Source organism: Stenella coeruleoalba, assembly GCF_951394435.1.
Source record: "Stenella coeruleoalba genome assembly, chromosome: 3".
Taxonomy (NCBI): Eukaryota; Metazoa; Chordata; class Mammalia; order Artiodactyla; family Delphinidae; genus Stenella; species Stenella coeruleoalba.
Genome location: NC_137148.1, coordinates 145,031,302 through 145,962,638, shown reverse-complemented (window position 1 = coordinate 145,962,638; position 931,337 = coordinate 145,031,302). Strand labels below are relative to the sequence as shown.

Here is a 931,337-nt window from a genome sequence, read left to right as displayed (position 1 = left end):
TCAGGATGTCAGGGCTGGGGCAGCACTGCCAGGGCACAGGGCGCTCTGAGGGGACGGAGGAGGAGGGTGAAGCTGAGCAGCGTGGGGAGGGAGAAGCTGGAGCTTTCCCAGGCTTTGCTGACTGTCTTTCTTACATGGCAGTGGTAATGTAGCAATTAATACTCGAGTCAGAAGGGAGGGGACTGCTACGCAAAAACACTCCACTCCACAGCCTCCCGGTTCACTCTCCCGCTCTTTCCTTCCTGGTTAATCTAATAGATCAATTTTCTGTGCCGTGCCTTGATCGGGATCTGGGAGGACTTCCCTCCAGAGTAGGAGACCACTGCTTTGCGCTCAGTGCAAAGTTTGCAGGTAGCTTCTGAGCGGCCTGGTTTGCATCACGGAGAAGTTGGGCTGAGTGGGGAGCCCTGGGGGAGCTGGCTTGTGCAGCTCTCTGGCACCAGCAGCAGAGGCTGTCTGCCTCCGTTTATTTGGAAAGTCAATGACTCTGCTGCTTCCCGGCTCCAGGTGCCCCGCCCTCCACCCCAACACACACCCACTCAAAGTCGGGGGCTCAACTCCAGCTCCCACCCCTACAGAGCAGCTAAGAGTCTGTGCTCTCTCATCAGGATAGCAGAGGAGTGCAATTAGGGCTTTTCTTGATGAAGAAAGTACTCCTCGGAGATGCCATAAAGGAATGACCGAAATTCAAACAATCTGACTACAGTACAATACTCTTAGAAGTAAAACTGCATGGTAGTATGCAAATATGAACCCCAACTATTGCTTAATAAAAAGTCTGGCTGCTGTTCAGTAGCATAGACCATGTGGGTTGCCTGGAACGTCAGGGGGACATCTCATCCCACCCTCTACACAGGGCCGTGAACCTCCCCCATGACATCCCCACTTTACTTTCCCTGGTGATTTAAAGGGTCCCCATGGGCCATCACCATGGGTACCACCCACCAATGCACCGTGGTTCCATTTGAACAGCAGATATGAAATCCACCTGGCATTGAACTAAGCCATGCCCTGGGAATGTCTTTCTTTTTCTCTCCATCGGCTTGTCTATTATCTGTTTCTCTGGGATGTTTGAGAGCACTAGATTGCTTAAGAGCCAGAGAAGGGACACCACCTGCTGATAAAATGCCACATATGCCAGAACTCATGCTTCGTGTCTAGTTTCTTCCCCATCTTCTGCGAGTCATGTGGAAATGAATCTTGAAACGAACCTCAGCCCTCAGGTCACCAACAAATTTCAATTCCACGAACAGACCCCGGAGACAGCCCACTAGCACAGAGCCTTTCTCCAAGCCCTAAAGTGGCCTGCGCTCCCTGACTCACCGGCATGGTATGAGTCACAACACATACAACAGAAAGGAGCCCCGGAGGAAAATACCCCATTGCGTTTGATGTCTTAAGGTTTGAAACCGCCATGTTATTCACTCTTTGTCTTAAGGTATTGAAGGTCCCAGTTAAAATGCATGTGGTATCTGGGAATATTAATGGCTCTTGTTCTTTTGTACACTTGCTCATATATCCAGTACTTCCTGAGCTCACAGTCTGTAGAAAAGGGCTGAGCAGCCTGGGTGCAGGAAGCACTGAGGGCCCCGGATGTAGAAAATGCTGAGCCGAGCACACTAGATAGACACGGTCGGTGCCCTCCTGGAGCTAACGGTGGCGTGGACTCATCATCAGATGTGAAGCCCTTGTCAAGAATCGTTTATCCAATGAACTTTGCTCACTTTGGAGAATCTTAGTGGGATGGAGACGCAGGGCAGGTAGAGGTGGAGAGGAAAGAGGAAAGAACTGGGGTGTGAAACATCACTGGGTAGGCAAGCAGTCGGCCAAGGGCAGCACTACCTGGGCACCAGGGAGGAGGAGAAAGATTAGAGAAAGATTAAAAGAGCATGTGGTACCCACCTGACCATTTTGCCAAGGAGAGTACTGCCCTCTGAATGGAGAATTCACTTCGTAGGACATGGAACTCTCAGCTACACCCAGTTGCTTCTCTCTTCCATCCCACACAAGGGAAGGACACTGAAAATTGAGAAGCCAAAAAAACAAAGGCTGTGACTTTAGTGACGTTAGCTGACCCTGAACTTGGTCTTTCAGCTGGAAACCTGGCCAGGAACATTGCTGGTGGAGGTACTTCTGGAAGGCTGTTAGCAGCGTCTGTTTGGGAATGATGAGAGATGTCCGGAGGGGATTCGTATTTGGGCTCCAGCTCAGGAATCTGGAATCCCAACATTTGAACACACAGGGGTAACGAAACAACGGCACCTACTGTTGGAAGGATCAGGCCAATCTTATAAGCAAGTATCTCATAACTCCTCCAAGCAAGACAGATAATGGTTAAGACCATGGATCTTTGCACCTGGTATTTAATCACTCGTTCATTCTACACCCATATATGTTGAAAACACTGTTACCATGACCTCTGCTCCAGCCATTGAATATACAGTGATGGACAAAACAGAAAAAGTCCTGTGCTTGTCAGGGTCACGTTCACATGGTGGAAGGACAGACGCAGTCAACCAATATGTGCATATATCGATTGTGCTTTGAAGAAAAAGAAAGGTAAGTGGATAAGAGTGACAGGAGCTCCTATTTTATAGGGTCATCGAGGAAGTCTTCTCTCTATTAAAATGACACTTAAGCAGAGATTCCAAACCAGCCATACAGCTCCCTGAGGTAATAACTGTTAGGGCTGAGGAACAGCAAGTACAAAAGCCAACGACAGACCCGAGATCCTAAGGTCTGCAATTTAGCAATTGTTGGAGCAAGCCAAAGAGCCTCAGTTTTTTCATCTGTAAAATGGGAAGAACAATTCTTCCCTCCTAAAGTTTGGGGGAGATTTAAATGAAACCAATGTGATTAATTTAGCTTCTGGCATAGTAAACCACTTTGTCAGGGGCAAAGGTCATTCCTGCTGCTCCTACTACTGCCACTGTTGTTGTTAGTGCCACCACTCCCGCCCCGTCCCCTAAAAGAATTCATGCTGTGTAGGTGAAGCTTCATGGTCACTGGAAATCGTGGAGCCAGGCTCCAAGGTTTAATCTCCCCTAGTAGTAACCCAAACACTAAGCATTTCAGATCCTCCTCTGAACACAGCAAGGCAACAAGTATCTGAACCCTCAATCTTAAATAAATGACTCAGGCCCAGAGAGGGTCGACAGCATCCAAAATATCACACAGCAAACCCCCCAGGAATGTGAGCAAGGTGTTTAGTGTGCCAAGAAAATTCCCAGCGAAGGAAGGCTGGTTATGCGTATATTACATTCATGATAGGAGAGTATAGGAGAGGATCCTTCTCTGCTCAAGAAACACGGTATTCTGAAAACCAAGAACAGAAGAGGCCACACGGTATTCAGGTGGCTCCAGGGAAATTAAACCGTCAGCAGGCTTATAATTAGTCAGCCTCCTTGTACCGGTGTGCGTTAGCCAAAGGAACTTGGGAAGACAGTTATCTCTCCACTTGAAACTGTTTATGGGAATCTTCACAAACTAGTTCCAGGGGGAAGGAGGAGAGGCAGATGGGGGCTCCAGAGGGCGTCTGGGCCCAGGAAAGTGCACTGACCTCTCCGAGGGCAAGGCTAAGACAGGACAAACATGCTATTCCTTAGAGGGTGGAGAGGCTGTCCTCACAGTGATAACGATGACAGCAGGATTCATTGAACGCCTTCTACGTGCAGGTGACTGCTTTAAATACTCACTTTGCCCAGATCTAATCCTTATAACTCTGTGAGGCAGGTACTATTATGTTACCGACTCTACAGGTGAGGAAAGACTCAGAGAGAGAAAGTAACTTGTTGATGGTCACACAGCCATCTTGAGTCAAGATCATTTGACATTTGACTCAAAAATTCACGGAAACTTATTTAGTATCTCATCAGGGTTCAAAATTAAAGCCACTGGCAGTGTGAGAGAGATGCGTTTTGCCTCGCTATTAAAAGCAAAAAGCAGCTGTCCCTTAAAATCATAAACTCCCCATCCCTAAAACATCGTGGAGAGAGAATGGAGACATTCATCCTGGAGGGAATTCCCTCCACGGCCATAGCTGTGGGGGTGGGAGGGAGGTGGAGAGTAGGCACAGATTCAGTCACAGAGCAGCCAGGAGACACAAGCCACACCAGCTATTTTAACAGAGAGAATTTCATATAAGGACGTGTTAAGCAGGTATTGGAGGACCGGAAAGGCAAAGGGGGACAGTGAGGCCTCACAGAGGTGGTAACTGCGGGAAGCAGCTGCCTGCTCTAGTGCTGGGGCTGGGGGTAGGGGTGACGACATAAAGAACTGGGACCCTCAGGACCTAGAAGCCTGGAGGAGGGACCCTGTGACAGTGAGACTCAGACCTTTGAGGAAGGGGTGCTGGCTGGCTGGTGCTAGCATCTCTGAGGCAGAGCTATGAGGTTGATTCTGGAAGTTCAAAAAAGTATATATCAGAAACCGGAAGCTGCCGTCACTGCTAGGGTAAAGCCCTGTGGCCGTGGGGACACGGGCAGGAGCAGGAAGCTGCTTGGAAGGGACAAGGCCCCCTCTCCAGCCTGCAGCTTCCCTCTCCGCCATGGCACAGTCTGTCTTGGCACTGCTGGCAAAGCAGAGAGGTGGCTGGCAGAGTCCCAGCCCAGCATCACGGAGCAGGGCAGGGAAAGGAGCCCTTGAAGCTGAGGGTCAGCAACTTAATAACCGGCACAGTCTAGGCGTCTTCCCTTCTAAAATTCTAGAATCCCACTATATGCCAGGCACTGGGGATGCACCAGCCAAAAAGACAAAATCCCTTCCCTTGAGGAAATTGCATTTTCCAGGTAGAGTGGGGGAGGGGTGCTCAGACCGTAAACAAACACATTTATAAGGTAGAGAATTTCAGAGCATGAAAATACTCTGAAGCCAATAGTGACCAGTGTCTGTTTTTCTGATCAGAAGGACTGAGTCGTCTCAGAGCTCACTAAACAGCTCATAATAGAACCACCACCAAGAGGAAAAGGGCAGATTCCATGGGGGTCGGGATCATTATAATCACCAGGACTTGTTACTCTGTGCTGGGGGTTGTATTTGGATTATCTGGGTTTTGTCACAAACTCATGAGCTTGGTATTATGAGTTAATGTTACCTATTTTACAGATGGGGAAGTGGAGGCTCTCAGGCAGACTTGGTGATTCACTCCAGGGGAGGAAGTGGAGTCAATGCGACTGGTGACTGATCAGAGGAAAGTCTCAGGGATGGGAGGGAGTCAAAAGCCACCAGCGTTCCTAGAAACAGAAACAGGAAGGATACGAAGAGGATCAGGTCTGGGGAGTGAAATGGTTACAGATTCCATTTGTCTTAGGGAGAGAAAAGTCTAGCTCGTTGATGGAAATGAAAGTAAGGAACTCAGGAGAGAGTGTAGGAGCTAGAATTCTCATAAATAAATGATTTTTTGTTTCTGCTTAGGAGAAAATAAATGCGGCATCCCAGCAGGCCCCAAATATTAGCATTTAAATACAGGCTTACACAGGTGGGTAAAAAAGGCAATTTCCTCAGAATTAAATCAGTTTTTGTTTTCCTTTTCCTCTGAGTCTCAGAAAAATCCGTTCTGTGCAAGTGTGGTCCTCAGAGAGGGATTCACCTTGCTCTAGGCCTCCATGTTCCCAGTGGGGCTCCGTGTCCTTCCCCATTATCATTATGAGAAATGATGCCGAAGAGCTGATGGAGATTCATGAGTGCTGTTGGCTGGCGTTGCTCAGGCCCATTTGTGTTGAGGGCGGGGCACCTCGTGTTGGGGTCTTGCTGCCCTTTGCCCTCAGCTGTGTCAGCACGTCTGCAGGGCCTGGCTCGGAGCTGGAGGAACCACGGTTTTGCTATGCAACTGGCGAGAAGGGGGATGGTGCAGCTGCAGAGACTTCCAGGGAAAAGATGGGGAGAGACCAAGGGGGTCCTTGAAACCTCCCCTTCTCCGTCTGGTGGCCCCAGATGCTACCCCACTGCTACCCATCGACACGTCCGGCCCAGTGCTGCCTTCTCCTGACCCCCACCCTTGCGTACTATGCTCAGAACTGGACTCGGACCCCCTGTGTTATGTAAGCGTGGAAAGAGAAGAGCCAGCTTCAGCTGGATACCAAAGGCCACAGGTGTGGTCTGGCTGCCCCAGGCTGACCAACAGGGAGTCCTATAAGTCAGGCTCCCTGTGTCTCACCACCGCGTCCCGGAGGCCCTGAAAGCAGGACACAGCTTCACAAAATACACATTTTAGGGCTGGGGTCCCAATGCCTAGATACAAGTGATTCTGGATTCTTCTTTAATTCTTACGTTCCCATCAGAATATACCTGTCCTGTTTCTGCGTCTGCAGCGCCCTGCTCTTTGCAAATAGCCCAGATGGCTTTTCCCATATTCTTTAGCTCAGCAAACCACATCATAGCCTCCCAGGATACCCAGGTCACAAAACTGGGGGTCATTCTTGATTTCTCCCTCATCCTCTTTCCCCTCGGTATTAGTTTGCTGTGGCCTGCTGTAACAAATTACCTCCTACTGGGTGGCTTAAAACAACAGAAATTTAGTCATTCACTAAAGTTTAGTTCTGGAGCCCAGAAGCTGGATATCAAGGTGTTGGTAGTGTTGGTTCCTTCTGGAGGCTGAGGGGGGAATCCGCTCCCTGCCTCTCTCCTAGCTTCCAGTGATTGCCGACAGTCCTGGGCATTCCTTGGCTTGTAGATACATCCCTCTCAACTTGCTTTGATCTTCACGTGGACTTCTTCCTGTGTGTCTGCTTTCTCTTTTTATAAGGACAATAGTCATTGGACAATGGTCCCAATCCAGTATGACCTCAACTTAATTTAACTAATTGCAACTGCAAAGACCCTCTTTCCAAATAAGGTCACATTCTGAGGTTCCTGGTGGACATCCATTCTGGGGGAAAACTACCCAAGTTTCCCGTCTTTCCATGCCATCATTAGTTCCATCCAAGCTATCCCCCCGTTCTCGGCACTTCTGCTTCCTTAGTACCTCTCTGATTGGCCCATTTCTCACAGTGAACCTGCTTAGTCAGCGCCTCATTTACATTCCATCAATGACTTCCCATTGCCTTTAAAATCACACCCACGCTGCTTGGCAGTGCTTTCAAGGCCCTTGTGATCCCACCACTGTTTATCTCTCCAACTTCATCTCACCTAGGATACACAATTGTATTCATTCGCATATAAATGTGGACCCCTTTGTGTGTCTGTTGGTTTAATGACAGCCTCTCTCCCTGCACGTAAGCTGCCCAGAGAACAGGGAGAGTGTGTCTCTTTTGTTCACATTTCTATCTCAGGCCTGACACGTACTCCATGCTCCCTCAGATCCCAGCACAGTGCTGGGCACGGAGAGCGTCTTGAGAACTTTGATGCCTGGACAAAGGATTCTGACCCTGGAGTGATGCTGAGACAAGGAGGAAGGTAGACTAAGGAGCTGAGCCACTTGACCAGGGACACAGGGAAAGGTACTCCTCATCACCCCACCCTCATCTCCCACTTCGGTGGCCCTGAGCCACCTGGCCAGAGGAGACCACAGCCCTGGGGCCCATGGAGACATGGCTGCTGTGGCTGAGACTGCAGTGGGGGCAGGGGCTGATCTCTGTCACCTCCAGTTCACAGTCCTGTCTTTCTCCTGCCCTGAACCCTCCAGCAGCCTCCCTGCAAGGCTCTGGGTTAAGGTCCCGGCAGCCTCTGCCTCGCTCACTCCCTTCCAGCCTCGCGGGCCCCCTGGCTGTTCCTCACACAGGCCAAGCATGTTCTGGACTCAGAGCCTTTGCGCTGCGCTTCTTCGGCCTGGAACGCTATTCACACAAAGTTGTTCTCACCTTACTCAGGTTTTTGCTCACATGTCACCTCCGCAGAGTGGTCCCTCCAACAACTCCATCGGGAAAGCGCCCCTCTGACCGCCGATTCCCTTACCCAGCGGGGGCAGGTGTGTGTGCGTGTACCTTTCTTCAGGGCACTTGGCCTTCCCTGACTCTATTTTATATACGTGTCTGCCTGATATCTGTCCCCCGAGTCTACAAGCTCCCAGACAGTGGGACCAGGTCTGTTTTCTCTCCATCCCCAGTGCCAAGGGCGGCCCAAGGAAGAATGCCCACCTCCCCACTGTTCATGGAGACAAGCTGGCTTCCTCCAGCCACCAAGCTCTTTTGAATAAATTCACCAAAACAGACTTGAAATTTTGCTCTGGTTGGGATCTTGCCTGGTTTAGAGCACCATGGATAACGTGGGTTTTGGAGCCCATGAGACTTCAACTTAAGTTGCCACCGTAACCACTCATTAGGTGTGTGTCCATAAGCCAGGTATTCCAGCTTCCTAAGCCTCTATTTCCTTATCTTTAAAATGGGGATAAGACCTCCCAACTGTCAGAATTGATTCTGGTGTTAAACGGGCAGGATGACCAACCGTTCTGGTTTCCCCAGGACCAAGGAGCTTCTGGGGAAGCAGCTACTTTCAGTTGCTAAAATCACAACAGTCCTGGGTCACTCTAGGGGCCCCTGCACAGATAGAGAGGCGGCCTCTCCCACAACAAAGACAATGAGAGTGGAGAGCCTGCGTTTTTAACCCAAATTCTACACTGCCTTCAGATTTTGGGTCACTTGCATTTTATATTTTACTACATATATTGTCACAAATGACCCAAATCCCTTGGGCACCAAGGCGGGTGTCAGAAATAATAAAGAGGTAATTCGTCATGGGTGGCCAGTCCCCTCTGCTTCTATGGTTGTCTCCCTTTTTCTGTACCAGTCACAGTCCTGTTTCCCCAGATCCGGTCATGGAGAATAGAGGGACTGACCCTGACATTCACAGCCAGGCCAGACTGACTAGTCCCTTCTACCTTTAAGGCCACCCACCAAGAAAGCCGGGAGAATGGTCACATGACCAAGGCCAAACCACAGGCAGCTCCGGGTCTAAGTCAGAACAATCCTTCTAGAAATCCATCTAGAGGCAGTGATGGAGGGAACTTGGAGAGGAGGCACTTACCGGTTAAATAAAAGTTCCTTTAAATAGGCATCCTCATATTGGTAATTACATCAGCCCCCAGGGGGGCCGGCAGAGTCCTGGGTGGCTAGTGGGCAGGAGGGAGACCCTGGGGCATTTGCATCGGTGCAGTGCTGAGTAGGGGCTATTTCCCAAACTCTGGTGTAATGCTCACTGCAGATCCGAGAAAACCCGCCCTTGTCACTGTGCCCAGAGCCTCAAATAGTGAAACCAACTCAACTCTTAGAGGAATTCAAGCTCAGTGCCAAGCTGGCGTGTTCCCAGAAGGGCAGGAGGCAATGGCATACCAAAGGGGATGTGAAAGCTTTTTGGGTAGTTTGTGTTGTTTTTCTCCACCTAGTCCGTAAGCTTGCTCATGCTAGGGAGGGAGATGCTCACCCCTTGAATATACACTCCTCCCGCCCCAGGTTATCTTTCCACTGCAGAATGTCAATACCTTTTACCTTGGCATTGCCCTCGAATTCCAGTGAGCAAAGGAGAGGCGGACGAACCTTGTCATTTGTCTAAGCCTTGTTTCCTTGTCTGTGACGTGGTTGTAACATAGCTTCCAGGTTGGGTATATCGAGGTGAGGGGTAAATAAAATCATACCTGAGAAGTTCATTTCTAAGTTGAGAATTGATACGTGTTAAATGGTATACTGGTTAGGAGGCAGGGCCATGTGATGGTTAAAAGCCCAGTTCCTACACCTCCGAGCTATGTCACCTCTAGACCAATGAAACCTCTTAAGCCTCGGTTCTTCCATTCCTCACTCTGTAAAATGAGGGTAGTTACATCATATGATTACCGTACTCAATGAAAAATGTGTGTAAGGACGTGGCACATAATAAGCGCTCAAATAAGGGCAGCTATTATCATTTGCAGTTGCTGCTGTTGTTATTGTTATGATGTTGACCACTATACAGGTGAAGAGACCCGCGGCTGCCTCTCCAGGTGTGCTGACCCCACATGGAATTATCTGGAGTCTGCAATGACTGTGCGTCTCTCCTCCTTACTCACAAGCTTCAGTCACATCTCCTGTCTCTGTCTCTGGCCACGAGTCTGAGAGCTGGGTGTCCTTGGGCTTCAGAGGTTCCAGAGCAGTAGGACAAAGGACCAGACACAATGGGCCTGCAGGCGTTTCCAGGGCCCTTTTGCTTCTGTGGCTTCAGCTTCGGTTGGAAAGAGTATGGGTCCTGCCTTCCTTAATATGTGAGTGAACTAGGTCAGCTCAGGACAAATCTTTATTAAGACTCTGCCGTGTAGAGGAGACAATGCTTGAGTTTGATTCTCTGACTTGAGGGGCTAAGACCCCCTCCAAAATAACTATGGGGCAGAACTCTGTGCAGCCTTGGAGCTCCTCTCTGCGACGTCCTCACGCTCTGCCCCTGCAGTAGTATCCCATCAGCCCTCATTCTTTCCTATCTCTTACCCACATGAATGGGGAGTCCAGAGACAAAGTGTAGTGGAGAGAAATAAGTTATTATCCCCTCAACTGACACCTAAGCTCCTCTCAGGGAAGGGATTGCCTTTGTAGATACAGGTGTGGGTCCTTGAAGAAAGAAAGACCTAAACTTCTCTGTGGTAGGAATTTGGGATGGGAGAGAGCTGAAGAGGGCTTAGGAAAGTGGAGATGGAGGCTGGCCTCCAGGTATTGGGAATAACCAAGGGATGTTTAGGGAGATGTCGAAACTCACCTTTAAGTTGTCTGTGTGGCTGTGAGGTAAGCTCCGTCTGTCTCCCCAGACTTCCCGTGACGTTGGCTACATACAAAGGATTTGTCAAATTTTTAAAGTGAAAATTAGGAGAAGGGATTGAATTACAAATTCAGATAGATTTGATGCGGAATAGAATCAGGGTACCTATGAAACCAAGCAGGTCCCTAAGCTGGCCTAATTCAGTGTTAGCAGGTGCTCAGAAGTCCAGGTGACTGGGAATACCCTGACCTCCGTACACCTCTCCCCACATCTACATAATAGCAGAGAGACTGAGAGCAGAAGGGGCCCACTACATGGTCGTGGTGGGGGGACATCCAAGAAAAGCCATTGGAATCCTAAAGGATAAGGCATCTCAGCTGATTTCCCGGTTTCAAACATAATAGAAATACTAACAGTGGCTTGTACATTATACTTTCCAAAGTGCTTTCCCATATTTTGTCCCTTTTAACCTCAGCCTTTTGTTTCAGTTTTCAGACAAGGAGACTGCAGCCCTGAGAGGTCACGAGACTCATTCGAAGTGACACTGCCCACGGTCTGTTCTCCACTGCTGTTGGGACATCTGCTGACTCAGCAGAGCCCAGGCATCTGGTTGCAAGAGTTTGCTAATCATTAGGATGTTAAGTGACTCCAAAAATACTATGGGGTGGCTTCCAGGAGGAAAAGCTGAGCACGGAAATGGGGCTCAGGGCCAATCTCTGTCATGGCCCACCCCCAGTCGGAAGGGAGCAGCGGGGTGAGCAGGAAGGGGCCAGGGGCAAGCCCAGCCCAACGGGCCCAGCAGGGAAAGCAGTGCTTGTTTGGTGTGGCAAAGAGTATGGTGTGGAGGCTGAGGGAGCTACATGGGGCCAGAACTCAGGGATCTGTGTGTGCACAGCTGGGGGAAGTTTAGGTGCAGAGGCTGAGGGAGCTACATGGGGCCAGAACCCAGGGATCTGTGTGTGCACAGCTGGGGGAAGTTTAGGTACAGAGGCAAGGACCTCAGAAGAGCGAGCTTTCCTGACAGCTCTGCTGGGGAGTTGTTGCCGTTCTTGGCAGCCACAGGAGGGGCTATTTTTGACCAGGACTCTCTCAACCCCACCATCTTCTTGACAGGGAGGAAGTCCTACAGAGAGGCTGCTCTGCGCCTAGAACGCAGGTCCCCCACTGTCTCACTAGAGGGAGCCCAAGTTCCTACTCCCTGATCTGCAGCCCACATGGCTAGGGGTGACCACCCTTCTGATCCTGAGAAGATGTAGGTCAGGGGACTTGGGGGAGGAGCAGGTATCCTTCCTAGTGATGGGGAGATCTCAATGCGCTTTGGACACGTTTTCAGGAATCACAAGCAGCAAAGGCTAGATCTGACTGTAAAATGAGTACTGTTTCTACTTACAGTTTTTGAGACCCTCCAACACTCACTCTGAACCTGGTGGTCTGTATTCTACCCTCAACCTGCTTCCCCATCCCAGGATCAGAGCTCTTCTCAGCAAGTCCCACTCTGTTCCAAGTACAGAGTCCCAGGACCCAGACGCAGCGACAGGAGATGGGAGAGGCTTGGCCGTGTGCTTGACAATGATCATAAGACCCATCGCCTATGAAGAAGGCAGTACGAGTGGTGGGCAGACATCTGGGCTCTGGAGTCAGACAATTTAGAGTTAGTCTCCAAATCTCCCTCAAACAGACGTGATTGCCAAGGGACCAGAAGCCTTGTCTTTCTTGTTTTCCACAAAATCCCCAATGCCTTGCATAGAGCCTGGCACACACAGAGCCATCAATATTTTATGAATAAACCAGCGGCTCCAACCTTACTGCTTCTTTAACCTAGCACCACTTACTTCATCTCTTTGAGTCTCAGTTCCCTCCTCTGTAAAATGGGACAAAAACCTACTTACCAGGTGGTGAGGATTTGATGAGAAAATCCAGCTATGGCACTCAGCACTGTGCTTAGAGTGTAGTAAGCCTCCAGCAACAGCAGTCAATTCGCAGTTCGCAGGTGCCCGGCACTTTGTGAGGTACCGTGTGTTCATGCACACATGTTTGTGTGTGCGCATGCATGGGCGTACATGTGCATTGGTGTGCATGTGTCCCATGTAATCGTAAGTTATCCTCCCAGGAAGATGGTTCTGTTATTGTCTTATTTTTACAGTTGAGGAAGGTGAAGTACAGAGAGGTGCTGCAACACGTCCAAAGTTGTCCTGCTGGTAAGTGATGGTGGAACGAGATTCTGAAGCCCAGGCATCTTTGTTCCCACGCTCAGAAATTGCTTGCTTGGAGTCCTTCTGGATCTGACTCTGCAAACGACAATGTACTGGCTTGGGTCACTCTGTGCAGAGGACAAGGCAAGCCTTCAGCCAGCCTTTTCTGCGTCTGACACTTCCAAAGTTGGTGACCCCAGGCATCCAAGAGGTGAGGAGCTGAGTTGCCCAAGGATGCAATGACGGATCGCCAGGTGTCAGACACTGGGCCCAGCCTTGCATCTTGCTGCCATGTGGAAACAGGATGGGCTCAAGGAGTTTATAGCCCACCGTGGGGGGCTTTCGGCCTTCAGCATCTGTGAGCATCTCCCGGGCCACTAGCCACGTGCAGATGTCAGTGCCCACACCCCAGGCGGCAGAGGCTGATTCTGTAGGTCTGAGGTGAGACTTTGGGGCCTGAATCTCTGACAAACACCCTGGATAATTCTATGCAAGTGTTCTTTCTACTTTTGGAAATTATGAAAGAAAAAGAAAGATCTGTCAAATAGGTATGTGCCCTACAGTTATCTGTTAACCAGGAAGGAAGGGGAGAGCAGGCTCTGTTTCAGCTTTGCAAGAAAGGGGGATGTCAAAGAGATGTCACTTTATGGGTAAGTCACCCACCAGCTCCCCCTCCCCCGTTGCCCCCCAAGCACCATCCCCGTGGCTACTCTCCAAAGAAGCGCTGAGTCGGCTCCCAGGCAGCCGCCCATCTGAGCTCCCTGTGTCGTGCTCCTACACCTCCCTTCGCTTCCACTGGAAAAAAGAAAATTGCCAAGTAATTGCTCTTCGACAGCCCCTGCTGGTCTCGGTCCTTTCCTTCTTGCTGAGATTATAATTAGGGAATCAGTAAATTTAAACAGAAAATCCATGAGCTGCACAGAGCCTTCATCTTTCAAACGCCATTTTACGTACCCTGCAAGTGGCACTCGTACCCGGTATGGACAGCGGTGGCAGGACGAGGCCCTGAGTCAGGTGGGGATGGGAAGCCCGGGAGCACAGCCCCTCGGCTCTCAGCACAGGTACAGGGGCAGCAGCGTGAATGAGCATTTGCTGTGCCCTGGAGGCTGGGCCAGGTGCTTTCTAAGCCTTGCTTTATTACATCTACCCTTGGAGGTAGCACTAGTTTTATTCCCATTATGTAGATGAGGAAACTAAGGCTCAGAGAGACAGTGACTTGCTCAAGGTCACACAGCTAGGAAGAGACTCTTAAGATGGACTTGAAGCCCCACATGTCTGATCTCTCAACCTATGTGTTTTATCCTGAAATTTGACTGCTCTCAATGGACTGGGGGCCTAAACCCCAGGTCAGAGTAAGTTTCAGGTTGTGTGGTCCTCCTTTTTCCCCTTCTAAAGTCTGGGGGCAGCCACAGCCCGGCCTACGCCCCGAGGGTCTATAGGTCTAACAGAGGCTCTTGGTGGGGCTGAGAGAGAGGAAGAGAATTCTGCCCTTCCTGTGAGCTGTGGCTTTTCTCTGTACTGATAACACCGCCTCCCTACCCTGGGTCCTCGAAATAACTTGTCTGGGCAGGAAAACCCTTAGCATCACCTCTACTTCCATTCTTCTGATGAGGAATCAGAGGCCTCAGAGAGAGAAAATGATTTTGCCCAGGGTGCCTCTGCCAGCTATTGGCTGATGGATTTGGGACGAGGTGCTTCCCGACGCCCTCCAAGGCTGGGCTGCTTCTCCAGGGTTCTGCAGCTCTGCAGGGCTGGACTCCAGCTGCAGGGAATGGGTCTGTCCAAACAGAAAGCCAAACCATTGGTAGGTGGAGAATGAAAGGAAGCTCATGTATCTTGTTCGCCTATGATATGTTGGCTGTGAAACGGAAGGGTGTTGGAGCCACCCTGTCAGCGGGAACTTTTGGTTTTGCCTTTCTCAGTGTCATGTAAAAAGTGAGAATGTTGGGCTTCCCTGGTGGCGCAGTGGTTGAGAGTCCGCCTGCCGATGCAGGGGACACGGGTTCGTGCCCCGGTCCGGGAGGATCCCACATGCCGCGGAGCGGGTAGGCCCGTGAGCCATGGCCGCTGAGTCTGCACGTCCGGAGCCTGTGCTCCGCAACGGGAGAGGCCACAGCAGTGAGAGGCCCGCGTACAGCAAAAAAAAAAAAAAAAAAGTGAGAATGTTTGTGGTCCATACCTGGTGGAGGTGATGTGAGGACGACTTGGGATCACGAATGTATGACACACACCTACAGTGTGGTGTTCAGTATGTGTTGGTTAAGAGCCAAGACCATTACTTGTTTCCTTGTTTAATAGTGTACTAATATTATTAATAATTCTTATAATAACACTGTGGGATATTAATACCTCCATTTTCCAGATGGGAAAACCAAGGCTCGCAGAGATTAGGGAATTTGGTTCAAACACAATAGCTAGTAAGTGGCAGGTCCTGGGTTCCAGCTGGGATATGTATGATCCTGGGCCTGCACTCCCTGCTTTAACACGTCAGCTACAGCTTGAGGGGGAGAGGTGTTAGTAGGACAGGGATATCTAATGGGATGGAAGACATGAGACACCCCAGACAGATCAACCCATGACCTGCCTCTTCAGGACAAGCTTCAGTGCCTGGTCTACCGTACTTTTCAACCACCCTGCACCACAGAAAAATGCAGAAGGTACAAGTTGCCCTGTAGGCCAGGAACAAAGGCTTGGGAACCTTGCCACTTAACTGGTCCTGGTTCTTATGGAACTTCCCCTGGTCGCCAGTCACCTGCTGCAGGGGTTCTTTCATTTAGTAGTAAATAAGGGGAAAAATCCCTTTTAAACCCTTTCCCCTCTGTTCAAATCTTATTTGTGATTTTTAAACATATTCAAGACTGCCACACCTCTTTCTTTCTCTTTACCCTTTGGACTTTTTGTCTCTCCCCTCTCTGGTCTCTCTTTGTCTCTCTGGCTCTCTCTGTGTCTTGCTCTGTCTCCCTCTTTCCCTCTGTGCTTCTGTCTCTGTCTCTTGGCTTGGGAACACGGAGAAAGTTAACCATGATTCCAAGGGGGAACCTTAGCCTCCCTCCTTTCCGACACCCCCCCTCCACAAGGCCCTCTGTTCAGAGCTCAGTGGCCGCTTGGGCGCACAGCACCAGCTCAGCACCTTGGTGAGGACATCACTTTTAAGTCTCACTGTAATTTTCCCCGGCCTCAGAAACTCCCAGCTAAGCCTCTCTCCTCAGGTTGCTAAATGTAAATAAACAAGTCCCTAGATGGGAAGGGCAGGATCGTAAATTGGCTGTGTTTCTGCAAAGCAAAACTTCTTAACCAGAATGTGGCACGCTCTTCATCTTGCTGCCTGGAGGGGGCAAAGAGATGACAGAGGACAGAGGACCTCGAGAGTAGGAGGAAAAGAGAAACAACAAGCAGAAGCCAGGGGAGAAAGAGAAAGGGTGATTGAGGGGGAGGAGAAGATATGGAAAGGCCCATGGGAGTCACACCCACCTCTCTCATACCATAGGTGATGAGTTTAAAATGAGGTTTTCCATTTCACTGCCAGATAAACTGAGGCTGCTGGAAGCTCAATGTCGATGCTAAGAGAGGGCAGAGTTTCCTCCACAATTAACAATGGTGCAGCAAGGGCAGAGAGAGAGAGAGGGAGTTTCTGAGCTCCCTAAACCCCAGGAACTAGAAAACCACATTCTGCATTGTTTTTCTTCCCACTGGCGGAACTGAACTGGCCTCCAAGTCCAAGCCCACTGTTCTGCTGATCTAGCTCTGTCTGGCAAATGCATTTGGGGCTTCTGCAGTTTTCCTGAGAAACAGCACATTTCCTAGGGAGTAAACACCATCCTTGACTCTTGTTCTCTTCAGTTTTGGGGGCCAACCCTTGAACATCACCTGGACCCCGCTTTGCTAAAGAGGAAACGTCGTGCAGTGATGTCGTAACCTTAGCAGGAGACAGACGCCAGACAGGATTTAAATGGGGGCAAGGGTGTTGATTAAGGCCTCGGGAGAAGCCGCACGCTTTTTTTCCAGCCTCACCATGGAAGGGATGGAGGCGAACCCAGGGTGAAAGAGGCTTCAGCCTGCATGCACACACCCACACTCCTGGCACAGTCCACAGCGCTGATGCTCGAAGCAGTAACATCAGCCTCTTTGTAGCACCTAGGCCAGCCGAAGGCCCGGAAGCAAGTCAGGCTTTCAGCCTTTCCACCCAAGGAAAAAAAGCCACATTTTTGCTAATGCTCACCTCCTCTGGCCTTGGACCTGGCGCTGGGGTGGGGAGAGAAGAGAGCAATGTTGCCCTGCCCTCTGCTGGGATAAGCACCGCAAAACAGCACTTAATCCAGGGACTGAGGAGCTTAACCCGTTTCCTGGGTTTCAGGTTATCTGAGTGGAAACCCTCTTTAGCTCCACATCTTGAGAGTGGAAGGATCTTTCTGAGACCACAGCCTGGATGGCAGAGCAGAGGCCATTGTGGATTCTTGGCACTGAACTTGGAGAAGCCAGTGACCTGGACTCTGGACTCAGTGACCCGAAGTGTACCTACACCAGGACACATGATGTGAAACACTTTCTTTGCTGAAGAAGCTTTGCTAAGAATACATTTTTCATGTTCCCCTTTCTTCTAAAAGTCAGACACATAGGCATTTACCTCATTTGGGTTCAGTGAAGTGTCTTCTGTTTACTGAATTTCTCTTCTTCCTGTGGTTTGGCTGGGCAGGGTGCCGTCTTGCATCAACTTGCTGTCTGGGATTGGTACCCTCCCACCTGCCCACGCTGGGCGTCAGTGGCCAACAGAAGCCCTCTGTGTCCTGAGACAGGCACAGGCCCCTCTGGTCAGCAAATGGCCCCATAGCAGCCTTCCAGTGACCTGGGCTCAAAGGGCTTCAGGCAGGGCTGGCCCCTGGGGCAGCGCCGGCAATCGGAGCTAAGGCTGCTTTCGAAGCCCACTGGCTTTGCTTGGTTTGTCTCTCTCCTCTCTGTCCCTTTCAAGGGTGGTGGGCAGCCTGCAGGTGGATCACAAAGACAGGGATGCATCATTTCCACCTGAGAAAGGAAAAGAAACAGAAGATGCCTGGTATGAGTCTTCCTGAAGACTCATCTTGACCATCCCCAGGGAGCCGTCGGGACAACTCTCATGGATTCAGGGAGAATCTTGTCCCCCCAAGTAGGGCCCTTCCTCTCCTGCCACCATGATGCGTTTTGGGGGCGGACCACCACCCTGTTTCTTTGCTTAGTCTGAGCTGATTTGAGGAAAAGGAGAACATTGTGTGAGCAATGGACCTGACCACCCTTCCTCATGGACCCACCAAGGTGGAGGGAGAGGGGAGAGGGACTTTTCCTTTATTCCCTCCGCAAAGGCAGCAGCTCCTGGAGGAAAGTTTGAAAGCCTCAGTAACCAGCTGCACATAAGTGTGTGTACACACACACACACGTACATACACACTCCCTATCATCATGTGACCCTGGGCAGCCTCTGCTGAGGAGCCCACAGTTCATATTAGCCCTCCTTTCCTGCACCCTCTCCCTAGCATCCACACACCACGTTGCACCAATCCCTGCAGACATCAGTCCTTTACCAGGAACGAGGGCATCCTTGACCCTTGAGATGGCTGAGAAAAGAAACAGTGCTCTTCCCCAGCCACGGTACAGACATGGGAATTTCCTTCAAGGCCAGGACCACATCTCCTTCTCAGCAACCCCTCGTGGCCCCAAGAGCGAGAGGGAAGTCTTATGCCCCCAAAGAAAACGGAATTGCCTGTGACTCATACCCGGCCCTGCTGGTTGAGAAATCTACTTCCTGCGGTTGAGGGTAGGGGAGTGGTGTGGAACTGGGGCAAGGGGAGGGGTGTGCGTGCGTGTGTGTGTGTGTATGTGTTCCACATTGGCCCCCCTAGTGAAATGCGGCGACTTGCTAAGCTTTCCTGAGACCAGGGCTTTCAGAAAACCAGTTCCCAAAACACCGAACCCTAGATGATCCGGTGTGGCCCACAGTCTGTTTGGACATTGTTTTAAAGAGCAAGACAAAAAGAACTAAATGAGAGAGAAAAATAATTCGGCCACATGTATTGCTGCTCCCACAATAATCTGAATGATCTGCTCCCACGCGACGTGGGGAAAGGGGAGGGTATTGTACAAGCCAAGCTCACGGAGGCCCTCGGAGGCTTGGTCTAGTGCCAGCGCCCGCCGGCTTCCCAGCTCTTGTCCTCGATTTCTAAGCCTTGGAGTGATGCCCCCTTGCCTTCTGAAGACTCTGCTGCTTCTTTTGATTTGCAGCTCTGCCTCTGGAGGGATTGTCATGCTGGATCTTGAGGGAAGGGGAAGTGAAGCCGTTTCGAGTTTTCTTTTCCTTTTTTTTTTCTATTGTGGCAAAAGGGAAATATCAACTTGGATATAAACGAAATGGGGAACTGAGACTCACCACATGGTTTTTGGTGTTTTCTCGGTTTGATAGAACAGGAGCAAAGAAGAAAGGTGCTTTCTGACGGTACAGTTTAACTTCTAGGCAACGGGGTCATTATTTGTTTAAAGAAAGGAAGAGCAAATAATGTTTGTCTAAACCTATTATTTTACTAAACGGTCTTATTTACTCTTTCCCCCAAACCCAATGACTTGTGTCCCCATGTCACGGTGGGGAAACTGAGCCTGAGAGGTGAAGAGGCCTGTCCAAGGTCATTCATGTAGAGATGAATGCTCAAGAAAGGATCCAAAATCTTTTAAAAAAATTTTTTATTGACGTATAGTCGATTTACAATGTTGTGTTAGTTTCAGGTATACAACAAAATGATTCAGTTATACATATATATATATATATATATTCTTTTTCAGATTCTTTTTCCATATAGGTTATTACGAGATGCTGAGTATAGTTCCCTGTGCTATACAGCAGGTTGAAAGGATCCAAATCCTGCTCTGTTGCCAAACTTCCTGGGTTTTCCCAGTTCTTGCCCTGTCCCTGGCCCTTCCCGCCACCCTAGTCTATGACCTCGCTCTTCACCCAGGAGTCCTGAGGGATTGCAAGGACATCAGCCCTGGACCAGGAGGTAAGGGCTAGCCCCGGGCTGTTTCCAGTCAAGGGTGATAACTGTCCTTTCTGAGATGGGACCTGGGGCATCTCAGTTTGTCCAACAGCAGCGTGCCTGGCGTTCAGGACAAAGGTTGTCTTACCTGACACCAACCAGGTGGTCAGAAGAGGGTCCAGGTAAAGGTGGCGCTGAGGGCTCAAGGCAGAGACACACCAGAGACAAACTACATTTGAAACAGTGCACATGCATCGTGTTTATGTGTTCACTCACTCCTTCACCCAGTCAACAATTACATATGCCTCCGACTCACTTCCAATGAAGTCCAGACTCCTTTCCATGGCCTGCAAGACGCTGCATGGTCTTGTCCCTGCAGACTTCTCCACCCTCACGTCCCGGCCCTCTCCCTGTTTACTCTTCCTACCCTTTCCTGATCGTCGAACATGCTCAAGTCGTTCACATCAGGACTTTCTATTCCTCTTTGCCTGGCTGTTCACACAAATGTCACCTTCTCGTAAAGGGACTTGACCATTTCTTCTAAAGTAGCACCCTCAGTGACGTGATTTTGGTTAATTTATAGTACTCTTCTCACTCACCCATCTTGCTTATTTGTTTCTTCCATCTGGCTGTTCCTGGTTATATCTTTTTATAATAAACTGATGATCTCGTAAGTGAAATGTTTCTGTGAGCCACTCTAGCAAGTTAATAGAACCTAAGGAGAGGGCTGTGGATATCTCTGATCCACAGCCGGTAGGTCAGAAGCACAGGGGACAACCTGGACTTGAGATTGGCCTCTGAAGCGGGGGGCAGGGGGCAGTCTTGTGAGACTGAGCCCTTAACTTATGGGATCTGATGCTAACTTCAGGAATATAGCATCAGAATTTGAATTGGGTTATAGGACACCTTGATGATGCCCTGAGCATTGCTTCGTGGTGTGGGAAAACCTCCTCACCACACACACACACACACACACACACACACACATTGGAACTGGGTCCAGAACCCTTAGTACTCAAGAATTATTTCTTGAAAAAAGGAACAAAAGGAGAGCACAGTGAAAAGTAAGCCTGGCAAGGCTGCCCAGAGTTGGGAAATGCTAGGCGAAGGCATTTAGACTTTAGCCAGAGGAAAATAGGGAGTCATAGCAGGGTGGATGAGATGTGTGTTTCTGATGGTCACCCTGCCGCGGCACCGGAAATGTGTTGGGGAAAGTCCAGGCTGAAGCTTCAGGACTCTGAACCTGATTTTGTGGTCACGATTTTCTTTTTCTTTTCTTTTTCTTAAAGAGTTCCTCCCTGTCCAATTGTAGAAGCAAGTATAGAGCCTCCTCTAAAAATACAAGGTGGGGAAAGAATATGAGTTCCATTTGGGGCATGTTGAGCTTGAGGCAAATGAAGAAACCCCAGATGGAGATGTTCTGCAAGGAGAGTAGTGTGGTGGTTACGGCATGGGTCAGCGTTCAAATCCTGACTTCAGGCTGTGTGAACTTGGGCAAATGGGATGACAATCATAGTACCACCCTCCTAGGCTTGTTGTAAAGATCAGATGAGACAATGTATGGAAAGTCCTTAAACGGTGCCCAGCGTGTAGTAGGTCCTCAAAACAAGTTACATGTCAGCCCTTTGTATTGTGTGGGGAAGTGCAGATCTGGGCGTCACCAGAATGATGGAGACCTTGAGAGGAGTGGGGTCATGCAGGAAGCGTGTGTTAAGGCATGATAAGAAGGTCAAGGACAGAGCTCTAATACCTATCAGGGTGACCAGAGAAAGAGGAACCAGCAAGAGAGGCTGACAAGGATCAGACAAAGTGGTGGTGGGAGGAGAGCGAGTCCTAGAAGCCAGGGGAGGCGAGAATGCCCAGCAGGCACTGGATCCTGAGGGTCCCCTGCTGCTGACAGTACAGGCTGCTATTGTGGGCCTTGGGGAAGCCAACAGTGAGATGGGCAGAGGCTTCGGTGCAGAGCTAGGCACTGGGGAATGAACGTGTGTGCAGACGGCAAGTGTAGACCGTGTCCTCCTGAGAACCCTGGCTATGAGAAAAAGAGGGGAACGGAGACAGAGGGAAAAGACTTTTTGTGGTTGTTTGCTTTGCTTCTGGAGGACTCAGTTCGTTGTTTAAAAGATGAAATTCACAGGCTTGGGGGGGCTGTGAAGAGAGTTGGTAGAGAAGATATGAAGATTTGGAAGAGAGATAAATTAATGGATGGAAGATATGACTGTCTTGGAAGAATTAGAAAGGGGAGGATGGCGGACAGAGGGAGGAGTCAACTCGAAATAGCTCTCTGAGTCTGGAAGGAAGGGGCGAGTGTGGGAAGGTTATAAATACGTTTGTAGGTAGGAGGACAGGAAGTGGGGGAGTTAGGCCTGGTAGCCTCAGTTTTTTGTCTGTGAAGTAGGATACTAGGTCATCTGCGGAAATATGTAAATATGTAGCATCTCTCCAACTGTGGGGCATTCAGGAGAAATTGTGATTGAGAATCTTAAAATCTCAAGAGGGGGTCCAGGGTTGGGGAAACCGAAGTTGATGGGAAAGTTATTAATATCCTTATAAATGACTTTACATTGAGTAATATAAAGCAAGGAACATCGCACACCAAGTGAGGACGAGACCTCAGAGGCAACTTGCACATCTTTATTAGGGCCATGCGGTTCATTTTGATTTATAATCTTTTGTTTGCTTGCTAGGTGCTTGAAGCATTTCAGGATTTTCCTACCCTGCAGTTTAAACAAAATGCTCACACATTCATTGTTTAAATAATTTTTAAAATTATGAATAATTTCAAACACACAACAAAGTCGGAAGAATTGTACAGTGCACACCAATATTATCCACCACCTCGGTTCTACCATGAGCATTTTACTAAGCTAGTTTATTTAAACAAACTTTGAATTGTTTTAGATTTAGAGAAAGACTGTGAAGATAGTGCAGAGGTCCCTTGTACTCAGTATCCTCTGCTTATTAACATCATGCATTAGTATAGTACATTTGTCATAATTAATGACCTAATTTTTTTTCCCTTTGGCCACTCCACGAGGCTGAGGGATATTAGCTCCCCACCAGGGATTGAACCCAGGCCCTCGGCAGTGAAAGCAAGGAGTCCTAACCATTGGACCTCCAGGGAATTCCCATTAAAGAGCTAATATTGATGTATATTATTAGCTGAAGTCCACACAGTTTTCAGGTTTCCTTACTTTTCTGCCTAATGTCCTTTTTCTGTTCTAGGCTCCCATTCAGGACACCACATTACATCTTACTGTCCTCTCTCCTTAAGTTCCTCATGGCTGTGATGATTTCTTAGACTCCCCCTGTTTTTGATCACCTTGACAGTTTGAGGAATAATGATCTGGTACTTTGTGGAGTGTCCCTCAATCGGGAATTATCTGACGATTTTCTTTCTTTTTTTAAAAAAAAATAATTTATTTTTCCAGCTTTATTGAGATATAATTGACATATAAGAGTGTATTAAGTTTAAGGTGCACAATGTGATGATCTGATACACTTATACATAGAAGAGAGCAGGGTGAGTTGTAGGAAAATTATAAAAGTTCATATCCTTGACCAGCAAGTCTACATCTAACAACTTATCCTAGACATAATCATGGATAAAAGAAGGCTCATTTCTGAGTTGTGTACAGTAGTGAAATTTGGAACCCACCGAAATATCCAACCGTAGGGCGTTTTTGAAATAAATTCGAGTACCTGCATACTACAGGGTGCCCTATAGCCGTCTAAAAAGCTGCTCCAGAATGACATTCAGCCACATGGAAAACTGTTCACAATACGTTGCATATATTTAAAAAAAAGAGGTTGTGAAGAATTGTAGGAAGAATGTGATCCTATTTTGACAGTGCAAAAGGAAAAAAATTTTTTAAATTTCCTTTTTAAAAAGGAAACAGTAAATTTGAAGTGTTTACTTTTTATTATTCTTGTTTCTTACTTATATTTTATTAAAGTTTCCATAATGCCTATTTTTCCTTTGTAGGAAGAAAAAAATCAAAACTTTGTTCAAACAGTATAAAATATGAGGGTAGCAGACAACTTGAAGGGATTTGGGGGCTGCAAGGGCGTGACGCCATTTTCCCCATCCCCACCCCCACCCCCTCTGGGTATCTTCCAGATCTCTGCCGTCTGACCAGCTCAGCACCCTAGACAGCGCCGGGGAGTCACTGCATTCTTTTTTAACATCTTTATTGGAGTATAATTGCTTTACAATCGTGTGTTAGTTTCTGCTTTATAACAAAGTGAATCAGCTATATGTATACATATATCCCCATATCCCCTCACTCTTGCGTCTCCCTCCCACCCTCCCTATCCCACCCCTCTAGGTGGTCACAAAGCACCGAGCTGATCTCCCTGTGTTATGCGGCTGCTTCCCACTAGCTATCTATTTTACATTTGGTAGTGTACATATGTCCATGCCACTCTCTCGCTTTGTCCCAGCTTACCCTTCCCCCTCCCCGTATCCTCTAGTCTATTCTCTAGTAGGTCTGTGTCTTTATTCCCGTCTTAACCCTAGGTTCTTCATGACCTTTTTTTTTTTTTAGATTCCATATATATGTTGGATGAGTGGATAAAGAAGATGTGGCACATATATACAATGGAATATTACTCAGCCATAGAAAGAAACGAAATTGAGATATTTGTAGTGAGGTGGATGGACCTAGAGTCTGTCATACAGAGTGAAGTAAGTCAGAAAGAGAAAAACAAATACCGTATGCTAACACATATGTATGGAATCTAAGGAGTCACTGCATTCTAAACAGGGGTGTCTCGGAGTCTTCCTGGAGATACAAAAATCCCCATATGCCCTTTCAGTTATGTCACAGAAAGTCTCAGCTCCCTGCTTGTGATCAGAGGGTGCTCTCGACTTATGTGCTTCTGACCTTCCAACCCTGGCTGAGCCTACACATCCCCCAGTTGTACTTTTTAAGAGAAACCAAAGAGGAAGCTGAAGTGGCACTACCGTCTGGAAGGATTCCCACATCCTGGACAGTTAGAAACGGAAACAATCGCATGCTCTGGTTTCCCAGGGTCCGGACAGCAGGGCTGCAGCAGCCTCAGACTCGGGCCAGTTGGGCCTCATAAGGCTCACCTGTGCCAAGAACCCTGTCACTCCTAGAGATATTGTGTGGACCTGCCCTCAAGGAGACCCCCTTCCAGTGGGAGAGATGAGGGGTCGGGTGGCCACTCCTGGGTGGGGCTACATGAGGGGTAGGTGCGGCACCCGCTGGAAGCACGGCAGAGGGACCCTGACCCACATTTGGAGGCTCGGGGAAGTTTTCCCAAGGAGGTGATGCTCAGTATCGATAGGGAAGGGAATTAGGGAGCGGGTCCTTTACACATGCTCCTAGAAGGGACAGGATAATGTTCTCGATCTGCATCGAGTCATCTGAAGTGATTCTGCAGTCACTTTCTGGGTAAGTGGGGTCTGGGGGCTCTGAGTCTAATCATGGGGCTCTAGACCCCTTGTCAGGTGACCAGACAAGAGCTAAGAAGAGCCAGGAGGGGTGATAAGCATGGGGGTGTTGGGGGAGGGCGCCTGGCATCAGGTCTGACCAAGTCTCCGGTAAAGGGGTCTGGACCGAGAGGGCAGGGAGCCAGCGGCTCAAGGAGCCGCGGAGGGCGAGGGATATGCAGCTTGCAGAAAGGCCACCAGGGGGAGCTCGAGGTAGCTGTTGCCGCTGCAGCTTCTTCCCTTGTGATGGTGGCTTTAAGGTTCCTCAGCCTTTGGTGTCAGGAGGAGAAAAACCCATTAGGGGACCCAGCCGGGCATGAAGAGGAGAGAGGGACCAGGACAGAGGAAGAGATGCTTGACATTAAACCTAACAGGGGAAATGGTATACACCACTTAATCAACACGGCTGGAGGTGAAGAACAAAGAGGCCCCTACACGGTTAGTGGTTAAATAGAGACACACCACCCCATGAATTTCCCCAAGGTCAGCCATGCACCCCCCACAACCTCCTGACACCTTGCCTCAATCCGTGGCCCCCTCCCGAGGTGGACCACGGCCTTCTGGTAAAGTGTCTCCTTCCTGCTGTCTTTGGCATCCATCAGCATGAAGGAACCTCCCCCAACCACCAAACGGAGAAGCCCCTGTCCTGTGTTTGTTCTCTCACACGGGCTTGTTTCAATGTGTCCATGGCCAATACATCTATTGAACGTGACCTCTGGGTTCATTGTTTACTTCTTGTTCATTGTTTTCTCTCCCACTGGTTCTTCCAGGGCTGGACCTTGTCTTGTTGATCATCATAACCTGATGCTTAGAACAGGGCCTGGCACATAGCATGGCTTGATAAAAAATTGCTGAATGAGTGAAAGGCGATTGCGTCTCAGGGAAGAAAACAAGCTCCAGATTCAGACACAGACAGACCCGAGGACTGAGCCCAACTCCACCACTTACCCACGGGGTAACGTTTGAGTCTTCATTTGTAAGATGGACTATGCAAGGATTGTGGATTTGCAAAGTGCCTAATATAGAATAAGGGTTCTAAAGTGTAACTTTTAATATTATGATAAATAATAAAACAGAGAATTTTGCTGTTTTACCAGAGGTGGGATAGAACAAGAGTTCAGAATTGCCATCAGACGAGCTGGAGAATTACCTCCCTCCTGCATGGGTCAGGAAGGGGAAGCGGGAAGGGGCATGATGGAGTGACCAGCTCTGAGGACCTCTCTGCCATCACACAGAGGGAAGGGAAGAGAAGGCTGAGCTGTCGGGACTCTGCCCGTGAGGGCAAATTGAATGAGGTTTCTCGGGGCGATCCCTGGGCTCGTTGTACCAGAGCAAACGGCAAGACCTCCGTTTTTGCTCAGCAGCTGTAGGTCTGGGGGGAGGATATGCTCAGCTCAGCTCAGCACCTCCACCCCCTGCCATGGGGCAGTGTCTCTGCATCTTCCTGGGCAGACTGCCCTGGCAGGGAAACCAGATTGGGCATCATGGCTTCCTGTTTCGTCTCTTTCATGTGATGCAGATGACGATCTGGGTATTGCAGTAGGATCAGGCTTGCAGAAAAAGTGAAAGTTCAGAAGAATATATTCCGGAAAATATTGAGAAAGGGAGTCAAGACACAGCTGGTTCAAGAGAAAAGTGACAACTAAACATGGAGAGAAAAATGTTTATTGAGAGCTCCAAGAATAAAGGAAAAACTTACATGAGGTGGTGGGGGAGCAGGGACAGGACAGGACCAGGGTTGGGAGGCCTGGGTTCCAGTATCAGCTCTGCCCTCGACTGCTCTGTGGACTTAGGCCAGTGACTTTCCCTCTCTGGGCTTCAGTTTTCTCAGTTATCACCTACACTCCTCCTTCTCTCTATAATTCATACACCGGTTCAGTCAGTCAATGATATTTCTCAAGCACTTAGTTTGTGCTGGGTACTGCTTAGGTGCTGGGGATTGAGTAATGAGCAAAGCTGATAAAAATCCCCACCGTCGTGTTTTCTTTCCATAGTGAACAAAACCAAGAAAATATGCTGTAGCTTAGATCGGGATAAGTGGGAAGGAGTAAAAGGGGTGGGGGAAAGGGGACAAGAAGGCTCTTCTGAGTCAAGACCTGAGGAGGTGAGGGAGCGAGCCAGGAGAACGTCAGGGCAAAGGTTCAGACAGAGGGGACAGCGGTGTGAAGGGCTGGTCTGAATATGAAACCTTCTCATCTTCACTCTTTTCCGTGCCACCAGCTGCCTGCCTCTACTCCTGCCCCCTTGGCCCTCCCTCCATACATGGCTAGGGTGACTTTTTAAAATAAAAGTCAGATCCCATCCCTTCCCTGCTCCAAACCCACCGGGTGCCCCTACCACTCTCAGAACAAGCGCCAAAGTTCTCCCCATGGTCCTTCGGTATCTCCTGAGCCCTGCTCTCTCTCCTCTCTCGCTGGCTCACTCCTTCCCAGCTTCTCTGCCATGATGCTGTTTCTGGACCACACCAAGCAAGTTGCAGCCTCACAGTCTTCATCCACAGCCTCTACCTGGGTGTCCTTCCTGGTTACCCAAGTCTGTCTTCCTGACTTCACGCAGATGTCACCTCCTCAGGAGGACCTCCTTGACTGACCTGTCCAAGCAAGTGCCCCGCATCTTCTGTCCCCTGTCTCTGCTTTATTTGTCTTCATAATATTTATCACTCCCTCTCATCATTTTATATATTTATAATAATAGCTATAATGGATCAGATGTTTACTATGTGCTGAACAGTGTTTTAAACAGCCAACAAATAATTCATATTCCCCCAAACTCCTTGAGAATGGTGTTATTACTAACTACATTTTATAGATCAATAGCCTGAGATTCAGAGAGGTTAAGACATTTGTTCACGGTCTCCCAACTGGTGAGTGTCAGAGAAGATTCAGTCCCTGGAGCTTCCATTACTGATGACAATACTCTAGACTAGCACTGCAAAAGAGCTTGGCAATGATGGAAAATGCTCTGTGTCCAAAATGGTAGCCACTGGCCACAGGTGACTATTGAGTGCTTGAAATGCATGTAGCTGAGGAACTGAAAATTTAATTTTATTTCGTTTCATGTTAATTACTTTTAATTTAAACAGCCAGATGTGGCTAGCGGCTACCATATTGGAGAGTAGAACCCTAGAGTCTCTTATTTGTTCCTTGTTAATGTTTATCTCCCACATACGCAGGGAATTTCTCTGTGCCTCAGTTTCCTTATCTTATAGTGAGGGAAATAGTTTATAGGGCTGTTGTGAGGAGGAAATAAACATATATATATATATATATATGCACTGAGCAAATATATATATATATATATATATATATATATATATATATATATGGCTTAGAACATAGCCTGGCACAAAGTAAATACTCAGTGCTTGTTAATTACCATCATCATCACCATCTTGCCATTGCTATTTTCATTATAAGGCCCCATAAGACTAAAGACTTTGTTCTCTGGTGAATCCCCATTACCTAGAACATTTTGGCATGTAGTAGGTGCTCAATAAATATTTCTTGGATGAATAAATAAGTGAATTGTATTGAATGTGGGACTTGGATAAGCATCAACTGTCCCAAACTCAAACTCTTTTGGGGGCTTGGCAGGGAATGTGAATGAGTGAAGGGTGATGGTATAAGATAAAGGGGGAGGATTGGGGGCTACAGCAGACTGAAGAGAACATGTCCCAGGTAAAAGTATTCAAAGTCCTTTTCTGGGAGTGGGGCAGTGGGGAGAAGCACTGTGGTCCAAGCAGATTACCCACATAGCTAAAAGACACCCATGGGCGGCCACTTTGGGGGACTTCATTGCTCTAGAATTACCAGTCTCTGGTTCCATTTTCCAGAGGTTCAACTTTAGACATTCCACAGCCCTGATAGGTGTCCTCTGAGTGTAAAGCATCACAGGACCCAGAGCTTAGAAAACCAGTGCCATAGATGCTGCTGCTGCTGAATGAACACACGGTCATTCATGCTGCCACTCAGTGCAGATCCTTCCGGGGAAATGGAATGGTGCCTCCGAAATTACATGCACACACACACACAAAGAATAAAATGTGACTGGCTTGAGACACAGGAACATTACTCTGGGAAGTCGTAGCCACGTTGACAGCAGTGACAGGGAAAGGGCCCCTCACAATGCCCTGTGTCTAGAAGGAAGTCTTTTCTTAGACAGGAGTCGTGTTCTGAAGACAGAGACTGTAGTCAGACTTTGTGAGCTCACCCTGGTCCATTCATTTGTTTTCTTAAAGAGATCAGTAGGCCAAGTGACCCACACCATTGAAACTGTTATTTCTTGCTCTCTTCCCAGCCACGTACAGGTGTATTTACGTAAGGCACGGCGCACATGGTGTGAATGTCACGACGGCCGGGACTTCGCAGACATAAGCTCACTTCCGTTTGCTTTCCGCCAATGCCCCGGGTAGTGATATGAGTCTGCCCTAAGAATCAGCATCCCTAGTGTGAGTCACAGCTGTGTGACCTGGGGCACCTCTGGGCAATGATTAGGCCAGTGAGTTATTCCAATGAATTCTATGTCATTCAGTGATTCTAAATCAGAAGTGGCTCGCAGGAACAGATGCCAGGTGTGATTTGCTGGGCCCACATGTTTTGTTTTTTTTTTTAAGTTAGTTGATGTATTCGTTTTCTACTGCCGCGATAACAAATTACCACAAATGTAGTGACTCAAAACAACATAAATTCATTATCTTACAGTCTTGAGGTTGAAAGTCTGACATAGGTCTCACTGGGCTAAACTTTGGGGTTTTGTTCCTTCTTGAAGGGTCTAGGAGAGAATTCTTTTCCTCACCTTTCCCTGTAGCTAGAGGTCACTCACATTCCTTGGTTTGTGGTTACCTCCTCCATTTTCAAAACGAGTAGTGTCTCATCTCTCTGTGTCTTTCTCCTATAATCACATGTCCCACTGAATCTTTCCTCTTCTGCCTCCCTCTTCCACTTGTAAGGATCCCTGTGGGCCCACCCAAGTTTTCAGGGTAATCTCACTGTCTTAAGGGTAGTTGATTATATTCTGCCTAGCACAGTAGATTACATTTCCCTTTTCTTTTTGTAACATGTTTCTAGATTTTCTTAATCAAGGATCTGGCAACACTGGGCCCCATTCTTACACCAGCAGGCTCTCCTTACAATACAGCAAGCAATGGGCTTGGACTGAGCTGCTCCTTGTTTGCCCTAGTCCCCACCCCTCCTTATTATCTTCCTGACTAATGCCCAGATTAAGTTTCCATTTGTCATTGAATTGGGTTATCATTTCTCCTACCAAGCTTACTTCTCTCACCTGCATTTCCCCCTGGCCTCATCGGCCTTTGAGCTTGCAGCATCTTTTCTTAATTCTTAGGAAATCTCAACTCTACCACTCTTGCTATCTGTCTACATCAGAAGAATCACATAGTAGTGTATGTAATGGACCCTACCCACATATGACACAGGAAAGGGGAGCTCAGTGTTGTATGCAGCCCAGGAACCCACAGAAATATAGAGCTAACTGCTGGTCTCTGGGGAAGGACGAATGAATCATATATGTTCACTACAGTGAATAATGCCAGCAAGAACCACCATCTATGGTGTGCCAGGGGCTGTAGTCATTGCCTGAAATTTTATTTCATTGAATCCTCACAACCACTTAATGAGGTCAATGCTATTATTTAGCTTTTCCCATCCCCCTCTGGAAATTGTGGCACAGAGAAGTTAAGTAAGTTGGCCAAGGTCACACAGCTGGTGTATAACAAAGCTGGAATTCAAACATGTTATTCTGACTCCAGAGTCTGAATCTCAATTCCGATAGATTCTGCCTTTAGAGAGAGAGAGAGTTAATGGATTTTTTTGTTGTACTATGGTCTGAATGTTTGTGTCCCCCCAAAGTTGATGTATTCAATTCCTAACCCCCAGTGTTATGGTATTAGGAGGTGGGGCCTTTAGGAGAGGCTTAGATCATGGGATGGAGCCCTTGTGAATGAGATTAGTGCCCTGATAAAGGAGACTTCAGAAAGCTCCCTCGCCCCTTCTACCACATGAGGACACAGTGAGAAGGTGCTGGCTATGAGCCGGGAAGGTTCTGTTCACCAGAACACAACCATGCTGACGCCTTGATCTTGGACTTCCAGCCTCCAGAAGTGTGAGAGAAAATTTCTGTTGCTTTAAGCCACTCAGTCTGCAGTGTTTTGTTTTAGCAGCCTGAACTAAGACAGAGTACAAGCAACAGAGCCCAACCTTGTGCTACCTGAGCAACAGAGTACAGGGGAACTTACATTATTCAAAAGGATGGTTTAAGAACAAGACTTGAACGCGAAGATGCCAGACAACTCCAGGGGTCTCCGCAGCAGAGCGATGCAGACTTCTTCAGGGTCCCAGGATGAAATGAATGAGGGCCGGTCATTTCCCTCCCTTACTTTACTCTTCTCCTTGGCCACCCCCCTCTCCCATCCCCACACAGCCTGAGACAGCCAAGCCTGTCACCCCAAGTAAATGTCTCCTTACCTGCAGGGTACAGTCAGGGGATTCGATGAGCCTGCACCACACATTCACATTCTTAGCATTCACATTACTAAGCCTGTTTTTTTTTTAATTAGAGAAAAATGTAGGCAAACCAAGCATCGTTATTTTAGAAGAACTCAAAGACAGAATACCCTTTCTTTCATCGTTTAATAAATATGGTTGGTACAAACTGTTCTAGGTAAATATTGGTTATTCACCTAGTAAAGTTTCCATCTATGGAAACGACATCTCTCAGTGGAAACAGTCTTAGCATCAGACAGGTTTGGTTTCAAATCCCTCCAGTTATCTGTGAGGCCTTGGACAAACATTTGTTCTTTCTCTGCAATCTGTAAAATGGGTGTATATGCCCCTATCTCCCTTTCACAAAGAGCAGTCATAAGGATCACATGATATTATACATATAAGATTCTAGCATTTCTTTTCTCCAAACACTTGAGGTCTCACAGAAGGGCTAGATAGACACACTACCAGTTTTCTAGATGCATCCTCTTTTCCCCAAACCCCTAACCCCCTCTTTCTAAGGGATCCGTCCTCTGTTCCAGGAACATGCTCACAGGAAAGCTCTGACACTCACCCCCAGGAAGGTGTCAAGGACTGAAGAGGCCAAACAAGGTGACTCTCCCAGGGCAGAGTATTGGAAGATGCACTCTGTCTGCGTCAAAAATCTGGAAGGTCATATATAAACTGGTGGTCAGGGCCCTGATATTGTTAAGACAGGTAATGCAGCCAACATCAGGGGCTCCAGAAGTAGTGTGGCAGCCACAAGCACCAGGGCCACAGTTGAGGCAGGAATGTCCAGACTCAAAGTCAACAGCTAAGTGACTTGCCAAGACTGAGGGAAAAGTGGTGAAAGCAGAACAGATGGAAACCCACCTGGCCCTGAGTTGGCATTCCTGCTCCATACTGACTCGCCATGGGAACGTGGGCAAGTGAATTCTGGTCTCTCAGCTTCTATAAAATTGCCATCTACTTACTCATACGTGTCTTGTGAGGGTGAAATGCGCTGAGAGCTATAATGGATTTGAGCCATGCTGGGCTGCTGGCCTTGTTGGTCGCAAATTTTCTCTTCCTCTTAGGGGCAGGTATGGGCTTCCTGGGCCCACAGCTCTCCCTGGGAGAGTGCAGCCAGAGTAGGCCACGGTCACCTTTGCTGGGCTATGGGTAAAATTGCTTTTGCCTTTCTGGCACCCACTCTGCCCACTCCCCCACTGCCTTTCTCCAGCTTGCCCAAGGAAGAGGGGGAGGGGGGAGGGGGAGGGGAAGGGGGAGGGGGATGGGAGGGGAGGGGGAGGGGGAGGGGGCAAGGTTTTTTCTCCTCTATCAAGCAGAGAAGCTTGTCTTCCCCCCTCTGGTCCCCTGCCCACAACCCACTCACCCTTGCGGGCACCTGGGGAGTGTCTCTTCACAGCAGAGCTATCTGGGGATAGGCTGCCCGAGTGAAAAATAGGGCAGACAAGGAAGAGAGGCTTGACAGGAAGTCCAAATAAGCAGTTCCTCCCACCCACCTTCGAACTTCTGACGCACCTCAGCCCAAACGGCAGAGAAAGAGACACACAGAGAGAGGATGAAAAAATTATATATATATTTTTGAAACGAATGAAGTTGTCAGGTCTGAGGAAGTGGAAAATATTGCTCTTCGTTGTCTCACATGCAGCAGCTGGTTCATGCTTTCCTCCTGCATATCCCAGGCTGCGTGTGTGTGGGGTTGGGGACCGTGTCCAGACTGGAGTGGCTCTCAGGACACAGAGTGCAGTGAGGTCTGGAGAAAGGTTGCCCGGGGTCTTGCCTGAGCCCCTCCCCCTGTCCCTCCCCCCCTCCCCCAGCCTCCCGACCCCTGCACATCTGGGATGGCTGTGTGGCAGACCAGTCCCTCCTGACACACGCACTCCCAGGCAGGGTCCCCAAATTCTGTCTTAGTGTATGGCTGCCAGGTGCATGGAGCTGTCCCCGCTCAGCCCAACGGTCAGGGCCCCTTCCTGGCTCTCCTGGCTGGACCCTCCTGTGTGGGTGGAGCCCTTGGTCACCCAGAAGGATTCCACACAGATGGGGCTTCTACTGCCAGCCTCTGAGAGCGGAGGGGAAAATAGTTCCCTTCCTGCGAAGGTGACAGCTGCAGCTCTGGTCCCCACTATAGACAAACCCACAGAGGCCCTACGGGAAGTTCCAGTAGAGATTCATCTCGGCCTCAGGTGATATAAATTTGGTGGAGGTGAGACTGGAGTGAACCCACATGAGGACATTCTCTCCATGGTTTGCGGTGTCCCTAGATGCCACCTTCTCTGAGCCACATGCCACCACCTTTGTCTCTCTCCCCCAGACAACACCCTCTGTCCAAATCACATCCAAATAAGCACATCCTCCTTTCCACCTTCTAGCTTTGTAGGTACCTCTCCTAAGAAGGTCAACACATTCTCTCCTCCAAAGTACCTACTTGCCATTCTCTCCTGGTCTCTAAGTGACAACTCCTTCCCATTCCCCCAGAGGCTGCCACCCACAAGACTCTTCTAATAAATTGCATATTTTTCTCACCTCTACGATTAGCTGTGAAGAAGAGCAGTTATCTCCTCATCTAATTCTTCTGCGGGTTAGCAGGGAAAAGAGAGAGCTTCAAGTCTGGACGGTATAGGGTGTGGCAGGGGGGATATTGGGGGATCCTCCCCCCAGCTCTGGGGTGCAGTGTGCTGTTCCCATATCCATTCTTTGTCTCTAAGATCTAAAAATCTGACATGTTACTCCCTGCAAGATTTGCTCTCTTATCCACAGGCTCTGTGGGATCACATTTAAGATTCTCTACGCCATGAGCCCCTGTCCCCGTGTACTGATACGACATTGTTCTTACTGTGCACAGACTGCCCCCTTCCTAACCTGCAGACAGAGATTACAAAGCCTGAGAAGACCTCCACTAAACCTTTTAATTTGCTTCTTCATGAGTCCTTGGTTTCCCCACCTGCCTGGGGGAGACAGAGATGGGAGAGGGTATCTGCCCCCGAGGCCATGGCTCTGCATCACTGTGCCTTACCCGCTCCCCACTCTCCGCTCTGCTTCGTGCTTGAAGCCAAGACCGATGCTCTCTGGAGGATCGTTGTGAGTTGGCCCCAGCCTTCCTCGCCATGGCATACCCTCTGCTGTGGGCCGTTCCCCGAGGCTGCTCTCATGACCGCCCATTTTACAGGTGTGGAGACTGAGGCTGGACCAAGTGAGCCAGCCTGTCGAGGGTCACTCTGGTGTCCTGAGCCTCTCTTGGGGGTCAATTAGCCCTGCCCCTGGAATTTCTGGAACCCTCTAGCTGGAGACTGGAGACGTGAAACTCGTGAGTGTTGGGAAATTACCGAGGACTGGGGAAACGTAAAGGTTCCAAGCTGAAGCGAGCCCCTTCCCCTTGTGCCACCTGGTCTCCCGGCTCAGCTGCCCTTTCTGGGGAAGGGGCCCACGACCCTGTGGGGAGGGTGCACGCATCAAAGTCCTGCCCTGCGGAAAGTGCTGCATCCTCTTCTTAACTGCTCCTAGTTGCCAGACTCCCCTGCTCTTTGTGGAAGACAGACTGATAGAGAGGAAATTACACAGGCTGGAGACAGAGCTGGTTTTGAACCCCTGCTCCGCCTTGTGCAATTTACATAACATCTCAGAGCCCCGAGGTGGCAGAGAGGTGAAGGACAGGGGCTCTAGACTCAGAGTTCCAGACAAGACCTGGCCGCACGACCTAGTTGCTGGGTGCAAGGGGGGCAAGGAGCTTCACCTCTCTGAGCCTCAGTTTTCTCTTCTGAAAAGTAGGAGAGATAATAGTGCCAACAATGAGATGTCAATTAGTGGAGAGTCCTTAGCCCACCCCTTGGCACACGTGAAGGATTCCACACATTGATTCGTGGTGATTCTTAGAGCCATCATCACTGTCATCCAGGTTTCTTAACCGCTGTGTCTCTCTTCCAAATGGGCTCTACAAATTGTCCATCGTGGCCACATTTATTGGATGATTCTTCCAAAAGAGCCTCATGTTTAGCTATACCTTCATTCCAACTTCTGCTTTTCTATAGATTTGCATTCTTTTTTTTATAGCAGTGTTTATTGTGTATGAAATTTGGAGTGCGTTTTATTAATTAATTTATTATTTTTGCTGTGTTAATTTATTATTTTTGCTGTGTTGGGTCTTCGTTTCTGTGCGAGGGCTTTCTCTAGTTGTGGTGAGCAGGGACCACCCTTCATCGCGGTGCGCGGACCTCTCACTATCGTGGCCTCTCTTGTCGCGGAGCACAGGCTCCAGACGCGCAGGCTCAGTAGTTGTGGCTCACGGGCCTAGTTGCTCCGCGGCATGTGGGATCCTCCCAGACCAGGGCTCGAACCCGTGTCCCCTGCATCGGCAGGCAGATTCTCAACTACTGCGCCACCAGGGAAGCCCCTAGATTTGCATTCTTGTGAGTGTGGGTGAACATCATTGAAAGAAATTGCTTCTCCTTCTAAGGATGATCTTGAATGTTCCTTTCCACAGGTGTGGTATGGTTTTTTGCTCATGAAGTAGAACCCAACACACACACACACACACACACCATATATCACACAGAGGTTCAGAATGCCCTCCCTTGGCTACATCTTCCAAGGTCCTGCTTAAATCCCAGCTAATTCCATGATATTTTCTTTGATTGCCCTAGTTGGAGGCGAATCCTCTCTCTTCCTGTCCTTTCAAATGGTTTTTTATCATTTGCTTCTCTCCTGGGAATTTGAAAAGTGAAGTGACCTCTCCCACCAGCGGCGGAGTTTTGAACAGCAGGCCGTGCTTTCTAGAGCACAGTCCGTCGCTGAGAGCTCTTAGGTACCAGCCCTGTGAGGAGTGCTCGGCCTAGGCTGCCTCAGCCGATGCCCCTGGCACCCTCTGAGGTGAGGATGACATCAGCTCAGGTTCATGAACCACTTCCATAAAGGCGCTTGGCCTGGGACAACGTGCAGATCTCATTTACACAACGACCTTGCGAGGCTGGTACATTACAGTGAGGGTCCTTAGGTTGTGCGTAAGATGGAAACTGCACGGCCAAAGCTATCCTTGAAGAAGCTTCAGGAAGGCATCACCTCAGGGGCCAACCTAACATCACTCGGTAAGTGCAACAGAGCTCTGTTCTTTCTTTAAGCGTCGGGACAGACGGTCATCTGTGTGTGCCTATGCCTGCAGCACTAAATGAGTGGTGAACTTGTGTTTGGAGGCTGTGAAGTTGTACAAATAGGTTTGCTTTTGACACTGGACTCACCCCCAGTCAAGGAGATGCTCAGATATAGGAAGCGCACAGGGTCTAAGAAACCAACTGAGAGAACCCAGATTCCCATCTCCTGTCTCCAGGGATATGCTCTTTAGATAGAATATGTGGAGGCATAAATAGTAAGTAGCATATACGGTGGGAACGATAGTGACTAGAATAGACGGCAGCATCGATAGCAATCGGTATTTTTTTCTTTTAACTTTTTCCCCTTAAGTTTGTCTAGTTAAATGCATCTAAGTTTTATGTACATATGAAGCAATCCTTCTGTTCCTGTATTTCAGATATGAAACTGAGTTTCCTAGAGTTTCAGCCCTTGCCTGAGGTTGCCCAGCATGGAAAGAGTCATAGCAGAAATTAAGCCCGGCCCTGCCCAGTGGATCCGCTTTCTCAGTCCTGGGTGCCCAGCTCACTGGCTCACAGAGTTTGTAATAACTATAAGCAAGCAGCGAAAGAAGCTCAAGTTTATCCATTTGAGAGAAACTGAGGGGTGGTTGGAAAGCATTAAAAGGTCACGCTCCTTCCCCTTCACTGATGTGGGAGCTTGTCTATATTTTAGGTCAACCGTCAAATTAGATTTTCATCTGCAAAGACCCAGCCAAGAAGGAATGTGGTTTAGACATATGGTTGCCAGGGATTTTAATGGAAACATACTTGGACTCCCACTGGAGTCTAAGTTCTCTTCATCGCCCCTCCCACTGGGCTGGGGTAGATGGGGCCAGTGGGGAATTACCAGCCTGTAGCTCTCTCTGCCTCTCAAGCCCCCAGAGCTGGGCTTCCTTGTTTACTTATTTAGAGCCCAGTAGAGGAAGTGGTAAAGGAAACTTGCTGAGTCGTTTTCTGAGAAGAGACCATATATGTTCTCAGAGGAAGCCGTTGCTTTCTGGGATCTGGCTATAGCAGAAAGGACATCGGCTCCAGCAGAGCTTTTCCAGAGGGTACCTGGGAGTTGGAAGAGCCAAAGACGCCTCCACACTCTGGATTTGGGGTTCTCTGTCCATGGGTGCAACACCCATGCTCAGTTTGTGAGCTTCATCCCAGGAGAGCAACCATGGCACTCAGGAACGTGCCCTTTCGCTCTGAGGTCCTGGCCTGGGACCCTGACACCCTTGCAGACTATTTCAAGAAGGTGAGCCTTGATGTTTTGGGGGTGGTAGGGCTGGGCAGAGGCTTGAAGATGGAGTCTGGGCAGAACATGAGAGGCGTGAAAGATAGCAGTGGAACTTCCAACTCCATGCAACCTCGCCAGTTGAGTGAGCACCACTGAGTACCCCGGCAATGCATTTTGGGGAGATGGGAGGCCCTCAGAGGGACAAATATCTACTGTGTGCCAGGGCTCGAGTTTGTGCTCTTCAGGCACAGTCCCATCTAACCCTCTCCAAGACTGCTGTCCTCCCAGCTCAGCTGCAACATAAGCTCAAGGAGGCTAACTGGTCCAAAGCCCCAGGGACTGCATGTGACAGAGGTGGGATTCTAGTCACACCTGTCTGGTTTCAAAGTCCTTGCTCTGAGACTCAGAACTGCTGTAACAACTAGTGAGATCAAGGCTACTTGTTAGGGGAGATATGGAGTCCTGGGGTAGGAGAGAAGAAAGGAAAGGTTGGAGGCTGTGATGAATGATGCTGGAGATGGCGTCAGGGCAAGTCATTGCTCATGACCTTGAAAGAGGGCTGTTGAAACCTTTACCTGGACAGAGTGTCACTGGAGCTTTATGAGGGTCTTATGAGGCAGGCTAGGAAACTGACATGAGCCTCAGACTATAGCTGGGGAAACTGAGGCCCCTGAAGAGGAGAAGGTTGGCCAGGAAGGGTCAGGGGCCAAGCTGTGGCAGAGCTGAGTGTTGCTGTCCTGGCTCCCAGCCTTGGAGGTGCTCAAGGATCCCTGTGTTTGGTCATCTGCTGGTGGGACCACAGGTCACATGTCTGCTTGGGCAGATCCCAAGTCACGTGACTCAGGGACCCTCTATCCCTGTCCGAGGGATACGATGTCTCGTGAGGGACAATTGAGCTTCTAACACTCCCACCTCTGGAGGCTGGCATCAGATTCACTTGTTACTCCAGATTATCACAAGCATAAGATTTTAGGTCAAGACCTTAGAGGTTGTCTAAGTCAACTTCTTGTTTTTCCTGGGGTGGAGTAGGCTCCCAGGGACACATCGTCTAATTTGGGGTCCATATGGTACCAAGGTATTTCCTGTCACAACTGTTCTTCCCTAAGAAAAATGTGAAAATGTTGAATTGGGTGTGGCACGATAGAGGCACAGCCCACAGATCTTGTTACTTTCTGCTTTTTGTGCATCTCCTTTCTGTTATTTTTCCCTTATGAAAAGGTCATAATAAACTTAGTTTTCAGCACGGTGGGTGCAAAGATCACTGAGGTAACTGACTTTTGAAAGAGTTTTCTAAATACTTTTCTTAAATGTAGACCAAATAAATTAGGGCCACAAGTGAAATTTGCTAAGATGCTATAAAGCGGCATATTACCTCAATAAAGAAAGGAGAAAAGAATTGAGAATTAACAAGGCATACCTGAGGATGGGCTGAGAGGCACAGATAGGCCCCATCTCCAATGTGGGAAGGAGAATTACACAGATAGTACAGCAGCTGCAGAATCCAAAGGTAAAGTTCCCCTTCGTAGAGAGAGCTGGACTATAGGTCAGGGATGATTCGGGACAACTGCCTGAGTTGGAGGAAGGGAGAATGTTCTTCTTGGAGAGTCCAGACCCCAGGTCAAGTCCACAGAATCTGGACAGCTTTCCCCTCCCAGCATGAAGGGACTGAAGGCAGGAACGAGGAGACTGAGGGGCACCTGTGATCCAGGAACCCACAGACCCGGGTAGACATCCGTCAAGCGTGAACATCTCAATTCCCCCAGAGGGAAAACGCAGAGGACTGACCGCGGAGTCATTTGGGGACGGATCTTGGCCAGCAAAAGTCCTGTTAGCAGGTGTCATTTCTAATGAAGCACTGGGGCCAGGTCCTCCTTGGAGACACTTCCCCGGCCAGCTCTGGAGTCAGACACACCTTGGTTTGAATCCTGGCTCTGCCACCTGCTAGCTTGGTGACCCTCCTTTTTTTTACTTCACCTCTGTGCCTCGGCTTTCTTGTCAGTAAACCAGAGATAGTAACAGTGACTAACCTCATGGGATTGTTGGGAGAAATAAAGGAAATACGTGTGTGAGGTCTCCAGCAGAGACAGGGGGCCAATTCATGTTCAGTCTTCCCTTTCTCCTGCTCTATTCGCTGGGCCCTAGCTGGGGACTCCATGCAGAGCAGTGGGCCTTTGTGTCTTACTGTCTCAAATACGTGCAGCTCATCCTCTGTCTGGAACGTAAGACCCTGAGGACTGAGGTCATGTTTTCTATTTCTTTAACTCCTCCAATTCCTTTTGACTTGGCAGGAAGGCATCCCTGGGCCATGCAGTGGAGAAGACTCTGGCTCAGAGCCATAAATTCTAATCCTAGCTGTGTCCCCAACTCACTGTGTGACCTTAGGCCAGTCCCTTCCCCTCTCTGGGCCTCAGTGGTCCCATCTGCAACACCAGGTACCTGCTCTAGACCAGCACCAACCAAAGCTGGGCACTCATAAGAATCGTCTAAGCGTATGCTAAAAGAACAGAGTCTCACCCTCCGGCCAAGACATTACTGGCTCAGAATCAAACTCCCAGGCAGGCCCCAGTCTGCAGGACTGTCTGTCTGTCTAGAGTCCAAGTCAGCACTCTGCAAAATCAGAGATTCAGCTGATGATGAGGACAGTTAAAATGATGAATTAAAGGCAGTCGAAAATTCCAAGAACCATGTCACCGCACGGCTTATGCATAAAAGGGGTGTTTGGGGCCCTGCAGAGACTGCTTGCTTTCTATATGACTGCTAAATCGCCTTTTCCGAGCTTTCTAATATTCATCCTACCCTGTCAGGCCATGAGGTTACAACAGTTGCTCTCACTCTTTAGTTTTGTTGGCCATAAGAAAAGGTCATGATTTGAAGTTTGCCCCCAAAGAAGGCTGCCACAGACCGTGAGACCCATACTTGAGAGGAGAAGCTAGAATTCTCAAGGACAAATATTTTACCTTAAATACTCTATCTAGAAACATCAAATTTAGAGATATTTCAAATAGAAATGCTTATGTTGTTGAGGGTGAGGTGAAACAGACACCTGCTTCAATTGTCAACTGATGTGACTCTAGGAAAGCAACCAGGCCCTAAAAATGATCATTCCTGTTGATTCTATAATTCTATTTTGAGAATCTAACTTCAACTACATAACATAGAAGAAAAAGCTGTATGTTAAAGAATATCCCTGATGTTTTTTGATCTGGTATGTTAAGCTGCACTTAAATCTGTTCACTTACTGTATGTAAGTTTTACTGTTATTAACTAAAAGGAGAACATTCCTTGCTCTGAAGCCCGGTTGTCACCTCTATCACCTGCCCACCCATGGAACTTTATACGAGTTACTTGACTCTTTGTGCCTTTGACTCTCCATCTGAAAAACATAAGGCTTAAATGACTTAAAATTGGTTTAAATACTTAGAATAGTGCCTGCCATATAGCAAGTGTTCAGTAATTGCTAGAAGTTTCTATTATCATTATTGGAACAGCAGTTTGGGAAACAACTTAAATGTTCAGCAATAGGGAGCAAACTCAAATAATGTTCAAAATCAGTTTGTAATAACATGAAGCAGTGCCTATATGTTTCAGGAGGAAAAGTCAAGATAACCAGATTGAATACGAATGATAACCTCGATTATGTTTAGAAAGATGCTTAGGAAAAACCACTGAAGGAAAGACATCGCCGTTTTCACCGAGGTTGTCTTTGGGTAGCGAGATGACAGATGCTATTTATTTTCTTCTTTCAGCTCTTTTCTGCTTGCTAGAGGAGCGTATGGCCATCCCTTTGAAGCTCTGAAGGCGCTCTCTCTGTACCCCAACCCTTAGGGGTTGGCCCCAAGGCCTTAGACAGGCAATTTCTCCATTTCAGGGAGTCCCAAGGGGTTAGTTAGTGAAAGCAGGGCTGAGGTAGGGATGGGGCCCCTCTGTTAGACAGGGGAGGGGAGTGGGGGACCTGGCTAGCCACAAGTACCACAAATTGCTAAGCTTCTAGGGCAGGCAAGGGATGGGAACCAATGGCACGAACTGCCCGCACTGACAGCACCTCCCCTCCTCTTTTTCAGCTGAACTACAGGGACTGTGAAAAGGCTGTGAAGAAATATCACATCGACGGGCTGCGGTTTTTGGTGAGCGCTGGCTAGTCTGACCCATTGAGAGCAAAGCTGTCCTGTACTTTAATCAATGGCTGCAGGGCCAACTGGGCTACCCTGTCCCTGGGGATGCCCAGGGGCAATGCCTGTCTTCAGGATCGCCACACAGCCCGTGGCCTTCTTCAGTTTTGTATGAACGTCTCTCTCATCACCTCTCAGGATCCTTCCTATTTAGGATACCTCCCAGATTTTTCACCCATACCAAGGTACATTCTAAAGTCAAGGTATAAGGAGGAATCCAATTATAGTTAACACACACACGCCTCTTGAAAATCTATTCAAATACCACTCATACTTTGAGAAGGCCAAGGGGGCAAATGATCGTATGGGAGAATAGAAGATTCTCTTTCTCTATTTCTCACTCTGGGGTACATAGTCACTGCCTAGAATAAAGGGTAGAATCACCCTCCTTATTTCAATATGTCCCTCTTTCTCTACTAAATTCACATAGTTGGTTTTGTGCCCATTAAACACACACGGGGTATGGCTTTCTCCACTCCATTATATTGCAAAAAGCTTCAAGCGTAAGACTAAGATGCAGCTGTTATTGAGGACTAAGCCATTACATAGAAAGGGATGCAGCTCTAATTGGTGGAGTTAGAGGCACTGGGTAGTGGCTGGGGCGGTGGTCTGAGCATTTCCCCTAAAATGACCTCTTTGCCAATGGGTAAGAGAGACCCTGGCTGCACCCATCTATCCCTTCTGGTCATGTTCCTTCATCATTTAAAAAAGAAGTAGGAAAAAGACTTCAAAGGTCTCATGGGGTAGATGTTCCCAAATTGGATTTGGAGTCGGGGGGCAAGTTAAGCTGTGTTTCCTTGTAAGACCTAGTCAGCAGCAGTGAGGGAACTGAACCATGAGACTTCAGGGTTGGAAGGGGCCAGAGAGGGCGCATGTTCTAGTTTTCCACCCAGCACACCCATCCATTTCCTGTATTGCATCTCTGCCACCAAGAACTTCTTGAATTCCTTCAGTGATAGTGAGCTCACTACCACCCATAGTCACGTGTTCCTTTCTGGTCAGTTCTTAAGTCTCGTGCCTAGACCAAACCTGTGCCCCTTTTGGTCTGAGTTTTGTTTTCATGTGCCACGTAAGACATGTTTATTCACTGTCCCAGCTAAACCATTCAGTCATTCACTTGACAAGCATGTTCCTGAACTCCTTTTACATACCAGACCATGCCGTGTGCTGGGAATATAGAGATGATTAAGATGTGTTTTCTGCCTTCCAGAAGCTTGTTTTATAGCAGGAAGTTATCTTCAGGAAGGCTCCAACCACCTCAGGTGCCATTGAAGAAACATGTACAGAGGTGTGATGTGACTTATTCTAAGTCACACACCTAGTAATTGGACTAAAGCACACATTTAATTTAATCTAACCATGCATAAGTTTTTAACAATGCTATTTCTTTATACTGAGCTTTGGGCCAATAGAGTTCTGGTAGTTTTATTGTCTTCTTTTTGCAAATTACTGCTCAATCTGAGTATTTCCTTCTGATGCCTTTAGCACTGAGAACAGAGACTTCTCAGGGCTGAGTCGAAAGAGAGTAAGACATCTTTCTTGAGGATGGTCCCAGTTGTGGTCCTGATGCCCTGGGTCACCTTGAATAAGCACTTGCCCTCTTGAGCTTCTCCTTGCTCCCTCCTCTGTTAACAGAGCACATTGGACTGGGTGGTAGCAGGTGACAGTCCCTCCCAGCTCTGGGAGTCCCCCCAGTGCTCCCCTTGTGAGCTTCAGGCCTGTTAGGACAGGAGCTTTGCCTCCTCTGCCCCAATATCTGGGACCTGTCAGGCCCTCAGAGAATATGCTGCATGCTCTAATCACTGTGCAAACAGGAAGAAGTGGAAAGAGGGGCTCGAGGAGCCAGGAGAGTGGGCAGCAGAACCCAGACCTGATCCGGCAGCTTCTGCTGAGACCACTCTCCGCCCGAGGTGCTCTGGGTACAACTTGGGCTCTGATCTGAGCTGTAATATCTCATCTATATGAGATGTTAGACTTCAGGTTGTATGTCACCCTTTCCAGCTTTATAATATCCAGGACCATTCTGCTATTCGAAGCAGAAGTGGAAGACCCCAGTCTGTATCCCTCTATCCCTCCCTTCCTCTTTCTTTCTTTGATACCCTCCTTCCCTCCCTCCCCTCCTCCCTCCCTCCCCCCTTCCTTCCTTCCTTCCTTCGTTCCTTCCTCCTTTCTTCAGTGTAGGATCTAGCAGGCCCTTTGAATCTGTTTTGCTGCCATTTCATTTTCCATTGAGAAGTCTGGTGAGGGAATAGGGGTGCTGCACTTCCAGAAGCTTGAAGAAGAGGAGGCCATGTGCTTGGAAGCTGTGTCAGTTAGAAAGGTGTGCGGCTGCATGAAACAGAAACTGAACCACAGTGGCTTAACCAAATAGGGGCCTATCTTTCTCAAGTGATAAGAAATATAGAGTTACGCACTCGAGGCTGGTGAGCCGCTAAAGGAAGTCATCAAGAACTCAGGCCCCACCCGGCCAATGGAAACCGTTGGCGGCTTCTGTCCTAATGGTTACAAGATGGCTACTCCATCTCCAGGCATCACATCTGCATTCCAGGCAGGAGGAACGGGGGAAGGGCAAAGAATAAAAAATGCAGAAGTGCATGGGGAATGCATTCCCCCTTATTTTCAGGGAGACTTTCCCAAAAGCTTTATCCAGTTAGACTTCAGGTTATATCTCACTGGCTGCAATGGAGTCCCGTGACCTTGGCCATATGCAAGGGAGTCTAGGGTGTTAAATATTTTGAACTGGGCACATTTACTGCCCTGAACAAAATCCGGGTCTCATCAGTAAGGGAGAAAGAGAGTGGATATTGGGTAGGCAAGCAGCAGCCCCTGCCACATTGCCTCTCCAGGTGGGGTCCAATTCTCAGCTTTCCTTTCTCCCGTGTCTCTCTTGAGGACACACTCAGCGTATAAGTGTACTCCTGCGAAGCCACAAGTCTAACTCCAAGTCATTGTACAAGTAACCCAGAGTTTCCAGACTTTGCTAAAGGCCTTTCTCTTTCCTAATATCCTCTGCCTCTATGTCTCCAGCCATGCTCACATGCTCACCTTCTCCTTCACATGCTTCCTGAAATCCCCTCAGCTTATGTCCTTGACTCAGCAGAACAGAAACTGCCCAGTTCTCAGCATTCATCCCTCTGGCAACTCCCAGGAAGCCCTCCACTCATCATGCCACACTCTGAACAAGAGTCTTGGTATCCTCCCTGAGGAGGTGGCTCTGGAGGGAGGGGATGCCATAGCTCAGTGATGCAAAAATAAATAAAAGAAGTTAAGAATTTTGACCAAAAACCTGATTGTCTCAGGACTCTTGTCAAACTTCCTCCCCAGCCCTGCCGCAGGGTCAGACACTGCTCCTAAGAAGTGGAGCAGATGAGGCCATAAGCACATTGCTAAGATGCCCCAGCCCCTGTGCTTAAAAGGAAGCTTGCCCAGCTCATCTCAGAAGGCAGCCAACAAGCTGCCAGGCAGCTCCCAGCCCAGAGCGGAAGTAGAAGCAAAGACACTAACATCCAGGAGCCAGCCAGACCCCAGCTGCTCCCTCCCCCCGGACAGAAATTACTCACCTAACCTCCATTTATCACTCACAAAAGGTATGTCAGGCACTGAGCCAAGCACAGGACATACGTCATCTCATTCAATCCTCACAACCCCTGAAACGGAGCTATTAATATTATTACGCTTCCCATTATACAGATAAGGAAACTGAGGCTTAGAGAGACTAAGCGTCTGTCTCAAGTCAGACAGCTGCTAAGTGAAGGAACCAAGATTCCAAACCAGCCTGTCTGACTCCAGAGCTCCCACTCTAACCACTGGGATTCTGACCTCAATTAGAACGTTAAGGAGGCCCCTTCCTTGCCTCGGCATTGGTTCTATGGAGAGCGTGCCCACCCTCTTTTCTTCCTCCTCCCTTTCAGGTGCCTTCTTCTCTCACCACCTGCCCCCAGCACAGGTCACTGGGACCCTCAAAGGGCTTGGACATGATAAAAGTGAAGCTTGCAGGAAGAAAATAGACATTGGATGCCATAGAGCAGGGTCCCAGTGCCACCTCCATCACCTACAACCTGGAATCCCCTTACATCCCCGGGCCACAGCTTTCTCACTAAAATGGGAACGATGCTGGTAGTTTCTACATCACAGAGTTGATGTGAGGATTAATCAAGATGCTGTAAGGAGAGGCCCAAAGTCAGTTCTTCACAAATACGCGTTTCTTTCTCCTTTCCCCTCTTGGTTCCCTCTGGACAGCCTCTTTATTGCATCCTTACATCTAGAGAATTCTACTAATAACCCTGGTGAAAGAGGCAGTTGGGGTGTGATGATGTTATAAGGGCACAGATGCCTTCGCCAGGCTGGCTTCTCATAGCTGCTCCATACGGCTGCTGAGAGGGGCCCTGGAGTCTAAGAAAGATGTCATGACATGGCCAAGTTCAGCCCACAAAACAAGTCCTGTGCGGTCCCACAGATTTGGCTCTCATAGTATTTGCTGTTTGCTTCAGTTAAAATTATTTGTCAATATTTAGAACTCAGGACATTTCATATAAGATCCAGGTTTCGGGATTCCCTTTGAAAAAGATCTGGCAACACTAGGCCCACAGGCTTTTATGCACCATCTAGAAGCTGCCCGCTTTGGATGGGTGAGTGGGGTGTACTCTGCAGTTTGCTGCAGTCCCCACTGTTCCCTATTGTTTCATACCATACTCTACTCACCAGGCCCAGAACCCTTTCCTGTGGGTTGTAACCTACTGCTGTCTTCATTTCAGAACCTGGCAGAGAATGACATCCAGAAATTCCCTAAGCTCCGGGTGCCGTAAGTACACCCCCTCATTCCTTGGGTAGAATGGGGAGTAGTCCAGGGGGAGCTGAGTCAGTTATCTATCACTGTTGGTTTGAAATAAGAAAGTGAGGAGGAAGGGTGAAGGCAAGGACAGGGTTTAGTGAAGAGAAGTTACAAGATGACTTGAGAAAAAGAAATAACAGATCTAGCCCAGCTGGTGTATTGGCTGCTCTTGCCAAAGATAAGCCTGACTCTGGACCACGTTTTCATTTCCTCTCTTCCCAGTGGGGTGGGTTGGCCTTTGAAAATAGTACTAGAATCAAAGATCTGAGATTTCCTCATAGTGTCATCACCAACTCAGTCATTGCTTTAGTTTTCTGGACCTCAGTAAAATGAGAGAGTTGGATCCGATGAAGGATGGCAATGAACTTCCTTTTGTCTGTCGGTACTGACTGTTTGGAATGGCTGTCCCAGACATCGTGCTGAGAAGAATTCTGAGGAAAGGGGGGCCATTTCTTGGGTGTGACATGGGCGCTGAAATGGGAAGTTGCAGTGTGTCTATTGTACCATGGGTTTTCTGTCCCTCAAGTAGGAGCCCTACACGCAAATGCTTATAGAAGCCAGACAGCTAATAGAAATGGGTGAAATGGGTCAGGTTGAAAAGTACAAAGCCTTATCATTTTCCACCTTTGAATAAAGCATGGATATGGAGAACTATTTCTCCACTGTAAGAAAAATAATAGCACGATTATGATGATAAAAGGGGTAATCAGCACAAAGCCTCATTGTTGGTGAACAACAGGGAGTGGTGGAGACTGTGGCAAATTGGAATCATAGTCTCCATCCAAAGGGAGCCGCAGCTACTCAACTCCAGTCAACGTGGACCCAGTGATGCCCAGTCTTCGAACTTAACACAAGTAGCAAGAAATATCCGTTTTATGCAATGTATCTCAATTTTTAAATGTTGCTCAAATATCTTCAAATGTTGTAAATGCCAAAGTGAACATATCTCTGGGTTACATTTAGTCTGGGGGCCACCAGTTTGAGATCTGTACTCTAGACATCCTCTGAGGTCCTTTCTCTCGCTCTAAAAGTCTCAGAGCTCACAATGATAAAAGGGAAGTAGGTCAATGAAGTAGGAGGTTGAAAAGTCCCATATGTAGGTAGACTGCCAGGGAGCTCAAATAAGGAACATATGACTCTCCAGTTTCCCTCATCGGGAAGGGTGAAGAAAAAGAAAGGGGAAAAAAAGGAAAAAAAAAAAGAAAAAGAAAAAGAAAGGAATAAGGATTTGCCTTTGGTGCCGCCTATCTCCAGGGGCAACTATTGTTGAAGAACCCTTGTTCTTCTTTAGAGTTTTTTCTAGACACAAATGGCTATTTAAATCTAAATTAAATTAAAAATTCAGTTCCTCAGAGGCACTAGCCACATTTCAAGGGCTCAAAAGCCAGATAGAGTGGAGACTACTCTATTGGAGAGTACAGATATAGCACATTTCTATAACTACAGAAATGTGATGCTCTAGAAAAAGACCATAGTTCCATGTAAAGGAGAGACCTTAACATACAGGAGTGAGAATTAGTGGCTGGTGGGCCAGAGTCAGCCTGCAGACATGTTAAGTTTGGTCCACACAGAGTTTTAAAATCAAGATATGGCATTAGGAAAGACTTTGGGGAAGAAGGGAACTTAACTTGGATCTTGAAATGCATTAGGAGTGATCCGATGAAAAATGGGTAAAGGACATTCTAGAAATGGGGACTATATTGCGAAGGCATGGCACCAGCGCCTTTACTGGAACTGCAAGTAGGTCAGAGCAGCTGTGGCGTATACATGGGGAAGTAAAAAGTAAAGAGGCCACGGTGACGGGTCACAATTCTGAAGGATGCTTTGAGCCGTTCTAAGGAGTCTGAGCGTTGGTGAGGTGAGGTCACCAGGGAGAACACTAGGTCAGGCCTGCATCTTGACTCTTCCGGGGGCATGTAAAGATGATGCAGAGGAGGGCTCAGCTGGAGGCATGGAACCCAGTTAGGAGAGGACGGCTATGATCCCACTATGAGATGGGAGCTTCTCCTAGGCTGTGGCTATGAAGATGCTGGAAGGAGGGGATTTCATCAGAGCAGTAGAAGAAAAGCGATGAGGCAGGCACTTTTAACTGGGAAGATCCTTTGTAACCTTAAGGCTGAGCTCAGCTGACATCTGTATGTTTGAGAGTCAGGAGGAGGAGGTGGCGTGAGAAGCAACTGCTAGTTAATGCAGAAGAATGATTCTAAACCCTCACATGGGTGAGGTAGAGGTGTGGGATACTTCTTCAGTTATTTGAAAACTTAAACAACTTGGCCTGCAGTAAAATCTCACTCTGAGGTCCTTGAATGTGTGCCCCAGACAAGCTATGGGGCCTGCCCATGGAACACGAAGGGCGAACGTGGGGAGTGATGGGGAAGGCATCTGGGGAAGGTCTGGGCTGCCCTGATTAGGTGAATCTGAGAGTGACCGTCCCTGGCATAAGTGTATAATAAATACCAATTCCATCCCTACTTCTGTGAGCTCTGTGCCCGGGATGAGTCCTAGACCACCCTCAGCTTCCAATTCTATAAAATGAAGGAATGGGTTACATGAACTGCATGGGCTCATTCTTTTAAAGGATATTATTTAAGATCTGAACAGGCAGACAGGAGATCTTAGTGAGTAAAATGCAGGCTCTGAGGTCAGACAACTTGAGACTAAATTCTTCCATTCACTAGCTGTGAGTCTGTGGACAAGTTATCTGAGTTCCCTGAGCCTCAGCTTCCTCATCTGTAAAATGGGGACAATAATAGAACATATCTCCAAGGGCCAGTGGGAAAGTTAGAGGAAATAATGGGGAAATAATCAAATGTACTGAAGATGTGTTAGCTATTCTAACCATTTTATGCAAAATCCCAATGAGCACAATTTCAGATGTTTACTCATTATTTTATCCTGCTAACTGGGGAGGATGAAAGAATAGAAAGGCATGGGCTTTGGAGCAAGGGAGATCCGGGTTCTAAGGTGGGCTCTGCTTCCTACCAGCTGTGGGACTCAGGCAAGCTGCTTCAACGCACTGAGCCTCAGTTTCCTCATCGATAGATGAGAAAGAAGGAACTCTCAGGGAACGGTGTATATGAAGGAGACAGCCCACATATAAGCTGCCTGGCGCCGTCCTTGATGAGTAGAGGTAATCAGTGCTTATTTGTTCCATTCCCTTGTACACAGGTTCGTTTGCCCTGGATCATTACCCTAAAGGGTCATAGAAAAGAAATTGTGTTTAGGTACAGCAGACCAAAACAAGATGACACTCCTCTGCATACCTCAATTTCCTTCCCTGATGCTTAAAAAGTCAGTACTAAATAGATTTTGTAAGCAGGCAGATTCTGGCCAGGAAGCATTCTCTGTCTGAAGATATAGTCGCTCTCTCAGGACATAGTTTTTCCCACAGACATCAAGGAAAATGTAATGGAGGAGGGTTTTAAAATAAAACAATGTTAACCTCCTTTTAGAGGACCTAGCCTAACACCAATGGTATAGCTGAGCGTGCTCTGGTTAAATCGATAGAACACGTGATAAAATCTGTTGATGACCATTTGGAGTTTTTTGTTTTAATGCTATAAGTTTTATATTTAAAATAATATAGTGTAACTTAAAAAATAAGGAGGTGGCAGCACATAGGCATCGGATGATTCTGTTTATAACATTAATGCACACTGTACCCATTTACCGATAGTGAAGTTAGGCTGGGAAAAGCTAAGATCCCATCAGAGAGGTAATGCAGGCATGCCTGTTCATTTATCTGTCTTCTGATAAGGCTGTCGGTCTCCTAACCTCAGAGACAGCCTCCTGTCTCATCTACTCAGTGCCTACCTAAGATAGAAAGACAGCAGATGATGGGGGAGGAAGGATGCAGGAGGGCCCCAGGGCTGAACATGACATTCTTGTGCCCATGAAAGAACGTGCCCAGCCCCCCGCAGGATGGAGACAGGGACAAGGTCCCTCTCTCACACGCGCCTCCCCGCTCCCATTCACTGGCTAATCCCCGTCCAGCTGCCCAGTCCTCCCCGCATGAAAAGTGCGTCCTCTCCACCGACTGCCCCTCATCTTCCCCGGTGCGAACCCAGGACACTTGACTTCTGGCTCAGCTCCATGTAAAAACCATCATGGGACCTTTGACAAACACTTCCCCAGCGCCTTGCTTTCCTTGTTGGTAAAAGTGGGGATAATTCTTCTTGGCTACTACCCAGACGACTGTGAAGTACATGTAAAATAAAACTTGTAAAACTGTCAGGCGGAGGACATGCCTGAGAAGTGGGGAGACCCTGCTGTGCCCTTAAATTCTTGTTTCCCCCTCACGTGCCTGGTTCTACACGGAGGCCTGAGTCCTGAGACCCATGTCCTGGCGTCTCCCTGGCTTCTCAGGTGACAGGACAGAACTTTGGAAGGTTTGGTTCTTGGTTCAAGGAGGCTGACTTTTCTTTTTTAACATCTTTATTGGAGTATAATGCTTTACAATGGTGTGTTAGCTTCTGCTTTATAATAAAGTGAATCAGCTATACGTATACATATATCCCCATATCCCCTCCCTCTAGGGTCTCCCTCCACCCTCCCTATCCCACCCCTCTAGGTGGTCACAAAGCCCCGAGCTGATCTCCCTGTGCTATGCGGCTGCTTCCCACTAGCTATCTATTTTACGTTTGGTAGTGTATATATTACATGCCACTCTCTCACTTTGGCTGACTTTTTAAAGGAGGAGTTTTGTTCCTTTAAAGAAGGGTGACACGCAGAGCGAGTGCAAGTTTAGGACAGAGAATGTGGGCTGGGAGGCGGGCCAGGGGTCACAGAGGTGGTGTCAGAGGACAGAGAGGCTTTGAGGAGCCGGAGAGGGCAGCGTGGAGCAAATGCAGACTTCTGCCCAATTCTGGGCATGGGAGAGACTAGCGTGCCCCTGAAACAGAGTCAGGGGAGCAACTCCCCGCCTCCCCCCCGAGCTCCCAGCCTCGTGGGAGACAGGGGAAGCTCATCTAAAGCTCAGGCTATGCAAGTTTTGGTAAGAAATACATTTAAGTTGTGTGCTGGTACATGTGACAACACAGGCAACAAGAATAGAGTGTTCACGAAATAATATCGACTCTTACTGTGTGCTGTGGGCTCTGATAGCTTCTATCTGCTCTGTTTCCTTCCTCTCTCCCTCCTTCCTCCCTGACTTCCTTTCTGCCTGCCTGTCTTTCTTTCATAGCTTCCTTCTTCTGTGTGATCAGCAAAGTTGACTTCAAGACGCACTTCAAGACCCTCTACCCACAGCTGCTGAAGTATAGGGACCATTGAAAGGGAGCCCCAGGTCTCCTGGGAGAATCCTGCAGGGACCACGTCAAGATCCCGTATTCTGCTCCTGCTGCCCTACCTCGTTCGCCCTCCTCTTCCTCCATCTCCTTTTCCTTGTCCTCTTCCTCCATTTTTTTGTTTTTAAAAAACAATTTCAGGGGCTTCCCTGGTGGCGCAGTGGTTGAGAGTCCGCCTGCCGATGCAGGGGACACGGGTTCGTGCCCTGGTCCGGGAAGATCCCACATGCCGCGGAGCGGCTGGGCCCGTGAGCCATGGCCGCTGAGCCTGAGCGTTCGGAGCCTCTGCTCCGCAACGAGAGAGGCCACAACAATGAGAGGCCCGTGTACCGCAAAACAAAACAAAACAAACAAAAAAAAAACACAAAAAAAAACAATTCCAAGAATACCAGAATGACAGGAGTGATTTCACAACCTTTGCAGACGGTAGGAATCACCCATGTTACCAGGGTGCTTGTGTTACTGCCACACCCCACCCGCACCCCGAGGCATCTCTCCTGGAGGCTCCGATGGGTTATGTCACCAGTGGGCTCAGTGACTGTAACATGTAATCTCTATGGTCAGGCCGATCACGGATTCTCTAAGTAGGGCCAACCCTCTTGTTTTGCTGATGAAGAGGAATCCAGGCCAAGGGGTTGGGGGCGGGCAAATGCCTTGCCTGAGGTCACACTGCCCTTGGGCAGGGTGCTGCAGTCAGACTCAACAAGGACCCACGGTCCCACCCTCCGTACCTTCTAACATCACCAGAAGAGGCCTTCAACTGAGAAGTCAAAGACCGGCCCCCATCACACAGCAAGCTAAGGGATGCAACAGGGCTGCAACCCAGGTCATGGCAGGATTCTGTCTCCTGCCATGGCCTGACTTCCTGTGGAAAATTTCGCTCCACTTCTGGGGCTACAACAGATGAAGGAGAGAGAACTGTGTCTACCAGCTGCCCAGCCCCCTCTGCCTTTCCCCCTGGTGCTGAGTATGGCCTGGGGTTTGTGGGGAAGAGGGGGAATGAGTCACCTCTGACCACTCACTGTCACTCGGTCCTCTGGGGAGGTGGGAGTCGGGGACAACCTTGAAGGTTTGCACACAGAGGTGGCAACAACCTGCTGCTCTGTCCACCAGCACCGCTACCCTCTGCACTCACCCCCAGCAGTGGTCCCAGCTGGCTGGGAAGGTTGCCCCGAGGCCCCCCAAAGCAGGAGGCCCTGGGCGCCCATGTTTGCTGCAGGCTGGGCTGCCAGCCCCTCTCTGGCTCTGCTTGCTCTCAGCTCTATGCTGCTCCTCTGTGTGTTCTGTGGTTTGACATTTCCTTCCTTCACCAGTTAGGAGCCCAGCAGCTTCCAGCCTGGCTGCTGAAGATACCAGTAAGCAGAGGAGCTGCAGAGAGCAGGAGGTCTTTTCAGGATCAAAGCAGCTGTGCAAGCCCTTCAGGGTCTCCCCCTCCCCCCTCCCCCACCCCCTCCACCCCCACCCCGCTACATTCTGCAGGGATGTGCTGCCCAGCATCCCCCAGTTCAGGTCTTGCTGAAAAGTCACCTCCTCCCAGAGACTTGCTCATTTTCGATTGCAACCGCACCCCACCTATGCACTCCTTCCCCCCTCACCCAGCTCGCACCTCTGCTGCATGCGTGTACACACAGCTCTCATCTAGAATTTCACTTCCTTAAATGTTCGTTGTTTATTGTCTGTCTCTCTCCACTAGCAAGTAAGCTCCTGGAGGGCAGGGATCTCTGTTCTGTTCACTGAGGCACCCTGAGCCCCAGCAGAGCTCCTGGCACTTAGAAGCCCTTGAGTGCGCGCTGTTGAATGAAGGTGTGACTGAATGGGGATGAGTGCTGCGGCCATCACAGACGCCCCTGGCCAGGGTGTGGGACACCGCACGTCAGAGGAGGGAGGAGAGGGACTCCCACCAGCTTCTCAAAACCATCGCTTAAAGGAAACAGAAGAACCAGGAATAAGCATTCTGGAGGTGTGATCAGGAGGCCACTGGGAAGCCCCATCCCCAAGCATCTCCCAGTGAAGCGTGAAATCCCAACGAGGACATTATGATGGAGGATTAAACACTGCCCTCCCTCCTTCTCTGTCCTCTAAAGTTCCCAGTGGATTTATTAACAATTCATTTACCCTGTCACTCTAATGAGTTGGAGGGTTCCGAGCAGCAGGTCCCGGGGAGCAAGGAGAAGTGGGGGGACTGGGGGCCTGGGGGATGATGGGGGAAGCAAGAAGTGGTAGATGCCAAGACTACTTCTGCTAACTGAGCAATTTTGTCTTAGGCCAAGCTTGTTACCTTGAGGTGGTCACTTCAGCAGAAGCAGTGTAGACCCCGGGCCATTTCCAGAGGGGCTGCAGGCTCGTTCACTCCCAGGGGGCTTCTGGCATCAGGGGCATGGACAGGGGATGTGGTGTGTTGAAAGTGTGCTGCTCTGGAAACCAGGGAGCCTGGCTTCCGGGGCTGGTGCGTGTGGTGGGGAGAGGGTGGCCTTCATCACTAACCCGCGGTGCAGGCCGGTCCCTTCCCCCGTCTGGGTCTCTGTGGTGCCGTCTGTAAAATGATGTTGGACTAGATCACCTCTGAGGCTCCTCCAGCTGCCTCAGATCTCTAGGGGACATGAGCCTGTTTACTGATGAGGGCGCCCTTGGTCACAGCAATGGTGCGAAGGGAGGCTGGAGCTGACTGCTAGGGCGTGCCAGAGGTGCCGTCCCACTCACAAAGGCCCTTCCTGTCCTGGGGTTTGGGGATTTGCTAGTTTACAACATCCAAGGAATAAGAGGGTCCTGGCCAAGGGTGGCCTCCGGGCGTGGGTGATTCAGGGAGTCTCCCACTCTGCAGGCTGGGCCTAGATCGGAAACACTTCACCAAGTGTTTATAAGAATCCATGTCAGGGCTTCCCTGGTGGCGCAGCGGTTGAGGGTTCGCCTGCCAATGCCGGGGACACGGGTTCGTGTCGCGGTCCGGGAGGATCCCGCATGCCGCGGAGCGGCTGGGCTCGTGAGCCGTGGCTGCTGAGTCTGCGCGTCCGGAGCCTGTGCTCCGCAATGGGAGAGGCCACAACGGTGAGAGGCCCGCGTACCGCAAAAAAAAACAAACAAACAAAGAAAAGAATCCATGTCATGAACATTTTTTTTTCCAAAATCTTCAGTTAGTTAAAAACTGACTGAGTTTCATGAGATTCCAATTCTCTCACATCCCTGGATATTTCCTGAATGTTTATAGTAATTTGGTTAATATTAAACTTTTGCCGTTCTAAGATTGCTAAAGAAAGATGGAAAGATGTTATTTCTTAGTTCTTGCTTGGGTTTAAGAGAGTTTTTTTTTAAAAATAACTTTAAATCATTTCACAGAACTTCAATCCCATTTTGAAGGAAAAGAAATTGTTGTTGACAGAGCTTGAGAAATTAGGATTAAGCTGCCAGTAACCTTGCTGTCAGGCAGTGGAGCAAGCAATAAAATAATGACATGTGAGCCTTATCGTGGACAAGGTCAGTCCCAGACCTCCCCACCAGAATCCGTTACAAGAGCATTTCATTTATTGATTTATTTGTGTGCTTGTATAAAAGTAAAAATGGGTCTCTTTCATTCTAAATGTGACTTAGAAATTACATAATTTTGGTCTGTTGACACTGTCCTTGACTTAATTAGTTAAGAAGAGCTATAAAAAAAAAAAAAAAAAAAAAGAATGCATGTCACCAAGAAGGAGTCAGGGAGCGGAGAATGGAAGGAGATTTCAGACCCAAGAAGCGCACGGGAGCTCTTGTCAAGAGTTATGCAGCAAGCAGCTGATTCCTCCCGGTCTCAGAGATGGTTTGAAGATTCTTAGAGGTTAGATATCACTACAGGGATGCCAAACCCAGAGTCAGGGGACCTCAGCCCCGGGGAATGCTAACGCAATAAAATACGCAGTGGTCATGTCCAGATCATAAGGCTGCAGGATTTCAGAGGAAGAGGAGCCAGGCGTGAGCTGACCAGCTAGACCGAGGCCCCAGCAGAGAGCTTCCTGAGCAGGGACTGGTAGGGGGATGGAGGTGACAAGCTCTTCAGGAAGCGAGGAGCAGAGGCCCCACGGGGAGGGGCCTGGCTGGAGGCCAAAGGAACAGAGGCTGGCCAATACTGGCCCAGGTTCCTGAGGTCACACAGATCAGGGAACTTCAGGGCTCCGTGGGAGGAAGTTTGGGCCAGCGGGGAGATGATTGTTTTGTCACCTCCCCTGTCCCTTTATCTTGCAGGATTCTCAGTAAGTTGAGTCAAGAAATCAACAAGAATGAAGAGAGAAGGAGCATTTTCACACGCAAGTGAGTGGGGCAGCTGAGGTCCTGGTGTCACTTTAATGAAATGCAAGGCATTTTCAAACCCAAGTCTAACTTTAAATGGGAGTCACGGGACTGGTTTGGCCCCCATTTCTGATCCGCAGTGATCCTTCAGTCCAGGGGTCCCCCCCCCCACCTCTGCCCTGCATCCTGCCCTGTGTCTGGGACATCAGGGGAACTTCCCCTAGAGAGTCAGACAGTCACAAGCTCCCAGTTGTGCCACCAGCATGGCTTTGGTGGTTTCCAGAATTTTCGGGTAGTCTGGCCCTGGTTTCAGAGCAACAGGGACCGCGGTCCTGGGTGGTGAGACATACCCTCCCCCGGGGGCTCCCCTTGCAGGGCTGGACTGAGGAAAGAGGGAGATCTCCCGAAGTCAGTAGGGCCATTAATGCAATGTGTTTGTCTTTACAGACCCCAAGTCCAGCGGTTTCCTGAGGAAACAGGTAAAGGTCTCAGGGGTGAGAGCAATGGCTTTAGGAGGTGACAGGTGCTTTGGTTCTTCTGTCTGCTGGTCCAGATTGAGGGGAGGAGAGATGTCACTATGCCGGGACACCTGGCTATGGCCCCTTCTCAGCTGGGACCCTCTGCAGAGACACAGTGAGGGACTCTGTGGGGTGCATGGAATGACCCGGGCCAGGCTTTGAACTGAGCACCTAAGCAGAGCCAGCCCTCCTGCTTCTGAGTCTTTAAGGCAATTATTCAGTTGTTAAATTGCACATCCTGTTAAAATGCAGATTCCTGGGTCCCACTCAGTCCTGCTGAATCAGAAGCTCTAGGGATAGGGCCCAGGGTATCTGCATATTTTAAAGCACTCTCAAGTGACTTTTATGCATGTGAAAGGTTAAGAACCACTGCCTCTGTCTGGCAGAATGAGCCCCTCAAGTAGAAATTCTAGAGCTGATACAGAATTGTTAACCCCCAGGTATGTAGCATGAAGGCCTGGCATGGGGCAGTGGTGGGGAAGGATCCCGGAGTGGGGAGCGGCTCTGACGTTCCTTCTTGCGGCTTCTTTTGGTACCGATGCTGGTGTTATCCTCTTCCACAGAAAGCCATGAAGAAGACAACGGAGGCTGGTCATCCTTTGTGAGTATGGGGTGGGCCGTTCTTCCACCTTACAGCTGTTTCCAGAGTGCCTTTGTCATAAGGAACCAGCATGATGCTGAAAGGAGCAAGGCCCTGATAGAGCCACCCAGGGGTCAGATGATGTGCTCTGTGAAGGCCAGAGCCTTCTAGTAACTTTCTGGCTTTGCGATCCACGGGGTCTCTGGCCTCATCTACTCCCCTCTGCCCTTGTAGCACGAGAGCAGCTGTAGACGACACCTGAATCAATGGGCTTGGTTTTGTGCCACCAGCCCTTCACTTGACAAACAACAGACAGCGGGCTGGACTCGGCCATGGGCTGTGGGGTGCTGACCACGCCGTTATCCACCGTGCACACCTCCATAGCAGGGCCCTCCCCCAAACCCCTCCTCCACATGGTCTACGCTAAAGTAGATTTAAAGTAGCCTTTCTCATAGGCTTACGTGCCCACCGGTGACCCAGAGGGAAAAGGAGTTCAGAATTAACTCTCAGCCCTGGAAAGACCTCAGGGATGGGCTGATCCAACTGGGTTTTATATTTGAGGGGTCATGATGACGCCTTTGAGAGTCGGATGAATTCTGCACACCTTGTCCCCAGGAAACTGCATATGTAGTCACCACGCTTGAAACCAGAGACTCAGGCTAAGAACTCCATTACGGCTCGTAGCCCAGTCTGCTCATTTTACAGATGAAGCAGCTGAGCCCGCTGGAGAACGTGACTTATGTCACACGTCTAGTTAGAGGCAGGCTGAGGACCCGGGTCGCCCACCCTCCGTCCAGGGGTCTTTCTGGTAAGCGGCTGCCTCTAGTGCCTTTAGGAAGCAGTCACTAAACCTCCCTTGTCCTGATGGGATTCTGGTAAAAGAAAGCATTGAATTTGGAAAAAAAAAAAAAAATAGTGCTAGCTTAAGTCTGTGCTTTCTACGTGAGAACAAAGGAATATGACAGGTTAATTTTGTTCCAAAGGGAAAATAGACCAGTTTCCCCCCAAATGTTTACATTTTTAGGCAGAAGCTGCATCTTTGCTGCTGCTTGCCATGCAGTCCCTCCCGTGAGCTCAGCCTGAGGCTAGCCACCTCCATCTTCTCTGTAAACAGGGAGTCTCCACTAGCCACTGGCTACAACATTTCGGGTTCCATGAAGTGCCCAGCATTGCACAGGGCACTGGGGGTGGGGGGTGGAGATGAAGAGCCCAATTCTATGAGCATTTTCTAGCTTAGATAACACATACACAGGGCAGAATATGATTAGGAACAAAAACACACATAGAAATATTCAAGTCAAATCACTGGGAGAAAATAATTTTTCTAGAAGCAGAGAGGAAAAGTCTATTGTTGAGAAGGGCTTATGGGGTAAAGGCCTAGTGGAAAGTCAGGAGCCACAGGGCTGGGATGTGCAGGCTGAGAGATTGCAGGGAGCCCCTGTAGGTCTAGGGGGCAGTCGGCATGGGCTGCAGAGGCGCTGAGGCCGTGGTTCTGAAGTCCCTCCCATGCATCAGGGGTTCCATCCTCTGTTCTCAAGTTATAGGAACACTGATGGCAGGACGAAGTCTGTTTTGGAGTTCGGGAAGGTACTCAACCTCGTCTTCCAATATTAGAAATATACATATTCTGCAAGTCAAAACATCAACACATGCATCTTTCACTTGAGCACCTTAGACAGGCTTCCTTAAGCCACCTAGTAAGGTTGTCAGGATTTCTAGGCTCTCAGTGTGCACCTCTCCTCGTCAAGTTGCAACCTCCTGTCGCTTCTTTCCACGCTGCCCTCGACTTTAGAGAAATGCCCTGGGCTCATTTACGACCCGCTTTACCTTGACCTGAGAGTGATAAGCTAGTCATTGCTTGGCAGTTGATGGTGCCACTCCTGCCTGGGAAATCATTACTGTAACTGTCCACTTTCATGGGTTGCTTCAAAGGCAATCACCCAGCCCCTAGGGCTTAATTTCCCTGAGACCCACAGAGAAGCCTATGTAAAACACGACAAGTCATTTAAAATTTAGGAAGAGTCTCTTCCAAGACAGCAGCTTCACACTCAGTGCCAGATGTCACGAATAATAAGCTGTTGTTTTTATACGCTCAGCTCTCAGCAGAGGGACTAGCCCAGCCCTGACTATCCCCTCTCAGGCACAACTTAACCTGCCTTCTAGTGAACAGGCTTTGGTTATCTGGTTTCCCCATTAGGGAAGAAAGTTTCGAGCACAGGCACCCTAAGAACAGAACTGACAATTAACTAGGGGCATCACAAACACTCCTGATGTTTAGTCTTCCTCTTGGCAATGTCTAGAGTAAAAAACGTGTTTACTCAAAACAGCGGGCTCTCCCATCCCTCTGTTCCTGTATTCTCCAAAAGCAGTTTGTTCTGCTTTTCTCTGTTATGCAAAAAAAAAAAAATGTAGAGAACAATGCACTTGCCTAGCGGTCTGAAGACCTTGACGGGGGTCCCACGTCTGCATCTTGCTGGTCCTGGGATTTTGTACTCCCTGAGCTCAGTATTCCTCATGTGTAGTGGGAGGGCCATGCTAGTGCTGACTGCCCCCAAGTGAGGACCCCTGTGAGGCTTGGCAGAGAGAGAGTAGATGCGGGCACGCCTACTGCCAAGGGACCTCTACACACCGCGTTGTCCCCATCACCGTGTTGGCAGGATGAAGATGACTATGAAAGTCCCGATGATGATCAGTATGGGGAGGATGACGGTGACTATGAGTCCCCCAATGAAGAGGAAGAGGCCCTCGTGGAAGATGACGCCGATTATGAGCCGCCACCCTCCAACAACGAGGAGGCTCTGCAGAACTCCATCCTGCCTGCCAAGCCTTTCTCCAACCCCGGCTCCATATACATAGGTAACGGCCCTGGCAGCCCAGCCCCCAGCCCCCACTGATGTATGGGAGGCCAACGCCCATGGAGCAGAAAGCTTGGCATGCTGATGCCTGCTAACCTGCTGTGTGGCTTTGGGCGAGTGACTCCACCTCTCTGGGCCTCAGTTTCCTCATCTTTGAAATAGGACGATAACAATACAGACCACATAGGTTCGCTGTGAGGATCAATAATATTTATGATTTGCGGACAAATATTTATGATTGCAGACAAATCATTGCTGATGGTGGATGATACTGATCTGCCAGTGAAGGGTATATGGAAGTAATAGCTTATTTTGAGTGTTACTTTGGTACTCAAGAGGACTTTCCTGTTCCTCCCCACCTTTGACCAATTCATGATTAGGGGGCACCACTACACACAGACTGTCAGAATAAATACAACAATATTGAATGTGGTTTGGCCATAACTTTAAAATCTTTAAACAGTATTCAAGATTTTCATTGTCTATCTGCTCCTGTCAGCCCTTTTCTCCCTCATTCATTTATTCATTCATCCATTCAACAAAAATTATTGGTCTTCTATTATGAGCCAGGCATCATTCTAAATGCTGAAATTTAAAATCATCCGGAAAGAAGACACAGCCCTTGCCTCACAGGGCTTACACTCTAGCAGTGGTGGTAACAGCAAGTAGGCACATACACACTCGCATATCAAGGAGTGAGCTAGAAAGTTGATGATCCGTATCACAAAAATTAATACCACTAATCCTTTAGGCTGTATAACACGTGGCAATTTTAAAGCCCTTTCACGCTTTGTCGGCATTTCATTTTGTGTTTTGAAGCACCCTGCGTGATACAGGCAACAATTATCAAGCCTGTTTCATATGTAGACCCTGAGAAGAAACAGGTAACTAAGTCGTTGAGTGCCTCATACATGCCAGTTATGAGCATACAGAATGAACGAGACGGTAGACAGGCCTCACCCTAAAGAATTCATAGTCCAGGCAACATCAAACAAATGAGTCGCAAAATGACTTAATTAAACCATGATATATACTCAGGAAGACAAGCGCAGGAGATGAGGCTGGGACATATGCCTGATCTGGACTTGCTTCCCTGAGGATATGATATTTAATCTGAAACTTAAAGGGTGAACAGGAGTTGGCTAAGTGAGCATAGATGTGGGAAGGAAAGAGCATTCTAAGCAGTAGAAATGGCCGTGCAAAAGCCCTGAGGCTGAAAGGAGCATGACAGGTCAGAGGAGCTGACAGATGGGTAGAGTGGGTGCATTGGTATGAGATTAGACCAGGCTTGCTGGGTTCTGAGCCCCATTCTCTGTGGAAGAGTGTTGCCTCCCCAGGACTGGGGCTAGGGTGAGGCAAAATAGGCACCCAGGGCACAACATGTAAGAATGCTGTCACTTCCTCACAGTTCTGGCCTGCTCTTTCCCTGGCAAAGGGATGGAACACTGCCAGCCTATCCATCTGGCCCGGGGATACTTCTGTGATGACCAGAAGAATGTGAGGTTTCGTTAAGAGTCTGTGGTTTGGTTACAGGAGTCGGTGACTGGCTCCTCCCTTTAAGAAAGGAGGAAGTGGGAGGGGGGAGGACAACCCAGAGCATTTGTGAGGGGAAGGAAGGGGACCTAGAACAGGATCTTCAAGAGCCATGACGGTGGACTTCACCTTGCCCAGGCAGCTGGGTGTGCCTGAGTGTATGTGTGTCTGCGTGTGCATGTGTGTACATATGCATGTGTGCATTTGTGTGTCTGTACACGTTTACTTCTTTACAATTTTGTCTGAAAACACTCCCTCATGGTACTGGCTGAGTTAATGACTAAGAGGCCTTTTTTCATGCTTTCATCAACAAAACCTCTGATGAATACCTGTTCCCCAGAGGTAAGGTGAGTGTTGCTCCGAAGTATAAGAGTAAGACAAACTGGACAGGTACAGAGAAGGCAAAGGGCCAAGGACTCCCCACCCTGTACGACCCAGGTGTGGACACATCCCTGCCATGCTGGCTGGGGCTGGCCTTGGTGCTGGGGGGAGTCCGTGGGATCCAGCGATATGGAGATGCCCCCAGCCGGCGCTGGATGGGTTCCTGGAGAGCCCTGGGTGTGGCCCACACTTGCCTAGAGGTAGCATTTCTCCTTTCATTTTAATGTCTTTGCATTTCCACAGACCGGCCCCATTCCGGGAAAGTGCAGCAGCCGCCCGTGCCCCCGCAGAGGCCGATGGCCGCCATCTGTCCTTTGCCCTCCGGCAGCCGGGCTCACTCGGTAGGCTCCGTACTTTGTTATGCCACTTTGTGTCCACTCGATGATTTCCTCTGCAGAGAGAAAAAACTATAGACATCTTTATCCAATTCTAGCCAGTAAGAAAAAGTTATATGTAGGCCGGGAAAATGCATTCCCAAGTACTCACAGTGGGCTTTTTGGAGGATGAAATACTAGTGATTTTTATACACATCATAAGGCTTTTATCATCGGTATTTTCTCTTTACCATAAACAATATAAGCTATTTGTATAATAAAAAGTCGCCTTCTGGTATTCATTGTGCTATTTTTTCTGACTTTTGAAATAAGTGAAAAATAAACTAACGGCACCTACTAGTATTTGGGTCCCCAGCCTTCCCTCCTGCAAGAAGACTTGCGCCACCTGCTGGCCAACATTTGAAATTCCACGGACAAAAGGTTTGAGACCCAAACGTGCAATGCCATGAACCCAGGGAGAGAGAGGCAGCAAACTCCCTTTCCTCTTTCTTCAAGCTTACAGTCTCAGATCCCGTGGTTCTACTTAACTAACAGGCACACCTCGTTTTATTGCATTTTGCTTTATTGCGTTTCACAGATATTGCATTTATTTTTTACAAATTGAAGATTTGCGGCAACTCTGCCGTGTCAGATGATGGTTAGCATTTTTTAGCAATATTTTAAAAGTAAGATATGCACATTGTTTTATTAGACATAATGCTATCGCACACTTAATAGACTTCAGGATAGTGTAGATGTAACTTTTATATTCAGTGGGCAATAAAAAAATTTGTGTGACTAGTGTTAACGAAAATTCAATTAACAATCGAACTAAGAAGAAAAAAAGAGAATTTTATTTGAGCCAAACTGAGGATTATAACCTGGGAGACAGACTCTCAGAAGCTCTGAGAACTGCTCCACCGGTCAGGAGCTAGAGATTCCGTTTCATATATTTTTGAGACAAAGAATCATATATCATATGGACAGGTTAGTATTAAACACAAAGTTCATCAGGGATGTTTTGGTCAGGGGTGTACCTACAGAGTGAGCCTTTAGGTCAGTGTGACTCCCTGACAGGATGAGAAAGAAATACTAACCTTCAAAGTCACAATGGTGATTTCAGAAGAAAGGTACCATTTTTCTCAAAGTTTGTTCATATCCTCCTGCCTTGAGGAGGTCTGGTTAATGTATAATACAAATGCACATTACACATTAGGAAAGGCCCATCACCAACGGAGGCATATTATATGTGTTTCAGTTCTGACTTAGTTTGATTGCCCTGTCGTAGAGAAATTTATGATTTTTCCTCATCACTAGGCTTCTTTTGATTTTTGCTTTATGGCGGCGGTCTGGAACCGAACCCGCGATATCTCCGAGGTAGGCTTGTATCCAGAGAGGCCCGGAGAAGTTCAGGATCAGAAGTCAATAGTTGCAAATGTGCTCTCTTCACAAAGGACCAGAGCGCTTTGACAGCTGTGATGAATGCCGAGTGTCAGGGCTAGGAGGAGGGAGAGGACATATTTTCCCCAAAGTTCACAATCCAGATCACACCACAGTTGGGACGCCTCATCTAAGAACAGATGGCTTCCTCCTGCTTTTGCAGTTTTATTACAGAGGGGGCTCATGGAGCTGAATTTATCTACACATGCATTTTGCCCTTGAAATCTGTAGCGCTTCACCTCACTCTTGGGATGCAGAATTCATTCATTCAATCTACAGACATTTATTGAGCCGCAGTGCCCAGCAGTGTTCTAGCTGCTGGGAATAGAGTGTGAACAAGACAAATAAGATCCTTGCTTTCATAAAATTTTTATTTGGGTTAGGGGTAGATGGATGATAAACAAGTATAGAGATGTATAAACAAGGTAATTTGAGTAGTAACGTGTGGTTAGGGAGACAGAAGACCAGGGAACATGGTGGTAGGTGGAGAGGTGACATTGACCTGGACAGGATGAGCCAGTTGTGGCGAGAGCTGGGAAAACAACATCCCAGGCAGAGGAAAACACAAGTACAGAGATGCCAAAGAGTGCATAAGCCTGAGATTTTGCAGGAACCGCAGGAAGATACTTATGGTGAGAGTCCGGTGGGCACTGGAGAGAGCAGCGTACAAAGGTGTTGGACGGGTGGAGAGGGGGCAGCTCAGGCAGAGCTTTGCAGGCCGTGGTGAGTTTTAGTTTTGTTCCTAATGTGATAGGAGCAACTAAAAAGCTTGACAGGGGAGTGACATGCAGAAAACACTCTCACAGTGTGTGGAACAGGGAGCTCAGTTCAGGTGAGAAATGGACAGGTATGCGTGTGAGCGGAACATGGGGATGGAGAAAAGTGAACAGCTTCACACCTATTTAGGGCGATAAAGCCCTCAGGGCTTGCTGATGGGTTGGAAATGCTTCCTAATACATGGATTTCTTTTAAAGCAGCCACCTCCGCCACCCCAGCCCAACCACGAAGAGCCTAGCAGAAGTAGAAACCACAAAACAGCAAAGCGTAAGTACAGGGGCTGCCCTCTCTTGCCCACCAGTCCACCCACACCCCTGCCCCAGCCAACTGCTCTCTTCTTTGAACTGACTTCAGTGTTTCCCTTTCAGTCCCTGCCCCTTCCATAGACAGAAGCACGAAACCACCCCTAGATCGTTCCTTAGCTCCGTTTGACAGAGAGCCCTTCGCAATAGGTTGGTATCTTTTATATTTGCTGCATAGTAACAGTGGCCAACATTTATAGAGTGCTTACTGCATGCTTTTCACAGGGACCATCTCGTTTAACTATCCCCACAATCCTATGAAGTGGGGGCTATTAGAATCATCCTCATTGTACAGATGAGGAAACTGAGGCATGAAGAGGTAACTTACCAAGTTTACTCAGCTACCAAGTGATGCGGGGGGGAAACCCAGAGTCAGAGAAGCCTGATGCGGAGCTCCTGTCCTTAGCCCTGTGCTGGGCCTGCTTCTCCATGGGTGCCATCTGTGTACACACATCCATCCCATGTCCTCCTGAAGGAGGATGGGGAGGCACCTGGGCTAAGAGGCAAGAGGCCTGGGACAGCTGTTGTTGGCTGCCTTGGCTGCTAACTTAGCAGCTCACTGACCACAGGGATGTTGCTTTCTCAGAGCTGTCTCCTTATTTGTAAGGTGGGTGCTCTGTAATGAGAAAATACTTTATAAAACTCTAAGGTGCTATTCCAATGTCAGAGTTGTCTTTTGTTGTATGGGTGGTTGACCAAACTGTAGGTATACTACAGTTCTTTCCTCCAGAATTGGCCCAGAGTATTCTTGGATTGCAGTTCCCTCTACATAAAGCTATTTTAATCCAATTCTAAACCTTAGCTACAATTTATTGAGCACCTACGATGGGTCAAGTGCTTTACTTACCACAAATAAGTTACAGTTGTCTCTCAGTATCCATAGGGGGGAATCCCTGGATCCAGGATCCCTGTGGATATCAGAATCCAGGGATACTCAAGTCTCTTATATAAAATGGTGTAGTATTTGCATATAACTTATGTACATCCTCCCGTGGACTTTAGATCATCTCTAGAGTACTTATAATACCTAATACAATATAAATGCTAAGTAAATAGCTGTAAATGCAACATAAATACATGTACATAGTTGCCAGTGCATGGCACATTCAAGTGTTGCTTTTTTAGAACTTTCTGGAATTATTTTTCCAAATATTGTTGATCTGAGGTTGGTTGATTCATGGGTGTGGAACCCATGGATATGGAGAGTTACCTCTACATTATCTCTAGTCCTCACCCAAGCCCAACAAAGAGGGAGTATTCTCATCCTCACTTTGCAGATGATAAAGCTGAGATTCAGAGAGGTTGAGTAAATTTCTCAAATTTGCATAATTAGGGAATTGCAGGATTTGAACCCAAGTGTTTCTGACTTCACAGTGGGTGCCCTTTTCCACCACATAATGCTGAGTTGGATTAAAGACACCTTTTCCTGACAGTACCAGCTCTACCCTTGAATTACTCCCTTATCCGTGATGTTTTGGGAGAATTAACCTCTTACAATGCTGAGACTCTTATCGGGAGACTCCTAACATGCCCAGGGAATATGCATAAATCAGCAGATGTTTTTAAAAGAAAACCTATTCATTATAATGATACAATTTATATCATGATATCTAATGATATAAATTTAAGTTTTCTGGGTACCCCTCTGAAGTAGGGTTTCCACCTCAAACCAAAATTTTATAAATAAGGAACATTTTTTATACCCCCCAACTCTCTCCCACTAGTCAGTGAGCTCTTCAACAGTGGAACAAGAGTCTTAGGGCCTATCATGGACCAGGGATGTATTCAGTCTTTAAGGAATAAATCATGTTGCGAAAATGCAACTCCAGAAGGATGTATCACTATTCACCCTAGGGTGTTAACTGAGCTGGGGTTGGAGGGAGTGGAAGAAAGAGAAGCTGTCTAACAATTGTCAGCACCCATGGGTCATTGCCTGGCCCTGCATATAAATTGTCACCTGATCCTTAGAGCAAATCTATGCAGTTTTAAACTATAATTCTTATAGCAAACCTATAATTCCCATTTTACAGGTGAGGAAATTGAAACTCAAAGACTTTAACTTGCTCAACATCATACAGGATTTGCTTCTAAACCTGGTTGAATCCAATTAATTAATGCTTTTATTACATTGAAGGCATAGGGCGTATCTACTCAAGGGAACTTCAGACAGAATAAAAAAAATACATTGCTTTGAATAACTTTGCAACGCAGAGTTCTCAGGTATGTCTAGTATTTCTTCAGGGAGCCTGCATGTCATCTGTTCCAAGAGAAAAGGAAAAGGAAAAAAGGAAGGAAGGGGAGAGGGGGAGAGAGAGAGAAAGAGAGAGAGGGGAAGAGAGAGGGAGAGGGAGAGAGGGGGAGACAAAGAGAGAGAGAGAGAGGAAAAGAAAAGAAAAGAAAAGAAAAGGAAGGGAAAGGAAGGAAGAAAGAAAGAAAAACAAAAACCAAAACAAAATGATTTGCAGCCCACCAGGAGAATCTCCTGAAACCCTGTACCCCAAGTTAAAAAATTTTCCAGAAACTAAGTGTAATACCTTACATAATGGCAAATGTACCAGAGGACTGAAGGAAAATTAACCCCTCCATGGCAAATGGGTTTATTTCAGATATGAAAATAAACTTCGGCTGTACAAAGAAGTTCTGGACAGATGAAAGAGACATAAAATCTCAAGAGAGCATTAGTCCTTTTCATCATCAGTTATATTAAAAAAAAATGGAAAGCAGCACAGAACCCACAATACTGTTTGTACGTACACAACACTGTGTGACCCTTGGGCAAAGTCATTTAATTTGTCTGAGCCTCTAAAATTAGGTGCTCTGTAAGGGACACCTCCAGGTCTAAAGTCTATGATTCCTCAACGCTAAAACCCAAGCAGCCCTCCAAGGGGCTTGGATTCAGGTTCATCAAACAATGTTTTAATGCTTAGCTTTTAAACTCAAGGCTTACCTGCTGTTTGTCACTTACAGGAAAGAAACCAGCGATTTCTGACAAGGTAAGCTTTCTCCTTGTTTTGTTTCGTTTGTTTTCATTTTTGTTCTGTTTTGTACCTTGTCTTTATCCTGTGGAAAGTGCTGAGGACACTCACACATCTTCCTTTCTGCCTTGTAGCTCTCCGCCCCAGCGGGAAGGTGAGTGGTTCTGGGCACCTGCGTGAGGGTACGTGGCACGTGTTGTAAGACTCTGGTTTGTTTCCCACACATCCTTTCTCTCAACTCTGCAGGCCTCTCGGGGAGCATTTACCCAAGATACAAAAGCCCCCGTTGCCACCAGCCATGGAAAGGCATGACAGAAGCAGCCCCCTGCCAGGGAAGAAGCCACCTGTGCCAAAGTAATTGTCTTCTGTTGCTTGAGCTTGTCGTGCAGCGGGAGTGATGTGAACTCCTGCCTCGTAGAAATAGCTCTGCGTAGGGACCCAAGGCCATGGTGCTCCCGGGTGGGAGTGGGCTCATTTTGCTGCTGGGGCTTGAGGAGTGTTCAGGCTTCTCAGGTTGGATGTAGAGTGCCTGGGTCACTTGGAAGGACGTGGCAATCTAGCACAGAGAGACGTAGAGAGATGCTTCCTTAGGAGCACAAGAATGACTGCCATTTGTGGAGAACTTCTCAACCAGTCAGATTTTTGGTTGCATTTTCCTTCCATCACAAGGTGTAGGAACTATACCTACCATTCTGTATTTCCATATAGGCAGCGGGGAGGAAATCACTGTGGGAAGTGTTAGGTCACTGTTAGTGTCTTCCTCACTGCTCAACCACGTTTTATGGTGACAGAATACCAAAGTCAGTTCTAATATTTCTAACTTTACAGTCTTTTGGGGCCTATTTCGCCAATGGCACAAACATATCTGGGGTCGGGCCCAACTCTGCTCCTTACTAAAGACAAAAGCAAAGCTTCCGTTGACCTCACCTGTGCAATCAGGATTCATAACTATGGCCCTTGCTTGGCCAGTGTGAGGACTAAATCAGGGCCAGGCTCAGGGTGCATCAATAAAACCTCAGTAACTGAGTTAATATTTTAATGGACTCTTCTAAAAAATCAAAATGAATGTCAAAAATATCATAATGAACAAAATATCAAAGTTTCAAAGAAACACAGGATGCGATGACGTGAGGCATCCGACAGGAGGCGTCCAACAAATCGTCCTCCTCGTGTCCCTCTCTCTAAGGAGAACATGAAGCGGGCCCAGGCAGCTGTGCCCACCACAGCTCTCAGGCCGCTGTCATCAAATCTGTTTGACCAGCTGGTGCATCAGGGAAAAATCCCGAAGCAGCAGCATTTCCCAATTATCTTCACTTCACACGAAGGGTGAGCCCCACGATGGCTGTTTTAAAATATCGGCAAAGGAGAATGTCTCCTAAAATGTTTTTATTTGCTTGGAGAAACATCTACTCAGTGAAATTTAATAGCTACTAAGAGTTAGTTTGTTGATTAAACATTTTTTTCTTTAATGTAATGATTGACAGCAGTAGCTACACAGAATAAAGGTTGTCTAGCTCAGCTCACAGTGATGACAGAACATTGAGTCACCGAACCTCCCCCTCCCTTGCTTCCCTGCTGGGGATTTTGCTTCCCATTTTACCACGGCTCACGGCTTTGATTTCTCGTTATTAGATTAAGTGAAACTATCTGTATTCTTTGAAAGTCTTTATACTCAGTTCTTTTCCTTTGCCCTGATTCATTTCAGGCATGGATGGGGATCAGACAGAAGAGAGAATGTAAGTACTCAATGTCACGTGGTGAATGCTTGGCACAGGGAAACCGGTATAGGCTCTGAGGAGGTCGAGGCTACCTCTGCTCTGCCTTCATTGCAATCCAGCACTGGGAGCCAGGCCTGCACACAGTAGGCTCCTGAATACCGCTGCCTGGTGGGGCCTCCATCTTCCCCTCCTGCCCACCGTGCTGCATTGCTTAACTCCTATCCCTCTGAAGGTTCCTAGGGAGGATGCGTTAGTCTCAGCCCTATTACCAGGTGGTAATTAGCAAGATGAAGGGGCAGTAGGTAGAAGGGAGAATAAAGGGAGAGTCTGGGCCTCACAACGAAGTTTCCTAGGCCTCTGTTTTCCCCTTTAATACCTCCATGGCCTAAGAAAGAGGGGAAAGAGCATTTATTGAGTGCCTACTATGTACATGTTACCAACCTAACTACTTTTGACAAGCTGTTTGCCTGGGACTTGCCCAGTTTTAGCAATGAAAGTCTCAGGTGCCAGGAACCCCATCACTTTCAGGCAAACAAGGACCAGGACAGTTGGTCATCCCAGCTTTACATATGCTTTGCATTTAATGTCCCTGTGAGAAGTCACTGTTTCTCTTTCACTAAGAGGAAATGGAAGCTTAGAGGAGTAAGATACTCACTGTAAGTTGCACAGCTAGTCAATAGCCAGGATCGAAATCCAGGTCTGTCTGAGTTCCTCGATACTGTAAGCTGTCTGAAGGCCATCACACCCCTGCCATGTTCAAGGGCTCAGCCCACAGGTGCCTGGTGTTTCATAGCTCTGTGCTGGATGCTGTGCGAAGATATGATGGAGACAGGCAAACCCACGGACCACATGCTAAGGAGCATATGATCACAGAACGAGCTACAGAGGCGAAGGGAAGAAAGTGATATACGGGGGTTGGAGACAAGGGTGACTTTTAGAGATGTGGCCATTGAATGATGGGAAGGACACAGGATAGACACCCCAAGAGAAAGCTCAGTGCGTTCCAGCCTCAGGAATATCCTCAGCAAAGGCAGGTGAGTGGCGATGCCCGTGGAGCCTGTGGGGACGGTGAGGACAGCAGTCTGGCTGCAGAGCCATAGGGACAAAGGGGAGATAAGGTTGAAAATGAGGGAAACGTCACATTCCTGAGGTTCCCTGTCTCTGGAAGGACTGACACCTGTTGTCATGAGAATCCAGAAGTCTTATGTTTTGGACCAGAGGAGACACGGTTGCAGAAGTGTCAAAGACCAATTTCATTCTGGGGATTCCCTGAGTCCATGTGTATTTATCTACACAGCCCTTTGCTGGGACTCCTTCCCAATTGGCCAACTGGGATGAGGGATTCTGGCTCTGATCCTTCTTGCCTCATCTCAGTGGTAGGACTAGGGACAGCAAACTTTACTGAGCACTCCACATATACCAGGCACAAGTAGTAACTAATTTGATCCTCACAACAACCCTTGACGAAGGTGCTCTTTCACCACCACTGTTGCTAGCCTAGCAAAACAAGTTCAAGTTGGCAATTTTGGTCTACTAGTCAATGGCAAAATCATTCTTGCCTCTCTGAACATCGTTTCCTATCTGAGGAGTAGAGCAAAGAGCCCCTCCCTTATCTATATCAGAAGGTTGTCCTAAAGATGAATGTGCTGAACCGAGCGTACACACCTGGGAAGCTATTTACGAATCAGTAAGGTTGCATTGCTTTTAAGAGGAGCGGCCATTGCAGAAGAAGGTTAAGCTGTGGGTCAGGCAGATTAGGTCTGAATCAATTTCTGTAACTCTTGGCGAGTTAGGAATCCCTCTTGGGTAGCATGTTTCCATTTGTAAAATGAGAATGTTAAATTCTTGAAGGGTTGCTTGAAGAACTGGATGAAGTATTGTATATGAGTCTTTGGGGCACATAGTAGATATCATCATTATTAGTGTATCTCTGGGTCCTTTTAGACACCTCAGAAGCTATTTTATGTTAACTATATAAAGAGTGTCTCAGATGGGAGTGTCTTTAAATGATCGTTTGTATTAAGAAATCATAAATTATTTAGCAAGTTTTACTGTTCTCCACAGTATCTTTATTATGGAGACACACAACTGCTAAAGAAAGAAAACAGAGACATTTCTATGATTGAGAAATACCGAAATATAGTTACTCTTTGAGAAATTGTGTTTTGATGATAGATTAATGTCTTTTTTTTTCTTCCCCTTACCAGGATGAAGATGATGGTATGTTCAGAAAGGCTTTCTTACAACTTATAACCCGTTCCTTCATTTTTCTGCTCAGGCATTCAGATGGAATTATTTAGTACAGAAACTCTATAGTATCCAGTATAATTGTAAAATTAGTATTAAGTAGATGTATGTCAGTTGGTATACTGCATAGTTATAATAAAATGGAGTTAATCAGCTGGGTTACCAAAGAGAACTGTTAAGTTCATGCATAACAGGGCAGATTACTAGTACAGCAAAACTGAAAATTGCATGTACAGTTTGATAGAAAACATTCTAGTATTTATGCTCTCTAACACATGTGGCTAAAGGATCACTAACTGCAGATGAATGACATAGCATAAAATTTGGCTTTTGTACAACAAAACTTGTGAATCTTTTCTGAAATTCATATGGTTTCCAACTGACAATTTTCTGCCAAGTTAACTTTTCAAAAATGAAAAAGAACATAAAATAAATGTGTGTTATGGAGAATGATATAGAATGGCAGCATTTGAAACTGCATTCTAAGGCAATAAATCATCTAGAAAAACCTTGGGGGGTGGGCTTCTGACCTACCACTTCCTAATGACATTTGATCTTTTGGATTTTTGTATCTCCCTTTAGACTAGCTATTTCTAACTGGGGAGCAGTGCTGGGATGTTCCTGTGACACTTGGATCCTGACAATCTGCTTTCTTTTTTCTTTTCCCCCGAAGTACATCAGAGATCTCTGCCCCAGCCAGCACTGCTCCCCATGAGCTCCAACACCTTCCCTTCAAGATCTACTAAGCCATCGCCCAAGCACTCCGTCCCATCAGCTCACCTGCCCGGAGCCTTCTCAGAAAGGTTTGTGCTGACGTCATTCAGTTCTAACCTAGCATTACCTCTGGGGCCACTGATACTGAGCGAATGTCAGGTGGGTTGAGAAAGAAAGAAATGAGCCGCTGGTCATAGGGTCAGAACATCTTGGGTCTTAAGAAACAAAACAAAGCTGAGCATAAAGAATTGCATATGTTAACTCACTGCTGACCTCTGAGTCTCTGTGCTTGGGGGTCAGAGGGACACAGAATTGACTGCCCTGTCATGGCCCCAGACAGAATGGACTCTTTGGTGGGAAATAGGGAATGTTTTCACTCTGTGAGCTAAAACAAAGAAACAAACACTCAAGAAACCCAATTAATTTAATTAGTTGGAGTTCACCCTGCACCTTGGATGGGAAGACTGAGAAAACACACCTTGTACCTAGCAGGTGGGGAGAGTTCACTGCACAGGCTCTGTCCCCAGCAGGTCTGTTTTCTCAGTAGCAAGAGTGTTTCTCAGGGTCCATGATTAGGCAGGCTGTCAGAGGCAGAGGCACGGACAGGAGGAAGACTCAGGTCGTGTCTCATAAATAAGCCGTCGGGCTGCCTTGTAGTGCCCCCGAGGGTCCATCCACCAGCACTTTGGGCTCATCTTCTCCTTCACTACCCAAAGGGAGAGGCTCAGTCCCCACCCTAATGATGGGAGAAAACTCACCCACCAGCAAGACCCCTCCACCCCTGCCAGATATCTGGAAGGATTCTCAATTTTTTTCGTTTTCCCTGGGTGCCTCTTGCTCTGATTTTCTGCTGCTTCCTCTCATTCTTCCAGCTGTTTTCCTTCTTCTGCCATGTCTGCCATTTTCTCATGCCACCTCATCCCACCTGGGGCCCCAGCCCTACCCTTCATTCTTACAAAATAACACTCACACGAGATTTCTGAGCAGAGCAGACTTTTACAGAAGGTTTGGGCTAAAGGCTAGGGAAATTGCCGCTCAGCGTGGAGCAGACAGCATTTCGGGGCTTCCCTCAGGCCCTCGTCAGCACCACCCCAGCCCCCAGAGATGCTGCTTCTGTCAGCTGCAGCACCACCGAGCCCTCTCTGTGTTTCTCACCTCCCTACCCTCTCCTTATAAACCCCTAGGCCCTGGGGATGCACCATTTCCAAACAACATGCCCATTTAATATATTTTCCTAACTGAAAGAGAAGTCCTCTCCCCAGAGGACTTCTGTCATGCTGCAAACTCAAAGTCCTCAAACTGCAGCTGACTTTTTAAAGTAGCTTTTAAAGCCCTTTACACAGTTCTTTTGTTGCTTTTGCTTTTTGGCTTGAGAAGCTTGTTAGACCTTGAGATGGTCCATCTTGGGACAGCTGTGAAGTATGTCCAACAAGTTCCTTCTCTCTGCCCTGCTTCCGTGGTTTCAGGGAGGGAGTGGGAAGTAATAGCAAAAGAAGCAGCATTTCCCCAGTCCAGGCTCCCCCTCTGGCCCCTTAAACCTAACCCAACTTAAAATCCATTCTTTTTCTGTCTCCACAGCAACAGTGGTTTTTCGCAGAGTGCCTCCCTGCCGCCATACTTCTCTCAAGGTTTGTACTCCGGGCTCTAGCGGTCTACTCCTGCCAATATGCCATCATGACTGGACGGCCAACCTGTCCCAAAGCCTTTTGGCAACGGTTTTGTTGTTTCCTAAAAGTATCTGACTTCCTCATTCAGCCCTTAACTCAGTTTCTGCAGTGTGCCAGAGGCTGTTGGAGTGATAGGATACTACACAGAACACCACAGACACACGTGCACACACACACACATACACACACACACACACACACACACACACACTTCCTCAGGAAGGCAGCCTTGGCATTCATCTTCCCACACAGAGCTTTTCCTCCCTGCTGTTTTTATATGGTGCTTAGGACAGTGCTGGCTTTCTCTGTAGTTTTGGTTTCTATAATGAATCTAACCTGGAGTTGCTAGCTGAGGAACAACTTTAAAATACAGTTTAAGAGACCCCAGGCCCCAAGATTCTGATACAGTAAGTCTGGGTGAGGACCTGCATTTTCAGTAATACCTCCTCTGGGTGTCCATGATAAGTATTTGCTGAGAGTGTCCTCAGACTTTAAAATGCATACAGATCACCTGGGAGTTGTGTTAAAATGCAGATTCTAGTTCAGTGGGTCTTGGATGGGACCCGAGGTTCTGCATTTCTAGTGAGTTCCTGTGCGATGCTGGTATTGCTGGTCCATGGACCGCTCTGAGTAGAAGCAAAGACCTAAAAGGTAGGACTAGACTGTGTGTATTTTTTATCCTTAAAGACTTGCAAGTAACTAGCACATGGTAGGCACTTTAAAAATATTTGTTGAATGACTGACAAATGACTATGGAAAGTCACCCAACTCTAGTAAACAGATTTTTTTCTCATGCTAGGAAACTCACCTCGTGTTACCAGATTTTCTGATTTTTTTTCAAGAAAAACTGGAAATATGGCTTTTAATGTGAAATTACCCAATTTTTAAAGGTTGACCTAAGACTTTTAAAAGTCCTGTGAGGAAAAAACAAAACACTCTTCTTTTTTTTGGCACTCATGGTACACATACAGAAACACCAGTACCGTATGTGTTATAAATAGAAAACTACTTTAGTAAGTTTAAATGATAACTCAAGGGTAGAACCTTTTTCAGGAGCACATCTATTACGTTCAGTTGGGTACATCATCCCATGTATGTGTGAGACCCTACTGCTGACACCAATGAAATCCACTACGTTTTCAATGTTTCCTAAGCATTTGAGGATATAGTGTCCATATTCACTATATGGCTTCCACAGTTCCTCCACACACACCCCTCAATTTTCCAGTGTCCACAACTCATTATTTTGTGAACCTACGTTGTGTTCCTTGCCTGGCCCCTGCAGGCATCTGAGACACTTCACTTATAGCAGTATCTCACAAAGTGAATTCCAAAGACTTCTATGAGTTGGTGATGGGCATTATTAATATAAACAGTTGGTTAATTTTTTTGGAATAGAGTCATCCCTCTAATAAGGGAGGGGGATTGGTTTCAGGACCCCACAGATAACGAAATCCAAGGATGTTCAAGTCCTTTTGTAAAATGGTGTAGCACCATCAGACCTTCACGTCCACAGGCTCCACATCCACAGATTCAACCAACCCACTGGCTGAAACAATCTGCAGTTGGTTGAATTCACAGATGTGGAACCTGTGGATGCAGAGGGCTTACTTTACTACCTTAATCAAAATTGAACCCTTTTCTCCTAAGAGTACCAGGACACCTGGTCCTCAGTCTAATCCTCCACTGGCTGTCCCAAGGTCAGGAAGGTAAAGGATGTGCTGTATATTGTCCAAAACCCTTGAGGATCTAGATGTTAAGGGTGGTGGGTGACTGCAATGATAAGTAGTATACTGTCTGTCATGAATAATGACTTTGTAGTGCTAGCCTGCAGATGCAGAAGCAGAAAGAGAAGAATTCGACTCTAAAACAGCCATGCACTGTAAGCCTTGATTACACTACTTTCCCATATAGCTAGATTTCATTCATTCAACAAACATTATAAAAGTGCCTGCCGTGTTGGACTGCAAAGGTGGGCATGGGGAAGGTCTGGAGCCTTAAGAAGGAAGATCAGCAGCTCAGGCTAGCCTGATCTGCTTCTTTAGAAACAGGGAACCTCATCTCAAGTAATCCAGGTGACATGGCTGGGAAGACTCTGGTTCTTCCCAAGTAACTCTCCTCTCTCAGTGGCCCAGGGGCAGGCAGTTTGCCCCTCGTGGTGTATTGTAGATGGAGTAACAGCCCTGGTGCAGAACCACCTGGAGTGCTCGTTAAATGCATATTCCTGAGCCTGAGTGATACTGGGTCCCCCTGGAATTCTCATTTATGCACAGTAAAGTTCAAGCCCTGGCGCTGCCACTAAGAGCACATGCTTTATTTAGACTCGCTGAGCCTTTGTTTCTTGATATTCAAAAAAGAAGATAATACCCACCTTGCAGGGTTGCTGTGAGAATGAACGGTAGCATACACAGGTGCCTTACTCAGGGCCTGGACAGAGTAGTGCTGAATAAATGTCTGTTGAATGAACAAATGAAAGATGCATGCATTATTAAGAGAACATTCAACTCACAGAATTTCCCAGGCTTTAACAGCCGTTCTGGTACACAGGAGACAGCCTTGGCAATTATAAATCAACCAAATCAAACCTTTCCTGAAACACATCCTCTTGGAAAGTTTCAGGGAACTGTCAACAAGAAAAAAAGGTGTTAGAAAAGGCGAAGCACAAGTGCTGGGTAATTTATAGAACCCAATACAGACTTCCTGATTGATCAGATAGTTGGCGGGGCTTTCTATGGAAGTTGAACCTTTCTACCTCTGTAGAAAATTGGGTAAAGAACAGCAGATAGTAAACTCTGCCTCTAAAAGCTAAAACTATTCTGAAGGTAACTTCACCTCATCTTGGGTGACAAATTTCTTTTTGTGAAAACAATGAGAACATAATTATTTTATCACCACATTGTCATCCCATGGGTGGTATATATGTAACGTGCACAATGAAGCAATCACTCAAATGTGTGGTAGTGTCTCAGAATTTCACTGGCCTGGCTACAGAACAGCCCTGTGGTTTTGAACAAGTGACATTTTTTTTTTTTTGCATTATGCAGGATCCCAACCAGGGATTGAACCCGTGCCCCCTGCATTGGGAGCACGGAGTCTTAACCACTGGACTGCCAGGGAAGTCCTGAAAATTATAGTTGAAGCTGTGGTTTCTTGAAACGTTAACTGCTGGGAATAACTGCAAGGGCATTTTGGCGGGGGCGGGGGGTGGGGAAATGTGTTATGACAAGTGAAAAATTGCTTAAAGTAAATGAACTTTCAGAATGCTCTACTTTTGAAGGCCCTAGCAACAGGCCACCTCCCAGAGGTGAAGGCAGGAGCTTTCCCTCGCCAGCCCCGACCAAACCTCAGCTGCCATTGCCTTCGGAAGGAGAGGTAAGATAAAGCATATGTTCCTATTTTCTTTCCACCCCAGGAAATGAATCATCAGAAACTCCCGTTGAATACTCTCTTGTTCTTTTATCTCCTATTAGTCTTAATTTTTTTAGCGAAAAAAATCAAGAGGAGGACTCAGATGAAAAATAATATGTTCTTTTTCCCTTGGTGTTCCTCTTCCAATGGCAAATGTGTGTTTTGCATTAAACAGTGAGAAAAATAATCCTGTTTTTCATCTGTTTCTTGGTTTATGACATTGCATAAGTCACTTAACTGCTCGTTAGCCTAGTTTTTTTCATTAAATATATTATTATACTACACTGAAGAAATTATTACATTTATATCGTTCCTGATTAGAGGCTTCATTATATATGAAATGCTTATTCACTGCTACCTTTGCAACTAGTGTCATGAAAAAAAGCAGTTCACACAAAATATCTTCTGTTTATCCTCACCTGAATGATTCTATATTCAAATTAAAATAAATGCTTCAAACTTCATGGAACTGAGGTGGTGATTTACGGTAATGATTACTTGGAGGCCTTTCTTTTCACTTACATATGTAACTGCAAAATTTATACCGTTTTTAAAAATTTACATTTTCAGAATTCATTAAATGAAGACTGGTACGTTTCGTATATTACCCGAATAGAGGCAGAAGCGGCTCTTAGAAAGATAAACCAGGTACTGTGCTAAAGTTTATTTTTTAAGTAGTTATAAATATTAATGGAAGAAAAGAAATGGAACTGACTTTTACCGAGTACCAATTATGGGCTAGGAATTCTGCTGGGTGCCATTCATGCTGTTATACCAAGGGGGCCAATTAGTGCCAGCTTTCCACCTACCCGTGTCCTACCAGACTCTTAGGACCCTGGGAAAAAAATCTAAATTAAGGTAGTCATTTGGCTGGCAGAATCTTAGGAGATTTTATTAACTAAAATGGTCCATCTTTTCACAGGAATCACACAGCATCAAAAGGAGACTCTCTTTCCCCCAAATTTCCAATGTCTTATCGGTTCCATCTTCCTCTTGATACACAGTTGCCATCCACATCAATGTGAAGGGACCCGTATTGAGAGAGACAACAGCAATTTTTTGTCCTTTCCCCTAGAAATTTCTAGCTGTCATTTAATATGAAAGATCTTAAACCAGATTTCCTGTCTTCCAGTGCTGAACATTAACCTTAAATCTATATATCAGAGACAGGAAAGCACAGATCCTTCCTCTTTCACACCTTTCACATCTCGGGACTGCAACAGTAGTTCTCAAGCTTGGCTGCACATTGAAATCACCTGGGGAGCCTTAAAAAATTCTGATTCTGGTCTCACTTGGAGAGATTCTGATTTAATTAGTCAGGGGTGCTGTGTGGGCTCTGGAAGTCTCCAAAACTTGAAATTCTAAAGTGAAGCCAGGGCTATGAATCGCTGGTCCACACGTATATTTGTTCAACAGAGATGTTCCCACTAGAATTTACTCAATCAACCTGGAATAAAAAGAACAAAGGAAAGCCATTATTGCAGATGGATGACTATTTAGAACCATCCTGATTCAATATACAGAGGAGGGAGTAATTTAAATGAGTCCTTCCTAATTCATTTTATTTTAATATTAGGTCTTCATAGTATTAATATTATGTAGATAATTTATGGAATGAAATTTTAAAGTATAGGACAAATCACAATACTATTTTGGTAAATATCAGAAGAAAAAGGGAGATAAGAACACAGATGGTCCACACTGGATTTTGTTCAGGTGTTTGATGATGAAACACTGTTCCTGGATACCATGAGGTTTTAAAATGGGTAAATTTCTTAGGAATTTGGGTGTTTTCTGACTTTGACCGTGGAAAGAAAGAGTTAGGGAAATAGCTCTCAGCAGTAGGAAGATATATCTTTAGTTAACCAATGAAGTCCTTATTTCGCTGGCCCTTTATCCACTCAACCATCTGTCATTTGTTTTATTACTGAAAAAGAGATTCCTTTTTCATCAAGAGACTTCAAAGAGGTCTCTTTGAAATTTGGAAATTTCTCTAATATAATCTCTGCTGCCTCTTTCTTGACAACCAAGAAATCCATGCCACATGGGACTGCAGCTGTTTGGGGAACTAAATGTTCACTGAATTGTCAACTGGTAGGTTCCCAGATCCCTAGAGGCTTGTCTACTGCTCTCACGGGCAACAGGAGTATTGACTTTTGCTGCTCCCATAATAACAAGAATTTATCCTTTTAGGATGGCACTTTCCTGGTTAGAGACAGCTCTAGAAAAACAATAACCAATCCATACGTCCTCATGGTGTTGTACAAAGAGAAAGTTTACAACATCCAGATCCGTTATCAGGAGGAAAGCCAAGTTTACTTGTTGGGAACTGGACTCCGAGGGAAAGAGGTAAGGACTTCTAGTTGTAAAATTTCCCCCAGTTCTCTATTTATGCCTCTCTGCATACCTACCTACATGGAACCTTGCTGTAGCATTCTTTTGGGGTCCATACTGCCTGGCAACTTTAGAGTTAAGTCACATTGGTGAAGCCCTTCATTTACTGGAAGGAAATAAAATGGTAACAGTATCTACCTCTGCTACTTATATCTTCTATTCCAAATAGTCTAAAATCACATGTGTAACTTAAAAAATATATGTATGTTGGCATTTAAATTTTTAAAAATCCAGTTAGATGGCCAAAGGCAAGTCCCTTCTGTGACACAGAGGTGAATTAAGTCACCCCTGTGACTTAATAATTTTAACATAAGATTACAGTGTATTTATAGGGCTGTGTCTTAAATGGACATCTGGAAAAATGACTTGGGTCACTGCTTACGAAAAATGGAAGTAAGGCCAATGAAGGTGGCCAGATTGCCAAAGACATTTTCCTCTATTTTTCCAAGGTTTATGCTAGTCACTTTTGGGGTAGTTATCACAACTGGTGTGAAGGAAACCTTTCCCGGCTGCTTTTTGCAAAGGAAACTATAGCTAAACTGAATGTCCCAAACATGTTCTTTAAGTTCAAATTTCCAGGAGGAGGATCAGCTGAATCAAACATTTCCAGAATGAGAAACAACATACCCATAACTTCCACTTCACTCCAAATATTTTTAAGTTATGGTAATGTAAACCAGTAGAAAAAAAAAAACCCACATGATTTTGGTCACATGTTTGAATCACTGGTTCAGCATGGGTAGAGCTGCATAGGTCCTATAAAAGCACAGATGTCTGCCCTCCAGGACTTCTATTGGTCTAGTGTGGAAACACACAAATACAAACCACTCATTGCAGTTGCCCTGGAGGGAGGCACCTAGCAGAGTAGTCTTGGAGGAAGTGCATAACTCTGTCTGGGGTACCAAGTGACCTCTGACCCATATCTAGATGGATGGATGGGGGTTTCCCAGTCTGACCATCAGGGATAGGGTGATCCAGGTAATGAATGCAAAGACTTGCTACAGAGCAAGTGAGTGTGAAGGTGGCAGTGGGGACACGGCAGAGATCACGAAGGAACTATCATGCATCTTCAGACACCGGCAATGCTGTCTGACTTCCTGATTCCTTATACCTCCTAACGTTGTTCGTGATTTAGAGTAAAGTAGGGATACATAAACCAAAACCAAACCACAGATAGAATGATCCTAAGGTAAGGCTATCATAATTAGACTCTCCCTGTCTCCCTGTCTCCCTCTCTCTATCTCTATAATATGTATAATTTCCTATATGAGGTTAAAAATATATATACCTAAATACATATTTGTCTTTTATCCAAGGTTTGCTAGATATTGGTGAGGAATTATTTTTTTCAATGTTCTATAGCAGAAATCATTAAAATATTTGCCAAATTTTACATGTTTTTTTCCCATAATCCTCATACTTCAAGAGGTAGGATATTATGCAGATAAAAAAAACTGAGAGTGAAATTCACACTACCTATTCCAAAGTTGATTTATCTCCCTATTTTGAATCTTTCAGGACTTTCTGTCTGTGTCAGATATTATCGACTACTTCAGGAAAATGCCACTTCTGCTCATTGATGGGAAGAACCGAGGTTCCAGATACCAGTGCACATTAACGTATTCTGCAGGTTATCCCTAGCAAGTTAGCCAAGCAAATGAACCTTCCTCCTGCCTCTGTCCCAGCCTGGGAAGATCAATCAATCTTGGTGAACCGTCAAACACTCAGGGATAATTTGAACCCCTCAACACGAACACAAAGGTTTCGTCCTTTCCCTTAAGAAAGTGTTTGAAATGAAGACTGTCAAAGATCCCATAATTTATTCTTCTTCAATATTTGCAAAGTGCATGAGTAATAATGTTCACACTTGAAGTCTAGTAGTGCACTGTAATAATTCATTTTAAAAAGATGTGTATTTGAACACCCATTTCCACGTACAGTGGTTTACATACCTACAGAAACAATTTGGGGTAAGTTTCGGTAATAGTTTTTGGTAACACGTAAAACTGATTTTTTAAATAGCCAATCCTTTGCCATTCAAAGCAATCATCAGTTTTATATGTATAATTTGAAAATTACTAAAATTTAATTTCTCAAGAGCAATAATTTAAGAGGCTTCAAAAGTGTTTCATACTTATTTGGTGTTTTTGCTGGGGGGATTTTTGTATACTTTTTTAATGAAAAAGATAAATGCGGTTGGGATAACTTCCTGGAATTAAAATTAATTTACCTTTTGCTTCACTTTTCGGTTCCTAAAACAACTTTGTTGACTTTATTTCATTCACACTATTATTTTTCTCTTTTAAAGCAAATTTAAGCGACAAATACCAAAAGAAAACATTTTAAATTTAGAGATGAGGCTTTGGTGTCATATACACCCGGATTTAATTTCATCACAACCGACACCCACACCCTACCTCCTCCACCCCTACCCAACTCCAAAAGCATCATCAAGTGATGTAGATTTTTACCAAAGTCTTCCTGGGAAGATGAAAAAGCAATGTATATATACACGGAAAAATTTGATCAGACTTTCCAATTATATACTTTTTTTCTATTTTTATCCCCCTGACAACTGTCATAAAGCCCTCTCTTCACCCTTCCCCAAAAGGCTTTATAAATTCTTCAAAACAATTCACTTCTTTCCTTCAACCTACATATCTCATTTAACAAAAAGTAGTAGGCATTTCACAAAATGAAAACTTCGCATTTAGTTAAGTTTTCCCCTTTGAGGCCTTCGTTGTTATTCCAAAACTTTTTAAAAAAATAATTAATTTATTTACTTATTTTTGGCTGTGTTGGGTCTAAGTTGCTGCGCGCGGGCTTCCTCTAGTTGCGGTGAGTGGGGGCTTCTCTTTGTTGCGGTGTGCGGGCTTCTCATTGCAGTGGCTTCGCTTGTTGTGAAGCATGGGCTCTAGGCATGCGGGCTTCAGTAGTTGTGTCACACAGGCTTCAGTAGTTGTGGCACGCGGGCTCAGTAGTTGTGGCCTGCAGGCTCTAGAGCACAGGCTCAGTAGTTATGGTGCACTGGCTTAGTTGCTCCGCGGCATGTGGGATCTTCCCGGACCAGGGCTTGAACCCGTGTCCTCTGCGTTGGCAGGTGGATTCTTAACCACTGCACCACCAGGGAAGTCCCCAAAACTTTTATTAACAAAAATATTTGGCTTCTCTGTTTAACCTAGGAGTTTTCTGAGTCACAAAGAATATCTTGCATCTTCACTTTCATGAGCTAATAGAAAGACCACTGGCACGATTTGCTAAGATAATGAGCATGTGGAGACTTTTAATCAATGATGATAAAAAGGATGCTTCACAAAACTTCATCCTTAGAAACTGGAAATTCTCAAATTAGGGTCCAGAACTCAGGAATTCTAGAGCTGAAAATCTTGCATTCATTTACCTGTTTATTCAATAGGATATTCAACAAGCGTTTATGTCATGCCTATTCTGTGCACTGAGCTAGGTGCTGGGTAACGAGGATAGAAAACGCTACAAGTTCTGCTGACCTTGTGTCTTGCTTCATGGTATTCTATACTTTATGTTCAAAATTATCTAAAATGAAGGACGTGGTAGAATTCAAAGCAACTATATAGTAGTGAATTATGTTTACAAGGTAAACGCTTATTATTTTAAGTTTTCGTTGGTGGAAAGGGACAGAAATTAGGAAGTTTTAGAATAAAGGTATCCTAAAACTAAAGCCTATTCCACTTCAGTGACTGAAATGAGTGGTATCTGATGTTTTTATGACTAGCATTCTTTCTCCCCTTCTTCAGGCCATGGCAACTCTGTTCTTTTGGTGGGGTCTCTCCTTTGCTACAGACCCTGGCATATGATACGAGCCTCACCAAACGCAGTTGCTCAGGACCCATCTTAATCAAAGCTGGGCCAATCAGGATCTTTCTCTGGAATGTTAAACACTGAGACAGAGAAGATCTCTTTCCTCTGGGATCCCCAAAAGATACTGCTGTACACCTGGAGTTGTCTACCATACCTCTACCCCCTTCTACCTGGCATATGGAGGAAATCAGCTTTTAATAGGAGAGGATGAGGCCAAGTACAGAAACAGAACCAGGATAGAGACATCTGATGAATTAGTGGAGGCCCTGAAATCTATCCCAACCATGGACTTCCAAGTCACATGACCCAATAAATGCTTCAGCTAGCTTGAGTTGCTTTTGGCACTTGCTACCAGGAGAGATCTGATTAATATAAAGTCATACCATACATTTAGAATTTAGTAACTCTCTTTCAACCTAAGCCAAATTCAGGCATAGCGTAAAGGATAAGCAGTGCCTCGTGGCCAATTTCCTATGTCATACTCTTGCCATTAATGAAATAAATTAGCCATTCCTTGAAACATTAAAACAAGAAAATAACAGTCTTCAAGAGCATGAAATGATTCTTTACAACTCAACATATTTTTATTTTGTTTTTTATTATATTAAATATATTAGTAAACTCAATTCTCCTAGGTATGTGTTAATTCAACAATAAAAAGTTATAAATTCACAACAAATAAATAAAATATCAGATTAAAAAACTGTTAGAAGCAAGAGATACATCTGACATTTTAGACTCTTCAAAGAGGGGGTTGTTTCTTTGTTTCCTTTAAATCATCCGTCTTCACAGGATGACTAAAACATAGGGTAAGGTCACAAAGCAGTAACTGGGAGAGCTCTGTGTAAAACAAAATAATAGAAGACATTATATTGTAGCACATATGTCATAGGCAACTATTATTACTTTAAGGAGCTTTTTCCTAATTCTTAATTTAGCTTTCTTTTAAGTGATTATTGCTCAAACCGCAATTTAGATGTGCCCAATTTTGACTTAGAGTCAAATTTATATACTACAAAATAAGCATGATATAGAAACTTACTAGAAGGGCTCTTTAGCTCAAATTGTCAGTTATCTTAACTAAACTGCAATTTGATTTATGCAAATTTATGTATTTTTAAAATTACTATTTTTATCTTTTATACATGCACATAGTATAAAGAATCAAATAAGGCATGTTGCAAAAGATAGCAGCTCCTATTCTCCCAGAGGCAACCACTTTTAACTTTTTTGGAGCCCATTTTGTTTTTGTTGCTTTTGTGGTTCTCTTCTGTGTTTTTTTGTTTGTTTGTTTTGGGAGGGGCGGTATTTAACCTCCATATCTCTAAATGGCATGCATATTTCTTTTTCAATTTTAGGTATTATCTATTTGCTTCTGATCACAGAAGATTAAGATATAGCTCTTTTCACTTAAACCCATTCCCCCACTGTACTTGAGGGACAATTTTTCTTAGCGCAATATTTAATGTTTAAATTTTTCTTGATTATATAATCTTTACAGCTGAGTCTTACATGTTTCCCTTCCTGCAAGCTACCACTTAACCACAGTTAATAATTGTTTCCTTTTTTCATTGCTTTTTTTTTTCATTGCTTAATTATCAAATTTCTGCAGCTGGGTAAATCTCCTCTCAGTATAGTCAAGTGCCTTGACTATTCTATTGTTGAAAGCCTCTCCTCTCCTAGAGCTGTCTGATCAGCTCTAGTCTGGACTGACAGCTCTCTAGGACTGCTGTACAGCTCACATCTTGGGAACTCCCTTCACCATTATCCTAGGGTCTCCTTTCACCCCTCCCTTATGTGGAATATCTTTTTTCCAGAATCTCAGGTCTCTCGTTTTTTGGTCTACTCCTTTGTTTGGTGGAATGCAACCTAGGTAACTTCCTGAGGTGGGGAAATTTATGTCTGAAAATTTCTCTCTCTACACCAGTGCTTAATTGACTGGCTACAGAAATCTAGGTTGGACATCATGTTTCTTCAGATTTCCAAAGGCACTGCTGCATTTTCTTTTAGCTTCCAGTGTTTCTATGGAGAAATTTCATACAATTCTAATTCTTAATCATTGTTTCTCTTTAGAAGATTTAAGAATCTTTTTTTCTTCCAGTGTTCTGAAATTTTGTACTATTGTTTTTTTAGTATGGGTCTATTCTCAATCTACTGTGATGGGCTCTTTCACTGTAAAAAATCATATCCTTCAGCTCTGGAAATTTTTCTCGGATTATTTCTTTAATGACTCCTCCCCATCCATTGTCTATGTTCTTTCTTTCTAGAACTCCTATTTATTGGATGTTGGACTTCCTTGTCTGTGTTTTTGCTCTACACTCGAATTTTCTTCATTTTATCTTTAAACCCTTCTCCAGAGTTTATTTCTATGCCACACTTTTAACTTTGTTCTCTAAATATTTTTTATAGTATCCTGTTCCTTTTTCATGAACATAGCATCTTCTCCTACTTCTCTGTGGATATTAATGATAGTTTCCTGGAGTTTAATCTGTTTCTTCCCCATTGATTGAATCTATTTACTGGTTTTGTCTCTGCTTTTCCTTCCATTAGATGCTTTCCTCAAATATCTGTTTTCCATACTTGTCTGCTCGTATTTAAGACTATGGTACTAAAAAGACAATTGGAAGTTCTTTGCCCATGGTGGTCTATATTGTGGGGTGAACTGGTTGGGTGTTTTGTTGGAGGAACCTCTGCTATCAGTATCTTTAGGTCTTTTCTCTTAGGCTGGTCTGATTCCTGAAAGAAAAATCTGCTTGAGGGTATAAATCTGGCTGCCAATGTCTTGTAGCCAAGTGGGTTTCCCCACTGTGGGTCTTGTAACTCAATATGTAAACTTTGTCTTAAGACCCTTGTTTTTAGTACTACTCTTTCCCTCAACTTGTAGGACTTTAAATTTAAATCTCAGGTCTACCAGTGACTAGTTGTGTAACTCTGGGAAAGTTAGTTAAACTCTCTATATCTGTTTCTGTATCTGTAAATGCCAATGGTATTATTTCCTACCTCATAAGGTTGCTATGACGATTGAGTCCATTTATGTAGAGCTCTTGGAAGAGTATCTGGATTATGGTACATGCTATAAGTGTTAGCTATTGATATTATTACTTTTGGGAGAAAGTGGGGATAACAGTGTTCGTTTAATCTTCCCTGTTTACCAGAAGTCTACCTTCCTAGTCTAGCTCTACAAGTCTTGTATCTTCACGGCCTGCCCTACCCCACTTTTCAGAAACACATTGATCATATTTATTTTATTTTACTTCACGAAAGAATAATTCCCAAACCAGAACAGTTAGATAATAAAGTTTGAGAAGAATCTAAAGCTTCTGTAATTGTTTTACATGAGTGCAAGCATCCGGAACCAATTATTCATTTAATCAATGTTTTTCAAGAGCCTATTATATAAAGGCACTGTGTTAAGTGCTAGGAATACCCTTAAGGAGCTTACAGATGAGCAGGGATAAGAAAAGTAAGTAGACATTCAATTACGATACAGTGTGATAGGTAATATGAAAAGGTAGAAGAGATGATATACTGGCTTAAAAAAAAGTTTTCCACTGTAAGCAACCTTGACTAATAAGTAGTTAACCTGGTGCGGTGGAGGTAGGGGTGCAACAGTAGGCATCGCAGGAGGAGGTGTTAAGGCACAGGCACAAAAAAGAGCAAACGTGTAGATATGCAGATAGTTCAATGTGACTGGAACACAGAACGTGCAGGGAATAAAGAATGAGGTAACAGACTGGAGAGGTAGGCAGGGCCTGATCTCAAGGTCTTACAGTCCCTTCTAGGAGGTCTGGACTTTATCCTGAGGACAATGGTGAGCCAACGAGCATTTTCAGCAGATTTACATTTTAGAAACCTAATCCTTGCCGTAGTGTTTAGATTGGTTTTGAGAGATGATGAATTAAGCAGAGCTAACCCGATTCCTTTATATCAGACTCCTCACAGCCTCTCTTAATATGTACTGTGAATTTGTGAGAGAATTATATAGCATAAAGCCCTTCCCAAACTTATCTGATCATCAGTTGATGGACTCCGTTTTTATTGCACAGCATCTACTAACATCTTCCGAGACAGCAGTGTTCCCAGATCAAAGTCTGGGAAATGCTTGGGAGAACACATAGGAAAAGCATAACAGGCACTCACTATTCGGTGCCTAAGTAACAGCCACTCCCCTCTTCTTCCTGGGGGCACAACTTGATTGCACTCGAGGTGATTCTTTCCCCAGCACCAGCAGTAAGTCCTGACTGGTCCAAATTGGTCTGTTCCCCTTGGTGGTGGCTGCTGTAGGATACACATGTGGCACAAATCTGGCCAATGAAAGGAAAGGGGAAATGCGCCGGAGGGATCTGGAGAAAGGCTTATATAAGAGACACAGGCAGGGCTTCCCTGGTGGCGCAGTGGTTGAGAGTCCACCTGCCGATGCAGGGGACACGGGTTCGTGCCCCGGTCCGGGAGGATTCCACATGCCGCGGAGCGGCTGGGCCCGTGAGCTATGGCCGCTGGGCCTGCGCGTCCAGAGCCTGTGCTCCACAACGGGAGAGGCCACAACAGGGAGAGGCCCGCGTACCGCAAAAAAAAAAAAAAAAAAGAGACACAGGCAGAGACAGTGTCTGTATACGGTCATGTCTGCAGGTAATGACCATGAGAAGTGACAAAGAGAGTGAACATAACAGAGCAGAAATATGGAAAGAACCTAGTACCTGATGAAGTCTTTAAAACTCTGAGTTAGCTTTAGGGCTGCCCAACCTTGGAATCTTATTATCTTCCATATTGTATAAGCCATGTTAAATTGGTATTTTGTTACTTGTAGGAAGGTCTCATAACTGACACAGAGACTGTCTTCAAATACCAAAGGTTTTCATAAGAATAACCACTACATATTCAGTGGTTTTCATGGTTAGAAATAGGACCAATGGATGAAAGAAATAGGGAAAAAGATTTCAGCTAGTCCATGAAGAGGAATTGTCTAAGATGGAATAGATTGACTGGTGATATAGAGAGTTTCCCAACATAGGAAATGTTTGGTCAAGAATAGGTGAAATATTCAATCACGGAAATTTTACATGCCTGGGATAAAATTACAGAATATGTCTCTAAGGTGAGTGACTAAACATCATAACCTATAAGATCTAATCCTACTAGAACCATTAATTCACACAATCAAGCAAACTTACAAGTTTTGACTTGGAGGGAACTTTAGGGGCTTAGTAATGATTAAGGGATTCAGGGATGAAAATGCAAGTCTGCTAACGTCCAGGTCAATGCTCAAACATAATGCATCTTCAGAGATCTAGTTCATATTACAGTGTAAGCATTTCTTAAGAAATAGAAAAATCCTAATTAGTTGGCAAAATTCAGTTTTGCCCCAGCAGAAGCACAAGTTGACTCTACTATTTATTTTGTAACAATGACATGCAAACATTTAAATTCATGTTTAATTTAATCCATACTTACCTTTCATTTTCTTCAACTCCAAAGAAATTGTGTTAATATTTTTAATTATGGCTTCCACATTTAGCTTATGGTTGGTAACATTATTGTCAGACATCTGATTTTAAAAGAGAAACAAAAACAATGTATAAATCAGGAGTATTTGTGTATACTTTAAAAATACTTAAATTTTCAGCATTTCTGAAAGGAAAAATCTGTTATTTCAGAACTAAAATATTTGTGAAATTATAGTCTCTTTAGAGAGACTATAATGGCTAGAATTCTAACATACGAAGGAATCAACTTGATATTTTTCCAACTGAAAACACCTGTAACTGGAATTCTTAGGATGAGGTGTCTTCTTTAATCAAACCATATCCACAAGATGGGGTCCTTACAATGGAAATGCAGATGTCGCCGTTTCAGAAAGCCTCAGCACTTATAAACTACCTTACAATTTAGCAATCTCATATAAGATCTTCTCTAATTTTTATGTAAGTCAGCACCTTTTTCTAGCTTATGCTTGAATGACAGGGTCTGTACATGGTTTCTTTAAGTACATAGTAAAGCTTAAAATAAGATTTGATTATAATTCCTTGACTACAAAGATGGCAACATGGCCACTTCTATTTTAGCTTTGGGATTTAGGGCAACACACATTTTAATTTAGCTGAAATGTGTAAATCAACGTGTTACTATGTTATATATAAAGTACATATATTTAGCCAATTGTGTCAGATATAAATATAGAGAGATGTTTCTAGGTGATTCACTAGAAACTAACCTTAGCCATTCAAATATCTCGAAATAACTTGAATAAACCACAATTCGTGCACACAGCTCCAGAAGGTGGGCAGTTACGCGTGAGGCTGCTTGTCCAAAAACTGAAAACAAACTAACCTTGAAATCAATTCCTTGCCTCTGCCTTTTCCTGAGTCTGGGGTATTTATCCTATTTCACTCACTTCAGAGCCACTGTAAAGGAAATACATTTTTTTCATCTCCAGACAATGAAAAACTACACTTCGCGTCCACCTACAAGCCCCTAGGCACTGAAAATGGAATGGCAGCTATCTTACTTGGGTACGGCAAAGCCAAAGACCCAGGTTTGAGGAGAAAGGAAAGACGATAAAAAAAATAAAGGAGGTAGGGTGGGGATTAAAGAACCTTAAAGATATGAAGGTAAAAATAAAATACAAGTAAAAACCAAGAGGTAAGTAGAAACTAAATGGATGGAGAAATGCCCAAGAAAGTTGACCCTCTCCACTCTGGGGTCAGGTTATTCAGGGCCCTCAGGTGCCCGTAGGTGGGGTGGGGTCAGAGGCCAGAGTGGCAAGGGGACCCTAGTGGACCAGAGAGAGGCCAGAGCTGGTCAAGCCTTCCCCAGGGAGTTCGGTCAGGATATCACTCAGAGAAAGGAGAGGCTGGTCAAACAGTGCTTCCCCAGGAGGTGGGAAGTGGAGTCCAGGCTCGGGGGGCTAAGGGAATAGGGGGTCGGAGGCCACGATACCACACTGAAGGCAGGAACGCAGCTTAGGCACTAACCTGGGGCCAGAGGCCAGGAGGCCAGGCCCTCCCCCTGAGGAGCGATTATTATCCCTTAAGTTTGCCTTCTAAAGGCCAAGTCCTCCTCCTCGGCGTGACACGCGTAAAGAGCCTCACGCCTTAGGGGGCCACCGGCTGGGGCCTGAAGATGGAGCCAGAGGCAACCTCGAAGTTTCCGCAGTCCTCGGGCTCCCAAACCTGTTCAGGACAACGCGAAACGTGCTCAGCAGCCTTGACCACCAGCCCTCCCTGGAGCCGCCCTGACAACCGCTCCTTCTCGACCCAACAGATGACGATGCCTTTGAGGAAACCGGGCTCTTAGCCACGGGCTAGGAGGCCTGGCGACCCGCCCCGCTTGGCGGCTGAAGATGGAACCTGAGGCAGCCTGGACATGTCAACGGTCTTCACCTCCAGCCCACACACCAAAACTGGATTAAGATTATCTAAAATCTGGTAACCCTGGGCAGCCCACAACACTGACCCCGTCGGTACCCACCGCGTCAGCCGTCACCAAAGTTCTAGCTGCTAAGTGGGGAGATCCGGCAGTGGAAATGAGACCGGGCTTCCTGATTGGCCAGTTTCTCCGCCTGGTGCATCCTGGGAGTTGTAGTCCCCGGCTAGGCACCTGCAGAGAAGGTTCTGGATGCCAAGCAGGATGTGACTAGCACTACTGCATGGGCAGAGAGGGAGGGTTGAAAGGCATTTTGCCGCCTATGTGCCAGGCACCTGGCTAGGTGCTTTGCAGCCCTTGTTTGTGTTTAATTTTCACAGCATAGGATTGTGGTTAAGGTCAGACTCTGGACTGAAACTGCTTGGGCTTGAATTCTACTCCGTTGCTGGTTTAGCTGTAGATGTCCTCAGCTATCTTACGAGGGTAATAATAGCTGCTTTCTGTCTTCTTTTGAAGGTTAAGTGAGATAATGCATCACATTGGGCTTGGTAGATGATGTGCCCCATAAATGTTAGCTATTATCATTCCTATAAATCTGTACAGATGAGCTGAGAGGTGTACACTGGTCTCTTGCCAAGTAGAGAAGTTGGGATTCAAGCCATCTCTGCTGGATTCCAAGAGGAATCGCTGTCACGACACCCTCGGGAATTGCCTTAGACTTGATGCACTCCAGCATCAGGTTCTATACAAGTCTGCCTTCACTAAGTCTCCCTTATAACACTCATCAGCCTCTTCAAGCAGTCCCTTCCCAACAACCTTCAACACATAGTCTGTTTTTATTTTATATCCAATTATCTTCAGTTTAACACTAGAGTTTGTCTGATGCAGAGTTAGATAAATGAACAGCGGCACAGAAGGACTGAACCTCAGTCCTAAGGATAGCTAGCTATGTGATCTTGGAAAAGAGTAACTTCTTTTCTCTGAATCTCATTTTACTCATCCGTTTCCTTATGAGAGAGACGGGCCTGATCAGTGTTTTCTAAAGTTTGCTCATTATGGGGCCACTGTTATGATTGGTTGCCCTTGCTGTGTACCACCTACATTATTACCTTAATGCTTGAAATTTACTTCCCTTTAACATTTAAATCTACTTAAAATTTTTTATATCATCAATGTGAATGAAATAAAATTTAAGCAGAAGGGAATGGGAAAAATAAATACAATGAAAATAAAACATTTAAAATCATTTAGATATTTCTTGCTTCTCAATGGCTGCAATCCTGAAGCCTGAAATTCTTTGTTAAAATGGGTTATTAAGTATTAGAGAAATGTTAAAGATAGTCTAGTACAAACTGAGACTTTCTTCTTGATGTAGTCAGAAGAATTGAAAGAGTTGGATGGGGAATAACTCTAACAGTGTGACTAAACATTGTTTAATGCCTCTGTACCATATAAAACATCACTCATATTCTTAGTGAGATATATCCCACACGTTGGTGAACGTAGGATTAGCTGCTGTCCAATACACCATCCCTGTGTAAGATTTCTTTATGCTTGTGGAATCTAAAAAAAGAAAGCAAACAAATGTATAAAACAAAACAGAGACTCACAGAAACAGAGAACAAATTAGTGGTTACCGGGGGGAAAGGGGAGGAGGGGTGGTGTAAGATAGGGGTAGGGGATTAAGAGATACAAACTACTATGCATAAAGTAAATAAGCAACAAGAATACGGCACAGAGAAATATAGCCATTACTTTGTAATAACTTAAGTTATTAATTGGAGTACAATCTATAACAAATCTGAATCACTACGTTGTATACCTGAAACTAATATAATATTGTAAATCAACTATACTTCAATTTAAAAAAAAGACTTCTTCATACTCAACGGGCTTCAAAACTCACCTCAATCCTGGAAAGAGTCTTCCAGAATTAACCCTACCCAACTCTGCAATTTCCAACTAGTCTCTCTGCCAATGCTTCCTTCACTCACTATTTTAACTGTAGACACTTGCTAGCGTCAGAGTCTTGCATTTTCTTTTTTCTGATTTGTGTACTGAGCGTTTTTTAATCTATTTCTCCAAGTGCTGAGTAGGGGGGGACAAAAAGAGGCACAGAAGTCCAGGGAATCAACATTCTTTCAGCATTCACTATATTATACATTAAGTTAGAAGTGTTCATCTTCTGACAACTCTCTGAGGTAGCTGTTATCACCCTCGTTGTATGGAAAGTGAAGCTTGAGCTCAGAGAGCTTAGTGCCTGCTCAGGGGCCACAAGAACCAGATTCAGTTCCAAGCACAGACCCTGTCTGTGAGACTCCAGAACCTTCTGTGCTTTTCATTGTACCAAGTTGTCTGCCAGTCCAGGACACCATCTTTTGAAACATGATGGAAACAAGTACACCGTGGCTTTGAAATGATTTGAGCTTCACAGACTATTGAATTGGAACACACACACACTAATATACAAAGGAGCATATAAATATGTGACCAACATAGGGTGAGCAACATTTATTCTCTGAATTAAGGATATCAATAACAAAACAAAAATAACTGCCACTACTGTTTTATATGAGCAGAGATAATTTAACATCAAAAAGGAAGGAAGAAAGAAAGGAAGGAAGACAGAAAAAGAAGGAAGATCATAATAATTTTGGAATAGGACTACCTTAACAAAAATCTTACTGGATGTGTCTCTTTGCCTCTCCTTCACTGATGCAGACTAGTGAAAACTTCACCTCAGATCTGCATGATTCTGGATGTGTGTTTGGAAACTCCCCATAGATAACAGCACGAGAAAAGAAGGTGTTTAAGAGAAGTAGGGTGAAAAAGGTAGGTGGGCTAAGATAGCATTGAGGCTGAGAATTCTGAAAATCAAGTGACGATGGGGGCTGGGGCTGAGTAGGATGTGGTGTCTCTGGGGCCCCATTGTCCCCAAAACACTGAATCCATTCATCCGCAGGGTCCAGCAAGTGTTTGCAGGACCTGCTTCAGCTCAAATACCTGTGGACTAAGATTCTGTTCACAGGATTTTTGATTAAATCTAAAGACCTTCTACCCATCCATAGTTCTGATCACTTCTTATGAGTATGTTCAAACTACTGTACTTGGGAAAAAGTCATTAATGAGCCTTTAAAGAAAAAGAATTAACTTTGTGTTTCTTCTAAATTAATGTTATAAGAAGGAAAAAGAAATCTGAAGTCAGAAAAAGATAGATTGTAATAATGTATTTTCCTCCATAAAAATGTCTTAGAACAATGATGACTACTTATTGTAGTGCTTTCCCTCCTCAAGTTACTATAGATTCCGTCTTTTTTACCCTAAGAACATAAAACTTTAAAAGCATGATTTGCTAATTAAGGCTTGAGACTGTTATAGATGAGGCCCTAAAAAAATCTATCTTCCTACCAAATGTAAAATAGACAGCTAGTGGGAAGCAGCTGCATAGCACAGGGAGATCAGCTCGGTGCTTTGTGACCACCTAGAGGGGTGGGATAGGGAGGGTGGGAGGGAGACACAAGGGGGAAGAGATATGGGAACATATGTATATGTATAGCTGATTCACTTTGTCATAAAGCAGAAACTAACACACCATTGTAAAGCAATTATACTCCAATAAAGATGTTTAAAAAAAATCTATCTTCCTTAATAAGTTTGCAAATACAACACTTTACTGAAACCCAACACTGGTTGCTATTGTTGATTCTAATGTTAATCAAATAAAGGAGATTAAAAAGCTGGTAAATTCTCCCATAAAGAAAAACGCTGTTAGAGAACAACAAGGTGATTAAGCATTTTATGGAGCTGAGTGTGAGTGCCTCAGTTAGTTTTATTACAAATTCTTGACATAAAGTCTTCATTTCCAGGAAAACAAATTGAGTAAATTATCTCACATCTTCCCCTTGTTCTCAGAGTTCCCATTCCCATCCTCCCACAGCTCATCGTAAATTACAAGTGCTGGTCTCTGTGCCTAGGGCTGGCTTCCTGCTGGAGCATCAACTCCCTTCTGAATATTGCTTTGTGCAACTCCTGTGTACACAGATTTGGGAGGTAATGAGCATGTGCTTGGGTGATTCCCTGAGGAGCATGACCTGTGTCCTCGCTCATTAGAACAGCCAATGGATTGGGAGATTGGGATTGACATATATACACTAATATTATAAAATAGATAACTAATAAGAACCTGCGGTATAAAAAATAAATAAAATAAAATTCAAAAATTAAAAAAAAAAGAAAAGAAAAGAACAGCCAATGCTTTCGCCATAGCCAATCACATAAAGGAAGGAAGACAGTGCATGGCTTCTGGTCTGAAGTGGAAGTTGGATTAGCTGCCTTCTGTCTTCCATAGCAGCTGAGATTACATTTTGGACCGAGTCATTTTCTTTTTCTCTGAAACACTTCTGAACTTTAGAAAGAGGTTATTAACAGAAATCCACATGGATCACTGCATTAACTAAAATATTTCGATTTCTAATTAAGAAATTACTTTATGTAAAAATCCTGCCATTTGTGACAGCAGGAATGGACCTTGAGGATATTATGCTAAGTGAAATCAGCATAATTCACCTTTCAGACAGAGAAAGATGAATACCGTATGTTATCACTTATATGTGGAACCTAAAAACACTGAACTCACAGAAACAGAATGTAGAATGGTGGTTACCAGAGGCTGAGTGGTGGGGAAAATGGGAAAATTTGGTCAAGCGGTACACATTTTAAGTTATAAGATGAATAAGTTCCAAGGATGTAATGTACAGCATGGCACTCCAGTTAACAACACTGTATTGTATACTTGAAAGTTGCTAAGAGAGTAGAGCTTTACTGTTCTCCTCATCACAGCAACAACATGGTAATTGTGTGAACTGAAGGGTGGGTGAACTAACCTTATTGTGGTAAACATTTCACAATATATCCATGTATCAAATCATCACACTGTACACTTTAAACTTATGTTATATGTCAGTTACATCTCAATAAAGCTGGGCAAAAGATAAAGTTCTGTGCCAACATTTCCCTCTGAAATAGGAAGCTACCCAAATAGAGTTGCCAATAAAATATGGAACATCCAGTTAAATCTGAATTGCAAGTAAGTGACAGATAATTTTGTTACTATAAATATGTCCTTACCATAAATGTCCTGTTACTATAAATATTGTATGGCACATAATTATATTAAAAATTTGTTTATCTAAGAATCAAATTTAACTGGGAATTCTGTACTTTTATTTGCTAAATCTGGCAATCCTATGCCCCAAACTCTACAACCATGAAAAGAAAAGCAGTCTGAAGGCTTGTAGATTCAGTAGGTATGGAAGCCAAGAAAATATTGAGGTTTTCCAACTTGATGTCTAAAATAATAAAATGCAGACACTTACTGTGCCAGAATTTGTCTCCCTCCTTCCTTCAACATTCTTGTAACCCAAGAAAGAAGACGCGTCTTTGAGAAAGCAGATGGACAAAAGCCGACAGTATTCAACGTGGTGCTGTTTTTGACAGTTGCTTGCTATGCCTGTTTGCCTGAAAACTCTTTGCACTTGGCTTTTCAGAAAATGCCTTCATCCAGCAAGGCATATTCATGACACAAGTTGGATTTATTTTCAGAGATCCATCAATCAGGGAAAACCTTCTCTGTCCCTAAGTAAAATGTGTTTCTAATTCTATCATGTCAGCCCTCCATCTCCCAACAATACTTCCCATGTTTATTAAAGACATAGATCCTGATCAGGTGTTTCTCCCTCTGGGCGTTGCCCCCAATGCCCACACCTCACTCTCATCAGCCAGCCATGTAATGAAAAATGAGTGCCTTTATGAAAAAAAAAAAGTATTATGTTCATGAGGTCAATTACAATAGACTCTAAGTGTGCACTCACTTTTTTTAAATGAAAAAAATGTATATGTGCATGAAAACAAGTTTGGAAGAATAAACACCAAAATGTTAATGATTATCCCTGTGCAGTGAGATTTATGGGTGATTTCACTTTTTTGCATTTATTTATTTAGCCTAGCTGTAACTTTAGTCCCAACCCATCTTCTCTATGGTTTAAACTCTCCAGGGCATCTCTCACCATGTTAAAATATCAGTCACTTTGAGGCAGAGCTTCTCAGACTTTACAGTGTAGAAAAACTACTTAGGGAGCTAATGAAAATGCAGATTCCAAGGCTCTCCCCAATGACTCTGATTTAGTGAATCTAAGCTGGGGCTCCCTAAATCTGCATTTTAAATCCCTCCTCTTCCCTTCTAACCTAGGGGAACTATGGACCATATTTTGAGGAATATTGACTTATGGCTTCATTGAGTATTTTCTACATAAATTAAATGTGTGACCATAGTTGAAATTTATTTTGGCTACTGATGCCAGAATTCAGTCATTTTTGAAAATTTTATGTGTATATATGTATATAAAATATATATAAATGTATATAAAATAACACACACACACACACACACACACACACACACACACACACACACACACACACACACACATTGGGCTGGCCAAAAAGTTCGTTCGGGTTTTTCCGTAAGATCTTATATGTATACATGTATGTATGTAATTTTCAGGCATATATCAGGTCCACTTCATTTCTAATTAAGTGTTTGGGGCAGACGCTCCCCCCCTCCCCGGGAATAGCAGCAAACAGAGACTCACAAGGTCTGCTTGATTCTGGGAGGGGGGAGGAAGGAGATGGATATTCCAGCTTCAGGTGCTTCCTAATTCAGGTCTTTATTTCCTCTATTTCCTAGCCTTTTGGTTTGTCTGCTTCCAGTTTCACTTGCCAACATAATGTAAATTCCAGTGCTAAGGTCTGAGATTTTACATGATTTTCTTTAATATTTACATTTTAATACGTAACTTTCTGTGCTAAAAAAACTCCCCACTGCTAGCCCTGCTGCCATTCCTCTGGTCTTGGAAACCATCCCCCGCCCCCACCCCTCTACCCCGGCCTGTGCTGCTTGCTATAGCATCCCTACTGGCTTCCCACTGCTGCTTTTGCCCGCATGATCTGCTCGCTCTGCACACTACAGGTGGATGTGCTTTATAAAAGGTAAATTAGATCATGGCATCTCCTGCTCCAAATCCTCCAGCGGTTTCCTACAGTCCACTTTGGAAGAAGCACAGAGCTCCTGACCCTGGTCTATAAGGCCTTACGAGCTCCGGTTTCTGTTTGTCTCGCACATCTTTCAGTCCTAGAACATGCTGACAACTGTTTCGCAGTTGTTTCCTCCTGACCCTCCCAAACTGGTTTCTTTTTATGCTTTAGGGTTCAGAGAGGCCATCCTCTAATATCACCCCATCCTCTCTCTCAGGCCCTTATTTGTTTCCATATAACACTTGATTTAAATTGTACTTTTTAAATTTATGTTTCTCTTTACTTTTCAGTTTCGTTTGGGTTAGTCTCTTTCACTATGACTACATATATTTTATAAGGGCAAGAAACTCTCCCTGTGCTCACCCTTGTCTACTCATTGCCTATGATTGTCCTCTGTGCCTAGCACGATTCCTGGAACATAGTTAGTGCTCAATAAATCTTGGTCCAGTGACTGAATGAAGGGGTTGGCCTGCTACAGTAGCATCCTGTAGAGTCAGAGAAACCAGGGTGTGCGTCAGCGTCCGTCACTCTGTTGGGCCGTCAGCGAAGTTCTGACAGTGGAAGTCATACCTTCGTGGCTTCCAAAGCCCTCTGATGGAGGGACAGTTCCCATGGTGGCCAAGGAGAAAGTGGATGAACCACAGAATCCGAACACTGAATATTCTTAGTTATTTTCTGCTGTCTGATTCATCCTGGCGCACAGACCAAACATCCAAGAGAGCAATGAAAAGCACACTCATGGCTGTCCTAGAAGGCAACAGCACGCCTGAGAGCTTCAGAGCAGCCTCGTGTGGTGTGGGAAGGATTATGAAACTCTGATAAAAGAACCCTCTTGGCTGCGGACCATCATTTGAATAAAAATCAAATGACTTAGGATCTGTCCAAAATGAAGGATGTTTTAATACTTTGTGTGTAAAAACACTGATATTTTGCTTCTTTTTTATTAAACAGATTTTATTATTTTTCAGAATCTTGTCAGCATAATCATTTTATGGGTGGATGAAATATTCAGCCCTGCTGAGGCAGGAGTTCTTTCATAGCAATTACCTTGTGGCACTTTCGCTGTAATGAGGTTTTCACCGAAGGTTTTTCCCCGGGTCTGTGTAATAAATGAAATATGACCAGAATTTAAATTTGTCAATTACAAGCAAGCACAGTGCATAAACACACAACAGAGCCATGAATTCCAAATCGCAGGCTGTTGCTGGGGGGCAGATGCTCTGAAAATTAAAATGGAAATAAAACTACTGACTGGCAAAGTGAAAAGTGGCCCCCATAGAAAGCAAATCTCCCCTAACACTCATGCATGATTCTACCCAACAGGGCGAGCTCTTGATTACAAATTCTTTACCGTGAAACTGACAAATCAAGCAGCGAGTAGTGAATTTGTGTTCGAATAATTTACATTGGCCTCTGATCTCTTGCCCTATGTCTTCCTATGTTTCTTGAGGCTAGATCAAAAGGATTTTGGACACGGTGGGCCAGAGCCCACAGCAGTGTGCAGCCTGATGGTGGTGTTCTGTCTGAGTGGTTCAAGGAGAGACAGACTTGGGGACAGGGTCTGCTGTCTCCCAGCAGCTGCTATTTTCACTGACCTGACTTCAATAATTGCTCCTGTGGGGCCCTCTGCCGACCATCTCTTGTACAGGGAGAAATTCTAGGTGTCTGCAACTGTTGAGGACTCTTGACACATCGTTTATTTCATTAAATGAGCCACAAAACAAGAGCAACTTTTTTTGAACTGCGTGTATAAGAAGCCCTAGGCAAGGGAAAAGAAACACATTTTTGTAAACTTATAGGAGTACTGTGCATGCGTTCATGTGACAATTCTTTCTTGAGTATCTCTTGTGTGTCAGTCACCAAGTTTTAGGCATATAAGGGTGAGCCCAAACTGACAGGTCTCTTGCTGGTCTGCTGGTGGACATGGATAGCTCGTGGTCTGGAGGAAGAAACAGACTGGAATCCACAAACAGCTCGATTTAATTAGGGACATGCCATGTGTTGGGGGCAGCTTTCAGGAAGAGTGTCCCTGAGGTAGGGACATTCAGGCTGAGATGAGAAGGAGAGAAGGACATTCCAGGCTGAGGAAACAGCCTGTTCATGGGCCCTGCATCAGAAGACAGCTTAGTGCATGAGAGGGCTTGAAAGAATGTCCAGCAAGGCTAGAGAGCAGGGAGCAAGGAGATGCCTAGGGCAAGAAGAGATGGGAGAAGGGGCAGAGGCCAGACCATGGAGGTTGTGTGGAGGAATGCAGTCGCTCCTGAAACCCATGGGAAGCTACTAAGGGCTCTTAGACAGGTAAAGACTGGGAATGGTGGTGGTTGATAAGATCATATTTGTGGTTTGGAAAGATGGCCCTGGCTTCATGATGGAGAACAGATTGAAAGAGGGAAAGAATAGGCTCAGGAAGTCCAGTTAAGAGTCTAGTTGATAGTCCGTGTGAAAGTTGGCAATACCTTGTTTAAAATGGTGTGCAGAGAGATGGAAATGAAATCAGAGAGTGTTTAGGGGATAGAATTAACATGGACTTGGTGATGAGTGATACACGGTGCTGGAAGGTCAGGAGCATTAAGCGTGGCCTGCATTATCTCCTTATTGTTAGAGCCTTGCAAAATAGCATTGTCCCCATTGTACACCTGAGGACAAAAATGGGCTCAGAGCGGTTTAGTCTTGGGCTAGAGATCATTCAGCTGGGAAGTGGCAGGGCCATATGACTACTACTCCCCTGCAGTGTCTCTGAGATCCCATGGGGATATTTACCCAGGAATTCATCTCTCCCATGTACTCTCAATGTATCCCCTACTTCTTGAGAACACCCTAAAATGCTTACTGTATTTGTTTCCTTGTCTGTCTTTCCTGCTAGCTTGTTGAGGCCTGGGCCTTATTTGTCCCTGTATTGTCAGTAATTAGTCCAGTGCCTGGCTCAGAGTGGGGACCAGGAGGGTTTGTTGAGTGAATAAGAAACTTTCACCAGTCTCTCATGGAAGGGAGCCAGTTGGAGGTCACTGTGTGTTTTAAAACAACATTCTCACTGATCTAATTCTCTCTTGCATCAGGACCACAGTTTGGGGTTTTTTGCTGGGAGACTCGAAAAGGACTTTCAAGAAGGATCTAGAAGTTTCTAGTAGTCTAGTGTGGTTAAAAAAGCATAGGCTTTGGAATCGTGTGTCTTTGAATTTAAACCTTAGCTCCTCAGTTTATAAGCTGCACATCCTAGAGTTACTTATCCTTTCTGAGTATTCATGTCCTCATATGTAAAACGAGGATAATTTAAGTATTTACTTAATTGGGCTGTTATGAAGATTGCATCTGAACATCTTTACAAAGGGCTTGGCACATTAGTTTATAATTCCCTGTTTTTGTAGAAAACAAGGGGCAAGGTTTCATGGCTAGCCAAGAAGGCAGATGGGGCTGGGAATGTCTCTCCATTTGGCCTCGAAATTCCTGTCGCTTACACACTCCTCTTCCTGTGGTTTATTCTGGAATAAGGAAAGAGGAAGCTGGCTCTCTGGGAGTCCCTGACAAGCTGACAGATGTCCCCTAAGGCAGCTTTCAACAGAGAGCTCTTTTTTATTATTATTATTATTCTTTGTGATTTACAGTGTGTGCCTACAAGCCTCTGGGCATGATCATGGGGTAGGAATGGAATTAATAAATCGTATCTGGTTCCTGCTTAATTCACGGCTCTGACAAAATTAAAAATGGAGACAAGTAGGAGAACCTAAGCAAACAGTGTCCCATAGCCTGGATTCTGGGGCACAGGAGGCTGCGGGAAGAATGTTGCCTAGCCAGAACTGCAGCTGGAGCCAGACAGATATCCAGATGCAACAGAGGAGCCTGAGGACGTGCCAGAAAGCAACAAGTCTTTCCAATTGAAACCTTTTGATTTAAGGAACCCAGGACTCTGGGATCATATAGGCATGGGTTCAAATCCTGGCCATGTGGCTTTTTTCTGTTAGCTGAGCAAATGGCTAAAGTCACACAGCTGGTTATTTGCAGAACCAGATTAAGATGTAAATCTGAATCCAAACCTGTGGTTTTTATATACTGTGGGAGAGGAAAAATAGTTTTCTCTCTACCCTTCTAAGTTCTTGGCTACAACTCCCTGTAATAAAAGACAGATTTTATTACAAGAGAAAAACAAACAGAAGTTTATTAAAAAACAAAATTCAATGGAGTAAATTTTAAAGATCTTACTGGCTTTATGCAACAATTCATGAATCAGGCAGCACCCAAGCCAGCAGAGAGAAAGGCGCTCTGAGTAGCTGTACAAAATGAAAGACTTTTATAGGCAGAAGGGAGCAGGAACAAGAACTTTATACTAGGCAAAGAAGTGGGTTGGTTACTGCAAGGTTACTTTCCTTTAGGGGTTGGCAGGGGTCTATCGGGCAGATGACCTCACTAGTGCCGATCAGGTGATTCCTGATCGACTGGTTTCAGATTCCTTTTCTGGGAGAGCCGAAACTGTAATTTCACTAAGTCAAGCCTCAGCTTTATGGGCTCAGGGCTTAGCATAAGCAACTCCATTTTAAGCCTGTTGTCTTGCTTTTAACAACATGTGTTCCTTTTGTATACATGGGAGATACCCAGAGAAACTGAGTAACTCCCTGAGATGGTCCAAGCCTCCACCTTAAATACCATCTTCCACTAAAGACAAAAGAAAGATGGGGAGAGGAAGAGAGGCTGGTTATGAGAAGTTCCCAGGAAAGACACAGCAAACAGGGGTAAGGTTTGCTATACAGACTTAAGTCAGTGTCTTCTCCATTGACCAGAGTTTCTTCTGATTTAGAGTTATCCTCCTCTTCCTGGTACAGGGTCGGAGATGCCTACAAATAGATATGTCCTTTATAAATGTAAATGTCCCTTACACAAGGGTAACTTCTACTCTGTTTAAGAGCTTCTCTTGTGTCTGCAGTTTCTCAAAAATAATCAGCTCAAAATAATCCTTATGCCAAAAAGGCATATTTTGGGGTGGCATATTCTGCAACCCTTCACAATCATGTTATATTGTTTATGAACATAGTATAGCATATTATTGTTGCTTAAATATTTACTGCATAACTATGAGTTCCTTAAAATAAATGCCTGGTATACATAAGGAGCTCAATAAGTGCATGCTGAAAGTTTTGCTGTCTTAGATTTTTCTCCCCTGAAATTCCCTGCCCCCTCAATACCCCACTCTCACCTCACAAACAATTACATCAGTCCCTGGAAAAAGCATCTTAGAGAAAAACATCTCAAGATCTTCACAAATTGCCTAATTCACAATATAAAAATAAATATCTGCACAGTATGTCTTTCAAATCTCATTTCCCTCCAATCATGACATTCCTGGGTAAATTCTCATGTCACACATTGACCACTGACTTTTTTCCCCCATTACTTGATGGCCACTTTTCGCAATGAAATACGGTTTTTATCTTAGGAGAATTGCCTCATATGTGCTGCAAAGTCAAGGGGTGATGAATGTGATGAAGGGGGAGCTGAGCTCCCTTACTCCATCCCCAGGACAGCAGGATTCGAATTCTCCCCTCAGCAAAATGTCAACCTGTCACTCACTTACCCCTGGGGTGCTTGCCCAGAGTCAAAGCCAGGGAACCCCAGGCCAAGGGTCAGTAGTATTGTAAAGTCCCTGTGGGCCATTCCTCCCCCAAGTCCAGGCTCAACCCTCTTTCGGTCCACGGACACCCACCCCCATTTTGATCCTGAGCTTTCTAATATTTCCAGGCTTATATCTTATCATAGTCAATATATTATTTTTAATGTAAAATTTTCCTAGTTACAAAACCAAAACCATTGTGGAAGACTCAGAAAAGTGCCCCAAAAGTAAAACAAAAAATCACCTGTAATCTCTCCACATAAGGACTATAACTGCTAATATTTTTGCACAAAACCTACCAATCTTTTCCCCCACTTATTCTGCTTTGGAAAAAGAATTTGCCTTCAAATGTCCTTATGTTTAAGAGGGGAAAAAGTCCTTATGTTATCCCTTCCAGAAAGAACCCAAGTTATTCTTATCATGTAAACTCTTTCAAATAAACAGTCTGTCAAAACTGCCCCTAAGTCATCTGTTGCTATAGCAACGCTTGGCCCTAAAGTGCAGTTAACAACCCTCCTGACTCCAGCCTCCAAACAGAAGCCGCCATTATCTCCCTCAGAGCCCTTCAGAGGCGCTCACTTTGCCAAACTATACATTTAAATTAGCAGCTCCCTTCTTAGTGGCTACAATTTCTTTTGCTTCATACCATGCCACACCAGGGGTCTGAGAAAGCAGTTAGGGCAATAAATGGAGATGCGGAGGGTTGGCAGCAGCTCCCCTTTGGTTGGTGGCCTTCTGGGGATCTGAGGCAAATGCAGATTCTTTTCTTCTGGTGCCATCTTTGCTGGGCACATCTACTGTCGTCTTGGATGCTCGTCACCCAGGGCAAAGCAAGGTAGATTTCAGCATATGGCTTCAATCCAATTATAGCGAAAATTCTGACGGTACCATATTTAACCAAACCCATGTAACTTTTTTGAACTAAAAGTACTGAGGAAAATCTCACACACGACATTCTGGAAAGCTCTTGGTAATGTTATGTACAGCTGCAGAATATTACAGCTGAAGGGACGAGGGTTGGTGATGAGGGAAGATATTCGAAGTGCAGAATATACATTATTTCATTTGATTCTGACAACAACCCTATAAAGGCAGGCAGTATCTTTTCTTTCCTGTTTTAAAGATGAGGATGCAGAGGCTTAGAAAGATTAAATGACTTGCCCAAGGTCCCTGACCAGAAAGTGGTAGAGCCGGATTCAAACCCAATCTACCTCAGAGGCTGTTGTCTCGGTGCTTATGACATGTTGCCTTGAAGGACAGGAATAGACATGCATGGAGCTCCTATTCTTTGCACAAAATGCTAGAGGTTTTACATACAGTGTTTAAACGTCGTGATTGGCCTGGGTGGACACTGTCATCCCCATTTGCCAGGTAGCGAAGCTGAGGCCCAGAGATATGGTGTGTCCAAGGTCGCCCAGCTAGTAGTATAGAGGGACTTGAACTCACGCTGCTGGGCTTCAAAGCCTGTGCTTCTTCCTCTGTACAGCCTTGCCTGGTATCTAGAAGTCATTAAGCCTACTGCCCTCTGTATACAAATGAGGAACCTGAGGCCTGGGAATACTAAGTGGCTAGCCCAAGGTCATCGCTCAAGGTCCAGAGACCACCTCCCTCCAGGCTGACAAGAGTTCCTTGGCTGACCTGGTATGCAAATAGTCCCTTTTCAATGGCCAAATCGCAGGGTGTCTGCAAAGCCACTGCACTTGAAGAGTGTGGTTTACTGTGGGATTACAGGGGGGTCTTGAGCCATTGCTGCTCTGTGCTTGGCCATCTCTTCTCCCTAATCTGCCATCAAGCCTCACATCCAGGGAAATCCATCTTAGAAGTGAAGCATCAGAGTGTTTCCACCGAATGATATTTCTTTTTTTTTTTTAAGTCTGTATTGAATTTGTTACAATATTGTTTCTCTTTTATGTTTTTTGGCCAAGAGGCATGTGGGATCTTAGCTCCTAGCTCCTCGACCAGGGATCGAATCAGCACCCTCTGCACTGAAAGGCGAAGTCTTAACCACTGGACTGCAGGGAAGTCCCCTCAAATGATATTTCTTTCTTTCTTTTTTTTTTCTTTAACATTTTTATTGGAGTATAATTGCTGTACAATGGTATGTTAGTTTCTGCTGTATAACAAAGTGAATCAGCTATATGTATACATATATCCCCATATCCCCTCACTCTTGCGTCTCCCTCCCACCCTCCTTATCCCACCCCTCTAGGTGGTCACAAAGCACCAAGCTGATCTCCCTGTGCTATGCGGCTGCTTCCCACTAGCTATCTATTTTACATTTGGTAGTGTATATATGTCCATGCCACTCTCACTTCGTCCCAGCTTACCCTTCCCCCTCCCCGTGTCCTCAAGTCCATTCTCTATGTCTGCGTCTTTATTCCTGTCCTGCCTCTAGGTTCTTCAGAACCAATTTTTTAGATTCCATATATATGTGTTAGCATAAAGTATTTGTTTTTCTCTTTCTGACTTACTTCACTCTGTATGACAGACTCTAGGTCCATCCACCTCACTATAAATAACTCAATTTTGTTTCTTTTTATGGCTGAGTAATATTCCATTGTATATATGTGCCACATCTTCTTTATCCATTCATCTGTCAATGGACACTTAGGTTGCTTCCTTGTCCTGGCGCTTGTAAATAGTGCTGCAATGAACATTGTGGTATATGCCTCTTTTTGAATGATGGTTTTCTCAGGGTATATGCCCAGTAGTGGGATTGCTGGGTCATATGGTAGCTCTATTTTTAGTTTTTTAAGGAACCTACATACCGTTCTCCATAGTGGCTGTATCAATTTACATTCCCACCAACAGTGCAAGAGGGTTCCCTTTTCTCCACACCCTCTCCAGCATTTATTGTTTGTAGATTTTTTGATGATGGCCATTCTGACCGGTGTGAGGTGATACCTCATTGTACTTGTGATTTGCATTTCTCTAATGATTAGTGATGTTGAGCATCCTCTCATGTGTTTGTTGGCAATCTGTATATCTTCTCTGGAGAAATGTCTGTTTAGGTCTTCTGCCCATTTTTGGATTGGGTTGTTTGTTTTTTTTTGATATTGAGCTGCATGAGCTGCTTGTAAATTTTGGAGATTAATCGTTTGTCAATTGCTTCATCAAATGATATTTCTGATGTTAGGTCCTATTTATTACTTCTGCTCCCTGTGTGCTGGGTCATTGAAGGTGGTGGTGTCACTTCTGCTTCCAAAGGTCACAACTGCTGTCGATCATCCTCTCAAATGGCCTCTGGTTCCAGGTTCTGGTAACTGCCTTCTCCCCTTGCCCCTTCAGGCTATGGATAGAAATGGTGCCGTTTCTAGCCGTGGTGCTACCGCCCCATAGCTTTCTTCTTTATCCAATCTTTCCCACACCTTTGTAAACTGTCTCTTTAAAAACTCTCTCCAGTCACCCAGTTTGAATGTTTCCCGCTGGGACCCTGAATGATTCACTGCCCCAGTTATTCTCTGACTCATCACCCAGTTTATTTCCTTCCCCAAACTTACCACAGTCAGTAATTGTTTTATTTATTATGAATTTGCTTTGTTAATGCCTTTCTGCCTTCTACAATGGCAGCTTCAAGAAGAACAAGTCTTTGTTGATTTATTATGAAACATGTTCTCCTAATGTCAGGATGGCCATCTTCTCAGCCCAGTTGTCAGTTCTGTAGGAAGTTTGCAGAGAGACCTCTGGAATGATTGGTTGCAATTGAGTGTAATGTTGACGGCCACCTCAATTGAAAAGTTCCCTCTGAGACTCTGTTTTTAGGGTGAGAGCAGAGGCGGCATTTCACAGCTCTGTCTGACCTTGATGGCTCTTTGCTTCTTTGGATTTCCCTGGATGATTCCCACTGCCACGATGCTGTCTGTGAAGAGCATTATTATCACCGTGCTGAGGTCAAATTCATCTCAACCCACAGGTGGATTCCACTTGCTATGTGCACTGAATAGGGCTGTGGTGCTGTGGCCTGTACCCGCTAGAAAGGGAAACCCACCTGTGCAAAACATGACCTGCCTTCAGCCGCTGTCCTCGGACGTTCAATGTCTGGGTGAGAACTGTTTGAGGAATCACGTGAAAAGAAATGAAAACCTCACCCATGAGTCCATCCAGATAATTTCTCAAAGGCCATTCAGGAAGAGCCATGGGACCTCCATTTATTTGGTGCCAGAAGGAGGGCCCCCACCTCAGACACAGACGGACCAGCACTCCCAGCATCAGGGGTCCCAGGGAATCCCCCAGCTGCCTTCCAAAGATAGTCTCACCTCCACTTCACTGGCCAAAGCTTGCAGTCTCTCATCAGCATGAGAGACAGGCCTCATTGAGTTTGAAAGTTCAGCCTCTGGAGTCTGGTAACTTGGTTCAAATTCTGGGTTCTCCACTTACTAGCTCTGGGTCTCTGAGCAACTCACTTAACTTCCCTGAACTTAGTTTTTGCATCTGTATAACGGGAATACCGTCCACCTTCCGGATCTACACACGGGAATCCGCAGGTGCGGAGGGCAGATTGTGCTACACATTTTCATATAAGGGACTTGAACATCTTTGGATTTTCGGTATCTGCAGGGGGTCCTGGAACCAGTCCTCCCGGGATACCAAGGGATGACTGGACTCAAACCTACTTCCTAGGGTCATGGTGAAGATTGAATGAGATAATACAGGTAAGGCACTGAGCACATGTTCAGTGAAGGGTCACTCTAGCAATTTTAAGGAGATATCAGATTTTCCATCTGAAAGGTCTTCTAGGTAATGTTTAAACAACCAGTTTTGCAGCCCTTACACCCCTTCTGTATCATCTTTCCTTTGCATTTCAGTGTTTCCCTAAAGCAGTCATTTAGGTTGTTTTGTATTTCTACTCCAACCAAACATTTTAAAAGATAGTTTATCATTGCTTTTGAATACCCCCACCAACCCCAGTGACCCAGCAAAGGAAAATGTGTTAAGATATGGAATATTTCCCCAACAGCCCTCCCAGTCCTGCCCTGGGGCCCTTGAACCACCCATCCTACCCACCAGGTCCCTTGTCTCCCACTTGACAAGCATGGCAGTGTGACTGAGCCCAGAGGCGTGTGAACCGTGGGAAGAAGTGCACGTTCTGGGCTGGAATCCTACATCTGCCATTTACTAAGTTGTGTGAATGTCGGGACCCTATGGAATTGCTCTGAGCTTCACTATGTTTGTGAATATAGTGTGAAAAACATTTGTACCCAGGGCTTGGAAATGGAAGCGATTTCTATTACACTTAGAATTTTCTTTTCTTTTTTTCTTTTTCGGAATGATTAAATGAATAATTCTAATACCCGAGATTGAGTCAAATAGTTACTATGAAGTATAGGCCACCCCTACTGGTTAAAGATCTTCAGTGATTGCATTTCTAAGCATTCTAATCAAATTATAAATGGTTGCCTTTGACTTAAGTATTGACCCAATCAGGTGCTTTGTTTTTCTTTCTTACTTTTGTGTGTGTGTGTGTGTGTGGAGGGAGAATGCTGAGGTTGGCGATCAGGTGCGCAAACCATGATGATTCATGCACATAGAACTGCCCATGGCTGCTTTACACCGCTCAAAAGAGAGCAATGACCCTGCCAGCAGCTTTTGCTATTTAGGGTCTGCTCAGTGCGGTTCTAACTGCTCATCTCTTCACCAAAGCTAAGGAAGCCTCCCAGACCTGAGCCTCCTTGCCAACCTAGCCTCTCACCCCTTCGGCCCACCTACCCCATACTCTGCCGTTCCCCAAACACGTCAGGTTGCTCTCCATGGCTCTGCCTCTGCCCTCAAGGCCCTCCTCTCGTAGTTTTCTCATTCTCCCCTGGCTGAATGTTACTTATCCTTCCAGAAACAGATACAATGGCTCCCTGAGGCTCTAAGCAGTGCTTCACATGGGAAGCATCCGCAACAGGTGCCAGTTTGCAAACTGTAACTGGTCCACAGTGAGACAAGTAGAAAAACAGCAATTTGACAGAGCCGTTTTAGGTCCATCAAATCTGGTAATCATAAGTTTATGCCATTATTTTGTGTATGTTTGCTTTTTTAATTTTCATTTTTATTGTATTTTACAAAAGTGTTGGTATATGAGAGACCAGAGAAACAAAAACAGAACTTTTGTTTCCTGCAGCTAGTTTGAGAAGCCCTACTCCAGACATACGTGCCCAACCCTTAACCTGGCTTGATTTCCTGTGATCCTCGCCCCCTCCCCAGCCTCACCTTCCTTCCCATCTCTCCTTTTCACAAACTCCGTGCTCCTAGCTGCTCCCTGCCTTGAATCTTCCCATGTGCTCTCCCTTCTGCCTGGCAGCTCTTACATCCTCTCTCTCTATGTAGCCTCTGCTCATGGCCTTCTGGGGCAGCTCAAATGTGAATTCCTCATCCAGGCTTCCCAACACACCTCAGTCTCACTTAGGGCACCCCTTGTACTTCTGTGACACCTGTTATTTCTCTTGCTTCCTAGCACCTGATCCCAACTGGAGAGTTTGCTGGGAGTTGCATTGTTTAATGCTAGACCTCCCTTATCCCCTGATATCGCATCCCTATGAAGGCAGATAACATCATACTAGCTTGTCCATCATCTCCCTGGTTTCCGTAAAATGTCTGGCACAACTAGGTGCTCAGTAAACATTTTCTGGCTCTTTGGATGACTGAGGAAATGAATGTTCAATGGAACTCAAAGATCACCAACTGTTTTAGTGAATTATCTGCCTGCCCTTGGGCAGAGTTGTTCATTTCACCTTCCTGACCCCTTCTTATGCCTTAATAAACTTTTTTTTTTTTTAAAAAAACAGCATTTCTTTGAATATATACTCACAAGAAGTAGGGCTTTGGCATCAGGGAGAAATGAGTTTAAATCCTAGCTCCTCCACCAACCAGCTGTACAGACATAGTCAAGTCATTTGAACTCCCTGAGACTCAGTTTTTCTCATCTGTAAAATGGATATATAAACACTTACTTCACAGGATTGTTGGAAGAGTTGATGAGATAGTGCAATTAAAAACATTGAGTGGAGTGGCACAGAGTGGATGCCCAATCAATATTAGTTCTTTTCTCCTCTTGTTCCCCCTCCTTACTCTGTCGTTACTTCATGAAGGCACAGGCAGTGCCTTATTCCTTGTGGTACTAAATAGATGCTAAATACAAATGCATGGAGTGAATAAATGAATAAATAGTTACTAAATTATTCTTATTAAATTGTTAAATAAAAAATAATTATACCAAGTGATCAATGTTTTCAGCTTCTAATCTGCAAAGTGGGAATAATAACCTTTATTGTTGAGATGATTAAACAAAATAATGCATGTAAGGGCTTCCCTGGTGGCGTAGTGGTTGGGAGTCCACCTGCTGATGTAGGGGACACGGGTTCGTGCCCCGGTCCGGGAAGATCCCACATGCCGCGGAGCAGCTGGGCCTGTGAGCCATGGCCGCTGAGCCTGCGTGTCCAGAGCCTGTGCTCTGCAATGGGAGAGGCCACAACAGTGAGAGGCCCGCGTACCGCAAAAAAAAAAAAAAAAAATGCATGTAAGTGCTTAACACATAATAAGTGTTCAATAATTGGTCATTGCTGTTATTATAATTAATAATAATAATAATAGATCAGATGGTATCCCCAAATCCTCAGCCCGAGTTCATTTGAAATAAAGCAGATAAGCAAACAAATAAAGGCAGTGGACAGTGGTCTGGCTGGACTCCTTTCCAGAAATGTCGTGGTGGAGGTATAAATAAAATCCTCCTCCCGCTCGGAGCACAGCTCAGGTCATAAGCTCTACCCGGAGTGACAGCAGGGGCTGCTGTTTCCTTAACAAAGAATCTGCCAACTGAACTTCAGCTTCGATACAGAGCTTGAGAACTGAGTTTAGTTGGAAGCTTGAGGAGCGGTAAGTTCCTTGTGGCAGGAATCGCGTAGGTTCTGAACAGAAATCCGTTGCCCGATACTCCCAAATCCAGGGCCCTGAATGTCAGCCTCTTTTTATCTTTGGCTGGCTTGGGGACTGCAGGCTAGTCACATGCCCTCTCCTCCAACACCAGCTTAAAGGGAGGCATCCATGCGTATGGATGAAAGAGGAAGAGAAGCAGAGCACCAGACCACACTGGGGGTGGGTGGAGAGAGGGAGCAGTACTGAGGCTGCTGAGGGCTGCCCTTTTCGAATTCTCACTTGCACTAAGGCCCCACATGAGCTCTCAGCAGTCTTTTAGAGCACGCAGGTATTCCTCAGGGTGACTTTCTCTTTCAGGTGGGAGTGGTTTCCTGGTTGCAGCAAGGCTTAGCCTTGGTCTCGTCCCCATGATCACTAACAACTTAGAGGAAGATGTAGACGGCTCGTGTGTCAGATCCAATGATGCAATCATCTGGTCATCCCATATGATCTCACGCCACGTCACTTCCTCCAGAAGCCTTCCCTGGCCCTCTTGTCTGGTCTAAGTGCCACCCTATGAGCTGAGCACCGCCATTCTTCTCTACAGTCACACTCAGCCCATTGAGTTGTCATCAGCTATTTACATGCATGTTTCCTCCTTTGCCAGAGATTCTCAAGGGTAGAGACAGGTCACTCATTTCTGTGCCCTCAGCAAAGAGCTTGACTCAGAACAGGTGCTCAGGGAATATATGATGAGTGAATGAATGAATGAATGAATGGAAACAAGGCTCAGGAAAATAGCTAATAGGCTGAATAATAAATAAGGACCTAAGAAAAGATGATACACAGCAGGAGGAGTTGCTGAAAGAAACAAGACAAAATTTATTCAGATTAACTGTAAAGTTCTGCTCCCGGTCTTAAGACATCAACTGTGCAAGGGTAGGATGGGCCAGTGCTGGCTTGACAGAGCCCATGTGTGTATCTGGGAGGGAATGGAGGGGCAGAGGCAGACCCAGTGTGAAGAGGAGAGGTGTTAAGAGACAAGAAGTGAAATCTTAGAATTAACAGTACAGTGTGCAGAGCTTGGAAGATGACAGCCTTTTCCACCATATCTTCTGGTTTGACCTCATCTGGAGTCCAGGGATGTGAAAGAGAGAGTTACCTTTCTGGAGAGGGTGTAGGATGAGGCAAGAGAGGTGCCCAGGGTGCAACGTATAAAGAAGTCCTCACTCCCAGGTTCGTGCAAGTGCAGGATGGGCACATGAGAGCTGGGGCTTCTTCAACATTGCAACTTGGGCGTCTCTCTTCTTCTCGCTGGTCCTGACCCTGGGGGTCATCGAGAAAGCTCTGAGAAGTGAAAATGGTTGAATGTGCGAGGGATGTTTACCCGGGAGAAGAGAAAACTCCATGGGGATCTGATCACAACAATTAGTTCGTTAATTAAACAAGTATTTGTTGGATACCCACTTTGTAATACAAAGCACCGTGCTAGACATTGGAGAAGGGTCTTCGATTCAAAAATGAGCAGGATAGAGCTTCCCTGGTGGCACAGTGGTTAAGAATCCGCCTGCCAATGCAGGGGACACGGGTTAGAGCCCTGGTCCAGGAAGATCCCACATGTCGCGGAGCAACCAAGCCCATGCACCACAACTGCTGAGCCTGTGCTCTAGAGTCTGTGAGCCACAACTACTGAGCCTGCGTGCCACAACTACTGAAGCCCACGTGCCTATAGCCCGTGCTCCGCAACAAGAGAAGCCACCGCAATAAGAAACCCACGCATTGCAATGAAGAGTAGCCCTCACTTGCTGCAACTAGAGAAAGCCCGCAGACAGCAACGAAGACCCAACGCAGCCAAAAAATATATAATAATAATAATAATAATAAATATATCCCTGCCAGAAGGGAGTGGTAGGATGTATTTAAAGTGATGAAAGGGAAAAACCTACAACCAAGATTACAGAAAGTAGGCATAGAGGGAACTTACCTCAACATAATAAAGGCCACATATGACAAACCCACAGCCAACATTGTTCTCAATGGTGAAAAACTGAAACCATTTCCACTAAGATCAGGAACAAGACAAGGTTACCTACTCTCACCACTATTACTCAACATAGTTTTGGAAGTTTTAGGCACAGCAATCAGAGACGAAAAAGGAATAAAAGGAATCCAAATCAGAAAAGAAGTAAAATTGTCACTGTTTGCATATGACATGATACTTTACATAGAGAACCCTAAAGATGCTACCAGAAAACTACTAGAGCTAATCAATGAATTTGGTAAAGTAGCAGGATGCAAAGTTAATGCAGAGAAATCTCTTGCATCCCTATACACTAATGATGAAAAATCTGAAAGAGAAATTAAGGAAACACTCCCATTTACCACTGCAACAAAAAGAATAAAATACCTAGGAATAAACCTACCTAAGGAGACTAAAGACCCGTATGCAGAAAACTATAAGACACTGATGAAAGAAATTAAAGATGATACAAACAGATGGACAGATATACCATGTTCTCGGATTGGAAGAATCAGCATTGTGAAAATGACTGTACTACCCAAAGCAATCTAAAGATTCAGTGCAATCCCTATCAAACTACCAATGACATTTTTCACAGAACTAGAACAAAAAAATTCACAATTTGTATGGAAACACAAAAGACCCCGAATAGCCAAAGCAATCTTGAGAAAGAAAAATGGAGCTGGAGGAATCAGGCTCCCAGACTTCAGACTAGACTACAAAGCTACAGTAATCAAGACAGTATGGTACTGGCATTAAAAACAGAAATATAGATCAATGGAACAGGATGGAAAGTCCAGAGATAAACCCACATACATATGGTCACCTTATCTTTGCTAAAGGGGGCAAGAATGTACAATGGAGAAAAGAGAGCCTCTTCAATAAGTGATGCTGGGAAAACTGGACAGCTACATGAAAAAGAATGAAATTAGAACAGTCCCTAACAACATACAGCAAAATAAACTCAAAATGGATTAAAGACCTAAATGTAAGGCCAGACACTATCAAACTCTTAGAGGAAAACATAGACAGAACACTCTAGGACATAAATCATAGCAAGATCCTTTTTGACTCACCTCCTAGAGAAATGGAAATAAAAACAAAAATAAACAGATGGGACCTAATGAAACTTAAAAGCTTTTGCACAGCAAAAGAAACCATAAACAAGATGAAAAGACAACCCTCAGAATGGGAGAAAATATTCTCAAATGAAGTAACTGACAAAGGATTAATCTCCAAAATAGACAAGTAGCTCATGTAGCTCAATATCAAAAACACAAGCAACCCAATCCAAAAATGGACAGAAGATCTAAATAGACATTTCTCCAAAGAAGACATACAGATTGACAACAAACACATGAAAGGATGCTCAACATCACTAATCATTAGAGAAATGCAAATCAAAACTACAATGAGGTATCAACTCACACCTGTCAGAATGGCCATCATCAAAAAATCTACAAACACTATGCTAAGTGAAAGAAGTCAGTTACAAAGGTCACATATGGTATGATTCATTTATATGAAATATCCAGAACAGGTAAATTCACAGAGATAGACAAGACAGATGCAGGATGGTAGTTACCAGAGGAAGTAGGGAGTGGGGAATGGGGAGCAAATGCTTCAGGGGTATGGGGCTTCCATTTGGGGTGATGAAAATGTTTTGAAACTAGATAGAGATGGTGGTTGCACTACATTGTGAATATACTAAATGCCACTGAACTGTTCACTTTAAAATGGTTGGTTTTCTGTTATATGAATTTCACCTCAGTTAAGACAACTAAAATCACCCCAATACTATTTACACACCTACAAAATGAACAAGAACTGCTTCAATATCATCAAATATCTAGTCAGTATTCACATTTCCCTGATTTTTAAAAAACAGATTGCTAAAATTGGGATCCAAATACGATTCATACATTCCAAATGGTTGATATATTTTTAAGTCTCCTTTAATCTACAGATTCCTCACTCTCCCTTTCTTTCTCTTTCTATTCAATACCTATCTTCTTCCATTTTTTGGGGGGTTATTTGTCTTGTAGTTTCTCAGTTTGCTGACTATAGCGTGGTATTGAACATATTCCTTTGTCCCATGCACTTTTTGTAATCAGACAATTAGACCTAGAAGCGTGATAAGGTTCTATGTTTTTATTCTTTGAAGGGACAAGATTATGTCACAGCACATGATATGTGGTTGTCTCTCTTTGGTGACGTGAGCAACCATGGATGGTCATTGACTAGATCCATTAATCTATTAGGAGTGTACAAAATGGTGATATTCTACCATTCTCTTGGAGTTTATTATCTGGAATCTTCCTAGATAAAGAGACATCTTTTATTAAACTATTTGATTATGCAGAGGAACAGTTCCTCTAGGAAGGCAGGATAAATTCTTGATTTTCTCCCCTTTTTAAAATCAGTTTTGAAAATAAAAAAGTTGGCTCTCTAGAATCTTCCCAAAGTGGTCATTTGCCCAGTATCATTTACAAACTCACCTTTGAGCATAGTTGATATTTCTCAATCCTTTGCCATTATAGCCTTTACTGATGTTCCAGTTGTCCCAGTTTTTGGCCAGTGGGAGCGTCTTCAAACTGGCTCCTGAGTCCTATTGTCACAGCCCTGGTGGTCTTTGACGGCTCCCTGGCTGACAAGATGTCTTATCTTGTACATTTCCTCCTAGACCTGGAATCAGTCCTTATCATTTTTCCCACAAAGCCCTGGTTCTTTTTAATAGTTAGTGGTATTTAGAAGCTACAATCTGGAAGGGTCCCTTTTAAAAACATAACCCTAATGCCACTATCATACCTAGAAATTTAACCATTATTCCTTAAAATGTGAATCCCATTTAAAATAATACCCCTCATGTGACATTTTCGAGGCACTTAACTTTCACATTCTATTCTCATAATCCAACCTTCACATTTTATTGTGCGATGCAATAAATACTACCAATATATGCCGGTCACCATGCCAGGGGCTTCGCATAGCTTACTCACTTACTACTTGCTTAATACACACCACGAGGTAAGGAACATTATCTTCATTACATAGACAGGAAAACTGAGGCCTAGAAACACAAAATCACTTGCTTATGAATAGAAGCTCATACAGAATAATGGAAGTCATGTGATTCTGGGCCGTGAGCTCTTTACTCTGCAATACAGAAGGAATGGGACATGCGTGGAGGGCAGATAAGATGTGCAAATATGTTCTGAGATGTTTAAAGTGCCCTTTAAATGTACACTTGTTGCTGGTTATTATGAGTAGTGCTATCTTATTCTATACTTGAACAACCCCTCGTAAAATAAATTACCTTTGACTTGGATGTAACTGGTCTTTTTTTAAAGTTTTTCTTTTAATTGGAAATAAAATTTTACCTCCTAGCTTAGAGAAAATCTGTGTTTATTTTTGCCTCCTTTATAGAGGACTTGAAAGTCAAGGATCTTAGTGGAATCAATTTTAGGGATTCGCCAGAGAGGGTTGCACACTGTGTATCAAGTTCTCATTGATTTCTCCCCCATAGGAATTGCCAACTCTACAGGCAGAACAAAAAGGATTTTCTTCCTGACTCCTTCCTGCCCTCCTGAGCAGATACCTTTGAAACAAAAATGCAGAAATAAGTACAGACATCCAAGGCTCTGAGGTTACAATCTATAATTTTCTCTCTTGTTTGAATTGACCACAAAGTACTGACATTTATTTAACAAACACGTAGTATGAGACCCTGTTCAAATCCCTTTACAAATACCTACTCATTTAATCCTCTTATGAAACCCTCTGAGATAGATATTCTGATTAGCCTAATTTTACAGATGAAGAAACTGAGGCACGGAGGTAAAGTAATTTTTGCCCCAGATGGTGCAGTTAGTGAGCTGTGGGGCTGGGGTCTGATGTCTGCGTGCCTAACCACAGTGCATTGCTGCCTCTCCAGCCTCAGTCTCTCCAGCTGCAACGTTCATGCTCATAGGACTAAAGTCTCTGGAGCTGGTAGCCCAGTTTTTATCGGTAAATGTACCTGAAAAAATGTACTTTCAGGACCCAAGAATTATCTTGCCTGACTCAAGGTTGCAGACCAGACTTAGCAAAACACATCTGTCTTGGTTGTGGACACCAGAGACTGGGAATTTGAAATGATGTGCTTTCTTTTTCCCTAATCAGGTTTGAGTTTGACAAAGGAAACAGAAATCTTGTGTGCAGAGGTAGATCCTGCTTGAGGCAAGACCCCCCGATGCTGCGGTACATCCAACATCTGGAGGAAGAGTCAGTTACACTTCTGGGTGTTTATCCAGGTTTCCATGGTAGCAGCCAGCTGAATGTCTATGTCTGCTTCTTTTACTTCTAATATGGCTTTAATAATAATCATGATAATAATTATAATAACATAACAAATCTCAATCCTAATGGCCTACACTTACCCAGTGTTTGCCAGGGTCAGGGAGAGTGATGACAAGTTCCATGGGTGTAACATTTGATGCTCATAATAGAACTATGAGGCAGATGCAGTGCTGACGTGCATTTTACAGATGAGGAAACAGACCTAGAGACATTAGATAACTCATTTAAAGGCACAGAGTGTTGCAGATCTGGGACCCCAAAGCAGGTCTGCTTGACCAGGACCTGAGTTAGTTTTCCAAACTACTTCTTGCATTATAGAATCATGGCCTTAACTCAAAACCCTCATCAACACACATGGAAATTCAGGTTAAGATTAAAGTTCTCCTTCCTTTATTTACTCATGGACCAAATATTTCCTGAGTCATTACTCTGTATTAAGCTATGGCCAATAAATTGGGGGAACAAAACATAGCCCCTGTTTCACGGGACTATAAAGAGCCTATATAGGGAGAGAGATGGGCCTTTACAAGATTAATAGGGAACAAAAAAAAGTTAATACCTTGGTGCCTGGAGACCCCAAAGGAGGGGCACCTACTCTAGTCTAGAATTCAGGGAAGGCTTCCTGGAGGAAGTGATATCTAGGCTGTGACAAAAAGAACAAACCAGAATTTTGTAGGAAAAGTTGGAGTTAGGACAAGGGGCATTCTGGACATAGGAGAGAGCATTTGCCCAAAGGTGAGAAAAATCAGACACTTTCAGGGAAGTGGAAGAAACTTAGTATGATCTGAACAGGGAATGAAGGAGGGGCAGTAAGACATGAAACTGGAAAGTAAAGGACTGATTTTTCAGGAACTTGTATGCTCTGTAAGAGTTAATACTTGATTCCTGGGTTGGTGGAGAGCCTTCCAAAGGGGAATTCTCTTGAGCTATCAGCCAACAGAAGTCAGCCTTTCCCAACTCACTCATGAAGAGCTGTGGTCTGACTGTGGGACCAGCCATTTGACAAGGAGACCACCCTGGGAAAGTCAGAATGCCTGGTGATGGTAATGACAGCACTTGGTGAGTTGCCAGTGATTTCTAAATCCCCTGTGGTTGCTCAGAAGCCAGCTGATGTCCTATGGCAGGGAACCATTCATGATACCTTACTAAAGATGCTTCTCCAGAAAACGAAGATTACTGTCCCAGCGCATAAGAGTAGTGCCTGGGACACTGAGTAGAGATTAGGAAATCAGCTGTGCATCTTGGGGAGAATGCAAGCTCCTGTATTAATTGGTATCTAGTTTCTTCTGCTGTGAAAGCAAACTGTTCCCTTGTTTGGAAGATTGCGCTTTTAAAGGTGTCTCAGTTCAAACCTCAGCTTTGTTGCTTATTTGCTGAGGGGCTTGAGGCCAGTTACAACACTCTCTGTGCCTAGGTTTCTGGGTCTCCAAAATGAGGAGAGTAAGAGTGCCTACGTTTTATGGCGTTTGGGACTATTAAGTTGATTAGGTGAGACAACACAGAGAAAGTCCTTATCACCATCCCTGGCATGTAACACTCAACAAATGATGGTGCGTATTAACATTTCCAGCTCCATCTCCTTAAGATCTGAATGACACATAACTCAAAGATAAGTGCATTTTAAAATTAGACATGTAAAGCTGAAGGAATGAATTGGTAATGGTGGCATTTCAGACAGAGCGGAAGAATTAGGATACTGAAAAGGGTCGAAAATCCTTGGAGGAGGACTCAGGAAAAAACCACAAGCTCATTTTGACATCTGGCAATTCTTTCTCTCTCTTTTCAACTTTTTATTTGGAAATAATTTCAAACTTACAGAAAAGTAAATAAACCTATTAGATTCATCTACTGTTAACATTTTGCCTCATTTGCTTTTTCTCTCTACATGCATGTGTGCACACACACACACACATGCGTGTACTCACATACACAATTTTTTTTTCTGAACCGTATAAACAAGTTGCATATATCATGGCCTTTCACCTCTGAATACTGTACTGTATGTTTACTAAGGATGAAGATATTCTCTTACATAATTATAGCAGAGTCACCAACATCATAAATTCAATATCGAATTTTTATCTAATCTACCATCCACATTCCAGTTTTGTCAGTTGACCACAAAATAACACTTTCCCCTCAGTACAGTTACCAGTGTAGAATCAGACTTTGCATTTGGTTGTCATATCTCTTTGGCCTCTTTTAATATGGAACATTTCTATCTTTTCCTCGCTTGAGTCTCTTTAGTCTCTCTTTCTGAAAAAAAAAAGGGGAGAGGGTGTCAATCAGAGATACCTGGGTTTGAATCCTGGCTTTTCACTTAGGAGCTGAGTGACCTGGGCAAGATACTCCAGCTCCCTGAGTCTCAATCTTGTCATCTGCCAGATGGAAATAGGAATCACATATGGTGAGATTTCAGTGAAATCATCTGTGAGCCTAGGCATCTAACAAGGAGCCTGGAACCTAGTATGATGGATCAATACATTGGATTAATGATCAATATGTTGGATTAATGCAATTAATGTAATCAGTAACCCATTAGAAATTAATGTAATATAGGGTAATTTTTTCTGGCTCTGCCACTTCCTCGCTATGTGACCTTCAAGAAGTTGTTTTGCCTCTCAGAGAACTCAGTATCCCGGGCTATAAAATTGCATCTTTTAATACCTTCCGCCTGGGAATGAAGGAGACAACACAGGTGAAGTATCCAGCTCAAGGCTGGTGCTCAAGGTGCTCAGTTAGTGCCAGTAGCTTCCCCCTTTGCGAATGCCAGCTAGCCTCTATCAGCAATGAAAACTTATGCCTCCATTTTCCCTTATGATTTCATGCAGAATCCTGAATAAGGCAGGTGTGGAAATTAACTCCAGGCCCTTACAGCAGGTGCCATCCTGTGAGAAGCTCTGAATTCCCCAAATGTTTACTGTTTAAAGGAGAAACTGCATGGAATTCCCTGGCTGTCCGGTGGTTAGGACTCGGCGCTTTCACTGCCTTGGCCCGGGTTCAATCCCTGGTCCAGGAACTGAAATTCCGCAAGCATGGCCGAGATGGAAGGAAGGAAGGAAGAAAGAAAGAAGGGAGGAAGAAAGGAAGGAAGGAAGAAAGGGAGGAAGGGAAGAAGGAAGGAAGGGAAGAAAGAAAGAAAGAAACTGGAGACCTCACCTCCCCAGGGAGGTTTTCGCTGAGTGTGTTTTGGAACACACTACTCTGTTGGTCAAACAAGCTTCTGCTGTGGGTGTGTGGCTGCAGTGGGGGTTTGGGGCCGTGGTGCTCGCAGAGGGATGTGATTCGTTGTGGACCGAAATTAGAGTCTGGGGATTGTGACCTTCCTGTCATCATGGACACTCTGACGGGTGATTGCCCCAAACAGAGTTCCCCAGGGCTGCTCGGGATGCCCAGGTCTTCCTAGGGCGGCCCCTTCCCATCAGTCAGGTCCCAGTCAGTGTTAGCTCCTCAGGGAAGCCTTCTCTGACCTCTGCATCTAATGTTACCCCCCAAACTCCCCAGTATCACACCCCCTGTTTTATTGTCTTCTTACACTTAGCACCATCTGATAGCTGGTCTGGTTTATCTGTTTCCCCGATTCTTATCCGTTTCCCTGACTAGGATATAAGTCCCAGATACTGGAGAATGTGTCTGTGCTCCTCTCCACCAAATCCCCAGCCCATGACATGGTGTCACCAATTTCATGGTCACCAATATTTGTTGCCCGAATAAGTGAGTCCTCTCTATTCTCACCTCCCTGTGATGGGGTCCAGTGAAAGCAGATTGACAGAACTCACCATTCTTTGGGTTCTGTCTTGACTTTGGGGCACATAGTGGAAGGTCACCAGGGGATCTGTGATGGATGGGTCAGGACTGAGTTAGGAGGGTCGTGGCATTTAACCCCTGGGAGATCAGCTTGCTCTCTGGGGTGGGGTTTCCTCCCTTCCTTTTTGAACTGGAGTTGGTTGTTTTGACCCATCCAACCCACCCTGGATGCAGAAACCCTGGGGATGGTCAAGAGTGCTTTACTGAACTGTCTTCTCAAACATGGCGACCTTCCTTGTCCAAATGAGCTGCAAGTAAAAAAATAGGAATCGTAGGTTGCAAAATGAGGTTACTGATTTGATTACCCATGAAACTCACCCAACATGTAGGACTGATAAGGAGCGTGGTGGGCTGGGGAAGGTATAATCACTACACCTTCAAACTCTCATTTTATATCCCCCAGGATTTGGAATCAGGGCTTGGGGTCCGAATCCCAGTCAAGCTCCATAACATTTGCATGACTTGGGAAAATGCTTTTCCTCTCTGGAGCCTCACTTTGCTCATCCATGTGTTGGAACCATAATGCCTACCTCACCTGGGAGGATTGAATGACGTACCCTTGTTGGGGCACCCAGCACAGGCTGAGGCTTTCGTAATGGGTGGTCAGGCAGGTTAGGGTAAAGTTCAGGATCATGGCCTCTGGAGTCAAACAGACCTGAATGTGTGTCTCAATTCTCTGTCTTGCAAGCTGGGTGACCGTGGATAATGCACTTTACTTCTCTCAAGCCTCTGTTTTCTCATCTATAAAGTGGCTCTAATGATACCCGCATATTTCTAGCGCTATTGGGTGAAACAGCTAGAATATATATATTTTTGCATAAAATGTCTTTCAGTTAATTATTACTGTTTAAAGCTTTATAAATTTACACCCTTCCCTCTCAGACAGAAATGAAACCATCACTGTGACCAGGTCTCACAGGACACCCAAATCCCTAACTAAAATAACAGATTTATTTTTTAACCAAATCCATGAAAAAAATTGGTCTCATTAGAGGTCAGTAACCTGTGCAACAAAAGCGTTGATGGAAGGATCTCTAGCTTTTGGGAATGTGGGGATTCAGCTCGTAGGGATGCAGCCCAGAGAAAAGATGGAAAAAGACTGCCTCTGTCTGCTCTCCTGTATTTCCTCTTTACTGCCTCCCTTGGCTCGAAGCATGAACCCCGTTCACTTGGCCTCTCTCACATCCCCCTTCAGTTTCTCAGGAAGCCAAGTTAGCAACACTTCAGACACTTCATCCTGAGATGCGCTCATCGAGTATGACCGGCCCCAGAGGCCCTCTCCCGCCAAATAAATCTGCGCTGCTTGGTTTGTGTGTGGACAAGGCAGGTGCCCTGTGGTTCAAAGAGGCTGGAAGTGACCTTCTCTAACTCGACTCCACGGGTTTGTTTGCAAGAACACAGACACACGAGCGGCCACTGACAATATGTGTTCCAACATCATATATGGGGCATATTTTGCTCAGAAACATGCCCTGTTAGTTGTTGAAACCTTTTTCGCATTCCCTGAAACAAATGACACTACAGTGTATTTTCTTTTGGGGGGCTGTAAATAAAAGTCTTTTGTGTTGACAATGATAATATTATATTATACGATCTATTTGCATTTCTCTATTCTGCGGATTTTATTGCTTGGTATAAATCCCCAGGCGGAGGCACATTAAGCTTCACTTGGGGAGACACAGCGCATTTTATCAAAGGGCTGGACAGCTATGTGCATGAGATGTCATGTGCGGGGACGGGTGTTTGCCCAGATGTGCGGGAGATATACATAGGGCGCGAGAAACGCATACGTGTGTGCAGGATTTGGTGTGTGACACGAAGCCTGGAAGGATTTTCTTTGGATCCACAGTCAAAATGGATTTCCAAGACAGTGATGGTCTGAGCACACGCCTCTCTCTTGTGCTACGTATGGCCCCATCCCTCCAGCCAGGTCCTCAGGAAAATGATCGCGCCTGCTTCCGGTCAGTGCTCTTTGGCCCACGTGGTGGGCAGAAAACTGAAATGAGGACAGAGAAGCATCTCAGAGACTCACAGAGGAGTTGAGTCACTCACCACCTTCCTGCAGGTCTTCTGAATCTTCTGAGCGTAGGAGCGTCTTCTCCCAACAGGCAAGTCGGTAGTTGCTGAGCTAAACCACAACACAAGCTTGAGCCAGGGTTAATGTCAACCATCGACCGTCCGCTGAGCACAGACCGTGTGCCACGCATTGTGCTAAGCATGCTCTCATTTAATCCTTACAACAATCCGATGTGAGGTAGGTGTTATTATTATCCCCATTTTACAGATGGGGAAACAGGTTCCAAGTTCCACAGCTGGTAACTTGCAGAGTAGAAATTCAACCCCTGAGCAGTCTGGCTCCAGCTGTCGTTATTCACGGCAGGAGAAAATATGCTAAGTATACCTTAAGAAACCATCAACCGTCACTCCAATGCCAGGCATTAAAGACATAAAGAAAAAAAGAATGGGTAGTGGTTTTCATGGGATAGTGATGGTTGTCTGGTATAAGTTAATTTCCATATTGTTTTTCTACTTCAAGCGAGGTATCTTCTTTTCTAGTGAAGTTTTCCAGGTGTAGGAAGTGGGAACAGATTGGGCAGGCTTATCTAAGAGTCTTTGGCTCTGTTAAAGGGTTTGGTTGAAACTTCACCTGAAATCCCTTGGAGAAGAGCAGAGAGTCCTTCTCCAGCTCCATGTAGAAGAACACCTGAAACACGGTGGTTTTGGGGTCACTAGACGGGTTAGGTCTTCTAAATACCCAACTTTTAATGGAAAAGTTCTGGGGCTTGGCTTATTAAAGTCATAAAGTGCTTATTTAATTGTTTCAAGCCCATTTATCCTTTTTTTGAGTCTAAGGAAGATTCACTCAATCAGAAGGAGTAGATGGAAGGGGATTAATAAATGATTTCTTTTTTGTTCTTCCCCTTCTAACTTGGCCTGGGATTCATTTGAATTGCTATTTTCAAACTGAACTTCTAAGTATGTAGTTTGTGAGTGAAATGGCCCCCTTTGTTTTCAAGGTAATTGAATCCCATTTTTTCACTTACCTTTTCCTTCTAGAAATATCAAAATGGTTTCACAACTTAGCTTCAGTGGGTGATTTGATAAGGTGGGAACTTCAGTATCCTGAAAGAGACTGGTCTGGCGATGACATTCAGAACAGGGCAGTCAGGCTTGTCCTCTGCGGCCGAGCCAACCCCGCCAGCCGGCCTGGAGAGCATTTTGATTTCACTGTGTTTGCACTTGAAACACCAAAGGAATATCCACACCGCAGCCTTGGGCCAGGGCTGGGGGATAGGAGAGCGAAAATTCCGGCCAGAATTTTGTCATCCGTGGAGCAGCTGAGGGGCAATATTACTCAGAGGCAAAGCCTGGAACCATGTGCTAAAGGCCTAGATCAGTGTCTTGGAAAGTGTTGGGCAGTTGAGTCGTTCTTAGGTGGCACCTGGATAGGACTGAGTCACATTGTGACATGACGATTATCTTTCCAACTCTCTTTCAAGCCTTCTGATTATCTCAAGGTCAAAGTCTCAGTTTCATGCTCATGTCTTTGACATTTTTCTCATCTTTCTTTTTTAGATAAAAACCAGGCCTGAGTCTTGGACTTTTAGAAGGTAATGGTTTCTGCTTTGGATTCAATAACATTGTTTCATTTTTCATTGTTGTATTTTTATGAGAACTTTTGCTGGATAGCAGTTTCTCTGGTAGTACATAAAGTTTTGTTTTAAAACAAATGAGTTTGTTTTTCACTGTTAAGTACGTGATCGTGCGTACGGATGCGGTAAAAGTCACCTGTATGGCGTACGAACCCTAAAGTTTGGGAAACACTGGTTTAAGTGGCCCGATAGGAAATAAAAGGAGGTTGGTTTCTCCCAAACGCATAGATGTTTGCCATTTACTGGAAGGCTGTGTTCTAACCAGGGGAGGGCACAGGCGTTGAGACCAGATCTGATTTCTGGTCTTCCCTCTACCCCCACTAGCCGTGAGCCTTAGCCTCTGAGAGCTTTGGTTTTCTCACCTGTAGAGTGGGTATCATGAGAATTGGAGAACAGTGAGTGAGCTTTATTTCCTAAGACAAGGTGGGCAATGTGGGGGATATTCCCCCAAGAGTTGCGGACCCCTGGGCTGAGCCTCAGGAATTGCAGTCCCCCTACACTCGGGATAGTTTTGTTCTGTTTTCATGTTGCCTGGGCTCTGAGTTTGTGGCTGGCCGGGAGGGAAGGTGGGAAGGTAGTTTATATCCCCTGCAGCGTGGTGAAGAAATGTGCTCCTGAGGCCAGAAATTCAAGCAAACCCATCTGGTCGAGACAGCTCAGGAGCACAAAGGTCAAAGTTTTGTGCACAGGCAGGCTTTCCCCTTCTCAGGCTGCAAATCTTTGGCAATCAGAGGCAGGCTCTGAATGAAGCTTAATTAAAATTCACTCTTAATTAGGGCCATTACTTAACATCAAGTCTACGTACTAAAGCTGTGTAATCTTAATTAAGAAATGGCATTAGGAAGCACAGAATGCGAAAGCCAAACGTGGATGGGCCCAGTGCCAGCACGGACAGTGGCAGACTTCTCCAATCAATAGAATTTCCAAATAGTCAAGGACCAATGAGCGCGTTGATGTGTACATGCCAGTCTGCCCCAATGCACAACTCCAGGGGGCACGCTTCACGTGGTTATGCCACATAGAGGCCCTGATGCAAACCCCAGAGGGAGCTAATGCCACACCAGGAGCCTGAAGCCCTCATTGCAAAGGTGTTCACAGACACTGGCTCATGCGGAGGCCACTGTCCCTCTCCCAGCCGTGACCTCTTTGTCCTTTATCTCCTGAGCATTTGCCTCTATTTACACTAAATAGACCCAGCGCTGTTTGCTGGTTCCTGTATTTTGGGCAAGCTGAGCTGGAGGTCCCGGCAGCCGGTCTGAGCAGGCAACCGTCCTGGTTGTGGTCACGCGGAAGGTCCTGCTCTTCCCACAAAGTTTAGCAAACACCTTATCTCCCACAAAGCAGGTGAGGTAATGTTTATGAAAGATCACTCTGTCCCCTTCCACCAGGCAGGGGTGCCAATGTGACCAACCTGTGTCCAAGGGTGAACTCCCCTTGGCCACCTTGCTTCACCTTTCTCCTCTCCTGTGCACTCATTTGGGTGGAAAACCTCCATGATGTCCTTCCTCCCTGCAGGTGTAGGGAGAGCAAGACTCTCTATCCACTCTCGCGTCGGCCTTCCTGTCTCCACATTCCAAGGCACATTCACAGTCCCCTTGGGAGGTATTAGGGAACTCATCTTTTCATATTAGGAAATCGAGGCAGAGAGAAGTAAGGTGTCTTGGCTAATGTTACAAAGCAGGTGGTTAGCTGGGCTGGGGAACCAGGGCGCTATCTCTTAAAGTCCATTCTAAACTGCTCTATTTGTGGTTAACATTCATTTAAAGATTCCTGATTTTTTATACGGATGGATGGATGGATAGATGGATGGATGGATGGATGGACGGTTGGATGGATGGATGGATAGATGAATGGATGGATAGATGGATGGATGGGTGGATGGATGGATGGACGGGTGGGTGGATGAGTAGCTAGCTATATAAGTACATGGAAAAAAGATAGCTGGACAAGTGAAGAGATAGGTGGAAAGATAGAGAAATGATGGTGTAAGTGTAGACAGTTCCTGAAGACATGAGAAACCATGGACAATATTTGCCTATGGAAAGGTAATAGGGAATCTGGGTGTGAGAGAGAGATTACTTTTTGTGGCCTTTTTCCTTTTCTTCCTCTGAAATGTTGGAATGTTTTTCACGTGCAAATATTCATTTTTTTCATTGGAGTATAATTGCTTTACAATGTTGTGTTAGTTTCTGTTGTACAGTGAAGTGAATCAGCTCTGCGTATACATATATCCCCTCCCTCTTGAACCTCCCTCCCGCTCCCACCCATCTAGGTCAGCACAGAGCACCGAGCTGAGCTCCCTGTGCCATACCACATGTTCCCACTAGCTAGCTATTTTACACATGGTAGTGTCTTTCACATATTCATTTTTAAAAGTCCTTTTCTACGTTTTTGCCCTCTCTATCCCTGTGCATCCATCTATTAGGGAGATCAGAAGCTGACACTCTAGAAAGATTGCAGGAGGTTCCTAGGGGGAACCCACAAAGTCATTTCCTCATCAGAAACTTTCTCCTCCAGATGACTCAAATCCATCGGCTCTCTCAGATCCATGGGCACTCAGGCTTATCCCGAAAAGAACGGAAGGCAGGTGAAACTCGGCCTTTGGAATCCAAGCGCCCATGTGACTGCCCCGGTTACCTCTGAGTCAATGACCAGAGAGCCTGCTAGCAGAGGTAACAGCAGAGATGTCGGTTTCACTGGTGCTTACAAACATGACTAACTGGTCGAAAACCACCAACATGCCCAACCACTTGGAACTGGTTAAATGATTTTGGTTCAGCCATATGATAGAATTATCAAGTAGTCATTAATGGGAGATTGGGATTGACATATATACACTAATATGCATAAAATGGATAACTAATAAGAACCTGCCGTATATATAAAAAAAGAGTAAATAAGAAATCCTATACTTTCCTATACAATCCTACACATTCAACATTAGATTAAAACAGCTGAACAAACACCTCTGCTTTATGCACTCTGGTTTCATGGATCGTAGAGATGTTCTTTGGCTGATCTGAACCTCAGCCAGGCCTGGGAGCCCCCCGTTCTGCAATTCGGGGTCCTCAGAATGAAATGCGGAGAAGTCAAGTCAAAATATGCCAAAGATTTTAACAGTAACTATCTCTTGGTTGTAATCTTTTGAGTAACTTGTATTATTTTTCAGGGTGTTTTTTTTTCCCTTTTCCAATGTGCAAATATACTTCTTGATTGTAAAAAAATAAACATTTATAATGAATAGTCTCTTAGATAAAGAGCAATAATAAAAATCTCTGCACAGGGAGATTGGAAGGAAATAGGACAAAATAATACTTTGGGGTGGTTAGATCATAAATTATTTTTTTCTCTTTATTTTTATAGTTTTCTGAATTTTCTGCATTTGATATGTTTACTTTTATAATGGAACATTCATATTTAAGATGACTTTTTTTAATGGGTGGAGAGGGAAAGATAGCTGGGCTGTTGAAAAATTCTCTCCAAAGCCTGTTCATGTCAATCGGTTGCTATTTCATGAACTGCTCAAATGTGGAGAGGGGGTGATGATACAGAGGTGAAGGAGATGCAAATCCTTTAATCAAATAAATGGCAGCCCAGTTGAGGAGATAGACCCTTCATGATACAAGATGCAAAGTAATTTCCTAGAGGTTAGGCTATCAAAAGTAATGAAAACACAATGATATGGCAGAGGGGCTGTGAATTTCAGCTTTAAAGCCACTTCCTCCTCTGGGGAGAAACTCACTTCCATTTCTAATCATGTTGGGTCTGAACCTGAGTTTCCTCTTCTGTAAACGTTTCCTGTCTCATGGGATCGTTGTGAAGATTAAATGAAGCCTGCACAGGAAGGTGCTTAGCAAACATCCTCAGCATGAATCGCTGTGGTCATCACTTCGGTTCCTGTGTGCCAGGGCCGCTATTTGAAAGTCAGGCTTTTACAGATGTGGCCGAGTTGGGATTTGAACTCACATTGATCTCATCTCAAAGCCAATGATCTTACCCCAACAAGCCGCTGCGTTTCCCTTCTAAGCGTAATCTAAATTTCTTCTAAACTTCAGCGTATGGTCTTGCCAGAAAGAAAAATCTGAATTTCCATGAGCACATCAAAGGAGAAATGAATCTGTTTGAAAGAACATCAGAGAAACATAGACTCATCCTTTCGTGCAGCATCTTGCAACTTCGTCCACCAGTTTGCAGTTCATGTCTCCTGCTGCAGGATTCCTCCCTGGCTGTGAGTGTGACAGAGGGGGGCTGGTTTGTTTCGGCTGGAGGGAAGAGGGTCAGGACATATAGAGGAGGGCAGTGGGGTCTGGGAGAGCCCCAAGGACCTCTGCAGTGAAAGCCAAGAGGTGTGGGCAGACTGACTGCCGCAGGCCAAGGTCAGTCTGGGGGAGCCGAGAGGAAAGCAATGGAAGTTCAGGAAGAGAAACAAGAAAAGTCAAAGCGGAGAGCAGAGGAATTCTGTCTAAGGGCCTCCACTCATTCCAAAACTGGTTAGGTCCTTGGGAGAAGCTTAATACTGATCATTTCTCCCTGTCCCTCTGGTCAAGGAATCTATCTATGTAAACCCAACTATATCTCTTCCCACCTCATTCCTTTCTATTCCATTCACTCAGTCTGTGCCAGGTCTCTATAGATCAGTGTTTTCTAGAGTTTCATATAAATGGAATCATACAACATGCATTCTTTTGAGCCTGGCTTCTTCCACTCAACATACTGTTTCTAAGTGTCTTCCCCATTGTTGTGTTAGTAGTTTGTTCCTTTTTATTGCTGAATGACACGCTTTCCAATTGGTTCATGGGAGTTAGCTCTGTCTCTTCAGATAAGCCAGAGGCCACATTCTCTGACACCTCTGGTACATGGTATGAGCCTGGGCCTGTGGACAAAACTGGGGAGTGGCATAGTCCATCTTTCCTGACCCAGGGCATGGGAGTAACCACTCTGTACCCACATTCGACAGTTGCCCCGACACACACAGCCTTCCCCTCTACTCCTACAGGCTGACATGCTGGGCCCTGGGAGCCCAAGCATGTCTCCCTCCCTTCAGAATCATTCCAACACTTCCCACAGCCACGGAGAGAAGTTCTGGTTCAACCACAGGGACTTAGGGGAAAAGGCCAGGTGATCACGAGCAGATCCCTCCAATACTGTGAACTTTAATTTCCTCATTTGTCAAACAGAGATACTGATATCTACCTCATGGGGTCGTTAAGTGTGCACATGGGCGTGAAAGTGCTGTTCAAAGCAGAAAATACGGTACTGTGCAGTGACAGTTAATTTGCTCATTTAATTTCACCCCGTCCTGTATTAACAACTGCCTGCATTACCTGGGACTCCCTCTCTCTCTCTGGATCTTCAATTTCTTTACTCGTCAGATGAGGGGTTGAGCTTGAGTTCTCTAAGGTGTCTTCTATCTTGAACCTTCTTGGATTCGACGGTGCTGGAACACTAGAGAAAGGGCCTACCTCATCATCCAGCCTTGAAAAAAAATATGTGTGATTTTTATTATTTTTTTTTAGAGGACCACTTGCTTCTCTAAAAATTCTCTCCCTGGGTAAAGAATTCAACTCTCATTTCGAGAACAAACCGGTGTTTTTGCATCAATAGGCTTAAATCTGTAGCTATTTCCAAGCTCATCACAGAACATAATAGAGCTCCTTCCTTCTGGGTGTGCTGGCTGGTGCTATGAAGCAGGTCTTGCTGGAACCTGGATCTTTGATGGGGACAAACATGTCCCCACCTGGCTGGGGTAGCAGGAGCAGTGTTCCATTGTGTGAGCCAGTAGCTTCATTCAAACCACCTCTACAGGGGCCCTGTCCTTCAACAGAGGATTCCTGAGGGCCTACTGTGTGTTAGGGACTTTGTAGGTACTGTCACTCTCAACAGCCCTATGATGAAGGTTTTAGATCATTTTAAGGTGGAGAAATAGGGTCAGTGAGACGTGGCTTGCCATGTTCTTTCAGTCAGTTAATTACCAACTTGGGGCTACTAGGTCCTTTCTGCTGTAATAGGCCCTGGATTGGGCAGAGATGATCCAGATACACTTGAATTCTTTGTGGCTAGGAAGAGAAGGCAATAGTTTAATATTTACTGAAGAGAAATCCAAGAATTTCAAGGTGTCAGTAACTTACCACCTAGTTCGACTGCCTTGTTTTACTGAGGAGGAGGAGGTCCAGAGACGTGATCTGACTTGCCCAGGGTGACACGGCTGGCTGGCTGTGCACAGGAGCTGTTACCCAGGCCCAGATGACAGCTTTCCCGGCTGCAGCGTGCCCAAGGGCAGAGTGGGGACTGCTGCAGAAACAAGGAAATGGAGAATTAGGAGCAAGGCTATTTCCACATCACCTGCAGTCTGCAGAGCTCAAAGTAAAGAGCAGAGTTCTGGGAACCAGTCAGAAGAGATGGTTTCATAACCACCCTTCAAATAGCACAATGTCCTGTCCCTTTCCTGTGACCTCTGGCAGACTCAAGGACAAATTTCAGAACAGCCATTTCTGAAAGACCCTCACTTCTGTGTTAAGACGCAAATACTTCAGAGCAGCAGTTCCCTTTCTAAGAGCAAAGACTTTGTTTACTATTTGACCTCACGTGCCCTTTGTCTTGAAAAATCTTGGCTAACTATGAAGTTATCTTTATTACTCCATCACAAATTATTTTTTCCATTCCATTTTTGTTTTATAAATTTATTTATTTATTTATTTTTGGCTGCGTTGGGTCTTCGTTGCTGCGCGCGGGCTTTCTCTAGTTGTGGCAAGCGGGGGCTACTCTTCGTTGTGGTGTGCGGGCTTCTCACTGAGGTGGCTTCTCTTGTTGTGGAGCACAGGCTCTAGGCGCACGGGCTCAGTAGTTGTGGCTCACAGGCTCTAGAGTGCAGGCTCAGTAGTTGTGGTGCACGGGCTTAGTTGCTCCGCAGCATGTGGGATTTTTCCGGACCAGGGCTCTAACCCGTGTCCCCTGCATTGGTAGGCGGATTCTTAACCACTACACCACCAGGGAAGTCCCTCCATTCTATCTTTTGCAAAGACAAGAACTCCAGATCAGCAGGAGATGATCAGCGAATTGACAGTACTGATGACAGCTGCCCCTGAGGGGGCACCCACCTCCTGTCAGAGGTTATGCTGGGTAAGCACCTGACGGTCTTAGCTCACTGGATCCCCCTGCCAACCCTTGGAGGTCAGTACCCTTATGATCCCCATTTCCCAAGGGCAGGCACCAGTGTTCAGGAAGGCCATGCTGCTAGGAAGTGGCAGAGCCGGGAAATCTGAGTCCCCGAGCTGTGCTGGGAAGGATCCTCCAGGAGTCTGTGTAACTTACTGAGGCCAGAAGAGCAAGCGCTCAGGCACTTTGAACCTAGAGCCCTTGACTACCTCTGTGGGTCCTGACAGAGGGGACCTCCTCCATCCGGGAGGCCTTTCCAGGGTTTGGGGTGGCTGAGGAGCTGTAGAGGGTGACGTAAGATCCAGAAGGACCCCTGCCATCGAGGAAGCCTGGACTGAGGCATGAGGGACTCCTCAGCGTTGTGCATGGTGACTGCTCCCCCCAGCAGAACATAGGCCTCCCATAGCTGGGCAGGTTGGGTCACATGACCCATGAGGGCAAGAACACAGAAGTCTGTGAGCCAGGCAGACGGGGGGGCTGACCCGCATTCTCCCAGCTTGTAGCTGTATGAACTTGAGCAAGCCTTCTCATCTCTTCAAGCCTTGGTTTTCTCACCTGTAAAATGGGACCAGTATACCCTACCTCAGTGTTACTTCAGATGATCTGGTGAGAGAAGACATTGTCTGATGCCTGGAAGACAGTAGATGCTTAATAATTGAGAGCTGCCATTCTTGCTACTTGGCAGGTGAGGCTCTAAGAGTCTCCTTTGGCCGTAAACCTGAAATATTCTATTTCTGCCTCACCTAGAGTCTGGAGCACTGTAAGAGTGGGCTATGGCTCTAGCCCTGGCTAGGTCCAGAGCAGCTCTCTGGGGGTCAGCACCCCATCCTTTTCAATCTGGGTAGCGGCACACCTCCTCCGTGCTAAGACCTGGATGCACCCCGTGCCAGGATAACGATGCTGGACAGCTGACCTGGAGAAGTTGACAAGTGACTTGATTCAAGGCAACAGAGAACCGAGAAAGCCTGAGAGAGAAGAGCGAGCAAAGAGATGGGAGAGAGATGCAGAGGTGATGGTGGAGGCTACCTTGAACCTCCCTCACTCCTTGGGGGTTGTCTGTGCCCGGCTGACTTTTCCCAGCCTCTTCAAAGTACTGTCAGGGCTCAGGAGCAAAGCTGCAGGAACTGGCCTCAAGGGGGCAGCAGGAGCCGTGGAAACCCCAGGCTGGGTGCAAGGCAGGACTGTGCTGGTGGCCAGCTGGGAAGGGCACACAAGAGGCAATCCGGGGGACCCCGGGGAGGAGGCTGACCTGCTGAGGTCCGCACTGCCTGTGCTGGGAGCTGGAGTGAGGGCTGAGGGGGCAAGAGAGGGGGAAGCGGAGGGGTGCTGAGCTAGGATGCTTGGCCTCCTTCTGCAATCCCCTCTTCCCGGCGAGCCACAGGGATTAAACGTGGTACACCTCAGCCCTCTGGGCAGTGAGGGAGGCCAGTATAGCCTGGGGAGTGGCAGGACCAGGGATCAGGGGTGCCTGGAAGCGCATCAGGCTGGAGGCCATCAGAAAGAGCCTGTCCCAAGCCACCAGGGACCACGCAGAGCCCAGGACATTTCTTAGGACTGTGCTTGGACCCCTCTGGCCTTTGCCTAAGGGAATTGCCATCAGTGTGTAGTTCTAGGATCCCCTAACAGCCAGGTTCCTGGGCCTCCCTCAGGCCTCTGAGTCAGAAGATCTGCTGTTTGGGCCCGCTGTCCAGGGGATCTCTGTGCAGGCTCACATCTGACAGCCTCTGCCCTGTGCTGGCAGCAGGAAAACCTCATAAAAGAGCCCCAGAAGGAATGAATACAGCTGTTTATTGCTCACCCCCTTGCCAGGCCCTGAGCTAAGCGCTCTGGCATATCTTTCTATGTGTTTTCCCCTTCACAATATTTCCTTCGTCTGTTCTTTACAGATGATGACCCAGACTGAGGCTCAGAGAGGTGAAGTCACATGCCCAATGGCACACAGCAGCCAGTGCCTGAGGCAGAAGCAGAATTCAGGGCTGCCTTGTCCTAAAGCATGAGCCCTTTTACTCTCCAGGTAACCAGGCCTGTGTTGGAGAAGGAATTAGTCTGTGCCCAGCCCATGGTTAAGGAAAGGAGTCAAGACGTCCCTGGCCTTCAAGAGGGGTGCATGCCTTGGACTCTGCACCACGGGGCCTGGCCTATATCAAACACTGAAACACTTAAGATTTTTTTAAAAAACATTTGATGATACAGGAGAACTAAGCCTTTCATTCTTTCCTCCACCCTGGCCTCTGCCAGAGATGGCTCATCCCCCTGATCAGACCAGAGTCCGTGTGGTTCTAAGCTTGAACTGTGCATTGAGGTAGGAAAAGGGGGAGGGTGGGAGAAGGGTCTGGGTCTGAGGCTCGCTACCAATCTGCCTTCAGACTCCTCCAGCTTCCTGGAAGCGGGTCCTTCCAGCTCTGCTTCCTACTGCCCTTGGATTTTCAACCTCAGTTTCTTTGTATGAAAAATGGATCTCCTGCTTGTGGCCTCACTGGAAATTTGCAAAGATTCCACGAGATCATGAGAGGAAGGCTCTGGGAACCCGAATATGCAGTACGGACCTCAATCATTACTTAGGACAACTGCTGTGTGCTGTCTTGGTCAGTGTGGGGTGACCCTCTGACCACACTGACTATCCCACTAGTCAAATAAGATTCAAATAGTCCATTTGAATGATCCCTGTGATGACCTCATAAAAGTTTTGACTCCAGCTCCGGTAAATCAGATGGTCTCTCTCTGTCATTTGTGTCTTCTCACCTTGTCTGTCTCTAATCTGTCTGCCTCCGTTTCTTCACTATTCAAATTAGTTATCTGAACGGCTAGAAGCCAGAAGTTTCTTTCCAGGCCCCATGGCCCAGACTGAAGGATTCTCCTCCCTCAGGCTTCTGTAGATTCAGAAATGCCAAGGTTCCCACTGTGATCCAGCCAGTCCTTCGGCCACCTGAGCTTCCTACCAGTTCAACATGGTGGGGCCCACAGGTCATCAGCAAAGCATCAGCTTCCTCCCCAGCCTGCAGAGATAAGAAAAGGAAAGGAGGCCACCCGAGCATCCTTAGGTGTTCTAGATAGGCAGATTTGTTCTGTCTTTCCATCAAAGGTGATGCTTAGCCAGGAGGTTGATGGATTGGAAACAGGGAGAAGGAAAGACAGAGACAATTAATAACATTGATTGTTCCTGAGCAGAAAGATAGCCCAACAGCAGACACCTCTCACCTTTGGAAACTTTCAGGTCTTCCTGCACCAGATACCTTCTGCTTATGGCTCAACCCACAGAGGCAATTAAGAGGGGGTAACAGGTCTTCAGCTCCCTGGAGTTGGGCTGAGATCTCAGAAGCCCCCAGTCTGGGCAAGTGCTTTCTTCTCTCTGAGCCTCTGTTTCCACATCTGTGTGATGGGTACTCCCTACGCCTACTCCCCCAGTCGAGGATTAATGGGAGGACTTTGAGATAATTCATAGAGGCAAGTGTTTGGTATTTAGTAGATGTGGACCCTGCCCTCCAACCAAATCTCCAGGCTTTCTAGAATGTTGTTGCTTTGTAGTCAACAAATTTCTGTACCCTCAAATAAGGGTAGACATTTGACTAGAAATTGCACTTCTGGGTCTCTAACCAGTAGAAATGAAAACTCCTAAGGATACACGGACGTGGATGATTATTGCTACATTGGTTGAATTTGTAGAGAGGAAACTAGAAAAATCCTACAAAACTAATATACATCAATAGGGGAGAGGCTGAATAAACTACGGTACATCCACAGTACTGGATGAAGCGTCTATGATAAATAATGATTTTTTTTCTTTCTATTCGTCTGGAGAGATGGCTATGATACATTCAGTGAAAAATGTATGCAGGGTCATATGTACAGTATGGTTTTTTTTAAAACTTCCTTCCTTTTCTCTCACTCCCATGGGTGAACATACATATTTCTATGAACCTAATGCACACCAGCTGTCAACACTGCAAGTGGGGTACAGAAGGGAGACTTGAGGGGGAGAAAAAAGGCTTACGAGTCTATTAAATTTACTTCTATTCATCTCTGAATTGTTTGCTTTTTTCTAAACGTGTGTCATGTATTTATCTATTTATTTTGTAATGAAATAAAGTTGTTAGAAGGTACGGCACTTATGTCCTCAGTGAATGAAATGAATGATTGAAGGAGGTCTGGTAATCCTACCATTTCACTCTTTGGAAATGGGAAGTGTTTTCATGTCTCTACCAATATGCAAATACCCCTAAGGGGGTTGATAAAGCCAAAGTTGTCACTGAGCACTAATCTGGGGCTTGTCAGCCTCAGGCCAAGACTAAAATAGGAGGGTGTGTGTGTGTGTGTGTGTGTGTGTGTGTGTGTGTGTGAGCACGCATGCTCCTGTGTGTCTGGGGGGACGAGGAGAGAAAAGTATCACGTGTCAGATATCTGCTGCGTGTCCAGCAACGTGCTAGGTATCTTCGTACGCAGACTCCAGTTCACTGAATCCAGATACAGCGCTGCAGTGCAGGGATCAGCCTCATTTTATGAACAAGGAAACTGAGGCTTAAATGCTTTGTGATGGTTTTGCCTAAGATTACATCCCCAAAGGCTGAGCTGGATGCAAAGGCAGGCCATTTGACTCCAAGGCAAAGCAGGATGGTTCCAAAGGCCCTAACACGCTAGGAAACTTCTGCTTTAAAACAATACGAATGATAAGAATAGAAATAGTAAGACAGTTAGCATTTATGGAGTTTTAGCTTTACCCTTGCTAGACCCTGTCAAGTACTTTAGGTATCTCAATCTTCACAAAGACCGATAGGAACCATTATTATTCCCATTTACCAGATGAGGAAACTGAGCCACAAGTAAATTGTGGAAGGATACAAACTCAGAAAGTGAAGAGAGGAAATTTGAGCCCAGACAGTCTAATTCTAGAGCCTGCCCCTTTGGCTCCCCGGGGAAACAGCATTTGATGCGATAATGCTGACGCTGGAACTCTGCTTTCCGTGCTCTTTCCACTGAGCCTGGCTGACCTCAGTCCCCAGGCACTGCTCAAAGACAGAAAACCTAGGTGTTGCTCTGGTTTTCCTCTGGCTCACCCTGACAGGTCTAAGTGAGGCTTCCAGGGCCAACTTTAACTTGGGCCTTCTCTGGGTCAACTTAGAACATCTCGGTTCCAACATCCCGGTGGATGTCAGGCTGCCCACTCCCCAGAAGTCCTGCCCTGGGCTGCCCAGGCCTTGGTGCAAGCCTTCACGGTGGCTGGGCAACTCTCTTCAGGGCTTTGCTCAGGAGAAGGCCATCCTCATTTATCTAAGACAGTGAGTGCCAGAATTCCACCCTTTCCTTCCCACCAGAATGATTGTTGCCATTTCTGCCAATCACCCAAAACGTTATTTATTTAACATTTTAATGAAAATCCTCTTGCTGTTTAAAATTAGAAGAAAAAAAAAAGCAAAACAAACTTTAGGAGGAAATCTATATTTGGTATGGTAAACCTATATCACGTATGTTACACATGGTAAACCAGCAAGGCTTACCATAAGTAGGTTACCGTAAAGTGAAGATGATAAAAGCATCTTTGGATGATGATATCATCTTTGGAAGATGATAAAAGCAAGCATTGGAGAGACAGTCAGACCTACCGGCATCTACCGAGACTTTCTCCTTGACACCCTGTGAAGGCTTGAGGGAGAGTTGGAGGTACCACCCCCTGTGCCTGGGAGCTGGCGGCTCTGACTCAGGGGGGTCCCACAGCTGCTACTGGGAAGCATCGCCTTGGATGTGCTCGTCCTCCTTGATGCCCAGGTGTTTTCCATGAAGCTCTCAAAACTGCTTTAAGGACCTCCATGCTCATCAGCCTCTGAGGAAAGGCTCTTGGCCAGAGGATCTGTCTCGCACAGTGATGGCCAGCCCAAGACCTCTGTCCCTCAGGCCAGCCTGGGGCCCTCAGCCGGCCCATGGGGCTGCTTTGAGAGTCTCCCCAGGAAAAGGTCTGGAAAAATGTGACATTACCTTTAACAGGTAATACTGCCCCTGAGAAAGGGAGTGATATTAGGGGAGACAAACTCTATCTTTTTTGTCATCTGTTTTTTTTTTTTAATAATGAGAAAATATTTATATGTTGTTTAATAATAATAACGAAGACTTTCCTGAGACTGTCTGGCATCCCAGTGCACTGTCCCAGCATCCCGGTGGATGTCAGGCTGCCCGCTCTGGGCGTTGAATGTTCACAACAACTGTTGTTTAGAGTTGAGGAAACTGAGGCACAGAGAGGTTAAATAACTAGCCCCAGGCCATAGAAAGATGAATAGGAGAGCCGGGACTTGAACCCACGCAGTCTGGTTTTGCATCTGTATTTATTTGCTCATGTTGCCACTCAGCCGGAGAGCCAAGAACTGTGCCAGACGCTGGGGAGACAGACGGAGGCAGAGTGAGACCCCCAGGGTTCTCTCAGCAGGTTCTCTCACCCCTTTCCTTTCCTGGGAAGGCAAGGCTTACTTAACCCTACACTGCTTGTCTCAGCCCAGCCAGAGGCTGCCAGGATGGAGGGTGCAGAGCTCACTGGAGGCGGATGAAGCCAAGCCTCCCCTTCTCATGATGACTGGTGCTGACCCTAACAGCAGCCCCTGGCCCAGGCTGGCCCCCCGCTGGCCCTCGGCGACCTCCCAGGCGCAGGAGGAACCCGGCGGCACTCGCTCTTTGTTTTGGATTGGCAGAGGTGCATACCCTCCTCCCCAGTCATCGCTCCAGCCCTCCTGTTTACCCTGCAAACAGCCAAACACTCCACACTGTCATTTAGAGGCCAGGGGGTGGCTGCCTCAGGGCACTAGGCGGCCCAGGCCTGTTTGAGCTGTCCCTGGACCGCCCCCCTCCTCCCCCTACACACACGCCCAGAGCCCATTTGCCTAGGAATTAATGGGTCCCCACACCCTCTCTAGGTGCAGACACGAGCCGCCGGGTGGGGAGGCAGCCACGGAAGGAGGAGGGGAGGGGCTGTGGGAAGGGAGGTGCTGCTGGGCTCTGCCTGACTCAGTTCCTCGGGAGCCCTGTGACCTTGAGCCTCTGGGGCCTGATGCCTCAGTTTCCCTATCAGCGTCTGCCCTTCCAGAACTCTGGAAAGCAGCAAACGCATGAACTCAGAAGATTCTGATGAGGCATCTACTGGGGGCATGGCCGTGGGACAAGAGCACCAATATTTAACATTTATTATAGTTAGAAGTATTCAACACCGGCATTGAACTGAATCGTGAAAACCTGTCATTGAAAGTATAACATACTTTGAGAAAAGTGTGCTGATTATAAGTGTTCCCCTCAATGAATGTTCACACACTGACCATACCTGTGCAATTAGCACTCAATTAAGAAGGGGAATATCCCCAGCACTCCTGACAAAGTTCTCACGTGCCCCTTCGGGCCACTGACTGCATCGTCTCTTTTCATTCTCCCCAGAGCTCCGTGAGGTGGTGATCAAGATGATTTCACAGTATCCTCTGCTCTGACGTTCCAATTCTCCTGTAGTCTGTTTGGTTTGCGGAGATAGTCTTTCCTCCCTTACCTGAAGGTGTGTCTAACTCTTAAGTTAAGATGAATTTTATCAGAAGAGTTTTCTGAGGCTTTTATGGAAAAGGTTTCAAGAGGGCTGGAGATCTCCTAACAGTAACAAGAACGCCCCTGGCAACAGAAATAGCTCTTATTTGTGGAGCACTGGCTTGTGGCAAGAACTTACATAGCTAAGTGCAATGAATTCTGAGAGGTAAGGTGGGCACTGTGTGTCCCCATTTACAGATGTGGACACTGAGGCCAGGAGAGGTAAAATAATTTTTCCAGGACTTTACCATCAATAATTGGCAGAGCCAGTATTCTAAACCTGGTCTGCTCGGTATAACATACTTAATGATGAAGTATGATCTTAATGATGAAGCATCTGATCTAATGATGAAGCTAGACTGCACTCTACACCCTCTTGCCTTTGAAGGCTTCTAAAAATCACGACTGCTCATTGATCCTTGGTCAGAACCAGGGAAGCTAATAGAACTTGCTCTTTCCAGTGAGAAAGTTATATTAGCTTCTCTTTTAGAGAAGGAAACAAGCCCAGAAGGGTCAGTGACTTGGGCAATACGGTAGTTCCCAAAATTTCCGTGTTCATGGGCTACTTTGGAACATTGGAATTTGAGGGGCATACTCCAAAGAATCGCAAAGCAAACACCAAATTTTTTTTTTTTTTTTTTTGTGGTACACGGGCCTCTCACTGTCGTGGCCTCTCCCGTTGCGGAGCACAGGCTCTGGACACTCAGGCTCAGCGGCCATGGCTCACGGGCCCAGCCGCTCTGCAGCACGTGGGATCTTCCCGGACCAGGGCACGAACCCGTGTCCCCTGCATCGGCAAGCGGACTCTCAACCACTGCACCACCAGGGAAGCCCAAACACCAAATTTTATAAAAATAAGTTTGAGGGATATTGAAGGTTTGGATAAGTTTATTAAACGCATGAATGAACAGATGAATAGAGACATGTATTTGCAGCTCTGCATCTTCATCACCTCCTCCGGGGCTGGCCACTTTATAGGCCCTGGCGTCTACTTTGTTGGTGGAAGGAGTGAGCACATTGAGTGACGCGAGAGATCTTAGTAACTCACCAAATTCTGTCTGGAGGCCTGGGATGCGGGGATGTGGTGCGGCCTCAGATCCAGCAGCCTTCCTTGATGTCTCAGTGTCTGCCATTTTCATTCAGGCCAGAGAAGGGCAGTAGGACGCCCTAGGAACAGCTGGTATAGAGTCCCAGACTCACTGTGGGTCAAGATGCTTTTCTCAAGCTTAAAAAGTCTGGTGCTGGGATGTTTTTTGCTTCAAATAATAAAAAACCTGGCAAAAGTGGCTTGAGCCATGACTTCATTTATTCTCCCATTATAAGAACTCTGGAGCCATGAAAGTTCCAGAAAGTTCCTCCCATCTTCCTGATCCCTTGCACATTGGTCTTGAGACTGTCCTCACGTGGTTGCAACATGGCATCTGCAGCTCCCAGCATCACAGATAGCCACATCCATGGCCAGCCAAAGAAGTGTGCTTCCTTCCGTGAACAGATCCTATGCTCATAGGCAAGGAAGCCTGGGAAAGACAATGTATAGCGTTTCTAGTTTCTACAATGGAAAGTGGCTCTGCCTGCAATGAAGAAATGGGTGTGGGTTTCAGGAGAGTGTCTGTTGGGAGGGTAATCAATAGAAATTACCACAACTGGCAAAGGAGAACACCACTCCACCAATATGTTTCTGCAGCTGTCTCCCACGTGAGACATGGACTCATGTAGCCAAGGGAAGCTCCTGCTGCAGTCGCTGTCCCAGCAGAGGCTTGTTCTCCAGCCTCTCCCCTTTCCCCTCATCCCAGACTGCATACTTCATCCACGTCCCCTCCCTGTGTAAGGAGGGGGGACATAAGCACGGAGAATCTCTTACTACAAAAACCAGTTGCCTTGAGCATCCACAATATGCCAGGTTCTGTGCTGAGCACCCAATCTATTGTTTCAGTTGTCCTCACAGAAATTCCCATTTCACGGATGAGGAAGTTGAGGCTCAGAGAGGTAAAGGGACTTGTCCAAGGTCACACAGGTGGTATGAGAAGAGATTAGAGTTGAACCCAGTTCTCTGACTCCAGACCTGTCCTCTTGGAAACTATTATTAAATTGCCTTGACCTAAAGGCTCTGGGCTCCAACTCTAGAGGCTATGGGCTGGAGCATGAATTTCCATTCTGTTAGCATCTCCCTGGCTTAAGGCCAAGCAGGAAGGGTCCTCCTTTCCCCACCTGGCCTGGCCTCAGTTGATCCCTAATCTAGGTTCTGTCTCCTGACAGGCTCCTTTGCTCCTACTACTTACTTTCTTTGTGCGTGCATGGGCGGGGTGGGAGGGTCACGTCTACCTGCCACCTTCAGGAGTGCCTCTTTCGAGGCAGCTCAGGCCCACGGCTACTCTGAGCCCCCTGCTCTGCCCCGACAGGCCTCAGAAGGCGCATGGGCAATCAGAGCTGATCTTGGAATCACTGACATGGAAAATCCAGGGGAACAGATCTTGTTGGCTCTGGGCAGGTGCAGCTGTCACTGTCCCCAGCCCCAAGTTCTGGCTGGCTGGCCCCCTCCCTGGGGTGCAGGCAAAGGCAGGGGAGGGCGAGGGTGCTGCAGGAGTACTAGGGAGAAGGGTGCCGGGTGTGCTCCGCATGGACACGCCCTTGCCGGCCCCAGCAGCTCCTCTGCTAGAACAAACCTGTTCCCCACGCCGTCAAGAAAACCCACTGGAGAGAGTGAGGTTGTGCCTGCCAGATAAACACAGTTAAGCTTATTGTGCGTTTTCCCCAAAATAGAGACGATCAGATGCCCCCAGTTTCCAGGGTCAGGCTCTTTGGGAAGTCACTCCCTCCTGTAACTAGTCCCTGTAAGAAAATTCTGGCTCGAGGGAGAACTGCCAGACACACAGCAAACGATCTGCTGCATCTTGTCCATCTCACTCTCCCATCTTCTTCTCTGGATCTGAAATGGCTTTATAGGAAGGGCGCTCATCTTTGTACAATGGAGTCCTACTTGGGGGTAGGAAGTTGGTCACCCCACCAATATTTCTGGATCCCCTGCAATGGGCTCACGCCGCGCTCCCTAGCTTAGAGCACTGTACATGGATGTGCCTGTTTCTATCCGTCCATTCGCTCGTCCATCCAACAAGCATTTGTTGAGTGCCGGCTGTGTGGCAGGTGCTGAGGACCAGGGAACGAGATATCCTGCCCGTGCAGAGCTTACCGTGTGGTGTGGGAAACAGACAGGTCACCCCTGTGATGTGGTCACATGCAGGGAGCTACATGTCTTGATAGGAGTCCATCTCTGCCTCACCCCAAAGGTCTCAGTTTCACTGGGCTTTGTCCTCGTTTCATCTCTTTCAGGAGCAGAAGATGCTCTCAGGAAACACTTAAGGCAGGAAGTGATCAGATTTGTGTTTAAGGAAGATCACCCTGGGTTTGAGAGGGTGGGATAGGAGGCAGACACAGGTGGGGAAGTTGACCCAGAGGTGAGAGGATGGCCCTGAAGCAGCTGAGGAGGGGATGGAGAGGAAGGGCAAGGGATGGATAGGGAGGGAGTTGAACACTATGTAAGAGGTGGTGCCAATAAGACTAGAAGAGGGATGAAACGGCGGTGGTAGGAAGAGAGGGTCAAAGGTGATGCCCACACTTCTGCACTGGGCAATTGGGTGGATGTTGGGGGCCTTTAAAATTTTTTTTTGCAGTACGCGGGCCTCTCACTGCTGTGGCCTCTCCCGTTGCGGAGCACAGGCTCCGGACGCGCAGGCTCAGCGACCATGACTCACGGGCCCAGCCGCTCTGCGGCATGTGGGATCTTCCCAGACCGGGGCACGAACCCGTGTCCCCTGCCTCGGCAGGCGGACTCCCAACCACTGCGCCACCAGGGAAGCCTGGGAGTCTTTTTTGATGGCAAAGAAATGTTAAGAGAAGGGACTGACTCACCAGGTCACCCACAGCTGGAACGGCTCTCCGCTTCCGGTCAAGGCGCTACATCCAGGAGACATGGCCTCGGGGCGCCGAAGGGGAGAGGGCTGCTTTGGGCTGAGGAGAGGGGAAAGGTGCTGCCCCCTTACGGCAGTGGTTTCAAATGGGTATTCTCAACCCAAGGGACATTTATCAAGGTCAGGAGACAATTTCATTTGTCCCAACGTGGCGTCTAGTGGGTGGAGGAAGGGAGGCTGCTGAACGTCATGCAATACACAGGGCAGCCCCATAATGAAGAATGATCTGGCCCCATACGCCCGTAGCGTTGAGGTCATGAACCCCCTCATTAGAGAAGCTGAATAGTGAAGTTCAATCATGGCAGCTGTGGAGCCAGATGCTCCGGTTCAAATCTCAGCTCTATCACTTAGTGCCTCTCTGGTCACGGGCCAGTTACTTAGCTGCTCTGCGCCTGCGTCAGGCATTTTGCATGGTGCCTCGTGTCTAGGAGATGAGCATTTAGTAAAAAGGGAGTAGTCTCTAAGCTGGTCCAAGAGTCACCTCAGATGGCTACACCCTGGGAGTGTCAGGGAGCTGACCTTTACCTGCACCTGCTCAGCTCTGGACTCCGGCTGTGACGCCTTTGTGTAAGCTGGTTACGATCCCAGCTGGGCTCTTACATGATGCCAGGCACCATGCAAAGTTGTACATGCATTAGCTCAGGTCACTCTCAGAAAACCCTATCAAATAGGGATTTCATTCCCATTATACAGGTGAGAAAACTGAGACTCAGAGAAGGTTGTGTGCTAGGCACTGGGAATACTAGAGGAATAAGGTTTATCTATAATCTCCAGGGCTTCAGTTTAGTTAGGGAGACAGGAAAATAAATCGACACTATAACAAAACAACAGAAAGTGTAATTTCCACTCTGCCTCATCTGCCATGCATCCAGCAAATAATTGATGGGCATCGACCATGAGCCTGGCCCTGTCTCAGTCACCTGGGCTCCTGCCCCATAATATCTCCAGTCTATCGGTGAGAGAGACGACAGAATAACACAAGCTCTGCAGATCTACCAGCATCCATGTTACTTGGCATCTTCCTAGTGCCATGTACTAACAAGCTTTGGCTCGTTCAACCTTAAAATTTGTCATGGCAAGGTATTATTGCTAACCTCATTTTACAGTTTGGGGACTGAGCTTTTGAAAGATTATTAAAAAACTTACCCAAAATATTATAGTTGGTTTGTGGTGGAGCCAAGTGGGGGAGCCCTGGTCTTTCTAACCCCAGAGCTCAAGATCTTCACCACTCAGATGGATCCCCTGTTTATAGGTTCCACCTGCTCATATCTGGCACCTGGTTCCCACCACGTTCTCTGTCCGTTTGCCCCAGACATCCCTTTGAACTTCACCCTTTTGGAAGTGATCTGCAGTCAGCCTGGGCTTGCTCAGCTTTGGGAGAGGAGCCCATTCATAGTTCCGAGGTGGTGGGATCCTGAGCAGTGGCAGCCTGCAGCTTGTTCCTATGGAGCCCAGACAGCAATAGACAAAGCAGGGCAGTCCTAGGGCACCACCAGACCTCAGACAGCCTCCTGAGGGCACTTCTTACTCATCAGACAGGATCTCCTTGCCCTGATGTGACCAGGAAAATATAGGCTCAGCCTGTTCTCTGAGAGAGGCTGTGGGCATGTGTGTATTAAAGGAAGAGGAAGACATCTCATAAAAGGGGCTCCCTGCAGGGACCCAGGGGTGGGTCCTATGTCTTCCCTAGTTTCCTTTCCAAGTTTCCTTCAATGGAACCTAATCAAATGGCTCCAGGGACCTCACACCCTGACGAAATGCAAGTCAGTGGATTCCCCTCTTCTGGGCACAGATCCTGGAGGTAACTGCAGTTACTGTAGGGTGACAACATACCAGCTGGAGCCCTGTCATTGCCTGCACACTGAACAACCAGTAAGGTGCACGTTTATGGCCAAATCTTTTTTGGTTCCATTTATTCCACAAATATCACTGAGGTTCTCTAAGAGGCCAGGCAGTAGCATCTGAAAGTCAGGGTGTAAATGGATGTCCCGGTGGTGAGCCAAGCAGATATGGCCTGTCCTCAAGGGCACGTGGGATGCAAGCTGTTGCCAGGGCTACTGTCATGGCTGGGGGTGTGGTTTCCTGTCTCCAGCAACAGTCTCTCTAGAGGAGTGGAGAACGAACGGGCACAGCTAACTAGAATGTGTGATGTTCTGACATGAGAGTGTCAGGCGGCCTCCACATCCATCTGGGGGACCCCAGAGGCCTCTCAGAGGTGGTGGCCGCTGACCAGACAGAATGTTCACAAGTGGGGTTGGAGAAACCCTTTCAGTGCAGAAAAAAATTCTCGGTCTAACGTTTTCAACCAATCGTGAAGATAAATTGGAAAACTTGCCATGTTCCAGACTCAGTATAAGCCTCACAAATGACAGATGAGCAACAGGGCTTTAAATAGGACTGGAGCTGAGTTGCTCTCCAATCCCTGATCCTTCTACTCACTTGTTCATTCAAGAGATATTTATTGTATGCCTGGCACTGTGCCACGGGCTTTACAGGGTGATCTCATTTAAACTTCATAGCACCTCCCTGAAGTAGGTACTATTCATGCCACATTGTACATATACGGAAGCTGAAGCCCAGAGAGGGCAAGGTCGTTCCTCAAGGTTGCACAGCCAGTAGGCTGACTTAGGTCAAATCCTGGTTCTGCCATCTTCATCTGTGTGACTGCAAAGTGATCACTTCACAAACCTTGGTTTTCTCATGTGCAAAATGGCTGTGATGATCCCTAACCCACAGCGGCAGTGGGGTTTAAATGTTCCCGAAGGGTCAGGTCTGTAGATGCCTTTAGTATACTTCAATTCTTCGGCCCTGTCTTGGGGCCCAGTGTTCTGGGCTGTGACTTCTTCTAGAACCAGGCAGGGCTTGCTCTGCTCCTGAAAATTAGCCCCATCAGCCCTCAGACCACCTATTCCTGACCCTCTGGGGGCATCTACGACAGCTGAGTTGTGGTGTCCAGGCCCAGACCTCTGATGCGTGTGTCCTGGGGGTGCCCACCCTGCAGGGAGGGTGCGGGGAGGGTGGAAATTTCCCTCAGCCAAGCATTTAAGGATTCAGCAGTCCTATTTCTCATATCTCCGTGCCTGGGCACTGCGGCCGGAAATCAGCAAGGCAATAAATGTTTTAAATGTAAGGTAATAAAAACTTGGAAAAATAAAATTGAAATCCTGCCCAAGTGCTAGCTCCTGAAAGGGACTGTTTGTCTTATTGGGAGCCAGGTGAACCGGTTTTAATGGAAACGCTGGTGGCAGTTAGAGATCTGGATCAACAAGGGAGTGATTCCCACTGGCCCCAACTCCTGGATCCTCAGTGTCTAATGCCTGTTTGGGGAAAGGGACTCCCTGTAAAACTTCCATGGGCTCCGCTGGGCTGGAAGACTCAGAAACCCAGTTTGCAAAATAGGAGTCAGATGAGAAGAGAAAGAGCTAGAAGGTAAAACCGGGATTTTAATCCTAGTTTAGCTCCACACTACACAGCACTGTCTCTTGCCAGGTTTTGCGCAGGGTGCTTTAATAAATGCGTCCTCTTCAAGCCGTACAGCAGCCCTAGGAGTTGAGAGCATGCACTGTGATAGCAGAGACACCTGAATGTATTGCTCTGTGATGGGCCGGCACTAAGGAGAGGCAAGGTAGGTACATGGGGCGCTCCGTTTAAGGAGGCTCCCACTCTCAGGGTCGTGAAGGTGCAGGGTTGGCATCTGAGAGTGAGGGCCTCCTTAAATGGTGGTGCAGGGGTCGAAGATGGGGGTTGTGGGGGTCAGAGGTCTCACCTCGCCCTGGTCCCGTCCTGTTCTGTGACCTCAGGACAGCTACTTTTCCAGGCCTGAATTTCCTCAGCTGTGAACCTGGGTCGCAGAAGTACCCACCCCTCAGGGTCACTGTGAGGATGACATAAGGTATGCTGGGTAAAGGTGCCTAGATCACCGTGAGCGCTTCCTACATGGGAACTGATATTATTACCAGGCCATTTGACAGATGGGGAAACTGAGGTTTAGAAAGATCACACAGCTAGGAGTCAGGGTTGGATTGAACTCAGGCTGGGGTGGGGGGTTTAGAGTGAGGTGAGGGCTGAGAGGAGACCTTTGGATTTGAGGCCTGGAGATAAGGTGAAGAGGTAGGACTGTTACCCAGGACCTGACCTTGAACTTGGGTGTTAGCAGCATTGGGGTGTTGCTGTGAGATTCTGGATCTATCATGAAGCTATAGCTCGCTTCTTGGAGAATCTGATGGAGGTTGGCACCCATCTCCCCCCAAACTGCACCCACCCCATCCCATACAGCCTGTTGCATATCCTTGGTCTGTGCCGAAAGGAGGCTCTTGATTTTGGGATATCGCATGGGTGCAGCAAGTGAGTCCTGGCCCACCCCTGTTTATGACCAACTTTGCCATAGTCCCTCTGACCCCCCCTTCCCTCTCACTGTCCCTTCTCTCCCTTGCTAGGACCTGCTTGAAAGGTTGAACCACTGGGGTTTCCCGGTTTCCCACCTCTCCCTTTCCCCTGCTTGGGACACTGCATGGGACACTGCTTGGGTGGACCCAAGTGGCCCAGGCTGAATTCCCAGGTCATGATCTACAAATTGGCAACAATTCCTGCTTTGGGCACTGCACACGGTACTGAGCCAGCTCAGGTTACAGAAATGGAAGTGGGGAATGCAGAACCGGCATTTACCAGGCACCCAATAAAATTATTCAGAATCTGTACATACTTTTGCCATGGCCCTAATCATAAAATGTCATAGCTATTGGTATATGGCCAGTTTCTTCCCCACTGGATTGTAAGACCTTTGAGGACAGCAGATAGCAACCCTGTTTTATTCATCTTGGAATAAGATGGAGAGAGGGATGGAAGGAGGAGAGAAAAGAGAAGGTGTGTGAGCATCATCGTTTCTGTTGGCCTGGTAGAACCTCTTTTTCTACAAGCTAAATAGGCTGAGAAAATATCATGCTGGAGCTGTAGATTGTCAGAAGCAATCTGATGGGAGAAAATTGTTGTGACCCAGAGGGATGGAGAAAGCAAGCCTTGACAATATCATTTGAGACCCTGAATCCAGCCAGACCTGAAGGCACATTCTGGTTATATGAGTCAATGGTTTTCCGTTTTGTTCTTTTATTTACTTTTTACCCCCAAAGCTAGTGTGCGTGGGGTATCCATCACTTGTTACTAAGGATCCTGACTAATTCAGAAGCAGGGATGCAGTCAGGAGAGAGGGAGGGAGGGATGTCTGCAATGTGCAGGGATTGTGGTACAACAGACCCTAAGGCCTCTGGGCTTCTCTTGCTGTGGATCAAGGGCTAGAATGCAGCCTCCAGAGTCTGTCAGAGAAGAGATTTAGGGCAAGAGGGAGGCTGCAGGTCAGGGAGGGGAGGGGGCAGAAGGGAGGTGTGGAAGACAGGATTAGTGGAAGCCTGAGCAGCAGTTCCTGGTGTTTACAGCAAACAGAAGATGAGTGGCCCAGCGCCCCCCAGACCTCAGAGGGGAGGGAACGGGTATAAACAGGAGTGGGGGTGATGGGTGGGGAGTGTGGAGGCATGTAGAAGGGAGGAGCTGTCATAATCCCCAGGGTTGTCGCCCCTCCTCCCCATGACTCTGGCTCCTTCCAGCACCTGCGTTTCCCCTTGCCCCCCGGCATTCCGGCAGGCCCTGTTCTGAGCTCTCCCTACCCACTTTGCCACCAATATTCAAAGATCTAGATCTGGGTCGGGGCGGGAATCAGGATTTTATCAGACTTCCCGGGTGATTCTCACGACACCCCACATTTGGAGACAACGGACCTCATTCAAAACTCTGTATTTTATGGGGGGAGTGAATGAGGACTGAAAAGGAAAGGGGCTTCACACACCAAGTCATCACACACCAAGTCAGTGGCTGAAGCTAGGACCCAGGTCCCCCCAGCAGAATAAACAATGCTGGGTTTCTGTCTCTCGGGGCGTGGACTATTTAATCCAGCAGGGCCTGGCGTGCTGACTGAAAGCTGAAAAGAACACAGGCCTCCCCGTGCCTTTTTAAATTTTCAGAACTTAGGAGCAGGGTGAAGGTCCAGAGCCAGCCCTCTGCACTGATGGTACCAACTGTGTGTCAAGTAAGAGTCCCCTGGCTCTGAGTGAGGGCTAAAAGCACCCACCAACGTGGAGGGACTAACGACAGCCATAGAGTACTTGTCAATGTCTTTCCCTCCTCCTTTGGCCTTTTCAGGTTCTAGGGAAGCCTGATCTCCCAATAAGACAAAGTTACTGTGTTTCAATCTCTTGCTGTTCAAAGGATGAACCCTAGACCAGTGGCATCACCCCGAAGCTTGTAGAAGTGCAGAATCTCAGGCCCTGCACCACACCTACTGAATCAGAATCTATATTTTAACCCCGAAACGGGAGGGGGGTGGGGGGGTGATTCCTATACGTATCGAAGTCTGAGGCGCACTGTTACCTGCCACAGTGTAGCATGAAATAAGCACGCGCGATTGATTCTACAGCAAAGCAAATTGGCCTCGTTGACGTATTAGGATGGGCTGTGAAATATTTGGTGTCAAACGTTTTTCTGCACATTTGCTGGAAACCCACCAAAGGAATCAGAGTGTTCAAACAGAACAGCGGCAGTGACAACAACAAGCACGGATGCCTTGCTTGGTGATGGGAGGCGTCGCAACTTCCCTTAGGAAGTTTGTATATTTTTCTTATTAAATGAAGTTAAGCTAAAGCATCACTGTCCATCCAACGCGCTCACGCCCGTTGCAGAGTTTGCATTTGGTGAGCCGTGTGTTGCACTAGGAGCTGTACCAAACATTCAACACGCTTGGCCTTATGGACTCTTCACCACAAACGTTGAGGAGGTGTTACTTCTACTCCCATTTAGCAAATGAGCGAAGTAAGGAATGTACAGGGGAGGTCACTCTGGTTTGGGCATTGTAGCTCGCCTTTTACTTTTGTTTTATAATCCTTTTCCTACCATCTCCCACACGCCGCAGTTTTGTGCTTTCTTGCATTTATTCTGTACGACTGCTCAGCAACCATTCAACACGAGGTCATATTATTGGGTGGAACTGGCCTTTCTTGCAAGCTGGCTGATCCATGACTGAGTCCTCATCCACCATCTTCTCTCTCACACACCAAGCTGATATTTCCTTTGCCCTAAATCATCCCAGGGCCAGGTATCACAACTAAGATCACCCCTTGAGCCCAAAGTCCACCCGAATCATTCACACTGGCCCACCTTAAACTGTTTATCTAGCCCTGTCTTGCCTTTTCTGTGGAAACCCCAATAAAGGCTGTGGTTCAGGCCTTCCCCTTGTTCCTGCTTACCTCCTGACCCAAACCTGCTTCTTCCCATGTGGCTGGCATGGCATGGGCCCTCCTTTCAGGAAATGGAAATAATAAAAATCTTCTTTCCATGGCATAGACCTCTCTGTGTTGCCCCTCAGTCACGTCCATAAATGAAAACCCCTTGGGTACCGCTAATACTCCCACCCCCATCACCGCCAAACCCTGACATTTAAGACTTTGAGCCTCCTGGTTTCTGGAAGTTAACAAAGACTGGACTGTGCAGTGCTCACCACGTGTCTCCTGGGTTAGGTGTCAAGACTACTGCAATAGAGGAGAGAGAGGGGGCTCTACTCTGAATACAATGAAGACAGCTGGAGATGTATAGCCAACCAACAGAGTAGGGGGTCAGCGGATGGAAAATTACTGAGAGAAGACATCAAGGGTAGGAGAATTCTTCCTAAAATGATTTCATAGGATTCATACTGAAGGCAGGCCAAAGACTTAGACATCAAGGGTGGGAGTTGAGGAATTTGATCAGATATCGGAGGTGATCAGATATCTGTGTGGGAATTCTTGCTAAATTGACTCAGCAGAATTGCTAGGCAGGCCAATGACAAGGTCCAAGGATGAGGCCTTGTCAAAAAAGAGGGCTCAGAGGAGTCCATCTAAAGTTTGGTCAAGGAGCGACCCTTGATCAGTTTTGTGTGGAGTCCTTTTCTTCCCCCACCTTAACTATGTGCATCATATCAATTCTGTTTGCATCTCTTTTCATTTGGATTCTGGTTCTTCAGGATAAAAAAAGTATTGAATAAATAGACAGATTCCATATTCAAGGATAGGAGGACTCAATATTGTCAAGATGTCAATTCTTTCCAACTTACTGTGTAGATTCAATGTCACCCCAACCAAAATCCCAGCAAGTTATTTTGTAAATATCAAATAAAAACAACAACAACAACAACTGATTCTAAAGTTATATGGAGAGGCAAAAGACCCAAAATACCTGACACAGTATCAGAGAAGAACAGAGTCAGAGGCTGACACTATCTGTTTCCAAGAATTACTAGAAAGCTACAGTTATCAAGACAGTGTGGTATTGGTGAATGAACAGACAAATAAATCCATTGAACAGTTCATTGCAGCACTATTCACTATAGCCAGGACATAGAAGCAACCTAAATGTCCATCAACAGAGGAATGGATAAAGAAGATGTGGTGTATATATATATATATATATATATATATATATATACACACACACACACACACACACACACACACACACACACACACAAAGGAATATTACTCAGCCGTTAAAAAAGAACAAAATAATGCCATGTGCAGTAACATGGATGGACCTAGAGATTCTCATACTGAGTGAAGTAAGTCAGACAGAGAAAGACAAATATCATATGATATCTCTTATATGTGGAATCTAAAAAAAGGACTGCAAATGAACTTATCTACAAAACTGAAGTAGAGTTACAGATGTAGAAAATAAACTTATGGTTACCAGGGGGTTGGGGGGAAGGGATGAATTGGAAAATTGGGATTGACACATGCACATTACTATGTATAAAATAGATAACTAATAAGGACCTACTTAAAACACAGGGAACTCTACTCAATACTCTGTAATGGCCTATATGGGAAAAGAATCTAAAAAAGAGTGAATATATGTATTTGTATAACAGAGTCACTTTGCTGTACACCTGAAACTAATACAACATTGTAAATCAATTATGCCCCAATAAAAATTTAAAAATAAATAAATAACTTTACACATTAATGCAAATGAAAGCACACACACACACACAAATCCGTGGAACAGAATAGACAGCCCAGAGATAAACCCACATAAACATAGTTAACTGATTTATTGACAAAGGACCACAGACAACACAATGGAAAAATTCTTTTCAACGAATAGTGCTAGAAAAACCTATAACCACATGCAAAAAAAGAATCTAGATACAGGCCTTATACCTTTGACAAGAGTTAACTCAAAATATATTATAGTACTTAGTGTAAAATGCAAAACTACAATACTCCTAGAAGATAATATAGGAGAAAATCTACATGACCTTGGGTTTGGTGCTGACTTTCTAGATGCAACACCAAAGGCACAATCCGTCTAACAGGCATTCAGCAAACGTAAGCTATTTTTATGGTGAAATTTTATGTGTATATAGACAAAGATTAAAGAGGGTTTATGTGCTGTTGTGATGGAATTGCAGGTAAACATTTTTGTAGTTTTTATTAACATTTAAATTATGTCGATGTTGCAAAAAATGTTTTATTTTAAATCAAAACAGTCCCTTTTTCCCCCCGTCCCTCCCTTTCTCCCTCCCTCCCACCTTTCTTTCCTTCTTCCTTTCCTTTCTTTTTTTTTTTTTATAGGAGCAAAGCCAAAAGTCTTCTCTGAAAGGGTTCTGGTGGCCTGCCTGGAAGCAAGGAACTAACCCGAGAACCCTTCTGAGCCTGGGACTATGTCTGGAAAAGCTTGATTCTGGTGGCTTTTCAACTAAGAAAACGAGAGCTCTTGTTTAGGAGGAAGAAATAAACCTGAAAATACGAGTCCAGGCAACACAGAGGTCACAGGTGACACCCCTCTCTCCACTCCAGGGGACTCAGTGTCACAGGGGACAGACATGTCTGGTCTCAGGGCACTGCGTACTGGCCAAGGGAGAGCTGGATGAGTTGTTCAATGCAAACAGTCGAAGCTCCTTTTAGAAGTTCAGGGCCAGAAAGCAGAAAATGACTCAGGTGTCTGTGCGGCATCACATGAGGAGTTGGGTGACTTGTCCTAAGTCACATGGTGAGGTAGGTGGCAGAGCCGGGCCTGGCACTGTAGCAGGGCCTAGGAGGTAACATGTATGACATAAGCAGACCTGGTGGGGAACACCTGTCTGTCTACAGAGGGCAGCTGTTAGCCAGAGCCTCCGAATTCTGGCCTAGAGTTTCTAGACCTTCCAAATCTCTCCAGATCTTTTTCAAATGGAAGCAGGAAACGCATGTTGTTACATGAAATGTCTCAGTTTTTGAGTGATGGTGACTCATTGTCTATATTTAAAGAACGTCATGGGTCAAATTCAGTCCGGGGTCTGCCATCATACCTTAGGGTGCCTTCTTCTGAAAACTAGGAGAGATTTTTGAATTATGCTGGAGAGTTAAATGAAAGTCCTTGAAGAGTATGATGAGTTCAGTAACTGAAGGGCCTTCAGACCAAAGTAAACATTGGCTTCTCCTTCTCTCAAACTAATATTCAAAGATTTCGGTTGAAACCAATTGAGCAATGCTGGATACACCCAAGCGACATCTTTGAATATTTAGGCTGCAAACTTAAATACAAATATTTAGCCTACAATAGTTGGGCTTTGATCTAGATGGGAACAGGGAGAGCTTGGGGAAAAAAAAAAATCAGGGGAAATTTAGCAGGCCTGACCGTGTTTAGGGTTGGATTAAAGCAAGATAGGAGAGGGTCACAATCTGAGGACTGTCCTCTCAAACTGTAACAAAGGGGATGGGAAATAGCAATCAGACCATTTCTGGAAAATGCTGAGTAACAGGCCTATAGAAACAAACCTATCAAAGCAATTTGGAAATTAAGAGGAGGAGCTGGGCTGACGTTTTCTTCTCTAATTTAGCCAAGAAACTCTGGCAAAGCTGTATCACCAGCTCATCTTGGTTCTCAGGAGACCTGGGTTCAAATCTCAGCTCCCCCACTTGCTAGCTGCTGTGATCTAGGGTAGGGTTGTGGACCTCACCGAGTTTCAGGGCTCTCGTAGATAAAATGGGAAGTATAATACGTTACTAGAAAGAAGGAAGATAAACGTAGCAGCTTCCAACTGCTGAACTCTTGCTGTGTGTCAGGCATAGATCATATCACTTAACCTCATTACTTCGACATTCTTGCCATCATCATTGTCGTCTGCATATGTGTAAGCCCCTGGTAAGTGTAGTAGTGCCATTTACCTCATTGTCATTATTTTTATTACAGGCCATGTACAACCTCCTGGTCCAGGGCGGGAGGTATCTTCTCTGAATCATATGATTGATGCCCCAGGAAAACTTCCCTATGCAATCCTGCCACATGAGAATCATCCTCTAAAATATAAGCAGGGTTTCTTGTCCTTCTCCTCTAACCCTTGAGCGTATTAAACAGCTTGAAAGGAAAATAGATAGTCTTTTTTTAATAAGTAGATGTGAAGATGTTTCTTTTACATCTATTACCTCTCACATAGTGCTTGCCCAAGTACCGGGCATGTAATACCTGCTAAATAAATTTTGTTAAAAAATAAGTGTGGGGCTTCCCTGGTGGCACAGTGGTTGAGAGTCCGCCTGCCAATGTAGGGGACACGGGTTCGTGCCCCAGTCCGGGAGGATCCCACGTGCCGCGGAGTGGGTGGGCCCGTGAGCCATGGCCGCTGGGCCTGCGTGTCTGGAGCCTGTGCTCCGCAACAGGAGAGGCCACAACAGTGAGAGGCCCGCGTACAGAAAAAAAAAAACAAAAGTGTGCTGTGTTTCCCCGTTACAAAAGCAATTTAAGCTTGTGATGATAAATTTGGGAACTGCAAGTAGGCAAGAAAAAGAAGGGCAGTGGGGAATGCTAAGGGACATAAGGGTCTTTAGAAAGCAAAATGCAGATCCCAATCTGGAAACTGGAAGATGGGAGGGTGGCTGCTTTCTCTGCCAAACCCCAGAGAGCTGTGACACATAGGGTACTGGCTCTCAGCTGCATCTTGCTCATTGCAGCCTGCCCCGGGCCTAGCACAGTGCAAGAGAGATGCTTGGTAAAAACGTCTGAGCTTGGGACTGCCGATTTCCCTGCCTAAGGTATGTGCAGGAATGGTGGGGTCAGGGACACCCAAGTGCCAGGAAGACAGAGTTCTCTGTGCAGCGATGCGCAGAGTGAGTCTGAGAGAACATACAACCCCTCCAGGAGTTAATGGTGGTGATGCTCTGGGCAGGGGAATATTGGGAGCTTCAGGGTCACATATCCTTTTTTTCACATTGTGTATCAGCATTAAAATTTTTTTTTTCCTGCAGAGAACTTACGTGATGTATATGATGTGATCAATTAAAAAAATGAATAGATTTCCTTTCGGATTTCCCCCCTAAAGATAGGTATTATTTGTGAATACAGTTGAAAGGTTCACATGGTGAAGGATGAAATGGTTGAATGAAGTCCTTCAGGATTAATGGAGTAGTGGATCAGGAAACCCTCTTTAGGGGCAATGGTCCCCTAACCCTGCTCCTTGCCCTTGACCTCAATGGAACCAGAAGGAACAATAAAGAATCATTTCTCTTTCTCCCAGGTCCCACCACAAGCAGGTGGCTTGTTAGTCACCGAGGGGCCAGTGAAATGGAGAAGCCAGCTTGTCATAAGCCCCCGCCCAGGGTGGGACAGATGCTATCACTGAAGCTCAGACCCACACGAGAGCCTCAGCCCCGACTCGTGTTTAAACCCCGCCTGTTCCCCCCAGATTCCCCGACAGCCATCAGATAAGATGCATTTAGCTGTCTGGTTTGCATGGTCGTGACAATTTTCATTCAAAACGTATGCAAATACTGAGGGCAGGTTGCTGGGGACAGAGGTTGTGGTGAAATGCTTCTCAGCTTTTAACCAAATGAATCTATTAACCTCAAGAAGAGGAGCTTTTGATTTTGGCCTCTATTTGCATCAAAAGTGCAGTTAGACCCCTGTTGATTCCTTCTCCCATCTGGTGGCTTATCTCATCTCTGGGAAGGTGACATTAGCAAAGTGTTCCAGTGACTTGCCTCAAGTCACTGGGTTCCTTGGTTCCTAGTGAGGTGGCCACTGAACGCCCTCTGAACCCTCCAGCGGGGCCCTGTGTGAGATGGAGCCTGGGTGACTCTGGGCACATCCCCAAGCCGCTGGGCAGTGGTTGGAGCCAGCGCTTATGGGAAGCAGGCTTTTAGGTCCTCCTGGGCACCCGCCTCCTGTGTTTATACAGCAGCAGGGTCAGCTGGGTGAGGAATTAGTGCACAAAGAGGAAAGTGCAGCACAATCCTCTCTAATTAATTAAGGCTCTGAAAACAGTGCGTCTGGAATGGTAACCCGATCTCTGCAAAGGGAAGGGGCTAATCTCCCATGAGGCCAGGAGAATTTTGAAGAGGTGTTTCCTGCTTCCCCTCTCAGGCCTGGTGGGCTCAGGCTGTCATCTCCTAAATCCCAGGCAGGACATCAGCTCAGACCAGTGGCCTTGGGCATCGCCACCTTCACGGGCAGTCATGTGGTGCCCTGGGCTTAGAAGGACCCTCCTCTAATGTTGAGCTGTAACTGTCTTGAAATTCTTAATAATTTTTGAACAAGGTCCCCCCCCACTTTCAGTGTGTATTGGACCCCCAAACTGTGTAGCTGGTCCTAGGTCTGAAGATTGCCAAGCTACAGCTCCTTAGCTCAGCATTTGAGGCCTGTTACGATTTAGTCTCCTCATTGCCTTTTCCAATCATCCGCGCGTTCTGCACTCTCAGGAACTGGTTGCCTTTACCCTGAGATTCTTTCACACACCTCTCTGCCTTTGTACTTCCTGTTCGCTGCACCTAGTAAGGCTTTCCCGCTCTTCATCTTCCTGCAGACTCCTATTCATCCTTCAAGATCCTGGAGAAGAATCCTTTTTTTTTTCCTCTGAAGATTTCTTTGAAATCCTGCAGGCAGTTGGTGGCTCTGTCCTCAGGGCTCTCAGAGCTGCTCAACATCTGCTTCGGTGCTCTTAGTGGTCTGCAGCGTGATGAGGCCTCTGTCTCCTAGGAGTGTCTGAAAATATCTAACAGCTGGTATGGCAGACGCACCAACTGATCAGAGCTGATGGAGGGAGGCCGGCACAGCCCAGAAGCAGGGTCCCTGGAGGCTCCCTGCAGGGCCTGGGTTAGCCCGTCACTTCCTGGATCGTGGGAATCAGGGGGCCTTTGGGGCTCAGGGCAGAGGCTGTTTGCCAAACGTTAAGGAGTATTTCAACCTTTTAAAAGCAGGTGCTGCTGTCCGGGTACATCCTGGCTGACCAGCAGCCCTGAGAGCTCCCACTGGAACATGAGCTGACTTTCAGCAGGGACTGGGTGTGAGCATCTCTCCATCCAGGTGTCCAGGATAGGGCTTGGCCCAGAGTCAGTGCTCAGAAAAGGAGGATGGAAAGGTGTGGGGAAAGGCAGGATGGTGTATGACAACCTGGGTCCTGGGCATGCTTCTCAGGGGAGAGGGAGTAAAGAGCCTGCTCTGGAATCTGGAGACATCCATGTCTCCAGCTTTCCCCTAAGGACCCTCTACAGCTAATGAGTCCAGCGTGTTGCAAAGTATCCTGCAGAGACTGGGAGACAACGCAGGAAGAAAGAGGCAGTCCCAGGACATATGCATCCACACAAGACACAGAAATGCACACTCACACACCAACATACACACAAAACGCTCAGTACATGTGCAAATCTATAGATACATGTCATTCACACATACCACATACTCCCAAATATGCCCCCATACCCCCAGAGCCAGGAATGACCCGTAGAAGCCAGTGCGTGGCCAAGGCAGGCATCTCTGCTGGCTTAGGAGGGTGGCCAGAGGGTGAGGGTGGAATAGGTGCTCCGGAGGGAGCACTGGGTACTGGGAGGGTTTGGACAGGCAGAGAGAGGGAGGCAGAGGCCGCAGGGGAAGGAAGGTGCCAACGGGAAAGCTGTGGAAAGGGGAAATAGAGTCAGGGGAGGAGGTCGGCATGTGTGGGGAACTTCCATGCTCCAGGCAGACACGAGGTACTCGGCCAATGTCATCACCGCTCATTTTCATACCCACCCTGTGAGGTGGCGATGCTGACCTCGTTTCCCAGGTCAGGCTGAATGAACCTCACGAAGTGACTTGCCCAGAGCCCCACAGCTGGGGAATGGAGGCTGTGCGCCGATCCAGGTCCGCTGGATTCCAGATCCCCTGTAGTCTATCTCCACCTTGCACCCATCCTGTAGGCAGCCGCGTATATCGGTCTTCATTCCCCACCCTGCACCTGTCTCTCCTTCCTAAAAGATGCACCTGGGTCACTGCCCCTTCTCCCCTGGTTACACCTCCGTGAACTCTAATTGGGAAAAAGTGGACAAGAGCTGCAGCACAATGGACTGATACTTGTCATCGGGGCTGCTGGCTCGTTCTTTGTTGTGGGAGCAGGGCTGTCCTGTGCCTTGTGGGACGCTGGGCGGCATCCTTGGTCAGGAGCCTCCGTTCTTCCTCCTCCTCCAGTTGTGACAACCAGAAATGTCACCCCTGGGAGCCCAAATCACGTCCTAGTTGAGACGCTGAGTTAGACCGACGGCTAGTGTGAGGACCTGGAGGGGATCTCGCAAGCCTCCCGGCCCCTTCTGCAAAGCAGGGTAGATGCCTGTCCCTCTGGCCCGGGTGCTGATGAGTCAGGCCGAGAGGCAGGGGGATGGATGCCATGACCTCTGGAGGGCCTTGTGGGCGGAGCCGGGCCCGCCCTCCCCCACGGGCGACTGGGCTCCCACAGAGACACTTTGTCCAGCAGCTCCCTTCCGCCTGCCGCCCCAGGACGTGCAGACCCAACGGCCAATTATGAAAATGAAAAATCCATGTCTGGGCCTCAAATGAGTATTTTCCTTTGGCGCTTTGAGTCTCTTGTAATAAGTGGCTGGTTCACCCAGGAATCCCAGGAATGTGGGCCTGATAATGAAAATAGGTGTCTGGCCCACTCACTGGCCTGGCACAGAGGCCTGCGCAGGCAGCCTCCCCATCTCGAGCTGGCCCTCCCCTGCTGGGCCGGGACACTTGGATGGGATTCGCTGTCCCCACTTGGCCCTGGGCCTGTTTCCATATCCCTGCTTCCAGCCGCCTGGCTGCAGCTCCTGCCGCCCGAAGAAAGCAAGAATCCTTATGAATGTTTGGCTTCATTTCAGGAGAGACAACACAACACACACCTCCACGTCCAAACTAACATTTTTGGAGGGTTTACTGTCTCGTGTATCACCACAACCATGATACTATTGTTATTTCCATTTTACAGGTGAAGGTGTCGAGGCACAGAGAGATTAAGTCCCTTGCCCAGGGGGTCACAGCTGGCAAGGGGTGTTGCTGGGGTTTGAATTTAGGCGGCCGTTTCCAGAGCTGATGCTCTAAGGAACTGAGCTTGGATGGCAAAGTGACCAAGTTGTCTGGGGTCACTGGGACCGAAAACTGGGACAGGAGGGCTTGGCTTTGAGTGTCCGCTGGGTGGGCGAGATGGGAGGAGCTCTGCAGAGGCTGAGAACTCCCAGTCCGTCCATGTCTCCGGGGCCCTGGGAATCTTACTGCACCCTATAAACGACAATGGAAGTGTTGACAGGGAGGAAAGTGTACTTGGCCAGGGTGGTCAGGGAAGTCCACTTTCCTCGGGGCTCCTCCTGAGGTCCTAATACTTTGATATTTTTACCCCAAAAGAGCATGTCTCCAGTTCAGGATGCTAGTTCACGGTATCACCCCAGGAATCAGTTTAGCAAGTCAGTTGGATCCCAAGGGGCTAGGGTTGCAGGGCGTCTCTGCCACCTGACACCACGTGCTCCCAGGCAAGAGACTGAACTGGGGCTTCCTCACCTGTAAGCTGGAGAGAATAAAACTGACCTCAGAGTGAGATGGTGAATGTGAAGCCTGGCACATAGGACTCTCTGGGGACACTTGATTACTATTTTGGTGGAAGATGTGGGGAGGGGGGGTCACCTGTGGCCCTTGGGAGTTGGGAGCCCCTGGGTCACCTGTGTCAGGTGACCAAACCTCTCTGGGACTCAGCTGACTTACCTGTAAAATAAGGGAAATGATAAAATCCCATTTCAGAGCCAAGGGCCATAGGTGGAATGCACTGGGAGCGTCAGGTGGTGTGGACAGCGTGTGCAAAGGCTCACTAGTGTGAATGGCCTTGGCTGGTTTGGGATTCCAGGGAGTCGGTGATGCTCAGACAGGGCTGCATGGAGGGTGTTCGTGAGAGATGAGGCTGCCACGTGGGCTGGCTCCAGTTTTGAGTCTGATATCCTCCCCTGGTTTCTGAAGTCCAGGGACTTGAAGGTACAAGAGATGTTGACACAACTGAAAAGGTTGTTGACTGTGCCGCTCTGTTCCCAGCACCCCTGGGGCCCAGAGCTGGGATCCCAGAGGAGTGAAGTTCTACAGAGTGGAGGAAACACTTTCGCTGGGCTGGGAAGGAAGAGAATTCCAGGATGAGAGTCCCCCCGGGGGCAGATACCTCCTCTTCCTCCCCTGTGCTCTGGTCCCTCCCTGCAAACACGCACAATTATGTGGCACTCACAGGGGACTGATGGTGGGCTCAGAGGACCAGGGTAGGGCCTGGGCTGGAGCACAACACTACTAATAATTGCCACTACTTATCAAGGGCTTGCTGTCTGCCAGGCACTGAGCTAAAAGCTTCCCAGTCATCATATCATTGAAGCCTTACCAGGGCTCTGTGGCGTAGGGATCACACTTCCTGTTTCATGAGGAAAACAAGGTTCAGAGTGGTTAAGCACTGTGCTTAAGGTCACACAGCTGGCCTTAAGCAGTGGAGCCCAGATTCATCGGCAGGTGATCCAATCCCAAGGCCTTAACTAGTACACTCTCTGCAGCCTTTTCACGGGCCTGTTTCTCTTAAACAGGTGAATACGGTAAGAGGAGTACCCTATAAACCTCTTTTTCAAGCTCCCTTAAGAGTTTATCCCATTGCGTTTCAAGTCAAATTTGTTCAACATTTAGTGAGTGACTTCTACAAACTGAGTTTTCTATGTTCAGTGTTCTAAGACAAATCATCTATTTTAAGATGCATCACTGGTTTAATGATGACTTTCCAAGAGGAAGTATAAAGAAAGATCACATTAATGTAATGTGCTCTGAATTTGGCCACTTGACGTCACGGGAATGGAGGAAACATTGGGCCAGGCTCTGTGTTAAACACCAGTGATGCAAATACAATTAATAAGATACATACGCAAATTCGTGCATTATCCCTTATCATTTTTAATGCATTTATAAGTATTCAGTACACTTTGTATATATTTTTATTAAAGTGTAGTTTACGTATGGTAAGATGCACACATATTAGGTGAATTCCTTCATATGTGTACACTCACATAACCACTAGTCCTTCAATGACTATTTCTTAAGCATGATTTTTTGAAGGCTGGGTATGCAATGGTGAGGATCGACAGCAAGACCTCCTCCGTTCATGAGATCGAAAGTCCAGCGGACAGGAAGGCGATAACTGGGTCGACAAAGGAAGAAGTCCACACAATTATTGCAATTGTGTTTGTATTATGAGAAAACCAAGCAGTGTGTGAAGATAAAGAAGAAAGAGGAAGAGACTCCATTTCAATAGGGCAGTGGGGGAGAATCTCTCTTTTGTGGGTCTGGAAGCTGGAACCTGAAAAATGAAAGTTGCGGCTCCTGGGGGAAAACGTGACAGGCAGAGAAAACAGAAAGTGTGGAGTCCATGAGATGACAAAGAGCTGGCATTTAAGAAGACCAGGGTGGGACTTCCCTGGCGGTCCAGTGGTTAAGACTCCGTGCTTCCACTGCAGGGGGCACGCATTTGATCCCTGGTCGCGGAACTAAGATCCCGCGAGCCACGTGGCACAACCCAAAAATTAAAAAACAAAACAAAACAAAAAACCTTCTAAGAACATTTAAAAAGAACAACAACAAAAACTTCTAAAAAGACAAAGACCAGGGTAACTGGTAAGATGTGGGTGATGGGGAGGGGTGGGCACTGGCCAAGACAGGCCAGGCTGTTACCAAATGCAGATTTGTGTGCCCAACACACGGTGAGACCAAACAAAATGAAACGTCAGCGTTTGGAGCAGAGAAAGGCTTATTGCAGGGCCAAGCAAGGAGAACACGTGGCTTGCGCTCAAAAGCCCAAACTCCCCGAGGGGTTTCAGCAAAGTATTTTTAGAAGCCGGGTGAGGGAGGGTGCTCATAGGGTAGGTGATCAGTTTATGTACAATCCTCTGGTTGGTTGATGGTGAGGTAACAGGGTGGTGGACGTTATCAATTCATAGGCACCAGTAGGTCTGGGGGCTCACGCTCATCAAGTAGTTAATTTCTTCCATTTGGTGTTGGTTTTAGCATCTGTAAATCAACTCAGGAAGTGTGCATCAGATACTGTTATCTAAGTACTTCAGAGAGGAGCTACAGCAGAGGATATAGGGGAGGTGTCTGTCCCGGGAAGGCCCCGTACGATCCTGCTCAGTTACAAGGCCTCACCAACCAGCTAAACATGGTGAGGAATTGGAAGTTGCTTTTATGGACAGAGACGTGGCTGAGACATCAGAGAGGACTTCACGAGGGGATAACTTCCAGCTGCCAGGTGGGCAAGGCAGGGAATGGGCATTCCAGGCAGGACACTGTGAGTCCAAAGGCCCCGTGGTATGAAGCAAGAGTGCTTGTTCAAGTGTCTGCCCGGAGCCCTGCTTGGCTGAAGCCCAGGGGAAAACGAGGAGCTGGGTGGGAGGTGCGAGTGAGGAGGGAGAGGCATCCGGAGACCAACCTTAGTGGGCACTGAAGGAGTTTGATTTAATCCAGAAAACAATGCTAGAGAAAGATCGTCTGGGCGGTGTGTAAGGCGAATTGGAGACCACAGATGTGGTACGTGCTCCTGCGAGCCTCACAGCGCTGTGGATAGAGGCCCTAGAGCACCAGCGTCTGTCTCGGAAGTCTACTTGAGGAAGGTGCTGTGTTTTATTTTGAGGTCCACGGTACCTGGACATAGCAGGGGATCAGGACTGACTGATTGAATGCATGGATTCTCATCTCTCATGTACCTCTTGCTACCACGCCAGCAAGAGTGCTCGTGGCCAGGAGCCTCCAAAGGGAAAGGCTTTTCTTGGGAGGTGTGTCTCACGCTGCAGGGACTTTCATAGCCAATCCTGTGCGCTCAAGCAGTCTGCTACCCAAACACCCCCGCCTGGGGATGAGCTCTGGGGCACCATCCACGTCCCTGGGGGAAGTCAGTGACCCCTGAGCCATGGTGGGAGGCTGGGCTTCAGTGGGACAGGGGTTTCCTCTGGCAGTCACCAGAGGCCACGTTCCCTGGCACCAGGGTGTGGGGTTTACACGGGTCCCAGCCTGAGCCCTGTGTGATATCCCTGTGTTTTATTTTTTCACAATCACCACCAGTGGGTGCCCATCCGGTACCGGGGCTGAGACTGGGGTTCTGGGTTGGTCGAGTCATCCAGAAAGAACCACAGTTCCTCAGGGGCCTTCCACCAGCAGGAGTCAAGGAGCTCTGTCAAACTTGGCTCCAACTCTGCCCGCAGGGAGGGAATGGCAAAAACAGGGCTCCCTCTGCCTTCTCCTGAGCTCTGTACACTCGCGCCCTCAGGCTGGATCCAGAGGGTCCAGGCCCAGACCCTCATGGCAGCTGTGTCCTAGAAAGTTCTAGAAGTCCTGCTTGGTGGTGGGTAGAGGAATGGTAGGGGTGTAGAGAGAGAGGTCTGCTTCTGAGAGCCTTTCCTTGGGCTCTTGTCCTCACGGTATCTCCCCACTGCTCAGCTGGCTGAAGACTAGGGTACCAGGAGGGGAGGGGAGAGGAAGTTCCTGGGAACTGGGGAAACGGAGGCTGAAAATCAACCAGGTTTCCACCCTTAGAAGTCACCTGGGAAGGCCTGGACTTTATCCCAGAGCTTGGGGAATTAAAGGTAAGTTTAAGCAGGAGTGGGACACCATCCAGCTTGTGTTCTAGAACGATCTCTGGGGCAGTGTGGATAGGGATATCCAAATCGGTATCAGTCAGGTTTCTCCAGAGAGATAGAACTAATTAGATCTATATGTATAATGTATATAGAATATACATATATCCTAAGATTTATACATATCCAAAGAGAGGTAGAGAAAGATTTATTTTGAGGACTTGCCTCACATGGCAAGTCTGCAATCTGCAGACTTGGGAGGCTGGAAATTCACCCTTTCTGAGTTCAAGGGTGCCCTGCAAAAACAAGTGGTAGGCCAGAGTTAGCTCACGAGTCACAGCCCAGCACGACAAGTTAAGCTATTCATAATCAGCATGGCCCAGGGACATCTCTGATGTTATCCCTCATATCTGACTGGCAGGAAAGAAGTATCTGGGAGGAACTAGACATGAGGAGTTATGGAAGCTTCTGGAGCCTTGGGAAGTTACCAGCCTCAGTTCTGGAATGAGGGTCCCTGACGTGGTGGGTTTGGTGGACCCACCAGTGTTCTCCTGGCCCCTTTAATTCTGGAAGTCTGATCGTGGATTCTACTTGTCTATGTGGCCATTCTGGGGCCCCAAAGTCCTAATACTTAACACAAGGGTTTCTAAAGGACGGAGCGGAGCTGCCTGAAAAGGATAACCTCCCAGACAGCTGAGGCCAAGGCGGATGGCCGGGCTGGGGCACGGAGAGCGGCATATAGTGCTGGGGCTTGGAAATGGCCCTTATCTCTAGCTGCTCAGGGGGAGCGTGGCAGCTGTTTATGGGTAAACTCAGAGCCTAACCTCAGCTGGAGGCAAGGTAATGGGGCAAGACAGGTTTGGAGAGCACCCAGGCCAGGCCGCCGAGGTTTAACCCTTTCCAGGCGGCAGTGGGTGAAGGTATAACACTGCCCCAGATGAAGGACCAGCCCTAACCCGCCGCCCTGTTTTCAGCTGGTTCCTACAGGAGAGGGGAGAGCCCTGCCGTGGTCCAGCCGAGGTCAAGTTGCTTTTGCAGATTTTAGCAACTGAAGTGGCTGAGAAAAGCACTGAGTCATTTACTCCTGCAGCAAATAACCACGACACCTGCTGTATGCTGGGCACTCTTGGGGCTGCACCGTGAACAAGACCAGCATCATCCAGCTATGTTCAAGCTCAAGGGTTCTTTAATGACCCCTCGGCCCCATCTCCAGGCCAAGGCAGAGAGTACATGATTATCCCCATTTTACAAAAGAAATAACTGACACACACAGGGTCACCCAGGATATAAGGGTAGAAGGTAGACGATAACTCAGTTCTCCTTCATTGGAGCATAAAGTTTCCACTTTGTTAAAACACAAGACGGTTTTTCTAAACCCTCCACTATTCGTGTATCTATTCACTCAGTAGCTTTGTCTGACATGCTTAGTGATTGTGACCCTGCCCCAGACTCAGCGTGGAGTGCCTGGGACGTAAAAACAAAGGAGCTCGTTCCCTTTCCTCAAAGAGTCTGTGGTCTACGGGGACCACAGGAGTCATGGGCTCCACAGCCACCCCAGGCACAGTGAAGGAGCGGGTGGAGGGGCCCTGAGTGAGGAGGCTGAGACATAGGATGGCTTGGAGACAGACCTTCCATTTGCTGTGTCACCTTCGTCAAGCCACTCTCCTCTCTGAGCCTCAGTTTTCCTCATCACTTAAGTGGGCATAGCAATAGTACCTACCTCTGTGGGCTGGTGTGAGGGCTGAATAAGGTGATATGGTGCCTGACACAGTCAGCACTCAGTGAATGATGATCATTTAAAGGTCCAGGAAAGGAAACCCAGAAGGACAGGTAAACGGGTCCAGAATTCAGTAGGACAACCGATTTTGTGTGTCTGTCACAGCGTTTTGTTTTTAAACAGTTTTGCGCAGTTATTAAGTGTATGTACTGAGCACAAATCAACACCTCGAAGCAACCCCTTGAAGCAGGTATGGTTGTTTTCTTCCCATTTTGCAGATGAGGAAATTGAGGACCAGTGATAGAAAGTTCTCCAAGATCACACGGCAAGAAAGAATAAAAGACTGTGTCCCCCAACGCTTGTCCCCGCACTGGGCCGCCCCACTGTTAAATGGAGGAGGGAGTTTGGCTGTCATTTTGCTGTGGACAGGACAGGAAAACCAAGGTTTAAATGGTGGCGTGAAGGGTGCAAAGGTGACGGGGAGGTGCTGACAGAAAGGACTCTGAGGCCCAGAAAGGGGGACTCCAGCAAAAGCGGAACCGCACCCAGGATGACCTCCTCTGCAACATCAGGCCTATCTTCTCTGCATGATGCTCTGTGGTCCTACCGAGAGGAGGCATGAGCGGGTGGAAAAAGATGACCGGCTGTGGGACGCCTTCACTTCCCCAAGTTCCCAAAAGGTTTTCCGCCTTCACGATGATCTCATCCGGCCAATGACAATGAAGCTACTGATGCTGCTGTTGCTGTCCATACCTCCCTGCTCCTCCCTTCAGCCAAAGGCAAGAAATCCTGATGGATTTCTGGACCATTGAGTGCTGAGTCACCATGATAGAAACATCTGGTATCTGCTCACACAGAGGAAGCCCCCAACCAGAAGATCTGGTTGATCTAAGTCAAAGTTGGCTGATACCTAGCATGGGCCTGCCACCCTGTCCTCCCTCGCCCATGCAGACATCAGAAATCGGTCACGGCACTCCTTCCGCCGAGCTCTGAGAAGGCCGCTGTATTCATGGCCTAGTGCTGCCTTAACAAATTGCCGCACGCTGGGCGGCTTAAAGTGGCAGAAGTTTATTCTCTCAGAGTTCTGGAGGCCAGAAATCCAGAACTAAGGTGTCAAGAGGGCACACTCCCTCTGAAGGTTTTAGGAGAGAATCTTTCCTTGTCCCTTCCAGTTTCTAGCATGTCCAGGCTTTCCTTGGCTTGTGGCTGCATCCCTCCAATCTCTGTCTCAGTCTTCACGTGGCTTTCTCCCCTTCTCTGTGTCTGTGCTTCTGCTCTTCTCCTACTTATAAGGATACTTGTCAATGATTTTAGGACCCACTGGGTAATCCAGGATAAACTCATTGCAAGACCCTTCCCTTAATTACATCACCAAATGCAATTTTCCAAATTTTCGAATCCTTATTTTCTAATAAAATCTCATCCACATGCTCCAAGGGTTAAGTTGTAGAACTTTTGGGGTGGAGGGAGGGAGCCACCATTCAAACCACTACAGTCACAGAATCTTTCCCAGTATAGTGTTCAAATGAATTGACCCACACAAGGTAATGTTGGCCCGTGAAATGAAATCTTTTTACAATCTCTGGTCTAAATCAAACCTGGTGATTTGATCGAACTATAAATGTTTGTGGAGTGCCATTTATGTAAGAGCCTCAATGCTCTCAGCTGTGCAAGGGGCCATGGTGAAAACTAAGAGAGATCCATATCAAAAAACACGTGGCTGGCACAGGATGGGCCTTTAGTAAATGTTCATTGGGCTCTCCAGGCACCTTGCTGCGTCCCGTAAAATATAGTCTCTGCCCTGAGGGAAAAACCCTGGTAGGAACTAAACCTCAGGAGATCCTCAAGGGATGAAGTTTCCCATGAAGTTTCCTTTCCTCCCACTGCAATCACGTTTAACAGCTGTCTTCCCCAGTCCTTGCTTTTATTCAACAAATATATTTTAGCTGCTACTCTGGGTCAGCTCTGTGCCAGGTTCGGGAGTACAATGTCTGATGAGCCCTCATGGGACAGAGCCCACTGAAGGGGACAGGCTGGGAGGTGGGCTGTGAAAGACTGTTGGGGCTCTACGTTAGACAGGAGGTCAGGGAAGCCTCTCTGAGGAAGAAAGAGGAAAGATGACAGGGTTTAGCCAAGCCATGAACTGAGAAACGATAGACCGAGAACCTGGTGGAGCCGAGGCTGCACCTGTGCTGGTCACCTCTGTACCCCCAGGAGCCCAATAAGGAGGTGTGAAATCACATTTAATAGAAAGGTGATTGTCTAGCCCATTTTACAGATGGGAACAGCAAGGCAGAACACCTAAGCTTGCACTGAGGGTATGGATTTCTGTGGATGAGGAGAGCCTGGCATGCGCTGACAGCCAGTTTGCAGAGGTGGCCCCTGCTGTCCTACCTGCCTCCCCCGGTATCCCTCACCCAGGCTCCTCCCCATTGGCTCAGGCTCTCTGAAGGAGCTCCATGCCAAGCCAGGGTGAGGGGAAGAGCGGGAGAAGGACAGAGGGGCCTCATTTCAACCTGCTACAAAGTGAATTCCTTATGCAAAGAACCAGATGCGCAGCCTGGGATGCTGAAAAGCTGGAAGAAACATGCCCAATACCCAGCAAGAACGCCAAAGTATCATTCTATTGGGAAATCTCTCCCCTGCTGTACAGGTTTTTGTATTCCTAAACAGTTGAAAAAAAATCAAAAGAAGATTATTTTGTGACCTGTGAAAATTATAAGAAAGTTAAATTTTAGTGTCCATAAATAAAGTCTTATTGGAAAAAGACCCGCTCATTGTTTTACCTCCCATCCACGGAGGCTTTTGTGCTATGCAGAGCTGAGTAGTTGCTGGTCTCTCAGACCTTAGCCCTGTTGCTTGGTGCACTGCCAATCACAGGGATGCCACGAGTGTCACCTCTCTGTGTAAAAGACACTGTCAAATAGGAAGCATATAAAATTCACTACAGATCAGCATTAACAGATGACCATTTGCAATTGATTTTGAGGACAGAGGACACCCACTTTGAATCTCAACTAAATGAAGTGTTATCCCTCCCCAAGAATCCCATCTTCTCATTAGTAGAACTGTATTCCAAAACATTGCACTCAGTTATTTTATTTTTATTTTATTTTTTAATTAATAAAAAGTTCAGAGAATTTTTCTCTCTTGTACCTTCATAGTATCCTAAGTTTTGTCACTTGGCTTGTAGAGTTTAACATAAAAAGTTTGCTGAACTCTGACCCAGACCATTGGACTGTGCCGGCAATTTCATTATTTTGGTCTCCCAATTCCATGTCTTAGGTTGTCTTACATCCATTCAGAGCCTAGGAATCCTTTACAGACCATAGTCAAATTTGGGTTCTCACCACCCTTAAGGGGGGCATTAAAAATTAATGGGAAGATCTGTTAAAAGGCATCTCTTGTCCTGGCCTCGTGGTTGGCTCTCTTCTCTTCTCCTGGCATATCCAGTCCTTCCCTTCCTACTCTTAGGGAAGACTCTCTGACTATCAAGCCCTCATTGATTTTCCTCTCCTCTGCTCTGAATCCCCATAGGAGAACCTCAATTCATCCTGGTTGCTTGATAGATCAACTGATAGCAAACCAATGGAAAATAAATTCCCTTCTATGAATATTTATCAAACACTGTGCAAGTGGCTAAATCAGTGGGAGATTCAACGTGACATAAATCGCTACTCCCAGGACCTGGCGGCTCAGGGGCCCTGGATTCTACTGGCAGTCGGGAATCTTGAGCCAGATTTAGCTTGTGCTCCGCCACTTCCTAAGCGTGTGACCTTCTTTAGCTGTCCCAGCTTTCGTGGTCTCCGTTTCCTCATCTGCAAAAGATGGGGCTCAGGTTGGGTTCCCTCCAGGCTAGCCTGAAGATTTATTCAAAACCAAGTAAGTTGGCAAGAAGGCACAACTACAGGGACAGTGCTGAGTGTTGCCAATGTCCTCCTCCCTTCCAAGCAGTAAAACCCAGTCCCCTTGATTTTCCCAGCCCCAGTCCTGGACGAAATGTCTCTTTAAGCATTTGCAGCCCCACTCCTCCCCTCCTTCCTTCTCACCCATCAGGTACACGCCCCCAAGGAATTCTGGAGCAGACTTAACCTCCCATAGCCCCAGGCTCAGACAAGCCCAATTTCTTCATCCAGGACCAATTATTTGTTTCCTTCTCAACTTAACGAATAATAATGAATCACACTGTCAATGCAGAGGCCTTTCTGTTATTCTCTCTGTCTGCCTTTGGATTTCCTCTTTGGTTGTGCAATTTGGCCTTTACAATATCCTTTCCTTGCTAACAAAAATGAAGCACTTGAGGGCTTCCCTGGTGGTGCAGTGGTTGAGAGTCCGCCTGCCGATGCTGGGGACAGGGGTTCCTGCCCCGGTCCGAGAGGATCCCACATGCCGCGGCCGGCCCGTAAGCCATGGCCGCTGAGCCTGCGCGTCCGGAGCCTGTGCTCCGCAACGGGAGAGGCCACAGCAGTGAGAGGCCCGCGTTCCGCAAAAAAAAAAAAATAAATAAAAAATAAATAAAAAATGAAGCACTTGAGAGGAGGCGTTTGATGATGTTCGATCCCCTACGCCAGTAATTTGGTGAGTTCTTGACTCTTACTTCTCCCTCTCCCTACACGTCCCTTGTAGCTTCAGTCACCAGATCCTGCTGCCATTTTTTCTTCAGAAGGTCTCCAGTCCATCCCCTCCATCCGAACCCCACAGCCATGGCCTGATTCGCTGGCCCGACCATCTCTCTCTGTTTCCACGTCCCCCCCGCCTCTGGCTTAAATCTTCCTATGGCTCCCCATCACCCAAAAGATAAAGGTTAAGTTTCCTTCCATATCAGTGGCTCATAGCTGAATCTGACACAGTCTGTCCAAAAGAGTCATTTCTAAAACTGAATTTGGAGGTCTTTAGTAGGGACATGTGATCAGCTGGCCCCCGAAGCATCAGAATGTGAATTCCCATGAGGTTCTTCCTCAGCTCACCTCTTCAAATGTTATGCTTTCTCCAGATTGGCATCCAAGCCCCCTTTTTTTTTGCGGTACGCGGGCCTCTCACTGTTGCAGCCTCTCCCGTTGCGGAGCACAGGCTCCGGATGCGCAGGCTCAGCGGCCATGGCTCACGGGCCCAGCCGCTCCGCGGCATGTGGGATCTTCCCGGACCGGGGCACGAACCCGTGTCCCCTGCATCGGCAGGTGGACTCTCAACCACTGCACCACCAGGGAAGCCCCCAAGCCCCTTTTTATTAGGGAAGAATTTTGTGTTAGTCTTAGAAGAAGGCAGAGCCCAGATGCCACCCCTCCCTACTCAGATAGAGTGGAGCTACTGGACTTCAGCTGGGTCATTTGCATGTTGCCCTTGGGCTTTCAACCTTGAGGAGTGGCCCAGGTAAGAATTACTCCTGGAGGGGTGGTGAGGTGCCAGCACTGTGGTTCTCACCACAGGGGCCGGCGGCTGACCTGGACTGTCATTCCTGCACCTGGTCTTCCCTTGGCCTCATCTTTCTCCTGCACCTGGTTCCCCAGTCTTATCTTTGATCCATGAGCCCCTCAAGATCCTTCCCCTCTGTCCTTTTCCACTATTGTTATCCAGAGTGAGTTTCTGTGGCTGCAAATAAGATGCCCAACTGCTGCCCTGAGTCCATGACATCCGCGTCCCCTTTCCTCCTTGATCTCAAGGCTCTGGCCATGCTCTTTCATGTCGCTACACACTTGCACCTGCTGGTGGTGGTGGGAGAGCAGTCAGCCCTATCATAGGAACTTTTTGTTACGTGAGACAATAAAACTCTCTTGCGTGGGCGTTTCTGTCACTTGCAGCCAAAAGAGTCTTGACTAACGCAGTCGTAAAGTAGTAAATTTTATTAAACTTAGAAAACATTTACTGAACGCCTATTACAGATCAGGCTTAAGTGGAGATCAGTGCTGAGCCTTACTGGCTAGCTCTGGGTAGTTTGCTCACCACAGAGCTGTTGCCCAAGGACAAAAATCAGGGTGCTGTTACCGGAAGGAGGAGGTGGGGCATAGGTGCTGAGCAGACAAGCACAGTAGTCTTGATAGACACTGGTTATCATCATTTTTATCTTATTAATTTTGAAGCTAAGGAAGTGTGGCTTTGTTAGGAAATAAGGGACCCTGGAGAAGGAGCAGAACGTTGATAAGCTTGGACCAGGTTTAGGATGCACCTTCCCCAGTGGGGGTTAGTGCTAAGATCTCAGTACTGGAGGGAGGACAGGTGTGGCCAGGGGCTCTGAGGCTGGCCATCAGCTGCCGTTCTGCTCACACATATTCAGATCGCCTCACTGCCGGTTCACCATTCTTAATATTATCAGGGAGAGCCAGAGCCAGAGAACATAGGACCATTTCTAATACCCAATTCCTTATACTCCTTCCCACACTCCACTTATTCATTGATAGATTGATGTTGCTCCAAAGACCTTGCCCTCCCTGTCTAACCGCTTTTATCAAGCCCTCCCACGTCCTTGTGCCTCAGTTTCCTCCTCTGTAACATGGGGGAGAGTTTGAACTGCACTATTGACCTTGCAAGATTACAAGGTCATCAAACATGAGTTTCCAGTTTTGAATACACTGAAATGTACAAAGTCTCATGGAAACATCAGCCGAAGTGATTTCAGATATATGTACATGTACAGTCATTTTGCTGTACAGAAGAAATTAACACAACATTGTAAATCAACTATACTTCAATAAAATTTACAAAAAGAAAGAAAGAAAGTAAATGTCTTCATGTCTCTACCGGATTTAAACCACTTTGGTGGTGTTGCTTGTTTGTAGACTGAATCCAAATCCTTTCTCAGGTCCACAGAGCCCTGCCTGACCTGCCCCATGCCAAACCTCCAACATTGTCACCTATCCCTCTCCCTTGTGATCCTCAGAAGTACAAGACCTCTCCCAGGACAGGCCCTTGTGCCCGCTGATCCCTCTGGCTGGCTCAACGCTCTCTCCCCTCACTTCTCACCTCTCAGGCTCAGCACAAACCTCACCTCCTCACAGAAGCCTTCCCTGATACCCTGGTCCAAGTCAGGAATCCTGATAGACACACTCATAGCACCTGGACTTGGCCTTCTTGGCTCTAGCTTCAGCTGCAGTTACTTATTTGTATAATGAGTTGCTTTATGCCTGTCTCCTGCTAGAATGTAAGTTCCTCGAGGGCAGGGTCTATGAGTGGTGTACCTCCATGCTGAGTCCCACAGTTCAATGGAAGTTTCTCAATAAATATTTACTGAAGAAAAGAATGAATGAACAAATGCATTAAATATAGATATTAATTTAAATTCCTTTTCTGTATGGTAGAAGTTGGGGTAGACACTGGCTATGTCATATAGTCTACCCATATCAACAGATTAGGTAGAAAATCCCAAGGTAGTTAGGATGTGTGAACAGACTCACAGGCATATCTGCTCACTCAGAGAGACATTTTCATGGAAATAACCGTCACCACTAACCTTAACACAATACAAATCATGCAGTGCTCATTTGGACCCGAAAGAGAAAATCCTGTTGTGTACTATTCAGAAACTAAAGGATCTGAAGCCACATCCAACATTATATCTGCAGGTAATTAATAAGCATATACTATTCATTAATTGAGCAAATATTATTGTGCACTGACTGTGTGCCGGGCTCTGTGCGTTGCCCTGGTGTCGCTGAGATGAACCAGCAGACAAGACCCTACTCTCAAGGCATCTACATCCTAGTTGGGGAGATAGAAAATAAATTAGTAAATAAATGAACTGGTCCTGCACAAAGTGTTTTCAAAAACCCAATCTTGATTAATTCCCATGAGCCACTCTGGAAATGAGGCATGAGTAGCCCCATTTTACAGAGGAGGGGACTGAGGCTCAGAGAGGAGAAGTGACTCACCCCAGGTCACCTAGCTGGTGAGTGGTTTGTCACTCAGGGACATTGTTTCCCTTTTTGTCTAGCACATCCTGCAGCCAGAGACTCAGGTGGAATGCGTCAGAGCCTTTGGTGATCGAGATGGAGATAGAATTTTGCATAAGAAAGATTTACGGAAACCAGACCAGGTGTCATTGCCATCCTGCTAGAAGCCAGGCTCTCCACACCTGTATTTTGGAAAAAACAATCACAATTAGAAGAACTGCTGGGCACACTTTGACAGACATGTTCAGGAGGGCTGTGGGCTGTTCCTGGGGTGGGCGCTAAGTCCTTTGATCACCCTTCAGAGTGCCCTGAACTTACTCTCTTCCATCTCTCCCTCCATGCAAATTCTTGCCCCCATGTTCTCCCCTATAGGTGTCATGAGACCCACACTGTTGCCAAGGCCTGTGAGGTCCTACTAGTGTCTCGTCCTTAACATCTAATGTGCCAAGAGCTCGTTCCCACTCCAGGGCCTTTGCACTTGGCTGTCCCCATTGTCCTGCTAGAGTGGCCTTCTTCCAGATCTTACAGGGCTCCTTCACATCTGCAAGTCTCTGCTCATATGTCACCTCTTCAGAGAGCCTTCTCACCCCTTCCGATCTTAAATAGTGTCCCCAGTCACTGCTGAGCCCTGTCTCTGCTGCAGTTCACTTCACAGCAATTGATCATTAACTGGCATGGTATTAAATGTGAATAAAATTATATAACCTGCTTATGTTTTATTGGCCGTTTCTCCCATTAGAAGGTAAGCTCTGTTAGGGTAGGGACTTTGCTCACCGCTGTGTCTCCTAGACCAACACCTAGATCAGCACCTGGTACATGGTAGGTGCTAAAGAAAATCTTGTTGACTGAATTACATTCCCAAAGCTAGAGGGAGTTCCCCCCTTCCATTGGCTACCTCACCCTTCAGTTTTACAAGACCCAAGAAGGCACCATTTGCATTGTGTCCTGTGTGAGTGGCGCCCCCTGGAGCCCACACAGCACCGTGGAATTCCCCGTGAAGCCTGCTTCCTGGAGTTGCGCAGCTGGGCTTTCTCGGACGTGCACAATCCCTGACATCAGACAGCTCTGGGTTTGGATTCTGGTTCCATCACTTCCTGCTTGTGTAAACCTGGGCATGTATTTAAACTCTCTGTGTCTCAGCTTCCTCAGCTACATACTGGGGGTGATGACAGGACCTGCTTGGTAGGGTCGCTGTAAGGATTTAACACGATAATATACACAAAGTGCTTGAATATAACAATGAAACTCTATATCTATGCCTGATAGTAGGGTAAGTCAGATGCTGAGAGATCCATAGAGAAGCTATAGGGGCTAAACGAGACACTACGTGATAATCACTACAATCGCTTCAGTCAATGGGTCACAAACTCCAAGGCAACCAGGGCTAGACGGATCACTTATATGAGTGAAGCAGGCAGGGTGGCCGCTGGAAAGGCAGTGCTCCGTCTAAAGGGAGTAGCTGCTCCCCTGCTCCAGCCATGGTTTGGTGGGGGAGATGGCAGGTGGGCGAATCTTGGCTCAGTATTTCCTGCTTTTCAGAGAAGCCTAAGTCTTCATATTTGCCTGAAATCTCACAGGCTTTAAGTATTGGCAAATAATTAATTCAGTGTTCTGGAACCAGCCTCTGCTAAGGTTCTAACCAGCTTTGTCACTTCCTGGTATACATTCCAAAAGTCTCTTTTAATTTTCATCAACCTCATTGAGGTATAATTTACCTGCAGTAAAATGTTCCTGTTTTAAGTGTGCAGATCCATGAGTTTTGACAAATAGATGCATACATGTAATCACCACAATAGTCAAGGTATAGAATGTTTCCATCATCCCAGAAAGTTCCCTGGGGTTCCTTCCCGATCAATCTTCACCTCTGCCTCCACCACAGCCCTAGACAACTACAGGCCACCCTTGCTTTATTGTCCTTCATTTTATTGCACTTTGCAGACATCTTTATACACTGAAGGTTTGTGGTAACCCTGCATCTAGCAAGTCTGTCGGTACCATTTTTCCAGCAGCATTTGATCAATTCATGCCTCTGTGTTGTATGTCATTGTATGTATTGTAATTCTCACAGTATTTCAAACCCTCCACCAGCAAAAAGATGATGACTTACTGAAGGCTCAGATACTGGTTAGCATTTTTAAGCAATAATGTATTTTAAAATTAAGGTGTAAACATTGTTTTTTTAGACATAATGCTATTTCATCCTTAATAGACTATAGTGTAAAGTTAACATAACTCTTTTTTTTTTAACATAACTCTTATATGTACTGGGAAATCAAAAAATTCATGGGACCAAAAAATTATTGCTATGTTTGCTTTATTGTGGTGGTCTGGAATCAAACCCACAGTATCTCTGAGTTATACCTGTATCGATCTGCTTTCTGTCACTACAGCTTGACTCTTCTAGAATTTTATATAAATATTTATATAAGTATTTACTCTTTGTGTCTGGCGTCTTTCACGTAGCACAGTGTTTTAAAATCCTTTTGAATTTTGTAAGGCTTGTTTTACGGCGCAGAATATGGTAAACATATCATAGGCCCTAGAAAATAATATGTATACTACATTGTTGGATGTAAGGTTCTAGAAATATCAATTTAGTCAAGGGGGTTTCTAGTGTTGTTCAGATCCTCTGTCTTTACGGATTGTTTTGACTATTTATTTCATCAGTTATTGAGAGAGAAGTGTTAAAACCTCCAACCAAAATTGTGGAATTGTTTGCTTCTCCCTTTCATTCTGTCAATTTTGCTTCATGTATTTAAAGTTCTTCCATTTATGAATACTTGTCTACCTAATGAGTTGACTGTTTCATTACTTTAAAAGTCCCTATTTTGCTCTGATAATATTCCTGGTCTTCAGGTCTATTTTATCTAATGTTAATAGGGCCAGCTCCTGCTTCTTGGGCTTACTATTTGCATCCATTGACTTTTTTTTTTTTTTGCGGTACGCGGGCCTCTCACTGTTGTGGCCTCTCCCGTTGCGGAGCACAGGCTCCGGACGCGCAGGCTCAGCGGCCACGGCTCACGGGCCCAGCCGCTCCGCGGCATGTGGGATCCTCCCGGACCGGGGCACGAACCCGTGTCCCCTGCATCGGCAGGCGGACTCTCAACCACTGCGCCACCAGGGAAGCCCAACAGTCTATTTAGAGTTAAGTTTGTACCACTTTACAAAATATGCAGAAAAAAAAATCTTGCAATCCTATAGATCCATTTACCATAAAACCTTAGCCCTTATAGCAAAGTTGCCATTTGAAAATCTATATACACCTACATACATTATAGACTCTACAAGACAATGTTACAGTTTTGTTTTCAAGCAGCCTTGTGTATTTTAAAGAAATTAGGAAGAAAAAATAGATTTTAATAATATTTACCCAGAATTTTACCATTTCTGATGTTCCTCATTCCTTTTGAAAGACTTGAGCTTCCATGTACTACCATTTCCCTTCAGACTGAGCAATTTCCTTTAGTTTAGGTCTGCAGGTGATTAATTCTCTTAGTTCCCTTTTATTTGAAAATTCTTTGCATTAGTTCATTTCCACCGTCCTTCAGGTCCCGTCTCACCTCCTCCACGCAGCCTTCCTGGGCTCCCAAAACACAGGAGGCCCTCTTCTCAGACACTTTATTGGTGCTGGAGGACGTGTCTTTAATGTAGAGCCACATTGTAGGAGGCTAATAAGCCCAAAGGCCATCCACAGAATTGAATGCTTGGTGGACGACCCGTCCTCTTTCATCCATCCTTCCCTCTCTCCTTCCCTTTCTGCCTTCCCTCTCTCTCTTCAGATCCCATTTCTTCTCAGAGGAAGAGGACCATAAGAGGGCAAGAAGCAGCCTGCAGAAGCTGACCGGGGAGACCCCCTTCTTGACCCGGGTCCCCCCTCCAGCAGTGCGCAGTCCCCCCTCCCCTCCCGTGAGCTCCTAGCGTTGCTACTCGGAACGTCGCAGCCACCGACAAGAGTTGTCAGAGCCCTGCAGACAATCCTTTTACTGCCGTGCCCATTACATTCTGGGCTGAAGGAGAGTGGGCACTTTGTGTCGTGGATCTGGGTTCTAAATCGCCACCTCCCTCCCGGGGGGCTAGGCTGGTCTCTGTTTGGGCCCCTTCACACCGGGTGCCTTGTCCAGACTGCACACCCGGCAGACCCGTCGTGGGAAAGGAGTGGGGCTCAAAGAGCGGGCGCGGAGATTATTCATGGAGGGGGGTGTCTGTTTGGGCAAATTTGGTGGCAGTGGGATCTAGTGTGACAAAGAATCCTGGTGCAGCCTTCAGGGACCCACATTCCAACTCTGCCTCCGACTCCATCTCACCGGAGACATTTGTGGGGTCCCTTCCTCTTCCAGCCTCAGGTTTCCACTCTGTGCAGCAAGAGGTCAGCTTGTTCCAAGTTTTCTAAGGTTTTTTTTTTATGGTCTGAGACTGTATCCCTTCCCTTTACCTCCTTAGCCAGCACTGCATCTGCCTCTACCGCCAGGAGAAGTCTGGGCCTCTGTGGAACGGAGTTCCCCGGGAAACAATCTGAGGGGTTTTTAAGGAGGCCCGCTTGTTCTCATCTCGGTTTTCCTGGTTTTGCTCTCTCACGGTGAGTCCAGGGCTCCCCAGTGCCAGGTGCAGTGGACAAGGGTTTTAGCCATGGCATCGATGGATCTGCGTTCGAATCCTGGCTGTGTGTCCTTGATCAAGTTACAGAATCTCTCTGTAAGTTACAGTTTTCTCACCTATACGGTGGAGATAGTAGTATTGATTGCACTGGACTATTTGGAGGATTAAATGCAGTAAGGCAGGTCAAGTCCTAACACGGTGCCTGGCACGTAGTAAACCTACAATGAATGTCATCATCATCACCATCATCATCGCTATCTACCACCTCCTCTCTTACTCCAGGGAAAGAGAGCCCCCCAGAGTCTGAGGGGGCAGCTTGGTATGGCTTGAGCCCTCGGTATGGGCGTCTGAGGAGGGCTCTCCAACTAGAAGACCTCCAGCTTCCACGCACACGTCATCCAGCAGGCCTTGTGCCAGGACCCCAGTCACTCGCCAGTGTCCACACTTGTGGGCTGTTGTGAGGATAAAAGAGCTCCCCCTGCACAGCACTTGGCCCAGGGCCTGCCCACAGTCCTCGGCGAATTGTAGCCAATAGGACTGTTGTCACTGCCACTACGGTCAGCCACATCTGAGGCTGTGCTACAGATGAGCTGCAGAGTCAGATGTGGGCAGGGACGGCCTGGGGACTTGAGGAAATTTGCTCAAGCACTCTGAGCCTCGTTTTTCTCATCTGTATAATGATGGGATTAGTACCACTCCCTGCACAGGGCTGTTAGGGGGATCACATGATCATAACACAGGAATGACAATCGCATGAGCCGTAATCCGGGCCATATTTTGTGTCCCACAAGCTCTCCTCTTTTTGGGGGCACCTTTGTCCTGTCCGCATGCCAATGTGGCAGAGGGAAAGAGCCTGACACCCATTCTTTCTCAGCCTCTTGTCTCAAAAGCCTTCAGCTCCAGGCTGCACTTGGCCCCATATTGAGTCAACCAGCAGCCAAGTGACAGGAAAACTCACAAGGAAGGGACACACGTAGATTTTTTTTTTTTAATTAAAAAGAACATAAGAAAACAAAAAAATACTTCCCAGGGTGTGCTGTGATGCAACGTCACAGGCATGTAAAGTACATACAAAACAAGAAAAAGATTCCAGGAGCAGCACGCATGGACCCCTCTGCGGCGGTCTGCAGCCCCTCCCGGGCTGTAAAAAAGGAAGCACTTATTCAGCCTTGTTTCTCTTGGCAGACTCAGCCACCTCCAGCTCACTGGTCCATGACGTGCACACAGGAAGCTGGGCTTTACAAGATTTTGTCAGTGGGCAGTGAGGGGGTAGGGGGGGTTGGGGTGCACACTGCTCCTCTCCCTGCTCTGCTCATGGTCTGCGGGGCTGGGGAAGCAACATCCCTCTGTGGGGAGAGGCTGGACGCATCGTCCTGCAGGGGCACAGATCTGGGCTTCTCCCTTGAGTAGTAGCAAAAGGAGTGTCGGCCGGCAAGTGGGGGGCCATAGAATGAGGACTTGGACCAAGATGAGATGTGCCTAGGGCTGGTGCTAAATTTCATGGACGGCCAGAAGGCAGTGGGGAGATTTGCATATGCTTGCCCTCATCAGCTCTCCACACTGACCTTCCCTGGCTGCTCAACCAATTCCTCCATCCCAGCCTTCATTGGCCCAAACTTTGGGAGTCATAGAGACCTGGACTTGACTCCTGGTTCTGCCGCTTCCTAGTTTGTATGACCCTGGGAAAGTTACTTAACTTCCTCAAGCCTCAGTTTTCTCATCTGTAAAATGGGGAGGTTTATATGACCCTCACAAGGTGGCTGTAAATAGAAAGTACGATCACGCCTTCAAAGAGCTTAGTACAGCACCCAGCACATAGTAAGTGCTCAATAAATGGCCAAGTTGATTACTGTCATGCAGGCACCAGTATTTCTACTGCAAAGCTGGTTGTGGGTCTGTGGATGGATATGTGATAAACACAAGGTTTACACAATGTTCTAGAAAAACGATGAATTCCTCTGAGCCTCCTGTGTATGTCTGGGCAGTTTGGAGGTCTTGGACCACTTGGATGCTGAAATGGAGGACCCCGAGCGTGTCCATCTGGTTCGGGAGCTGTTGTGTTTCTAGACCTCGGTGCCCTCCCTGGGGTAGAGGATGCTGTTTGTGTTGACGCTGTTGTAGAAGTGAGGGCTGAACTGGTTGAGGACGGAGCCTCCGTAGCCCAGAGCATTGCTGGGTGTGGGGCTGGCCCACTCACCCCCGCCCGCGTGGCCACTGAAGTTGGTGAGTGGGGTGTAGGAGTTGAAGTTCAGCAAGTTCTGCCCCACCTTGTCAGCGGGCTCCGGGCTCAGTCCCGGCGTGGCCACAGGGCGGCCCACGGGGCTTGACCCACTCACATAGGCTGACATGGTGGAGAGGAAGCTGTTGAGGCACGGGGTTCCCGGCGGGGGCGGCGAGGGCTGCTTCTCTGGGGAGCTGGTGGGACCCGGCGAAGCACCATCCAAGATGTCCTGGGCCTCCGTGGTCTTGGGGCTGCCTGCCAGGAGACTGGGCTCCGTTTTCTCCGAGGCCAAGGAGCCCGTGCTGGAGGAAACGTCCGATTTTCTCTTCCTCTTCCTGCGGAAGTTTCCATTGTCGAACATCTTCTCACAGTTGGGGTCCAGGGTCCAGTAATTCCCTTTGCCTGGCACAAAAGCAGGAGAAGGTAAGTAGAGAGACGGAGCCAATGCTTTGCTTCTGCTCCTTCTTACTGTCACAAACTACAATCGAAGGTAACAAATGCAGAAAGGCAGAGAACAAAACAGGAATTCCACAAACCCCCTCCAAGGCCACAGCACACGGATCTTTATTTAAGCACCCACCTCACAACAAGGCACCCTGGAAGCACAACACAAGAGAGGCCTAAGCCACGAAGGAGTTTACAGTGCGGTCTCTTTAAGAAGTTCAAGTACTGGGGGAAGGTGAGGGTGGGGCTTCTTCCATTACTGATGTAAAAGAAAACTCAGGGAGAAATTCAGGGCTCCCTGAAAGTCTCGGGGGTGAACTCCAAGGATGGACTTGAGTCCCTGCTTCGGACTGAGGGACTTTGGGTGAGCCTCAGTTTCCTAGCATGAGAAGTGGGCCCATTGGGCCTGTCCCTTCTTCCTCAGGCTGGCTGTGAGAGAGGGCTAATGCTAGATGTATAAAAGGGGCTTTGTAGCCAGGAAGGACAGTCTGAACCCTGCCTGCCTGAGTCTCTCGGCCTGAGGGTGAGGCCAGTCTTTGGATGGGATGCTCACCCTCTTCTGGGGGACAAACAGCCCTGCCCACACAAGCCTCAAAGAGGGTGGAGGTGGGGTTCCTCTGAGAGGTACCCTGGGCTCCTATGTTGGGACAAGAGTGGACTTTAATTCTGGGAAATGGACACATGACTATTTAATATATTACTCTGTGTACGTCTCTATATTTTAGAAATTGCTCATTAAAAAATTCACACCGTGGTGTGAGTCACCTCCACTCAGATTCATTCTCCGTCACTGTCACATCCTTCTGTGTCACCCGAGGCAGGCTGCTTCACCTCTAGGTGTTATTTTCCTCATCTGTAAAATGGGTTTCATAAGAGCCACCCCACAGGGCTGGAGTCAAAGAAACCATGTAACTAGGGCAGGCGGCATCATGTGGCCCTTACTGGTTGTTTCACAGACACCGGTCCCTTCCCATCAGGCCTAGGATACACTTGCCTTTATCTAGTCCAAGCACTCATTTCCCATCCCCTGCCGGCAAAGGACTTCCTACATGCTGGATTCTGGGGATTCAGGTTAATTGTCACAATCACTGCAGCCCATCGAGCACTCGTTAGCAGCAAACACCTCACATACATCATCTCGTGACCCCGCCACCCACAAGCCTGTATAGGATCCACTCTTACATTCCTATTTTTCAGATGGGGAAACTGAGGCTCACAGGTCCCTGACTGGTCAGCGGCACGGCCAGGATCCAAACCCACATCTGCCTCCAGGGTCCATGTGTACAGATGACTCCCTTTGGCCCCCAGTCTCGGGGGGCACGGCCGTATTCAGGACTTTCTAGAATGGGGTGTCGGGAGGACTGAGCCTTCCCTGGGGGCACGAGCCTGCAGACCCCTTACCTGGGTCGTCCTCGTCACGGGGCACCTTCTTGAAGCAGTCGTTGAGAGACAGGTTGTGGCGGATGGAGTTCTGCCAGCCGGCCTTGCTCTTGTTGTAGAAGGGGAAGTTGTCGGCCACATACTGGTAGATCTGGCTGAGGGTGAGGCGCCTGTCGGGTGCCCCGTGGATGGCCATGGCGATGAGCGCCGAGTAGGAGTAGGGGGGCCGCACCAGCTTCATCAGCTCCTCCTGCGAGGGGATAGGCAGCCAGCCCAGGTCGCCGCCCCCCAGCCCGGACACGCCGGGCAGCAGCTGCCTCTGCACCCCGTAGGTCTGGGGCAGGAAGGGGCTGGCGCTGGCGCCCGGCAGGTAAGGCGGCGGGGTCATGGCCGGCCCGTTGAGCCAGAGGTAGGGGTTGGGGGTGGCCCCGTACTCGCCGCCGCCCTCGAAGGAGGGGGGCCGCTGAGGGCTGGGCACGCCCTGGGGGTGGAAGAAGTTCTCGTAGTAGAGGTTCATCTCGGGGGGCTCCTGGCCGATGCTGGGGAACTGGGGGCTGCAGCGGGGCGGGGAGGGCGCTGGGAGGTCGAAGGAGCTCATGCTGGGGCTGGGCTCGGCCGGAGCCACCTGCCTGGCACCTGCGCAGGGGAGCTGGCCCTGACAGGTGCTCAGCCGGCTGGGCCTCCCACTTATACCCCAGGGCTCCGCCGGCGGCCCCACCCAGGGGCGGCCACCTGCTGCAGACCTGCCCCTCCCTCCTTCGACTGCCACCCATGTCACCAGAGGGGCACTTCCCTGCTGGCCATGGCCACGGCAGGGCCCATAAGGACACGCTCGGCCAGCTTCCTCGCGGATGTTAACAAGGACAAGGGCGCCTGTCTTCTCCTCCTCTGCTTTGCCTTTCCTCCCTCCTCACTGTCTCCCCTCTTTCTCCTCAGCACGTTCCCCGGTTCCTCCTTCATTCTGTCTCAGCTTGCCTTTCCCCTTTCTCTCCTTCTGAGTTTTCTACCCTCCCACTCTCCTTCTCTCTCCTCCCATCCTCTCTGCATCTCACTCTTGGTCTCCTTCCTTCTCTCTATGCACTGAGCTGTTTGCGTCTCCCTTCTTACAGTCTCTCTGTCTCTCCCTGAGCTTGTTTCCAGATCTTTCTACCTCTGTCTCCTCTCACTCATGTCCTCACTACCTCTGCTTCTCTCCCTCTTCCTTTCACTATTGGTCTGTCTCTCTCTGTCTCACGTCATCTCTGTGTCTCTTCCCCAGCCCCTCTGTCTCCCTCTTCCTTCTCACCCTGACACCTCACCCAGATTGGAGGGGACACTTTATGAGACGCCACATTGTGGGGTCTTTTGAAGTGAAGACACATCTTCTGGAGTTTGCAGGAGAGAAGCTGGTCCTGGAGAATCAGAAGCACCTCTGGTCAGTTTCAAAAGGACAGGCAGTTATAGGCAATCTCCCTACACACACACACACACACACACACACACACACACACACACACACACTGCAGGCAGGCAGAGAAAGGCCTGTGGATTCTCCCAAAGGGGCAGTGGAGCTCCTAAAAATAACAACAAAAGGAAGAGGATGTGAATGGGACTCCAGGGGAAAATGAGAGAACTTGTACTCTCCAGGTTTCTTTCTGGCTGCAGAGACAAAGCAGGCTCTGGTTCCTTATCTGATCACAGTCCCTTCATGTTTCAGCCTGCAGAGTCCCCCAGGGACCCAGGAGCTGAGGCCAGGAGCAGAGCCCACCACAGCCCATTCCCCTCACCCCATCTCTGCCCCAGGCTCCAGAAGCAGGTGCCCCACCCCAGTTGGGCTTCTCTCTGCCTGTGGCCAGTCCGTCCCCTCCCTGGGCTCCGTTCTCCATCTGTGGGCTTGGAGATGACTTATCCCAGCCGCCCCTCCATCCCAGGGCAGGCCCTCAGCTTGCGGAGCGGGTGGGTCCCCTTTCTCAGAGGGCAGGCAGCTGCCCCTGAGCAGGTTTTAGAGCAGCTGGAGACCTCTCTTTGGGATCAGCAGATCGGAGAAAAGTTTGAGCCAGCCTCTCCGGTCACCACCTCCCTCTGGCCCTCCTGCCTCTACTTCCTTCTTTCTCCCCATTCAACTTCCTCTCACCTCCTCTGGACCTCATGTGTCTTCAAGGCCGAAGAAGGAGGCTGCTTCCTGTCCCAGCTGGAGGAGATGCTTCCCAGGAATCCTTCCCTGCTTGTGTCTCTGTTCTCCTCCACATCAGGTACACGTGGAAAACCTAGATGCCATCAAATGGATCTCATTAACAGCGTCTGGGTGCCCAGAGGATGGGTTCGGGCACCTCGGTGGGAGGTGTCCTCCCAGGCCCTGAGGAGCCTCCTGTCCTCACCATAGAACCAGCGAATGAAAGGTGGCTCAGAAAGGGCATGATTGCCCAGGTGAGGCTTGGGGTCAGCACCCTTTGCACTTCCTTTCCGAAGAGCAGGGTGACAGAGGCTGCACTTTCGTTTAGAGTTTTTCTACCAGGCCTGACTTGCTGAGGGCAGGGCCCTGACTTTTCAAAGGACAGTCACGCTGGAGCTCACCAGTACAGATCCAAAGCCTGACGGTGAACCTGCCAATGTCAGTTCTGATCATTTATCCTGCAGAATTAAACAGAGCAAGAATTAGCTACAGGGGTATCCACCATAGCATTATTTATAGCTGTAACAAACTGTAACTCACCGCAATGTCCAACCATAGGGGACTGGTTTTAAAAAAAAAAATTAGTATCATTCAAACGATGAAATATTATGCAGCTATGAAAATTAGATTGTAGAATATTTAGTGATATGAAAAAATATTATGTTCTAAAAATATATGAAGAAACAGGCTGCAAAATAGCATGATTTTTTTGGTAAAAATACATATTTACACATGTATGTGAACTATGTAAATATAAAACTGTCCATTATTATTTCAAGATAGAGAATTAGATGTTATTTTGTTGTTGCTTTCTATAGTTTCCGATTTAAATGATTAGAGAAAGGCAAGCACACATGTGATTTTCTTTGGGGGTTAAACATAAAAGGCCAGCAAGAGGCACTGTAGAAGAGATACAGCAGACACAGGCCCTGAGATCAGGAGGACCTGGGTTCAAATCCCAGCTTTGCCGCTGAACAACTGTGCAAGCTTGACGAGTGATTTAACTTTTCTTGGCCTCAGTTTTTTCAGGTGAGAATGGAAATAATGCTGTGAATTCTGTGGATGCTGTGAGCATTCAATGATATAATCGATGTCAGTCATTTAACATGGTGGTTAGAGACACCCTCAAATTTTGCTTACTATACAGAAGAGTCAGTATACATTTGATACGTACCGTCCATCACTGAGTTTGCTACCTTTCCAGTTAATTGTTTTTTGCAGCAGCACGTGGGCAGGGGGATGGTATGGCAGGTGGGGATTTACAATGAAGGAACACAGGGAGGAATACTTAGTGCAGACACCAGCTATACAGCTGGACTCTACCATCTGCAGGTGAGGGTCAGAGGGGCCCCGAGTTACATGACAAGTTCACAGCTGGGCTGGGTTTGGACCCCGCCTCCCGACCCCTTGTTCCGCCCTGTGCCTATTGCCAGGGTCTCCTTCCTTAGAGGTGTTTTTGAGAAATACTCACCTAACCCTCCCATCGCACCTGGGCCCCGGTTCCTTCCCCTGCAGATCAGAGAGAGTCCAGCCTGTCAGGAGGCCTTGCCCACACAGAGGCTCTGGCCCAGGAGTCCAGTGGCCGGGGATCCCAGCCTCTCATGCCCTCCCCACACCTCGCAACTGGGCCAGGCCTTCAGGCCAGGGGCACCCAACTCATCCCCAGAGTCCTCATTCATTCCTGATTTCAGGAGCACTGCTGCAGCCCTTGGGGTGTGTAACAGGAGCTGCCTGTCCTACCCCCAGGGGAGGTTTGGGCGCTATATCCCGGAAGCCCCCCTGAGCCGTCCCAGGGCCTCTAGGAAAAGAGTCAAGTGTCTCTATAAACTAGGGTCCTTTTAGAGATGAAATTATTTTAGCCTTTTTTGAGATTTCCCAGAGGTGGAAATCCAAGCCTGAGAAGGGATGGTCTTCCCAGCTTCAGGGGAAACAGTAAAAGGTTGGACAGGTGGGGCCTGAGCCAGCCAGAGATGCGGGGCAGCAGTTTGCATGTTGCAGTCCAGAGGGAGCACTTCTTGAATGAGAAAAGACCATATATTCTGAGCCCCAGATTAAGACGTTTGGCACAAGGCAATAGAACATGAAAAACATGCACTCTGGGGCTGGGTGGAGCTGGGTTCAAGCCCTTCCTTTGCAGTCTGGTAGCTGCATGATCTTGGCTCTGTTTCTTGGCCTCACAAAGCCTCAGTTTGCTTATCTCTTAAATGGAGCTGCACATAGAACCTGTCTCGTGTGCATTTTGCATGAAAAATGATGTGATATATATCAGGTGTAGAGCCCAGGATGTGGCAGACACTGCTGATGAGGAAGAGGGTGATTGTTGAATGCCTGGGTACCAGAGGACGGATACTGACAGGGAGGCTTGGGCAGGAGGCCCAGCATCTATCCTCCTCCACACAGTGTTTTTGCTCTCACCTTGGGACAATCTCGCCAGTTGGGGGCAATGCCGGGGGAGGAGGGAAGGCTTTGCCACTCTTCTGGAGCATGTGCCCAGCAGTCGGCCATAGGCACTGGAGCCCATATGGCTCTAGGAGCCCACACGGGCTCAAGGCCTGCAGAAAGGGTGAATGTGCACAGGCCCCACCCCCCCGGGGCCATCACCTCTGATTTTGACTTTCATGGGCTGGAGGACTGTGTGAAGAAACAGGCCAAGGAGGATGAATAACCAGAGGCCGAGGAGGCAGGTGGGGTCTGAACTGGCTGCTGCTGCATCACAGGGCAGGGCAGGGAGCAGGAAGCTCAAGCTCTGGAGCCAAACTTCCGGGTCTCAGTCCTGACTCTGCTCCTTGGTAAGGTAACACCTCAGATAGCAGTCAACTGTCCTGGGCCTCAGTTTCCTCATCTGTAAAATGGGGAAAGGCAACTCCCTCCCAGTGCTGCTCTGAGGACTAAGCCAGGCACGTACGTAGCACGTGCTCCGTGAATGTGAGCGCTTCTCAGGGGCTGGGAGCCTGAGGGCAAGGGGAGAGGCCTCTGGGGAGAGGGCCACCAGCTGGGGCTACACGTCCCCGAGCTTGTGCACTTACCTGCCTTCCCTGGATTCCCCTTTTGTAGGCTTGGCTGCTCGGGCTCTGTTCCTTAGTACACATGAAACACAATAGCTCCTGAGTTTCAAGGTTTCTGGAAGCCTGACAGGGTGAGGATTGGTTGGGATGGGGAATGGGGGCATCTGGGACTAGTTGGCTTCTAGCCTAAGACTATCTGTGCCACGGTTTCCTTATCTGTAAAATGGTGACAAGAGATCGGTTCTCTGCGAATGGCAATGAGCTGTTATCTGGGCCTCCTGTCCTGCCAGGGTAGCAGTGTTCCGCAGCGCTGTCTCAGTGTACTCTGGGGGCTTGCCATGGGGCTGGCTTCTCTGTCCCCAAGTGCGGGCTTCTAGGAGTCTGGCCCAGGCTTTAACCAGGCTGGAACTGATCCTGGGTCCCCTCTCTGCTGCTCCGGTTTCTGGGTGATTTTGAGGCTGGAGAAACATAGGCCAACACTGCTCTCTGGTGGCCAACTCTTTAAAGGCAGGGAGCAGAGTGCAGAGACTGGGTGACATCTCTGGTCAGTGGCCCAGGGTTTCTGAGCCCCTTTAATAAAGAGAAAGGTTCCCAGGACCAGCAGCAGCTTCAAGGAGGAAACATGCCCCCTGGAGAAAAACACCTTAACGCCACTGTGATGGAAATAGTGGGAACTGGGTTGGCAATGGGGCAAAATGCCTTAGAAGGCAGCCAAGGGGGACAGTTGGACTGGTCTGGATTCCAATTGGTCTCCTCCAGTTATATTTTCGGAGTGCCTTGCTGTTGTTTAATCTCTGAACCTCTGTTTGCTCATATGGAAAATGAGGTTAACCAGGGTCACCCCCCTCAAAGGACTGTTGCAAGAACTGAATGAGACGATGCAGGAAATGCCTCTGAAGCGATGCTTGGCAATAGCTCATTCCTTCACTTACTCAGAAAATGCTAATCGAGTCTCTCCACGGCAGTAGTTCTGGGCGTGTGTGTGCAGGACACTGTCAGAGTCACACAGTGTTGAGGCTCACACCCCTTCTCCTTTTGCCATCTTTGTGCAGTGCCTGTAGTTTTGATTTACTTACAATTTTTTAATCGGTTCTCACATTTCTTTTCCTTTGTTGTTGTTTTTTTTTTTTACTTAATGAATTTATTTTAAAGATAAATTCCATATGATTTCTGGGAATGGATCATCAGTACCAGTATCATTTTCCATAAATAAAATAGGGAGAATGAGCATTTATTTAGAGCTTACACCATGCTGGGCACAGCCTGAATCCTTGCCTTGTTATCTCATCCAGTCCTCACAGCAATTCTAGGAGGTACTATAATTATCACCATTTTACAGATGATGAAACTGAGGCAGCACCGGCCTGAGCTTGCTCACTCTGTGCTAGGATGTGAGATCAGCCAAGTGTTAGAGAGGTGATGAAACACACCGGCCAAGGACCTTCTCCTTGGAGAAGGCAAAAGCACTGAAGAGAACTGAAAAGGGAGCGATTTTTCTCATCCTGTGTGTGACAGACAGAATAAGGACCCCTCCCCAAGAAGTCCACTTCCAGATCCCCAGAATCTGTGAATTTGTCATCTTCCAAGGTAAAAGGGACTTTGCAGAAGTGATTAAGTAAAGACCAGATAGGGTGATTATCCTGCACAATCCAGGTGGGCCCAGCGTAATCAGAATTGTCCTTCTAAGAGGGAGACAGGGGAGATTTAATAACAGAGGGGGAGACGTAAAAATGGAGGCAGAGATTGGAGCGATGTAGCCACAAGCCAGGGAATGCTGAATGCCTTGCCACCTTTAGAAGTTGGAAGAGGCAAGGAAATGGTCTAGTGGAATCTCCAGAAGGAACCAGCCATGCTGTCATCTTGATTTTCACCCCTAAGACTAATTTAGGACTTCTGACCTCAAGAACAGTAGTAGGTAAGTTTGTGTTGTTTTAAGCCACTAAGCTTGTGATAATTTGTGACACTAGCAATAGGAAGCTAATGTAACTGGATTCCATGTTATGTGAAGCTGTGACCACGTGCACTGAAGATCCCTCCTATACCACCAGTGGCCTTTGTGCTGCACCTAGAGAAACAGTCTGCTCCACAAGGAGTTCCCCTCCCTCTCTGTCTCTCCCCCTCCCTCCCCTTCCCCCATCTCTGGGTAAAGAACACTGGTTAGAGGCAGTTACTCTAGCTGGGCTTGGTCACTTATTCCTTTTTTCACTCTGGGACTTGGTGGGCTGTGTTGGCCCCTCTGGGCCTCAGTTTCCTCATCTAGCAAATGGGAAGCAAAGCTGTGTGGATTTCAAGGTCCTGCCCAGCAGGTCTCATATATAGGACCCACCTACAGAACTGATCAAAACCACTCTCCCGGGCCTGTGCCCCAGAGATTCTGACCTGTGAGGCCCAGGTGGGGCTGGGCATAGTGCTTTTAGGGAGCCCCAGTGCACACGCAGCTTAGAGAGCAAGTGATCTGGGGATAAAGGCTGTGTCCCCCATGTTATCCCTTGGAAACATGCTGCTCAACAGCCTGCTCCTCGGACCCCAAAGCATAAAGTCCCTGCTCTGCCATTTCCAAGCTGTGTGACCCAGGACAAGTGCCTGTGCCTCTCTGGACCTGTTTCCTCATTGTAAATTGGAACAAATAATAGTCTATGCTTCAGAGGGTGGTTGTGAGGATTCAACAGTTACTAAAGTGCAAATTGCCAAGAGCAGTGGCTGGCACATAGTAGGTACTCATGTGTGTTGCCCACCATGGCATTCAAGACCCTGCACACACCTGTCTGACCTCTCCCATCCCACGCACCCCACCCCCTCTCTGAGGCCCCGCCTCCGGTTGTGGCCATGTGAGCTTCTCACAATTGCTCAGCACGTGCCTGCCTTTCCTCCTCTCCACCTGGACGACTCCGACTCACCTTCCCATCCTGCCGGGGAAGCCTTCCTCCCCTGCTGGGTCCCTCCGTACCTGGCACACTTTGCTTCACTGTGGGACCCGCAGCACCTTGAGGGCAGGGATGGTGCTTTCTCCAGGGCTTTGGACAGTCCTCATCACGTTCGTGAGGGAGGAGAATGGGCTGTGAGCTCTCCTCTTTACTCTGGTTTGCACTGTAGAAATTGGGGCCACAGTGGTGACCACCCCATGTGTCCCTGTAAATCAGAAGAGTTGATGCTTCTACGCCTGGCCCAGGGATCACCTGCTCTTACCTCTGTGTCTCATGGTCAGGGTCGCTATGATTACCCAGGGTGCAGCTGGGTGGATCTTCCTGTGACCTGCCCTAACGGCAAATCCTAAGATCCCTGGAAACCACACCTACTCATTTGTAAATGTGGTCATTTAACCCTAAGATTCAGGCAGCCACTGTTTATGAGAACCTAATATTTTCCCAAGTGTTCACTGATTTAAACATTTAACACAAAATATGTCATTTGTGTTTAGTTTTAAACTCCATTTAAGATCTGTGTGAATTTGGGGAGTCTGCCGTTGGGATATATTTTTCATAAAATCTACTTCCTTTCCCCCCAGTTTTATAAATAGTCAAAAATAACGGCATCTAACTCTCTTAAGAATTTTCTCATTGGAGGCATTAAGAGTTAAATCTAAGAAAAACAATATGGTTAACTGTGCTTATTATTATAAGAGTTTGGGTTAGTAACCCTGATTATTATAAGGGTTATTTATTATAAACCTCTCAGTAAATAGAAGACATTCATATTTTATAAATAGCTATGGAAGTCTTTTGCATGGTACTTGCACTGCGGGTTTGGTGAACATCAACTCTTGCCTTATCTGTGCTCTGTCCTGACTCCTTCTGGGCAGGAGAAACCCACCCTAACCTCGCTGCCCTACCCCCTTCACAGGGGACGATTCCTTTACCCCCAACGCCTCTGTTCCTCACCTGACCCACTCTTTCTTCCAGAGTCCACCTCTCGCAAAATCCTATGAAGAGAAAAGTTAGCTTTGGGGCTGGTCCTTGCCTCTCCTGATACCCTCGTTATCACACCCTGAAACGTCTCTCATTCTGGGCCTCACCGCTCTGAAGATCTTCCTCTAAGCAGTATTTAAACTTCACCCACGGGACTTCCCTGGCAGTCCAGAGGTTAAGACTTTGCCTTCCAATGCAGGGGGTGTGGGTTCGATCCCTGGTAGGGGAGCTAAGATCCCACATGCTTTGCGGCCAAAAGAAAAAAAAAACCCGAAACATAAAACAGAAGCAATATTGTAACAAATTCAATAAAAAGACTTTAAAAATGGTCCACATGAAAAAAAAATCTTTAAAATAAATAAATAAATAACTGTCACCCACCGCTCACAGCGCCAGCCGTGAAGCCACGAAGATGCCCTGGTGGGTCCAGCTCTTCAGCTCCCTGGGGACACTCCTTTGCGCACGTGCACTTCCTTGCCCCTTTGGAAAGTGAACTCAGCCAGATTCCGAGCCTCTGGGTGCTGTCACCTCACCTTAGAGCACCCGTGATGCAGCCAAAGCCCCAACTACCACCGAAACAGAACCCACTGGACTGTTGAGGAGAGAGTGGAAGCTGGACTGGGCAACAGGGCTGGGGCTTGGTGAGGGGCCGTGGTGGCTACGGGAAGAGGCTGGGGTGGACAAAGGCGACAGACGGCCCATGCGTGAAGGCGTGCAAGAGGCAGCACAGAGTTAAAGCCAAGTTTCCTGTCCAGCTCCTGCCAGTTTGATCCCAGCCTTTCCATGTATCACGTGTATGATCTTAGCTCACACAGCGCCTCTGTGCCTCGGTGTCTTCATCTGGGAAATAATGTAAAGTACGAAACTGTTAACCCAAAATGAAATAAACGAATATTTAAACGAACTGAAGTCGCGGAGAAGATTCTTGGGGGTGGCACAAACAAGGTGGACGGATTTTGCACTGGGATGGGCTGCAGCCAGGTTTCTTAACATCACTGGAGGCCCTGGGCCTGCCCGCCCTCCCGACCAGCCCCAGGAGCAACCTGTCCAGTCCTAGGCCGTAGGGATTCAGCTGATGGAATTATGCAATGAGGCTTGCTTGAGTCATGGAATCGTTTTTATTGTCAGTAAGAAATAGCAACACTTTGGAGATGATCAGCTAGAAAAAAGATGGGTGGGTTGTATTAAAAAATGTAAAGTACAAAACTGTTAACCAAAAATAAAATAAAAGAATATTTAAAAGCGTTTCTGGGGGCTTCCCTGGTGGTGCAATGGTTGAGAGTCCGCCTGCCGATGCAGGGGACACGGGTTCGTGCCCCGGTCCGGGGGGATCCCACATGCCGCGGAGCGGCTGGGCCCATGAGCCATGGCCGCTGAGCCTCCGTGTCCGGAGCCTGTGCTCCGCAACGGGAGATGCCACGACAGTGAGAGGCCCGCGTACCGAAAAAAAAAAGCTTTTCTGTTAAGCTTAGAAAATGATACAAAAATATAGCTCCTTATACCTAAGAAACTGGGCTATGAAAAGGTGTGCCCAGGATGCTGGGCAGAGCGTACTGGGAGAAGGCATTCTTGCTGGATCCTCGTGTGGCTAAGAATCCAGGTGGGGCATTGTCACCCAGCACCTGGGTCACGGGCCCTGGTGACACTGGGTCTGTCACCACTGACAGTTCTGGGGCCTAGATCAGCCCACTCCCTCTGTCTGAGTGCAGGCAACCGATGGACGGTCTCCCCACTCTTAGAGGCATCAATGTCCCGCTGTGTGTCTCCTCTTCTGGAAACTCCCATCCTTGTCTCCCCAGGTGCAGCCCTGGTCAGCAGCATCTCACAGGTCGGTGGACATTAAGTTGGAGGTCTGCTTGCCTTCTTCGGCAGGTTTGCTAGCCAGCTGCGCGGGAGAAGAGGATAAGGAGACACAACCCAAAATGGGGTTCTCATGAGCACCAAAGCAGGGCTTCCTGTCCCACTCACAAGGGCTGCTGAGCTGACCCCTCCCTTAACCCAGTGAGCCTGAGCTGCCGTGACTTTGACTGATGTGACCAGAAAGGCTGTGCTACGCAGTGGTTAGAACACAGGCTTTGCTGTTTCGTGGACCGTGTGAACTTGGGCAAGTCGCTTACCTAACTCTGTGAGCCTGATAAAATCCTCACAGTGGAAGGTCAAATGGGACCGTGTTTGGAAAGGGCTTAGCATGGTGCCTGACTCACTGCACGCTCACGGTGAACTTGCAGTTATTACGGCAGCGGAGTCCTGCTTTAATTGAACCCTGAGGATCAAGGTGGTGAAGGTCAGTGGTACCTTCATCTTGAGCAGAGACTGACAAGTAACAATAGGAGACGGGACTTGAGAAGTCAGGGCTTGGAAACAAAACTTTTAAATAGTAGGATTCTGTAATATAAGTTGAATAGGAAAGTTCTTCCAAAAGAATTAAAAAGCACTTTTAGCTGCCCAGGTGCAGCAAAGGACAGCTATGGTTTCTCAGGTCCCAGGGGCCCTGCACACCCCTCTGGCACATTCCTGCAGCCCAGCTGGGGTCCATCCTGCTCAGGGCAGCCACCTGGGGACCAAGAGGAGAACTGCACTCTGGGCATTTCTGGCCACCATCCCCACCCTGGGGGGCCCTGTCCATACCTCCCTGAGGGTGACCACACCGTGCACACGCGCATATACGCACGCCCCCATTTTCTCCTCTCTCCGCCTCCCCCTCTTCCCTTCCTCCTCCCCACACCCACCCCCCTTCCTTGCACTTATCTGGGAGCTCACCATCGTCTTGAAGAACTGATTTACTTTCTTCCGCTTGAGCGTCTTCTTGTCGCCTTCTGACAGAGGGAAGATCTGGCTGAGGCGGGGGGATGAGTTGGCCTCTTCCGTCCCGGGCATGCCGGCCACCGAGAGCATGACGGCTGCGGGAGAGCCGAGAGCCGCCGTGAGCGGTGGGCGGAGAGAGGGTGACTTCGGGGGGCAGATGGGAGACGCGCGGGGGACAGAGATAGCATCCAGGGAGAACAGGCAGGCGACCAGGCAGGAGGCGGGAGGCCCGAGTACTGCCGTGCCAGGACTGTCGAGCCTGTCTGTCCACTGCGCTGAGGCCTGCCCAGCCCCGCACACAGCAGCCTGCAACGTGACCCGATCGAGACCTCGTCCAAGGGCTTCTGGGCTGGAAACACGGGTCCATGGTGGGGGAAGGCCCTGGCCACTGGGGCCCTGACTTCCTCAGGGAATAGGGCCTTTTGCCCAGGTCGGGGAGATCGTGTGGGCTCACTCTTGTCTTCCAACACGGAGAACCCAGAGGTCCCGGAAGGAGAGCATCTCCAACCAAGGTGTCATCTGGTGATTATGGCCCCCAGCTCAGAGTCACACAGATGACTCTGACCCTCGGTTTTGACTTTGGGTACCTGGGGGTAAGAGCACAGACCTCAAGGGCGTTGTGAGGCCTGCTGCGAGGATAAGAGTGAAACGGCCACATGGGGGTGTCCTGCCTGGGGAGGGTGGGCAGTCGTTAGGGGTACAGTTCCAGGGGCCTCCACTACTTAGTGGCTGGGACAGTCAGGAGATTGACATTCTCAGTGCCTCAGTTTCCTTATCCATACAATGGGGCTGGTCACATGATCTGCTTCATAGGTTTGTGCTGAGGCTTAAATGAAACAACGAAGGAGGAACATTTGTCACCAAGCACAGACTGGCGGACACTAGAGACTTGCCACGTGCCAGATGGAGCGCTCTTGGGCAGGCTACATCCCCAGTCAGAGCCCCACGTCCCCCTCTGTGAATTAGCAAAGGTCACCTGTAAGCTGCAGACCTCCTCACGACAATGAATTAGTGATGGGGGGAATGGGAGTACCTGTGCATCAAACACTCTGCAACTGTAAGATGTGGCAGCGATTTCTGTAAGTTCCGGAAACAGCCTTCCAGGCCCCAGAGGGAAACACAGGCTGAGAGATTTACCAGGGGCCGACTCCCGATCCCTGGGAGGGCCTGGCTAACTGAGAACCCAGGACCACCTGGTGGGACATACCACATTCCCAGTGGATCCTGAGCTCCAGAGTGACAGCAGGCCTCCACTTCAGCCCTGGCAGGGCCACAGAAGTGGGTGGATGTGGGGAGAGCTCAGAGGACAGGGGGGCTGTGAGCAGAGCCTCTTACCCCCATGGTGCTTAGCTCACTTTGCTATGTAGATATGGTTCCCACCCTCCTCCACCCCCAGACACCTCTATACCCCCCGTGCTGGTGGTGGCAGGGTGCATACCTGGGATGGTGGGCATGGACTGGCTGGCGAAACTCATTTGAGAAAGGATGGATGCCCTGGGGGCGACGGCCACATGCTCCGAAAGGTTGGTATCACTCATGAACTCGTGCTTCCTGGAAAGCTGGATGAATATATCATGCCCACATGTGCATACAGAGACACACAGACACACAGACACACAGACACACACCACAGAGGCTTAGCATGAGGCAGTTCTAGGCCCTGAAAAGTCGGAGATAAAAGTTTGCCATGGCTTCTATGGGCCCCGCCCCAAGTTCATTTATTCTGTTTTGTGTCACTCTATGTCAGCGTGCCATGCATGGTTGCACAGGTTGTATACTATACAACTCTGCTGTGGGGGGGGGCGGGGCGGGGGGGGCATACATTTAGACTATTGTGTGAATGACGCCCCCTAGAATTGTGAAACACAGTCTTGTTTCCGGCCTTCCCCCCACCCCCCCGGCAAGAATAGCCTCTGAGGCCTACTGGGAAGTTTGTGGGGGATTCTTTCGTCGCTGGAAGGCATCTCAGCTGGGCCTTTGCCCTTTCATCCGGCAGCCCTCCCTTCCTAGGAGAGTAAATCCCTCTCCCCCTTCCAGGCTCCCAGAATGCTTTCAACAAACCTCTCTTTCAGGGGGACGCTGGGGTTGAACCCAGGGCTGTCTGGTACCAAGTCTCATATTAAATAGTTATTCGTTTATAAGACAGTAACTCTTAAAGTCAGGGCAGTGAGAAGTTCATCTCTGCATCCCCAGCTGGGCTCCCGGTCCACTGGAAGAGCTTAGCAGAGTCTGAGACGTCAGTGGTTAGAATGGCCCTGGGGTGGGGATAGAGGGCCGAGGTGGAAACACCTGGCCCAGCCCTGGGAGGGCGGCTCTCCTGCTCAGTGGTGGACCGGGCAGCCTCTCCCCAGCCTCAGAGTCCTCTGCGATGGTAGGAAGGACAGAGTGACAGGCTGGGTCATACCCCACTCTGTCACATCCAGGCTGCAGGGGCGCCAGCAAGCACTTCACCTCCCTGCCCCTGAGATGCCACCTCGGGAACCCCACTTCACCGTGAGGGTGAGGCTTGAGCGGCGCACGTCTCGGAGCCCCAGGCAGTGTGCCGGGCGTGCAGTGGAGATCTGCCGAGGGTGTCAGAGAAGATCCAGCCTTGGCCACTCACCCGCTTCAGGTCTGCCGTGGCCTTCTCGTCCGCAAACACCACACTGCTTCTCTTGCTCCTCTTCTTGGACCGCCGCAGCTTGACCTCTGGCAGAGTGCTCCCTGGGGAGATCGGCTCCTCTTGCTCCACTTTCGGAGCCTTGGGAGGTGCTAACTCCTGGTCGAAGCTGAATGGCAAGAGGGACAGCAGCAAAAACTGCAGTTAAGAGCTTCAGTGGAACTGTCTTGCAGGGACCCAGGCTGACTGAGCTGTCACCACGGGGTTGGGGGGTAGATCAGCTCACCTGGCAGAGTTTGGGGAGCCACTTGCTTAATTTGCAAACACTCAAACTACAGGGTAAAATAAAATTGAAGGTGGCGGGCCCTAAGACTGGTGATAGGAAGAGAAAACCGGTTAAAAATAGGGATCTGGATTCAAATCTATGCCACTGTTTAGCCGAATGACTTTGGGCAAATCACTCAACCTCTCTGAGGCACGATTTCCTTTTCAGTAAACGGGGGTGTTTGCAGCAACCTTGCAGAGTAGACAAGAGATGAGGTCAAGGACCCCTTAGCACATTCTCCCAGAGAGAGTTCTCCATCACAGGATCTGCTATTGCATTAGCTGAGTCGGGCCGGGTCACGCAGATGGCTCCAAGAAAGTGGAAGGGGAGAGGCTCTTCTTGGCCGAGGAGGGGAACCCCGACAGAGGTATAGGCAGGTACAGGAGGAGGAGCTCTGGGATGGGGAGCTGGTGGGGACGGGAGCCCCAGCAGAGGCAAGAAGATGAGGAGCTCAGGCTGGCTGATGGAGGTGGCTGGACGGGGAGCCTGTGGGCTGTGCGGTGTCCTGCTGGGTCCTCAGGAAGGGCCACCACACCTCTCTGGGCCTCGACTGACCCGCTAACAACGGCAATAAGCCGCACAGGGTAGTTGTGAGGGTTTTGATGAGGTGCCAGGTGGGGAAGGACTTTCAAACAGAAGGGCACGGAGATGTAGAAGGACGGCCAAGGACAGAAGGGCAAGAAGCGAGGCTTTGCTGAGGGCTAGGCTGGTGCAGGGGTACGGGGGGCTGCCTGGGGTGGGGACTGACCTCTCGGAGGTGAGTTTGCTGGGCGTGCTGCAGTCAGAGCTCGTGGAAGCCATGGAGATGATGGACATCTGCCTGTAGGAGCGCAGCATGGACCGAGGCCGGCCCACTCTCCTGTCCTCAAATTCGGGCTGCGGGGAGGAGGGTGTGGTTAGCAGCCAGGTCTGCGTGGGGCAGAGCAAAAACTTCCTGGCTGGCTGAGGCTACGCACAGCTGTTTAATAAAGAATTTGTCAGGCCTTTATTCCTGGTTCCTGGGAGGTGATGTCTAAATCCTTGCCATTTCCCCACTGGTAGGAGTGTCTTTTGTTTTTCATGGTGGCCCCTTTACACTGATGGGAAGACTCAGGATGGGGGCTGGCCAGAAAGAGCAACCTTATGATTTCAGGGCTGGGACTCTGGGCCAGATAATATCAGCTCAGCCTCTGGGGAGGAAGGGGGACTGGAGATGGATGTCAACCACGTGGCCAACGATTCATTCGATCATGCCTATGAACCCCAATTAAAACTCCAGACACTTAGGCTCAGGTGAGCTTTCCCGGCTGGTAATCACACATGGAGGTGCCAGTAGGAGAGACAGTGACATGTCCTGAGGACACGAAGCTGTGTGTTTGGGACCCTCCCAGACCTCACCCTATGCTTCTCTTCATTTGGCTGGTCCTGATTTGTTTCCTTGCTAATAAAACTGTAATCGTAAGTACAGTCATCCTTCAGTATCTACGACCTCCGAGGATACCAAAATCCAGCGATGCCCAACTCCCTGACATAAAATGGCACACTATTTGCATGTAGCCTGTACATGTCCTCCAGTAGAATTTAAATCCCCTCTAGATTACTTATAATACCTAATGCAATGTAAACGCTATGTAAATAGTTGTAACTATAATGTAAATGTGAGGTAAACAGTTGCCGGCACAGCAAATTCAAGTTTTGCTTTTTGGAACTTGCTCGATTTTTTTCCCCAAGTATTTCTGATCCTCCGTTGGTTGAATCTGCGAGTAGGGAACTCATGGATATTGGAGGGAGGGCCGACTCCTTGACTTTTGTGAAATTATCAGACCTGAGGGGGTGGTGGGAACCTCCAGATTTGTAACCAGTTGGTCAGTGGTGCAGGTGGCCTGGGAACCCTGGTGTCTGAAGTGAGGGGAGTCTTGTGGAGGACTTTGCCCTTAACCTATGCAATGTCACCTAACTCTGGGTGGTTGCCATCAGAACTGCATTGGGCTGTCACACAGGGAGTGCTGGAAGAGGCGACCTGTCTCATGGAAAAACTGTTGCGCCAGAAGATGAGACCTGAGTTCGCCTCCATGCTTTCCAGTAACTCACTTCTCGTCTCTGGGCCTCAGTTTTCCCATCTGTAAACTCAGAGGGTTGGGCCAGAAGGCCTCTGAAGGACCACACTGCCTTGCCGTTTTATGATGCTACTTTCTGGGGAAGAGGATAAAGAAGAAGTCCCGTGAGCACCAGGCTGATGGCCTCTTGAGGACTCGGAGCTTGTGAGTGGCCCAAAGCGCTGGCTTTGCAGGCCAACAGAGCCGGGGGCAGTGACCTGCACTCACTTGTCATGTAGCCTCTGGCAAGTCACTTACACCTAGGAACCTCCAGAAGAGACACAGGGGGTTAAAAGTCACGCCCAGGCTTGTTGTGAAGACAAAATGACCTACGTGCTTAGATTAGACCGGCACATAACAGGTGCTTCACCAACATTGCTTTTATTATTAGCACGGTCCCTTGAGTGCTAAGGCCTCAATTTGTAACTGGCGTTTATCTGGGGTGACTTTTGAGGGACCAAGTTTCCAGAAAGGTTCTTTGGATTGGCCCTGGCACTGCTGGCTCTCAGGTCCTTCTCCTCAAGGGCAGGTTCCTTGGCTCCAATCTCATCCTCCTCCCTGCCCCACCCCTCCCGGCCACAGGGACCACCAGTACCATCTCTCTGACACCGTACTCCTTCTCCACCTTCACTTTCAGGTTCTTGAAACATTCCTCCATCCGGTCGTGGAAGGGCCGCAGATTTTCTGACACCCTTTTCTCATGGATCTTAATCCCAGCTCCCAGGAAGGGGATCTGGAGAGAAAGGTGGTAAATGATGAGCCAAAGGTTGGCCACCGGGCCCCATGGAGGTGGTGGAAGCAAGTCTGCCTGCTGAGAATTTGTTGAGGGCTTTAGGGTCTTGGAAACCTTCAAGCAGGGTCACCAACCCTGAGAAATGGGAAAGCTGAATCCTTGGGGTTTGCTCTGAAAACAAGACCTCTAGGAGAAAGACCTCCGGCTGCCCTTGCCCCACAGGAGGGCTGGACGCCCCCCACCCCCATTAGAAGCCATGTGTTAGGGAAAGTCTGCACCTTATAGAATCTACTGAGGGGCAGAGTGTGAGACCAGAGGAGAGGACTCTCTGTTGCTTTAACTTAAAGCCTTGCCCAAGAAGTTCTTGGCAATGCAAAAGGGAAGGTATGATTGTCAGAGGCTGGGAGATAGGAGAAGGGAAGGGTTGAACAGAAAAGGAGGAGTGGGCACAGCCTGGTCTCACAGCACAGGAGATCCAGTGATACGACCTCATGTGGCTGCTGAAGAAAGATACCCAAATGTTAACACCGTGGAGTTAACCAGCCAATAGGGAGCTTTTAAAAAGTGATGTGAAAAGCCTTGGGAAGATGAGAGGGGAAGAGATAATTGACGGGAGACAGTTACGCTCTTATATTATCAACAGAGGGCAGGGATGAGGAACCAAACAGGAAAATAGGGGGTTGGTCTGCACACTAACAGACAGTGAGACCTTCACTTTCCAGTCCCCACATTGCCAGCAGTGCAGGAGCCAGGGGGACCTTCATATGCAATAGCTTGAAGGGTCTGTCCTGGAGAAAGTGAATGGCGCATGTTATACAGACGTCTGTGGATCACTCAGTTACCATATGTAATGCCGTCCAGGCGACAATACCTTCTCTCATATGCACAGAAATTCATTCAGCTTTTTTAGTGCCCCACTCTTTACTATGAACAGACTGCCAAGGATCACCAGGCATTGAAGGAAATTCTCCAGTGTGAAAGACAGAGAACAGAACCAACAGATAGGAAGAAAAGCAAAAACGGAGGGAGGGAGTAAGGGAGAGAGGAAGAAAAGAATGAATGGACTAACGTGGAAGAAACAGAGAATGAAGAGAGCTTAAGAAAACTTTATATTTTTTTAAATAAGCAATATATAGAAAAAGAAAAAATTTTCTATCCATGACACAAGACAAAGATTTTATTTAAAAAAGAAAGGAATGGGACTTCCCTGGTGGCACAGTGGTTAAGAAATCACCTGCCAATGCAGGGGACACGGGTTTGAGCCCTGGTCCAGGAAGATCCTACATGCCACGGAGCACACCACAACTACTGAGCCTGCGCTCTAGAGCCTGTGAGCCACAACTACTGAAGCTCGAGTGCCCAGAGCCCGCGTTCCGCAACAAGAGAAGCCACCGCAATGAGAGAGTAGATCCCGCTCACCACAACTAGAGAAAGTTCGCGCGCAGAAATGAAGACCCAGCACAGCCAAAAATAAATAAATAAATTTATAAATAAAAAGAGAAGGGAATGATAATGGAAATACTACATACAAATACTAGTGAGATATAAAGTTGCTAATGGAGATAAATGTATAGCTTTAGTTTTACATATTAGAAAAGACAGAAAATCAATTAGCTAAGTATCCATCTCAAGATATTAGTAGAAGAACAGCAAAGTAAACCCAAAGAGAGTAAAAGGAAGGAAATAATAAAAGTAAGAGTGGACATGAATGAAAAAGAAAACAAACTGACAACACAGAGGATTGACAAATCCAAAGGTTGGTTCTTTGAAAAGACAAAAACATTGATAAACACCTTAAAGGGCTAATAAAAAAAAAATAGAAGGTACCAATAACCAATATCAGAATTTAAAAAGGAGTATCGCTATAGGAAGTACAAGCATTATAAAAGATCATAAGAGGATATTATAAAAAAGTTTATGTCAATAAATTTAATATTTAGATAAAATGGACAAATTGCTAGAAAAATACAACTTACCAAAAAGGGGACGAAAGAAATAGGAAATCTGAAAACTATTAAATTAAATACGTGCTTTAAAATATTCCTGGCCCATATGGCTTCACAGACAAATTCTAGCAAACATTTAAGGGATAAATAAATGCCAACTTTATAGAAACTCTTAAAAATTTTTAAAATAGGGAGTAATTTTCAACCCACTTTTTGAGACCAGGGTAACTTTGTTACAAGAATTGAACAAGGATATTATAAAAAAGGAAAATTATAGGTTAGTATCTCTTTTGAGCATAGACACAAAAATCCTGAAGAGCATATTTTCTAATAGAATCCAGAAATATATAAAAATGATAATACATTACGACCAAGTGGGATTTATGTCATACATGCAAGGTTGGTTTAGTAGTCCAAAATCAACTAATATAATTCACTGAATTAGCATAATAATGAAGAAAAACAATATGAGTATCTCAATAGATGCATAAAAGACATTTGACAAATTAAAAATCCATTCAGGATAAACCAGCAAACTAGGCATAGAATGGGACATCATCTTTAAAGCATCCCACTCTGTGAAGTACTGACTCTTGCCCTGATGTGGGAGACGCTGGAACAGAAGAAGTAAAACTTTTTATATTAGCAGATGATATGTTTGTCTGTAGAACATCCAAAAGAATGTACAAACAATTTGACTTATTAAGTGAATTTAGTAAGGTCGCTGGATACAAGGTAAACATACCAAAAAAAAATTGTGATGATAGTGAGAAATTAAAAAAAATACCATTTATAATAGTTAAAAATATCAAATATCTTAAAACAAATCTAATAAAATTTGTGAAAGACCTTTCCAGTGAAAACTACAAAACTTTGCTGAGTGAAATGAAAGAACTAAAGAAAGGGAGAGAGATTCCATATTCATGTACTGGAAGAATCAATTATCATTAAAACAGAAATTCTTCCTAAATTAATCTACGTGCCTAATATATTCCTATTCAAAATCTCAATGTGTTTTGGGGGTGTGTGAAAATTGGCAGGCTGATTTAAAAATTTATATGGAAATACAAAGGACTAGAAGGACCAAGACAAATTTGAAAAAAAAAATTGCAGTACTGTCACTATCAGATCTCGAGTTACTATAAAGCTACAGTAATTAGGAACAGTATACGGCATTGGACAAACAGACCAATGGAATAGAGTAGGAAGTCCAGAAATAGACTGACATCTATATGATCACTTTATGTCAAAGTTGGGAAAAGTAACAGTCTTTTCAACAAATGGTGCTGGAATAATTAGAAATCTGTATAGATCATACACTTAAGAGTACAGGACAAAACAATAAAACTTCCCAATAAAACACAGGAAGTATCGTCATGATCTTGGGAGAGCCAGAGATTTCATAAAGTGAAGACAAAAGTAATAATCATTAAAAAAATTGATAAATTGGACCTCATTAAAATGACAAACTTCTGTTCTTCAAAAATACATCATTAGAAAGTAAACAGATAAGCCACAGACTGAATGAAGATATTTGCAATACATAGATTTGACAAAGGACTCATATCTAGAATAGATATAAACTCCTATGAATTATTAATAAAAAGACAATTCAGTTAATCAGTAAAAGATTTGAACAAACGTTTCAAAGAAAGGCTATTCAATTAGCCAATAAACACATGAAAAGGCGATGAACACCGCTGCTCGCAGAGGAAATGCAAATTAAAATTAAACTGAGATACCACCTCACAACCACCAGAAAGACTAAAATTAAAGACTCACAGTATCATGCGTCAGCGAGAATGTGGAGCAACCCAGATTCACAGAAGTTCTTGGTGGGAGTGTAAATTGGCTCAGCCACTTTGGAAAACTGCCTCTTGGTATCCAGTAAGGCTAAAGATAAACGCGTGACCCAGCACTCCCACTACTAGAGAGATAGTGAGGACACTGAGAGTTTATGCCCATCAAAAAACACGAACGAGAATGTTCCTACAACTCTGTCCACACTGTCCAAAACCTGAAAACAACCCACCATCAACAGGAGAATGGATAAATACATCGGTATATTATTGGTATATTGTATAGTCACACAACGGATACCACTTAGAACAAAAAAAGAAAAACTTCTCTTGCATGTAACAGCCTGGATGAATCACAAAGGCGTTACAGTGAAAAGAAGAAGCCAGGCACACAGTAACACATACTGTGTAATACCACTTTTATGACGTTCAAGAACTGACAAAACTAATCTACAGTGATAGAAGTTTGGCAGTCATCTGTTCAAGCCAGATATTCTAACATAGTATAACCGAGCAATTCCACACCTAGGTATACATCCAACAGAAATTGTGCATGTGTGTGGCAAAAAGACACACACAGAGATGTTCAGAACAGCACGACCTGTAATACCCTCAAACTGAAATCAACCCAAATCTCCATCAGTTGAAAACTAAATAAATATGTTTTGGCACAGTTATACTGTCCAGCTGCATAGACGATTATACATCAATGAAAATGAATAAATGATTGCTATGTACAACAAAATAAATCAATTTTGAAACATAACAGTAAACAAAATAAGTTAGACACAAAAGAATGCACACTGTGTGATTCCATTTATATATAGGTCAAAAACAAGCAAAAGTAAACTACAGTGTTTAGCAATGAGTGCTTGGGTGGTTAAAAAGTATTTTTACAAAGCAAGTAAATGGTTAATGTAAAAGCAGGAGAGGGGTCGACCTTGGGGAGGGCTGGCAATGACTAAAAGAAGGCACAAGAGAGGCTTCTGGGTGCTAGAGGAATTCTGCTTCATCTGGTGGTGGCCACGTAAGTGTACAGTGACAACTCGGTGTGCTGTGTATTTTTGTTATGTGTAGTTTTCTCTATGTAATATCTCGTGAAATGTTTACAAGAAGAATGTACTGTAGACATCTTTCCATGCCAATACATAGAGAGAAAATCTTTACGAAGAAAAAAATTAAGAAGCGATCACTCTTGAAAACCATGAAATCTTGAACACATAATGTACTTTGCACTTCTAGCTTCTGTTGGGTTGCTAGCGGTGCAAGTACATCTCCCTTTGAAATCTAAGGGTCTCGTGTTCTGAGAAGATCCAAAGTGAATCTGGCTTTGGCAAACCAAGATCCAATCTATAATTAAGCTCCAAGAAGGGAGGGAGGGAGCAGGCCCACAATTTTATCCAGCGCTTTATTTCTGTTGCGTGGCACACAGTTGGGACTCAAATATATATAAGTTGCAAGAATGAATGGAATAAAATGAAGAGCTAATGTGCTGTGTGTAACGTAAAAAAGGTCACCTTCACCCTGCGCAGGGCAGCGTCTTTTGACTATTCAGGATGCTGGACTCTGAGTGGGAGGAATGCGGCCCAGGGCAATCCCCTTTGCAGGCTCTTAGAAGCTGTAACATCAAATACATGCTTTCAAAGTCTCCTTCCTTTGCTTGTGGTGCCCCTCTATGAACTGCAAGACTTTGGAAGAATTTCCTTAGAAGGCACGGCCTGCTATCGGCTGTGCTCTGAGGCCACAGTCTGGTCCATGCTTTGGGTGTGGTGAATACAGCCCGGAGAGTCCACTACCAGGTGATAAGACATGCGCAGCAGAGAGGCCCAGGACAGTGATATGGATTGAGAATGACCCCCAGCACCCAGACACATTTGTGTGACATGTTAGCCCTCCCTGGGGCACCCCAGAAAGAGCTGAGGAAGGGAACCAACCAAAGCTGAGTCTTCCTGCTTCCCGAGCTGGGGATGGGGAGCGGGGCGTATCATTATTTGAGTATTAAAGGGCACGATGACCTCAGAAGGCTGGGGCTCTTGGGGGTGTCTGGGTTTCACAGGTGGCACAAGGTAAGAAGGGAGAGAAAATTCCGGACTCACAAAATGCATTCAGGAGAGTGTATCTGCGCAGCGCCTGGCATTTTATTTTTAAGGCCGCACTTTGCATAATTTGGCAGAGGCAGAGAAGGACCTGAATTAGGAATCCTTATTTTAAGAAAAGAGGCTGCACCCGATGCTTCTCACTCCCTAATTCCCCTAGAGTAACAAAAACTCCCTACCCAGTAGCTCGCTTTTCTTTGCACTGTAACTGGCAAGAAGGGAGGAGGGAGGGCCAGCAGCTGCAGACGCTGCCCCCTGCTGCCCTGCTCGCCTCCCCAGCCTCCCCCCAGCGCACCCTCCAGAGCCCACCCTGCGTCCTGGGTGCTGGGTGGTCCGTGGAGAGCAGGGAGATGCTTGAGGAGGGGCTGCTGCAGGCCTAGACCAGGAGCCTGGTCCTCTGAATGCCTCTGGGCTAGGGGTCTGGGGATTGTTTCTTCTCTAGGGAGTGGCAGAGAGCAGGAGAGAGCAGGAGGGAGAGAAAACACGGGAGAGGGAGCCAGAGAGAAAGCAGAGAAGGAGGGAGGGCAGTGGAGAGAGATGCGCAAGGGAAGCAGAGCCAGGAGTGAGGTGTGAGGCGGGCAGCAGAGACAGGCCAAAGTCAGAGAGGGGACGGGGAGAAGCAAAGAACTTCCAAGGAGAGGAGAAAGAGACACATGCACAGCAAGAGTCAGAGAGAAGGAGATGGCGGAGGGAAGGGGCAGAGGGACAAGGATGCAAGGAGAGGGCAGATAAGCAGATAGCAGGACAAAGCGGGCGGGAAGGACAGTCCTTCCAAGGTGCCAGGCTGGGCTCCGGAGGGCTGAGCAGCTCGTGCAGAGTGCAGACCCTCTGCCTGAAAACCAACCAAACCGAGGCCTCGATTATTTTCGAAACCTGATATCCATCTGAGCACTGTCTGCAACAAACTGGGTCAGCCTTAGTAGGAGGAGAGGTGGGGTAGGGGCCGAAGTCTTCCATTATCTGACTGGCGGGTGCTGGGTGTGGTGGGAGGTGGCGGGAGGTGCGCGGGACCCTGGCTTTCACTTCAGTCCCCCTGGGGGAAGCCACCTCCTGAATTCAACATCCAACAGGGCAGTCTTAGCAACACGCAGCACAGCGTCACTGCCCGGCGCCAGTGCAGCACCCCAAGGGTGCAGGGCCCCAAATCCCGCTTCCACGACGCACCTGCTCAGGTGAAGACAGAGTCAGAAGAAAGGCCAAAAGCCAGAGGGCAGGAGAGCAGTATGAAAGTCGGCCATACCGGCCAGAGGCTAGCAGAGGGCAGGCAAACCGGGGAGGGGAAGGGACGGACACAGGGCTGGCCTACCCCCAGCCCACCTCTGCTTTACCTGCCACGCAATCAGGTCCTTGAGGCAGCTCAGCTTGTCCTGGTCCTCGGGGTGGTCCCTGGTGTACTCTTCAGTGAAGAAGGCCTAGCAGGACAAACAGACGTTGGGGGTTTCCTGTTCCTTTGCCGTGGACCCCACGACCCACCTCTCTGGCACCGGGAGAGGGTTCCAGTTGACAGGGGCAGGAATGAGGCCATTCCTACGTGGATGGGCAACAGTCAGGGACGTGTAGGGACTGACGTTTCCTCCTCCCGGGGCTCAGATCGGTATCCACTGGGAAAGGGTCACAAACCCCAGGAAATTGTTCTTGAAGAGGGGTCTCTGGACCCGCAGCAGCAGCATCACCTGGGAACTTGCCAGAGATGCAAATTCTCAGGCCCCACCCGGACGTATTGAATCAGAGCCTCTGGGGTCGGAGGTGGGGTGGAGGCAGCTGTGTGTGAAGAAGCCCTGCTGGGGATTCTGCTGCACAGTCAAGGCACCGTCCCAGGAGAGAGAACTCAGTGAGGAAGTTCACCTGGTGGGCTTTCCAGCTCACCTCCCTCATCGTGTGTGACCTTGGCAGCCCCAGCTCCTTCTCGGCTCCTGTTCTCAGTGTGTGCACGTATATACACAGACATATCACCCCTCAAGGCTGAACAAAGGATTACCAATGGATGACTCTACGGGGTGTCCAAGGGTAGCTGGAAGGACTAACCGGAATTACTGTCCGTGAGTTATACTATTGTGCCGTATTCCTAGTTTTACATCAATGGATGACATAGAAAAGATAATAGAGTCCATCATGAGACTTATGAGAACGAAGAGTCCATTTTTCCCTCAGCGTCCCATTAACGTATGGCCCAGGTGAGAGCCAAATAAGGACTTTCTATTCTTTTTCAGAGCTGGGAAAAGTTATGTCTCCTTATTGAGTAATTATTTTCCCCCAGTGGAAAATGTGACTCATATAACTGATGGCGTTTCCCTTTTCGCCACGGACACCAGGAGCCTCAGAAATGAAATCTGTGGCTGAAATGTGTGGGGATTTCTGGAGGGTCCTTATGACCTGAATATCTAGATTACAACTCTCGCTTGAGAGTCGATCTCCCATCCCTTCTGTATTTTCACAGATTCCGTGTTTCATTCCTTCCCATTTCTGGAGGTCATTTCCATCATCTATAGAAGAGATGGCTTGACACAAGTAGCATGTACTTTGATTTGTGGTGCTTGACTTTTATGGTCTGGCTCGTGGACATCCCAGAGCCTCCTCTTGACAAAGGTATCTTGATGTGCCCAGTGGGATAAGGGATCTCTATGACCCCTGACAGAGCATGGCATTGAGGGTGGGAAGGAGATGAGATGAGAGGTGAAGGAGATGAGGCTAAAGAAACTCTGGAATGTGTATGAGGTCTAAACAAGCTGAAGTGTCCTTCTGAGGGAGAAACAGCCACAGTAAGATGAGTGGCATGCAGCTGTGTCTGCTCTGGGCCCTCCTGCCACTGCTCTGTCTCCACCAGGGCCTGGAGAGGGGAGCCCTCACCGTCTCATACTTGGCGAACCCTCCCATGACAGCAGGGTCCACGATTCCATTCAGGAGCATGGAGAGTGGGTTTATCGGGAGGCTTTCGTCACTCTGGTACTGGTTTATCATCATCAGGATCTTCTCGTTGGCCGCGGACATGGTTTCGATGGCGTTCTCCAGAGGGCTAATTGTGGTCTGTTGAAAACGAGATCAAGAAGAAAGGGCCTCAGCAGGTCGCTTTAAAAATAGATAAAATGATTGGTATTGATTTCATTTGGGGTTGGAATTCAAATGAGGCAATGCTCCCCAAGGGGCTGTAGCAGGCTCTTGTGGTAACTACTGAGCCCTGGGGGTTGCCGGCTGTGTGGGGAGAGACAGGCTGAACCTGTGCTTAGCAAAAGAGGGATCTCCCTGGGGAAATGCAGGCAGGAAGTGTCAGGCACTCGCTGGGGTCTCAGAGGCTGGGTGTGCTCCAGGGAGGGTTTTTCTTCTTACTACCTGGTGAAAGACGCTCCAATTCAACCCATCTGGTATTGGTTGTGCACCTACTATGTGCGAGCACTTAGCTGAAGGGATTAGAGCAGCTGACGATGTGATCACCTGGCCTGGCCCACAGTAGGTCCCGAGACTTGTTATATGAGGGGTCACTGCTCCAAGGTAGATTCGGTTTAGTTGGGAAGATAAAACTAACCACGTCTTCAACACCTCTTAGAAAGCAGGATAAACACAGTGCCATCAGGTGCTAACTGGCATAACAGTGGTTCCCAAGAGCATGGGATCGAGAGTAAAACACTAAGCAAGAAGTCTGCAAACTTTTTCTGTGAAAGGGCCAGATGTTGTGTGTGGCAACAACTCAACTCTGTTATTGTAGGAAGAAATCAGCTACAGGCGATATGTAAATCTATGAGCATGGTGGTTCCAATAAACCTATTTACAAAATTAGGCGCAGGTGGGCTCTGGCTCATAGGCCATAGTTTCCTGACTCCTGAACTAAACTAAGCAAATAAAAATGAGTGCCAATCTCAGCCATTTTCTCTGTGTGACCTTGGGCGAGTTTCCCAAACGTTCTGAGCCTCAGTTGACTTACTGGTAAAATGAGGATAAGAACATCTACTTCAAAAAGTAGCTGGTAGGGCTTCCCTGGTGGCGCAGTGGTTGAGAGTCCGCCTGCCGATGCAGGGGACACGGGTTCGTGCCCCGGTCCGGGAAGATCCCACATGCCGCGGAGTGGCTGGGCCCGTGAGCCATGGCCGCTGAGCCTGCGCGTCTAGAGCCTGTGCTCCGCAACGCGAGAGGCCACAACAGTGAGAGGCCCGCATACCGCAAAAAAAAAAGTAGCTGGTAGTTACTGTTATTAACTCTTGTAGGTGTCAGGACAGGGACTAGCAGCTGTCCTGAGAAGGGAAGACTCCCTGGCAGGGTGGGTGGGGCTGGAGGGAAGGGTGAAGTAATCCGGGAAAACTTCATGGAGGCAACCCTAAGTGTTACCATCTGTTGAGTGGTGGTGCTACAGGGCCTGCTTCAGTGGGGACATAGCAAAGATTAGTTGAGATAATATGACACTTGACTTAGCAAAGATTAGTTGAGATAATATGACACTTGACTTACAGCGGAGTTCTTTAAAAAGTGCACCTGCTAGTTATTGTTAACTGTTGAGTATATGTGAAGGGGAGAACCAGCCTCCACAGCCATGCTCTTGGTCATCTTTTTAAACTATTTCCTTAAATCCCTGTGAAATCTTAGCCTCCTCACCCCCCTTCCTTGTTTCTGGACATTTTTGAAAGTGGCTATCTCTGCAGTGAGAAGGCCCTGGGAGTAGGCTCTCTCCTCTCTCTCTCTGTGATACAAGACACAGTGACACAATGTCATCCTCTTTCCGTCACACATGCACGCACATACATACTCAAGTGCGCACGCGCGCGCGCACACACACACACACACACACACACACACACACACACACACACACACAGAGCTGTAGGGGGAAGGCTGCTCGGCCTGGTAGAGGCGGCAGCCCATGTTCCACAAGCTGCAACCCATGGTCCAGTTTCTGTCAAGCACACAGACCTACCCTGCAGGGGCTTCTCCAAGCTGAGGTCTAGACTGAGTTCTAAAGGAAAATCTATCACAACCACTTGGACAGAGCCCAGTAGCACACCTGGATTTCAACAGTAGCCTGGTATGTCTGAGAGACTCATGCTTTACGGTGAGTTGTGAAAAATGGAAAGTCCTGTTGCTTGGCTTTCTTCCTCATTTCTGAAGCTATTTTTGTATCCCTACGTCTTTAACCTTGTTACAGACAACAGGACAGAGAATGAGAACGAACACTCCTTTGGATTCTCACCTCTGGACGTTTGTGTAGATGAGTACGTCACTCTCTAGAGCAGAGCGATGGGGGTTACATATTTGGTGGAAGACCTGGAGGTCCGGAGCTGGTAACAGTTATAAAAGCACTGATCACGGTAAAAGAGATGGCGCCATTTGTGGACTGCCTCCCCTGTGCCAGCCCATGCTGGGTGTGTCCCACACGTGCTCTCATTCAATCCCCCCAACAGCAGGTAAGTCCTTCACCTAAGGGTAGATGGGGCAGCGCTGGGGAGAGAGCGCCAGTGTCCGAATTCCAAAGGCGAGCTTCTCCCCCACATACAGACCACACTCTGCTACCAAACTTGCCATACACTGGTTGTTAGGACTTGGTCAAGCCCTCAAATCTCTGGTCTCTTTCCTAAGCTGAGCCTCAGTTTCCTTACTGGCAGCACAGGTATATAGCCCCTGCCCAGCTTGCTGTGCGGGGAAAATGAATTATCCTGGAAGATACAGTCAGAGCTCCATACCCTTGGGTTTTACATCCTTGGATTTAACCAACCTCGAATTCAACCAACCACTGATACGGAGGCCCAACTGTATTCACTGTACTTACGCCCTTTTATGTAAGGGACTTAAACAATTTTGGTATCCGAGGGGGCTCCTAGAACCAACACCCTCAGATACTGAGGAATAACTGTACTTTGGAAACAATTTTAAAGGCACTCGGGAAAGCGGTGATAATCCCTCGCCATCGAGTGGTGTTTCACATTCCTCAAAGGCCTCTCCCACATTATCACCTTCGTGAATCCTCTTAGGAAACCTCTGAACTGTGTAAGATAGACATCATTATTACAACCTACTTCTACCACTGATCACTTTGGCAGTTCAAGTCCCATCTTTGAGCTTCAGTTTTCTCATATGCAAAATAATTTAAATGGACAAGGGCTAGGAATGGGGTTGCACATTGGAGATGTGTAGGCCAAACTGGGCCTGGGTCTGTCATTTAGCCAGCACGTGAGTTCTAAGTTTTTAAGAAACTAATTCAGCTGGAAGGAGTTTGCCACAGCTTCTACCACTCCCCGTTGTCTTAATGGGACGAGTTCCCATATTTACAGTTATCTTCCCGGGCTCTGAAGGTATTTGAATTTATAGCTCTTGGATTAAATGACCTTCAGAGTGTCTTTCAGCTCTGAAATTCCATAGTTTTCTCATGTCTATTTTACAGATGATGAAAACTAAGGCCAGAGATACACTGTGTTTGTCCAACATCCTATAGCTTGTTAATAACCAAGTTGAATTTGGGTCTCTGACCCCCAGCTCAGGACTTCTTGTAAAGATTACATATTCTCAGGGCCAAGAAAAAGGAAAGGACCCTCAATAAGCAGAACTTACACTTGAATCCTATCAGAAAACACCTCTCTGTACAAACAGCACTGTAGTCATGACGATTCATAAAAGAAACAACCAAGAACAAGGTACAAATTCTATACCACAAAAAACAAATGCTTGGAGAGGAATTCACTCAGCACCCATGAAACTTCTGTGTCTGAGACATCCTGAAATTCTTGGTAACTCAAATGAGGGAGGCTATCAGAGATAAAGTCACTCTGGTCAACTTTTTGGAGGTTTTCCCAATCCCTTCTATCAGAGGGTATCAGGATAAAAGAAGTGAAACAAAAATGTTGACTATTTCTTTCCTAATTTCAGAATCCTGAGTTCATAAAATGAGGTAAGCACTTCATATATTATGGGTTTCTGCATATTAACTGACTGATTGGTTAATGGATTTACTTAATAACTATTATTCTTTTTAATATAAATTTATTTATTTATTTTTGGCTGCATTGGGTCTTCGTTGCTGTGCGTGGGCTTTCTCTAGTTGTGGTGAGCGGGAGCTACTCTTTGTTGCAGTGCGTGGGCTTCTCATTGCAGTGGCTTCTCTTGTTGCGGAGCACAGGCTCTAGGCATGCGGGTTTCAGTAGTTGCGGCATGCGGGCTCAGCAGTTGTGGCTCGTGGGCTCTAGGGCACAGCCTCGGTAGCTGTGGCGCACAGGCTTAGCTGTTCCATGGCATGTGGGATCTTCGAGGACCAGGGATCGAACCCGTGTCCCCTGCATTGGCAGGCAGATTCTCAACCACTGCACCATCAGGGAAGTCCCTTAATAACTATTCTTGAGCACCAATTATGTGTCTAGGACTATTCCTTGCACTCAGAGATATGGCAGGGAAGAAAACGGACAAAAATCTGTCTTCCTGGAGCTCACAGTCTAGTGGAGCTTATATCATAATGCTATTATATTTAAAATTCTAGATATTAAAAATAAACACACAGGCAAATTATGTAGTCTATTAGGAGGTGAGATACCATGGCGGGAGATGAGGCGTTCAGAGAGTGCAGGCGGGAATTCCTTCAGTTTGCCTACAGTCCTGTGGGGACAGCGAAGGAGGAGAGGCACCTTACTGAGCACCACCAGAGGAAAGGGCACAGCCAGGGCCAATGGGTAGAGACTACGGCTTAGTAGAAAGTTTCTGATTTCTCACCTCAAAAATGGGATTCATAATATGATGTACTTCACACAGTTTTGTGGGATTAAACAGGATAATGTTACAAAGTCCTTGACACAGCACCTGGGACACTTATCCAAGCTTATCATGAACCGATGTGTCCCATGAATAAAGGGCATGAGTAGTTTCTTCCTCTCCAGGGCACTAATTATTGGGGTGGGCTGGGGACATGTTAAGGAAAGAGGAGAATGAGTCCATCCAGGTGCCTGGTATGAGAGGTTATAGTCAAACCTCACCTCTTTTACTAACCTTGAGCAACCCACTAACTCACTCGGTTTCCTCATCTGTAAAACGGGAGAATAATAATATCTACCTCGCAGCCTTGTTGAGGGGTTTAAGTGAGGTCACACATGTGAACAGTCTGGCACATGCTCAGTAATGTCTGCTGATGTCATCATCGTTATTATATGGTCCCTAAGGTCTACGCCATGACTGTGAAAAGGAGATTGGAGGACCACCTGGCTGCTGGGGGCCCTTAAGGGCTGAAGGGGGATGGTCTCAATGTTGATCATACAGTAGCTTGAAAACGTCAGTCAGACAATGTCCCTCCTCTGCTTGTGACTCAAATTCACCCAGTGGAAAAGCCCAAGTCCTTATGGTGCCTACAAGGCCCTATATGACCTGCTATCAGACTCCTGCTACTCCCCCGTCACTTGTTCTAATTCAGACATTAGCCTGTTCTGTCCCAGGGCCCTTGCACTTGCTATTTCCTCTGCTAGAATGTCCTTCTCTTCGGTATCTGCAAGGACCATGTCCTCACTTCCTTCAGACCTTTGATCTAAAGCCATTTAGCAGGAAGGATTTCTACGACCATCCTACTTAAAATACCCACCACTCCTTCATCACCTTTCTCTTTTATTTTTCTCCATAGTGGTTATCTCCACCTGACATAGTATATATTCGCTTAGGCTTTTTAGTGCGTCTTTGCCACTAGAATGTAAGCTTCATTGCAAAATCTCTAGGTGCTTGATTGACATGTGTTAGGTACTCATTAAATATTTGTTGAATGAATAAGTGAATAAGACATCCCGAATATGTCCCTGCTTCTCAGATTTCACCGGATTGACCTTTGCAACCTGAGGGCTGCAAGATCCCCAGCTGTTTGAGGACATGGAGACCCTGAAGTGTGTTGAGAAGCAAAACACATGCTATCTGCACCATGGAGTTCAAATACTTGCATTCTAGCCAGAGCTTTGCCTCTGTGTAATTTCCTTTCTCTGAGCTTCAGTTTATCCAAGTATAAAATGGACTCATAGTGAGATTCTGCAGAGGGGTCCCCAAAGGGCTGTTGGGAGGGGAGGATATGAGAGGGTGGTTGTGTCGATTGAGTTCCAGGCCCTCTTCCTCCCCCTGCACCCAACCACAGAAGCTCTCCATTCATCTGCTTTATTACCGGATTCTATGGTACCTTTCATTTGCAAGGAAAAAAATGTTATCTGATGCTTAAAAAAAAAAAAAATTTGAAAGCAGGTAAACTGGATGCTGCCTCAGGTCCCTTCCTGCACCAGAATTCCTGGACTCCTGCAGTGGCTTTGAACAAAAGCATTTCCCTTTTTCCAGTCTCAGGAGTCTCCTGAGCCCCACAGACTCACCTGGGACATGTGAGTCACCTCAAACCAGCGCAGGATGCCCGGAAGCTTGTACGCGGTCACAAAGGAGGTCCTCTCGATCCACATCGACTGTCCCGTGGGCAGGGGTGACAAGGGCAGGAAAGCAACACACATGAAACCTGACCATCAGAGTTTGGTGGGAACCCAGCCAGGCCCCCAGGCCTCCTATCCACCCGGAATCAGAATAAAAATTACAAGACTCAGAAATACACTCCCACTTTACCCTGAAGAATTCTTTCCCAAGGTGAAGTTTAAGTTTTCCCTGGATTTGGGTCCAGTATGTTTTAACCTGGGTCTCTGAACAGGCAGAAGTTTTAGGCAATATTGAATGCATCCACCTGCATTTTCTGGGGGGAGGTCTACAGTGTTCATCAGATTCTTCAAGGGACAGTGACTCCCCCAGTGCAAAGAATCACAGTCCAAGGGAAAGAGCTGAGAGAGACTTGGAGCTGTCTCCTCGTGCCAGCCTCGGCCCTCGGGAATAGAAGACAGGTAGGTCCTGGCTGGGAAGCACACAGTGACACTGGGGACTGTGAACTCCCTGAGGTTGAAAGGTGCATCTCACGCCAGGCCTGGGTGGTATCTAGAGAGTGGAGAGGCTCAAGAAATGAGAAAGCAAACCCAACGGAAGAGCCTGGAGAATGGGTGTCATCGTACCAATGGAAGCTAGTGTTCCTTCCTTTGGCTTTAGATCAGATGCCCTCCCAATTCTGATTCTGGCAGGTGCAGGCTCTGGTTGGTAAAGGAGGCCCTGGGCAATGATCAAGGCTGCCAAAGGGGAGGGGAGGGGAGATACTTACGGCAAACTCATTCTCAGGGTCAACGGTCCCCCTGCGCACTGGCCGGGAGTAGTGGAACTTCTGCACGTAGTTGGACTTATAAAAGCTGCAAGACAAGAAGAGGCTGAGGCTCCTGAGAGCAAAACCTGACCTGACCCTGTACCGTCCAGGGAGGCCCACTACGGTAAACTCCACGTCTGGCAGAGTCCTCGCTGCAACATTTAAAACCAGGCTTTCCTTGTAAGATGATTTAGAAGTTAGTCGGTCTTAGGCCCTCATGAGAACATAGCACCCCGTAGGGTGCCCCCAAAGTTGGAATTCTATCACTAATGCACATAGTGGTGCCTGGGTTATTGTTTCTTGTGATCTCAATGAAGGGTCTGGATACATCTAAGGTCCTAGGCTAATGTCCCAGGGGTATCTTCCAAGGATCTCCTTAGGTGTCCCAGCCATCCCCCAAATCACTCTCCCTTGAACCTCTGGGGCGGTTCTAACGTCAGGGCCAGCAGGGCATGGTAGCCGTATGGTGGTCATCCCCTGCCCAAGGGTGCCTGGCCGAGAGGTGACGGGAGGCTGAGCTCCAAGCTGAGCTTGAGGATCTGCTCAGCTGCCTGCACTGCCGTGAGGCTGCTTCTCCCCGCAGGAACAGGCCTTTCCTCTCACAAAGGAGCTCCTGCTTCCAACGGGTCTTCCCAGAAGAGAGGCCTTTTCCTAAGCCACTCGAGGTGCTCAACTGGGTGTCTGGGCCTGAGTGGCGTGAGCCAGACAGCTTGGAGGGGGCAGCGTGGTGCCCTGCTTTGTTGCCTCAGCCCTGACCTTGCGATCTGGCATTAAACAGACCACACCTGCCTTCATGCTGCTTCCTCTAATGTCCCCTATTTCATTTTATTATTTATTTTTTATTTTATGTTTTGGCTGTGCCTCACAACTTGTGGGTTCCCCAACCAGGGATTGAACCCAGGCCCTCAGCAGTGAAAGCGCCGAGTCCTAACCACTGGACAGCCAGGGAATTCCTCTGATGTCCCCTTTTTACGTCGTAATCTGAACACAACCATTGTCAATGCACCTTAACAAATGCCTACAAGATGTCCCTGTGGAGGAAGTGCTCGGCCTGAGCACCGGCCCTCTGTCCCCCACCTGCCTGTCGCCCGTCTGCCCACACTCTCTGGCTGTCGATTTCTGGAGCCACTCTGGGATCAACCTGAGCAACCGGCTCTCCACGTCCACTTCAGCGAAGCCCACTGCTGCTTCCTGCAGACTCGCTCTGCCACAAGGTGAGCCTCACCCCTCGCTCCCCCCGGCCCTCTCTGGTGTCGGCCTTTTCAGGGGCAGAGCCCAGAGGGGTCATGGGAGAGGTGATGCTTCTCCCAAGAGGAAAAGGGAGGACAGGCTGGCTAAGATAGGGGAGGAACTAGAAGACACCACGGCCTGTCCTGCCGCCAGCTCGGCTTGGCAGCCCCATGGGATGCTCCTCCCCAACACTCCCTCCCCGGAGCTGTGGGGCTTACTTCATAATCTGGTCAGGCACCGGCTTATTCTTGAACCTTGGGTGTTCATCCAAGACGGGTTGGACAGTGAAACACTGGATGTCTGTGATTCCCGCAGTTAAGAGCTCACAACGTCTCGGTCGGGCGGACAGTTCCAAGCACAGCAGGTCCCAGGTGAGACCTCCCAGGACAGTCCTTCTGGGCCCAAGTTTTTAACGAGTGACCAACCTCAGCGTGCTGGCTGCCAACTAGGTCCTAGTGACCAGTTAGCAGTCACCGTGGTCCTTGTCAGAGCTGCCCGTCACTTGCAACCCATGCCAGGGCTCAGCCTCTGCTAACAGTTGGTTAGTAGTCCTTAATTATCATTATCATTGCTATATTATTATCATTAACAAGAATAACGCCTAATGCATTTATAGCTGTCCATCAACTGCAGCGCACGTCTCCCCATGGTCTCCTTTCATCTCTCCGGTTTTGCTGAGCAGCATTGTTAACGTGAATCATACTTTCCAGAGACAAGGACATCAAGGTCAAAGAAGCTGGACAACCTGTTGAAGGTCACACAGCTTGTGAGCACAGAGCAAGGGCCTGTATTGGGGTCTCTTAACCCTAAGCTCAGGGTTCTTTGATTCCAGACTTCTATTCAGTGCAGCCCTCTGACCAGCAGCATCACCATCTGAGAGCTTGTTAGAAATGGTGAATCTCAGGTCCCACCTCAGACCTACTGAATCAGAGTCTGTATTTTATAAGATACTCAGGTGATTCATATGCACGCTCCAGTTTGAGAAGCACTGCTTTAGAGAAGGCAAATACATTCATTTTGTACTCCAACTCTGAAAGTTTGAGAGTAACTGTCTGGGGCAGGAATGTAAGGCCATGTCCAGGCTCAGTGGGAAAGAGGTCCATGATCGATTAGTGATGCCTGCCATGGGCACAGGATACAGGAGAGGCATCAGGTGTGCCAGATCTTTGTCATGCCTATTCTAGACCTTTATTCATTGTAAATCGATAATATGGCAAGCCAAATAAACAAGGTCAGTAGTCACTGGTCCCATCCCTGGACCTTACTTCCCTTTCCCTACCTTCCATGGCTTCTTTACCCATCTCTCTTCTTCAGGTATCCAAGTACTCTCATCCCTCTATTCTACCTGATGACCACCATAACTCCAAAAACTCTTCCCCTAAGCCTGACACTTCTGCCAACTAAGGAATCACAGACTCCTCTTGTGGGCATTCAAATATGCCAATATTTGAATATGGAGTATTCAGATATTCTAATATGATTCCAACTCATTTCCCACCATTATCTCTGAGTATCCAACAGACTATACTGTTCCCTTTGTGTGGACGATTTCCCCACAGCTCCATGAACATTCAATCTATCCTCATCCAGGTGTCCTTTTCCTTCCTGACCCTCCAAAGCAACGCATCTGTACTTAGGACTCTTATCTCTCCAGCTCCCTCTCTTCTCCCTTCTGTTGCTTCCCCACCAGACTGTGAGCTTTCTGATGCAGAGGCTAGGGCTCTTTCACACATAAGAAATGGCCGAAATATAATTCCAAGTTAAATTTAATCCCCCTCCCCCAATAAGTTCACTTCATACTAATGTCTTGGGGCTTTAACTGTTTTACCTCTGAAGAGTATTTCCACATGAAATGAGAGTGCCTCAGAGAGAGACAGAGAGACACAGAGACACACACACATACGCTCGTGCACACACACACACACACACACACACACACACACACACAGAGGAGAGGGCAAGAGCGAGCAACACTTAACACAAATGAATAAACCTCACTGGGAGGATTTCCATAATCAGGAAAACTACCTTCCTTCTCAAGTCAAATAGCAAACAGCCTTCTCTGGGAGGGAAATCACCCTGGATTAAGTCTAGAGCAGGACTGGCAAACTATGGCCCTCGGGTCAAATCCTGCTCACTGCCTGTCCTTGTATGGCTCACAGCTAAGAATACTTTTTATATTTTAAAATATTTGAAAAAAAGTATTATGTGACGTGTGAAAATATATTAAATTCAAATTTCGGTGTTCATAAATATAGTCTTATCGGGGCACAGTCATACCCGTCCATTTATGTACTACCTACGGCTGCTCTCCCACCACAGCAGAGTTGAGTAATTGTGACAGAGACACATGGCCCACAGAGACTAAAATATGTCCTATCTGGTCCTTTACAGAGAAGTCTGCCAACCCCTATTTTAAAGTAGGTTCTAAACCATGTCTACTGATCTTAGCAACTGGACTTGGCCTAAGAGAAGAATCCAAACCTGTCCTGGAGAAGCCAGTGACATCAGAGCCCTCTGATCACGTCCAGCAGGATGCATGGCTTGACTCTCTCACCATGTGCTGAATGTATGCATGGAGCCGTGCTGAATCTATACATGGAACTGTAGCTCCAAGGTCTAGGCAGAGGAGAGGGCGGGGGACGGGAGACACCCAACAGAGACCTTTGCTTTCAAATGTCTTCTACTACTTGGATACCTAAGTGAGAAGACATGAGATTTGTCCCCTTTTCAAACTGCTTGTCAGCTTTGCAACACGTAAAGGCAAGAGAACAGAGCCTTAAGAGCTTAGATTTTGGCAAAAATCCGACCCGAGTTCAAATCCTAGTTCCATCAATTCCTGGGACCTGGTATAAGCTGCTTACATTTTCTTGAGCCTTAGTTTTCTTATTTGCAAAATGCAGAGTGATACTACCCAACTCACAGGATTACTATGAGGATAAAATGAAACAATGCGTGAAAATGCCTGGTACGCCATCATGTTACAATAGTTAATAAAGAACATTCTGTTCACTAATCTTAAACAAAACAATGGCATTACAGAAAGAATGCAGACTTTGAGACAGATCTTGGAGTTCAAATCTCAACTCCATCATTAACTAGCTTTGTAACCCTAGGCAAACCACCTTACCTCTCTGCCCTGTATGTTCCTTCTCTATAAAATAGGGAAAATCAATACCCACCTAATAGGGTTGTATGGGGATTAGAAAAATTAGTTTTAAAACACTCAGTCTCATGTGTGGCATGAAGAGGATATTTAGCAAATATCAGTCCTCCCACTTTCTCTTTTCTACCTGGTTCCTGGAGCTGAATCAGGCCTGCGTATAATGACGTGGCCCAGTCACACGAGCTCTCCCCTCCCACCACGAGTTAAAAGGTCACAGAGTTGTTCAACACCAGGATATCCACTTAGAAGGGCCTTAGTACTAATCCCATGTCTCGCCTATAACCAAACTCCCATTTGTAACCAGCCAGGCCCACCACCGGTTGCACTTCCTCCTGCAAACAACCATGGTAGAGCAGGCATGAAGGGCAGGCGAGCACAATGAAAAGGTTACAGATGAATATTTATCACGCGAGTGGAAAATATTTGGATTAAGGTTCGGCAGACTTAGCAGACCAGCCATGCAACCTGTCAGCCCCATTTGAAAGGATGTAACTTAATTTGTGCTACAGGGTGCAACACAGGAGCCAGGCTAGGTTAACGTACCCCCTCCCCCGTCGCTCAGCTGTCTGCCTTATCCTTGGGTCTGTACCCTCTCTGACCCCCTGAGCCCTGACCCAGCCCAGCGTCAGAACCGGCCTTATGAACATTATGCTTTGCTGCAATGGAGCCCATTTCCAGCACGCTCTACCCAACCTCACTAGCACCATCTCCTGTCACCTTGGCCTTCTGTGTGCTCCAGAGAGCTGGCTCCATCGGTGGTACCTCCCTCCCTCCTTCCTTTCTCTATCTATCTCCTCTTGCTTTTTCCTTCTCCCTTGTTTTCTTTCTCTTTCTGTTAACCAGCAAGTATTTTCTGAGAGTTGGCTTCGGGGATTACTGCAGTGAGCATGGCAGCGCAGGTCTCTGCCCTCCCGGAGCTTCTGTTCTAGTTCTGTCTTTGAGAGCACAACAGATAACGACAGATTGAGATCAATTCTCTAAAGCAAACAAACAGGGTTTCAGATAACAGAGTCCAGAAGGCTTCCGATAAGGGGACCAGGGAAGGCCTCTTGTGGGACGTGACACTGAGTTAGGATCTGATGGGTGAGAAAGGAGCTGGGGGAAAGGCATTCCAAGCAGAGGGAAAGAAAATGCACAGGCCCAGAGGCGGGAACAAGCTGGGCATGTTTAAGGAACAGAAACAAGATCTGTGTGGCCAGAGAGAAAGGGAAGGAAGAGTCAGAGGCGAGGACATTGGAGACACAGGAAGGGGTCAGATGATGGAAGACAGCCTCGCAGGCCTTGGTCAGGATTTTGGTTTTATTATAAGGGCAATGTGGCACCATTCCAGTTCTCGGAACCTTTGCTTTTGCGGATGGCGGCTCTTCCCGCTGTCTGGGACATTCTTCCCCCCTCCCACTAAGCTTTGCCTCATTAACTCACCTTCAACATCGCCCTCCTCAAGGACGCGCGTTCCCTGCCCTCCCAATCACGGCAAGCTGAAGGGCCTTCTTTTAGCATTGATCACGTTTTTCTAAATGCATATTTAACAATGCAATTAGCTGTTCAATGTCTTTTACTTGCTACACTGAAAGCTCCCTGGAGGTAGAACCCCTTTGTGAGTGTAGTCTCCAATGCCTTGCACAAGGCTTGGCAGAGTCAGGGCTGGCAGTACTCATCACAAGAATGAAGGAATGAGTGAGTGAGTGAACTTATCAATGAATGCAACATTTAGAGTTTCCTGAGATGGGTTCTTTTTGGATCCCACACTGGACACTAATATTGGCACCACTGCAATGATTCTGGCAGCAGTTCTGAGCTCTAAGACGGGGCTCTGTGGACTGAAGTCCCGGCAGGGCTGCCCATGCCTGGCCCTTGGCTGGGGCGTTCTTAAAGGATACACTGGCCTGGGGCATTCTTCACATCATCCCCAGGGGCAGAGGTTGTGTTCATCTTCTCTGCGTTGGGGAACTGGCTCATCAGCTGCATCTGGAAATCTTCTCTTCGCTCATAATCCTTCCCTCGGTAGATGAACACTTTGTTCTGCAGAGAAATGACACCCATCAGAGATCCCAGGGCCCAGCCTTGGAGGAGATGGTTCAAGCAAAGCTGGGAGGCCTGTCATGGGGACCTTCTATAGATCTCTCCACTCTCTGTTTCTCCCCAAGGGAAAGAAAGGAAGAGCTCAAGTCACTGACCTTCTAGCTAGACACACCACTTCTTTAAAAAGATGGGTTCTAAAGGGAGAGGAGATCATGGATGCTGAGAACTTTTTCTTCCAACGATCTTAAGTGCAGCTTCCAGAATAATTCCTCACTCAGCTTTCACTGTGTCACACCCACTCTCCCATTTACTTGACCACACAGTTTCCCTCCTGCCTTTAATGGACCTTGTGGGCTGGACCTGTGGGCTGGAAGGGACCAGCATTCAGGTCCTTCACCACTTGGATCTGTGGAAACACGCTCTTTATTGCTCCTTGACCATGTTAGCTTCTTTTAGACTGGTCGTTTTCAAACAGGGCGTGATTTGGGATGCTGGCAATGCCTGGAAACATTTTTGGTTGTCACGGCTCCAGAGAGGGCCACTACTGGAACCTAGTGGGTAGAGGCCCAGGGTGCTGCTGAACATCCTTCAGTGCACAGGACAGGCCCTCACAGCTAAGAGTCACCTGGTCTAAAATGTCCACAGAGCTGAAGGTGAGAAACCCTGTTTTAGACCATATCTGTGCTGCCTCTAATGGCCCCTAAATTCTTCTGTCCAAACCCATGTCTGCCACTGACCTTTATATATCAGTGTTTGTTTCCAAACCTGGCCTCTCATCACAAAAGCCTAGGAGCCTTCTAGAAGTTCAGATTCTTGGGCCTCACTCCAGACCTGCTGAAATGGAGTCTGTGGGAGTGGGACCCAGGAACGTGAACTTTTAACAAGTTCCCCAGGGGTCTGTGATGCAGGATCAGGTGTGGGAAGTCATCTCTATTCCATGCAGGAAACCTTCACTAGCTCCCCCCTCTGCAGCTCACTCCGGAGGGCCACCCTGACTGCCACACCGATTGGTCATGGTGAGTGGTTTGTCTCCTTGACGAGACTCAATCAGGGGAGGTCAGGTTTCTTTTGTATCTCCCTGACCTGAGGATTGAACCACAGACTCAAAGACCAGAAGAGAAGTCTTCAGCTGACCTAACGCAACTCTCTCCCTGATGAATCAATAATCCAGGAAAGCAGCAGTTCAGACACTGTGCTCCAGGGGATCCCTGAGGGGCCCCAAGACCCCGTCAGGGCCTCACAAGATTAAAATTCTTTTCATAACAGCCATTTTCCTTTTTCACTCTCATTCTCTCATGAGTATACATTTAAGGCTGCATGATGTGTGGTATCACCAACAGACTGAATGCAGAAGCAGATATAAGAATCTAAGCTGCCTTCTCTTAATCTAGATATTTAAGAGATTTGCAAAAATATGAAACAATCTCACTATATGCACTAACTTTTTATTGGAAAATACAGCCATTTTCATAAAGATCTAATTTATGTTAACATATGATGGGTTTATTCTTCTTATTTTTAAATAAATGGGTACAGTTAATCCTCCGTGTCTTCAGGTTCTTAATCCATGGATTCAGCCGTGTATCAAAAATATTTGAAAAAAAATTCCAGAAAGTTCCAAAAGGCAAAACTTGAATTTGCTGCACTCCAGCAACTATTTACATAGCATTTACATTGTATTTGGTATTATAAGTAGTCTAGAGGTGATTTAAAGCACTTAGGAGGTTATATGCAAATACTACACTATTTTATACAAGGGACTTGAGTACTGGATTTTGGTATCTGCAGAGGGTCCTGAAACCAATTCCTGGTGGATACCAAGGGACAACTGCATTTAAAAATCTTCTTAGCTTTAATTCTGAGTATCGTAAATGTAGACAGATAAATCTACAAATACAGAAGTTCTTCAGGGGCCTTGATCATTTTTCAGAGAAAAAATGGCCCTGAGACCAAAAGGTCTGACAACTAGTGCTCTGCAGTGCCTGCTGGGTAGCAGAGCTCCTCCAGCCTCTCTGAGCACCTCATTCCCAGTATGGGGTGCTCACTACCTCACAAGGCAGCTCTGATTGCTGTGTATGTAGAGAAACACGGGGGGTGGCTGAGGTGCTGATGATGGAGGGGAATTGGGGTGTGTGTGAAGGTGGGGACAGCGTTCAGACAGAGAAGGGCACAGGTTCTGAGCACAAGCAGAGCCTCAAAGCACAGAGGGAGAGCCGGGATGCCAAGGCCGCGGGTCCCTGGCCTGTGTCTGCGTCACCCACAGACTTACCCGGAGAAAGGAGGGGAAACCCTGGCCGTAGTATCCCACAGCAAAGTAGTCTGGCTTGGGTCTGAGGATTTTCATGATGTTTTCATAGAATTTTGCCTGCTGGACCTGGAAGAAGAAAACTCACAGCTTGTGACAACACAGATGTGTATTAAAGGCACATTCAACTCCAAGAGGCCACAGTTAAGATGGGATCCTTCCACCAGAACCAATGTGCCGAGTGCACGTGTTTGCATAGTCATGGAACTGTCTGTAATCCTAATAGTAATGGCCGTAACCAGATACCCTGTTAATCACGCTACCTGCACCAGCACATTTACTTGCATTGCCCTCATGACAATCCCATGGAATTGTATCTCTGTTTTGCAGATAAAGAAATGGTATCTCACAGCGCAGCCAGGAAGTACGGAACTGAATCCAGCCAGCTGTTCAGAGCCCCCAGCAGCATCGTCACTCCACTCTCACTGGAAGTGTGTTTGTGACGGCCTATGGATGGATAAGTGTTTCCGGATATAGATGTCTTCCTGTGTATGCACACCTAACATATTTCATCAGTTCCAAGAGGTGTGTGTTTTTCATATTTTAACATCTTTGAAAATAGTTTGTGTTTTACTTTACACCTAATGGCATCTCCCAATTACTATTAACTGGAGAGAAATCATGATGGGGCACGTAAAATAGACTGGTGCATCTTAAATTGGACACAACATGGAAGATAAATGTGTGTGGCCCCGGACATGAAGCCTGTGCGACGTGGGCTTGGTGCACGGATGTGCATGCCCATCAGCGTGTGCGTGAGTGTGTACTGGGTACGTGTGTGTGCATGGATGTGTGCTCTGTGTGTGCCTGTGCACTGCACACGTTTAGAAGGCGTGCGTGCCTCCACACCCACAAACAACTATGTGGACAGACTCAGGTAGATGTAAGTGTTTCTTGGTGCCAGTAGTGTGTGTGTTTGCATCATACCTTAGAACACTATAATCCATGTCCATGCCCCCACCAGAAAAAGCTATCAATCTTCTTCCAACATTCTGACTCTCGTTTTACAGTTCCCTACGAACAGCTGGACTGGCATCTCAAAATGGGCTCAGATGGGGCCCTGGGGTCCTGGCTCTCAGGCCAGTGGGAAGAGAGTGGGGGGAGCAGACAAAAAGTTCTGCATTTTCCCTGCAGGGGTCACCCACCCCCAAGCCCTGGCCTCTGCGGCATAAGCAGGATAGGCTGGCTTCCCCCCACTTTCCACTGGTACCACCAAGTCACAAGCTTCAAGGAGCTAATGGGGATGGCCAGATGGGGAGCATTTTAATGTGATTTACCTGTTAATCAGAAAGCGCGCATTTGCGTTTTTATTTAATTGGCCTAGTGATTTGTGGGAATTTTCCTGCAAATGTAGCACAGTGTTTACTGGGTGGGCAACAGCAGCGGCCCCAACGCCAAGCAGGTACTTAACGCTCCATCTGAGAAACTGATGAGTTTTCCCAGAAGACCTCCCTTTGGAAATATTTCCAACTGGGAGGGAGACACTCAGCACAGCCTGGCTCAGCTCAGGCCCTACTTCCATTCCTTTCCTGGTGTCCTAACCCCATGTGGCTTCCCGCCCCGCCTCCCCCTCTGCCCAGCCTCTCTGCCGGGCTGAGGCCCTGAGCACCCAGCCTCCAGGGCAGTCAGCTCCCCCTGGGGACAGCTTACCAGGTTCTGGCTCAGCAGCTGATAGTCAAAGATTTCCATCTCATACTGTTCCGCCAGCTCCTTGCACAGACTGATGGCCTCTTCCCACATCTACGAGGAAGGTCGTGGAGACAACGGTTAGGGGGACCTCCAGGCTTGCAGAGCCCTTGCTAAGGAAGGGACCAGGGCAGCTCTCTCCTGGGACTGAGCCACAGGCCTTACTCTGGCCCGAACCCAGTCCCACACCCAGGGAGCTGAGCGTTTCCCAGGAAGCAGACCTACCCTCTGCCTCTCACCCTAGTTTCGTGATAAATAATGGAACACCCATAGACGAGGCTGGATACTTTATTTACATGCTCTCGGGATCTTCACAACCACCCTGAGAGGTGACTAGTAGCATCTGCATTTCCCAGGTGAGAAATGGAGGCTCAGATCAGCAGAGCATCTGCCCCAGGTCAAACGCCCAACCAAAAGCAGGGCCAGGATGCACACCCGAGTGTGACCCTCGACCTTGTGCTTCATTCCCTCCCTTAGCAGTGCTCAGTAAATGAACATTTGACTGCCTCAGCTCCCTGTGTGCAGGTGGGGCAGGGAGGTGGTAACCCCATTTCCCAAAGAGAAATGGTTCACAAAGAAGTAAGAGGGCAGCGAGTTTCCGGGGACAGAGCTGAGGCCAGATCCAGTTCCCCTGATGTTCGCTCTTAGGATCTTTCCACTCTGCCAGTCCGTCACTTTCTTTTTTCCTTTGGCCAACTTTCTTCCCTCCCTCCCTCCCTCCCTCTCTTTCTCTCACTTTTTAAAAAACTTGTGGTGAGGACACAACCTGAGATCTACCCACTTAACAGATTTTTAAATGCACAATACAGAATTGTTAACTATAGGCCCAATGTTGTACAGAAGATGTCTAGAATTTATTCATCTTGCGTAAATGAAACTTTATACCCATCCATCACTTCTTAACGGTGTTATTTAGGGTGACTGTGCAGGGGGCAGCATGAAAAAGAGTGATGAAAACTTTTTTTAAATAGGTCTTTTCCATCTTTAAAAAAAAATCTGAAAAACAAACTCTGGACAGAGGGAGTCCTTTTCATCTGCTCCGTTTTGACTGAAACTAATAGATTATCATTCCATCCTTGATCAAAGGGGTCAGCAACCTCTGCAGAGAGGCAGAGGGAGGTGCTGGGTGGGCTGGAGATCTGGCAATCTCAAGGGACACCCATTACATTTCACATTTGGCTTAAAATGGAAGATGCACCTTAATGGAAAAGCTGGGGGAGGTGGGGGAGGAGAGAGGCGACGTTGCCAAAACACAGTGTGTGCTTTGTCGCAAAAGTGCTCTCTCTGCATCCAAGCATAAAAATAAATAAAGGCAAGTGCTGAGTGGAGGAGCCACGGCTGTAAACCCATGGACAGCTTAGTGAGCAGCATAAAAATGCTTTATGTGCCAGGAGGAATCAAGTCCACAGACCAGGCTGGGCTGAGGCTTTTTTTTTTTTTTGGTTGCATTGTGTCTTTGTTGCTGTGCGTGGGTTTTCTCTAATTGCGGTGAGAGGGGGCTACTCTGTGTTGCAGTGTGTGGGCTTCTCACTGCGGTGGCTTCTCTTGTTGCGGAGCACGGGCTCTAGGTGTGTGGGCTTTAGTAGTTGTGGTGTGTGGGCTCGGTAGTTGTGGCACACGGGCTTAGCTGCTCCACCGCATGTGGGATCCTCCCCGGACCAGGGATCGAACCTGTGTGCCCTGCACCGGCAGGAGGATTCTCAACCACTGTGCCACCAGGGAAGTCCCTGGGGCTTTCTTTAAAACCCCCAGGCCGGGCCAGGGGACTGTTCAGCTCAAGTGGAGGTCTTTGCCAACTTCCCACCATAATATGCCAGAAATACTCTCCCCTTGTGTTAAGAGATCACTAAGGGGCAAAGGAGGGGGACAGGCAGGGAGTCAGATACCTGGAATTTCCTTCAGGTCTGCCCATGTGGTCACTAAGACCTCTGACAGTCCCTGATCCCTGAGTCTCATACATTAGTTACTGAGCATCTGCTGGCTTCTGGGCATGGTATACACTGACGGAACAGTGATAAAAATGGCCAAGACACAGTCTCTGCTTTCATGACACAGAAGTGTGTAAAGCACACACATAAACAGATGTACTAGTTGGGTTTTGAGGGATGTAGAGGAGTCCACCAGGTAATGACAGATGGACTTATGGAGTAGAAAGTCATTGTGTGTGTCTAGATCAATGAGTCTCCATGAGGGGAGATATGGGGAAAGGAAGTTAAAGGGATGCTAAAGAGTTTGGGCTTCATTCTAGAAGCTACGACAGCAGTGGCTTCCAGGGTGAGCTATACCCATCTGCCCCCTCCTCTCTGCTCCCAAAGTACTTTAATACCACCCTGTTCCCGCCTCCTTTCCCCGTTATTGCACGACACCAAAGGGTTATGTGCAAAAAAAGATGATAATCGGTATGTCTGCTTTGCCCACTAGATAATAAGCCCCTTGACACTGGGGATTATGCCTTTTTCCTCTCTGCTCAGCACAGAGTGGGTTGAACTGGATAGTTGGCAGAGGACAAGGCTTGACATGTCCTTTTGGGGCTTTCACACTGTGACCGACTTAGTCAGCTCATAAACCAAGAGTAAGCTCTGACATCGAGGCAGCAGGACAGGAGGTTCCAGGGATGGCAGAGTCTCTGCCCTCAAGAGGCTTATAATTGTAAATTATAAAGACAGTGTTCTCCAACTGCTCAACTCCTGGGAATTTATAAGCCCTTCCACAGACATTACCTCATTTTATCTTTCCAGGGAAGGTGGGAAGATCAGACTAAGACAGATGCAATGAACTGCAGTGACAGAACAGGCCAAAATTAAGTATTAAATTGTGTCTTGATGAACTGTAAGAGGCCTTGCCATTCAGAGGAGAGGCAGAGCTGTACGGAAGCTGGAGAACTCAAGAAAAACTTGACAGAGGAAGTGGCCAGTCAACTGGGGCCTCGAGGGCAGAGTAGGTAATAACGATGACAGTTAAAATTTAACAAGCTACTACTATGTACCAGGTCCTCTGTTAGGTGCTCTACATGCATTTTCTCACCTAATTTTCACAATGCAACTAGGAAGTACGTACTGTTAATGTCCCACTATTATGGATGGGGAATTGGAATCTCTGAAAGGCCAAGGAGATTGTGGGTGGTAGAGGAACGAGGCTTGAAACCCAGAGCCTGAGCACTTAACCACCGTGCTATGCTTCCTACGGCATTTGGGTTGGTGTTTCCTGAAGGTCTACTGGAGACTGGAGGATGGGCAGTAGCAGGTCTGGCCAACCTCCAGACCAAACCCAACAAAACATCCTGTTCTTGCTGTTTAGAGATCAATGATGGTACCATGATGTCATTCATACATTCAATTAATTAAGTTATTCAATATATATCTACTAGGCCCCATATGTAAGGCTCTGTGCTAGCTACGGGGCACTTAGCAGTGGACAAGGCAAGTCTCTGTGCTCATGGCCTTCTAAAGTGGGGAGCCAGACATGAGCAAGCAAAAACAAAACGATCAAGGTCATGTCTGATAGTGATAAGTACTCTGAAGATAAGTCAGTAAGAGTGACTCAGGGCAGGAGTGCTGCTGTGTCTCAGGTGGTGTGGGAAGGCCTCCTTCAGGACATGACATCCTTTGCTTGGGCAAAACCCTGAGCTGTGAGAAGGAGCTGGCCATGGTATGGAGGATATGATATGGAGGAGGCCAAGATATGGAGGAGAAATGTTCTAAGCTGGGAAAAGCAAGTGCAAAGGCCCTGAGGTGGAAAAGAGCTTGGCATAGAGCATGTGAGCAAAAGGGAGCCTGGCAGAGATGAAATGAGAGAAGTAGTCAGGGGACAGCTCGTGTGGGGCCTCATGGGTCATGGGAGGGATTGTGTAATTTGTTCTAAGTGGATTGGGAGAGCCATTTGAGATGACTGTAGGCAGGACAATGGCGTGATCCAATGCATGTTTTATGATCACCGTTTCCCATATGGAGGATGATCTGTTGGGGGGAATAGAGGATGCAGGGAGATTGCTTAGGATTCACTGAGTGTCCAGGTGAGCAATGTTGGTGCCTTGAATGGAGGTGGAAGGAATGGAGATGGAGAGAAGTGATCAGACTTAGGGTCGGGCGGGAGAGCTGACCAGACCTGCAGATGGACTGGGTGTAAAATATGGGAGAGAACAATCCTTTCTGGTAGCTAGGCTTTCCACGGAGAGAGGAAGGGCAGGGACCAATTACCTTTCCTTTGTCAAAGTAGCCTATGATGATCTCATAGAGCGTCTCCTTCAGCTGTCGGTGGGTCTGGGGGTGCTGCTGGCCTGTCTGCATGACCTGCGATGCACACTGTTCATCTGACCACTGCGGAGAGAGGACACACACAGTCACCTGAGGCAGGTGTCTCCCCTACTGCTGAGGAGTGGGAGGAAGCCCTGCAAACACCCCTGCCGGCCTCCTTGTCACCCTGAGTGTCAATCAGAGAGATGCTGGTCTGCCGTTTCCACGGGAAGCGCCTCTTCATTGCTGTGGAGTTACACTTATTTGACTCTCCATTGGCTCATGTGTATGGCTTGTAGGATTTTTCTCCGAAACCCTGCAAGACATGGTCTCAGCACTTCAAAAGCCAAAGGAAATCTTACAGACTTTGTCCTGCTCCAGCAGCACTTTCAAGAGAAGAAAAACAGCTCACAGGGCATGCTAATGATTTACAGTTGATGTTTGGATGTTATATAAAACAGTTAGAATGTTATGTAAAACTGCAAGACGTATCTCGGGTGTTGTTGTTGCTGCTGAATGTGAGGGTCACTAGAAACCTTATGTGACCAGACAAAGCAGTGCAGAAAAGTAACCTGCCAGCTTAAGAGTTTGGGGACACAGAGCAGAACAAAATGTATTTGGCTAATTCTTTTTCTTTTTCACTCTTCAACTTGCTGTGAGGGCTCCATGGGGATCCCAGCATGAATCCCCTTTACTGGAAAGGCAGTACCTTGAGAAGCCAGGTGTGGAGAAGGAGTGTATAGGCAGCCTCTGTGTAATTGTCACAGTCCAGGTGAAGGTCGCGGAGTTTGTACAGGTACCTGTTTGGGGAAATATGCTAAATCACCAGGTGCAATAATAAGCAGGCAGGTGGTAGGGCCAGGCCAGAAAGAACAACTGAGTCACAAGGGAGTCCTCCATTCCCTCTATCCAGACTCGCATGGGTGACAGTGATAGCACCTAGCACTCGTGGGGCATTTAGTGTATGACGGGAACCATGCTAAGTATTTTGAATGCCTCAGATCACTTAATCTGTCTGACAATCGTGTAAAATAGGTCCATCGAGACTTCTCATTTACAGATAAGAAAATTCTGGCCTGGAGAAGTTAGGTAACATTCCAGCCAGTATTCAACTTGATACTGAAGACTCTGCCCAGTGCAATACAACAAGGGAAATCAGGCAAGGAGAAATAAATAGCTTGTCAGAGGTCATGTGCTAATGAATGAAGAACTGGAACGTGATCCCAGTCTAACTGCCTTCAGAGCCTATGCCCTAATCATTGTACGACTCCAAGGGCATGGACAAGCCACAGCACTGTAAAGGGCAACTCCTACCCTCTCTTCAGTGCTCTCTAGATGTAAAGGAGCTGAATTTTCTGATAAGCAAAGGAAGTGGACCAGGGGCTAGAGACTGGATATTCACGTGGAGGCCTGGAGCCGTCAGCAGAGAGAACCTACTATTCAACTGTAATCACATTCCCATCTCCCACCCTTTTCCAATGTGACAATCCACTTCTGAATCCTAGAATGAGTCTACGGTTGAAAGGTGTTAAGAACAGGACAAGAACAAAGGAAGGGAGCTTAGGTCAATTACCTGATACATAGTAAGTATTAAGGGGCAGTGAATTCACTTCTCTGTGCCTTAGTTTGCTCATCTGTAAAATGGCAGTGCTCAGAGAACCTACCTAGAGAGTTGCTGGGCCTATAAAGGGACAAGCAGATCGTGTATAAAAGGCTCTGTGAATGACAGCCTGCACTGCTGCTCATAAATGTGGGTATGCACCGAAAGCGATTAGCCCGTAGCCAGTGCTGAGCAGTGACAGCCATTATCTACGATCATTGTGAACCACGTTCTTCTACAAAACATTCCCTCCTGCCACTGCTGGAAACAGAATCCAGAGCCAAAAAACCCCCACTGCTTTGGTGACTTGCACGTCATCAGGAGCATTTATTTAAACTCAGCTCTCAGTAATTGGTGAAGGGAAGATGCTGTGATGTGATGCCCTTGGTCCTTCCTCCAAGAGGAAAGGTGCTGTCTGTAACCATGCCAATATTCTGCCTGGGCTGTCTAACTACAGGGAACAAAGGGCTTCTCAAGCATCTGTACTCAAAGCAAGTCTCAATGCTCAGGCTTAGATTCCTTTTATAAGAAAGCTTTCTGCTTAGAATGTCACCCAAGGAGGAGCTAGAGCTGAATGTCCCTGGCTACATAAAACATGGCCAGAGGGCCAAATGGAGGCTGCCTGAACTCAGGGTAGGGACTGCCAAAGATTTTAAGGGGAAGAAAGTTCAATTAGTGGTTTCTGATAACTAATGAGCTAGTGACCTTTTGCTCATTTATTTATTCAATCAGCAAAGCTGTACTGAGCACACAGGCTGTACCAGGCATTACAGATAAATGGTGGCAAAAGCAGATGCCACTCTCAGGGTTTGGGATTTATAATTTAGGAAAAGAGACAGGCATCAATCAAATAATCAAATAAGTAATTGCAAAAATACAGCTGTGATCAATGCTCTGAAGGAGAGGTCTATGGTACTACGAGAGCAGGACTCATCCAGGTAGGGCTTCTAGAAAGGTTCCCCTAGTGTGACAGTTGGGCTGGGATCCCAAGGTAAGAGGATGAGTAGAGGAGCATCCAAGAGAGAGTCTTCATTCATTTATTCATTCTACTAATGGGTGCTTTATATATTATATCAATTCATCCTCCCAACAATTCTTTTATAGGTAAGAAAACTGAGACCTACACTCGAGCAGATAGAGCTAGAAATAGACAGAACCAGGTTTTGATAGCAGCTATTTCTGCCTCTACAGTCACTCCTGCTGCCCTAACTTTCTGCTGATCAATAGAGCTTTCAGGGAAACTCCACGTGGCGTGTGTGTAAGGAGTGTTGAGCCTGCGGTCAACCTTTAAAAACCCCTGCGTAGATGGTCAGATCCTGTCTTATCTCCACCTGCCTGGCCTTGGTCTCTTAGATTCCTGATGACTGGGTCCAAAAAATTTGAAGAGAGTAGTCAGAGGGAGAGCTTCCCTGCTGCTTTCAACTCCTTAATTGGCCAAGGCACCCCCTCCTATCCTTTGTCAACTCAAGGGTTTGGTGATCAACTACAGAGCCCAATGGAAGACACCCTGATGGGCCCGACTAGGGATTTGAATGCAAACAGATGCCAGGTGGGCAGCTTGAGTGAGGTGGATGGGATGAAGTTCAATGGGGAATGGAAACGATGTCATGACCAGAGCACTCCTGCCCCCGTCTAAAGGGGCCACTACCGCCTAGCCTAGGCAGTGGTCGTCAGGACAGGATGAGGGCCCAGTGTTGTCATACCTTCTGAGTTTTTCAGAAGAGGGAAATTTTGATTTTTATGTAACATCTCTAGAGTTTTAAAATTTGGCAACCAATTAAAAATGTTTTTAAATACTATGCCTGCCAAATAGGACAGATTTTCATACTATATCCTGTTTACAATGTCTGGTTTAGGCAAATGTGGTCTTCCTAGATTACTATAGGATTCACATCTCCAAAACTTATGGAAATCTGGGATTCCCCATCTGTGTTTCTAAAATGGGAAGAAAAGAAAAGATGTTGGGGGAGAGAACCATGTGCCAGGCACTCTACCTGTAGCATCTCATTTAATCCTCAGAACAGACCGGAAACATTCTACATGGGGAAACCTCAGCCCGAAGACACTGAGTGATTTATCCAGGGTCACAGAGGAAAACAGGTAAAGCCTCCCAGGCCCTTTGGATCCAAAGCCCCATGCCACTACAATAGGTCATGTCTAGTGATGTTATAAATACTAACCAAGCTCAGGACAACCTATGGAATTATCTTTTTTCCAAATGATAGTTCTTATTTCTGGAATAATGCTAAACTAAGTACCTAAAAATATTTGCAGTATTTTGCAGAGTGAATTTGGACTTGCAGTCTCCGGTCTTTGATAGAATGTGTCAAAAGCCTTGAAAGGGCCTTGGTCGTTAACCCTTACAGTCAATGCCACTTTGCAGGCTTTTGTCTCATAAGGAGATGCATAAAGATATATGTATGTCCAAGAATTTTGTCATTGTGCTATTTATGATAGAAGAAAGTTGGAAACAACCTAAATATTCAACAACATAGGATTGGCTATATAAATTATGGTGTATTCTGGAAAGGGAATTTTATAGTTTCATTAAAAATTAAGTGGAAATACTTCTGTTGACATGGAATTCTTGTCAAGCAAAGAATAAATTATGAGCAATATGATCTCATTTTTGCAGAAACTAGGCATGCATAGAATTTGATCTATATATAAACATAAATATAAAAAGGTCTGGGAATATGTACAGATTATGGGAGTTTATTTCATTTTTTGTTTTGCTTGTCTGTATTTTATGAGGTTTCTTTGGTAATAAGTATGTATTATTTTTGTAATGAGTAAAAGTACCAATAAAAAAAACTTTGGAGGAAAAAAATAAGATCCTGAGACACACTGGCAAGGGAGTTCTTTGCTTCAGCCGAATGTCCCCCCAAAATCCTTCATATGATGTTCAAATACATATCTTTTAAATGCCTACAAAGAAGCGGGCATCATACATCTTGGTATTTTTTTCCCTTCAGAGCTGGGCTGGCGGATGTTCTAACTACCAACCCTGGACTAGGGCTCCGCATGCCAATCTTGTAACAAACGCAAGTGCAATTCACCAGCTCAATCCACAGCAAAACAGCATGGCAGGTCAGAGAACTCCAAGTGGATTTGGGGGGCTGATTGTAGGAGATGGAAGGAGTTGAATCTGGGGAGATGGATAGGAATCAGAACAAAGAGGGTCTGAGTGTCAACAAGATATGCTGAAACTCTATGCTGAAGGCAGCGGGGAGCCATCGATGGATATTGGGCAGGAGAGTGACACAGCAGGCCTGGGTTTTAGAAAACAAAAATCTTACCTTATGTACATCTCTTCCCGATTATTATCTTTGTAGAAATTCTAGATAAGGGAGGAAAAACAGTGATGAGGTTTTTTCTTTGCAGAGCCGCAGGGGTGGAAGGCAATGTGATGAAGATGAGAGGAAACTGCTATGTACTACCTGGGTGAGATGGAAGCAAGAAATTTACTTTCCTGAATGCATCAAGCAGCTCATTCTGCCTTGAAAGTCACCTCCCTGATCCTTAGACTATAAAGGGACAGAGGAAGTATCTCAGCCATCACATGGGGGGTGCAATCCAGCTACTGGCTGCCCTGAGGGATGCCAAGATTAAGGCCGTTTACTTTGACAAAGGCTACTAGGAAAGGCAGCCCAGCTTGATCTTTGAAAGCCCAGACCCTGCACTCAGGCAGAACTGAGTTGGAATCAGAGTAATAGCAATAGAGTAATAGTAATCACAACAGATCCCAGTGATGATAACAGATCATAACTTCTGATAGTGCAGAACTATCAGAAGTTATGCTGAGATTCCACAGTCAAAAACATTTAAGCCTGGCAATACCTATTCCAGCTCAGGGCTCATGTAGACCAGTAGTTGTCCTGGAATCCTGTGCATTTTAAAACAAGTCCTTACAGATTTTGAGCCAGGAGGTCGGGACCCGATCCTTGAGCCACACTTTGAGAAAACCCAGGTTTAATTCAATGCATCCATGTGCACCTGAGGCTCCGAGAGGGCGAGGTGATGTGTTCCAGGTGTTCCAGAGCCTAGTCAGTGGGTGGCAGAGCCATACTAGACCTCCAGACACACCCACCCCATCCTGTTCTTCTCCCTGATACCATGTTTAAGCCACACACCAAAATCTAGCAGTCTAACTGCTTACAGACCTGCCTGTCCCAACTTTCTCCCAGGTCATATTCTGACAGTTGAAGGTCAGTTTCTTCAACCAACTTCTACCTCTCCAAAGAGAGAAACTGCTAAACTCCTGGAAAACCCCTCTTCCTGCTGCTCTTTATGTAAATTGGGCCTGTGGAGTCATTAGCAATGAATTCCTTTCTGCTGTAATCAGGAGTTTTAAACTCCCCTTAGCATTTCAGAAAATCAATGGCAATATCTGGGCTGTTTAAAAAGAGTCCACTTAGGGAACCTAGAAAAATGGTACAGATGAACCGGTTTGCAGGGCAGACATTGAGGAGACACAGATGTAGAGAACAAACGTACGGACACCAAGCGGGGAAAGTGGCAGGGGGTGGTGGTGGTGGTGTGATGAATTGGGAGATTGGGATTGACATGTATACACCAATATGTATAAAATGGATCACTAATGAGAACCTGCTGTATAAAAAAATAAAATTCAAAAAAATAAATAATAATACACTTTAACATAATGTTGCTGAATTGTAATGACTTCAGCATTCATTACAGATATGTTAGTCATTTTCAAATCACTGAAGAGGAAGTGTATTTTAACTATAGAATTAAAAAAAAAAGAGTCCACTTAGGGTGAACAGAAGACACACAACAGAACTATGGGGACAGGATTTATATTTCTGGAACACTGGCAATGGCAGGGGGGATTGATGTGATAGATGCCACATGGTCTTTTCGTCAACTTTATTCATTTTAACCACTTTAGGGTGGGCTGGCATGGTGAGTATGAAGCACTGTGGCTGCTACTAGCTGTCTCATAGCCACATCACAGTACATCTGAAGGGAGACTATTTGGGAGCTGGCCAATGGCAGGTCGTGTGGTACAGGGGTGAAGAGTCTGGGTTTGGGACTAGCTGCTCTGGTTAGCCTATCCCATAGTAATTTTCTATAAATACTAGTTATCAGTATTACTTCGTTCTGTAAGAGAAGGAAACAAACACACAGTGAGCATTTAACCATGGGTCAGGACTGCGTAACCTATGAAATAGGTACTATTATTTTCACCATGGAACAGATAAGAAAACTAAACCTTCAGAAAACTTTCTTGACTTGCGTAGTCTATTAATTACCAGAGGTAGGATGAGAACCCACAGCCTATGTGACTCTAAAACTCATACTCTTAACTTCTTTATGCTGCCACCTTCCTTCTTTGTGTGTTAAATGCTAAAGGAAATACTGTCATCCCCTGACAGCTGCAGGGCATTGGTCCCAGGACCCTCACAGACGCCAAAGTCTGAGAAGGCTCAAGTGCCTTAAATACAATGGCGTAGAATTTGCATATAACCTACGCACATCCATATACTTTAAATCACCTCTAGATTACTTATAATTACTTAAACAATGTAAAGGCTATGTAAAGAGCTGTAAATCCAATGTAAATGCTATGTAAATAGTGGCCAGCATGAGGCAAATTCAAGTTTTGCTTTTTGGAACTTTGTGGAATTTTTTTTCCTGATTATTTTCAATCTGTAGTTGGATCAGCAAATGCCGAACCCTTGGATAGGGAGAGCCAACTATAGTCATTCCCATCTCATATGCATGATAAACTGAGGCACAGGGAACGTGAAATGATTGACTTCAAGATGCAGAGCTAGCGGATGGCAGGGAAAGGACACTCTCACGTTTGTCTGATTTCTAAAGCCCTTAGTGCTGCTCCCCTATCCAGAGCCATAGTGGAACCCAAAGCCAGACCTGCTCCCAAGACTCCGATCTGACCCCAAATGGGGAGAGCCGCGCACATACCAGCAGGTTCACGGTGCAGCTCATGCGGTTGTCTTTGCTCTCGTCCGTCATCACGCCCCGGTAATCCAGCAGCTTCTCCAGGAGGCCTTTGACCAGGTTCACAAAGTTCTCCACGGACTTGGAGATAGTTGGGTGTTCCGCAGCACACTCCATCAGGCTGCGGCACAGACGGGAGGGCGGTGAGCTCGAGGCCAAGGGAGAAAGAGCGTGCTCGGGGTCGGGGGTCGGGGGCGGGGCTGCGAGTTGGGGGCGGGGCTCGGGAAGGGTGGAGAACAAGCCAAACAAACAGGTGTATCCAAGTTCCCCTGGTTCATTGGCTCATTTTGTTCCTTTATTCAATCACTTAACTCATTTATACGCTTATTTGCCCATATGGTGTAGAAAGTAACTTTTTCCCCACCATCAAAATGAGAAAAAATAAATTTCTACTGAGGGCAATGGTGTGGAGAAATGGTCACCTTTACAGACCCACATTGGGAGTAAATCAGTACAACTTTTTGGGGCAGCAATTTTCACAATATCTGTAAAAATTGTCAAAGTACATATCCTTTGATCCAATAATTCTACTTTGGGGAATCTATTTTACAGAAATAATCCCAGAAGTATGTAAGGATATATTTACAGTACGTACAAATTGTGTCTAATAGTGAAATAGCTGGAACTATCTTAAATGTCCAATTAAAGCATATTCACAAAATGTGACTATGAAGTCATTAAAACGTATGAGATCAATATGTTTTGAAACAAAAAGCTCTGTAAGATGTATAGTTGAGAAAAGTGAGTCTCAGAACAATACTTACGTTCTATTTAACCAACTCGCAAAGAACCTACCACGTCCCAGGCATTATTCTAAACGTCTTACAAATTTTACCTCATTTAATCTCCCATCACAGTCTCATGAAATAAGATGTTTGCAGATGGGGAAATTAATGCACAGAGAGGTCAACTAACTTGTCCAAGGTCACACAGTTGGTACATAACAACAGTCTGGCTCCAGCATCTGCTCTCAACCATCAAATGCTATATGTGAGTGGAAGTTCATGTCTACTTTTTAAAATTTTATTTTATTTATTTATTTATTTTTGGCTGTGTTGGGTCTTCATTGCTGCACTCAGGCTTTCTCTAGTTGTGGCGAGCAGGGGCTTCTCTTGTTGTGGAGCACGGGCTCTAGGAGAGCAGGCTTCAGTAGTTGTGGCTCGCGGGCTCTAGAGCACAGGCTCAGTAGTTGCTCCATGGCATGTGGGATCTTCCCAGACCAGGGATCGAACCCGTGTCCCCTGCATTGGCAGGCGGATTCTTAACCACTGCACCACCAGGGAAGTCCCTGTGTGTCTACTTTTATGTGTCTCTGAGTGTTTATGAATGTGACAGATATGGTCAGGAAGGATAAACACCAAACTAAATCCACGTTGCTTCTGAAAAGGGGTCTAGGTGGGGGAATAGAGGAGGACAGTGTTCATTTTTCAACTGAAATGTGCATATGGTATTTGAACAATTTACAACATTTGTTGTAATAATAATATTCTAAATTTTAAAAACAAAAATTAAAATAGTGACATTCCTTAAGTACCTATCAGTTGCTAGGCACTATTCCAGGCATTGTGTAGGGCAGGGATGGGGAGAAAGATATTAAAAAAAAAAAAAAAAGAAATATAAAAAGATCATGCCTACCCTCAAGCAGCCCACAGGAGAGGTAGGGAGAGACAGATGGATTAAAATTTTGGTTAATGACTACTTCTTCATCACTTATTCTCCACCAGACATTGTCTAATCACTTTTTCTAAAGAAATGATCACAGTCATAATGGTAAGTAAAAATTATTCCCCTCATTTTGCAGATGAGGTAATCAAGGCCCAGAGAAGTTAAATGTCCTTCCCAGCATCATTCCGATAGTCAGTGGTGACCTTGGGAATCAAGACAATCACGGGTCAGTATTTTCCGCAGAGAAACACTGTGGTGTGTTCTCAGGCATCTTGAGTAGACAAGCATTTCCCAGGCTACGTCTGTTTCTGCCTACTCTGCCCATAGCAGTTTATAAGTCCCAAGAGCTCCTAAGGGGGGAAGGTGAGGAAGGCAAGGACTCTGGAGGGTCATTCTGCCCAGAAGCCAAGCCATGCTGCAAGGACGCGATGTCTCAAACTGTGGCTGTGATCAGACAAATCCACCTTCGCCATGAGAGAAGCACCTGTTCCCGGCTCTCAAGGAGAGATGGAAATCGCCCTGTGATTTAGGCCTGTCTGGCTCAGTCATCAGCTGTGCCTAACTCCTTGTGGGATGGTCACTTCCAGCCTTGCTTTCCGTCTTAATGACAATGCAATGAAGCTGTCCCAGTGTTTGGGGTGTGATTTCTCACAGCCTCCCAGTAGGAGGCATCTGAGGGCCTGAGCATGGCCAGACCAGTGGCTCTCTGCCCTGGTCGCATGGTAGAATCACAAGGGGGGCTTTTCCAAAGCTCAATCTCCACTCTGGGTCAATGTCTTTGTATCTCTGGGGATGGGAGCCAGGAAGCAGTATTTTATTTTTTCAGCCAATATTAAGAACAACTGGCTTTGTCTGCTGCCTTGCAGGCTTCAGTGTGCTTGGGAATCACCTGGGCACTGCGTTCATTGATTCTGATTCAGCAGGTTTGGGGTAAGGCCTGAGATTCTACATTTTAACAAGCTCCCAGGTGATGCTATATGGTTGGTCCTTTGAGAAGCAAGTGTTTAGAAAAACAAAGTCTTGGCTTTCTTAATCTATTTTTTAGCCATAAGGCAAGAAAAGTGCTCATATGGTCTAGGGTGGGAGAGGTAGATGGGCAGATTGGTTTGAAATCACCCATCCGTCCACCATCTATCTATCTATCTATCCGTGCACTCAACATGTACTCTTCTGGGAACTAGGGATTCAGAGATCTCAGAGCTAGCAATTCACTGACCTCCAGGAGTTCACCATCTAGCAGTGGAAGTGGATATAGAAATAAAAACTAACTGTAATACATGATACTATCATTTATTGAGTACTTGTGTTCCAGATGTTGTGCTAAGCTGGTTTTACTGACTATCTTGTTTAACACGCACATAATCTTCTTGAGGTAGGCATTGTTGTCACCCTCAGTCTGTAGGCTAGGCTCGACGCGCATGGGGCTGAGTTCTAATCTCCATCCTGCCAACCTGCCAAGGTCCTCTCCTTTGAGCCCAACAATGGGATGGAAGTGGCAATGATAAAGAGCTAGGAGACTCTCGAAGTGATGCAATAGTCCCTCACTCGGTGGAAGGAGGGATGGCAGAACGCTGGGCACTCCGCATCTACGCTCCTGCCTTGGTGGGGGCTGGAGGGAGCTCACACCTCCCTCGAATAGACCTGCATTCAGTATGGGAGGCCTTCAGAGGGAGGGAGTCCTGACCCACACCTTTGTCAGTGCCTACGGAACTGGACTTTTCACTTATTCCTTTAAAAACTATGTAGTTTGTGCTTCTTATGACAGGTCCCCTTTCAACTGAACTGGTCTGAGTGGCATCTGGGCCCCAGAACACACCTTCTCTGTCCCTTTCAGGCTTCCAGCCCCCATGCCAATTTTAGAAATATTCCCAGGCAGATGGAATATAGGAGGGTAGAATGTGTCTCATTACTCCATTCAGTATGGGACTCTCACTTTAAGACAGATGTGGACTAATGCGAGTGGGCTCCACGGAGAGCTCTAAGGATGGGGAGGGGCGGGATGCTGTGTAAGGCTGTGCACTGCACGAGAGCACATGAATACTGACATGCAGCACCACTTCATGCCCTCACCCTTGTGCCTCGACGCAGGGCTCCAGCTGCCACCAGAAGGGAAGCCTTGCTCGATTCACAAAAACACCACCCAGTTACCAAGCCATGTGCCCACAGAACTGTGTCTGCCCAGAGTGGGCCCTATGTATCAGTGGAGGCCCTGAATGAGGGGCTGGGAAGAAGGGTTAGAGGAGGTGAGGTTCACTAGTCTGGAAGAGGAATGATAGGTAAGCTCATGGCTTCAAATAATCACATCGATATCCACCTGATCAATGATAATAATAACTACTATTTCCAGATTACCTACAAGGTGTCACAAACTGTGCTAAGCACTTTTCACGATGTGTCTTGTTTCTTCTCAACAAAAACTCTAGGAGTTGGATGGTACTTTTATCCCCAATTTGCAGATAAGGAAACTGCGGCTCAGAAAGTCAAAAGGAAGGAAGGTGCAGGGACTTGGCCCCTGGGTGTTCTGATGGGGTCCTGACTCTTCAGGTTGCGCTTGATTAGTTTTGCAAAAATCATTCACGCCTCTGTTTCAGGAGGAAAATAATGAGCTGTTTTTTAATTTCCTTGACCTCTAAGGACTCCTTTTATAAATAATCGCTCAGGAAGGATTTGAAAATCCTGCTGATCATCTGAAGACTGGCCGCAGGGCCCCATCCGCTTATAAAAATGGAAACTGCCAGCGCCAGCCCTGGTCTCACTTCTGGTCAATATTTAGATGCTTCCTTTCTTGAGCTTTAAGAAAAACATTAACTCAGGCACAATGTCATCTCCCCACTGGACAATCAGTCTCGATACCTACCCGAGGAGCAGATGATGGCTTGCTCCGCTAGCCCAGTGGCCTTTGCTATCTAGGTGTTTAGTGATGGCTGTGCACAGTGACAGGAGGGGGCGAGGGCAGCTGGGACGGTGCTGCCTGGGACTCAACTCTGTCCACGGGGCTCTGCCCGCTGGGCAGGGGAGAGAGGGTCATTGTGAGGGTCAGAGCAAGACCTTCAGTCTGCTTTTGTTGTTAAAGTTAAAATATTCCAAGAGGACTGGGGAAAGAATTCAAGATCAGATATATATTAGAGAATCATACAAATCAGGGAATCTACAATTAAGAGGGCATCTGGGGGCTTCCCTGGTGGCGCAGTGGTTCAGAGTCCGCCTGCTGATGCGGGGGACGCGGGTTCGTGCCCCGGTCCGGGAGGATCCCACGTGCCGCGGAGCGGCTGGGCCCGTGGGCCATGGCCGCTGGGCCTGCGCGTCCGGAGCCTGTGCTCCGCAACGGGAGAGGTCACAACAGTGAGAGGCCCGCGTACCGCAAAAAAAAAAGAAGGGGAATTTGGGATGTGTGAGTCACATTCCTGAACCTTGGGAGAAGTCCTCACTCTTATCGTGGTGTCAGAGATAGAAACTGGGAGTTAGGTGAGGGATCAAAGGACATTTCCTGAGCTTCTACCTGCTGTGTGCACATGTTTTATAGTTATTCACTCTTCAGTATAACCATAGGAGGCTTATTATCCCCATTTTACAGCTGGGCACACTGAAGCCAACGATGGTGCATGACTGTTCCAAAGTGGTGCAGCTGCTAAGTGCTGGAATCAAGATGGAAATCCAGTGACTTCCTCCAACGATACACTAATGGCCAATAAGCACATGAAAAGATGCTCAACATCATTAGCCATGTAGGAAATGCAAACTGAAGTGACGATGAGATTTCATTTCACACTGATTATAGGATGGCTATAATCAGTAAGATGGATACTAACGAGTGCTCAGAAGGATGTGGAGAAATTGGAAGCCTTGTACATTGCTGGTAGGAAGGTAACTGGTATAGTCACTTTGGAAAACAGTCTGATGCTTCCTCAAAAGGTTACATACAGAGTTGCCATATGACCCAGCAATTCCACTCCTAGTTATACACCCAAGAGGACTGTAAACATGCGTCCACACAAAAATTTGTATATGAACGCTCAAAGTAGCATCATTCCTGATAGCCCCAAATGGAGACAGTCTAAAAATCCAACTGCTGATGAATGAATAAACAAAATGAGGTGTTTCCAAACAGTGAAATATTATTCGGCAATAAAAAGAAGTGAAATACTGACACGTGTTACAGCATGGGTGAACCCTGAGAACATGTTATGAGAAAGAAGCCAGTCACAAAGGACCACGTATCGTATGATTCTATTTGTATATAATGTCCAGAATAGACACATCCGTAGAAACCCCAGAGAAGGGGAGGGGATGACGGCTAAGGGGTATGGGCTTTCTTTCAGGAGGTAACAAAAATGTTCTACAATTGACTGTGGTAATGGTTGCACAGCTCTGTGAATATACTGAAAGCCATTGAATTGTACACTTTAGGTGAACTGTATGGTATGTGAATTACATCTCAGTGAGCTGTTAAAACAACACAGTGTCCTGAGTCCAAGGCCAGTGCTCCTGGGTGCTACCCACTGCCCACTGCCTCACCAGGCCTGTGCGCTGGAGTCCAGCAGAGCTGGGTTCAGTCCCAGCTTGTCCACTTGACTAGCTTGGCCTAGTTTCCTCGGACAAGACATTTCCCTGAGCTTTGGGGGCCACCTATGTGAAATGGGATCAAACAGAGAAAACGCAACTAAATGAAACAATACAGGGAGAGCACTTAGCGTGGTTTCCGTAAATGTTGGTTGTGACCAATATCTGTCAAAGATTGAGAAAGAAAAAAGGAAAAGACAGCAAAAATTATTCCACAGCTAAGAGATAACAAGAGTGAACATTTTGGTGGATTATTTCCCTCTCCAACACAGCAAAGTTTCTTTTTATCTGACCTGTCCCATCGATATCAAAGAAACAGCCACTGCAGAGAGAGATGTGAGATTTCTTCCAAAAATGGAGCCTCTCCCATACCCATGACCCTATCTCCAGGGGAGGACAGAGCCACTGGAGCCCCCTGGAGTCCTAAGCCCTCCGGCCTCGGGCCCACCTTCCCGGCTCCTCCCATGCTGGGCACTGAACTTACATCGACTCCAGCAGCTGCATGTACTGCTCGTCCCCTCGGCCCCCTTCCACCTCGTGGTCCAGCTTGAGGATGATTTCATTTTCAAACTGAAGAAGCAGGAGATGAAAATCAACAATAACATTAGAAGGCTAAATACTGAAATTAGTCAATTCATTTTTTTAACCAAAGCTTAGGGAGCATATATCATCTCCCAGGTTCAGTGCTGAGCACTGGGAATGCAAAATGGAACAGGATACTACATTTGCCTTTTAGCAGTTCCCGGAGAGTGGAGAAGAGCCATAGATGGTAAGTGCTGGAGCAGAGAGATGGGCATAGGAGAGAGAGAGAGTCTACAGGGAAGGCTCACAGCCCATGTCATTTGACCTTGTTCTCAAGTTTATCTTGAAATTTTGCAGGAGAATGGAAAGAGAAAGGGCATTCCTAGCAGAGGGTATAACATGTGCAAAGGCACTGAGGGATGTGACAGAGCACTGATCTTCAGAGAATGGCATGTTGTCATGAACAGCTATTATTTCTGCCTGCCTAGCATTCCTTTCTCTATACTTTGGTAATCACATCAACCCTAATTTCAGTTTGTGAGACTCAGGTGGGCTGACCATACCTCCCCAGCTCTAGGTGTGGGTACATGACACAGGCGAAGCTCCTGGTCAGTATCTTTCATTATCTAGACCCTACAATTAAGGCCCAGATCAAGCCAGTGAGACTGAAATCTGAGGTTTTGTTGACACTCTTAGGAAAAATAAGTCTTTCTGCTTAACTTGATGATGGAAGGTTTTAAGCCCAGGGCTGCTGGAAAGGACCACAATGAAAGAGGCTGTGGGCTTCCCTGGTGGCGCAGTGGTTGAGAGTCCGCCTGCCCATGCAGGGGACACGGGTTCGTGCCCCGGTCCGGGAAGATCCCACATGACGTGGAGCGGCTGCACCCATGAGCCATGGCTGCTGAGCCTGCGCGTCCGGAACCTGTGCTCCGCAGCGGGAGAGGCCACAACAGTGAGAGGCCCATGTACCGCAAAAAAGAAAGAGGCTGCCTGAGAATGACACCAATGTAGTGGAAAGCAGAGAGGAAGGGATGGAGAGAGACTGAAACCTCGTGCCATTTTTGAGCTCCTGAATCCAGCCATAACTGAAGCTGTCATATTTATATGAATTAATGCCTCAGAGAGTCAAGTCTGGTGACAACTTTAATGGTCAGAGATCAGACTAGCTAAGTGACCTGAAAGTAAGTATGCACCTACACACCAAATCTTGTAACACTGAAGCCAGAGAGTATTTTGTCTTCCTACTTTCAATGTCAAGAAGCATTTCACCCAGTTGAGTTGAACATTCTGAAGAGCCATTTGTTGTCTCTCTTACATGGCTGTAATGCAAAAATGGTTTGTATACTGTTTTAATATCATGCCTTGATGAGTCCATCCAAATCATGCAGTCCACCCATCTCCCTTCTTACCAGTAGATAAGAAACTGGCACTTAGAGAAGGGAGGGAGGTTCTCGGCAAAGCTCAACAAGGTCCAGGGAGCCCTTGGGCGCTCTGGATCCTAACTCAGCCCCTTTACCCTCAGTCCTCACAATAACTCCATGAGGTCTGGAAGTCAAGGATCACCTTGAAATGCTATAATGCATGAAAAACAGCCAGCCCCTGCTTAGCACCACCCTCAGTAAGTGTCAGTTATTATTGCAGATGAAATAGAGGCCCAGAGAGTTTAAGTGGCTTGTCTGAAGTCTCAGATGAATGGCAGAGACATTCTGGCAGGCTCTTTCCAGTGCACAAAGGATCAAGCCCAGTTGAGTTGGCTGGAATCTTTCGGTGACGGAAGGCAGAGACCAGATTCACTTTCCCTCTGCTTCACATATCATCCGTGGGGCCGTTGCTCCCTCACTTTTGTGGGCTAAGGGCCAAAGGTAAGGACCAGAAGCTTGTGCTGATACAGCTTGTGCTGAGAGAGAATTTCCTGTGAGTTTCCACGGTTGAGGAAGATTTATGGAAGGAGATACACAGGCCTGGAAAGATGGGTAGGATTGTGATAAATAGGAAAAGGAAAGGCATTCTATGTGTGTGTGTGTCGGGGGGGCGGATGGACTGAGCAAAGGTGTGGAGCTTGGAACGTGGAGAAAAATGAGGAGAGCGTTCAGCTGGAGCAGAGAGTTCAAGCAAGAAAGGATGGAAATCAGAACGGAGACCTAGACAGAGGCCAATACGGCGAGGGTCTGGGCTGCCACTCTACACATGAATCATGCCCCTTACGTGATGCATTTTGTTAAGCATTTTGTTAAGCATGTCAAGCGTCATCCAAAGTCGGGGACTGGGGGCTAGCACGATTAGACGTGTATACTGTGTCAAGCCTAGGGCAGGAAGAAATATAGCCAAGGGACGACAAGAGTAGGTGCTGACGTTAGGCCACGGTTGGGGTGAATGAGCACTGGCTTTCAATGTCTCCTCCATCCCCTCCACCATCTTGGGAAAGCTAGTAGGTCTTTCTAATCCTCAGTGTCATAGTTTATGTCAGGGCTCAGTAGACATTTTCTTTAAGGGCCAGACAGTAAATATTTTAGGCGTCGTGGGTCAGTCTCTGTCACAACGACTCACCTCTGCTGTTACAGCGCCAAATCAGCTGCAGCCAACACAAAAACAAATGGGCGTGACTCCAGTCCAGTAAAACTTTATTTACAAAAACAGGTGGCAGGACAGAGTCGGCCTGGGGCCATAGCTTGTTGATTCTGATCAATATTATAGGAATAACAGTGGTACCTACCTCGTGGGGTAGTTGGGAGGGCTGGGGAAATTTTATTTCTAAAGCACTAGGGGAGTGCGTAGGCTCAAGTACGTACTGGGTTTGCTTGTCATCTTATGATTGCTGCTAATGTTATTGTTATTACTGCTGAATGTTACTGCAAAGCAGTTCTCGGGGGAGAAAACCAGCTTTTTTGTCTAAATTGTTCAATGGTAAATGCTGGCACGGTTCCTCCTCATGAGATGAACTTTCCTTTAGAGCCAAGAAGTGGATGGGCTAAATAAGCACTTGTCTCAGGGTCACAAAAGAGCCCACAGGGAGGGAAATTACAGGGTTCCAGGAATGTGCAGAGCTGAGGACGCCAGCCATGCCTGAACCCTCCGGAGCGCGTTAGAGAGGGAAGGCCTCAGTCAAGCATGTCCCAGGGTAGACTCTGGCCCTTTGGGCTGCCGGGGCCAGTGCTGTGCTCTGCTCAGGAGTGGCTATGACCACAGGGTTTGACAACAAACAGACTTAGTTTGAGTCGTGCTTTGACTGTTTTCCCCACCATGTGATGTTGGGCAAGTTAATAAGCCTTTCTGAGGCTCATTTTTCTCATCTATTGAATGGAAATTTAAAACAGCACTGACTTTATAGTGCTGTGGCGAGAAGTTAATGGGAAAACACATGTGAAAGGCCTGGCCTGGCGCTTAGCACATAGTAAGTGCTTCATATTTGGTAGCAATCATCATCATGACATTGTGGACACTGTCCTCTTCATTAGCATCATATTACAACTGTCAAGGGAAATGGATATCATCAGCCTCATTTATAAATCAGGAAACAGGCGAAGTGGGACCTTTGTCTTGGGTTTCAAAGGATGGATGGGCTTGACTTAGGGTCCTCCCAAGGGTCCCATACAGTCCCAAACATACACTACGTTACGTCAGCATGACAGGCCTTACCCCCCAACACTGTCACCATGCAGAGCTTAGGGCGCAGCTCTGGCTTCTCCAAATTAATCCCATTTCATCCACACTACAAGACTGCATCACATCACTGACTCCTTCCCCCACCCCTGCAAGATGGATATTTGTTAAGGAGCATCCTCAGGTTACTTTCACAAAAGTTACATGCCGCAGGGCCCAATAGCCATCTTAAACACTCAGGAAAACGGGGGTGAGCTCTAGGAGTCCAGACCTCCTGCTGCAGCAGAATGACATCACGTGGGCCTCACATTTGCATCATGCCTTCCCTGCACTGTTTCCTCTGCCTCTCTTGACTGCTTTAGAACCTCTTGGCTATTTTCATCATCTTGTTTGCCTAGAACATTTCTTTGATAGGAGCCGGGCCCCTCCGAAGTGTGAAATTTAGGGATCAAGAGCTCTTCCTCAGCTACCTTCAAAGGTAAAGTGCTGGGCTTCCCTGGTGGCGCAGTGGTTGAGAATCTGCCTGCCAATGCAGGGGACACGGGTTTCGAGCCCTGGTCTGGGAAGATCCCACATGCCGCGGAGCAGCTGGCCCCATGAGCCACAATTACTGAGCCTGCGCGTCTGGAGCCTGTGCTCCGCAACAAGAGAGGCCGCGATAGTGAGAGGCCCACGCACCGCGATGAGGAGTGGCCCCCACTTGCCGCAACTAGAGAAAGCCCTCGCACAGAAACGAAGACCCAACACAGTCAAAAATAAATTTAAAAATAAATAAAATTTTTTATAAAAAAGGCAAAATTCCTTTAAAAAAAAAGGTAAAGTGCTGACTATGACACGGGAGGGGGCAGAGATAGTGTGACAGGCCAGGATGGCAGAGAGATAACAAAGATGAAACTGGCACCAGTAAGTCAGCCTGTGGTCTCCTTTGTTAACTAAATGCTGGCTGTCCTGGGGCGGGTGGAAGCCAACACGGGAGGAAGCTGGAGGAGACAGTGTCATGTGAGGAGGGACGCCGATGCAAGTTGCTGCAGCTTCCTAATTTTCTTTGAGTTATCTAATCTCTTCCTGTTTCATTTCATCACCCATGGAGCTTGAGTTTGGGAACCTATGATGGTATTCTGATACACATTTTATGGATGAAAAACTGAGACTGAGAAAGGTTAACTAACCTACCCAAATTTATTCAGCTGATAAGCAGCAAGTCTATCTGACTCCAAAGCACAGTGTCCAGAAGACAGTAGGTGCTCAGTACATAGTTAGTGAATTGATTTGCACTTTTCCACATGATGTTCTAAGCCATTTGAATCACCAATTCACTCCATGCCAACACTCAGTCTCAGTGGAATCTGCTAAACTGATATCTTTGTCCATTAATTCATTCAACAAGCAATTATTGAGTTCCTGCTGTGTTCCAGGCACTGTTTTAAGTGCTGCTGTCAAATGCTATTATCTCTTCCTTCTCTGAGAAAGGGATTCTCTCTGGATCTCCTGCCTGCTGAGAGCTCAGACCCTCCTGCTGATTAGTACCTAATCCTGTTCTACAATCTGCCTCATAGGTAACCCCCCTACTTCCTCTCTACATCCCAGGACCTCCATTCCTTCCCACCAACATCATCTAGAAAGCCCACAGTCCCTTCCTCCACAAAGACTTGGCCAGCAAGACAGCTGGTCTACCCAGCCTCCTATGGGGTTACTCAGGCAGTGGTCAGCCACCCTCATTATCCTACATTATAAAAACATTTACTGGAATGTTCCTCTCTGTACCAAGGCAGTGGTGGGATGGAGGTCTAAATGCCTCCATTCATACTGAGAACGTTGACATGGTTCACGTCACATTCCCGTCAGGCACTTGACAGGTGCTGGGAGTTCAGGCCTGAGGGAACCACTTTGGCCCTCAAAGAGGAGCTCACAGTCTTGTGATGGAGGCAGACCTATGAGCAGGTTGTCATGCTATGGGGCACAGGTGACATGCCTGAGCTCCACGCAGGTAGGACTAGATGCATTTCACTTTAACTGGGGCATGGCCACGCCAGCCACAGCGTGGCCAACTCAAGGCCCCTCTTGCGGTCCACAGCCCCACCACGGGAATCATGGAGTGTACCAGGGACATGAAATCCAGTCCCAGTTAAAGACAGAGACGGTCTGGGGTGAAGTGATGTACTCCTGAGGGGTAACGGCTGTCAGTCAAATGCATCGGGCATTTAATTGGGGCTAGAGGGGGAGGGAGGGAAATCTGGTGATGAGGTTGCATAAGAAACTTATAGCAGAGAGACTGCCCTGGAGCCTCCTTCTCCCCAGCCCAGCCACTCAGAGTCTACCCTCTTCCTGTCCCAGTTCCGTCCATGCTCATCCTGCCGGAACAAATCTTGGTCTCTTGCATCCAGGTGCTCCACTGCCCCAAGAAGCAGGAAAGGCTTTCCCAACATGTGAGGCCTCAGCCGAAGGATGACTAGGATTCTTCCGGCGAAGAAAGCAAAGGAAGAGCCCAGCAAAGGGACGACAGCAAAGGAACTACACGACATTGGGTATCAGGCCAGAGGGCCTGCTGTGAGCCAGGGGCAAAGGCCCTGCTAAGTTCTCCTGTGAGCTCTGCTATTTCCATTAAAACCCACATGTTAGAAAGGGAACCCTGTCATCTTCTGGGCACGTGGTTCTTCCCTTATCTCATTGTTTGGCATCGTGCACTAATACCAGCTTGCACACGAGGCCTGCTGGGTCTCAAACCCCGGTTCTGCGGTTCATTCTGGATCTGGCCATCAGGGCAGCTTGGGGCTCATGGGGGCCATGCTTCCTCCCTTTCCTGGGGACACCGTCCATGGCTGCTTACTCCGAACCAAGCGGTAACACCTGGGTCTGCTCATCCCACAGCTGGGCTCCCATCAAGCATGCAGCTTGCGTTCACATGGGAAGCTGCCCCATTAGTCAGCCTGACTGTCCCATCCCTTTTGATAAGGTAGCAATGAAGAGAAGCAACTGGGGAAGGAGCTAACGATGAACACATGCCTGGAGCGAGGAGCCCAGGGATGACCCCATTCATGGGGAATAGGTGGGTGCATGCCACAGGGATGCCTCAATAAGGGAATCCATTAGGGCAGGAAAATCACATGACAGGCAAGCCTCGGAAGACATGAGGCCACCAAACACAACTGTCAGGTTGTAATCCAGAAAGGACCTGGGTGCGCTTCTCCTTCGTACATTGTATACCATCAGTACTGGGAGTGTATCTTTTGCACACCTGCTCCCAGGACATCTTCTGAGCCAGCTGGTGCCCATACCATTGCGGGAAGTGCTGACCTGAGGGGAAGCACAATGCCCTTCATCCCATGTACTGTGCCCTTCACAGGTTCCCAAGCTTCACAGACTTTCCCCCCCGCCCCTTAAAAGGCAGCAGATTCCAGACAACCATCACTCGATCCAGGGTTGCGCCTTCTACTCCCCCACCCCAGCTGGTTGGATATGGTGTCTTTCTCCATCTGAACTCCTCACCTGATTTCTTTACAGGCTCCTTGCAGGGGGGCAGCTGGTCACCAGCCTTCCTGGGACTAGAGAGCTCCCACCAGTCCCTGGGCGGGCAGCGCACCCTCTCACACTGAGATCATCACAGCTAACTAGTCTCTTTCCTCTTAGAACCACCTTTCCCAAAGTGATTGGCACATCCAATAGCTGTTTCTTCAAGAACTAAATTTGAGAAATTCAACAGGTCTGTTTACTGTGGAACAGCTCAGTGCCTTGGCTACGTTAATGTGCGCTGGAAGTCTCCAACAGGGGTTATGGCATGCAGGGGCTTCCCAAGGTATTTAACCTTGAAACCCTCTTCCATAGAGCATCTGGTGGGATTAGAGCTCCACGGAACATTTTCTGAGAAGGCACTGCTTGCAAGGATGCCACTCGTTCTTTCATTCAGCCAGCACTTACTGCGATGAGGCCAGTGGCTGGATGGTGCAGTGGGCACAGCCTGGGCTTGGGATTGTAGTGATCTGTGTGTTGCAACCTCTGCTCTGCCTCTTTCTTGATGTGTGACTTCGGGTAAGTGAGTTCACCTCTCTAAGCCTCAGCACTTCCATCTTAAAATTGGGTGGTAATGCTGCCTACCTCACAGGGTTGTAATAAAAAGTTCATCCCATGAACTAACTACTGTATGGAAGTTATTTACAGTGCTTGACACAGAGTAAACGCCCAGTTAATGGCAGTCATTGTCACCATCATCATCACTTTAATGACATGAAGATGAGGAAGATGTAGAAATGAGTTTAGTGCAAGGCAGTGTATAATAAGGATACCTCAGACAGCTGGAATGACACAGGAATAGAGGGCAAAGATCTCGTAAAGGATGAGCGTTGCAGTGGGCTTTGCAGGATTGGCAGGAGTGTAGACGATGTTGGCAGGAAGGACTGTGAATGTGGCAGAGAACCCGAGGAAGAGGAAACATGAAGGAGGATGCTCACCAAGGCAACGCAATTCAGGTGAGCTGGTGGGGGTGGGGGGTGGGGGTTGCCTGGAGGTGAGGTGGGAGGAAGGAGTTGGAGGAAATGGCTGGAACATTTGATGGAAGGCCAGAGCAAGGAGGGCCTGAAATGCAGGAGACAGGGTTTGGGCTTTATTTGGTGAGGATTAGAGAACCAGTGAACAATGGGAGGGTAAGGTCTGCAAGGATTTTAAGGAAAAGCACTTGGGAATCTGCTGCCTTTTAGAAGGCACTTAGATACCTGTTTTAAGGAAAACTGTTTGGCGGCCAGACGTGGTATAGAATGAGAGGCAGAAATGCGGCAAGGCCGGAGAGAGGGCACGGAGCCCAGTTAGGCGGAGCACCAGGTGAGAAGGGGGCTGAGCGGACAGGAGGGCGAGACCTGGAGGTACTGCTAAGGCAAACTTGGCAGGACTTAGACACACCTTCCTAAACTGGGAGTGACTACTGAATGTTGCCAGGAACCTGTTGTGGAAACCAGTGCTTATTCCACTGGCAGAAGCATCTGGAGTGACTGGGCCCAGTAAACGGTCCTTATCCTTCCAGTTTGACAGGATTTTCAATGCTTGGTCAGTGGCCCTCGCGTTTGACACAGGTGGCCCACTCCCTACATGCTGGGGAAAGCCTCCCATTCCATCCCCGTGGCGGGTCTGCGGGGCCTCCCTACGTATGGGCCTTGGGCTCTACTTGCTGTCAACCCTGACGCGTGGCCAGGTCTGACACCTGGCGGGGTGGGCTCTCTCTCAGCTATTCAGATCTTCCGAGTCATCCCAGAGCAGAAGTGCTGGACAGAGGTGGGTGTCCCGTTGGGGCAGGTGGGAGGGAGGGGGCCTTTGGACATACCTTGAGGGGGCTCTTCCATACAGAAATAGAATCCTTACTATTTCCTGTTGAGAAAGGGACCACGCTGATACACAGCAAGAAAGTGCATTTTAATCTCGGCCTCGGGCAGGAAAGTGTGATAGAATACTGACCAAATCCGAGCTGCCAGCTCATTCAGGGTACCAGAATAAAGGTCCCCAGCCTACCGTCAAGCCTCTGAATGAGGTCCAGGCAGATGGAGCAAGGATATCATTATGGAGAAATGGGCTGGGGATTAGGGATGCTGGCATGAGTTTCCAGCCTCATTTTTTACCTTTTTGAAATCCCCACTCCTTTGATATTCACACAGCATCATGTCGAAGAAGATTGGGATGGTGGCTTTCCGGAGCTCAGCCTCAGGGATAAGTGTCATCTCTAATATAGGTCCCACCATGCCTGGGATGAAGCAGATTTTGTTCTGGCCTGAAAGAGAAGAGGGACATGGACCCATGAGACAGTTTTCATGATGCGCAGGTTCTCAGACCATGCCTGGGGAAAGAAAAAAAGGGAGGCAAGATTGTAAAAGCAATAGTTAACACTGATATAGTTGTTTACCGGGATCCAGGCACCATTTTGGACACTTTACGTGCATCCACTCTTGTAAGAGACATGTGCATCTTCCAAAACAAGCTCCGTTGTTAAGGATAATAACCCAGGCGTGTGGAAAGCACGTCGCTGTGTATAAGGGTTTTCACCTGCATCATCTCCTTTGCAAATAGGGCCCTGACGGAATATGCTAGTGATGGCAAATCAGAGGGATACTTGAAATTATGTCTGTCTGCAACACAAGCCATGTTCCTGAGATTTGGAAAACATGCTTTTACCAACTGTTTCATGAAAACAAGAAAAGCAAACTTTGCTGCCAAGAACCTGCTATAAAAGTATGGTCAGTGTAATAGCGGGAGTTAAAACATCACTTATGGTCAGAGAAACTACAAGTTCTTGTTTCTTCAGCCTCATTTCAAGACATTCCCGCGTCCCCTCCCCTGGCTCTTGGCATTCTTGCCACACTGGCCTGGTTCCACTGTCACAAGCTCACCTTGTTTCCTCACTGCCAGACCCGTGCACACACAGCTCCTTTGTTGGTAATATTTTCCGCTGCCTTTTCCCCAACATCTGCCCATTACCACCTGGCTTCTCATGGATGGATGGGCTGAGAAAAGCCCTACTGCATGCCCACCCCACTGCCAGCTATGTCAGATACTGCACTGGTTGGAGGTCTGTCTTCTTAGTCAACTTGGCAATGATGGCTTCATTTGATAAACGTCTGCCTCCCCCCACAGAGAGCTTTGTGAGAGTAGAGGTCATGTCTGTTCTTATTGTTGTATCTGTAGCACTGAGCATAGAACATATTAGATCCTCAGTAAATGTCTGCTGAATGAGGAAATAAATTTGTCTAGCTCCTACACTCACTGGCTATGTGACTTGGATATGTGTCTTATAAAAATGCAATCACAATGCCCACCTGTTGAGAAGACCATGTGAAAATATGTCTGTGTATACTTAGCCCAGAGCCCGGGAGAATCAGCACCGAGAGGGAGGGGTAGCGTGGCCCAGTGGTGAAGGGCACCGATTCTGGATGCAGATTGCCTGAATTATGTAAATGGATTCTGCCATCAACTAGCTATGTGATGTTGGGCAAGTTGACCCCTTGAGCCCTCCGTGTCCTCATCTGTAATGGGAGAGAATAACAGTATTTATTTCATAGGGTTGTTGTGAAGAATAAATGAATTATTATTTATCAAGCACCCTGGACGGTGCTTGGCACGTGGCACACTCATATAGTGTTAGCTACTGCTGCTGTCACGTTTGGCCAAAACGAACCGTGAAGGGCAGCCTTGTTGAGCAGAACGGATCAGACTCCTCAGAATACACACATCAGATGTGGCAGAGGAGGGGAAAAGAGAGGGGCACTTAAGAGTTGCGGGGATTTCCTAGGGAGCATGGGCAAGGCTATCCCAGCAACCCTGTCACTGAGCTGACACCCAGGTGTTTCATCAGCAGCTGCGTCTTTCTTTTCCTGAGTTTCAGAACCTAAGAAGCCCATCCTAGTTTTCCCCATTGTCAGGATGCACACTGGTGGTCTCCGCCTGGGGGAGAGAGCTCCTGGGGTGCAGAAACTCAGGCGGTACGGCGTACAGCCTGGCGCCGCTGCTTTCGAATAAAGCTGAGGAAAGGAGCCAAGAGGGAAGGCGGCAAGAAAATGAATTTTAATTCAGCCTAAATGAGGCTTAAGGTTGGAGTGAGTATTTCCCCAGAATTCAGATAAAAAAGGCATCATCCTCGGAATATCTTTGGCTAGTGAGAATGAAATGATGACGGCTGGCAGAGAGTTGAGTGAAATATAAAGACACTTAACCAGGATATCAGCTTCATTATAGGATGTATTTGGATTGTACTTCACATTGATCCAAAGAGAAAAAAAGGGGAAAAAAAACGAGCTTTCCTGAAGGTTTATAGTAACTGCTAATCTAGGTTTCTGATTTAGTCCTTCAAGATCCTTTAAACCCTCAGTGGGGTTTTAAAATTCAAAGTCGACTGCAATAATAAGTAGAAGGTAAATGAGAAACTGTCAGATAAGCCACCATGGAATGGAGAAATTGCTTATACAACAAAGGCCTTTAGAATACTGGAGGGCATTGGGTCTGATAAGGATATATTTAAGATGGTTTAAAATAAAGAGCGGACATCCACGGACCAGGGACTTCTTAGACACTTTGGACCTGCATTCAGTGGAAGAGCTGTTTGGAAGAATAGGGAAAGAGGAGAGAAAGAGATGCTGCTCTCTAAATGCAGTGTGATTTCAACGGCACTTACAACGCTCCAGAAAGAAAGTTTATTCATTTACATCAAAAATGGAATTGCAGCACATTGGATTTTGTGTTCAAGTAATCTGAATGTGTGCCTTTATCATCATAGATGCCCACACAGGCACACAAACACAGGGAACATATTTGTGGCTAAGTGAATGCAAACTCATTTGGGAAAAAAAAAAAAATTCCTCATTCGAGGGACACGTCTGCTGCTGTTTTCAAAAAAAGGCAAGGAAGGGAATGGGCGAGAGGGTCTTTTTCACATAATGGAAGCGGACTCTCACTGGGAACAGATACAAAGTGCCGATAAGCCAGCAGGATACATCCAAATGCCGAGGTACACAGGCTTCAGGAAAGGATCTGGTGGTAATGAGAGCACAGGGAAGAGCTTAGGTGTGCTGGTGGAGAGCAGTCCCCTGTGCTCTCCGGCCTCAGTTTCCAGTCTGTGCAATGGCCTTGTCTATCACCCCTCTCAGGAAGAGACCGTGAGATTGCAGGCCAAGGGTCTGAGGGCACTAAGAAGTCGACCTGGCAAAAAAGAAACAAAGAAAGAAGAAAGGAAGAAGGAAGGGAGGAGACAATCGCGTGAACCAGGCTGAGAGTGAAGGTGGGCAAGTCGCTCACCTCAGGGGGCTGACAGGGCACCAGGCGCGCTCGAGCTGAGAGCGTGAGGCCCTGCGAGGGCTGGCACAGACCCTGAAATGAATGGGATGAGGGCAAGTTACCACCCCCTGGATTTCAGCATCCTGCAAGCCTCTTGGGGACTCTGAAATAAAGTCGGGCTGCTCAGGAAAGACCACTCGTTCACTTCAAAAGAGGAAGAAAGAACACAGATCTCTGCTCCACCTTCCCAGGCTTGGAAAATCGCCCTCCCAGCACTGCTCTAAGACAGGCGGTTGTTCCTCTCCTCGTTACCCAGAACGTGCCCGGCCCCGGCTTCCCTCCGGGCCCTGCAGAATCTCTGAGCCTGATAACCTGGGTCAAGTCCCCCCACTGCCACTCCAGGCCGTGTGGCTTTGTGCCTGTCACTTAATGTCCCTGAGCCTCTGTTATCTCATCCGTTAAATGGAGGTAATAATCATAATCCCTGTCTGGAAGAATTGTTGAGAAGCTTAAAACAGAGGGCTTTGTACAGGGTCTGGCTCATCAGAAAGGCTCAGGAAGTGTCGATGCTGGTTATGATGATGACGCTGAGCAGTACAAGCTCAGCCTAGGGTGGGTTCTGGAAAAAGCAATGTGAGGAGACCGGGTCCGACCTCATGGAGCCCCCTGGGGCTTTTCATGGAACTTCTCAGTCCAGTCAGTTTGTTTGTTCACCTCTAGAGTAAAGCGCTGGCATGGGAAGAAGGTCGGATCAGACGTATCTTATCTCCCATGGCTGACATTCACCACCCTCTAAACCTTTCTCTATAGGATCGAAACATGTTCTTATCTGTTCTCAAAGATGTCTGAAAAGCCCCAGTCTGATTATGTTGGTCCACAGCTTACAGTCCTTCCATGGGTCCCACTGCTCCGCAGGCCCATTTGGCCCGATGCTCCGTCTCCACACCCCAGCCTCCCTCCACTGGCTTGCCTCCTGTTCGCCCTGCTTCCCCCTCCTCAGGCCTGCACACTGCCCCCTTCTGCCCACCATGCTCTTCCCTCCCTCTCCCTGACCCCATCACCGCCCTGAATCCTATCACCACCGCCTCCACAAGTAAATCTTACTCGTTCTCTATCCAGTATGGAAGCTACTTGGCTACATGTGTCTTTGAGCACTTGAAATAAGGCTACTCCGAGCTGAGATGTGCTGTAAGTGTAAAAAACCCCACTAGATTTCACAGAAAGAGTTCTGGAAAACAAACCAAAAAGAGGTAACATATCTCAGTAATGTTTTATATTGGTTACATGTTGAAATGATAACACTTTGGAATATGGGGTTCAATAAAACATATTGTTAACACGAATTTCACTGCTTTTTAAATACTTAAAAAAAAATTTGGACACTAGAGAATTTGAATTTAGACAGGTGGCTCACATGCTAGTTCCTTAGGACAGCACTGCTTTGGAGCTCAGGGCTCCCCCCGTTCTTCATCAAGGCCCCCTCAGCTCACTCACTAGGCAGGAGTTCTTTACACACTCTCTGGACGCCCCCAGCTTCTGCTCTACAGCTATGTCCCCTTGCAACCATAATTAAAGAGCTCCGCAATTAGTTTGTTACTATTCAGTGCAAAGTCCCTCAGGCTGGGGGCTATGTCTCTAACTACAACTGTTTTCAGTTGTAGCCTCAGCTACAGGCATAGTGCCTGGCACTTACAGGGTACTTGTCTTCATTTCCTGTTGCTGCTATTATAAATCACCACAGACGGTGGCTTAATGCAGCACAGATTAATCTTATGCTTCTGGAGGTCAGAAGTCTGAAATGGGTTTCGCTGGGCTAAAGTCAAGTGTGAGCAGGGCTGAGTTCTTTCTGGAGGGTCTAAGGAGGAAATTGTTTCCTTCCCTTCTCCAGCTTCTGGAGGTCGCCCACATTCCTTGGTTCATGGCCCCTTCCTCCATCTTCAAGCCAATGGTGTTGCTTTTTCTAATCTTTCTCTGCCTCCCCTGCCTCCTTTCCTCACTTATAAGGACACTGTAATTGCATTGGGTCCATGTGCATACTCCAGGATACTCTTACCATCTTCAAGATCCTTAATTACACCTAAAAAGTCTACTTTGCCATGTAAGGTCACTTATACACAGGTTCTGGGGGTTAGGACTTGGACATTTTTGGGGAGCTATTATTCTGCCTGTCACAGTGCTCAATATTTGTTGTTAAATGAATCAATGAATGGGTGGATGGATGGATGCCTTTCTAATCCCATTTCCTATTTCTTCCCAGCAGCTTCTGCCCAACTCTAAGAAGTCATGCTTGCTTAGGCTTGTTGCGCTCCTGGAATAGTTGCCCCTCCCCCATTCCCCTCTGTTTCAGTTCTGACCACCCTGGGGTCTAATTCAAGAGCCATTTACTCAAAAGAGCCATCCTCCTGTTTGCCTGAACTCCTGAGTCTCCACCACACATTTCACATTAAAGAACATGCTCTTACTTTGTTCTTTCCACTCTTAGTTTGTTCTACTCTCAGAGCCGGATGGTAGGCTCTTCCAGGCAGGGCAGGGACTGTGCCTTATACTTTCCCAACTCTCCCGCCCTTCCCTGGAGCTTAGCACCAAGCTGCGCACCCCACAGATGCTTAAAAAGTAATGGTGCAGTTGCTCTCACAGCTCTGCCGGGAGTGACCTCCCCACGTGTGAGGCCATGATGCCGGCCGCTGGAATTTGTCTTTCTTTCCCATGAAGACTGTTAACACAGCAGACCGGCATTAACCCAAGTGAATGTGGGATGGTTAAGTACAGTTATTTTGGCAAAACGTGCATTGCTTCACTCTAAGCAGAAATCAAATGTTATGATGCTACGTTATCAGGAAGAGTACATTATATTTGGCATCATCCCAGGATTCCAAGACTCAAATGGCATTAACCCTTTAGTGGCTGGGTCCTAGTACCAACATATGGTCCTTCTCTCCATAAAGACCTCCCTGCATGTACCCTCTCTCACAAAAGCACGCACACACACATACACACACACACACACACACACACAGATGTCTAGACTTTTCCCTGAATAATCTTCCAGCCTGGGATTATCTTTGCAATTAGCTATCTTATAATCACAGGGTTGCTCAAATCTCTCCTGATGAGAAAAAGATGATGATACTGACGATCATGGTGATGATGCCCTGACTGAACTGGGCATTAAAACAAAAGTTTAAAACTTCACACGCATTGTGATTTACTCATTATCAGCAGTCTTTGAAAAACGCAGTTGGCTACTTCATACTCTTGGAAAGTAATCTGCATATTCTGAAACACATTATTAGTAAGAACATTGGACTTGAGGTCAAGAGTCTGGCTCTTTTGCCTCAGCTGAGTCACTGATTTGTTGTTGACCTTGGGAATGTCCTTGTGCCTCTCTGGGCCTCAGTGACCTCACCTGTAAAATCAAGGCATTGAATTAGATGATGTATGTATCAGATGGGGATGTAGCAGAAATCTGATCGCCATGGCTAAACTGAATAAGTTCTGCTTTAGTTTTCTTCCTTAACAAGAAGCCAGAGATGGTCAGTCCAGAGCTGCTCCTCCATCCTTAGGGTGTGACTCTTGTCTTCATGGCTTCAAGGTGGCTACCACACCTCCAGGCATCTTATTGTTTCTCAGAAAGGAAGAGGGGGAAAAACTATGGGCAAAAAATGTGCTGTGCTCATTGAATTTGTCCCCCTTCCTTTTACTTTAATTGGGAAAAAAATGTTTTCCTGAAGCCCCAGGAAGTTTATTTCTTCTGATTCTCATTGGCTAGAGCGGGGTCACATGGCCATCACCTGTTATAAGTCATTGTTAACTGAGCAAATTGTGATCATGAAAAAAAAAAATCAGGGATCACTTAGCCAGGAAGAAGGATGGAATGGCTATTGTGTGGGCACTCAGCCTCGTCTGCCACAGATAGCTTCTAAGTTTCACTCTGTCTTGGATATTCCACAAATTGCACTTTAAAACCCATCATTACCCAAGGCAGTGTTCTCACTACACTGGGCCCTCATGTATACAGTGCTTAGTCCTGGTTTGGATTAGCAGATTAACCTCATTAGCACGTTAGAGAGAGTGTGCTAATGACATCATCTGGCAGAACGCGGAGTGGGGTGGGGATGGGGAACCATCCATTCACTCTGCCTCCCCTTATCCCTGAAGGAGACAGACAAAGAGAAGGCAGCCACGTAACTAATCAGCAGCAGGAAAACCCCTTCAGGCTGATATACCTTCCTCTTCCTTGGAGCCTCCGCCATCCTTGCCAGCAGCATCCTTTACTTTTTGTTTTCTGCTGTGGACATCTGTGCCTTTGTCTAACCTCTCATAACTCCATGAACGTTTTCCTTTGGGAAATTCTACCTCCCTTGATGGATGTAGGCTTGGTGGGGGCATTGATGGAGAGGTCATCCAAGGAAGGCCAATAGAATGGTGTCCCCTGGAGACTGGACCTTTAGCAGAGTGATGCTGGGATGGAACATTCTGAAGGCAATGTCACACCACCTGTCGTGGATCCTTGAGTGTCTCTGGCCCTACCCTTCGTAGCCCATTTCCCCTCCCCCTTCCCATAAGTACCTTCCCTGATTAAGGCGGCCACAGTCAGCATCTCTTTCTTGCAACCCCCAAACCCTAACAAGTATATCTTTTAATTACATTAATTCATCCTACAGGTACTTGAATACATCAAGAAGTTTGTGATGCTTCTGGACAAACACTCGTGCCAGGGTACTTGCCCTGAATCTAACTCTAATCCACTCCAGGATCTCGTACACACCTCTTTGTCTCTCTGTGCCTTACTTTCCTCATTGGTAAAATGGTGGGTTGGACCAGACCTGTAGCTTCAAACTATTCTCTGAAGTACTTCAGGATTTCTCCCCAGCAAATCCACAGGGGTCTACATGGGAGCTCAGGAGAGGCCCATTATAATGGGCTCTGGGCCCCCCACTCGACTTCAATTAGAATAGCTTGGCTTTCATCCAATTTCTGTGTTGAGCAGGATATTTTTTTTATTGGTCCTCAGCTAAAAATAAACATTTGAAAAATGCTGGACAATATGATCTCTAAAGGGCCCTTCCAGTTCTGATGTTCTGTGATTCTAAGCAGGTGGAATATTTGGTAACATCTTTTCATTCATCAGCATAATTGGGAACACAGGAACGCCTGCCAAAACATAATCTATATCTAAATAAAATCTTCTGTGTGCAAAACAACGGCAATGAAGGACATTCAGAAAAGAGCAGGCTGTGTGGAAGAACTAGAAACAAACAAAGCACAGATCCCTGCTTTGCAATTCTGGCAAAGCTTGATGTGTAGATCTGGGAAAGGAACCCACCACGGCTTTACCTCCTCTTTGCTGTTGTAAAGCAAAGAATGCAAACTCATATGCAAACCGAATCTGGGCCCCGTGTTTCACTGGACACATTCAGTGTTTTAAAAACTTTCAATTAGTTATCACCAATATTCATAAATTGGAAAATGCATTTAAAAATCACGTTTCCTGGCTCCTTTTGAAAAAACGGAAGATGTGACAGTGTCGGCCTTGCATCGTAAAAGGACGGCGGTCAACCAGAGCAGGACAGCAACTGTCCCTTTTAGCTGGGGCCCATCTGCTTCACTCTGCTGCAGGCCCACCTACTCCTTCCTATAATCCTGACCCCTGAGGCCAGATGCTGGCTACCAGGTAGGCCTTCACTGGCACTAGGCTTTCTTGTTTTTCCCTATTGCAGGGTAATGGTGAATGAAACATAAAGTATTTCTTACATCCCTGTCATTATCCAAAGTGGAAAAACAAAAGATAGAGTGAGAAAGGTATGCTGTTCTAGAAAAACAGGGCAGAGATGGTATTTCTTTATGATAGTGGCTTACAAATGGGGGTAATTCTGTATACACACACGCACGTGCACACACACACGCCATTTGGCAATGTCTAGAGACTTTTTTGGGTTAACCCAACTAAGGAGGATCTGGTGGGTAGGCATCTGGTGGCTAGAGGTCAGGGATGCTACTAAGTGTCCTACAATACATAGGGCAGCCACCACAACAAAGAACTATCCAACCCCAAATGTTGACAGTACCCTGCTTTATGGATTTCTGTGGGTTTAACATACATCAGCCCCTTCACTCTTTTACATTACCTGCCTGGGCACTGCCCGGGCCCTGCCCTTCAGGCCTTAGTGACACAGGCCTGGCTTTGATGACTACTGAGCTAGAACAGGAAAATGAGGCTCCCTCCTGATGGCACGAGGGTGAAAATAATGATAAAAACTCTGACATGGGTGTGGCCTCCATGGCCTCACTTGCCCAGTATTTGCTCTCATGATCCTCGTAAGCACCCTGGGAGAAGATGCTGTTTCCCCAGGTTAGGCCCAGTGTCACTCAGTCCCCTGGCTTTGGGCCTCATAGCATGTAAATGACGGGGCAAGGCCCCAGGCAGAGATGTAGAGTCTGTTCTGGGCCTGGTTCCCCAGCTCTCACTTTGATTTTGTGAGCCAGTCCACAACCCTCCTGTTACCAGTATGTGCTCTTGGCCTGAGTTGAGTTGCTGCCAGCAAACACAAAACCCAGGCTGATATCCACTGTGCTTTCCCCACAACGAATGGGCCTTGCTGGAAAGGGTGAGGAACGGCTGTCCAGGAAATCAGATGGGAACTGAAAGACACTAAGATGTCTGGGGAGGCAAGAAGCAAAGTCAGGGCAGGTGATATAGGTTGAATCTAAGAGATGGGCACAGCACTGCAAGTGCTCGACTGAAGAGGGTCCACATCCAGGCCCAGGGCAGAGCAATTCGGCAGCAGAGAGTCAAGGAGGGTGCACAAAAATCGGAGGTGAAAATGGTTCATTACTTGTTACTATTTATTCATCCATCCATCTACCCATTCATCCTTTCCGCACCTATTTATGGAGCAGGATTCAGGCCTTGGGCGAGGTATGTGGCCCCCAGCCTCGTGGAATCAAAACCAAGCTCTGGGATTTGCCACTGTTTCATCTCAAGCAAGTTGCTTCCCTCTCTGAGTTTCCTGATCAGTAAAAGGAGCAGGCAATGTTTCCATCTTGCAGGAGGTGATGTGAAGACTAGATAAAGATCTCCTTAGCCCTGGTCTGACTCAGACCCTCCCTAAATGCCTGGCGGACTCCATTTCCCCTTCTTTCCTCCCACAGATGCCACTCAGCTCACACAGGATTCCTGCAGCTCACTGAAGCAGGGACAGCTTCTGGGGTCACGTTTCAGCTCAAATATACCGCAAAAGACCTTCGTCTTCCATGGAAACAATTCTCCCCCATGTGGTTGGAGGGTCTTTTGTAGATCACTACATCACATAGGAAGCGGGATGCAGAACGGCCACCAGTCAGCAGAAAGCACACGTGTGACGTGTACTCCCACAGCAGTCGTGCTCTTTCTCCTTCTTGTAAAATCCAGTTTGAGTTCTTAACCCCTCAGGGGCACCAAGGAGAAGCAGATCCACAGCTGTTTTGGGGGGTGGGATTTGGGGGATGGGCACCCTCTCTCATCAGGCACTTATTAAGGACCCGGGGCGCGTACAGCGATAGACTATTATTTCAAGCTCCCACTGCTGAAGTCCCCATGGCCCTCTAACGGATGGTCTTCAAGAAGGACCCTGGCCTGTGCAGATGGTGTCTGTCTGGTTGTGTGTGCCTACTCACCAAGTTTGTACCACATATCACGGATGGAGAAGCCAATTAGCCGTCTCATGTCCCCGTACCTAGGAGGAACAAAAAATGTCTGCTTCAGTCACCATCTCAGAGATTCTCATGAACCCCTACCCCCCTTTCAAGAGATCCAAATGCAACCTACTTATTCAGGATTTTGTTGTATTTGGCGTGTGAGAACTGCTCCAGCTGCAGAGAATCCTGAGTGATAAAAGCCACCGCCAGATGAAAATAGTTGTTCCACAGCTGTAAATGAAAGAGTGGAGAACAGTCACGGAGAGGGTCTGAAGTGGGAAAGCATATTAAACGCTGGGTAACGTGAATAATTTATGAAGATGGCAGAAGACCGAGGCAGAACCAGTTTAATTCTGTGCGCTGCAATTTTCTAACTGGCACTGACTCTGAAATTAACATCCCGGCCAGAGCGAGGATAACTGATGGATTTCTCTAGGTGCCGACCACATCCTCTCTCTGACAACAGGATTTGGGCAAGGAGGAAGATTTTAGGGCTGCTTTTTCATTGTTGTTGTTTTGCTTCATTCTGTTTTTTTGAAAGACAAGTCGCCCCAGCTGGGTGCCCTGGTGAGCTGGTTCTCTGCCCTAGAAGTAGAGGGTGATGAGGGATTAAGTATTTCAGAGCCTCTCAGCCTCTACGGAAGTCCTCCCTAATTCACCCGACAGCTCAGAGGACCAGCCTGCAACCTATTCCAGCTTAGAATATTTTGCCTTTTCCTTCTCTGTAGTTCAATGGTTCTGAAGTGTGGCTCTGGTCAGCAGTACCAGCAGCACGTGGGAGCTCATTAGAAATGCAAATCCTCTGGACCCACCCCTGACCTACTGAATCGGACCCCAGAAATCCGTGTGTTCACAAGTACTCTGGGTGATTGCAATGCTAATTTGGGTTCAAGAACCACTGAGGGCCAAGTTTACAGGTAAGCTTGTCATAACCGTCACATTTACATGATCTCTTGGTGCTAAATGAAGAGACTAATACTAGAACCCGCTCCACGGCTCATGGTGAAAGAGATCAGGTCAAGTGTGCAGCGCAGGGCAAGGGCTCCAAAGATTAGCAGCAGTGACAGTGATATTGACACAGGCTACAGAACCGAGATGGAGACCCAAACCAAGGTATTGTTGAGCCTCAGTGAACCCATCTGCAAAAGGGGTACCTGTGTATCCACTGCAGAGGGCTATGGTAAAGATGATGTGTTTAAAGGGCATGAATCTCAGTAAGAGCTCCAAAGCACTGCCTATTATTCTTTTCATTATTCTAGTGACTCCTTTGGTACCAAAGCAAATAGTACAACCTGGTGCCTTCGGTGCTCAGGAGCAATTATTACGAGATGCCATGGCCCTGCAAGGAGCAGGTGGGGGGCGGCTTTGCTGGACAAAGCCCACACACTTCCAGCCTCCTCTAAACATTGACTAGCAAGCGGAGGGTTAACACCAGCTGGGGAAATCACCTGCCAGTGAGACCTTCATCCTTCACTCAAAGATGTTCATCGGAAGTTTCAGATGGCCAAGACTAAATGAAAGGCAGCTCTACCCTTGATAAAGCCCCTACTGCTGCCCAGAGTATTACTTTCATTTGGGCTTGTGGTTCCAGTTTCAGAAAGGAGCAAAACAAGCCCTTCATTTTACCATGGGCCAGGCACTTTCCCACACATCCCTCCTTTCATCTCTCAAAACTTGGTAGCCATTATTAGGCCCATTTTACAGTTGAGGAGACTGAGGCTTAGACTGCTTAAGTATTTTGCCTAAGGTCACACAGCTTGTTAAACATACAGCAGAGCTGCGATTTAAACCCAAGCCTTCCGACTGACGTTCAAGTCTCCTTCTACACGCTGTGATCAGTCTTTAGCTGAGGATGCATTAACACATATTTATTGAACATCTTCAATGGGCCAGGCATTGTCATCACGTGGGGATAGGGCAATGGTTATACAGACAGCAGTCCCTGCCCTTGTGCAGCTCATACTCTGTTGAGGAAATGAGCTTTCCTTCTTTTACTTGAAACTTTATCTCCCAGAGTCCAAAAAGACCAAGTCTCTCCAGGGGTGCAGTGAAGTGACCTCCTGGCTTGTGGCCCCCGTAAAGTCAACTCTGCACACAGAACCCGGAAGGATCATATCGTATCACTCTCTTCCTCAAAGTCCTCCAAAAACTGCCCATCACCCTGAGAATCAGATCTCAGGCTCCTCTGTTTCCGTAGTAACCTCGCTTATCCAAACACAGTAAAGGTCAGGGCGTCTCTCAGCCACTCTGACTGTCCTTCCTCCTGGCGTCTCTCAGCCACTCTGACTGTCCTTCCTCCTGGCGTCTCTCAGCCACTCTGACTGTCCTTCCTCCTGACATCCCCATGACTTGCAGGTTCTGAAAATGTACTGTTTTGGTCTGCGTAAGCCCAGAGCTCACACCTCCTCCCGTCTAAGACCAGGTTATGAAACCACAAGCCAAGGAACGGGAAAACTTGGTCATAGGACATGGAATGGGTTATTTCTAGGGTGAAAAATTCCTGAATGCAGGGGATTTCATAAGAATAATCAGGTTACAACAGGAAATAGGTATGTGACAAAGTAAGTTGAATTGGTATCACTTTTGAGAATAATTCCAGAAATCCCCCTCTCTCAACCATGTTTGAGAATACCTAGACACTGTCAAATTTAATTAAGCTTCTTGCTAGCCTCTATTCTACCTGACTTGGTCCTTCAAAAATGTTTTCTGTCACACATTCCTGATTTTCTCTTTTAAAGTTGAGATATAATTCACATATCATAACATTAACTTTTTAAAGTATATCATTCAGTGGGTTTGAGTATACTCACAAGGTACTACTACCTAATTTTAGAACATTTTCATTGCCCCAAAAAGAAACCGTCCACCCATTAGCAGTCACTTCCATTCTTCCTTCCTCCTCAGCCCCTGGCAACCACAAAGCTGCTTCTGTCTCTGTGGATTTGACATTTCATAGAAATGGAATCAGAAAATATGTGACCTTTCCTTAGTGTCTGGCTCCTTTCACTAAGAATGACGTTTTCAAGGTTCATCCACGTTGTCACAGGTGTCAGTCCTTCATTTCTGTTTATTGCTGAATACTATTCTGGGTATAAATATATATGGACGTACCACATTTTGTTTATCCCTGATGGACATCTGGTTTGTTTCCGCCTTTTGGCGATTATGGATAATGCTGCTATGAACACCTACATATGAGTTTTTGTGTGGATGTATGTTTTCAGTTCTCTTGGGTATATACTTAGGAGTGCACCTGATTTTCTTTTGACTTCTCTCCTTGAAGATCTTCATGGACCATGAGACCATAGATCCAGTGCTGCTTCTTCTTAGTGGATCAGAAATGGTGCCCCTACGTGTCTCACCCACAGCCCCTGCCCAGTTCTGCCCATGAGGCTCTGTGGGTCCAACTTTGGAACTGAGGGAAGGCCGTCATGGTCAGTGGCTCTGTGCAGTGCCTGAGAGCTGAGCAGTGGCCACAACTAGACACGGCTGGGCACTCATGATACTTCTTGCCTGAACCTTCCTTGACTCTTGCTCCTGAAGAATCAGAACCAAATGAACTAACCTGGCTTTTCAGGCAATTTCCAGTGTTATCTCCCTCAGCAAACTGCCTGGGGAGGGGGGAGGGGCTGATCTGCTCAGACTCACAGATAGAACACAAGTGTCTTGGCCTCCGTGGCTTTGCTCACAGTGGTTCTCACACCTGCAGCATCTAACTTCCATCCTTTCATCAAAGCCCAGTTCGAGACCCACTTCCTTCATGAGGCCTTCCCAGAAGGCAGAGCACATCAGGTCTGCTCAGCCCTTCCGGATCTGAGGAGCACTTAGTAGGTGCAACCACAGACATGGGTCCATCGTTCCACACCTGACCTTGTGCTCCACTCACTTCCCGTGACAGGATCCTCCAGCGGTTAAGAGCACATGCGTCGGTGTCTCACAGACTAGGGAATGGATACCAGTCTCTCTCTTACTAGCTGAGCTGCTAGCTACTTGACCTTTCTGAGCCTCATTTTCCTTACTTGTAAAATGGAAAAAATAATGGTAACTACCATAAAGGATTGTTGTAAGTACTGGCTGTAGAGCATTTGTAAGCCCTGTCTTTTCCGATTGTAAGTTCCACCAGTACCAAGGTTCTGGCTTCTACTTATTTGTATCCCTAATGCTAAATTCAGTACGATGGCTTGAGTACAGTTGTGCTCCAGAAAATATTTATTTATTGATGACCATTTTGTTAGAGAGATTCTCCAGTTGTTTCAAAAGATCCCAGATTTTTCTTTCCTCCCTGGCCCAAGCTGCCTGGTGGCATTTTATTAACAGCCCAGCCTGGATGGCTCGGAGAAGCCACAGAATCTTTGGCAAAACACACAGGTTCCTTTTCCCCGGGGAAGAAGTAAGGTGATTTCTGATTGGGAATTTCATATTTTGAAATCGTAGGACAAAAGAAGGTTAAAGCTGGAATAAATGTAAGGGTCATCTGGTCCAAATCTATTACTTCGCAGATGTAAACAGTGAGATCCAGATAGATTAAACCACCACCCAGTCATACCGCTAGTGGGTGTAATGAGAATTCAGCTATTTTTAATTAACTCTCAAAAAATTATAAATGTAATATACACACAGTGAAAGAAATTAAATGATGGAAAAGATTAAATAATCAAAAGTTATTTTCCATCCTACCTTGGACCCTAGTCTAATTCCCCAGAAGAAAATGTTGCTAACAATTTCCTGGATATCCTTCCAAAAATTTTTGTGTATAAACAAACACATGTATAGACATCTTTTCTTAATAGTCTGCTATACTTTGCTTTTTTCTCTCATCAATATTTCTTGCAGATGTTTCCACATTAGCATATACAGATCTGCTTCATTCTCTTTTATTGCTGCATGGTCTTCTGCTCTAAGAATGTACTTTAATTGTAACCAATTTCCTATTTATAGACATTTAGCTTGACTCCAACATTTTTCTTCTTTAGCATTGGTGCTGTAATCAACATCCTTGTTTATATATCTTTATGCATGAGAGACTGTTATGTAGTAGACATTCCTAGACGTGGAACTGCTAAGGCACAGGGTCTATGCAGATATTGTTATTGTTTGTGTTGTCTTTGTTGTTTGTTTTCATAGATACCGTCAGGTCACCTTCCAGAATTCCAATCCAATTACAAGCTCCACTGTCATGGGCAAGTTACCCTACCTCTCTGAGACTTTAGATAGTATCTAAAGGGGGTACTTATAAGGACAAAATGAGGAAATTGCTACCTAGTAAACTCCTACTCAGCCTTTTGATCTCAGTTCAAAAATCAATTCCAGGGGAAGCCTTCCCAGCCCGCCCCGACTAAACTAGATCCATCCATTATTTGCCCTCATTGCACCCTGTTCACAGGATTCATGACATATTTTAAGCAGAACTAATTTATTTTCTGTCTCCTCTACCGGATGTAAGCATCATGCAAGCAAGAAACTCATCTTTTTATTCCCTGTTGTATATCCAGTGTCTAGGATCATGTCTAACCCCACATGTACTCAGGAAATATTTGTTGAATGAGTTCATTAATGAGCCCAGCATGCCACATGTGTTCTTGTTAAATCCTCCCCAGAAACTATGCTATTGGTATTATGATTCTCCCCATTTTAGAGAACAGGGAACTGAGGCCCAGAGAGGTTGACTAACTTGCCCAAGGTCATACAGTTACAAAATGATGAAGCTGGCATTTGAATCCAAGTGCATCTGTCTCCAGAACTTGCATTCTTTAACCACTCTGCTCTTCTGTTAAAATTGCTCTTCTTCTTCTCTCTTGGTTCTTGTTAGCCTTTGTCATTGGTTGAGTTTTCCACTGGTTCATCAGATATCTTTACAGCAGAGACATCAAGAATGTCTGATCCTATAAGTTTCTTTCTCAATGGCCTTGAATTATTATTTACCCCAAATTCTTATTTAAAAAAAAAAAAGACCCAACACCCAGGGTTGCTGAAATGCAGTCAGCATACCCACCTCTGTGGTGCAGAGGCCCAGCTGCCATGGCCATTGTGAAGATGCCACTGATTCTGGGAGTAAAAGTTTCCAGCTACAGATTCAGGTTGGGAACCTCAGTCCAGAGGTTGTCTAGGGTCCTCAAGCTGAAGCAGGCAGGGCCGCAGAAGCTGTCCCCAAGCACGTGACCATCTTCCTGCCTGGTGGAGGCGTCCTGCCATGACCTCCCTGTGGGTAGTGCTGTGGGCCTCTTCAAGGCGCCAATGAGTGCTCCCTCTGTGTCTGTGCTCCCTCTCTCATGTATTTTGCCATCACTGGTTACACTTCCCATTATAAAGACCAAGCCTGCCCTCATTCCTCCACCAACGGCTGGGAATATTCTGGAAGCTTTTCATTTCACAGGGTCTCCAGTAAAGGTTTAAGAATGATCCCAAGGTGGTCTGGTGCCCAGAAGCTGATCCAGAAATGCCTCAAGACTAAGGCTGGAATTACCAAAGGCAGAGCCAATTACAGCTTCCCAAGTAGAGAGAATGGTCTTAGTAGCAATCAGACAGCCACCTAAGATGGAAAAAAATTATTTGGAGCCAAAGAACACATCTGAAGTGCAACCACTGATTTCTGGACCAATCAGAGTTTCCAACATGGAGAGTCTAATTCTGCAGCCAATCATTGAAGAGCTCCCTGTCCCATGGCCAGCAAAAGCTAACAAGGGCAGACTGTTTCTGGAGCTACACAGAGCTGTCTCCTAGATCCGAAAGGCACCCTGTTCCTAAGAGACAGTGCAGAAGAGTGAAAAGAGCTTGGGTATTGCAGACAGGCCTGGGGTTGAATCCCAGAAGACCCACTTAATAGTTAGATGACCTTTAACAGGAAAGTCAACCACTTCTCTGAAGCTCGGTTTCTTCACCAGTAAAATGGGTACATCCCAACCTAATAGGGTCATGATTAAGGGTCAAAATGCCCTAAGTCGATGCCTAATAAAGCTTAGTCACCTTCTTCAAAAGCTTGGATGCTAGAAGATGGATTTATAGTCTGCTATTGAGACCCCAAGATCTTTGAAGGCAGGCCAGTGCTCTGTTTTGCTTCTGAGTTTCTCAAGGCATGTTGCAACAGCCTGGACTCATGAGAATTGCTCTGAAACAAAAATTCTCACTGAGTTAAACTCGAAATCCTCTCTTGGTCTTCCCTGACCATGCAAACAGATGTGAATCTCAAGGCCCAGCATCTTGAATAGGGCCTGGGAATGCAAACTTTTTTAGCCCCAAGCAGGAAGCATCATTTTTCTAATTCCCAGGTCTTGTCACCTACAGAACGGCACCCACAGAGCTCCTTGCTTTTTGCCCTTTGAATCATAAAACCACAGTTCTGGAAAAGATATTAGGGCGAATCTCATTGTACGTGCCCCTCCTCTGGGCAGCAGCTGGCAAGGGCAGCCGCGCTTCGTGGTGGATGCTGTTCCTGCTGATATTAAATGCATAATTAACGAAATGGTAAGAAGAAAACAAGGCGTGTTCCAGGCAGGGTACAGAGAACAAATCCATTCTCACACAAGTGAGGAGAAGGTAGGAGAACAAAGATAGGTTTGAAGAATGATCCTGTTCTTGAGTGCTTCCCACTAAATATCTGTGGAAGTCTCATTCGAAAAGGAGACTTATTTCATTTTGTAATGTTGGCCGCTTTCCCTTTTTACAAATCTTGTGGGTGTGACAGCCCTAGGCAGTTGTTGTGGTGACCAGAAAGATGCCTCCCTACTGTTGTGTTTGCTGAGGACTGACATGTGGGTTCCCAGAACCTGACACACTTAGGACCACCACCACCGTCATCATCATCACATCAAAATGATAATTATTGTAATTATAATGAGCTAACATTTATTAACCATTTCTTAACTACCATGTTCCCGGCATTCTAGGTATTTTACACGAATTAATTCACTGAATCCTCTCAACAATCCAGAGAAGTAGCTACTATTAGTGTCATAATTTGATGTTGAGGACACCGGGGCACAGAGAGGTGAAGTAATTTGCCTAAAGCCACACAGCTCATAAGCTCAAACCTTCCATGTATGAAACCCCCACTTCTCTGGGGCACTCTCAGATGCAGATTTTCTTTCAGGAAAACTGGATAAAACCTAAAAGAATGGCATGAAGGACTAAAGCTGAGCTTCTCTTGGAAAGTACCGCTCTAAGACCACGGAGGAGAGCCAGAGTCAGGAAATCGGGTCCGAGGCTACAATTACCAAAGCCCACGGAAAGAGATGAACAAACCAGCCAACGGTTTTATGGCCCAAACACTGCCTTGCCACTGGCCCCTAGGTGTGTTCTTCCGAGCTGCCCCTCCAAAAAAGCAATGGCCTTATTAACTTCCCTGATCGTACTCGTAACCAGAGCCTGCAGGCACCTGGGCCACATTTGGAAGGGGATCAAACACTTGTCCTGATTCGAACAGCCAAAGTGACATGTTTTGTTTCCATGTCAAAGGTTTATAACTCTCACCCAGACCCTGCCAAGCAGTCAACCCAACGTGGTGGTGAAACTCTATCTCTAGCATGTGGCTGCAGTGATCTGCAGGCTCTGCTGCCAGCCACTGCTGTGCTTTCGTCCCACCTCTGCACTGACACGCTGTGTGACTTCAGGCTATCTGCTCGTCACCTGGGAGTCTTAGTGTCCACATCCCTCCAGTAGAGAAAATAAGAGTCATAGTAACTACCTTGTAGGGTAGTTGTAAGGGCTGAGAAAGATAACGCATAAAGCGCTTCTTGTGAGATCTGCACGTACACTGCTGTCAGAGAATGGCAGCTGTTCTCTTCATCATCATTATCATTACAGTTCAGTCGCCTGATTTAAATGCAAGGTAGTGGGAGAGAACCTTATTCAAAGATAACATTTATTAAGTATTTATAGGCCGGTGCTGTCTAGCAGAGCGGATCTCACAGACCTCAGCCCAGGCATCACCTCCCCAAGGAGACCTACTATGTGCCAGGAACACAGCATAGATTCCCTGTGAGTACAGGTCTTCACACTCCCGACTCCCGAAGCTTACCTTCTACCAGAGGAAAGAAAGAGAACGGGCATGTAGGCAAATAAGAAAGATGGCACGGAGTGCTATGAAGAGACTACAGCAGGCTAAGTGGTGACACACAGTGGCCATGGGGTTGTTAGGGGACCTTCGGAGAGGAATCAGGCAGGGGAGGCCTCTTGGAGGAGGAAGTGTTTGATCGGAAACTGTTGGGACCCTCCTTACAAGTGAGTTCCCCTAGCAAGTGCCTTGGCACGTTCCCGTTCTGGAAAAACCCTACGAAGTAGCGAGGGGAGGTGTTGTTGAGCATCTTACAGATGAGTCAGCTGAGGCACGGATGCAGTCCAGGCCTTGCCTGAGGTTCCTCGGCTGGTCAGAGGCCAGAGCCCAGACAGGAACCGAAACCCCAGACGAGCAGGCAGAAAAAGCCATCGCCCCAGTTTGCTGGCCACTCCCTAAGCTTGTGCTGTGAGAGATCCTGGGGGTCAGAGGCTTCCCTGGAGGGGGGATCCCCTTTTAAGGGTCTCCTCTCTCACACCTCCAGCCAGAGGTAGCAACCTGAACTTGTCCACAAGGCTTTGAAGAGCTGGTTCTTCTTGCCTGGGCCCTGAGCAGATGTGTCGCCCTGTCTGCCCCAGGGGCATGCTTTGAAGCCCCTGAACCTCACAGAGTCCTCAGGTCTTGTCTGAGCACTAAAAGTGGTTTCCGGAGGAATCAGAAAGTCACAGAAATGTACTAGTGAGCTTTATCTTTCAGTATCTGAGAATGGCTGCTTTGCTAGGCTCCAGTGAATAAAAAAGTAAAAAAAAAAAATTAATACATATTTAAAAGGTGGCACCCACTTTGACAATGAATGACTGCAAGTCTCCTCTTCAACACAAGATACATCATACGGTCACATTTGCATATGCTGCTCAGTTGATGACTATTTAATCAAGGGCCTGATTCCAAACGCTGAGTACTTCCCTCCCTCCCCTCTCCCCGCCATGGCTCTGTGGAAACACCCAGAGACACAGACATAGCTTCCGAGTGTTTTGGGATGTGTCTGATGAAGCAGTTAGCCCAGATTGCTGGAGCAGCCCAGCCAGGGCACTCCAAGGGCAAGTCTGGCGCCTCACACTCACCTGAAACTCAAAGTTCGTGTTTTCCAGGAACTTCTGGTTCATGGTTTCTGCAAACTTGTTGATAGCTCTCAGGAAGACCCTGGAAGAAGGCAGAAGGTCACCAGGCCATCTGAGCACGCTACCCCAAACATTCCTCCCCCATGCTTCAGACTGAAGTTCCTTTAGTTCCAAAGACCCAAGGAAGAGGTTCGTTGACCCACATTAACACCTGCTCTCACTGTAGACCTGAGGCCATGTTTGCCCTGCCCTGCCTGTCTGTTTGACTTCCTTTAGAAAATCTGTATTGTCTCTTGTTTAAACTGTTACAAGCCTGTGTCAGAAAATTCATGCCATGCAGGAAGACAGAAAAATTGCCTCCTCCCAAATCAAATAAATAAACGAACAAACGACACACCAGCAATCCTATCATCTGGGGAAAACCATCACTGACATTTTGACGAACATAATTTCAAAGGTCTCCCTAGACATATATACACAAACGATATTATAAAGATAGCATTTTGATAAATGGGGTTAAACGATAAATTCTGTTTCACAGCCTCTTTTACTCAACAATAAATTGTGTGTTCCTTTCATGCCAGTGAATTCAGATATGTATCATCCCTTTTAATCACTGAAGAGCATTCTATTGTACAGATGTATCACAGCGTATTGCATCAGTCTTTTATTGATGGACCTTTACGTTGCTTCTCAGCATTTTCTGTTATAAACAGTGTTTCAATGATCACTCTTCTATGTATGCCTTGCACCTCCCATATATACCTCTTCTCCACTCTTCTTCTCGAGATGGTAATGCTGATCAAATCTTACACGTATTGAACATTTTGTTACCTCTTGTCAAATTGTGTTTCTTCTTGAATGTCTTCCCATCCATCCCTTCCTCTCCTTCCTCCCTACTCTCTGGTCTTACAGCCTCTTCTTCTCTCTCTCCCTTTCAGCCTCCAGAGTGAGTTGCCCTATGGAACAGTTCCAATCCTGTCGTTCACCCACCTCAGTGGCTCCCCACTGCCCACAGGAGAAATCTAAACTCTTTCTCTTGACCGTCAATGCTCTCCATGATTGGACCCCACCTTCTTTGCTAGGATCCTTTCTCACTATTACTTTGTGCTTCTGGCTGTTTTCTGAGTTCATAGCTGTATTCTTCCTTTGTATAGAATGCCCCCTCCTTCTGATTGTTTCAGGGCAGGGTCTGCTGCATCTTTCAGGCCCCCAGAGGACAGTCAGTACAACTGCCTTTCCAGACTTCATCATGGTCTGCGAATGAGCTATTTGTGTGACTCAGTAACGACTGTCTCCTCCAACTAGACTGTGCTTTCCTTGAAATGAGAGACTCCCTCCATGATCTCATCTACTCTCCAATCTACATGCCTTTGAGTCCCAAATTTTATATCTTCATCCCTGGCCTTTCCCCTGAGCTCCAGCTTGCATTCCAGCTCTCTGCTCTATACCTTCACGTGGACGACTAATAGGCATTGCAAGCATACACGTCAAAAGCTTGACTCCTATTACCTGCCTTCTTTCTGTCGTCCTCCCATCTAAGCTGAAAACAACTCCATTCTTCCAGCTGCTCAAGGGGTAGGGGGACTTAGCATCCTTGACTTTCCTCTTTCTCTCACATCCTACACCTGACCTGTCAGCAAAACCTCTTAGCATTACTTTCAAAATATATCCAAATGCAACTACTTCTCGTCACTCACTGCCACTGACCCGAACCAAGTCACCATCATTTCTGTCCTGGATTTTTGCAGTCACCTCCCAAGCTGCTACATGCCCAACTGTGGCCAAGTCTCCACTGTGTGCGTGTGTGTGTTTGTAAAATCTAAAAGGGCAGGGGCCAGATCTTCCCTGTACTACTGTCTATAATCTTTGATTAACAGAGGACAATCAATAATTTCTCTACTGAGTGGCTGGTCCAGGGAAAATGTCTATTTGGCTACCCGTGGGAAGCCAGTAAAAGGAAGTGTTTATCAGCAGGTTATTGCTTTGGGTAATAACTGGGACTCAATTCTACGTGGGAACTTCTGAATTTAGACTGTATTGAACATACTTGAGCATCAGAAGTGTCCTGGGCTATTTACCCATTAATACCAGCCCCCCCCCATGGTTGAAAGTTGCTCTTACGGACATTAAGTCCCTAGCACTTCTGGCCTGCCCTGCAGGTGGGCTGAGAACTCTCCTGTAGCCAGAGAAAGCCCAGAGAATGAAAGAAGTAGGAAGCTCTCAGGATGCATGGGAAATGTCCACCGAAGCTGCAGGTATATTTTGGGTGGGCCACGAGTGTGGGAAGGGCAACTATAGCGTGTGCTACACCAGGCATCGCTTGTTGGGAAGCTGGGCTAGGTGTTCGTTAAACACTAAATATCTGTTTTCTTTTGTTTTGTTTTTAAGATCAGCACTTCATTATTCGACTTTGTCTAACATCCATCTGTTAGAAGCCAGAAAGAGAAAATGTACATAAAAAAGCTTTGGAAGTTACAAAACCTTGTTTAAATGTAAAGTAGCAAACAGACATATAGATAAAGGTGGCCCAAGGACTAATTTTCAGTAGCACTGGGCTCTCTTCTTCATCACCTCTGAAAACCTCACCTATAAATATTTGTTGAACAAAGAAGGCAGTGTATCCTGTTATCAGGATCACGAGATTTGTACACACACACACACACACACACACACACACACACACACACACAACTGGCTGTGATTTCTTGCTTTGCCAATTCCCAGCTGTGTGGATTTGGGACATGTTAATATCGTGTTTGACACCTAAGTTTCCTTTTCTGTGAAACAGCAGCGATGTAACCCCTTTCGCAGGGTCCCTGCAGGGTGTAATGGCAAATGTATGGTAAGTGCTGAGCACAGTGCCTGCCACATGGTGACAACGGTAACATGGTCGCTGTGGCCGCCCAGACCCCTTTGGGTTGCTTAATCCTTCTTCCAAAGGCAGGTACCGACAGCAAAATGGACAGTCAGAGGACAAGCTGCAGCCATCAGGACCACGTAAAGACAGGAAATACAAATCCCACAAAACCCTCCACCCCATCAGGCTGCCACAAGGTAAGACTTCTTTGGTTTTGTTATTCTGTCATTTGCTAATATGTCTTTGAAAAAACATCTATATTTTCTTCTTAAAGATTAGTATCTGATTCTCCAGATGGAAATGCATTGAGTGGCTGTCATATTATGTATAAACATCTCAGACAGTCTAATATGATACGAAAATGAGGGGTTTTACACATTCTCAGTAGTTTCCATAACAGTTATTATTTTGACTGTCAACCTAAACCTCCTCTGGCTCACAAAGGCCAGCCCAATAACCAGGAATGATTAGCTCCCTGTGCTGATGGGGGGACTAGTGGCAGAGAGGGGCTGAAGTAAATCAAGGCTCCTCCCTCTCTCTGGATTCCTCTGCAGCCACCCTCTGGGAATCAGAATATCACTTAACTTTGGTTTCCCACCTATGGGCTTGGAAAAGTATGTCTTCTGTATTCGTTAAAAAAAATAATTGTACTTAAAGCCTAAGCATTAATATGTTGAAGTGGGTTAGAATGAAAACACACTCAACTTTTTCTGTTACTTTCAAAAATGATCTTGAAGTGTTGAAAACAAAGTTCACGATCAAATAACAACCTAACGTTTCCTGCATTTCATCCGTGATGCTTAGCAGCCTCTAAAAAAATTAATAATAATCACAGTCATGGTTACCAACGATGTGCCAGGCTCTGCGCTAAGTACTCTGCATGGATTTCTTCCGTGTTTTTTCCCCACCTTTTTAAATTCTCACATGAACTCTCCGAGTTAGATATTGTTTGCCTTTTAGAGATGTGAGTTCAGGTAACTTTCCCAAGAACCCAGCCAATACATGTGGAACCAGTATTTAAACAAAGTTATGCTGCCTTCAGAACCTTGGTATTTAACCACCATGCTATTCTGTTCACAAAGAAATCTGTGTAATTCTGTTCAACCCAAGCTGTGAGCTCACCTTGTTAATAATGACAATGATGGGAGTCTCATGCATATATCCTGTGCCAAGTGCTCTATAGACTTTGTTTCATTTAATCCTACAAACTGAAGGAGGTGTTACTGTCGCACCCATTTAACAGAAGAGGAAACTGAGCCCTGGAACGATCAAAATATTTCCCCACATTCCAACAGCTAATAAGCAGCAGAGTCCACCCAACCTCAGGTCTGTCTTTCTTTAAAGCCCTTGCAATTAACCAGAAAGATATACTGGCTCCTCTGAAGGCCAGCCTGCATGGTGTTTTGGCACTGGGCATGCTCCTACTCATGCCCACAAGGCACAGAGCCCCTTCCCACTTAGTCCCCATTATCCTGCTGCCCTGCCCACAGCTGAGAGGGCCCAGAACCGACACTCGACTCAGGCAGTCTTCCATGGGCTGACTAGAAGCCCATGGGTAATCATATGGGTACCGGTGGGGGCACCCAAGCCTGGATAGTAGTAAATCAAGCCCTTCTAGACAGTTCAAAAGCAGGACAACCAGGGAGGATGCAACGAACCCCGCCCTGAGCAGAAGCCATGAGCAGATAATTCTGTGAGGAAGCAAAGGCCATACGGCAAGAGAAGTCAGCTGCTGTGAGCAGGAGGAAGCTGGCAGAAAGGGAGTTTGGTACCCGAGGATACCCGAGGTTGCTACCCTGAGAACTGCTCCACGGGAAGCTCACTGCAGCCACTGGACCAGGTTCCCAGTTTCCTACTTCCCTTCGTGTAACAGAACAAATCCTCATTACTGGAGGCAACTGAGAGTTCCTACGTTTCGTGTCCTGAATAAACCTATGCACCATGTGCATCAGTCCTTGGACTCGATGCGGTAATGCAAGGTGCACAGACTCCTGCAGCAGCTAGAGCAAGCCTGCCTGGGGGCACGTTCCCGCTCTGCTACTCTCCCTTGCTGTGGTCTTGAGTGTGCTGCTTTGCCTCTGGTACTCTCAGCTGCCCCATCGGTATGATGAGCCGTGGGTGAAGATGAAATGAGACGCAGTGCGTGAAGCCGGTGGCCCAGGGCCTCAGTCCATAGGAGTCCTTAATAAATGTCAGTTGTGTGGCTATCATTATCCTTAACTGCCCAGCCACCTTGTAGCTCTGAGGCGGGAGGATCCGAAGCTGAGAACACTCCAGTGTGACAACCAACCCATGCCCACAGGTTGTATGATGTGAATGAAAGAGGGAACTGGAGGTGGACACGCCCTTTCCAGTGAGAATGCCGAAGGCAGAGAGAGGGCCTCCCTGAATCCCATTCCCCTTTGGGCTGTGATTCATGGGATGTAGTGGATTCTACTGGTCAAAACTTGAAGATGGAGATAAAAGAGGTGGCCAGAAGAAGGGAGTCCTTATTCCTCCCCTAGAAGCAGTGAAAAAGCCATTCTCCCAGAGCCTTTAAGCTGCTTCCCTCACAACACACAAGGGCTCCATGCACCAAGAGGCTAGAGTGTATCAGAGGATTCCAGCTCAGGGTCAGGGCACGGCCCACCCCAAGTACCCCTGACCCTTCTCGAGTGGTTCTGGATTCTAGTTAGGGGTGCAGCAGACTCCTGGGACTGGAATTCCATGGCCAGCTGGACATCAGGATTAGATGTGCCCTGCTGGCTATAAAACCCATGGAGAGGCCTTCTTCCGGACGATATGACTTGGAGGAGATGAGGTCTACAAAAAGGGAGTAGGCAGTACAAATTAATGTAGGTAGGAGAAAGGGGAAGCGGGCGACGACGAGTGTCAGCACACTGATGGAGCCGCCAGCAGACTGCTGAGCACTGCCCTGCTCAGCTTCCTAGGGTCAGCTATTGTGACCCTACTATGTGCCTAGTGTGTGCTGGAGACAATATTAGACCTTGAAACACGTCACCAGTAAGGTAGACAAGATCCAGCCCGGATGTGCCTCTTCTGTGAAATATTCTGGATGTTCCCAGATCATAGGAATGTGAGAACAAAAATAATAGCTCACATTTACGAAATGCTTGCTAAACACTGTTCTAACTACTTTATGCGTATTATTTCATTTTGATCCTCACAAAAATCCTTTGTGGTAGGTCTTATTAGTACCCCATTTTACAGTGAGAAAAACAGAGTCCAGAGTGGTTAAGTAACTTTACCAGAGGTAATGTAACTATAAGATGGTTCGAACCTAGGCAGTCATAAATCCTAACTTCTCTGTGCTCTGGACTCTGTGCTCTGAACTCACTACAATGGCTGCAGCACTTGGTCATATTTCCATGGGCATACTTACTGTCTCACCAACAAGACTGTAAGCACCCTGCCTTCTGGGGCCATGGCGTAGATGGGCTCCGGATGCCCGGGACACTCAATATGTATGTGTTGATTGATTCCATTTAGAGAAGCTTTAGGGATGAGTATAAATCCCCAACGGCCACCACTTGCCCCCTGCCCCAAATGTTGAATTTCCAGATTGAGGTGCAGATGGAGGAGAGGAAAAGAGGTCCCTAGGCATATTTTGTTCATTTACAATATTACAAAGAACTTGATCATTTAAAAATTAACCATGTCGCGTACGTCAGACCTTACTGAATGTTGCATCTTACCAGTAAGAAGAATGCTCTAACAGGAGGTATTTCTTGCAGTAGACATGTCACCACGTTTGCATACACAAACAGTACACAGCTGAGGAGACATTCAAATCTGCAAAACTCCATTCCCTCCTCCAACAAGCAGATAGATAAATTATATATGACTAATACATACATACACAAATAACAAGCGATAATTGGGAAATTATGAAAACAGAAAATCATAAAAATGTAAGTAATAGGGAGGGAAGGAAGGAAGGAAGGAAAGAAGGAAGGAAGAAAAGGAGGAAAGAAAAGAAAGGAAGAAAGATGTTGTAACATACAGACTAACCAACATACGGAGTTCACCTTGTCCACGTGAATGAATGGAGCTTAGGATGCATATTTTTAGAGGAGAGAAAATGACATTCTGGGGAACAGTGATCTGGGCTCAACCATGGTGTATGTTCCGTTTTTCCAATTTATGTTGAAATCTTTCATTAACTAGCTGCATGACCTTGTGCAGGTTACCTCTTTGGGCCTCTTTAAGGTATCTGAGCCAATAAATATGCAGTTTGCACATCCTTACAATGCACTTAATAAGACAAGCCTCACTATTTTACAGGATGAAGCAGTAGAGATGAAGAACATGGGCTCTGATTGCCTGACTTCTCTGTTCTTTTGCTAGTAATACAACACTGAGTAAGTTATTCGTCTATTCTGTGCTTCAGTTTCCTCAGGTATCAAATGTGGATTATAACAGTTCCACATCATAAAGTTGTTGCAAAGATTAAATGAGCGAATACATGTAAAGTATTTACAATGGGGGTGGATCATAGGTGCATAATAACATGTTAGCTATCGTAACACCACACAAGATGCAACAATCGTGAAAAAAATTTCAGGTGCTCTGTAAATGGAAGGGATCACTGTGGCCAGAAGATGAAGGAAGTCTACAACCTAAGCTATATGCCAGCAAGGAGAAAAACAGTCATCTTTTCTGGTCGACACTAGGCACATGCTCCTCTACTCCAAGGCTACATTTGTTGTCTGCAATGCTCCCATTCACTGAGTTCTTCCCAGGTACCAGCACTGTGCTAAGGAGTGACTCATCCTACCCTCACAAAAACATACCACGAAATGGATAGAATCATCCCCATTTTGCAGATCAGAAAACCGAGGTTCCAAGAAGTTGAATGACTTCCCAAGAAAGAGAAGGTGGCAGAACTAAGAAGTCTGAAACCCAGGCTGTGTTTCTGAGTCTAACTTATCTTAAATGTAAAGACTTAAGTACTCAGCAGATCCTTTAGAGATACAAATGTTTCTATTTAGGAGACAATTCCATTTTCTTAGGTCCCTTAGAAAATTATATTCTGATTTTGTAGGTATAAAGAAACAAGGATTATTGCATCATCTCTGGGGGCCAGTCTCCCACAAAAAGACTAAAGTCTGTGGGATTTCGGGTAAGGACAGTCCTTCAAAGCACTTCTACGTATTTCCTCCAGGATGACTGTCGGCAGCTCAGAAGCGGGGTTTGCCCTGGTCAGGGCTCCAGCCTCTCTGGGCTTCCATCCTCCTGACCCTGTATCAGTGGTAGATGTCTGTGCCTTTATTTGCTTGCCCATCGTCCATTTCTCCTTCTGGTAATAACTCTCAGATTTTCCTATGAAGAATTACTCCCCCAGCCTCCCCCTTTGCTCCCAGACTTTGTGGTTTGGGTAGAACTAACCACAGCCTCCCCGGTTCCAAAGGTGGGTCATATGACCCAAGCCTGATGAAATAGCGTATTTCATTCTCCTGGCCACAGAGGTTATGGATGGGCATGTAGCTCAAGATTAGTCCGGGAAATTTTGCTGTACCTATTGAAGAAGAGGCTTTTTCTTTCTACTGGGGCTGCTAATCCAACAAGACATATTTCTGGAACTTCTATAGCCACGTTTCCACTGCAAAGAGAGCATCTGTCTAAGAATGAAGCCAACAGAGGAAAGAGCAGAGGTAGAGATACAGAGTCCCTACAACACTGTTTGAGCACCTAGATACATCCATGCCTGCGGCCATAAGTCTGGGCTCTTTCAGTCGTCTGAGCCAATACTTTCTCTTTCTATTTAGGCAAATTTGAATTGAATTTCTTAAAAAAAAAAACCCCTAATCAGTAAGTACCCATTGTTACCACAGGGGAAGTGTAGTGGGGAGGGCTAAATCAGGAGCTTGGGATGAACAAACACACACACTACAATATATAAGACAGATAACCAACGAAGACCTACTGTATAGCTCATGGAACTCTATTCAATATTCTGTGATAACCTATATGAGAAAAGAATCTAAAAAAGAATGAATATATGTATATGTATAACTGAATCACTTTGCTGTACACCTGAAACTAATACAACATTGTAAATCAACTGTACTCCAATAAAATTAATTTTTTTCTTTTTGCGGTACGCGGGCCTCTCACTGTTGTGGCCTCTCCCGTTGCAGAGCACAGGCTCCGGACGCGCAGGCCCAGCGGCCGTGGCTCACGGGCCCAGCCGCTCCGCAGCATGTGGAATCCTCCCAGACCGGGGCACAAACTCGTGTCCTCTGCATTGGCAGGCGGACTCTCAACCACTGCACCACCAGGGAGCCCAAATTAAAATATTTTTTAAAACTTTAAAAAATAAGTACCCATTGGATACACGGAGTTCATTACACATGTTTATGAATGTCAGGTTCTGTGCCAGGAGTTAGAAACACAGAGATAAATTGGACATAGTGCCTGCCTTCAGGATGCCCATTCTCTAGTGGCAGAAATAGTCATATGAAGAGATAATTACAGTACAGTGGGTAAGTGTTATAATATGGGTGTGTATGTAAACGAAGAGGAGGGGACATATTCTCCTACCATAAAGGAGTCCTAGAAGGATCCACTAAGAAGAAATTACATGGACAAGGATTTGAAGGATGCTTTCATGTTGAGTTTGGTCTAGAAAGGAGGAGAGTCATAGTTTATGCGAAGTCACGAGAAGTATGAAACAGTAGGCAACAGTGAATAGTTGAGTGTACCTGAAATGTAGGGTGAGTCGAAGGTGACTCACCTGGGTGCTTCATGTAATTTGGCAAAACCCCAAGACATTATTGACCAGCTGGCAAACAGTGAAGGGATTCGCACGCAGTTTGGGAGCTGGCTTCTTCCAAACACAGGTGACTGGACATTGCTGTGAGGTACAACCAACTACATAATTTGTTGAGCTCAGTGCACGGTGAAAATGCAAGTCTCCTAGTCCAAAAATTATTAAGCATTCAAGATGGTGACATCAGGACCCTTCAGAGTGCAAGGTCCTATACACCTACACAGGTTGCATACTCAGGAAGCTGCTCCTGACAGCAGGGCTAGGGAGATACCCACCTCTCATCTGTAACGTGGCCTGGCCTAATTCCCACCAATGCTTTAAGCACTGTAAAAGCCAGCCTCCCAGCTGAGTGATGTGAACAGGGAGAATCAGGGCAGTGTAAGCCCAAGCTAAGAATTCTTACATCTTTGTTGCTGTGCTGATTTATCCACCTCCCACCATCAGCAACAATGTACATACAGATAGCTATCTCCTTCTGCCTTGACAAACCGCTCCTCCCCTTCACCAGCCCCTAAAGCTGGCCCCAAGAGCAAGTGTGTCTGTAAAGTCACTTGGCTAGGCACTTAGGCATCCAAGTAGTGGAAGAGCAGCTTTTCAGAGGACGGAAGAGTAAGGGATGGAGGCCATCAGGGACGGGAGTAAGATCCTAGGCATAGATGAGATAGAAATTCCCAGACTGTATCCAATGACAAACTTATTAATATTTATAGTTTTCCCTCTTTGCCTCCCACTGAAGAGGATCCGCCTTTGCCTCTTCAACTTCTCCTCTTCTTCTACCCTCTCAGGATATTTCTGTCTTTGCCAGTCAATTCTTGGCTCTTGTGATACAAAACAAGGACAATAGGTAGAGAGAGAGAAAACTTCCAACCAGTGTAGAGTGAAGGGGTTTCCATGGGAAGGACCTAAAACAAATATAAGAAGCCAAAGGAAAGTGAGAGAGAAAGGAAAGAAAGGAGCCTAGAAGACCCCAGTTTTAAAGGGGTTTGTGGATAGGAATTGAGGATGAGGTTCAGAGAGAGACTTGGGTAAACCATGGGATAGGAGAGATACTGAGAGACAGAAGAATGGAGAAAGGGAATATTAGATAATATTGCTGAGTGTTATGACTTGAACTTCATTTTGATGAAATGACATGATTTGAGAGAAAGAATTAAAGACTGAAATTGCTCACAGTTACTCTCATCTATTGTTGTACTGGGCCATGTGGGACCTGAGCTATACTTGGGTTACTCTGGTATTCTATGAGATGCTAATAAGTATTATATATACGCACGGAGACATAAATATATTCACACCAAATGTTTCAAAGGGCAAGTAAATCTGTGAAATGCTGTATCCTAAATCTTTCTCTTAAAGAATTCTATTAGCATACTAAAGGCTCTGAGAAGTCCTGCAGCACAGAAAGCTGTTCGAAGCTGTGTAATCCAGTGCTTCCTAAACTTATTCTACTGCATGTCACAGAATATATTTTATTGTTTTGAATAAATTTAAAATAATTCAATTTTAATAAGACTGACCTTAAGCTCTCCTGTCTCAAGAGTTTAGGGAAGGCTTCATAGACAAAGTATATTTTAACCAGTATTTGAAGAATGGAGAAGGCAGGGAGTAGCCAGTTCAGTATATAAAAAGGAATAAATAATAGTAAATAAATAAATAGCTCAAGATCGGTGAGCAATTCCCTGGGGTTTAAATGTAGAAAGAAAGGGTCTGTGGCACTTCGGTTTATTTTCACCCACGGAGAAACTATCCCCACCTTCTTTCTCTAACAGTGCACTGTAAAGTGAGTGCTGAGGTGACGGGGCTGTTAGGCAGCAGGTGGCAGCTCACCTGTTCTGAACCATACTCATGGCCATCCAGTCTACAGGATACACATTCTTCCCAATGAGGTCCTTGAACATGATGAATGTCTCCATCAAGAAGTCCTGCAATAGTAAAGCAAAACACACCTGTCATTTTGCTTTATAGGAAATGACTGGAAGGGCCCAGATCTTGTTGGCTGTTCACATTTTTTCTTTATTATTTTTTGGAGGTGCAGAAAGGGAAGGGGTACAGCCTGTTATTAAGTAAATCCAATGAAACCAATAGAGTGGATTTTTTAATGAAATCTTAACGATTTGTTACTGGGAGACTGTTTCACAAATATAAGTGGAACATGAATATGGAATGAGAAAATACTCTCAAAATAAAGGACTATTAATTCTGTCTTTGGGAGTAAAGAAGTAAATGCATTCATTGATGTGGCAGTTTTATAATCATCTTTCCAAATATGTATTTGAGGAGGAAATAATCTACACTATATGAATGCATCTCAGGTCATTGAGCAAACAAACTATTATTAAAATGAACATCTAATTACCGTACTGTAAACACAGCTAATTCATATGTCATAGGCACGTGAACAAGCAGCTTAGAGGAAACATGACGGGGATTCTCTCCCTCTCCTTTGAAGAGGTTCAAAGTGGACCTCAGCATGCCCCATCAGATTTTTCAGTGGATCAAACTTGTTCTCTACCTTTGGAGAACACAAATTCAAGACAAATCTAGATAGCAAAGACCAGAACCACTGGCGCCCTCCTGAGCTAGAGGAAACGAAGGCATCCAGGCTATTTGCTTAAGGTAAAATTAAAATCCATAGGAAACCCCTTCAGAGTTCTTTCCTTAAGCCAGCGGTTTTCACATTATTTTAATAGCAGAATTCTTTGTTCAGAGAAAATCTTACCTGGAACCTAATATATAAAATAGATAAAAGTAGAAAACAGCTCTGGTTGAAGTGTGCGTGCATGCATGCGTGTGTGTGTGTGTGTGTGTGTGTGTGTGTGTGTGTTTATGGTAGAAGACAGTGAGGCTAGGAGAAATATAATTTGAAAATCACTGCTTTAAGCTAAATTGCAAAATTCTGGAAATGAGATTGGTTCCTTTCCAGCAATCATTGCTTCTAGGGAAAATTACCTCAATGCTTTAAGTCCCAGTTTCCGCATTAGCAGAATGGGGATAACATCTACCTCAGAGGGTTGATTAAGTGCACACTGTCTATGAGATGCTCCACACAGAGTCTGGCCCACTGTAAGTGTTCACTAAGTGCTCGAGGATGACGATGGTGAGTATAATCGCTCATCCTTGACGTCACCTGGGGAGGTGTGGATATCGTCACAGGCACACTCCCTTCCTGTGGGAATGGAGAAGAGAAGACCTCTGCCTCACAGATGGAAAGCCTGGCTTCTGAGTGAGAAGATGCAGCACGGTGTAAGGGCTGGAGCAGAGGTTCAAATCCTCTCTCTGCCACATTCTGTTGTGTGGCCTTGAGCAAGCAGATTGCAGACTTGTAAAATGTGACTACTGACACCTATGCCGTACTGTTGGAGGACTACATAAGAAGTGTGTAATTTAATACATAACAATTCTCTTTCCTACCATCCTTCCTACCTTTCCTTCCACTGAGGATCAAAAATTAGGAATGCAGTCTTTCTATTTCCATGTCACATAACATTGAGAACTTGAGGGGGAGAAATCTTGGGTTGTTTAGATTTCCTTTTGTTTCATTTTTTTGTGTATCCAGAAAGAGGTTCCATTTCTTGCCAATCCTACTCCAGTTAGGAGACCTTCTCAAAGCTAAATGGATGAAGGGGCAGGACATTGGCTTCCTATTGATTCTTTTTGTGGGCCACTCTCTGACGTTGGTCCAATTCTGGTGCCCTTGCTTCCTTCAAGGAGAGTTAAAAGTGAGCCCCTGGTAGCAGAACCCCTGCATCTGGCAATAGTAAGGAGACAATGACAACGCTGACCATACTGAGGGCAAAGGGATGACTACACCCTGGGACAGCCCGGGCTGGGCTTTACGTTGATGATATCATCTGCTGCAGAGGTACGGGCCCACAGCACCCGCCGCAGGCAGACAGTCCTAGCAAACGAGCCCTGAGAGGTTAGAAGAAGAAAGGGTCTCAGAGGCCAACTTTCTCTATGCATTCGTTATTATAATGTAATAATAGCTAACTTTTAGTGGACTCTTACAGTGTGAGAGCTACTGTGCTCTCATTTAATCCCTTCACAGCCCTGTGACATAAATGATATGACCCCTACTTTACAGATGGGTAAACGGAGGCTTAAGAAATGTTAAAATTAACCTCCTCAGCTAGCTGGTGACAAACCCTGGATTCAAACCCAAGACTGTGTGACTCCAACACCCATGCTCTTAAGCCTCAAAATGTCCATGATTCATCAGCAAATACTGGTTTTAAGGCATATGTAGACTAGGCACTCAGGGCTCGTGTATGACATGGACAGAAGATGTGTCCCAGAAGTGATATTTACAAGCCTAAATGGGAGTGAGAAACAGGGAATCACACGAACATGCCTGCAAACGTAGACCCACACATTCTCCCGGTGCACAGGAAGACCTTCTGCCCTAAACTCTCAAGAATCTTTTGTGTAACGCGTCTCCCCAACACTGCCCCAGAGCATCCTATAGACTCACCACAAGTTCAGAGCTGGTCTGGAATGTCTCAATATAGAAGGAATAGTGCTGGTCACCCATCTGGTTTAAGATGGCTGTCATACATGCCACAAAGTGACTCTGCAAGAAATAAAGAAAAATGCCGTGAAACAGTGGAGAGAGGACCATGAGATTCACCTTCTTCAATTACTTGACTTCAGACCAGAAAACACCTCTCTATCCCAGGTGAGTATAAAAAGGTCCCCCAGGGAGGGAGAATTTCTCCTTAGCAGATGAGCATGCGAAATTTCCCTGAGAGTAAATGTCTCCTTATGGCTCATTCATCAGCTCATTCATCCGAAAAGCATTTATTGAACACCTATTACATGACTAGGACTATAATAGAAGCTCCAGATACAGACAACAAGGGCCCTATTCTTTATCTCTCCAGCTGCTTGTACATTGGGAAGAGAGCACTGTATTAACGTCAGGAGATCCAGCGTGTATCAAGATTCTGGAGACAGTTTGATTTTCTGGTAAATAATTTTACATGTCTAATCTCCAACTGTTCCATCTGTAAAGTGGGACAATAATCCATCTGTATCTACCCTGAGAGGTGTATCAGAAGGATCAGATGGCTCCTATGGTGCCCTGAATACACTGAGGTTCCCTACAAGGGCATCAATTGTTGGACCATGAATCAGTCAGTGAGAAGCCAGCAGCTACCGGGGACAAGTACTTGCTAAGGGCCATAAAAGAAATGAGAGGAGGTAGTCCTTGCTCTCAGGAGTTCATGATCTAGTTGGGAAAGCAAGATTAACAACCATGAGGAAAAAAGCACAAGACTTTGATCAGCGAAGCAGATCAAGTGCCAGAGGGATTCAGACAAGAGGGAAATCAACGCAAGGACTTGAAAGGATCCGCGGGATCAGAGGAGCAAGAACCGCATCCTTTCGTGCACCAGAAGACATCACCACACCCTCTTCTGCTTTTTCTCTCCCAGGTTTTATAACTCTGTACCAGGGTGGCGCTTTCTGGCAGGGCTAGTGTCTGAAGGCAGAATTGAGAGAGATCTACTCTGGGAACCTGGTGAACGAAGTACTGACCATAAAGCCACCAGCTGGGAGAAGCCACTCAAGAGTGTCTCCCACAAGACTCCACTGGGCTGCCATCTCAACCAAAGGAAGTCCCACTGTCAAGGGCAGGCCTGTGGAAGCTTGGGCAGCTTGGTGTTATGCAGGTGTCTCCAGGAAACCCCACTCCTAAAGGGTGTCAGACGTAACACACACCAGAGAGGTGGGCCTGGACGTGTCATGTTTGAACCAAGTATTATATTTGTATCACAAACTGCTGTCTTTGTTAAAAAAATAATAATAATAAAACTAAAAGACCAAAAAAATAGAGTGTGAAAAAAAAAAATCCTCCCAGATTACAGGGTTACAGTTCAGTGACAGTGGCGGAAGGAACAGCCTTGATGTCCCCAGGAAGCTCCTTCTGAATTCCTCCACAGGAAGTCTTTTGGGTAATTGAATGTTCTTCAAGTTCACATCCCCAAAAGTAACTCCCAAAGATACAGATTCTCATTTGCTTCTAGGTTCTTTTCAATTAGGACGTTAGGGATAAAATGCTTTCCCAGTCAGCAGGACCAGCTGTGCAATCTGTGGGACTCAGAACAAAATGAAAATTGAAGAGTCCTTGTAAAAATTCTTCAGATTTTCAAGACAGCCACAGGGTCCTTCTGAGCACCGGGCCAGGTCACACGCCTGGGAAGCCAGCTCTGCCTGCCAGTGATCACCACACGCATGCACCGTAAGTGTTGAGAAAACATGCAGAGGTGGCAGGGGGCACAAAACTGGGACTCTCAGGGGTAATGTCAATGACACTATGTTGCTGGGGACCTGGAACCTCTATATGGGGGCCAACCGCCTTGGCCGTCCAGGGAGTCAAATCCTCTCTCCGGCTCACGCCCTCAGGGGGTGATGGTGAGTCTGTGAAATTATCTGTCCCTTTCAAACCAGACAGAATGCCACCATCACTGCTAATTTAACCAGGTCCCACTGAAACCAAGAAACAAGCATATTATTTTTTATCCCTCCATCCAGGCTGGACGCAAGAGGGGAGAAATCTTCTGAATTTGTGTGTGTGTGTGTGTGTGCGCGTGTGCGTGAGAGAGAGAGAGAGAGAGAGCACATACACACACGCGTGTGTCTCCTCTACTCCCTCCATCTCTTCTGTGAGGGGCTTCCTCCAAGAATTCAGCCGGTGGCCACTAGAGGTCTTTCCTTTTCACATGGTAGCTGCCGTGCAGTTTTTCCGGCTTTTTATTTATTCCTACGTGAGCAGACCCACTACACTTCTTGCATATAAACAGTGAAAATTACAATATAAAGGACTTATTATTTCTCCTTTTGGAGTAATTCTGCTGCTGGCCAAAGCCTGGCTCATTTTGCAAAGAAAGGAAGGATATTCTCTGCAGGTAATTCCACTGCTTCAAAAGGTAAGAGATCTGGGGAGGTTTTATTTTTTGTGATCGATCATCCTCTCAGAGGAAATGCTGTCGTCTCTTGGACAACAGTTTACTTTTAAAGCTTTGGCTTAAATGAGTCCTGGGATTGTGAGCTTGTGTGTGTGTGTGTGTGTGTGTGTGTGTGTGTGTGTGTGTGTGTGTGTGTGTGTGTTGTAAAATCCACCATTGTCAGAACTGCAGGCTGCCCCAAACGCATAGATACAGATACGGAATGCTTGGTATTTCCAAAGGCTTGATTTGAATTTGAAGGGGGGAAAAGCACACAACAAAGCTCAAGTTGCCTGGAAATTACCTTGAAAAGGCTGCATTGTCTTAAGCCTCGTTTAGAGAAACTTCCGTGCTTCATATTAAATGAAAATAAAAGGGGAAGGGGATTCCAAGTGCCCATCTAGAGAGAGTGACCATTTTACTAAAGAAACCATTATCCTTTTATAAGGACTTGCTCAGGGTGTATAGTTCATCGATCAATCAAAATTACTTTTACCAGCTTGTTCATTTCTTCGTTCTAACTGCCCCATAGAAAATCCCAGCTGAGTGCCTTCCAGTACGATCTGTAGTGTGATGTTTGTGTAGTTTGAAGTTTGGACAAGTTACCTGCATTTGGCTGTTAATGAGAAATGACAGTGCTTTACTTCCCACTTGGAAGCTTCCCTTTTTGTCTGCTATGGTGTCTAGCCCACTTCAGTATCAAATCTGTCAGCAATCGCACCAACGTGACTGACTGATTTCTGAAATGGCATGATATGCCAGCAGCAGGTTCGAATTCAGTAAAGGCTCCTCTCTGTCATTTAAATTAAAAACCAAAAACTCCTCTCTGTCATGCGGTGATAGAATGGTGGAATCACATTGTGTTTCTCTGACGCTTATCCCTTTTTCAGTAGCGTCTTCAGCACGGCAATCCACCTCTTTGCTTCCTGCCCCTCTTCCCTTTTACAAGTTTGAGACCTTCTACATCCACCATGTCTTAAGTGTTTAGAAAGAGCTGTAGGGATTGGGAGTGGGGGTGATGAACAGACTGCATTTGCCCTAGCAACTCAGACACTCCTGTTGTTGACATGGCTCAAACTTTACGGTGTCGGACCCCAAACTCCCAGCCCTGTCAGCAACGTGGAAAAGCCTGAATACTGCATGGGGGACAGAGGGTTAGAGGGATCTCTTGCAATTCAGGCTAGTGAGAATGCCCTGCCTTCCATCCTTGGTGGAAATTTTGTGGTCAGCATATATTTACTACCAAGGCGTGAGGCAGCCACTCATCCACACCCAAGCAGCATTCCAGGTGCCCAGAAAGGAAATTGCTTCTTAAAACAGAATACCGGGTGGGGGGGGGGCCTGCATATTAAATTCCGGGGAGAAACTGTATCTGAGATGCTGTCACAAACCAGGCAGAGTCACGTCGGCTCCATTCGGGGTGGTTTAAAATGTAGCTAATGAATCACAGCATGAAGAGACATGGTTTGAAACTGGGTCAAACGTGTAAAAATAAATGCAGTCGTCGCAGGCACTCGGCTGATGAGGGGCTGCTTAACGCCTGCAGTGGCGGGGCTTACTTGCCATACAGAACCCTCTTCAGTGATCCATGACAATCAGTTGATCCGGACAATTCAGCCCGTCAGTAGGTAGGGAGCCCTTGCACACCTGGGAGAGAGCTGAAGCTCCAAAGGAAAACAATCAGGGTCTCTTCACTGTGTGATGGCAAGAGAGGAAAGAGAGAAACCCACTATTGTGTCATTAATATTAATTAGCTGGGATACTGGCTGACTGCGGTCAGGGGAGTAGCCCTCTCCAAATCAATCTACTCCTTTGCATAAAAAATCATCATCATCTTATTGATGAGGCCGATAGCTTTGGTGCACAACACTCAAACGTATCTATTCAGCCACCTCTAAAGCAAACACACCTACACACACGGTCGGGACCCTGCAGTGCTGAGTGAACCGGGAAGAGGTGATCAGTTTGCCCTGCCTTGAAGAGCTAACCAAACAAGGGGAGAGGGGCATGGTTGCTGCAATGCGTCCCCCACTCCGCTCACCTGAGATCAGTGGGAGTGATGAGATCGCAGAGGGAGGGAAAGAGCCGACTTAGGGAGCTTGCTACCTAAATGCCAGCATTACTATGCGATGCCAGCTGGTGACACGTTGCCATAGTAACTTCAAATAATGTGCTCGACCAAAATAAAATAAAATACAGAGAGCGCCAAGGAGAGGAGATGAGCGAGGAAACTTTGCATGCCGAGGGAGATGAGGAGTTTTATCTATGGGGCCACCCAATTCCTTTGAAGACTAAGAGTAGCCTAATGCCACTCTCAGGTTGCTTTTCCATTCACCCCCATGTCTGCCATGCGGTTATATAACAGATTTTCTTCTTGGATGGAATTGGTGCTGTCTTTGTGACAGATCCAGGACCGGAGGTAGGAGGCTATGGTGTGAGGAATTCAGGGACCCTAAAAGCCGTTCATCTTAGAGCTTTGTCAGGAAGCTCAGAGTTGTAGTTTGCAGCAATCTTTGGGGAAAGTAGTGTGTGTGGTATCTCAAGTTCTGGGCACTGTGCTAGGTGCCCGGGTGCAGCAGTGAGCCGGATGGATAAGGTTGTGCTCCAAAGAAGCAACGTCAGGTGGAGACCTAGGAGCCGGACAGCCTGAGTTCAAATCTCAGCTCTACCTCTTACTAGGCATGTGACCTTGGGCAGTGTCTTGTGCCTCAGAGTAAAAGGGAATAGAAATAGTTCTTACTGCATACAGTTTTGGTGAGAATTAAATCAATTTGTATAGAGCACTTAGAACATAGAAAACCCTCCATATGATCAGCTATTAGTGTTACTGTTGCTGTCGCTGACTCTGGTCCAGAGAAACTATGCAGATTGGCTAACTGAAATTCCTGACCTGGACAGAGGATATGATGACCCCACCTACCCCTGACCGTCTGTGGATGCATCAGGCACTCCCAATCACAGCTTTGGACAAAGAGCCAAGTGTCCTTTGACTCTGAACATGCCTTTGGTTAACAGCACGCCCCAAATAAAGCTGTTTAGTAAACCGCGTGTGTGCCTCTTCGAGCAGGGCATGTTTGGAGGTTTCTTTTATTTGGGGACAGTTGCTGGCAGGTAGGATGAATGACAACGGTGCCCAGATTGTTCAAAAGCCTGAAATGTAACTGTCTTCATCGAAAGCTTCGTCTTCCGACTGTTTGGCTTTAGAAAGTGCCTGTCTTTGTGTGCAGTGACATTCTTTGGTTACCCAGGGATCCTGCTGTATGACAGAGTAAACCAAGTCACCTTCCTTCAGGGAGAAGCTTCTTGATGGGCACAGATCCAGGGGTTTTGTGTAGCCTGATCCAGGTCAAGGCATAACATCACAGGAAGACGGGGATGTGCCTCTTGGATGCTATGCGCTCTGGATGCACCTAGACGTGTTCCATCTGTACAACACAGCAACTCTTCAGAGGTAGCTGTGTGTACCACTACCTGGCACTGTGGGCATTAATGATCAGCTCTCCAGCATCACTAGGGCCAGAACCGCAGGCAAGGCGTCTCCTCAGAGAGCTATTCTCACTGTCAAAGAGCAGGGGGCGGGGGGGTTGGTAACAAGGCTGCTTTGAACCCAGGCTGGAAGGCGAGACTAAAGCGGCCACACACTCTTCCTTTGAAGCGAACACTTTCTGATCTTGGCTGGAGCCTGTGCATGTGGCTTTGTAGTGTGGGGTCACTTTAAATCTTCCGAAGGACACAATGAGGTGTTTAATCGCAAAGGGATGTGGAAGGCAAGCAAATTCTGTTCAATCATTCCTTGTGCTTAGGACTCCACCTTTATCATCTCACTGAGTCCTCTCAACAACCTCATTAGGTCAACTTTATGCCCATTTCACAGATGAGGAAAGTGAGATGCATAGAGGTCAAGCAGCTTGCCTAGACAGACATTTAGTATATGGTGGGGCAGGAATTAGAATCTGGGTCTTTCTGACTCGAAAACATGTGTTCTTTTCATAAATCCATGATGTCTCTCATGTCAGCACTGTCAGCTCCACCTGGGCTGAGATTTTTGTCCTTTATTCACTGCTGTATCACCAGAATCTGGAATTGAACTTGCATACAGTATGAGCTCAATAAATATTTTTTAGATGACAGATTGAACTTCTATAGTATTCCCCATCTTTAAAAGAATGTTACAGGGACCACTCCCCCAAACACTGAAGAGTTAGGGTCATGTATAGAACACCTTTGCCTTAGGAGAGGACAGAAATGAAAGAATTTTTGTTCTACTTCTGAGCTTACTCCATCTTAAGATATATTTGATCAAGCCAGAGTGAGATCACTCTTTCACACGTGCCTTAATGTAACAAATATTTCTCGAGCACCTACTATGTTCCAGGCATGGTTCTAGGTGCTCTGGACAGTCATGAATGAGATTAACAAGGGATTTGTTCTTAAGGAACTCACACCCTCATTAGGGTCAGGGATGGGGAAACACCATAAGCAAGTGAATACATAAATAAGATCATTTTAGGCAGTGATACCTGCTACTAGTGGAATATTACAGAGCAATGAGGTGGAGACGGGAGGAGACCGGTTTTCAATAGGGGAGACAGAGGTGGCCTCTTAGAGGGCTGATATTTGGGTGGAGATCTAATGGTGAGAGTTGGTCCTGCAAAAATCTGGCAGAACAGCATGCCAGGGCAATTGAGTAGCAGATACAAAGGCCCTGGGGTCAGATGCGCTTGGCGTGCTGGAGGATCGAAAAGAGGGTACAAAATGAGGAAAAGCACATATAAGATGAGGTCGGAGAGACAGGTTGGGACCAGATCCTGAAGGCCCTGGAAGGTCGGGGCAAGGGTTTAGGTTTACTTCCAAGTGCAAAAGGAGGCCATTCATTTGGGTTTTAAGAAGCTCCTTCTGGCTGCTGTGTGTTTCAAGAACCCCTCTTTAAAGAGGTGGTTTCCATGTCTTACCACCCTTCTCCAAGACGTTACACTGGAGCTGTTCCCAGGGTGGTGGGTGCGTGAAAAGTGCAACTGTGTGCTCAGTGTTGACCCTTCCTGTTCGTGGTAGCGTCACCACTCCTCAGCAAGCTTTTCTCACTAACTGACCATTCTGTAGCAGACTCTGACCCTCCTCCGGCAGGTGTGGACATGGACTCTAGTTTTACGTGGATCCCCCTTGTCTTCAAGTTCTGTGGTTCGTCTCCCTGTTGTTCAGAGCCGAATGAAGGGGAGGGAGCCTGCTACAGCGGCTCTCAGCCTCTGATTAAAGCCATTCGAGCCTGTGGGACTTGAGAAGGCTGCTTGCCAGGAGATGGGCTATCATTTAGGACACCCCAGTTTTTAACTGAACAGAAGATGATTTTTCTAAATGTTTCCAATTACATCTGTGGAGGTGTGGGTGGGGAAGTGCACAAATGAACACACACACCGGTGGTGGTCTTCCAAGCTTGGCACCGAATGCCTCAGGAAGGGCTGTGCAGAAACGTTTGTTTTGAGTCCTGGAGAATACAGTATTGTCCTCGGCTCACGTATTCCTGAGAAAAATCAAAGCCAGGAGCATCGCTAGGATGTGGGCTCTGCATGAGTATTCTACACGGCCCCTCACCTTCTCCTGCAAACGTTTTCATCCAGGTTGTATAAGACACCAAGGTCAACTTTCAACACGAAAAAGGGTCATGAAAGGATATTATGACTCAGGAAGGAGGTACCGTGGGCTGCAGGATGCGCTAATAACTGCCCTTTAAAGGGCTAAGAGTGTGTCGTGCAATGTGCTAAACCCTCTGCTTCTCCGTCAATAAGGACGTTTCATAAGTTGTGGCCAGGCAAGGAAACGGCTGGAAGACAGAGAAGTTAACATCAGTCGGACATCTATGTGTCGGACACCGTGCAAAAAAGTATGCCGATGGTCACAACAGCTACCAGCTACTGAGCGCTTACTATGGGCCAAGCGCTGTGTATGCTTCATCTCAATTAATCCTCCAGCAGTCAGTCGATGTTGGTAAAGCCACGCGCACTTTACAGACGAGGAAGTCAAGGAGCAGGGAGGTGACACGACTTGCCTAGCTCAGCTTGATTCCAGAATATTGTTTTGTAATCATGACATCATCTTATTGATATGAAAATTAAGCAATACCTCAAAGTATAATGAAGAAAGGAAAAGTGCAAAATATTTCACTCCACCATGCCTCCTGCCTAACCTTGAATATTAAGAATATTCAATATTCATTTCAATCTAATAAGCCTCTAGAATGTTAAGGACATTCTAGACATCTATTGTGCCTAAATAGAGATGGAAGGATGGATGGAGAGATGGAGAGATGGTTGGATGGAGCTAGGTGGGCAGATTACATAGGTAGATAGGTCAGGGTTGATACCTAGCTACGTAAATAAGACCAGCCCTCTTTTTTTTTTTTTTTTTCCGGTACGCAGGCCTCTCACTGTTGTGGCCTCTCCTGCCGCGGAGCACAGGCTCCGGAGGCGCAGGCTCAGCGGCCGTGTCTCACGGGCCCAGCCGCTCCGCGGCACGTGGGATCTTCCCGGACCGGGGCACGAACCTGTGTCCCCTGCATCGGCAGGCGGACTCTCAACCACTGCGCCACCAGGGAAGCCCGACCAGCCCTCTTAATGACTGTGCTCTGTGGCTTATGAGTCTCCATGATTTTAGGCTCAGCTGAGGATAACCCCTCCATTTTCTGCATTGCTTGGGGTTTTGAAGGCCGAGAAAGGTTAAGTGACAGACACCAACACCACATATTAGGAAATATGTCTGGTTTCGCATAGAAGCAGCTTTCCTGGAAGGCACTGAGCAGAGCATACTAAGTACTGGGATCAAATCCCAGCTCTCTGCAATATGCTCTGGATCTTTGGACAAGTTACTTTACCTCTCTGAGCCTCAGTTCTCTGGTCTCTGAAATGGGGATAACAGTGGTGACTATAGGACTGTTGTAAGGACAAAGTAGAAGCCGGGTGCAGAGGGTCCCTGTAGAGCCTGGCAACACCACGGGCACTCAAAAAGCCTTCTTGCAATGCTTAGCCTCAGCTGTCTTTCCAGTTTACCAGGAACAGTTAGTTGATCAGCTGGGGAAGTGTGGAGTTAGCTTTTGGTTGACTCGTGAAGGATGATTTAAACCCCTCTGTGGACCTGGAGAGCTGCACTGCGGATAATGATTTGTACAAGCTCTCCCTGCCCTTTGTTTCCCTTTACAGAGACTTCATGTTTCAAGGGGTGTGGGCAGGGGGGTGGGCAGGCAGATAAATATGTTCACAGACAGCCAGGCAGCCAGGTAAGGGAGAGTTTTCAGGAGGGATGATTATTTTGTGCATAAAAGGATGTCTTTAGTTTCCTTCAGGAGGACTGAAGACAAGTGAAGAAGAGTGAAGAAGGTCTCCCACATCGTGTTCTAAACTTCAAGCCTAACTCTTCAACCAGCCCTCTCCTAGCACCTCCTCCCACCACCCCGAAATAGGTCTAGTTGTCCCTGATGCAAATGATCTGCTAGTCCCAGCACACTCAGGTATGGGGTCTGATAACAGCTTATTGGGTGTGTGTGGAGGTGGCCTCTTTGCAAGCTCTCTGCATTGCTCAACTCAGTAGGGCTTAACCAAAGCAATGACACACTGATGGTGTAACTCTCAGTCCACACTAGGGAAGGGTTTTCTCCCTTCCCAGACAATTCCTCACTCCCAATTAATCAATCAATTAGCAAATATTTACTCAGACTTATAAGGAAGATTCTTCCCTTCCCTTCCTTTCCTTTTCTCCTCTCTCTCTCTCTCTCTCTCTTCCTGTCTCTCTGTCTCTGTCTCTCTCTGTCTCTCTGTCTCTCTGTCTTTCTCTCTCTCAATACAGTAGTTCTAACCTGGAGATAATTTTCTCCCCCAGAGGGCATTTAACAATGTCTGGAAACTGGAAACATTGCTGTCTGTCACATACAGGGAGAGGGGGAGGTTGACATCTATTGGGTAAAGGCTAGAAATGCTGCTAAACATCCTGTAATTCACAGTTCAGCCTAACAGCAAAGAATGATCCAGGCCAAAATGTCACTAGTGCTGAAGTGAGAAACTCGCATCTTAGAGAGATGTATACATTATGATGCTGAATGACAGGTGCAAAATGAATGTTATAGTTTCCTCTAGGCTTTTAAGAAGTGGGAATGACCTCTGTAGTTAGGAATGTTCAGGGGAAATTTCATGGAGCATGTGGGATTTGAGGAATGAGAAGAGTGAAAGAGATTAAGCTAAGAGTGGGAAAGGACATCTATAATAGGAAAAACATTTCATTTTATAATTTGATTGATTGGTAGTAACTGTCTAAAGAGCTGTGTGGGGAATGATTCTAATGCCAAGTCCTACCTCAGCAGGAAAGAGTGTGGCAATCAATTAGTGATGTCTGCTATAGGCAAGGGAGAGAGGGATAATACATGTGCTGAGAAATTGCTGTCCCACTTTTATATGGAACACAGTGAGGAAAGAAGCAGAGGTGGAAATGAGCAAAGTGTTTTGGTACAACAGAGGTTCACAGAGGGAGATCACAAGAGATATTTGGAGGCGCAGACGGAAGGACCTTGAATGCCGGGCTGAGGGCTTTGAATCTCAATCTGTTGATAATGGGATGTCATGCAGGCATCTGCCTACTGGGTTGCCTTCAGGCCAGCTCTGTTGACAAGGTCTGGGGAACTAAAGAAAGCTACCCAGAGTCCTTGCTCTTCATTTCTATAAAGGGAGTACTATTTCATCTGTTAAGAGTAAAAACTGGCAGAATTATCATGCTCTGGCTTTTATGAAGCTGATCCCAATGATGACAAACATCCTATGAAGCTGAACTCAGAGATAAGTGTTTGAAAAGCTGACTCCGAGGGTTCACGTTAACGAGCTCCTGTAAGGCCCTTCTGGATAAAGAAGCCCTTCTGATGTCATTCACACAAAAAAACAAAACAAAACAAAAAACCCTCAAGGAGGAGGGGGGAGAAGGGAGTAAAGTCCATTATTCCATTCCTGGGGCTCACATTCCAGGTGACCCCTGACGACACTGCCTACTGATCTGGTGCTTCCTGTCAGCCCCCAGCTCCCTGCCTGGCTGGGTCCTTCTTAGGCAGTTTCCTCTCTGTCCTGGGAATGATACCTCATTGATTTATTGGTTTGCAATTTTCCAAATGACATCACGCTCTTTTTTTTTTTTTTTTTTTCATTCTTTCCCTCCTCTTAAATTCCCATTTGTCCCACTTCCACTTCCCTGTCCTTTGGAATGGTAACAACTTCCAATTACCATCCTCCGCAGTCTGCATTAGCTGCCTGCAGACTCCCTCTCCCTGCCATCATTAATAAAGGTGACACTGCGGCTTGGCACGAATGCAGGTCCTCCCCCACCTGCCCCACCGTCCCCTCTCTGGGAGCAGAAGGCTCCCTGGCCAGGGAGCCCCTGCCTTTGACACTTCCTCCTGCACGCAGTTCCCATCCCTATGTTCTGATCCACACTCAGCTAAAGAAAAATCAAGTGACACAATGAAAAATGCCATCCAGAGAGCTGTCCCGGTGGCACCCAGGTATCAGATCAACCTACTACAGCTCCATATCTACTAATTCCATCTAGAAAGGAAAAAAGATGTCACAGTTGTCTGGACTGATTTGTCCTTAAAAACCCCTGCTGACTCCTTCACCCTGGCAGGCCTGGAGAAATCCTAGTAAAAGTCTAATTGAAGTTAAAGCTTAGAATTAGACAGCTGATGGGGGATGTGATCCTTGGGAGTCCTTGCAAGACAGCTTCCTTGCAGCACAAATGGGGAAGCCATGGACCAGAGAGGTTAGGTGGTTTCCCCAGGGCCACACAGCCTCTGGAAGTGGCAGAGCTGGTTCTGACCAGAGTGCTGAATCAACTGTACCATAATCTACCACCTGCAAACACTGGCCCCTGAGCCTCCAAGTTCCCCAAAAGCAAAATGACTGTTCTTTCCCACTGTTATCTCAGCCAGGGGGTTGTCCTGATCCCAGAAAAACAGACCTCAACTAAGGCTGATGTTTGAGATGTGCATTCTCCTTTAACTTCCTCACCACATAGGTTTCCAGATTTGGGAAAGAACAAGCCACTGAGCACTAATTTCATCTTTCAAAAGAACTGAATGGGTGTCTCTATTACCACTATTCATCCCTGCTTTGATCTATTACATTCTGTGCCCAGCATCCAAATATGGTTAAGAACATCAAATTAAAAACCAAAAGATTGATCACCGAAGTCACTCTGTATAATGAGAATTGTCTGAATGTGCGTTTACGGGGCCTCAGGGCAGGAGCAGGGTGGGATATGGGGGCTTTGCTTATGTCACTTTGCCCGAAGATCCTCAAACCCGCAGCCCACGGGCCTCATGTAGTTCACAGAAATGCTTTGTTTCATCGGAACGTGTTTTAAGAACAACTGACGTTTTGTCAACATTTTAAAACTAGAAGCCATTGCATCAATTTTGGATTTTCAGCTTCTCTGGGGTATTCGGCAGATTCAGAGACAACCATTCTGCATTCTGCACTCCCCTATGGCAGCGCTGGGAGCTGCCTCCTGAAGAGGTAGGGGCTTGGGTGGGGGTAGGCACGCACTTGCCAGGTAGCCAGAGCCTGGCCTCATCCAAGAGTGACCAACTTGTCCTGGGCTGCCTGGGACTTTACCGGTTTTAGCATGGAAAATCCTGTGTCCCAGGAAACCCCTCAATCCCTGGCAAACACCCTACGTAGTTCTTCTTTTATGTACCTGGTTGGTTCCTGTGGGCACTTGCAGGTAAGGCCTCTTCCTCACTGCTTCCTTCATGCCCACATGCCTCCCGAGAATGACATTCAAGGCTTCTCACCACGTCAATCCTGTTTCTCTCCCAGCCCCCTCTTCCCACCTACATGCTATCTACTCTAGACTTCTCTTCACTCCCTTGGCATTTGCACAAGCCAAAGATGCCTTCTTTTACACACCATGAAGTCTAATTCATTTTTAAAGACCCATGCAGGTGCTATCCCCTCTTCCAGGAAGGCTTCTCTGATTTTACCTGATGCTCTTCTGTCCAGACAGAGCTAGGCACTCCCTCCCTCCCTCTGCTCCAATGACACTCAGATCTTTCTCCTCTCATTGTCCTCATCACCATTAATACAGCATCAAGTGAGTAGACCCTGGGGGTGGCCTTCCTAAGGACTCAGAGAGAATCAGAATTGTGATAAAATCAAAAACCGTAAAAATTGTGAAACTTAATGTGAAGTCCCAGTCTCTCTGTGGCTGTGAGTTTTGCACAAGTCACCAAAATGAAAACTGAAAACCATCCCATACTCCATGGCGATATTTAGCATTCCAAAGTCTAAGAACATCTGGGTCTCCTGAACATTGACGTCCGACTCTCCTCCTGCCTGTAACATGGAATTGTAATCGCATGCCCTGGCATCTGTGTTCTCCACTAGCCCTGGAGACACTCAAAGGCAGGGACTTTCTTCCACATCCAGTATCCTCTATACCTGGCACATGGAAATTGCTCAGTTAAAGGCTTCCCAAGTGGGTGAGTGAGTGAGTGAGTGGACTCCCATCAAGGAGACCAGGAGGACTGTCCCACTTGCCGTGATTTTAAAGAAAAAAGGTCTCCTTAGCTGTCCCAGTGCCCACAGGGCCCCTGTTGTGTTAGCTGATCACCCTGAGCCGTATTACAAGCTAGACCAACCAGTCTACGATTGGGGTCAAGCCGTCATTCTTTTGGTCATTTCTCATCAGATCATAAGATTCCAAAGTGTTGACAGCTTTAGGGTCTTTTCTGATAAATAAAGAGAATGCCAGCCCTCTAGCTTTGTACTGAGCATTTTCCCTGGGACTCTCTGTAGGCAGCTTGTAATAAACATGCCGACACCATCTTTCCCCACTCAGACCCCTCTTTCTCCTCCCCGAGCACTCCTTCTCCGAGCCACCAGCTACCTCAACACAACACTCCAGCCCCCCGCCCCACCCCCACCCCCCGGCCGCCTCCATGAATCACCGAGCCCTGGAGATTAGACATTTGTCTTGAACGTGTTCATTCCTCTGCCCCCGGTCTCACTGCCCGTATTGAAGCTACCATCTTCACTACCTGGATTACTGCTGCAGCCTCCTAAGGGGTCCCCTGCCTCCAGCTCTGCCCCCTTTAATCTCCATGTTGCAGTCAGAGTGTGAGCTTACTGAAATGGAAATGAGACCAACTCTCACTCCTGCTTAAAATCTTCAGCAGATCCTACTGACTCTTGGAATAAAAAAATCAACCTCTTAGTACAGGGTATGATTCCCTGCATGCCCCTTTTCAACTTCCTTTCTTCCCCTCTTCCTACTCGCTCCTTTAAACTCTACCGTCAGGCCACACAGAATTGGTCCTGATTCCAGCCTCAGTATGCGCGTGTGTGTGCCCACACACACATACACACACACCCTTAAACAATTTGCCTCATCATCTCTACGGAACTTCAGGTCTCATATTTGAAATCACTTCCCCCAGAAAGGCTTTTGGGATTCTCTCCACCCCCAGCTGGGTTGGAGGTCCCTCTCTGAGCTCTCATGCCCCTGGAATCATCACTCTGATGGCATTAATCAGTTTTCGGGAGCTCTCGCCTCATCTGTCTACCTCTGCTGTAAGACTGTGAAGTCAGAGACTGGGTTAGGGTCCCACTTTCTTCTTATCTCTTCATCTGCAATATAGTGCGTGGTACATACAGGTAACCAAGAGATATTTGCTCAGTGAATGGATATGTGGTCTCAGATGGAAGAGTAAATGGGACACAGATTGGGAAGGCACCTAAATGGTGTGTGCTAATTTAGGTCTGCTCTGAGGGGACACACAGATCGGTAAAAGGCTCTCTTCTAATCAGATGGGAATTGGACTGAAGTCTTGTCTGTCATGGAACACAGTTTCCTCACCGTGTGATGGCTGGAGCCTGAGTGGGAAGATTTTGGAGTCCTGGCTCTTCTTTCTGGCCTCATGTCCACAGACATAGTAGGAAACAGCACTGGGCCCAGTGTCAGGAGATCTTGGTCTCAGGTCCAGTCCTGCCATTTGCTTCCTGTGTGCCCCAGGGCAGGTTTCTTTCCCTCTCTCAGGTCTTCATCTATAAAACCAGACTAAGGAACCAGCTCCTACTCTGCGTGCGGTGGTGACGTAGAGTGAGCCACAGCTGACTTTACATCCTGGCTCCCCCGTTCCTAGCTGTGTAGGCCTCTAAGTAATGCTGACTTCTCGGAGTGTTATGCAGATTAAGTGTAATTACATTCCTTAAGTGGGTGCTGCAGTAGTGCTCACAGCGTAAGTGCTCAATAAATGATTACAATTAAGAGTACACGCATCCTCATATGACTAATTTATCAATGGTTATAAGGTAAAGCTACACAGAAACAGCTAAGATTTGGGCTCTTCAATTCTAAGTCATGTAACACTCCCTCCCCCAGCCTCCCATAAAGTGCCGATTGTACATATTTACAGCCCCTATATCTTTCAGACGAAGCATTCAACAAAACTGACATTATGTCACAATTAAGACAATAAATGCTTATTACATCGAATCAAGCCACAGTTACACCCATACCATAATAGGATTATATACTTCATTTTGGAATTTGAAAGCCCTTAAAACTTCAAAACATGATTTGTCACATGTTATCATTTAAAGATTGGTAGGATATTGTACAGGAAAACTTCCCTGCCCTTGTGATGTCAGATGATGCTCCCCTGAGGGCTCCCAGGTCTTACTCGAGTCTCCAAGGTTCTGGCTGTTAGAGGGGCATGAAGATGGCCTTCCAATGAATACCCTGTGTTCCTGGAATCCTCCTCTGGCACAGTAAACATGTAGGTTGTTGCCTTTGCAGCTGGTTAGAACAAGGGGGCACATGGAAAGTGAGAGCCAAAAGGCCTGAACTCTAGTTCTAATTTTGCCATCAATGAGTCTGGTGATCTTGGATGAATCTCTTAACCGCTATGGGCCTCAATTTCTCATCTGTAAAATAATGAGGCCTATGGCTCTGAATTCTGAAAGTCTATGATTGGTACCTGAAATTAGAGAGATTGCAAAATTAAGCCCCTTCCTTTCTTATTCCTCTGATGACGTTTTGGCCTGGAGGCTGTGGTTCCCAAACTTCACTGCGCACTAGAATTACCTGCTATCTACTTCCCCACGCCTTGGGATTTTTAACGTTCCTTGGGCAATTCCGAATGTGCAGTGAACTTTGGGAACAACTGCTCTCAGGGAGCCAGTGTAGCTCAAAAGACAAAAACGAGGCAGGCCACCCTGACTGCAGACTGGCCAGCTGTCTTAAACAACTACTCAACTCCTATGAACCTACTTTTCCTCATTTCTGAACCCATAAGGGTTTTACAAGCAATAAGAGATAATGCATGGGCACCTAGTGCCTTGCTGCTCAAAGTGTGGTCCATAGACCAGCAGCATCATGGTCACCTGGGAACTTGTGAAGAAATGAAGAATCTCAGATCCCAGTCCAGACCTGATGAATCAGAATCTGATTCTAAGCAGATTCCCAGGTGGGTAGTAGGCCCAACTGAAGTTTGAGAAGCACTGCTCTAGCACACAGTGCTGCTGGATAAAAATGTATCTTTTGTACATTTGTATTTACCTTCCATCAATCCTCCCCTTTCATTCATTAACCATTCATCAACACTTGTACACCATGTGCAGGGCCAGACGCTGGGCCCTTAGCCCACTGACTGGCACATAGTAGGGCTTCAACAGATGTTCGGTGATTGAATGAATGGATACAAAAAGGAATCAGACCTGGCTATTGGTCTCAGGGAGCTCACAGTCCAGGAGGAAAATTAAGACATGAATCCCAATATCCAGGACAGAGTAATAGTGATGAATGATGCACACGTTACTTGCACACTTCCTATGTGGCAGATACATGCTAAGCAATTTACAGGTACTATCTCATTGAATGCTCACAACAATTTTGGGGGTAGATGCTATGACTATCTGCCTTATACAAATGAGGAAACTGGCACAGAGAGGAAAAGCGGCTTGTCCAAAACTACACTCAGCTAGTATGTGGCACTGACAAGACGTGAAAGCAGGGCAGCCCCAGCCTGACCACTCTGCACCACTGTCACTGCAAGATGAAGCACTAGGGGCAATTTCTGCCTTAACAGCTTTGACTAGGCCCTTTCAAGGGCAGCTCCATCCCCAGGTGCTGTGGGGAGAGGCAGCAGGAGGCCCTGCGGGTAGGGATGCTGCAGGGTTGTTATTCCCAGCAGAAGAGCTGGCCAGAGGGCCGAGAGCTCCTGCAGGCTGCTTATCTGACACAGTTCACCACATCTAGCTGCCCCTCTGCCGGGCCTCTCTCTTGCCACTTGGACATTTTACTTGCAAATACATTCTGCAGGCGACGCCAGGCTTCTCAACGACAAGTCCAGGCAGCAGAAAGAAAAATCATTGTCTGGGCTTGTGGGTAGGAGGAAGCAATTTTCTGAAAATCGCCTGATGAGGAATAGAGGCGGGGAGTCCCAAACCAGGGGTCCTGAGCTCCAGACTGAGGTGGAGCCATGAACAAGGACAGGCCTGTGGTCACCAGGGATACAAGATATAATGTAATTCCCCTTGGTCTTCCTCACCAAACAGAAGAGTTCCCAAAAATCTGCATCTAAATCATGTTTTGGTCACTATAATTTTATCATTCAACATGAGACGGTGGATGGCACGGTAATTAACTGAAATACTTGTGCTTCAACCGTCCTGTAATTTTCATTCCCTTCTCCCTCCCATATCCCTGCCATTTCTGTAGGGGGAGCCAGGCATTTTGTTCCCTCCACTTGCAGTGGTGTTCTCACAATGTGAACCAGCCTCATGGACATCACCTGGGACCTTGTTGGAAATGCACATTCTCAGGCCCCACTACAGACCTGATGAATCAGAACCTTGGGAGTGGGCCCAGGGATCTGTGTCTAACGAGCCTTCCAGGGGGCTCTGATGGGAGAATGGCTGCCTTCGACAGCTTTGGGCAAAGCAGCTCCAGTGAGCAACTGACGTCAGGAGAAAGGAGGAGGGACACACGGTGCTGAGAGGGATGAGAAGGCAGAAACAGAGGGAAGAAAGGGTGAAAAAAGATTCCTAGGACTAGGAGGGGAGAGGTGAATTGGGGTCCTGAATAACAAAGATCCGCAACTCCTGCCCTTGGCTGTGCCCCTAGGGTGGCTGGACCCCTGGCCCCAGCAGTACTGAACCAGAAAAGCTTCCCTCGCTTAGGGATGTGCTTGACCAATGGCTACATCAGCAGTGAGCAGGGTGCACCTAGGACCAGTGGGGTCTCCATGGGTGCTCAGCGAGGCATAAGACCCCAGGGACTTTGCACTGACTCTCTGGGTGGGGAGGGACGAAACTGAGTCTGAGTCCTTGTGAATGCCAGGTAAGTCAGGTCAGGGCTACTCCGGGTTAAATTTAAGTTGATTTAGAGAAAACCAGGGGTTGGTCGTCTTCTATCTCACAACAGTTCATGGGTGTAAATTTAAAGAGGTACTTTAAAGAGGTACTTCTTGGAAAAACGTTCTCAGTCCCTCCCAAACTCTCTTTAAGCAAAGGCAACAGTGCCTCATGAACAGAGAACAGAGGGGTGGGATGTTTTATTTCCCAATACAGATGTTGCAGGGGCACCCAGTGGAAATCCAGGGGCAGAGGCTGGGACAGCTCAAAGCCCTGCTTCTGTTCTCCTTGCTTCTAGAGAAGCAGTTTCTCTAGCGCAGACCCGGCCAATATCCCTCCGGTTACTTGGCTTCTTCATGGTGGGTAGGTTCTCTCCAGACCCTCATTTTAACCATCAAAATGTCAATTCTCACACCCTTGGGTTTAACCCATCAGGAGCTCAGGGTCTAGCACCCTTCTACCTCCCAGCCCACACCTGGCCAGGTAGTGGTTACAGAGCACTGCCCAGGCAGATGTGGTGCTAAAGCAATGAGAACTCTGCCTCATCTTGAGTCTGGTCTCCGTGCCCTCTCTCTTCACTCTGACTTCTACCTTGATAGCCACTGTCTACTGTCTCAGTAGGAAGCTCTTTCCTTCTCTTTTCAGCTCACACAGCCCTATTTCTTTCTTTCTCTAATGTTTTTTAAAATCAGTTCCAACCTTTTATTGCAATATTTTCTGATCTGTCATCTAAGTCGTTGTCATTAAGTTCCTAGAGGTCAGAGACCGTGACTTACATACATCTTTGTATTATGCCCACCCCGGTGCCTGACACAGATTAGGTTTTCAGTGAATATTTACAGGATGACTCTGTGCACACAACTACCTACTTGACAACCTCAGAAGGATATTTTACAGGCATCTCAAACTCAAGATGCTCAACTGGGTTGCTTGATCTTAACCTCTTCACTCACCTTAAGTCTGATCCTCTTCCTTATTTCAGGAAATAACCCCTCCATCCTCCCAGTTGCCTATATGGAAAGCTTCAGGCATCTCTGGCTCCTTCTCTTCTGGGCCACATCCAATTGTTGGCCAAGTTCTTTCCAATTCTACCTATGAAATATGGCTAGACTCTCCATTTCTCTCTACCCCAGTTCAATCCACCACCACATCTCCCCGCACTATAGAGTAGCCTCCTAACTGGTTTCTGCTTCCAATCTTGCTTCCTCCCCTTCAGGGAGCTACCAGAGTTGATTAAAAAAAATCCAAGTCTCATTACTCATGTCTCTACTTAGCCACAACAAAGCCTAAAGTCCTTTCTCTGGGTTCATCTCCCACTGCTCTGCTCAGACACACTGGCTTTCTCTAAGTTGGACAAATTAGCTTGCCCCTTACTTTATTCTTCTTACAAAAATTAACATTTTTCCTTCTCAGCACTTGTCACAATTCTTAATTAGGTATTTATGGATGCACTGACTTGTTTAATGCCTATTTCCTTTCCTAAGGTGGAGCTTCTTGAGGGCAGGGACAATGTCTGCCTAGTTCACCATTGTGTTTCCAGGACCAACACAGTACCTGAATATAGGATGTGCACAATAAATACTTTTTGGATGAACACATGTTTAAATTCTAAACATCACGCTCAGCATGCTATGCTTCCTCTTGCTCTGCTGTTACGGCTGATTAGCTAGCAAAGGTGAGACATTCCCCTGATGTAAGGCAAGACTAGGCAATTCAATTTAATCCTGTTCAGTGCAGTTCAAGTCATTTCAATTATATTCAATTCATTTTAATTTAATTCAACAGACCTTCACAGACACCAGAAATCTGACAGGCTTTATGCTAGGAGCAGAGAAATCAGTGATGAAAAGTATTCATTCCCTGCCCTCAGGGGGCTTCCCATTTATTGATCCGCATCTTATGGCCAATGACAATTGTAGGACATAGGACTGGACTTACCATGATGAAATCACAAATAGACTACCGATAGACCTAAACTGCCTCTCATTGCCTGCTGTCATCTACCAATGCAATGTACTGGGGTATCTGATATCAGTTATAGAGGTTTAAATATTGCACAAGACTAGTGGAAGTGAAAAATGAGACGATGACCAAGAATGCTGAGTACAATGACACCCTCCATCACTGGTCATCTGCAGTGACAGAAATTCTCCAATTCATCCTGAAAACTTATCCTAGAACTTCATCTTCCTTTCCAATTGATAATGTCTTCCTTTTACTCTATTTTGTCTTGAATATATGAGATTTTAGCCTACTCACTTTCCAAAAGATGTGAGATGAATGACCGATTAAAACACAAGAAGTATTATCAATGCTGTGAAGTGAGTTCATCTATTACAAGAAGCAGAAATAGTGACTTTCAAGGCACCACCACTAAGCAGATATAAATACTCGAGGATCTGGCTCTGAGTTCTCTGGCAGTTAAGGCAGAAATAAAAGGAAATCTATCAATTTACACAGTTTTAATTTTCTGACACGGGAGGCAAGTACACCCTTCTGCAGGGACCACATTATTTTCTCCTCTGTAACTATACACTGGCAGGAATTTGTCATGGGTCCTTATGAAAGGACTTAGAGAAGCAGAGTAGACCTTACCTTAATCATTTTCACGGAAGCAACAAATGCAGCTCAACCTGACTATTCTTATATACACGCTAAATAAAGGCTAGTCTTTGAAAGGTTGATAGCATGGGATCCAACACTCTGCCTTCTGATGATCTAGCTTTACACTGGATTAATTTAACTTAGCCTCTCTTATTCTTATCTGGACCTCGATGGAAACCAAACAACTATTTGCCCTCCTTCCAAGCATTAGCAGAGTTGGCTCCCTGAGATGTTTCTGTTTCCTCTTTTCTAGGCCAAATCTTCTTTCCCATCCTGTTATTTTGCTTCCTATTTTCCTCTCTGAGTATTCTACCTCATCTCCACACTACTCTTTCTTGATCTTTCTAGATCTATGATGACTCGTAAGATGTGGGAGGCACAACTAGGATAGTGTTTGTTAATAAATATCTGACTGCAAATAAAAAATATAAAGTCAGAGGATCTCAGAACTGGAAGGACTCAAAGGTCATTCAGTCCAACACTCACCCTCGTGCATGATTCCCTCTGTAGCAACCCCAATAAGGGATCCAATGACCTCTGCTTGAATAACTCCAGAAAGAGAGAAATGTCCACCTAATCAGGTACCTCTCCCCCTGTGGATAGTTACAACTGTTAGAAACCTTTCTTGTGTTGGGATGTAAACTTCTTTCTTATAACCTCAAGATGTTGAACCAGGATTCTGAGAAGTTAATGTTTTCATACAGATCCATCCCTGATCACTGGAATATTCTGCGATACTACTTAAATTTTCACATGTTGTTTCTGCCCAGTCCGAGGCTTAAATACTTTGAAAGTCAGTATTAATGGAATCTATTTGATCTGTATTCTAGGAACCTGTGCCATTCCTTACCAAACCTATGATGAGCTGGTCATGCTGATAAAACACGATCATTTGAGGGACATGAAGCATGCTATATATTTTTCCCACTGTCTTAAGTATTTGTGGCAAAATAGAGAAGTGTGAAATGGTGCAAGCCTTTTACCCTGAGTCAATTACGAGGGTAGCTGATAAATGACAGCCTCTTCTGTGTGAATGGCTTCTCTACTGCTGGGCACTGCTGGCACACCAGCTTTTTTCCTGGCCTTAGTACTTATTTAACAATCTTTAAGAGAGCTCTATGCCTAACACTGAATCTTAAAATGTGACACTGTTCTTATAAAATGAATATTTAAACCACATGCTGCAAATTCATACAAAAAAAGGGAAAAATACCTGCTTTGTCCTCTAGTTTAATAATAAGAAGGAAGGGGTATAGGGGGGACGGATGAAGAGAACAGCCACCCTGTGTGTGTATGGAAAGCTACAATTTAAATACACACACCAGGATTTCAACGAGAACATTCTAAGCCATCAGCCCTGTTATTCGGGTGGTGGGTTGTTCAGACTCCCTGTTTGCCCTGCTCTTGTTTGCCCACCTCTGGGGCTCTTCATTGTCCCTACAAATCCAAGCATAGCCTGGGGAAAGCAGGCAAAGATGGTACCTAACAGTCTCATAAGCTCCTCATTAACAACAGCGCAGCAAGGTGTGAACGGGGCAGGTGTCTTTTCCTGCCAAGCAAAGTTTCCGGATTATCTACCTTTACGTCCACTGAGTCGGGACTCCTTCTTCCCCGCTGTGAGGGCAGATAATCAAGCTGACTAAAGACCGTGCTTTGTCCATCTATGTGCGTGTGGACACCACGTTTCCCACGTGCACACCCGTCCACTACGTTCAGGGAGAGAGCGTCCACCAGGTGAGTTTTAAATGTGCCTGCACTGCTTTTTTTTTTTTTTTTTTTTTTGCGGTACACGGGCCTCTCACTGTTGTGGCCTCTCCCGTTGTGGAGCACAGGCTCCGGACGTGCAGGCTCAGCGGCCATGGCTCACGGGTGCAGCCGCTCCGCGGCATGTAGGATCTTCCCGGACCGGGGCATGAACCCGCGTCCCCTGCATCGGCAGGCAGACTCTCAACCACTACGCCACCAGGGAAGCCCTGCACTGCTTTAATTGTCAAGAGCACAGCACACAGCGTCTCGGTTGAGGTGAGCTGGCAGGGCCTCCCCTGGTGCTGTGCTCACTCAGGGTGGACGGTGCAGTGGAAAGCTTCCCTTCCACCGCTTAACTCAGTGTGTCTCTGTAAGCTGGCTTGTTTAAGGAAATAATAAATGGTTGTGAGCAGGGGGAGTCAAGGGGGCAAAGAGGACAACGGGACTAACTGGAGTCCAACCAAACCTGAAGCTAACAGGGCCAGCCCTTCACCCCACAAGGCCAGGTCACCCTGGGAGCCTGGAAAACCCAAAAGGTTTCCATATGGTCCTCAGCCTTCCATCAGCAGGATTAAGAGCCTTCTGCAGTTTTCACGGACTGACCATTCAGCAGTGGAAAGAGACCCAGTTCTACCTGTGACCTTGGCCAGGCACCTGACACCTCTGAGCCTCAGTTTTCTCATCTACTCAGGGGGGATGGTTATACTTTCCTCACAGGGCTGTGGAAAGGACAAAATAAGAGCATTACACTGAAACAATAATAATAGCTAACACTGGTAAAGTACCTACTACGTGTCGGTCAATGTGCTGCATTTTCTATATTTTGTCTTATTTAATCCTCACAACAATCTACAAGGTAGCAACTCTTACTATCCCCATGATATGGAGGCAGAAACTGAGGCTCAGAGCAGTTAAGTAAGTGGCTAAAGGTCACACAGCCAACCAGTACTGATGGCACCCGTTTTCACTCATTCATTCACCACCACTTACTGCTTGCTTGCTCCACACTAGGCAGTGAGAAGCAAAACCACAGGCAGTCCCTGCCCTCATGGCTCTTAGTCTCGTTACCAGAATGAACAAACTTCAGAGTAAATGGAAGTGGACTAGAACTCCAAGTTCTACTCAAACCCCAGTGGGATGTGGGACAAGCCCTGCCTGGTGCTGATGACTGAGACGTGCTCAAGGAGACAGTGCTGGTTCTACAGATCCTCCAGGGACAGAAACCAGGCATACTGGCCAAGGCAGAAAGGTCTTGTACATTTTCCTTATGTTTGACGCAAGCCCAGAATTACAGGTCTGAAAGGAACCTTGAGAATGAATTGGATCCATTTCTCTGCCTCTGAGAAAGACTGCATTTGTACTCTTCTTTGCCAGAGAGTTTCAGGCAGGGAAACTCCCTTATTTAAAAACCTGGTTAGGGCTTCCCTGGTGGTGCAGTGGTTAAGAATCCACCTGCCAAGCAGGCGGCCCAGGTTTGAGCCCTGGTCCGGGAAGATCCCACGTGCCGCGGAGCAACTAAGCCCGTGTGCCACAACTACTGAGCCTGTGCTCTAGAGCCCACAAGCCACAACTACTGATCATGCGTGCCACAACTACTGAAGCCCCCGTGCCACAACTACTGAAGCCCCCGTGCCACAACTACTGAAGCCCATGCTCCGCAACAAGAGAAGCCACCGCAGTGAGAAGCCCTCGCACCGCAATGAAGAGTAGCCCCCGCTCACCGCAACTAGAGAAACCCTGCGCACAGCAACGGAGACCCAACGCAGCCAAAAATAAATAAATTTAAAACAAAACAAAACAAAAAAAACCTGGTTGTTTTAAACAAAGTCTGTATTTACACAGAGGTGAATTTAAGGGCATTCTAGTACCTTTAAATAGTGAGCATTTTAAATAGGATTGATTCAATGCATTTTCTTGGCACACAGCTTTTCAGGAATGCAAAATACACCTGTGCCCAGCATCTTAAGGCTTCTAAAAGATAGATGATGCCTTTCTTCCCCTTTGGGTACATGCTCGTACAACTAAAAGCATTTGTATAGAAGACGTTCCTTAAATCTTAGCTGAATCCTACCTGGGATGATTAAGGTCACTTGAGTGATCTTTCTAATACAACCCAAGAGAGAGGGATCTGAGTGAAGAGGGTGGATCTGGAATGGATCACAGCCTTGCACTGAGGACTCCGGGGAAATCTGGGACAGCCTCTTGGATTAACAGCATCATTTGTGGCTACCTCTTGGCATCATTTTCCTAATTCTGTTCTAGCTGCTCCCAGAAAATCAGTACATCCCTGAAAATCCTTTTCTTGGAGACACTTAAGGGATCATCTATAATTTGTGCCATGCAGCTTAGTACTTGATCAACCAGGATGGCTCTTAGGGATCACCAAGTCCTGCCCTTGCAGGACAGAGGAGGAACTTGAGGCTTCAGGGACCAAAGTGACTTGATCCCGGATGTGCAGCAAATCTGTGGCAAAACTGAGAAGACCATCCAGTCTCCAGACCCCAGACCTTTCCTGCACAAATCTGAGTCTCCTCCCCTCAGCTAACTCTTTGCTTCCCTAAGGCCCAGAGCTGCGTCTCATTCTTTTCTAGGACCTCACAGCCCAGATTTGGGCACATTAGTTGCCTGAAGTACGTGTGGCTTTGCTTTGACTTGAGTGGGTTCAGACAAGACCAATCTGGCCGTGAGACATGATGGGGAACTGAATCTATGAAGCCTCTGTATTTGTCTGTAAATATAGACTGTGTTTAGCCAAGTTTTCAAAGTGAAGGTCCCTGGCTGAATCTCTCCAGAGAAGAAGAGGACAAATGGGGTCTCCCTCCATTCCTTCTTTACATACTTTTTGAATATGCTCAGTAGGTGTTTGAGCCCAGAACCTTCCTATTGGAAAGAAAGGCCCCTTGCTCTCGAGCCAGATGACCTTCTGCCCCTAGTGGTCCTGGGCAGGGGTTCCCCCCCTTCCTCTCCTCCAGGACCACCCTAAGCTCTAGTTAGATAGCAGAAGCCTGGCATTCTTCCCTCCCTTGGGAACAGCCGTGAAGCTCCTCAGCTTTCCATCATGCCTGGATCTCGGCAAGGTTACAGGCTGTGTGGCTCAGGACGGCACAAAAGCGCTTAGCTCTGCCTGGGGTTTGCTCTTGTAGGGTGGGGTCCTGCTACAGCTCTTCCACTCCCTGGAGCTCTCCGCTGGGAGGTTTTGCCAAGTCACTGTCTGTAACTGATGCCCCTGCTAAGTTTTAACAACTGGTGAAAATACCTGCTCGTATTTCATGGGCACTCCTCTGGCTGGTGGTTCAAGTTGATATTGATTTACTCGTTGGGTTGCACACATGTGCAGCCCAGGTGGACCCGTCTGAGCCTTCTCAGGCGTCGGCGACCTTGACCATTCATGAAGTAGCTCCCCTCAACTTTGGGAGCTGCCCCTTGAAGATGTGTATAAAAAAAAAATCAGCTCGGGAAGGCGCAGGACTCTGCATTTGGGCAAGTCACTCCCCTCCTTGGATCTCATGTTCCTCATTCATAAAATGGGAGAACAAGGATGGATGTGTTCACGGGTCCCTTCTGCATCCAGGCCCCACCCAACTGCTGAGCCACAGCAGTGAGAGGGCAGGTTGGAGGAGTCTTTCTGCCCATGAGCTGACAGCCTGTCATAATTGCCTTGCCTGAGGCCTGAAATATATTATTTTTTGCTTCAAAATACAAAAATAGAAAACTGAAAAATCAAAATGAGCAAATATTTAATTAAATGTCTACATAATGTAACATTATGTAAATGCCATTAATTATTAAATTTGATATCATAAACATTTCATTACACTTTAAAACAATTTGTTTCTTAGAATTTCTCACTTTGAAAGAATTCTCGAATACTGTGCCTGGCGATTCCTGAGGGCTTACAGCTATGAGTTACTCCCAGCCAAATGCTTTCAACAGCCAAATTATTATTTTAATTAAATATTTTAAATATTAAATATTTAAATATTTAAAATATATTTTAAATATCACCTTTTAAATGTGTTATAGCAAGAAATATTAATGTAGAATGTGGGTAACTTTCAATGTGTGTGATAAGATGTGACGTGAAGTCTCCAAAAGTGAGAATGCCTAGGCCTTTGAAAACTTAAACGTTGTTCTAGAACCACAGGGTATAATACTAAGAACTAATATTAGTAAGCATTTACTCTGTGCCAGACTCTCTTTCTAGCCTTTTGCATGCATTAGCTCATTTAATCCCCGAGACCATCTTTGAGGTAGAAACTATCCCCGTTTTACAGGTGAGGAAAGTGACACAGAGGTAAGTAATCTTTCCAAGGACACAAGTTAGTTATCAGAGCAGATAGGATGGGAAACCAACAGCTCCAGGGCTTGTGCTCTTAGCCACTCTACCATACAAAATGCTAGGCATCCCTGGGCTTTTCCAGAGGAGAAAACAAGTGCTGGCAGGGCAAGAAGGAAGGGTTGCATGTCTCCACAAATTAGGAGTGTAATTTATGCGGCAAGAAATAGAATTTATCACTTGCTTGGCCCTGCTGTTACTGCTACCTCTTCTGTAGTTCTCTTCTGCCCACAGAAGTCTTCTTTCCAGCTAACTCTCAGCCCCACCTACATGCTGTTAATAATGCAAAAAAATATATTTTTTTTAAAAAAGAGCTGATAGCCATTGACAGCTCAGTCAGTATTTCATATAGCACTTAATTTCATTCAATCCTCACAACAAACTCCATCGTATAAACAAGGGATTTGGGGTTTAGAGACTTGAAATACTTTTGTCCTTGGTCATATGGCTTTCAGAAGTAGTGGAAGCTAGGATTTATACTCTGGTTTTATTGTAAAGCCTGAACTCTCTTTTCTGTTAGGAATATATGTGTATTGTTTAAGCAATTTGATTAATAAGAAGCATAGTGAATAAAAAAAGTAAAGCCCTCCCTTTCCCACAACCAACCTATTCCTCTTCCCCTATCTGGTCCCCTCTCCATGTGTTCCTCTGTTAATAGTTTGGCGGGCATTCTTCCAGACTTTTGCTACCTAATTACGTACCTATGTAGGTATCTATTAATTTATTCATTCCTTCCTCACTTATGTATTCCCATGGCTTCACTCTCTACATGTGGCAGCTCCCAGGGTGGAAAAGGCAGTGACAACCCCTTAACAGAGATGCTGAAATCCCAAGGGCAAGGCTGACCATGATAAATATCCATGGGATCAGGAAATGCAGGTGGGGTGCTTCTCACCCCTCCTGTCTCCCTAGACTTTTGCACGGCTCCTCTGGCTCACACAGCAGTTTTGTCTACTCCTGCACGTCTCATGTGCTGAAATGGCACACTTCATTCTCAGCCTGGGAGGTCTCTGGGCTCAGGTGGCCCAGACCCCACATCTGGGGAGCTTCAAGAAGAATGGGTTATCTGCATAAGGCTAGCGGCAAAAATCTGACTCACTGCTACTTCTCTGTCCTTCGCTTAAAGGGGAATCTTAATTAGTTTATCCAGAAGAGAGAATCAGACGATAGACTGAATGACTTGGGAACGGACCATGCTGCATTGGTTTTTGCATCCCTGATGCCAAAATCGAGCGCACAGTAGGTACTCACAAAATTATCAAATGAAGAAGTTGGTACAGTAAGAACAGGGTCTCCTCCCACTGTTGCATGCGGAAGAGCTCTGTTACAGTCAATTTTTTGTTTGCAAAGATGAGCGATTTTTAGTCCTCTGGTGGATTTTTTTCCTTTTATTTTCACAGTCACAGTTCAGGGGCAAAGAAAAGCTTTCCTCTCTCTGAAAGAATAGGAGAAACCGAGGGGGTTTGGGTAACTTAAACTACAAGGCTCCCTCTTTCATATGGTGCAAAGATGGGAATATTTAATAATTGCACCAACAATGTCATCTGTATAAAAGCTGCGACTTCCTGACTGACAGACAGTCAGAATAACCTTGTGCCTAAGAGTGGAGGCTGGGTAGTCTGTGAGCTCAGGGCTCTGGTTCTGGTGCCTGCTTCTTGGCTATGTGATCTTCTGTTTCTCAGTTTCATCATCTGTAAAATGGGGATAATAATGGCACCTACCTCATGCAGTGTGTGGAAGAGGATTAGGCAAGATGATATAAGTAAAATATTGAACACAGTGCTTGCTATATATATACATGTGTATGCACGTGTGCATGTGTGTGTCTGTGTGTGTGTATAATAGGAGCTCAAAATTATACTAGTATTGTTAATAATAAACTCTGGACCTTCATCATAATGCTACTCTAAATATCTAAGAACTTGATTTCTATTGACAACCATTTGTTGAATGAATGAATGAATGAATGAATGCACTATACTGACCAGGGTGAGATGCTGGAGCAGGTGTTCCCCCTAAACCACCCCTGAATCCCCAGAGTTGATTGAGCAGGTGGCACAGAGCAATCTTTCCACGCGAGTTAGCCGAATGTTCCTAATTCAGAAGACTGAGTAGTGCAGGGGGCAAGGGTTCTGAATTTTTACCCAGAAGATCTGGATTCAAGTCCCAAGTCTGCCATTTGTCATCTTACGTGGAATCATTAAGAACACCTCTCTCCGTCTGGGGCCAAATATGCAGCTTCAGGAGGGAAGTCCACAGAACAAACAAGAAACTTAAAGAATACAATCCAGAAGGGCCTCTAATACTATCTCGAATAGGGGTGATAAGACACAAAGTCTTCCCATTTTTGATGAAGAAATGGGTATAATAGACACTCTACTTTCCTCATACTTCTACTCTATCCCTGCAAGAGTGACGATCAATGAGCAAAGGTGGGGATGCAAGAGGGAGTGGTGGGGACTGTGCCCATCTAAAGCAGGCAGCTCTCATCAGCTGTAGCCAATCACCACCAAGCAGGAAGGCAGGCCCAGCCAAGCCAGCGGAGCAGCTGGAAATCTGGGCAACCCTGTGAAACCCACCAAATTTTATTTGTGTCCATCTAACTCAAAATTAATTTTATAACTTTGAATGGGCCAGCACCATGAGGGACAATCAAAACACTGTGGGCCAGATTTATCCCAGGGGCTGCCAACAGGGGTAAACGACTGCTAACCCTAAGTGTAATGCAGTCCAACATGCTCAGCCTACAAAGTGAGGTAGGAACCTGAAACCCATATCACGGAAGGGGCCTGCTGAAGCTGGCGGTTAGTCACACAGAGTCAGGGATGGGATCTGGTCTCAATACTCCAGCCAATCTTAGGAGATCAAGTAATGCCGTGGCAGAACGTGGCCGTTAGAAGGAATAACAAGAAAATGCCCAGCGTAACTCAACACTAGACAAAATACTTCATAGGTAAAAATAGTACACCCGAGGCTTCCCGTCATAGAAAATCCACAGCAGACTCCAGGTGCGTGAACCAAAACCAGCACAGAAACCTATTTTGAAGGCTATTACATAACCTTCGGTGAACAAGTCCTCTGCTACAAGACAGAGCCATGCTGCGTGCTCCCAAACTCAAGCCTCTCAGTCCTGGTCACACAGCAATTTCCACTCCTGATTACTCAGCTTTGTCTTGAAGCCTCTGTTGTCTGAAAAGGCTGTTGTACTGAGATAATACTAATATTTACTGAGCTCTTAGTACACGCCTAGTGCCGCCTAAGCTCTTTGCATACATCAGTGCACTTAATCCTCAAAAAAACCCTATGAGGAAGGCTTACTAGTTCCCCTATGAGGGTATTGAGGCCCAGAAAGGTTAATAACATTCCCAAGGACTCAGAACTAGAAAACAGCAGCTCTGGGGTTTAAACCCAGACAGGCTGACTCCGGAGTCCAAGCTTTTAGCCACTGCCCATGATGGTGCCTGCCTAATCTTATGATACCAGGACAGAGAGAGGGCAGGAAGGGCACCACCACCTACTGAGAACATTGCAAGATAGGCAGTAGGATTCGGTTTGTCTCCAGCTTGAACATTCTTGGGAACAGAAGTCACCAGATCCCTTAGTGAACAGTATCTGTGATCCCCAAAGGGACAGACCCTCCTCCCCTGTGACTTTTAGAGGAGAATCTAAATGGCCATTTGCTCTAAAAGAAAATTGAGAAAGGAGGGTGACTTGCTAACTGATGTAAGGATGGATAGAGGTTCAAAGGTCTATTTGCATTCCCCACTTCAAAACTGAAACCTCCGGCTCTTTTATCAAGAAGTCTTAAATGACAGGGCGGTATCCTCCTCCATCGGCTCCTTTAATTAATGAACTCTGAAACGTTACACCTCCGTGTACACACCTCCGTGTACGCTCAGAAGCTCTCCTTCTCTGTTCCCTTCTGAGCTCTGTAATTTATTTTAAAAATCCCATTGAACGTGTGATTTGCTCTGTGAGACACGGCCCAGAGGAATCAAATTCTAACCTGATCACAGCATTCCTTTCCATGTGGCCCCAGTCATTAAAAAGCTGCCACGTCCCCCACCCTCACTTACCACTGCCTCCGAATTAAGTGTGAATTCAGTCTGCAGTTCCAGGCTCCAGCCACCTTTCCAAGTTATTGCCCACTTCTCATTGACTAATTCTCCTCCCCTTTAGCTAAACTGGGCTGCTGGTCATGATCTCCTTCGAAGAGTATTTCAAAAACCAACCCTTCATGCAGTCCTCTGGCACGAGGAATGGGTTCTCTCCTCTCATGGGTCTCCATGAGGCTTCCCAGACAGCTGCATTTGTAATTCTGCTCATGTCAGAATCTGCACTGCCATGATCTCCCTCCTGGGAAGTAAGCAACGAAATAGGAAACAGAAGGGCAAGGACTGTACTGTCAATGATTCCCTGTCACATTTCACACACAGTAGGTATTCAGCAAATGTTTCTAAAGCTGAATTTATCATCTGGGAAATTGCTTCGTGCATGGAACAGTCTTGGGCTTTTGTGTTTACATTCAAAAAGATGCCAAGGAAACTACTCTAGGGCTATAAACCTTTATCTGCATGCTCTGGTTTTCACTGAGTGACACTCCTTTGTTTGGAAACTGTAATCCTGAGGTAGGGAGGGCACTCAGGGGCTTCCATTATACCTCTGGAACTGGATGCATATAAAAACAGTGTAGGAATAATCTTTTAATTTGGTAACTTAGCAAACCTGCCTTATGCGGACCAGTGTGTTCAGTATGGAGGAGACATGGAGGAATAACCCGGGCCAGTCACTTTCCTTGTCAGCAAAGGAAACAGAGAAAGCGCCCTGAGGATCTTGCCCTGAGCGGGTGGCCAAAGTAATCTGCAGAAGGAAGGAATAAGGGAAGGGATAAGGGAGAGGGAAGGAGGAGGGAGGGAGAGAGACCTAGAAAGAAGATATCAGTGTATGGTTGTCTGTACGTGTGTGTGTGTAGGTAAGTGATAAATGGGCAGCTAGATAGATGATAGACGATGTAGATGATGGATGGATGGATATGAAAAAAATGAAGAGAGTTGCAAATGACCATTCTCCCCTCCACCTTAAGTCTCTCTGTCACATTATCCTATTTTATCTTTTTCATGGCACTAATCACAATCTGAAACCAATTTATTTGCATGTTTGTTTACCCTTTATGAAAAACATTCTGAATCCCCCTATTAAAATGTAAGCTCCGTGAGATGAGGGGTCTTATCTGTACTGTCCCTCACGGTCTCTCCCCCGAGCCCTGGCCATAACAGACAAATGACCATTAGTTAAGTGAGTCAACAAAAGAAGCGGTCAGATGGAATTTTCACACCTAGAATTTAGACCAGGAAGTAAAGAGGGTGAGTATCGAGTGGTAGCCTGGCTCCTCTCTTGGTGCCTTACAAGAGGAGCTCTCCAGGCTTCTCCCAGAGCAGGGTTAGCCCCAGGGGGAGAAACCTGAGGGTTTCCCCTCAGCAGCTGCTGACCCTGCTTCGTGCAATCGCAGGGACTCCCCCCTCCCTCTGAAACTGGGCGTACATTTTCAGCGTGCTGCATGGTGTGGGACTTACTTTTTATTTATGGGATTGCTTGTGTGCTCATGCCAAGCCAACAGGCACCATGACACAGGAGGACCCGTTCCCGCTCCTCTCCTCCACGTAACAATGTGAAGGACAATGCGCTCATGCTGCCAGCCGGTCATTCCCTCCCCACGAAATAAATACACTTATTGTTAAGGTTTCATCATAGTTGGGGATTTTCACCTCCATTTTTAGAGGGGGAGAATAAGAAACAATGAAACCAGAGAGGCCGTTTAACATGGAGGGTTGGAAAAGCCCAGGTTCCGGGGCAGCGAGACTGAACCCTAATCAGGACGAGCTTGTATTAGTTGAGTGACCCTGGGCAGCTGCACCACTTGTCTGAGCCCTGCTTTCCCATCCGTGCAAAGGGGGTAACGAAGTCTACCTGGGAGGGTTGTGGAGAGGATAACGGATGAGGAAGTGTGCAGCCTGGTGCTTGGCACTCCGTCTGGGCACTATCAATGAATGCCAGTTCCCTCCTCATTCCCCTTGGAACACGCTCAGTCCTAGCCCAAGATCCATCTCCTCTTCCCAACCTTGGCTCAGTTCATGAGTTCAAGTGGGTTCACAGTGACTGTCTTCTGTGCCAGCTAGAATCTGGGCTCCACTGTGAGGCGGCCTAGGTTCAAAGCATGGCTCCACCACTCGTTTGGTGTGTGACCTTGGAGGGCTGTACCATCTCTCTGAACTTCAGTTTCTGCAGCTCTAAGCGGGAACAGGGCCTCGTGGGTTGTGTGATAATTAAGCGGATGTTGCAGGTGAGACACTTAGAACTGTGCTAGGTACGCGATAAGTGCCCTCCAGCGTGAGCGTACTCAATGCTCCCCGGCAACCCTTCTGGCCTTCGCTCTGTCCCAGTAACATGACAAAACTCCTTCCCGACTGAGGGCCTTTGCCCACGCTCTTATTCCCTCTGCCTGGAATACCGTGTCCCCAGTTCTTCACCAGCTGACTCCTCCTCAATATTCAGGACCCGGCCTAAAGGCCCTCTCCATGGGGAGGTCTTTACTGCCCACTCGCCTTAGTCAGCCTCCCATTCTCTATGACAAGCTCCTATCGTGTGATTTTTCAGAGCACTTATTACCACATGAAATTATTTTTCCTATTTGGTTTGCGTCTTTATCATCTTTCCTCACCCCACTAGAATGTAGCTGTCTTATTCCTTGAAACAGCATCTGATGCTGGTGGGTCCTCAGTAGATCGGTGGGGCGACCACGTGAGTGAATGGCCGACAGTGAATGAATGAATGACTGTGCCTCCAGGAGGGCAAGTGCGCTGGAGCACCTGACTCTTCACAGTGTTTGGCTGAGGTTCTGTCCGCCTGATGCCCAACACAGGAGGTGCAGTAAAGGCCAGTTTCCAGAACTCCTCTGCGCTCTCCTCTAAATACGAAAACTAGCTAATGATGCGCTTGCTAAAGCCTAAAGATAGCTCCCAGGAGAGCCCTCTGGGACTTCCTGTGACTAATCACCCTCAGTCACCCAGTCAGAGGAGCTAACGTACCTCATCCCTCAGATTCTGCCTCTCGGTGCATCAGACCAGGCTGGATGGTGGGGGTGGGGGGGCGGGGCTGGAACATGACTCTCCCCACTGTTGCCTTCCAGAATGGCTCTGTGGGGCTGGAGACTGCTCTTCTCGTCAAGTGACAAGAGTTTGGGTCCCCTTCTCCCTCAAGAGCAGAAAGACCATAAAATTATGCCTTCCTGACATTTACTGCTGCTGCGATTGCATGTGGAATGATCCGGGTCCTCTTGGGTAAACACCGCTTTGGCTCTGAGGAGCCTCACTCAGCTGATGGCTTGTGAATGGATGGTGGGCAGCAGAGGGGAGGGGAGGGCGTCGGTGCTGCACCAGGGCTGGAGCCTGCCTGCCTGGCCCACGTGGCTTCCTGGAGCCGGCAAGGAGGGGGATGTTCACTTTTCTGGAAAAGAACCACATCAATATTCTGGGTGACTCTTACGCAAATAAGGGCAAACCTTGGGGCCGGGAGCCAGGAAAAAAAAAATAGGCCACGCAAGGGACTGAGGCTATGGACGCATCAAAATAATAAGCAAAAACCAGAGGTACTGGCTGCTGGAGAAAAAACTTGAGGCTAATGCTTCCAGAGGGAAGTTTTCTGCAGGCTGGAAGAATGAGTGATTTTCAAGTGGGAGGAGAACACCCTGCATCCTTTCTACTCCTTCTTAGTGTACCTGTAAAGAGGCTGCTACTGACCTGCTGACACAGCCCAGCAGGTTATTAACTGAGGACCTTGGGCAACCTACTTCACTTCCCTGAGCCTCGATTTTCTCACCTATGAAATGGGAGAAATAATACCCCCCTAATCCAATAAGAACTCTTGGGATGATTAAATGAGACAATATGTAGAAAATGCTTAGCACCGTCCTGGGCACAGAGTAACAACTCAATTAATGGTACTAATTATTGTCGTTTCAGTTGAATTTATCCCCATTAATTTTTCACACGAAGACACAAAAGAGTTCAAATGGGTTCCACTCTATCCTCCTGATCTTTCTGCACAAAAGTCTCCTCTAACTAGAGGAGGGAAGGGAACTACCACTCATTATGCACCTGCTACGGCATTACTAGGGGATTACTGACCCATTATATGGATGGTAATACAGCCCCAGAGAGATGACGTGACTTTCCCAAGGTCACACAGCTAGTAAGTAGCAGAGAAAGAGCTGTTTGGTTTGAAACCCACAGACTTTGAACAATGCCAAAGCGTTCTTCCCTGGTCAGGAGAAAGTGACGGGGACTACACTGTGTTCCCTGATCTGGGAATGGAGGGGCCCCATGGAGGTAAATGTCTTTTGTCTTGGTTATGTCAAGAAGATAACTCTGAAGTTATAATAAGGGTCTAAATCCTCCTACAGCTATTTACCAGACATTCTCGGGGAAGACAGACCCCAGAGAGGAGGTCTGAAAGGAAAAAAAAAATTAGAACGTTTGACTGATGGAGACAGAGAAATGAGACAAGGCATCTGGGAAATGAAGCGCTCTGAGTGACTGGAGCCCACTGGCCTAACTGAGGACAGAGATTTCTTCCCACGGTCGGAGACTGCTCAGCTTCTCCATCATCACAGCCAATACCACAGGGTGCTTCTAGAGCTGCTCAGAAAGGGCAAGGTTGCTAGTATTGACGATTGCCACCCAGTGCTTTCTTAAACCTGTTTGCTCATTTAATCCTCTCGACCATTGGGAAGCGGGTATCACTGTCCCCATTTCACAGACAAGGAAACTGAGGACCAGGGTGGCAACATGCTCTCCCAGGGTCACACTTTAAGGGATGGGGCTGGGATTCCACTGAGGATGGGGAGGGGGGTCCAAAGCCTGCCTGGTGCTCACTCCACGGGGTTGTTTGCTCTCCCTCCCTCCAAAACTTCTTACAAGGAGTGATGCCTCCAGCATCACTCCTAGTGTCACTGCCTGTTCCTTTAACTGGGGCAGGGGAAGGCCACTGCTGCCCTGCTCTATTTTTGATAATCCTCCTTGCTCTGCAAAACATGCCTCTGCCTGCCTTACAGGGCCGCTCAGCTTTGCTCTGAGGTGCCAGGCATGTTGCTGACATTACCTTTCAGACACCTCTCCAGGCAGGCAGGCCACAGGGAGTCAAGGGCTCGCCAGCTCTCTGGGTGACATAAAAATCAGCAGGATCTGCGGCAGGCACTTTGGCATGTCATCTCACTTCTCTGTGCCTCTCTTTCCTCCTCGATAAAACGGGTCCTCAAAAGGGACCACGGCAACAGGCAGGGCTAAAGGGCATCATCTAAGTAAAGTGCAGAGCCCGTTCCTGGGATGCGGCCAGCACTTTATAAATGCTAATTAGTCCACACACACCTGAAGAATATAGAAATCACACCGTGCTAAGGTCAGAAGGCCCTTGGAAACTAGTTAGCCCCCAACCCTCTCGCTTTACAGAGAAGGTAAATAAGGCCCCCCAAAAGTAAAGCGACATTTCTATTATTTCACAGCAAGTAGCAGAGAGGACGTGAGAACCAGTTCCCATCATTCCCAAGCAGGTGTTCCAGGGCAGGGGTTCTCAGACATAACCGGCATCAGGGTCACCTGCAAGCTGGGCTGAAACAAAGAGCATCAGGCCCCACCCCCAACCTTCTGATTCACTGGGTCGGGGCTGGGACCCATAATGTGCATTTCTATCAAGATCCCGGGTGATGCCAATTCTGCGCATCCCAGGACCCCGCCTTGAGAGGCACTGCCACAGGGTCTGCAAACTCTAAGTACTCTGGTGGAGCCAGGCAGCTAGGTTACTGTACCAGGCGAGCTGGGAACTAAAGGGTGACTGAAGATCATGCCAGGTCTTGTGGGAACAGCTGCTACTCATCATCACAGGATGGTGCTGTGCGGAAATGTGGGTCCTGTGTTTCCGGACCTTCTGTTTTCTCAGGAGAAGCCATAAATCTGTCTTTTTTATGTGAAAACTCCTAGCATTCAAATGTTAGCAACTATTTCCCATTTTTTAAAAACTGTTCCGACCAATAAATCCCATCCATGTGTTGAATTTGGCCCACGGGCCCCAAGTTTGGGACCTCGGTGTTGCCCTGTCCCCGGGGCCTGGATCTGAGGGCAGAACCAGCCCTACAGAGAACTGGTGCTCTCTTTCTCTGCAAGAGGAATCTAATCCAGAAATTGGGGGTTATACCCTGAGAGGGAAGGTACCAGTGAACATTTTTTAATCTGTTGATCCCATTCACATTCCCCACGCCTACTCCAAAGGTGAAACTTAAGTTCCTCTGTGTACATTACAAAACAGGAACATTTGATCTGGATGTGGAGGACACTCAACATCACCCTCCACTTGATGGAACAGAGAGATGTTGCAGGGGGCATCCCACAGCTGTGTGGGCTCACCCAGCTCATGGTGGAGCATTCCTGTGTTTACGCCTCTCTTCTGGAGATCGATATCAACAACGTTTGTTGCCTGTGTATGATTTGCCAGATATTTTACATATGGTGTCTCATTTAACGCTAACAACATTGTGAAAAAGTGTTATCGACCCTGTACTTCAGCCTAGCAAGCAATCCTACACCCAGAGCACCTGCAGGGAGGGGTCAGTGATGGGGGAAGAGCTCACACCAGGGCTTGGAAACATCAGTTAACTTTCCAGTAGGCTGGCTGGTTGGTTCCTGAGCCCACCTGGTCTCCCTTATGCAGAGGGCAGGGACTCTGTCCTCTGTTTCTCTGTTCCCCTTACAGGGCCAAGGTCAGACCCTGCCGGCCTTGTATCCTCAAGGCATAAAAGCTGCAGCCGGAGGAGCCAGCGCCATCTTGGCAACAAATTCCTCCTCCTCACTGGAGAGGCAACTTGGGAAAGAAAATTACAGTTTTCTGTAAAATATGGAAATAGATGCTTACAAATGAGTTCAAATTTATGATAATTTCCCAATACCTCCAGACATCCCACTTTGAACATCTGTGTGGTTCATGGGTGAGTGCGTGACCTGTTGCTAACCAGAGATGAGTTGTGCCAGCTCCACAGACCCATGTTTCTTGCGTGTTTAGAATTTTCAGCTCTTGCTTAGTCTCCCTCTAAGTTAATTAGACTACGGGAGAGGCATGGGTACTCTTCCATGAATCAGAGTAGCCAGAAGTCACTGGGGAGGGAGAACAGACCAAGAAAAATAAGATTTTTCTTGCCTTGACAGTTGATTTTTTTTAACTCCCTTGTCTGTCACCTATACACACACTGCCATAAATAAGATGTACTACAGACTTTCTCAGATGTCAACATCTTAATGAGAGAATCTGCTCTCTGACACTTTGGAAAATGTCAATAAAGAAAAATGAAATTAGAGACAGGCCCACGTCCTTCCCATGTCAAACTCCCCCACTTCATGCAAGCGGCAGCAGTGGAATTGTTATTTTGCAACTGTAGAGCAGATGTGAAGCCCAAATGATATGGTAGAGTTTTATTTTCGAATGGTGCATATTTTTAAATTGGGAGAAAGGATGGGGCTTGACATTTATGGGCAACATAGTTCCTGCTGCACAGAGACCCTGCCGTTAAGCACACGCTGAAACAGGCAGCCGCAGAGAAGTGGGGCTCTATTCTGGAGGGGCCTGTTCCCCATCCCATCCCTCCACCTGGAGAAAGCTCCTGGTATTAAGTGTCTGCTGGTTTCCTGTGGCCTCTTGGTCATGCCATTCTGTTTTTCACACAACGGTCAGAGTGGTCTTTTCCAACCCAGATGGAATCATCTCCTTCTCTGCCGAAGATTTCAGTGGAAAGCACGGCTCTTGGGATAAAGTCCAGAATCCTTAAGAAGGCCGAGGGTTCTGCCTGGTCTGCTTCTTCCTTCCCTTGTCATGCATCACATCCTTGGCATTCTCTGTTCTAGCCCACAGGTCTTCAAACAGCCACTCACCCTCACTCCCTGGGGTCTCTGCACCTGCAGTGACTTCTGCCTAGAACACTCCTGCTCTACCCACCTTCTGCAGCCATCAGACCTCAGCCTCCCCCAACTTCCCAGACAAGGGGTCCCCCCTGTTACTACTTCTCCTTACACCACACACTTTCCCTTCAGAGCACTTCTTCAGTTTATAACAAAAGACTCTATTGTCAGTGACCTAATACCTGCCTACCCGCTCAGCACTCTGCAGGGACAGGTTCCCTGTTTGTTTTTGCTCGCCTCTGAATACCTGAGACTTTGCGTGATCAGGGTTCCCCAACCTCAGCACGACTGACATTTTTGGGTTGGATAATTCTTTGTTGGGGGCTCCGGGGCTGTCTCGTGCATGGTAGGATTAGCAGCAGCAGACCTGGCCTCTACCCACTAGGTGCCAGCAGCAACCCCCAAGGTGTGAAGACCCAAAATGTCTCTAGACATTGCTAAATGTCTCCTGGGGGCAAAGTCATCTCCGGCTGAGAATCACTGAACTAGGGCCTGGCACACATTTGGCACTCAATAAAGACACACCCACTGTCCAAAGCCCTTTGTCCTGTCCTTTCGAAAGTAGCAGATCCCTTTCCAAAGTCAGTAGAAGAATTAATTGCAGAAAACAGTGGAATAGGTGCTGCTCCAGTGGAGGGATGAGGATCCTGGGACCCTACTCACTGCTCTCCCCTCTGCAGCTGTCCCCAGGACTCTGGACAACACAGAAAACTCCTGGGAAATGTAGGAGTATAGGCTTGGGGATAAAACATAAAAGATGGCTCTGCCAGATGACCCTGAGCAAGTCACTCAAATGCTCAGAGCCTCCATTTTTCCATCTGTAAATTGGGAAATGACAGTCTCTACCTTACAGGTTTGTGGTGAGCAAAGTATCTCATTCAGTGCCTGACACACAAGAGGAACTAACTATAGGTTTACTTTTTCCCCCCTTTCTTATATCCTTCAGGGATCTAACCAGACAGCTGAGTTCCTTACAAAAACTTGAAGTATCTTACTAATTTTATATGAAAACAAATATTTGGAGATCGAGATCCTAGAACGAACCATTTATTTTTATGTAAAAAAAAAAATCCCCCAGAAAAGAAAAACAAAAAATTTGTTTAAGATGGCAGTCATTCTGGGTAGCTCTGTAAATATTTCTGGAATAGACTGTCAGCTTTAGAGAGGTAGGTTTGCCCCTGCAGGTATAACCTCCACGGTCGGTGAACTATAGGCACACAAAAAAATCAGTTGAATAAATGAACGTCTGGTTATTTCAAAACTTAATGGTTCCCCGGATTTCAGAATATTAGTCAGCCTGAGTTTTTGTTTGTTTGTTTGTTTGCGGTACGCGGGCCTCTCACTGTTGTGGCCTCTCCCATTGTGGAGCACAGGCTCTGGACGCGCAGGCTCAGCGGCCATGGCTCATGGGCCCAGCCACTCCGCGGCATGTGAGATCTTCCCGGACCGGGACACGAACTCGCGTCCCCTGCATCGGCAGGCGGACTCTCAACCACTGCGCCACCAGGGAAGCCCCAGCCTGAGTTTTTACTACTGGAACTCCATGGTGATGTTCCCCTCCCATTCCACCACAAAAGACAGGAGAATTTGGTCTGAAAGATGAAGAAGGGAGACTGGGCTGGCGGAATGTGGAAAGGACCCTCCACTCATGTGAGAGAAGAAATGTTTGATTTCACTGCTGTTAGTGACCAAGAGTAGAATTATTGACACCCTGATGCCTGCTGGGTCCCAGGCCCCAGAGGTCCAGGGATAAGGAGGCACATCCAAATCTTGCCCTTGAGAAGATTACCATCAGTTGAAGAGCTGCTGCTGGGCAGAAGTAGTACATACAGGAGGTAAAAAGAGGACAGTTTAGAAGGGATAAAAGAAAAATAAGAAAGTGCTCTTTCTTCATCTGCAAAATTAAAATAATTATAATATCTACCTCCTAGAGTTGTTGAAAGGAATTAAATGAGCTGATCTATTTAAAGAACTTAGAATAGGGTCTGCCACATAGTAAGCACTCAACACAACTTACTGTTATCATTATTGTTATTATTATCTTTAGTCCTTTCTTGAATACCTACTGTGTGCCAAGCACAGATAAGCATGTGTCATCTCTCCTCATTCTCACAGCCTCAGGAGACAGACTTTATATTAACTCCATTTTACATTTAAGGAAACTATAGATCAGGGAGGTGGGAAAGACCCACCCAAGGTCACACACTCAGGGAACACAGATCCAGGAAGCAAACCCAAGTCTAGGGCTTAGCAAACGTTTTCTTAAAGGGTCAGATTTTTCTTAAAGGGCCAGATAACAAAGTTTTAGGCTTTGCAGGCCATAAAGTCTTTGCTGCAACTATTCAACTCTTCCATTGTAGTGTGAAAGCCCTCACAGGCAATATGTAAACAAATGGGCATGACTGTGTTCCAATAAAACTTTATTTACAAAACCAGGCAGCTGGCCAGTAGGTTGCCAGCCCCTCTAAACCACTGCCATATACAGTCTCTCAAAAGATGTCTTCCAGCTGAAGCTATTAGCAAGAGCTGTCAAGGCTGTGATTTTTTTGGGGTGGGGGTGTGGTAGATATTTAAGACTGTGACTTAGGGCACAGCATGTGGGCTAGGGCATGGCCTTATAGAAGTCACCTAACCAATTCTTTGGCCCATAAGCTGGGCAGCCCCTACCTAGTGGCCACATACCACACCCCTCCTCCCAGAGTGTGCAAAGCAGCAGTGGGCGAGGTGGCGGGAGATCCAACAGGTGATGGAGACGCTTCGTTTGACTTCTCTCTAGGTATGTTTGAATTATTAAGTGTCAGGCTCATTAAGGGAAGGGTGCTGGTATGATTCTATCGCTGGAGACAAAATCGCTATTTAAACTGAGTTTTGCCAGTTTAGCTCATTTACTAAGTGGGCGTTGCCCCGTCTTAATCACATCTTGGTCACAGAGTATTCGTGGGGACGATGCAGTGTTGGTGCACCACATCAATACCCAAGAGTGCACCCCCATCGGAGGCTTATGCGCCCTGGAGAATGCTCCTTCCTGCTGTGGATGGGTAGCCAAACTGGCTCCTCCAGTGATGTCCAAATATTTGTTAATTCATAAAGAAAAGAAGTCCGGCGATTTTCACGATGAAAATCTGCTGATTCTCCCCACCCCTGACAAAAACACACAGAGGATGGAATAGGGGTCATTACTGGCTGTGTTTCCCTCCCTCTGCACTAGGTCTGTTATCGATGAGCAGTGAGATCTTTGACAGGCCACTTCGCCTCCCGGCCTCAGTTTCCTCCCCTACAGCTGCCAGGCGAGTTCAGAGTTTTGGCTGCGGCAGGCAGTGGAGGTGCCCTGATCTTGCCCCACCCTCCTCCTTGCTGCCTTCTTCAGTGCTGCACTCGGGACCCCTTCCTTGCTGCACCCTAGCCCCAGCTCTGTCTCAGAGGCACAGGCATTCCCTTCTCTATAAAAGGATGGCCCACAGCCTTATCATTCTTTGGTCTCTTTAGAAAAATTCCTTGCTTCTGTGGATTAATTCTGTGTGTACAGTCAAGATGCAGATTTTGTTGATTTTGTTCTCGACCTCCTGAAGGACAGACAGGTGGTTTTGTAATATTTTCAGACAACCGCGGAACTCTTTTGCTCTTATTTGCAAAAATACATAGAAAACAAAGAATATTTCGTTAAAGTTCATCGCTTTTTCCTTCAAGAAAAAATTCCTGCTAGCCTCCTAAAGGCTGTTTGCTTGGCCTTTTTTTTAGTTGTATTTAGAGGTGTGAAACTATAACCATTTAAGGATGTAGCTGATACAGAGTATTGTTTTCTACGTGCTCTGCTGAGTAAGTGTCATTCCTAACTATTATTTATCTGCAGGACTTTTGGGTTATAATGTCTCATTCTACCAGAATTGTCTGATTTTTGTAGAGAACCCATTTTTCTCCCATGAAGTCGGTGTACTGTGCACAATTTGACAATTTTAAGACATAATGTAGCCGTTGGAGCTCTAAGCAAAATAACATGGTGATGAAGGATGACTTCCCTGCATCTGCAATGTCCATTACTGCCTCACTGTGAAGACCTTCATCTCACCACAAAGTAGGTAGGACATGATAAAGCGCTGGCTTCTCAACCAGCATATATTAGCGTCAGCTCCTTAATACGGTCTCCCAAACCGTGGCCTGATGCTCGAATGGCTGCTGTGCAAAGGTGCTAGTGTCTTTAGAAACTGGTTCTCAGTCTAAACTGCTCCATTCAGTTGCCCTCTGAGCACACACCAGACCTTGGTGATTTAGCACAAAAGAAGGGAAGGAGAGCTAGAGCGATCCAGTCTTCTGGGACGGGATGGCTCAGCCGGATCAGGACACACGCGACATTCAGTCTCCCTCCCGGCTTGTGAGTCAAGACCTTCTCCTCTGCTGATTTTACATTTCGATCCCATAACACACAGGAGAAAGGACCTTGGCTGTGATTCACAGGTATCGGCTCTTGCAAGCGGCGTACAAATTCCCTCAGAAGTGGCAAAGGCACGGGGGGGGGGGGCGGGCTGCAGGCCATCCTTGTACACTGCTGCTCCCTCCAATTAGAGGGCTCGTCACGCCACAGTCCGGTCTGTCTATAGAAACTCTGCCAGGCTGTCCTGACTGCCGCTTAGCTGCCCACCCGACACTGCACTCCTGCTCCAGTGCTCTTTCTGTTAATTATCGAAACTCCACGAGACTAAACTCCTCATCTCAGAAGGGCACGGCCAACGCGTCGGCAGCTAGGTTCACATCTGGCCAACAGCGGGTCGGCTTACCCCTGCACAGCACTCTCACTTTACAAGCCACTTTCTCAGAATTTTTTTTTTTTTTAATCAGAATTAATATCCAAGCCAGATGGTTAAAGTTGTTTTGGCGAAGCATCTTACTTTCTTTGCCTACTCGCAGATGATGTTAAAATTAACTTATCACACATACAGTAATGAAACTAAGAATAAAAACAATGGCATGATAACTAACGTTTATCGAGTCCTGACCCTGTGAGCAGTGCTTCACATCCACTACCTCCTTTAATACTCATTAGTACCTGAACGTGTAGGGTCACATCAAAATGAGAGAGAGAAAGCTTAGCAAAGGGTCAGGCAGCCTGGAAGTAAAGAGCAGAGTTTAGATCTAGGTCTATGTGAATCCAATGTGTGCGCTTAGGTTGGGAGAAATGTGGACGCCGCCAAGCAGCCCCATCCTGGCACGCGCGCATATGTTCCCTTACTGTATGACAAGGGTCGTGCTGGGCTGGGCAGACTCTGCCCTCAAAGGTTTGTGTGTAGTGGGCATGAGGATGGGTAAACCAGTGGGGACAGCCCAGGGTGCTACTGGCTATGATCTGCTTCCGGAACAACTACCAGAGTATCTAGGAGCGGGTGTAGATCAGCCCTGATCAAAGAAGTCTTCCTGGGCAAAGCTGGCAAGGGGGGCAGGGGGAGTTGGAAATCATTCTAAGGGATTCCCAGTTCTATCCCATTTCTACTAAATGAAAAATAAAGCATGTGACCTAGGCCCTGTCCCAGTTCCTGGCTACTGCCACCGTGGCACCCACTGGCCCCCTGCCTTGGCATTTCTCAACCTCAGAGACACCCCAGGCAGACATGTGGAGAGCTGCAAGTGGGGTCACCGATCAACGCGCAGACGAACAGCGGGAAGACCGGCGCTCTTGGCCCTGCATGGGGAAACCTAACGTTAGTCATAGACTTTGGTCACGCTGAGTGAGGAGAAGGACAAAGAAGCAGGTGAGGTCCCTAAGTCAGCAGCATTAAAGACGACACCAGAAAGATGTTCAGGAAGCGTGGGGCTCCCTGGAGCACACTTTGTTCATTCTTCTCCGTGATGACACTACGCCTGGACTCCAGCCGCCCCGCCTCCACTCCCTGCCTCATAAATCTGCACGTTGAAGGAAATCCAAGAAGGGAATGCAAAGGTTGGCAACTGCCTGGAAGTTGGAAAAGTGGGTGGCTGACCCCAACACTGCTTGAAGGCTAATGCACACAGGTGATCCTCTAGCGTGGCCATATTTCCAGAACAGAGGTCAGCAAGGTCCCTCCTTGTCCATATGCATTGCCCCTGCTCATCAGGAAGATTAAAACAGAGGATAGGGGGCTTCCCTGGTGGCGCAGTGGTTGAGAGTCCACCTGCCGATGCAGGGGACACGGGTTCGTGCCCCAGTCCGGGAGGATCCCACGTGCCGCGGAGCGGCTGGGCCCGTGAGCCATGGCCACTGAGCCTGCACGTCCGGAGCCTGTGCTCCGCAACGGGAGAGGCCACAACAGTGAGAGGCCCGCGTACCGCAAAAAACAAAACAAACAAACAAACAAAAAACAGAGAAAAGGGAAGGAGTTGGACTAAAGATGCCTTGCTTCTGAGGGTGGACAAATGAGCAGATTTCTTCCCCAGCTGAATGTGATATCAATATTAAAATATAACGAAGTGCTGAATTCATTTATGCTGACTCTTGAGGCTCAGGATAATGACTAATTTACTAGAACAGGGAGAGCTGACCTACAGCAGTGGCTCTCAGCCTTTGCCTGCACGTTAGAATTACCTGGGGATGCCCGGCTGCCACAAAAACTAGTGCAATCATAATTGCTGGGGGTGGGGCCAGGTGCCAGTGTTTGTGTAGCCCCCAGGTGACTCCAACGTGTAGCCAAGGTTGAGAACCACCGTCCCACAGGCTAAGCTGTCACACTCCAATAGAGGAAGCTACCAGTAAACAGAACCTGGTTTCCATGGCAACACGTAGCTCAGCTCCTCTGCCTTTCAGAGCACACTGGGAGGTGAATTATTTAGTCTCCTTGTCCCTATCGCCACCCTGTTTCAGGTGACAGGGCCTCAAGTGGCAGGGGATCTCTCTTACTTAATGACTGGAGTATCGGCTGGGGGTCATGATACAATCTTGTCTGTAAACACCTGCTGGAGAAACCATTTCTTTGTAGAGAATGGTGGGCAGACGTGGAGTGTGTGGAGTGGTTAGGACCTGATGCTGGGGGCAAGAGGGAGGTTTTTCTCTGAGAACTGCTGTCTGTAGTTTGAGGATGCAGCATTAATACTAGAATGTTCTGGTAGTCTTTCTTGGGATTTGGTCCTTGGGGAATTATGATATCAGACCTCTTCTTTTAAAAAAGAGAAGGAAACCACTGTTTATTTTTAAACATTATGCGTGTGTAGTGTTTGTATATTTACAAAAAAAATATCAGAAAGGATACACATTTTACTTTCAATGTGAGTCACCTTTGGAGAGCAGAATTTGGGAAACAGTGAAAGGGACTAGGGCTTTTTACTTTACACTTGTTTGTAAGGTTTGGATTATTTAAAACAAGGAGCATATAAATATTGGCTCCCTGGGCCAACCATGTCATTTTCACATGTCCCAGATCTAAAAACCCCAAAATCTAACTGCAAAAGCATCAGTGAGCCATGCACATTTTTGCTAAGGGCTTTCATGAGGAGGCCCAGGGGCCGGGAAATCTCTGGCACCTTCCCTCTCTCTTTCCCCACACATCTGCCCATGTGGTAGCTGCCTTGCATCTCCTCTTTCCCCTCCTCCTCTTCAGCCTAGCTCACTCCAACCATCTTCCACCTCCTGTATCCACTGTGGCCCCCCAGTCTCACTTCTTCATGCCCTTTGTCCTCCTCACTCCATAAAATAAAGGATCCACACTCCTTACTGTGTGTGGGGTGTGTGTGTGTGTGTGCAAGTGTCATCTTAAAGATCACATACTAGCTGTGAGGTTTCCATCACTTTCATCAGATCCCTTCACTCTACTTTATCTTTCCACAAAGTACTAATCACCATCTGAAGTTATGTCTTCATTTGTTTACTGAGTCTGTGTCTACCTCTCCACTAAAATGTAAGCATCACGAGGTCAGGACTCTTGTTCACTGCTGTATCCCTATAGCACCTACAGCAATTCCTGGCATGCAGTAGGCTTTCTATGAGTAGATGAAAGAATGAAAGAATAAATGATATTGCTCTAACCCACAACAAAGAAAAGGCAAGGCAGGAGGGAAACGACTGAAGGATAGGGTCCCTGGAGGAAGGTGTCTGGGGCTAGCTGGGAACTGTCTTCTGCATTTCTTGGCTGCATCTACTGGAACCACAGTGCTGGCCACCTGACCACTTATAAGCCACTGTAGCTAGAAATGTCACAGTTTTCATTTATAACCATTGCCACCACCCCACAAATTAGCAATAGCTGTTTCACAGATGAGGAAACAGGCTCAGAACTGTTTTGTCACTTCACTAGTCAAACAGCCAGCAAGTGACAGAAATGGGATTAAAACTCCAGTCAGTCTGATCCCAAAGCACCTTCCACAAAACCACACCATCTCATCAAATAACCAAATCTCACTTTATAAGGCAGGGTCTTAGTACACTTGGATAGGTGAGAAAGATTTCTTCAAAGAAGCCTGAAGCCTCAAGCAACCAAGGTGGGAATTCTTCTGTTGCTAAGAGACGGCAATATCAAGCCAGGCCCCCTGGAGCAGCTCTGGTGTCTGTGAGCTTCTCACTGCCCCACTGTAAGTAGCACATGGCTTTGCTTAGTAATAGGACTGAGGTGGGCTGAGCCATCCTCACTCTCTCCAGGTCCTCTCTGGGATGCACATGTATTTGTAAGATGGCTTTCCGGGACTGGACTCTGCACAAAGGAATCACAGTTGAAAGCATCCCATGCAAGGCTTAATCCTGAGATCAAGGATGTCAGTAGCACAGTGACTTCACCAAATAGGCCAATCAGCCAAAGTCCTCATATCTTTCCCAAGAGGAAAACGACCTCCCACAGATTCACTTTTCCGAGCTTACGTGCTCCGTTCTTATGCCGTGGCTGTGCAGGGACACCTGTGGAAGAGACCTGAAATTTGATGAGGATGCTTTCTCCCTTGTTGTTGTCTTATTAACACTTATTTATATAGCTAATTTGTTGCAAATGTGGAAAGAAAAAAAAGAAATGCAAACTCTGAGGAAGAGCTGAGAGCAGCAGAAAAGAACCCAAGAGAGAAGGCCGCTCAACAAGCTAGAAAGAGAAGCTCACCCATCCGGTGCTTCCCACTGATACTTGGGGGGCGAGGAAGATGTAGATTTAAGAGAGAGAAACGACACTTCTTGAAATTAATAATTCAAGGCAAAATCACACAACTTAATCGCTCCCTGTCAGCCACAGCTCATCCTTGTCTTCCGTCATTTTGCACAAATTGATTTGGCAGCATTGAACAGTCACCACATTCATTTTTTTTCTTGCAGTACGCAGGCCTCTCACTGCTGTGGCCTCTCCTGTTGTGGAGCACAAGGCTCCGGACGCGCAGGCTCAATGGCCATGGCTCATGGGCCCAGCCGCTCCGCGGCACGTGGGATCCTCCCGGACCGGGGCATGAACCCGTGTCCCCTGCATCGGCAGGCGGACTCTCAACCACTGCGCCACCAGGGAAGCCCTCATTTTTAAAGGACTTGCTTGTTATCTATAGCCTGTTAATATGTCCATCCTCCACCCCCGTAAGTAATTAAGGGCAGATTTTTTCTTATTTGGAGTGAATGAAGCTCTCTTCTGATAGGAGGAGGGAAATTGTCCAAGATGAAATGTCATCCCAGAGGACACACATCACCCTAAGAGGCTCTGAGGCCCCCTCGAGTCCAGACAGGAGCTCCAGATGTGACTGCATAAGGGTGGAAGTAAAGCTGGAGTGTCTTCTGAAGCTGTGCTTTCACCACAACCCATATGGGCTGTGTAAATGTCAATTAATTAAACGTAAATAAAACTAAAAGTTCCATTGTCAGTCACATTAGCCCCTCTCTAAGTGCCTGATACACACATGTGGCTAGTGGCCACCACAGTGGTAGCACAAAACATGATTTCTATGATCTCAGAAGGATCTATTGGACAGGGCAGGTTCAAAACTTTCAGACTCTGATAGGCTTCTTACTGTCTTATCTCGTCCCACAACCAGATAAGCTAGCTGTTCTGCCTACAGTTTGCCATAATCCACTTTGTGGAAAATCCAGACGTGAACTTAGGAGCTTTGTGTCTGTTTTTACGCATGCAGGATGATTTAGTTGGTGTCAAGAGGGCAAGGAATGGGGAATGTTTATCATGTGGCCAAGGATGGATGAATCAGAGAGAAGCGAATACTGGTCCTTGGGGGCCTGGCTTATAAATGTCTCCTGCATAGAACTTGAGAACCCCTTTCACCCGCACTGTGCCTCAGTGCCATTTGCACACACACTGCAGGTGGCCTCTGAGCCTGCATGGGCTCACTGCACAGGCACTCCGGTTTCCTTTTAAGGGCGGAGCATGAAGGAACTTCAGTCAACGGGGCCAGCTGTGGGCTCAAGTTGACTTCAAGCATTCCATCTGCTCTTCTCAGGGCACAGAGATAAAAGGAATTCCTAGATCCTCCTCACCCTACATGTATGGCCTTTAGCCTATCTCCAAGCAAGCCTTGGCGTAATTAATAGTGCAGTTATCTGCCAATTATTCCACTATTCAAGCAGGACTAGTAGTACCCGGGGCATGGAGTGAGCATCCTGTGCAAGATTAATAATTTTCATCACTCAATTACTTGTGTAGTATTTAACCTAATAACATTAGATGCGCATTATTGCGTTTTGATTGCTGTTTCCTTCCATCCGCCCACTCTTGTGTAGCTGCTCTCTATGAAGTTGTCGTGATTTGTTGACAAATCACGTTGGGTTCCTTTTTCCTAATTTCTTACACTGATCAACAGTTCGGATGTATCTGGGCCTCTCTGCTTCTTTTATAACTTTTCTCTCCTTTGGCTACCATGACACTGTCCTTTCCATGATCTCTTGGCCTCTCCTGTGGGTGGGCCACGCTTCAGGTCACTCACTGGTTTTGTCTGCAGCCCAGCAAAGCTGCCCTCATAACTTGGATGTGCTGTCAGCAGCACACACACTAATGGGGGGTGGGGGCGGGAGAGGAAGCTGTGCTCTGGGGGAAGTAAGGCTGGGAGATTTGACTGACCACACGCACACAGTGGAGCATTCCAGGGGCAAAGGCAGACCTGGTTCATTCAGGTGGACAGTGGGTGTCCCTGCTCAGGGTCAGTGCTTACAAGAATTAGTTCCTTCATCATAGGATGCAAGAAGTAGAGTCCAGCCCTCTACAGGATGGTAGAGAAGGGGGATGGCAAAACAGACCAGCCTATTTGCTGGTGGACTGAGGTTGCTGCCAACATTGGTTTGGTCTTGGGCCAGGCAAGCCAGTGGGGTGGCTGGCCCCGAGTCTGCAGGGTGAAAAGGTTGGGTGGGAGGACCTGGAGAAACCTCAGGTTGACTGTATCATATTCCTGTTTCTGTGCTTCCTCCCCTATACTTACACCCTCCCTACCACCCATCTGTGGAAGTCTTACGAATCTCTGAATTCCACATCCACTGAAACCCACAGAAGATTCCTGCTGGGCACACCATCTCATCGTCCAACACCAGCTGAAGAGTTTTGCCTACATATTTTACCTCCCGATCACGTGGGATTGTACCTTTGTGATTATCTTTGATTCCTTTCCCTCTTGAGCCCCGCTCAGCTGGTTAGCAAGTTCTGCCAGTTCTCTTAAACATATTTCTAATAGGCTTCTCACTGCCTCAGAGCAGTTGTTCTAAAGTCTAGTCTCTAGACCAGCAACATCAGTACCCCCTGGGAATGTCTTAGAAATGCAAATTCTCAGGTCACACCATGAGAATCAGCAACTCTAGGGATGGGGTCCAGCAATCTGTTTAAGGTACCCTCCACATGATTCTGATTCATGCTTGAGTTTGCGAACTACTGCCTTGCATCACAGTTTACCCCCCTAACTATGACTTCCAAGGCTCTAGATGATCTGGCCTCTCCTTACCTCTCCAAAGTCATCTGAACCCGCTCTGCCCTCTCTTGACTTTCCAGACACAGTGGCCTTATTTCAAGCCTTAGAAAGGCCCAGGATCTTCTCAACTCAAGCCTTTGCAAATTCCTCCACCTCCAATGTTCTCATGCTCTTTGCTCTTCTTCCCACTTTTCACGTGGAAGCTCCTTTTAATCTTTTAATGCTTAGCATAAATGTCATAGAGGTTAAGCTTCATCGCCCTGCCTAAAGTATCTGCTTCACCTCTGCCCTAACCTTTACTGCTTCCCTATCTCTGTTTCTTGGCTGGTTGTTTTGTATCACGATTTACAATTGTTTTCCTGTTTACTGGCTATTGTTTTTTTTTTTTGAACTTAGAGCTAGGGACATTTGCCTGTGTGTTTCTCCTTGTTTTCACCCCTGTGTTTCCAGCATAGTGTCTGAGACACAATAAAAGCTCACTAAGTAGCCAGTTGTTGAATAAATGCACCCAGCCTAACCTCCCCTCTGTTTACAGAGCTACAAGCCTTGGAGCCCTTGGTTTGTTTATCTTCAAATGATCTTCACGATCCCCTCCAGCTCTTCATCACTGTTGGATGGGTGAAAATATGATATAACATGATGCACAAGCATTATTTGTTCTGACTACATCCTAGTCGATCCTGCCTTGGCCAGCCTTAGAGCCAAGTCACTGCTCCCAACTTTCAGCCTCATGCAGCTGCCAGATTCATCTTCCTCAGTCATCGTTTTCACCATGCCCTCTTTGGACTTGGCCATCAGAACTCATAGAAGATTGATGTAGACCATTCCCATTGTCAGGCTCATGCGATTAGGGAAAAAAAATGCCTGTTTGTTAACAGTAATGCCAAGGCTTATATGGCAGTTCAAAAAAAGTAGAAGATAAATGGTTCAGTTTGCAGACACTCATCCTAAGTAAGAAAAGCACCCTTCTATGTAAAGTGGCAATGTCCCTCTAATATCAAGAACGGAGCAGGGTGCTAGGACAAGATCTGCATGTGGCAGGTGTGAGACCATGAGATGCATGGCCTCCCTGGGGTTCCAAGTCAGGGCCTGAGTCCACAGCTGTGGGGACTCTTGATCCTAGATCTCCGAGGCCTCACTGGCTTTCCAGATCCATATTTTTCCAGAGCATCCCACGTGACTCTGAGAGAAGGATTCCCTTTGCCAAGGTCAGCTCTAAGCAATGGGCCCAGAGACCTGAGCTGAGAACACCCCGCCAAGGCATGTAGGCCATGGTGTGGGCACACAGTTATGCTTACAAAGCTCCTTTAGGAACCTCACAGTTTATCTCTGCGAAAATGTAAGACCTAAACCAGGCCTGCTGTCAGGGGACACCTCTTCCTCAGTGAGCCAGAACTTGCTAAATCCAGGAAGAATAACAGCCATCAATAATACTTATGGTGGGGCTTCCCTGGTGGCGCAGTGGTTGAGAGTCCGCCTGCCGATGCAGGGGACGCGGTTCGTGCCCCGGTCCGGGAAGATCCCACATGCCGCGGAGCGGCTGGGCCCGTGAGCCATGGCCGCTGAGCCTGCGCGTCCGGAGCCTGTGCTTCGCAACGGGAGAGTCCACAACAGTGAGAAGCCCGCGTACCGCAAAAATAATAATAATAATAATAGTTACGGAGGACTTTATTGGTTTGGCACTCTGTGAAGCAATTTACATGAAGGATCTGTTTTAATCCTTCCAACACAACCCTATTAAACAGATGCTATTATTACCCTGCTCCACAGATGAAAACGCTGAAGTACAGAGGTCCCCACGGGTCACACAGCCAGTCAAAGGCAGGGCTGGGATTCCACCCCGGACAGTGTTCTTACCATGACCCACCACGGCAGCATTCCCACTGCCCCTCCCACGAGGCGGATCTGGACTTGCTCCACTTTATGGAAGAGGAAACTGAGGCTCAGCTGAGACTGCCCAGCTGTACCAGGTCCTCAACTCCCTCCTGTAAAGTTCACGTGTCCCCTCTTTACCATCTGTTAAGCTTTTTGGCCTTCCATATAAAGAACAGATGGATGAGAGGCAGGGGAGGGTAGTAAAGAAAAAAAGCATCACAGAGGAAAAAAAATTTTTTTTAATAAAAAAGAGGGAGTCTAATGTTATAGGTGGTTAAGTTACTTGGGAAAAACAGTGCGAGACAGAGCTGAGAGCTGCCTGATAGGACTGAAGGCTCTCCAGGAGGACTGGGAAGGAGTAAGTATGCCCGCACGCAGCCTCTTCATCTTCAGTTCTAGGGGCTCCTCGAGGAAGCAGTTACAAGCAAAGTCCAAAACTGAGGAATTCAGCTTGGCCTTCAGTGATATGTCTGCCAACCCATGTGCCAGGCCAAAGAGAAGATCAGAAGCCACCAAACTGATGAAGAGGAAAAAAGAGTTCAGAAAAGATGGTTTTGTTAATTATTCAGTTTTCAGCCCTCCTTTCAGAGAAGTTATCTCAGATCTGCTGTAATGGCAGCGAGGAGGCACTCCACTTTTTAAGCAGGATGGAGTTGCTAATAAGAAGTCTCAGTCCCTTCAAATGAACTTCAGTGTGATTGGAGCCAAAGAGATGAAGCGGGTGCTCAACGAGGGTCTAAACTGTTATCCAGGCGGCAGCCGAAAGATCAGCAAGGTTTTCAGGTCCTAATTCTTCTTGGCAACAAATGAACGAGAAAAGTCCGCCCTAGTTGAGAGGGCACCCGGGGAAATCTGGACTTGCCAACAAGATGGTTGGTGGAGGCAAAAATGGGTCACCGGGCACCAAGAACCAACAAGGCAGAGGCCAGGCTTTGGGGGAGAAGAGGTGAGAGGCAAAGAAGACAGGGGCAGAGAATTCCCATTTATATTAAACCTATTCCCTGCCTGAAGCCTGATGTCTTACAGGCCTGACCTCATATCCTCATATCCTGCTGGCCCAGGGCTGCAGGGCCAGAGCTCATTTGTGTGGCTGGCTTAACTCTCACCCCTGGTACCAACTCATTAGACGGCTGCGGCCCTCTGGGGCTTTACTAAGGAGCCACTAGGGAGCAACATAGGAAGAGGGTGCAGGGGACTCTGCCTCTGAATTCAAGGCAGCACAGTGAGATGGGAGAAAGGGAAGAATGGCAGGAGGCGGCAAGGGGAGGTCAGCTAATTACCTATCACCAAGCCCTCTGCAAACACAGAGGCCCCACCTGAATGATAAATGTTATTACTACTGCAGCTCCATTTGGTCAACCGCAGTGTTTCTATTTGCAAATTCAGAGAATCTCCAAGGGAGCAGCAGATTGCTTATCCCACAAAACTTCCACCCTAGCTTACATCCTGACTGGCTAAGGGCTACAGGATAAAACTCTTTCTGGCAAACTCCGAAACACACGTTGCGTAACATCTATGCAAATAACAGAGAATGGAAACTTTTGAAAACATTTCATAAGTATCTTTACCTAGAGTCATTTATATTTTTATAGCACTGTGAAACTTACAAAGTGTGTGCTCATCCAATGTCTCACTTAGCGCTCCTAATCTTCTATGAAGTAGTATTATCCTTCATTTATCAGATGAGAAAACAGCAGCTCAAAGAAGTACAGAGATATGCCCAAGGTCACCAAAGGAATGTGCAAAAAGGAACATAGGAGCTTAAAGCCAAGTTTCCTGGCTCAAAATTCCCCTTGTATGAATGTATGTGCGTGCATGTGTGTGCTCATGTGTGTTCGCCAATATATCTTTCAGCACCTAAGATAAAGGCCGCAGCCTTATGCTAGAATAATGTTTCTGTATATGCTCATTATTATTATGAAAGGGACACACAAATACTACAGGAAATTTAGCAAAGATATGAAAGTATGAATAACAAAGTAAAAAACATCAATTTATGCTTACCTAGACACATCATGCTTAGAACAAAATATCTATCCGGAATCACACTCAACCTGATTGTTCTACACAATCCTATGCTTGCATAAACAGAGGAGGTGACAGAAGAAGGTGTAGTGATGAAGAGCACAGACTCTGGAGTCAGAGAGCCTGCGTGAAAATCCGAGTTCTGATAGGTGGTGGCTCTGTGTCCTCAGGCAAGTGATCTGGCCTCTCTGATCATAGTTTCCATGTCTGTGAAACTGAGTAAAATTATATCTGCACTGTAAGACTGGTAAGAGATATCCACAACTTGGTGGTTCCAAAGTGCTTAGAAACCTGCCGTGACAATAAGCATTATAGAGGTATTTGTTAAATAAAGGGGTTACCCAATCGCAACATACAAATTCCAAGCTCCCTTCCAAATGATTTCCTTTGGAAAAAACCCAGGAATGTGTCAGATACTCAAAAGAGTTTATATCCAATCAAACAACTCTGCTTGAGGAGCTCTGTGGAATGAGACAGTACAGTTTAAGGAAGGCACAGTGGGTTAGGTTCTGGTTCCAGCTTTGCTACGTATCAGCTGTGTGACCACACACAAATCACTTAACCTCTCTGAGCATGTAAATCTGTGAATTGAGATAACTCTGCCATCCTACGAAGAAAACGTAGGTGATACTATAAAGTGTAAAATCCTTAATTGGTAAGGGTTGATATTCTCATTCCTGATAATTATTATAAAAGTAATGGCCAATATCAACCTTGTTGAGATAATTAAACATATCAGGCCTGGTTCCAGATGTAACATTACAGGCATTAAGAAAGCTCTAACCTGACCAGGTGAACTAGTTCCAGATCATCCAGCTAACAGATTCAGTTTGTGGACATTACTGACATTATTTTTACTTGTTAACATGATTTCTTGGTATTCCAGGTGAATATTATTATGTTTCTACCTGCATAAATTCGGCCTCATCTTCTCTGAAGCTCTACCTCTTAATCTATAGAATGGTAGAATTCACTCTTTGGAAGCAACTAATAATATCCTTAGGCAATGCAGACGCTTTATTGGAAATCACAAAGCTACCTCCAAAAGCTGCACCCCACCTATGCAAATACTGAAGAGTGATGTTACTGCAATTTGTGTTAACATTTTTTTTCAAAAATAGAGTGACATTAAAGCTAAAGAAATGAGTGAACTGAATAGAAAGGTCCTTTGGGTTATGGCAACGCTCTCAAATAATAGTTGCCTAGTCCCAGGATGTTCATGGCATTCTGATTAGACACAGAAAAATTCCTCCAAGTCCTCTGGGGCTTTTGTGTGTGTGTGTGTGTGTGTGGGAAGATCATCCTTCCATTCACAAGGGGCCATCACAGTATTATTAAGTTCCTTGCAGCAAAGAGGCAAAATACTGTGGTTGTGCACTATCCAATTGAGGAACTTAAAAGTTCAGTTAAGACCTCGGGAAAAGACTGTTTGTCATTAACGCTGTTTACCACCTGTTCTGAATAGTGGGCTCTAATCGTCAGCAGTGTCAATCATCTCAATGTACTTTGTGGGTGCAGAGATGTAATCCCATCTCTGAAAGCAGCTTCCCCTGAGCACTCCCCCTCCACAGGGGCTATGTAAGGGCTCTGATTAAATGAGTTTGGAAGACACTGGGTTAAACAAAGTTAAATAGACATCTTTACTGGATATTGGAATTCTCAGAGCTTTTAATGTATATGTCAAATTCCTAAGAGAGGGATAAAAGAGGCAGAGTTCCCCTTGTGAATGTGACCACAGAACCTGTGGGCCTGGGTTTCCATGAAATGGGTTTGGAAAAGTTTGCCTTGTACACAATGCTCATCTTTTAAAAAATATTGTAACAGTCCTCAATTACTCAAAAACCCAGGCTCATTGATTTTTCTGGATATCCTCTTGAAACTTGACGTTAAGAAAGCAGAAAAATAAAGATTATGTGGTGTTAGGGCAGCTGGTTAGCTCAGCTGGTTAGACTAGGGTGCTTACTGAGATGACACAGTGTTTCTTGTTAGGAAATGATGATCTTGAATGTTATAACCCCAAGCCTCATAACAGGAGCAATATGGGTTTACTTCCAATCGCAAAGATGATTTCCTGAGTGCTCTCCCCATTCCGGACACTGTTTTGGCTTACACTGCATTCATTCCTGTTGACCATTTCCTGACATGCTTTTCCTTCATGGCAGTAAGGCACTGGCACTGGGACTCTTTTTTTAAACATTCGTAGAAGGAATTGGAAAATAAATAACTAAGAGGGATAAATAGGATACTTGCAAAGATAACTGAGAAAGTGTTTCTGTGGTCTGAGTGAAGACCTAACCAAATGAGTCTCGGTTCATTCAGCAAACTGTCTAACTACATATTTTCACAAGAGCTGCCAATCTCTAGGAAAACAACTTTCTGCTACTGGGCTTGGAAGAGCTCCAGGTGTCCTTGGGTGGAGGTCAGAGAGCTGAGAAGAGCCTTCCACACAGATCACGGTGAGCTAAGCCATTCAGCTCCTAGGCTTCCTGTAAGTCCAAAGGAAGGGCCAAGTCCCAGCCATAAATTAAATCTGCAGAAACAGGAACAAGGACAGAGCTGATGTGCTCTCAAGGGTTACACTGTCCATCACCTGCCATTGGGGCTGGGCTATCACCTCTTATGATTTCAGCGGAATTCTTCAGCTGAGTTACAGCCATGCCCTCTTACCAAATTCAGTTACTGTCAGTTACTCAGTAAGTGATGTATGAGCTTCCTGAGTGGTACGGATAGTGAGATCTTAGGTTAGATTTATCTCCCAAGTGTGAGTGCCAGCTAGCAAACTGCTGAACCAAGAAAGTAGGGGCAGGGGAGGGGGAAGCACCTTTCCAACTTTGCCCAAACCCACCCAGTTTCTGGAATTCTACTAACAACTCTCAGAGAGGGTGTTACCCCCGCCTTGGCATTTCTGAAACCAGAGTATGCAAATGAGTCCCCACACAGCTAATTGCATAGAATTATATCTTACACAATATTACATTTTACTGTATTACATTATATTTTGTACATTCATAATAATTACATGATCATTATTGTGGTGCAGCAGTATGGTATGGTGGTGAAGAGCTGAGGCTTTGAATCAGATTATGGGATTTGAACCCAGCTCTGTCTCCTACACTGTGACCTCCTCCAAGTTGCTAAATTTTGAGAAAACAATCTTTTTCTCAGAGTTCTAGTCAATTGAGATAAAAACAGTCTCTATCTCATAAAGTTGTTTTGTAGATTAGATGACATAATTCACATAAAGTGCTGGGTTCTAAATTCAAGAACACTAATGACAATTATTACTACGTTGTGTATTAATGATTAACAGAAAGTGTAGTTGTTTGGTGTAATTTCAGGAATATTAGGAAGGCAAAAAAAAAAGTTCAGTAAAATCCTTTCCACTAATCCTTCCCACTAATACTAATCTGCTGGTTAATGTTTAAGCTTCTACCTTTAAAGCACCATCAAATTTAACTTCAGGTCCTGATCTCTGTTAACATGAAAACACTCCAGGGAAGAATCATGTTTTGGCTGCTTTAAGTTGCCTACATATTAGCAGGTTTCACTGGGGCTCAAAGAATCACCGGGGAAGAAAAGGCCATTGAGCACACTGTTTACCCGAGGAAAGATGGTGACACAAACCAAGGCAGGTGACCCCATGATTACTGTAATAAAAACATGTCAGAAAAATCCTATTTGCCACACACCTGCCACTTCTTCAAACCATTAATGACCATTTTAATGTCCACATCAAATTAACACATGCTGGAGAATTAGGGTCAGAACAAAGCCAGACAGCAGACTCCAGAGAAGAAGTCAGGTAGCTGCCAGTCTGGGCCACACTGATGGGCTCAGCATCCCTGGCTATTACTTTCTGGTCTGGAGTTAAGAGGAAGTAAAATTTGATGAGCATGGTTAAGTTTGTGTCCAGCCATTCATTTCCATGGAGTGGAGTCAACTTAATAAATCTTCATAAACCTTGGAGAAGAGCACAGTCCAGTTAGAGAATAAGAAACAGGGTGTCAGGAGACTCATGTGGGCCTCAGCTCTGCACCATATTTATAGTGTGACCTGGAAGATGTATGTGGCTTCTCTGGGCCTCAGTTACCTCAATCTCAAACAATGAGTTGAGTGACATCACCTTTAGGACATTGTTTTAAATTTAAATTTAAAATCAATGATCAATTCCACAAGTGATGTGAAATTATAGTGCCCTTGTGAAAAAGCTGAAATGTGACAGTTAATGTCATTCTTAACCACCATATTGAGTGCCAACCTACCCCTTCTATCCAGCTTAACCCCTGTTAATAGTTTGATGAATGTCCTTTCATTTTCTGTCTTTACATACTTATATATGTGGCTCCTACAATATATTTTAAAGTAGTTTGCATTTTTTAAAGTCACCTAAGCATTATAATATTGGACAATATTCTGAAAATTGTCTTTTCTCCCCCCTAGAGACGTATCTAGGAGACCTATCCATTTCAGTACACACACATCTAGCACATTCTATTTTTTTTTGTCATTTATTTACTTTTTTTAAAAAAACATCTTTAATGGAGTATAATTGCTTTACAATGGTATGTTAGTTTCTGCTTTATAACAAAGTGAATCAGCTATACATATACATATATCCCCATATCTCCTCCGTCTAGGGTCTCCCTCCCACCCTCCCTATCCCACCCCTCTAGGTGGTCACAAAGCACCAAGCTGATCTCCCTGTGCTATGCGGTTGCTTCCCACTAGCTATCTATTTTACATTTGGTAGTGTATATATGTCCATGCCACTCTCTCACTCGTCTCAGCTTCCCCTTTGCCTTCCCGTGTCCTCAGGTCCATTCTCTACGTCTGCGTCTTTATTCCTGTCCTGCCCCTAGGTTCATCAGAACCGTTTGTTTATTTGGATTCCATATATATGTGTTAGCATAGGGTATTTGTTTTTCTCTTTCTGACTTACTTCACTCTGTCTGACAGTCTCTAGGTCCATCCACCTCACTACAAATAACTCAATTTTGTTTCTTTTTATGGCTGAGTAATATTCCATTGTATATATGTGCCACCTCTTCTTTATCCATTCATCTGTCAATGGGCACTTAGGTTGCTTCCATGACCTGGCTATTGTAAACAGAGCTGCAATGAACATTGTGGTACATGCCTCTTTTAGAATTATCGTTTCCTTAGGGTATATAGCACATTCTTTTAATTGCAGGATGGTGCTCCCTAGGATGAATGCCATTTTCCCCCTAGAGGGCATTCATGTGGTTTTCTATGTTGCGATATTGCGAACCGAACTGCAACAACCATGTGCATATATGTGAGTAATTTTCTAGATTAGACACTGAACAGAGGAATCAGTGGTGTATAGAGTACTACTTATCATCCAAATATGAACATTTTAAAAAGATATTGATAATTATACCAGTAAAACCAGCAGAAGTTGACACTACCCATGGCAAGCCAGAATGTACGGTCTCCCTAGGCAAGGAGCTTATATTTTTTAAAATTTTAATAGATAGTGACAAATGCCCTCCTAAGCAAATTGAATGAGATATTTTTAAACTTACGAATTCTACTGTCTAAAGTTTGACTTTTTCCCCCCAAAATGAAGGATAGAATATCAAAAGCTTATGCTAATACTCAGATGCCAGCTAAACACCTTTCCTTGCTGAAAGGCAGAATTCATTACGAGAGGGCACACATTAGTGCAGAGTTCCTGCCAATCCTAGTTTTGATGGTCTGCAAGCTCTCTGCCCTGGAATACAGTGCCATTGTTTATTTAATGTCTCATTGCAGTTTCCAGAATGAAAGTACCATTGGAAAAGAAAGACCAGCTTTAGCACAACTTTCCTTAAAATTACGAGTCTTATCGCCACTATAAAGTCCTCATTTCCTACGCTGTTGACCAGGATAAGGCCCTTTCTGAGTGTGGCATCATGACTTCCGTCGTCTTCAATGACTTTTCCTGTGGCCTGTGAGCACGTTCTCTTTTCTACTCTTATTTAAGCATATCTGGTTTCTTTGGTACTTTCTAATCTTTCACAACCACTAAAAACCAGCAAACAATCAATTAAATAATCAGCAAATAATGCTCAATTTTTACTTTCTCCTACAATTATCTTGATGGGAAATAAAGATTATCAGCAGAGCCTCTCACTTCATTAAAGAGCTTTCTTTGCAGACATAAAAGAGATATGATGGTTTCATTATCAACAAGTAATTTGCTCCAGTGATATTCACAGGAATTAGAGAGCACTAGAGCTCCAACTTTGTACCAAAGGGAACTCTAGAATTCCTACCTTGACTACTGGAAAAATCTGTACGCAACAAGGTTGTTGATATCAGGGTTCAAAACAAGTGGAACCAATCCATTCACTGGTATTTATTGAATTTTAGAGTGTCCAGCACTCATGACTGTCATGGGAGATTAGCAGTTGTAGAAACATGGCCTAGTCTACCAAGAGTTTATAATCTAGTTGGGGAGCCAACACTGGTGAGAGCAACTGAAAACAAGGTATTAAGAAGTACCTGGGGGCTTCCCTGGTGGCGCAGTGGTTGAGAGTCCGCCTGCCGATGCAGGGGACATGGGTTCGTGCCCCGGTCCGGGAAGATCCCACATGCCGCGGAGCGGCTGGGCCCGTGAGCCATGGCCGCTGAGCCTGTGCGTCTGGAGCCTGTGCTCCACAACAGCAGAGGCCACAACAGTGAGAGGCCTGCGTACCGCAAAAAAAAAAAGAAGTACCTGGAATCCCTAGCCAGGCTGGTTACTGTGGATTTTCCTTCACTCGAAACCCTGAGTCTTTTGTCCAAGGAAGTGCTGTGATTTGATGACTTGACTGTATCAACCTTACTTGCTCTAAACCATGGGTAATAAGGGAGCAATACGTGTGCTGATCTTCTGCCCAGGCTCTCAGAAATCTGGCATTTCTGCAATGAATAAATTCAATCTTGGATTTGGAAGAGTAAGAACAAAGGTGGTTTGTATATCTTTTTAGGACAGTGGTTAAGAGCATGGATTCCACAGACTGATGCCTGCTTTCTTTCAAGTTTGGGTTCCATTACTTGCTACTCTGTGACTTGGGCATATTTTTTAACATTTCTACACCTCAGTTTTCTCAACTGAAAACAGAGATAAGATGGTATTATCCTGCATGTTCTGTAAATATTCCTTGTATATTCTGCAGATTAAATGACCTAATATAGGCTAAATTCTTGAACTGATTCGGGCACATAAAAGGGCTCAACAGCCTAGTTGTTATTATTAAAAGCAATATGTCACACATTAGAATGTTATTTAGCAACCTCTAACCTAATTTAACCCATGATGCGCAAAGTACTATTCTGAGCCTTTTAAATATATTAATTTGTTTGATCCTCTAACAATCCTACGAGAGAGGTACTAGCCTTGTCCTCATTTTATACATGAAAGAGCTGAGGCACAGAAAGGTTGCCCAATGGCTAGCTAGTGGCAGAGCCATGGTTCAACTATCACGCTCTTAACCTCTGCATTACACTGCTCTCACCACTCACAGGGGCACTAGGAAGGTTTCCTCAGCTCCAGAACAGGGATAACTGGGAGGGCCAGGAACACAGTGTGACCAAAGAGACACTGACCGAAGGATCTCTGCCAAGAGGCTGGTCCCTTAGATCCACATGTGTGCAGACATGGATCATAAATAACAGGTTCCGCTTTGACAAACACACCTACAATTATTCCACTCCACATCTGGGCCTCAGACAGCTTGTTTACAATGGGTTCTTTGGGACTCTATTACCCTCTTAGAGAACTCTCTCCTCAGAATTTCAGCAGCTTACGCTTCAGCCTGGCAGAGTATAACATGGGAGTCAGGAAGACCTCAAATCCAGTTTGAATTCTCATGAACTGCCTGGACGACCCTCTGTTCTGCCTTAAGAGTTCCCCATGTTATATCTGAGTATAAACAGGAGAAAGTAAGGGAGAATCAAGGACTTTTAAAAAATATTTCTGGTCTAGTGTGACATGTTTCTTACAATCTTATAGAATTCAGCAAAAAAATTTTTGAGAGGTAGGCTTTGCCCTGAGAGATTCTTTTTTAAACAAAATTATATACTTTAATCAGATTTACTACGAGGATCGAATCTCAAATCACCGAACTCACACTTGGCATTTCTTCTATTTACCAGCTTGCTTTTGGTATATCATCCAGTTCCCTGTGTGGACTCTTCAGTAAAACATCTTGATCACTGTCCCTTGATGGTTTAATATAGCTGAATTGATCAGAATGAAAATTTTCATTAAATGTTGAAAATAGATCTAGATAATGAACGTCAGTGGGGAAAGAATCCGCTCAACTCCTGACAATGGAGGTTCCATCTTTGTCTGTAGAAGCTTGGCACTAATTGTGTGCATGTGTGTGTGTGACCTCTGTCAATCCCCCAAATCATTTCTCTATATGGTCAGGTAAATTAAGAAATGAACCAAAATCATTAAAACATCTGAGTGGTTGAACACATTCGTTAGATGACCTTGGACAAGTGATTTAATCTCCTTGAGTCTCAGTTTCCCATCTGTAAAATGGGAGCAGTGGGTTAAATTAAGGGAGAGGGACAACACACAACAGGCTTGCAATTAATATTAGCTGTTGTTCGTGTTGCTTTTGCTGCTGATTTTGAGTCAAGGTTTTCAAAGTACCAAAGCCAACTTTAACGATATAATAGTCAGCATTAGTTCTCCCAAATATTATGCAGCCTTTATTTGCTTTTGCTCAACAGTTCTCTCCTTATTCACTTCTGATTCATTTGGCTCTTACCTGAGATAATTTCTAATTTTCTGGTTTTGTTGGTTTTTTAACTTCCACTAAGTGTCTTGAAAAGTTCAAGTAGTGGGGCCTCAACATCAAGGCCTGGAATGGATAATGAATGGCTCTGGGGTGCAGAGAGCTGGTCGCTGTCCAGGGTCTGAATGTGCTCTGAGTTGGCCCTGTGATGGAGACCCAGATGGTCTCCTCTGGGTCCACAGAGATTCTCTTTGTTTGGCTGCTGGCTCTAGTCCAGGAGAGGCCGCAGTGGTGCCAGGATACAAAGGGACTTTTAGATCATTTGCTCCAAGGATTGTAAAATCTAAGATGTCTACAGGGATCAGCAGATCATGCGAATGAGTCTAGCTGCCTGGGCACAAGAAGGTGTGGTGGAGGCAGGGGTGGTGAAAGGCCCCACCCCATCCAAAGGGTGCAGAACTGTTCATATCATAGGGAATGCGGATGGGTGCCTTACGGGGATGTGGGCCCAGGTCACCACCGAGACGCCAGAAATCCAGATGGTTTTCTACGTAGAATCTCTTGGTTTTAAAATGTTCCCAATCCATTTAATTTTTCAGACACTGTATAGGCCAAATCAAAAATAACCGTTTGACACATCTGTTAGTTTTCACATTCTGATTTAGCCTTGGTCTTTTGAATCTAAATGTAGTGCTTTCCAATAATCCCTCCACCCGGGAGTGCAGAGCTCCGCAAAACAGGACCCTGTCAGTCTGGTTCACTGATGCACCCCGAGAGCAGTTCCTGACTCAAGGACAGGCACTTGATATCGTTTTCTTTCAGAATGAAGGGATCAGTGAGGTTAATTCAAGAAGGGTGAGGAAGAGAGAGCCACTGATATGGGTTATAAAAGAGTCAGAAAGGGTGGGGTAAGGCTACTCGAGCTTTAGAACACAGCACAAGGGAAACATCAGGTGGAAAATCAACAAATCATGGAGGCTGGAGGAAAGCAGGTGAGACAGAATAAGGAGCTTGGCTGGAGCCAAGGCTCGGATCAAAGGGCTGCCCTCAGGGTGTAAAATCCAGAAGACAACCCCACCACAGAGCTTCTGAGAAATGAGGGCATGCATTTTGGTTTTTCAGTCAAAAGCTTCATTTGAAAGGGCATCCTCAGTAAATCCAGGGTGTCAACCAACCTGTTGTGTGATATGGGCCAAGACATCGGAGTTTTCTAAACTATTTCCTCTTCCTGTAGAAACGGACATGATCCTACCTACTCTGGCAGCCAAAACTGAGGATTAAAAGACAGAATGTTCTCAGAGCCTCTTGCTCAGTACACAAAAAGTCCTTAAACGGGATCGACATTGTGGTACCTAAGTGTCAAATCCCTCATTGTTAAAATGGGAGGCTTAGAGCAGTGATGTCATTTTTAGACCTATTTTGGCTAGAAAATGTCCAGGCAGAGGCCATGATAAGACCATACCATCCCCACTGAATTCAACAGCAAAGTTTGAAATAGCTCTGCTCATAAACTGTCCACTCTCAGAAAGCCAAAAGCATGAAAACTGCCACAAACATCATAGGGAATTTCGGCATGCTTGTTTGCTTTTGGTTTATTTCAAATTTTCTAGAGCTCCTTTTAGGTAATACAGTTCGGTGCCATCTTCTAAAGGGTCAAAGCAAACCAGTTGAAAACAGGACCAAACTGTACTGTCAGAGAGTTTTCTTGGCAATGAGCTTGCTCTATTCCCAGGGTATTTTGGGGAGAAGAGAAGGGCAGAGGACTCATAACCAGGTTCTAGTGAGGCTTTATATTGCCCTAGCCATAGATCAAGCTGGTAAATAAGACTCAGGCGGAGTGGACTTTAAAGGAAGCAACTCCGTGTACAAAGAGAAAGATTATCTCTACTCTTGGGACGAGTACAGCCAAATTGTTTCCATCAGGAGCCGCAAAGCTCTATAAACTTCAATAGCACATTCTAATTCTCCTAGCACACTAATGAAATAGTAAAAGTATAGCTGTCCTTTAAATGTTTGTGCCTGGAGTTCTGAGCTGTTTCAAATGACAGGAAACCGGAGACAACATTTGAATGGTTATGAATGCATTCAGAAAGAAGCCCTGGTGTCTAATGAGAGTTGAGAAGGCACTACAATCGAGGAGCAATTTACTACCAAGAAATCAATTTGAAAATTCCATACAACATTATCACCCACTAAATGGTCTTTCTTCAAAACTGCAGGCCCTAAAATGTTACTTCTGGATAAGGAATTTTACAAACAATAAATGCTAATTAAGTAATCTCTTCAAGTGAGTTGATTGAAAGAAAAAAAGGAATTACCTCCTGTGAAAAAATCTCAACACTCCAGCTATATTGCTGCGGCTGCTACTGCTGCTGCTTTTGGTCTTTCTTTCTTTAGGAAAAACTGAAAGACACTGGGCAATATACTGGACCACTCCATTTTCCTCTCACCTTCATACATTATGGGTGTAACGCAATGTGAATGAATGTTCACACACACACACACACACACACACACTCCACCACACACCGTGGCACATAAAGAATTCTGTTTCTGATGTAATGAATTAAGTAGACAGAGATAGTACGTAGTATAGTCCATAGTTATAAGGGCAGAGGAGAATGTTGATGTCTGAAAAAGATCCTATAAAACACACACACGCACACACATACTCATCACACAATAGAAGATGAATTAGTGTGGCGCTAAGACTGTTTAAGAGCCTTGGCAAACAGAGCAACGATCCTGAAAGCCAACAGATAACGAGAATAGAAAATGGCGTGCAAATGAGAGCCAACCTTCAGCCAAGGAAATCACAATACTTTCTAGCCAAAAATAAAGAATGGCCTGGCCTATGGCTAAGACAAAGGACATGGAAGCAAGAGGAAAACATCATCACCTCCCTCTTCTCATATCCAGGGCCCCTCACAACATCACATCTTTCAGTAGATGACATTTTCTAAAAGAGCAAGGTGTTTGGTTTGGGTTTTCCTCAACCTGGTGCACATGGGCGCCCAGTTAGTCAGGCCCTCAGATCTCAGATATCTTGTATGACAACACCATGCTAGAGAAGACACCGATTCTGACCCAGCAAACTGCATGGGAATGAAAGCAAAAAGACATGAAATAGCCCTGTTGCATGGTGGAAGTAAAGACAAGGGGGCATTATTTTGCCCAACGGTTGATCAGAATACACAGCCCTCTCTATTTCCTTTCCTGGTGTCTAGGCTTTCCAGGGCACTTGTGGATGGAAGTTGGTGACCCAAAACACCTCCTGTCTTGTGTTGATTTTGCCTTTAGGCAAAGGGCGTGAAGTCCGTTTTTACCATTTGTGTAGCACCAACTTCTTGGCTAATTATGGGGAAGTTTCATATTGTGCCCTTTAACTTGAACACAGAGAAGTATTGAATATGAGCGTTGATTTAACATATTGTGAAATTAAGCCTGAAGGACATTATGTCCTCATAAAGCATAATTACTCCTGAAGTTTTATCTCAAATTGTCTCAGAGGAACTCTCACCAGCTGGTCATAAACAGGCTTGGAAAAATGTCACTGGCCGTATTAAATATCCCCTAGTCTGGACAGGGAGCGCAGTTTCATGCACACCTAAGTGGAGTGGGAACAGCTCTTGGTTCTCAAAGCTCCACGGCCCTGACGGCTTGTGAGCACCACATGGAAAGAGAAGTGAAGAGAGGGTTCTCTGATCAACAGCAGTTCGTACAAGATCTGCATGTGTGTACAATGCAACACAGCTTAATAAGGATCTGAGAAAGGCATACAACTCTTAAATTAATAATAATCTTTCTTTTCTAATCCTCTCCTAAGCATAGCACATACCTGACCTGTTATATAAATTACCTGAAGAGGGGCCATTTCGTCAGTGTAAAATAAAATGAAATAAGAACACTAACAAAGGAATAAACCCAGAAACGAAATGAACTCACTGAGATATTAGCAACCAGAACCACAGCTGCCTGCAAGTTTGCCGACAAGCATCACCAAGAGTAGAAATACTATTTGAGGGGGGCTTCGGAGGGACCTGAGGGTTTTGCTGGTCACTCTCACCTCCAGATGACTCGCACGCCAAATATATATGAAGGGCTCAGAGATTGTGCCGTCTCCAAGACTGTGCCCAGGGATGAGCAACCCACCAGATGGTTAATCCACTCTGGGTGATCAACAATGTGAGTGGGCTGGATAGGGTGCAGAGAGACCAGAGACAAGGGGACACCTGCCACGTTCTCTGGAATGCTGAGACCTCAAAAGGTCATGGTCAGCAGTCCAAATTCCTGGATCCCGCTTGGAACTCTCTCAGCTTCCCTTAGTCTTGTAGCTGGAGGTGGGATGGTTCACCCTGGGATGCGGTTGCCATGCCCCCTTCTGGGTCATCTGCTGTGAATGTGGCGTACTGCTTTCACTCAGGGCTAAACACGTAGGCTACAAATCTTAGAGAAGTTCCCTGGCATAGAGGGGAATGATGCTGAAAACAGGTCAGTGATGTTTTATGAATCAGGCCTGAGAAAAACTAAGCATGTCTCCAACAATACACAGCGCAATCAACCTGTCGATCTTTTTAAAAAAGTTAAAAGAGTAAGCAATAAATCAACAGTGAGGGGTAGGTACTTGGCCACTGAACTGTTGTGAGATGCAATTTTAAATGACTTTGTAGTGACCTTGCCTACAACATTTCAGGGCTCAAAAGACATTTTCCTCACATATTCCTTGCGGCAACTCTATTGGAAAAATGTCCTGCTTCTCTCAGATGTCTACTTCTAACAATTAGATGCCTGTGTGGAGACGGTCCTCTTTCCTGTAAATGGACAGACTTGGGATGTGGATTTTTGATTCTAATCATCTGAAGGTGAGAAAGCCATCTGGGCCAGGAAGATGTGTCATTAGAACACGTGGTTCAACTAACACCAGGTCACAGACATGGAAACAAGCCTGGCTCTGGTGCCATTAAGAGTACCTTTAAGTGTCATCACTGCTATTCCACAGCAAACCTGTTCCAAGTGCTGAGAGAAAGGCACCCTGGTGGCTTGTAGAGTCATAAAGAAACAATGTAGCTGCAGAAGTTGAGTGGCATTTTGTAACTCAAGCTGTACCAGGGGTAACTGTGTGGTAGGAAAGAGAAGAGTAGAGGATTAGCCCAAGGAAAGGGCTCAGTGATATTTAGCCTAAAGTATATCTTGTGGGATTCCACTATTGTTTATCCACTCAGATCCTTCCAAAAGCTCCAAATCTTGATGATAATAATCCTTGTAAGTGATGATCCTGCAGTGTATCTTACTCGAAGTGTATCTTATTCATTGACTTTGCAGGTAGAATCAAAGCCCTTATTTTTATTGAGGATTCATGGTGTAGAAGAGAGTAGATGTATGGGTTTGGGAAGCAGATCTGAATTTGAATCCTTGCTCTGCTAGTTAGAAGATGCATATGTTGGTCCAGTAACTAAACCTCAGTTTCTTCAACCATAAAATGGGGATGATAATACCCACCTTGCAAGACTGTCATAAAGATTAGCACAAGGGAAATATCCCCCGCCTGATACCAGACTGAGAGTGGGTTCATAACAAACAGGTAAACTTTCTTCCTTAAAAAGCAAAAACTTAGACTTTTTTTTTTAAAGTTCATCACAAACTGAATAACACCTTTCTGAAATACTATGTACCTTGCAGGTTTTGTTTCTTTAATTTAATAATTCTGATCCTGTGTCAGTCAATAGAGGGAAATGTTCTACCCTGTCCAATATGGTAGCCAATAGCAATGTGTGGCTTTTAGCACTGGAAATGTGGCTAGTGTGATCAAGAAATTGAATTTCTGATTTTATTTCATTTTAATTCATTTAAATTTAAATAGCATCATGTGGTAGATGACTCCTATAGTATTGGACAGCACATTAAGTCTGAGCCCTGATTGATAAAGAAGGAAGGACTTGAAAATGCAGGCACAGCAAAGGTGAGGAAAGTACCCACAGAGTCTTCACATCCTCAGCAGTCACTGAAGGCAGGCGGATGGGCCCCGCCTGGCTTGTATTCACTCTAGGGACTAGCGATTATGACAGAAATAGCACCAAAACGGCGGCTCTCTCCAACAGAGCAAGGTTCTGTGACCTTGTACAAGTTTCCCAATGTTTCTGAACCTGTTTTCTCATCTATAAAATGGGGCTAACGCCTCAAGGTTGCTTTCAACATGAAATGCAATAATAGATGTCAAAATGTATTGAAACTGGTAAAATGAGAGACAACTGCAAACAGTTCACCGTAGCCTTAGTTTCGTAACACTGGTCATGATTCAATCTCTTTTTTGCCAGCTTCTTTGAGGTATAACTGGCAAATAAAATTGTAACTTATGTAAAGTGTACAAGGTGATGATTTGGCATGTGGACACGTTATAAAAGGTCTCTCCCCATCAAGTTAATTAACACATCCATCACCTAATATATTTGCCGTTTTTTTCTTTCTTTCTCCCCACAACCCTTTTTTTTTTTTTTTGGTGAGAACACTTTACTCTTTTAGCAAATTACAATTATAATATAGTTTTATCAACTATAGTCACTATGTTATAAATTAGATCCTCAGACCTTATTCATCATATAGTTGAAAGTTTGTACCTTTTTTACCAACCTCTCCCTATTTCTCCCACCTTCTAGCTCCTAGCAATCACCTTTCTACTCTTTGTTTTTCTGAATTCAAATTTTTAGATTCCACATATAAGTAATAACATGCAGAATTTATCTTTCTCTGTGTCTTATTTCACTTAGTATAATGCCCTCCAGATTCATCCATACTGTTGCAAATGACAGTAGTTTCTTCTTTTCAAGGCTGAATAATACATTTCACGTAGAGATATACCACATATTCTTTATCCATTAATCTGTCAACAGACACAGGTTATTCCCATACCTTGGCTATTGTGAATAATGCTGCTATGAACATGGAAGTACGGATGTCTCTTTGAGATAATGATTTTATTTAATTTGGATATGTACCCAGAAGTGGGATTGCTGGATCATATGGTAGTTCTATTTTTAATTTCTTAAGGAAGTTCCATACTGTTTTCCATACTGATTGTACCAGTTTACATTCCCACCAACAGTGCACAAAGGTTCCCTTTTCTCCACATCCTCACCAGTACCTTTTAGTCCTTGTCCTTTTTGATGACAGCCTTTCTAAAAGGAGTGAGGTGAGATCTCATTTGGTTTTGATTTGCATTTCCTTAATATTAGTGATGATGAGCACCTTTTCATGTACTTGTTGGCCATCTGTATGCCTTCTTTGGAAAAATGCCTATTCAGGTCCTCTGTCCATTTTTTAACTGGGTTAGTTATTGTTTTGCTTTCGAGCTGTATGAGTTCCATATGTATTTTGGATATTAATCCCTTATCACATATGTGGTTTGCAAATATTCTCTCCTATTCCATAGGTTTCCTTTTCATTTTGTTAATGGTTTCCTTTGCTTTGCAGAAACGTTTAGTTTGATGTAGTCCCACTTGTTATTTTTACTTTTTGTTGTCTTTGCTTTTGGATTTTTTCAAATTCAAGAAAGCATTGCCAAGATCAATATCAAGGAGCTTATCCCTTATATTTTCTCCTAGGAGTTTCACGGTTTCAGGTCTTACGTTTAAGTCTTTAATCCGTTTTGAATTGATTTTTGTGTTTGATGTAAGACAGGGGTCCAATCTCATTCTTTTGCTTGTGGCTATCAAGTTTCCCCCACACCGCTTACTGAAGAGACTATCCTTTCCCCATTGTATATTCTTAGCTCCTCTGTCATAAATTAATCGAATATATATGCATGGGTTTACTTTTGGTCTCTCTATTCTGTTCCATTGTCTATTATGCCGATACTGTTTTCATTACTATAGCCTTATAGTATACTTTGAAATCAGGGATTGTGATGCCTCCTCAAGATTGCTTTGGCTATTTGGGGCATTTTGTGGTTCCATACAAATTTAGAAATGCTTTTCCTATTTCTGCAAAAAAAAGCCGTTGGAATTTTGATAGGGATCGCATTGAGTCTACAGATTGCTTTGGGTAGTATATACATTTTAACAAAATTCTTTCAAACCATGACCACAAAATGTCTTTCCACTTATTTGTGTCCTGTCCAATTTGTTTCATCAATGTCTTATAGTTTTCAGTGTACAGATCTTTCACCTCTTTGGTTAAAGCATTTTATTTTATTTTTGATGCTATTGTAAATAGGATTGTTTTCTTAATTTCTCTTTCTGATAGTTTGTTGGTATAGAGACAGGCAAGTGATTTTTGTATATCAATTTTATATACTGAAATGTTATGAAATTCTTTTATTAGTTCTAAGAAATTTTTTGGTGGAGTCTTTAGGGTTTTCCATATATATCATGTCATCTGCAAATAGAGACAATGTTACTTCTTCCTTTCTGATTTGGATGACTTTTAATTATTTTTCTTGCCTAAATGATCTGCCTAGGACTTCCAGTAATATGTTGAATAAAAGTAGCGAGTGGGTATCCTTGGCTTGTTCCTGATCTTAGAGGAAAAGCTTTCAGTATTGCACTGTTGAATATGACGGCAGCTGAGAGCTTGTCATAAAGAGTCTTTATTATGTTGAAGTATGTTCCTTCTATACTCACTTTGTTGAGAGTTTTTCATCATGAAAGGATGTAGAATTCTGTAAAATGCTTCTTCTGCATCTATTGAGATGATCATATAATTTTTACCCTTGGTTTTGTTAATGTGGTTTTGTCACATCAATTTGTGGATGTTGAACCAATTTTGCCTCCCCGGAATAAATCCCATTTGATCATGGTGTATGATTTTTCTAATGTATTGTTGAATTCGGTTTGCTAACATTTTGTTAAGGATTTTTGCATTTGTGTTCATCATGGTCTATGGTTATTATTCTTTTTTTCTTGTAGTGTCCTTGCCAGGCTTTAGAATCAGGGCAATGCTGGCCTTGGAAAATGAGTTTGGAAGTGCTCCGTCCTCTTCTATTTTTTGGAAGACTTTAAGAAGGATCAGCATTAGTTTTCCTTTAAATGTTTTGTAGAATTCACCTGTGAAGCCATCTGGTCCTGGAATTTTCTTTGTTGAGAGGTTTTTGATTACTGAATTCAATCTCCTTATGGGTACTTGGTCTGTTCAGATTTTTCATTTCTTCATGATTCAGTTTGGGTAGGTTGTATGTTTCTAGGAGTTTATGCATTTCCTTTAGGTTGTCCAATATTTTGGCATATAATTGCTTATAGTAGTCTTTTATAATCCATTGTATTTCTGTGGCTTCAGTTGTAACATCTCCTCTTTTCATTTATAATTTCATTTGTTTGTGTCCTCTTCCTCTGTTTTTCTTGGTAAGTTCATCTTTTCAAAAAATCAGTTCTTAGTTTCACTGATCTTTTCTGTTGTCTTTTTAGTTTCTGCTTCATTTATTTCTGCTCTGATCTTTGTTATTTCTTTCCTTCTAACTTTGGGCTTAGTTTGTTCTTCTTCTAGTTCCTTGAGGTATAAAGTTAAGTTGTTTATTCAACACCTTTCTTTTTTCTTAATGTAGGCATTTATCACTATAAAATTCCCTTTTAGAACTGCTTTTGCTGCATTCCAGCAAGCACTGGCTGAGACACTGTGTTAGGTACTTCCTACCCATCTCACTTATTGTTCCTTACAGCACTTTGAGGAAGTCTTTATTATTATTATTGTTGTTGTTATTATTGTTATTTTACAGATGAGAAGACTAGGTTTCAGAGAGGTTTAGTAACTTGCCCATGGTCACACAGTTAATAATCAGTGGAGTCAGGATACCACCCCAGGGATGTCTTACTCCTAAATCTGTGCTCTTAACCAGTCTTCTATATTGACTCAGTAGAATGGATTGTAAGTAGAAAACAAAAACTGAAACAAAAAATCCCATAAGTTTTGGTATGTTGTGTTTCCATTTTCATTTATCTCAAGATATCTTTTGATTTCTCTTTTGATTTCTTCTTTGACCCATCGGTTGTTCAGAAGCATACTGTTTAATCTCCACATATTTGCAAATTTTCCAGTTTTCTTCTTGAGGTTTTTTTCCAGTTTCATACCACTGTGGCTGGAAAAGATGCTTGATATAATTTCAGTCTTCTTAAATTTATTAAGACTTGTTTTGTGGCCTAGCATATGATCTACCCTGGAGAATGTTCCATGTGTGCTTGAGAAGAATATGTATTCAGCTGCTACTGAGTGGAATGTTTCTCTATATGTCTGTTAGGTCCAGCTGGTATGTATAGTTCAATTCCAATCATAATTTCATCTTTCAATAAGTTACTCGTCTTTATGGGTAAGCAAAAGCACCATCCAGGACCCATATACTTTGAGGATATTTTTTTCCCTTAGCAAGTAGGAATTTATTGGTGTTCCTTTCTCTATTCATTCCAACCTTGGCCCATCTCATAACTTGGGGAACACATTCAGAAGACCAAATGCTCTGATTTGTGAGTCAATTTTAAAACACAGAGCAGAAGGAAGCATATTCTTAAATATTATATGAATATGCATATATGTACATGAGGAATCAGAATTATATTTGCAAACAGCACAAGAATCACATGTGCTTATATACTTTATTGATTTTCCTCAGCTCTTAAAAATGCCTTAATAAATCTAGTTGCTACCAAAGGACCAGCTATAAAAAAAAAGTCCAGCTTAATTTAAAGTTGAAGATATTAACCTGCATTTGTCCTGCAGCCTATAAGACTCTGATGAGTTCCTTTCTGGCATGAGTGAACTGGAACCTTAGCTGAAATGGGGCTGCAAACCCACTGGGGTTTCCCTTGTTCTGTAGTTCATTAAAAGTTTTTCTTGGGGATGGCTTGATCTAAATTGTTCCATCACAGGTTCTTAGATGAAGACAGAGCAAGCAAGGATATAAACATAACACCTCACCAAAGATTGGGAATATTTTATAAAAGCAAAATGCTTCAGCAAGAAGTTACACGAGAGATGTCTAGTGATGGGGACAGGGCAGTGACACGTACTGGGGCTCGACAAGAGGCTTTCTCAGCTGCAGCTCCATTGGCACTCGGTACCTGATCATTCTTCACTGTAGGAGGCTGTCCTGTATATCGTGGGATGTTTAGAATATTCCTGGCCTCTACCCGCCAGATGCCAGTAGCAATCTCCTCCCAGTCCTGACAAGCAAAGATGTCTCCAGACTTCCCAAAATGTCCCCTGGGGGTCAAAATTGCCCCTGGATGAGAACCACTGGTCTAGAGACAGTCAAACCTGGTTCAGTCTCCCCTCTGCCATTTTCCACCTGTGAGACCTTCAGCAAGGATTTGACCTCTCTGTGCCTTAACTTCCTCGTGTGTAAAATAGAGATAACTGCACTTTCAATTGTATTGGGTTGTTTGTGAGGAAGGAATTAAGATAATGCATGCACAGCATTTACCATAACGTCTGGCGAACAGTCTACACAAAGTGGTAGTTATGATTATCATTAACTACTTTGACTTTCTAAAGTGTTCCAGCAAACAAGCCACAGACTCTAGCTCCTTCTCTGCACGAGCCCAATTATCAGGCACTTGGTCTAAGCAGAGAGTAAACAGAGAAGCAGAATAGCCAAAAGAATCTCCCTGCAGGAAATGCATTGTTACTGCCTCCAGATGAAAGCAGGCTCTTCTCCTATGATCGGGCTTGTTGATAGGACCTGGACACCTTGATTTATCGTCCGTATCCCTAAGAATGGATACAAACCAAATGCAAAATCAAGTTGCCTGTCAATAAGCAAAAAATGATTCCATTAGTGACCAAAATGCCTCAGTGGCCATCAGAAGTGGGTCCCAATAGCATTTCCAGCCACATCTTTTTCCTCATTTTGATTGGGGTTTCTAAAACCTCACATTTACATTTGCACATCTTCACATCTGCAGGAATGTGACAGACTGTAAACTCTGTGAGGAAAGTGACTCTGTTCACTGCTGTGTTCCCAGTGACGAGGACAGTGCCCAGCTTAGAGAAGGATCCAATAAATATCTATTGAATGACCGTACTTCCCTCCAACCAGCATTTGTGTTCTCAGCACCCTGAGCGTTGCCCTTTCACACACTTCCAGCAGGAGAGAGCTGGCTGGAAGTATTTTATCCTCAGCCTCTAAATCCCCTGTTGTCTTTTTTTTTTTTATATTTAATTTTTTAATAACTTTATATATTTATTTTAATTAATTTATTTATGTACTAATTTATTTTTGGCTGCATTGGGTCTTTGTTGCTGCGCACAGGCTTCAGTAGTTCTGGCTCACGGGCTCTAGAGAGCAGACTCGGTAGTTGTGGCTCACGGGCTTAGTTGCTCCGCAGCATGTGGGATCTTCCCGGACCAGGGCTTGAACCCGCGTCCCCTGCACTGGCAGGCGGATTCTTAACCACTGCGTCACCAGAGAAGTCCTCCTCTGTAGTCTTTACAGAGCTTAAATTTAGAACTGCTCCTAATTCTTTCAGACAGTAAAGCAAGGAGGTCAGGAATGGTTTGCCCCTGGAAGGCTGGTTTGGTAGAAAGACAATGGGTTTTGGTGACTGACGGATCCCAGCTCCGACATCTGCTGGCTGTGTGACCTTGGACAAGTTAATTCATCACATTAAAACGTGGCTTCCTCCTCTGTTAGAAAGCTGAGGGTAACAGCAGCAGCCCCAAAGGCTGTGGCGATAATTGAGATGAATGATCACTTGGTGGCTAATATTTATTGAATGCTGGCCGTAAGTATACACTGCCTGGTGTAACCCTTCGACTCTCATATGAGTTAGCACTATTACCATCCCCATTTTACATACGATGAAACTGAGGCTCTCTTAGCAAGCAGCAAAGCCTGTATTTTACCTCAGAACTTTCTGACTATCCAAGGCCCCTTCCACAATGCCTGGTGTGTGGTAGACACTCACTATGTATTGAGCAAATGAAGGAAGTAATTAAGGAAAAGAAGGTCAAACTCGAGACTGCTTAATAACTCTTAGCGTGAGAAAAATGTCTTCGTATTCATTAGCAATTAGTACCCCACACGCTGAGATGTTAAACCTAGCAGAAGAGAAAATGTTTATGGGTAAAACGGAATAGAGGCTTTCTGAAGGCAACAGACATTTTAGATATAGATATAGTCAGGTTCACGGGAACTGATGTTAGGAAAACAACTCGACTCTGAAAATGAATGTTTAGCTATCCTCTTTTCAGAAAGCAAACATTCCCTGACTGCTGTAATTTCCCCTAAGTGTTCTCACTCTGTTCAAGTCTGAAAAGGACAGAAGAGCCAAGTCACAGCAGAGGTAGGCACAGCACATGTGAGTGATTTGGAACCCCTAGATGTAGATGCCACCATTTTGCTGGTCACCTCCTGGGGACCCTCTGCCACAGCATATGACACAGTGCATTTGTCCAGTCCCTGCCCATACCTCACTACTTCAGTTTGATTCTGGACATCACACAAGCCCAGACACAGGACCTGAGGAATGAGCTATATTACCCTGGAAGGAGTGGGGCATTTCACTACTTCCAACCTGCCACAGACAGAGTCAGCTCCCAACACAGTTTGTGCTTGGCAGCCTGGAACTACTTACATTTAGGACTTAGTCTCAAATCAGTACTTGCAGAAAGGAGAACCCAGAGATTGCAAAGGGGCAGCTTTCAGATGTGTTTGGTTTGCCCCCCAAATTATTTAAAAATTTAAAATCTGTTACCAACAATTAAAAATTGGAACATTTTAACACTAAACTCTGGCTTCTTCTGAAAACTCCTTGGCTCTAATGATGCAGGACCTGGGTATCACCTGACAATGAAGGCTGACGCTGAGCAGCGGCTGTGCCCTGGGAGTCATTGTTCTCTCTTCGGATCTTTCCCTCAGCCTGCTTCACTCATTTACGTTACCCTGAAGGCACTTGAATTTGTAGCCCTTCCTAAAACCACTATAGAAAGTAATAATAATAACGGTTCCTCAGATCTACTGAACACTCTGCAGGGCCTCACTTAATTCTGACCACAGCCCAGCAAGAGGGTTATGACTAGCATCTTGTTTTGTAAATGAGTACCTGAGGCTCAGAGAGCTTCAACCACTTGCTCAGGGTCACACAGCTGCAAAATGGAAGAGCAGGGATTCAAACCTGTGTCTCTCTGGTTCCAGAGGCCGGTTCCTTCCCTAATACTGAACTGCTTTGGCTGGGGAGCAATCACAAAGGTGCCCCTAGTCCTCTGTGCAGGCATTCCCACAGGAACATGGATCCTCATTAGGAGTGATCTGGGGGTTAATAAACCCACAAATTAGCTCCATAAAGTGTTACTGATGGAAATTCTGATGTGGCTAATACAGTTAACGCTCAGTGAGCTGCAGCCACCCACAGCATCTGAATCAGACTGTCACTTTCCATTTAAATGATGGGGAACCTTCTTTTTTTCTTTTCCTTTTCTGGCCACGCTGGGTCTTCGTTGCTGTATGCGGGCTTTCTCTAGTTGTGGAGAGCGGGGTCTACTCTTGGTTGCAGAAGAGGCTTCTCATTGTGGTGGCTTCTCTTGTTGCGGAGCACGGGCTCTAGGCACACGGGCTTCAGTAGTTGTGGCACGTGACTCAGTAGTTGTGGTGCACGGGCTTAGTTACTCCACAGAATGTGGGATCTTCCCAGAACAGGGCTCGAACCTGTGTCCCCTGCATTGGCAGGCGGATTCTTAACCACTGCGCCACCAGGGAGTTCCTGGGGAGCCTTCTTAATTGACTGGGGAGCCCTCACGAGGGGGAAGAATAAGTTGGGAGGCCCCCATGTGACTGAGACAAGATGAGCCAAGGGGGCTCCTGAGGTCGCCATCATGATCCCTCCTGGCCCCTCCCCCTCCCCCTCCTACAGGCTCTCCCCCTGCTGCTCACCTACATCCTCCCCCCATGACTCCCACTGAGGAGAAGTTGCCCAGAAATGAGACCTTGGAGGTATGTTTGAACACCCTGGGAGAAATTCCATAGACAGGCAGACCGTACAGAGGAGCAAGTCGTTCTTTAAAAAATAAAACACACCTCAGCTACTTGGTAAGCCCAATGCAGAAAGGAGAGACAACTTCCATTAAGATGCAGGGGGAAAACCACCCTCAGAGCCAAACCACTCTCTGGGGGCCAGATCATCAGGCCTCTTGCTAAAGATGCCGTCAGCACATCACCATAACCCAAGACGCGTACAAAGGATTAGACTACCCCCAAGAACCTGTTACCTTCTACTCCTCTCAAAGCCAGGGAGGCTTTCGTTGCCCTCAGGGTGAGGTCCAAGCTCCCTGAAAGATGACCCAGCCCCCGCCAACCTTTCTCCAGACTTAACTCTGTTCTCACGTCTTCCCCGAATGCGTTCTACCCTCCTGTTCCTCCAGAGAACCTGCTCTCTCTTATATCCATGCTTGGAGGGCTTCCCGCATAGTGTTTCCTGAAGTGATTTACTTCCTCCGTTGCCCCATTTGCTGCCACCCCCAAACCCTTCACCTGGCTAAGTCCTGCTCATCTTCCATGCTCACACCCGATGTCCCTTTCTTTGAAGAGACTCCCCTACCCATGGCGCCTCACGCTCAAGCCACCACAAAAACATATCATCGATGCCTGCCTCTCCTATGGACTCCTACAGCATGTGGCTTCCTCATGGTGGGTGCTCATCACACTGCATTGAAATGAACGCTTTTCCTTTATGACTCTTTCACTACCCAGTGAGCTCTGGGGGAACATCTCAACTCACTGCTGTAGCCCAGTACCCATCCCAGTTCCTGCAGATCAAGGGTGCTTGGGAAGGTTTTGAGGAAGGAATACATGAACAGGAGTAGGGTTCTCCACTCTATAAAACACTCAGCACCACATGGGGAACCTTAGTTCTCAGATGGCCCCACAGAACCTCAGCAGCATGAAACCTATAAAACAGCTGAGACTCACTGTTTCCTACTTTCCTCTACCCCGGCCATGGCCTTTCCCTCTAGGGAGTCACTCCACCTGACTCAATCACATCGAAGCCAAGAGCATGAGCTCTCGAGTATGTAAGTCCCTGGGTTCCAAACCCTTTGTGCTACTTACTGCTGTGGGAGCTTAGCAAAGTTACTCAACTTCTCTGTGTTTCAGCTTCCTAAACCGGAGCTCACTGTGTAGCTGTGAGGATTAAATGAAATAGAATTCACAGCCTTTAAAAGAGCACCTGGTCCATAGTAACTGCACAGTGATGTTACTTATTATCACACCTCTTCACTCCCGGGAGAGGTTGTCTTGGCAGTTCATCACCTCCTTACTGGGGGAGCTAACACATGCTTGGACTAACCTGTCATTACTCTCCTGCACTTCCCTTGGTCTTGTTAATGTTTTTGTGCTGTCTGCCCTGATGGATGGAGTAATCCCTGAAGGTCAAGATGCCCTCTCACTTGTACTGTGGGGCCTGTAGTGACCCTGCATAGAGAGCTGGAGAACCAAACAGTTTGACTGACTGCACATCCGGGTGATCTTTCTCTTCTGCAGGGTGACGCCTTAGATGGATGGTACGGTACACAGCACCCGGGTTCTGAACGCGAGGTAGGAGAGGGTGTCACTGACCCCAGGACCAGGCACTCTTACAAACTGGCCACCACCGAAGAAGGGGGTGCCTTCCTTACCAAAAGACGTAAGCAAACATGGTGGTCACATCATAGCCCATGGCTGAGAGGATCCAGAAAATCCTACAAGTGCCCCTGGAAAATCCTGGTTTGAACCCATTATTTTGTCCCTGTATAACTATTTTTCTCAGGACAACAAGAAGATTCATTTTAAAACACAAACGTGCTCATGTCTCTCTCTCATACACACACAAACCTACACACACACCCACACACCCTGCTTGGAACTCTTAAAGTCATCCCGCTGTTTTCAGAATCACCTGAAAGACTTAACATGACCTTTAGGACCAGCATTACCGCCCCTGCCCATCCTCTCAGGGCCCACCCTGGCCTGCTCCCTGGGCTCCAGCCACAGCGGCCTTTCTTTAGCTATTACACAGGCCAAGCACCTCCTTGCCTCAGGACCAAGATGCACAGCGTTCTTCTGCCTGAAACACCCTCCTTCCATGCCCAGCCGCTCACCTAGATCACTCGCCCCATCTCTCCTGAGCTCAAATGTCACTTTCTCAGAAAGTACTTCCCTTATCCTCGATGTGAATTTGGTCTCCCTGTTACTCCCTCAGAGGACCCCATCTTTTCTCACAACACTTAGCACATCTTATAATTGCATAGTTATTTGTGTGTTTATTTGCTTACCATTGTTTCCTACCCACGGCTAAGTTCCAAAATGGGCAGGACCATGACTGTTTGCTATTCCAGTTTTATCCCGGGTGACCCACAGTGCTAGGCACATGGTGAACTGCTAATCAACTCTTTGCTTGTCTTTATCAATTTACTTAAATTAAATTCCAGAACAGGTTTTACATGCGTCTTGGTAATAGGAGGAAATATTTTTCAGTTTTTTTCACCATCAAGAGCTCTTTTCTTGCTCCCCCTCTCCCAACAGACTTCATGTATTGAAAGACAGCAGGTAGCAAACTCTACATATTAAGTCATAATTAACTTACTTTATCACCTTATTCATCAAAGGCATATATAACGAATTAGTAGCAGTGGACAAAGGAGATGACATTCTTGACATAATTACAGCCAAATCAGAGAAACAGTAGCTCCAGAAGATCTCTTTGGCCTAAAAGTCCTGATATGCCCTGCCTCCTGCCAGCCAGTCTTCTCCTGACATTTCCCACATGCCCTTGCCCCACCAAATAACCAAGTTCAGGTAGAGGGAGCAACATTCATTTCCCTGCCTAGACTAGGCACACCTTTGACTTTGCCTCTCCCTTCATCTTCACGTACTTGAACTCCTACTCATCCTAAAAAGTGTAGCTCAAGGGTCACCTCCAACAGGAAGCATTTCCCCACTACAGTAATGGGTCAGGGTCCTGGTAGGTAGATTTCCACAGTACCCCAAAGTTGCTTAGAGCTTGCCTCTTACCACACTGTCTGTAGCTTGCCCATCTCATCCTTTAGACTCGAGAACGTCAAGGTATTCCTGATGCCCAACACAATCTTTGGCACATATCAGGTGTTTGATAAAAATATATTGGGAGGGAGAAAGGAGAGAAGGGAGGAAGGAAGGAAGGGAGGAAGGGAGGAAAGGAAAAGAGAGTTTGTGGTTTCTAGTCATGGGGAAAAAAGATAGGACATTTTGGGAAAATCCCATCATCTTAGTAGAGAGAAATGACATAATTGAAAATCAATACCAATTAGTATATTGTTAGGGTATAGAAACCTGATAGCATTAATTAGGGCTATAGGACTCCAGAATATTTTTTTTTCTGTGAAACCTGAGGCAAAGAAAATAAGACATAAAAACTTCTGGAGTTAAAAAAAGCACAGTATGAACATAGCGGAGACCCACTGGTTAGGCAGTCTTCATGCATCAACAAGGAGTGGAGAGGAACACCGTGAGCCTCACCTTTGACAGCAATATCTTCCCTGAACAAAATGTGATATGCAGAGATCCTTTCCCAGGACACTAATCTCCAAAAAAAGCAACTCAAAGTCAAAGGCCTTCCCAGACCTGCTCCAAACTCAAGTCTCCAAGTGGCTCTGCACAGCCCAGGACAAAAATTCATATTCTCCATTACTGATCTTTTTGGCCCCTCTAGCTATCTGCAGACCCACTTAAGGAGGGCAAGACTGGCTCGTTTCTGACACACACGATCGTAGCCATTGATTCTGGTGCTGACTTAGCATCATGTTTCTAGGTGGTAGGCAGGCTCTCCCACCAAGGTCTTATTACATCTGCCTCTGCAGGGAGAAAGCCAGGAATACTGGCCCCATTCATGGACAGTGGAATAGAAGGCTCATTGCAGGGTGCCAGCCACTCTCAGGATCGGAAGCCCTTTTTCTACCCAATGAGCCATTCTGTGTGGGCATCCTCGATGCAAGAGTAGGTGTGGTTCAATTTCCCTTAGTTCAGTTCAACAGTCACTTTGTCATCACAATCCTTGTTGCTAACACTTACTAACATCTTATTAGATGCCTAGCACTCTGTCTCATCATCTCTTTTCATCCACACATCAGCCATTTGAGACAGGTCCCTTTTACTCACCATTTAGCATTTTATATACTTGGAAACCAAGACACAGAGAGCATACACCATTCACCCAAACGAGATTTAAACCCAGATCTATCTGACTCTACAGCCTGAGTCCTTACCCACTGGGCACTACTGTTGAAATCACCATTCTACCACCTTTCATTTCTTCCCTGTAGCCTCTGTGATTGCTTAAGTTTTCCATTTGATCATCTCACTTATTGCTTCCTATCATCACAGGGATTGGCAGACTATGGCCTACATCTCATCCACTCCCTGTTTGTGTAAATAAGGCTTTACTGGAACACCACCAGGCTCATTCATTTATGTATTACCTATGGCTGCTTTCATGCTACAATGACAGAGCTGAATAGTTGTAACAGAGACCTCCAGAGCTGCAAATATTTACTATCTGACCCTTGATAGAAATAGTCTGCCAACCTCTGATACAACAGATAAGGCAAACACTTGCCAAAAGCTTACCTTTTATTATCTCATTTAACACATACTACAATTGCATGTGTGTGTGCGCGTGATGCACACGCACAGGGTACTCTTATCAATCCCATTTTACAGACAGAGAAACTGAGGCGCAAAGAGGTCACAGCTAATAAATGATAGAGCCAGAATTCAAACGCAGGCTGTCAGGCTCCAGAGCCCATGCTCCTAGCCATATGCTACAGCTGTCTGCTATGAGCCTGGCACTGTGGAGGCACTGGCCATACATGCTGAGCAGGATATGGCCTTGTCCCAAAAGAGCCCCAGTGAGGGAGGAGATGATGGCAGTCCAGCTGATGAATGCCTGGATGGAGGAGAGCAGGGCTGGGGCTGTGGGAGCCCCAGGGATGTGCACTTGCTTATGTCGATGGCAGATGGGACACACAGGAGGTTGGTGACAAGTGACACAGTCACTTCTGACAAGGGGAACATTTCCTGAAATCTGCTGACAATTGCTTGGCCAAATGATTTGCTAATAGTCTTTATCTTAAGTAATAATTTAAAAAGGGATTTGGTTGCTCTAGCCAGCCTGCTCCTTGATTTGTAAGGGAGCAAATTTGTAGGAAATGGGTTTTGTTATAACTGTTAATCTACATTCAAGGGAGAAAAGCTCATCTCATCTTTGGAGAGTCTGCTCCTATATTACATGGACTTGGAAAATATGAAAGTGGCCTGGGGTGCAGGAGTCATCTCTACTCTCCCTGGCAGTGCCGTGAACCTCCCCACTTGGCCCTGAAAGTTTGGCCGTCCAAACATTTGCATGGGCAGGGAGCTCACTACCTAACAGGCAGTTCACCCCACTGTTGGATTACTTGAGTTTGGGGGAATTGTTACCTTTAGCTGAGACTTAGTTTGCATCCTTGAGGCACTCAACCAAGGAGTTCTGATTCCTTTTTTCAGACACATCGCAGAAAAATGCTGCCCCCATCCCCCCACTTGACTGGGTAGTGAAGTCTTCACCTGGAACCTATTTCTCTCATATGGGTTAAAGAACTCACATTCCTTCAACCAATTTTATCATGATACTTCTCAAATCTCATCAGAATTATCTTTTCTATTGGAGTTTAGGACTGAAATTTTAGATTTGAAAAAACTTTTTATAGTGAATATTCTCATGGTAAATTTTTCTTAGAGCTCAAAGCTATGAAAAAGGTCATTACTTGTGATGAAATGACACATTTTATGTACTAAGTAATGATAATGACATGCCCCACGGGGTTTCCCTTTTTGCCATGGGTTACTAGGAAGCTCACACCAAAGTTTATGCTCAGTTTTTCTCCTCTTTCCTAACTCTGTTTTTTGCTTCCTATCTTCTGTTAGTTACTATTGCTTTTAGTTTTACGATATCTGCTTTTTTATGGTAAACTACCACGTTCATTCACTTCTATATCAGTCAGTTCTCACAAACGCTGAGTGTAGTAGGTAGGAGATGAATGATAAATACATGTGTTTCATAGATGAGAGTTTGAGCAGCATGTCTGGTGAGTGATAGAAGCCTTTGTTGGTTCTCACACTTTGATGGTAATGATGGTGATGATGATGCCAAGAGTCATGATACTAGGAATGATAACAGGAGCCAACATTTATTCAGTGCTCATGGCCTCCCCTGAATGCTTTACAAGTGTAATTTCATTTAAACCTTACAGCCAACTTATGAAGTAATGTTATTAGCCACATATTACAGATGGAGAAACCGAAGCACAGAGAGGTTAGGTAGTTTACCCTAAGTCATAGATTCAGAAAATGGCAGAGCCAGCATCAAAAGCTGGGCAGTCCATCTTCAAAATGTATGCCCTTGTCCACCGTGCTATACTACCTAAGTGATCTGACCACTCCAAACCGCTCCACAGGGATCCTGGTATTTCAGATGAAGACAGCCATTCATAGCAACTCTGGCCTGTGTGGCTGTGGACCTCATTCTAGGGAATATTGAGGTGAGCTTTAGGGAGCTGCTCACCATCACCCCCCCACACACACACACACACCCAGCAGCAGTGTTTCTGGCTCCCTCCTCCTGTCCCAGTGCTCTGGGTGCCCCTCCCAGCCCCTGTGCCTCTGCTCAGCAAGCCAACCTCCAACACAAGACCAGCAGGAATTGTGGAGGGTGGCCAGGGCCTGGCTTGAGACCATGCCATTTGTATAAAGGTCTCTGTTCAAGCAAGGGCAGGGGATGGGGGTGGGGGCAATCAGGGGACAATGGCCAAGCCAGAAAATAGGAAAGAAGGAAGGAAGGAAGCCAAGAGGTCTGCTGCCTGGGGGAGCTCTCAGCAGGATAGGATGATGAATGCCAGGTGCTTCTCCCCAGGCTAGGGGCAGGGGTGGAGACTCGGGGGGCTGCAGGTGGCTAAGAGTGAGGACCCCTGGGCCCTGGGAAAGCAGTCTGCCCAGCTCAGTGCTTTTCTCCATCTCCTACCCTGGAGGGTAAGAAGAGGGCTGAGGCTGCCTGGCTCTCTCTGCCCACATGTCCTTCCCCTTGCAAGAAGGAAGGGAGGGAATAAGGAGGGACAGGAAGGCAGAGAAGAAAAGGAGAAATAAGGAGGAGGAGGGAAGATGTTTAAACACGAGCTTTCATCTTTTTTTTTTTTTTCAAGCTTTCATCCTTTTGTGATTTGACCAGTATCAGTATGCCACAGGGCGTCCTTGTCATTAGGCCAACACCGTGGGCCCATCAAGTGAGAGGCAATGAGAGGTGTCCTCGCCCACCTGTGACTTGCAAGGGAGGCAGATGGGGTTTCAGAACTAGTACTTGTGGGGACCGTACGGGAAGCCAGAAGGGGACACTGATTCCAGCAATGGTCTGAGGTGTCTGCACCAGAGGACCGGGACAGAGTCAGAGAGGAGGAAATGAACAACAAAAGCCACAGAGACATCTGTGGCCCCTTGGGAATCACCAAGCCTCGTGGGGAACACGAAAACCAGAGGAGACATTTGACGGCATTTTCTCCTTAAAGCTCACTTGTATTACTTCACTTCACTCCTTAATGTTACTTGAGATTTGTCCACAGCTCCCAGCAGGCACTTTCAAACCCTGGGATTTTGTCCTCTGTCCCCTGTGTGGGCTGGGGCCCGAGGCATCATGGTAATTGTGGTAAAAATGAGAACAATGGAAGCCACTGTATTTGAGCACCTACTACACGCCGCACATGCTACAGGCTGGGCACACCGTTTGCTCGGCTCAGAATCGAGGGATGGGCTCTTTAACAGCACCGGAGTCCTGCGCAGTCTGCAAACTTCTGCCTGCCACAGAGTTCTCCGTTCATCTGTGATTAGATCAGACCATAAACTTCCCACCCTTCCCTTCTCCTTGTGAAAATTCTGCAGTGCAGGCAGGGATCCAGCAGCAGGAAAGCCTTCACTGCAGCTGCCTGCCAATGCTTTGCGGTACTGGGGTGGGTGGAGTGCTGCAGAGTCCAGGACCTGACAATGACAATTGTCCCTGCTGGGTCTGTGGTGCAGGTCCCTGACAAGGCCGTGCTGTGGGCCACTTCTGTTGGCCCTCACCCAAGGCCCCTCTGGTGGGCGCTGGCCTTCCTCCAGCCCCAATGGACACTCCCTGATCTAAAAAGTTTTGAGGTCCCTTTGGCCACAGCAGACCACACTCAACTTGGGTAAATCTCTCCCCTCCCTTCCACAATTTCCTCATCTGCAGAATGGGAGTGATAATGTCTGGTCTTGGCAGAAATTGGTGTGAGGCCCAAATGGGCCAGTAAATCTGAAAACACTCTGAAAAAACCTTAGCATTTCTATTAAAGACCAAAGGGTCACTGGAGTCATTCTTATTTCTAGTATAACTACTAGAATTTTAATCAACCAAATGCATCTGGCTGGTTTACACAGGAGTATAGGTCCCTTTGGAATGGGGAGACTTTTCCTGTTTTATTCATATCACCTTCAGACAATTATTGAATGAGATTACCAAGTGTAAATCAGACTGATTAAGAAGGGAACAGGTGCCACAAAACCAAAGGAGGTCGTACTGACATGGGGAAGGAGTTTCCTGCCTTCTTTTGCTGTAACTGATCCCTCCCCGCAAACTGAAACGGGAAGTATGGACACCTCCACCTTGAAAAGGAACCTAGACGTGGCCTAATCCAACTCCACACCCAATGAATGAATCCATTTAAACAACGCAAATCATTGTTGCCCAGCTTCTTGCTGGCTCTCCTGGACTTGAGCTGATGGAGAAGAGGACTGAGATGTAACCACTCAACCCTGTGCCCCACTTTCATCTGACACAGAGTTACTCCTCTGATGACAAATACAAAATGGTCCAGATTCTTCTGCATGTCTGAGCAGGCAGCTCCCCCAGTGTCAGGCCTCGGGAAGAGTAAATCAAATTCTTTAAAGTTCAAAGAGTATAACCTTAAAAATGGTAAGAAAACGTCCCGAGTGATGTAGTGAAATAACATGCAGTGAGAGAGATCAGAAAATCTTTCTGGAAAAAATTCAAAAGGCCGAGTAAAATACCGAGATATCTCATCAGACTATTGCTCTTTCCTTTGTGAGAAGAAGCTGGAAGAAGTGACCAGCAATTGCATCTGAAGGTAGTAACACTTCTACCCTGGAGAGAGCAAGCTGGAGGTGACCTTTCTGATGCACCAGCAGGAACAGCTAGTGCCTCTAGCTAGGGGATGTGTGGACCAGAGAACTGTCCCTGCAGGGCAGGTATGCTAAGGTTTGTAGGAGAAGCAATTCCAAGGGATACTGAGTTCCCACCCTTGACACTGAACAGCAAAAGGAATGAATCGCTGACCCACAGGCTCTTCTTAAAGATGCAAGGGAGAATGAGAAGGCAAGCGAAGGGTATGGAGAAGAAGAAAAGAAAAGGAGAAGGGGACAAGGATGAGGAAGGAGGGTGTGATAAAGACAATGCAAGAGAGGTGTCAGGGCAAAGAGAGCAGGGGGGAGATGGAGAGGGAAATCAGGAGGAGGAGAAGGGCAAGAGAGACAGAAGAGGGGAATAAGAGGAGAGAGGAGAGGGAACAGAGGAAGGCTTCGCTGGATTTGTAACCTTTTCTTTCTGAAGCTAGGCTGTAGGTTCGCAGTGATTGCTATGTTCGCTGTACTCTCCTCTGTGCTGTTTTGCATGCCTGGAACATTTCATAATTTAAAAAAGGAAGAGAAGGGAGAAGAAAGAATAAGAATAAAGAGGCGAGAACACAGGGCATGCAGGTCCACAGGGGCCTGGTTCAGGTTCTTCTCCATGAGCACAGCGACTCCCATAGCATTTTGGGTTTTACCCCACTCATGTTGGGGAGGCTTCTGCTCGTCCTGGAAGAGAGGGAGGCCGCCACACTGGGTCTGCATTTTCAGGATGCTCGGCGCCCTCATGGTTCTCCTCAGCCAATTCCCAGAAGAGTGGCCCATGCTCTCCAGAGCCACATCATCAAAACAGAAGCCCAGAGCGAGCTGTGTGGCTGACAGGGTCTTGGGGCTCAAGCCAGTGTCAGGCCTGAGACTCTGAGGTGGGAGAGCCAAGTTCAGGACATTGGTCCACCAGAGACCTCCCGGCCCCACGTAATATCAATCTGCAAGAGCTTTCCCAGAGATCTCTGTCTCATGGAGGCTAAACAATACGCTACTAAATAACCAAGAGATCACTGAAGAAATCAAAGAGGAAATCAAAATATACCTCAGTGCTAAGACCCAGCTGCACTCAACGGCCAGCAAGCTCCAGTGCTGGACGGCCCGTGCCAAACAACTAGCAAGACAGGAACACAACCCCACCCATTAGCAGAGAGGCTGCCTAAAATCATACTAAGTTCACAGACACCCCAAAACACACCACCAAATGCAGCTCTGCCCACCAGAAAGACAAGATCCAGCCCCACCCACCAGAACACAGGCACCAGTCCCCTCCACCAGGAAGCTTACACAGCCCACTGAACCAACCTTACCCTCTGGGTGCAGACACCAAAAACAACAGGAACTATGAACCAGCAGCCTGTGAAAAGGAGACCCCAAACACTGTAAGTTAAGCAAAATGAGAAGACAGTGAAATATGCAGCAGATGAAGGAGCAAGGTAAAAACCCACCAGACCAAACAAATGAGGAGGAAATAGGCAGTCTACCTGAAAAAGAATTCAGAGTAATGATAGGAAAGATGATCCAAAAGCTTGGAAATAGAATGGAGAAAATACAAGAAATGTTTAACAAGGACACAGAAGAACTAAAGAGCAGACAGTGATGAACAACACAATAAATGAAATTAAAAATTCTCTAGAAGGATATAAATAGCAGAATAACTGAGGCAGAAGAACAGATAAGTGACCCGGAAGATAAAATAGTGTAAATAACTACCGCAGAGCAGAATAAAGAGAAAAGAATGAAAAGAACTGAGGACACCCTCAGAGGCCTCTGGGACAACATTAAACGCACCAACATTCGAATTATAGGGGTCCCAGAAGAAGAAGAGAAAAAGAAAGGGACTGAGAAAATATTTGAAGAGATTATAGTTGAAAAATTCCCTAATATGGGAAAGGAAATAGTCAATCAAGTCCAGGAAGCGCAGAGAGTCCCATACAGGATAAATCCAAGGAGAAACACGCCAAGACACATATTAATCAAACTATCAAAAATTAAATACAGAAAGCTGGAGTAGCAATTCTCATATCAGACAAAATAGACTTTAAAATAAAGACTATTACAAGAGACAAAGAAGGACACTACATAATGATCAAGGGATCGATCCAAGACAAGATATAACAATTGTAAATACTTATTCACCCAACATAGGAGCACCTCAATACATAAAGCAAATGCTAACAGCCATAAAAGGGGAAGTCAACAGTAACAATGTAATAGTAGGGGACTTTAACACCCAACTTTCACCAGTGGACAGATCGTCCAAAATGAAAATAAATAAGGAAACATGAGCTTTAAATGACACGTTAAACAAGATGGACTTAATTGATATTTATAGGACATACCATCCAAAAACAACAGAATACACTTTCTTCTCAAGTGCTCATAGAACATTCTCCAGGATAGATCATATCTTGGGTCACAAATCAAGCCTTGGTAAACTTAAGAAAATTAAAATTGTATCAAGTATCTTTTACAACCACAATGCTATGAGACTAGACACCAATTACAGGAAAAAAACACTGTAAAAAATACAAAGACATGGAGGCTAAACAATACGCTACTAAATGACCAAGAGATCACTGAAGAAATCAAAGAGGAAATCAAAATATACCTAGAAACAAATGACAATGAAAACATGATGATCCAAAACCTATGGGATGCAGCAAAAGCAGTTCAAAGAGGGAAGTTTATAGCAATACAATCCTACCTCAAGAAACAAGAAATATCTCAAATAAAAAATCTAACCTTACACCTAAACCAATTAGAGAAAGAAGAACAAAAAAACCCCCAAAGTCAGCAGAAGGAAAGAAATAAAAAAAATCAGATCAGAAGGACTTCCCTGGTGGCGCAGTGGTTAAGAATCTGCCTGCCAATGAAGGGGACATGGGCTCGAGCCCTGGTCCGGGAAGATCCCAAATGCTGCAGAGCAACTAAGCCCACGTGCCACAACTACTGAGCCTGTGCTCTAGAGCCTGTGAGCCACAACTACTGATCCTGCGTGCCACAACTACTGACGCCTGTGCACCTAGAGCCCGTGCTCCACAACAAGAGAAGCCACCGCAATAAGAAGTCCATGCACTGCAACGAAGAGTAGCCCCTACTCACCGCAACTAGAGAAAGCCTGTGTGCAGCAACAAAGACCCAACGCAGCCAAACATTAAATTAATTAATTAATTAAAAATAAGAACAGAAAAAGAAATGAAGTACACTAGCAAAGATCAATAAAACTAAAAGCTGGTTCTTTGAGAAGATAAACAAAATTGATAAACCATTAGCCAGACTCATCAAGAAAAAAAGGGAGAAGACTCAGATCAACAGAATTAGAAAGGAAAAAGGAGGAGTAACAACTGACACTGCAGAAATACAAAGGATCATGAAAGATTACTACAAGCAACTATACGCCAATAAAATGGACAAGCTGGAAGAAGTGGACAAATTCTTAGAAATGCACAACCTTCTGAAACGGAACCAGGAAGAAATAGAAAATATAAACAGACCAAACACAAGCACTGAAATTGAAACTGTCATTAAAAATCTTCCAACAAACAAAAGCCCAGGACCAGACGGCTTCACAGGAGAATTCTATCAAACATTCAGAGAAGAGCTAACACCTATCCTTCTCAAACTCTTCCAAAATATAGCAGAGGGAGGAACACTCCCAAACTCATTCTACGAGGCCACCATCACCCTGACACCGAAACCAGACAAAGATGCCACAAAGAAAGAAAATTGCAGGCCAATATCACTGATAAACACATACGCAAAGAGGTAATATCAACAAAATGTAAAATGCCTAGGTACCTTAATCCACTAATCCTTCTTCCACAAATTTATTCCAAGAAAATAATTAGACAAGTGCTCCAAGGTTCAGAGAGCAAAACATGTTATTTACGGAACTCTTAATAACACCAAGTATTTAGAAACAACCTAAATATCCAGAAAAGGATATTATTTGAATAGATCACGGTATAACTAGACAACGAAGTGCGATGAGCCTACTTAAAAGGATGGTGTGAATCTATGTGCCATAATGTGGAACTTTCTCCATGTTGTTCAGTAAAAAAAGTCTTCCTGTAAACGTGCACGCATATGCAATGTGCCTACTATTAATGTGCAAATGTTGCACAGCAGGGTGCCGAGAGTGAACTTCACCAAATTATTGGTACATAGTGGCTCTTTCTGGGTGGTGAGAAATCAAGTGATTTTCCTTCCTTCCTTTGTTTATCTATCTTAGAAATCAAGTGATTTTCCTTCCTTTCTTTGTTTATCTATACTATTGGAATTTTTACAATGAACATGTAATAATTTAAAAATAGAAAACTGTTTTCAAAGATGAAAATAAAACATGTCAAGGATATACACATTTCCTGGAGAAAAAGCAGGGTGAAAAGCAGAATAATGGCTGACTTTCAGAAGGAAAATGTGGAGTGACTTTGAAACCCGCCTAACAGCCTGACAAGATCAGTCCTTTCCTAGTTCTGGAGAAGGCAGGAAATCCCAGTGGTTAGGAGCTTATGCTCCAGGGTCAGTCCTTGGGTTCAGCAGGTAAGTGACTTGGGACAAATTACTTAAGCTTCTGTGCCTCAGTTTCCTCATTTACGAAATGTGTGACTGACAGCACCTGCCTCTAAGGCTGTCATGAAGATTAAGGACAAGAGTAAATGAACACCTATGACAATGCCTGGCACATAATCAATGTTCACTAGATATTAGCTCTTATGAAAACCAGCTTCAGGCAATCGTAGTCTAAGTGAGTTAACTTTCCCAGAATGAAGCACTAATGAACAGTTAAGGAGAGGGAGAAGGTAGAGGACAATTAAGCAAAGAAATCCACACAAGTAGACATATAAATATCTAGGCTCTGCAGCACAAGGGTTAAAGATATGGGCTGTGTGGTTTTAGACTTAACCTAGTAAGTTTTAATTGCTCATTCTGCAAAAGGGGGGTCATATACAAAAGGCCATTTTAAGGATTAAATGCCAAGTGCTAACACAGTGCTTGGTAATAACAAGTTTTTAACACATATTTGCTAATATTAATAAAAATAATTATTGTTGACTGTGAGATTAGGTAGTGGCTCCCTGTCACTACAGGTATCCAGGCAGGCTTACTTATTACAGGAAGACGACGATGGAGAGAAGACTTAGCCTTGGAAGGAGGGGATGAGCTACTGGATTCTTCCAGATCTAAAGATTCTGCTGTTGTTGAAACACAAAACTGATTTTTAAAATGGAGTTGTTTGGGATTGTTGTGCAGAGTGACTGGGGAGCCCTTTACCAACAGGGCCATCTCCCCAGAGTTACAGGGCGATGCAGCTCTCATAGGCCAGCCCTGCTTTTCAGACAGGTGAGGCAAGTGTTCCCCCAGACTGCCCATTCTCTGTACCAAGAGTGGCTCTACCTGCTCTGGAAAAGCTGCAGATAGCAGCTCTACATGCTCTCCCGCATTCACAAAAAGGAAAGCTAATTGCGTGGTGACAACAGTATTAACAGCAACAGCAAGCCCACGCTGATCACTTACTGTGTCCTGAGCTCTGCGCTGAGGGCTTTGCATGCATTGTCTTATTACTTCCCTCAACAGACCCATGCATATGTAGTGCCTATGCTATATGTGTCATCCCCATTTGACAGATGAAAGCAATGAGGCTTGGAGGGAATAAGTATTGTCAAAAACCCTTCAGCCAGTAAGGGACAGGGGTTTGAACCCAGAATGTGAGAAGTAGTTGCAGGACCTCATGATAAGTTGACAACTCATTAGCATTAGATGAATCCTTTCCTCTTTCAGGACCTGCCACTACCTGTGCCAGCCCCACTGGGTCAGGTGACCCTTCTCAAGGTAGCTGGGAAAGCCGAAATTGCCATTGGCATTATCTAGTAATTCCTGGGGAGAGTAGAACACTGAGAAACAAGGCTTAAGCTGCACCCACAAAACAGCACCCCAAGCAGCAGGATGAAGAACATCTTGGGAGCAAAGCCCCGGTGCTTAGAGAAGCCAGAGGTTTCGACCTTAATGATAAGGCCAAGTACCATAGAGACAGAATACTCCCTCAGAGACATCCAAATACTTGCGGACTGTTTTACCACTTTCATTTTCTTGTAATATCCTTTGGTCAACTCAAGCAGGCTTCAAACTTGCCTCATTCCACTTCTGTGGGTTCCCTCAGACTAGCAGCAAACAGGTGCACTTTGCCATGGCAAGGCCAGGGCACAATCCCCTGCATCTCTCCAGACCTGCACAGGTCCTCAAACTCTGTACTCAAATCACTAATACCGTCTGCCCCGAATACCAGGAAGATGCCAAGGGGACAAAGTCATAACCTCATGTGCAAGAACATGGACTTTGGAGTCATAGACTCCTGGGTTCGTGTCTCAGCTCCTCCACTGGGTACTTATCCTCTCTGAGCCTCAGTTTCCTCATCAGTCCAATGGGGATCATAATACCTCATAGTTTTGTTCCAAGGATTAATGAGATAATGTAAAACTGGAAAAGCAGTGAAGCATTGAGGCTAAGAGCACAGGCTCTGGTGCCAGACTGTTTAAGTTCAGACGCTGGCTCTGTCACTAACTGTGTGTCCTTGGGCCTCAGCATATTCAATTGTAATATGGGGATAATAAGAGTATCCACCTCTATAGGGCAGGGAATGAATGAGTTATGGCTTGGAAAGTGCTTAGAACAGCACCTGGTGCATTGGTGACTAGTTGGTAAACGAGAGTTGTTATGATTAATGCAAGTAAAGCCCACAGCACAGTAAAGATAAGTGTTCAATAAATGGTAACTGTTATTATTACAAGGTACACTCTGCACGGAGAATTTTATGCACAATTTATCTCCTAGAAAGCAATTAAGAAATGAAGACATTAGGGGAAAATCTTGTCCTCTAGCAAAAGTTTCAGTCCGAGCAGAGAGAATCCACCATCCTGTTGCCCTGGCAAGATACCTTAGGAACCCCGTCCACCATTCCCAGGCTCTCCTTTGCTTTACTCAGCCATCCTCTCTTTCAGTAAATACTCATTAAGCACCACAGTGAGCCTAAAGGAGGACTGGAAATACCTAAGCTGTAAAAAAAATGGCTCCAGCTCCTGCCACCCTGGAGCTTACAGGGTAGCAGGGGAGATACACATTAAATAAATACGTACACAAATGATTATTTAGGGACAGCTACAATTTGTGTTATGAAGAATGTGGTGAAAAGGTATAATGGGGGTCCTGATATGATGTAGCATCAGAGGTGTATGTGAGGGAGGAGTCGTTAGAAAAACTTCGTGAGGAAGTGCCGTTTAAGCTGGGACTTCACGGATGAATAGGAGTTGACTGGGGGATGCCTGGGAGTAGAAGGAGGAAGCGATCCAGGCAGACAGGCATTTTGTTCCGAGGCCCTGTAGCCACAAGGTGGCTGGCTCACTAGGGGAAAAGACACAAAGGTAGTAAGTTGACTTACCCCCAGACCATCCACTATCAAAAGCCCTCAGCTGGGAGGTTGGAAATTGGAGAGAAACCCAGGCCCCCAGGAACTGTGTTCTCAGTTGCATCTGTTATCTCTTCCCTTTCAGACTCTCCCCGCCTGGTGGCAAAGGCTGCCAGGTCCCAGACCCTGACCCCGAGGCCAAGCGAACAAACGTTTTGGCTCAAATACCCAGAAGTTGCAGATGTGGCTCACTTTTCCCACATGTGAACTTCAGCCAAGACACCACGACAGGGACTCTGCCCTCTGAATGCCCTCGGATGCCTCAATCCTGTCCCCATCACACGCCACTGGGTTTTGTGAGGCTATTTAGGCAGATAAGTTTCCCTCACTGAAGAAAAGGGAAACAGCATGAAAGAAAACAATGGCCCCAAAGGAAGAATATGTGATTGACGTAAATGGGGATGTTCCCTTAGGAGCATCATGTATCATCAAAGAAGCCAAGCCCCAGGTCATTTATTTCTCTGCCTGTTTACATGAAATGGAAAGATATGTTTAAGTTTCCTGTAGCTTTACACTGCAAATTGACGCTCCCAGAAAGGAAGCCGTATGTTCCAGACATAGCAGGTTTCTTTTGGAATTCACATGTTGGCAGTCTGGCGCTATCCCCTAAATGGTACTTTCATTGTCTTTTTGTTCAAGACAGCAAGCTTCTTCCAGGATCAGAACTGCCTGCCAGCCTCCGTTGATAAACAGCCCACCAGCTCTCGTGGTAGATCAGGTTTAATGATTAGCCTAACTCCTTGTTTACCTAAGTGGCAATTACCACTGCAATGGAATAATATTTTAACTGCAGGGGAAGCATTACGGAGAGCCCCCCAAGAAAACCTACTGGCTGGGAATGGCCAACAGAGCTGCCCATACTCAGAGGAGAGGACCACTCCATCCCGGCTGGCAGATCTCTGTGTCTGAGATGCTGTCATTAGACGCTGCTCCAAAGACCTAAGGAAATGTGCCCAGGAGAAGTGTATGGTCCCAATCCTTTCAACTGAGGCTCAATGGCCCAGCAAAGTATGAAAGTGAGGCCTGTGCTTCTGAAGCATAACAGTCTAGAGTCGGTGGAGCTTGCGAAGCAACCTCACCACCGCAGGAGCAAATCTCAGCAGGTGCGATTTAAGGAAGATGGCACCAGTAAGACTCCACCTGCCCGAGCTGAGGTTGACATCCAAACTCCTGAGCACCCGGCTGTAATGGGCGAGACTCAGGCCTCCGGGCACCATCACCTCCCCACCTACTCACTCTCCTTCCCCAGGTCCCAGAAGGCAGGGGGCTTTCGGCACATCGCCATCCAAACCTCCCCCAGTCTCAGGAAGCACTTCCCAGTTTTCAAAAGGAAGAGACTCACAGCTAGCAAGTCCCTGGTGGAAATGCAGACAGCATCCCAAAGTGCCATCCAGGTGAACGGCAATCTCTCTGAACAGGATATTGTGTCCTCTGACCTTGCCTACTTAAGGCTGTCTCGGCATCTTGAAGATGGGCCTCAAAGGGTCAAGGCGTCCCACCCATTTCTCCCTAGAATGTCCAAGGTGCAAAGCAATGGGCCTGTGAGCATATGCTTGGAAGCAGGGACATGGAGGGCCTCAGAGAAAGCAACAGCTGCCATTCAGGTTCCAGATGATATTTATCACAGCCCTACCTGGGCAGGTAGAGAGTCCACTTTCAGCCCAGACAGGTCTGCTGAGATTAGCAACTCCATACCCACTTTGGTTGACATGTGTCCAGGTGATGGGAGAAGAGTGCCACCGTCAGACTCAGAAAGACCCCTCTCCTGCTTAAATGCCACCAGCGGTGCCAACCACATGCCCGGCACAGGGAAACTTAAACCTGAAATGCTTTTGCCCAAAGATAACTCTGATGACAAAGACCTTGGCCCATTGTCATCTCAGTCAAAGGAAACGTGTGTTCCCTCACATCCACAGACTCACAGCTCCCCTTCGCCAGGCTCCCACAGCCAGCCAGCCCAGCCAGGGGGAGCTTCAGATTGTGCTTCATCGAGTAACAATCACCAGGATCTGCAGTCACTCAAAACTAACAGTGAGTCAAAATCTGCCCCTGTGTGTCAGGAGCAGATGGCAAAGAACCCCTTCCAGTCACACATCCCAGCGTTTCAAAACTGTCCAGAAAGCGATCACCTCCCATCCTCTCTTCCAAGGAGGGAGACCGAACGGCAGGGCACCACGGAGATGGGTGCACTTAATCCAATCCACCTGGCACAGGGTGAGTTCTGCGACCTCCAGGGCAGGCTGCAATCCGTGGAGGAATCTCTGCACTCAAACCAAGAGAAAATTAAAGTCCTTCTGAATGTAATTCAAGACTTGGAGAAAGCTCGAGCTCTCACAGAAGGGTAAGGTGGATTTTTTTTATTGGGTTAAGCCACTTGCCAGGATAGGGGCAGAGAGAGAGCACTGGTTTCCGTTAGTAAGATGTCTCCAAAATGTCTGAGATTCTGTTGTTTCCCCAGCTTGTAAGCAATGGTCCCCCTTTGTTCTGACTGGGTTTCGCCTGGTTGTAGGCTTTGGTGGATTTCCACGGTGATGTGTTTTTGTTTCCAGATGTCAACAGACTGCAGAAAGGGGGCCATGAAGCAGCAGAGTCAAAAGTGATTTTTATTAAGATGTGAGTCCAGCTGATAAATGATGGGGGAAAATGCTAGCATGTAGGTGCTTCCCCCACCCCCATCCTTGAAGCAAGTTACTGCATTTGCACAGTATTTTAGTTATTTATGGGTTTGTCACAGGGACTTGAGGTGGCCACTAAGCTTACTGTTGACCTTTCCCACCACTGACCACTTTGAAGGCTTGGGCCAGTCCATCATGGACCAGCTAAATGGAAACTGAAATGAGATCACAATCTTGCAAAGAGAAAAAAGTCACAAAATGCTTTCCTGGATGACTCAGCATCAGTCTGGGGAGGGGAAGGCAGTTTTCTGTTTAGGTGTGAGTTGTTCTTTCCTTGAAACAGTGCTCTCTAAAGACTGAGAAGAAGGAATGGCCAAAGCTAATCGACAAAAGGGTAGGAGAGGGAGGAAGTAATTAACTGGCCTTTGCTGATAGGGATCAGAATCAACATTGCCTTGTAAGAGAGAAGCACTGTGATGATACAGAGAGAAATGCACTGAACTAAGGGATCTGGAGTTTTAATCATCTTCCTCTACTCATTTGCAAAGTCCCTCAGTTTCCCCATCTATCATGCGGGGGTAAGAATAACTGGCTCATCTCATAGGGTCATTGTCAGCATGAAGAAAACCCGTATGTCAAAGTGCTTAAACATTTATAAAGCGCTCTAGAAATGTGAGCTTCTATTAACGGGGGTTTCTTGTCTCTGTGTCTGTAATGGCCAGGCTTTGGTCCTCATGAGAGGGGCAATGCTGTGCTGCAGGGAATGAGTCTGTAGAATGCGTGCATCCCAGGGGGATTCTGCCCACAGATTTATCTAGTAAATGCTCTATCTTGCAGGCGCAACTTTTATCGAACTGGCCAAGATCTCAACAACTGCAGGACCTGCCAGAACACAGCGTGCATCATATACAGGTACCTGGCCGCAACCGAGGCCTGCTCTTGAGAGCACAGAAGCTGCAGGGTCCACAGGACATTCTTGTAAGCTCTCTTAGGCACAGAAATTCAAGAGAGGGGCAAAGACAGGAGGCCTTGGAATACCTGAGACTTAAAAAGCAAGGCGTTTAACTATGAAATGTTAGCATCTGGTTCCAAGGCAGGCATTGCTTTGTTTCCTCACAACAAGGTCTATGAGCAAATCCTCTTGAGATATCATCCCTCCACTTACTGAATACCGAGTACAGGCGCCTTGCTAAGCTCTGCACGCCCGTTTGCGTCTCGTTTCACAGTATACCTCGTGAGGTAGGCGTTAACATCCTCAGAGAAGTTCAGCCATTTGGCTCCACTCCCATAAAGCATTTTCAGAGAGCGGGGCAGGGGGTGGGGGGGGGGCGGGCTCTCCAACCAAATATTCAGAGTCTTGGGACTCAAATCCAGATCCTTCTGATCCCAAGCCCTATGATCTTGACTGTTGTACCACACAGCCTCTTCCTCCACAGTAGCTATCACATGCCAACAATCACTATATGTCAAGAACTGTGCTAAGCACTGTGTGTTCGTTTCTAAGTACACTGTTTCTTTCCAGCAGGGGGTAAGGTTGCTGCAATAGAGTGAATTTTTATAAGTAATAGAAGGGAAACAGCATACAGTTGGAAGAGCACTAAACTTGGAGTCAAAATCCCCAAGTCTACGCCTGCTTACTTGTCTGGAGCTCAGTTTCCTCATCTGTAGAGTGGGAACAATTATCCCTCTTGAGAGTTGCCGTTAGGAACAAATGAGAAAATATATCTGAATGCCTTTTGTAACAGTAAATTTCTGTACAAATCCAAGAGCTTATTCCTGTTATTACTGGAAAAATCAACACCCCTTTAGCTGGAAGTCTACTTTCGGTGGCACACTGGAAAAGTGGTCTAAAGCAGTCATTTCAGTTGATGGAATCTAACTTTGTTTAACAAAAGTGTATGCTTTGGTTTTCTGTATTATTTTCTCTCTCTGATGAGAAAGGCAGCTAGGGCCTGAGCAAACTGAAGCCCAACTGGGTTGCCTGTGTCTTCTTTTTAAAATGTCTCATTCCTTCCAGCAGAATCCTGAGGTTTCATCCTGGCAAGGGATGGGGGCCTGGTAGTCAGGGGGCCCCTACCCTTAGGTGAGGCCTTGGGCATTTTCTCACTGAACTGTCAACACTTTATACCTAAAAGCCAAAGGACCATAAAGTTTTTTCACCAATAACAATAACAATAACAGGAGCTTCAGGACCTCTCAGAAAAAAACATGCCCTTTACCCTGGCATGAAATATCCCCTCTTAAAAGGGGGCTCTGGAAAAGGCTTCTGCCTTGGAAAGAAAAATTAGGGAGTCTCATCAATTGCTTACCTTTTGCTCCTTCTTTTTTTATATTCCCCATCTTAAGCAAATTTCCTCATCATCAGGAGGACAAAAATCATTAAATGTCTAGACTGTTAGGGAGGACAAAAACTTTTCCTCATAAACAAAAATAATTATTTTTAACTAACTTCCATTTAAATTTTGAAAAGTCTCTTTTTCAGCAGCCACATGATGTATTTTCTATTACCTTCAGATGACTTTTTATTTAGCTTATGTAAGAGAAAAGGACAAATGTTTATTTTCCAATCTACTATGAGTTTCTTGCCCTGGCCTTCGGCAAATCGTTTCTGGCCTCTGAGTTTCCTCATCTGAAGAATGAGGGCCTTTAACTAGATGGTCCCTATGGTCCCTTTCAGTTCTGACATTCTGATGTTCTAGGCTGAACTTAAAATAGCAATATTTGGCTAAACTACAACCTTCCAACAAGTCTGAGAATGTTTGCATTTTTCTAGTACTTACTTCAAATATCTCAAGCAAACATTCTAAATTTACCCCTGGATGCGCTGGCAAACCTTTATCCACACATCCCTTTCCAGTTTTCCAAGAAAAGCAGCCATTGCATGCATCTATCCCTCATTACCATTCAAAGCCAGACTTTTCTCCCAGACAGTATCTATATCGTTGTATCTAAGCCATTGGGAAGGAACAGGCAATTAGTTTGATGAAAGCAAAGAGATAAGAACAACATCTCCATCACAGTAACAGTGGGAAGATGAGAGTTGTCTTTTTTTTTTTTTTTTTTAACATTTCAAATGACTTCAAACCCTGTGTGGTACCCTGGAAAGTCAGATCTTGCAAACCAATAAATAAATGATGTGAAATACTCATCCTCGGGCCTTGTTAAGCTGCAGTCTCCCCCTGATGACGGATGGACCGAGTGCATGTCACTGAACATAAAGCACATGGATGCGTGATGGATTGCCTGCCGGGTCTTCTCCTCTGGAGAGGTTGCTGCTAAGTTAGCAGTCCGTAAGGTTTTCTAAGTGGCCCCATCAGCCGAAGCCTATGGCTGTGCTACTTGCTTCCATCAAGACACATGGGGTCACTGGTTCTATCCGACTCATTCTCTCTGCTCCAAGAGGAGCCTTCTGTCCACCCGCTCCTCAAAGCCTCACTGGCATTCCTCTTACCATGGATCACTGTGATAGATCCTACCTCACCAAGGAGAACAGCACCAAAACTGATGCCCAAAGATTCCGTGTATTCTCAGGAGTACCCCAGGAAGAATGAACTCCTTGCAGTTTTGACTGCTGTGGACTCCAGGGGAAGGGTGTGGGGACTGGCTCTATGACTCAAGCTGGTTCCAGGCTGTTTAGACCCTAAACACTCTCCTCACGTCTCCTTAGCATTAATCCTAGGACAAGGTACTCAAAGGGTTTCTGCATGCCTCCTGCGGTGCCTAAGATTCAATAGCATTGAAGTACCTAGTGAGAAGGTTGTTCTCTTTTCAAATTCATTTCAATTCTTCTGATTTACCCAGAGGGAAAAATCTGAGTTTGGTGCTAGAATGTCTTCAAAATCTTTCCAATGCTTACTTATCACACTTCTTTGCCAAGAGTGAGCATGTTTCATGTTCATAGCCATGGGCAAGCAAGAGTACGCAGCCAGAATGTAATCATTTCTAAATCTTTATGGGAAGATTTTAACTTTTAAAACTAGTCCCCCTACCTACTCACTGTTAGGCACATCTCCATTTTCAAAAGGTATATTGCCTGTTTTGTACAAATGTTTTTAAGTCTAAAAAGTGAATTGGTCTAGAGAGAAAAAAATTATTGTGCATGTGGTATGGGGAGTTTCACAAAAACCATGAAGGTGGTGAATGAATGACTGCAGTTTTGGAAACTGTGCCTTAAGGAACCAGCTCCCTTTCCTCTTCTCAAGGATATGAAGTCTCTCCACCCATATCTCTCCTCCTTCCCTCACCCCGTTCTCTGCTCCCTCCAGCCACATCTGCCTGCACTTCATCTTCACGTTCACTCTAAAAATAACCACAGAACCTCTCTGGAGGTCTCTGACTACACCAATCATGCATTTATTTTACGGATGTAGCTCCCAGGAAAAAAATCTGCCTGGTTTAAGTTGTAAAATGCCTCAAATGTTTTAAGAAAAAAGAATGGGAAGTCTTTCTCAGAAAAAAAAAATTTCTTCTATCATCCAAGTGTGTTTCTTAGAAAATGGAAATAAAGAGCAAACAGCAAACTTACCATTTTCAGAGGGTGAAGGGAGAGGCTGGCCATGTAAAATTTGAAAGGTGCTAGAGAGGAGAGAACAACAGAAGAGCACTTGTTTGCTCAGGGGTCTCTCTGGACAGGCTGTCTCCTCTTCTCATCCTTAGCCTCTGTTCATGACTTCAACTGCACTCATGGATTTTAATTTTAATTGCTGTGACATCAGCTTCCCCTATCTTTTTTATGAGTTCTCTCTCTCTCTCTCTCTCTCTCTCTCTCTCTCTCTCTCTCTCTCTCTCTCTCTATATATATATATATATATACACACACTACCTACAGATCTTTCCATTTCTATCTTGATATCTCAAAGGTACCTCAAATTCTCCATATACGAAAACATACTTCTTATTTTCCTCCACAAAATTCTTTTCCTATGTTTCTTATTTTGCTCAACATTGTTAACCACAGTTCCATAAAGAAACTATAGTCCCCATAGTGCCTCGCTCCTCTCCTTTACAACACACATCAAACTGGCTACTGATTCTACCCTCTCTCTCTGGTCCATAAAGGCTCTCATCATTGGTCACTTAAACGCTAGCTGGCCTTTTTGCCATAGGTACCTTTTGCCCTGTCCCGAGTAATCCTCCGCACAGATTGCTAAATTACCTGAAAAGAAGAATCTGATCATGTCACTCCCCTGTTAAACAATTTTGTTCCAGTTCCTGTTGTTTCCTTCAGCTAATTTTTCAAAGCCCTTTGAACATGATACTAACCTTCTTACCTGCTGGGTCTCCTATTTCTCCCCAGCCGCAGGGAACTACTCAGCTGGCTTCATATACTGTGCATTTTCTCATGCAAGTTTCCTTATTTCCTGAAATGCCTTTTCTGCCCTGCTTTGTCTGGAAATCTCCTAGTCTTGCAGCTTAAAAGTCAGTTCCTCTGAATAGCCTTACATGCCTTCCCAAGAAGGACCCCCTTGGCACACACATTCCTCGACTATACCATTTATCCTATTGCATTGTAACGCAGTGTTTATGAGTTTCTTTCCTTCAGCTGATGGCTAGTACCTCAAAGTCGTGGGCCACTGTCTAACACATAGTTGGTGCTCAACAGAACCTTGTCAAGGAAGAGAATGGCTATACTGACTAGGGGAGGGATGAAAAACAGCTATTCAGATGCCCCAAAGTCAAGTCAGTGTGACCATTTGTGTGTGCCCCTACCCTTGGGTGGGGAAACGGAAGGCCTTAATTAATCAAATGTTCTTATTAGGGAAGGAAGGCTTCTGTGCAGCAGGTCCTCAGAAGATCTTTCGGAACTAAATCAAACGACTATATGTAGTACATGGACTGTCAGTTTTCAAACACCTGGAACACTACAAGATGAAACCTAATCAAATCTTCCTTCGATGACTCAGAATGCTTGTTGCAATTTCACAGGACATTGAGATCCTCGTTCATCATGGCCATCCAACATTATTGCCCAGTACTTCTGTACTGGCTGTGGTAGGAAAGGCGGTTTGCTTTGTGGAAAACTGAAAACTCCCTCCAGGCTAAAATGTCTCCCTTCTACGGTGTCTGAACTGCACCAATGATCTCTATGGAAGAGGGAATTAAGGCATTAGATTGGCAGGTTCTCTTGGTAAAGCATCAAAACCCAGTGTAGTAGGCAGAATAATGCCCACAAAAGATGCCCACATTCTAATTCCTGGACCCTGTGAATACCTTTTACTTGGTAAAAGGGACACTGCAGGTGTGATTAAGTTAAGGATCTCAGGACAAGGTAAGTAGCCTGGACTGTCCAGGTGAGCCTAACATAAGCATAAGGATCCTTACAAGGGAAAGATGAAGGCGGGAGAGGCAGAGTCAGAGAGGATGTGACAACAGAAGCAGAGGCAGAAGTGATGTAGTCACAAGCTAAAGAAGGTAGGCAGCCTCTAAAAGCTGGAAAAGGCAAGGGACACATTCTCTCCTAGAACCTCCAGAAGGAACATAGTTCTGCTGACACCCTGATTTACAGTTCTGCAGGACTTCTGATCTCTGGACTCTAAGGGTAAAATCTGTCTTGTTTTAAACCACTAAATTTGTGGTAATTTGTTTCAGTAGTAACAGGAAACTAAGACGCCTGGATTAAACCCTTATAATTCGTAAACTACTCACATCTAATTGGAGGTCTGTTAACTTGACTTTGATGATCTTTGCAACTATGACAGCTAGGGGAAGACAGAGATCTGTTGGGATGAAGATTAGGGAAAAGAAATAAGAAGAGAGCTACCACTTATTGAGTGTCTATTATTACTGGTCATTATAAATGTCTTTTATTTTCGTATCTAATCCCCACAACCATGTGAGATAGATAAAAATACTCCCATTTTACAGATAACTGAGATAACTGAGGTTCAGGGACTTGCACACTATTCAGATTAGACAATTGAGACTGAGAGAGAGAGAGGAACTTGCACTATTATTCTGAAACTAGTAAGTGGCAATGTCGAGATTGGAACTTAGTCCTCCCTTCCTGTTGGCCAGATTCTACAGCATGCTGCCTTCAGAGGACAGACCTGCTTGAGGGGTATCAGGGCTCAGCAGAATGTTGTATGGCTGAGTTCTCATAATCCAAGGGCATCGTGAGGGTTTGTGTTTAAGTTGCAGGACCTAAATAGTGTTCTCACAATGTGATCCTGGGCCATCTGCATCAGTCTCCTGGCTGTGAATACTGGTTGCTGGCCTTCACTCCCCAAACCTGCTGGATCAGAGGGGTGGGGTGGAGGATGGGAATCTACAGGCACAGCCAGTTTCCTGGGAAAGCCTGATCCCAGTGAAGCTTGAGAAACATTCAACTAGGTAAAATTAGGGTCTTGAAAGGAGGAGGTTTCTGGTTAATTTATTAGAAACTTTTGTGACATAGAAAGCTCTTGCTAATAAAGTAACCCAGAAAGTAGCTTTTGTTTTAAACGCATCATTGGACAGATGACTTACCTTTCTGCTTGGCTTCGATTACAGGGTTAGGTGGTCAGGTATAGACCTAACTAGGGGGTGCAGGTGAGAGCGGAGGCAAGAGAAAGGGAAGGGAAGAGGATTGGTGGGGGGGGGGGCTTCCTCATAGACTAAGGGTATTTTTGATGCCTCCTATTTCCAATGAGAAGACAAAATGAGCTTCTGCCGGTCCACGTGGGCACACAGGCTTTCATTATGCACTACTTAGGGGATTCATTTGTAGCCTCTCCTCCCTCCCACATTTCCCAGCTCCTTGGTCCTCATCTGAGATCAGGAACGGAATGGCAATCCCTGCTGCGCTTCCTCCTCCAATTAAGGTTCAGACCAGTTAGAGCCCAATTCTGCTCCCAGACCAAGGGCCCAAATGCTAGGAACTGCCCTCTGGTGCGTCCTGGAGGAGCAGTTACAAACACCTGACAGGGTGGCCATGCAAAGTGCTGCCCAGGACCACCCACCCTGCTCCAGGAGAGGGTGTGGTCACGACAGGCTCCAGAACCAGGGAATATGCGTGAAGCTGAACACCAGAATCCTCCACCACTTTCCTCTCATTTCCTCAAACGCCACAGACCATAGACTGCTTTTTTATCATTATTGATTCCTCCACTGTTACAACTCCTCTGAGCAAGACAGAGAAGAAGTTAAGGATATGCAAAAGGAGATTTGCTGCAAGTGCCGTCCTTTGTACCCGGCGACCAGCATCCCTGTTCTTGGGGTCGCCCCCTCATTGTTTTAATATCTGGAACTTCCCATAAGGAGTCTCTCTGGAACACAGGCCAAAGCTGTACAGCTGTGTGCCCTGTCGGAGAAAAGCCAGGCCTTCTTCTAACCAAGGAAAGCAACGTGAGTTACCTGGGGTCATACAGTCAGAGGCGCTGAGAGCCTTCTAGAGTTTCCTTCTATGGTTAAGTCACTTGGCCACTGGGTCTTAGTCTTGCCTGCCACTTAAAGCTATTACTTAACCAGAGAAAAAGGCATTTTACTAGAAATGCAATATGCACCCAGGCTTGTGAATTCAGCAACCAACTTTCCACGTAAATTATTTAGTATGTTCCTTTCGTTTGCTTAAGATGCCCTCCCAGCGCGGAGCCAAGTGAACTGTCAGAGCCTCATCTTCCAGCTACGGTCCTCTCTCTGGCCAGCAATGAATTCCACAGTGAGGAGTAATTATAAAGCACACAGCATGTCTGTTCTTTCTAGTAATCACAGATGCCTTTGCAGCTCTCATCCCATGGTAGTATGGACTGAGCAGCATTCATTTCAAATGCAGGAACGTGAATGTTAATGGCAATACTACCCAGCATCCCCCAAACAACTACCACCAAACATAGCTCAAGCTCTCTTTTGGAAGCAGACATGAAGTTTGGGGTACATGTGGAAACCTCTCTGAGCCTCGACAGTTTGATCCCCAAGATATTTGCCATTAGTCCCTGTTTCTCTCAGTATGCTTATCCCTTTCTTCTTTTCCCTGGAGTGTAAGTGGAAAGAAGTAGGATTTACAACATCAGCAATTTATCTGCAATAAAAATGAAACCTATTTTAATGCATTAATAGCTAAAGAGGCTGAAACATGCCATAAATATAAAATCAAGAAAGTTGAGCATTTCACAGGAACAACAAATGGATGGCTGCTGGCAGGAAGCCACAGCTGACCACAGAATGACCCAATCTTCATTCCTCTGTTAACGCAAGAATTCCTCAAGTTAACGTAACAATCATTACCATTTGTTGAACCAGGCACTGTGCCAGGAATTCTGCTAAACACTGTACACGTATCATCTCTTTTCAGACTCCCCAAAACCCTAAAATATGGGTATGGTTATCATTCCCATTTTACAGATGAGGAAACTGAGACTCAGAGAAGCTATGTGACTTGTCCAAGATCCAACAGAGCTAGGGCTTAAACCAGTCCTGCTTTCAGGAGACCTTCTTGTGCCTTTCCCTCTTACTTTCTGACCTTGCACAATCAGTGAATATTTGTGTTAAAGTTCTCTGAGACGACCTTCTCTTTCTAAGGACTTAATGTGAAGACATTCTCAACACAGAGCCACAGAACCCAGAGCGCAGACCTCCCTCACAGATAGCAATCAGCAGTGAGGTTTCTGCAGCGTGGCTCTGCTTACTTATGTGCCTAGAAGAGAACGTGCAATTCTCTGAGGACTCATCAGCAGACAGTTGCCCAAGAAGGGGTGTACTTGCCAGCTGGAAATGGCTGTGAGTTGTGAAGCTTAAAATTGCACCCTATAAATAATGAGCAAACTGGTCATTAGGAGAAAGTTTTAGGAACAATATCCCTTCCAGACTGGGGAAAAACACTAACTAAGGTTCCTACTTTCCCAGACTGTGATTCTTCCCCAGAGACACTTCCCAAAGTGGTGTGATTTATTCACGTAGACAGGAACCAAACTACCCGTGCTGATTCCATTGATTCTTACAGCTAATTCTAAAACAAAAGTTGCTGGAGCTCAATGAATCTGTGTTGCACCTGAGTTCCGTGGCAAGAGGGGCCACAGAAACACTCTAACAGAGATGAAGAGGTGGAGAGGGACTTGGAAGTGGTTTTGTCTTCAGGGAGATGCCATGGATCATTAGTTTCTCAGCCAACCTGCTTGGGGTGTACGGTTTATGGTTTAAAAGAACGGTACGGTTTAAAAGAACAAGACCCACCTGCTGAGAAGGAAGAGCAAAGGGCCCCCGAGGACCTCAGCAACCTACACCAGACCCAAAATTGCACCGCCCAGATACTACCTTGAGTAAGCTGCCTCCTGTGGGGGGTCTGTCTTCTCTGGTACGCGGCCTCCCCGTCAGAACGTCCCTGAAATCTGGAAACACTATGGCAGGGTGGGCTGGTCAGCTGGGTCACGCAGGGTCGTGCACGCAGCCCAGCCCAGGTTGGGTCTGGTTCCACAGCGGGCTGCAAGTTCATTTAGGTACACTAGGCCTTGGTCACCAGCCCCTCCCCTCCCCTCCCCACGCTCATCTGGTGACCAGGATCTCACACAGATTGAAGACTGCTGTTCTTTTGATGCTGTGTATCTTTGTGTACAAGCTTTGGAGCCAGACAATCTAGGCTCAAACCTTGACTCTGTCACTTATTAGTGTGTGCCCTTGGCAGAATATTTAACCTCCCCTTGCCTTGCCTCAGTTTCCTCACCTGTGAAATGAAGATAATATCTACCTCATGGGGCTCTGAGAATCACATGAGACGTGAGAATTACTAAACTTGTAGTATAGTGTCCGGAATATAGATTTCATTACATAAATGAGAGTCATTCTCCTCCTCTTCCTTCTTCTTCATCATTTAAATTACCATATGGCCTCACCTAACATGACCCAGATACTCTCATGTTATATCTCTTTCTTCTTAGAGTAAGACCCTGGTACCAGCCAAGCCCTGGGCTAAAACATCTGATCCCTTTTTAGGAAAAAAACAGAGGACTAGAGGTCAGGAAAGCAAGCTGAGATTCTGATCATAACTTATGGTGTGACTCCCTTCACCAACTCACTTGTCAGCTGAACGGAGATAACAACCTTCCTAGATTCCTGAGCTATTGTGAAGATAAAATGAAAATGCAGATCTGGAGTGTCTGCAATCTGAAAGTGCTATATAAAAGTAAGAGGTTTCTATTGTTTGTTTCTATATAAACTTTTATCTCTGTGTGTCTCACCCAACTTCAGTTTGCCCAGCCAAGATGCTACATCCAGAATCTGTCTCTGTTGTTTGCTTATGTATTTACGCATTTATCTACTTTTTGCTTCTCACTATTTCTTCTTCCAGACAAGCCATGACTTAGGCTTCTCGCTACTTCCCATTACCTAGAAAAACATCCTTCTGTTTTTCACCTAGCATGATGGCTGGAGCATTGATCTGTCAGCTAGATGAGTGAAATGCCCTCAAGAGGGAAACCTGAAAGCTCTCTTCCATTCTTGGTCTACACACAGCTCACTTTCTAAATGCAGAGTGGCACCATGCACAGACATCTTGGCTGGGAGAGGCTCTAAGGATCCCCAGACAGTGAACTGGGCGCTCCTGAACCAGGTGTCAGGTATTCCTGCGTCCTCAGAGGGCCAACCTTGCAGACCTTGAATGCTCCAAACTATCTCAATGGCTCCGGGCCTGAATCCTGTATTATAACGATTTCTTGACCACCATTTGCCACTCCCATCCCACCGTGAGCCAGAGCTCTGTACAAACTAAGCATTCAGCACTCCTCTTCATCCATGTGGATATGAATGGAGAACATGGTAAGGGTGGGAAGATAGGTAGATTAAGAGGAAAGAGAGAAGGGAAGGTTGGAAAAGTTACTGGTGTTCTACCTTGATACCAAACCCAAGGCAGGCATTTATTCCCCAGAATCTGCAAACAGCCCTCTGCTAAGAGTCTGCTTGAATTCTCTCAAGCTGGCATTTTATTCCCTCTTTCAAGAAGTTGCTGAAAGTGCTGTGGGTTGGCTAACTAAGAAGTCGAGGGGCATCTCCTCTTCTCGACCCAGCCTCAAAATGAAAGACAGATGAGAGAGGGCACTGCCTCCTGCCCACTTATAGGGCAGCTGCTACCAAAACAAAGTATACGCCTTCTCCTCCCTTCCAAACTGAACAGTAGTTTGTCAAATGGATGGATAAGAAGAAAAGTGACAATTTTCCTTTATGTTAATAAATTGCCTAAAAAAACATTAATCAATTTCTTTCCAAAGCACAGATGCTTCTCTGTACTCTGTTATTTGCCTGGCCTTGAAAAGAAAGTCACCTTCAATCCTCTTTGAATTGTCAAGACCAATGGGGGCAGTTGCAAGAAGAGGATGGGGAGTTCCCTAAGTCCCAGTGATTATAATGGAAGCCTGTGGTGTTTCCATAGAAATATAAAGAGCATATTCTTCCCTGAATGTACATGGAGGGGAGAGGTGAAAAGTGATGTTTCTGGCAAGGTATACAATTACTGAAGAGTTGAAGGTATGAGTGAGGAGGTGAGGCATTCAGTCTCTAAGATAGGAAGACAAGAGACTTAGTGGAGTGGGTAGAGACCACATCCTACATAAGGACATTTCCCGTTATTGTGTCCCATCTGCACAACTACCCACTGAAGTAGCTTTATAACCCCCACTTTCAGTTGGGTCTCAGAAAGAGAAGCAACTTACCCAAGGTCACCCAGCCAGTAAGTGGTACAGCCTTGGTTCAAACCCAGGAGTATTCCATTCGAGAGCCATTTCTGTATTGTCTACAATGTGCTTTAAATTGTGAGCTAAGACAGACTTTACCTTCTTTTTTTTTTTTTTAATAAATTTATTTATTTAATTTTTGGCTGCACTGGGTCTTCGTTGCTGCGCGCAGGCTTTCTCTAGTTGCGGTGAGCGGGAGCTACTCTTTGTTGCGGTGTGTGGGTTTCTCATTGCGGTGGCTTCTCTTATTGCAGAGCACGGGCTCTAGGCGCCCAGGCTTCAGTAGTTGCAGCAGGCGGGCTCAGTAGTTGTGGCTCGCGGGCTCTACAGCCCAGGCTCAGTAGTTGTGGCACACGGGCTTAGTTGCTCCATGGCATATGGGATCGTTCCAGACCAGGGCTCAAACCCGTGTCTCTTGTCTGGCCTCTTGGTGCTGGTAACTAGTGGCTCTGTGTCCTTAGTAAATGCTAGCCAATATCAAGAGCTACTAGAGATCTTCTAGCCAAAGCTTAGGATTTGCCAGATCAGTGAACAGAAGTATCCACCGAGGCTCCCACTTCCAGGATGTACTGCCCAGCACTGCACCCCTATTTGTCTCTGAGCCTGGGGCGGGTTTCTGTCACCACTACCTGCAACTCACTCTCCCCAACTGAAATTTAAGGAGATGGATTCAGAGGCCGGGGAAGAGTTGTCTCCAGCAAACTCTCATTGCTTTAAGGAAGGAATTTAAAGCAGTGAGTTGCAAACTCTGATTCTTACCGTCTCTTACACTATTTCACAGATAGAGAACATCTACATTCATAGTTCTCCTAGCTCCTGAAATATCCCTGCCCTCTTTTCACCAGGCAGAAAAATAACCTTCATCCTAGAGCATCAGCTGGAGCCAAAGAAAGTAGGCACCCCTTACTCGTTCTAGGAATTTCCTCAGCTTTCTGGTAACAGAAATTTCCTCCATCCATCCATCCATCCAGCTGGTCAACAGTCTAAACATCCATTCATTCATCCAACCATCCATACAGCCATCTAACCATTCAGCCAGCCATCCAACCAACCATCCATCCATCCATCCATCCATCCATCCATCCATCCATCCATCCATCCATCCATCCATCCATCCACCCATCCATCCACCCATGCATCCAACCATCCATCCTACTCTAGGCCTGATACTGTGCTCAGCTACAGGGACATCACAGTGAGATGGACAGATGTGGATACTGCTTTGGGGATCTTTCGTACCAGCATGTGAGACAGATGATTAAACTAACAATTGTTTTAAAAATCTGCCTTGTACGTATCTCAACTACCCCTACTTTCCAGCTCTTCATCCATATACCTCTACCAAATTATATGAACATACACACAAAACAGCCTCCTTCTTCTCCTTATATGTGATATTTCTCTGACTTCTTAATTCAAACAAACAACAACAAACCACCTGAGTTTGTCAAGACTCACAACAATGTCCTAACACCAATTAGAAAAAAACAGTTCTCTGGGTGAGTCCTCAGTGCCAGACCTCTGTGTCTGTCTGTCTGTCTGTTTACCACTCTGCCCCCAGCACCTAACACAGGGCCTGGAACATGGGACATACTCAGTAAATTTAGTTTGTTGAATGATTAGCTGAATACCATTCAGTGTTTGTTGGCGCCTGGCTCTGAGCTGAGTGTTGTACCATTCTGTTGTTTATACTTCACTGAGATCCTATGAGTAGGTACCATGCTTATTCTGCAGATAAGGACACTGTGGCTTGAATATGAGAAATGACTTTGCCAAGATCTCACAGTTAATCAATCGTGGAGCTTTGCCTAGAAAAACATAGCCTGCATTACTACACTCATTATTATAAGTCACCCAGCCAGGAGTATGTCCCTGTGGAGAAGACCGGGGGCACAGAAAGTAAAAGGATATAAGCCAAAGAGAAGAAAATCTGGTGGAAGCATACCAAAAATACAAAACAAAATAATCAGACACCCATCCCTGATGCTCCTTAAGCATAGTTATTCAGCCCCTATTACTGCTACTATTATCATCATTAATGTTATTACTACTAATATATTATGTCTTGCTCTTTGCTTTGCTTCTCAACGATGTGTCTTGCAGAGCTTTACACCTATGCTTACTTCACAGGATTCCTCAATACAGACATATTTAAATACTCTCCTTTAATGGGCATTTCCTAATCTCCATTCCTTTTTTTGTTATTTTATTTGTGTGTTTTGGAGTCATTAATGTACAGACTCCATTGTATCGTCTGTACACAGGTCTGTGAGGTAAACATGACACTGTTGGGGACCAGGGTTCTCAGGCATTTAGAGAGTCAGAGGCTGGGGAGAGCAGAAGCTCTGGCCTGCGTGCAGTGGGTGCTCAGGCTCGCCTTGACCTTTGAGGGCTTGGGAATCAGGCCAGTGGGCATCAGGAAGGGTCAGCCCATCTGGTAAGTCTGGCTCAGCCTTCTCAGAACCTGGAGAGCCGGGCCAGGAAGACTGAGTCCTGCAGACGTCCCTACAGACTGTGTATGTGCTCCCTCCACCCTTAATTGTCCACTTTCTTCCACAGGAGGTTTACTTACAGAGGAGTTGCCAGTGCCAGGATGACTGGAAGAAGGCTCTTAAGCTTATAGTTGTGTTTGTTACCTGGTTTCATACTAGAACTCTCAGAAGGCCCAAAGATGAGGTGCTAGCTTGGGAGTATGGAAAGTGGGGGAAATGCAGAGTCACGAAAACGGTGTCCCTCCTTGTTTAGCAAGGAGGAAAATGAAATGTTTCATACGGAAGAGGAAAGACCCCATGTTGGTTTGTGATGTGGCATGACTGGCCAAAGCCTTCTACCCAGCAAGGGCTAGAAAGGAGCTGTCATTAAAGGGACACTTTCCTGGTCTGCTATGCCCATGTCACCTCCCAGAGACCCAGGATCGGAGTAAGTGCCACCAAAAAGGCAGATCACGATTGCCACGTGTGACTAATAAAGTCCCCAAATGGTACCTTGTCACTGGGCTTCTGAGATGGCTTACTATATGCCAGGAACCACTCTAAGTACTTCATTTATATTCTCTCAATTAATATACATCTTAATTCCAGAGAAAGCCTTTGAGATAGGTGCCGTTTTTATGTGCATTTTATGGATAAGGAAACTGAGTTGTTAGTTTTAGTACATAATCCTCTGTGTTACTTAAATACTTTATAATGAGGCAGTTTTCATGCATAAAATGTATGTAAAAAGAATGAACAATTAGGAGCATTAAATAAATGTGAGAGAGAGATTGGAGACGTTTTTACCGGACATCTACTATTAGGCTGCCATGTTACGTGCTTCGTTTAAACTTAGTATAACATGCCCAAGAGGAAGGCATTACAGATGCCAATTCAGTCAATGAGAAACTGGAGCTTCAGAGAGGTGGCACAAGCTCCTCAAGGTCACACAGCCAAGCAGCTACCTGAGCATCTGGGACCTGACCTCAAAGCACATGTTTTTCCATGTCAGTTGGACACTTGGTGATGCTACATCAGTATGTGCTGATTTGAATTTACTTTCCTTCCTTCCTCTTTGTGTTTTTCAGTGTAGAATATGACTTCCGGCAGCAGGAAGGCAGGTTCCATGAAGTTCTACAGAGTCTGGAGGAAGCAGAGCCAGTTGCGGAGGCATCTCCCCCACCAAAGTCCCCGGCAGAGCCCTCAGTCCCTGAGAAACAGGACTTAAGGCGGAAAACCAAGAAGGTGAAGAAGAAATGCTTCTGGTGGATCTGAGCTCATGGGGACCTTCACCTCTGCCCTTCCCGAGGTGGGGAACCACTGCCCTCAGGTTTTCTCTACTTCTTAGCGAAGGCCCCAGGCTATGAGCCACTCGACCTGTGAAACCAGAACAACTTGGGCTGGATTACCTGCCACTGGACACATGACCACATCTCACCTGAGTGCGTGCCACTGCTTGCTGAGGACCTCACGGACCCGAGTGCCCACCTGCCTAGCTTCCTGTCACACATCCTGGTTTGTGAGTCTAGATTCCCACCATGGGCAAGTCCCCCATCGCGCTTTCCTACATCTCTGTAACGCTAAGCACTTCCTGCCCATCCTGGGTTCATCGTCCCAAAGGAAAGAAACAAAAATGTTGTGCAGAGCAGTAAGATAGAGGAGGATTACAAGCAGATACCCAGAGAAAAACAGATACCCAAACTGGCAGTTTTCTAAGATATTGGCATATATGAGCACAACCAAAGTGGGCAGGACATGAGAACGCAAGATCACCTTGTGGGTTGGGTCCTCTTCATTTTTAATTAGCCCCTTGATCCCAAAGCAAGGATTTTTCATTTCATGCTGTGTGGACCTTAAGAGTCTGTGGCAGAGTAAGCTCACCACAGGGTATATGGGACTTGCAGGTATGACTACCCTACAGTTGTAGCTACTCCAGGGCCCACCTTAAATCATCCTGCTTCTCAGTCTGAGGCCTGAGACTGCCTGGCAAATGGATGGGGTCTGGTTTGGGTTTGAACTTTAAGATTCCACAGTTAATTTCTCTGCAACATTTAAGATCATGAGATCCAGCAGCCTATCTGTCCGTTTCATCTTACCAGAAACACAAATAAGACTAAGACAAAACACAACACTGGTTCTCGCCCATTCACCCCTACAGCAGCCTTGTAGACAAGTTCAAAGTATATTAATCTACACAATCTCCCTTCCTGGTGACCAGGCAATGGTCACCTGATTGAAGAAGCAGCAGAACTGGGGATGAGGATATATTTTTTTCCATTTTAGTATTAAAGGCCTTTCCTTCCCAAAGTCTGAATTCTTTTAGAGTCTGGCTCATTCTTTTGACAAGACCTCCATACATGTGGGTCCAGTCAAACTTGCATGGCTGAACAAACAGCTAAAGTAATGTAATTCAGTAACTGCTACATACTCTTAGGGACGAGGGGTAGGTTGGCAAGGCTCATAGTCCTTCTTGTTAGACTCTCTACCAGCCTGTGGTTGGATTGAGGCTGCTTAGAAAAGGCATCCTAAACTCAACGAGCATTCAGTGAGGAAGGCACTTCATAATCCCCTTTGCTGAAGACTGGGTGTCTGAGTTAGAGTCTTTGCAGAGTGCAGCATCCTGTGTAAACGTGGGACGTACGTTCCCCGCTGCAAATTGAGGCTAACTGAGCAAACCACCCGGACACTTTCACCTTCCCCTGTCCCTGCGCTGCAGTGCACAAAGCTATTTCAGTGACAGCAAGAGGGAAATTTGGCAAGGAATCTTGGCTGGCACTATTAAATCCTGGAATGTCATTCAAGATGTTCTTGTTCTGTTTCTAGTGTAATGTTTAAACCCACAAAATGAGACCAGAATACATAACGTGAAGTTAGAATTAAGATAAATACACTTGTCATACTTAAGCCACGTTTCAATAAGATATGGTACCATTGGCTAAAAGCCACAGATTTTTCAGTATGTATCCACACGATCAACACTCAGTTGACCCCAACAACCGAAAAGAACAGCACAGAGGATAATCCAGTAAAGCAAAATCATTGGGGATCTCATATAATTTTATCTTGTAGGAGCGCTTCCATCTTAATTTGCTTTGCTTCCGCTAATTTTCAAATTAATTTATGTTCCTGGGCGGCACAGTAAAATGCAAATAATCCTATTCCCAGAATTAAGACACCCAGGCAACAGAACAGTCTATTCCAAGGCCTGTTTGTCCATTCCCGAGTGGAGATATGAACACCTACTCTACCTGTTTTATAAAGTCCGTGCACATGCCAACATTAAATGGGCAGAGCCACCCAGAGGTGATCAGGATCATTTGTCAAAGTCAGCCTGCAATGAGGAAGAGATGTCTGGGATAACTCACACAAAATGGATAATCCAACATTTGGATAATTAAGAAGTGTATGCTGCCATACACTTCTGTTGGGGTGGCCTTGGGATAAACCCTCAACTGAGTTAGATGAAATAGTGGTCTGAAAAGGTTGACATTTCTAGAGATAAAACCAAACAAGGCTATAATGATTCTATACCAAAGCACAACACAACATTGCTTGGGCCACCAACCTGAAACTGGGAAGGAAGTCTCTTCTGAAAATTGAACGTTTAAATTGTTATGGGGGAAGTGGATTCAGTAAACACATTCCTGCTAAACAGAAACGATCATCTCTGTGTTAAACTTCAAAAAGTATACATATACCAAGACTCTATATTCACCTACTCATGCGAAAATTGCTTCTTTGTAAAGTATTATGTGACATCTACCGTGATATCCTACAGAAATGCTATACTTGAAGTTATCTGGTTTTACAGAGCGATATTAATTTAGCAAAGGTTACTTTTATAAAATTGAAAGGTGAAGGACTGATACATCACCTTAAGTTGCAGGCGTTTATGTAGCTGCTTTCTCTGTAGTTAAAAAAAATGTGTACTCGCTATACTTGGAATTAATACCAGCTCATCTATAGAGCACCTTCTTAAAGACTACGTACTGATGTAAGGTTTTGTAAATTTCTAAACTGTTTTAAATGGGATATTATCTTTTGCAATAAACTTACATATTTTTCCTAGGTTTTAAGACTCCATCACTAGCTTGGGTTGGTTTGGGTTATAAAAGTTAAACCTAAGAAGGATGTCCAATGGTCCTAATGGCAGGGAGAGTTTTCATTATAATCGCTTCTATATGTTTCCCAGGGAAACAAATAAAAAAAGAGCAGCTTCAGAACTTAGCATGGCAATGATCTCCTCAAGGCCCACACGTCCTGGGAGCCAGAGAGGCACTGTGAATCAATGATGCAATTCCCAGCTTCATTCAGATGGATACATATTCATGCTTTTTATCATTATTATGCTCATATACCTGAAATGTAACTTACTCAATATTTTTCTTTAATTATTTTTCCCATAATTCTCTTCCTAGAAAGAGGAATAATTTCTTTAATTATTTTCCCCATAATCCTCTTCCTTTATATCTATCACCACCATGAGAGAAACCAGTATGATGTTCCAAAAATAAAAGATGAAACCAAAATAATTTTTTAAAATTCTTGCTGGAGCCTGTTGAGTGTTAACGGTGCTGAGCCTGAGACCAGCTCTCTTTGTTAAAATGGCAGATCAGCAAATATTCAACACGTGCTAAAGCCCCTTTAACACCAAATGCATCTTCTACTTGACTAATCAGGATGCTTGAGAGAGAACTGAAAAGAAAACAACATTACCATCACGTGATTTAATTTTTTCCTTGCGCTGTCCATTAGCCATCTAAAACCAGTTTGTTTACCAGTTTAGGTGGGAAAAACCAGAATCAGAAGTCTTGGGTTTAATATTATTCTACTACCCTCTTTTTTGCAGGATGACCTTGGGAAAGTTAGCCTCTGTGAGCTGCTGATTCCTTTTCTTATAATGCTGAACATCACCCTTCCCTGACAAGGGTGCCTGACAATTAAGTGGGAGAGAACCTTGAGCATTACGGAGGGCACACAACAGGTGCTCAATAAATGTGTATTTATTCATTTGTTTATTGAAGTAAATTGGGGGAGAAGAGGGACGATGCCTTTATGGGACTGCAATGGGTTTTCAGAAACAGGCCTGAGGTTTTCTCAGGGCAAAGAGTGGTGTTAATAAGGAATGAACTCTTCCTGGCCTTATTTAGACTAGAAACCATGACAATGATCGATAAGTAACAAAGGCCTCAGTGAGCAAGAATACGCAGGCATGTCTAGCACAGAACAGCACTCTGGGGAATGAAGGATTCTTGCCGCGTGGAATCAAATACCCTAGAGGTAAAAGACACTGCAAGGGCTGGGCCCCTGCCATTTGAAGCGTGAGCAACTAAGAGAGGCTAGATAGATGATGCATCCAAGGGCTCGTGGAAATCATGTGGGAAGCCAGTGCTGGCAGCAATGTGCTGGGTGGGTGCAACGTGTGAGGGTCTACCAGACACCAGCACCCAGGGTAGTTCCAGGAACCACTGGCACTAGACTTGAGACACATTCTGACCTCCAGGTACAGTTTCTTTCTTAGCCGATCAGAGGCCTCAATATAGCCTTCACTTGAAAAGGCTCTCATTTTAAGCAGCTCAAGGCAAATTGCTGGATGCTAAAAACGTATTTCTCTTTTTAAGTTCCAAGAAACATAGATGCTTTGTGATCATTATGCCCATCAAGCATAGCTTGCAGTAAAAAGAACTAAAAGACAAATCCACACGCAACACTCTTTGCATTTGGTGAAAACCATGTTTGACCGGCTTAAGGCTCATAACCCCTTTGGGGTACTTTCATCCCAACTTCATCCCCATTTGCTTTCCACCAGTTTACAGCCTGAATTCCTACTGCTCATGTCTATCACCCCTAGTCCTGAGGTTTCCCAAATATATGATTTCTTCCTGCATCCTCCAGGATCCTCAGCCCGGGAAGAACCACCTAGAGTCTGGTTTTCTCACTGCCAGGCTAAGCCGGCTTCCCAGGTAAGTGTGCCTCTCCACTACCGGCCTCCCGTTGCAAACCCCCTTCTTCTCTCAGCTGGCCTCCACAGAAGCATCCCACCTGGTCTCCCCATGTGCAAGCCCTTCCCTTTCACCACATAGCAGCAAAACCAGTCATTGCTGAATTTAGACCTGACCCATGTCACACTCTGGCTGTCACAATCTGGCGTCCTGATAAACTTAGGAAGTCACACTAGGTCTGTCACTATGGCTCAGGAGGTCCCACCTGGGTCTTCTGTGGAAGTTCCCATCACAGGCCCTTTCACTGTCTGCTCTACAGTCACAGTGAGTCACCTTGGGTTCCTCAGAACCACCATGCGAACACTCCCTTAAGGGTCTGTACACACTTTTCCTTCTGCCTGGAACAGTCCCCACCACACCACCCGCCCTGCCCAGTTTCCAGCTCTGCTGGGGTTTCCCAAGTAAGGCTTTCCAAGACTACAACCACCGCTGCCCCAGATCATCCCAAATACCCCTCTTATACACTCACCTGGCACCAGGACCCCTCCACCAAAGTCCTCGGCACAGCTGGCCTTGTACATATATTTATGTAATTCTTTGATGAATGTATTTCTCTCTCATTAGCCTATTATCTTCCTAAGGTAAGAATTCTGCTTATTTTTGCTCACCTTTGAATCTCCAGCACTTAGCACAATGAGATTCAAATATTTTTTGCACGGATAAATTAAAGAATGAATTGGATTCAGTGGAGAGACAGGAAGAAATGACTCCCCGTTTTTTCCCTTATCTATGTACAGGCTCTATCTGTGCTGCCAGGAGCATCTAGCCTTCCACAGATTGGGGCCTTCAGCAGCTAATGTGGCCAGTTCTTCTAATTCCACTGTGGTCCACATGGCATTCAGGACTCAGGAACATCAAGCCACTACCATCTTCCCCCACCATTCATCTTGAATATTGACAGCCCAGCTTAACCTTGTTTCGGAACAAATTGTTTAACCTTGTTCCGGAACTTAATTAAATCCCCATGCATTTTGCACATTTTACCAAGATACTGCCTTACCGTATGAAAGAGAAAATTAGTTTTGAAATTAAAGCAGATTGTTAACTATTTTTGCTGTAATGTTTCCATTAAAATGCCAGAACTTATTACATGTGACCTAGTCCATTTCAGACAAAACGCAATTTAAAGGAGACAGGGTCTGTCTCACTAAAGAAGCATTTGGGGCAGAGCATTTTGTCTTGGCTTAAACCACAATTAAAATGAAAAGAAAACAAGCATCACACCAAAGGATTATTTACTTCAAAGCAAATAAAAGCTTTATTTATTTACCTTTTTAAAAAAATTTTGGGGGCTTCCCTGGTGGCGCAGTGGTTGAGAGTCCGCCTGCTGATGCAGGGGACACAGGTTCGTGCCCCAGTCCGGGAAGATCCCACATGCCGTGGAGCGGCTGGGCCCGTGAGCCATGGCCGCTGAGCCTGGGCGTCCGGAGCCTGTGCTCCGCAACAGGAGCGGCCACAGCGGTGAGAGGCCCACGTACCGGAAAAAAAAAAAAAAAAAAAAAAAATTTTTTTGGCTGCGTTGGGTCTTTGCTGCTATGCACGGGCTTTCTCTAGCTACAGCAAGCGGGCTTCTTATTGCGGTGGCTTCTCTTGTTGCAGAGCATGGGCTCTAGGCACACGGGCTCAGTAGTTGTGGCTCACGGGCTCTAGAGCGCAGGCTCAGTAGTTGTGGCACACAGACTTACTTGTTCCGCAGCATGTGGGATCTTCCCAGACCAGGGCTCAAACCCGTGTCCGCTGCATTGGCAGGCAGATTCCTAACCACTGTGCCATCAGGGAAGCCCCAAATAAAAGCTTTATTATCATGAACGGCTTTCACGAATTCTCAGAATCCATAACTAACTATGGTATATTAAATTTCACTCTAATGAAACCCATAATTTTTTCTCCTGGCAAAACCTCAATATATATTTCTTAAATCTTCAGCCACACACAGTGACCTCTCATCCGTGCTTGGGCTTGGTTCCCCAGGTAGCACACGCAATGTTGTGATACCCTGGTTATGCTGATAGAAAAGCCTTCTTCCTCCTGAGCCAAACGGGCTGAGTCATTTTAACTGATGAAATCAAGAGTGGTTCACATAGCTCTTGCCCCGAGCACACCAAGCCCCACTGAACCTAATCCCATGTGCAGAGCTCCCATATGCATGATGGACAAGAGAAGTCATGTGTTTTTGTCATTGCTTTTTGTTTGCTTGTGTGTTTCAAGGTAAAAACAATATGCTTTCTGCAATTAGGGATCAAAGAGAGCAAAATAAAAGCCATGCAGAGCTTCAGCATTTGCAAACTCAGACCCCGGACCTGATCTTAATTCCTGGAACTGATCCCTCACTCCTCTCCACTACTACACGACAACCAGCTCCAAGGAAACTTCTCACGTGAACCTCAGCCCATAACCACCTTTTTTCCCAATAAACAGTTATAGATTCCCTTCTCTGTCCCAGCTTACTACAGTCTAGTGAGGGATGGGGGACAGGGATTCTGACAATGAGCACATGTCCTTTGCTGATTCACCCATCTGGATATCATACCCCTCCTCCTTTTGACCCTCTTAATGCTGTCCTTGTTATTCTCTTATGATGATTATCTGTCTTGAATTATAGCTATTTCTAGTTTTCTCCCTGTTTCCCAACTCTATGTAACATGTCATGAGAGTAGGAACTTCTTTCCTCCCCTTGTAAAGTCTTAAGTCCAGGAAGTCTTTGTTTAATTAAAGACTTCAACGTTATGAGCCCTTGTCTGTTCCATGTGGACCGCTGCACTGGCCTTCAAAGTCTACTTTCCTTACAGTTTTCCAGCTCCCTTGGATCTAGCTTCCTCGCAGCTACCTGGGGGTCGCTCTAAGATGTATATCTGGCCGTGCCACTCCAAGTTTTTCTAACTGTGCCCACCACCATCCAGGGCATAAAATTCCTCCCATAGCAACGAGGTTCCTTGCAATCCAACTCCAACCTAGTACGTGCAGCCTAACTTCCTACCACTCCACTTTCCCCTGTACCATCTCCTTGCCACCTCCTAAAACGTCAGAGGACATTACATATCAGTGGCTTAGCACATGCTGTTCCCCCTACCTGGGACACTGTTCCATTACCTATTTACCATGGGAAATAATTTTTGTTTGGGGGAATAAATGAATAGTAGCCATATTACTACTAATCATGATAATAAAGGCTCCGATTTCTTGAAGTTACATTGGGCTATTATCAAATGTTTTGCTTCCATTATCTTATATTTTCCTCAAAAAATTACCATAATTTTTTGGTAGCTAATGATGACCCCTATTTCCCAGAAGAATAATCGAGGCTTGGAGGGAGATAAGTTTTTTGTCCAAGTCCACAAGTATGAGATGGTGAAGGCTGGAGCTCTTGCAAGGTCTGCCAAACATGAGAGCTTGGGCTCTTCACTCCTATGCCAGACATCAAGTTGCAATTTAAATGTCAACTCTTCTCTGCAACTTTTTCTGATCATTCCCCGCTCCTGCCATGGGATTAGTCACTCCATCGTCCTCCAAGTACTCATGGTGCTTTGACCAGACTGCTGCTTATATTATCCTGGCATTTCTTTTGTCAACCCCTCACACTCACCTCCACCAGGAAGCAAAGTCCTGGGGGATAGGAAATGTCATCTGTATCCCTGGGAGCCTCGAAGTGTTGATCACGTTTCCTGAGATGCTGTAAATGCTTCACATGCTTGTTGAACGAATTGGGAGGAAATATGGAGACGGACACATTAAGAGGAAAAACAATCCAGGGTGGAAAGACGGACCAGAACAAGACCAGGACTCCGACTTCAGCCCCCGATTTCCTGCACAGTTTTGAAGAAGTACCTTCACCTCCACCCCCCCACCTCTGTCTTCAGAATGAAACCATCTGGCTTCACAGGCTAGTTAGAAGAAAAGTGGAATTATATACATGAAAATGCTTCAGTAAGTTTGACTATCTCGTTAATTCCTATTTTTAAAGAAATAGTGTTTGAGGGTTTTTTTTTTTCCTGATTTTAAAAGGAAAGCCGAATCATTTTAGAAAGAGAAAAACTACAGAAATGTACAAATCATGTGTCCTTTAAGCAGCCGATACCAACATTATTTTAGCTTCTGAACAAGGTCCCTGGGTCTGACCTCTAAGAGATCCAGAGCCTCTGGTGAGGGGCCACATTTCTTCCCCTCTTTGACCTTCAGGGCCCCATGATGGCTTTCTTATTGTTGTTGTTATATTTCTATAATCCTTCTCCATATTTAAGACCTAGAATATCCTCACGTTATTAAAAAATTATCATAAATATTTAATGGCGACATAAATGCATCACTTATGAATGTAGCATGAATCTAGAAAAGGGGGTTCTGATTTTGAAGGATCATTTGACAGAATTGATTCCCTTGAGTCACGGAGAAGGCCAGTGCCCTGGCACGGACGACAGGGACGGAGACCTGCAGGGAAGCCTGTTTCATTCGCCGTTGTTCTAACAGGGTTTTTTCTCTGTGGGCAGCTCCATTCCCTCCGCATTCCCAGGGAAGGAGCCTCTGGATGGGATTTCTCCTTCCTGTCTGGGGTTCAAGCCTTTGTGGCAGACATCTGGTGGTTGGTTTCATCTCGGGGGGCGGGGGGGGGGCTTTATTTACAGCCCAGCTGTAGCAACAGCTTAATAATAATGCACGAACCCAGGTGCTATCCCAAGTCACACCATAAAATAACTTGTAATCTGACTCATAACACGTGTGTCAAAGTAGGGAGAAGACTGTAGCACTGAAGGGGGAAAACAATGGCTCTTATTTACCGAGGGTCTGCTATGTGTTAAACTCCGTGCTGCGAGCCTTACACATGGGTTTTTACCCAGTCCTCACCATGGAACTGACAAGTAATAACCATTACTAGCCCCATTTTACAGACATGGAAACTGAGGAGCAGAACTATGAAGTAAAGAGACTTCCTAGCTATGGAATAAGGTCACCTCACCCCTTGAGAAAAAGAGGACCAGTTCCCAGCCAGTAAAATCCTTTCAAACTCCAACCCCCATAGCCCCTAGAAAGAAATGCTGGGAGTGAGGGTGCTCATCAATGCCTAAATGGGAGACAGGCGCCAAGAGGGAGGAGGTATGGGAACATATGTATACGTAGAGCTGATTCACTTTGTTATAAAGCAGAAACTAACACACCATTGTAAAGCAATTATACTCCAATAAGGATGTTAAAACTAAATAAATAAAGTTTCCGAAGTTCACCAAGGACAAGAAAAGACTGGCATCTCTTCTAGCACCAGGAAACAGGACAGAAGATACAATGGAGTCTAACCTTTAAGACACACTAAAGTTACTTGTTCAAAGTCAGATCTGTCCAGCTCCACTAAGAGAAGCCAAAAGGCACTGAGATATTTGGAGGCAATTTCATTAGGATATGACGCACTGGTCATGCATCTCCTAGTACTAACTGTATGATACCCAAACTCCGTCTCTGCCTCTCCCTCTCTGGGTGCTAACAACAGCAGCCCCTGGGTGGCCAGTGGAGGCTCCAGCTTCTCTAGAGTCTGAGCTCACCTCCTCTGAAGAACCACAAGGCACATGTTACTGAGCCACGTGTGAAACTGTCACAGCAGCAGCATGTTTATTATCTAGGAGCGCTCTCTTTCCTTGTAGCAGAGGTCTGCTCGATTAGGTGGACTAGGGAGAACGCAGTGGCTATTTTAAAAAATTTAGGAACTTCATAATTCCCATCTCTGTGACTCATCATGGAACAAAAGGAAGGTCTGGAGATGAAGCTGGCATTTTTATGCTCCAGCTCTCAAACTTTGATTTGTCTAAAAGAATGCTACCACACAGGGCTAGTAAAGTATTTGGGAATTTTATATTTAAAAAAAAAGATCCTTAAGGGAAAGCCTAGCATGAAATAAATCTTTTCTCATCTTATTTTTAAAATCAGAATCTTTTAAAGCTAAACAGTGATTTGTGCTTTCAATTAGTTCTGTTCTTTCCACTCACTCCTGTAGCTTGGATAAGCGCCTGCTACATGCCATGCCCTGGGCCGATGGACAGCTTCCCCACTCACTGGCTATAAGCACCATCCACATGACGATATCGAGCAGCAACGAAGCTACCCCAAGCTCATTATGCCATCTTTCGGTTACCAGCTGGAATTTCAGGTCTCTTGTATAATGTTTATTTTCTCTCTTAACCTGATCCCCCTCTAATACACAACATACACACATATTTACTCTTCTCTCTCTCTCTCTCTCAGGAATTTTCTCTAATTAATTTCATCTCAGGAAAACAATTTCCCAGATATGTATAGTGAAATGCTTAAGATGTCAGCTTCAAACTCTGTAGATTTGGGTATGGACTCTAGCTTTCTCCTTCCCAGGTGTGTGATGCTGGACAAGGAGCTTAAGCCCTTCTGACTACTGTTTCCTCTTTGAGAGGGGATCATAGTATTTGTCAACCTCACAGATTAAATGTGATCATATCCCCAAAGTACCATCTCCGCCACACAACGAACACTCTGGAAATGTTAACTGACATTATTATTGACATATGCATCCTCTGAAGGGTATGAATACATTCTCCCCCCATTTCCTTTCCATTTGGTCTGGGTATTCAATAACAATTCTTTTCCTCCCTTATTCTCCTAGCTTAATCATATTACAAGGGTAATAACAGTAACACTTGTATAAGGGTAATGCAAGTACCACTTAACATGTTAAGGAAAAGAATGATGGGTTGTATGTAAATAAAATAGACAGCAGAAATCTTTCATTCCTTCAGCAGGTATTCACTGAGATCATCCTGCATGCCAGGGAACCACTATGTCCTTAGAAACGCAGGAGTGATGAAGACAGGCATTGTTCTGCAGTTGCTAGGAAGGATGTTCTCATGACAGTATGATGAGTACACAAGGTTGAAGAGAGTAGAGGTCTGATCCCAACTTGGTGGAGTGGAATGTGCGTCAAGACATGAAGGAGGAAGCGGAGTTTGCAAGGTGGAAGGTCTTGGAAGGAAAGTTAGGAGGGGTATGTTCTAGACAGAGGGAATGGTGTGCAGGGGGACGCAGAGGGGAAAAAGAGCATTCTGGGACCAAGAGAGCCGTTCCCTTGATTTGGCACAAGTGTGGGAGGTAAGGGGCACTGGGAGAAGATGCAGGCCTAGACTGGGTGCCCTGAAAGCCACGGTGAGCAGCTGGGCCTTCATCCTTGGCCACTGTGGGGTCACTGATGCTTTATCTCCAAGAAACTGCTACTTTAAAAGACCGTGTTGGCCACAGTGTGAAGAATTAGAAAGGGACGAGAGCGGAGGCAGTGTGTCTTATCAGAAGACGTAGCAGGGCACCAGTGAGAGATGGTCATGGCCAGACACAGACTAGTGGCATCGATGGTAATGAGAAACGCTTGGATAGAGGCCTTTAGACCTAGAACAAACAGAACCCGGAGATGAGCTGGATGTGGAAGGAGGAGACTACCTCTCCTTCCGGAACCCTTTAGAATCTCCACGTCTCCATTCTAGCTGTGTCACCTTCTGTAAAACCTGCTATTTCATAAGCACCAGCATTCAAGGAGACGGAGAGTTCTTCAGATTTTATGGGTTGTTATGGTTCAATTACCAGAATTGAGGAGCTTGATCCTAAAGATATCACTGTCATCATAAAACCACCAAAATTCTATGCCAGCTTAAGGTTTCTGAAAGTTACTACACAGGTCATCCCATTAGATTCCAAAGTCTAGGCAGGGCAATAGCTGGGTTTAAGGTGCTCATTATTATCTTTAAAATACCTGATGCCTAAATAGTAACTTAAGGTATTAATAGTGCAGGAGTGCATAATATGCTATTTAAAAACAGGGACTCTAGCAGTGGCACTGCTTGGGCTCAAATTCCAGCTCTTCCACGAACAAGCTGTGTGATTATAGGCAAGTTACATAACCTTCCTGTGCTTGTTATCTCACACGTAAAACATGAGTACCTGATGCAGGTTAAGTGATGTCAAACACACATCGTACTTAGCCTTCTGCCTGAAAGCAGGATATCTGCTCAATAAGTGATGGCTTTAGTATAAACACTGCTTTCTGAACAAGGTGCTGAGTCACGCAGTGAAGGTCAGGCATCCACCGACCACTTCTGGCTGGGAACACCCCACCTTCTCGTGTCCTAGACTGTCCTCACGCGTGCTCTCCGTGGGATGGGGCTGGATGTGGGTGGAGTTGGCACTGTGTCGCGGTGGCCCCTGCAGAGGCCTCCTGAGTCTTTGGGCTCACAGTGACAGAGAGTGGTCATGCAGGTGGGCTATCTGTCATTTGGGAAGTGAAGTCAGAGCTTTGAAACCCTGGCTCTCTGATGACTCAGGCATTTTCTGGAGTCTTCAGTGCTATTATGAGGTGAAGCAATGGAGGGTGGGGTGATTCCCACGTGTTTTCTTCCTTTTCGAATAAATGGCTCTGAAATTCTGGAGCTGGCCTCGTGCCAACTGCATTTACTTTTATTTAATCACTCAATAGACTCCTCTGCGAAAACTGGGGTAATTAGGCCCAAAATGTATCACCCAGAGGCTTATTCGAACTACCTAAAATAAAAGCTAGAACCCAATTTCAGCAAAATTACCAGTTTGTTTCCCTTCCAAGAACTTCTGGCAGTGCTTAGGTTCCCTGATTCTGCCTATGGGACTGTCCATCCCCAGCACCAGGGAGGCCAGAGGCAGGGGATGGCCTTCTCTAGAGCAGACAGCAGCAGGACTCATTGGCCAGGGAGGGGTTCCCTGACAAACCCCCTCACCTGTGCAAACAAGCTTGGACGTTTCCCCCCACACTCTGAGACCTGTGGGACAGCACAAAGTACACATGATCTGATATCAGACGTCCCTGGGTTCACAGCCCATCTTACTACTAGCCGTGTGACTTCGGCCAGGATGCTTCCATCCTTTGAAGCTCAGTCAGTCTATTCTCCTGAACAACGGGAGAGGATGACACTTACCTGTGAGGACTCAGATGAGCTCCATCACACAACAGGGATTTTCAGTCAAACTTACTTTTTTATTTTTTAACAATCTCTGAAGAGTACAAGCAGTGCAATAATAAACCACTGTGTTGCAGTTTAATTGGTAGCATATCTCTTTGTAATGTGAACATAAAATCATGGTGCATCTTACACTTGATAAAATATGACTGTAGCACATAGAAACCATTCCCTGGTAAAAATGCAAGCTCTCAGATTACTGGCTTTTTCCATTATGTGTCTGCTCGGACACCACTACCTCCTTAAAGGAACCAAGAATATGTGAAAGGGAATATTGGTTTTACAAGAGTGTTTGGATTGGGCAAAAAAAGCACCAATAACTTCAGTCAATACATAATATTTCCAAGAATCTTGCATACATCACTGTTTTCCAATCTCATCCTTATGACAGACATCACTAATCAATTCAGCACTTCTTTCTACCAAGCCAAGATGTAGCTCCGGAATCTTTCTCAACACAGTGCAACAGGAAGCCATTGAGAAGCCACCAGAGTTGGCACATAAAGTGAAATCTATTTTCTGTCCCTGACTCAGGACCTTGGGAGGCAGGGAAAGAGAATGGGCATTGGCCAAATGAGAAAACTTCCATACATGACAAAGATCTCAAAAATGATACAGTTCATTACACAGAAGAAACTAAGGTCTAGAGTGTGGAAACTTTCTCCAGCTCTCCCTTATCCAAAATGTCCTTTACCAAACCATGCTGCCTTTCTCATCATCATAGTCAAAAATCCTTGGTCATTTAAGTAAACAAACATTTATCTGATACGTTAGACTCTGGCTAAGAAAGGAAGAGAGGGCAGCAGTCATGTAAAAAGTTTTTTGCTTTTTGTTTTTGTAAACTTTCCTTCTGCTCATTTGTCACCACCGACACTTCATTGTTCAGGCAGATGATCTACAGAAAAAATCAGGAATGGCTATTTCCAGCAAATGATAATTACAATGTGCTGTGCATAAGAATCAATCCATCCTACCCCTATGGTACCTGTAATTTTAATACCTTTTATCACAACATTTCTACTCCTACAAATAAGAAAAAAAGTCACTATGTAATCCCACATAATGACACGAGAACAACCAGCCCTACACCCAATCGGGCCTTCTTGGGATTTCAGAAGAACTAGACACGTCTGGTGTTTGCCATAAATATTGATTGTTTAATATTCCAGAGTAATGAAACTAACCAATAAAAATCATATCTGGAAAGTTAAAAGTGATGGTTGGAATGGGGATCTCTCCTCCTTGCCAGATTTCAATTTGAAATGAAATTGGGGCCTTCAGCGCTAAGACAGGGACCCCTGACCTCTGAGTAATTACTTTCCAACGTCATTTTCTTTAATTTGGATGAGCTAGTTCTATTCTAAGAATTGCTGGAAAGGCCCATTTTATGAAAGTGAAGCCAAATCTTAGGAAAGACCTGTTTATTTCTTCCTTCTAGTTCAGGCACATCCCTGCTCCTAGTGAGGTGTGCTTGCTACATGCCTCTAGTACTCCCCACTCAGCACTCTTATCATTGCAATTACAGCAGCAAACCCAAGAGTCATTGAGGCTAATGACACAGCTTGCAGCTTAGAATGTCTGCAAGGCTCCTGGAATCAGCCCAGGGGGCAGGGAAAGTCTGAGCAGGCAATTCCTTACACTTCTCCCACACTCCCTGAGATGTGGGTTCCTGGTATTTAGAAAAAGTGTTCCTTGAAGAAGGAAAAGCAATCTAAACTGAGGGCAAAGCATGTACAAAAATATAATGGTATGGTACAGCACCACATTTTCAGGGAGTATTTCACTCATTCATTTGCTCAACAAGCATTTATTGAGTATCCACAGTAAGCCAGGCACCCTCTGGGTGATAAGGATAAAAGAATGAGTAAATGTGATCCCTGCCCTCAAAGGGGTCCACAGAATGTAGGGGGCATGAGCACAAAAATCAGAAAATCACCTTGCAAGGGACTAAGTATGGCAAGCCTGATGAGTGATCGTGTTATGGCCAGATCACAGAAGCTACGAATGGCCAAACTAGTGCATTTATGCCTTAATTTGGTAGACAGTGGGGAGCCACTGAACATTCTAGAGTAGGGGAGTTTCCTGGCAAAGATGAACAGGCCAGCTGTGAGCAGTGTGCACTGGAAGGGCAAGCAACAAGGACAGAGCATCAGATAAAAGTCTCAGCGTGAAAGAGGGCCAAACTATGCTCACCTGACTATGTCGATAACACAAAGGGACAGAGAGACACACTGTACCAGAGAGAAAGGAAAATAATAATAATAGACACCAGTTATTTGGTGCTTTCTATGATCCAGGCACTGTTTTAAAGCATCACTGCTCTGAAGGAGAGACAGAGAGTTAAGAGCCTGCTATAGATGGAATGAGCCAAATGGATGGATGACCATCTTTAGGTCTGGCTCCAAAGAGAAGGAATGAAGATTAGGGAGGTCATAAAGTGTTTATCTAAGGTGCATTATGGGAACTGCAGATATGGAAGATTATAACTGAATAAGAAATGGTGATGCTTTTAAGGTGGAAGGACAGTAAGACAAACAACAGAGAATGATTTACATGGCTCTCTGCACCAGTAAGGCAGGAGTACCCAGCACTGCTGGCGCCCTCTAAGGATGTCACCACTCCTTTAAATGTACATAATATACAGTAAGGAACCATGCACTGACGTAAGTAGGCAGAAGCAAATGGCTATAAAGAAGATTGTTGCACTTGGCTTCTAGAGATCAAATCCTTGCCAAGCTACTGTTAGAATAAACACTCAGCATGTTAAGTTCTGTAACCATGAAGCAGGACTATAGTTATTGACATCAACTTCCCCAAACCGGCTCATACCGTACCAGTTTAAAGCAGACATCCCAAACTGGCTTTCTGAGAGCTGAATCCAGCTGTTTGAGGATCATAAAATGTTTATAAATATTTTTTAGTTAGCTGCCAACACTTAAACGTCAGGAAATTTCACATAAAGTACGGGGATTTTTAGCTTCTCTCAAGAAGTTGGGAGTTCTAGCAGCTGTATGGCTAATCCCACATGGTGTCAGTCAATCAAAGCTGAGTACTACTTGTCTTCATTAAACTTTAGAGTCCCTGCCTGGTACATTTCATTCTTTCCTTCACTCACTCAGTCACTCATTCTTTCATTCATTTGTTCAACAAGTATTTATCAAGTACTTACTATATGCCAGGCACTGCTGTAGGGTCCGGAGATACAAATGAACAAAACAAAAATCCTTTCATTCTGGAGCTCATATTCTTACAAAGAGAGCCAGCCAATAAACAAATAAATAAAGGAAAATATATCTATATCTATCTATATAATCTATAGATATCTATATCTGTATCTATCTATATAGCTATATAAATTATATAGCTATATAGATAGATACAGATATATATCTCACTCATCTGGTGATAAGTACTAAGAAACATGAAGGAGTAGGGTGTAGAAATTGAAAGAGGATGGAGGGGTGTGGGGTGTTATAGACAGGGCAGTCAGGGCAGGGAAGCCTCTCTGATTAGATGACACCTAAGCCAAGATCTGATTAACAGGAGGGCACAAGCCCTCAGACCTGAGGGAGAGATAAGCCAAGCAGAGATGGAAATCCACCAGTGAGCTTAAGCAAAGGAGTGACACGGTTGGACATGCCTTACTTACAAAAGCCTTCTCTCTGGTGAGAGAACCTTCCACCAGTCATAGATGAGGAAGTTGAGGCTCAACTCATCTGGTACACTCATCCTGGTAGACAAGTTCTAAGTCTAATTTTATTTCAGCAACTTGAGTTAACGCTCATGTTCTCCCAGCCCACGCAGGAAAAATCTGACCCATGTAGCCCAAAACAAAGCAACAACTGGTGCTGAGCGTTTGACGAGACCTGGTATTCCAGAAAATTCATTCCTTGACCCAGTTTGAAATGCTTGACAAGAGGAAAAGATCTACTCACAATCAGAACGTGATCCCGCCCCATTGTGATGACTGTCCGGTTCACCGTGCGAAGAAGCTGGACCATGATTTCTTGGATGTGGTGGTAGGTGAAGGCCTGTAACACAATCAGAGACATCTGTGTGACAATCGGGACATTGTATCTGCACACCTATCCCAAAGGACATACAACAGTTGTCAAACATGGTGATCACCAAGATCACCGCCACCACTACCGTCAGCATCAACATCAGCACCATCATTGTCATAATCACTGTCGTCCTCGTATCTCCATCGCCATCACCACCTGGATTTGGGCACCAGGAACTTCACTAACCACCTTAAATATAAGTCAGTGATTAAGAGCTTAAGCTCTGGAATCAGAAACGTATGGTTCAGAATAGTAACTCTGTCAAGAACTATTGTATTATATTGGCTGAGTTACCTAACTTCTATGAACCTTGGTTTCTTTATCTGTGTAACAGGATCTAACCTGGAATAAGGAGGGGATTTGATGCAGGAAACTGGCTATACAGGTGATGAAAAAGCTGAGACACAAAAGAAGGTAACTTAGGGATTAGCAACAGCAGGCAGCCACTGTCATCCCTAGGCTGCAGAGACAAATAAAAGGAGGCAGTGTTTCTGGAGCCCGGGACTGGGGTTATGTGATGGAAACTGTAACATGGGAGAGCTTTGTGCAGTAGACACTGCATTATCCACCTTGGAGGAAATCCACAATGAGCCAGGTTGTAACATTTATAGGGTTCTGTCCACTTTAAATACAAGTCCCTGAACCTTGGGTAGGACTTACCGATGCTTTCTGAGCATTTTTTGGGGTAGGCAAGGGTTTCATGCATGTTTACCTACACCCTCAGATTCTTTTACCGGCGCAGACTTAAGGCACAGACTTAATGCATACCTGGGAGAGTGGTCATAGCTAAGAGGAAGGCCCTTGGGATTATAAATTCAGTAGCTCTGTGTCTGAGTTCCAGCTCTGCCCTTGCCAGCTGTGTGTCCTCACTTATCATCCTAACCTATCTGAGCTTCAACTTCCTTATCTATAAACTGTGGAAGGTTCTCTCACCAGTCTTTCAAGGTTGACGTGAACATAAAAGTGACACATGCCGTGGTGGAAAAATACACTCGCCTAATTCCACTGCAGGAGAATCTGTAGGTCTGAGACAGATCCTGGACATCTGTGATTTCTGAACTTTATGTGGGTTACTCTGATGACTGAGAACCATGACACAACACAGTAAAGCTCTAGAAATGCAGGCTTGTATTTGGGAACATCCTGTGACTCCAGGACCTAACCAGACCCTGACATCAAGAAAGTGATAAATAAATGGTGGCTGAAAAAGCAGACGACCACTCACTCATTCATAAGTACCTTATTAATCTTTGCTGCATTCAACTTAACTGTGGTTTCTTTCTTAATGTAACGAATGAATGGAAAATAGATTCATAGTTGGGGGAGGGAGAATGAGAAAACAAAAGAAGATGTGCTTATTAAAAAATTCCCTCCCCTCCCAATGTGCTTTCCATGACTACTGGCACCCAAAGACGAATAACCCAGAGCTTGCTTTCTCTCTCTGCCCCAGACTCGCTTCTTCTGTATGTTGGCTAATCTCCGATTCCCCAGCCCTGTGGAGCTCACCAGAAGAACCTCTGCCACCAGAGCTTCCATCAGAGCATATATTTTACAGAAACAATTTCTCATGCTCCATTAAATCCATCCAGACCTCAATGTCTTGCTAGGTTTGAGCTCCCCGCACCATCCAGCCTTTCCCCACGTCTGGCATTTCCTCCTGATGCTCAGTGGTGGGCAAGAGAAAATTGCCCTTTACTTCTTGGCTGCAGGTGAACTTCTCTCCCGACTTCCTTCCCGTTTGTTTCCTCGAGTCTTTTTACTGACTTACAATCTCGTATTTCTTGCATTATATGAGCGTGATGCTTATGGTAATAACAACAATAGCTAACATTCTGTGAGTTCTTACTAAATGCCTGGCACCTCGCTAAACATTTTACTTCCTCTCACAACAAGATTGACGCTGTTATGATCGCCATTGTTCAGATGAGGAAACTGAAGCCAGAGAGGTTAAGTAATTTGTCCAGGGTCACCCAGCCAGAAAGTCAGGGAAAAGAATTCAAGCCCAGAAGTCTGGCTCCAGAGCCTGCTCCTCACCCACACCCCACTCAGGCTGACTGGAACATGAACACAGATCTCTGGTTGTTATTTTGGAGTTTCATTTGCCTCTTTCTATATGTCAAGATACATAGGTACCCTGCCTTCAACTGAGCCAACTTCCAACTGCCTTCAGTGACTTCTGACCTTTCCCTTCTAGAAAATCTTCAGTGCTTTTTCTCATTAATCCCTTACCTTCTCTTCATTCCTTTGCAATTTCATCAACCTAAACCCACTGCAAATGTATATGATAGTTTCCATTTCATGTTATTTTTTTTTTCAGGATTACATCTCTTCTTTTACCAACAGAGATAATAAAACCCTGTTCTCTTGCCCTCCTGCCCGCTGCTTCTTTTTAATAGTCATTTCTTCTTAGTCCAAAGAGTAGCAATTAGACTGCTTGGGCAGTTTGGTATTTAAAAGCCGAAAACTGACAAATTCAATTCATTTCACTCTGAAAGCTCCCGATAAGGGAGGCTGTGTAGCAGAGTGTTCTGGGATCAGACCGATTTGAGTTTGAATCTCAATTCTGCTTATTTGAGCTGGCTGACCTGGAGCAAATTACCTTTCCTCTCTGAGTTTCAGCTTCTTTATTTATAAAATGTGGCAAACAGTAGAAACCTCAAAGTACTGGTTTGAGGAATAAATAAAGTACTGCAGGGAAAGCCCTCGATACTAAGGGCTGTCACGTAGTAAGCCTTCAATAAGTGGTGGCTGCAACTCACGTTCCCCTAGGTCTACAGCAGCATTCCGGCCGGGCCTGCAGATTCCCATCACGTAGCAGAGAGTGCAGCAAAAGGCAATGCATAATCTAAACTCTGGATGATATTGAAATGCCGTCCAAAGAATGTATAGCACGTATGCAAATGGAAAACTTTCAAGATGATAAACCTGTGCGAAGCAGTAAAAATGCAGACACAAATCACCCGCCATTCATTGATCCACTGTCAGGCAAGTGGAGGGAACCTCCTGGAAAGTGTCTTCCGGGCTCGACTAAACAGCCAGTGGCTTATAATTGAAATGACAAAGTCAGTCTTCCTATTATGGCCCTGGCAAAGGAATTAATCCATCCAACCTAAACACACTGCAAATGGTAGTGACTTTTTCTTTTTAATAATCATAGGCTGTGAGATCTGGAAGGAACTTGGAGTCCTTTCTTTAAATGAAATCTTATCCATAAACCTCCTACACAACATAGTAAAAGGAGAACTCGAAGTGGGTGGGGCAACCCCTGTCTTCCTAGCTCACCCTAGGCCTGAAGCCAGCCCAAGGACTTTGTAGGATGAGGTTCAAAACTACTGCTTTCCTACAGTATTTCCAGAATTGTAATAGAGCATGCCATATATGAGACGATTTTAAGTAATAATACACAGACACAGCATTTCCTAACTTTGAATCAAATTATGTGAAAGGTATCCCCTTCTTTCAGTTTTTTCTTTAACCCTTTCAATAACACCAAGTAGAAAAATCTCTCTTTGGCGCTAATATGTTTTTAATACCCCTTTAGTTCATGCACGACTCCTTTTTTAACAGAGGAAAGTCCTCAGGTTAGAGCAGACGGTACGCAACAGAATCTAGTTAGAACTTAATAAAATTGTTTCATTTTTATTGTGTTTATTTTTAAAGCTATATTTATGGCAAGTGTTTAGGAAAAATATCCAAAACTTGGAAATAAAGCAAAACGAGGATGCATGGTTTTTATTTTATTTATTTATTTATTTTTTGAGCCTACTATTTTATTTTTCTTTGAATTTCTGAATTTTATTTATTTTTTTATACAGCAGGCTCTTATTAGTCATCCATTTTATACACATCAGTGTATACACGTCAATCCTGACCTCCCAATTCATCCCACCACCACCCCCACCTCCTGGTCACTTTCCCCCCTTGGTGTCCATACGTTAGTTCTCTACATCTGTGTCTTAATTTCTGCCCTGCAAACCGGTTCATCTGTACCATTTTTCTAGGTTCCACATATATGCGTTAATATGCAATATTTGTTTTTCTCTTTCTGACTTACTTCACTCTGTATGACAGTCTCTAGATTCATCCACATGTCTACAAATGACCCAGTTTCGTTCCTTTTTATGGCTGAGTAATATTCCATTGTATCTATGTACCACACCTTCTTTATCCATTCCTCTGTCGATAGGCATTAGGTTGCTTCCATGACCTGGCTATTGTAAATAGGGCTGCAATGAACATTGGGGTGCATGTGTCTCTTTGAATTATGATTTTCTCTGGGTATGTGAACAGTAGTGGGATTGTTGGGTCATATGGTAGTTCTAGTTTTAGTTTTTGAAGGAACCTCCATACTGTTCTCCATAGTGGCTGTATCAATTTACATTCCCACCAACAGTGCAAGAGGGTTCCCTTTTCTCCACATCCTCTCCAGCATTTGTTGTTTGTAGACTTTCTGATGATGCCCATTCTAACTGGTGTGAGGTGATACCTCATTGTAGTTTTTTGTTGTTTTTTTTTTGTGGTACGCGGGCCTCTCACTGTTGTGGCCTCTCCCGTTGTGGAGCACAGGCTCCAGACGTGCAGGCTCAGCGGCCATGGCTCACAGGCCCAGCTGCTCCGTGGCATGTGGGATCCTCCCGGACCGGGGCACGAAGCCGTGTCCCTTGCATCGGCAGGCGGACTCTCAACCACTGCACCACCAGGGAAGCCCTCATTGTAGTTTTGATTTGCATTTCTCTAATAATTAGTGGTGTCGAGCAGCTTTTCATGTGCCTGTCGGCCATCTGTATGTCCTCTTTGGAGAAATGTCTATTTAGGTCTTCTGCCCATTTTTTGATTGGGTTGTTTTTTTAATATTGAGCTGCATGAGCTGTTTATATATTTTGGAGATTAATCCTCATGGTTTTTAAATAGAGCATTTCTGTTAAGCCCATACTGGGGGGAGAGGAGAAATGTGCTCTTACCCTCTCAGGAAACGTATCTTTATTTGATTAATCGTCTACAATTGATTAGAAACCAGAAATATCATAGCTACATAAAGATGGAGGTTAACTTGTAGAAAAATGACCAAATGTGATTTTTTTTGTTTTGCTTTTTGCTGGTTCTCTAAAGGTTCTACTGATCTGCAGAATTTTGTCTTACATGTAAGGACAATTTTCTATAAGCATCTCTTCTCCCACAAAAAAGACAAGAACTCTAAATACTTTTGAATCAGCTCTTTCATTGTTCAGCTTGTTCTTCCCTAGTTTATCAAATATAACTTTGATACATGTTCACTATCTAACTGTGTAAGATACTTTTAACCGTGTGAGGGCTCTACGTTACACAAGTGATGCTGACTACTTAATGGCAGTGATGTAACTTTCTTTATGTTTATCAAAGTTACAAATGTATGTAGTTTAAAAACATTCTCCAAGGTTCATTAAAAAAAAAAACAGCAGTGCCTCACCTTCTCCTCCCCAGGGGAACTTCTTTACTTCTTTTAGCTGACATAGTTGTTATTTTGGTATTTACGACCATGTTGCCAGTAACACACTTGCATTACTTCTTTTATAAGCAAATGTCTTCCTCTTTCTGGTATTATCTGTAAACCCTCCACCATATATAAGACAAGGATTTCACTGTTGTTCCCCGCTCTGCCCCATTAGGCCCTGGCATCCTTCCCATTTCTCCTTCTTCCCATACAGCTATACTGTAATTTTGGTTTGATCAATAGTTGGTGTTTAAAATGTTTTGTAAACTATGACCAATTCCCATTTCTTGTACAACTTTTCATTTCCCAAAATGAGAAAAGCAATTTTGGGGGAAAAAAATCAGATATTCCTTTTAGTTCTTCAGATGATTGTTTTTAAACTATCTTTTCCCTAATTCATGATTGCCTCTTCTCCTATTTTTCAAAATTCTCTCTGCCTATTTTTAAGTTTGCTTTGCCTCATGGAGTCACTGTTTTCCTCCAGGTTACTCGTCTTCTGTTTGCCTGTTTTGCACTCTCTCTTTCTTGTTAGAGTTCTTTCTTAGTTCTCTGTAACCGGTGGTGGTAGGTCACATTTCAGTGCGGGTGACTCGAAGGCTGTTTGCCAACTCTGGGCATAGGAGCAGAGCTTGTGGTCTGGGAGCTTCACTGCAGGGTGATCTGGCTGGGACAGTTAGGAGGAGAGGCTCAAGTATCAGTATATACAAGTTTCTCTTCTGGATCAGTCTGGGCTGGTCGGATTACACAGTGGAGAATTCTCTGATTTCTCTTGTCTGAAGGGTTAAGACCTGGCTGCCAGCATTCCAGGAGCTGAGTGGGAGGAAAGTGCTGGAGCCTTCAGCTTCCAGGATGCATACTTTGGTTAAAAGCTTATTTTGAGTATGGCATCACTGCCTTCGATTTTGCCTGGTGTACGCTACTCCAGGTGCCCGCTGTTTTATCCTCTTTATAGAATAAACCTCCAGTGACCCAGATGCATGGAGTCAGGCTGCTTCTTACACAGATTTGCAACTGATCCTACTTGTTTGAACTCCTCTCCTTCCTCCCACCTCCAGCGGCACCCGGTACTACCATTACCTGAAACTTTGAGGGGACTCTTTGCTTTAGAATGGAAGAGTTTTCAGCTTTCCCCACTGCTGGCTTATGAATACCCTTCTTGGGTCTGCTGCATCATTTATTACTTTTCCACTTGATATCTACCTTCCTTTTAAAAAAACTCCCTTTAATATTTTTCAGTAGGTTTTTAACAGGGAGCAAAATATATAACTGTGTTTCATCTACCATCTTTTCAGGGATTTCTACCCTAACATTTCATGTTTAAGTGTTTATAAGTGAGCTGATTTAATCAGAAATATTAAAAGTACATGGGATAATGGTTAAATAACAAAAAAATGAGACTGTGCAATGCAAATGTCTGAAGTTTTGAAAAGAGTTCTAACGCAGCTCCTAATTTTACAGAAAGAAAAACTTCAATTTTTTTTTTGGAGGCGGGTGTGATAGTATAAGGTCATGTGACCAGTGACAAGTCGTGTCATTACAGCTAGAATGAAAAATCAGTTCTGCTGAGCAAGGTCCAGCCGACTGTTCCCTCTGCTCCAGCATGCTAACAGTCTTGGTCCTTGTGTTCATGCCAAGGACAATCCCAGCTCCTCTTTTCAGTATTAAGATGAAGAATACCAGGTCACAGCTACAGAGTTAAATCCAACGACCTTCTTTGTTCGTTTAGCAAAAGAGAAATAATGCATATTCTGACCATGACATCTATGGCCACTACTATTCTTCTCTGCTCTGTGTTCCTATATAAGTCTTTTCAACCTCGTTCTGATCTTGAAGGCACCACAAACACTCACCTAGAAAGAAAATACACTAAATTCCAAAAAACAGTACCAGCCATCACCTAGAGCAGAGTCGCCCTCTCTCTTTTTATGGCTCCTGGAGGTGATGTGATTTTCTCATGAGTTCTGGGTTTAATGCTAGTTTATTTCCTCCTGTGTGAACTGGTTTCCATCCTGAAAGACTTGACTTCACTGCACAACAGCTCATTGTGTGAAGCAAGCGACAGAGGCAGCTGCTGACTCAAGAGAAGTGGGAGTCGGGGTCAGTGCAGTCAGGCGGGGGGGGCTTTGCTGCACCCCATCATCTCTGCCTCTCCTACCCACTGGACCACACCGCCCCCCCCACTTCCCAGGTAGGACTTGGGCAATGCCTTCATGTGGTCATGAGTGTCTGCACCGTGGGTTAGCTTTCTCTAGAAGGGGAGAGTTTGAGTTGGTGGTAGGGGGAGATAATAAAGGAAAAGAAGATGTGGGTTCTCATTCTCATGCTGCTGTTACCTGACAATCTTGAGGTCATCCTATAAGCTAGGAGCTGTGCATGTAGACTTGACATCTATGATCTCATTTAGCTTTTTAAAAAAAATCCAGTGAAGCCCCAGATGTGAAATATGAGGGTTAAGAGAAGCTTAGTCACTTGCCCAGAAATTATCCACTCACTGCGGGCCAAACCTGAACCCAAGCTCAGCTCTGTCTAATTCCACACTCTTTCCCTGATACGAAGTGCAGTGGTGCTGGGAGGTGGGAGATGCTTCAGGCCCTCCAAAACCTCTCTGGCAATGATTCTCAGGGTTACGAAAATACAGAGTCTCTCCTAGCACAGAGGTTATGGAGCTACCACTAATTATGCTCCTTTCTTCTGTTGGTCAACCTTACATCTCTGAGCCTCAGTTTCCTCATCTGTACACAGGCATAATCACAACCACAGCATCAGAATTATCTTGAGAATCTCATGATCCTCTGCAGGCATTTCTAACACTGATCGCTAGTATTTTTTGAGCTTTTACTACATGTTGTGCGTATATCACCTTAAGGAATTCTGCAATCCCCTCCCTATGAAATGCAGGAAATACTTCTATTATCCCAGATTTACAGATGAGGAAATAGACTCTGGTTGTGGTCACACACCACGTAAATGCTGATCCACGTTCCAGCCCAGGCCTGTCTGACTCCAGAGTCCAGGCTTGTAACTGCCACTGGCTCCATCTTTTAGGATCACAGAAATGAATGGATGCGGCAGCACTCTGCAGATGATAAATCATTCAGCAAATTTTTCCAAAGTAGATAATAACACAAACATTGGTGTGCACAGCTGTTTATAGCATATTGTATTGCTTATAATATCCAAATGTAGAAAGCAAGATAAATGTCCCCAAATCAGGGATCCTATTATATAAATGATGGCTTATCCACACAGTGGAGTAGGAGAGCATAGATATTCCTTGATCTGGGAAGATATCCTTAATATATCAGTAAAAGGAGACTACAGAGCACCACATGTGATAGAAGCCCACTTATGTTTTTGAAAAATATTTTCTATGTCCAAAAGGTCTGGAAAAATGCATAGGAAATCATTAAACAGGGAGAGGAGGGAGAGATGTGAGGTTAAAGGGATAATTTACTTGCTACGGTTTGTTGGACATCTTCACAGTAATCATGTATAGTAACAAAGAAAATAGAACTCTTGCCCAATTGGAACAAAATGAAAGTCAGTCTACACACCTAAGGAATCATATTACAGAGGACTGAGTGGATACCTATCGGGGACCACAGTGTGCTGCAGGCAGCCCTGTGTTCAGAGGCGAGGGTGCTTCCCCTCCTGAGAGCTCCCACCCTGTGCTAGCGTGGAGTCTCAGTGCTCACGTGCTGGAGGGCTGTTGTCAACGTTACCGAGCGGACAGAGAAGAACTACAAAGTCACGTGGGTTAACACTTTTGTAGAAGGCGCAACTATGAAATATTTTATTCCATTTATCAGATGCTTTTAACTTCCATTTCCTGGCAGGTGAAAAAAAAATCTACTTAAAGTAACCAGAAAAAAAAAAAAATGACAAAACCGTCACCTCCCACAGAAAAATCCCATTGTGCCTAGAGAGAAATGTTGCTTTTATTCAGATCCTGCAAGTTGCTCTGTGGGGCTTTTATTACAATACACTGAAATCTACAACCTACAGCCTAGAGTGGAAAAAATGAACCTCCCAAGGTCTATGAGTCCAACATCTTAATGCTGATGAATGGAGGCTGGTTGGAGCCATTTGTGAAGATGTACCTTGGAGACGCTCCACTTTTGGGTTTTGTTCTTCAAAACAGGAGGAATCTATGGGGACTGTGTAAGGAGAAATGGATGAGGAACACAACTAACATCTGCTGAATTCATACTACGTGCCAGGCAATGGGCTACGTGCTTTGTATTTATTATCTCACCGCATCTCGACCAAAACCCTGGGAATAAATATTACCCTATTTTAAGATGTAAAATAAGATCCATTCTAATCTAACTATTATTACCGTTCAGTATATACCGAGCACTTAATATATGCCAGATACTATTTATAAGTTCTTTACACGAATATCTCAGCTAATTCACAGAATAATCTTGTCAATCTACTACACTGGCTCTCCCCATGTTACAGATGCGAAAACTCAGAGGTTTATGGAACTTGTCCAAAGTCACAGAACTGTAGGTCATGGAACTGGATTTGAATCCACGTCCCCTTGGTTGCAAGGCTCCTGTGTTGTATACATGGCTATTGACAGCAATTTTGTATTGTCTGTAATAGCTAAATGTAACAAGGAAGATAAATATGCAAATGGCCTGCCAGAAATGGGCACCTTTAAGGTCTCCACTGTAGAAATGGGGTCTGTGAACTATTTATAATATTTTTTAAAAATTAACAGAAATTGTACACTCACTCGTTTTCAGTGTTATTACACTGGCTTAGGGCAATGTCAAAATTCCTTATGTGAATGAGAATAAGATAAACTCCAGATAGGAAGGCTGTTTAATTCTGCTGGTTTAGAAGATTCAGAAGGCGCTTATATATTACCCTTTTTTTTAATGAGTAAACAAATTATCTAATGTTTAATACATTTTGCTTGTTCAGGAGACAATGTATTTTATGCCTCCATCAGAATATGGTAAGGAGTGGTGGAAAAAACCCTGGTGGTGAAGATCTTTGTTCCTATTTATCCAGAAAGTCATTCAAATATGGTTCCATCCCTCCATGTCCTGATTACGCAGTGAGCCTCCTCCCTCCATTCCTGTGCTCCTCTCTCTCTCCCCTTCCGCTAGCAGTCTGGCATTTCTCTTCTGCTTCCTTCTGCTTTGTGCCTCTGCTTTGTCACCAGCCTTCACCCACCATCCTGGGATGGCTTTAGCCACAGGCAAAGAAGGTACCTATTCAGACCAGAATGATTCTCCCCCACCCCAAATGATTTCCCAAATATACCTCCAACTATTTGTTGATATTTGAGGTTCCATGAATAAAATGTCATTCTTTGACTGAAGGCTAATTCTCTCCTGTTAAAATGAGGCCCCGAATGAGAGCATTAGAATACTAGACCATAAGCCCCTCTGAGGTAAAAGTCATAACATATCCACTCCTACCTGACCCCGCTTCATGGTTGAACAAATAGATTGTGAATCACCTGTGAGATCCTTGAGGACAGAGATTAGGTCTGTGTCATTATTTTAGGTTCAACACCTAGCACAAATATCTGACACACAAGAAGTAATCACCACATTTTTATTAAGGGGATGTAGATTTCGTTTAATTAATTAATTAGAAAAGCAAATACGAGATGTCAGATAACTGTTGTAGAGAGTAAGGAGAGATTGTTAGATAAGGGGATGAAATCAGAATGTCAAATCTAGAAGCTTCTGGGCGTGGACTTCCTCAACTGTATGGGCCACACAGCTTTACCCTACACAAATGACTAAGGGGTTCTTAGACAAGCTGAGAGTGGAATCAAAATACATACACAATCTTCTAACCTCCTTCCCACAGTGAAAATGTCCCTAATCCTCCCGACAAAGAATATAGATACCAGACAGCTCATCTGGCGGTGACTGATCTAGTTTCCTCAGTAGGGTCTCCCCAAATCAAAACTCTACTGTCCTCTTTTTTTTAATGGACTCTCTGCCCCACAAATCCCTCCCAAATCAGGCAGGCACAAAACTGAGCTCAGAAACAGGTCTCATGAAACATCCCAGGATCCTGTGTCTCAGCCAGAATTCAGAGCCCTCGCTCACTGACAAGTCTTAAAGATCAATTAGGCCAGAAACGTTAGAAAAATTACCACCAACAGGAGGAGACTTTAAAATCTTACCCTTGAACCTCTGTTGCTTGGCCTGGAGGGGATGGAGGAAGTAGGCCAATCTTAAATGCAAGAGAACTGGCCGGAAAAGAGCAATAAGTCTGAGGAGTGAATGTGCATCCTCTGATCTCCATGTGCAGTTACACAGACATCGATGTTGCCTTTTCAGTTAAGAAAAACTCTCCCCGGAAACTCATCTCTAGAAGGAACGAGCAATACAAAACTTGTGCCGCTCTCCATGGTGCTGATAAAATCCTTCCTCCTAGAACAAAGGCATTTTCCTCATCTGGAGAAGGTGGAGTTCAATCTCTCTCCCCCTCCCTCTCTCTCTTTCTCTCTCTCTCCCCTCACTGACCCCCAGAGCATGTGCATGTGTCTGTTTTAATGTTCATAAAGCATGCGTGATTTTCTTCACTGTTCCCAAATTGTAATGATGATTTCAAATATTTTTAAAGTTCTATCACACAGCTAATATTTACTTTCATCCCCAGCCAACTCTTTTCAGAAAGTTTAGGTTGTGTGCTTCCTCCTCCCTCATTATCTCTCTCTGACCACTATATATCTGCAATAAATTTGAAAGAGGAAGAACTAGTTTATTCTTCTGATTTACTCCAAAATTTCCAATTTGATCTATGGTTTCTGGTGGCTTTCTGGAAAAGAAGGCGGCCATCTATTTCCTGGTCTCCATAATATACTCAGTGCCCTCCACTTTAATCCCTGGCTCTGATCCTTCCCTGACCAGCTGCAAGCAGGGAAGTCCTTCTTCTGAGTATTCAGTCCCTTTTTATTCTCAGCGAGCGAGAGTCTAGCATAATTCATTAGTATAACCAATTCATCTTGAACGAAATGCAAGTGTTTAGTCCTAGAAGTACATTGAGTTCCTTTCTGGTAAGTGTGTAGCATCTAGAAGTAATCTTCCACTCCCAATGCTCCTAGTTCTGGGGTGATTTTAATCTTCCCATAATCACAATGTCATCACGAGGCAGAGTTCACCTCACCTTAGCCTTGGACTGCAACCAGCTCCTTCAAGGGGTTGTCTTTTGTGTCTGGTGTAGTTTTGCTTCTCCCAGGTCCTAATCCAGCCACCCTTGGTCAGCTCATTCTTCCCACAGAGAAGAACCTGAATGCCTTTAAGAGCAAGTTTTTACCTGTGTCTGCGATGCCCTTCTACCCATGGCCACCTGCCAATCAGGTGACTCAGCAGTCAGAAAACCCAGCTCAATCATCACCTTTGGGAAGCCTTTTCTGACTCAATCACTCTAAACTCCCACTTCACCCCAGGCAGGATTAGTCGTTGTTCTTTTTGGGTGCCCACAAAACCTTACTCATACTTCCCAAAACTAAGGGACCACATATTTCAATTCTGAATGACCAAAGTGCGGTATCTCCTTGACACAGAGGAAGCTCAAAGTACATGAATAAATATATAAAATCAATGTGTCAGTGAATAGAAGGATGGTTGGACAGATGGATGGAAGGATGAATGGATAGATGAATGATATTGCCTAAATTTACATCTTATCAATTCAGAGTCTGATGCAAAATATCAGATGTGTTATCTATTCTCAAAGAACAAAGATGCTGACAGTTTCTTTCCTTCTTTTTCTTATATGAAGACACCATCTCCTCTCTTCTTTCACTTTTTACCCTATAACTAAGAGGATGTGGTGTTGTAGCTTGCCTTTCAGAATAGGTTTCAAGCAGATAAATATTTAGTCTTTTAGGGGTCGTTTAGAAGCTTGGAAGATTATAACTACTCCTCTCCAACCTTCCCTGAATCGTGCCATTCCTTGCCCCCAGATATAAAAACATCTCTTCTGTTCCCTAAAGTTTCTGTTTCTCTACTCACAGAAAAAAAAAAAAATACTCCCCTTTCCACGGAGGTTGCTTTCAAACTCTGCTTATGAGGTTTCTAGTGCCTCTCCATAAGGTTCTTTGAGGCACAGCTGCCTTGTTACCTACTCACAGCTACAGGGATGCTTGTCAAGCCAGAGGGGGAGATAAAAAATACCAGCTTTGCCTGCATTTTTACATTTCTGATCCCTCACAAAAATGTACAGGAAAAATTATAATGTCTAACAAAATCAACTATCCCTTTATCCATTCAGTATACTTCTAAATTACACAGAGTAGTTATTTAAAGTCATTATTTCTTGCACAAATATTACCAGGAACAAAAGTGACATAATATACCCATAATCCAGCCCTGAAACATGTCTAAATCCTTCTTCTGTGATGCCTTCAAGCTCTCATGCCTAAGAAATCCCTCTGCAGCTCGCAGACAATTTGTGTTCTGCTTTTTCCAGTTAACATGGCATAGCATTTTTATTAATATACTTGATGGCCAAGGGAAGTCTGTTTTTACTTACCCCTTGAGGAGGTGTAGGGGAAACGTTCAGATTTAGACAGATTGAATTCTGACTCTGCTGCTAATCTGCTGTTTGTTCATCAGTAACAGGGGCATGATAACAGCTTACTCACAAGATTATGGTAAGAGTTGATTTCTGTATATAAGGTCCTTGACAAAGCATCTGGCTTATAGCAAACATTCATTTATGGGTGACTCACAAATAACAGTAATACTTTGAAAACATTAATCTATCATGAATTAGAAAATAAAGTATGCATGAGTAATTAAGATAAGACACGAGACTGAATTCAAATAAATTCAACCTTTGGGCAAGATCCCCAGAACATTGAGAGTTTATATTTATTCACCTGAAATTAGAGATACTTAGGTGGAAAAGCTTGAAAATAACTGAAATCCATCATCACTCTTTCACAGATATACTTGAGTGACCTGCCTCAGATCACACAGACTGTCAGAACTAGAGCTGGATATAGAACTCACATGGTCTCAAAAACTGTTGCAGGTTCTGATATCAAACGTCACCTCCCTGTCACCACCACCTCAACCAATGCAGCATGGAAAGCAGACATCATTAATGAATTAATCAAATACTTTTTGAGGGATTAATTCAGGCCAAGAGGGAAGGAAAGAAGAGACACATATTGAGTATCAACATGGTAGCCATGGCTAACAAAATATGAAGCTGAGGCTCAGGGAGGACATACAGCTTCCCCAAGATCACACAGCTAGCTAGTGGTGAATCCACGGTCTATGTGTCTCCAAAGTTCATAATCTTTCAACTAGAATTTAACTCAATGAAAACCAACAGGTGTTTCTGACTGCACAGTCTGTACCAGATGCTATGTTAGGATATGGCAGTGAACAATACAGATGCAGTCCCTGCATCCATGAGGCTTAAAAGACACTTCAAAGGTGAGCAAAATGTGATGAGAGTCAGGTAAGGTGAAGTACCTACCACCTCTGTAAACTATTCATGTAATATGGACGCGTAAATATGAGCCTCTACCCTCTGTCCAGAGTTCAGTTACACTATAGGTTAAACGTGCTCAAACAGGCTGGCCTGGAAATTTGACCACCATTATTCTTCTGCATTATTTCTGTGGGAAAATGCATGCTGAATTCTAAACTGATATATAACAACTTTGGGAGCACAACAATACTCAAAGTTAGTACCTGCTTTTTATCTGAGGTTTTAATGCAACAGCAGCAAATTTACCTTTCTCATTAGGTTCTTCTGAGTATAAAAAATAAAATTAGTGTCAGCATGTATTTCTAGAAAGTAGACTCATTGAAGATAGGAGGATCAATCAAACCACAAAGATTAATTATTGAGTTCCTGCTCGGAATTGGGCACTATGCCCAGGCAATGTACAAATATAGAAAAAAAATATAAGATCGAATCAGCCCTATCCATGGAGAGTCTGTAAACCAGCTATAGGACACCCACATAAGAGCACTTGCAGTAAATGGTAGTCTATGTCAAAATTCTAGACGACTGGGGTAAATACATGTCTTTGAAATGGGCTGGGGGGTCAGAGATAAGGAGAATTAACCCAGGCTTCAAAATAGCTCTGATCTGGAAACAAATGCATTCAGAAAGAGCTCATGGTGGCAGTAGGAGGAGTGCTAACCATGGAGGAAGGTGCAGGGCAAGTGTGCCCCCCAAAATGAATAGACCACGGACTGGAGCTAGGAGTACTGGGAAATAGGTCTCAGAGGTAGTTGTAAATGAGGGAGCATTTTGTCTTAATCACCTTTGCCCCCTGCCCCCATGCCTAGAACGGTGCCTGACAAACAGTAGGCGCTCAGTTAATGTTTAGTGAGGTGAAAAGACGTCACCTTCATAGAAAAGAGAAATAACAAAAAAAGTGCTAGTCCTGCTTCAACATATTGAAGTCCTATTGACAGTCCATATTGACAGTCCAATATGACAATAACAAACATAACACTGCACACAATTAAGTGCTAAATTCTATGATAAGTCAGAAGTTGTCAGCATGCAGGAGGGAAAGTGACTAAGGTAGGGCAAAAAGAATCGGGGATGATTTCTTTTTTTTTTGGCGGTATGTGGGCCTCTCCCTGTTGGGGCCTCTCGCATCGTGGAGCACAGGCTCCGGACGCGCAGGCTCAACGGCCATGGCTCACGGGCCCAGTCGCTCCGCGGCATGCGGGATCCTCCCGGACCGGGGCACGAACCCGCGTCCCCTGCATCGGCAGGCGGACTCTCAACCACTGCGCCGCCAGGGAAGCCCGGGGATGATTTCTTAATGCGAGGGGACTTGGGTTGGGTCTATCAGGAAGGGCAAGGTTTGGCTTTCAGGAGTCACAGCTGAGATACTTACAAGGCTGAGACAGAAACAAATGCATGGGAACAGACACTTAGGAAACAATAGGAAGTGGTGGGATTGTGGTTTTTAGTAAATAATTTGGCAAGCCAATCAAAACACATCTGTGGGCTAGATTCAGGCTGTGAACCACCAACTGGAGGCCCTCAGGACAAGAAGAAGGAAGAAAAAAAATGCTTTTCAGATGGAGGAAACAGGTAAATGACAGAGAGAGCAAGGAGCAGGAAGGCTTAGTGGGAGAGGAAGAGGGGTCTCCCCAGAACCCAGAGTGCCACTGAAAGCAGTAGGAAATGTGGCTGCAGAGAAAAGCTAAGTTGAGTTTGTATTCCAGGTAAAGGAAAAGATAATAAATTAAGAGTGAAAGACAACTTCAGCATGCTATGTTGCTTGGAGAAATTGTGCTGGAATTAAACGTTGTCTTTTCTAACCTTGGCTGCTAAATCAACTGTGTTTACCTCTAAGACTAATATCATCTAAAATCGCCCTGACAAAATGTCCATTCTAGAACTCTTGGGTGGTTTTCTGGAAACGTCCCTAGTGTAGTCATGGTTGCTGCCCCCAGATTGCCTATGACAGCTGGGGCTCTGTAGACAGAGCTGTGGATCAAAAGCATCTTCAAAAACAGAGCACTTGTTTCCTCACTTAACACATTTCACTTAAGGATTTACATTTATACCAGTTGAGCAAATCAAAGTTATAGTTCCCTCAGTAACTGTAACCTGGACCAAATATAGCTATATTTTTCTGCTGCTGAGCGGGCTTTTAACTCATGCCTCCCAACTGTGAACAGGAGATTTAATTCAAACATTACGCAAGAAATGTTTTTTTGGAAAACAAGTGGCTGGTCCAGTGAAGGTTTAGTGTAAATGATTGTTCCTTTCAATTTGTGTTTTTATGCAAGGGTTCCCTACAGACACTGATCTTCACAGCATACTCCACAGTCTTGTGAACAGGGGTGAATGGAAAGGTACCTTCTCCACTCTTGCAAGCTGCCAGCTTGCCCATTCATGGGTCAGAGTCTAGCTTTGCCATCGCAGGCTGCTGGTGTTGACTGAAGCCTCCATACAGAGCCAGGACTGAGGTGAGAGGGTAAGGTGATCAAGGCACTTGCCCAGGAGGCAAAATTTCAGGAGTGTCAAGAAACTCATTAGTCAAAACAAATAAAATTTAATGCTACATTTTTAAAAAATATATAAATGCAAAAAATGTATGACAAACAAAATCTTAAAATACTGATTTTTAAAAATATTGCACTGAAATATTCTTTTTCTTGATTACTGAATTTCTGGTGCCCACTTATACTTTGCCTCCACCCCCAGGCAAGTGCCTCACTTGCCTGACCCTCGTCCTGGCCCTGGGAAGCCGTCGGGAGGGAGTGCAGAGAGGACGTAGTGGATTTGGCTGCGGGCAAACTCTTTTAAACTTTGGTCATAGCCAATAGAGGAATACTGAAGAAGACCTTCAGAAGTATTTCTAGTTGGTGCTGATGGAGCAGAAGGTGTTGGATTATTCATTTTATTGGGAGGAGTTCTCGTCAACCATCAACAAAAACTGTCTTCTAATTTTCCAGGTGACTCCCCTGAGAAGAAACGACCCAAAGACCATCCAGTAAGTTATGCCAAACCACCCACTTACCAAGCCTGCCAAACAAAGATCAGGCGACATTCATGTCCCAAACGCTGGCCTAGCAATTACCGCATGAACAGGCTTGTCAAATAGCCCAAGTGAATGCTGTAGCCTGCGAGGTCCTCGAGACCAGGAGAGGTTGCAATACTCCACGTTCCCGGTCCCCAGAGCCTAGTTCTGGGTTAGTGCACGCTGATGTCGGCTTAGTCAAGTAATTACACAATTGCTCATTTAGTCGGAGGTTCCAATCACCTCCAGACAGATTGAGGCAGTTAACAGAGTGGAATCCTCTACTAAGGCTAGTGATTTGTCTGTGGGTTTTGTTGTTTTGACTGAAAAAGCAGAGAAAACTCCTTATCTATCAGCAGCCCTTCACACTGGATCAGGTGTACTTTGGGGAACTGCTCATCCTCAAAATGCATTCTTTGGAAGTGAGCAATCATTCCTGAAATACTTCAAAAATAAGCTTAATTAAAAATAAAAAAGTTAGACCTACAGAAAAGTTGCAAAAACAGTACCGAAAATTCCTATGCATCCTTCCTCCAGCTTCCCTTAGTGTTAACATCCTAATGTGAGCATAATCAGAGCACAACTATCAAAGCAGGACATTTGTTAACTAAATGGCAGACCTTATTCTAATTTTGCCAATTTTCCTTCTCACGCCATTTTCTGCTTCATGACCTAATTCAGAATCCCAGTTTGAATTTAGTTGCCATGTTTCCTAAGTCCCCACCAATCTGTGACAGTGCCTCGGTATTTCCTCATCTTTCATGACCTCAAGTTTTTAAGAGTACTCATCTGTTATTTTGTAGAATATCCCTCAGTTGGGGATCGTTTAATGTCTTCTCATTATTAGACTGAGGTTGTGTATTTTTGGCAGGATTCCCCAAAAAGAACGGTGTCGTGTCCTTCTCAGTACCTTTCTCAGGAGGCACATGATGCTGATGTGTGCCCTTCCTGGTGATGCTCCCTTTCATCACTTGGTTAAGGTGGTGTCTGTCAGGTTTCTCCACTGTAAAGTTACTATCTTTCTTTGTGTCATTGATAAGTGGATACTTTGGGAGGATGCTTTGAGACTATGCAGATATCCTGTTTCTCATCATACTTTTGCCCATCACGTTCAGTATCCATTGGTGGTTCTTCCTGTAACAATAACTGAGGTGTTTGCCTAATTGAAAATGATGAGCTTTTTATCATCTTTAAACCCTATGTAAGGCCCAAAGGCCCAAAGCTACTGAGGTGAAAGATAATAATCTCCCTGTCAAATGTGACTTTCCCACAGCTGTATGGATCAGACATCTAGTTTAGGCACAGCACATCCATGGCACCAGAGTCATCATCCCCAACCTTCACTTATGCAGGAATCTGGGCTCTCGTTCTCACTGGCCCACATGAGTCTTCAAAATTCTCCACGCTACTAAGAAAGAAGCCATTGCCAATCAGTAAGAATTGTCATGGGAAATGAAACACATTGCTTTATCTCTGCTCTAGGTTGGGGGTTTAGTTTGTCTTTAAATTGCTACATCCCTGGAGCATCTTCTCATTGCCCAGTCTCATGAGAACCTTTAGAAGCAGCAGATCCAGGGTCACTGGGGAGAACGGAAGTGCACAGGCAGCTCCCCTGTGCCTGTGGGTTTTTCTCATTTGGGGCAATTCCTTTGAGTCCCAGACAGTGGTGTGCTGGTAAATGTTTATCAACTGTCTCTCCAGGAAGGGAAAAAAATACAAGTCTGGATATTAAGTGTTTGTCAATTTTCTGGTAAGAGTACTTCCTTCATGGTTGATTTCAAGCTACCACTGTGACATCACTGAGCACAACTGGGAAGAAACGGGCTGCAGCAGAGCATTAAATATTAATATCTATAATATTAAATATCTGTATGTATTTCTACCATACAGACACAACAATGTAAATAACCTCAAGCACACAGATAAGAATAAAATATGGTAAGATAATTAGGAAGTGGTACTTTTGAGTATGTATTTATTACCTTTGATTTCAATATAGTTTATTAGTTATAGATATCTATATAAAATTTTAATAATGGCTGTTACCTAACAAATAACTCACAAAATTCCTAAACATTTAAAACTTGGTTCTCATGAGCTGGGATGAGCCAGCTCCAGCACACCACCCCATTATACAGCGGTTATCCTGAGCCCCCGAGTACCGGAATAACCCAAAGAGCCCCTGAAACAGCAGGATGACACTTTCCTCCAGTCCGTCCAGGAAACCTTACGAGGTCCAGATGCCCTGCAGGCGATGGCACTGCTCCAGCAGTGGTATCTGCTGCTTCCCGGCAAGCCTCCCATGACGCCTCCAAAGCATCTGGCTGCCGCCAGGGCTAACGGGGTACCAAGTCCTCCCCAGGCTCAGAACCTGTCTGCCATTCTTCCAGGAGACCACTTGGCCCTTAACTGTTCTTAAAAGAATTACAGGGATGTTTCAGAAGCCGCCTGGAACAGTGGAAGGAGCATAGGAGGGAAGGGGAATAGTGAAGGAAGAGGCAAAACCACATGTATCGGGTACAGATTATATGCCAAATACAGGGCTGCATGCTTTCACAGATGTTCTTGTTTACTGTAATCCTGACACACCCAGAGAAAGAACAACCACCTTTTTCCAAGAGATTATATGACTTCCCAAGGTTCCCCAGCTAATAAGAAGCAGAGCTAGGACGCACCCCAGCTCTGCTCAGCCCTATAGCTCTAGCATGTAGTGTAGTACACATGGTGCTTTTTACGTTATTTGTGGGATGGATACATGAATGTAGCCTAACTCCAAAGCTTGTGCTCTTACCTCCACCGGGGAAATAATGCTGGTAAAGAGCTCTTACATGGCAGAGCATAAATGAAGTAATGGAAGGTACTGTGGTGTGTGAAAGGCTGGCTTCAGAGTGAGATGAGGTGATTCCCTGTAGGCTCAGCCTTTTACTGATTCTCTGACCTTAGTTAGGAATGTCACCAAGTCTCTCTCTGAGGCTCGGCTTCCTCACCAGTAAAATGGGGCTAATAAAGCTAATCTTGCCATGTGGTGGCCAGAAACAAACAACTGTGATGTATGAGAAAGCGCTCTGCAGGCTAAAAGGTGCCAGGAGAGAAAGTATCCTGTATGTCACCGTCCATGACATCGTAATGTCATTCCATTGGCCTAGGAAGGGCACATCGAACACCACGGTTGCAGAGGAAGAGCAACGGGTAAAAGAAATGGCCCTGAACACAGCAGAAGGTACAGCATTCTCATCTATTTCAACTTTAAGTTTAGGACTTACTTGGCTGTCCTCTGTTTGGAATGCACCACAGACAAAAGAATTTCAGCGAGCCTTGTCTCCCTACCTTTTATATAATATACAAGGGAGCAGATAGGTTAGAAGAAAACCCTGCTGTTTTTGCAGTGTGGTATTGATCCTGGAAACTAAATGATAATGCAAAGAGGCAGCATCAGCCTCTCTTCAAGCCTGCATCATGCAGGCTGCCTGGGATTCTCAGAGAGCCTAGAATTTCAGAGGAAGACACCCAAGCACAGACTGGCAGGGTCTGCTTCTATCACACACGGTTAGGTCAGGGGTGGCGCTAGACGGAGAACACCCTCTAAGCAGACTACTCCCTATGCACGCCTCAGTCCCTTCCCCACCCATGGGGACCCTAACAGAACTGAAGACGCTAATGGCCTTCTGCAGTCAATGTCTACTCCTCTGTAAGGAAGAGACATGAGGGTGAGTGTATGTGTTTGTGTGTTTTAAAATACATGCACCCAAACTCACACATGTGTATTCAACACAGTAGGCAAATCGCCCATAGCAGGTAAGCGAAGTAGGGGAATGGAAGCAGGAGACAGGGATAAAGGTAAGAAACACACACACACACACACACACACGAAACAAGAGAGGGCCTTGCACAGACCAATGAGGATAAAGTGTCATAAACTGAGTGTGATTAATTCAACCCCTGCACCTGACACCCAAGGAAGACAAAAAGCGTTGGGAGCATACCCTCCTAGCACTCAGAGTGGAAGACCCAAGGGAGAAATCAGTCTCTGCCATTGATTGGGACGAGTCCTATTCATTCACTTATCCGTTCTTTCAACAGATAGGCATTGTGCGGGATGGGCAATGGGGAAGGGGAGCGCGGCAGGGCAGGGCAGTCTAGGGTAGGGCACTCCCAATTACACAGGCAGATGGGTCCACAGAGGATGATAACCCAGGTGCTATGACAGAGCAGGCATAAGCTCTATGGGCCACAGGAGAGGGGTATGGAGGAGGGTTAGAGAAAGCTTCCTGGGGAGAGTGACATTTCATCTGACTTCTGAATATTTAGCAAGGCAAAGAGAGGAGGTGATGCATTCCGACAAGAGCAAACAGCACACACAGCAGCCCAGAAGAGAGAGAGTGTGGCCCCTGAGGGATTGAAAGAATTTTAATGGAGCAGGAGTTGGAGAGTAAAAGTGGAATTGGCAAGAGGGAAGGCTGAAAGTGTAAGCTCTGTGAAGCTGGGGGAGGGAGGCTTGCTCTCTGAGCTTCTGTGCGCAAAGCCTGGCATGGGACACACACAGGAAAGTGTAACACAAAGCAGTTAGTGCTGTGATATCAGTCTGAACACATAGTTACGAACACAGAGAAGGAAGCCCTTAAACCTGCCTTGAGGTTGGCAGGTGCGGGAGGGGTGTGTGTGGAGAGGACACAGAAGTGAGATTTCAGAAAGGAACTATTACCTGAGCTGAACCTAAAAGGAGTTTAAGATTTTACTTGCATAAAAAGAACAGGAACTGGAAAGGAAATTTCAAGCAAGAGAAAAAGCATGAGCAAAAGCCCTCTCTATCAGCGTCTAAGCTGATGAATAAAAACACCAGAAACCCCAAACTAATTATGACTAACAGAGGGCCTCGGCAAAACCCCTCAGGTCTAGTCAATGGGCTCAGAGGTTTATTTTTTAAGCTGATTCTGTGTATTCTCTGCCTTCATGATGCAGATACAACCAACACCAACTTCTCTTCAGAGCCAGGAGTCACCTTTACCCACTCTGATTGCTAAGCAGGGTTCAACATGACGACTCTCCCGTCTGTGTCAGAGGAATGAAACACAGAAACAAAAAGCCTGCTTCAAGAGGGGGGGAAAGCCAACTCTCTCCAGGTCTGGCGCAAAATTAAATTTTATGAGTTACTTGGCAGCCAGCAAGGCACAGAACAAAGCCAGTGTGAAACCACCTTTCAAAGTAACCTAAGTTGACAATTAAACTTGCTCTCGGTGAGGGGGAGAAAAGGAGTTAATACAGGCAGAAGGCCTTTCATCCTACACCTGAGCCTGTCCCTTTCCTATGTTAAGTGCAACAGCAAGCAAGCTGAGTGAGGGGATTTAACAGTATCATTACAAAAATATCAACATCCAGGCTTAGGTGGACATCCCTCCCTGAGTCATATGCCACCCAGGGTTACCATGAATACGGTAATAACAGGAAAACATAGCTTCCACATGCCAGGCCTGCTGTGCTGGGCTGTAATTACCCAAACGATGACAATCTATTGAAGACAAACATTCTTTCCCAACCCCCAAACACACAATGCCCCCCAGAAGGAAGCTTGGCATACTGCACTGTAATTGCTAAATTTCTACAACGTGGTTCTGCCCTTGGGCAATGGTTCAGGTAGGTATAGTCCATTCTTGGGCTGGAGAGATCAACTATCCCATGGTGCCAAGAAAAAGTCAGTAAAAAAATAGATGGCTATGTTGTTATCAACAGAGAGGCTCCAAACAACCAGAAGAAAAATCCAGGAATTTACCCTGGGAGCCTTTTGAATTTTTCTCCGAAATTTCCAATTTTGAAGAGTTAGTGCCTGAAGAAACCAACAGCACACCTGATGGTTTGGATTTTCAAAGTCAGATCTTTGTACAGGCGATGTCCCCACCACTGCATAAAAATGAATTGATGAGTACAAATGAATGTGTTTGAAGACTCTGCCGTTTTATGGTTTATTAAATGCCACATTGGAAGATGCAAAGTTTTATAGACTGGAAAGGGCCCTTCAATTAAGAAGGTAAAGAACTGAGGATGAGCCCAACTGTTCTTCCATTTCCAGTGAATACTAAAGATAAAAAAAAATTAGGTCACATTAGAGTAGTGGTTCTTAAAGTGTATCCCTGGACCAGCAGTATCCACATCATCTGGGCACTTGTTAGAAAAATAAATGATCAGGGGACTTCCCTGGTGGTCCCGAGGGTAAGACTCTGTGCTCCCAATACAGGGGGCCCGGGTTAGATCTCTAGTTGGGGAACTAGATCCCACACGCATGCCGCAACTAAGAGTCCTCATGCCACAACTAAGAGGCCCACATGCTGCAACAAATATCCCACGTGCCGCAGATAAGACCCGGTGTAGCCTAAATAAATAAATATTTTTTAAAATGTAAATACATAAATAAATAAATGATCAGGCCCCATCCTCCAAACCTAATGATCGGAAACCTGTTTTAACAGCTCCTCCAGGTCACTGGGATGTACTATCATGTTTAAGACCTTTTGCACTAGAACTGTGGTCCTCCACCCTGACTGCCTATTATCATCACCTGGTGAACATGTTATTGCGATGCCCTGGCCAACCCCAGGCAACTAAATCACAACCACTAGGACTGGAACTTAGCAACAGCTACTTTTAAAAAGGCTCCTTGGGTGATGTAATGTGTAGGCAGAGTTGACAGTTGCCATATACTAGAATAAGAGAGATTTAGATTAGACACTTTGCAACTTCTGATTTCTGGTTTAACTCAAAGTTATAGTGGTTGCTGAATGAATCTTCTTCGCGAAAGAAAAAGCTTTTGAGAAGAGGAGAGATTTCCATCTTCATGAGCTGGAGAAGTTAGATGTGAAGCTCACACACTGTACCAACATTGTACCAAACCCAACGGTAATAACAGTATTTAACAACTCATCAGCAAAGACAGTTGCTCATCCTGGGAAAGAGGCGGGCTAGTCCCCACGTTCAGAAGTCACTATAAAAGCAGTGCACTCGGAGGCAGTGAGGAGTGACACCGCACCACCCACACGCCTCATGTCCAGCTGCCACAAACCACCAAGGGGAGCTCAGAGCCTTGGCTTCTTGGCTTTGAAGTCCCAAGTATTCAGGGTGTGTGAGAGAGCAGCCTCTTCTCACCAGTGTCTGGTGTCACCCAATGTGCAAAGTGATGACAACCTGCCAGCATAGAATTCTAGGGGGCCACTCCCATGGGACAGGCAGAGCCTAGCATCGCTGCTTAACAAATAAACTGTGTACTGGGGCCATCCCTCTACCCAAATTAGGAAATTGGCAGAACACATTATAAGTCTGTTCCTCAAACCAGGGTCCACTAGTGTAGTCCCAAGCATCTAGGATTTTTTTCCCCATGAAAACGGACGTGAACACTACTAAAATGTAAGAAACACTAAATTCTTTTCAACAAGAAGAGGCAACATTCTTTGGGAAGTTTCTGGAGAAATAATAGGCCAACCATCATGTTTTTACACTGTGAGAGTAAGATCAAACATTCCCTTAAATTTTTTTTAAAGATAGAATAACAAAGAGTGGAACCAGTTCAATAGCTGGCTAGTGAACATGCTTATGAAAATAACACCATCACCATGACATTCTCACAGAGTGAATTTTAGATATCCAAGCTTTGGGGCATTATACTCCCTCTCCCCCAAAAAAGGATGAGGATAGGAAAAAATGAGAGGGAAAAGACCATGCTTTTATATCCCCAGTGCCTACGATTATGCAGACTTTGGAGTTGGACCAACCTGGGTTTCGATTTTCACCCTACAATTTATTTGCTGTTTGGCCTTGAACTTTTAAGTCTGTGAATTTCAGGTTTTCATCTATAAAATGGGAATGGTAATCCTTAGCAGTGATCAGGGTGAGCAGAAAGAAGGCTTGGATTGCATTTAACACAATGTCTAGAAAACAGCAAATTAAGTAGCAGTTGTGATCATTAACTATTCACTCTTGAACACCCAGCTGAAGCTTCACTTCTCTTGTGAAGGCTTCCTTGACAAAAATGCTTACACACACACACACACACACACACACACACAGTCTTTTTGTAGTTCCAGTACCCCTAGTATGCATCTAGATTTTAGTCATTATATTATATTGCAATTGCTTATTTATATGTTTATAAGTATTTTCTTAAGAAAAAATACATGCCTTTGTGTACCCAATGCCTGGCACATACTTGGTACATCATATGTACAAATGAATGAATGAATGAACAAATGAAGCTAGCTATGTATCTCACTTACCTAGAAATGAGATAAGAAAAAATTAGGATGGTAAGAGTGGAAAGGACAAGACAGGAGAGAGACATACAGGGAAACTGATAATAATGGTTGACTGTGGGATATGAGCAGGAAAAAAAATATTGTTTTGCAGAGTTTTCTAATACAGTCAATCATAGACACCGTTCATCCAGAAAGCCCTTCTCTGAGGATTTTCTAGGGAGGAGAGGGGATGGAGAGAATGGTCACACAAATACTTAGATTTATTGGTTGTTTGGGTCTACCCAGTCCTCTGAAACCAGCCCACATAAGGACAGATATTCCTGGACATTATTCAAGGACAAGGTAAGGCTGCAAAAGGAACCTGAGTCAAATCAAGAACGTTTATCTCTGTCTTCCAAGTCTCAAGAATTGTAGTCCTGTGTTTAATCACTGCCTCTCAGTCTTTACCATTATCACCACTCCGTCTCCCTCATTATCTTCTGCAGACTCTGCCCTTTGGAAGCCCTCTACTTACTCCCACTGAGACTTTCCTTTTGGTCTCATTCCTACCTAATCTCTGAATGATGTTGACCAATATTACGTTGGCTTCACTGCCACAGCCATCTCTCTATCATCACTTAATGCCTCAACCTATCTCAAGGGTCTAGGCATGAGCAATCTGCTCATCCAGAAAGAGTCTTAACCGTTTCACCACTGCAGGAGGTAACTGGAGAAACAAAACCAAGGAAAATCAGCCAAGAAAGCAGGTAAGTGGGGTCTTCTTGGCTATGTAGACATAGAAAAACTTTCCTACCCTCATCCCTGCAAACCAGGGCTTTAGTAAATGGACAGGCAATCCAAAAAGTCTGCAGTATGTCCATACCTACACCCTGAGAAAGCCTGTCCAACAAGAAATATGGTGACAAAATGCTACATGCTTAACTCTAGTCCCCAAGCTGTCTTTCACAGCCAGGGAATTAGTCACTGGAAAAGTAGGCCCATTGAGAAAGTCATTGACTTTTGATCTTTAGACTTCGAATGCTATTCATCAGCATCAATATTTTAGAACTTAACTCAGCCCTAGTCTGAGTCCAGGACGTCTACAACATCACGATGACTCACCGCATCCTGACAGCTGAGGACCTCCAAAATGCTGTTGAGTAACTCGACACAGTACTTCTTCTCCTGGACCTGGTGCTGCATCTCATCCTTCTGCTCCAGCAGCTCCTTCAGTTCCTTGGTGATGACAGGAAGCAAGATGTCCCGGCATTCTGGAATGAAGGCAGTTCAGAGGCATCTGAGCTTCCTCGTTTTTTAGCTTCTTTTCTTTATTTTTTAGATAACATTTCATTAAATAAATAATTCATGAATATCTTCTTCTTGTAAAAAATGCAAATATTAGAAATTAGGTTAAGGGACTTCCCTGGTGGCGCAGTGGTTAAGAGTCCACCTGCCAATGCAGGGGACACGGGTTCAAGCCCTGGGCCGGGAAGATCCCACATGCCGCAGAGCAACTAAGCCCGTGCACCACAACGACTGAGCCCGCGCTCTAGAGCCCGTGAGCCACAACTACTGAGCCCATGTGCCACAACTGCTGAGGTCCGCACGCCTAGAGCCCGCGCTCTAGAGCCCGTGAGCCACAACTACTGAGCCCATGTGCCACAACTGCTGAGGCCCGCACGCCTAGAGCCCGTGCTCCGCAACAAGAGAAGCCACCGCAATGAGAAGCCCGCGAACCACAACCAAGAGTAGCCCCCACTTGCCACAACTAGAGAAAGCCCACGCACAGCAACAAAGACCCAGTGCAGCCAAAAATAAATAAGTTTTTTTAAAAATTAGGGTAAGATTTCCTTAGAACATTATTCACAGTTCTGGCCCCTCCCACAACCCCTACTCCCTAGAGGCAACCAACCAGTTATTCTATTCTGTATAGATGTATGTGTATGTGCATATAAAAATGTATGTATGTGTGTTTGTATACCAGTATAAAATATGTAGTATCATTTTGATTTGGCTTTTCATTTAAGTAAAACATATCGCACTGTGATGATCATCTTTCAAGATCTTCTTATATGTTTTACATATGTACGTTATCAGTACAAGAACATTTAGTGTCATTTTGGTTTTGTTGCCTTTTTATAAAAGGGGACTATACTGCACATATTGTTCTGTACCTTGATTGTTTTCATTCACCGATATTTTTTGGAGCACCTTCTATGTTATTACATAGAAGGATCAATGTTAATTATTTATAGCTGTTTTATAGTATTCTCTATTATGGACATGTTTGTTCATTTAGTCATACCCCTATTGATGGACATTTTTCACTGGCATAAACAGTACAAAAATGAACAACTTTTCACTTGCACCCTTATACACCATGACTTTCATTTTAAATAAATTAAAACCTTTGCAAAGATGGGTAACTCTCTTGGCTTTGCTGTCTCAGGAAATACCCGGAAGTTTCTGAAATCCTACACAGCATTCTTTCTATATTTCTATTAAAAATGGCAAACCTTGAGAGATCAAAAACATCCCCCCAAATTTCAAGCCATCCCTACCTAGATGCTTCTACAGCTGACATGTGAATCATATATGCCAATTTTATTTTAATTCAATACAACAAGTAGGTGCTGAACATCTTTGATGTGGAAGGCACTGTATTTCTGGAAGTACAGAGATAATATATGGTTCTCACCCAGTATATATTTAAAATACGACAGAGGTGATCAGCAACAGAACAAAGGGCAACGGCAGAAGACAGAATAAGATACCAGTGGGAAGAATCAGACATCAGCTCTTGTTCTGTCAGCCTAGCATCTATACCTGCTCTGGCACAGCACCCTGGTTTCACCCTGGTGAGCCACCCTGCTATGGGATATAAACCTAGGGATACTGTCATAAGGCTCCCTGCCCTCCTCTGGACCAGGGTTGGGTACCTGACCCTAATTAGGATAACCTCTTGATCTGCACCTTAAGGGAACTTTAGTAACAGTTACTGCTGACATTGCTAACATATTGAGCGCTTACAATGTGCCAGGCACTGTTTGAAGTTTCTTGCATGAACTACTTCAATCTTCCCAATGAGTCTAGGAGGTAGATACTGTTATTTCTCCCGTTTTGCTGATGAGGAAACAAAGGGACATGCCCAAGTGTACAGAGCTAGTAAGTGGTGGATCCAGTCTGACTGCAGAGCCTGTGCTCATCATCACTAGACAAAGGGTAGTATCTTTCCTGGAGATCATCTGTCTGCACAGAAGTGCCCTGGGGAGGCTCGCTGCTTCCTCTCTCAGGGCTATTCTGAATCTCCCCTCTCTGAAGACTGGTTCCCCAGCTTTTCCTCTGATTCTTAAACTGCTCCCTATCATCCAAATACATTTATTTTCGGTTAAATTTATCAGACTAGGTGTATGTCACTCACAACCAAAGAATTCAGACTTGTAGAGTCATAAAATACCATGAGGGCTTCAGAAGAGAGAAATGATCTATGGTTGGAAGGTTCATAGAAGACTTTATAGGCTCTGATAGAATTGCGTCCCTTGTCTCAGAGCACTAATGTCAGTTTGTAATTAAATTCTAATTAGTATAATTAATGTCCATTCATCCAACCAAAGTGTAAGCTTCATGACAGCCAGACTAAATCTCAGATGCCCAACACAGTACCTGGATCATGGTAGCTACTCAGTAAATCTTGATGGAGTGAATGGAAGAGGTATCATTTGAGATGGTCACTGATGAGTAAATAATATTGCCATCAGGAGAGTGGGGATTTAGAGAACAGAGAGTGATTTAGAGTTCATGGACCAAGATGTAGCAACGTATACAATGGTGGAATATTACTCAGCCATAAAAAAAGAATAAAATAATGCCATTTGCAGCAACATAGATGCAAGTAGAGATTATCATACTAAGTGAAGTAAGTCAGAAAGAGAGAGACAAATACCACATGATATCACTTATATGTGGAATCTAAAATATGGCACAGATGAACCTAACTATGAAACAGAAACAGACTCACAGACATGGAGAACAGACTTGTTGTTGCCAAGGGGGAGGAGGGTGGGGGAGGGATGGGGTGGGAGTTTGGGATTAGCAGAGGTAAACAATTATATATAGGATGGATAAACAACAAGGTCTTACTGTACAGCCCAGGAAACTATATTCAATATCTTGTGATACACCATAATAGAAAAGAATATATTAAAAATAGAATGTATATATGTGTATAACTGAGTCGCTCTGCTGTACAGCAGAAATGAACACAACATTGTAAATCAACTACACTTCAATAATAAAATAAAATAAAATAAAATTTTAATAAAAATAAAAATAGAGTACATGGACCTGGGTAAGTAGAATAGTCTCTTGGAAGTAGAATAACAGGAGATAACATTGAAAAGGAAAATTCTTAAATGCAATGGGTGGTGTAAGATTATAGTTCTATGGAAACAGAAAATTACAGGCAACAAAAATTTTGATTCAGCTTTGCTTAATGTTATAGATGGAATCATGGGCCACGGATTAATGGTACTTTGTTTGGACTCAAGAAATGGTTGGCCTAAGGACTTCTGAGAATACAAGGTGCTGAGTTAGCCATTACCCTTTGTTCAGAGAGAGAAGAAAAAAGACTGGAGAATATTTACATACCAATTACCATAACATTTAAGTTAAATCTATACTTAGTCCGTTGAAATTTTGTCCAGGTCTGTTTATTAAAAGGGGTAAAGAAATTTCCTGCAAATTTCGTGCAGAAGTTTGTTTTAAAAGTTATCTTCTAAAAGATGTTAACTTGTAACTTTGAAACTTTTTGTTTGTTAGAGGAAACTGTATGTGTAAAAATGCTTGTTGTAGGAAAAACTAGGTGAGTTCATTTGAAGTTGTAAACTCTTTGTCTTTGGGAGATGAATGACCTCACCAACTTCATGAAACTTAACTCCCTTCACTGATGTTGTCATAATTAAACCCCATCAGAAGATAAGAACTGTGCCTTCACTTAAGTTAGGTAAGAATTGTAAAGTCTTCCTCTCTGAAAAGTTAATTTTTGCTAGTAAAATAAAAAAGATTCTAATAAAGGAAATTTAAAACACAACAAAAATCTTGTTCTTCCATAGTTCTCTGGGCAAAGGGAGTCTTCAAAAGATGTTTTTTTAAGGTGATTCATGTCATTGTAGCATGTAGGGCAGCTGCAGGAAGAAAAGACCAAAGAGCAGACAGAGACCAGTGTATATGCCACTGCAGTAGTCCAGGTGATGGCAAATGAGAATAAAAGTGCTGGGTTCTACCCCGCTAGACTCCTAGCCTCTGATACAACATTCTTGTTCTCTGTTGAAGCTAAAGATTTGATAAGACCTTAAAGAAAGTTGGTCTTGAGTTTAAAGCATAGTAAGACAATGTTTTAAAGCCTAGAGCAATAGGCTTTTGCGATCCAAGATTAAAAATCACTTAAAACCTCTCCATCTGTAAATGGGATCACCAGGACCTGCAGAGAGGAGGTGTGTAAAGGTAGACAAAGGGTTAATCTACTGAGGCAGTTAATTAACTCATTCATTCATTTAGTCAGTCCATCTACTACATTTATTGAAGGCTCCCTAAGTGCCAGTCACTATTCTGGGATGGGAGGGAATGTAACCAGGGGTTGCTTGCCCATCACAGCAGCAGAGCCAACAGAGATAAGAGGCAGACTTAAGTAGACAAGAAAAACCCTGGTGCCTCTACCTCCTGGGAGTGGCAACCTGTCAGTGGCCATATAACAGAGCTATAGAATAGTAAAGGCCAGGTTTTTCCTAAACAGCTCATTCTGTTGGTATTCTAGTTGAGATACTTCAGTTAGATCTTATTACAAAGACGTGGGTGCAAGGGAAAAGGCCTGTTGGAAGATTTTAGATATTAATGAAGATCTCCTTGAGAAGTCACCGGACTTTACATTCTACTTAAAATTGAGCTAAATTAGTAGATTCTCATGGAAAAGTCTAATAGTGAGTTCTCCATCCCTAGAAATATTTAAGCAGTAGGTAGCTGTCTCTGGGCAGGGATAATGAAGAGGTATTCAAAGTATCAGATGAAGGGTTAAACGGAATGATTATTAAATCCCCATCCAAAACTCTATGATCCATAAAACAGAGGTCCAAAGGAAGTGGCAGGAGGAAGGATGTATTTGCTAGGTGGAAAGACAGTGGACATGTCTGCATTGTTTACAGACCACTGAGGTCGTGGGAGCTACAGACCAGGCCGCAGCAGAAGCCGTGGTTTATCAATCTGAAAGTCACCGACTTTACAGGTGATCAAAACCAGCATCCCCACAGGACGAGGGCTCTTCGTGCTGAGTCAGAGGGATTTGAGCTGAGGAAGCCATTAATAACACAGCCTGTTTTGCAGAAAGTACTTTGTCTTCTCGTTAACCATGATTTCTCAGAAACGTCTGGCTCCTCTGTTTTGAAATGAAATAATTTTGTCATTTGTAATTGGAGCTGTGAAATTACATTAGTCTGTAAAGCTTCAGGAAGCAGCATTTCTAAACTGTGGCTTGAATGTCAAGCAAACAAACAGAAATGGTTAAAAGATAAATATTGCAGAGCCTTAAATCAATCTTTATAGGTAGAGGCAATGAGCGTGAGAGACCTGCAAACAGAGCCTGGGTAACTGAGCCCCACAGAGCCTGGAGATCGGCCAACAAGTGATGACAAGTCCAAACCGTAATTCAGACCAGGAACTTAGGAACCCGCAGAGCTACTCAACTCTGTGTTTCCATAGAAAGGAGTTTTCTTCTGTCAAAGCGACCTGCAGAGAGGAAAATGCAGTGTTTCCGGGCTCTGGAGTCTTCCTTTTCAGAGAAACCTTTATCCTATGGCAGAAGATGCCACTGCCTGGATTCACAGCTCTCTTGAAGTGTGATATGCTTTTGAAATAATTTCACGACTCAGGTATACTTCAAATAAGATGGTCCTTTTCGTCACCTCCTTCTCCCCAGTATCAGCTCCATGGAAAGATCAAAATGTATCCTTTGTCCACTTTGGAAAACCACCTTGAGGTGCATCAGGCCACAGATATATCTGTGATCTCAGCCACAACTGCAGCCCCAGAGGAAAACACTCCTAAGAACTACATCTGAACTTGCTGTCTTCCCCACAAACCTGCTCCTTCTTTGCTCACTCTGAGCAAAGACACCCTCGGGCACACAGTCAGCCAAGCAGACTTGATTTCTCCCTCTCTCTATCCTCAACATCTTCTCCATCAGGAAGTCAAACCCATCTCAGCCCCAAGCCAACTTCCTGCATCCTCTGTTCCAAGTTTCCCAAACTGATCTCCCACTTCCAATCTCAGCAGCAGGGAATTTCCCCAAACCCAAACCTGACCACGGGACTTCCCTCCTTGAAGGGCTTCAGTAGTCTCCCAGGGGTGAGTTTGACCGCTGCTCTGGCATAGCTGAAGGCCCTTAGTGGGCAGGCCCTTCCTTACCTCTCCACCCTCCACCTCCTGCATCACTCCACCATAGCCTCTCCTCTCCTGCTTCTGAGTTTTTGCATGCTATTTTCTTTGCCCAGAATGTACTTATCCCACCCATCTTCACCTGACTAACTCCTCCCTGCCTCCTAGGTCTTACCTTAGTTGCCAAATCCCCTAGGACAATGTTCCTGACACCCCAACTCTGACTTGGGTGACCCTGTTCTGTGCTCCTGTAGTATCCAGACTAGAATTTCATCTTCCCATTTCCCACATTACGTGGCTATCATCTATGTAACAGGACGAACAGTAAGGTTCTCATCAACATCCCAGAAATGAAGCTGAGGTCGAAAGCTGAGGACAAAAGGTGTAACTGCTCCACATTCTAAATCCAAACCGTCTCCAGTAGCTGGTGTACACCATCATCCCCCATGGTTTTTTGAGAGGTACCAGTTCAGTACCAGTCCTACAGTAATCTGCATGCACCTCATCCCAGAACTGAGGGAGGGTCTGCAGAGGACTCTGGATACAAAGCAATGCCCATAGAAAGAAGGCATTGCCTCTCCTCCCTGGAGCTGAGGTGAAGGGAGGTAGAAACAAAAGAATCACTCATGAAACATATGAAGACGAGACTGGCACCTTATGGCCCCACTAGGGAAATGTCTGCTGATCTTCCATCCCAGGTACATCCTGGCTCCACCAGCAGAACTCAGACACTTGAGAACGTTTGGGAATCCCTCTCTTACTGTGGGGAGAAAGGTTAAACCCACAAGGTGTGTGTGTCAGGGCCTCAGTCATGTCCTCAGTGTGGTTACCCCATTTCTAAGCCTGCCTGTGGCAGCCTTCGCTTGGAATTTCACTCCACTCACAGCCAGCCCTTTACGTTATCACCAGCATGGGTTAATGGACTCCTCAATCTTGTTCGATTTTTCACAGGCTTTAAAGTGAAAGTCGTTCTGCTTTGGTCAAGTTCCTATTGACTGAAAGGCGAATTCAGCTCCGCGCAACCCTCCTGGAGGAGAGCGAGGAACTTGTGATGGCCAAGGTTTGCCCTGCTCTCCCACACTGCCCACCCCCAGCCTTTTGGCAAGCAGGGAAGACCCCTAATTGAAACCCAACATTCTCCCCAGGCAAAGCTGAGCAGGGCCAGCGCTGCTCTGCTCGGCCGCTTTCCTTCTGTTTGGTAGGGGGAGCATCTGCAGATGCCAGAGGCCACTTGGTTCCATCAGCTAGCCACGAAGGAGGACCGCCACACACAGCTCTAATCTGATAGCAGTTTGTTCTCACAACCACCTTCCTCCAGCCAGCGCCTCATGAAGGAAAGTAATTCCACCCACTGGGAAATCAGTAACTACCCACAAACCTCATACTCCAGATCAGGTTACAAGCCTTTTACAACCCTACCACTGTTGTGCCCCCGCGCATTCTTCAGCAGCTCCTCGTGACTCACTCTCCTTACCTTCCCAGAAACACGCCTAAGTACAATGTCAGAATCACTCCTCACTCCCCCTCCAGCCTGCCTCAGCCATGACATACATCTCCACTTTACGAACCCTGAGGGCCAGAATATGTCTCCCCAGCTCAACAAACATAGCCTATTTAGAGATTTCAGAACTCAGCAACTGCAAACTTTCTCTCCAGGTATCTTACAGGGGTGAAAATATAATTAGGCAGTAAATCCTAAAGAAGAAACATACGTTCAGAACTTTATACTAGATACCCACTTAAAGTCCAAACCGAGCTATTGCTTTTGCCATATATCCTTTATATTTAACACAAACCATGATATTGCACTAAACCTACAAGCGAACCCCTCTAACAAGTTAGTGTTTGCCATTCAGAAGCATAGTGATGGCAGGAAGAGTAGACTGATGTATAATTGTTGGAATTTACACAGTGATGGGAGTGTGGTTATGTCCAAAAATGTCACACTGGTTATAAATATAATTTGTAAGCTCTGATAGTCTATATGCATATATTTATATCCTTAAACATATATAGACATAATTATTGTAACAGGCACTATTCTCATGGATATCCTGTTCTAGTGGGATATCAGAAACAATTTAAGAAGATAATAATTGTCTTAGGTTGGATCTTCCAGAAGCAAACTCTGAGATGAGGTTTGGGTGAAGGTGTATTAAATAAGGAGGTGTTCCAGAAAACACTGGAAGGGGAGTAGGGAAGTGGGACCATGAAGGGAAGGAGACCAGGTAGCCTTCAAGTCTCACAGAAGGGGAGCTCTGGGGACAGTGTGGGCCACAGGGGTGAAGCAGCTGGAGTATTTAGACCTTGGGGATGGGTGGTCCCGGGCACTTCAGGTGCTCTCAGTGTCCAGGCAAAGCAGGCCCTGCTGCCTGAGGGCAGCCAGAGAAGGCAGGGGCTGGCTATTGGGAGAGAGAGTCCTCCTGGAGCTCTTGTACACAAAAATGATCACGATTACAGGAGACATGGGAAGAGCGCTGAAAGTTGATGCTATTACAACAAATGCCAATAGCTCCCAGCAAGACAATTAACTGGGTAACCTGGGAAAGAGAGTCTGGAGGTGCAGGGAAGACTGTTCCATGTGGGGCAGTTAAGAAGGCTTCTGAGACGGAGAACTGGAGCTGAGACCTGAGGGTGAGAAGGGAACAGCCTAGAAAGATCTCAGGGAAGGCCATTCCAAGCAGAGGAAACAGCACGTGAAGGCCCTGGGGTAGAAATTTGCTCAACATGTTGGAGGAATCACGTGGAAATAAGTGTGGCCAGATTATAGGAAATGGGAAGCATAATATGAGAGTTTGGCCGGGGCCGGGTCTCATCAGGCCCTGTGGCCCATGGTAAGGAGTTTGATTACTGGGTGGAGATAAAGATGTTTTGTTTTTGTATTTTTAATAGAGGGTAGGGGGTGGGCCTAGAGAGGAAGGTAGGAGAAGACTGAGGAGGCTTTTCATAGAGGGGAAAAAGAAGTCTAATGGTTATTGAGCCCTTACTCTCTACCAGGCAGTCTCTCTTTGAAGAAGTCTATCATTGTACCTATTTTATGGATGAGGAAACTAAAACTCAGAGAGATTCAGTAACTCACCTAAGATTACACAGCTAGTAAGTGGCAGAGCTGGGATTTAAACATAGAAAATGTGATCTCAGAGCCCATATTCACATCTACTAAACTACCCTGCCTCCTTACTATAACAGTGAAGGGGAAAGGAGATAAAAACTTGATTAGTTTGTAGCAGGAGAGACAAAGGAAAATGGACAGACTTGGGTTACAGTTCAGAGGCAGAATCGAACTTGCTGATGGGTTTAAATGTGCTATATAGATGTGTAAGCATATGCATTTTGAATGCTGGAGAGAATAACAGACTCATTTTAGGGTTTATCAAGTTAGGATCTAATCATGAAGCCCATTTCACTGCCTCAACTAGCAAGTAATGAAAAGACTCCCATCAACATTTCTCTGATAGCGTGAAGTGGCTGCCGAGATGGCCCATTATCATACCTCTGCAAGCTCTTCGGGCATAATCAGTGTGTCCGATGTTATATTATATATGACACATAATCAGTGTGTCCTGACAGGTGCTTCCACTTTCGGTTACCCCTCTGCACTTTCCAGGATCACTTACACCGCCACTGTGACCAACCTCCTCCCTAACCAGCACACTCATTAAACCACAGTCTAGCTCCATCGAAAGTGCTTTTAGGAATATAGAGGTGCAGATATGGCCAACTGAGCAGTGACCCAAAATTTGATTTGTTCCCTAATGCTTAGAATGATTACATTCACGATGCCACACCGGAGGAGTGTAGCTCAGCCTTAGAAGATTGTCTCATCCATCTCCTAACCCTGGCTAATGGAAGGAGAAGCCAATGAAAAGCTTGGGGCTGAACCAGCTGGCCTCTACACTGGATAATCCGGGCAGTCTTTAAAGGAGGATTCTCATCAAAGCAATGTGCTCCATTTCAAATTCATGCAAGAGGAGAAATGAGTCAAGGTAGCTTTTTGACTGGCAGGAGCTGGGTCTTACATCCTTTGCCCCCATTTTGTTCCAATTCAGTGACATCTGAAATTCAAATCCATTTATAAGCACTTAGGATACCTATTATAACAGTAAGTACCACCCACACCCTTCCAGAGCATATCATCCTTGACCCCACTGCCTTTCTTTTGTACTATGCTACACAGATCCTTTAATCCCTTCACCCCAGCCCCTGTCTCCTCTGGAGACTCACATGATTCCCTGGCTCCATGAATTTCAATCTTTACTTAACCAGTCTTTCTGAGCTAATCTGTGGTCACATACTCAAACAGGGTTTTCTCAGCAGTAGGAGTCAAATTTTAATAAAGGGTAGAAACCATTTGTCTAGAAATCCATTGAGAATGAAAGGGAGTGGCTGAGTGGAATACCAAGTATGAGAGCTAGGTAACATATGTTGAACTCCTGCTGGGTTCTGGGCACCATACTGGGAAACTACTTAACCCTTACCAAAATCTGTTCTGTATATGGCATTGTCCCCATTTTACAGATGAGAAAATAGGAACTCTAAGCAGCTTGCTCAGGGTAGGGTCAGTTAGCTAGTGTGACTCCAACAGAGGCAAGATTTCACGGTAGACTCCAATGCCAGCACTGTTCCAACTTCACTCACAGGCTCATGAGTACAAACAATTATTCCCAACTTCGAGATTCTGCAAACTGAAGGCAGCCACCCTTTGAATTTGTTAGCTCCCTTAAGCTAGCCTTAAGTAGGAATTCCAAGACCCTGGCTGGTTGGTTTGTTTAATGGTTGGTTGTTTTGTATGTTTTAGTGAAGGTTACAGTACCAGGGGAATAAAACAAACAACAAATCGCAGTCCTAGAATCATAGATTTAAATAATGATGAACATTCATCAACTCGGTGATTTAGTCATCAGTTTAGTCACTCACTTCTTTCACTTTTTAAAATTCAACCAACCATTTATTCAACTCCAATTGGTTAAATAACCTGAGCTTACCCGTCTCACTGCAGTTGGCTAGCAGATAGCAATCATGACCTTCAAACCTCTCACTCCCTGTTTCCCAGAAGACAGTGAGAGCGTGGGGTGAGACACCTAATCTCCATCAGGTCATGTCTCCTGCAGCTCATAGCACAATGTCTGTCACACGGTAGGATCCTAGAAGTGTTAGATGAGTGAACGAGTCTTTGCTGATTTCAGAGAGAGAGAGCCCTGTCTGCCTACACCGAGGGCAACTCTCAGAATCAGAAACCTATCTGGTGTTGGGTTATTTCTCTATTCATTATCCTGTGCTGTCCTTGAAGAAATCAGACGGCAGCAGCTAGGGGCTGGAAGAAGGGTGTTCGGGAGGAGAACTGCACGTGTGTTTCTTCACCTTCACCACTTCCCCTGAGCAGCTGTTCTTGTAACATCTTTCCATCCTTGGCTTCATCTGATCCCAAAGGCAGTTATGGAGAAGTGGGCAGAACTCTGGATTGAGGGTCCAGAGACCTAGGTCTGAATCCCCAACTTACTACTGCCAGGATGCGTGATGTCAAATACGTCACTTTACCTCTCTTCCTCCAAAAATGGGGATTAAAATGCCCATAAGAGGATCCAAATAAAACATACAAATTCAGTTGTAGTTATAGGCATACCTCAGAGATATTGCAGGTTCGGCTTCAGACCACCACAATAAAGTGAAATACCACAATAAAACCAGTCACATAAATTGTTTTGGTTTCCCAGTGCATATAAAAGTTATGTTTACACTATATTGTAGTCTATTAAGTGTGCAGTAGCATTATGTCTAAAAAAATACATACCTTCGTTTTTAAATGCTTTACTGGTAAAAAAATAAAATAAAATAAATGCTTACCATCATCTGACAACACAAGGTTGCCATAAACCTCCAATTTGTAAAAAAAAAAAAAAAAAAAAAAAATGTGGTATCTGTGAAGTGCAATAAAATTGGATGTGCCTGTATTAAGTGTAATGAGGAATAGGGATCTGATGCTACACCTAAGAAGCTTTTGAGTCCAAAGCAGAGCACATCGAAACTCCAGCAGCTGACACGTACACTTGACAAAACACCTTGGTCCAGGCGTACTGGAATAAAAGGGACTAGAAGCTGTTATCTGCATCATTCAAACCAAGCGTCCTTTGTCTGCAATACCAAACTCCAGAGAATTGAGTTCCGAGAGGAGGGAATAAACTGAAATGATTGGGGTATACGCCTCAGATTTTCATGCTCCCTTTTGTATGTGGAGAGACTAAAAGAAGGCTCAGGCAAGCGTTCTCTGAACTTCCTTGTACATTTCTGCTCGCAACTTAGAATAATAATGCCACTTACTGGCAATCCTCAAGCTGCACACGAACAACCTTGTATCGCTGGCATCACAAAACTTACACATACCAAAAAGAACAAAAACCAACAGCAATGTTTTGGATCAATATGAGCAGCCGGCATTCCATTTCTGAGACAAGCACACACTAAAAGCCTCTCGTTTGCACTTTAAGGCCAACAGAGGGGCCCTTCATTTCAGAGAATTAAATGAGAAAATTCTCCTGGATTCAAGCATTAGCAAAATGGAAGGGCTGTGTAATTGTTTCCAATCATCATCTGATTCTCTCCTTCCCTCACCTTCCCCATAACAGCTCCAGAGGACAGGAAACTGGGGTCCCTCTCACAGCCCCACACATTTAAAATCTAGTGTTGTTTATTACAAAGGGAGAACAGACAAGTGTAACAGCTTTCAAACAAGCTGAAGAATTGGAAGCAAACTCCAAAGAGGAAGGAAAAACCATTGCTATGCCCCCCCTCCCCCTGATGCTGCCCAAATAAAAATGAAAATGGGAAAAAATTCTCCTTCTGGCCTGTTTTTCTTTTCTAGAAGCACTCAGCTAAGAAGGCAGAGAAGAGAGACAGCCTTCAGGGGGCAGGGGGTTTTGCCTGCTTCATTTCTCCATTCATGCGACAGAACCAACACGAGCCCTCCCCTGGAAGGCCCAAAGCGAAAGAGTGACTTGAGAAATGAATCACCCACTTAGGCCCAAAATTTAAATGAGAGGATCAAAGAGATCCTGTTTCGATTCTGAAGCCAATGAAGAGGAAATCGGGAAAGTGTGAGAAGGGAGAAAGTAAAGAGAATACATGTCGGTCAACAACATGTAATGAGCTTTCTGTACAGAGGGAGGACAACATATGGTCCTTACCCTTGGGGCAGTCCAAGTGTAATAAAGAAAAGAACCAGTCAACTGATGGGAACAGTATAAAAACATACGATGAAACACATTGTGTTTCCACTATGTTCAGTCCCTGCCAATGAATCTCAGATTGCACTCCTATGAAAATGACATTAATATTTTATTTTAGGCATGACTTGTTAACATATTTATTTTTAGTTATATGTATTCCTTCCTATGCTACCTTAGTCCAAAAAGATGCAAAAAGGAGATGACACGCCAAAGTAAAAGGTAACATAAGGGATTCAATTACCCACAAAATGTAGCTCCTCACTTGTGTGATAAACTGTCCGGACAATGAAGGAGACCATCCAAGTTCTAGAGTGTATGGATCACTGAAGTAGAAGAGAACCAATTCCTCAAGAGAAACACAGCTTTTTCTGGCATTAAATTCTTTAAGAGATTTTCTGTATTTTGAGTTTCAATGTTAATGTTCTAGATTAAGTTCAGTAGTGATTAGCTGCTTTTGACATCAAGTTGTGGAATTTTAGCTCTAAAAAGAACCTGAGAAAAGCTAATGGTTTTCATTCATTTGACTGCGTTATGTGCTCACATAAAACATGAAAACAATAAATGGAGGACGACTCATGACGTGTACTTGTCCTTACGTGGCATCTTCATTTATTTTTCATCTGGACAAATGTTTATGGAGTGCCTAGCAAATGCCAAGCACTGGGGTGTATAGGACCAGGACATAAGTGATAAAGACTGAGAGAAGTGACCAGACTCAAGGCATATGTGGGAAACAGTCAAAGGCCTTAGTGATTTATTGAAAGTGAAAAATAAGGCACAAGAAGATTTGAAGGCTAACTCCAAATGACCAGCAGAAAAATAATGGAAGAAGAGAAAGTTTTCATGAACAGAATGAATACAATTTTGGAAGTGTTGAGTTTGAGTACCTGTAAGACATTCAGATGAAGATGTCAAAGGGACAAAGGTCTGAGAATGATTTCATATAAATGTGCAAGCATGAATTCAACTATATGAAAGATACATGGTACATGACCTCCTTCCATAAAGAATTTATAATAAGCAATCACAGTGCATTTAGCAGAGAGCAGTTTATTAAAGTTTATCTGGTAATGATCATGAAGACCACAATGAAATGAAAAGAAAGGAAAAGGAGGGGAAAGAAGATACAGAAGCAAGGAAGAGGAGAAGGAAAAGCAGCTGGGGTCTGAACAGGGACTGACTGGGGATATATGAACACAGGAAGTTGGGACAAGGGAGCTTAGAGGGGCTTGGTAACATGAGAGGTTTTCTCTTGAAACCTTTAGCTCATCACAAAGACAAGGTTTAGGCGGAGTCCAAAGAGGGGTAAGCAGCCCAAACTGCCCAGGTGATCTAACCAGTATGTTTGTCAATACTGTCACTTTACCAAGTAAGGCTAATTGAATAGGAACTGGAAAGCAGGGTTTGCAGGGCACAACAGCCAACGACTATTTCTAGAGTATCTACAATGCACCTGGCTGTTGAAACTGGGAAGGAAATGTAGCTAAAACCTGGTCCTTTCCCTCAAGGGCTCTCCTGCTAGAGCATCATGCACAGCCTACTGGCCCAAGATAAGGCAAAGGGATAAACTGGACTGTGAGGAGGAGGAATGGAAAGAACTGTCAGACGTTAAGGAGGCTCCATTCTCATTCTTCTGACACAATAAGTACCAGGCCCCTCGATAAGGCGGAGTACAGGATGGATGCTAAGAGCAGGAATCTCAGTTACTGTCTGTGTGACCCTGGACAAGTCACTTAATCTCTCTAAATCTCTGTGTCTTTGTCTGTAAAGTGGAGATAATAAGAGCACCTCCCTTCACAAGACTGTGAGAATGAAATAAGAATATGTGAAGCACTTAGAGCAGCAAACCTGGCCCATGGTAAGCGCCATGAAAATGGAAGCTATTATTATCATATTTTTTTAAATATCCATATGTAACTTTCTGGGTAATGGAAATATGCTATATCTTGACATGGGTGGTGGTTACACGGGTGTCTACAAATGTAAAAAAAATTCACTGAGCTGTACACTTCAGATTTGTACATTTCACTGTATGTAAGTTATACCAAAATTTAAAATATACATTGCTATCAGGTAGGTATTATTATTTTCCCTGTTTGACAGGTGTGCACAGTGAGGCTTGAGGAAGTTAAGCAAATTGCCTGAGATCCTGCACCAGGTCTCACTCTCAGGCATTCAGACTCCAGAGCCTGAGCTCTCAAAGACTGGGCTTGGGTTCCTGCGTTGGCCGAGCGTTGGTCCTCTATAGGGCTCAAGGAGCAGTTACCCAAAGATGCTGTCCCCAACTCTACATGGAGAATCTCCTGCATGAAGAGAGAGCAGCTCTTCCTTCCTCTCTCCCATTCTTTACCCCACCTTCCACACTCTTCTCATCTCAGCTCAGTTCCATTGCCTTATTAACTATTAAAACAAAAATGCCTGCCAAATCACAACCTGGCTGGTGATGAAGTGCACACATGCCAGCAGGGGGACACCCAGCAGAAGACTGGCAGTGATTAAGGACTTGAAGGGAATACACCCGAGCTCTCCAAATTCCTCTGGAGCATAAGATGTCCCACTAGGAACTGACGGGCACCCATTCTAAGTCTGCATGCAGCTCTTGCCAAGACAAAGCATCAGGCAGGGACGAGTGAGTGATCATAATTTATGAGGTGCTGTAGAAATTAATTTTGTATGTCTCCTCCATTAGCAGTGTGTCTGGACTAACTTTAATATGCAAGTTATCATGTTAATCTTTGATACTAGAAAAGAATGTGCCGTCATTAACCTTCCTAGCCCTGAATTTAGCAATGCAGTCTTTTTTTTTTTTACTTTATTTTTGGCTGTGTTGGGTCTTCGTTGCTGCGCGCGGGCTTTCTCTAGTTGCGGTGAGCGGGGGCTATTCCTTGTTGAGGTGCACGGGCCCCTCATGGCAGCGGCTTCTCTTGTTGCGGAGCACAGACTCCAGGTGCACAGGCCTCAGTAGTTGTGGCTCGTGGGCTCTAGAGCACAGGATCAGTAGTTGTGGCACACGGATTCAGCCGCTCCGTGGCATATGGGATCCTCCTGGGCCAGGGCTCAAACCCGCGTCCCCTGCAATAGCAGGCGTATTCTCAACCACTGCGCCACCAGGGAAGCCGTACAATGCAGTCTTTTTGTTAGCCCTAATAGAAGCAGCATTCTTTCTTGGCATCTCAGTACCCTACCTACCTGTATGCAGCTCTACCAGGCACTTGGTAAAATCTCTGCTGATTCAGAAGCCCGTTTCTCAAACATTTGACTCTAACTGCCCATAAGTCACCAGAAGTTGACTCTGCCTTCCTTTTTTCTTTTTTATTCAGATTCCTCTCAATGAGAATAAATTCTCTGCCGAAGGAGCATTTCACAAAAAGCACATAATGGCCAGTTCTTAGAAGGAGAGGCCCACAGTATGAGGGGACATGAATGAGTTCTGTGTGATATTTATGAAGGCTAGCTCATGCCAGCCTAGCAGTGATTGGTCTTCAGAACCCCAGCATCTCTGGGTAACTAAATTATAGAAGCAGGAACTTTTGCTTCAGGGAACAGGGAAAAAAAATTAGGCAATACTGGAAGATTAGCTGTTAAAGACAATAGGAAAATCACCCAAATAGTGTAATCTAGTACATCTTTTTCTCCATGTATTCAATTCATATAGGCATATACCTATTTATAGGTAAAAGAAAGTTACCTATGCCCCCATCTGATGAATAACTTTAATATTCTTATTCCATTCATCCCATACATTCTAACCTTTAAAATGTGATAACAGTGGGAAAATCTTTGATAAATTGCATTTTGCCACTTTTTCTTTCATTCACACCCTCTCACTGAACAGCAAGGTAATCAGAAATTAGAGAACTTTTTAGATGGGGAAAACAAGGTAAGAATGAGGTCTAAAATAGAATTTTAAAATAGAGCCTAAGTAAGTCCCTGAAAAATAAAACCAGTTTCTGTTCTCAACAAATGCAGTAGCATGCAGTTTATAATTTAAAATACACACAAAAATACATACATACTGAAACAAAATTGACTACTGACCCAACTTCTTGGATTGTAGGAAAGTTACCAATAATGAGACCTTCAATATATCTCTGGTATATGGGTAGTTTTTATGGTCTCCATTTTGATTTAATAATTGTTTTTCTGGCTGCTACATAAAAAAGACATGACATGAATAAGAAGGAAACTGGGATTCAGCCACATCTATCCTCAAAAGGCTTAGGGCATTCTAAAGGGCAGAATCAAATATTGTCCAAGCTTTAGTTAACCATTTCACATTTTGACAACGTGAAACCTACCCTGTACTCCTCAAAATTTACAGCCTACACTATGGTTTACTTAATTTTTTTCATAAAGGAGATTCATTCTAATCTGCTTACATTCATTTTAAAAGAAAATTTTGCTATTTCAAATGGAAAACCATTGTCGCTTCCCATAGATGGAAGGTAAGGTAACAATCAATACCAGGAAAACAAAACACTTACATTAAATTCTAAGAGGCACTTAAAGCCGAGGTCTGTTCCTTTTGCGCTATCGAAGGAGATTAGCAGAGAAAGATTATAGACAAAATAGCAGAGGTATACAATCCTTGACATAATGAGAAAGATTGAAAAGGACTTGAGAGAGAACGAATGATCTGCTTCTGTGATATAGTACTTTAACTGTGCATAGCTAAAATTATCCTTCATGCCAAGGAAAAGAATTTTGCATGTGGTGGTACATATCACACTTTGAGAAACACAAGTAAAAAGAAAGAAACCAAAATCAGGATCTCTGGCTTCCCATCTCTGCAACTAACCCATGGTGTGATCTTGAGCAGGTCATGTCCATTCTTTGGACCAGTTTCCTCAACTGTTAAATGAGGAGGTTGTGGATTAGGCAATCTCTCCAAGGAGCCGCTCAACTCTATGTGTCTGTGTTTTGTGAAACCTTTAAACGTGTTCTAGAATATTTCTTCATCATCTAAAATATGTGGTTGTTAACTGCATTTATCCTATTATCTGAAACTCTTACCAGAAAGAAATAGCAAAGATTTGAAAAGATCAGCTACTTTGGGGCAAAAGAGCCTTTTGAAGCTGTTGCGTTGAAACAAAAATTGATAAAATCGACTGCAGTGCAAGCACAACAGAAGCTGACTCTCCAGGATATATACCCGTGCACCCCTCAGCTTTAGAAGCCAGTGGGCAAAGCACTGCCTTTAAATTGGCCTTACAAACCATCACGTAATCATTTGCCTAGGTCAAGTGGTAGTGTCTGCCAAGTGAGTAAAAAAGGGTGCTGATTCAAAATACCGGCTTTACTAATGGTAGGCTGAGGGGAAGAAACAGATCAGTAGTCAAAAACCAGCTAAGTAACTGTAAGCTTGCTCACTAGCAAGATCTGGTGTAGTTAAGCAAGTTTTTCTCCATCTGTAAAAGAATGACGGTAACCTACTTTATAAAGTTTCCATAAGAAATTATACAAAGTTTAACTATTATCATAATTATGGCAGTACATATGTTTATCCCCTTTCTCACAGTTTTTCTCCTGTCTTTATATTCTGGAAAAATCAATTTAAGCAACATTTTATTTTTAATGCTGTACTTTGGCTCCAACTCTGAGAAGATAATAGTGAAAATGAATATAATAATTATAAATAATAATTTATGAAAATAATAATTATACTTACATTAAGTTTAAGCTACCATTTAGAGAACATTATCTACCATCCAGGAACTGCACTAAGCATTATTTCATTTAATATTCACATCAATCCAATTATTATTCCCATTTTACAGATAAAGAAACCAAGAACCAAAGAAGGGATGTGACTTTTCCAAAGTCACTGATGGATACAACTCAGAGATTATGAAATTTCACAGTGTCTCTCCAGATCTCAACAAGTGTGAGTGAGGAGATCATCCAGGAAGTCTTTTTTATACATCTGGGGTCAAAGTCGAATCATAAAAAAAAAAATCAGAGATTACCAAAATCTAGTTTAATAAATTAAGAAAGGTTGAATATTCACAATTCTGAAGGTCTCTTGTGTTTCTTATGGTTTTTTAAAATAAATTTTTAGAGGTAATAAACAATAAGAAAGACTTGAACATCATCTAGCTCTCTCCTCTGAAATCCCCTGGCACTTGGCTTATGCCTCTACTGTAGAAAATTCATCCTGCATTTTAACAAGGAGTGCCTCATTTTGCAAATGAAGGCATGCTCCTTGAGGACATCACCATATTTTTGCCAACTTTGTATTTTCTAAATGGCTAGTCAATGCTTTGTTTATAGCAGAGGATCATAAACATTTGTTGAATTGGAAAAACCGTTTGAAACATTATGTCTCTTCGTTAAAGAGGTGGTCTCATCTATACTGTATGGAATTTGAGATGTCAGAGAGACAAAGATACGGGGATTGAGGTGAAAGCAAAGACATGGACTAAAGATTAAGGTTGGCGGGGCTTCCCTGGTGGCGCAGCGGTTGAGAATCTGCCTGCCAATGCAGGGGACACGGGTTCGAGCCCTGGTCTGGGAAGATCCCACATACCGTGGAGCAACTAGCCCCGTGAGCCATAATTACTGAGCCTGCGTGTCTGGAGCCTGTGCTCCGCAACAAGAGAGGCCGCGATAGTGAGAGGCCCGCGCACCGCGATGAGGAGAGGCCTCCACTTGCCGCAACTGGAGAAAGCCTCGCACAGAAATGAAGGGCCAACACAGCCATAAATAAATAAATAAATTTAAAAAAAAAGAAAAAAAAAAAGATTAAGGTTGGCGGTTGTAAGCATCAAGATGGCACTGAGCCCTAGGGTGGATGAACTCCCCTAGGCAAGAGCGGGCAGAGCAAAACCAGAATACAGCTTAGAACTGGAGCCCCAAGAGTGGTTGCTGAATGAACTGAATTTGCTCCAAGGCAATACTCCTCCTCTCTCTGGGACCCTCATTCCTGACCCTCAGGCATGGAAAGAAGCACGTGTAGCACTGCAGCCCTGTAACATGCACTCTGAGGATGTCCCCATTTCCCAAGACTAACCAGGAGAAACAAACGGTGGAGGGCTCCCCAGCGTTCTCCCCTAGGTTGGCAAGAGAGGGAGAAGGGGGTAGCTGACCAGAGTTAGGCATGGGAAGTAAAATGGTGCAAGAAGCCTGGCCACAAGGAAGGGGCCTGGAGGCCAGAGTTGCCCCCTCCCATGGGACAGGAGTAAGAATACCATCTCTCCTGCTCCACTCCACAAACCCCAGGGTCTGTCTCTCGATGTGTATGGCCCAGATTTCCTGGTGAACAAGGAAGAGGGAACAACACATCTCACTCTCAGAGAATGATTTTATCTTTTTCCTGTTGAACCACGTACAAACCATTTTGCTGTTTGCAGACTGATCCCACCAACTATGGAGATTCACAACTCGCTGTAGGCCTCTGAAACAGCACAGATTTTCCTGAGAGGTAACCGGGACCTGCTTTCTCAACACAGGCCTCAAGCAAACAGCAGAGCACTGCAGTGAACCTCTTGCTACCGGTACTGTAATTGTTTTAAACCTGCAGCTGTAACTGGAGGGGAGCCCAGAACCCCCATAAACCAAACCAAAGCAAACAAAGCACCTCATTACACACTTAGGTTCTGGCCACTCAGGGACACTGGCAGGGGCAAACCTGATGAAAAGCAATTTTTCAGACCCACAGAAATATTTGCATGGAGAGAAAAAACCAGTAGAGCAAGTGGGGCTCTGCTGTCCTAACTGCTGGCCCCTCTCCAAAGGCTCAGAAGACTGGTGGAGTCTCAGGTCCCTCCCGCCAAGAAGCACAGAGCCAGTTCGGACAAACCTCTCAATGACGTGCCATGGATTCACAATGGCCTGTGTGGACAATGTACCGCCCAGGATACATCTGAACACAAGGAGTCCTTCCGTATCTTTCATGTTAAACTGACACCACTGCCCTCAAAACCCCAGAATAACTAAGTGCTTTTCAAGCAGTGTTAAGGTTGAAATTGCTGCCTCTTTTTCTATGCTGTTCTAGCAATACAGACTCACCGACTATCAGAGATGGACAGGATCTTAGACATTCAACTCTCTAATGACACTCATGAGAAATGGAGCCCAGAGAGGTTAAGTGGTTTGTCCAAGGTCATGCAGCTTGTTAGTAGCTTTCCTGGACTAGAGTTTAAATCTTCCCACTCTTAGTACAGTGTTTCCTCCAATAGATTATGTTACCTTCCTCAGTTAAGGTTCCTTCATCCTTTAAACACATTGAGCACCTACTCAGAGCCAATTCTTTGGAATACAGAGAAAACACTCTTTACCTGAACTCAAGAAGGTTGTGCTGTGCAAATGCAAGGAAAATCTCAGAGAATCATCAGGAAGAGGAGAGCCTCTCAGATGCAGAATGTGTGGATTCTCACTGCATTTGTTTGACTTATGATAAGCCATATGCGAACTGGGAAGAACCCCCTACGTGGCCAGAAGCTGCCAGCATAAGATGCCCAAAGGTACTCTACTGGGTGCCAAATTCTTTTATCTCATCATCATGGGAGGAGGAGTTCATGACCTCCCCATCTGTTTGGGGGAGCCAGCAATGATTCACTAGAGGAAGGTGTGTTAGAATTACACAACACACATTTAAAAACAGAAAACAGGGCTTCCCTGGTGGCGCAGTGGTTGGGAGTCTGCCTGCCGATGCAGGGGACACGGGTTCGTGCCCCGGTCCGGGAAGATACCACATGCCGCGGAGCGGCTAAGCCCATGAGCCATGGCCACTGGGCCTGCGCGTCCGGAGTCTGTGCTCCGCAACGGGAGAGGCCACAACAGTGAGAAGCCCACGTACCGAAAAAAAACAAAACAAAACTACACTTTTATTACTTGGGGGGAGTGGGGGGATAGTAGTGCTTAAAATTTAAAAACCTAATCAGAGCTGACTCTGTCCCACCTGGGTAACAAAACCAGTTGCAACCAGAGTAGAGTGGTAACTGTCAGGACAAAATGGGCTCAAGCTGGGTGGGGAAGAGGCAAAAAAATAAATAAATAATGCTCACCTTGGCACGGTGTGCCCACATCTTAGATGAACCAGAAAGAAAATTCACTGTAGCTCTCTCTGGGAGGGAAAATGACATAGGATGACTTCCTACAGCCCACGCTCTCTCTGTGGGGCGTATAGTCCATCACCACCCCTACCTTACATCCTGGAACTCCAGGGGATGGGCAGAGGAGAGCCTCGCTGAAAATCAGTTAACGCCCAAAGCAGGCTTAAAAAGAGGGCAGGGGGCAAGGTGGAGTTTCTTCAGGATGGTGCTGAGGCAGTGGATTTGAAGAAGGGACTGCATGGGGGAGATGTGGGGATGGGGTGGGAGGCAGAGACAGAGAGACTGAGACACAGACAGGGAGGTGGTCAGACCTGCACAGCTGGGAGCTAGTGGGCAGTGGAGTGGGCAGAGGGCAGCCCGAACCACCACCTAATCATTCTGTGGTTCCTCCAGAGGTAGCCTTGGGAAGTGATACTTGAGGCCCAGGCCCAGCGCACAGGGTTTTGCGGCAGCACGGTGATACCTGAGTGCCAGCAAAGACAACGTGCCGCGACCATAGGCATGGGCAATGAAAATGAACTAATTCCCTTGCTACTTCCCTAAGGCGCTGACATGTGTCCCTGAACCAGAAAGAAAAGGGACCCAACCACACTAGAGTCGCACTTCCAATGACACAACTGATGTGTGGGCAACTAACTGACCTGAAGGAACCACTTAACGTTTCGGGGCCTTTTCCCCCATCCTCTGCAAAATAGATTGTGGGAAGGGCAGGTCAATTTGTGTGTGTGTGTGTGTTGTGTGTGTGTGTTCACTGCATTTTTAACATTTTAAAATAGACTTTATTTTTTAGAGCAGTTTGAATTCACAGCAAAATTGAACAGAAGGTACGAGTCTCCCACACATGCCCAGCCTCCTGCACGGTCAGCATCCCTCATCAGAGCCAGATCAATTTTCCAGACACTCCTTTACATCTAGAATTTTTTGCGTTAAGTCAAATTGCCTTGGATAGAGAGAGAGGGTGGGGGGAAGGGGGGGAAGGGGGCGAGAGAGAGAAAGAAAGGGAAAGAGGGAGGGAGAGCTGGAGGTAGAGGGGTGGGGAGTACAAGAGCAGCTTTCACTGCTCTTGGGGAAGGAGAAGGAGAGAGTAGCTAGCCTGGTAGATGCAGGGGGAAGGAGGCGAGCTTGCTGTACGTGTCAGGGTGACCCCTCTTCAGAGGTTCTCTGAATTGCTGCTTTGGACCATCTCTGGGCAGCGGGTTGTTAACGTCCGTTCCAGCTCAGACGTTCGATTAACCCAGTGGTGCCAAGTTCTTTAATGCACACATGCATACACAATCCTTCGGGTAACTCACAAAATGACCCACTTGCCATGAAGAGCAAGTGTTTAACAGTCTCATTTATGTTAAATAGAGCTGAGGTATCAGGAGCTGCCCCCAAAGTCTGACAAGAGTCTCTTTCTGGACTTTTGTGCCTACAATTTTGGGAGGATTGAGTAAAAGAGACAAGGGTGCGGTGTGAGCACAGCCCCAAGCTTCACCACCATTCCCATTGTTCAAAAGCCTGGAGTGCAGCCAACAAATACGTTTGAGCACAAGTCTACCATCAGTCACTACACTGAATGCTGGGACACGCAGACAATTAAGTATACAATGGATGTTAGGAGCCTGGGGTTGAATCCCAGCTTCCTGTGTAAGTCTCAACTTCAGCACCTTCAAAAAAGGAGATAATAGCACCTATAAGACAGGGTTGACATGAGGCTCCATGAAGAGGATGATATATAGTTCTCAGCACGTGTAGGTCCACAAATCTCCGAATGAAAGGGACCTGATGTAACCCTTGATCCAAGTTTCTCATTTGAGAGACAAAAAAAATAAAACTCAGAGATTTATTCACTTCTAAGTTGCAATAGAAAACTGCAGAACTGAGAATTCAGGTCTCCTGAGCTCCAGTTCCACATTCTGTTCCACTATCAAATGATTACAAATAATAGTTATACTAGTAAGAGTTACCGATGACGATGATACTCCATTTATGAGTCCTCACTAAATGTCAGACCCCGCCTGGCCTCTCCCAGGCATTATCCCATGTCATTCTCACAGTAAACCAACGAGGTAAACAACCTAGATTGTTCCCATTTGACAGATGAGGAATCAGATGCTCCTAGACAGGAAGTGTCGTGGTTAAGGCAGCAAAACCAGGACTTGATCCAAGTCCTTGTTCTGAACAAGTGTCCTGGGCTGTGCGTACTTCAGAAATGAGATGTCTCTCCTCAAATAATTTTACCCTCTTTAGCTAAAGCCATAATTAGAGCCTCATTTGCCTTTGGATAATTGGCTTCCCTCTTTGCTCTGGTGTCTTGTTCCTCTTGGGCAGCCGCTCCAGCCTGGAGGGTGTCACACTCAGCACATCCACTGTGGCTGCCCAGGGCTAATGAGGGCTCTCAGTGTGGTTGCATTTAAGTGCCCGGTATTGCAGGGAAGGTCCATGCACAGACATACCCGCTACCATCAAGAATGACGGCAGGGCTGTGAAAACATGTCCCTCCCAAATGGGAACATGCCGCTCCAGCTCTTTAAGAGAGGACAACATGATCTGCTTTGCGCTGAGCCTATCGCACAAGGAGATAGAAAAATCCTGTGGGCGAGTGTGTGTGTGTGTGTGTGTGTGTGTGTGTGTGTGTGTGTGTGTGTGTGTGCGTGCGCGTGCGCGCCCCCACACGCACGTGAAGAGGAGGAAGAAGGGAGAATAAGAATCCTCGACAAGCACTAGAAAAGCTGGATGAGATTCATGCCCAACAGTGAAGAAATAAGGAGCACAGAGGACAACCATTTGTCTATTAAGACAATGAATTCCAGTAAGTTTTTCTTGCATAAAATTAAATGAATCCAAATGTCCCTAAATAGGAAAACAGTGAAATCAGTTATAGCCCATCTATACAACAGAGTCCTATGAAGTCCTTAGAAATGGCATGGGAAAATGTTCCTAATGATTCTCAGTGAAAGCAGCAGATTACAAACCTGGCAAAACATTATCCCAGTTATATATAATACATGATACAAAAGAAAGGAAGAATAACAATGTTTACCTCTAAATCATGAGATCACAGGTGCTTTTATTTACTTCCAAATATTCTACAAAAACACAATATTTTTTTTTAATACTCATTTCTATGAACAATAAACGTCATTTTTTCCAACAATGGCCCAGCATTCCCAGGAGAATGCCTGATAGAGGTTATGGTGTGGTCTGAGGCCCTCATTAGCAAGGGAGTGTGTCAGGCAAGGATGAACCCTGAGCTCTCCTAAGGCTTGAAAGGCAGTGGTCTTCAGTGAGCCAGTGCTCCAGCCCTGACACTACAAGTTCTGCCAAAGAACTGTTTTCTGGAGAGGGCCTACATCATACTCACTACCCCTCAAAGTTCAGCTGACATCCTAGCTCTTCTTGTTCTCAACATTCCAAAAGCACTATTCTCACTGAATTCCAATAGTAGTCATTCTTATGGGATTATTTGTAAATAACTCTATAAATTTATAATACATTTATTAAAACCCTATAAATTATTTAAAACCCTGTAAATTATAAATTTACACCAGAGGCTGCTGTGCTGGGTCCATATGCAGATTTTATTCAGCCTGAAAATATCATTTAAAACCTAGATCAGCAGGTTTCTCATAAAAAAAAATTTGTGGGACCTCTCTCTCAAAAGAAAAAAAAGAGAGATAAGGTAGCATTGGGCCAACATATTGACATAGATAGTAACAATCACTTAGCATTGATTCACAGCTGTCCTATATACCCAATGACATAGACTTTGCCCCAGTCCTCACTGCTCCCTATTGCTCCCCACTCTGAGCTGCGTGTGGATTGATCATTTTCACTCTTGTTTCCTTAGTAGTAGAGAAATATTTTTCTGTATACTTATCTCTGTCAAAGGTGGGGAAATGAATGACTGACCAAATGGCACTGTGCTGTAGGGAAAAAATGAAAGGAATCACATTTCTTTGTGAAGTGAAGAAAGTTCTCACACGTTTACTAGGCAAATGGAAAATCTGTTGTAAAAAATACAACTGAAGATGACATTAAGTGTGTTTGTGTGTGTGTATATATGCATAATATATTTGCTTAGGTTATTATATATATTATATACTATATATATAATATACATTTAATATATTTGCTTAGGTTACTATATAAAATAGCATAATAACTATCACTCTGTACGTTCATTTCTATTACCTTCATGGCCTATGTGGGCTCAAGTTTGAAGATCTTTGGGGTAAGTCTTTTCTCTCCCAACTGTAAGCTCCCTGGGGGGCGCTGAAAATTTTCTGTTCCAGATGCCATATTGCACAGCAGTTTAGAGAGTGGATGTTGAAATCAGACAGACCCCATTTGGAATCCTGGCCCTGCCATGCTACTTGACCTATGACTCTTGGCAAGTTTCCCAACCTCTCTAGCCTTCAGTTTCCTCACCTGTAAAAGGGGGTATTAATATCTACACTTTACAGGGATGTCATGATAATGAAATGAGATAATGTGTGAAAAGTCTTAGCATAGTGCCTGCCGCAAGACAGTTAAATAAATGGTGACCATGAAATTATTTATTACTGTATTTCTTTCACATTTCCCATAACACAGTGTTGCTACATTTTTAGCTTTTCAATAAATATTATTGAATTAAATCTTCAGCTGGTCTTCAATTCAACTGTATCATGGTCTTAAGGAAACTTTCTCCTATTCTAGGAAGATGTGGAGAAAAAAATCGGCAAAATCAAACTTAAACAGGTCAACATAAAAGTCTCTGAACATTTTAAAACCTGCCTCAGTATAATTCAAACCATCTATAACTGTAACTTCACAATGAAAACAAACAAAAAATTTGGAGTAAACATAGAACCTTTTAAAGATTTATATAAACTCTATCCTTTTGTGTGTTTCCACTTGTCATTCCAAAATTGGAAAAAATCCCATGGAACTTGGTTTGAAAGGTGTGAGAACAGCCTGATTTTGCTCCTTAGTTTTAATGAGGTAAATTGCTTTTAATTGCACAAGAGTTGATTTGGTTTACCACTAAAGAAGTAATCTGGGATTCTCTGCCCCACACTCCGCCCCCAATTAAACTGTATTCTGTAATGTCATTAAAAGCTGCTATTCTAAGTATTTGAGGAGGTTCAAGAGGGATTCTTTTCTTTGATTGTATGCCAACTTTTTTTTTTTAACTTCAGCCAAAAAAAAAAAAAAGAGGACAGTTTAATAAATCTCTCTTGGATTTGTTCTGCAGCTTATTAAATCACTGTCTTCTCTGATCCTGGATCTGAAGGTTTCTTTCTGACATTGAATTCTGAGATCAGTCACATCGAAAAGGAAAGAGATGTAAGGAACAGCCCCTTCTCAGATCTGCAAGTGTAGAAGGGACGTTTTGGAACTGGAGGTAGCTTTGTAACACTGTAGGTGGGAGGGGCAAGCCCCTATCTGAAGAAAGATCTTCGATGCCTCCAAATGCTCTGAGGAGAAAAATCTTAGATTCTCAAAACTCAACAGCTCTGTCTGGAAGAAAATAAATTGGCTCCAGTAAGAATATCCTTTTACCTTTTCCAGGGTTCTGAGCCTTGCTGTGTGATCTTGAGGGCATCGTGCCACTTCCCTATATCCGTTTAACCTTCTATAAAATATCCTCATTCCTCACTCCCAGCTCAGGCAGGACATTTAGAAGTGTTGGGGGCAATATATGGGAGAAGGCGTTTTTAGGCACTAAATGGTGTTAGAAAGACTCAGCAGTATTGCCATTGTCACTCAGGGAATGTTTTTATAAATCAAAGATTTTCATGTCGGTAGAGCTCTGGAAAATCTTGCTCAGTCTCATGATTTTATAGTTGTTCTACAGAGCTTAAGTGACTTGCCGAAGATCACACAACTGTGCAGTAAATGAGATAATGTACATCAGTGTTTGTCGCAGTGCCTGGTGTATAATAAGCACTCAGTAAACCTCACCTACAGTTGCTACTGCTGACATTATTGTTGCTATTATTCAGGTCTCCTTACTCTCAGTTCAGTGCTCTTTCTATCAGATACATACAGAAACTACAAGAAGCTTACCCCATGGGCCCAAGAAATTTCTTGCTATAAGAAAAATGATCATTCCAAGAAACCATCTCATTTTTTTCATAACTGAGAAGGTCCAAAACCTGGAGAAGTGTTATTTCTTGGCACATAGTTCCCAGGATGCTAACATAACACAGGATCCGAATTTGGGGCCTTGCTTGGGAAGGAGAGGCTATCCCTTTCTCCTGACCCTTCTGACCCTTCCACCCACAAGTAACACAGAGAAACTGCACATTGTGGACCAGGGATTGAATCCAGGCTCCAACAACCCTGCCCTCAAGTCCCCAGGGAAGAGCAATGTCCTGGAAATGGAAAATGACACTGACTTGGAGAAAGGAAAGACTGGCCAACACTTGAAACTGGGAACGCTATGTGGCCAAATGGCAAAAAAGACAAAATCAGACTCCTACCTCACACCATACATAAAACATAAGCTCTATAGGTTGATTAAAGACTTGTGTATCAAAAACAAAACTATGAAATTCTTAGTAAAAATATAAATGAAAATCTTTCAGACTTTGGTATTGAGAAAGATTTCTTAAAGATGACACAAAAAGATTTGACTGTTAAAAAGATGGATAAATCTGTACGAAGAGTAAGAAATGAAAAAAATATATATCTTAAGTAAAATGAAAAGACAAGCTGTAAGTGGGAAGAAGATTCTCATAATACATAAAATCAGCAAAACATGAGTATGAAGAATATATAAGATATCCTGCAAGTTAATAAGAGAAATACAACCAACCCCAAAGAAAAATGGACAAAAGTCATGGACAGACATATCACAGACATGAAACCCAAGTGACAAGAAACACAAGGAAAGATTTTCAGTGCCACTGGTGATCAAGAAACTGCAGATCAAGACAGTGATGACGTATGTTACACCCATTTTACTGGCAAATTTTTAAATTGGGACAATATCAAGTGTTGAAGAGAATGCAGATCCACATAATCTCTCATCCACTATTGCTGGGAGAGTAAATTAGTGCAAGCACCTTTGGAAACGCGTTTAGCAGTATCTCCTAAAGTTAAATATTCAGATCTCCCATGACCAAGCAAATCTACTGGTAGTTATATGCTCCACAGAGACTCTTGAACATGTACAAAGAGAGACATGTACAAGAATATTCTTAGCAGCAATGCTTACAATAAAAAAAAAAATCCAAAACAACCCAAGTGCCTAAAATTGAAAGCATGAGTGAATAAACTATGGCTTATTCACACAATAGAATTTTCTACACTCATCAGAAAAATGAACTCCAACAGTTTTTAATATGAATGAATTTTAGTATAATATTAAGTGAAAAAAGTAAGTCCCTTCAAATTACTCATAGTTCAATACGCTTCTTTATAAAGCTAAAATAACCAAAACACTAGAGAGATATGTATAGATGCAGTAACACTGCATTAAAGCAGTGGAATGATTAACAAAAGATTCAAGAATGGGTTACCTTAGGTGGGGAAAGACACACATAGTTACAGGTAGTTGATTGTTCAGTTTCTAGTGTTTGGTTTGGGTGGTGAGTGCAAGGATGTTTAATTTATTATTAAAAATAATAATATATGTTAATAATATAAAAGCAAGCCCTTGTGTGGACCAGTGATGAGCTACACTATGAGTCGAGTATTATGACAACCCCTGTTCTCTACAACTGAGGTCCCATCTTCCCTTTTCCTTTGTTTTAAGGGACACTGGTCACTGAATAATGGTATATTTTACTGCCCAGGTGCACAGACTAGTTTCTGAGAGTGGATATCAGTGAGGCCCTAGGCAGACTAGGCACATAAAGAAATAATATATATCCCTTATCCGTAAGGAGCTCTCTCCAGCAGCATAGATAGTGGCATCAACAGACAATGAGAGAGAGAAATGCCAAGTATCAGGGTGAGGTCTCTGCTATGTGTTGTGGGATCTGCTCCTCTTTGCTGCACTGCTCTCCTTCCCCCACTCAGGCTCTAGGAGCTCCGCTTGCCAACTAGAGAGGGTCAGTCAGGGGGCCACCTGCCTCAGAATCCCCTTGGAGGGCTGATACCATGCACATCCCTGGCCCCTCCCCAGATCTGCAGTGTCAGAATCTTTGGGGTAGGGTCCAGGATTCTGCAATTTTAGCAAACTTCCCAGATGCACCTAAGGTCTGAGAAATCTTCCCCGCAGAGATTCTATGTCTTGCTTTATCCCCTTTGAGAATCCAGGATAATATTTTGAATGTGCTACTGTCTACTGTCACACTTCCCCCCATTGGTCAAGAACCCTGGCAGCCGTTCCATTATTATAGCCCCAGGGAAGAGAGATGAGGAAGGCTTCCTCAGAAAAGAAGATATTATAGAGCAAAAAGGTAGTGGCCCCTGAAGCCACAAGACATGTGTGCCCCAACATGCCCACCTTGGACTAAAGTCCCAAAGAGAGATATTTTAGATAGGTCGTGGGAAAAGGCAAAAACAGAGTCTCTCTTCCCTTTCCTAATTGGGTCCCTGGGACCTGGTCCCAGACACTATTTTGGAGAGGGAAGGGGAACTATTTTGAAACAGAAAGACTTGTTAAATCTGAAGCCACAAGATGTCATTGACTGAAAATTTTAAGTTGCCACAGTACAAAGTGAGGTGGAGACTCAAAAAGATTAGATTAGATTTAGAACAAACAAAACCAAGAAGCTTCATCGTCTTTGCACGTTGAGTGTGGTGCAGAAATTTGCAAACTGGCACGGCTGTATCTGCACTACCACCCCAGGGCCTGTCCTGCAGCAGGGACTGAGTAAATGCGGAATGCGACTAGGCTGAGATGCCTGAGACATCAGGGAAGACGCACTGCACACTTGACCTTGGGTCAGGGTCTTAAAGGGATGAGTGGGAGTTACTAGTTAGTGTGTCTAGGGGTGGGAGTAGGGAATGGGGCGGTGGGGGGGGGGGTGCAGTAGAAGGTATTCCGGGCAGTATTCACAAAGAAAAGAACTGTGGAAGGTCATGTATGGTGCCAGGAGAGACGAGGAGCCAGCCAGGAGCCCAGAGCATGTCCTCGGAGGAAGAGGACTTGTTCCTTTCCTGCCTTGTCTTTCACAGCAGTCTTAGTACCCAGCCTGATGTGGACCTCCCAAGTCCCAGGCAGCCTGCTTATACCACTTCTCACTGCAGGAAAGCTGTGCTTTAAAAACCTGCAGTGACATAGCAACCACTGGCATCTAGAGTCCCATCTCCTGCCCAAGCAAAGGTCCCCATACACAGCTGTCAGAGAGTTGCCCAGTATTTGGAACAGGGGCAGAGAGTGAGGAAGGAAGAAAAAAATCTCTCAGGAGGAACAATGTGGCACTTTTTTCTAACATGGAGAAGGAAGCATTTTCAATAAGAAAATAAACATATCTTCTCCTTTTTATTCATTATGAGAACAAAGCATGGTGTAGTGGAAAGAAGAGGAGTTTTGTTATTCAAAGGACTTGTGTTCCAAATCCAGCGCCACCACTGCTACCTACCTAGCAGAGACGGTCATCAAATATGCTATGCGTTTCCCTTCAGTTCCCAGATTCCCTTGCAACTAGGTTGGGAACATGTGATGGGGTCTGGCCAGTGGACTGCGGGTGGAATCTCTGGGTGTCACTTTCAGGCTGATGTAGTTGAAAGTGGTTGTACTTCGTTCCTCGCTCTCTTCCCTGCTGCAAAGAGGCCATGGGTACAAGCTGGCATAGCTTCACAAGGGACAAAAGGCGTCCGACCTTCCTGACCTTTATCAGACTTTGCACAAGAGAGAAGTAAACCTTTGTTAAACCACTGATATTTGGAGATTGATTTGTTACCCCAGAATCACATAGCCAAATACACTAATGCACTAATACATTGTAATATAACCCTTGGTCTCATTGGGATGAAAGTTACTTGACTCTCTAGGCCTTGGTTTTCCCATCTATAAGATGAGAATAATTATACCTATGTAATTGGGTTGTAAGAATTTACTATATGTTTATGTCCTATATAGCAAATAATATATAGCTGGCATTTAATAAATGTCTCTTCCTTTAAGATGCAGTTGATGTCATTATTATTCCTGTGGTTATTACTGTTATTCAGGGGATACAATAAATGTCTTTAAATAAGCAGCAACTGTGTCAGGCACTCTACTAGTTGTTTTACATGCATGATCTCATTTTTGTAGCTAAAGAAACCAAGCCTCAAAGAGGTTACTTGTTCAAAGGAACACAGAGCTAGTAAGTGATCAAGTCAGGATCAGAAACAGGGATTTCCTAAACCAAAAGTCCATACTCTAATGGCAACATTGCTACTCACATTTCTCAGATGTGGAACCCCGGAGGCTCAGAGATGTTACATAAGTTCACCAAGCAAAGCAATAACTGTTAGAACGAGAGGACTTTTCTCTATTCCAGACCAGTGTTGCAATGATGTGATGATTAGAAAAGATAATCCCCCGCTAGGGCACTGGACAGTGATGTCTGTGCCCCCTCCCACCACAGAGGCCTAGCCCATTGTGAACTGAGGTCCTAGCAGCTCCGGATACTGTGGGCAACAGATAAGAAGAGGGGGAAAGAAGGAAACTACATCTTGATAAAAGGAAAACTGGATGCTTTGTGTTCAGAGAACGGCTTCTCAACAAAGTTTCCAAAGAAAATCCCACTAGCTGAAAATAAACATTGAAAGCGTTTCCAAATCTCTGTCAGATCTCTGTCTCTCTCTCTTTCTCTGTCTCCCTGTTGGTCCCTCTCTCTGTGTGTCTGTTTCTCTCTCTGTCTCTCTGTCTTCCCCCCACCACCCCCTGTTTGTTTTGGAACTTGAGAAAAGTGAGCAGTGTGGATCCTAAAGCAGTTTACACTGAACCAGATGGCACATGCGATTAGCATCAGACTAAAAAGACACATTACTTAGAGATTAGGTTCTAAGCAGGGACAAATCTGTTCCAAAGGAACAGAAGGTTTGGTTTTCTCGCAGACTCCCCTCAAGAGCTTCCTCGGGGCGTACCTATTCATCCCTTCTCCCATCAGCACCATCAGGCAAGCCCGAGCTGGAGAAAACAGGAAATTCGTCTCCATAGATGTCCCAGTTCTCCTCCCGCTGAACCCGGAAGTCATTCACACAGGGCAAGCCACTCCCTGCGGGACCTCGACTGCTGGTGGCCCCTGACTCCCTCATACCCCAGGCTAACAAGTCGCATTATGCCACTCAGTCTGCACAAAAACCCAATGAGACTCGTTCTGTGGTTGTTCCCACTTTACAGCCGAGGAAATTGAGACTTATAAGGATTAAGTACTGTACTCGGATCACAAGTCAAGTAAAAGTTGAGGCGAACGGAGGCTAATTGCCTCCATGAAAGAAGAAAGAATTAAAAAGTGTGTGTGTGTGTGTGTGTGTGTGTGTGTGTGTGTGTGTGTATGTTTTAAAAGAGCCCCAAGGAGCAAACCATCCTAGAGGATGTCTGTCAACTGTCCCAAACTATGTAACTATCTTGAGGCGTGCAGCAAGGTAAACAATGACGTGAGAAACCACAAACATCTCACCCTGACCTATTCTTCTGGGCTCACATCGCACAGGTCCTATGCAAAAACACTCTAGGGAAACGAAATAAAAATTGGAAAAACGATTCAAAGCAGGAATGAGACGTGGATACAGACCAAGGCCTTTTTGTTCCTTAAGTCCTGTGCTTCTCAGACCCTGGAGAAAAACACACAGTTTTCAGGGAAACAAGGAAGCTTAGCTTAGGGTTACGTGCAACTATCAACTATGAAGGGATGACCCTATTGCAAAGAACCTGAAGGTAAGGACAGAAGTTGGGAAAATGAAAGGAGCAGCAGAAATAATAACCACAACACCAGTAATAACAGTGATCACTTAGTATGGGATATTATATTGCTCTGATAAGCACTTTAAACGTACTGTTGGTCTCATCAGCCCACACAACAACCTTCTAAGACAGACATTGCTATCATTTTTCCCATTTTACAGATGAGCTTACTGAAGATCAGAGAGGTTAAGTAAATTGCCCATGGTCACCCAGCTGAAAAGGGGCTAAAGTAGGAATCCAACCCAAGAACCAGTGCCCTTAACCAGTAAACTTTCTCCCCTGCATAGGAGGTCCTCCCCTGCATAGGACCCTCCTGAAGAGAGGCCAATAGGATAGTCTGCCAACATTTCGGAAAGTGCTTAAAAGCCTTCTGGTTCCTCTGCTTGATGTCAGTACAAGTGTTCAAGGCTGTGAGTACAAGCTAATGTCACCGACAATACTCCAGGCAATTTGCACATCTGGCAGTTAGATAAGTGCAGACTTAAAGCAAACTGCGTCCCGGAGGCACAGGACAATTCACAGGGAGAACAACAGAAGGGATTTCATTATAACTCAGACTTGGCCAAGGAATCAAACTCCCCTTATTTCAGGGTATAAAGGAGACACTCACCCAAGAGCCCCAGACACCCAGTAAGTTCGTGTGTATGAACTCAGATTGTATTCACTTGGAACTTGAGGATTTAAGGAGAAGGCTGAGCTGAAGTTTCCCTTGGGGTATTTTTTTAATTTGTTTTTTTAATTGAAGTATAGTTGATTTACAATGTTGTGTTAGTTTCAGATGTACAGCAAAGTGATTCCGTTTTATATATATATACATATATACAGATATATACAGATATATATATGTGTGTGTGTGTATATATATTCTTTTTCAGATTCTTTTCCTCTTTTGGGTTACTTTTGTAAGAGGGTTCACTTAACAAATAAATAGTGGGAGAAGAGTTACCTTTAAGCTGTGCATAAGAGCATACTGCTTTCACACGTGAACCAAGGATGGATAGACTAATTATACATTGCCGCCTCTTTAAAATGGGTCCCCAAAGGGCTCTCTGTTCACCTACTTCTAGTCTCTGTACGTATGTAAAGGTAAGAATTTTGCATTTTCTTTGTAACTGTGTACAACACTGGGGCTGGCCTTCTGTCAATTAATATTAATCAGAGGGTTTTTACTGAATCTGAAACTCAAAGACGCAGCAGGACTGGCGAGCAGCAGCTGTCCAGCCTGCCCTGTGATTATGCTAACCCTCAGAGGCCACCATCAGCCCAGGAGATGTGACTCCAGTAAAGGAATCACTCCTACTCCTACCAGGCTGGAATTGACACCGCATGCCCAATCCAGGACCGCGCTAACACTCCATCTGGCCTCGATGCTGAGCCGGGCCCCTGACCATGACTGCCGCTCTGAACAACGAAAGGGAGCCAAGCAGCCCTTGCTCTCTGCTGCCTGTGCAGCACCACATGCAGCAAGAGTCGGCCTTGCCACGCCCCTAGGATGGGACTCACTTCACTTCTACAGTGACACCACCTGAAATCCAGAAAGGGACTGCCAGGGCAGGAAGGGGCAGGCATATTTCAAAGTTTTCAGAGTGAGGGTAATTTATTCCGACATGGAAATCAGAAGGTGAAAACCGAGGAAGGCTCACTTAAAAAAACCCAGTAATACAAGGCATACAGCAAGACTTAACCAGGATTAGTTTCCAATCACCTTACACAAACCACCTTGCACAAACCAACCATGTATGTACTGCGTTAACCTGCTGTCACACATCTGTCTAAATGGTCAGGAAACTCCAGGCATGAATATGAAATCACAAGAACGCTTTTCTTCCCATGCCCTTCTCCTAGCTCTAATTCCACGGGATGAGATTCAGACAGCAATTCTGGATGCACCATGTCAACCAGACATTAGGGGGGAAAGTCTTTACAGTGAAGTGGTTCCTGAATCTTTAATACATAAATATTCAAGCTTCACTCTGAATAAATCCCGGGTGGGAGATGACTGATCCTCTGCTTTCTAAGACTTCTTATTTCTTGCACAGTTTTCTTCTCACAGAGAGGAGTGATGTAGCAAATGGTGAATACTGACATCTAAGTCCTACCTGCTCATAGCTGGAGGTCGTGTGGCCATCCATCCCACTGATCCCAAAAACAGGGAACCCCAAGGCTCTTGACTGTGGGATGCTGGCTGGGGACTGGTGGTTACCAGAGATCAGTTTGGGTGAGCAGAAGCTCTGACCACAACCATTGCCCAAGTCCACTGTCATTTCCTGCTCTCCAGGAAATACCGTTACGTGAAGAAAGGCAACGTCTAGAGCAATTGTATAACATGCTACTATGAGAGTAGTAATAAAAGACCGGGGGAGAATATATAGTTAATGTGTGTTTGCTTGCTTATATAGTGAGTGCCCCTGGAAGCAAACACAACAGGAGACTGAAGCCCCTGGTGCCTCTGTGAAGGGATCAGACCTTTACCTACTTCTCACGTAGAGCAAAAACCTCACAGCAAAATGACTCCAAATTTAGCCTCTCAGTAAACTTTCTCAGGAAAACAAACAGTTCAGCCTATGTTTTCCCTAAATTAGTTTAGATTCTGATATCTAAGTCGTCAGCTACTTTCTGCTTTTCCCCTTCATTCAGACCAAGGGAGTTGTTAGAGAAGAAACATTTCCTAACTGCGCAGCATGTAATGAGCACGTGGGGTTTCTGGCACCCCAACCGGCCAGGATGCTTTGCACTCACCTTGCTTTTTAAAGAGGTTGCTCTGGACTATCTCATTCATGGACTGGACTTTCTGCTTCTGGAGTTTCTCGGGAGGGATGCAGGTATAGAACTCATAGAGGAGTTGGCTAAGGGCAGGAAAAACCAGAGCACGCAGAGCTCGTTAAACCAATATCTGCCACCTCCCGGCACTTACAGTCTGTCCATCCCCAGCCTGCCAGCTCTGCAGGGGCAGAAACAATGTACCTCTTGCTCCCTTCGCCCCCCACCTCCGTGCATGATAAGCCTTCAGTAAGTATGCATAGTTGGTCTTGGTGTTGAATACTGACAGTGTTCAAAGAGATGTGGAAATCTGAAAATAATATCAAGAAACCCAACCACTTACTGTGTGTATCAGGCACATGTTTTGCACTTGACATCCACTGTGCCATTTAAGCCTCACAATTCTATGACGTAGATCCAATGCTTATCTCAATTTTACAAGTGGGAAATGTAAGGTTTAAAAAGGTTAACTAACTTTCCCAAAGTTACACAGCTAGGGAGGGTCAAAGAAACAAGGGTTCAAAACCAGATTCTAATTTCATTGCCATGCCGTTTTATTCACTAATGTTTTATGCTTAGTAATGTTTTATGATAAATCTTAAGATCAAAAACGTCCTTAATTTTTAAAAAAACTCTGAAAAGTTGTGGGTTAGAACCAGTTTGGGATATGAAAAAGGAGATAGCTCTTTCCAAATACAGTGAAAATAAAAATACCACTGAAACAAAATTACAGCTCCTGTCAGCTTTCCAAAATCAGCTCATTGTGCTTATTCATTCTTTCAAATCCTTATTAAGCATCTACTTAATATGTGACAGGCAATGTGCAGGGCAGTGGGATACAATAGGAACAGACTTGGTCCCAATTGGCATGGAACTTACATTCTAATGGAGGTCAACGTACAACACAAAAGCAAGCAAATCAATACAAGGCCGTAGATGCGATGAAGGAAATGAACAGGGAGTTGTGTCAGAGAGTAACGGTGCAGGGGTTGAGGGAGGAACAGAATTTATTTACAATGTTCAGAGGTAGCTTCTCCAAGAAGATAACATTTAGCTTGAGACCAGAAGAATGAGAAGAAGCCAGAAGAAATCTTCGTATGAACAGTGGATAAACTGACGAGAGCTGAATAAAGTTTGGAATGCACTGAAAAGAATTGTGCCATGTTTATTTCTTAGTTTTGATAGCTATGCTGTAGTTATCTAAAATGTGAACATTAAGGGGAGCTGAGTGAAAAGTATGCAGGAACTCTCTATACACTATCTCTGAAGTGCTTTTCCAAATCTAAAAGTATTGCAATATAAAAAGTTTTTAAAATCTTCTATATGTTATCTTGGAACTTAAGTGAATTTAGGAAAAAGAGGAAAAGGGTGTATCTGGCTCAGATGCCCCTATTCTAAGAGCATAAGCACAGTAAAATAATGTGTTCCTCCCATGAGAGGAATGGGGTGAAGAAGGAGCGAGCGAAGGGGAGCCCATCTCATTATCCCATTAAGTGTCCATAGGTTGTTCTCCATTTGTAACTACAGGGCTTACAGGGCAAAGACTGGAACCCCAAAATAACCTTCAAGCCCAGGTGAAATGGAGACACTTACACCAAACATCAGTTTTTTAACCTACATGTTCGTATCCTGCATCACTGATATTGTCAAAGAAGGATGTTTACTTTATAGTTGGTTTTCACCAAATCTGACACAACCCAATGAAACTGTAAAAATCCCACACCAATATCCCTGCAGGGAGCTCTGACCATGTGTCCTCCCTGTCCCCGCACTGAGTGCCTGGCTGGAATTACCCACAAGAGCTCTCCTCTCCCTCTGAATCCCTGGCTTGACAACAGAGCCCAGGAAAGTACACACCATAAGCTCACCTGAGTAACTTTGCATCAAAGACGGTTTCCACATCATAGAGGACAGATGGGATGTATTTCAAAGCTGCCACCTAGGTAGAAAGTGAAATAAACATGAGCAGTGCCCACGGCCAACAACTCTGCCTGGTGGTGAGAATACTTTGCAACATAACACAGATCAAGGGAAAATGATCCTGAATCCTGGGCACTGCTACAGTGATTCAGACTCTGCATGTAGATTGAAACACCAGGTGTACCTCTTTCAAAAGTTTCTTCTGTCTTCAAGGGAGCAGAAATGTAGAGTAGAGCAATCAAAACCTTTGAGGTTACACACACTTACAGTCAAATCCTGGGTCTACTCCTTAGTGGCCAGGTGACTTTGGACAAAACACTTACCCTCTCTGATGTCTCAATTTCCTTATCCATAAGATAGAGGAAATAATGTCTATTTTGCAGGATTGTACAGATTCAAAATAATATAAATGTGGCATCCAGCAGAAAGCCAGACATATTTGCCTGCTCAATAAAGGGTAACTTCTATCTTTATTGGAAGATGGTAAGCTTGAATTGTTTTGTTGGTGGCAAGGATGACATGGACTGAGTTATTTCTATTTTCTCTCCCTGGCCAATTTGTGAACAATCGTCAGCGTGTTTTGGTCCACTAGCTGGGTTAGGAAAACTGGGCATTGTGGTGGATTGTTTCTGTCCTCTGTGCAAGATAACTGATACATCCATAGGTGGGAAAAAGACCCAGGCCCTTGCAAAGCAGCACCATTTGCTAAACAGCAGAGTAGACTGTAATTTCCACAGGAGGAGTTGTAAGTCACATAGTTGGAAAATAATGTTTAAAAATCTGGTAGATGTATCCATTTTATATTTTCTTCTTATTTTTCTGTATATGCTAAGTGTTTTATAGTCAACAAGTATCATCCTTTTACAAACAGACCAAAATTAAAATAGAGAAAATTCTTTTTTTAAAGAAAATCTTATCCTAGCCATATACAGTTGCACTTCTTAGTTAACATAAATAACAATTATGACTATCCTCTGAGAGTGTGCAGTGGAGCAGACACCATGCTGTTAGATTATTTTGTTAAACCTTATTTCAGCCTACAAGGGATACACTATTTTCATAGATCAGCCTACAAGGGATACACTATTTTCATTTCTAATCACTGCACAAAAATGCTCCCATGGGTACACCAAGTCCTCCTTACTGACGAACTCCATGCTATCTTTAGTTTTTCTTTATTATAAAATAAGTGATAAGAAAATATTAAAATATACATCTGTGTATCTGTGAGAACCCCTATGTGATGGATGGGCTGCTTGAAGAGAAATTAGTGTGTAAAATGTATGTACACATATGCAAATGTACATACAAATGTATACACATATACGTTTTAGGAGATAATGTCATATTAACTTAGAAGCAGTAATCAATTTCCTTCTACTCCTTTCCCTATAACCTTGCTAACACTAGTATACAAATCTGTCTCATTTTGTCAATCTGATACATAATTTGCAACTGCAATCTGCGAATTTTTGGATCTAGTCCAGGTGGGCACCTTTTCTATACTTATTGAAAAACTGTATTTACTATATATAGCTTGTTTATATTCTTTCCCCATTTTTCTTTTGGGTGATTTCTTATTGGTGTGGAATTCTTTATATATCATTAATATTAAGCCCTTTGCACAGCTACATGTAAAAGAACGAAATTAGAACACTCCCTAACACCATACACAAAAATCAACTCAAAATGGATTAAAGTCCTAAATGTAAGACCAGACACTATCAAACTCTTAGAGGAACACATAGGCAGAACACTCTATGACATAAATCACAGCAAGATCCTTTTTGACCCACCTCCTAGAGAAATGGAATTAAAAATAAACAAATGGGACCTAATGAAGCTTAAAAGCTTTTGCACAGCAAAGGAAAACATAAACAAGACGAAAAGACAACCCTCAGAATGGGAGAAAATATTTGCAAATGAAGAAATGGACAAAGGATTAATCTCCAAAATTTACAAGCAGCTCATGCAGCTCAATATCAAAAAAACAAATAACCCAATCCAAAAATGGGCAGAAGAGCTAAATAGACATTTCTCCAAAGAAGATATACAGATTGCCAACAAACACATGAAAGGATGCTCAACGTCACTAATCATTAGAGAAATGTAAATCAAAACTACAATGAGGTATCACCTCACACTTGTCAGAATGGTCATCATCAAAAAATCTCCCCAAAAAATAAAAATGGTTCTAAAGAACGTAGGAGCAGGAAAGGAATAAAGATGCAGACGTAGAGAATGGACTTGAGGACACGGGGAGGGGGAAGGGTAATCTGGGACGAAGTGAGAGAGTGGCATGGACATACATACACTACCAAATGTAAAACAGACAGCTAGTGGGAAGCAGCCGCATAGCACAGGGAGATCAGCTTGGTGCTGCTCTGTGACCACATGGAGGGGTGGGATAGGCAGGGTGGGAGGGAGACACAAGAGGGTGGAGATATGGGGATATATGTATATGTATATAGCTGATTCACTTTGCTATAAAGCAGAAACTAACACACCATTGTAAAGCAATTAAACTCCAATAAAGATGTTAAAAAAAAATTAACCCCTTTGCAGTAACACATTTTGCAAGAATATTCTCTTGCTTGTCCTATAGTTTGATTGTTGCTTGTCTTTTAGCTTCGTTTATCGTACCTTTCATTGCACAGTAGGATTTTAATTTGTATGTTGTCAGATGTGTCAGATCTTTTCTTTACATTATTGGATTTTGTGTCCAGAGATTTATTCTTTATTTTTTCAAATCAAGATGGCAAGAGTTAACAAGATTCCAAAGTGAATGTTTCTAAAACTAGGGTCGATTGGGACACCCTTTTCCCATAGGATGATGTTAGGTATTCTGTGGCGGGAAGGTGGGGGGGTAAGGAATTGCAATCAAATAATTAGAGGAAAGTTTGATTTAAGCAAAGATAAACCAGTAAGGTGTTTCTGGAGGGGGTTTTTTGGCAGAACTTTTCAGAATTTTAATATGCTAAGATGCATTTATGACATTCTTCCAGGCAATTATAGTATACAGTACATTTCAGCCTAGTTGGTCAGGCCATCTGTATCAGGAAACATCAAGATATGGCAAAAGCAGATGCCTGCAGGGCTGGGAAAGCAGCAGAAAGAGTGAAATGAGAAGAGCACAGGCCAGTGGGAAGTGAGGAGGTATGTGGAACCCACACTCTGTCTAAAGAATGAAACATTCTTGTTCACTTGTTTTAACACTGTGCTAGCCAAATCAAACACACCTGCAGGCTGCACTTCTCCCACGGGCTGCCAGCGTATAACCCCTACATCCTAAAGAGACATCTGAGGCACATGCCCTGATAAAAGCCCATCTGAGCATCCTAGCAAACTACTCCTTCCTTCACTCTTAGGCTGAGAAACATAGAGCTCTGGGCCCACAGGCACTGGGGCGGGGGTGTGGGGGGGATCTCTGTGCTCCACCCAGCACTTGCATGCTCCGAGGCCCATTTCTTCACCCCCTGAGCCTCAGCATCTTCATGTGGGGCAGAGAGGAATGATGCAAAATAAAGTATATCTTGCAGCTATTGTAATGCCCAGCACGCAGCAGGCCCCCAGAAGTGCGTGTGCTGGATCTCTCCTTATCTCATCTCTCTGACACCAGCCCTCATTACCCAGCACCTGGACAAAGTGTAACATGGACTCATCATAATTAAGACCAAAGTGAGGGAACAAAAACAGAAATGAAATTCTCGGCGAGTCGGGGAAAGCCAGGACTTCAGTGTCTGCAGCAAGCTGCTGGCTTTCAAGGGCTGCATGTCATTCCAGGGCTTCAGAGTGATACTGTAGAGCACTAATCACCAGGTGTCTACATGGACACTCACACTTAAACGCTTCAGCTATTAGTAAGGAGGAGCTGGGCAAAGCTGGGACAAGGGCTGCTTCAGGAGGAGCCAATCTTCCCAGCCTCCCAGCCCTGGGCTGGCAATAAAGTAAAACAAACTGAGGGGTTGTCATGCTGAGACTCAAAGGGTGTTACCACCTCGACAGGTGTATTAAACTTCCATTTGGTCCAGGGGGCCTCACAGAGAAATGGCAGGCCTGTGGTTTTCTTTTCCAAAGGGGACAGGAAGTTTGCCAAGTCTATTGTCACAGCCAGCACTGGCCTCAGGAGGCCTGTCCACAGTCCTCACCTTCACACAGCCCTGACACACCTGAGTGGAGTGATAGCAGGTGGGTTCAAGCAGGCACTACCACCAAGCACTCCCAGGAGGCAGAAGAGCTCAGCCATAAGACCCGCTGGAGACCTCCATTCATTGCAAGTTTCTAAGGTCTGGGACTAGAAACAGCTTGGCTTTCTAGACCTGTTGGCCTCCTGCGAACTGCGCTGCTCTACTGTTGTTATTATCTTTACTCTCATTAATATTACTATTGCACATAAACTTATATTCCTGTGTAATTACTTTCATCCCATAGTGTATATCCCTATATCATATATAATATTTAATAAAAACAAACCGATGTTTTTATGTAGGTGTGTATGTGCATATATATACACATATACCTGTGTATATATTAGGATTAAAATATATTAATCAAAATAGCAAACCATTATCGGAAACTTTATACATGCATGATCTCATTTTATTTTTACAACTGCTCTATGAATAGACACTGTCATCCCACTTTACCAGTGAGGAAAATGATAGCACGGAGAGGTAAAAATAACTTGCCAGAAGCCACATAGCTAATAAGCCACATACACAGCAAAGATATGTACCTGATTCTGTCCAACTGGCTTCGGACCAGTACGCTCTGCTCCTGCCTACCCTGCTTGAGGAAAAGTTTCCATCTTGGTAAGTGCAGAGGTTTTAATACAGGAGACAAGGCTGAAGTGGGGGAGGAGGTAGATAAAGAAACATCTCCCGTTTAGGAGAATGGCTTTTGAAAGAAGGTACAGTTTTTCTGATATGCCTTAGGTTAAGAATCCTCTTCACCACATATATGAAGGTTGCAAGAATGGCCACCAGGACAACATTCTCCAGCTCAGTAATTAGTTTATAATGGGGCACCGAGTGAATTTCCTAGATCAATCATCAATTCCAAGCCCCTCTGCCAGAAGCCAGGTACCGGCCACAAGAAGAGAGCCAGCCCCAAATCAAGGGATCGTGATTTTACTGTGGCCCTAAGAGAAGTCGCAGGAAAACACTTGAAATGATTGCTATCCAGATGGACTTCACCAGAGCTGATAATCCTGGGCTGCTAGGACACAACAGATGTTTAAAAATAGCAACAAAAACCAAAACCACACAGTTGCACTCCCTCAAGCTCAACGGGGATTTGTCTTCTACGTGTTTCCAGGGTTCCTTATCTCCCCCCGCCCTCTCTTTTTCATTCTAACCAAGACTGCACAGTGTTGGTGCCAGCAGACACAGACTTCTGGGCAAAAGAACACATCCTGCAATGGTGCAAGGTTATACGAGAACACTAGACATCTTCCTCATTCAAGAGCTCTGACAATATTCCCATCCCATCAATTTTCAACCCTTTTATTTTAGCCAAGTAATGGACAGTCAAGGTCCATGGAAACTGGACAAACAGTGTTACAGGGATTCACCGCAGGTGACCAGAAGCAGCAGCTTCCTTATAGATGCTAAGCTGTCCCTGAGGAAAATACATCCCCTCTCCCCAGAGATTCACCCTTGCCACTGGTCTTTCAGTGAAAGGGAAGGGAAGAGGGACCAACAGGTTCTGGGATATGAATGTCTCTGTGCTTTCTGTAACCCAACAGTGTGTTGGCCCCTGAGTCTTGGCATGAGGCAGGAGAATTCAGTGTTTAAAATGGCTGGCTGAAGAGGCCAAGTTCAACTCTAGGTGGGTCCCTTTTACGTGAGTGTCCTTGGGGAAGTTAACTCTCTATGCTCCAGTTTCCTCATCAGGAGAATGAAGGGAATAAAGTCACCTACTTTATAGGGTTGATGTGACGATTAAATGAAAAATAAGAGCTATCAATGGGACTGCAGCACCTCATTGGAACAAAATTTCATCCTACCCTCCATAAATCCAACATTCCCAAGTACTGCCCTTAAGTATAGGGTAGGTGGTTACGAAGGGGACAGTAAAGAATCATTTAACAACTGGAGATGAAACTCTGGCTCTGGCTGTTAGATATGAGTCTCCCCTCTCCTACCTCTGGGGGCAGCCTGTAGGCCACTTCTCCAGAAGGAACTACCTTCTTCCCTTACTTCGGACATGTGGGTGTTTTACAAAACTTAACAATGAAAAGAGAGGAAAGGAAGAGGCCTCCTTAATTAGCCTGGCTTCATAACTGCAGACCAGACATCTGCCCATCTGTACTGTTGTTTACGTTGCTCATTGCTTAGCCACCTAGCATTTTGCCTGAAGACTCAGCTCTTTAATGAAACCATACTTTCAAACTCTGGGCTTACACAGCCTGGATTCAAGTCCCAGACCTGCCACTTCTCAGCTGTGGTTAAGTTACTCCATCTCTCTAAGCCTCCACTTCCTCATCTGTAAAGTAGAGATAAGAAGAGTATTTGCCTAATAAGGTGGTGGTTATAAAAATTAAATAAGCTAACAGTATATGTAAAGGTTTTAGCTCAGCATGTGACACATAATAAATGCTAGAACATAAAATAGTGCAAACTAGTATTCATTCTTTCATTCACTCAGCCAAAAGACATTCAAGTACCCACTATGTGACAGCCACTGTTTCAGATACTGGAGACCTAAAAGGCAGAGCCCCCTGCACTCCTGGACACTCTAGTGGCTATATTAGCAATCATGTGTGGCGATCATAGTGGCCAAGGGAGCATATCATACAATTATGAGTTGCTTATTTATTTCCACTCATACCATCAACTTGGAGAATTAAAAGAATCATGACCTAAAGGAGAATGGGTCTAATGGGTCTGCACAACGTCACCAAATGGCCATTACTCACACTTGAGCTACATCCAATTCACAACTGTCTGGTGTTGACTGTCTCATTCTGCCATCAGTTTTATCAACAATATTCACAGGGCTGGCACACATGGGGACTTCTGAGCATACAGCCCATTCTTGAAAACACGTGGAAACCCCTGGCCATACCCATTCGTTGTGGCTTAGAGAAGAATATTAACTTTGGAGTTAGAAGAGCTGGGTGGATTGAAATCATAGCTCCACCACTATGAATAGGTATAATTTAGGATGAATTATTTAACCTTATGAGCCTTCTGTGGACACTGAAGACAGCGATTCCTTGCAGACCTTTGGTAGGGCTAAAAACACTGCATGTGAAAGGTCAGCTTCATGCCTGACACACGGTAAGTACTCAATCAGTGGAACGTGTTTTTAATGCTCCCTCTACCCTCTTTGGATGGCTAGCTTTAAATTCTCCATAGCTTTGGGTGAGCTACTGCCATGCCAGCTCTAAACAATAAGGAAAACCACAGAAAGCAATTCACAAAAGCCAGATGAAACTCAGACATTGAGAAATAACTTGCTTGGGCCCCAAAACTCACAATAGCCAAAGCTGAGATTGAACCAGATAGGCTTTGCTCTGAACTGAGGCAGGCATGAATTAGGGTTTCCACCTAAGCCACTACCCAGCTGGAAGTAGAAAGTCTGGACTAGAATGTCAATCATTGGCATTCTTACTCCGTGCTCTCATCCAAAACTTATGGCAGACATTACTAATAGATCACAGCATTCTTTCCTACTGTACCCCCATGCAGGCTCAGAATCAAGACTACAGTCATGTTGTACTATTTCACTGGTGAAACTTTTCCTTCCTTTTTTATTTTTCATAGAGTCAGTTCTTGTGAGTTTATCCTCCTTGAAATTTATATCTGTTTCTTGATCTAACAGAATAACTGGATGACCTAACACTGTTCGACTTCATGTGACAGGGTTAGAAACAAAAATATTCCCTTCCAGATTCCACTATAGGAAAATGCCCTCAAGGCTTCTGTTTTACGATGAGGTAAAGGAGGGAGAGATATAAATGACTAAAAATTATTTAAATGGAACTATGTAACAGGCTTTACACACCATGCTTTACGTGCATTACTTTATTTAATCCTCTCAATAATCCTCTAAATTAGTCTTCCCATTTTATAAAAGGATAAACGAGGCCCAGGAAACTGAAGTGATTTGCCCAGTGTTACCTGCCCAAGGGGGCATGCCCCATTTCCCACCCAGATCTCTCTGGCTCGAAATCCAAAGCTCTTTCTCCTGTAGCAAATGTCAAAGTCTGCAGAAGATCTCTTGTGTGGGGTTTGCTAACATCAAATGGCCTTGACTCCTTTCCCCTCATCGGCCCATTCCTGGCACCCTAAAACAGCATTCAGTTTTTTTCAAATGGTATTGCTCTCTGTATTTGAATATGACTTTACATTCTTCTTTGACAACTTTTCAACAACCATAGGAATAGATGGAAAGCATCACTGATTTTATGTAACTCCTAGAAGCTAAATTTGACCCTTAAAGTAAATTTAAAAAGAGACAAAGTCCCTTTCCATGACTTCAGGGTAGAAATCCATAAGGAGAAACCAGCATAACCTGGAAAACAAGACATTTCTGACACAGTTACCCAGACAATAAGAACCTGGGTTCTTACTGACTCATGCCAAAGCCATAATAATCCTATTGGCTCTCTGCATTTGCATAGCATTTTATAATTGGCTCTTTTGCAGACAATGTTCATCTGATCCAAACAGTGAAGTTCTATAGATGAGGAAACAGAGACACTGAGAAGTTAAATCCAGGGTAAAATCATATTGCTGATCAAGAACATTCTGTTGACCCAGGTCTCCTCAGGACCAGAAATTCTCCTGGCTCATCTTTTTGCTTCCTTGCTTCCTTTTTTTTTTCCTCCTTTCTTTCCCTACCTTCTTGTTCCCTCTGCCCTTTATTCCTTCCCCCCAAATACCTGTAGTTCATCACAGGGAAAGTGGTGCTGAAATTGGAAAGGGTGGCTCTAGGATGGCTTATCCCCTTGTCTTTCTCAGGGTCATGCGGTCTCTCTCCTGGCACCTCTGCTTCTCTGGGGCATCTACTCCGATTTCCTCCCCACCAACCGGCTTCCTCTGTTTGTCCATCGTTTCTGCTCCCTCACACTTCAGCTTCCTTGGAGCCTATTTCAAACCTGATGCAATGCCACAGCCTCTCATTGCAACCGGGCATCCTCAGCTGTCACCGGATATCCTAACACTCACTGTGTGGTCTCTCACTGGAAATCAGCTGCTTCCAGTGTGATATCAGTGTGAAGAGGTGTGGAAATCACTCTGCCTCCGGGGTGATAGGCTCTGGCTCTTGTCATATTTCTTCATGCTGCCCCCTGCTCCCGTTACTCCCTTTGCTTTGAAATGATGAGGGTTTGAGGAATAGAGGGAAGACTTTAAAAAAAAAAAAAAGACTAGCAAGAGGGAAGAGAAGGTGAAAACTGTAAGACTGCAGCCCCAACTCATTTCAGAGAAAACCACCATATCCCCAGTAGGTGCTAAATGTGGAGTATAAAGAACAGTGTGATGTAGCGGCTCAGAGCATGGTTTTAGAGCCAGGCAGAAAGAGATCTGGATCCCAGTTACACCCCTTAGTGCATAGGAGCCTTTCAATTTCCTTATCTATAAGACAGAGATCTGAACACCTATTCCGAGGGTTATTCATTCAACAGATATTTATCAAGCATCAACTATGTATTAGGACTGTTCTAGGTGCTGAGGATACAACCATGAACGAGACAAAGCTCCCCTCTAAGGAAGCCGTTAGCAGAGGGATTCCCAAACTTTGCTTCATACTAAAATCAAGTTGGGAGATTTTTAGACTCCCTTTTCCCTAGTCACACTCCATACTAATTAAATTAGAATGTTTGCTGGTGGTAGTCAGTCATCAGAATTTATTCAAGATCCTCAAGGGATTTTAATATGCAAAGTTTGGAATCCATCATGTTAGCAGCCAACACTCCCCAGAGAGACTTCTGCCTTTGCCTCCTCACCTGCATTCTGGCTGAACTAGTACCTCATTCGTTCTAACCAGAGGCTGGGCAACCCCAGGCATAGCTAGCTAGTGCGTATTTAAATTAGCAATTAAAAAGAAAACTCTGATCAAAAGAAGAGGAGGTACTCTGCATTAACCCACTGGTTTAAATCAATGTGTCTGGGTTTTCTTCTTCCTAACTCATGAGGCAGCTCTTCCCGAACACTTGTGAATAAATGCTGTGAAAGTCAGGAAGTCTCCCTGAAACAGCCTCTTCACTCAGCCTCTTGGCTGCTAAACTCATTCTCAAACATAGGGTTAGACCTCAAGGTTTCTCAAAGATTTACAGAGTTTGTAGATCATGGACCACTAAATTACAGGACCCATTTTCTCCAAAATATCTCTTGTTTATTGAGGACATTCTCACCCCAAAATGGGAGCTCAGTTTATGGTGTGGAGAATAAAAAGTGGACGATTTAAGAGACTGACAACTTAACTTCTCTCACCACTAGAAGTGGATCGGGTTTGACCTCCTTCCTTCCAGGGAGCAAAAGCTTCAGAGTTATTTAAGAAGAGGCACCACTACCTTCATGGGAAACGAACAATAAATATGCCATCCCCTGCTCCGAGGAGCCCTTGGTGTTCACGACCCTTACACCACAGGCCCAGCCCAGGCCTTCAATTAGCACATGGCTGCTATTCAAGCAAAAGTAGACGTTATCTCACTACGCTGTTATCTATCAGATGACCAAGGGAAAAGACAGAATTGTTTTCTTTTGTAGTGTAAACCAACCTGCAAAAGGATGGTTGTTTTATATTGACTTTTCATCAAGTTGTTGATGGATTCAAAGAGGCGTCTCATGGATTCTTCAAACTCCATCTGTTCCTTGCCTTCGTAAAGCCTGAAAGAAGACACATCTGAGTCATTTCTCAAGCCAACAGGCAATACCTTTGAAAGTGTGTGCCAGCCACAAACTTCATTTGAAATTGGGAAGAGACAGGGGTGGAGATAGGGACTTAAGGGGAGGGGGCTTGCTTCAGCAGTCGCTGCTTGCATATGCCACTCAGGGGAAACCCAGGTCCCCAGAACAGGTACCATCCAACTGACTCGGCATAATAAACCACCCCCTCCTGCCTCTTTTTTTCTTTTTCCCCTTGCGGTACGCGGGCCTCTCATGGCCGCAGCCTCTCCCGTTGTGGAGCACAGGCTGTGGACGCGCAGGCTCAGCGGCCATGGCTCACGGGCCTAGCTGCTCTGCGGCATGTGGGATCCTCCCGGACCGGGTCACAAACCCGTGTCCCCTGCATCGGCAGGCAGACTCCCAACCACTGCGCCACCAGGGAAGCCCCCTCCTGCCTTTTTTTAAACCCTGAAGGACCTCAAAGGAATGAAACTCATCCAAGCTGAGGGGACCTTAATAATTTCATCCTTCTGCAAGAATCAGAGGGAGACTGTGGTCATCAGACTTTCAAAGTATCTTGAAAGTATCAAGGAGAAATATTTTCAAATACACTTCCGCTTAGCCACTGCCCGCTTGTCGGATGAATACAGTTGTGTCTGTTCCACATCAGGGGCCATCATTTTCCCTGTCCTCTTATTTCAGGAGTGTACTTGATACCTAATTTAAAATTTTTTGCCTCTGATTATAAAGGCCCTACATTGATATTGTAAAAAGAAAAAAATGCATTACTTATGAAGTGAGACTCCTCATTAATCCTACCATAAAATTAGCAACCGTTAAGGATATCCTTGCAGAGATTTTCAAGGCCTGTCTAATATATACATGTGACTTTTTATAGAAACCATCCCCTTTCATAAAATCAGTCTCCAGGCCCCTGAGTCTCAGTGCCCTCGTGGCCCAGCCTTGGAGTGTCGTTCACCCCAAGGCCTCTCCAAACAAGCTTTTATTGCCAACGGGTGAAAATTCTGCAGCCTAATCTTTGGCATTCTGGGTGAAACACAGAGAAGGGTGCTTCTGTCTCCCATTCAGATAGAGGGTCTCCTGTCACAGCCCTACACAGCCAGACACCACTGAGCTGCCAGCTGCCGTGAAGGTGCTTTCCCCAGATAAAACGCCGACACACTTAAGGGGTTTATTTGCTCCATCAATCACCGGTCGAGCGGTCCATCACGGCCACCTCAGCGCTGTCTCCACTCAATCCCCCACCCATGCTCTCGCCCCTCTTTTCTTCCTGCTTCTCTCCTACCTCTTTTCTCTGTCTTTAAGTGTGCATCTCTCTGTTCTTCTTCTCCTGAGTATCACTCACTTTGTCTCTCTGTCAGTCTCTAGGTGTCCCTCTGCCATTCTCTCTCTCTTTGACTTCATCTCTCTTTCTTCTGTCTCAGTCACTCTCTGTGTCTCCTTCTCTTCTTTTTTCCTAGGTGGCCCCTTCCTAAAGCCTCCTGAAGTAAGAAGCTTAAGGGGAAGTCAATGCCAGATGTTTCAATCCACTACAGGGATCCGGAAACTGCTGCTGACTTTCTGGGTATCTACTTCAAGGTCATAGAGACAAGGCTGTGAGAGGAGCCAGGAGTCCTAAGGCTTCTCTCCTTCTGTCCCCACCTGTCCCATTCCTCCTTCTCTTCTTCCCTTCTCCCCTCTCCTACACCACTCAGTCCTGAACACAGAGATGTTCTGCCACAGACGATGTGTTTTAGAGTCAGCCTGGGTTCCAATCTCCACTCTGCCCAGTACTAACTGAAGACCTTATAAATAACAGCAAACATCACAGAGGATCACTCTGCCCCAGGCACTGTCTGTATTATTAACTCACATACCCTCATCACCACACCATGGTAAGGGGCCCCATCCTTATCACCATTTTATAGGTTGGTGACTTAAGCCCAGGGACTCCGCGCCAGTAAGTGTTGGAGCCAGAATTCAAACCTGGCCATCGGCTCCTAAGCCTCCCTCTCAATCATTTCGTAGACCACTGTGCTCAATGCTTTACCACCTCTCTTAATTCCTGTAAGCCTCAGTTCCTCACCTGCAAATGCAGGCTGTCACAGCACTGTGTCCAGGGATTATGAGGAGCCCAGCTCACATGTGACGTGCTTGGAACACACTGGGCCCTGGTAAATGCTAGCCATTGTCTTGTTGTTGTTAATTGTTGGAGCATTACACCGATAAAGACATAAAAAACTCTCAACAGGTTGAGACTTGCCCAAATCCCATCCAAGTGGAAAAGATGAGACCAGGTCTGGCAGGGAGGAAGGGAGGGTCTGAATTCAAAGTGGTGATGCTTTCCCTGTGAGATGGTGCTGTGAGCTTTTCTCTGTGCCCAAAGCTAAGCTAATGGACGGTCCATCCCCCAAGGCTTTTGCCTTGAAATCCCTTGCTCTTTCCTCTAGCCACAGCCGCCTGAAAACATCTAATAAGCGACATCGTAATTCCTGTTCCTGGTCTATGGTGTCTCCCTCCCACAATTAACAGCCAGACGTGGCTGCCCATGGTGAGCTCATCATTACTTACATCATTATTTACCATGCATGGACTTTCTCTGTAAGGTGTACTTATTTGTATATTTGTGGCCGTATGTGTGTGTGGCTTGCGGGGTGGGCGGAGGGGATCCCACCAGGTCCTCTTCTTGGGAACCACTGGTACTGCCAACAAAAATGGTCTCCAGCAGCTTTCTCCTGCTGGTGACCCTAGCGCCCCCCACCCCCAGCCCATCTCCCATAACTGAATAGTCCCATGGCAGCTCCCTCCCTGGAATTCATCATTCTTAACAGAGAAACACAGAAATGGGCTTTGTTGGGAGTCATCTTAAGGCAGTGCTCCAGGAAGAAAGTTCATGAACTCCTGCTGAAGAGATCTTTGAGGCTACCCTGGTTCCTTACATCCCTGAGTCTGGTTATTTAACTCTTCTTGGATTTTATAAGCTGCACAAATATTCCTCCAATAAACTCCCTTTTTTTTTTTTTTTGCTTAGACTAGCCCTGGTTGGATTCGTTGAAAACTTCTGTCCAGTCAGAGCTCTGCAGGGTGAGACGGGCTTGTTCCTGCAGCTCCCTGGGGTTCTAAACCAAGAACTGCTGGGAACGCCAGTGAGCACTGGGTCCATGCTTCCTATTGTACAGATGAAGAGACTGAGGGCCTGAGTGCGGAGGTGACTCAGCTTCATTACCATCTTTTAAAGGTTATTTGACCGAGGCAGGAAGGAAAAGAGACTTTTAGGCGGTAAAATCAAGTCGAGGCTTTCCACTCAAATTAAACTTAGGAAACTGAATTTAATTTCTACCAGCAAGACATGTGATTCGCTCTAGGTCACAGACTGCACCAGTGGCATAGCTAGACCCGGAACTCAGCATTCTTTTCCTTCTATGCTCTGAGAACCTAACAGCACAGCACAGGTGACACAGATCTTATGAAGCCAAGACTGGGGTACCTGCCTCCCTGGGAATCCAAGCTGCTCCCTGCTATTCATGTCACAAGTTAAGTACCTTAACACCACACTCTAGTCAAGGGAGGGAAATACATTCTATACCTGCTGAAGTTTTATAGAGGGTAAAAACAATTCTGTTGGGGAAATGGCTTGCGTTTTACAGTTGACTACATCATTAAGCAAAATCGTTGCAGTCTTATCAATTGTGTGTGTGTGTGTGTGTGTGTGTGTGTGTGTGTGTGTGTGTGAATTTTTAAGCCTGGGATTTTATTTGCTGGGAATGGGAAGAACAGTTGAAGAAAATGACTACAGTTGGGAAGAAGAAAGGAAGCAAAAAACTATTTAGTGTAAAGAGCTTTGCTATCTAGCTAGACTCCTCCACAGACTGGCTGTTTGGCCTCAGACAAATTACATCTCCGAATCTTACCTTCCTTGTGGATAAAACAGAGATATAATGCTCATTCGAAGGGTTATTTTAAGGTGAAAAAAATGAGATCGTGCATCTCAAGTGCTTAGTACTATGGCTGGCACTTAACAAGTGTTAAGTAAATATCAGTAATTCTTGTTGTTGATTCCTAAGCACAGAAGTGATCATACTGGCAAACTCTCTGATCTGAGTGTACGTAAATAAAAGGAATATTTCTTAGAAGGAGTGACTAAGGAAGAAAAATACATAAAGCCTTTAGATTATGTGGAAGAAATAAACTGATGGCGGTGGGGGTGGGTGAGGGGGGAATTCAGCACCATGGGACCTCCCCTGAGAAGCATAAGGAGGAAAGAAAAATAATGTCTTGTCTATCTGCAAGGCTTTAAATGTGGCCTTGAAGTCAAGGGCACAGCAGATGTGGTTTCAAGGTCCTTCTTTAACACTTGCTCTCTGTATATAGCTTCAGGAGGGAAACATTTTTTCTGGCTTCAGAGCACCTAGAAACCAGCTGATTCCGCCAGGGGACGAATTATTGAAGGGCCCAAAGGCCCTGACCACAAGAAAAACTGGAACACCCTGCGAGGCGCTGTTCTGGGGCGTGCAAGCCCAACCACGGCAGGCACTCAGCTCCCGGGGCTGGGATAAATACAGCAGTGCTCGGCTGGCATGTGATTCATTAAGGAGACGCTGTGCACAGCTGAGCACTCACTAAATGCAAATGGGCCCCACATGGAGTGTACAATGCCTTGCACCACCTTCTCTGTGCAGGTACAGAAAGCCTCAGCCGAAGACAGAGACGCCCACCTCAGGCCAGCAGCGCAGGGAAGCAGAATCGAACCAAGGCAACCTCGGGCTGCAGAAAGCCAGGAGGAAGATTCACCTGAGAATCCAGGGTGGAGTGTTTCCTGAGTACCGGCCTCTGTACACTTCTATACCTCATACCTCGGCGACGTCCAGCTCCCCGAGCCACCTTCCCAGGAATCCTCCTGATTTCCTACCCACCTCTTGGAGGCAACACAGACATTTAAGTAAGACTGTGTCGCTTTCCAAACCCTGCTGTGACCCTTGTCAGCTGGGTGATCCTGACTAAGTTTCTTCATCTCTAGAAGGCTCAGTTTTCTCACTAGTAAAATGGTCCTAGCCCCACACAGTTGTCCTACATTAAAATAATGCATGTAAAGCGATTAGCACAGTGCCTGGTGCAGAGTTAACACTCAATAACCATTAGCTATTGTTATATGGTAGCACTGGTTTTTTCTGGATCCGCTCCTTTCGGCTTTCTAAAGTCTTAGGAGAAAGAAGTCAGCCACTTCATAAACACAACTGCCATTTATAGAGCACCCACTGTGTGCCAGGCACTGCAGTGGAGGGAGACGGGAGCAGGACCCAGTCCCCAGCCCCAAGAAGTCAGGAGGCAAACCCACAGGTAAATCATATATTGCTGAGTAGCGAGAAAAGCTGAACAATAAAAGTTTAATATTATTGCTGAGTGATTCCTAAGGTTCAGGCACTGTGCTCAGTTCCTCACACGGATTAGCTCATTTGATAGAGGCTCTTATTATCTACGTCTTACCTATGAGAAAAGAAAAAAAATTAAAGAGGCGTGAACAAGGGGAATGGAAGCTGAGAGGAAGGAGCAGGGGCCCCGCTGACACTGACCTCAGTTAGCCACCTACCTGAAGGTCCCTCTCAGCCCTCAGCACCTCGCCCCCCTCCCATGCCACCACCACAGCCTGTCCCCCGCCTCCCTCCTTCCTCCCAGAAGTCCTGGAAAGGCCCCCAGGATTAGACCTGGGCCTGGCTTGCCTCTGTCTCCCTTACCTGGTCACATCTTTTGCCTCAATTTGCTCTTGGCAAGACACACACCTGACTCATTTCACAAGTGCCTGGGAGCAAGACCAGATTCACTGGAAGCTTTTAAAAATGAAAATTCTATTTTAAATGTCTCCATGATCTTATACGGAACTGAGCAAAATTACTTAAATAATGAGATCTCACCACACCACTTTGTTACCTTGCCATACAAGTCAAGATACTTTTGTGTGCCCAGCGATGCCAGGACATGAGGAATACTGTAGAAGGGAGGCCACTTACCCAGTGCATTTCCTTAGATGAATGATATGCACTGCACACAGCATTTAATGCAGACTGTCACAATGACTGAGGCTTCCCTGTTAGAATACTTCATTCTTTATCATCACCACTTACTTGCCTGTCTTCTCCACTGGAGGATAAGCTCCGTGCAGGCAGAGATCAAGGCTATTTTGTCATAATATCCCCACGTCTAGCAAGAGGCACGGAACATCAAAAGTGAGTTTTAAGCAAACGCATCAACAAATGATAAATTATTAAATGAATGAACTTCAGCACCTTCAATGTGGATGTACAGAAATGTCTTAGGAATCCACAGAACTCATAGAAGTTCAGCTAATGCTAACGGTACCTAAACAACATCGTGAGGATGCTATTAATAGTCATCTTCAGCTCTGCCACCTTTAGTTTTTATCATAACTTTTACCACTAAGACGACTAATACTGTTAACACCTGCTACTTATTAAGCATTTACTATATGCACCAGGCACTATGCTAACCGCACAAGTTCACCCAGCTAGTAAATGGCACAGTCAGGATTTGAGCCGAGGAGTTGTCTGGCTGCAAATTTCACTCCTTCAACCACTAAACAATACTGCCTCCTGGAACAGAGCAAAGAGCGAGCAGATCCCTGGGACCGGAAGAAGTCAGGTGGATAGGAAAGCATCATTTGCCCCTGGGATGATATCCTGCAACTGTGTAGGGAAGTGAGATGGCTAGCTCTCACCTTTTTTTGTTCAGGCTCTAAATCCACGGTTACTTGGCTGGTATTCCTACCCCTGAGCCAATAATTCGCTCTATTACAGGAGGTGTAAATTAGTGACTTTACAAAGAGAACCATTAAGCCATTCATGGTTGCAGAAGAGTAATTATTCTGGAAAATTCACAGCAGTCTAAGACCAGAACCTACCTACCTCTCTATTACCTCTCTGTCTCTGTCTGTCTGTGTGTCTCTCTGTGTCTCTTCCTATCTCTTGTCTCTGTCTCTCTCTCTCCACATCCCTACCATTTGGGATAAAGAATAACTGTAGGCAAACCAGCTGAGTCTGTCTGAAAATCATCCTTGCATTTATCGTTCCTGCTTATAGAAAGAAACCCTTCAGTGCACTCAGCAGGCACATTTAAATCAAAGCAATAGGGCTGGAAAGGGATTATGAAGGAGAGGGTCCCCTCTCTGGTTCCGCTCTTCCCCACGTGGTCATCATCACCATCGCCACCCCCTCTCCCACCACCAAGGTCTATGCTATGGACCTGAAATGAATCAGAAATTGCAGATTAAGACATGGAATTTTGGTGCAATGAGCCTGGAGTGAGCTGCCCAGCTCAACAGCGGCCAGAGAAAATTTCATTTGAAGGGTAACAAAGTTGAAATGTAAGGAGTTATTCTCAGAAGAGAAAGAGTAAAGTTGTACCCTATTAGAAAGGAACTATATAAGAAAGGGCTAGGATAACTACAAAGTTGCCAGTGTGAACTGGCAAGCAGCTCTGGTGGCCAGAGAGTATTTCATGAAGACTTGATTGAACTGAATACTACCAGCAGTCCACAGGCAGGGCTCAGCCCAGTTCCTGGTGCCAATCCTTTTGTCATTGACAAAATTATTTCTACTTGAGCTGCTACTTCTCCAGAATCTGACATTTGAGGTGGATTGCCCCTTAGGGCAAACTGCAAAGAAGTTTCACTAAACAGTCTTCTTCCTGTAAATCACCCCAGGGAAGAAAGATTTGTAGATGAGAGGGAAAAAAAGGCAAACTCAAAGTGTGGGGTATCCTGTTTTGAATAATGTCTAGAATGAATGCACAAAAATTAATGCAATCACTGAAGAAAAACTGCCTCAGGTAGAAGTGTAAACAGCTTAAATTAAAAAAAAAAAATAGAAGTTAACAATATGGACAAAATGAAAGAAAAACAATCCATCTAAAACATTCACTTTACTTTTAAAATATGGCAACCCTGTACAATAAATTAATAGTAAGTAGGTAATGAAATGCAGGCAAAAGCTAAGTTATGAATAGAGTGTGATGTATGCCCTGTGCCATCCTTCATTCTACCGAGAGGAGCTGCAACCTTTATGTAATTTGGCAGGAAGAACTAAGTTGCCTAAGTCTGCACTTAGGTAAATTTCTCCATTAGCATGAAAAATGGTATTCAGGGTCTTTTCCCTCAATATAATTAGAAATTGAGTGTTCCCAAAACAATGTTCCTAAGGATAGAAACACACACACACACACACACACACACACACACACACACACTTCCACAGTTTCAAGACATATAGAGAAAAAGACGGATTACATCATCTACTTGAAAGAGAAGCTAATACTCAGCAAAGTCCTTCCAGCTCTTTCTCTTCAGGCCAAGTTGGTCTAAAAAGTTTAGGTACTAAAAAGAAACTATGTCTTGACTGCTTCTCTTACCATTTCTTCCTTTAGTTTTTTAATGACCTGGGAGGTGTCCTTGGTATCTTTTTTTAAAGTTTATTGAAGTGTAGTTGATTTACAATATCATGTTAGTTTCAGGTGTATGGCATAATGTCCAGTATTTTTGCAGATTATACTCCATTAAAGGTTATTACAAGACAATGGGTATAATTCTCTGTGCTATACAGTATATCCTTGCTTCTTATCTATTTTATATACAGTAGCTGTACCTGTTAATCTCATACCCCTAATTTGCCCCTCCCCCCCTTCCCTCTCCCCTTTGGTAACCACAAGTTCATTTTCTCTATCTGTAAGTCTGCTCCTGTTTTGCAAATACATTCATTCATATTATTTTTTAGATTCTACATGTAAGTGATAACATACAGTATTTGTCTTTCTCTTACTTATTTTACTAAGCATAATATTCTCTACATCATAACAGAAAAAAATTAAGTTGCAGAATAATTACACACATGTGCACACACATACACACTTTGTAAAATCTGTACATTAAATTGATCATTTCATTACCTCTTAGAAAAGGGATTGTGTCAACAGTCCCCTTATACACTTTTATATTATATTCTGATTTTATAACAAGTAAATACTGCCTTTAATTTTAAAAAGATCTTTCTACTCTTTTGGGGGGGTGGGGGTGGGGAGTGAATGTTTCTTGGCCTCCAGTTCCTTTCTACAACAATCCTTTCCCCCAGGGTCTTTCCTGAACTCTCTCATTCTCATCATAGGAACTAGAGCTGGAGCCAGGAGGTCTAGCTCAAGGCCATACAACTGGTGGCAGTTTTCCCTCTACAATCATTGAATCAAGATGCTGACTTCTCACCTACTTCCTGGTTCTTGGCATGGACTGCCTCTAGAGAAACACTTGCCTAAGAAATGTCAAGTTAGTGTTACTCTAAACGGTGGTCATGCCAAAACCATCTAAACTGTGCCCTTTCAGTCTGTGGTTTTCCGAGAAGTATAAGTAACCCCGGGCTACATGATCTTGTTCCACTGAGAGCCTTGACATTTGGTGTGTAGAATTAAATAGAATTTTTAACAGTTTCTTTACTAATGGTGCTGGTTTGAAAAATGCATGTGCAGTAAAACTCTTTGTTTTGAAATCTGGGAACACCTGAGGAAGTGTCGAGTCCAAACACGGTGAGGTTTGCATTACTGGAATCGTCAGTTGAGTGGTAGGATGGCTGAGGGCCAGAGAAGTTGCCAGGAGAGGGCAGTGTGGCAGAAAGACCAGTGGTCTGTGTCCCTGGACTGAATTCTAGAACAGATGTCAGCACCATTGTGTATTGTCACCTTTAGGAGGTCACATCACTCTGGGCACCGGGTCACTCATCTCTAAGGAGACACATTATCATTGAGGGAAACCTCCAGGATTCCTAATTGGCTTCTATTGTCAAAGAGTCAGCATGGGGTATGACAATCATCCAAGGGCAACCCTGCTCACTCTGCAGAGCTCCCCAACATGACACGGCCTCATAGCTGCCCAAGTCAGAGCCTGGGGTAAGTAGGGGTGGATCTTGAAGAGCCTGAGGGTCATTCAGTCATCAAGCCCCATTAATTCCACCCCCCCAAACCATTTTTTTCCAGCTTTATTGAGATATAATTGACATATGATACTGTGTAAGTTTAAGGTGTACAACGTGATAATGTGATACAAGTATATGTGGCAGAAGCATTGCCACAATAAGGCTGGTTAACACATCCATCACCTCACAAAATTACAGTCGTGTGTGTGCATGTGTGTGTGTTGAGAACTTCTAAGATATACTCTGTTAGCAACTTTCCAGTACATGATACAGTACTGTTAACTACAGTCACCAAAGCCATTTACCATCCTTCATCCTCATCGGCACCATCTTCATCCAAGTCCCCGTCACCTCTCACCAGTAGAGGTTCCTGAACCATCTCCCTTCTTTCACTCTTACTTCCTTTCAATCCATTTTCTACACATTGGCCAGAGGGACCAATTTAAAAACACAAATGTTATCATACCATTCACTTGTTCATAATCCCTTTTTTTTTTTTTTACTGTATAGCACAGGGAACTATATTCAATATCTTATAATTAACGGAAAAGAACTGAAAAAGAATACAGATATATATATGTATAACTGAATCACTTTGCTATACACCTGAAAACAACACAATATTGTAAATCAACTACACTTAAAAAAAAAAAAAAAGAGTCAGTATAGCTCCCAATTTCCCTCAGGATATTGTCTAAATGCCACGGCCTGACCTTCAAGGATCGTCAAGATCTGTCTCTTCCTGTCCCTCCAGGCAATCTACTGCTACTCTCATCCCTCCATCACTGAATTCCAGTCACTTCTGCCTTTCCACAGCTCAACTGAGTCAAGTTCTCTACTGTCTCAGGGACCTCCCTCCAGCTTTCTTTTCACCAGTTACACCCTCCTCTTCTTTACCTGCCAACTCTTACTCATCACTCAGGTCACAGATGGCACTTCCTCCAGGACACCTCCCTGACTTCATGATGAGATATGATCTCCTTGTTACATGCTCTCAAGGCATCTCACACACACATCTCTCTTAATTTCATATGCGCCCACACGACTACCTGCTTAATGACTCCCTTCCCACCTAGACTAAAAATCCCATGACTAGGCTTGAGTCTCTCTGATTCATTGTCGTATTTCCAGTGCTTAGCAGAGTGGTCCAGTGGCTACTCAATAAATATTTGTCGGGTAAACACTTGATTGCTAATGCAAACCAAAACCTTGACCACTAGACAAATACTTCAACGACACTTTTAGAAACTTTCATTATCAAGTCAAGGGCTTAAAAAGAAGGACCAAGTTTTAGGGCTCAGTGTACCTGGGACAGGTATACAATGTGTTGATGCTTAATGTAAGGAAGAATAAATGCTGAGTTACAGGCCTTTCAGAAGCTGTATGCTCAGAGGGAAATTAGATTTCCAGGCCTCGGATGACCTGTGAATTAGTTACAAGGCACACATTCCTCCTGCCCCATGGATACCCCTAAAATGGAAAATGGCACAGTTCCAGGTTCAGAGAAGCAGGACATGCAGTGTGTGTAGCAGACCAAAGCTCCCGGGCAGGGCCCTCAACAGGCTCTCTACTGGTTTCTGGGGTTTGGGAGAGGCCACCTTCTAACATGTATTACAATGGAGGAGGCACCAGATTATCACATTAAATCATATCAGAAGAGGAAATGTTGATCACAGAAGAGGGGTCCTGATCCAGAGGTGAGCTTTAAAACCCAGGGCTGCATTTCAGTCACCAGACCTTAATGACCCAGTTGTGCGTACCTGGTTTAAAACCAAACACAGAGAGCAAGCCATGAGGGACGAGGGAAGGGAAAACTAAAAAATAATGGACTCTCTAAAGTCTAGGAGAAGGACACTTTTACTTGGCTTGAGCAGTTGTGTTTAAGGTTTCCATTAGATAGTTACTTCAACTATAAAAATAGTTGATAATAAATATTTGTTGATCACCTACTATGCACCAATCATTGTGCTATCAAGGAATTTATAAGAAGAAACAAAAATCAACCCCCAAATATGTAAAATGGCAGCTACGATATGTATTTGGGTGTCAATTTTTATTTCTCTTTCCAAATTCCTTGAGAGCACAGTAATTGATGTATAATAGGTGCTCAACAAATATTTATTTGTGATACATACTTGAAAGACAAAATACATGGGCAATGAGAATTTAAAGAGGTTTGACCTAGCCAGAAAATACAGGGATAGGTTCTCTGAGGGAGTGATGCTTCAGGTGACCCAGGAAAGGAGAATAAGAAAGAACTAGGAGAAAAGGAGAAGAAAGGGCATTCCATCCACAGGTCAGCAAGCACACAGGCCCTGCAGCAGAAGGGAGCCGAGTGGGTCAGAGGGACTGAATGAAGGCCCCTGAATCCGGAGTGGAGAGACTGGGTAAGCCGGGTGAAAAGAGGCTGGCGGGCAGCCAGGACGGGACCCTCGCAGGTCACGTGAAGTTTTGCCTTCATCCTAAGAGCAATGAGAAGAAATTAAGAGGATTTTAAGAAGGTGAGCACCTCAGTCTGACCTGAAATGTGGAAAGATCATTCTGGCTGCAGTGAAATTTAAAGACTTCTACTTCTGACATTGTGGTAGACACAGTGCCCTAGAAAACCTCTCAATAAAAATGACTCCCAGGGCTTCCCTGGTGGCACAGTGGTTAAGAATCCACCTGCCAATGCAGGGGACACAGGTTTGAGCCCTGGTCCGGGAAGATCCCACATGCCGTGGAGCAACTAAGTCCACGCACACGACTACTGAGCCTGCGCTCTAGAGCCCGCGAGCCACAACTACTGGGGCCTGCAAGCCACAACTCCTGAAGCCCGCATGCCACAACTACTGAAGTTAACTGGTTGGGGAAGAGAAAGAATGAGATCAATCCTGGGGCCTGCATATTGGTGACCCTTGCAGTAAGCTGATACCCCAAATTGTTATACCTTCCTATAAAGGAAGGTGAGAAATAAATCTACTGCATGAAAGAAAACTTGGTGCTGGGTGAAGAAGGAAAACACATCTCCACTGAGATTTCTTAACCACAAGCCAGTCCTCACCTGGATTTTGTTTGTTTGTGATCTTGTTTGTTTTTGTTTTCTCCAAATTCATGTGCCTCACTTGGATTGACAAAGAGAAATTTTAACTTAAAGAGGTCTCTGGTTGTTAGTGACCCCCAGGTGAACAATGGAAGGAAATTCTGATTTTCTCTGGAAGAAAATAAAAAACTTTAATTCAAGACTAAAAATACACAAGAACTGATAAAGTTGAAAGGGAAATAAGCTTTAAAAAATAATAATAACAACAAAATGCACAAGGACTCAAGGTCACCCAAAACAGAAACAGCAGAATCAGCCTCACAAAGAATCCCCCTATTGGAGTTATCCAGCAAAGAATATAAAATCTCATATTTAATGTGCTTCAAAATATAGAAAGGATGTTTGAAAATACGATCAAGAAACAAAAAAAAGTTAAAAAGTTATATTTGAATAAGAACTCAATAGAATTTCTGAAAATGAATAATATAATGATTAAAATAAAAAATCTCATTCAATGAATCAAACAGCATATTAGATGCAGTTAAGAGGGAAATTGGTAAGCTGGAAAATAGGTTGAAAGAAATTAGCCAGAATGAACCCCAAAAAACAAAAGATAGAAAATATGAGAGTTTATGAGACATGGAGAATATGAGGTCTAACATACACTAACTGACATTTCAGAGAGATCATAGAATATAAGGGGAAAATGCAAAAATTAAAAAGAATGATGAATGAGAAATTTTATAGAATTGGTATTGCAAATACCAAACTCCAGATCCAGGAAAACTAACTTCTAGCTATATAAACAAACTCATTCTTAAGTACAACATAGAGAAATGCAGAATACCAAAGACAAAGAGATGATCTTAAAGGCTGCCAGGGAGAAAAAAACAGAATGCCTATAAAGGAACAACAGTAAGACTGACAGCTAACCTTAACAGCTGATCACAATGAACAAAAGAGCTAGAACTCTATATCCAGGGAAACTCCATTCCAAGTTTCAGAATAAAATCAGAGAGACTTTAGCAACTCTACCAGTAAATTTCCTGCCATTAATAATAAACGATTTACTTCAAGGAGAAGAAAAACAAATATGGATGGTCAAAGATGACAGGAGAAATGATACCTTTTTTTTCACTGTGATAAAAAAAATAACATGAAATTTACCACTTTAACCACTTTTAAGTTTACAGTATAGTAGTGTTGATGAACTTTTTTTTTTTTTTTAATTTTATTTATTTATTTATTTATTTTTGGCTGCGTTGGGTCTTCGTTGCTGCACTGGGGCTTTCTCTAGTTGCAGCGAGCGGGGGCCACTCTTCATCGTGGTGCACGGGCCTCTCACTGTCGCAGCCTCTCTTGTTGCGGAGCACAGGCTCTAGACGCGCAGGCTCAGTAGTTGTGGCTCACGGGCCCAGTTGCTCTGCGGCATGTGGGATCTTCCCAGACCAGGGCTCGAACCCGTGTCCCCTGCATTGGCAGGCAGATTCTCAACCACTGCGCCACCAGGGAAGCCCCCGTTGATGAACTTTTATTGGTAAAATCATATAAACAAGTACCAACTGCTTAAAACAATAATAATGTCTAATTTGTGGAATTATCAAAAAAGGCAAAACTGACATACTACACAATTATAGTATAATATTTAAGAAGGAAGTGGAAGTATCTTCTAAAATCCTTTATTTTTCAGAAGGACTGTAAAGATACTAAGATTTTATTAAGTTAAATATGTATGATAGAATACCTAAGTAGCCACTAATAGAACTGCATATAAAATGTAACTTTCAAACTATTAAAGGCGAAAAGAGAGTGAAAAAACTGAAGACAATCCAAAAAAAAGAAGGAAAAAGAGAACAGAAAATCAGAGTGTTGGCGAAGATGCACATCTAAGATGATATAAATAAGTTCAAAACATCAGTGATCACAATAAAATGTAATACTGCTTCACGATGAACTTTATTATCAAATTAGTGATAGAAAAGAACTATCTTAAATTGATAAAAGATACCTAAAATATTTTTTAAATCTAATACATAATATATATCACCATTTTTATTCAACATTGGTCTAGAATCCTAGCCAATGCAATAAGACAGGGAGAAAAAGGATTCAAATTAGAAAGAGGGAAACAAAGCTTTCCATATTTACAGGTGTTATAATTGTCTACTTAGGAAATTCGTGAGACTCCATAGCAAAACAGATTCTAAGAAGACAAGGATGGAAGCAGCAAGACCACTGGAGAAAGCTAACACAGTGATCCAGGTGTGAGGTGATGAGAACTGTGAACAGGAAGTTGGTAGTGAAGATGGAAAGATGTGGATGAATTTGAGAGACATTTAAGAGGGGACTTGACCGTGGATTACGTGGGAAAAACACAAAAAATGAGGTGTCAAAAAATCCTATTTGTCTGCCCCATGCAACATGCTGGGTTGTACGTCAGTGAGATGAGGGGACATCATGAGTTTGGTTCTGGTTATGCTAACTTTGAATTGCCTCGGAGATACGAAAGATATCAAGTAAACTGGACACACAGATTTGGAACTTGTTGAAGAGGTCAAGCTGGATTTCTGGGTTATCTGCATAGAAGCAGTAACTGAAGAGATGGGTTTGAATTTGGTCACCTAGGTGGAGGGAGTTGAGTGAAAGGAGGATTGGTTTAAACTGAGCATTTAGGACCTCCAAAGGGTGTGAGAAGTATGAGGAATACTAAAAGAGTTCTGTGCTACAGAGGCCAAGGGGAGAAAGTGTTTTGAGGAAGCGGAGAGGTTAGCAATGTAAAATGCTGTGGCTCGTGCTATCTGGGATATTCTTAACTGTTGACATAATAATGTTATCATCTGTGGCTTGTTCACAAAATATGTTTGATCATAGACAAGCTCTTCATTTTTATCACCCCTATGGTACCCAAGACGAGTAGGCCTGCCCTCCCTCCAGAATGCCCATCTGATAGGAAATCAGGAAATAATAATTAAGGATATTATTTATCCCAGCAAACTGATTTGGAAAAACATTCTTCTGTGGAAAAGTTCACCTGTACACAGATACACACATCTGCATAGTGCACTCTGATGATCAAATCAAGTGAAGTTGACACTATCTGCTACTTCAGGTAATATGGGTCTTTAGACCCATACATTAACAGATCACTGAGAAGTGACTATATATTTTAAAAAACTTGTCCAAAACTGCAGCCAACAATTCATGGTCGCTAAAACATATATGGCATTAAAAAGTAATAAACGGGGGGCTTCCCTGGTGGCGCAGTGGTTGAGAGTCCGCCTGCCGATGCAGGGGACATGGGTTCGTGCCCCGGTCCGGGAAGATCCCACATGCCACAGAGCGGCTGGGCCCATGAGCCATGGCCGCTAAGCCTGCGCGTCCGGAGCATGTGCTCTGCAACAGGAGAGGCCACAACAGTGAGAGGCCCGCGTACCGCAAAAAAAAAAAAAAGTAATAAACGTTATGACCGTAAAACAATAATGCCTAGCAGAGATGAGATACTGCAAAAAACAAATCAACCAACCAACAAACCGAAAAACCTAAAGGGATTGCTCAGTGAAATAAGGTAGCACAGGCTGTGTCTGTCCCCCAACCCAATTAAAGATGGGCGGTTTATGTCTTTGAATCTTACAGGAGGCAACCAAAGAGGCTTGTGGGAGGTTATGAAACACATGCTTTTCAATTTTAAATATGGAATTACTATAATCTAAAACACAAACGCTTTGTAGGACAACATGCACTCTGTCTGTATTCTTGAGTCCTTTACTCCTATCCAGGATTGTGTAATTAACTCAGGGATTAACAATCTGTCACTTCCTACTGAGCTGCCCATTTCAGGTACCACTGGTCAGTCACAGCTCCCTGTGCACTTACCTCCGCCCCCAATCCACCCATGTGGCACATGACACAAGCCCTCTTCACCATCAAGTGTCAGCATGCTACGTCACATGAAAGCATCTTCAACTACATGCCTCCCGAGGACTCTGTAATACACTTAGGATGATCTTTGCATGGTAGGCTCTGCCTATCTCACCCAGTTTATCTTCCTCCTAATCTCCCCTGTGCTCTCTATACTTCAGCCACGATAACTTTCTGAAAAAAACTCTTTCAAGCTCTTTCTTATTCAAGATCACTTGCTCAGACTTTCCCTCCCTGAAGGACTCTTCCTTCAATCCCTGCATGGCTGGATCATTGCCATCCCTCACATCTCAGTTTAAACGTCACTTCAGGGAATTCCCTGGTGGTACAGTCGTTAAGAATCCGCCTGCCAATGCAGGGAACACGAGTTTGAGCCTGGTCCGGGAAGATCCCACATGCCGCAGAGCACCTAAGCCCGTGAGCCACAACTACTGAGCCCGCGTGCCACAACTGCTGAGGCCTGCGCACCTAGAGCCTGTGCTCCACAACAAGAGAAGCCACCGCAATGAGAAGCCTGCTCACCACTACGAAGAGTAGCCCCCGCTCACCGCAACTAGAGAAAGCCCGCGTGCAGCAACAAAGACCCAATGCAGCCAAAAATAAAAAACAAATTAATTAATTAAACGTCACTTCATCAGAATCCTCACAATAACACTGTGAAGTAATCCCAACTTTAGACAAGGAAACTGGGGCACAGAGGTTAGGTCACTTGCCCACAATTATACAGGTAGTTACTGGGATTATTCACTGCTGTACTGGACCACCTATCTCAACTACTTGCTTAATTCCCGTACAGGCATTTATCATGGTTTGCAACGACTTGGTGTATTTGTTTATTTTATTTTTTTCCCCCACAGTATTATATAAGGGAAGCATGAGGGCAGGGCTACATCTGCCTTTTTCACTGCAGTATCCTAGCATAGAACTTCCAAATAGTAAGACTCAAAAATGTTTACTGAACGAATGAATGAACAAACGAATTGAACTGAACTCATATGTCTTTGCAACTGACTACATTAGGAGAGTAGATCTGAGATACAGAGGAGCTAGTTTGGAGATTTGAAGGACAGTGACCGTATGTGCCCCATAACTAAGTCCTTTTTAATTTTCCATCCACCCCGAAGACACAATAAGAAACAAGCCCAACAACTGAGTAATATATTATTAATACTTCCTAATAAGGAAACAAATTCTACTTCAGGGTGATGCCTGCCTCAAGTGCATCTGAAGTGGATCACAAAATACATCTAGTCATCCTGATTCAGTTCAGCATCCCTGACAGTTAGGTTAGCTTGGTGAATTTCACCCGTCTGGCAAACTAGACCCTTTATTATCCTGCATGTCCATATTAAGTTACAGGGGATTTGCAAACACATATCCTAAATCTACATATTTATTCAGTAAATTGATCTCCCACCCAAGTCATTCTCTGAGGAACTGTCAGCCTAGGCATTTGACAGAAAGTTATTTTTGTGCAAAGGCAAAGATTCTACCAGCAAGCTAGCCCCAGACTTCTAACAAGGAGTTAACAAGGAGAGGAAATCGGCTACTGCTTCAACCTGAAAGAATGAATATCTGTGTCCTCGTTGGCTTTTCCCGTAACCATCTATAGCATCTTGTTCTGCAAAATTAAGCCATTTAAAGGTACAATGGAAGCAAACAAGACCAGCATTTTACACTTTGCTGTAAGCAGAGTATGAGATTGGTAAGAAATAGGAAACAACTGGCTCAGCTTCTGAGGGATGGTGGGGGGAAGCCAGTCTTGGATTATACCCTGGCAAAGAACAATCCACGATGTAAGTAATTCACGCGCAGATGATGGGAAATCAATCATCAAAGCCTGATCCCTCTGCCCCCGATGGCCTCCTGTTTGGATACTAGGAAAGATGCTAAACTCTCGGAAAGGGTCGGCTGATTCACCAAAGATCTCCTAATTGTGAAATATCTTGTTCCTGATCAGTTTTCAGTTCCCAGGACCTCACTGTAACAGTGAATACTGCTGACATTCCCTCTCGGAAATGCTCCGTTTCCTGGGTCCTGTAATGCCAATCCTTCCTGCTTCCTCCCCTATATCGCCAATCCTCCTTCCCTGGGACTCTCCCCTCATCCATCCCTCCAACATGCGCATCTCCTGCATTCCATTCTGAGTTTTATAGCACTGCCCACCTTGTGCTACAGCTTCAAACACATCCTCTTTCTACCAAAGGAGATCAATTTCTACCAAAACCATATCTCCATTCTCCACTCCCCTGAACTCCAAATCTGTATCTAACCGCCTGCTGTGCATTTCCATCTGGCTACGCCAGTAAACACCTCCAGCATCACATGTCCCAAACACATCGTCTTCCCCCCAAAACCTGCTCCTCCCCTCACTCATCATGCTGATGAGCAATACCTGATAAAAGTGGACCACAAAGTTCAGGGTCAGATCAGCCAATTGGCCCCCTCCATCAGTTCCACTCCCACATTCAATTAGTTTGGGCAATCCTGCCATCTATAAACCCTCATCTTCTTACTTTCCTTCTTCTCCAGCCCCACCGTGACTACCTGAGTTCAAGTCCTCCTGCCTGGATTACTGCAATAGCTTCGTTATTGATCTCCTGCCTCCCCTCCTCTGTCTACCACATACTAACCTTACTTCTGCACTAATCATTCTAAAACATGAATCTAATCATGTTAATCCCCTGCTTTAGAACTTCAATGGCTCCCCACTGCCAAAAGCAGGGGTTTCCAAAACTGCTCCTATGAGGAAAAAAAAAAAATTTAAGTATGAGTCTCAACAGATGCTTATTTATATATAAATTATATCCATGTACTATTCTAAGTCAAATGTTTATAAAGTTTAGTTTCTTCATCTTAGGACAAAATGAAGAAATTTTAATATTTTTGTCTGATCCCAGTAGATTAGTTTGTACCTCTGCTGGGGTATTCACTCTGTGCTCTAAGGATGGAGGGTAGCATCTATGCCAATATCCCCCAGCATAGAGGATGACGTCAAACTCCTTGGTCTGGCATTCAAGGTGTTTCACAATCTGGCTCCAAATCCCCTCTTCAAACACCTCCTCACTCCTCCACCACCACAGCTGCACCCACTAGCGACTGTTCCATAAAAGTGCCATTCATGGGCAAGCACAAGATAGCACAAAGAGCTGAGACTTTGATGTCAGATCCCTCCCTGCCAACACCTAACTGTGTGACCTAAAGTCACTTTCTGCACCTCTCTGGGTCTCAATTTCCCCTTCTGTAAAGTGAACATAAAATGAATATAATAATACCTATACTTTGCAGGGTTGTCGTGAGTATTAAGTGAGGTAGAGCAAAAAGTGATACAGGGCCATGCAAAGAGGAGAGGCTTTTATAAATGGTACCTCAGAGTAAGTTCTATATCATATGTTGTCCCCTCTACTTGGAATTCCTGATTCTCTTTTCTTCCATGGCCAGGCTTCTTAAATACCTTCCAATGTCTAGTTTAAAAGATCACCTCCTCCGAGAAGAATGACTCATCCTCCCGAGGTGGAGTCTGTCATTCAAACCTGTCTGCCCCCGGGAACCATTTGTAAGCCTCCACTGAATCATATCACTGATCATTGCTTATCCCAGGCATGCTGGCATTTGACTGCTGGCATGCGTGTCTTTCTTGCTCACTAAACTGCCACTGCTTGAGGAAGTCTGACATCAATTTCAGAGTTCCCAGCACTTAACAAAGTCCCTAGCACATAACAGGTGCTCAATAACAGTTTATCAATATTTCCATATGCAAAGGGGAAAGAGGACTGTTTAAAAGTGCACATATATGCACAATTTCATGTTATAATAAGGATGACTTACTTAATGATCTACAAAACGCTTTCACATATGCTTGTAAGAAACAGGTTGTTACCTCCCCCTCTGCCCTGTAGCAACTCATAAAATAGATAATAACTTAGAGAAAAGTAACTATTTGACTATATCCCTTTGATGAGTTTTCTCTTCCATCCTGATCTGATGCCAAGTTAATGTTATCATAAAATAATTCCATTAAGTGCAATTGTGCCGTTTACTGAGCCATTACTGTCATCAAAAAGTGAAATTACATTCAAAGCCTAAAACAGAGGTTTATACAGGAATAAATGTCATTAACATGGCAAACAAATTACATGCAGGAGAAACAGAAATAGCAATATGACCAGAATTCCAACCCATCCTCAGCATAAACAGATGATCACGTTTTAATATTTATTCATACATGAACGGTGAAAACAAATCACACTGGCAAGTCCCTTCGAGTTAAATTCATATTTTTTCAAAAAGGCGGAGGCTTATGTATCCTCTGTGACTGCAGGCTACACTGGGCATGCCTGAGCTTTATGCAGACAACCTTGCTGCCTAAAATATTCATGACCTGCAGGATAAACTAGTATATAATATTTACATAAGAAGAAATTGAACTGGTGGAAAGATGAGGTGGAGGCCAGGGGAGGGAGGGCGGGATGGGTAGAATAAAGCCAGACGCAAAATAAAAAGGCAAAAGCGAGCATCAGAGAGCACCAAATCATCTGATGTGAAGGCAATTAGAGAAAGGGCAATGATGTCTGGCCCTGGGTGACCAGAGCCAGATTGGGCCTGTCTGCTGGAGGTGAGAACCGTGGTCCTTTGAGCCTGTGTTAATGGAGTGGCAGTCCCAGTGCAGGCAAATGACACTGTGCATGCCATGGCCAGCCTGCCCAGGTCCCAGGTGAGGGCTGGGGAGCAGAAGGACTCCTGGAGATGCTGCTGCTTCTATTAGGATACTGAGTGCCTTCCTCTTTCCCTGACCAGTGACTTGTTTCCAAGGGGTGTGAGCTCACCTGGACCGGCCCCATGTCAGCTTTTCTTTGTTCATTTCTTGGGAGGATATGAGGACAAAGTCACTGCTGCCAGGACAGCCTCACCATGCTGGCGAGGATGCCCTTCCTGGCAACTCCTGCTCCAAGTCATCATGCTCTTCACTGAAGTCCTACTGTGCTTAGGGATGGATGGCAGCACCTATACCCACACAGCCTCGCGCCTCTCAGCAGCCCCAGCAGCGCCCAGCAAGTTGACCCTTCCAGCTGGAGTTGCTTCCTCTCAGGACAGCCCCTCCTCTCAGCCAGCCAGGCTTCCCACCTGCACAGCCTGGAAAAAGTGCCAGTTCTCAAATCTGCTTGATCAGGTGAGGTAGAATGCGAAGCTTGCTCTACTGAGTCTTAGCTGTGTGACCTTTGAGCTTGAATTGAAGCCTCAACCTCCTCATTTGTGAAAGGGGGATAGAAATGCTGTCCCACTGCTTACTGAAGGAGTGCCTACTGTGTGCTGGGTGCTGTCCTCAGCGCTTGGAATGCAGCACGAAACAGTCAAAGACTCCTGTCCTCGTGGACCTGACATTCTAGCAGGAAGAGCGCTAAAATGTCATAACTTATTATTGTATGTTAACATGGGGAGGAAGAATGACAGAAAGCAGAGTGAACGGGAGGGCAATCAGAAGGGCCAGGGGCCAGGTGACAGGCCCAGGCTGCTCTCTGGGAAAGGCTGGATGCTGTCTTATGCCCCCTTCCAGCCCCTCCTCCCCCACTCACGCACACAGGCACCCACCACACCCTGGTCGGCTTGTTCCTCACCACATACAGGGAGGGGGAGACCAGCCCCTTAGGGTCTTTTGAAACAGGAAGACAAATGTGTGATCAGGAGCATGACTCCTGTGCTGGGCTCTTGGGCCCACTTCAGTCTGTCTGTCTCAAATCTAGGTATTTTTGCTTCCATTTTATTTTATTTTTAAGAAAACAAAACAAAAATCTGCACCAATTTACCTGGTTTCGTACGAAAACTTTTTTTTTTAACTTTTTACATTTTTTGGTGTCCGTTTGTATTGAATAATTGGCTACATTTGTAAAATGTAATTTCTAACGTAAAAACATAATTCTTTTCTTCTCAAGAGTTTTTCTTAAGAGGAGAGAAAGATATTTTTTCAGGAAAAACAAACTTTAAAATAAAAGAAGAGGAGAATAAAATCTACTTCTCCCCTTTCCCCAACCTCTGTCTACCCCTCTTTCCCAGGAACAAATCAAAAGGTGGATCGTCTTGCAAAGAACGTAAACTTTTAGTCCAGAACGATGTCTTTTTCTCAATGCAGTGAGCTGTGGATTCTCTAGTTTGACCCCTGCAGGTGGGAATGGGGGCACTGAGGCAACATGGAGAGGAGCTCGGGGGGAGCAGGGTCATGAATTTGTTTTCTTTAGTGAAAGAGAAACACAGTCAAGCATTTTGTATGCAGAATGTTGTGCAATATTTTGGAATGGAACACTGGTGTGTTTAGAGATTGAGTTTAAACACAAAACAAAAAGATTGATCGAATCTGTACAGTTTATATTGTTCCAGATTGTTTTAAGTCTGTATTAAAAGCATGATATATCATAACAAAAAAACAAACCAAAAGAAGAAGTGCCAGGGGCAGGGCTTGCCCCTGTACGTAAGGGAATGAGGAGAAGTTTGAATAAAGCTCTAAAAGAGGCGAGTGGGTGAGCAAGCAGTTGTCTGGGAAAGGGTGCAAAGGCCCTGCCCTGGGAACCTGAGCCACAGCAAGGAGGCCTGTGAGGCTGGCACACAGTGAGAGAGCAGTAGGAGGAGGTGAAGTCAGGAGACGAGGGTCTCCACCGCATTTATGTGAAGGCTGATGGAGATAATGAGGGAAATGCACTTAGCAGGACATCATAACCGTGGGCACTCGCTATGTGACAGGCACTGTGCCACATGCCTGATGTCCATTAGCTCAGTGAGTCTGCACAACCGCCCTGCAAGGGTTGTTCCGTACTTGCCTGTTTTACACACAAGGAAACTGAGCTTTGGGCAGATTATTTAATCTGCCCAAGGTCATAAACCTTCATACCTGGTAGTGATAGGATGCAAAGGCAGAATTCAAACCCAAGTAGCCTAGCTCCAGAGACAGTGCCTTTACCCCCTGAGCCGACTGACTCGCAAGCAAAAGATGTGGATGAGTGTGGCGAAGGAGAAGCGTGTGATGGCAGAGCAGCCCCAGGAGAGGGATAACATGGAGAAGGAGGGGGAAGCAAGAACTAAGCAGGTCTGGAACAAGAGCAGAAGGCATGAGGCCAAAGAAAAGACAGGCAGAGCAAGCAGGGAACAGAGGGAGAGCTGGGTACACAGCTGCTTGGCCACAGGGACCTGACCACACACACACAGGGGAAGTGGGAGCCACAGACAAAAGCAGGGCCCGTGCAGTGGGCCAGCAGCAGACCCAGGTGAATTCACGGAGCCATAACAATTCTCTACATTGAGGTCTTCTAAATGGTAAAGGTGTCCCATCCTCCTAAAAAATAGAGAGCGAGAAACGTTTTGTATAGCATGAACAGTAAGCCAGGCTGTGAGCAGGAATCAAGACACTAACACTTTCTCTTTCTAATCTGAGTTTTTGAAACAAGTACCCTTTCTGTCTCTCCTAGGTGAAAACATGATAACAGCTAACAGATTTATTTTGCTCACGGAATAAATATCAGACACTACATGGAAGCTCTGTACATGTAATCTCATTTCATCAACAAAACACTAAAAGCTGGTTTATCCTCATTCATGGGTGGGGAAACTGAGGCTCAGAGAGGTTAGGTCACTCATCAAGCCAGGTGCTGACAGGGACAGGAAGTGTCCAGTGTGAGCACTGACCGTCACTGAGCCAGCACTGCCCAGTACAGTGTGAACATAACCATGCCCCACACTATCCCCTATACGCGAGCCTACGGCAGCACCAAGATTTACAAAGAACACAGACAAGCAGGAGCAAACGCTCTTATTGCAGAACAGAGCTCTGGATCTTCTCTCATTCGGGAAGTCATCCTTACAGAAGCTCTGCAGTCTCATTACTATGTGCCTGGCCAGCAGGAAGGGCAGCTCTTCCTGGAGTGTCCACCACGTGGACCAGGGAAGCATGGACTACCACAGACTCTGAGTAATTCCACGGGCTCAGAAACCTTGGGGATCAGCTCAGCTGGTTGTCTGAGGTTCAGGATAAAGGGCACTGCAAGGGGGTTTATAAAGAAACTCAATGCCTAGAACATAATCACTTCGGCTCCTTCTGAATGTTCCTCACTATGCTCTATACCTCCCAGGGCCTCAGTTAATCTAGAAAAGCCCAGTGGATACTGGTCATATTTATAGCCACTCAGCATCTTTTGGACTCACTTCCTACAATTTAGAATTCCCCATATTTTGAAGCCTGCCTCCCTATGACAGAAGCTCAAACCTGCTCTGCCAGCTTCCATTGCAACTATGGCACAGGTATGTGCCCAGAGACACCTGTACAGACTTTGACTAAGGAGCTACTGACATAAGAAGAGGGGACAGGAAAATCATTTTCTTTGGCTATGTGACAAAATGAATGATTCTTACAAAAATTCCAATCCCGTACAAAATAAATGCACAGAAATCTCTTGAATTTCTACACACTAATGACGAAAAATCTGAAAGAGAAATTAAGGAAACACTCCCATTTACCACTGTAACAAAAAGAATAAAATACCTAGGAATAAACTGACCTAAGGAGACAAAAGGCCTGTATGCAGAAAATTATAAGACCCTGATGAAAGAAATTAAAGATGATACAAACAGATGGAGAGATATACCATGTTCTTGGATTGGAAGAATCAACATTGTGAAAATGACTATACTACCCAAAGCAATCTACAGATTCAATGCAATCCCTATCAAACAACCAATGGGGCTTCCCTGGTGGCGCAGTGGTTGAGAGTCCACCTGCCGATGCAGGGGACATGGCTTCGTGCCCCGGTCCGGGAAGATCCCACATGCCGCGGAGCGGCTAGGCCTGTGAGCCATGGCCGCTGAGCCTGCGCGTCCGGAGCCTGTGCTCTGCAACGGGAGAGGCCACAACAGTGAGAGGCCTGCGTACCACAAAAAAAAAACAACAACCACCAATAGCATTTTTCACAGAACTAGAACAAAAAATTTCACAATTTGTATGGAAACACAAAAGACCCTGAATAGCCAAAGCGATCTTGAAGAAGAAAAACGGAGCTGGAAGAATCAGGCTCCCTGGCTTCAAACTATACTACAAAGATACAGTAACCAAGACAGCACGGTACTGGCACAAAAACAGAAATATAGATCAATGGAACAGGATAGAAAGCCCAGAGATAAACCCACGCACATATGGTCACCTTATCTTTGATAAAGGAGGCAAGAGTATACCGTGGAGAAAAGACAGCCTCTTCAATAAGTGGTGCTGGGAAAACTGGACAGCTACATGGAAAAGAATGAAATTAGAACACTCCCTAACACCACACACAAAAATAAACTCAAAATGGATTAAAGACCTAAATGTAAGGCCAGACACTAGCAAACTCTTAGAGGAAAACATAGGCAGAACACTCTATGACATAAATCACAGCAAGATCCTTTTTGACCCACCTCCTAGAGAAAGGGAAATAAAAACAAAACTAAACAAATGGGACCTAATGAAACTTAAAAGCTTTTGCACAGCAAAGGAAACCATAAACAAGACGAAAAGACAACTCTCAGAATGGGAGAAAATATCTGTAAATGAGGCAACTGACAAAGGATTAATCTCCAAAATTTAAAAGCAGCTCATGCAGCTCAATATCAAAAAATCAAACAACCCAATCCAAAAACGGGCAGAAGACCTAAATAGACATTTCTCCAAAGAAGATATACAGATTGCCAACAAACACATGAAAGGATGTTCACCAACACTAATCATTAGAGAAATGCAAATCAAAACTACAATGAGGTATCACCTCACACAAGTGAGAATAGGCTTCATCAGAAAAATCTAGAAACAATAAATGTTGGAGAGGGTGTGGAGAAAAGGGAACCCTCTTGTACTGTTGGTGGGAATGTAAATTGATACAGCCACTATGGAGAGCAGTATGGAGGTTCCTTAAAACACTAAAAATAGAACTACCATATGACCCAGCAATCCCACTACTGGGCATAAACCCTGAGAAGACATAATTCAAAAAGAGTCATGTACCACAACGTTCACTGCAGCCCTATTTACAGTAGCCAGGACGTGGAAGCAACCTAAGTGTCCATCAACAGATGAATGGATAAAGAAGATGTGGCACAGATATACAATGGAATATTACTCAGCCATAAAAAGAAACAAAACTGAGTTATTTGTAGTGAGGTGGATGGACCTAGAGTCTGTCATACAGAGTGAAGTAAGTCAGAAAGAGGAAAACACATACCGTATGCTAACACATATATATGGAATCTAAAGAAAAAAAAATGGTTCTGAAGAACCTAGGGGCAGAGCAAGAATTAAGATGCAGACGTAGAGAATGGATTTGAGGACACAGGGATGGGGAAGGGTAAGCTGGGACGAAGTGAGACAGTGGCATGGACATATATACACTACCAAATGTAAAACAGATAGCTAGTGGGAAGCAGCTGCATAGCACAGGGACATCAGCTCGGTGCTCTGTGACCACCTAGAGGGGTGGGATAGGGAGAGTGGGATGGAGACGCAAGAGGGAGGGGATATGGGGATACATGTATAGGTATAGCTGATTCACTTGGTTATACAGCAGAAACTAGCACACCACTGTAAAGCAATCATACTCTAATAAAGATGTTAAAAAAAAAAGTTCCAATCCTTCTCAACAAGTTTTCTTCCTCTCTTACCCAAGTGTATCTTGCATATTGATACAGGAAAATCCCTAGCCCTTGTAAACGCTCATGTGCAGCACGCCCAAAGAAAAAATGGCAGGGAACAATTAATGGGAGCTGGATCAGCTGTAACTATGCACACCAGGAAAGACAAAGGAATAACAGGAAACGGAAACACAATACCAGACACAGTAAGCTCCCAAAGCAATAACTATATTACAATTTCCCACCAGCTGGCTTAGAAATCTCAAAGCGCTGAAACGCCTATCTTCCATTCCCAAGTAAAATTCCCTTCTAGTTTGGGGAGATACTACCATCACTTCCCAATGTCCCTGAGGCTCCACTGAAGAGAACCCATTGTGAAAGATTCTAGAATGAACAAGACCTACTACCTTCCCTCAGCATGAGGTCCTAGACACTCCTTGCAGGTCAGCCGATATTTCTGATCATGACAAAGGATTCAAGATTATGTCTGGATTACCTTCGAGACATCTCCTCTGACCAAATGGCTTCTCCTAGCCCCCAGAATGCACTTCATCCAACAAGCGTTCTTGAGTGTCAGTGATGTTCTATATATGCTATGCTGGGAGTACATAAGAGAATAACAGATTATCCCACTCCTTAAGAAGCCGAAACTCACTTAGAGTTCCAGCAGCACTGAATTTATACTGAATGAAGAGCTGGGGGCACTGCAAGATGACATGCCCTCAGGTAGAAAAGAAGAAAGCAGATGTACAAATGCTCTTTGTTCCAGTGGAGGAAAGAGACGAAGACTAAGAGAGGTAAGACAAGGAGGAAGGAAGGAAGGAAGGGAGGAAGGAAAGAAGTAAGGAATGGGGGGAGGGAGGGAAGAGAAATAAATTAAAAGGACAAACTGAGGCATAAGATACGATACATGGAAAAGATATGTTCTTGTAGATCTGAAGTTCTCTCTTGGAGATGGGATAAGATATCATTGCCTAATCTGGAATTACAACGTTTGAATCCTTGAACCTCTCCAAGAGTTCAACTCTTAGGAAGACCCATAATTGTCTCTTACTGGTTTTCAAATAATTCAAATATTCTTTCAAGTTCAAGAATACCCCTAAGACTTCACTACACAGTCTCTGCCTTGACTATGTGACAAAAGAGAGGAATCAAAACAGATATTTCACTTTTAGAATAGCCTAAGTGACATATGTTTTGTGACATGGTTCAAGACACTCATCTCTTTCTATTCATCAACTGAAATATCAAAGAATTCTCCTACAAAGGAGAATCTCAAATAATTACCCATTTCAGCTGCCTTTGAGTATGAAGCTTTCATAACTCATCCAATGTCTTGATCAGAATGATGATTTACAGACTTCTACTTTTTTTTTTTTTTTTGAGAAACCATCCCTTCAAGTAAACAAGTTCATACCATAAGTTGCTGACCTGACCCATGGCTCCAGAGGTGAACATGGGACCATAAGTACACAACCTGCATATTCATTCTCCTGGTCACAGTGTTTAAGACCTTAGTACATGACTCAAGATAGTTCTTGGCATAGGATTTTGGTCGAACAACAGGGAACCTAGCGTTGCTTAAGCTAGTAGAATATGAGTCTGAGTTTCCCAGTGGCTTCCCCATTGGAAAACTTGCCTCAGAAGGCAGCCAACAAAAGGAAAGCAGAGCCAAGATCTAGAGAGACAGAGACCATCCGAACGACACTAAGCATCTGGACCCAGCCGTACCGAAGGCCAAGTACCCCCAAGATTTTTCAATAATGCGAAATAAAATAAAGTCCTATTTCCCCGAGTCAGCTTGGGTTGCATGCTCTTCCTCTGCACCGATAAGAATCCAGACAATACATTTCCTGTATGCTTCTTCTTACTTCCCATCACACACAACCAACCTGGTCACACACACAACCAATTCCCTGCCTAACTCTGTCTTGTAGCCAGGAGACACATAAATTGTTATTTTGCAGGTTGCATTGGAATGACTCCACCTCTAAAGCCTTTTAAACGGGTAGCTAACCTCTGTGATGCTGACCATCGAATATCAAATCTCTTAGGTGCTCTAACATGTCAGCTCACTTTTTGGCCACCAGGATTTCACGGACAGGCGGATCAGCTGCAAATACCCGCTCATCTGTCATGTGCATCCTCCTAGAACCAAATAAATGTCAAATTCTCTGAGATCTGCTTCCCTGTCCCCATGGAATATAGATTCCTGGAAGGTTTTCACCATATCTCAAATCAAATGAAGAATGTTAGATGAAATGCAGAAGAGCCTCAAATCACAAATCATAGTCACTGGAGGAGACATAACTCTTCAACATATGAAGATTTCTTCTTTTTTTCCCCAAATGAACTTCGAACAATTATTACCTATTCATAACTCTCTAAATTGGATTTTTAAGCTGTTTTTGATCAGCAGCTGGTTACAATTTTGTAAAAGAGTTTCTCCAATGGCACAAATACTGCTGTACCCCAGAGGAATTGCAGAGCTAATCAATCACTTACGTAACTAGTACTCACTGTGAAAATAATGTCCTTGACCGAACAATGAACTTGAAAACATATTCCAAAGCTTTCAGCGTTCTTAAAATTGGCTCACATTGCTCTCCTCTGCTGGAGGTATCCAAGTAAGTCTTCAGCACCATCATCAATTTCCTGAATAAGGGATTACATTTTCAAAATACATCTCTTTTCAGCCCACAGCATGGAAATTAGTTTGTTTACTAAATTATAAGGCATTCAATCAAAGGTTAGAGGTGATGGTATAGCCAAGCTCACATAGTCATTTACACCATAAAAATAACTCTGCCTAAAAATATATGTTTAATACAGGGAGTGAGTATTTCCTGTCCATAAACAGCCAGCAAAGGAAAAAGTAGTGAGAAAAAAATCTTTTGACTCTGGGAAAACCAGTCACAGTGAGGATGTGAGGGGGGATGGTGGTGGTGATAATGTTCTTTTCAGCTTTTTCTTCCCACAGAAAATGTTCCTGTAATATCATGGAACTCCGTTGCCTGGAAACTTACCATGTTTCTTTATTACCAGCAGGGTGGACTTCGAACTACTTGGCCTGCTTTTCCAGGTCCCTTCACAAACAGGCCTCCACCAACTTTTCCAGCATCGTCTCTGATCTCTAACCCTCAGTTCTCTATACATAAGCTGTACTGAGCTACTTGTCATATGCACTTCCTTCTCTCTAGCCTTTGAATCCCAGTGTGTATCACAAGTAGCTGTTCAATAAATGATAGCTGACTGACTGACTAAATGAATGAACGAATGAGCAAACACTTCCACGTACTTCTGCCACCATAAAATATTCGTACCAACCTATGAGTTTGCATATTTTTATTTAATCCAAATGACACAGCCAGATTGGGTTTTGTCAAAAAAGGCAGAACTCACACAGGCTGGTGACAAAAAGAAACTACTCAAATTTTTGTGACCTAGGCATCCTGGCAGGGCAAGCAGGAAGTACACAGTTACTTACTTGTAAGCTAGGGTAGCACTGAAATGCTGTTGAATGTAAGCCTCCAGAACGGTGTTGAAATGCTGGAATTTCCGGTCAGCAATGAGTCCTATTATGTAGATCTTGAGGAAGAAGCAAGGAATCAGTGGGTTTTGTGGGCAGACCCAGGACAGGAAGCTGTATTCACATGGCATAACTGAAACCCTATCAAATTCTTTTGCCCAGGAATTAGGTCACTAATATAGCTTCAGTCCTTTTCATTAAGGTAGTACCTCTCCTCAAAAGTATTTCACGAAGTATGCTACAGGGTTTCACGGTCAGATAAGCTTGAGAAATCTCAAGTTATCAAAACCTTAGACTGCCTTCTTTATTGCAGGCCTTATCGGAGTCTTCCATATGCTTCTGTGCATTGTAAATCTCCAAGAGAGTCACGCAATGGTCAACACTTCCCTAAGTTCTTTAATCAAAGGATCTTTTTGTCAGGAAGCATTTTTCCTTAGACACAGCTTTCTAGGAGGCCCTCTTGGGAAGCACTGGATTAAGTCACAGTTGTCTCCAAGTAAGCTCTTTAAAAATGTAAATGTCACTGACACAAAGGGTTGACACATTCATACTTTATTGGTCACTGATACCTTAATGCAGATTTTTTTTTATGTTTATTTTGACATGACATTGAGAAGATGTGAGTTGGGACCACAAGAGGAAGAACAGACCATTTCGAAAGGTGGAAAGGAGACAGATCTGCCTGGTGTACCACCCACTCTAAAATGTTCCGGGGTGGGCAGGAGGAGTGTAACAACTGCGCTGGAGACTGAGCAGGAAGAAGGTAAAAAAAAAGAGTTAGGAAACATTTTGGGTGCTTTACAACCTGGCCAAGGACTCACTCCCCGTATTCATGGAAAGCCAAAGCGACTATTCACGGTATCCAGCTTCATGTACCTTCAACCAGGGCCAATCCACCATCAGCACTTAAACACTCCCCTTTTAATCACCCTGCCCATGCTTTCAAATGAACTCGAAGCAAACGAAGGGAAACAGCAACTCGTTCATTGGTCTGGTTGCCAAATGTTACAATGCCTCCAAAAAAATTCATGAAAAGGGCCATGTGGGCCATAAGTTCTCTGTGTTCTCACAGTGAGACACACGTTAATGCCTAATGTCACTAAACACTGGCCCCCTCTCTCTTACCAAAGCATCAAAGACGAGGATGTCATACTCATTACTTTGAGAATGTTCCATCATGATGTTGAAGAGGGCATCCAGAGTATCCTGGAGAAACTGGGCAAAATAATGAAGGTCTTGTAAGAAAGAGTGTAGGTGACCCAGCAGTCCCACTCATCAGTGTTTACCCAAGAGGGTGAGGGCACACATCCACCATGTGCCATGCTCAGGAGGGCCAGGTACTTTACTCACAAGAGCCAGAACTTGGAGCAACCCAGTTGTCCATCTTCAGCAGAGTGGATAATTATAGGGTGGCATTTTCACATTATAGAACACTCCACAGCAATAAAAAAAAAGAGCAAACTACTTCAACGTGGAATGACGAATATAACTCGTGAGCATTGTGCAGGGTAAGATAAGTCAGACACAGAAATGTCTATTCATTATCACTCTCTTTTTATGAAATTCAAGAACAGGCAAAAACCCCATCTATAATGATGGTAGTCAGCTTAGTGGTTACTCCCGAACAGGTTACTGATGGAGAAGGGGTAAGAGGGAACCTACTGCAATGCTAAAAATGTTCTGTACCTTGACCTAGGTGGTGGGTACACAGTTGTGTACATGTGTAACAATACACTGAACTGTACTCTTAAGATACGTGCTCCGTACATATGTTACCATATGTAGAGTATACATCAATAATATTTTTTTTCTAAAAACAAGAAAAAAAGAATGCAAAAGGGAGACAACAGAATGCCCTTTCAGATGACTTTTCCAGGCTGACAAAGGTGACAGGCCTTATTAAAGGATGTGTGGGGAATTTCCCTGCCATTGTTGAACCAGGTAGGTGGGTCAACAGTGCACAGTTAAAGCATTGATCTGGAAATCTGACCATTGCTTCTCCATGTATGGGCAATTAACTAAAATTTGATACCCCTCCCTCCTAAGAGATGGGTCAATATTTCCTATGGTCGAAACACAGAGCTACTACATAAAGATGTTCAATCTCAGAGTTTCTAGTTGTACCAGGTTCCCAATGGAAACAAGATCACCAGGACCTCTGGGAAACACTTGTCCCAATTCACAGTGCTGGAGAGACAGTTGCTTTCATTAGATTTGCGCTTCAGACACTATATTCTCCACCACCATGTGGACACAACAATACATCTGACATTTACATCGTTTTCTGCTTGTTTCACCTAAAATGTGAGCGCTGATGTCTTTCCTTTTCTCATGTTTAATACATAACATTCTCGAAGCAGCAGAAACCAAGAATACTTTTTATTTCTAACAGCAACATGTAGATAATACTAAGAGATCATACTACCATAGCAACTTACAACAACAAAAATAAATAATAGTTACTATTTGTTGAACTTTGTACATTTTCATAAGCGTTAGTTCAATTATTGTGCATTACGTGTAAGAGACTTGTGGAGTAATTTTTAAATATGTATCATCTTGAATGCTCACAACCCTGGAAAATATGTCATATTGATAACACTATCACATAAAGTTGGCAAGCAGTTGAACTGGGATCTACACCAAAGTTGATCTATTTTCAGAGACTGAGCACAACCATACTTTTCTCCTGTTCAAGATTCAGCATCACTGAACCATATCATCCCCCAGATTTACCAATAAAGGCTTCTAATGCCGACTTCGGACACTGTATCCCATTGTCAGAAGCAAAGTTGTCCTATCTCCCTCAGCACTTCATCTCTCCCCTGAAGCCACCCGTGATTTAAAGCTCTGTCACTGGTGGATGAATACAGGCAAAATGAAGCCCCACTGACCTTTACTACTTCTTCTCCATCGACAATCTTCAATTTTTCTAAATTCTCCTGTAGCAGTTGTGGCTTCATACGCCACTTCAGCAAACCCAGCAAACCCACTAAAATAGAGTCCAGACAAGCAGAATTACTATTACTGGCCTGAACTGTCTGTATCAGGACCACACACACACACACACACACACACACACACACACACACACACACACACACACACACACACACACACACACACACACACACACACACACACACACACACACACACACACACACACACAGCTATCAATGTTTCCGATACCATTCTGGGTGAGCTTTGTGGAGCACACCAGCGTAGAAATGCAGAATACATCCCGGGAGCTGACAGAGAGCCCCCCAACACTGCTGGAGCTTCGACTCAAGGTAGCCGCCTTGTTTTCCACATGGTGTCGGTAAGAAGGAAGAGTCAGGTAAGCACTGGCATCCTCCATCTTCTTGCTGTCCCCCTGGAAACAACACCTTGGTTACTTCCCCAAGCCAAGGGTATGCACCCAATGCTACACAGAGTTTGCAGTGGCCAGATTACACACTGTAGGTAGAGAGGATCAGAAACAGTGAGGGACATCATAAGAGGAGCAGTGAACATCAGCTGGTAAGGTAAGGCTGTTTTTCCACAAAATAGGCGAGAACCCAAGGTTACGTTAATGGGAAAGGGGTTGATCAACCAACCACCTGAAGGCTCCGTGGACTTCATTAATGGCACAGAGGGAACTGAAGATTCCCAAACAGGATATTTTACTTCATTCTAAGTTTTATAAGATCTTAACACAAACAAGCCCACCAGCAGGATAAGGAATCGGCTTAAAGAAGAAGTTAACAGCAAAGGCACTAGATTCTGAAAGGGATGGTATTTAGACCCTCTTCTCCCATTCACATGCCTGTGTCATTTTGGACACATTCCTTGGTCTCTCTGTGTCTCATTCTTCTCATGATTAAACTGAGAATTAACCATATTACCTACTTCTAGAAATCTGGAGCAGACTAGATGGCATAAGTCATATAGGACACTTAGTAAGATGACAGACACATAAGTCCCTTGGCATGCTGAAATGAACGACTAGAGGTAGGCATTACAGCAGTCAACATTTACTGAGCCCTTACTCTGCACTAGATGCTGCACTAAGTGCTTTGTATGCCTTAGTTCATGTCACTTAAGCCTCACAACAGTTGTTACTGTTGTGTATACTGTTATCATCTCCAGTTTACAGATGAGGAAACTGAGGCTTAAGGAGGGTGACTAAATTGAAAACTGACTGCAACTGGGACTCTGCCCCCAATGAGTTCACAATCTTTTAAACCAAGAACTACCTTGACGCGTCAAAACTGAGAAAACAGAGCCTGTACAGAAGGAAAAGGGGTGTTCTGGAAAAGCCAAAGAGACTCAGAGAAGAGTACCCTGTTATGAAGCTTTGATGAGGCTGTGTTTGCCATGCAGACCACAGGCAAAAGGGCAACTCCAACCTCCAATGCTGAGAAAGTCAAGGGCAAGGGTTTGATCCCTGTGCTGACCACTTAGGCTTTGCCCTGTTTCACAGCCATACCCTTTGCCTCCAGCCAGGGGCTAGCTAGATACGTGCCACTGTCACAGGAGTGGTTGTGGGAAAGCATGCATGTAAGATCAGGAAAATACTTCCCCACTTCTAGAGAACAGTGCAAGTCTCATGACGTAAAAATAACAGCAGCGGCCCTCTATACTCTTTTACATGGCCCTTCTGCGTGGGTCATCGTATGGTCATAAACATGGCCATCACCACTTAAGGAAAAGGAAACTGAGACTCAGCAAGACATGGAAGATGACTCCAATTTAGTCAACAGCAGGATCGGGACCCTAAATTGTGATATTTTTTCCATTAGCTACAGGGAGGAATCTCTCAAATATTTCTTGCTGGTCTTCTGTACATCCCACAGGTATCTTAACAGAGTCAAAGCCCACTCTGTAACAATAACCTTCCATTTCCTGAGAATTCCACGTACCCATCAATGTCATGCTTACATGCACTGACTCATATAATCCTCACAGTTACTCACTGAGAGCTCACAGATGAGGACACGGAGGCCCAGAGAAGTTACGACTTTGTACAAAAGGCCTCACAGCTGGGAAGCCCCTATGTGTGTGACTCTGGGGTCCCTGCTCTTAATTACCAAGCCATCCTGCCATCTCCCCCTCACTTCCTGCATGCTCCCCACTGCAGAGTTAATACCAGCTCATGGTACCTTTAGGACAACCAAGTCATGGCATCCGTCATGCAGAGTGGTCCCATCTTCCTTCATCAACTTCACATAGGACATGGCAAAGTTCTTTTCTCCTTTATCCTTGGCTGAAAATAGCATTGTTGAGGTCAGGAAAAAAAAAGATACTTGGGCCACCCAATGATCCCACCCCTCTCCCCTTAGGGGTTTTGCAGAGATGCCATTTGGTTGGGCACTCACATTCCAGGGATGACCGATGTCGAAACATGAATCGCAGGTGGATCCTCTGCATGTCTTCAATAGGGACGGCCACCTCAATAGGCAGAAACCAGAGCTCAGGAGACAATGAGTTAAAGAGCCCTCCCCACTCCACCCCGCCCCCCGCAAAAGGCAGCCTGACCATTTAACTTAGAGTGCTGCGTGCTGATTTATTACCCAGCCATCAAGCCTGATGAACTGTAAATACATTACATAAGAACTGGCTATGAAGAGAAAATAAAGTACCAAATGTAATCCATTTGGCAAATTGCATTCCCAGCCAATGAAAAGAGATCTGTAAATTATAGTGAGGAAACATGAATCTCTCCAAATTGATATAAAAGTCACATAACTTTAGCACAGGATTTAATGCACTGCAAACTGCACAGTGCACATTTTCCTTACACACTCCAGGAGTCTGGGCAGTTGCAGCAGGGCTTAGAAAATTAACAGTGCCCATTAGGGGGCTTGATGGGGGACTGTCATTTATGTAAATTAATAAAAATGCTTGAATCCAATCATATTCGGGAAAATCCTAGGCCTCATTCCCATCTTTGGTTTTTCCTCCAAGGACACTGGGCCAAGACAATCACCCCTTGGTCACCCAGTGTCACTGTCCAGTGAGTGGTCTGCTGTACCCTTGACTGAGGTGCTTTTGGCCTGTCTCTGGACTATCCCACCTCCCAAAGCCCCACAGCGATCCCTGTATTATACAATTCAGGCCCAGACAGAGAAGCTTAGCTACCTGTGAGAAAAACCACTCAGATTTTCTGTGGATACTTTCTGCTCCAGAAAATGAAATTTGAGCCCAAAGAGGTCCACCACTTGTTTGTGTGTCTCAGAGCACAAGAGCTGAGAGTCACATGGGCAGCTGTTGTCCAATTCATTCTTTCACTGCATATTGAATCAATACTATAAGCTACAATCATGTGAAGCACGGGCCATGCTGACATAAGGCACAGTCCCACTCAAAGAGCTCATGGCCCACACAGGGCAACACATAATTATCACCATGTGATGAGGGCTAGCAAAGAGATATAACTGGGGTACAAGAGAGCACAGAGAAAACAACCTGGTCCAACAGCTCTCTGACCCCAAAGCTGGGTAGGTCATCACTTTTAAGAGAGTGAGTACAGGGAGACCCACTGAGGAAAACAGGAATATAGGTGACAATGCAAGAACCACTGAGGTTTGAAGAGCTACCTCTGAAAGGGAAGTCTTATGAATACCTTCAGTTTGGGTTCAGAGCACAGAGTGAGTAAAGACTGCTATTAATTACAAGGCAGAGACATCTGAAGCTGTAATCAAGCTTCACTGTCCATTAAATTAATTCCGAACTCCACTTCCAATGCATGATATTCCCTTCTGCTTCAGTGTGACAATCTGGTAATGCAAATATTTGTGGTTAATGCCACTTCCATCTGAGGTACCCTCCCAACGGTGTACCTACCAGGTATTAAATAGCTTTTTATAGCCTCACATTTGCTCCCAAGCTCTGTCACTCCTCACTGCTGAGTAAAACGACACAACTTGATGTCTTGGGCACAGTCCACAAGATCACCTGACAATGCCACGGTGGCTATAGCTGCCGGGCCGCTGAAGGGTGATCAAGAGGACCGGGCGGTCGCCCACTGGGCCACTATTTCCACTGCCTGACACACCACCAGAGACATGCTAGGCTACTGTTTCAGATCTTAGGGAGTCTTAGAGTCCCCCAACTATTATCATCATCATTATTATTATTATTACCTTGACTGTTTCCATCCACCGTGGCTGTTTGACTTGATAGTACACGACGGACCGATATTCATTCATAGGTTTGTCCCCAGCTCCCACGCAAATTGCATTCTGACCCAAGAAAAATGAAGAGAGAGAAAACACTATAGAATTGCTATTTTCTATGCTTGGGCAATTTTGGTCCCGAGGCCAAGGCTGGCCACAGGGCCTGGGATAACCCTGCCTTCTTTAAGCCTTCTGCCAGGTACCCTTCTACATTACGGATTTATACATGAATGTGCCAGGCCCTGGGAGCGACAGCTGCTTAACTATAGAAATTCTATTACTTGCATTCTGGAAACCACTGAAGCGCAGCAGGAGCTGACGTGGCTGCCCTATTGTCAACGGTAACCAGCCTTGGAGCTGCTGCGCGCTGCCAGTCTTATTAATTCTATTTGTTTCCCACATCTGAATTGCACAAAGTTACCAAACAGGCTCAGATCAGCCAAGCAGCAGCCCGTTCCGATGGATTTCTGATGCTAACACACCCAGGTGCTGGCGGGAGCTGGGCAAGCGGAGGGAGCTTGGGTTTCAGACAGACACATGGGCAGAGGGGGCTAAAGGAGCCCACAGCTAGGGAGCATCTTCCAGGTACCAGGCCCACACTAAGCACTGGGATACGGGCATGAGTCAGAGAGTAAACCTGACACGAGGGCTCACAGTGTGGTGTAGGAATCATTATATGAGCAGACAAATCACTAGGCAATGTGAAGTGATGACAGATATATGTATCCAGTTGTCCGCTGGTATCCACAGGGGCTTGGTTCCAGGGCCCTCCCTTCCCCGCCACTGATTAAAAAAAAAAAAAAAAATCCACAGATGCTCACATCCCTTATATAAAACAGTGTAAACAGTGTAGTACAGTTGAACTTCTGCATCTGCAGATGCAGAACCTGCAGGTACAGAGGGCTGACTGTATAATACTATGGGGCACAGAGAAAGGACACTTCAGTGTCCCCTGAAGACTCAGGGACTATTTCTTGGAGGTGATGACAGTTGAAGTTCTTGAAGAAAGCTTCCAAGTTGGCTTTGAGCAGAAACACAGGAACGACATTCTGAGAGAGAGTGAGCACAGAGCAAGCATACCTACATAGGATATTTATTCTTAAAAAATCACCCTCAGAGTAACAAGGAATAACCTTGCAATAGAGTATGCCAACCCCTAATTCTATCTCTGTGCTCATTCCAGTTGTTTGGCCCCAAAACAAGATCTAAGGTAGGGTCACTCAGAAGGGGCCTAAGTTCAGTTTTCATACCAGAACAAGAGATTTCAACCTCAAGTCTTCAGAGATCTAGGGACATGAGGATTGGTTTTGCAGCCCCAAGCCCCCAAACCACAAAACTGTGTGCCTCTGGGCACTTTTATGGTGAGAGAATCCACGACTCTCACTAGATTCCATCAGATTCTCCAGTGGATTCCCCACCAGGCTAAAGGACCAAAGCTGGCCACTCTGGGCCCCTGGGAAAGCAAGCTAAGCTGCGGGAAGGATAATTCTGTCCCTCTGTACTTCTGAGCTATAGGGAAAGAATGAGTTCAGTTTCAATATTGACTGATGCTACATATGGTCAGATCAAACCCATCTGAAAATAAGGCTACAGCATCCTTTCAAAACTTATCTCTGAAAAAACAAGGACAACCAGGGAACTGCAAATGAGGGAAGACATACAACTCTCTTTTCAATGGTATGGCGCCTTTCAGAACTTCTTGAGGTGCTGAACTAAAAACATGCTTCCAAAGTTGTCCTAACCATTTAGAGAGTGCTTTGTGCCCAGCATTATGCTAAGCCCTTTACACGAACTGCCTCACTCAATTCAATCCTCACAACCGCCTCTGACGATTACTGTCATTATCCCCATTTCAGAACTGAGTAAACTGAGACCTTGAGAAGTTACATCACTTGCCCCAAAAGGTACCAACGCCCGGACTACATCTCAGACCCTCTAATTCTTTGCCCAGTGTTCCCTCTGTAACAACCTAGATGCCTTCCAGCCTCCTAAGATTTATAGCTAGTGACAATGATGGGCTTACCATTTCTGTAGCTCAGCTGAATCCACATAGCTTATAAAAACTGAAAATACACATGTATCTGCGGTGAAAGTAAAGCTGCTGTACAACATGCAGCTGAATCCCACAAAACTATCCTGATGATGAAAATTTTTGATTGCCTAAAGCTGGAGAAAACAGTCTCAGTATTATTCTGAGAAAGACCTAAGACAGCTCCCTCCCTCGCAACACTTCAGAGATAAAACCGAATGTCGCTGGGTGTGTAGAAAGAGCATTGTGACCAGGGACGGGGCCGGTTTTCAGGAAAATATAGCTTTGTGCTTGTCTCCAGTGAACCTATTCAATAATTTTCCCTATTGTCCACCCCCATGGCTCCCTGTTAACAACGAGAGCCCCTAACTGGCTTCAGGTCAGTAGAAGGAAGCCTGGAAATTTTAAAGCCGACTTGGCCTTGGTGGACACACTTCAGCAGGAGGAAAAATCAGGCTCCAAACACAGGTCTTGTTTACCTCGTAGGAATCACCTGAGGAATAAATGACACCAGGGGTGTGAACGCATTTCGAGAGCCAGGAAGTGCTTTAGGCTGACAAGGTCGGTCTTATCATGGGAAGATGTCAGTTGGTGTCCACGAGGCAGTAACCAAGCCTGCGACAGCTCTACCTTTCTGGTAATAGTGAACTTCGATGAACACCTGTTATGTCAATTACCTCAGCTGGCATTCACAAGAGTAAGGTGCCACTGCTGGTCTCAGTTTCAGACAGAGTCTCCTAGGCGTAGAGAGATTATGTAATTTGCTCCAGGTCATCCCGCTAATCAGGGCTGAGCTGGGCTTTCGGCCTGGATGCCTGGCCCCAGAGGTCATGTCTTAAGCACTACACAGCACTGCCCCCCATGCCCTACCTCCAGCCCTGTAACCTGGCTGGTCTCAGAAGAGCAAAGGTCTCTCAGCCCGGCATCTGAGCATTTTTACTTCTTGAAATTGCTTTAGCTATCCCCACTGGATTGTCTGTTTGACCCCCTCAGATCCTTTCCAGGGCTTCAGCCTGCAGTTGGTCTGCTTTTCCTAAATGTTACCTCCTTCCTGTTGCTGAGTATTTACCACATACCAGGTGCCTTACACCTACCATTTTGTATAAACAGCAACCCCACAAGGAAGAGATTATTATTCCTCTTTTATAGACATGTAAACTTGCCTAAGATCACACAGCTAATAGGAGGGGAGGGTGGGATTTGACTGCTGTCAGTCTGATCTCAGAGCCCAGCCTATTAGCTTTTCTGCTATGGGTCCTCCTGAGCAAGGTCGTTGAGACCCCAAAGTGAGCCAAGGACAAGTCTAACCTACTCTATCCTCCGACCCCACTCTTCCTAGGAGCGGGAGGACAAATCGATACCCCTAAAGGGGACTGTTCCCACCAACATCAAACAGGAACGTTTAAGTGTGCTGCCTGACACTTAATTAGGCAGTAATATTTATTTCTGCAAGTAGAGAAAGAAAAGCCTCCCACAGGCTTCCTTAGCAATTTTCAATAGTCAGTCAACTGAACTCCCCCTAACTTCCCTCACAGATGAAACTGCAAATTATCGCTGTGCCCCACAGTTACCTCTCCATTTCTGCCCCCAAATTCCTGCCTATGTATTCATCTTTGATAAGTGCGTCCGTTCAGCCTGGTTGGGTGTGACACGAAAGGATGGCAGAGTCGGAAGTACAAATGGTTCAGAAACGAGATAAGAGGTCTGCTTTCCCATTAACCGTTCCTTCTAATTTGTCCTTCGGCAACATCGAGGGCAAGCACATCAGCGTTTTAAAAAATGAGGCTGAGGTTGAAAAGTTCTCCAACAGGTAGTTGGATAAAAATGACTTCAGGGCTTCCCTGGTGGCGCAGTGGTTGGGAGTCCGCCTGCCGATGCAGGGGACGCGGGTTCGTGCCCCGGTCTGGGAGGGTGCCGCGGAGTGGCTGGGCCCGTGGGCCATGGCCGCTGGGCCTGCGCGTCCGGAGCCTGTGCTCCGCGACGGGAGAGGCCGCGGCCGTGGGAGGCCCGCGTACCGCAAAAAAAAAAAAAAAAAAAAAAAAGACTTCAAAGCATGGTCTATGCATTGGTGAAACCCAATTTCCCTTTCAGATAAAAACCCTCTGCTCTTCCTTTGTGTTTCTTTGAGCAAAGTGTCTCTTACTTATTTTATTTTTCAGAAAAGTTTCAAAATCCAACAAAAAGAGGATTAAGTTAAATCCTTGGATCTTGCTCAACTAGATATTAATTAATGGGACTAGTCTTTCCAAACAAAAAGGTAATTGCGATGATTTCTTTAAATTTAAAAAATAATTATGACTCTTCCCAGAATTTGATGGGAGTGGTTATTAGCCTCATTTTTTAAATGAGAAATAAATTGGAGGCTTTTTTTTAATGTACACGCATTAGAGTGAAGTGTTTAATAAGAGGGACTGGAACCTGAAATCAAACCCCATCTCTGCCATATACTAACTTTACGACCCTGGGAAAGTTGTCTCACTTGACAAAGGTTTAGTTTCCCCCTTTGTAAAAGTGGGGAAAATAACAGTAATGCAACCTACTTATCACAGTGCCTGGCATGTAGCAATGCCTCTGTGAATGCCAGTTATTCGTAGGTAGAGGGTAGCAAAACCTGCCTGAGCTCCAGGCCCCCAGGCTAAAGCAGAAGATCTATCAATATTCACAGCCCTACCCTCCGGTGCTATCTGATCACCTCCTGCGGCCTAAGAGGAATATCTGCCCACGCTGAAACTTCTGCTGAGAGCTGATTTTATTTTCAGCTAAGTACTCGGAAAGGAGAAATTGAGAAGCAAAACCCTCCCACACACTGGACACAACTGCTGACAACCTTAAAGGAAATATAAGTAAATAAATGTAAACACACATGACAAATATTGTACAGGACATCTGCTGTATAAATACAGCAATATGCTTTGCATTCTTGAATTCACTCTGCTGGCCCTCTGGAGACCAATTTACGGATAAGGCTTTCCACCAGAATGTCTGGCTGAGTGCTAGAGAGTTAGATTAAGTGTTGGGAATGTCTGTTTTGAGGACATCCTGAGTCTTCACACCAGCCCAAGGCTCCGTATTGATCCTTTTTCTTGCCATGGAATTTTGCCTGAATAAACCAGCTCAGGTTTCGATGAGAACAACATTTTAACTGTGAAAAGCTAACCTATAAACTGAGGTGCCAAGCAAAAAAAAGAAGAGGTCATGAAAGGAAAGGAACAGACACTGAAAAGCCAACTGCTTTGGGGTAAAGAAAGAACAACACCAGGTCTTATTACGGGCTACTGTGCCAGCCAAGCTCTAAAGGTGTCGATCCCCTTACTCAACACCACCCCGCAGGCCCCTGGCATTTAGAGAGCAGGATCGGGAACGGGAAAAGAAAATCTTTATGAACAGAGGCACCCTAGGGGAGCCCTGTCACCCAGAGCAACAGCAGGGTCCCTTACAGGAAGCGTTTTGCCATCCTCCGCGCACACACACATGATCACTTCCACATTCCTCTGAGTGGTCTTGTTGTACTTGTCAAAGTCACCTTGTAAGAGAGTGATGTAGATGTCATTCCTGACGTCCCCTGTGGCACAGGGAGAGAGACAACAGTTGGAGTCTGTGTAGCAGGAGAGGCACTGACTAGAGGGCGCGGGGAGTTGGGGAGCTGGTGCAAGTGCCACACCTTGTCTGTTAATGAAGTTAAAATCAGAACGATTTGGAAAAGCATTTTTACTTCACCAGGGAGGCTGGAGCAGTAGGTAAAAAGAGGATGGAGGAACAGTAGGGAACTAGTTGCAAAAAGGGAGGTAGGATGGTCACCACTGGCCGTATTTTTTTCTCCATTAAAAATCATTTAATTTTCATCCTCTAGTGACACCTTCTGGGAAGGCAAAGGCAAACTCCAATTGGATTGATCTTGGTGCATGAATAACAACCACAGATGGTTCTCTCCGCAGATCTCTTACTGTGCAGAAGCAGACAGAATGACTTTCTGTGTCCGAGGAACACGGATGGGGTGAGGGACGAGGTGTGGAGGGTCTTCAGGAATGGGGAGGTGAGAGCTGAAAACCCTACAGGGGAATGCACAAGGGACTGATGTCTCAGTGAAGCAGGCATAGATAAATTACACCACCAGTGGACCACCATGCAACTGTGGACGGAAGGGGTAAGTCAGCGAGAGTAGTTATGGACACAAGTCCTACACTCAAGTTGAAGGCAAAGAGGGAAGTTTCAAAAGAGTGCTGTCATGCAGTCCCATTTACTTTCTTTTATTACATACACATTTGGAAAATACGTATCGTGGTTACTTCTGGAGACAAAGATTTGAGAGAGCTTTTAAGGTTTCACTTTAAATCTTTTCATGCCATTTGGACATTTTACAATGAGCGTGGACTCTTTTGGTAATTAAAAAATAGCTTAACAATTTAAGAGAATGTCAGTATTCACCCCAGAAGGAGTGAAATTATTCCACGTGTAGTAAAGTGGAAAGGATGTCCATGATAAATTATTAAGTGAGAAGTGAGCTGCAGAACGCTATGTAAAGTATAATAAGTAATGGTATATGAAGTATATGAAGTGTGGTTCCCATTTGTGGGGGGGTGGGTGCATGTGTGTGTATTTATGTGTTTGTGTTTATTATGGGAATGCATAGAAGATTTCTGGATATACAACAATTGTTTTCAGTGGTTACCTTCAGAGAGAGAAATAGAGAAAAACAGTAGAAAAGAAGTAGTTGACTTTTTAAAAAGAAAATGGATCACACTAGCTAGACCACCCCCAGCCCCGCCCAGGGGGAAGGAGAACCTGGCATGATGATCTCCGGGAAGCCCAGCTTCCTGGCCACCACGGTGGTCCTGTCCACCAGGTGTGGGTAGTCCTTGCGGATCTGAATGATGTCACCCACAAGCATCTTCATGGTCACCCAGAGGCCTGGAAGGGAACGCTCATGGTGAAGAGTCAACTTCAAGGTGTTCCCTCAGCCTCACCCTCCCATCATCTCTCCCCTTGGTCTCTCTCTGGAGGAGACCATGGAAGCAGAGACAAGCGGCCACAGATGCAGTGACCCAGCCCCGGGGGAGGATGCAAGGCAGGATGCAGAGGGGCTCTAGAGCAAGACACCTCCAACTTAAATCCCACAGGTTACTTCTGGCAGGATCAGCTTCTGTCAAATCATTGCACCCTTCTAAACCCAGACTTTGTAAAGTGGGTTTGATACCATCTATCTCACAGGACCGTGGGAAGGATGAAATTGAACAAGGAAACATTTTACAGTGCCTGACACATAGGAGATAGGCTATACCAATTCCCTTCTTCCTTCAGGCACTAGGACATGCCTCCTTCTGCTTCCCATTTAGAGATTTCCAGCTCTGTAGATCACACTCCCCCATTCCTCACAACGGTCTGTCTGGAAGGAAGGCTATGTTTCCCAGGGTTTAGGAGTTTGATCTGTTTGCCACAGAATCAAGGGATCTCAAGCTGAAGTCAGGCCCAGCCCACTTGGCCTGTTGGCACTCTACCTTGCCCTCCGCTGTCTCCCTTGGAGGCTGTGACTTTGCCCAGCAGGCTGTGCAGGAAGTCATTCTCAGCTGTCACCCTAGAAAGGAAAAGAGAGCACAAAATACTTGCGTGGTACCCCCATGGGGTCCCTACCTTGTGGTTCCAGGAGCTCCAGAAAGCTGCCCAACCCCTCCATACACCTTAGGTGAAAAGTGAGCCTGCCCATGTCAGCTCAGAGAGTGTACCTGCCATCAAGAAGCACATCTCTCTTTTTCACAGAGCAACATGGCTCTGAAATTTGGGGAATACCAATGCTACAAGTAGAGGCCATTTTTATTCCTAGGAAAACTCTTAAAAAGGAAGGATTCCCAAGCCCTCAAAATGAGCTCAGCAAGGTGGAAAAGGCTTTAGCTGCTCATACGAAGTCCTAATCCCATGACTTAGAGTCACTGACCTCATTATCTGTAACAAAACACCATCCTCCTTAGACAAACGAGGACAAAGTTCTGAAACTACGGATCCGGCTTTCTCAAACTTGTTTTAGATCAAGGAAAGGATATTCACCCTCCTCACTACCCTCCTCTAAAGTCATGGATATTTCCACCCGCAAGAATTAGGTTCTGATTTCCTGTTATATGCTCCTGATACGCTGCTGCTTCACAGCTTCATGGTCCCTGTCATACTTAGTCTTTTGTTCATTTAATTCTGCATCTAAACATAAGCTTCAGGAAGAAAGGGCCACGTCGACCTTGTTCCCCACCTCATCCCCCCACGCCTGGCACAACGCCCAGCCCTCTGCCAGCCTTCAGTCAAAGTCCGTTGAATAAATAACATCTGATGAACGAATAGGTGAGAAGCTGCTTGGTTTTTTGTTCACCCCAAATTCATAGTTCATCTAAGGGTTCAATCTTGGTGGTGTACATTCAATAGGTTGGGACAAATATATAACAACATATGTCCATCCCTCCCACACTCCTGATAACTACTCATCCCTTTGTTGTCTCCATAGTTTTGCCTTTTCCAGAATGTTATATAGTTGAAATCATACAGTATGTAGCCTTCTCAGATTGGCTTCTTTCACTTCTAATACACATTTAAGGTTCCTCCATGTCTTTTCGTGGCTTAATAGCTCATTTCTTCTTAGTTCTGAATGGTATTCCATTGTCTTGAATGTACCACAGTTTATTTATCCATTCACCTACCGAAGGACATCTTGGTTGCTTCCAAGTTTGGGCAACTATGAATAAAGCTGCTATAAACATTTGTGTGCAGGTTTTTGTGTGGACATATTTTCAACTTCTTTGAGTAAATACCAAGAAGCATGATTGTTGGATCATATGGTAAGAGTATGTTTAATTTTATAAGAAACCAACACACTGTCTTCCAAAGTGGCTGCGCCATTTTGCGTTCCCACCAGCAATGGGTAAGAATATTTGTTGCTTCACATCCTCACCAGTATTTTGGTGTCGTTAGTGTTCTGGATTTTGGCCACTCTGATGGGTATGTAGTAGTTATCTCATTGTTGTTTTAATTTGCATTTCCCCGATGACATTTGATGTGGAACATCTTTTCATGTGCTTATTTGCCATTTGTATATCTACTTTGGTAAGGGGTCTGTTAAGGTCTTTGGCCCATTTTTAAATTGGGTCATTTTCTTATGGTTGATTTTTAATAGTTCTTTGTATAAGCTGCTTGGTTTTGAATGCCTCAGCACTGAGACCATCATTCTCAACCTGCCCTCCTCCTGGGAGGTCCTACCTGGGCTATCATCAACTCAGGGAATCAGTTCACCCTGCTTTTGTGTGGCCCTCAATCAGAAAGGATGTGGTTTCAGAGAATGGAAAGAAATGGGAAATCTCTCACGGGTGAAAAGGGATGAAGTGCTGCTTTTCTTCATCACTCTCTGCTTTCCCCTTGATGATGTCTGTTATATCCATAACTAGAAAGAAAAGAGAAATGAATTAATGGTTTAAGCCCTCTTGCTCCCAGGAAAGGGTAAGAATGGGATGAGCTTGTAGGGCAGGAGGCTGGGACAGGAAAGCCTAAAAAGGCAAGCAAGCCAGCATGAGACGATATACAGACAGCAAGGATTCATTACAGGCAACAACTGGCAAACGCCTCTGGGCAAACCGGGCTGGGAGGTCAACAGTCAGGGAAGCATCCAAGAACCCAGGGCTTGGCAGAGGCCAAAAGGAAAGAGTCAGAGCCGTGCTTATGGAATTAAGCTTATGGAATTAATTAGGTTTGGACCTGACATATTTGTACTGGATGTTTACTGTGCTGACAAAACCCAAGCGCGGTGACTCCCTGTGGCATCTGAACACCTATTCACCCTCTTTTCGTAAACGTGCTCATAGGCACAGACACGTTATCTGTGGATCCTTGAACCCTGCATTTCCAGAGGGATCCTCTGAAACTTCTTAAATCAGCCACTGAAGGTCCATAAAAAACCAAGGTAAAGAACTCCTGCACTAGAGCAGGGATTATAGAAATGGGGGCAGGGGGAGGAGCACTGAGACATGCTAGCCAAATAGAGCCAAAACCCTAGTAGCATGAAATTCCTCAAACACTCCAGGCCCCAGTCAGGGAGCCATTAAAACTGCTTGGGTAATAATCAACTAGTGATTGCATCTAGCTCAAGAGAGGAGGTACGGAACTGAGAGAAGGAGGGGAAACTGTTATTGGAACCTGACCAGCATCCATTCTCTCTGATGAACAGAACCCCCCCTTGCCCATTCTCAGTGAGAATGATTTGGGTAGAACCATCTCCCTCTGGCTCCAGAGTTTTTCATACTGTAAATTCAATTGAGTTCCTGGATCCAGCTATGCCTGAAGCAATCTATTCCTAAACCTTTCAGTTACACCAGATTGCTGTCACCTGAAACCAAAAGAGAGAGCCAGCTACACCTGGAGACAAAGACACACTTTGCAGTAAGGCTGAAGGACCCTCACTGCCTTAACAGGGACATTGTGATGCCAAAAGTGTCCCTCATATAGAATCAGAGAATTTAGACCAAGGCATGGATCAACCAGGTCCAAGTCCCTCATTTTGCAGATAATGAAACTAAGGCCCTGGGGAATAAGCTTGTCCAAGATCGCCTAGCTAGCTAGCTAGCAACAATGCTAAGCTGAAACACCAGCTGGCTCAGTATAAGCTAACTTCTTCCGCTTTGCCACTTTGCAAGCAGTGCCAGGGGACTCACTGGACAGCCAGCTGGTTTGTGATAACAGATCAGGGTGTCCTGAAGTGAGAAACCTGAAACACTGGGTTTAGATATGGTATACAAGGATTATAAATGGTACACAACTAAAATGTTATACTTTTAAAAAAAGAAGTAAAACTCCCATATCAAATTGCTATTTCCACAGGTATTTAAATTGTCTTTTAAGAAAAAAAATGTACTTCAGTTTAAATAAAGAAGGTTCCTTAAGAGAAAATATATTGGGTAAATAATAGTGCAAGTGACAGTCAAATATAACAAAAACTGTAAAAGTGGGACAAGAATGATGAAGTCTTGGAAACCCCCAAGGGAGTTAAGGCTTGGAAAGCAGCGTGGAGGTGCTGCTGCTCTCAGCAGCCTCATTCGGTTGTGCCAGCTCTCCACACGTCCACTTCCAGCTGGAATTTCTATGTGTGGTGGCTGACTCATTCTGTGTAACTGCATTTCCTGTCCTGGATATTTTTTTTAAAATGATTTGCGCCTCATAATTAGATCCCACCCATATTGTTCTTCCTTTTTCACTGTGCTGGGGAGTGAAGGTGCCGACTGCTCAGACTGCACTGTGGTCCCAGCGCTCTGCTCCAGACACGGGGATTCCATCATTCACCGTCTTCATCATAAATCTAGACTTAGTTACCAATTATTTTGATTTAGTCACAGGAAATGTAGGTATTAGGGGTTGTCTGGCCTAAGTTTTTGAGGGGGGGAGGGCAAGGAGGAGAGCGAAAGAAAAAAAATCTTCAAAATTCAGTCATATAAAATGTGCACTCCAGTAACAGTTAGTGCTGTGTGGTGTGTCATTACCTGCCACCCCAAAAGGCCGCCTCAGTCCCTGCGTGCATTTCTTTGTGTTCGTATCCTTCAGATCCATCTTCCCAACTCGGACTATTTGACAAATCAAGTAAATTTTATCCCTGTTGAGGTCTTTGTTTCCAAGATCCTGTAAGGCAGGAAACGAATAGTTACACACCATGTGTCTAATGAACAAAAAGTAGAAAAGCAAGCTCGGTAATAGTAAATTCTGGGGGTGGGGGTGGGGGGAGGTTGGTGCTTAGCACTTAGCATTCATAGACCAATCATACAGTTAGTCCTGGGAAAGGCGGAAAACAAAGCCATCACCCCCGTTTCACACATAAGAAAGGTGAGTTTTGGAAAGGAAATTGGGTGACAGGGCTCTGGTGTTCAATCCCAATTCTTCCACCTCAAACTGATGGGAAGAGAAGGATAGAGGTACAGTATCAGCTGTATAGGTAGCCGTCTCTATATACCAGCTGATGTATCCAAAAATAGCATTTGCTGCAAATGACTCCATCCACCTGGTCATCGCTCAGCACCTCTGAGGGAGAAGGCAAAAGGAGGAAGGAAAAATCCTAACAATCACCGTTTACTGAGCACCTAATGCATGTATATCACTCGGGGTTGGGTTGTTGTGACACCAAACAACCCCAATATCTGAGCTTCTAACACAACAGGGTTTATTTCCAGCTCAGGCTACCGGTCCAGTGCAGATGGGCGGGGGCTCCACTCACTCACTCTGGGCCCCTGGCTGCTGGAGGATCTATCCTGTCACAATAGGTGCACTCACTGTCCCCAGAGCAGGGGAAGGTAACGGGGCAAATCACTCACTGGCTCTTAAAGCTCCCACCCAGAAGAGAGGCATATCACTTCCGCTTCCATTTCAGTGACCAAAGCAAGGGCCGTGGCCACACCTAACTGCAAGGGGGACAGGGGTGGGCTCAGGAGGAGGAACGCTGAAACCGTGAACTACGCTGACGTCTCAAGCCCTGTGCTCAGTGTTGCACACATCATCGTCTTATTTGATCCTTCACAACACTCCGAAGTCCCATCACTAATACTATTACTGCAGCCCCATTTGACATATGGGGAAACTGAGACACAAAGAAGATAAGGGTCTTCCCCGAGGACATGACCTCAGTCCTTGCAGACACTGTCCGGTCACTCTGACCCCAAAGTCCATCCACCTAACCACCACCATACATTTCTTTCACCATCCAAAGGCACACAGGAAGGGAAACCACCTGGACTACCTCAGCATTCAAGTGCCCTGCTCAAATCTAAAAGCTTCGGTGTTCCTGGCACCCCCTTCCAGCTCAGATCAGCTGGAGAAGGGATGTCAAGGCATGTTGTTGGCATCAGAGCAGAGATTCCTGGGCCAGGCCTCACTAGAGAATAGTCGCTTCTCTTCTGAGTTAATCCTCATGCAGGCATAGGTACTGGGAGCAGCCTGTCAGCTGACATCAGAGCCAGGGCCTGGGTAAAGCAGCCATCCCCAGCCTCTCACTGTGGCTGGTGTGGGAAGAAGAGGGAGGGGTGTGCAGAGTCTCTGGGAACAAGACATGGCCTCAAAGTGGTCCACAGCTTCCTGCTTGGGGGTTTATGTGTCAACGTGGACAGGCTATGCTGCCTAGTTGCCTGATCAAACACTAGTCTAGATGTTGCTGTGAGGTATTTTGTAGGTCTGATTAGCATCTACAATCAGTTAACTTTAAGTGAAGGACACACCTTCCATAACGTAGGTGGGCCTCATCCAATCGGTTGAAGGTCTTAAGAACAGAACGCGAGGTTTCCCAGCGAAGAAGGAATTCTGCCTCAAGACTAGAGCATAGAAATCCTCCCTGAGTTTCCAGCCTGCCGTCCAGCCCTACAGATTTCAAACCTGTCAGCCCCCACAATCACATGAGCCAAATCCTCACAACAAATCTACCTATTTACGTATCTTCCTGGTTCAACTTCCCTGGAGAATCTTCACTGATACAAGGGCTGTCCTTTCAAAGCTGGAGGAATGGACAGCTGCTTCTCCACTCTCCCAAGTCTCCCCACTGGGCAGGGAGACAGGGAAGGTAGGGGAGAGGCGGCTTTCTGATGGAGGCAGCCCCTCCACTCATTTGCATCTCCCGCCTTGCCCAGCAGGCAGCTGAGTTTGAGATTCCAATTATCTCACATCCAGATGGTGGGACAGCCTCTTCTCTGGCCTGCCTGACTCCTTCCTCCAACCCACCCTGAAATCCCCCTGAAACTCATCTTTACGAGCCACGTTCATCATTTCATTTCTCTCCCCGCAACAATGTTAATAGCTCGATATTTGCTACCCTGTTAGTGCTAGTTTTCCCCAGCTGACATGAAATATCCTAGACAAAATATATTTCCAGCTGTCCTATCCCACTGATTCCCCACTATTCTCAGCATGCAAGTACTCTATTTTTGTCACAAAGATTTCTTTATTGTTCCACAAACACACAATGTTCACTTTCGACTCTAGATCTTTCTTCCTAAGCCCCACATCTGTACCTCCACCTCTAAAGTTTACCCCTTATTCCTCTATATATCCAAATCCTTTCCATCCTTAACAGCTCAAGTCCTGCTTCCCTCACAACGACCTCCATCCCTAATTACTTCCCTCCTCCCATTAGGATTTTTTGTATTTTTGAAATATCTATATTGGTATCTTTCAGAGGCATTCCAGAGACACAGAAGCCCTGCCACCTGACAGGTTCCTTCCTAAATGTTATGGGATGAACTATGTCTCCCCCAAACTCATATGTTGACCCCTTCATGTCTTAGAATGTGACTGTATTTGGAGACAGGGCATTTAAAGCGGTGATTAAGCTAAAATGAGGTCATTAGGGTGAGCTCTAATCCAGTATGACTCGTGTCCTGATAAGAAGAGGAGTTTAGGACACAGACACGCAGAAGGACAGTCACATGAACACACAAGGAGAAGGTGGCCATCTGCAAGCCAAGGAGAGAGGCCTCAGAAGAAACCAACACTGCCAACACCTTGATCTTGGATTTCCAGCTACCGGAACTGTGAGAAAATACATTTCTATTGTTTAAGCCACCCCGTCTATGGTACTTTGTAATGACAGCCCTAGCAAATTAATACACTAGGTAACTATTTAAGATTCCTAGGTAAGTCCATTTTCCACTCCTCTTCTCTGAAAAAATTTCACTTGCTCAAAAGAAGACACGAGACCTTTAAGAGCTTCCTCATCAGAGGCCCTTGGTACTAGAGAAGCTTATTGCTATGAGAGCAAAGTAAAAATGCTTGAACACAGGTCATTCTCTGGAGACTGTATAAACAGGCAATCTCAGAACTAGGCTTCAGTCTGCGGTGTCTCCCGATCATTCTCCCTCGGGCCTCACAAAACTCAGACGTTTGGGGCAGCTGAGACACGAAACTTAAAACACGCGCTACCTGATTTAGTCATTCATCAGTGTTCCTTTTACTGTTCAGTCTTGTCCCCCACGTGTTAGCAGCAACCCCCAAACTGGGCAAAGTCTTAGGAAACCTCGCGGTATGTGCGCTTTCCTCTTACAGGGCCACGGAGGGTGAACGCTCATAAAGCAGACGGAAGGGAAACGCCACCATCAGCCCAAGCCACGTGCCAGCTTCTTGGGCTCTGCCTCCAAGGAGGAGACTAGGAAGAGCTGACATCCGGAGACAGGAGAAAGGAGGCCAGCAAGGCATGTGCCTGCCGAGTCGTATCTCATATCGAAAACATCACCTCGATGCCCAACTGAAAGTAATTCCCAGTCAAACGCCATCACATCACCCTGTTTTAATTATCTTCATGGCATGGATTGCCTTCTGAGATCTCTCTTATTTATTCACTTAATTATTTTCTGAATTCCCCCCATCACACCCTGAGGGCAGGAGCCTATCAGCTTACTCACTGCTGTATCCCCAGACACAGCACAGAGCTTACACACAGTAGGTGCTCACTGGGTAGCACTTGAATCAATAAAAGAAGCTAGAGCACCGTGACGTTCCTTGTCCTGAAATGAAGATTCCCATCATTTCAAGAGAAGGAAGTGTCAACCCATTAAACCAGTCAACCAAGGCTCTCAAGTTCGTTTGCTGTGTGAAGAAGAGGTGGTGGCACAGGCAGAATTCCGCAAAGGCAGGACCACATTCTCATTATTATTGAGTGACACAAATTTACTGATGACCTTTCCTGCACGTTTACATCATGAATTGGTTCTCTGCAAAATGAACCACTGATTGATTCCCCGTCCCTCTCCCTCTTGTGAAACATCTGTCTCTTGGTTTAATCAGGAAGCCCCGTGGGACTCTCCTATTTATCAAGAAAATAAATAGGCTCCTCCTTCTAACTAATAATAGACAAACGGCACCGAGGCACATTTATATATGCCAAGAAAACTTTGTCTAAGCAATTAGGATCTATGATCTTATTCCATGCCTCTAGCCCATTTTTCAGGAAATAACGAACAAAATAAATCAGCTGCACTCCAATCTAATTGTAACATAAGACATAGAACCTAATGGCCTGTAACTGGAAAATTATTGTGGAGCAAGGTAGGTTAATCCAGCATGTCGGTCACTCTGTAATGCCCAAACCCCTCCCTCGCTCCTCCTCTGTAATCTCTCTTGCTAACACAGGTGACACAGTGAAAAATCTCATAAATGCTCTTCTCCCCAGAGGTGCTTGCAGAAAACACCAATATCCTCAGATATCTTAAGATCATACTCTGAACACCACTCGGTGAAAACAGAAGAGAGGGGTTTCTGCTGGAAATGATAAACTCTTATCTCCTTCTTTCCACTGCTTCTCCTTTCTAGAACTAAAAAGCCAGTTCACTCTCAGAAATAAATCATCCAAATAGCAATTGATTTCAACATTTCTCTGTTACGTCTTGCCTGGTGAGTATTGGTATTTAGAAGGATGATCCCAGGGAATCGTAAGATCTTTAGTCATCTATGACTTAATTATGTTCAGAATGTCTAATTTACCAAGGCAGTCAATGTTCTAGGAAGGCCTTTTTTAATCTGATGTATTTTGGAAAGGTTTTTAGATGGTCTGAACCAAAGTCAGGAACTCAAGTTAACCATGAATCAACCAGAAAATCAGAGTAGCTGCTGTACCTAGTCCACCTAGACATTACTGCTGGAAGAGGCTTGTGCTTGTTCACACAGTGCTCTGCACTGGGTACACACGAGTAAGATAGGGAGCGAGGAGGAGAGAGCAAGGAGGAGATCCATCTTCCCAATAGCTTCCTTTTACAGAAAGCCCAGAACACAGCTCTGCACCAAGGCCACGCTCCCTCCTGAGCGCCTGACCAGCCCCATCTCCAAGATCATGTCCGTGAGCATGGGATGTGGTACAAGAGGACAGTGCACACCTACCGTGAAGACCACCTTCAGGTTGTTGAGCATCTCAATCTCCTTTGGGAAGCCCCTGCTGCCCCATCGCACCAGGTAGTTCTCGCTGTGGGAAGAGGGGTGGCAACCCATTACTGCTAGGGGTCTCAATATTCATAAGGTAAAAATATTCACCAAGCCTCTGCTATGAGCCCAACACCAAGCTGGCAACTGGGGACATGGGAGTGTCTGAGACAGGCTCTCCATGTCTGTCCCTCCCTCCAGGAGATCACAGTCCCGTCAGGGAGACAGACGTTAGACAGGCAGGGGTAAGGAATTACTAACACTTGGTACTCACAACCTCTTTCCCTCCGCCATCTAGTAAGCAAATTCTAACCCAGCTATCTAATATTTTTGAAGAGCAGCAGCATTCTCTGTAGAGGTGATAAAGAGTGGCAGAAGTGAGAGGGAAAGGATTTTTGTACGTTTTGCTGGGCATTAAGAATGTATTTGTCCTTCCCACCCTATTCCCCTTTCAAGATTGAGTAAAGATCTGCATTATTTTAAATTATCCATTAGATGTCGGACCGTTTCCTTGAAGGAATGTCACACTGTGTTGGACCATAGAGGGCCTTAGCCATTATCTGAGATACACTTAAGTAATGATTTAAATGCAGTCGTGGCAACTATTTATATGCAATCATGCTACAAAAAAAAAGTTCAGGATGTTGTGAGAATGTATTATCAGAAGAACCATGCCTAGGCTGGGTGGTTAGGGAAGTCTTTGCTGAGGATGTGACATGTAAATAAAGTTGGTCAGGAAAAAGAGAGTGGGAAAGGGAAATGTTTCAGGCAAAGCAAACATGTGTGCAAAGGCCCTGAGACAGGACGGAGTTTGATGCACCTAAAAGACAGATCCAAGGGGAAAATGGTAAGAGAAAAATTAGAAAGATGGGCCAGCCCATGTAGGCTTTACAGGCCATTCAAGGATTCTGACTTGATCCTGATAGTAATGAGAACCCACTGACAGGTTTTATGAAGGGCAGTCACACAGTTCTGACATCTGATCATTCATCAATACACATCTTCTAGCAATCATACACACAACCCTGTGTGGTTCATACTAGTCAGTCTAGCTGCATCGACAAGATCAGGAAACCTAGCATTCTTTAACTTAGGAGAAGCTTGGTAGAGTTTGCTGAGTTGAGTCATTCAGTTTTCCATGCCATCCAGGAGCATACAGTTGCTTCTAAATAAATGCCCGTTATCTTGAATCAGGATACAAACAAAATAAAACTCAAAAACCAAGTCAGCCCAAAAAAGGCATAATAAGAGAATTCAGCAAAGTGCCTTCTTTTTAGAGGTTTGTTCTCTCTGATGCCTTGTTTTTTTCTCTCCACTCACCCCTAGAAGACTATTAAGAGCAGTCTGAGCAAGGTTCAAGGGGGAAATAGAACTTACAACAAAAAGAAAACTGTCCCAGATTAACCAATGGTTAAAATTTAATCAAGTTAAATGTACTTTTTTTTTTTTTAGTAAGATCTAAAATTTTTAGTGGAATTTTCAGCAAAATAACCAAGAAGTCTCCAAGGCTCCATCCCCCCCCCCAAATTGTTTTAATTATTTTCCATTGGTTATTTCTGGACTGTCATAGTGAAATACCTGGGTATTTCCCAGGACCTTTAATCACATGTGGCATGTCCAGTAGAGAACTAGCCTGCTAGGTCTAAACTCTAGGCACCAGCAATTTTCTTCTAGGGGAAAGAGAATCATAAATCAGAAAAGCAATTAGAGGGCTGAGCTGGCCCCATCCATCTTTGCCCAGGAAGACCTGGGTGGTAAATCTGAAGGCCTACTGGCACCCAGACAGGTAAGACCTCTTCCACATGACACCCTCCTCAGGGGAAGAGGGAGAACCATTCCAACTCTTTCTTGAGCTCCTTTTGGAAATTAGCCTTGCCACTGGCCTGATGCCTGAACTGCTTTCTTTTTCATACTACCAAAATTTATCTTAACTTTCCCAAACCAAATCTCTGCAGGCTCCATTGGAATCGGACCATCGTACATCCCAATACTGAAAGGTTGGTCCCAGCCAAATTCTCCCCAGCTCACATCTGGGCCACACTGAGGATGCCCTAACTTGCCTGTGGCTCCCTGTATGCACACGCTGGCTAGGGAAGGCAGGAATGGAGAAATTTGGTTTCTTAGGGAGAGAACAGCTACCCAGAGTCAGACCGACTTGGGGGAGTGCTTCCACGTTCCCCTGCCCCTTTCCTGTATCATGCCTCTTCTCTTCTTTCTTTGTTTTCTACTTTTTTTTTAATCCTTGGGGCGGGGGAGGGGGCAGGGTTCTGCCCCTTTGTCCCCTTCCTCCTCAGCCCTCACTCTCCCGAGGGCTTCCCTCGGGAGAGTGTCTCTGGCACTCTCAGAGGCATCACTCAGGCATGCCCCATCGAGCGCATCATTCGGTGTGGCGCATCGGGGAACAGAGCTGCCACCTCACTGATCCACTGCCTCCCTCCACAGGGCTGGTTCAGGCCATCCATCACTTAGATGAGCCAGCAGGCCAGGCACCCTTGTCAATTCAGCCACGAGGAATTTTTGTGTTTTCTGAGAGGCAGGGAGTGCTTTTGGGATCTTTGTCACAGGTGCCTTGGAGCAGCTGACAGGGAACAGCAAGGGGCCTATGACACGCAGACCATCTCAAAGTGGGTTCTAAGGGAGCAGGTACACTTGTTCACAGTGTCTGCTGAGGCCTAGCCAGATGAGCTGGGCTCATTCTTTAAATTAGGGATTTAAGTTTGCTATAAAGAATAGCTTTCCACCGCAACAGTGCTAAGACCCTGGTGAGAACCACTGAGGATATTTGATACAACTCTTTCCTTGGTGACAGACTAAAACTGGAAACTAGCTTATCTTCGGAGTCAGATGGACTTGGGTGAACAGCTCAGTTCCGCCATTTATAAATATATGTGCCTTTGAGCAAGTCACCTGACCTCTCTGAGCCTCATTTTCTCACCCAAATCACAGGGAGTAATGACGATTATGTGAGATCATATACAGACCTCAGTTCCGTCTTCTTAGATGGACAGCCCCTCTATGTTTACTAAATGTCTCCATGAGAGACATTATTTTCTAAAGTGAATTTTATAATTCAGTAGGAACTATATGTTATCTCCTTTAATCATCAACACAACCAAGGTAAGAAGATATCATTTTCTCCATAGAAGCAGAAGGATCATGCTCCAGCTCCACTGTACTGCGTTAACTGGGATCTCAAATACAGGACCACGTGTTGGCTCAGAACCCCACTGGAGGGGACAGGCAGTGGTCACCTGGGAGGAAGGATGGACTGAGCCATAAGCAGACGCCAGGGCTGGTGGTGGGGGCCAGAAGTACATCAAAGTCTTTCCTCTGGAGATTCCCAAACGTGTTTTCCCTTCTTCGAGCTGAGGTACCTGGAAGTTCCCTTACTTTTTCCATTTCCAAGAACAATTAATTAAGGTAGTAACAATGATAACCACTGCCACTTGGAGCACCATGTGCCAGGCCCTGTGCTTCCTGTGCTTTTACTTATTAAAGTCTAACTAAAAGAAATGACCCCGTGAGGTTGACATCTACATTTTGCAAATGGGAAACTCAGGCTTAAGAAAGATTAACAACGTGCCCAAGGTTAAGAAAGAGTAAATGGTGGGGGCACGATGTGAACCCACACAGATTCCAGAGCCCACACTCTTAGCCTGCTACTGCCATTGAGGACAGGGCGTTTTCACTATTCATTTCTTAACTCTCCTTTTAAAATAGGTATTTTTATTCTATTCAGTGCTACCTGTCTGAATCTTGTTATTTCTGGTTGTTTTCCAGTAATCAAAGAACTGTTTACAAAACCCTACGGTGTAACCATAACCCTACTCTGGGAAAAAAAAAAAGTGGTGAAAGTAACATTTCCACCTGACTCCCACACCCTAAAAGAAGTTATTTCCACATTCTCAGCTAGACTGTTTCTCTACTGGGTGGGAATTTCTCCACAAGTGATGGCGGAAGGAAAAGGCACTCTGAGCTCTGCCGACTCCAACCTCCCGAATACAGAGAAGTCAGGCAATGTTGAACACTTACCTTATGACCATTTGCTTGTTGGGGTCATAGAGGGACATGAAAAGCTCAGCGTCTTCCCCAATTCTGCACACAAAGTTTCTCACAAAGACATAGAGGCTGTGGGTAGGGGATGAGGAGATCCGGGAATACATTCCATAATCAGGCTGATCTTTTGACTGAGAGGTGGAAGGAAAAGGGAGGAAAATGGAGAAAATTAGCCCAGCACCACTTAGAACAACAGAAAGATGGCTCTGAATATTAAGAATCATGTAAGTTTCAAGCCTAAAGATTTCAGCATTATATCCAGGCCTTCCACCAAAAGTTCCTGTTGTCTGAACCAAGTCACTTTGACTCTCTTGGCCTTGATCCTGGGAAATACCACAAATGACCCAGACTTCCACATAAAGTTTAGTGTCATAAAAAGCACAAACTATAAAAGAAAAAAAATGCTTAAACAGACTTTATCAAAACTGAAAATTTTGCTTTTTGAAAGACACATTTAAGAAACTGAAAGTCCAGGTACACACCGGGAGAAAATTTATTTGCAAAACATGTATCTGATAAAGAATTTGTATCCAGAATATACAAAGAATTCTTACAACTCAATGTCAAGAAAATCAACCCAATGAAAATGGGCAAGGTATCTGAACAGACACTTCACAAAAAAAAGATACAAATGGTAAATTAGGCCAGAAAGCACATGAAGAGATGCTCAAAATCACTAGTCATTCAGGGACATTCAAAACAACAGTGAGATACCACTACACAACCACTAGAATGGCTAAAGTTAAAAGACTGACAATATCAAGTGCTAACAAGAATGTAGAGGAACTGGCACTCCCATAGATTGCTGATGGGAATGCAAAATTGTACAGGCCTTTTGGGAAATAGTATGTTGGTACCTGAAAAAGTTAAATATGTACTTATCATATGCTCCAACGATTATTATCCAGAAAGAATAAAATCATATGCCCACACAAAGATTTATATGAAAATGTTCATAGTGTTATTAGTTATAATAGCCCTGAATTAGAAACAACCCACATATTCAACAACTGATCAATGATATATACCATTGGCAACTGGTCAATGGTATAGCAACTCAGCAATGAAAAGGAAAAAACATTAATACATACAACAACACGAACTTCAAAAATAGCATGCTGAGTAAAAGAAGTCAAACACAAAAACCATATGGGACTTCCCTGGTGGTGCAGCAGCTAAGAATCACCTGCCAATGCAGGGGATGCAGGTTCAAGCCCTGGTCCAGGAAAAACCCACATGCCACAGAGCAACTAAGCCCGTGCACCACAACTACTGAGCCCACGTGTCACAACTACTGAAGCCCACGCGCCTAGAGCCCGTGCTCCACAACAAGAGAAGCCACCGCAATGGGAAGCCCGCACACCCCATCGAAGAATAGCCCCCACTCGCCGGAAATAGAGAAAGCCCACATGCAGCAACGAAGACCCAATACAGCGAAAAATAAAAAATATATATTAAATAAATAAATAAATTTATAAAAAAAGACATATGATTCCATTTTTATTAAATTCTAGAAAAGACAAAATATAGTCACAAAAGGGGTTGCCTGGGGCTTGGGACTGGGGAAGGGGGTTGACTGCAAAGGAACTCAAAGAAACTTTTAGGATCATGGAGCTATTCTATACCTTGATTGCGGTAGAGTCTGCCCAACACTATGTATTAATAAGATCCATTAGACTGTAATTTTAAATGAATTAATTTTATTGTATGAAAATTATATCTCAGTAGAGCTAAAAATAAAGTTGCTTTCAAACAATACACAGTGGATAAAATACTTTTCAAAAATATAAATCAGATTATGTTAACCTTGTAAAGATTGTTTCCTTGGAATCTTTTATTGGCTTCTTACCACAGCTGGAATAATATTTTAGCTCTTCCCTATGACCGTTAGGTCCTATGAGAACTGGCTCCTGCTACCTACCTCTCCAAAGCATTGCCTTCACTCTTCCACTGTTCATTATGGCCCATCCATACTGACCTTCCTACTCCTTGAACATTCAAAACTCAGTCCTATCTCGGGGCCTTTGCACTTGCTGATCCCCCTGCACTGAACATCTTGTCCCCAGATCTTCCCAGGCCTGCTGCCTTCACATTATACAAGTGTCATCTCAGATGTCCCTCCTGGGAGGGGCCTTTCCTGATGGTACCTTTTAAAATAGCTCCTGATTCACTCCGATTCACATAACACTAATTGATTGCCTTTTAGAAACTTATCGCCATCTGGAATTATTTACATTTTTAACATTTCTTCTTTTTTCCTCTCTGGAATATAAAAGGTCCGTGAGAACAGGAAACTTGCCTGGCATTAAACCACCTGGGGGCTGGTTGTGGAATGAATCAAGATCCAAGTACAAAAACACAATAGGGGCTTCCCCGGTGGCACAGTGGTTGAGAGTCCGCCTGCCGATGCAGGGGACACGGGTTCGTGCCCCGGTCCGGGAAGATCCCACATGCCGCGGAGAGGCTGGGCCCGTGAGCCATGGCCACTGGAACTGTGCGTCCAGAGCCTGTGCTCCGCAACAGGACAGGCCACAGCAGTGAGAGGCCCGCGTACCCAAAAAAAAAAAAAAAAAAAAAAAAACACAATAAAATGCATGTGGTTACTGATGATCTCAGGTCATAGGACAGATGTCCCTTTGAATAATATACAGTCTGGTTAATGAGCTTATTATTTTAAGCTTATGACGTGCTAAAGCCTGCTTGACTTGGCCAAGCCTAGTTCACAAAGCTCACCATCTCTTCCTTGATACGCTCTGTGATTTTATCAGTCGCTTCTTCGTGTGCATGGAACAAGCTGATGACACTGGTATTATCAGGGTCCAAGATATTTCCATCTTCATCTCTGACAATCAGATCAAGCTCAAGGATTCTGAAAAGCAAAAATGTGAGATGATAAATCAAGGGAGGTTGAAGCCTGTAGAATGTTGGTGAGAAGTTTCTACCAGAAAGCTCACCTGATTTCTAAGGATCATAGGCTCCCATAGCACAGCTCTATACAGACAGCCTTGCACACAGCTGGGAGTCACACTGATATAGCTCAGCCTTTCTGGGAGGTACTGTGGTAGTGTGTACTAAGAAAATTTTAATGTGTATTTCCTGTGATACTGAACTTAGAAAAACAATGAACAAGGATGTGTGTTGCATCAGCAAAGTGTTGAAAAACACTAAAATGTCAGTCAAAGGGGGAATGACAAACTGTCATCTGTAATGGAATTCTATGTAGTTGGGTTTTAAAAATATGATATAGTTTTGATACGTTTAATGATATGTATTAGTGAAGAAAAAAATCAAGCATGGAAAGATGCATACAGTGTGTTTTAAGTAAAAAACAAGCAAACAAAGAAACCAAGGCAGGTATGTTACCTGGGTGCATGTACAGAGAGAAAGGTATGGACAAAATGCACCAAACTACCAACATGCGTGCCTGTGAGGAGAGGCAGGGCACTGGGACTAGGAGGGGTGGAGGGGCCAAGGGAGAATTTTGCCTTATCTCTATTTAATGTTTATATAACATAACATAATATAGTATGATATATAATACATATGCAGAGAAGGTATTCGTGTATCGCTTATTCAATGGTACCCTGAAAATAGTCGTTGGGGGAGAAATCTCACATATATCCATTGTTACCCACAGTGTGCTCTTTAGCTCTGTGACTTCCAGGTCACAAGATTTTCCCTGTTTGGTATTGATTTGTTTCAACTGCATCTGCCATTCTGATTGGCATCAATGATACTAGTAACAGCAAAATAGTCACACAGCACTTGCGATAAGCGGTACCTTAAATTCTTCACACATATTAAGGCATTTAACTCTTGTAACAACGCTGTGAGGGAAGTACTATTAATACCTGCATTTTACAGATGAAGAAAAGACTGAGGATAATTTACTCCAGGTCACATAGCTAGTAAAAAGTAATATGGCATCCTAGTCTGCACTCTTAACCTTTATGGTATACTTTCAAGACAGGAGGCTCTTAGAGGCAGCACTGGGTTTGTGGACAGGGGTTATGTTTGCACAGGTCCTAACCTGAAGCTGCTTTTGCATCTGATGTTGACATGGAGGACCTCAGTTGTCCATACAAAGAGGGGAGGGGGCGGTGGGCTGATGGAGACTCTGAGAGGAACAACGGTGGTCCTGCTTAGGCACCAGTACCGCCAAGCACCAGACAGGGTCAGGGCAGCAAGGACAGATGAAGGAGACTACGTTTTCATCTCTTATTTGTCAACTGGATTAAGAGGCACATCTCTCATGTCATCCAAATGCAAACAGAAGGGAGCCAAAGTTCACCCATTTGTCCACATTCATTAGGAAATTAACTTCCAACTAGATATGACTCATAATGTTGCACAGCCATGCTGCTGAACGGGCAATGCTAAGGGGGAAGAAATGTATTCAACTAATGCTGAGCAGAGGCTCTCACGACCTGGGAAAAGACGAAGCACAGCCAATACGTAATTTAATGCCGACATCTCTCTAGCTCCTTTCTCTTCGAAATTTATCAAAGTGGATTCGGTTCTAAAATGTATGAATAAAACATTCTCCCGGGTCCAGCTGTCTTGAGATTTGAAGGAATCATTTGAGGGTTCCTCACTCCTTGGACACCAAAGAGCTTGTCCATTACCAGTTTCATTTGAAACTTGGAAGCTTTAGTAGACAAGGGGCAGGATTGATGGGATTCCCATGACCCAAGATCAGGAGAGGCTTCTTCCCAATAGGACAGCAAACCATTCATTTTGGAGAACTGAGCATTTTGACAGTTTCTCCTTAGAAGGTAGCCCCACTGCTCTCTCTGTTCAAGAAAGTGATAAAATGAACCCAAGACGAGGGCAGGGGAGGAAGTCCTCACTGTATGCCTTTTTCAAAAAAATAAAAATTTTTAAGGTGAAGAAAACAGAAATGGCTTTTTCTGTGGCTCCCCATCGCTCTCTGGACAAATCTGAACTTTTCCACCTGGTATTCATGCTCTCGAGATTCCAGCCCCTGTCTACCTTCCTCTCCATATTCATGCTCATCTCTCAGCTCCTCTCAACTTCTCTCTCTTTCTCTAAATTTCTTCACCTAATAATTCCTGCCAGTGTTGTGTGATGCAGGTCAGGTGTCACACCCTGCCCTGTCTCCTCCCACCCTCTTGTTCACGCTTCCTCCTCTCATGAAACGCGTGACTTCTTACTCAACTGTCTGCTTACTTCTCTTTCTCTTACTAATCCTCATAGTCCACAGGAGGCAGTAGAATGCAGTGGTTAAGTGCTTGAACTCTGGAGCCAAGCTACCTGGTTCAAATTCCAGTGCATCTTGGGCAAAATGACCTAATCAGCCTGTGAGCCTCCATTTCCTCATCTAAGAAATAGGGATGATAATAGTACCTGCCTCACAGAGTTGTCGCGAGACTTAACCGAGTTAATGCATGGAAAGTGCTTAAAACTGTACCTGGCAGACAGTAAGCACTCAGAAAGTTATTATTAGTTCTCTTTGCTTGCCTTTTGTTGTTGTTGCATAGAGAGGCTGTATTTTGTAAATGTCTGTGTCTTGAGGGCCTCTCGGGTGCTCGACAAAAGTTTGATAGCTGAAGGAAGGAATGGAATTTCTGGGGGAAGAAACAGGCTGATTCTGACCAGTCCTCCAAGACTCAGAGTCCTGCTTCCCTGACTCTCACAGCCTGAGGCTGATGGTCCTCTTGCTGTTCCTGACACTCTGACCTGAAATCTGGCCTTCTGGTTTTCAGGAAGCTGCCTATCCCATATCAGAGCTCTGAACCCCCAAGACACCAGGCCTATATTAATTTAAGGTGCACAAATCTCTCTCACTTCCAGCTGAAGTCATCAGGGAAGTGAAGCAAGAAACAAGGGGCCCCTTAGCTCAGGGCCTCTGTCTCCGAGGATGTCTCTCACTTCCCCAAAGGCAACTGACTGAAACTGAAAGCACGGTGCTGATCCAGGCGATGCTGTGGAGGGAGGCTGATTTAGGGAGGATCCTCTTTCTCCTTTCACCACCATTCACCTACTGCATGCAGATCCTATGCCCAGCACATAGAAATGCATCTGCCTTAGAGGAGCTCCCAAAACAGCATGGGAGACAGGCCGGTAAGGAGGTAATTACTGGTCAGGGTGCTAAGGGCCTGCAAGAGTGCCTAACCCAGCCAGGGGGGGGTGGAGGAAAATCAGGGAAGGCTTCCTAAGAGTGGTGACCATTTTTTCCATCCTTGGTCCTTATTGTCAGAAGCCCCCATGAGGAAACATCTGAAGGTCACAGACGCCATTACTGCGAAGCAGCAAAACGTCCTCAGTTCCCACGTCCCAGCTGCAACCATGCTCAGCTAAAGATATCACTGTACCAATGGCAGCAACAGCTGCAGAGCAAACCCTTCCTGTCACTTTGGGATGATGAGCACAATAAGCAGATTTGGACTCGCCTGCCAGCTGCCAGCAGGGGAACCAGCAGAGGGATCGTGCCCCTGGGATGGGAATCAGCCATAAGTTGGACCCATTGGCTTTCCTCTTTGGATCATCTTCCTAGTGCGTGTGACAAAGGCAAGGAAGCCTGGCTGCTGGGAAAATTTCTTTTTTTATTCCCACTTAATAGGCTCTTTCCATTTCCCACTCAGGCCCTATGTTCCAGGCTTCTGATCCACTTTGCAGTCTTCTGAACATGCTATGTTTTCTCATGCACTCTCAGCCTCCCTTTTTTTAAAAACCTACTTAACACTTCTTTATCTTTCAAAATTTAACTGTGGTCACCTCCTCCAGGAAGCTTTCCTTGACTTCTTTCTCCAAATTGAATTAAGAATGCTCTTGCCTCCTAAGCCATCAAAGTTACCACAATACATATCAATAGTTTACTTGTAGCTCACTCTTAACTGGACTGTGGTCCCTTAGTGTACAGGAACTTTTATTTCTGTGGCCTCAAAAACCCTAGCAGGAAATCAGGCCAATCATAAGCGCTTAATACATGTTTGTTGTTGGGATGAATAAACAAGTAAGTAGGATGTTTGGAGAGCACTCACATAATCAGGACGGGGAGGGCCTTTACAGTTCTCAAATGTTATCCAACTAGTATATAATGGTGAGGCCCAGGGGCTCTAGAGTCAGATTGCCTGGTCTAAATTCTGGTTCTGCCATTTACTAGCTATGTGACTTTGGACCTGTTAGTTAACCTCTTTAAGAGCCTCAGCTTCTTCATCTGAAAAAATGAGGATACTAAAACTGCATGCCTCATAGAGTTGTTATAAAAATTAATAGTAGTGCAGTGGTTAAGAATCCACCTGCCAGTACAGGGGACACGGGTTTGAGTGCTGGTCCGGGAAGATCTCACATGCCGCGGAGCAACTAAGCCCGTGCACCACAACTACTGAGCCGGCGCTCTAGAGCCCGCGAGTCACAGCTACTGAGACCCGTGCGCCTGGAGCCTGTGCTCCACAATAAGAGAAGCCACCGCAATGAGAAGCCTGCACACCGCGACAAACCACAACTAGAGAAAGCCACGCACAGCAACAAAGACCCAACACAGCCAAAAAATAAATAAAAATTAAAAAAAAAAAAATAAGACAATGGATGTGAAACACAAAGCTAAAGACTGGTGCATGATAAGCTTGGATTAGGTGTTAGTGTTAGTTATAATGTTATTTTCATTACTATTATTATTAGTGCATTGTCCTGCCTCAAAAAATTGTTTCACACTCTCCTTAACTTCACAGCATTCAAACTAACCAATTTCTGCTTCTTTCCCTTTGAGGAAATGCTTTTGCAACTGTGCATATGAGTTAGCTGATGGCATGTGGCTTAGATTAATGTAGGACGAGGAAGGGACATTAAGTCTCACATTGGGACTTAAGAGAGAGCTTTGTAAATGCAGGAATAAAATGACAACTAAGCCGAAAGTGAACCAGCATGACTGTGCTCCCCAGCCCCTTGGAAGTAGGTTAAATGAGTGTCCTGAATCTCTAGCCGGCTAATAACCACTGGACAAGCAAGCCTCTCTCCGCTTGCACGTCCCTGGGTCCCACGAGGGTGATAGCAAAGGCACACAAGCACGGTCGTCGGTAACAGCCTTCTCCCAAATAGAAAGTGGCAAACTCGCATCTAAAAATGAAACCTAGCTTCTCATAGGGAGAAAGGGAAGAAGTGGGGTGGGTGGGGAAAGAAAACATCTTTTTGGAGGAAAGAGACGTTACTTGTTGCCATAGTCAATTCTGGATGTGACTTTCTGCTTCAGTTCCTTCAGCTCGTCCTTGGGCAAAGTTCCTGAGAGGAGCTGTGACCGCCAGTCCATCAGGTCGTACATCATGGACTGCACCTGTTGGAACCGCTCCTTTCTGCTGGCCTAGGAGCAGAAACAGGAAACAATCGCAGTCACCTGCACCGAAGGTCTTGGGCCTCCATCTGGCAAACTGGGCCAAAGGCAAGCATGCATGTTCAGGGGCCATGGCTCGAGTGCCTCTCTTGGCCCCTACCCAGCTGTGAAGGGATTGGGTGGTGGTCTGAGTCATTGACATGTTTCCTCCCCCAGGGCCACAGGCGTTTCTCAAAAGCAAAAGTAATAATGCCAATCACTTCCTGGTTTAAAAAAAGAGGGGTTATTTCTGACTCTTATCCAAGAAGTTACATGTTGAATAGGAATGCCAAGAACATCTGCTGCAATGCAGGTCTCAGAGGCCAGGCCCTTTAAGGCTGAGAACCAGGGCCACTGCTCTGGTGCAGAAGGCCTGTTTCTAGGGCAGTGTTCCCCCAAGTGTAACATGCATACAACCCAAGGGACATGAGATGGTTTTGGTGGTACAAAGACACATATTAGGGACCCATATGGTGATTCTCCTCTAGTCTCTTCCCATCCTTCTGTTTAAGGGCAAGAGAAAGTTGCAGTTTCATGGCAATATGACTTTAACCCCTCTCTCACATTTGTTAATTTCTTTTTTTTTTTTTAACAAAAAGAGAGAGAAGTTCTTTGGCTCCGAGCTTTTGACAGGTACTACTCGATGACATTGTTTTGTTTTCGTGTATTTATCTGAATAATGTTCTAACTGTGCCAAGAGCTTTTGACTGTGCATTTGGGAAGCACGTGTGAAGTGATAAAAGTATATATACCTATTGGGTCTTTCTCCCCAGTTTCTGGCACAGAGCTCTTAAAATGCTTGGAATTTTCTAAGTGATAGATGTGTCTTTTCTTATTCACAACGAGCCTGTTTTGACCAGACCTGAGTCTGTGCTAATGAGATGAGTCCTAGAGAGCTTCAAGAATGGGGGCTGGCTGTCAGAGGAACCAACCATGTGGTTAGAGGGTTGGAACTTCCAGCTCCAACCCCCAACCTCCAGGGAGGTTAGAAGGGTTGGAACTTGATTCAATCATTTAATCATGCCTATGTAATGAAATGCGGATAAAAACTCTTGAACAACGAGGTTCTAGTAGCTTCCCAGAAGGTAAACATATTGATGTGCTGGGAGGGTGGCACGCCTTCCCTGGGGAAGGCACGGAAACTCTGTGCCCATCGCTACCCCAGTACCTTCCTCTGTGTCTCTCTTCCATTGGCTGTTCCTGAGTTGTATCCTTTATAATAAAACTGTAAAAGTAGTACTTTCCTGAGTTTTATGAGTTGTTCTAAGGACACACGGAACCTGAGGTGAGGTTGGAGGGGTGTTGTGGGAGTCCCCGAATTTGTACCAAGTTGGACAGATGTGTGGGGAGCCTGGGACCTGGGACTTGCAACTGGCATCTGAAGAGAGGGCAGTCGTGTAGAACTGAGCCCTTAAACTCTGGGGAGTCAGTGTTAGAACTGAATTGAATTGAATTATAGGGCATCCAGTTGGTGTTGGAGAGTTGGAGGATTGTTGGAATGACACAGTATGTTGTAAAGTTCCTTATGTAAGTCATTTAAGTTTACTAAAAAGGGAGACAACTTAGGTTTTAAGTAAATACTTCATGGGTGGTATGCAGATATGGTAAGAATCATGAAACTGGAGGTTTAAGGATCACTTTACTAGGGTAAAGGGCATGATGGACTTGCAATTCAAAGATTTCTTAAGGAAAATGCCAAGCTTCCACGGTGCCTGTGTATGTGATGTGTAAAAGGGGTGGTAGAAATAAATAATAAATCACTTTAGCCTCAAGTCTGCTGTTTGCCCCCTAAACTGTCCTAACAACCTTTGGGAAACTTATAGAATGGTAACTGAATATGCCCATTACCATATATGATGAAATATCCACATGGGAGTCAACATTTATGACCATAAAATGTGACTCCACAAACAGAGCGTGTGCAACAGCAGGTGTACACGATGCTGTAACAAATATGCAGTGAGCCTTGGTCGACATTTTCACTCTCAGTTTAATGGTTTTCTTAGCTGCTCACTTTCATTAGTTTTAGAAACATCAAAGGAGGATTTTAAATTAGATTTACTTCAATACAGGGAAAACTCGTATAAAACACGCTCTTTGTTTTCCAGGGTCAAAGCTCCCTCATAGATCTGAGGACAACAGTCATTAGTTAATTAATATACGAGAACAGTATTTCTCAACGTGTTATCGGCAGACCACCAAATCAAAATCTCTAAGTTTATTAAAATGCAGAGCCCCATTGAAGGAAGCTGTATTTTTAATAGCTTTCGAGGTGATTCTTAAGCATACTCAAGTTTGATGACTTTTTCAGTAGTTTAAAAAAAACAGAAGGATCACACCAGATGCCCATTCACTATGGCTCTGTCACTAGCTCGCTGTATGGCTTTGAGAAAGTCACCTAACTTCTCTGGGCCTTGATAGCCTCATACTGTTTGCTATACTATGTCAAGGCTAAATTCCATATTTGAACCAAGCCAAAAACTGTAAGAAGCTTCCATCCCAGGGAGCAGGGTTTTGAGTCTTACCACGTAGAGCTGTTTCCAGATGCTGCCCCATTCCCAAAGTGTCGTTGTCACTTCTTGTGCCAGAGGAATTTCTGCAGGAATAATGTTCTCGATATTTCTATTTAAGGTGGGAGAGAAACTGGTGTGAAATTGAGACCCAGGTGCTAACAAGATAAGATGTTGGCAAATTTGCATTAAGCTACAGCTGCTGAGAGGGGCCTTCCTGGCAGGAGACTAAACCACCTCTAATGTCTACACCAATTACATTATGCAGATGCAAGGGACTTCCTTTTTAATGTCCTCCTTCATCGGGTGGGCCCTCCAAGCTCATTATTCAGGAGTAATCTACTTTAATTCAGTTCAAAGGCAGCTGCCAGTGAAAAGTGTGATTCTCCAAATTTACTAAAACCCCCTCAGAATCAGATCTGAACACGAATCAATCTGCATTGGGTCTCCCATCCAGTGAGGGAAAGAAGATAAATAAACAGCACAAGGAAGGCGGATCGGCTGGGCATCCTTCACATCTGCCCAGTCAGGTTTTCAGAGCAGACAGGACAGTGACATCCACGAGCCACTGGAGGGTCAAGTGTGGGGAAGGGTGGCAAATACCTTTTTTTCTCCACTGTCACTTCTTTGATGTGGATAAAGGATTTAGGAAAAATGCCCTGTTGGGGATAAGATAAGACAAGGTGAGATAGCATGACCTGTCCCTACAGAAAAAAACTGACCCCAGGTCTTCATGATTTTTCCGAAAGCTGCTAGCTGGTAAAAACTTTACAGGAATAATCTCAGTCCAAGAGAACAAGTGGTAGGTGCCAAATCTACTCTTTCAGGTCTGGTTCCTCTCCAGTTCTTTATCAGTTGTTCAGGATCCCACAGTAGCCCTAGATTCCAAAGGATGCTCCAACCCCATTGCGGACACTCACCCTATCAGATGGGCAAGGCTGGAGTGCCTGAAAGACTCACTCTAAGGGAGAATAGCGTTCTGCCTCTCACCTCTCCTGCCCGGGACAGCAGCCACCCTTCACAGTCAGGAAAGGTCAGGTCCTGAGGCAACAGTGTCCCTGGTTGCATATGGGTTGCTTTGATTTGAGATCTCTTTCTCTCTGGATTTATTTTATTGTTCAGGATGGAGGAAGGAAAAAGCATCTATTATTTCCTTGCTCTATAAGCTTAGCTCCGTTAAGAGAAGTTGATCAACTACTTGGAAATTCCTTCATAAATTCAGCCAGCGTGTACACTGGGGACATCCGGTCACTGCGCTAGACACTGTGAGATGTAGAGAGATGAGCAAAGCAGGCGCTTGCTCCCATGGAGATGGCGGTGTGCTGTGGGGCTGGGGCAGGGGAACTCCCTGAGGGCGGAGACTGGACCTGTCCCTTCTGAGTCATGTTGCACACATAGGTGAGGAAATGATGAATGCCCCAAGCAATGCTAAAGAAAGGCAGTAGGAGATAAATTTCAAATAAAAAATGCACGATTCCACAGGACTCGAAAAATCATATGTGACTGGCATATTAGGAAAAGTTTCAGGGAGAAGAGAGCTCTGGAGGTTGACCTTAAAGAATGAGTGAAAGGGGAAGGCACTGAGGCACAGCGAGGAAATCACAGGACACAAGGAGGGAGGAATGGAATCAGTCTGCAGAGGAGCAACAGTGGGAGATGAGTGCCCAGGGGGCTGGCAGGGTCATGTACAGACATCCAATATTGTCCCAAATAAAAACAAATTGACCTCACCTGCAACATTTTGTGCTTTAGAAGGTATCCCCTATACCAGTCTGCAAAGAGAAAACAAAGAAACAGGTTTTTCATCTATTCGTACAAGTTCCTTGCTGGGTTTTGTTGTTGCTGTTTGTTTTTCACTGGCAAAGAAACTATTGAGAAGTGCTTTACACCTTAGGTACAGATCAAAGCCCTAGGATGCAACAGTTTCTTGAATTAGTTGCCAACATCTCCAAAAAGCATCCACAAATACAGGGATTTCACATAAAAATGCAAATTTCATCCTTCTTTTGAAAGAACAGGAGGCCCAGAGACGGTGGCCAGTGCTCCCGCATGGTTGCAGTTGGCTAGTGGTGAGAAGCAGCTGGTCCCATCAGACAAAGCAGGCGCCTCCAACTCACCAGCCTCTACCTAGCCCCTCACTTATTTCCATTAACTGCCTGGGTCCTTCCTGTGTTCATATGCATGTTTTCAACCTCTGCCTTAGGGACAAAGAAAGACTGAGAATGTCTGAGGGAGTTTGGCGAACATCCTAAAATAATGGCCGCAGTTCTAACAGCAGCAAATTGTGTCTAAAATGTGATTTGCAGAAGTTAGTCATTACAAAACAGGTAAGTTCAGGGATGGGTAAAATGACAGGAATTTTAAGAGATTCTTCCCTTTGCAGGAATATCAAAAATGACTCAATTAACAGAGATCCAAATTATACACAGTTCTCGGACAAAATGAACCTCAGTATAGCAAGTATTGATGACTATAATGAGCCTACTGGCCTTTGAAATGATTCAAGCACAGCCAAGTAGTGGCATTTGTCATCTCTGTAAATAAAAAGCGTCTGTCAGGCGCCTCATTAGCAAACCCTCATTACTGGGCTGACAGATTGTTGTCGAAATATGTTCTCAACAGACATACATGAAAGCTCCAAAACAAACAACTTAAAATGCAAAGTCACCCCTCCCGGTCATGAGCCAGCTTGAGGGCCAGGTCATAAAGAAAGTTCTAAAGCAAAAGGGGCCCAAAGTGGTTCCTATTTTGAAAGACAGAAAGGTAGAGGAAGGAGAGAAGGAGAAAAGGAAGGAGAGAGAAAGGAAGGAACGGAGGCTGGAGAGAAAGAATCTCAGGTTTGGAATAAAAAAACGTTCTAAGCACTCTTCATATATGAAGCCTTTTAATCTTCATAACAACCACATGAGGCGGGAAATTCAATTATCCCATTTTACAGAAGAGTGGCCCACCTGAGGCACAGAGAAGTTGAGTAACTTGACCACAGTTACACAGCTAGTAAGTAACAGTGCCAGGATCTAAACGTAAACAGCCATCATACTGTGCTTCCTGTCTAATAGGAGAAGGAGCATGGTATTTGCCTAATACTTCCATCCTCCCAACATCTGAATCCCCAAAACTACAACCCCACTAAGTACTTCCAGTGGTGGAAAACTTTCTACTTCACGAAGAACATATTCTATTTTCACACTCCTCTAATAATTTTCCCTATAACTATCTGTAATAATTAACTGTGAACAATAATGCTTATATTATATTAATAATAGTGCTTGCTGTGTGCCAGGAACTCTGGTAAAGTTTTTTTCAAATTATAAATTAATCTTCACAATGATTCTATAAAGTAGGTACTATTATTGCCTCAATTCTGCAAATGAAAATAGAGAGGCACAGAGAGATTAAGCAACTTGCTCATGGTCACACAGCTAGTGAGTAATACAGTTAAGACCTAAACCCAAGCATCTGACTCTGGAGGTGACACTCTAGTACTGCACTAGAACAACCTCCTTTATTTGCAGTTCTTTCCCATTCAACAAACAAGATATAAGAGCATCTCTGTAACATTACTAGCTACCATTAATTGATCAGGGAATCTTAATGCACACAAAGCTATATGCTAAGTGTTGTACATGTATTCTCTCATTCAGTGCTCATATCCATACTGTGAGCTAAGTAATATTCCCATTCTGTAGATGAAGAAATTGAGATTCAAGTCAGTTGAGGTACTGGGCCAAATCACATGCCAGGGTTCAAGGGCAAGTCTTTGTGGCTTCAAAGCCAGCCCTCAAAGCTGTTCCACCACATTGTCCCCCATGCGATGAACACAGATACAGATAATGCTCTCTTAAAGCACAGATACAGTTAAGGGTTTCTTGGCTGCAGTGACCTGAATCCACCTTATTGGCCAAGGCCACCAAAATCCACCAGATAGTAGGAAAACAACCAAGTGACCACTAGTCTGCCCACATCTGGCTCTCCACGACAGGGGCTCCATCTGGGACCCTTGAATTCCAGTGACATTGCCCTCTCTCACCCTTGAGAATCAGTGACTTGCCACCCCTTGTCGGTATCCTGATTTGCAAAACTTCAACTCACTCCTGAGCAAGAAATCGACTGACGCTTACCGCCAGCATATACATTCTGGCTCCCAGGTTTAAGTTCAACAAACACTGACTGTGCACCTACTGTGTACATGACATTGGGCTGGGTGCTCTCAGAAATAAATCCCCAGTGATCCTTGACGAGACAGGCTTACCACCATCTCCACTTGCTGGATGATGATAAAGCATCCACTGCATCAGAGCTGTCCTTAGGACTTTTTCTGATATCCCCAACCCTGCTGAATCACTGATCTCTATGACCCCTGATGTCCACTCCCTAGTCTGGTCACTGGCCAGTTATATCTGGCTGTACTCCAAGACCTGACTGGGCAGATAACAATAGTTGGCACACATAGCAAAATCCATGATCAAAACCAGGCTCAGGGTAACACAGCATTTACCACACCCCAGGACGCATCCCCTGGCTTAATGCCCTTTCAGTTAAGTAATAGAAAAGGCTTTTTTTGTCTAACCCTATCCATGAAAACTTTATAAACAGAAAACTCACAAAGTGCATCCTGGGGAATATGAGGAAAGGAAATTTTTTTTTACCATTCTTATGGAAAATGATAAACTCCAACTGTCCTCCTTTCCCACATTCCAAATATCAAAATGAAATGTACCTAACTTCTCTAATCACCCAGGAGTTGCGTGGGGAGGGGAAAAAGGAGGAGAGGTTAAAAGCATCCCAGAACATCAAACAAGAATCCACATCCTAGAAATCCAGTCCTCTCTCTGCCCTCTCCGGGCAACGTGATCTTTGGTCATGTCACTTAAGCCTCAGTGTTTTCACCTGTCAAATAAGGACAATAACAGCTACCATACACGGCTGTTGCACAAACTATTGTTTAAACAGAATTATGAAGGTGAACACATCTGGTAAAGGTACAAAACCTTAGACTGGAAGAAGACATACCAATTTCAGGATGAGTGTTACCTGAAGAATGGACAAAAAGACAAGAATGCAATAGGAGAGGGGTAAACAGGGGATCTCGGTTGCACCTAAAATGTTTATTTCTTTAAAAATATATGTATGAACTAAACAAGGAAAAATGTTAATATCTATTTGAGTGGTGTGTGCCTGGGTGTATTTCACTTTCCTATTTGATTGAAATATCTAATAACATTAAGAAGAATGTAACAGAAGCCAGTATCAATCAGTGGTTAAGGGTATGAGCTCTGGAATCAAAGTCTGGATTTGAATGAAGATCTGAACTTCTGCGTGATCTTAGACAAGTTAGTGCACTTCTCTAAGCCTTAGTTTCCTTATTTGTAAAATGTGAACAATAATAGTGCCCGTCTCATAGGCTTAAATTAGATAAGCAATTCAGAGTTTGTACAGTGCCTGGCATATGGTAAGTGTTAAAAAAATTACTAAATACCATATGTCAGTTAAAAATCCATAATCATCATCATCATCATTAACCAGAGAAACTTAGGCATATTTTCTATTTTATTTCCAGAACCTACAGAATTTGAATATTGTTTTTTGTTTTTGTGGTACGTGGGCCTCTCACTGCTGTGGCCTCTCCCGTTGTGGAGCACAGGCTCCGGATGCGCAGGCTCAGCGGCCATGGCTCATGGGCCTAGCCGCACCACGGCATGTGGGATCTTCCCGGACCGGGTCACGAACCCGTGTCCCCTGCATCGGCAGGCGGACTGTCAACCACTGCGCCACCAGGGAAGCCCTGTTTTTTGTTTTTTTGTGGGTTTTTTTTTTTTGTGTGTGTGAAGTCATTTCAACATATTCCCATAACAACAAAGTAAATGAAACATTCTTCAAATTCAACATAATGGAAGTTTACTGACGTTTTAGCCTCACCCACAAGCAAAAGGGAAGAAAAACTTCACTTACCAACTCCCTACAATGAAACAGCCTTACTTAAGAAAATGGAGTCCCTTTCATACCAACCTGTTTCTAGAGCAGATCTAAACAAAGGACCATCTCCCTGCAAAGTGGCACTTTAAAAAAATATCCTCTTAAGTGCACATAATGTCCCCCACCCCCCACCCCACCGTGCCCTAAAAGCAAAGGACTCAGATGGGTCAGGATCACTCTCGGTGGAGTTGTCAGTAGAGAAGAGGCGGCATGGCTCTGGGTGTACCCCACTGAGCAAGTGGGAGATTCGGAACTCTTCACGCAGAGCTCTTTGCAGCTGAACCAAGGTGGAGGTGATTCACACGTGCCAGCTTAGAAGGAATTCCAGATGTTTTAAGTGAGAAGCGCAAGTCTCAGAATGGTATGTACAGTATAGTCCCATTTTTTAGAAAACAATGACAATAAAAGCTATGCCTTACCTTAAGGAGGTTAAGCTAGGTCAACTTCCTCCCTCATCCCCTCCCCTTGTTCCATTTTACTGGTAAATGAAATTCAAAAGCACCTTGGAAACCACTGTCTAGAAATCCCATTCTCTTCACCACTAAGAGTGGGCCCCCATGACCCGGGCAAGTATGTGTATCAGTACATGGAATGGAACCTTCGCTGTTGTTCTGGAAAGGAAGAGTCAGGTAGCAAATAACTGAGAGTGGAGCAGACATTCCCTCTGAAGGGCTCATAAAGAAGAGTCTAAGTAACCTGGGATACCCCCAAGGAACATCCCCTCACCGCTGTCCAAGTAATCAGGAGATGGGAGTTGGTCTTCGGAGGTAGCTGTTGTTGCCTTAGGAGTGCATGGTGGAGCTCTCTCACCCCCAGACCAAATCCAAGCGCGAAGGGTGCAGTCCAGAAGACTCACTCAGAGGTATAGCGGGCATCTGGCATCTTGTTCCCCAGCTACATGGCTATTCGTGCAGGGGACTGGCTGATCTTTTGGCTTATTTGATCAGGAAGTCAAAGAATCAGAGAGAGAGCACCCCAAGCTCCCTCTACCCCCAACCTTGTTTAAGCTAGGAAAAGGGAAGGAGGAGAGGAGCATTAAACTGCATATGGAATTGAAGCCTTCTTTTGAGATGTTGTTAAATATCTGGAAAGATGTCAACCAAATATAACTGAAGGAAGTGATTGGGGAAAAACAACACTCCTTTTTCACATTTATTCCCCCACGAGGAGTTCTGACTACTTAATAAACACATGTGTTTTCCACATCTAAAATCAGGAAGCAGAATGTTTATGCTGCCTCTGGGTAAGAGAGGCAGTCTGAGAGATGTAATATGGACAAAGAAATAGGCATTAGGATGTCTATTAGGAAAGCTTAGCAATGGGCACCCTTCTGAATTGTTTGAGTTTTTATCGCAATAAAATATTATCTAAAAGGAAATACTAAAACCATTAGAGCTCTAGTGAAAGGAAATTCATTCATGCCTAAGGTTTCAGCTCAGATTTTTGTTTTCCCCATTCATCTGGCTGAGTAAGTTTAGTGCATAGGCAAAGAAGGGCTAGCCTCACCCACTCCAGAAGATCAGAGGGTCACCTTCTGTGTTCCCTGGGCGATATGGCTAAGATAGATACATACCTGCCAGTCTCAGTGTAGCTCTGTTTAATGGGGGAAAGAGATGGAATTCAACACAGAGCACCTAGGAGCCAGGCATAAGGCTAAACAGCTTCTCTACTTCTCTCATTTTGTCCTCATAATACACCCAGAAGCAAGGTGATGATAATACATTTTTGCAGCTGAGAAAACTGAGGCTTACTTCCCTAAGATCACTAAGCTAGTGGGTAAGTGGAGCAGAGGATAACTTTCTGATTCAAAAGCCCATGCTTTTTCTACTTCTTTTCTTTCTCTTTCTTCTTTCTTTCTTTTCTTCCTTCCTCCCTTCCTTCCTCTCTTCCTTCCTTCCTTCCTTCTTTTCTTTTCTCTTTGTGGAGGAGAGGGGAGAGTTTAAAATTACTGAAAAACACAAAATAAAAATATTCACATTCCTACCACCAAGAATTAATCCTTGCTGATATCTGGAGAAATGTGCTTTGAATCTTCAAGACTGTATCTATTCTATTCCATTCCCCTCTCCACTTCTCAACTGTATTCGTTTTTTTTGCGGGGTGGGGGGTGGGGGGTTACATTTTACAGTTTTCCAACAATGACGTTCTTTTTGGTAGTCGTAACTACCATGACTTTTAATACTAATTTTGACAAATCAATTCACTTGGACTCAATGTTTGCCAGTATTTCCTCTTATCACAGCTTTTCAATTCCTATATTTTAACATTTTGATTCATCTCTCGATTGGCTGGATTTTGTTTTTTGAGTAGGTTTCTGCAAGACGGTGATATAAGCACACCCATATTTTTTCTACTATGTCATTTTGACTAATGTTTGACTAACACTATGGTTTTCACTTTTTTATATCTGCAGAGGAACTGTTTTTCAACTGGAATCATAAGCAGAACTCCCCGCATGCAAAAAAGATAAGACCAGGCCTGATCTCAGAGCCCTTAGCCATCTAAGGCCCTCACGGACTCTTAGGATCCTATAAATTCCAGTTTGAAAACTCTATATGGGTATGAGTGCATGCATGATAAATCCTAATAATTTTCATACCAATTCCTCAGATATCTAGAATCAGTCTAACAGACTTCCAAATGTATTTTCAAAGTAGTCATGAACTGGCAATCACTTGCTAAATTAATATGTCCAGCTCTTTCCAGAAAAGTACTGTAGCTGCTTATTACAAGGATGCATTAAAATAAGACTGATAAAACAAAATTTTAAATGGGAAACCAGAACTAAAGAGCTTCGGAGCAAGGAGGTTAATCCCTGAAACAAAGGTGACTTGAGTCAGCAAGTGCAGTCTTTTTGAAGGTCAGGCTATAAGCCAGGCAAAAGTAAAGAAAGGCTCTGATTACATGCAACCTATGTGGTCAGTTTCCTGCCCTGAAGCACTTTCTCCAGGGAAACTGCATGAAAAGAAGAAAAAAACACTCATCTGAATTTCAAAATGTAGGACACAGAAAACATTCTGAGGCTGTTCACTGCCTTGGTAGGCATGGGGTGGAGAAAAGGGAGCAGTCTTAGGAGAGTGGAGAGAACAGCAAGTGGCTCACTGTGCAAGCCTAGGCAAGTCATTTCTCTTCCCTGAGCCTTGCTCCTTCACCTGCAAATCTGAGGTCTCTGCCTGTTTCTCGGGATTATCATCCAGTAGCACAAAAGTGACACTGAGGAGTTGTTTTGCTTGCTGTTTTTATTTTCAATCTTTGCCCTTGGTAGACACCTAGAGTTTGCTTATCTGCCACTGAGTAGAACTACATTTGTAAAGGGTAGGATTGCACTATGGGAGGAGGGCAGGGTGTTTGGAATCAGATCCCTACCCCTCCCCCAGTCCCACTCACTCTGTGTGTAAAATAGGGCCAGACTGGGCACTATAGAGGCCTGGACACTGAAAAGTGCATGATGTCCAAAATAACAACATTGGGCTTCCCTGGTGGCGCAGTGGTTGAGAATCCGCCTGACATTGCAGGGGACATGGGTTTGAGCCCTGGTCGGGGAAGAGCCCACATGTCGCGGAGCAACTAAGTCCGTGCGCCACAACCACTGAGCCTGCACTCTAGAGCCCATGTGCCACAACTACTGAGCCCACGTGCCACAACGACTGAAGCCCACTCACCTAGAGCCCATGAGCCACAATTACTGAGCCCACGGGCCACAGCTACTGAGTCTGAGCTCTAGAGCTCACAAGCCACAACTACTGAGCCCGTGTGCCACAACTACTGAGCCTGCACTCTAGAGCCCACGTGCCACAACTACTGAGCCCATGAGCCACAACTACTGAAGCCCACCCACCTAGAGCTCATGAGCCACAACTACTGAGCCTGCGCTCTAGAGCCCACGAGCCACAACTATTGAGCCCATGCGCCACAACTACTGAAGCCCACGTGCCTAGAGCCCGTGAGCCACAACTACTGGAGCCCGCATTTCACAACTACTGAGCCTGTGCTCTAGAGCCCACGAGCCACAACTACTGAGCCCGTCTGTCACACCTACTGAGCCTGTACTCTAGATCCCGCATGCCACGACTACTGAGCCCACATGCCACAAGTACTGAAGCCCGTGCACCTAGAGCCCGTGCTCCACAACAAGAGAAGCCACCGCAACGAGAAGCCTGTGCACTGCAATGAAGGGTAGCCCCTGCTCGCCACAACTAGAGAAAGTCCATGCACAGCAATGAGGACCCAATGCAGCCAAAAATAAATAAATTAATTATTTTAAAAAAGAAATCCTTAAAAAATAAATAAATAGCAACAGTACTAAAGCATAAAATAAACGTAAGGAAGGTGAACAAAGTTCTCAATTCCCCCATGATGATTCCTTTAAAGCTGCTTTGAAATATCAAATATCAAATTCTTTCTCCCTCCAAAAAGCATTTTGTTTGTTTGCTTTTTGGTTTGCATTTGTGTATGTGTGTGTGTGTGTGTGTGTGTGTGTGTGTGTGTATGTGGACACGCACTCCTTCACGAATCTGCAGAGGCGCTCTGTTAATTGCATATAGCTAATCTAGGGCTGAAGATACCACCTGTCCTGCAGGTTGCTGTGAGGAGTAACTAGACTAACATGTTATGGGAATTTAGCAGAGTACTCACTATGTGGTTAAGAACCCAAAGATAGCTAGCTCTGTAGGCAAACTCCTTTCCTCCAGCCCTCTATTTCTCCTTGAGGGGGCCTCCTTAACAGTAGCACACCTGCCTCCTGCCTACCCCTCACCCCCATCCCAGCACAGGACAGCCTAACCTGAGGGATTAGCTGGGAAACAGGGACAGAGCCCCCTCTGCCCTCCTTTCTCTTTGCTCTGCCTGACCACAGGAAAGACACACTCTACGCCCTCCACACGGCAGGATTATAGTGAGGCCCAGACAGGAGGAGATCCGTGGTGGCCCAGCTGGGCAGTGAGGGCTGGGAGAGCCTGCCTGAATGTAGTCAGCCCATGAGGAAGCTCATTCGACACTTACACCCAAGCTGTGCTCCCAATGTCAATTTTATCAGTGACATAGGTGATACATTGATTTCTAATGGCCTGACTCATGAGTGTAAGGCCATTAACCTTTGTGCAAACTTTAAAAACCACCACCATTGCCACGATGGTGGACACAGCCCAACAGACACCTGGCTTCACAAGAGATGACACCTCTGTGGGAAGAAAGAGATGCCATTTTGCCCAAGACAGGGCACCCAGCTTGCTGAAGGGAGTGAGTACTGCTTCCTGGCCCAGATGCAGTGTCCAAACCACACAGCTATGTACAGCAGAACTGGAATCAGGATTATAATTTACTGGACCCTTCAAAACCCTAATAATGCTGATATTCCTTTATAATGGTGTTGAAACTAATAAAGAAGTGTATCTAGGGCTTCCCTGGTGGCGCAGTGCTTGAGAGTCCGCCTGCTGATGCCCCAGTCCGGGAGGATCCCACATGCCGCGGAGCGGCTGGGCCCGTGAGCCATGGCCGCTGAGCCTGCACGTCCGGAGCCTGTGCTCCGCAACGGGAGAGGCCACAGCAGTGAGAGGCCCGCATACCGCAAAAAAAAAAAAAAAAAAAGAAGAAGAAGTGTATCTAGAAGGTGTCATAGGGCCCAACAGCTCCATGGCTGGGCAAATAGAGAGCACAATGAACATCAAACCACCCAGTTTGGCTTTTGTTTCTAAGTATGAATTCCTACAATAACAAAGCATTATTTTCAGTAAATCTGAAATACTAATATTAGCAAAATGTATTTAAATAGACCACACAGAGGTGCAAGTTCCAAGAGAGGGCTGGAGGTGCTGGGTATGTCCTGGGGGTGTCCCAACACCATCAGCAAGCTCCTGGCATCCAAGGGTCGCCTGGGCCAGTGACTCACCTCCACAGGTCTCCTGTATTCGCACCACATCGCCAATCTGCAGGGAGAGCTGGGGGACTCCGCTCCCTTGGAAGTTGTATATGGCTGTGAAATGAAATGGAACAGAGAGGCAGCCTGGTGAGACCTCTGGATACCAAGAATCTCTGCTCCTTCCTGCCCTTCCTTTCTTGACTTTATCTGATGACCATGCAGCCCATATGGCTAAACAAAACCAATGTAAAACCAATGTAAAAACCACAGCCTGCCACAGGAGTCAATGCAGGCCCAGCCTGGCTCCCAAAGGCCCCCATTCATTAGTCAAACATGACCTCTCCCTAGCACAGGTAATGCACTCCAGTCTGAGTGACAAGGATGGCGTTTATGTCATTCCCATGGTTGACCTCCCACTGTACACCTGGCGTGTGCTCAGCACATCCTCTCATTTCATTCCCAAAGCAACCCTGCGAGGTGTAAACTGTGATCCCATTTTGCAGATAAGGAAATGGAGGTGCTTAGAGGTTAAACAATTTGGCCAAAATCATCAGGCTAGGAAGTGACAGGAAAACCAGTATCTAACTTCCATATTCTCAACTGCTATTGTGAGCTACCTGCTGCTCCCCAATTACTCCATCCTGGTGACAGCAGCCTAAAATGCCAGTCTTTCTACCACTCATTTACACTGTCTACCTTCCCATTTACACTGTCAGCTTCTGGGGAGTAGCAGTTGGCTATGAAAACACCCAGAGTCCCCTGTGTGGTATGGGAGCCTCTGCTAATCCCTTGGAATGTGAGATTACACCATATCATTGCAGTGCTCAGCCCCTACTCAGCATCACTTGCTAAGTGAGGACCAGGCCATTACCGTTAACCTAGGGATGAAGTTTGTTTAAGGAATATCCAGCTTGGAAGATCTTCAAGAACAGAATAGGACACAATGATGTTTGATATGACATGTGAATCAAAACACAAGTGTTTCAATTTAAGGAAAGACCCTCAGGAGGATGGATGGTATGATCCTACAAGGTTGTCCTCATTCAGGAGGATGGATGGTATGATCCTACAAGGTTGTGTTCATTCAGGAGGATGGATGGTATGATCCTACAAGGTTGTCCTCATTTATGCATGCAGCAGATATTCAGTAAGTGCCTACAATATGCCAGGCACATGCTAGGCACTGATCTTGCTCTTTTGGTGAATACACAAATAAATATAAGGTTACAAAATATGATACATGTGATGTAAGAAACAAATAGGGCCTGATAGAGGAGGCAACAATTTTTGTTGGGGTAGTTAAGAAAGGACCCCCTGAGCTGATGATACATGGAGGATTCAAACAAGTCAGCTATGGGAACAGAAAGGGGGGAAGGGCATTTCAGGAAGTGGGAATAGCATACGCAAAGGCCCCAAGTAAGGAAGACACTTGGCACATTCAGAGAGCAAAAAGGAAACTGCTGTGCATGGAGTATAAGGGAGGAGGTGGGTGACACAGAGGATGCTGGAGAGGCAAGAACCAGGTCATGCAGGGCTTCACGATGACTTTGGGCTTTACTCCAAGAGAACAGGAAGCTGGATAGATTTTACTTAGTGATTTGGTAATAGCTTTATTTAGATACAATTTGCCCACTTAAAGTATATACTTCAATGATTTACTCAGAGAGCTGTGAAACCACCACCATGATTAATTTTAGAACATTCTCATCACCTCAAAAAAGTCCCCTGAGCCACAATCGGCCACTAATCTACTTTCTGTCTCTATAGATTTGCCTATTCTGGACATTTCGTACAAATAGAATCATATAATATGTGGTCTTTTGCAACTGGCTTCTTTTACTCAGCACAAGGTTTTTAAGATTCATTCATGTTGTAGCAACTATCATTACTTCATTCATTTTTATGGCTGAATAATATTCCATTGTATAAATACACCAGTGGATAGAAGGCTGAAGGCTGAAGGCTGTTAGGCGGGGGAGTGATGTAACCCCATCACGCCGACCGCTGTTGGGGGAGTGGATGGAGGGAGGCAGAGTGGATGTGGCGGAGCCCACGAGGAGACCCTTGCTTTGTCTCTCTAATCCCAGAGGTCTTTGAACCAAGGAGAGACTTGCTGCTGATGAACCATGTGACCAAGCAGTGCGGGAGGTAGATTAACTAAATAAGAGGTATCCTGAGTCCTCTTGGTAGTCTTACCACTGATTCAGTTCATTCCCTCTCCCTTTGCTCCTCAGTTTCCTCATGTGTCAACAAACAAAATGCATTTAAAAACTACTTTTTCGAGTGAAATCAGCAAAAATGGTGAAATAGGGAGTTCCAAGCGCCTGTCCCTCCAAAGAAGCAATTAAAAATCCAGCAAAAATGGTCAGAATCAACTTTACCAGAGCTCTGAAAAACAGTCAAAAGTTTACAGCAACCAAGCAAATGCTTACTCAAGAAAAGGCAACTGAAACCTGGTAAAGTTTTGTAGCATTTTAACTTATCCTTATCTCATTCTCTACTCCCCATCTTAGTGGCAGTCTTGAAGATGGTGTTCCGTGTTCCTGTGGGTTCCTGGGGCTGGAGGGAGCAGAGCAGACCTTGTCCCAAGAAACTGTACAGTAGTTGCTTGTTTTGATCTGTCTGTGGGCTCCCTGAAGGACTAAAGCCATGAGCTTGCCTTTATTTCCCTGACTTGGGACTCTCTTAAGGGAGAGAAACAGCTATGCAAAGGGCATTGATCAAAAACATTTAAAGTCAAAAGAACTACCTGCTTCCATACAGGGCAAAGAATATAAGTTTGGTCAAACAATAATACCACTAATAAACCTGGGAGGAAAGGCTTAGGAGTGAAATGCTTTGGAGAATAAAGAGCTTTGAAGAATACCACCTATTGCAGGGGATCTAGAAGGCCATGATGAGTTGGACACATGCTGAAAAAGGATGGGAGAAAGCCCAAAGTTCTCAGCTCTGGTTGACCTCCAAGCTCCATACAGGGAGAAAATGCAGGCTCTGGCAGAGCTGTAAATGGCCTGGCTAAGTGCTGAACGTAAGCCCCAACACACATGCGCGCAGCTGCAAAGACTAGGTTTTTTTTCTCTCGATTCCAGGCATTTAGAGACTTCACTGACCACATGCAACAAACAATACAGTCTTAACAAAAATACTTCAGAAAAGTCACTAAACAAACAAACTACTACAATCTATATCAAGCAGTGACAATAGCCCTGGCAAGGAGGGAGACTCTGACGTCTGAGTTAGCACATCAAAATATTCAAGATATCCAGTTTTCAGCACAAAATTATGAGGCATGTGAGAAACAAGAAAGTATGGCCCATTCACAGGAAAAAGAGAATTTAATAGAAACTGTCCCTAAAGAATGACAGACAGTGGACTTGGGAGACAAAGACTTTAAATCAATTATCTTAAGTATGCTCAAATATCCAAAGGAAACTATGGACAAAGAACTAAAGGAAACCAGGGGTATAATGTCTCAGAAAATGGAGAATATAGTCAAAGAGAGAGAAATTATAAAAAGGAATCAGATAAAAATTCTGGAGCTGAAAAGTACAATAACAAATGTAAAAATTTTATTAGAGAGGTTCAACATCAGATATGAGCAGTCAGAAGGAACCAATGACCTTAAAAATAGGTCTGTTGAGGGGCTTCCCTGGTGGTGCAGTGGTTGAGAGTCCGCCTGCTGATGCAGGGGACGCAGGTTCGTGCCCCAGTCCGGGAGGATCCCACATGCCGCGGAACGGCTGGGCCCATGAGTCATGGCCGCTGAGCCTGTGCGTCCGGAGCCTGTGCTCCGCAGCGGGAGAGGCCGCGGCAGTGAGAGGCCTGTGTACCGCAAAAAAAAAAAACAAAAAAAAAAAAAACAAAAAAAAACGTCTATTGAGATTAGCCAGACTGAGGAGCAGAAAGAAAAAGAATGAAGAAAAATTAACAGATCCTAAGGGACCTGTGGAACAATATCAAGCACACCAACATCCACATAATGGGAGTTCTATAATGAGAGGAAAGAAAGAGAAAGTAGCAGAAAGAAAATTTGAAAAAATAATGGTCAAAAACTTACATTTGATGGAAGACAAGAATCTATACATCCAAGAAGCTCAATGAAATCCAAGCAGGATAAACTTAAAGAGATCCATACCAAGACAAAATAGTCAAATTGTCAAGAACAAGAAACAGTCTTAAAAGTAGCAAGAGAGAAGCAATTCATCATGTACAATGAATCTTCAATAAAATTAACACATGATTTCTTTTTAGAAGCCAGTGAAACTAGAAGACAGTGGATGACATATTTAAAGTGCTGAAGGAAAAAAAAAATGTCAACCAAGAATTCTATATCACACAAAATTATCTTCAAAAATGAAGGAGAAATGAAGAGATAAGCAAAAACAGGGATTCCATCACTGATAGACAATTGGAAAGACAAATACAGAAAGCAATAATTACAAATCCATGATAACAGGCATAGGGTGTATAAAGATGTAATGTGTGACAGCAACAATACAAAAGGGAAGAAACAAACTTATATAGAAGCAGAGATTTTTGTATACTATTGAAGCTAAGTTGGTTTTAACTTAAACTATATTGTTATAAACGTAAGATACTGGTGGTAAAACCCAGGTTAACCACTAAGAAAATAACTAAAAAATATAGAGGAGGGAAAAAACAGTAAACCAGACAAAATCAGTTAAACATAGAAGAAGGTAGTAATGAAAAATTGAGGAACAAAAAAAGATGTAAGATACATAGAAAACAAATGGCAAAATGGAAGAAGTCCTTCCTTATGAGTATATACTTTAAATGTAAATGGATTAAACCCTTTTGTCAAAAGGCAGAGATTTACAGAAAAGATTTTTTTTAAATCCGCCATAAAATAAATAAATAAATACATACATACATACATACATACATAAATCCACCACGATCCAACTATATGTTGTCTACAAGAGATTCACTTTAGGTCCAAAGATACAAATAAGTTCAAAATAAAAGAATGAGGGAAAGAAGTTCCACAAACATAGTAACAAAAAGAGAGCTTGGTGGGTATACCAACATTAGACAAAATAGACTTTAAGTCAAAAATTGTTACAAGAGACAAAGAAGGACATAATATATTGGCAAAAGAGTCAGTACACCAAGAAGATATAGCAATTACAAAAATATATGTACTTAATAATATAACACCAAAATATATGAGGCAAACATTGACACAATTAAAGGGAGAAATACATAGTTCTACAATAATAATTGGAGACCTCAATACTCTACTATCAATAATGGATAGAACAAGTAGGCATGGAATCAGTAGGGAAACAGAAGACCTGAACAACACTATAGATAACTAGTCCTGGGACTTCCCTGGTGGCGCAGTGGTTAAGAACCGCCTGCCAACGTAGGGGACACGGGTTCGATCCCTGGTCCGGGAAGATCCCACATGCCACGGAACAACAAAGCCCATGTGCCACAACTACAGAGCCTGCGCTCTAGAGCCTGCAAGCCACAACTACTGAGCCCACCTGCCACAACTACTGAAGCCCACGTGCCTAGAGCCTGTGCTCCACAACAAGAGAAGCCACCACAATGAGAAGCCTGCACAACACAACTAAGAGTAGGCCCAGCCCGCTGCAACTAGAGAAAGCCTGCACGCAGCAACAAAGACCCAAAATGCAGCCAAAAATAATAAAATTTTAAAAAATAATAACTAGTCCTAACAGACGTATACAGAATATTCCATCCTACAATAGCAGAATACATTCTTCTCAAGTGCACATGAAATAGTCTCCAGATAGATGACATGTTAGGCCACAAAACAAGTCTCAATAAATTAAGAAAAGACTGAAATTATACAAAGCATCTTTTCCAATCACAAAGGAATGAAGCTAGAAATGAAAAACAGAAAAAAAAACTGGAAAATTCACAAATACGTGTAAATGGAACAACATACCCTTAAACAACCAGTGGGTCAAATGAGAACTCACAGCGAGATAAAAAAATATTTTAAGACAAATACAAATTAAAATACAACCTATCAGAACTTACAGATGCAGTGAAAGCAGTGATCACATCAGTGAAGAGGCCTTGGAAAGAAATGAGGTCAAAACCCTTCTCAAATATAAACAAGCAGCATTTATAATGTTCCTCCACTATATCACAGAGAAGCACATTCTCAACTGCCCTTTCATGTTGTCATTACAACTACTGCATGAGGTAGTACTATCCCCACTCTACAGAGGAGGAAACTGAGGTTCAGATGGTTTGAGTAGTTTATCCAAGACCCACCCACAGAGTGGTAAATCACAGAGCCAGACTTCAACCCTGTCCTGTGCCTTGTTCATTCCCTGCATCCACTGCCTCTCCACAGCATCTGATGGCAGGTGTTCAGGTGTTCACCAGACCCTGCTTCAGGCTTCTGTTTGCCACACTCTCTGAGCTGCATTCTCTGCGGGAAAAGGATGAAACCTGTAGGCTTTTTAGTCCAAAGACCTATACAAATCAGCCCTTTCACCAAGGGACCAACTAGCCTTTTTGAGTATTCACAGGGGTGGAAAGTCTCAATCCTGAGAGATAATAAAGCTTGGGAGTTATGAGCCAGTGTCCCTGGAATAAGACAAATGTGGCTCCTGAGCCCAGTTCTGCCCTTTGCCAGCTCTGGTCTCAAGCCCAGGGTTGCAGAGTATGATTGTGCAGGCTTTGTCCAGCACAAGGCCACCAAGCCAAAGACAGCAGGAGAGGCTGGCACCCAACCTCTGATCTGCTTGCCAAGGCCTGGGCCCTCCCGAGGCACTGTGCCCACCAGGGGAGGGGGTGTATCTTTGTAATTCACACAGAGGAACTGTAGGGGCTAGCGGCAACCTGCCTGAGCAGCAACTTCACCTCCCCAAGCCTCATTTTCCTCAACTATAGAAAGGAGGAGATGATGGTCCCTACCTTGAAGAGTTCCTTGGAAGCTTGGCTGAGATCAATACACAGAAAAAGTCTTTACTCTGTGTCTGGCCGGAGTAAGTGGTCAATAAAAAGTAGTCACTTTTCTCTTTATTGGCACTATAATACCTCCTAGAGCAATCCATTCAGAGGAACTCCTTCAGAGCTCTTCTTTGTGTCACCTTTAAATCTGCTTCCTTGCAGTTTGCATTCAATGGCACTGTCAGTCAACAATGAATAAAATTAAACCTTTGCCCAAAAACAAACCTTGAGAGGACCCTCAGGGGACTCAGAGTTCTCTCCTCCTGCATAAAGCTTCCCCATTTCTTCATTCCCTCCACACTTGGCCTCAATTCAAATCCTGTCCCCACAAAGGCTGCTAGCATTTGGACCCACTCCAGCTTGCAGATGCCCTAATTCTGCAGACTCTCCACTCCCTGATCCCTCCAGCTCCAGAGGTCTGGCTGAGGACATGCCTGCCAAGGAGTTGGGCGGGGCCACAGAGGCAACTGAAGGTTTCTAACAGAAGAAAACCATCCATGACATGTGTTTGCCTCTGGAGCACCAGCAAATTAGTTCGTCCATCAGGTATTTAAAGGGCAGGGCAAGACTCTATTTTGTTCCCAGACTATATCCTTCCCATCTTTCCTGAGGAATCTCTTCCTCACCCTCTGCCCAGCTCTGTCAGGTGAGAAGGTACCAACCCATTGGCTTAAGAAGATATCTCGGACAGATCTTGAAACTTCATATTCAACATGGAGGTCTGTGTTCATTCCAAAGACTCACATCATACGAAAATGAAAGTAACTGACACTGCCCTTTAATTTATAAATGTATTTCTGCCTTTGCATGAAGACCTCTGTTCTCAAGGCTCCATTTGGGGAAAAGCAGACATTACTGACAAAGGAAGTGGCTTTGCATACCGGTACCCAATTCTGTTAAGTTTTCTAAATGACTAACAGGAAACTTTGAACCAGAATGCCACTCTTTGCTAAAGTTTGATTGCTTATCTATGAATCTCTCCTGAGTTGTTTCTGACCAGTGTCACAACAGTTCATCTTCTTCCCCATTCCCTGCAGGCCTAACTACCCTTGAGTTCTGAGTGAGTGATGGAAAGGCCCGAAAACATAAGGAAGGTATAGGAATAAGTAATAAGTAAAAATCACTGAAATCACAGCCTGCCCCACACTGGCCATGCCCATCATGGAAGATAAACAAGTGGTGAAAGGATTCCCACAGATACCCATTCCAGTTTCCCCTTTCATACGAGGTCTCCGTGCCTTGGAGAACACTGGCACATCCCAGTGAAGGATTTGACCTCTTCTTGTATCAAAATACTATACTCAGGAGCCAAGGCAGCAGCTAGTCACTGATAAGCCTAACCAGACCAAAATACTTACGACCAAAGATCAAGGGGGTGCTTCAAGTACCAGGGCCGTCTGAGGTCACTGAGCCCAGTGAGGGCTCTAATGTTGGAAATCCTAGAGCGTCAAGCCAGTGGGAGCTTTTGAGACAGGTGGGACTTCCAACAACCCTGGAAATCCAATCTACTGATTAGCCACCAACTTTACTTAAACGTATTGAAATGCCCTGCTCATCAGGAGCCCAAATCAAGAGAAATAAGGGAAAAGTGAACATACCATTGCTACAGCATGCAGCTCACAGAAACAAACAGGGTTGGGGTCTCTGTGCTTCGGGCAATGTTAGGAGATAAGTACAGTATTTCACTTGGATTTATACACGAGGAAACTGAGGCAGACAGAGAATAAACAACTTATTCTAATATCTCTAACTAATAAGGCAGTTATCCAGAAGTCTGGATTCTAACCACTTCATACACTGCTTGATGCCCCACAAATGGTAAACACACATACTGTGTACCAAGCACATGTTATTTTTCAACAGATATTCATTTGAGCACCTACTGTGTGCCAGATACTGAGTATATGGCAATAGTGATAAATAAGACAGACAAAATTCATCACACTTTACTTGTACCAGCTCATTTAATCTTCACAGTAACACTCCAAGGTATTCCCCTCCACGTAACATATGAGAAACTTAAAGAGAGATTAAGGAACTTGCCCGTGGCCACACAGCTAGAAAGTGGTAGAAAGTGGAGTCAAACCCAGATTGGAGTCTAAAGTCCTTATTTCCCTGACTAACCCATTGCTGATGTCACGATTTATTGTGTGTGTGTGTGTGTGTGTGTGTGTGCACTAGACTTGTTCATTTCCCATCTCCTTCAGCCTCAGCGAGGGTGGAGACTGAGTCTGCCTGTCGGCCACTGAATTCCCAGTGTTGAGAACAGCATCTGGCTCACAGTTGAAGTTCAATCAATATTTACTGAACTTTAAGAAATACTTGTTAAACTGAAGGAACACGAACATGAAGGGCAGGTATGTCTCTTCTTCTAAGTTTTTTCTTGCATTTCTTGAGATTACTTGCTGAGATGCTGAGCCAGCTGGGCTGCCAATTTTGATTGCAGCCATCAAGTGCCCTGTGACCCTTCAGGATGGATTCGTACCTCATCAGGGCCCCTGCCACTTGCTGATGTGTTTCAAAACAAAAGCTTCAGCAAACACCAAGTGTTAATAGAGTTTGTACAAGTAGCTACATAAGAGGAACACAAACAATATTGGAGAAAAAGAATGTAATTGCCTGAAGCTCACTTCTCTAGTCCCTGAACTGGGCTTTGGATGGTCTCCACTCCAGGGAGAAACAGAACTAGCCGGCAGGTCCACTTTGGATTCAAGTGAAACATATTCGTTGAAATATACAAGCAGTTTGCCTGGAGTCTCTGGACAAGGTGTTGACAGCTGCAGCACCAAGGCAACATCCTGACATTGCATCAGGGAGGGTGAATGCGATGACCCAGCAGAAGCTTCTGGCAGCGAGGTCAGAGCTCAAACCCGGTGCAAGTCAGCAGTGGATGAGGCAGGAGAATCACAGCCAGAGGGAACCAAGGGGGAGGAGGTTTTCCTCCCCTGACCAGGAGAGGACAAGAATTACAACCTCTACGGAACACTTTCTATGTATCAGACACTTCTCCAATGATTTTACCTACAGTCACCTATTCAATCCCAGCACCTGTTTAATCTTGTGGTGGGTAAAATTATGGTCAATTCTGTTTTACAGATGAGCAAACTGAGGTAGTGTGAGATGAAGTGAACAGCCCAGGGTGACACAGCTAGGAAGGTGGCGAGCCAGGATTTTGCCCCAGGCAGGCTGGCTCCAGAACATACACCCTCAACCATTACACCACACTGCCTCTCACTAGTGGATGTGTATTTAGCACCTGCTCCCTGCCAGGTGCTTTAGGACCCCCACTGGATCCTCCTAAAAACCTTACAGGTTGCCATAGGTGAGCCAAGGTGACATTCCCAGCCAACAAGAAGGAAGTTGAGATTCCCATGAGTTCTCTAAAACAGTGATTCTCAACTGGGAACAATTTCGCCCCCAAGGGAACATCTGTCAATGTCTGGACACATTTTTGGTTGTCACAAACCTGGGGGTGGAGGAGGCAGGGATGGGGAGTGGAGGAGCTCCTAGCGTCTAGCTGGGGAAGTCAGGGACACTGCTAAATGTCCTACAGAGCACAGGATAGCCCCATAACAAGAACCATCTGGCCCCACGTGTCAACAGTGTCAAGGTTGATGAGTCCTGCTAAAACATCATGCTGGGATTCACCCTCTCCTTCCCAGTGCTGCCAGTATAGGCACACGCACACAAACACTCACGCACACACTGTCTCACACTTTCTACGTTCACACACTCACATGCTAGAATTGGAAGACAGGCTTTATGATGAAACCAAGGGCTGATTTCTCAGCCCCCAACCTCCAATGCAGGCAGCATATGGAAGGTTAGAAAGAAAGGTAGAGTGAGAGAGGATGGCTCCTGCTCCGCTGGAGCTTTGGGGAAATCTAGTTCAAGAGACAAAATGAACACACAAGAAACAAGAGGCTGCCTTTTTTTAAAAAAGAAAGGGCTAAGCTGTGGGGCACGGCAGCTGTGGGCTCTCAGAGAAGAGAGATCAAGAGAGGCCCCATCAAAGAATTGAGACTAGAGAGAGAGGAAGGGGCAGAGGGAGGGCAAGGAGAAGAACTGGGGTAAGAGCGCTGGGGAGGTTGGTGGGGAAGGAAATACCACAAGGGCAAGAAGGGAGGGGAAATCAGCTTGACGGGTGCACAGTCGCAGTGAGTCCTAAGGTGAGAACCATGGGGCTTGGTGCGGTGGCCAACTACAGGGGTCCAGCTGTTTGGAGCAGAATTCAAGAACACCCCAATTATTGTTGTGCTCTCTCTTAGGACTTAGCCTGCTGACAGGGAAGGGGGTAAGGGTGAGGAGATGAAGGCAAGATGGGGCAACTCACCTGAATCTTACGAGGCTACCAGAAAGTGTAAAACCTCCAACCTCTCTCCCCTCTCCATCCCCCACCTTCTGCCCACTCATTCACCCACCCATCCATCCGATCAACAACTCCTAAGTGAGCATCTGCTCTGTGCTAGGCACTCTGTGTGGGAGAAGAAGAAACACAGTATTGCGGTCATGGTGTTTACATTCTATGGAGGAGCCAGAGAATTCTACACAAGGCTACAATGAAATACGATGGGGGTGACAGCAGGGGCCATAGTGACCTGAAGTAAGGGGTGCACCCATCCCCAACCTGAGAAATGGGGACATTAGTACTAGTAACAGTGTTCTTTCCTGCCTCAAACAAAAAGAAGGAGAGGTTACTACTGGCTCATAAGCTTCCTGAGAGCAGAGACTGTGTTTTTCAGCTCTGGGCCCCAGTACTCAGCTCAGGACCATAACTTAGCATGGGTTCACTGAACTTAATTGATCTGAATAGACTATAAAAATAGTCTTCTTAATCTTGGCCACTCCCAGATCTAAGGATTCACACCCTGGGCAGAACACCTTGGCTGTACCTATTATATCTAGTTACTGAGTACATTTTAGCAGGGTCCTTAACTGGCTTCCATGAATGGGCCATAATGAAACTGTAATGCAAAACTGCACATGTGCATGTTTTTGTAGGAATAGTGTTTGGATTCCCAAGGGTCCTGCGTTACAATAACGATGATCTTTTCTGCTAGTACCTTCTGTGGTACTAGCAGAAACCTATCATGTTTCTGCTAGTACCACAGAGCCAGATGGAATCAAATTCGACCCCCAACAGAGCTCTGCCGTCAGACAATAAGCCATCCAGTGGGGGAGACAACCTGCAGTCACATAACTAAAAGACAAGGTGAAAAATGAAGATTTTGATAAAGCAGAAGACATTTCTTCCAGGGATGAGATGTAAGAAAAGCACTGGAAAAAGGCTGCATTTCAGCAAGAGCTTAAATCTCTCTGCTCTTCAGTTTCCTCATCTCTGAAATGAAGATAAAAGTACCCATCTCTCAGGGTGGCCGTGAGGGTTAAACGTGGTACCACAAGTGCTTTATGAATGGACTGGACTGAAAAAAGTTGAGGCAATGTTATTATTTATGACAATGTTGATGACAACTTAGATCAGGGGACTAACTAAGGAAGTCCCGTAGGTAGTTCCATTCTCCCAGCTGCTCAGACCAAAACCATGGTGTCACCCTTAACTACTTCCTTTTATACCCACGTCCAATCCATGAGGAAAATCCTGTTTGCCACCTACAGCACACACAGCTAAGCACATCTCACCTCCTCCACTGCTTCATCCTTGGGGGGGGGTCCCCCACCATTTCTTGCCTGGTTATTGTAGTGACTGCCATACTGGCCTCTCTGCTTCCACCTTTAATTCCCCTCTATCTACTAACCATAAAACTTCTAGAATAATTCTTTTAAAATAAGACAGAACAGTGGTTGCCAAGGGGCAGGGGGCAGGGGAGGGATGGATTGGGAGTTTGGGGTTAGTAGATGCAAACCATTATGTATAGAACAGATAAACAACAAGGTCCTACTGTATAGCACAGGGAACTTCATTCAATACCCAGGGATAAACCATAATGGAAAAGAATATACATATATGTGTGTGTGTGTATAATTGAGTCACTTTGCTGTACAGCAGAAATTAACACAACATTGTAAATCAACTATACTTCAGTTAAAAACCAAATTAAAAAAAAAATAAGACAGAACATTCTGCAATTCTTCTCAAACCCTACAGTGCCCCACCCGCTTCCATTCAGAGTAAAAGCCAAAGTCCTTATAACATGTACCAGGCACTACTCAATACAACCTCTCTTCAGAGAACTCATTTCCTACAGTTCTGCCCCTGGGTTACTCCACTCCATTCACAGTGGCCTCCCACACATCAGAGAGGCTCCCTCCTCAGGACATTTGCATTGGCTGTTTATTCTTCCTGGAACACTTTTTCCTGAGACAACGACCTTGTCGCCACCGCCAGTGAGGCAAGCAGCAAAATCCCCCTTCCCGGGCAAATCCTCAGGGTCCAGCTGGCACAAGGTGTGCCCCTTTGCGGCAGCAGTCGTGGGCTCTTGGGACCTGACATTGCTAGCACTTAATCCACCCCAACAAATGCCTGCTCAGCACTGTCTCTGGTCAGACCCTGTGCTGGATGCTGAGGCACCTCTGCAAGTCACATGGCCCACCTAGGTCCCCTTCACCATCCTGGTTTAGGATTTGACCCAAGGGATCATGTGTTGTCAGGGGAACACTGAGTGCCCTGGGGCAATGTCTGGAGAGGGGTCTGGAAAAGTGCCCACATTGTCAGTCACATCCCCCTCCTGCACTGCTTTAAATCAGTGCAGAAGCTGACAGTGTCCTAGTGGGGTCAGAAAGACAAGGGATGGATGGCTTTTTCCAAGGAGAACTAAAAACCAAGTAAGACTTAAGATGTTGACAAACTCAGCCTGACTGTTGTTCACCTCACGCGAATTAAAGAAAGTGGAATGAAAGGAGAGAGTGCCTATTAAAGGGAACATCTGCGGTGCCTGCACACAGATTCCTCTGGAGTCGGGTGGCAATAAGCACTAGCATTCACCATTTGCAGAACATATGCTGCAAAACTCAGACTGTGGCACCCGTGTGCAATTGAATATTAAAGGCCTGTGAGCTTAAAAACAAAAAAAAGAAGCCCAAAGGTCCAGAAGTTAGCAGAATATTATGGTGACTACACTGTCTGTCTCAAAATATAGCAGCAATATAAGGATGCTGAACTCAAGAGGAAGCAGAGCTTAGCAAACACAGTCTGTCAAGGCTCATTTAAGCTCAAACATTATGGTTGGGGGCAAGATGGCCACTAACTAATGTAGTTCCCATAAACCTAGGGATTAGGACCATCTACTTAAATGAACTCAAACAGTCAGCCCAGCAGGCACTCCTGAACAACCCCAAGTTGCATCCGAAAGCAGGCAGCCCAGGCACCTAAGAACTGGTGGTAGGAAGGAATGAGATTTCCAATCCGTGTGTTTTTGTTGCACCAGACTAATTTCTGGGGACCAGTCCGAAGATACAATTGGCCTCCATAGCCAAGACACACATACTAAGATCCCTCTAAGCATTTCCTTTGCGATTTTTTCCCCCATTGCTCCTCAGAGGCCTTCTGAGACCATCCTATTTAAGATTCCTTCCCTCCAATACTCTCATTCATGAGACAAACTCTTTTATCACAGGAGCACATATCACGATTTGTAGTGATATGCCTATTGATTTTTCCACAAGTTTCTTTTTGTCTTCCCCACTAGACTATAAGCTCCAAAAGGGTAGGAACCATATTGGCCAAATTCTAGTAATCTTACCGTCTAGCGCAGTGCCCGGCACATAGGAAATGCCCAATAAATATTTAAGAAATAAATGAAGAGTGAATGAGTGCATGAGTGAACAAGCTGGTGAGTAAATGATGGTCGCTATCTCTCCTCCTTAGCTATTAACTCTGGCAACAAGAGCAGTCTAAGTGGTCCCTCTGTAGTAGAGTTCTGCCCTGGGTGTGTTTGGGATGCACGTTTGACTCATGCCTCCTACTCCAAGAATCTGTCCCCATCCACGACTCCTGCGATCCTCATGACCCCACCCCATAACCAGAGCGTATTGGAAAAGGCAGCACCCTGCTCAGAGTGGGGCCCATTCTTAGCGTGGTGATGACCTCTGACCTGGGGGGCCTTTATTGAAAAGGTGAGTCAGTCCACTCAGATCTTCTCAGGACTTTGAACAAATAAACACAGAGAGAGGATTCAGAGGGTGCTGGCACTGCAAAGTCATGCCAGGTTGAGGCAGGTGGCATGCTGGTGGTGTCAGAACACTGTGGTGTTCTCAGAATATGAAAGTTATGAAGAGGAGAAGAGGAAGGAGAACAGCGCTCATAAGTTTAGAGCAGCTGGGAAGCCATGAGAAGACAGGCAGTTTTCCGGTCTCCTCAGACCAGGCCTTTCCAGAGGACTGCTGCCCATGTTTCCTGGATTTCTGTTTGATGTCCCTTGATGCTTAAAACACACCACTTCCCTCCTCACATACAGCCACACACCACATACCTTTTAACTGAACTACTTTAAGTGGATTTTGTTCCTTGTAATAAGTGTCTGTGCTGCAAGGGACTCAATCACCCATTGCGCACTCCCAATCTGTCCATCTCAGTATGGACCAGATCTGTCCAGGAAACAGCATCACCTGCATCCCTGGACCAGGGAGAGGTCTCACACTCATCCATAGTCCCCAGTCAAGATGTGAAACAGACCCCTTCTCAACTTTTGCAGAGCCTGTTATGATTTGAATTGTGCCCCACCCCACAAAACAAAAGATATGCTATATGCCTAACTCCCAGCACCTCAGAATGCAGCCTTATTTGGAGATAGTCTTTTCAGAGGTAGTAAAGTTCAAATGAGGTCATTAGGGTGGGCCCTCACCCAACATGACTGGTGTTCTTATTAAAACGGAAAATTTGGAAAGAGACACACACACAGGAAGAACGCCACGTGAAGACAGAGGCAGAGACTGGGGTGATACTTCTACTGAACCATGGGACACCAAAGATTGCCAGCCAGCAAGTCACTCGAAGCTAGGGGAGAGACACGGGACAGATTAGATTGTCCCTCAGCCCTCCGAAGGAACCAAGCAATAACTCCCCAGCACCACACATAGATACACAACCATAACTCGAGATGATCTGTACGGAGGAGAGGTTTCTGAGCATAACTGAAGCCCCTGCACAAATCTACCCAGCAGGCCCAGCTTCAGGGTAAACAAACCTTTCTTCTGCATTCACCCTCTGAGGACCCCTGCCTTGAAGGCTTCTTTTACAATCCCCAAATATCAGACCACAGACCACAGGTCAACTGTTAGGAACCCAGCTGTCGCCCTCCGTACTGCTCCAAATTCTCATGTTGAAGCTCCATATTTGGATCAGGTCTGTAAGGATGGGATTAAGTTAAAACGAAGCCGTCAGGGTGGGGCCCTAATCCAACTGGACTTGTGTCCTTCTAAGAAGAGGAGAAGACACAGGGGGTGAGCATGCACAGAGAGAAGAGCATATGAGGACAAAGCAAGGAGAAGGCAGGTGTCTGCAGGCCTAGGAGGCCTCAGGAGATATCAACTTACTAGCACCTTGGACTCGGAACTCCAGCCTCCAGAACTGTGAGAAAATAACTTCTGTTACTTAAGCCACCTGGTCTCTGGTATTTTGTTACGGCTGCCTGAGAAAACTAAAATATCATCCCTAATATCCTATTCCCTTCCTTCCTCAGGAATGCACACTGGATATTTAGCTGGGTGCATGGCTGCTTACATGGCAGACTACACTTCCAGGTTCCACTGCAGCCAGGTTCAGTCATGTGATTAGGTTTTAAGCCAAAAGGATACAAGAGGAAGTGTCCAGTGGGCCTTCAAGTAAGTGTCCTTAATGAGCAGTGTCATGCCCTTCTTGTTCCCTTCATCCTTCTTGCTGGCTGGAAAGTGGACCTGACAATAGAGGCTTAACCAGCCAGTTTGGTTCAAAAGGCAGAAGCCTCGTGCCAAGGAAGCCATGCAGGAGACAGAAAGAGCCACGCTACTGCCTCTTCAGGGACCATTTCTGTGCTTTCTACATGAGAGGCAAATAAGCTTCTAGCTTGGTTAAGCCACTACTTTGGGCGTTTTCTGTCACCTGTGGTCATACTTATCCCTAACTGATACTGTTACTTGCTCTTTCTACCTCCTCCTTTTCTGTCTTCCATTGTCTCCTCCAAGGATAAAGCTCTGACCAATGACAAGAGTCTCAGGCAGAGAGGATTAAGATAGTAAAAGCCAAAGGGAAATGTTAATTATAAAGGGACTCCTGCGGGATTAACTAATGAGGCAGTCGGTAGATAGGTAAACTGTCACCCACTGCTGTTCCACTCTATGTCTAACCCCTGTCCCCCTCCCAAGTGATTAAATTATCTTCTTACAGGTGACACACCTGCTCAAAAACTCCACTGCTCACAAAATGAAGTCCAAACTTATAAGCTTGGTACTCAAAGCCCTTCACAACCTGACCATAATCTACCTCTCCAACTATTTTTTATTTCTACAAACATCCACTAAAACCAAAGCAGACTATTTATTGACCCAAAAGCCACACCCATTCCAACCTCCTGCCTTTGTCTATGATGTTTCTCCTCCCAGATTCCCTCCTAGTGTTGTGCAAAGGGTCTGGTGTCTGAAGACAACTGAATTTAAGGCCCAGCCCAAGCACTTCCAAGTTATGTGAACTCTGGAACTCTTCGTCTGTAAAATGAGAATAATAATATGCTGCCTCACATAGATGTTCTGAAGCCAGACAAAGATACTGCATGAGAATGGGTCTTGTAAACCATAAATTACTACACTTATTCTGATAAGGCATGACTTTCCTGAGCCTGGCATTAGGGCACATTACCTGTCTCTCGGCTCTGCACCTATTAGGTACGCCCCTTGACCTCAGTCGCTAACTTTCATTGACCAGTCTCATTACTAATGCTTTTCATTACACAATGATCTCATGAAATCCATATTATCATTATTACTCCTAGATAAAGTAGGAGTAATGAGGAAAGATGAGGAAACAGGACCAAATTTGAACTCACAGCCCAAGCTTCTAACCTTACCCGTATCTCCTCAAGGGCAGAGGCTGTGTCTTTTCTTCACAGCTACACTGTCTTGTCTGTGGAAACTCTTACCCACCTCCACCCAAGGGTCCTCTCTGGGACTCTAGTGGATCACATTTTAAAGCTCCATCAAGGAAGTAAGGAAGAACCTGGCCAGGGATCTACACGAGGCTCACCCTGGCTGCCCACCAGATAGTAAAGTGAGAAAGAAGCCAAGCGGTTCTGGTGATGAAGCTGTCCCCAGAAAAGCCAGCCCCCCAGACAAACAGACACCAGCAGCCCTTGTCAGCTAGGCCAGAGGAAGAGGAAACCAAATGGCAAAGCAAAGCTCAGGTTTTCCTGTGTTAGGCTGGCTGGGACTCTGGAGATGTTCCAAGGAGCCCCTAATCCTTACACGGCTCTAGCGCTTCGTTTTCAAGCCCCCATACTCATTACCTCAGATACTCTTCTAAAAGCACGTCTTGAAAGACGAAAGTATTAATACCTAGACTTACAGTGAGGAAACTAGAGCACAGACCTGCCTGCAAAAATGATAGTGTCAGAACTAGAACCCAGACTCCTTACTCTCAGGCCACGGTTCTTTCTGCTGGGTGACTCCAGTCCCCTGTCTCATCATAACCTAAGCCTTGCCCTTCCCTTCCATCTACCTGGAGTCTACGGAGGAGGGTTGGAGATTACCTTCCTAACCTCTGACATTCATCTGCAGAGAAAAAGAGATCCTTTGATAAGCAGACACCTTCCAAGTGCTCTATGGCCCCCTAAAGGGTCATACACCTTCCGACTCCCAGCCCCAAACAGAATTTTCACAGGTAGGTGTGAAAACTCTCAGTTATACCATCAGAAGAATCCCCTGGGCCTAGAGCCTAACAGAGTTCCTAGTCTCTGAGCACATAGGTGGGATTTCCTCAGCAAAGGCGGGTGAAAACCTTACTTCATTCAGTAGCCCCCTCCCATCCTGTGATGTCATGTCCTGAACTGGGCTCCTAAGCAGAGAATAAAGGCTAAAAACAATAACTAATAACATTTAGTGAGGATTTGTACGACTGTCATTCCAGGCACTTTATATGGATCATTATCATTGAGTCCTCCCACAACCCTGGGAAGCAGGTGCTGTTATTACTCCCAATACACAGACAAGGAAACTGAGGCCTGGAGAGAGTAAGTAACTTGTCTAGCTCACAAGGCTGGGAAGCACTGGAAGCTGGAATCCAAGAGCAGGCACCAGAGCCCATGAGCTTCACACCATAGCACAGGGCCTACACAGCAGGAACACACTACAGCCCTTCGACCAGAGGGTGGGACTCTTCCGCCACACTCAGCTGCCCCCATTAACTGCCCTCGTCATCCTGGACCACCAATACCATCCCTGTCTGCCACCCGGGCACCTTTGCTCTTCTGTCCGCCCAGCCTCCCTCCACACTGGCTTCAGCACAAATTTCATGTCCCTCCCCTGCTCAGAAGCCCTCTATGGCTCCCAACTGCCTCGATGGAAAAAGTCTCAACTTCTTAGCCTGGCATTCAGAGCCTTCCAAAATGTGGCTCCAACTTACTTTGAGCATCACCATTCCCTTCAATGCACCCTCCCCTCAAGGCGAAAGGAGCTACCACTCTTCTTTGCTGGATGTGCTCTTTTTTCCCTGGATAGTCCCTTCGTGTCCAGCTTTCATCTCCTAGACCACACTGGTCCCTCCACCTATAATGGTCTGCTCCATTTCTCAGTCCCCATCTTCACCTGAGCGGTGTTTCAGCCTGGAAGGGCCAGAGTTAGAGAAGCTTTATAGTTCAAAAGTTACTGAGTCTAGTTCAATATAGGTGGAGAAACTGAGAAACGGAGCCTCCTTCAGGGTATGGAATATTATTTGCTCTTTGGATAGGGACCATTCATCTTTAAACACTCCACAGTGCTTGGAGCCTAGTAAGTGAATGAATAAGTGTTGAGCCCTCCAGGACTGTGTTTCTCCAGCAGTGGCCTTGGGATTCCCTACATCATTCCCTACTCTTGGCCCTTGGATCTTCCAACATCTGACCTGTTCAACCCTTATCTCTGAGGGTGGTATCTGGTATCTGCCTGTGTAGCAAGCCACAGAGTGGTTTTTTAATTCACACTTATTTGAAAACCACAGTGAATCTATGGGGATTGCACCATGCGTGCCACTTAGTAGAAAGAGTCCTAGTACCTGAAGCCTCCCTTCCCCCAGCCACCACTTCCGGCCCTGAGCTTGAGGCAGAGGCCTCTGGGAGCTTAGATGGCTGGAGCTGATGAGGCTGGCTTCTTGGATATGCCCCTATAACCCGGTGGGAGCCTTTCTCCCCAGGGGCTCTCTGGGGCTGAGTGAAGGGTCTTGCCCTCCAGCCCTACGCCCCCAGCTTGCACAGCCCTCTGGACGCTCTGACAAATAAGGGTCATCTGACCCAGGAGGAACAGGCAGGGGAAGCGAGCAGATGGGTGTCGCTTTGGGCAGCGGGGGAGGGAGGCATGTTGGGCCAGGCCAGGCTCGGCCAAGGGAGAGAATGATGCTCCCTCCAAGAGGTCAAGTCTCCAGATGGGGTGAAGGAGTCCTTACAATGCCAGGAGCCTGACGCAGAGCCAGGCTGCTAAGAGCTCTGCTGGAACCCGTCTAGGAAATGCATAAAGCCTTTGGAGAGAGAGGGTAGCCCTGTGGCGGCAGCAGGAGAGGGAGCGGGCTGGGCGTAGCCTGCTGGGCAGGGCACCCACCTTCATCTCCCCCCTGCCTCCCTTTTCCTGCCCAGCTGGTGCCACAGCAGGCTGAGGGAGCCACTGCACCCTCAAAGCTTGAGTCAGTGCTCTGAGCCCACGTCTGCGCCGCTGGCTCCCCAGCCTCTTCCTATGCGGTTCTTCGGCCACCTGCCCTTCTCCCTGCTGAGGACCCCATGCCCACACCTACCCACTCCGTGTCGCTCCTTGTCAGTTTTGCGCCAGGGGGCCATGGCTTGGCCGTGGGGCGTGGGGGCGTGGGGCGGCTGCAGGCACCTCGCGTCGTCCTGTGGGGAAGCAGCCAGGGGGTGGCTAGGCGTTCTGAGGGCCCCACTTCCTTCCTCTTTTCAAACTCCCTCTCAGGGCCCGCCCTCCCTCCCCAGGGTGACCCGCCCCTCCTCCTCTTCCTCCCTCCCTTTGGGCAGGGGCACCGCAGAAGGCTAGGGGTTAGAAAGCCCCCACAAAGCTTAGGGGCCACCTCCAACTTGTCTCCTGCCCAGGCAAGCTGGCAGAGGCCAAGCAGATACCTGGTGTCACCCAGGCCATCGCCACAAGTGCAGGAAGTTCCCTGGTAACTGAGCCTAGTGATTAAACCGAGCTCCCTCCCACCTAGCAGGAGCTTTAGCGTCAGATGCGGGTTCAAATCCAGACTCTGATGCTTTACAGCTATGCAACTAGGACAAATTACTTCATTTTTCTAAGCTTCAGTGTTTTTTTTCTGTAAAATGGGATACTGGTACCTACCTCATATGATTACTGCTAGAAGTAGAGAAGGCAAAACATGCAGCAGGTGACATCCAGGAGTTACTGTGATGACTAGAGGAGATATTACATGCCGTAGTTAACATATGAGTTAAACATCCACCTGGAGGGGAGGTCATTTGGAGTTTTATCCTTTTGGTGCCACGACCCATTTGAAAATCTGATAAAAGCTCAGGAAACTCTCCTCTGAAAATATACAAGCACAGAATTTATCAACAATGCCGGGAAGTCAAGGGTGCTCTAACAGCCAGCAACAGTGGACCCTGGCAAATGAGTCCTAGAGTAAAGGCTAATGGAGACATTTCTCAGAAAATGCTCTGGGAATAGACTCTATTGAGAAGCAAAAATATCTCTTTGAACCACAGTGATAAGACTGAATTAAAGTCTTCCTGAATTTTCTTTATTCATAACTCTCACAGCCCTTTTCTGATTTGCACTAGAGAGTCAATAAGATAGATTAGGCAATACCACAGCTGACAGGCAGCTATGGCAAGCTATTAATTTCACTTTATCTAAAGTTATTTCCTTTTCAGTTGTCTAGCAGCACAAACTGGGTAGTATTTTTTATAGAGAGCGGTTGAATCAGTCAGAATTCCACCAGGGAAACGGAACCAGTAGGACATATATGTGTGTTCACTGACTGACTGACTGATTGATTGCACGGAATTGGCTTATGTAAGTGGAGCTGGCTAGGTAAGTCCGAAACGCATACGACGGGCCTCTAGGGAGTGCAGGCTGGAAACTCTCAGGCAGGAGCTGAAGCTGCTGTCCCCAGGTAGAAGTTCTTCTTTTTTCAAGGAAAGTACAGTCAAGGACTTCTAACTGATTGGATCCCGCCTACTCAGATTGTTGAAGATAATCTCCTTCACTTAACATCAACTGGTTGTAGATGTTAATGACATCTACAAACTACTTCCACAACACCACCTAGATTGGTGTTTGGTTGAATAATTAGGGTCTATAGCCTCACCAAGTTGACTCATAAAACTAACCATCAGAGCAGTATTACAAACTGGACTAAACACCAAAGGTTGGCAAACTTTTCTGTAAAAGATCAGATAGTAAATATTGCAGTCTGTGCAGGCCAACAGGCAAAATCAAGGATATTATGTAGTTACTTGTATAACAGACAGAAAACAAGCTTCCACAATTTTTATTGATAAAATTCAAAATGTGACATTAATAATTGAGTATATTCTTTTGTGATACAGGTCTACTAATGAGAAAAATAAATTTGTGGGTTAGGTCCCATTTCACCCCATTAGAGTTCAAAGTTAGTGTTCTCTCTGATCAAAGTCGATGGCAACTGTTCATCTGTTAATGGTGATCTGTAACGACATTTTGCATTTCATCTTTGAAAATGGCTTTCCCCACAGGTGGTGTGTAGTAAAGAATTAATCTTGCCCCCAGAATGGCCAGGTATTTGCCCTCAGCTTTGGGAAGTGATCTCTTGGAATGTCATGGTTTGCCTGGGAAACTTGGGTCACACTGGGCGATCTAAAAACACGATTTAGGGGCTTCCCAGGTGGCGCAGTGGTTGAGAGTCTGCCTGCCGATGCAGGGGACATGGGTTCGTGCCCCGGTCCGGGAGGATCCCACATGCCGTGGAGCGGCTGGGTCCGTGAGTCATGGCCGCTGAGCCTGCGCGTCCGGAGCCTGTGCTCCGCAACGGGCGAGGCCACAACAGTGAGAGGCCCGCGTACCGCAAAAAAAAAAAAAAAAAAAAAAAAAAAATACGATTTAGGGTGGGGGCTGACCATGTCAGAAAGACCAATAATGTGATGTACGTGAGGCTTTGGGCCACATGGTATCAGTCGCCCTGATGGTTGAGATCAACCATGGGGGCAATCATGGGGGGAAAGTCTTGCCTACATGATAGAGCCCCAAAAGAATCTCTGGACACCAAGGTTTGGGTGAGCTTTGCTAGTTGGCAATATTCTACACGTACGGTCACACACTGATGCAGTGAAAATAAAGCATCCTGACCCCAAGTGGAGAGGACAACAAAAATGTTTGGTCCTTCCCTGGACTCTGCTCTATGTACATCTCCCCTTGGCTGAATTAAATCTTCATCCTTTACCAGTAACAGATGGGAACTGAGAGTAACAATTTCAATGAGTTCTGGAAATCCTTCTAGGGAATTACTGACACTAAAGGTAGTTTTGGGAGCTCCTCCAAACTTGCAGTTAGTGTCAGAAGTGAGGATGGTCTTGTGTGAACTGCATGCTCTTTAAATTTTATAGCGGACTAACTCTTGAAGTTGGCTGAAAATCTCAAAGTTCTGTCAAATACTGATATCAATCCATGTACATAAGCTTTTTTTTTTGTGGTACTCTCACTGTTGTGGCCTCTCCTGTTGTGGAGCACAGGCTCCGGACGCGCAGGCTCAGCGGCCATGGCTCACGAGCCCAGCCGCTCCACGGCATGTGGCATCTTCCCGGACTGGGGCACGAACCCGTGTCCCCTGCGTCGGCAGGGGGACTCTCAACCACTGTGCCACCAGGGAAGCCCCATGTACATAAGCTTTTATTAAGCATTTTCATTGCTCAGAAGGCAGTCATAAAATTCTATTAAATATTCTCTTGATGTTTGCCTTTTAGCACACCATTTATTATATTGCTGGATGTGGAATTGCTGAATAGAAACCCTTCAATTGCACAGTTAAATGGATTTGAAATTTAAAAATTACTTTTACACTTGTATTGAGGTCTGAAAACACTGCTGGAACTATAGTTTGAGCCTGGAAAATACGTTCATTTAAATTTTTGTAGGAATGGAGATCTCACTTTCTGTTTTAATTTTTGACAACACAGGAAGTTTCTTAGGCCGCTTGATCTTGCTTGTGATTTAAACATTAATTGTCATCCAGAAACGAAGACCCAATACAGCAAAAATAAATAAATAAATACAAAAACATTAATTGTCATCAAAATGACTTTATCGCAGGTTTCTGCAGATAACCATTGTTTTGCTTTGTCATTTTGGTTGAATCCATTAAGAAACATTACAACGTCTGCAGCAGAAGCTAATTTCCCAAGTCATCCAGTGTTCAATAATAGTGGTTGAATAATAGTGGTTGAGGGCTGTTTTTGTTAAGAAATCTCAATCCTGAGCTCAAAAAGTCACAGATGACTTATCTGTTAAGCCATCAAACTGCTGTGTAGTTGATAGGGCAAGTCAGAATATTCAGCTTCTATTTTGACAAAAGTTCACAAAACAGACAATGGTTAAGTCCAGGAGACATAATGATCACCTTTGACACACTGGTTCAATAACACACAGTAGGTGCAAATATTTTCCACAAAGTACCTTCTGATGAATATTACAATAAATTAGTACAGGCTTTAAACACTTTACATTTTCACAACCTTTGTAAATTTGTCCAAAAAGCCTTTTCCTGCTCCACACATATTTTTATCATCAACAGTTGTAACACATCTTAGCGGATTCCACTTCAGGTTACACTGAATTAGTGTTTCCTCATTTTCTTTGAAAATAGTTTTGACCATAGTTTTTCCACATGGATTATTCATAAAAGTTGACTCTTCATTGACTTCAGACTCAGCATGAACCTGCCAAATAAACAACTGAGCTGTATTGGTAACACCAGTCAACTTGTCAAGAGCCAAGGAAAACCACTAGAAATCATCTGCCATGGTTTTAAATTGATTATTGATGTTGCTCCCCATGTTCTCAACTCTTCAAACAACGATTGTCACCAAAAGGCTAATAGCCTTAACTGTTTTATTTTCTCTAGACACATTTCATCTGCTGCTACCATCAAAAATATTTTAATCAACTCACCATCAATAAATATCTTTCCTTGCCTGGTTAATAAATGAGCCACCAGGGCACTTACATTAGGTACAGTCTCATTTTCATTTTTTATCTGTAATGGAGAAATTGTGCTATTATGAGATATTCTGTTTTAAATTTTCTAATTTTTCTGGCAGCTCCTTTCTTGCAGTTGGGAATGTTGTGATGAGGGTTTACTCTGTCAGACCATATTCTTTTAGCACAGTTGTAGTGTCACTATACAACAAAGATGATGCTTTCCTGTCTCATCCTATAACAAAATAATCCACACTCCACTGTGACTTAAAAGCATGACATTTGGATCCCACTATTCTCTTCTTTTGTTTTGTTTTGACATGATGGCTATTGTGCTGGTTAATAAAATAAAACAAAATTTAAAAAGTATTTCTGTACAGTGATGTACATGGTACTTGAAACAGGTGGCACTATAACCACATCCCTGAGATCTACAGGTTGCTAAACAGCACTGCAAAGCAATGAGAGCACCATCCATGGCCCATCTTTGCTGCAAGTACTCAACTCTGCCACTGTAGCATGAACGCCACTATAGATGATATGTAAATGATGAGCATGGCTGTATTCCAATAAAACTTTATTCATAATGGACAGTAAAATTTGCATTTCATATAATTTTCACATGTCATGAAATATTTTTCTTCTTTTGAACTCTTTTCAACCTTTTAAAACTGTAAAAACTATTCTTAGTTCATCGTCCATACCAGAACAGGTGTTGAGTCAAAGTTGGCCAATGAACCATAGTGTGTCATCCCTTGCTACAGACAATTTTATTGTCTTCATAAACCCATGGGAGGGATCTAAAAGATGCTTGTTTTTTCATCTTAGATTTCTGATATACATGCAGACAAGTTCATAACAACAGTGTGATAAGGTACTTGGTGGGGGGACAAAGGTAGGTGGTATGCCAGAAGGTAAATATGGTTGAGACTTGAGGAATACTGAAGATTTTCCCCCTCAGGAAAATCTGAGGGGGGAAATACTGAATACTGAATATTTATGGTTGAGACTTGAGGAATACTGAAGATTTTCCCCCTCAGGAAAACCTCAGGAATCTGGGTTTTTAAAATAACGTTAGAGTAACAAATTATTCAACATATTAAGAGGTGAAAAACTGCTTGTAGTTGAAGGAGATGAAGTTTAGAAAGTTATTTTGAGTGAAGGTTAACTTCTTAATGGAATGGTTTATAATACAGAAATCTTTAAGCTTCATACTGACTAGGATATGGCTTTTCTATTTCTGAAATACAGGCTTTTTATTATAATGATTCTATGGCACCATGGAAAAACTGTGGCACGAGAGATTGACAGTAAAATATAAAAATGTGACTAAACCCACTTAAAGAATTTACAATTATCGTGGTCAAACAATTTTATTAAACACCATCTGCCAGATACCTGGCAATTAGGTAGTGCACCACTTTTGACTATAAATTTGCATAGACTCTGAGAGATGATTTTGGAAACAAGGACTCCTCTGGCCAAGACCCCTCCTGAGGTCCAGACTCGTGTCCAACTGCTTCCTGGACCTCCCTTCCCCACCCCACATTAATGTCTTCAATTCTGAAACCAAGCTCATCACCACAGCCACACCACAGACCTGTCATCCCTCTGTCTATTCTACATAACAGGTGATGTGAGTTGACTCTGTGCTCCAAGTGACATGCTAGAATCCCAACTCCATCACTTACATAGCTGTGTAGCTTGGAGAAGTTACTTAACCTTGCTAAGCCTCAGTTTCCTGATGAAAAAAGGTTTCTAACATTTATTGAGCACTTAACTGCATGTCAATCCCTCATTTAACACTTTACATGCATTATCTCATTTAATCCTCAAAGTAGCCATATGAGGTAGGCACCATTATGATCCCCATTTCTGTTAATAAGTAAACAAAGCCCAGAGGGGTGAGACTCCTTATTATAGCTGTCAACCATTATGACTGCCTAAGAGTGGTATCATCACCCTCCACTTCACCCTCCCTTTCACTGCAAATGCTTATCTCAAAAACAGCTCTCGGATCTGCCGTCTGCTCCAGAGCACTACCTTGCCAAGATCCACCTCATCTGAATCTCGGACTTGAGCTCTTTGCCTCCAGTTTTGCCCCCTTCCAATCTCTTCACCATGTTACTTCCAGGATGCTTTACCCAAGCAACGGTGGCTGCCTCACAGTGCCTGATTGGAGAAAATGCAGACAGGCTACTGGAAAAAGCAGCTTGGCTAACAGAAGCCAGCCAGCCTCCTCTGGCCGAACAAATTTGGAGCAGAGGACCACAGGCTCTCCCCAGCATCACCTGTTTTCTACCTTTCCTGAGCCCCTTAACAACATTGTTCTCTTGCCGATATCTGGACCACGCATCTTAAATTGTCTGGTGTCCTCTGTCTCCAAAAGGTTAGAATCTATAAAACTCCAAATGGTGGTCGCTCAGGGGTATAAACAGGGCTAAGGCCGGGTGATAATCGAACGTACCTGAAGGCGGCTGGGGAGAAGCTCTACTCCCCTCTCCGGGGTTATGACTGCACCCAAACTCAGGAAGCAGTTACATAAGATGGACCGTCGCCCCCTCAGCGCCCCCCAAGAATGGGGCGCAGGACAAAAGGCAGAGGAGGGGTTTGTCACCAGCAAAGCCCAATGGGGTCCCAGGGAAAAATAAGATGGAATCTAGGTGATAAGGTCTCACTTCTTTTGGTCTTAGTCTACTTTCACTTGCCTGTAGGGCGCTGGGTATGGAGGCCTGGCGGCGACCACATCAGCTTAAAGTTCTCAGAGTAAAACCACAGCTCCCGATGTTTGAGCTCCGCGAACCACGTGCAGAAGCGCCGCAGGAAAACGTGAAGTAAAGATGGCGGCGGCGGGCGGTGTGCAAAGACGCCGCGGCGCGCGCTGCGCGGGAAGCCCCGAGCAGCACAGCTGAGCCCGCCCTGCGGGAACTCCGCCCCTCCCTCCTCCGACAGAACCCTGCAAAGCAGCGCCCTGTGGGCCTTTTGGCAGAGCACATTCTCCAGAGCCTAGCTCGTACGGCTCCGGCTCCATTCTCAGACTGAAGAGGAAAGCTTTTGTCTGCTTCTGAGCCAAACTCAGTCTCCTTCTATTGGCTGGAACGACACCACGTAGGAGGACCCTTGTTGGGGACCAACTTGGGAGAGTCGGTAACTTTACTGGTGATGTTAACACTGATTGTTGATTTGGGTGATGCGTTTTAACTTTTCCATGTGAAGGTTACTAGTTCTCCTGTTGCAATTATGTATTTGTGGAGAGATACTGTAAGACTATGTAAATATTCTTTAACTCATCATACTTTTAGCTCTTTAGTTTTAGTATCATTTATTGATGGTTCTTTCCCGAATCACCTATTAGTATGATGATTACCAAATAGAGATTTTTTTTAAGTCTATCATTCTTTCTACATTTATTAAATGGAATTCTGTGAGAAAAAGCTTTTCCTTTATCATTTATTCATTCATGTATTTATTCGTTTATTTAAAACAACATGGGCTCATGGTTTCTTATTTTACTTAATAGGCTATAATCCATTGCTATTATTTATTTAGATGCTCAGATTGTCCTAGATTTGGACAGTGGGAGCCATCATGATGCCCCCATCATTTTTTGAGCACTTTCTTACTTTTTCCGACAAGATGTTTAGGGCTCATATCATTCATTCTCAACCTAACCCTGAAAGTAGCCAGTTCTGAAAGAAACGGTTCATATCAGTGGAGAATGATAGTAAGAAACCAAGATCTGGATGCTACATGTGCTACATGTGCTCATTGCTACTGAGATGTTATTGCTTCTAGAGTCCAGCAGAAGAGCTAGGAATTCTACATACACACACTTATATGTAAGTATATGTATATATATGTGTGTGTGTATGTTTGTGTGTACCTGTATATATATGTATGTGTATATGTACTTGCCTATCTTCATATCTAATTTTGAAAATCTATCTCCCCCAAACCATGAGTTTATATCGATACCTCCAATTCCAACCCAACACCACAGGGTTCATTTTTAGTCTTCCTTTTCATTAATTTAGCCTCTCCCCTTCGTTCATTTTCATTCCTTTGTCCAACAGTGAGAAATCTGGCTCTAATTATCCACAACATATTGTTATTTGTTCAGTCCTTTAGTCCTTTTGCAGAAGTTTCCCCAGTCATTTTTTTTTAACACCTTTATTGGGGTATAATTGCTTTACAATGGTGTGTTAGTTTCTGCTTTATAGCAAAGTGAATCAGTTATACATATACATATGTTCCCATATCTCTTCCCTCTTGTATCTCCCTCCCTCCCACCCTCCCTATCCCACCCCTCCAGGCGGTCACAAAGACCCCAGTCATCTTTTGTTGGATGATTCCTCAGAGGGTTCACAGGCACAAAAAAAAATCACTGAATTTTAGCATGTTTAAAACTGTTTTCCAACAGTCTTGATGCCTAAAGAATAGATTTAATGAAAATACAACCTTTGGTGCACACTTTTTTTCCTTAAAGGTGTTTTGTTTTGGTTTGGTTTTTTAACTGAATCACATAAACCTTCTTCTGAATGCTGTTTTGGGGAGCTATTATCTTGCCTCTGTAAGTTATTTGATATTTTCTGCTCAAGTTCTAAAGGATTTTTCTGTAATTAAAAAAACTTAACAGTTTTGAATGTTCTAGATCAATTTTCCCAGTTTGGAGTGTTCTGTTATATTTTGCTTCTCCTTCCTGTGGCTTTTGAGAGGGGAGGGCATGAGGTTCATCAAGTGGTCTTGTTTTGTTTCCTTCACGTAACAGCTTTTTACAGCTTTAATCTATTTGTTATCAGAATTCTGGAGTATTTTTACAAGGTTCCTAGTCAAAGGGTGCCCCCTTCTGTCGGTGCAGTGAAGTCTTTAATAAATAATTTTTGTTCTCAGTGATGGGGGAGTTGGGAGGAAGTTCTCAGTCCATTGATATTATACTGCTTTTGTCTTTTAAGGCCCCACGTTTTCCCTTTTGCTTCTTTTCCCCTCATTTTCCAATCTACAAAGGGGGCCCATATCCTTTTTTATGAGGGAAATTACATAATGATTTCTATTTTTTTAATTGATAAACTTTTTTTTAGAGCAGTTTTAGGTTTACATAAAAATAGAGCAGAACATACAGGGTTTGGATTTACCCATTCTCCCCCATGGCACAGTTTCCCCTGTTATTAAAACATTGCATTAGTGTGGTGCATTTGTTATGACTAGTGAATTAATATTGATACATTATTATTAAATAAAGTCTACAGTTTACATTAGAGATTACTCTTTGTGTTATATAGTTTCATGGGTTTTGACAGATGCATAATGTCATGTATCTACCACAACAGTATCATATAGAATAGTTTCACTGTCCTAAAAATCCCGTGTTCTGCTTAGTCATCCCTCCATACTCCTCCCTCAAACCCCTGGCAACCACTGATTTTTTTCCTATATCTATAGTTTTAGCATTTTGAGAATTTCATATAGATGAAATAACACAAAATGTAGCCTGTTAAGGCTGGCTTCTTTCTTCTTTGTATTTGCATGCATTAAAATCTACCGCCTAGGGGCCAGGCTTCTAATTTAGCATGCATCTAGGGGCTGACTGTGATCCTCCCTGCAGACCAGGGAAACCTGTGGACACCTCACCTGCCCTTTCCCTCTAGTACACTCCAAATCACTAGTATCTCCCTGGAAGGAGCTTGTACATACACCTGGTGGCCCAGCTTTGACAGCTGCCATCCAAGGGATGGGCCCCTAGAATGCCTGGCTCTGAGAGTCAAAGGGGCTTGCATTCATGAGTACCACAGGATGGCAGCAAACAAGGAAGTAGTTACTAACAAGCGCAGGAGCACTCATCCACAGCAATGCACCCAGTCCCAGCGCAGAGGAATCAGACAAAAAAAGCCCTTTCCCAGTTTCTCCCTGGGAGGCACTAATTACATACTTTCCCAGCTGCTGCCTGAGGATCTGGCTTCGAGTCAGCATGCGTTGAGGTGCTGACCTCAATCCTCCCATTTGGGAAACTGACAGGTCCTGACACACCCTCAAATACTGGGAGCCTCTAAGAATAAAGAAGGTGGCTTGGACACCACAAAGTTTTGAGAGACAACCAAGAGCTTGGGCCAGGCTGATGGATAAGGTTCATCTCCTACGTAAGACAACAGTGTCAAAACTACAAGAAGTGGCTGTTTTATCAAATGTGCAGAAACCAACAACCGAGAGTTAAAGAAAAGGAAGAAACAGAGGAATATGTTTCAAACAAAAGAAAAAGATAAAAAATAGAGAAGCAGACCTCAATGAAACAGAGATAACTGATTTACCTCATAAAGAGTACAAAATAACAGTAATCAAGTTGCTCACTGAGGTCAGGAGAACAATGCATGAACAAAATGAGAATTTCAACAAAGAGATGGAAAATATAAGAAAGTACCAAACAAATCACAGGGCTTAAAAATACTATAACTGAACTTAAAAAAAAAAATCAATAAAGGGGTTCAATAGTAAACTACACCAAGTGGAAAAAAAGGATCAGCAAACTCAGAGGAAGGACAGTAAAATTAATCCAATCTGAGGAACAAAAAGAAAAAAGAATGAAAAGGAGTGGAGATAGCTTAAGGGACTTACAAGACACCATTAAATGGACCAATATATGTATTATAAGGGGTCCTAGAAGGAGAAGAGAGAGAGAGAGAAAGAAAGCTTATTCAAAGAAAGAATGGTTGAAAACTTCCTTAACATGGGGAAAGAAACATGTCAAGATTCAGGAAGCATAGAGAGTTCCAAAAGGTGAATCCAAAGAGACCCACACTGAGACACATTATAATTAAACTGTCAAAAGCTAAAGACAAGGAGAGAATCATAAAAGAGAAAAGAGAAAAACATCTTGTCACATACAAGGGAACCCCCATAAGACTATTAGCAGATTTCTTTCAGCAGCACCTTTGCAGGCTGGAAGGGAGTGGCATGATATATTCAAAGTGTTAAAAACAAAAAAAACCCTGCCAAACAAGAATACTCTACCAGGCAAAGATGTCCTTCAGAACTGAAGGAGAGAGAAAGAGGTTTCAAGACAAGAAATGCTGAAGGAGTTCACAACTAGACTGGCCTTATAAGAAATGTTAAAAGGACTTCTTCAATCTGAAACAAAAGAATGCTAATTAGTAACGGGAAAATATGTGAAGGTATATATCTCACTGGAAAAAAATATAAAGTTTAATTTAAAATACTCATGCTGTAATGGTGGAGAATAAATCACTTATAACTCTACTAGGAAGGTTAAAAGACAAAGTAATGAAATAAAACTACAATAATTTGTTAATGGACACACGAGGTAAAAAGATGCAAATTGTGACATAATAAAACAAAATTCGGGGGAGGGGAGTAAAAATGTAGAGCTTTAGTATGCATTCAAAGTTAAGTTGTTATCAGCTTAAATAGACTGTTATAAATATATGTAAACTCTATGGTAACCACAAAGGAAACACCTATACTAGATACACAAGAAATAAAAGAAAGGAATCTAAGCATACCACTACAGAAAAACCACCAAATTACAGAGAAGAAAGCAAGAGGGGAACAAAGGAATTATAAAACAGCCAGAAAACAATTAACAGAATGGCAATATTAAGTCCACACCTATAAATAATTACTTTAAATAGAAATGGACTGAGTCTCTAAAAATAGGAGCTTGGCTAAGATGGAAGAGTAGGAAGACCCTGAGCTCACTTTCTCTCATGAGCACACGAAGATGACAACTATTTACAGAGCAACTGTTGATAAGAAAGACCAGAATCTGCCAGAAAAGACCTTCTACGACTAAAGATATAAAGAAGGAACCACAACAAGACAGGTAGTAGGGGCAGAGTCCAGGTACTCAGGACCCAAGACCCATACCCTGGGAAGATGACCCACAAACGGGAGAATAATTACAATTGCAGATGTTCTCCCCAAGGAACAATGGGTCTGAGATCCACATCAGTCTCCCCAGCCTGGGGGTCCTTCACTGGGAAGATGAGACCCCAGAATGATTTGGCTTTGAAGGCCAGTGGGGCTTACTTTTGGGAGGCCCAGAGGGCTGCGGGAAAGAGAGACTCCACTCTTGAAGGGCACACACAAAATCTCCCATGCTCTAGGATCCAGGGCAGAAGCAGTAATTTGAAAGGAGCCTGAATCAGACCCACCTGCTGATCCTGGAGGGCCTCCTGGACGGACAGGAGGTACCTGGAGCTCACCCTGGGGACAACAGACACTGGAGGCAGCCATATGGGGGAGCTCATTCTACCATATGGACACTGGTGCTGGCTGCCATTTTAGAGTCCTCCCTCTACCTTATTAGCACCGGGGCCCAGCCCTGCCCACCAGCTTATCTGCACCAGTACTGTGACGCCTCAAGCCAAGCAACTAGCTGGGCTGCTCCCAGCAGGTAGGCTGCCTTAAGACCCCCTGAGCTCACAGCCACACCAAGACATGACCCTGTCCACCAGAGAACCCGGAACTTGGCCCCAAACACCAGTGTGCCGGCACTAGCCCAGGACCCCAGGGCCCAGTAGTCAGAGACCCCAGGACCCAGCTCTGCCCACTAATGGACAGGCACCAGCCCCAGGACCCCCTGACCTCCAGCCCTGCCCACTAGCAGACTGACACACCAACTCTACACTACCTTGATTACAACAGTTTTATAGTAATTCTCAAAATCAGGTAGTACATGTTCTTCAACTTTATTCTTCATTTATAAAGTTTCTTTGGCAATGTCAGTTCTTTCCATTTCCATATACATTTTAGAATCACATATTTAATTTCTACAATAAAGCCTGCTTGGATTTCCATTGAGATTGTGTGGAATTTCCATAGGCAAATTTCAAAATTCAGTTTTTTGTTTTAGATACTTTGAGGCTCTCTTGTTAGGTGCATATATGTTTAGAATTGTTCCACCATCTTGATAGATTGACACCTTTACCATTATATAATGTCCTTCTTGATATGTAAATTCATGTCTATAAGGGACCTCAGGGATTTGGAGGCTAACATGGAAAAATACAAGACCATGAAATGCAGTAACACCCAGTAAGCTTTATTGCATGGTACTTGGACAGGATTGCCTGAGAGATGAAGTTCCTCACAGCATAAGACTATACAGAGGCTAGAGGTCAGGGGCCACCATCCAGGAGGGAACTCCTGGGCAAGAAGGGAACTGGAGGGAGAGCTTACATGTCTACATAATGTTGCTAAGTAACATGGCAGCCATCTGTATGTCTTCCTTAGAAAAATGTCTATTCAGATCTTCTGCCTATTTTTTTTTGGCTGTTGAACTGTATGAGTTCTTTATATATTTTGGATATTAGCCCCTTATCAGACATGATTCGCAAATATTTTCTCCCATTCAGTAGGCTGCCTTTTCATTTTGTTGATGGTTACATTTGCTGTGCAGAAGCTTTTTAGTGTGATGTAGTTCCACTTTTTATTTTTGTTTTTGCTGTCAGATGCTTTTTCAGCATCTATTGAGATGATCACATACTTTTTATCCTTCATTTCATTAATGTGCTATATCATATTGGCTGATTTGCAGATGTTGAACCATCCTTGCATCCCTGGAATAAATCCCACTTAATCATTTTGTATGATCTTTATAATGTATTGCATCCGGTTTGCTAATATTTTGTTGAAGATTTTTGCATCAGTGTCCATCAAGGATATTGGACTGCAATTTTCTGGGGTTTTCTTGTCTGTTTGTTTCAAATATGCTCTTGCCCTTTTCTCTCTCCTCCTTCTGGGATTCCTATTATGTGTATGTTGCTATGTTTGATGGTGTCCAGTGAGTCCCTTAAACTCTGCTCATTTTTTTCATTCTTTTCTGTTCTTTAGCCTAAATAATCTCAATTGGCCAGATCTGATGTTGAATCTCTCTAGTTTCTCATTTGTTATTGTACTCTTCAACGCCAGAGTTTTTATCTGGCTCCTTTTAATAATTTCTGTCTCTTTGTTGATAGTCTCTACTTGGCATTGCTTTTATGGTTTCCTTTAGGTCTTTGTCCATGCTTTCCATTAGCTCTTTGAGCATATTTTAAATTGTTGATTTAAAGTTTTTGTCTAGCAAGTCCAATGTCTGGGCTTCCTCCTGGACAGTTTATTAATTTCTTTTTTCCTATGTATGGGTCATACCTTCTTGTTTCTTTCATGTCTTGTAATTTTTGTTGAAAATTGAACACTTTGAGAATTATAATGTGACCATGCTAGAAATCAGATTCTCCTCCCTCCCTAGTTTGTTGTTGCTGCTTGTTATAGTCATTGCTCCAGTTTTTAAAATGACTTTTCTAAACTAATTTTGTAAGGTCTGGGTTCCTTGTGTGTGGCCACTGAAATCTCCATTTCATTAGCTTAGTGATCACCTAGTGATTCATCAGAGATTTCCTGAAATGCCAAGACTCAGCTGATTTTTCTTGATTAATTGTTCACCTCTTGCTGTAAACCCCTCATTAGTTTCCAGAGTCTAAAAAATTTGGTTCTGACTGTCCTTGCTAGTTTATTGGCTGATTTTGTGGAGGGACAGGCTTTTGCTGTTTCCTGTCCACAATTCCTCTCTGATATCACCCACCATTTTACTTTTATCTAAGAAAAAGAATGGAGATTCTACCTACCTACTATCTATATCTATGTAGAAAGAAAAAAAAAAAAAAAGGAAAAATAAACCATGAAATTTAAATGGTTCCTGGTGGGAGAAGGAAACAGTGACGGAAGCTGTATTTCCTTAAATATACCTTCTCTTGTAGATTTTACTTTGGATCCACATATCTTACATAATTCTAAAAAAATTAAAATATTAAAGGATTACCTAAACAAACTACTCTCAGAGTTATAAACTTGCTAAAGTCTATATGGAGAAATTGAGATCTGAATTTAAGTAGTCTAACTACAGATGCTACAACAGTCACTATTATGCTAAACTAGGTAGTACTGAGAGACATAACATAGGTAAATCACCTAGCAAATCAATAAACATTAGCTCCCTTCCACCAATACCTTACTGGAGGAGAGAAAACATAATTACTTTGTCATCTTTGTTCTAGGCCCATACACAGGGCTCATGATGTATAATTAGTGTAAACAATAAATCAAGGCTATGATTATAAACATTTGACCATAAGGCCACTTTTTGAATAATGATGAGGAAAAAAAAGTGCCTACTAGAATAGTCATGTTAGTTTTACATTTTCCTTGTAAAAATAAAGGTTTGAAAAACAGACTAATTATTTTTGATTACGTAAACATACACGAACACTTCCGTTGACTCCAACATGGACACCCCACTGGTACCTGAATAAAAGTCCTCATCAAAATCAAAATACCTCCCACTCCTATTTTTCTGTTACCACTACCACTAATGCACATGTAGCAGATATATCCCTTTCCCACAGAGTACCACGTCCTATTTTGCCAACTCTTGACCACTTTGCTTCTTTAAACAGTATCTTAAATCCAACCACCACTCTATATTCCCACTGCCATTGCCTCAGTTCATACTTGTATTTCCTACCTGGACTACCAAATGGCCAAACTAGTCTTTTCTGCTTCCCTTCTTATCTTTTTCTAAGTTCATTTTCCATTATGACTCCAGAGTATTTTTACTGAAAATAAATTGAACAGTTTATTCAACCTTTTAAATTTGTTCAGTAATTGCTTTGCTTATATTGATTATTCAGTTGCTTCTCATCATTTAGTGTGGCAGTTTTTCAAAATATATTCCTAAAAGACTCGAGACTCAATAGAATTGCTTCAGTCCCCATGAGTGATAAGGCAGATGCTGGATGGATAATGTTCTCTTGTCATCCCTATTCTTTAACTCTCAATCACAGTTGCTCAATTTGTTTATAAGTCTTTGTAAATTTTCGTTTGTAAAATAGATTTCCCTAACTCACACTCTTCATGGTTTTGCTCCTAGCTATCTCTTCAGATTCAGTTTACTGTTACTGCTCTTTGCAAGCCCTATACATCCAGCCATCTCAAAATCTTCAGTTTCCTGAATTAGGGATATTGTGTCATACCTTTATTGGTTGAACAGCTATTTCTTCCACCTGTAATGCTATTCTCTGTGCCTTTGGAAACCACTGAAGAAATCTCAGCTTAGAAATTATGAAAATTTAAAAAAGCCCCCAGAGGCAGTTTCTTGTTTCCTTCTCTGTTCCTATAGAACCCTGTACACGTTATTACAACCTCTACCACTCTACTTCTTTTCATCGTTTACTGACGCTTGTGACCTTGGGCAAATAACTTAACCTTTTTGAGCCCTTGAATTCCTCATCTGCAAAATGAGGATCAGTAAGGTATAATATCTAGCTCATAGAGATGTTGGGAGGGTTAAATGTGGTAATATGTGAAAGGACTTAAGAGTGCATGGCACATTAGATTTATTCAAATGTTATATGTAACTATTATTACTACTAATAGTACCAACTACCACTACTCATCTATCTGGGTCTATTAAACTGTGAGCTCTGAAGGCTTACTTTTGCCCCACTAGCACCTAACTCATGATAAAAACTCAATGTTGGAAGGAATTGATCTACATTCTATAATATGCAGGAATATGGTGGTCATTCATGTTATTATCCTCAGGTTAAAATTATTTGTTCTCTAGTGCCTTCAGCTACTTCTTTTTGTAAGAAATATTATTTAATATGAAATTTCTAACTTCCTTAGAGTATACTTTTTATAGCAAATTAAAATTAAAAGTTTATTAGTTGATTTAGAAGTGAGAGGCAATTTCCTTTCACCTAACATATTTCAATAGACATCTAATTAACCCACTGTTAATGGTTAAGTATGTGTCAACTTGGCTAAGCCACAAAACCTAGATATGTTGTCAAACATCATTCTAGATGTTTCTGTGAGTTCTTTTGGATGAGATTAACATTTAAAGCTGTGGACTTTGAGTAAAGCAGATTTCCCTCCAGAATGTGGGTGGGCCTACGCATGCAATTAGTTGAAGCCCTGGATAAAACAAAAGGCTGACCTCCCCTGAACAAGGGAATCTTTTGTAGCAGACAGCTTTTGGACTTGAACTGTGCCGTCAGCTCTTCTTTGGGTCTACAGCCTGCCAGCCCACTCTGTAGATTTTGGACTTGTCAGCCTCCCTATTTATACAAAATGCAGTTCCTTAAAATAAACTTCCAATACACCCACTTAATGTATACATGAAATTAAGTTATAGACAAGGCTATAATCATTTACAGGAAAAAGTCTTTATTTGTAAAGTTTAGAATTGAAAATATATATTGTGTGTGTGTCTGTGTGTGTGTGTATATATATATATATATATATATATATAAAAATTATATGTACCAGGGAATTAAGAATCCCTGAAGTTTCTTTTTTCTTCCTTTATTCCCTTTGATAACATGCTATTATCTATACAGAGTAAAAAAACAAAAAGGGGATAAATTATAGCAGTTTTATTTTAAATTTCAAAATTATTTTTTTCATGTAATTGAGACAAAATTTAAATCATGTATATGAATACAAAGATGAACATATGTGCTTTACACGCTGACAAAATCTAGTTACAATATAATATATATTTTTAAACCAAGTTTTCTATTTTCACAACACAGTGAAAAACTACGTTCATAAAAATGTACATAGAAAAATATAATAGTTAATGTGTTCTCTTTTCAAATATATATGGCTCTGAAGGTACTTTAAAAATCTATATACAATGTAACCAATAAATTTGTAATAACACTTTCCTTCAGCTAATGGTTTCTTCACTGTGATTCATAGTTCATCACTTAGGGAACTCTCCTGGTTAGAATCACAACCACATTTTGAATGTTTGGTGAAAGGAGCATGAAAGTGCCAGTTCCTGGCACAATGAGTAGAAGGAAATAAGCTACAAGATGGTATACTTCAGATAAAGACAATCTTAACTAACCTCCAGAGCAATCTTTTGGGCAAGTGGTACCTTACTCTTATTAAGTCTTTACTGCTGAGGGCACTGGGTCTCTGGAGTTGATTTGGAGGACACGTATACAATAGGGTGTGATTTCTTACAGGTTGCCTTTTCCAATTTGCTTGCAGTTTCTTTCTCTTCTTTAACTTCTGTTTGAAGCCTTGATTCAGCAGCTAACCTACAGGCATTAAAGCATCCACTCTGAATTCAAATGTGGTTAGGAAAAATTAAAGAAGAGACAATCCACCAGTATAATGGACCTCTTAATGAGACATGGTGATTCTTTTTTTTTTTAGGTATATAAGGAGAAAAATTATAGTTGACTTCAATATCATTAAAAAAACTAAGTCACTGCTGCACTAAAAGAACCTTTTTATATCAATAGACTTAATTTTTCAGATGTCTAAAGAAATGTCTTTAAGGTTGAATAAAAAGCCATGGCAAGGCCTAAATTAAAGAATTAAAATATAATGAGGGTGCCTATCATGATAAACACAACTAACAAAAAAAATTTTAATGCTAGAGCAGTATTTTAATGTTAACATGTCTTACAAAAGGCAAACGCAAGATAAAAATTAACAAGGAATCCTGGGCTGCATGAATAGACGTCTATTTATCTCCTTAAAAAAACTCAAATTGAATTTCAACTAGCAAAATAATAATTTAAGAAAAAAAAGTGAAGAGATATTTTAAAGTGCCTATAAGGATATTTTATAACAAGAGCATCAATTAAATTTATAAAGCATGCAATAGTGAAGTTCCCAATAAAAGCCGTATTTATTATTACAATATTACCATAGGATTGTGTGTCTAAGTTAAGCATGCAGAGAGCAAAAGGTTGGAAACATCTAAAGTTAGCAGATGGACACACACACACACAAAAACAAATGTTTTGTTATTTTATTTGTTTTTGTTTAGCAAGACAAAAAAATTCCAACATGCTACTTGAGTCAAACAAGTAGCTAAATACATTTGCTTAAATAATTTTTATCAAGCAAAAAAAGACAGAAGAAGAAATGAAGACAACGTAGATAGTAAGGTTTGCACTGATCATTTCTGGAAATTCACCTCCAGGAATATACAATGGTCAAAACACACATACACAGTGAATCACATATATACAAGCATAACCTGTTGAATTCACTTCAGAACTACTCGAAACCATGTGTGTATCAGATATCATTCATTTAAAGCTGCTTCTTCCTTGAGAATATTAAGCTTTGATTTTATGTGACTTATGGGTTATAATGTGATTACATAAAATTTCAAGAAATGGAGTAATACATTACTCCTATGACTAATTCTAATAACTGCAATATTGTTGAAGTGCTTTCTTTGTTGAATACTGTTTAGTAGCACGGAAGACTTGAAAACAAATCAGATAAAACATACAAGAAAGCCCTTTTACATAAGGTGGGCTATGTCTTACCATTTCAATTCGAATGCATACTAGTAAAATGTCTTATTCTGTACCCCTCCATCAAAGACTGACCCTGGGAGTACCTTAAAGATCTCCTTTCATAGCAGACAATCCAAGCTAACTATTTTCACATCAATATGCTTAATTTTTAGAATGTCTATTTATTTTAATTACATTTTTCATTCCACTGCATAAAGACATCCTTCATCTTTTATCATCTTTTTTTACCTTCTCCATTTTCCACATTCACTTCTTTTTTGCCCATTCTTGGTCCTGCCACACACACCTGCGGTACGCGGGCCTCTTGCTGTTGTGGCCTCTCCCGTTGCGGAGCACAGGCTCTGGACGCGCAGGCTCAGCGGCCATGACTCATGGCCAATGGGCCATGAACGGGTCCAGCCGCTTCGCGGCATGTGGGATCTTCCCGGACCGGGGCATGAACCCGTGTCGCCTGCATTGGCAGGCGGACTCTCAACCACTGAGCCACCAGGGAAGCCCAAGAACGTGTTTCTTATACCACCCTAACCTCAGCCACTGTACCTACCTTTTCCTTCCACTCACTTCTCTTACCTTCTGCCTTCTGTTATTTTAATTTTTTTTTTTGAAGGATAAGGTCCTTAAAACATTAATTCCTACAGACGCACGTCTGACACTTCCTCTTTTAGTCACAAACTCAATTATGCAGAAACTAGAGGCTTTGAAGTTTGGGTGTAAATTGAAAATGAATTACCTTTGATATTTTAAAATGTCAGAATAGGTATTAAAGCACATTCTTGAAGGCTTAGGATAAACAATTTCGAAAGCCATAAAACATTTCACCTAACAGTTTTTTGGAAGGCTGAAATTTCTTAGACTAATGGAAAGCCCTTTTAGGATATAAGTTAATTTTTTTTCACGGCAACTCTTGAACCAGGAAAAAAATAAAACTGTACATTTATTCAAACCAACAAAACATTCAAAGAGGTACTAGACTGCAGTATTTCTGCCTCATGACATAGAAAAGTGTTACTTTTTAAAACAATTCCCTTATTCAGGAGTCCTTTTCCCCTGTAATCATTTTAGTCTTTCTTAAAGTTTTAGAAAATCGGAAGGTAGGCAGATGAAATTGGGGAATTATACTGCATGCAATACTAAGAAAATAGATAAAGAAACAGATAGTGCAGTTCATGCAGCGATAGAGAAGAGATGGAGAAGGCTGCTCACTGCCTTGAAGGAAAGAGGACACTGACCTGGGAGAGTTAGGGGTGTTTCCACTTCTTTCACTTAAGGCTTCCGACTCAGCTGGAACTCCTATAAGTTTCACACATTTCTTTTCCTTCCTTGGCTGAGGACCCACGGACAGATTTTTGTAAGGAGACAGAATGACTCCTGATGTGCTTACAGAAACTGTCTTTTCCAATTGCAAGTTATCTTCTAAATTGTTAGGACAGGACTGTACCTCCTCTTTCTTAGGTGGTAATCTATAAACTTCTTCCTCAACAGCACTGGTGGTACATACATCGTTAGGGGTGGTTATATCCACAGGAAGTACCTCACGCCTCTTTTTGAGTACAGGCACTTCAATTTTCTCTGAGAAAAAAACCAATTAAAAATAGACCTAGTCAATAAATCAAACACACAATCAACATAAGGTAAAACTAGTTATAAATGTATTTTTTTCCTTTCCTTTTTTCCCACTTCCATTCCTTTAAAACCCATTCATCTCCTTACTGAAATACATTGTCTTTAATCCTTTCTTTTTCATGGATTCCAGTAACTATATCTTTTCGAGGTTATCTGGCTATAAATTTTTCCTTAGGATCTCAATATATTTGACTCTCTAGGAATGAACACTTAAATATGCTCTTCTAGGGTTATGATAAAAGTTGCATGGGGCTTCATAAGATCTCACCATGGAAATCAGGAAGGATATAGTGGCGAAGAGTCAAGGAATCCAGGTACTAATCCTAGTGCTAACAACACTCTGCAGCTGGGTGACCTTGGGAAAGTCCTTAACCTCTCTGAGCTTTGTATTCTTTCTTTTTTTAAACCTTGAATAATAATAGTCATCATTTATTGAGCAACTACTAAGTGTAAAGCACCGTGTTAATGTGCTATATGCATTCACATTTAATCTAAGGCGTGAGCTTTGTTTTCTTTACCTGTAAAATGGGGATTAAAAGCACCCATTGAGTGAAGACTCAATACCGTGTCTTATAAGGATTAACATAACATCATTCCATCCCTTATGCGGGTCCATATACACAGTCACAGAATTAACTGTTCTAATACCTTTTCTGTACCCCCATACCAATGTGTCTTTCATTTTCAATATCAAAATATTGGTGAGGTTGGAGAAACCATGGTTGAATGTGGGGCTGGTGTTCCTGTTGGTATCACTATTGTTTTTAAATCAGTATTTTCCCTTTCTCTAGCACTGCTCCTTTGAAATCCACACCATCTAGATTCATTATACTTCCTCCTGCTTGCTGTATTCAGTTCGCAGCAGACCTTTGAAATTTGAAATGGATAATTCTTAATCAGGACAGGCTATTAATCAGGGAAGGGAGAAAGGATAAGGGAAAAAGAAGCTTTTTTAAACTATAAAGAATCCTTATTATTGCTGACAACCTCCCCACTATTGTTGAGAATCACTTCAGTCACTGAAATAATAATGAAGAGAAAGTTGTAGGCATGTGAACAGTATAGGGGCTGAAAAATCTATAACCTAAAACATGTAACAGAACTTTTTTTTTGGTCTAAGAACCATCACATTCTTAGACTCTTTTATTTTGGGCCTTTTATTTTTTAATTTACATAATGTAAAATCACTTTTTAAAATGTATCATATGCAGAGCCTACATGCTTAGGCTATTTCCTATCTCAGTGATTACACTTGATAGTTGTCCTCTAATATCCGTCCTGCTATTCCTTAATAGAATCCCAAAGATTTAGTTGGGAACATGGACCCTGAGAATCAAGGCTGAATTTCTCTGCTACTCCTATAGGCAGGTAAGGCCATGTAACTACATTCTGCTCAAGGAGATATATGTTGATGAACAATGCAAAAGAAGCCTAGATCCTGACATTGATCAGTCTTAGAATGCCCCCTCCAGACTTTTATCAGGGAGAGGAATAAATACCTATCTTGTTTAAGTCTCCATTATTTTAAGTTTTCTATAAACATTAGTATTAACTAATATAGCTCTCAAACATCAGTTGCCTCAACAAAACTGAACTCTTTGGTATTATGTAAGATGCTGCAATCTTAAATGGAAAAGTCTCAAATGTCAAGGTTCTACTATACAGATATCCAAAAAGAATACCCATTATATTCATGCACATCTAGTACCCAGTTTCTTTGAATTTTCCTACACATTTTGTAGCAATAAATTTATTAAATACAGATACATAGCCACAAATTAGTTTGTAATATGATGTGCATAAAGCTGTAGCAAGGAAAAAAAATGATATGATCTCTCAGAGCTTCTCGTGATAGAAAAGACAAAATATGAGACATACATACCTTCAGGTTCATACTTCAGTTTTAACTCATCTAGTTTAGCTCTCAGTTTCATATTTTCACTTTGGGAAAGCTGGAGGCACCTTTCATTCAAAAAAAGTTTTCGCTCAATATCCAGAGCCCGCTGGCTCTCAAATAATGCTTTCATTCGCTGGATGGACAATTCACCTTTAGTGCTTTCATTCTCTTTGCTATATTAATTAAAAAAAAAAAGAGAACCAAGGAATATTAAAATAACACAATAAGCAAGTGTAATAGTTACTACAAATTATTTACTATATTATATATTTGAACTCTTAGTAAAATGTATTTCCCTGGGTTTTTAGTAACAAAGAAACAATAAGCAAAATAAGCTTTTTTATATTTAACAATAGCAGTTTCAAATTAGAAAAACAATCTCATTTCAAAGGAAATGAACAAAGGGGGGCATATTTTCCACATTTACGCATGTATAAATAAATTCCTTTAAGTTTTAAGTTACATGATATTTATTCTTTAAAAATTTAGACTATAAGAACATTTTCTACTTTAAAGTTCTTTTTTACTTACTAATCTGAAAAGCTTTATGAAAAACATAAAGAACTAAAAACATTTCATTATTCATTGAAAGTATTTTTCTTCAATAACCAGCACTAATTATATCTTGAATAAATCTCATTTGCTACACAGAGGTATTTGTGTTGCCATTCCTTTCTGGAATTTTCTTTTGGCAATTTAAAAACGAAACTATAACCACTTATTATAAGCAAGTCAAAAAAGTCTCTGTCTTCCCAGGCCCCCAACACTTACTTTAAGTTTTCAAGCTTTATTTGAAGTAAATCTGTGTAATAGGTGTCATCTTCCAGAGCAACAGAGTTGGCTGAAGGCTTAGATTCCATACTTTCATATAAACTCTAAAGAAAACAATTCTTATTACTTAAAATAAGTAACAAATTAGGTTAGCATAGGTTTATTAATAATAGTATCAGCTACCACTTATTGAATGCTTATCATATGGCAGACAGTGTGCTAAGCACTATCCACTTAACTCATTTACCTTCTGAAGTAGGTACAAGAATGAGCATTCCTCTCCTACAGATGAAGGAACTGGCTCACAATGCTACAGGCAAGTAAACTGAGAAGAGAGAATCTGAACGCAGATCTGTCTCCAAAGCCTATGGTTCTAAGTACACCTGTATCCTCCCTCTGGTTTCTCTCTTCTGGCTTTTAAAATGGAAGAAACAAATACTCACAGGGTTTAGTTCTGGCCTTTATGACAAAGCCATAAATTACAAAAATATAAAAAAGAGTGGAGATCCTTACAGTTATTTTTGGTGCCCACTCTTCTGAGATTCTGATGGAATCTCTGTACAATTTCTCTAGGGGAAAAAAAAATGTAACTCTGCTTAAAAACGTGTAAACAATTTCAGAGATTGCAGGTAAAAGCCCCTAATTTAAAGCTGTAATTGTCAAAGTATAGTGCAGAGTCCACTAGTGAGCCACATACACCTGCCAAGAGATGTTTTGCAAATTTAACCAAAATTGCAGTCCTTTCAACAGTTCTTATAAGAGAAAGAAAGTTATATAAACTTAAAATTTTATGATACACCAACAGCTACAATTTAGAATGCCTAAAAGGTTATTAATGTTTACAAAATTTGTCATTTGTAAACTTTAATTAATTCTTTAGTGAGAAGATATCTGTGCTCCCTAAGTTAATTTATAAATTCAATGCAATCCTAATAAAAATGCCAACAAATTTTTTTTGGAGCTAGACAAGATGTTCATAGGGAAAAACAAACATGAAAGAATAGCCAGGAAAAATGCTAAGAAAGAAAAGCTATGGTGGGAGAATAGCCTTACCAGACAAAACATACTATAAAACCTCTAAAATTAAAAGCATGAGTCTGATGTGCAGAGAAGTAGGCCAGTGGAATAGAATGGAAAATCCAGAAATAGACTCAAGCATAAATGGATATTTGATAATATGGTATAGGTGTCATATTAAATCACTGCCACAGGAACTTCCCTGGTGGCACAGTGGTTAAGAATCTGCCTGCCAATGCAGGTGACATAGGTTTGATCCCTGGTCCGGGAAGATCCCACATGCTGTGGAGCAACTAAGCCCATGTGCCACAACTACTTAGCCTGTGTTCTAGACCCCGTGAGCCACTACTGAACCTGCATGCCCTAGATCCCATGCACTGTAAATACTGAGCCCACTCACCACAGCTACTGAAGCCTGCGAGCTCTAGGGCCCATGTGCTGCAACTACTGAGTCCCGCATGCCTAGAGCCCATGCTCTGCAACAAGAGAAGCCACAATGAGAAGCCTGGACACTGCAACGAAGAGTAGCCCCTGCTCGCCGCAACTAGAGAAAGCCCGCGTGCAGCAACGAAGACCCAATGCAGCCAGTAAATAAATAAATAAAGTAAATAAATAAACAAATCACTGCCACCAAGATTGACTTCTTAATAAATGATGCTGGGACAACTGGCTAGTTATTTGGAAAAGATAAAACTCAACTTATATTTCACACTATACACGAGAATAAAATTCAGTAGAGATCAGATCTCTAAATGTAAAAAGTGAAACTGTACAAATACTACAAGAAAACGTGTTAAGTCCTCTATACACACAGGCAAATAAATACACCTATAAAACAATGATATGCACTATGATACATTATTGCCAGCGGGAATCTAAATTGGTACAAGCCATGTGGAGGAGTTTGGGAACATCTAACAAAACTATCTATTAATTTACTTTTTACCCAGCAATTGCACTGTAGGAATTATCCCTGATGATACATCTACAACAATAAGGAAATGCAAATATATGCAAAATGTACTTTGTAGCACTGTATATATAGCACTGTATATAACTGCAAAATAATGGAAATAATCTAAATACCCAGAAACAGGAGAATGTATGAGAATCCATACAATGGAATTCTTTGTTGCTGTTAATAAGAATTAGGAAGTCTCTCTAAACTGAGATGAAGTGATTTCCAGGTTAAAGTTAAATGAAAAAAAGGAAAGTATAAAAGACTATCTGTGTTATTGCTACATTTTGTCCAAAAAAAAAAAAGGGAGAAAATAAAGCCTATATAAAGCTGCTCTTTTTGCAAAAAGAAACAGCATGAGTAAATCAGAAACAAATGAAATTGGCTACCTAAAGGGGTGGGGTGGAAACAGCATAGGAGGGATGGGCAGACAGATATGTCTCTGAGTGTATCTTCTTTATAGTTCTTTTAGAACCTTGTTAATGTTTCACATGGAAAAAAGTATATACATAAATTCAACAAGGATGGATGGAGGGCAACAAAACAAAATAGAAACAGAAACAAACAAACCTAACTGTATTTCAGATGCATAACACACTCATACCAAAAAGGAGTAAGGGAGGAGGGGGAAAAAAAAACCCAAGTTAACTTTTGAACACAGTATTTTGACTATATACCCTCAGGCTAAAAACAAAAAGAACTACAAACAAATCCTGAACTTCAGTGAGTAGGGTAATTCTGAAACTATCAATATATGTATTCTAAGAATGAGTAAATAAGCAAATATATTGAGGACAATAACCGCCAGGTTTTTCACTGGTGGATAAAATGGGGTAGGCAATGAAGCCTGTGGTATCAGATTCAAACTGGAGTTATTAAGTATGAAATCAAGGTTTTCTTATGTGTATATATATATATAAATACATATACTCACACAAACCTATTCACACAAAACATTCATAAATATGCATATAACACATACATAAATACACTAAATATACGCACACAGACTTCTAGTTCTGTCTGCTAAAAGGGTCTAGAAGTGATGACATTCCAGTAGCAATAAGCACATCTAGTGCCCATTTCTTGGTTTCTAAGTGCCATTGTCCACTTAAAGGAACCCGTGCTCCTTGCAGAAATGCTGATTCCAAGGCTGGGGCAGGTGAGCTAGGAATATCTTGTTGTGCCAGAGTAAGGAAGTATTCCTGCTGGCCAAATCTGGGCGATCAGAGTAAATAAAGAAGTTACAGACTACAATCCATAGGATAAAATAAGAATTCATGAGGCTATATGATATCAATAAATAAATAAACGAGGAGGAAAGTTCTTTTCAATCCCTTTATTATTCTTCTAACTAATAAATGTAGAAGGAATGATGAAATGATCATTTGGCAATCATCACAGAACCTGTTTCAGGCCAAGAATCATCAATGGATGTTCAAGTATAAGGAAAAACAGATATATACTTGGTATAAGTAACTCCCCCCAAGATATTTATTAATTACAAAGGGAAGAATCATAACCGTACACTGGAGAAACCTGCTGGCATAACCACAACCAATCAAGGTTAATATAACCAGTTACGGTACAAACAGACATTATGTGCCACCTGATGTACACATTGAGAAGGGTATAATAATACTCCTGTAGTTTTCCATCAAAAATACATAGCCTGAATCTAATTATATCACACACACCCTAAAATGAGAGAAAATCTACAAAGCAAACGGCTGTACTCTTCAAAAATGTCAAGGTCATAAAAGTTAAAGAAAGCCTACAGAATTGTTCCAGGTTAAGGGAGACTAAAGAGACTTGGCAATTAAAGACAACATATGGGGCTTCCCTGGTGGCGCAGTGGTTGAGAGTCGGCTTGCCAATACAGGGGACACGGGTTCGTGCCCCGGTCTGGGAAGATCCCACATGCCGTGGAGCGGCTGGGCCCGTGAGCCATGGCCCGTGAGCCATGGCCGCTGAGCCTGCGCGTCCAGAGCCTGTGCTCCGCAACGGGAGAGGCCACAACAGTGAGAGGCCCACGTACCGCAAAAAAAAAAAAAAAAAAAAAAAAAAAAAAAGACAATGATCACAGATTGGACCCTAGAAAGGAAAGCATTTGGGTATTTTTGTTTTCCAAGAAGGACATTAGTGGTAATTGGTAAACTATAAAAGGCAACTTAGCCAAAACTACATATCAATGTTAGCTTCCTGATTTGTATCAATACTACGGTTATGTAAAATGATAAGCTTCAACACTGAGGTACAACATAAGGGTTAAGGGGTATCTGGTTTGCAACTTACTCTCAAATGTTTAAGATAAAAATGTACACACATGAGAGAGAGAAAATAAAAAAGCAGATGTGGTGAAATTGATAATTGGGGAATCTGGGTGAAGGGTGTATAGAAATAATTTCATGACTTTTCTGGGACTTTGAATTTATTTCAAAAAATTTTAAATAGCGTATTAAAGACCTCTATGAATTCCAGTTGCCAAATAATATTGGACAATGTGACAAAAGTATTACTATGCATCCATTAAAAAACAGAGGTGGAGAGCACCGAAGAAGAATCAATTACTGGTAACACTCAACAGGAGGAACAAATCTCACTGACAGAATGTTGAGTGGAAGACAGAAGCAAAAGAGTATGTAATGAATGATTCCATTTATACGAAGTTCAAGAGTATCTGTACATGTAAAGCTGATACAAAGTTAGAAGGTGGGAGGACTCACTTAAAAGGGACATGACAGTGCTGCTCTGGAGTGCTGGAAGTATTCTATATCGTGAGCTGGGGAGTAATTATAAGGGGGTATATGTATGTAAACTATGTATGTATACATATGTATACACTAAAGATATGTATGTACACTAAAGATATGGGCACTCTGAGTATAACTGAGTTACAATTTACAACAGCAACAGATATGAAAAGCATAAAGAAACTAGAAGAAAACATTAAATATTGGTAAATCTCAACGGAAATTATACGTTAATTACATAATAAAGAAACTCGTTCAAGTTAGAAGGATTAAGATACTCAAACCAAAATTTGGCTGTGTTTTTTAAAGGTGTTTATACATACCTTAAATTTCTCCAGATTCCTAATTTCACCTAAGAGATGTTTAATTTCCCCATTCTTCTGCTCCAGCATGGCAAGTAACCGTTCTTGCTGTTCAAATTCAGCTTGAGACCCTTTCATTTGTAGCAATGTGGCGATTTGTAACTAGAAAAAAAAAAATCCCTCCTCCCATAAAAATTGAGTGGGGGAGAGGAAAAGTCTGATAAACATATTTTCGATACAGTTCATATTTTATACTATATTACTTTGACCTCATTTTGGAAGCTAAACTAATTAGCTATTTCTAGTCTAATACTAGACTAGAAAAATTTGAAAACATTTTATACCAATAATCTAGTTAGACATAACTCTTTAGTACTTATTTAGACTACTTATGAGTGATAGTTGAAGTCCATAACAATTATTTGTACTTCTGTGAAACATAATTGAGCTGCATGGCTGTGGTCTGGAAGCACATCACTTATGCAGTAAATGAGCCTGGCCAAATGCTGTGCTGTACTCATCATATGCACTCTCATTAAGGGTCTGAAGCAGTTTCTCAAAAATTTTGATTAACTTCAGTAGTATTAAGGGGGGAAATTATTAAGCTACTCACATTCACAAATGTTCGATTCACAAAGAACAAGGATGGAAAGCAAAGGTAAAAGGCAATCTAAGGATACTGAAGCAACCTTTAATACAAGTATAAATTTATTTTGTAAGAGCAGCAATCAACTTACCTTATTATGACTCCACCTAAACTTGGAGTTACACAGCAATCAGAAGGAAATTAACTAAAATCTAAACCTAGCAATCCTTTCTGCCTTTGGAAATTTCTGTAGTTCTTAAAAAATGTCAATTAATTTAAATACATTTTTGGGTAAAGCGAGCAATGATACAAAGTTTTAGCTATGGTTACAAGTAAGAGAGAAAGGTGAGTTTTAACATTTTTAAGGACCACTCTTTGTTCCTGCTTCAAACTGGAGGCTAGACACATTTAGCCTCAGAAGATTCAGAATGCTACCTGTGTCTAAAGACAGTCTGGGGTATCACGGGAACATTCAGAGATTAATAACAGTAGCCCAACAAATACAAAAAGAAAAGAAAGAGAAAATATGAGAAAATTTACAAAGAAACAATTCCCAGATAGGGGAGAGCCTCAGTAAGCCAGATGGCACAGTTAAAATCCTTAGAAATAAAAGCCACAACTACTGTTTAAGTCAGCACTTCATTTAACTCCAGGACAACTCTAAGAGTCAAGTTGTATCATCTCTATTTTACAGATGAGGTGACTGATGCTCTGCAAAATAAAAATACTTGCTCAAGGTCACACAACTAACAAGTGACAGACTAGGATTCAATCCCAAGTTCATCTAATGCCAAAGTTTAATCATTGACCTTTCCTATTTCTTTGGTGAATCTCATCATCCTGAAAAAGAGGCGGGAAGCCTTACAGACTTCTAGTTACCACCTCAGGAGAGTTAGGCACAACAGGTCAGGGATCAGGAGTCTAAGGATTGGTACAATACTGGAATCTTTCTAACTTCAGCACGTTTTTCTGTTACCAGCTGTTTGACTGAAATGACGCCCAACAAACCCTTAAAATCAGAAGGGATTATATGCTTGACTTGAGAAACTACAAGGAAAGGAAATTCAAATTTCAGTCTATAACTAAGCCTTTGTGGGAGAATTGAAGATTTGTGAGAGAGCTAGTTTTAGTTGAAGTAGGAACCTTAGGGCTATCCTCAGAAAGAAACTAGGCCAACAGTAGGAAAGAAAAACTTTTTAACTCTTGTTTTTTCCCACTCTACAAAGAAAGAGCTAATGGCAAGGCTAGTGAGTAACAATTAAAAGCTCAATTTCTCTGGCAAGGCTAGTGAGTAACAATTAAAAACTCAATCAATCAATGGATGCTAAAAATACCACTACTAAATCTACACAGAATTAATTTTTTAAAATAAAATATAAAAGGGATCTTTCATTCAATTAAAAAGTTTTTTCTAAAATCATGCAGTTCTAGAAATAATTATGTAAGTATATTCCTTGAAGGAAAAGATGCCTTCTTTGATATATTTGTACATGTAATGCTGATTCAAAATAGGTTTAATAAATCTTTGATCATAATAATTCTGTACCTTCATTCTTTGCATCTGTTCTCTATTAAATGCATTTTGCTTCTTTAGTGACTGATACTTGACTTTCATGCTGATAAGCTGACGTTCCATTGCTGCCCTTCGATCTTCCACCTAGAAAATATTAACATGTTTAATTATGCTTTTATTAAGTGAAATGCCAATTTAATCAATGGAATATTTTAAGTACCTCTGAAAACAAAGAGTTGCCTTTACTGTTAGGGTCCAAGGCTTGCTGGAGTGCCTGGTCTAGCTGCACCTGAAGATCTTGATTTGCTACACGAGCTTTCTAAGTTCAAAAGAAAACAATTTAGCTAATAGAGATTAGATTAGCAAGAAAACAATTTATTATAAATTGGAAAAGATGATGTTACTGTAATCACAACACCTCTAAGGCATTATAGTAAGAAACTGCTTCTTTCTCTCGCTCTTCTTTTTCTTCTTTAAGCCGGTCTACCTGGCGCATTAAATTAGTATTAAGAAGTTCTAGTTGTTCTTGTCTGTACTGTAGTTCGTTCACTTCTTCTTTGAGGGTGGTCTATTCAACAGGAATGGAAAAAGAAGAAACTCTCTTGAGTAATCCTTCATTTAGCAGCTGTTCAGTTTATCTATCAGCAGTGGTTCACACCCAAAACTAAAACTAAGAAATAGTCAAAGGTTATAAGGTGCATAATAAAATTTTTAAAAAATTATACTCATATACATATCAACTTCCATGCTACCAACTTTTTATATTGGGCTTTTATGACACAAACTAGGATGAGGATAAATGTCTAAATTCTTCCAGAAGTTTTATTAATCTAAAAGTAAAGTCTGCCTTACATAATCATGTAACCTAAAGCTTTACTTTATTTGAAGTAATCCATCTAAAAATCCTGTAAGGCTGCCCTGGTGGCGCAGTGGTTAAGAATCCACCTGCCAATGCAGGGGACAGGGGTTCGAGCCCTGGTCCGGGAAGATCCCACATGCCGTGGAGCAACTAAACCCGTGCGCCACAGCTAGTGAGCCTGCGCTCTAGAGCCCGCGAGCCACAACTACTGAGCCCGCGAGCCACAACTACTGAAGCCCATGCGCCTAGAGCCTGCAACAAGAGAAGCCACCGCAATGAGAAGCCTGTGCACCTCAACAAACAGTAGAGAACTAGAGAAAGCCCAGGCGCAGCAACAAAGATCCAATGCAGCCAAAAATTAAAAATAAATAAATTTATTTTAAAAAATTAAAAAAATAAAAATTCTGTAAAACATTTTTTAATTAGTTAGATCAAAGTTAGGCCAAAAAATATTTCAGCCTTAAAACTAGCTCATAAGGATTATTACAAAAACATGAAAAATATACAAGGGAAAAAAAGAAAACTCCAGAATACACATGCCATAAAAATTACCTTCATACTTTCCATTTCAGTTAGCTCAATTTGAAGAGCCAGCATCTCTGAAGAGATGCTTTCGTGTGCACGTTCAGACATTATTCTCATTTCCTCTGATTTGCAAGAAAGGAGTTCCTTCTGATGATCCACTTTGTGCTTCAGCTGCTTTTCACTAAGCCTAGCTTCATCTAGTTCGGCTTTCAGTTTTTCTAACTAAGGTAAAAAAAAAATCACAATCTATAAATCAAAAGGTAGTGAAGGTCATCAGAACATACAATTGCAATACAAATTGTTCTGGTATCTGCAGGATAACTATTTTGGAAAGTAGTCAAGCTGAACAAGACTATTTAACTCCTTTTCCCAAAATGTTACATAGTTCCAAATCTTGGAACACTAAGAATACAGGCATACCCTGTCTTATTGCATTTTGCTTAATTGCACTTCCCAGATATTGCTTTTTTTTTTTAACAAATGGAAGGTTTGTGGCAACCCTGAGCCAAGCCGAGTCTACCAAGCGATTTTTCCAACAGCATTTGCTCACTTCCTGTCTTTGTGCCTTATTTTGGAAATTCTCATAATCTTTCCAACTTTTTCATTACTATTATATTTGTTATGGTGATCAGTGATCTTTGATGTTATTATTGTAATTATTTTGGGGCATCACAAACCACACTCATATAAGAGGGTGAACTTAATCGATAAATGTTGTGTGTGCTCTGACTGCTCTACCGAATGAATGGTCATTCCTATCTCTCTCCCTCTCCTAGGGCCTCCCTATTCAAGACACAACTCAAAATTAGGCCAATTACTAACCTTAACAATGGCCTCTCAGTGTTCATATCTCTCACTTTAAATCAAAAGCTAGAAATGATTATGCTTAGTGAGGAAGGCATGTCAAAAGCTGAGACAGGCTGAAAGCTAGGCCTCCTGCACCAAACAGTTAGTGAGTGCAAAGGAAAAGTTCTTCAAGGAAGTTAAAAGTGCTACTCCAGTGGACACACAAATGATAAGGAAGCTAAAGAGTCTAACTGCTGATATGGAGAAAATTTCAGACGTCTAGATAGATGAAAACAGCCACAACATTCCCTTAAGCCAAAGCCTAATCCAAACTCTCCTCAATTCTATGATGGCTGAGAGAGGGGAGAAAGCTTCAGAAGAAAAATTTGAAGCCAGCAGAAGGTGGTTCATGAAACAGGCTGTCTCCATAACATAAAAAAAAAAAGTGCAAGGTGAAGCAGGAAGTGCTGATTTAGAAGCTGCAGCAAGTTATCCGGAAGATCTAGCTAAGATAATCACTGAAAGTGGCTACACCAAACAATAGATTTTCAATGTACACAAAACAGCCTTCCAGTGGAAGAAGATGTCATCCAGAACTTCCATAGCTCGAGAGGAAAAGTCAGTGCCTGGCTTCAAAGGACAGGCTGACTCTCTTGCTAGGGGCTAATGCAGCTGGTGACTTTAAGTTGAAGCCAATGCTCACTGACCATTCTGAAAATCCTAGGCGCCTTAAGAATTATATTAAATCTACTCTGTCTGTGCTCTATAAATGCAACAATAAAGCCTGGCTGACAGCACATCTGTTTACAACATGGTTTACTGAATATGTTAAGTCTACTGTCGAGACTTACTGCTCAGAAAAAAGATTCCTTTCAAAATAGTACTGCTCACTGAAAATCCACCTGGTCACCCAAGCAAGATGTACAACGAGATTCATATTGTTTTCATGCCTGGTAACACACATCCATTCTGCAGCCTATGGATCAAGGAGTAATTTTGACTCTCAATTCTTATTACTTAAATACATTTTATAAGACTATAGCTATCTAAGATAGTGATTCCTCTGATGGATCTGGGCAAAGTCAATTGAAAACTTTCTGGAAAGGATTCACCATTCTAGATCCCATTAAGAACATTTGTGATTCATGGAAAGAGGTCAACATATCAAAATTAACAAGAACTTGTAAGAAGTTAAATCCAACCCTCATGGATGACTTTGAGGGGTTTGAGACTTCCGTGAAGGAGTAACTGCAGATATAGTGGAAATAACAAGAGAACTAGAATTAGAAGTGGAACCTGAAGATGTGACTGAATTGCGGCAATCTCATGATAAAATGTTAATGGATGAGGAGTTGCTTCTTATGGATGAGCAAAGAAAGTGGTTTCTTGAGATGGAATCTGCTCTTGGTGAAGATGCTGTGAAGATTGTTGATATGACAACAAATGATACAGAATATAACATAAACTTAGTTGATAAAGTAGCGGCAGGGTTTGAGACAACTGACTCCAATTTTTAAAGAAGTTCTAGTGTGGATAAAATGCTAGCAAACGGCATTGATGCTATAGAGAAATCGCTCATGAAAGGAAGAGTCAACTGATGCAGCAAACTTCATTGTTGTCTTATTTTAAGAAATTGCCTCAGTTACCACAATCTTCAGCAACCACCACCCTGATCAGTCAGCAGCCATCAACATGGAGGCAACACCCTCCACCAGAAAAAGATTATGACTCACTGAAGTCTCAGATGGTTAGCATTTTTAACCATAAAATATTTTAAAATTAAGGTATATACATTGTTGTTTTTAGACCGAATGCTATCGCACACTTCAATAGACTACTTTGGAAACTAAAAAATTCATGTGACTTACTTTACTGTGATATTCACTTTTTTGTGGTGGTCTGGAACTGACTCTGAAGTATCTCTGAGGTATGCCTGTTTAAAGGGAACGACCTTATAGCAGAAGGGTGAAGCTTTAGGGTCAGGCCTAGGTTTAACCTGTCTCACTTACATTCCTCAAATGTAAAACTGTTAAGTGATCGTACCTACCATCACTGCGTTACTGTGAGGCTCTCAACTGAGATTGGGTGGGTAAAACATGTGGCACCACACTTAACACTCACTGAATGGTTTGTTATCAATAGAAAGCTTTTGCTTGATGTCCAGGGTTCTCATTATCATCTATATTGAATTCTCTTCAATAGGGTCTCAACATTCTTAGAATATATCCTGGTATTTGTTTTCTATTTAAAAAATAAGAGGCTTCTAGCATAATTTCTTTTCCCTTTTCTATTTTCATCATGTGAAATAAAAATTTCAGCTGATTGATCTATGTTGAAATGTGGACATTCTTCTGAAAAACATCACTGAATGACCCAAACTTATTGTATGGTGAGATGATTGGGGTTTCCTATTTGGCCAAGGCTAGGCATCTTTTAACAGACAGTGACATGCCTTGTTTTATAAGCATATAAATAATCCATACAAGTAATCAGAGTAGGTCTGGATTCCTGGCCACTTTGGCTGCCGTGTGAAGAATAAGTGGTATGACAGCAATGATGGAAGCAGGCTGCCTGGATAGTAGGGGAGAGACGATGGTGAGCTGGACTGCAGTGTTATAGCAGAGATGGGTATTTCATAGCTCAAGTTCTGAGAACTTGTTGATGGATTAAATATGAGAAATAAGTGAAAGAAAGATAGCAAATAAAACTCCAAATTATTGGCACAAGTAATTTGAGAACATCAATAAGACTGAAAATATTTTTTTGAATTATTTAGTCTTTACTCCACCAAAAAGCCATCTCTATAACTGGCTTTACTTCAGACTCTGAATATTTCCTACATTACTCTTTTTTGTTTAGGTAATGAAAATTACTGCTAAACTGAAAATATCCAGGAAATATCCAGGAAAAAAAAACAGCATCATTAACAGTTATTGGTGTCTTAACTCAGAGAAACTTCAGAGAAGCTGAATTATTATTTGTCAGAGTGGTATGCAAGATGATTCTAAGTATTACATGAAAGCATATTTTGATAGTTATCTTTGACTGCATATTAGGACAAAACATAACCAGCTCAAATATATTTCATTGATACCATTACTTAAAATGAGAAAACATTTAAAAAGGGAGTCAATTTAATGAGAATTAATTAACAGTATAGGTGGTACAGGTATATATAAACATCTTAAAAGATGGTACATGAAACACAGTGAAACAGGCTTTGATATCAGACAGCCTCAGTGCAAATTTTGACTGCTAATTTCTCGCTCTATAATCTTATCCAACTTTACTCAATCTGTTTAAACATTGGTTTTCTCATCTGTTATATGGAGATAATAATGGTACCTCCCTTATGGAATTGTGTAAGAAGTGGATCATATGTATTAGTTTATCTTCAATAAACAAACTATAAAGTATCAACTCTAATGTACATTAATTTACCAAAAACTATTGGCTTCTTTTGTGGAATTATAAAGTGTGCCACTAGTTGCAGTGAAGGTTAGGGAACTAGTCTTTCTGAAAAGGGACTAGCATACTAAGCACTCTAAGCAAGGAGGTTATGCTGACCACTAAACTAAAACTCCCTAACAAATACTCAGTTGCTAAAATTAAATAATCCTATTTAATTAATAGAATGTTATTTATACAAGTCTCTTAGGTGAACTATTGTTTCTCAGTGTTCCCACTCCTAATATTAAAATGATGGAGCCCTTAATCTCAGCTGTTTTGCATAGATGTTACTAAGAAAATCTTCTATCACCTAAAGTTTACACATGGTTGCATAAGCATGAAATATTTTTGTTCTAAAACACAGAGATATCCAAACCTTATTTTTTAGTTCATTCACTTCCTGCCCATGGCTTCTGCTCAGCTGTTCTTCTAATTTCTCCAGGTGCATTTTTTGTTGTTGTTTAATAGCTTCACATTCAGAGCTCAAACTTTCTAACATTCGACTCTTGAGCTCAACTTCTCTCTGAAGTGTATATTTTTCTTGTTCATAATTCTGAAAAGAGATTCAATTATAATTCAATTACATAAAAATAACTTAAAGCCATCACACATAAGCAGTTTTCACCTTCAGCTGAATCATTCCTGTTTCACACATTTGCTGCTTTCTAAGTAACAACCACATGTTAAATCTGAAATAACTGTAGTTAGTATTAATGTTAACCCTAGAGGTATTTTGAGACTATATTAACGTTCATGCTAGGGATATGGTAATTGCTTCTATGTCCTGCCAACGAAGTAAAAAGTGCTCTAAGGCTGTCAATGAGTCAAGTGCTCTCTGCTAGGAAAAAAAAATAAAATTAATAGCATTTAAGTTTTCCTAGTGAGAACTATTTGGTTTGATAATAATATGCTCTACTTGTAGCTCTGAGTAAAATGAAGAAATAGTGGACAAGGTATAAACAGAAATACTGAATTAGCTCTCACTTTCAGAATGTAGTCATCTGAAAAATGTTCATAAATGTTCATAACACCACTCAGATGAATACAGTGCTAAGACAAAAGTAGTATTTAAGAGGGCTTTTGCTTACTGTCAAGAAAGTTTAAAGATAAAAAGGGCATTAGTACAAACTTCTTCAACAAGCTTTAAAAAATAACATAAATAAAACTAGATTTAATACGAGAAAATTTTTAAAAAGGGTTGCCATTAGTTTTTTTGTCCTGATATATTTAAACTTTGAGATCAAAGTTTAAATACAATACTGAGCATTTATTAAATAAAACTGACTTATTCATTCTTTCAATAAATATATGCCAAATATTAGGGATACAGCTGTGAACAAGACAGACAAAATTCCCTCTCATGTCATGTCTCTCATGACAGTGGGGGATGAACCACTCAGATGGAGGCAACAGCTCCTGTAAGGCCCATAAGGCAGGACTAGTATAGCTAAGAACAAAGGAAAGTAGTTTGAGATGAGGTCAAAGGTTGAAAGAGGTCAGATCACATGGGGATATACAAATCCAGGTAAGGAGCTCGGATTTTGTTGTAAATAAAACTGGAAGCTGCTCTTTGCTTTCAGCAGGGCTGTGACATGATCTTTTGTATATTCTTCAATGACCACTTGGCTGATGTGTGAAGAATGAATGGTGTGAATGGCAAATGCAGGAAGCAGGCAACCTAGTCAAAAGGCTACAGTAGTAATCTAAGGGAGAGATGACGGTGGTCTGAACTAGAGTGGCAGTGGTATAGATATTTTGTAGGTCAAGTTCTTAGAGCTTACTAATGGATTAAATACTAGAAATAAGGGACAGAAAGATATTGAGTAAAACTCCTAGATTTCTGGCTCAAGTAACTGGATGAACGTTATTACATTTACTAAGTAAGGTAAAGAATTTTGCAAGAGCATGTTTGGTTAGTGGGCAGGGAATTAACTATTCTCTTTATGTTAAGTCTGAGATGCCCATTAGTGGGCAATTGAATACAAAATTCTAAACTTTAGGGGAGAACTAAGGACTTGGTGTAACAATCATGGGGCATTTAGATGTTACCAAAAACTATGAAACAAGTGAGGTCACCTAGGAAGAGTGCAGACAAAGCAAAGTCTAAAATTCAGTATGTAGTAAAGAGAGTGAAAATAACTTATTTTTTAAACTCAGAACACACTGAGTCAGAAAAAATATTAGAAATTCATTTAGTTCATTTCCTTTTAATGGGGATGGGTGGGAACTAGGCCTAAAATCCTCAGAAAATAAAAATAATATTAATAATTGCTGGACAACACAGATCTTCAGTAGCTAAGCACATCTTTGTAAACAGAGGAATATAGTGTCCTACCTCAGTCATGGTCATCATTTCATTACGACATTTATCCAATTGATTCTGCAACTCGTTCTGGCTCTCCACTAGTTGTAAACCATACTGTGCAGCTTTTAGTCGCTCTTCTTCAACTTCTTTGAGCTTGCATCGAAGATCTGCTATTATATCTGCCTCCATGATTTTTTCCTGTCTATTGTAAATAGAGGAAATAAAAGTACTTAAGCTTAAACAAAAAACTCCATATCAATAATAAAAGATATGTGTGTGTTTGTGTGTTGTGTGTGTATGTATATATTCAATACCACTGCTATATAAAAACACAGCATTAAAGATTTTCTTCCTGACTTTTAAATGGTCAAATTTGCATTCTTGTTCTAAGAGCCAGGTCTGACTATTTTGTTACCCGATTTTAGACCAAATCAAAAAAAAGATGAATACATTTAATTTTGCTTCTAAGGGATGCACTATCAGGAAACCATTCAGTTATTGTGTGCTAAGCTTCCTTAAATGCTAAGGTAGGATGGTCTCATAATTATATCACTATACAGGTAACCAAGTTAAGAGAACAATAAAAGAAGCCAAAAAACTTTATAGTAGCATAAATGCTACTTAAAATATAAAAAGATGGCTTTGAATAAGATTCATAAGGTAAGGACTAGCCTGTCCACAATTTTTCACAACAGTGTTAACTTCCTGAACACATTAAATGTGCTTTATTGAAAACAGACTCACTAGCATTTTCCTAGTTATTCATAAGAAAGCATGCAAAACAGGCACCATGTTCAGAGTAATTAAAGAACAATCTCATTCTAGATTTTCAAGCAAAGACTTAAACATTATATATAGAAACATTCCACTTTAACTCAACCTCACTCATCATCCTTTCCAAATTGGTTCCAGGCTCTTAGGCCAGGCTTAAACTCAGCTTTGCCTTCAAAGAGCAACAAGCCATTATTAAGTTATTCTCCCATGTCTCCAGTCAATGTAGTCATTTCCTTCAACACATACTTCTTGAATGCCTATGTGCCGAGCTCCATTCTGGGCACTTCAGATACATCAAGTGGTCAAGCGGACCCCAAAAAAGGCTCTGCTTTCATAAAACTTACCCTCCAGTAGGAGAAGACAAGCAATAATAATATAATAACTAAATGCACTAGAAAGTGGAAATGGAAAAAAAAATAAAACAGGGTAAGTAAGCTTGGAAGAGGTGGGTGTATCCTAACTAGGATAAAATTTAAAATGTGTTGAATGGGGAGCCCCTCAGGTGACTTCTGAGCAAAGCCTTGCAGAGGATAAGAGAATTAGCCATGTACTATTTAGGGAAGTCATGTTCCAAGTAGAGGTGTAGCACTACAGTTGAAGGAAGTCCAAAGAATGAACAAGATAGAGTATATATAGGTCAGAGGAGATAACAGAGGAGAATATGGAGATCAGGCCATTGTAAATAAAGGCTTTAGCTTTCTACTCTGGGTGAAATGGGGCATCACTGCAAAGTCTGGAGTAGAGATATGATACATTTAGAAGGATCATTTTGGCTGATACGCTGAACAGTTTGGAAGGAAGCAAGTTGGAAGCAGAAGATCAGGTGGGATGACCGCTCACACCAGAGTGGCTGCCATAGGAGGTGACGAGAAATGGTCAGATCTAGCATATATTTTGAAGGGAAAGCCAACGTGATTTTCTGACAAATGGAAATGTGGGATGTGTGAAAGAGAATTTTTAAATGCCTCCAAAGCTTCTGGCTGAGCAACTAGTAGAATAGATTTGCCGATAGTTGAGGCATCAAAAACTGTGGGTAAAGACTGTTTGGGAGAGAAAATAAGAGGTTTAAGTTTTAAAACATGAAATATGTCAAGTAAGCAATGGCTATAAAAGTAGGAGAAGGGTATGGGCTGGAGATATAAATTTGGGAGTTATTAGCATAAATACATGAGCTTTGTTATCACCAAAGTATGAGCATAATTAAAGAGAAGAGGACAAAGGTTGGAGCCCTGTTATGAGGTGGGAAAGAAGACCGTAAAGTATACTCAAGCATGACCAGTGAGGTGGGAGGAAAATGAAGAGCATGTGTTGTCCTAGAAGTCAATAAACAAAAATGTACTAAGGAGGCAGAAGGTCAACTGCACCAAACGCTAAGTTAAATAAGGTGAAAACTGAGAACTGGCCAATGGATTTGAATTAATGGAGGTCAATTAGGAGATGACCCTAAGAGTAGTTTTGATGGGGAGATGTGGGCCTGATTGGAGTGAATTGGAAAGAATGGTAGGAGAATAGTAGACAGCAAGCATAGTTTTGCTGCAAAGAAGAGCAGATAAATGGAGCAGTAGCTAGAGAGAAAGTAAGATCAAGTTTTTGGGGTTTTTTTTTTAAGAGAAAAAATTTTTTAAGAAAAAATAATTTTAAAAAAAATTTTAAGGGCTTCCCTGGTGGCGCAGTGGTTGAGAATCCGCCTGCTGATGCAAGGCACACAGGTTCGTGCCCCCGTCTGGGAAGATCCCACATGCCACGGAGCGGCTGGGCCCGTGAGCCATGGCCGCTGAGCCTGCGTGTCCGGAGCCTGTGCTCCGCAACGGGAGAGGCCACAACAGTGAGAGGCCTGCGTACCACAAAAAAAAAAAAAAAAAAATTAAGAAAAAAATAACAGCATGCTTGTATGACATGGGATAGATCCAGGAGAGAAGGAAAACTAACGATATAGAAACATGGAGAACTACTGGAGTGATGAATGTGCAGGGTCTGATTTTTGGACAGGAACATAAATGTTTCATCTAAAGTAAAGGAAAGCATATGGGTACACTGATAAGCAGGTAGATATAGTGTTGGGAGTCAGCCTAAGTGCCCTTCTAATGTCTTCAATTTATCAGTAAATTAGGAAGCAAAATCTTTGAGAATGAAGATGAAGGAAGAAATACAGGATTTTAGAAGCAGGGGGAAAAAAAAGGTATCCTATGTTATCCAGGGCTGCCTGTCACTGCTCTAAAATGCAAGAACTTTCCAAAGCCTGTACATGATGGGGCCAGCCACTAATTGTTGCACTAATTGTTAATAATAATTTATATTTGCTAAGGATTTGCCATTTGCCAGGCAGAGTGCTTCAAATGCACTATCACATTTAATTCTCTTAATGGACCTGAACTAAGTACTACTGTCATCAATATTTACCAAAGAAAAAACAGAGCTAGCCTCAAGACATCCCAACCAGCAATGTCCAAGGCAGCCAAAAAATTAGCTCTCATTCATTCCAAAGATTTGCTGGAATTCCTATTTTGTGTCAGGTACTGTGCTACTGCTGAGGATACAATGTGATCCCCAAACTAGACAATATCCCCGCCTTCCTGAATCTTACAGTCTATTAGTGGAAAGGCATTAAATCAAATAACTGATACGTAAAGTTACAAGTGTGATAAGTGCAAGAGAGAGAGGTATATGGTGCTGAGACTATAACAAAGGGCAGCTGTCTTAATCTGGGTAGTGGGGTGAGGACAGGGTCAGGGGGAATATGGACAAGAAAGATTTCCCTGAGGAAGTGACTTTTCAACAGATGTAATGAATGTGTAAGAATTAACCTATCAATCTGCGGAGAAAGGTAGCCAGGGTTGAATAACAAGCACAGCAAAAATGTGCCAAACATTGTGCTCGGTACTTTGCAAACATTATCTTATTTAATCCTCTCAACAAGTATATGAAATAAAAGGCTTTCACCTCCATTTTACATATGTACAAACTGAGGCACAGAAACGTCAAGTAACTTACCCAGGGTTATCAGGTAGTAAGTGGCTAAATGAGATGGGAACAGGATCTAGTTCCATAGCCTGGTGCTCCTAACCACTTTTCTGTTCTGCCTCTCAGAAACGTAGCATATACAAAGCATTTAGGAGACAGGGAGCTCAGGGAATCAGGCTGCTTGAGTTCTTACCCCACTTTCACTACTCAATGGCTGCATCAACTTGGACAACTTACCCAATGTCTTGTTTTGTCATCCGTAAAACAAGGACAATAACATCTACCTAAAGGGTTTTTTTTTTAGAAGATTAAACCAACAAATGAGTAAAAAGCAACTAGGACAAAATCCAACACGTAACTGTATGAGGCAGCGCTGTCCAGTAGAAATATAATGCGAACAAGCCATGTCGATTTTTAATTTTCTAGGTGCCACATTTTAAAAAAAAGTAAATACTGGCGAAACTCACTTTAACAATACGTTATTTAACCCAATACATCCAAAAGATGATCATTTCAACATGTAGTCATTATAAAGATTATTAATGAGGTTACTTTTTGGTGTAGTCTTCGGATTGCCAAATGGGGCTATTGGCTGTCGTACTGGACAGCGCAGATCTAGTGTTTGTTATCCTCCGGAGGCCCAGGCAGCGGACCCGGCTTTCCGTATCTACGCAGAATCCTCGGGAGCGTTGAAGCGGCCCAACGGAATATTGAGACCGGCTCGGAACCTGGTTTATAAGAACTGAGTTCCGCCGAAGAAGCTGTTCCAGCTGAAAGCCTGGGCGGAGACCCAGGCCCCCAGTTTCCTTAGGCCCTGCTCTCCCCTCCCCAGTAGTCCTCTCCATGCCGCTCCCCAGCTTCCCTCTTCATACGCACTTCCGTCCAGGTACCTTGCCCCTACCTCTCTCCTCACCCCTTCCCCTGCTGCTGCAGCTCGCCGCGCTCAGATTCTCGACGTTAACGCCACCGCACCGCAGACACCGGCCCATTCACTCAGCAAGCTCTCGGTTAAGCGCCAGGGCTTTTTGAATGTAGTTCCCGCGAGAACTCACATGTCTCGCGAGACTTTCCGCCCTGACGGCGCGTAAAGGCAAAAAAGGGAGGAAGGTCCGAGACTGCCACGCCCTACCTACAGCGACTGCGCAGGTGCAAGTAGAGCGCCTCGGGCTTGGCGCAGACGTGCTTCTGTGGCTCGTTAGTCTTATTCAGGCTTGGTCCTCTAGGTGTTTTTTTGTTTGTTTGTTTTCGTAACGACAGTAGCTTCTGGAGGGACTGTGTCGCTAGAAGACGAGGCGGTGGGGGAATTCCATAGTGTGCTGGCCTAACAGCGCGTTGGCCAATGTGCGTTCTGAAAGCTCTGCCCTGTGACCTCCAGGAATTTAAATCAGTGTGACAGTGCTGAAAAATGTTATAGACAGAATCACAGTTACGCTTATAGGACAGAATGACAGTTATTATAATGGCCTTAAACACTTGAACCTTCACCACGCGCGAGTACAGTGCTAAATTTTACACGGATTATCTCATTTAAGCCCGCCAACAGCCTTATGAGGTAGGTATTATTGTCTTTTTCTGCAAAGGAAAACAAAGCCCCTAGAAGAAAGATATCTTGGCCAAGTGGTAGAACCAGAATTTGAACTAATGCAGTCTGCTGCTGAAGTCCAAGCTCTTGCGTGTGTCTTTAAATAGTGATTTTATATTTTGTAAACCTGATGCCTATTCATTATTCAAAATTTTAGGCGATAAGAAATAATAATAGCCAACATTTAGTGAGCACTTCTGAGTCCTAGCAACTGTCGTATGGATCATGTTGTGTTTTTGAGGCCATCTTTTCTTGCCTACTTGGAGATTTGGCCATAGATGCTCTGTTTTTCACATCAGTTTTTTCTTCCCTTTGAACAAATAAACATGTTATAAGGACTTCCATCTCAAAAAATAACTCTAACCTCCCTTGACCTCAAATCAGCTACCACATCATTTATTTGCTTCCCTTGATAACAAAATTCCTGAAAAACAAAAAAAATTTAGGCTCATTATTTCATTTTCTTAGTTTTTATTCTAACTTTTTTCCCCACTTCAGGTTTTGGTCCCATCACTCCAGTGAATGGCTCTCCTCAACGTCACCAGTGAGTTCTATCTTGCAAAATCCGTTATTCAGTCCTCATTTCTCTTAACAATTGATAGAGTTGATAGTTCTCCTTGAGTCTCCTTAGGTCTTGGTATGCCGCACCCTCCCTGCTTTTCTCTTCTTAATTTCTTTTGCAGACTTCTATTTCTAACTGAGGTAGGCCATACTAAATAAAGGATTGTTCTGGGTTTGAAGACTGAAAACAATGATGTTTTCATGTTGTTCACAGTGTACCCTAGCAGGTGCATTTGGGGTCTGAATGAGTCAGATGTGCCTTCATTTGTCACCACTCCCATGTTCTTGAATAAATGAAATCTGTTTTTCCCTTTCATTTGACAAAGATTCTTCAACTCAGGAGTCAGGAAGATACCCATTCTAGCTTAGGCCAATCATGACTGGCCGAAATTAGGTAATCTATAATGTATCTGAACTTCATTTTTCTCCTTTGTTACATGAGAATGTAAACCTACATTTCACTGATGTTTCTTTCATATCTAATATTTTTAAAATATTTTAAACTTGTAGCTGAGTGACCACAGTGTGCTAGGCATAATGCAAAGAATTCAGAAGGTGGTAATTGCCACTTGACTCTGGAAGATGCTCACAGCATACTAGGGAATTAAATAAAAGCAAATATAAATAACCACAGGGATGTGTATAAATGTCACATGAATGGTATATACCCTACACTAAAGGAGATGTGTGATGGGAGAGGTCAGGTTTGTCATGGTGTTTCTTTAACGTTCCACAGTGCAGGAGGCACTTGAGCAGGGCCTTGAAGGTGACTGAGCTAAGCAAGGAGAAATGCATTCAAGGGGAGGAGAGAGTATTAGTAAAATCATAGAAGTTACCCGTTTCAAAATTAAAGTCAGTCTTTAGGAGCTGTCTGGATAGGGTGCTGCCTATACCACCACTAGACAGTAGATGTCACAAGTGAAATGAATTCTAGAGGGTCCCTGCTTTTTTTGGATAACTTGCTTAAGATTCACAGTTACAAATGCAGTTCCACATACTGAGATGAGGTCCACATACCACGTGCTAAATGCCAAGGGTCAGGAAAATAATGCATCTGTCATTTTCAGTTTATATAATAAGAGATTTGATTTTGCCTCCTCGTACAGAGTAGTGGATTCCTCAAGCATAGCAAAGGAACTTGGATGCTGGGAATACAGTTCCTAACATTATTGCTATAATATTACTTCTAATAATAATAATATTTCTAATTGTATAATTCATAATATTATAGCTGTTCAAAACTTGGATAGACTGCTGTAGTAAACTGGCCATCATTCCTTCACTATGACTGTTCTAGTGGAAAAGAGAGGACTGGTTATCAAAAATGGTGTAGAAGGGAGTGGTTGCATTGCACTGAAAGCTGTGTGTATTTTGACATGCACTTATTGAATGATTAAGGTTTTTTTGGTACCACAGGTGAATAGTCTCTGTCCTCAAGGAACTTAGAATTTAGTGGAAGGGGCATTTACCAAACAATAAACCGTTACTCAGAGTACGACTTAGACTTTCTTGTTCCTTCATAATATTAAGGAAAGCTCTAAGCTAGGGGCCAAAGAAGAACAAGCCCAGAACCCTGAGACACAGAGTTTGCAAATAAGAACTGGATTAATTTACAAAGTTCCATGATTCATAGGATGGACCAGGAGATGAAGTTCTGGAAGTTATACTCAAGGTTGTGGTAATTAAAACATGGAGATTGGCTGAGGTCAAGAAAGAGGCTTAGAGAGAGAGAAGAGAGGGCTGTGTGCAGGACTTTGGTCGTTGTCCTAATCTTTGGAACAGGAGGAGAATAAGGATCCAACAAAATAAACAGAAGAGCCATTTGAGAAGAGATCAGGAAATTGAATTGTCACAGCTCCTTCTGTGATGATTTGATACCAAAATGAATAATTGTACCAGGTGGTGGGTTTGACAATTTAGTAGTAATAATGACCATGCCAGCCTAGTCTGCAGTCTCTCCTGGGTCGGCTATGTATAGCAGCAGCTTCAACTCTTCATGAGCCCTACTGCTATATTCCTTTTCCCCCTGAATAGGTGCAGTCCTCATTCAGAGCAAAGGTGCATTATCCCAATATTGTGGACATTTATTGGTTAACTTTTCAGCATCAGTTCCCTCCTGCTTTTCCTTCCCAAAGCATTCTGATGATTCTTTGGGTAAGTCATTTTTCCCTCCATTTTCAGCCATGTGGATTGTTTAAAATTGATCCTACCCTTCAACTCTAGAGTCACTCTGATTGTAGTCATTGGTTCAGGGATGTGCATGTGACTAAATCCAAGTGGGTGAAATACAATGAGATACTCACTGGGACTGCTGGAAAAATGGATTTTGTTAACCCCTTCTGTACTTAGACTTTGCAGCCCAGAGCTGCCAGCTGCCATCTTAGGTCCATGAAGCTTAAGTCAGCTTGAAATAGAATCAAAAGCAGAGCTGATAAATAGGTAAAAAGAGTCTTGGCCACGCTATTTGGGCCCTACATCAAGCTCCTCTTGAAGCTAGAGATATCCCTAAACTGTTTAGTTTTTGCTCAAATATCAATAGCTTCAATTTGAGTTTTATGTTATTTGAAATGTAAATAATTTTAACCAATACACTCAATAATACTTATGTCTGAGCGTGAATGGACTAATTAACCTGTCAGCTTCCCATTCTGCATTTAGGAGTTTATGAGGCTAAAACTGAAAGTTGCTAACTTCCAGGGATAAAATCTAGTGATGGCTCCTCTGAGAAAAATGTCTTGGTTGAACCCAAGGGACGGTTTACCCTAAACGAAGGGGCCTAGTCTACAGTGGAGGAAAATAAGGATCCAAACAGCTTGTATGTAATCCCTTTCTTGGCACCACTTCACATTACCATTACATCCCCGTTAAGCTTACTTCTTCAGATGATTTTAACACCTAAGCCAGTTAGAATTAAGATGCAGTGTTTATACCAGTTATGGTTTTTACTTGCCAAGAATAGTACCCACTCTAGTTAGTTCAATATATATATGTACATAAAAAATTCTAGAGTCCTGATTTTTGCAACTATTCACAAAACTGTAGTTACTACTTATGACTTCCTGTCTTCCAGTATCCATTACATATTCCTTTTATTTTATGACAGTACCTCAACTAGTTGGGGCCCTTTATCCAGTACTGTGACCCTGGATAAATCTACACTGCTGAATAAAACATATTCACTGGTTATGATATATATATATTACTCACTGTACTGTTGGCCCATATTTATTTGGTCTGACTCGAAGTGGGATGGGATAAAATTTAGAGTCCTGTTCTTTCTCTGTGAGCTTGGAACTGTCACACTGCTTTTCTATATGGAAAGAAGTGGTGACTGTCTCAGTGTTGTAATGCTTAGTTTAATGCATTTTATTCTTAGGAAAAACAACTTGGGAATGCACACAAAATACATGAATACCCCAGTTCAGTAATACTCGCCTATGAGCTACCTCTTGCCTATTGCCACTAGGTGACAGTCTTTGCAAATATTTTATCTGACATGACCGTCTTTCTGTTACAAACATTAAATTCTGTTGGTGGATATGGTTACCATTCTAGTTTCAGGCAGAAGATAAGCCAAATGCACGTATTTATTAGCACCTATACTCTCAGTCTTTTGAGATCATAGTTATTCCTCATCTGGATCATTCTTCTCCTCCTACTTAGTTTACTCCATGCCATAGAGTGAATTGTGTCCCCTACAAATTCATATGTTGAAGTCCTAACCCTCAGTATGACTGTATTTGGAGATAGGGTCTTTAGGAGGTAATTATGATTAAATGAGGTCATAGGAGTGGGGCCCTAATCCCATAGAATTGGTGGCCTCTTATGAGGAGAGGAAGAGAAAGAGATGTCTCTTTCACACTCTTTGTACCACAGAAAAAGGGCCATATGAGAGAAGCATCTACAGGCCAAGAAGAGAGCCCTCACCAGGAAATGAGTGGGCCAGCACCTTGATCTTATACTTCCTAGCCTCCAGATCTGTGAAAAATAAATTCTCTGTTGTTTAAGTATTTCATTATTGCAACCCAAGCAGACTAATAAACACCATCTCATCCTTTTCACTAGAGAAGCCCTATGAGTAATAGTTAAGAATACAATACATGTTCTAGACTCAGCATCTGGGTTCAACTGCAGGCTCTGTTACTTCCTCTGGTTGCCTTTAACAAACTACTTAGCCTCTCTAAGCCTCAGTTTCCTGGAGTACAAAATGGGATAATCAAAGTATCTAATTCAGTAGTTTGTTGTATGGTTTAAGTGAGCTAATACTTTTTAAACCTTTAGCATAATGTCAGTAAATAGTAGCTGTTATTATTAAGAGCATTGTCTCAGCTCAAATGTGACTCCCTCTGGGACCCCTTTTCTGAATCCTTAGCCTAGGGCGTGTCCTCTGTGTACAGTCATATCAACTTGTGCTTATCCTTTGGAACAATTATAATAGTTTGTGGAAATTTGTGTAATTTATGTCTGCTTCCCTCACTAAAACTTAAGCTCTTTAGGATGGAAAAGGCCAGCAATGTATGTTTTGCTCACTGTGGTTTCTCCCAGCAAGTGCTTGGGACATGCTAGATGCTAAAGTCAAGTTTGATGAATGAATGAAAAATGCAATTCATTGATTTAAATGGGGAATCTATAAACTCTCTTTGAAACATCAAAGTCAAGTAACTTGTAGAAAAAAATACTATTCTTAATCCTCAATGAAAAATGCTAAAAATTGATTAATCAGTTTACATGAAACAAATTACATGTCACAGAGACAGTACACTGAATAAATAGTTTAGGGTACTTGATACCCTCTGAGATTTTTATTGCTTCATTCACCTGTGATGATTTGTGTCCCTCATTTGAACCAATATTTCTTCATTCAGAATTTATGTATTGATATAATTTCTGTAATTCAAGCATTTTAAATTGTACTAGGGAACTTGGTGTATAAAATAACCCTATTGGAGAGGCCTGCAAAGCAAAGACTCCTTGGCTAAAGTAAATGTTCACTTTTGTGTAAATACAGACTTCATGTAGTAAGTTCTCTTAAAGGAAGAGTCACCCTCGATGAGCTTAAAGTTTTAAAACTCATGTTTTCCTAATATTTTATTATGTCTTCGACAGGTTTATCTATTTCCTGCAAAACAAATCTGGCACATGTCATCCTATTAATTTTCCAAAAATAGAAAATATTAAAAAGAGTGGACATTTCCAGTAATCCTTAAAGTCCTTTGATTATGTAATAATCAGCTATGTAAGAACACTCAAAAGCACAGTAATAAGAAATGTTAGTTATGTGTATTTTAAAGATAATTTTATGTTTTCAAATTTCTCTCAAAATATGAGACATGAGAAAGTGTTTTGCAGGCTTTATATACCTTAGCAGACAGTAAAAGCTCCCTTTTTTCCTATCATGGTGATAAAACTTTAGGCAGCTCTGATATTAGATGTGATCCTTTCTTTGTATTAATCATTGTTTTACCATTTACTTGCCTCTTGTTATCAGGCAGGATGCTCAGACTCTGGCTTCATCACAAGTGAACCCCATCTACTCCCCCATGATGCACTGCATGCTGGCAGTATTTGGCTACTTTTGATAAATTGGTTAGTCTTGTGAAATACTTCCTTAAGCTCGAGTTCTGGAACTCATCAGGTGTCCTCTCTGACAGTCATGTCTTCCCTTGGCTCTCAGATTACCCCACCAGCTGGGGTAAGGCCCATATCCTCCCACAAAGCATGCTTCTTTGGAATTCAGGTCTGTTGGCTTTTGGCGCTAAAAAGCAATGCTCTTGCACTTTCTGTCAGATCAGGGCTGAATAATCTCTTGGGGGTGAGTAACCTTTTAAATGTTGGAAGACTAACAGTTTCAGGGATCAGTGTGAGCTTAGCAATTTGTAAGAAAGATCAGAGGAATACATGTCCCTTTTGACCATATTTGAATATAGCAAGACCCAGATTATTTTTTTTCCTTTTTGCAAATTAGTCTGGAGGTTGGCATCACACACTTCCCTCCATGCCAATCCATCAGTTTGTGCATAGAGCAAATCTTTATGTACAGAAGAAGTATGGCTTCTGAATCACACTGGCAATTAATCGTTATTATTATATATGACTGAAGCCAGGGAGTTACGAAAGGGTCTTGGGCGACTGTCCTCCTTCCACCTATAAAACTCCTGGCAAAGGGATTAATAGGCATCCTATAAACAGGCAGAGTTAAGCTCTTGAAAACAGCATACTCTTCGTAGGGTTTAACTCTCCCAGCCAACATGGGAAAAATAGGTTGAAAAAGTAACATCTAATTTATTCTTAAATATGGTTGGAAGGTTTGATTTCATTCCTACTCCCACAAAAGTAATTAGTACTGCTCCCATCCTAAGATATAGAGGTATATAAGTTTCAAAGAGTGGTCTCCAAACTTTGTTGTACATTAAAACAACTGAGAAGCTTTTATAACTCCTGATGCCTAGTCTGTACCCAACACTAATGGAATTGAAATGCCTAGGAGTGGCTGTTGGGCATCAGTGGTTTTTAAAGATCCCCAGGGAGAATGCAATATGCAGTAAAGTTTGGGAACCTGGGTTAAAACAGTCACACTCCCTGCCACACTTCAGCTTTCCTCCATTGCCTCTTTAGCTCAGTCGTTCTCAATCTGACTCTCATTAGAATCACGAGACATCTTAAAATATTCCACTCTGATCCATTTGGTCTAGGGCAGGGTGTAAACATGAGAAATGTTTAGCTGTTCCTCCAGTGACTAATGTACAGCCGTGGTGGAGAATCACTGGGCTAGCTGATCGTATAAAAAGGTAGGGTAAAGTGGGTCCTTTAGCCTTTTTCTTTCAGTTAAGAGCTTTCTACGTTTTAAAATTCCTATTCACTAGCTTTGTTGAATGAATATTCTTCTTCAATTCACCAGGCTCTAAAGTCCAACCATTTTCCTGAATCCGTTGGTAGTAGATTACCCGATAAAATACAGGATAGACAGTTAAATTTTATTTCAGCTAAACAGTGAATAATTTTTTTGTACAAGTATGTTCATGTGGTATTTGGGATGTATAATAAAAAAGATTTACTGTCTTCTGAAATTCTAATTTAACTGGTGTCCTGTATTTTTATTTGCTACATCTAGCAGTGTTAATTGGTGGGAGAGCATGGCTAATTCTTGGAAATATTAGCAGCTGAATTTGGGGAGAGTTCCATCATTTTAATCTTCAAGGCTTATGGCCTTTTAGCTCTTATTCCTTCTAGTTGCAGAAGTGGTAGATAAAAAGGCATGAGCAATTTGGGAATTAAAAACTATTTAAGATCCCCCACTGAGCCAGGAAGACCCACATTTCCCTTTTACTTAGAATGTCCTTGGGTGATCAGCAGGGGAGGAGTATAGGAGAGGTGGGGTGTTATTGTGCAAGAAGATAGAATATAGAAAGAGGTGAGGACCTGAATATTGAGTATATGCTTTGGTTGAAGGAACCTAGTTCACTCTCAAAAGGATTGCCATTTTGAGCCTTTTCTATGACTTTCAAGTACTTCAGACTTGCTCTTTTTCTTTTTCTTTTTTTTTTTTTGCATCTTATTTCTTTTTAATCTACCTGAATATCAGATGCTTGCTGCTTTGGCTGGAGTTGAGATAGTTTCCTGGTGAAACTCTTCTCCTAGCTTACTGAGTCTGAACTGATGGAAAGTTCAGAAGTCCCTGGCAATCTTGCAAGAACCCCGTAATCTCAAGAGGCTTCCCAAGCAGTCTGGATGCCTTTCAGCGTCATCCTCTAGGACCGTTCACCACTAGCTGATTTCTGAAATTTCCTTCCTCCCCACCATCCCCAAATAGGCCTTGAACTGTAAATAAAAGTCATAGGTGTGTGTATTTCTTGGCCAATAGCAGACTCTATACAAAGTGAGGAGTGAGATTTCATGAGAATTCCCAGAAAGCAGGTGTTATAATGACTTTACCAAATTTGAGCCTGACATTTTGATGAACAACTCTTGAGCACCCCTCATAATTTCCTCTGTGGAGGAGATAGGCCAACAAGTAATATGTCAAATCCTCCTTTGCGGGTCCAAGTTTACTAATGGAAGGAGGTGAAACAGGTGAAACACATTAACTTTTAACCTGTTAACAATGATTTTTTTCACTAAGCATTAGATGTTTAAAAGGGAAATGCTCGCTGGCAGAAAGGAGACAAAAGACAAAGGGTGATAGGAAGGGGCTGAAAGCTGGCCTGCATCATGGAAACATATTTGCAAGCCAGCTGGGCCCACTTTGCGCAGATGTTTTATAGGAATGAGAGGGAGGAGCAAGTGTTCTAACGTTAGACACATCAGCAAAGCAGTGCAATATTTCTTTGCATAATGCCCCTTTCTTGTGGTTGGAGGTAAGGGAGGGAGTGGGGTTCGGAGGCTTTGGGATAATTTTATTGTTCAAATTGAATTCAAGTAAATTGCATACATTGATCATAAGACTTTTTCCCAAGTTCATTTAAAAGGGATTAATTTACATTTTAGGATACTAACTCTCTTAAACTAAAAAGCTGAAAACCAAAGAGCTGTATGTCCAATCATCATCAGCTATTTTATTCATACGTGAGAAAACACATAGCTGTTTGGAGGAAATACTTCCAAAATGGATCTCCTTGGGTTTAAATGTTGAGCATCTTTTAGGGCAATGCAGATGAAGCTCTCTCTTTCCCAGATGGTTGGCTTGGTCTTCCACTTTTTGCCTGAATGCTTCAGTAGCATGTCTATGCAGCATGCATTCCAGAATATGGAGGGAGTCAAGTTTTCTATACACGCTGGAGGTTTGCAAATTGGTGGCCCACAGTTGTACTGTTTGGCCCACATAATTCAGGGGAAAAAAACCCAAAAAACAAAAAGCAACTTTGAGCCAAAATTAGAAACTTGGAAATTTACACACACACACACACACACACACACACACACACACATCTACATCTGGATTGCTAGCTTTTCTTGAAAAATCAGAAGATTTGGCTATGCTGTGCTCACATTCCTCCTGCCAACAATCTGGTGGATCTTTGTCTTTTTCTGGGCACACATTTTCCAATTCTCCACAGCCCCTGTCACTCTATCATTGGGTTTATTCATTCAGTGAAATGGGACAGATATAAGGAGACATTTATACTACCTATTTGTATGGTTCCTATATGCATTTGAGTTTGCCATCCATGATACGAGGCAAGACTAGATTATACCATTGCTCCAGTGTCCTCCAAGCTTATTCTGTGATTCTTCTCTTCTCTACAAATGGAGTTCTTAATATTGTTACAGATTAACCGATACTTTGCTTGAGGAAAGAACTGGACTGTACTGCAGTTTTTCTTTTTGTTTTTTAACATCTTTATTGGAGTATAATTGCTTTACAATGGTGTGTTAGATTCTGCTGTATAATGAAGTGATTTATCTATATGTATACATATATCCCCATATCCTGTCCTCTTAGGTCTCCCTCCCACCCTCCCTATCCTACCCCTCTAGGTGGTCACAAAGCACCGAGCTGATCTCCCTGTGCTATGCAGCTGCTTCCCACTAGCTATCTATTTTACATTTGGTAGTGTATGTATGTCAGTGACACTCACTTCTTCCCAGCTTATCCTTCCCTCTCCCTGTGTCCTCAAGTCCTTTCTCTACGTCTGTGTCTTTATTCCTGTCCTGCCCCTAGGTTCTTCAGAACCATTTTTTTTTTAGATTCCATATATATGTGTTAGCATACGGTATTTGTTTTTCTCTTTCTGACTTACTTCACTCTGCAGGACAGACTCTAGGTCCATCCACCTCACTACAAATAACTCACTTTCGTTTCTTTTTATGGCTAATATTCCATTGTATATATGTGCCACATCTTCTTTACTCATTCATCTGTTGATGGACACTTAGGTTGCTTCCATGTCCTGGCTATTGTAAATAGAGCTGCAATGAACATTGTGGTACATGACTTATTTTGAATTATGGTTTTCTCAGGGTTTATGCCCAGTAGTGGGATTGCTGGGTCATACGATAGTTCTATTTTTAGTTTTTTAAGAAACCTCCATACTGTTCTCCATAGTGGCTGTATCAATTTACATTCCCACCAACAGTGCAAGAGGGTTCCCTTTTCTCCACACTCTCTCCAGCATTTATTGTCTGTAGACGTTTTGATGATGGCCATTCTCACTGGTGTGAGGTGATACCTCATTGTAGTTTTGATTTGCATTTCTCTAATGATTAGTGATGTTGAGCATCCTTTCATGTGTTTGTTGGCAATCTGTATATCTTCTCTGGAGAAAAGTCTATTTAGGTCTTCTGTCCATTTTTGGATTGGGTTGTTTGTTTTGTTGTTATTAAGCTGCATGAGCTGTTTGTATATTTTGGAGATTAATCCTTTGTCCATTGTTTCATTTGTAAATATTTTCTCCCATTCTGAGGGTTGTCTTTTCGTCTTGTTTATGGTTTCTGTGCAAGAGCTTTTATTTTTTAATAAATATTAAAATATTAAATAACTTATTTTAAAAATAAGTTTATTTTTGTTTTTATTTCCATTTCTCTAGGAGGTGGGTCAAAAAGGATCTTGCTGTGATTTATGTCAAAGAATGTTCTTCCTATGTTTTCCTCTAAGATTTTGATACTGTCTGGCCTTACATTTAGGTCTTTAATCCATTTTGAGTTTATTTTTGTGTACGGTGTTAGAGAGTGTTCTAATTTCATTCTTTTCCATGTAGCTGTCCAGTTTTCCTAGCACCACTTATTGAACAGGCTATCTTTTCTCCATTGTATATTCTTGCCTTCTTTATCAAAGATAAGGTGACCATATGTGCATGAGTTTATCTCTGGGCTTTCTCTCCTGTTCCATTGACCTATATTTCTGTTTTTTGTGCCAGTACCATACTGCCTTGATTACTGTAGCTTTGTAGTATAGTCTGAAGTCCGGGAGCCTGATTCCTCCAGCTCTATTTTTCTTTCTCAGGATTGCTTTGGCTATTCAGGGTCTTTTGTGTTTCCATACAAATTGTGAAATTTTTTGTTCTAGTTCTGTGAAAACTGCCATTGGTAGTTTGATAGGGGTTGCATTGAATCTGTAGATTGCTTTGGGTAGTATAGTCGTTTTCACAATGTTGATTCTTCCAATCCAAGAACATGGTATATCTCTCCATCTGTTTGTATCATCTTTAATTTCTTTCATTAGTGTATTATAGTTTTCTGCGTACGGGTCTTTTGTCTCCTTAGGTAGGTTTATTCCTAGGTATTTTATTCTTTTTGTTGCAGTGGTAAATCGGAGTGTTTCCTTAATTTCTCTTTCAAATTTTTCATCATTAGTGTATAGGAATGCAAGAGATTTCTGTGCATTAATTTTGTATCCTGCTACTTTACCAAATTCATTGATTAGCTCTAGTAGTTCTCTGGTAGCATCTTTAGGATTCTCTATGTATAGTGTCATGTCATCTGCAAACAGTGACAACTTTACTTCTTCTTTTCCAATTTGGATTTCTTTTATTTCTTTTTCTTCTCTGATTGCTGTGGCTAAAACTTCCAAAACTATGTTGAATAATAGTGGTGAGAGTGGGCAACCTTGTCTTGTTCCTGATCTTAGTGGAAACGGTTTCAGTTTTTCACCATTGAGAATGATGTTGGCTGTGGGATTGTCATATATGGCCTTTATTATGTTGAAGTAAGTTGCCTCTGTGCCTGCTTTCTGGAGGGTTTTTATCATAAATGGATGTTGAATTTTGTTGAAATCTTTTCCTGCATCTATTCAGATGATCATATGTTTTTTATCCTTCAATTTGTTAGTATGGTGTATCACATTGATTGAGTTGCATATATTGAAGAATCCTTGCATTCCTGGGATAAACCCCACTTGATCATGGCTTATGATCCCTTTAATGTGCTGCTGGATTCTGTTTGCTAGTATTTTGTTGAGGAATTTCGCAACTATGTTCATCAGTGATATTGGCCTGTAGTTTTCTTTTTTGTGACATCTTTTTCTGGTTTTGGTGTCAGGGTGATGGTGGCCTTATAGAATGAGTTTGGGAGTGTTTTGTCTTCTGCTATATTTTGGAAGAGTTTGAGAGGGATAGGTGTTAGCTCTTCTCTAAATGTTTGATAGAATTCGCCTGTGAAGCCATCTGGTTCTGAGCTCTTGTTTGTAGGAAGATTTTGAACGCAGTTTCAATTTCAATGCTTGTGATAGACTGTTTATAGTTTCTATTTCTTCCTGGTTCAGTCTCGAAAGGTTGTGCTTTTCTAAGAATTTGTCCATTTCTTTCAGGTTGTTCATTTTATTGGAATATATTGCTTGTAGTAGTCTCTCATAATCCTTTGTATTTCTGCAGTGTCAGTTGTTACTTCTCCTTTTTCATTTCTAATTCTGTTGATTTGAGTCTTCACCCTTTTGTTCTTGATGAGTCAGGCTAATGGTATATCAATTTTGTTTATCTTCTCAAAGAACCAGCTTTTAGTTTTATTAATCTTTGCTATCATTTCCTTCATTTCTTTTTCATTTATTTCTGATCTCATCTTTATGATTTCTTTCCTTCTGCTAACTTTGGGGTTTTTTGGTTCTTCTTTCTCTAATTGCTTTAGATGTAAGGTTAGGTTGTTTATTTGAGATTTTTCTTGTTTGTTGAGGTAGGATTGTATTGCTATAAACTTCCCTCTTAGAACTGCTTTTGCTGCATCCCAGAGGTTTTGGGCTGTTGTGTTTTCATTGTCATTTGTTTCTAGGTATTTTTTGATTTCTTCAGTTATCTCTTGGCTATTTCATAGTGTATTGTTTAGCCTGCAAGTGTTTGTATTTTTTACAGTTTTTTTCCTGTAACTGAAATCTAGTCTTATAGTGCTGTGGTCAGAAATGATACTTGACACAATTTCAATTCTCTTAAATTTACCAAAGCTTGATTTGTGACCCAAGATGTGACCTATCCTGGAGAGTGTTCCATGAGCATTTGAAGAGAAAGTGTATTCTGCTGTTTTTGGATGATATGTCCTATAAATATCAATTAAATTCATCTTGTTTAATGTGTCATTTAAAGCTTGTGTTGTCTTATTTATTTTCATTTTGGTTGATCTTTCCATTGGTGAAAGTGGGGTGTTAAAGTTCCCTACTATGATTGTGTTACTGTTGATTTCCTCTTTTATGGCTGTTTGCATTTGCCTTATGTATTGAGTTGCTCCTGTGTTGAGTACATAAATATTTACAATCGTTATATCTTCTTCTTGGATTGACCCCTTGATCATTATGTACTGTCCTTCTTTGTCTCTTGTAATAGTCTTTGTTTTAAAGTCTCTTTTGTCTGATATGAGAATTGCTACTCCAGCTTTCTTTTGACTTCCATTTGCATGGAATATCTTTCTCCATCTCCTCACTTTCAGTCTCTAGGTCTGAGACTTTCAGTGTCTGAGTGTCTGACACTTTCAGTGTCTGAGACTTTCAGTCTCTCACTTTCAGTGTCCCTAGGTCTGAAGTGGGTCTCTTGTAGACAGCATATATATGGGTCTTTCTTTTGTAACCATTCAGCCAGTCTTTGTCTTCTGGTTGAAGCATTTAATCCATTTACATTTAAGGTAATTATCGATATGTATGTTCCTATTACCGTTTTCTTAATTGTTTTGGGTTTGTTATTGTAGGTCTTTTCTTTCTCTTGTGTTTCCTGCCTAGAGAAGTTCCTTTAGCATTTGTTGTAAAGCTGGCTTGGTGGTGCTGAATTATCTTAACTTTTGCTTGTCTGTAAAGGTTTTACTTTCTCCATCAAATCTGAATGAGATCCTTGCTGGGTAGAATCTTCTTGGTTGTAGGTTTTTCCCTTTCATCAATTTAAATATGTCCTGCCACTCCCTTCTGGCTTGCAGAGTTTCTGCTGAAAGATCAGCTGCTAATCTTATGGAGATTCCCTTGTATGTTATTTGTTGCTTTTCCCTTGCTGCTTTTAATATTTTTTCTTTGTATTTAATTTTTGATAGTTTGATTAATATGTGCCTTGGCGTGATTCTCCTTGGATTTATCATGCTGAGACTCTGTGCTTCCTGGACTTGATTGATTATTTCCTTTCCCATATTAGGGAAGTTTTCAACTATAATCCCTTCAAATATTTTCTCAGTCCCTTTCTTTTTCTCTTCTTCTTCTGGGACCCCTATAATTCAAATATTGGTGTGTTTAATGTTGTTGTAGAGGTCTCTGAGACTGTCCTCAATTCTTTTCATTCTTTTTTCTTTTTTCTGCTCTGTGGTAGTTATTTCCACTATTTTACCTTCCAGGTCACTTATCCGTTCTTCTGCCTCAGTTATTCTGGTATTGATTCCTTGTTGAGAATTTTTGATTTCATTTATTGTGTTGTTTGTCATTGTTTGTTTGCTCTTCAGTCCTTATAGGTCCTTGTTAAACGTTTCTTGTATTTTCTCCATTCTATTTCCAAGATTCTGGATCATCTTTACTATCATTACTCTGAATTCTTTTTCAGGTAGACTGCCTATTTCCTCTTCATTAGGTCTGGTGAGTTTTTACCTGCTCCTTCATCTGCTGCATATTTCTGTCTTCTCATTTTGCTTAACTTACTGTTTTGGGGGTCTCCTTTTTGCAGGCTGCATGTTCGTAGTTCCCATTGTTTTTGGTGTCTGCCCCCAGTGGCTAAGGTTTGTTCAGTGGGCTGTGTAGGCTTCCTGGTGGAGGGGACTGGTGCCTGTGTTCTGGTGGATGAGGCTCCATCTTGTCTTTCTGGTGGGCAGGACCTCATCTAGTGGTGTGTTTTGGGGTGTCTGTGAACTTATTATGATTTTAGGCAGCCTCTGTGCCAATGGGTGGGCTTGTGTTCCTGTCTTGCTGGCTGTTTGGCATGGGGTGTCCAGCACTGGAGCTTGCTGGTCATTGAGTGGAGCTGAGTCTTAGCGTTGAGATGGAGATCTCTGGGGGTGCCTTGCCGTTTTATATTACATGGGACCAGGAGGTCTCTGGTGGACTAGTGTCCTGAACTTGGCTCTCCCACCTCAGAGGCTCAGGCCTGACATCTGGCCAGAGCACCAAGACCATGTCAGCCACACAGGTCTCACCAGACAGATTCCTGGAGTCTTCCTGTCTGAAGTGTTCAGAAGGGCTACTGAAGGAGGCTGGGGTGACAGGAAGCTGGGGCAGCTTCCTCTGCTTAGGTATTCCTCCAGCAAGGCTGCTGCCAGCCACCATGCCTTTCTACTCTGTTTCTCCAAATATGAGATTACCCAGCTGAGAGGAAAAAAGGCTGTACTATAGTTTTAAACATCATTTCTGCCCTATATCAATTTAGTCTTCTTAGAGCGTGAATGAATTTGTGACTAACAGAATAACTCTTAAGTTGATTTTCTTCTTTGGCTGTGTTTTCACTGATGGAGAATTAAAGTGATCATCTGGATGAACTCATCTATGAATAGAAAACAGAAATTAGTAATTTGCGTATCAGAGGTGGTTGCTTGCACAGGTCAAATCTAGCAAAGAAATGCTCAACTGTTGATTCTAATCACCTAATTCAGAAAACTTTAACACAAGAAAGGACTTTAGGGATAAAGTTCAACCCCTTTATTTTACAGATAAAAAACTGAACTTAAGAGAGGTTAAGCAACCTATTCTTTTTTGTGGGGGAGGGTGAGCCTCTGTTTCTTCTCAAGAGTTTTGAATCACCCCTTCCCACTCCCCTCTACGCACTCCCTGGTGCATTTGAGACTAACATCTGATCCCTAGAGTGTGGGTGGTAGTGAAGAGAAGCACTCCTATTTGTCCTGTGCACCTCTTTCTTGCTTTTTCATTTAGCTAAGACCTAGCTGGAATTCTTGATGAGACAAATCTGCTATGAGCCTTTTTCTCAAAGAGCCCCTTTTGTGCACTAGGCTCTCACTGTCTTCTATTTAGGGAAGAAGAGTAAAGCGGTCCCTTATATCAACAATACAAAATCTCAGCTGGGTAATTACAGGAAATACTCAGAGTCTCCAAGTAGAGTTACCACAGGTTTGGCTTAAAGCAACCTATTCTTAATCACACTATATGCTGGCAGAGCTGAGACCCAAACCCATTTCTTTTGATTTTAATCAAGGCCAGTGTAATTTATATTATCCTTAATTGACTCTAGAATTATATAGATAGTTTCAGGTTTATTTGTCAATTTTCATTGTTGCTTACTGTTTACTGCAATAAGCATTATTTACAACAAAAATTATAAGAACATTGCCATAACTGTGTATATAATGATCAGAGTCATGTATGATGCAATGATAACTCATTTCACAGGTACTTATCTTAAAAATATGAAGATAACCTTTAATAATGAAAAGTTTATAATTCATATTTTAATTAAAAGGCTTCCAAACAGCAGGAAATGCTACCAGTCATTGTCTTTGCATGACTTTAGATGGCTTCTCCCGTTTCTTTTCTTCCTTATCTGTGTTCCAAATTTTCCATACTGAATCTGTATTACTTTTATAATTGTTAGAATTTTTAAACAGTTACATAAAGTAACAAAAACAAATCCACTCTGATAAAGACATGAAGCATTTATGTGAAATTAAAATGTTCTCACACCTCATTCATTCCTATGAGTGGAATGTAAAGACCGTTTCCTGTGACTCAAATACATACCCAAAGAGAAAGGATTTGACACTTTCCCACAGTGAAAGAAAAATGTCTGGTGGCTGTGATTGCAAGGGACATGTGCTGAGGACTGCAACCTAGGGTGCATTCCGGGCTGATTAACACCGACGTTGAAATTAAAAATCCAGCAGTTCCATCTCCTTCATTATGATCCCCTCACAGTATCTGACTAAGCGACTTAGGCCAGTCTTCTGGGATGGACTTTTATTTTCTCAGAAATTATGAAAGCTGAGAAGAATTTGAATTTTGATTTACCTTTGTCTAGTGTTAGGTAACTTAAAGGATAGCACCCGACCCCTCTCCCAAAGGCTACTGCAACAGCTGCGTGGTTACCAGGGGAAGAGTTTACTTGGAAGGAGAGAGGATATACTTCTTTATAAGTAATCTGTTTTTACTACTCTTGTTTCCGGGAAACCTGATACATACAATGCACTATGAGTATTGGAGGTCAAGTTCCGACTGTGTTTCCATTAAATATTTGACTGTGTTATGTGTTACTGTAATTGACTGAGTTTGCGACCTGGGTGATTAAGGCGCCTATCTGTAAGGAGCTTAGCTCTCTGTCTCTCTTCTCTGCCCTCCTCTCTATTTTGAAAATATTAAGTTTTAAAATCTGGTTCACTCTACTTTCTCATCCCCTTAATCTCAGTATTTCGATTTCTTAAGAAGGTGAAGCATCAGAGAACATTGCATAGCTCAGTGTCGATGAATCAGTTAATGCCCTCAGTCCTTTAATGTCCTTTCTGCAAAGCTGGGGTGCTTGGGGGAATACTGTTGACAAGTAGATCCAATGTTTTGTGTCTGTGAGTCGAGAACTATTTTACTTACTTTCCCTTCATTTTGGAAGGGACACAAGCCCATTTACAGAAAGATATTTTAGGAACCCAGAGAAACAATTTTAATTCTGAATCTCAATAAAATATTCCATAAACTTTTTGTATCAGCAGTTCACTCTTAGAGGGACCACTGTCTTTTTTAAATTTTGGTATGTTTCTAGATAAGTCATGACCTCTTTTAGCTTCTAAATCATCATGAAAACATACACACACACACACACACACACACACACACACACACACACACACACACACCCCCTACCTCTCCTTAATCTGCATCTATATACTTTCCTGTTACAGCTGGGATGTGGCACTCCTGCTGCTGATGGAGTTGGAAGATCCCTTCAGGCAAGGCCCAGTGACATTTCACATGGCATAGGTATGAAATCCCCTCCCTCCTGTTTCCCCACTAATTATTTTGGTAAATTATACTTTCTCACTTCCTCAGAGCCGGGAGTAATAAACCATGGCTTCAGGCTGAGTAGCTGAGGCTCTGACACACAGACAGGGGAGTGCTTAAAAGTGACAAAGAGCACCTCAATTTAGAAGGAAGAGTAATTCAAAAATCCCAGGCTGCTCCATGCACTTCTCAGGTCATTCCTGGAAACAAACTTTCATAGTCAAAATCCCCCTCACTCATGAGTCTTTTTGCTTCTCACCCTGTGATGGTGCAGGTGTAAACTAAAGGACATTTACAGTTGAGGACGTTGGTGAGGAAAATTCCAAAGGGGAACTTTACCACAAGTTTTGGCGTCTTTTGAAAGTCTTTAAAAATAACTTTCAAATAGTCGTTGGTTTAAAATGCCAGTTATAGTTTAAAGCACTTAAGGTACATTATATTTCTTAGTAGAAGATATAGAAAACCCAGTGGGAAATAGGTTGTGCAATTTAGTCATATCCCTGACTGAGTATGGGGTGTTAATTGTCAATATAATGTGCAAATTTAGGAGGAAAAAACTTGGACAGGCAATGGACTGAAAGAACATGACTAGGGAAGCACCCAGCTCCAGAAGTCCCAGCCTGCCACCGTGGAACGGGTAAGTCCTGCCACTAGAGAAAGGCAAACCTTGATTCTAACCTCAGCTTTACTTCTTTGTTAGTGAGTGGTCTAAGAGTGGAGGCTTTGTGTGAAGAGGCTTTGTGTGTGTGGATGAAGGCTCCACACTTCATGGATCCATATTCTGCTTTCTCTGCTTATTCTGTGACACTGGGCAACCTCTTGGTGTTTCTCATCTCAGAATGGAGATAATAATATCACCTGGTGCATAGTGTTTGATGATTAAGGGGATATGATATGCAATGTGATTGGACAGGTGCTGCCATGTTGTATGTCTTTAATAAATATTAGCCATCATTGCTAAATGTGTCACCTCTGCAAAGGCCAGTCATGTGACTGGTCCCTATCTCAATGTCCCCATATATGAGTGAAGAAGAGAATTATTATAAGGATTAATTGAGAGCATGTGTTTTGTTAATTTAATTTTAACCTTTTTATTTGAAAAATTTTAAACACACACAAAAATAGAGACTATTGTGACCTCAGTTTCCAGTTGCAAATGTAAGGAGCTTAGAAATCGCACTCTATCCTAACAACAAATAAAAAGCTGAACAAACTGAAAAATTAGCAACTCTTCTTGGATCTGTAAAAGAGGGTAAGCCATAGGAAAAACTGTTCCCTCCAAGATTGGAGAGACAGACAGGTGAATACATGGAGGCACGGCGTTTTGGAGCAGAGGCTCACAAGCAGGTCTGTAACTGATGGATTGCTGGAGGCTCAGTGTGGACAAGTCTGAGAGTTAAAAACTTCCAGGGGACCCAGGAATGGGGGGCGGGGAACCAAAATATTTTGAGATTTATCACCAGGAGCTCAACCAGGTTCCCATAGTAAATATCAGCAAAAATCCCCTCATGCTTCCAGCAGCAGGGGAGAGAGGAACCATTTTGAAATATGCCAGAGTACTGTTCTTTAACAAGGCCTGCCCTCAGGAGAAACTAGTTAACCAGAGCCTAACCAGCACCTAACCTGCTGGGATATTATCAGAGCCTAACTAACCTGGAGATGAGAAATACTCAACTCCAGCCTACTCTAGCCACTTTGTCCCACCTAAGTGGGGAGAAAAAAATGCAGAAACATTTGTCAAGTTTACAGTGCAGAGATATAGGCTCACTAAAAGACTGAAACCTGATCATAGGACTATAGTGCATTTCCCCTCCCCTCACACCTCACCACCATATTACAAAAGGCCTATTTACAGCAGTATCCTTTACCTGGTATATCATGTCTGGCTATCAGGAAAAAGTTACAAGGCATACTAAAAGTAAAAGAAACAAAAAAACACACCTAACAATTTGAAGAGACAGAGCAAGCATCAGAATCAGACATGGTAGGGATGTTGGAATTATCAGACTGGGAATTTAATACAACTATCATAATATGCTAAGGGCTTTCATGGATAAAGTAGATGGCATGCAAGAACAGATGGCCAATGTGAGATGGAAATCCAAAGAAAGAAACAAAAAGAAATTTTAGACTAGTGTAAATACAGTGGACCGTTGAACAACATGGGTTTGAACTGTGAGGATTCACTTATACATGGAATCTTTTTAATAAATACATGCTATAGTACTACGTGATCTGAGGTTGGTTGAATCCAAGGATGTGGAACTGTGGATATAGAAGGCCGACTGTAAAGTTTTACTCAGATTTTCGACTGCACTAGGGGTGGGTGCCCCAAGCCCCGCATTGTTCACGCGTCAACTGTAACCCCACGTGCCCATCATCAAGGTTAAAAAAAAAATTTATTTTATTTATTTATTTTTGGCTTTGTTGGGTCTTCGTTGCTGCACGCAGGCTTTCTCTAGTTGTGGCGAGCGGCGGGTACTCTTCGTTGTGGTGCGTGGGCTTCTCATTGCGGTGGCTTCTCTTGTTTCAGAGCACAGGCTCTAGGCATGCGGGCTTCAGTAGTTGTGGCTTGTGGGCTCTAGAGCGCAGGCTCAGTAGTTGTGGTGCACGGGCTGAGTTGCTCCACGACATGTGGGATCTTCCTGGACCAGGAATCAAACCTGTGTCCCCTGCATTGGCAGGCAGATTCTCATCCACTGCACCACTAGGGAAGCCCCATCATCAAGTTTTAACAATGATTATTTTTTGTTTCAACTATTGCCCCATCAATTTTTTCTAAGACTTTTTGACAAATTACAGACATGATATTATTTTAACCGTAAGTGCTTCAGCATGCAGGTGCAGTAGATTGTTTGAAAGATGGGTGGGTACAATAATTGTGTGTGCAACCTCTTTGTAAGGTGACATTGTGGCTCCTCCCATTAGGAGGTGGAGCCTGTTTCTGGTTTTGTGACATGCCTTGACTAATGAATGTGGCAAAAGTGATGTTTTGTGGGATTCCAAACCCACATCTTGTAATTCCTAGATAAAAGAATTGTTCAGATCAGCCCAGTCCAAGTTGCTGACCTTATAAAATTTTAAGTAAATAACACTACTAAGTTTGGGGTGGTTTATTATGCAGCTATAGATACCTAACACAATGACATGTTTTTTAAATTGCCTAACACAGGTCTTCATACATAACAAACAGATTGATTTTACCATCCTGATCAGGAGACTGAACTTACAAGGCATGAAACATTTTATAACTCTGAGGAAGAGTGTCAGTGTGTTAGGGTCAGTGTGGAAATAGTATTTTATGATATTCATTCGAACTATGAGCCTTCTGTGGCTGAATTGGATATTCCAGCTTAAGATCCAAGGAATGTTGATCCTTGATCCAAGCTTTATTGGTTCATGGTCTCTTTTGAGAATCTGATAGAACTTTTCCATAGGAAAAAAATGTGTGGGTACACAGCCCTCCCCTCTGCTACACACACACACACACACACACACACACACACACACACACACACACACCCCGCCCCCCCACACACACACAAGTAAAAGTTTGTTTACATCAGTCAATGTATGGATACAGTTGAGAAACTCTGACCTTGGGTGAGCAGATCCAATCCCCGGGCTGCATAGTTAACTCTAACCGCCAAAGAATCTGTGTATGACTATTTGCCAGGTATTTGTTTCCATTGCTATTGCTGTTGCAGCTACTGATGAATGAAGAGGAACTGTTGGTATGGGTTTCAGGCTAGATTTCAGGTTTAGAGTATGAAAACTTCTTGACCAGTGCTTGGTTTAAACAGATTTGTTTCAAAGTCTTTCAAAGCTTTAAGAACATTCTTCCTACTCCCAGCCCAGACCTTCCTTTAGCCTGAGCTCTGTCAGACAGAATGTTCTAGAACTTGACAGCTCCTCAGCAGCTGCCCTTTAGCATGCTGTTGGCACTGTACAATGTGCCGGATGCTTATGACTTGGCTGTGTGTGTGTGTGTGTGTGTGTGTGTGTGTGTGTGTGTGTGTGTGTGTAAGAATCCCCTAGGGAGGGCTTTTAAAAGATTCAGCTATTCAGTCTTTATCTTTAGAGACTCTCATCATTAGTATGGAAATTGAACTCTAGAATCAAGTCTCTAAGCTCTCCAAATGATGCTGAGGCAAGTGGCCCTAGGAAAGGGTTTTGAAAAAGCTGCCTTAAGTGACTTATATTCCCTCTAAAGATGTACAACAGGAACACTTAGTAAAACACTTAGTAAAACAGTAGAGTTTCATCCTTTGTCTCTGGCAATTTGGGACAAATCAAAATATAATCAAAATTTAAAAAATAATCCAATAGAGGAGCTTCTCTGGTGGTGCAGTGGATAAGACTCTGTGCTCCCGATGCAGGGGACCTGGGTTCGATCCCTGGTCAGGGAACTAGATCCCACATGTATTCTGCAACTAAGAGTTCGCATGCCGCAACTAAAAGTTTGCATGCCATAACTAAGGAGCCGGCGAGCCGCCACTAAGGAGCCCGTGAGCCACAGCTAAGGAGCCCGCCTGCTGCAACTAAGACCCAGCACAACCAAATAAGTAAATATTTTAAAAAAATAATCCAATAGATAATTTAATAACTCATTCTCATTCAAAATAATTTTCTTCCTGTTTTTGTTCCCCATCTTTTCACTATGTCCCTTTTTATAGGTTTTTCTAAGATACACATCTCACAAAGGCTGAAAATTTCTTTTGACTAGATATTGCTTTCAAACTGAGAAAATTTTGGTAGCATTCATTGAGAATGTAAAAAGAAATGTTTGGAGAATTGTCAGACTCACTTTCTCCACTGGAGTCTTTTAATTTAAAGAGCATATAGGCCAACCAACACCTGCAACAAAAAATCAGTTAAGCCTTGAAGGATACAATCAAGTAATTCATTAAACAAACAAACAAAAGGAACATGAATGGTTAAAAATATTTTTCAGTTTTAAACTTCTTTACTGATCAAAGAAATACGTATTTAAAGAGTAATGGGATTTTTCCCTGACCAGTTTGGCAAAAATTAATATTCGGTGTTGGAAATGGTATGGAAAAACAGGCAGTTTTGTGCACAGAAAACAGGCACTGCTACATGGCCTGGAACAAGTTTTCAGAAGGGCAGCTTGGAAATGAGTGTCAAAATTTTAAATGTGGATACCATTTAGCCCAGCAGTTATATTTGATGGAATGTACCCTTAGAAAATTATTGGACATGTGTCCAAAGATGTATTTCAAGGATATTAATGGATGGGTCATTTATAAAATCAAATATTTTAAAACAACATATCTACCAATTCAGGATGATGTAATTAGTTGACACATTTCCATACATTAAAAATAACTGACATTTACTGAGCACTTACTATTTGCCTAACGCTGTGCTAAGTTCATTATAGGCATTAACTCATTTAATTTTCACAACAATCCTCTGTGTAGATAGTATTATTGTCTCATTTTAAAGATGAGGAAAGTGAGGCACAAAGAGGTCGAGTTACTTGCACGAGGTTATGCAGCTGGTAAATGGTAGAGTTGGGGGTGACACCCAGGCAGTCTGGCCTGAGTCTGTACTCTTAACCCCTGCATGTGGAAAGTAACACAACAAATATGTGGAAAGAAGACAAGGATATATTCAGTAGAGGAAAGTAGATTTCAGAAGAAGCTGGTATAGTAACAGAAAGAATGGAGTAAGGAAGGAAGAATATATGTAGAATGCTTAGAAAAATGTTTGAAAGGACGTATACCAAATTTATTATATCAGGGGTCACTTTTAGGTGACTTTCACTTTCTCTTTTATAATGCCTTACAATCTGAGATTCTTGTTCAATTAGCTTGTATTTCTTTTACAGTTAGAAAAGGCAGTTTTAAAAAATTGACCAACTTTTAGCCATAATTTGTTTTGATAAATGTTGAGGCATTCCTGTTTGACTCAAATGGTATTGGTTTTCCCAGCTAATGTTTTCTACAAGCCAGTCCCTTCAAAATTTCAATTATTCAATAGTTTGATGTTCGTTCCGTACCTATATTTTAGCGGAACCCTTGTTATTACTATCCTGGGAGCTGTAATTAAGGAGATATGTAGGGAAATGAAGGTGTTATATTGAAATAATTATAATAGACATGGGCACTTGGCTGTCCCAAAAGCCATCGAAGGGGTTTCCACCCTGCAGGCTGGAGATGCTGGATACTCACTTTTGCAGACACCTTTGCACCTAGAGTTGGCCGTGTGACACATGAGACCAGTGGGGCTGGCTGCTGCATGAGCTTCTGTCAAAAGCTTTGTTTTCCCGGTAGAAAGATCCAACCTAACTGGCACTGCTCCCCTCTCTCCCAAGCTGTTCAGCCAGTTGTGAGGGTCTGTTTTTTGCAGTTGTAGCAGCCATTTTGTGAACTTGAGGATACCAGTGAGGGAAAGATCAAGAGAGAGTCTTACCCTAACAGATGGTGCTGGTGAACCAAACCCAGCGGAAGCCTACCTCCAGACTTCTTGCTTTGTGGGAAAAAGAACACCTTATTTGTTTAAGCCACTGTTAACTCTTGTTTTAGTTGCACCAAGCATATTCCCAAGGGACACAGTGCTCAGAATGCTCAGGTATTATTCTTTCTTGCATTTAAAAAATGTTTTCTGTCTTACCCTGCATAAAAATATTTTTGAATCATTTTAGTGGAATCCTGAAAGATGAAAACTAGAACTAAAATTAGAACCTACTTAGAATTAGAGATCATCTGGTTAAATTTCTTCTTTTTACATAGATAAAAATAATTTTTTAAATTGTTTTTAGAACTTTGCATGGTGACACTTTCTGATGGCTGTTTCTGTTGACTGTTAAGTCACAAGTCATAAGGTATATGAAGTACAAGATGATAGACTATGACCGTCCTACAGCATCTCAATAGATAGACTGCCTGACAAGAACTATGTCTGCTTTTTACCCTGAGCTTGGGAACTGCTGGCTGATGAATTCACAGAAGATATGAATGGAAGAATGCTTGCTTAGTGTGTTAGTAGCTGTTCTTCATCATAGGCACTTAAACAGTCATTTTGTTGGATGATTTTGGTCACTGATAGAGGCTGAGATGTGCAAGCCTATGGCAGCCAGCACAGCGATGAACTCATTATTTTTGTCAGAAAGGTCAGCACAGCCTCTGCTGGAACATCTTTTTGGGATTTCTGTATCACTCAGAGCTAATGGGTCTGGACTTACCACTTGTATTTCCAAAGTGGATTCCAGTGGTATAGTATCATTTTAGACTGAAGCTTAAAAAGGGAGAAGGTGGACACTGAGGTCATAATATAGAACCCTATCCACAAGATGTTTATTCTAATAACTGCATTTGAATGTGTACGAAGGAGATCTTTTCCTCCTGGCCAAGCCATAAAATGACCCTAAAAAATCAGAAGACAGAGCTGTATCCTAAACACTTGTGACTCAGCTCTCAGCCCAAAAGTCACCTCCAGTGAAACATTCCCCGATCCCTCAATCTGAGGCAGACCCACAGCCTCTCTAAGGTATCTCACTCCATTTTAGTTTCTTCTAGGCACTTATCACCATCTGACTGTTATTTTGTTAATTTTGTTCCTTGTTCAATGTCTCTCTCCCCTTTCTATTTTTTCCACATCTTTATTGGAGTATAATTGCTTTACAGTGTTGTGTTAGTTTCTGCTGTACAACAGAGTGAATCAGCTATAGGTATGCATATATCCCCATATCCCCTCCTTCTTGCATCCCCCTCCCACCCTCCCTATCCCATCCCTCTAGGTCGTCACAAAGCATCGAGTTGATCTCCTTGTGCTATGCAGCAGCTTCCACTAGCCATCCATTTTACATTTGGTAGTGTACCAAATTTGGTACACTACACTGACCACTGACTACACTCTCACTTCGTCCCAGCTTCCCCTTCCGCCCTGTGTCCTCAAATCCGTTCTCTATGTCTGTGTCTTTATTCCTGCCCTGCCACTAGGTTCATCAGTACCGCTTTTTAAATTTCCATATATATACATTAGCATACAGTATTTGTTTTTCTCTTTCTGACTTACTTCACCTTGTATGACAGACTCTAGGTCCAACCACCTCACTGCAAATAACTCAGTTTCGTTCCTTTTTATGGTTGAGTAATATTCCATTGTATATATGTGCCACATCTTCTTTATCCATTCATCTGTTGATAGACATTTAGGTTGCCCTCTCCCCTTTCTAACTAGCATGTTAGATTAGAGGCAGCAGGACCCACTGTGTCTTGTTCACCATGGCATACTCAGCAAAGATGCCAGGTTCCAGAGTAGGAGTTCGATAAATATTTGTGGAATGAATGATGCTCTCTCTAACTACTCTGGCTGCTTAGTCAAGTCAATAAATTGTATTTGAAGAGTGAGATGGAAGATGATTCTCTCTTCTCAATTTTGGTATTGATTTATGTGTTAGCCAAGCACTTGTGCACCTCAGTCCAAAGAGTCAATGTAAATATGTGGAAAGAAATAATTGGAGCAATTAGAACTAGCGCATGCCTTAGTCACAATAAAATGAGTATTTGTGTGTGTGTGCATGTGTACACATATAGGTCAGGTTTATATAACTTGGTTTTGCCTGAGTGGCCAATGCTCTGGGTTAGTGAGGAAAAGATAAAATTTTTTTAATTGTGCCAGAATTATACAGATCTTTTCACATTTCACTACCTAATATCTTATACAGATATTTTCACGACCTTCAACTGATCCTGTGCTCTAGGCATACATACACATTGTTCTGAGACCCCAATATAAAAAGCATTGAAACCAGACCAGCACTAGCCTTGCTCAGAAAACCTGCAGGGAAACCTAGGCATCTGCAAGCACTACATAACAAGAGCAAGAGCTTGACACTGTGCCTAAGAAAGAAGAGCCTGTAGAGAGCCCTGAAGCGCCCCACCCACCCTCGGGATGGAAAGTGTGTGGGATGTGGTGTAGCAAGGGTATTATTCAACTCCGAAGAGCAGCTGAGCTGCCAGCAGACTGAGTTTTCAGAGTAAGATAAACGTTAATTGCAGATGTCAAGATCAGAGTTTGCTTTTTCTGCAAATTCCATGGGGTCTCTAAGCAACTTGATCTTTGAATTCCCAAGGTACTAAAATCCGCAGAGAAGAGATTATTATCTTAATGTCGCAAGAATCCCCACCTTGAGTGCTGCCAAGTAAAAATCTAGCTTAATGACACAGACTACAAGGAATATTTCTGGGTTTTTTTTTTTAGAGGGCTGACATTTAAAACACAATTTAAGTTGATAATTGTAACTATAAACTCTTTCAGAATTCGATGAGTATACAAAGTGCCTTGCCTGAGCTTAGAGAAACAACTGTGATCACTAAAATCAGATTTTGATTTTAGAAAGCTTTTCCACATGCTACTTTTTCTAAAAATTAATTTATTTACTTTTGCTGTGTTGGGTCTTCGTTTCTGTGAGAGGGCCTTCTCCAGTTGTGGCAAGCAGGGCCTACTCTTCATCGCGGTGCGCGGGCCTCTCACTATCGCGGTCTCTTTTGTTGGGGAGCACAGGCTCCAGACGCGCAGGCTCGGTAGTTGTGGCTCACGGGCCTAGTTGCTCCGCGGCATGTGGGATCCTCCCAGACCAGGGCTCGAACCCGTGTCCCCTGCATTAGCAGGCAGATTCTCAACCACTGCACCACCAGGGAAGTCCCCACATGCTACTTTTAAAAAGTATTTGTCACTTTAAAAGTGTTTGTCATTTTAACAGAGAAGCACTTCCCCGAAGAGGAATTGGCTGCCGGAAGGCAAAAAGCCGAGTCCTCATATCTGATATTCATAAATGTGAAGTCACCTTCTGTTCTCTTCTTGCCCCAGTCCGTTAATACTGATTGCAGAGGATCCTTGGGAAGAGAAACCAGATTAAATGAGCAGTGTCCAAGGTTTGGAATAAGTCAGGAACATCCAGGCAGTATCTGTTTGTTATGCTGCTGTTGTGGGTGTATAGAATCTCAGGTCACAGAAACACAGGTGTAGAAGAAATGTAACACTGCTTTTTTTTTTTTAAGCACTGACCCTCATCTCAGTGTTAAGCCCCCATTAAACTGAGCGACGTAAAACATAAAATTCGTCATTTGTATGTAAACTCAGTCTTTCCAGGTTTAAAATCAGTAAGTTAAGAGTTTCTTTCTCCATCCTTCTTCTTGGAGTGGCAGATAGCATTTGGCATCAGGGAGATGAGCCCACTGCTGCCGATTTACAGATCCCTCTGAAGCACTAGAAATGATGCAAAGCTTAGCTGCTCTGCTCTGCCTTAGGTAACATGGTTAGCTGTCTTAAGCCCTCTTTACCTTATTCCTCCAAGCAAGTCTACTACCTCCCAGGGATCCAGGTGGGAAGTGGGGTACAGGTTCCCTATGTTATCACATCTGAGCATTGTATCATTTTCCCTTTTGCAACAAACACCCCTTTGCTGAGAGCCCCTGATCAGCATCTCACTATTTTGCTCTGCTTTCTGATTCCATCTCTTTTCTCCCATCTCACCTCAACCTTCAGGAAAGTTGTAAGACTAATATGATGAATATCTGTGCACATTTTATCTAGACACATCAACGGTTACCTTTTTGTCTCATTTTGCTTTCTCTCTCTCTCTCTCTCTCTCTCTCTCTCTCTCTCTCCCCTCTCTCTTTCTCTCTCTCACACACACTTTTTTCCCCTGAATCAATGAAGCGTTAGTTGCCTGCATGGTGCTATTTAACCCTGAATTACCATGTATCTCCCAAGAACAGGCATTGTTCTACCTTATCACGTTTGGAAATTTGATATTGACACAATGCTTTTACTTATATTTCTAATACACATCTATATCTCAAAATTTCCAGTCATCACAGCAGTGTCTTTTATAGATGCTTTTCCCTCTCTAATTCAGGATCCAATTCAGGATCACTAACTGCATTTAGTCATCATGGATCTTTACTCTCCTTTGATTGAGAATATCAGCTCAGAGAAGTGTTATCTCATTTGAGTACATGGAGAGAGAGGAGGTGAAAGTAGGGAGGGAAAATCTCACTTTGTTCTTTAGGCATAGACCTTGGTTTTGTTTTGTTTTTTAACATCTTTATTGGAGTATAATTGCTTTACAATGGTGTGTTAGTTTCTGCTTTATAACAAAGTGAATCAGCCATACATATACATATATCCCCATATCTCTTCCCTCTTGTGTCTCCCTCCCTCCCACCCTCCCTATAGACCTTGGTTTGGAAAGTTCAAAAGCCAAGAGATCATTTCTTTTGTCACTATTTGCATTTTTGCTCATGAATGCCTATCCTGTGGGCAGTGAGTGCCAGCAAAGAAGGCTGGAGGGAGGATAAACCATGCTAGTTAATATTACACTTCACATTATTATCTTGCCTCAGCGTTATGACAGAAAAATGGATTTTTGTCTCCCATTAAAGTGCATTTTTTCCTTGAGAATTTTTGATAGTCCCCCCAGTGTCATCTTGTTCTCCCATATGGAACTCAGTCTTAGAGGATGATGTTCTTCCCTCTCACCTCTCTCTCTCTCTCTCTTTCACTCTGTCTCCCCTGATTCCTTTCTACTGTTGTATTATTGCAGTTGATGCCACAGAGCAAATATTTAGGAGGGTCATTTTGGACACTGACTACATTTTGAAGGACAATCATGTGGATCAGGTATGAAATCAGTGATGTTGCAGATGAACATTTGCAGGACCCTGTAACAAAGTGAATTGTTTTCACACAGGCTTCCTGAATAGCTAAAAGCATCAGTAGCAGCCTGAAGTTTAGTGTAGCAGGTTGACTGTCTTTGCATTCTGATTGTCTCTGAAACTGTCTTTTGGAGGATGAGCTCAGTTTATTCATTAGAGCTGATAACTCGTGAACTTTAAATCAGTTGCAGATTTTTAACATGACAACCTTGCTACTTCTGAGAGGCTGACATCATAAAGCCAACAACTTTATGACAGTGAACTCAGGGCCTTTTGTGCTGTTCTAGGCAGTATTTTATTTGACATCAGGGAGATGTTGTATAAATACTTCACTGATGGAAACGCAGAAGAGTAGTTATTCTTGTTCAAATAATAGCGTAAACAATTGAGCTCAGGTTCTGGGATTTACGCAACTAACCCTCAAAACATGCTTTGCTGCTGCTGGGATGTGCAGGAAAAAGAAAAAGAAAAGAACCTTTCTTTGAAAAATACGTCACAGACTGGGAAAAAAATTCACTATGCATCTACAATATATGATAAAGGAGTTGTACCAGAATATGTAAAGAACTCTTATACTTCAATAATAAGAAGGCAAACAGTCCAATTTAAAATGGGCAAAAGATGCAGACACTTTGGCTAATAAGCAGACAAAAAAAAGGTGCTCAATAACATCAGTCATTAGTGAAATGTAAACTATAATGAGATACCACTTCACAACCACTAGAATGAATAAAGTTAAAAAGACTGCTATACCAAGTGTTAACAAACCAAATGTCTATAAACATGCCAATACATTAGTATGTCTGTATAACGGGATACTACTCATAAAAACAGTAAAAAGTAATGAATTATACTGAGTGAAAAAGACAGGCAGAGAAGAGTGTACATATTGTACGATTCCTTTCATATAACACTTTTGAAAATGCAAAGTTACCTGTAGAGACGGAAAGCATAACAGTAGATTCCTGAAGATGGGGCTGTATGTGGGGTCATGGACTACACAGGGACATGAAGGAACTTTGGGGATGAGGCATGTGTTCAGTATCTTGATTGTGGTTATGGTTTCACAGGTGTATAGATATGTCAAAACTCATCAAATTGTACACATTAAATACGTGCAGTTTATTGTATGTCACTTATACCTCAATAAAACTGATTTTTAGAAAAGAAAGCACAGATTGGGAGAAAATATTTGCAATATGTAAAACTAAAAAAGGACTAATATCCAAAATATTAAAAATAAAAAAGTTTTCACCAATCAATAAGGAAAAAAAAAAGACAACCCAATAGGAAAATGGGCAAATATCTCTAATGGGATATATATATCTGACCACAGTAGCACAAAAGTAATAAGGCAGGATGAAAGTAAATGGTTTTACAATGTTCTAACATCCTTGAGTTTCTTGGGATGTGGCAAAAGTACTCATTTATATTAGATTTAAATACAGTAAGAATGAAAATTGTAATTTTCAGGAAAACCACTGTAACATAAAAATATATGACTAACAAGATAATAGAAAAGGGAAATGTAATAAATACCTTTTTTTATGCTTCCCAGCCTAAAAGGTCTGAGTTTAAATCTTTCCTATCCCTCTATCCCTGGTTCACTGTTGAAAAAGGACCAATTTGTGGATTGTTCAGATTTCTTACTTTTTGGTTTTTCTTTTTTCTAGTTTGGGGTAAGAATTGTGTGTGTATGTGTATATAATATTTTGGTTTTTTATTTTTGCTGCTGCTGTTTACTACTATTGCTGTTTCTGTTGTTATTACTATGACCAATTATTTGCCCTATGCTAGAGGGAAAATAATGAAGAAAAATTTAATCTGCTACTTACCCAAAGCCCATGTAAAATACTTAGCTGAGGAGTTTGAAACTCATAATTTAAATGCATGATGCATGTTTCCTGTAGTTTTATCTGTGCTGTCACAGTGTCCTTTTCAAGTAGATAACTGAGAGTTGCTCTATTTTGCTTTCAAATTTGTTACAGGGACAAAGATAGATTCCCATCCCACTTAGATGCTTTAGCTACTTAATGCAGGCTCCTGCCCTTTAGCCCCATGCTCATTAGTTTACCTAGTCCTTTACCTTCTCAGTCAGGCCTGGGGAATGCCAGAGAGTCAGGTGAGAGATTTAAGTTTGTAGACTTAAATCTACAGTATTTCCACAAAGTAAATTATTACTGTTTTATCAAGTTAATATTTATATATATTTATTCACATATTTGCTTTTGCTATTTATTACTTCCTGGATCTCTGGTGCTTCAATCTGGGATCATTTTCCTTCCACTTGAATAACTTACTTTATTATTTCTTTTATGGTGAGTCTGCTGCTGACAAATTCCCTCAATATTTGTTTATATGAAAATGTCTTTACTTTGCCTTCATTTTTTTTTTTTTTTTTTTTTTTTTTTTTGCGGTACGTGGGCCTCTCACTACTGTGGCCCCTCCCGCTGCAGAGCACAGGCTCTGGACGCACAGGCCCAGCAGCCATGGCCCAGGGGCCCAGCCGCTCTGTGGCACGTGGGATCTTCCCGGACCGGGGCACGAACCTGCGTCCCCTGCATCGGCAGGTGGACTCTCAACCACTGCGCCACCAGGGAAGCTCTACCTTCATTTTTAAAGAATGTTTTTTGTTGGGCATTGAATTATAAATTAACAGTTATTTTCTTTCAGTGTTTTCCAGATATACTTCCATTGTCTTCTGACTTCCATCATTTATATCGTCAGCATCATTTTTGTCTCCTTTGTTACTAATGCATCTTTTTTCTTTATCTACTTTTCTCTTCTTTTTATTTTGAAAAAATTCAAAACAATAGAAAATTTGAAAAAATAATACAGTGAGACCTATATTTTACCAATAGAGACCAATTTTCCACATTTATCTTCTCTCTGCCCATATATTTAGAGAGAGAAAGATAAAACACACACAACACTCATACACACACATATGTATGTGTATGACTGTGTGTTAGATCTTTAGGAATATATTGCAGATGACTCCATCGTTGAAGTTTAGATTTGTAGGTTGGGTTTCCCGGAAAGCTGACTCTGAGGACTCTGAGACAGAATTTGTTATATGGGGTGCTTATTATAGGGTTCCCTTGTAATCAAGACCTGTGAAAGAGTGGGGAAAGAAGCAGGAGTAGGAAGAATGATGGCCTGAAACACACTATTTTGCCAATACTGGATGTGTAAATCAAAACTTTCTGAGGCTAGGGAAGGAGTCCCTAGCTTTAACTGTGGGGAAGGAGTCTTTATTTTCCAAGTGTCCCTTGTCTTACAGTTACAGAGTTGCTTAGGGAAGCAAAAATTATCATAGAATTAAAATATTCAGTGTAATATTCAGTAATGAGCTGACCATTTATAGTATTTGTCTTCACTCAAAAATCTATTCCTCTTGGGGCCTAATGAAACTTGAAAGCTTTTGCACAGCAAAGGAGACCATAAACAAGACGAAAAGATAACTCTCAGAATGGGAGAAAATATTTGCAAATGAATCAACAGACAAAGGATTAATCTCCAAAATATACAAACAGCTCATGCAGCTCAATATCAGAAAAACAAACAACCCAATCCAAAAGTGGGCAGAAGACCTAAACAGACATTTCTCCGGAGAAGACATACAGATGGCCAAAAGGCACATGAAAAGATGCTCAACATCACTAACCATTAGAGAAATGCAAATCAAAGCTACAATGAGGTATCACCTCACACGGGTGAGAATGGGCATCATCAGAAAATCTAGAAACAATAAATGCTGGAGAGGGTGTGGAGAAAAGGGAACCCTCTTGCACTGTTGGTGGGAATGTAGATTGATACAGCCACTATGGAGAACAGTATGTAGGCTCCTTAAAAAACTAAAAATAGAACTACCATATGACCCAGCAATCCCACTACTGGGCATATACCCAGAGAAAACCATAATTCAAAAAGGCTCATACACCCCAATGTTCATTGCAGCACTATTTACAATAGCCAGGTCATGGAAGCAACCTAAATGTCCATCGACAGATGAATGGATAAAGATATGGTACATATATACAATGGAATATTACTCAGCCATAAAAAGGAATTAAATTGGGTCATTTGTAGAGACGTGGATGGACCTAGAGACTGTCATACAGATTGAAGTAAGTCAGAAAGAAAAACAATATTGTATATTAACACATATTTGTGGAATCTAGAAAAATGGTACAGATGAATCGGTTTTCAAGATAGAAATAGAGACACAGGTGTAGAAAACAAACATATGGACACCAAGGGAGGAAAGGGGATTGGGATGAATTGGGAGATTGGGATTAACATATATACACTAATATGTATAAAATAGATAACTAATGAGAACCTGCTGTATAGCACAAAGAACTCGACTTCACTTCGCTGTACAGTAGAAGCTAACACAATATTGTAAAATAATTATACCCCAATAAAAAAATTTTTTAATTAAAAAAATCTATTCTTCTTAAAAGAAGAATCTGTGTACCCTAATCCATTTTACCAGCTGCTCTGTCAGTTTCTTTGGATTGAGAGATTCTAATGTTAGGCAGGAGTCCTAACATGGGTTTCCACTCAGGGTCTCATGAGTCTGAAATTACAGTGTTAGCTGAGGCCGTGATCTCATCTGAGGCTTGGAGTCTTCTTTCAAACTCACTCGTTGGCAGGATTATTTCTTGTAATTATAGGATTATAATCTGCATTTATATAATCCCTATAGGATAATTCCTACTTTCTTGCTCGTTGTCAGCAGGGACAGGTCTCAGCTCCTAGAGGGTACTCTCAGGTACTGCCCCCTCCTTAGGCAGTTCACAAGTGGCTGGTTGCTTCTTCAAGGCCAACAGGAGAATCTCACTCCAGTCTGCTATGACAGAGTCTCATATAACCTAATTACAGGAGTGACTATCCCACCATAGTTACAGTCCCAGCAGCCAGGAATGTTAGGGTCTGTCTTAGAATTCTGTCTACTGCAGCAAGGTTTAATGACATTGATGAAAATGATGTTTGGAGAATTGCTTGATTCCCACAATACTGATAAATGAGTAGACCTGTTAACAAATGAAAACAAAACAGACAAAAATGGTAGTATTTCAAAAGGGAATGATTTGGCTATCAGGGAATTAAGAGATGTCCTTGGAAAAAGTTGTTAAATACCCTAGATATTTTTATTAAAAAAAAAAAAAAAACAGCTCAGATAATCAGCCTTGAAATAAAGGGTATATTAGTTTCCTAAAATTTGTTAGAGAAATTTTGTGTCTCTAAACATAATGAGAAGGTGATTCATTCTTTGTCCTAATAATTAGAAGATACTTATAACTTAAATTTTGTAAGTTATAAAAATAAAAATGAAGGCAATTTCATTTTAAAATTTTAATTTTGTAAGGTAAATCCCTAATCACATTTATTCCTCACTATTTACTATGAAATATTGTTCCCCATTTTTAGTTGATTTACTTTATGTGGCCTTTTTCTGGGCTCAACTTCCCTTGGATAATGAAGGCCTGCACTTGAAAAATACATCACGGTTGGGGAGATGATGAAGTTTGGTTTATGACCTTAAGGGTATTATGCTAAGTGAAATAAATCAGAAGGAGAAATACAAATACCATATAATTTCACTCATATGTGGAATCTAAAAAATACCGTTGCCATCTAATGGTTAGGTATCACTCAAAGATGCTATGCAGGGATTCCCTGGTGGCGCAGTGGTTGAGAGTCTGCCTGCCAATGCAGGGGACATGGGTTCGTGCCCCGGTCTGGGAAGATCTCACATGCCGCGGAGCGGCTGGGCCCGTGAGCCATGGCCGCTGAGCCTGCGCGTCCAGTGCTCCGCAGCAGGAGGGGCCACAGTAGTGAGAGGCCCACATACCGCAAAAAAACAAAAAGAAGAAGAAGAAGATGCTATTCAGTTAAGAGGACTAAACTATCATTTTTAATATCTACAGATATTAGCTCAGCTAGTTAGACTGCCTGTGAAACTATTCATTGAGCCATGGTCTTAGTTTTGTCCAGGGATGATATTCAGGATTATTTACAAACAAGGAGGCATGGGTGCTGACCAGTCAGAATGAATGTCTTCCATAGATGAATGGTAGGGCCATACTGGGGCATTTCAAGCAAATAATCAAATACAACCCTGTTTTGGATATTTCATTTCACTCTGGGTCAGTTGTCATACTGCATTTCTAACCCAGCTTACTTTATAAATGATTATGCTGATATCACACTAGCCAAAGGAAGAGGATGAATTCCTGTCAAACTATTTGAGAATGTAAAGCTTAGTACTCAAGCATTTAAAAAGACTCATGAAAACAACGTCTTTCTCTCCCCTCACAAACTTCTCTCTGTCTCTCTTTTTTATTTATTTTATTTTATTTTATATTTTTTGGTCAGGACAACATTTCCGAAGGGAAGAGTGAGTAGCTAGGAAGAGGTTGGGACTTTTGTTCAGTCTGCATTCTGGGAGACTGTACTTGGGATACATTAGACTTTAACTCCAGATGTTAAAAATCAATGGTTTAAAATCAATCAAGTTATTATTATTTTTTTCTTTAAAATGGGGGTGGAGAGAGAAAGAAGTCTATACTGTGTAGTCCAAGACACTGGCTTTGTATAGTACAGGCTGCTAAGAAGCAGGCACTTTGACTTTGAGGATGTTTTCAGTGTAATGTAAGACTAAGGCCAGGCCTAAGGATTATGCAAGTAATGGCCCTAAAAGTGAATGCCTCCTTCAGTTGTTTGCACTAGCCACCTACTTGTCTTATTCTAGTCCTGTCCTTGTGCTAGAGCAGTTCCCTTTTCCTTGGAAATTCAGATTGTTAAAACACTGCAAACATTCACTTGTTCAAAATCGTTTTCACTATTCTTGTTGCTCCTTTACTTATTTGTCTACTTATTATATTTTCAAAAGTATATATATTTAGAAGTACATAAGTATTACATAAATTTGTGTTTTTAAAACAACTCCTCAAGTGCAGAATTCAGAGGAAGAAAGTGAAGATCTCCTTTCAGGTACTTTTTTTTTTTACATGCTTTAGAAATTCTATTTATTATTTTTAGTGATATACAATTTCAAAATATGATTAAACATTTACATGTCAGAGAATTCAAAATGACATTTCATTGCCTAGTAATATCTCAAGCACCATATTTCTCATAAACTTTAATATATATATAAAACATTTAATATATTTATATGTATACATTTATATAGTTGCTGGGGGAATCCTTTATTTTTACTTATTTTTTAAATTTTTATTGGAGTGTAGTTACTTTACAATGTTGTGATAGTTTCTGCTGTACAGCAAAGTGGATCAACTATACGTATACACGTATCCCCTCCTTTTTTGGATTTCCTTCCCATTTAGGTCACCACAGAGCATTGAGTCGAGTTCCCTGTGCTATACAGTAGGTTCTCATTAGTTATCTATTTTATTCATAGTATCAATAGTGTATATATGTCAATCCATCCAATCTGATTCCTTCTCTAGAGATAATTGTTTTTATTGTCTGGTCCTTTCATGCTTTCTTCTATGCATTTATATACACACAGATATGCATTTGCCTATATACACTAAAAAAATAATAGAATCATCCTTTACATATTGTTCTGTAACCTTTTTTTCATCTCACAGTGTACTTTGCAGAGTTTTCTATGGCAGGAGCTAAAGCTGGATTCTATTCTTTTTATTTTTTTGTCTATTATTTTTTATTATATAAATTTCAAGTGTACAATATTATAGCTCAACATACAGAGTGATCACCACACAAGTCTGGTTACCATCCATCACCATACAGTTGACCTCTTTCACCCTTTTCACCCACCCCCATCCCTCTTCCCCTCTGGTAACCACTAATCTGTTCTCTGTATCTATGAGTTTGTTTTTATTTTATTTTGTTTGTTGCTTGGTTTTGTTGTTGTTGAGATATTTTTTAGATTCCACATATGAGTGAAATTATATGGTATTTGTATTTCTCCTTCTGACTTATTTCAGTTAGCATGATACTCTTAAGGTTTATTCATCTTGTCACAGATGGCAGGGTTTTATTCATTTTATGGCTGAGTAGTATTCCACTACGTATGTATACTACATTTTCTTTATCCATTTATCCATTGATGGATACTTAGGTTGTTTCCATATCTTGGCTATTGTAAGTAATGCTGCAATGAACATAGGAGTGCATATATCTTTTCGACTTGGCATTTTTGTGTTCTTTGGGTAAATGCCCAGAAGTGGAATAGCTAGGTCATATGGTAGTGCTAGTCTTGATTTTTTGAGGAATCTCCATACTGTTTTCCATAGTGGCTGCACCAATTTACAGTCCCACTAACAGTGTTAGGAGGGTTCCCTTTTCTCCATATCCTTTGCAACATTTTTTATTCCTTATCTTTTCAATAATAGCCATTCTAACAGGTATAAGGTGATAGCACATTGAGGTTTTGATTTGCTTTTCCCTGATAGTTAGTGATGTTGGACATCTTTTCATGTGCCTGTTGGCCATCTGTATGTCTTCTTTGGAAAAATGTTTATTCAGATCCTCTGCCCATTTTTGAATTGTTGTTTTATTTTTCTGTTGCTCTTGTTGAGTTGTGTAAGTTTTTTCTATATTTGGGGTTTTAACCCCTTATTGGATATGTGACATGCAAATATCTTCCTCCCATTCAATAGGTTACCTTTTCATTTTGATGATGGTTTCCTTTATTGTGCAGAAGCTTTTTAGTTTGTAGTAGTCCTGTTTGTTTATTTTTGCTTCTGTTTTCCTTGCCTATGGAGTTAGATCCACAAAAACATCACTAAGGCCAATGTCAGTGAGATTATCACTTTTTTTAAGGATTTTTATGGCTTTTGGTCTTACATTCAAGTCTTTAATCCATTTTGAGTTAATTTTTTGTATCGTGTGAAATTGTGCTCTAGTTTCATTCTTTTGTATGCGGCTGTCCAGTTTTCGTATCACCACTTATTGAAGAGGCTGTCCTTGCTCTCCATTGTATGTTTTTTGTTCCTTTGTCATAGATTAATTGTCCATATATGTGTGGGTTTATTTCTGGTCTCTCAATTTTGTTCCATTGATCTGTGTTTGTTTTTATATCAGTACCAAACTTTTTTGATTACTATAGCTTTGTAATATAATTTGAAATCAGGGTATGTGATACCTCCAGCTTTGTTCTTTTTGATCCTATTATTTTTAAATGCTACATAATCATGTGTTCAAAAGAAGAATCAGGCTAACATGAATTGAGTATGTGCTATGTGCCAGAAAATGTTCTGGCTCTTTAGAGTGGTATCACACTTAATTCTTACAATAGCCCTACAAAGATGGAAATTTTCATCTTCTTTTTACCATTAGGGGTTACTGAGTCACTGATAAGCTAAGCAATTTGGCCAAGGTCACATAGCTGGTAAGCAGTGGAGCTAACCCAAGTACTCTGGTTCTGGAGACCATGTTCCAATCATTACACTTTGCTCCTAGTATAAATATATCATACTTTGATGAAAAATCAGAAAGTGAAATTAAGGAAACACTCCCATTTACCACTGCAACAAAAAGAATAAAATACCTAGGAATAAACCTGCCTAAGGAGACAAAAGACTTGTATGCAGAAAACTATAAGACACTGATGAAAGAAATTAAAGATGATACAAATAGATGAAGAGATATACCATGTTCTTGGATTGGAAGAATCAACATTGTGAAAACGACTATACTACCCAAAGCAATCTACAGATTCAATGCAACCCGTATCAAACTACCAATGGCAGTTTTCACAGAACTAGAACAAAAAATTTCACAATTTGTATGGAAACACAAAAGACCCTGAATAGCCAAAGTAATCTTGAGAAAGAAAAACAGAGCTGGAGAAATCAGGCTCCCAGACTTCAGACTATACTACAAAGCTACAGTAATCAAGACAGTATGGTACTGGCACAAAAACAGAAAGATAGATCAATGGAACAGGATAGAAAGCCCAAAGATAAACCCACGTACATATGGTCACCTTATTTTTGATAAAGGAGGCAAGAATATACAATGGAGAAAAGACAGCCTCTTCAATAAGTGGTGCTGGGAAAACTGGACAGCTATATGGAAAAGAATGAAATTAGAACACTACCTAACACCATACACAAAAATAAGCTCAAAATGGATTAAAGACCTAAATGTAAGGCCAGACACTAGCAAACTCTTAGAGGAAAACATAGGCAGAACACAGTATGACATAAATCACAGCAAGATCCTTTTTGACCCACCTCCTAGAGAAATGGAAATAAAAACAAAAATAAACAAATGGGACCTAATGAAACTTAAAAGCTCTTGCACAGCAAAGGAAACCATAAACAAGACGAAAAGACAACCCTCAGAATGGGAGAAAATATTTTCAAATGAAGCAACGGACAAAGGATTAATCTCCAAAATTTACAAGCAGGTCATGCAGCTCAGTATCAAAAAAACAAACAACCCAATCCACAAATGGGCAGAAGACCTAAGTAGACATTTCTCCAAGGAAGATATACATGTTGCCAACAAACACATGAAAGAATGCTCAGCATCATTAATCATTAGAGAAATGCAAATCAAAACTGCAATGAGATATCATCTCACACCAGTCAGGATGGCCGTCATCAAAAAATCTACAAACAGTAAATGCTGGGGAGGGTGTGGAGAAAAGAGATCCCTCTTGCACTGTTTGTAGGAATGTAAATTGATACAGCCACTATGGATAACAGTATGCAGCGTCCTTAAAAAACTAAAAACAGAACTACCATACGACCCAGCAATCCCACTACTGGGCATATACCCTGAGAAAACCATAATTCAAAAAGAGTCATGTACCACAGTGTTCACTGCAGCTCTATTTACAATAGCCAGGACATGGAAGCAACCTACGTGTCCAATGACAGATGAATGGATAAAGAAGATGTGGCACATATATACAATGGAATATTAACAGCCATAAAAAGAAACGAAATTGAGTTATTTGTAGTGAGGTGGATGGACCTAGAGTCTGTTCTACAGAGTGAAGTAAGTCAGAAAGAGAAAAACAAATACCGTATGCTAACACATATATATGGAATCTAAATAAATAAATAAATAAATAAGGTTATGAAGGACCTAGAGGCAGAACGGGAATAAAGACACAGACCTACTAGAGAATGGACTTGAGACACGGGGAGGGGGAAGGGTAAGCTGGGACAAAGTGAGAGAGTGGCATGGACATATATACACTACCAAATGTAAAACCGATAGCTAGTGGGAAGCAGCCGCATAGCACAGGGAGATCAGCTAGGTGCTTTGTGACCACCTAGAGGGGTGGGAATGGGAGGGTGGGAGGGAGGGAGTTGCAAGAGGGAAGAGATGTGGGGATATATGTATATGTATAGCTGATTCACTTTGTTATACAGCAGAAACTAACACACCATTATAAAGCAATTATACTCCAATAAAGATGTTTAAAAAATTTAAATAAATAAATATATCATACTTTGTTATGATTAACATTGCCCTACTCATGGACATTTAGGATGCCCCAATATTAGATTATTATAAATGACATTGCATTCAAAAATCCCTGTTTAGATGTCATTGTGTGCCCGTGCAAATGTGTCTGTGGCATAGAGCTCTAAAATTATATACTCTCTGGGTCAAAAGCCATGCACATTATAAAGTATGATAGTTCAGGTAAGAGGAGACTACTGTATTTGGTTAATTATTGACCCTGATTGTGAACAAATTCAGAGTAAGGTATGACAGGTAAGTCTGCAGGATTTGAGAAATGTCTGAGCTCTCAAGCCCAGTTTATCCTTTTATACCATGATCTCATCCTTCGCTTCACAGACCCTCCAAAACTCCTCCGCTTATCTGTCTCAAGGAGAAGTTGCCTAGTCCTCATCTGCCTCAAATTCCAGTTTAGTTCATTTGCATTTGACTTGTCTCATAATGATGCAATCAGCATGCAGAGGAGGTCCAATTGCCTAGGGGACTGTAAGTGGAGATCAGAGTTCCATGTCATTGGGATCTCCTCAGGTCTTTTTTTGTTGTTTTGGACTCTAACAGTGCTCTTGGTTATGCATATTCTTATGGTCACAAAAATATAAACATTTTTCTGCCTTTTTAAATTTAAAGGTCTCATCAGCCTATATTCTTTTTTTTCTCTAAATTTTCTAATTCACCTTTTACTTTTCTTTACTAATCTTGTTATCTTTCTCACCTCCACTATTATAACAGATTCACTTCCTTTTTTTTTTTTTTTTTTTTTTTTGCGGTACACAGGCCTCTCACTGCCGTGGCCTCTCCCGTTGCGGAGCACAGGCTCCGAATAGCGCAGGCTCAGCGGCCATGGCCCGTGGGCCCAGCCACTCCGCGGCATGTGGGATCTTCCCAGACCGGGGCACGATCCCACGTCCCCTGCATCAGCAGGCGGACTCTCAACCACTGCGCCACCGGGGAAGCCCAACACATTCACTTTCTGAACAATATTGAACACTCAACACAGATGTCATTTGTTCAACGTCACATGTTTATGTTAAGTGTCTCATTTAGACGGGTGCCTTAACTGGGTCCAGAGAGCTGGAATTTCTAAGTAGTCAGGTATCTTTGCCTTGATTTACTGGAAATGCAAGCAAGGGTTCACTTCTGAGTACGCTTGAGCATAGAGTGAGCAGAGGATACGATACAGAGAGTATAGGATCATATTTAATATGAACGCTTCTTTCTCTTGGGAACTACATGAGAGGTCCACACGCGGATGAGCAAAGAAGGACATTTTTATAAGTGCTCCACTCTGTGATTATTTTCAGAGAAGACAGTATCTGAGATTATAGGTTGTATTTTTTGGTAGAATTGTATGCTGCTTTCCTGACAGATACTCTTTCTGCTTATACCTCAACACAATCTGTGCTCTATTAGGATTTCAATAAATAGTAGATATTGCATTTTATTCCTTGTACCTCAGGTAAACTGATGGTAGAAAGTCTAAATATTGTGTTTAAGAGAATTCAGTTATAAGCCTCCGTTTTTTTATGTACACTATACAACTCCCTCAGTCAGATACACACTTCTTTAAAAATTTTATTTCTCCATTGCCTGTTTATGTAATGACCTTTCTCATTCTCTATGAAGACAGACATTAATACAAAAGTCTTATCTCTGAGTTAAAGTCAATTCCTGAAAGATAACTCTGGCCTCTTTCCAGATTCTTGTGAGACTCACCCTTGAAATTCTTCCCCATCTATGTGATCTGGGGGACCAGGAGGGCAGGTCTTTCCCCATGAAGGGGGAGTCTGCTAGTGATCTGTTTAGTAAAGTGAGCTGCAGTCAAACGTGAGCCTCGGTGGAGATGGAGCTAATGGAATTGAGGGGTCTCCTGAAAACAGTGCCTTCTGTTATCACCAGATCTGCCAAAGCAGAATAAGCCACAAAAGCATTTCGAGTTCTGGAGCATTTCCCAGATTTACTCCATCTCACGTGGTCTTTTTTTTTTTTTTTTTGGTAGGAGAATGCCCAAGGTTAAATAAACAAACACAGAGGCAGTCTTGCTATGGACAATAAACTAGAGAGGGTAATTGAACATTTTTCCATTTATTGATTATTAGATTTGAGATATGCAATCTGTTTCCTATTAAAATCTAATGTTCTAGAAAACGTTTTTTGAAAAAAAACACTAGACAAAACACTAATAAATAAGTTTCTATCGTCATTGAATTATCTACCTTTTACTCTCTTGGCCAAGCAGCCACTGTTAGGCCAGATTAATTGAAAAATGTGAATTATGTACATCCCCTAGTTTCCTATTTAGGTTTCAAACTTGGTCCTTTTTCTCTGATAATTAAAACATTATCATTAAGAGGCTGGACTTGCAATTATTTCCATCTGATTGCTGAGAGCTCCCATTTTCCACAGGAATGAGAAAGTATCCTGATAAAAGGTAAAATCATGATTATCATCATCCTCTTTGTCATCATGACAGTGCATTCTCACTGAGGAAAAGACCATTTTGAGGTTGTAAGCATCTATGAATTTTCATAGCTCTGCCTTTCAGTTTCCATATATATATATTTTAAATGCATGGGAGTTTCCATAGGAGAGGTTAACTCTGCTTATCCTTTTGATGTGATAGGTAAGCTTTGTGGGAACAGATTTCTTTTATACTCCATAGTCATAAAAATATCATATCCCCATTTCTCTGTGGGATATGATTACATAGAAGGAAGCCACAACAAATCTCTTACCATATATTGACATTGTGAGCTATACTAATCATATTCATGACTCACTATTAGTATCCTGCTGCCACGTCAAGCTGAATCAAAGAGATGTCAGAATAATTCTAACTACAGCTACCACTGAGATTTCCTTTGAACTCACTGCTGCATATTTATGAGTAAATACATTGTTTTTGTTGGGTTACCTCTGGGAAATATTATTAAATAGGGAAGGAGCTTGTGTAGGCCAAATTCCTTCAAGCAGGAGAACATATTCAATGACTGTGAATTCTGAATTGGTAGTATTTTTCAGGCAAAAATCCATCTAAACAGAGATGAAAAGATTTCTATTCCTATTTTATGATGGAGTTATTGAAAAAGGAGAAATTAAAGCATATATGGAGTTTCTGCTTTTCTTTCCTTTTTTTTTGATTGTCTATACTAGAATGAGATTGACTTCCCAAGCCACAAATAAAAGTCACCTTCAGCTTTCTGCAGCATGTCACTGAGAATGGAGCACCATTCTGATCTTGAGGCAGCTCCGTTGCTGCCCTGACATTTTGCTGATCCCAGGCTCCCTAAAGCAACTGCTGGCTGGGACTCCTCCTTGAGTAGCCTAATCCCCTGGGCCCACAACTGAAGAGCCTGCCCAGCTCTAAATATTGCCTCTGCCTGGAACCCTGTTCAGACAATCTTTACTGCCCTCCTGGATACCTGTAGATATTAATTCAACCTGGATCTAGGCTGAGTTTTCAATACCCTTTGGAGCCCCAAATATTGAACTTTTGGCCTTGGGAATCAGGTCTAGAACTGCTCAATGTTTAATACCCCCAGTCCCAGTCCTTTTTGTTCCCAGTTTCCTTCTCGGCCCATCCATCAGCTCAGGCCTTTAGCAGATAGCACCAGAATTGTGACAGACATGTGCTCAGGAAAGGAAAATTGCAAACAAACTTGAATCTGTGGTCTCGACAGCTAGGTAGGCAAATCTACTTCTAAAATCTATCAAAATAAATCTAAAGGTTTTAAGTTTCATTTTCTGTTTACAGTTTTATATATTTTATATATTACGCACCTTTCTATTTACATTGATAATTGAGAACTGATTAGATTTCCAGATGCATTATAGTATGTGATTAAATTATAAGCCACTGGGTGTCACTCTTAAACTGTGCAAATGTGGCTGCAGAAGAGAGTTTTTCGATAGTGAATTGGATGTGGAGAGTTAGAGATCTCACCAGGGATAGAAACCATTTGAACTGTTTGCATAGGTACATTTACAATGTCAGTGAACTACGGCAGAGTTTGCCCTTAGGTTCCTGTATATTTTCTCTAGACTCATTTTTCAGTGGCAGTTAAACAAGACTAATTATTGGAGAAAATCCTCTCAGCACTAAAAGGACAAAAAGACGTTCATGTATCCATTCAATATGTACATTGATCACACACTAAAAGTAAGATATTGGGCTAATGAACTGTGGGATTACAAGAAAAAGTGAATTTGCATCATGCATACATTTAACTTATTGGAATGCAACTGAGATAAAAGAAAATGAAAGAAAATTCTTCCTGTTACTCCACTCAATGAATTTGTGCCTCAGATTAATTTTTCCTACTGCCTATCAACCTTAAGCCCAGGCTTTTACCTTCTGCTCTAAGACACTGGGGCTGGGACTATGCAAACTGCATTCTCCAGACTTCTTTGCTGGCTGGCTTCTGGTTAGGTTCTGCTGACTGGAGGCATTGGCAGGAGATTAGAAGTTCATAAGAAAGCAGGAGGAATATTCTTGTTTTCAGCTCTATTCAGCTTCCCTTCATTGGTAGCATTCATGTAGGACTGCAGCCTCCAGCTTATCTCAGCATATCTAGCATCAGTTCTACTGCGGCCCCTTCAGAGGTGCCAGTAGCAGCTGTGCCATACTTCCTCTTTGAACTCCTATCAGGGGCCAAGTAGCAATCATGTGTTGTCCCCATCAGAGGTCCCAGCACCAGCTGAGCCGTGACATCTGGGGGGTCTGAGCATCTGCTCTGTGGAGACACTCCCTGCAAGCTCCCAGGTTCCGGTAACACCATTTCTGCTCTTTTACACCTCCAGCCCTAAGAGTGGTAGGTGCTTCGCAAACTACTAATACCAGGGTAACCTTAGCAACCTTTCCCGCTCTTTCTGCCTTCTGATCCTGTGTAACTGATCCCCTGTATTAAGTCATCTCTCTCTGAAACACCTAGCATGGCTTCTGTTTTCCTGATAGAGTCCAGACTACAGTGACCATGAGATGAGAGACATGAATGTTCTCTTTCTTCATTCAGTATCAGATTTTGTGTGCTTCTCATGGTTGAGAAATCTTGTAACACTGAATGAGAGTCTAGTGTTTATATTTCTCAAATAATATGGGTCCTAATTACAAGCCAACTGGTGGTCAACCAAAAAACAGTAGAATGTAAGGCTTCATGCAAATAAAGGATGTAGTGATACACTCCAAAACCAGAGGAAACTTGGCCATGTTGTACTTAATGAAAAATGATCTCCAAGTTGCCCTTTTCTAAGAGATTTCCAAGGATGGTTTGACTATATAGTATTTTTGCCTTTCATGTTGACTTTAAAACCGGAACCTCTCATAACACGTGTCTCCATAGTTGAGTAGGACAACTGTTCTTGCCTTAAGGAGAAGGAGCTTACAAACTAGTAGAAGAAATAGGCATGTAAAAACAGAGAAAACCATAATTCAAAAAGATACATGCACCCCAATGTTCATTGCAGCACTGTTTACAATAGCCAGGACATGGAAGCATGTCCAACAACAGAGGAATGGATAAAGAAGATGTGGTACATATATACAATGGAATATTACTCAGCCATAAAAAGAACAAAATAATGCCATTTGCAGCAACATGGATGGACCTAGAGATTGTCATACTGAGTGAAGTCAGACAGAAAGACAAGTATCATATGATGTTGCTTATATGTGGAATCTAAAAAAAAGAGGGTACAAATGAACTTATCTACAAAACAGAAATAGAGTTACAGATGTAGAAAACAAACTTATGGTTACCAGGGGATAAAGCGGTGCGGGGGAAGGATAAATTGGGAGATTGGGATTGACATATACACACTACTGCATATAAAATAGATAACTAATAAGGACCTACTGTATAGCACAGGGAACTCTACTTAATACTCTGTAATGGCCTATATGGCAAAAGAATCTTAAAAAGAGTGGATATATGTATATGGATAACTGAATCACTTTGCTATATACCTGAAACTAATATATTGTAAATCAACTATACTCCAATAAAAATTTAAAAAAGAGACAATACATGGCAATGTTTGATAGGAGCAACACAGAAGGACATACCCATTTGTCACCTGTTAGACTTCATGAAATAGGTTGGAAGAGTAGAGGGAGAACAGGGAACATGATGCACAGATTCTTCTAGAAATTTCATTCACTCCCTTGCTTAGAGCAAGAAATTATTATGGTTATTGTTATTACTATTTCAGTTTTAAAGACCTATTGGAAGAAGATGCTTACCCCGTCTGGGAGTTTTGCTTAGTATATTACCTTTTCTTTTCCTGATATATTTCAGTGCTATTTTATTTGATTTTTCTCAGTGACAGTGGAGAACATCTGACTCCTTATTCAAGGCCCCTCCGTTATACACTTTTTTAAGGTTTAATAGACCACTGTTAATTCTTTGTTTTATGCCATTAGAGTTTCTTTTTCAGTTTGTTTCTCTGATTTTTTTTTCCCTAGAAAACTCATGATTATATTTTCTGGTTCCAATTTCTATTAGCCCCCATCGTTCATGTCTCACTTCTGGAGCTGATGAAATAATCATTGCCCTTTCAGCACAGAATACCAGGTTTAGAAAGACAAGAAAAGAAATCTTCCAGCTATAGTGCTGGGACCATCAGTCCACGGGAGCTTTTGAACCTCAATACGTTTCATCCTCTTACCAGGTCATTTATCTTTGAAAGTGGTGACATACTAGGGCGAGAGATGACCTAATGATGAGGGACATCTTCACAAGTTATCATTTGAAGAAGTGGTTTTTGAAGAATAAGGAGGAGATGTGGGAGGGGGATTAGCAGTGAACTCTTTTCTTCAACTACTAAATCTTTTGGGATTCAGCACTTTTTCAAAATATATTTGCCTAAAAGTCTTTAGGGATTCATTTAAAGGAGAGGAGCAAGAGGAAAAGAGAGGGGTTTGAAGCTGAAAAGAGAATATTTGTTGCTTTTTTCCCCTCACATTATGAGCTTATTTGAACAGTTTTTGTCCTGCCAAGTGACTTAGTTTGAGGGATTTTTCCCTAGCTTTGAATAATCATGGGAGTGTAGCACAAATTTTCCCTGAAAATGCCCCTCCTGTTTCTTTGAACTATATCAAAGCACACTCCATGCATAATTCTGTGCATTTATTTCCTCTTTTTATGGCAACTCATTCCAGATGAATGTGACAACCTGAGAGGTACTAATACAATGGAAGTAATAAACTTATTTAAAACGGGTTTTACTTTACCTTAAAACAAAATATCTGTGTAACTGTAACTTCCTGAGTAGAATGTAAAGCTTTTTACAAACGAAGGCCCTAATGAGATACTGATATGTTTTGAATATTGGTCCATGAGATTGTTTGAAGAGCTTGGCAACCTTACGACATTACGTTATAGACAAACTTCTGCATGGAGTAATACAGTTCATATACACCTTAATGGGAACCTCCTGGCTCTGACTCACAGCAAGAAATGAAGCCAAACACTCCAGTCTGTAGTACTTGTTCAAGTTCCTGGATTTAAATCTGGAGTCATACTTACTTTGTATTTATTTTCTGAAGTGAACAATATCAGAGTGGCCAGGATTCCAGGTAAGAAATACTAATGGATAGTTAGGAGGCACTTACCTTTCAAAAAATTAATGTCAAATATTTTCAGAAGATTAAGCCAGAATAGACTTTATTTTCAAACAGAAAAGACATAGGCAAGAGCCCACAGAGAGAAAGCGAGTGGAGGAATTTAGCTTTATCTAGAAGTCATCCAAACAGGATATTTGAAGAGGAATAAAGCTAAGTTCCAGATAGGAAAAAATAATTAATGGAGCTAAATCTTAGCCTGTATCTAAAAGAATTTCAAACTTGCACTCAATTAAATAAAAATGTCAAACCAACTGTTATTATCATTTGTGTTAGACAACTGGTTGATTGACTTGTCATTTTGCTATCTTATGAAATGAAATTGGGAATAAGTATAATGTTAGTCATATCTGTGTAGCATGATTAAATTGCTTCAGGACAATCAAATTAATGTGTTTTACTGTCCCCACAACTGCTTATGTTAAAAGTAATTTGATTCACAGTGATGAAGCAAAATTCTGTTTTTGAGATGGGCCTCCATGGCTGGTTCAACTAAGGTTATTTTAGTTGTGAAAACACAGTCTCAGTCTCCATGAGCTAAGCAATACAGGTGGTTGGGGCAATTCTCCAAGTACTCTAATTCAGAGAAAACATTGGCTTTTCTGGAAATTACCTGGCTCATTTGACATGTATTTTGCTTGAACTAGTTCAATAATTTTTCCAAACATCTACTTTGCTTTTGCCAGAGAGAGACAACCCTACAATGTCTGTAAACAAAATACAAGCTAGAGATGGAGGATTTTCTTTGCTATAGGGCTTAAATAGGGGTTTTCTGACCTGCAGTCTCATCTAAAATTAGGAAAAAGATTGTTGATCTAGGTCTATGTTGCACTGGAAGTGTGTGGAGTGAAATAACAGAGATCTGTAGATGTTCTAGGTTAGGAACCAGAATGCCACAACACTTAGCTTTACAATTAGACTTACAGATACAGGTTTCTCCACACCAATGTTTTTCAAAATATTTATTAATCATTCTTTCCAATAATCAGGATTCTGCTAACTGAGAAAAAGGTCAATATTATATAAAGAAAGAAATCTGTAAGATTATAGTAGGAAATTACAAACTTACATGCCAGGACAAGATGGCTAAGTTAAATGCCTGAGCATGAGATGGTATGGAGTGGTGGGGACTGTGGCAAATTGGAGCATTCATACCCCATCTAAAGGTGGCATCCATTCCTCAGCTTCAGCCAGTGCATACAATGTGCAGTATGGTCCCAGTCTTGCCAGACCTTCCATTTTTCAACAAAAGTCAGAAACCTAGATCTTTATATGAAATTTCCCCACGTTTATATGTTGGCAACCTCTTGGAGTTTGTGGGGCCCAATTAATAACACCCCCTCCTCTTGAATTCACTGCCAGTTGAGAAATGACACAGGGTTAAGACAGCCAGAGATCAAGATGTCGACATTATTACTGATAAAGTTGATGGAAGAACAAGGCTAAAATCTGTAACCTGTATTTTCTAATTACCACTCTCCTCAGAAGAAAACTTGGGTATGCACAACTGCCTTGTCAGGGGAGAAAGGGTGAAAAAAAGAGGGATGATAGTGCTCTCAGATTGTTAATAGAGTAACTCTACCCAATTAAGAAATGAGGACCAATGACTGTCAGGCCAAACCTCCTACCCATCAGGGAGAGAGCTCAGAGACAACTAGAGTGGAAGTCCCCCCTGCTGCCACCGTCACACACGCATGAAAATATAAGGTACAAGGCCAGGGAATGGAATTTCCACCATGGTAACAATTCGTTCATTTTCGAAAATTCTGTGCAAGGCAAACACGACTAGACAGCCCACAGATACCCAATTTGCAACCTCTGGTTTGTACTTACTCTGTTTTTAAATTTGTCAGTTAGTTGCAAGTTTTAGGACTAAAATTTTGCAGTAATATTACTGTAGGCATAAATACTAAAAATAAAATTTTCTTCACTTTTATGGAAATTCGGCATATCAGAATACTTTTTGATGGTTCTATGCAATAATTTAGTATTTGTGTCTTCTTCCATAGACCAGATTTTTCCAAAAATGTGTGTCGGGAAATAGATTTCAGTTGATGTCCAGCCCTGTACTCTTTATTTATGTAACCCCACAAAGAAAGCCAGGATTCAAGGTTCACAGCCCCAGTTCTGACTTCACGTTTCTCTCCAACTTCCGCTTTAATTTCATATCTGCTAAGACTGTTACTTACCTTCCCATTTCTGTCCTTGACTCACCCTTCTATTTTAACATCTGAAGTCATTTTCCTGGTGACTGTTTTGACTTCCCCATGATTCTGGTTCCTCCTCCCCTACCCATTTCCAGCCATGCTCCCTCGAGGTGCTTTGAGTAAACACTCCACTAGTTCCAACACCAGAGATCCCCGACACTGTGTGGTTCTCCCATTAGGCTTGCTCCAGACCCTTCAACAGGAAATAGCATTCATAGTTTTTCCATTCTTGGTGGTTCTGGAAATGTTTATTAAATATATTTTGAAATGAGTGGACCATTGGCTGGGGCAACAATATTTGTCATAACAGGTTCGCTCTTGTTATAATGGTTTGGCATTGTAAATGGGTATCTTATTGAGCAGAGTAAGAAAACAAAGTCATCCTTGTTGGAAATATCTTAAGAAAAGATATTTCCTGATTGTGACCGAGTCTCAAGAAGTGTTTTTAAAATCTAGCCTCCATTTTTGTAAAATTCCTTTTTCTTAGAGTCATAACTGACTTTAAAAAGTCTTCAATTTCATTGTAGCGGTGGTCTGGGCATTTTGGATATGTAGACCTAACTTACTGCTGACGCTTTGGTGTGTTTTTGATTATTCAAGAGCTGCTTTTTTAGGCAAATGACAGCCACATATCAAAAGATGACCCTTTCTTTGCATACTATTCCTGGAATTTCCTCATCTGGAGCTTTTTCCCACTAGTGTTCAAGGGAGGTCTAGAGGGTCAGAGTGCTTTGAAGGGGGTGCTAAACAGGATGCTGGAATCCATGCCTGGTGTTGTCCTTTTTTGTTCTAAGATGACCCTGTTGGATAGATTTACTATCTATGTGTGAGGGCATGGGGAAAAATCTTAGCTCTGGCGTCTCAGTCTGTTCAGCTATGGGCCTTGAACTTCTGCTCTGCCAGCACAACCCAGCAGGGAAGTTAATCTCCACCAAGGCAGGCAAATGGCCAGAAGACTTGGCCCTGCCAGCCATGAGCTATGCATGAGTCAGGCTGGAAGCCATAGGTTCTAACTGGAGTGAACCCTAGGCATGCAGCATCACCAAATCGCGGTTACCAAATGACTTCCATTTATTAAGTACCTACCATGGTTTTGCAACTGCACTACATGTTTTTCATATATTCTCTCTTAATTTAATCCTTGACACATCCATGAGATAGGGACCCTCACAGATGAAGAAACTCAGGCTCAGTATGGTTAAAGACCATACACAAGGTCACACAGCTGGTTAGTAGCAGAGCTAGGATTGTAATCTGGGTATCTGATCCAGTGCCCGTCAAACACTGCCCATTGGTCTGAACCTACAATTTTGCTTTTACCTAGTCATTCTGTTCAGCATTCTAGTTCTCCATGTGGTGGGGAACCATGGCATTCACCTAGCTTTTAATAAACTCTCCCCAGGTAGATTTAGTGCTGCCATCTATGGGGTGTCCCTGAATATATCTTTACCCTGAACTCTTAGAGACTGTCTTAGTTTGCTAGGATTGTCATAACAAAATACCACAGAAGGGGTGGCTTAAACAACAGAAATTTATATTTCCCACTGTTCTGGAGGCTAGAAGGCCAAGATCAAGGTGTTGCAGGTTTGGTTTCTTCTGAGGCCTCTCTCCTTGGCTTGCAGATGGCTGTCTTCTTGCTGTGTTCTCTCACATGGTCCTTTTTCTCTGTGTGCGTGTCCTTGGTGTCTCTCTGTGTGTCCTAATCTCCTCTTCTAATTAGGACACTCATCAAATTGGATTCGAGCCCACGCTACCAGTTTCATTTTAACTTAATTACCATTTTAAAGGTCCTGTCTCCAAATGCAGGTACTTTCTGAAGTACTGGGGGTTAGGGCTTCAACACAGGAATTTGGAAGGTGACACAATTCAGCCCATAACAAGGATTGAGAGTCTGCTGTCCATGAACTGATTACTGAGGTCCTTAGTAGTATATCTGACTTCTCTTGGCTCTCACCCCTGGCCCTGCTGGAACACACAGCCACAGGAAGGGACCCCTTAGAATGTGAAGCTGACTAGAACTTGAAACCTTAGTTTTTGTACCCCATTGCCCCATATCCTGCTTTCTGCCCCTTCCCCACTGGCCATTCCACAGAGAGAGAGAGAGAGAGAGAGAGAGAGATACCTCAAAACACCTGTTGCTGGGCCCATGACTGAAAAGACTGATGCTTAAGGCCATTCTCTTAACATGGAAATTGTTCTGTGGGCTCCAGTTATATTGCAGATTAAATATATATATATATATATATATATATATATATATATATATATATATGTCTTTATTTGAGGCTCTTCATATTTACCTTAAGGCCACTTTTTGACTTTACACCATAAAATAACCCTGATCTCTCAAGCAGATGCCTTTATAGGTGATGAGCATTGAAAGTATGTTTTGGGAGATCCTAGCAGTAGAATGTAGCAGTTATGCACACAAGCTCTGGGTTCAGATTGCCCAGGTTAGTATTTGAGCCCCATCTTACTACTAAGTGACCTTGGGCAGGTTTCTTGACCTCTTTGTGTCACATTTTCCATATGTAAAAGGGCAAAAATAATAACACCTACTTAATGGATTTGTTGTTAGAATTAAATGAGTTAAACATATAATGAAGTTGTAATAATGTCTGGCCTATAGTAGGTACTCAAACATTTTAGATCTAATTTTTATTACTAGTGTGTGGGTTTTTAGAATTATCTTTACCCTTTAGTGTTATTTTATCCTGGTTAATTTTTATGAAATGCACATATGTGTATCATTTATGGCATTTTTTAAGTCTACAAAAGATAAAAATTCAACCCAAACTGGCTTACACATGGAAAAGAATTTATTGGCTCTTGTAAATCAAGTAATTCAAAGACATACCAGCCTCAGATATGACTTGATCCAGGGCTCAAATGATGTCTCCAGAATTTACTTTTTCTCTGTACATTTCTCAGCTATGTTGCCTTAATGTTGTCTCCATTCTTGGTGGCTTCCGTCTCATGCTTGAAAAATGACTGTCATCAGCTCTTGGAACTGCATGCTTCAACGCTGAAATCCAGTGAAAAAGAGTGAGCGTCTTTATCCTAGCATTTCCAAAAAACATTCTGGGGTCCACTCTGATGGGACTGTATCAGCCCGTGTGCTCATCTTTTTTTTTTTTTTTTAATTTCTTTATTTTTGGTTGCGTTGGGTCTTTGTTGCTGTGTGGTATGTGGGCTTCTCACTGCGGTGGCTTCTCTTGTTGCGGAGCACGGGCTCTAGACGCTCGGCCTTAAGTAGTTGTGGCACACAGGCTTACTTGCTCCGCGGCATGTGGGATCTTCCCGGACCAGGGCTCGAACCCGTGTACCCTGCATTGTCAGGCGGATTCTTAACCACTGCACCACCAGGGAAGCCCCCATGTGCTCATCTTTGATTGGATTATTGGTACCATCAGGATGCAGGACTTTGGCCAGGTCTGGGTCATTCATCCCATTCTTGAGTTAAAGGTAGAGTCAACGCCACGAGAAGCACATGGATTGAAGGTGGGGAAATTAGGATATAGCTACCAGAAGAAAGATAAAAAGATGACAGACCGCAAAATAATAGATGTTCATAGCATGAATGCTTTTAAATAAATTTGGAGGACTTTGAGTGTAACTATGGGGACTCTAGTACAAATCACAGTTCAGTTCAAACTCATTACGTTGGATGACTAATTATGTCTAGCATTATATAAAAGACCACACTAATGCAATTGAGATAAAGGATCTCCTAAATGAGCCAAGTAGACATATGTTAACATACGCAATGCTGGGGTATGAAAAATTTTCACATTTTGGTTTCTAAGAATGGAGAAGAGCTCTTTGACTCCTCTTTTCATGATAGCCACTTTCCTCCACCTGCAAAAAGGGGCCACTTTGGGTGGAGTCACTACGTGATTTAAAAATTCATCTCTTCTCCTTTGGGGTGGTATATTGGCCTGGTACTGCTACACTGGATGAAAGTCCAGACATCTCTCTTTGGATGCTTCTTTACCACTAGATCCTAAGAATTCCCAGTTCAGGCTTAGGCACTGAAAACTTTGCAGAGATAAGCACTCAAATTTGTCGGGCTTTGTTGAGACAGAATAATAGCCTTTCTACTTGCTTCTAGTCCATTTAAACCTGCCTCACATGGCTACAGGAGCTCTCTATGGATTTGAGCCCAGGGTGCTTGAATTCTGCTTTGGTGTTTGGGGGTCAAAGCCCCTGTATTTTGCCTCCTTTGTTTAGTATCTCCCTTGGAAACATTATAAAAGAAGTAGTGGTGTACCTAAGGCAAGAATTCAAGTAGTGCTAGGGCCCCTGACTAAAATGCCATCATAATATCTTTACACCACCACTTAATTGCACCTAATTTTACATTGCAAACAAAACTTTTGATAACATTTAGATATAATATCATTGTCTCTAAACTCCAGAATTAAAGTTCCAAAGAATGAATAAAAGGGAAATCAAAGGCTCATTATATTGCTCACTCGCTTGAAGAATATAGATCAGTAGTCTGAGCTGGGCTGTCAAAACCCCATGTTAAGAACAAAGGAATCTGGCTCAGAGAACCAAACTTGAGTAAAACATCTTAATGGAACCAACTGTTTACTAATATTATTTCCATGGGAGGAATCTGGCCCTAACTCAAATTTTTTTTTTAAAATACAAACTAATCTACTAAGGGGATTTGTTTTCTTAACCCAAAGCCTGAAAATCATTTCTGTGAATTACACCACTGTATACAGGGTGACTGTTGTGCATTCCCCCTTGTTAGGAGAAAGAATGGAAAATATCAAATCTTGTCAAATGAAGCAAAGGAAAAAAATTAGTCTTTCATTTGTAGGAGAGAAAATAACACTCTAGAGATTCAAGTGCCTGCTTTGTATTACTACACAGTCTCTAATTGAGCCCTCCTTCAAAAATCCAACTTCACAACTTATGTCTTAGAAGTTCCCCCTAATTTAAAGTACTCAGCAATTTAGCATCTGAGAATGTCCCCTTCTGAGCTGGAAGGACTAATGATCAAAAGGAAACATGTGAGATATAGAGATATTTAACTTCTCTTATGCGAGATCAGTGATTTAGAAGGGATTGATATGCCGGTTTTTCCTTATTTTAATGACCTTTCCCACATGTGGCCTCCTCGATTCCTATAATAACACTTTGTTTATACAGATAATTTTCTCTCCAGCAGGAGCTCTTACATGCTTTAATAACCTTTTCTCATAAATCAACTCAGTACACTGTGAAGTTTGATGAGGTATAGGGGCTAGGAAGGGTTCTCTCAAGCCTGCCAACTGGGTCTCTGATTGCTCCACTGCCCCCTCCTGCATCTCCAAGTGGGCTGATATTGGTGTAGGGGACCTGGGGGCAGGGCTTGATTGGGCTGGAAGGTCACCCCATAGTAGCCTAGGAGTGAGTGCAAACTCTGTGAGAAACAAGAGTGTTTGAGAAGGTCCCATGCGAAGAAACCAAAATCTGAATTTTTATCCAGATGGAGTAAGGCTTGGGTCAGAGATTCTTGGGTTGGGCTTTGGTTATCTCTTAGGAATCCCGTACATTTTATTGACCCAAGCCTCCATTTAGAAATGAAAAAATATCTCCACTGGATGATTCAGTTGAAGTAGATGGTATCCATTTGGTAGCATGAGACAGAAACAGCTCAAATTGGCATAGATACAAAAGAAAAAATAATGGATGATGTTATTGAGATTACCCAAAGAAGGGCTTCAGGAACAGTCTGATCCAGGTTATCAAATGATGTTAAGCAGCTCTTTCTTTTTCTAATCTCTTGGCTTTGGTTCCCACTAGACATTCTCAGCCAAGGTTTTTACACATAGTGAGAAAAATGGCATTTAGTAACCTCCTAATCTTATCTTAATAACTTAGGATCCAAAGGAAGAGAGAGAACTCCTTTCTCTTGGTATGTCTGTATCAAACTTCAAGGAGTATACTGACACTGGGATTGACAATCCCAACAGAAACACATGGAATGTGTATGTGGATGGATTTTCCTAAGGTGTCAGAGAAGGGAAATGCAAAAATCTGCTGGATTGACCTATCTCTGTCAGCTCTACACTTCTCTTTCCTGTAACCTGCCCGCCCGCCCCATACATATACACACATGCATGTATGCACACACAAACACACACACAGAATGTTGTTACAGGCTTGGCTAAAATATTCTGGAAGGATACTTCATATAGTAAAAATAAAAATACATAAATATGGCATAACCAACAAATTACAGTTCGTGAAGGTTTCATTGTAATACAACAAACAATTCCCAAATGCCGCCACTTACCATGTCTTTTTTATTTCACAACACTATTATTTTTTTCTAACATCTTTATTGGAGTATAATTGCTTTACATTGTTGTGTTAGTTGCTGCTGTATAACAAAGTGAATCAGCTATACGTATACATATATCCCCATATCCCCTCCCTCTTGCGTCTCCCTCCCACTCTCCCTATCCCACCCCTCTAGGTGGTCACACAGCACTGACCTGATCTCCCTGTGCTATGCAACTGCTTCCGACTAGCTGTCTATTTTACATTTGGTAGTGTATGTATGTCAGTGACACTCACTTCTTCCCAGCTTATCCTTCCCTATCCCTGTGTCCTCAAGTCCATTCTCTATGTCTGTGTCTTTATTCCTGTCCTGCCCCTAGGTTCTTCAGAACCATTTTTATTTTTTAGATTCCATATATATGTGTTAGCATATGGTATTTGTTTTTCTCTTTCTGACTTACTTCACTCTGTAGGACAGACTCTGGGTCCATCCACCTCACTACAAATAAACCACTTTCGTTTCTTTTTATGGCTGAGTAATATTCCATTGTGTATATGTGCCACATCTTCTTTATCTATTCTGTCAATGAACACTTAGGTTGCTTCCATGTCCTGGCTATTGTAAATAGTGCTGGCAGGCAGATTCTGAACCACTGCACCACCAGGGAAGTCCCCAGAGATTATTTCTTAAGGGAGGCCCTCCTCAACCCCCATCAGTCTCTTCCCTGCTGACCTAGACTCCCACAGCCTTACGTAACTGCTCCTTCATAGCACCATACGTGGTTTTAATTTCACACATATTTGTAAGTTCCCTTTCTATAACCCTCTGTTCTACTGAACCTTTCCCTCCTGCCTCATCATTTTATCTCTAGTGCCTACCAGTGCTTGGCATATCTTAGGGGCTCAGTAAGTGTCTGTTGAATAAATAATTGGAGACAGAGGACAAGGCTTAGGAGGGAAGATCAAGGCTTTGTTTTCTACATGTTGAGTAGAAGATGCCCTTAAGACATCCGAGTGGGGTTGTGTTTTGAGCAGTTGGTGTGAGGTTGGGATGCCTTTGGAGATGATCATGGCCAATATTTTAAACCATGGGAGTGAATAAATTTGTGAGGGAGGATGTGTGAAATTAGAAGGGAAGAGGGCCCACGACTAAGGAGCAGCCTCAACATGTGAGGGGAGGAGGTGAAACCAGCAAAAGAGACTGAAAAGCAGGGGTAGAGAGAAAAACTGGGAGAGTGTGCAGTCGACGAACCCAGGGAGGAGAGAGATCAAGGAAGAGGGGAGGCTCAACCATGCCACGTGCTGCTAGCGAAACAAGATTGAGGACAGGTCAGTGTCTCGTAGATTGAGCAACTTCGAGGTAATTGGTGACTTTAATCAGAGCGGTTTTGGGAGAGTGGCAGAGGGGGAGGCCAGGCCGGAGTAGGCTGAGAAGTAAAAAGTTAGTACCTCTGAGAAGAGCATCCTGGGCAAGCTTTGTGGTTTTTAGACAGGACCTTGTTTGCTTAGAATAAATAAATTTACAGTTATCTCTGGGACATGGGATTTTGATTTTCTTCATTTTACTCCTGTTGCTCTACCTTCAGAATATTTTTAGAATGTGACCACTTCTCACCACCTCCCCTACTATCTCTCCGTCCTGAGCCACCGTCAGCTCTGACATCGGTGACTGGAGAGCCTTCTAACTGACCTGCCTGTGTCTACCGTGGCCCCCACAGTCCGTTTTTCATACAGCAGTCACCGTGATCATGGGGAGTGTGATCAGTCACGCCACTCCTCTCCTTAAAACCCTTCACTGGCTCCTATCGTGAAGAGCTAACAAAGACCGCAGAGCGTCCCACAAGGCCATTCAGGGTCTGACCACTGTGTCCTATCTGCTTACTGCTCTCCATCCACTGTGTATCTGACTTCCATTACTCTCTTCTCCGTTCTGTGCTGCAACCACAGTGGCCTCCTTCCTGTTCTTCTAACACACCAGACAAGCTCCTGCCCCAGGGGCTTTGCACTGGCCCTTTCCTCTCCTGGGCACTCTTCCACTAGATACCAACTTGGCTAACTCAAATCTCTGCTCAGATGTCATCTTCTCATTGAAGCTTATCTGGGCTTCTCTATTTAAAATTTTAACCTATGGGGATGAGGTTGGGGGGAAATGGGTGAAGGTGGTCAGAGGATACAAACTTCCAGTTACAAGACAAATACATTCTGGAATGTAACGTACAGCATGGCAACTATGGTTAACAATACTGTATTGTATCTCTTTTCTTTTTAAATTTTATTTATTTATTTGTTTATTTTTGGCTGTGTTGGGTCTTCGTTGCTGCACATGGGCTTTCTCTAGTTGCGGTGAGCGGGGGCTCCTCTTCGTTGCGGTGCGCAGGCTTCTCATTGTGGTGGCTTCTCCTGTTGCAGAGCACCGGCTCTAGGCACCCGGGCTTCAGTAGTTGCGGCACGTGGGCTCAGTAGTTGTGGCGTACGGGCTTAGTTGCTCCATGGCATGTTGGATCTTCCCAGACCAGGGCTCGAACCCGTGTCCCCTGCATTGGCAGGTGGATTCTTAACCACTGCGCCCCCAGGGAAGCCCTACCTCTCATGATTAACTCAATGTATTTACTCGATTTTGGATATAATTAGTGCAGTTGCTATTATCATTGATGAACTGGGGGGAGATGGGGTGGTTGTCGAAGTAGCCTGAACCGATTAGAGAGGAAGTCCCTGAGGAACAGGGAAGGAGGTGTCTAGCCATTGGAGGTCCATGGCCCATTAAGTAGCCTGAGATACTGGGCTCTGTCCAAATAGGTGCCAAGATCATTTGTGATCTAGGCATGTTCTCTTCTTGGGCATGTGAACCAGAATTCCCTGAAAGATCCCCAGGTGGTACTCAGCGGGTCAGGATGTGGATTGAGGTGAGCTACACAGAGGGAACCGAGTAAGGTCCACCCTCCCGCAGCCAGAGCCACCCACTGTCTTCTTCCAGTGCTGAGCCAAGCCACCTGGGTTTCCTCAGGCCACTGCCAACAGGTCTTCCTTGAGTATCTGGTGTCTAAACTGCAGGGTCCCCCACCAAACCCCAGTATTGGGAGCCTGCACCACAGACCCCACCACGGAGAAGGACACTCGTGCTGATTCCATTTCTAAAACATTTATTTTCAGGAAATGTTTGTGCTCGCATGCAAGGAAACTTTGTGGGGTATCTGTGGCTGCCAAAGTGACATCTGGCAGGATTAACTGGATCACCAGAGCCAAACAATGAGGACTGGGAAGGCAGCAATAACTGTGGGGCCTGGGCCCATGTGGGGGCAAGATTTTGAGAATGACCACTTAGGTGACAAAATGGGATTCCCACAAACCACAGCTCTGGTTAGTTTCTGGTCTGGAGCCAGATCCTCTCTCTGATGCAGATGTGGGAGGACGGAGAGGCAAGAGCTGCCCAGCTGCTCATCTGGGAACTCATCCTCCAAGGGACTCTGTCCCTCGTTCTCCTCCCGTACCAGGAGGCGGCAGTCAGCGGGCAGCACCTCTCACAGCACCCGCACGTACACCTGCTCGGACCACCTGCTCAGAGCTACTCTTTTGCCCAGCCCAGCATACCTGTTCCACCTGTCTGAAGACCCACCGCACGTTTCCTCAAAGCACACCCCAGAGCTCTTCCTCACTCCAGCCACGCCCCAACAACTCCTCTATCAGTACCGGGTATATGGACATGTCCTCCAGGCCCTGTGGGAACCTGTGTGGCCGCCAGCCAGCCAGCTGTTGGGCCTCAGACCTGTTCCCTAGTCCTGAGTCAGAACCGAAGCCCTATGTGTCCAGGGTCCACTGAACCGCAGCCCTGGTCAGATGTGGAAAATGGAGACTTGGAGAGAGTAGGTGATTCACTCCTGCTCTTCATCCTTCAGAGGAAGGCCCCCAAAGCGCCTCGACTATTCACCAAAAGTCATCAAATTGTACTGTTAAGATCTATGCCTTTCACTGAATGCAATTTTTGCCTCCATTTAAAGAGAAGAAAAGCTTTTTAAGAACTGGGTTGACCCCCCTGCATGCACAGGCCCAACTGCAGGCAGAGAAGATGGTCAGCCCAGCCCAGACCTTGCTAAGAGTCTGCTCAGAGGCCGTGGGTCTGCTGGCACTGGATGGGCACAGATGCTGGGCAGATGAGCTCTGTGTGGTGTTTTAGACAAATATGATGACCTAGAGTAGGGCCAAACAGACAGGAGAGCCCAGGTAGCAGACCCTGGGAGAGAGGAGATACCAGTTGGACCAGCACACCTGAGGCTATGGTCAAGGCCATGAGGACCACAGTGTGGTGGGCACGGTGGCTGTGAAAGCCCCATTGCTGCCCAGCCAGCCCTAGACAAGCCACGGGGAAGCACTCACCGGCCAGCCCCATCATAATCTCCACCAATCCCGATGAACTTGCATCCAACGACTGCCCTGATGTGGTCGAAGTGATCTGAAGAATGGAAAGTCAGCAGTGTGGGGCTTCCAGGGCAGGGGTGGGGGTGATGACTGGCCTCTGTTGATTCCCCTTTTTTCAGCCTGTAGGTCAAACAGGCCAGTTCCTTCATGGCCTGGCACCGAGATACCAACTAGAGGGCCCTGAGGTTTGATCTGAAGTGATCCCAGCTGGCTCTAGACTGGACTTCAGATTTGGAGTGGACCCCAGAGCACCCTGTTTGGGCCATTTCCCACCCAAGATTCACCCTGCCTCCCAGTCTCCTTGAGAACCTGTGGGGGCTCCTTTCCTCGGGTGTGGAGGATGAGAGAGGAACAAGAGTACAACTGAAGAAGACCCCAGAGACCTAAGGAGCTGTCCAGTCCCTTGGCCAGAGGTAGGGGCAGTGCGCTTTAGGAACCCCTGTAGAGGCACAGATGGGCAGCACCCGGGCTCTGTGTCTGACAGCCTCCCTGATACCCATCAGTATCACAGTTTTGATTCCGTGGCTCCAGTTCCACATGGCACCAAGGTGCTGTGTACCGTCCATTATTGGGTTTTGGGGAGCTGTACCTATTGCCAAAAGGTGGGTCAAACCCCTGGGGCTCTTCTGAAGTCCTCCCCAAATTTGGACCCAGCTTCAGCTCCAAATCAGTTTTCAGAGAGCCCAGGGTGAGGCTCACCTGCCACAATAGACACGTTGGCTAACGGGTTGCACTGCAGCACCCGCACGGACAAGGACACCATCACGATGCCACCATTCTTCTTCTGCAGGGGCAGACTGGTGGACAGTCACCTTGGCCCCCAGCACAGCCACCTGCCTGTTCACTCTCTCGGCCCCTGTGAGGAAGGTGTTCAGCCCTGGCTTTGAGGTCAGAGTCGTCTCCTCTCTGGGTTTGTGTGAATGGAGGAGCCGCAGCCCTGGTCTGGGTGGTGTCTTGGCCCTGGGTTTCCAGGTTTGGAGGAGTATCTTACCGCCTAGACCCCCACCTAGGGTGCAAGAGTTCAGGGGCTGTGGATCGTGGTTTTGGGGGCAGAAGATATTTAACCTGGGGTTTGAGGAAATTGAGGGAGAAGAGGCTCAGGTTCAAGGGCTCCTGGTTTGAACCTCTTGCTTTAGGTTTGAGGGCCAGGGCAGTCTCACCAGAAGCTGCCGGATATCATCAGGAACATTCCAAGTGTTCTTGCACATACCCCGGGCAGCTGAGTTGGAGAAGATGACAGGTGTCTGTGACACTTCTAGGGCTCGCCATGCCACAGCATCCGAGACATGGGACAAGTCCACCATCATGCCCAGGCGGTTCATTTCTGCCACCACCTTCTGCAGGGACAGGATGGGGAGAGGGCATCAGGGCTGCATTCATCTTGTGTGCATTTATCTGTAGGGAACAGGCGGGGCTGTACATTCATGTGGGGCAGGGTATGGAACCCGGGTCCTTACCTCGCCAAAGCCGGTCAGCCGACTGACATTGCTGTAGAAGGGGTGGATACCCTTTGCTGAGCTCTGTGCCCTGCAGGATGGCCAGGAGGCAGTCTGACTGGTGGCCATGGCTTGGCTACAAGAGCCTAGAAAGAGGTTCTGTCAAACCATCTGCACCTGCAACTGGTGCAAGAGGAGGGACCCAAACTGGGCTGTGCCTGGCAGTAGGAGGGCCCTTCTGGGGATTCAGTCTTGTTCTGCAAACCTCCATTCCCCTCCCCACCCCAGGTTCAGGGCCGGATCCCAGGGGTAAACTTGCTTTGGGCCCCAGCGTGATCTTGGGCAGATCCCCGCCTCACTGGGCCCTCACCATCTGCACTGTGCTCACCAGGGCGTGTTGCAGGTGTGGGTGAGTGTCACGTAGCGCACACCCAGCGCACAGAAGGTATGCAAGCTGGAGAGCCTACTGTCCAGTGAGTGGCCACCTCCACACCAATGAGGCAAGCCCACTTCCGGGTATTGTTGAGAGCTGGGGGCAGGTAGGTCAGATGATCATTTTCAAGGCAGGGGTAGCTTACTGAAGTCCCTAACACCTATCACCACCAGTCTGTTTACCTTTTTTTTTTTTTTGGCCGTGCCACGCAGCTTGAGGGCTCTTAGTTCCCCCACCGGGGATCAAACCCGAGTCCCCTGCAGTGGAAGCGTGGAGTCTTAACCTCTGGACTACCAGGGAAGTGCCCCATCTACCTTTAACTGAGGTCACAAGCTCCAGCTCAGAATAGGAGGCACACATGAGGCGGATGAGGTCAGTTTGCTCCAGGGTGAGGCGCACAGCATCCCGTTCGTGGGTCTGGCATGGGACGTAGGCTGACCAGAACTGAGGGAAGGCCAGGGCTTAGTTTGGGCTTTGGAACTCCTTGGGGCTCAGCTGGCACAGCACTCACTGTGCCCGGAAGTCACATGTAATGCGTTGCTTTCTCTGTGGTACTTGGATGCCCGTCAGGCTGGCTCACTGTGACCCCTGTAGCCCCCAGCATCCATGGCATGGCACTTTCTAGGTCACTATGGTAACTTAATTCCAATGTGACTAACCTGTGGTCTCTGAGGCCCCCAAAGGGCCCCACATTCCCCAGCAGCCATGGTGGCACCTTGTGTGTCCCTTTGGTACCTGGGCACCCACGAGACCGTCTTTCAGCCTGTCCAAGCTGGTCTGGCCATGGCTGAAATTGTGCAGATTAACATCCTGTAGCCCATTGTGGTAAAACTGCCTCAGGACCAGGGGCATGTCCTTGTGGCTGGAGGGAGGTCAAGGCAAACGGGTGGGCTCCTTAGGTCTTGGGATCAGGCAGGACACAATGCCTGGCCTGGGCCAGCCTGGGGGCCCCCCCCACCTCACACTGTCACACAGACTATACTAGGAGCAGCTGAGGCCTGGGCTGAGGGGTTCCCACCGGGGAGGGGATGACAGAGAAGGGGAAGGGCATCTGTAGATGATGGAGAGGACATCCAGGGGTGGTGTGAGAGAGCCTCCCCACTAGCTCTGCATGCTCCGGACCTCCTCCCCTGCCCAGGGCCAGGCTAGGCCCCCACCGGCCCCCAGCAGCCCGCACATACTGCAGCCACCCGTCCACAAGTGGGAAGTCCCGCATCAGGGCCTGTGTGCGCTCCCGCGGACCTGGGGTGCTGGAGGTGCCTGGAGTGGTCTGCACGGGTTACCGGCCGCAGCAGCAGACCCAGCAGGAGCAGCAGACACAAAAGAGGCCGCTGGCTGAGTGCATGGGGACCTTCGAGGCCCCCGGGCCGCAAGCTGCGCAGGGCCAGGCAGGCGGGCAGAGGCGGGTCTGAGAGGGGCGGGCGATGGGGTTCTGCCCGTCGACACAGACCACCCAGCGACGCGGCCTCGCGAGGGGGCAGGGTGAAGGAGGGGATACAGCGTCACAGGACCCTGCGACCCGTGTGCGGAGAGCCGCGATCCGCGAAGCCCGGCAGCCACAGGGCGGCACTGCCCTCCTGCCCCCTGCTCAGAGGCAGCTCCCGCGGGCTAAGCTGGCCTCTGCTGAGAGCCCACTCGCCTCCCATCGCGGGTTCCCTCCGCCCCCGCCCCTCTTCCCACTCCCACTGCTCCGAGGGGGTGCCCTAGGTTGCTCTCCCCACCTCTAACCTTCCTGTCTAAGCTGGGGTGCTTCTCTCAGAGGGCCACCTTCAGCCTGAGGCCTCCCGGGAGCACACCTCGTCCCCATCTGCCTGCAGCCAGCCCTGTCCACCCCAAGGGCCGCGTGCGAGTTGTCTCTGTGGCCACAAGTACTCTGGGCTCCCGGTTTCCCCGTACTGGCCCATGGGGGCTGGTGTGGGGAAAGAGATAGTTTCTGGAAATTTCGTGGGGGGGGGCGGGTAACCTTGTGAGCTCTGGATTCAGGAAGAGGCCCTCTGCCCCCGACCTTCTCTCTCCACCTACTTGACACCCCAACCTGCATGACCATTCTCTGGGGACTTGAACCAGCACCTGGGAACTATCAGGAACCTCCCCCACTTCTGTCAGCCAGCCTCAGGAAAGAGCACCCTCAGGAGTTGCTACACCTCCCCAGGGCCTGAATAGAGGGACTTTTGGGATGTGAACTGAACAACCTTCTGGGGAGAGTCAGCAACCCTTTTACTCAACAGAGCAGGAACCCAGTCAGTAGGCTATTTGAGTGGAAGGAAATGAAGTCGTTTCCATGGCAGCAGAGCCCCCACCGCAGCAAACTTCCTCCCAGAGCTGCTGGCTGACCTTCTGGCCAGGATCCCTCTTACCTGAGCATGGAAGGCCTGGCCTCGTGGAGAAGTATAGGTTCTGAGGAAGGACCTGGCACCTGGGTTCTGCTGCTACGCTTGCCTTATCTCGTGGCCCTTGTGGCTCTAGCTTTCCCAGAAACCTCAAGGGTTAAGTGCCTGTGCTTGCTCAGAGGCCGCACGCCATTCCCCATTTCCAGCCTCAGGCCCTCCCCCAGCTGCCTCCTCTAGGGACCCCCTCCCCCCAACACACACACACACACACACACACACACACACACACACGCACACACACACACTGGGGATGTGCCTTCTCACAGAAGATGAGAAGCAACCACCGAGATGCTTTAGGGACTGTGCCCAAACTCCTTCATCCCCAGCCTCTCAAGTTTTTGCTCTGATCCCCCCGGGTGGCAGGAGTGCCTAGCACAGGGGTAGTGACCTAAGTCTGAGCACTGGCAACCCTAGAAATATGTTACAGAAAAAACATTTTATTGAGCAGTAAGGGACCGCACTGGGGACAGAAAGGGCTGGCAATAAAGGAGCATGTGAACCTCGGGGCAGGGTGCATGCTGCTTGACTCTCCATCCTGTTCTTGCTTCAGGGAGCGGGTCTTCCTGGGTCTCTCTATCCTGCCTCCTGAGACGCCATGCAGGAGGCTCTTTGGGAAGCCACAGATTTCTGCTTACAGTTTCAGAAAGCCCAGCTCCCCACTGGTTTGTGGTGGTGGCCGCTGAAAATGGCTTAGGGCAGGAGCCCATGTGGTAGACTGCCAAGGCTTCTCTGCACCCTGTCTCTGCTCCTGCATCCTCCTCGGCTCGCAGAGTGCAGACTTGACTTTCTTCAGCTCACAAAGGGGCCCCTGAGGATTGAGCAGAGGAACGTCAGGTTTTCTTCCAGGCCAGCTTCAGCCCTGGGATGTTCAGGGCAGACTCATTTCAAACCTCAGTTTCTAAGACTTCTTGCTTATGGCCATTTAGTGTGGAAGGAGGCTCCTGGCTGAGGAAGGCTCAGAGAGAATGACGCAGGTTCTAATCTGTGGCAGTGGGCAGTAGCGGGGCGGGGTGGGGGGGGTCACTGCAGGAAGAGGCATTCGCTGCCTTAGGCAGTTAAACCATTGCCCTCTCTTCAGAATGGCTCACCTGCAAGATTCTGTGGGGTCCGCCTCCTGGCACCATGCTACAATTGCCAGATTTTGGGTCTGGAGCAACTGAGATCTTCGTCCAGCTCTTCCGGAGAGTGCTTTCTCTTGGGAGCACGTCTGGGGACTGGCTTCTCTGCTTCCACCTTTGCTGGCGTGGCCAAAGGAACATCCCCGTAGACCCGGTAGCCACCAACCAGGCAGGATGTCTCCCCATGCCGGCCCAACTGCGTTTCTCCATACCCTCAGTTGAGGACATGGTAGTGACCAGGTGTAGGAGGAGAAACGGGAGCCACTGCTTCTGCAAAGAAAATCAGAACTGATCAGTCACTTCTGCTGTGCACAGTCTCCTGCCAGAATTTCCCTCTCTCATGTCTCTCCCAGTTTCTGGCTGAAGACCTTTAATCTACTTGACATCCAAAACACAGCCTTGGCCCATCACCTCTATGAGTCCCTAGAGAAGGGACACCGGCTGCAAAAGCAATCCCTAGAGCCTACGGCTGCAGCAGATGAGGAAGTCTCTTCACCGTTTCCAGGGAAAACAGTAGAACCCAAAAGTAATTGCAATCATGATCCTCTCCACCTCTCCCTTCCACAACAGAGAAAACATTTCTTGCAGTCTGTCACTTCTGAGGCTTTAATGGAAATGCCTTTCAAGGTTTGGAAAAGAATAATCTAATAGAAATTGGTTAAGAATCCCACCCACCTTGGCAACCCCTCTTGGGCCCCATTTATACTGCCTGTTTCAACCACACTGAACTCTAGCCCTCTGATACTTTTATCTAGATTAGAACAAGGCCAAGTCCTGAGGCAGAGTGATCAGGAGACTCAGAACCGGGTTCTGGGTACCAAGTCTAGGCTCACTTCCACCCAGCCTCCTGGGATACCATCTCCTCAGCCCTCCAGTCTCACTAGCACTTCATCACCCCCCTTGGTTCTTCCGGTCTTCCCATCAATATGGCAACACCCTCTCCCCTAGTACTCAGCAGCTCAGTATGGGATGTGTCTGAGGGGACCGATATAGATGTCTACATGACAGCACAGAGGTGCTGGGGCTTGAAGGTGCGGTTCAAGAGTGGCCCTTTTCCTCAAACTGCTCCATTTACCATTTGCCAGCAAAAATGCACTTGTCTTTTGCTAAGAGGCCAATCAGGAAAAGGTCTGAATGGAAGCATCCTGTAGCCCAAAGGGGAAGGCTACATTTATAAAGATCAGAACCTTCCTGCACACTTGTCCAGGGATGACCTTTCACTTGTCCTCAGCAGTGAGCACTGTGGGTCCCTGAAGGTGTCCCAGGTCACTGCTATTACTTACAGCTGGGAAAGTGCTTAGGTGTGTGTGGTGGGCAAGCCCCACAGGAACATGTGGCAGCCAGGTGAGGTTGTGAGTACAGCGTGCCTCCTGTACCGATGCCTTGTCTCAGTGTACCTGCTGCACTGCCCACCCAGGGAACAGAGGACAGGTTGGAGTAAATATAGAAGATCTGGTCAGACATTCTCTCTCAGACAACGAAAGAGATTGGTGTCTGGTGGAGAACTGGTAGGGAAGTTTCTCTGAGGGCAGCACGTTTGCATGGTTACCCTGCCATGGAAACTGTGAGAAGGCCTGTGAGGTCATCACTACCCAGTGAGGTCATATAAGGAACCTGTGACTTGAGGGGCAGCCTTCAGGAGGAGGGGCAGTTTTGTGGAGGATAGCAGGGTGCAGGCAGAGGTACTCTGCCTGGCCCCTCACACCTGGGCCTCCCCACCCATGCCCTAGCCTAGTAGACACCCCATGTGGGGCGTGCCGGTGGGCTGGCACAGCCCCAGGGGCCACAGGAGGGCAAGAGAGACCTACATTCTGAGATTGGCTTGAGAGGCAAGATTAACGTAAGAGACAGCTAGGTTGTATGGCACTGACCCTAAGAGGCAGAGATTTGTGTGGACTGGGGAATCAGGGAAGGCTCCTTGGCAGTGGGCCTGAAGGACAAGTGAGATTTGGACCCATGGGGAAGAGAGGGAAGACATTCCAGTTTGGAAGAATAAAAGCAAAGACACTCTTCTCGACCTTGTCCTGCCCCAAATATAAATTCATAGCACCCTCACATTTTTACACCTGAGGACTTAAAAAAACCAAGAGGTTAAGGGGCCTACCCAGTGTTACACAGGTAGTGGAGGGGTGTTCTGCTCAATGGTTAGGTTCAGGTTGGGGCTCTGGATTTACAACTGATAGGAATGTGAGGACAAGCTCGTGCCATTTCAAACATTTCCAAGTGATACTGAGAGAGATGTTAAAGGTGCAAAATGAGGGTGCCGAATGACCTCACAAAGTGGGAATGGTGAGCCCATTTTAACATGAAATTCAGAACAAATTCATGACAGAAGGACATAATACAAAATGACAACATAATCATTACATTCCCCTCTCCCCTAGAAGTAAAAATCAGTATACTCCTCTCTCTCTCCACCATGAAAGGATGAGATAAAGGCTCAGCAGCAGCCTCCGTGAAAAACATGGTCAACACTGAAGAGGTGTTACTAAGACGATTTGGTCCGACTCAGAGAAGGAAAGAGACAACTCTGCCCTTAGCCTGATCAGGCCCACAGGAAGGAATCGCATTTGGGGCAGCCTTTGGTAGTGTGGCAATGAGAGGGAACCTTCTTTAGGAGGGGACTCCCTGTTGCTGACCTTGAAAAGCAAAGATGGGACGTTCGTTTACTGGGGCTGTTGCAGAGGCGATGTGCCCAGGAGGTAGAGACCGCTTGCACTACTATTTTAGAGGTTGGGCCACCCTGGTTGAGAGCACCTTGTATTCCTAAACTGCTTGAATCAGCGGGTGCACGTTAGGACAGACGAAGTCAGGCCCCATTGGAGCAGACTGCCTTTGGGAGTTGTAGAAGGTAAACTGTGAAGGGGAATGCTCTGGAGGAGGTTTGTCATGGCAGGTGGGGCAGCACGAGACCATTCAGATTCTCCAAGGCTCCAGAGATTACTTGGCTGGGAGAATCCCTCTGATGTGGTGCAGGGACTCCTACCTTAACAGGACCTGGCTGGGCATCTGGGGGAGGCAGAATAAATGGTTTATTAGCTTAAGAGAGCGAGAGACTCACCTGGGGGGTTCCACAAAACCACTTAAAAAGACTTGTACCTGGATTCTTGAGCCAACCCTCAGAAAACTTATCTAGATCTGGAGTAGGGCTCAGGAAGCTGCACTTTTTTTTTTTTTTTGCGGTACGCGGGCCTCTCACTGTTGTGGCCTCTCCCATTGCGGAGCCCAGGCTCCGGATGCGCAGGCTCAGCAGCACACCAAGCAATACTTCTGTGTCAGTTTGTCTTTTATTCCTCTGCCAGTACTTCCCAGAGAGATTTCACCAAAAGTGCCTAAGCTTGCCATGGCCATTGTTGTGAAGAAAATTTCTCTATATTGCTAGTCACATCCCCTTTTCCTTCTCCTGGGGGTTTAATGGATGTTTGGGGGCAGGAAATAAAATTTAAACTAAAACATCAATTGAAAGAGCCTTTGTCCCAAGTGTGGTCGTTTGGAGTGTGAATCTTCTCAGAATCTAGTGAATTCTGCCCCCGTGGGAACTGTATGGTGTTAGGGAGTGTTCTAATTTCATTCTTTTCCATGTAGCTGTTCAGTTTTCCCAGCATCACTTATTGAACAAGCTGTCTTTTCTCCATTATATATTCTTGCCTCCTTTATCAAAGATAAGGTGACCATCTTTTTCTTTTTTTTAAACATCTTTATTGGAGTATAGTTGCTTGACAATGGTGTGTTAGTTTCTGCTTTATAACAAGGTGAATCAGTTATACATATACATATGTCCCCATATCTCCTCCTTCTTGCATCTCCCTCCCACCCTCCCTATCCCACCTGTCTAGGTGGTCACAAAGCACCGAGCTGATCTCCCTGTGCTATGCGGCTGCTTCCCACTAGCTATCTATTTTACATTTGGTAGTGTATATATATGTCCATGCCACTGTCTCACTTTGTCCCAGCTTACCCTTCCCCCTCCCCGTATCCTCAGGTCCATTCTCTTGTAGGTCTGTGTCTTCATTCCCATCTTGCCCCTAGGTTCTTCATGACCACTTTTTTTTTTTTTTGATTCCATATATATGTGTTAGCGTACGGTATTTGTTTTTCTCTTTCTGACTTCGCTCTGTATGACAGACTCTAGGTCCATCCACCTCACTACAAATAACTCAATTTTGTTTGTTTCTATGGCTAAGTAATATTCCATTGTATATATGTGCCACATCTTCTTTATCCATTCATCATCGATGGACACTTAGGTTGCTTCCATGTCCTGGCTACTGTAAATAGAGCTGCAATGAACATTGTGATACATGACTCTTTTGAATGATGGTTTTCTCAGGGTATATGCCCAGTGGTGGGATTGCTGGGCCGTATGGTAGTTCTATTTTTAGTTTTTTAAGGAACCTGCATACTGTTCTCCATAGTGGCTGTTTCAATTTACATTCCCACCAAAAGTGCAACAGGGTTCCCTTTTCTCCACACCCTCTGAGCATTTATTGTTTGTGGATTTTTTTATCGTGGCCATCCTGACTGGTGTGAGATGATATCTCATTGTAGTTTTGATTTGCATTTCTCTAATGATTAATGATGTTGAGCATTCTTTCATGTGTTTGTTGGCAATCTGTATGTCTTCTTTGGCGAAATGTCTGTTTAGGTCTTATACCCATTTTTGGATTGGGTTGTTTGTTTTTTTTTATATTGAGCTGTATGAGCTGCTTGTAAATTTTGGAGATTAATCCTTTGTCAGTTGCTTCATTTGCAAATATATTCTCCCATTCTGAGGGCTGTCTTTTTGTCTTGTTTACGGTTTCCTTTGCTGTGCAAAAGCTTTTAAGTTTCATTAGGTCCCATTTATTTATTTATTTATTTTTGCGGTACATGGGCCTCTCACTGTTGTGGCCTCTCCCGTTGCGGAGCACAGGCTCCGGATGCGCAGGCTTAGCAGCCATGGCTCACGGGCCCAGCTGCTCCGCGGCATGTGGGATCTTCCCGGACCGGGGCACAAACCTGTGTCCCCTGCATGGGCAGGCGGACTCTCAACCACTGCGCCACCAGGGAAGCCCCATTTATTTATTTTTGTTTTATTTCCATTTGTCTAGGAGGTGGGTCAAAAAGGATCTTGCTGTGATTTATGTCATAGAGTGTTCTGCCTATGTTTTCTTCTAAGAGTTTGATAGTTTCTGGCCTTACATTTAGGTCTTTAATCCATTTTGAGTTTATTTTTGTGTATGGTGTTAGGGATTTTTCTAATTTCATTCTTTTACATGTAGATGTCCAGTTTTCCCAGCACCACTTAGAAGAGAATGTCTTTTCTCCATTGTATATCCTTGCCTCCTTCTTCATACACTAGTTGACCTAAGGTGCATGGGTTTATCTCTGGGCTTTCTATCCTGTTCCATTGATCTATATTTCTGTTTTTGTGCCAGTATCATACTGTCTTGATTACTGTAGCTTTGTACTATAGTCTGAAGTCCGGGAGCCTGATTCCTCCAGCTCCATTTTTCTTTCTCAAGATTGCTTTGACTATTCAGGGTCTTTTGTGTTTCCATACAAATTGTGAACTTTTTTTTCTAGTTCTATGAAAAATGCCATTGGTAGTTTGATAGGGATTGCACTGAATCTGTAGATTGCTTTGGGTAGTATAGTCATTTTTACAGTGTTGATTCTTCCAAACCAAGAACATGGTATATCTCTCCATCTATTTGTATCATCTTTAATTTCTTTCATCAGTGTGTTATAGTTTTCTGCATACAAGTCTTTTGTTTCCTTAGATAGGTTTATTCCTAGATATTTTATTCTTTTTGTTGAAATGGTAAATGGGAGTGTTTTCTTAATTTCACTTTCAGATTTTTCATCATTAGTGTGTAGGAATGCAAGAGATTTCTGTGTATTAATTTTGTATCCTGCTACTTTACCAAATTCATTGCTTAGCTCTAGTAGTTTTCTAGTAGCATCTTTAGGATTCTCTATGTATAGTATCATGTCATCTGCAAACAGTGACATCTTTACTTCTTCTTTTCCAATTTGGATTCCTTTTATTTCTTTTTCTTCTCTGATTGCTATGGCTAAAACTTCCAAAATTATGTTGAATAATAGTGGTGAGAGTGGGCAACCTTGTATTGTCCCTGATCCTAGTGGAAATGGTTTCAGTTTTTCACCATTGAAGACGATGTTGGCTGTGGGTTTGCCATATATGGCCTTCATTATGTTGAGGAAAGTTCCCTCTATGCCCACTTTCTGGAGAGTTTTTATCATAAATGGGTGTTGAATTTTGTCAAAAGCTTTCTCTGCATCTATTGAGATGATCATATGGTTTTTCTCTTTTAATTTGTTAATATGGTGTATCACATTGATTGATTTGCATATATTGAAGAATGCTTGCATTCCTGGGATACACCCCACTTGATCATGGTGTATGATCCTTTTAATGTGCTGTTGGATTCTGTTTGCTAGTACTTTGTTGAGGATTTTTGCATCTATGTTCATCAGTGATATTAGCCTGTAGATTTCTTTCTTTGTGACATCTTTGTCTGGTTTTAGTATCAGGGTGATGGCGGCCTCGTAGAATGAGTTTGGGAGTGATCCTCCCTCTGCTATATTTTGGAAGAGTTTGAGAAGGATAGGTGTTAGCTCTTCTCTAAATGTTTGATAGAATTCGCCTGTGAAGCCATCTGGTCCTGGGCTTCTGTTTGTTGGAAGATTTTTAAGCACAGCTTCGATTTCAGTGCTTGTGATTGGTCTGTTCATATTTTCTATTTCTACCTGGTTCCATCTCGGAAGGTTGTGCATTTCTAAGAATTTATCCATTTCTTCCAGCTTGTCCATTTTAGTGACATATAGTTGCTTGTAATAATCTCTCATGATCCTTTGTATTTCTGCAGTGTCTGTTGTTATGTGTCCTTTTTCATTTCTAATTCTATTGATTTGAGTCTTCTCCCTTTTTTCTTCATGAGTCTGGCTAATGGTGTATCAATTTTGTTTATCTTCTCAAAGAACCAGCTTTTAGTTTTATTGATCTTTGCTATCGTTTCCTTCATTTCTTTTTCATTTAATTCTGATCTGATCTTTATGAGTTCTTTCCTTCTGCTAACTCTGGGGTTTTTTATTTGTTTTTCTTTCTCTAATTGCTTTAGGTATAAGGTTAGGTTGCTTATTTGAGATGTTTCTTATTTCTTAAGGTAGGATTGTATTGCTATAAACTTCCCTCTTAGAACTGCTTTTGCTGTTTTGGTGTATAGTGTTTTGGGTCATAGTGTTTTCCTTGTCATTTGTTTCTAGGTATTTTTTGATTTCCTCTTTGATTTCTTCAGTGATCTCCTGGTTATTAAATAGTGTATTGTTTAGCCTCCATGTGTTTATATTTTTTACAGATTTTTTCCTGTAATTGATATCTAGTCTCATAGCGTTGTGGTCAGAAAAGATACTTGATACAATTTCAGTTTTCTTAAATTTACCAAGGCTTGATTTGTGATGCAAGACATGATCTATCCTGGAGAATGTTCCATGAGCACTTGAGAAGAATGTGTATTCCGTTGTTTTTGGATGGAATGTCCTATAAATATCAATTAAGTCCATCTTGTTTAATGTATCATTTAAAGCTTGTGTTTCCTTATTTATTTTCATTTTGGATGATCTGTCCATTGGTGAAAGTGGGGTGTTAAAGTCCCCTACTATGATTGTGTTACTGTCGATTTCCCCTTTTATTTCCCCTTGCCTTATGTATTGAGATTCTCCTATGTTGGGTGCATACATATTTACAATTGTTATATCTTCTTCTTGGATTGATCCCTTGATAATTATGTAGTGTCCTTCTTTGTCTCTTGCAATAGTGTTTGTTTTAAAGTCTATTTTGTCTGATATGAGAATTGCTACTCCAGCTTTCTTTTGATTTCCATTTGCATGGAATATCTTTTTCCATCCCCTCACTTTCAGTCTGTATGTGTCCCTAAGTCTGAAGTGGGTCTCTTGTAGACAGCATATATATGGGTCTTGTTTTTGTATCCATTCAGCCAGTGTATATCTTTTGGTGGGAGCATTTAATCCATTTACATTTAAGGTCATTATCAATATGTATGTTTCTATTACCATTTTCTTAATTGTTTTGGGTTTGTTATTGTAGGTCTTTTCCTTCTCTTGTGTTTCCTGCCTAGAGAAGTGCCTTTAGCATTTGTTGTAAAGCTGGTTTGGTGGTGCTGAATTCTCTTAGCTTTTGCTTGTCTGTAAATGTTTTAATTTCTCCACCAAATTTGAATGAGATCCATGCTGGGTAGAGTAATATTGGTTGTAGATTTTTCTCCTTCATCACTTTAAATATGTCCTGCCACTCCCTTCTGGCTTGCAGAGTTTCTGCTGAACGATCAGTTGTTAACCTCACGGGGATTCCCTATGTGTTATTTGTTGTTTTTCCCTTGCTGCTTTTAATGTTTTTTCCTTCTATTTAATTTTTGATAGTTTGATTAATATGTGTCTTGGTGTGTTTCTCCTTGGATTTATGCTGTATGGGACTCTCTCTGCTTCCTGTACTTGATTAACTATTTCCTTTCCCATATTAGGGAAGTTTTCAACTATAATCTCTTCAAATATTTTCTCAGTCCCTTTCTTTTTCTCTTCTTCTTCTGGGACCCCTATTATTCGAATGTTGGTGCATTTAATGTTGTCCCAGAGGTCTCTGAGACTGTCCTCAATTCTTTTCATTCTTTTTTCTTTATTCTGCTCTGCGGTAGTTATTTCCTCTATTTTATCTTCCCAGTCGCTTATCCATTCTTCTGCCTCAGTTATTCTGCTATTGATTCCTTCTAGAGAATTTTTCATTTCATTTATTGTGTTGTTCATCATTGTTTGTTTGCTCTTTAGTTCTTCTATGTCCTTGTTAAACATTTCTTGTATTTTCTCCATTCTATTTCCAAGATTCTGGATCATCTTTACTATCATTACTCTGAATTCTTTTTCAGGTAGACTGCCTGTTTCCTCTTCATTTGTTTGGTCCGGTGGGTTTTTACCTTGCTCCTTCATCTGCTGCATGTTTCTCTGTCTTCTTAGTTTACTTAACTTACTTTGGGATCTCCTGTTCACTGGCTGCAGGTTCATAGTTCCCATTGTTTTTGGTGTCTACCCCCAGTGGGTAAGGTTGTTTCCCTGGGTTGTGTAGGCTTCCTCATTGAGGGGACTGGTGCCTGTGTTCTGGTGGATGAGACTGGATCTTGTCTTTCTGGTGGCAGTACCACATCCGGTGGTGTGTTTTGGGGTGTCTGTGAACTTAGTATGATTTTAGGCAGCCTCTTTGCTAATGGGTCGTATTGTATTCCTGTCTTGCTAGTTGTTTGGCATGGGGTGTCCAGCACTGGAACTTGCTGGTCGTTAAGTGGAGCTAGGTGTTAGCATTGAGACAGAGATCTCTGGGAGAGCTCTCGCTGATTGTTATTATGTGGGGCCAGGAGGTCTCTGGTGGAGCAATGTCCTGAACTCGGCTCTCCCACCTCAGAGGCTCATGCCTGAAACCTGGCCAGAGCACCAAGACCCTGTCAGCCGTATGGCCAAGAACACTTCATCCATATCCCAGGTCTTTCCCATGGAATCCTCTCAGAATACCGCTGGACACACAGCCTGAGGCCTCGGACATCCTTGCCGGACGGGAGCTGGGCAATATCCTCCCCACCACACTATTTTATCTGACAAAAATATGTACTAGATGCTATTCTGAGTATTTTACAAATATTAACTAACTTAATCCTTATAAGAACCCTTTGAGGTGCGTACTATTGTTTGTCCAATTTTAGGGACTTCCAGATTAGTAAACTGAGGCACAGAGTGACTGAGGCATTTATACAAAGGTAGTAGGAGTCACAGGCAAGGTTTGTGTCCAGGTCAGTCTGGAAAAGGTTCCTTGGGAAAGAATCTATATATATTAAATGCACTATTGCCTGCTTATTAGCCTTTGTCCTATTGAAGCTACTCCGTTAATGTCTGCTATGTCCTTTTCTTGAACCAGAATTCAAGCAGGCACCTGTCTTATGCTTTCCATTGCTGACCTGTCTCCTCACTTAGTACATATAGCAGAGTTGGCATTGCTCTTGCCCCAGACAGATCACAGATACACCATGCAAAGAATCTGACACATAGTGGACTTTCAATATGGGTTCACTTCTTCCACCTTTTCTCTAGTTTTGTTTCAGCTAATATTTACTGGGCTATTTTCTTTCTTTTTTTTTCATTTTTCAGTTTTATTCTTGGAAAATGACATCATTGTATCCCATTTGAGAGAGCTAACATCCTGAATTATGGGATGCGTCTGGAATAGTTTTGTATCCATGACCCATTGTATCGGTGACCACTTATTCAGACAGATAATCCAGCAATTGAAGTCTCATTCCAGCCCTGGAGTCCTACCAACCCCAACCCTACCACAAAAGACTAAACCATACTGGGTTGAATATGATTCCCCCAAAATTGATATCTGCCTGGACTCTCAGAATGTGACCTTCTTTGAAAATAGGGTCTTTGCCAATGTAATTAGTTAAGATGAGTTCATACTGGATTAGAGGGGGCCTTCAATCCATGTCCTTATAAGAGAGCCTTGTGAGTATATAGACACATGGAGGAAAGACAGCCATGTGAAACCAGAGGAAGATATTGGAGCGATGCAGATATAACCAAACAAATATGCCAAGAATCACCAGCAGCTACCAGAAACTAGAAGAGACAAGGAAGGGTTCTTCTCCAGAGTGCCCACATGCTCAGCACCCCCCATTATCAACATCCCCCACCAGAGGAGTACATTTGTTATATTGATGAACCTACATTGACACATCATTATCACCCAAAGTCCATAGTTTACATTAGGGTTCACTCTCAGTGTTGTATATTCTGTGGGTTTGGACCATTGCATAATGACATGTATCCACATTTATAGTATCATACAGAACACTTTCACTCTCCTAAACATCCTCTATACTCCATCTATTCATCCCTCCACCCTATCTCCACCTCTTGCCACCGATATTTCACTGTCTTCATGGTTTTGCCTTTTCCAATATGTCATATAATTGGAATCATAGGGTATGCAGCCTTTTCAGATTGGCTTCTTTCACTTAGTAACATGCATTTAAGTTTCCTCCATGTCTTTTCATGGCTTGATAGCTCATTTCTTTTAGCCCTGAATAATATTACATTGTCTGAATGTACAACAGTTTATGTATCCATTCACCAACTAAGGGACATCTTGGTTGCTTCCAAGTTTGGGCAATTACGAATAAATCTGCGATAAACATCTGTGTGCAAGTTTTCATGTGGACTTAAGTTTTCAACTTCTTTGGGCAAATACCAAGGAATGCCAAAGGTATTTTTTTTTAACATGAGGAGATATCCAGGGGCTGGCTGTTCCTGTTGGTTAATTCCATGGTTCAAGGCTACGGCATCTTAACTGGCGCACAGGCATTTTCTACCCACTTGGTGAACTGGTGATGTGAGCCATCATGGCCATGGGATGGCTGCAGCAATTCCAGAGGTCACATGAAGAGATGAGTATATGTAATGAGGAAAAGTAAGATGATTCCTCCTGCATACCTTTTATTAGGGAGTAAAACCTTCATAGAATCCCAACAGATTCCCCTTAGGTCTTACGGACCAGAATTAGGGTACACAAAAACGCTTTAGCTGGGAGAGTGGTTGAAAGTGAGCACCTAATATCCGTAGCCTCTCACAGCAAGAGTAGTCACTACCAGCTACCTTCACCTGACAAGCCTTCTCCAATCTGAGCCTCAGTTTCCTCATGTTTCCTCCCTGTTAAGTAGGGATAGTAACAAGTATTCCTGCAGGAGTTTTGCAACAACTAAATGAGGTAGGAGGTAAAAGATGCCCAGCATGATGTGAGGCACTTACTGCACATTCTGTAAAAGCAGACTTTCCCTCCTGTTACCTGGCTGCTTGTTCAAGGGGACTGCCTACTCTTGGTTGACTGAGATGTGTCTAAGTCAGAGCTCCAAACTCCTGCTCTAGCTCATGTATGATCCATTTACATGGCCCCTTTTGGGGAGCACTGTCACTTGTGGTATATTATTTAGTCACAAAACCTCTGTGAAGAAGCCATTTTCACCTTTTTCCAAATGCGGGAATTGAAGCACTGAGAAGGAAAGATTTGGGAATCCCTGGCTCCAAAGAGTTTATCAAGATGGCTTTTAAGTCCAGAGCTGTGGGAACCATTCCTCCTTTTAGAATGAATCTACATATCCACACAGATCTTGCCAGGAATAATGTAGACACCCATTCTGTGGTAACAAGGCTTCCTGCTCAAGTCTCATCCAGTGAATTTTTCTTGAAGGTTCCTGGAAGAAATGTTTCTGCAGACAGTTGCAAATGTATTCATCTACAGCCTAAGAACATCATATTTCTATCTCTGCATTTTGATTTTGATATCTATTCCCCAGCCTTTTTCATCCACACAGAGGACCAGCTTTGAATCCCTTTTGCTTCTGCTTAATTCACTAGCACATTGGGAGCATGGAGGAGAAAATGACGCTGCTGGATCTGAGGCAATGAGTGATGCAGGATGTGTGCTGAGATACAGCCCAGAGCAGCCCCCAGGACAGGCTTCTCAGCTTGTTTCTAGGGCCATCTGGACATGTTTGTGCTATAGCCAGCCTGGTGGGGTGTTGGGAGAATTTCTCTTCTGAAGAACTAGGGATAGCAGCCTTCTCTTTTCCTTTATTTTACCCTATGTGTGATGCATATATCCTTCTTGGAATGGGCTGTTCACATACTTCTTTACCGTAGTGTATCAGAATACAAAGAAGATTCATATTGGTTAAGTGAGAGGTAAATTACCAATTTGCCTTGGCTTCAAAGCATCCCTCTGAATGTTTCAGTTCTCTAAGGCACTAGTTTCCTCTCCCTCCCTTTCCCATGATAGTGTAGCCTTGCCTTTTGGGAAATATTGTCTTTTCCTCTTAACCATAGAGACTGTTGTAATGCAGTGTTTCTCAAACCTGAGTAAAGATACTAACATCTTGAAGAACTTTTTAGGTGCAGTCTCTCTGTGTGTGTTTGTGGGTGCGTGTGTATACACACACGTGTGATGAGTTAGAAGGTAGGTAACTATCTTCTCTAGGACAATGAGAATTTCTCATTTATTTGCAAAAAGCTAAAGTCCTTAGAGTGTGAGCAGAAGCATTCTCTTGCCATTTTTTTATGGAGCCCCCCCAAGTGCCTCTCTGCAGTTAGTGCCTAAAAGACTGCTACAATCTCTGGCTATGCTTGGAAGGGGACAGAGAGGGCTAGAGGTGGAGGGGCCCAAGTTTGTGAAAAGCTTCCCATGTCTACTCTGTGGAACTTGGAGCCCAGCCAGCTGCCTATAGCATCTGCAGGAAGTGTTATCAGGAAGGTAGCTATTGACAAGTGAAGATCAAACTGGTATTAAGGGTGGTAATTGGTATTCTCCTTGTACACAGCATGGTGGGGTTATCTGGTGAGCTGTCAGGCCCACCCCTTCATTTGATGAAAATGCAAACAATGTCACACAAGAAGTCAAATCAAGAAGGGCTCTCAAAGCATTTTGAGAAACAGTGGAGACAAAACTGCAAATAAAAACAAAGCATTTCCTTTTCAGATAACTTTATATGAAAACTGCTGGAAAAGCAGGAAACATCCTGACTAGGAATAAAGATTTTCCTCAGGACTGGGTCCTGGTCCCTACCCTGATACTCACCCAAAGATCATGGGCAGGTCACTTAACCTCACTTAACAGAGTTAACTTTTTTGGTGGAATTACAGGATTGACTGCAGGGACATCTTGCTGTATGTGCTGGGGCAAGCTGGGATTGGGGAAGGGTGGGAACGAGCTTTGTAGTTTGTTTTGCAAGTTGGAAGATCTTTTCTAGTCTAACACTTGATACGTTTGCACATGTATGTATCTCTGTGTTGCATTTTAACCACAGAGTAGTCACTCCAAAGAAGCAGCTGATTTTGGAATTCTGGGCTTATGTGGCTCACTTTAAAGAATCTGAAAAGAATTATTCTTCTTTACAAAATAATCATTTGTGGGGGAAGGTCAAACCTCAAATTTCTCTCAGTTCTTCTTCCAAGGAAGAGACCCTTCAAAGTTGAACATGAATTCAAATTTTCTATACTTCTAAATAGGTAATAAGTGCCAAAAATTTAATCTAATCATTTCTCAGACTCAACAAACATGGTTCTCTGCACAGGAGATAAACTTTGATGCTCAGTAGGTGGAGATGGGGTGGGGTTGGGAAAGGGTGGTGATCAGGGCTCTGAAACCTATAAGCTCTGCATTTCCCCTCAATCTGCCTCTGCCATCACCTCTCCCACCCGCTCCAACCTATGACAAATGACTGCAGAGACCTTACTATGAAATTATGATGACATCAACCCCATTGACTTCTAAGAGTTAGAAATTAGCGTTTAAAAAATGTTTAACCTAAATATGTGATACAATCACAAAAGCCATACTTTAGCCTAGAACTAATCCAAATTGCTTTGCTATTAATGACACAGGTAAAACCACTTCTTCCTGTCTTTTCCGACAGCAAATAATATGTTGCCTAGTTCAGAAATAGAGTGTATGAATAATCCCCAAGATCAAAAATACTTCACCTCCAGTATTTGCTGTTATGAGCAATGCTACTATGAACATTCTTGCATGTGTCTTCTGGTGCAAGTGTACAAGAGAGAGGAATTGGCTTAAAGAGGAATTGCTGGGAAGTAGTACATGCATTTGTTCAACCTTATAAAATAGTGTCCAATTGTTTTCCAAAGTGCTTATAATAATTTACACTACTACTAACAGTTCAGGTTGCTCCAAATCCTCACTGATATTTGATATTATCAGACCAATCAGTCTTTGTCAAACACCCATCTACCTGTTGAAGCAATAATATGGTGAAAAAAGTCACAAAAGATGACATCAGGTATACATTTATATAAAGTTCATAAAAAAGACAACATTAAACAATGTATTGTTTAGGAACACATGCAGAAAATATTTTTTTATAGAGTGAATGATCAGTCTAAAACTCATAATGGCTACTTTAGGGAGTGGAGGGAAGGTGGGGGATAGGATTGGACTGGAGTACATGGGTTTTGGTAATGTTCTAGCTTTACTTTTACGGTTTGTAACTTACATATGTTTCACATATATTCTTTTGTGTATAATCACTATTTCATAATAATATAAAAATTGAAAAGACTTTCCCCCAAACTGGAGTTGGGACACCGGAAATGACTCAGAGGTTTAACAATGCAACTAAGAAAAGGTTCAGAGGCAGAAAATGAAGGAGCAGAGAAACAGCACTGAAAAGACATGTGAGACAACTCACATTGGACATAAGCACTTCTGAATTTGAGTCTTGACTCTGCCACATATTGAGAGTGTGGCTTTGGGAAAGTGATTTAACCACTCAGTATTCCTTTCTCCCTCTGTAAAATAGGGCTAATGAAGAACGTGCATTTCTTAAGTTGCTGGGAGGACCAAATAAGAGAAAGTGCAAGTGAAGCCCTTCCTCTAGAGCCGAAACCTTTTAATATTTTAGTATTTGTTTTCATAGAAACTCTTGTTGGAGCTTGGAGCTTTAGAGAAAAGGATGAGTAAATTTGCATTTGGAGCTTAAGCACATTTAGAAGGGAAGCATTTGAAATTCTTTTTCCCAGACACCCAAAAGCATTGAAATCCATCCAGATGGGTTGGAGTTGGTCTTTGCCAAGTTCCTGGGGCAGGAATGCATCATTATACCCTGAAATAAAAGCATTCTGGTGGTACATTGAGATGGCACCAATGGGCTGGTGGTCAGAAGGATCTGTGAGGTGACACACACATCTTGGTGTCAGGCCACAGTCCTAGAACACAGATGGTGGGCATGAGTGTAAATAGGCCAGAATTAGACCACCACTATTACCTTGTGTCAGTGATTTGCAACAGCTACCATTGCAGCAAAGCAACCAGGAGACTCAGCCCCAGCCACATTTCTTCACACTGCTGGCGTTCCCTTGAATGTTGACCTGGGCCCTGGGTTTGGTGTGCACAGCAGCAACAAGTAGGGCCTGGAGACATTCCCAACTCTGTGGCCCTTTTGAGGTACCTTTGTTCTACTTGCTTAATTTTTTAAAAAGGAACAAAGTATTATAAATGAATCAACCTTAACTTCTTTTTGCTTAACCATTCCAGCCCACTTTTTTCTTGTTCTTCCTACCCCTTAGAGGCAGCTAATATCTCAGTTTTAGGGGCATATTCCTCCTGTATGTTTTGATACCTTTACCATACTTGATATATCTATGGACAATATATAGGTTGTGTTCTTTGTTTTTTAATCAACATAAATTGCATCATCTGTACATATTTTTCTGAAATTTCCTTTCACACATTTTATTTTTGAGATCTATCTATGTGGATGCATATAGAGCTAGATAATGCAGTACCATTGTGGCATAATAGGAATTCCACAATATAAATATCCCATAATACAACTATACAATGTTTTATTTGTCTGTTCTTCTACCAGTGGATATTTAGATTTTTTAAAATATTCACAATTATAAACAAGGCTGTAATGAACATCCTCTTAAAGGATATTCTTAGCATGTTTTACCAGCTAGACCTTCCTACTTTACAGGAGTACATGGGTCATTGTAGCATTAACATTAAAATCAAGGGCAACCAGCTGCTTCTGTGATCACACTGTGATTTGTTGGGGCCAGCTTGTTTTGTTTTGCAAAAGGCAATTGTTAAAATTTCATGAATTTTGTGAGGCAGTTGTTAAAAAACAGTCATTATAAAATTCTATAAATTTACAATAAAATAAAATTATGTTTTAAGATAATAAATACTCAAAACTCATCACTTCCTAATTATTTTAATACACCTTATGATTATCAATGCTCTTGAGATTATCTATGTATATTATTTCTTTGTGGTGGAAATACTATAAGGGTACGTGACTGTACATCTCTCAACTCTGCACTGTATTGTTAGCTTGAAATCAGCCACAGAAGGCGTATTTGCACTACAGAAATCAGCAATGCTGCAAAATCAAAGCGTGATTTATTGTTTTGTTGACTATACAGGCCAAGAGTTGGCAAACTTTCTATACAGACCCAGATAGTAAATATTTTAGGCTTTGTTGCTTCTCTTCTTCCTCCCCCTTTTTCTCCTCCTCCTTTACTTCCTCTTTATTTTCTTCCTCTTCTTCCCCCTCCTCTCCCTCCTTCTCCTTCTTCCTTATGGCTCTTTAAAAATGGGGGGAAAAAAACAAAGAGTTAATGAGCTTTACAAAAATAGGAGCCCATGAGCTGTAGTTTGCTAATCCCTGGTCTAGTTGTAAGAAAGTGATAGGGAAAATGTTAATAATGCAGATTTAACTTAAGAGTGTATTGTGTATGTAGTTCTTTTTACATTGTGAATAGCAGAAGAAAATTGACGAAATAATCTTCCAGTGTTTGAAAACTATTATCTGAGTTAACAAAAAAGTTACTCACATCCTTTACAGACAAATGAAGTTTTGACATATTTCTCATTATTTATTTCACTTTCATCTTACTCATTAATGTAAGTGAAAATATCAACCAACATTCATCAGGGACTACACCTGGAAATCTAGTTGTTAAAGATTCATCAACACCCACCACTGGATCACACCCATTAAATTATGAAGAAAAGAAGCACTCATTCATCTAATTCAGACAACTTATTACACTTAATTGCCTCTTTTCTCTTACACATGTACATACCCACCCTACTCATATAGTTGACACACTTCTTCTTTCTTATGTATTGCCTTCCAATTTTTCACTTAAAACTATTTAAATTACTAGTATTATTAATATTATTAATATTGTCATCACTACTTTACATTCTGACTCCCTACAAGTCTGTGAACTACTCAAGGGCAGGGACCCTGTTGCAGTTATTCTCTCTGTGCCTCAGTGTTCTCGTCTGAGAAATAAGCTTAGTAATAATAACTACCTCCTAGGGTTGCTATAAGGATTAAACAAGATAATATATGTGAAGCACTTCAAGTGGTGCTTGTCCGACCATAAACAGTTAATAACTTTTAGCTATGATAACCATTGTTCGTATTGGTGTTAGTTTTATCCTCATCATCCACAATACCATGGCAGCTTCAAATCCCAGAACAGCTCCTAGCCCATGGCAGGCACACTGCAAATGTGACATTCATGAATGTGACCTCTTTTTAGCAATAAAAAAACAATAAAATTATTTAATTTGCTTCTAATGTATCTAGGACAAGATGCTGGATGATGTGTAATATTACACATCTTAATATTAAGATGTGTAGAAGACATAAACATAATTCCCTTCTTTAAAGAGTTAACAATCTAATCGGGGAGACTGACCACCCTAAACAGTACAGGGAGGGCTTCCCTGGTGGCGCAGTGGTTGAGAGTCCGCCTGCCGATGCAGGGGACACGGGTTCGTGCCCCAGTTCGGGAAGATCCCACGTGCCGCGGAGCGGCTGGGCCCGTGAGCCATGGCTGCTGAGCCTGCGCGTCCGGAGCCTGTGCTCCACAACGGGAGAGGCCACAACAGTGAGAGGCCCGCGTACCATAAAAAAAACAAACAAAAACAGACAAACAAACAAAAAACAGTACAGGGAAAGTGCCAGTAGAATGGAACAGGCTCTGAGTGCCAGAGGAGTAAAAGGTCAGGGAATCCATTATTTTCTGCGATGATCAGGCAAGGCTTAGGGGTGAGGTGGGTCATGGGCTGAGCTGTTTCTGAGGGGCAGAATTTCCTTTTTATGGGCTACCTAATGCCACAAATTAATGTAGATCCTTAAAAAAGAATATCTCTGCCTCTTTTTTTTTTTTTTAAATCATTTTCTTCTTTCTATGAAATGTCCTCAGTCTCTCTGTCTCTAAAAAAGCATTTCACATCTGGAACAATAAAAGCAAACTTCTGTATGAACAGCTCTGTGCATCCTTGCAGACAATGGATGGTTTCCATACCCAAAAGCATTTGCAAATTCCTAACAACCAAAAACAGTATTCCCACATCCCATGAATTGCTGCGGCAAACCACTTTTGTGTTAAAATTCTCAGTATCTGACAGGGACATCTGCTGCGAGAGGGCCTGACCTCCATCTTTTTTTTTTTTTTTAACATCTTTTTTGGAATATAATTGCTTTACAATGGTGTGTTAGTTTCTGTTGTATAATAAAGTGAATCAGCTATACGTATACATATATCCCTATATCCCCTCCCTCTTGCATCTCCCTCTCACCCTCCCTATTCCACCCCTCTAAGGTGCTGACCTCCATCTTGATGGGGCTCACCCATAAAGCCGTCCTATGGCGAGCCAGGCTCCCTCTGAAATGACCTCACCTGGCTCCACAGGTCTTTTCTCTCCATGTCTCTTGTGATGTTTCTGATTACTAGGTGCTATAGGGCTCTTATTACAAGCTTAGAAAGAGTTTGAAGAGGAAGCATGACACCAAGAGTGGTCTTGCAACATTTGTTAGCCTGCCAAAAAAGGCTACATGTTCTAACAGTTACGATTCTAGTACTGCAAAGTCGAGCTGGTCTCATGCAGTATCTTTCTTTCTCTTTTCCTATTGGGTTTTCTGACGGGGTAATTAAATTCACTCTTCTGCCCTCTGAGTTCTAAGCCTTTAGAGAAATAGATATCCAAGTTATATAGGGCTCAAAATATCCATATCATAATTGGCAAAGTTGTAAAAGAATGTGACTTGACAGTGTCTAGTGAGTGTTCTGTTTTTTACCCCCAAATCTTTACCTTGGGATGAACTTGGAGAAAGTGGATCTGACCAGCAGACACTCCTCCAGCCAGCCATGTGGATGGATATGGCCATCCTCACATCCTGCTGAGGTCAAAGGACTGAAAGGGAGGCACAGAGAATGGACCCAGGCGAACAGAGACTTCAAGTCATTACCCTGCCCAATAGCTACTGGCAGACACTCGATGCCAGAGTCTAATCACCTCATCAAGCAGCTAAATCACTCCTCCTCACAGGGGAGAACCAGAAAGAAGTAGAGAGGAGGGCAGAAGTCTCTCACTCTTCCCCACATCCAGTACTTCTGAGAAGGGAATATTCCTATCTGGGGGGCAAGATGTTGGGGAGAGGAAAAGATGGCTTTACTGTATGACACACGGAGAGGAACACCTCACTTACCAAATAAACTGCTGACCAATCACTGTGCAGCTCCATATAGTGGCAAATTGTCAGTGGCTTAGCAGAAAGCTCTCTCCTCTCCCCTCCCCTCCCCTCCCCTCCCCTCCTCTTCTCCCTCCCCTTTTTCTTTTCTTTTCTCTTTCCTTCCCTTGCTTTATCCATTTCCCCCTTTCATTTTTCCTTTCTATTTTTCTTTCAAGAAGTATTTATTGAGTGCTTAGTGTATGCTGGTGATAGAATGATGAACAAGACCAATATAACCCTTACTTTCAAGGAACTTACATTCCAGTGGGCAAGGCTGTTAAAAAAAATAAGTACCTAAGCAAATAGTAATTATAAGTCATGGTAAATGATATGAAGGAATCAAATAAATATCTGAGATAGAGAATAATGGGAGGCACTTAGGCATTTATTAAATTGCTTATTAGGTCTCTGTGGGAAGGTCTCCTTGGAGACATGCATTTAAACTGAGTCCTGAGGGTAAGAAGTCAGATCTGAGAAGGGAGTGGAAAGCATGGGAGAAAAGGGTGGTGAAGACCTTTTCCTAGGCTACTTATAGGTTTGGTCTTTTGTGGAGGCCAGAGAAAGCAGCCTGCACCAAAGAGCTGGTCTGTTGGTTTCCTCTCTGTGGTTGGTAGTGGCTTCCTGGAGTGTTGTGTTGGAAAGGATTTTGAGGTTCTTAAGGGCTCAGTAGTAAAGAGGACCATGGAAAATTGGTTGTATCTATCATGGGAGTAGGAGGGGGCTCCAGGGCCATATTTATTCTTCCTATTATAGAGGGTTTTTCCAGTGGTCTGATGTCTAAGAGGTGAGCTGGGAAGACTATGGATGATGTACTTCCCCATTACTTCCCCTAAAACCGACTTTTCCATTCCAAGCCTTTTGCAGCAAAAGGTTCAATAACTCATTCAGAAACCATGTAGCCAATGAGCTGCAGGGTTGAAGTTATCTGACCCCACCTTAATTTATCTTTTCAAAATTATTCTGTAGCTCTCCCATATGTCACTTGCAGCAGTTGAACAAACTCCTAGAGAGAAGAAAGACGAGGAGTGGACCCCCCACCATCCTGTTTTCCCGTTTTAGAATTTTCTTGTGACCCTCCCATACAGAAAGTTAGATGGACTGTTTCTGTGAGGCTGGAGAGATACAAAGAATTGATTTGGAATTGTAGGAACTACTATATCTTAAATGGGATTTGCCTCATTCAATAAATACCCATAAAACCTCAACTCACATGGAATACATGCAAACCCACACACTCAACAAGCCATTTGAATTTGTGTTTCCCAGAGTGTGATATGCCTACCAATGGTAGGATGTGAGAAAATATTAGGTGGTGCAAGGACTTTTTAATCTTAATAATAGTTTTAATGTGTATTAGAAAAACATTGGCTTATTATTTATATAAGAGATCAAATTACCTCTTACAATAAATCTATTTTGGTAAGCCAAGTTGATTTTTAAATATTAAGGGGGTAATTGTATAGATGGTATGTGAATATAGCAAAGGTCTTATGATGTTACATACACAAGTAGGTGAAATTTGGGAAACACCGATTTAGAGTTTGTCATAGGTTCAGTTGTGTTCCCCTCAAATTCATATGTTGAAGTCTTAACACCTCATACCTCAGAGTGTAACCCTATTTGGAGATAGGGTCTTTTACTAAGTGTGGGTCCTAATCCAGTATGACTGATGTTTTTACAAAATGGAAACATTTGGACACAGAGACAGACATGCATGGAGGGAAGACTATGTGAAGAGACATAGAAGACAGCTATCTACTAACAAGGAGAGAGGCCTAAAACAGATCCTTCCCGCACAGCCCTCAGAAAGAACCAGCCCTACCCAGATAACACCTTGATTTTGAACTTCTCTAGCCTCCAGATCTATGAGATAATAAATTTCTATTGTTTAGGGCATCCAGTTTATGGTACTTTTTTACAGTAGCCCTTGCAAAGTAATACAGAGTTTATTTTCATATGCTTGAAACTAATTTCCTCCTGGATAATTGTTGACATCTTAGAAATATAGGCTTCTAAAGGGTGGGAGCCTTTAAGTGCCTGTAATGCCCACTGGCAGATGCAGAAGATGGATTAATAAATTCTATTTTCACAGACTTTGTTAAGTGTGAGGAAAAGGCAAGATATTTATCAATATTCAAGTCATCTAGTGGAAATAGCACTGGTCTTAGAGTCCAAAGACCTAGACTCAAGTTCTTATTCTGCCACAGACTGAGGGACTTTGAACAAGTTCCTTCACTAGTGGGATCCTATGGTCCTCATTCAGTTTTTCCATTTTCTCACTTCAAGACTACATGTTTAGAAATTATACATCTCTAAGAGTTCCAAAATGTCAGTCATCTCCACAGCTGGAGAAAGGAAGAGTCAGGGCAGGGCTCATGGGACATGTGAAGCAGTTTGACTAGCTGTCTAGACAGACAACCTCAATGTTTAAACTTGACTGAACATCTGTTAATCATCTAAGATGCTCCTGATGCTACGCCAGGCTGCAGGTGGTCACCTGGGGCCTGACCACCAAAGACACTGTGATCGTGGCAACTGAGGGACTATAAGACTGTGAATTAGTGAATGGTAAAGAATCTATCTATAGTCTACCTAGAATCTAGATCCTAAATGATACTGGGAATTTGATTAGGGTACTAGCTCTGTTCTACCATGAATAAAACTCAATTTTCCTTCTAACTGGCAGGATTCCAGATCCAAAAACCGTCATCACCAACTGTTTAGTCTGGCTATAAGAAAGTGGTTAGGGCTTCCCTGGTGGCGCAGTGGTTGAGAGTCCGCCTGCCGATGCAGGGGACACGGGTTCGTGCCCCGGTCCGGGAAGATCCCACATGCCACGGAGTGGCTGGGCCCGTGAGCCATGGCTGCTGAGCCTGCGCGTCCGGAGCCTGTGCTCTGCAACGGGAGAGGCCACAACAGTGAGAGGCCTGCGTACCACAAAAAAAAAAAAGAAAAAAAGAAAGTGGTTAAATTTTCTTCTCAAAACGTAAGTTATCTAAATTGGAAAAAGCATCTTCTTTTAGTCTTAACTCCCAGTAGAGGCCCCTTCTCCAGCCACTCCCAACCAAGTAAGGGCACTTATTCTGACATTGAAGCTTCTCTCTTAGTATGTCGTCATTCTCTCTCCCTTGAATTTCGGAGAACTTGGAGTGAAAATAAGAAGGGAATTTGAAGATCAATCCAATGAAATGAAATTAATCAATCAAATCATATCAATCAAATAAAGGCAGTGTGTAGCATGCTGCCTTGTTGGCCCTTTCTTGGGGAACAAGACTCAGACCAAGACTTCAGCTAGGCTGGTTTAGGTTAACTTCCACCTTCCTATACAGTGATGGTTCTTGAAGCAGCAGGGGAAAACTGAATCTTTAGATGGGAAATACATTGCTTATCCTCAGCAATGTTAGCTGGCTTCAAATGAGAGGGAAGGTGCTCTGGGGAGGATGAAGAGGGTACTAACGTTTCTTCCAGTCACTTCTCCAATACCACAATGTCAACAACAACAATAAATATTTTCTGAGACTGTGTTAGGCTTTGGGGATCTACCATTTAGCAGATGCAGCCATGGCCCCTGCCCTCTTGGAACCTACCATCTAGTGGGACAGGAGGGGAGCCTCATGTTTTCAGAGCACTAGATATGCTAGTACTTTACATGGATTATCTCATTAAATACTCCCCAACCCTCTTGTTGCTATTATGATATCTGTTCTGCTCGTCGGAAACCTGAGGGTGTAAACGGTTTAGCTTTGTCTACGGTCATGTGTCTTAGAGGTGGTGATGGTGGCATTTGATTTCAGGCACTCGGCTGGAAGACAGTCCACCTATCCGTCCTGCTCCCTCACTTCCAAATGCAGCCCCATAAACAAAGTTATAGATCTTACCTCCAGCCTGTTTACTTGTGCATTGGCGCCCTGGGAACCAGAACACGTCCCTGGCTGGGCTTTGGCTTACTCACCCATATCTCACTCTCCCCTTAGGCCCTGGAGTTCAGTTCGGCATTCTTATTTGTAACTGAGCTCTGTTTCTCCCAAAGCTTAATTGCAGAATGTTACTTCAGTTCTGCAATCCATTTTGCTTCCATCTCTCTTCTGACCCCTTCATTCCTTCATTCTCATAGTAACAAACATTTGATTTGGAGGTTATACCTGATCCTGGGGGCCGGTATTTCTTCCAGATTTTGGTTCTGTATTTGAGGTTTGGGGATGCCAATTATACTTTTTTTTTTTCCAACCAGTGGCAAACAGATAGAAGGAACTTGAGGAAGATCAAATTCCAGGATCAGCTTATGAACTCCCAATTTGGGGCTGCTGGAACTCTGTACTGGAATATACAGGTTGATCTTGATGTTATAATGGAGCATCACACTCCTTCCTCTTCCCCATACCCCACGTTTAAACTCTAGGGTCTGCACAGCTGACGTTTAGCCAGCCAGTTACCTGGAGGGCTGTAGGTGGTAACTGGCGAGATAGAGCACTGAGGAGGGAGCTGCGTCTCTAGGTTTTCCCTTGGAGGCAGAGCCACAGCCTGACCAGACATGCTTTCTGCCTGAGAGGGAGCACGAAGTGCAGCTCAGCCCACTTGCTGGCAAGTGGGCTGCAGTGAGAGTGGGTGGAGCTTGTTTTCCACCTTTGTAGCAGAGTATCTCCATGCACTAGATCCAGTACATGACCTTCCCGGGAATTCACTGGACAGAGAGGTGGTGACCACATTAGTGGGTGGAGAGAAGAGCAGAATTGTTGGTGGGAGTCCCCCCTTTTCTGAAAGAATGAAGGTAAGAGGAATAAGCACTTCTTTCAGACATGTGATACATGATTTCTCCAGGTAGTAGACTACAGAATTCTTCTTTCTGGGTAGAAAAAAGAGCCAGAGAAACACTTAGTGCTGGAAGAGGCAAACTCTTTCATGTTGTAGATGAGAAAACTGAGAACCTCGGTGACTTGCCCAAGGGTACACATCTGCTCAGGACCTCTATTTAGGGAACCCAGAAGTCCTGACTCCCAGCCCAGTGCCCGTCTGTTCATTGTTCATTGATTCAGGCTGGAATTTCGAGGCTTCTCCCTGAGAATATCCACAAACCCGCAAACGGTTTTCAGCTCGCTCTCAATAGTGTCATATAATAGTTGAGGTCTCTTTGTTCAAGAGCTTTGATCAAGTGTCCTTAGGCAGTACATGGCTTATCCCATTCCAGATTCAATCGGCTTTATCTGTTGACTGTCACCCTCTTGCCAGCAGCGTCTGTTCTACACCAGGAACCTTGAGGGCAAGCTCAGAAAATCAGTCATTCTAGTAGGTGCCCTGTCACTCTAGATCAGATGGGACCAGGGAGAGATGTTTCATAAACCATCTTCCTTAGCCTCACCCCCTTTGGGAATTTTTATTTGAATTTCTACTTATTACACAAATAATAATATGGGAACTATAAGGAGAAGATGGTTCTTTCATCCAGAGAGGAACATGGATGGAGCGCAGGCTTTGGAGTGAAAGAGGCCTGTATACAAATTCTAGCTCTGCCACTCTATCGACTTGACACTAAACAACTGACTTAATAACTCTTAACCACAGTTTCCCCATCTATAAGTGGAACTAATGAAAGCTTCCCGTGTGTGTGTGTGTGTGTGTCTGTGTGTGTGTGTGTGTGTGTGTGTGTGTTTGTATTAAAAGAATAATGTATATAAGGTCCCACATATGTAAGTTTAATAAGTTTTAATTCTCTCCCACTCTCCTTCCTCAGTATAACCATTTTTAATTTGTTGTGCTTCTTTCAAGTTCTTGTCCAAATGCAGGTATACGTTCACATACTGTAGATGTACTTTTGCTTTATACATTTTTTAGCTACCATTATATCAACATCTGTCTTTCTCTGTTACTCTTAGTTTGGATCACATGAAAGTGCTGATATTCAACTATTTTGAGCTAGATAGAGCAATTTCATGTATCCCATGTAATACGGAGTTTTCAGAATTATCATTGTAACAGAATGAATGATATTCTATTGAGTTGATATGCCATGATTTATATAAGGACTCCCCATTGTTGACCATTTTTGTTTTTTCTTATTTTTTCCTATTAAAAAGTTTTATAATAAAAATCTTCATGTATATAGATTATTTTCCTTTTTAGACTTATTTTCTTTGAATAAATTTACAGAGGTAGCTCCAGTTTTATTTTGAGGCCCAATGAACTGTATAAATTTTGCCCATATTTGTCACTTCTATGATCTGTTCCTTAGGTGTGGCTAGGATTGAAATGTGTTGGCAGAACCAACTCAGAAAACAATGAGAATTCTAGAAACCAGCACCTGGTATTTGTCAGGGCTGAGGAAGAGGGGCAAAGAACAATGATACAGCAGGAATTTTTCTCTGGAGGCCTGGTCAATCTCAGCAAGAAATGAAAAAAAAAAAAATTTCATTCATTTTGAGCTGTCAAGGAAGTCAGAAAAAAAATGCACAAAATGGAGAACCTTGGAAGCCACTTCAATGTCCATCAATAGGACAATAGGAGGACGAATAAGTAAAATGTAACATGGTTCTTTGATGAACTATCATCAGCAGTTAAAAATGAACTAAATCTGTGTATAGCTGTATGAAAAATTCTCAAAAAAGAGTTAATGAAGAAAAGCAAAGTATAGTACTGAATAGTATACCATTTATGTCAACTTTAAAATCATGCGTGACAGTGCTTTGCATTTTTATGGATACTAACATATGCATTTAAAATTATTAAAAACGGGTGGGGGAGCAGAGTCAGGATGGCAGTGTGGGAAGATGCGGAGTTCACGTCTCCCCACAACTAGGACGCCTGCCCAATGCTGGTGGGGGACCTCGACACCCGAGAAGTGGGAGGAACCCCCAAGCAACCGGGTAGGACGTTGGGGGATTGAGGGGTGGGGAGAAGTGGAGGCCGGACAGAACCAGCGCAACTGAGGGGAGACTGGGAGCGGGGAGGGGTTCCCATGCCTGGAGGGACCCTTGGGGGCTTGGATCAAGGGAGATCATGCCTACCGTTTCCCTCACCCAGTCAGCCGGGGAAGCCTGCCTGGCTCTCCTGCCGGGTCCTACGCCCTCAGAGGCCCCCTCCAGCCTGCATAGGTCCTGGGGGTGTAGGAGGGAGACCAGGGGAAAATAGGAGAGGCAGGCAGGAGGGGCTCTCCAGGACCGGAGGAGCAGGGGAGGAGCAGAGGGCATTTTCCCCGCCCACTCGGGCCCACAAAGCCTGCTGGGCTCCCAGGCCTGGTCCCCTGCCCTCTGAGACCAGAGGCATGCCTGGGCCCCTTCTGTTGAGTTGAGCCTAAGCCCCACCCCTCAACTCCCCAGGGCCTTTTCCAGCCCTGTGGGTCCTAAGCATAGGCCCTGCCCACTGCCTAACCCCCACCCCTGCTTAAGCCCCACCCCCCATAGCCAAGGCCTTTTCCGCCTTTTTTTTTTTTTTTTTAACTACTGTGGTTCTGTTTTACCTTCCAGCTGTTGTTTCATCTATATTGTTATTTTTATATTCTTTCTAACGTACCTGTTAGTTTCCTAGTCTAATTTTATTTTTTACTCTTTGTTATTGTTCTGCTCCTTTTTTTCTTTTTTTTTCTTTTCTGCCACCCCATGTGGCTTGCAGGATCTTGGTTCAAGAGCCAGGGGTCAGGCCAAAGCTCCTATAGTAGGAGCTCCGAGTCCAAACCACTGTATTAATAGAGAACCTCAGACCCCAGGGAATATTCAGTGGAGTGAGGTCTCCCGGAGGCCCTCATCTCAGCACCAAGACCAAGCTCTGCCCAAAAGCCTACAAAGTCCAGTGTTGGAAGCCTCTGGCCAAACAACCAGTAAGACAAAAACAATCCCACCCATCAAAAAAAAAAAAAAAAAAAAAAGCCAAAAAATATGTCACAGATGAAGAAGCAAGGTAAAAACCTACAAGACCAAATAAATGAAGAGTAAAGAGGCAATCTACCTGAAAAAGAATTCAGAGTAATGATAGTAAAGATGATCCAGAATCTCAGAAATAGAATGGAGGCACAGACTGAGGAAATACAAGAAATGTTTAACAAAGTTCTAGAAGAGCTAAAGAACAAACAAACAGAGATGAACAACACAATAACTGAAATGAAAAATACACTAGAAGGAATCAATAACAGAATAACTGAGGCAGAAAAACTGATAAGTGACCTGGAAGACAGAATGGTGGAAATAACTGCCAACAAGCAGAATAAAGAAAAAAGAATGAAAAGAATTGAGGACAATCTCAGAGACCTCTGGGACAACACTAAATGCACCAACATTTGAATTATAGGGGTACCAGAAGACAGAGAGAAAAAGAGTCTGAGAAAATATTTGAAGAGATTATAGTTGAAAACTTCCTTAACATGGGAAAGGAAATAGTCACCCAAGTCCAGGAAGCACAGAGAGTCCCATAGGAGATAAACCCTAGGAGAAACACACCAAGACACATATTAATCAAACTAACAAAAATTAAATTCAAAGAAAAAATATTGAAAGCAGCAAGGGAAAAGCAAAAATTAACATACATAGGAATCCCCATAAGGTTATCAGCTGAGTTTTCAGCAGAAACTCTGCAGGCCAGCAAGGATCTCATTCAGATTCGATGGAGAAATCAAAAGCTTTTCAGACAAGCAAACGCTAAGAGAATTCAGCGCCACAAAAACAGCTTTACAACGAATGCTAAAGGAACTCTAGGCGGGAAACACAAGAGTAAAGACCCACAAAAACAAACCCAAAACAATTAAGAAAATGGTAATAGGAACATACATATCGATAATAAACTTGAATGTAAATGGATTAAATGCCCCAACCAAAAGACACAGACTGGCTGAATGGATACAAAAACAAGACCCATATGTATGCTGTCTAAAAGAGACCCACTTCAGACCTAGGGACACATACAGACTGAAAGTGAAGGGATGGAAAAAGATATTCCATGCAAGTGGAAATTTAAAAAGCTGGAAATCTCTGGTATTCCTATACACTAACAATGAAAAATCAGAAAGAGAAATTAAGGAAACAGTCCCATTTACCATTGCAACAAAAAGAATAAAATACCTAGGAATGAACCTACCTAAGGAGGGGAAAAACTTGTAGTCAGAAAACTGTAAAACACTGATGAAAGAAATCAAAGATGACATAAACAGATGGAGAAATAGACCATGTTCTTGGATTGGAATAATCAGTATTGTGAAAATGACTGTACCGCCCAAAGCAATCTACAGATTCAGTGCAATCCCTATCAAACTACCAATGGCATTCTTCACAGAATTAGAACAAATAATTTCACAATTTATATGGAAACACAAAAGACCCCGAATAGCCAAAGCAATCTTGAGAAAGAAAAATGGAGCTGGAGGAATCAGGCTCCTGGAATTCAAACTATACTACAGAGCTACAGTAATCAAGACAGTATGGTACTGGCACAAAAACAGAAATATAGATCAGTGGTACAGGATAGAAAGCCCAGAGATAAACCCATGCACATAGGGTCATCTAATTTACAACAAAGGAGGCAAGGATATACAGTGGAGAAAAGACAGCCTCTTCATTAAGTGGTGCTGGGAAAACTGGACAGCTACATGTAAAAGAATGAAATTAGGACACTCCCTAACACCATACAAAAAAATAAACTCCACATGGATTAAAGACCTAAATGTAAGACTAGACACTATAAAACTCTTAGAGGAAAACATAGGAAAAACACTCTGTGACATAAACCACAGCAAGATCTTTTTTGACCCACCTCCTAGAGTAATGAAAATAAAAACAAAAGTAAACAAATGGGACCTAATTAAACTTAAAAGCTTTTGCAAAGCAAAGGAAACCATATATAAGATGAAAAGACAACTCTCAGAATGGGAGAAAATATTTGCAAATGAAACAACGGACAAAGGATTAATCTCCAAAATATACAGACAGCTCATGGAGCTCAATATAAAAAAAAAAAAAACAACCCAATTAAAAACAGGTGGAAGACCTAAATAAACATTTCACTGAAGAGGACATACAGTTGGCCAAGAGGCACATGAAACGATGCTCAACATCACTAATTATTAGAGAAATGCAAATCAAAACTACAATGAGGTATCACCTCACACCAGTCAGAATGGCCATCGTCAAAAAATCTATAAACAATAAATGCTGGAGAGAGTGTGGAGAAAAGGAAATCCTCTTGCATTGTTGGTGGGAATGTATATTGGTACAGCCACTATGGAGAAGAGTATGGAGATTCCTTAAAAAACTAAAAAGAGAACTTCCATATGACCCAGCAATCCCACTATTGGGCATATACCCTGAGAAAACCGTAATTCAAAAAGAAGCATGTACCACAATGTTCATTGCAGCCCTAGTTACAATAGCCAGAACATGGAAGCAACCTAAACGTCCACTGACAGATGAATGGATAAAGAAGATGTGGCACATATATACAATGGAATGTTACTCAGCCACAAAGAGAAACGAAATTGAGTTATTTGTAGTGAGGTGGATGGACCTAGAGTCTGTCATACAGAGTGAAGTAAGTCAGAAAGAGAAAAACAAATACCGTACGCTAACACACATATATGGAATCTAAAGAAAATGGTACTGATGAACCTAGTGCCAGGGCAGGAATAAATACGAAAACATAGAGAATGGACTTGAGGACAAGGGGGTGGGGAGGGGATGCTGGAGCAAAGTGAGAGTAACATTGACATATATACACTACCGAATGTAGAATAGATAGCTAGTGGGAAGCAGCAGCATAGCACAGGGAGATCAGCTCGGTGCTTTGCGACGACCTAGAGGGGTGGGATAGGGAGGGTGGGAGGGAAGCTCAAGAGGGAGGGGATATGGGGATATATGTATGCATATGACTGATTCAGTTTGTTGCACCACAGAAACTAACACAGCATTGTGAAGCAGTTATACGCCAATAAAGATGTATAAAAAATAAAATAATTAGAAATGAACTGGAAAGATGCACATTAAATATCATGACTTTGACTATGGAAAGTAGCAAAAGACACAATTTGAATTATACCTATAATTTTTTTTAATTAAAAAAAAACAGAAGAAAATATAGGAAAAAGTTAACAATAGTGAATTCTGGGAAGGGGACACCTAAATGTTTGTTTCATTATTCTTGGTTCTGTTCTGTATTTGTTAAATTTCTCATATCATCACCATCATTATCATCAAAAACAAAAGTTGTAGATATGAGAAGTGGCAGTGTCAGGGGTGATGGACTGGGGGAAGGGCCACCCAAGTGAAAACCCTCAGCTCTTCAAGGTGGTCGTGAATCAGCAGATTAGTTCAGACTGTCTCCTTGCTACCCTTTGCTAAGTCAGTTTTCCTCAGCTAGGACAAGCTCTACCTTGTTGTTGGCTTTGTGACATTTCCAAGTGTTTGGTCAGCTGGTATTTCCGGGAAAGGCTGAAACTTCAAGGCTGTCCTGTCAGTTTCGGCTAGAATGGCTCCAATGAAAGCTGAATCTCCAGAGAGGCCCTTCACTTGAGATTCTAGAAAATGTCTTGTGGAACAGTTACTTACTTAATTCCAGAGCAAGTGCTGATGATTTGGACACTGATTAGTTCTGGTCCAGTAAATAAACAGTTTTGGATTGTTTCTTTCTGATAAGTGGAGCAAGAAACTGCAAGGAAGAGAGGACTTATAAAGGACTAGATTTTTGATCTACAAATGAACATGCTTAAAGTCAGGTCAGGCATGTAGGGCATAATAGCCAGAGAACAGAATAATCCCAGGCGGAGCTGAGTGTGAAGCACAGAGGCTGAAATGAGGTCAACAGCTCATGCTGTCCTGTTACCTAACACAGTGGTGAATACTGTGGTATACCACCAGAGTCTGCCTTTAGGACCAAGCCAAGGAGTGTTGGCTCCTGACAGCTCACAGCTGCAGCCCTCCCCAGGAATTGCCAAAAACAGTTCCCTTGCTCAAAGTTATTACCCTTCCCCAGGTCCAGTACACATTCAAACAATGGTCTAAGTAAATGTACAAAGACCTGGCCCCTTTGCTTCAACTGGGATAATTTAAGCCATCCCAGTTCCAGAGCTCTCCATGAAATTGACTGAAGATTCTCTTACAGGTACAGCACAGTTCAAACTCTTACTTCTTCCTCTGCGCAATCCTCATCCTTCGCCTCTTGCTCCTCATACCCCAGAGGTGTTAATCCCAAGAGTAGTAACTTCCTGAGTACAAATCTCAGGGTCTCAAAACAAAAGCAAAACAACAACACTAAAAACCTCAGCATGGGGCTTCCGTGGTGGCGCAGTGGTTGAGAGTCCGCCTGCCGATGCAGGGGACGTGGGTTCGTGCCCCGGTTCAGGAGGATCCCACATGCCGTGGAGCGGCTGGGCCCGTGAGCCATGGCCTCTGAGCCTGCGCATCCAGAGCCTGTACTCCGCAACGGGAGAGGCCACGACAGTGAGAGGCCTGAGTACCGCAAAAAAAAAACAAAAAACAAAAAAAAAACCTCAGCATCTCATGGTTTATTTTCCAGGGAACCTTATCTATAACCTACCGACCTTGAAATCTACCTTTTTTCTTATGCTTTACTTGTCTTCATTTGGGTAGTTTAATAAATTAGTCTTGTAAATTGACCTTTCTGATTCCTGTCATCCCTAGTAGTTAATCAACTACTGTGCTTGCAAGAAGAGTCAGATATAAATCCTGATGTGGAGGAACTTACTGTCCAGGTTGAAAACTAAGATCTCAATTGAAAAGTTAGCTAACCTCCCTCCAGTTGAAATAACAATATAAAATTCTAGCTGAAGGAATACTGCAGATTTACTTGCTTGGTGAATGGAACACATGTGTTCTGTGAGCACAAGAGAGAAAATGTGGTGGTTAAGGAAGTTAGTGAAGACACTGGAAAGTTAGCAAAAAATTTAACAGAATTAGAAAATTGACAAAGAACCAGAAAGTTCACAGATAAATTATACACAAATACAATAATTATTAGATGGTTAAGGAGAGAATGGAGGTAAATTTATATTGGAGTTTAGATTGATAGAAGCATGAAAGAAAGGCCTAGCTGGAAGAATTATGAGAAAAAGAAGGGGAAAAGTATACAGTTGACCCTTGAACAACTCTGGGCTTAGAGGCAGTGGCCCTCTCTGTGCAGTCAGAAATCTGCATATAACTTATAGTTGGCCTTCTGTATATGCAGTTCCTCTGTACCACAGTTCTGCATTCTTGGATTCAACCAACCCTGGATTGTGTAGTACTGTTGAAAAAATCCAAATATTGAGTGGACCCACACAGTTCAGACTATGCTGGGAGATGACTAGGCTGGAAGACACAACCAAACGCAATTTAGAGTCAGATTGTGAAGAGCGTTGAGTATTGGGCTAAGAAGCTTGGTTTTACCCTGAAAACAATGGGTTGGAGTTGAGGTTGAGGTGGACACTGAGGCTCAGGAAAAGGGTAGAGACAAGAAGGCGGTAGTGTTGAAAGCAAGTTGAGCTCGTGTAGATTGTGTAAGATCTGCTAGAAAGGAAAAACTCAGAGGCAGCCTGAGGCTTGTGCAGAGTTCTACCTTTAAGCTATAAGGCAGAGAATAAGGATGATGGCAATCCCACTTCCTGGACTGATCACTGAAAAATAATACAGATGTTCAGTGCAGCTTTTGTCACAGTAGTTCCCACCTCTCTGATTTTGATGCTGTTCCCTTAGTAACCTCCTCCATCTGCTCGTCCACATCCTGCTGTTCAGCATGGCCCAGGGTAAGTCATGCCTCCTCAGTGAAATCTTGTCTGGCCCCTTCAGTCCACAGTGACCTCTCATTTCTTTGAACTACTACCATCTTTCACACCAAACTATTTCATTATTTGTCCTAAGTTTAGCCTAAGTTAGCACTATCATACAAGTTACTGTTGAAGCTTATAATAATTATATCTACACAAGTGCTAGGAACCAACTGTGTACCACTGTGTTATCTGATTTCCTGATTCTTAAGTAGTTGGTGGATTTCTCTTCTTCGCCATCATCCCTACAATGTTATTTTCATCTACCTTTTCCTCTTCTGACTAAAGACCAGTGTTTAGCACTATAATAGTGATAATTAAAATTCATTACTATATGCCAAACGCTATTCTAAGTGTTTTGCATTTATAACTCTCTAACCCTCACAGCAAACCTGAGAGGTAAGTCTTGTCAATATCCCCATTTTACAGATAGGGAAATTGAGGCACAAGAGGTTAAATAACTTGCTCAGATTTGCACAGCTACTGAGCAGGAGAGTCACAGAGTTCTAAACTAGGCAACCTGACTCTACCACCCACCCACTTAATCCGTACCATATTCAGTAAGGAACCCAAAGAAGGGGTTGGTCAATGTATGAGTGAATGAAGAGTGGATTGGGCAAATGATATGCTCAGGTCTCGTAATACAGTCAGAGATTAGGTCCTTAGGGAAGGTATTCTCTGAATATTTCCAAGGGAAGAAACTTTGCTACTGATCTCAGGTATTCCCACAGTGAATTTAATGTGTGTATAGGATGTTACTGACCTCTGAGGTTCTGCCCAATTCTTAAACATTAAGAGACTGTAAAACCCTCTTTCACGGGCTTCCCTGGTGGCACAGTGGTTAAGAATCCGCCTGCCAATGCAGGGGACACGGGTTCGAGCCCTGGTCTGGGAAGATCCCACATGCCGCAGAGCAACTAAGCCCGTGCACCACAACTACTGAGCCTGCGCTCTAGAGCCCGCAAGCCACAACTACTGAGCCCACGTGCCACAACTACTGAAGCCCGCGTGCCTAGAGCCCATGCTCCACAATAAGAGAAGCCATCACAATGAGAAGCCCGCGCACTGCAACGACCAATGCAGCCAAAAGTAAATAAATAAATAAATTAATTAATTAATTTAAAAACCCTCTTTCACAGTGTATTAAGACTTTAGGAATTTCTACAAAGCATGTTTGATTTACTTAGAGGAATATTTAAAATAAAGGTGCTAAACAAGTCACAAACCCTTTTAAGTATAGTTCATCTTAATCTGTAGCTTCAAATGCTCATAAACCTCTCCAGATATCAGGTAGACCTGCAGAGTTTGGGATTCCTCTGGGGTTCAGTTAACTGAAAAAGACTGAAGAAAATGCACAGCCTGGGGTGTTTATCATCAACACTCATCATTGTTTCCCACTTTCCTCTTCCTTATCAGAAGTCAAAGGCGGCAGGAAAGATATGTGGCTATCGGGGTTATCACTTGTTGCCAAGTGAAAAAGCACAGCTGAGTTAGGTTTAGCATGATGGCCCCTCTGTTGAAATTCAGGATCTCTTATCTTTGCTTCCACTTCTCCTGTCTAGACACTTGACAATGATTTGCAGGAAATTGAGGCACTTACCCTAGTGAGAAGTCAGGGCTAAAACATTTCTAAATATAATATGTGTGTGTGTGTGTGTGTGTGTGTGTGTGTGTGTGTGTGTGTGTGTGTGTGTGTGTGTGTGTGATGAAAGTTAATGTTAATTCAAAAGGAAAACATCAGTGTTTTTTTCTGTCTCTGGGAATGGGATTAGCTGACCATTACTTAGGCAGAGCTATGTGACTTTACACATTTTAGTTTTCTGGGCTGGTAAGCTTGTCCTATTATGTAGGGCACAAAACACCAGCCTTTCTTCTCTGACACAAGGAAATTGGAGAATCTAAGATTCTTGTATTCAACATTTTCTTTTATTTGCTTTCTTTTTATTTTATTTTTCTTATAAACATAGGATAATAATTTTATTCTCTCAACAGCTAGTATCAGAATTTTTTATGATGAAACATTGGCTGTTGTTGAGAAAGTGCACTGATAAATTTACTTCAGAGTCTCAGGGCCTTGGTATTATCATCTAGCATCCAGGTTCTTTGAGGAGGAGAGAAAGGTTTTGCTGCTAAATATGGGAAAGGGAATTTGGGATTTGGCTTTCCTGGGGGCATCCAGAGTGGGTGAACCTTTATCGTGAATGCTGTTAGGGAAGCAAAAGAGAGCTGACTTCCAAAGTTATCAATTCTAGTAAAAAATGTGAGGGAGAATAAAAAGGGCTAAAGACAAGTTTTAAGATATTCTCTACAGAATAATTAAGGTAAACTACTTCCCACCTCACCCCTCATCTCTCCCATGAAATCTTCTAATTTCTTTGGGGGAAGAGGAGGTAAGTTGTATGTCCACATTGGTGACCAAAATGTTTTCATGGATTCAAGAGTCAGAGCTTAGGAGGAAAGACATTGTCTGGGTCACATTTTAGGGCTATTTAAATTATTAATTTTTGCACAACACTCCCAATTGGCTGAAGAGTTGATCTGATTCAGTTAAGATAGCTAACCCAGTCAAAAGGCTATTACTCAACTACATTATCTTTCATTCAGCAATATATTTAGGAGGAAAGAATTAAGGAAGAGCCAGCCATTTGTAAGAAGCCAACCACATATGGTATGTTCCTTATAAGCTGTTATCTTCTACAGATTGGTAGGTGTGTTAGTTTGCTAGGGCTGCCATGACAAATACCATAGACTGAATGGCTTAAACAATAGAAATTTATTTTCTCACAGTTCTGTAGGCTAGTCCAATATCAAGGTGTCGGCAAGGGTGATTTCACTCTGAGGTTTCTCTCCTTGGCTTGTAGATGGATGCCTTCTCCCTCTTCTTCACAAGGTCTTTTCTCAATCAGTGCTTCTGTGTTCCAACCTCCTCTTCTTATAAGGAGACCAGCCCTGTTGGATTAGAGCCCACTCATATGGCCTCATTTTATCTTAATCACCTCTTTAAGGGCCTCTCTCTAGATACAGTCACATTCTGAGGTACTGAGGGTTAGGGCTTGAACATATGAATTTTGAGGGCATACAGTTCAGCCAACAGTAAGGCCCCTGCAGTTTGTGGAAATTTCTACACACATGTACACACATTTACCCACATACCCCCTATCTCTGAAGATGCACATGTTTTTAGCAGCTACACAAAAACACACATGCATCTTAGTGAAATTTGAGGGAGTTCTGCCATTGCTGGAAGCATGGTGGTAGGGATATGCAGTAAATTCTACCTAATACAGAATTATGTTGCCCACCAGGAATGTTTCCTGCTCTGCAACACTCTTTACAATCACACTGGGGCTTCTTTCCCCACGTCTGTAGACTCCAAATGGTTTTACTTTAAGTCATGATGTACTTGTGAAACTCAGACCTTGACTTTGTCTCCTGAAAGCCAATGCTTTTTAGTTTGTGAAAACTCAGATCCTGGCTTTCTTTAGCACTTCTACAATTGCTCAAGCAGAACACTTCTTCTAGTATTTACCAAGGAACAGGAGCTCTAAATATCTCCAGTGTGCCCACCTTTTCTGAGAAACCCATCAGCTTTGAATGTGTCTAAGGATGTTCCCTATCCAGCTGGGGATGAAGAAGTTAGCTATAGGGTCAGAGTCCAGCTTTCATTCGGGTGTCACCTCCCTTGGTGGCCATGTGCTTGAAGAAATGGGGGTGCCTCCACTCCAGAGGAGCTTTTGTGAGTCATGATTTGTATAAGATAATTGTGATAATTTCTATTCCTCTTGCCGGTGATTAGTTTGAGCATGGAACCTTGGAGAAAGTCTGCTCAGTGGCTTCTGGGAAGAAGAGTATATGGGAGACAGCACCCTTCTTTATTACTGGTTGTCATTTTGTCCACTTTGATATTTGGCATTGTTGCAGCTATCTTATGTCCATGAAGGGTCTTTATCTATCTCAATACACTGGTATCTTATCTTATAGAAGTGTTGAGATAATCAACTGAGTTGAAATGCTTGTAAAACATTTAGAACTGTCTAGAACATGATAGGCATTCAACAAGTATTATAAATGTGAGAAGCATATTATCAGCCATGCTGAAGATAGCAGAGTCCCTACTATGATGATATTGCTGAGATGCTGAACTACTCTAACCCTAACTCTACTACCTACCACTGGGCGTCTTATTTAGTGAGATAGTCCATACACTCCTTATTGAGGATACTTCTGGTTGGGACTTAGATTACTTGCAACAAAAATCATCCTTACTGAATACAGATCAATACACTCTTCTGAGTGAAGGCATGGCACACATCACCAGAAGCTTCTATTGTTTCCATTGCTACTAAATGTACTTGGGAAATTAGTCATTTGTTAAAGGGTTAACTATGCTTCATAATCAAAGGCAATACTTTTCATCTTCCAAGTTATTCATGTCAGGTACTCAGGGATTTCAAAAACAATAGACCTTGTATTCCTTGGAGGCAGTAATATTGTAACAAAAAGGGCTTAGAATGTGTAGTTTCAAATACTTGAGCTTGAAAGTAACTAATGTGCCACTTACTGGTTCTGTGACTCTGGGCGATTTGCTTAATATGTAATGTGTTTGAGTTTTTTTTATCTGTAGGGTGGAAATAAATAATCTTCATGTCATGGTTAGAGAGAGTAGTGGATAAAATTACACATGCAGTAATAATACTGAAGTTTTCCTCTGTGCCACCATGCACTGTGTTAAAACATAGACACGTTTTCTCCCATTCAGGAATCTATGTAAAACTGTATTAAACAATTCATCAAAGCAGAGTGTCATTTTGCTCACAGATATTTAAACTACACTGAATGAAGATCTTGACACTAGGGCTCTTGAGCATTGGAGTGATACTAGTTATGGGTGAGCCTCTTCATAGTTCTTGCCATTTGTGAAACATTTGAAAATGGACATTTGATTTTCAATAATGTGCTGAGAGAAATGATGAAAATTTCCTGTGACTTGACACAAAAACCTTAAAATGTTCTCTCTCATTTCACGTTACCAGAAAAGCACTTACTTGATTTCAGTGTCCTTGAGAATATTCCCAACCCAAATGCTATGGATCAGAACAATTTGCATTGAATAGAGCCCTAAACAGGCTAACGGAATGCTTGCCAAACACAACTCATCTGGGAAAAATGTGTGTCAAGGCAGGCTCTCTGTCGGATACCCAAGTAACTGGTGTGTTCTGCATTCAGATGAAGTGAGTGAAGATGTTTTCATTATGTTGGTCATTATTCCTCAAGATACTTATAAAAAGAGTCCTGATTTCATGTTCTCTTTAGGCAGAGAACAGCATGCTTCTTTTATATGCTCATAATGATGTTTACTTTTTATGACTTAATTGCCAGAAATCCCAGAGTCAAATTTTGTGTTTAATAGCAGTAAGTAGCTTTAGGCAAGGGTTCTGGTCAAATTATATTCCCCTTCTCCACCATTATAAGGTTCTTGATCCAGTGTCTTTCTTAAAATAGTCAGCATATACTTTATAGTATGGTAGGTTCAGATCTTCTTCTGGAAGTAAATATCATCTGTTCATTGATTTAGTCACACAACAATGCAGCAGATATTTATGGGTGTTCATTACATACTAGGCACTGTGCTATTTGCAGAGAAATCAGAGGCAGATAAGTCCCTTTGCCTCTGTTCCCATGATTCTCATAACCCATTGGGAATGATAGATATTAAATAATTTTACTGCTGATTTTTTTTTTTTTCGTACGCGGGCCTCTCACTGTTGTGGCCTCTGCCGTTGCAGAGCACAGGCTCCAGACGCGCAGGCTCAGCGGCCATGGCTCACGGGCCCAGCCGCTCCACAGCATGTGGGATCTTCCCGGACCGGGGCACGAACCCGTGTCCCCTGCATCGGCAGGCGGACTCTCAACCACTGTGCCACTAGGGAAGCCCTGTGATTTTTTTTTAATTACTAAAATGGAGAACAAATGGTCCTATGAGAACATGAAATGGAAAGTGCAGGAATACATGGTCCTCACATGCATATTCTGTGAAAAAGCTTCTTAACACTCCATGAATCTGAGTTGCAGATATCACAGGCTTTTTGGCTGATCTGTATAGATAGACTGAAGGAGATGCTTTAGACATGAAGAATTGGGTCTTTATTATTATTTGTCATTTAAAAAAATCCATCCATGTTTAGCTCATGATTATCATCAACAAATATAATCTTCAAAATCCCAAAGCCATAATATATACTCTAAAAGAATTTACTTGGCGTACATTTTCTCAGCATCTGGGTTCTGTTGTCATTATCACTTTTCCCTCTATCTCTGCTGATAACAGAGAGTGAACTGTAAGTTCCCAGAGGAGGGTTCTACGTCTTTCTGCATTGTTTTGCAACATCTAATGCACCCAGTATGCAAGCCTGTTTTAAATAGACATTTTGATTATTTTATTTTGAGATAATTTTTCTTGGCCACTACATCTTTGGAAATTTTGTGGGCAGAATTCACAGCCAAGTGTGTATATTGACAGATGCATATGGAAAGTGTCCAAGAATTTAGAACTGTAAAATATCAGAGTTGGAAGGACTGAAGACATTATCGAGGCCTACTCATTTCCCTATTTGTAGATGGGGAAACTGTGACCAGACAGCAGAAGTGATATACTTAAGTGGTATATCTCTGAAGACACTTCTTATATATCTTATTCATGGTAGGTTCATCATCACTTGTGATAATTTTTACTCTAATTGCTAAACCGACAAAGGGGCAGCTGGGAGTTGGGAAATGGAATGAGGGGCAAAGGCATTCGAATAATATTAGGCTATCTAAGAAACTTACATTTGACTGCAATATTTAACTTCTTTTCAGAGTAGTTTCTTTCTTGTATCCACATGTAAACCAGCATGCAGTAGATTGAGTACAAATGTGAAAACTGGAGGTTTGTACCAGGAAATATGTATCTAGGAAAAGCCCAAGAAATCACTTTATTCATGTTTTGGTTTCATCTGGATACACATGGTTAGAGCACAATTTATGTGGAGAAAATAAAATGTGGCATTGTTCATTTTGAGGAAGGATGTGCCCTCCAAATCCAAGGCAGTGAACTGATTATTTCTTTTTCAAACAAAACCTATTTAGTCCAACTGAGGGAACCGCTATGTCTCCCTACCCTTTCTAAAATTGCTGTTTAAATGTAACCTAATGGGAAATTTTATTGTCTTGTATGAAGAACTTCTGTGGCCTTTTTGCAAACAGGAAGTCAAGGTCATGAAGCATTTGCATCTTTCAGAACCTTCTCTAAAATAACTTAAGCTTCTGAAGCACAGTGGCTCTCTAAGATGTCCTTACAGGTAGTTTTTTATTTTTTTAATTGCAAGGAAAAACATATAGGCCACCATGATATGAAATTTGCTCCAGGCTGTTTGTTTTGATAGATGCTTTAGAGCAGTGATTCTCAATGCTGGCTGAGTATTCGAATAATGTGGGGAGCCTTAAAAATAATAGAAGTTTACAGGCATTCTGATTTATTTAGTCATGAGTAGGGTTAGAATTACAGTGCACGTCTTGTGCCCGTCTTAGCTTCTCTTAATCTCCTCCAACTTTCTGAAGGCTCTTGCCTCTCTGACCATGTTCCACTACTTTATCTTTGCTAGACCCTTGCTGAACACCCCTCTACCCCCACCACCTCCATCTCTTCAACTCCCACCTCCCCTGCCCTGGATGGAGCTCAAGGTAAAACCCCAACGGGCAAGAATCTCATGACCCACATGCTGAGCTCCAGCTATTCCAAGTCTTCTCTCTTTTTATGTAGATGTGGATAAAATGCCACACCTCAGGGCATAGGATATGATTTCTTGCGAGTAGCCGTGGGCTGGATGATGCAGGGGATGATGCAGGAGAGGCAGCTCACCATGAGGCAAATCTTGGCTAATGAGAAATCAGAAACAGGAGGGATCTGGGTCCCCCCTCTTTCTCTCTTCTGTGGACTGCTCTGAGGTGTGGCTGCTCCTTACATATCTGGAGAAGCCCTGTTGAGTAATTGCTCTTTCTGGTCAGTACTTTTTGTGAAGTGTGGGCATCACAGGAATACTGCATAACATTACTTTGCATCTCTTTGCCCACTTTTCTTATCTCTTCACCTTCACTGTCCTGTGCTTGCATCACCCAAATAAAGTGTCAGCATTTTAATTCTTGCCTCAGACTCTGCTTCCTACAGAGCCTGAGTTGAGACAAATTTGTTTTTTAATTCCCCAAGTAATTCTACCACATAGCCAGAATTGAAAAACGCTTCCTCTGAGAAAGACCTGAACTCTCGTCTCTTTAAGAGATTATGTACAAAGGAATATAGTTTTTCTTAATGTTCCTTTTTATTAAATTTCAAAACAAGTGTAGAATCAAATTTAAAACTCTCTCTTTGCCATCCCTTTTTCTCACTATTCCCTATCCACTCACTTTCTCAGAGTCCCAGCACTAATAATGTAAACAGTTTGATGTGCTGCCTTGTAGAAGTGTATTTCATATACAGACATAGAGTTCCAAGGTTCTTTTATTTTTTGCATGAACATGATCATCTATCCATATTGTAATCGTTTTTGTCATTTAACAGTATCTCTCAGAGATTGTCATAATACAAAGAGATTCTTTGTTCTTTTGAGTTGTGGTATAGTATTTCTTTCTTTTTAATTTTTATTTTTTTATTTTTGACTGCGTTGGGTCTTTGTTGCTGTGCATGGGCTTTCTTTAGTTGCGGTGAGCGAGAGCTACTCTTCATCACAGTGCGCAAGCTTCTCATTGCAGTGGCTTCTCTTGTGGCAGAGCACGGGCTCTAGGTACACGGGCTTCACTAGTTGTGGCTCGTGGGCTTCAGTAGTTGTGGCTCGCGGGTTCTAGAGCACAGGCTCAGTAGTTGTGGCGCACGGGCTTAGTTGCTCCGCGGCATGTGGGATCTTCCCGGACCAGGGCTCAAACCCGTGTCCCCTGCATTGACAGGCAGATTCTTAACCACTGAGCCACCAGAGAAGCCCATGGTATAGTATTTCATGATGTGGGTATATGGAATAATTTTCCCTTACCCTTACTAATAAGGATTAAGATTATCTGTAACTTTTTGACATTAAAAAATAATGCTGAATTGAGCATCCTTGAGTGTGTATCTTTGTGCACATGTGAATGTAATTCTCAAGAACAGATAACTAGAACTGGAATTGCTGGGTTGAAAAGCATAGTTACAGTAAATTTTGATAGATACTTCCAAAATGCCCTTTAAAAATTTTTACCAAGAGTACATGAGAATTACTGTTTTTTCATACTTTTGTCAACACTGGCTATTATCGGTTTTAAAAAAATTGTTAATTTAGGCAATTAATGATATCCCATGTTTGTATTAATTTATTAAACATCATGTTTTAGTCTTTATTTTAAGCCTCCTTTGGCCATCCTTCCCCAGTTTGGAGATTTTTACCTAATTTTATTAGAACAGAATGTGAGTAAAGTGTGGTTGCTGAGAAATTGGACTGTTCTTTATAACAATAGTCTTCTAAGGCAAGTCGAATTACTTCACACTGTCTGTAACGCTGGGTCTTGGAATTTGGAGGGCTGAGCCATCCCAGCTTCCTGTCTGAGAGGAACCAGACCTGGGCACCAGATAAGATGATTGAAAAACCTTTCTATTATTTGGGTTGCTGGAACAGGGCTTCACACCTGCCTGGCCTACTCTCCAAATCCCCTGTTAAGTTTAACTCCACCCAGCCAGTTTGAACAGCGGCAGAGCATGCTGAGAACTTCCCCAAAGGCAGAAAAACATGCCGGGGAGTCTGCATCCAGAGAAGCTGTGCCAAGATTTCCCTGGCAAACAAGCTTTAGGCAAAGCTGAAGTTGGTTTGCCGATGTGAAATAGCTTGGCTTCTCAGTATGATTGGACCATGGCTGTAGCATGGGTAGAGAATGTGTGGTGAAAATGAGGCTATGATCAGACGTGGGCTGCAGACCCCAAACTAGTCCTGTATCTTTACTTTTTGTATAGATAACAAATATTTTTGGGGAAATTTAAGGGGAAAAAGAGTCATAGTCCCTATTACTGAGATGCACCTATTGTGATAAAGAGGCATGCTCCTTGTTCTTAAAATCTCCCAAAGCTCCTGAGAAAATAGGTGTTGTTATGTCTAGTTGAAATTTATAATATGATTGACAAGATGAAACATCTTCACATAAAGTGACTCAAGAACACTTAAAAAGGCAATGTATAATGAATTTGATATAAGTACTTTAGCACAGAAGGGAGCAATATAAGTAGTTAATTTAGACACAGTTTTAAGAGGCAATCTTTAGCATTTTGGAGCCTAGAAAGTTGGCTTCCTTCCATTCTTTCCACTTAATTTTCCATGCTTGCTTATCCCAGGTATCTACTTCACAGTGACAAGAGATGGAAAGTCAACCAGTACCCCAGACTGGCTCTGCTTCCCAATCCGTTGTTTCAGAGAGAAGGACCAGGTCCTGTTCAGCATGATAGCTTTTAGCTTAGACTATTTATCTTCCCTGCCTCTGACAGATCCCCTTATCTGTGGGATTCAATTTAATTCAGCCTCTTTATTGAGAAGCTCTTTAGTGTCAAGGAGCTATATATGATGAATGCTACAGGGAGATTTAAATACTAGTTGATAGGAGCATGTAGGAGGGGCTATTCATTTTGTATATGTTGAGTTCATGCAACTTATGGGACATCTAGAAAAAGATAACCAGTAAGCCATTGGGTAGATAGATCTAGAAATTAAGAGAATGGACTGAGATGATGACGGTAAACTTGGGATTCAGCAACATGTGGTTTACTTGAAACTTTGGGATGAGATCCCCCAGAGAGAGAAGGATGAGGGTGAAGAACAATTGTATGGAAAATATCCAGTTTTAAAGAGAGAATAGCAGCAAAGCTAGTGAAAAACCGAGGAAGCACAACCTTATCAAAATGTTATAAGCAAGGACTTCCATGTTTACTTAATGTAGAGTAAAAGTGACCAGATTCACCCTTCCACCTGAAAAAAACCCATCACCAACAACAAAACAGAAAAATATTGTAAAACAACAGTTTTCAAGATACTGGACATAAAGCAGAAAAAAAACAGTGATGCACATGGGATAGGAATAAATGAGGTAAGCCCTAAAATTGCTCCAGCTACTGTTCTGAGAGAATTTCTAGGTTGCAGCACAGAGGCAACACTGCCAGTGCCTGGGACTCTGTGAGTTGAAGAGATGAAGTAGAGAGTCTTGGGAGACCAAGGTAGCTAGGGTTCACAGGAAAACACTGGAATGAGAGAACTGCACAGAAGGAGAACTTCAGAAATCTGCAGATGATGCTCCTCAAGTATTCAGGTGAGTACTGATTAGTGCATGCATGTGAGAAGACTATCCAAACACCAAGGAAAGAATCACCTGAAATTAATAAAGGAACACTCCCTAAGACATATATACGGGGCAAGGATTAATGCTTCTTCTTGCCAGCTAGAGTGGAAAAATCTTAATATCTTAATTGGATATCAGGAAGAATACTTGAAAGGGTTCTACTTTAGTAGCATGGTAAAATTAACCCTAGAGTAAATTCACCTAACAAAACTTAAAGCCAAGACCAAAAGGATCAAACTCTCTTCAAGTAACTTAACATGTCACAGAACAAAGCTCAAGAATATTTATAGGAATACAAAAATATCCAATGGCCAACAATGTAAGATACACAACATCTTATATTCAACCAAAATTACCAGCTAATCAGTTGAAACTGTTTCAGATGATAACAATAGGAGACAAAGATATTAAAACACTGTTATAACTCTATTCCATATACTCACAAATCTAGAGGGAAGATTGAAAATATGAATTAGTCATGAAAGATGTAAAAACAGAGCCAACTCAAACTTTTAGAGATGAAAACTACAGTGTTTGAGATGAAAATACACTGAATGGGATTAATACCAGATTAGATATTGCAAAAGAAAATACTGGTGAACTTGACTACATAGAAATGATCCAAAATGAAACACAGCAAAGAATTAAATATATATATATATATATATATATATATATATATATATATATATCAGTGAGTTATAGGAAAAATACAAGTAGCCTAACATACATGTACTTTAAGTCCCTAAGAGAGGTGGAGAGAACATTTTATATATATTTTTTAATTAATTTATTTTATTTTTATTTATTTATTTTTTGGCTGCGTTGGGTCTTTGTTGCTGTGCGCAGGATTTCTCTAGTTGCGGTGAGTGGGGGGCTACTCTTCGTTGCAGTGAGCGGGCTTCTCATTGCGGTGGCTTCTCTTGTTATGGAGCACAGGCTCTAGGCACACGGGCTTCAGCAGTTATGGCTTGAGGGCTCTAGAGTGCAGGCTCAGTAGTTGTGGCACACAGGCTTAGTTGCTCCGCGGCATGTGGGATCTTCCTGGACCAGGGCTTGAACCCATGTCCCCTGCATTGGCAGGCAGATTCTTAACCACTGAACCACCAGGGAAGCCCCAACATTTTTTAAAAGAATTAAAAATTTTTCCAATTTTGATAAAAATTTTCCAATTTTGATAAAAACTACAAACCCACAGATCACAAACCTTAATTAACACCAAGCACAAAAAAGATTCAGAAAACTGCATTATGGCACTTCGTAATTAAATTGCTCAAAACTAATGATAAAATACCAAAAGTAGATAGAGAAACAAAAGCACATACATACAAAGAAACAAAGATATGGATGGCAGCAGATTTCTCATTAGAAACAATTTAAAAATGAAGGCAGTGGAACAACATCTCTAAGTACTGAGAGAACAACAACAAAAAAAAAACTATAAAGACAGAATTGTATACCCAGTGAAAATATCTTTCAAACTAAAGATGAAATAAAGGCATTTTCATATATACAAAAACTGAGTGAACTCATCACCAGAACACTTGCACCACAAAAAAAGTTAAATTAATGTTAAAGGAAATCCTTTACAGAGAATGAAAATGATTCTAGATGGAAATTTCTACACAAAGGCATGAAGAGCACCAGACATAGTAACTATATGGGTGCATGTATACAATTTTTCTTATTAAGTAAATGTTTCTAAAAGAAAGTTGATTGCTTAAAAAATGATAATATTAATGTAGTCTGGGCTTTATTTCATAGGTATAGGTAAAATGTATGACAAAAATAGCAAGAAGCCTGAAAGGACAGAAATGAAGTATAGTATTATAAGGTCTTACACATAAAGTGTTATAACATCACTTGAAGCTAGAGTTTAATAAGTTACACTGTATATTATAAACCTCAAGCAACCAATAAAATAAAAAAGAGTTATAGCTAATAAGCCAATAAAGAAGATAAAATGAAATCATAAAAATAATTAATGCAAAACAACACAGAAAAAGAGGTAAAGGAGAATGATGAGAAAAGGAGACAGACATAAAACAAGTAGCAAGCTGATAGACTTAAGCCTAACCAGATCAAAAATCACATTAAATGTAAATAGTCTAAACACCCCATTTAAAAGTCAGAGATTTGCAGGTTCAATAAAAAACAACTAGATGTTGTCTACAAAAAACACAGTTTAAATATAAAGACAAAAATAGATTAAAGGTTAAAGGTTGGGAAAGATATGCTAACTCTAATCAAAAGTTACTTGAGTGAGTATATTCATCTCAGACAAAGTAGCATTCAGAGAAAACAGTTTCACCAGAGATAAAAAGGTTATTTTATGGTGATAAAGGGCCCAATTTACTGAGAGGACATAAAAATCCTAAATAAATAAAGCCCCTAATAACAGAACTTTAAAATACATGAAGAAAAACTGATAGAACTACAAAGAGAAATAGAAAAAAAAAATTATGCTGAGAGAAATAACTCCATCTCAGTGATTGGTAGAACAAGCAGAGAGAAAGCCAAAGAGTATGTAGTAGACTTGGACAATCCTATTAACAAACTTGTCCTGACATTTGTAAAACACTCCACCCAACAACAGTAAAATGCACATGCTTTTCAAGTGTACACAGAACATTTATCAAGATAGACCATTTTCTAAGCCATAAAACAAGTTTCAGTAAATTTAAAAGGATTAAAGTCATACAGAGTATGTTCTCTGACCACAGTGAAATTAAATTAGAAATCAATCATGGAAAGATGTATAGAAAATCCCCAAATATTTAGAAACTAAATAGTACTCTTCTAAAAAAACCTCTGAGACAAAGAAGAAATAAAAAGAGAAATTAGAAAGTATTTTGAACTGTATGAAAATGAAAACACACCATATCAGCATTTGTGGAATGTTGCTAGAGAGATACTTAGGAGAAATACTCGAGATGACTGAGATGACTGTTGTAGAAAAGAAAAAAGGTCTCAAATCAATGCATTCATCTTCTTCCATAAGAAACTTGAAAAAGAAGAGCAAATTAAAACCAAACTCAGTATAGAAAGGAAATAATAAAGACTAAAGCAGAAATCAATGAGATATAAAACAAACAAACAAAGAGAAAATCAATGAAATAAAACTGGCTCTTTGAGATCATTAAAATTGATCAAGTGTATCCAGACTGCTGAGGGAAAAAGAGAGAACACACACATTACCAAAATAAGGAACCACTGGGGTAATATCACTACAGATTCTACAGATATTAAAAGAATAATAAGGGAGATGTTATGAACAACTTTATGCCTATAAATTGAACAACTTAGATATATTGCATGAATTTTCTTGAAAGCTACAAACTACCAAAGCTCATTCAAGAAGAAATAGATAAGCTGAATACCTTAAGTCTCTTTAAGAAATTGAATTTATAATTAAAAAATCTTTCCACAAAGAAACCATCAGACCCAGATGGTTTCACTGGTGAATTCCACCTAACATTTGAGGAGGAAATAATACCAATTCTACATAAACTCTTCAAGAAAAATGAAGAGGAGGAAATACTTTCCTACTCATTCTTCGGTGCCAGCATTACCCCGATCCCAAAGTAAGGCATTATAAGAAAAGAAAGCTACTACTTGATAAATTTGACTTCATCAACATTAAAAAACATCTGCTTTTTGAAAGATACTGCTAGGAGAATGAAAAGACAAGGCACAAATTAGTAGAAAATATTTTCAAAGCATATGTTTGATGAACTACATGTATTCAGAATTTATAAAGAGCTCTCATAACTCAATTATAAGAAAACAATCAACCCAATCACAAAATGGGTAAAGATCTGAAATGACGTCATCAAGGAAGGTACTCAATTTGCAAGTAAGCACATGAAAATATGCTCAATATTATTAGTAATTAAAGAAATGCAAATTAAACCCATAATTATATACCATTAAATACTTATTAGAAAGATGGAAATTAATAAGTGCTGGTGAGGATGTGGAGGAACTGGAACTCTCATACACTCTTGTTAGGTGTGTAAAATGTTACAGTCACTTCAGAAAAATGTGGGGTATGTTGTTAAAACATTAAACATGAACGTAGCATATTATCCAGTCACTCAATTCTTAGGTTTTTACCAAAGAGAAAAGGAGGTATATGTCCATTTAAAGTTTTGTACATGAATGTTCATAGCAGATTTATTTGTAATAGCCCCAAACTGGAAATAAACCAAAAGTTCATCAACAGGTGAATGGATAAACAAATTGTGATATATACATGCAATGGAATACTACTTAGAAATAAACGGGAATAAACTGTCGATGCCAGCAACAATGTGGATATATTTCAGAATAATTATGCTGAGTAAAAGAAGCGAAACCAAATCTAAAGTAGTTTGTATGTTTCCATTTATATAATATTCCTGAAAATGCAAACTAATCTGTAATAATGGAAAGCAGATCAGTGGTTGCAGGGGATGGGGGTAGGATCAGGAGGGCAAGAAGGCAGGATTGCAGTGGAACATGAAGAAATATTTGGGGGTGATAGATACACTTACTCTTTTGATTGAGGTGAGAGTTTCATGGGTGAAAACTTATCAGATTGTAAGTGTATACTTTGTTAATTATGTTTAGTTTGTTGTACATCAATTAAACCTCAATAAAGCAGTTTTTTTAAAACCCTGTAATCATTTTCTTTATTGCCATAGATGAAATTCATGTCCCAGCTGTAATATTGAATGAAGAAACCATTAAGGGGCATTACAATTCTACGTGCTTGTTGTCTCACCACTGCCACAAACCAAAATACCCAAGTCATCTTTACTGTAATGTCTGAAATATCTTCAAGGGGTAAGAATGCCAGTACACCAACCTAGATAAGGCATACGGTATCCAGGGATAATTTGTGATTCCCCATCAGATCTGCTACGTGGTGTGTGCCTCTTTTCTGTGTGTGGTGGAAGTAGCTTGAATATAAAATAGTGAGCAAGGTGGGGCACGGATTCCCAGCCTGCCTCCAGCCGGCTGCCACAAAAACCCGGAACAGCTGCGTGTGCTCCTGGAAAGTCCTCCTAGGGCAAAGCCAGGCAGCTGGGCATGCTCAGTAGCTGGGGGAGATTTGTGTGGAGAATTGAAAGCTTTGACTTAGACTCCCACCCCCTCCCGCTGACCCCCACCCCCCTTGCCCCTGCCCATAGTAGTTGCCACGTGTGCGCCCAGTGAAACGCGGAACATGACGCTCCGAACGATGTAGCAGCCAAGGAGGAGAAGGGGATGAGGCACTGCTGCTGCACTGACAGCCAGCAACCAGAGCATTACAAAGCTTCGAGCTAACTGAAAGAAAGGGTGCTTACAACCCACTGAAGCAACCTTAGCTACTGGGGGCAGACACAAAAAACAAAAAATTATAAACCTGCAACCTGCGAAAAGGAGATCCCAAACACAGTAAATTAAGCGAAATGAGAAGACAGAGAAATATGCAGCACATGAAGGAGCAAGGTAGAAAGCCACCAGACCAAAAAAAAGAAGAGGAAACAGGCAGTCTACCTGCAAAAGAATTCAGAGTAATGATAGTAAAGATGATCCAAAATCTTGGAACTAGACTGGAGACAATACAAGAAACGTTTAACAAGGACCTAGAAAAACGAAAGAGCAAACGAACCATGTTAACACCATCTATTGTGAACACCACAATAAATGAAATGAAAAATTCTCTAGAAGGAGTCAAGAGCAGAATAACTGAGGCAGAAGAACGGATAAGTGACCTGGAAGGTAAAATAGTGGAAATAACTACTGCAGAGCAGAATAACAAAAAAAAGAATTAAAAGAATTGAGGACAGTCTCAGAGACCTCTGGGACAACATTAAATGCACCAACATTCGAATTATAGGGGTCCCAGAAGAAGAAGAGAAACAGAAGGGGACTGAGAAAATATTTGAAGAGATTATAGTTGAAAACTTCCCTAATATGGGAAAGGAAATAGTCAATCAAGTCCAGGAAGCGTAGAGAGTCCCAGAAAGGATAAATCCAAGGAGACACACGCCAAGGAACATATTAATAAACTATCAAAATTTAAATACAAAGAAAAATACATTAAAAGCAGCAAGGGAAAAGCAACAAACAACATATAAGGTAATCCTCATAAGGTTAACAGCTGATCTTTCAGCAGAAACTCTGCAAGCCAGAAGGGAGTGGCAGGACATATTTAAAGTGATGAAAGGGAAAAACCTAAACCAAGATTACTCTACCCAGCAAGGAACTCATTCACATTTGACGGAGAAATCAAAACCTTTACAGACAAGCAAAAGCTAAGAGAATTCAGCACCACCAAACCAGTTTTACAACAAACACTAAAGGAACTTCTCTAGGCAGGAAACACAAGAGAAGGAGAAGAGCTACAATAACAAACCCAAAACAATTAAGAAAATAGTAATAGGAACATACATATCGATAACTATCTTAAATGTAAATGGATTAAATGCTCCCACCAAAAGACATAGACTGACTGAATGGATACAAAAACAAGACCCATATATATGCTGTCTACAAGAGACCCACTTCAGACCTAGGGACACATACAGACTGAAAGTGAGGGGATGGAAAAAGATATTCCATGAAAATGGAAATCAAAAGAAAGCTGGAGTAGCAATTCTCATATCAGACAAAATAGACTTTAAAATAAAGACTATTACAAGGGACAAAAAATGACACTACATAATGATCAAGAGATGAATCCAAGAAGAAGATATAACAATTGTAAATATTTATGCACCCAACATAGGAGCACCTCAATACATAAGGCAAATGCTAACAGCCATAGAAGGGGAAATTGACAGTAAGACAATCATAGTAGGGGACTTTAACACCCGACTTTCACCAGTGGACAGATCATCCAAAATGAAAATAAAAAAGGAAACACAAGCTTTAAATGATACATTAAACAAGATGGACTTCATTGATATTTATAGGACATTCCATCCCAAAACAACAGAATACACTTTCTTCTCATGTGCTCATGGAACATTTTCCAGGATAGATCATATCTTGGGTCACAAATCAAGCCTTGATAAATTTAAGAAAATTGAAATCATATCAAGTATCTTTTCCAACCACAACACTCTAAGACTAGATATCAATTACAGGAAAATATCTGTAAAAAATACAAACACAAGGATGTTAAACAATACACTACTAAATAACCAAGAGATCTCTGAAGAAATCAAAAATACCTAGAAACAAATGACAATGAAAACACAACAAGCAAAAATCTATGGGATGCAGCAAAAGCAGTTCCAAGAGGGAAGTTTATAACAATACAATCCTACCTCAACAAACAAGAAAAATCTCAAATAAACAACCTAACCTTACACTTAAAGCAATTAGGGAAAGAAGAACAAAAAACCCCCAAAGTTAACAGGTGGAAAGAAATCATAAAGATCAGATCAGAATTAAATGAAAAAGAAATGAAGGAAACAGTAGCAAACACAATAAAACTAAAAGTTGGTTTTTTGAGAAGATAAACAAAATTAATAAACCATTAGCCAGACTCATCAAGAAAAAAAGGGAGAAGATTCAAATCAGTAGAATTAGAAATGAAAAAGAAGTAACAACTGACACTGCAGAAATACAAAGGATCCTGAGAGATTACTACAAGCAACTATATGCCACTAAAATGGACAAGCTGGAAGAAATGGACAAATTCTTAGAAAAGCACAACCTTCCGAGACTGAACCAGGAAAAAATAGAAAATATAAACAGACCAATCACAAGCACTGAAATAGAGACTGATTAAAAATCTTCCAACAAACAAAAGCTCAGGACCAGATGGCTTCACATGTGACTTCTATGAAACATTTAGAGAAGAGCTAATGCCTATCCTTCTCAAACTCTTCCAAAATATAGCAGGAGGAACACTCCCAAACTCATTCTAGGAGGCCACCATCACCCTGATACCAAAACCAGACAAAGGTGTCACAAAGAAAGAAAACTACAGGCCAATATCACTGATGAACATAGATGCAAAACTCCTCAACAAAATACTAGCAAACAGAATCCAATAGCACATTAAAAGGATCATACACCATGATCAAGTGGGGTTTATGCCAGGAATGCAAGGATTCTTCAATATATGCAATTCAATCAATGTGATACACCATATTAACAAGTTGAAGGAGAAAAACCATATCATTATCTCAATAGCTGCAGAAAAAGCTTTCGACAAAATTCAACACCAATTTATGATAAAAACCCTCCAGAAAGTAGACATAGAGGGAACTTACCTCAACGTAATAAAGGTCATATATGACAAACCCACAGCCAACATTGTTCTCAGTGGTGAAAAACTGAAACCATTTCCTCTAAGATCAGGAAAAAGACAAGGTTGTCTACTCTCACCACTATTATTCAACATAATTTTGGAAGTTTAACCACAGCAATCACAGAAGAAGAAGAAATAAAAGGAATCCAAATCGGAAAAGAAGAAGTAAAGCTGTCACTGTTAGCAGATGGCACGATACTATACATAGAGAATCCTAAAGATGCTACCAGAAAACTACTAGAGCTAATCAAGGAATTTGGTAAAGTAGCAGGATACAAAATTAATGCACAGAAATCTCTTGCATTCCTATACACTAATGATGAAAACTCTGAAAGAGAAATTAAGGAAACACTCCCATTTACAACTGCAACAAAAAGAATAGAATACCTAGGAATAAACCTACCTAAGGAGACAAAAGACCTGTACTCAGAAAAGTATAAGACACTGATGAAAGAAATTAAAGATGCTACAAACAGATGGAGGAATATACCATGTTCTTGGATTGGAAGAATCAATATTGTGAAAATGACTGTACTACACAAAGCAATCTACAGATTCAGTGCAATCCCTATCAAACTACCAATGGCATTTTTTACAGAACTAGAACAAAGAATCTTAAAATTAGTATGGAGACACCAAAGACCCCAAATAGCCAAAGCAGTCTTGAGGGAAAAAAACACAGCTGGAGAAATCAGACTCCCTGACTTCAGACTGTACTATAGAGCTACAGTAATCAAGACAGTATGGTACTGGCACAGAAACAGAAATATAGATCAATGGAACAGGATAGAAAGCCCAAAGATAAACCCACGTACATATGGTCACCTTATCTTTGATAAAGGAGACAAGAATATACAATGGAGAAAAGACAGCCTCTTCAATAAGTGGTGCTGGGAAAACTGGACAGGTACATGTAAAGGTATGAGATTAGATCACTCCCTAACACCATACACAAAAATAAACTCAAAATGGATTAAAGACCTAAATGTAAGGCCAGATACTAGCAAACCCCTAGAGGAAAACATAGGCAGAACACTCTATGACATAAATCACAGCAAGATCCTTTTTGACCCACCTCCTAGAGAAATGGAAATAAAAACAAAAATAAACAAATGGGACCTAATGAAACTTAGAAGCTCTTGCACAGCAAAGGACACCATAAACAAGACGAAAAGCCAACCCTCAGAATGGGAGAAAATATTTGCAAATGAAGCAACTGACAAAAGATTAATCTCCAAAATTTATAAGCAGCTTATGCAGCTCAATATCAAAAAAAGAAGCAGCCCAATCCAAAAATGGGCAGAAGACCTAAATAGACATTTCTCCAAGGAAGATATACAGATTCCCAACAAACACATGAAAGGATGTTCACCATCACTAATCATTAGAGAAATGCAAATCAAAACTACAATGAGGTATTACCTCACACCAGTCCGAATGGCCATCATCAAAAAATCTGCCAACAATAAATGCTGGAGAGGGTGTGGAGAAAAGGGAACCCTCTTGCACTGTTGGTGGGAATGTAAATTGATACAGCCACTATGGAGAAAAGTATGGAGGTTCCTTAAAACACTAAAAATAGAACTACCATATGACGCAGCAATCCCACTCCTGGGGATATATCCTGAGAAAACCATAATTCAAAAAGAGTCATGTACCACAATGTTCATTGCAGCACTATTTACAATAGCCAGGACATGGAAGCAACCTAAGTGTCCATCGACAGATGAATGGATAAAGAAGATGTGACACAGATATACAATGGAATATTTCTCAGCCATAAAAAGAAATGAAATTGAGTTATTTGCAATGAGGTGGATGGACCTAGAGTCTGTCATACAGAGTGAAGTAAGTCAGAAAGAGAAAAACAAATACTGTCTGCTAACACATATATACAGAATCTAAGAAAAAGAAAAGGTTCTGAAGAACTTAGGGGCAGGACAGGAATAAAGATGCAGACGTAGAGAATGGACTTGAGGACATGGGGAGGGGGAAGGGTAAGCTGGGACAAAGTGAGAGAGTAGCATGGACATATATACACTACCAAATGTAAAATAGATAGCTAGTGGGAAGCAGCTGCATAGCACAGGGAGATCAGTTCGGTGCTTTGTGACCACCTAGAGGGGTGGGATGCGGGGGTGGGAGGGAGATGCAAGAGGGGGGAGATGTGGTGATACATGTATATGTATAGCTGATTCACTTTATTATAAAGCAGAAACTAACACACCATTGTAAACAATTATACTCCAGTTAAAATGTTTAAAAAAAAAAAAAAGGTTCCCAGCTTTGCCATTAAGTAGCTGTGTGACTTCAGACAAATCACTTTCCCTGTCTGTTCATTTATTCAGTTTTAAAATAAAGTTCTAGAGGGCTCTATGTAGTTCCAAGGTTAGGTTTTTAACATGCCCTACCATCATACAGAGATTTCTTGATACTGTTTCCAACATGTGGAGGACTAATTTCATCAGTTATCTTTCTATAACATGGTTCAGCATTTAGGTGGTTTAACTGCTTGCTATAGCCACCACCTGGAGCATTGCAGTGTACATTAGCAAGGGCTCTGGGGTGTCCTGCAGAGAAAAAAATGAATTTAATTTTGTTTTTCCTCTGTTTTCCTATGTTTTGACCACAGAATGATATGTTTGACTGAACACCTGATAAATAGCTCATGATTTGGGGAGTGTTGATGTCACAGATTGTCTTCTAAAGAGCAAGAATTAATGGGGAGAGGATGCTCTTAGAGAAGTGCTGTACTAACCCTCTGAGACCCGGAAATGGAGAAGTTGAAAGGGAAGTGCATGAGAGTGACCAAGGATATGGAAAGGAGCAGCTGGAGGGTGATCAAAATGAGTAGTCTAGGGCTTCCCTGGTGGCGCAGTGGTTGAGAGTCCGCCTGCTGATGCAGGGGACATGGGTTCGTGCCCCAGTCAGGGAAGATCCCACATGCCGTGGAGTGGCTGGGCCCGTGAGCCATGGCCACTGATCCTGCGCGTCCGGAGCCTGTGCTCCACAATGGGAGAGACCACAACAGTGAGAGGCCCGCGTACCGCAAAAAAAAAAAAATGAGTAGTCATTTTGGAGTGGGCTGAAGAGGAAGGAGGGGCAAGTGACTTCCTTTGGAGTGTATATTCTAAGACCCTCAGAGTTGCCTGCATACTCTCCCTACCATCCTCAGCTCCTTGTGGAGCCACTGCAAAGTAGATTTCTGCACAGCCATCAGTCTGCATATTCTGCTTGGCTTTGGATATCTCTAATTGGATTATTAGCAGTTGGGAGTCTTTCTATTGCCTTGGCTTAGTATCTCCTATTGTGTACAGAGAAGGAGGTTTGATGGGGAAGTTTCCGTAGGTACAAAGTTCCTTCGAGGCTGGACCTCCCCGTTCAGGCCCCAGTTTTATGATATTTGAGGGAGTTCAGGTCATTTCGATCATTTTCACTAGCAAAGCTAGCTTTGTTGCTTTTTTCTGTACATAAATTTACAAATACTTAAAAAGATACATAAAAATTTGAAGAAAAAAGTAAAGAGAACTGACTTTTACTGCCTGTGATAACCACTGTCAATTTGATAACCACCTACCGTTTGTCATTTTATATATATATATATATATATATATATATATATATATACACATATGCATCCACAATTGCATAAATGGGATCATAATTTTTTGTAGGCAGTGCCCTCAAAGATATCCACGTCCTAATCCCCACAACCTGTGAAGATGTTACATTACATGGCAAATGGACATGAAAATAGCAGATAGAACTAAGGTTGTTGATCAGCTGACCTTAAAATAGGAAGATTATCTTGGATTATTTAAGTGGGCCTAACATAGTCACAAGGGTCCTTCAGCGTGGACAGTGGAGGCAGAAGAGTCAGTGTCAAAGCGATGTGATGTGAGAAAGACTCAACCAAGTCATTGCTGGCTTTGGAGATGGAGAAAGGGGCCACCAGCCAAGGAATGTGGGTGGCCCCTAAAGACTGGAAAAGCATGTAAAACTAATACATCCTGTAAATACTGTTATTATGAAAGATACTTCCCCCAAGTTTCTCAACCCTCCTTTCCTTGTCTCTACATCCCCATCACACAAAACAGTTTTAATGACAGTATTAGGTTGGCCAAAATGTTCGTTGTTTTTTTTCTGTAAGATGGCTCTAGTAGCTCTTAGTTGTCTTTAACTTCATTTGAAACAATTTTGTTAGATTGTATATGACAGCTGTCATGTCAGTGTGCTTTTTAAAAAAAGACATCAAAATTGGTGAATTTTTGTATAGCCATTTTAATATTGAAGATGGAAGAAAAAAAGGCAAGATTTTCAGCATATTATGCTTTATTATTTCACGAAAAGTTAAAATGCAACTGAAATGCAAAAAAAAGATTTGTGCAGTGTATGGAAAAAAGATTTGTGCAGTGTATGGAGAAGGTGCTGTGACTGATTGAACGTGTCAAAAGTGGTTAGCGAAGTTTCATGCTAGAGATTTCTCTCTGGACGATGCTCCATGGTTGCGTAGACCAGTTGAAGGTGATAGAGATCAAATTGAGACACTAATTGAGAATAATCAACATTATACCACGCGGGAGATAGCCGACATACTCAAAATATCCAAGTCAAGCGTTGAAAATCATTTGCACCAGCTTGGTTATGTTCATCACTTTGATGTTTGGGTTCCACATAAGTTAAGTAAATAAAATCTTCTTGACCATATTTCCGCATGCAATTCTCTACATAAACGTAATGAAAACGTTCCGTTTTTAAAACAAATTTTGACGGGCGATGAAAAGTGGATACTGTACAATAATATGGAATGGAAGAGTTCATGGGGCAAGTGAAATGAACCACCACCAATCACACCAAATAAAGGTCTTCATCCAAAGAAGGTGATGTTGTGTATATGGTGGGATTGGAAGGGAGTCCTCTATTATGAGCTCCTCTGGAAAACCAAACGATTAATTCTAACAAATACTCCCAATTAGACCAACTGAAAGCAGCACTCGACGAAAAGCGTCCAGAATTAGTCAACAGAAAATGCATAATCTTCCATCAGGATAATGCAAGACTGTATGTTTCTTTGATGACCAGGCAAAAACTGTTACAGCTTGTTTGGGAAGTTCTGATTCTTTCACCGTATTCACCAGACATTGCACCTTCAGATTTCCATTTATTTAGGTCTTTACAAAATTCTCTTAATGGAAAAAATTTCAATTCCCTGGAAGACTTTAAAAGGCACCTGGAACAGTTCTTTGCTCAAAAAGTTTTGGGAAGATGGAATTATGAAGTTGCTTGAAAAAATAGCAGAAGGTAGTGGAACAAAAAGGTGAATACGTTGTTCAGTAAAGTTCTTGGTGAAAATGAAAAATGCGTCTTTTATTTTTACTTAAAAGCCGAAAGCACTTTTTGGCCCAGTACCTTTTCATGCACTTTCATGCTTATACAGTCTCACACACACACACACACACACACACTCACACAGATGATTTTGATTTTATAAAAATGGAAGCACATGGGCTTCCCTGGTGGCGCAGTGGTTGGGAGTCCGCCTGCTGATGCAGGGGACGCGGGTTCATGCCCTGGTCCAGGAGGATCCCGCATGCTGCGGAGCGGCTGGGCCCGTGAGCCATGCCGCTGAGCCTGCGCGTCCGGAGCCTGTGCTCCGCGGCAGGAGAGGCCACAACGGTGAGAGGTCCACGTACCGCAAAAAAAAAAAAAAAAAAAAATGGAAGCACAATTCCTATTTGCATCACACTTAAACTTTTCAGATTGTTTTTACAATTAAATATGGCTACAGGTGATAAAGTTGGGACCGGAGTCAGACTGCCTTACTAGGATTTTCTTGGTTGTCTGAATGGAGCCTACGGATAAAGCTGACATCGTAGAAAGTAGAAAGGAGAGATGCAGAGAGTCCAAGCTACTGGAGAGAGTGTTTGAGCTCTTGCATCAAGCATTGCTGTCTGTACTTGAGAGCCACTTCTGGACTTCTCAGCTTCATGGGTCAATACGTTCCCTTTATATTTAAGCCATTTTGAAGAGAATTTTTTTTTTTGGTAACATAGCAACACATTGTCCTAACTGAGATATAAACTCTAAAAAGTCTGTTCCTCTTTAGCTACTATTACAAGGTTTGGGAGGCTAGATGGCTTATCAGCTCCTTCCCTTACCCTACCACCTTTCAAACCCTGCCTACTATTTTAGTCAAAAGACAGAAACCCAGTGAAACAGCCTGGCACATACCAAAAACAAAACAAAACAAAACAAAACAAATAAAAAAGGTTTATAAGCTCATGAAACCAGGAGGTAGAGAACCAGGAAACACCACAGAAGCTGCCCTCTCAGCTTAATTATCTTTCCATTTTCTCTGAGCAGCTCTCTTCAGTGGACTGGAACTGTGACTGCAGGCAGTGCTCAGCTCATGTCCTCAAAGTATTGCAAGCAAATAAGAAGGAGCACTTCTCAGTCGCAACTTTGGTTTGGAAAATCTAGGGCAAGAATTCTGATTGGCTGGCTTGGGTCATGTGCTCACCCCTTGGACTAATCTCTGTGCACAGGTGATGAGAAGCTACGATTGGCCCAGCCTGGTCACTGATCCACCTCCATGGCCACAGCACAGACATTTCCACAGGATTATCATGAGTGCATTATAGACAAAGTTGACAGTTGATAGAGGAGACTGAATCCAAGAAAAGTAAATCAGAGAGCTCTTGGATTTTCAGTCTTCCCCTGTTGGGTTTCTGAGGTTTCTTACTAAAATACCAGTGAAATTTAGGACAAAGTGAGGTCCTTATGATGTACCATTAAGTGAGGAAAAACGAGATACAGACAAGTAACATGAGATGCATGATTTGTCTCAGACATTTAACTTTTAATATAGGTTGAGGCCAGAGGCTAAGACTGAAGACTCTTCTTGCCCCATGGCATGCTCCCTGATAGGCTGGTAATTTTTAGAGGTTGCAGGCCCACCTCTGGGCATAAATGCCTTGCAAATGCTCATGTTCCTAGTATTTTCCTGGGACAATGGTTCTGGCTGTTGTCTTTTCTGTCCCTTCCTGCTGGACGAGTCCTAGTCCTCCGCCTGGCATAAGACTGGATGGCATTTTGAGTCAAGCTGTCTCTTGGAAGCTGAAGCTGTTATGAGAGGCTGGGTAGGGAGGGTGGGACAACTGGCATTCAGCTGAGTGGGAAGATGAGGAACAGCTGCTCAAGAGAGTGTTTGCAAAGTATGTGAAAGATAAAAGAAAAATCGTGAAAAGTGTGTGTGTATGTGTGTTTGTGTAACTGAGTGTGTCCATATAACATTCAGTTTATTTATTTATTTAATTTAATTAATTTATTTATTTTTGGCTGCATTGGGTCTTCGTTGCCACACGCGGGCTCTCTCTAGTTGTGGCGAGCGGGGGCTACTCTTCGTTGTGGTGCGCAAGCTTCTCATTATGGTGGCTTCTCTTGCTGCGGAGCACTGGCTCTAGGCACGTGGGCTTCAGTAGTTGTGGCACGTGAACTCAGTAGTTGTGGCTCGCGGGCTGTAGAGCACAGGCTCAGTGGTTGTAACACATGGGCTTAGTTGCTCCGCGACAGGTGGGATCTTCCTGGACCATGGCTTGAACGCGTGTCCCCTGCATTGGCAGGCGGATTCTTAACTACTGCGCCACCAGGGAAGCCCCAGTTTATTTATTTAAAATGCTTTGTTCTTTAACAACCAGACTCTTCTGTCTTCTGAATGTTTCTAGAGCCCATGCTCTCTTCCTTGAGATCATCCTCCTATACAAGCCTAGAGAAGAGACTAAAGGCCTGGGAGCCCCAAACCTTCCACAAATGATGGGTGGCTTCTCTCTCTTTGACGCCTCCATCATGCCATTTAAAACGTGTCAATGCTTACAGTACCTCTGTGTCCATGAAGTAGTCCTTGCCTCTTTCTCATTTATGCACCTTAGGTGGGTAATTTAAGCTGTTTTGTAGGTAGGTCCCAGTGACTTGCTCATTTCAGGTTTACTTCAGCTACCAGTCCTAGTGATGAAACAGACACTGCTTCTGAGCTCCTATTATGTGTGTAGACTGTGGAGTCAGACACCTTGACTTCAAATACTGGTCCTTCCAGCTGCTAACTTGGAGGTGTCTCTTAAATGCTTTGGGCTTCAGATTTCTCACCTGGAGAATGGAGCTAAAAAGTGGTACCCAATACCATAGAGATTTTCAGAGCAGTCGGTATAGGTAATAAATGGAAAGGGTGTAAAATGGCACCTAACATGCAGCAAACACTCAACAGATTTTAGCTATTGATACTAATCCTCATAACCTTCTTGAGAAGGGTATATTACCTGCATTTTAGAAATGAGGAAACAGTTTCAGGGAACAAAATAATAACTGGCTCTGGATCACAGAGATTCTGAGAAATGGAGCCAGAACTCATACTCTTCCCTTCAGATGGCAAAGCTACATCATGTTAAAGGGACACCTCCTTACGAAGTTCATGAGTATTTGGTAAGGCAAATTCCTGCCTGTAAGACAGCAAATTATGTAATGCCTCAGAAGCTGTTTCCTCATCTGTGTGAAGCGAATAATACTATTCTTGCATAACAGCTATTATGATGGTGAAATGAGATAATGTAGTGGAAGTAGTAAATATTCATTTCTTTTTAGTCTCCTTTCTTTTAATTGGAAGCAGAACACAATAGGATGGAAAAGGTAGATTTCCTACCTAAGAACATGTTCTCAAATGATAAATTCTTTTTGGTTTATTTCATGTTGTAGATCGTCTGCATTCCCATCTCTTCATGATGTTGGAGAATCAGCAGCCGATGATTCAACTTTGTCTTTACCCAAACTGTCTCTTTCCTTGTTTGGAAGGACATGAGATGTGTGTGCAGCAGTAGATGGTATGGGTCAGTGACAAGCATTGGACAGGGATTCAGAACATTGGCACCCCAGCCCGGCTGTGCTGTCACCCACTGTATGTGACCTTGTCAATCGCTGAATGTTATTGGGATCCCATTTCCTCATTTTAAAATGTAGGCAATGATGTGTCATTTGATATCCTCACATGATTATTGTTAAGGACACACGAAAGATGAAGGAAAAAATAAAATCAAGATGAATAACATGCTTATAAAAACCCAGGGAGGGCTTCCCTGGTGGCACAGTGGTTGAGAGTCCACCTGTCGATGCAGGGGACGCGGGTTCGTGCCCCGGTCCGGGAAGATCCCACATGCCGCGGAGGGCTGGGCCTGTGAGCCATGGCCGCTGAGCCTGCACGTCCGGAGCCTATGCTCCACAATGGGAGAGGCCACAACAGTGAGAGGCCCGCGTACCACACACACACAAAAAAACAAACCCAGGGATTTTTACTGATGTCAGACCCAACTTGGTCGCTCTTCTTGGGTACTTCCCCGCTTGTTACTAGCAAGGCACAATGGAGGGCTGAACTTGGCATCTACATGCCACAGTTCAAAACTTAGCTCTAGGACCTTGGTAAGTCATATCTCTTTTCTGGACTTACATTTCCTTCTCTGTGAAACTGGAACAATTACCCCTGCCCTCCCCACCTAAAAATTTGTCATAAAAATCAGGTGAAATCATGGATGTGAAAGAGTCTTACCAACTGTGTGATGTCATGTAAACTGTCCAGTACCCAGAACAAGGAGTCATCCTATGCATTTATATGAACTAGAAAGCCTCTGGTTTTCCTTCTTACCCTGAGAACTTTACAGACCCTGCCCCATTCCCTGGTCTCTTAGTTTCTCCATCACTTCCATCCCCAGCTTCGAGATAGCACACCATTCCTCTAGCTTTGTTTGTCTTGAGTGAATGGCCAAAGGCAAGGTGACTGGTGACATTCAGACTGACCTGGTGACTGGTGGTCTCTGACTATTAGATGCTCAGCCAGGGACAGTCAGAGGTGAACAAAGCAAGGAAAGCTTGGGATAATGGCAGCCTGATTCCAAGACTGTGGGATAGGGATTTCTGTCCAGAAATGATAGTCAAAATATTTAACAACCTGTAGGCAGGAAAATCGAGCAATGCCACCTTGGTAACGGAGCAGGTCCCAAGAGCCCCCTGCAGTATCAGGTGATACCCTTTGGTTGCTGGGTGGTGTGGAGGTCTTGGTCACAGGAAGTGTGATGGTGGAGCACGCAGGAGACTGGGAGCAATGGATATTAACCAAGCAGTTTGCAAGTCTTTCAGTATTTTCAGTGTAATATAGCTATTTCAGTGCTGCCTTAGCTAAGACTATAAGCTTCTTCCCCAGGTATAACAAACATGAACCTTATATTTAGAATCTCTAAAGAGTTGGGTAATGTGTCTGGAGCTGCTTCCTCCTTTTCCTCCTCCTTCACTTTTCTCCCTCTCCCCTCCCTATTCATCTCCATCTCCTCCTCTACCTCTCTCCCTCCTCCCCTTCTTCATAGCTACTTTTAACACAATATGAAAGAAAAACCAAAGCATATGGAAAAAAGATGAATGCATTCCTGCACATTTGGAATCCTGGTCAGATTTTGGCCCTCTCCCTTCTCAGTCATTATATTAAACCAATTTAATTCTCTCTTTAGCCTTTTAAAAAAAAAAAAAAAACTGTTTATAATTCAGCCACAGGGTTAAGTAAACAATTGATTCAAACAGGAACAAGACCCCTCCTTTTCTCCCCCAGCCTTCCTCTTAGGGCAAGACTTGAAGGTTTTCTTTCTAGAAAGGGATTTGTAGCTGCCACAAAGAATAATGGGGGACCCAAAGAGATGATTAATTAGGTCTGGTGTCCAGACCAGGATGCAATAAAGAACATTCCTGGAAAAAATTCAAGCACTTTTACATGAAAAAAGTTGAATTTAAACTATTTTTGTAAAACAAGCTGTTTGTTGTTGTTGTTTTTCCCAAGATGAGAGTATCTGATTTGAGATTTAAAAGGCCACCTAAAGAAATTCCAGAGAGTGTGGCACCTGGACCAGTCTGTTTGAATCCCTGCTCTACCACTTACTAGCTGTGTGAACTTGGCAAATAACTTAATCCCTGCTCCTCAGTTTTTTCATGTGAAAAATGTGAAAGAGGAAATAGTTCCTATGTCCAGGCTGGTGTGAAGGTTAAATGAGATCATTCATTAGCGTGCTTAGAGCATTGGATTAACATGTAGTAATTGCTCAATAAATATTTGTATTAGTCAAGGTTCTCCAGGGAAATAAAACAAAAAGGATGTGTGTGTGTGTGTTGTGTGTGTGTGTGTGTGTGGTGAGAGAGAGATATTATGGAGGCTGAGAAGTCCCATGATCTGCCATCTGCAAGCTGGAGACCCAGAAAACCAGTGGTGTAATTCCAGTCTGTGTCTGAAGCCCTAAGAACCAGGAGAGCTGATGGTGTAAATCCCAGTCCAAGGACAGGAGAAGACTACCGTCCCAGCTATCACACGGTGTCACTTCCACTGCACTGTATTCATCAAACTAGCCATAAAGCCTTGCCCAATTTCAAGGGGAGGGAAAATAGATTCCACTTCTTAATAGGGAGTGACAAAGTTCTGGAAGAACATGTGGGACCTGAGATATTGCTGTAGCCATTTTTTTCAAGTCATGACCTTCTATGGTTTATAAGCTCTTAAGTTCCCCGGATGGGAGAGACCATCACATACTTGCAACTTCTAGATTAACTGCTAATTGAAGTGGCTCTGGGGGCTCCTGAGTTGATACTCTGAGTGTGGCTCTGTCCTTTTAAGGTTTCTCCCAATTGTTTTTCTCTGGCAAGAAAGTTAAGACGTACAGCAGAGAATCCTTTCACATGTTCCCTGTCTTGCTTCAGGCTACAAACCTTCCACAATAAATTCTGCCCTTAAAAATTAAAAGATTCAACTAAGCACATCTTCTGCCTTTTTGATTAAAGTGTATTGATCCCCCCCACTCCCAACTTTTGGATCCCAGGGTCCTGCCAAGTTGATGACATGGAGCAACATGTTTCCTTAGGACTTCTTACAGGAAAGCAGATCAGACTGGGGACCTGAATTAATATCCCAAGTAAGAAAAGCAGTTGACCATCGTGCAGGAGAGTCGCTTGTAAGGAACATTCATCTCTACCCATTTATGTGCTCAGGTCTCTACCCAGAGACATTCCACATAAATATTTTAACCTGGTGATGGTGATGACATGTTCTATTTTTCTCTGCCACAAGAGTAAAAGATTCTGTCATAGGGGTCAGTTGATGTATTTTACTGTCTTTGGTACTCAAACTACTAAAGATTGGGAACTAAAATTATTTTGTAGTAGATTTGAATGAGATATTTCACTCTTTCTTTCCTGTTCTTAAATCAGCTTCCTCTAGTTTCACTCCATCTGCAGAGAAGTCAGGAAATTTTAATGTAGTCATGACTGTGGTGGTGGTGGCAGGTCATGGGGGCGAGTTGGGATGAAGAGGATACTTTCCTCTTCTCAGGGTTGTACATCTTGTCTAGAGTATTGGGTTGTGGCTTCCTGTCTTCAGTCCATTGTTATTGCCATTGATATGCTCACTGTCCAGGCTGAAGGATCAACAATTACTCAAGGGAAGCTCTTCCCAAGACAAGAGCAGGAGTATAAGGTTGAGTGGAAACCCAAGAGGTCTCTTAAGGCCTTAGATCAGAGATTTGCACTCTCCCTTTCACGGAATTCTTTTATTCAAGCAATTCTCATTTCCAAGCCCAGATTCAAGGGCAGGGAGGTATACTTTTCCCGCAGGGAGGCATGGCATGGGTGTGAATGTAGAAAGAGGTGAATAACAGAGGCCAACAATTCAGTCAATCACAGTTCCCCTTCCCTTTTTTTTTTTTTTTTCCTCCGTATAGTTTATTTGTTGAAGAAACCAAATAATTTGTCCTGTGGAATTTCCCACATTCTGGATTTTTCTGATTGCATACCCATAGTAGCATTTGACATATTTCTCTGTTCTTTGCATTTCCTTAAATTGGTAGTTAGATCTAGAGGCTTGATCTGATGTGACTTTTTACAAGGATCCTTTATAGGTAGTGATGTGTACTTTTATCAGGACGAACAAACATCCCTCTGTCTCTCTTTTTGTGTTGTTAGTGGCCACCATTGATCATTGCCTGGATTCATTATTTAGGTAGGGATTTGCCAAAGGATTTCTTTCTTTCTTTCTTCATTTATTACTGGGAATCCTTCTATAAAGAAAAACTTGCCTTCATCAACTGTTTGTCATCTGAGGTACAGGTCCTACAGGAAATCAGGCTAATTGCTTGATTCTTTCCTTTATTTACCAGTTTTCAGAGTATATTGTGTTTTCCCAGCAAGCTCCAAAGATGACATTGAGTATTGTCTTTAGTGTCTTACAAACTCATGGAATTTAATAAATTTGAAGCATTTAATTCCTTGGTATAGTATTATTCACCTCAAGCCTCATATTGCCCCATTTTAGCCAATAGAAGCCTCTTTGAGCTGATTCTTGACCTTCTGATTTGCTCTGACAGTGTCCTTGCTTCCAGGTGTGATAAGACTGTTGTTATTCTGTAGGTCCCCAAGTTACTCAGCTGCATTTGGGTGCTAAATTGAAGATAGGCATCAAACTGTTTGGAATAGTGCTTATGCTAATCTATTAAGAGGAGGGCAGAGGGATTGAATGAGGAAATGGGCATTTGATGGATAAGATTGTGTTTGTTGACTAGGCTCCAACAAAGAAAGTGGGAGGTCCATATTGAGAGTAGTTTTGGGATTTCAGGACTCTGACATTCCTGTTTACCCCTTTGTTGGTCTGATTCCCCACAGATCTATGACCCAGCATTCTCTAGGAGCCTTTGGCCAGGCCATTAAATTCATGTAACAGTAACTAATGAGCATAATGGATTCATCTCAGGACAAGGCTTTCTCTGGACAACAAAACATAGCCTTTGGGACCTGGGGCACAGCTTCATTTTGTAGCTGTCTGCCTGCTTGTTCAGATAACCATTTACAGATCAGCCCCTCAGTCTTAGGTTTTGAACAGCTGGTAGCAATTTTCCCGCACTAAATGACTGCTAATTATCCTATACACCACACTTAATTCATGCCTTGTTGGCTGAGTTGTGAGTTCACCTACTCGTTGTAATTACTGCTTATCCTCAGCCTTTTCTACCACCCCCTTCTCTCTTATCCCACTTTGCATTTCCAACACCACAATACAGAGAGGTAGATCCAGATGAACAGAAGTTTCATAGTACTTAGCAAGTTTCAGCTGATCAGGAAATGAACTCTGGTTCTCTGCAGCAGACAGAGAAAATGCTGAGAAATGAAAGCTCCAAGGAGGAATTGTCATCCCAGCATCATATTGAGCTAGAAAGCATCACAACCGGGAGGCTGACACCCTGAGATCTACTGGTAGTACTTTCACTGTCAGGCCATGTGCCTTTGATTATATCATTTAATTTAATATCTCAGTCTCAGTTTTTTTCACCTTTAGAATGGGGATAGTAGTTCTTTCCCTGGCCACCTCACAGGCTAAAGTGGAATATATATATTAGTGGTATTGACCTATTAAGTATTAAAGCTGACAATTTAGGTTTCATGAAGTATTACTGCATCCTCACAGTAAATGGTAAGAGGAAGAAACTCTTCCAGGCATGCGAATAATAATCTGTAATTTTAGAGACTTTTCCCACACATTATCCTACTGAGTCATCATAACGAATGTTGAGATGGTTTAGACAACTGGAATTATCCCCGTTATGGGTTGAATTGTGTCCCTCCAAAAGATATGTTGAAGTCCTAGCCCACAGCACCTCAGAGTGTGAGCTTCTTTGGAAATAGGGTTGTTGCAGATGTAATTAGTTAAGGTGAACTCATACTGTAGTGGGTGGATACTTAATCCAACGTGACTGTTGTCCTTATAAGAAGAGGAAAAAGAAGCACACAGGGAGAATGCCTTGTGCCAACACAGTCAGAGACTGGAGTGATGCAGCTACAGGCCAAGGAGTACCAAGGGCTGACAGCCACCACCAGAAGCTAGGAAGAGGCAAGGAAGAATTTTCCCCTACAGACTTCAGATGGAACATGGACCTGCTATCGTCCTGATATTGGACTTCTATCCTCCAGAGTTGAGAGAGAATACATTTCTGTCGTTTTGAGCCACCTAGTTTGTGATACTTTCTTATGGAAGCCTTAGGAAACTAATACCAGCCCCATATTTCTGACCAGTATGCTGAGATTCAAAAAAAATCTAAACAGCATATATTTGCCAAGTGCCTACTAAGCACCAGGTAGTCTTTTAGATCCTGGTTGTATAGCTCTAAACAAAACAAAGTTAAAATTATGCTCTAGGGTGCATAGCTTGTTAAAGACAAATACTGTGATGAGACCCAGTTTTCCAGGTTTCCAGATCAGCATTTCTGTTTTGGTTTATTTCAATTACATCCTCCCAAGTAAAGAGTGACTCTAATACTGGCAGTGCTTGTACTGCCCGTGAATGTACTTGGATTTTTTTCCTATTCTCTAGGGAGCACAGGAGCTTACCTCTTTACTAGCAAACTTACATTATACTTCCTAAAGACACATTACATGTACTATTGTAATCCCCTCTAGCCCTGAGGATGCATACTCTTCTTTTTTTCCTTGGCCCTGAATTTGGAATAAAATAATCTGATGCAAGAATAGCTGCTTACGATAGAGTATTTCTGAAGAGAGGAGGGAAAGGGGAATTCCAGATTGCCACAACATTTCTAGTTGAGGAATTGAGTTTTTAAAATGCTGTGAAGGGTTGAGAGTCACTGGTTAAGGGACTTGTGCAGAAAAGTTGCTCCGGAGCACCTGAACTCATTCCTCCATGTATAGGGAAAAACAGAAGAGGGTAGAGTGGACCTGACTATAGCCCTGCCATGGAAAGAACAAATTCAGCTCCTCAGCTCCCTGGTGATGGGGCTGAGGGACTTGGTGCTTTCACCACTTAAGGGAAAGAGAAGGTGAAATAAGTGTGTACAGGAACCTTACTCCATACGTAAAACCAACCATGGCGATAGCCTTGAAAGACTTATTTCAAGACCTCGTTTCCCTCCCCCCTTGACATTTTAATGGGGTCGGCAGCTTGAGCTTCATTGTAATGGAAACCAGAAGACAATCTCCAAAAGTGAAAGACTACAATGGAGGCTGGGCAGACTTTGTGTCTAAATGTATCAGCTCTGTCCTCAGCAAATGGCAATGTTGCCTGACAGGCAATTAGCGCTGTTCCTAATTGCTTCCATCAAACCTGGCTGTTTGAAATACCTAGAGCCCCATACTAAGCCACGCCACGCCTCGGCCAACACTGTTTTCTTGGCTTTGGTTAATGCTTTATTTTTGGCACGCTGGTTTCTGTCTGGCAATCAAGTTCATTCTGACCTGTTAAACTTTCTGAAGACCCTCTCTGATCAAAGCCAGGAGACAACTAGGTTCTGTCTTAAGTGGAAGGCTGGCAAAGCAGAGTATCTCCTGTTCAGCTTGTCAGTTCAAGGGCAGAAGATGAAAGCTCTACTTAGGACGCTGCCCACAGATATACAGTCCATGGTAGACCTGCCTGACAGTGGCATTTTCTTGAACATGTAGAAATGAATATCTGTGTGGGGAGCTCTGAGCACCCATGAGAAAGGATGAATAGCTTTACATTTTAAAGTAAGTTCTGATAGGTTGCTATATAGGAAGCATAATTTTTTTCTTACCCTAAAATGTTTCCAACGTGATTAAGTTAAAATTCTTGATATTTCCCTCCACCAGTATCCCCAGCTCAGTAAAGGCCACAACTACACAGAGAACTAGGAGTCATTTTTTGGGTTTTCCATGTTCCTCATTCCCCTATTACTTTTCTTCATCCCCTTTTCCTTTCTTCATCACACTCCTGGACATCTAGCTGGAGAAAACTGTAATTAAAATATATATATATATATATATATAAAATATATATGTGTGTGTGTATATATATATATATATATACACACATATATACATATATATATGAATCACTTTGCTGTACACCTGAAGCTAACACAACTTTGTACATCAACTATACTTCAATAAAAAATAAAGAGTAGATTTTATTGTGTGTGAATATGCCACAATAAATCTGAATTTAAAAAAAAAAAGTCCAAAAAAATGTAAAAAATGCTCCAACCTTAGTGATTGTCTGTATTTGGCTGATGCAGACCTCTGGTCTTTGTGAACAGCTGTATCGCTAGGGAATTTGTTAAAAACAGTCAATGCCAATTGTTTAACATCACAGTTGCCTGTGGTGGCGATATCAGTTGAAGCTAAAAAGGGACTGACAGCCAAAAATCTTTAAAGGAAAAATTGTAGAATGAGCTGTCCATAGGGGAATTTTAAAAGCTATGACAGGGACTTCCCTCGTGGCACAGTGGTTAAGAATCCGCCTGCCAATGCAGGGGACACGGGTTCGATCTCTGGTCCAGGAAGATCCCACAAGCCATGGAGCAACTAAGCCCGTGTGCCACCACAGCTACTGAGCCTGTGCGCTAGAGCCCGCGAGCCACAATACTGAGCCCGTGTGCCACACTGCTAAAGGCCGCATGCCTAGAGCCTGTGCTCCGCAACAAGAGAAGCCACCGCAATGAGAAGCCTGTGCACCATAACTAAGAGTAGCCCCTGCTCGCCACAACTAGAGAAAGCCTGCGCACAGCAATGAAATCCCAATGCAGCCAATAAATAAATAAATAAATTTATTTAAAAAAAAAAAAAGCTATGACATATTCCTGGGAATCTAGAAGGCCATGCATATGTGAAGGGCAGTACACATGCCCAGGAAAGACATGAGAAGACCCCAATCACACATCTGTCTGACCCTGATGATCTGCACAATCAGTAAGTGAAGGCTAAGGCAGAGTTGTCAACTGCCTGTTGGAGTGTTGACAGAATGCCCCAACAAACACACAGAACCTCTGGTGAAGGCTGAGAGACATATTATTTCAAGGCATTTAAGGAAATCTCTGTCCAGTCATTAGTTGAACACTAAGCTAACCAAGTGGAGACTTCAGCGGTCCCACACAACAAAGAATACAGACTTCACAGAATTAATTCTGAAATGTCACTAAGTGAACAGCAACAATGAGAAACTCTGGGAGGAGAGTAGTATCTGGTTTCCAGATACTTGTTACATTGTTACAGATTGTTACATATCTTATTTTAAATGTTCAGTTTTCCAGAAAATTATAATATACGCAAAGAAACAGGAAAGTACAGCTCATATACAAGAAAAAAAGAAGTTAATACAGACTGTCCCTGAGGAATCTCAGACATTGGGCTTACTGGATAAATACCTTAAAGCAGCTACTATGAAAAGTTCAAAGAAATAAAAGAAGCTGTGTAAAAAGTAAAGTATAAAAGTGATATTTCCAAAATAAAGAATATCCATATAGAGGTAGAAATTAATTTAAAAAATAAAAATTCTGGAGTTGAAAAATAAAATAACTTAAATGAATAATTCACTAGAGGAGCTCAAGAGCATATTTCAGCCAGCAAAAGAAATAATCAGCAAACTTGAAGATACATCAATTGAGATTAACTGTTTTGAGGAACAGAAAGGAAAAAGAATGAAGAAAAATGAACAGAGCCTCAGAATCTTGTAGGAAACATCAAACCTACCAAAATGGGAATCCTAGAAGGAGAGGAGAAAGAGAAAGAATATTTGAATAAACAGTAGCCAAAATCTCAAATTTGGTGAAAACCATTAATCTACATATTCAAGATGCTCAACGAATCCAAGCAGGAAAACCTCAAAGAGATATACACCTAAATATATCGTAGTGAAACTGTTGAAAGACAAAGAGAAAATCTTGAAAGTAGCAAGAGAAAAGCAACCAATCATGTTCTAGGGATCTTCAGTAATAATTAAAACTGATTTCTCTTCAGAATTTTGGAGGCCAGAAAGCAGTGAGATGACATATTCAAAGTGCCAAAACAAAGACCATCTACTAGGAATTCTATAACCAGAAAATTATCCTTCAGTAACAAAGGAGAAATTAAGTAATTCTCAGGAAAAAAAAACAGAGAATGTATTACTAGCAGACCTGCCCTACAAGAAATACTAAAAGAAGTCCTTCAGGCTGAAATAAAAGGACACTAGACAGTAAACTGAATTCACAAGATTTAGAGAGCACCAGTAATGGTAACTACATAGTTACCATTTACATAGATAAATATTATATAAAAGAAAGTATAAATGTATTTTTGTTTGTAACTCTTTTTTTCTATTATCTGATTTTAAAAACTGCATAAAGCAATAATTATAAAACTATTGATGCGCTTATAATGTGTAAACATGTAACTTGTATGGCAATAATAGCATGAAGAAGGGGGAAGGAATTTTATTTATTTGAGCGTTTTTTCACATACTATTGAAAATAAGCTGGTATTAATCTGGACTAAATTGTTTTAAGTTAAGATGCCAGGGCAGGGCTTCCCTGGTGGCGCAGTGGTTGAGAATCTGCCTGCCAATGCAGGGGACACGGGTTCGTGCCCTGGTCTGGGAAGATCCCACATGCTGCGGAGCAACTAGGCCCGTGAGCCACTACTGAGCCAGCACGTCTGGAGCCTGTGCTCCGCAACGGGAGAGGCCGCGACAGTGAGAGGCCCGCGCACCGCAACGAAGAGTGGCCCCTGCTCGCCACAACTAGAGAAAGCCTTCGCACAGAAACGAAGACCCAACACAGCCAAAAAGAAATTAATTAATCAATCAATCAATTAATTAATTAATTAAAAAAATAAGATGCCAGGGCAATCACTAAGACTAACTTAAAAAAAATAAGGATGAAATCGGCTACCCGGTGAAGATGCCACTGGTCCTGTCAGAGGAGCACAAGGAGCACCTGGCCTTCCTGCCTCAAGTGGACAGCACGGTGGTCTCTGAGTTTGGGCGAATTGTGGTGGAGTTCCCGAGGTGAGGCTCGAACCCCAAGATCTACGAAGGCGCTGCGAGAAAGCTCAGTGTGAGTAGTGACACTGTCCAACATGGTATGGAAGAATTAATATACTTCCTCACTGAAAGTTCAAAGCTTATGATTTCTGAACTGGATTTCCAAGACTGTTTTTGTTCTGTGATTCTCTGAAGAATTGAACAAACTGTTGCTTCAGCTTTTTCTGGACAACAGAAAGGAGATCAGAACTATCCTGAGTGAATCAGCACCAGACCTCCCCAGTTACCACAGCCCTTGAATGGCGACTAGATGTACAGCTTGCAAGCAGAAGCCTCAGGCAACAGATTAAACCAACAGTGACTATAAAGCTACACCTTAATAGAATGGAGGTCATAACACCCAAGTTCTGCAGACACACCCAGCCACCCTGCTCCATTTGGTTCAGCAATTGGAGCAAGCCTTGAAGGAGATGAAAACAGACCACCGTAGGAGAGCTGTGCGCAATATCAAGGAGTCCCAGTTTTAAGGTTTTCTTCCCTTTGAATCACTTGTGAATTGATGATATATAGCAGTTACTTTTCAAAATTCTTTTGATAGTGATAAATACATAGAGATTTCATAAAATTTCTTTTCCTATGTCAAGAAATTGAGGTCATGATAAAAGGCTAAGTAAAGTTCCTTTCCTGGTGCTAAATGTCTTCAGCTTCTTGACAATTAAGATGTATTTTGGGGATCCCCTGGTGACCCAGTGGTTAGGACTCAGCACTTTCACTGTGATGGCTGGGGTTCAGTCCCTGGTTGGGGAACCGAGATCCTGCAAGCCTCGCAGCCTGGCCAAAAAAAAAAAAAAAAAAAAGATGTATTTTAAATGTGTAAATAGGATTGAATCAACTGGAAGTGAATATGTACTGTTCAAATCTGTATATATAAATGTCCTTTTTTAGATACTTCTTTTGACTACTTAACTTTATTATTTTCCTTCTTATTGACCTAAATTTGAAAATAAAATCCACAATGTAATACTATTACTATTCTGAATATTTCCAGACAGCTTATTGTTTTTGACCTTTACAGGCACCACATGATGTTAATAGCCACAGAATAGTTGGAAGTGAATGTTAATTTTTTTAATGCTATATCGTTTAGGCAGTTCATGCATTTTTCTTTGCATGTGAATATAATAAGTACTTACTATGTTGCTTAAGTTTAAGTTGCCATGGCTAATAAACTTAAATAGTACACAAATTTGTGTGAAAATATTGCATTTTATCAAGGACTGCTTTTTTTCCTGTTAACCAAAGCATCTGAGAGATACACAGTAGAAATTCCCTGGCGGTCCGGTGGTTAGGACTTGGCACTTTCACTGCCAGGGCCCAGGTTCAATCCCTGGCTGGGGAACTATGATCCCACAAGCTGCACGACACAGCTAAAAAAAAAAAAAAGTGACACACTGTTATTTACATTTATAAACAATGGATGCAGACATAATGTAATCAATTCTTAATTATCTGGTTATAAATTATTATTTTAATAATTTTGTTTGAATAAAGTACAAAGAGGGCAAAGAGAGACCATTCCAAATAAATATCCCTTCTTCCTTATAAAGTTGAAAATATATATATATACAAATATATATTGTAGTTTCTCAAATGGCAGTTTGGGCTATTGATTTAAGATCTTTTTTAATATAAGGAGTTAACAGGTAAAATTTCTATCTGAGTACTGCTTTCACTTCATCCTGTAAATTTTGGGATGCTGTGTTTTCATTTTCATTAATCTCAAAGTCTTGTGTGTGTGTGTATGCGTGTGTGTGTGTGTGTGTGTGTGTGTGTGTGTGTGTGTGTGTGTATGCGTGTGTGTGTGTGTATCTCAAGGGAATTAAAATGGTATACTAGCAAATATCTATTTTACACAAAAGAAGGAAATAACAGAGGACTAGAGGAACAAAAAAGATATAAAACATATAGAAAACAAATAGCAAAATGAACTAAACACGCTAATCAAGAGGCAGAGATTGGCAAATGGATTTTATAAAACATTGTCCAACTGTATTCTGTCTAAAAGAGACATATTTAGCTTCAAACACATAAATAGATTGAAAAAAATGATATAAAAAGAGATATTATGCAAAGAATAACCAAAGATAACTGGGGATGGGGATGGGGGGACGACTATCCTAAAATAGACTTTAAGACAAGAAGTGTCATAGAAACAGAGGAGATTTTGTAATGACAAAGGTGTCAATCCATAAGGAAAAAGACATAAAAATTACAAACATATCACCTAACAACAGAGCTGAAAATACATGAAGCAAAAACTGACAGAAGTGCAAGGAGAAATAGACAATTGAACAATAATAATTGGAGACTTCAATACCCTACATTCAACAATAGCTAGAACAACCATATAGAAAATCAAAGGAAATAGAAGATTTGAATAACACTATAAGCCAACTAGACACTTAACATATTTATAGAACACTCAATAGCTGTAGAACAGACATTCTTCTCAAGCACACATGACGCATCCTCTAGGATAAACCATACTTTAAGCCACAAAACAAGCCAAAAAAAATGTTAGAAGGATTTAAAACATACAAAGTATGTTCTCAAACCATGATAGATTGAAATTAAAAATTAATAACAAGGAAATTTGGAGAATTCACAAATATGTGGAAATTATACAACATGCTCTTAAAATAGACAATGGGTCAGAGAAGAAATCACAAGAGAAATAAGAAAAGACTTTGAGATTAATGAAAATGAAAACAGAGCATTCTAAAACTTATGGGATAAAGCAAAAGTAGTGCTTAGATAGAAATTTTACGTGTAACTTCTTATATTAAAAAAGATCTTAGGGCTTCCCTGGTGGCGCAGTGGTTGAGAGTCCGCCTGCCGATGCAGGGAACACGGGTACGTGCCCCGGTCCGTAAAAGATCTTAAATCAATAGCCTAAACTGCCACTTTGAGAAACTACAAAAATACAACAAACTAGACCCAAAGCTAGCAGAAGGAAGAAAATAATTCAGATGAGTGTGGAAGGTAGTGAAAAAAATATTAGAAAACAATAGAAAAAAACTCCATGAAACCAAAAGTTGATTCTTTGAAAAATCAATAAAATTGACTATAAAATAAAATTGACTAACTTTTAGCCAGACTGAACAAGAAAAAAAAAAAGAAGAACTCAAATTACTCAACTCAGGAGAGAAAGAGAGGACATCACTACTGAACTTACAGAAATAAAAAGTATTATAAGGGAATAGTATGAACTATTGTATGCTAACAAAATAGATAACACAGAAAAAATGGACAAATTCCTAGAAAGACACAAACTACCAAAACTGACTCAAGAAGAAATAGACAATCAGAACAGACCTATAATAAGTAAATAGAATGAATTAGTAATAAAAAAAAAAAGCTCTCACAAAGAGAAACCCAGGCCCAGATGGCTTCACTATTGAAATCTACCAGATGTCTAAAAAAGAATACTAATCCTTTGCAAACTCTTAGAAAAAAATAGAACAAGAGGGAACACTGCCTAATATATTCTATGAAACCAGTATTACTCTGATACCAAAACCAGACAAAGGCATCACAAGAAAACCACAGACCAATATCCCTTATGAATATAAATGCAAAAATCCTTAACAAAATACTAGCAAGCTGAATCTAGCAACATATTTAAAGGATTATACAACCATGACCAAGTGAGACTTGTCCCAAGAATGCAAATACAAAATTGAATCAACACAGTAAAGTCAATGTAATGCATCATATTAAGGGGATAAATAACAAAAAACATATGGTAATACTATTGATTCCAAAAAGCCATTGACAAAATACTATATACCCTTTTATGATAAAAATACCTAACAAAGTAGCAATCAAAGGTAATTTCTTCAACTTGATAAAGGACATCTGTAAAATACACACTTCTAAATCATACCTAATAGTGAGAGACTTAAAACTTTACCCCTAAGGTAATGCACAAGAGAAATATGCCACTCTTTCCACTTCTATTCAACACTGTTATAGGAATTCTAGCCAAGGCAATTAGGCAAAAAAAAAAAAAAAAAAAAAAAAGACACACACACTATAGAACTAGTAAATGAGTTCAGCAAGGTTGTAGGTGTGAGATCAGTATATGAAAATCAATTGTATTTCTATACACAAATGAACAATCCAAAATGAAATGTTTAAAATTCCATTTCCAATAGCATCAAAAGGAGTAAAATAGTTAAGAATAATCTTAACAAAAGACGTGCAAAACATGCATACTGAAAAGCACAAAACATTGTCGAAAGAAATGGAAGAAGACATAAATAAAAGGGAAATCATCCTATTTTCTTGGTTTGAAAGACTTAACGATGGCAGTACTCCCCAAATTAATCTTCAGATTCAACACTATTTCTATCAAAATTTCGGTTGGCCTCCTTTCAGAAATTGAAAAGCTGAGCCTAAAATTCTTGTGGAAGTATAAGAGAACCAGGATAACCAAAATTATCTTGAAAAGAAGAACAAAACTGGGAGACACACACTTCTCAATTTCAAAACTTACTACAAATCTATAGTAATCTAGACCATGTGGTACTGGCATAAGATTGACATATAGGTAATGGAACTGAATTGAGTATCCATAAATAAACTCTCACATTTATTGTCAACTGATTTTTGATAAGGGTGCCAAGACCATTCAATGGGAAAAGAATAATCTTTTCAACCAATGGTGTTGGGGCAACTAGATAACTTTATGCAAAAGATGAAGTGGGACCTTTTTCTCACAAAACGTACAGAAATTAATTCAAGTGGATCATAGGCCTAAATGTAAGAGCTAAAACAATAAAACTCTTACAAGAAAATACAGGAGTAAATCTTTGTGACCTTAGATTAGACAAAGCCTTACTAGATATAACACCAAAAGCACAAGGGACAAAAGAAAAAATAGGACTTCATCAAAATTAAAATCTTTTGTGCTTCAAAGGATACCATCAAGAAAGTGAAAAGACAACTTCCAGAATGAGGAGAAATATTTGCAAATTATATATCCAATAAAAGATTTGTATCTAGAAAATATAAAGAACTCTTCCAACTCAAAAATAAAAAGACAGATAACCCAATTAAAAATGGGCAAAAAGTTTGAATGGGCATTTTTTCAAAGGAGATGTAAAAATGTCCAAGAAGTACTTGGAAAGATGCTCAAATCATTAGTCATTATGAAAATGCAAATCAAAATCACGAGATACTCCTCTATTCCACTCAGATGGCTAAAAAAAGACAAACAATGACAGGTGTTGGCAAGGACGTGGAGGTGAACCATATATTGCTGGTGGGATTGTAAAATTGTTTATTCATTTTGGAAAAATGGTCCAGCAATTTCTTGAAAACTTAAGCATAGAGTTACCACAGGACTCAATAATTCCATTCTTAGTCATATGCCCAAGAGAAATGACAATAATGTCCACACAAAAACTTTTATATGAAGTGTTTATAGTAGCACTTTTCATAATAGACAAAAAGTGAAAACAACCCAAGTGTCCATCAACAGAAGAATGGATAAATAAAAGTAGTATATCCATAGAATGCAGTATTATTCAGCCATAAAAAGAAACAAAGCACTGATACATGCTACAACATACATGAACACTGAAAACTTTATGCTAAGTGAAAGAAACCAGACACAAAAGGCCACATATTATATGTTTTCATTTATGTGAAATATATAGAATAGGCAAATCCACAGAGAAGGTAGATCAGTAGTTGCCAGTGTCTGGGGGTAAGAGAGAATGGGGAGTGAGGTTTCTTTCTGAGGTAATGAAAATATTCTAAAATTAGATAGTGGTGATGGCTGCACAACTCTGTGAACACACTGAAAACTACTAAACAGTACACTTTAAAAAGGATGAATTTTATAGTACATGGATTATATCTCAATAAAGCTATTATTTTTTAAATGTAAATTGTGTAATTCAAATCTATTTTCTTTTTTTTTAAAATAAATTTATTTATTAATTTTATTTTTGGCTGCATTGGGTCTTTGCTGCTGTGTGCGGGCTTTCTCTAGTTGCAGCGAGCGGGGGCTACTCTTCGTCTCTGTGCGCGGGCTTCTCATTCTTTTGTTGCGGAGCATGGGCTGTGGGCGTGCGGGCTTCAGTAGTTCTGGCTCGTGGGCTGTGGAGCCCAGGCTCAGTAGTTGCGGCACACGGGCTCAGTTGCTCCACGGCATGTGGGATCTTCCCGGACCAGGGCTGGAACCCTGCACTGGCAGGCAGATTCTTAACCACTGTGCTACCAGGGAAGTCCCCAAATCTATTACCTAAGCTATTCAACACCTTCTTCTCATTCTTAAAGTCCAAAACTTGCCCATGGTCTACACTGTCCTGCCCATGCTTCTGAGCTGTCTTGTTCCACATGTCCCTCTCAGTGTGCTCCAGTCACCCTGACCTGCAATCTGTTATTTGAACACATCTAGCTCTTTTCTGTTGCAGAGTCCTGGCATTTGCTCTTTCTTCTGCCTGGAATGCCCTTCCCTGTTTTGCTCATGGCTTTCTCCACCTCATTCTTTCTCTATCTAAAAGTAATTGTTTCCCATTCTCTACTCTTTATCATATAATGTTGTTTATTTTCTTTATACACTTACAATCCCAAGTTGAGATTATCTTGTTTATCTATGTATTTATTTGTGTATTTGTTTATTGACACCTCAGGCACATCTCCCTAGCATTAGGATATAGCTTTCTCAGGGAGTACCTTTTCTGGCTTGTTCTTCACACATCTCTAATTTGGAGGGAAAAAATGTTTGTCCAGTAGTTGGTGCTCAGTATGTTTCTTGAACGAATGAATAAATTCTCAACTATAATGACAGGTCTGACTCCAAACTTCTTCTCACAAACAGTCCATTCGACACAAGGGCCCTCTAATAGGCAAACTTCAGAAATGGTTCCTGAGCAATCAGATGGGCAGTCATGCTTTTCTTCTTAGTGGGATCAGGGAACTCAGAGGTTCTGGCCTCTTGCCTTGATTAGGCATTTCATCCATTGCGCCCTACATTCAGATACTCTTTCAGACAGTACGAATACAAAGGTGTGGAGGCTGCCCTGGAGGAGCTCACGTTCTAGGGAAGAGAACAGACCCAAACAATTGTAAAATAATGCAATAAATGCTACTAGAATGTCACAGAGTGCTAGGGAAATACAGAGTTGAAGGGGTTGATTTTGGGTTGTAGGAAGATGGTGTTAGGGGAAGATTTCACTGAAAAGGTTGAATTTGTGTTTGGCTCCACTGAGATAAGGGCTCTAGACTAGTGATTTTCAAATTGGGGATGGAGGTGGGATGGTAGGGAAGGTGATTTTGCCCCACAGGTCATATTTGGCAATATCTAGAGACATTTTTATTGTCACAGCTGGAGGCAGGGAGAGATACTATTGGCATCTAGCAGGCAGAGACTAGGGATGCTGCTATACATCCTGCAGTGCACAGGGCAGCACCAACAAAGAATTATCTTGCCCAAAATGACAGTAGTGCTGAGGGCAAGAAACCCTCATCATGACGATAGTTATCAATGGCTGCTAAAACTGTTAGGTGAGAGGCTGATAGGAAATTTTAGAATGGATGGATCAGGCTGACTACACTGATCATTCTTACCACAGAAAGAGAGAGGTAACCAGTCTTTCTATGTACCCCCTTGTAGTATATGAAATATTCTCACTGAAAGATCAAGTCTGAACCTGACCAAGCCTCTAGAGCAGCACTGGCTATGTGAACTATGTAAGCGACATATGTAATTCAAATTTTTCTAGTTGCCACATTAATAAATAAAAAGGAACAGGTAGAAATTAATTTAATAATATATTTTAGGGACTTCCCTGGTGGCGCAGTGGTTGAGAGTCCACCTGCCGATGCAGGGGACATGGGTTCGTGCCCCGGTCTGGGAGGATCCCACATGCTGCGGAGCGACTGGGCCCATGAGCCGTGGCCGCTGAGCCTTGGCGTCCGGAGCCTGTGCTCCGCCACGGGAGAGGCCATACCGGTGAGAGGCCCGCGTAACGCAAAATAATAATAATAATAATAATATATTTTATTCAGCCCCAATATAAACAAGGTGCTGTTATTTCAACATATAATCAATATAAAGATTATTAATGAAATATTTCACTCTTTTGTACTGTTTTTGGAATCTGGTGTGTATTTTACACTTACAGAACATCTCCATTCAGACTAACCACATTTCAGGTGCTCAACAGGCACGTGGTGAGTGGCTGCTGTTTTGGACAGAGCAGCTGTAGAGTTAAACACCAGTTTGTAGGACAACTGGAGAACAGAGGACTATGTTATGCACAGTCCAAGGATGCAACCACAAATGGTCCAGAATACGGGAAATTCTTTAGGACAATGTTCTGGTTTCTTTCACTAAAAAAAGTTGCAAGAAAAAGGCAAGGGGAAGTTGGGTGGGGGGATGTGTTATTGATTTAAAATGACTTATGAAATATACCAATCAGATGGAGTATGTGGATCTTGTTTGGATCCTGATTTGAACAAAACAACTGTAAAAAAATATGTTTTGAACACTAGCCATTTTATGATATTTAAAGAATTATTAATTTTGTTAAGTGTGATTATAGTATTGTGGTTATAGTCAAAATCAGACTATTGTGATTATGGTCGAAACCAGACTTCTTTTAAAGGCACATACTGAACTATTTACAGATAAAATAAAACAATGTCTGTGACTTGCCTTACAATAATCCACTGGGGAGGAAGCAATGGGTGTGAGCATAGAGGAAACAAGGTTGGCCGTGAGTTGATAATTCTTGAAAGTGGGTGATAGTTGCATGAGTGGTCACTATACTATTCTCTTTACTTATCTAAATATTTTTTTTAAATAAAGATTTAAGTAATGATTTTTAAGATGAGCTTGGTTTTGGCAAATATTGCCTGTGGATACGTTGTGCTCTGCTGGGTCCATGCATGTGCCTCTGCCACTTGATAGGGCTTTCCAGAAGGGATGCCTGTCTTCTCCCAGACAGACAGGATGGCTGTCTTCTTCTACAGCCACCACCTATGGGTGGCACTTTCCAAGAGAGTTGGTGGTTGTGTTACTTATTCTCATCTAGGAATCCTATGTTTTTGAGAAATAAGGCATTCTGGAGATTTTGTATATTCTATCATTGGGATAAGAGCAGCAATTGAAAGTTGGCATAAATGTTTATGTCAGGAACAAAAATAAAAGGTAGAAACAGAGAGAGAATGCTTATATCCCTAACCTTCTGAAACACCATGCCCCTGTTGGACACAGGAGCGGTTTTTTTCCTCTAAAAATTTTACCCATAGGGTATGATTTTAGGTGGTACAAACGTCAGAACTCTTAAACTTTAAAAACATAATTATTTTATATGTAATAAAATAAAAAATTAGCACATCAAACTGGTAATTTTATGAATGTCATCGATTGGGGCAGGAGGAAAAAGTATAAAACAGTAAGTCAGCTTAAACAAAAATATTAAGTAGAAAATAGTAAAGATGGGACACGGATATGGCATGAGCTCCAAAGATGACTCACAAATTGGTGAATTTTGGGAAATGCTGGAAATAGAGATTTTCTTCTCCTAAAAAAAAAAAAGACATATGGAGAAACAAGCACATAAAACATCTCAGGCTGAGAGATCGTTTTAATCAAGTGAATTTCATTATGTGAGTGACATATTAATTAATATTACTCTGTCTTGTGCCAAGACATATTTTCCCATATCCTATGTCTCCTAGGGCACATATCTGGTGGGAAAATATAATGAGAGAAAGGATGGTGGCTTTTGTTTTAGGGACTACATGTGTTAGGTAAAAAATTCTGAGTCGGGGGGAGAGACCTGTACTATATGACAGACACTCAGTCAGTCCCTTTACTCTTCTTGCCTCATCACCATTCCCAGGCCTGGCATGTGGAAGGAGCTTGGCAAATATTTGTTGAATGAATACATGAATTAGATAAGCTGGGTTTTGGACTAGATCATCTCTGAGGGTCTCCTTCCAGCTATGAAGTACTATGATTTTCAGGATCCATCACAAAAAGCATTTATCTTTCCAACGGAGAGCTTTTCTCCACAAATCGGCCAAGATAGGATTTCCCAGGGCTTAACTGAAATGGTGGGTAAGCAAGCCGAGTGAAACAGATGCCTTTCAGGTGCCGACATATCGTCCTCTGAGTTTAACAACAAAGCAAAGAGCAATCATCATAATCAGTAAGGAGGTGGATGAGACAGTAACTAGGTCTTTTGCCAAATTGCCTTTGTGGATGTCAGAGCCAGCTTCTCTGAAAACAGCCCTTTATTTAAAACATTACTCCAAGCAGAGCTTGCCCCCCACGCCACCCCCTTTTCTCTTACTTGGGCTCTCCTATTTGTCACATATGTGTTCAGTTGCTCTCTTAACATCAGTTTGGGTAACCCTGATGCCAGGGAGATATGAGAGTCAGCCATTAGGTGTGTGAATGTCTGATGAAAGTAACATTAACACATCACCATTTGCCTTCACAGGAGCTTGGGCCAAGAGCAAAAGTCCTCTTCATGTGTCAAATTATAGATAAACACAAGTTTGAAAAACATTTGTGATATAACTGCAAATAAACGCTGGTAACTGGCAGGGTGCTCCGTTTACAAATAGTTCCTGTCAACCAAACAGTAAGAGGATAAACTTGAATGCAACTGACTTCCCAAACATTTGAAAGCACTTTACTAGCAAGGCTCTGAGGCTGCAAGTATAAAACAGAATAATAATTAAGGCTTAAAATGCCATCCAGCCAACAGCTAAGCTGCACAGGGCTATGCCTTGGGATCTGGGGTTTATCATGATGACTCAGCGTCTGATTCCTTGGGCCCCATCCATCTTTTGAAGACTCTGAGTTGTCCACACCCCTGCTTTTGGTTTGGGTTGGCTTGTCCTCTTCAGGTCCCCAGTCTGAGAAGCATGACCCTGGGAACTGACTGGAACAGTTGATACTTAAGAAGAAGGGGTGGTGCATTTCTTCCCTAGTAGGGAGCTTCAGGCCTTGATAAAGCAGCTGTGTTTTGCAGGGGCAAAGTCAACAGAGACACTTGCCTGTGTGTGAGGCTGTTTGGTGATGGTGATAATGGTAGGAGGAGAAGTGGGGTATACCTCCTTCTGCTCATTGGCCACTATGAGCTTTCATCCATCCATCCATCCATCCACCTATCCATGAGTTAAGAAATACGCATTGAGTTCTTCTGACATGCCAAGAACTGTACCACACACTGGAATACATTGGTAAGACAAACTTTGGTGCTGGTCTCTGATCTCTATGATACAGTAAAGCTCTGAAAAGGGAAGCCGGAGGTTTGAGTTCAGGTCTACATTGACACTCTGTTGTGTGCTGTCTCAGGAGCTTCCAATCCACCGCTTGATCAGGCAGTAAATGGATGAATCAGGCAGAGCCAGGACCATGTCACTCTGGAAATTTCATGCCCCACGCACAATGGATGGTGAGCCCCAGCTCTGGTGAAGTGTTGTTCTGCTGGAAGACAGCACAGTTTCTCAGATTTTCAAGACAAGCAGGAAATCCTGACCTTTAAGATGCAAAATCCCCCCATTTTAAATACTAGTGACTTGGTGTTATAAAACACTGGTCAGGGCAAAATTAAACAAAATCCAGTTTGCAGCCTCTTAGGGAGTGTCCTTCTCAGTTTGTTCATCAGTAAGAGAGAAGTCCTAAATCTGTGGAATCTGATGGTCTATGTGGTGACTTACAGGCTGCTGTTGGAGCAGGAGGGAGGCTGTCCTGGCAGGGCGCTGGTCCCCAGCCAATTCCAGCCAGTGGAGTGCTGTTTCTACTGGCATTCCCAGATGTCATTTGAGTTTTCCTTGTCCCCTTAGATCCAGGTTAAATTGCCTAAAATCCACCAATTCCAAGGTACAAACCCTGCCCAAGCTTCGGTGAGTTCCTGGAAGCGGGGGCCTCCTCTATCTCCCAGGCTGCTGCATCACCCCCTTGAAATTGTACTGTGCCCAGTCATGGAACTTGACTCTTTCTTTGAATTCCATCAGAAGCTAACTCAATCGCCCAAAGTATTTATAGACTTTACAGAAGACATTTTTGGTTAGGGGTGTGGGTGGGGTTCAGGAAACAGAAAAAGTTTTATTTTGCAAAAAGGCAAATTAACTTCATGTGGAAGAGCAGACATTATTATTTTTAAGATGCCATTTCACCTATTCCCTGCCTGCTCATGTTTGCTAGTTGTAAGACCTGGGTAAATTACCTAGCCTTTCTGTGTTCAGTTTCTCATATGTAAAATGAGGACTATAGTAATATCTACTCACAAGATTAGTTTGAGGATGAAATGAGTTAATATAACTACAGTGATTACAACAGGGCCAGGTACGATCGATAGATAGATAGATACATAGATAGATACATAGATACATAGTTAGAGGGAGAGAAAAGGAAGAAAGGAAGGGAGGGAGGGAGGAAGGAAGGAAGGAGAAGGGAAGGGAAGGGAAGGAAGGAAGAAAGGGAAAGAAAATTAAAGTATTATTATTTTAATTTCTGGGTCCTCTCATTCCCTTCTCCATTCTTTTTGCTCCTCACTTACTGCTCCTCCTCCCATTCAGGAACAGAAACAAAAGCTTGCATACGACCCTCCTCTATCCTTAACCAGAATAGTTTGTCTTCTTCCTCCTCTGAGGTCCTGGCTCCTGCTGATGTTATATCCCAAGTACGTTTACCAAGGTGTTTTCCAAACAATAATAGTTTCTTCCCTAATAGAGATTAGGGTGTCAAATGTCAAGACAATATTTTTTCAACTTGTTATGTTTATATTTACACACAAAGGGTTCCATAGCTTAAAAATAAGTGTTAAAAATACTGGCCAGGTCTTCAGGGTGTTTTCAGCCTCTTAAATTCTGTGATTCTGGGGAAATAAAGTTTCTTGGCAGTGTGAGATGCCTTAGTCCATGTCTTCTAGTGATAGATCAGGGGAGAGTACATATTGGGACACCCAGCCTAGCCAGGTCTGCTCCAGGCACATTCCCAGGAGCTTGGAGATACCGTTGGCCCTTTTCTAAGGAATCAAGGGGACTGAAGTGCCAGAAGACTAGAACCTATAGCGCAATATTCAGATAACATGCTTTCCCCTCAGAGAAAATCATTTTATCCCATAGCTCTCAGAATATTTCTAGCCTCTTCACCCCACCCCATCTCAGGAAAATTCAGTCATACAGATGATATAGATGGAGGAGACCTTTCTCTCAATGAAGAGAAAGTATTATTATAGAGTTTCTCAATCTTACTTTATGTATTAGTGTTGGCTTATAGCTACACAAGAAATAAAAAATCCCCAAAGGTCATTATCTTCTCATCCTCCCATAAAGCCAGTAATCATATGTGTGTGTGTGTGTGTGTGTGTGTGTGTGTGTGTGTGTGTGTATGCTTGTGTGTGTGTGTGTGTGTGTGTGTGTGTGTGTGTGTGTATGCTTTATAATTTTTAAAAAATAAATTTATTTATTTATTTATTTTTGGCTGCGTTGGGTCTTTGTTGCTGCATGCGGGCTTTCTCTAGTTGCAGCGAGCGGGGGCTACTCTTTGTTACGGTCACGGGCTTCTCATTGCGGTGGCTTCTCTTATTGTGGAGCATGGGCTCTAGGCGCGCAGGCTTCAGTAGTTGTGGCACTCGGGCTCTAGAGCCCAGGCTCAGTAGTTGTGGCGCACGAGTTTAGTTGCTCCGCGGCGTGCGGGATCTTCCTGGACCAGGGCTCCAACCCGTGTCCCCTGCATTGGCAGGCGGATTCTTAACCACTGCGCCACCAGGGAAGCCTCTGTATGCTTTATGATTTTTATGAACCGTATTTATATTAGTATATTCATAGAAAATAACACTAAAAATAAAAACCTCCAAATTCTATCTTGGTTTCAAATCTGCCCTATGAGTCCTTCTCTCCTTGCCACTCTTGCCTAGATAAGAGACTGGGAATCTGATTTTTAAGCTATTGGTTGCTGTCCTTGGCATTTGTCAGAGTGAGAAGTTGATTTTGGAAGCATTATAATAGAAATGGTAGGTTCAGGAAATAGATACTGACAACATTAGAGGAACAGGAAAGGCGTGTTCTACAATCCATTTCACACAGGTGTGTCATGGAAAGAACATAGCCGACTTGGCTTTGAGTTTCAACTCTGACACTCACTGGCTTTGTGATCTTGGTCAAATAAAATTAACCTGTCTGAGCCTAGATTCTTCATCTGTAATATGGAGTGATAGCATGGGGGCACTGAGCTACAGATGTGACTAGAAATGGCAACGTGGCCACATTTATACCCACAACATAGCAAGAACATCTAGAATACCAGTTATGGATGTAGACTGCTTAACCTACAATAAGTTTCGAATACGTTTTAAATCCCTTCATCTCTTTCCCATTTATTTGGGTGCCAGAGCCCATATATCTTGTTTAGAACTAATCATCTTTGCTTTGATGATTGAATTTTATTGAAGAGTTCATAGAGTTTAATAGTTGAAAGAGACTTTAAATGGTCAGGTGACCCAACTCTTCCAGTGGGATTAAAGAAGCTTGCAGATTCAATCAGTATAAAATAAACCATTTGAGGAAAAAAGAAAACTGACACATCTGACTCGAAAGGAGTTGATGTCTTCAGGCACCTGATCGGGGCTAATTATAACACTTGGGTAATACATTTTTGGCACGAGCTTCCTGGCAGTGAAGGCAAAGTGGAAACATGTTGGGTTATTTACTTTTGGTTTTGTGACAATGGAAAGCATACACATTTTTTCTGTGCAAACTTTTTCCTGGAACCAAACTTAGGCATTTATCACATGAATCATTGTATAAAGGACACTGTGGGACAGAATGGACAGGACATCCCTCCATGGGTTCTTACAGAATGTATAGTTTTTCATCTGAATGTTCTAATCTTGAACATTTATGAAGTAAACGTTGCATAGTAACTAGGAACCCCCTTTCCGATACACTGAGAGAGTCTGAAATAAACCAAAAAAGGAATCACTTATGCTGCCCTCCTCACCCCTAATCTCTGGAGAAAAATTTTGGAGGCAATTATATTTAGATATTATCTAAAGGCAATCATCATCATTATCATTTAACTACATTTTGTCAAGCACAAGTACATTTCATAAGTATAAGCAAGTTAATTAAGACTTAGTAAGATTAAATAACTCTTCCAAGCTCACACATATCATCCTGGTTTCTAACTACATTTGTTGATTGTGTTTCCCCGAAGCACTGGGTTGAGGAGGATTCTGAGGCCACATTGGATAGCAGTAGGAACAAGTGCCATGACCAGTTCATGATGTTTGTGTGTGATAGGACAGTGAAACTCACCAGCCATGCATTTGCCATCATCGTGGGATTACATTTACCTGCTAGCAAAGCAAATTTCATGGCAGTAATTAGCAGATAAATGTGTTGCCTGTAATTCCTCTACACTTGTTAGTGGAAACATCCCAGAATGACTATTTTTCATTACATACCACGTGGAACTTCAGGATTCCAAGCAGCTGATATATGCACGTAAGAACAAAACTAACCAAGTGAAAATTCCAATCTCACCCACCCCGCTAAGGAAACCCAAGACTATAATGCAAATTAGAGTTTTTAATATGAATTAAATGTCTACATAAGTCAATTTACAAATACATTAACTGTTTTAAAATCTTACTTGTAGCTAATGACTGGGTTTTGTTGTTGTTATATTTAACTAAGTAATATAATCGATTCAGAGTTACAAATTTTGAGGCTCTCTGTGTGGCACTTTGAATGATTCAGCAATTGCAGACTGTATGTAGTGAGTCTGTATCCTGAAGGGCTGTGGTCCCTCAAGATTAAACCTTTATTCCAAGGATGTATGAGACAATGGATCACCTCAAGGTGGGCTGCTGCTGCTTTTGCCTGCCCAGCCTCTCTACATCTGGTAATAGAAGCATCTCTTCCTCCATCTCAGAGCATGAGGTTCTGGTAGAGCTGACTCCACCTCCTGGGGTAGGCATGTATCCGTGCTGGCACCACGTTCCCCCAACTAGTGATTGATGCAGATGCAGGTACATGTTACCAAGTCAGACCAATTAAGCCCTACTTAGGACTTTGACAGGAGCAAGAAGGTAAAGACGCTCACTGTCGTTGAGTTTCTAGGCTAGTAGAATAAACACCAATAGCTGCAGGTGGACATACTCCCTGAGAATTAATCTAGCCCCCAAGAAAGTACTAGTGGTGAATGGAGAAGGAGGGATTCAGAGCTTGTTCAGAGTTTGTTCACAGAGTTGTGCATCCATCACCACAGTCAATTTTAGAACATTTTTATTACCTAAAAAAGACATCCCACTCCCCTTAGCCATCATCCGGAACCCCTTCAGGCGCTTCCCCCACAGGCCTAGGCAACCACTAGTATACTTTTTCTCTCTGTCCATATTTGCCTATTCTGGACATTTCGTATCAATGGAATCACACAGCATGTGGTCCTTAGTTCTCCTTTAGTTAACTTTCATAACTCCCTCTACTTCTTGCAGCCCTTATTAGAATTAAAAAAATTAATGTGTGTAATCATTTGTTTAATGTCTGTCTCTCCATTAGACTGTACATTTCACCAAAGCGTGTACTTCATGTATTTTATTCACCCTTGTACCCTCAGTATCTACCTCAATGCCTGTGTGCCACAGAATAGACACAATAATATTTACTCAATGAAAGAATGGATTGATGAATGGATGGTTGAGTGAATAAATTAGATACCTACCCTGCTGTCATCATCAAAATTCATTCAAAAATTCAAAATTCAATGCCTGTGTGCCACAGAATAGACACAATAATATTTACTCAATGAAAGAATGGATTGATGAATGGATGGTTGAGTGAATAAATTAGATACCTACCCTGCTGTCATCATCAAAATTCATTCAGAAATACTAGTCTACTTAACACAGTGAAAGAAGTTGATCTGGTTAACTTCAATACCAGTTCCCCATGTTGGGAAGAAAGAGAAACAAATACCTATTTAGCAAGAGAGAGTGTGGTTACACATGCAGATGTGTAATATTTGTAAATGAGCAGTGGATTGTTTATGTATAGGAGTGGAGAAGGGAGAGACTTGGTAAGCTGGAGCTAAGTTAAAGTAAACTATTTATTGCGCTAACTAAGCCACAGCATGGCCACTGCCAACTGGTCACAACTGCTGTTCCTTTTTATTTTCTTAAAGGCCTCAGTCTCTGCAAGATACGCTCTGAGTAATAGGAATGAAAGTCCTAATGCTCAGAATTTGCTCATGGCGTCCTTGACTGTTTAGGGCCTTATTCCATGAGTGTTTAGGTCTGGTTGTTTCCTGTCTGTGCCTGAACCACACAGGGAAAGAATGGGATGGGAGAGAAGTCAGACTCATGCCTTGTCACTTGGGCAAGCAGCTTGTGGAGTGGGAAACACACGTCCCCGCTTGGATGGCTTCTGTACTCTGGGACTTGGCAAAGCTGTTGCTGAAAACACTGAACAAAATAAACTACAGAAGATAGAAGGAATGCAGGAAAAGTCATGAAAAAACAAATTAGTGATTCATAGAGATTACAGTCTAATGGCTACAAGATTTTCCTGGCTTTGATTTGGACTTTTTCAAGAAACCAGTGGCAGTAGAGGCTCCCTTGGTGGTTGGACGTGAGAGGGGATTTTCTAGAAATAATGAGTTTCTGTTTGCAGTGTTTGTTTTATTTTTAATAAAGCAAATATTGTTTTTATTCCCTTACTTCTCCACTGAAGAAATAAAATCTGTAAGTAATCCCAGCTTCTGGATTCCGACGGCATAAAGAATACACACAAACAGATTATTTCAGAGATGGGGCCTTTTTTTTTGTCATTCATGAGCATTTCAAAAATTACATAAGGGTTGGCTAATGCAAAATGTGGCATCAGCTAGTACAGAGAGATGTGTGTGTGTGTGTATTTATTTGCTTCCTCTCTCATGCCTAGCAAATGCTTGATTAGAAATGCAGTGAGATTAATTTATTGAATGGATGTCTCTATCTATGATGATCCACAAGATTATAATTGATTTTTTAAAAAAGATCCAAGTTTCTGGGCTTTCCTGGTGGCACAGTGGTTGAGAGTCTGCCTGCCGATGTAGGGGACACGGGTTCGTGCCCCAGTCCTGGAGGATCCCACATGCCGCGGAGCGGCTGGGCCCGTGAAAAAAAAAAAAAAAAAAAAAAGATCCAAGTTTCAAACAACGAACTAACCAGGGCTACTTTGGATAAATTCTCACCAGTAGGATATTTAATAATATATTGTTTGGAGTATGTACTCCAAGAATTACTATACAAAGGTCAATGTCCAGCCCAACTTTGCCCAGCAAAGGGACAGACACACACCTATCTAGTATGGTAAATAGAAGGAGCCTTGCAGTGTTTCACTTCACCTGCCTGTCCCCCAACCAAATATCCCCCACTTGTTTAACTTTTGCTGTTAAATTCACCATTCATTCCTTATTTCTCTAGATAATTCAGTACCTTCTAAATTCTTCTGATGGTAAAAATCACCTGGGATGCTTGTTAAAATCACAGATTGTAGGTCCCACCAAAGGAAGCAGACTCTTAAGACGAATCTCTCTTTTTAATAAATGCCCTAGGTGATTCTATTTTTTTTTGAATTTTATTTATTGTTTTATACAGCAGGATCTTATTAGTTATCCATTTTATACACATTAGTGTATATATGTCAATCCCAATCTCCCAATTCATCACACCACCACCCCCCGCCACTTTCCCCCCTTGATGTCCACACGTTTGTTCTCTATATCGGTGTCTCAATTTCTGCCCTACAAACTGGTTCATCTATACCATTTTTCTAGGTTCCACCTATATGCGTTACTGTACGATATTTGTTTTTCTCTTTCAGACTTACTTCACTCTGTATGACAGTCTCTAGATCCATCCACCTCTCTACAAATGACCCAATTTCATTCCTTTTATGGCTGAGTAATATTCCATTGTATATATGTGCCACATCTTCTTTATCCAGTCATCTGTCAATGGACATTTAGGTTGCTTCCATGACCTGGCTTTTGTAAATAGGGCTGCAATGAACACTGGGGTACACGTGTCTTTTTGAATTATGGTTTCCTCTGGGTATATGCCCAGTAGTGGGATTGCTGGGTCATATGGTAATTCTATTCTTACGTTCTAAGGAACCCCCATACTGTTCTCCACAGTGGCTGTATCAATTTACATTCCCAACAATACTGCAAGAGGGTTCCTTTTTCTCCACACCCTCTCCAGCATTTGTTGTTTGTAGATTTTCTAATGATGCCCATTCTAACTGGTGTGAGGTGATACCTCATTGTAGTTTTGATTTGCATTCCTCTAATAATTAGTGACGTTGAGCAGCTTTTCATGTGCTTCTTGGCCATCTGTATGTCTTCTTTGGAGAAATGTCTATTTAGGTCTTCTGCCCATTTTGGGATTGGGTTGTTTGTTTTTTTTAATATTGAGCTTCATGAGCTGTTCATATATTTTGGAGATTAATCGTTTGTCCATTGATTTGTTTGCAAATATTTTCTCCCATTCTGAGGGTTGTCTTTTCGTCTTGTTTGTAGTTCCCTTTGCTTTGCAAAAGCTTTTAAGTTTCATTAGGTCCCATTGTTTATTTTTGTTTTTATTTCCTTTACTCTAGGAGGTGAATCAAAAAAGATCTTGCTGTGATTTATGTCAAAGAGTGTTCTTCCTATGTTTTCCTCTAAGAGTTTTATAATGTCCAGTCTTACATTTAGGTCTCTAATCCATTTTGAGTTTATTTTCGTGTACGGTGTTAGGGAGTGTTCTAATTTCATTCTTTTACATGTAGCTGTCCAGTTTTCCCAGCACCACTTATTGAAGAGACTGTCTTTTCTCCATTTTATATCCTGCCTCCTTTGTCATAAATTAGTTGACCATAGGTGCATGGGTTTGTCTTTGGACTTTCTATCCTGTTCCATTGATCTATATTTCTGTTTTAGTGCCAGGACCATACTGTCTTGATTACTGTAGCTTTCTAGTATAGTCTGAAGTCAGGGAGTCTGATTCCTCCAGCTGCGTTTTTTTTCCCTCAAGACTGCTTTGGCTATTCGGGGTCTTTGGTGTCTGCATACATAGATTTTTTGTTCTAGTTCTGTAAAAAATGCCATTGGTAATTTGATAGGGATTGCATTGAATCTGTAGATTGTTTTAGGTGGTATAATCATTTTCACAATATTGATTCTTCCTTTCCAAGAACATGGTATATCTCTCCATCTGTTTATATCATCTTTAATTTCTTTCATCAGTGTCTTATATTTTTCTGCATACAGGTCTTTTGTCTCCGTAGGTAGGTTTATTCCTAGGTATTTTATTCTTTTTGTTGCAATGGTAAATGGGAGTGCTTCCTTAATTTCTCTTTCAGATTTTTTATCATTAGTGTATAGGAATGCAAGAGATTTCTCTGCCTTTATTTTGTATCCTGCAACTTTACCAAATTCATTGATTAGCTTTAGTAGTTTTCTGGTGGCATCTTTAGGATTCTCTATGTATAGTATCATGTCATCTGCAAACAGCGATAGTTTTACTTCTTCTTTTCCAATTTGTGTTCCTTTTATTCTTTTTCTTCTCTGATTGCCATGGCTAGGACTTCCAAAACTGTGTTAAATAATAGTGGCGAGAGTGGACATCCTTGTCTTGTTCCTTATCTTAGAGGAAATGCTTTCAATTTTTCACCATTGAGAATGGTGTTTGCTTTGGGTTTGTCGTATATGGCCTTTATTATGTTGAGGTAGTTTCCCTCTATGCCCTCTTTCTGGAGAGTTTTTTCATAAATGGGCATTGAATTTCTCAAAATCTTTTTCTGCATCTATTGAGATGATCATATGTTTTTTCTTTCTTCAGTTGCTAATATAATGTATCATATTGAGTAATTGGTGTATATTGAAGAATCCTTGCATCCCTGGCATAAATCTCACTTGATCATGGTGTAGTGCTCGCTTCGGCAGCACATATACTAAAATTGATCATGGTGTATGATCCTTTTAATGTGTTGTTGGATTCTGTTTGCTAGTATTTTGTTGAGGGTTTTTGTATCTATATTCATCAGTGATATAGGTCTGTAATTTTCTTTTTTTTGTAGTATCTTTGTCTGGTTTTGGTATCAGGGTGATGGTGACCTCATAGAATGAGTTTGAGAGTGTTCCTTCCTCTGCAATTTATTGGAAGAGTTTGAGAAGGTTGGGTGTTAGCTCTTCTCTAAATGTTTGATAGAATTCACCTGTGAAGCCATCTGGTCCTGGGCTTTTTCTGGTGGAAGATTTTTAATCCCAGTTTCAATTTCATTACTTGTGATTTGTCTGTTAGTATTTTCTATTTCTTCCTGGTTCAGTCTTGGAAGGTTATCCCTTTCTAAGAATTTGTCCATTTCTTCCAGGTTGTCCATTTTATTGGCATAGAGTTGCTTGTAGTAGTCTCTTAGGATGCTTTGTATTTCTGTGCTGTCTGTTGTAACTTCTCCTTTTTCATTTCTAATTTTATTGGTTTGTGTCCTCTCCTATTTCTTGATGAGTCTGGCTAATGGTTTCTTGATTTTGTTTATCTTCTCAAAGAACCAGCTTTTAGTTTTACTGATATTTGCTGTTGTTTTCTTTGTTTCTATTTCATTTATTTCTGATCTGATCTTTATGATTTCTTTCCTTCTACTAACTTTGGGTTTGTTTGTTCTTCTTTCTGTAGTTCCTTTAGGTGTAATGTTAGATGGTTTATTTGAGATTCTTCTTGTTTCTTGAGGTAGGCTTGTATAGCTATAAACTTAGCTCTTAGAACTGCCTTTGCTGCATCCCATAGGTTTTAGATCATTGTGATTTTGTTGTCATTTGTCTCTAATTTTTTGATTTCCTCTTTGATTTCTTCAGTGATCTCTTGATTATTTAGTAACATATTTTTTAGCCTCCATGTCTTTGTGTTTTTTACTTTTTTTCCCTGTAATTGATTTCTAATCTCATGGCGTTGTGGTCAGAAAAGATGCCTGATATGATTTCAATTTTCTTAAATTTACTGAGGCTTGATTTGTGACCCAAGATGTGATTTATCCTGGAGAATGTTCCTTGCACACTTGAGAAGAAAGTGTAATCTGCTGGTTTTGGATGCAATGTCCTATAAATGTCAGTTAAATCTATCTGGTCTATTGTGTCACTTAAAGCTTGTGTTTTCTTATTAATTTTGTGTTTGGATGATCTATCCATTGGTGTAAGTGAGGTGTTACAAGTCCCCACTATTATTGTGTTACTGTCGATTTCGTCTTTTATAGCTGCTATCAGTTGCCTTATGTATTGAGGTGCTCCTATGTTGGGTGCATATATGTTTATAACTGTTATATCTTCTTTGTGGATTGATCCCTTAATCATTATGTAGTGTCCTTCCTTGTCTCTTGTAACATTCTTTATTTTAAAGTCTATTTTATCTGATATGAGTATTGCTGCTCCAGCTTTCTTTTGATTTCCATTTGCATGGAATATCTTTTTCCATCCCCTCCCTTTCAATCTATATGTATCCCTAGCTCTGAAGTGTGTCTCTTCTAGACATTGCATATATGGGTCTTGTTTTTGTATCCATTCAGCGAGTCTGTGTCTTTTGGTTGAAGCATTTAATCCATTCACATTTAAGGTAATTATCAATATGTATATTCCTATTACCATTTTCTTAATTGTTATGGGTTTGTTTTTGTAGGTCCTTTTCTTCCCTTGTGTCTCCCACTTAGAGAAGTTCCTTTAGCATTTGTTGTAGAGTGGTTTGGTGCTGCTGAATTCTCTTAGCTTTTGCTTGTCTGTAAAGCTTTTGATTTCTCCGTCGAATCTGAATGATATCCTTGCTGGGTAGAGTAATCTTGGTTGTAGGTTCTTCCCTTTCATCACTTTAAATATGTCATGCCACTCCCTTCTGGCTTGTAGAGTTTCTGCTGAGAAATTAGCTGTTAACCTTATGGGAGTTCCCTTGTATGTTATTTGTCATTTTTCCCTTGTTGCTTTCAATAATTTTTCTTTGTCTTTAATTATTGCCAATTTGATTACTATGTGTCTCGGCGTGTTTCTTCTTGGGTATATCCTGCCTGGGACTCTCTGCGCTTCCTAGACTTGGATGGCTATTTCCTTTCCCATGATAGGGAAGTTTTCGACTATAATCTCTTCAAATATTTTCTCGGGTCCTTTCTCTCTCTTGTCTTCTTCTGGGACCCCTACAATGCAAATGTTGTTGCATTTAATGTTGTCCCAGAGGTCTCTTAGGCTATCTTCATTTCTTTTCATTCTTTTTTCTTTATTCCGTTCCGCAGTAGTGAATTACACCATTTTGTCTTCCAGGTCACTTATCCATTCTTCTGTCTCAGTTATTCTGCTATTTATTCCTTCTAGTGTATTTTTCATTTCAGTTATTGTATTGTTCATCTCTGTTTGTTTGTTCTTTAATTCTTCTAGGTGTTTGTTCTTTAATTCTTCTAGGTCTTTGTTAAACATTTCTTGCATCTTTTCGATCTTTGCCTCCATTCTTTTTCTGAGGTCCTGGATCATCTTCACTATCATTATTCTGAATTCTTTTTCTGGAAGGTTGCCTATCTCCACTTCATTTACTTGTTTTTGTGGGGTTTTATTTCATTCCTTTATCTAATACATAGCCCTCTGCGTGTTCATCTTGTCTGTCTTTCTGTGAATGTGGTTTTTGTTCCACAGGCTGCAAGATTGTAGTTCTTCTTGCTTCTGCTGTCTGCCCTCTCAGTATATTCTTAATATGTTATGCATGTAGGCAGTGTTGTTCCTCAGTACAAGTACTGCTGTTAGGAGTCATTGCAGGAAACTTCTTTAATCAATAAGGGTCTGCTAGTGTTGGAGGGTCTCCTGCAGAGGCAGGGGGTGGTTGTGACTCACCACAGGGACAAGGACACTGGCAGCAGAAGTTCTGGGAAGTACTCCTCGCCATGAGCCCTCCTGGAGTCCACCTTTAGCTCCACCAAAGAGCCGGGTAGGGTCCAGTTCTGCCCTAGGTGATTCCTGTGGTCAGAGAAATTTAGGAAAAATGGGGCTAATGATAATTTTTCAGTTTCACGTTATGATAATAAAGCACTTTCATGAAACCCTTTCATGAGATCCTCATCATGAATGTGTGACAAAAATATTATTATTCCCACTTTACATAAAAGGAAACTGAGCCTCTAAAAGGTAAAGTAGACTGACTAAGGTCATTTGGGGCAAGACCTTGACTTCAGACCATGTGGCTTTTAATCCAGGTCCTCCCCACCAAGACCAGCTGCCTTCTAGGAGCTGGTAGTAATGATAATGGCATTGGTACCAAGACAGTCTTGTTTGAACAAAAAAGGACAGAAGGGAATTATGTAGGGGTTCTGAGAGCACCCAAAGGGCCTTGAAGAAAGAGAAATCCTTTAATAGTTGAGGATGAGAGAAGAGAGTAGGTGAATAAAGTCATGGAAATATGAGTATCAGTCTATTGTTGATTAATGAGAAGCTATTGAAAATACCTAGAGCCTAAGGGTTTTGTAAAGTCTCTTCCATGGGACATGGTTCTGTAAGATACTCCATGGAAAGTGAAACAGGAGGGAGGGGGGTAGGGCACAACCTTTAAAAGAATGACATAGCCATAGGACTTGACATGAACTAATTAGAACGCAATAGGTCCAAGATGGTGGACGAGTCAACTTCCACTAGACCTTGAGCCTCAGTATACGCTCATTGTAACACATCAGAAAGCTAAATGACATACCCACAGGTGCCAAGACAGTTCCAAGGCCAACCATAAAGGTCAAAAAGTGGACAGTGGCCCAATTTCTGGAAATCCCCTCCCCTTCCCCAAAATAGCTGGAATACTCCTTCCACTCAGCCTATGAAATTACCCACTCCTATAAAAACTGACAACCCTATACCCCGGTGCCACTGTTGCCTTCTGAGATGGCCCACACTCTGTCTGTGGAATGTTTCTCTCTAAATAAATCCACTTCTTACCTATCATTTTGTCTCTCAGTGAATTCTTTCTGTGATGAGACATTAAGAACCCGAGCTTCATTAAGTCCTGAGACCAGGTGTGTGATCTCAGTTAAAAGACCATGGGTTCAAGTCCCACTCTGGGTTTTGGCTCAGTTTGAGTCCCGGTGCGTGGGTTCAAGTCCCAATCCGAGTTACATGGTTTCAAGAGGGGGTTCTTTACTCAAATAAATTTGGAAAATGTGGTGAACTTTACTCTGGTGAATAGATTCCCAAAGCATATCTGTATATTAAAGGCTCTGAGAAGTTCTGCTGCAAAGAAATTTAATTAAAACTTTAAACATGCAATAGCCAAACTTATTTGACCATGGAATTCTTCCCCCATTTTTCTATAAACATCTGTCTGAACACACTTTGGAAAATGCTGGCCTAGGACATAGATTTAGAGTTGAGACTGTATCAATGGGGGTGTTTAATACTGCAGTTACACCCAAATAATAGATTCTGTTTTTTTCTTTTTATTTCCTTTCTTTGTTTTTTTTCTATTGTGTCTTTGTTTATTTGAGAGAGAGAGAGAGAGAGAGAAATAGACAGATACTACCCATAAAATAAGCAACTGAGTATTCCTTGTACTGAAGTTTGTTGATTCTGTCTTGTTACTAACACAAAGCAAGTGTGTGGCAAGAGAACCAAGTGGGAGCTGAGCAATCCCTGGAAGGTGGAAACCCGGTCTGCCTGGAGCCCCTGGCTCTTTCCAGGCATCTGGATTGGAGGCCCAGCTTGTTTTCTTTTCTGCCCTGACTAATCTGCCTTTCTGGGGATGAGACAGTCAAAAGATGTTGCCTCACTGACATGCTTCCTGCTCTTGTGTGTTTAACCAGGTTGATTCAGAGGGACTCTTCATTCCAGGGCCATCTTGGGCCCCACGACTGTCCAAAACAAGGTCCAGGTGGCCTCCAGTCAGAGAGAATAGCAGCAGAAGCATAACTAGGCAGGCTCACCAACCGCATCAGTCTTCCCAAGACGAACAGCACTCTGGCAAGAATGGGAGTGCTATCTGCTTATGGTTATGATTCTGTTTGTTGGGGCCTGACGGCACCCAGAGATGCCTCCTCAGCTTGAATGGGTAGTTGGGTGGAGATGGGTGTGGTATACAATAGTCCAGATGGTTGGATGAGACTCAAAAAGAGGGTGTGGGGTTAGGGAGGAATGATCCTCCTTCTTGGTTCTTTTTTAACTTAGTCTTTGAGCAGGGAGATAACTTATTTCAGTTGCTGTGTTTAGCTGCTTCAGAGGGGATTGATTTCTCAATAGTGTGAATTTTGCTGTTATTGTTCAAATGGGCCCTGACCTTGACCAGTCCTAGGTCTGACACAGCAAAGTGGCAATTGGAGGAGGGTGGGGTGAAGAAGTTTTGTTTGGAAGGACAGTGTTTAAAAGGAATTTGTATGCATTCTCAAAGAAAGGTTTATCACCATCTCAGTGTCTCCAGTGGTTTGCTGATGAACATTTAATGACCATCTCTCCAAAAATTATTAAGGTGTGCATATGTATGTGTATATACACACAAAAATTTGTTATACGTTTTACTGATATAAAGGATGTATAACATAAAACTTATAAATGATAATGTTATACAATATTCTTTATTATCAACTTCATATACCAATTGATTCTCACAGGATTGCTTCATTGATTTTTATCAAACTGTCTTACCCGTAGCCAACCTATGGTTACAACTGACAAACAAGTTTAGCTCCAAATGAATATTTGTTGATATTTTTGTTTATTTTAACATGTAAGATGAAAGTGAAACAATGAAGATACATGTCTAGGGTTGCCAGATTTAACAAATAAAAATATGGAAGGCTCAGTTAAATTTGAATTTTAGATAAACAAATACAATTTTAGTATAAGTATGTTCTGAACAATATTTCAGATATACTTATGCTAAAAATATTCTTGTTGATTTGAAATTCAAATTTAACTGGACATCCTGTATTTTGTCTAGCATTGAAAAACTTCACTTGTTCTTCAGTGACATGAGTGATTTCTTTGCTGAATCACATACTAGGTTTTGAATACTAGAAGACTGTTTCCTCAATTTTTTGTGCTGTTCGCTATGTAACAGTTGTAAACATATCACAATTTCGTTTTATCTTCATGAATGACATTTCTGCCATCATTTTCTTCAGTCTAGAAAATCAACAAAACAATAAACCGAGCCCTGATTTGTAGCATTTGCTAATTTGTGTATTGTCTAAACTCCCACCATAGCCAATTTCAACCTGCCAACTTGACATCACTGAATGAAAAATTGGGAAGAGATATACAGGAACACACAGTGTAGCATTTCCATGATACAGAAACAATAGTCACAAACAACCTCAAAAGCATAAATAAGAGCACCATTTAGTAAAATAATTAGGAAGTGATGACTTTTGAGAGTGTATTACCTCTGTTTTTAATGTAATTTATGTAGTGGTAAGTTGATAAAAGCTTTGTTTAACCTGGCTCGTAAAAGTCCTGACAGTGTAACAACTGGCTCTTGCAAGCTGGTAACACCACTTCCAGCACATTATTGAGACTGTCAGTATCATCCTACACCCAGCTTATTTTATTTATTTACAAAATCTGCTTGACTCCTAGAAGTGTTTGAGTTTGTGACCTTTGTTAAGTTTTGGGGGAGATTTGAAAGGAAAAAAATGATGCAGCCCTTCTCTAGGGAGCTGTAAGCTGCTCAAAAGGAGTATGAACATTTATTGAGCATCTTCTCTATTTGAGACACTGCTGTCTTCTACAGATTTAAAATTACAACTTTATAAGACCCTATGCTCTATGAAAGCCAGAAAAGTAGAGGGGATGTGCACTCTAAACACAGAAATGTCACTGACATTGAAAGGCAGAAAATTAAGAGATGAAATCAAAATTCCTACCATGGTTGCAATATTGTTGATGATCTATACCCATAATTAAGGATTGGAAGGGATTGTGTGTAAATAATTGCTCCTTTAGGGCAGTGGTCTTAAAGGGTGATGCATTTTCTTCTATATTGTCCTTTGATGTTTTTGTGAAGATTTTCTGGAAGATAAGCACTAAAGTCTACAATTCAGACAACAAATGCCTTAAATTCATCAAAGGGGCTTCCTCGGTGCTGGGACAGCTTTTATGGCACACGTGGAGCATAAGCTAGGCCTTGAAGAATGGGAGAGATTTAGATAAGTAGGGAAAGCATTCCAGGCAGGGCAAATGGCATAAGTAAAGGGTTAGAGATAGGTATTTTGAAGGAACAATAAATAAAATAGTCTGGCTGGAGAAGGTTCGTTCGGATTTAAATGTATATGTGAAAACTGTATAAAACCGGGCCGTGCAAAGTCTACTCTTGGCATGGAATCAAATTCGAAGAACTAATAGTTGGAAAAATTGAAACTAATTTAAATCTTTACTACAGCTTCTTAAGAAAACACAAAAGCTGGAGGACTTCTGCCCGTCATCACTAATTTTCCCCTCCTCTTAAGTTCTCATCTCTTCTGGGAAATTATTCTCTACCTTCTTCAGCATTTCTCTACTCCACTGATTACTTCGATCTTCCCATTGAGTCTCAGGACAGGGCTGAGTGGCAACCAAAATTTTCCTTAGCAGTGGGGGAGGGGAATAGGCTATGTACTAATGCAAAGGTATTAACAATAATATGGGTACAAACCTATACATAACAATTGCATCAGTAAGTAATTTCTCTACACTTCTTCTTTCCAACTCTGCAATATTAAATTGTGTTCATTTCTTGATTTCTGTGTGTGTTCTCTCTTATGTTAGGTCTTTATGCTTGATTGTCTATCTTCATATAATATTTATTCCCTCTATCTTTTACCTACCCAATTTTTGTTAATCCTGGAAGATTCAGTTGAGAAGTGACTTTATCCAGAAGCCTTCCTTGAGCACACAAACTGGGTTAGTCGCATCTCCCCCCATGAACCCACAGTACTCGGTACTTCCTCCTGTTTTAGCACTTACTACACTTACCTGTCTTGTCCCCACTGGACTGGGAAAAATTTGAAGACAAGCTCTAGATCTTATTTGGTGTGTGGTACATACATTTATATATGTGTATTTGTATACATATGTTTACATGTTTACATATGTATATGTTTTATATATGATTTTATATATAATATTATATCGATAAATATATTTCTTATGTGTGTATATTCATACATATTTATTTAGTTATTGTTCTTTTATTTATTTTGGATAAATTAATCCATTTACTGACAACTTCTATGTGACAGGTACTGTATTAAGCAATTTGCAAACGTATCTCTTTTCCTGCTCTGACCAACCATATAAAGTAGGAGTTACCTTTAATTCTCAAACGAGAAATCTAGGACTCAAGGAGGTGTAATGGTTGCCCAAGGACATACCACCAGGAAATGGCAGCAACAAAATTTGAACCCAAGGCTGTGTGTATGACATAGGCCCATGTGTATGCCAAGGCATAAAAAAATCCATTAGGGAGTCTGCTTTCAGTGGGGTGAATGGAGAGGACGTGTCGCCAGACAGGAAGGTAGAGACCAGTTGGGATTGTCAGCCAGGCCCTTGGTTGGCCATAGGGAGAGGAGTCTGTGCCAGCTAACTGCTGCTGATTGAAATAAATAGTGAGAAGAGGAGAGTGGAGAACGGATACAAGCACACATTCGTCATCTGTAGTTAAGGGACTCTTGTTTATAGATTCCTTTGCTTCCTTATAAGACGTTCGATTATAAACAGCATTTCTTTTCAGTAATGATCTCCTGACCTCCTTCAAAGGACCATGAATGAGCCTGTGTGGTGGTCCTCCTAGGTGACAAGCACATGTTCTCTTTTGAAACTTACAACAGTCATATAAAGTTGTATGAGTTTCCTATAGCTGCTGTAACAAAGTACCACAAATGTAGTGGTTTAAAAAACCACAAATTTATCTTTACGTCTGTAGGTCAGAAGTCCAACAGGGTCTCACGGGACTGAAGTCAAGAGGTCGACAGGGATGCACTCCTTTCTGGAGACTCTAGGAGAGAATCTGCTGCATTGTCTTTTCTGCTTTCTAGTGACAGCCTACATTCCTTGGTTTATAAAGACCCTACTGCACCTTCAAAGCCAGCCATAGTGGTTCAAGTCCTCATGCTGCTATCTCTGGCATGCTTCCATTGCCACACTGTCTCAGACAACAGCCAAGAAAATTTCTCTGCTTTTAGGGATTCATATGATTAGATTGACCCTCCCCCTCCAACACCTCCCCACCCCCACCGATAATGCAGGATAATCTCTTCCTCTCAAGGTCTTTAACTTAATCACATCTGCCAAGTCCCTTTTGTCACGTAAGGTAACATATTCACAGGTTCTGGGGACTGAAGCATTGGACATATTTGGGGGTCATTAAAATGCTCACTACAGTATACACAAGTAACCCCATTCTACAGACGAGGAAACTAAGACTCAGAGAAGTGAAGTGACCTTCCCAAGTCCCACATCTAGTAAGTGACAGGTCTAGGATTTAGACTTGGGTCTCCTTGACTCAGAAGTGCTCATTCTTTCCGGGACAGCAAGCTGCCTTCTCAAACATTTTTGTGCAGGTCATAAAACTGGGCAGCAGCGTTGGATAGGTGGCAATTTGTAGAATGTAATGAATGGATGCCTTTCTAACTTGGAGCTGGGAAACATCCTTGAATTATGAGAAAATAGAGACCCCTTAATGATCAAAAGGGTACTGTTGCATTTTATCCCAGGTGTCTTTTTATATTTTCCCAGCACAAGTTACACTGGGTATAATCACTACCACACATTAGATGGTGGGTTAGGGCACATGTATTAGTCTACTTGGGCTGCCATAACAAGATGCCACAGACTGGGTGGCATAAACATCAGACTTACTTTCTCGTATTTCTGGAGGCTTGATGTCTAAGATCAAGGTGTTGCCACGACTGGTTTCTGGCGAGGCCTCTCTTCATGGCTTGTAGGTGGCTTCCTTCTTGCTATGTCCTCAAGTGGCCTTTCCTCTGTGTGTGGAGAGGGAGAGCATGCTCTAGTGTCTCTTCCTCTTCTTATAAGGACACCAGTCCTATCGGATTAGGGTTCCATCCTTATGACCTCATTTAACCTTATTACCTCTTTAATAGCCCTATTTTCAAATACAGTCACACTGGGGTTAGGGCTTCAACATATAAATTTGGGGGGAATGACACAATTCAGTCCATAATAGCACATAAGAGGCGCTCAGTAAATATTAGCTAAATGAATGATTGAATTAATTTATGAATGAAACCCTTTTGTTGAATAAATATTATATACCAGATTTTTACTAGAACTTCAACATGTGTTGTTCTTTTTTTTAATTATTGCCCACGTTTATTATTTATTTATTTTTAACATCTTTATTGGAGTATAATTGCTTTACAATGGTGTGTTAGTTTCTGCTGTATAACAAAGTGAATCAGCTATACATATACCTATATCCCCATATCTCCTCCCTCTTGCGTCTCCCTCCCACCCTCCCTATCCCCCCCCCACTCTAGATGGTCACAAAGCACTGACCTGATCTCCCTGTGCTATGCAGCTGCTTCCCACTAGCTATCTATTTTACATTTGGTAGTGTGTATATGTCCATGCCACTCTCTCACTTTGTCCCAGCTTACCCTTCCCCCTCCCCATGTCCTCAAGTACATTCTCTACATCTGCATCTTTATTCCTGTCCTGCCCCTAGGTTCTTCAGAACCTTTTTTTTTAAATTCCATATTTATGTGTTAGCAGATGGTATTTGCTTTTCTCTTTCTGACTTACTTCACTCTGTATGACAGTCTCTAAGTCCATCCACCTCACTACAAATAACTCAATTTCATTTCTTTTTATGGCTGTTAATATTCCATTGTATATATGTGCCACATCTTCTTTATCCATTCATCTGTCATTGGACACGTAGGTTGCTTCCATGTCCTGGCTATTGTAAATAGAGCTGCAATGAACATTGTAATACATGACTCTTTTTGAATTATAATTTTCTCAGGGTATATGCCCAGTAGTGGGATTGCTGGGTCGTATGGTAGTTCTGTTTTTAGTTTTTTAAGGACCCTGCATACTGTTCTCCATAGTGGCTGTATCAATTTACATTCCCACCAACAGTGCAAAAGGGTTCCCTTTTCTGCACACCCTCTCTAGTATTTATTGTTTGTAGATTTTTTGATGATGGCCATTCGGACCAGTGTGAGGTGATGCCTCACTGTAGTTGTGATTTGCATTTCTCTCATGACTAGTGATCTTGAGCATCCTTTCATGTGTTTGTTGGCAATCTGTATATCTTCTTTGTGTGTTGTTCTTTTAATCCTTAGAACAACTCTGTGGTATAAGTATTATTATCTCTACTTCTCTAGACCCTGGTATGTTGATCTGTAATCCAAGATAGTCTCTTAGTTTCCTTTCAACTTGAAGAGTCTGTGATCCTATTAATGGCCTGCTGTGGGCTGTTCAAGGCCCTTGTCTTCTGACACCTCAGACCAGAGGTCATTACTGTCAAGAGTCTTGGCTTCTATTAATCAAACTTGCAGGTTATTTCCCTTAATCCTGTGTGTAGATAAGCCTTCTGTGAGAGGTATAATAATAGTCCCTGAGTCAGCATTTTCATTGGTTTAGAGGTCAGTAGAAGGGCTGGGAATATTCCTCTGGATCACATTACCCAAAGAGCTTGTGATGGAGCAGGCCTGTTTGAGCAGAGAAGTGCACCATATGTGCCCCTACAGAGCACCAGCCCCCTCAAGTGCTTGCTCTGCATTGACTCCATCTATTATGTGCCGGATGCCAGACTATAGCGATTACCTTTAAGGTGTTTCTGTTCCAGCCAGGTAGACATACATGTAAATCAGCAAGTGCATCCAGTATGCCAAATGCTATATTAAAGCGAAGGGCAAGGGCTATAAGAGTAAAAAAAAAAAGGAGACATCTAAATGGTGGGAGAGTGGGAGGCTTCCTGGGGATGAGTATGCAATGATGAGAAATATTCAGTCCAGGAAAGAAAGTAGAGGAAGGAAGAAAGGGTGCTTGAATTATAGCTGTGCCATTCCTGTTCATGTACATTCATAACAAGAAAGAGGGCAATATGTATCAAGGTTCTTCAAAATGAATATAGCTCTTGATCCAATAATTCCACTTCTAAGAATTTATCCTAAGGAAGTTACCAGACATGCACATAAACATATATGTGCACAGATGTTCATTGCTGCATGATTTATAATAATAGAAGAATTAGAAATAACCTAAATGTTTATAGTGAATTGGATAAATGAATCCATAGGATGATATAATGTAGCCATTAAAAGCCATATTTAATGAGGGGAACGCGCTCAAACTGTATTAAGTGGGGAAAAAGTAGTTTACAATATGATCCCAATATTGTTAAAATTGGATATAGAATAGTACAAAATGCATATTAGGTATATAAGTTCTGCATGAAGAAAAAGATTGGAATGAAATACATCAGAATGGTCACTGGATAGTAGAAATATTGATTAAAATTTTTTTTCTTTTTGTTTGTATTCTTCCAAATTTCTATAGAAGCATTCATTATGTTTATAATTTTAGTGCCAATTTAACCCCTCAAAATGGCAAAGTGTTGTTTTTGCCACTCACACATCCTTTAGCACCCTGTCAGTGCTATATCCTCCTTGTGCTGTCGCCTGCATTTCTGTGTCTGTCTCTACCAGAGTCAGTGCACCTGTCTACAAGAGAACCAGGAGTACAAGTTACATGATGGCATTTCAGTTTCAATGCTTCAAGTTTTCTTCTTCTGTGTCCTTTCTCACCCTCTTCTCTGTCCCTTTTCTGCAGCAGGGTCCCATTCTGCCTAAGTGCCCCTCCTGATCAAAGCCTACTCCTAGGGAATAAAATACGTACATTTATTGAGCGCTACGTGCCAGGCACTGTTTTTACAGTTTTACAGGGATTGACCTGATTAAACCCCACAACACTCTATGAGGTAGATATTACTGTAACTTCCATTTACTGATGGGAACACTGAGGGCCTTCAAGGGAGGTTCAAGAACAGGCCAAGTTCACATCATTAGTAAGTGCTGCAACCTGGATTTGAGTGCAAGCAGTCTCTGTACACACGACAGACTCCCAAAGAAAAGCTGATACAGAACCAGGAGCAGAACCTTTCCCAGAAAGATGTGCATTTTAGCAGAAGACCACATTCTCAGCTGGCTTAGGACAATGCAATGGGACTGGGGTGGAGAAGTTAATGTTTAGGGGGTGTTGGGCCTCCCATTCCAGTGAGATTCTCAGGGTCTTCTATAGACCTGTTGACATGTGGATCTTATGTTCCTGTTTCTTTGAAGTTTACTCTGGGCAAAAAGCCCTGGGAACAGTGAAGAATTAAGGGGGCTCCTGCGTGGAGAGGAGGGGGTGTGCCTGTAGAAAGGGCAAAGAGAGCTGTGTTCCATGATTCTGCAATTTCAGGAACCCCCTTTATTGTTTTAACTCATGTCAGGAGGGTAAAACAAAATCTGTAAATGGTTATATGCAGAAAAAAGTTAGCTTGCAAAAGGGCTTGGCCAGAGCTTTTAGCAGGTTGAGAACCCTGGATGGACAGGTTCCTGCGTGAACAGTTCTGAAGGGGTCCCTCAGTGAGCCAAACCCTTTCAACTTGGGTCAGCGTGGGCCGCAGAGGCAGAGGCGTGGGCCTGATGGTGAAGTTAGCTGTCTGACATGCATAAGCTGAGGTTTCAGGGAGCTCCAGCTCATTGGTATTCACCAGGTTGGCCCACTCCAAGGTGACCTTTTGCGTTTGTGCCAGTGTGTTCCATCCGGCCCAAAGCGCTTGGTGGTTTATGCAGCCTTCCAAGGGAATTCTTTGGCCTGCCTGAAAAGGAAATCAATTGTTAGAGGCCCAGGCTTCCGGCCAGGAGATTTCTTTCAAGCTTTTATATAGGTAGACTAAAGACGAGCTAATAGCTGCAGTAATATTAATAACACCCAGTTCACTTTCACATGTATTCACCCAGGGGCCAAAAAGAAGCATTTTAAAGCCTACACTGAGGCGCTTGGCCTTTTGTCTTTGTCACAGGGACACATTGCTTTATCAGTCATCTTGGTTTCCTCTCCATGTTTGCTCTGCACCTTGAGTCAGTAGGACAAGATGAGTATGACCCAGAAGCCTTGTCCTGTTCCTGACAGAAGGCATGAGTCATCCACTGTAGAACCCTCCACCCTGTTCCTGACAGAAGGCATGAGTCATCCACTGTAGTACCAAAAAACAGAGGCCACAAACCCATTCTAACAATTTTCAAAAGGGGAAACAAAAGGATGATTCTAGTGAATACTTATGGATCTATCTTCCCACCTATGACTAGAAAAAAGGCAGTCAGGTTGAGGAAAAAGGAGGGAGACCCAACCGTGTGAGACTGATGAATATAGCAGACTCCATTCACCAGCAGATCCAAATGACAGCTAAGAGTACCCACTTACCTTCGTCACTGACAACCAGTGGGGATGACCAACCATCAGCCAGATGGTCCCTAATAATCAAGTCATGATTGTGTGGGCTTAAGACTGTGCTCAGCCCCCAACCAACCACCCCATGCAGACAGCCCTCATTTAAGTTCTCATGCGTCCTCGAGTGGCCTCTGCATTCCCAGAGGCCATGGATTGGCATGAGAGGGAAGCTCCTGCATTTCACCAAGGTGGAACTAGATATAACCAAACCTAGGATTCTTTTTTTTCCAGTTTTATTGAGAAATAATGGATATACATCACTGTATAAGTTTAAGGTATACAGCATGATGGTTTGGTTACATATATTATGAAATCATTACAACAATAGGTTTAGTTAACATCCATCATCTCATATAGATACAATAGAAAAGAAAAAATGTCTCCTTGTGATGAGAACTCTTAGGATCTACTTTCTTTCTACAGCTTTCCTATATATGTCATGTAGTAATGTTAACTATAGTCACCATGTTGTACATTACATCCCTAGTACTTATTTATCTTATAACTGGAAGTTTCTCCCTTTTGACCACCTTCCTCCTTCCCCCACCCCCCATTCCACCACTTACAAGTCTGATTTTTTTTTCTATAACTTTCGTGGGGTTTTTTTAATTCGACATGTAAGTGAGATTATACAGTATTTGTCTTTCTCTGTCTGACTTATTTCACTTAGTATGATATCTTCAAGGTCCATCCATGTTGTCACAGATGGTAGGATTTCCTCACTTTTTATGGCTGAATAATATTCCATTGTATATGTATATACCACAACTTCTGTATCCATTCACCCATTGATGTATACCTAGGTTGTTTCCATGTCTTGGCTATTATAAATAATGCTGCTGTGAACATGGAGGTGCATATATCTTTCTAAGTTCGTGTTTTTGTTTCCTTTGGATATGTTCCCCAAAGTAGAACTGTTGGATATTATGGTAGCTCTATTTTTAATTTTTTGTGGAACTTCCATACTGTTTTCCACAGTAGCTGCACCAATTTACAATCCCACCAACAGTGCAAAAATGTTCTCTTTTCTCCACATCCATGCCAGCATGTGTTATCTCTTATCTTTTTTATGATGGCCATTCTAACAGGCATGATATCTAACTGTAGTTTTAATTTGCATTTCCCTAATGACTAGTGATGTTGAGCATCTTTTCATGTACCCATTGGCCATTTGTATATCTTCTTTGGAGAAATCTCTATTCCAAATTTGGAATTCTTATTGAATTTGGGACAGAAAAGAAACTCACAGTCAGGTGTGTGTGTGTCCCTTCTGTTATCTTTCCTGTCTCAGTTACAAGGAGTAGTTGGAAGAGTTCCAAGCAGGGTATAGAAACCACAGATTGGGTGCTGACTTACAAGCAACCTTGGGGTAAGTTCTTCCAGCGCCCTCTCTGGGTATCAGCTGCTTCAAGTAAAAATATCAGGCCAAGTGATTTCTATCAGGTCTGAAGTTAAATCACCTGCTATCCCACTTCCTAGCATATGGCCTTGGGCAGACTGACCTTTGCCTCTTTGAAACTCAGTTCCTCATCTATACATTGGGGATTGAAATACTTCAGAGAATAAAATAACACATACATAAAACAGTCATTTTCAACATTGGTTCCGTATTGGTATCATCTGGGGAGCTTTAAGAAACACTGAATGCCTTGGTCCCACCTCCAAAACTATAAGTTAACTGGTCTGCCGTGTTGTTTCCAGGTTATTCTAATGTGCAGCCAAAACTGAGAACACCTAATATAAAAGGGATAGCACTTTTTCTGGCCCCCAAATATGCATTCGATAAGTGGAAGTTCTTAGATAATGCCTTCCCAAGAAGGTTCCTCATGATAGAAACTTCAGGCTAGGTGAAGAGATCTTTGGTTTTTTGTAGCAACTATTTTTTTCAGGGCAAATATAGCCAAATTTGTCCATGGTAGAGGGGCTCAGATGTAATCTTATCTTTTCAAATCCTTTAAAAAATAAGCAACACTTTTTTTCAATGTGGAAAATTTGGAAACCACAGAAAATTATCAAGAATTCCGTCATTGGGGCTTCTCTGGTGGTGCAGTGGTTGGGGGTCCGCCTGCCGATGCAGGGGACGTGGGTTCGTGCCCCGGTCCGGGAGGATCCCACGTGCCGCGGAGCGGCTGGGCCCGTGAGCCATGGCCACTGAGCCTGCGCGTCCGGAGCCTGTGCTCCGCAACGGGAGGGGCCACAGCGGTAAGAGACCCGCGTACCAAAAAAAAAAAAAAAAAAAGAATTCCATCATTGAAGGCCAACAGCCATTAATGATAATGTTCCTTCTAGCTTTTTTTTTTTTCTGCGTCATGCTTAAATTCAACAGTTAACTTAATCAACAGGTATTTGTTACTGTTTATTACATATCTGTGATGTACCAAGCATTGTTTTGGGTGCTACACTAGTTTATCACAGTGAACAAGACAAACTAGAATATAATTTTGCATTCTACTTTTCCCGTCTGACGTTTTATTTTGAGTGTATTTTCCCACCATTTAAAATATTCTTCGAAATCCGTGGGTTTTAGAGACAAGATCATAATCGATTTCATGTTCATACCATGATATGACTGCTGTTGGACATTTAGATTATTTCTTATAACTGTGCAGATCTTGAATATAAATTTTAAGATTTTGAAATGCAGAAATTTTAAAACATTATTCCTGCACCTCAGCTGGCTGTCTACTTCTATCTTCTGCTGAAGTAGGTGTAAAATTCAGCCACTTCTACAAAGCATGCTCTCCCCAGTATCCACATGGCTCCCTCCCTGTTGCCTTCAGATCTTCACTCAGGTTTCACCTTTGGAGTGAGGCCTCTCTCTGGCACTCCCTAGCCATATCTCTGCTTTATTTAACTCCATAGCACTTGTGTCATACTGGATATCTTATTTTTTGAATTTTTATTATTACTGGTGCTTGTCTACTTGAACATCAACTCCACACGAGCAGAGATCGTTTTTCAGTTCTGTTTCCCAGGATTGGAGATTTGCTGCATACGTAGCATTTGTCACAGACCATCCCCAGCAGAGATGTGGTGGAGGGAACATATGCTGCTGGAGGTACTGGGAGAAGAAGGCCTGTGTGGCAGAAGCCTACAGAGCCATAGTGTCCAAGCTCAGAAGAAGGTAAGAGCAAACTCTTCTACATCTCGCCACGCTTGTCCTGGGACATAGAATTAGAAGAAGCCATTCTCCAATGCCTTGCTTTGGGAAGCTGAGAGCTAAATTTTCTCTATCAGCATTGGAGCCTCTCTTCAGAATGTTTGACCCTGAGGTTGTCCACAGTGATTGATCCAGCTCAATATCCACGGTTATAAGTAACTCCCAAGAATTAAATAGCCCTGGGCAGACACAAAGGCCTGGGCTCAAGATGTCAGCTCTTTGCAGGAAATGCTCACTATCGGCTAAATAAAGGCCTTTGTATTTTTAGCAGATGGGTCCCTGGGAAGGGTGCAAGATGCCTGTAGCCCAGGTAAAAGGATGACTTGTGTTTCCTGTGCCTGAGTCAAGCCTCCTCGGGGGACCCTCTGTTACTCATGCTCAGAATGGCAGACAGATCAATGAAATCCATTCTCAATCCCTAAGCCTTGTTAAGCTATAGCTATGGCTCAACCTAGGACTGAGTCACTGAGTGAAATGGTCTAAGGACAGAAAAAGGGCAGGGAAGGTAACCAGTAGTTATGATGTGTCTGCCAGAGCCAGGATCTGATTTATTTGTTTATTATTTGTTTGTAAAATATAACTCAAGGTAAATAATATACTCACATGGTTTTAAAAAATCAAATAATGTAAAGGACTTAGAGTTGAAAGTCTCCCTTCCATGGCTATAAATCAGCACTCCAGTCTCCTAGCTTCCACCACCAAAAGGTAACCACTCTTACTAGTTTTTTGTGCATTCTTTTCAGAAATGTGTATGTGTGTGTGTGCATGTTTATACAAATGGCAGTGTACTATATCTGATTTTCTGCACCTTGCTTTTTTTCTTAATTTATATTAGCAAATGTTCCATGACAGATCAAATATATCTTAATTTTTGAGTGTTTCATCATAATCTATTATTTGACTGAACTATAATTCCTTTAACCAACTCCCTATTGATGGAGTTTAGATGTTTTCAATTTCTACTATTACAGAAATTGCCATGGATTCTATATGTTAATAATCTTTTTTCCTGATTACTAAGAAATATTTGCTTATCTGTATAGAGAACTAAAGAAATAGAGAAAAACAAAGAATACAATAACATTCACCTAGAGATAGCCATCATTAATACTTCACTGTGCTTCCTTTGTCTTTCTTCTTTGTACCTTAATTTTATATTAAGTTGTACAGTACAATTTTTTATCCTTCACTTAACTTTTCCTTGATATGTGCCTGTTCCCATGTCATTAAACACTCTTCAAAAAGCAACATTTTAAAGCATTAGAGAATTAGCCATCATATGATACTTTGATTCATTTAACCATTACCCTGCTGTTGGATAATCTGGTTATTTGGTTTTTTGTTTATATATACAGTGAGTGCGTCAACATACAATTTGTTCATAATCTTTGTCTAAGTTTCTACTTCCTAAGAGAAGGTTACATGAAGAAGAGAATGAACTTCCTTTTAGAGCCTTAACGCACATTTTCACAACTTGCTTTCTAGAGAATCTGTGCTGATTTACACTGCTACCAGGATGCCTGCAAGTGTCCATCTCACCTAACTCTTGCCAATGTTGCGTGGTAGTTACTAGGGCTCCTAACAAATAGGTCCATTCTCCTCCTTCCAGGCATAACGTCAAATTGCACTTCCCTACTGCCTTAAAGTTAGAAGCGGCCGTGTGACTTGCTCTGGTCACTGACATGCAAATAGAATTGACATGTGTCACTTCCAGATGGATGCTTACAAGGCAGTGAGTGTGAAATCACTGGTTTTTTCCCCCTGCCACTGCAACATTCTGATGATGGAGGTACAAATATCTGCCTGGGTCTCTGAGAGATGAGATGCGGAGCAAAGCTCCCAGGCAGCCCTCACTAGATATAGCACATGAATGAGAAATAAACCTTAGTTTTTAAAGATGATTGTTTTTATAGGGTTCATCAGAAGAAATAAGCCTTAATGTCCTAAGACATCTGTTGTATGTAATGAATCATCTTGTCTCCTGTACATCTAAACGGTACTAGTTAAGTACCATCCAAGAGAGAATTGAGAAAACTGTCACTCTGTCAGAGCAATCCCACCTACCCTTGTTGCTATAGAAATTGTTTCTGGCAACCCAGCTCTAAGCCAGTCATCGTGTGGTGTTATCTTGTACATAGGAATTGATTCAAGAATGGGCAAATGACTCAGTTTGGGCTCGTGAAATGTGCTAAGTTTGCTGGGTGCATCTGGAAAAGAGCATTCTTTTCTGACTGAGATACCAGAAGCTAATTCTTCTTTCTTCTAAATACTGTCATGTCTGGCTGTAAGTCCCAAGACTGCTGCAACCTTCGCATGATAGGCCAGCATGTGGAGGAAGGCGGGACCCAGAGCCACAGATCTGCCCAGGCCTCACTTGATCACTGCCATACCTTTGGACTTGTTTGGTTACACTAGTGAGCTTTCAGTTACTTGCAGCTTAACATGTGCTAAGTGATATTTTTAAAAACATCGCTTTAGGTGTGGCTTCTCCCAGTCACCCCTTTTCCTACTTACCCACCCTCTTCCATCCAAGGTGGCAATAAGATCAGGGCAGCCTGCTTCCTGCCTCTCCCCTGCCTTCCTCTTCTCACTTGCTCCATCCTCTTTTGGCAAACCTCCTATTCCAGTGACCTGTATAGAAGAGGAATCTTAAGTAATAGTTTAGACTCACTGTGAATTTAGCTCTGCACACAGCCCAGCCCTTCCCTGGGGAAGCCAGTGTAGATGCCCTAGCCTGTTCCAGAAAATTGCTCTTTGGGTACTTCTTCTTGGTTTACTTGACAAGTCCAGAGTAGTGAGTATTTTCAAGTAGAATACAGAGAGCTCCACTGGAATATTTGCCACTAAAATGCAGAGATTGAGAAAGTGGGCTGATACATACTCAATGGGAAGAAGTAGAGGACAACCGTGTCTTCTTTCAGATATACTGACCCGTGCTCTGCTCTTTTCTACCCTTGCTTGGGCCTGGGAGACTGACCTCGGTGCACCGCACCACACAGGCCCTCTTGCCTTCTGGCTTCCAGATTGGTTTGGCCAATGGGAGGCAAGGAAATTGAAGAGAGGCTATGAGGTATGGGTATTCTTCTGCCCTTCCTCCCTTCCTCACTGAAGTTCTGGCAAGGCTGGTATTCCTTTAGGACCATAGCCCCTACCAAGTGTCCTCCTTCCACAGGCTTTCAGTGGGATCTGGTAACTTTTTATTTCTTTGCTCCTGCAGGCCAGGGGTGGTAATGGCTCCCCGATATTGATATTTCTACTCTGGGTGCTTTGTCAGACCTTATGCATTTTTCCCTAAACCATGTCTATGCCTCCATAAATAGAATAATTAAACTTCTTCAGTTAAAACATTTGAATGTGTATCTGTTTCCTGCCGTGACCCTGACAGTTATAATAATTGACATTTACTGTGCTCTTACTATGTACCAGACACGGGTGCTGCACACCTTATCATTTATTGCTTAGTGTACCCTTTCCATGGTTTTATTCCTGTTCTACATATGGTGACATTGAGACTAGAGGAGTTTAACTAACCTGACTTTAAAAAGTAAGCCTACAACACTGGCAGTAAATGGTGAAGCTGGTTTGAGACCGTGTCATTCTGACTCCAAGTTTTGTAGTTGATCTACTTCATTCCTCAATTCTCACTAATCCCATTGGATGTCAAGGGCAGGAGTCACACGCAGATGTCTTTCAGACGGAACCTGACAGATGACTTTAGTTTGATTTTTCCAGGTTTGAAAAACTGGAGAATTTCACAGAAATCTAGACTCCTGGCTTCTACTGACAAACCAGATCTGGAAGCAATGAAATTGCATTGTTGTGTGGAAATAATTGTCTGAAATCAAATATCAGCTTCTTCCTTTAGATAGTGTATGAGACCTCTGGTCTCCACAGTCCCCACCCCCTAGTGTCTTGCCACTAGATCACTCTGCTCATGTCTGTTACCCATCCAGCTTCTAGAGGAGTTGGGTTTGTGCACCCTGATCTGTAATCTCAATGTGGTATTATGCTTTAGCCAGACAAAGAATGCCTCACTAGAATGTAAGCTCCTCAAAGGCAGGGACTGTTGTCTTTTTTCTTAAATGTTTTTCTAGGACTTAGAACAATGTCTAGAGATTTCTAGACTTGCAATAAATATTTGTGAATGAATGAATGATGTCTTTGTGTGGCTCAGGTGTGGCTTGCTGGTGGCTTGCTGAAAATGTTGGGTGGATCTGCAATCCAGTAGGGGGCTCTCAGTAGCAACAATAGCCAAGAAAATGCCTCTGATTGAGAAATATATGCAGAATCATCTCATACTGAATCTTTTTCCTTGTCTAGTTTCACACTACACAGCTTCCAGCTCTCCCCCTTGCTGAACTTGGGCTTAGGGATAGATGCCCTAAATGTTGCAGACTCCACTTCTCTTACCTTCCATTTCCTACCCACTGGAACATTCTACCCCATTACCCTGAGACACCTGTGAGTATAAATAAGCCCATAAGGTGTCTGGATCAGAGACAATTTTCGGTGTCTCTTAAGAGCTCGCTCTTCTCTCTTTCCTTAGTGATATTCTACCATCCAAGATACCTGCTTTACATTCAGCGCTCCAGATGTTTTGGGTGGGTTCTTGGCAAAGAAAGGGCATTTGGGCGTAGATGAAAGGTGTTAGGAATAACTGGGCTTGGAAATCATTGGGCTGCTGCATTAGTGGAGATAGGATTTGTTGGATCCAGAGAAAGGGACGGAGGAGATCTTGGAGACTTTCTCCTCCTCTACTTGGATCCATGTGGAGCCTAGAAGAGGTGAATGTCATCCTCCTGGCTCTGCTGTGACTCCACCATGGGGAGGGGGAGTCAGACACATTGGAGCAGTGGATCCACTGAGTGGATCCTCAGTGTGACTTGCACAAAACATTTTCCTTGAGCAGAAGTAGGGGTGCTCATTCCTCAGCAACTGCTGGTGGAGGTAAGTTTTGCTGTAATATAATGGAAACTTTCTGTCAATAATCCATAGCCTTGCTTGGGAGGAAGTGAGCCCTCAGTCACTGGAGGTTCTCAGAGCTGCATACTGATGAATGGAGTCAGAGTTTGCCAGGAGAATAACAGCTCTCCACAGGCACATGCTGCATATCTGTTTTCTCTTTTCATCCTGACCCTGTTTTATAGAGAAGCTGAGGCTCAGAGAGTTTCAATGACTTGCCTAAAGACATAGAAACTCTAAGTAGGGGAGTCAGAATTTGAACCCAGAACTCCAAAATTCCCTGCTCTTGGTGACAGTATTTGCTATAGAGAAGGTGGAAAGGTCGTCTGGGAAGAGAAGCAGTGTGCTCAAGACAATGCTCAGGACAAAGGTGTGAAAGGATAGAACATTGAGGCAAGTGTGGAGATTCAGCTGGAGACCAGATTGCAAATGGCACCAGGGATACCTGTCATGGGGAGAGGGGCCAGCTTTTTATTTTTAGACAACTTTTATTATATTTTTAGAAATGTGAGGAACAAATATATAAGCTGTTCTTGGGTATTGCAGTAAAGAAGCAGAAAGATTTTAAGATCTAGACAATGAATAAGGAGCTTGTGTTCACTTAACATTTTCACCGCTTAATCTTTCAGTCTTCCCTTGCTCGCTCACACTCTGCAGCCAGGGCCAAAGAGGGCTTGGCTTCTCTTACCCAGAAACTGGAGCCACTTCTGTGGTGAGCCACAGCTCCCTGGAGCCTGGCCTCTGATGAGGGTTAGTGACGTCATCTTCGGCAGGCGTTTCAGATGGAGAATTCCCCGAGGACCTCACCATCAATGTGTCTCTTGCCCCAGTCTCCTTCCCAGCCAGGAAATATATCCATTCCCTGAGTTTTATGTGCTGCTCTAATAGTTCAGCTTGCCACCAGGCTTGACATCCCTTCTTACTCTCATCTACCCCCTACCTCTCACCCCATTTCATCAAAGCCCAGCTCAAGTATGGTGAATTTCAGATCATTTCAGCAATAGAAATGCCCAAAGTTGGGACAGTCATTTTCCATTTGTCCTCTTTGGCTTCTTCAGTAATTGAGGAAGAGAGATGCGGGCTCCAGAGTAAACCCTCTCTACCCACCTCTTTTTAAGGATAGCAGATGCTCTTTTGTATGTGTTAGATTTTGAGCTTCTGCATGTTAAGTATTTTCAAACTGGGACTGAAAGAGTTCAAAACATCTCCACAGAGGTGGTAGCAGTGCTTGGGAAACTGTCTGATTGTACCACATTTCTGCATCTTCATTTCCCCCCTGTTCTTCCTCTCCTGGGCAAAGCTGTATGAGACCCATCTGGCAGGGCGAACGGGAGCCGTAATGTGAGCTCACGGAAGGAGCATGAATAATGGTCACTTCTTGGCCCCACTTTCATTCCTGAAAAGGTGGATGGAGGCGAATTGTCATGCATATCATTATATCAGCATTTTATTTCGTCCCTGCTCCCAGCTACCCTTCCAGCTTTGATCTCTCTGCCTCGGGCACAAAGCTGGACAGGTGACTTTTGCGATGCAAATCAAGACCACCTGGCTCTCTGTCCAGGCTTTGACCTCCTACCTAAGGAGGAGGCTGGTAGGGAATGCCGTCACCCTGGTCCCTGCTCACCTGCTGCTTCTCTGTAACCTTGGGCAAGGTGGAGTCTGTGGAAGGGCTTCTGTTTTCAGTGTGTAGAAAAGTAACATGACTCGTAGTGATAATCATTAAACTATCTGAATTACAATAATTTACACTATACAGAGCATTAAAGGGGCTAGGGAGGAAAGGGCACCTTGTTGAGAAGATTTTATCTATTTACTTATTTTTACTCAAATATAGGGTTAGTAGCTGAGTTAAAGCAAGACCAAGGGCATTGAGAAATAATAGATTGTCCCACCTATCTTATATTGGTGGCTTCTTTTATTGAATCTGATAAAAGCTATGCACCCTCCCCCATTCCCTAAATGTTTTTATTTCTGATGGCCCCTCTCATACTATCTGCCGTTGATGCTTAGCCATGAGTCTGGGATAGGGAAGAAGGACATGACATAGAGGAGGTGGGAGGTCTGGAACCATCTTTCCCTAAGGGAAGGGCGGTTTGATCAAGAAGGGAAGGTAAAAGTAATTCCCAACCTTTTCAGTCCTGGGGCGTGTGGGGAGAAACAGAGACTGAAGGAGGAGAGCAAAGGCAAGACATGCATGTTGCCATCTCTTGATGATCAAGAATTTGATGATTAATGTTTGGGTTGTGGGGATTCAATTCTATCCTACTTCACATTTCAGATTCTGTGAGTAGATCTATTTGCCTTTATTAACTTGAATAAATTTAGGTTAACAAACAAAAATTGCTACATTGTCTTTATATTTCTCATTATATTGAAGAGTTGTGAAAACCTTGTTAGCACAAGTATTTATCCATGGACTAGCTTCTGGAAGTCTCTGTACTAAACTCTCACTAGGCATCTATTTTAGTCTCTTTCCAGTTGGATTGTAGTTTGTTTGTTTGATTAGATTATAAGGAAAACAGATCTCAAGCTGCTTCAGATAAAAAAAAAAAAACAAATGTTATTTTTGGAGGTAAATGTGGCTCTGCTGAGGACGAGAAATCTTCGACACCGAGGCAGCCCTGGGAGCCACTACCTCTATTGGAGACTGTACTTACAGTCGTCCATCTGTCTTTTCCCTATGGACCTTCTGGTTATCTATTGCTGTACAGCAAACCACTCCAAGACTTAGTGGCTCAAAATGACAATTATCATTGTATGTCATAGTTCTGTGAGTTGACCATACTCTCAATTCTCACCTGAGATATTTCATGTAGTTTCAGTCATATGACAACTGGAGCTAGAATGACCTAAATGCTCAACTGGGCTGAACTTCCAAAATGCCTCACTCACGTGGGTGGTGCTTGATGCTGGCTGCTGACACTAGCAGTTCAGCTGAGGCTGTGGACTAGAGTAACTATATGTGGCCTCCCCATGTGCCTGGCATTTCTTTTATCATGGCATCTGGGTTTTCTAATAACATCTCAAGAGCCGGCATTCCAAGAGACCCAGGTGGAAGCTTCAAGGCTTTAAATGGCGTATCCTTAGAAACCACACTCTGTCACGTCTACCATATTTGGTTGCAGGGTCAGGCTAGATTCAAGGGAAGAAGCGTACAAAAGAGCATGAATACCAAGGTGACTGGTTGCCTGAGAGGGCCATATTTGGAGACCAGGTACCATAGGATCATTCATTTGCTTACCCAGAGTATGCTTCCTCATAACTTTAGTTTGCTTATGATCCATCCTGACTGCTGCTTCTGGCCTCTCTAGAGTTTTTTCCAAGACAACTATTTTAGTTCCTGTCCCCAGTCTTACTGGCTTAATCATCCAGTTCACAAATTTCGAATTCTTCGTGGAGCACTCTGTCTGGCCTATAGTTTTACTGGACAGCCTACGGATTGCTTGTTCAGCTCCTGTACTATCAGTTAAGGCCAGATTTGGGTGGATGCCAGTGGCACTAAACATAGCAACCCAGGCTTGCCTTCTCATTAGGGTTACGTGTGTGACAGTCACTCTAGAAGACATGACTTGTACAAATTGTTTTTACCTTGCCTTTTCCCATGGAATTTAATAATTAAGTAGTACCACTATAAAGGGACCAATAATCTGGAGAGGTCAGTTCCAGATCCTTTGTCTTATGTCTGACATCCAGTTTGGAGCTCTTAAATTCTGCCACATAATTCTATTAGGACAGCCTATATGAATCCAAGGCATTTAACCTTGGCCTTTGTTGTCTGTGACTCAGAGAATACACCTGTGTCTTAGCACTTGAAAAGAACATGTGGCCCTCACTAATTCAATGGTTAGGTCATTAGATGAAAAAATCAATAAAGAAAGATTGGCCTTTAATGACACATTACTCCAATGGACTTAATATATATATATAACATTCCATCCAAAAGCAGCAGAATACACATTCTTCTCAAGTGCACATAGAATGTTCTCCAGGATAGATTATATGCTAAGTCACAAAACAAGTCTCAAAAAATTAAGAAGATTAAAATCATATCAAGCAACTTTTCCAGCCACAATGATATGAAGCTAGAAAGAAAACTGGAAAAATAACAAATATGTGGAGATTAAACAACATGCTACTGGACAACCAATGGGTCAACGAAGAAATCAAGAGAAATTTTAAAATACCTTGAGACAAATGAAAATGGAAATACAACATACCAAAATTTATAAGTTGCAGCAGAAGCAGTTTTAAGAGGGAAGTTTATAGACATACCGGCCTACTTCAAGAAACCAGAAAACAAATAAACAATCTAACTTTACACCTAAAGGAACTAGAAAAAGGAGAACAAATGAGATCCAAAGGTAGTTGAAGGAAGGAAATTATAAAGATCACAGTGGAAATAAATGAAATAGGACTAAAAGACAATAGATCAATGAAACTAATAGCTGGTTCTTTGAAAAGAGAAACAAAATTGATAAACCTTTAGCTAGACTCACTAAAAGAAAAAGAGAGGGCTCAAATAAAAAATGAATGGAGGAGAAATTACAACTGATACCAATTAATAAACAGGATAATAAGAGATTACTATGAACAATTATATACCAACAAATTGGACAGCCTAGAAGAAATGGATACATTTCTAGAAACGTACAATCTTATAAGACTAAATCAGTGAAGAAATAGAAACTGAATAAATTGATCACTAGTAAGGAGATTGAATCAGTAATTTAAAAAACTCCCAACAAAGAAAAGTCCAGGACCAGATGGCTTCACTGGTGAATTCTACTAAACATTCGAAGATTTAATACCTGTCCTTCTCAAACCCTTCCAAATAATTGAAGAGGAGAGAACATTCCCAAACTCATTTTTGTGAGCCCAGCATTACCCTCATACCAAAACCAGACAAGGACACCACACAAAAAGAAAATTATAGGTCAATATCCCTAATGAACATAGATGGAAAAATCCTCAACAAAATATTAGCAAACTGAATTCAACAATGCATTAAATGGATCATACACTATGATCAAGTGGGATTTACTCCAGTGATGGAAGGATGGTTCAATATCTGCAAATCAATCAACATGATACACCGTGTTAACAAAATGAAGGCTATAAATTATATGATCATTTTAATAGATGCAGAAAAATTATTTGACAAAATTTAACACCCATTTATGATAAAAATTCTTAATAAAGTGGGAATAGATGGAATGTACCTCAACATAATAAAGGCCATTATACGACAAGCCTACAGCTAATGTCACTCTCAATGGTGAAAATCTTAAAGTATTTCCCTTAAGATCAGGAATAAAAAAAGGATGCCACTCTCACCACTTTTATTCAACATAGTACTGGAAGTCCTAGTCAGAACAATTAGGCAGGAAAAGGAAATAAAAGACATCCGAATTGGAAAAGGAGTAAAACTGTCACAATTTGCAGTTGACATGACTTTATATATAGAAAACCCTAAACACTCCACAAAAAAACTGACAGAACTGATAAAAAATAATTCAGTGAAGTTGCAGGGTAAAAATCAATGTATAAAAACCTGTTGTATTTTTTAAACACTAACAATGAACTATCAGAAAGAGAAATTAAAAAGACAGTATCATTTACAATTTCATAAAAAAGAACCAAATGCCTAGGTATAAATTTAATGAAGGAGATGAAAAACCTATACACTGAAAATGAAAAGGCATTGATGAAAGAAATTGAAGACACAAATAAATGGAAAGACATGCAATGCTCATGGATTGGAAGAATTAGTATTGTAAAAGTGTCTGTACCCAAAGCAATCTACAGATTCAGTGCAATCTCTATCAGAATTCCAATGGCAATTTTCACAGAAATAGAACAAACAATTCTAAAGTTTGTATGGAACACCAAAAGATCCTGCATAGCAAAGTAGTCCTGGGAAAGAAGAACAAAGCTGGAGGCATCATGTGCCCAGATTTCAAACTATGTTACAAAGCTAGAATAATCAAAACAGTATTGTATTGGCATAAAAACAGACACATAGGTCAATGGAACAGAGAGCCCAGAAATAAACCCACACATATATGGCCAACTAATTTTTAACAAAGGAGGTAAGAATATACAATGGGAAAAGGACAGTCTCTTCAATAAATGGTATTGGGAAAACTGGTCAGCTATGTGCAAAAAATGAAACTGTACCACTATGTTACACCATACACAAAAATTAACTCAGAATGAATTAAAGGCTTGAATGTAAGACCAGAAACTATAAAACTTCTAGAAGAAACCATAATCAGTAAGCTCCTTGGTGTCTCACTTGGCTGTATTTTTTGGATGTGACTCCAAAGGCAATGGCAACCAAAGATAAAGTAAATGGGACTACCTCAAACTAAAAAGTTTCAGAACAGCAAAGGAAACAATCAACAAAATTTAAAAGTATCCTACAGAATGAGAGAAGATACTTCCAAATCATATATCTGATAAGGGATTAATATACAAAAAATATAAAGAGCACACATAGCTCAATAACAAAAAACCAAATAACACATTTAAGAAACGGGCAGGGACCTGAATAAACATTTTTCCAGAGGAAACGTACAGATGGCCACCAGGCACATGAATAGATGTTCAACTTCACTAATCATAGGGAAATGCAAATCAAAACCACAATGAGATGTCACCTCCCACCTGTCAAAGTGGCTGTTATCAAAAGGACAAGAAATAACAAGTGTTGGCAAGGATGTGGAGAAAAGGGAACCCTCGTACACTGTTGGTGGGACTGTGAATTGGTGCAACCACTATGGAAAACAGTATGGAGATTCCTCAAAAAAATTTTTTTAAAAGGAACTACCGTATGATTCAGTAATTTCACTTCTGAATCTATTTGAAGAAATTCTAAGTATTTATTGGAAGAAAATGAAAACTCTAATTGGAAAAGAAATATGAACCCCTATGTTCATTGCAGCATTATTTATAACAACCAAGACATGGAAACAACCTAAGTGTCCATCAATGGATGAATGGATAAAGAAGATGTGTATGTATATACAGTGGAATACTATTACTCAGCCATAAAAAAGAAACCTTGCCATTTGTGACAACATGGATGGATTTCCAGTGTATTATGCTAAGTGAGACAAGTCAGAGAAAGACAGATACCATATGATTTCACTTATATGTGGAATCTAAGAAACTAAAATGGATAAACAAAACAAAGCTCATAGATACAGAGAACAGATTGGTGGTTGCCAGAGGGGAGATGGTTTGGGAGGTGGGCAAAATGGGTGAAGGGAATCAAGAGGTACAAACTTATAAAATTAATAACTCATTGGGAGGTAATGTGCAACATGGTGACTACAGTCAATAAACTGTAGTACAAATTTATAAGTTGCTCTCATCACAAGAAGAAAATTCTGCAACTTTGTATGGTGACAGATGGTAACTAGACTCATTGTGATGATCATTTTGCAACGTGTACAAATGTTGAATGATTATGTTGTACACCTGAAACCAATGGAATGTCGTATGTCAATCATACTTCAATTTAAAAAAAAAGAAAAAGAGCATGTGGTCATGAATTCAGAACCCCTCATTTTAGAGATGAGGAAATGGAGACTTCAAAGTGTTTTGTTGATTAAAAACAAGTACATAAAGGCAGAGACAGACGAAACTCACTTCCCAAGACCCCAAATTCAGCACTCCCCACTGTGCCATGATGCTTCCCTGGGAGGAAAAGGCAACTCAGAGGCCAGCAAAAGTGAACACACAGAGCACAAAAGATAACAGGAGGGGCCATTTTGACACCACCAAGGTGTCAGTGCCATTCAGACAGAAAACACTGCTCACTTTCTCACACTTAGCAACTAGGTTTCTACTCCTTGGTTAGCTGCTGGCATTTTCAGGTTCAGCTGACTTTCACTCTAAACTGATATGCTGGTTCTGCTCAGCATGAATCTCTACCCATCCAAGTGACCAGCACTGGCTCAGAATCTCCCATTCCCACCCTTGCTTCTCAAAGGGAAAGGGTCAGCATCTTGGCACATCTCTTTAAAGCCATTTTCATATGGTTCTGTGGGGTCCCTGGGGAGCTTGATAACATTCTGGGCTCAGTGACTTCAGCCCATATAAACTCATGGAGTATTTACTTATATGGGATTTTTCAACCCCACTCTCCAATCTGGGCTGACAAATTAGGCAAAATGCCTTGAATTTATCCTGAGAAAAATGAAATGGATTCTGCAGAGTGGTATTGGTTAAAAAACAGTTCTCTATATGGAAAGTAGAAAAGTGCTGGAGAACCACCATCCTTGAAAGTTTTTAAGATAAAAACAACAGTTCTTACAGTTTAGAGACAAATTGGGTGACGGGAGGAGCAAGATTTCTCAGGGTTCTTTCCAGGTGCAGCTCTTAGGAAGTAGTATTTTTTTTAACACAGTAAAGAAAAGGAAGATACTATATTTCCTAACCTGGGATTTTTTTTTAGGTCCTTGAGGTAGAGCTGTGACATTAAAGTGAGTCTGCTTCTGGGTCTGCTTAGACAAAGCTGTGAATTCAACTAATCTACTCCATCGTTGCTTTAGGCACATTTTCACTCCCATTAAGGAAACTCTTCTCGCCCTTCAAGTGGAATACCATCCCTTTACTCTGTTATCAAAACCTGCTAAATGTCAAGCATAACCTAATGTATGTTGAGTGATGTTCATTGTCTAATATAGTAATTAACCTAAGAGAGGGACTTCTCTGGTATTTCCAAAATTATTATTACAGGTAGAAGGTCTTCTCTTCCACTTTATTTATACATTGACCCTGGACCTCTTTGCTTAGAATAGTATTGTGGAGATAGCACAGTCTTTGGAACCAGACAGACCCTGGGTGACCTTGACAGTTATTGCTTCTTGAGCCTCGGTTTTCTCCTTCACAAAACAATAGCTATTAGAGTGACCGCTGTGAAATTGTGATTTTAGTATCTCTACCTAATATCTCTCAGGGTTGTCATGAGTTTTAAATGAGATAGTGTGTGCAAAGTGTGCAGCACATGGCTGGTCGCATGTCAGATGCTCCTCCAGTGTTAGTTCATTCCTCTTGCTTATTTTGTCTATTTCAGTGCCATGACAATGGTATTACATTTTGTTTCTAAAAATGAGGAACAGGCCCCACCCATTTTCCAGGGGAAATCCTTGTATCTTTCACTTGTTTGTGGTTCTCATGTTGAAACATCACTCATCTAAGTAACAGAGAGCTACTGAGCTGATAGGGTTTCCTTATATCTAGAACTTTCTTATGGAAACTTCTGCTACCCACCCCCTCCCACCTTTTTAAAATGTATTTTTCCTCCAGACTATGCTCTGCCCCAGAAACAGGCTATTTCCTCTACGTATGTTCCAGAAATCCCTTGTAATGAACCATACAAATCTATTTGTCCTGCTGCTACTATAATTGCCTATATCTTATTATAACTTAATATGTAACAGATTTTTTGGGTGAGGCCAGAAGCAACTGAGCATTCATGAAAATGCAGATGCTGAAGGTTGTTGAGGAGCCAGTGAACCCACTAACTGGATAAACGGAGGGTGGTGTGGGAATTTAATTAAACTGGCATTTGCTCTAGCTGCTGAAAATATTAATCAGAAAATGAATTACACACAAAAAAGTAAAGGCTGGGGGGGGCGACATCATGAAAAATGCCATCGGTGCCATTCTTTCTGGCACTGATGAGAAAGTGATTCTTCTTTATCCACAAGGTGTGGGTCATCTGTCCAGTGAGCTCTGCCTACAGCTTGTTTGGGCAGAGATCACAAAGAAAGGCGCTTAGAAAGCTGTGAGTTGGGAGGAGGAGTGTGAGATTCTTGATTTGGGGACCAGATGCATCTCTTGGCAGTTCTTGATACAAACATAAAGATAAAATATGTGTCTGAAAAAAAAGAAAGAAGAAAAAAGCCAATTTTCCCCCTTCTTCTAAAGAAACACTCCCCCCAACAAGAGATGAGCTGAACATCTGTATCCATTCAAGCAATAATGCTTAAACAATTGTCAAATTTGAGAGGGGTGAATGAGGGTTTTGAACCAGGCATTTAAATACATTCCATAACCCAGGAGCCATAGGGAAGGCATTGCCCTCCCTAGGCTTGCAAACAAGAGTGGAGGAGGGCAAACACAGACGGGGGCTCTTGCGTTTGGTTTAAGAACTGCTCTCGTAGGTTTGTGTAACTGCTTTGAGTGGCCTGGACAGTTGTTCTCCTAGAGACCATTGCCCCATTGACAGTGGGGACAGCTGGGTCTTGCAGGAAACTCTGGGTTAATGGACTTAACTGAAGAGCCTGGAAGGCAGAGGAATCTCATTCTTTACTCAGGAGGTGAAAGGCCTCGGAGTTTTCTCCTCAGTCTTAGCCATTTGGGTTTTGGCTTCCAGAGAGCCTTTCTGGTCAATGGGATGCTTCAGTTCAAGGGTAACCTTGCTTCAAGACAACCTATTACATGAAAATGAGAACATACAGATGAGCAACATTCTTGCTATTTTGTCCTGGTTGCTTTTTAATTTTTTTTATCAGTTGTGAAAACTCTGATGACCAGTGCTCATCTGTGACATGTGTGCTGCCCCACACAAGCCACAGCTGAATGGGGCACACTTTCCGATAGCCTGTGATGTCCAGATCTTTGGCCCCCTCCCCTGATCTTTCCTTACCCATGTAGAAAGAAAGCAGAGCCAGGACCTAGGATAAGAGAAGCCGCTTTCCTTGGCTTCTTTCAGTTCACCCAGAATAGTCTCTGTTAGTTTCCTAGGGCTGCTGTAACAAAGTACCACAGAGTGGGTGGCTTAATAGAAAATTATTGTCTCACAGTTCTTGAGGCCAAAAGTCCAAAATTAAGCTGTTGACAGGACCATACTCCCTCTGAAGCCTTTGGGGAAAAACCCTTCCTTTCCTCTTCCTAGCTTCTGGTGGTTCCTGGCAATCCTTGGCATTCCTTGGCTTGCCTCCATCTTCACATGGCCATCTTCCCTCTGTGTTTTTCTCTGTGTCTCTCCTTTCTCCTATAAAGATACCAATCACTGGACTAGGGACCACCCTAATCCAGTATGACCTCATCTTAACTTGATTACATCTGCAAAACTATTTCCAGTTAAGGTTACATTCACAGGTACTGGGAGTTGAGACTTCAGCATATCTCTTTGGGGGACACAATTCAACCTACCACAGTCTTTATTGAAAGAAATGGTATTATTAGGTATATTGTTTCCATTTGCATTTATATACTTATATCAACCTGGATTTTAGACAACATCCATGACAGAAGCAAAAATTGAATGTTTGAGCTCTAATTTGTGTCCCGCTGGTGAATGTATATTCCTAACTTGACCACACTTGTACCAAAATAAATTACATGCAGAATAACACCATAAATTAAAATGTATCATACAATTTTTCAACATTTAAAAGAGTTTAAAATGTCTATTTAAAAATCAGTACACTACTGCCAACTGTTTCTTAATTCATTGTGAGATTGTAGCTTTCTTACATTTTGGTGTTCAAATGTACCTCCTATTATGAAGTAATGATGATTCTAAATTGTGTTTATTTTAAAGTTTTAAATCATATCCTAACTTGGCACACTAAAATGTTGACAATCCTGTCAATACCTAAATATTCTAGGCCATTCCAAAAGTATGGGAATCACTGTAATAGGAGATGCCTATTTTCATCCCTTGTGCCTAAAGGGTTTCCTTTATGAAAATAATCTCTTATATAGAGGCCACCACTAGTTCTATAAAATTGGGGGTTTTATTGTTATTGTTGTTGTCCATAAAATTTACTATTCATCTAGGGATGGGGTGGGAATTTGGAGATAAACCCAAGACTGACCACAGTGAATCAGAAATTGAAAATCTTTAAAATGTGGTTGACAATATATATGGAAAGTTAATTCTGGTTTACAAAAATTCTCACATTCCTGGCTTTTCAGAGGCCCGTCTCCTATATCAAACACAGTGTCATTTTCAAATTGTGGTGCTGATGCCTGAAAGCATGGCAGTGATTCAGTATCTGTCTGCAAAAACCCAAATGCTACAAGGTCCAGCTAAGTGATTGGAGCATCTCTCCCTATTGGTCATGAGTTTGGAAGGCCCAGCTTTGTCATAGTCTTAAGTGGTTCAACAAATTAGCAGGTCATACGTAAGATAGCACAGTGAATCATTAGTTTAAAACATGGATTTCTAGATATTTTTATGTGAGAAACTAGTTCAGACATACACATTTCAGAAGCAGGAATAGCTTCTCATAATGTGAAGGAGGCAAGCATTAGACCTGATAATTAGGCAAGATTGACTCTGGATATCGTCACTTAACCTTATCAAAGCTCTTCAGAGCTCTCAAGAGAAGTTGATTAATTATTGATAGTTATGATATGAGGAAATCCCACTGGATTATGGTTACTTAGTGACAGAAATAAAAGCTGAGGAATGACTTAATAAAGTCTGTCCTAGGATCTGTAGAGGGGAAATGGATTCCCATTGCCTTGGGGGGACAACTGGAAGAACTTCCTGTCAGGAACTTGGAGGAGGAGTTTTCAAGTGCGATTGTGATGTCATTTCCCCAGAGATCTTTTGGGTACAGATGAAGTGACACATGTCTGAGATAGGTAGACAAGTTCTCCCCTGAAGGGGCAGGGGAGTATCTCCAAGCTGTATCCTATTGTAATGGCAGGCTCAGAGTTCCTCTTTCTGTCTTCTTCCCTGGTCCCCATTATGTGTTTCTGTGAGTACAAGGAATGAGGACTTGTCTCTCTCACCAGGATTCTCTCTCTCAAGCTGTGTTCACAGAGTAGGAACACTTATGTGTAGATATAGCCTTCCTCGCCTGTACACAACCCAGGGTCACTTTTAACTTTGGTGAATGATCCTTTCTAGAATAACTTATTCTTAAATGGAGTAGGCTTGCTTGGGGCATCCAAAACTGGGGAAAGGCCCTTGAATGGGGAAGGGAATTTCACTCCTCTCCTTTCACAATTCTGCTTAAGTCCAGAGGGGAAGAAACTATCTCTCTCCCAGTCTCCACATACATACTATATCCTTCCCAAGGCAGTGCTGCTAACTCAATTGGTTGAACAAAGAACATTCACTGGGCCAGCTACTAGTGGGTGAGTTACTGTATCGGGTCCCAGGCATGGGCTTCCTTCTGTTTCTGCCTCCTTATGCTACTCTCAGAGGGTTTTGCTCTTTTTAGGCAGGCTGGTCATCCCTGGCTACACATATTGTGGGATTGATACATTCAGGGTCTGCTCTGCTGACCTAGCCATATCTGTTAAAGGATGAAGTAGACTAAGCCACATTTTCCGGCATCATTTACCAGATTTGTCCCAAATCAAAGGAGAGAAAGGGAATGGAAAATGAGAAGGAGGTGGCTTGGGAGTACTTCCCTACACTCCACCCACAGCTTTGCAGTTAGCTCCTTTGTAAATAAATCATCCTCAGTGAGTGTGCCCCTGGGGCCCTAACTGATGGAATAACCCTTGTATAAAAGTCAGTGTTAGAAGAAGACTGATTTTTGTACATTATATTACTGATTACTTTTCAAAGGAGATCTGCCTTGAAATTTGACTTTTCTTGCATTAGAAGCTCCAGAATTCCTCACATTTCTCCCAGTCATCTCCTTGGATTATTGAATGATGGACACATTAGTTCCTTGAGTGGGAATGTTGGTATTCTAGAAAAGCTGTTCTTCAGTCTCCCCACTTAACTTTGGAAATAGATACAGCGGGCATAGAGGAATCAAGATTTCAACTGTATTGCCTATTGAGAATGGGCTTCCCCCTTTCTACCTAAAATTAGATTTATGTGTCCACTGACATGCAAGGAGGCCAAGCCCCGTGCAGGTGAGTTTACCTTCCCAGGACTTCGGGAGGAGCAGTGAATGCTCATGCTCTGTGGGCAGGTCCCAGAGAGTCAACCCAGCAGAGGCCTAGCCCTACAAGTTCCGTTCTGGTTTGAACAGAACAGTTCTGTTCTGTTCATCACACAAGTCAATCCATTACTTCCTCCTTGGCAACGTGTAGAGAGGGACCTAAAAGGAAGGGAAGCTGTTGTCTTTCAAATATTTTGGAAAAGGGAGAAGTTTCTATTTTATGGAAAAGGGGAAGATTTACAAAGAAGATTTCTTCTACACAGAAACAATCTTCTAGGATCAAAACCTTCATCCGGGTTGACTGTAGATTGGCAAGATTGGCAATTGTGTGACTTTTCTGGTGTTTTAAAATGAAAGCTTTCTCCCCAGTCCAGTCCCCGTATGGTGGGGGAGAGAAGGAGGACATATCCTGCCCTGGGTTGCTGTCACATTCCTATTCCTTGGACATTTCTTGAATAAATTTAGTATTATTATCTCTCACTAAGAATGAGTGAATGAATGAAGTCCTCCTTAATTCAACAAACTTTATTGAGGCACAGGGTTATTAAGCAGCTTGTCCAAGGTAACACGGTAAATAGCAGAGCTGGGATTTGAACTCAAGCAGTCTGACTAATGGCCTGAGCTGCTGATTGGTACAAACATACTATAATAGAGGTAAGCAAGGGTAACCCTGGTATGCAGAGGGAGCGTTCCCAACCAAGGCCATGGAGGTTCATGAGATTCTTTCAGGGGAGCTCAGGGGTCATAACCTGTTTCTACGGTCTTTGGAGTCAGCAGGAGAAGGTTGCCATGGAGAGCAGAACTTTCCATTCATCTCAGTGCAAGGTCCTGGGAAGTTGGAGTCTTCTCTGAGACCCACTTGGCCTTGTCTTCACTCCCTTCCTTTCTGGAGATGGGCCCAGGGACAGAGCCAGAGGAACCAAGCTCCTGTACCTTCAAAACGTCCCCAGAGGCTAAGTCAATGTCCCTCTGTTAGGAATCCATAAAGGGATCCTCTTTTTTTGTCAGCCTTTGTCACAAAGAATGATTTCGTAAGTGATTCTAGCTGCTTCCTGCCTAATGACAAACTTGTGGCCATCTCCCTGCTGCAGTCAAGTGTGGGCTTTGTCTGATTCTGTCAGCTCATACACTTGTAAGATCTCAGGCATGCAGAGCACTCTGAAGGGTCTCCCGTTGTTCCAAGATGCTTTGGAAATGGGCTGGGAATCCTATGAGGAATTTCATTCAAATTACCCCATGGACGGCAGAGTAAATGCTCTCAGTGCTGACACCCACAAAGTGACAGATGTGGTTAGCATCTTTGTAGGATCTCTGTTGGCTCCCAGCTCAGCTTCCTGGAATCCCTGCAGGCCAAGTCTGTTGATTATCTCCAGGACACACTTCTGTTCTCACACTTTCCCTTAACACTGAGGTGAAAAGAGTAAGATTCAAAGTCTGGGAGCGCAGGACTTGAGCCATCTTGTCTCTACTCATATTGACTGTGGGACCTTGTAAAACAACCCATAGGATTGGTGGCAGCGTCAGTCAATGAGCTAAGGCAGGCTTTCCTCAGTTTCCCCATATTGTTGGCTCCCATTAAGCAATAGCTACTATTATCACTCTTCTTGTTATGGTTATTAACAAGAAAGTGTGTATAAATATCCTAAATTGAAGAGACAGCTTTATTTTATGGAATTCACTGAAGTCTGCCTTCCCCACTCTCATTCCTTCGTGGCTGTAAGACAAGCATGTATGTTACCAGGCTACTGGGGGCCCCGGTAGAAATGGGTGTTTGTGGTGTCAGCTCTATATCCCCCCAATATATATATATATTTTTATTCAGGAATTTAGTAAGTCATTTTCGGGGCTATTTCTAGTTATTTTCAAAGGCTAAAGAAGACTCCTGTCTGCTTTGTAAAGCAGTTCATCTGCCACTGATCTGACCACTTGAGGTCTAGTTTTCTAGGATTGCATAATCCTATCTCTGTTCACTCTATTCACGCCCAGCGTGACTTTGCACACCTGTCTTCGGTTCATTTCTACAAAGAAGAATTGCTTCACAAGTACAGATCCCCATTTGAAGAGCCATTCACACTTCTCTCTTCTAATATCTTTGGTGTCCTATGAGAAGCAGAAAGACTCTTCAAGTTGGGTTACCTCTATTTTCAGCTAGAATGCCGCCATCCTGAAGGACAGTGTAACCTCTTGGCCAAATGTGTGCTTCACTATCCAGGTTTTCTCAAACACCGGCAGTATGAATTCTCCAACCACAGGCCCTTATCTGTAAATGGGAATGATAATAATAATTTCTACTTTGTAAGATTTTTATAGGATTTAAATGAAGCAATTACAGTAAAGAGCTTGGTGCAGCACCTAACTCATAGTAAATCTCAGTAAATGGAATATGAGTATTAGGCTTAACAGCTGGAATTGGGATTAGAATTAGGATAAATATTATTAGTAGTACTCCATGTCTTTGCATATTCCATGCCTCTGTCTGATTGGCCCTTCCCCTGTCTTCTTTGTAGCTACTAAATCATTCTTCAAAATCCAGTTCAAATACCATCTCTTTTAGGATACCTCCCCTGGTCTCCCAAGTAGAATTTATCCATCCTCCTAGCATCTTTTAATCTTTCTCCATTGTAATACAGATCTCTCTAAATGGCATTCATGTATTAATGTGGCTCTCTCTCCTGCTAGACTGCTTCCTGAGAGTGGGCACTGATTCTGGGTCCCATCTGCACCAACTGTCAGGTCTGCAGAACCTGACAGAACTGGCCCTTCTTAAATAATTTGAAAAGAACTGCAGAGGCTGTTTTAAGAGACGAGCAGACCCAGATGTGCCCAGGGGTCTGATGACTAAAAGTAATTCAAGATGTAACCCTCCAACCCACCTGCATTGTGCAACTTCTAGACAGTATTTCTTTTCGCAGGAGCTAGGCCAACTGTGCTCAGTTCGGGGCACATTGAGGAAGCTTCTGAAAATTACACCATGTCTTTGTCTGCCCAGAAAGACAGGAACTAGTGAGTGATTCTGGCTTGTCATGCTGTCAGATGCAGTGAAGACACTGCGGCACGTGACAGGCAGTGTGGAAAGGAGGCATGTCACTTTTAAGTTGTTGGCATTGCTTTATTTATTTACTTTATAGGAAGGAGAGTTGAGTGCTTCATGCCAGTCCTGCTTCTCCCCTTTTATTCATGAAGGGCTCCTTTCTTCTTGGTATTTATTGCTATGAGTCACTTCTCTGTGCACCAGATGGAAGCTGCAGAAGCTTCTGGCTCCTGTGAAGAAACGTGGTTTAGGGTGGGAGATCAGGCTGAGCGTGGGGAGGGGGAAGGAAGCTGAGCTGGGGACATGTAGATTTGTTTTCAGTTTGCATTAAGCTCCCAGTTTCTTCCCTCTAGTCCCACAAGGTTTGATCAGTTCTCTAGAGATAGTTGCTCTCATGTGTTTTCCCTCTTGCTCTTTGAGCCCATCTGCACGTTTGTAGGAGAAACTTAATTCCTACGGGCTCATTCATTAAACTCATTAAGCTGTTTTTTAATGAGAACAATTTTATAACTGGGAATCCTTCAAAATTTACTCCTGACAGCTATGATTTCCTGTTTGTGAACTTGGGCACTCAGGTCTGAGATGGTTGTTCTTCAAGCCTCTTGTTCCAAAACTGTGACCTACCTTCATTGCAGAGAGGGCCAGAGAGGCTGTGTCTCCCGATTACCAGAGGCAGCACTGGCACCATATCTGTCCTTCTAGGTTAGGATGACCACATCCATCTAGGCCTGGAGGCTTTCAGAATCCCCAAAGCCATGGTCTTTTGGAGTTAGTACAGGTTATGTCACTTCCATGAAGCTTGTTCCAGTAGTTGGGCTGGACATTATCTCTTCCTTGGTTTGATTCTCTTTCTACCTCCTTATGCCACTGTTTTTATTTTATTTTATTTGTATTACAGATATAACTGGTGTCCTTTACTATATGATGACTAACTTGTAGATAGTGCTTGATAGCCCAAGTTTTGGGGTCAAGGACACCAGGGATGTCTTGAGTTGATAGGCATCCCACCTTGCAAAGCTCAAAATCTCTGCACCTTGATTTCCTGTCTTCATTTAAAACCTCGTTTAAAACTGAGTATTTGTGAAGCAGCCAGAGAAAATGTATAAACCATAAATATACAGTTTAATGAATTTTTATAAAGTAGATGCCCCCAGGTCATACCAATCAGGGCACAATATAGAACTTTATCAGGACCTTAGAAGTCTTCTCTGTGCCCTTTTCTCATAACAGTTTATTCCTCTCACCTAAATATAGCTACAATTATATGGTAATGTAGCGATTAATCATATGATGAATTATATGATGATAACTTCTTTGCATTTCTTTAGATTTACCATGTAAATATCCTGGTTTGAATGTTGTTAAAATGGAAATGTGTAGTATGTATTCTTTTCTGCATGACCTCTTTTCCTCAATATTATGTTTGTGTGATCCAGTCACCTTGTTATACTTAGCTGTAATTCACTCATGTTTGTTATTGTCTAATATTCCATGGTGTGACTATACTACAGCTTATATAGCCAGTCTACTTGTGATGGACATTTGGATACCCAGTTTGGGGCCATGACTGCATTGCTGCTGTGAATCTTCTTATCCATGTCTTGTGGAGCATATATGCATGCATCACAGAACTGCTGGATCACAGGCATGCATTATCTTCAAATTTAGTGGATAATACAAAGTGTTTCCAAAGTGTTCCAATTTATATTTTCCATCACTTTCCATCTTCACCAACACTTGATATTGTCCATCTTTTTAGTTTTAGCCATTTGGCTAGGTGTGTGATAATATTTTATCTTGGTTTTAATTTGCCTTTTCTTGCTTATTGATAGGTTGTATACCTTTCCATATGTTTATGGACTATTTGGATTGTCTCTTTTGCAAAGGACCTGTTAGAGTCTTCTTTATTTTCCTTTTCTTTTTAACTTTTCTTTCCTTGCCTGTTTTTCTGCTGGGTTGCCTGTCTTATTTTTATCCATTTATGAGAATTTTTTGTATGTCCTGGATATGAGCCCCTTGTGAGTTATATGTTTTGCTAATATCTATTCACACTCTGTGTGGAAATACCTTTTCATTTGCTTAATGGTACATTTTGAGGAAATGAAGTTCTTAGTATTAATGTGGTCAAATTTATCAACCTAGTACTTTTTATGTCACATTTAAGAATTTTTATCTCAAACCAGTTATAAAGATAATCTCCTCTATTATAATCTAAAATATTATTGTTTGCTTTTTATATTTAGGTCTATAATCCACATAGAATTGATTTTTTTGTTGATGGTGTTGAGTCAAATTCATTTTTCCCTATATGCATACCTAATTATCCCAGCAATATTTATTGAAAAGCCATCCTTTCCCTACTTCTCTGCAGTGACATTTTTATCATGAATCAAATGTCCATTTATTGTGTAGATCTGCTTCTGAGTCATCAGCCTATTTGTCTAACTTGGTACTATTAAACATTGCCTTAATTACTGTAACTTTATAATAAATCTTAATATCCAGTCGAGCAAGTCTTTCCACCTGACTTTCCTTTTTTAATTTGCCTTTTCTATTCTTGTACATTTGTATTTCTATTTATATTTTTAAATCATATTGAAAAATTCCACAGAAGAGATTTTGGGAATTTTTTAAGGCAAAAATCAATCTGGAGAGAATTGAACACTTCTGTGATAATGAGTGTTCTAATTCACGATCAATATATCTCCATCTATTTTGTACTTAAAATTTTTTAAAAATTATATTTTGTAGTATTCTTTGAGGAGGTTTTGCAGATTTTGTGGGATTCATTCCTAGGAATTTGATTTTTTGACCCTATTATAAAATAGATAAAATTTATTTTCCAACTGTCACTTGAATTTAGAAATGCAATTTATTTTTATATATCAACCTTGTTCATTTTACTTTGCTTAGTCATTTCATTTAGATTATTCCTATGTTTACCATTTTAATTGTTCCTTGTTTCTTCCTGTACCTCATTTTTTTTCTGTCTGAGGAGCATTCTTTAGTATTTTTCTTAGTGCAGATCCACTGGCAGCAAATTCTATCAGTTTTTCTTGGTCTGAAAATGACTGCATTTAATATTCATTTTTTTCCAGTTTGTTTGAATCAGGAACCTAATAAAGTCTATACATGGTAATTACTTAATAAGATTTTAAATTATTGTAACCTGTAGTTTTCTCTCCATCTCTTCTTTTTTCTTACAACTTATTTTTTGAAGCTACCATCATTTGTCCATAAACTTAGTTTTGCTGATAGCATCTCTGGAGTGTCACTTAACATGTTCCTCTCTCCCTGTATTTTCACAAATTGGTAGTTAAGGGACTTATTAGTCATTAAATTGCAGGTTCAATTATTTGGCAAGATTATTCAGACATGGTATTGAGTCCTTTCATCAGGAGACACATAATATCTGTTTGCTTCTTTTTTTCTGATGACAAAAGTTATTGATCAACTCTAATCATATTAAGTCAATAACACATATTACCTCAGATAACTTATCTCGGTTGTCTGAAGCCTCTCATCTAGTACTTTCTTTGAAAAGTACTAATGAAAATAATATTCTTACATGTTCATGGTTTGTTTGTGTTTTTATCCTTGAAAGATAGTTTGACTGAATAAATAATCAACTCACAGTCCCCTCCATGGGAATTTTAAATATGGTACAGCATTGTCTTCTGGCATAAAGTATAGCTATTGCTAAGTCAGATGATGATAATAATTTTTTTCTTTGTAAGTAACTTGGTAATTTTGTTTGAATATCCAAAGGAATTTTTCTATTTCTATAAAGTTCTATTGTTTTTCTAGAATATATTTGGTATTGGTTGTTCTGGTTTGATTTATTAAGCTAAGCAGTATGCCCTTTCAATATGTACTTTGATGTCTTATTTTTTTTCAGTTTCCACAAAGTTTTCTTGAATTATAGTTAAACATTTTCTTCCTATTGCTTTGATTTACTTTTTTTAAAAGAAATTCTGACTATACATTCATGGAATTTTGTCTATTTTCTCTCAAATAATGTTAGTCTTTTCATTTCAGTTTTATTTTTATTTTTTCTCCTTTTCACCTTCTAGTTTTCTTAAGGCATTATTTGTTTTATTTACTTTTGTGTTCCTTTTAGTTTAATCTTCATTTCTGAAATTCATTTGCCTTCCTTTTCTTTCTCATTCTTTCCTAAATTCCATCACTTCATTTCTGAGTTTTAAAATTTCTGTTGTATGCTGTTCTTTTATATCTTTGTTGATTTTCTTAAAATCTTCTAGCTTCATTTGATGTATTAGGTTACAGTCTTTATCTGTGCACATGTCTTTCTGGTGTAATTTCAGCTCCTAGAGGGATGTTATTCTGCTCTTCATTTTCTTTTTTTCTCATCGTAACTTCAAATGGGTAATGATCAAGGTTCTTTTTGGTTTCTTTTATTTACATGTGAAATTAGTGTTTTTGAACTTTTAGGAAGGAAGGTGAATAGTTTTTCTAGCTTTGCTCCTCCTTCCTTGTTTTGGTAAAGTGTTAAAAAAAAAATAGGGCCTTGTATTTTATGAGACCTCCTGACTCTTTCCCCTTCTCCACATTTATCTGGCTTTTTTTTTCCCCCTACTGATTATGTCCTACTCAATTTAAATTCTGTTTCCAACCATTACACTCCATTTGTGGGTTTTCATGCAGGAAGGAAACTTGAGCTGGTTAGTTTTGAGAATTTGTAGGGTCCTGGCTGCTCTAGTCATTCAAATGTTACCACAGATCCTTTGCCCTCAATTATAAATTGTAATATGAAAAATTCCTCTCAATTTCAGCTCCCCAGTCTCACATTTTTTTAGAGAATAACCGTCGAGGATTTTGTGGTTCTCATTTTAGGACAATCAAATGCCCTGTTGTTTCCCTCTGCTCTTTCTCACATACTTGCTGACGTCACACTTGCCTAGTAGCTCTTCATCTGAATCATTTATGTTTGGGTAGGTGGGGATACTTTAATCTCTATTTTTGTTGCAGATATTGTTTTTGGTCTCTTAGTTTTTCAAACTTAGTTACTCTGTGTATTTTTTATGGGGTGAGTCAAGAGACTGTAAAACAACCATTTCCACCACAACAGCTATCTTCCCAGAATTCCTGTCTCAGTTATATTCTTGAAGAATATTTTTGTTGGATATAATTTCTATGATGACAATTGCTTTCTTAAAGCAAATAAAAGGCTGCCATTCCACTCTCTGCTGGCTTCCACTGTTGCTACTGAACGTCATCTGTCACTCTTCTTATTACTCCTTTGAAGGTTATTTGTGTTTTCCTTTGGCTACTTTATAGAATGCTTCCTTTTTAAAATTTTCAATATGATGTGTTTAGGTGTGGATTTATTTTTATATTATGCTTGGAATTTTTTAGGTTATCCCAAATCTGTGGATCAGTATTTTCATCAATTTTGGACCATTCTCAGCCATTATCCCTTCTTTTCTATTTTTTCTTTTCTCCTTCCAATTCCTCTGGCTCTCCAGTTACAGGTATGTTAGACTTCCTTGTTATGTTCTCTGGGATCCTACTTACTCTACTCTGTGTTGTATATATTTTTCTCCCCATGATATTTTCTGAATAGTTTCTTCTGACCTCTCTTTCAGTTTACCTATCCTCTCTTCAACTCTGTTAATAAGCTATTGAATCCAACCAGCTAGTACCTTTTTAAATTCTAGAATTTCTACTTATTTTCTAAATCTGCAAAGTTAGCTTTAATACTTTCCAGTTCTTTGCTGAAAATATTAAGTTCAACTTTTCTATTTATGAAAATAGTAAGCTAATTGTTTTCTCAATCTATGCTTAGAATTTCCACTATTTGGAGCACTTGTAGTCTAAGTTGTTTATAATGATTTTCTTTTATGTTGTCTTGTCTTCTCTTGTCCTGGTTACTGTTGACTGTGTGCTGGCTACTGTATGTGAAAATAAATTTGCAAAAATAATATGATGACTATCATGCTATTATCTTTCTCCAGAGAAGATTCTCATTTCCTTTTTGCAGGTATCTGGAGTTACTAGCAACATAGGATCATCTGAATCTAATTTTAGGGGTTGAAATTTTTCTGGGCCACCCAGATGAATTAAAACTATTCCATGTGAATGTGATTTCATCATTATTTCTGGGGTCTAGTCCTTCCAGGTTCCAGTCCTTAGTGTAGCATGTTTTCTTAGGACCCCTAAGTTTGGCAAGCCAAATTGAATTTCAATTTTTGTCTGCCTAAACCTGTATAATGCTGTAAAAAGTGCTGCTTAGCTTTTCATCCACTTCAGCGGCATTAGTAAATGTCCTCTGGCTAAAGGGGAACCAAATGCAGTCTCACTTTTCTGAATATCTGTTTTCTCTCAGATTTTTGCCTAGTAATTCCACTCTAACTTGATTGTTGTGTGATGCTTTTAGGGGAAGATGCTTTACATATTTCTTCTAGAATTTTAAAATTTGTCCTCATCAGGAAGATCAGTCTGAACTACCTAATCCACCATTACCCAAGACTTTATTGTTTCACCTATAGCGTCCATAAACACTGATCATATGGTATTGTTGTGAGACCCAAATGATATATGAATAAATTATTTAGCAAAATATATAAACTCTCAATTAAAATAGCTATTATTTTTATTATGTTATTGGTAAGGACTATGTCTTACTAATTGTTACACCTGTATAGCAACTATTGAATCTCTCTGGCAGGAGGGGAAATAATCATATAATTCGCATGCCATTGAGAACTTCAAGGTATGTAAAGGAAAAGAAAATATTTTTCCAGTCAAGGCTTACCTCTGTGGCTAAGATAATCAGAAGGGGGTGGGCAGAAATCGTTAAAAGAATGATTAGAACCCATTCCTGCTTCTTAAACGGTTCAAGCAATTATCCATTGATTATGGAAAGGATATCGGTTAGTATTTTTATCTTGTTTGTGGTTTATCTTCCGTATCTTGCTGGAAAATGAGCCCCATTGGCTTTTCTAGTCTTTATCCACTTAATACTCTTTAAGATTATGTGATCTGTAGGAGAGGCAACACAGTGCATTAATTTCTTAAAAGATGGAATGAACAAAAGTTCATGAAGTGGGCTTCCCTGGTGGCACAGTGGTTGAGAGTCCACCTGCCGATGCAGGGGACACGGGTTCGTGCCCCGGTCCGGGAAGATCCCACATGCCGCGGAGCGGCTGGGCCTGTGAGCCATGGCCGCTGAGCCTGCACGTCTGGAGCCTGTGCTCAGCAACGGGAGAGGCCACAACAGTGAGAGGCCCGCGTACCACAAAAAAAAAAAAAAAAAAAAAATTCATGAAGCCTGTGGGGTAATTTAATTTCCTCCTCTGATATCTTTTTGCTGAGAGTTCACTATTGGCAGGAGTGACTGTAAAGTTTACTGACACTTGAAATGAACTGATATCAATTTGAAGATTCAGTTTCCTGTCTTCCCATATCCCATGGCTCTAATGGCTTTTGTTTTCCTGTTCAAGAGAAATAAAGGGCACCAAGCTTCCTTCACTGCTCATCTTGCCCCACTCTATGTGAGGCCAAGGCATTCTGAAAGTAGCAGACCTGTGTTCCACTTTCAGATCCACTAATGAAAGCTGTGCAATGACTGTAATAAAATTGTTATTATAACCACTGACATGAATTGCTAAGCACTTTGCATGTTTTAACTCACTGTGATCATCACAAGAACTCTAAGCATTAAATATTATTACTACACTCATGAAGAATGGATGCAAGGAGAGTTTAATGAATCATCCATAGTCATATATTGAATAAGTTCTCACTAACCTTTCTGACTTTGTATTTTTCACGTGTAATTAGCCTTGGTGGTTTGATTGGGTAAGGCAATTAATGTAACATGCCTGGCATATGGTAGGCACTCAATATTGTTAGTTGCTTATATAGGCAGACACATTTCCTAGAACTGTAGAATCCACTGAATTGTTTTTTCCTTGGATGGGTTATCTTGATCATTATTGTATCTCAGTACCTAACACAGTGCCAGGTACAGTATTGGCGCCCAATAAGTATTGTTAAAATGTAAGTATGCAAATCTTAGCGTTAAAAAAGGACCTTAAAAGTCACCTAATTCAACCTGACTCATTAAAGGAATCCTTTTTTAGGGAACCTCCAAAGAGGGAAGGCAACTAATTCACCATTTTAACCAGGCCATCCTCTCTATTGTTAAAAAAGTCTTATTCTTAGGAATCTTTTACTTTATATTAAGGCAAATGATCTATAAATTTAGGGTATTAACTCTGATTCTGCCCTCTGGAAGTGCACGGAATACCTTTGTTTTTGTTTTTGTTTTATTTTGCTTGAGTCCTCCTTCAGATATTGCACTACAGCTCAGAGATCCACTTGGTACCTTCCATTTCAAGCCAGATAGGCCTAGTAACTTCCATCATTCCTCATATAAACCAGATGTCAATTCAGGACAGTCTGTCCTTTGAGATTTAAATAAAATTGGCTAGAGCCTCCCATCCCACATCCTGTGGGAAATCTGAGGCCCAACCCAAGGTTTCTGTGAATTCCTGGGGATTTATGTTCTTAAGGTGACCTCTGGCTTTGAGTTCTTAATTCCACAGCACTCTGTCTCATTTATGTTTCTTTGCCTTGGATTTCCTCAATTCTGTACCCGACCATGATCTTGACATGAATTCATCCTCTTGAACCCCTAAACTACATACATGTAGCATTTGGGTGCATGACAGAGTTTATTGATGGTGATAATAGAGGCAGTTTCCCCTGCCAAACATAATCAATTTGCAAATAAATATTTGACAATATATTTCTTCAAATCTCTTATCCATTATGCCACCAGGAATTTATTATTTGCCCCCCTTTTCCTTGAACTGTGTCTTCTAGTATATTGCCATTGCTCCCCTCTCTTCATTACTTTCCCCACTTCTGACTCTTTTTTTCTAACAATATTCAAATTCCTGCACATTACTTATACAGAGCTCTCTCCTTCCAAGTTATGCCCATAGGGTCTTATCTGCCACACCAAAAAATTTAACAAAAAATGTTTCTAAACAACAAAATTATCTTCCCAGAAGGGTCCCTGCTACATACTTATGACACAATTTCAACTCTTCTTCTGTCTCCTAGATATCCTCATTAAACAAGTTTTACTTGTTAATATCTCTCCTGGAATAGAGCTCCCCGATGGAACATGATGAGGTCTGAGAAAATAGCTTTAGTAATGTAAAAACTGTGTCTGATAGAATTTCAGAATGGTGTCTAGTAGGGCCTGCATGTAATATAAATGCCAGACGTGAATAACATGGTGTCTGTTATTTCTTCTCCCTCAAGGTGTTTCAACCAGCTAAAGATTTAATTTACTTATGTTTGCACCAGTAGAATCCTTAGCCGTTACTCCAGCCAATGTTCTGCACCAGGGATGGGATGGAGACACCCTGGCACATGACTCCTATTCTGAATGATGAACGTGTTTTTTTAATCTGCGTGTACCTGGGGATAGTTCTATTAATGTCGCATGCGTACTTTTTAATCTACATTTGATTGCTTATGGAGGTCAGGATGTGACTTGGACTTTTTAAAGCATAAGAAAGCAATCAGAGTGATCCAGAGTGATAATAACAACTTGGGAAAGCCCCGATTTTGGTCCACCAGTCATTATTTCTGTAAACAGTTTAGGAGTTCCCTAGAATGCTAAGTTGAAGTTGCATTCATAATTGATGTCTTGAAGGGCAGAGGAACCTGGGATTCTTTCAGTAATAATAGTGTCTATTTCCTAAGTACTTACTTTGGGCCAGGTACTATGCTAAATGCATTGTATCTATTATCTCATTTCCTCCTCCCTAAAACCCTAGACTATAGGTAACTTTATTCTCCCCGTTTTATTGATGAGGAAACTAAGGTATAGAGAGACAAAGCAGTGCGCTCAAGGAGGCACAGCTAAGGAGCAGGAGAGTGAGTTGCCAACTCAGTTTGGCTGGAAAGCCAGTGTCTATAACCACTACACTATCCTCCCACCTCTCCTACACAGAGAAGCTGGAGAAAAGAGACCAGCTGGAATATTCTTCTTTTTATTTATTTATTTTTTTTTACAAGGTGCCTCAATAGCCTCCTTTTCATTGTCTAACATACCATTATTGGCAAATCTAAACTAGGTGGATGGTCAATTTTTTTAAAAGGGATCCTAGAGAAATTGCTTCCTTTTCCTTTGTGGGAGCCAGAGCTGCACAAGAAGTAATGGGAGAGTTCACTAAATTTTAAAGAGGAGAGAGGCAATGGCTCAGATGGGGCATGAAGAGGTTACCAGGGAGATGCAGGGGGTGACAGCTATCAGAGATGAACTGGCGCAATCATGGTCTCTGTAGAAATGTCAGTCCCTTTCAGAGAGGATTATTTTGCATCTGAATTAAAGTGTCTCAGGAGATGAACCTCATTAAATAGAACCAATGGGTTGAAAGCATGTAATTAAACTAAACCATTTTTGTTCTTCTTAATGCCTTAAATACCTGTTTATGTGGAAGCCTGAACATCATATAGCTTCCTCAGGCAAAAGACAGTGGGAGCCATGGAGTTAGAGTAGTAAGAATTCTCTGGACGATTAAGAGTCTTCATATTTCCTCAAAGGCTGAGCTTGCCTTCCAGAAATTTCTACTCCTACTTCACAGAAAACAGACACACACAGAGTCTAGAATATCAGAATCAGAGACACTTCTTAGGTCACCTACTTCATTGATTCACTTGATTGATTGATGGATTCATCCAACATTTATGAAGTGCCTACTGTGTATCAGGCACTAGGAACATGGGAGTGAACAAGGCATATTCCTGGCCTCAAGGAATCTACGCTCTAGTAGGAAACACAGCAAGCTTCTTTTAGTGTTCTACAGGGATCCATTCTGGGTCCCTTTTCTTTCCTTTTGTTTCCACTGTATAGTCTCACCTAGGTGAGCTTGGCCATTCTCATAAATTCACACCATTTCTATGAAGGTGATTCTCAAACATACATCACCTGACCAGTTCTCTTTTTGGAGTTTCACACCGTTATACCTAACTATCTGTGCGTTTTCTCAACTTAAATGAAACATGAGTCTCAAAATTCATATGACCATAACCTAACTTTCAACTATCCTCCAAAATCCTCCTCCAGCCTCTCCCATCTTGGTAGTAAGTAGACCCATATTCCACCCAGAAGCCCATATCAGAAACCTGGGAGTCACAGAGAGCTCCCCATTCCTCTTACCTCCCATGTCCAATGAATCCATAAGCCAGCTCCCTGCTACTTTCGAAACTCATCTCAGACGATGTCTCTACACTCTTCTTCCACTTCCTTACTCTGAACATCCATCATCTTTCACAGAAACTACTAGAGTAGCCTCCTAACTAATCCCCTTGCTTCCATCCTTATCTACCCCCAACCTATTCTTCACACAGCAGCCAGAGTGGTCTTGTTAAAGTATAAACGGGACTGTCCATATTCAGCATAAATTAGCATAATGGTCACAATAATTACAATGTTCTACCAAGCTTCTCAGTTGTAGTCACTGCCTTCCCCCAACCTCTTCCTAGAAATCTCATCTCCTACAGGTCTGGTTTGGCTTGATATTAGGTTGCAGTGGGGGTAGAATATGCAAGCAATTCTGAACTCCTTATAATAATAGCTACCAAGTGCCCAGCCCTGTACTAAATGGTTTACTTAGAGAATTTATAATCCCAAACATACTCTCCTGCAAGAGAGACATTAATATACCCATTTTACGGATGAAGAGATCTAGATGCAACCTGGGCTCCAAGAAGTTTTAAAAGGTACCTCAAGCGATTCTAACTTGCAGTCAGGATTGAGAAACTGTCATAGTTTGGTTGGAAGGAGGCTACCTTGTTCAAGCTGAGATGATTCTCTTGGACTGTTTCTCCCTTCATAAGTCCACTGGCCAGGCCAGGTAACCTCAGCACCTGGTTGACTGGAGTCTGATGGGGAGGCCATGTTGCTCCCTGGATGGTGTTCTTGGACAAGAGAGTACTTTGAGAGGCGAACATGATAAAGAGGGTTTCTAGAGGCTGTTTGGTTACACAGGATCATGTGAATGACAGTTTCAGATCCCCTCCAAAAATTCATTTCATGCTGAGCAGCCTCTAAGGAAATGTAATCCACATCTCTCTTCCTGAAATCCTGAGGCAATTTCTTTTCGAGTAGGAGATGAATGGTTCCTGAAGGTCGAGTATCCATCCATCTCTAGGGGCTTCAGTGGCAGCAACTTTGCAAGCCTGCTTAAGTTCTTCAGGGCGTTTGGGGATAGGATGAGGTGTTAAAGATAGGGGTTGCCTGGGGGAAGGACATATTAATAAGTTCTCTGGCTTTCCTCTATGAGAAAAGGAAACCTTTCCTTTCCTCAACTGAGCTGCCCCTTGTGCAAATTTCAGATGATCCTTCAGAAGGTTAAACTGGCAGTTAAAACATACTACTTATAGTTGGGCTTCCCTGGTGGCGCAGTGGTTGAGAGTCGGCCTGCCGATGCAGGGGACACGGGTTCGTGCCTCAATCTGGGAAGATCTCACATGCCACGGAGTGGCTGGGCCCGTGAGCCATGGCCGCTGAGCCTGCGCGTCCGGAGCCTGTGCTCCGCAACGGGAGAGGCCACAACAGTGAGAGGCCCGTGTACCGCAAAAAAAAAACATACTACTTTTCATTAAAAAAATAAGAATAGTAGTCATTGTTTACAGTCTGCTAGTCTTAGTCTGTAGTGTAAAGGTTACCTTGACAACGGGTACCTTCCTCCTCCTTAGCATCATCACATCATCACTGAGTACTGTTACCAGCATCAAAATAATTGTACTCCCAGTTTACTCTCTTCATAATGGTAGATTTATATGATTAGGAGCCTGAACTCTGGAGCTTGATTCTCTGGCTCCTGAGAGTCTGCCCCTTATTGATGGAATACTTCAGGCAAGTTACTTTGCCTCAATTTCTTTATTTATGAAATGGGCACTTTAATTCACCTCACTCTAATTTTTTTTAACATCTTTATTGGAGTATAATTGCTTTACAATGGTGTGTTAGTTGCTGCTGTATAACAAAGTGAGTCAGCTATACGTATACATATATCCCCATATCCCCTCCCTCTTGCATCTCCCTCCCACCCTCCCTATCCCACCCCTCTAGGTGGACACAAAGCACCGAGCTGATCTCCCCGTGGGATGCAGCTGCTTCCCACTAGCTATGCATTTTACATTTGGTAGTGTATATATGTCCATGCCACTCTCTCACTTCATCCCAGCTTCCCCTTCCCCTTCCCCGTGTCCTCAAGTCCATTCTCTACATCTCCGTCTTTATTCCTCTCCTGCCTCTAGGTTCATAAGAACCATTTTTTTTTTTGATTCCATATATACGTGTTAGCACATGGTATTTGTTTTTCTCTTTCTGACTTACTTCACTCTGTATGACAGACTCTAGGTCCATCCACCTCACTACAAATAACTCAATTTTGCTTCTTTTAATGGCTGAGTAGTATTCCATTGTATATATGTGCCACATCTTCTTTATCCATTCATCTGTCCATGGACACTTAGGTTGCTTCCAAGTCCAGGCTATTGTAAATAGAGCTGCAATGAACATTGTGGTACATGACTCTTTCTGAATTATGGTTTTCCCAGAGTATATGCACAATAGTGGGATTGCTGGGTTGTATGGTAGCTCTATATTTAGTCTTTTAAGGAACCTCCACACTGTTCTCCATAGTGGCTGTATCAATTTACATTCCCACCAACAGTGCAAAAGGTTTCCCTTTTTTCCACACCCTCTTCAGCATTTATCGTTTGTAGATTTTTTGATGATGGCCATCCTGACTGGTGTGAGATGATATCTCATTGTAGTTTTGATTTGCATTTCCCTAATGATTAATGATGCTGAGCATTCTTTCATGTGTTTGTTGGCAATCTGTATATCTCCTTTGGAGAAATGTCTATTTAGGTCTTCTTCCCATTGTTGATTGGGTTGTTTGTTTGTTTGTTTGTTTTTTGATATTGCATCTCACTCTAATTTATTAGGATTTAAATAATAATATGTGTGAGGGGCTTCCCTGGTGGCGCAGTGGTTGAGAGTCCGCCTGCTGATGCAGGGGACGCGGGTTTATGCCCCGGTCCGGGAAGATCCCACGTGCCGCGGAGCGGCGAGGGCCCGTGAGCCATGGCCGCTGAGCCTGCGCGTCCGGAGCCTGTGCTCCGCAACGGGAGAGGCCACAGCAGTGAGAGGCCCGCGTACCACAAAAAAAAAAAAAAAAAAAAAAAAGAATATGTGTGAATTACATTAGTTCCCAACACTTAATAAATATTGTATATCTGTTTTAAAATATAAAATACAGCCCAAAACCAAGGAGATTAACTGCCAGCTTGTCGAACTCCCATGAAGAGAACAGGAGAATGTTCAGTCTTTGAGTTTGGTGGTATTTCCCATCTTATACACATCCTATTATGAGGTAGAGAGTAGAGAAGACTTCTCTGTGGTATTCTTTCCATCTTTCAGCTCATCGAGGCCTGGGGTACTAGCTATAGGGTCATGGGGCTCTCCATGTAGCAACCCCCAGTGTCAGCAGAGACACCTCACGTCCCTTCTTGGATGCTTCATCTCTTTGCTCTCACACTTTCTTAATCCTTTCAGATCCTTTGTTTTCACCATACTCCACTCCTTACCCCCCACCAAGGCACTACCTAGTCATTTGCTCAGACCAGCACAATTTATCATTTAGCCACCTCTCTTCCTTCCAACACTGCTTAAAGGTAGGAGGTTAGATCTTGAGAATGGTGGTAGGATGGCAAGAAGGTGCCCTCATTGTGGTTTGGCCACAGATTGAGTCTCTTAATGCTAATCAGACCTTTCGTTCTATCAATATTAAATCCTTAACTGCTGTATTTTATTATTTGGTATGGTGCTAAAAGTCCTTCTCTGTCATTTATTTTCTTGGCTTATTATGTGCCAGCTTCCACGGCAGTATATTTGTCTCACTACAAAATTGTAAGTAATCACTGCTATTTGTGGAGCACTAACTATACCATGTGCCGGACACTATCTATATTGACACTGTGTATACTAAGACCCCTCAAAAGTAGACAGGTGTTACTATTACAGTTTAGAGTCAAAGACATTAAGGATGGAGGGATTCCTTCCTCCGTGTGATGCTGCTTTTCAAGACATTAAAAGGTGAGTCACTCCAAGAACCACAGGCACCAAAATGATTAAAGACTGCTTTAACCACATTTTTACCTTTATTCTTTGAAACATCACAGTGAAGCATTTATTATCTTTCCCATTTTGCAAATAGGGAAACCAAATTTCAGAGGATTTAAAGGGCATGCCCTAGGTAACACAGCTACTACAAAAGTAGGACCAAAAGCCAAGGTTCCTGACTTGAATCCCACATCCTGCCCACAGTACCAGTCATTGTCATTACTTGGTGGCTTTCCTTAGTACAAAATTGGAGTCTGGCCTGCAGTAGGTGATCATCATATATTTGTTGAATGGATGAATGAAAAAGTGAAGGCTGTCTTTAGTCCTTTCTGCATCTCTTTTCTGTGTACCCTCTAGATGGCTAATCTTGGTTGATACTAAGGAATTTCCTATCCTGAAGCCCCCAGGCAGTTTCCTGTTCCCCAAGTCCATAAAAACTTAGCCGTCTTTTATCCCATTATTTCTAGGTTATTAAGACCATAACTTATAAAACCAGTTAACATTTATTAAGTATGTACTATGCATTAGGTACTTAATTATCATATTAAATACTTATAGCAAAATTAAGGGTTTAGGATTATTATCTCCATTTACATATGAAAAAAACAAGACCTTAAAAATGACATAATTTACAGAACTAGAAAACGTGGGATCTGGTATTCTGTCCCAGATTTATCTGACTTCTAAAGTTGAAGGTCATACTTGCTGAACTCTCCTGCCTCCATGCAGTGCTGGCAATGACTGCCAAGAGTTTGTTTTTCTACCCAACCCTCCCAAGTGACACTGCATCTTAGTAAGGTCTTTCAATGCTTCAGCCCAACAGTTCTCAAAGTGAAGTCCATGGGCCTCTGGGGTCCCTAAGAGCCTTTCAGCAGGTCTGCAAAGTCAAACTATGTTCATAATAATACTAAGATGTTATCTGCCATTGTCACGGAGTTAATATTTGCATTGATGGTGCAAAAGCAACTGTGGACGTAACTGCTGGCCCTTTAGAACAAATTGAGGCAGTGATGCCCAACTGTCATTGCCTTCTTCAACACCACACACTCACAGGAAAAACAAAAAGGCAGTTTTTTTAAGAATATTTATGATGGGGACTTCCCTGGTAGCATAGTGGTTAAGAATCCGCCTGACAATGAAGGGGACACAGGTTTGAGCCCTGGTCCAGGAAGATCCCACATGCCACGGAGCAACTAAGCCCATGCACCACAACTGCTGAGCCCACATGCCACAACTACTGAGCCCGCGCACCACAACTACTGAAGACTGTGCGCCTAGAGCCCATGCTCTGCAACAAGAGAAGCCACTGCAATGAGAAGCCTGCCCACCACAATGAAGAGTAGCCCCTGCTCGCTGCAACTAGAGAAAGCCCCTGCACAGCAACGAAGACCCAATGCAGCCAAAAATAAATAAATAAATTTTAGAAAAAAGAAAAAATAAAAAGAATATTTTGATGAAGCAGTATTATTACTTTTATTAAAATCTCAGCTGTTGAGTACACGTATTTTTAGTATTTCCTGTGACGAAATGGGAAGCACCCATAAAACACTTTTGCTGCGTACCAAATTCTCAAGTAAAGGCACTCCTGTGATTGTTTGAGCTGTGAACTGAACTAGCCACTTTTTCCATGGAACACCATTTTTTCTTGAAAAAATGACTGAGAGGCAAACTGGTTATTCAGACTTGAGTATTTGGCAGACATTTTCTCAAAACTGAGCAAAGTGAGTCTGTCACTTCAAGGAAAACGACTGACACTGCCCGATGTCAATGATAAAATTTGAGCTTTCATGTGAAAATCAGAATTCTGAAAAATTTTGATTTGCCACCATGGGCTTGACAGTTTCCCAATACTTCAAGATTTTTCTGATAAGATCAGTGGAGATATTAATAGATGTGGGAATTCTTTTATATTGTCTAATGAAATGTATCAATGTTTGGAAGATCTGTATAACTCAGTGAATCAGTGTTTTCTAAATGATTAATGTATGATATTACAAAACCATGCATGGGTAAAAGATGTAGTCAAAGTGCAGGACAGATCAATGGATTTTAATGTAATAGAGTATGAAAGGTTCATTGATATGGAGTCAGGTTCTACACTGCGACTAACCTGTTTTGGTGTGGTAAAAAAGGAATCACTACAGTTATCTAAAAGGGCTGTTGAAATACTCCTCTCTTTCCCAATTACATACTGTGTGAGGTGGGATTTTCTTCATAACCTCCAACCCAAACAACATATCACAACAGATTGAAAGCAGAAGCAGATCTTAGAATACAGCTGCCTTCTATTAAGCCAGACATTAAAGAGATTTTCAAAAATGTAAAGCAGTGACATTCTTCTCACAAAATATTTTTGTTTTGGAAAATATTTTTTAAAGAAAAAAATTGCGTTGACACATAATAGTTTATTGTGTTTTTTTTTAATGAATTAAGTTCATGAATTAATTAATTATTTTAAAATTTCTCAGTTAATTCCAATATGATAAATTTTGAAAGGTATAAATCACATAAGCAAAAGTTCTTTGGGACCCTAAATTATTTTTAAGAGTGTAAATGGGACTTGAGACCACAATGTTTGAGAACCTCTGCTTTAATCCAGGGGTGTTTCTGATAAACTAGTGGGGTAGAGATTGAGGAAGAGGACTTTCTATCTTCCCTCCAAAAACCGAGTGGATAATCTATGCATGTTCTTCTGAGAACATTTCGTCCCAGGGAACCCCCAGTCAAGACTTGGGTTACATACTCTCCCTATAATACCATTTCACAGCACCAGTTAAAACTGTGCTCAGACATAAGCTTAGTGTGGCATGCATTCAATTCAGATTTTTTCGTGGATCATGACCTTTAAACTATAGGAGTTGGCAAGGGAAGGGAATTTCTACAAAGTACCACTGGGAGGGTATCTTTCACCCCCAAAGTGAATCTTAGTCCGAGAACACTTCTTGGCTGGATCTGAGAGTCTGTATTCAATTAATCACCTCTTCAGACACTCGAGTGGACAGCCCTTGAGGCAGGAAGGGAGAGGCCTGGGAGGCAGAGCAGAATAAACCTCTTAATCCAAATCAAGACTAAGGTCAGCTGTCCAGGCTGTTCTTGTGGCCACAGCTCCCAGGGCTGCTGCCCACGGCTGCCCCTACTTTATTCCGCTGCCCCCTTGAAGGTGCCTCCTTCCCTCTCCTTCCCACGCAAGCAGCCAGTCCAGTGCATGAATTTGTGGGTTGGACTCTAATTGCTAGCTATGCTTGGAAGCCCTCCTCTCTCTAATTCAGCCTCGACACAAATAGCTAGAAAGTTCACTTGCAAAGCCACAACTCCCACAGCAATGCACGGAGGGGCCCCCTTCCTGAGAGCAGACTTCTATTCCATTCAAGTCAACAGCTACTTACCAGCACCCATTTAGTGTTTAGCACACCCCGTGAAGAATTGATCTGAAAAGCAAATTTGGTAGAATCGTAAAGGCTTGGATTATCCAGGCATCTCAGTCTACGGGTCTACCCTCACACAGGGACCACCAGCCTCTCCTTGGACCACTTCATTAATGAAGAGCTGACTGCCTCTTGACGCATTTGTGGAGAGCTTTCATTGGTAGAAAATTCTTTGGACTTCTCTGAGAGAGGCAGCATAGCACAGTGGTTAGGGTTAGGGTTAGGGTTAGGTTCTAATCCCATCTCTGTCACTTATGATCTTGAGCAAGTTACTTTAATCTATCTATGCCTCAGTTTCCTTATCTGTAACAAGGCAATAACAATAACCATTGCAAACCATTATTTTATGAAAATAAATTGTGCGTGTAAAATGTATTGCCCAGGTCCCAGCACAAAATAAGTGCTTATTAAGCCAGTTCCACCATGTAATCACCTTTGGTCTTTAGTAAATTCAGTATCTTCGGGTTCTCTTGTAACTGAAGTAATACCTACCACATAGAGTTGTGAGGATGCATCCCTGCTTAAGAACTTACTAGTTTTAGGACCTTGGGCAAGTTATTTGCATTTTTCTAAACTTGAATTTCTTTAATCTGTAAAATAGAGGTAGTAGTGCTTGCTACTTAAAGGGCTTTTGTGAGAAATAAAGTATATAAGATACATATTAGCTCTGTGCTAGGTAAATGGTACACTTCATTATCATTCACTTCCATTCATTTGCCTTCAGAGACGTCTGCCTTTCAAGGTCTTTGGCTCACTTTTTGGATCTACACAAAGTCAAATCTTTCTTCCATTTATATTCTTCATTATAATGTCTCCCATAGGTTTTCTTTCCCCTAGTGTAAACAGACTTTCCCAGTATCTCCAAAGCATTTCTTGAATAAGGTCTTGAACACCTTTCAACATCCTTGGAATGTTTTCCAACTTGCCTTCCATTTGTCAAGTTTTTTTTTCAAAATATGATGTTCAAATTTAAAAGTGCAACTCCACGTGCAAGTTGACCATCCCAAAACACTTTGAAACCATCATCCTTATTGTGTGTGATAAGTTCCTTTGAATGCAGCAAAAGATTAAGTGGTAGACTGGCCATATTGTTGATTCATACCAAGCTTGTAATCAACTTAAATCATGAAGTTGTTTTCACATTTGCTGCTGTTAAGCCATGTTTCTCCAATTCCATACTGATGAAAGTTTAATTTTTTGATTATAAATATAGGATTTTTTTCTTGATCTCTGGTAAAATTCGTCTTATTATTTTGACCCATTCCTTTTATCTATTTCCTTTTATCTATTTCAGTAAATTTCGATTTATATATCCAGCATATTAACTGCTTGTTACAGTGATTACAGATTTAATCAGAATGCCCTTTATTTAAGTTAATTAAATTGTTGAAGAGAATAGGTCAAACCAGAGCTCTGTGAGGTAAAAAACAGCCCACCCCCATCCAGGTAGATTTTGATCAACATTATGGAGGTCTGTCAATCAAATGGCTGTAAACTCTCCACACTAATGCCATCTAGCTCATAGTTTTTTTTGCCATTTCACATAGTCTGTGCCTTAAAAATGAGGAAATTAGAAGGTTATCTCACTCCCCATGCCATATAGGAGAAAGAGTATAGCAAAGAAGAGGGATCAAACCTTTGTCTTTAACACACTCGTTGGGTGTCTCGTAGAAAATCACTTAAACCTACTTTCGATTCTCTCATATGCAAAAAAGACAACACTGTGTTCCTCAGTGTTTACTGAGAGAATTAAGAATGGTGATAATTGGAATAAATTCTCTATAAAATGCAGATATTGTTGTATTTCACTAACTGGACTGGGACACAGATTGCCTTTTATTCTTATACATATTTAATGATACTATAGAGATGAAGAAGAAAGGCTCAGAGAAGTAGCACCAAGATTCAGACTCGTATCTGCCTTGCTAGAAAATCCATCATCTTTCCATAATGCCATGGTACTTCATCGAGATAACATGTGAAAAGTGCTTTGTATTATAAAACCCTGGGTTGATATGAATTGTTATTATGATTTAGTTTACCAGTTAGAAATTCTACTGGAAAAAAAATAGGTTCATTTGGCATAATTTGTCCTCAGGGAACTCAAATGGCTTCTAGGTGATTATAAATTCACCTTTTTATGTATACAGTACTCACAAATCACCCTTAAACTTTTCTTTTTGGTAGTTTCTTAAATTTTAGGGACAGTAGGTTCATAAATTCTAGAATCATCCCTTCTTTCTTAAAAAACGCAAAACATTTATCCTTCTCCAGGCTTCTGGCACTTCTCCCATTGGGAAACATGTCATGTTTTTTGTGAGGCTTTTTTTTTTTTTTTTTTTTTTTTTTTTTTTTTTTGCTGTACGCGGGCCTCTCGCTGTTGTGGCCTCTTCCGTTGCGGAGCACAGGCTCCAGACGCGCAGGCTCAGCGGCCATGGCTCACGGGCCCAGCCGCTCCGCGGCATGTGGGATCTTCCCGGACCGGGGCACGAACCCGTGTCTCCTGCATCGGCAGGCGGACTCTCAACCACTGTGCCACCAGGGAAGCCCCTGTGAGGCTTTTTTGCCTACAGAATGCTACATGAAACTGAAAGAAACTAGACAATAGGTAACATATTACACAAAATGTAGTCAGATATTAAAATGAATGACAGATAAAGAGAAATGTCCTAAGTGTTCAAGAAGTGATTAGTGTGGGCTGCGGGTAATCAGCAAAAGCCCCCTGGTAAGGATGTAACCCTAAACTCCAAAAGACTGGTCCTTGACTTTGGAATTTTTCATAATCAAGCAAGGGGACATTCACTGTGCTCCTTGGAGATTCCAAGAGTCTGTTCTCACTCTCCTTTGCCTGCCTGGTCTTCTTCTGTCTGCACTGGTACCCAGCAGCAGTGTTGACTCTCAGAGCTGTCTGGTTCATGCCTGCTGGGCTTTGGTCCATGAACTGAAACGCACTGAGCTAAGAGAATCTATCCAAGGAGGCTGTGGGGACTCCTATGGCGACTGAGGTTCAGGGGCGTAGTCATTGCCCAGAATGTCTGAAGAATGGAGCTGTGACAAGCCAAGGCACTTTTGCCTAAAGACTTAATTACAGATTTTCAATTTATTTATATTACAAATGTATACTGAACACTTACTCTGTGCTGGAGATGAAAAGTCAAGCTAAACATGTACCCTAGGATGTTTCTCACAGAAGGTGAAAAGTCAACTTCTTAGTTGCGTTTTGAGGAGCCACTAGCTATTAGGGGGATGAAAAAGGTGAAAGGACACCAGATAGTGGAAACAGCTGAGGGAAAGCAAGCAGAGACGCATGAAATAACTTGTCAAATTTGGGAAACTGCAAATGCCGCTGGATGACTAGACAATACATTGACTGTGAGGGAGTGATGGGGACAAAGCTGGAGAAGTGGCCAGGAGCCAGATGGTGACAGACTTTGTTGCTGAGATAGGGAGTTTGAACTCTTTACCCCGAAAGCTACAGTGGCCTATTGAAGGAATTTTATCAGCAAAGGGAAATGATTATAACTGTGTTTTAGAAAGATGGCTCTTATGAGAGGTGTGGAAGATAAATGGGGAAAAAACCATCTGAAACCCAGAGAGCCCAGTTAGGAGGCTAAGGCAGTAATCAAGGTTAGAAGCGATGGGTAGTGACTAAAGCAGTGCCCATTAGTGGGGACAAATGCAAATCATATCAAAGGAGGCTGAATTAGAGTCCTTGGTGACTAGATGAATGAGATGGAAAGAAAGGGATTAAGTACAGGGAAGAATCTAGGGAAATTCACACATTTTTTTATATGGTTCACTGTGTTCATTATGGTTCCTTTCATGGAGGTAGGGCAAGTTTGGGGAGTAAGATGATGAATTCAGTCTTTGACATGTTAAGATTTGGGATTTCTAAGGGGATATTTTAGTTGGTAGATTTATATGAGTCTGAAGTTCATTTGATGGAAGGGAGGAGAGGGAGATTCATCAATGTATAAAAATGGTGGTTTGAAGTCATGGGTAGACATGGGAGGAGGAGATACCAATAGCCAATATTTTGGAATATACACCCATACACTTCTCTAAGAACCCGCCTTCACCTGACCCACAGGTGGACATGTTTGTACCGTGTGAATCTGCCATACTGTCCTAATGGTCATAGCTAATTGGCCCAAACTGGACTAATCAGAAGATATCAGCCAAGAAATCTGACATTGAAACATCCTTGCACAGTAGCTCTGTAAATTGTTTGGCTGTAGAAATGTCAAGTCGAGGCCATCTGTGAAAAACCCACAGTTAATATGATACTTAGTTGTGAAAGGATCAATGCTTTCCCTATAAGACTAAGAACAAGAGCAGAATGTCTGCTTTTGTCACTTCTATTCAAATTGTACTAGAAGTTCTAGCTAGCATGATTAGGCAAGAAAATTAAATAAAAGACATTTAAACTGTAAAGGAAGAAATAAAACTCTCACTATTTGCAGATGATATGATCTTCTGTATAGAATATCCTACAGGATTCCCTAAAAACCTATTAGAATAATAAACAAGTTCAGTAAGGGTGTAGGACGCATGATCAATATATAAAAATCAATTGTATTTCTGCACACTAGCAATGAACAATCTGAAAATGAAATCAAGAAAACAATTCCATTTATATTAGCATCAAAAAGAATAAAATACTTAAGAATTTAACCAAAAATATAAAACTTACAGTCTGAAAACTATACATTGATGAAAGGAATTAAAGACTCAGATAAATGGAAAGAGATACCACGTTCATGAATCAAAAGGTTTAGTTAATAATTGTTGATAGCAATATGCCCCAAATTGAATGACACATTCAATGCAATCACTATTAAAATCCCAGTTTTCATCTTTTCAGAAATTGACAAGCTGATTCTAAAACTCACGTGGAAGTGCAAGAGAATAAGAATAACCAGAACAACCTTGAAAAAAAACAATGTTAGTGGACTCACACTTTCCCATTTAAAAACTTAGTACAAAGCTACATTAATCAGGCTTCCCTGGTGGCGCAGAGGTTGAGAGTCCGCCTGCCGATGCAGGGGACACGGGTTCGTGCCCTGGTCCGGGAAGATCCCACATGCCGCGGAGCAGCTGGGCCCGTGAACCATGGCCACTGAGCCTGCGCTTCCGGAGCCTGTGATCCGCAACGGGAGAGGCCACAACAGTGAGAGGCCCGCATACCGACAAAAAAAAAAAAAAGGTACATTAATCAAGATATTGAGGTACCAGAATAAGAACAGAGATATAACTCAGTGGAATACAATTGAGAGTCACAAGATAAAGTCTCACATTTATGGTCAATTGATTTTCAGCAAGGGCTTTGGAATTTAGATGATAAAGAAAAATCTTTACCTCCTGATTCCACTATACAAAACTGACTGAAAGAATGGAGCGGCTTCTGTTTTTGTTTCTTTGGACAGGGAGGGTGGTGGGGAATGTGTGGGTAAGATGAAGCTGAAGGGGACCAGCTGGACCCACTTAATTTTCACAGCTTTAATATAGCCCATTCTAGAAAAGACTTAAAGTCTTGCCCACATGTAAAACAGTCCATGAAAATTAGAACACACAGTAATAAGAGAAAGAGGAAAGAAGACACTAATTACAACTACAATGATGATGGCTATAGCCAACATTTATATAATATTTACTAAATGCTGGGCATATTTCTAAATGTTTTTAAATTTATTAATTCATTTAGTACGCAACATACACAAAAATCATAAGTGTCATTATTATTCTCATTATACAGATGAGAAAACTGAAGTACCATGAGTTTATATAAACCTAAAATCAGAGAGTTAGAAGTGTTAAGACAGAGGTTCTTAATGCTAATTGCACTTAAGAATCATCTCAAGGGCTTGTAAAACATTCAGTGCTCAGCCCATACCTCAGACCAATTAAATCAGACTCTACAGTGGGTTTTTAAATTTCCCCGGGTGATTCCAATGTTCAGACAAGGATAAGAACCATTGTATTAGGGTGCAGTTCTTACTCAATGACCATGGTAAGAGGCCTGCTCACCTAATCATACAGCATCTTCTGAGTTTAAAGACAGTGATTTTCAGAAGGAAGTCTCCAGAAGCATCACATGAGAACTTAAAAGTGAAAATTCTCAGGCCCGGGTCCAGACCTTGGATCAGACAGAAACTCTTGGATGGGACCCAGCCATCTGTGTTTTAACCACTCTACAAGATAATTCTGATGCCTGCATGAGTTTGAGAACACTAATACAAAGATTAGGACATGTTTCTCTTCTTCCCTTGTACCATGGCTTAGGAGTCTGGAGGTCTGGATTTAGTGCAAAGCTTTGTAAATGTTTATCCACTGGCAAGTATTTGTGCCCATGAAATCTTCAGATTCTTCATTTGTTAAGTGAGGGGAAAGACAAGAAAATCTCTAAGGTGTCTTCTAGTGTTAAATCTCTGCATTTTCATAATCCTTTCCTAATTTTCAGAACTGATTCAAGTTCCGTGATGGAAGGAGATTTTCCTAAACCATAAACAAAGACATTCTAATTTCAACACATGAGAAGTCAATATAGCAAAGTGATTAAAAGCATGGACTCCTGGTTGTATCTACGTTTGATTCCCATAAATTGATAGAGCCGCTCTGGAGAACAGTATGGATGACCCTTAAAAAATTAAAAACGGAACAACCATATGACCCAGCACTCCCACTACTGGGCATATACCCTGAGAAAAGCATATTTTTTTAAAACATCTTTATTGGAGTATAATTGCTTTAAAATTATGTGTTAGTTTCTGCTTTATAACAAAGTGAATCAGCTATACATACATATATATATATATATATATATATATATATATATCCATATCTCGTCCCTCTAGCATCTCCCTCCCACCCTCCCTATCCCACCCTTCTAGGTGGTCACAAAGCACTGAGCTGATTTCCCTGTGCTAGGCAGCTCCTTCCTACTAGCTATCTATTTTACATTTGGTAGTATATATATGTCCATGAACTCTCTCTCTTCATCCCAGCTTACGCTTCCCCCTCCCCATGTCCTCAAGTCCATTCTCTACATCTGTGTCTTTATTCCTGTCCTGCCGCTAGGTTCTTCATAACTTTTTTTTTTCTGGATTCCATATACATGTGTTAGCATACGGTATTTGTTTTTCTCTTTCTGACTTACTTCACTCTATATGATAGACTCTAGGTCCATCCACCTCACAACAAATAACTCAATTTTGTTTCTTTTAATGGCTGAGTAATATTCCATTGTATATATGTGCCACATCTTCTTTCTCCATTCATCTGTCAATGGACACTGAGGTTGCTTCCATGTCCTGGCTATTGTAAATAGAGCTACAATGAACATTGTGGTACATGACTCTTTGAATTATGGTTTCCTCACGGTATATGACCAGTAGTGGGATTGCTGGATCATATGGTAGTTCTGTTTTTAGTGTTTTATTTTTTTATTTATGCATGTTACATCTTTATTGGAGTATAATTACTTTACAGTGGTATGTTAGTTTCTGTTTTATAACAAAGTGAATCAGTTATACATATATATATGTTCCCATATCTCTTCCCTCTTGTGTCTCCCTCCCTCCCAGCCTCCCTATCCCACCCCTCCAGGTGGTCACAAAGCACCGAGCTGATCTCCCTGTGCTATGCGGCTGCTTCCCACTAGCTATCTACCTTACGTTTGGTAGTGTATGTATGTCCATGCCTCTCTCTCGCTTTGTCACATCTTACCCTTCCCCCTCCCCATATCCACAAGTCCATTCTCTAGTAGGTCTGTGTCTTTATTCCTGTCTTACCCCTAGGTTCTTCATGACATTTTTTTTCTTAAATTCCATATATATGTGTTAGCATATGGTATCTGTCTTTCTCTTTCTGACTTACTTCACTCTATATGACAGACTCTAAGTCTATCCACCTCATTACAAATAGCTCAATTTCGTTTCTTTTTATGGCTGAGTAATATTCCATTGTATATATGTGCCACATCTTCTTTATCCATTCATCCGATGATGGACACTTAGGTTGTTGCCATCTCCAGGCTATTGTAAATAGAGCTGCAATGAACATTTTGGTACATGACTCTTTTTGAATTATGGTTTTATCAGGGTATATGCCCAGTAGTGGGATTGCTGAGTCATATGGTAGTCCTATTTTTAGTTTTTTAAGGAACCTACATACTGTTCTCCATAGTGTCTGTACAAATTCACATTCCCACCAGCAGTGCAAGAGTGTACCCTTTTCTCCACACCCTCTCCAGCATTTATTGTTTCTAGATTTTCTGATGATGCCCATTCTCAGCGGTGTGAGATGATATCTCATTGTAGTTTTGATTTGCATTTCTCTAATGATTAATGATGTTGAGCATTCTTTCATGTGTTTGTTGGCAGTCTGTATATCTTCTTTGCAGAAATGTCTGTTTAGGTCTTCTGCCCATTTTTGGATTGGGTTGTTTGTTTTTTTGTTATTGAGCCGCATGAGCTGCTTATAAATTTTGGAGATTAATCCTTTGTCAGTTGCTTCATTTTCAAATATTTTCTCCCATTCTGAGGGTTGTCTTTTGGTCTTGTTTATGTTTTCCTTTGCTGTGCAAAAGCTTTTAAGTTTCATTAGTTTCCATTTGTTTATGTTTGTTTTTATTTTCATTTCTCTAGGAGGTGGATCAAAAAGGATCTTGCTGTGATTTATGTCATAGAGTGTTCTGCCTATGTTTTCCTCTAAGAGATTTATAATGTCTGGCCTTACATTTAGGTCTTTAATCCATTTTGAGTTTATTTTGCTGTATGGTGTTAGGGAGTGTTCTAAGTTCATTCTTTTCCATGTAGCTGTCCAGTTTTCCCAGCCTCTTATGGAAGAGGCTGTCTTTTCTCCATTGTATATTCTTGCCTCCTTTATCAAAAATAAGGTGACCATAGGTGTGTGGGTTTATCTCTGGGCTTTCTATCCTGTTCCATTGATCTATATTTCTGTTTTTGTGCCAATACCATACTGTGTTGATTACTGTAGCTTTGTAGTATAGTCTGAAGTCAGGGAGCCTGATTCCTCCAGCTCTGTTTTTCTTTCTCAAGATTGCTTTGGCTCCTCGGGGTCTTTTGTGTTTCCATACAAATTGTGAAATTTTTTGTTCTAGTTCTGTGAAAAATGCCATTTGTAGTTTGATAGGGGTTGCATTTAATCTGTAGATTGCTTTGGGTAGTATAGTCATTTTCACAATGTTGAGTCTTCCAATCCAAGAATATGGTATGTCTCTCCATCTGTTAGTATCATCTTTAATTTCTTTCATCAGTGTCTTGTAGTTTTCTGAGTACAGGTCTTTTGTCTCCTTAGGTAGGTTTATTCCTTGGTACTTTATTCTTTTTGTTGCTGTGGTAAATGGGAATGTTTCCTTAATTTCTCTTTCAGAGTTTTTGTCTTCAGTGTATAGGAATGCAAGAGATTTCTGTGCATTACTTTTGTATCCTGCTACTTTACCAAATTTATTGACTAGCTCTAGTAGTTTTCTGGTAACATCTTTAGTATTCTCTATGTATAGTATCATGTCATCTGCTAAGAGTGACAGTTTTATCTCTTCTTTTCCGATTTGGATTCCTTTTATTTCTATTTCATATCTGACTGCTGGGGCTAAAACTTCCAAAGCTATGTTGAATAATAGTGTGAGAGTGGACAACCTTGTCTTGTTCGTGATCTTAGGGGAAATGGTTTCAGTTTTTCACATTGAGAACGATGTTGGCTATGGGTTTGTCATATGTGGCCTTTATTATGTTGAGGTAAGTTCCCTCTATACCTACTTTCTGGAGGGTTTTTATCATAAATGGGTGTTGAATTTCGTTGAAAGCTTTTTCTGCATCTATTGAGATGATCATATGGATTTTCTCCTTCAATTTCTTAAATATGGTGTATCACATTGATTGATTTGCATATATTGAACAATCCTTGCATTCTTGGATAAACACCACTAGGTCATGGTGTATGATCCTTTTAATGTGCTGCTAGATTCTGTTTGCTAGTATTTTGTTGAGGATTTTTGCCTCTATTTCATCCTTGATATTGGCCTGTAGTTCTCTTTCTTTGTGATATGTTCATCTGGTTTTGGTATCAGGGTGATGGTGGCCTGGTAGAATGAGTTTGGGAGTGTTCCTCCCTCTGCTATATTTTGGAAGAGTTTGAGGAGGATAGGTGTTAGCTCTTCTCTAAATGTTTGATAGAATTCGCCTGTGAACCCGTCTGGTCCTGGCCTTTTTTTGTTGGAAGATTTTTAATCACAGTCTCAGTTTCAGTGCTTGTGATTGGTCTGTTTATATTTTCTATTTCTTCCTGGTTCAGTCTCGGAAAGTTGTGCTTATCTAAGAATTTGTCCATTTCTTCCAGCTTGTGCATTTTCTTGGCATATAGTGGCTTGTAGTAATCTCTAATGATCCTTTGTATTTCTGCAGTGTTGGTTGCTACTTCTCCTTTTTCATTTCTAATTCTATTGATTTGAGTCTTCTCCCTTTTTTTCTTGATGAGTCTGGCTAATGGTTTATCAATTTTATCTTCTCAAAGAACCAGCTTTTAGTTTTATTTATCTTTGCTACTGTTTCCTTCATTTCTTTTTCATTTAATTCTGATCTGATCTTTATGATTTCTTTCCTTCTGCTAACTCTAGGGGTTTTTTGTTTTTCTTTCTCTAATTGCTTTAGGTGTAAGGTTAGGTTGTTTATTTGAGAGGTTTCTTGTTTCTTGATGTAGGATTGTATTGCTATAAACTTCCCTCTTAGAACTGCTTGTGCTATTTTGGGCTGTCGTGTTTTCATTGTCATTTGTTTCTAGGTACTTTTTGATTTCCTCTTTGATTTCTTCAGTGATCTCTTGGTTATTTAGTAGTGTATTGTTTAGCCTCCTTGTGTTTGTATTTTTTACAGATTTTTTCCTGTAATTGATATCTAGTCTTACAGCGTTGTGGTTGGAAAAGATAGTTGATATGATTTCTATTTTCTTAAATTTACCAAGGCTTGATTTGTGACCCAAGATGTGATCTATCCTGGAAAATGTTCCATGAGCACTTGAGAAGAAAGTGTGTTCTGTTGTTTTTGGATGGAATATCCTCTAAATATCAATTAAGTCCATCTTGTTTAATGTATCATTTAAAGCTTATGTTTCCTTATTTATTTTCATTTTGGATGATCTGTCCTTTGGTGAAAGTGGGGTGTTAAAGTTCCCTACTAGTATTGTGTTACTGTCAATTTCCCCTTTTATGGCTGTTAGCATTTGCCTTATGTATTGAGGTGCTCCTATGTTGGATGCATAAATATTTACAATTGTTATATCTTCTTCTGGGATTGATCCCTTGATCATTATGTAGTGGCCTTCTTTTTCTTTTGTAATAGTCTTTATTTTAAAGTCTAATTTATCTGATATAAGAATTGCTACTCCAGCTTTTTTTGATTTCCATTTGCATGGAATATCTTTTTCCATCCCCTCACTTTCAGTCTGTACGTCTCCCTAGGTCTGAAGTAGGCCTTTGTAGACAGCATATATACAGGTCTTGTTTTTGTATCCATTCAGCCAGTCTATGTCTTTTGGTTGGAGCATTTAATCCATTTACATTTAAGTTAGTTATCAATATGTATGGTCCTATTACCATTTTCTTAATTGTTTTGGGTTTGTTATTGTAGGTCTTTTCCTTCTCTTGTGTTTCCTGCCTAGAGAAGTTCCTTTAGCATCTGTTGTAAAGCTGATTTGGTGGTGCTGAATTCTCTTGCTTTTGCTTGTCTGCAAAGGTTTTAATTTCTCCATTGAATCTGAATGAGATCCTTGCTGAGTAGAGGCATCTTGGTTGTATGTTCTTCCCTTTCATCACTTTAAATATGTCCTGCCACTCCCTTCTGGCTTGCAGAGTTTCCACTGAAAAATCAGCTGTTAACCTTACGCGGATTCCCTTGTATGTTATTTGTTGTTTTTCCCTTGCTGCTTTTTTTTTGTGTGTGTGTGGTACGTGGGCCTTTCACTGTTGTAGCCTCTCCCGTTGTGGAGCACAGGCTCCGGATGTACAGGTTCAGCGGCCATGGCTCAGGGGCCTAGCCGCTCCATGGCATGTTGGATCTTCCCGGACCAGGGCACAAACCCGTGTCCCCTGCATTGGCAGGTGGACTCTCAACCACTGCCCCACCAGGGAAGCCCTCCCTTGCTGCTTTTAATATTTTTTCTTTGTGTTTAATTTTTGATAGTTTGATTAATATGTGTCTTGGCATGTTTCTCCTTGGATTTATGCTGTGTGGGACTCTCTACGTTTCCTGGACTTGATTAACTATTTCCTTTCCCATATTAGGAAAGTTTTCAACTATAATCTCTTCAAATATTTTCTCAGTCCCTTTCTGTTTCTCTTCTTCTTCTGGGACCCCTGTAATTCGAATGTTGGTGCATTTAATGTTGTCCCAGAGGTCTCTGAGACTGTCCTCAATTCTTTTCATTCTTTTTTCTTTATTCTGCTCTGCAGTAGTTATTTCCACTATTTTATCTTCCAGGTCACTTCTCTGTTCTTCTGCCTCAGTTATTCTGCTGTTGATCCCTTCTAGAGAATATTTAATTTCATTTATTGTGTTCATCGTTGGCTTGCTCTTTAGTTCTTCTAGGTCCTTTTTAAATGTTTCTTGTATTTTCTCCATTGTATTTCTAAGATTTTGGATCATCTTTACTATCATTACTCTGAATTCTTTTTCAGGTAGACTGCCTATTTCCTCTTCATTTTTTTGGTCTGGTGGGTTTTTACCTTGCTCCTTCATCTGCTGTGTGTTTCTCTGTCTTCTCATTTTGCTTAACTTACTGTGTTTGGGGTCTCCTTTTCTCAGGCTGCAAGCTCATAGTTCCCATTGTTTTTGGTGTCTGCCCCCAGTGGCTAAGGTTGATTCAGTGGGTTGTGTAGGCTCCTGGTGGCAGGGACTGGTGCCTGTATTTTGGTGAATGAGGCTGGATTTTGTCTTTCTGGTGGGTGGGACCACGTCCAGTGGTGTGTTTTGGGGTGTCTGTGACCTTATTATGATTTTAGGAAGCCTCTCTGCTAATGTGCTAATGGGTTGGGCTGTGTTCCTGCCTTGCTAGTTGTTTGGCACAGGATGTCCAGCACTGTAGTTTGCTGGTCGTTGAGTGGAGCTGGGTCTTAGCGTTGAGATGGAGAACTCTGGGACACCTTTCGCCATTTGATATTCCATGGAGCCGGGAGGTCTCTGGTGGATCAATGTCCTGAACTCAGCTCTCCCACCTCAGAGGCACAGGCCTGACACCCAGACAGAGCACGAAGACCCTGTCAGCCACACGGCTCAGAAGGAAAGGGAGAAAAAATGAAAGAAAGAAGGAGAAAAAATGAAATAAAACAGAAAAAAGGAAAGAAAAGAAAAGAAAGTTATTAAAATAAAAAATTTTGGGGCTTCCCTGGTGGCGCGGTGGTTGAGAGTCTGCCTGCCGATGCAGGGGACGTGGGTTCGTGCCCCGGTCCGGGAGGATCCCATGTGCCGCAGAGCGGCTGGGCCCGTGAGCCATGGCCGCTGAGCCTGCGCGTCCAGAGCCTGTGCTCCCCAATGGGAGAGGCCACAGCAGTCAGAGGCCCGCATACCGTAAAAAATATAAATAAATAAAAATAAAAAAATTTTGAAGTTATTAAAAATTAAAAAATTTAAAAGTATAAAAAGAAAGAAAGAAAGAAGAGCACACCCAAACCAAAAAACCAATCCACCAATGATAACAAGCGCTAAAAACTATACTGGAAAACAAAACGAGACAAAACAAAAATGGACAGATGGAACCCTAGGACAAATGGTAAAAGAAAAGCTCTACAGACAAAATCACACAAAGAAGCATACACATACACACTGACAAAAAGCGAAAAAGGAAAGAAAAAAATATATATAAAACAAAAGGAGGAGAGCAACCAAATCAATAAACAAATCTACCAATGATAAAAAAAACTCTAATTACTAAACTAAGATAAACATAAAACGAGAAACAAATTAGATGCAGGAAGCAAACCCCAAGTCTCCAGTTGCTCTCAAAATCCACCGCCTCAATTTTGGGATGATTCGTTGTCTATTCAGGTATTCCAGAGATGCAGGGTACATCAAGTTGATTGTGGAGATTTAATCTGCTGCTCCTGAGGCTGCTGGGAGAGATTTCCCTTTCTCTTCTTTGTTGGCACAGCTCCTGGGGTTCAGCTTTGGATTTGGCCCTGCTTCTGCGTGTAGGTCGCCTGAGGGCATCTGTTCTTCGCTCAGACAGGACAGGATTAAAATAGCAGCTGATTAGGGGGCTCTGGCTCACTCAGGCTTGGGGGAGGGAGCGATATGGTATGTGGGGTGAGCCTGCAGTGGCAGAGGCCGACGTGAAGTTGCAACAGCTGGAGGCGCGCTGTTTGTTCTCCCAGGGAAGTTGTCCCAGGATCACAGGACCCTGTCAGAGGTGGGCTGCACAGGGTCCTGGGAGGGGAGGTGTGGATAGTGGCCTGTGCTTGTGCACAGGCTTCTTGGTGGCTGCAGCAGCAGCTTTAGCATTTCATGCCTGTCTCTGGTGTCCTCGCTGATAGCTGTGGCTCACACCCATCTCGAGGTCATTCGGGCAGTGCTCTGAATCCCCTCTCCTTGCGCACCCCAAAACAATGGTCTCTTGCCTCTTAGGCAGTTCCAGACTTTTTCCCGGACTCCCTCCCAGCTAGCTGTGGCACACTAGCCCCTTCAGGCTGTGTTCACACCGCCAACCCCAGTCCTCTCCCTGGGATCTAAGCTCTGAGGAAGCCCGAGCCTCAGCTCTCAGCCCCCACCTGCCCCAGCGGGTGAGCAGACAAGCCTCTCGGGCTGGTGATTGCCAGTCGGCACCGATCCTCTGTGCGGGAATCTCTCCGCTTTGCCCTCCGCACCCCTGTTGCTGCACTCTCCTCTGTGGCTCTGAAGTTTCCCCCCTGCCACTCCCCGTCTCCACCAGTGAAGGGGCTTCCTAGTGTGTGGAAACTTTTCCTCCTTCACAGCTCCCTCCCACAGGTGCTGGTCCTGTCCCTATTCTTTTGTCTCTGTTTTTTTCTTTTTTCTTTTGCCCTACCCAGGCACGTGGGGAGTTTCTTGCCTTTGGGGAAGTCTGAGGTCTTCTGCCAGTGTTCAGTAGGTGTTCTGTAGGAGTTGTTCCACATGTAGATGTATTTCTGATGTATCTATGGGGAGGAAGGTGATCTCCACATCTTACTCCTCCACTATCTTGAAGGTCTCTCGAGAAAACCATAATTTAAAAAGAGACATGTACCCCAATGTTCATTGCAGCACTATTTACAATAGCCAGGACATGGAAGCAACCTCAGTGTCCTTCGACAGATGAATGGATAAAAAAGATGTTGCACATATATATAATGGAATATTACTCAGCCATAAAAAGAAACGAAATTGAGTTATTTGTCGTGAGGTGGATGGACCTAGAGTCTGTCATACAGAGTGAAGTAAGGCAGAAAGAGAAAAACAGATACCATATGCTAACACATATATATGGAATCTAAAAAAAAAATGGTCTGATGAACCTAGGCACAGGACAGGAATAGAGATGCAGATGTAGAGAATGGACTTGAGGACACGGGGGAGGGGAGAAGGGTGAGCTGGGATGAAGTGAGAGAGTAGCATTGAGGTATATACACTACCAAATTTAAAATAGATAGCTAGTGGGAAGCAGCTGCATACCAAAGGGAGATCAGCTCAGTGCTTTGTGTCTACCTAGAGGGGTGAGATAGGGAGGGTGGGAGTGAGGTGCAAGTGGGAGGGTTTATGGGGATATACGTATACATATAGATGATTCACTTTGTTATACAGCAGAAACTAACACAACATTGTGAAGCAATTATATTCCAATAAAGATGTTTAAAAAAATTTAAAAAATAAGTTTGATTCCCACTTCTGTCTCTTCCTATCTGATCTTAGAAAAGTATTTTTAATCTATGCGGGCCTCAGTCTTCATTATAAAATTGGACTTATATTCATACCTACTTGATTGGCTTATAGGGATGTTTAAAAAACATGCTTATAAAACAGAACATCAACTCAGGCATACAGTAAGCTCTCAAGAAATGAAAGCTCTAATAATAATTAGTAGTAGTATTCTACACTGGATATTGCGTGAAATTTGAATTTCAATATTGCCCCCATTTCCAGGCACACCTCAAGGGCAGGTATGAAAAGAGAAAGCTTGGGAAAGTAGGAGAGAAAATGGCTATAGAGGACAAGGGGCTGTGAGTGAAGATCACATAACAAGAATGAAGTCCTAGCATCACTACATCTTAAAGCTGGTAGAGACTGGGACCTTGACTTCTAGGTCAACCCTCCATCCCTGTGGAGGTGGGGAAAGGGGCCAGGTTGAGGCAGAGTCTTGGCCTTGGGGCAGCAATTTATTAAACATTAATGGATGGGGTCCTGTGAATGGTTGGGACTGGGGTTGGGCCCCCCAGAGGGCTTCAACTTTCAGACAGACTGTCCTCTGTTGATTCAGAGGGGAAAGAAATGCCAGTGTAGGAGGGCAGATTTTGGATGGAGGAAGTCTGACTCCTCAGCCATCACAACCAAATGTTAGATGTCCTCTCAGCTCACCAGGATGGCTCCTGAAAGTAACGTGTCTTGCACACTGTCAAGTGTTTCACCCACTGGAAATTTATATGTCAGGTACCGACAAAATTCTTCACCTCTGCTACAAAATTCCTCATCCCTTTCCTGTGCCAAATACTAATTTTTAAAACACACATGAGATGAAGGCAAAGTAGAGAGGAGGATGCAGAATGGAATTAAGGTTGAGAAAGTAATACTCGCAGGGCTGCAGGGAGCCTGGAGTATTCTTGGCTACGAGAAGGCAGAATGGGGTGCTGGTACCTGAGGCCAGAGGCATGAGAAGGAATTGTGAGGTGTGGAAAGCAGATGTGGGAGAGTGTTGAGAGCAGATTTTACTCTCTTAATTTCATGTATTGCTACCCCCTGGTCTGTGATCATCTGCTACTCTCTCAGAAGCAGAGGAGGATGGGAAGTGAAAGACATTACATCACGGGAGTAATACAATTCTGTAGTAGTTTTCTGGGGCTGCAGAAACAAAATTTGGAAGCCAGAAATCCAAAATCAAGGTGTTAGCAGGGTTGGTACCTTCCAAGGGCTGAGGGAGAATTGGTTCCGTGTCTTTCCTAGCTTCTGGCAGCCTCAGGCATTCCTTGGCTTGGAGAAGACGTTCCCCCTGTGTCTTTCCATCACTTCCTTCTGCACATGTCTGTCTCCATGTCCAAATATTCTGTTTTCATAAAGACTCAGCCGTATTGGATTAGGGTCCACCGTAATGACCTCATCTTAACTTGATCCTCTGAAAGAGCCTATTTCCAAATAAGGTCACATCCACAGATACTGGAGGTTAGGACTTTATCTTTGCAGGGGACCACATTCCAATCCCAAACACAGTCCATGCTTTGCTCCCATCTCTGGTTAACATGGGACCTACAGAAAGTTTCCTTGGTCACTAGGCATCTCGAGCCTTCAGTTTTCTGTCTCTAATCAGGGCTGTGTGGCTTCTAGGCACTTTCCCTGCTGCCTTTCACCTGGGGAAGTGTAGGGGGTCCTATAGCTCACTGCCAGGCCCTCTTTCCAGCAGAGGAAAGCCTCAAAATCCCTGGCAGAAAGAAGATGTGGATCTGGGAGGAACCTCGGGGATCACATAATCATTTTACAGAGGAGCGTACTGGGACCCAAGAAGTCATGGCAGAACCAGTTGCAGACTTAGTTTCTCATTTGAAGTCTGGCACTCTCCCCACACTACTTATGACCAACTCAGTATTGTATTAGGCATTATAAGAGAGTCAAAGGAAGTATAGTATTTCATAAAGTTAAAGATGTACATTATTTCACATTTTAAATCTTCAGAATAGAGATGCTGTTTTTAATTACTGGCATGTTTTCTCTTTCTTAGTGGAATGCAGTGGTGAACATACATCTTATTTGGGTGTCTTAAATTCAATAAAATATGGTTTAAGAAATGGCCCCATCCTTCCAGGTGTCTCTGCTCTAGCTGGGGAGATGATATTTTATTACTTGATGTTACAGTAAGCAGTACGAGACAGAATATAATTGAGAAGTTCACACTAACAGCCTTGGCTATAGAAAAAAAATTGAATTGACTGAAAATTCAAAACTCACCATTTCCCTACCACTCCTTTTCTAAACCCTTCCAATGGCTTTCTCTAGCTTTTAGGATAAAGGCAAAATTCCTTTCACGGGCCCCAAGGCTTAGCATGTCCTAAGTTTCCATCCTCACCTTTCACCACACTGCTTCACTCTCTCCCCAGTGGTCCTTTTATTCCATCATATTGCCAAGCCCTTTCCCAGCACTGGAATTGTCCCCATGCTGTTTCCTCTTCCTGGAGTGCCTTCCTTCCATTCTTCAACCAGGTAACTCTTACTCCCTCCTCTGATTTCCTTAAAGGGTCACTTCTTTGGAGAAACCTTCCCTAATTTCCTTATCAGGTCAAATTGGTTCCTTATATGCCCTCAAAGCAACAAGTATATTTCCCTGTAGCCCATGCCATAGACACAGAAATTTATACATTCGTTTCATCATTTGAGTAATACCAGTTTTCCCCACTAAACTTGAAGCTCCTCAAAGATGGATTCTTGTCTGTTTTTCTCATGATTGTATCCCAGGACCTAGCATAGATCCTGATACAAAGATGATGCTAATAAATATTTGTTGATGGATGAATGAATGAATGATGAATCTGTACGTGTTTATAGAAGATGTATTTAATGGTGACTGTATGACTTGACCTTCATCTTGAAAACTGGCGGGCAGTAAGCTTAGAGAATAGCACAGTCGTTGGGTCACACAAACATAAACTCCCAGTTCTACCTTCAATGGAATTATTGAGATCATTAAATTAAATAATATATAAAGCACTTGTTCAGTGTCTGGAATTGTAGATAACAATAAATCGTAGCCATTATTGTTGGTATTTATGCTTATCTCTAGTGGGCTGTTTGGGGTAAGGGTCATGCCTGATTCAGTATTTTTGTACATTCTCAATGCCTTCTACTTGCCATGTGTCCATAAATGTCCATTGACTGGATGCACTCATTAAAGTTAAAGAAATGTTTCTGAGGGCAAGTACAGGTATGATTGAGTTTGCTTGGTACCCAGATCCACATCTAAATGATAACTGTAAAAGTTGCCTTCACGTTTTTCAAGAAATTGTCTATGAACGGTAGGGAATTATTCAGAATGTTAGGGAACGTTAATCTTCCTCTCAGAGCAAATGCAGCATCTGTGCAGCATCCCTTCCCTCATGCAGCAAACCTTCCCTCATGCAGCATCTGTGATTCAGCAGCATTTGCAGGTTTGTCACCAGTCCATGGCTTTAAGGGGGAATGGAATCCCTAAAACAAGTCATGGAGAGAGGGGCTCATCAATGCCACTGGCTTGCGAGTTTCCTCTGTTGTCCCCAGAGCTGTTTACAAATTCTTGGTTCCTAGCTACTTCATCTGGCTTTCATTTTCGGTTACAATTATCATAATATAGAAAGTTTGACATGTGTTTAAGAATCAATCTCTTTTCTTTCATTATGTCTAGATTTTGGTGAGTCTTTTAAATCTGTGAAAATCAGTATTTTTTTCAGCATAAAACATTTTAATCTATTTTTACCTTTGATCATTGCTTCTAGTTCCCTTCTATAACACTATTTGTTTATTGGGCATCTAGTCTATTATTTCTAATTCTCCTATTATGTGTTTATAGCTTTGATCTTTTTTTTTTATTAACTTTTTATTTTGAGCTCATCGTAGGTCCAGATACATTGTAGCCTCCTTGTAAGAAATAATACAGAGATATCCCATGTACTTTTATTTTTTGCGGTACGCGAGCCTCTCACTGCTGTGACCTCTCCCGTTGCGGAGCACAGGCTCCGGACGCACAGGCTCAGCGGCCGTGGCTCGCGGGCCCAGCCGCTTCGCGGCATGTGGGATCTTCCCAGACCGGGGCACGAACCCGTGTCCCCTGCATCGGCAGGCGGACTCTCAACCACTGCGCCACCAGGGAAGCCCCCCATGTATTTTTTATTCAGTTTTCTCCCACGGTAATATCTTGCAAAAATATCGTATAGTGTCATAAACAGGATATTGACATTTATACATCACCAGTCTTATTCAGATTTCCCCAGATTTACTTGTACTCATGTGTGTGTGTGTGTGTGTGTGTGTGTGTGCACTTAATTTTATGGTGATTTATTACATGTGTTGGTTTATTTTCCACCATCACAGTCAAAACACAAAATAGGTCCATCACAACAAAGATCCCTCATGTTGCCCTTCCTGCCCCACTTCTTTCTTTGTTCTTTTTCTCTGCATTAATTTTACGTTTGTCTACCACATTACTGATTTGATTTTCTGTAATATTAATCCTGTCCTGTACTGCCTCCAGTATAAATGGTAATTCAACAGTCATACTTTGTTTCCTCAAAATCCATTTTAAAAAATCTTATCAGGGCTTCCCTGGTGGCGCAGTGGTTGAGAGTCTGCCTGCCGATGCAGGGGACACGGGTTCGTGCCCCGGTCTGGGAAGATCCCACATGCTGCAAAGCGGCTGGGCCCGTGAGCCATGGCTGCTGAGCCTGCGCGTCCGGAGCCTATGCTCTGCAATGAGAGAGGCCGCAACAGTGAGAGGCCCGCGTACCGCAAAAAAAAAAAAAAAAAAAAAAAAAAATCTTATCCATATCTCTTGCTTTGTTATTCTCTTTTCTCCTTGTAGCTGTTTTCACATGCACATAAAATTGTATAGGAGCCTAGAGAATCATCTAATCCAGGGAGGCAAATTCTTGGCCAATATGTTGACACACCTTCTCTCCAATGGCAGACAGTGCTGGTCAAATACTGCTAATGGCTTGCAGTACTCCAGGCAAAACCAATGAATCAATTGGATATGCCCTACGAAAACAAATCTGTTTGCCATTTTCCAATCCTTCATTTTACAGATAGAAAAACCAAGGACAAATAGAAGTCTGTATCAAATTGTACAGGTAGGTTAGTGGTAGAATTGGGAATAGATCCATGTCTAAAAACAATGAAAGGAAAACCAATGTCATTTGCATTCTCATAGTTCCAAGTCTTTTCTTGGTCTCAGGGGTGTTTTGCGTCTATGCTGGATGTTTGGTACTTTTAGAAGGAAAAGACCTTTTGGAAGGATCTGCTGATAAGCTATTTTTCAAAAGAGTTTTCTGCCTGAAGATTCTCCTGCCTAAAGTAGAGAGGAGAAGGAAGGACAGAGGGTCCCACCTCTCAAGCATTATTTATGTTATTTGAGACTCTTCCCTCCACATTTCTCTTCAGCTAGTCAAATCATGCTTTAAAAGCAAGTAGGATTCAGTCTGGCTGTATGTGACTGAAAATACAAAATAGCACTTTTAAGAATGGATAATGGAGGACAATTTTCAATCTCAAACACAAAGCACACTACTGTGTATTGTAGACCTCACTTCAGAAGAGAGGCAGTGTTACCTAGTAGTTAGGGCCATAGATGCTGGGTCTAGCTTCTGAAGCTTATATCCAGCACTTATTAGTTGGGTGACCTTGAGCAAGTTACTTAACCTATTTGTGCCTTAGCTTCTTCATCTGTAAAATGGGGTTTATAACATAAGTTCCTACTTTATAGCACTGTAGTAAAAATTAAATAAGTCAACATGTACAGAGTACTTGGAAGGGTTCCTGGCATATGGCAAGTGATATATAAGTGTGTGCATTGGTCATTTCCACCATGTCCAGACATAATGTACATACTGTTCTACTCAGTACATACTGAGGTAGATATTATTTTTCCCATGAAGGAAACAAAAACTCAGGAAGTTACATAACAAAAACAAATAAGTACTAATTTTGAATAGAGAAGGGAAGGCTAATATTTCCAGCCTGGGGACATCACGGAATGCTTCTTGTAAGAGCAGGCAGATGAATACAGATGGAGGGAAGGAAAGCATTAAAACATAAATAGATGGAAGAAAGAGCCAAACGTACCATATCCTGGGTGTCAGATTTCCTGAAGGAAGATACCAGGTGCACAAGACCTAGACCAGCAATGCTATTCCATTCCTTACCCATTTATTGGGCATCAGTTAAATACAAAGCATGATGTAATTATGATGAGAAACAATAAGACAATAAAAATATATAACCCGAGCCTCAAATGTGAATACCATGAATCTGCCAGGAGAGAAGTGGGAGGTGGAGATTGGTCATCTTTGTGCCCTTTTATTGTATTATTTTCTAAAAAATTCCTGAGCCTTGAGCAGGTGAAATTTTCCAGAGATAATATTTTCAGGTCCATTCCTCTGTTGCTGAAAATGTCATCAGAGCTTGTCCTCTCAGTGATAGCTTCAGAATAGGGGTTGCAAACTCAAATTTCCAGAGGGGCCAAAAAGGTATAGTAAACCAACGAAGCGTTCTGAGCGTGAGTGCAGAGGCACCAGAATGTAAATGTTAGCGTGAGGACCATGGAAACCTGAGGAGCACACAACCCATATAAAGGGCACCCACTCTCCACTTGTAGTGGGTTATTGCAGATCTTTCAAATCACTGAGAGAATCCAGAAATCCAGAATTTACTGTGAAATCTCCTTATTTTTTAATATTTCATCAAATATTGTAAACAAAACTAGGTATGCCAAACAAAACATGTTTGAGTGTCATTTTTGGCTCTTGGCAACCAGCTGGATCTCAAGCAATGACAAACAGTGGGTGCCATTGTCTTTCCAGCTCTCTGAAAACACCCAAAGTTCCTGCTTCAAACCCCTGCCCCCCACATACCCCTGCTCTATCCCTTCACTTCCACTGGCTCCCAGACAACCAACTGGACAATTTGAACCAAGAGTCTCACTGCCAAGGTATTGCTGCTGAGGTTTTCAAGTTTCAAGTCCCTGGTTTGGAGTGAGTCATCTCAAATTCAATTAGTGGAGAGTTGCTCTGAGTTCTGCCACGATTGGCAGAGGGGGAAATGACTCAGACAGTGGAGCATGCAGTGCCTAATGGGTCCAGCATGTGAGGGCTTTTGAGATTGCTGGGTATGGCGCTCATGGTGCCCAAGGGGAGCACAGAGGAGGGCTAGAGGTTGCAACACGCGCTCAGCTAAATTCACTGCTGGCTCTTTTGGACTAAAATCAATTTGAGATGTGTGCATCTGACCTCAAACAAAGTAGGCCTGGCACCTTAAGGAGATGTGTTATTACAGGCTCTGGACTCCTTCCCCAGCCTGTTTTCTTCTGCTCCTCAAACTGTGCACTTTGCACTCTGGCATCGCCAAACTCTCTGCAGTGCCTTCAACCCCCTTTCTTGCTTCTGTGCCTTTGTTTCCCTGGAATGCCTTTTACCTTTATGTGCCTCTGGCACACTCCTAGTTGTGCCTTAAAACCCAAATCAGACATCATTTATTTGGGGAAATTACCACTAATCCTCCTCCTCTGGAGTTAACCTCTTGCTTTTTCTTTGTGCGTCTATAACTTGAACTTACTGGGGCTGGGGCACTTTTCATACTGTACAAAAATTATTGGCTTATCTACCTGTCTGCCTGATTAAGGAGAGGCCCTTGAAGTCAGGAATTTATAATATTCCTTGTTATATTTCACAGTGCCTTGTACATGGACAGGCAGTCAGTAAGGGTTTACAGAACTGTATTGAATTGAAATATCACACATTTCTGAAGTGACCACAACATGACCTACCTCAATCCTACAGACCAGACCTAAAGCATCATTAACCCAGGCTCTGCCACCTGAGCCCTTCTGAGTTATCTGTGGGCATGAGTGGAGTGGTTAGGGCAGGAAAAGCAGGAACACACAGATAATCGAAAAGTCAATGATTTCATGCTAGCACTATCATTCCCTCAAATTCAGTAAACGTTCACTGAGTAAATACTCTGCCAGGCACTGTTCTAGGCACTTGGGATATAACAATCAGTAAGAGGAACTTGTTCCCTGCTATTCTAAAGCTTATATTGTATGTGGTAGGGGAGAAGAAATAAATTAGTAAATATAAACAAGAGAATACCAGATAATGTGAAGTACAGTGAAGAAAATCACACAGGATGATGTAATAGAGATGGATGAGGTGGGTGGGATTTCAGATAGAGTGGCAGGATTGGTCCTTCTAGGAAAAGAGTATTCACGCTGAGATCTAAATGATGAGGAGTCAACAACAATAAGATATGAGGAAGGAAACAGCACTCCCATGGAGGAAACAATGACTGGAAATGCTCAGAGCCAGCAAAGAACTTGGTGTGTTCCAGAAAGAAAGAAGTCCAAAGTGGCTGGAGAAGAAAGAGCAAGAAATAAAATGTAAGATGTAGTCAGGTGCCAGACCATTAAGGGCCTTGTAAGACCACTATAAGGAATCTGATTTTTGTTTTTAATGTGATGGGAAACCGATAGAGGAACTTATCCAACTTTCATGCTGTGACTTTCCTCCAGCTGAGATGGATTGTCCCATAGAAAAGGGGGAGAAATTATAGAATGGAGTAACTGAGGCTGAGATTGAGCACTAGTTGGCCCTTCATTTAAGGACCCAACTTCAGATGGAAAGACCTTTTATTAGTAGTATTGAGGTCAAGGCCTTGGTAGTACTATTAGGATCTCATAGACTCAATGAGGTGCAGTATTGTTGAAAATATTAAACAAACTCAATGAGAAATGTCCTTCCTGATGAATAAAGGAATTGTTGTGGGACTACATACCTCTTTTGCCTGTACAATCTAGTAGAACATTGCTTCTCAAATCTTAACATGCATGCAGAACACCTGTAGATCATGTTAAAATGCAGGTTCTGATTTGGTAGATTTGGGTTGCTGCATTTCCAATAATCTCCAAGGTAACATGGAAGCATCATGTAGTCAAGTCATGTAGCCTAAAGGCTACGTTTTGAGAAGCCAGAACTAAGGCCCCTTTGAGCAGGATGCAGCCAAGATCCCTCAGCTGCCTTCAGCTCACCTGTTCAGATTCAATCCCCTTGATTCCAGAGCTGGAGGGACCTCATATAAAGAGAAATAGAAGATAAAAGGGGACCAGGAACAATGTGACACCCTACCGAGGCTCATGGAACCCTGAATTAAGCAGATGGACCATGTCAATCAAAGTTCTATATATGTTAAGTGGTCACTCCAGACACCCCCCTGAGGCCACCAGAGCTGTTTGTTCCAGAATCTCTTGGAAGACAGAAGGCAATTTGATATCAAACCCGAGCCCTGAGCACCCAGGGCTGGCCAGTGGGGCAAGCTGACCCTGAGAGAATGGCAGTCCATTTCTGTCTCTTAGAAACACCAGGCTCCCCTAGCCTGCTTCTTTAAGGAAGGCTCTCTCTTTGCATTGCTTCAAAGTCTTGCACAGGATATTAGCCACTTCCTTCTCTGTAATTCATCCTTCCACTTTGCCATCTGGAATATTTCTCTTTTACAAGTGCCTAAATTGTTACAGTTTGAGGCAGTTGAATCCTAAATTTGCCATTTGGAATAATTTATTGTTTTTAATGCTTTCTTCCCAAAATTCAGATTCTGTGGTTTGAAACAGACTGCAGCCAGGATTTCTGCTTCCTAGTTGGACATCTGGTGGTCTGCCCTTTCCAGGTCTTTCTTCTCTGGGTTTATTTTTCAGCCTTCTGCGAGTCACTGTCAGAGAGCTTCTTCAGATCTCTACGTGCACCGCATTCCTTAGTTTTCCCCATCACATCACTGTCCTGAATGCCTTGGTAGGACCCCTTATGGTGGGAACTAAGACAGAGTTAGCGGGGACTACTAGGCTGTAATTTCATTTGCAACACAAAGGTCTTGCTGTCCCTAAAACATCTTCCTACTAATACCCCAAATTCTACCTTTAAAAATCCTTTGGATTACTGGTCACATCAACAATAGAGGTGGAAATAAGCACAGGTAAACAATGAAATAGGGGGCAAGGGACCTCTCAATTGTTTAGCATGTAGTGTGTGTCAAATCCTAAACGGAGAGAGTAGGTTATATCCTCCCTACTCTACAGATGAAGAAACCAAGACACAGAATATCTTTCTCAAGGTATCCTGAGTTATAGAGTAGTGTGGTCAAGACTTGAACAAGATCTGACTCAAAGCCCATGTGCTTGTCATTATTTGATACTATCAGGTTAGTACTGGAATGGTAGATGAGGAATAGGACACCAGATGGAGGATGAAAACCAGGTTCTGGGGGTATTCAAGGGTGGGATAATTGAGCACAATGAAGCCAGGAGGCGGAATGGGCACAGAATTTCCAGAACAGGGCACCACCTACTAGACAGAAGCTCTGTGTTAAATTCACCTTGGCATTAATGCAAGGTTTTATGAGCTTATTTATGGCAAGAGCCCACTTCCCATTTGGCTACCTTGAAGCTTGCAAGTAAAAGTGAATGGCAATAAACTGCTTTATGGAAATTCTGGGTAGGAGTGAGGCAAGATTAGTTCATCCCTGGAACCTCATCCATGATTCTCTTTGAAGAGGTGCTTTTAGGTAACAATACCCTTGTGGTTCTCAACCCTTGGGAGCTGTGGAATAGTTAGTCTACTTGGGTGCTATCCAAGACCAACTGAGTTGGGTTTCTAGCTGTGGGGCCCTGGCATCTATGCTCCCTGAAGCTATCCAGGTCTGATGAGCAGCCAGGGTTGAAACCACGGCCCTAGGATATATGAGCTAAATATTTTTCCTTGCCCTGAGAAGGAGGACAGAGATATGGATAAAACCCTGCCCAATTCTAGAGGGCAGAGGAGGTGGGAAAAGATTTCTGGTGCTGAAGTTTGAAAAACTGAATTTTTCTCATTTGGAAGGAGGAAAAGACAAGTTTTAGCTACTTCACAGTTTTGCCAAAGGACCCAGAGGTTCCCTTTATCCCATGTTTTGGTGAATCTAACTTCCAGTGTCTAACCTTCATGGAGTCAAGGTCAGGATTGACGTTGGTAGTATCTGACACCCACTTTATTATTGTTTTTGATTTTTTTTAATTAATTTTTTTAGTTGGAGAATAGTTGATTTATAATGTTGTGTTAGTTTCTACTGTACCGCCAAGTGCATCAGCCATACACATACATATACCCACTCTCTTCTAGACTCCATTCCCATATAGGTCATTACAGAGCACCAAATAGAGTTCCCTGTGCTATACAGTAGGTTCTTATTAGTTATCTTTTATATATAGTAGTGTTTTTATGTCAATCCCAATCTCTCAGTTTATCCCCCTATTCCCCTTTGTAACCATAAGTTTGTTTTCTACATCTGTGACTCAATTTCTGTTTTGTAAATAGGTTCACTTGTACCATTTTTTTAGATTCACGTATAAGTGATACCATATGATATTTGTCTTTGTCTGACTTACTTCACCCAGTATGAAAACCTCTAAGTCCATCCATGTTACTGCAAATGGAATTATTTCATTCTTTTTTATGGCTGAGTAATATTCCAGTATATATATGTACCACAACTTCTTTATCCATTCCTCCATTGATGGACATTTAGGTTGCTTCCATGTCCTGGCTATTGTAAGTAGTGCTGCAATGAACATTGGGGTGCATGTATCCTTTCAAACATGATTTTCTCCAGATACATACCCAGGAGTGGGATTGCTGGCTCATATGGTAGATCCGTTTTTAGTTTTTTAAGGAATCTCCATACTGTTCTCCATAGTGGCTCTATTTACATTCCCACCAACAGTATAGGAGGGCACCCTTTTGTCCACACCCTCTCCAGCATTTATTGTTTGTAGATTTTTTGATGATGGCCATTCTAACTGGTGTGAGGTGATACCTCATTGTAGTTTTGATTTACATTTATCTAATAATTAGTGATGTTGAACATCTTTTCATGTGCTTCTTGGCCGTCTGTATGTCTTCTTTGAGAAATGTCTATTAAGATCTTCAGCCCATTTTTGATTGGGTTATTTGTTTTTTTTAATATTGAGCTGCATGAGCTGTTTGTATATTTTGGAGATTAATCTGTTGTTGGTCGTTTCGTTTGCAAATATTCTCTCCCATTCTATGGGTTTTCTTTTCGTTTTGTTGATGGTTTCCTTTGCTGTGCAAAAGCTTTTAAGTTTAATTAGGTCCCATTTGTTTACTTTTGTTTTTATTTCCATTACTCTAGGAGGTGGATCAAAAAAGATCTTGCTTCGCTTTATGTCAGAGATGTTCTGCCTATGTTTTCCTCCAAGCATTTTATAGTATCTGGTCTTACATTTAGGTCTTTCATCCATTTTGAGTTTATTTTTTTTTTATTTTTTATTTTTTTTTGGCAGTATGCGGGCCTCTCACTGTTGTGGCCTCTCCCATTGCGGAGCACAGGCTCCGGATGCGCAGGCCCAGCAGCCATGGCTCACGAGCCCAGCCGCCCCGCGGCATGTGGGATCTTCCCAGACCGGGGCACGAACCCGCGTCCCCTGCATCGTCAGGCGGACTCCCAACCACTGCGCCACCAGGGAAGCCCTTGAGTTTATTTTTGTGTATGGTGTTAGAGAATGTTCTGATTTCATTCTTTTACATGTAGCTGTCCAGTTTTCCCAACACCAGTTATTGAAGAGACTGTCTTTTCTCCATTGTATATTCTTGTCCCCTTTGTCATAGATTAGCTGGCCATAGGTGCATGGGTTTATCTCTGGACTTTCTATCCTGTTCAATTGATTTATATTTCTGTTTTTGTGCCTGTTCCATACTGTTTTGATGACTGTAGCTTTGTAGTATAGTCTGAAGTCAGGGAGCCTGATTCCTCCAGGTCCGTTTTTCTTTCTCAAAATTGCCTTGGCTATTCGGGTTCTTTTGTGTTTCTATACAAATTGTAAAATTTTTTGTTCTAATTCTGTGAAAAATGCTACTGGTAATTTGATAGGGATTGCATTGAGTCTGTAGATTACTTTGGGTAGTATAGTCATTTTCACAATATTAATTCTTCCAATTCAAGAACATGGTATATCTCTCCACCTGTTTGCATCATTTATGATTTCTTTCATCAGTATCTTATAGTTTTCTGAGTACAGGTCTTTTGCCTCCTTAGGTAGGTTTATTCCTAGGTATTTTATTCTTTTTGATGTGATGGTAAATGGGGTTGTTTCCTTAATTTCTCTTTCTGATCTTTTGTTGTTAGTGTATAGGAATGCAAGAGATTTCTGCTGACACCCACCTTAAAAGCTCAGTTTTAAAACTCACTGCACCACAGGGTCTGCTATTTGTCTGAAGTACTGGCAACCAGGGAAAATGGTGCTTTGTTGATTTTAGACCCAGGGAATCTAAAAGATAGGGTGGTTATTTGTCCTTACCAAGGTGGCTTACTAAGTCATTGGGGAGCCAGAGCTAGGTTTCTGTCCTGCCAGAGCTGTGTTCTTTAACTGGAGCAGCACTTAAGATGCTTCTGGAATGTTATGAGAAATATAGTCATCCCTATATAAAATTAACAACAGGGGATGTTGAAGGGGGACAGTCTGTGTGCCCACCTCAATCTAGCCTCATAATGGCTGCCAGCAGATCCATAGGGCATCATGGTTACCGTTCCAACTTTTTAAGCAAGTACCTCTCGTCCTGGAATTGCTGCATGGCCCTAGGAAAATGAACTATGTTCTACTGAATCAGAAATAAACTGTAAAAGATGATGGAAACTTCAGAGAAAGATGATCCCAGCTAGCATTTACCCTTTCCTGACTTGTCATGGGTCTATTTCTTGGGATTTATTACAACTCAGAAGAGAAGAAATGGACTAGACCTGCTATATCTAAATAAGCCCTTTGCCTAGGAGAAGGTATGGCCATGAGACAAAACATAAAAGCCCCACAGAGTTGAGCTAGGCTTTTAGAAAGACATTGGGCAGGAAATGAAAATATCTTTCCCATCTCACATGAGTATATCTAATTGGTAGGATATAATCCAAAAGTAGAACCCTAGCTGCAAAGAAGTCTGAGAAGTGTAGTTTCTGTTCCCAACCTTTCTAAATAGAAGGATATTAAAAGGAGGTTTAGAGAACCAAAGTATTGACCACAACAAGAATTTCCCAATTTTTATACCATAGAATAGCAAGATGTAGCTAGATTTTGGGTTTGTTTTAAGAGATTTTGTTCTCAAATGAATTTGAATCACGTTGGCAAAACAAAGTTAAACATGATTCTTCCCTGCATTATATCTCAGAGTTGTTAATATCCAAACATGGACCCCAGTTCTTCATATTTTGAGGACCATGAATTGGGTAAACACTTATCTAAGTGCATTTTGCAGATGAAGAAACTGGGGTCCAGAGAGATTAAATAAGATGCCTAATGTTGAATAGCCAGCTATTAGCAAAGTCTGAACCCAGAATCCATGCCTCCTGAATAGTTGGGAGTGTTCTTTCTGCTAAGAGGGAATGAAAGGTGGGTAATGGAGGCAGGTAAGCAAGAAAGTAGAAAGATGAAACTGACAGGAAGGTGAGAAGGGCTAGAAATGCAGAGGAGGGCTATGCATCTATGTCTCCCCCAGTTATTGAGAGTAGAAAATACAAAAACACTCTGCATGTGTCTTGACCCAGAGACAGAATGAATTCATTAAAGAGCTTGAAACCCTGAACCCACATCTCAGTCCCTTTCCACATGTGCCTGGAATATGTTGGCTCTTTGGCCTCGAGGAAAAACTGGTTCTGTGGGACATGTCTTCTTTATAAATAGAACCAGAGTCCAGTGGTTTCTAAACAGTCAGGAGACAGTCTGTCTTCTGGTGTCAGCTATTTATTTGTATTTCCGTTTCATAAAATGCATCTTCTCTGGTTCTAGGCTTTGCCCCATTAGACGGCTGCCCCACACATGTTGCACAGATTCCTCGGCCTCTTGATTCAAACCCCTGGGAGTGGGGACAGTGGGCACTTTCCCCTCTGGTCCCTGCCAAGGTTGGCACTGTGGCGAGGATGTTTATGTTTGTTGAGGAGTTAGAAGGACTTTGGACTTTGATAATAATTCCTCCTTTCGATGGTGCATGTAGGGGCAAGAGGAAAAAGAAAAATACCTTTCTCAGCTGCTATGTCTCAGTGGCCACATCACTTTCTCTCAACCAACCTGCATACTTGTTCATTCTTTCTAACAAAATTTTTGATGTGTCCATTCTCTCTGGTTTAGGTCATTCTTGTCACTCATCCAAAATGCAGAAAGAAAATAGTAATTCTGAAGTGACACCTTAGGCTAAACATACCAAGCGTTTATGGAAAGCCTGCTGGGCAATCTGGTTGACATTATGGGTGTGGGTTCTCTGTGTCCACTCCTGCCTTTCTTTCTTTCACACACATTCTCTGCTTCAGGTAACAGACACAAATTGCAATCAGCAATCAGCAAGGCTGAAAAGGGCTTAAGGGTCCCCAGTAATATAGCATTTCCTTTTCTCATAGACTTATCTTGATTTTTACATGAACCATGTTGGAAATGGGGAACTCAGTACTTTTTGGAGCAACTCTTACTATAGATAGCTGTTTATCTCTATTAGTCAAGCCATGTTTGGTTGCAACTAATAGAAAAACCGACTCAAACTGGCTTAAACCCCACCTCATCACCCCCCAGAAAAGGTAATTTAATGATCACCCAAAGAACAGATAAGGAATAGACCCATTTATTATTATTGCTGGATCCAGGAGCTAAAACAATATCATCAGGACACAATTTCTCTCTCTCCACCTCTCAGTCCTTCTTCTACGCAGCTTCACCCTCTGGCAGATTTCTCTCAACCAAGGTGCCCCCAGATTCCCCAGACTGACATCCTCACAGCTCCAGGTCAGTAGAGAGATTCTATCTTCCCACTGCTCAACCAAGTCCTAAGATGAGTCTCACTGGCCCAAGTTCAACCATGTCCACACTCCTGAACCATTCACTGGCCAGAACCTGTTCATTAACTAATTCCCAAAGCCTGGTTCATGGGTACGTTTCTGGAGCAAGGAATAAGATGCTATTACCAGAATGAAGGGCAATAGATGCTGATCAGGACAAAATACTCTCAGTTACGTTCTGTTTATTCATCTTCATTTATTCATTCATTCATTTTGCAGAGTCATATTGAGGACTTGTTGTGAGCTAGAAACTAGGGATAAAATCCTGGACAACTTCAAGTTGTCCTTTATGATGCAGCCCGGGAGTCATCAATCCTACGATGAATTCCTTCACTGCCACCCCCTCGGCAGAGTTAGGTATCCCTCCTGACGCTTCTGCTCTTCTCAGTAAATACCTTGACTATACCATACACAATTCAGGGCTATACTGATGTCTCCTCATCTTTCGCCCTAATTTTTTTTGAGCTCCTGTGGGACAGGTATTGTGTCTTACTTATCTTGGCCTCCCCAGATACCAATAGCAGGCACAGACAAAGCACTCAAAAGCCTTTGCTGAATAAATATATGAGTGATAGGTTATTTATTTATTTAGTGAATTAACACACGTGTTCCTAGTCCTTGGGGATTTTGCAAACTATCAGGGGGAAATAAATCCGTAAGTAACTAATTGGAATGCAATGTGATTCATGGGACAGCAGCCACATGAGCAAAGGACTGGGAAGCACAATGGAAGGTGATTTGTAACAGAATCATTGAAATTGAAATTATTGTTCCTCCTGTAGACGTTTTCCCAACAGGTCTTTTGCACGTCTAATCCCATCTCGGCGTCTGCTGCTTTCAGGACCAGGAGTAACACACTTGTGACCTTGAGACTGCGCACAGGCCACATGCAGCAGGGAGTCTTCTCCAACCCCAACAATGGGTGAGCACTTTCTTGCTTCAGGTGCAGAAGAGTTGATCAGTGAATCAAAGAAATAGCCATTGGAGCAGGAGGGCTTGGATCTACCTAATGGAGCTGAGAAAGATCTACACAATGAGCACCTCGTCTTTCTCAAAACCCCAAGGTCAAATAGAAGCTGACCTGCTCCTCCCCATTTCCTGACTTATATTTCAGGCAGTTTCTTGTTTTGTTTTTGCTTTATTTTTACATTAAAGTAACTTCGAGGATTTATATTGATCTGATCTTACATGGAAATAAATGGGAGTAGAAAGAAAAGTTTTCCAGCGCAATTTCTCTGAGTTTCTGCCCCTTCACCTCCCATCAACACCCTGGTCAGACTGAGACATGGACATGTCAGGTGAGTAATTTGGGGCCTTTTAACACTACTATTCTTTACATGTCTGTTCGATATTTAGTAGGAATGGAAAAATAATAAAAATTAAATGCTTTTTTAATGTTGAAAATAAAGATTTATATTCCATGTACATATTGCATGTGATTTTCTGAACTAGACAGTTTCTTGAGAGGCATATTAAACCCTTTAAATGAAGACATGCTAATAAATCATCTCCGGAAAAGAGCACATGCAACATCATGAATTTTTCAGTTTCAGAATTTCAACAGGCTGGGTTTTTACAGGGAACTGTCAGGGGGCCAGTCTCAAAGTTAGTGGTGAGGCCTCATATATACCATGTAAATTGCACATACTCGCCACAAAAATATCAATAGAGATAGGCTGGCAGCAGTACCCAGTGTTTAATTGCAACCAAACTAATTTATATCTCACCAGCTTTGTCAGCAATTATGTGTGGAGACCTGAGTTAACTAGCTCCCTACTATAGTTTTATTGCAGTGACATTTCAGTGTCCCCTATTGATTGGTTCTCTGGACAGCCGCCTAGTGGCTCACCCATTAATCTGGCCTGTGTCATCCTCAGCCTGGGGTATGGAATGGACTCAGCCTGCAGTACCACATTATGTCTATGAAATGCCCTCCAGAGAGCTTGAGGGCCGTCTGGCCAGGGGAAGACCAGGGAGAGGGGAGTGTTGGGGAGGTAGATGAGCGATGCTGTGCTGGTCACGCGCAAGACGGTGAAGGACAGCTGTGGCGGGAAGGCACCATGTTTTCTCCCATCTGAGAGGAAAACCTTCAGAGCAGAGAAGGAAGGGAGGGGTAATGGTTTTCAACCAGGGGCAGCTTTGCCATTCCCCCAGCCCCACCCCCAGCACAGCTGGCAATGTCTAGAGACATTTTCGGTTGTCACAGCCTGGGAGGGGGTGTGGGTGCATGCTACTGGCATCTGGTGGGTGGAGGCCGGAGCTGCTGCTAAACATCCTATAATGCACAGAACAGACCCCACAGTGGAGAATTATCTAGTCCAAAATGTCAATAGTGCTGAAGTTGAGAAACCTCGTTAGAGCCAGACTTAAATCTAGTCTTGGGCTAGGATAACGTATGGGTTGGTTTTTTTTTTTTCCTTTCTAGGATGAAGTCTTTCCGTCAAGGTCCCCATTATGTTCTCCTTCACCCTCGGTTTGCATCCTTCTCATCTGAGTCCAGCAGCTCCCGGAGTCTGTTCCACACCCTCACTCCATGTTGGTGGAGGACCTGCATGGCCATAATCTGGGAGGGAATGGAAGGCAGAGAGCTGTGATCCCAGACACTCCCCATCTTCCCTGGCTGGGTGTCTCACTTGTACACTGAGGCATTCACAGGTAGGGAAACCCCTACAGACTAAGAGGGAGGCTGGGTTCAAGAACTGGTGGGACCAGATTTTGGCAGAGGAGGGAAAGCATCCAGGAAAGGGGCTCCTCATTAACAGCTGCATGGGAGAGGGAATTCTTGTGGTATGCCTATGTTCCATTTGTCGAAATAGTGTTTCCATGAGGCCAGAGACCTTACCCTTTGTGCTGACTATCCATCAATGCCTAACAAACCACCCCTAAATTAAGTGGCCTCAAGCAATTTATTAGTATCTCTCGTAGTTCTTCAGTGGCCTGGGCTCATCTGGGTGGTTCTCACTTGGACTTTTCACACGTGGTTATAGTCAGATGGTGGCTGGGGCTACAGTCATCTGAAGCCTTGACTGGCCTTGATGTCCAAGACAGCTTACTCACCTGGGTTGATTTATTTCTGGCTCTCTGCTTATAGCTCACCTGTGGCTGCACCTGGAGCGTGTACGCCTGGCCTCTCCACGTGGCTTGGACTTCTTAAAGCATGGCAGTGGGCTCCTAAGAGGGAGCATCTGAAGAGAAAGCTGCAAAGCCTATTGTGACACAGCTGCAGAAACTCCAGATTTCAGTTGGTTAAAGCAAATGCACTGAGGCCAGCCCAGATTCAAGGTGAGGGACGTTGCGTGACTCCTCTTGATGTGAAGAGTAGTGTGTCTGTCTCTACACACAGAGAGAACAGGACTGAAGGTTGCTGTCTTTGACTGTTTACCACTCCCTACTCTTTGATGCCTTGAACTCTGTCTCCCAACCCCAATACTCCACACAAAAGAGCCTGGCAGACTGCTATGCCAAGTAGGTGAGAGGCAGTAGGGGGTAGTGGTTAAGACCCTAGATGCTTAGGAGTGGGGAGACCTGCGTTTGAATCTGGGCTCTTCCCTTTACCAGCTGTGGATCTTGGGCAAGCGGTTTAATCTGTGTGAGGCTCGGTTGGCTCATTTATAAAAAATGATTTTACACACACACACACACACACACACACACACACACACACACTTCCATGTGTGGCTGTGGGACTTCAGTGTTGCCCAGCATAGATTAAGAATTCAATCATTGTTCAGTCTTAGAAATAAAGGTGAAAAGAAGCCATGCTTTGCTTCTCCAGCACCCCTTGTTTATTCTGACCCAGCCATCGAAGTGGGCTGAGCTCCACAGCTCTACAGTGCCGCTGATGTTCAGGTCTCCCCAGCAAGAAGGCCATGGAGTCGAGAAACTACAGTCAGGAAGGTAAAGTCAAGGTTCTGGGAGTGGATATTGCCACAGTGACCCTTAGGGGCCTTAGAGAAGACAGGAATTTGTCCTGGAGAATAAAAGTGAAGGGTGAGGGTCCGATCCAGGCAGAGTGTGTTGACAGAGGCAGTGCGGTGGAGGGGCTGGGGGAAAACTCTGCCTCTGGCTCAGGTTCCTTCTATCTTCTGAGCCTCAGTTATCTCACAGCAATGGATGGGTGTGATCTGAAGACCGCAGAGTTCCTTCTAGTCTTGGCCAAGCCCTTCCATGTTAGGAATCTCTAAGTGTGTCCACTCCTCCCCATCAACTCGGTTACCACTCTGGCTTAGGCTACTGTTATTATTTATGGATGCCTCTTTGCAGGTCCTCCCACTCTTAATTTTTGCCCACTGGTCCTCTACAGAGCAATCAGAATAATCTGTTTTGTAACACAAATATGATCATGTCACTCACAGGCTAAAAGCCTGCAGGACTGGTTATTCTCCATTTTTCCCTCTCTTGCTTTTTTATACCTGGTTGTGAGGGGAGGCTGATCTCAATGGATTTCTTTGGCTTTCTGTCTTCTGTGGGCGTGCCTCCAGTGAAGGATCCAGCAGGAGACTGGAGGGCAAGAGGCAGGACCATTTGAAGTATGTCTTCCCACTGGAGTGCTACGGTTCTCTTGTTGTCTGTGACTTTCCATGACCACAGCTCCTGCAGGGCGGCTCTCCTTCCCTGCTCCAGCTCTCACTGTTTCTTCCCCTTGCCTCTTCAGGCCTAGAAGTGATCATGGCTTCTCCACCTTGCTTTGCTTGGCTGCCTCAGCACCCTTCCATGGTTCCTTTAACTCCACCCAAACCCATTTAAATAATTCCTTCTGTAAGTTATCCCCAACATTTCACTTAAGTATGGCTCAAGAAAACCAGCAGTTTCCTCCTGAGGCCCCAATGGCTGTAGCTTCCAATGGCTTCCTATGAGTCTCAGGATAGAGCCCAAGCTCCTCTTCACACGGCCCTCAAAGCCCTGCTACATTTGAACCCCGTTCGCCTCTCAGCCCCACTGTGCTGTTTGTCTCCCTCTCTGCATCCAGTGCCCAGGCTTTAACTCGGTTCTTACAATGCTCATCCCACCTGTAGCCTTGGAATGTGCCTTTATGTCTTCTTAGAAACCTCGTCCTCATTCCCCCTCTTCCCTTGCAGAGTTAACTCCACTTTACCTTCAGCTCAAATGCTGCTTTCTTAGGAAAATTGCCATGAATCATTAGATTAGGCATTTTGTTAGTTCTTTAAATTTCCTTCATACCTGGGATCACAATTTATGCAATAATTTGATCAGCCTGTCTCCCCTACTAGACTATAAGAGGCAGGGGATCGAACTCATAGACACAGAAAGTAGAAAAGTGGTTGCCAGGGCTTGGTGGAGGAAATAGAGTTGGTAAAAGGGTACAAACTTTTAGCTATAAGATAAATAAGACCTGCAGAGCTAATGTATAATGTGACAATAGTTGATAACACCATATTGTATCATTTGAAATTTGCTAAGAGAGTAGAACTGAATGTTCTCACTCTCCCTCCAAAAAGATGGGGGATAAATAGGTGAGGGGATGGATGTGTTAATTTAATTAATTAATTAAATCCCCCCCATGGTGGGAATCCTTTCTCAAGGTATATGTATATCAAATCATCACATTGTAGATTTTAAATATCTTACAATTTTATTTGTTCATTATACCTCAGTAAAGCTAGGGGAGGGGGAAAGAGGCAGGGGAGCAGGCACCATGTCAATTTTGGTTCACCTGTATATACTCAGTATCTAGCGTGGTGCCCTAGTACATTGCAGATCCTCCATAAAGCATTTTTGAATCAATGCATATAATCCAAAATCCCAAATCTTATTGCTGGAGGTTAGGAAAAATGGGTTGGTATTTCCAAGGTCATTTTAAGAAATTAGAGGCTGTAATAAGGGTTTGAGTCACCAGATTTCATACAACTTAAATTGCCCCTCTGCACCTTCAATTCCTTTTGGGTATTTTTAGAAACCCTGTGCCCAAACAAGGAAAATTTATACCCACCCCCAACACCACCACATGTGTGGTATGCCACAGAGCAGGAAAACAATCAGAAATGCACTTGATGAAGGAGAAAGCAGCTGAACGTGAGTCCCTGGGCAACGCATCTTGGAGCGGCTAGCCCAACAGCTGTTTGCATTAAAAGTGATTGCTTTATATTTATGGCAGACAGGCAACAATAAGCAGTTTATCGCCTACAATCTAACACAAATGACTCGGGAAAATATTCCTAATAGATAGTTCAGCTGAGTGTCCCATGGTGTTAGGAAAGCCAGCAGGGAACACTCAGAATTGGCCTTCGTTGATCTGACAAATCTTCACTGGCTGCCTGCATGTTAAAGCATTTCTCCGCGCAATGTTATATTCTTCCACTTAAGGAGATGCTGCAAAAGCCTCACCAGACTCCGAGCACAGACCCCACCAGATACACAGCCCCCAGAGTTCCCACTGGCTTCTTAGAAACAAAGCCCTCCTCCCTGGGCTGCCAGGGAGAATGAAGCGTGACCTTGTAAAATACCAGTTTCTGGCTTTTTTTCCCCTCTAATTGTGGGATGTTATCATGGCAGTAGAAAAATATCGTTTTCCACACTCTATTCTGGAAAACGATATCCATCTGTGGGAATGCTGAGCAGGCATGATTGCTGTGGCCAGGCATGGTATTAGACTGGCAGGCTGGGCAAGAGTTTGGTTTCTGTTAGGGGTCAGCTGCAAGAAAGGAAGTAGGTTCTAGGGGAATTCGTGTTCTCCGTGCCCTTTCCTCTGGCCCTGTTTCCAATGACTGGGGCCTTCTTGCTGCTCAGTGATGCCCACTTGAGCCTGGAACACCATTTTAGGTTCTTTTGTTGTTCACATGTATCCCTAACTAGACTGCATGCTTCTCAAGATCAAGTCTGTGCCTCAGACCTCTTTTGTCTCTCCTGGACCTCATTAGGACAATTCTTTCTAGTAGAAAGCATCTACTTCCTGCTAGAAAGTAGTAGTTTCTTCAACTAGAAAGAACACCACCGCCCACCCGACCACAGGTAATGTCATGTGTTACTACTTTCACCAGTCCCCAACCCGTGTTAAATTGTTCTGACGTTTGCCCCCATCTCTCTTTCCCCTTAATAGTTAAGAACTTAAGGTCCACCATCAGGGAATTAGGGGCCAGCGTTCTGGCTCTCTCACAGTGGTGTGATCTTTGGGGAGTTATTTAACCCCTCGGAGCCTCAGTTTTCCTATCTGCAGAACATGGGTATCAATGACACCTACTTCGCAGGGATGTGGTAAAGACTGAGCATGATGTGTGTAAGTGCATTCGTGTTTGCACAGTGCCTGCATATAGTCAGCACTCAATCAATGTTAGCTTCTTGTAACATTTGAATGTTTGTGTCCCCTCAAAATTCGTATGTTGAAATCCTAATGCCCAATGTGTGGTATTAGGAGGTGGGGCCTTTATGAGGACCTTATCATGGATGGGATTAATGCTACTGTAAAAGAGGTTTCACAGAGTTCCCTTGCCCTATTCACCATGTGAGGACACAGCGAGAAAGTGACAGCTATGAACCAGGAAGAGGGCCCTGACCAGGACGTAACCATGCTGGTGCCTTGAACTTGGATGTCCAAGCCTCTAGAACTGTGAGAGAAAACTTCTGTTTATATGCTACCCAGTCTGTGGTACTTTGTTACAGCAGCAGAATGGACTTAGACCTTTTCTTCCTTCTCCCCCCTTCCTCCTTTTTCTTCTTTTTATGAGGGTGACCTCACCTTGGTTTACAAATACTCATAGAATGTAAAAAATGTAGATGCTTTCTACTAGAAAGGATAGTCCTGATGAGGTTTAAGAGAGACAGAGAGGTCTGAGACGTGGACCTAACCTTGAGGAACACGCAGTCCAGTTAATGATAAATGTGTCCAACTGAGGAACCAACAATAAAAGACAGTAAGCTCTAAGGTCAGGCTCCATGGGCTTGGGAAATCTTTTCTGAGAATCAGGGCCTTCAAGCTCTCAGAAAAGTTAGCAGGAAGAGGATAAGTATGCTGACTTGGAAAATGACTTGACATCAGTAAAGATCTTCAGGTAAGAAATAGAATAGCAAGTGCAAAGGACAACAAACAGACTATATGACTGAAGCATCCTGTATGTGTTTGGAGAGTAATGGAACATATGGCTAGAAGAAACCTTTGCTCCAGGAGCCATAGCCCCATGGGTGTTTTTACACATGAACTAGGGTCTATTCAAAGTCACAGGATAAACATATCTCCTCCTAGAGCTTCAACATACTTGAAAACTAAATTTCAAATGCATCATTTGTTCATTAAAATAATTCCAGATAAAATGTGGAGTAGACTGAAAAATTCACACCAAAACTTGTGATAAGGAATGAGAATTGCGTTTTAGTAGGCTGCTTAGAGCTGTGATGCAGACATTATGGAAAACCTTCCGTTAGAGCATTTGGTGGCCAAAGTTTGAGATTCACAATTAAACTAGAGAAGTGTTCCTGGTGATAGAAATTGCATGGGACCAAGAAGGTCAGAAGCAAAGAAAATGGTAAAATGTTAGATACCAAATCCCTTTTTCTAATTTTGTCTATAGAGAGAATGAGTTTTCAAGAGAAGGCAGCCCTTGCCTGGGGATGCACAGCTAAGGCTCTCCAGCGCTCTTTAAATAACAACCAAGAGACAGCTCATATGTGGGGTGGCTCTAATACAAATTGTTCCCCTGCTTGTGTGATGCTCTCTCAAAATTAAATGTTACACCTTGTGGTAGAAACCTTGTGCAACGGTTCTGATAGCTTATACGTTTTTCATGTCAGATAAAAAGCTTCCTATCCAGTGATCCTGACTCTTAGCACCATTTCTAGCCTGTGGAAGGCTTGTAGGAAGTCTTTCCCTGGCTGCTAGTGAGTTGTTGCCCAAATTATGATTTTCGTTAGGTCTCCAGCCTTTTAAGCTCTCACTCTGGTGGCATCAGGTGAAATGGCTCCAGGAGTCTAGGGTGACCAGTGTACCCTGCGTCCTACTGGCAGCCAGGAGTCCCACAGACACAGTCGGTGAGAAAAATCAATTCAGCTTCAGGAGCAGTGTCTACATGGGTCCCAGGGAACATGGAAATGTCACCTACTCATATGGTGTCCACGACACACTGCAGGAAGGCGGAAAAGTATGAACAAGACATGTTAGCATACAGACTCCAGAAATCTCAACCAAGTAAGGTTTTCTTAGGACTCTAAGGAAGGTTTCCAAGCCACAGACTGGAAGAAAACACTTACAATTCACAGAGCTGACAAAGGATTATATCCAGAAAATATAAAACTTCCTCATAAATCAATAGAGGAAAGACGAAATCACAGTAGAAAAATGAGTACTCATTGAAAAATGAGTACAGTAGAAAAATGAGTACCTGAAAAGCCAATAATTGTGAAAAAAAGGTCAACCTCATGATAATCTTGTAACTGCAAATTAAAACTGCAATGAGATAACATTTTACATCTATCATATGGAAAAAAATTAAAAGATCTAGCAAAACCAAGTTTTGACTTAGATATTGAAAAGCCAACATCATGTTTTCTATCAAAATGCTTATGACTATAAATTGGCATAACCATTTAGGAGAGTAATTTATCAATACTTAATAGAGTTAAAGATATCCAAATCCTATGGCCCAATAATTCCATAACAGATATATAGCCCAAATACACTTCCATGAAAATGTACAAAGCATATTCATGCAGCAATAATTTATAAATAGGGAGGAATTGGAAACAACCTGAATTTTTTTCATAATAGAAAAATGGAAAACTGTTTGAGTTTTTGAGGTTTTGCTTAAAGTGGAATACTGCACAACAATTAAAATGAATGAACTTGACCTTTACGTTTACTGAGAAAAAACAAGTTGCAGTGAATAACCACGATATGATGCCATTACTATAAATTTTAAACCACAGGTCAATACTATAGACTGTTTTTAGACACACAGTAAAAGGGAAGGATACAAGCCATCTTCAGAATACCAGTTACCTCTGGGGAAGAGAGTTGGGAAATGAGATTGGGAAGGGAACGAGAAAGGCTTTAACTGAATGTTCTGTGGCTCAGAGCAGTCAGAAATTTCCCTTGAGAGGTAAAATCCCCAAGCCTTTGCTTGGGTGAGTGTGAGTCTAAATTTACACTACTTTCATGATGTAAAAATCTCCAACTGAGAAACTGATGTTTAAAACAAGCAGTCTTGGACTGATGAATCCCCTGCAGCACTTGGCAGAAATGCTTTCATGACTTGGGGCACACATGACTGACTGCCACATTCATAAATCCCTACTGCTGATCAGCTCACAAACAACAATTACAAAATACACAAGAAAGTAGTCCATCATGAAGGAGAGTCAGCAGACACCACTAACTGGAGAATGAGGCTTCCAAAGACTGGATATTATAGAACATTCCTAAGGAAGCTAAATAATAAGAAGCTCCCATTCCCATTGAAGTGGGCCCTCACAACATCTACACAGTGCCATTTCAGACCAATGACTGATGGCCATCTCCCTTTCCCCCCTTTCTGAATGGATGTGTTCACTGAAATTATCCTGCTGGTATTCTACCACTGTGTTGGAAAAGGGGAAGATATTTATCCTTTTGGTTCACAGGCCTCAAGACAAAGAGGAACCATGTCTGGATCTGATGGGGTTTGAACCGGATGAAATGACCGAGTGGGCCTTTGAGTTGCTTCCCTTGGGGAAGGGGAGGGCTTGAATATGTTCTACAACTGGGAATAAGGGAGAAAAATAATATATGGTGATTAAAAAGCAGAAACATTAATGCTTACCAAATATTCATATGCTCCCTTACAATTTCCAGGCCACTTGCAGTTAGGCAGGACCAATGGACTATGTCTAGGCAATGGACTCTAAGTGGAAGTGACACGGGTCACACCTGGCCTGAAGCATGCAAGAAAAGGCATGAGATGTCCTGCTCTTTCTTTTCGTTCCTCGGTGACAGTGGCAGCCACATCTTGAGATAGTTTAGCCACTAGATGAAAACAGCTGGATTGCTAGATCACTGCTTGGAAGGCAGCTGCAGACTTTGCATGAGAGAAAAAAGCTTTATATGTTAAACCAAAACTCATGTTGTGTGTGACTTTTATACACAAATAGACACACACAGCTCATTGAAAAGAAGATCTCATACAAAAATTAAAACTACACAGGGAAGCAATCCACTATGAGGGGAATGGCAGACATAACCCAGGAATCATTGGCCCAAAAGTTTGAAATAATGGAACTATATGATAGAGCCAATATTAAAAAGTACATTTTGAATATTTGAAGAGCCATTTACAGAAATATAGGGTACCATTTGGGAAACTTTTTTAAACTATTTAAAAAGAAATGAGCAGGTCTTTTAAAAATGAGAAGCATTACTTTTCAAATTGAAAAATCAATAAAAGACACACACACCTCACACATATTTACTCATTTAATGACAAAGGTGAAACTGAAATGCAGTGGGAAGTGAAGTGTTTTTTTCAACAAATTAACTTTTATCAATTGGATGTCCATATGAGAAAACTGAATTTTGATTTATACCTCACATTATAGAAGAATTCCAGATGTATTATAAATATAAATATGAAAATATAGTTTCTAAATGAAAACATTGAAAAATATTTTTAGGCAAAGATTTCTTAAATGGAATAACCATAAAATACTAGCAATAGAAGACAGTTGGACTATGTTAGAATTAAGAACTTATGTTTGTCAAAAGACACCACTATGAAAATGAAAAAGGCAAGCCATAGAGTGGGAAAACATATTTACAGTATATATATCTGACAAAGGATTGCTATCCATAATATCTGAAGAACTCTTACAGATTAGCAATAAAGACATGAACCCAATAGAAAGATAGGCAAAAGACACAAGTAAGCACTTCAGAAAAGAAGCTATCCAAAAGCCAGTTAGAACTGGAAAACGATGCTCAACATTATTAGCCATTAGGGAAATACAAATTGAAACTTAAGTGAAATACCAACACAATACTACCAAAATGAATAAAATGAAAAAACAATGTGGTGGCAATGATATCAAGCAACTAGAACTTTCCTCCACTGCTGTGGGAGTGTAAATTAATAGCCACTTTGGAAAACTTATATAGTAAAATAAAACTGGACATATGCATACCCTAAGTGGTAGGCAAAGTACGGCTCCCCAAAGACGTCCATGTCCTAATCTCAAGAACTTGTAAATATGTTATGTTACGGGGCAAAGAGGAATTAAATTTGTAGATGGAATTAAGCTTACAAATCACCTCACCTTAAAATAGGGAGATTATCTGGGTGCACCCAATGTAATCACAAGGGTCCTTAAGATTGGAAGAGGAAATCATAAGAGAGAACCAGATGAAAGAGTGAGAAGGATTTGGATCAAAGTTACTGGAGGAAGGCACTTGAGCCAAAGGAAGCAGGTGGCCTCTAGAAGCTAGAAAAGGCAAGGAAATAGATTATCTCCCAGAACCTCCAGAAAGAAAGGCAGCCCTGCCGATCTGTCAATGAGATTCATGTTGGATTTCTGATATACAGAACTGTAAGTTATTAAATTTCTATTGTCTTAAGCCACTAAGTTTGTGGCAGTTTGTCGCAACATCAAGAGAAAACTAATCTATCCTATGACTCAGCAATTCTACTCCTAGATATATACCCAACAGAAAGGCAGAGATATGCACAAGAATGTTCATACTGTCTTTTTCATATTGTCTCAAGCAGGAAACTACCCACATGTACATAAATAGATCACGTGTAATGTCTTAATACAATGGGATACTAAACCACAGTTGTTGTGGTTTTTTTGCCACACCACACGGCATGTGGGATCTTAGTTCCCTGACCAGGGATGGAAACCATGTCCCCTGCAGTGACAGCACAGAGTCTTAACCACTGGACCACCAGGGAAGTCCTAAACCACAATGATAAATGAATGCTGCACACAACAATATGATGGGTCTCACAAACATAATGTTGAGTAAAAGAAGCCAAAAGATTTCAGATTGAAAATTCCATCTATAGTAAGTTCAAGATGAGTAAAACTAATCTACTATGGTGTTAGAATCAGAATTGTGGTTGCCTTGGCAGGGAATCTGGTGACTGAGAAGCGATGCAAAGGGGGTCTGCGGGGTGCTGGCAATACTTAATTTCTTGATCTGGGTGGTGTTTTCACAGTGTGTTTGGTTTGTGGAAATTATTTGAGTTGACATTTATGATTTATGCATATCTGTATGTGTATGCTATATTACAATAAATCATTTAACTTTAGAAGGCAGTGGATTGGTTAAAAACCAGATCAGACACAACTGAGGTGAGAATTGAAAATTAGGAAGAAAACCTGAAGAAATTCTCCAGAATGCCACTAGAAGATAATAAGATGAAAAACATAAAAAAGAATGTGAGAATGAGAAGGGTCAAATTTATCTATAATAGATGCTACATAAAGAGAGAATATAGAGAATAGGAGATGAAACATTCAAAGAGATAATGCTGAAAAATTTCCAGACCTAATAAAAGATATGACTCCTCAGATTTAGAAAGCAGGATAAATAAAAATGAAAATAAATACATCTCTTGATATAGTGTAGTTAAGCTAAGAAATACTATTATCATAACAACAATAAAGGATAAAAGGCAGTGGAATAATAATTTCAAAGTGCTGAAGAAGAAACAGCAGTCAGCCTAGATTTTTCTTTTTTACTTAGGTGTATGAAGTATGGTTTACATCAGGCAAAATTCTCTTTTTACTCTATGGTTCTATGAGATTTGACAAATGTATATAGTCATGCAATCTCTACTATGGTCAAGATATAGAATGGTTCCATCACACAAAATATTCCCTCATGCCCCATTGTGGTCAAGCCTGCTCCCACCCCAGTCCATGGCAACCACTGATCTGCTTTCTGTCCCTATAATTTTTATTTTCCAGAATATCATATAAATGGAATCATAGAGAATGTAGCCTTTTCAAACAGACTAACTTCGCTCAGTATAATGTATTTGAGATTCATCTACGCTGTTGTATGTACCTATAGTTCATTTATTATTGCTAAGTAGTATTCCATTGAATAAATGCAATACAATTAATTTTCCTAACCACCAGTAGAAGGGCATTTGGGTTGTTTTCAGTGTTTGGCATTTATGAATAAAGTTGCTATAAACATCTGCATACAAAGTTTTGTGTGAACAGATCCTTTCATTTCTTTGAGGTAAATACCTAGGAATGGGACTGCTGGATCATATATGGCAAGTGTATATTTAACTGTATGAGGAAATTAATGGTTTTCTAAAGTGGCTGTACCATTTTGCATCAATACTAGCAACGTGTGAGAGTTCTAGTTGCTCCACACCCTCACCAGCACTTTGTAATATCCCTTTTTTTCCCTTCTAATCTGTGTGTAATGATATTTTGTTGCCATTTTAATTTGTATCCTTTCATGTGCTTATTTTCCATTGATATAATTCTTTGGTTAAATGTTTAAATCTTTGTCCTTTTAGTTGGGTTTTTGGTTTTCTATTTTAATTGTTTTAACTGTATTTTGAAGAACAGAAATTTTTATTTAGGTGAAACTAATTTATGATTTTCTTCTTTTATACATAATGTGCTTGGTGTCATACCTAAGAAATATTTGCCTAATCTGAGATCAAAAACTTTTTTCTTACGTTTTCTCCTAGGAGTGCATATCCTAAAGGTTTGCATTTAGGTCCATATGCATTTTGAATTCATTGTTGTCTCTGGTACAAGTTATGGGCTCAGGGTTTTGGGTTTTGATTTTTTTTATAGGTTATCCAAAATTATTCCGCTGCAGGGCGTTGAAAAGACCATCTTTCTGTATTGCATTGCCTTCACGCCTTTGTTGAAACCAATTGACTAAATGTGTATGGACACTCTATTCTATACCATTGATCTGTGTGTCCATTTTTTCACCACATTGTCTTAAGTACTATAGCTTACTATTACTATAGTAATAATTATTATAGCTTATTACTAAGTTTTGAAATCAGGTAGTGTAAGTTCTCCAACTTTGTTGTTATTTTTTCAAAATTTTTTGACTAGTTTCTTTGCCTTTACATTTAAATTTTAGATGCAACTTGTCAATTTCTATGAGAATGTGGTTGAAATTATGTTAAGTCTATATGTCAGTTTTGGGAAGGATTGCTGTCTTTGAATATTGTGTCTATCAATGTATAACTCTAATGTATCCATTTATTTTAAGTCTTTTAAAATTGTTTTTGCAATATTTTGTTGTTTTAGCATACATATATTGCACAGATTTTGTTAGATGTATACTATTTATTTCATGCTTTTTGGTGATATTGTAAATTACACTATTGTTTAAAATTCCATTTTTTCATTGCTAGTATATAGAAAGATAATAGATTTTTAGATCCTTTATCCTGCAACATGTTACTGCTAGTAGATTTTTGGAGATTCTTTGAGATTTTGTATACAAAAATCATGTTATCTGTGAATATAGACAGTTTTATTTCTTCTTTTAATATGAAAGCTTTTTTTCTTGCTTTATTTCACTGGCTAGGACCTCTAATAGGATGTTAAATAGGAGTCATGAGAATGAATAGCCTCACTTGTTCTTGAGAAAGTGTTCATTCTTTTAGTAATAATACATTTTAAAAACTACAACTAACATCATATTTTTTGGCAAAAGACAAATATTAGCAGTATAAACCAGCATCTCAGCATCTATTGGGTGTACTATGTAAATGGCACTGCACTAAGCCCTTTGCCTGCATCACAGAATTTAATTTTTTTACAATAGCCTTATGTAACAGATACTACCAGTATCCTTTTTTTATGGATAAGGAAAATGAAACTCCCTTTCATTAAGTAACTTTCTCTAGGTCACACAGCTAGCAAATGGAAAGGCTGGGCCTCTAATCCAAGTCTGATTGATTCTGAGGCCACGCTATGAGGGGCCACCCTGCTTGCTTCCCTGAGTTCAAGGCTCTTCTCACTAAGGTTAAGCACAGTCTCATGGGTTTAAAATGTTTTCAGTCTCTCATTCTAGTCACCATAAGATATTTTATTGCTTACACCCACTCCATGGACAACCTTCTCACATACCTATGTTCAGAGATTAATGGACAATATTGGTAGAATAAGCTCTTTCCTGTGTACATGATATAGCTTCAAGGATCTACCTTCAAGAATCACAAAGCCTAAATCCAGAGTTAAAAATGTGAAGATACTTCCCCAAGGCACATTTGGGAAGAGAACAGAGGTTTCTAAGAGTCCTTTGAAATACAACATGTCTATTATTCTTTTTATAGATTTATTTCAATAAATGGTTTCCTTCAAGCATATGAGTAACTTATGTTAGCACAGGCTTAGTGGAAAAGCTTGGGTTTTGGAATCAGACAGACCCACTTCTATAACCTACCTTGTGAACTTAGGCAATTTGCTTATCAGTTCACTCATTCAATGACACTGTTTTGAACACCTCCTACATGTCAGGCTCTGTTCTTAGCCCTGGGTTACATAACTAATCAAAATAAAGGGCCCTCTCTTCAGGAAGCTCACATTCTAGCACAGGAGATAGTCAATAAATTATAAACATGAAAAACAAATGACTTATGTGGTACAAAAATACGTAAGTGCTCAGCAAAAAAGGAAAAATAGAGCAGGGTAAGGATGAGTCAGGAGAAGATGTTGGAGGCGGAGGTAGAGATTGCTGTATTAAGTAACATGGTCAGTGCAAGACTCATTGATCAGTCAGATATGAGCATCAGCGTGCCTATCTGCTTCTCTCTCAGGCCCTCAATTATCTAACAATAAGCATCATGTGGTACTTTTTTCTTTGTATGCTGCCTAGAAAAGTATGAACTCAATTTGATATCTTAATTTTTTTAATCATAAGAAATGAGAACAAAAAATTACAAATAGAGAAAGGAAATAAATCATTCATCATTCTACCAGTTCTCCTTGGTGTTTTACTTTTTCATGCTGACTTTTATTCCAATCTCAGAATTAGATATCACATATACAGCCAATATTACATATTGTTTTTTTCATTTAATATTATGTATTAAGCATTTTCCATAATGTTAATCTTCAAAGCCATCATTTCAATGGGTGCATATTTTTTCATGTGTCCATTCATGTAAATGAATGTATTATATTTTACACAATAATTTTAATTGGATGTTTAAATTGCTTTAAATATGTTACTAAAATTTACTGTTATGAATGTCTTTGGGTGTATTTGAGCATAATTGATGCATTCATAATAAAGCTATCTACCATTTAATGACTGATTACTGACTACCAGTTATGGAGCTCTGTGCTAATGATTTTTCATACATCTCATTTGATCTTTAAGGCAGAAAAAGTAATTTTTATATTTATATACTTTAGCATATATAAAAGTTTTAAAATGATATAAAAACAACACTCTTGAGCTGACTCATCATCCTTGCTAGATCTTAATATATAGCCATATTTGTTTCAGAATTTTCTAAAGAAATAAAATACCACAGATGAGTTGAAGCTCCTTATCCCATTGCCTTCCCTTCTTCCCCAAAGGTGAGTAATATCCAGAAGTTAGTGTTTACATAGCTATTGATTTTCTAATTAATTTGTTCACATGAATTTGTCCATGAGGAACATATGACATTTGAATTGCAGTATTGACTTTGCTTGTTTCAAGCTTTATGTAAATGACATAATACTTCATATATTTTTGAGCTTCATTTTCCACGTGTGTTTTAAAAGTACATTTATGTTGATATGTAATGATTTCATTGATTTAAATAGCTGCATATTTTCCACTGTATATATAATCACAATTTATTATCCACTATTTTGGTAGACACTTAGGGTTTCCCAATAATTTGCACTTCCAAGCAATGCTCTAATTAGCGTCTTTTCCCATGTATGCCCTTAGATTTAGAATTGCTGTGTTCTTTAGCATGTGTATCTAGATGTGAAATTAATTAGTCTAGAATGGTGTTTGGGAATCTGTATCGTTTAAAGGCTCCCCAGGGCTTTTGGTGTGTAGCTGGGGCTGAGAACTGCTGCTCTAGATTTTATCCTTTTCACGTACAGTTAAATTATCACCCGCCTCTTCACTTTATAAATGTTGAACTAGATGCGTAAAATCCTGATTACTGAGGGTGCTGCCTCGGTGTTCTAGGGCTGAGAGGTCTCAAGAGCGGCTGTGGATATCTATGGATATGGTCTCTCAGAAGAGACATCTCAAGGCAGACTGGTCACTAGATGACACCTTTACAATTCATCTGCCACTTCTGTCTATGCTTTTACCTGTGGAAGGGAAGAATCAAAACACAAGACAAACAAGCTCAGCTAGGACTGGGAAGGCAAATGATTCTTAACTTACCTGTCAGTGGTAATCAGTTGCTGAAAGCTGCCTCAGCAGAACAATGAGAATGATTGTAAAGCTACCCAAGGCCACTGTGGTGAGACTGCTATGACTGATTAGTGATGTCTGCCATGGGTTGGCTGTAAGTAAGTGGTCAAACAGGTGAGGTGCCTAATTACCAACCTGGCACCAGGATTTGCCTATCAGCAGTCATCCAGGAAAAGCAGCTGTCTGGTGAGTAACCCTGTTGTAATTAAAGAGAAGATCTGAAGGTTGTCAGTGGCTTGATTAAGAGGAAAATTTTGCCAAGTATTTCCTTTTGAGGTCTCATTTCTTTCACTCTTTTCAAAAATTTGACCTGAATTAATCCCTGTGCCAGTATGTCCTGGCTGATAGGCCAGGTGAGCTCTTGAGCCTTGTCAGCCAGGGAAAGAATGTGGGGTTTGGAGTCAGACCTGTGCTGGAGCCCAGATGTGCCATTCATAGGCAATATGGCCAGCGCAGAGCCGTTGAGATGCTCTGTGCCTCAATTCCTCATTGTAAAATGGGGACCATACCTGTGTCACTGAGAGATGTGAGGATTAGTTATAAGTATCTAGCACTGACCTGGGCCCAATTGCTAATTAATGGTAATGTTGCTACATCATTAGCATTATTATTATTGTTGTTATGATTATTATTAAAAAGCAAAATAATGATAATGGTGGTGCAGTCTGCAGACAGGTCTGGTTTAGAAAATTCAGCTCTAGGTAGGTTTAGAGAATATGTCCCCAATTGAAATAAAAGACTAGAAATTGGTTTCCATAGGGTTGTCTACATCAGGACAGTGGAGGAGAAAGTTTGTGAAGGCAGTAGACACTAAGGGTGAGCAACGAGAATTACTGTTAGAGTTGTAATAGGAGGTAAACACAGGCTGAGTTCTGAGGCCAAGTGAAGGGGTTACCCCACTTCCACAAGAAACAAAGGGGAAGAAACCCAAAATGGATCCAGTTACTCTGAATGTAATTATGTCAGCTATGAAAATACATTTACAAGTCCCACTGCTCTATGTCAGAACCCTGATACCCCCTAGGCTCTGAGAAATAACTAGCACCATTTTTGAGAATTCTTCCCATTGCAAACTGAGAAAAGAGGACAGGGTGTGAATTCGAAAAGCAAATTTTTCTCATCAAGGTCTGGAGTCTGTAGTGTATGCTTGGAACCTGAAAAAATGGACTCTTTCTTCCTCTTTTATTAAATGTCATATACTTTAAGTATTGCACAAGTTATCAGTACATATGGAGCATGATAATAGATGCTCGTCATGAATGTATTTCGCCTTTGTTTACCAGTGATATAAAATGGCAAATGATAATCAAAGGAATGGCTTAGAAATCAGGGCCAGAATAATATTTCCATGGAAAAGGATCATTTTTAAGGAAAAAAATAACAGTGGCCATAATTTTATAGATGAAGGAACTGAGGCTTAAGTGAAATTTGGGGGAGGGTGTCAGATTTATTGAGATATTTATAGATGATAAAATTTTACCTTTCTAAGAGTGTAGTACGATGAGTTTTGACAAATGTATATAGTTTTGTAACCAAAACCATAAATAAGATGTAGAACATTTCCAGCACTGCAAAAAGTTTCCTTGTGTCCTTTTGTAGTCAGTTATCTTCCCCCACAGCCAGTCCCTAGAAACCAATGATCGATCTGGTTTTGGATCTGCTCTCTGCCTTTTCATATAAAATGTCACATAAGTGTAATTATATGTAGAGTATGCAGGTTTGGTAACTTCTTTCACTAATAGAATGCTTCTAAAATTCATCCATTTTGTTGCCTGTATCGATGCTTTATTTTATTACTAAGTTGTATGTCATTCCATTAATATACCACAAACTGGTTATCCATTCAAGCAGTTGATAAACATCTGAGTTGCTTCTATTTTTCGATTGTTATAAATAAAGCTTCCATAAACATCTGTAAACAGGTTTTTGTGGACATAGGTTTTTACTTTTCTTGGTTAAAATACCAAGAGTGGGGTTTATGGGTCACGTAGTAAGTGAATGTGTAGCATTACTAGAAACTGCCAAAGACCTGACCATTGAACATTCCCATCACTAATGTGTACGAGGCCTCCAGGTGCCCCACATTCTCAATGGCACTTTTTAATTTTAGTCATTCTAATGAGTGTGTAGTGGTTTCTCACTATGATTTTAATTTGCAGTTTCCCTGATGACTAATGATGTTTAGTTTCTTTTCACGTGTTTATTGCCATCTATATGTCTTCTTTGGTAAAGTGTCTATTCAAGCTTTTACCTGTTTTTTTTTATTAGTTTCCTTGTCTTAGTGAATTTTGAGAGTTTTTTTTTTTTATTCTGGACACAAAGCCATGATCAGATATATGTCACTTGTCTTTAATTTTCTTAACAATGTCTTTCAAAGAACAGATGCTTTGAATTTTGATTTAGTTCAACTTATCAATTTGTTCTCTTATGGTCTGTGCTTTCTGTGACTTATCGAGATTGCCTAACTCAAGATGAAAAAGATTTTCTCCTACATCTTCTAGAAGTTTTTACACATGTAACACTGACATTTAGATACAGACCATTTCAAGTTAATTTTGTATATGGTGCAGAAAAAAGGTCAAGGTTATTTACTTATTTTAGCATATAAATGGCCAATTGTTCCAGCACCATTGCTGAAAAGATTATCTTTTATCCATTGACTTACCCTGGCACTTTGGTTGAAAATCAATAACCGTATATATGTGGGTCTGTTTCTGAACTCTTGATTCTATTCCCTTGGTCTACTATGTCTCTCTTTTAGTCAATACCACACAGTCTTGATTACTGTATCTTTATAGTAAGTCTTCAAACGGGTAATGCGAATCCTCCAACTTTGCTATTCTTATTCAAAATTACCTATTTTGGTGATTTTAGTTCCTTTGCTTTTCTATATAAATTTTAGAACTTCCCTGTCAATTTCTACCCCAAAAAATCATGCTGGGATTTTGATTGGGATTGCACTGAATGTATAAATCAATTGGAGGTGAATTGACATCTTAGTAGTTAATTTTCCAACCTATGAGCCCAGTTATATCTATCCATTTATAAGGTCCTCTTGGTTTCTTTCATCAACATTTTGTCATTGTGAGAATTTACATCTTTTGCCTCTAAGCATTTCATGTTTCTAATGATATTGTAAATGGTACCGTTTTCGTTATTTCGATTTCCAGTTATTCTTTTCCAGTATCTAAGAAAACAATTGATTTTCATATATTGACCATATATCCTGCAACCATATTAAACATACTTATTGCTAGATTCTTTGGGATTGCCTATCTAGACAATCATGTTGTCTATGAATAGAGGTTTATTTTTTCCTTTCAAGTCTCCATGCCTTTTTTACTTTTTCTCATATAATTAATTGGCTAGGACCTCCAGTGTGGTGTTGGAATGAGCAGTGAGATCAAATATCATTGCCTAGTTCATAATTTTAAGAGAAAGCATTTATTCTTTTATCATTCTTTCTATATATAAATATATTAGCTGTAAAGATTTTTGTAGATGTCCTTTATCAAGTTGAGGATGTTTCCTTTGTCCCCTAGTTTTTAGAGAATTTTTATCATGAATAGACGTGAAATTTTGTCCAATGCTTTTTCTGCATCTGTCAGGTGATCATTTGCTTTTTCTTTTTTACTGTTACTTTAGTAAATGACATCGCTTAATCTTCAAGTATTGAACTAACTTTCCATATTTGGGATAGACTCCTCTTGGTCATGATGTATTATCCTTTCTGTTTATTATGGAATTTCATTTTCTAATATTTTGTTAAAGCTTTTTGAGTTAATTTTTATGAGGGAAATTGGTATATAATTTTTATTTTTTTTATAATGTCTTTGGCTTTGGTACCGGGGTAATTCTGATTCTCATTAATGGTTGGAAAGTGTTCTCGCCTTTTCTGTTTTCTGGAAGAGTTTGTGTAGAATTGGTCATACTTGCCAGTGAAATCATCTAAACTGGATTCTTTTTGTGGGAAAGTTTTTAAACTATGAATTTAATTTTTTAATAGATGTAGGGTTAGTTAGGTTATTTATTTCTTCTTGAGTGAGCTTTTGTAGTTTTTGTCTTCCAAGGAATTTGTCCATTCCATCTAAGTTATCAAAAGTTTGGCATAAAGTTTCCCATAATATTCTTTTATTATACTTTTCATGATAGCTGGCTTTATAGGGGTAAATTAAACAGGGTGTTCCCTATTTACTTCCGAATATTGATCATTTATGTCTTCTCTCTTTCTTTCATTATTATTCTGGCTAGAATTTTTTAAAATTTATTTATCTTTTCAAAGAAGCAATATTGATTTCATTGCTTGTCTCTATTGCATTCTTGTTTCAGTTTTAGTGATTTCTATTCTTCAGTATTTCCTTCCTTCTGTTTACTTTGGATTTGAAATGCTCTTTTTTATCTAATTTATTAAGGTGGAAGCTTAGGTTATCGTTTTCAACCCTCCTTCTCTTCTAATATGTGTGTTTAATGCCAAAATATCCCCTCTGAGCACTGCTTTAGCTTCATTTCATAAATGTTTATATATATATATATATTTTTTTTTTTTTTTTTTTTTTTTTTTGCGGTACGCGGGCCTCTCACTGTTGTGAGAGGAGGAGCACAGCCTCCGGACGCGCAGGCCCAGCGGCCATGGCTCACAGGCCCAGCCGCTCTGCGGCACGTGGGATCTTCCCGGACCGGGGCACGAACCCGTGTCCTCTGCCTCGGCAGGCGGACTCTCAACCACTGCGCCACCAGGGAAGCCCTGTTTATATGTTTTGTTTTCATTTTCATTCAGTTAAAATATTTTCTAATTTCTCTTGTGATTTCTTCTTTGACATGATTTACTTAGAAGAGTGATGTTTAGTTCTCAAATTTTTTGATTTTTCACATATCCTTCTGTCTTTGATATTTAGTTTAATTCTATTGTGATCAAGAATATTTTTATATCATTTGAATCCTTTTAAAATTATTGAACCTTGCTTTATGGTCCAGACTGTGATTTATCTTGATGAATGTTCCAAGTTGAAAATAATATTCTGCTATTGTTGTGTGGAGAATTCTCTAAACGTCAATTAAACTTATCTGGTTGCTAGTGTTTTTCAAGACTCTAATACACATATCCTGAAGTGATTTCTTAGATAGGAGTCTGCTTGTTTTTGCACAACTGTGATAGGAGTGTTAATACTTACAACTATAGTTATGGATTGGTCTATTTCTTCTTTTAGTTCAACTAGTTTCCATTTTTATGTATTTTGAAACTCTGTTGTTAGGTGCATCCACATTTAGGATTGTTATGTCCTTTGATGAATTGACCCATTTTTCAAGATAAAACTTTGCCTCTGTATCCAGGGAAATAATGATTAGATTAAAATCTACTTTATCTGATATTAATATAGTCACTCTAACTTTCTTTGACCAGTATATTCATGCTGTATTCTTTTCAATTCTTTTAATTTTAACCTCTTTGTATTTAAAGTGGATTTCCTATAGACAGCGTCCAGTGGGGTCTTACATTTTTTAATCCAATCTGACAAATCTCTGGCTTTAATTGGATTGTTTAGACCATTTATATGTAATGTAATTACTGCTATATGGAATTAAATCTACCAACTTGCTATTTGTTCTCTATTTGTCCCATCTATTCTTTCTTTGCTTTTTTCCTATTTTCTTACCTTATTTTAGATGCAGTGGGAATTATTTTTTATGATTTCATTTTATTTCCCCTATTGGCTTTTAGCTCTATGTTTTTGTTTTACTTCTTGATGGTTTCCCTAGGGTTTAAAACATGTATTTTTAATGTATCTTAGTCTATCTTCAAATAATAAGATACCACTCTACCTATAACCTTTGAACAGTATACTTTTATTATCTTCCTCCTGTCCTTTGTGCTATTATTTTCATATACTTTATTTCTACATATGTTATAAACCCCTTGGTACATTGTTATTATTTTACTTTAAGCAATTTTCATTTTTAGCTGCTTTATTGAGGCATAATTTACATACAATAAAAATCACCCATTTTAAATCCAGTTTGAAGAGTTTCAATAAATTTACAGTCGTGTACCTATTACCACAATCCAGCCTTAGAACACTTCCATCACCTCAAAAATTCCCTGTTAGCCATCAATTCCCACTGCCCATCCCACCCCACCCCCAGCCTCAGGAAACCACTGGTCTGCTTTCTGTATCTATGGTTTTTGTTTTCCTTATATTTAATGTAAATGGAATCATACAATGTGTAGTCTTGTCTTTGTGTCTTGCTGCCTACACTTAACATGTTTTTGAGTTTTGTATACATCATTGCATATATCAGGAGATTGTTTGAATTTATTTTAATTGATGAGTAGGATTCCATTGTATGGATATATTATTTTTAGTTTTTTATCCAATCATCAGTTGATAGACATATAGATGGTTTCAATTTTGGGTGGTTATGGATAATGCTGCTATACAGGTTTTTCTGTAGACACATGTTTTCCTTTTTCTTTGGTAGGCATTTAGGAGTAAAATTACTCGGTCATATGATAAGTATATGTTTAATGTTTAAGAAACTGCCAAACTGTTTTCCAAAGCAGTTGTAGCATTTTTACTCCTACTGTCAATGAATTGGGATCCCAGTTCCTCCATATCCTCATCAATGCTTAGTAATTTCACTCCTTTTGATATTGGCCATTCTAGCAGCTGTATAGTGGTAGCTTGTGATTTTAATTTGCATTTCTTTATGACTAATGATGTTTAGCATCTTTCGATGTGTCTACTTGTTATTTGTATCTCTTTCTACATTTTGATGAAATGTGTCTTAAGGTCTTTTGCTTAGTTTTAATTTGGCTGTTTGTCTTTTAATTATAAAGTTGTAAGACTTAAAACAACCCTAGATGCAAGACCTTTTGCTGGATCTTACCTGCTGTTAATCCCTTCCAGTGCATTTTCATTTTAGATATTGTATTTTACAGCTCTACAAGTTCTATTTGATTCTTTCTATATCTTCTATTTTTCCCTACCTCCTAAATACACCAAGTATGTTTATAAGGGCTATTTTAACATCATTGTCTGTTAATTATATCATCTCTACCATTTCCGGGTCTGTTTCTATTGATTTTATTTTTTTCTCTTTTATAAATCATATTTTCAGGCTTCTTTGTGTTCCTGGTGACTTTTTATTTGATGGCGGTCTTTATGAAATTTACATTGTTGGGTGCTCATGTTGTATATGTTTCTTTAAGAGTATGGAACTTTGTTCTATCTCACAGTTAAGTTATATGGCATCAGTTGAATCCTTTTGAGATTTGTTTTTAAGCTTTTCTTAGGTACACCCACTTTGTAGTGTCTTTGGCTCTACTACAAAGGCAATACTCTTCTGAGGTTTCTTCCCAATGGCCTATGTACTATGAGGGACTTTCACTGTGGCTGGTGGAAACCCTTAATTTCCAGTCCTGTGTGAACTCTGGAAATTAGGGTCATTCTACTGCTCTCTGGTGGTTCTTTCCCCAGCCTCATGTAGTTTTCTTTCACAAACACTCAGTCAGAGACTCAGAGGAACCTCTCTGTAGGTTTTAGAATCTGGAACTCTCTTTTGTTCAGCTCCCACTTCTCAGGTATGCAGTCTCACAACTCTAGACTCATTGGCCTCTCCAATCTCTGTCTCTTCAACTTAGAATGCTGTGCTTCAGCCTGGAAATTATCTTTAGGCTGTCTGGACTTGAAGGAAAAATAAACAGGATTTGCTGATTGTTTGGATGTTGAATATAAAAGGAAGACAGAAGTGAAGGATGAATTTTGGCTTAAGTAACCAGAAGAATGGGGAGGTCAGTTTCAGTAGAACGTTGGGAAGAAATTCTGAAAGGGGTGGATTGAAGAAAGAATGGCAAAAGAGGATTCCGACACAATGAAGATAGAAAGCTCTCTCAAGGAGTTTAGACAATCACATGCCATCTCTCAAGGGACTCACAATCTAGTTGGGGAAGAATGGAGAAGTATAAAGAGATACTTACATTGGTGTAAGGTGTGCAATAATAGATTTCTACAGCCACAGGTCAAATGAAGAAATCTCTAATATAGTGAGGTGTTTAAAAAGGAAGTATGAAATGTTTCACAGAGCTGGTGATACTTGAGCTGCATGGTGAAGGACTAGGAAAATTTCCCCAGAGGGAGGAGGTGGGCAAGGGCATTGCAGAAAGAGGGAAGAGCATGGGATGCTGTGACAGATGGCAAACACCTCAACACATTCAGGAAACATTAATTCTCCATGGCTCAGCCTAAGGTGGAAATGGGGATTTGTGAAGAAATGAAGCAAGAGTTTCATGAAGAAATGAAGCAAAACGTTAGCTGATAAAGACCCTTCTTTACCATGTATACATTTTAGACTTTATTCTGTAAATAAGGGAAATGCTTCTAAGCTCTGGAATGTGGCTGGAGGAGTTGAACAGGAAAGCCGATTAAAGGGCCTGGGTAAGAAGCTATCGAGGCTGAACAAAGCCAAGGAGATGGAGCATTGGTGGGTAGGATCTCACAAGGTTTTAAGTTGAGAAATCAAGAGGTCTTGGTGAGCTGATGGATGGAGTGGGTTAAGAGGTAGAAAAGGGAGGAGTTACAGATGGCATTTAGCTTTTTGGCCTGGCCATCTGAGGAGATGGTGATGCCATTAGCTAAACTTGGGAAAATAGAAATTTGTACAATAAAATATTTTACATGCCCTCCCCGGGACTGAATATTCACTCTGTGAGGTGGTGGTACCAAGGGTAGGTTAGAAGGGCTTTAATCTCCTACTCTGATGGTCCTTACCAAGTCTCCTCCCACCTACCAGCTGCATCGAAAAACTTGAAAGCTGTAGGAAAATATCATGCTGCCTATACAAGATAGCTTTAATACAATTCCCTTAACTAGTTTGCCTTTTATCAGCCCCCTATATACAAATACCTCTGGAACTGCAATAGATTCTATGTCAAGCCAAAAGTTTCGGCTTCTCTTCATATCATTTACAAATGATAGGGGTAATACCACTCATTGCTGTGCTTTGCACAGACGGGGGTCAATGCAATGGTGAGGGAGAAATAATTCTGACCTTCCCAGAACAGGTCTCCCTCATGCTCTAAGATCTAGCCATAGTGCCCTTCTTTACGTTCCTTTAACTGGTCAAGCCATATTGTAGGGCCTTTACACGTGCTGTTTTGTCTCTTGGAATATGATCTACCCCACTCCATACTTTATTATATCATAGCTTGATTCTTCTTTTCTTTTGAGTCTCCTTCCCTAACCACTTTTTGGAAACTTTGTTAGCCTCAATTGGTCTTTATCATATCACCCTATTAATTCCCTTCCCAACACCTTGTAATTTGTAATTATCTATTTCCTTGTTTAATGGATTGTTTTGCCTCTGTTGCCCATACAAGACTTTATGAGAGTGGCGATCATGTTTACTTTGTCTTCACTCTAACATGTATAATATTACCTGTACCTAGAAAGAACTCCGTAAAGATATGTTAAGTGAATAAGAAATAAAGAGCAGATAATGAAGGTTACTATTAAAAAGCATTTCATCAATGAACCAATAGGAGAAAGTATTATTTTAGGATGGGAGGAATTCCCTGTTGTCTCTGAAATCATAACACACAGGTAGTAGCTTTCCCTAAGATTGGTCCTGTGTGATTGCACAAACATAATTGCCAAGATTGCACTGATGTATCAGCCTGGGTAATTAATGCTAATGGATATAATAAACAACCCCCAAATCTCAGGGGGGGCTTAGGTTTTTCTCATGTTACAGACTAGACTGTTTGACCACTGCCTTCTAGGTGATAATTCAGGCATTCCAGTGTCTTTTTGTAGCTCTACTACTCTCTCAATGACACTTCGGGATCCTTCACTGGATCCCCTCTATCCAGCCAGCATTCAAAGAGGGAAGTCTTGCCTGGTTATGTAAGAGATTTCAAAGACCAAGTCTGGAAGTGGTATGCGTCACTTCTGCACACACTCTGTTGGTCAGAATGAGGCACATGGCCCCCATGTAACTGCAAAGGAAGCTGGGAAATGAAGTTTTCCTGTGTGCCCAGGAAAAGAAACTGGATCTGTGAGCATGGAGCCGGCCTCTACTACAACAGGGGACTTCAACTGGTTACCATGAGGATTATAGAGTTAATGTATGCAAAATACTCAGAATAGTACCCAGCACATCAGGGACACCCGTAATTCCAGGGAAATTGCGAGAGGGGTTTCTCTGAGTTTGCACTAATTACTACTTGCTAAACGAGGCTGATATTCTAAAAGTTTCTGTCAAAACCAACAGCTGGCTGGAGAGTTTTGTGAGCCCCAGTGCCCGAGAAGGCCAGCCAAAGATGCAGATACCACCACCAAGTCTGTGTGGCACATCCTCGTGCTTTGCTTAATTTGGTTCCCTGGGTGGGAGAAGTTTTATAAGCAGGTGTTCTGGTTAATTAGGTGATTAATACTCCTCAAATTAGAGAGCCATTTCCCCAGTGACAGTTCTTGTTTTGCTCAAATATGAGACAAATCTTCATTGTGTAGTTTGGAGAGGCACGTGATTGCATTCACCTGTCTGCCAGGCTTCTCAGGTCATCACTCTGGCTGACCCCACATCTGACTACGTCGCCATCTAGATGGACCAGTTTAGGGAAACAAAAGCGTCCCAGATCATCTGGCCTCCTCTCAGACCAGGGCAAAGTTGATCTGGTGGTACATTCATGGTTCCCTTCTGGGGATTTCAAACTGTATCATCTCTCAAGGTCAGAGTCATTGTCTCTACACAGAGCCCTCCAACTTCCATGGCAAGGTGATCAAGCCACCTCCAAGGGCAAATCAGGCATCAAAGCTCTTTCTCTCAAATTCGCTCTCAGATCAGTAGAAATCTGCCCCCAAACTCTCATATACCACATTCGCAAAGCCCTCTCCCTAAACCCATACACCATTCATTCTATTCCTGCCTCCTTGCCTTTGCTTCCCTCAATGCAAAGACCCTTTTCCCTCCCATTGATTTCATCAAATCTATGCATCCTTCAAAAGCCAAATGGTATTCCTCAGCCCTTCTAATTCAGCTTGAAGTGATTTCTTTCACTGTAGAATTTTCATAGCAATTACTATATGACCCACGTCAATTAGCATTTAATTATATGCCATGTCTTTTCTCTTCTTTCATGTATCCTAATTTTGTCTTCCTAATTGGATTGTTGGCAGCTGTGGGCTGTGTTTTCTCCTGGGCATATATGAAAGTCCCAATAAGTGGTTGTTTGATTGCTTCAGTTAAGCTAGATGCCACTCTTACACTTCGGGAAAATGGTTCAAATCTATTCCATTGTAGCGGCTGGAGCCACACAGCTGAAAATATGACCACTCACTCATGTTCCTCACATGTTCCAGCTTTATAATCACAGAGGGACTGGATCTCTTTCTCCAGTTCCAGTTAGAAAAATCCTAGGGAAGACTCTGATTTGCTCATTTAAGTCATGTGCTGAACCCCTAAAAAAATCAGTCTTGAGGGGAATAAGATTATATGAGAACAAGAAAGTTCTGAACCACAATCACAATGGTTGGAGTAAAGAGTGACAGTTGTCCACTACAGGTGTACCTGGATTTTGGAAGATTCTGTTTCTTCATCTTCTCCAAGATAGATTTTTTTTTTTTTGCGGTATGCGGGCCTCTCACTGCCGTGGCCTCTCTCGTTGCGGAGCACCGGCTCCGGACGTGCAGGCTCAGCGGCCATGGCTCACGGGCCTAGCTGCTCCGCGGCATGTGGGATCTTCCCGGACCGGGACACGAACCCGTGTCTCCTGCATCGGCAGGCGGACTCTCAACTACTGCGCCACCAGGGAAGCCCCCAAAATAGATTATTTTTAAATTAGATCTTCATTCATCAAATCTTTATCTAGTCAGAGTGGATCCTGCTCCTTGGGGAGGCTCAATAGATTAACTGTCAGTAAACCTTTGTTGTTCTTTCTTTCTCAGAGGAGAGAGAAAGAAGACTTTGCATTGAAAAACATGGTCTGATTGATGGTACCTTTCCCTTAAACCTGTTCTCCAGAAAGGACCTAAAATTCACATACATGCATTGTTCTCTCTCCCAGGAGCATTTAATAGGGATCACAGCCTTAATCTCAAATTGGAGTTTTCATCGTCTCTCCCTCCCCTCCCTTTTCAACTACTCCTCAGAGATCTGCTTTACTGGCTCAGTGAGTAGTGTGTTAGTTTCAGGGTCCCTGGTTGGAAATGGATGACACAACTCGAAGGAGTAACTGCAGAAAGTTTAATAAGGGGACTATTTAGAAAGATGAGGCAAAGGTTAAGGAATCAACAAGGGATGGGGACTGCCAGGTTTACCATAACAGGAAGCTGTTCTTACTCCTACCCCCAAAGAGGCAAGGGGATGGGACTAGGAGGTCTAGAGGACATGAATTATGACCTTCAGTCAAGGAAGGCAGCCACTGCCAGACTGAAGCCCTTGTGGAGGAAGCCCTGGCCTCCCTCCTCCAGCTCTCAGATATCCTGCTAGTTCCCCACATGACCAGACCCAAGGAAGTGCAGGTGATACAGTCCATTAAGGTCAGCCTCCTTGGGAATAGAACCGGGTGACAGTGGGCAGAGAGTGATCTGGGCAATCCATTAGAGAATGACCAGCATAAATGCTAAGTTTCAGTAGGGTAGGAGAAAAGATATCATAAAGAGAGAGTGTATATAGTTAGCAAAAAACCCTCCCAGAAATTCTGAAAGAATGTAACCTCTTTCTCCCCCAAAGATCAAGCAATGTTGATCAAAGTAAGTAAAACTACAACAAAAGACTATCACATATGCTAGCTGATTGGGAAGATCATTCATTCATGGATTTGTTCATTCATTCATTCATCAAATGTCAAAGATTTATTTGTACCTCTAGGCATCAAGCATGCAAAAATGGATTAGATGTCTCTGAATGTTTGAAAAATTTTATAATAAAATGTTGTAACAAATGGATTATATATGGTGACTGCCCTAGAGAATCTAATAGTGTGGCCCAGCAAGGTTTCCTAGAGAAATTGACAGCTAAACTGACTCTGGGGGAGCCAGATAGGAAAGAACAGGAAAGGATGTTACAGGAGGGATGTTGAGTGGGTGTGGGGAGAGTGGTGGGAGATGAGGTGGCAATGACAGAAATCTATTTCAAGGTTCAAGATTGCACTGTCAGATCTACATTTTAGAAAGGTCCCTTGATCGTCAGAGCAAAAGATGGATTGTTGGAGCAAAACAAAGTTAGAGAATTAATGTGGGGACCAATGTGAACAACGGCCAGGTATGAAAACAGGATCTGAACAGTGGCAGGAGGACCAAAGATGAAGAGGGGACATATTCAGAAGATAATCATGGGGAAGAATTAACAGGACTCAGGAACTGAATGGCTGTGGTATGAGGCAGAGGGAAGATGCTTCGGTGCTGTTTTGCCTCCCCTTACTTTTCTTAGCTAATAGCTCCCCGATTTTCCTCTGAGAGCACCACTCCTGCCTGCCCTGCTGAGTGTAGTTTGCAAAGAACCATCACCCATGGGTTCTTGTCTTTTCTGGCCAAGAGGGTGATCACGTGATGTAAGCAGGCCAAGCAGTCTTTTCCTCCTAGGTACCTGGAAGTCTTAGGCTTGGCACCTGGTTCCTGCCTTGGTTCTTGTCTTTCTTGAAACCTCCCTCTTCATTTTTTCCCTTAAATTTTTATGCCACCCAAAAGCCTGCTTAAAAAGTCATATATATATTTTTTACTTCAATTAGTTAGTTATTGCTGCAACCAGAAAACCTCAAGCGATTACAGCGGCCATGTGAATGGTGGTGCCTTACACCGAGAGACAAAAAACAGG

The 931,337-nt window shown here is 43.5% G+C and overlaps 6 protein-coding genes, 2 long non-coding RNA genes and 1 pseudogene across 20 annotated transcripts; 4 read left to right on the top strand and 5 right to left on the bottom strand.

Annotated features, from left to right (window-relative positions):
• The first annotated feature begins 37,901 nt into the window (after window positions 1-37,901).
• LCP2 (lymphocyte cytosolic protein 2) lies at window positions 37,902-82,858 on the top strand. Its single transcript, XM_079918449.1, has 20 exons — window positions 37,902-38,158; window positions 42,202-42,264; window positions 47,064-47,110; window positions 56,641-56,706; window positions 57,133-57,164; window positions 57,767-57,804; window positions 60,441-60,639; window positions 62,796-62,893; window positions 65,284-65,350; window positions 65,452-65,535; window positions 68,353-68,378; window positions 68,495-68,514; window positions 68,607-68,714; window positions 70,066-70,117; window positions 73,007-73,128; window positions 74,618-74,667; window positions 77,984-78,078; window positions 78,685-78,762; window positions 80,308-80,463; window positions 82,027-82,858. Exons 1-20 carry the CDS (start codon window positions 38,081-38,083, stop codon window positions 82,147-82,149), a joined length of 1,602 nt encoding a protein of 533 aa, XP_079774575.1. The 5' UTR covers window positions 37,902-38,080; the 3' UTR covers window positions 82,150-82,858.
• Window positions 79,068-90,706, bottom strand: LOC307184737. Its single transcript, XR_013827816.1, has 3 exons — window positions 90,673-90,706; window positions 89,797-89,890; window positions 79,068-79,561 (listed from the first exon to the last, which is right to left on the bottom strand). It is a non-coding gene; the product is annotated as an uncharacterized lncRNA (long non-coding RNA).
• A 91,176-nt stretch (window positions 90,707-181,882) lies between these two features.
• Window positions 181,883-184,462, bottom strand: FOXI1 (forkhead box I1; the record flags this gene model as incomplete). Of its 2 annotated transcripts, none has more annotated exons than XM_079918441.1 (2): window positions 181,883-182,442; window positions 183,886-184,462. In XM_079918441.1, 2 exons carry the CDS (start codon window positions 184,460-184,462, stop codon window positions 181,883-181,885), a joined length of 1,137 nt encoding a protein of 378 aa, XP_079774567.1. The 2 variants fall into 2 exon arrangements, with proteins under 2 accessions (XP_079774567.1, XP_079774568.1); XM_079918442.1 differs by having other exon boundaries at window positions 181,883-182,160.
• Window positions 184,463-193,780: 9,318 nt separating this feature from the next.
• DOCK2 (dedicator of cytokinesis 2) lies at window positions 193,781-610,218 on the bottom strand. Of its 9 annotated transcripts, none has more exons than XM_079918428.1 (54): window positions 610,118-610,218; window positions 603,561-603,764; window positions 603,007-603,103; window positions 582,177-582,260; window positions 572,045-572,085; window positions 570,917-570,972; window positions 570,329-570,425; window positions 567,646-567,794; window positions 562,208-562,343; window positions 559,451-559,605; window positions 555,380-555,461; window positions 550,018-550,153; window positions 547,856-547,931; window positions 546,013-546,089; window positions 545,300-545,425; window positions 543,955-544,079; window positions 538,456-538,554; window positions 536,689-536,761; window positions 536,473-536,576; window positions 534,521-534,704; window positions 534,224-534,321; window positions 532,455-532,544; window positions 531,288-531,388; window positions 530,321-530,455; window positions 500,152-500,260; window positions 489,371-489,441; window positions 487,482-487,588; window positions 450,343-450,491; window positions 422,907-423,002; window positions 290,660-290,758; window positions 288,016-288,110; window positions 276,560-276,638; window positions 266,577-266,677; window positions 266,426-266,484; window positions 255,628-255,776; window positions 246,390-246,475; window positions 239,645-239,801; window positions 236,995-237,035; window positions 232,805-232,895; window positions 232,060-232,179; window positions 227,828-227,917; window positions 226,142-226,246; window positions 223,731-223,872; window positions 218,903-218,984; window positions 217,416-217,500; window positions 216,598-216,684; window positions 210,152-210,328; window positions 208,633-208,716; window positions 201,326-201,463; window positions 199,404-199,531; window positions 198,334-198,499; window positions 197,170-197,290; window positions 195,687-195,826; window positions 193,781-194,811 (listed from the first exon to the last, which is right to left on the bottom strand). In XM_079918428.1, the coding sequence occupies exons 3-54, from the start codon at window positions 603,047-603,049 to the stop codon at window positions 194,749-194,751; spliced, it is 5,484 nt and encodes a 1,827-aa protein (XP_079774554.1). In that variant the 5' UTR covers window positions 603,050-603,103; window positions 603,561-603,764; window positions 610,118-610,218; the 3' UTR covers window positions 193,781-194,748. The 9 variants fall into 9 exon arrangements, with proteins under 9 accessions (XP_079774554.1, XP_079774558.1, XP_079774555.1 ...); XM_079918432.1 differs by having other exon boundaries at window positions 543,955-544,040; XM_079918429.1 differs by having other exon boundaries at window positions 609,877-610,142.
• On the top strand, window positions 386,974-408,523 carry INSYN2B (inhibitory synaptic factor family member 2B). Its single transcript, XM_079918440.1, has 3 exons — window positions 386,974-388,605; window positions 389,717-389,791; window positions 405,074-408,523. The coding sequence occupies exons 1-3, from the start codon at window positions 387,260-387,262 to the stop codon at window positions 405,258-405,260; spliced, it is 1,608 nt and encodes a 535-aa protein (XP_079774566.1). The 5' UTR covers window positions 386,974-387,259; the 3' UTR covers window positions 405,261-408,523.
• A 10,824-nt stretch (window positions 610,219-621,042) lies between the features above and the next one.
• Window positions 621,043-646,850, bottom strand: SPDL1 (spindle apparatus coiled-coil protein 1). Of its 3 annotated transcripts, XM_079918227.1 has the most exons (12): window positions 646,386-646,850; window positions 642,129-642,300; window positions 640,170-640,346; window positions 635,585-635,779; window positions 634,592-634,741; window positions 634,394-634,492; window positions 634,207-634,317; window positions 632,096-632,236; window positions 627,045-627,148; window positions 626,259-626,446; window positions 623,983-624,322; window positions 621,043-621,511 (listed from the first exon to the last, which is right to left on the bottom strand). In XM_079918227.1, the coding sequence occupies exons 1-12, from the start codon at window positions 646,676-646,678 to the stop codon at window positions 621,364-621,366; spliced, it is 2,118 nt and encodes a 705-aa protein (XP_079774353.1). In that variant the 5' UTR covers window positions 646,679-646,850; the 3' UTR covers window positions 621,043-621,363. The 3 variants fall into 3 exon arrangements, with proteins under 3 accessions (XP_079774353.1, XP_079774352.1, XP_079774354.1); XM_079918226.1 differs by lacking the exon at window positions 621,043-621,511 and having other exon boundaries at window positions 623,696-624,322; XM_079918228.1 differs by lacking the exon at window positions 621,043-621,511 and having other exon boundaries at window positions 623,696-624,322; window positions 646,735-646,848.
• Window positions 646,851-647,011: 161 nt separating this feature from the next.
• Window positions 647,012-827,052, top strand: LOC307184736. The gene is made up of 3 exons (XR_013827815.1): window positions 647,012-647,385; window positions 647,914-647,959; window positions 826,722-827,052. It is a non-coding gene; the product is annotated as an uncharacterized lncRNA (long non-coding RNA).
• LOC307183882 (dipeptidase 2-like) lies at window positions 708,077-712,582 on the bottom strand. The gene is given in 12 exon segments (XM_079917030.1): window positions 708,077-708,557; window positions 708,658-708,693; window positions 708,697-708,793; window positions 709,441-709,516; window positions 710,182-710,266; window positions 710,643-710,819; window positions 710,940-711,009; window positions 711,307-711,406; window positions 711,409-711,447; window positions 711,666-711,795; window positions 712,087-712,213; window positions 712,542-712,582. Coding segments are annotated over 12 exon segments (1,221 nt in total). The 5' UTR covers window positions 712,568-712,582; the 3' UTR covers window positions 708,077-708,299.
• On the top strand, window positions 788,174-788,783 carry LOC307184078 (COMM domain-containing protein 2-like; annotated as a pseudogene). Its single transcript has one exon. The product of its transcript is annotated as a COMM domain-containing protein 2-like (transcript).
• Window positions 827,053-931,337: the final 104,285 nt, after the last annotated feature.

Bases quoted from the DNA above. Each gene is read 5' to 3' on its own strand.
- LCP2 (XM_079918449.1), top strand. From the start codon at position 38,081: ATGGCACTCAGGAACGTGCCCTTTCGCTCTGAGGTCCTGGCCTGGGAC. The intron at 38,159-42,201 runs GTGAGCCTTGAT...CCTCTTTTTCAG, and splicing joins TTGCAGACTATTTCAAGAAG to CTGAACTACAGGGACTGTGA. The intron at 70,118-73,006 runs GTGAATGCTTGG...GAAGTACATCAG, and splicing joins TAAGTACTCAATGTCACGTG to AGATCTCTGCCCCAGCCAGC.
- INSYN2B (XM_079918440.1), top strand. From the start codon at position 387,260: ATGGCCCAGCAAAGTATGAAAGTGAGGCCTGTGCTTCTGAAGCATAAC. The intron at 388,606-389,716 runs GTAAGGTGGATT...TCTATCTTGCAG, and splicing joins GCTCGAGCTCTCACAGAAGG to GCGCAACTTTTATCGAACTG. The intron at 389,792-405,073 runs GTACCTGGCCGC...TGTGTTTTTCAG, and splicing joins ACAGCGTGCATCATATACAG to TGTAGAATATGACTTCCGGC.
- DOCK2 (XM_079918428.1), bottom strand. From the start codon at position 603,049: ATGGCCCCCTGGCGCAAAACTGACAAGGAGCGACACGGAGTGG. The intron at 218,985-223,730 runs GTATCCTTTAAG...CGGGAATCACAG, and splicing joins GAAGAATGCCCCAGGCCAGT to ACATCCAGTGTTTCACTGTC. The intron at 198,500-199,403 runs GTCAGTCCCCAC...CTTGCCATTCAG, and splicing joins AGCAAACTCACCTCCGAGAG to CTTCGACCAGGAGTTAGCAC.
- SPDL1 (XM_079918226.1), bottom strand. From the start codon at position 646,678: ATGGAGAGGACTACTGGGGAGGGGAGAGCAGGGCCTAAGGAAACTGGG. The intron at 634,493-634,591 runs GTGTTGTGATTA...TTTTGAACTTAG, and splicing joins CTTACTATAATGCCTTAGAG to AAAGCTCGTGTAGCAAATCA. The intron at 626,447-627,044 runs GTAAGTGTTGGG...TAATTAATATAG, and splicing joins ATAAAGCTTGAAAACTTAAA to CAAAGAGAATGAAAGCACTA.